At 45.1% G+C, this 1,153,433-nt stretch overlaps 1 protein-coding gene and 1 long non-coding RNA gene across 3 annotated transcripts; one reads left to right on the top strand and one right to left on the bottom strand.

The window, feature by feature from the left end:
- The first annotated feature begins 452,754 nt into the window (after positions 1–452,754).
- Positions 452,755–1,072,263, top strand: SLCO3A1 (solute carrier organic anion transporter family member 3A1). The gene is made up of 10 exons (XM_063925735.1): positions 452,755–453,249; positions 596,613–597,078; positions 895,980–896,078; positions 898,266–898,529; positions 977,873–978,037; positions 979,049–979,247; positions 995,185–995,323; positions 1,015,486–1,015,661; positions 1,054,623–1,054,687; positions 1,068,892–1,072,263. The coding sequence occupies exons 1-10, from the start codon at positions 453,079–453,081 to the stop codon at positions 1,069,269–1,069,271; spliced, it is 2,124 nt and encodes a 707-aa protein (XP_063781805.1). The 5' UTR covers positions 452,755–453,078; the 3' UTR covers positions 1,069,272–1,072,263.
- Positions 557,464–712,805, bottom strand: LOC134931894 (uncharacterized). Of its 2 annotated transcripts, none has more exons than XR_010179196.1 (6): positions 712,669–712,805; positions 708,622–708,835; positions 638,930–639,068; positions 562,919–563,081; positions 560,488–560,698; positions 557,464–557,921 (listed from the first exon to the last, which is right to left on the bottom strand). It is a non-coding gene; the product is annotated as an uncharacterized LOC134931894 (long non-coding RNA). The 2 variants fall into 2 exon arrangements; XR_010179195.1 differs by having other exon boundaries at positions 560,498–560,698.
- Positions 1,072,264–1,153,433: the final 81,170 nt, after the last annotated feature.

The following is a 1,153,433-nucleotide window of genomic DNA, read 5'->3' as shown; positions in this document are numbered from 1 at the left end:
AATTTTTATTCAAGGCACCCCTAGCCCCAGAGTTTCTTATTGAGAATTTTTTAAAGAAATATTAAATTAAGTAAATTGTGTTTACATGTCATCCTTAAGTGTTTATATGTTATCCTTAGGTTAAATTGTGTGGTAAGGGACAGGATTTCCTTCTGTTTGTCCACATATTTCTGATTGGCAGCCACCAGCACTGGTTTTACCTATTACATTGACCATAAATAATTTGATTTAGTCCCAAGGCATCCCTGCAAGTGCGGCAGGCTCCCCAGGGTGCCACGGCACACAATTTGAGAACCACTGCCTTAAACATTTCCAACAACTTACCCTTCTAGATAAACTGTGCTTTAACTTGTTCATGCTTATTTGAATATAAAATGATGCAGTATTGCTGCAGGGTAATAGCAGTGCATGCATATTGCTAATGTCTACCTATTCTCTATCCAAAAAGATATATTCCATTTACTATGATAGTGGAGCTGGGATTACTGCAGTGAGAAACATAAAGGTATGGGCATTATGCCAGAACACATAGACCCATAATTAAAAGCATTACACTTGATCCTGGTTTATTCCAAGTAGTTGAGCTCAGAACTACTTGAAACCTCTTTGAAGATGAATTTTCTCAAACACGATACTGTTCATAGGACAGTGGAGCAGTTTGCTTTTCACAGCCAATAAATCAATGGAGCTAACGACAATAAAATAGCATGTTTTTCTTTTTGAACAAGATTTCTAGGGGTATATTTACTAAAGGTCAATTTGTATCAAAGCTAAATTGATGAAAATCAATCTAAATCGATGTAGTCTATCCAGGGCTAAAACACACATTTACTAACAGATGATTTTTTTTATATTCCTTTTTTAAATGTTAGTAAATGTGTGTTTTAGCCCTGGAAACACAACATCAATTTTCATTCAACTGCAATCGGAAACCCCCTATAGTAGGTATTGATATCACACCATTTATAAAGAGCCAAATAGGTCTGTATGTAAGTTATGTTTTTATAAATAATATAAAAAAATAAAATAAAAGCTTTGCAAAGATATGCAATCTGGAGATTTACTAAATGCAAATCCAACGGAAAATTGCAGTAAAAAAAACTGACGTTAAACATGAATAAATGGCAATAGACCATCTGCCCGAACATCGATTATTTAACATACTGTATACAACAATTGAAAGCCTGGATTACCTAACCATTTGGTTTCTAGAATTGACAGACCCCACATAAAATTTGGAGGAGAATAAAAAAAAAAATCTTACAATAGACTACCAATTGAGAGGTGAGCTTATACTGTATGTCAAAAGAGATCCTATTTGTCAGAGCTTCATCATGGTGCTTATAAAAGCTAATAAATGCATCTTGCATTCTAATGTTTAAATCATTCTGTTCAGAAACATACTGTTTGTATTTTATCCACACATGAATACAACCATTTCAGGTTCACATTAACATGGTTTCTACTACTCATTTACCTTTATATTTGGCCTAAATGCCATATTTGAGTACCCATCAGTTGGACTAGGATATGAAGAGAGAACAGGAGGAATGCAATGGTAGGGGCCCACTGAAGGGAGGCAGTGCAAAGCTGAAGAGGCATGGCCAGCCGATTAAAGAGATGTTTCAGCAAGTGTTGCAATGAGTACAATATTATACAGAGAGCATAGTAGTGACCGCCATGTAATGCAATGAGCATAGAAATGCCTGCCATACAGTATATTGCAGGGAGCATCGCAGTGACAGCCATAGAATGCAGGGAGCATTGAAGTGATTACTTTATAATATAGAAAACATACAGTGACCTCCATATAATACAGAGAGCAATGAAGTTACTGCCATATAATGCAGGGAGCATAGCAGTAACCACCACGTAATAACGTAATAGAGTGTTACAGTTGCCGTCATTTAATACAGAGACCATCAGTGGCCCAACATATAATACAGAAACATTACAGTGACCACCATTAAACACAGAGAGCATCACTGTGATCACCATATAATACAGAGATAATTACAGTGTATGCCACATAAAACAGAGTGTCACAGTGACCACCATATAACACAGAGAGCATTACAGTGCACGTCACATAATACATGGAGCATTACAGTGCCCACCATATAATACAGAGGACATTCCTGTGATTACTATATAATACAGGGAGCATCAGAGTGACTGCCATATAATACAGGGAGCATGACAAGAACCACCATATAACACAGAGCAGTGCAGTAACCACCATATAATACAAAGAGTGACCCCCATACAATGCAAAGTGTCACTGTGATATATAATGCAGAGACTCACATATAACACAGATATGAATTCACCCCACCGACACCTCTCCGATGTCATCATTCCCAGTAATGTCGGGATTCCGGCATCAGTATTTCGACTGCTGGGATCCCAACCATCAGGATCCTATAGACAGTGTACAGTATGTGTACCATACTCACAGAAATTGAGACTGTGCCATTCACATCTAGGTTTCTTTGGGATACATACCAGCATCCCTATGGGTGATCTAGTTGGGGGGAGTGATGCTTTGGCCACAGGGACCTATATAAAAGTGTTTCCCGGCTGCGGCCTCACCTCCCTAGCTAGTGGAGCCCAGTGCTGGTTTCAAAAATACGGGGGACCCCTACTTATTTTGAACCCTGTATTTTTGGAACCAGGACCGGTCCAAGAGTCCGGTGCTGGTTGTTTAAATACGGGTAAACCCCAATTTTTTTCCTGTATTTTTGCAACCAGGACCGGCTCAAAAAGCCCAAGGCTGGTAATGCATTTGGGGGTGACCTGCACGTCGTTTTATTTTTTTTTATATTTTTAACACTTTCTTTACTTTTACAGACAGGAGCATGCACAGATCTCACTGATCTGTGCATGCTTCTCCAAAAATCACCAGTCTAACTCTAAACCTGGTCTATTATTCTGGCGATTTTTGGTAAGGTTTTGTGTGCAAGTAAAAAAATCGTATCCTATTACATTTGCGATTTTCATTGTTTTCAATGGGAAAACATCTGGATGCGATTTTTCACTTGCGATTTTTGGTATATGTTCAAAACGTGCAATTTTTAACAATATCTCAAGCTATTACATTTGCAATTTTCGGAAAACGTGCAAATTTTCTGTAAAAATCACACACTTTCCGAAATTGCACCATATTACATTTAGCCTTAAGTGTTAATGCTGCCCCTGTATTAGGATCTCTCAGCTGTGCAACAAGGTGCAGTGAAGTTACATCACCAGTGTGACACAGGTAGCTAAAATGCAAGTAATAGATACTACCAAAACTATTAAAAATAGAACCATTAAAAAAAACTATTAAAAAAAAAACCCTTTCAGATCCTTAGTGGTAAAATTTCAATAGTTTTATGAAAGTTTTTTGTTATGTGTAGATAAGATGCATTTATTGGAAAAGATAAATCATATGTTATTATTTGTCTAGAGAAGTCATTTAAAAACGGGTGGTCTTCAGGTTGCTGAATGTCGGGATCCCGGCGCACAGTACACCAACGCCGGAATCCCGACACCTGGCATACCGACAGTTATTCTCCCTCGTGGGGCTCCATGACCCCCCTGGAGGGAGAATAAATAGCGTGGTGCGCGTAGCGTGGCGAGCGCAGCGAGCCCACAAGTTGCTCATTTGCGCTCGCCACGCTGTCGGTATACCGGCGGTCGGGCTCCCGGCGCCAGTATGATGGTCGCCGGGAGCCCGGCCGCCGGCATACCATACTACACCCTTTAAAAACATATGCCCCAACCAGCACCAGTTACCACAATTGCACAGCGTCAAAGAGCATTGAAGTCAGGTCAATCAAGTTGCTTCATTGATCTTGAGGACTCAGTAACCAAATAGCCAATCAGTCACTTCTACTTACCAGCTAATTTATGTTTTTATTCCGCAAGCAGAAAGTTATCTTCAGCATATCAGTCTGCCAACTTCCTCCAGAATGCCCACAACGAGTCACTAATGGCTCCTTCAGGCTAGCTAATATTAGCATGCGTGAGGCAATGGGGTTTAGTTCATTGACCAAGAAGGAGCATTGAAGACCTCATGAAGAGCATGGAGAGCAGAGAAGATGTCTATGATGCTGGATAAGTCAGTGCAAATGATGACAAAGACACCAGAAGCCTGGGGTAATAGCGGCCTATGTAAAAGAAATCTTAGGCAGACTACTGCTACCCAGGTTAAAAAAGAAGAGCCAATGCCAGATAAAAGAAAAGCAGGTGAAGACGCTAGAAGTCCTGGTGGAGCAGAGGCTTTTGTAAAAATCTTAAACAGTCCACTGCTCCCCAGGTAAAGACCAGCATTACAGACGTCAGAAGCCCTGAGGTTGTGGGAATTTGCCCGCCTCAACTGAATATTACTTGGAAGGTATTGCCAGGGAAGAGGCCCCAGGCTGTACCAAGACTATGGAACAAGTAGGCCCCCATGGAGCACTCTGTACTTGCACTTTTTTACATTAAAGTATTAAAGTAGTTTTCCTTTTTGGGCATTAGGCTCATGCGGCAAGTGAACACTAAGCCCAAATTTATTAACAACAATTTCACATAAAATTGTACATGTGGTTTTACAGTATCCATTTTTTACAAAAATTCCTCTCCCCACTTCTTGCTATGAAGATTGGGGATCACTATTACATGAATAATCCAATGCGTTTCATTTCTTGCTGAGACTTCATCAGGGGTATATCTACAAAAACAGAGTATGTAACTTGTACTGTTCATTAGTGTATTAATCCACAGTAACTAAAAATATTACATATACAGTACATCAAAGACAGATAAAAAGATTGGACTATGTATAGTGACTATATTAAAATATGTGAATTCTAGCCAGTATGATAAAGGTGTAACAAAAAGAGCAGAGCGGAAAATGTTTATGGGTGAAGATGGCCTCCATCACATTTATAGGGCACATACCTTCAGATGGATATTAATTTGAGCAACAATTGTAGATGTATATCAAGTGCAGATATGCACTAGTCGGTTAGAAAGTAAAAGCAAAAACGCAGCCGCACTTTCAAAAAATACTGCCACACTTGAAAAATACGAAATAGGCCCTAAAACACCCATGTTTGGGATGAAAGACAAATGCGTCCATAAAACACACACCACAAATACGAATGACATCTACATTGGAAAACTCAAATTTCACTAACACGGTAGCTTAGTAAATTACAGGTTTTTTTTTTAAAATAAGTTGCAGTCTTGCCCTTCCGATGTCAGTCCTATTCAGTCTTCACTGAAATTAGCAGAAAGACTAATATTAGTAAATTTACCCCAGTGTATCCTCTATTCGATATAGAATAATAGATCAAGTAAATGTTAGGGTGATAGATCAAAGCTGTTATTACAAAAGGAGTCCAAAAGGATTTTTCATTTGAACACATTGGGTCTGATTATGAGTTGGCCGCAGCCATGGCTGCACCTGGCTGCAGTGCACGTGAGCGACCTTACACATTGTGTACAGCGGCGGCCATTCTTGAGGCGGCGATGTGGTGTTAGGTGGCTCCAACGGGGGCGTGCCTTGACCATTTTCGGGTTGGCATGCAGCCACTTCGATTAAAAAAATGGCGGTCAACCGCCTGACAGCGCGCCAGGGGTCAACCTTAGTTTTGATGCATCCACAATCTGATTGCTGATGCGTCGGGAGGCGGCCCGTCTCCCATGCTGGATGGCCTTGCCCCGTGCTGGACAGCGATCTGCATCCGTCTCTGAATCAGCCCCTTTGTGTCCATTTGGTCTTAACGAGCAGTTGGGATTTCAATGCTTTCTGTAAAATTGGTTAAAACATAATGGATAAATGTTTCTGGTTTATATAACTACAGTATACTGTAATATAAAAAAGACTATGATGCAGGAAAACAATGAGTATTCTCCTACTAATATAACAATGCTGTTAGCAATCATTGTGGGTATTTATCTGAAGTATTCAGCTTAGTTCATTAGTTTTAGCTCATATATCTACAACATATATGTATCTTTTTATATTTAGATGCTTGTGCTTTCACATTTTTATGATGTCATCATATTTGTTATTTATTATGTGTTTTATATTGTAACATTCTCATGCATTTTATGCAATTGTTAAATATTATGTGTGAAATAGCCATGGTGATATTGGGTTAATTTTTACAATGTTAGCCTGGGTTACCATGTAGTTGCAGCAAGACCAGGGGAGTAATTCAGACCTAATCGCTAGCAGGCGATTTTTGCAACCCTGGGATCAGATAGTCGCCGCCTACAGGGGGAGGGTATTTTTGCTGTACAAGTGTGCGATCGCATGTGTAGCAGAGCTGTCCAAACTGATTTTGTGCAGTCTCACTCTCTGCGCAGCCCAGGACTTACTCAGCCACTGCAATCACATCAGCCTGGTCGGGACCGGATTTGACATCAGACACCCTCCCTTCAAACGCTTGGTCCCGCCTGCGTTTTTACAGACACTCCCTGAAAACGGTCAGTTGCCACCCACAAACGTCCTCTTCCTGTCAATCTCCATGAGAACGCCGGTGAGAATGGATCCTCCGCACACACCCATCGCTGACCGCTGATCCAATTTGCAGCCGTCCATCATGCCTGCGCATTGCGGTGCACATGCATGCGCAGTTCAGATCTGGTCGCCTGCTGTGCGAAAATGCTCAGCAGCAATCAGATCTGAGTTACCCCCTTAATTAGAGGCACTCTGGTGGGTGGATCACTCTGGAGAGCTAAAAATTTTGTATCTCACACTAGTTGTTTGTATCCTGATGAAAAAAATGCAGTAATGATTGAACACAGAACTCTCTTTCAAGATTATATATATTTATTTATTCATTTATTTTTTCTGAGTAGGTGGGCATTAGCCCTCCGGTACAAGAGGCCTCCAGGCTCTATGTCAGAAGTGGGGAAGCTTTTGTAGGTAGGCACTAGGCATGTACCGCAAATGAGCATTAGGCCCATTAAAGCAAGGAATATCCCATTGCATACAGTATATTGTAAAATAGTTGTGGTGTATAGGGTTGTTCAGCCCACATGTCTAATAGGAATTTCCTTTGGCGTGCAGGGGTTGTCTGGCGCCACCCTACCCTGTACTTTCCTGAAGACAGTAGGGAAACAGAAACCGAAAGCAGGTTGAGTGAAACTATTTGGAAAATGCAGGAATCGATTGTTTATTGTTGTAATACAACTTATCCTTATTATCATTATGATTGTGTCATTACAATTATGACATGACAAATTCTGCTCTAGATACTGTTGCTATGGCTAACGTTAGGTAATATAAGCCATCCAGTTCTGTTCTAGTGAGATGGCACTAGTAGTAAAATAAGAAGTGTATGGGAGGGGTATACAGTACTTTCAGGTGCAGCCAAGCGGAGTTCGTCCAGCAAGCTAACAGGTGGTATTAGGGTGAGCACACATCTGCGTTTTGTCCTGTCCATCCTTTGCCCTTTCCACTGGGCTTCCGCACTCTTTGCTGCACACCCATGCAGAATTCATCACCCCTTCGATGTATGAAATGGTGGGACTGGGTGCAAAGGCCCTAGGGCCGGTGATGGTCATTCACCCAAAGGGTGAAGCTCATTGTCACCCCTGATTGGGGTGTGTAGTTCCAGGAGTGGTAGTGGGTGCACTGGTAACCTGATCACCTTCTCTAGTAGTTTCCACGTGTGACATCGGAGCGAGAGATGTCAGTTTCCCACCACCACCGGTGAATGTTCCAGCTTGAAAGTTCCTGATGTTTTGTTGTCTTTGACTCTTGACATGTGTAGTAGCTTCAACTTTCCATAGTTTAAATTGTTCCCTATAGAAAATACAAACTAATTCCTATCACCCTAATGACTGTCATCCTCTCGTATATGCTACAAACATTAAGCGTAACCACATCTCCATTATCCAAATGTAACGTTTGTGGATAGTAAAAAGAGCCAGTATTAATATATGCACAATTATAAGACTTAATCATCATTGCACTACAAGAACATATCTCAATCCCCAAAAGACAGCACTAAAATAGCCTTAGAAATCCAAGTGTTTGTTTCCCTGCTTATGTATGCAAATAGCCATTTTCCACAGCTCTGTAACAAAGGTAAACAGACTTCCACTTCTGTGAAATATTCTCCCGCTTCACATCCACAGGCTGCAAGCATAAGATGCTGGTTTCTTAAATAAGTTTTCTCAGACACTGCATTTGAGCTTCTTCTCTACAAAGGCAAAGCTGCAGGCTGCATGGCAGAGATAAGGTTTTTAAAGTGCTTCTAGATGGCAGCAGTTGGAGAATATAATCACAAAATACTATTTGATTAAGTCTTCCATTTTGCTGTTGTTAAAATTCACAAGGAGCACCGCTCCAGGCCACCAAAGCTGTTTTATGCCAGATAATCAATGTATATGGCATGTTAAAATATATTAACTGAAGAAGTCATCAGCCCTATACAGTATTATTATTTACACCAGCCATTACTTTGAATGTGAAGGAATTACACACTTTCAAGGACAAGTGTCCTATAAATCTAAAAGGACTACACTGACCTCTTTGTAGTTGCATATTTGTCTAATCTTTTTATTTTCATTTAAATGCTTGAATTGCCTATTACAAAATACAAGTTGCAGATATAAGCAGACATACATTAGACAGCAGGAGGGATGAGAACAATACTTCCACACGGATGCATTTTTTTCATGCAAGAAGGGATGAAATTGGAGCAGGTCCGAACATACAAAATTAAAGTCACATTTTTACTCACATTCAATATAGCATAACCTTATTTTTGATTATTTATTTTTCATTTTCAATTTTTAGGGTATTTGCTCTTTATATTTTGCAATATACAGAAAGGCGATGGAGGAGACTCATTCAGCATGCCTTACATGAACACATCTACTTTTGCAGTTCATAGAAAACTGGTACATTTTAAGGACACAGTCTGGCTAGCTCTAGAATGACAAGGTTATTTTATAGGATTCTTTCCCAACCAATAGCTTTCTCCACCAGCAAAAGCATGTGTTTGTCACATAGAAACTTAAAATACAGGACTTTTAAACATGAGAAGTGATTACTGGTGCTTATGAATATATATATATATATATATATATATATAGATATAAAAGATCCCGGCACTCCTCTTGTAATCAATTTGTAGTGCTGCGGTGCCCTCCCAGAGGCAGAGTCCTCAATAAATACAATGGAGAATGAGGGCGGCACTCAAGCAGGCTGTTGCATGTGTAGAAAATCAGTTTTATAGATCTATTAAACTGATTTTCTACACATGCAACAGCCTGCTTGAGTGCCGCCCTCATTCTCCATTGTATATATATATATATATATATATATACATATTATTATTATTTTAAGTCATTTCTGTTATAGAAGCAGAGCCGGCCTTAGGCATAGGCAAACTAGGCAACTGCCTAGGGCATCTGCCAAGCCTAGGGGCACAAGCAGCTTCTGCTGATTAAAATGATATGCAGCATGCCTATATTCTGTGTGCAGCATTTCGTATGCAGATGCAGCCACAGTCGCACACAACATGTAGGCATGCTGCATATCATTTTAATCAGCAGAAGCTGCTTGTGCATCCTAGCCACATAGCAATGCAAATAAGATGCATTTTCATAAAAAATAGGCACCCGACGTTAGCAGAGCTGCCAGTTGACTCACGCCAGGAACTATATGTGTCATTATTAGTATAAGGGCATTAATAATGTGTAACATATGTGTATGGGGCACTATGTGTGTCATTATGCGTATAAGGACACTAATAATGTGCGGCATATGTGTAAGGGACATTATGTGTGTCATTATGTGTATAAGGGCATTAACAATGTGCGGCATATGTGTAAGGGAAATTATGTGTATAAGGGCATTAACAAGGGTTGGCATAATGTGTAAGGCACACTGTGTTTATAAGGACATTAATAATGTGTGTCATATGTGTAAGGGGCATTACTGTGTGATATTATGTGTATAAATACATTACCAATGTGTGGCATTATGTGTATAAGGTGCTCTACTGTGTGGCGTAACATATAGAAAGGGCACTACTGTGTGGTCTAATGTGAATAAAGAGCAATATGGTGTGGTGTAATGTGAATAAGGAGCAATATGGTGTGGTGTAATGAGAATAAAGAGCAATATGGTGTGGTGTAATGTGAATAAGGAGCAATTCAGTATGATGTTATGTGCATGAGGGGCACTACTGTGAGAAGTAATGTATATAAGGAAAATTGGTACTACTGTGTGATGTAATGTGAATAAGGGACACTATCGCATGATAAATTGTGAATAAAGTTGCACTACTGTGAGGCATAATTTGAATTGGGGGTACTATTGTGTGGCCATGCCCCTTGTCAACAAAACACATACCTTTTTGGGCTGTGCGCCGAATGTGCACACTGTTCTTATTTAAATTACAGGGGGTAGGAAAACAAAAAAAGGACTGCTATGGGTGGGGGGTGATGGTGCTGGGAAAGGGGTGCAGGGTCAGAGGCGGAACTAGCGGTGGTGCTAGGGGGCACCAGTCAAAATCTTGCCTAGGGCATCATATTGGTTAGGGACGGCTCTGTATAGAAGGATGTCTGTGTGTGAATAGATGTTGATAGGACAAATATGTAGGATCAGGGGTGAGGTCAGAACTTATTTGCCCCATAGAAACATTTTGCAGGGGCCCTTGCTTCTAGAGAGACACCTCGAGAGACACCTCTTTCAACAGTGGTTGGTTAATTTATGCCCCATACTGTGCCATATTTATAATGAGTGCAGTGCGTGCAGTGCATATGGGGTCCTGGGGTCCAGGAGGGCCCACACTGCACACCCTGCACCCATTTTTTCAATACTTACCCTCTGGAGTCCTGCGTCAGCAGCAGCAGCGCTGCGTAAAACACTGGTCACTGTGCCATTTTCCCAGAGATCTGTGTATGCGTACAAGACTCTGGGACATAGTGGTGCCCTAGTTCATTTTGTGCACCATAGTAGTGCACTAGTTCACAATATACCACACACTGCCCTAGTTCATATTATGCCACATTGTAGGTCACCTGCCTCACTCCACCGCACGTCACTGCATTGCAGTGCCCACAATGAACTAGTGGCTGATATAGATCCTTACCGCTGTGTTCCCCATACTGGGTCCTTCATGCCCCAGTCTACCACTGACTGCAATCAAGGAGAAGCCTAATCTACAACAGTCCCAGGCTCACTGGTTAGCTCACCTGTGTCTGAGGGTGAAATGGGAAGGCAGGAGATGGGTCACCTCAGTGTGGAGCTTCACTGAGAGGATCAGGGAGAGATCGTCACCTATATGAGTGCTGATAAGTTCCCTTTACAGGCTGTACAAGGAGCCAGACCCAATTGCTTAGCATCTAATACCAGGAACTTGGTAAACAATGACCTGGGTCTGGAGCCCCCTAAGCCTCTGGGCACCATAGCAACAGCACCCTCTGTACCTACCATAGCTATGCCCAATATGGGACATCTAACATATTTGTACTTTATATAAAAACATACAATAGTGTGAAAAATTGGCTGCTTTACATCATTTGTCAATTGAGTTTATTACCCTTCTAGTACGGGGCTTACATTACAGCCTTTTACATTTGCTTCTACACTCTGGACTAGTCTTAAGATGCTTCTTTTTTACATTTCTGAAACAATTTCCCTGATATCTTCCTGTTTCTGGAACTAGTTCTAAAAATGATGACAACAACAGAAAGGTGCTGGTCCTGGCTGCGTACTGCTCAGTGCCATCAGAAAGCGCTGTTCACGCTGTTTGTCATGGTACTGTGGTACTTCAAAGAAATGCAAAAGCTACAAAACAAATATAATATAAGGCACATTCACTTTCTGTCTGTTACGGCGATTATAGGATGGTCAGTAAAGACTAATGTAACATTGCATGTTTAATCTACACTACATTGAACATTTACAGTATGTTTCTGTTAGGCTGCTTCTTTAAAATGAATTGCTTACTCCCAGATGTAAGTGTGCTAATATATTAGATAAATAAATAATTATTAACAGTTAAGTTTAATACAGCAGCTACAGTGTCTGTATAAATACTGAAAACCGTTAACTTGCATTTCATCTCCCCTTTGAATACGCACCTTATTCTGTGATATAGCTAATCAGTAGAATGATGGAACAAATGTGCTGTGTAACATTCAGGTGTTTGTCCGTTTTCAAACTGCGCACAAATATGTGTACAAAGGCCTTTGCTTGCCACATAAGTCACAGTTATCTTCCATATGAATATCTTCATTTACAGTATTGTTTCCAACCTACTGTATTTGTTCAGTGGAAGATTGCCTGCTCTTTTATTTTGCTGATTCAAATAATTTTGTTTGGGTATGGCTCACAAGCCAGCCCTTATGTAGCTGTTACCGTCTGAATATGGGAGTTAGTCAGGGATGGACTGGCACACAGGGGTATAGGGAAAACCCCGCTGCCTGGGGCACCTCCTCCTCTTGGGATCAGGTTCCACATTGTGCACTTAAATTATACATTATACATATGTTACCTTATACTGCATTGGACTATGGTCTACTTTCTACAGTGAAATTAATCTAGTACATTGTCATGCATGCGCTAAGTGGTATTTACTGTATATATTTATCAAGGGCCCCAGCCCATGCAGTCTCTAATAGTTAGGTAAACCAATGTGGTGGCTGGCCACACCCCTAAACATGGGCCCCTACCACTGCATTCCCTCTCCGACACTGGTTATAGTAAGCACATTTTAGCCGCAATCTGTATGCAAAGCATATATGGAAGTGTAGGAACTTGTAGAAATGAGGAAGCCATGACCCTTTTGGTGCACCAGGTCCCATTTTATTCACTTGAATTGTGCATCTTATTCACAGAAAATAGTAACTGAAAATGGCAAAACTCTATGTGACAACTCGATGTAAACTTTCCAGTGATAACCTGAAGCTGACAGTGATTTCAGTATTTAGTCTTTTGGAACAGGTTTCAATCTATACATAGACTGAAGGTAGTGCAATGATACTCGTAGTATGTCACCACAACCCCCTACCCACCGCAGGAGATTTCGCTATGGCACTGGTCACACTACATGCGACGGCACTACATGCAATGGCATACAATAGGGCCTTCTTAAATTTCAGCTCCAGGGCTATGTGGACCTTAATCTGGCACTGACGTCATTATTCCGACTGCTGGGATCTGAACACCAGGATCCTGACTGGATGCCCCTTAAACACTTGTGAAGTTTTGTAGCTTTGCAGATTTTGCCTATTTCTACTGCTATCCTATCACACCACACTGTATCTGTAATGGGTGCAAGGTGTGCGGAGAACACGGGACCCTGGGTCCAGGGGGACCCACACACTGCACCCTGCACCTATTTAAATATACTTACCTGTCAGCCCAGCAATGGCTACAGAGCTTCTAAAATCACTGGCAAAATTACCACCACTGCATGCGCATGTCAAAGTCAGAAAAATATCACTATGCACACTGCCATATTTGCACCTCATACATGTCCGCGCTGCGCATGCGAGCGCTCTCCCGTGCGTGCGCATACCCGCTGTTACGTGCACCCGCAGGCGCACTGTATGCGCATTTACGGTAGAGTTTCTGTGTGCCCAGCGTGCGACTCAATCGTTACATAATTCAACCATATAATGTATTTTATAAGTTAATATCCCCCTGAGTCCAACAGGTATCAGTGGGTCTCAAATGGCTCTTTGACCTTAGAGATCCCCCAAACAATAGTTTGCATGTTGTGAGGGCTTCACATGGTGTTATGCATAGGTAAGCACAGGAATAGTAATTAAAGATTAATTGTATTCCAAATCAGTATCTTTCCCGCAGACGGAGTACAATAGCCTTTAATTACACTGAGCTTTGAGACTCAATGAGGAGGGCCAACACCTGTGTTTACCAATGGGTTAGGATTTGTCTCCAGAAGAATGATTGCTGAGATGTCATTGTCTCAACTGAGAGTAGACAGTGAGATAGTATTCGCCAAACAATAGCTTCCCACAAGACAGGAATGTGTTGGTCATCACCCATTGTTTTGCATAACCAAGGCCACTGATGCAGCTGGCTCACATGCTGTGAGGGACACACACACACATCTTGTTGTTGACACACCCCCAGAGCTGGAATGAGGGTATGATATACCCACTGGAGATCACAGGGCTCACTCACTCACTCACACAGCTACCTGGCACCCAGCAGCATGGAGGCTACATCCCCAGGACTGACCTACAAACTAAAGGCTAAGTATTGAATTCACATGGCTAGATAAGGAAATCTAGATAGATTGCTTTAAGGTCAATGGTGCTGGATTAAATAGGATATTGTAACTTGGTTGTGTGATTGTTGAGTGTTTGTGTTGACACTCTGTGAAGTCTGTGATGAATTGGAACAGTAGACAATCTGTAGCATAGTATTTGTGGTATTTGTTTGCCTATGGTGATTTAAAATAGATTGTGCTGGTTAGTTATAATATATCTTGTTAATCATAAATACCACCATGCAGTTACGTTTGAACATGTGCTGGTAGCAATGGCAGGCTGAGATGTGTGGTTACATTGTGATCTGGTCTTGTGATGAATATGCTCTGGTTATTGAGATACTGAAGTTGTTTGGAATGTGAAAGTGAATAAGATGGTTCTAGGAAGTTGGATTGAAATTGTGAAAGGTGATTTAGATGGTTTGGAATTGTAAAATCAGAACATATGCATTGTTCTGAGGCTTGGACATTTTGGAATAAAATGGAGTCTTTTGTCTTCTGCTATGTGATTGTGGTGTAGTAGAGAGTGCCATGTGTTTGGACCTGCAAATCTAAAATGGCTGCTGCCGGGTGTTTTCCCCTCCCCCTTTCAACCATGTGTTGCAGTCTTCATGGGAGTTTTCTCAAAATGGAGTCTAGCTTCTGTCCCATGCGGTATTGTAGGGTTGTGTATATAGGGACAGCCAGTATGGGTAAGGTCAAGTATTTTCTCCACAAAGATTCTCAGCATTGAATAACTGCGCAGCGATTGTTCCTCACATGTGTAAGCTTCTCTGCAATCATATTGATCTTCTTGTTATTGTGAGCCATTTCTCTCTCTCTCTCTCTCTTCCCCTCTTTCTCTCTTATTTTCCCTTAAATAGTATTGTATTGTATTGTATTTCCTGTGTAGTTATCTGGTTAGGTAGTCTATGTTATATTGTAGTGTATAATTGTATTGTATTATTCTTTTGCAAGCATACCATCCATAATATATATATAAGGCGTTAGACCCTAAGCCCAGGTATCTGTGTATTTCTTATAGTGTTAGGTACTCTCGGAGCGTCGGTGACGCTCAGACAGCTTTGAAGTTAATAAGGTTACACTGTGTTGCATTTACACTCTATCATTACACTAAGGTTTTACTGCATAATACACCGTTTATGGTTTAGATATAAAGGTTTAACATTGTGAGCGTCAACGCCGCTGGTGATCTCCTCGTGGTCCCGAGCGTCCGCTACGCTATAGCGAATCATTACGTTAGTCGGCAGCCAATAGCGTGCCTGCCTGTAATCTCTTGGCCGTGAGCGAACGTGACGCTTGAGCGTCTCGACTACGGCTAAGCGATTGTTACGCAAAGTGCGTACCCTTACGGTACTCCATACATAAATAGCGTACAGTGTTCTTAGACCTCATAAAGGGTTTTATATACGATAAATATTTAGTTTTATCAATTGGCGGCTCCTCCGGTCTTCACATATCTGCACTAGGTAACTTCAGCAGACATTATCGGTCAGCAAAGAGTGGAAGGTAGTATCCCTCGTTAAACCGTTTGGAGGTCGGGGATACTGCAGTGCTGACCAGATAAGCGCCTGCTTCACTTGGTAAGGAGTGCTGAGGGAATTCGGGAACAGGAAGGTAAGAACAGTACGTTATTGTCTTTGTAAATCTGGTTTTTATTTCTATTTGGTGCCAACTGCACACGCAGATTGGATGGTTTGTCTGTTTAAATAGGTTTAAAATTATTTTTAATCGCTCTGCATAGCGTGATAACTAAAAGGGGCTGGCATGATGATTTTTCTTTGTGACAAAAGGTCTGTCCCCCATTTTGTGTAAACCTCATGGATGGGGGAGGAGCAGCGGCCATTTTGGGAAGGTCAAAAAAAAAATATTTTTTTTGAACGGCTGATTTTCAGTTGACTCAGGAAATAATCAGCCATCCACTGTCAAAAAGAAATCATCATTTAATGAGTTTTTTTTTTATGCATTTGTTTAGTCCATATCATAGTCAATCATAAGTAGTTCAGATAGAGTTTAATAACAGTTAATAATTAAATATTTGATTTAAGAAATACACAAGTAGTTTTTTTTTTTGTAACTGTCTCTCTTCAAGAACCTGTTTTAACGCTGCTATTTGTAGGATGGCCATTGAAATGCAAATGACCTGTGGGACTGGTTTGTTGTTTTTTTTTTCTCTCTCCCAGCAGTGAAAGAAATTGCACATTCATATGCAAAGTAGAAGCACTAATAGGGTCTCATATATGTAATATCTATATGCGTGTGCTTACATCAATATATGTTATTAGATTAATTTAGAATTGCATGTTCATTTGTGTAAGTTTCACATCTCACCTTCCTGTTTGCCATTTGCATTGATAACGTGCTAAGAAAGATTTGTTGCTATTAGTAGTTAAAAAGATAAAAAGTAATATTTAAGGGTATAATTGTAAAAAGCCCACACGCAACTCTACCTAAGGTATAAGGAGAGATTGGTGTGGTGCGCGGTAGATGATCGAGGATCATCTACATTGATAAAAGTGTACATTGTGTTACGGTGGATATTTGCTTTGCGTGCACGTGTCTCTAACAAAGGGCTGAGACTCGCGTATGCAACTCAAAGGCCGACGCACGCAGCGTATATTACGCAACGGAGCGTCCGGGTACGCCCACGTAACTCAAATCACACGATAGTGTTATTGCAACAGGCGGAAAGGTGGCAACGTGGTAAGTAGCGCAAGTCTATTTTAGTGTCCGAAATTTAGATTAACAGATCCTTCTCCAAATTCACAACACATCTGGTCTAAAGAAAATTTCTGCGCAGAAATAGAAATAGAAACAAAAGTGTACATGTGGTGAGTGAGTGTGTTATATACAATTTTGAGGTTGAACCACAAGAAAAGTATCGAGTTCTCGTGAAGGTACATACATGTAAGTGACGTGCATGGTGGCTAGGGAGGCATCCCTGGTTAAACATAAAATTTGAGCATTAGAGTGTAGCAGACCAGGAGGTCATACTGTAACAGACCAGGAGGTCGCATAACAGACCAGGAGGTCCAGGTACAGCAGACAAGGAAGTCCGCTATAGAGACAAGTAGCACAACACCAAGAAGGGTTGGTGCGGAACCCATATAGGCCATTAAGCTCTGGCTGAAGGAATTCGCAGCCGAAATTTTCGATTCCACTGGTCGCTCCGCACATAAGATTAGTTGCTTATGTGCTGAACGATTGTACCGCACGTAATTGTGTGCATTAGTAAACCTGACCGGTACTATTTGTGTACGAAGGTCATAAACGCTATTTGTACATTTTAACGTGATTTGTGAAATTTTTTTATTTTAAGGGAAGTTCGCTGGTCACTCAGGAACTATCCAACAACCGATACTTGCTGGGGAATGCGCCCCAGTAAATAAAGGTTCACAGGGGCCCTAGGTTGGGTACAACAGCTCTGGATACAGTGATTGTGTTACTGGCCAACGTGGGCGAGAAGTGAGTGGAGTACTCGGTAAACTTCACCGCCAGCCTGCCCCGGACATCTTGGCTTTTGTAAGGGTTCGCTGAAGAAAAGCAACACCTGCAAGTTATGGGGGCCAGTTGTTCAGGTAGGGGGCGATCAACCTCGGTTCGGGTTGATTTAGTAAACCGACCAATCGGGTCGGCAAGGTATGTAATGTGTGAAAAATATGGTTCACACACAGAGGTTTTATGTGATGAATGGGAGAGAATGACGGTACATGACGGGGAGAAATTCCCAAGAGTAGGTAGCTTCAGCCCAGAAGTGTTGCAAAATTTAAGGAGGAGGATATGTCTCATCAAATCAGCAAAGAGACGGAGCAAACATTATGATTGTTTAAACCTGTGGCAACAGGAAAGTGAATTTCAAAGAGAGGTAACTGACATATCTGACTTTCATCTTGGGAGGAGAGACATGGCAATGGAGAGAATTGTGGTTGCGGAGAAAGGCACAAGGTTGTACGATAAAAACGCACTTAGTAACTGTCTTAAGAATGAAAGTGTAAAATGTAACAATGTTTATGAAAATGAAAGTGTAAAAAAATTACAAATGTTAACCTGTGCAAGTCGCACCCCATGTCAAACTTCCCTCAGGAATACGAACAAGAAAGTGAACCCAACACGATGTCGGCACCTCTTCCAGCAGCCATCACACAAGACATCCAGGTGGACGCGACCAAATCGGTAAAGGCAATAATCAAACCCCCTAACGGAGGGTCAGGTGAGGTCGTGTCCACAGGTACGTACAATGTTTTATATCACGCACAAACAAATGTACCCCATATTGTAAGACCAAAACAAGGTGATGTAATTGAGTTTAGTCCTGTCAGGGTGATCACAGTCCCCAATGGGAAGACTGACGATCAGGGAATCATTCCCGTCAAGGACAGTGCAATGCGCCATCCCTGGTCCCGGACAGAATTGAGATCAATCATGTCTGATTTCCCAGATCCTAGGAAAGATCTAAGTGTATGATCAAAGATTCACAGAAGGTATATCAACGCCCTAGACAACGACATAACCATGATATCCAAGGAAGCAGGGAAGCACAGGGAAAGCGGTTGATGGCGATGAGCATCCGAGCGTTTGAGGAGGCATCAAATCAACCAAAACCTCAGGTCATTGACACTTGGAGGAAACCCAGGGTTTGTTATCATTGTAGAAGAGAAGGGCATTATGCCAGTAACTGCAACAGCCCACATAAAGTCAGACCCCCTAGACATGAAAATGAGCAAAAGTTAGGACACACCAAGTTATAAACAGGGATCATATAGGAAGAATTTTGGGCCACACCCATAATATATAGTCAGGAAAGGTGATCATTAGGACTGATGGTAAGCCTGAGGTAACGGTTAATAAATTGGGAGGTCATTCCCTGAAGACACAGGAATGACCGGGTGAAACGTTGTAAATGTATCTGTGAAATGTTTTCTTTTTCTCTCTCCCCACCTCTGACGATTATTGGTAGGATTCAAACATTGCATATATACTTGGTCTTTGCAGAAGTCTACCAAACCCCAGCATGACCTATCCGCACCAATGTATTCTGGCCAGATACAGACAATGGAATATGGAAGTGCTGGGGGGAGGGACTGCGCAAGGAAACCATGGGACATGTAGATATGACAGCCTGATGATCTGACAATGTTTTAGAAAATGTTTATGTTTGAAAAATGTTTCTTTTTTTTTCTGTTGTTTATTGATGTGTTATGTTATATATGCATATAAATTGTTCTCTCTCTCTTTTGTTTTTTTTTTGTTTCCTCTCTCTTCTCACTCATGTTTTCATGTTTAAAAGATGGTATGTCACACATCAGTTAGACAAATGGTAATGCAAGATTTTTGCTCCTTACAGAGAGATCGCTGATTTGGAAGGAATATTGCATCATCGGAATGTTCGTTTGGAAGACTGAGAGACAGCACCTTTGAGATGACAGCAGAACAAGAAGAACAACAAGACTAGAGAACTTAATTATCGTGACAAGTTTCTCTCCCCCTCAAACTGTTTTCCTGTACCCCCATTACAAATTTCTTCTTTTCTCCTCCTGTAAGATGGACTTGCCCCAAGAGACTGTGACCCGGATTTTCCTGTTGACCATGATGTTAACCAGAACAGTCTGTTCCGGCGAGAGTACCAGTGAGGTCGAGAAAGGATCCAGAAAGGTTCCGATGACTGAGACGGAGGTGTAAATTTCCAATAGCAACACAACCACCAAGCAAAGGCGAGTACCGGAAACAATCTAGCAGCCATGTTATTTGTAAACATTGTGAAGGATTGTTAGTTGAAGAAAACTGTATCTGTAGGCTCTGTGACAACGTAGTGGAGGATGGGTGCATTAAGAAATGCCAATCCAGTTTTAATATCCATATGGACCGGCATCCATTGAGTGACTATCACTCCTTAGTGGGTAGTGTGTTAAATAAAACAGATTGTTGGGTATGCTCTCAAGTACCTCAAGGTCATAGCAAACCAGGGCTAGTACCATTTCCTTTAACGTTAGGGGAGGTACTTGAGTTAAGTGGTGGGAGACCGGTGGACAGGAGGTTTAATATCTCCAGCCCTCCTAGTTTGAAGCTTCACCAATACCATGTGGATAGGTCCCTATTATGTTTTAACATCTCCAATCCCCGAAAGCCGGGAAATTGGGAAGTGTCATGGAGTAACCAAACCATGACCTTTTCGCATAGAGCAGATAGAATGCCCACAGATACAGAGCTTATACGCCACATAGCCAGTAGAGGAAAATCTTTCCGATATAGGTATACCCTAGGAAATAGGATCACGAGAGTTGGAGAGGTATCACTAGGATACAGTGCACAGATCGTACAAACTGATAGGTGCACTAGACAGATGGGAGAATTAGGGTTAGGAGAGTTCACATGGAAAATGTGTAACATGGTAATGACATATTCAGTCCCATATGTTCTCCCCGATGATGCATATTTCACATGCGGGAGAAAGGCGTATGAGCGGCTTGCCCCAAACTCAGAAGGATTGTGTTATATTGGAAAAGTACTACCTGAGGTAATGAGTCTAAGGAGTGGGGAAATTGTAATTCCAATGGATTTGATTTATGACCCAACGGTAGAAACAATGATGTGATGAAAATGCGATTATACGGTCCGTTTCTTTCACCTGTTTTTCCGGTTTCTCCTAGGTAAAAAGACCCACTTTTGACGAGGAGTTTGATGATCCTGTATACAGACAACGGATGGATTAAAGAAGAAGTTTTGACAACCTTATACCCAGAGATTTGATGAACTTTGCCATAGATCCCCAGTTTCCCTAGAAATTTTAAAATTACGCTAGCCCAACATTTTTGTAAATCTATGGACATTGACAAAGCTTTTTGCTCGCACCTAATGGGCAAAAGCACAAAGAAGACTGCATTCAACAGACACCGAACAAGACCTCAATCGACGAATGTTCATTAACCTGACATAGAATACCACTGCATTTACCGTAATTATGTCTTATCTTCATCTCTACAACCCTCAGGTAATTATACACATAGTCGATAGGGAATACAGGCACAGATATCAGCAATCACATATTCCCCCATTCATGTATCATCAACTAAAATGTGCTCCCCCATTTTGTTACAACCACAGCCGAAAAGAACTCGGTAAAGTTTGACAGCCCATCCACAGACCCGTACCACGGGATAAGAAGGAATTCAAATGTATACTTCGCAATACCTCGAAGCTTGATTTAAAACACGTACGGCACGATGATACATGACCCCCCAAACATGGATTCATACACACATGCTTTTGCTATCTCACTAGGTCATACCCTTTTCACACCATCTCTTTCTCCTCCCCAACCCAACCATGGAAATGTATTTACACTTGACATATATTTTTCTCCTTTTGAAATGTTTTAGGAAGTGGCAGTTATTGTTGACTGCCAAAGAGTGGACTGTCAAAGTCAGAAAAATATCACTATGCACACTGCCATATTTGCACCTCATACATGTCCGCGCTGCGCATGCGAGCGCTCTCCCGTGCGTGCGCATACCCGCTGTTACGTGCACCCGCAGGCGCACTGTATGCGCATTTACGGTAGAGTTTCTGTGTGCCCAGCGTGCGACTCAATCGTTACATAATTCAACCATATAATGTATTTTATAAGTTAATATCCCCCTGAGTCCAACAGGTATCAGTGGGTCTCAAATGGCTCTTTGACCTTAGAGATCCCCCAAACAATAGTTTGCATGTTGTGAGGGCTTCACATGGTGTTATGCATAGGTAAGCACAGGAATAGTAATTGAAGATTAATTGTATTCCAAATCAGTATCTTTCCCGCAGACGGAGTACAATAGCCTTTAATTACACTGAGCTTTGAGACTCAATGAGGAGGGCCAACACCTGTGTTTACCAATGGGTTAGGATTTGTCTCCAGAAGAATGATTGCTGAGATGTCATTGTCTCAACTGAGAGTAGACAGTGAGATAGTATTCGCCAAACAATAGCTTCCCACAAGACAGGAATGTGTTGGTCATCACCCATTGTTTTGCATAACCAAGGCCACTGATGCAGCTGGCTCACATGCTGTGAGGGACACACACACACATCTTGTTGTTGACACACCCCCAGAGCTGGAATGAGGGTATGATATACCCACTGGAGATCACAGGGCTCACTCACTCACTCACACAGCTACCTGGCACCCAGCAGCATGGAGGCTACATCCCCAGGACTGACCTACAAACTAAAGGCTAAGTATTGAATTCACATGGCTAGATAAGGAAATCTAGATAGATTGCTTTAAGGTCAATGGTGCTGGATTAAATAGGATATTGTAACTTGGTTGTGTGATTGTTGGGTGTTTGTGTTGACACTCTGTGAAGTCTGTGATGAATTGGAACAGTAGACAATCTGTAGCATAGTATTTGTGATATTTGTTTGCCTATGGTGATTTAATTAGATTGTGCTGGTTAGTTATAATATATCTTGTTAATCATAAATACCACCATGCAGTTACGTTTGAACATGTGCTGGTAGCAATGGCAGGCTGAGATGTGTGGTTACATTGTGATCTGGTCTTGTGATGAATATGCTCTGGTTATTGAGATACTGAAGTTGTTTGGAATGTGAAAGTGAATAAGATGGTTCTAGGAAGTTGGATTGAAATTGTGAAAGGTGATTTAGATGGTTTGGAATTGTAAAATCAGAACATATGCATTGTTCTGAGGCTTGGACATTTTGGAATAAAATGGAGTCTTGTGTCTTCTGCTATGTGATTGTGGTGTAGTAGAGAGTGCCATGTGTTTGGACCTGCAAATCTAAAATGGCTGCTGCCGGGTGTTTTCCCCTCCCCCTTTCAACCATGTGTTGCAGTCTTCATGGGAGTTTTCTCAAAATGGAGTCTAGCTTCTGTCCCATGCGGTATTGTAGGGTTGTGTATATAGGGACAGCCAGTATGGGTAAGGTCAAGTATTTTCTCCACAAAGATTCTCAGCATTGAATAACTGCGCAGCGATTGTTCCTCACATGTGTAAGCTTCTCTGCAATCATATTGATCTTCTTGTTATTGTGAGCCATTTCTCTCTCTCTCTCTTCCCCTCTTTCTCTCTTATTTTCCCTTAAATAGTATTGTATTGTATTGTATTGTATTTCCTGTGTAGTTATCTGGTTAGGTAGTCTATGTTATATTGTAGTGTATAATTGTATTGTATTATTCTTTTGCAAGCATACCATCCATAATATATATATAAGGCGTTAGACCCTAAGCCCAGGTATCTGTGTATTTCTTATAGTGTTAGGTACTCTCGGAGCGTCGGTGACGCTCAGACAGCTTTGAAGTTAATAAGGTTACACTGTGTTGCATTTACACTCTATCATTACACTAAGGTTTTACTGCATAATACACCGTTTATGGTTTAGATATAAAGGTTTAACATTGTGAGCGTCAGCGCCGCTGGTGATCTCCTCGTGGTCCCGAGCGTCCGCTACGCTATAGCGAATCATTACGTTAGTCGGCAGCCAATAGCGTGCCTGCCTGTAATCTCTTGGCCGTGAGCGAACGTGACGCTTGAGCGTCTCGACTACGGCTAAGCGATTGTTACGCAAAGTGCGTACCCTTACGGTACTCCATACATAAATAGCGTACAGTGTTCTTAGACCTCATAAAGGGTTTTATATACGATAAATATTTAGTTTTATCACGCAATAGGGATGTCCCAGGGAACACTGCGTGGGCACCATATTGCCAGGGCCTGCACATGTGCAGTAGACTCTGGCACAATGTTAGAGTCTACTGCACCACCTTAGAGGAGGGGGCCCAATCGGAGCCAGCACACTGGCCCTTATGTCACACATAAACAAAGCTGTGATATTACCCCAACTGTATCCTACTGTATATACATCACAGTGAAAAAAAACATCTGTATGGAATCGCAGTCTACAATGCCTAATTTGAGTTCAAAGGAACAATATCATTTCACAGTATTGGTCAAATAAATCTATTTCAGGGTCAAATAAATCTTACCCACTCCAGTCATTATCATGTCAAACATAACATGAGTGAGTGAAGGGGTTAAGTTATTTAACCCATTGGGACAAACGCGCGCGTGTGTGTGTGTGTGTGTGTGTGTGTGTGTGGGGGGGGGGGGAGCAGCTCTAATTATGATTACAATAGCAACAGGTCGATTACTTGGGCTGCCACCACAAAATGCAGTTTAAGGGAAAGAGCAGAGCTGCTGCACATACCCAGTGGTAGCAGCTTTTACCAAGTTTGTTGTGTGTATTGATCTGAGCCTTCAATCTCCGCACTGGACCAGAGAGGAGCTGCCAGGAAGAAGCGACAGGAGTCTTACCATGAATTGGGAGAGTGTGCTTATAATGGGGGTAATTCTGAGTTGATCGCAGTAGCAAGTTTGTTAGCAATTGGGCAAAACCATGTGCACTGCAGGAGGGGCAGATATAACATGTGCAGAGAGAGTTAGATTTGGGTGGGGTGTATTAAACATGAAATCTAACTTGCAGTGTAAAAATAAAGCAGCCAGTATTTACCCTGCACAGAAACAAAATAACCCACCCAAATCTAACTCTCTCTGCACATGTTATATCTGCCCCCCCCCCCTGCAGTGCACATGGTTTTGCCCAATTGCTAACAAACTTGCTGCTGCGATCAACTCAGAATTACCCCCAATGTGCGGTTCTGTTTCTTACAGGTTCTATTATGTATGTGTATTTATATATTATGGAATGTTTAACCTTTTCTTGACCACTTATGTTATTTATATGAAATATGTTTGATACAGCCTATATTATAGACCATCTATATATTCAGTTTATAAAAAGACCAATGTGTACATATATGCCCAGGGTTGGTATAAGGTTCGTCAACCACTTCCCCAGACTCTTGCATAGGGCTGGACTGGCCCACAGGGGAAACCCCCAGTGTGCCACACTACCCGGGGGCCCCACCTCCTCCTCTAGCAAACAGGTTTACATATGTTACCTTATACTGCACAGGACTATAGTATATTCTCTGCAGTGCATTGTTGTAGTTAATCTCCTACATTATCATTTATGCACTAGCAGTACTTACAGTATGTATTTATAAAGACCATGCACTCAACAGCGAAAGCTTTGTGGTGACTGACCATACCCCAAAACATGGGCTTCTACCAATGCATTCTCCCGGTGGGCCCTTCATGTCCCAGTCCGGCACTGCTTTCGCACTTGCTCCAATGTTCTGCAGAGCGGTAGATTGTTGAATGCATTTGGAAACTCCCCCCTAGAAATCCTGCGTCTGTAACCTATTATAGGCAATGTTTTTATACTGTAGATACATACATGATTTGTGCTAAAGAATACTATGTCCCGGCTTAGAAGGACATATACAAATAATAATGAGTAGGTGAGGAAAAACACAGATCAGCAATTAATAGAGAAGTCTAAGACTAGTGGGCATATTCAATTAGAACAGGATTTACTAAATTGCAGCTAAAATCCTCGCAGCATGGGGAAAGGCTATTCAATCAACATGCCTTTTTCCTGTGCCAGAAATCAGTGATTACCATCATAGGCGGATCTAGGGGGGGCACGGGCCCGCATTTCTGACTTCTTTTTTGTTTCAAAAGGAGAACAGCAGCAGCACTACTGCTATTTCCGTCAGTCAGATTTGATAAAAGAGCTGGCAGGCACTAGGACCTGCCGCGGCTCTAACAGCAAGTCAGTGTGGTAACCAATGGGGAGGCCCCCTGCTGACACCGCAACCTACCTCCCCACTGCCAGCCGGCCAGAGTCCAGCCCAGGCGCGGGGTTCAAATGCCAGCATCGAGTAAGACTGTTACTTATGACGGCGCAGAAGGCTTCATTAGCCCACACTGCACCGCACAGTTTCCCAGCACTTCCTCCTCCACTTCCTTTACTACCATGCTAGGTGCAGTCAAACACTCTGTGTGATTGTGACAGGGCTGTCCTGCAGATGTCTTATGCTGCTTGTTGGAGATCCAGCTGGCTGCTTCTGCTAATTAAAGATGGGCAGTTCGTGTCCTGCAGTCTGAGTCTCACTGCAGTGCCCAAAACAAGGTATGCTGCACCTGCCACCACCAACTAAATACTATAATAATTATATTGTGCTGGGGTGCCTTCCAGGCTCCCATAACTAATGGAAACCGGTGACCAACATTTCAAGGCCCAATCAGCTTTTTCATCAGGGTGAAACATTGGCATTAAACCAGCAGGGATACGCTCCTACCGCCATTCGTTACCTGATGGTGTATTCTGTGAGGCCACACCCCCTGTGATACCACACCCCTTAACTGGGAGCATGCGTGCCTTAGGTGCATGTAAATATAACTATTACCATTCCCCTGTCATGGTGCCCCCCCTTTCATTTTCTTCTGGATCCGCCCCTGATTACCATATGGAAACTCACTGATTCCATATGGAATCAATGGGTTTTCCTCACGTGTAAACCCCCGCTTTTGCCATTGGGGATTCATACGTGGGGCTATCCCAGCTAATCGGCCTGGCCGCAGCCCATTTCTGTTTTATTAATAATTGGCATGTGTAGTTGACTTTTCTTACTTATAACTTTCTCAATATATAGCACAAAGATAAAAATGCAGTATGGAGGGAGAGACATTAGAGAGATAAAAATGAAGCTACAGGGTTTGCTAAGATAATAGTAGTAATAATGAATAGGCATGATCTGTGTGTTTGTTACGCTAATTATTTTGCTATTATATAACATCTTTTCTGACTAACGTACCCTTTGTACTTATTTGAAAAAAAAATACATTTAATTGACTCACTAGTAACAAACAAATGTACTATGTTTTGAAGCCAGATGAAATGGCTCAGTAAGCCTGCTGCAATGTTCCAAATACTGAACAGCACAGATGGTACTGAAGCTTGGCAGAAATTTGCTTTGTTGACCATTAAATTGTTGGATAGTGGTCCAAGGCTAAGATTGTTCCTCTATCTCTACAGCTCAGGAGCAGCTTAATGTATCATTTTCTCAAGTTGACAACATGAATAAGCATTTGTATTGTTTTACTTACAAAGAAGATAATTGTCTTTTATTTGAAAACCAGTATATAGAATAATGCACAGAAGTAGAAAAAAAAGCATATTGTGGCATGTTTTGAATTCTCTGTTTATCTGTAATTTAGGACATGGTATGTTAAGGGATTAATGTTAATGGATCAATCATTTAGATTTAATAAATAAATAAAAATGTTTAATAAAATAAATAAAAATATTTTGTAAACAGGATACAGCTACAGTATTCAATGAAAAAACAACCTTATTTAATGGAAATAGAATTTTTATATTTCACAAACATATGTGTTATACAATTTATAGTTTTTTTGTTTAATGTTTTTGATCTGACGCTGTAATTTGTTTTTAATGTGTAATAAGAATAGAGGTTCAAATGAATGTCCAATGCTTATTTGATCCACTGTATTAGTGAATGTAATGTGATTACATCACACAAAGTTCTTCACATCTTCTAAAACCTGGTACATACTATTGTCTGCATGTTGTATTTTTTATCTGGGAAATCTGATGGCCATCATCCAAAAGAACTGTTAGAGACCAAATTTGCATGACAGACATTCTCAATCATCACATAGTAGGACCTTATTTAGTAAGGATTGCAATTTCTGCTAAAAAAAGCAGTTGCTGCAATCAAATAGTTGCAGCCCAGAAATAGAAAAAATGGCCATTGCAGAAATTGCGAATGCATCGTAATATGCGGCTGATCACAAAACCATACGCAATTACCGATACATCTGTGCCAGGCAGGACATCCACAATTCTTGCGACACAAGAGGCTGGAAGTGGTCATCGCTAACTTCAGAGGCCCTCCTTAAAAACGCCTGGGCATGCCTGCATTTTTTCAGACACCCATGAAATGGCAGGTTTCTGCCCAGAAATGCTGGCTTCCTGTCAGTCATAAAATGGCTGCATTGAGAACACGATGTGTACGCAATTTCTGTTGCTATTTTTACTTGCGCGTGCAGAATGTGAACGCTGAGCATGCGCAGTCAATTGATAATCGGGCGGATTGCAATCCGCAAATTTTGCAATCCTCACTGCATGAGGCCCCTTATTGCATTATCAACTACCGGTGGATAATGCTGTGATATCATATGGTGCGATTGTTTGCATGTAGTTAAATGCTTAAATGCAACAAGCTGTCTTCTAACGGAGTGTTGTTGTGCATGACTCATTAGCCACAATAATATCACACGTCTGGGTCAACATACTTAATGGTGAGGCTGAAAAAGTGCAGGTGCTTGTTGTTTACTTGGCTGTATAAAAGAGTCTGCATACACCCAAGCCTGACACTATGTTTTTGGAACATTACAGTACTGCACAGCAGTACAGTTCATAGACCATGAGAGATTGATACTTTAACTGTTCTTTATCTTCTGTCACCTGTATCCTGTTATCTTCAATGTGTGGACTAACCTCCTTGCTCACATACTTGTAGGTATCTGCCAATAGTGATCACGTCTTCAACTGAGTGCAAATGATCACAGATATTACAGAAAGAAGAAAACTTTATAAACAGAATAACTTTAGGGGAGAATGTAATAGGATATGAGAATCAGAAAGTGGGAGATTTTGTGAGTTTTCCAGAATTTTTAAGTAACAGTCTTTTACATGGCAAACCTAGGTTGATTTTGCCATGTAAAGGATTGCCACTTTAAAAAAAATTAGGAAAAATCTTATAAAATCTCTCACTTTCTGATTCTAACACCCTATTACATTCCCCCTTGATATTAATTTGTGGTAAATTCACATAGATTTACCTAAAGAGGCAACAATTTCAAGCAGGGACACAAAACAGGTGTGAAACTGGAACTGCAGCCCAGGGTACAAGGCAGAAGAAAAAGGCACTGTTGCTTCCTTGGTTTCTCTTGTATTTGGTTTGCAAGGTACTTGAAACAGCACCCTGAGCTAGTAAGCCAGGGGTAGCCAACACTGGTCCTCGAGAGCTACCAACAGTTAAAGTTTTCCAGGTCTCCTCACAGAATCACAAGTTAAGTACTTAGATCCACCTGTGGATCTTTTTTTTATATATATTCTTTATTTTGGTTTTTCAAAAGAAGTAGAGATGTTACAAATAGTATGATATCATATAAACACATGGGTCAACAGACCAATATATCATAGAACATCAAAAACACAAAAAGAAAACAAAGAGAAAGAAGGAGAAAAAAATATATAATAGACATAATTGATCCAACAAGGAAATAATCAGTTTGACATCATACATCAGAGGATCAGCAATAACATACGCAATATGTGTAGAAAACAAAAAGGGAAAACAAAAATAAAGTACAACAAAGTACAGTGGAATCACAACTTATATTGATAAAAAGAAGACAAGACAAAAGGTAGAAGGGGGAAAAGGGGTAGAGTCAGGGAAGGGGAATGAGTGAGCTACTCGATCGTATCTAAGTACAAGTATGGTTTCCATTCAATTAAGTGGTCTACACAGGAAAGCATTATCATGGTGAGTCTAGTGGGATCTGGTCTTTGTAGGTGGAGGTAGATTTAAATTCCAGCCAAGAAGACCATGTAGCAACATAATCAGAATGTTTGTCTAGCACTGAATGAAAAATATCCTCCATTGTTCTATAAAATTCTATCCGCTGGAACCATTCCCAAATCCTGGGGGGGCTTGAGACTTCCAGTGGACCGGTACCACAGCTCTCGCTGTATTAAGATGCTTGAGAAGGGAATGTTTATATTTTGCTAGTGGTATTGCAATATGGGAGAGTAACCAGAAGTCAGGCTCAGTAGGAACTTGAAACCCCAGGATTTCGGAGGAAATTTTAATAACCGTGCCCCAAAAAGTAGCAATCAGAGGGCAGTTCCACCATATATGAATAAGGGTACCTCGTTCCTGTAGAAGTCGAAAAATATTGCAGTACACACGTCACGTACAAACTACACACAGATGGCCTCCGTGCGCGTACTTGTTCTGCCGTGCATGCGCTTATTCGCAATTTGCGTATGGTCGCTCCCGCGGTCCTGCGTATTAGCGTGTGGTATGAGTAATTACAGTAGTGTTTGTAATCGCATGGAAAAGCCATCAAAACATATTACACATTTAATCCAAATAGTGCACAATGTACACATAGTCTCCCTGCACCACACCAGCGAGTTACACTTGTTTAAATGGTATAAGAACAAAGGGATGCACCTTTACAGGATAGGAGGGGACAGAACTAGGTTATAAGGTGGTGTTTGGTATCCAGCTGTAGGGTATTTTAAGAGCAATGTTCCGGTGTTAGTTTGCAGAAGATTGCACGCTCCTGAGAATAGTTATGCACAGGAACAGAATATAAATATTAACTGTATTTACTGTACACTTGATATGCGGCATGTACCCAGAGGAGAACATCTGCAACTGCACCTGGAACAGACATTGCCCACCTATTCAAACTGACTTATGACCTCTCCTGTACTGTAAATGACCATTCCTGTGTCCAATGGACAAAGAGATTATAGTTTCCATTGTGTTAGGTTTTGGACAAATGTATAAATAGCCAGCTGCAGGCCAGGTCACTCTCACAGACTCTGAAGGTCATCTACCTTGATGACTGAGGACCGGACCGGGAAGCACAGGCGAAACCAAACATATGTACCATTGACTGTAGCCTTTCTCTCTAATTGTATTGCAATATTGTTGTAATCCCCTGCTAGTAAAGATAACCATTGTGGGTTGGACCTCAACATAGTTTTTGAATTACAATTGGTGTCGTGTCCCATTTCCTTGCTAAGGTTTAAAGTGTATTTACAGCCACTCGGGCTGCTGCATTGTGCTAACAGTGTGTAGGCCTGTGTACGCAAACAGTGTAGTCACTACGCCCTTTCGGCGTACATACGCAGAGTGCGTACACGGTACGAATATGTGTACGTAAGGTGTGTGACCAATATAAGGGTTAAAGGTTAAATACAGCGGCAGCAGCGGCTCGATTTTAATGTGTATTAAGTGTGTTTAAAGTATTGCTTTTAGTCCTGTAAGTAAATCAACATTTACAATTGGGGGCTCAATCTGGTTTTCACATGCTCACAGGCTAGCAGGTCATAGCAGACTTTCATCTATCAGCAAAGGGTGGAAAGATATCTACGTTAAACCTTTTCCTGGTTGGTGGATGTTCTAAAAATCCTATTTGTGTGCTGTTAGATTGCGTCTGCTCTGTCTGGTCTGCAGAGGTGCTGATAGAACAGGAAAAAAGCTATTTTAAAAAATCTGTGTAATTTTTCTTGGCGAAAAAAAAACGTACACAGGGGGTACCTATACTTTGCATACCCTCTCACATATTGTTGCAAAACAAAGTTCAAATAAGTCATATTGTGTTTGATTCAGATTGGATTGTTTATCTGTTAAGTAGATTTAAAAGTACATTTAAAAGTTGCTGCATATCCATGATATGGCTGTGTTAGCATGCTGAGAAATTTTGTATACTTTTTTAAACTCAGGCCTAAAGTAACTTTAGTGCCAGTGTGGAGTGTGATTTCTTTGTGACAAGGAAGCCACATGGTCTGTCCTTCATTTTGGACTAACCACATGGCCTGTACACCATCTTGTGTAAACCTCATGGATGTGGAAGGGGGAGGAGCAGTGGCCATTTTAGGAAGGTCACTTTCTAAATAGCTGATTTTCAGTGTGCTCAGAACAATCAGTTTCCTTTGTCACATCCAGCACCATTTATGAGTTACCAATGAATTTATTTAACCCATGCCATAGTCAATTACAAATAGTTTCAATTGGGCCTAGTGAGAGTAAATGGTGAGATAAGTGATTTTTTTTTTCTTCTTGTCTGTGGGGAAAAAAAAAGAGTTTGGTTTTTTTTTTCTTTTCTTCCAAGACTTGTAGAGTCTGCTTACTAGGGAGTACAGCCATTGAAATGCAAATTAACCTGTGTAACTACTTTTTTATAGTAGTGAAAAGCAAATATCTTTGATATGCAAATTAGAGGTAAGGTGTCTCATAGGAGGCCAGTGAATGGTACATATATATAATATTATTATAATTATGTGTATATTTATATCAGTGTATGTTCTGCAAGATAGCTATCCAATCTGAATCATAGCATTTAAATGATAGGTTATTAGTCATTATAGATCTGTGTGAAATCGGATACATTTGTTTGCTATATAGATAAATTTGAAGTAAATGTATTTAAGGGAGTAATTATAAAAACACAAAACGCAGTTCTGGCCCAGTCGTAAAGGGTTATACAGAACAAGTGTGGGTTGTGTTAAGTGAGCAATTATAGTTAGTATTGCTCACATTTATAGAGACTGTGTGATTTGTTTTATTGCGGATGCATGTTTTGTACACGTGGCCCGGACAAAGTACAGGGTCGCGCATGCAGCGTAAAAGGCACGCACGGTCGCGTGTTTATGCAAAGCGGACGCTAAGTACAAATTACATGATAGTTTGTTCAATTAAAAGGTGGGGTAGTATACTTTAAATACAATAGCACATAACTATCTGGTTTCAAACGCAGATTAGTATAAGACTTTTGTTTAAACTGTACTGCCTCTGGGGTAAAAGCTGTCAAAAAGAAAGAGTGGAAATTTTCTGTACAGAAAAACGCTGTGTATTTGTGTGAGTTGAAAGTGGAGTGAGAGGATTTGAACCCGGGAATTCGGGATCCCGTCGTTGGTACACCAAGTGAGTGTAGGCTTGGCGGCGTGAGGCGGCTGACTCACATTAGTATAGACAGTAAAGTACACAAGTTGTGAGGAGACTTGCACAGGAGCGTGGTAGGGAATTGTGACCCATATAGTTTTTTTCATACGCTCCGGCTGAGGTTTCGCAGCTTGTGATTCGATTCCAGTGGTCGTAGAGCAGATAAGTAACAAGTACTTATACGCTGTGCGATTGGACTGCATGTTTGTGGGTGCGATACATAGCGCAACTTGATACCCCTTTACGAGCTTTTAAGTAAAATCGTGGTATCATCAGCATTGTGTAGAGCATACGCAAGCGTGATTTGTGTACAAGTGCATAGGGAGTTTTCGCTGGTCTCTCTCAGGAAAATCTCCAATTGTATATATTTACTGGAAAAGGTAAGTCACTCCTAAAAACTTCCAGTAAATAGAAGCCAGCTAGGGGCCCTAGGTTGGGTACATCGCAATCCACTATCGACTGTGTATCGTGGTACTGGCCAACGTGGGCGAGAGCGGGTGAAGAGCGCTCGGAGAACTTTCACCGTCTGCTTGCATTGAGTATTTTGCTGTTTGTGGGAAAAGGCCCACAATTATGGGAGCCAGTTACTCAAGTGAGAGACGTATGGTAGCTATGGATCAGGCTGAAGGATTGCGGCCGAGAGGGTCAGCAATGTTTTGTTATGTGTGAAAAATATGGTTCACACATGGAGACTTTTTCAATTAGTGGGTACGTATGACTGACAAAGATAGGGTATCATTCCCTAGGATGGCCAGCTTTGAACCAGAGGTACTGCAGAATGTAGGTAGTAAAATATGTCTGATTAAATCCAGAAAACAAAGGATCAGACATAACGATTGTTTAAACCTGTGGCAACAAGAGGGGGAGGTGCAAAGGGAACAAACTCGCAAAGCAAGTTCCAAACCTAGCAGGAATGAGGGCAAGAACACACCGTTACCAACACAGGTTGAAGGGGAAAAGATGGCTACAGTCAATGGTATATCTGTAAATGATAGAAAAATGCAGAATCAATGTGTTAACCTTAACCCGTGCAAGTTGTATTCTGTTTTGAACTCTCTCCAAGGTCATAGGTCAGAGGAAAATGATGCATCCATCCCACTCTCAGCTCTCATCCAGGAAATTGCCTCACAGGAAATGCAGGTGGGCCCTGTCCAACCGGTAAGAGCAGTAACAGTATCCCCCATTGAAAGGACTGGTGAGATCACAGACATCGGTAAGTGTGAGACTGTTCATTACACAGAGACATTAACACCTCACAGTGAGCAGATTAGGAATGGAATGGTAGGATTACATCCTGTCTTGGAAATCGTAACTCCCAATAGGAGGACCGATAGTCAGGGAGTAATCCTCACCAGGAATAATGCAATGTATTGCCCGTGGTCCAGATCAGAACTTCGGTCAATCATTTCAGAATTCCCCGATCCATAGAAGCATTTAGCCAGATGTCAGAAGTATGTAAAGGATTTGTGTAATGCATATGAACCGGCAAACAAAGATTGGCGGATACTTTTGAAAGCGTGCCTACCCCCTAATATTAACACCCAAAAATGTATTACTGATTGTAAATTAGAGTCGTATGGTCCTATGACCGACGAACACAATCAGGAGAACGTGGAACGAATTAACATGCAACTAGAGTTGTATTTCCCCACTACTGTTAAGTGGAGAAGAATTTTCTCCATAAAACAGAGAGAAAATGAAATGGCATCTGAATATTTCCACTGGGCTCTGCAAATAATGGATAGATACATTGGGGTATCGGATATAGGGAACGATGCGAAATACAGGGAGGTGGCTGTATCTGTGCTAATGGACGGGCTCAATAAAACATTAAGGGACAGGGTGCAAACGTCTTTGCCTAATTGGAGAGGGGTCACAGTAGCTAGTCTTAGAGAGTGCGCTATTGGACATCACAAGAATATTGCTAGGCACAGAGAACAACAGGAGGAGAAGCTGATAACAGTAAGTATACAGGGTCTGACAGGAAAGTCTCATCAGCCCAAACCCCAGACCCCTGCTGTTTGGAAAAGACCGAGAATATATTACATTTGTAAAAAGGAAGGGCATTTCGCCAGAGATTGTAGGAGTAGTAGGACACATAGTTAATATAGACCCCCTAGACAGAAAACACAAGCCACGTCATTAAACACATAGACGGGACCAAGGGACATATAGTAAGCAATCACGAGCCATATAGAAAACACAGATTTGGTTAATGGGAAGAACGGAATAAATGCAACTTTACCCTTTGACAAAACTTGCTGGGGTTAAGATGAGGCCTCTAAACTTCTGCTTCATTCTCAAGCAGAAATGGCCCCTGATTAACTTAACAGGAGCTTTGTTAGATATGAAATACATATAATGTGCTCCCGATCAGGAAGTGCAAAGTATGTTAGTCACCCACAAAGACTAATGTTGCATTTCACTGTTCTAGATTCATGCCCATCACAGGTAGAGGAAATTATCTCACAGATACCGGGTTCCCTATGAACTTAGGATGGACAGGACACTGGATTGATGGCTGGGATAGTCCCAGTAGAGATACGACACATAGAATTTTTTTTAGGGGTATAGACATAGTAGAAAAGTCATTCCCCATAGTGCCGAATCCAGTTGTCAAATTTTATAAAATCCTCTTTGCCTCTACATACTTATCTGTTACTAACCTCTATGTGATTTTTCTTCAAAGTTTCCTCCTCATCTCTTACGTTCACCGACAGAAGGGTACAATACATGGACCCGATTACAGTTCAAACGCCATATGCCTACTCGGTACATCAGAGTTCTGCCCAAATCCAGTTTATCTCACCAGCACGATGACCCCAGTATTACTGCAATGTGCCTGGTCATGCACAAAGGGTGGATAATGAGAATACTGGTGAAGGGAGACTGTGTACAGACACCGATATGCATGATGGTGTGACAGCCTGTTGGTGAATGCCAAACCTGACGTTTTCTTTTTTTTTTACTATTATTCCCCTCTCTTCTCTCATCCAGAGACGGTTTACTTCACACAACTGATAACACACGATAGTAAATTGAAATGCAAAATTTGTGTTCCCTACAGGAAAAGGCAGTCTGGAAGTCGAAGGGGCATGGTCAGGAGTCCTCAGGACTTTGGACAGGTGGACACGGTAAGCCAGTGGCCCCCAGGAGATATCTCCCAAGCCTAGCTGAGACGGCACACGGTCTGACTCATCTAGGTAAAGAAGGTATGTGCAAGCTGGTAAGAGCCTACTGGTGTGCGCCAGGATTCTCTTCTCATGCAGGTAAGAGAGCAATGACATGTTTTACTTGCTTGAGGAAGATTATTGCTAAGACAATACCAACAGAGCCATCCCATATCCCTCCTACAGACGGACGTTTTCAGGTAATACAAATCGACTTCATGCAGTTACCACCCTGTAGGAATTTGAAATATGTGTTAGTATGTATCGATGTGTTTTCCAACTGGGTAGAAGCATTCCCTGCTGCCACAAATACTGCTACGTTCACTGCAAAGAAAATTGTGCAGGAATTTGTGTGTAGATATGGTATCCCTAGAGCAGAGGTTCTCAAACTTGGTCCTCGTGGGCCCACACAGTGCATGTTTTGCAGGTCTCCTCACAGAATCGCAAGTGAAATAATTAGCTCCACCTGTGGACCTTTTAAAATGTGTCAGTGAGTAATTAATACAACTGTGCACCTGCTGGGTTACCTTCAAAACATGCACTGTGTGGGCCCACGAGGACCGAGTCTGAGAACCTCTGCCCTAGAGTGATTGAAAGTGATAGGGGTACCCATTTTACAGGTGAAGTCTTTCAGGTCATGTGCAAACTGATGGAAATTAATAGCAAGCTGCATACTCCGTACCGACCACAGGCGAGTGCGAAGGTAGAGAGAGTGAACAGCACTATTAAGAACAAGCTGAGCAAAGTGATGGCTGAAACTGGATTGCTGTGGCCAGAAGCTTTGCCACTAGGGTTGTACAGCATCAGAACCACTCCCAGGTCTCCGCTTAACTTATCACCCTTTGAAATTCTTTTTGGTCGACAACCTCATGTAATGATAGACCCCCAGGATGATTTGAAATGCAATAATGAAATAAATGAAATATTTGGTTAGGATGAGCCGGCAGCTGAGAAATCAACAAAGAAATCTAAAACTGGTGATTCCTGACCTACCGAACAGTAATTGTCATGACACGGAGCCTGGGGATTATGTGATGATTAGAAATTTCTTACGTTCAGGTTGCCTCATAGACAGGTGGGAAGGACCGTACCAAGTCTTGTTAACCAGCACTACAGCATTAAAGGTCGCCGAAAGAGAGACTTGGGTCCACTCGTCCCACTGCAAGAAGGTCGCTGACCCAGAGAAAACTCTTGACAAAGAGCAAGGTGAAGAGAACCTCGTATCACTAGAGTGTTTGTTTTGGGAAAGTTGAGAGGCAGGACTGTTGAACGGCACCTGAGCGCGGAGAGCAACAAGATCAAGGACGGTTGTCGCACCACTTTCTTTTTTCACCCCCCCTACATTTTCCTTTCTTTTCTCCTTATTTTTCCTTCTTTCCCCTAACGAAATGGATCTATCACAAGAGACTGCGTTTCAGGTTCTGCTAGTAATTCTGTTTTTAATCAGGACAATTTGTTTTGGCGAGGGTCCCAGAGAGGTCGAGCAAGGATCTGGAATGGATTCCGATGGCGAGTACGAAATTGTAGGATCTCAGGAGCAGCACATCACTCGAGTAAAGGCTGGTATCAGTAAGCGCTCTGGTAGTCATGGAGCTCGGAGGCAATGTAAAGGGTTATTGTCTGATGAATATTGTACTTGTAGGAATTGTGAGAACATAGTCGAAGATGGGTGCATCCAGAGATGTCAGTCCAACATTAATATCGACATGGACCGCCATCCGTTGAGTGATTACCACTCACTAGTGGGTAAGGTCTTAAACCAGACAGAATGCTGGGTGTGCTCACAGGTACCTCAAGGTCAGAGTAAGTCAGGATTAGTACCATACCCTTTAGCAATAGATGAGGTACTCGAATTACGGGGTGGGAGACCGGTGGACAAGAAATTCAATATCTCTAGGCCCCCTAGCTTGACGCTCCACCAGTACAACGTAGATAGGTCCCTGTTGTGTTTTAATATTTCCAATTCCCGAAAACCAGGAAATTGGGAAGTGACTTGGAATAACCAGACAATGACCTTTTCACACAGAGCTGATACGATTCCTATCGACTCTGAACTTGTACGCAAGATAGCCAACAGTGGAAAGTGTTTTTGGTACCGGTATACATGTGGAAGCACGACCATGTGGGTTGGAAAAGTATCGTCAGGGTATTGTGCCCATATCATCCAGCCTGATACTTGTACTGAGCAAATGAGAGAACTAGGGATTGGTTTCTTTACATGGAAAGTTTGCAATATGGTGATGTTACATTTTGTCCCCTATGTTCTCCCAGACGATGCCTATTTCATATGTGGGAGGAAAGCATACAAGTGACTTACTCCGAGCTCTGAGGGATTGTGTTATATTGGCAGAGTACTACCAGAGGTCATGACCATAACCCACGACAAAATGAAAGACGTTCACCGCAGTGCTCAGACTCCTTATACTCATACCCACTATGAACATATCATCAAGAGACACCTCATAGATAGGGCAGAGCACGCAGCCTCTGATTTGATCCATGAATCCACCGGGATTCAGTTCCTTCTCGCATTAGATATCACCCGTACTGCCAGAGGAACTATAAATTATAGGTACATCCATGCGCTAGCGAACTTGATAGACAATATCACCGAGATGTATGATGACACCTTCAGGTATACAGGAAGGGAGTTACAAGCCTACAAGAAGGAACTGATCCAGCACAGGATGGTCCTTAATTACATCACAGCCGTGACAGGTGGGTACTGTGTTACCCTTGGAACTCAATATGGTGTGAAGTGCTGTACGTATATTACGAACAGCACTGACGACCCCACGGAGATCATCGATCAGAAGATGGACGAGATCTTACAGTTGAAGTGGGAGTTCAGGAGGAAGCACTACCTTACCTTAGCGACTGTAGGTAATGAACTGACCGGCTGGGTCTCATGGTTGAACCCACGCAAACAGTTCTCAGGGTTAGGAGAGTGGGCTCAAAATGTCATTATGAGTTTGGGGAAGTTTCTCCTTTGTATCCTGGAAGTCATCATAATTATTGGTCTGATATTTAGGTGTGTTTGAATTCTAACGCGGCGCAAGCATAGCACAAATTTGGTGAGTCTAAGGAGCAAGGGCGCTGTTACAGCAGCAGATTTAATATATGACCCCTCAATAGAAACTGTGATATGATAAGGATTGTAAAAATGAATTTCATGGCCTGTTTCTTTCACCCGTTTTTCTCTGTTTCTCCCTCTGCCCAGATATATCCAACCGGAAAAGACGTCAACCCTACCCAAAATGTTTATGTGAATTTATTTTTATATATGTGTCTTCTATTCATCTCTGCAACCTCCAGTTAATGGCACACATAGTCGACAGGTGTTATACACATATAGTAGCATTCACATATGTTCCCCCTCCATGTATCATCAACTAAATGTGCTCCCCATTTGTTGGAATAAGAAGCCGAAAAGAGCTCGGTAGTGTTTGTTTGCCCATTTACAGACCCTTAATACGGGATGAGAAGGATTTAATGTATACTTCGCAATACCTCAAAGCTTATTTAGAACATATACGGCACGATGATACATGCCCCTCAGACATGAATTCATACATACATGCTTTTTACTATCTCACTAGGTTATACTTTTCTCACCTACAACTCTCCCCCAATCATCCAAGCTTTTGTATATATTGTAAAGGTAATATTTTTCTGTTTATTGATTAGTTAGTGGCAGTTATTGGTGACTGCCAAAGGGTGGACTGTCGAAGTCGAAAAATATTGCAGTACACACGTCACGTACAAACTACACACAGATGGCCTCCGTGCGCGTACTTGTTCTGCCGTGCATGCGCATATTCGCAATTTGCGTATGGTCGCTCCCGCGGTCCTGCGTATTAGCGCGTGGTATGAGTAATTACAGTAGTGTTTGTAATCGCATGGAAAAGCCATTAAAACATATTACACATTTAATCCAAATAGTGCACAATGTACACATAGTCTCCCTGCACCACACCAGCGAGTTACACTTGTTTAAATGGTATAAGAACAATGGGATTCACCTTTATAGGATAGGAGGGGACAGAACTAGGTTATAAAGTGGTGTTTGGTATCCCGCTGTAGGGTATTTTAAGAGCAATATTCCGGTGTTACTTTGCAGAAGATCGCACGCTCCTGAGAATAGTTATGCACAGGAACAGAATATAAATATTAACTGTATTTACTGTACACTTGATATGCGGCAGGAACCCAGAGGAGAACATCTGCAACTGCACCTGGAACAGACATCGCCCACCTATTCAAACTGACCTATGACCTCTCTTGTACTGTAAATGACCATCCCTGTGTCCAATGGACAAAGAGATTACAGTTTCCATTGTGTTAGGTTTTGGACAAATGTATAAATAGCCAGCTGCAGGCCAGGTCACTCTCACAGACTCTGAAGGTCATCTACCTTGATGACTGTGGACGGGACCGGGAAGCGCAGGCGAAACCAAACGTATGTACCATTGACTGTAGCCTTTTTCTCTAATTGTATTGTAATATTGTTGTAACCCCCTGCTAGTAAAGATAACCGTTGTGGGTTGGACCTCAACATAGTTTTTGAATTACAATTGGTGTCGTGTCCCATTTCCTTGCTAAGGTTTAAAGTGTATTTACAGCCACTCGGGCTGCTGCATTGTGCTAACAGCGTGTAGGCCTGTGTACGCAAACTGTGTACGCAAACGGTGTAGTCACTACGCCCTTTTGGCGTACGTATGCAGAGTGCGTACACGGTACGAATATGTGTACGTAAGGTGTGTAACCAATATAAGGGTAAAAGTTTAAATACAGCGGCCGCAGCGGCTCGATTTTAAAGTGTATTAAGTGTGTTTAAAGTATTGCTTTTAGTCCTGTAAGTAAATCAACATTTACATTCCCTTCCACACCTCCAACATAGGGGGGATACTGAAGGAAAGAACTTATGCAGAAGGGAGGGACATCGATACCACCTAGTAAGCAATTTATACTGTGTTTCTATAACCTCCAAACTTGTAGAGCAACGGGACATAACTTAACAGTGTTTTTTCCAATTAATATGTATCCCTCGAGGTACAATATCAGCATCCCATTTCGCACAGAAAGCAGGGTCTCCTGTGAAAAGACCATGTAGTAATTTCTTATATATACCTGATATAACATGGGTGGGTTCAGGGGGTTGGGAACACATTGCTTCAAAAGGTGTGATGCCTCCTGTTAATGCAGCAGCTGTCCTGTGCGACAAAGTAAAGTGACCAGAAGTCAGTCGCAGGGATATCAGTGCCCCCACTGAGGTCATCTAAAGATTTAACCTTTCCCCCAGAGAGCAAATGTGATATCCTAGTCAAGCCTGCCCGTTTCCATCTGGCGGCCGCACCTCCTCCAAGACCCGGCTTAAACAATGGGTTGTCAAGTAGCGGGAGAAGCAGGGAATTTGACGTAGAAAGACCCAATTTACAACATAGTGCTCTCCAGAGAGCCAAAGTGGGTCCAACCGTCAAATGTGAGGAGCGGCCAATGGTCCTAAGCCAGGGTACTGCCTGTAATTGTAGACCCGAGGAACGTCTCTCCAAATCAACCCACTGTTTAGAGCTGGTACCAGGTCGTGACCAATCTAGGATCCTATTCAAAATCGTGGCCTGATATGTCGTAATCATGGGCAACTGTTGGCCTCCCTGGGCCTTCCTCTAAAATAAGTAGCAATGTTTAAACCTGGGTTTCCTGCCACCCCAAACAAATCGGCTAATTGCCTTGTGTGTGTCTACCAAAAACTGATGGGGTAGCTTCAATGGGATAGTCTGGAAAAGAGACAGCAACCTTGGTAGGATATTCATTTTCACAATGCTCATACGGCCTAACCAGGAAAATTTCTGCTGGAGCCACTGCGTCATTTCCTTCCGCAGCTTCCGCAACAAATGGAGATGATTTAAAGTTACTGTAGTAGAAAGGGAGGAGGGGATCAGAATGCCTAAATATTTAATGTGTGTGGGGTGCCAGGTGAAGGGAAACACAGTCCTCAGGGACAAGACTAATTCAGTAGCGAGGGAGACATTAGGAGCCGTCGATTTAGTATAATTAATCTTAAAATTAGATAACGCCCCAAAACGTAAAAATTCTTTCATAAGATTAGGTAATGACACAGCAAGATTTGTAACGACCGCCAGGAGGTCATCTGCAAACAATGCAAGTCTATGTTCATTTTCACCGACTTTCAATCCAGTGATATCAGGGTTCTGCCGGATGGCCCTAGTCAGAGCCTCCATGCAGACAACAAATATCAATGGTGACAACTGGCATCCCTGTCTAGTCCCATTAGAGATGGTTATTGGGTCGGAAAGTATTTTTTGCAAGAACACCTCTCCCAGGCCCAGTCATCACAGTGTCGTTTCCATGAAGACCCAGTCTATACGGTTGAAGGATTTCTCAGCGTCTATGGAGAGAAGCAGCATAGGAGTCTTAGCTGACCTTACATGGGTTATCAGGTCAATGACCCTTATGGTGTTGTCCCTTGCTTCCCTACCTCGAACAAAGCCAACCTGGTCCGAGTGTATCACTGCCGGCAGTAACAGACACAGGCGGTTCGCTATGAGTTTGGCATACAATTTAACATCTACGTTAAGAAGGGAGATTGGCCTGTAACTGGACGGCAATGATGGGTCCTTACCATCTTTAGGAATGACCGTGATGTGTGCTCCCAAGGACTTATTCGAAAAGGGGGCCTGTGGAGAGACCGAGTTGCAAGCACGTAGCAATAGAGGGAGAAGTTTATCTTGAAACATTTTGTAATAAGATATGGGGAAGCCATCGGGGCCCAGAATTTTACCAGATGGGGAGGACCTTAGGGCGGACATGAGTTCATCGTTTATAAAAGGGTCTTCAAGGGCTGAAATTATAGCTGGGGAGAGTGACGGGAATCTCTTCTAGGAAGTCCTCTACTGCCTTCTCATGCATTGACTGTTCACACTGGGAGCGCAGTGATGTCAAATTATTGAGATCAGAATAGTAAGCATGAAAGATCTCAGCCATCTTACCATCAGAAGCATGAGGCACACCAGAGGAATCCTTAATCTCCTTAAGATAAGTTAGGGATCTTTGGGCACGAAGAGCACGAGCAAGAAGCTTCCCAGGTTTGTTACCCCACCTATGGAATTTATGTCGGCAGCAGCGAAACGCCCTGCGGGTGCCTTCATTCAGTAAACTATTTAGGGATGACCGGGCCTCTTGCAGCTCTGCTAAAACATCGGAAGTTAGTGTAGCTTTATGTGTGAGTTCCAGTCTTTTAATTTTAGCAAGTAGAGCTTCCCGGCATTCATTTTTTTGTTTCTTAAGGTGGGAGCCTAGTTGGATGCATTTACTTCTAATCACGCATTTATGGGCTTCCCACACCGTCACTGGGGAGACCTCGTCAGTCATATTAAGAGCAATGTAATCCTCAATAGCACTTTCTATTTGGGCCCGACAGTCTGGGTCTCTGAGAAATCGCTCATTAAAGCGTCATCGCTATTGGCGCGGGGGAGGATGGTGTAAAGATAGGATAAGAGTAATGGGGGCGTGGTCAGAGCCAACTATTTGTCCTATTGTGGTGTCTACAAGAGAATCAAGAGATTTGTGATCTACAAAGAGATAATCAATACGGGTATAACAATTGTGCGGGTAAGAGTAAAACGTGTAGTCTCTATCTTTAGGGTGGAGTAGGCGCCAGGTGTCTATTAGTTGGAAGTCATTTAAAATTGATTTAAAGCTTTTAATATAATTTAAAGAAGATCTGGGTGCGCCAGTTGAGGTATCTAGAAGAGGCTCCAATGCCCAGTTAAGGTCTCCTCCTACCACCAAGACCCCTTCCAAAGTTTGCTCTATCAGCTCTAAAGCTTCCCTCATAAAACGGATCTGACCTTGATTAGGGAGATAAAGGTTAACAAATGTAAACGTTTGGTCGGCAATAGTAGCTTTCACCAGCAGGCCCCTCCCATCTCCAATAGGAACCTCCGATACATCTTGCAATCTAACATGTTTGGCAAATAAAATTGCAACTTCCTTGGCCTTAGCTTCTGAGAAACATTATAATATCCCGGCGGGAAATGATGGGAGTGTAGCTTTGGAGAGGCACCTCTTTTAAAGTGTGTTTCCTGGAGGAACACCCCGTCCGCTTTATCGGTATGTAGGGAGTGCAAAAGCCAGGACCTCTTCTCGGGGATGTTAAGGTCTTTCACATTAAATGACACTAACTTCAACTTCGCCATATTGGCAAGTTACCAGGGAATCCCAACGCTGCCACTACACCGTGTCACCGATCTTACCCTGTTGAGAGAGTAACCGCCACTAATAACTCATCCAATTGGGGGAGGGGAGGAGGGAAATCACAAAAGGAAAGACAGGGGGAAGTAACGTAGACAACAAGAGACAAAAAAAACAGCTGTCAATCCAACAGCAATACTCTGCATCATTAGTCATGGGAAACCATAGGCGGCCCATGACCTACAAATGTATAGCAGAGCAAGGGGGGGTCAGAGGGGAACCAGGATAAATTGCCGTTAAATAGCATTGAAATGCAAACAAAATTATTCAGCAGATAGAGCAGTTCGAATAAAGAAGAAAACTGAATCAGAAGACTACGAGATCAAGCAATGTGCTGAGAGCCAAAGGCAAAATGGCATAACAAGTAACATTGATCTAGTACAAAAGTGACACAACCTAGAAACCAATAAGCAAAAACTAAAACATAAACAAAGTACATGACTTGGCAGGAAGTGGCAGTATTTAAGCAGCCATGAGAAGCAAACAATTACCTAAACAATCGCAGACAGCGAACTATTTAACTATCAGTGGAAGGACAGAGCAAAAAGATAAAACAACATATCAAAAACACATTAAGTATTTCAAATAGTCACGTGTCCATGGAGATTGTAACTTGAAGTCCAGCCCGCCGTTGTCATCCCGTGTTATCAGCGTTAACCGTGGCGCCATAACGGCTTCAGATTCCTCAAATGTGTCAGCTCGTCATCGCCTTCTAGAATTACGAACTTTCTGCCACCGTTCTGCATGAGGCGGAGGTGACAGTGACAGTTCAAACGGGTCCAGCCAATTAGGAAGACTCGGAGTAAGAATATCTAGGGCCGAGCAGAAGTCCTTAACACCTTCATATTCCTGTAGGACAAAAGGGGTTCCTTTTGTAGGTTGCTTGAATAGATAATGGGAATCCCCAGCGAAATTTGATGTTTCGGTTTTTGAGTTCATCTTTGAGGGGGCGGAGAATACGCCTCTGTTGTAGGGTAGACCACGAGAGGTCCGGAAAAATTTGTGTCCTATGACCATCAAAAGTAATGTCTGGCGCCCGTCTGGCTGCTTTAAGACTCTCCTCCTTCTCCTGAAAGTAGTGGAGTCTGCAGATAACGTCGCGTGGCCTTTCCGTTGGGGTCTCTCTAGGACGCAAGGCCCGATGTGCCCTTTCAAACACCATCTGGTACTCGGAGTCTGCCCCCAAAAGTTCATTGAATATTTTGGTCAGAGCAGGTTCAACGTTTTGGGGTGTGACGTCTTCAGACAGTCCCCGTATTCGCAGGTTGTTCCTGCGCCCCCTGTTATCAACATCATCGAGCCTGCGGCTTATGGCTATCAGAGAGAGTGATTGGCAAGTGATGAGATCATGGAGATCGAATATTTTAGAATCCGTCCTCTCAGAGCAATCTTCCAACGTTACTACTCTGTCTGCGACATGGGTGACATCAGACTGAATGGAAGAAATACGGGCCTGAATGGAATCCTGTATACGTTGTTCCATGGACTGGAGGTCCTGCTGCAGGTCCTGGCGGGTGGGAAGGGACCGCAATTTGGAGAGAATGGCAGATAAGTCTGAGGATTCCACTATAGGAGTAGATGGTTGAAGGAGAGCAGGGGGTCCCGCAGCCGCGTTGTCTTCCATGGCTCTAGAGATGGAGGGGGTAATTCTGAGTTGATCGCAGCAGCAAGTTTGTTAGCAATTGGGCAAAACCATGTGCACTGCAGGGGGGGCAGATATAACATTTGCAGAGAGAGTTAGATTTGGGTGGGTTATTTTGTTTCTGTGCAGGGTAAATACTGGCTGATTAATTTTTACACTGCAATTTAGATTTCAGTTTGAATACACCCCACCCAAATCTAATCTCTCTGCACATGTTATATCTGCCCCTCCTGCACTGCACATGGTTTTGCCCAACTGCTAACAAAATTGCTGCTGCGATCAACTCAGAATTAGGCCCGGAGGGCGATGGAGGGGTGGACGAGGTAGGATCGGACACTGGTGGCCGAAATAGTGTATGAAAAGCCTTGGCTTGGGACGAGTTGGCTGGAGTATTTGACAATTTCTTGGAGGAACGTCTTTTCGGCATGAGGCACGGTGTTAAGCGTAGTCAAAAGGAATTATCATCGAACTGAGTATCAACATGCAGGCGACAAATCACGTGTACCCCTCAGCATGGCTCAGTCAGGTCATCGTAATTTAAAGTTCAGTCACCATGTTGTGAAGAGTAGAGTGTCATTGTTGCAGAGAACCGGATCCGTCTATCCGGGGTAAGGAGCAAGGAACAATTTCGGCATGGGAGGGCAGCCGCCACCGTGTCATAATGCTGAGTGATCCCCCTCTTCAGAAGAACAGAGTAAGCAGTGGGGGAGGGCTCCGCAAGCTCCCCGTTATACTATAAGAAAGTCTGAAGGAAGGGTGTAATTCAGGGAGTCACCACAGGAGGGAGCTCCAGGTCCTTCAATTAAAGGTATGTGTAAGTGATGCTTGTTGTGTCTCCCACAGTAAAAGGGAATGCGGAGCAATGGTACTTTATAGAGATGTGGAGGCCAAAACACTGACCAGCAAGGAAGAGCCCGGACATTCACATGCACACCAGTCCAGTGCGACTCGGAAACTCACACTCAGATAGGCAGAGGTCCCAGCCTCCCAGATTCACCTCCACTGTGCAGGCTCCAGGAAGTGATAGGCAGCAGTAAATAGAGGGAGGAGGAGAGGGGGGGACAGCTGGGACACCACGCACAGCTAATCCCCAGCCTCTCAATCTCTTCAATAGCTCAGCGCCAGTTCCCCCGTGCAGTGGGCATGATCCCCCAGGCTCACCTTCACAGCAGGGGATGCACACACCGCAGGTCCGTATTCCAAGATGGCCGCCGCCCACGGATCCAGCTCCGGCCAGCAGCATCTTGTGGGCCGCAGCACAGGGAGGGACAGTCACTTCAGGGGGCGGCTCACGGTGGGCAAGTGCTGCGGGTGTGTAGGAAGCCTCACAGTATACAGGTGAGCGGGGTGTGGAAATTGAGTCCCCGGCTTCAGGGTGGCAGGAAGGCCCCAACCCGAGAACACAGAGTCTCTAGCTCCACAGCACACCACCACCTCACTGGGCAGGGAACACAGGCAGGGGGACCCCAGGTGGTGAAAAGGGGTCAGGTAAATGGGGCAAATTGCAACTATATAAAGTGTCCTCCAGGAGCTCAGAGTAACTGCTGCCTGTTAGTTAGCTGGCCAAGCCATGCCCCCCCCCCCCCCCCACCTGTGGATCTTTTGAAATGTGTTAGTGAGTAATGAGTACACCTGTGCACCTGCCAGGTGAGCTCGAAAATGTGAACTGTTGGTAGCTCTCGAGGACCAGGGTTGGCTACCACTGTAGAAAGCCATCTGATGCATCCATAGGATCTGCAGGTGCTTAGCAAGCTGATCTTCTTTGATGTCATGATGCTGCATGTGCTGGAGGCGTGACAGGGCACTGGATTCAAGTCATCTAGAAAGACTTAAAAGGATGAGAAAGTAAAATAATTTCACCTACAAGATCCTTTTATTTCTGGCTTCACCTTCAGTTCGTGTTCCTGCACCACTGTTTTGGAGCAAGCCACCAAATGCCATATCCCGAGTTACCCCAATTCTTTTGAGAATGATTATGACTAACCAATAGAACTAATATACTTCAGTTGCAGCATGGAATGTCTTAGTACGTTCTAACCGAGTGATTCATTCTGAAGTTGTGGTAGCAAGTTTTTCTAGCACAACTCTGGTGTTTGTATACATAAAATAGCCCATTCATGACTTAATGAAAGATAGTTAGAAGTTCAAAGGTAACAAAAAATGTAACCTGCACTCTCAACCATTTTATCAGTGGGCAGTCATATAGACAATGATAATAAACGGAAAGGTTAGCGCATTTAGGGCAATTTTCAATTTTAGCAATACCAACATTTGTAAATAAAAGAAACTGCCAGCAAACCTTTTGTGGTCTTCAATAATGTTTTTAAAAAAGTCTCAAGAGAAAGATGCTGAAATTGCTACTGCCAAATTGTAAGTACCAACTGAAATACATATAAAGGGCTAATTCAGGTTGGATCGCAAATTGCGATCAGGCACCGGAATCCTGTGTATGCGCCCACACTTTCTGGCTGCAGAAAATGTGATTGCCTCTGCCTGTCAATGAGGCAGAGGCAGTTGCGGGGCGGGGGCGACAACGCTCCATTTCCAGGGCGGAGACGAAGCGGTGCGGGACGGTGTGGCATGAACGGGGGTGGAGGCGGCCAAACGAGGGTATGTTGCACGCAGCCGCTGTGATCAAGAACATCCTCAGTTTCTGCTAACAAGCAGAAATTGCGATGCGTTCGCAATTTCTGCTTGTTAAACGGGGGGAGGCACCGGTCAGCATGCTGGGTGGCCTTACCCAGTGATGGGCGGCACCCAGCATGCGATCCAAAGGATTTCAAACTTTGCTAATTAACAGAATTTGCAATCCTTGGTGAATTAGGTCCATTATTTGCTAAAAAGGAAAATATGGCCCCATAGGAAGAAGCTTTATTTAAGAGTTCCCAATCTACTTGATTAGACCAGTGGTTCCAAACTCTGTCCTCAGGATCCCAAACATTTTTAAAGATACAGTATACAGGTGGCGCTAATTATTTTACTTGTGATTCTGTGAGGAGACCTGGAAAACATGAACTGTTTGGGGTTCTGAGGATCGAATTTGAGATTAGACCAGTCAAGAGGGGGGGGGGGGGGGGGGGGGGAAGGTGATTGTAATAATAATAATGTTGAGCTTGAAACTAAGCGAATGTACAGTATGTAAAGATATCACCTGGAAAGATGAGCATGTCTGATCATATGAAAAGTGGGAAAGGAAATTAGTGTCAATAAATTAGCTATTTGAAGTTACAGATGTGTGCACATACATCTAGCCTCAATACGACATGCAGCATGAGATGTCTGGCGTGAGTGAGCCACCAGGTCCCGTCCAGCTCTGCTAGCGTTGGGCATCTTTTTTTGCTGAAAATGCTATAGGAAGTCCACCATATATGGAGAGAGGAAGCTCAGCTGATGGGGAGGAAGAACATGAGGCATCAATGTTTGTGATCTGTTGGTATAAGATCTTTGTCAACCATTAAAAATATTTGTTCAAAAGGATAATAAGTCTGTCTGAACTGAGAATTTTCTTGTTTTTATTAGAAATGAGGATCATTAAGCCTTTTTTAAAGGTTGGATATTGGTAAAAATATTATAAAATAAATTATGTAAAGTTAAATATTTTCAGCATTTTAGAATAATTAGCATTAAGAACATTTGGACCTAATGACTGATGAAGGTATAAAGTTTTAACCACAGCAGCAATCTCCAGTTCCAAAATGTAGCTATAAGAAGGTCACTATATGAGGAGATAAGCCATAGCAAAGCAGCCTCAGATAACACAGAGTGGGCAACATAGATTTGATCCAACGGGGCTGAATAAAGAATACCAAAAAAACTTTCAAAGTAATTCACTTTATCTTTTTGAGTTATGAAGGAATATTCTTAAGTTTTTTAACATACTGTAGTTCTTACTCCTCTTCTTCCTAACCATGTAAGCTTCTATATTACCTGACTGGCCACCCCACAAATGATATTTATTACGTTCAAGATAAAACTGACAAAGAGTATTTTGTAACAAGAATGTCTCAGCAAATACTTATATTTTAAATACACCGTTCTGTTGATGTTCTTAGATAATTTATACATTCAGTATTCCTTCCTAAGCTCAGTATTTAAAGATAGAAATTTCATCCTATAATCCAGTGTTTCCCAACCACGGTCCTCAAGGCACACTAACAGTCCTGGTTTTAAGGATAACCATACCTGATCACAGGTTATTTAATTAGTACCTCAGTTATTTTGATTGAACCATTTGTGCTCAAACATGGTTATTACTAAAACCTGCACTGTTGGTGTGCCTTGAGGACCGTGGTTGGGAAACACTGCTATAATCCTTTGCCAAGTAAGAAATTCTGTGATTTTTTAATGACTGCCTTTGATGTCTCCCAAAACAAGACTTGTCAATCCCAGCGTTCAAGATAATTTATTTGGAGAGTTTCAAAATCAGCTACATATTTCAGCCATCGATGTTGAAAATATGTTGTGAAATTTTCAGTTTTAGAAAGGTGGGCAGGAAAGTGCTAAAGGCAGTGCCGAGTATGGGTGGAGCATGGACCCAAGGACAACATCCATAGTAATAGCTTCATGGTCAAAAGTAATAACATTGACCATCTGAGGGTGCAACAATTGGGTACACAGGGTGGCAGTGGCCAGAAGGTAATGTTCTCCTGTGAGAGACATAATGTACATGAGAATAAAATGTGTACTCTCTGCTCGATAAATCTCCATGGGTCTATCAAATCATGATGAGACATCAAAGCATGCAAACCATTGTGTTCATTTGTCCAATGATGAATCATACAGCAAGCTAAATGTATCAATCTGCTTCTGTATTTGTAAAATTAGAATTTATAACTACAGATTATGCAACATGCAAATCTCAGCAGAGCAGGGAGCTTGGGTACGCATGCTCTTGTTGCAATTCACTCTCCACTACAGCCTGTGGCTACGCAGCATGCAAATCTCAGCAGAGCAGGGAGCTTGGGTACGCATGCTCCCGCTGCAATTCCCTCTCCACTACAGCCTGTGGCTACGCAGCATGCAAATCTCAGCAGAGCAGGGAGCTTGGGTACGCATGCTCCCGCTGCAATTCACTCTCCACTACAGCCTGTGGCTACGCAGCATGCAAATCTCAGCAGAGCAGGGCGCTTGGGTACGCATGCTCCCGCTGCCATTCACTCTACACTACTACTGAGCGGTCACAGTGTAGCTTCTCATGGTGGGAGCATACAGAAGAGGACAGTAATGCGATCCTGTCACTGGCTATATGCTGGTCACCTACCTAGTAACTGGCCGACTTACCTAGCAATGGTCGCCCTGACCCCAACACCAGACAATCCGTTTAAAACCTCCTCCCCAAGCACTACTCATTAATTAGTCACACCTCTGTAAAGCACCTGTGTGTGCTGTGTGTGTAGTCCTGGTGGAGATTTAACCCTGTCTCTGCCATAAGACTGCAATCTCCCAGAGAATAAAAAAACTTTTGGCCCAGGGGTGTCGTGAAGAAAACTCTAATACTCTAGGGTGCCATGATTCAAAAAAGTTTGGGAACCACTGTGTTATACTAAAAGACGCTCTCTGGTTGGTGTGAAAAAATCGGACACTTCCTTTTCTAAAAATCCTGCGAGAATTCAGATCCCATTTGTATTGGCATAAAGGAGGCACTCCATCGCTCCATGAAAAAGTTGCACGTTATAGGTCCAGATGCATCGTCCCTTGGAAAATGATAAAATGGACAATGGAAAAGTACCAGCTCCTAACTTCCATGTCACAGGCTGTGTTTGAAAAATGGCAGTTAGGAGCTGATTGGCTGGTACTTTTACACTCTCCATTTCTCTTACGTCCTAGAGGATGCTGGGGTTCATATTAGTACCATAGGTTACAGACGGGTCCACTAGGAGCCATTGGCACTTTAAGAGTTTAACAGTGTGGGCTGGCTCCTCCCTCTATGCCCCTCCTACAGTACCACAGCTAGGGGAGCTCTACAGAGCTTCTTTAGAAAAGTTTATTTTAGAGTTTTCTATTTTACAGGGAGGCTGCTGGCAACAGCCTCCCTGCATCGAGGGACTGAGGGGGGGAGCAGTGTCTCCGCCCTGCGGGGTCTGAGCCACTGTCTCCGCTGACTGGACACTGAGCTCCAGAGGGGATAGATTACTCCCCGCCGCAGGGGAACACTCACTCCAGCAGCATGCCGCCACCCCCTTACAGAGCTGAAGTGTGGCGAGTGAGTCATCGGCTCCCTAACAAGCAGGGAGCCGATGTGAAGATGGCGGCTACAGGGTAGGAGCGCAGTACTAACTGCGCACCGGGGAGCTCAGTGGTGGGGGGCGATCTGAGCCGGCGCCTTAACCCTACACTGACCAAAGAGCCTGTCGGGGTCTGCGGATCTCAGCCAGCACAAAATCCTCAGGCCAGTATAATCTAGGAAGAGCAGGAAGACGGCGCCATTAAGGGGGCGGAGCTTCTCCTCAGAGCGGACCCAGCAGCATTCAGCGCCATTTTCCCTCCAGAGCACCCTCCAGCTCCAGTCCCTCCAGAGCACCTCCAGCTATCTGTATGGTACCAGGGGGTTGTAGAAGGGAGGGGAGGCTGTGTATAGACTGTGTCACATATTAAGGGACACAGTCAGCGCTGGTTAAGGGTCTCCCTATACATATATAGCACTGTGTGTGGGTTGGCTCCAATCTCTGTGTCTCTCTGCCATTCTTGGGGGGGAAACTCTGTCTGCCCTGTACCCTGTGTGTATGTGGGGTGTGTGGAGTGTACAAGCAAACATGTCTAGAGACTCTGTCTCACATGCTGCAGTGGATTTATCTTCTCAGGAAGATCCCATCTCATGTAATCAGGATTGCACTGTTGTAGCGCAGATCCCAGCTAGAGAACCGGAGTGGTTAACCTCTCTTAGGGGGGCTATTTCTCAGATTTCTGAAAGGGTTGCAAGGACTGAGCATGCTACTCAGGTATTGCAGTCCTCTATGGCAGTATGGTCCGAAACTGCTCCCTCGGGGCCCCCTGCGGTACATTCTCACAAATGTGCTCTCGCCCAGATTATGCAGGATGACACGGATACCGATTCTGACACAACAGACGGTGATGGGGATGTGTCAAGGGGGTCGGCATCACTTGCTAAGGGGGTGCAGTTGATGATTGAGGCCATGCGGGATGTGTTACATATTTCTGACACACCTCCTGAACAGGTTGAGGAGGCCTTTTTTACAGATAGTAAGAAAGCCCCTCTCACCTTCCCGGCATCTAAGGAATTAAATGCTATATTTGAAAAAGCCTTGGAAAACCCGGAGAAAAAATTCCAGATCCCTAAAAGGGTTGTGGTTAGAGATGAGCGCCTGAAATTTTTCGGGTTTTGTGTTTTGGTTTTGGGTTCGGTTCCGCGGCCGTGTTTTGGGTTCGAACGCGTTTTGGCAAAACCTCACCGAATTTTTTTTGTCGGATTCGGGTGTGTTTTGGATTCGGGTGTTTTTTTCAAAAAACACTAAAAAACAGCTGAAATCATAGAATTTGGGGGTCATTTTGATCCCAAAGTATTATTAACCTCAAAAACCATAATTTACACTCATTTTCAGTCTATTCTGAATACCTCACACCTCACAATATTATTTTTAGTCCTAAAATTTGCACCGAGGTCGCTGTGTGAGTAAGATAAGCGACCCTAGTGGCCGACACAAACACCGGGCCCATCTAGGAGTGGCACTGCAGTGTCACGCAGGATGTCCCTTCCAAAAAACCCTCCCCAAACAGCACATGACGCAAAGAAAAAAAGAGGCGCAATGAGGTAGCTGTGTGAGTAAGATTAGCGACCCTAGTGGCCGACACAAACACCGGGCCCATCTAGGAGTGGCACTGCAGTGTCACGCAGGATGGCCCTTCCAAAAAACCCTCCCCAAACAGCACATGACGCAAAGAAAAAAAGAGGCGCAATGAGGTAGCTGTGTGAGTAAGATTAGCGACCCTAGTGGCCGACACAAACACCGGGCCCATCTAGGAGTGGCACTGCAGTGTCACGCAGGATGTCCCTTCCAAAAAACCCTCCCCAAACAGCACATGACGCAAAGAAAAAAAGAGGCGCAATGAGGTAGCTGTGTGAGTAAGATTAGCGACCCTAGTGGCCGACACAAACACCGGGCCCATCTAGGAGTGGCACTGCAGTGTCACGCAGGATGTCCCTTCCAAAAAACCCTCCCCAAACAGCACATGACGCAAAGAAAAAAAGAGGCGCAATGAGGTAGCTGACTGTGTGAGTAAGATTAGCGACCCTAGTGGCCGACACAAACACCGGGCCCATTTAGGAGTGGCACTGCAGTGTCACGCAGGATGTCCCTTCCAAAAAACCCTCCCCAATCAGCACATGATGCAAAGAAAAAGAAAAGAAAAAAGAGGTGCAAGATGGAATTGTCCTTGGGCCCTCCCACCCACCCTTATGTTGTATAAACAAAACAGGACATGCACACTTTAACCAACCCATCATTTCAGTGACAGGGTCTGCCACACGACTGTGACTGATATGACGGGTTGGTTTGTACCCCCCCCCCAAAAAAGAAGCAATTAATCTCTCCTTGCACAAACTGGCTCTACAGAGGCAAGATGTCCACCTCATCATCACCCTCCGATATATCACCGTGTACATCCCCCTCCTCACAGATTATCAATTCGTCCCCACTGGAATCCACCATCTCAGCTCCCTGTGTACTTTGTGGAGGCAATTGCTGCTGGTCAATGTCTCCGCGGAGGAATTGATTATAATTCATTTTAATGAACATCATCTTCTCCACATTTTCTGGATGTAACCTCGTACGCCGATTGCTGACAAGGTGAGCGGCGGCACTAAACACTCTTTCGGAGTACACACTTGTGGGAGGGCAACTTAGGTAGAATAAAGCCAGTTTGTGCAAGGGCCTCCAAATTGCCTCTTTTTCCTGCCAGTATAAGTACGGACTGTGTGACGTGCCTACTTGGATGCGGTCACTCATATAATCCTCCACCATTCTATCAATGTTGAGAGAATCATATGCAGTGACAGTAGACGACATGTCCGTAATCGTTGTCAGGTCCTTCAGTCCGGACCAGATGTCAGCATCAGCAGTCGCTCCAGACTGCCCTGCATCACCGCCAGCGGGTGGGCTCGGAATTCTGAGCCTTTTCCTCGCACCCCCAGTTGCGGGAGAATGTGAAGGAGGAGATGTTGACAGGTCGCGTTCCGCTTGACTTGACAATTTTGTCACCAGCAGGTCTTTCAACCCCAGCAGACTTGTGTCTGCCGGAAAGAGAGATCCAAGGTAGGCTTTAAATCTAGGATCGAGCACGGTGGCCAAAATGTAGTGCTCTGATTTCAACAGATTGACCACCCGTGAATCCTTGTTAAGCGAATTAAGGGCTCCATCCACAAGTCCCACATGCCTAGCGGAATCGCTCCGTGTTAGCTCCTCCTTCAATGTCTCCAGCTTCTTCTGCAAAAGCCTGATGAGGGGAATGACCTGACTCAGGCTGGCAGTGTCTGAACTGACTTCACGTGTGGCAAGTTCAAAGGGCATCAGAACCTTGCACAACGTTGAAATCATTCTCCACTGCGCTTGAGACAGGTGCATTTCACCTACTATATCGTGCTCAATTGTATAGGCTTGAATGGCCTTTTGCTGCTCCTCCAACCTCTGAAGCATATAGAGGGTTGAATTCCACCTCGTTACCACTTCTTGCTTCAGATGATGGCAGGGCAGGTTTAGTAGTTTTTGGTGGTGCTCCAGTCTTCTGTACGTGGTGCCTGTACGCCGAAAGTGTCCCGCAATTCTTCTGGCCACCGACAGCATCTCTTGCACGCCCCTGTCGTTTTTTAAAAAATTCTGCACCACCAAATTCAAGGTATGTGCAAAACATGGGACGTGCTGGAATTTGCCCATATTTAATGCACACACAATATTGCTGGCGTTGTCCGATGCCACAAATCCACAGGAGAGTCCAATTGGGGTAAGCCATTCCGCGATGATCTTCCTCAGTTGCCGTAAGAGGTTTTCAGCTGTGTGCGTATTCTGGAAAGCGGTGATACAAAGCGTAGCCTGCCTAGGAAAGAGTTGGCGTTTGCGAGATGCTGCTACTGGTGCCGCCGCTGCTGTTCTTGCGGCGGGAGTCCATACATCTACCCAGTGGGCTGTCACAGTCATATAGTCCTGACCCTGCCCTGCTCCACTTGTCCACATGTCCGTGGTTAAGTGGACATTGGGTACAACTGCATTTTTTAGGACACTGGTGAGTCTTTTTCTGAGGTCTGCGTACATTTTCGGTATCGCCTGCCTAGAGAAATGGAACCTAGATGGTATTTGGTACCGGGGACACAGTACCTCCAACAAGTCTCTAGTTGGCTCTGCAGTAATGATGGATACCGGAACCACGTTTCTCACCACCCAGGATGCCAAGGCCTCAGTTATCCGCTTTGCTGTAGGATGACTGCTGTGATATTTCATCTTCCTCGCAAAGGACTGTTGGACAGTCAATTGCTTGGTGGAAGTAGTAAAAGTGGTCTTACGACTTCCCCTCTGGGATGACCATCGACTCCCAGCAGCAACAACAGCAGCGCCAGCAGCAGTAGGCGTTACACGCAAGGATGCATCGGAGGAATCCCAGGCAGGAGAGGAATCGTCAGAATTGCCAGTGACATGGCCTGCAGGACTATTGGCATTCCTGGGGAAGGAGGAAATTGACACTGAGGGAGTTGGTGGGGTGGTTTGCGTGAGCTTGGTTACAAGAGGAAGGGATTTACTGGTCAGTGGACTGCTTCCGCTGTCACCCAAAGTTTTTGAACTTGTCACTGACTTATTATGAATGCGCTGCAGGTGACGTATAAGGGAGGATGTTCCGAGGTGGTTAACGTCCTTACCCCTACTTATTACAGCTTGACAAAGGGAACACACGGCTTGACACCTGTTGTCCGCATTTCTGGTGAAATACCTCCACACCGAAGAGCTGATTTTTTTGGTATTTTCACCTGGCATGTCAACGGCCATATTCCTCCCACGGACAACAGGTGTCTCCCCGGGTGCCTGACTTAAACAAACCACCTCACCATCAGAATCCTCCTGGTCAATTTCCTCCCCAGCGCCAGCAACACCCATATCCTCCTCATCCTGGTGTACTTCAACACTGACATCTTCAATCTGACTATCAGGAACTGGACTGCGGGTGCTCCTTCCAGCACTTGCAGGGGGCGTGCAAATGGTGGAAGGCGCATGCTCTTCACGTCCAGTGTTGGGAAGGTCAGGCATCGCAACCGACACAATTGGACTCTCCTTGTGGATTTGGGATTTCGAAGAATGCACAGTTCTTTGCTGTGCTGCTTTTGCCAGCTTGAGTCTTTTCATTTTTCTAGCGAGAGGCTGAGTGCTTCCATCCTCATGTGAAGCTGAACCACTAGCCATGAACATAGGCCAGGGCCTCAGCCGTTCCTTGCCACTCCGTGTCGTAAATGGCATATTGGCAAGTTTACGCTTCTCCTCCGACAATTTTATTTTAGGTTTTGGAGTCCTTTTTTTTCTGATATTTGGTGTTTTGGATTTGACATGCTCTGTACTATGACATTGGGCATCGGCCTTGGCAGACGACGTTGCTGGCATTTCATCGTCTCGGCCATGACTAGTGGCAGCAGCTTCAGCACGAGGTGGAAGTGGATCTTGATCTTTCCCTAATTTTGGAACCTCAACATTTTTGTTCTCCATATTTTAATAGGCACAACTAAAAGGCACCTCAGGTAAACAATGGAGATGGATACTAGTATACAATTATGGACTGCCTGCCGAGTGCAGACACAGAGGTAGCCACAGCCGTGAACTACCGTACTGTACTGTGTCTGCTGCTAATATAGACTGGTTGATAAAGAGATGTCTATGTAACTATGTATGTATAAAGAAGAAAGAAAAAAAAACCACGGTTAGGTGGTATACAATTATGGACGGACTGCCTGCCGAGTGCAGACACAGAGGTAGCCACAGCCGTGAACTACCGTACTGTACTGTGTCTGCTGCTAATATAGACTGGTTGATAAAGAGATGTCTATGTAACTATGTATGTATAAAGAAGAAAGAAAAAAAAACCACGGTTAGGTGGTATACAATTATGGACGGACTGCCTGCCGAGTGCAGACACAGAGGTAGCCACAGCCGTGAACTACCGTACTGTACTGTGTCTGCTGCTAATATAGACTGGTTGATAAAGAGATGTCTATGTAACTATGTATGTATAAAGAAGAAAGAAAAAAAAACCACGGTTAGGTGGTATACAATTATGGACGGACTGCCTGCCGAGTGCAGACACAGAGGTAGCCACAGCCGTGAACTACCGTACTGTACTGTGTCTGCTGCTAATATAGACTGGTTGATAAAGAGATGTCTATGTAACTATGTATGTATAAAGAAGAAAGAAAAAAAAACCACGGTTAGGTGGTATACAATTATGGACGGACTGCCTGCCGAGTGCAGACACAGAGGTAGCCACAGCCGTGAACTACCGTACTGTACTGTGTCTGCTGCTAATATAGACTGGTTGATAAAGAGATGTCTATGTAACTATGTATGTATAAAGAAGAAAGAAAAAAAAACCACGGTTAGGTGGTATACAATTATGGACGGACTGCCTGCCGAGTGCAGACACAGAGGTAGCCACAGCCGTGAACTACCGTACTGTACTGTGTCTGCTGCTAATATAGACTGGTTGATAAAGAGATGTCTATGTAACTATGTATGTATAAAGAAGAAAGAAAAAAAAACCACGGTTAGGTGGTATACAATTATGGACGGACTGCCTGCCGAGTGCAGACACAGAGGTAGCCACAGCCGTGAACTACCGTACTGTACTGTGTCTGCTGCTAATATAGACTGGTTGATAAAGAGATGTCGTAGTAGTATGTATGTATAAAGAAGAAGAAAAAACCACGGTTAGGTGGTATACAATTATGGACGGACTGCCTGCCGAGTGCAGACACAGAGGTAGCCACAGCCGTGAACTACCGTACTGTGTCTGCTGCGACTGGGTGATAAATGATATAAAAAATATATATATATCACTACTGCAGCCGGACAGGTATATATTATATATTATATAATGACGGACCTGCTGGACACTGTCTGTCAGCAGAATGAGTTTTATTTTTATAGAATAAAAAAAACAACAACACACAAGTGAAGTCACACGACGAGTGTTTAACTTTTTCAGGCAATCACAATATAAGTATACTACTAACTATACTGGTGGTCAGTGTGGTCAGGTCACTGGTCAGTCACACTGGCAGTGGCACTCCTGCAGCAAAAGTGTGCACTGTTTAATTTTAATATAATATTATGTACTCCTGGCTCCTGCTATAACCTATAACTGGCACTGCAGTGCTCCCCAGTCTCCCCCACAATTATAAGCTGTGTGAGCTGAGCAGTCAGACAGATATATAATATATATAGATGATGCAGCACACTGGGCTGAGCCTGAGCAGTGCACACAGATATGGTATGTGACTGAGTCACTGTGTGTATCGCTTTTTTCAGGCAGAGAACGGATATATTAAATAAACTGCACTGTCTGGTGGTCACTCACTATATAATATTATGTACTCCTGGCTCCTGCTATAACCTATAACTGGCACTGCAGTGCTCCCCAGTCTCCCCCACAATTATAAGCTGTGTGAGCTGAGCAGTCAGACAGATATATAATATATATAGATGATGCAGCACACTGGGCTGAGCCTGAGCAGTGCACACAGATATGGTATGTGACTGAGTCACTGTGTGTATCGCTTTTTTCAGGCAGAGAACGGATATATTAAATAAACTGCACTGTCTGGTGGTCACTCACTAGTAAACTCTCTGCACTCTCTACACTTCTACAGTACTCCTCCTAGTCCTAAGCTCCAGTAAATCTCTCTCTCTTATAATCTAAATGGAGAGGACGCCAGCCACGTCCTCTCCCTATCAATCTCAATGCACGTGTGAAAATGGCCGCGACGCGCGGCTCCTTATATAGAATCCGAGTCTCGCGATAGAATCCGAGCCTCGCGAGAATCCGACAGCGTGATGATGACGTTCGGGCGCGCTCGGGTTAACCGAGCAAGGCGGGAAGATCCGAGTCGCTCGGACCCGTGTAAAAAAACATGAAGTTCGGGCGGGTTCGGATTCAGAGAAACCGAACCCGCTCATCTCTAGTTGTGGTTGCTTTTCCCTTCCCGGAAGATGATAGAAAAAATGGGAGTCTCCGCCTATAGTTGACGCCTCTGTCTAGGCTGTCAAAACAGCTGGTCTTACCAGTTCCGGGATCTACAGCGTTGAAAGACACGGTAGATTGCAAAGTGGATGCTAATGCTATGCTCAAATCCATATACACGGCTTCAGGGGCTATACTGCGGCCTACTATTGCCTGTGCATGGATTTCCAAAGCTATAGCAAAGTGGTCAATCACTCTGCAGGAGGATAAAGGTGATGTTGATTTATTTTTACGTAACATACAGGATTCTACAGGGTTCTGGTAGAATCCATGAAGGATCTGGGTTCCATGGCTGCGGGGATTTCTTCCATGTCCGTCTCGGCTCGCAGGGGTCTCTGGCTGCGCCAATGGTCTGCGGTCGTGGAATCCAGGAAAAGTGTGGAGAGCCTACCCTATACAGGTCAGGCTCTGTGTGGGGAGGCGCTGGATGCGTGGATTGCCATGACTACAGCGGGTAAGTCTCCTTTTCTCCCCTCAGCTGCACCGGCTACAAAGAAGCCTTTTACTCCCAACACGTCACAGTCCTATCGGCCCACTAGGCCTTGAAAGAACAAATCCTCTCACACCTTCTTTAGAGGTGGTCATGCCAAATCCAAAAAGCCTGCTCCCGCAGGTTCCCAGGACCAGAAGTCTACTTCTGGTACCTCAAATTCCTCAGCATGACGGTGGACCGCAAAGCCTGGAGGAAGGTCAGGTGGGAGCAAGACTCCGGCATTTCAGCCACCTCTGGGTGTCGTCTGGCCTGGACTCCTGGATACAGGATATTGTGTCCCTGGTACAGGCTGGAGTTTCAAACTCTCCCACCTCATAGATTCTTCAAATCAGGCTTGTCGGCTTTGCCGGCAGACAGAGCTATTCTACTGGATGCTATCCGAAATTGATAGTGTCCGAGGTCATTGTTCCAGTTCCACCTCATCAGTTGACCAAAGGTTACTATTCGAACCTTTTTGTGGATCCGAAGCCGGATAGTTCAGTAAGGCCAATTCTGAACTTGAAATCTTTGAACCCTTATCTCAGGGACTTCAAATTCAAGATGGAGTCTCTGAGGGCAGTTATCTCAGGACTGACGGATGGGGAGTTCCTGCTGGCCCTGGACATCAAGGATGCATACCTCCACATTCCCATTTGGTCGCTGCATCAGGCTTATCTCAGGTTTGCACTGTTAGACGATCACTAATTTTCAGGCACTGCCGTTCGGTCTCTCCACAGCACCTAGGGTCTTCACCAAGGTGATGGCAGAGATGATGGTTCTCCTCCGCAAGCAGGGGGTGAACATTATTCCGTATCTGGACGATCTTCTGATCAAGGCATCGTCCAAGGAGAAGTTGTTAAGATCCATTGCTCTCACGACGCATCTGCTCAAGGAGCACGGTTGGATTCTGAACCTTCCAAAGTCTCATCTGGAGCCAACAAAGAGACTGTCTTTCCTGGGGATGATCCTCGACACGGAGGTGCAGAGGGTGTTTCTACCAGTGGAGAAAGCGTTGGTGATTCAAAGGCTCTGCAGTATGGAAGGTTTCATGCTCGCTCCTTTCAACTGGATCTCTTGGGCCAGTGGTCGGGATCTCACCTACACATGCACCAGAGGATATGTCTGTCTCCGAAAGCCAGGATTTCACTTCTCCGGAGGCTACAACTACCACACCTTCTGGAGGGCCAAAGGTTCGGAGTTCAGGACTGGATCCTTCAAACCACGGATACAAGTCTAAGAGGTTGGGGAGCAGTCGCTCAAGGGGTAAACGTTCCAAGGAAGGTGGTCGAGTCAGGAGTCCCTTCTTCCGATAAACATCCTGGAGCTAGGAGCCGTATACAACAGCCTTCTTCAAGCAGTACACCTTCTACAGGATTGGGCTGGTCAGGTGCAATTGGACAACGTGACCACAGTGGCCTACATAAACCGACAAGGCAGAACGAAGAGCAGGGCTGCAATGTCAGAGGTGACAAAGATCCTCCTCTGGGCAGAAAGGCACGCTGTAGCGATGTCAGCAATCTTCATTCTGGGAGTAGACAACTGGGAAGCGGACTTACTCAGCAGACACGATCTCCATCCAGGAGAGTGGGGCCTCCACCCGGAGGTGTTCGAGGAGGTAACCGGTTGGTGGGGGTTCCTCACAAAGACATTATGGCTTCCTGCCTCAACAAGAAGCTGTAGAGGTACTGTTCCAGGTCGAGGGACCCACTGGCAGTGGCGGTGGACGCACTAGTAATGCCGTGGGTGTTCACGTCAGTGTATGTATTCCCTCCACTTCCTCTAATTCCAAGAGTTCTACAACTTGTAAAGGGAAGAAAAGTTCTGGCAATCCTCATTGCTCCAGACTGGCCATGGAGGGCTTGGATGCGGATCTGCTGGTTCTCATGCTGGAAGATCCAAGGCCCCTACCTCTTTAGGAGGATCTTCTACTGCAGGGGCCATTCGCTTATCAAGACTTACCACGGCTACGTTTGACGGCATGGTGGTTGAGCGCCAGATCTTAGCTCGGAAGGGTATTCCGAGCGAGGTTATTCCTACCCTGATACAGGCTAGGAAGGGGGTAACGTCTAAACATTACTATCGAATTTTGAAAAAATATGTGTCTTGGTGTGAATCCAAGAAATTTCCTGCGGTGGAGTTTCAACTTGGACGTTTTGTCCTTTTCCTGCAAACAGGTGTGGATATGGGCCTGAGATTGGGCTCCATCAAGGTCCAGATCTCAGCTTTGTCCATTTTCTTCCAGAAACAATTGGCTGTCCTCCCTGAGATTCAGACCTTTTTGAAAGGGGTTCTGCACATCCAGCCTCCCTTTGTGGTGCCAACAGCACCCTGGGATCTTGATGTGGTGTTGCAGTTCCTGCAATCTGATTGGTTTGAGCCTCCACAGGAGGCTGAAATCAAGTTTCTCACGTGGAAGGCGGTAACTTTGTTGGCCTTGGCTTCGGCTCGACGTGTGTCGGGATTGGGGGCTTTGTCCTGTAAAAGTCCCTATCTGGTCTTCCATGAAGATAGGGCGGAATTCAGGACTCGTCAACAGTTCCTTCCTAAAGTTGTGTTGGCTTTTCATATCAACCAACCTATTGTGGTGCCAGTGGCTACTGACTCCTCAATTACTTCAAAGGCTTTGGATGTTGTGAGGGCTTTGAAGATTTATGTGAAGAGGACGGCACGTCACAGAAAATCTGACTCTCTGTTTGTCTTCTATGATCCCAAGAAAATTGGGTGTCCTGCTTCTAAGCAGTGGATTTCCCGCTGGATCAGGTTCACCATCCAGCATGCATATTCTACGGCAGGATTGCTGTGTCCAAAATCTGTTAAGGCCCACTCTACTCGTAAGGTGGGTTCTTTCTGGGCGGCTGCCCGGGGTGTCTCGGCTGTACAGCTTTGCCGAGCAGCTACTTGGTCTGGGTCGAACACGTTTGCTAAGTTTTACAGGTTCGATACTTTAGCCTCTGATGACCTCAAGTTTGGTCAAGCAGTTCTGCAGGAGCCTGCACGCTCACCCTCCCATTCTGGGATCTTTGGTACATCCCCATGGTACTAATATGGACCCTCTAGGACGTAAGAGAAAATAGGATTTTAATTACCTAACGGTAAATCCTTGTTTCGTAGTCCGTAGAGGATGCTGGGCGCCCACCCAGCGCTTCTTTATCCTGCAGTGGTTGTTTGGTTCAGTACTGCCTGGTTCCTAGGTAAGTTCTGCGTTCTTTACTGTTTTCAGTACTGTTTCATCTGTTGCTGAGTTTTCCGGCATGTTGGCCGGATTTGCTTTGTTGTGTGAGCTGGTATGAATCTCGTCACTATCTGTGTATTTCCGTCGCTCTAAGTATGTCGTCTCCTCGGGCACAGTTTCTAGACTGAGTCTGGTAGGGGGGGCATAGAGGGAGGAGCCAGTCCACACTGTTAAACTCTTAAAGTGCCAATGGCTCCTGGTGGACCTGTCTATACCCCATGGTACTAATATGGAGCCAAGCATCCTCTATGGACTACGAGAAAAGGATTTACTGGTAGGTAATTAAAATCCTATTTTTATCACTTTCCAAGCAATGATGCATCTAATGTCTGAGTTTGTGCAACTTTTTCCTGGACACAAAACTTGGCGCCTATTACATCTCGGTCATTGGGTTGCTCAGTGTCCAGAGACGTCAGCAGGGGGGGGGCTGTCATCAAAAACTGGTAGATAGTACTCTGTGCTTTATTTACCTAAAAGTGACAAGCATCTTCACATACAAGGAATTCACATTAGTGTTCGATTAGTAACTATTCAAGGAGCAGGATGGGGTTCATACTAGTTGTTAATGAAAATTATTTGTTGTAGGAATAACCCAGCTTTCTAATTGCAGTTTGGTCCATTTCCTCCTTGTGGTGCTCAGCCATCCATCTCCCTGATACAGTTACTGAAGCAGCTTATTTGCCAGTTTACACTACAAGTTTTCTGGTTTTCAAAGTGAAACTTTTCACCTGAAGAAAATGTGACATTTCCATTGTACATTGCAGGAAAGACAGCTTATTTCATGCCTCAACAGAGTGAAGAAGCACATAGATTTTTCTATTAAATTCTTAAGATCGCAGAACAGCTGATTAGTTTTACCTGTAATCCCCTTGGACATAAAGAGTGTGTCTTCTTTAAAGCAGTATTGAGCCAATATAAAGCGATACTTAGTGACATACTGTAATTAGAAAACCAAGTTTATGTTTTCAAATTCTTTGTTAAATTTATTTTTATTCATCATCACATGGATTGAAAAGCAGTCAATAATGGGTAGTAGAATTGTAAAAATACTATTTTCACCTTTTCATATTTAATTACTTATAAAAATAGAAAAAGACTGCCAACTCTGCTTGCTAATCTAGTATACAGCACAGTAGATATGCAGTGCCTATTGCAGTGTGCAGTGCCTATAATCCTTACCTTTTGTCAAATTACACCCTGGAAAATAAAATAAAGGAAATTGACATTTTTCCAGCTTTATTTACACCTCATAACTCTCTACATGAAAGTTGAGCTTACTAAATCTAGTGGTTTGGATAAGTGATTATACCTTCAGAGTAACCATTATAAACTTGGTCAGGTACAAGCAATGACTGGCCATCACCTGGCATCACTTATAGGGGGTCATTCCGAGTTGATCGCTAGATAAAAATGTTTGCTGCACAGCGATTAAGGTAAAAAGAAGCACTTCTGCGCATGCGTATGCGGTGCAGTGCGCACGCGCGACGTACTTTCACAACGGGCTAAGTAATTTTACACAAGGTCTAAAGCTTTTCAGTCGCAATGGCAGCCGCAGAATGATTGACAGGAAAGGGGCATTTCTGGGTGTCAACTGACCGTTTTCAGGGAGTGTTCGAAAAAACGCAGGCATGCCTGGAAAAATGCAGGCGTGTCTGGGAGAATGCAGGCATGGCTGGCTGAACGCAGGGCATGCTTGTGACATCAAATCCGGGACTGAAGAGTCTGAAGTGATCGCAAGCTAGGAGTAGGTCTGGAGCTACTCTGAAACTGCACAATTTTTTTTTTGTAGTCGCTCTGCGATCCTTTTGGTCGCACTACTGCTAAGCTAAGATACACTCCCAGAGGGCGGCGGCTTAGCATTTGCACGGCTGCTAAAAACAACTAGCGAGCGCTCAACTCAGAATGACCCCCATAGTCTTGTTCCTTGAGGATTCCATTACTAGTAGAGCATGGCAATGCAAATATTTCGCTATGGTTGAACAGTTGCTTTCAAATGGGCTCCAGCATAAAGTTACGGAAAGGCAGAAATTAAAAGTATACAAAAAATTTTTTAAGGCTTCTACTGTACCTCTGAGTACCTTTCAACACAATGACAAGTGGAAAGCGTATGGCACCACAAAAACCTTGCCTAAATTGGGCTGTTGAACAGGGAAGCAACCAAGAGATCAATGGCAGCTTTGAAGGACCTAAAAGTCTTTATGGGTGTGATTTGTCTGTCTGTAAAATCTCACAAGCTAAAGATAAAACTGGCTATATGACCGGCGGGTGGCAAGAAAGAAGCCTCTTCTGAGAAAGTGCCATATTTAATCTAATCTGCGCTTATCAAAAAACATTTTGAAGATTCTGATGCAATATGTCAATATGTTATATGGTAACATGAGACCAAGGTTTAACTTTTTGAAATGAACTCCAAGCGCTATGTATGATGAAAACCAAACATAGCAAAAGGAAAGAGTACTGCAATGTGAGTATTGAAATCCATGAATGTGGATAACATATTATGTAGACGCACATATGGAGACTCATCAGTTGATACAGCTGGGATTCATTAATGAGAAATTGTAGGTTTAAAAGAGTGAAGGACCAAGGACTCTGTAGTCTTGAGAAAGTCCCAGTGCATTGTGGGCCGGAACGCATTGACGCTACCACTATCTGTCTACCGCACTGCACCACCAACATTGGTAGACATGCTGCTGCAAGTGACTGTTATTACCCTGGGATTGTGGTCTGCATTGGCAGTGACGAACATCCGGCTGCTAACAAAATGGAATTAAACGCACAACTGGGCCGTTACCTGCCCAGGGCAGTGATAGCCTCACCACCGGGAGAAGTGGAACGGACGTCCAATCGCAGCGGAAGGAACGCTTCATCTATAATAGGGGTAACTATTACAGTGGTTATGCTATAGCAACCAGTACATTGTGTCTAAATTTTACCGGGACGCCGGCTGTCAATATTGACTTTAAATGGAACATTGTAATTAATATCAGTCTTGTGGATGCAGTGAGGTAACTCATTTATTTGGAACTCTCAGTGCAACAGAAGTGCTACTTAAGGTCACAAAAGTAACAACTTTACAGCACACTGCTACCTTGTAACAATAACATCAGGGAGCGTTAAAGAACACTGACGAACTGCTTATGTCCCGAAGAATACTAGGGACACACAATGAATAAGTCTCATAGAATCCACTATTATCATAATTTTAATGTGGTATATATTTTCTGGTATTTTTTGCTTTTCTGTGTATTTTACTATATATGTCTAAAATAAATGTACATTTCATGAAGTAGAAGTCTCCCAATTTTCACTGTTGAGCACGCAGCCACTTTAATACATGATTTTGAAGTTTATAAGAAGTGCAGTGCTTTACCATAAATTGAAAACCAAACATAGTAAACCACCTTAAACAGCGGGTACTGGGCAATTGGTCAGTATTGAAGGAAAAATGGATTTTGCATGTACATGCCAATACTTGGAGGAAAACCTATGGCCTTCTGCTAGACAGGTGAAGTTGAGTAGGTGGTTCACCTTCCAGCATGACATTGACCCTAAACATACTGCATAACAATACAATGCAGTGGCTTAAGGACAGGAAAGGGAATCTCCTTGAGTGACCAAGTCAGAGTACTGGAGAGACTACAATAATATAAGGGAAAAAAGACAAAAAACTCTTTTTGGGAGCACTCTTCATAATAAATTACAAAGAATTGGATCAAAAATAAATGTTGCTGGTATATCACTTAAAACAACATTTATTCTGTTTTTATATTTAAAATGATAACATAGTTAATTAAAATTCTTGATACACCCGGTAATTAATAAGGGTCAAGATAATGCATGGTGAAAATATATTTCAGGATGCTTTCTCCAAGGTGAGCTCTAAGTTATAAAGAATAAAGTATTCATCCTATTATGCACGGCCGCCCACAGTACCCAATGTTCCTGGGTGGATTCCCAACCAAGTACTGACCAGGCCTATCCTGCTTAGCTTCCGAAGATGAATCAGATCGGGTGTTTTAAGGATAGTATGACCGTGGGCAGCCACACTAGGATGATAGTAGAAAGAAGAGAACCCACTTCTGCTGTCTGTCTTGAGCCTGGGTACAAAGCATATATATGCGAGTCCCAGGACTGTTCCAGATGAGAGAGTGTTGGAAATATGAGGACAACCTCCAGTGTTCAAGACAGTAGTTAGGGCTCTGGTTTTTTAATCATATCCCCAGGCCTGAAGGAAGAGAGACAGAGGCTTTAGAGACATAAGGGTGCTAGCTGAGATATGAGGTTGGCTGGAGAGATGGAAGATGCAAGCTGGGGAGATGGGCTGGCTGGAGAGACAGCGGTTTTCTAGCTGGAGAGACAGAAAGGCGCTGGCTGGGGATTCAGTGGTTTGCTGGATAAACAGAAGGGTGTTGGCTGGAGATACAGTGGCCGTCTGGAGAGACAAAAGATGCTGGTTTGTGGAGATAGGCTGGCCGGAGAGACAGAAGGGGAGACAGAGGCTTGCTGGAAACACAGGGAGGTGCTGGATGAGGGGACAGTAACTATCTGAAGACACAGAAGGGTTCTGGCTGGGCATACAAAAAGGGGGCTGGCTGGAGACACAGAACGGTGCAAGCTGGGGAGATGGCTGACTGGAGAGACAGAAGTGTGCTTGTTGGGGATACAGGGGTTGGGTGGAGAGATAGAAGGGTGCTGGCTGAGGAAAAAGAGACAAAAGGGTGCTAGCTCCAGATACAGAGGCTGGCTAGAAAGAAAGAAGACGCAGGATGGGGGGACGATTTGGCTGGAGAGACAGAGGCTGGCTGGAGAGACAGAAGAGGGCTGGCTGAGGAGACTGACTGGCTGGAGAGACAGAAGGGTGCTGGCTGGGGCGACAAGAGCTTCCTGGAGAGACAGAAGGGTGAGGGTTGTGACGGGCTATCCGGAGAGACAGAAGATGCTGAGTGGGAAGATGGATGACTGGAGAGGAAGGGGCTAACTGAGAGACAGAAGGGTGCTGGCTGGAGAGACAGAAGGGAGCAGGCTGGGAGATGGACTGGCTGCAGAGACATAAGGAGGCTGGCTGCAGAGACAGAAGATACTGGTTGTGGAGGTGGGCTGGCTGGAGAGAGAGAGGCTGGTTGGAGAGTCAGAAGGGTGCTAGCTTGGAAGACTGGGTGGCTGGAGAGACAAAAGGATGTTGGCTTAGGAGACAGGGGCGGGCCGGAGAGACATAAGAAAAGGGCTATCTCGAAAGACAGAAGGGTTCTGGCTGAAGAGAAAAAAAAGGGGGCTGGCTGGGGATACAGGAGAAAGTGCTGGCTAGGGAAACAGAAGGGGCTGTCTGGGCAGGTAGGAGGGTATAGGCCTGCAGGGGGAACTTCCATCGATTTTGCCTCCAGACACTTAGTATGAACTTATACCCCTTCATGCGCAAATGTAATCAAAATATGATGTTAGCTAATGTGTGGCAAGCTCACAAACCTATGGGGATTGCTTTTGTGAATAAATCAGGGAGATAATTAATGTTAAAATCCTATGAAAACTGCAATTTTAGGATTTACCATAAAAAAAGTTTAATAACTAAGCCTCTAAGCAACATAGATCAAAGCATTTCTCTACCTCACTGTAAAACAAGTCATCTTGATGAACTCATACTTGCAAAGTTGAAATAAAAGGGAATATATTTATTACAAGCACATTTTAGTTGGATCTGTTCTGGATATAAGGATTTGCTAGGTATTGGGAAACCATTTTAAAGTTAATATATTTTGACACTAGATAGAACTAAAGTCAGCAGTATTTTGAAACTGTTTCAATGTTTTATGAAAGGATTAGTGTAGGATAGTTGTTTGTAGAACACTAAACAATTTAGCCATTATGATAGAGAGAATAGTTAAAAAGAATACTTAAATTGAGTGAGTGAATAAATATATATCATCAATAGAACTAGGCATCATAAAACCCTTTTATTATTTGTGATTAATAGTTATTTTATTTATGAGCTACCACAAGAGTTCTGCAGTGCTGAACAAAGGGTCTATAACTGACAGTATGTTACATGAATACAGACAGCGTCAGACTGACTCACTAGGGATCTGCTTCTGGTCCATTTATGCCAGGACAATGTGTAGATGCGCCCGGCACCTTACACCCCCTACCTGCATCGCTGTCATCACACAAGGTAATTGCAGGTGCAAGTGCAGAGAACTGAGTGCCTCTAAACACTGTTCCGTTATAATTGAACAAGGAGCGGATCCCCAGTGAGTCAGTCTGACGCAGAATACAAACTAGTACAAACAAGTTAACAGGTTTGCATAGATACATAATTACAATGTGTGTATTTATCATAATAATGTGGGGAAGACAAAAGGGAGAGGGCCCTGCTCACATGAGTTTACAATCTAAAGAGGATACAGGTGGAGACAATGGGGAGAAAAGAAGTACAATAGAAGAGGATGATGACTGAGGGACGGTTTAAAGGAGGGGGGCACATCAAGGTGTGCACAAGGATGATGACTGAGGGATGGTTTAAAGGAGGGGGGCACATCAAGCTCAGGTTCCGTGCAGACCCCACCTCTCTAGTGGTGCAGATGCAAAAATCACCAGGAAAATGGCTGCTGTGCCATTTTCCCGGTGATTTCTGCATCTCTGCAGCCAGCGCCAGGCCATCGGAGTGGTCAGTGTAATTATGTAGGTGCAAGGTGTGCAGTGTGGCACCGCGGAGCTTGCACCCATTATAGATATACTCCAATGCCGCAATTGTAGACTTAGGTGGAAGGGTGGTAAGCTGCAATGACAAAATACGTTTAAATAGCACTTTTGCAGCTAGGAGGTGGGTATTCCAGCGTATGGGAGCAGCATGGGAAAATCATTAATGCAAGAGTAGGAAGTGATAAGCAGGAGGAGATGAGGCGACAGTCATTAGAAGAGCAAAGAGTCAGTGATAGGGAGGAAAACCTTGCAATGATATCAAATACTTAAGTAAATTTAAAAGTTTGTAAATATAACTTTCTAGACATAATAGCTTGACCAATCATATAATGCGACAATTATCAGAGAATTTCCAGTATAATAATTAATAGAATGTACAAAAATGGTTTAAAGGCCATCCTTTATGCGCTTATAGTCAGCCAATGGAACAAAAACCCTATATAGGAGTTCCCTCCAGTCCTCAAATACAGACAATGATAACAAAAGACAAGGGCAATGATAACCACAGGCGCCACAATGAATAAAAATGACAAGATGTATACGTCCCTTTAAAAGGAACATGAGCCAGTATGGGGCATATCCTCAGGCAGACGGTCAGAAATTCATAGTATCCTCCTTTCTGCAATCCTCTCGTTCAATCCTTTCCAAACGGTATCCTTTTTCGTGTTTACCTCAAACAAAGCATAAAGGTGCATACACAGTGTAATTCTTTTTTAATAAAGCAAATGCAATGTACAGATGATAAAAACACGAGTAAAACACAGATAAAATACAAAGACACAAAGTGCACATGTGGAGAAACTTCAGGGAGGAGAGTAAAAAGCAATAACCAGAATTACTTTTAGAATGGTTAGACACCAAGTCCGACAAGCATGTTTTTTTGATGTCCTATGGACTGTCTGGCACACCGGGTTCTGCAGCACCATTTCCAAGGTCCAAAGGATCTCTCCACCCCTTTAATCAATCCACCAGAAGCAATCCAACGCGTTTCTACCCAATTCCTGGGTCTTTCTCAAGGCCTTGAAAAAGACCCCATAATTGGGTCTTGAAAAAGACCCAGTAATTGGGTAGAAACGCGCCGGCTTGCTTCAGGAGGATACTATGAATTTCTGACTGTCTGTCTGAGGATATACTCATATTCCTTTTAAAGGGACGTATACATCTTGTCATTTTTATTCATTGCGGCACCTGTGGTTATCATTACCCTATTCTTTTGTTACAATTAATAGAATGTGTTCGCTATTCATTCAGGCATTGTAACTTGGAAGCCATGCTATAACATCTAACAAAATTTGTAAAATTTTTATACCACTTGACTGCTTATGTTCTCAGTTGTGCTTGCATTTCTGTATTTGTATATTGATTGCAACTAAAATATGTTTTATTGAACGATACTTGAAGTATCTTGTTTTATTTTAGGTAACCCTGAAACTTACAGGATTTCAGAACTGAACAGAGTAAATACAGTAATAGTCCAAAGATATTATAACAACAGATGAAGTGTATTTGATCCAAAACAATAACAATTAAAAAACATCAGAGTTGTTGGTGTTGTAGTTTCATACATTATAGAACTGTATCATAAGAACTGCTGCAGAGCCAGGTTGGTTGGTACTCTACAGTAGAAATGATCTGAGATGTAGTGGATACATACATTCCTATCAAAACATGTGTTCATAATCTTGACAACCAGCTGCCTGAAGAGGTGGGTAGATGTGGAGAGGATTATGGGTTAGGGATGGGCCCAATTATATCCTCAGCACTGGCCAGCTCCATTACTTCTTTACTACATTACTTTGTTACTTCTTCAGAAATCATGAGGAGCAATCACAGCACAGAGGAAGAGGTCCACAGGGGTAGGAGGACCCCCATTAATAAAGTACTGTGTAAATCCTTTTCATAAAGAATTTTTTAAAAGACCGGAACAGCCTTATAAATGTCACCAACTTGAATGATTAGTTTATACATTTATCTTTCACTGCAGGATCTATATACATGTCTGCAGGTTTAATTACTGAAGAGCTATTAAATCAGGACATTGGGCATAGAAGCGCAGTTTCTCTGATGCTATGCAATGCATCAATTTCAGCTGTGCCTTTGTCACAAGCAGGAATGTGTCTGCCTTTGTTTTATTGTGTCTGCAAATGAACAATTTCAGCATTTCTGCTCAGCTATTCCCTAGAGACATCAAAATACAAAGAAAACAAAATGCTTACTCCTTGCCAGAATGGCATTGTATGCCAGGCAGCCAGGAAGATATGATACACAAAAATCTCTCTGAAGAATAACAGTAAACATCTTGACCTGCATTGTTAATGAACTTCAATGGGACCTGAGCGATAAATCAATTATGAACCATAAACACAATTACACAGGGTGATTGTGATGAAGCAGAGTCAATGAATCATGAATGGGTTTAACAAATGGTAAGCAGCAATTTATATTGACATGAGAGGACAAAATGATGCTGCCTTTAATAGTGATGAGTGGTTGAGGTTAATCTGATACATGCAAGTTCTGTATATTAGAGATGAGCCATGGATTGATATGGGATTGCCTGAGCTCGACACACATAGAAGATAGTCAAAATTTAATTTTTTTATGTGATGTGGAATATTGATGTGGAATTCATGTGATGTGGTAGCTCAAATTATAGTGTAAGGATGCAGATTAATCAACATACACTTTAAGACGCATATTAGATTCTCCATCATCATCAATGTGGGGTCATGGGAATTGCAATTCCAATAGCCCAAGAGAATACTGGAGCTGGGGTTATTAAGGCATTTCCCCCATTACAGTAACAAACTCCCCCAATAAAGTAATGTCACCCTAATTTTTGACATTACCTGTTTAGTAAAAGGAATCCAGCTTTAAATAATGTACTTAATTGACCCGGGAGGGTTCAATAGCTGGTCATCAAGTTCACAAGTGGGTTGGTGTAGTTACATAATCTTTGACACAGCAGGGATGCCTTCTAAAGTAGAATTTCATGTTCCTGGACTCTTGAGCAGGTCGGACTGAAAACACCTTTCTTGGCTGCTGCACCTCTGACCCACACTGGTGCTCACAGCAATTGAGATGATTCTTCTCTATACTTCACTAGGTTTGGAGCTTTCCTCTTAGAACTCAGTTTCTGTTTCTTAAATACATAGCTTATTAAAGTCCTTGGGATACCCACTTGGTACATGCACCTGCCAATAACCTGTGTCTTTGCTATAATGGAAATGTACTGTGCCTCTAGCCCTGCAGCAGCAGTTTGTATTTATATATTTACTAGCACTGGATATGACAAGAGTTGGTTATAACTATACATGCCACAGCATTCAGGGGCATCATACATGCACATACAGTATATTTAATGTAAACTTTACACAACAAAGTGCCCACCTAGCACATTAAGTACATATCCCCAATCTAGTGTTTGGACCTAGCCTGCATAGTTTGGTATATTTGTGGCTTCCATTTGATGCTATCTGATCCTGGACTGATGCTCCTGTACTCCACTTCAGACACTAGCTGTAGTAAAACTGGTATACCTCCCCTCCATGCCTCTAAATGTTTTATCCCCAGACATACTGTAAGAAGACCACTGAGTCACTGAAATAGAGTTTTAGTAGCATTTAGGAAATGTGGATAATGGAAAATATTACTCATTAATAGGCCTTTGTTTGGTACAGTTTTATATGGCTTTTACACACATTGAGGATTTTCTATGTGTACACATGCAAAGAATATTTACCTGCCAAAATGTTTATAGATACAAATCCTCCTATGGAATTCCTTTGCATGTGCGTACCTATAATGGGTGCAGGGTACACACAGGCCCCTTTTTCCAGAGGGTCCTAAACTGCACACCCTGCACCCATTCAAAATACTCGCCTCTCTATCCACGCTGCAAGTGCCATGTTCCTGGAGGTCTGTGCTGCAGACACTGTATAACAGAAATATGACGCAAGGGCCATGTTTCATAAGATCTGCACATGTGTACTATAGAAATCACTGGAGATCAGTGCTTTACCAGGAGTCTACTGTGGGAAAAATTAGTGTAGTTGTGACGGGGTGGGGGGTGGATGATCTTTAAATTGATAGACAGGTTGACAGCTGTCACCACACATTGTGCCCAGGTTCTATTCCCACTCGGTTGGGGGGGACCCACAAACCGAATGGGAATATAGAGCATTGGTCGGGATTCCACGCGTCTGTATTTCACCAGCTATCAAGATTCTGACGTCGGTCTCCTGAATGCCGGGATCCCGTCAGCCGGTATATTGACTGCATCCCATGTAACTAGCCATCTATTAACATGAATTAAAGTAGTAAAGATCATGTCTTGCTTTAGACACCTGCCCCTCCTCCCACTCCCAAATGGTCTCCAACAAATAGCGCAGTGTCTATAGTAAGTTGGTGCTATATTTGTGGGACAGTGAAACATTAGTTTTTAAATTGCAGCACAATGCTAGTAAAATGAGACAGTGTTTACCCGGAGTACATTTTTGTAGGAGTTCCTTGTTTTTCAAAGGTGCGTGGTAGTTTTTACTTAATAAAAGGGCTTGATTTTGTTACCAGATCTGAAGTGGAGGAGTCGGAGGACATTGGGGCAGATGTATTAACCTGGAGAAGGCATAAGGAAGTGATAAACCAGTGATAAATGCAAGGTGATACACGCACCATCCAATCAGCTCCAATATGTAAATTAACAGTAAGGATCTGATTGGCTGGTGCGTGTATTACCTTGCATTTATCACTGGTTTATCACTTCCTTATCTCATCTCCAGGTTAATACATCTGCCCCATAATGAGGAGTGTCACATTTTGGAAGGAGAATTCTCTGCACGGTTTCTCCTCTGTTACATTCTGGGCACTGTCTTTCTTCTGTTACATTCTGTTACATGTTGTCACTTCCACAACCTCCAAACTGGATCACAAGTGATCTACTGCACGTGTGCCGTGTCAGTGCATCTTCTCTGTCTTTTCTCCATAGAAAGAGGATGTGCCCCAGAGCATCTTGCTACACCGGAGACTATGCTATACACAGGAAACTGTGTTGCATAGCGGAGATACAACAAACACCACTGTGTCACCACCGATTACTGGGGCAGATGTATTAACCTGGAGAAGGCATAAGGAAGTGATAAACCAGTGATATGTGCAAGGTGATACACGCACTATCCAATCAGCTCCAATATGTAAATTAACAGTAAGGATCTGATTGGCTGGTGCGTGTATCACCTTGCATTTATCACTGGTTTATCACTTCCTTATCTCATCTCCAGGTTAATACATCTGCCCCATAATGAGGAGTGTCACATTTTGGAAGGAGAATTCTCTGCACTGTTCCTCCTCTGTTACATTCTGGGCACTGTCTTTCTTCTGTTACATTCTGTTACATGTTGTCACTTCCACAACCTCCAAACTGGATCACAAGTGATCTACTGCACGTGTGCCGTGACAGTGCCTTGAGTCCTGTTGGAGAAAGAGCGCTATATAAATAAAATTATTATTATTATTATTATTTCTCTGTCTTTTCTCCATAGAAAGAGGATGTGCCCCAGAGCATCTTGCTACACCGGAGACTATGCTATACACAGGAAACTGTGTTGCATAGCGGAGATACAACAAACACCACTGTGTCACCACCGATTACTGTTAGAGGGTCACTGCCACCACTGCATTTTATAAACAGGTGTGTTCTGTTTCATCTATGCATACCACCTGCATTAACCCTGTAGGCTTCTTGCTGGATCGGCTTCTGACTATTGTTAGTGCATGCCTGGAGTAACCCTGTGTTAACCTGCACCCTATTATATTTCAGTTAATAAACCAAAAAGCCTGGATAAATGATTTGCAGTGAGGCTTTACCGCCTTAGGACACAACTGACACCTTTCCACACCATAGGTTCTGTCAATACCATGAAGGACATAGGGCTGATAGAGGCTGGGGGGCTGGGGCATGGTCACCCACTTTATGGCACTTTTCTTTTCAGCTTGTGCCATAAAGAGCCACCAGTCGTCCTCATCCAGGTGCTTGTTTTGTGACAACCCATCAGGATAAGGGATGACAACCCAGGGAGCACAGAACTCCTTTGGACCTCTTCAGATTTTCTAACGTATTGAAACCTTAGGTACTCTTCCAGACTGTATATGTGCTTCCTGTGAGAAGTGAGTAGATGTTCAGTATTGAAGTCTGCTTGTTGCAGCAGTGTAAGACCATAGTGAATTTGGGTTGGCACCCAGTGTACTGCCTTTGGCATTGAAAAAAGTTAAATGACTGTGGCTCCTATGGATTGAGCAAAGTACACATCATGTGATTGTTGTCAATTCCCAGAACAAAGAAAAAAAAAGCTGAACTATTTCTGAAATAACAATTTTGCTTGCAGCTCACATTTATATTTGTAAGTGCTGCTTCTTGTGATTCCAGTGTTTCTTTCTTTTGTATCATTTTAAAGCTTAAAGGCTATGACTAATTAGCTATGTAATCTGCAGATATTGTTTTACTCATTTATTCCGAGACTTACAACCCTGTTGTTACTTCATAATATACAGTAATGTTACATGCTTGCACTGCTAGTCTTTTTTGCTGTCTAATAAGTTAATACCACACTAATTGGTGTTTCTACTGACAGATACTTAAACAACCCAGTTACTCATCACATTGATGACAATGTATTATGCACAGTCACCAGTAAACAGAACAATCATAATCGTGAGCAAAGCAGAGTATTTGACATCACAAGCTTTTTATAACTAGTGCTGGTCAAAGGGGACAATTAATTAAACAATACATGGAGGCATGGGAGGACTGGGATGGAAAACCAGTTCGGGAAATTTATGAAAGCAGCCCTAATTGGGGCAGGGTCTGTTGTGGGGGTGGAGTCTGTTGAGGGGGCGGGATTTTTCCTTATAGGGTCTGATTCTGAGTTGTGCGCAGTTGCGGCCTTCCTTGCATCTTTTGCTGCAGTTGCATCTATGACTTTATTCTAATGACACTACAATGCCCTTCCCTGGTTGTACATCCATGCATCCAAATATGCAAGGATAGAGATGCCCACTTTCAGAGTCTACAGACTTTGTGCGTCTTTAGATCCCACCATTGTAACTTTCGCCAGCCCTATGTGCAGATCATCTGTCTGAGTATGGCCTTCAATGTGAACAATTCAATGTCTCTGTGCATAACCACTTTCAGCAACACACCTATACTATGTTATAGCTGCATTTGATTAGCTAACCCCTGTAACCACACAGGAATGCCCAACACATTTGTAATACACTTCTTGGTGTGTTTGTGTCTGACTCTGTACTGCACCTCTGTACTAACACTATCGCGGTGCATGCCTGGAAAGTATTCACAGTCCTTCACTTTTTTCACATTTTGTTATGTTATAGCCTTATTCCAAAACAGAATAAATTAATTTTTCCCTCCAAATTCTACACAGATTTTCGCAAATTTATTAAAAGTAAATAACTAAGAGATCACATGTACATACGTATTCACAGCCTTTGCCTTGTAGCTCAAAATTGAGCTCAGGTACATCCTGTTTCCACTGATCATCCTTGTGGGTATTATATATATATATATATATATGTTTGTTTGTTTACATTTATGTAGCACTAGCATATTCCATTGCACTTTTTTTCAAAGACAGACAGAGGCGGATTGGGAACTGAAAGTGGCCCTGGAGAAATTTGTACATGTGGCCTCACACGGGCAGCACCAGAGGTAAACCTTGTAACCATGGCTGCAGCACCACCCCTCACGTCTCAACAAAATAGGCCACACATTCCAATCTTCCCAAAGGGTCCAATGGCTAATCCGCACCTGTATGGAGGCATAAGCCAGTGGCGTAACTACTGCCCCCGCAGTCCTCGCGGTGGCTTGGGGGCGAGGGGCTGCGGGGGCGCCACTGACTTTGCACAGATTGACATGCGGACGAGCGTCTGCATGTCAATCTGCGGTCTCCTTCCCTCCGCTGCTGTAAGGAGGGACATGGAGCGCACATCGCGCGCCTCTCCTGTGTCCCTCCCTGGCTCTCCCCCGGCCTGTCTAATAAAGGAAGTGCCGTTCGTGAGCTCTGATTGGCTCACGAACCGGCACTTCCTTTATTAGACCGGCAGGAGAGCCAGGAGGGACACAGGAGAGGCGCGCTATGCGCTCCGTGTCCCTCCAACACAAAGTAGCGGGGGGTGGGGGGTGGGTTGGGGGGAGAGCAGGCACTGTAGGGGAAGATCTGGCACTGGGGGCATATACCTGGCACGGTGGGGGAAGATCTGGCACTGGGGGCACATACCTGGCACTGTGGGATAAGATCACGCACTGGGGGCATATACCTGGCACGGTGGGGGAAGATCTGGCACTGGGGGCACATACCTGGCACTGTGGGGGAAGATCTGGCACTGGGGGCATATACCTGGCACTGTGGGGGAAGATCTGGCACTGGGGGCATATACCTGGCACTGTGGGGGAAGATCTGGCACTGGGGGCATATACCTGGCACTGTGGGGGAAGATCTGGCACTGGGGGCATATACCTGGCACTGGGAGCATATACCTGGCACTGGGGGCATATACCTGGCACTGTGGGGGAATATTTGGCACTGGGGGGAGCAGGCACTTAGGGGGCATAAGTGGCACTGTGGGGGAAGATCTGGCACTGGGGGCATATACCTGGCACTGTGGGGGAAGATCTGGCACTGGGGGCATATACCTGGCACTGTGGGGGAAGATCTGGAACTGGGGGCATATACCTGGCACTGTGGGGGAAGATCTGGCACTGGGGGCATATACCTGGCACTGTGGGGGAATATTTGGCACTGGGGGGAGCAGGCACTGAGGGGGCATATGTGGCACTGTGGGGGAATATCTGGCACTGGGGGCATATACCTGGCACTGTGGGGGAATATCTGGCACTGGGGGGAGCAGGCACTGAGGGGGCATATGTGGCACTGTGGGGGAATATTTGGCACTGGGGGGAGCAAGCACTGAGGGGCATATGTGGCACTGGGGGGGGGGTATATGTGGCACTGGGGGCATGTACCTGGCACTGTGGGGGAATATCTGGCACTGGGGGCATATACCTGGCACTGTGGGGGAATATCTGGCACTGGGGGCATATGTGGCACTGGGAGCATGGCCCTAGCAACAAGCACTACCCCCTAGCAACGAGCATGACACCCAGTGCATGAAACCCCTGGCAACAAGCATGACACCCAGTGCATGAAACCCCTAGCAACGAGCATGACACCCAGTGCATGAAACCCCTGGCAACGAGCATGACACCCTGAGCATGAAAACCCCTGGCACCGTGCATGGAACCAAGAGCATGAAACCCCTGGCAACGAGCAGGTAATTTAAAAGCAATTAGAAGCCTTACTGTAGAACTTAATGTGTAATGGGCATTACGGTGTGTGGCATAATGTATCACGGACATTGCGGTGTGTGTCATAATGTGTCAGGCATTACGGTGTGTTGTATACTATATCACGGGCATTGTGGTATGTGGTATAATGTCTCAGGATCGTTGTGGTGTGTGTCATACTGTGTCACAGACATTGTATGTGCTATAATGTATCAGGGGCATTGCAGTGTGAAGCATAATGTATAACGGGCATTGCGATTCCTGTCATAATGTGTCACAGGCATTACGGTGTGTGGCATAATGTGTCGGGGGCAATACAGTGTGTGCATATTGTGTCATGTGCATTATTGTGTGTGGCATAATGGCTAAGGCCATTGCAGTATGTGGCATAATGTATACTGGGCATTACTATAAGGAGGAAAAATGACAAATAATGTAAGGGGCATGAATCAGGATTATTTTTCTTTCCTGTGGTGGCTAACATCTGGGCGTGCAGGTTGCAAAACTGGGGTATAAGGTAGTCTTTTCCTGCAATGCCACGCCCCTTTACGCGAAGCCACGCCCATTTCAACGAAGCCACACACCCTTTTGGCGCCGCGCGCCTCAGGCGCGCGCATATTTGTCCCTTTACTAGTGCCAATTATGGGGGATATGGGGGGGGGGGGGGGGCGCCGAAGGATTTTTTGGCTTGGGGGAGAAAAATTTCTAGTTACGCCACTGGCATAAGCCATAGTATTATTGCAGGCAGGAAAGTTGTTGCTCTGCTTCTGCTGTACACAAATCATGCGCAATGCATAATATGGGGTTACTTTTTTTGATAATTGTTTATGTCAAACTTAAGCATGTGATATCACATTTTCAAAGTAATATTTCATATACCCATTTACTTGTCTCGGGTAAATTATGTCTAGAATTAGGTACTGGCAGAGAACAATTTATATGACCTTGGAAAATATAGAGTGCCGTTTATACAACAAAATTATCTTTTATTTTAGATTATCACAGCAAAACTGGCAGAAGCTTTGACGATACAATCTTTGAGGCCTGCTGGTGATTTACCAACCCACAGAATGCCATTCAGCATTTATAAATTCATATGTAGGAGAATTTATAGTCTATCAGTAGAGCTAGGATGGCGATTGTTAATTCATTCAGCTGTTGTGGGTTTGTGGTAAGAGGACAAATACCACCAGTGAAAAATGGAAACGTTTGCAGCCAAATGTGGAGTGAGGTGAATATTTTTTTGGAACAGATCTGAAAATGTCACTTTTCTCTGTTTTCTTAAGCTATTTGTGTTAGTATGAATGAAATCTGTACTTTGTAGTTTACCCATTCTCAATTAAAATCCTTTGAAGTTAGGGTTAGGCTGCATTTTCACAACATTACAAATTAAATAACTTGCACAATACAACAGTTTGCCCTTACCAATAAATGAATCTTATACTGCAGTATAAGGAACCTTAGTCTAATTTAAATGTCTTTAAGTTCGACCTAGATAATGAGCTCAGTGGTGCACAGTGTTGCTTCTCTTCTGCCTGTAGTAATTATGCAGCAATGTCCGGTTGACAACGGAATTAATGGCTGATATAAGCTTCAGTTGAGGAGTCACTTATTGGCCCTCATTCCGAGTTGTTCGCTCGCAAGCTGCTTTTAGCAGCAGTGCACACGCTAAGCCGCCGCCTACTGGGAGTGAATCTTAGCTTAGCAAAATTGCGAACGAAAGATTCTCAAAATTGCGAATAGAAATTTCTAAGCAGTTTCTGAGTAGCTCGACACTTACTCTGCCACTGCGATCAGTTCAGTCAGTTTCGTTCCTGGTTTGATGTCACAAACACAACCAGCGTTCGCCCAGACACTCCCCCGTTTCTCCAGCCACTCCCCCGTTTTTCCCAGAAACGGCAGCGTTTTTTCACACATTCCCAGAAAACGGCCAGTTTCCGCCCAGAAACACCCACTTCCTGTCAATCACACAACGATCACAAGAACGAAGAAAAAACCTTGTAATGCCGTGAGTAAAATACCAAACTTCTTAGCAAATTTACTTGGCGCAGCCGCAGTGCGAACATTGCGCATGCGCAGTTTGCGGAAAATCGCTGCGATGCAATGAAAAAGGATGAGCAAACAACTCGGAATAAGGGCCATTGAGTACCACAGTAATGCTGCTTTCACATCGCAAAACCTGCTTTTGAAACTGTATTTTAAACGGTACTTAAAACGGGTCTGAGCAGTTAAACCCCTTTCACATTGCATGTTGTAACCAGTATATTACCATTTCATTACCGTTTTGGTACCTTTCACACTGAACCCGTTTCACCCATAGAAAACAGTGGTTGTCATTATAAATGGACTTTTCTGGCCCACACATATGACGTTTTTACACAATAAAGGAGGGGGAGGTGTTGGGGAGTGCTTTGATCAGTACAGCAATCATGGCAGACAGAGCACATGTCTCCAGCATGTCATTGTTTCTGCTGTACTACTTCTGGATTCTGCTTATGAGAGTATATTTGCTATTCTCACATTATGTAGCTTGGTTATCGAGTGTTTTAGGAGGAGTAGTAGAAGACTGCAGTGTTTGTCTGAGTATGGGAGGAGTATGCGCAATGTCGTGCGAGAGAGAGCCCTTTTAAGGCGACAATACCTGCGCAGGAGGAGGTCTTTCATATCTGCTTCCATGAACACCATTCTAGCCTTAAATCTGTCGACACAGCGAAGATTGTGGGCTAGAGATCGTCCGAGTGGTGATGTATTCATGCAGAGTGTCCTTAACTTTCAGGACGTGCAGTGGAAGGCTCACTTTAGAATGTCACGTGAGACATCCCACTACCTTTTAGATCTATTAACCCCAGCACTCAGTAGAGAAGTTACAAACTTCCGTCGACCATTAGAGCCAAGCAGGAGGCTTGCCATTGCTTTGTGGTGGTACGCCACTCCTGGCGAATATCGCACAATTGCTTGTCTATTTGGAGTTGGAATTTCTACTGTCTGCAACACTGTTCATGAAGTCACCCGTGCTTTGGTGGACAATCTATACCATAGATTTATTTGTCTGCCGCAAGGCCCACATTTAGACGAGACCATTCAGGGGTTTGCTTCCAAAGGATATCCGCAGTGCGCTGGCGCAATAGATGGAACACACATCCCTATAATTGCTCCTGAGGACAATCCAGCGGATTACCATAACCGAAAAGGATGGCATTCAATTGTTTTGCAAGCTGTGGTCGATCATAAGTATTGGTAAGAATTTTCTGTCCATTCTGTTTTTTTTAATGAAGTGTATTTTTGTAACCTACTAGAACAAGTAAATATTTATATATATATATATATATATATATATATATTTAGCTTCACAGATGTTTTTATTGGATGGCCGGGTCGTTCACAGGATGCACGTGTGCTTGCTAATTCCGATCTCTACCGTGTAGCAGAGAACAATGAAGGTGGACGGCTTTTTCCAAGAGAGGTATGTCAAAATATATAATCATTACAATTTGGGATTGCAGGGCTTGGTGTACATGTACTTTATTATAAATTGCCATACTGTCAATATTACATACCAACATAAACTGCTGTGGACTTTCCCCCTGTATGACCGCCATCAGCAGTGTTGAAGTAATAATGATGTTTATACACAGGTGACGGCAATCATACATTGAGGAAAGTCCAGTAGCCGAGCATTTGGACCCAAATGGGTTGGGTCATTTGGAGTGGTATATACGAATGAGTAATGCTTACATTATGCCTGTAGAATGTTGCCTTTCCAGCTAGTTTGGTAATACATTTGTCAGTATGCTGTGGCCCAGATATAGCATTGTCTAATAGCAGAAATGTAGTAGGGCATGGTGGGATGTGTAGTTCCTAGTCAGTTGGTCAGCAGAGGATGCAGTCCCATGAGATATGTCATTCAACGACCATTGACCAGGATGCAGGAATGTAATGTTGTGTGGTATGGTATGCCGGTGGCTGGGCTCCTGGCGACCAGCATACCGGCGCCGGAAGCCCACCCTCCGGAATACCGACAGCGTGGCAAGAGCAAATGAGCCCCTTGCGGGCACAGTGGCGCGCTACAGGCGACACACTTTTTATTCTCCCTCCAGGGGGGTCGTGGACCACCACGAGGGAGAAAAACTGTTGGTATGCCGGCTGTTGGGCTTCCGATGCCGGTATACTGTGTGCGGGATCCCGACAGTCGCCAACCGTAAAACCACCCATGTGATGATGTGCATATACCAATTGATCTTTGCTAATTTGAATCTTTTTCTATTTTTAAACTAGAAATCTAAATTTGTGGATGGAGTTGAAATTCAAGTCCACATAATTGGTGATGCAGCCCACCCCTTACAAAGATGGCTGATGAAGGGGTTCACCCAACATGTTACGCTGACATCTAATCAAGTTGCCTTCACGCACACCCTAAGCTCTGCAAGAATGGTTGTGGAAGATGCATTTGGACGCTTAAAAGGACGTTGGCGCTGCCTTATGAAGCGCAATGATGTGGACCTTACAAACATGCCGCACATTGTTGCGGCTTGCTGTATTCTTCACAACCTTTGTGAATTTCAGAGGGAGGAATTTCTGCCAGAGTGGGCCGTTAAGGACTCAGCTGAGCATCCTGCACCAGAATCAACTACATATATGGGTGATCATTCTGGAAGTGCAGACCAGATGAGGGCTGCTCTAATGGGCAACCTTTCCTCATTATTGTCTTAAATTTTTCCCCTTTGTTGTTTATTCATGGCATTTGTGTGTTGAGTTCAAATAAAAATGGTTAATGTTTGTGTGTTGTCCCAATTTGAAATTATACACATGGACACAGGCTTAAGAACCGGTCATAGACCTTATACATTTTTATAATATAAAACCTTGGTTTCAAAAACGTTTGCATCAACATTGTTTGCAATACACTTGCGTTATCAAATATTAAATGAAATAAACAATATAAACAATAACATCTCAAGGTAACATCCTGTAAACAGGAGAGTCAGGAGTTGTCTCCATATCAGGAGGTTGTGTATGTGGGGGATGGTCAAATTCAGGTGGGGTGTGTTGAGGGTGGGTTTGTGGAGGCTGGGTATATTGAGGGTGGGTTTGTGGAGGCTGGGTATATTGAGGGTGGGTTTGTGGAGGCTGGGTATATTGAGGGTGGGTTTGTGGAGGCTGGGTATATTGAGGATGGGTTTGTGGAGGCTGAATATATTGAGGGTAGGTTTGTGGAGGATGGGTAAATTGAGGGTGGGTGTGTTGATGTTGGGTTTGGTCATAGTAGGATGAAGGGCCATAGTGTGGATAGTGTTGAGGGATGTTTGTATGTGGTTGCTGAGGTGCCATTGTGTGTGGACGTTCCCTCATGGCAAATTTTTTTTCAAATAATGACGTTTGAAATGACTGCATTTCCCTCATGCATTCCCTTGTATCCATAGTAATGTGGGCCATCAGGGAATTATTCATGTCCTGCTGAGCCTGCAGGAAGCGCTCAAGGCGGGCATCCTCTCGAGCTGCCATGGCTGCGTCCATCTGCTCAAGTTTCTCTGCTAAGACAGTCGTCATTATTCAAGATGCTTGTTCCATTTTGTTGGGACGGCGTCTCCTTGCGGGCACATTATATACTGTGGAAAAAAATAGAAACAAAAAATAACCTTATTGTTCAAGAGTACATTACAAAAGCAGCAGAGTTTGAAAACGTGTTTGTGCCCTCCTCCCACCTACACACTGCGTACAGTCTGCCAGATTTTTAATTTAATGGGGTATATTCAAAAACTGTCGGAAGCTGCCGTCTTGTCGGAAAGATGACAGCTTCCGACAGTTTTAGGTTGGAAGGGGTTCCGACCTATTCATTACGGCCCTATTTTTTCAGACAAGTCGGGAAACCCAACTTGTCGGAATGCACGCTGACCAGCCGCCGATCAGCGTGCATTGACGCAAACTGGGCCAAACCCGACAGGTTATTACCCCGTTTCCAACAATCTCAATCCGACTTTAAAAAAAATCGGATTCAGATATGTGATATGAGAGAAGGAGACAGGGGAGCAGCGGGGAGAGCAGGGACCCAGCGGCAGCGTCCACCCGGCTCCAGCACTGGAGACGTCCCGCTTGCTGGAGCCGGGTTTATGCTGCCGTGAGCCTCTACTGCTGCAGCCGCTGCTCCCCCGTCTCACACTCCGTCTCCTCCACTCCCCCCCCCCCTCCCGGTGCCGCAGATATCACCTCACCTCTGGCGGCGCATCACGCTTCCCCCTCAGCTCCCGCACTGGAGCCCGCTCCCCCCTCACCCTTAGCGCCACTCAACACTTTCATCTGCCCCCGGCGCCGCTGACAGCTCCCTCTGCCGCTGCTGTCAGCGCACCCGCAGCGCTGACAGCAGCAGCAGGACATGGGAGCCGCCAGATATGACAGTGGGATTTGGACGCTCTTTTGAAGAGGGGTTGTCGGGTCCATTCCGACAACTGCATGTCGGAATGGAGCCGACTTTTATTGAATATACATTAGTAGTTGTTTTTCGTTAGTAGGTTATGTTAATTATTTATGTATTTTGGAGTGTTGTACTTACTGTTTCCACGTAAGGGCGTCATTCCTGGAATCCGGCGCTGACTGGGCCCAGCCTGCGTTTCTTCCACAGCCACATTGGGTGTTGTTGTGATGCCTTCAGTTCTTGTATCAGGCACAATGTTTGCCTCAGTGACAACGGCTTCCGTCTGTTGTGTGTCCTCATCCTCATCAAGTAACAGCAAGGACGATGGTAGGGACTGAGATAGTGGCACAGGATCTGGAATGGATTCCGCAGCACAGGACTGGCTTGTTTCCGCCACTGGTACCTGCCTTGTTTCAGCAGCTGCGATGCTTGATGACAAGCTCACCGGAGTGGCAAGTGCTGTGTGGCCAAATATACTGCAACACTGCTCGTAGTACTGCCACTCAATGCGGCCAGCTCCACTCCTGTTCCTGTTATGATCATGTATTTTATGAAAGTTACGCTTAAGGGCCTTCAACTTATTAATCATTTGCCCTGTTGTACGCTGGAACCCAGCAGCTTGAAGCATTTTAACTATGTTTTTATATATGAGTGCATCCTTAACTGTCCCAGTAATTTGTCTGCAGATTTCCTCATCCCCTCTGATCCTTAGCAGCTCCCTTACCTCTTCATCACTCCAAGTTGCCATTGTATCATGTATTTGTACTGAAAACGCTTCTAAAGCCACTCTCATGTGTCTCCTGTGTTTAACAACCAGTTTCCTGGTTCTGCCTGGTGACATCACACATGGAGACAGCCTATCACCTTCTGGGGCTTGCAAATACCGTTTCAGACCCTTTCACACTGCACAATGAAACGGGTCTGAAACGGGTAGGACCCTGCTTTTTTACTGTTTCAAAATACCGGTATTTTGAAAACGGTAAATTCAAGGTGACCCTTTCACATCGCAGCTCGAACCGTTTAGGAAGCCTGAAAAATCAGCAATTTACCGGGTTCAAGCTGCGGTGTGAAAGGGGTATAACATTATACAGTTCCAAGGAAGTTTCTGGGTTAAACTGCTGCAACTGCTGCTAATTATTCATTGTTAAAGAAAAGTTCCAATGTAGCTTCTAGCTACTGAGTCTGAGCCCTGGGCCAATGTACAGCAGTGCTCTTTGCTAAATATCTTAACAACGACTTGACTTTGCTACTGAATAAATCTCCTTCTGCAGAGCTGTTTACTATTAACTGTGGTTCCTTTCTAGTGAATTTCTGCAAGGCAAACAGTTTGCCTCTATCACTTATTTACAACAAATGTCCAGGACTGAAATGTCGATTGAGGGGAAAACATTAGAGATGAGCGCCGGAAATTTTTCGGGTTTTGTGTTTTGGTTTTGTGTTCGGTTCCGCGGCCGTGTTTTGGGTTCGACCGCGTTTTGGCAAAACCTCACCGAATTTTTTTTGTCGGATTCGGGTGTGTTTTGGATTCGGGTGTTTTTTTCAAAAAACCCTAAAAAACAGCTTAAATCATAGAATTTAGGGGTAATTTTGATCCCAAAGTATTATTAACCTCAAAAAACATAATTTACACTCATTTTCAGCCTATTCTGAACACATCACACCTCACAATATTATTTTTAGTCCTAAAATTTGCACCGAGGTCGCTGTGTGAGTAAGATAAGCGACCCTAGTGGCCGACACAAACACCGGGCCCATCTAGGAGTGGCACTGCAGTGTCACGCAGGATGGCCCTTCCAAAAAACCCTCCCCAAACAGCACATGACGCAAAGAAAAAAAGAGGCGCAATGAGGTAGCTGTGTGAGTAAGATTAGCGACCCTAGTGGCCGACACAAACACCGGGCACATCTAGGAGTGGCACTGCAGTGTCACGCAGGATGTCCCTTCCAAAAAACCCTCCCCAAACAGCACATGACGCAAAGAAAAAAAGAGGCGCAATGAGGTAGCTGACTGTGTGAGTAAGATTAGCGACCCTAGTGGCCGACACAAACACCGGGCCCATCTAGGAGTGGCACTGCAGTGTCACGCAGGATGTCCCTTCCAAAAAACCCTCCCCAAACAGCACATGACGCAAAGAAAAAAAGAGGCGCAATGAGGTAGCTGACTGTGTGAGTAAGATTAGCGACCCTAGTGGCCGACACAAACACCGGGCCCATCTAGGAGTGGCACTGCAGTGTCACGCAGGATGTCCCTTCCAAAAAACCCTCCCCAATCAGCACATGATGCAAAGAAAAAGAAAAGAAAAAAGAGGTGCAAGATGGAATTATCCTTGGGCCCTCCCACCCACCCTTATGTTGTATAAACAAAACAGGACATGCACACTTTAACCAACCCATCATTTCAGTGACAGGGTCTGCCACACGACTGTGACTGATATGACGGGTTGGTTTGGACCCCCCCCAAAAAAGAAGCAATTAATCTCTCCTTGCACAAACTGGCTCTACAGAGGCAAGATGTCCACCTCATCTTCACCCTCCGATATATCACCGTGTACATCCCCCTCCTCACAGATTATCAATTCGTCCCCACTGGAATCCACCATCTCAGCTCCCTGTGTACTTTGTGGAGGCAATTGCTGCTGGTCAATGTCTCCGCGGAGGAATTGATTATAATTCATTTTAATGAACATCATCTTCTCCACATTTTCTGGATGTAACCTCGTACGCCGATTGCTGACAAGGTGAGCGGCGGCACTAAACACTCTTTCGGAGTACACACTTGTGGGAGGGCAACTTAGGTAGAATAAAGCCAGTTTGTGCAAGGGCCTCCAAATTGCCTCTTTTTCCTGCCAGTATAAGTACGGACTGTGTGACGTGCCTACTTGGATGCGGTCACTCATATAATCCTCCACCATTCTATCAATGTTGAGAGAATCATATGCAGTGACAGTAGACGACATGTCCGTAATCGTTGTCAGGTCCTTCAGTCCGGACCAGATGTCAGCATCAGCAGTCGCTCCAGACTGCCCTGCATCACCGCCAGCGGGTGGGCTCGGAATTCTGAGCCTTTTCCTCGCACCCCCAGTTGCGGGAGAATGTGAAGGAGGAGATGTTGACAGGTCGCGTTCCGCTTGACTTGACAATTTTGTCACCAGCAGGTCTTTCAACCCCAGCAGACCTGTGTCTGCCGGAAAGAGAGATCCAAGGTAGGCTTTAAATCTAGGATCGAGCACGGTGGCCAAAATGTAGTGCTCTGATTTCAACAGATTGACCACCCGTGAATCCTTGTTAAGCGAATTAAGGGCTGCATCCACAAGTCCCACATGCCTAGCGGAATCGCTCCGTGTTAGCTCCTTCTTCAATGCCTCCAGCTTCTTCTGCAAAAGCCTGATGAGGGGAATGACCTGACTCAGGCTGGCAGTGTCTGAACTGACTTCACGTGTGGCAAGTTCAAAGGGCATCAGAACCTTGCACAACGTTGAAATCATTCTCCACTGCACTTGAGACAGGTGCATTCCATCTCCTATATCGTGCTCAATTGTATAGGCTTGAATGGCCTTTTGCTGCTCCTCCAACCTCTGAAGCATATAGAGGGTTGAATTCCACCTCGTTACCACTTCTTGCTTCAGATGATGGCAGGGCAGGTTCAGTAGTTTTTGGTGGTGCTCCAGTCTTCTGTACGTGGTGCCTGTACGCCGAAAGTGTCCCGCAATTTTTCTGGCCACCGACAGCATCTCTTGCACGCCCCTGTCGTTTTTTAAAAAATTCTGCACCACCAAATTCAAGGTATGTGCAAAACATGGGACGTGCTGGAATTTGCCCATATTTAATGCACACACAATATTGCTGGCGTTGTCCGATGCCACAAATCCACAGGAGAGTCCAATTGGGGTAAGCCATTCCGCGATGATCTTCCTCAGTTGCCGTAAGAGGTTTTCAGCTGTGTGCGTATTCTGGAAAGCGGTGATACAAAGCGTAGCCTGCCTAGGAAAGAGTTGGCGTTTGCGAGATGCTGCTACTGGTGCCGCCGCTGCTGTTCTTGCGGCGGGAGTCCATACATCTACCCAGTGGGCTGTCACAGTCATATAGTCCTGACCCTGCCCTGCTCCACTTGTCCACATGTCCGTGGTTAAGTGGACATTGGGTACAACTGCATTTTTTAGGACACTGGTGAGTCTTTTTCTGACGTCCGTGTACATTCTCGGTATCGCCTGCCTAGAGAAGTGGAACCTAGATGGTATTTGGTAACGGGGGCACACTGCCTCAATAAATTGTCTAGTTCCCTGTGAACTAACGGCGGATACCGGACGCACGTCTAACACCAACATAGTTGTCAAGGACTCAGTTATCCGCTTTGCAGTAGGATGACTGCTGTGATATTTCATCTTCCTCGCAAAGGACTGTTGAACAGTCAATTGCTTACTGGAAGTAGTACAAGTGGGCTTACGACTTCCCCTCTGGGATGACCATCGACTCCCAGCGGCAACAACAGCAGCGCCAGCAGCAGTAGGCGTTACACGCAAGGATGCATCGGAGGAATCCCAGGCAGGAAAGGACTCGTCAGACTTGCCAGTGACATGGCCTGCAGGACTATTGGCATTCCTGGGGAAGGAGGAAATTGACACTGAGGGAGTTGGTGGGGTGGTTTGCGTGAGCTTGGTTACAAGAGGAAGGGATTTACTGGTCAGTGGACTGCTTCCGCTGTCACCCAAAGTTTTTGAACTTGTCACTGACTTATTATGAATGCGCTGCAGGTGACGTATAAGGGAGGATGTTCCGAGGTGGTTAACGTCCTTACCCCTACTTATTACAGCTTGACAAAGGGAACACACGGCTTGACACCTGTTGTCCGCATTTCTGGTGAAATACCTCCACACCGAAGAGCTGATTTTTTTGGTATTTTCACCTGGCATGTCAACGGCCATATTCCTCCCACGGACAACAGGTGTCTCCCCGGGTGCCTGACTTAAACAAACCACCTCACCATCAGAATCCTCCTGGTCAATTTCCACCCCAGCGCCAGCAACACCCATATCCTCCTCATCCTGGTGTACTTCAACACTGACATCTTCAATCTGACTATCAGGAACTGGACTGCGGGTGCTCCTTCCAGCACTTGCAGGGGGCATGCAAATAGTGGAAGGCGCATGCTCTTCACGTCCAGTGTTGGGAAGGTCAGGCATCGCAAACGACACAATTGGACTCTCCTTGTGGATTTGGGATTTCAAAGAACGCACAGTTCTTTGCGGTGCTTTTGCCAGCTTGAGTCTTTTCAGTTTTCTAGCGAGAGGCTGAGTGCTTCCATCCTCATGTGAAGCTGAACCACTAGCCATGAACATAGGCCAGGGCCTCAGCCGTTCCTTGCCACTCCGTGTGGTAAATGGCATATTGGCAAGTTTACGCTTCTCCTCCGACAATTTTATTTTAGGTTTTGGAGTCCTTTTTTTTCTGATATTTGGTGTTTTGGATTTGACATGCTCTGTACTATGACATTGGGCATCGGCCTTGGCAGACGACGTTGCTGGCATTTCATCGTCTCGGCCATGACTAGTGGCAGCAGCTTCAGCACGAGGTGGAAGTGGATCTTGATCTTTCCCTAATTTTGGAACCTCAACTTTTTTGTTCTCCATATTTTATAGGCAGAACTAAAAGGCACCTCAGGTAAACAATGGAGATGGATGGATTGGATACTAGTATACAATTATGGACGGACTGCCACGGTTAGGTGGTATAAAAAAAACACGGTTAGGTGGTATATATTATAATAATAATACAATTATGGATGGACGGACTGCCTGCCGACTGCCGACACAGAGGTAGCCACAGCCGTGAACTACCGCACTGTACACTGGTTGATAAAGAGATAGTAGTATACTCGTAACAACTAGTATGACACTATGACGACGGTATAAAGAATGGAAAAAAAACCACGGTTAGGTGGTATATATTATAATAATAATACAATTATGGATGGACGGACTGCCTGCCGACTGCCGACACAGAGGTAGCCACAGCCGTGAACTACCGCACTGTACACTGGTTGATAAAGAGATAGTAGTATACTCGTAACAACTAGTATGACACTATGACGACGGTATAAAGAATGAAAAAAAAACCACGGTTAGGTGGTATATATTATAATAATAATACAATTATGGATGGACGGACTGCCTGCCGACTGCCGACACAGAGGTAGCCACAGCCGTGAACTACCGCACTGTACACTGGTTGATAAAGAGATAGTAGTATACTCGTAACAACTAGTATGACACTATGACGACGGTATAAAGAATGAAAAAAAAACCACGGTTAGGTGGTATATATTATAATAATAATACAATTATGGATGGACGGACTGCCTGCCGACTGCCGACACAGAGGTAGCCACAGCCGTGAACTACCGCACTGTACACTGGTTGATAAAGAGATAGTAGTATACTCGTAACAATTAGGATGACACTATGACGGTATAAAGAATGAAAAAAAAAACCACGGTTAGGTGGTAGGTATATAATAATAAATAATACAATTCTGGTCGGACGGACTGCCTGCCGTGTGCCGACACAGAGGTAGCCACAGCCGTGAACTACCGCACTGTACACTGGTTGATAAAGAGATAGTAGTATACTCGTAACAATTAGGATGACACTATGACGGTATAAAGAATGAAAAAAAAAACCACGGTTAGGTGGTAGGTATATAATAATAAATAATACAATTCTGGTCGGACGGACTGCCTGCCGTGTGCCGACACAGAGGTAGCCACAGCCGTGAACTACCGCACTGTACACTGGTTGATAAAGAGATAGTAGTATACTCGTAACAATTAGGATGACACTATGACGGTATAAAGAATGAAAAAAAAAACCACGGTTAGGTGGTAGGTATATAATAATAAATAATACAATTCTGGTCGGACGGACTGCCTGCCGTGTGCCGACACAGAGGTAGCCACAGCCGTGAACTACCGCACTGTACACTGGTTGATAAAGAGATAGTAGTATACTCGTAACAATTAGGATGACACTATGACGGTATAAAGAATGAAAAAAAAAACCACGGTTAGGTGGTAGGTATATAATAATAAATAATACAATTCTGGTCGGACGGACTGCCTGCCGTGTGCCGACACAGAGGTAGCCACAGCCGTGAACTACCGCACTGTACACTGGTTGATAAAGAGATAGTAGTATACTCGTAACAATTAGGATGACACTATGACGGTATAAAGAATGAAAAAAAAACCACGGTTAGGTGGTAGGTATATAATAATAAATAATACAATTCTGGTCGGACGGACTGCCTGCCGTGTGCCGACACAGAGGTAGCCACAGCCGTGAACTACCGCACTGTACACTGGTTGATAAAGAGATAGTAGTATACTCGTAACAATTAGGATGACACTATGACGGTATAAAGAATGAAAAAAAAACCACGGTTAGGTGGTAGGTATATAATAATAAATAATACAATTCTGGTCGGACGGACTGCCTGCCGTGTGCCGACACAGAGGTAGCCACAGCCGTGAACTACCGCACTGTACACTGGTTGATAAAGAGATAGTAGTATACTCGTAACAATTAGGATGACACTATGACGGTATAAAGAATGAAAAAAAAAACCACGGTTAGGTGGTAGGTATATAATAATAAATAATACAATTCTGGTCGGACGGACTGCCTGCCGTGTGCCGACACAGAGGTAGCCACAGCCGTGAACTACCGCACTGTACACTGGTTGATAAAGAGATAGTAGTATACTCGTAACAATTAGGATGACACTATGACGGTATAAAGAATGAAAAAAAAAACCACGGTTAGGTGGTAGGTATATAATAATAAATAATACAATTCTGGTCGGACGGACTGCCTGCCGTGTGCCGACACAGAGGTAGCCACAGCCGTGAACTACCGCACTGTACACTGGTTGATAAAGAGATAGTAGTATACTCGTAACAATTAGGATGACACTATGACGGTATAAAGAATGAAAAAAAAACCACGGTTAGGTGGTAGGTATATAATAATAAATAATACAATTCTGGTCGGACGGACTGCCTGCCGTGTGCCGACACAGAGGTAGCCACAGCCGTGAACTACCGCACTGTACTGTGTCTGCTGCTAATATAGACTGGTTGATATTTAAAGAGATATTAGTAGTATACAACAATACTATACTGGTGGTCAGGCACTGGTCACCACTCCTGCAGCAAAAGTGTGCACTGTTAATTAATATAATTGTACTCCTGGCTCCTGCTAACAACCTGCAGTGCTCCCCAGTCTCCCCCACAATTAATTATAAGCTTTTAATTTATACATTGATGACTGTGCAGCACACTGGGCTGAGCTGAGTGCACACAGACTGAGTCACACTGTGTGACTGACTGTGCTGTGTATCGGTTTTTTTTTCAGGCAGAGAACGGATATAGCAGAGAGAAGTGAACGGATATATTATATTAAATAAAAGTTAACTAGCAACTGCACTGGTCACTGACTGTGGTAAACTAACTCTGTCTGCGACTCTGCACAATCTCTCTCTCTCTATCTAATCTATCTCTATTCTAATGGAGAGGACGCCAGACACGTCCTCTCCCTATCAATCTCAATGCACGAGTGAAAATGGCGGCGACGCGCGGCTCCTTATATAGAATCCGAGTCTCGCGATAGAATCCGAGCCTCGCGAGAATCCGACAGCGTCATGATGACGTTCGGGCGCGCTCGGGTTAACCGAGCAAGGCGGGAAGATCCGAGTCGCTCGGACCCGTGAAAAAAAACATGAAGTTCGGGCGGGTTCGGATTCCGAGGAACCGAACCCGCTCATCTCTAGAAAACATATAGGTCCATTTTGATTTTATAGCTTATCTACAGATGTGGCCGTGCTAATCTTACCCACGAATGAGTCCCGCCAGCAGCTGCATCGTGATTGCAACTAGACACAGCATACTGCAGCCCCTTTGCAGGACCATACGCACCATCTGATCCTATGCATCTCAGCTGCGTGCACTTCCACGGACATGATAGTCAAAACAAATATGTTTGCCGCAATTAGCTTGTAGGATGAGCTGGGACAAATCTGTACCTATATATGGGCAGGATTCACACTAAGGTAACTTTTCTTCTTTGAGCTTAGGATGAAGGGGGTAATTCCAAGTTGATCGCAGCAGGATTTTTTTTAGCAGTTGGGCAAAACCATGTGCACTGCAGGGGAGGCAGATTTAACACGTGCAGAGAGAGTTAGATTTGGGTGTGGTGTGTTCAATCTGCATTCTAATTTGCAGTGTAAAAATAAAGCAGCCAGTATTTACCCTGCACAGAAACAAAATAACCCACCCAAATCTAACTCTCTCTGCACAGGTTATATCTGCCTCCCCTGCAGTGCACATGGTTTTGCCCAACTGCTAAAAAAAATCCTGCTGCGATCAACTTGGAATTACCCCCGAAGTCCTGCAAATACAGTGATGCTGGACAATAGTCTCATTCCCTCATCAACATTAAACTAGTAGCTTTCCCTGTCACCTCCTGAACTGTCCTGATGTATCTGAGTACATGTTAAAGTTGAATGTGTATAGCTAGTGACAGGTTTTAGGTTTTGCTGAGGAAGAAATCTGTAACTTAAGTGTAATTGCTGCACTATCTCCTCTTGTAGCTGTTTACAGGGGGTCATTCCGAGTTGATTGCACGCTAGCTATTTTTTGCAGCGCTGCGATCAGGTCAAAACTCGGCAAAACTGCGCATGCATATGCACCGCAATGCGAAGGCACATCGTACGGGTACAAAGCGGATTGTTGCTGGGCGATGGATTTAATGAAGAATCCATTCGCACAGCTGATCGCAAGAAGATTGACAGGAAGAAGGCGTTTATGGGTGTCAACTGACCATTTTAAAGCAGTGGTTGCAAAAACGCAGGCGTGTCCAAGGGTTTACAGGGCGGGTGTCTGACGTCAATTCCAGGACCAGACAGGCTGAAGTGATCGCAGCGACTGAGTAAGTTCAGACCTACTCAGAAACTGCACAAACTGTTTTTGTACCACTCGGCTGCCCAAGCGTTCACACACTTGCAAAGCGAAAATACACTCCCCCATAGGCGGCAACTATCTGATTGCAGCGCTGCAAAAAATAGCTAGTGAGCAATCAACTCGGAATGACCCCCACAGTGCTGAAATACCTGTCTATTGTAATTGATGAGGATCCCTCACTGACAAATTCCCCAAACTCTCCCTCCTTGGATTACAGGCACCTTAACATTGCCTATCTGATGCAGGCTGTGTAACTAAAAGACCGCCTTTTCACTGTAATCTGACATTGAAAGATCTGTGCACAACACCCAGCTCTCACTCTTCCCCGCTCCTGACGTTAGCCATCTGTGTTTCACCACTGGATGCCTTCCTATCTCCACTGCTAGAACAGAGGCACACCCCACTATGTCTCACTGTGGCAGCGCCCACTTCTGCGGGTAATTTCTTCACTAGATGCTACTCTGAAGCTCACAGTACAGACCCGCTATAGCCAGTACACAACAATCTCTCTCCCCATGGCCCGTAAAAAAGGCATACACACTTGGAAGGAAATTTACTAAAGGTCAACTTTGGTTGATTTGCTGTTTTTTGTTGTTGTTTTTTATGCAAAAAAGATGCGATTTTGCTAACTGCAAATTTTGTAATGATTCATTCGTATGGAAGTCACATATAAAATGCAACTTCAGACTCCAAATCATGACAAATCACCATCAGTACATATATCTTCAAAATAACATTGGTGCAAGTGTTATCTTTATAAGTGTAATGGGGAGAAATAAAAGCTCCTCCCTAAGTTCCTGGATGCCAAAACACTGTGCTTATCATCTCTGTACAGTATTTTCTATTTGAGTACTAAGTAGCACGAACAGCTTGTAACGTACTCTGCTCTAAAGGCTACAGCAGCAAGTGTTATCTTTATAAGTGTAATGGGGAGAGATAAAAGCTCCTCCCTAAATTCCTGGATGCCAAAGCACCATGCTTAGCGTATCTGTACAGTATTTTCTATCTAGCGAGAAACACCACACCCTGTGCAGGCTGGGCGGACAATTGGAGGGGTCCCGACACACGGTTGCTTTCCATTTCCCTTTGCAGTGTCATATAAACTAGTGGTAAGTATACCACGAAAGCCAAGAGTCTCCTCTTTTGTATGGTATCAGTCTCGAATCTCTGGGACGTGAGCACAAAGTGGACCCATTTTCCCATAGACTATAATGGGCCTGTTAATTCAGACCCACCATGGGTTCCGATGCTTGCCATTAGTCTTGTGGGGGTCACATAAACTTGGGGTAGCTAAATGTCTCCACTTCCATACGATTTCCATACCCAGTTCTTAGCCAATTGGACCCCAGAACTGGAGATATTAAGCTTTAAGCCCATTTTAATTTAATTTAATAAACCTAATGTCAATGAACCATTGCTTTAATGCATTCATTTGGTCTGTATACACTATTTTTATTTATTGATTTATTTTCTTTGGTTCCCGACAGAGAATGAGTATTTTCAACAGTGTCTCTGAACACCGCTGGTTAACCTTCACTTCCCCCTCCCCGTTCCTACTCCCCTTAGAGACTGATCTTTTCAAAGAGGCCAGCTTACAGTCAATAAATTGCCAACACAGTATGTAAATGAAGGGCTGATACTACAGCACTTTGGTTGGGGGAAAGGACTAGAGAGCCAAAGACCAGAGTGAATGTACATTAAACAGTACAGTACTGTGCTACCGATTTTCATGTCAGGGCCCTGACAGTTAGTTATGGAAACAGGTCTTTTCCTGTGTGCATAATTTTATTGAATGTAAGGTTCTTAAATATATGAATGTTATAAAAATAATAATAATAAAGTGTCAAGGAGAAAAACAAAACAAAGGCATTCACACTTTGGGAATTTAACCCGGGACTCTGAGCATGGGGCACGGGACACTTCACCGCTTGGCCATAACGCCTAGTAATAGAGACACAAGCTCATGTGTAAATAAGCAGTGATCCCTTCCCATGGGTTTTGCTGTATTGGCTATGAGACTTGGACACTCACATACAGTACTGTATGCCTAACGCCAATAGACCATTGCTTTAACACATTAGTTTTCGTCTGTATACACTATTTTTATTTATTGTTTAGTCTATGGGACTTGGATGCTCACATAACCCTAACGTCAATGTACCATTGCTTTAACATGTTTGCTATCATCTGTATACACTAATTTTATTGATTTCTTTTTTTTAAATTGACTCTCTCTGTCTGGCCATTGGTCTGTGTGTACAGTATACAGTAACATTACAGTCATCACTGACCATTTTCCAGAGTTTGTAGATCAATCTGCTGCTATTCGCTCTGGATTAGTGGAGCATTAGCCACCCAATGGTGAAGATGTGTATTGAATGCTGCGTATGTAGTCATGCCTCAACACGCCTGTCCATGCAACAACTGAACAAGCTATTACTTAGGCGTGACTAATCCTTAATTTAGGCAAAGAAACAGCAACGATGAGGGAGGCTCCATCTGTATCATTGGACACTTGTGCAGCCCTATGGAGGTGCAGAATGTCTATTGGAACATAGCTGTGCGACTACAGTATGTCTTTGGATGCAGTTGCTGGCCGGAACATGCCTGCATCTGACTAGTCACCTGCCTGGTACCTACCAGGAACGTCCCCAAAATTGCCTCTTTCTGTGTCCAAATTTGTTCCGCGCCCGCCGGTGGTAACAATTAGGATGCATGCACAGTGCGACTCAGACTATTTGATTATTCCAATTAGCTACAATGAACTCACAAGCATGAGTCATTGCAGCAGCAATTTACAGCATCTCGAATTCACACAAAAGTGCTCGCTACCCAATAGGACTCCAAGCAGTTTTGTGCCAATTCGGGCTGATTTCATCCCATGAAGGGTGTGAGGTCGGATACCATTGCCGGCATTGAAACGTTGTGCCAATGGCACATATCACCCTTCGAGTGGGGCAGTACGGATGGTGTAATCGTTAGCATAACTGCCTCACAGCACTGAGGTCATAGGTTCGATTACCACCATGGCTCTACCTGTGCGGAGTTTGTACATTCTCCCTGTACTTGCGTGGGTTTCTCCGGGTACTCCGGTTTTCTCCCACAATCCAAAAATATACTGGTAGGTCAACTGGATCCCAACACAAATTAACCCTAGTATGTGGTAGGGAATATAGATTGTAAGCTCCACTGGGGCAGAGACCAATGTGAATGGGTAAAATAGTCTCTGTAAAGCGCTGCGGAATATGTGTGCGCTACATAAATAACTGGTAATAATAATAAGTATAAGTGGATTGACCCCTATGATTCATAGGTGGACAAAAAAATCAATATCCGCTGCGCCTTTTTTACATAGTGCTACAGCGGCTTTATGCTTTGGTCGATGAGGGCCCCAAATTGGTGACTTGCTTAAGGCCCCATGAGGTCTAAATCCGCCTCTGCTCCTTACTGTCATTTTATAGGCTGTATTTGTAACATTACAGGAGCTGATTGGCTAGTACTTTATATCTGTCCACTTTATCTCTCTGCATGGTTTGCTACAGTATATCTCCCCGTAGAATGCAAGAGCACTTATGCTACCTACGACTTGCATGTAATTCTGCATCAGTCCCCTTGTATTGTATAACTACAGTTATCTGCTGTTTTAAATATCAAAATCTAATGTAATGTTTTAAAACTTCTGATGTGTCACATGAAATATCTGCAGCCACAGATTAGGCATTGCATCTCCAGCCTGAAACATGCATGTAAAATGAACCATTCAAGCATAATTAGATATGTCAGCCAGATCAAAATGATGTACAGTACTAGCTGCACATCAGCCTACTGAGATAAATGCTACATTGTCTAACGTTTTGCTTCCTTCAATCCAAAAGGAGATTTAACTGCTCTAACACTGTGTTTATTGTCTAAGTGGCTTTGTAAATAGTTCCAGATATAATACACTGACTTTCCTTATCACTTTCTGCTTTGAATTACCAGTGTGAACTATCTACGCACATCTGCATGTTAGATATTATGACTGTCCCTAAGTTGTAAATACAGTATCTTTATACCCTATAAAACATACTAGATAGATAATAGTAAGGGGTGCGCTCAATTTGCCGGCTGACAGGATCCCTATGGTCAGGATGCCAACACCGGAATCCCACCAGCGGAAAGCTGCCAGCCGGAATACTGGCAAAACAGGACTATTCCCAAGCCCGCTTGGGGACTCTTTGCACTAGCCCTGCTGCCAGCATTCAGGCGGGTGGAATGCCGCCTGCCGGTACATCATACTGAATCCAATAGTAAACATGGTAGACAATTAACTTTTAGCACATGCATAAAGTACAATTACTGTATATTACATGTCACCAGTTACCTGAGATACAGGGGCTGATTCAGAGGTGGAAGCTATAGCAGCAGCGACTGCATCTTTGAATGAATTGCAACTGCAAATTTCTGCTAATGCCGCAGCCAATGGAGTTTGTACAGAGATGCTCACTGACCGAGTCTGTAATCCTCCGATTGCATACAAAGAAGCACATCGGTTGCACCATCGAACATCTGAGAAACCCTGTGGTTGCTCAGAATGCCCTGATCGCACCTTGCAACAACTCTGAAAAAACTGGAAAGGAGTTTGCACTTCTCTTCTGAAAGCTTCTGTCAGGTTGCTGATAAGAAGCGTCAATCAATTCCCAATCTCAAGAGGCGTGATCAAGTATGGCTATCTTACCAGAATTTAAAGTTGAAAATACCATCCATGAATTTTGCACCCCCTATATTGGGCCATTCCCCACTGAGCGTGTTATCAACCTAGTCAAGTACAAGCTTAAATTGCCTCCATTCCTGAGGATCCCCAACTCCTTCTACATCTAATTATTGAAGCCACAATCATTTTCATTTAGATTTGTGAAGGGCACCTAATGTCCAGACCCATCATGGAATTGAGTATGAGGTAGCAAAGATTCTGTACTCTCAAATTCGTTATAGGCATCTCCAATATTTAATTGATTTAAAGGGTTACGGCCCAGAAGAATGCTCTTGGACAAATGCTATTGATGTCCATGCTCCGAGGTTGATTCATACTTTACATGCCAAATTTCCACATAAGCACTAGAGGTGTCCTGGTGCCACCCATGAAAGGGTGGTGGTGGTGGGGAGGGGTGGGGGGTACTGTAATGCTCTGGAGTTTTAAATCAAGTTTCTTACCTCTGCTGTTTCTATTCCAGCTGGTGCTGAGGTCCGCTTACACTACATCTGCACATCGCTCCCGGCTGACGCTGAGTTCCACTAACACTGTTTCTGCGCATCACTCTGCTCTCTCTGAACTCCCTCAGCAAGCTGGCACTCTGGCTCAATGCCAGAGTTCTCTCCATAACCAGAGTATGAGCGTAGCCATGTTGGATTCCGTCACCTGATCATTTCCAGCCACTCTGACCACTAGTCAGCTTACTGCAGAATCCCAATGAGGGAACACTGGCACTTCTAAAGGGAGCTTCCTGGACATTCTCAAGCTGCCAGCACAATGTCGCTTCTCTTGAAGTAACAGCTTTGTGCTGAGCTCCCTGATACTCTGTGTCAGTAAATTTCCAGTCCATCCAAATACAGTACTAGTCTGGTTACTACCAGTCTCTGCTCTACCACAGTTCTCCAGTTCCAGTCTGGTTCTACAGAGACTGTGCTCTATTAACACCTGCCTGGATCCAGTACAGTTACCAATCCAGTTCCAGCCCGGCTACTCCTCCTATTCCATTCCAGTCACATATCCGGTCCCAGCCTGGTAACACCTCCTGTTCCATGCCAGTCACCTATATGGTTCCAGTTTGATCATCTATCTGATTCCAGTCCACCCATCTTTATGGTTCCAGTCTGGCCACTAATCCAGTTCTAGCACTGTTCACTTCCAGTTCCAGCCTGATTATCTATCCAGTCTTTGCTGTCTCCAACACTACTCAGATGGTCAAGCCAGAGTCAATTCCAGCTAAAATTATCTATCTTTATACTCCATTTCCACCTTTGGGCCAGCCACTCCTAGAATACCCACGATTCTCCTCAAATCCACTAGCCAGCAGTTCTTACAGCCTCTACTAGCTCCCTAGCTCCATGAGTAGGAACTGGATCAAGCCTTCCACTTCCTCCATGCTCCATCAGTATCAGCTCCACCCAAACATGCCTACCCAAGCCACACTCAACCCTCAGGCATGACAGTTTGCATATACTGATGACAGATGTTCTAATTAGAGTAAGTAAACACTTGCGATCAGTGGAGCATCCAGTTTAATTGCTTGTGAGCCTGTTGCTGATATCTTCAGATTCATGTGTTCAGTGTGGAGTTTGTTTAAGATATTGAATGACTCTACAGTGTTCTATTCCCACTGGTGAGGCATATTGGCACATCTTGCAAAGAATTCCTATTGAAACATTTATTCATTTTATAAAATTGATTTAAGTAGAGTAGCATGTTGCATAATTCTGTACATCTTGAAACAAACAGTAATACAATGAGACTGAGCATTAACAGGGGAACACAGAGGTATGGACATGCTGTACAAACAAAAATGCCCCCAATCTTTGCACCACTTTTTGCTAGGTAGACAATCTTCTCCTTCCAACTTCACATAGACTAAAAGTGCATACACACGGTGAGATCCTTGCTATGCCCGATTTTGACTATGTCATTTCCCTTGAATTCCCTTGAATTCCCCTAGGGCCCATATAGTACAGATTTTGACTATCTGTACTTTCGATTTTTTTCTATGTACGATTTTGACCAAGTGCCAATTTTGACTATACTTTGTAATAGACTGTACACTAGATAGTCAAGATTGACTTGCCTGCACGGTCTATCTAGCCTTGCGGTACCGACCCCTTGGGACCACGTATTAAGATCGAATCGGGATCGCAAGCTGCCAAACAACCTTGAGATGTGCACTAACTTTCCTTTAGATTTTGACTATATAATCTTACAGATTTATCTCACCGTGTAAGGGCCTAATTCAACAGCAGTTGCAAATGTGTTAAGGCATGCAATGAGAGCTTATCAGCACACTGGGCACGCACACCAAATGGGGAAAGAGTCAATGCGCATGCTCGAACTGCTGTTAGCATTTGAGAACACAGCAAAATGCGATAGCTAAGTGATCACAATGTCATTACTACAGAACAATGAATATGTGGAGTGTCCTGGGCTGGCATATGCAACTTCTGCGTTTGAGGGCGTAAAAGGGGCGTGTAGTGGGTGTTGCATTCTAAAAATACAAAAAGGTCATGTAGATCATATTATTAATGACGCATGCAGGACCAGAAGGACCGATTCTCCCACTACTACTAGGTTAAATACATGCAGGTGCATTGAATTCCGGAAATGATCACTGCAATGAACATGCTTTCTGCAAAAAGCATTTGTATGCATGTGAATGTTTTTGTCTCCAGAAAACAGTATGTTCATTACACATTGTGTATGTTTTTGACACAACAATGTTTTTTTAATATAATATAGACATGTATTAGCACATTTCACTTACAGTGCTTCAATCCATATGTTAAAATATTTTTTTTATCTAGTGTGTGTTATGTATGATCAGTAGTGATGTGCACCGGACATTTTTCGGGTTTTGTGTTTTGGTTTTGGATTCGGTTCAGCGGCCGTGTTTTGGATTCGGACGCGTTTTGGCAAAACCTCACCGAAATTTTTTTGTCGGATTCGGGTGTGTTTTGGATTCGGGTGTTTTTTTCAAAAAACCCTAAAAAACAGCTTAAATCATAGAATTTGGGGGTCATTTTGATCCCATAGTATTATTAACCTCAATTACCATAATTTCCACTCATTTCCAGTCTATTCTGAACACCTCACACCTCACAATATTATTTTTAGTCCTACAATTTGCACCGAGGTCGCTGGATGGCTAAGCTAAGCGACACAAGTGGCCGACACAAACACCTGGCCCATCTAGGAGTGGCACTGCAGTGTCAATCAAGACAGGATGGCACTTCCAAAAAATTGTCCCCAAACAGCACATGATGCAAAGAAAAAAAGAGGCGCACCAAGGTGGCTGTTTGACTAAGCTAAGCGACACAAGTGGCCGACACAAACACCTGGCCCATCTAGGAGAGGCACTACAGTGTCAATCAAGACAGGATGGAACTTCAAAAAAATAGTCCCCAAACAGCACATGATGCAAAGAAAAAAAGAGGCGCACCAAGGTGGCTGTGTGACTAAGCTAAGCGACACAAGTGGCCGACACAAACACCTGGCCCATCTAGGAGTGGCATTGCAGTGTCAGACAGGATGGCACTTCAAAAAAATAGTCCCCAAACAGCACATGATGCAAAGAAAAAAAGAGGCGCACCAAGGTTGCTGTGTGACTAAGCTAAGCGACACAAGTGGCCGACACAAACACCTGGCCCATCTAGGAGTGGCACTGCAGTGTCAATCAAGACAGGATGGCACTTCCAAAAAATTGTCCCCAAACAGCACATGATGCAAAGAAAAAAAGAGGCGCACCAAGGTCGCTGTGTGACTAAGCTAAGCGACACAAGTGGCCGACACAAACACCTGGCCCATCTAGGAGTGGTACTGCAGTATCAATCAAGACAGGATGGCACTTCCAAAAAATTGTCCCCAAACAGCACATGATGCAAAGAAAAAAAGAGGCGCACCAAGGTGGCTGTTTGACTAAGCTAAGCGACACAAGAGGCCGACACAAACACCTGGCCCATCTAGGAGTGGCACTACAGTGTCAATCAAGACAGGATGGCACTTCCAAAAAATTGTCCTCAAACAGCACATGATGCAAAGAAAAAAAGAGGCGCACCAAGGTCGCTGTGTGACTAAGCTAAGCGACACAAATGGCCGACACAAACACCTGGCCCATCTAGGAGTGGCACTGCAGTGTCAATCAAGACAGGATGGCACTTCAAAAAAATTGTCCCCAAACAGCACATGATGCAAAGAAAAAAAGAGGCGCACCAAGGTGGCTGTTTGACTAAGCTAAGCGACACAAGTGGCCGACACAAACACCTGGCCCATCTAGGAGTGGCACTGCAGTGTTAATCAAGACAGGATGGCACTTAAAAAAAATTGTCACCAAACAGCACATGATGCATAGAAAAAAAGAGGCGCACCAAGGTGGCTGTGTGACTAAGCTAAGCGACACAAGTGGCTGACACAAACACCTGGCCCATCTAGGAGTGGCATTGCAGTGTCAGACAGGATGGCACTTCAAAAAAATAGTCCCCAAACAGCACATGATGCAAAGAAAAAAAGAGGCGCACCAAGGTCGCTGTGTGACTAAGCTAAGCGACACAAGTGGCCGACACAAACACCTGGCCCATCTAGGAGTGGCACTGCAGTGTCAATCAAGACAGGATGGCACTTCCAAAAAATTGTCCCCAAACAGCACATGATGCAAAGAAAAAAAGGGGTGCACCAAGGTGGCTGTTTGACTAAGCTAAGCGACACAAGTGGCCGACACAAACACCTGGCCCATCTAGGAGTGGCACTGCAGTGTCAATCAAGACAGGATGGCACTTCCAAAAAATTGTCCCCAACCAGCACATGATGCAAAGAAAAATGAAAGAAAAAAGAGGTGCAAGATGGAATTGTCCTTGGGCCCTCCCACCCACCCTTATGTTTTATAAACAGGACATGCACACTTTAACGAACCCATCATTTCAGCGACAGGGTCTGCCACACGACTGTGACTGAAATGACTGGTTGGTTTGTGCCCCCACCAAAAAAGAAGCAATCAATCTCTCCTTGCACAAACTGGCTCTATGGCAAGATGTCCACCTCATCATCATCCTCCGTTTCCTCACCCCTTTCACTGTGTACATCCCCCTCCTCACAGATTATTAATTCGTCCCCACTGGAATCCACCATCTCAGGTCCCCGTGTACTTTCTGGAGGCAATTGCTGCTGGTGAATGTCTCCACGGAGGAATTGATTATAATTCATTTTGATGAACATCATCTTCTCCACATTTTCTGGAAGTAACCTCGTACGCCGATTGCTGACAAGGTGAGCGGCTGCACTAAACACTCTTTCGGAGTACACACTGGAGGGAGGGCAACTTAGGTAGAATAAAGCCAGTTTGTGCAAGGGCCTCCAAATTGCCTCTTTTTCCTGCCAGTATACGTACGGACTGTCTGACGTGCCTACTTGGATGCGGTCACTCATATAATCCTCCACCATTCTTTCCATGGTGAGAGAATCATATGCAGTGACAGTAGACGACATGTCAGTAATCATTGGCAGGTCCTTCAGTCCGGACCAGATGTCAGCACTCGCTCCAGACTGCCCTGCATCACCGCCAGCGGGTCGGCTAGGAATTCTGAGCCTTTTCCTCGCACCCCCAGTTGCGGGAGAATGTGAAGGAGGAGATGTTGACGGGTCACGTTCCGCTTTACTTGACAATTTTCTCACCAGCAGGTCTTTGAACCTCTGCAGACTTGTGTCTGCCGGAAAGAGAGATACAACGTAGGTTTTAAATCTAGGATCGAGCACGGTGGCCAAAATGTAGTGCTCTAATTTCAACAGATTGACCACCCGTGAATCCTGGTTAAGCGAATTAAGGGCTCCATCCACAAGTCCCACATGCCTAGCGGAATCGCTCTGTTTTAGCTCCTCCTTCAATGTCTCCAGCTTCTTCTGCAAAAGCCTGATGAGGGGAATGACCTGACTCAGGCTGGCAGTGTCTGAACTGACTTCACGTGTGGCAAGTTCAAAGGGTTGCAGAACCTTGCACAACGTTAAAATCATTCTCCACTGCGCTTGAGTATTCCCCCTCCTTTGCCTATATCGTGGGCAGATGTATAGGCTTGAATGGCGTTTTGCTGCTCCTCCATCCTCTGAAGCATATAGAGGGTTGAATTCCACCTCGTTACCACCTCTTGCTTCAGATGATGGCAGGGCAGGTTCAGGAATATTTGGTGGTGCTCCACTCTTCTGTACGCGTTGCCTGAATGCCGAAAGTGGCCCGCAATTCTTCGGGCCACCGACAGCATCTCTTGCACGCCCCTGTCATTTTTAAATAATTCTGCACCACCAAATTCAATGTATGTGCAAAACATGGGACGTGCTGGAATTTGCCCAGATGTAATGCACGCACAATATTGCTGGCGTTGTCCGATGTCACAAATCCCCAGGAGAGTCCAATTGGGGTAAGCCATTCTGCGATGATCTTCCTCAGTTCCCGTAAGAGGTTGTCAGCTGTGTGCCTCTTATGGAAAGCGGTGATACAAAGCGTAGCCTGCCTAGGACTTGGCGTTTGCGAGATGCTGCTACTGGTGCCGCCGCTGCTGTTCTTGCTGCGGGAGGCAATACATCTACCCAGTGGGCTGTCACAGTCATATAGTCCTGAGTCTGCCCTGCTCCACTTGTCCACATGTCCGTGGTTAAGTGGACATTGGGTACAACTGCATTTTTTAGGACACTGGTGAGTCTTTTTCTGAGGTCTGTGTACATTTTCGGTATCGCCTGCCTAGAGAAATGGAACCTAGATGGTATTTGGTACCGGGGACACAGTACCTCAATCAAGTCTATAGTTGCCTCTGAATTAACGATGGATACCGGAACCACGTTTCTCACTGCCCAGGCTGCCAAGGCCTGAGTTATCTGCTTTGCAGCAGGATGACTGCTGTGATATTTCATCTTCCTCGCAAAGGACTGTTGGACAGTCAATTGCTTACTGGAAGTAGTACAAGTGGTCTTCCGACTTCCCCTCTTGGATGACGATCAACTCCCAGCAGCAACAACAGCAGCGCCAGCAGCAGTAGGCGTTTCACTCAAGGATGCATCGGAGGAATCCCAGGCAGGAGAGGACTCGTCAGACTTGACAGTGACATGGCCTCCAGGACTATTGGCTTTCCTGGGTAAGGAGGAAATTGACACTGAGGGAGTTGGTGGTGTGGTTTGCAGGAGCTTGGTTACAAGAGGAAGGGATTTAGTGGTCAGTGGACTGCTTCCGCTGTCACCCAAAGTTTTTGAACTTGTCACTGACTTATGATGAATGCGCTGCAGGTGACGTATAAGGGAGGATGTTCCGAGGTGGTTAACGTCCTTACCCCTACTTATTACAGCTTGACAAAGGCAACACATGGCTTGACACCTGTTGTCCGCATTTGTGTTGAAATAATTCCACACCAAAGAGGTGATTTATTTTGTATTTTGACCAGGCATGTCAATGGCCATATTCCTCCCACGGACAACAGGTGTCTCCCCGGGTGCCTGACTTAAACAAACCACCTCACCATCAGAATCCTCCTTGTCAATTTCCTCCCCAGCGCCAGCAACACCCATATCCTCATCCTGGTGTACTTCAACAGTGACATCTTCAATTTGACTATCAGGAACTGGACTGCGGGTGCTCCTTCTAGCACTTGCAGGGGGCGTGCAAATGGTGGAAGGCACAAGCTCTTCCCGTCCAGTGTTGGGAAGGTCAGGCATCGCAACCCAGTGGCGCACCCAGGGGGGGTTTCCGAGTTTTTTTTTTTTTTAGCTGCATGAGTATTATTAATGACTGTCTAGCGTCCTCTGCAGCCTGCTGTCTTCCTGGTGGCACTTGCAAGTGCAATAAAAGTTTACTTTATTTTAATTATAGTACATATATATCCATGTGCCTACATATATACACATGTATATATATACATACATACATATAAACACACACACACACATATGATATATATATATATATACATGTGTATATATATGTGTACTGTATGTGTGTGTATATATATATATGTATGCATGTTTAATATGCTATGTATATGTGTATATGGGTTCACTACGATCTCCCGGCGACCAGCATACTGGCGCCAGGAGGCCGGCCGCCGGCTTACCAACAGTGTGGCGAGCGCAAATGAGCCCCTTGCGGGCTCGCCACGCTACGCGCGCCACACTATTCTGTTCTCCCTCCAGGGGGGTCGTGGACCCCCACGAGGGAGAATAAGTGTCGGTATGCCGGCGGTCAGGCTCCCGGCGCCGGTATGCTGGTCGCCGTGAGCCCGACCGCTGGCATACTGAAGACCACCCGTGTATATGTATGTGTGTGTGTGTATGTATATATATATATATATATATATAATGTGTGTGTAGATATATATATATATATATATATGTGTAGATATATATATATATATATATATACACACACACACACACACACACAGACACACTAGTTTTACGGACCCAGCATATACTGGGTCACCTCAGTCCCCACCCCCGTGATTGGCTCCGCCCAGTTGCAAATCCTGCGTTTGCCACTGCAACCGACACAATTGGACTCTCCTTGGGGATTTGTGATTTAGAAGAACGCACAGTTCTTTGCTGTGCTTTTGCCAGCTTAAGTCTTTTCTTTTTTCTAGCGAGAGGATGAGTGCTTCCATCCTCATGTGAAGCTGAACCACTAGCCATGAACATAGGCCAGGGCCTCAGCCGTTCCTTGCCACTCCGTGTCGTAAATGGCATATTGGCAAGTTTACGCTTCTCCTCAGACGCTTTTAATTTAGATTTTTGGGTCATTTTACTGAACTTTTGTGTTTTGGATTTTACATGCTCTCTACTATGACATTGGGCATCGGCCTTGGCAGACGACGTTGATGGCATTTCATCGTCTCGGCCATGACTAGTGGCAGCAGCTTCAGCGCGAGGTGGAAGTGGATCTTGATCTTTCCCTATTTTACCCTCCACATTTTTGTTCTCCATTTTTTAATGTGTGGAATTATATGCCAGTATCAATAGCAATGGCCTACTACTATATTTACTGCGCACAACTGAAATGCACCACAGGTATGGATGGATAGTATACTTGACGACACAGAGGTAGGTACAGCAGTGGCCTACCGTACTGCTATATATAGTATACTGGTGGACACTGTCAGCAAACTGCAAAACTAAAATGCACCACAGGTATAGAATGTAGATGGATAATATACTTAATGGACGACGACACAGAGGTAGGTACAGCAGTGGCCTACCGTACTGCTATATATAGTATACTGGTGGACACTGTCAGCAAACTGCAAAACTAAAATGCACCACAGGTATAGAATGTAGATGGATAGTATACTAAATGGATGACGACACAGAGGTAGGTACAGCAGTGGCCTACCGTACTGCTATATATAGTATACTGGTGGACACTGTGTCAGCAAACTGCAAAACTAAATGCACCACAGGTATAGAATGTAGATGGATAGTATACTTAATGGATGACGACACAGAGGTAGGTACAGCAGTGGCCTACCGTACTGCTATATATAGTATACTGGTGGACACTGTGTCAGCAAACTGCAAAACTAAAATGCACCACAGGTATAGAATGTAGATGGATAGTATACTTAATGGATGATGACACAGAGGTAGGTACAGCAGTGGCCTACAGTACTGCTATATATAGTATACTGGTGGACACTGTGTCAGCAAACTGCAAAACTAAAATGCACCACAGGTATAGAATGTAGATGGATAGTATACTTAATGGATGACGACACAGAGGTAGGTACAGCAGTGGCCTACTGTACTGCTATATATAGTATACTGGTGGACACTGTCAGCAAACTGCAAAACTAAAATGCACCACAGGTATAGAATGTAGATGGATAGTATACTTAATGGATGACGACACAGAGGTAGGTACAGAAGTGCACTCTGCACTGTACTCCTCCTATATAATATTAATTATACTGGTGGTCCCCAGTCCTCACAATAAAGCAGCACACTGAGCACAGATATGGAGTGTTTTTCAGGCAGACAACGTATACTGGTGGTCACTGTCAGCAAAACTCTGCACTGTACTCCTGCTATAGCTGCTCCCCAGTCCCCACAATTAAGCAGTGTGAGCACTCAGCACAGATATATTATGCAGCACACTGAGCACAGATATGGTAGGTATGGAGCGTTTTTTTCAGGCAGAGAACGGATAAAAACTGGTGGTCACTTATCAGCAAAACTCTGCACTGTACTCCTCCTAACAGCTGCTCCCCAGTCCTCCCCACAATTAAGCAATAAACCAATCAACTTCAACAATAAACGGAGAGGACGCCAGCCACGTCCTCTCCCTATCATCTCCAATGCACGAGTGAAAATGGCGGCGACGCGCGGCTGCTTATATAGAATCCGAATCTCGCGAGAATCCGACAGCGGGATGATGACGTTCGGGCGCGCTCGGGTTAGCCGAGCAAGGCGGGACGGTTCGAACCTGCCTCGGACCCGTGTAAAAAGGGTGAAGTTCGGGGGGGTTCGGTTCCGAGAAACCGAACCTGCTCATCTCTAATGATCAGTGATACAAAGTTACATTCCTTGGAATCACATTTTAGCGAAATGACCTAAAATATCACGTATGCACACTACAGTATATATATGTTCCCACTAGCAGTCAAAGGCATTCATATTGTTTTATGAAAGTTTAAAATTATTTTAATCACCATCCATGCTTTCAAAGTTGATTTGATTGATAATTGCATTATTTCACAGCAATATCTGTAACTGTGCATTTGGCTTGCAAAAGCATTGAATCGCTAGTACTGCATGAATGCATGTTTATGGCTGTGCGAAGGCTAGGTAAGTTCTATGGTGTGCATTCACATAGTGTCATCGTCAGATGCAATAGGGGGTTTGGCTTCTTGAGTGCAGATTTTAGTGTTTGTGACAGAAAACCGGTTGCGTGCGATTAGCAAGGGCCCTAATTCCTTTTATTTCTGTCATCCCAAACTCATTTAAAATTGCAGTGACTGTAGCAAAGTGGTAGAAAATGCCCATCTTTATATCTCTGAATCTGGATTCATATATATCTTTTTGTGACTCATTTTGATTTTAATCTAGGAACTGTGCATTTTCCATCACACTTATGGACCCATTTACTAATTAATGGGTTTTTGACCAGATAATTATAATTTCTTATAACAGCTATTTGTGGCAATAGGAAATTATCTAACACTGGCATGTATTAAAAAACACATGAAGGGACTATGGGCTAGATGCATCATCGCTTGGAAAGTGATAAAATGGAGAGTGAAAAAGTACCAGCCAATCAGGTCCTCACTACCATGTCACAGGCTGTATTTGAAAAATGGCAGTTAGGAGCTGATTGGCTGGTACTTTTTCACTCTCCATTTTATCACGTTCCAAGCGATGATGCATCTGGCCCATGGACTCCAATTGGAACCTGTTCCTGTGATGTGTAAAAGTAAAGCCATTACATAAACCAGGGACCATCACACTACCTGTACTTTGCATGTGAGGTCTTCTAAATGCTGACTGCCAGGGAGGGATGCTATGGATCCTTCTCCCAGTAATTGTTGTAATCTGTAGCCTATCGGCTACAATGGCATTAGTTACCAAGACCAAGTGCATTCCGGAGCTTAGTAATTTCATAAAGAAAGTAGACCCCATAGGTTTCTATGGGGGATAATTTTGCATACAAAAATAGGGAACTGCAGCAGATATCTGAATTCTGCTCTAGTCCCATGTCGATACATAAAGGGGATACTTAGTATTTGCAGATCCCCCTCCCCCCTGCCCCACCCCCACCAAAAAAATTGGTATTTTCAAGTGATATCCCACAAATATTTATTGATGAATAGGCATTTGAGTATTGTCGGAAATTACGTGCGTACTGGTGTTGTTATAGGTACACACCAGCAGATAACTCAAACTATGAACAGCCAGTCGTTTTGGTTTATTGGTACAGTCATACTTACTATTACTTACTGGACACTGGTGGAGTGGAGTTTCAGCAGTGTGGGGTTTCATACAGCTCACCAGTACTGTATATTACAAATGGGTAGCAGTGAAAGATGCTGGAAAAACGTTATATGTAGATATTATTCAGGTCGCTCATAGGTGCTAAGCAGGAAACTTCTGCCACCCACCATGTACACAGTCACACACAGTCAAGACAAGATAGCAACCGCACATCCCCAATAGAGATCTTGGTGGCCATTATGGGTTAGGGCATGAAGCCTCCCTGGAGAATAGGAAGACTATTCTGTGTAGTAGCACACTCCTCTTTCAACAAGTGTTACAAACCCATTTACAACTAGTTGCCTATTTGCCTTTTAGTGCGTTCAGTGGATCTAGTTGAGAGATTTCATTACATCTTTATGATTAGCCTTAATTTATTTCTGTTTATTATGGATATACAGTTTTGCATCTCCATTTCACAGCTCCAGTTTGGGTTTTGATGTAGTTCCATGTTTGAAGGGGGGTATTTAGCTGCTATTCTGGTTCTTGCAACTTAAGGTGCAACTAGTACTATAGATAGAGATATGTAGATTTTATGGGACTTGGATTAAGGGAAATAATCATTCAAATTATTTTTCCTATGCAAAAGATGCTTGTTGTGTAGGCTTACTATATATGTAGTACATAATGGGTTAAGAGGAACTCATTAGCGTGCATATTTTTAGTTTGCTGAGAGTCAAGGCCCATTCTAAAGGGAGCTCAGTACATTCCATGGCAGCCTCTGTCTAGTCTAGCAGCAAGTTCTTATCACAGATTTTGCTGAGAACAGGCCCCATGTGTACCTAGCCAAAGATTAGATCTCAGACTGCCTGAGATGGGAGGGAGGAGAGAGTGCTTAAGTTTGGGATAAGAAAGAGGAGGCATGATGCTGACAGGGCCAGTGGCAGAGGGGTCAATTAGTTTGGTCTCTATGCATGCCTACAGATTTTACCTTTTACATCTATTCCTTCGGAGCACCAATATATTACACAACTGAATTATAACATCACTTTGCTTGTTTTTCAGAATTTTTGATTTTGCCTGTTGCTTAAGTTTACCTTCTTGTGAAATGTTGTGAAACTTGAGTGACGTAAAATCTTCATCTATATTCATGCAATAAAGGTCACTGATGTCCAATGTGGCACTTGATCTTGTGACCTGTTGCATTATAAAGCTGTGTTTTGCCATTTGAGTCAAACTGTCTTCTAGATTTGAGCTTGACTTGCTTAGTCTATAATTCCAGCATTGATACCCCTGGCTGTGTTCTCAGCTTTGCCTCTGCTTAACCCTTTCGCTACTTATTTGAACACTGTTTGATCACCTGTGTACTAAAGCCTTGGCTTTGGACTTACAGTTTCTCTCCCATTTCTGTCTAGAACACAGAAGGCAGCATATTATCATCACCTTTAAGTCCATGCCTGTGAATATATCTGAATACTGGGTGCCTGTGGTAGGATCAGAATAGTAGCCTATGCGCAGACTCAAACAAGAAGAAGTCCTTTGTTTTTAGGGGCTACTCCCAACCATTTTATGCAGCAATGAGCAGTTCAGAAGTCTCCCTATCTATCCATGGATCAGGTCCTCTTCGGTCCATAAACAACCAACGGACTGGCTGCTTGTACAGCCACAGCGAAAAACCAGATCACTTGCGGACACTGCCGTAGAAATGAATGGGAAGTACTGATTAGCTGAAAGGGTGTGAGCATGACTCGTGGGTGCAATGGATGTCATTGCTATGGGGCCCAGAGGCTTAGGTGGGACTGGACCCAGGGGCAGAACTCCCATAGGCAACGGAGATGCCTGCCTCCAGTCTCCAAGCCCTGAAAGGCACCTGCAAAGGCACCTGCATGTACAGCAGCACCTGTGTGTGGTTCACAGCAGGATCCTAGTATTCTCTTCTAATGGAGCTCTGCGGCACACAAGCTGCTGCTGCTGCTGCAAAGTTACTGTATTCAGCTTTGTCTCAGGAGCCTTGCTAACACCTGCAATAGGGGACAGGATGGTTCCCACCTCAGCCTGACCTACTGGTCGTTGTCACACAGCGTAGGTGGAGCCTTAGCAATTCACTGCTGGTCCAGTCCCTGTAGACCAGCTGAGAGTGATATCTATATAATTCTGTAAGTCATGTGTGAAATTACTGGGGGCCAGCCTCCTCTGTGTGCAGCGCAGTACAGCAGCAGCTATGGACCTGTGGATCATTGCACTTATAAGTTATAGCCATATTTGAGCTACAGTAGCATTCCTAGCCTCTATATTATGTTGTGGAGGAAGGGCTATAAAGGGTGCTGCCAAAGTATGGTCAAACAGAAAAAAGCCAAAATCTCACCTCTTACTGCAACCAGGTAACATCAGGCTTGCAGTAACCATCTATAATAACCATCAGCAATTTTATTCAGGGTACCAAACTAAGGATTCTCAGATGACTCTCCAATCTGCAGGCTGCTGTTTCAGGTACCTTGCAATCCAAATAAAGGTGCCACCAGGGCAGTAAAGGGCCCTACACACTGGCCGACATGACTGCACGATATGAACGATCTCGTTCATATCGTGCAGTGTGGAGGCTCCAGCGATGAACGATGCGCGGCCCCGCGCTCGTTCATCGCTGGTCCCCCGTCGGCTGTACATGCAGGCCAATATGGACGATCTCGTCCATATTTGCCTGCAGTTCTATGGAGCCGTGTGACGGGGGGAGTGAAGAAACTTCACTCCCCCCGTCACTGCCCCCCTGCCGCTGGGTCGCCCGTCGGCCATATCCGCCGTCGGGCAGCTCGGCGGCGGATCGGCCAGTGTGTAGGGCATCTAACAGTGCTGGCCCCTTGGCCTTGCTCAGCTTGTACACCCCTAGTTACAGCCCTGTATTTGTTGAGGTTCAGCTAAAAAAAAATGTGTCACTGGAAATGGACTTAAAGCGTGTATGTTTCAACTCAATAAATTACTGTAGTTAAAAAAAGTCAATAAAAAAAAAACAGATTTCAATTTGCAAAGCAGTAAATATTACTAATGACCCAAGCAGCATCTCTTCTAGTCTCCAGTCAGTGATTCCTCACAAAAATACTACTGATGGTTAGAACAACTAAAATAATAATGGAATTGTAATTAAAGTCTCTCACTGATGCTCCTGATCATATTTATCAGAAATGTGATTATGGCATAAAGAAACAGATAAATTGCCTGTTTATTCCAAATGGGTTTTTTTTTTAACACATATCAACAAGGTTACATTTTGTGCATGGGAAAGCTTTTAGCATTACCATAATATTTTCAGCTTCTGAACAAATTCTCATTATTATGCTTATTATCTGTACTTTAAATTCCATTTTTACTACCAAAATGTTACAGTAAACTGATTTACAAAGAGATGTAACACAGGCACTTTGTAAGTTAACTTATGCATTGCTAACTGTTTCACTGCAAGAATTTACACCGCTGAAGAACCTCTACGCTGCAATTTTTCTCTGATACATTCTCTGTAGGCATTGTGATAATAGATTAAAATCATATAAAAACGAGTTTTATGGTAAGAACTTACCTTTGTTAAAACTCTTTCTGCGAGGTACACTGGGCTCCACAAGTCTGGACAATGGGGTGTAGAGTAGGAATTTGATCCGAGACACCAACAGACTCAAAGCTTTGACTGTTCCCAGAATGCACAGCGCCGCCTCCTATATCACCCCGCCTCCCAGCACAGGAACTCAGTTTGTCAGTTGGTGCTGCAGTAAGCATGCATAAGCCGTTTCTCTTGGGGGACCCACGGTAGTTATACCACTGGCAGTGTAACCCTGATTTAGGGTTTAAACAACACTTATACTGAGGTAGTTATAATATGGTGACTAAAATGGAGTATAAGCATATATATTTCTCTGACGTCCTAGTGGATGCTGGGAACTCCGTAAGGACCATGGGGAATAGCGGCTCCGCAGGAGACTGGGCACAAAAGTAAAGCTTTAGGACTACCTGGTGTGCACTGGCTCCTCCCCCTATGACCCTCCTCCAAGCCTCAGTTATTTTTTTGTGCCCGGCCGAGAAGGGTGCATTCTAGGAGGCTCTCCTGAGTTTCTTAGTAAAAGTTTAGTTTTAGGTTTTTTATTTTCAGTGAGACCTGCTGGCAACAGGCTCACTGCATCGAGGGACTAAGGGGAGAAGAAGCGAACCTGCCTGCTTGCAGCCAGCTTGGGCTTCTTGGCTACTGGACACCATTAGCTCCAGAGGGACCGAACACAGGCCCAGCCTCGGAGTCCGGTCCCAGAGCCGCGCCGCCGGCCCCCTTACAGAGCCAGAAGCAAGAAGAGGTCCGGAAAATCGGCGGCAGAAGACATCAGTCTTCACCAAGGTAGCGCACAGCACTGCAGCTGTGCGCCATTGCTCCTCATACACACTTCACACTCCGGTCACTGAGGGTGCAGGGCGCTGGGGGGGGGCGCCCTGAGAAGCAATAAAAACACCTTGGCTGGCTAAAATTACATCACATATAGCTCCAGGGCTATATGGATGTATATTAACCCCTGCCAGATTACAGATAAAAGCGGGAGAAAAGTCCGCCGAGAAGGGGGCGGAGCCTATCTCCTCAGCACACTGGCGCCATTTTCCCTCACAGCCCCGCTGGAAGGACGTCTCCCTGACTCTCCCCTGCAGTCCTGCACTACAGAAAAGGGTTAAAAAGAGAGGGGGGCACTAATTAGGCGCAGTATAAATAAAACAGCAGCTATAAGGGGAAAAACACTTCTATAAGGTTATCCCTATATATATATATAGCGCTCTGGTGTGTGCTGGCATACTCTCCCTCTTTCTCCCCAAAGGGCTAGTGGGGTCCTGTCCTCTATCAGAGCATTCCCTGTGTGTGTGCTGTGTGTCGGTACGATTGTGTCGACATGTATGAGGAGGAAAATGGTGTGGAGGCGGAGCAATTGCCTGTAATGGAGATGTCACCCCCTAGGGAGTCGACACCTGAGTGGCTGAGCTTATGGAAGGAATTACGTGACAGTGTCAGCTCTTTACAAAAGACAGTAGATGACATGAGACAGCCGGCTACTCAGCTCGTGCCTGTCCAGGCGTCTCAAAAGCCATCAGGGGCTCTAAAACGCCCGTTACCTCAGATGGCAGATACAGACGCCGACACGGATACTGACTCCAGTGTCGACGATGAAGAGACGAATGTGACTTCCAGTAGGGCCACACGTTACAGGATTGATGCTATGAAAAATGTTTTACATATTTCTGATAATACAAGTACCACTAAAAAGAGTATTATGTTGGTGAGAAAAAACTGCCTGTAGTTTTTCCTGCATCTGAGGAATTAAATGAAGTGTGTGATGAAGCGTGGGTTTCCCCCGATAAAAAAAACTGATAATTCCTAAAAGGTTATTAGCATCATACCCCTTCCCGCCAGAGGATAGGGCACGTTGGGAAACACCCCATAAGGTGGATAAAGCGCTCACACGTTTGTCTAAACAGGTGGCACTACCGTCTCCTGATACGGCTGCCCTTAAGGAACCTGCTGACAGAAAGCAGGAGAATATCCTAAAATGTATATACACTCACACGGGTGTTATACTGCGACCAACAATCGCCTCAGCCTGGATGTGCAGTGCTAGGGTGGCTTGGTCGGTTTCCCTGACTGACAATATTGATACCCTAGATAGGGACAGTATATTACTGACTATAGAGCATTTGAAAGATGCATTTCTATATATGCGTGATGCACAAAGGGATATTTGCCGACTGGCATCAAGAGTAAGTGCGCTGTCCATTTCTGCCAGAAGAGGGTTATGGACAAGGCAGTGGTCAGGTGATGCTGAGTCCAAAAGGCATATGGAAGTATTGCCTTATAAAGGGGAGGAGTTATTTGGAGTAGGTCTATCAGACCTGGTGGCCACGGCAACTGCTGGGAAATCCACATTTTTACCCCAGGTAGCCTCTCAACATAAGAAGACGCCGTATTATCAGGCGCAGTCCTTTCGGAACCATAAGGGCAAGCGGGCAAAAGGCTCCTCATTTCTGCCCCGTGGCAGAGGGAGAGGAAAAAGGCTGCAGCAAATCAGCCAGTTCCCAGGAACAGAAGCCCTCTCCCGTTTCTGCCAAGTCCTCAGCATGACGCTGGGGCTTTACAAGCGGACTCAGGCACTCCCCCTCGCCGTTTCCTAAAGTCTGCTTTACTGACGTCTCCCTCCGACAGGGAGGCGGTATTGGAAGCCATTCACAAGCTGTATTCCCAGCAGGTGATAATCAAGGTACCCCTCCTGCAACAGGGAAAGGGGTATTATTCCACGCTGTTTGTGGTACCGAAGCCGGACGGCTCGGTGAGACCTATTTTAAATCTGAAATCCTTGAACACTTACATACACAGGTTCAAATTCAAGATGGAGTCACTCAGAGCGGTGATTGCGAACTTGGAAGAAGGGGATTATATGGTGTCTTTGGACATCAAGGATGCTTACCTCCATGTCCCAATTTACCCTTCTCACCAAGGGTACCTCAGGTTTTTGGTACAGAACTGTCACTATCAGTTTCAGATGCTGCCGTTTGGTTTGTCCACGGCACCCCGGGTCCTTACCAAGGTAATGGCCGAAATGATGATACTCCTTCGAAGGAAGGGAGTTTTAGTTATCCCGTACTTGGACGATCTCCTGATAAGGGCAAGATCCAGGGAACAATTGGTAGTCGGGGTAGCACTATCTCAAGTAGTGTTGCGGCAGCACGGTTGGATTCTCAATATTCCAAAATCGCAGCTGATCCCGACGACACGTCTTCTATTCCTAGGGATGATCCTGGACACAGTCCAGAAAAAGGTGTTTCTCCCGGAGGAGAAAGCCAGGGAGTTATCCGAACTAGTCAGAAACCTCCTAAAACCAGGCCAAGTGTCAGTGCATCAATGCACAAGGGTCCTGGGAAAAATGGTGGCTTCCTACGAAGCAATCCCATTCGGCAGATTCCACGCAAGAACTTTCCAGTGGGACCTGCTGGACAAATGGTCCGGATCGCATCTTCAGATGCATCAGCGGATAACCCTGTCACCAAAGACAAGGGTGTCTCTCCTGTGGTGGTTGCAGAATGCTCATCTTCTAGAGGGCCACAGATTCGGCATTCAGGACTGGGTCCTGGTGACCACGGATGCCAGCCTGCGAGGCTGGGGAGCAGTCACACAGAGAAGAAATTTCCAGGGCTTGTGGTCAAGCCTGGAGACATCACTTCACATAAATATCCTGGAACTGACGGCCATTTACAATGCCCTAAGCCAAGCAAGACCTCTGCTTCAAGGTCAGCCGGTGCTGATCCAGTCGGACAACATCACGACAGTCGCCCACGTGAACAGACAGGGCGGCACAAGAAGCAGGAGGGAAATGGCAGAAGCTGCAAGGATTCTTCGCTGGGCGGAAAATCATGTGATAGCACTGTCAACAGTGTTCATTCCGGGAGTGGACAACTGGGAAGCAGACTTCCTCAGCAGGCACGACCTCCACCCGGGAGAGTGGGGACTTCACCCAGAAGTCTTCCACATGATTGTAAACCGTTGGAAAGAACCAAAGGTGGACATGATGGCGTCCCGCCTCAACAAAAAATTGGACAGGTATTGCGCCAGGTCAAGGGACCCTCAGGCAATAGCTGTGGACGCTCTGGTAACACCATGGGTGTACCAGTCAGTGTATGTGTTCCCTCCTCTGCCTCTCATACCCAAGGTACTGAGAATTATAAGACGGAGAGGAGTAAGAACTATACTCGTGGCTCCGGTTTGGCCAAGAAGGACTTGGTACCCGGAACTTCAAGAGATGCTCACAGAGGACCCGTGGCCTCTACCTCTAAGAAGGGACCTGCTCCAGCAAGGACCCTGTCTGTTCCAAGACTTACCGCGCCTGCGTTTGACGGCATGGCGGTTGAACGCCGGATCCTGAAGGAAAAAGGCATTCCGGAAGAAGTCATTCCTACCCTGATCAAAGCCAGGAAGGATGTGACCGCAAAGCATTATCACCGCATTTGGCGGAAATATGTTGCGTGGTGCGAGGCCAGGAAGGCCCCAACGGAGGAATTTCAACTGGGTCGATTCCTGCATTTCCTGAAAACAGGAGTGTCTATGGGCCTAAAATTAGGATCCATTAAGGTTCAGATTTCGGCCCTGTCGATTTTCTTCCAGAAAGAACTGGCTTCAGTTCCTGAAGTTCAGACGTTTGTCAAGGGGGTGCTGCATATACAGCCTCCTTTTGTGCCTCCAGTGGCACTTTGGGATCTCAATGTAGAGTTGGGGTTCCTAAAATCACATTGGTTTGAACCACTTAAATCTGTGGATTTGAAATATCACACGTGGAAAGTGGTCATGTGTTGGCCCTGGCTTCGGCCAGGCGCGTGTCAGAATTGGCGGCTTTATCCTGTAAAAGCCCTTATCTGATTTTCCATTCGGACAGGGCGGAATTGAGGACTCATCCTCAGTTTCTCCCTAAGGTGGTGTCAGCGTTTCACCTGAACCAGCCTATTGTGGTGCCTGCGGCTACTAGGGACTTGGAGGACTCCAAGTTGCTGGACGTAGTCAAGGCCCTGAAAATATATGTTTCCAGGACGGCTGGAGTCAGAAAATCTGACTCGCTGTTTATCCTGTATGCACCCAACAAGCTGGGTGCTCCTGCTTCTAAGCAGACTATTGCTCGTTGGATTTGTAGTACAATTCAGCTTGCACATTCTGTGGCAGGCCTGCCACAGCCAAAATCTGTAAAAGCCCATTCCACAAGGAAGGTGGGCTCATCTTGGGCGGCTGCCCGAGGGGTCTCGGCTTTACAACTTTGCCGAGCAGCTACTTGGTCAGGGGCAAACACGTTTGCTAAATTCTACAAATTTGATACCCTGGCTGAGGAGGACCTGGAGTTCTCTCATTCGGTGCTGCAGAGTCATCCGCACTCTCCCGCCCGTTTGGGAGCTTTGGTATAATCCCCATGGCCCTTACGGAGTTCCCAGCATCCACTAGGACGTCAGAGAAAATAAGAATTTACTTACCGATAATTCTATTTCTCGTAGTCCGTAGTGGATGCTGGGCGCCCATCCCAAGTGCGGATTGTCTGCAATACTTGTACATAGTTATTGTTAACTAAATCGGGTTATTGTTGTTGTGAGCCATCTTTCCAGAGGCTCCTCTGTTATCATGCTGTTAACTGGGTTCAGATCACAGGTTGTACGGTGTGATTGGTGTGGCTGGTATGAGTCTTACCCGGGATTCAAAATCCTTCCTTATTGTGTACGCTCGTCCGGGCACAGTATCCTAACTGAGGCTTGGAGGAGGGTCATAGGGGGAGGAGTCAGTGCACACCAGGTAGTCCTAAAGCTTTACTTTTGTGCCCAGTCTCCTGCGGAGCCGCTATTCCCCATGGTCCTGACGGAGTTCCCAGCATCCACTACGGACTACGAGAAATAGAATTATCGGTAAGTAAATTCTTATTTATTCATATAAAAGTTAATGGATGTTGTAATACTGTATGCATGTTTTGAGGTAAATAATACAGTTCACATATATGTAATTGTATGTACATTGATGTAAATGTAGTGGTGAATACAATTAAGGCTTATTTTATGGTTTCACAGTGTATCTAAAGGATTAATGTCCTTGTGCTCCTAAATGTCAATCACCTAGTGGGGTGATTGCCAGTGGGTGGGGCATCACCTCAGAGTGCGTCATATGACTACTAGAGAGGGGTGGGGAGGTGCTGTGAGTGTAGCTGGGGGAGAGACAGCATATCCCTTGGTGAGAGGACATAGTTTTTTGCTGCTCCGGCCGTCGCCCGCATTAGAGCTGAGCGGTATACATTGCGGCGGCCGGAGGGGGCTTAGTGTGTGTAGCCAGAACAGGGCTTCCTTACTGTAAAGGTGGTGACAGCAGCATTGAGACTCAGCACTGTTCATAGAACCCGGCATCAGCGCTAGTCAACTCACCCAGCAGTATTGGAAAGGCGCATCTATGACAGGGAGACAGAGAGGGTTCCTTCCTACCTATTACCGGCACAGACTCTGACAGCCACAACAAAGAAGCCAGGACCAGCAGCAGATGCTCCATTCTGTGTGGCTGTAAGTGTAAGGGAGGAGTCGGGGGAGCATCCTGCAGCAGCATCACCAGATCGTAGAAGTGTGAGTGTATAATCCAGCCATTTATATTACCCCTACACTAAGCACAGCAAGCTATAGGTGACTATGGTACATAGTCAATTTCATATTGGGACTAAGGACTCCAGGGCTAGGCCGCAATAATGGCTATTAAGCAGGAGGATAGTAATGGGTCACAGTAGTCAGAGTGACCTATAATTACAGTTCCATGTATGGCTTAATCATAGTGCGAAGGAGAAGGTAGAAAGCACTGGATATATATATATATGTAACAGGAGGAGTGGAGTGAAACTTGAACTGTTTAACGTTAGAAAAAGTCTTGGTAATTTATACAGCGCAGTGTCCTGAATGATTTTAAACATGTGCAGTTCTTCCCTTTTGGAAAAATATCTGTCCAAGAATATACAGCAAGTCCATCCAAATGTAAAAACCAGAAAAAGATTTATTATTTAAAATGTCACTAAAAATAAAAATAAAAATGTATATCTTTGGCTCAAAACATCACAATTCATCCAATGATTTCTACAGACCAGCGTTAGTCACCAGACAGAGAAGACAAAAAAGGGGTTTATCTCACCAGACCTCCCGGACGTTTCCACGGATTGCTCAGGCTTTTCCTCTGCTACCGGCTGTATAGCTTATACCGGAGCTATGCGTCTGAGGGTTTCGCCACCGCTGAACGGCCCCTGGTCTTACTGTGTGTGAGATGCCTGTGTAATCCCCCTCTCACCGCTGCTGTGCGGCTAATCTGTGCTGGGACGTCCCGCTCTCCTCTCCGGTGCGTCTGTGTTAAATCACACGTCCTGCTCTTTCTTTGCAATTGTCGTGACCAGATCCACCTACTGCAGATTAGTCTGGTGAGATAAACCCCTTTTTTGTCTTCTCTGTCTGGTGACTAACGCTGGTCTGTAGAAATCATTGGATGAATTGTGATGTTTTGAGCCAAAGATATACATTTTTATTTTTATTTTTAGTGACATTTTAAATAATAAATCTTTTTCTGGTTTTTACATTTGGATGGACTTGCTGTATATTCTTGGACAGATATTTTTCCAAAAGGGAAGAACTGCACATGTTTAAAATCATTCAGGACACTGCGCTGTATAAATTACCAAGACTTTTTCTAACTTTCACATGTGATATGCTGATTAGCCGATCAGTATTTATTTGGTGACGCAGCTGCGGTGGATTCTATAGCGCTTTTGAAGGATTCCATTTCTCTTTTTTTCCATTTGAACTGTTTAACGCTTCATAAATAGTTTTAAAGCTCCCCCATATATCAGCATCACATCAGTCAAAGGAGAGCCAGAGAGATTGTTCCGCAGCGCTAAATAGAAAGTAACACCCTAAAGCTGCCACCTAATGTGTGTATTTATTAGAGATGAGCGCCTGAAATTTTTCGGGTTTTGTGTTTTGGTTTTGGGTTCGGTTCCGCGGCCGTGTTTTGGGTTCGAACGCGTTTTGGCAAAACCTCACCGAATTTTTTTTGTCGGATTCGGGTGTGTTTTGGATTCGGGTGTTTTTTTCCCAAAACACTAAAAAACAGCTTAAATCATAGAATTTGGGGGTCATTTTGATCCCAAAGTATTATTAACCTCAAAAACCATAATTTACACTCATTTTCAGTCTATTCTGAATACCTCACACCTCACAATATTATTTTTAGTCCTAAAATTTGCACCGAGGTCGCTGTGTGAGTAAGATAAGCGACCCTAGTGGCCGACACAAACACCGGGCCCATCTAGGAGTGGCACTGCAGTGTCACGCAGGATGTCCCTTCCAAAAAACCCTCCCCAAACAGCACATGACGCAAAGAAAAAAAGAGGCGCAATGAGGTAGCTGTGTGAGTAAGATTAGCGACCCTAGTGGCCGACACAAACACCGGGCCCATCTAGGAGTGGCACTGCAGTGTCACGCAGGATGGCCCTTCCAAAAAACCCTCCCCAAACAGCACATGACGCAAAGAAAAAAAGAGGCGCAATGAGGTAGCTGTGTGAGTAAGATTAGCGACCCTAGTGGCCGACACAAACACCGGGCCCATCTAGGAGTGGCACTGCAGTGTCACGCAGGATGTCCCTTCCAAAAAACCCTCCCCAAACAGCACATGACGCAAAGAAAAAAAGAGGCGCAATGAGGTAGCTGACTGTGTGAGTAAGATTAGCGACCCTAGTGGCCGACACAAACACCGGGCCCATCTAGGAGTGGCACTGCAGTGTCACGCAGGATGTCCCTTCCAAAAAACCCTCCCCAATCAGCACATGATGCAAAGAAAAAGAAAAGAAAAAAGAGGTGCAAGATGGAATTGTCCTTGGGCCCTCCCACCCACCCTTATGTTGTATAAACAAAACAGGACATGCACACTTTAACCAACCCATCATTTCAGTGACAGGGTCTGCCACACGACTGTGACTGATATGACGGGTTGGTTTGGACCCCCCCCAAAAAAGAAGCAATTAATCTCTCCTTGCACAAACTGGCTCTACAGAGGCAAGATGTCCACCTCATCTTCACCCTCCGATATATCACCGTGTACATCCCCCTCCTCACAGATTATCAATTCGTCCCCACTGGAATCCACCATCTCAGCTCCCTGTGTACTTTGTGGAGGCAATTGCTGCTGGTCAATGTCTCCGCGGAGGAATTGATTATAATTCATTTTAATGAACATCATCTTCTCCACATTTTCTGGATGTAACCTCGTACGCCGATTGCTGACAAGGTGAGCGGCGGCACTAAACACTCTTTCGGAGTACACACTTGTGGGGAGGGCAACTTAGGTAGAATAAAGCCAGTTTGTGCAAGGGCCTCCAAATTGCCTCTTTTTCCTGCCAGTATAAGTACGGACTGTGTGACGTGCCTACTTGGATGCGGTCACTCATATAATCCTCCACCATTCTATCAATGTTGAGAGAATCATATGCAGTGACAGTAGACGACATGTCCGTAATCGTTGTCAGGTCCTTCAGTCCGGACCAGATGTCAGCATCAGCAGTCGCTCCAGACTGCCCTGCATCACCGCCAGCGGGTGGGCTCGGAATTCTGAGCCTTTTCCTCGCACCCCCAGTTGCGGGAGAATGTGAAGGAGGAGATGTTGACAGGTCGCGTTCCGCTTGACTTGACAATTTTGTCACCAGCAGGTCTTTCAACCCCAGCAGACCTGTGTCTGCCGAAAGAGAGATCCAAGGTAGGCTTTAAATCTAGGATCGAGCACGGTGGCCAAAATGTAGTGCTCTGATTTCAACAGATTGACCACCCGTGAATCCTTGTTAAGCGAATTAAGGGCTGCATCCACAAGTCCCACATGCCTAGCGGAATCGCTCCGTGTTAACTCCTCCTTCAATGCCTCCAGCTTCTTCTGCAAAAGCCTGATGAGGGGAATGACCTGACTCAGGCTGGCAGTGTCTGAACTGACTTCACGTGTGGCAAGTTCAAAGGGCATCAGAACCTTGCACAACGTTGAAATCATTCTCCACTGCACTTGAGACAGGTGCATTCCACCTACTATATCGTGCTCAATTGTATAGGCTTGAATGGCCTTTTGCTGCTCCTCCAACCTCTGAAGCATATAGAGGGTTGAATTCCACCTCGTTACCACTTCTTGCTTCAGATGATGGCAGGGCAGGTTCAGTAGTTTTTGGTGGTGCTCCAGTTTTCTGTACGTGGTGCCTGTACGCCGAAAGTGTCCCGCAATTCTTCTGGCCACCGACAGCATCTCTTGCACGCCCCTGTCGTTTTTTAAAAAATTCTGCACCACCAAATTCAAGGTATGTGCAAAACATGGGACGTGCTGGAATTGGCCCAGATTTAATGCACACACAATATTGCTGGCGTTGTCCGATGCCACAAATCCACAGGAGAGTCCAATTGGGGTAAGCCATTCCGCGATGATCTTCCTCAGTTGCCGTAAGAGGTTTTCAGCTGTGTGCGTATTCTGGAAAGCGGTGATACAAAGCGTAGCCTGCCTAGGAAAGAGTTGGCGTTTGCGAGATGCTGCTACTGGTGCCGCCGCTGCTGTTCTTGCGGCGGGAGTCCATACATCTACCCAGTGGGCTGTCACAGTCATATAGTCCTGACCCTGCCCTGCTCCACTTGTCCACATGTCCGTGGTTAAGTGGACATTGGGTACAGCTGCATTTTTTAGGACACTGGTGACTCTTTTTCTGAGGTCTGTGTACATTTTCGGTATCGCCTGCCTAGAGAAATGGAACCTAGATGGTATTTGGTACCGGGGACACAGTACCTCCAACAAGTCTCTAGTTGGCTCTGCAGTAATGATGGATACCGGAACCACGTTTCTCACCACCCAGGATGCCAAGGCCTCAGTTATCCGCTTTGCAGTAGGATGACTGCTGTGATATTTCATCTTCCTCGCAAAGGACTGTTGAACAGTCAATTGCTTACTGGAAGTAGTACAAGTGGGCTTACGACTTCCCCTCTGGGATGACCATCGACTCCCAGCGGCAACAACAGCAGCGCCAGCAGCAGTAGGCGTTACACGCAAGGATGCATCGGAGGAATCCCAGGCAGGAGAGGACTCGTCAGAATTGCCAGTGACATGGCCTGCAGGACTATTGGCATTCCTGGGGAAGGAGGAAATTGACACTGAGGGAGTTGGTGGGGTGGTTTGCGTGAGCTTGGTTACAAGAGGAAGGGATTTACTGGTCAGTGGACTGCTTCCGCTGTCACCCAAAGTTTTTGAACTTGTCACTGACTTATTATGAATGCGCTGCAGGTGACGCAGGTGGTTAACGTCCTTACCCCTACTTATTACAGCTTGACAAAGGAGAACACACGGCTTGACACCTGTTTGTCCGCATTTCTGGTGAAATACCTCCACACCGAAGAGCTGATTTTTTTGGTATTTTCACCTGCATGTCAACGGCCATATTCCTCCCACGGACAACAGGTGTCTCCCCGGGTGCCTGACTTAAACAAACCACCTCACCATCAGAATCCTCCTGGTCAATTTCCTCCCCAGCGCCAGCAACACCCATATCCTCCTCATCCTGGTGTACTTCAACACTGACATCTTCAATCTGACTATCAGGAACTGGACTGCGGGTGCTCCTTCCAGCACTTGCAGGGTGCGTGCAAATGGTGGAAGGCGGCATGCTCTTCACGTCCAGTGTTGGGAAGGTCAGGCATCGCAACCGACACAATTGGACTCTCCTTGTGGATTTGGGATTTCAAAGAACGCACAGTTCTTTGCTGGTGCTTTTGCCAGCTTGAGTCTTTTCAGTTTTCTAGCGAGAGGCTGAGTGCTTCCATCCTCATGTGAAGCTGAACCACTAGCCATGAACATTAGGCCAGAGGCCTCAGCCGTTCCTTGCCACTCCGTGTGGTAAATGGCATATTGGCAAGTTTACGCTTCTCCTCCGACAATTTTATTTTAGGTTTTGGAGTCCTTTTTTTTACTGATATTTGGTGTTTTGGTTTTGACATGCTCTGTACTATTGCCATTGGGCATCGGCCTTGGCAGACGACGTTGCTGGCATTTCATCGTCTCGGCCATGACTAGTGGCAGCAGGCTTCAGCACGAGGTGGAATGTGGATCTTGATCTTTCCCTAATTTTGGAACCTCAACATTTTTGTTCTCCATATTTTAATAGGCACAACTAAAAGGCACCTCAGGTAAACAATGGAGATGGATGGATTGGATACTAGTATACAATTATGGATGGGCTGCCGAGTGCCGACACAGAGGTAGCCACAGCCGTGAACTACCGCACTGTACTGTGTCTGCTGCTAATATATAGACTGGTTGATAAAGAGATAGTATACTCGTAACTAGTATGTATGTATAAAGAAAGAAAAAAAACCACGGTTAGGTGGTATATACAATTATGGACGGGCTGCCGAGTGCCGACACAGAGGTAGCCACAGCCGTGAACTACCGCACTGTACTGTGTCTGCTGCTAATATATAGACTGGTTGATAAAGAGATAGTATACTCGTAACTAGTATGTATGTATAAAGAAAGAAAAAAAAACCACGGTTAGGTGGTATATACAATTATGGACGGGCTGCCGAGTGCCGACACAGAGGTAGCCACAGCCGTGAACTACTGTACTGTGTCTGCTGCTAATATATAGACTGGTTGATAAAGAGATAGTATACTCGTAACTAGTATGTATGTATAAAGAAAGAAAAAAAAACCACGGTTAGGTGGTATATACAATTATGGACGGGCTGCCGAGTGCCGACACAGAGGTAGCCACAGCCGTGAACTACCGCACTGTACTGTGTCTGCTGCTAATATAAAGACTGGTTGATAAAGAGATAGTATACTCGTAACTAGTATGTATGTATAAAGAAAGAAAAAAAACTACGGTTAGGTGGTATATACAATTATGGACGGGCTGCCGAGTGCCGACACAGAGGTAGCCACAGCCGTGAACTACCGCACTGTACTGTGTCTGCTGCTAATATATAGACTGGTTGATAAAGAGATAGTATACCTCGTAACTAGTATGTATAGTATAAAGAAAAGAAAAAAAAAACCACGGTTACGGTGGTATATACAATTATGGACGGGCTTGCCCGAGTGCCGACACAGAGGTAAGCCACAGCCCGTGAACTACTGTACTGTGTCTGCTGCTAATATATAGACTGGTTGATAAAGAGATAGTATACTCGTAACTAGTATGTATGTATAAAGAAAGAAAAAAAAACCACGGTTAGGTGGTATATACAATTATGGACGGGCTGCCGAGTGCCGACACAGAGGTAGCCACAGCCGTGAACTACTGTACTGTGTCTGCTGCTAATATATAGACTGGTTGATAAAGAGATAGTATACTCGTAACTAGTATGTATGTATAAAGAAAGAAAAAAAAACCACGGTTAGGTGGTATATACAATTATGGACGGGCTGCCGAGTGCCGACACAGAGGTAGCCACAGCCGTGAACTACCGCACTGTACTGTGTCTGCTGCTAATATATAGACTGGTTGATAAAGAGATAGTATACTCGTAACTAGTATGTATGTATAAAGAAAGAAAAAAAAACCACGGTTAGGTGGTATATACAATTATGGACGGGCTGCCGAGTGCCGACACAGAGGTAGCCACAGCCGTGAACTACCGCACTGTACTGTGTCTGCTGCTAATATATAGACTGGTTGATAAAGAGATAGTATACTCGTAACTAGTATGTATGTATAAAGAAAGAAAAAAAAACCACGGTTAGGTGGTATATACAATTATGGACGGGCTGCCGAGTGCCGACACAGAGGTAGCCACAGCCGTGAACTACCGCACTGTACTGTGTCTGCTGCTAATATATAGACTGGTTGATAAAGAGATAGTATACTCGTAACTAGTATGTATGTATAAAGAAAGAAAAAAAAAACCACGGTTAGGTGGTATATACAATTATGGACGGGCTGCCGAGTGCCGACACAGAGGTAGCCACAGCCGTGAACTACCGCACTGTACTGTGTCTGCTGCTAATATATAGACTGGTTGATAAAGAGATAGTATACTCGTAACTAGTATGTATGTATAAAGAAAGAAAAAAAAACCACGGTTAGGTCACTGGTATATACAATTATGGACGGGCTGCCGAGTGCCGACACAGAGGTAGCCACAGCCGTGAACTACCGCACTGTACTGTGTCTGCTGCTAATATAGACTGGTTGATAAAGAGATAGTATACTACTAATATTATATACTGGTGGTCAGGTCACTGGTCACTAGTCACACTGGCAGTGGCACTCCTGCAGCAAAAGTGTGCACTGTTTAATTTTAATATAATATTATGTACTCCTGGCTCCTGCTATAACCTATAACTGGCACTGCAGTAGTGCTCCCCAGTCTCCCCCACAATTATAAGCTGTGTGAGCTGAGCAGTCAGACAGATATATAATATATATAGATGATGCAGCACACTGGCCTGAGCCTGAGCAGTGCACACAGATATGGTATGTGACTGACTGAGTCACTGTGTGTATCGCTTTTTTCAGGCAGAGAACGGATATATTAAATAAACTGCACTGTGTGTCTGGTGGTCACTCACTATATAATATATTATGTACTCCTGGCTCCTGCTATAACCTATAACTGGCACTGCAGTAGTGCTCCCCAGTCTCCCCCACAATTATAAGCTGTGTGAGCTGAGCAGTCAGACAGATATATATATAATATTATATATAGATAATAGATGATGCAGCACACTGGCCTGAGCCTGAGCAGTGCACACAGATATGGTATGTGACTGAGTCACTGTGTGCTGTGTATCGCTTTTTTCAGGCAGAGAACGGATTATATTATGTACTCCTGGCTCCTGCTATAACCTATAACTGGCACTGCAGTAGTGCTCCCCAGTCTCCCCCACAATTATAAGCTGTGTGAGCTGAGCAGTCAGACAGATATATATAATATTATATATAGATAATAGATGATGCAGCACACTGGCCTGAGCCTGAGCAGTGCACACAGATATGGTATGTGACTGAGTCACTGTGTGCTGTGTATCGCTTTTTTCAGGCAGAGAACGGATTATAAATAAAAGTGGTGGTCACTGGTCACTATCAGCAAAACTCTGCACTGTACACTACTGAGTACTCCTAATGCTCCCCAAAATTAGTAAATCAAGTGTCTCTCTAATCTATTCTAATTCTAAACGGAGAGGACGCCAGCCACGTCCTCTCCCTATCAATCTCAATGCACGTGTGAAAATGGCGGCGACGCGCGGCTCCTTATATAGAATCCGAGTCTCGCGATAGAATCCGAGCCTCGCGAGAATCCGACAGCGTCATGATGACGTTCGGGCGCGCTCGGGTTAACCGAGCAAGGCGGGAAGATCCGAGTCGCTCGGACCCGTGAAAAAAAACATGAAGTTCTGGCGGGTTCGGATTCAGAGAAACCGAACCCGCTCATCTCTAGTATTTATGCCCCTGAATTAGCAGAATTAGAGTCAAGGACATTAAATGTAGCCATACTACAGTGACATTGGATGAATGTTAAAGCCTCTTAGCCACAAAGGATTAGAATATCATCCCGATTCAAGGACTAGCTTGTGGCACTTTAATACAACTGTGTTATATGTATATTCGTGAACCCATAAGAAGGACTGACACGTAAGAGACTATTAGTTTTAAAGTTAATGGATTTGAACTCACTGTGACTATAAGAGAAACCATCTCTTGCAGATATATTTAATACGGACTCATCCTAAGAGACAACAATAATTTGAGGCATACAGGAATCGAAAAGCTATATATGCTCTGAAATATAGAAAGCATCAGCTACTTCAAATGGACACAAGGACGCAGCATAACAAAGGTTTATCATACCAGCTTCTTAGGAGTTTAGTTTAATACTGGACAACTACGGTAACATTTTTACTGAGGAAAGGATACAGATTCCTTGGTAATCAACTGTTGATGTTACTATCTATGAGCTAAATAGATACTTTCTGTTATCTGCCAAGGAGGAACTATAAGTAACCTTATAGGAGAAAGTAATCGCTACCATAAGTAGACTGAGCCAAACATCTTTCTCTTTAACTGAAGGGAGAACTAATAGTTGATACTAAAACATAGTGTCAGATATTCTGTATTAACTGCTGTTATTTTTAGGAAGTTTATGGGCCCTTATAGTGCACTATCATATTAAGAGTACCCGGGTCACTCTAACACCTAAGGGTGTCTTGAAAAGAAAAAGGATTTGTTGTATTGCATGCAGGTACTGTGTATAGGCCTAATTGACAGGGGGTTAGCATGGATTAATGACTTAAAGGAGAATGTGTAATTGATGAAATGTTAATGTATACTTAATCCATTTGGTACTGGTCATTAAAGTGTTACACTTGCCATGTGTGTCTGGTCCGTCTGGAAGTTGATCTGAAGATCCTGGAAGAAAGAGACAGGTATATTAGATAATATATCTATGATATAAGGGAATCATCCCCTAAAGATAGAGATCAGGCTTACTCAAGCAAGCCTTAACGGTAGTTAAATACTACACATAGCTTGAGTGGAGGCACAACTATTAGGTAACCATCCCTTAATAGAATACATAGACAGCTCTCGTTCAAGGTATTGAGGGTAGGGTTACAGCAGTGTCCTCTTCAGTCTGGCGCTCTATGCAGCCGCGTACCCAACGTACGCGTCGGGCCGGCACTGATCACATTTCAAATTAATCAGCTCAGTCTCCTCATGCATTCTAGTTGCATCACATTGCAACTAATACACATTTTCTGGCAAAAAGACAGCCAGAGTTGCACAGGACTTGGAGCGCCAAGAGGGGCTGTTTTGCGCGACTACAGCAATAATGTAGGAGGACATATCTGTACTGTAAATATTTAGTGCATTATTTAGTAAGAGAAAGTAAAGCTTTTCTGCAACATTCCAGCTGGAGAAAGAATTTTAAAAAATCACATCAGAAGAATTAATAAAAAAGAAAAGAGCAGATAAATTGCAGATTTCTTTAGCCTTTTCTCGTCCCTGTGTCGATAAGCAGCAATGGGGATTTTGCAATAACGCTATTTCTATAAAGTAGAGGAACAAGTTTTTAGTTCAAAACACAATGCCATTTCTGGAGGGATGCGGTCAGGATATCAAAATACCGGCACCGGAATCCCGACACATGGCCAAAATCCCAGCATGGAGACTCCGTCAACACTTAGAATACAGATGCCAGAATCCTGACAGTTGTCATCCTGAACAAATTCTAGCCACAGGGAGGGGGAGGTTAGGTTTAGGATGCAAGGGGAGGGTGTGTTTAGGCTGCGGGGAGGGGGGTTAGGTTTAAGCACCACCGGGAGAGTTGGAGTTAGGCGGCAGAGCAGGGGAAAGTTAGGGTTAGGATGCAGGAAAGGAGTGTTGGGGGGTAATAAGGGGGGGGTGGGTAAACATACTTACCCGACCCCTATCAGGATTCTGTGTAACGGGATATCGGTGTCGGACATATGACCGCCAAAAAAAGCCTACATTCTTCTCACTGGAACAGCACTTTTTTCACATAAACTCTCCCTCTAAGTAATTTTTATTTAAATACAGAGGTATTTTAATTGTGAGAACCCACACATCAATTTTACTTTTACTAAATAGACCCCTTAATCTGATATCTGAATTTAATGATGCCACATTAAAAAGATCTCTTATAGACTAAGCACATACATATTTCACCAGAGGGCACACACTATTGGTGTCAATTTAAAAATACATTATCATTTAAAATATGCTAACTTATTGTTCATTCTGGCTGTGATATCCGGGAGGCATTTGATATGCCGCCTGTCAGGATCCCAGCGCTCACCATACCAACGCCGGAATCCCGACAGTTTGCATACCAATAACTATTCTCCCTCTTGGGGTGGCCACAACACCCCTGGAGGGAGAATAAATAACCAACGTGCCCGCAGCATGGCGAGCCCACAAGGGGTTCTTTTGCGCCCACCCCGCTGCATGTATGCCGGCGGTCGGGATCCCGGTGCCGGGATGCTGGGCGCCGGGGTCCCAGGCCCGGCATAACATACTACATCCGTGATATCCTTGTACAGGTACCTGGTGCCCCACTCTCACCTTTTCCTGGCAGTTTTGCCTGGAACTAACAGACTGGTCCACAGCCGCAAAGCCTGGTTTTGCCTGGTCTTAGCCGCAAAGCCCATACCTCTTTGCTGGACTCCCTGGTGAACACATGCACCATGTTGTTGAATACCTGGTAACATTCACTGTGTTACCATCCAGTACTGCTGTGTTGTAGTGTATCTTGATGATATTGTAATATGTATTTAGACTGCATGTTACCATGCTCACTTTGCAGAAGAACAAAAGTTGGAGAATGTAAGAAAAAATATACTTAATCTATGCTTATCAAGAGAGATGGTCAGATGTCCATCCATGGTATCTGTGTGCCACTGCACTGCATGTACTTTGCTATACATGTACTTTGCTTGCACGTGCAGAGACTCTTCATCCACAGGAGCCTAAGTTGACAGAGACTAATCTAGACCCAGGTGACTTGTACAAGCTTGTTATATAGGTATATAAAGTAAAAGACCACAACCACCCACCAGGCAGAATGTGGGGTTACACTTATATAATCTCATTTAGGGTGGGATGCATGATCGCATTTTTAATACGATGCATCCTGCCACTCATCGCAAGCATGATGGCATTTATTAATGCTGTATGCTTGAAGGAAATTGCAAAGGACAGCTCTCCCGGTAAGAGCTGTTCTTTGCAATAGAAGGACTTCTGGGTTTAGGACCGGGGAGTTCTTCTGTGCATGCTCAGAGTACCGCAGGGAGTTCTGGCAGGGATCTGATTGGATACCTCTCAGGGGCAATTGTGAATAGAAGCCCAAAGACTTCTATAGGGTAACGCTATACAAAGATAGCGCTGCCCACTGCATCCAAACTCCGGAATATATAACATTCCAGAGTTTGGTGCATATGTGGTAAGCCGTCAAACCTCCGAAAACTGCATTTTTGGAGGTTTGACCGCATAATAGGCTTTGCTGCATCCCGCCCTTAGAGCTGAACTCACGGGCATGAAATACATTGTGCAACAATATAAACAATATAAACAATATAAACATGTACAAATGTCCACCTGAAGACACATTTAAAGTGCATCAAGATTGATTTTAAGTGCATCATGATGCAGGGGCCATATGTAAGCTGCACCAACATGATAGTGATGGGGGTGTAGAATGGCATTTTTGTAAAGTAAAACAAGCTTTGAATACCACTAGGGGAGATCATTTCTACAGTATGACCATCAGTGACAGACTGGCCCACAGTTTTTGCACTGCTGTTATTAATCTGGCACATTATCATGTATGCACTATCAGTATTTACTATATAAATATATCAAGGGGCCCAGACCATGCACTCTCTAATGATTAGCCAAACCTCTATAACAGCTGCTGCCCCCCCCCCCCCCCCCCATGGAGAGTGGTCACACCCCTAAGCATGGGCCCCTACCACTGCATTGCCCTGGTGTGCCCTTCATACCCCAGTCCGACACTGATGACCATAACAACCTAATATTAGTGGAAGCTTTTGCAGATTGACCCATGGCATTTTTGTAGCTGTACGCTGTAGCCGTGCTAAGTAGATTTCACTTACATGAACACACCTTTAGTCTACATGGCCTAGATATATGTGCACGTCCTGTCTCATGTTTCTGATCTATAAATGTAAGAAGTAGCAACTTGGGCATACACAAAAAAATTATTATTATACATTTTATGCATGCAAGTGCAGTATAAAACGTGTATTTTTTCTGCTGCAGTGTGAAAACCTATTTATACAATTTTATTTTTTTAATAATTCTCTGTGAAGATTTTAACAATGTCTTCTCATCCAAGAGTGACAAACTACAGTAATTACAATGCCATTATTATTAATTCAGTGTGACCTAATAATGTCACAGTCTCAGCGTGCCACATTAATAATTGCGGGGTTACAAGGGGGCACACTAAGAAGTGGTAAGATTTCCACTTGTGAGCAAAAACAAACCAAGCTGATACTATATGTGCCAGAATTCCTTGCACAGTCAAAGCCAATACTATACACCTTATATGTGTGGATAAAGCTACAGCGTTTTCAGCTCTGTAAAATCATCAATTAATTAAAATAACAGTTTAGCAAAGATAATAATAAATAATAATAATAATAATAATAATAATATATTTATGTGCTATGGTAAGTGGTTATATAAATGACAGTAAAACTACAATAAAGGCTGGAAATGTGTTGCTGGAAACTGCTGACGCAGTATATGTAATATTGTGGAGTGACATTTTTGCAGTCCTTTATTTTTACGTATATATGCATCTTAGGAAATTGGAGCATTGAAAAAATAATGATATTGTAAAAGCAAAATGAAATAAATAAGTGCTGCTTGCCTGAATATTTCACAGGTTTGCATGTAAATTAGAGCATATTCTATTGCTTATATTCTCTGCATGAGAAAGCTGCAGTAACTGCTGGTGTGTACAGTATAAGGAGTAAAGAAATTTGGTATTTTACAGGGAGGAATAAATAGCCATACCAAGACATGGAGAAACCTAGGCATCTCATGGATAAAATGTGTCAATATTAAAATTGCATTTTATTTTATCTTGCTTATTTACAAAAAAAAACAGTTTTTTAATTTATATTTTTATTGAATTTGGAACTGGAAACCGGTGTCAGTTTTCCAGTTCCCGTGTCATGTGAGTGCAGAAGATGGCAATACATACAGTATGTATACAGTATGATAGACTATTTACTGGCCTGCCTAGACCACATATTATTACCGCTTCTAGCCCATGTCGTTGTTACTTTTATTTAGTACCAGCTGCAAAAAAGATTTTTATCACTGCAAAAAAAAAAAACTTTATTTCATTGAGATATCAATAAATAGTCCTTTAAGAGTTTCCTTCCTGAGAGGTGGGGGTCTACAGAACAAATGTGTTGGTTGAGCTTTGGCAGCGGTAAGTGACAGTGGTAAGTGATTGTGCATTATGACTGATTTAGAGAACATTAATATGTTAATCAGAAACAAATACTTAATACTTATACTAATTGTCTATGATATATATGTAACCCCTCCCAACTTAGTGGCACTAATGGTAATGGGGTTGTACTATACTGTAGACTATGTGTGCCTCCACCCAAGTGTTATGGATATTATAGGCTTGCTTGGGAAAGCCAAGAAAGGGTATATATCAATACACTTTACTCAGTAATAACTTATTACCTACATTTACCACCGCTTGTTTTTTTCTTTTCTTCCAGATCCCTTAATGGCGTGTTCGTTCGGAGTTCGGTAGTCCTGGTAAGTATTTATTGTTCAGCAATACAGTGCATTTTCACAACAGCAGAATTTACATTTTATTTAAATGTTATACCGTTACCAACACTAACACTCTATAAATATTAGTATGTTAATGTATACTAATTCCTATACACTTCCTCCTGCATGCATTACAAAAAAAATCCACATAACTGGTTAGGTAGAAAAATTGATAAGGTAATTAGTCTTAAGACTTATTGTATTACCTAGTGTAATACTATCGCTAATCAATTACTCCAGTCTCTGTGTCTCTCTGGGTGGAGTAATTGAGGTAACACGTTAGTGCACAGTTGGGGCCCAGTGTACAGTGATGATAGTTGGGCCACGCTTGGCCAATGATGGGATCCTGTGGATAATACCAGTCTAGAATTATATATATATATGTATATATATTCTCCTCCTAGGTGTGTCACTCAATTCCACGGCAAGGGGTTTGATCACTTACTACGGTTGCTTCCCCAGAGTTCCACTCTACCTTCCCTATTTTCCTGACAGAGATGAGTTCAATAGGTAGAGGGGAGGTGAAAGGTGCAGTGACTCCCTCTACTGTCACTGAGTGGATATTTATCTCGGTAATTTCTCTGTCACTGGAGTGGATATTTATCCTGGTAGAGGGGTATAGTTGTGGTCTATCGGCAGTTGTGTAAAAGCGATACCCCGTACCTGCTATGCAACATCTCCAGGTTCACCTGGCTGGGCAGTGCTGCGCCTCCCTATAGCCTCTCATCCATACGCACTTACAGCCCGTTATCAAAGTTCCTCCTCAGTTCCCATCACTGTGTAGGGGGTATTATTTAGTGAAAACCATGTAAATCACATAAAGCTCTTGAATTTACCTTCCTGGTCCTTGCTGTTCTGGCTGTATTATGGACCTACGTGCGGCTGTTAGTAGGCAGGCTTACTGGTCCCCAAAAGGGTAGTCCCTTTCCTCTTGCTCCTCTGACTGTGCTGCACTATGTATTTGAAGGCTGTAATTATATATAGGATTACTGACCCCCCCTCAAGAGGGTAGTCCCTTTGTCTTGCTCCTATTGCTGTGCTGCTCTTTATGTCCCTTATTGGGCAAGTATCAGATAGGGGCGTTTCACAATATAGGCAGCGCTATAACAGCAGTGGGCATCGCTCCCCCCGTACCTGCAGCATCATTAGCAGCTCTGGTTACAGCTGGGGTTATTTCCGTCACAACAGCTCATCTCCCGCCTGCCTCCGATCATCAGTCTCCGGGAGATGGATCAGGTTAGCGGTATCCGTGGCTCCCCTAGCTCAACTCTCTGGCCTCCTCCTCCGCCAGTCACTCAGCTCCCTTCAGCTGGCCGCATATAGCCTTTCACCCCGTCTCTCTCCGTCTGCATCACCGCTCCGGCTCTCCTCTTCCCGGGGGTAACGGTCTCTAACTGACATTATCCTTGTGCGCTGCTTGAAGTCCTCCCCCGCATGTGATCACACTTTTTACAGCACGAGGGGATTCTGGACTAGTCTCTCTATCCCCGCTCGTGCCAATTTACTCATATAATCCCTTAGTTCAATACCCATAGGGATATTTTGTCCTCCAGCATCCCCCATGTATATTATATACTTAAAATAGTTACACTTTTATTACGATATGCATATTATAAACAATTCATATATTTACACCTAGCATACCAGGTATATCTATTCATAGGGTCCTTGCCTATTTGGAAATATCTTCTCTTCACCCCAGTGAGCATAGATAATAGGGTGTTACATATATATATATATATATATATATATATATAAACAAATATAAAACCACAGCACTCGCCACCCCAGAAGCGGGGTGCAGTGTCTGCAGTCACCACTCATAGGGTGGGGTGCATGTAGCCCATGGCCACCTACTTAAATATATACAAACAGAAAATTCAGCACTCACCATAGCAAGCTCACTTATCCTCGCAACATCAATAAATAAATGTTAGTGAATTAGCCAATGCACGGAAGCCTGCAGACCGATCACCAAGGTACCCCATCTTCATGCAGGTCCTACACGATCACAGAGCCTTAAAACTTAAAACCTGACAATTGTATCACACATAATATAACTGCAAATATATCCACTAGGTTTAATGTGCACCGGCCACATACCTTATGGCTTTTAAAGTTACACTAGTCACCTGACACTGGCTGATAAATTACTAAGGAACAGCTGACACAGGTTTAGGACAATTGAGTTTACATAGGGGTGTATGAAAAAGCTTGCGGCCACAGTTAATAAGAGTTAACCAAAGATTAACCCTGCAATATACAAACAAATATAAAACCACAGCACTCGCCATCCCAGAAGCGGGGTGCAGTGTCTGCACTCACCACTCAAAGGATGGGGTGCATGCAGCCCATGGCCCCCTACTTAAATATATACAAACAGAACACTCAGCACTCACCATAGCAAACTCACTTATCCTAGAAACATCAATAAATAAATGATGGGGGTTTAGTTAGTGAATTGGCCAATGCACGGAAGCCTGCAGACTTCCAAGCATTGGCCAATTCACTAACTAAACCCCCCTCATATTGTTAGATTCCAGGTAGACACATTTGAGTCATTGGGGGAGATTCAAATGTTTGAAAAGTTGGTTGGGTGTCTTTTTTTTCCTGTCTATTAGATAGGAAAAAACAGACACCCAACTGACTTTTCAAACATTTGAATCTCCCCCATTGTATGATAAAAAATAATAGATAAATTCTGAATGTTTATTTTCCTAAAAATACAAAAGTTCAATGACAATACAAAGATCTGCCTGACAAGCTATTCATACCCAGTACAGGATATCCTCGGAGACATCTTCATTATCCTAAGCAGGAGTTTTTCTCTGTAATTCTACAAGCAGTTATCCATATGGCACACCAACGACCTGGAACATAGTTGTACCAGCAATGAACACTATGTAGTACAGATATTGTCACATGAGTCATTATCAAATCAACTAACAAGATTGAAACAGCTAATTTAGCCCTTTATAGAGCATATGTATGAAACACAAAACACAATTGCAGTACTAAAATAAATGCACATAAACATCTTTGAGAACGCAGGAATGTGTAAGGTCTTACCAGTCATAACCTTGTAATATTAGGTGTGTAAGTTTGCCTTTTTCAGCATGACAGGTGTATAATGAAAAAACAAAATGAATTTAACTGAAACAAAATCTGAATTTGGAGGACACCTTTGATCTGTTGCTGCAAGCCTGCAAAATCTAGTAATGGTGATTTAAATCCTCCATAATTTGCAAACATTACATTTCCTAAGTAACACTGTTGTTTAATAATCCTCAATTCGGCTACCATGCAATTCAAGCAACCATTCCTAAACCTTTATTCATTTTTAATCCCGCAGCTGTTGCCATGGAAATGATCTGATAAGATATAGCCCTTTAGGCAGATGGGCCTATGGAGGATCTTGGCCTATATAAATCAGTGAATATTTTTAGTATTTTCTGAATTGATAGAAATATCTTTCAACTAATGAATAAACTTAACTGAACTCTATAATTATATAAAGTTTTATTTAGATACAATAATTTGTAATATCCGCTCTTAAGTATAAAAACCCTAGAAATTATCAAAATACAGAAATGTACAGTAAGAGTAAAAGTTGATATTAAATTTGTCAGCACCAACCAGACAAAATTATTTTAACTTATTACAATGGCAATGTAATAGTTATACATTGAAGTAAAAATGTAATAAAATACATATGGGCAGCATGGTTGGCATAGTAGTGAGCACTGCTGCCTTACAGAATTAGGCCAATTCCTAACCATGACACTAGCTATGTGGATGTGATAGGGATATTCCCAGATTTATCAAGCCTTGGAGAGTGATAAATAGTACAGTGATAAAGTACCAGCCAATCAGCTCCTGTCATTTTTCAAACACAGCCTGTAACATGGCAGTTAGGAGCTGATTGGCTGGTACTTTATCACCATGCTATTTATCCCTCTACAAGGCTTGATAAATCTGGGCCATAAAATGTAAGTGCCACTAGGGCAGGGACTAAAGAATGACTGAAATATTCTATATAAAGCACTACATAATATTTTTTCACTATAGATAATGTATCTCATATGTATATCTATATGTATGTATATACACTATATAATATATTTTTATATATATACTGTGTGTCCTGAAGACGGGGGCTTGCACCCCGAAACGTTGATAAAGTCTCACTTGACAGATTTCATCGGTTTACCACAGTCTCCAGAGTGCCGCCTCTTCCTTTTGCTGCAATATATATACATATATATATATATATATATATATATATAATATATATTTATATATTACACACACCCTATGGTTGAAGTGAAAACGATCAAATAGCAATAGCTAAGTGACTAGCCATGTGCTACCTAAGCAAGCACATGTCAATTAAAATATTGATATCATCGGTGTAATTAATGTTCGTGGTTAGTTATCTTTGCAAGTTTAGATTCACAAATGAGTAAGATGAATGATATTCCTATGGTAATAAATATGTGCACATACAGATGTAGCCACTCTCATTCAGCCCGCGGCATAGCCTGCGCCTTAGTACACTGAGTTGCGTATTACTACGTTGCCCATGTATTCCTATGGGCACGCGAACTTAGACACACGCGCACGTCCTAGTAGAAGGTATACTTGGCGCGCCTGGCTTGCCACGAATACTGCAAGCTGCAGGCTAGATGAGCGTGGTTACCTCTGTATATCATGTACTAGTTACTAGCCCATCAAAACAACAGAACAACATACAATAACATTAATGTCAGCCCAGGCGGCTTTGTGTGCACGAACGGATCAACACTTGAATTGCTCCATCGTGTGCCTTCTAGTGACCACCAGCGTGCAAAACACTTAAATTCCTACCATGGAGATGAGGAACAGCATTAGTCTTTTATTATATATGATAATAACACATAAAAGCAATCTTTTGGGTTGTTAACTAATAACTTTCAGTGTCCGACAAAAACTGCCCCTGTAATACCAACAACAAGATTCAAAGGGCGGTATCCAATTAGCCAAAGTAAATTACTGCAGCCAACTGTCTCGCCGGGGGCTATCCAATTAGCCCCGATAACCTGGTGTGAGACAAGGCTTATCAGGGATTTTGTTTCACAGCCTAGCAGTATGTTTCTACAGAGCTCCAGTGGTTCTTCCATTTAGGCGTATCCAGTGCTTTATTCCAGCCTCAGCACTCACTCACTCCATCAGTTCCAGACAATATCTCAGCTCCATCAGTTCCATAAAATATCACATCACCATCAGTTCCAGCCGATATCCAATCACCATCGGTTCCAGCTGATATCCTGCAACATTAGCGGCGTAACTAGAAATTTTTCTCCCCCCAAGCCAAAACATTCTCTTGCGCCCCCTCCACCCATAATTGCCCCTAGAAAAGTGATGAATCTGTGTGCTGCAAAAAGGGGGCGTCGCCTTGCGGAATGGGTATGGCTTTGCTTAAAGGGGCATGGCATTGCAGGAAACGACTACCTTATACTCCAGTTTTGCAACCTGCACGCCCAGATGTTGGCCACCACAGGAAAAAAAATAATCCTGATTAATGCCCCTTACATTATTTATCATTTTTCCTCATATGGCTAGTTTCCTCATTTGTCATTATAGTAATGCACAGTATACATTATGCCACATACTGCAATGGCCCTTAGACATTATGCCACACACAATAATGCCCATTACACAATATGCCACACACCGTAATGCCCCTGACACATTATGCTACACACCTTAATACCTGTGACACATTATGCCACGCATTGCAATGCCCGTTATACATTATACTACACACTGCAATACCCCTGAGACATTACAGAACATACAATGCCTGTGATACAGTACACCACACACCGTCATGCCTGTGACACATTATGACACACACCGCAATGCCCGTTATACATTATGCCACACACTGCAATGACCCTGAGACATTATACCACATACCACAATGCCCGTGATATAGTATACCACACACCGTAATGCCTGTGACACATACTGCAATGCCCATTATAGCCTATGCCACACACCGCAATGCCCGTTATACATTATGCCACATACTGAAATGCCCCTGAGACATTATACCACATACCACAATGCCCATGATATAGTATACCACACACCGTAATGCCTGTGACACATTATGACTCACACCGCAATGTCCAGGACACATTATGCCCCACACTGCAATGCCCCTGAGACATTATACCACATACCACAATGCCCGTGATATAGTATACCACACACAGTAATGCCTGTGACACATTATGACACACACTGCAATGTCTGTGACACATTATGACACATGCCACAATGTCTGTGATACATTATGCCACACACCACAATGTCCGTGATACATTATGCCACACACCACAATGCCCATTACACATTAAGCCCTAGAGTAAAACTTCTAATTACTTTTAAATTACTTTCTTGTTGCCAGGGGTTTCATGCTCTTGGTTCCATGCATGGTGCCAGGGGTTTTCATGCTCAAGGTGTTATGCTCATTGCCAGGGGATTCATGCACTAGGTGTTATGCTTGTTGCCAGGGGTATCATGTGCTGGGTGTCAAGCTCATTGCCAGGGAATAATATTCGTTGCCAGGGGTTTCATGCACTGGATGTCATGCTTGGTGCTAGGGTGTAATGCTTGTTGCCAGGGATTTCATGAGCTGGGTTTCATGCCTGTTACCAGGGGGTAATGCTTGTTGCTAGGGATGTGCCCCCAGTGCCACATATGCCCTCAGTGCCAGTTATTCCTCCACAGTGCCAGATAAAAATATGCCCCTACAGTGCCAGAAACACGTATTCCCCCAGTGCCAAATATGCCCCCTAGGGCCAGCTACTCATACTCCCCCAGTGCCCCATATGCCCCCCCCCCCCCAGTGCCAGCTACACATATGCCCCCAGTGCCAAATATGCCCCACACCAGTGCCAGGTAAACACCCTCACCCCACTGCTGTGCTGTCCGGGAAGGAGGGTACAGTCCAGGAAGGAGCCAGAGGTCACAGCGCATGCCTCTCCTGTGTCCGTCCTGTGTCTCCTGCGGCGTGTCTGTCAAATGAAGCGCCGGTTCATGAGCCAATCAGAGCTCGCGGTCTGGCAGCTGCGGCTCCTGATTGGCTGCCGGTCTGTGAGCTCTAATTTACTCATGAACACTTCATTTGACAGACACGCCACAGCCGCAGACCCAGGAGAGACACAGGAGAGGTGGGCGCTGCGCCCTCTGGCTCCTTCCCGGACTCACAGTCTCACACACAGCAGCAATCATTGGCGGCGCCTCCGCAGCCCTGCACCTCCAAGCCTCCACAGTGGCTGCGGGGGTGGTAGTTATGCCACTGTAGCAACATCAGTTCCAGCTGATATCCTAGTTACATCAGTTCCTGCCGTTACTCCTGCACTGTTGGTACCAGACAATATTCTAGCATCACCAGCTCCTTCAGTCATCCTCCAGTCATTCAAGTATCTGGTTCACAGTCTGTACATTGCATTTGTCAGCCAAGTTACCACAGATTCTACCTAGTGCAAATACTGAGTGACCAAGACAGGGGACCCTGCAACCTGCACGTCAGGCGCAGTGAAGTCCACACCTTTGTGTTAGATCTGAGTATCTGGGATCTCACTCAGTATTGGATTTAGTATCCGCAGTCTATGAGCAAGACCTACACCAGCTACCTTCACATTGCATATTCCGGAATCTGCACCAGTCAAAATCCCAACCTCGGATTCACAAAAGCCCACATTTCTGACATAATCATGAAAGCATATATCAGTGTTGTGAATGACCAGTAAGGGCCTCATTTAGAGTCAGACATACAGTTAATGCAAGTTGCACAGATTTTGGCCACAGCCAGGGCTGGCTTTTCCAATAGGCACTTTAGGCAGCTGTTATCTGAGGGTCGCCACTGAAGCTGCCTATCAAAATTGTGCTAAATGCAGGCTGTATCAGTTCAGGAAATAATGTAGATGCTGTAGTGTTTATGATGGGTTGTAGTGAGCATCCCAAAGGACGGGATCTCGACAGCCAGAATCCAGAACATAAGAATGCTGGTAGAGTTAGAGTAAAGCTGCAGAGGGAGGGTTAAGGTTAAGCTGCAGTGGAAGGGTTATGGTTAGGTTCAAGCTGTGTGGAGGAGGGTTAGGGTTAGTTTAGCTGAGCACACATGTTGGGATGCCAGTGTCTGTAGTCTGACCGCTGGCATCCTGACTGCCAGTATCCCGTACCCAACCCTTTATGACATAATGTGTATCCCATTTAGACCAACATTGCAGGAATTTTCCTGGTGTATGAATAACAGAAATATGTGCATGATGCATCGCCACAAAAAGGATAAATTAATTCAGAAAGCTAACGACGAGTGTTTAAATCATTTATATCATGCTGAATATCCATTCTGATCAAGAGGTTTGAAAGGTTTTAATTGAGATTGCTGTCAGTAGCTTAGCTGTAATAAAATTATTTATTACCTGTTGCGTCAATGGTCTTGTGTTTGAGTATGTATCCCATTAGGTAGTTATGTAAATCCTCACTAGGTGGTTCAGTGCTGTTAGTAATGATATCTCCATAAGTTAAGGACTCATAGTAGTAAACAAATTAAATCTATTGAAGGTCTGTTGTAGTGACACCAGCCATGATCAAAGTTTTGCAATACTGAAGTTTGAGAAGTTCTTTTGGTTCTCAGCTAGCATTCTAAAAAGCTAGAAAGCTTATTTACTTGTTTACAAAAACATTGCAGATACAACCATGAGTCTTTTTTACCTCATGAATTTGCCTATATTTTACAGGAGTTTGCCTTCTGTCACAGTTTTGTGCACAAGGTTACCTGGGTCAGGTAATGACCAACATCTGGGGTCTGAGGCTTGGGCTGGAGTCGAGAAGGATGAATATATCTCTTTCACATAGGACTTGGGTAGCTGTGAGAACTGCCTTTGATATAAGATCACGGTTATGAACCATGCAGTGGTAATGTACTGGATTGGTTACCAGCTGAAGAAAGCTGGACCGGACTGGCTACCGGTTGGGGAATACAGTTGGACCAGACTAACTACCAGCTAAAGAGATGCTGCTGGACCAGACTGGCTACTGGCTGAGGTATACAGCTGTACCAGAATGGCTACCGGCTGAAGAGATGCTGCTGAACCGGACTGGCTACCGGCTGAGAAATACAGCTAGACCGGACTGGCTACTGGCTGAAGAGATGCTGCTGGACCAGACTGGTTACCAGCTGAGGATATGCAGGACCGGATTGGTTACTGTCTGAGAATATGCAGGACTGGACTGGTTACTGGCTGAGGATATGCAGGATTGGACTGGTTACCGGCTGAGGATATGCTGGACTGGACTGCTTACTTGCTGAGAATATGCTGGACTGGACTATTTACCAGCTGAGGATATGCTCGGCCTGATGTGCCACACAGAAGAAGCAAAATAGGTTCACTTGTCACACTAACTATTTGACTGATTGCACAGGCCCAAATAACTGCAGCTGGACTTCCTTTAAACCCCCATCCAGACTGTGATTGGCTGCAGGGTAACTGGCTGGACTGAGACTTAGGTTGGTGAAGTGGAGATCAGATGCAAATCATGGAATTCAGCAATGTCAGGGAATTTCACAGACTGCACACAGGAGCTTGAATACACCTTAGGCACCCAAATAGTTAACAAATGGTCTGAGAACACTGTTGCAATCTGGAATCTGTGCACCTGTGCAATCAGCCTGGGAAGGTGCTGCAGTTTGGAAACTAGTATGCTCAGCGCATGAAACAAGGAATTCAGGAGCAAGGCTGAGTGAACTCTAGGATACTGCAGGAAATCCTGGCCCACAAGACAGAAGACTGAGGTAGTACACAGTGCTGGTTACTAGAACATATGAGAATGTCAAGTTCATGAGTGTACCCCCCCCCCCTCCTCCTCAGGGGTGGACTCCGGACAGCCATTTTGAATCTTAGGGGAACTTGAAAAATGTCATACTAAAAAACTGGAGAAGAACTTAAGACCTTCATCAATGCCTCTTCTTATGAGAACATCCAGACTTGAACAGAGAGGGTGAAATTCCTTGTAATGAAAAAACTTTATCAGGAGCATTGTAAACAGGATCAAACTCAGAGTCTGAGTCCAAGTCTAATGGAAGGTATGAATCTCCTTTCTTGAGGGCATGATTAGCTGAAGAATCCTGGAGGAAATATGAAGCGGAAGATCCAACACATATTACAAGATCTGAAGAACCGGAGGTTTGAGAAACATCAGAAGACTTCATATTCTGAATGATTGATGAAGCCAGAGAATTGGAATACTTAGGAGATACACAGTTTGTAAATGACAGTGAAGTGCATTGAAGTTTTAAGTTCTTTGGCGGGGAACTTAGTATCAGCCTGGGAGTGCCTTCTTGATGACCAGCTTTAATGATCTGGTTCTTATGGGAGGAGATACTTGACTTAACTTTTGAAGGAAAGCATGAACTTCCTTTTGAAGAAACTGTTGTAGTTTGGAGGAAAAGGAACTTGAATTCTTTTTGGTGCATAAGTTCTTAGTAAAGTCAGATTTCAAAGGTTTTGGACTGAATTCATTAATCACAGCACTACTGAAAGTCCGCAAATCCTGGAGCACAGGATCATTACTCTTGTTAAGTGGATTAGCTCACTCTAAGGCTTTTCCTTTGAATGACAAAAACAAATAGTGGGTAATATTTTATTATTATTTATTACCAGTTATTTATATAGCGCACACACATATTCCGCAGCGCTTTACAGAGAATATTTGCCCATTCACATCAGTCCCTGCCCCAGTGGAGCTTACAGTCTATATTCCCTACCACATGTACACACAGACACATTCATGATAGGGTTAATTTTGTTGGGAGCCAATTAACCTGCCAGTATATTTTTGGGGTTGTGGGAGGAAACCAGAGTGCCCGGAGGAAACCCACGCAAGTACGGGGAGAATATACAAATGACGCACAGTTAGGGCCATGCTGGGAATCGAACCCATGACCTCAGTGCTGTGAGGCAGTAATGCTAACCATTACACCATCCATACTGCCCAATATTAGAAGGAGTAATTCCAGATGAAGGGTGTGACTCTGAGACACACTATATTTCTATATTATGGTAGGGAATGAGCAATATTAAAACTTATGTTTATAATGGATTTGACAAGTTGTTGTTTTTTTTATAAAAAACAGAATTAGAAGGGGAGTGAAAGATGAATCATTTAAAACTTGCTAATAAATGTAACAAAAAAAATGTACTGATGATGTCATCATAACAAATGAAGGCAGTCTTTCCAATCAATGAATCAGCTATATTTTACCATTTTTAAAAGAAGAATCTTAAAGTGTTAGGCCAATAAGTATTAGTCAAAGTGCAGAATTTATGCGACTTGTGCTGTTTCCTGATGGTTTATTAAATATCACCTCTTCTTAGTTCAGTCATTCTCCAGTGTAGAATTCTTGGTGATCTGGATGGTGAAGCTGACATTTTGGATACAGGCAGCTGAGATGAATAAAGTGCATCCCTTACCTTCAGTATATCAGTTACCTGCTTCAGGTAGAGTCTCTTCTAGAGGGTCACTGGAGACTGGTATCCTCTATCATCATGAAATAATAAAAGCAGGCAATGATAACCTGCAGTATCTCACCTAAGCCTGTTCATGTTCAAAATGCATGATGCACTCAATCCATACAAATACTGTAGCAGTGATCTGTGATGATGTGGAGCCTGGTGTGCAAATACGTGGTGCACAAATTCTGGGATTCCCCAATAGTTTTATGGTGTCCTTCAATACTTTTGAAGCATTGAAAATCTTCATTGGGATCTGTGTCTAATCCGCAGCATTTTGGAAACCTACTGTATAATAAGCTTGGTCAAAAAAAAAGTTGCCTCTTTGGGCCAATAAAATTTATAGAAAATTTCAGCTTGATCAGTTAATATCTTATTTCGGAAGCAAAGGCCTGAATTTTGGAAAAGTGTTGATGTTTCTGAAACTAAGAAACTTCCTAAAAGATCAATCTTGCTCCAAATCTTTATCAATGGACTTGACAGGAAAAGAACATTTGGAAAGTGAATCGTCCGATAGTGACCAATCATACTCACCATCATTAAGTCTTAAGGGAAAGTCTTCCATGACTCAACTGCAAGTTAAGTTGAAGGAGATGGCAGTTACCTGCCAAAGACTTGGTGTGAGTGACAGAGCGAACTTGACAAGAACTATTTCTGTGCTTAAAGATATGTAATATCCACAAACTCTCCAAACTTCATAACAGATACAAATAAAATTAGACATGAGAAACAAAAAGTACGAGAAGAGTTAAAACTGCATTCACAACAAAATACTGTTCCACTCAAAGCCTTATACTTTGACGGTCGAAAGAATGACACCCTTGCTCAAGTGAAACAAAGAGTGAAATTCTACAGACCCTCTATCAAAGAGGAGCATATTTCCATTTTATCTGAGCCTGAATCCAAATATGTAAGTCATGTAGTTCCTAAATCAGGGAACGCATGTGACATTTGCATCAGCATCCATGAAGGAGGTATAGAGGAGCTTTTAGTTTGTGACAGCAAAGTTGTCAATACTGGAAGGGAAAGGGGGGTGTCATTCGATGTCTGGAAAACAAGCTTAGTCAACTACTCCAGTAAGTAATATGTCTCCCCATTACAACATACTTCTGTTTCAAGTCTATTTGAAGTCATGTATGGGGTCACATCTGGGCCAAAGTCATTCACTGAACCTGTTGGTTCAAAACTGAAGGGTTGTGAATCTCTCCCAGTAGTCCATTACAAATCAATCGATTGTAGCTTGCCTGATATTTTATTTGCAGATCTGAGCAAGGATCAGAAATGCTTGATAGAAATCTCTAGGGCGATTCAGTATGGCACTTGTCCACCTGATCTGAGCTGTTGTGATCCTGGCAGTCTTAATCATGCTTGCTGGCTGTCCTGTGCAAACCAATTATTATGTTTGAATATAGCTACTGAAAAGCCGTCAGCCAAATTGAAAGATATCATAAAGAACTTACTTTACATTTATGTTCCAATGTGGTTCAAAATAAGGCATAACAGCTCAATTAAGGATAGCCCAAGGCTCTTCTTTGAGTTTATCCAGCAGACTCTGTACCTTATGTACATGTTTTTGACGCTTCAATTGCCCAAAATGCTTTCTTTGCTCTCCAGGAAAAAAATAGCTTTTAGCCATGATGACAGATAAGAGGCTCGAAGTTTGTTTAGAAGCATTAGGTAAAATTTTGGAAGCCCAAGTGATGGCTGCTGAGATTGATGGACTCTGAAATTTACCAAGCTGTGTCCTGCAGAAAATCAATTTCTGCGCTGATGAATACCACAGATTGATCAATTGGTCCTCTGTTCAAATTTTGACTCCACCAGTTCTCAAGAACTTACTAAACCAGTAGCTGAAAGAACAGCTTTCGGGTAACCATGAGTACAGAAACTGGGAATTCTCCTTCTATCCCTGTCATACTGTTGCAGTGGAACATTTAGACAATCTCACTACAGAAGCATCCGCTCAAGCCTGCGACAGTGATGCAAGGGATGGCTTCATCCATTGCTCATTGTTATCCCAACAAACAGTTCCAGAGTTCGACATCAAGAGCCAGTATCCTCTGTAAGAGTGACTGTTAGAGCTAGATGGTATGGCGATAAGTAGAGCTATAGTTAATTTTTTTTTTTTTACATAAAATGTGTACAAATAAATATAATAAAAATGATATATATAAAAAAGAAACAAATAGAACTAAACATGCAGCCACCTCCACGTGCTGGATTCTGGGCCACTTTGTTACATCAAAAAGTTGGCGAAGAGCAACACACATGGCAATCTTATCTTGTAAATCAAACTGATCTAGCACCAGAAAATCAGCTAAGAGTGGTTTTGCCTCTCATTTAGAGCACAAATAACCCTACTGAAAAAAACAAGTACCACGGGAAACGTTGACATTTTGGTGTTTTTTTAAAGGAAATTTCTAAAATTCAGGCCTTTGCTTCCGACAGATCAAGCTGATTTTTTTAATATGTTTTATTGGCTAAAAGATCCTTGAAAAAAGTTTTTTTAAACCCACCCTACTGTATAAGTAACCCACTATCACCACGTGGGTTGACTGTAAGGAGGGGACATGTGGAGTAACCAAAGATGGCAAAGGCCCAGTGCTACTCTGCATGGGTCCAAATGCTGTGATTAAAAGAGGAAAGAAAACAAATGTAACAATTAATTCCCTTGTGGGGTGTCTGTGTCCACCCAAAGTATCCTACCATACCCGCCTGGGATAGGAGAGAGAGAGAGAGTGGGTAATCTCCAGACCTGTGTAGTCTCTAGGAGAAGTTTTACAAGTGAGTTCCTCACGCGAGAAGGAATCTCTGGCTATAATGGGAAAAAGGACATCCAGCTAAATTAGAAAAGGTCTGGTTAGGTCCTAGCAGTGATTCTGAAGTTCATTCTTCAAAAGTCAGATAAGTTACAGTGTCTTTGGATGTTAATGAGAGTCACTGGGAGAGCTAATTTATATCAGGCATCTTAACCTTATAATAAGTGTGTCAGGGTGGCTTCTGCAGAAAATTCATAGGGCCTAATTCTGAGCTGAACGCTGCAGCATCCCTGTGTGTATATTTTGCCAGTAATGCTTCTGTGACTTATTCAAATACCACAAGTCCTCCCCTGGTGTACAACCGTGTGCCCGTATGTGCAAGGAGTGAGATGCCCACTTTGACTGTCTTCAGATGCTTAAAAACTGCTTGGGGTGTCTTTAGATGCACCATTGGTCACACCATCAAAGCTTGCATATGACCTATGCCAGGTGCAGATTTTCCCTCTGAATATTGCCTCCTTTGTGAACAATTGTGCTTTTCTGTATACAACTGTGAAAAATTACTGGTGGTTTGGTACACTTACTTGGGGCACCCGAATGTAGTGTGTTTCACACCTTGGTAGTGGCAGTTCTCTGCTAGTGCTTTGGTGTGGGTATGGCATCCATGACCAGCAGGGCCAGAACACATGGGTGCTTAGCACAAAGTACCTGATGGAGGGGACACGTGGACAACAGGTGCAGTGCAAGAAACAATGCTGGGTGGCAGACCATCTCGTGATTCAAGAAAAAGAAAAAAATATTTTTATTTATACTCCTCCATATCCTCCAGCACAGTAAGCATAATGGTTGCAAGCTCTAATTCACCAATTTCTTCCAGCACTATACTTGCAGCAGATAGTAAATGCTGCATACTTTAAGCTTAATGGATGTATAAGATTAGTTATACTTTCCACCCCAAAACAACACCTCCAGCACAGTCTTACACATATGACACAGAGGTCAAATGGGAACACATACCTGGAACCTGGATTTGCTGGGCACATTTATTCTTCAACATTTCAGTCCATCAAATACAGCATACAGGGGACTCCAGATCTGAAGTTCATTGTGCTTTGTCTCACTCCTCATTGGAGACTCCTAACATGCAGCACAGCCCATTACACAGGGACCCTCTCTTCTTCCGTCACCCCATATACCTTTTTTATGCATCCTAAAGTTCTATATATATACAGGACTCTACAAGAGGACTCCCCTCTAGCCACGCAACCATCTTGCAGTGACCGCTCTCTCACTATGGGGTACTTCTCAGGGGGCTATTGAACAGGGATCCAACATTACAACTCACATAGAGACACTCACCCTCTCACACAGATGTTTCTTCACAGGAGATGAAACACTGGTATGCTGCAGGGGTCACACTGTACAGGTGATCTCTTCATTGCACACTCCCTCCTCACTTACTGCAGAGACCCACTTCGCTGATGCACTTGGTAGTATTTACCCTACCCCTATACTCTTGTGGGACTTCACTGGAGGCCTTTTAACATACAAGGCTCCCTTCTTTTATATGAGGGGGTGACTGCAAGGGGCTTCTTGCGTAGTGCGGCTGCCACCCTCTCCTCTTTATAACATGGTGGTGCTCTCAGAAGATGGCAAACAGGAGTTCATAACTACATCTGTAGCACAAAGATTCCCATCTGGAAACTTGACTCTGGATACTTCCCTTGGGGCTGAAACTGTGGTGACCCCTCCTGGGGTTAACGAATCAGACACCTCTCTCAGGGTTGCTATCTCCAGCACCCCTCCTGGGGTTGACAGATCAGACACTCCTTCCTGAGTAGAAGACTCATATGCCCCTACTAGAGCATGAACACTGGATATCCCTCCTTGGGCTGCACACTCGGAACCCCCTCCTGGGGCTGCACGCTCTGAACCCCCTCCTGGGGCTGCATGCTCTGAACCCCCTCCTGCGGCTGCACGCTCTGAACCCCCTCCTGCGGCTGCACGCTCTGAACCCCCTCCTGGGGCTGCTCGCTCTGAACCCCCTACTGGGGCTGCTCGCTCTGAACCCCCCCTTGGGCTGCACGCTCTGAACCCCCTCCTTGGGCTGAAGACACGGACGCCCCTCCTTGGGCTGAAGACACGGACGCCCCTCCTTGGGCTGAAGACACGGACGCCCCTCCTTGGGCTGTAGACACGGACGCCCCTCCTTGGGCTGCAGAAATGGATGCCCCTCCTTGGGCTGTAGACACGAATGCCCCTCCTTGGGCTGTAGACACGAACGCCCCTCCTTGGGCTGTAGACACGAACGCCCCTCCTTGGGCTGTAGACACGGACTCCTCTGTGACTCTAAATGGCTTGAACATTCTTCTCTGGACACCCAACTTGGGATAAGGTCTTTTAATCACCGGACCCCAGTCATAAATTTGAGTCTCTTTCAGAGTAGCCTTCTTGATATCCCTGTCAGCAGTAGCAGGATCGGCTACTGTGGATGACTTGTAGACATGAGCACTATGATACTGAGATTTGTCATGATTCCCTGGCTTGCGAAGAATGCAGTCTTTAACAAACTGACCGGAATTTCCACAGTAAAGACAGAGGTGTAGCTCCCTACGCCGCTGACGTTCAGCTTCAGAGAGCTTGGGCCGTGGATAGCTCTGATGAAAAACTTTTCCTTGCACAGAGGAAGAGACTCTATTAACTGGATGGGACAAAACAGGATCAACAACGTTGGTAGTATTCCTGAAGAGATCAGGCATCACAGAAAGAATACTAGACAAAAGTTCTTGTAACTGTAATAACATCTGGTAGAAAATCTGCAGTTGCTCAGGAGTCTTAGTGTAGAAGGTCAGAGAATCTCTGGAGAACGAATTCCGCTGCAGACGCTGTGCCAATTGATGCCGAGTCGACTCCAAACCCTCCAAGCGTCCTGCAATATTGCTTAGGAAGTCCTGCGTCAGACAAACACTTTCGGCCGGGTCCATGTGGCCAGTTCCTACTGTCATGACTGTGGTTTTGTGAACCCAGTGTTAGTGAAGTCTGTGCGGGCAACTGGAGGACTATGTGAATATTAGGCTGGTCTGTAGGAATCAGTGAGAAGGAGCAATCCCTGACCGGGGATCGAACCCGGGCCTCAGAGGAGGAAGCCGTATCCTGACCACTGGATCACCTGGGACTTTGATAGCAGGATGATGAATGTATAGGTGAGACTGTACTGGATATAGTGTCACAGGAGTAGGTGCTTATGTACTCAAGGTTACTGGCAAGTTAGTAAGACGGACTGGTTATTGGTGAGACTGGGATGCAACTGTAATGCGGGCTGGTACCGGATATAACTGGAAACGCAACTGAAAGTAGAACGATGACTGTGGCTATAACTCTAGTACGAGGCTGAAGAACCCTGCGGCTGTGACGGTAGCATACTGCAGCTGTGGTTTTCAGTTGAGACTGGAATACTGCGACTGTACCTTTAAGATGAAACACTGCAACTATGCCTTTAAGTCGAGACTGTGGAATACCGTACTGTGCCTTTAAGATGAAACACTGCAGCTGTATCTTTAAGTCGAGACTGTGGAATACTGTACTGTGCCTTTAAGATGAAACACTGAAACTGCGCCTTTAAGTTGAGACTGTGGAATACCATACTGTGCCTTTAAGATGAAACACTGCAGCTGTATCTTTAAGTTGAGACTGTGGAATACTGTACTGTGCCTTTAAGATGAAACACTGCAACTGCGCCTTTAAGTTGAGACTGTGGAATACCGTACTGTGCCTTTAAGATGAAACTCGTGGAAATACTGGATATCAATGGCAAACAAACGCAATCCAAACTGGGTAACAAAGGAACAGAGTTTTTACAGGAACTGAAGTACAAGGGTTACCTTTAGGGAGCTCAGCTTCAAAACTCACACAGAGCTGTGTGTGACACGAGGAACTGGCAGCATTTCCAACTCCAGCCTTCAGACTTATACTTCCTGGTCCTTGGTGATTGGTGAGCAGTGTCAGGTGATTCAGAGAATCTCAGGCTGGCACAGAATTGGACAGCTCTGGGTCAGGTGAACAGTCACTGTCATGTGAGTACTCTAGACTAGGCTGTGAAGTGGAGCGAGGCCTAGCAGGCCGAGAGAACACTGAAGCCTGAACTTCTGCAAACAAAACAGAGGATGCTGGCTTTTAGGCCTAAACTTCAGATTGCTGAATTCAGACTCACAGGAAAGATTAATCACAGGTAGAGCTCGTTAACTATTACCTTCCAGGCAGAGAACTCAGGAAACTCATGGTGCTGACAAGCTGTTTATCTCAGTGAGCAAAATGGCACAGGATCCAGGACAGATGGCAGGGTAAGTCACCAAATACGAGAACTACAGTCAGGATCGTGACACCTGCCCTGCCAGTGACTGATGGCTGATGTCACTGTGAAGCAATGCTTAATTCTGAAAGTGAAACTTAAGTCTGGCGCCGTCAGATACTACACAGTCACCGTCAGTGATATACCCATGACACTCCCATAACATGCCCATAATATGGACCATTGTGCATTTGCCAAGCCATCTCCCTATCACCTCCCAGGAATGCCCAATATTTTTGTGTGCCCCAATCGTAACGCTGACTATGGGCCTGATTCATGTTTGTAAGTAAAGCAAAAGAGCAAGCAACTGGGCAAAACCATGTTGCAAATGCAGGTGGGGAGGTTGTAACATGTGCAGATAGATTTAGATTTGAGTGGGATGTGTTCAAACTGAAATCTAAATTGCAGTGTAAACATGAAGCTGTCTTACATTTGTGGGCTATATGCAAAAGCAGCCAGTATTTACTCTGCATAGAAAAAATCTAAATGTATTTGCTCCACTTACATGGCAACATGGTTTGTTCCAGACACAAAACTACTTGTTTTTGTTTTTTTGCTTTACTTACAAACATGAACCTGGCCCTATGTGCATACAGAAACTGGATGCATGTGTAGCGTATCTAAGACACAAACGCAGAAGAAAATAGCACGCCAATGCGTCCACCATCGTCATTGCATGCAGTCCATACTGTGACATCACTTATTGGGGTTGGTGTGGGGATTCACCTTGTGGAAAAAACTCTTGTCCGTTCACACCCACATCAGAGATTGAAGGGAGAAGGTGTTCTGCCATCATGAGGAAGAGATTAGTAAAACATAAAGAAAGTTCGGTTGGCATCCCACCTTTGTAAATCCTGTTCCAAATGAGTTGATAAGTATGATTACCTTGTGTATTCCAGATTATATATATTTTTTTTTGCTACACCTACAGTGGTGCAAGTATGCAGGTACACTCAGGTACAGAGTATTCTTAAGAATTTGGCAGCAGTTACCCAGTACCACCCACTGTACACTTTGAACCTGTGACTGCCATTACCACAATTATAATGCGCTGCCGAGCAATAAGACCATGGTGTTTGGCAGCATGGCAGCACCTCCCATTTTGTCAGGTCTACAGGGAGCGTGACAGTGACATCATAGGAGCACATCACGCTTCCTCTCCTTGGCGGCCGTGAGTCACAAAGAGAGGAGTCTGGGGACTGTGCTGGATGTCTTTTCCCGCAGTGTCCAGCTGTTTCCCTTAACTCGGCTGGAATGACGCATCAACACTGAGCGGCTTTTGTTCTTCACAGGCTGAGCTGCTGGGCATGTCTCCGGCTTCACTGTGTGGGGTAATTAATTATTTTATATTTTGTGGACACTAATATATATTTATTATTATTGGGGCATTACTATGTATTTCTTTTGTAATGTGGTACACTACTATATATGTCTATTATTATGGGGCATTATTGTATATTTATATTGTAATGTGGGACACTACTATATATTTCTATTATACCGGGGGAACACTACTACAGTATATATTCCTGTTGTAATGGGGTATTACTATGTATTTTTTTTTAAATTGGGGGCATTACAATATATTTCTATTATAATGGGGGTCTTACAATATATTTCTATTATACTAGGGTTATAACTATATATTTCTATTATACTGGAAGCAGTACTATATATTTCTAGCCTTGCCTCCAGAGTGCAAAGAAAAGGGACTATGCTGTGTGACCACAACCCTAGCGTAATGTAGCCACTCCCTCTAGTGTCATGTGGTCATGCCCCCTCATGACACGTGAGCAAGCCCATTTTTCAAGCACATTCAGTACCACTAAGAAAATATTTCTACTTGCACCACTGTCCGGTCCTGTATCCTGTGTAGGAAGGTTGATGTATCTTGCAAAGTGTGTGTCATCTATATAGTTGTATTTCTAAGGCAAGAGCACAGGGACTGCACATCTATTCCAGGAGGGCTGTGTCTTTTTATTGCTTTCCACAAATTAGGGCTTCAACAGGAATTGAATTTACAAATTAGCAGCAGCCCATGAGCTAGTAATGCCTCAGCCATTGTTGTTTTGTGTGATATAGCTACAGTACACTCAGAAACAAATTGGCGCTTTAACCTCTTTTGTTCCAGAGTGACATATAAAAGCAATGAGCCCATCTCATTAAACTGAACATAATATATCATTTCTGAAGACAATAAGTAGTTTTGTCTCTACAATAATGGTGCTGTCATCTTTGAAACAGGTTAAAGCAATTGAGCAAAACACATTACTTTAGGATTATAGTTAAATTATTTTCATTTGCATCTACAGTATATAAGTTAAAGTCATGCATTGCTTAGCGTTAGATCGAGATTCTGGTTGTTAATAGTAATGATTATTTTCTTTTAAAGGCATAGAAAACATAAGGAAGAATTAATTAATGAATTAATTAATTAGGTAATCTGAAAGCATGGACTATTGTATTAAGGAGTGAAAACAGCGTCAAAGAATATTTTATTTTTCATTATCTTTTTATTCATTGACAATAATATTAATTTGGAACATTATTAGATTGTGTTTGAACGTGTTTTTACATTATATTTAAACCATGCGAAGTGCATTTATGAAAAATGAAATAGTACTACCCGATATCCAGCTAGACTTTTGCATTCATTTTCTAAATGGACCAAGAAAATGACAGAGTCTGATTTGTTGTACAGTGTGTTACAGTGTCCGCATTGGAACATTATCAAATGGCATAATCATACATCACATTATTTTAAGATGAATGATGGTTTAAATTGACATTTGATTTTCATAAATCATTATTGCTGCTTGTCAATGTAAATTCAACTTATAATGTAAAATGAGACTTGGTGTTGACGCTTGACTTTGTTAATCATCATTGTCACAATCAGACCATTTATTTTTATTTATTTTTTACTATTGGCTCAGGCGGCATGTTTTTATTTTTTTTGCTGTCAATTAGATATATGTAGAACCAGCAGTAATTCACAGTTGGGAATAAAGTATTATCAGTAACAGCAAAGAAAAGACTTGGTACTATTAACAAACAAAGAGGGTGGATGTTGGAAATCTTACAATTTATGGTATAGAAAATACTAATTTGAAATATTAGGTTTAGTACTGCAAATTGAATATTTAGCCAATAAAATTGCATTACAAAATAAAGAAATCCAGTAACACAGCAAAGTGGTCTAGAACTGCATCCGGTCTTTACCTGCAGGCTGCAGCGTCCCAAAATTCCCACAAAGCACTATGGGGTCTAAGTACTAAGCCTTGGAGAGAGATAAAGTGGACGTAGATAAAGTACCAGCCAACCATCTCCTGTCATTTTTTAAACACAGCCTGTAACATGGCAATTAGGAGCTGATTGGCTGGTACTTTATCTCCATCCACTTTATCTCTTTCCAAGGCTTAGTACGTAGACCCCCTATGTATTCACCAGTAATCTGTTATGATGAGGTCTGGTATGGGTTTATATAAAGACTGGTGCTTACAAACATACTGTATATTAGAGAAAAGAAGCCTAAACAAGCCGTACACTTGCCCATTTTTCCTACTTACAACTAGAGATGTGCGGCGGGCACTTTTCGTGTTTTGGTTTTGGTTCTAATTCCATTTTCGTGTTTTGGTTTTGGCTTGGTTTTGCCAAAACCACCTTTTCATGTTTTGGTTTTGGTTTTGGATCTGGACGATTTTTTTTTGGGGGGGGAAACCCCATAAAAACAGCTAAAATCATAGAATTTGGGGATAATTTTGATCCTATAGTATTATTAAGATGAATAACCATACTTTCCACTCATTTCCAGTCTATTCTGAACACCTCACACCTCACAATATTGTTTTTAGGCCTAAAAGTTGCACCGAGGTGGCTGTATGACTAAGCTAAGCGACACAACTGTGTGGCACAAACACCTGGCCCATCTAGGAGTGGCACTGCAGTGGCAGACAGGATGGCAGATTTAAAAAATAGGCCCCAAACAGCACATCATGCAAAGAAGAAAAAGAGGTTCAATGAGGTAGTTGTATGACTAAGATGAGGTAGTTGTATGACTAAGCCAAGCGACACAAACAATTAGGCCCATCTAGGCGTGTCACTGCAGTGGCAGACAGGAGGGCAGATATAAAAAAAGGCCCCTAACAGCACATGATGCAAAGAAGAAAAAAAGGTGCACCGAGGTTGCTTTATGACTAACCTAAGCGACACAACCACCTTGCCCATCTAGTAGTGTCACGCAGTGGCTGAATGTCGAGAGTGAGCCGCAATTGTTCGGTCCACTGACAGCATCTCCAGCATGCTCCAGTCACTTTTAAAATAATTCTGCACTTGGTGGACTTATACAGCAGTACCCCAAGACTAATACAGCAGTACCCCTGGACTCATACGGCAATGTCACACAGAATGGCACTTTTCAAAAACTAGGCACCAAACAGCACCTCATGCAAAGATGTTGAAGAGGTGCAATGAGGTAGCTGTATGACTAAGCCAAGCGACATAAACAATTCCCACTGGAATTATACGTCCAAATCACTGGAATTAATTGGCAAGATCACTGTAATTAATAATTATAAATCACTGAAATTAATTGGCAAAATCACTGTAATTATACGTCCAAATAACTGGAATTAACTGGCAAGATCACTGTAATTAATAGTTATAAATCACTGGAATTGGCAAAATCCCTGTAATTATACGTCCAAATAACTGGAATTAAATGGCAAAATCTCGGTATCGCCTGCCTAGTGAAGTGGAATCTAGATGGGATTTGGTACCGGGGACACAATACCTCCATCAATTGTCTAAATCCCACTACACTAATGGTGGATACCGGACGTCTAACACCAACATAAGTGTCAAGGCCTCAGTTATGAGGGCTTCCATCGTCATGTGAAGCTGAACCACTGATCGTGAACATAGGGCAGGACCTCAGCCGTTCCTTGCCACTCCGTGTCGTAAATGGCATATTGGCAAGTTTACGTTTCTCCTCAGACCATTTACATTTCTTTTTTGGGTCTTTTTACTGAACTTTGGCTTTTTGGATTTTACATGCCCTCTACTATTACATTGGGCATCGGCCTTGGCAGACGACATTGATGGCATTTCATCGTCTATGTCATGGATAGTGGCAGCAGCTTCAGCACTAGGAGGAAGTGGTTCTTGATCTTTCCCTATTTTATCCTCCAAATTTTTATTTTCCATTTTTTTTTGGAGTTATATAACACAATATGCGGCACAGGAATGAAAGATGGCTGATGGCAAGGACTCTACCACTGGTCTGATGCAGCACAACACAACAATACTGTAAGGTACTTGTGGTTGTTGTTATTATTATTATACGGCAGCAGTGGACATATAGCAGTAGTGTATATCGTCACTGGAATTACTGATGACACAGGACACTACCACTGGTCTGATGCAGCACAACAGGTTGTTATAATTGTTATACTGCAGCAGTGGACATATAGCAGCAGCGTATATCGTCACTGGAATTACAGATGACACAGGACACTACCACTGGTCTGATGCAGCCCAACAGGTTGTTATAATCGTTATACTGCAGCAGTGGCTATATAGCAGCAGCGTATATCGTCACTGGAATTACTGATGACACAGGACACTACCACTGGTCTGCACAACACAGCACCACTTTATACAGCTACACTTGATATATGGCAGCAGAGAACACCAACACTGTGACTGGCTGGACTGATGCAGCACAATACACTGACTACACTGGACTGGTCTGCACAACACAGAACCACTTTACAGCTACACTGGATATATCTGCCTGGACTGATGCAGCACAATACACTGACTACACTGGACTGGACAGCACAACACAGCACCACTTTACAGCTACACTGGATATATGGCAGCAGAGAACACCAACACTGTGACTACACTGGATATATAGCAGCAGAGAACACCAACACTGTGACTGCCTGGACTGATACAGCACAATACACTGAGTGACTACACTGGACTGGACTGAGCAGCACAACATTTGCCAAACCACTTTCCCGCCCCAACACACAGACACTGAACACTGAGGACATGTCCGCTCTATACACTCTCCGAGACTGGAGTAAAAATGGCGGGGATGCGCGGCTCCTTATATGGAATCCAAATCCCACGAGAATCCGACAGCGGGATGATGACGTTTTGCATCGTTCGGGTTTCTGGGTCAAGAGGGAAAATCCGAGTCAGGCTCGGATCCAGACTCGGAAGGCAAAGTTCGGTAGGGTTCAGTTCTCTGAGAACCGAACTCGCTCGCCTCTACTTACAACTAGTGATGAGCACCGGAAATTTTTCGGGTTTTGTGTTTTGGTTTTGGGTTCGGTTCCGCGGCCGTGTTTTGGGTTCGAACGCGTTTTGGCAAAACCTCACCGAATTTTTTTTGTCGGATTCGGGTGTGTTTTGGATTCGGGTGTTTTTTTCAAAAAACACTAAAAAACAGCTTAAATCATAGAATTTGGGGGTCATTTTGATCCCAAAGTATTATTAACCTCAATAACCATAATTTCCACTCATTTTCAGTCTATTCTGAACACCTCACACCTCACAATATTATTTTTAGTCCTAAAATTTGCACCGAGGTCGCTGGATGACTAAGCTCAGCGACCCAAGTGGCCGACACAAACACCTGGCCCATCTAGGAGTGGCACTGCAGTGTCACGCAGGATGGCCCTTCCAAAAAACACCCCCCAAACAGCACATGACGCAAAGAAGAAAAAAAAGAGGCGCAATGAGGTAGCTGTGTGAGTAAGCTAAGCGACCCTAGTGGCCGACACAAACACCTGGCCCATCTAGGAGTGGCACTGCAGTGTCACGCAGGATGGCCCTTCCAAAAAACACCCCCCAAACAGCACATGATGCAAAGAAAAAAAGAGGCGCAATGAGGTAGCTGTGTGACTAAGATAAGCGACCCAAGTGGCCGACACAAACACCTGGCCCATCTAGGAGTGGCACTGCAGTGTCACGCAGGATGGCCCTTCCAAAAACTACTCCCCAAACAGCACATGACGCAAAGAAAAATGAAAAGAAAAAAGAGGTGCAAGATGGAATTGTCCTTGGGCCCTCCCACCCACCCTTATGTTGTATAAACAGGACATGCACACTTTAACCAACCCATCATTTCAGTGACAGGGTCTGCCACACGACTGTGACTGAAATGACGGGTTGGTTTGGACCCCCACCAAAAAAGAAGCAATTAATCTCTCCTTGCACAAACTGGCTCTACAGAGGTAAGATGTCCACCTCATCATCATCCTCCGATATATCACCGTGTACATCCCCCTCCTCACAGATTATCAATTCGTCCCCACTGGAATCCACCATCTCAGCTCCCTGTGTACTTTGTGGAGGCAATTGCTGCTGGTGAATGTCTCCACGCAGGAATTGATTATAATTCATTTTAATGAACATCATCTTCTCCACATTTTCTGGATGTAACCTCGTACGCCGATTGCTGACAAGGTGAGCGGCGGCACTAAACACTCTTTCGGAGTACACACTTGTGGGAGGGCAACTTAGGTAGAATAAAGCCAGTTTGTGCAAGGGCTTCTAAATTGCCTCTTTTTCCTGCCAGTATAAGTACGGACTGTCTGACGTGCCTACTTGGATGCGGTCACTCATATAATCCTCCACCATTCTTTCAATGGGGAGAGAATCATATGCAGTGACAGTAGACGACATGTCCGTAATCGTTGTCAGGTCCTTCAGTCCGGACCAGATGTCAGCATCAGCAGTCACTCCAGACTGCCCTGCATCACCGCCAGCGGGTGGGCTCGGAATTCTGAGCCTTTTCCTCGCACCCCCAGTTGCGGGAGAATGTGAAGGAGGAGATGTTGACAGGTCGCGTTCCGCTTGACTTGACAATTTTCTCACCAGCAGTTCTTTGAACCCCTGCAGACTTGTGTCTGCCGGAAAGAGAGATCCAAGGTAGGTTTTAAATCTAGGATCGAGCACGGTGGCCAAAATGTAGTGCTCTGATTTCAACAGATTGACCACCCGTGAATCCTTGTTAAGCGAATTAAGGGCTCCATCCACAAGTCCCACATGCCTAGTGTAATCGCTCTGTGTTAGCTCCTCCTTCAATGTCTCCAGCTTCTTCTGCAAAAGCCTGATGAGGGGAATGACCTGACTCAGGCTGGCAGTGTCTGAACTGACTTCACGTGTGGCAAGTTCAAAAGGTTGCAGAACCTTGCACAACGTTGAAATCATTCTCCACTGCGCTTGAGACAGGTGCATTCCACCTCCTATATTGTGCTCAGTTGTATAGGCTTGAATGGCCTTTTGCTGCTCCTCCAACCTCTGAAGCATATAGAGGGTTGAATTCCACCTCGTTACCACTTCTTGCTTCAGATGATGGCAGGGCAGGTTCAGGCGTTTTTGGTGGTGCCCCAGTCTTCTGTACGTGGTGCCTGTACGCCGAAAGTGTGCCGCAATTCTTCTGGCCACCGACAGCATCTCTTGCACGCCCCTCTCGTTTTTTAAATAATTCTGCACCACCAAATTCAAGGTATGTGCAAAACATGGGACGTGCTGGAATTTGCCCAGATTTAATGCACACACAATATTGCTGGCGTTGTCCGATGCCACAAATCCACAGGAGAGTCCAATTGGGGTAAGCCATTCTGCGATGATCTTCCTCAGTTGCCGTAAGAGGTTTTCAGCTGTGTGCGTATTCTGGAAAGCGGTGATACAAAGCGTAGCCTGCCTAGGAAAGAGTTGGCGTTTGCGAGATGCTGCTACTGGTGCCGCCGCTGCTGTTCTTGCGGCGGGAGTCAATACATCTACCCAGTGGGCTGTCACAGTCATATAGTCCTGAGTCTGCCCTGCTCCACTTGTCCACATGTCCGTGGTTAAGTGGACATTGGGTACAACTGCATTTTTTAGGACACTGGTGAGTCTTTTTCTGAGGTCTGTGTACATTTTCGGTATCGCCTGCCTAGAGAAATGGAACCTAGATGGTATTTGGTACCGGGGACACAGTACCTCAAACAAGTCTATAGTTGGCTCTGCAGTAATGATGGATACCGGAACCACGGTTCTCACCGCCCAGGATGCCAAGGCCTCAGTTATCCGCTTTGCAGCAGGAGGAATCCCAGGCAGGAGAGGACTTGTCAGAATTGCCAGTGACATGGCCTGCAGGACTATTGGCATTCCTGGGGAAGGAGGAAATTGACACCGAGGGAGTTGGTGGGGTGGTTTGCGTGAGCTTGGTTACAAGAGGAAGGGATTTACTGGTCAGTGGACTGCTTCCGCTGTCGCCCAAAGTTTTTGAACTTGTCACTGACTTATTATGAATGCGCTGCAGGTGACGTATAAGGGAGGATGTTCCGAGGTGGTTAACGTCCTTACCCCTACTTATTACTGCTTGACAATGGCAACACACAGCTTGACAAATGTTGTCCGCATTTCTGTTGAAATACTTCCACACCGAAGAGCTGATTTTTTTGGTATTTTCACCAGGCATGTCAATGGCCATATTCCTCCCACGGACAACAGGTGTCTCCCCGGGTGCCTGACTTAAACAAACCACCTCACCATCAGAATCCTCCTGGTCAATTTCCTCCCCAGCGCCAGCAACACCCATATCCTCCTCATCCTGGTGTACTTCAACACTGACATCTTCAATCTGACTATCAGGAACTGGACTGCGGGTGCTCCTTCCAGCACTTGCAGGGGGCGTGCAAATGGTGGAAGGCACGTGCTCTTCACGTCCAGTGTTGGGAAGGTCAGGCATCGCAACCGACACAATTGGACTCTCCTTGTGGATTTGGGATTTCGAAGAACGCACAGTTCTTTGCTGTGCGTTTGCCAGCTTAAGTCTTTTCATTTTTCTAGCGAGAGGCTGAGTGATTCCATCCTCATGTACTATGACATTGGGCATCGGCCTTGGCAGACGACGTTGCTGGCATTTCATCGTCTCGGCCATGACTAGTGGCAGCAGCTTCAGCACGAGGTGGAAGTGGATCTTGATCTTTCCCTATTTTTGGAACCTCAACATTTTTGTTCTCCATATTTTAATAGGCACAACTAAAAGGCACCTCAGGTAAACAATGGAGATGGATGGATACTAGTATACTTATGGATGACGAGCGACTGCCGACACAGAGGTAGCTACAGCCGTGGACTACCGTACTGCGTCTGCTAGTATAGACTGGATGATAATGATATAAAAAATATATATATATCACTACTGCAGGACAGGTATATATTGTATAATGACGGACCTGCTGGACACTGTCAGCACTGCAGACTCCTAAACTACTAGTATGAAGAAGATAGAAAAAAAAAAAACACCACAGGTAGGTATACAATTATGGACGAGCGACTGCCGACACAGAGGTAGCTACAGCCGTGGACTACCGTACTGCGTCTGCTAGTATAGACTGGATGATAATGATATAAAAAATATATATATATCACTACTGCAGGACAGGTATATATTGTATAATGACGGACCTGCTGGACACTGTCAGCACTGCAGACTCCTAAACTACTAGTATGAAGAAGATAGAAAAAAAAAAAAACACCACAGGTAGGTATACAATTATGGACGAGCGACTGCCAACACAGAGGTAGCTACAGCCGTGGACTACCGTACTGCGTCTGCTAGTATAGACTGGATGATAATGATATAAAAAATATATATATATCACTACTGCAGGACAGGTATATATTGTATAATGACGGACCTTCTGGACACTGTCAGCACTGCAGACTCCTAAACTACTAGTATGAAGAAGATAGAAAAAAAAAAACCCACCACAGGTAGGTATACAATTATGGACGAGCGACTGCCAGTGCCGACACAGAGGTAGCTACAGCCGTGGACTACCGTACTGCGTCTGCTAGTATAGACTGGATGATAATGATATAAAAAATATATATATATCACTACTGCAGGACAGGTATATATTATATAATGACGGACCTGCTGGACACTGTCAGCACTGCAGACTCCTAAACTACTAGTATGAAGAAGATAGAAAAAAAAAACCACCACAGGTAGGTATACAATTATGGACGAGCGACTGCCAGTGCCGACACAGAGGTAGCTACAGCCGTGGACTACCGTACTGCGTCTGCTAGTATAGACTGGATGATAATGATATAAAAAATATATATATATCACTACTGCAGGACAGGTATATATTATATAATGACGGACCTGCTGGACACTGTCAGCACTGCAGACTCCTAAACTACTAGTATGAAGAAGATAGAAAAAAAAAACCACCACAGGTAGGTATACAATTATGGACGAGCGACTACCGACACAGAGGTAGCTACAGCCGTGGACTACCGTACTGCGTCTGTTAGTATAGACTGGATGATAATGATATAAAAAATATATATATATCACTACTGCAGGACAGGTATATATTATATAATGACGGACCTGCTGGACACTGTCAGCACTGCAGACTCCTAAACTACTAGTATGAAGAAGATAGAAATATAATGAATGACGGACCTGCTGGACACTGTCAGCAGAATGCGTTTATAGAATAAAAAAAAAAACACCACACGAGTGTTTAACTTTTTCAGGCAGACAATATACTGGTGGTCACTGCTGGTCAGTCACACTGGCACTCTGGCAGCAAAAGTGTGCACTGTTAAATATGTACTCCTGCTATAACTGCTCCCCAGTCTCCCCCACAATTAAGCTGTGTGAGCAGTGAGCACTCAGCACAGTCAGATATACATAGATAATATTATCATGCAGCACACTGAGGCTGAGCACAGATATGGTATGTGACTGTGTATCGTTTTTTTTTCAGGCAGAGAACGGATTATATTAAATAATAAATAAAACTGGTGGTCACTAGTATAACTATCAGCAAAACTCTGCACTCTCTGAGTACTCCTAATGCTCCAGTAAATCAAGTGTCTCACTCTCTATCTAAACGGAGAGGACGCCAGCCACGTCCTCTCCCTATCAATCTCAATGCACGTGTGAAAATGGCGGCGACGCGCGGCTCCTTATATAGAATCCGAGTCTCGCGATAGAATACGAGCCTCGCGAGAATCCGACAGCGGGATGATGACGTTCGGGCGCGCTCGGGTTAGCTGAGCAAGGCGGGAAGATCCGAGTCTGCCTCGGACCCGTGTAAAAAGGCTGAAGTTCGGGGGGGTTCGGTTTCCGAGATACCGAACCCGCTCATCACTACTTACAACACACTAACTTCAAGAACTGAGTGTTCACTTGCTGCCTTTTACTGTATATCTCACTAGCATACCTCCCAAATCAGTCTTGCTTATCCCGCTATCCTACTCACGGCCGCAAGAATCCAGCAGTGGTGGAAGGGCGTTGAATGGAACACACGCATTTCCTCTTCTGCATAGTAGAACAATGGGTGAATAGATGCTGTGCGCATACATCTACATAGTACAAGGAGAGTTACGTGGGCAGCCAAGCATCTCTAGGAAAGCTGGGTACACCACCAGAGTAATGAAAAAAGGAATGTGCCACAAGGCCACTCCCTCTTCCCTGCAAGATCACACCCCCTTTTCTTGTTGGCTTCAGGCTACAAGGGTTCAGATCAGAGGCATTTCAAAAGGGGTATGGGCTGCACCCGAGTGTCACCCTTCCAAGGAATGACACGAAATGCCGACTCCTCCGCAGTGACAGGAGCTGGGTGCTGCAGTGTAACATTATCCTGTAGCACTCAGCTCCTGTAACTGAAAAGGGGCAGGCAGTGCTGGAAGAGTCTCTGCGGGCACCCTGTATGCTTCCTCTGCAAGGGTATCAGGGGGCTCCCATGATGCCATCAGTGGTGTAACTACTACCCCTGCAGCCACTGCGATGGCTTGGAGGCGCAGGGCTGCTGGGGCACCGCCGCCGCCACTGATTGCTGCTGTTTTGGGAAGGATCTGGAGGGCACAGGTCAGTGTGTCCTCCTGGGTCTCCGGCGACAGCGCGTGTCTGCTAAATGAAGTGCCCGTTCGTGAGCTCTGATTGGTTCATGAACCGGCACTTAATTTGACAAACACGCCGCTGGAGACACAGGAGGGATACACAGGAGAGGCGCGCGCTGTGCCCTCCCGCTCCTTCCCAAAACAGCAGCAAGGGAGCACGTGGAGGGTGTGTACCTAGAACTGGGGGGCATATTTGGCACTGGGGGTATATGTGTGCCTGGCACTGGGGGGGGGGCATATTTGGCACTGGGAGTATATGTGTACCTGGCACTGCGGGGGGGCATATTTGGCACTGGGGGTATATGTGTACCTGGCACTGGGGAGGCATATTTGGCACTGGGGGATATGTGTACCTGGCACTGGGGGGGGCATATTTGGCACTGGGGGTATATGTGAACCTGGCACTGGGGGGCATATTTTGCACTGGAGGTATATGTGTACCTGACACTGGGGGGCATATTTGGCACTTGAGGTATATGTGTACCTGACACTGGGGGGGCATATATGTCACTAGGGGTATATGCGTACCTAGCACCGGGGGGGCATATTTGGCACTGGGGGTATATGTGTAGCTGGCACTGGGGTGTCATATTTGGCACTGGGGGTATATGTGAACCTGGCACTGGGGGGCATATTTGGCACTGGAGGTATATGTGTACCTGACACTGGGGGGGCATATATGTCACTAGGGGTATATGCGTACCTAGCACTGGGGGGGCATATTTGGCACTGGGGGTATGTGTGTAGCTGGCACTGGAGGGGTATATGGGGCGCTGGGAGCACAGCCCTAGCAATGTGTATCTGCCGCTGTGGGGGAATATCTGGCACTGAGGGCATATGTGGCGCTGGGAGCACAGCCCTAGCAACAAGCATTACCCCTTGTTACAAGCACAACACCCAGCTCATGAAATCCCTGGCAGCAAGCATTACCCCCTAGCAATGAGCATGACACCCAGTGCATGAAACCCCTGGCAACAAATATTACCCCTTGGCAACAAGCTTGAAACCCAGCACATGATACCCCTGGCAACAAGCATAAAACCTAGCACATGAAACCACTGATACCCTGAGCATGATACCCTGAGCATGAAAACCCATGGCACCATGCATGGAACCAAGAGCATGAAACCCCTGGCAACGAGCAGGTAATTTAAAAATAATTAGAAGCCTTACTCTTGGGCTTTATGAGTAATGGGCATTACAGTGTGTGGCATAATGTATCACAGACATTGCGGTGTGTGTCATAATGTGTCACAGGCATTACGGTGTGTGGCATACTATATCACGGGCATTGTGGTATGTGGTATAATGTCTCAGGGGCATTGCAGTGTGTGGCATAATGTATAACGGGCATTGCGGTGTGTGGCATAGGGTATAACGGGTATTGCAGTATGTGTCACAGGCATTACGGTGTGTGGTATACTATATCATGGGCATTGTGGTATATAGGGGGTGATTCCGAGTTGTTCGCTCGCTAGCTGCTTTTAGCAGCATTGCACACGCTAAGCCGCCGCCCTCTGGGAGTGTAGCTTAGCTTAGCAGAATTGCGAACGAAAGATTCGCAGAATAGCGAAAATAAATTTCTTAGCAGTCTCTGAGTAGCTCCAGACCTACTCATAAATAGCGATCAGCTCAGGTCGTTTCGCTCCTGGTTTGATGTCACACACACGCCCAGCGTCCAGCCAGCCACTCCCCCATTTCTCCAGACACTCCCGCATTTTTCCCTGGCACGCCTGTGTTTTTCCGCACACTCCCAGAAAACGGACGGTTTCCGCCCAGAAACACCCACTTTCTGTCAATCACACTATGATCACTTCAACAATTAAAAATCTTCATTCGGGCGTGAGTAAATCTACTAAGTTTTGTGGTAAAATAATAACCGCATGCGCACTGCGAACCATGCGCATGCGCATTTTTGCCTTAATCGCTCCGTTGCGAAAATCGGCAACGAGCTAACAACTCGGAATGACCCCCATGGTACAATGTCTCAGGGTCATTGCAGTGTGTGACATAATGTATCACGGACATTGCAGTGTGTGGCATAATATATCACAGACATTGCGGTGTGTGTCATAATGTGTCACAGGCATTGTATGTGCTATAATGTATTAGGGGCATTGCAGTGTGTAGCATAATGTATAACGAGCATTGCGATGCGTGGCATAATGTGTCACAGGCATTACGGCGGGTGGCATACTGTGTCGGGGGCATTATGGTGTGTGGCATATTGTGTCATGGGCATTATTGTGTGTCGCATAATGTCTAAGGGCCATTGCAGTATGTGGCATAATGTATACTGGGCATTACTATAAGGAGGAAAAATGACAAATAATGTAAGGGGTATGAATCAGGATTATTATTTTTCCTGAAGTGGCCAACGTCTGGGCGTGCAGGTTGCAAAACTGGGGTATAAGGTAGTCTTTTCCTGCAATACCACGCCCCTTTATGCAAAGCCGTGCCCATTTCAGTAAGGTTGCACCCCTTTTTGCGGCACACGCAGATTCATCACTTTACGAGTGCCAATTATGGGGGGGGGGCAGAGAATGTTTTGGCTTGGGGGAGAAAATTTTCTAGTTACGCCACTTTATGCCGTTCCCCCTTTTTGAGCACAGGGGATCTCTTGGCCGCACCGGCTGTCACCGACCCCAGTGCCACCGCTTTTTCATGTGTTTGGTGGTATGCACCAGCTGACAGGCGCCATTGTAAGAAGATATTTACTTCACCTTTCAGTGGTTTGAATGTTATGGCTGATCGGTTTATATATTCCATTAATGCCAATTACAATCTTGCTGGCATCAGTCATGTGGCAGTTTCCTTTCCTTATAGAACCATCATAGATTCTATAGCTGTTAATAAATTACTATTTTAAATGTCTATAATTACCTTATTTGCAATTAATTTTGTGCAAATGCCTGCTTTAATACAACACAGAGGGGGGAAAACAAAACGCCCTACCTCACAGCTGTCCTGGTGGCACCTCGATGCAGCTGTTTTTCTTTTGCTCTGATGTTCCTCCCAGTTTTGGCTATCAAATGGGATTTCTTGATGCTCAAGAGATACCATGACCATATGAAGTGCACCAAATCTGCAGTGATGAAAACTATGGCTTCTGTGCAGTGATGAAAACTATGGCTTCTGTGCAGTGATGAAAACTATGGCTTCTGTTTGGTCCTTCTGCTCAAGCATACTTCCCAGGGCGTGCAACCAGTTCTGCTATCTAAGACATAATGCCAAGGTGGCACCTGAGCCCATCTCAAAAGATACTTTAAGATGCATCTGGCACTTTATGGACCAAATTGTGTTCTGAAGAAATTCACGGTTGGACTCTAATCAGGTTGCTAGAAGACAGAGAGAAAAAATAGACTTAAAGGAAAGAAAAAAAGATGAGATATTGAGTTACCAGGGGTATGAGCAGGGGGTAGATAACGTGCTGGAGAGGGAGTAGAGAACTAGGAGGAGGGGCTTCCCTTTCCTATAGGCTCCAGCACTAAGCCAGTATGGCATAAATCCAGCAGCAGCCGTTTTAAAGTAATGAGCAGGAATAACTGTAACAACTGTCTAGGAGTGCAGCAATAATTGTCTGCTACCCTGGGTTGTACAATAAGACCTGGAGGAAAGAATAAAACAAATAATAATTTTTTTCAGTTTTTTGGATCTTACTTTTTGATGAAGCAATTGGTTGTCACTGATCTCTAACTAAACCTTTTATCTGTGACATTGTGTGCAATATTTTCTTTCTCACATTTAGAATGTAATTATTCATCTAGCCCTACTGCACTGTCAATGTTAAATGCCTGTAATTGTCTTCCTATCTGCATTGCCTCAGCTAGAAAGTCTTTGAACAGTTCACTGCGTGCACAGTATATTTGAGTTCCCAGTACATGGCTGCTGATTTTTAATTTGAGATGATCTCTGGCAATACCACATTCTATTATTTTCTTTTAAATTCCACTTTTGGAAAAGTATTATTAACCCTTTATCGGTCACCCCCACAGCATTGCATGTTTTGTAAGCGTAGCCATTTGGTAACAATTTCGGTAAAGGGTTATAATAATATGTGTAGCATAAATTAAATGGGAGAACTTAGTAGTTGGTATGATACAGTATAAGACACAGGTAAGGTTAGAAATATCCAAAGTGATAAAGCAAACACATCACTTCTAAATCCACTTTGTGTCCAGGCCAGATCTTTGATGAACTCAGTACCAGCATGCTTCCTGATAATATGTTGCCACTGTTTTGGGGTGTTCTACTGTTGCTTGATGAACCCCAGTTGTTGGAAGCCACATAGGCACTGTATCAGCAGTCGTGATCAGTTATATGTATTCTGTATTCCAGATAGCTCTTCGTGAGGTATTATGAAGTTACCTGGACACATGAAAGCCACAGAGTTAATCACAAATACAATCAGAGTTAATGGCAGAGGTTCAGTACATTTGGAAGCCTGGAAATAATCAGAGAACAAGGTTAGTGTAGGAGACAAAGGTTCAATACTCTTGGAGTCAGTCTGAAGTGTAACAAGAAATGCTAGACAATGGTTCATGGGAACAATAATCTGGCAATGCTAAATCTGTTTTGCAATACACAAAGGTACCACCATCTGGCTGCATGAACCTGTGATAGTCAATGTCATGGCTCTCACTGGATATCCCTGTCAGCCTCCACCAGAATCTGAGACCCATGTAAACCATTTCTCCGGTTCCAGGAACTATGCATGCAGCCAAGATGTTTAACTTCAGTAGCTCCATTGGCATATGCAATCTAAGTTCCTGCTGTTTGGGACATTACCATGTATCTTCTTCCTATCTCATATCTTGTCATCAGTGCAATAAACTTATAGCAGGAATTGGCCCACTGTGAAATACAGTATTTATAGCCACTAAATATAAAGTTAGTTTACGGAACATTGTGACAGTGAGGAGTATAAGGGTCCGAGGAGAGTTATAAATAAGAAGGTGGGCATACCAAATTTTCATGTTAGTATGGCCTGGTATACAGGGGCGTAACTAGCACTTTGTCAGCCCCATAAAATTCTTGAAAGGCACCCCCACTGCCTTTACCCCCCAGTCACTCTAATGTATCCTAGGGGCAGGAGATAGAGGGGAGTGAGAGAGAAAGGTGCAAATTAGAGAGGGAAAGAGAGAGACGGTTTTCATGGAAAAAGAGGGAATGAGGGAAAGAGAAAGACATTGTCAGGGAGAGTGAGAAACAGAAGAGTAAGAGAAAGATAGTGTGTTAGGGAGAGAGAGGGAGAAGGAGCAATCAGGTGAGACACTACAACACAGGATGGGTGTGGAGGCATAGACAGACAGGGGGGATGGACGGACGGTGACATGGGTGGACCGACGGACAGATCGCCATATGGGGGTATAGCTGGACTAGCGGGAGGTGGCATAGATGGACAGACAGATGGATAGAGCACCATATGGGAGTGTAGACTGACGGACGGACAGGGGCATGGTCTGACAGATGGGCAGACAGAACACAATATGGGTGGCATAGATGGATATTATTATTATTATTATTATTATTATTATTACATTTTATTTATAGGTGGCCAGAAGTGTTTCGCAGTGCCGTACATACAACAAATATTAGAACAATACAGAGTACACAGAACTTAACATTACAGTAACAGAAAAACTAAAACAGAGCACAGGTAACAATTAGCAACACAATTCTTAGTACACACTACAGCCGAGATGAAAGAAAGCAAAGGAATAGTTGTCATACTACTGGGGACTGGCAGCCACTGCAGACAGGAAGGGGCATAGATGGACGGATGGGAGGGGGTATAGACAGTCAGACATGAGGGGCCATGGACAGATGCACTGGAGGGAGTATAGACGGACAGACATGGCCAGTCCCTCTAACTGTACAGGGTGCTGGGGATGCACCTGTTATAGGGCTGGGTGGCTTGTGGTGCCCTGAAGGCAATCCCACTGCACCTAGAGATGAGCGCCTGAAATTTTTCGGGTTTTGTGTTTTGGTTTTGGGTTCGGTTCCGCGGCCGTGTTTTGGGTTCGAGCGCGTTTTGGCAAAACCTCACCGAATTATTTTTGTCGGATTCGGGTGTGTTTTGGATTCGGGTGTTTTTTTCCAAAAACACTAAAAAACAGCTTAAATCATAGAATTTGGGGGTCATTTTGATCCCAAAGTATTATTAACCTCAAAAACCATAATTTACACTCATTTTCAGTCTATTCTGAATACCTCACACCTCACAATATTATTTTTAGTCCTAAAATTTGCACCGAGGTCGCTGTGTGAGTAAGATAAGCGACCCTAGTGGCCGACACAAACACCGGGCCCATCTAGGAGTGGCACTGCAGTGTCACGCAGGATGTCCCTTCCAAAAAACCCTCCCCAAACAGCACATGACGCAAAGAAAAAAAGAGGCGCAATGAGGTAGCTGTGTGAGTAAGATTAGCGACCCTAGTGGCCGACACAAACACCGGGCCCATCTAGGAGTGGCACTGCAGTGTCACGCAGGATGGCCCTTCCAAAAAACCCTCCCCAAACAGCACATGACGCAAAGAAAAAAAGAGGCGCAATGAGGTAGCTGTGTGAGTAAGATTAGCGACCCTAGTGGCCGACACAAACACCGGGCCCATCTAGGAGTGGCACTGCAGTGTCACGCAGGATGGCCCTTCCAAAAAACCCTCCCCAAACAGCACATGACGCAAAGAAAAAAAGAGGCGCAATGAGGTAGCTGACTGTGTGAGTAAGATTAGCGACCCTAGTGGCCGACACAAACACCGGGCCCATCTAGGAGTGGCACTGCAGTGTCACGCAGGATGTCCCTTCCAAAAAACCCTCCCCAAACAGCACATGACGCAAAGAAAAAAAGAGGCGCAATGAGGTAGCTGTGTGAGTAAGATTAGCGACCCTAGTGGCCGACACAAACACCGGGCCCATCTAGGAGTGGCACTGCAGTGTCACGCAGGATGTCCCTTCCAAAAAACCCTCCCCAATCAGCACATGATGCAAAGAAAAAGAAAAGAAAAAAGAGGTGCAAGATGGAATTATCCTTGGGCCCTCCCACCCACCCTTATGTTGTATAAACAAAACAGGACATGCACACTTTAACCAACCCATCATTTCAGTGACAGGGTCTGCCACACGACTGTGACTGATATGACGGGTTGGTTTGGACCCCCCCCAAAAAAGAAGCAATTAATCTCTCCTTGCACAAACTGGCTCTACAGAGGCAAGATGTCCACCTCATCTTCACCCTCCGATATATCACCGTGTACATCCCCCTCCTCACAGATTATCAATTCGTCCCCACTGGAATCCACCATCTCAGCTCCCTGTGTACTTTGTGGAGGCAATTGCTGCTGGTCAATGTCTCCGCGGAGGAATTGATTATAATTCATTTTAATGAACATCATCTTCTCCACATTTTCTGGATGTAACCTCGTACGCCGATTGCTGACAAGGTGAGCGGCGGCACTAAACACTCTTTCGGAGTACACACTTGTGGGAGGGCAACTTAGGTAGAATAAAGCCAGTTTGTGCAAGGGCCTCCAAATTGCCTCTTTTTCCTGCCAGTATAAGTACGGACTGTGTGACGTGCCTACTTGGATGCGGTCACTCATATAATCCTCCACCATTCTATCAATGTTGAGAGAATCATATGCAGTGACAGTAGACGACATGTCCGTAATCGTTGGCAGGTCCTTCAGTCCGGACCAGATGTCAGCATCAGCAGTCGCTCCAGACTGCCCTGCATCACCGCCAGCGGGTGGGCTCGGAATTCTGAGCCTTTTCCTCGCACCCCCAGTTGCGGGAGAATGTGAAGGAGGAGATGTTGACAGGTCGCGTTCCGCTTGACTTGACAATTTTGTCACCAGCAGGTCTTTCAACCCCAGCAGACCTGTGTCTGCCGGAAAGAGAGATCCAAGGTAGGCTTTAAATCTAGGATCGAGCACGGTGGCCAAAATGTAGTGCTCTGATTTCAACAGATTGACCACCCGTGAATCCTTGTTAAGCGAATTAAGGGCTGCATCCACAAGTCCCACATGCCTAGCGGAATCGCTCCGTGTTAGCTCCTTCTTCAATGCCTCCAGCTTCTTCTGCAAAAGCCTGATGAGGGGAATGACCTGACTCAGGCTGGCAGTGTCTGAACTGACTTCACGTGTGGCAAGTTCAAAGGGCATCAGAACCTTGCACAACGTTGAAATCATTCTCCACTGCACTTGAGACAGGTGCATTCCATCTCCTATATCGTGCTCAATTGTATAGGCTTGAATGGCCTTTTGCTGCTCCTCCAACCTCTGAAGCATATAGAGGGTTGAATTCCACCTCGTTACCACTTCTTGCTTCAGATGATGGCAGGGCAGGTTCAGTAGTTTTTGGTGGTGCTCCAGTCTTCTGTACGTGGTGCCTGTACGCCGAAAGTGTCCCGCAATTTTTCTGGCCACCGACAGCATCTCTTGCACGCCCCTGTCGTTTTTTAAAAAATTCTGCACCACCAAATTCAAGGTATGTGCAAAACATGGGACGTGCTGGAATTTGCCCATATTTAATGCACACACAATATTGCTGGCGTTGTCCGATGCCACAAATCCACAGGAGAGTCCAATTGGGGTAAGCCATTCCGCGATGATCTTCCTCAGTTGCCGTAAGAGGTTTTCAGCTGTGTGCGTATTCTGGAAAGCGGTGATACAAAGCGTAGCCTGCCTAGGAAAGAGTTGGCGTTTGTGAGATGCTGCTACTGGTGCCGCCGCTGCTGTTCTTGCGGCGGGAGTCCATACATCTACCCAGTGGGCTGTCACAGTCATATAGTCCTGACCCTGCCCTGCTCCACTTGTCCACATGTCCGTGGTTAAGTGGACATTGGGTACAACTGCATTTTTTAGGACACTGGTGAGTCTTTTTCTGACGTCCGTGTACATTCTCGGTATCGCCTGCCTAGAGAAGTGGAACCTAGATGGTATTTGGTAACGGGGGCACACTGCCTCAATAAATTGTCTAGTTCCCTGTGAACTAACGGCGGATACCGGACGCACGTCTAACACCAACATAGTTGTCAAGGACTCAGTTATCCGCTTTGCAGTAGGATGACTGCTGTGATATTTCATCTTCCTCGCAAAGGACTGTTGAACAGTCAATTGCTTACTGGAAGTAGTACAAGTGGGCTTACGACTTCCCCTCTGGGATGACCATCGACTCCCAGCGGCAACAACAGCAGCGCCAGCAGCAGTAGGCGTTACACGCAAGGATGCATCGGAGGAATCCCAGGCAGGAGAGGACTCGTCAGACTTGCCAGTGACATGGCCTGCAGGACTATTGGCATTCCTGGGGAAGGAGGAAATTGACACTGAGGGAGTTGGTGGGGTGGTTTGCGTGAGCTTGGTTACAAGAGGAAGGGATTTACTGGTCAGTGGACTGCTTCCGCTGTCACCCAAAGTTTTTGAACTTGTCACTGACTTATTATGAATGCGCTGCAGGTGACGTATAAGGGAGGATGTTCCGAGGTGGTTAACGTCCTTACCCCTACTTATTACAGCTTGACAAAGGGAACACACGGCTTGACACCTGTTGTCCGCATTTCTGGTGAAATACCTCCACACCGAAGAGCTGATTTTTTTGGTATTTTCACCTGGCATGTCAACGGCCATATTCCTCCCACGGACAACAGGTGTCTCCCCGGGTGCCTGACTTAAACAAACCACCTCACCATCAGAATCCTTCTGGTCAATTTCCTCCCCAGCGCCAGCAACACCCATATCCTCCTCATCCTGGTGTACTTCAACACTGACATCTTCAATCTGACTATCAGGAACTGGACTGCGGGTGCTCCTTCCAGCACTTGCAGGGGGCATGCAAATAGTGGAAGGCGCATGCTCTTCACGTCCAGTGTTGGGAAGGTCAGGCATCGCAACCGACACAATTGGACTCTCCTTGTGGATTTGGGATTTCAAAGAACGCACAGTTCTTTGCGGTGCTTTTGCCAGCTTGAGTCTTTTCAGTTTTCTAGCGAGAGGCTGAGTGCTTCCATCCTCATGTGAAGCTGAACCACTAGCCATGAACATAGGCCAGGGCCTCAGCCGTTCCTTGCCACTCCGTGTGGTAAATGGCATATTGGCAAGTTTACGCTTCTCCTCCGACAATTTTATTTTAGGTTTTGGAGTCCTTTTTTTTCTGATATTTGGTGTTTTGGATTTGACATGCTCTGTACTATGACATTGGGCATCGGCCTTGGCAGACGACGTTGCTGGCATTTCATCGTCTCGGCCATGACTAGTGGCAGCAGCTTCAGCACGAGGTGGAAGTGGATCTTGATCTTTCCCTAATTTTGGAACCTCAACTTTTTTGTTCTCCATATTTTATAGGCAGAACTAAAAGGCACCTCAGGTAAACAATGGAGATGGATGGATTGGATACTAGTATACAATTATGGACGGACTGCCACGGTTAGGTGGTATAAAAAAACCACGGTTAGGTGGTATATATTGTAATACAATTATGGATGGACGGACTGCCTGCCGAGTGCCGACACAGAGGTAGCCACAGCCGTGAACTACCGCACTGTACACTGGTTGATAAAGAGATAGTAGTATACTCGTAACAACTAGTATGACTGACTATGACGGTATAAAGAATGAAAAAAAAACCACGGTTAGGTGGTATATATTGTAATACAATTATGGATGGACGGACTGCCTGCCGAGTTCCGACACAGAGGTAGCCACAGCCGTGAACTACCGCACTGTACACTGGTTGATAAAGAGATAGTAGTATACTCGTAACAACTAGTATGACTGACTATGACGGTATAAAGAATGAAAAAAAAACCACGGTTAGGTGGTATATATTATAATACAATTATGGATGGACGGACTGCCTGCCGACTGCCGACACAGAGGTAGCCACAGCCGTGAACTACCGCACTGTACACTGGTTGATAAAGAGATAGTAGTATACTCGTAACAACTAGTATGACACTATGACGGTATAAAGAATGAAAAAAAAACCACGGTTAGGTGGTATATATTATAATAATACAATTATGGATGGACGGACTGCCTGCCGAGTTCCGACACAGAGGTAGCCACAGCCGTGAACTACCGCACTGTACACTGGTTGATAAAGAGATAGTAGTATACTCGTAACAACTAGTATGACTGACTATGACGGTATAAAGAATGAAAAAAAAACCACGGTTAGGTGGTATATATTGTAATACAATTATGGATGGACGGACTGCCTGCCGAGTTCCGACACAGAGGTAGCCACAGCCGTGAACTACCGCACTGTACACTGGTTGATAAAGAGATAGTAGTATACTCGTAACAACTAGTATGACTGACTATGACGGTATAAAGAATGAAAAAAAAACCACGGTTAGGTGGTATATATTGTAATACAATTATGGATGGACGGACTGCCTGCCGAGTTCCGACACAGAGGTAGCCACAGCCGTGAACTACCGCACTGTACACTGGTTGATAAAGAGATAGTAGTATACTCGTAACAACTAGTATGACTGACTATGACGGTATAAAGAATGAAAAAAAAACCACGGTTAGGTGGTATATATTATAATACAATTATGGATGGACGGACTGCCTGCCGACTGCCGACACAGAGGTAGCCACAGCCGTGAACTACCGCACTGTACACTGGTTGATAAAGAGATAGTAGTATACTCGTAACAACTAGTATGACACTATGACGGTATAAAGAATGAAAAAAAAACCACGGTTAGGTGGTATATATTATAATACAATTATGGATGGACGGACTGCCTGCCGACTGCCGACACAGAGGTAGCCACAGCCGTGAACTACCGCACTGTACACTGGTTGATAAAGAGATAGTAGTATACTCGTAACAACTAGTATGACACTATGACGGTATAAAGAATGAAAAAAAAACCACGGTTAGGTGGTATATATTATAATACAATTATGGATGGACGGACTGCCTGCCGAGTGCCGACACAGAGGTAGCCACAGCCGTGAACTACCGCACTGTACACTGGTTGATAAAGAGATAGTAGTATACTCGTAACAACTAGTATGACTGACTATGACGGTATAAAGAATGAAAAAAAAACCACGGTTAGGTGGTATATATTATAATACAATTATGGATGGACGGACTGCCTGCCGACTGCCGACACAGAGGTAGCCACAGCCGTGAACTACCGCACTGTACACTGGTTGATAAAGAGATAGTAGTATACTCGTAACAACTAGTATGACACTATGACGGTATAAAGAATGAAAAAAAAACCACGGTTAGGTGGTATATATTATAATACAATTATGGATGGACGGACTGCCTGCCGACTGCCGACACAGAGGTAGCCACAGCCGTGAACTACCGCACTGTACACTGGTTGATAAAGAGATAGTAGTATACTCGTAACAACTAGTATGACACTATGACGGTATAAAGAATGAAAAAAAAACCACGGTTAGGTGGTATATATTATAATAATACAATTATGGATGGACGGACTGCCTGCCGACTGCCGACACAGAGGTAGCCACAGCCGTGAACTACCGCACTGTACACTGGTTGATAAAGAGATAGTAGTATACTCGTAACAACTAGTATGACTATGACGACGGTATAAAGAAAGAAAAAAAAATACCACGGTTAGGTGGTATATAATTATACAATTATGGATGGACGGACTGCCTGCCGAGTGCCGACTGCCGACACAGAGGTAGCCACAGCCGTGAACTACCGCACTGTACTGTGTCTGCTGCTAATATAGACTGGTTGATAAAGAGATAGTATACAACAATATACTACTATACTGGTGGTCAGGCACTGGTCACCACTAGTCACACTGGCAGTGGCACTCCTGCAGCAAAAGTGTGCACTGTTTAATTTTAAATTAATATAATATTATGTACTCCTGGCTCCTGCTATAACAACCTGCAGTGCTCCCCAGTCTCCCCCACAATTATTATAAGCTTTTATACATTGATGTGCAGCACACTGGGCTGAGCTGAGTGCACACAGACTGAGTCACACTGTGTGACTGCTGTGTATCGTTTTTTTCAGGCAGAGAACGGATATATTAGAGAACGGATATATTAAATAAAAGTTAACTTAACAACAACTGCACTGGTCACTGTGGTAAACTCTGTCTGCACAATCTCTCTCTCTCTCTCTCTCTCTCTTCTAATCTATTCTAATGGAGAGGACGCCAGCCACGTCCTCTCCCTATCAATCTCAATGCACGTGTGAAAATGGCGGCGACGCGCGGCTCCTTATATAGAATCCGAGTCTCGCGAGAATCCGACAGCGTCATGATGACGTTCGGGCGCGCTCGGGTTAACCGAGCAAGGCGGGAAGATCCGAGTCGCTCGGACCCGTGAAAAAAAAAGTGAAGTTCGTGCGGGTTCGGATTCAAAGAAACCGAACCCGCTCATCTCTAACTGCACCCTCGATAATTGATTATTATTATTATTATTATTATTATTATTAGTAGTAGTAGTAGTAGTAGTAGTAGTAGTAGTAGTACTACTACTAATAATAATAATATTAATAATAATTATTATAATAAATACTACTACTACTACTACTACTACTACTACTACTACTGTAGTAGTAGTATTAGTATTTATTATTATTATTATTATTATTATTATTATTATTATTATTATATTTTTATTTTATTTTTTTATTTTTTTAAATTTGTAACCACTGTGGGTTGGGAGCCCGGCAGTGTACTTACAGAGAGTTAGGAGGGAATCAGGAGGCAAAGCCGCTTGTTGTACAGTAACCTGCAGCGTGGCTGCACCTGCAGAATGGGACAGATGCGCACTTATTGTGCACTGCCGGCGCTGCTTCTGCAAGCAAAGCCACGCTTCTAGATTCTGCAGAACAAGCGGTTCCACCTAACTCCCTGTAAGTGCACAGCTGGGCCCCGAACCCGACATGGCAGCAGTGATTACAAATACAAAAATGTAATAATTTTTTTTTTAGAGGGTGCAGTGGGATTGCCTTTCCCCTACCAACCCCCCCAAGCCGCCAGGCCCCATAGCAGCTGCATTCCTGCACCACTGTTGGTATGTGCTTACCAAGAAGTCATTGTCAAAACTTAGTAATTAGGATTTGGTAATTAATTTTAAGCTCTGCATAAAGGTAACATGTCATTGGCTTCATTTTTTTCTACGCTTACGGAAAGACAACAATTTGTACTTTATTTAAAAAAATGGATTAGTCACCAGGACTCATTTGTTGTTTATTTATACTTTAATAAAGAGTATTACATGCAAAGAAAAAAAAATATCAACCCACCACATACAATACAAAACAACAAATAATGGAGCATTAAAAGAAGGAAACATTCATACTACAAGCTGTTAATTCCTATAATAACTTATTGTGATTCTACTATATTTGGTCACTTGTGTCACTTTGTGATTGCCAAAATAGGCAACATTCAGCAGTTCTCCCATCTCCTTTTCCATAAACTGAAAGTGACAAAACTTAATTTAAATAAAAATAAGTCGTTTTTTTTGTTGAATCTAAGAAAATTATAACGAAGTTAATTAGCAACAAAGTTTGCAAATATGAAATACTTCAATCATGCCTTGAGCTCAGAACGTTTCCCAATGGCATCGTAATTGCTAAAAAATTCATTACTAGGTTTGTGTTGCTCATAAAATATCTGACTTTTCTTCCTTTTTTGTTGAACGCTACAGTATTCATGAATCTGATAGATCTGACATGCAGTATCAGGCACGACTAGCACACTTGACCAAAGTTAAAGAAAAAAAAGTAATAGAAATGGTTGCAAGCCACAGAGCAGGCCATATTTTTGCAGGCCAAAATTAAGCGTAAATTTAAGGTTGTAACATTTCAACCTTACTTATGCATTTCTGGTAGCAAATATCTTGGAATAAGTGCAACTGAAAATTTACTATAAATATGTGGCAAAATGAATATATTATCTACAGTATGTGCATATTGATGTAGCTGGAATAAAGATACAACTTGATGATGATGAGGAGGATGATGATGATAGTTGCAATATTAAAAAAGATACATATAACTTAATAAAAAAATGTGTAAAATAAGTGACCAACACAAATGCTACAGCCTGGTCTAGTTACTGCTAAAAATGAACTTGGAATCCCCTGCAAAAGCAGCTGCCAGCACAATCCTAGAAGAACCACCACAGTGAGTTCTGGACATGGGCCCTCATTCCGAGTTGTTCGTTCGCTGCTAATTTTAGCAGATTTGCTAATAGGCTAAAATCCGGCAGTTCTGCGCATGCGTATGCACAGCAGGGCGCACGCGCTAAGCAACTTTACACAAAACTATGCTATTTTACTCACAGGCGAACAAAGCTTTTCAATCGCTCTGCTGATCGTAGTGTGATTGACAGGTAGTGGGTGTTTCTGGGCGGAAACTGGCCGTTTTCAGGGAGTGTGCTAAAAAACGCAAGCATGCCAGCTAAAAATGCAGGAGTGGCTGGAGAAACAGAGGAGTGGCTGACCGGATGCTGGGTGTGTTTGTGACGTCAAACCAGGAACTAAACAGACTGAGGTGATCGCAATCTAGGAGTAGGTCTGGAGCTACTCAGAAACTGCAAGAAAATATTTAGTAGCAGTTCTGCTAATATTAGCAGAATTGCTAATCTTTCGTTAGCAATTGCTAATATTTCGTTAGCAATTCTGCTATGCTAAGATACACTCCCAGAGGGCAGCGGCTTTGTTTGCATTTCTGCTAAAAGTAGCTAGCGAGCGAACAACTCGGAATGAGGGCCATTGAGGAGTAACAGTACATTACTAGTCAGTCAAAGCTGTTTTCAACCATTCCAGAAAATTACAGAGGAAAATCTACTTTCAGGGAGTGAATACATGATCAGCCAATCAAAACTGATTGCAGGGAAATTATATGTTGCCTCAGTTTCAGATCTGTAATTGGGAAGACAGGATTTGAATTTCTAGTAACTTTCTGTCAAAAGAGACCATGTGCAGCACATGGGTTCTTACACAACACCTCGCCGCCTAACTCTGTCTCCTTCGGCCGATTCCCACTCTCATTCCCATGCCAGATATTAGACAATCCTGCCCTCAGCTCCCTATATGGATGGGTGCACCGCAATTGTGATGAGTTGTACCAGCAGTTGGGTGTCTGCTGATGTCACAGGGGCAGAGTTTAAAGTTTCTTCCTGTATTTATTATTTAAACTCTTCTCTAGCAGCCATAAATTACCAAAGTATTAGGCTGCACATATCTTACTCCAGCATTCCTGATCTGAGGAACACTAAATCCTATTGAAGAGAAGCACTATATAAATGTTATGATTCATTTATTAGGTAACGCTGCCCTGCTACTGTGGAATGTGGAATCTGATCTTCATTACTGTATATTTACTATATCATATATTGATATTGGGGCCGATTCAGAGATGGATGCAGCCGCGATTCTGGATGCAGCGGTCGTGTCCAACTGGTCTGCGCACGTTCACCGGCCGCAGTGCGCATGCGGAACCCTTCTCCTTGCAGTCACATCCTGGAAGCATGCAGCCGCAAGGTGATTGACAGTAGTGGGCGTTCGGGGGGTCGGCGTTTTTGGCATTGCAGGGGTGTGGCGGCCAAAACGGGGGCATGTCGCAAGCGTTTTGGGCAGCTGCATGACATCATGCAGCCAATCTGATAAAAAAAAATTGAGGTGCATATGCACAAAGTCATTCGATAATCGCCCGCTGTGCGATTTCGAACAACAGTGATCAGGTCTTAATCGGGCTCTTTGGAGGTCATTCCGAGTTGTTCGCTCGCAAGGCGATTTTAGCAGAGTTGCTCACGCTAAGCCGCCGCCTACTGGGAGTGAATCTTAGCATCTTAAAATTGCGAACGACGTATTCGCAATATTGCGATTACACACCTCGTAGCAGTTTCTGAGTAGCTTCAGACTTACTCGGCATCTGCGATCAGTTCAGTGCTTGTCGTTCCTGGTTTGACGTCACAAACACACCCAGCGTTCGCCCAGACACTCCTCCGTTTCTCCGGCCACTCCTGCGTTTTTTCCGGAAACGGTAGCGTTTTTTCCCACACGCCCATAAAACGGCCTGTTTCCGCCCAGTAACACCCATTTCCTGTCAATCACACTACGATCGCCTGAGCGAAGAAAAAGCCGTGAGTAAAAATCCAAACTTCATAGCAAATTTACTTGGCGCAGTCGCAGTGCGGACATTGCGCATGCGCACTAAGCGGAAAAACGCTGCGATGCGAAGAAATTTTCCGAGCGAACGACTCGGAATGACCTCCTTTGTCTGTTATTACTGCAGGTCCTGCTAGTTCCAAGCTTACTCCCAGGAACTCTGGTACTTCATCTGTGTCTGGATTCTCCAGGTTTAACGTTTATTTGCACTGCATTGCATATTGGAACTCTGACTCTGGATGCTTTACTGCTCTAAGATCAGGGGGAAATGTAATAGGGTGTGAGAATCAGAAAGTGAGAAATTTTTCTAAAATTCTCCTGTTATTTATAAAGTGGCAATCATTTACATGGGAAAACCAGGCTGATTTTGCCATGTAAATTATTGCCACTTTAAAAAAAATAGGAGAATTTGACCAAATCTCTCACTTTCTGATTCTCACACCCTATTACATTTCCCCCATGTTCTTTATTTAGGTAACTTATAGTTCCAGGCTGTTCTGAATATTTCCTCAACCCCTGTATTTGTATATTTGACTTTTGCACTATAATTCCAAGGTGCAGGCAGTTTACTGCGATTACTCAAGGTATCTCAATTGCAAAAAATATGCTAATTTAAACATACCTCTTGTTCAGTTCCGTGCAATGGACTGATCAAGCCCTATGACGCCCATTTATCTTATCTGAGCATTGGTCAACTGGGCTGGTGGATCCTCCGATCCCTCCATCACAACACATTCTCCCTTCTTAAGATAAGACCATTATGGCTGCGGTATTGCATGCGAGATTGCAGCCACATACTGATTCATGTCCATGACACTCCCATAACACGTCCATGATGCCTCCTCTTTTTGCATACCCAAGATACCTCTTAGTCTCCACCTTGAACCGCCCATTGGTTGCAGAAATTATCTTAACTAATATTAATGTCGCACATAAATTCTTATGCCATCACACTCTGTTTTTCATGCATGTGAAGTATGGATTTCTTCTGGGCAGAGAATGCACAGAGAATTTACCTATCATTGCTCCTAACATGTGTTCTTACAACTGAGCCCACCTCTGAATATGGCCCATTATCCGTATCTATGAACTACCAGTGTCCTTAAAAACAGGATTTTATATACCTACCGGTAAATACTTTTCTCGTAGTCCGTAGAGAATGCTGGGGTTCCATTTAGTACCATGGGGTATAGATGGGTCCACTAGGAGCCACTGGCACTTTAAGAGTTTAATAGTGTGGGCTGGCCCCTCCCTCTATGCCCCTCCTACCAGACTCAGTCTAGAAACTGTGCCCGAGGAGACGACACACTTCGAAAGAAGGAAATACACAGACAGTGGTGAGATTCACACCAGCTCACACATAATAAAAGGAAAGCCAAGCTAACCAACTTGAAACAATTCAGCAACGACTGAACCAATAATACTTAACCAAGTAACAAGCAGGAATACGAAGCACTGGGTGAGCGCCCAGCATCCTCTATGGACTACGAGAAAAGGATTTAGCGGTAGGTATATAATATCCTGTTTTCTCTAACATCCTAGAGGATGCTAGGGTTCCATTTAGTACCATGGGGATGTACCAAAGCTCCCAGTACGGGAGGGAGAGTGCTGAGGGTCCTACAGAACTAATAGACCAAACTGTAGGTCCTCAGAGGCCAAAGTATCGAACTTGTAGAACTTAGCAAACGTGTTCGACCCTGACCAAGTAGCTGCTCGGCAAAGCTGAAGGGCCGAGACACCCCGGGCAGCCACCCAGGAAAAACTCACTTTACGAGTAGAGTGAGCCTGTACAGAACTTGGAACCAGCAATCCTGCCATACAATAAGCATGCTGGATAGTGAACCTGATTCAGCAAGTAATCATCTGCTTAGAAGCAGGACACCCAATTTTGTTGGGATCATAAAGGACAAATAGTGCATCCGACTTTCTGTGACGAGCAGTTCTCTTCACATAAATTTTTAAAGCCCTCACAACATCCAAGGATTTTGAAGTAGTTGAGGTGTCAGTAGCCACTGGCACCACAATAGGTTGGTTGATATGAAAAGCCGACATAACCTTTGGAAGAAATTGCTGACGCGTTCTGAGCTCAGCTCTATCCTCATGGAAAATCAAGTAGGGGCTCTTGTGCGACAATGCCCCAATTCTGACACACGTCTTGCAGAAGCCATTACCAACAGTGTGCCCGCCTTCCAAGTAAGAAACTTTACATCCACCTCTTGTAAAGGTTCGAACCAATCCGATTGCAGGAACTGCAGCACCACATTAAGATCCCAAGGTGCCGTAGGAGACACAAAGGGTGGTTGGATGTGCAGAACCCCTTTCATGAATGTCTGAACATCAGGGAGAGCAGCCAATTGTTTCAGGAAGAAAATGGACAAGGCCGAAATCTGGATGAGATCTTTATGGAGCCCAAGCGTAGGCCCACATCCATAGCTGCTTGCAAAAGAGGAGAAAATGTCCTAGTTAAAAACTCAATCGCAGGAAACTTCTTGGATTCACACTAAGACACATACTTTTTCCAAATGCGATGGTAATGTTTAGACGTTACTCCCTTCCTAGCTTGCATCAGAGTAGGAATAACTTTGTTCGGAATGCCCTTCCGAGCTAAGATCTTGCGTTCAACCTCCATGCCGTCAAACGTAGCCGTGGTAAGTCTTGATAGGCGAACGGCCCCTGTTGTAGAAGGTCCTTGTGAAGAGGAAGAGGCCTCGGATCCTCCAGCAGTAATTCGAGAAGATCAGCATACCAAGCCCTTCTTGGCCAGTCCGGAGCAATGAGGATCGCCTGAACTCTTGTTCTTTTTATTAGTTTGAGAATCCTTGGGATGAGTGGAAGTGGAGGGAACACATACACTGACTGGAACACCCACGGAGTTACCAGGATGTCCACTACCACTGCTTGTGGGTCTCTTGACCTGGAACAGTATCTCTGAAGCTCCTTGTTGAGGCAAGAGGCCATCATGTCTATCTGAGGTACACCCCATCAGCTTGTCACCTCTGCAAATTCCTCCGGGTGGAGGCCCCATTCTCCTGGATGGAGATTGTGTCTGCTGAGGAAGTCCACTTCCCAGTTGTCCACTCCCGGAATGAAGATCGCCGACAGCGCCACCACGTGCCTTTCTGCCCAGTGGAGTATTCTTGTTACCTCTGACATGGCAGCTCTGCTCTTCGTTCCGCCCTGTCGGTTTACAGATGGGTCCGCCATTATCTTGGCTAGCTGAGGCGTTAGTCGTGATCGGGCATACGCAACGTGCTGGGGCGCAGGGAGGCGCAACTAGTCATAGAGAGGCACGACTAGTCGCAGGGAGGCGCACAGAGCATTTGTCGTTACCTTTAAGTGTAATACCTGTGATCATCCACCAGATGTCATTTTTTACAATCACCACTGCGCATGCGTGTGGTCTCCTGTAAAATACAATACTGAAATACATAGTAAGAACTACTTTACTAGTGCGTCTCATTACGCTACATTATTTCATACAGTATATACTGTCTCTGTAAAGCGCTGCGGAATATGTGTGCGCTATATAAATAACTAGTAATAATAAATAAATATATACAGTACAGACGCAAATAGTACAGCATATACAGATACAAACAAATGTGATAAAGCCACAGTATGGTCCATTTACAGTACTTTAGGAATATGTGAGCGTCCAAGTCCAGCAGACAAATCAACATAAACCAGTAGTGTACACAGACGCAAATGGATGTGTTACAAGTACATTTTTGCCTATTGATGTTAGGGATATTGTATGTTAGCAGCCTAATCCCGTAACCATTACTGCATAATCAAAACCAATGGATTTATTCATCTGTCGGCGGCGAAGTGACCGAGTGGTGAAGTGTTCTGCTTCTCATGCTTAGAGTCCCGGGTTCGATTCCTAAAGTACGATGTATGTTAGTTTCTTCCAGACACTTTATTTTTTTATTTTTATATCTATCGTACTGCAGTATTCTTTCACATTCAATACAAGTGTGCACATAAGTTTTACATAAAGCAGGGCAAAGCTGCAGGAGCGTTTCTACTGTTTAGGTTCTATGCACCGTACAGTACACATACAATTCTGTAGCAGGGCAGACTCAATTGAAATGGCTACTGCCTGTGACTCCTTGCATCATGGAGGCACTCGGCAATGGAGCAAGTAACAGCAAAGGTTTTCAGGCTATGGGCCTATGCTGAAGAAGCGTCACAATCCCCTAGCTAAAATACACAGGGGTGATAGGGATAAGCGAGCTGTGTGCACATAACGATACACCGGACTCGATTGCATAGCAAGTTGACAAAATGGTTGCTGCCCAATTCCCCCCACCTTGTGGCAGCACTCAGCTATGAAGCAAGCAACGGCATAGGTTTTGCAGGCTATGGGCCAATGCTGAAGGAGCGTCACAATCCCCTAGCTAAAATACACAGGGGCGATAGGGATAAGTGAGCTCTATGCACATAGCGATACACCGGACTCGATCACATAGCAAACTGATAAAATGGCCACCACCCATGAACCCCCACCTCGTGGCAGCACTTGGCTAGGGAGCGAGCAACGGCATAAATTTTGTAGGCAACAGGGCAATGCTGAAGGAACGTCACAATCCCCTAGCTAAAATACACAGAGGCGATAGGGATAAGCGAGCTCTATGCACATTACGGTACACTGGACTCGTTCGCATAGCAAACTGACAAAATGGCCACCGCCCGTGAACCACCACCTCGTGGCAGCGCTCAGCTATGGAGTGAGCGACGGCATAGGATTTGCAGGCTACTGGGCAATGCTAAAGGACCGTCACAATACGCTAGCTAAAATACACACATACAGTTTGAAGATTTAGATATATAAATGAAAACAGTAAATGAAAGAACAGTTAATAACTGCAATGAGCGTCTCTGACGTCATGCGTCTCAGAAGTCGTACGCGTGCGTCTCAGATGTAGTGCATTCCAGGCATCCCAGGTTGTTACGTCAGTTCCCCTTGGTTTTGATTATGCCTTTTCTTTGAACACAGTATTTTCCACTGCCTCGCCCTACTCCCATCCCACTTTCTCCTTCCCCCTGGGAGCCTGCACAGTTCATGCAGTGGACAAGGAGGGAGTTCAGATCAGGTTACAAGACATGTGCAACAGTATACTGTGTAGGAAAATCACAGAGAACTGCAGTCGCGTTGATACTGTGTAGATGTGTAAATGGTAGTGTAGCAGTGATCCCTTCTCATTAAGTACAACTCAGTTTCTCACAACACAGATTCTCTAACGCCGACGATCTACAGTACTGTGTTGCTCGAACAGTTGCATCAGAATATACTAATTTATATTTACTGGTACTGTACGTCTACGGGTGCTCATTACAGCTGTGTATTGTATATAGCGGAATGAGTCACTCCTGCAGATTTACTCTGATTTATGTGAAACCTGTGTGCACCCTTCCATTGAATGTATTACAAAGAAAAAAATAATAATAAAGTGAATGTCACGGGAACACAAATAAAAAAAAGTTGGCACTTTGGAAATCGTACCCGGGACTCTCAGCGTGAGAGGCGGGAGCCTTCATCGCTAGCCCACGATGCTTCATGGAAGATTCACAAGTTCATGTGTAAAAGTACTGCAAAGAGCAATTCCTTCCCATTGGTGTTGGTTTATGCCTTAGGGGACTCGGACGCTCATACTGTATTTCAAAAGCACAGTATTTGGTGCACTGTACATACTTTAAAGTCAATGAGCTACATTATTCCTTTCACACATCAGTTGCGTCTGCATACACAATCTTTAGTTGCGTCTGCATACACAAGTATTTTAACATGTTCGTTTGCGTCTGTATAAACTTTTTTTTATTTTTAACTCTCTCCATCTGACCATTGGTCATCATCTATTAACATTACAATCATCACTGACCATTTGCCAGAGCTTGTAGATCAATCCGCCGCTATTCGATCTAAAGTACTGGATTAGTGGAGCATTAGCCACCCAGTGGTGGAGATGTGTATTGCATTCTGAGTATCTAGTCACGCCTCAATGCGCCTGTCCGTGATTAAACTCAGCAACCTAAGCTATCGCCTAGGCATGATTAAACCTCCGTCTAAGCACAGAAAGAGCCAAGATAATGGAGGACCCATCTGTATGTAGGACACTGCCGTTACATTGTCCAACTGAACCTGAATGGCCCGATCATGCAGAAGATGTGCCGCTTGTAGAAGACCGTTGTATATGGCCATTAGTTCCAGAATGTTTATTGGAAGGATGATTTCCAGACTTAACCACTTTCCTTGGAAGTTTACCCCCTGGGTGACTGCTCCCCAACCTCTGAGACTTGCATCCGTGTTTAGAAGGATCCAATTCTGAATCCCAAACCTGCATCCCACGAGTAGGTGAGAAGATTGCAGCCACCGGAGGAGTGAAACTCTGGCTTTCAACGACAGGCGTATCTGCTGGTGCATGTGAAGATGTGATCCTGACCACTTGTCCAGGAGATCCAGCTGGAAGAACCTTGCATGGAATCTTCTGTACTGCAGAGCCTCATAAGAGGCTACCATCTTTCCCAGAAGGTGAATGCACTGATGAACCGACACCCGGGCTGGCTTCAGGACATCCCGGACCATTGATTGGATCACCAATGCTTTCTCCACTGGTAGAAACACCCTCTGTACTTCTGTGTCGAGTATCATCCCCAGGAAGGGCAGTCTCCTTGTCGACTCCAAATGTGACTTTGGAAGGTTCAGGAACCACCCATGATCCCGGAGTATTTGAGTTGAGAGAGCAATACTCAGCAACAGCCTCTCCCTGGAAGATGCCTTTATCAGGAGATCATCCAGATATGGAATAATGTTCACTCTCTGCTTGTGGAGGAGGAGCATCATCTCTGCCATGACCTTGGTGAACACCCTTGGTGCTGTGGAGAGGCCAAATGGCAAGGTCTGGAACTGATAGTGACAGTCCTGTAGTGCAAACCTTAGATAGGCCTGGTGAGGAGGTCAGATCGGAATGTGAAGGTACGCATCCTTGATTTCCAGGGATACTAGAAATTCCCCCTCCTCCAGCCCTGAGATCACCGCTCTCAGAGAATCCAGCTTGAATTTGTATACCTTCAATAACTTCAGGTTCAATATTGGTCTTACTGAACCGTGCGGTTTCGTTACCACAAACAGGTTTGCTTAGTAACCCTTGCTTTTTTGGAGAGGTGGAACTGGAACAATGACATTTGTTTGTACCAATTTTTGAATGGCTTCCTGCAAGATTGTACTTTCTGTCAGCGAAGCTGGTAAGCCTGATTTGAAGAATCTGTGAGGTGGGAGTTCCTGAAACTCCAGTCTGTACCCCTGGGCAACAATATCTTTTACCCAGTGGTCTAGGCATGATGACGCCCAGATGTGACAGAAATTTTTTTTTAGTCTCGCTCCCACTTGCCCGATCTCCAGGCTGGGAGGTCCACCGTCATGCTGAAGATTTTGAGGAAACAGAGCCTGGTTTCTGTTCCTGGGAACCTGTTGGTGCAGGTTTTTGGATTTTCCCCGACCTCCCCTAAAGAAGGTGGGGGCACCCTTGGATTTTTAAAATTTTGCAGTCTGAAAGAACTGCAGTGTAGGTGTAGGATATGATTTCCTAGCCGGTGCAGCTGTGGAAGGAAGAAAGGTCGACTTTCCACCAGTTGCCTTGGATATCCACGTATCCAGTGCATTCCCAAACAGAGCCTCACCTGTGAAGGGTAGGTTCTCCACACTTTTCTTGGATTCTGTGTCCGCAGTCCATTGGCGCAGCCACAATCGTCTGTGTGCCGAGACTGCCATGGTTGTGGCCCTTGCGTTAAGCAAGCCCAGGTCCTTCATTTCTTCTACCATTAAGCCTGCGCAATCCTGTATGTGACGTAAAAACAAGTCAATGTCACTCCTATCCATAGAATCTAATTCATCAAGTAAGGTGCCTGACCACTTTACTATGGCCCTAGAAATCCACGCACAAGCAATAGTGGGTCTCAGAGTCACTCCCGTAGCAGTGTATAGCGATTTGAGTTTACTCTCAATCTTGCGGTCAGCCGGATCCTTAAGGGAGGCTGAGCCAGGGACAGGTAAGACAACCTTTTTTGACAATCTAGATACAGAAGCGTCCACTATAGGTAGGCTTTACCACTTCTTCCTATCCTCTTCAGGGAAAGGGAAATAAATGAGTATTCTTTAAGGGATATGGAATTTTTTCTCTGGGTTCTCCCAGGTTTTTTCAAATAGGAACTTCAACTCCTTAAAAGCAGGGAAGGTAAGCGAGGATTTCTTATTTAAATTAAAATAATTCTCCTATTCCTGAACAGGTAACTTCTCAGTAATATGCAAAACATCCCTAACGGCCCACCCTAATCTATAACCCCCTGGTTTTGCAGAGGTACTGGAGTTATGTGGAGGGACAACACTTCCCTGTCAGCGTTTTGTGTGGAGATCTGCAGGGAGAAAATGGTGCTGGTGAGCTGCTGGTCTGCTCTGAGAGGAAGCACCACTATACTGTAATGGCGCGCGGCTTCCCGCACTTTGGGGGTCATTCCGAGTTGTTCGCTCGCTAGCTGCTTTTAGCAGCATTGCACACGCTAGGCTGCCACCCTCTGGGAGTGTATCTTAGCTTAGCAGAATAGCGAACGAAAGATTAGCAGAACTGCTACTAAATAATTCCTTGAAGTTTCTGAGTAGCTACAGACCTACTCCTAGACTGCGATCACCTCAGTCCGTTTAGTTCCTGGTTTGACGTCACAAACACGCCCTGCGTTCGGCCAGCCACTCCCCCGTTTCTACAGCCACTCCTGCGTTTTTACCTGGCACGCCTGCGTTTTTTTAGCACACTCCCTGAAAACAGTTAGTTTCCGCCCAGAAACACCCACTTCCTGTCAATCACACTACGATCACTCGAGCGTTGAAAAAACGTTGCTCGAGCTTGGGTAAATCTCCAAAGTTTTGTGTTAAATTACTTAGCGCATGCGCGCTGCGTACCATGCGCATGCGCATTTTCCACCTAATTGCTGCATTGCGAAAAACGCCAACGAGCGAAACAACTCGGAATGACCACCTTTGTTATTTTTACTGCCTGAGGTATTATTGTTAACAGTGGGATATGCCCTTGTTAGCTTTTGACCAGTGTAGGGTTTATCGCGCTGACTCAGGACGCCCCTCAATAGCGCCTACATACCATGCATGTTGCTAAGCCTTCCTGGAGCACAGCCTTCAGAGCAGCGCTCCCACCCTTGTGCTGCCTTGCATACCCGCCGGCGACCCGCTAACCGGGACGCCGGCGCTGTACTCACCACTCTTCTATCTTCTGGCTCTGTTAGGGGTGGCGGCATGCTGCGGGAGTGTGCAGTCACCTCATGGGCTTGCGGACATTTCCCTCAGGAGCTCAGTGTCCTGTCAGCGGAATAATGTACCATTAACTCTTTATTAAGTTGGTTCATTACTCCCCCCTAAGTCCCACGAAGCAGGCAGACTGTTGCAAAACAGCCTCCTGTAAACTAACAAACTCTAGAAAACAATAAAACTAAGAAAACTCCTAGGAGCTCCCCTAGCTGTGACCGGCTCCTCTCGGCACATTTTCTAAACTGAGTCTGGTAGGAAGGGTATAGAGAGAGGGGCCAGCCCACACTATTAAAATCTTAAAGTGCCAGTGGCTCCTAGTGGACCCGTCTATACCCCATGGTACTAAATGGAACCCCAGCATCCTCTAGGACGTAAGAGAAAAGGTGTTCTCAGTGTTTCTCCAAACATCTTTTATTCAAATTGCAAGTACTGCAAGTATTGTTCCCAGCTACATCAGTCACTCCTTCTCCTCCTACTCCTCCTCCTCCCCTCCCTTTCCTCCTCCTCCTCCTCACAGCAAACAGCCACTCACAGTTCTCTAGAGACGTTAGGCTGTGACAATGGAATACATACATATTCCCGGCGGACAGAATGCCGACTGTCAATATTCCAACAGCGGCATCCCACCCGCCAGTATGCCGGCAGCGGGGTGAGCTCAAAAAGTCCCCTTGCGGGCTCGGTGGCTCACTGCTCTCACCACAGGTTTTTTTGCCACTCTATGGGTGTCATGGTCACGCACGAGTGGGTGACGACAGAAAATCATGGTACTCTTTCTTGTACACTATAGAAAATTACACTTTATATCAAAGTAAAACACTGACACTTGACACATTTGCGAGTTACTGTATCTATAGTCATTGGCAGTGATACTGAATTCTGGGTGCAAAAGTATGGAAAGAAGAAGAAGAAAGAAGAAGAAGAAAGAAGAAGAAGGAAGAAGAAAGAAAAAAGAAGAAAGAAAAAAGAAGGAAGAAAAAAGAAGGAAGAAGGAAGAAAGAAGAAAGAAGAAGGAAGAAGGAAGAAAGAAAGAAAGAAAGAAGGAAGAAGAAAGAAGAAGATTTATATAGCGTTCTTTCTCCAATAGAACTGAAGGCGCTTAACAGATACATAGCATAATATAGTACAGAAACAACGAAGTACAAAAAAGCTTTTCATAAAATACATAAGCATGTTGATACTAATAAAGGAACATTATGGAAATGCTTGAGTAAACAGGAAAGTCTTGAGTCTATTTTTGAAGGATTCTATAGTTGGGGCCTCTTGCACTGTGGGTTAGGGTGGTGAAGCCTGAGAGTGCAGCTAAAGTAAAGGGAGGCACAGCCACTGCCGTGCCCTCAGTCTTGCCAAGCAGAACCACTGATCGTAAAGCCCACTGAAACTGCTAGACAGCATAAGACTCTGTTTAAGAGTGAGTACTGTGCAAGGCAGGTGAAAATTAAAGAGGGCAAGGCCTTCATAATGAGAGATTTAAGGTGATGAGGAGGACTGTAAACCAGCCATATAGAGAACTCTACCACTCTTCTCAAAACAGTCGTCAATCTTATGGGGAGAGCTTCCAGGTCACATGAAAGGGCTGCAGGGATCGCAGAGGCAAGCTAGCCATTGCCAGTGAGTAAGCTGACAGAAATGGAGTGCAGGCCCAGTTGGGATGTCTTGGTGGAATTCTGAACCAGTCCACAGGGAGTCCAGGCCCAACCTAGATATCCAGAATCATTCCACTTGTTTGTAGATTGATCGGATCTACTCCAGGTACCTACTTTTAGTACAAATAGTATATTAATACTAGAGATGTGCAGGTTTGAATTTACTCAGTTCTTAAAGCCAAATTAGTGCAAGTTTGCATTTATCTGGATTTTTCTTATTGGCTATCCAAAATACATGACAGCTGGATAGCCAATAAGATTCCGTTTTGAGATCAGAGTAAATCCGGGTAAATCTGAACCCGCATGTCTCTAGTTAATAATACCTGTATAAGAGAGCTGCTTTTAATTAATCCAGGTCTCAATTCCAAATGTAAAGAGCCTCCAGGATTGGCAATACGACCATCAAGTGTGAGTTACCTAATACATAATTCACCGTGCCATGCATGTCAGTACTACAGCCCACTTACCTGCCTAACACTAACAGAACTACTCCTAACTCATCTTCCGCAGAAATGTATATTTATGCTTGCTGCAGGGGTAACTACCCACATCATTGTCTTTGTTATACTAACAATAAATATTATTTTGACCACAGCCCTGATTATTATTTTCTGAAAGACACATCAGTGTTCTTTTTTTATTTTTAGAGTATGTCATTCTTTATTATTGGCTTCATATAATCAATGTTGTAGTAACCTTCAACGCTATAGGCTAATTAACCTAAAGAATGGTTTCATACTCAGACTAATGCCTTCAGGATCAAAGTTTTCCATTTCATCTCTTCGGGGTGTATGCTTCTAGGTCTAACTGTAAATACTGGCCACATTAAACTTGCATTGTAACTGCTGATTCATCCATTATCACAACGCTGTTGTTGGTTCTCTACTGAAATGTATTATCCAATGTCATTATTGAAAGCAATTAGTGAATGCTGTATAATTCTGTTATTCATCAGCTAATTGTTTACGCTAAAATTGTACTATTGTCTTATCACATTGTTTAGACATGATGCAGATTAGTTACAGTTATTAGTGATGTGCACCTGAAATTTTTCGGGTTTTGTGTTTTGGTTTTGGGTTCGGTTCCGTGGCCGTGTTTTGGGTTCGAACTTCGAACGCGTTTTGGCAAAACCTCACCAAATTTTTTTTCTCGGATTCGGGTGTGTTTTGGATTCGGGTGTTTTTTTCAAAAAACCCTAAAAAACAGCTTAAATCATAGAATTTGGGGGTCATTTTGATCCCATAGTATTATTAACCTCAATAACCATAATTTCCACTCATTTTCAGTCTATACTGAACACCTCACACCTCACAATATTATTTTTAGTCCTAAAATTTGCACCGAGGTCGCTGGATGGCTAAGCTAAGCGACACAAGTGGCCGACACATACACCTGGCCCATCTAGGAGTAACACTGCAGTGTCACGCAGGATGGCACTTCCAAAAAATACTCCCCAAACAGCACATGACGCAAAGAAAAAAAGAGGCGCAATGAGGTAGCTGTGTGACGACTAAGCTAAGCGACACTAGTGGCCGACACAAACACTTGGCCCATCTAGGAGTGGCACTGCAGTGTCACGCAGGATGGCCCTTCCAAAAAATACTCCCCAAACAGCACATGACGCAAAGAAAAAAAAGAGGCGCAATGAGGTAGCTGTCTGACGACTAAGCTAAGCGACCCTAGTGGCTGACACAAACACCTGGCCCATCTAGGAGTGGCACTGCAGTGTCACGCAGGATGGCCCTTCCAAAAAATACTCCACAAACAGCACATGACGCAAAGAAAAAAGAAAGAAAAAAGAGGTGCAAGATGGAATTGTCCTTGGGACCTCCCACCCACCCTTATGTTGTAAAAACAGGACATGCACACTTTAACGAACCCATCATTTCAGCGACAGGGTCTGCCACACGACTGTGACTGAAATGACTGGTTGGTTTGGGCCCCCACCAAAAAAGAAGCAATCAATCTCTCCTTGCACAAACTGGCTCTACAGAGGCAAGATGTCCACCTCATCATCATCGTTCGATTCATCACCCCTTTCACTGTGTACATCCCCCTCCTCACAGATTATTAATTCGTCCCCACTGGAATCCACCATCTCAGGTCCCCGTGTACTTTCTGGAGGCAATTGCTGCTGGTGAATGTCTCCAAGGAGGAATTGATTATAATTCATTTTAATGAACATCATCTTCTCCACATTTTCTGGAAGTAACCTCGTACGCCGATTGCTGACAAGGTGAGCGGCGGCACTGAACACTCTTTCGGAGTACACACTGGAGGGAGGGCAACTTAGGTAGAATAAAGCCAGTTTGTGCAAGGGCCTCCAAATTGCCTCTTTTTCCTGCCAGTATACGTACGGACTGTCTGACGTGCCTACTTGGATGCGGTCACTCATGTAATCCTCCACCATTCTTTCAATGGTGACAGAATCATATGCAGTGACAGTAGACGACATGTCAGTAATCGTTGGCAGGTCCTTCAGTCCGGACCAGATGTCAGCATCAGCAGTCGCTCCAGACTGCCCTGCATCACCGCCAGTAGGAGGGCTCGGAATTCGTAGCCTTTTCCTCGCACCCCCAGTTGCGGGAGAATGTGAAGGTGGAGATGTTGACGGGTCGCGTTCCGCTTGACTTGACAATTTTCTCACCAGCAGTTCTTTGAACCTCTGCAGACTTGTGTCTGCCGGAAAGAGAGATCCAACGTAGGTTTTAAATCTAGGATCGAGCACGGTGGCCAAAATGTAGTGCTCTGATTTCAACAGATTGACCACCCGTGAATCCTGGTTAAGCGAATGAAGGGCTCCATCCACAAGTCCCACATGCCTAGCGGAATCGCTCTGTTTTAGCTCCTCCTTCAATGCCTCCAGCTTCTTCTGCAATAGCCTGATGAGGGGAATGACCTGACTCAGGCTGGCAGTGTCTGAACTGACTTCACGTGTGGCAAGTTCAAAAGGTTGCAGAACCTTGCACAACGTTGAAATCATTCTCCACTGCGCTTGAGACAGGTGCATTCCACCTCCTTTGCCTATATCGTGGCCAGATGTATAGGCTTGAATGGCCTTTTGCTGCTCTTCCATCCTCTGAAGCATATAGAGGGTTGAATTCCACCTCGTTAACACCTCTTGCTTCAGATGATGGCAGGGCAGGTTCAGGTGTTTTTGGTGGTGCTCCAGTCTTCTGTACGCGGTGCCTGTACGCCGAAAGTGGCCCGCAATTCTTCTGGCCACCGACAGCATCTCTTGCACGCCCCTGTCGTTTTTTAAATAATTCTGCACCACCAAATTCAAGGTATGTGCAAAACATGGGACGTGCTGGAATTTGCCCAGATGTAATGCACGCACAATATTGCTGGCGTTGTCCGATGCCACAAATCCTCAGGAGAATCCAATTGGGGTAAGCCATTCTGCGATGATCTTCCTCAGTTGACGTAAGAGGTTTTCAGCTGTGTGCGTATTCTGGAAAGCTGTGATAAAAAGCGTAGCCTGCCTAGGAACGAGTTGGCGTTTGCGAGATGCTGCTACTGGTGCCGCCGCTGCTGTTCTTGCAGCGGGAGGCAATACATCTACCCAGTGGGCTGTCACAGTCATGTAGTCCTGAGTCTGCCCTGCTCCACTTGTCCACATGTCCGTGGTTAAGTGGACATTGGGTACAACTGCATTTTTTAGGACACTGGTGACTCTTTTTCTGACGTCCGTGTACATTCTCGGTATCGCCTGCCTAGAGAAGTGGAACCTAGATGGTATTTGGTAACGGGGGCACACTACCTCAAGCAATTGTCTAGTTCCCCGTGAACTAACGGCGGATACTGGACGCATGTCTAACACCAACAAAGTTGTCAAGGCCTCAGTTATCCGCTTTGCAACAGGATGACTGCTGTGATATTTCATCTTCCTCGCAAAGGACTGTTGGACAGTCAATTGCTTACTGGAAGTAGTACAAGTGGTCTTCCGACTTCCCCTCTGGGATGACCATCGACTCCCAGCAGCAACAACAGCAGCGCCAGCAGCAGTAGGCGTTACACGCAAGGATGCATCGGAGGAATCCCAGGCAGGAGAGGACTTGTCAGAATTGCCAGTGACATGGCCTGCAGGACTATTGGCTTTCCTGTGTAAGGAGGAAATTGACACTGAGGGAGTTGGTGGTGTGACTTATTATGAATGCGCTGCAGGTGACGTATAAGGGAGGATGTTCCGAGGTGGTTAACGTCCTTACCCCTACTTATTACAGCTTGACAAAGGCAACACACGGCTTGACACCTGTTGTCCGCATTTCTGTTGAAATACTTCCACACTGAAGAGCTGATTTTTTTGGTATTTTCACCAGGCATGTCAATGGCCATATTCCTCCCACGGACAACAGGTGTCTCCCCGGGAGCCTGACTTAAACAAACCACCTCACCATCAGAATCCTCCTTGTTAATTTCCTCCCCAGCGCCAGCAACACCCATATCCTCATCCTGGTGTACTTCAACACTGACATCTTCAATTTCACTATCAGGAACTGGACTGCGGGTGCTCCTTTCAACACTTGCAGGGGGCGTGCAAATGGTGGAAGGCGCAAGCTCTTCCCGTCCAGTGTTGGGAAGGTCAGGCATCGCAACCGACACAATTGGACTCTCCTTTGGGATTTGGGATTTCGAAGAACGCACAGTTCTTTGCTGTGCTTTTGCCGCAAGTCTTTTCTTTTTTCTAGCGAGAGGATGAGTGCTTCCATCCTCATGTAAAGCTGAACCACTAGCCATGAACATAGGCCAGGGCCTCAGCCGTTCCTTGCCACTCCGTGTCGTAAATGGCATATTGGCAAGTTTACGCTTCTCCTCAGACGCTTTTAATTTTGATTTTTGGGTCATTTTTTTACTGATCTTTTGTGTTTTGGATTTTACATGCTCTGTACTATGACATTGGGCATCGGCCTTGGTAGACGATGTTGATGGCATTTCATCGTCTCGGACATGACTAGTGGCAGCAGCTTCAGCACGAGGTGGAAGTGGATCTTGATCTTTCCCTATTTTTTTAACCTCCACATTTTTGTTCTCCATATTTTGCGCACAACTAAAAGCCACCACAGGTATACAATGTAGATGGGTGGATAGTATAATATTATTACTAATACTTATGGACGACGAGTGACGACACAGAGGTAGGTACAGCCGTGGCCTACCGTACTGCTATATATATAATATATACAGAATAATAATAACGGACCTGGTGGACACTGTCAGCAGACTGCTAAACTAGTATGAAGAAGAAAAAAACACCACAGGTATACAATGTAGATGGATGGATAGTATAGTATTATATTACTTATGGACGACGAGTGCACTGACGACACAGAGGTAGGTACAGCCGTGGCCTACCGTACTGCTGCTTATATATATAATATACTGTATAACGGACCTGGTGGACACTGTCAGCAGACTGCTAAACTAGTATGAAGAAAAAAAAACCAACACAGGTATACAATGTAGATGGATGGATAGTATAGTATTATATTACTTATGGACAACGAGTGCACTGACGACACAGAGGTAGGTACAGCCGTGGCCTACCGTACTGCTGCTTATATATATAATATACTGTATAACGGACCTGGTGGACACTGTCAGCAGACTGCTAAACTAGTATGAAGAAAAAAACAACAACACAGGTATACAATGCAGATGGATGGATAGTATAGTATTATATTACTTATGGACGACGAGTGCACTGACGACACAGAGGTAGGTACAGCCGTGGCCTACCGTACTGCTGCTTATATATATAATATACTGTATAACGACCTGGTGGACACTGTCAGCAGACTGCTAAACTAGTATGAAGAAAAAAAAAACACCACAGGTATACAATGTAGATGGATGGATAGTATAGTATTATATTACTTATGGACGACGAGTGCACTGACAACACAGAGGTAGGTACAGCCGTGGCCTACCGTACTGCTGCTTATATATATATAATATACTGTATAACGGACCTGGTGGACACTGTCAGCAGACTGCTAAACTAGTATGAAGAAAAAAACAACAACACAGGTATACAATGTAGATGGATGGATAGTATAGTATTATATTACTTATGGACGACGAGTGCACTGACGACACAGAGGTAGGTACAGCCGTGGCCTACCGTACTGCTGCTTATATATATAATATACTGTATAACGGACCTGGTGGATACTGTCAGCAGACTGCTAAACTAGTATGAAGAGAAAAAAAAACACCACAGGTATACAATGTAGATGGATGGATAGTATAGTTATATTACTTATGGACGACGAGTGCACTGACGACACAGAGGTAGGTACAGCCGTGGCCTACCGTACTGCTGCTTATATATATAATATACTGTATAACGGACCTGGTGGACACTGTCAGCAGACTGCTAAACTAGTATGAAGAAAAAAAAGCCACCACAGGTATACAATGTAGATGGATGGATAGTATAGTATTATATTACCTATGGACGACGAGTGCACTGATGACACAGAGGTAGGTACAGCCGTGGCCTACCGTACTGCTGCTTATATATATAATATACTGTATAACGGACCTGGTGGACACTGTCAGCAGACTGCTAAACTAGTATGAAGAAAAAAAAACGCCACAGGTATACAATGTAGATGGATGGATAGTATAGTATTATATTACTTATGGACGACGAGTGCACTGACGACACAGAGGTAGGTACAGCCGTGGCCTACAGTACTGCTGCTTATATATATATAATATACTGTATAACGGACATGGTGGACACTGTCAGCAGACTGCTAAACTAGTATGAAGAAAAAAAAAACACCACAGGTATACAATGTAGATGGATGGATAGTATAGTATTATATTACTTATGGACGACGAGTGCACTGACGACACAGAGGTAGGTACAGCCGTGACCTACCGTACTGCTGCTTATATATATATATATATATATATATAATATACTGTATAACGGACCTGGTGGACACTGTCAGCAGACTGCTAAACTAGTATGAAGAAAAAAAAACACCACAGGTATACAATGAAGATGGATGGATAGTATAGTATTATATTACTTATGGACGACGAGTGCACTGACGACACAGAGGTAGGTACAGCCGTGGCCTACCGTACTGCTGCTTATATATATAATATACTGTATAACGGACCTGGTGGACACTGTCAGCAGACTGCTAAACTAGTATGAAGAAAAAAACAACAACACAGGTATACAATGTAGATGGATGGATAGTATAGTATTATATTACTTATGGACGACGAGTGCACTGACGACACAGAGGTAGGTACAGCCGTGGCCTACCGTACTGCTGCTTATATATATAATATACTGTATAACGGACCTGGTGGACACTGTCAGCAGACTGCTAAACTAGTATGAAGAAAGAAAAAAAAACACAGGAGTGTTTTTCAGGCAGACAAACGTATACTGGACTGGTGGTCACTGTCAGCAAAACTGTGCACTGTACTCCTGCTATAACTGCTCCCCAGTTCCCACAATTAGGCAGTGTGAGCAGAGCAGTGCACTCAGCACAGATATATCATGCAGCAGTGCAGCACACTGAGTGAGCACAGATATGGTGGTCGGAGCGTTTTTTTTCAGGCAGAGAAACAAAGGATTAAACTCACTGGTGGTATAATCAAAACCCTGCACTGTACTCCCTAACAGCTGCTCCCCGTCCCCAATCCTCCCCACAATTATAACTAACTAAGTCACTCTGTGTTCTACTATAACGGAGAGGACGCCAGCCACGTCCTCTCCCTATCAATCTCAATGCACGTGTGAAAATGGCGGTGACGCGCGGCTCCTTATATAGAATCCGAGTCTCGCGAGAATCCGACAGCGGGATGAAGACGTTCGGGCGCGCTCGGGTTAACCGAGCAAGGCGGGAGGATCCGAGTCTCTCGGACCCGTGTAAAAAAAAGGTGAAGTTCGGGCGGGTCGGATTCCGAGGATCCGAACCCGCTCATCACTAACAGTTATATCAGTTACTTACAGTTCTTTTCATTCTTTTCATTCACCACCTCCCCCCATGACCCTATTTTCTATACTGCTTCCACGCGCTGGGTACGCTGAACCGGTGCTGGGGATCCTGGCAGGATGCAGGGGTCGGTAATGTGACCGGCGACCACCACCCCCTGTCAGTGTGTGTGACCCCCTTTCAATGTGTCTGACCCCCTGTCAGTGTGTGTGACTCCATGTCTGTGTGTGTGACCCCCCTTCATGGGAGTGAAGCAGCCAGTCTGGAGTGTGGAACAAGCAGCAGCCAGGTACAGCGGAGACAGGAGCGTACAGATCAGGTGAGTTTTTTCTCCTCCTGCAAGTTTTTGCCTCAGAAAACAAACAAAAAAACTGGGACCATTTTTTTAAATTGGATACTGCATGTATTGGGAGTGCGCATACCAGCAGTAATCCAAACTTGGTTGCGAGGTCCGTGTATTTTTGTATGACAAAACACCACAAAGTTACTGTGCCAGAGCCTTCTGTGCATGTGCAGTAATCCGCCATTATCTTATTTCAGGTGATTACTTCTGGAACGGTGGGTAGGATGACAGTAACTGAGATGGATGCGGGGTATGTAGTATGGGCCACTGTGTAAAGTGCAAAAGCAGCTCTTGCAAACAATTTCTATTCTACTTAGATTTGTGGAGGACAGTGTCATTAGCATTCCTTGTTACTTTCAACTGTGTTCCAGTTCCATTTTTAGAAACATATTGCCAAGCTGTTGTTTTTGGGAAATGTGACATAAGTGTCTGGGCACGCAGGCCTCTGAAATTCCACATACACAACAATGCAGAAGCCAAAACAAAAAGCAGCTGAACTGTTTCACACATTCTGTTTATTAAAATGATGCAATAAAAGTGTTTATGTTAATCAGTTGTTAGTAAAATAGATCAAATGAAACTGTTTCTATTTGTCCTTTATATGGTCCGTGAATGGCTCCTTTTTGTTTCTGTTGTTGAGTATCTTTTCCAGAGATCTGTTTGTGGGTGTGCAAAATACATACATGCTGTGCACCTCTAGGTTTGTGCTCCTTTCTTTCTCCCCTTGCTAATTTCACTGTTGCTATCTGCTCCCTCCCTTCATGTATGTCTCTATCCCCTATTACCTCTTGTTGGCTCTTTCTTTGTGTTTGCCTCATACGTGTGCAGATTCCCTCCCCCTCTCCTAGAAGCTGCACACAACCCACTGACTATATAATTGATAATAAAATGCTATCGTTTATTGGCAATGGTAAGTAACAATGAAAAATATTGGAAATTAATGAGGTCCCTGGAGCACTCTTGCTCATTTGATGGTGATATACTGTAGTTAGAGAGAAAGCATAGCATGGACTGGTTGCATTAAGCATCATATTTGTACATACTTGCCTACCCTCCCGGAAGCTGCGAGAGAGGTATGTGCCTCTCCCACATCCTCCCTGCCTCCCTCAGCGGGGGGGATGAAGATAAAAGCATGGAAAACGCAGCAATGCTGGAAAGGTGGCGGTGCTAAATATACGAATTGTATCATTTGGCCCCCCTCTACTTGCAGTCCTGCAAATCGTGGGCATTTCTCCATCTTGGGGACGAGGCCTAACAACATGACAGCCAGACCCCCCCCCCCCCACACCCAAAGTGACCTGCTGTGTCTCCTCTATGGGTTTCAGAGAGGAGGAAAATAAGTAAAGTAGGCAAATATGGATCTGTATGCAATGCATCCTGCCACTCGCTGCAAGCATAAAAGCGTTTAGTAACACCGTATGCTTGAATAAAAACACAAAGGACAGCTCTCCTGATAAGGGCTATCCTTTGCGATGATAGGACTTCCTGATTGGATCCCCCTCAGTGAACTTTGTGATAAGAAGCCCATAGGCCTAATGTGTCTAAGCTTGGTGCATATGAGAAATGGCATTTTTAGAGGTTTGACCGCATTTTTAGCTTTGATGTATCTTGGCCCATGTGTTGCCAGCTTTGTGGCTGCCCCCTCAGGGCTGGAGCAGCTGGGTCAGCAATGCGGGGGACATGGTGCGGCCAAATGGGCAGTGCGGGGGGCCTGGTGCCACACTTGCCTCATTGTGACCCTGACCTACTTATCACTGCCATTATTACCAGCGGGAATTACGTTATAACTTGGGAAGTGAGCTTTTAACATCTGCACTTGTCGGCGGCATGGTAAGTCTACTATTGTAGCTAGTAGCTACCAGATCATTTTTTTATTATAAATTGCAGCTATAGAAGATTGTACGATCACTGCAAGTGATAAACAGGCCAATAGCCTAATAGCTGAATCAGATTGTTATTTTTGTATAGATATCATTTGTTAGACAGGGTTGCTGCCCACAGAGAGAGCTTTACTTTGTTGTTTCATGCATATTCTCATGGAATGCTTCTCAAATCATCACACAAGTTTTTTCTAACAACAATTGGTTAATAAAAACTAACATAACAAATCATTGGTTCTGTTAAGGAGTTTTGAATAATTTGAACTGTGTATTTTAGTTTTATGCAGTGTGTGCATTTGCTGGTGAGGTAATTGTATTAGCAAAGCCAGGAATTAAACACTTTACTTATAACTGTATGGATGCTTCTCCCTTTCTGCAGACTCATGTTGGCAATCTATAGTGCTTTCATAAATCTCTTTCACAACACACCAGTTGCTTCCTTATCTCTGCAATGCTTTATTTAAAGACGGCTATCACGGGTTTCCAAAATAAAATTGATTACATCTAAAAAAAAAAAAAATCTAAGGCCACAGGCAGTAGATCACATAGTATATATAGTCTAATTATATAAATACAGCTCATAGCATTATATAGTAATGGAAACATCAATGCTATAGCTCTGTAATGATATTCAAGGTGAATGAGTGTAAAGGCAAAATCTATCATTGGATATGACTTTTTATTGTTTGTCAGAGACAACCAAGATAGTACAGTAATCACCATTTTTTCCATCTGAATTTCACGCAGGGTGAGTGGTTGAGTCTTACCTTTTTGGTGCCACCAAATAAGAGCATGTTCCTAAATATTTAATAAACTGGGCTATGACCTGTGGCCATGCTGCACGGGAGTTGTGTTACTGAGGGCAGTGGCGGAACTAGCGAGCGGTGGGCCCAGGTGCGACAAAATGCTTTGCCCCCCCCCCCACATCCCCCCCCACACACATCCCATCCAAGTCCACCCCCTCACCCCTGGAGAGGATCTGGTGAGGGGGACCTGCTCAGGGCCAGAGAAATGGATACCTAGCAACAGTCCCGTAACTAGACATTTTAGCACTGTGTGCAAGAAACGGCATCGGAGCCCCACCCCTGCATGCAAAACAGGGGCAGTGCGCGCCGTAGGCGTGCGCAAAAATACATAGTGGCATGGCTTCGTGGGGAAGGGGTGTGGCCACAAAATAATACCAATTCATAAAACGGTACACAGTAGTCTCCATTATTCAAATTATGCCGCACAGTAGCACCACTACACCAGGTAGAGACCCTTTTACACCTTACAGCGGACAGATTCCTCTTTTTACACATTACAGCAGACAGCGTGCCCTTTTTACACATAACGGCAGACAGCGTGCACTTTTTACACATAACGGCAGACAGCGTGCCCTTTTTACACATAACGGCAGACCGCGTGCCCTTGTTACACATAACGGCAGACCGCGTGCCCTTGTTACACATAGCGGCAGACAGAGTACACTTTTTACACTTAACGGCAGACAGCGTGCCCTTGTTACACATTACGGCAGACAGCATCCCCTTTTTACACATTACGGCAGACAGCGTCCCCTTTTTACACATTACGGCAGACAGCGTCCCCTTTTTACACATTACGGCAGACAGCGTGCCCTTGTTACACATTACGGCAGACAGCGTCCCCATTTTTACACATTACGGCAGGCAGATTCCCCATTTTTACACATTGCGGCAGGCAGATTACCCCTTTTTACACATAGCGGCAGGCAGATTACCCCTTTTTACACATAGCGGCAGGCAGTCCCCCATTTTTACACATTGCGGCAGGCTGATTCCCCCTTTTTGCACATTACGTCAGGCAGTCCCCCCTTTTTACACATTGCGGCAGGCTGATTCCCCCTTTTTACACATTACGTCAGGCAGTCCCCCATTTTTACACATTGCGGCAGGCTGATTCCCCCTTTTTACACATTACGTCAGGCAGTCCCCCATTTTTACACATTGCGGCAGGCTGATTCCCCTTTTTACACATAGCGGCAGGCAGTCCCCCATTTTTACACATAGCGGCAGGCAGGCCCAAGAAAGAAAGAAAGAGAAAGAAAGAAAGAAAAAGAAAGAAAGAAGAATTATACTTACCCTCTCAGGCTCCTCGGTACAGCCGCGTCAGACGATTCCCGGGCAGTAGAGGAGGTGAAGGACGGAGGTGAAGAAGTGAGCCGCAGCAGCGCTTTGTTATTGGGGGAGGCGCTGCTGCTGCTGCCCCTCTGCTTCCCTATAGGCTGTTCTCGGAAGACAGCCTATAGTGAAGCAGAGGGGCAGCAGCAGCAGCGCCTCCACCAGTAACAAAGCGCTGCTGCGGCTCCCTCCTTCACCTCCCTCCTCCTCCTTCCTCCGTCAGTGCCGCTGCTCCTCTCCTCTACGGGCGGCTGTGCGCTGCGGGCAGCGGTTGCCTGCAGCGCACAGCGGCATGTAATGAGTCAGTTTGACTCATTACATGCTTGGGCCCCTGGACAGAGGCGGGCCCCAGTGCAACGCACTGCTTGCACTGCCGGTAGTTCCGCCTCTGACTGAGGGGCAGATGTATTAACCTGGAGAAGGAATAAGGAAGTGATAAACCAGTGATATGTGCAAGGTGATAAAGGCAGCAGCCAATCAGCTCCAATATGTAAATTAACAGTTATGATCTGATTGGCTGGTGCCTTTATCACCTTGCACATATCACTTGTTTATCACTTCCTTATGCCTTCTCCAGGTTAATACATCTGCCCATGAGTCAGAGATGGATGAAAATCTGATTTTTCACAGTTGAACAATTATTGGCTGACTGTAGATGCATCAGAGCTTCACTGTGCATGTGTCGCTATGGTCTTTCGATGGAGGTCGCAGAGCAGGGTCATTCACAAAGTGTATTAACAGTAGTGATGAGCGGGTTCGGATCCTCGGGATCCAAACTCCCCCGAACTTCACCCATTTTACATGGGTCCGAGGCAGACTCGGATCCTCCCGCCTTGCTCAGTTAACCCGAGCGTGCCCGAATGTCACCATCCCGCGGTCGGATTCTCGCGAGATTCGTATTCTATATAAGGAGCCGTGCGTCGCCGCCATTTTTCACTCGTGCATTGGAGATGATCTTGAGAGGACGTGGCTGGCGTCCTCTCAGTTTCTATGTTCAGTGGGCTGCAAATTGTGCTGCAAAATTATATCTGTGGTCAGTGTGCTGCAAATATCTGTGCTCAGTGTGCTGCAAGTGCAAATATCTACGTTCTCTAGATAGAAACAATAAAAATATATATTTTGTGTGCTCACAGGTACCAGGGGAAACACCAGAATTTTTCTGATGTTCCCGCGTGTACCAGTGAGTGAACAAAAATCCAGGCACAACAGTTAGTGGTTAGATCACCAATTCATCAATAAATGGCTAAGAATTATACTAATCACCAGGCAATTATACAAGCTGCTCCCACTTAATAGCCTAGGGTTAAACTATAGTCAATATACAAACATAAGGTACTTAATAGAGAGCGCTTAAATTCCAATCACATTTATTAGATATATTAAAAAGTAAATATAGATAAAAATAATCACATTTATATACATAAATTATGCATGTATGGCACTTAAAAAAGCTGAAAGACACCTCAATTGATACTGATAAACTGTATGGCTCCAAAGTATTCTTAAAGTTCATAAATGTATAGGCAGTACATAGCCATATATTATGTATCTTAGTAGGCTAGTTTGGCCAGAATTAATTGATATCCAGTTATTTATATATCCTAGGAATTCTTTGTGTATAAGGATATATACACTGACTATAGCAAATTTGCTGTTATTGAGAGTCCAGATATTTAAATGGATACAAAAGCTGCAGTCATTAGATCCAAAATATCCTGATGTGTGCACTCACCAGGACCCGGTATTAACCATTTGCCGCTCTACTTCACTTTTATACTGCTGGCATAGTATGGGGTTTATACAAATTACAGTGACCGGTAAGGTCAGTGCAATGTTTTCACCTCACCTCGCCGCAGGCTGGAACATGATGCTTCTTATTGAATGGAGCGGCCGACGACTGTGGCTATACACCGCAAGCTGTATCTTTAGCCGGAAAAAAGCTGGATATGTGGTCTCAGTCTGCTCGAGCCAGAACAAACCAAATGTGGTAGGACAGCCCCCGGCTGAGATCACCTGTCATACGGCTGTGATGCGCCCGTGTGTGTAGCCGGATATCTGGAACAGGTGGAAGCCAACAGTCCAAAACAATCAGTTTACTCTCAGCACCAGTGCCAGTTTCCTTAACATGTTTCTCCGTTATAGCATTAGAACGGTTTCATCAGAAGGTTCTGGATATCAAGTAATTCTGGCCAAACTAGCCTACTAAGATACATAATATATGGCTATGGACTGCCTATACATTTATGAACTTTAAGAATACTTTGGAGCCATACAGTTTATCAGTATCAATTGAGGTGTCTTTCAGCTTTTTTAAGTGCCATACATGCATAATTTATGTATATAAATGTGATTATTTTTATCTATATTTACTTTTTAATATATCTAATAAATGTGATTGGAATTTAAGCGCTCTCTATTAAGTACCTTATCTACGTTCTCTGCCTGAAAAACGCTCCATATCTGACTGTGCTCAGTGTGCTGCAAATATCTGTGCTCAGTGTGCTAATTGCTTTTTTGTGGGGACTGGGGACCAGCAGTATTATATAGTAGGAGGACAGTGCAGAGTTTTGCTGACCAGTGACCAGTGACCACCAGTATTATACGTTCTCTGCCTGAAAAACGCTCCATATCTGTGCTGCATTGTAGTATATAGTAGGAGGACAGTGCAGAATTTTGCTAACCACCAGTATAACTATATATATATAGCAGTACGCTACAGTAGTCCACTGCTCTACCTACCTCTGTGTCGTCAAGTATATTATCCATCCATACCTGTGGTGCATTTCAGTTTTGCATAGTTTGCTGACCACCAGTAAATACTATATAGCAGTACGGTACAGAAGGCCACTGCTCTACCTACCTCTGTGTCGTCAAGTATACTATCCATCCATACCTGTGGTGCATTTCAGTTTTGCACAGTTTTCTGACCACCAGTATAACTATATATATAGCAGTACGGTATAGTAGTCCACTGCTCTACCTACCTCTGTGTCGTCAAGTATACTATCCATCCATACCTGTGGTGCATTTCAGTTTTGCACAGTTTGCTGACCACCAGTATATACTATATAGCAGTACGGTACAGTAGTCCACTGCTCTACCTACCTCTGTGTCGTCAAGTATACTATCCATCCATACCTGTGGTGCATTTCAGTTTTGCACAGTTTGCTGACCACCAGTATATACTATATAGCAGTACGGTACAGTAGGCCACTGCTCTACCTACCTCTGTGTCATCAAGTATACTATCCATCCATACCTGTGGTGCATTTCAGTTTTGCACAGTTTGCTGACCACCAGTATATAATATATAGCAGTACGGTAAAGTAGGCCACTGCTCTACCTACCTCTGTGTCGTCAAGTATACTATCCATCCATACCTGTGGTGCATTTCAGTTTTGCACAGTTTGCTGACCACCAGTATATACTATATAGCAGTACGGTACAGTAGGCCACTGCTCTACCTACCTCTGTGTCGTCAAGTATACTATCCATCCATACCTGTGGTGCATTTCAGTTTTGCACAGTTTGCTGACCACCAGTATATACTATATAGCAGTACGGTACAGTAGGCCACTGATCTACCTACCTCTGTGTCGTCAAGTATACTATCCATCCATACCTGTGGTGCATTTCAGTTTTGCACAGTTTGCTGACCACCAGTATATAATATATAGCAGTACGTTACAGTAGGCCACTGCTCTACCTACCTCTGTGTCGTCAAGTATAATATCCATCCATACCTGTGGTGCATTTCAGTTTTGCACAGTTTGCTGACCACCAGTATATACTATATAGCAGTATGGTACAGTAGGCCACTTCTCTACCTACCTCTGTGTCGTCAAGTATACTATCCATCCATACCTGTGGTGCATTTCAGTTTTGCACAGTTTGCTGACCACCAGTATATAATATCTAGCAGTACGGTACAGTAGGCCACTGCTCTACCTACCTCTGTGTCGTCAAGTATACTATCCATCCATACCTGTGGTGCATTTCAGTTTTGCGCAGTTTGCTGACCACCAGTGTATACTATATAGCAGTACGGTACAGTAGGCCACTGCTCTACCTACCTCTGTGTCGTCAAGTATACTATCCATCCATACCTGTGGTGCATTTCAGTTTTGCACAGTTTGCTGATCACCAGTATATACTATATAGCAGTACGGTACAGTAGGCCACTGCTCTACCTACCTCTGTGTCGTCAAGTATACTATCCATCCATACCTGTGGTGCATTTCAGTTTTGCACAGTTTGCTGATCACCAGTATATACTATATAGCAGTACGGTACAGTAGGCCACTGCTCTGCCTACCTCTGTGTCATCAAGTATACTATCCATCCATACTTGTGGTGCATTTCAGTTTTGCACAGTTTGCTGACCACCAGTATATACTATATAGCAGTACGGTACAGTAGTCCACTGCTCTACCTACCTCTGTGTCGTCAAGTATACTATCCATCCATATCTGTGCTGCATTTCAGTTTTGCACAGTTTGCTGACCACCAGTATATACTATATAGCAGTACGGTACAGTAGGCCACTGCTCTACCTACCTCTGTGTCATCAAGTATACTATCCATCCATACCTGTGGTGCATTTCAGTTTTGCACAGTTTGCTGACCACCAGTATATAATATATAGCAGTACGGTAAAGTAGGCCACTGCTCTACCTACCTCTGTGTCGTCAAGTATACTATCCATCCATACCTGTGGTGCATTTCAGTTTTGCACAGTTTGCTGACCACCAGTATATACTATATAGCAGTACGGTACAGTAGGCCACTGCTCTACCTACCTCTGTGTCGTCAAGTATACTATCCATCCATACCTGTGGTGCATTTCAGTTTTGCACAGTTTGCTGACCACCAGTATATACTATATAGCAGTACGGTACAGTAGGCCACTGATCTACCTACCTCTGTGTCGTCAAGTATACTATCCATCCATACCTGTGGTGCATTTCAGTTTTGCATAGTTTGCTGACCACCAGTATATAATATATAGCAGTACGTTACAGTAGGCCACTGCTCTACCTACCTCTGTGTCGTCAAGTATAAAATCCATCCATACCTGTGGTGCATTTCAGTTTTGCACAGTTTGCTGACCACCAGTATATACTATATAGCAGTACGGTACAGTAGGCCACTGCTCTACCTACCTCTGTGTCGTCAAGTATACTATCCATCCATACCTGTGGTGCATTTCAGTTTTGCACAGTTTGCTGACCACCAGTATATAATATCTAGCAGTACGGTAAAGTAGGCCACTGCTCTACCTACCTCTGTGTCGTCAAGTATACTATCCATCCATACCTGTGGTGCATTTCAGTTTTGCACAGTTTGCTGACCACCAGTGTATACTATATAGCAGTACGGTACAGTAGGCCACTGCTCTACCTACCTCTGTGTCGTCAAGTATACTATCCATCCATACCTGTGGTGCATTTCAGTTTTGCACAGTTTGCTGATCACCAGTATATAATATATAGCAGTACGGTACAGTAGGCCACTGCTCTGCCTACCTCTGTGTCATCAAGTATACTATCCATCCATACCTGTGGTGCATTTCAGTTTTGCACAGTTTGCTGACCAACAGTATATACTATATAGCAGTATGGTGCAGAAGGCCACTGCACTACCTACCTCTGTGTCGTCAAGTATACTATCCATCCATACCTGTGGTGCATTTCAGTTGTGCACAGTATATATAGTAGTTGGCCATTGCTATTGATATTTTACTGGCATGTAATTCCACACATTAAAAAATGGAGAACAAAAATGTGGAGGGTAAAATAGGAAAAGATCAAGATCCACTTCCACCTCGTGCTGAAGCTGCTGCCACTAGTCATGGCCGAGACGATGAAATGCCATCAACGTCGTCTGCCAAGTCCGATGCCCAATGTCATAGTAGAGAGCATGTAAAATAAAAAAAAATAAAGCTCAGTAAAATTACCCAAAAATCTAAATCAAAATCGTCTGTGGAGAAGCGTAAACTTGCCAATGTGCCATTTACGACACGGAGTGGCAAGGAACGGCTGAGGGCCTGGCCTATGTTCAAGGCTAGTGGTTCAGCTTCACATGAGGATGGAAGCACTCGTCCTCCTGCTAGAAAACTTAAAAGAGTTAAGCTGGCAAAAGCACAGCAAAGAACTGTGCGTTCTTCTAAATCACAAATCCCCAAGGAGAGTCCAATTGTGTCGGTTGCGATGCCTGCACCTCTTTTTACTTTCATTTTTCTTTGCATCATGTGCTGTTTGGGGACTATTTTTGGAAGTGCCATCCTGTCTGACACTGCAGTGCCACTCCTAGATGGGCCAGGTGTTTGTGTCGGCCACTTGTGTCACTTAGCTTAGTCACACAGCTACCTCATTGCGCCTCTTTTTTTCTTTGCATCATGTGCTGTTTGGGGACTATTTTTTTTAAGTGCCATCCTGTCTGACACTGCAGTGCCACTCCTAGATGGGCCAGGTGTTTGTGTCGGCCACTTGTGTCGCTTAGCTTAGTCACACAGCTACCTCATTGCGCCTCTTTTTTTCTTTGCATCATGTGATGTTTGGGGACTATTTTTTTAATCTGCCATCCTGTCTGACACTGCAGTGCCACTCCTAGATGGGCCAGGTGTTTGTGTCGGCCACTTGGGTCGCTTAGCTTAGCCATCCAGCGACCTTGGTGCACCTCTTTTTTCTTTGCATCATGTGCTGTTTGGGGACTATTTTTTAAATCTGCCATCCTGTCTGACACTGCAGTGCCACTCCTAGATGGGCCAGGTGTTTGTGTCGGCCACTTGGGTCGCTTAGCTTAGCCATCCAGCGACCTTGGTACACCTCTTTTTTTCTTTGCCTCATGTGCTGTTTGGGGACTATTTTTTAAATCTGCCATCCTGTCTGACACTGCAGTGCCACTCCTAGATGGGCCAGGTGTTTGTGTCGGCCACTTGGGTCGCTTAGCTTAGTCACACAGCTACCTCATTGCGCTGCTTTTTTTCTTTGCATCATGTGCTGTTTGGGGACTATTTTTTTGAAGTGCCATCCTGTATGACACTGCAGTGCCACTCCTAGATGGGCCAGGTGTTTGTGTCGGCCACTTGGGTCGCTTAGCTTAGTCATCCAGCGACCTCGGTGCAAATTTTAGGACTAAAAATAATATTGTGAGGTGTGAGGTGTTCAGAATAGACTGAAAATGAGTGGAAATTATGGTTATTGAGGTTAATAATACTATGGAATCAAAATGACCCCCAAATTCTATGATTTAAGCTGTTTTTGAGGGTTTTTTGTAAAAAAAACACCCGAATCCAAAACACACCCGAATCCGACAAACAATTTTCAGGGAGGTTTTGCCAAAACGCGTCCGAATCCAAAACACGGCCGCGGAACCGTATCCAAAACCAAAACACAAAACCCGAAAAATTTCCGGTGCACATCACTAATTAACAGTAAAAACAGTGGCAGTGTGCGGGGTGCTCCCAGGTGTCACCCTTCCAGGGATGAAACTAGGGGCGTAGCCAGAACTTTGTGGGCCCCATAGCAGCATTTTAAAGGGGCCCCTATCCCAATGCTTCTAGTGAGACACCTTTTCACAGCAGTTGTTAATTTTATGCCCCATAAAAGTAACCTAGTGCATTTTCTGAACCAAAGTAGTGTTATGCATCATAATAGTGCCCTAGTACCCCCAATTTACATTATGACATACAGTTCATATTATGCCACATTACAGTGCCCCAGTTCATATTATGCCCCACGGTAATGCCTCCACTTCATAATGTGCCACATTATAGTGCCCCAGTGCATATTATGCCCCACTATAGTGCCTCTACTACACATTCTGCCACATTACAGTGCCCCAGTTCAAATTATGCCCCACTGTAGTTCCTCTACTACATATTCTGCCACATTACAGTGTCCCAGTTCATATTATGCCCCACTGTAGTGCCTCTACTACATATTCTGCCACATTACAGTGCCCCAGTTCATATTATGCCCCACTGTAGTGCCTCTACTACATATTCTGCCACATTACAGTGCCCCAATTCATATTATGCCCCACTGTAGTGCCTCTACTATGTATTCTGCCACATTACAGTGCCCCAGTTCATATTATGCCCCACTGTAGTGCCTCTACTATATATTCTGCCACATTACAGTGCCCCAGTTCATATTATGCCCCACTGTAGTGCCTCTACTATATATTCTGCCACATTACAGTGCCCCAGTTCATATTATGCCCCACTGTAGTGCCTCTACTATATATTCTGCCACATTACAGTGCCCTAGTTCATATTATGTAAAATTATGACCTCCAGTTCATTTTTTACCAAATTACAATGAGCAAGTCCAGGGACATAACTAAATACATTGAGGGCCCCAAAGTAAAGTTTGAAAGGGGCCCCTATGTACCAGTCAATGGTGAAAATGTATATAATTCACAAAACTATGACAGGGCAGGAGGGCCCCTCTAAGCTCTGGGTCCCATATCAGCTGCACTCCCTGTACATATGGTAGCTACGCCCTTGAGTGAAATTGTAACACCCTAAAATGCAAATATGTACAGTTATATATATATTTTTTTATGGTGATAAAATTGTAGCTGGCTGAATGGAAAACAACGGTTGTGGGATACCTCACAGAGGGAAAGCAACAGTGAACTCCGTACAGAAGTAATTTTAATTAATAAAGCATTCCCCTCATGGAGGGGGGTTGGAGCTTGACATCCAACAGATTGAGGACACTGAATTCCCCAGTGCCACAAGCAGCGGCACGAGCAGGGACAAGGAGAAAAAATGGACCACTCGCGGCCGGGCGGTTACAACGGGTGGTATTCATGTGACCGCCGGTCAGCTGACCGACAGTCACATGACCTCCTCCACGAGCCCGACGGCTCACTTTCCCGATGGTCGGCATGCCGACCAACAGGGACTATTTCCACTCGTGGGTGTCCACGACACCCATAGAGTGGGAATAGAACCCGTGGCGACCGCAGGTCACCACCGAGCCCGCAGCATGGCAAACGCAGCGAGCACGCAAGGGGCTTGCTGCACTCACCCCTCCCCGCCGGGATCCCGGCGTCGGTAAGCTGACCGGCGGTCAGGAGACCGCCGGTCAGCCATACTACACCCGTTACAACGGTCCGGGAAGAGCTGCGTAGGGAGCGGGTGACGGTGAAGGAGAGAGGCGGCGGCTGTGAGTTCACGGATCCGGTAACGGACATACAAAGACGCACCTGTGATCTCCCAGCTCCGGTGGACGGCACACACAGGAGAAACAGGAGGTTTGCAGAGACACCGGCGACAGCAGCAGGAGGCGGATCGGCCCTTCTGGTAGGCAGAGAAGGGTGGCGCTTCCCTGCACAGAGAGAGACATAAGCGAAGGCGCGGCCTCCAGGAGTGTCAATAGGAGGCAGACCTGACCAGAGCTTATAGCAACAGGTGGGCGGAATACACTGCATAAAGTCGGCCCCAGGGGAGGTGTTATCAGCCGGAGTGACAGGAAGAGGCGCAGCTAGAGCAGCTCCAGGATAAGGTACAGTCTATTGAATTATAGCAGCTGTAGTCAGGAGGACAGTAGTCGAACAGCCATCCACCTTATAGAATTTACCCCAGCCACAGAATCGTATGTGCTTCTGTTATGTCAGAGACTGCAGTATTATTCTAATAGATCTGCCTGAGTATTAAAGAGCACTACAATACCCCTTGTTTTCATACCATCCTATATCTGTATCTCACTGAACTGACTTTGACTCTGGGCTGTGTATGGAGGAAAAATACATCCCTCCAATTAATGGTATAGGAGAATAGCTGCAGAATGATATCCTCTCATCCATCGTTTTCACGTATACCGGAGAGTAATTAGTCCTCATTCGCCTCCACCATAGGAAATATTGTTGTTTGGCTGAGAGCCAGTAGGAGCCGCCAATCAGCCAAATACCATCACCCCACAACTGAAGGACAATATTTAGCGCAGAGTATTGGAGTTATAGTATAGACACCATCAGCTGTCAGAGAGTGGAGGAACTTGCTACATGCCCCTGTATTAAGGCACAAAGAGACTGCACCAAGTTCAGAATGATACACATTTTATAAAAACTGTAATTTTTCAACTCTGAGGGTGCTAAGTTAAAATAGCACATAGCTACACTAGTTTGGTCTGTGAAGATCAGAGGACGAGAAAGCCAGGCAACCAGAGCTGCACTAACAAACCCGGGTTTGCACCATTCAAGAGCTCAATAGTGCACCAGCCACTTCCTAGGAATAGGATACAGTGTTCATTAGGAGACAACACTTCTAAGTCACAGCTTCACTAGACAATAGTGAGAATTAAAAGCTAGTCTGACTTCCAGATGCACCATCTTAGTTGAACTGAGTTACGGTACTTATCAGTTACATGGTATATCCTGTGAAAGCCGATGCTTCCTATGTGTTTTTCTTATATAAGGGATACGGTATTATCTTCTATTAAGTTGTAGGATAGGTGTTAGTATTTACATGATTGATAATCTGGAAACAGAATGTATATTAGTAAAGGTTGTATCTAGGATGTTTACGTTTTCTTCCTCTAGAAATATAGGTACCTGCTTCTGAAGTGAAGTGACGACCCAATCCGGAGCAGTATAATAAACTCATAAACCTGTTTCTCGATTTCGGGTTGAAATAGTCATAACCATATTGTACTGTGACTGTCTCTAGAGTTTACCGCCGTATAGGCCGGTATCGCATTTTATCCTAATAAATTGGTTACTTAGTCTACCGCAAGTTAAAGTGACGATTCTTTGTGCCAATCACCCGTTTCTCCCGGTTGAAAGAATTCGAAAGCCATACACCTTGGATACGGAGTGAAAGTTATCTAGTCCATATTTACATACGTACCCGATACCATCGTCCAAGCACATAACTTCAGGTAGTACAAAACCAAAATGCCAACTCCTCTGCAGTGACAGTAGCTGGGTGTGGCAGAGTGTCATTATCCTGCAGCACTCGACTCCTATCACTAACAAGGAGCTGGCAGTGCTAGAAGAGTCTCCAGGGGCAGCCTGTATGCCCCTGGAGTGAGATAATCATGCCCCTTTTAGTGATGTGAGCGGGGCTCCTGTGAGGCCATGCCCTGTTTATGTAAAGCCACACGCCCTTTTCAGAAGCAGGGGGTTTCTTGGCCGCACTTGGTGTCACCAACACTTGGGGGAAGTAACAGGGGGTGGCAGCAAAAACGCAGGCATGTTGCGACCGTTTTAGGGACGGGTTTTAGGCTATGACTGCGATCCCATATTTACCTGCAATGTCACCGGTGTCTTACTTCCTGTAGCCTTTCTGCACAACCACAGGACTACTCAAAGCTTTAATAATCAACTTATCTGCAATGGATGCTGCGACTTTGCGATTTGCAATGCCACCAGTGGGCGTCTCCAGGGCTGGTGCAAGCAGTGGCGAATTTAAGGGTCAGGCCACCCCTAGGCTGTGAGCAATGCCGCTGGCGCGGGCGGGCGCTTGTGGCTTGCCGAGTTCGCTCCTCCACTCCACACTGACACAGCACTCTGTTGTTCATTAATGTCCCCCTGACCTGAAGCTGTGAGCGGCGCCGCCGGCGCAGGCGCTCGCTGCTCTCTCCTCCTCTGCAGGCTCTGCTGTTAATGTCCCCCTTGAGGCTGAGGATGTGTACACAGCCCTGACCATCACCATAGTTATCCTAATACACAGCCCTATCCATCACCCTAATTAACCTAATACACAGCCCTCACCGTCACTTTTATTATCCTAATACTCAGCCCTGACCATCACCCTAATTATCCTAATACACAACCCTCACCATCACCCTAATTATTCTAATACTCTGCACTTCACATCATCCAATTATTCTTATACACAGGCTGTGTATAAGAATAATTAGGATGACGTGAAGTGCAGTGCCGTGCGAATGCCCACGCCGGGCGCTCGCTGCTCTCTCCACCTCTGCTGTCAATTCGCCCCTGACACTGCGGCGATTCAAATTTACAATGACAGCAGAGGAGGAGAGAGCAGCGAGTGTCCGCCCCACGCTGGCGGCGCCATTCTCAGCCTCAGGGGGGACATTAACAGTAGCAGAGCCTGCAGAAGAGAGAACAGCAAGTGCGCGCGCTTGCAGCGCCTCTCACAGGCGGACATTATCAGGTAACAACGGCTTCCAGGAGTAGCCAGCAGCCCCCAGTGGGACATTAGTTAGACTAATGAGGGGGAGGGGGAATTAGTGCTGCCCCCAGCAGGTACCGCCCCTAGGCACGTGCCTAGTGGGAAATATGTCTCTGGGTGACAGGTCTCTCTGCACCCTAGGCAAAGATTCAACCTGGTGCCCCCTAATCTGCAGCCCCTCTGCAGGAGGTGAATCAGGGCTATGAAAAGCATCCGTGAAAGCGCCCCTCGGGAGCCATAGTTACATCCGCCTCCTATGTGCCTTCACATAACTTGATGTTACATGTGTTGGCACAGAGGAAGCACTGAGGCACCATGTGGTACAGTCTGATAGTGGTAGCTGCACCTGATTAGACCCACAGCAGCCACCAGCGCAGTGTAAAAGGAGGAGGCCGCATACAGAGACATCCTTCAGTTTTTTGCTAGATTAATTCAGTGGCGCCCTCTAGGGGTTGGTGCCCCTAGGCAGCTGCATAAAGCGCCTAATGGTAGAGCCGTCCATGGGCGTCTCACTACAGATCCAGGCAGTAGATGCATATTTTGACACAAGTGCTGCGCTCACATTCACATACCACCCAATTGTCCCGATTTTAGTGGGACAGTCCCATTTTTTGGGGACTGTGCCGCTGTCCCACCCTTGGGCAGCAGTGTCCCGCGGTGTTGGGGGGAAGTTTGGAGGCTCCTGTCACTCTGCTCTGCCTAGCAGAGCAGTGGTGAATAGACGCTGTGCGCATGCGCACAGCATCTATTCATGGGCGTCAGAGATACTGGGGGCATGCCAGCAGATTTGCGAGAGTGCCGCTATCGTGATCCACGGCCCATTTTCATAGGCCATGCCACTTTTTTACAGTCCCTCCTCCTCATCTGCAAATGTTGGGAGATATGCATTCACAGCCGCAAATACATCTGTGTACATATCTGCATCAGGGCCTGAGTCACTGGAACTGTGCATAGAGGCGCCTGTTTCAAACTCTATTTCAGTGAATTTTCCCTGTGCTTTTATTCACCTCCAGTTCCTCATGATTGCTAGGCAGCACTGAGGTTATATTTTCAATGGTAGCCCTACCGATAACCCTAGTGCTAACCCTATTCCCACTGGTAACCCTACCACTAACCCTATTCCCACTGGTAACCCTACCGCTAACCCTATTCCCAGTGGTAACCCTACCGCTAACCCTATTCCCACTGGTAACCCTACCGCTAACCCTATTCCCACTGGTAACCCTACCGCTAACCCTATTGCCAGTGGTAACCCTACCGCTAACCCTATTCCCAGTGGTAACCCTACCGCTAATACTATTCCCACTGGTAACCCTACCGCTAACCCTATTCCCAGTGGTAAACCTACCGCTAATCCTATTCCCACTGGAATCCCTACCGCTAACCCTATTCCCAGTGATAACCCTACCGCTAACCCTATTCCCACTGGTAACACTACCACTTACCAAAGCCTAATGGAAATGTTGACATTATGATAATGTCAACATTTCTGATGTCGACATTCTGTCAATGAAGACATTTTGTGGGTATCTACATTAAGGATTTTAACCATGTGAACATCCTCAATGTCAACCTTCAGCTGATGACATTGTGAATGTCAATATATATATGTGGCACCCCACCTTGAGTACCATCAGTTTGTGTGTATTTATGTAAAGCAATAGTGTACAATGTGTCCTGTACTGCATGCTTAATTTGTATTGGTGACAGAGGGTAGTATCAGCATCACATGGTCCCTAGCAACAGTGGAGGCTCATGGGACAGAAGGAGATAAAAGAGGCTGCACTGACAGTTAGTGGCAGTTGGTCCTCAGTGCAGGGGAGCAGAGCTGCGCTGCAAGGTTTCCCCAGTGACCTGCGGTGCTGGACCTGTGGTTGTTTGTGCTGAAACTGGCAGTGGGGTTTCCGGTAATACCCCTGGTGTCTATCGTGTCCTAGCAGGTGTAGTCATGCCAGGAAGTGGACCAGGAGGCAGCAGCAGCAGGCCAGCAAGAGAGCTGGATGGTGATACATATACCTGCTAAGAGTAGAGGCAGTACAGAGGCGGGCCTGCCCCGGAGATGGAGACTTAATTAATGGCGCTCTGAGGATAAGACCCTTCTCCTCAGCAAATCAGTGGTTAAATCAGCAGCCATTCGGAGGCAGCCAGAGAGACTGGCCATTGTGACTGGTACCAGAGAAAAGGTCTGTGATAAAACACCTTGCACCTCCCTGTATTATCACTTACACTGCAACTGTAGCACTGATAAAGTCCCAGTTTACAGGATTTTTACGCTGTACAGCCACTACATCTTGACAGCATAGTTGGAGCAGTTACAGGCAAGGAGCTACAAAGTATCAAATGTAAAGACTGTGTAAGTGAGACTACAGATTAGAGATGCAAGGTGTTTTATCACAGACCTTTTCTGTTAGAAAAGCTAACCCGTTTGCAGGAACGCAACGCAAACTGAGAGACAACAGCTATCATCCTGTTCGTGACGCCAAATGTGACACCCGGAAGTAGTATGGGTGCAGGATGGTTGTGGTTCTGCTCAGATGATAGGGATGAGTAAATGAAGTCAACTTCAGAGTAATAATACTAAAGTTTCAAATGAGGTTTCGATTTATTATGTGTGACAATGGAGTTAATTCGATAGATACTCTCAATGAGTACAATATGGGTACATAAAATCAGTATAAAAGCTTACAAAATGAATTCAAATGAAAACACACAATTAGCGCAGGAACTGGATGATAGCTGTTGTCTCTCAGTCTGCGTCGCGTTCCTGCAAACGGGTTGGCTTTTCTACACACTTCCCTAAACTATGCTAACTCTTCCATACTAAAGTAAATACTGGCTGCTAGGGTTATGAGCCACGGCTGTGGCTCATTCCTGTTTTGCATGTCAGTTAGGTATTTTATGTTATTCTTCTGTTCATGTTCCCCGTGGGTGTCATGGGGTGCTCGGAGCTCACCCTTAAGGAGGGGATACTGTTATGAACCACAGGTAGTGGTTCATTCCTATTTTATGTTTATTAGTAGTCTTGCAGGCCAGGATTCCCCGTTGCTCTGTTTAAGAATACTCTTGGTTGCTGCCGCTGGTTAGTCTGTGTAATTGCAGCTTGTTCCCATGTGTTCAGCCTCACCTGGCTGCTAATTGCATCTTGTCAGTTTGGAGTCATGCAACAGGGCAGCTGCATGATATTATTTATTAGGCCTCTCTGTTATATGCTGGCTCAGTGCAATTCACAGACGCTGGTGATATTTCTTGGTTTCCAGTCTGCTTGAGTTCTGAGCTTGTTCCTGCCAATTCCTGAGCTCCTGTGTAGCAGTGTCTGTCGAATTGCTTCCTGTGTCGATTCCTGTGTCAGTCCCTGTGTCGATTCCTGTGTCTGATCCCGTGTCCTGCCGTGAAGTGTTCCTGTACAGAAGTCCAGTGGCTTTGCCTATGCCTGGTCGAGTTTCTGGCTTCTTGGTGTCCACCGGTCTGTCGTTTGGGATTCTGCCTGTCCTCCAGTTCTGAGAGTCTGTGTCGGCAGCATTGGGGGTTCCTGTCCGTTTGCCAGTATTCGTACCAGTTCCGTGAGTAGCGGCTATGCCGCGTCCGTCGGCCTAGGCCGCTGTATTCTGTTATTATTTCTGTCACTGGTGTTTTGCAGAGGGTTCTGCTTATGCTGTCACCGCCGGAACACAAGAGTATTGTGTCGGCGTGTGGTCAGCATTTCCTTTGTTGTTCTTTTCCTTTGGCGGCAAGCCGCATATACATTTAGTTTTAGGCTAGTTAGTAGCCCCTGGCTTTGGTTGTTTCAGGTAGAGGGCCCCTTGTTATCACCCTGACTCGGTACACTCTTTGTCTCTCTCATTAAGACCTGAGGGGGCATCGAAGTTGGGCAGACGTAATCCGCCCTTCAAACGTGGCTGCCATGGGCTCAAGCAACCATAGTCTCGCAAGAGTGTACTGACAGCACGGGCGAGACAACGAAGATAGGGCGCATGGGGCTATTCCCTTTCCATTCCCCCTTTCCCAGCATTACGTCCTGGTGCTCTGGACTCACTTCATAACATCTCCCTTGTTCTGAGCACCAGGAACCTAACATTATCACCAGCCATACCACAAAAAAGAAATAAAGCTTTTTTTCTTTTTTGGCCCAGTCCAGTGTCTAGTCTAGAATCCAGTCCTGTCTAGAATTCAGTGTGCAGAATCCAGTCCGGTGTTTAGAATCCAGTCCGGTGTTTAGAATCCAGTCCGGTGTTTAGAATTCAGTCCGGTGTTTAAAAAAAAAAAAAAACAGTCTTGCTTTGTTTAGCTTAAAAGTCTAGTCTTGCCTTGTCTAGTCTTGCCTTGCCTTGTCTTGCCTTGTCTTGTCTTGTCTAGTTTTAAATCCTCCTATGTCTACTATGCAAGCCCTGCAGGCATCTCTCTCAGCCCTGAACTCTGCTTTCAGTGCTTTGAGACCAGAGCGACTAGAAGTTTTGCAGCAATCCCTAAAGCAACTGCAAAACCTTCTGAATAAAATCTTGCTCATCTTGCCAGAAGTCGTTGAGAGTACATCTATCTCTAAAGAGACTCTTGTTCACAGTATGGTGACAAGAGAGCCCTCTGGTTTAATTGAAGAGAAAAGGTTTAAAAGTTTTCTGCGGCCCAGGCTCTCAGAAGAGGAGCGTCTGCGTCGCAGAAACTTAAACTTGTGCCTATATTGTGGGGGTTTAGGCCACTATCTGCAGACCTGTGAGTTGCGCAAGCCAAAGTGTGGTGACGAGTCTTGCCCTCTCGCCAAGTTGAGTCAGGATACAAGACCTACTCCTGTCTCTACTGTGGCAGAGGTACTTGTCACACAACCCACACTAAAAAGCTCTCTGTCCTATAATTGGGGTCCTTGGGCAAGGGAGCCCCATTATAGATTCAGGAATCAAAAGAGAATGTTTCTCTCCTCTCTTGAGGTTCCAGTTGAAGCAGAGTTGCAAGCCCCTGGAGTGGTGCCCATTGCCCAGGTTCCTGGAGTGGTGCCCGTTGCCCATGTTCCTGGAGTGGTGCCCATTGCCCAGGGTCCTGGAGTGGTGCCCGTTGCCCAGGGTCCTGGAGTGGTGCCCGTTGCCCAGGGTCCTGGAGTGGTGCCCGTTGCCCAGGGTCCTGGAGTGGTGCCCATTGCCCAGGGTCCTGGAGAGGTGCCCGATGCTCAGGATCTTGGTGCGGTACCCGATGCCCAGAGTGCTGGAGCGGTACCCGATGCCCAGAGTGCTGGAGCGGTACCTGATGCCCAGAGTGCTGGAGCGGTACCTGATGCCCAGAGTGCTGGAGCGGTACCTGATGCCCAGAGTGCTGGTGCGGTACCCGATGCTCTAGCTTATAGAGGGACATCAAATATTTTAGCTCAGGTTTCCATACCAGAAAGGGTCTCAGAAGCTGTTACCCCAGGTAGGGACTTGAAGAGCGCAACCCCAGAAAGGGTATCTGAAACCATAGTTCTAGAAGGGAACTCAAGAAGCAAAACCCCAGAAGGGATCTTTGAAGTAATATCCCCAAGTGGGGTCTCGAGAGACGCAGCCTCTAAGAAGGGTCTAGAGGTCGTTTCCCCAGGAAAGAACTTAAGAGGTGTAGCATTAGTGGAGGTGCTGAAGGTTATAGCTTCAGCAAAAGTCCCGGAAGTCATAGTCCCGGGAGAAGTTTCGATAATTATCGACTCAGAGAGGGAGGCCAATGGCTCGGTCCCAGTGAGGGAGGCCGATGGCTCGGCCCCAGTGGGGGAGGCCGACGGCTCGGTCCCAGTAAAAGAATCCGAGGTGCTGACCCCAGCGGGGTTCCCGGAGGCCACTGCCCGAGCGGGGTTCCCGGAGGCCACTGCCCCAGCGGGGTTCCCGAAAGTCACTGCCCCGGGTGGGGTTCCAGAAAGTCACTGCCCCGGGTGGGGTTCAGAAAGTCACTGCCCGGGTGGGGTTCAGAAAGTCACTGCCCCGTGTGGGGTTCAGAAAGTCACTGCTCCGGGTGGGGTTCAGAAAGTCACTGCCCCGTGTGGGATTCAGAAAGTCACTGCCCCGTGTGGGGTTCAGAAAGTCACTGCCCCCGGTGGGGTTCAGAGAGTCTCAGCCTCGAGTAAGGTCAATAGTGACCAGGTCCTAGCAAAACACTCCAGTCAGTCAGATGGGAAGGAAACATATCCTGACTCTGATATCTCAACATCCATAATCTTTGATGGGGACTTAGCCCAATTTCTGGTGCTTTACAAACACTATTACATTATTATGTTGTCTAGACCATTTCTGGGCATCACTTCAGAGAACCTTGTGCTTTATCTGATTTATTCTTTTAGAGGAGAGCCTTTTGAGTGGGCGACCAGCCTAATGAAAGCTGAAGATCCCATTCTTCAGGATCTCCCAGCATTCAGTGATGCAATTATTAAAAGATATGGTTCCAAAGAAATTGGTTCAGGTTCCTCTAAGTCACCCGTCTTGTCTGCTGAGAGTCCACCAAATACTGTAAACTCGGCACAAAAGTCCCAGCCCGTTGTTTTGACTGCAGGATGTGCTTTTCTGACTTCTTCTTCTAATAATAGTACTTTGCCAGAAAGTTCAGCTCCCAAGGGTAAGAAACCTGTCTCTGATTTGAACGCAGCCTTGCTGGGTGGTACCATCAGTTCAGACAATGTTTGGGGAATTACCTTGGTCAGACCTAAAGAGCTTTGTACAAAGAAGAAGAAGAAAAAGAAATAATTTTTGACTCTTGCCATGATATTAAAAAAAAAAGTTTTTTTTTCCTTATCTTGTGTCCAGTGGCCACCGTCAGGGGGAGGGCACTGTTACAAGCTGTGGTTGCAGCTTGTTTCTGTTTTCGTGTCTGTTAGACCAGTGTGTTAGGTTTTTTTTTGTATCCCTTGTTTTGGATAGTCTGTATTTTGGGGTCCTTTGACCCCTCCTCAAGGGGGGGTACTGTTATGAGCCATGGCTGTGGCTCATTCCTGTTTTGCATGTCAGTTAGGTATTTTATGTTATTCTTCTGTTCATGTTCCCCGTGGGTGTCATGGGGTGCTCGGAGCTCACCCTTAAGGAGGGGATACTGTTATGAACCACAGGTAGTGGTTCATTCCTATTTTATGTTTATTAGTAGTCTTGCAGGCCAGGATTTCCCGTTGCTCTGTTTAAGAATACTCTTGGTTGCTGCCGCTGGTTAGTCTGTGTAATTGCAGCTTGTTCCCATGTGTTCAGCCTCACCTGGCTGCTAATTGCATCTTGTCAGTTTGGAGTCATGCAACAGGGCAGCTGCATGATATTATTAATTAGGCCTCTCTGTTATATGCTGGCTCAGTGCAATTCACAGACGCTGGTGATATTTCTTGGTTTCCAGTCTGCTTGAGTTCTGAGCTTGTTCCTGCCAATTCCTGAGCTCCTGTGTAGCAGTGTCTGTCGAATTGCTTCCTGTGTCGATTCCTGTGTCAGTCCCTGTGTCGATTCCTGTGTCTGATCCTGTGTCCTGCCGTGAAGTGTTCCTGTACAGCAGTCCAGTGGCTTTGCCTATGCCTGGTCGAGTTTCTGTCTTCTTGGTGTCCACCGGTCTGTCGTTTGAGATTCTGCCTGTCCTCCAGTTCTGAGAGTCTGTGTCGGCAGCATTGGGGGTTCCTGTCCGTTTGCCAGTATTCGTACCGGTTCCGTGAGTAGCGGCTCTGCCGCGTCCGTCGGCCTAGGCCGCTGTATTCTGTTATTATTTCTGTCACTGGTGTTTTGCAGAGGGTTCTGCTTATGCTGTCACCACCGGAACACAAGAGTATTGTGTCAGCGTGTGGTCAGCATTTCCTTTGTTGTTCTTTTCCTTTGGCGGCAAGCCGCACATACATTTAGTTTTAGGCTAGTTAGTAGCCCCTGGCTTTGGTTGTTTCAGGTAGAGGGCCCCTTGTTATCACCCTGTCTCGGTACACTCTTTGTCTCTCATTAAGACCTGAGGGGGCATCGAAGTTGGGCAGACGTAATCCGCCCTTCAAACGCGGCTGCCATGGGCTCAAGCAACCATAGTCTCGCAAGAGTGTACTGACAGCACGGGCGAGACAACGGAGATAGGGCGCCAGGGGCTATTCCCTTTCCATTCCCCTTTCCCAGCATTACGTCCTGGTGCTCTGGACTCACTTCATAACATCTCCCTTGTTCTGAGCACCAGGAACCTAACAGCTAGGTATAGTGAACCACTAGTTAATCTTGTAATTCAAGCTTTAGACTAATATAAACACAACATTCAATATATAATGAACCATAAAATATACAGGTTGCAATGACATCAGGTCATACAATAAATTCCCTTTCTACCTGTACCAGGGTATGCATGCAAATCGCTTTAAGTCGGTTAGGTAAGGAGTCCCCTAGAGCACGTGCACGGCTGAATGAGTATTGAGAGCTCTCTTATTGTTTTTCACCCGGGTTAAGTAGCAAACAAAGGTTAACTGTTCCTGAATGGTATACCATGGTGATGCAACCTATCATATGAATTAGCGCTGCTCCTGGTAAAACTAACTTGCTGCAAGTCAAACAGCTCTTCCTGGCTGACTAATTACAGGGTTTATAGTCAATAAAAGCTCCAGATTCTCATTGACTGTCTCTAATCTGTAGTCTCACTTACACAGTCTTTACATTTGATACTTTGTAGCTCCTTGCCTGTAACTGCTCCAACTATGCTGTCAAGATGTAGTGGCTGTACAGCGTAAAAATCCTGTAAACTGGGACTTTATCAGTGCTACAGTTGCAGTGTAAGTGATAATACAGGGAGGTGCAAGGTGTTTTATCAAAGACCTTTTCTCTGGTACCAGTCACAATGGCCAGTCTCTCTGGCTGCCTCCGAATGGCTGCTGATTTAACCACTGATTTGCTGAGGAGAAGGGTCTTATCCTCAGAGCGCCATTAATTAAGTGTCCATCTCCGGGGCAGGCCCGCCTCTGTACTGCCTCTACTCTTAGCAGGTATATGTATCACCATCCAGCTCTCTTGCTGGCCTGCTGCTGCTGCCTCCTGGTCCACTTCCTGGCATGACTACACCTGCTAGGACACGATAGACACCAGGGGTATCACCGGAAACCCCACTGCCAGTTTCAGCACAAACAACCACAGGTCCAGCACCGCAGGTCACTGGGGAAACCTTGCAGCGCAGCTCTGCTCCCCTGCACTGAGGACCAACTGCCACTAACTGTCAGTGCAGCCTCTTTTATCTCCTTCTGTCCCATGAGCCTCCACTGCTGCTAGGGACCATGTGATGCTGATACTACCCACTGTCACCAATACAAATTAAGCATGCAGTACAGGATACATTGTACACTATTGCTTTACATAAATACACACAAACTGATGGTACTCAAGGTGGGGTGCCACATATGCATACTGACTTTCTAGCTATATTACCATGCACAACTAGGTAGAAATGCCCATGTGCCAGTCCTAAAGGAGGCTCATTTATTTCTTATTCAGAATCATGTTTTATTACTTCCATTCCTGACATACGCATGCAGTAAGAAAATGTGTATCTGATGCAATATAAGCATATGATGAATAACTGTAAGTGAGACTCTATCCAAGAGTGCAGGGATTGCAGTTGCTATGGAGCCCAGAGCTTAGAGAGGCCCATCTCCCTGGTCACAGTTACATGTGTTATGTGCAGTACATATTTCTCCATTGGATGATACATAGGGGCAGGGCCAGACTGCCCATCTGGCACTTCTGGCAAATGCCAGAATGGAAGCACTTTGTAGTACCATTAGCATAAAGACACAGGATCGACTGCAGAAAAATATGCAGCCACGGTTGCTTTCAATGCAGAACCAGCCTCTATGCAGTGGCGCCGAGAGGGGTGGGGGAAACGGGTAAAAAGTACCCAGGCCCGGGCTGCTGGAGGAGCGTGGTGCTACCCCCCCCCCCAGTATACCTATGCTGTGGCCCATGGTGGTAGCACCATCTTCCCGGTGATCTCTTCAGAAAGATGGCACCACACATGGAAAGCAAGGACTCTGGTCTTTGATCTCTAGTGGCCAGCGACATCTTCCCAAATATTACTGGGAATAAGGCGCTGGCTGGCAGGGTTGTTTCTAGCCAATTTGGCTCCCAGTGAGTGATTTTAAAATGCACCCCCCCACCCCCCAGTATATAAAAATAAAAAATGTATGCAAGCGCTCCTGGCAAGAGAGCGTAGCCTCGTGAAAATGAGCATGGCCTTGCTACAGTGGGCGAGGCCTCGTCTGAAAAGACTACCTTACACCCCAGTTTTTGACCCTGCACCAACAGATCATGGCCACCACAGGAAAAAAAAAATCCACCATATTAAGCCCCACACAGTAATGCCCCCTGCACCATATTATGCCACACACCGCAATGCCCTTGGTACATTATGCCCTAGCACAATGGTGGCAAACCAGTTAGAGGCAAAGAGCCGAAAAATATCTGTAGTTAAGCCAAAGAGCCGGTATCATGCGCGCGCCCAAAAATGGGGTGTGGCCTAACTGGCACAAGGTCATGCCCCATTTTTGTGCGCCTACCTTCAGTATGATGTTCGTAGGAGCATTACCATATGTCACACCCCCATTTTTAGTTACACTGGGAGCGAGAAACACTGAAACATTTTACACATTGCGGCAGACAGAGTCCCCATTTTACACATTACGGCAGGCAAGAGTCCCCATTTTACACAATACAGCAGGAAAGAGTCACCATTTTACACATTACAGCAGGCAAGAGTCCCCATTTTACACATTATAGCAGGCAGAGTCCCCTTCTACAAAGAGAGAGAGAGAGAGAGAAAGAAAAAAAGAAAGAGTGTGTTATACTTACGTTTACAGTGGCATCCACTGGACAACTGTCCTCTTCCATCCCACATCCCGCTTCCTGTTCTTCGGCCCGCACCAGCCAGTCCGCTCCAGCCATCAGCTCCATCCTCCATGTCCTGGCTCCCCTTCATTAGTATTCCACTCGGGGGCGGAGTTTCATGTAAAGACGCGTTTGCGTTGTGACATCACGATGCAAATGCGTCATTACACGAAACACCACTCCCCGAGCAGAGTAGGGAGGAGGGAGAGCACCAAGAGAGCCACCAAGAGCAGTGGCAGGTGCTCCGTGCAAATGCATGCCTCGCCTGCCACAAGAAACGGCTCTGCCGGCTGGGGAGGAGGCTTCTGTTCAAGTAAGGTCTCCCACCCCATGCTGCCTTCCCCCTGTGTTAAAATTGTGCCCCCCCCCCCCCCCCCCCGTGGAGCAAACAGGGCCACAAGCCACACACCCTTTACTGGGGCCCGACATGGCTCTCTACGCCCCTGCCCCTATGTTTCTAACCATCGATTTGAATATCAGTGTGTGTAACATTATTGCTGTAGTAAATCTAGGTTTCAGATGCTAATGTCAGGAGTAAAAGAAAGCCTTATTAAAAAATAAGTAGTGTGCTGTAAGCTGTAATCAGTGGAGATATGTTAATTACATTACTTAAGACTTGTGTATCTGGAGCTGACAGTAAGAATTATTGTAGTGTTTAAGCATATAATAAGAAGCAATCTCAGCCTTTACTTTCACACTGCAGGAACTATTTACAAAATGGGAACCTGACAAAAGACAAAGTACTTTGAAATACTGTGCCGCATCAGCAGTTTCCAGGCAGATTTTACTGCCTCATTATTCTCCTCTCACAGTGTTTTATACCTGGACATATATACTGTATACTATGTCCTCAGATTTTTCCTATTTTTTTTTTTATATCATCTTTTGACTATCAGGCCAAAATTGATGTTCTTCGAGATGTGCCTTTCAAACAATACGATCTGCTTTGCTTCTTTACTTTTATGTTTAAATGCCCATGTACTTGTAATGCACGACCAGTTCTGCTCCACTTCATAGGCAAACAGGGTGGGGGGTTTCCAGTTGCCTGGATACTCCTCTCCCCACAGCGGCTACTAAATGCAGTATAAAGGGTGGGATGGAACTGCTGCAAATACCCAGTGACAGTATACATTCCTACCAAGTCTGGTGTGTGTGTGTGTGTGTGTGTGTGTGTGTGTGTGTGTGTGTGTGTGTGTGTGTGTGTGTGTGTGTGTGTGTGTGTGTGTGTGTGTGTGTGTGTGTGTGTCAGTGGATCTGAGTGCTCAATCATCGCATCAGAGAAAGAATCTGATAGGTGGCATACCATGATAATTGGGACTGCGTATGTCTGAAGTACTGCATTGCATAAACTGCACTTTGTTTGTGGCAGACTATAGCTTGTTACATACTACTTAGGGCTGGCTACACTCGCTCTAAAATCAAAAATTTGGAAACCCCTCTCCAAAAATGCTGAAGCTTACTCGGCCGTTGGATCCAACGATGCAGACCCTGGACCCATCAAACCCTCAAAATGGGGGTGTTGCCCCCGTTTTGAAGAATGGTGCCGAAAGCTGCCCCCAAACTCCGCCTCATGTCAATGCTGTAGCTGCCAGAGGTCTGGGAGCAATATTGCAAGACCCGGTCTTCACATACACAGGCAGAGGGTTGGTGATGTTGGTTGCAGTCCAGGGATCCTACATGAATGATTGGTGCAGAGAGCCCTAATGGGATCAGACGTGGCTCAATTTTTGAATTTCAAAATGACTGCAGCAAGCCAATCCCAGCTCACTGCATCATCATTCAGGGGGACTACAAGTGTCAGTGGGCCCTTAAAGTCCAAGCACACTGGCACTTGTGGTTCTCCAACTGTAATTGACAAAATGATCTTTGTCAACTATCAACCTCGCTCACCACTGCCCAGGGTTGTGGGGGATAGACGCAAGGTTTAGCACAGGCCTGGGGTTCACTCAAGAAGGGGGACCCCTTTATTGGGGTGTCATAACTGCCCGAGGAATTCCTGGCCTGGACTAACTAGTTGGGGGGGTGGGGATAATGCTTTTGCTGGGGTGACCCGTTAAGTGTTTCCCATGGCTGTGACATACCGCCCTTCTTACCCTCACTAATGGAGCCTGGTGCTGGCCCTAAAAATAAGGGGCACCCCTGCCCATTTTTCATCCCATATTTTTAGAACCAGAATCGTCTCCAAGAGCCCAGAGCTGGTTATGCTTTGGGAGGGAGGCACATTTTTTTTTCTAATTTTTTAACTTTATTAATAGAAGGGTTCATTGTGGTGGTAAAGTAATGGTTTTGAGTGCAAGAGTTGAAGGAGGGCAGGGGAAAGTAGTAGTAGTACCGTACGTTATTAAAATTTTCTACATGTGAGTAGTAAAATGACAATTGATTGAGGTGATGTATAGGCACTTTCATGATGTGCAGATCAAATCTTTGAAAATAAACTTTCTGCAGATCACTGAAACAAATCTGTAATGTATGGGCAAAGTAAGATGGATTGGGAAAGCAATAACACAGGGGCGGAAAACACAAAACCTGTGAAACAATAAATTGTCATTGCTGATGTATGGGGGGCCTTTACGTTGCTGTTTGTTGGCTCAATGCCTGAACTCAATAACGTTGTAGCCATTTTGTAACTATCTCTCAATAGTATTAGCAACAGTTACAGATATTCAACAATCTATTATTTCCCATTTTTCTGGAGAAGCATCAGCAGTACAATGATGGGTGATAGTAACTCCATTAGCACAGTAAAAGCTTATACTAGCTAACATTACAGGCTAATATTACACAATACAGAATCTAAAAAGGAAAACCCTATTGCACCAAAAAACTCATAAACCTAGGTTTTTACCAGGGGCGGATTAGGATGCAAAACCAACTAGGAAAATTTATGAAAGCAGCACTAAACGGGGTGAGGTCTGTTGAGGGGGCGGGATTCCTTCTCATGGGGTCTGGTTCTGAGTTGGACACAGTTGCAGTATTCTTGCATATTTTGCTGTTGTTGCATCTGTGACTTTATGCTAATGACACTACAATGCAGTTTCCCAGTGTATATCTGTGCATCCAAATATGCCCACTGTCATTGTCTGCAGTCACTGTGATCATGTTTTGTACCTCTTTAGATGCCACAATTGGTCGCACCATTGAAACTTTCACCAGCCCTATGCTGGGCACAGATCATATGTCTGAGTATGGCCTCCAATGTGAGCAATGCAGCTTCTTTATATGCAACTACTTATGCAACCTTTATGTAACCTCAGTAACATGCCCATACTACTTTACATGTGTGTCTGATAAGACAAACCCCTGTAACCTCACAGGAATTTTCAACACGTATCTGACTCTGCAACTGCAGAATACTGTATTGCAATTCTGTATCAACAACATTGTGGTGCAACTTAGATGAAAGCGCAGATGAAAAACATTGCACATTGCACATTGGACCCCAAAGGAAAAAACATACACATTGGCTCCCACAGGAAGCAATAAAAGAAATTGGCCCCAAAGGAGGGAAAAAAATATTAAATTTATATCACGTTTTGTATTACAATTTGTTCACATTTCCATTGCTGTCTGAAAGGAACAGTGACACCAAGGGGTTTTATAATTCTTGGCTGTAACATCTATATATATATATTCATTTATTTATAAACATTTATGCAGTGCTAGCATATTCCATTGCACTTTCTTTCAAAGTCACGTACAGGTGGATTGGGAACTAAAATTAGCCCTGGACAAATTTGTAGAAGTGTCCTCACATGGGCAGCACCAGAGGTATAACGTGTAACTATGGGGGAAGCCCCACCCCTCACATATCAAAAAACAAAACAGGCCCCACATGCCCATTGGCCTACCAGGAATCTTCCCTGTGAAACCTATGGCTAATCTGCTCCTGGTTTATATCCATTAGAATGCTTAATTTGTGTAAAGTCTTAACCAAAGGAAACATCTTCTAATCTGTTCCTGCAAAAGGAAGTTAAAACTGTTTGCATCAATTTCATTTATTATTATTATTATTATTATTATTATTATTATTACCCTTGGAAGTGTTCCACTAAGAATTTAAGATATGGCCTGCAGGGTTGTATGTGTTTCTAGGGAGTCCAGGTATTTGGGACAGGGGTTCCATTGTCATATCTAACCAGCAAGGATCCTTCAGGTACATAAGGTGGGTGATGGGGAAGGAGGCTCACGGAAACCCTTCAATTTCCACCTTGACTAAATGTAACGAACTTGTAAAGTCATTAGTGGTACAGTATACAGTAGGGATCTTTGCTGTCATGGCACCGTTACAGCAACATCTCTGGATAGTGGTAACAGGTGACAATAATTTAAAAAAAAAAAATGGTGATAATGCATTTTTTTTATCATTTTTTAATGTTTTTTTTAGATTTTATCTTCTTCAATTTTTGTACTTTTTTTTTAACAAATCAAAATGCCCAAACCTGATCTTTCAAATATGCTACACATGTACCAAATGGTTCATGTATGTGTATGTTTGCAGGGATTTGCCAGGTGGATCCAGGTTGGTACCACACAGTGGTAGTGATGTTTTATTGATAAATTATTGTGCCAATAAAAAGTTGTGAAAAGAAAAGATTGTAAAAAAGGAAGCCTACCTTGTAAAGATTGGCCATGGCTTATGGGCAAGTGCTGTGTTTTTGTCCCCCAGGCTAAAATTTGACAGACAGCTCCTGCCTTTGGTGATACTACACTGAAGGCTTGATGCTTTAAGTAAAGGATAACAAATATCTAGGAGGAAACCAATTGGCCTGAAAAGCAGGGTTAGTCTCTGCAATAGAACACCTCTAATTTATTTGCACTGTTCCAAAAATTCCCCTCTGCCATGTTTTGTATACAACATGTCTGCTTTAAACAGAAATGTGCAGGAGTTTGTAAGTGCATGCTTTGTGGTTAGTATAATATACTGTACATTGTGTATTTATATGGTGTATGACTAAGGTGATTGCTGTGGGGATTAAAATATCTGTATCAGCTGAATTCTAATTAAGAAGGACTTACAATGGGGCTGCTCAAACTGCAAAGTTCTGCTCTTGTACTCAGAGTACTACATTTATTTATTTATTAACAGTTTCTTTTATAGCGCAGTAAATTCCGTTGCACTTTACAACTGGACACAATGATAAGACAAAACCGGGTAATAACAAACAGTCATAGAGGTAGGAAGGCCCTGCTTGCAAGCTTACAATCTATGGGGAAATAGGCATTGATATACAAGGATAGTGCACCTATCAGTTCCATAGTTGTCCACCAGATTGCAAAGGTTCTTGGTGGGCTGCATGATATCACATCACAGCAATGATGAACCATGGTCAGTAGAGAGAGAAAGTTAAGAAATAGAAAATATGTATGTGTGGACTGTACATTGGGGATATAATTGGGTAGGAAGCATATGAAGGTGATGTGAGCGATTCTGGAATTTGATAAGCTTGTGTGAAGACGTGAGTTTTCAGGGAACGCTTGAAGGTTTGGAGACTAGAAGAGAGTCTTATGGTATGTGGTAGGGTATTCCACAAAGTGGGTGCAGCCCAAAGAAAGTCCTGTAATCGTGCAAGGGAGCAACTAATGAGTGTGGATGAGAGATGTAGATCTTGTAAAGAGCGAATGGGGCAGTTTGGGAGATATTCTGAGATAAGCGAAGAGATGTATGTTGGTGTAGTATGGTTAATAGCCTTGTGTGTAAGTAAAAGTATTTTATATTGATTACTGTAGAATACAGGTAACCAATTAAGAGACTGACATAGTGGGTCTGCAGACGATGCTGCTGCATTCAGAATGGATTTTAGTGGTGAGAGTCTCTTCTTGGTAAGACCAGTAAGCAAACTATTGCAATAATCAATGCGGGAGATAATGAGAGCATGGATTAGACTTTTTTTTACTGTCTTGTATAAGGTATGATCTATTTTGGATATGTTTCTTAGATGCATGTAACATGATTTTAAGACAGATTGAATGTGGGGAACAAAAGACAGTTCAGAGTCAAGGATGACACCTACAGTAGGCAGCGGGCTTGTGGTATAGGGTGAATTGCCGAGTTCTCAACAGTGATACAAATATCAGGTTGGTAACTGCTATTGGCTGGTGGAAATATAATTAACTCTGTTTTGGAAATATTAGGATTGAGGTGGCGAGATGACATCTAAGATGAAACAGCAGAGAGGCATTCAGTGACACAGCCCAATACAGATAAGGGGGGTACACACTAAAGAGATGTGAGATGAGTGATCTATCACAGACCACTCAGCACACATCTCTCCCCCTGCTCAGCACTCAGTGCGATGTGTGCTGAGCGAGGGGGGCGCTCACTTCACAGAGCACTGAAGTAAGCGACCTGTTAGATTGAGCCTGCATGCAGGCTCAGTCTAGCACCAGCGATAGCGATGTGGCGCATACACACAAGAGATCCGTGCTTAAGTTCTAAGCAATCTAGTAAGATTGCTTAGATTTTAAGCACAGATCTCTTCGTGTGTACCCCCCTATAGAGACAAATCAGGGGAGGATAGGTAGATTTGAGTATCAGCTGCATACAGATGATACTGATATCCAAAAGAGCTGATTAGTTTACCAAGAGATGAGGAATAGATTGAGAAAAGCAGAGGACCTAAGACTCAGCCTTGCGGTACGCCAGCTGAAAGAGGTAGCAAAGAGGAGGTGAATTCAGAGAAGCGGACACTGAAGGAGTGATTAGATAGGTTGGGCTGTGTCCTGAAGACCTAGGGATTACAGCATTTGTATGAGAAGACAGTGGTCAACATTGTCAAAAGCAGCAGAGAGATCTAGAAGAATGAGAAGTAAATAATGGCCTGTGCAGTGACCAGATCAGCCACTTCATTAGTCAGTGCTGTCTCTGTGTAGTGTTGGAAATGTAAGCCTGATTGATGTGGGTCCAGTAAGTTATGAGTAAAGAAACTGTGTGAGGTGAATGTAGGCAAGTTTCTCAAGAAGCTTGGAGAGTCAAGGGAGCTGAGAGATGGGGCAACCCATCCCCTTCACAATACACAATGTGAGGGCATAGGATCAAGAGGAGAGATAGAGTAGCAGGATTAGAAGAGTGATGATACTTCATCTTCATTTGTGGGATCCAATGAAGAGAAAGTGCCAGAGGGTTCAGGTAGGGAATTGAGTAGGCCACTGGTTGAGGAAGAGCATACCATTTCATTTTGGATCTAATCAGTCTTGTCCTTGAAGTAGGAAGCAAGAACTTGTGCCTTGATAGTGGCTGGTGGGTTGGGTTAAGGAGGGTTGAGAAGTGATTTGAAGGTATTAAAAAGTCATTTGGGGTTAGAAGCTTAAGCAAAGATGATAGTTTGGAAATTTGTTCGTTTGGCAGTGTCCAGAGCAAGTGTAGGCAGTTTGACATCACTGCCATCAGTCTACCAATGCTAAAAGTTTGCAGAGAAAAGTTAAGCATAACAAATTGTGCATAGCTCACCTATAACAGACTATTAGTTTTAATAATTATATTACTGCTTTCTTCCCCTTGCAGGAACAGTCTCTGGGGCTTATGTAGATAGTTGCTCACCTTTATTTTGATGTTGCACACATTTGTTTTAATAACTGTCAAAGCTGGATTTTGTGCAGCAGAAGTAATTTCATTAATTACAATAAAATTAATTTGTAACAGTTTTAGTTATAAATAACCATTTGCAATGACACAAAAAATAACAGATGGCATGGGTCATATCAGAAAATATGTGGTCTGTTTAGTTTAGTGGTCTTTTAAGTGTCTTCTTTGATAAAACTAATTGGTACCCTGACACAGGCTTAAATACTAAAACTGAATGGTAATTGTAGCAACATTGTTGAAATAGAGTTTTATTACACTTCTACAAGACAGTGAGCATGGAACAGAGGGTTAGGATGAGAGACAGGTGGATTTGATGAAGAAGTGGGTCTTGAGCCCATTTGAAGGTTTGTAGAGAGGTGGAGAGTCTGGTGGGGGAGGTAAAGCATTCCAGAGACAGAGAGGAGCATGTGCAAAATCTTGGAGGCAGGAAAGGGACAAAGTAATCAGCTGGCAGGAGAGGAGGCGTGCATTTGTGGATCAAAGAGAGTGAGAAGCTTGAGTTGTATTCTGAAGGGGATGGGTCGCCGGTGTAAGGCTTGTAAGAGAGGGGAGGTGGATGTAGTACGTTTGGACAGGAAGATGAGACATGCAGCAGTATTGTGGATAGATTGCAGTTAATAGAGGCGTTTGTCAGGGAGACCATCAAGGAGATTACAGTAGTCTAATCTGGAGAGGACCAGTGAGTGGAGGAGGGTCTTAGTTGCATCCAAGGAGAGAAAGGGTCTGATCCTGGAAATATTTTTGAGATGGAAACAGCAGGACTGCAAGAGGGAGGAGTCAAGGATAACTCCAAGACAGTGAACTTGGGGGCTAGAGGAGATGGTCGTGCTATCAATAAATAATTAAATTGTGGGAGATGAGGTTGTACAGGAGAGTGGGAATATGATCTAAGGAGAGGTAGCAGAGAGACAGTTGGAGATACAAGTGAGGAGAGATGGAGAGGGGAGCGACAGGTAGTTTAAAGGGCCATATTCACGGCCCGATTTGGGGAGAGATGTGTGCTGATTGAACCGCTCAGCACACATCTCTCTCCCCGCTCAGCACAGCGCGATGGGTGCTGAGCGTGCGGGGGAAGATGGGGGGACTGCTCATTTCACCCAGCGGGCTGCGCATCGCTATCGCTGTGGGGGGTACACACGGACAGATCATGCTTAAATTCTAAGCAATCTAGTCAGATTGCTTAGATTTTAAGCAGTGATCCCTTACGTGAGTACCCCCCCTTTAAATGTCATCACCATAGAGATGATAATTGAAGTCAAGAGAGCTAATGAGCTTGCCTAAGGAGGACGTACAGAGAGAGAACATCAGTCGGTATTGCTACAGATGACTGACTATTACACGTACAGTATCTCTTTTGGGTGGGGGGACTCTTTTGACATGGTTGCAGCTGATCAGGGTCACCTGATCACTGGGTCAAAACTTTCCTTTCATGTGCGAACTACATCATGTGACTGCAATAGCCATAATTGCTATCTGATACTTACCAAATTGTGATAATAATTAATAGCAGTGTGAAAAAAATAATATACACCGTTAAAATAACCATAAATAATTCATGTGTTACTTCATTAATGACTGTAACCATACCTGTATGGTTCACTGTTCTCTTAATTTACTCTACAATTCTTTTCGCTCTCTACTCTTCTATAAATTAAAAAATCCTCCTTCATATAAACTTCTTACTGTATACAGTATGTCAAGATCGGCTACAGTCTAAAAGAGAAATTAAACTAACTAAGCTCAAAAAGATCAGTTTTGACACTGATGAGAATATCTTGTTAGGTTACAAATACTCCAATTTCTGGAGAGGAAATTTATAGAAGAACGCCTTTGATCTACAGGCGAAAGGTAAACACATTCTGAAGTTATAGTCCTTCCAGGTGAACATATTTTCTAAGCCAGCTGAATTTTCATTCCACCTGAAATAAAAGAGACACAAGATTTATAGCAGCGTTTAAGATAATGCTGTGCATTTCATATTAAACACTTATTCATTGACTTGGCTGCAAGCTTTCCTGCTTCCAAACCTATTGAATAAGATTGTTGAAGTACTTTTTGATTCAGGACCTGTAACTAATTTATTTCACAATACTCTGGCATTTCAGCTATAACTTTGCAGTTAGAGTGTACCTCAAATAGATTTTATGAATTCTCTCATGACATGTAAGAATCATTGGTTTGATGTGTAAAGGAAATCTGTAACAGCCCATCTGCAATGACATGAGACAGATTTATTTCACTTCCTGAGATTTATACCTTTATTTCTTATACCTAGTCACTCTTAAATGGTCAATAACCCCTTCTCAGGGCTACCACTTAATTCTATTGATGTGACTTTTTAATTATATGAAATGAGTTATGTGGCTGCCTGCTACATTAAGTAAACAATTAAATAACTGCGTACATTTATTAGCAATGAATTTTGATCTATTGGATTGGCCAGGTAAGGTTTCAGACTTGACCATAATTGAATATTTGGAATGTAATTTTTTTTATTTATTTTTAAATGTAAATGATCGTGTGATCATTCAGTCTTTGGGGCCTATTACTAAACAGTTCTACCAGTAATATATGCAGAAATTACTGTGCCCTAAAAAGTACCAATTTATAAAGCAGGAGGTATCATCAGAGATATCTCCTACTTCCCGGCCGCCAGAGTCAGCTCTCCTGTGGGCTGCAGGTGATCCTGTTGCCCATTACATCTTTGTGATATGGGGTAATAAGTTTTCTTGATTTGTGTGGGCTAGACAGAAATTATAATAAATATGCCACTACATCTCTTGCAAAGCACAATACCTTCTGCGTTATCAAGGGCCATAAAGAGCTGGGCTGGGCCCGGGTACCTTTGGAGGGTGTGACTTAACAGCAGATGGCGAGGTCATGCCCCCTTAGAGAGAAAAAAGTATTTTCTGCCCATTGAATAGGGGGGCCCCAGCCAAGGGCAGATCTAAGGGGGGATCTGCCCCCAGGCTCGGTTGCAGCAATCTCCCTAGCCCCTCTGCAGCGAGCACACAGCAGTTTATTAGACTGGGGAGACACAGGATGCTGCTACTGACAGGTAAGAGGTGAAAAGGCGGCGGCAGACCCGGGCTCCTGCCAGACCCCTTCAGCAAACCTGAGCCCCCACCTCCATTTTCTAAATAGGGGTAGTAAGTGCATGCTGAAGGGGCACGCGAAAAAAGGAGTGGGGTCTCGTGAGTAAGGGTGTGGCATTACTGTAAGCTCTGAAGTTTTCTTATTCTTGAAATTAAAATCTAATTTCTCATTCTGAGGAATAAGGGGAGACGGCTATTAGAGAGAGAAGGAATAGGGGGAGATGGGAGAGAGAAAGGAGGAATAGGGAGAAATGGGAGAGAGAGGAGAAATAGAAGAAATGGAAGAGAGAAGTGGAATAGGGAGAAATGGGAGAGAGAGGTGAGGAATAGGGGCAGATGGGATAGAGAGAGGAGGAATAGAGAGAGAGGAGGGATAGGGGGAAATGGCAGAGAGAGGAGGAATAGGGGGAGATGAGAGGGAGAGATAGAGAGGAATAGGGGCGGTGTTGGACTGGGAAATGAAGGGCCCACCGGGGGAATGCAGTGGTAGGGGCCCACATCTAGAGGTGTGACCAGTCCCCATAAAGGCTTGGCTACCCATTAGATAGTGCATGGTCTGGACCCCTTGATAAATACATGTAGTAAATACTGCTAGTGCATGCACGATAATATCCCATATTAATAACAGCAATGCACTATAGTCCTGTGCAGTATAATGTAGCATATGTATAATGTATAACTTAATTGCACAGTCTGGAACCTGATCCATAGAGGAGGGGGTGGGCTCTGTGGTGGTGGTGGTGGTGGTGGTGGTGGTGGTGGTGGTGGTGGTGGTGCCCACTAGGGGTTTTCCCTGTACTCCTGTGGGCCTGTCCAACCCTGAATAGGGGGAGACAGGAGAGAGAGAGAGCAGACATAGATGGGATAGAGAGATGAGGAATAGAGAGAGGAGAAATAGGGGGAAATGGGAAAGAGAGAGGAGAAATAAGGGGAAACCGGAGGGAGAAAGAAAGGAGGAATGGGGGTAATGGGAGAGAGAGAGAGAGAGAGAAAGAGAGAGAGAAGGAATAGGGGGAAATTTGAGAGAAAGAGGAGGAATAGAGGCTATCCAACAGAGTCATTTCTTGCAGTGGGCGAGATATGCATTCGCACGGGGCACCCGCCACGGCTTTTGGTGGCTCTCGGTGCTCCCCCTCCTCCTCATCATTACTACTCTGCTCGGGGGGCGGAGTTTCATGTAATGACGTGTTTGCATCGTGACATCACGTCGCAAATGCGTCATTACACAAAACTCCGCCCCTGAACAGAGTACTAATGACTGGGGTGGAGGGGGATCTAGGACACAGGTGGACGAACGGGCAGTCAAGCCAGGAGGAGGGAGATGATGGCTAGTGAGGGTAGGCTGGCACAGGCAGGCTGGCGCAGGCCAAAGAGCCCGCAGCATAGGGCGGGAAGCAGGATGGATGAGGACAGCTGGCCGGTGGATGCTGCTGCTGTGAGGAGTCCTCACTAAGGCTACATCTTTCCAGCTCACACACCACACTTCTCTCCTAGCAAACACACGTGCTTCTGCTAACACTCCAGGCTTCTGGGCTGCAAAGACCCCAGGCTGCAAAGAGCATGCTGCTGCTGCATGACAGCCTTTTGTAACCTTTTATTCCCAGGGAGACATTCCATCTGGGATTTCCCGCCCTGAGCTCATCTGGGATTTCCCGTCTTGAGCTGCAACTTGGTTAGTCCTGCATTTGCTTTTTGCAGGCTGATCTGTTGTGCTGGGAGCTGGGCTGTTAACCCCTTCTGTGCTGCAAGCTGTAGGCTGCTGGCTCAGTTCTATACAGCTCCAATAACCCTTATACTTTTATTACAGTCATGCTGGCACCTGTAGTGCCACAGTTGATTTGTGCTTGCAGGCCCTTGCAGTTCCAGGGTATTACACTGCAAATGTATGTATAAGACACTCTATCTTTCTCTCACTCGGCCTGCCATAATGTGTAAAATGGTGACTCTGCCTGCTATAATGTGTAAAATGGGGACTCTTGCCTGCTGTAATGTCTAAAATGGGGACTCTGAGTGCTATAATGTGTAAAATGGGGACTCTGCCTGCTATAATGTGTAAAATGGGGACTCTTCCTGCCATAATGTGTAAAATGGGGACTCTGCCTGCCGTAATGTGTAAAATGGGGACTCTTGACTGTCGTAATGTGTAAAATGGGCACTCTGCCTGTCATAATGTGTAAAACGGGGACTCTGCCTGCCGTAATGTGTAAAATGGGGACTCTGCCTGCCGTAATGTGTAAAATGTTTCAGTGTTTCTTACCCCCATTGTAACTTAAAATGGTGGTGTGACACATGGTCATGCTCCTATGAACGTCATACTGGAGGCAGGTGTACAAAAATGGGGCATGGCCTTGTGCCAATTAGGCCATTCCCCATTTCTGGGCGTGCATATGATACCGGCTCTTTGGCTTGACTACAGATATTTTTCAGGCATTTTGCCTCTGACTGGTTGGCCACCCCTGCTGTAGGGCATAATGTATCAAGGGCATTGCTGTGTGTGGCATAATATGGTGCAGGGGGCATTACTGTGTGGGGCTTTATATGGTGGAATTTTTTTTGTCCTGTGGTGGCTGAGATCTGTTGGTGCAGGGTCAAAAACAAGGGTGTAAGGTAGTCTTTTCAAGCGAGGCCTCGCCCATTATAGTGAGGCCATGCCCATTGTAATGAGGCCATGCCCCCTTTCCGGGAGCGTGAGTGCAAATTTGTTGTTTTTATATCTATTGGGGGTGCTTTATTTTATGTCAATGGGGGGCGCATTTTTAAATCTCACACTGGGAGCCAAATTGGCTAGAAACAGCCCTACTATCCAATTATAGCCTGTTTTTTTTTTTGTGGAAAAAATTACCCATTATCTCCCAAGAAAACACATAAGATCCACGAAAAGCCACGGATCTATGTGTTTCTATATCCGCGGTTAAAAATGGTACTTATCGCAGATTTGGTTTTGCCTGGCTGAGGCGGACTAAACAAAATCCCTGATAAGCACTGGCATCTGGGCTAATTGGATAGGGTCAATGCGATAATTAGCCACAGTACAGATGTGTCCCTCTACAGCATTGCTGCAATGTGTACACATGGGCACACACATCATGGCAGTACTATGACCCAGAGCCGTAACTATGGGAGGCAATGGAGTCGGCTGCCACCGGGCTTCTGCTCTAATGTGTAAAATGGGGACTCTTGCCTGCTCTAATGTGTAAAATGGGGACTCTTGCCTGCCATAATGTGTAAAATGGGACTCTGCCTGCCGTAATGTGTAAAATAGGGACTCTTCCATGTTCAGCGACACCATTCAATCAATTGACCTATTACACTGGAAAGCAGACACCTTACTGATGGAGCTATTTGCCTCTCTATAGGAAGCATGAGAATATAAACTATATGAAGTTACTTCTCTAACAACTACAAGTAACTTCATATAGTTAGAATTCTCATGCTTCCTATATAGGAGCAAATAGCTACAGTACATCACATCAGTAAGGTGCTTGCTTCTAGTGTAATAGAAATAATTGTCAGATAAATAATCAGCATTGTGAGTGACTGAGCAGATCTGTGTAGTGTATGGCTGCATACTATACAGATCTGCCTAGCTACAATGATTTTGAATTGACTATTCTAAGTAGCTTCATATAATTAGAATCTGCAGACTTGTTATGCAGGAGCAAATAGCTTGATCAGGAAGGTTTCTGCATTCTGTAGGTCATAGGTTCTAATTGTGTATATGACTGTTAAGAAATATGTGGTTTAAAATAAGTGGCAGTGAAATGTAAATACAGTATATATAATTTTTTTCTCAGAATACTCTCTCTCTCTCTCTCTCTCTCTCTCTCTCTCTTTATATATATACTGTATATATATATATATATATATATATATACAGTCACTGTGGTTCCTAGGGGGGATATAGCACACTCCCAAATGCTGAAAGAACCAGGCGGCACTCTGGGGACTGATGCAACAAATAGTGAAAATTTTAGTGAAAAATCACATGAATAAATGGCATAGCATTGCCGACGTTTCAGCGCCGCGCAGAGTGCTTTTTTCAAGGCTGTATGCTGTGAAAAGAACAAAGTCACACAGTGTTAGCAATCTTACCTTTATGTGTCCCAACACCAATATGGCGGTAGCACCGTGCAGCGGGAGCTGGCGTGGGGCCGGGCTTCCGGTGAGTTCCTGCTTGTGGTTTCCAGGAAGTGACGTCGTCCGGTAACCACGGCAACCTCGGGCGTCCCGGCCTCCGCTGGTAACCCACTGGCGCTGACGGACTGAAGTGAAAACAGTTATAAAACATGAATACCGGTGTTACTGGCTAGAACAATCGTGCATACTAACGCATGGGGCTGATAACTGCTAGTTAGTGATTGAAGTGCGTGAGAAAGAACAGCCCTGGTGAAAAAGTGATATAGCCAGAGAACAAGTGCAATCATAATAAAAAATTAAAAAGGTTAAAACGTGAATGCAACATTCACAATCAAAAAGACATGTCCACTGCATTAGGTCTTGAAAAAAATGCTACCAATAAAGCAATACAAAAAGGGGAATAGTGACCTTGCTAGAAGAGACATTAAGTAGGGAAAATTACAGAACCTGATCCCGCATGTCAGAGGTTACAGATAAGGAAAGAAGGAAGAACCCATAGTGGGCTAGTAATGATCCAATGTGCCCAACAGCAAGTTATAACTAAAGAAAGGAACATATTAATATTGTTATTATAAGAACACACTCCAGGCTATGTGTTCATTAAGTCCATCAGGTGCTAATGCTGATAGGCGATATATCCATTCGATCTCCCTTTGTGCTAGTAGTCTGGACCGATCACCTCCTCGTGTATGTGGGGGAATTTGGTCGACAATCATGTAGCGCAGCTGTTGTAGTCTGTGTGGTGCGTTTTTAAAGTGCCGGGCAACCGGCTGATCATTCGGTTTGCCCTCCAAAGCTGCCTTTATGGCTGATCGATGAAGGGCCATCCTTTCCCGAAAAGTTCGTATAGTTTGTCCCACATAAACCAGTCCGGATGGGCACGTGATGACATAAATTATACACTGGGATGTGCATGTAACATGGTGTTTGATCTTGAAAATTTGCTGGGTTTTGGGATGCTTGAAGACTGAGCCCATGTCCATGAATTTGCAAGTTGTGCAAGAAAGGTACTGCTGGCATCCTGGTTTTTGCAGCTGTTTTTTTGTCTGTGTAATGTCAGTTTTAACTAAGATGTCCCGTAAGCTGCGTCCCCTCTTGTAGCAGGGCATAATTGACGTCTGTTTAAAACAAGGTAAAGATGGATCAGTACTGACAATGGGCCACAATGCCCGTGTGGCTCTGGTTATCACAGAACTAGCTGTTGTATACTCAGTGATTGTTATGCACACCAGTGCCAGCAGGAATGTACTGGTGTCTGAACGGTGACGGATGCAAAACAAATGAACTCACAGACAGACTGGGGAATATGACATTACATATACAGATGGTGATAGGGTAACAAAATAAACACAAAGTGAACAGAGAAGCTCAAAGGCTAAGAAACTGGGTGTCTCCCTAGTATTAGGAATGCTCAGATGGAAAGAAGCAAGATGTAGTGATTTAATACGTAGAGAACCCGAAATGCTGTTGCTAAGGGCAACAGCAAAACCCTAAAGGGTTACCAACGGGTGTGGCAGTAAACTCCTTGGTCAGAGATGGAATAATAGACACAAGCAGAGTCTCCACAATCCTAGTCCTCACTTGCAGTGCACTGGTTCAGTTTACTGCCACTAAACTGACACCTGAACACCTTGCACAGTGAGAAAGGATTTTGGCAGGCAAGTCTGAGAATACAGCCGCAAACTTGCTAGGTTCACAGAGTAGCAAAAGAACCCCAGCAGGTTAAACGACTGACTCCAGTCTTACTGCTAGGTCTGGATTGGCAGAGTGTAATCCCAAATCCCAAGGCCTATTTGCAGTAAGCAACAAACAAATACAAAGTTACACAGTACTAGCTAGCTTTCAGGAACTGACTAAACAACAAAGATTCAGCAGCATCTGCCTAACCTGAGAAGAGGGTTTATATAGCAGGTGCTGTCCACGCCCCACTCAGACCTCACAGACTGTGAGCACAAAAACCAGCACCGGATCCCCTGCCGTGCACAGAGCCTGTAACCACTGCACAGCAAAAGACCCGAACCGGAGTATCAGCTACGCTCAGGTTACTCAGCTAGCACTTGTCTTCCGGTTGCCATGACGACGTGGCAGCACAGAGCAGGAGACCCTAACAGTACCCCCCCTCTGACGAGGGGTCAAAGAACCCCTACCACCGGGTTTATCGGGGAACTGCGAGAAGAAAGAGCGTAACAGTCTGGGGGCATGAAGATCACAACTGCGCACCCATGACTGCTCCTCCGGGCCATACCCCTTCCAGTGCACCAAAAATGACAGCCGACCCCGAACCATCTTGGAGTCAAGAATCCTTTCAACAACAAACTCCCTCTGGCCACGTATCAGAAGAGGGGAAGGTCTTCCACTGGAAGAAGGATTACTAATCGCCCGTTTTAAAAGGGAACAATGAAATGTTTTATTGATACCCAAAGAACGGGGCAGATCTAACTGAAATGCCACCGGATTGATAACCCTAGTGATCTTATAAGGACCGATGAACCGGGGGCCTAACTTATGAGATGGCTGTCTCAACTTCAAATTCTTGGTAGACAACCAGACGAAGTCTCCTAATTTGAAGCTGCAGGGTCTTTTCCACTTATCAAAAACCCTTTTGGTCACTAATGACACAGACACAAGGGCTTTCTTCACTTTCCTCCAAATACCTCTAAGGACCGAAACCACAGAGGAACCACCAGGCATGGAGTCCAGGGGGTCAAAAGAATTGGCCTTAGGATGATGCCCATACACACAAAGGAAGGGAGAGATCCCTGTAGCAGAGTGAGCCGCGTTGTTATAGGCAAACTCCGCCATGGACAGATGAGCAACCCAGTCAGTCTGACACTTGGAGACATAACACCTGAGGAACTGCTCCAAGGACTGGTTCACCCTTTCAGTCTGCCCATTAGACTGCGGATGGTAGCCTGACGACAAGCTGACAGAAATCTGGAGATCGGAACAAAATGCCCACCAGAATTTGGCCACAAACTGGGATCCGCGGTCAGAGACCACATCAAGTGGCAACCCATGGAGGCGCACAACATGCAGCATAAATAATTCAGACAGGCATCTGGACGATGGCAGCCCAACCAATGGAACGAAGTGCGCCATCTTCGAAAACCTGTCAACGACAACCCAGATGGCTGTCATCCCCGAGGATTTGGGCAAGTCCACCACAAAATCCATTGAAATGTGGGTCCATGGCTTAGATGGAATAGAGAGTGGATGTAATGGGCCAACAGGAACCCCTCTAGGAGTCTTATTTCGGGCACAGATGTCACATGCCCGAACCCACTGATCCAGATCCCTAGCCACCGAGGGCCACCACACCGCCCTAGATAGCAACTCCCGAGTTCTGGCAATACCCGGGTGACCTGCCGACTTCTTGGCATGGAATTCCAGAAACACTCGCTGTCTTAACCTAGGAGGCACAAACAAAAGACCTACCGGAAGTACTGGAGGAGCCTGCTCCTGTGCTCTAAGGACTAATGACAAGAGGTCCTGGGTAATGCCCACTTTAATACATGATGGGGACACAATGGGCAATGGCTCCTCGGTGGTCTCCTGGATTGGAGCAAAACTCTGCGAGAGCGCATCAGCCTTGATGTTTTTTGACCCAGGGCGATATGTTATCAAAAAATTAAAGCGAGCAAAAAACAAAGCCCATCGTGCCTGCCTGGCATTGAGGCGCTTCGCTGACTCTAAATATGCCAAATTCTTATGGTCGGTGAGAATTGAGACCACAAACTTAGCCCCCTCAAGCCAGTGTCTCCACTCCTCGAGTGCATCCTTAATAGCCAACAATTCCCGGTTACCCACGTCATAATTCATCTCGGCAGGCGAAAATTTACGGGAAAAGTCAGCACAGGGATGAAGGCGATTATCAGACACCCCCATCTGAGAGAGCACTGCCCCAATACCCATCTCAGAGGCATCCACCTCCACCACAAAAGGACGCTCTGAATCTGGGTGTCGCAGCACCTTGGCCGAGACAAATGCCCTTTTGAGACGGGCAAAAGCCGCTTTGGCTTCACAAGACCAGTGAGCAACATCCACCCCTTTCTTAGTGAGTGCCACCAAGGGCGCCACTATAGACGAAAATCCAGCGATAAATCGTCTATAAAAATTCGCAAAGCCCAGAAAACGCTGAAGCGCCTTCAAACTAGTGGGCTGCACCCAATCCAGGACTGCCTGTACCTTAGAACCCTCCATTTGGAAACCTTCTGGGGAGATAATATATCCTAGAAATGCGATTTGCTGAACTTCAAATTCGCACTTCTCCAGCTTCGCCCCAAGCCGATGGTCTCTGAGTTTCTGGAGGACTAAGCGTACATGCTTCCGATGTTCCTCCAGGGAATGGGAGAAGATTAGGATGTCATCTAAGTATACAACTAAGAATCTATCCAAATATTCCCTGAGCACATCGTTCATGAAGTCCTGGAAGATTGCCGGGGCATTAGAGAGCCCAAAAGGCATCACCAAATATTCATAATGCCCTGAGTGGGTATTAAAGGCAGTCTTCCATTCATCCCCCTCTCTTATTCGGATTAGATTGTACGCACCGCGTAGGTCAATCTTAGAAAAAATGGTGGCAGTACGAAGCTGGTCAAACAAGACCGAAATGAGAGGCAGTGGGTATGAGTTTTTAATCGTGATACGGTTCAATTCCCTGAAGTCGATGCAGGGTCGCAACGAACTGTCCTTTTTACCCACGAAGAAGAACCCCGACCCAACTGGAGACTGTGAAGGTCTGATAAATCCCTTAGCCAAGTTCTCCTGAATGTACTCTGCCATAGCCTGAGTCTCAGGACGTGACAGGGAGTACAACCTGCTCTTGGGAAGCTTAGCATTCGGCAACAAATCAATGGCACAGTCATAGGGGCAATGGGGAGGTAGTACCTCTGCAACTCTTTTGGAGAACACGTCCGCAAAATCTGCATAACATCCTGGCAATCCTGGCAAACTTAGCTGCGAAAGCCTGACTGGAAGGCTCAAGCAACTCCTAAAACAATCAGTACCCCAACTAAGAATCTCCCCAGAGACCCAGTCAAACTGAGGATTGTGGGCCCTTAACCAGGGTAACCCCAACACCAATGGGGCAAAAGTACAGACAGTCACATAAAAGGACAATTTTTCAGAGTGTGTGGCTCCAATAAACAAAGAAATCTGGCTAGTGCAAGAGGTAATTTTACCCTGGGATAATGGTTCCCCGTTTAACCCACAAATCTCAATTTCCGATGCCAAGGGTACTAAGGGAACAGAGTGTTTCAGGGCGAATTGGCGGTCCATAAAAACCCCGTCGGCCCCACTGTCCACAAAGGCCTCAGTCTTGACAGTTTGACCGAGGATCTTCAAGGTCACCGGAATGATAAAAGTCTTCTTGGGAAATTCTGACTTCTGGCCTGACAGGATATTTCCCATCACCCTCAGGCCCTGAAGTTTTCCGGCTTTTCTGGGCATGATACTACCACATGACCTTTATTCCCACAGTACAAACATAACCCCTGCTGTCTCCTCCGCGTCTTCTCACGCGAGGAGAGGCGGGTAGTCCCAATCTGCATAGGCTCCTCGGAAAATTCCTCAGAGTCTGAGGTTCCCTTGGGAAAGAAGGAAACCTTGGTCTCCCTTTCAAGCCTGCGCTCTCTCAGCCGTCTATCCACCCGAATGGATAACTGCATGAGCTGATCCAAGCTATCAGGCAAGGGATATTGTACCAGTTGGTCTTTTAACTGGTTAGAAAGACCTCTTCGGTACTGGTGTCTCAGGGCTGGGTCATTCCACTGGGTATCATGGGCCAACCTCCGAAACTCCGTACAATAAACCTCAACTGGCCTTCGCCCTTGCTTAAGGATCGAAATCTGAGCCTCGGCTGAGGCCGTCTTGTCAGGGTCATCATACAACATGCCCAGTGCCGTAAAAAAAGCATCAACACTTTTAAGCGACGGACAGTCAGGCTGCAACCCATATGCCCAGACCTGTGGGTCTCCTTGTAGCAAGGAAATCACTATGCCCACCCGCTGAATCTCCGACCCAGAAGACTGAGGCCTAAGCTGGAAATATAGCTTGCAGCTCTCCTTGAAACAAAAGAACTGCGAGCGATCTCCAGAAAAACGATCCGGGAGATTTACTTTCGGCTCCTTAACCCCTGAAGGTACTGCTGCTGCGGGAGCTCCGCCAGCGGCCTGCGAGGTGTGCATTTTAATGGACAAATCATTAAATTGTCGAGTCAGGACCTGCACCTGATCGACCACCTGTTGCAAAGTATTTTGAGGGGTATGCTCCATATTCCCACAAAATTTCAACAGGAGTATTAGGTTGCTGAATATGTTATGCACACCAGTGCCAGCAGGAATGTACTGGTGTCTGAACGGTGAGGGATGCAAAACAAATGAACTCACAGACAGACTGGGGAATATGACATTACATATACAGAAGGTGATAGGGTAACAAAATAAACACAAAGTGAACAGAGAAGCTCAAAGGCTAAGAAACTGGGTGTCTCCCTAGTTTTAGGAATGCTCAGATGGAAAGAAGCAAGATGTAGTGATTTAATACGTAGAGAACCCGAAATGCTGTTGCTAAGGGCAACAGCAAAACCCTAAAGGGTTACCAACGGGTGTGGCAGTAAACTCCTTGGTCAGAGATGGAATAATAGACACAAGGAGAGTCTCCACAATCCTAGTCCTCACTTGCAGTGCACTGGTTCAGCTTACTGCCACTAAACTGACACCTGAACACCTTGCACTGTGAGAAAGGATTTTGGCAGGCAAGTCTGAGAATACAGCCGCAAACTTGCTAGGTTCACAGAGTAGCAAAAGAACCCCAGCAGGTTAAACGACTGACTCCAGTCTTACTGCTAGGTCTGGATTGGCAGAGTGTAATCCCAAATCCCAAGGCCTATTTGCAGTAAGCAACAAACAAATACAAAGTTACACAGTACTAGCTAGCTTTCAGGAACTGACTAACCAACAAAGATTCAGCAGCATCTGCCTAACCTGAGAAGAGGGTTTATATAGCAGGTGCTGTCCACGCCCCACTCAGACCTCACAGACTGTGAGCACAAAAACCAGCACCGGATCCCCTGCCGTGCACAGAGCCTGTAACCACTGCACAGCAAAAGACCCGAACCGGAGTATCAGCTACGCTCAGGTTACTCCGCTAGCACTTGTCTTCCGGTTGCCATGACGACGTGGCAGCACAGAGCAGGAGACCCTAACAGTGATCAAAGGAACATTTTTCTTGTTGCTTTTTATCGAGTGCTCAAAGAGTGTTTCCCGCGGGATATGCATGATTTCCTGTTTTGTGGATTCTAATTTTCATTTATCATATCCCCTTTGTGTGAATTGTGCCACCACATGATTCAATGCTGGTTCCAGTTGTGCCTGGTCACTTGTAATTCTGGCAATCCTAAGCATCTGGGATCGGGGGAGGCCCTTCTTTAATGCAGGATGGTGGAAATTGTTGTGCATCAATAAGGTATTGCGATCCGTTGGCTTGTAATATACAGACGTGTGTATGTTGTTATTGACAATATTAATTTGTACATCCAAGAAATGTATAGACGTCTGGCTGGATTCAAAGTTGAGTTTGATTGGGGAATCCCTGTTGTTAATGTTGGCACACATAATAGCCAATGCAAAGGCACCCCTGGTCCAGAAGAGTAGGAGGTCGTCGATGTAGCGTTTATACAATAGAGTGTCGGCTCGTATTGTATCTGTGCCGAAGAAGGAACGTTCTTGGGCGAACATGTACACATTAGCGTAACTCGGCGCCACATTCGATCCCATGGCGCAACCTGTAAGCTGAACATAGAAGTCGCCATTGTGTAAGAAATAGTTATGTGTGAGTGTGTACTCCAACAGTTGTAAAAATAGTAGAATGTGAAGCCCCTGAAAGTTTTCAGACTTTAGAAATTCTTGCATAGCCATTAGGCCCTCCGCGTGGGGGATGACGGTGTACAGACTATGCACATCCATAGTGCACATGATAGTATTCTGGGGGACAGCTGCCATATCATGTAGCAAACACAGTAAATGTGACGTGTCCTTTAAATAAGTATTTTGTCTAGTGATTAATGGTTGAATGAGAAGGTCAAGAAATTGAGAAATTGGCTGTGTAAGGGAACCTCTGGCTGCGGTGATCAGACGGCCTGGTGGATTCGCACTGTCCTTGTGTACCTTAGATACTGTATATAAAACAGGGGTAATCGGGTGCGCTTGCATAAGTGAGTTAGCTTACTTAGAACTGATGTGTCCATCATGTACTGCATTTTTAAGAATGGCATCTATTTCTGTCTTATATGCTGCAGTGGGATTATAACGTAATTTCTTATAAGTGGTGGTGTCCGCTAGTTGACGATCAATTTCCTGAATGTAAGAGCTCTTATCTTGAATGACAATTGCACCCCCTTTGTCCACCGGTCGGTTCGTGATGTAGGAGGCTAAATCTTTAATTGCTAGATGTTCCTGTCTGGACAAATTCCGGTACATGTGTGGCTGTGCACTATCATACTTACAGATAGATTTATCCAAAAGTCTGGTGAAGGACTTAATGGCTGCATTGTTGGATTGTGGATCAAACGTTGACCTGGTGGGAAGTGTGCTACGCTGTTCCTGCTCCATAGATGTAGGGTGATGCTGAAAAAATTCTTTGAGCCGCAAATTTCTAGAAAAACGGTATTGTTCAACTGTCCATTTAAACTCGTTGTGAGGGTTTGTAGGAACAAAGGATAGACCTTTACTGAGAACTCACTGTTCAGAGTCAGTGAGTACCCTAGAAGATAAATTGAAAATTAATTATTTTTCTTGTCCTTGGGATTGGTTGGAGGTTTTCTGGATCCTTTGGGTTTGTCCACCTCTCCTTGTGGGCCAGGGCCTGTTGGTTCTAATCGTGCCCTGGTGTTTACCCCTAAAGGGACGTTCCTTGGTGATTTACTTCCTTCAGAGTCGTTACATATGAAATCGCTGTCTGAATTAGATGAGAATGTTCGTCTCTTAGAGCGTGCCCGTCTGTCCCTCCAAGATTGTCGCTGTCTAGAACCATGGGGATTCACATTGTCTGATACCCCGTGGAGCCAGCTATATACTCGATTTTCGTCGTAATCGGCATAAACCGTTTGTAATTTTGATTTTTTTTTAAAGGCAATAAGATCACGTTTGTAATTGCTGAGTTGGATATTCAATTTCTCCCAAGAGCTGGCGTGTTGTGCGTCGTCGAGGAACGTTTGATGGTTAGCTGTATACTGTGCAATATTCGTTCTGTATTTTTTCAATTCCTTGCCTGCCTCCTCGATCACGAGGAGCATGAGGTCCATGCTGCATTTGTTCAGGACCGAGATCCAACGATGACAGAAGTCAGGATTATTTCTCCCGATGGTTGGGATGTTCCGTACCCTAAATCCTCATGGAATACGTTTTGCACGAAAATAATCAGAAAGAGAGGTACCGTGCAATAAGAAGTCGACTTCTTTTCTCTTTAAACGTAATAAAGTGTGATAGATCTCGTCAACAGTCGTGTTATCCTGATTAGTTAGTAAATCTTCAGTAAATAGAATTGCTGCAGCGTCGGACTCATTAAAGGCCAAGGTGTTGTCGATTACCATGGACTTGTTGTGTGAGGCCATGGTCTGTTTAGATGTCCCTGCTGCGTTCATGTCAAGATGAGAGAGGAGTGTCACAAACACTGTGATATATGTCCTTTATGTACAAAATAATGATACTATTGCGTAATCGCAAAAGAGAACAGTCCAAAAGTTTGAAAAAAATCATCCAACAATAATTGTTGAAGGTGGTTGCCTTACCGCTTGCGACTGTGTGCACAGTCAATTGAATAAAGACCAACGATGATCATCACTCCAACATACAAGTGTCAACTGCCCCGATGCCCTCCAAGGGTATTTATACAGTCACTGTGGTTCCTAGGGAGGATATAGCACGCTCCCAAATGCTGAAAGAACCAGGCGGCACTCTGGGGACTGATGCAACGAATAGTGAAAATTTTAGTGAAAAATCACATGAAAAAATGGCATAGCATTGCCGACGTTTCAGCGCCGCGCAGGGCGCTTTTTTCAAGATTGTATGCTGTGAAAAGAACAAAGTCACACAGTGTTACCAATCTTACCTTTATGTGTCCCAACACCAATGTGGCCGTAGCACCGTGCAGCGGGAGCTGGCGTGGGGCCGGGCTTCCGGTGAGTTCCTGCTTGCGGTTTCCAGGAAGTGACGTCGTCCGGTAACCACGGCAACCTCGGGCGTCCCGGCCTCCGCTGGTAACCCGCTGGCGCTGACGGACTGAAGTGAAAACAGTTATAAAACATGAATACCGGTGTTACTTACTAGAACAATCGTGCATACTAACGCATGGGGCTGATAACTGCTAGTTAGTGATTGAAGTGCATGAGAAAAAACAGCAATCATAATAAAAAATTAAAAAGGTTAAAACGTGAATGCAACATTCACAATCAAATAGACATGTCCACTGCATTAGGTCTTGAAAAAAATGCTACCAATAAAGCAATACAAAAAGGGGAATAGTGACCTTGCTAGAAGAGACATTAAGTAGGGAAAATGACAGAACCTGATCCCGCATGTCAGAGGTTACAGATAAGGAAAGAAGGAAGAACCCATAGTGGGCTAGTAATGACCCAATGTGCCCAACAGCAAGTTATAACTAAAGAAAGGAACATATTAATATTGTTATTATAAGAACACACTACAGGCTATGTGTTCATTAAGTCCATCAGGTGCTAATGCTGATAGGCGATATATCCATTCGATCTCCCTTTGTGCTAGTAGTCTGGACCGATCACCTCCTCGTGTATGTGGGGGAATATGGTCGACAATCATGTAGCGCAGCTGTTGTAGTCTGTGAGGTGCGTTTTTAAAGTGCCGGGCAACCGGCTGATCATTCGGTTTGCCCTCCAAAGCTGCCTGTATGGCTGATCGATGAAGGGCCATCCTTTCCCGAAAGTTCGTATAGTTTGTCCCACATAAACCAGTCCGCATGGGCACGTGATGACATAAATTATATACTTGGATGTGCATGTAACATGAATGGATATATCGCCTATCAGCATTAGCACCTGATGGACTTAATGAACACATAGCCTGTAGTGTGTTCTTATAATAACAATATTAATATGTTCCTTTCTTTAGTTATAACTTGCTGTTGGGCAATACTATGCCATTTATTCATGTGATTTTTCACTAAAATTTTCACTATTTGTTGCATCAGTCCCCAGAGTGCCGCCTGGTTCTTTCAGCATTTGGGAGCGTGCTATATCCTCCCTAGGAACCACAGTGACTGTATAAATTCCCTTGGACGAGATCGTCCATATTGGCCTGCATGCACAGCCGACGGGGGACCAGCGATGAACGAGCGCGGGGCCGCGCATCGTTCATCGCTGGAGCCTCCACACTGAAAGATATGAACGAGTTCTCGTTCATTTATGAACGAGATCGTTCATATCTTTCAAAAAATCGGCATGTGTGTAGGGCCTATAAGATAAATTCCTGAAGCGATACAATTTTAATAAGCATGCAATAGTAATGATACATTTCTTAAACAGTGTTACAAATCTATATCTGCACTGATTTAATACTCCATACATTGATATAACCATCTCAATTTGTGGACACTGTTTATCAAATATATTTACGTTTTTTTCAGAGTATATACAAATTTTAGGGTGGTCTTCTGTATGCCGGCGGTCGGGCTCCCGGCGCTCAGTATACCGGCACCGGGAGCCTGACAGCCGGCATACCAACACTTATTTTCCCTCGTGGGGGTCCACGACCCCCATAGAGGGAGAATAAAATAGTGTGCCACCGTGCCCGTAGCGTGGCGAGCGCAGCGAGCCCGCAAGGGGCTCATTTGCGCTCGCCACGCTGTCGGTAAGCCGGCGGTCGGGCTCACGGCGCCGGGATACTGGTCGCCGGGAGCCCGACCGCCGGCCAGCCGTAGTGAACCCCAAATGTTATAATTCTTCCATATATTGTGTACCAGTTTTAATTAGTGTGTTATTATTCTAATAAATATATTTTATATATTTCGGTTGTCAGCTCTCCACAATTATGGTATACTAACAACACTGTAAGCGCAGCCAATCTTTTTTCTTTTTCTAAAGGCCAGCATTTGCAGGATTATATAAAATATGCTTTAGAGATCAGAGCATTTGTGCAGCATAGGAGAAGAAAAAAACACTTTCAAATTACATCACTCAGTGGTTTCCCAGACAGCTATCAGACACTTGTAACAGCATTTCATGCCAGACCAGATGATGAACTGACATTAAAGTATATGAAAGGAAAATTTGTAGACGAATTCAGTTACAAGACAGGAAGTGCAAATAATCATGATACGGCATTTAGAGGTCAGGAATGTATTATTAAACTGTAGTCAAAACCAGAAACATGTGACTGTTTTGTACATATGTCAGAAACCTGGTCTCTTTAAGGCAGAATGTAGAGTTTGGAAAGCCAGAATTAATAAACTAAAGAAACAAGATGCAAAGCAGAGTGTTATAAAATAGATGGAAAATACTTCTAATACTCTATGTGCTTTCACTTTGCTTTCAGTGCAAACACAGGCAGATTTATAAATGCTTGGTGCGTTGGTATATTGATTTAGGAGCTAAGAGTCATATGGCAAATGGCAATTTCTTTCTTCAGTAATACCAAAGTAATGCTAAAGGAATAGCCACAGCTAATGGTCTGAGAAGACAGGGAGCAGCTATGATGGGGAGGGAGGGCAGGCAGGGCATTTGCTGTGGGTGACAGAGGAAGAGGGCACCAGCAGCGGATCTGGACTTGCAGCTGCCTCACTTGAGATGCCAAAAAGCTTAGAGCTCAGGGAGAGGGAGGGGTCAGTACACAGCTATTCACTCCCATGTGTTGTGCTCTACAGCAATAAGCTGCACAGCACCTGTTTCCCCTGCATGTATGTGCATGATCCTGTCTTAGAAGCAACTGCTTCCTGGGCTAATGCTGTGTGGCTGCAACAGGAGAGGGATTCAGCAATAGAGAACTCCTATAGGTAAATTAGGGTATGAACGGAAGTGGATTTGTGTAGGTAAAACTAAGGATAAGGGGGAGCAAGGGGTTAATGATTTAATGGGGTCTATAGGATTACGTTTTTTTATGAGTCTGAGGAGATAAATAGAAGTTTAATGCCGTGCATAGTATATGGTGGTCACTAATGCTGTCTGCAGTATATGTAGAAAACTAATACTGTCTGTAGTATACAACATTAATGCTGTATGTAGTATGGTGATCACTAATGAAGTGTGTCTTATATGATGGTCAACAGGGCCAGACTGGCCATCTGGCACTTCTGGAACATGCCAGAAGGGCCGATGGTCTGGTGGGCCGATCCGGTCCACAGAGAGTCGGGAAGGCTGCGATCAGCGCAGCTCCCTGGTTTATCCCCAGCTGCCGTCGCCACTGCAAGGCGTGCCCCGTTGCTAAACAATATGGAGGCATGCCACAAGTCCACGCCCCCATTTGCAGTCTCCATTCATGAATGCAAGGGTCGGATGGAGTCCCCAGTCCATCCCTGGTGGTCAGTTATGCTGTCTGTAGTACATGTCGGTCACTAATGCTGTCTGTAATATATGACAGTCATTAATGATGTCTATAGTATATGGTAGTCATTAATGCTGTCTGTATTATATGCAGGTAACTAATGCTGTCTGTAGTATATGGCGGCCAGTTATGCTGTCTGTAATATATATGGCGGTTACTAATGCTGTGTGTAGTATATGGCAGGCATTGATGCTGTCTGTATGATATGGTGGTCATATAAGTATAGGATGGCTACTATATACTAAGGGTGTTGTGATGACAGAAAGGCTAGCTTCACCCCTATCAAAAGGGATAGGAGAAGGTTATATTTACTGTCCATTCTCTCAAACATCTACCAGAGAGATACATATAAAGAATGTATTTATGTGCCTAATCCTGACACCAATCTGTTGTCTGAGATTAAGCTTACCAAACAAGGATATGTTGTGATATTTAAAAGTGATAAATGCATTATTGCAACCAGTTGACACACACTTTCAGAAGGAGAAATCACAAATCAACGGTGCAGTTAAACTGTAATGAAGCGGTTAATACTGCTAAGTAGGAGTATATTAACTTCATTCATGTATGACACTCTAGGTAACAGAAATTCAGAAGCCATAAGAACACCAGCCCAAGAATAGAATGCAAATGATATAAAGATTAATCCGTGCATCCAACTAATGAAATGAGCAGTTTAAAAGGGAAAATTACAAGAGCAAGTTTTTCAAAAACCAGTAACAGCAGAGCAAAGAAGAGTCTAGACTCTAGACCTAACTCAGACAGATGTATGTGGATCAATAAAAAATGAGAAATATAAAGAAATATTTTGTTACATTGATAACTATTAAAGTTCACATTACCTGCTGCACAGTAAGGATAACATCTCAGGAAAACTTGATGAATGTCTTACTCCATTAAAGAACAAATGTGTCCTTTTCCAAAAACACTACGTGCGGATAATGAGACAGAATATACAAGTTGCAAGGTGAAATTCAATCTGAAAAATAAGGAATTATGGGCCTAATTGAGACCTGATCGTAGCCGTGCAAAAGTTTGCACGGCTACGATCAGTTACTCAGAAATGCGGGGGGACGCCCAGCACAGGGCTAGTCCGCCCTGCATGTCTGGCCCTACTCCCCCGAACAAGTACAAAGCATCACACGGTGGCGATGCTTTTGTACTTGACGAGTAGCTCCCTACCTGCGCAGCTCCTGCGCACTGGCAGGGAGCTACTCCAGGTCACAGCGGCTGCATGTGACATCACGCGGCTGCTGCGGCCCGCTGCCCGCCCGGTCCGGACATGCCTGCGTTGTCCAGAAGGTGCCCCCGAAATGGCAGCCAAACGCCGCCCGGCCGCCCCCTCCTGTCCAGCGACCGCCTCTACCTTTCAATCAGGTAGAGGCAATCACTGGGCTGAGATGGCCATCGGTTGTCTGGCATGTGCCGGCGCACTGCGGCACTGGCGCATGCGCAGTTCAGACCTGTTCGGCTGCTGTGAGAAAACGCACAGCAGAGATCAGGTCTGAATTAGGCCCTATGTTCTAGACAGCAGTACCATACAATCCAGATGAAAATGGTGTCGGTGAGAGGATGACTTAGACACCTCTCAAAAGTAAAAGGAGCATGGTCTTTGATGCAATTTACTGAGGAGAAGCAATTATGACAGCCTACTATCTTCAAAATTGGTTATTTGAAAATGTTAATGGAAAAACTCTATATGAACTGTGGAATGGAAAGAAACCTGACCTGCAACATTTAAAAATATTTCGAAGCTCAACATTTGCATACTGTATGTTCTGATGAAAAAATGCTCATAGTGGATGATTATGCAAATGAAAGAGTGCTTGTAGACAGTGCCATAACTAGACAATTTAACGCTGTGTGCAAGTAACAGCATTGGCACCCCCCCCATATTTAAAATAGGGCTAGTGCGCGCCATAGTTGCGCAACAAAAATATAGGGGCATGGCTTCATGGGGAAGGGTCATGGTCACAAATAATACCAATTCATATTACGCTGTACAGTAGTCTCCATTATTCAAATTACGACGCACAGTAGCGCCACTTACCCACATTACGCCAGGTAGAGCTCCTGTCACACATTATTCCAGGTAGAGCCCAATTTTACACATTACAGCAGGTAGAGCTCCACGTTTACATATTACGGCAGGTAAAGTCCCCGTTTACACATTACGCCAAGTAGAGCTCCCTTTTACACATTACACCAGGTAGAGCCCCCTTTTACACACTGCGCCAGGTAGAGTCCCATTTTACACACTGCGTCAGGTAAAGTCCCCTTTCACACACTACACCAGATAGAGTCCCCTTTTACACATTGCACCAGGTAGAGTCCCAAAGCTGTAACAGGACACATCTGTACACACACTAGTGCACTCTAGTGCGCACACACATACACACACACACACACACACACACACACACACACACACAGTTACACTGCAATGGTCCAGCACACACACACAGAGTTACACTGCACTGCTCCAGCACACACAAAAACAGGGTTACACTGCACTGCTTCAACACACACACAGGGTTACACTGTAATGTTCCAGCACACACACACACACACACACACACACACACATACACAGTTACACTGCAATGCTACAGCACATAGACACAAAACACAGTGTTACTCTGCACTGCTTCAGTGCACACACACACAGTTTTACACTGCTCCAGCACACACACACATACACACTCAGGGTTACACTGCACTGCTCCAGCACACACACACAGGGTTGCACTGCACTGCATAGGGTTACACACTACACAAGCAGAGGAACGGACAATTAGATCTCCTATAACACTTCAACTCACCTGTTGCTGGCATATCATGCAGGGAGCAGCAACCCTTCTCAACGGCAGCAGCCTCCCCTCTCAGTCCGCAGCATCTTGTGTTGTGCTGCCTATGCTGGATTCGGCTCACCGCAGGCGCAGCACATCCCCGTGCCCAGCCGGAGCTATGCTGTAAAAACTGTCAACAGCACTGAGGAGTGGGGACGGTGCCTCTCCTCACTGGACATGATGACCACAGTCTGAGTCGCCATGCTGGTGGGATGCCGCTGGCTGCCAGATCACTGGCCAGCAGTGATCGGGACATGCAGGGGGAGGAGCCACGGTGGGATGGGGAGCCAGGGAGGCACACAACCTGCAGCGCTGTACAAGTAGCCATCAGTGCTGCAGACCTGCAGGTGTTGCCAGCGGTCTTGCGCCAACAGTGCACATGCGCTGTGTGCCAGGCACCTCTGGCACACATCTAGCTACGGCCCTGCTTATAGAGTATAGCGAATTGCAAAAGGGTTACAGAATTCTGCATAAAGAAACCAAGTCAGTAAGTTGTTAAGGAGCATGTAGCCACACCTGGTGGGCATGTGGGGATATTGAAAGGTCATATAAGAGGTACAAGGAAAATTTAATAGACATGTGAGGAGCATGAGGGAAGAACTGATGAGCACATAAGGGGCATTGAGAGATATATGATGGCATGTGATGGTGTGTAATGGGCATGTGGGGAGGTCTGATGACATATAAGGTTCATGCGACCATGTCTGATGGTATGTAAGCTTCATGTGGCCATATCTGGTGGCATGTAAGGTTCATGTGGGCATGTCTGGTGGCATGTAAGGGGCTAGTGAGCTGGTTTGATGGGCATGCGGGGGTGGGGGTGATAATGTGTGGAATGTCTTCTTGTGTTTTTTTTCCCCAATTCAGTATTCTCCTTAAATAGAATATGGATGTGGTAGCAGCATGAGTAAACATGAAGAGTCAGATGATTTAGACATTTAATTATCTTTGTGAACGGGTGGTCTTCAGGTTGCCGACTGTCGGGATCCCAGCGCACAGTATACCGGCGCCGGAATCCTGACAGCCTGCATACTGACAGATTTTCTCCCTCGTGGGGGTCCACGACCCCCCTCCCGGAGGGAGACTAAATAGTGTGGCGCGCGTAGCGCACCACCGTGCCCGCAGCGTGGCGAGCGCAGCGAGCCCGCAAGGGGCTCATTTGCGCTCGCCACGCTGTCGGTATGCCAGCGGTCGGACTCCCTGCGCCGGTATGCTGGGCGCCAGGAGCCCGGTTGCTGGCATACCATACTACACCCTTAGGAACATTTTCATGTAAGTGGGGAAATTTTATGACATGTGTAAATGTGTAGAGAAGACCATAGGCCATGAAAGGACATTTCTGATGGCAACATGTAATGTGTTGGGAGGTCTGTGGGGCATGTAAAGGGCATGTGAGGAGGTCAATTGGCATGCAGGTGTCACAAACCGGGGTCATAGCCTGTCTTTTCCTGTCTGGCACTGCCTTATACAGATGGTCTGCACTATTACTGGCCTGTTACATTGTTCCTGGCCATTGCTCCATGGTGGCAAGGGCAAAGTCATGTTGTTTCCAAGTCAGGTGAATACATTTTCCACCAGATTCTGTTACTGCGCTCACATGATTCCTGCTTCCAACTTCAGCCTAGAGCATGTTATTTAAACCTGAACCTGTGGTTCAGTCACTACCTGGGCCAGTACTCCTGTTGTCATCTTGAAGCCAGTATTCAGTGGTCCTGTTGTTGCCAGTATTCAGTGGTCCTGTTATCAGGGCCGGCAACTAAAATTTTGGGGCCCAGTACACTGATATATCTGTTATTTCTAGTATTCAGTGCTCCTGTCACCAGCCTGTATACTCAACTATCAAGTTATTTGCTAGTGCTCAGATACTTCCGTGTGTTTAACAGCATTTCTAGTTATGTCATCTCAACTGCTCATTGCATGTTCCCACAAGTTGCCTTACTATCTGCTCTATCAGTCCTCAGCTTCTGCCTGTTCTCTGAACAAGTATATATACTGGAATCATTTCCAACTTCAGATACAGACTGTAAACTATGGCGTGGGTCCTGGGTTGTGTCCATATAATACGGAACATATCTCAGCAGCCCAGCCTGGGTTCCTGGGAAGTCAACAATTTTCTGGATTCCAGTCTGGTTACAGTTTGCTGAGTTCTCATTAGTTTATTTTCCTGAGTTCTTCTCTGAGGGTTCCAGCTTCACAGTCTGGGGTTCAGGTCTGAAGCTGAGTTCCTCTCTCACTGGTTCCAGGGACTGGCTAGCGGGTTCCAGTTACCTGGTCCAGAGTCATTCCCACTTGTTGACCACGTTGACTTTTCCTATCAAGCCCTTCAAGGTTCACTTCTGCCCAGCAGTCAAGCCTAAGGGTACTGCATCGGATCAGAAACCCCAGACTGTGACAGCAGGGAGGTGTATGGAGGTCTTTTGGACATGAAATTGGCATATGGGAAGGTCTGATGATATGTAGGAATGTGCTAGAAGGCCTCTTAGTTATGTAAGCGGCATGTAAAGATGTCTGATGGCATGTGGGACATTTGATAGGTTTATAGATTTGTAGGTGTTTTTACTTTCTGACTGGTTAGCCATCCCTGTTCTATATGATACACCTAAAATATTATTTTGCATTAGTTGACATTTACAGCTTGATTATTAGAATTCTATACTGTTCATGAAACAGTGCCACTTCTAGCTCAACTTTCCAGGAGGCGAATACAATAGTATCTATGTCTCTTGAAAACAATGACCCAACTTTGTAATACCTAGTTAAGCCATAACTGACCTTAAGGGTGTGTACACACGGTGAGATTTTTTCTTAAGATTTTGACTATATAGTCAAAATCGTAAGAAAAGTTAGTGCAGATCGCAAGGTGAAAGTCACCTTGCGATCCCGATGCGCGGTCCCGCCAGGTCGGCATCGCAAGAAAAGATAGACTGTGCAGGCAAGTCAATCCTTGCTAGATCGGTGTACTATCTAGTTCTTCTCACATGTCAATGACATCTCATATAAGCCAAAATCTCACATAAGCCAAAATCGTAAGCACACATAGTCCATATCTCAAGAAAAGTTAGTCAAAATCTGTCCTATCTGGCCTCCGCGGAGTTCAAGGGAAATCGCAAGTAAAAATAGGACATAGCAAGGATCTCACCGTGTGTACACACCCTAAGACATGAGCAGCAGCACCAAGAAGTCAAACCTGGAAGAATAGAAAGCAGAAAGCAGCATTTCTGGGCACAATCCTTATTCTGGATGTACAGTTCTGGTTACAACTCACCAGAGCATCACAGGTTGGTATCTTACAGGGTTCAGGAAGGTCTGCTATGGTGGTCCATGGGGTGGTATTGTTTTGGTGGTTGAGATCTACTTGGTATAGGTATCTGGCCCATTTATGTGGATCACAGTAGTTTTCTGCTATACAACCTGGTACTCTCTGGGAAGCTGCCGGCATGTTGGTCCTTTAGCACGTAATCTGTCAGTGTTACACCAGCCTCCTGTTTCTTCTGTCAATGACATCTTCTGCCTACTCCCTATTTAGGGCAGTTAGCCTAAATTCTCAGTGCTTGGTTATTTCCTCAAGCTCCTGGTGTTCCAGTGCATTGGTGTTTCCATGTCTTGCCTTCTGCATATAGGGTCCTAATTATCATTAAATGTTTGTGGGATATTCCCTCCAAAAATAGATTTTTTTTGGCAGGTACCCTAAAATATTATGTACCCCCTAGATGTATTATGAAGTGATAGCAGCAGATTTAATTAAAAAATGCAGACCCCATATGTTTCTTGGTATCAATGGGGGCTGCATTGCTGCCAGGTTGATCAAATTCCAGAATGCAAAGTATACAGTGCTTGTCACAGATAAAATAACACCTTCTTAATGTGGCATTACCCTATAGGAGCCTATAGGCTACCAAATTACACATTTTTCCAAAGAGGGGAGCTGGAGCCATCGGACCCCACTGACACATGTGCATTGGCTGCCAGGGACCTGAAGCAATACAAATCCCAATTTGATGTTGGCTACCGCAGTGCACAGCCTATATCTCTGGTGGGTACCAAAATGCATCTCCATTGTGCTCCTGTCACCTATTAGCATAAACTTGTTAGGACAGGTATAATACTTTGCTATGTTATAAACCGCCTGATATTAGTGCAACAGAGAAAGCGCAACTCTTGATGCAAATCGAGAAAGCTACAGGGCTAATTATTGGGGACTTTAATTATCCGGACATAATTTGGGCCAGCGAATCATGTAATGCAGCTAGGGGTAAAAGGTTCTTAAATATGCTAAAGGATAACTACTTGTCACAATTAGTCGAGGAACCCACCAGACTAGGGACTATACTGGACATGATACTAACTAACAACGTGGAGATAATAGCGAATACCGCAGTAAGCGAGACCTTGTGTAACAGTGATCATAAAATTATCACATTTGACATTAGCATTCAAAAGCAGCACTCTAAGGGTATAACTAAGACTCAACTTTAAAAAAAGCTAATTTTAACATGCTGAAAATGCACTAAAGGACATAGATTGGGGAACTTTGTTTCAGAGAAAAAACATGTCTCAAATGTGGTATGTTTTTAAAACAATGCTTGACAAATATATCCATAAGTGCATCCCCTTGGCCAGTAAAAATAAGAATATTAAATTAAAATCAATGTGGTTAAACAAAAAACTTAAAGAAGATGGATAAAAAGAGGCAAGCATTCAAATCTTTCAAATCAGCTTTCAAATCAGACGGGAAGGAGGAGTCATTCCAGTACTACAAGGAATGTAACAAAAATTGCAAAAAGAAAATCAGTGCAGCAAAATTATAAAAAGCAAATTGCTAGGGAGAGTAAAAGTAACCCTAAAAAATTATTTAAGTACATAAATGGTAAAAGGCTAAAAAAAAGAGAATATAGGACCATTAAAAAGCACGCTGGGATTCCTGATAAATGACGACAATGAAAAAACTGAAATAGGGAACACATTTTTCTCATCAGTGTTTACTAGAGAGGACCAGATTAGTTAGTTAGTAACAATAGTATTGATAAAGGCCCATTGCTTAATACATATCTGTCTGAGGAAGTAGTCTGTGAACGATTTAAAAAAAAGACTTATAAATCTCCTGGTACAGATGGCCTACATCCTAGGGTTCTGATGGAGCTAAGGTGGTCATTCCGAGTTGTTCGCTCGCTAGCTGCTTTTAGCAGCATTGCAAACGCTAGGCCACCACCCTCTGGGAGTGTATCTTAGCTTAGCAGAATTGCGAACGAAAGATAGCAGAATTGCTACTAAATAATTCCTTGCAGTTTCTGAGTAGCTCCAGACCTACTCCTAGATTGTGATCACCTCAGTCCGTTTAGTTCCTGGTTTGACGTCACAAACATGCCCTGCTTTCGGCCAGCCACTCCCCCGTTTCTCCAGCCACTCCTGCGTTTTTTCCTGGCATGCCTGCGTTTTTTAGCACACTCCCTGAAAATGGGCAGTTTCCACGCAGAAACACCCACTTCCTGTCAATCACACTACGATCACTTGAGCGATGAAAAAACGTCACTCGAGCTTGTGTAAAACTACCAAGTTTTGTGTTAAATTACTAAGCGCATGCGCATTTTCCAACTAATCACTGCGTTGCGATAAACGGCAACAAGCGAACAACTCGGAATGACCACCTAAGTGCTGATATAGCAAGGCAGCTGTATCTAATTTTCACTGAGAGGGTCATTCTGACCTGATCGTAGCTGTGCTAAATTTAGCACAGCTACGATCACTTACACTGACATGTGGGGGGACGCCCAGCACAGGGTTAGTCCGCCCCGCATGTCAGGCTGCCCCCTCCCCGCACAAGTACAAAAGCATCGCACAGTGGCGATGCTCTTGTACTTGAAGAGTAACTCGCAGCCAGCGCATCTCCTGCGGCTGTACGGGAGTTACTAGTCGCTGCCTGGGTCGTAGCAGCTGCATGTGACGTCATGCAGCCGCTGTGGCCTGCCCCCCACATGGTCTGGCCATGCCTGCGTTGGCCGGACCACACCCACAAAACAGCTGCCAAATGCCACCTTGCCGCCCCCTCCTGCCCAGCGCATGCGCAGTTCTGACCTGATCGCTGCGCTGCGATGAACTGCAGTGAGCGATCAGGTCAGAATAACCCCCTGAGTCACTTAGATCAGGACTGGTCCATAGCGGATGTAGTCCCAATACTTAAAAAGGGTATTAAACATCATCCTGGTAACTATAGACCTGTTAGCCTGACATCAATAGTGGGAAAACTATTGAAAAGTATACTAAGGGACAGCATACAGGACTACTTGGAGAACTCCCATGCTATTAATAAGAACCAGCATGATTTTGTGAGAAATAGGTCATGCCAAACTAATTTGATTAGCTTCTATGAGACAGTAAGCGACAATCTCGACCAGAGTAATGCAATAGATGCGGTTTATCTGGATTTTGCAAAAGCTTTCGACACAGTACCTCACAGGAGGCTGATTTTCAAATTAAGAGAGCTCGATATAGCAGACACTATTTGTACATGGGTGAGCAATAGGCTTGAAAACAGTGAACAGCGAGTGGTGATTAATGGGATGTTTTAAACCTGGGCTACAATAATTAGTGGAATACCGCAGGGTTCTGTGCTGGGGCCACTATTATTTAATATATTTATTAATGATTTAGGAGGACTAGAAAGCACAGTGTCACTTTTTGCAGACGATACTAAAATATGTAGTGTAATAAAGTCAGATATGGATGTGGAGTCTCTTCAGAGCGATTTATCTAAACTGGAAGTTTGGGCAATGAAATGGTGTATGAGGTTTAATGTGGAAAAATGTAAAGTAATGCACTTTGGGACTAAGAATAAACATGAAATCTACCAATTAAATGGGGAAATAACAGAGGAAACTGTATTAGAAAAGGATTTTGGGGTGTTCATTGATAGTAGATTTAGTGGCAACACACAATGTCACAAAGGCAAATAAGGTGTTAGCCTGCATTAAAAGGGGAATTGAGACAAGGGATGAGAGCGTAATCCTGCCACTGTACAAATCATTGGTACGGCCGCATTTGGGGGGTAATTCCAAGTTGATCGCAGCAGGAATTTTTTTAGCAGTTGGGCAAAACCATGTGCACTGCAGGGGGGGCAGATATAACATTTGAAGAGAGAGTTAGATTTGGATGGGTTATTTTGTTTCTGTGCAGGGTAAATAATGGCTGCTTTATTTGTACACTGCAATTTAGTTTGCAGATTGAACTCACCACACCCAAATCTATCTCTCTCTGCACATGTTATATTTGCCCCCCTGCAGTGCACATGGTTTTGCCCAACTGCTAAAAAATGTCCTGCTGCGATCAACTTGGAATTACCCCCTTGGAGTATTCTGTACAATTCTGGGCACCACACTATAAAAGAGACATATTATAACTTGAAAAGGTTCAGTGGCGAGCTACCAAATTGATTAAGGGGTTGGAGACACTGGACTATGAGGAGAGGCTTTCTAGATTAGATGTTTACACTAGAAATGAGACGACTAAGAGGAGATACGATTAATATTTACAAATATATAAGGGGCAATATGCGGAGCTATCATGTGAGATGTTTACTAAGAGACCTCTACACAAAACGCGCAGACACCTGCTAAGGCTTGATGTGAGGAAATTTTGTACTCAGCGCAGGAAGGGATTCTTTACTGTAAGGGCAATAAGAATATGAAATACACTGCCATAGAAGGTTGTAATGGCGGACTCAGTAAATGCGTTTAAAAATGGGTTAGACACATTTCTAACGGAAAAAGATATATGAGGATAATATAGCCTTTAACCTAAATAGAATAGGGAATGCAATTTAATTCAGGTTGAACTCGATGGACTACTAATCTTTTTTCAACCTCACTGACTATGGGGTCATTTCGACCTGTTCGCACTCTGCTGTTTTTCGCAGTGCAGCGATCAGGTCCCTACTGCGCATGCATATGCACTGCAATGCACATTTGCATCATATGGGTACAAAGCGGATCGTTGCTGCGTGATTGATTTAACGAAGACTCCATTCGCATAGCCGATCACAAGGAGATTGACAGGAAGAAGGCGTTTGTGGGTGTCAACTGACCATTTTCTGGGAGTGTTTGGGAAAACACAGGCGTGTCCAAGCATTTGCAGGGCGGGTGTCTGACGTCAATTCCGGGACCAGACAGGCTGAAGTGATCACAGCGGCTGAGTAAGTTCAGAGCTACTCAGAAGTGACACAAAATGTTTTTGCAGAGCTTGGCTGCACAGGCGTTCGCACACTTGTAAAGCGAAAATACACTCCCCTATAGGCGGCGACTATCTGATTGCAGAAAAATAGCTAGTGAGTGGTCAACTCAGAATGACCCCCTATGTTACTATGTATGTTACTATGATGCATGTAGAAAAAATATTTAAAAAATCCTCACACACAGTGTGATACTAATGCCCCAATACTCCCATCTGCTCCCATTTGGAGGTGTAAAGATTTACACCAATAGGGCTTACTTAGAGTAAAGGTACATACACCCTGGGCGTTTTTGCCCAGCGTGTATGCACAGCGATGATCGTGAACATCGCTGCAGGAAAATAGTTCAGTGCATACACCCTGAGCTATTTTCCCTGTGCCCAGCGATGTTCACGGAGGGGTGAAGCACTTTCTACAGTAGGAGACTGTGGACAGTGCTTCACTCGACTGTACAAACAGCCCTACAGACAGTAGCGGCTAGCGATGATGCAGGGGCACGGGAGCGTGCATGAGCCCACACCGCTCATCGCCTGACCATACACACTGCCTGAGTTTGAGCTCAAGGAAGATTAAAAACCAAAAGTGAGCTACGTTGAGCTTAAAATCGACTAGTGTGTATTAGAGATGAGCGCATCTCTAGTGTGTATGGGCCTTTAGGTGTAAGAGCAAAAAAAAAAAAAAAAACATGTTGCACTGGAACAAACCATTTGTAATGTAAAGTGTGCAAATGTATTTATTTATTTGCATGCAGAGAAATACTGCATGTAGCCATTATGTTCAGCCTTATTTTTACACTGAAATACCTCTCAGCCTGGGCTGATATGCGAAAAGAGGGGGGAAAGATGTTGTGGGGTTCCCACCCCCCTTTTTTTTATAACCAACACCAGGCTGAACCAGTTGGGGACTGATGCTATGGCTGTTGACACAAAGTGTGGGGTCCCCCTGCCTGGAACAGCACCCTGCAGCCAGTAGAGCTTCTGCGCAGCCGCCTGGAGTTCCTAAGGATGCTCTTCTTCCTGTGTCACTGCCCCATCAGCATGGCATCATAACATCACATGTTTGGGACAAAGCAGGGCAGAAAATTGCCCTTCTCTGTTGCTTTTCCCTACTGTACTCACACACTCACAGACATGCATTTTTATCAGAATCCAATGAACATACCAGTATGTTTTTGGACTTTGTGGGAGGAACCCAGAGTACCTGGATTAAACACAACCATAAGGAGAGAATACAGATGCCAAACGGATAAGGCCTTGGAAGTAGTAAAAAACAAGACCTACCATAGCATACTTATCTACTTTATGGCTGCTCTCTCCGGGAGAGAGCAGCCGGGTCGGCTCAGCAGGGAGTGAGGCAGGGTAGTGATGAGCAGGGGAAGGGGGCAGAGGCGGGGTGGAGGTGGGCGAGGCCAATGGATCACGTCATGTAAGCCACGCCCCCACCGTGTAATGCCTCTGTTACCGGCATTATACTGCAGGGGGCATGGCTATGATGACGCAATTCAACAAGAATCAAGTCATAGACTGCCCAGACCATCCACTTTACTCAATAAGTGGGCAGCCGGGCAGGGAGGAAGACAGAAATCGGGAGACTTGCCTGCTCTTCCGGAGGGCCGGGAGGGTCACCTGATTTTCAGGAGCCTCCCGGCCATTCCTGGAGAGTAGGCTAGTATGTACCATAGTGATGCAACAATGCTAATCACTGCAGCATTCTAATGATTCTGATTGGTTTCTTTATGATACACTTTAGCTACAGACTACAGCACATCATCACATGTTGCTTGAAGTCCCAGAGCAAGTAATAGAGCAAATTTGAGGGGTTAATGCATTAAATAAACTGAATGGCTTATTATATAAATAACATGTAGTATCTATAGTATGCAACACCATTACTGACATTTTTACAGTAAGTTAAAAATGTATATTTCAGTAGTAAACGTGAACACCCACCCAACTTATCCTTTTTGTCCCTCATTGTAATAATGATTTTTATGTTTCTACTTTTGTGCTACATCCTACATGCATTGAATAGTAATTTGTATTTCATTTTCAGTAGAAACTTTTCTTTAACAGCATTAACCTGACTAACCTAGTTACTCTGCATTCTGCTGAGTCAGCTGCATTACAGGCACTTATCTCTGTCACAGCTAAAGCTTCTGTACAGTATTGAACCATGGTTAAATAAAGAGAAGGAATAGAATAAAAGACCATACAATGTTTCTTACAGATACGCAGTGACTGACATATATTTTATAACAGGTATTGTACCTGACAGCCTGCTGGCTTTTACTCCACAAATATAACCACACAGATTTCTTTGGCACATGCTATTTTTGGCCAAAATGGGTTGGCCTGTATCACTGTAAATTGAGAATTGCCATTAGTCATGGTATCTGTAAATATTTGTAGGAATGATACTGCAGATTACATATCTAAATAACACTAGTCTGGGACTCCTCTTAAAGGTCAGGAACACTCTTTAAAAGAATGAGAGAAATGCGGAGTACATTAATAATAATAATAATAATAATAATAATAATAATAATAAAACAATCCTGAGAATCAAGTGAACCTGGCTCAAATTACAAATTAGAGTATTTTACCATTCACACAACAAATAGCTTGAGTATTATATATTTTGTCGTCATTCATCATTTCGACACTGACGAAAATGTCCCTGGTAATCTAGCAGTATCTAGTGGTATCTAAAATGGTACAGCGTGTGCGGCAGCTCCACTAGTGTCCTCCTGGTCTGGCGGTGATGTTAGGATGACTTACAGCAGATTCTGCATTGCTTCCAGCTATTAAAATGACTGTCCCTGACCCTAGTACCTACACGTATCCTCCTCTCCCATAGCCTAACTCTCCCCTCTTGTTGCCTAACCCTAAAGGGGGTAGACACGGAGTGAAGTTCAGCTAATTTCTAAGCAATGCGCGGTCCCGCGTGTCGCTATCGTCGGTGCTAGATTGGCCTGCATGCAGGCACAATCTAGCAGGTCACTCATTTCACCGCTGGGTGAAATGAGCAGCCCCCCGCATCCGCCCCCCCCTCGCTCAGCACATCACACTGTGCTGAGCGGGGGGAGAGATGTGTGCTGAGCGGTCTGTGCTAGATCGCTCAGCACACATCTCTGGGGAAATCTCCCCGTCAGTACTGGCCTTAACTCTCCACTGCAAATCTGTGCAGAATGTCAACATTTTTAACATGCAGACATTGTGAACATGTCAACATTCTGCATGTGCAATGTTGACATTTCAACATTATCGACATAACTGTCAACACTGTGATGTCAGCATTGTAAATGTTAAATCTATATCTACATCCCAAAACCTGTTAGCAGGAGCATTGTGCCATGAAGGGTACAGAGTCATTTACGTGTCTAGGTAACTAATACCCCTTACAGACCGCATGAGCATGTCACATCTGGTACTTGTACACGGCTCCTTCTCAGGTGAAACCCGCTTGAGACCCCATTCGGCCCTACCTGGCATATTGCCGAGTTGGTGACGTCAGCTGTGACGCATCCCGGAGATGATGTTTGGGGATCAGATGATCTCCAAGCGCCGTCTGGTAACTGGTACTGTGTCATATCGACCCAGCTTACATGTGTTCAACCCTGGTCACTACCAGGTCTGAAATACTGGCTTTTAGGAAATATAATAATGGTTTTTAGGAACAATAAGCAGACACAAAATAATGAAGACAAAGAGATATAGCTTGTTAGACAGAAGGAACTAAGGGGGATATTCAATTAGCCCCCGAAGAGACATCGGGAGTAAAAACTCCCGATGTTTCTTCGGGTTTTGCGGTTGGCCTATTCAATTTGACCGGCCGTTAAAAAGTGAATTTTCACTCGAAAATACACAGGTTCAGTGAAACCTGTGTGTTTTTTTGGGTGAAATAGCCCCATTTTCGGATGAAAACGGGTCTGTTATCGCAGATTTTGGTTCGCCTGCCGGCGACAAAATCTCAGATTAGCTGCGGCACGCGCCGTCTTATCGGGGCTAATTAGATAGCCCCCTGGTGATACTTTTACACGTGCCGTCGTGTGGGTAATTGAATATCCCCCTAAGAAGGTAATCAGATGTGCAAAGGCACAAGCTGAGGAGAATATGGCCCAGTCAGTGGGTAAAGGAGAAAAACAAAAGGCGGAGTTATAAAACTAAAGGCAGAGACTGGGTGTATTGTTGAGGGAGACAGTGTAATAGCAGATCATCTTAACAATTATTTTTGCCAGTATTCAGTTCTGAAAGAGAGGGGAAGGGGCCACAGTTAAGTTGCAGGGATAGTCAGGAAAATTAAACAAGTGCATTTACAGAGGAGAAGGCTCTAACAGAACTCTCAAAGCTAAAAGTGGGAAAATCTATGAGGCCAGGTGGGATACATCCAAGCAGAGGTGGATTTAGACCTCATGGGGCTCTAAGCAAGACACAGATTTTGGGGCCCCCTTCCTAAAACAATCCTCAGTGTGCCCCCACCCAGGGTCAGACTGGCCCACAGGGAACAGGGGAAACCACCGGTGGGCCCTACTGCCTGTAAGTTCTCCTCTGCTCTAGGGATCAAGTTCCAGACTGTCCTAGTGCACTGGATTTATGCATTAAACATATGTTACATTATACTTCACAATAATTTGGTTTATTATATATTTACCAAGGGGCATAGCACATGTAATGGTTAGCCAAACCTCTGTGGTGGCTGGCCACGCCCCCACTGGAACCTGACTACACCTTTAAGCATGGGCCACTACAGCAGCATTCCCCCGGTGGGCCCTTCATGCCCCAGTCTGACACTGCCCCAACCAATTGCAGCAGACAGGTCCCCACTCATTATACCGCCACCCATTCAGTGTATGCTCCCCAATCTGCCCCCAGCTGATTATAGCAGGCGGATGGTAGTTATACTAGTGTATTGATTATTATTTATTACCAGATATTTATATAGTGCACCCATATTCTGCAGCGCTTTACAGAGAGTATTTGGCCATTCACATCAGTCCCTTCCTCAGAAGATCTTACAATCTATACTCCCTACCACATGTACCCGTACACACATTTACGCTAGGGTTAATTTTGTTGGGAGCCAATTAACCTATCAGTATATTTTTGGATTGTGGGAGGAAACCAGAGCACTTTGAGAAAATCCATGCAAGTATGGGGAGAATATACAAATTTCACACAGGGCCATGTTGGGAATTGAACCCATGACCCGGGTGCTGTGAGGTAGTAATGCCAATCATTGCTGCCCTTAAAATCACACTTGGCCTATCTAGTCACTGGCAGGCTGCCGAGATATTCAGACAGCCCAGCGCTCAGACATTTTTGGCAGAAATCGGAAATGCCCTCCCGATTCCATGATCTGTTGGTGAGCCCCATGGGACCGGTCGGGCTCTTGCGGCTGCTTTAGTCGTAAATCTACTACTGCACGGTGGAGAGTTCGATAACTTAATTGCCAGACCTTGTATAATGGAGTCACACTAAAGGCACTGATATATAGTCAATACAGTCACTGACTGAGGGGTGCAATAATAGATATTATAAGGGATGGGGGACCTGCTAATGGGGGAATGGGCGACGTGCTACAATCAGTGTGTTTGTGTGTGTGTGTGTGTGTGTGTGTGTGTGTGTGTGTAGGGGCACTGATATATAATGCAATACTGATTGTAGCAGCCTAGTAGGTCCCCCGTCCTTTATAATATCCACTATTACACCCCTAAGTGTGACTGTCTTGATTATATATCAGTGCCCCACTGAGTGTAGCAAGTATCTCCCATACACAGTAGTACTTAAAATAGAGTATTATAGCATACTGATATATCACCAGCCAGTATGTGCCTCCTCCCCAGCCATGATTGTAGTAGGCAGATGTTAGACACTGTACTTAAAATAACAGTCTACCCCCCCCCCCCCCCATTACCCCCCATCATCCCTCACTCCTGTCTGATTGGAATTTGAAGTAGGTGGAAGTTATATAAAATTTAAAAAATACTGTAATAAAGTACACTGGAAGACCTCATGTTTTTTTTTCTGTGCACATGCCGGCTCCTCTCTCTAAACATCTGAAGTCATACATACGTGTGTCACGACTGGTCACGCTCACAGTACTGCAGGACTGGAGACACAGGCATGCGCTGGAGCCGGCACCCAACAGCTAATCACTGACAGCCTATTGGGAGTAATCAGCAAGGCCAGCTCTCTGACAATTTCGGGTGAGGCTCATGGTCCATCAGAAATGCCCTTTATACATCCTTATCGGCGGGCCCCCTGGGACCAACAGGGTCCTAAGCAGTCACTTTGGTTGCCTTGTGGTAAATCCTCCTCTGCATCCAAGGATACTAAAAAAACTTAAAGAGGTGCTGGTAGCACCATTAACAGAATTATTCAACCAGTCATTAGCTACAGGAGTAATTACAGAGGACTGTAAAAGAGTGAACGTAGTCCCATTGCACAAAAGTGGAAGCAAGGAAGAGGCAAACAACTACAGACCAGTGAGTCTTACATCAGTAGTAGGGAAATTGATGGAAACACTCTTAAAAGAAAGAGTTGTAGATTATCTCAAATCCAGCAATTTACAGGATCCCAAACAGCATGGATTCACTGCGGGGAGATCATGTCAAACAAACCTTATCGACTTTTTTGACTGTGTCACTAAAGTGATGGATAAAGGTGGAGCCGTGCATATAGCTTATCTAGACTTTAGTAAGGCTTATGACACTATTCCACATTGCAGATTGCTAAATAAGCTCGAAAGTTTGGGATTGGATACTAAGATTGTTCAATGGATAAGATCTTGGTTGCAGGATAGAAAACAGAGAGTTGTAGTAAATGGAGTGCATTCACAGGAGGGAAATGTTACCAGTGGAGTATCCCAGGGATCATGGTGCACGTTCACTTTACTTTCAATGTGCGGCAGTGACGTGCGGTAGGGTGAGAGAGGTGAGGTAGAGCCTTTCCTGTCATACTAATGTTTGTACCAGAGTTTTGACTACATAAAGTATATGAAAAATGCAAAGAATATGTTGAAAATATCTTCTTTATATTATTCTAATCATTTTTATAGCCAAAACTCTGGAGTAAAAAGTCTATGGCCTATTTGTTCTGCACATCTCTGATCACATCTCACCAAATTTCCACAGGTTTATACCTCTAAACTTTTGCATAATGCCCACATGAACCCTTTGACTCATATATTGTGTGGAAATCTGGCCCTGGTACTAGACAGTGCCTCCTGAGCCTTTTACATCACCGCACATCCCTGATGTGCAGGCACCATCTTCCTGAAGATATCACTGGGAAGATGGCAACGACCTTAAGTATAGGTATACTCAGGGGGAGGGGAGGGTATAGCAGACCCAAGCCCCCACCATCACCCTTCCAGGCCACTCCAGTATACCAGGCCCAGGTAATTAGTAACTGCTCTACCACTCTCGCTACAACTGAAATGCCACCAACGGTGATTTGTGGAGCAGACCCAGTGTGCTTTGTACATAAGTTCCAGTATAGACAACATATTGTTGTCTGAAACAACTACTGACAGAAAAACACATTTATTCTTTTATGGGTATTTTTTACTAGATGAACCTCTGTGCTCTCCAACAATCTGTTCCAACTAACTGCTGTCCTTTCTGAGATTGCTATTGAGCTCTTTCTCTATTTTCAAAGACAAATCGCACACTGTCAGATTCCATTCTCACATTCTCTTTCTCTTTTATTTCCTCCTGTCTAATGACTCTTTCAAAACCCAAGTTTCTCTCCGATGGATTTCTGTAAACCCTATTAAAAGCTAATGTAGCAGACCAAATTCTCATTTTATTTACAGTATTTAAAGGAAATAAGGTAAAGCTCCACTTTAGATGCATTAAATAGTAACTCCGATGCCAGAAATTAATGAGCCTCTGTTTGTGTATTACGTAGATAATTCTTTGTGTCTTCTCAAAAAATGGTGTCAATAATATTCACAGGCAACATGGGCAACTGAACTCCCTCCTTCCCCTTTGGTTTTGGCCCTTATTATGGGAAATGTCCTGTACTCCAGTGACCAGAATTACTTTTCACATTGTACACTGTGTTAGATTTAGCCGGGAATGCGTTTTGATTTCCTTAATCTTCATAAACAAATTATATTTTTATTTTAGAAAATCTAAGGTTCTCTGTAGTATATTAGAATATATTTCTTCTAATTTGACTGCAAAAAATGGGTATGAAAAATATAAATTATTTATTTTATATACTTGAAAGCCTTATTTTTTTAAATTCTATTTGTGATGTAGAAATGTAATGCCTATGTTAAATAAAGCTTTTACATTAAGACTTTGGGGTGTATTCAGTTAGTGTCGGATCCTCTCCGACGGAGAGGATCTGACACTTCAGTATTCAATTTGCGGGCATTTCCGACAGGTTTAGCTCGTTTACGACAATGCCGATCTGACGGATCGGCATTGTTGAAAACGGGCCACAAACCTGTTGGAAATGCCCGCAAATCCAACAGAATACGTGGATCTGTGGCTAATTTACCAATCCACGTGTATTCCAACAAGTCGGAATTTCCAACAAGTCGGGAAAGCGACAATTGACTTGAATAGGTCAAATCCAGATTCAACCTAAAAAAGTCGGAAAAAGATGTTTTTCCGACTTGTTGGATCAATTGAATAGACCCCTTTATTGTACTAAAGAAATGTTTAACTCCTAAAACAGTTTATTGAATTTCTTCAAAAGAAAACATAATTTTAAAGGAACATGCCTCATGGGGTGGAGACATACATGTAACAAGTAAAACAAGAATCAGTAATGCCACCTTTTTGTAAGTATAACACTTTTATATACTTTCTATACATTTGAACAGAGGAGGGGGCCTGTATGCTAGACTCCGGGTGGGCCCTCTCCTCTCCATGGTGCAGTAGGCTACTGCACATGCGCAGGTCTCCAGAAACATGGTGCCTGCCATGTTCCGAAGACTGATTTCATTACTGAGCCTGCACTGTGGCCATGTTACAAATAGGTTGGTTTTCTTTGACTTAATGTATTGTTAGAACTAGAGGTGGGTGGTTCAGTTTTCCTGAAATATGAACACACCCTAACTTATGGGTTCTGAGTCGAATACAGTAGAGTCCCAGTTTGGAATTACTTTGGGGTTCCGAGTGGAACCGAGTTTTGGTTCGGGTCTGTTGTCAGTTAGGAACTTGGATTTATAAAACAAACTTGGGTTTTAGATTGCATGTAAACAGGTCCAAATTACATTATTTTAGCTGGTTAATCTTAACAATTAATGTTTATTGATTTTTATTGATTTTAAATTTATCCAAAACCGCACCAAAAACTGAATCTGAACCAAAACACTTTAGGGTGGTTTTGCCTAAACCAAAGAAAAAACACAGTAATGAGTTATAACCAAAAGCAAAACAATGGGGTCTGCGCACATTTCTAGTATGAACTTATCCTGTTGCCTTTTTGAAGGTTAAAGTAATGTCCAATGCAGCACCTAAAGTGTATCAGATTGCCTATCACTGTTTGGTTGACTGTTAGTCATAGAGAGCCTTTGGGTAAAGTCGGTGATGGGAGGAGACTCCCAAACCACAGGGGGTCCATCATTTGGTCTACTAACTTGTGGTATTGGAATTCAATCAGAAAGTTCTAATTGAATGCACATCCCTCAAATCAGAGCAAATTGCCTGTAATGTTGTTGGTGCCAACTTTGGACCTGATTCAGTAAGGATTGCAAATTCTGCTAAGTAGCAGAATTTGCAGTCCTTGTCATCGCACATCATGCTAACCGCCTCAGTTTCAGTGTGCTCACTAAAAATAGGGTAGCCTCCTGCTGGCTATTTGTGATTCAACCTGAATTAGCCCCACCTTGTCTCTATCAAATTAAATGGTTAATGAAGACCCAACAGGAGGCGAGAGACAGACTGTAATTCCACAGCTCAGCGTGTTTCATCTGTGGCTGCTTCTGCAGACTTTTTCAAGGAACAATGCTGTCACTGAAATAATTCTACAACTAAAGAAACTCTAGTCACTTGCTAAATGTAGACCTGCTTCTTCAAAGCAGATGTCTGACCTGTGCATTCAGCAGTTTAGATTTTAGACCAAAGCTAACAGAGACAGTAAGTGTAAGTGAGTAGCGAGATCAGGTCAATCTCCAGGAATTATCCTGGAGTTGTACAGGATTTACAGTATGTTCTATTTAAATAAATTACTTTGAATTCTTCATTACCAAGGCATGGACAAATGTACTGTAGGATTTGTTGCTGGGGGTCTTCTACACACACTGGTAAAATAAAGCACTAGTAAAGTGATAAACGGGAGATATGTTTGTCCAAGGTTTTTACCTATTTGATTTAAACCCCCAGGAAAATGTCTGTTTCTGCAAAACAGACTTGATTAGAATTTGGGCTTTTAGTAAAAGCTTGTTAAGGGGCCCTGGAGGTATAGATGGAGAGAGGGAGGACTTTATCCATGAGACCCATTTTGTGTTATTTAGGCCTTCAGCCTTAGAGCAGGCTAATTAGTATCTGCACCAGTAAGAGGCTGATATAAACGGTGTCAGGGCTTTGCTCATGGTCTCACTACCTAGGGAAACAGGCAGCAGGCCTGTTATGAGACACTGTGATTTGCTGACTGTAAGTAATGTGCATTTGCCTATGTTTGTGGTAGTGGAATTAGGTCCTCACACCCAAAGAGGGAATTTATTTTGTTTAGTTAGTGCCCAGATGGGCTCTGATTTATTATGTTAAGTGTTTTTGTACTGCACAATAAAACTACCCACAGCTAGATTGCACGAAAACCCTAGAATGGTGTGCTGTTTTCCTGGCTGCTGTGTGTGTGGAGGTGCCCATCTACCCCAGAAGAGGTCATCTCCTCACTCTATATGTACAAATGGCATGCCATCATGGAGACAGAGTATGTTATGACAATTCGAAGTAGTTTTCATGGACGATTATTGATAACAGTCATTTAGAAGGTAATAATTTCTTAATGATTTTCTGAATTCATTAAAAAAATTATTAAATAAGATGCTCTGTGGCTGATGCTGAATTGGGCGTATGGCTGTTTGGTATTAAAAAAAGACAGAAGTCTGATAAGCATGAGATCACTCACCCTGAGGTTGAGATGAGCAGGCACCTTTAATTTTTAGTTGGCTGCTCCTATAAATGTTTATTATTTCTTTGTTTGGGATTCTTTGTTAGCCTATGGCTCTTGGGGGTCGGGTTTCAGTGTCATATTTAAGTCTTATTTGATTATTCAACTTTCTTTTACAACTCTCACTGGGATGGCATGAATGCTGACTGCACTATTAGGATGGATGTAGACCCAGAACAGAGGCAAGGAGTTTACCATATCAGCGGTCTTCACCAGGGTCCCCAACAAGGCCCAAAAAGCAGGTCCTGGCCCTCTGACTGGGTTCCTACATATGGGTTGGTGAGTACAAAGGAAGGCAATAAGACTGGTAACCATGAGATGTACTAGTACATAGTAAACAGAAACTGGTCAGAACCAGGTGGATAATGCGGTACCAGGACATGGGCAGAATCAGGTCAGAGGAGTAGCCAAAGTGAAAACCAGAAAGTCATTAGGAGCAGTACTAAAGGAGCAGACAAGGAGACTCATCAGATGGACCAGATCAGAACACAGGTGATTACATTGGGTGCTATAACAGAACTGCCACTTGACAGTGAACAGAGACCTCCATTTATAGGGAGGAGGTTTGAATTGAGTGCCTAATGTGATGGCCCCTTTATGTTTTAAACAAAGCAGCACATGCATCCCTGTGAGAGCTACATATGCAATTGAAGTAGATTTTGTCCAGGCAGGGTGAAGCTGTCACTTGCAGTTCCCAATAGAAGTGCAGATGGGATACCACAGAGTTAACACAATCAAGCAAGCTGTTCTCTGCATTGTTAGATGTTCACAGGGCAGAATGCACCATGGCACCAAAAGACTGGTGCAGGGACACTTTTGGCCAGTACAGCAGAGATGCAGCTGGTCCCATCAGGATCCCCATAAGGCCATCCTCCATCTTATGCAGTCTCCTGGTGAGTCATCAGAAAATGGTAGGGAGGAGCTTCAAATAAAAAAGGGAGGAAAGTTAAATTTGCCTCTGCATGTATTGCAGATATATGCCCCTGAAATTATAATTATTAATGTTTATTTATTTAGTCTATCATCTTATGTGGAGCTTTACAGAGAGCATACTGTATTTTAATAATTCTTATTAGTCCCAACCCCAGTGGCATGCACTCGCAATGTCAGCACTTAATTAAATTGCCATTATGGGCCAAATGTAATAGAACACGATATGATGGGAGATGGCACAATTCTGTCGAGTTATTCATTAGATTCAAAGCAGTAATCAGGTTGGTTTTGCCTTTAAACTAATTGCCGCTTTAAATTTAATGACTATCTCAGTGGAATTGCACCACTTCCTGCAGGCTACCATGTGCTATTACATTTGGCCTATATTTTTAGACTGTTGTAGAGAATTGGTGCACTCAATGGAAACCCATGCATTCATGGGCAGAACATAGAGTACATATAGTGCCCTGGTTGGAATCAAACCCATAGCACCAGCATTGTGAGGTTGCAATACTTATTACTGTCTGACCGCGCCGTTAGCTATATACTGCACAGAATTTAAGACCCCCTTTCATTGTCTGCCATGTACTGCACATAGATCACCCCATTCAAGTCATATAAAGCATGGTCTTCCCCCCTCATCCCCTCATTACCAACCATGTACATTATTATACATTATACAAAAGAACCATGGCAGTTGGCAGAAATGTATATATATATATATATATATAGGTGTGGATCGATGGGTTGGCAGTAACTAAGTCGACAACTATTGGTCGACAGTGACTAAGTCGACATGGTCATTAGGTTGACATGGAAAAAGGTCGACATGAGTGTTTTCTTTAAAAAAATGGTGTTGTTGTCTCCGTAAAGTGACCAGAACCCCAATTAGTGCACCGTGCCCCCTCGCATCGCCATGCTTCGGGCAAGGTGCCTAGCTCCACTGCCGTTGCCCTCGGCACAGGTTACTATTCCCAATTGTGGTCCATGTGGATCATAAAGAATGAAAAAGTTAAAAAAATAAAAAAATGACATAAAAAACCTAGCGACTATGTCGACCTAATGACCATGTTGACCTAATGCATGTCGACCAATAGTGGTCGACCTAAGTGGTGTCAGCCTAAAGACCGGATACCATATATATTTTAGATCTTTGCAATAAATAGTTGGCATTAGGATTTATCTGATTATACTGTGTATATATATATATATATATATATATATATATATATACAGTATAATCATATAAAACCCATTGGCAACTATTTATTGCAAGGATATAATTCCATACTGCCAGGTATATGCTGCATAGTCTATGGAGGCTTGTAACAGCTTTACTGCTAGCTATATACTGCATAGTCTGTGAAGTCTGGTAACCCTCTGGCTGCCAGCTATATACTGCATCAAGATCAGACACTCACTGCCAGCCTTATATTACAATTGCTGCCCAGATTCTGCACAAAATTACCTTTGTGTGTATTTTTGTTTCATATCTGTTTACATTATTGCATTGTTCCATAAATAAACTAATTCTTTAGTTACTGGAATTGAAGGTACAAATTGCCAAAAATCAATAAAATGGTCTGAAATATAATATCATGGAATAAATATATAGTTTTAATAATCCATCCCCTTTAAGAGTAACTTTAAACTGTTCAATGAATTCAGCATTTCATTAATCTCTTGGTAAACCTTTCAGAGATAATCAATGTAGTAATATCTGAAGTTGGAGTGTAGACTGCTATAAGCCCATTGTATAGTGTGTGAGGTTATATTTATCAGTTGTCTCTTGCAGGTCCTAGCCTGCTTCTTCCAATTGATTTTTCATCTGCTGCAATCTAGTTTGAACTTGATGCTTGGCCTAAAGGTAACAAGCGTTTATAATCATAGATGACATGACGGAAATGAATGTGCTAACATATGCCTGTTTCCAGGCCTTTTTATAAAACAAACTGTAGAGCACAGCAGGGCTGAAACTAGCACAAAATAACTAATATAGAGAGAAAGTTCCAGATTTTAGATATATATAAAGAGAGAGAGGGAGAGAGAGAGAGAGAGAGAGAGAGAGAGAGGGGGGGGGAGGCAGAGAGAGAGAGAGAGAGGGGAGAGAGGGAGAGCGAGGGGGGGCAGAGAGAGAGAGAGAGAGAGAGAGAGAGATTGAGTGCCATTCAAGACAGTGGGATGTTATCTAGGATAATTGTGTTTTAGAGGGTGGTTTTCTGTACATAGTAAATATAAATACATATTTCAGCTACTGCATTGTCTTCCATAATTAAAGAAATAATATCACAAATGATGTGGTTTACCTTATTTGTGACCACGTAGCATATACTGACTCACTCATGATGCCTGAGCTGCTGATTAGAGACAGCACAAAAAGTTCTCCAAGCACTGGATCTATGCTATGAGTGACAGCATAGATCCTGTGATATGTGCAGGAACCATTTCTATTCCAATATGAGAAAGAGCATATGCAGTAGAACTGAATAGCAACAAAAAGAGAACATACTGTATGACAAATTAGAAAGATTGGGGAATTGCTGAATGTAAGAGTGGAAACCCAAGTGAACTAAAGAGAAGCAAAACAGGAAGGAAAATAATTGCTGCTGTAGTGAAGGTGTATATTGTGACTGGATAAATGGCACCATTGCGAATAACCAATGTTTAAATTGCGGAGCACCGTGTGCCAGGTGAATGTCGGCTACGAAGGTGCATTATTATCATGTGACACCTGCCTCATACAAACACCCCACCGCTAGTGGCCAGGAATATTGCCACGGGTCAGACCATGTCAGGCACAGATATAGCACTGGAGTCCACAGGAGTTACTGCATCACAAGACCAGGTATCGTATGATAACAACAGAAGTGTGTCTGGGGGAGTCTTTAATAGAATCATTCGGGCAGCACAGACAGTGTAATGGTTAGCATTACTGCCTCACAGCACTGAGGTCATGGGTTTGATTCCCACCATGGCCCTAACTGTGTAGAGTTTGTATATTCTCCCTGTGCTTGCGTAGGTTTCCCCCGGGTACTCCGGTTTCCTTCCACAATCCAAAAATATACTTGTAGGTTAATTGGCTCCATACAAATTAACCTTAGCGTGTATGTGTTGTAGGGAATATAGAGTGTAAGCTCCACTGGGACAGGGACTGATGTGAATGGCCAAATACTCTCTGTAAAGCGCTGCGGAATATGTGTGTGCTATATAAATAACTGGTAATAAATAATAAATAAATAATGTGGTAACCAGTCCACACAGATGTTGATTACTTTGACTACTTTTGACAACTTTGAAGAAACTGCATGCTGGCCTCTCTCCAATTCAAACACCTCCTTTTTCCATGGCCTGGACACTACTTGCTGGGCACCCTGCTTGAACACTTTCTTGATATACCTCTGATTGTTTTAAGTCATTCCCCTATGGCTTCTGCTCTTCACACTGGACACTCTCCAGCTGGACCCCAGTGATCTGACCGTGAGTATTTGTCCACATATACCGTCCAACTGTCCTGAATACAGCGGGACAATCCCGCTAATTGGATATTGTCCCGCTGTCCCACCCTCGGGCCGCAGTGTCCCATGGGTGGGTGGGGGGGGGGGGACAGTTGGGAGAGCCAGTGATCATCACTGCTCTGCTCTGCAAAGCAGACGGTGATCACTTAATAGGTGCCATCATCTGTCAATGCAGGGAGTGGAGCCGGGGCTGCCCAGCCACTCAGGAAGCGCTGGGCATGCCCCCAAAATGACAAAAACGGGGGTCGTGTTGCAAGGCTCTGCACCTCCTTTCTGTACACCGGCGTGGCCTGTCCCGACCCCCAACAATCAAAAGTTGGGAGGTATGACGTATCATAACCCTCCGTATCATTACCCTCACCCTAATGCCCTGTCCCTTAATCCTAACCCCAAACACTAATATTTTAACACGAATACCCTAACCCTCACCTTTAATCCTAACACTAATACCCTAACACTAATATCCTCAGCCTTAATCCTAACCCCTAACACTAACACCTTTATCCTAACACATAAACATTAACACTAATACTGGAGCCCAACCCTGAATCCTAACCCTGACCGTAATACATAGTGAGGTTGAAAAGAGGCAAAATGCCCATCGGGTTCAACCTGTATCCATGTTAAGCAGTGCATTTTATAATGCACCAGCCAAAATAATGGTTTCGCACCTATTGACAACTATATTTTGTATCACTCCCATATACAGAATGTCAATATATTAAATGCTATAGCCTTGGATACCTTTTTCAGCTAGAAAACTGTCCAATCCATTTTTAAATGCATTTAAAGAGTCTGCCATTATTATCTTCTCTGGCAGGGAGTTCCAAATCCTTATTGCCCTTACGGTGAGGAACCCTTTCCTAACACTAATACCACTAACCCTCACCCTTAATCCTAACAATAATACTGACCCTAATACCCCAACCAAACCCATAACCCTAATCCAACTCTAACCCCTAGCTCTAATAACCAAACCCTAAAAGGTCAGACTAGTGCCATTTGGTTCTTAACTGCTGTCAAATTCTATGTTTCTATGTAACCCTAATCTGGCTGCCTCCAGTGAGAGTAAACAACACGCACACTAACATACATTTACCTCTCTGCTGATTTATTTCAGTGCTGGACAGTCAGCTACCTTTTGGGGAGGCAGCAAACTGGAAGGAAATTAGTACAGAGAGAATACAAAACCATTCAAATGCCTACATTATCAGCATTTACTATTGTAAGAGAATAATGCTAAAATCTCACAGTACTTTGTTTTGTTTTTTTGTTTTCTAAAGTAAATTTAGCTCCTATACAAATATTGAATAAGGGATGACCAGGGCAGCTGATATGTCGTGCGGGCACCAATACATGAAGTGGGGAGTGGCCAAATGGGGGAGTGGCTATGGACTGTTAACTCTGTAAGTAAGGTATGTTCCTGCTGTGAAGAGGGCATGGTAGTGGTACTTTGGGATGTCTGGTAACACCTCCCTTGTACATCCCCGCCTCCCCTATCAAGGCCACTGGGTATGAGTAAGGCTCCAATTCAGTTACCTTTGAAATGCCAATGACACCTGTTAGAGCTGTTAAGGTTTGTAATCCATCAACAACCAGACAGCTAAGGTTGTATAAATGTATACTTGAAAATGAATCATCTTTATTATGGTAAAGTATTTTTATTTTATTTTTTAAAACATTTTATTCCATTTTCAAATATCACAAAACAAAATACACAAGAATCAGGAGATGGTGTATATAGAGAACACACCGTGCATGAAAGTACAAAAAAAGGAAATAGAACAATACATGCATATGACCGGTGAAAACAATGACCATGACAAGAGGCATCCAGCCTCCAGAACATGACCTAACAAGGTCAATATAGGATATATATGGCAGGTCAGTGGGAGTGACCAACATCTGATTCAAGCGATAATCAAAAAGAAATTGCATGAACAATGAATAAACAAAAAACAACAATATGACGAAGGCAGAGACAAACAGGGGGGACAAGGAGAAATGAGGGCAAATAGGACCTGCGGCTGTCTGTAAACATAGACATGACATAGCATAACCTAACGGCATCAGTATTATAAGACATAGGAAGGCATCACACATATATGGTATCCAGCAGTATAATAGAATTCCCACTCCAAGATTCCATGAGGGCTGTGCAATATCTAACTCCAACCTACGATACAGAGCCCACTTTGTCGATTCAAAAAGCCTAAATACATGATTTCATTGAGATGGTTACAGGGAGTCAATAAATGGGTTCCATTTTTTATGAAATTTGATGACACCCTGTTCAATATCCGGGAGTGTGGATCGTCTATCAAAGTACAATAATTGGAACAAAGACTGTTTTACTGCGGATAGGAATGGAGAGGTTTTAATAGTCCAATTGCGCATAAATGACCTTTTTTGCCACAGTAATAATTGTGGCTAATAACGGAATTATAGCATGTTTTTCCGTGCCCAAGTCCCAATTATCAAAATTACCACACAATAAAGCTAATGGCTCAGGTTGAAGCCGTAAGGAAAAAACGGTATTAATAAAGGATAAAACCTTGTACCAGAATTTGCAAATTTTCCCACATTCCCATATATTATGGAACAAAGTACCTGAAACAAACCCACATTTAAGACATCTCCCTGTTTCGTCAGCAATCATATTTACGTTGGGCTTGGGATATATAGATTCTGTATGTAATTTTTATATGAGTTTCCTGTAGGGAGGCTGATGACAAGTATCTCAGGGTATTATCGTAGTATTTAAACAGTGGAGAATGGTCCTGAAGGGATGGAATCACAGATGTCCATGCTCTCCAAATCGGGTTCCACAATGATGTCTTAACATTATCAGTAAGTAAGGCAGTTAGATCTTTTGTTCTATATGACAAAGTGGCATGCCTAGATATTAAATTGACTAAGTCATCAGGGAGCCCAAGTGGAATCATAGAAGGTGGGAGGTGAGCAATGAAATGCCTGATCTGTAGAAACATATGGAAGGTGTAATTAGAGATGTTGTACTTTTGCTGCAAGTTATGAAAGGAAGGCAAAGGTTGTGAACCCCCTGGATCAAATACATCTCGTATAGCAGCTATTCCGGCTTGACGCCAGTAGTGACATGACGTTCTCCAGACCTGGGGTGAATAGGGGATTTCCCCAAAAAGTAATACATTTAGAGTGGCGCGGGTGCAGATTGAAATGTTTATTGACCATCCACCACACACAATATGTATCAGAAAAAAGAATATTTTGTAATATCGTTGGTGGTATAGAAGTTTTGGGCATATGTAGAAGTGTACCTGGTGAGAAAGGAGCAAACATGTTCAATTCCAATTGCAAATTTGTATAAATGGCTTGGTAGTGCAGCCAGTCCAAGACATAGTGAAACAAAACCGCTTTAGTAAAATGGCTAACATTAGGTACCCAAGCCCACCTTTTAAACTGGTCAAGGCCGCACGTGTTTTTTTACCTCGCCAGAGGAACATGGAAAATAGGGAGTGACAGTAATTTTGATCTTTGGTAGTAAGGCTAAGGGGTAGCATTTGAATAAAATATGAAAGTTTGGGGAAGATTATACTTTTTAATACCGCTACCCTACCCAACAAAGAAAGTGGTAAATTCTGCCACTTCACCAAAAGAAGTTTGATTTTGGATAAAACGAAAGTAAAATTGGCAGCATACAATTGGGAAAGAAGGGGAGTGATATTAATACCTAAGTATTTCAAAGAGGACGAAGCTTTAGGTTAAGTTTGCAGTGGCAAAGGGTGAGGCATCAAAAGGACCAAGAGAAAATAACAGGAGAAATTCAGTTTTATGGAAGTTAAGTCTATACCCAGCAAATGACCCAAACCGAGATATTGTTCCAATTACCGCCGGGACTGAGCGAGAGGGGTCCCCAGAAACAGTAGCATATCATCGGCAAAAAAGTTCTAATTTAACCTCTTGAGATCCTACATAAATCCCCCTAAAAGAGGTATCTTGCCGAAGTGCTACTGCTAAGGGTTCCAGAGCCAATGCAAACAAGACGGGGGTAATGGGCAACCCTGTCTAGTACCGCACTTAATCTGGATGGGGGGAGGTAAATATCCATTACATGCTACTTGAGTTTGGGGTTTGTAATAAAAAGCTTGCAGGGTGTGTATAAAATCGTCCGGGAAACCGAACCGGCCCAGCACCTTAAATAAATGATTCCAAGTGACCATGTCGAATGCTTTTTCAGCATCTAAAGACAGCAGCGCTGAGCCAGCCAGTTCACCAGACAACTCCAACCACTGTTGAATCGTAAGGACTTTCCTCAAATTCACTACTGAGTGTCGTCCCAAGACGAACCCCGTCGGTTCCTCATGAATCACTGTTGGGAGAATCAGTTTAAGCCTTTCAGACATTATTTTAGTAAGTATTTTGTAATCGAGGTTCAGAAGGGAGATAGGTCTTTAAGAACCTGGTTGCTCCAAATCTCTACCAGGTTTGGGTAACACTTTAAGCGTTGCTGAATTAAAATTTAGAGGTATTGCCATCCTTTCAAGAATGTCATTGTACAATAATACAAGTGAATCCCCAATACGCGGTACAAGTATACTATAATATTCCCCTGAAAGCCCACCAGGACCTGGAGCCTTCAAAGGTTTCAGTGCCTTAATAACCGTGGAAATCTCTATAAGAGTAATAGGGGCAGTCAACATATGGGCCTGCTCTGCAGTAATTTGCGGAAGATCAACCGCATCCCAAGAAGCAGACTTCTGAGATTCATCTACCCTGTCAGTAGCATATAAATGAAAATAAAAGTCAGAAAACACTTAAGAGATTTGTTTTCCAGAAGTCACCCGAGTACCGGCTTGTGTAACCAGGGAGGGGACCAAAGTAGTCGGTTGCGACTCTTTGACAAGGTTAGTGAGTAAGCGACCCACCTTATTCTCCAGGCGGTGAAATTTATAAGATCTTTGGGAAGCAAAGCCATCACCAATTTGAGACAGTACAGCATCAAAATCAGTCCTGGCCTGGGAGTATGCCAATTTCGTAGTCTGGGAAGGAGACTTCTTATAATTCTCATAAGAATCACAAAGTGATCTCTGTTTCAGTAAATAATTGTCAGAGGTATCTTTGTGGAATTGTGTTACAAAAGAAATAATAACGCCTCGGAGTACAGGCTTCGATGCTTGCCAAAACAACTGGGGGTTCTGCTGCGCATATTCCCGATTATCCATACAATAAGACTCCCAAGTGGCCTCCATAGATGCACAAAATTTTAAAGAGGACACCAGGTGAGTGGAGAACCTCCATTGGCAATAAGGTCCCCAGTCTACTGTCGGGTTCAGAGTGACCCATATCACAGCATGGTCGGAGATGCAAATCGGTTCAATACCAGAGGAGGCAATTCTGGGTAGTAGGTGTGAGAAACCAATAGGTAATCAATACGGGACAAAGAACCATGCGCAGCAGAGAGACAAGTAAAGTCCCTATCAGTAGGATGTTGTACACGCCAGCTATCTGTAAGATCCAATTGTTGTGACAAGCATGGGATACCAAATTTGGGGAGGGGAGAGCTTTTCTTACTTGAATGCTGTCTATCTAATACAAGTGAAGCAACAATATTAAAATCTCCCCCCACAATAATGTTGTTAGAATGGAAACCAGAAATTTTATCCACCAAACCTGTAAAAAAGGAACGGGAGTAAACATTAGTTGCATATAAATTACATATAGTATATCTGGTCGAGGAGATGGTAATGTCTCCAATAACATAACGGCCATCAGGGTCCGCTAGTACTGAATGTCCAACATGTGGTATTGTTTTACGTAATAAAATGAGTATGCCACGGGATTTGGAATTATATGGGGCTGAGGCCAGAACCGTTTTCCCACACATACTAAGTTTAACAACCTCAGAAGCAACTAAATGTGTTTCCTGCAATAAAATAAGATCAGCACGTAGTTTCGCAAGGTATGTAAAACTACGTTTTCTTTTTACCAGTGAATGGATCCCTCCAATATTCCAAGAGACAATATTCAATGAAGCCATTCAATTTCAAAATAAGTGTAGAGCGCAACAGTGAGACACAGTATGTCGTATCTTATACCTGACAGATAAAAACCCAGTCTGCAGATCCAGAAAGAGAAGGAGAGGGGTGTGAAAGGCAGAGGGAAGGAGGGACATCAGGGTCGGACTGGCCCACAGGGGAACAGGGGAAACCACCGGTGGGCCCCACTGCCTGTGGGCTTACCTCCTCCTCTAGAGATTAGGTTCCAAACTGTATCCTAGTGCACTTTAATTATACATTATACATATGTTACCGTATACTGCACAGAACTATCAGCCTTGGTGTTAAAAGTCCCAGCCCGGTACTTAATAACAAACGAAAACCGGGTAAAGAAGAGCGCCCATCTCGCTTGACGGGGATTCAAGCACTGGGCCGTCTTGAGGTACAGCAAATTCTTATGATCAGTGAAAATTGTAATTAGGTGTTTAGCACCTTCCAAAAGATATCTCCATTCCTCCAAGGCAGATTTTATTGCCAAAAGCTCTTTGTCTCCAATGGTGTAATTCTGGCCCTCATTCCGAGTTGATCGGTCGCAAGGCGAATTTAGCAGAGTTACACACGCTAAGCCGCCGCCTACTGGGAGTGAATCTTAGCTTCTTAAAATTGCGACCGATGTATGCGCAATATTGCGATTACTAACTACTTAGCAGTTTCAGAGTAGCTTCAGACTTACTCTGCCTGTGCGATCAGTTCAGTGCTTGTCGTTCCTGTTTGACGTCACAAACACACCCAGCGTTCGCCCAGGCACTCCCACCGTTTCTCCGGCCACTCCTGCGTTTTTTCCGGAAACGGTAGCGTTTTCAGCCACACGCCCCTGAAACGCCGTGTTTCCGCCCAGTAACACCCATTTCCTGTCAATCACATTACGATCGCCGGAGCGAAGAAAAAGCCGTGAGTAAAAATACTTTCTTCATAGTAAAGTTACTTGGCGCAGTCGCAGTGCGAACTTTGCGCATGCGTACTAAGCGGATTTTCACTGCGATGCGATGAAAAATACCGAGCGAACAACTCGGAATGAGGGCCTCTGTTCCGCAGAAGAGAATTTGCGAGAATGGAAACCACATGGATGTAACTTCCCATCTGGAGCGTACTGCGAAAGCACGGCACCTATGCCTACCGAGGAAGCATCAACCTCCAAGAAGAATGGTTTTGAAAAATTTGGTTGTTGAAGGACTGGAGCGGACATAAAGGCTGCCTTTTTCTGAGTGAACGCTGCTACAGCTTCGGAGGACCAATGACTTGGGTCAGAACCGTTCTTGGTTAGGGCAGTAATGGGTGCCACGATGGTAGAGAATCCCTTTATAAATTTCCGGTAGTAATTTGCAAAGCCCAAAAATCGTTGTACCGCTTTCAAGGAGAGAGGCTGAGTCCAGTCCCGGATGGCAGTGAGTTTCTCTGGATCCATACGAAGCTCCGTGCCCAAAATGATGTAACCAAGAAATGAAATAGAAGGAACCTCAAAAGTACATTTGGAAATCTTGCCATAAAGATGATTGTCTCGCAAATGAAGAAGTACCTCTTTGACCTGTATTCTGTGCTCTGTGAGATTTTTAGAAAATATCAGAATGTCATCCAAATATACCACTACACTTAGGTATAGCATATCCCGAAAGACTTCATTAATGAATCCCTGGAAGACAGCAGGGGCGTTGCTGAGGCCAAACGGCATTACCAGGTACTTGTAATGCCCGTCCCTGGTATTGAAGGCCGTCTTCCATTCGTCCGCCTGTCGGATACGTATCAAAAAATAAGCTCCCCTTAAATCAAGCTTGGTGAAAACCCGGGCTCCGCGAACTCTATCAAAAAGCTCCGTAATGAGCGGCAAAGGATACTTATTCTTAATGGTGACATCATTGAGACCACGATAGTCAATACATGGTCTCAGCCCTCCGTCCTTCTTCTTCACAAAAAAGAAACCCGCCCCCGCCGGAGAAGTAGAGGGGTGGATGAATCCTTTCTGTAGATTAGACTTAATATAGTCTGACATAGCTTGGGTCTCGGGCAATGATAAGGGATAAGTGCGACCCCGAGGTGGCATTTTCCCCGGAATGAGCTCAATGGGGCAGTCCCAGGGTCTATGCGGTGGTAGCTGATAGGCCGCTTGCTCCGAGAACACGTCAGAAAACTCCCGATAGACGTCCGAATGAGCCCTTCATCTGACTTGGAAGATACACGGAGCGGATAGACTGGGGTGAGACAATTTGAATGACAAAAAGAACTCCAAGATGTTATTTGTGTCGAACTCCAGTCGACGTGAGGGTTGTGAAGTTTAAGCCAAGGAAGGCCAAGAACCAGATCGTGGGGCATCTCCCGAATCACTAGGAACTCTAGGTGTTCTTGATGCAGAGCTCCCACTTGCAGTTTGATTGGTACTGTACAACTTGAAATCAGACCATTAGAAATTTGGGTACCATTGATAGCAGTCAAGGTAATAGGTCGTTCGACCGACCGTAGCTGACAACCCAGATCCTGGGCACAGGAAAGGGAAATAAAATTCCCTGCAGCCCCTGAGTCCAGCAGAGCCTTAACGGGTTTGGCTTTTGACTTGGAGAACAGAGGCACGGAGAGTAAACAGTCCACTGGCGGAGAAGGTTTAGAAGAAACTCCTAGCTCGACTCCTCCGGAACAAGCTAGGACTGCCCGTTTCCCAGGTGAGACTTGCAAAACTTGAGAAAGTGATCCGCGGCTCCACAGCAGAGGCAGAGTCTACCCTCACGACGACGCTGACGTTCTTCTGGGGACAGCCAGGATCGATTAATCTGCATGGGTTCATCTGGACTTGGAATAATCGTTTGCTTAGACGGAAGAGATCAGGCCCTTGATCGATCTGACCGACTACGTTCGCCACCTCGTTCCTGCATGCGAAGATCCACCTTTACACAGAGCGAGATCAACTGTTCTAAAGAATCCGGCAAATCTCTAGTGACCAACTCGTCCTTTAGACGATCGGAGAGCCCGTTCCAAAAGGCAGCCCAAAGGGCAACATTATTCCAACGCAGTTCTGAGGCTATGGTCTGAAAATTAATCACATACTGTCCCACTGAACGAGAGCCTTGTCGGACACGAAGCAAGTCTGCAGAGGTAGCGGTCGTCCTGCCAGGCTCATCAAAGATCCTCCGGAATGACGTAATGAAATTGGTATAACTAGTAACCAATGGATCAGATCGCTCCCATAACGGAGACACCCAATCCAACGCTGAACCCTCGAGCAAAGAAATAATGTATGCCACCTTGGACCGATCAGTAGGGAAGTTATGTGAAAGCAGTTCAAAATGTACCTCGCACTGATTGAGAAAACCACGGCAATTCTTTGGATTCCCATTATAGTGAGAAGGAGTAGAAAGCTGAAGGCGTGACCTGGTTCCAGAGGAGGATGGAATATTACTAGAGACAACCACTGGAGTGGGTACTGGAGCTGGGGCTGGTACTACTGAAGCCAGAGAAGTCTGAATTTGATACAGTCGGCCAGATAATTCCTGGAGATAATGCATCACCTGGCCCTGTGCTGCTTCCTGACTTTGTACTCGAGAAATCAAGTCCTGGATGGTACTTTCCTCTGGGCTCCGATCCCCCGGGTCCATGTGGCCTGAGTATACTGTCACTGACCTAGGTTGGGGGTGTTGTGAACTCGGGGGTTCTCCCGATGGTAGGGGAGAGGAACCACAGTTGGGTCAGAACAGGGATGGCTTGATATAGGTCTTCCTCATACAGGACACTGACAGAAAAGCTTGGTGAAAATATTAAAGGACTTTATTGCAGGAAGTGAGCAACACAATGTCACATCACAGAGAAGGAGCATATGGAGAAATGTCCAAGAGGTACTTGTGAGTGATGGTAAAAGATACTGGTGACTGAAGAACTTGAGAGTGGTGGTTAAAAGACACTGATGATTTGAAGAACTTGAGAGCGGTGGTTAAAGACACTGATGATTTGAAGAACTTGAGAGCGGTGGTTAAAGACACTGATGATTTGAAGAACTTGAGAGCGGTGGTTAAAGACACTGATGATTTGAAGAACTTAAGAGCGGTGGTTAAAGACACTGATGATTTGAAGAACTTGAGAGTGGTGGTTAAAGACACTGATGATTTGAAGAACTTGAGAGCGGTGGTCAGAAACACTGAGGACTTGTATAACTTGAGAGCGAGGATTAAAGACACTGAGGACTTGTATAACTTGAGAGCGAGGGTTAAAGACACTGAGGACTTGTATAACTTGAGAGCGAGGGTTAAAGGCACATAGGACTACTTGTATAACTTGAGAGCGAGGGTTAAAGATACTGAGGACTTGTATAACTTGAGAGCGAGGGTTAAAGGCACTGAGGACTTGTATAACTTGAGAGCGAGGGTTAAAGACACTGAAGACTTGTATAACTTGAGAGCGAGGGTTAAACTGCAGCCCACGCTGACTCAAAGAAGCACTGGTGACTGGAGCACAGTGGAACCCAGCAGCGGCTCGGAACGCTGGAAACTGTACAACAACTGACACCTGGAAATGCCGGAGACACTGGGGTATGCTGCAGAGAGATCCGCCGAGGACAGAAGCACTGGCATCCACTTCAGGGGAAAAGACGATACTCAGGCGCCGAGGCGCTGCCCGGCGTCTGCCTTTGAATCTCCCGCCTCCGCTGCATTGGCGGAACAGTCTGATGACGTCACCTGCTCCCCGCCCATGTGATGCCGGGTGTCATGGCGGCGCCCCTGCCCCGGGGAACCGCCGGGAGCCGCGCCAGCCAGGCACCGGAGCCCGTGGACCACCGAAGGCCGCAACACAGACCAGCAGGCACGCAGGGGTAAGTGCGGTGAACAATGGCATGTGACAAGGACATGTAGGAAAATCAACCTGGTTGATCCATAGTAGGTAGCTCAGATTCATCAGTGGAAAAGTGGGGAGAGCGGGAAGCGTCCCATAGATAAGCAGCCGCGTCATCAGCTGATGTAAAGTCAATTGGGGAGTCCCCTTCAAATATGCGGAGCTTAGCTGGAAGCAGAAGTGAGAATTTCTTGCCATGTGTATTAAGCTGTGAGCAGATAGGGGAGAATTCCCTGCAAGCCTTCTGCACTTCAGCAGGGTAATCCTGAAATATTAACAGTTTAGCATCTTCCCAGGTCAAATCACGTTTTCTGCGTGACGTCATCCATATAGCCTCCTTATGCACATAATTTAGGTAACGGAATATATCCACTCTCGCTCTGGTATTGTTACGGTCTCGTGTCGGTCCCAGTCTATGGGCCCTTTCAACAACCAAGTCAGAGCAAACATCTTTAATCCCCAACATAGCCGGCAATGAATGGTTAAAAAAATTATACAGTGTGGGACCTTTCACTGACTCCGGGAGCCCCACTATGCGGAGATTATTACGTTGCGAGCAATTTTCCAAATCTTGCATCTTATTCCATATCTGATATGAATCTTTCTGTAATCGGCTAGTGATTGACTTGGTAGCTTGTATATCATGAAAATTAACACCCACTTTATTTTCAAGTGTATCAACATCAGTACGGAGCTGTGTAGCCTGTGCAGAAACTTTCTGTATAGCCTGTGAGAGCTGAGTCACTTGCTCCTGTAGGAGAGGTTTCATAGTATCTGTTATAGCCTGCGCCAGCACAGAATAAGTAATAGGAGGCTCCACAGTTTTAGAGGGAGATGCTAAATCCAGAGCAGAAGACAGGACAGTGCTAGAAGGAGTACCTGAAGGGAGAAGTCCACACTCCCCACTGGCGGCCGCCATATTGGAATCCTTGGTCTTGCCCTTAGTGTTTTTATTTGCTTTAGGAGGCATTGGGGAGGAGAGATAACGCTCCATATAGGTGCCCACCACTCTCCCACACACTCAGGGAGGCTTGCAGCAGCAGATGGACGCCGTAAAAACGGCGATGGCAGAGGATTGCCTGAGGCGGCATCGGAGCTCCGGGACCTCGCGGCCAGCTACATGAAACCCAGAACCGGAAGTCATATATGGTCATGACCTTAAATAATCAGTGTTTGATGTGGTATCCATATGCATTTTATTAATGGTTGAAATTGCCTGCCATAAATTCAAAGCAAAATTATAATTTCTCTTCTGCACCGGTAAATCTTTAATACCTTGTGATCACTGAACGCGTTTGAAAAAATAGAAAATTAGGTGAGCTGGAAGATATTATTGAAAGTACTATTCTAATTTTGTGCATGTTTATTTTTAGACCATGTGAAGTCATCCATCTTTATGGCTGAGGGTGCACGGAACATGAAATCATTATGTCTGAAAGTAATGGTTCCATTATGAGCAATTTTCTTGGACAACACGAAATTCACCAGGTATAGTGCAGTGGTTCTGGATTTTAAAGCAATGCAAATAACCATTTCATTACTGTTCTGCTTTATATACTGTAACACTCAGGAACCCATTTATAAAACCTCCAAAAATGAGGATAAAGTAACAATTCCATTCATCATGTTTTACCCACTGATTACCAGTTATTTATATAGCGCACACACATATTCCGCAGCACTTTACAGAGAATATTTGGCCATTCACATCAGTCCTCGCTGTAGTGGAGCTTACAATCTATATTCCCTACCACATGTACACACTTTCACACTAGAGTTTATTTTTTGTTGAGAGCCAATTAATCTACCAGTATATTTTGGGGGATTGTGGGAGGAAACCCATGCAAACACAGGGAGAATATACAAACTCCACACAGAGCCATGGTGGGGCTCAAACCCATGACCTCCGTGCTGTGTGGCAGTAATGCTAACCACTACACTGTCCGTGCTGCTCTGATTACTTCACTTTCCCTATTTGTACTGCCATATTAGCATGACTGTGGTGATATTGGCACCAGAGATTGTTATCCACATAGCATAATGATTGTTAGACCGCATTAATATTCATAATCCTTCACACAGATCCACAAAACCATTTATTTATTTATTTATGAATTCTGATAATATTTACTGAAGAATATAAACAACAATGTAGGTATAATTTGTATTTTATGAATAATTTACCTATTTATTTTTGTATTATTAATTGGATTAAATCCCTATGATATACCATTACCATACCGTCAGCCCTCATACTGTAATTGCTTTTCCTTAACCTTGCTAATAAAAACATTCAATTTAAAATATGTTATCGTTGAGTCCTATTCAGGTTTGGGCTGTCTCTCCTTTCTCTTGACCAAGGCAGCTGTGGAGTTAAGAAAACAGACATAGAGCACAGGAGCATTTTGGGATATGAGAGGGCATATATTCGGATCTCCAGGAAAATATGACATGTGAAGAAATGATTTGGCACAGGCACAAAAGATGATAAAGGCTACATTCTATGCATGCATCATGTTTCCGGTGAGAGCCAGGCAAGGCAGGTGGTGTCGGATGCCACCTTACTCAAGTAGACCGCATGCCCGTGATGTGCACCGGAAATTTTTCGGGTTTTGTGTTTTGGTTTTGGGTTCGGTTCCGCGGCCGTGTTTTGGGTTCGAACGCGTTTTGGCAAAACCTCACCGAATTTTTTTGTCGGATTCGGTTGTGTTTTGGATTCGGGTGTTTTTTTCAAAAAACCCTAAAAAACAGCTTAAATCATAGAATATGGGGGTCATTTTGATCCCATAGTATTATTAACCTCAATAACCATAATTTACACTCATTTCCAGTCTATTCTGAACCCCTCACACCTCACAATATTATTTTTAGTCCTAAAATTTGCACCGAGGTCGCTGGATGGCTAAGCTAAGCGACACAAGTGGCCGACACAAACACCTGGCCCATCTAGGAGTAGCACTGCAGTGTCAGGCAGGATGGCCCTTCCAAAAAATATTACCCAAACAGCACATGACGCAAAGAAAAAAAGAGGCGCAATGAGGTAGCTGTGTGACGACTAAGCTAAGCGACCCTAGTGGCCGACACAAACACCTGGCCCATCTAGGAGTGGCACTGCAGTGTCACGCAGGATGGCCCTTCAAAAAAATAGTCCCCAAACAGCACATGACGCAAAGAAAAATGAAAGAAAAAAGAGGTGCAAGATGGAATTGTCCTTGGGCCCTCCCACCCACCCTTATGTTGTAAAAACAGGACATGCACAGTTTAACGAACCCATCATTTCAGCGACAGGGTCTGCCACACGACTGTGACTGAAATGACTGGTTGGTTTGGGCCCCCACCAAAAAAGAAGCAATCAATCTATCCTTGCACAAACTGGCTTTGCAGAGGCAAGATGTCCACCTCATCATCATCGTCCGATTCATCACCCCTTTCACTGTGTACACCCCTTTCACTGTGTACATCCCCCTCCTCACAGATTATTAATTCGTCCCCACTGGAATCCACCATCTCAGGTCCTCGTGTACTTTCTGGAGGCAATTGCTGCTGGTCAATGTCTCCGCGGAGGAATTGATTATAATTCATTTTAATGAACATCATCTTCTCCACATTTTCTGGAAGTAACCTCGTACGCCGATTGCTGACAAGGTGAGCGGCGGCACTAAACACTCTTTCAGAGTACACACTGGAGGGAGGGCAACTTAGGTAGAATAAAGCAAGTTTGTGCAAGGGCCTCCAAATTGCCTCTTTTTCCTGCCAGTATACGTACGGACTGTCTGACGTGCCTACTTGGATGCGGTCACTCATAATCCTCCACCATTCTTTCAATGGTGAGAGAATCATATGCAGTGACAGTAGACGACATGTCAGTAATCGTTGGCAGGTCCTTCAGTCCGGACCAGATGTCAGCATCAGCAGTCGCTCCAGACTGCCCTGCATCACCGCCAGCGGGTGGGCTCGGAATTCGTAGCCTTTTCCTCGCACCCCCAGTTGCGGGAGAATGTGAAGGAGGAGATGTTGACGGGTCGCGTTCCGCTTGACTTGACAATTTTCTCACCAGCAGTTCTTTGAACCTCTGCATACTTGTGTCTGCCGGAAAGAGAGATCCAACGTAGGTTTTAAATCTAGGATCGAGCACGGTGGCCAAAATGTAGTGCTCTGATTTCAACAGATTGACCACACGTGAATCCTGGTTAAGCGAATGAAGGGCTCCATCCACAAGTCCCACATGCCTAGCGGAATCGCTCTGTTTTAGCTCCTCCTTCAATGCCTCCAGCTTCTTCTGCAAAAGCCTGATGAGGGGAATGACCTGACTCAGGCTGGCAGTGTCTGAACTGACTTCACGTGTGGCAAGTTCAAAAGGTTGCAGAACCTTGCACAACGTTGAAATCATTCTCCACTGCGCTTGAGACAGGTGCATTCCACCTCCTTTGCCTATATCGTGGCCAGATGTATAGGCTTGAATGGCCTTTTGCTGCTCCTCCATCCTCTGAAGCATATAGAGGGTTGAATTCCACCTCGTTACCACCTCTTGCTTCAGATGATGGCAGGGCAGGTTCAGGTGTTTTTGGTGGTGCTCCTGTCTTCTGTACGCCGAAAGTGGCCCGCAATTCTTCTGGCCACCGACAGCATCTCTTGCACGCCCCTGTCGTTTTTAAATAATTCTGCACCACCAAGTTCAATGTATGTGCAAAACATGGGACGTGCTGGAATTTGCCCAGATGTAATGCACGCACAATATTGCTGGCGTTGTCCGATGCCACAAATCCCCAGGAGAGTCCAATTGGGGTAAGCCATTCTGCGATGATCTTCCTCAGTTGCCGTAAGAGGTTTTCAGCTGTGTGCGTATTCTGGAAAGCGGTGATACAAAGCGTAGCCTGCCTAGGAACGAGTTGGCGTTTGCGAGATGCTGCTACTGGTGCCGCCGCTGCTGTTCTTGCAGCGGGAGGCAATACATCTACCCAGTGGGCTGTCACAGTCATGTAGTCCTGAGTCTGCCCTGCTCCACTTGTCCACATGTCCGTGGTTAAGTGGACATTGGGTACAACTGCATTTTTTAGGACACTGGTGAGTCTTTTTCTGACGTCCGTGTACATTCTCGGTATCGCCTGCCTAGAGAAGTGGAACCTAGATGGTATTTGGTAACGGGGGCACACTACCTCAAGCAATTGTCTAGTTCCCTGTGAACTAACGGCGGATACTGGACGCACGTCTAATACCAACATAGTTGTCAAGGCCTCAGTTATCCGCTTTGCAACAGGATGACTGCTGTGATATTTCATCTTCCTCGCAAAGGACTGTTGGACAGTCAATTGCTTACTGGAAGTAGTACAAGTGGTCTTCCGACTTCCCCTCTGGGATGACGATCGACTCCCAGCAGCAACAACAGCAGCGCCAGCAGCAGTAGGCATTACACTCAAGGATGCATCGGAGGAATCCCAGTCAGGAGAGGACTCGTCAGACTTGCCAGTGACATGGCCTGCAGGACTATTGGCTTTCCTGGGTAAGGAGGAAATTGACACTGAGGGAGTTGGTGGTGTGGTTTGCGCGAGCTTGGTTACAAGAGGAAGGGATTTACTGGTCAGTGGACTGCTTCCGCTGTCACCCAAAGTTTTTGAACTTGTCACTGACTTATTATGAATGCGCTGCAGGTGACGTATAAGGGAGGATGTTCCGAGGTGGTTAACGTCCTTACCCCTACTTATTACAGCTTGACAAAGGCAACACACGGCTTGACACTAGTGATGAGCGGGTTCGGTTTCTCGGAAACCGAACCCCCCCGAACTTCACGCTTTTTACACGGGTCCGAGGCAGACTCGGATCTTCCCGCCTTGCTCGGCTTACCCGAGCGCCCGAACGTCATCATCCCGCTGTCGGATTCTCGCGAGGCTCGTATTCTATCGCGAGACTCGGATTCTATATAAGGAGCCGCGCGTCGCCGCCATTTTCACACGTGCATTGAGATTGATAGGGAGAGGACGTGGCTGGCGTCCTCTCCGTTTAGAGTAGACTAGAGAGTAGTAGAGAGTAGAGACACTTGATTTACTAATTTTGGGGAGCATATTAGGACGGAGTACTACTTGCTGATAGTGTGACCAGTGACCACCAGTTTAATTAATCCGTTCTCTGCCTGAAAAAAAACGATACACAGTGTGACACAGTCACATACCATATCTGTGCTCAGCCTCAGTGTGCCCTCAGTGTGCTGCATCATCTATGTAATACTGTATATCTGACTGTGCTGAGTGCTCACTGCTCACACAGCTTAATTGTGGGGGAGACTGGGGAGCAGTTATAGCAGGAGTACATATTTTAACAGTGCACACTTTTGCTGCCAGAGTGCCACTGCCAGTGCCAGTGTGACTGACCAGTGACCACTGACCACCAGTATATTGTGATTGTCTGCCTGAAAAAGTTAAACACTCGTCGTGTGGTGTTTTTATTCTATAAACGCATTCTGCTGACAGTGTCCAGCAGGTCCGTCATTATATAATATATACCTGTCCGGCTGCAGTAGTGATATATATATATATTTTATATCTCATTATCATCCAGTCTATATTAGCAGCAGACGTAGTACGGTAGTCCACGGCTGTAGCTACCTCTGTGTCGGCAGTCGCTAGTCCATCCATAATTGTATACCACCTACCTGTGGTGTTTTTTTTTTTTTCTATCTTCTTGATACTACTAGTAGCTTACTTTAGGAGTCTGCAGTGCTGAGCTGACAGTGTCCAGCAGGTCCGTCATTATATAATATATACCTGTCCGGCTGCAGTAGTGATATATATATATTTTATATCTCATTATCATCCAGTCTATATTAGCAGCAGACGCAGTACGGTAGTCCACGGCTGTAGCTACCTCTGTGTCGGCAGTCGCTCGTCCATCCATAATTGTATACCACCTACCCGTGGTGTTTTGTTTTTTTTCTATCTTCTTGATACTAGTAGCTTACTTTAGGAGTCTGCACTGCAGTGCTGAGCTGACAGTGTCCAGCAGGTCCGTCATTATATAATATATACCTGTCCGGCTGCAGTAGTGATATATATATATTTTATATCTCATTATCATCCAGTCTATATTAGCAGCAGACACAGTACGGTAGTCCACGGCTGTAGCTACCTCTGTGTCGGCAGCAGTCGCTAGTCCATCCATAATTGTATACCACCTACCTGTGGTGTGTTTTTTTTTTTTCTATCTTCTTGATACTACTAGTAGCTTACTTTAGGAGTCTACAGTGCTGAGCTGACAGTGTCCAGCAGGTCCGTCATTATATAATATATACCTGTCCGGCTGCAGTAGTGATATATATATATTTTATATCTCATTATCATCCAGTCTATATTAGCAGCAGACGCAGTACGGTACTCCACGGCTGTAGCTACCTCTGTGTCGGAAGTCGCTAGTCCATCCATAATTGTATACCACCTACCTGTGGTGTTTTTTTTTTTTCTATCTTCTTGATACTACTAGTAGCTTACTTTAGGAGTCTGCAGTGCTGAGCTGACAGTGTCCAGCAGGTCCGTCATTATATAATATATACCTGTCCGGCTGCAGTAGTGATATATATATATTTTATATCTCATTATCATCCAGTCTATATTAGCAGCAGACGCAGTACGGTAGTCCACGGCTGTAGCTACCTCTGTGTCGGCAGTCGCTAGTCCATCCATAATTGTATACCACCTACCTGTGGTGTTTTTTTTTTTTTCTATCTTCTTGATACTACTAGTAGCTTACTTTAGGAGTCTGCAGTGCTGAGCTGACAGTGTCCAGCAGGTCCGTCATTATATAATATATACCTGTCCGGCTGCAGTAGTGATATATATATATTTTATATCTCATTATCATCCAGTCTATATTAGCAGCAGACGCAGTACGGTAGTCCACGGCTGTAGCTACCTCTGTGTCGGCAGTCGCTCGTCCATCCATAATTGTATACCACCTACCCGTGGTGTTTTTTTTTTCTTCTATCTTCTTGATACTAGTAGCTTACTTTAGGAGTCTGCAGTGCTGAGCTGACAGTGTCCAGCAGGTCCGTCATTATATAATATATACCTGTCCGGCTGCAGTAGTGATATATATATATATTTTTTATATCATTATCATCCAGTCTATATTAGCAGCAGACGCAGTACGGTAGTCCACGGCTGTAGCTACCTCTGTGTCGGCAGTCGCTAGTCCATCAATAATTGTATACCACCTACCTGTGGTGTTTTTTTTTTTTTTTCTATCTTCTTGATACTACTAGTAGCTTACTTTAGGAGTCTGCAGTGCTGAGCTGACAGTGTCCAGCAGGTCCGTCATTATATAATATATACCTGTCCGGCTGCAGTAGTGATATATATATTTCTCTATCGTCCTAGTGGATGCTGGGGTTCCTGAAAGGACCATGGGGAATAGCGGCTCCGCAGGAGACAGGGCACAAAAAGTAAAGCTTTACGATCAGGTGGTGTGTACTGGCTCCTCCCCCTATGACCCTCCTCCAAGCCTCAGTTAGATTTTTGTGCCCGGCCGAGAAGGGTGCAATCTAGGTGGCTCTCCTAAAGAGCTGCTTAGAAAAGTTTAGCTTAGGTTTTTTATTTTACAGTGAGTCCTGCTGGCAACAGGATCACTGCAACGAGGGACTTAGGGGAGAAGAAGTGAACTCACCTGCGTGCAGGATGGATTGGCTTCTTGGCTACTGGACATCAGCTCCAGAGGGACGATCACAGGTACAGCCTGGATGGTCACCGGAGCCTTGCCGCCGGCCCCCTTGCAGATGCTGAAGTAAGAAGAGGTCCAGAATCGGCGGCAGAAGACTCCTCAGTCTTCTAAAGGTAGCGCACAGCACTGCAGCTGTGCGCCATTTTCCTCTCAGCACACTTCACACGGCAGTCACTGAGGGTGCAGGGCGCTGGGAGGGGGGCGCCCTGGGAGGCAAATGAAAACCTATTTTGGCTAAAAATACCTCACATATAGCCTCCGGAGGCTATATGGAGATATTTAACCCCTGCCAGAATCCGTTAAGAGCGGGAGACGAGGCCGCCGAAAAAGGGGCGGGGCCTATCTCCTCAGCACACAGCGCCATTTTCCCTCACAGAAAGGCTGGAGGGAAGGCTCCCAGGCTCTCCCCTGCACTGCACTACAGAAACAGGGTTAAAACAGAGAGGGGGGGCACTAATTTGGCGTTAGAAATATATAAAAAAGATGCTATAAGGGAAAACACTTATATAAGGTTGTCCCTATATAATTATAGCGTTTTTGGTGTGTGCTGGCAAACTCTCCCTCTGTCTCTCCAAAGGGCTAGTGGGTCCTGTCCTCTATCAGAGCATTCCCTGTGTGTGTGCTGTGTGTCGGTACGTGTGTGTCGACATGTATGAGGACGATGTTGGTGAGGAGGCGGAGCAATTGCCTGTAATGGTGATGTCACTCTCTAGGGAGTCGACACCGGAATGGATGGCTTATTTAGGGAATTACGTGATAATGTCAACACGCTGCAAGGTCGGTTGACGACATGAGACGGCCGACAAACAATTAGTACCGGTCCAGACGTCTCAAAAACACCGTCAGGGGTTTTAAAACGCCCGTTTACTTTAGTCGGTCGACACAGACACAGACAGGGACACTGAATCCAGTGTCGACGGTGAATAAACAAACGTATTCCTTATTAGGGCCACACGTTAAAGGCAATGAAGGAGGTGTTACATATTTCTGATACTACAAGTACCACAAAAGAGGGTATTATGTGGGATGTGAAAAAACTACCGTAGTTTTTCCTGAATCAGATAAATTAAATAAAGTGTGTGATGATGCGTGGGTTCCCCCCGATAGAAAATTATGGGCGGTATACCCTTTCCCGCCAGAAGTTAGGGCGCGTTGGGAAACACCCCTTAGGGTGGATAAGGCGCTCACATGCTTATCAAAACAAGTGGCGGTACCGTCTATAGATAGGGCCGTCCTCAAGGACCAGCTGACAGGAGGCTGGAAAATATCATAAAAAGTATATACACACATACTGGTGTTATACTGCGACCAGCGATCGCCTCAGCCTGGATGTGCAGAGCTGGGGTGGCTTGGTCGGATTCCCTGACTAAAAATATTGATACCCTTGACAGGGACAGTATTTTATTGACTATAGAGCATTTAAAGGATGCATTTCTATATATGCGAGATGCACAGAGGGATATTTGCACTCTGGCATCAAGAGTAAATGCGATGTCCATATCTGCCAGAAGATGTTATGGACACGACAGTGGTCAGGTGATGCAGATTCCAAACGGCACAAAGGTGTATTGCCGTATAAAGGAAGAGGAGTTATTTGGGGTCGGTCCATCGGACCTGGTGGCCACGGCAACTGCTGGAAAATCCACCGTTTTTACCCTAAGTCACATCTCTGCAGAAAAAGACACCGTCTTTTCAGCCTCAGTCCTTTCGTCCCTATAAGATCATATCTGCCCAGGGATAGAGGAAAGGGAAGAAGACTGCAGCAGGCAGCCCATTCCCAGGAACAGAAGCGTTCCACCGCTTCTGACAAGTTCTCAGCATGGCGCTGAGACTGTACAGGACCCCTGGATCCTACAAGTAGTATCCCAGGGGTACAGATTGGAATGTCGAGACGTTTCCCCTTCGCAGGCTCCTGAAGTCTGCTTTACCAAGGTCTCCCTCCGACAAGGAGGCAGTATGGGAAAAAATTCACAAGCTGTATTCCCAGCAGGTGATAATTAAATTACCCCTCCTACTACAAGAAAAGGGGTATTATTCCACACTATATTGTGGTACTGAAGCCAGAAAGCTAGGTGAGACTTATTCTAAAAAAAAAAAAAAAAAATTTTTGAACACTTACAAAGGTTCAAATCAAGATGGAGTCACTCAGAGCAGTGATAACGAACCAGGAAGAAGGGGACTATATAGTGTCCCGGGACATCAGGGATGCTTACCTCTATGTCCCAAATTTGCCCTTCTCACTAAGGGTACCTCAGGTTCGTGGTGCAGAACTGTCACTATCAGTTTCAGACGCTGCCGTTTGGATTGTCCACGGCACCCCGGGTCTTTACCAAGGTAATGGCCGAAATGATGATTCTTCTTCGAAGAAAAGGCGTCTTAATTATCCCTTACTTGGACGATCTCCTGATAAGGGCATAGTCCAGGGAACAGTTGGAGGTCGGAGTAGCACTATCTCGGATACTGCTACAACAGCACGGGTGGATTCTAAATATTCCAAAATCGCAGCTGATCCCGACGACACGTCTGCTGTGCCTAGGGATGATTCTGGACACAGTCCAGAAAAAGGTGTTTCTCCCGGAAGAGAAAGCCAGGGAGTTATCCGAGCTAGTCAGGAACCTCCTAAAAACAGTGCATCATTGCACAAGGGTCCTGGTAAAAATGGTGGCTTCCTACGAAGCAATTCCATTCGGCAGATTTCACGCAAGAACTTTTCAGTGGGATCTGTTGGACAAATGGTCCGGATCGCATCTTCAGATGCATCAGCGGATAACCCTATATCCAAGGACAAGGGTGTCTCTCCTGTGGTGGTTATAGAGTGCTCATCTTCTAGAGGGCCGCAGATTCGGCATTCAGGATTGGATGCTGGTGACCACGGAGCCCAGCCCGAGAGGCTGGGGAGCAGTCACACAAGGAAAAAATTTCCAGGGAGTGTGATCAAGTCTGGAGACTTTTCTCCACATAAATATACTGGAGCTAAGGGTAAATTTATAATGCTCTAAGCTTAGCAAGACCTCTGCTTCAAGGTCAGCCGGTATTGATCCAGTGGGAAAAACATCACGGCAGTCGCCCACGTAAACAGACAGGGCGACACAAGAAGCAGGAGGGCAATGGCAAAAACTGCAAGGACTTTTCGCTGGGCGGAAAATCATGTGATAGCACTGTCAGCAGTGTTTCATCCCGGGAATGGAAACTGGGAAGCAGACTTCCTCAGCAGGCACGACCTCCACCTGGGAGAGTGGAAACTTCATCGGGAAGTTTTTTCCACATGATTGTAAACCGTTGGGAAATACCAAAGGTGGACATGATGGCGTCCCGTCTGAACAAAAAACGGGACAGGTATTGCGCCAGGTCAAGAGACCCTCAGGCAATAGCTGTGGACGTTCTGGTAACACCGTGGGTGTACCAGTCGGTGTATGTGTTCCCTCCTCTGCTTCTCATACCTAAGGTGCTGAGAATTATAAGACGTAGAGGAGTAAGAACTATACTCATGGCTCCGGATTGGCCAAGAAGGACTTGGTACCCGGAACTTCAAGAGATGCTTACAGAGGTCTTATGGCCTCTGCCGCTAAGAAGGGACTTGCTTCAGCAAGTACCATGTCTGTTCCAAGACTTACCGCAGCTGCGTTTGTCGGCATGGCGGTGGAACGCCGGATCCTAAGGGAAAAAGGCATTCCGGAAGAGGTCATTCCTACCCTGGTCAAAGCCAGAAAGGAGGTGACCGCACAACATTATCACCACATGTGGCGAAAATATGTTGCGTGGTGTGAGGCCAGGAAGGCCCCACAAAGAAATTTCAACTCGGTCGTTTCCTGCATTTCCTGCAAACAGGAGTGTCTATGGGCCTCAAATTGGGGTCCATTAAGGTTCAAATTTCGGCCCTGTCGATTTTCTTCCAGAAAGAATTGGCTTCAGTTCCTGAAGTCCAGAAGTTTGTCAAGGGAGTATTGCATATACAACCCCCTTTTGTGCCTCCAGTGGCACTGTGGGATCTCAACGTAGTTCTGGGATTCCTCAAATCACATTGGTTTAAAACCAGTTAAATCTGTGGATTTGAAGCATCTCACATGAAAAGTGACCATGCTCTTGGCCCTGGCCTGGACCAGGCGAGTGTCAAATTGGTGGTTTTTTCTCAAAAAAGCCCATATCTGTTTGTCCATTCGGACAGGGCAGAGCTGCGGACTCGTCCCCAGTTCTCTCCCTAAGGTGGTGTCAGTGTTTCACCTGAACCAGCTTATTGTGGTGCCTTGCACCTACTAGGGACTTGGAGGACTCCAAGTTGCTAGATGTTGTCAGGGCCCTGAAAATATGTTCCAGGACGGCTGGAGTCAGGAAAACTGACTTGCTGTTATCCTGTATGCACCCAACAAACTGGGTGCTCTTGCTTCTAAGCAGACTATTGCTAGTTGGATGTGTAATACAATTCAGCTTGCACATTCTGTGGCAGGCCTGCCACAGCCAAAATATGTAAATGCCCATTCCACAAGGAAGGTGGGCTCATCTTGGGCGGCTGCCCGAGGGGTCTCGGCTTTACAACTTTGCCGAGCGGTTATTTAGTCAGGGGCAAACACGTTTGTAAAATCCTACAAATTTGATACCCTGGCTAAGGAGGACCTGGAGTTCTCTCATTCGGTGCTGCAGAGTCATCCGCACTCTCCCGCCCGTTTGGGAGCTTTGGTATTATCCCCATGGTCCTTTCAGGAACCCCAGCATCCACTAGGACGATAGAGAAAATAAGAATTTACTTACCGATAATTCTATTTCTCGGAGTCCGTAGTGGATGCTGGGCGCCCATCCCAAGTGCGGATTGTCTGCAATACTTGTACATAGTTACAAAAATCGGGTTATTATTGTTGTGAGCCATCTTTTCAGAGGCTCCGCTGTTATCATACTGTTAACTGGGTTCAGATCACAGGTTGTACAGTGTGATTGGTGTGGCTGGTATGAGTCTTACCCGGGATTCAAAATCCTTCCTTATTGTGTACGCTCGTCCGGGCACAGTACCTAACTGAGGCTTGGAGGAGGGTCATAGGGGGAGGAGCCAGTACACACCACCTGATCGTAAAGCTTTACTTTTTGTGCCCTGTCTCCTGCGGAGCCGCTATTCCCCATGGTCCTTTCAGGAACCCCAGCATCCACTACGGACTCCGAGAAATAGAATTATCGGTAAGTAAATTCTTATTATTTTATATCTCATTATCATACAGTCTATATTAGCAGCAGACGCAGTACGGTAGTCCGCGGCTGTAGCTACCTCTGTGTCGGCAGTCGCTCGTCAATCCATAAGTATACTAGTATCCATCCATCTCCATTGTTTACCTGAGGTGCCTTTTAGTTGTGCCTATTAAAATATGGAGAACAAAAATGTTGAGGTTCCAAAAATAGGGAAAGATCAAGATCGACTTCCACCTCGTGCTGAAGCTGCTGCCACTAGTCATGGCCGAGACGATGAAATGCCAGCAACGTCGTCTGCCAAGGCCGATGCCCAATGTCATAGTACAGAGCATGTAAAATCCAAAACACCAAATATCAGTAAAAAAAGGACTCAAAAATCTAAAATAAAATTGTCGGAGGAGAAGCGTAAACTTGCCAATATGCCATTTACCACACGGAGTGGCAAGGAACGGCTGAGGCCCTGGCCTATGTTCATGGCTAGTGGTTCAGCTTCACATGAGGATGGAAGCACTCAGCCTCTCGCTAGAAAAATGAAAAGACTCAAGCTGGCAAAAGCACAGCAAAGAACTGTGCGTTCTTCGAAATCACAAATCCACAAGGAGAGTCCAATTGTGTCGTTTGCGATGCCTGACCTTCCCAACACTGGACGTGAAGAGCATGCGCCTTCCACCATTTGCACGCCCCCTGCAAGTGCTGGAAGGAGCACCCGCAGTCCAGTTCCTGATAGTCAGATTGAAGATGTCAGTGTTGAAGTACACCAGGATGAGGAGGATATGGGTGTTGCTGGCGCTGGGGAGGAAATTGACCAGGAGGATTCTGATGGTGAGGTGGTTTGTTTAAGTCAGGCACCCGGGGAGACACTTGTTGTCCGTGGGAGGAATAGGGCCATTGACATGCCTGGTGAAAATACCAAAAAAATCAGCTCTTCGGTGTGGAAGTATTTCAACAGAAATGCGGACAACATTTGTCAAGCCGTGTGTTGCCTTTGTCAAGCTGTAATAAGTAGGGGTAAGGACGTTAACCACCTCGGAACATCCTCCCTTATACGTCACCTGCAGCGCATTCATCATAAGTCAGTGACAAGTTCAAAAACTTTGGGCGACAGCGGAAGCAGTCCACTGACCAGTAAATCCCTTCCTCTTGTAACCAAGCTCGCGCAAACCACACCACCAACTCCCTCAGTGTCAATTTCCTCCTTCCCCAGGAATGCCAATAGTCCTGCAGGCCATGTCACTGGCAATTATGACGAGTCCTCTCCTGCCTGGGATTCCTCCGATGCATCCTTGCGTGTAACGCCTACTGCTGCTGGCGCTGCTGTTGTTGCTGCTGGGAGTCGATGGTCATCCAAGAGGGGAAGTCGTACTCGTAAGACCACTTTTACTACTTCCACCAAGCAATTGACTGTCCAACAGTCCTTTGCGAGGAAGATGAAATATCACAGCAGTCATCCTGCTGCAAAGCGGATAACTGAGGCCTTGGCATCCTGGGCGGTGAGAAACGTGGTTCCGGTATCCATCATTACTGCAGAGGCAACTAGAGACTTGTTGGAGGTACTGTGTCCCCGGTACCAAATACCATCTAGGTTCCATTTCTCTAGGCAGGCGATACCGAAAATGTACACAGACCTCAGAAAAAGACTCACCAGTGTCCTAAAAAATGCAGTTGTACCCAATGTCCACTTAACCACGGACATGTGGACAAGTGGAGCAGGGCAGACTCAGGACTATATGACTGTGACAGCCCACTGGGTAGATGTATGGACTCCCGCCGCAAGAACAGCAGCGGCGGCACCAGTAGCAGCATCTCGCAAACGCCAACTCTTTCCTAGGCAGGCTACGCTTTGTATCACCGCTTTCCAGAATACGCACACAGCTAAAAACCTCTTACGGCAACTGAGGAAGATCATCGCAGAATGGCTTACCCCAATTGGACTCTCCTGTGGATTTGTGGCATCGGACAACGCCAGCAATATTGTGTGTGCATTAAATATGGGCAAATTCCAGCACGTCCCATGTTTTGCACATACCTTGAATTTGGTGGTGCAGAATTATTTAAAAAATGAGAGGGGCGTGCAAGAGATGCTGTCGGTGGCCAGAAGAATTGCGGGACACTTTCGGCGTACAGGCACCACGTACAGAAGACTGGAGCACCACCAAAAACGCCTGAACCTGCCCTGCCATCATCTGAAGCAAGAAGTGGTAACGAGGTGGAATTCAACCCTCTATATGCTTCAGAGGTTGGAGGAGCAGCAAAAGGCCATTCAAGCCTATACAACTGAGCACGATATAGGAGGTGGAATGCACCTGTCTCAAGCGCAGTGGAGAATGATTTCAACGTTGTGCAAGGTTCTGCAACCTTTTGAACTTGCCACACGTGAAGTCAGTTCAGACACTGCCAGCCTGAGTCAGGTCATTCCCCTCATCAGGCTTTTGCAGAAGAAGCTGGAGGCATTGAAGGAGGAGCTAACACAAAGCGATTCCGCTAGGCATGTGGGACTTGTGGATGGAGCCCTTAATTCGCTTCACGGGTGGTCAATCTGTTGAAATCAGAGCACTACATTTTGGCCACCGTGCTCGATCCTAGATTTAAAACCTACCTTGGATCTCTCTTTCCGGCAGACACAAGTCTGCTGGGGTTCAAAGAACTGCTGGTGACAAAATTGTCAAGTCAAGCGGAACGCGACCTGTCAACATCTCCTCCTTCACATTCTCCCGCAACTGTGGGTGCGAGGAAAAGGCTCAGAATTCCGAGCCCACCCGCTGGCGGTGATGCAGGGCAGTCTGGAGCGACTGCTGATGCTGACATCTGGTCCGGACTGAAGGACCTGACAACGATTACGGACATGTCGTCTACTGTCACTGCATATGATTCTCTCCCCATTGAAAGAATGGTGGAGGATTATATGAGTGACCGCATCCAAGTAGGCACGTCAGACAGTCCGTACTTATACTGGCAGGAAAAAGAGGCAATTTGGAGGCCCTTGCACTAACTGGCTTTATTCTACCTAAGTTGCCCTCCCACAAGTGTGTACTCCGAAAGAGTGTTTAGTGCCGCTGCTCACCTTGTCAGCAATCGGCGTACGAGGTTACATCCAGAAAATGTGGAGAAGATGATGTTCATTAAAATGAATTATAATCAATTCCTCCGTGGAGACATTGGCCAGCAGCAATTGCCTCCACAAAGTACACAGGGAGCTGAGATGGTGGATTCCAGTGGGGACGAATTGATAATCTGTGAGGAGGGGGATGTACACGGTGATATATCGGAGGATGATGATGAGGTGGACATCTTGCCTCTGTAGAGCCAGTTTGTGCAAGGAGAGATTAATTGCTTCTTTTTTGGTGGGGGTCCAAACCAACCAGTCATTTCAGTCACAGTCGTGTGGCAGACCCTGTCGCTGAAATGATGGGTTGGTTAAAGTGTGCATGTCCTGTTTATACAACATAAGGGTGGGTGGGAGGGCCCAAGGACAATTCCATCTTGCACCTCTTTTTTCTTTCATTTTTCTTTGCGTCATGTGCTGTTTGGGGGGTGTTTATTGGAAGGGCCATCCTGCGTGACACTGCAGTGCCACTCCTAGATGGGCCAGGTGTTTGTGTCGGCCACTAGGGTCGCTTAGCTTACTCACACAGCTACCTCATTGCGCCTCTTTTTTTCTTTGCGTCATGTGCTGTTTGTGGAGTGTTTTTTGGAAGGGCCATCCTGCGTGACACTGCAGTGCCACTCCTAGATGGGCCAGGTGTTTGTGTCGGCCACTAGGGTCGCTTAGCTTACTCACACAGCTACCTCATTGCGCCTCTTTTTTTCTTTGCGTCATGTGCTGTTTGGGGAGTGTTTTTAGGAAGGGCCATCCTGCGTGACACTGCAGTGCCACTCCTAGATGGGCCAGGTGTTTGTGTCGGCCACTAGGATCGATTAGCTTAGTCGTCACACAGCTACCTCATTGCGCCTCTTTTTTTCTTTGCGTCATGTGCTGTTTGGGGAGTGTTTTTTGGAAGGGCCATCCTGCGTGACACTGCAGTGCCACTCCTAGATGGGCCAGGTGTTTGTGTCGGCCACTAGGGTCGCTTATCTTACTCACACAGCGACCTCGGTGCAAATTTTAGGACTAAAAATAATATTGTGAGGTGTGAGGTGTTCAGAATAGACTGAAAATGAGTGGAAATTATGGTTATTGAGGTTAATAATACTTTGGGATCAAAATGACCCCCAAATTCTATGATTTAAGCTGTTTTTTAGGGTTTTTTGAAAAAAACACCCGAATCCAAAACACACCCGAATCCAACAAAAAAAATTCGGTGAGGTTTTTGCCAAAACGCGTTCGAACCCAAAACACGGCCGCGGAACCGAACCCAAAACCAAAACACAAAACCCGAAAAATTTCCGGTGCTCATCTCTACTTGACACCAAGAAATAATTCCACACTGAAGAGCTGATTTTTTTTGTATTTTGACCAGGCATGTCAATGGCCATATTCGTCCCACGGACAACAGGTGTCTCCCCGGGTGCCTGACTTAAACAAACCACCTCACCATCAGAATCCTCCTTGTCAATTTCCTCCCCAGCGCCAGCAACACCCATATCCTCATCCTGGTGTACTTCAACAGTGACATCTTCAATTTGACTATCAGGAACTGGACTGCGGGTGCTCCTTCCAGCACGTGCAGGGGGCATGCAAATGGTGGAAGGCGCAAGCTCTTCCCGTCCAGTGTTGGGAAGGTCAGGCATCGCAACCGACACAATTGGACTCTCCTTTGGGATTTGGGATTTCGAAGAACGCACAGTTCTTTGCTGTGCTTTTGCCGCAAGTCTTTTCTTTTTTCTAGCGAGAGGATGAGTGCTTCAATCCTCATGTGAAGCTGAACCACTAGCCATGAACATAGGCCAGGGCCTCAGCCGTTCCTTGCCACTCCGTGTCGTAAATGGCATATTGGCAAGTTTACGCTTCTCCTCAGACGCTTTTAATTTTGATTTTTGGGTCATTTTTTTACTGATCTTTTGTGTTTTGGATTTTACATGCTCTGTACTATGACATTGGGCATCGGCCTTGGCAGACGATGTTGATGGCATTTCATCGTCTCGGCCATGACTAGTGGCAGCAGCTTCAGCACGAGGTGGAAGTGGATCTTGATCTTTCCCTATTTTTTTAACCTCCACATTTTTGTTCTCCATATTTTAATGCGCACAACTAAAAGCCACCACAGGTATACAATGTAGATGGATGGATAGTATAGTATTATATTACTTATGGACGACGAGTGCACTGACGACACAGAGGTAGGTACAGCCGTGGCCTACCGTACTGCTTATATATATATATATATATAATATATACTGTATATAACGGACCTGGTGGACACTGTCAGCAGACTGCTAAATTAGTATGAAGGAAAAAAAAACCACCACAGGTATACAATGTAGATGGATGGATAGTATAGTATTATATTACTTATGGACGACGAGTGCACTGACGACACAGAGGTAGGTACAGCCGTGGCCTTCCGTACTGCTTATATATATAATATACTGTATAACGGACCTGGTGGACACTGTCAGCAGACTGCTAAACTAGTATGAAGAAAAAAAAAACACCACAGGTATACAATGTAGATGGATGGATAGTATAGTATTATATATTACTTATGGACGACGAGTGCACTGACGACACAGAGGTAGGTACAACCGTGGCCTACCGTACTGCTTATATATATATATATATATATAATATATAGTGTATATAACGGACCTGGTGGACACTGTCAGCAGACTGCTAAACTAGTATTAAGAAAAAAAAAACACCACAGGTAGGTATACAATGTAGATGGATGGATAGTATAGTATTATATTACTTATGGACGACGAGTGCACTGACGACAGAGGTAGGTACAGCCGTGGCCTACCGTACTGCTTATATATATAATATACTGTATAACGGACCTGGTGGACACTGTCAGCAGACTGCTAAACTAGTATGAAGAAAAAAAAAACACTACAGGTATACAATGTAGATGGATGGATAGTATAGTATAATGGGGCAGATGTATTAACCTGGAGAAGGCATAAGAAAGTGATAAACCAGTGATATGTGCAAGGTGATAAAGGCACCAGCCAATCATTTCTAATATGTAAATTAACAGTTCAGATCTGATTGGCTGGTGCCTTTATCACCTTGCACATATCACTGGTTTATCACTTCCTTATGCCTTCTCCAAGTTAATACATCTGCCCCTATATTACTTATGGACGACGAGTGCACTGACGACACAGAGGTAGGTACAGCCGTGGCCTACCGTACTGCTTATATATATAATATACTGTATATAACGGACCTGGTGGACACTGTCAGCAGACTGCTAAACTATTATGAAGGGGGGAAAAAACACCACAGGTAGGTATACAATGTAGATGGATGGATAGTATAGTATTATATTACTTATGGACGACGAGTGCACTGACGACACAGAGGTAGGTACAGCCGTGGCCTACCATACTGCTTATATATATAATATACTGTATAACGGACCTGGTGGACACTGTCAGCAGACTGCTAAACTAGTATGAAGAAAAAAAAAACCACCACAGGTATACAATGTAGATGGATGGATAGTATAGTATTATATTACTTATGGACGACGAGTGCACTGACGACACAGAGGTAGGTACAGCCGTGGCCTACCGTACTGCTTTTATATATATATATATATATATAATATATACTGTATATAACGGACCAGGTGGACACTGTCAGCAGACTAAATAAATATATATGACAACTGCGCTGTATGTGAAAAAAAAGCTGCTCAGTTTAAAATTGATACGATTAGAAGCATGTAACGAGCGCTACTGTTTATAAAAATATATATAAAATGTATATTTGTCATAGAAAATATATATATATATAAATTATATGTAAAAAGGTATGTAAAAAAGAATAGTGGCACCTGTAAAGAAAGAATTTTCTGTTAATTTAGCGATATGTTTACAACTCCTTTTGGAGTAAGTGGTTTGAGCTCAGTCCGTTCCGGTTCACAGTTTGAATTGTGAAAAAACTAACTGTCCCTACCTCCTAGTCAGTCCCGTGCACAAGTAGATGTTGTGGTCCTTCAACCTCAGCCCGCTGCGTCCAGCGGTAGAGGATCACGGCTTGTGGTCGGGTCGCAGCTCGATGACGTCACGCTGCGGCTAGGCGTCGGGAAGTTCGGGCCCGAACTTCCCGACGCCTAGCCGCAGCGTGACGTCATCGAGCCGCGACCCGACCACAAGCCGTGATCCTCTACCGCTGGACGCAGCGGGCTGAGGTTGAAGGACCACAACATCTACTTGTGCACGGGACTGACTAGGAGGTAGGGACAGTTAGTTTTTTCACAATTCAAACTGTGAACCGGAACGGACTGAGCTCAAACCACTTACTCCAAAAGGAGTTGTAAACATATCGCTAAATTAACAGAAAATTCTTTCTTTACAGGTGCCACTATTCTTTTTTACATACCTTTTTACATATAATTTATATATATATATATTTTCTATGACAAATATACATTTTATATATATTTTTATAAACAGTAGCGCTCGTTACATGCTTCTAACTGTCAGCAGACTGCTAAACTAGTATGAAGAAAAAAAAAACCACCACAGGTATACAATGTAGATGGATGGATAGTATAGTATTATATTACTTATGGACGACGAGTGCACTGACGACACAGAGGTAGGTACAGCCGTGGCCTACCGTACTGCTTATATATATAATATATTGTATAACGGACCTGGTGGACACTGTCAGCAGACTGCTAAACTAGTATGAAGAAAAAAAAAATACCACAGGTATACAATGTAGATGGATGGATAGTATAGTATTATATATTACTTATGGACGACGAGTGCACTGACGACACAGAGGTAGGTACAGCCGTGGCCTACCGTACTGCTTATATATATAATATACTGTATATAACGGACCTGGTGGACACTGTCAGCAGACTGCTAAACTAGTATGAAGAAAAAAAAAACACCACAGGTAGGTATACAATGTAGATGGATGGATAGTATAGTATTATATTACTTATGGACGACGAGTGCACTGACGACACAGAGGTAGGTGCAGCCGTGGCCTACCGTACTGCTTATATATATAATATACTGTATAACGGACCTGGTGGACACTGTCAGCAGACTGCTAAACTAGTATGAAGAAAAAAAAAACACCACAGGTATACAATGTAGATGGATGGATAGTATAGTATTATATTACTTATGGACGACGAGTGCACTGATGACACAGAGGTAGGTACAGCCGTGGCCTACCGTACTGCTGCTTATATATATAATATACTGTATAACGGACCTGGTAGACACTGTCAGCAGACTGCTAAACTAGTATGGAAAAAAAAAAAAACACAGTAGTGTTTTTCAGGCAGACAAACGTATACTGGACTGGTGGTCACTGTCAGCAAAACTGTGCACTGTACTCCTGCTATAACTGCTCCCCAGTCCCCACAATTAGGCAGTGTGAGCAGAGCAGTGCACTCAGCACAGATATATCATGCAGCAGTGCAGCACACTGAGTGAGCACAGATATGGTGGAGCGTTTTTTTCAGGCAGAGAAACAAAGGATTAAACTCACTGGTGGTATAATCAAAACCCTGCACTGTACTCCCTAACAGCTGCTCCCCGTCCCCAATCCTCCCCACAATTATAACTAAGTAAGTCACTCTGTGTTCTACTATAACGGAGAGGACGCCAGCCACGTCCTCTCCCTATCAATCTCAATGCACGTGTGAAAATGGCGGCGACGCGCGGCTCCTTATATAGAATCCGAGTCTCGCGAGAATCCGACAGCGGGATGATGACGTTCGGGCGCGCTCCGGTTAACCGAGCAAGGCGGGAGGATCCGAGTCGCTCGGACCCGTGTAAAAAAATGTGAAGTTCGGGCGGGTTCGGATCCCGAGGATCCGAACTCGCTCATCACTATTACAGATAAACCACTAGTAGAGAAGTTATCACTGAATAATCCTCCGATGAGAGAACTCACATGTTTATAAATTTATGCTTGCCACATGCAAGCTGATGCTGCTTCTCACACCTAGATGTGGGAGGCTAAATTGAACTCCTGAATATATGAACTGGATCACTGGATTCTATAGATTCATGTTTGTTTGGCTAGTGGTCTGATAGTGGTCATTTTCCAAGTACACTTAGCTTATGTCAGGCATTCCCAACCACGGTCCTCAAGGCACACTAATAGGCCCTACACACTGGCCGACATCACTCATAGATATGAACGATCTCGTTCATTAATGAACGAGATACCGTTCATATCTTTGAGTGTGGAGGCACCAGCGATGAATGATGCTCGGCCCCGCGCTCGTTCATTGCTGGTGACCCGTCGGCTGCGCATGCAGGCCAATATGGACGATCTCGTCCATATTTGCCTGCACTGCTACGGAGCCGGGTGACAGGGGGAGTGAAGAAACTTCACTCCCCCGTCACTGTTCCCCCGCCGCTGGGTCGGCCGTATCCGCCGTCGGGCAGCTCGGCGGCGGATTGGCCAATGTGTAGGGCCCTTAACAGTGCAGGTTTTAGTGATATCCAGGCTGCAGCACAGATGGTTAAATCAAAATAACTGAGCTACTAATTAAGTCACCTGTGCTGAAGCTTGGATATCACAAAAACCTGCACTGTTAGTGTGCCTTGAGGACCGTGGTTGGGAATGCCTGGCTTATGCCCTATGATGATCAAATCAGTTTTCATTCATATTATAAATGGACATTGGCCCCTTTTCAGGCTACCCAAGCCGTGTTATTAGGCCACCTGCCTTGCACTGTAGTGTATGGAAACTTTCGGAGAATTAAATCATTTTAAGGGCCTTTTTCAGAAGATTTACAGATTAAGGCCCCCATTTATCAGCTCCTAACTGCGATGTTACCGGCTGTGTTTGAAAAATGACAGTTATGAGCTGATTGGTTGGTACTTTATCACCATGCAATTTATCACTCTCCAAGGCTTGATAAATCTGGGCCTTAAATCTGATTAATACATTCATGGAACAGTGGTCAAAGTGGGCCAGTATTGGACAAATGTGTCATACCAGCACTTTCTAGACTGCTCTTGTAACTCACCACTTGGTAATCAGTTGGCACAAACAAATATTACTCTATTGCAGAAGCCAGAGTGAGTGAGCTACAGTATTTACATAGTCCTAAGAGCTTTTTGATCTCCAGAAAAATGGCTGTGGTTTTTTGTACAGTATGACTGGTAATAAGGATGGACATTGGAAGCTGATGATTGGCAACCATCTAAACTACCTATGTTACTGATCTGATAGAAGTACTGATTTCATTGAGTAGTGGATTTTCGATGGTGGCCAGCCATCGGATGCTGCTTTCCGATGTCCACATGATGGCTGGCTGTTGTTTTCAGTTGCAGACACCAGGAAGTGGAGTCTGCAGCTCAGTAGATGTGCACATACACAGAGCTCCAAATACTTCTGTACATGCACACATTGTAACCATCAATGGTTATAACATTGATTGGTTTTGTTGTAGGATGCGCGGCAACCATTCAATACTGAACTTCCAATGTCCATCCCTACTCAGTAATAGATACACACTGCAATGGTTACTGTCATTTGCCTGAAACATGTTCTGGAAAACATTATTTATGAATTTTCCCTCATCATGAACATCTACTGTTTATTTCTTCATTATTCAACACCAATTTCATCATCTAACTCAGTTCATAGGTGGGTACTTTACTGATACAGTCTGATTTCTGCATACTGGATGTGGGTGCAGCATGGCAGCACGGTGGTTAGAATTGCTGCCTGACAGCAGTGGGATTTTGGGTTTGATTCAAAGGGTCTACTACATTATGCCAACGCTCGGGATCCCAGCACCCAGCATACCACCAGCGGGGTGAGCGCAAAAGAGCCCCATGTGGGCTTGCTGTGCTCGCCACGCTGTGCCTGCCATGCTGCGGGCACGGTGGTGCGCTACGCACGCCACGCTATTTATTCTCCCTCCAGGGGTGTCGTGGACCCCCCAAGAGGGAGAATAGTTGTCGGCATACCAGCTGCCGGGATCCCGGCGCCAGTATGCTCTATAGAGTGTGTATGTTCTCCCCATGTTTACAATGGTTTCCACTGGAAACTCTATTTTACTCCCTCTTTACAGAACCATACTATTTAAACATGATAGGTTGTGACTGAAATATCAATCAAAGAAAGTACCATAAATAGTCTATAACATGCACATAAATAAAGAAAGGGATATTTCAGATAATGGGGGTAATTCAGATCTAATCGCTGCTGAGTATTTTTGCACAGCGGGTGATCAGATACTAACTGCGCATGCGTATGCACCGCAATGCGCACGCGCGTATGACAACAACAAAGGGCATCGCTGGTCAGTGACATGATGGTGCAAAAAATCCTATTGCATGGGCGTTCACAAGGTGATTGATAGGAGAAGGCCATTTGTGGGTGGTAACTGACCGTTTACTGGGAGTGTCCGGAAAAACACAGTCGTTACCAAGCGTTTTCAAGGAGAGTGTCTGACGTCAGCTCCGGCCCCGATCAGCCTGATGTGATCGCACTGTAGCAGCAAGTCCTGGGCTGCGCAGAGACTGCACAAAGTGGATTTTAGCAGCTCGGCGTACACATAGGATCGCACACTTGCACGGCAAATATACACTCCCCCTGGAGGCGGCGACTATCTGAACGCAGGACAGCAAAATTAACAGCCCAGCGATCAGATCTGAATCATCCCCAATATCCAGTAATAAAGATGAATTTTGCCAGTTTGTTGTGAAGATACAGTATAGGGGCAGATTTAACAACGAGTGATATTCTTGGTATCACTCATTATGAATGATAAATGGTGCTCCAGCCAATGAGCTCCTATCTGTCACGTATCTGAAGAATGACAGTTAGGAACTGATTGGCTGGAGCACCATTTAACATTAGGAATGAGTGAAAATAAGAATATCACTTGTTTTTAAATCTGCCCCTTAGTCTGTACAGTCGGTGAATTAGCAATACTTCTCACAAGATGGAAGAAGTGGCAGATGGTAAACTCCAAGCTGAAAACAAGGTCCACAAATAAGGCTGGTCAAGATCAAAGATGCATAAAATCTCAAGGTGTCCAGTGGTAGAGCTTCTGCTTAACGTGTTTCATTGTGAAAACAGCCCACAACTACAATGGTGCTTGAAAGTTGGTGAACCCTTCAGAATTTTCGATATTTCTGCTGAAACTTGTCATAAAACTACTTCAGAGTAGATAAAGAGAACCAAATCAAACAAATGAGGCAAACAAATTCTAATTTTTTTATTGAGGAAAATAATCTAATATCCCACATCTGTGAGTGGCAAAAGTATGTGAGCCTTTAGGCTTAGCAGATATTTTGCAGGCAAAATTAGAGCCAGGCATTTTCAATCTATGGGATGACAATCAAGTGTGAGTGGACAACCTGTCTTTCTAAAAGAACAGGGATCTATCAAAGTCTGATGTTCACAAGACATATTTGTGGAACTGTATCATGCCACGAATAAAATAAATTTCTGAGCACTTCAGAAGAAGAGTTGTTGATACTCATCAGGCTCGGAAAGGTTACAAAGACATTTCTAAAGACTTTGGACTCCACCAATCAACAGTCAGACTGGTTGTGTACAAATGGAAGAAACTCCAGACTATTATTACCCTCCCCAGGAGTGGTCGACCAACAAAGATCACACCAAGAGCAAGACGTCTAGTAGTTCACAAGTGTACCAAGGTAACCTCTAAGCAACTGAAGACCTTTCTAACATTAGCTGTTAATGTTCATCAGTCCAACATCAGGTGGACCCTGAACAACATTGGTGTGCATGGCAGGATTGCAAGGAGAAAGACACTGCTCTCCAAAAAGAACACTGCAACCCATCTAAAGATCACCTGGACAATCCAGAAGCCTATTGGAACAATGTTTTGTGGACAGATGAGTTCAAAAGAGAACTTTTTGGTTCAAATGAGAAGCATTATGGTTGGAGAAAGGAGAATACTGCATTCCAGCATAAAAACATGGAGGTGGTGGTAACATAGTTTGGGCATGTTTTGCTGCATCTGGCCTAGGATTACTTGCCATCATTGATGGGAGAGTGAATTCTGAATTATACCAGAATATGCTAAAGAAAAATGTCAGGACATCTGTCCATCTGTCCATGAGCTGCATCTCAATTTGGGTCATGCAGCAAGACAACGACCCAAAGCACACAAGTAATTCAACCTGAGAATGGTTAACGCATAATAAATTTAAAGTTTTGGAATGGTCAATTCAAAGTCCTGACCTTAATCCAATTGAAATGTTGTGGAAGGACCTGAAGCGACCAGTTCATGGGAAGAAACCCACCAACAGAGTTGAAGCTGTTTGGTATAGAGGAATGGGATAAAATTCTGTCAAGACGATATTCAGAACAAATAAAGAAATTACTGGAAACATTTGTATGCAGTTATTGCTGTACAAGGGGGTTTTACTAGATACTGAAAGCAAAGGTTCACATACTTTTGCCACTCACAGATATGTGATATTAAATCTTTTTCTTCAATCATTTTTTTTTGTCTCATTTGTTTGATTTGGTTCTCTTTATCTACATTTAGGACTTACGTAAAAATCTGAGGTAGTTTTAGGCCAAATTTCAGCAGAAATATAGAAAATTCTGAAGGGTTCACAAACTTTCAAGCACCACTGTACTTCAGTGCTATATCTAGGCCTCCACAAACCAATAGTCTCCATGTTTTCAGGTCCTTTGCATCATGATCTGTTCAAAAGTGAAAACAAGGCTTTGGCCTAGCTTAGTCTGGTACCCTACCAGCTTGCAACAAGCACTTTGTGTGGCTGATTCAGAGGTGAAATATAAAGCTACTGCCTCTGCGTCATTGTAAACAGCAGTTGTGCTAAATTATGTAAAAACTGCAGGAGGCAACTGTAGTAGAAAAATGCCAACTGCAGGCTTTTATGATCCGCTGTTACATCTGAATACGCAGCATCATAGTGTCTGCATGACCATCAATCATCTGAGTAACCTCCAGGTTAGACTAATTACAAGAACACTTTATTTATATAAAATGCTTAGGTACAGAAATGATATTAAAATAATGGTTACAAATTTAATAGACAAACGTATTGCATTTTCAAAACAAAATCGAAACACTTACACATAATTACACCTGGCTTATTCTGGCTGGGGAAACAACATTAAAATAGGTACATGCTTCAACATAGAATTGATTCCAAAGTCTGATATGGATCAAAAGGATCCCATACCTTTTATAAGATTTTCTCCTAACCGAAATACAAATAACTGTACATAATTTCCCATGTGCAATAGCTACATTTAATATTGTGGGGTATATTTACTAAAGTGTGGATTTTATAGAAGTGGAGAAGTTGCCCATAGCTACTAATCAAATTATAGCTATTATTTTCTAAAATGTCCTAGATAAAGGATAAGTAGAATCTGATTGGTTGCTATGGACATCTCAGCCTTTAGTAAATATACCCTGGTATGTTCACATTAATCTCTATTATGTAAGCTATACAATGGATGTTATCACAACTTTCCTGGGACCTGTGATTGGTTAGATAAATCATTTCTACCAAACCATAGATCCTACTGTAGGTACTGTACTCTCAAATCACACCAGTCCAGTGCATATACTTCAGGTATATTCCTATGATTTTGGGAACTCCTTGCTATTATAGAAATATACATTTTACATAAAAAATAGATAAAATATTTTGAGGTGTTGGATTCTTGTTTAGATCAAGTCACAGCTTGTGATTAGGCAGCCATTATCTATATGCAGGCATTGTGGAAAGGGCTTTAACTACCCATCCTGTCCAAGTAATTTCATTTTCCTGCTGACCATGTACAATGATTGAATATACATGTTAACTTATTAAAACCCATAATATGAAAATTTATATTTTCAAAATATTTATTGCTAAACTTACTCGGACAAATAATCTAAACATGAATATGCCAATATTTTTACAAATCAGCCCACAAAATTATTAAAACATTGGGACTATACAAACATGTATGAATAGTATTTTGTTGTGCGCAAATGTATGTCATGTTGTATGTCATATTCCCTATCTAATTACATCCTCTCTGTACAGTACACATAACATCACATATTTTGTCTATTTACTCTCACATTCTCCTGACCCTTGGCCAACATTGCGGGGTGATCATATCATACAACCCATTAAGAACCTTTGCAATCTGGTGGACCATTATGCAATAGGTAGCATCTATCCTTGTGTATCTATGCCTATTTCCCTATAGATTGTAAGCTTGCGAGCAGGGCCTTCCTACCTCTATGTCTGTCTGTTTTTACCCAGTTTTGTTCTATTACTATTGTTCTAATTGTAAAGCGCAACGAAATATGCTGCGCTATATAAGAAACGGTTAATAAATAAATAATGGATATTAATAGGACAATGGGTCTAACAGGTTAATGAAACTATACCAGGTTCCTCTGTGTGATATACATGCTAATGAAAAATCTTCCATCTGCTGTATATTCAATACATTTTGTTATTCCTAGATCCCCCTTATGTGGGTTCTAAATACTAGTGGTTGACAACTTAACAAAAGGCATTCAGATTACTTGTCCTTAATGACCTTACATCTACAAAATAAAAGCTCAAATATACAGTTAGTATTTGGGCAATAGAATAATTATTATTAGTGAAAGATATTGTGATCTCTACAATGCCCTTACATGCCTATACTCTCCACAGTAGGTGATAGTAACAGCAAGGTGATAAGGGGTTACTCTTTTAATGTGGTTAATTAAGATAAATGTTTTTTTATTATGGGACTGAGGGAGGTATTTAGTGGGTTAATGTACATAAATGTCATTATTTGATGATGTTTGGGCTAATTAATAATGGGGATTATGTACTGTAGGTAATTATTGATAAGGAGTTAATTATGAAATTCATTTGAATGGGCTGGATACGAGGCTGCTGATGTAGTTTATACTTTTTGAGGAAGAGTAAATTATTGATGAAAAAATTATGCTGTAAGGCAAAAATACTGTCTGTGTGGTATGGCGGTCAAATTCGTCTGTATTGTATGTAATCACTGATGCTTTCTTTATTATATGGTGGTCTCTGATGCCTTATGCACTGTATGGCAGCCACTTATGCCTACAGTATTTTATGGTGCCCATTTATGCTGTCTGTATTATATGGCAGTCAATTATGCTTTATATAGTGTATGGCTCTTACTGATGCTCTCTGTATTATATGGTGGTCACTGATATGTACTTTGTTTTATATGACAGTCGCTGTGATGTACTCTGCAATGCCCACTGCAATGTTCTGTGTATTATACAGCAGTGTAGCTAGGGGAGAGGCATGTAGCCTTATAGACTATGAACAGGTATATTCAGAAAAATACACAATCTAATTTAGTAACCAACCAATACAAGACAGTGCCAATTATATAAATATAGACCAATTAATTAATTTGGCTGGAGGTGCACCCTAAAGCAAATATTACAATATTGTGGTTAGGGGGTTCAGTAAGACCTTTTAGTGAGTCTAAACCAAAGCGGTCACTGATGCTTTATATATTATAAGAGGTCACAAATGCTTCCTGTATTGCATGGTGGTCACTGATGCTCTTTCTATTTCATGATAGTCACTGTGATGTTTTCTGTATTAAATGGAGGTCACTGTCATGTTCTCCACATTATATTGTGGGCATATAGGTAGAGGATGACTAATGTTTACTGTAGGGGGACGACGATGACAAGCTGAGTCTTTGCCATGGGTGACAGAAAGCCTGTATTAATAAATATGAAGCTTAATATGTATATAGGCAGAATGGGCTCAGATGGCTGCTGCGCACTGAGAGAAAATAATTAAACCTTCTTCTTGGGGCACAAAACAAGTGAAGCCTACTGTAATGGTTAGACAGAGTATTGAGCTGCAAGAAATGGATGGATCTGTGAAACTGGGAGACCAGTACATGCTCTCTTTAAATATACAGCTCTTCTTCAATAATCTTAATTTAGATCACTAATACTAAATAGAAATGCTAGAATTACATGAATCCTAGGAAACTAGATGTTTCTGAGCATTTGTGTATTCATACAGCAAAAGGAACAGTATTAAACATTTTGAAGACTAGTTGTCATAACACTAGGCCATTTGGAAGTTAGTGACAATTGACACAAAAATGTAATACAATTAATTTTATATGGACATTTCTGAATTTAGGTATCTAAAGTGTCACAATTAAATTTGAATCCTGTAAATTATTACAATTAAAATTAAACACTTAAGTCATATTAATATTACTGTTCTGTACCACAGCCTGGTCAGTTTATTTCATCTGGGAGGTATTTATCTATCCTTGAACTTAGCACTGAGATCCTGACTGGGCTCAGTTAATTTATTTATATAAAAGGCTTGTTTAATTGAATCTAATTAATTTAGTCCCGGTTAATTCAGAGCAGGAGTCAATGCGAAGAGGAACAACATGCTCATTGTGTAAGAAAAGCTTCCTTCAATTTGAGACACAGTAAGAGTACTTGTGGTTGTGCTATGATATGTCACTAGTCAAAATGTCGACATTCATCATGTCAAAATGAGAATGTCCTCATGGTCACATTGTGATGGAATGTCGACATATCATCCCTGGTGACTCAACAATGATTTACCTGCTTCTTACTTGCATCGCAGCTTCCAGTACCTGGTGGTCAAGTGACTGTCACTTCCATGCCACTTTCACAAAATGAAACATTTTCTCGTTCATTTTCTTCATATCAATCCCTAGTACTAAACTAACACAGTTCAGCTGACTTTTTCATTGGCCAGCTGGTCCAGCATCCAACAACATTTGATAGGCTAAGCTTCCACCCCAGTCCTATCCTAATTGTCTTGTTTTAAAGCAATGTTTTGTCTTTGCCTGAGTCAAACAGTTCCCTGCTTCTCTATATAAAGCTGATTGATGCATACTGTAGCTTTTCCTGATTTTTGTGTCTTATTTACATCATAACCACATACAAAGTCACTTACAGTGTACCATGCAACTAGATTAGTACTTTTGTAGCAAAGGAACTGGTATAAAGTCACAGATGAAACATAAAGAAAAATGGTGTGAAGCATGGGTCATGTCATACGTACTGGAATTCTGTGGATAATTCAGACTGGATCGCTGCAGTGGCAGGGATTGCAGTCCTGAAGTTTTTTTGTGGAGTGTGCACGCGCACCCTGGGAGTCCAGTGGGATGCTAAAAGCATCTCTGAAAGCATCACTGGGCTGCTGTCAATCAGGCAGAGGCGGGAGGGGGCGTGCCAAAGGTGGTAGAACGCCATAGGCGGGGTGCAGTCCGGACAACGCAGGCATGTCCGGACCATTGGAGGGGAAAGAGGACGGGCCACAGCAGCTGCGTGACGTCACATGCAGTCACTGCGACCCGGGATACAGCAGGTAGGGAGCTACTCGCCAGGTGCAAAAGCATCATCGACGTGCAATGCTTTTGCACCTCTGCAAGGGGGGGTAGGGCCTGGCATGCGGGGCGGACTAGCCCTGTGCTGGGCGTCCCCCCGAATGTCAGAGTAGATGATCGTAGATGTGCTGAATTTAGCACATCTGCAATCAGATCTGAATGGCCCCCTCTGTCTTTTGACTTTATTATAAAAATAATTGCAGAAATGATCCTTATAATGCGTAGTAAACATAAAATCTACAGCTAATCCTCACAGCAAACAAGTGAAACACCAAATACAATACTTGTAACAAACAGTAAAATAAACAAATAAGTGGGTGTCTATTAGCATTCTTTTCTGAAACATAAGACTCCCAATTCAATAGAGATATGTCAAATAATACCCTCTAGTCTATAGTTACCCAAAATAATGGGACTGAATACTTAGATTTGCAAAGAAAGGGTAGAACACATTTATTATACATACATAAAAATAGCATAAGATGGTACCAATATCAGCAAAATACAAAATGCATATATAACAATACAGGCATTATATGGCTACCCCATGGCTCACACCATATAAGGCTGGTGGTGTGTGCAAACGATGTCGGTAAGCCAAAGTCTGATACATAGGCAGGTTTAGCATCAAGTCACACAGCTTTGCCTGGTTTGGAGAGTCCAATGGTAGGGTGTCCAATGAGCTTGGCATGGTGTCTCTATGATGCATTTCAGATTCCTGTGGCCACTGCAAATCTTTCTTTCCAAGGGTATAAGGTGCCATAGATGCCAGAATTCTCTCTTCAGGAATAATAGTTAATGTTTCCTGAATTAGTCCTGGCAATTTCTCAAACTGGCGGAACAAAGCATCAGCCTTTGCATTTTTAAAACCGGGCTAATAAGTGACTAATAAATTGAAATGTCACAAACAAGGACCAGAATCAGCAAGCCTCTCTAGGTTTGAGGGGTTGGTGGATGTATCAAGCAGTAAACGAGAAGTGGGTCAATGGGCAAATTACCCATAGAAACCAATCAGTTTTTGCCTATCATTTTATAGAATGTATTTTTTTATAAATGCTAACTCAAAGCCAATTGGTTGCTGTGGGTGACTTCTCCATTTATCTCTTTCTCTACTGTTTTCACTGCTTGATACATCAACAACTGAATCTCTTAGCAAGTCTTAAATAATCCAAATTTCAGTAATCTGTATAACTAGTTATTGGGTTCTGTGAGGCTTCAAGCAAATGCTTCAATTCATTTAGCATTTAAATGATGGCAATGAATGCATGTAACATTTGTTTGATGTCTTTGTATTGGAAGACGGCACCCACAGCTATGTCTGAGGCATCCATTTCTAAAATAAAAGGATCTTGCGGAAAACTTAGCACTGGTCCGGTTTGGAACACCTCCTTTAGTTGATGAAATGTGTTTGGCCATCATAGACAAAAGGTACAATCTTCTTGTTAAGATTTGTTAGTGGTTGTACAATTTTGGAAACATTTCTAAGAAGATCCTATAAGCAAGGAATATTTTACCAAGTATTTGGTAAAAATACAGGCGCTGTAATTGAGCTGGTTCTCTAAAGCGCTGTTGGATATGGTGATAGTCAGTCACCTCAAAGCATAAACATATATAAACACACAAACAAATGGAAACCAACTGCGCTAATGCAAATAATCACAATGATATATTGACTGAAAAATTAATATCTGAATGTTTAATAAAATTCTTCTAAACACAGTAATAGTCATACGAGTGCACACATACACTTGAAATCACAGCTGTATAGGCCAATTCCTGACCAATAATAGTAAACACAGGGCCAGATGCATCATCGCTTGGAAAGTGAAAAAGTACCAGCCAATCAGATCCTAACTGTCATTTTTCAAACACAGCCTGTGACATGGCAGTTTCGACCTGATTGGCTGGCACTTTTTAATTCTCCATTTTATCACTTTCCAAGCAATGATGCATCTAGCCCATATACTTAAAATCAAGTCATATAAGCCAATCTCTGACTGTAGTAAATTTCTCTTAGGGCAGTCTCTGTACAAAAGCCACTGGTATACAACCACTGCCGGTTGTGATGAAATTAAGTCCTGCAGGACAACCACAATGTGGATTTTTGTGACATCCAATTCGAAGATCAATAATTACCAAGTCCCTTGTGGTCTTTATGCCGGGTATTCCACCTAGCGGGTATCCAGAGTGTCCTCCTTGCTCCAACGCAATAATACGGTGGTTCTCCCTTTATTAATATCCACAAAAGAGGAAAGGGACTGGAATCTCCCAGGATGTGTAGTAAGCAGAGTCCTGTAGAATTCTCAGCAGTGCCCTAGTCAGAGATAAGGCTCCCTCCCTATAAGCAAACCCTGTAAAACATATTGCGTTAACATCAGGTGGTATAGGCCACTCTTGAAATGCCTCTATCTTACTTGTATCAATATCCAACCCTGTAGGTGATACTACATGACCCACAGGAAATCGATTTTATTCACTTCGAATACACACTACTCCATTTTTGCATACAATCCATGTGCACATAGGCATGCATATTCCCTCTTGACATGTATTCTAAGTAGAGATGTGCGGCGGACACTTTTCGGGTTTTGTGTTTTGGTTTTGGATCTGGAGCTCCACTCGTGTTTTGGATCTGGATTGGTTTTGCCAAAATTGCCACAGAGTGATTGACAGGAAGTGGGTGTTTCTGGGAGGAAACTGACCGCTTTCGGGGAGTGTGTGTAAAAACGCAGGCATGTCAGATAAAAACACAGGAGTGGCTGGGGAAACGTAGGCGTGGCTGGCCGAACACAGGGTGTGTTCGTGACGTCAAAACAGGAACTAAATAGTCTGCAGTGATCGCAAGCTAGGAGTAGGTCTCAAGCTGCTCTGAAACTGCACAATCTTTTTTTGTAGCAGCGCTGCGATCCTTTCGTTCGCACTTCTGCTAAGCTAAGATACACTGCCAGAGGGCGACAGCTTAGTGTTTGCACGGCTGCTAAAATCAGCTAGTGAGCGAACAACTCGGAATGAGGGCCAATATTGGTGGCATTGTCTGATATCACAAATCCCCAGGAGAGTCTAATTGGGGTAAGCCATTGTACAATAATGTCCCTCAGTTTCCATAAGAGGTTGTCAGCGGTGTGCCTTTTACAGAAACCGGTGATACACAGCATAGCCTGCCTAGGAACGAATTGGCATTTTTGGGATGCTGCTACTGTTGCGGCTGCTGTTGTTGCTGCTAGAGGCAATACATCTACCCAGTGGGCTGTCACAGTCATGTAGTCCTTAGTTTGCCCTGCTCCACTTGTCCACATGTCCATGGTTAAGTGCACAGTGGGTACAACCGTATTTTTCAGAACACTGAGGACACTTTTCTTAATGTCCCTATACAGTCTGGGAATCGCTTTCCTAGTGAAGTGGAATCTAGATGGGATTTGGTACTGGGGACAAAGTACGTCCATCAACTGTCTAAATCCCACTGCACTAATGGCGGATACCGGACGCACGTCTAACACCAGCATAGGTGACTGTTATTTCTTCTTCCTCGCAAAGTACTGTTGTACAGTCAATTGCTTAGTTGAAGTAGTACTAGTGGTCTTCCGACTTCCCATCTGGGATGACGATCGACTCCCAGCAGCAACAACAGCAGCGCCAGCAGCAGTAGGCATACCACTCAAGGATCCTCTGGAGGAATCCCGGTAAGGAGAGGACTCGTCAGTCATGCCAGTGACATGGCCTGCAGTACTACTTATGTTCCTCACTGAGGAGGAAATTGACGTTGAGGGAGATGGTGGTTTGGCTTGCAGGAGCTTGGGTTCAACAGGAAGAATGGCTTTAGGTGTCAATGGACTGCTTATACTCTTACCCAAAGTTTCTGAACTTGACAATGACTTCTGATGAATGCGCTGCAGGTGACATATAAGGGAGAATGTTCCTAGGTGGTTAACATCCTTACCTCTACTTATTACAGATTGACAAAGGCAACACATGGCTTGACAGTTGTTGCCCGGATTTGTGGAGAAATAATTCCACACCAAAGAGGTGGATTTTTTTGGTATTTTGCCCAGGCATAAAAATGGGCTTTCTCATCCCACAGACAACAACTGTCTCCACTGGTGCCATATTCAAACAAATCACATCACCATCAGAATCCTCATCGTCAACTTCCTCCTCAACACCAGCTACACCCATATCCTCCTCATCCTGGTGTATGTCTACAGTGACATCCTCAATCTCAATATCAGCAACTGGACTGGTGGTGCTATTCCCAGCACTTGCAGGGGGGCGTGCAAATGGTGGTAGGAGCCTCCTCTTTCCATACAATTTTGGAAACGTCAGGCCTAGACATCGCAACCACGGGCACAATTGGACTCTCCTTGGGGATTTGTGATATCTCTGAACACACAGTTGTTTTTTCCTTGCTTTAACAAGCTTAATTTTTTAAAATTTTTCGATAGGGAGGAAGGCTTCCATCCTCATGAGAAGCTGAGCCACCAGTCATGAGCATAGGCCAAGGCCTTAGTCTTTCCTTGCCACTTTGAGTCGTGAACAGCATATTGCCAATTTTATGTTTCTTGTCAGATAATTTCTAGAGATGAGCGGATTCGGTTCGTCGAGATCCGAACCTCCCCGAACTTCACCTATTTTACACGGTTCTGAGGCAGCCTTGGATCTTCCCGTCTTGCTCGGTTAACCAGAACGTGCCCGAACGTCATCATCCCGCTGTTGGATTCTCGCGAGATTCGTATTCTATATAAAGAGCCACGCGTCGCCGCCATTTTCCACTCGTGCATTGGAGATTGAACGGAGAGGACGTGGCAGTGTTCTCTCCCTGAAAAGCTCCGTAATCTGTTTTCAGTGTGCTACAAATATCTGTGCTCAGTGTGCTGAAAATATCTGTGCTCAGTGTGCTGAAAATATTTACGTTCTCTGCCTGAAAACGCTCCATATCTGTGCTCAGTGTGCTGCAAATATCTGTGCTCAGTGTGCTGCATTGTGGGGACTGGGGACCACCAGTATTATAGTAGTACAGTACAGTAGGCCATTGCTGTGTATCTTGCAGCTCTGTGTAAAGTATATTATCTCTGTGCTGCATTATTGTGAGCAGTATATAGTAGGACAGTGCAGCATTTTGGTGACCAGCAGTATACATATATAGTACAGTACAGTAGGCCATTGCTGTGTTTTTTGCAGCTCTGTGTCAAGTATACTATCTCTGTGCTGCATTATTGTGAGCAGTATATAGTAGGACAGTGCAGCATTTTGGTGACCAGCAGTATACATATATAGTACAGTACAGTAGGCCATTGCTGTGTATCTTGCAGCTCTGTGTCAAGTATACTATGTCTGTGCTGCATTATTGTGAGCAGTATATAGTAGGACAGTGCAGCATTTTGGTGACCAGCAGTATACATATATAGTACAGTACAGTACGCCATTGCTATTGATATATTACTAGCATATAATTCCACACATTAAAAAATGGAGAACAAAAATGTGGAGAGTAAAATAAGGAAAGATGAAGATCCACTTGCGCCTCGTGCTGAAGCTACTGCCACAAGTCATGGCCGAGACGATGAAATGCCATATACGTCGTCTGCCAAGGCCGATGCCCAGTGTCATAGTAGAGAGCATGTAAAATCCAAAAAACTAAAGTGCAGTAAAATTACCCAAAAATCTAAATTAAAATCGTCTGAGGAGAAGAGTAAAATTGCCAATGTGCCATTTAAGACACGGAGTGGCAAGGAACGGCTGAGGGCCTGGCCTATGTTCATGGCTCGTGGTTCAGCTTCACATGAGGATGGAAGCACTCATCCTCCCGCTAGAAAACTGAAAAGAGTTAAGATGGCAAAAGTACAGCAAAGAACTGTGCATTCTTCTAAATCACAAATCCCCAAGGAGAGTCCAATTGTGTCGGTTGCGATGCCTGACCTTCCCAACACTGAACGGGAAGAGGTGGCACCTTCCACCATTTGCACGCCCCCTGCAAGTGTTGGAAGGAGCACCCACAGGCAGTTCCTGATAGTCAAATTGAAGATGTCACTGTTGAAGTACACCAGGATGAGGATATGGGTGTTGCTGGCGCTGAGGAGGAAATTGACAAGGAGGATTCTGATGGTGAGGTGGTTTGTTTAAGTCAGGCACCCGGGGAGACACCTGTTGTCCATGGGATGAATATGGCCATTGACATGCTGGTCAAATTACAATTAAAATCACCTCTTCGGTGTGGAATTATTTCAACACAAATGCAGATAACAGGTGTCAAACCGTGTGTAGCCTTTGTCAAGCTGTAATAAGTAGGGGTAAGGACGTTAACCACCTAGGAACATCCTCCCTTATATGTCACCTGGAGCGCATTCATCAGAAGTCATTGACATGTTCAAAAACTTTGGGTGGCAGCGGAAGCAGTCCACCGACAACTAAATCCCTTCCCAGTGCAAACCACACCACCAACTCCCTCAGTGTCAATTTCTTCCTTAGACAGGAACACCAATAGTCCTGCAGGCCATGTCACTGGCAAGTCTGACGAGTCCTCTCCTAACTGGGATTTCTCCGATGGATCCTTGAGTGTAACGCCTACTGCTGCTGGCGCTGCTGTTGTTGCTGCTGGGAGTCGATTATCATCCCAGAGGGGAAGTCGGAAGAACACTTGTACTACTTCCAGTAAGCAATTGACTGTCCAACAGTCCTTTGCGAGGAAGATGAAATATCACAGCAGTCATCCTGCTGCAAAGCGGATAACTCAGGCCTTAGCAGCTGTGTTGGTGTTAAACGTGTGTCCGGTATCCATCGTTAATTCCCAGGGAATTAGACAATTTATTGAGTTAGTGTGTACCCGGTACCAAATACCATCTAGGTTCCACTTCTCTAGGCAGGCGATACCAAGAATGTACACAGATGTCAGAAAAAGAGTCACCAGTGTCCTAAAAAATGCAGTTGTATCCAATGTCCACTTAACCACGGACATGTGGAGCAGGGCAGACTCAGGACTATATGACTGTGACAGCCCACTGGGTAAATGTATTGCCTCCCGCAGCAAGAACAGCAGCGGCGGCACCAGTAGCAGCATCTTGCAAACGCCAATTCATTCCTAGGCAGGCTACGCTTTGTATCACTGCTTTCCATAAGAGGCACACAGCTGACAACCTCTTATGGAAATTGAGGAACATCATCGCAGAATGACTTACCCCAATTGGACTCTCCTGGGGATTTGTGACATCGAACAACGCCACCAATATTGCGCGTGCATTACATGTGGGCAAATTCCAGCACGTCCCATGTTTTTCACATACATTGAATTTGGTGGTGCAGAATTTTTTAAAAAACGACAGGGGCGTGCAAAAGATGCTGTCGGTGGCCCGAAGAATTGTGGGCCACCTTCGGCATTCAGCCACCGCATGCCGAAGACTGGAGCACCAGAAAACACTCCTGAACCTGCCCCGCCATCATCTGAAGCAAGAGGTGGTAACGAGGTGGAATTCAACCCTCTATATCCTTCAGAGGATGGAGGTGTAGCAAAAGGCCATTCAAGCCTATACATCTGCCTACGATAGAGGCAAAGGAGGGGGAATGCACCTGACTCAAGCGCAGTGGAGAATGATTTCAACGTTGTGCAAGGTTCTGCAACCCTTTGAACTTGCCACACGTGAAGTCAATTCAGACACTTCCAGCCTGAGTTAGATCATTCCCCTCATCAGGCTTTTGCAGAAGCAGCTGGAGAGATTGAAGGAGGAGCTAAAATGGAGCGATTCCGCTAGGCATGTGGGACTTGTGTATGGAGCCCTTAATTCGCTTAACCAGGATTCAAGGGTGGTCAATCTGTTGAAATCAGAGCACTACATTTTGGCCCCCGTGCTCGATCCTAGGTTTAAAGCCTACGTTGTATCTCTCTTTCCGGCAGACACAAGTGTGCAGAGGTTCAAAGACCTGCTGGTGAGACACTTGTAAAGTCAAGCAGAACGTGACCTGTCAACAGCTCATCCTTTACATTCTCCCGCAACTGGGGCTGCGAGGAAAAGGCTAAGAATTCTGAGCCCACCCACTGGCGGTGATGCAGGGCTGTCTAGAGCGAGTGCTGACATCTGGTCCGGACTGAAGGACCTGCCAACGATTACTGACATGTCGTCTACTGTCACTGCATATGATTCTGTCACCATTGAAAGAATGGTGGAGAATTATATGAGTGACCGCATCGAAGTAGGCACGTCAGACAGTCCGTACGTATACTGGCAGGAAAAAGAGGCAATTTGGAGGTCCTTGCACAATCTTGCTTTATTTTACCTAAGTTGCCCCCCCCCCCTCCAGTGTGTACTCCGAAAGAGTGTTTAGTGCAGCCGGTCACCTTGTCAGCAATCGGCGTATGAGGTTACTTCCACAAAATGTGGAGAAGATGATGTTCATCAAAATTAATTATAATCAATTCCTCTGTGGAGACATTCACCAGCAATTGCCTCCAGAAAGTACACAGGGACCTGTGATGGTGGATTCCAGTGGGGACGAATTAATACTCTGTGAGGAGGGGGATGTACACAATGAAAGGGGTGAGGAATCGGAGGATGATGATGAGGTGGACATCTTGCCTCTGTAGAGCCAGTTTGTGCAAGGAGAGATTGATTGCTTCTTTTTTGGTGGGGGCCCAAACCAACCAGTCATTTCAGCCACAGTCGTGTGGCAGACACTGTGGCTGAAATGATGGGTTCGTTAAAGTGTGCATGTCCTGTTTATACAACATAAGGGTGGGTGGGAGGGCCCAAGGACAATTCCATCTTGCACCTCTTTTTTTTATTTATCTCTGCATCATGTGATGTTTGGGGCTAATTTTTTTGAAGTGCCATCCTATCTGACACTGCAGTGCCACTCCTAGATGGGCCAGGTGTTTGTGCCGCCCACTTGGGTCGCTTAGCTTAGTCATCCAGCGACCTTGGTGCAAATTTTAGGACTAAAAATAATATTGTGAGGTGTTCAGAATAGACTGGAAATGAGTGGAAATTATGGTTATTGAGGTTAATAATACTATGGGATCAAAATTACCCCCAAATTCTATGATTTAAGCTGTTTTTGAGGGGGTTTGAAAAAAAAAACACCCGAATCCAAAACACACCCGAATCCGACAAAAAAATTTCAGGGAGGTTTTGCCAAAATGCGTCCGAATCCAAAACACGGCCGCGGAACCGAATCCAAAACCAAAACACAAAACCCGAAAAATTTCCGATGCACATCACTAGTAACCAAATTCCATCCTTTAAGGCTAATACCAGGGGCAATATTTACTAATATTCGTGTTTGAGTCGGTTTGTGTAGTGTTTAAACTCATTTTGTATCGGGTGCATTTTCATGCAACTTTTTGAATCCATATACGCAAAGTTACGAAGCAGTCGACTTTATGGTTGTCGTGTTTTCCGATGTCGATGCCAGTCGGGTTTTTTTGGCACATTTATGGCCGGTGCACATCTCTAATAATTTCGTTTTTTTTCTGATTATTAATTTTTGCTTCTTGGATTTTACATGCCCTCTATGACATTGGGCATTGGCCTTAGCATACAACGTTGATGAAATTGCATCGTCACTGTCATGACTGGTGGCAGCTTCAGCTTCAGCACTAGTACTAGGAACTGGAAATGGTTCCTGATCTTCCACAATTTTTTTCTCCAAATTGTTGTTCTCCATTTCACAGGACAGCACCCCTTTATTATTACAGCACACAGAACAGTGTCCCTTTATTTTCACAGCACCCCTCTATTCTTACAGCATATGGGACCAGTGTGCTTTTAATGTTTAACAACTGCACCCCTGAATTACAGGGCCAGTGTTATGTTATTTTAACAGCAGCACCCCAATATTTTTACAGAATACAGGACCAGTGTGCTTTTAATTTTTAATAACTGCACCCCTGAATTTTTACAGCATACTGGGCCAGTGTAATGTTATTTTAACTGCAGCACCCCTATATTTTCCAGCATACAGGAGCAGTGTGCTTTTAATTTTTAACAACTGCACCCTGGACTTTTAACAGCATACAGGGCCAGTGTAATGTTATTTTAACAGCAGCACCCCTATATTTTACAGCATACAGGAGGACAGCTACACCCATGTACAGCTGCAGCACCCATAGCAGCACATGAAACAGAAACACTAGTGACAGCCAGGACTGCAGCAGCACCCATACAGAGCACACACTAACCCCACCCGACACCACCACCCACAGAGAGACAGAGGTCTGTCTCCCTCACTCTCCAAGTCCGGAGTGAAAATAGTGGCTTCGCACGGCTGTTTATATGGAATCCAAAACCGGCGAGAATCAGACAGCGGGATGATGACGTTTTGCCTCGTTCTGGTTTCTGAGTCTGACGGGAAGTCCTGAGCCGGACTTGGATCCGGGCTCAGAATGGGATGTTCGGGGGGGTTCGGTTCTCTGTGAACCAAACCCGCTCCTCTCTAAGTCTAAGTTCTCCATATACAGAACACACTTAAATTGGATTAGAACTCAGGGTGGCTACTGAGACTTATTTAATATGACAATTTAACTTTAAATTGTTCTTTCTCAACCAAAGCATATCTAGGACAATAGGAAATCTTGGTATGGACACATTCTCAAATTAAATTTTTCCTGTGTATACCTGGTTAAACTTTTTCAACAAGGGTACTGTTTTTTCTTTTACAGGTCCAAATTTGATCGGGGACCAGTAGTCTCCAGAGGTACACTGACTCTCTTGTCATCTTGTAAACTATGTATATCATGAATCATTAAAAAAGATTTTGAGCAATGAAATACCCATAGAACCAGAGTAAATCAAAGCTTCAGTGCAAAAATAAGATTTTTTGCAAGAGATTGTAAGCGATAGAGTGACATAACATGACTTCTGTTGCTTCACTTGTGTCCAAATTAAGTAGGATATGTTGCATACTCTTTGCGGAGTTGGGACCTGACATTTCCCAACAGTTTTTCCCCTCTCTTCCTTAGAGGGTAATTTAAGAGAAAATGTCCTGAAACCAGCGGAGTATTATTATTATTATTATTATTACCTTTTATTTATAAGGCGCCACATGTGTTTCGCAGCGCCGTACAAAGGACAGTACAGGGAGACAAACATAGCATTACAGTAAATAAATAACAGAAATAGAGTACAGGTAAAATAGAGCACCACACGTTCTCAAGACATAATACAGCTAAGATGTAAGTATTGATGGAGTGCTCATCGTACTACTAGAGGCTGTAGTACACACATTCAGTTTTCTCTCTACAGTGTTATCTGTCTTGAGACGATATTGGTCCTTGTAAAACAACTAATTGCATGGTTCTAAGAGTTTGAAGTCTCTGGTTTACCAAATGGTGGAGTTGTTGTGCACAAAATTGCCAAGGAATGTTTTTCCTGTGAAAATCTTTTCTTTTCACTCCTTCACTCATTTAAATGAGAGTCTATAGTAATACAGCTATCTATAAATTCCTGTAATCTGATAGGAGGATCTATGTGAGCAAGTTCATCTTTGATATCATTAAGACCCCTTTAAAACTGATGCTACTTAGCTGCTTTGTTCCAATCTGTGTCACACATCCACTGACGGAACGTGACAACGTACTGGTGGGCGGAGCGGTACCGTTGCCATGAATTCAATTTTGACTCAAAGTCAAGATCACAATGGGTGTTACCAAAGGATTTTTAAAAAGCATGTAGAAGTATTGGATGGGAATTTAGCATAGTTTTTTTCCAAAATTGTACTGTATCGCCCAAACTAATGCTGGCCATTGAAACAGAGTGAGACTAAATCCCACCTTTAAAGCATCAATATGATAAGTCATTGAGCACATTTGCAGGGCCATATTAGCAATGGGGTGGATGGAGTTATAGTTCCAGGCCAACACATAAATTTAAAATAGGCATGCATGATGATAACCACCCACCAGCTGGCCCCACGGTCGGCCATAAATCATAAGTATTAAAATTGTATTTATAGTTTGCAAAAATTATGCGATTTTTATACTTTTACATATGTAGGGAGACATTGGAACTGATAGTGTAAAGTAGTTCATGGCACTGCCACAGCCACACAGCACTGGTCACACCCCCTCTGCTTCTCATAATAGGCCCTTAACCATTTTCAGCCTCAGACCCATGTAACCCTTAATCTGACTGTTGTGCAGGGACAGGGACATTTTGCAACTCCTCCAATCAGGTTTGAACCACAGTTCATTGGATTTGTGAAGCTTCAAGTGCAGCTTGGACTTAGGCAAACTGTGCATACTGAATGGAGGGGGTGGTGGGGGTAGATATGGCGATGTATGAGATCTGGAGCAAGCCCAAGGGAGGGTATGGGGGTCCCCTAATTAACTCCCTCAAGAATAAAGAGTAAGAAATGTGAACTCTCCCCTTTGGGCGCTGGATCCTGTAACTACCTATTACTAGGTGTTAGATGTCAGTGATGCATATGAAAGTATAATAAAATGCAATTTAATATAAGAACATGTGATATATAACATAAATATATAAATAAGAACATGAAGTAAAATCACATGGATGGCAGGAAGGTAATCATACCAATGAGGTTGCTGGGAGCCGCAGGTGTTGGATCAAGCAGAGTACCCCATTGACCGTCTACATGACCCTCAGCATTGAAAGGTGTCCATCCAATGGTAAAAAGGCACAGCAGGCAAACCAACGCGTTTCGGGACTATTCTGTCCCTTTTTCAAGGCTGATTCAGTTCAGGAATTCAATCACAGGAGCCATAAGCAGACTGCAGAATCCATTTTATTGGTTGGGTGATTCTGTCACATGGATACTAGAAATTATACTTTTTACAGGCAGAGGATTCCTTAATGAAGTTAAGGTTAGAAACACAAGTAATCAAGTCTCTCACCTGTGCATGTAGTTTTCCAAGATGAACTGATCCTCAGAAGCAGGTAGAGAGACTCAGGGCCTGGTTCAGATTTGTAAGCAAACCCACTTGTTTATGTACAGTTCTGATGGTGCCTGATCTGCCCACACGCAGGCCCCTTTCTGTGCATGTGCAGAACGAGTCCTGTAATATGCTCGCAGTGTCCCACAGCCTGTCAATCACTTGGGGGAGGGGAGGGGGTGGTGCCTGCTGGCATTCATAAAAATATGGGCATGTAGCCTGCACTTCTATCTTTGAATAAATAGATTTGACATAAATCCCTATAGATTGTAAGCGTGCAAGCAGGGCCTTCTTACCTCTATTTCTGTCTGTTATTACCAAAGTTTTTGTTCTATTACTGTTGATTTAATTGTAAAGCGTAACAAAATATGCTTCACTATATAAGAAAATGTAGAAAGAAAATTAATAAGATAAGTGCTCGGTGCTGGTGAACTTTTCTTCACCATTTTATTTTGACCTTATTGTGTTTGTAGTAATTAATAACTGCCACTAGGTGGCACACCTAATTTGGGTAGAGGTCATAAGAAAAGAACACAACAATGCACTAGTGATGTCAGAAGATAATTTCTATAAGAGATAATGACTTAGAAACGGTATCCGGACTCCAGGTCGACAACAAAAAGGTTGACACACCTTAGGTCGACGCCAATTGGTCGACACACCTTAGGTCGACATGGACAAAAGGTCGACAGGAAAAAGGTCGACATGGAAAAAGGTCGACATGAGTTTTTCACAATTTTTTTCTTTTTTGGAACTTTTTCATACTTAACGATCCATGTGGACTGCGATTGGAACGGTAATCTGTGCCGAGCGAAGCGGAGCAAAGGCACCATGCCCGAAGCATGGCGAGCGAAGCGAGCCATGCGAGGGGACGTGGTGCACTAATTGGGGTTCCCGGTCACTCTACGAGGAAAATGGCACCAAAAAAACATAAAAAACTCATGTCGACCTTTTTCCATGTTGACCTTGTTCCTGTCGACCTTTTGTCCATGTCGACCTTTTGTCCATGTTGACCTAAGGTGTGTAGACCAATTGGCATCGACCTAAGGTGTGTCGACCTTTTTGTTGTCGACCTGGAGTCCCAGACCCCTTAGAAACAGCTGTCCACTGCAGTGACCTCTATATATGAAAGGGTTTAAGTTTCTGGCTCAAATAGGATGCCCAAATATATTACAAATATCCAATACAGCAGTAATTTCCTGGTTTCCTTGAAAAACAATGTATGTTGTTCACATTATGCTATGATATATTGGGGTGCTTCACAGTTTTTTATATTTCTTACACGTCTGTAGCATGGAAGTATCTAAATCTTACCTAGTGCAGGCAATTCTAGATCAGTCTTATCTGTGTGTCGGTTGCAACCAGATTTACTGCATGAATAAAGCTAATCTGGAGTGAAACCATGGTGTATACATGCTGGCATTTAAATATACACAATCAGAACAAAATATGCCCCGCTCTTAACTCTCCCAAGCCCCTTGCCAGATCCTCCTGAAAATGTTTTTATTTTTTCCCTATGGTTGAGGCATTGTAGCTGGAGTTGTGGAGTCGAAATGTGGTAAAAATGAGGAGTCAGATCTGGTTTGATGTACTAACTCCACAATCCTGATTGTCCTCTAAGCCATCCTTTGGAGATCCATGACTGTTGAAATTAGGCAATTGGGAGGTATAGTGATGTATAGAGGCAGGGGTGTTTTATCAGAGGTGGAGGCCTGTTTGCAATTTCTATGGACATCCCTTGAAGAAATGATGCATGGACATGTGCATTAGCCTTTCTGTTTGTTGTAAGTGAAATCAGATGATGCTACAATTGTCTAGTAATTGTTAATTGATTACAAATCCTATTGACATGAATTAAAAAGTCAATATTTTATATAACCTTTCTTTAAACAACCCACATATATAAATTCCATAGAGATATTCAAACACATTGCAGTCAAAGCTTATTACAGCAATCACTTCTTTATAATCGACATCATAGAGAACAATGAGGCAAAAGATAGACATATACCATTGCATATTGAAAATATCATTCATTTTATTCAATGTAATAATTTGACTTAGACTGAAATAACATATTTGCTTAAGTCAATTCTTCAAACTCACATTATCACTGCAAGAGTAACGTGTGTCTATGTTTCCTAAACGTGACAAAAGCTGATTAGCTCTCAACAGATGTCCAAATACAATTCTGACTTAAATTGCATACATTAAAACATAATCACAACTCTCTAATCATTAAACCATTTATACAAATCCCACCACTAATAGCGTGTATTGAATGTTCACTGTAAAAGTGCTTAGCATTTATGATCGTTGAAATATTAATCCCAGAAATTAATACAATTTTAGTGACCTGTCTGAACATGTCAAATTATTCTTAGGGCCCCATGTACATTAAATTGGAATCTATCTTCTTCATTTCCCCAGGACCCATAGCCCACAGGAGCGATGAATCCCTGGTGCTTTCAGTACATCACCGGTAGTCCCTGTGGAGGCTGGAACATGTTGATTTTGTGTCTACCCATAGATGCACAAGCACTGCACTGACCAGCTTGTTGTTAGTTTTCACCAGGATAAGGGAATCCCAATCTTATAGTCTCCTATTTATAGTAAAAGCCTAGATCTGATTATATTAGAGGACCCAACATGTGTTCTTCATTTTAGTACCACTGTGGCTGATGAGCTGCGGCTACATTTTCTGACACATTGTATTATTATTATTATTATTATTATTATTTTCTCTATCGTCCTAAGTGGATGCTGGGGTTCCTGAAAAGACCATGGGGAATAGCGGCTCCGCAGGAGACAGGGCACAAAAAAGTAAAGCTTTACTAGGTCAGGTGGTGTGCACTGGCTCCTCCCCCTATGACCCTCCTCCAGACTCCAGTTAGATTTTGTGCCCGAACGAGAAGGGTGCAATCTAGGTGGCTCTCCTAAAGAGCTGCTTAGAGAAAGTTTAGTTTAGGTTTTTTTCTTTACAGTGAGTCCTGCTGGCAACAGGATCACTGCAACGTGGGACTTAGGGGGAAAGTAGTAAACTCACCTGCATGCAGAGTGGATTTGCTGCTTGGCTACTGGACACCATTAGCTCCAGAGGGATCGAACACAGGCCCAGCCGTGGAGTCCGGTCCCGGAGCCGCGCCGCCGACCCCCTTGCAGATGCTGAAGCGTGAAGAGGTCCGGAAACCGGCGGCTGAAGACTCCTCAGTCTTCATAAGGTAGCGCACAGCACTGCAGCTGTGCGCCATTTTCCTCTCAGCACACTTCACTGGGCAGTCACTGAGGGTGCAGAGCGCTGGGGGGGGGCGCTCTGAGAGGCAAATATAAACCTTATACAAGGCTAAAAATACCTCACATATAGCCCATAGGGGCTATATGGAGATATTTAACCCCTGCCTGACTGGAAAAATAGCGGGAGAAGAACCCGCCGAAAAAGGGGCGGGGCCTATCTCCTCAGCACACGGCGCCATTTTCTGTCACAGCTCCGCTGGTCAGAACGGCTCCCAGGTCTCTCCCCTGCACTGCACTACAGAAACAGGGTAAAACAGAGAGGGGGGGCACATTAATGGCTATATATATATATATTAAAGCAGCTATAAGGGAGCACTTAATATAAGGATATCCCTTGTATATATAGCGCTTTGTGGTGTGTGCTGGCAGACTCTCCCTCTGTCTCCCCAAAAGGGCTAGTGGGTCCTGTCTTCATTAGAGCATTCCCTGTGAGTTTGCGGTGTGTGTCGGTACGTGGTGTCGACATGTATGAGGACGATATTGGTGTGGAGGCGGAGCAATTGCCAAATATGCAGATGTCACCCCCCAGGGGGTCGACACCAGAATGGATGCCTTTATTTGTGGAATTACGTGATGGTTTATCTTCCCTTAAACAGTCAGTTGAGGACATGAGGCGGCCGGACAATCAATTAATGCCTGTCCAGGCGCCTCAAACACCGTCAGGGGCTGTAAAACGCCCTTTGCCTCAGTCGGTCGACACAGACCCAGACACGGGCACTGATTCCAGTGACGACGGTAGAAATTCAAACGTATTTTCCAGTAGGGCCACACGTTATATGATTTTGGCAATGAAGGAGACGTTACATTTAGCTGATACTACAGATACCGTAAAACAGGGTATTATGTATGGTGTGAAAAAACTACAAACAGTTTTTCCTGAATCAGAAGAATTAAATGACGTGTGTGATGAAGCGTGGGTTGCTCCTGATAAAAAGTTGATAATTTCAAAAAAGTTATTGGCATTATACCCTTTCCCGCCAGAGGTTAGGGCGCGCTGGGAAACACCCCCTAAGGTGGACAAGGCGCTCACACGCTTATCCAAACAAGTGGCGTTACCCTCTCCTGAGACGGCCGCACTTAAGGATCCATCAGATAGAAAGATGGAAGTTATTCAAAAGAATATATACACACATGCAGGTGTTATACTACGACCAGCTATAGCAACTGCCTGGATGTGCAGTGCTGGAGTAGTTTGGTCAGAATCCCTGATTGAAAATATTGATACCCTAGATAGGGACAATGTTTTACTGTCGTTAGAACAAATAAAGGATGCATTTATCTATATGCGTGATGCACAGAGGGATATTTGCACACTGGCATCTCGGGTGAGTGCTATGTCCATTTCAGCCAGAAGAGCCTTATGGACACGACAGTGGACAGGCGATGCGGATTCAAAACGTCACATGGAGGTTTTGCCGTATAAAGGGGAGGAGTTATTTGGAGTTGGTCTATCAGACTTGGTGGCCACGGCTACTGCCGGGAAATCCACTTTTTTACCTCAAGTCACTCCCCAACAGAGAAAGGCACCGACCTTTCAACCGCAGCCTTTTCGCTCCTACAAAAATAAGAGAGCAAAGGGCTTGTCGTACCTGCCACGAGGCAGAGGAAGAGGGAAGAGACACCAACAGGCAGCTCCTTCCCAGGAACAGAAGCCCTCCCCGGCTCCTGCAAAAACCTCAGCATGACGCTGGGGCCTCTCAAGCGGACTCGGGGACAGTGGGGGGCCGTCTCAAAAATTACAGCGCGCAGTGGGCTCACTCGCAGGTAGACCCCTGGATCCTGCAGATAATATCTCAGGGGTACAGGTTGGAATTAGAGACGGATCCTCCTCATCGTTTCCTGAAGTCTGCCTTACCAACCGTCTCTTCCGAAAGGGAGAGGGTGTTGGAAGCCATTCACAAGCTGTACGCTCAGCAGGTGATAGTCAAAGTACCCCTATTACAACAAGGAAAGGGGTATTATTCCACTCTATTTGTGGTACCGAAGCCGGATGGCTCGGTAAGGCCTATTCTAAATCTGAAGTCCTTGAACCTCTACATAAAAAAGTTCAAGTTCAAGATGGAGTCACTCAGAGCAGTGATAGCGAACCTGGAAGAAGGGGACTTTATGGTATCCTTGGACATCAAGGATGCGTATCTACACGTTCCGATTTACCCCGCACACCAGGGGTACCTCAGGTTCATTGTTCAAAACTGTCACTATCAGTTTCAGACGCTGCCGTTCGGATTGTCCACGGCGCCTCGGGTCTTTACCAAGGTAATGGCCGAGATGATGATTCTTCTTCGAAGAAAAGGCGTATTAGTTATCCCATACTTGGACGATCTCCTAATAAGGGCAAGGTCCAGAGAACAGCTGGAGACAGCTTTAGCACTATCTCAAGAGGTGCTAAGACAACACGGGTGGATTCTGAATATTCCAAAATCCCATTTAATCCCGACAACTCGTCTGCTGTTCCTAGGAATGATTCTGGACACGGTTCAGAAAAAGGTTTTCCTTCCAGAGGAAAAAGCCAAGGAGTTATCCGATCTGGTCAGGAACCTCCTAAAACCAGGAAAAGTGTCAGTACATCAATGCACAAGAGTCCTGGGAAAAATGGTGGCTTCTTACGAAGCAATTCCATTCGGCAGATTCCATGCAAGAATATTCCAAAGGGATCTGTTGGACAAATGGTCAGGGTCGCATCTGCAGATGCACCTGCGAATAACCCTGTCACCAAAGACAAGGGTGTCACTTCTGTGGTGGTTGCAGAAGGCTCACCTATTAGAAGGCCGCAGATTCGGCATTCAGGATTGGATCCTGGTGACCACGGACGCCAGCCTGAGAGGCTGGGGAGCAGTCACACAAGGAAGAAACTTCCAGGGAGTATGGACGAGTCTGGAAAAGTCTCTTCACATAAACATTCTGGAACTAAGAGCAATCTACAATGCTCTAAGCCAGGCGGAACTTCTCCTGCAAGGAAAGCCGGTGTTGATTCAGTCGGACAACATCACGGCGGTCGCCCATGTAAACAGGCAGGGCGGCACAAGAAGCAGGAGTGCAATGGCAGAAGCTGCCAAGATTCTTCGCTGGGCGGAGAATCACGTGATAGCACTGTCAGCAGTGTTCATCCCGGGCGTGGACAACTGGGAAGCAGACTTCCTCAGCAGACACGATCTTCATCCGGGAGAGTGGGGTCTACATCCAGAAGTCTTCAACATGTTAATAGACCGTTGGGAAAGACCAATTGTAGACATGATGGCGTCTCGCCTCAACAAGAAACTGGACAAATATTGCGCCAGGTCAAGAGATCCACAGGCAATAGCTGTGGACGCACTGGTAACTCCTTGGGTGTACCAGTCAGTGTATGTGTTTCCTCCTCTGCCGCTCATACCAAAGGTATTGAAGATCATACGGCAAAGAAGAGTAAGAACAATACTAGTGGTTCCGGATTGGCCGAGAAGGACTTGGTATCCGGAACTTCAAGAGATGCTCACGGACGAACCGTGGCCTCTACCTCTGAGAAGGGACCTGCTACAGCAGGGTCCCTGTCTTTTTCAAGACTTACCGCGGCTGCGTTTGACGGCATGGCGGTTGAACGCCAGATCCTAAAAGGGAAAGGCATTCCAGAAGAAGTCATTCCTACCTTGATTAAGGCACGGAAGGAAGTCACCGTGAAACATTATCACCGCATTTGGCGAAAATATGTAGCGTGGTGCGAGGATCGGAGGGTTCCGACGGAGGAATTCCAACTGGGTCGTTTCCTACATTTCCTGCAATCAGGATTATCTATGGGTCTCAAATTGGGATCCATTAAGGTTCAAATTTCGGCCCTGTCAATATTCTTCCAAAAAGAATTGGCCTCTGTCCCTGAGGTCCAGACTTTTGTCAAGGGAGTACTGCATATACAGCCTCCTGTGGTGCCTCCGGTGGCACCGTGGGATCTAAATGTAGTTTTAGATTTCCTCAAATCCCATTGGTTTGAACCATTGAAAAAGGTGGATTTGAAATATCTCACATTGAAAGTGACTATGTTACTAGCCCTGGCCTCTGCCAGGAGAGTATCTGAATTGGCGGCTTTATCTTATAAAAGTCCTTATCTAATCTTCCATTCGGATAGGGCAGAACTGCGGACTCGTCCGCATTTTCTCCCTAAAGTGGTATCAGCATTTCATCTGAACCAACCTATTGTGGTGCCTGCGGCCACTAGCGACTTGGAGGACTCCAAGTTGTTGGACGTTGTCAGAGCCTTAAAAATATACATTGCAAGGACGGCTGGAGTCAGAAAATCTGACTCGCTGTTTATATTGTATGCACCCAACAAGTTGGGCGCACCTGCTTCTAAGCAGTCGATTGCTCGTTGGATTTGTAACACAATTCAACTTGCACATTCTGTGGCAGGCCTGCCACAGCCTAAAACTGTAAAAGCCCACTCCACAAGGAAGGTGGGCTCATCTTGGGCGGCTGCCCGAGGGGTCTCGGCATTACAACTCTGCCGAGCAGCTACGTGGTCGGGGGAGAACACGTTTGTAAAATTTTACAAATTTGATACCCTGGCAAAGGAGGACCTGGAGTTCTCTCATTCGGTGCTGCAGAGTCATCCGCACTCTCCCGCCCGTTTGGGAGCTTTGGTATAATCCCCATGGTCTTTTCAGGAACCCCAGCATCCACTTAGGACGATAGAGAAAATAAGAATTTACTTACCGATAATTCTATTTCTCGGAGTCCGTAGTGGATGCTGGGCGCCCATCCCAAGTGCGGATTATCTGCAATACTTGTACATAGTTATTGTTAACTAATTCGGGTTATTGTTAAGGAGCCATCTTTAAGAGGCCCTTTCTGTTGTCATACTGTTAACTGGGTTTAGATCACAAGTTGTACGGTGTGATTGGTGTGGCTGGTATGAGTCTTACCCGGGATTCAAAATGCCTCCCTTATTGTGTATGCTCGTCCGGGCACAGTACCTAACTGGAGTCTGGAGGAGGGTCATAGGGGGAGGAGCCAGTGCACACCACCTGACCTAGTAAAGCTTTACTTTTTTGTGCCCTGTCTCCTGCGGAGCCGCTATTCCCCATGGTCTTTTCAGGAACCCCAGCATCCACTACGGACTCCGAGAAATAGAATTATCGGTAAGTAAATTCTTATTATTTGTTTGTTTGTTTATTTATTTATTTATTCATTGATGTATTTGTGGGATTCAGTCACCTTAGTACTGCAGGAAACAGATGGGAGAGCAAATGAGCTGGTGCTCAGAGTTGCATGTGAACTTTCAGTTCCAGCCTTCCAACACCCATCACTTTTCACTTGAGTCCTGATACTGTAAGTCAGCAGTTTGTTAGAATGTGGAGATACTTGGGGTATATAAATGGAATTTTTTTATGTAAAAATGGAGCCATATTTTCTCACACCCAGAAAAAAAATGTTCAAATCGTTAACTTTCTAAGTTAGCTTAATTAGAGGATAAGTTGAAATATTCCTTTTCAAAGTCTAAAAGTTCTTTCTGTTGATGTTGTAATCTCAGCATTTTTGTCTGCTTTGTGTTGGCGGCATCATTATTAATAGCAGATGTGCAACTTTACTCTTACTGACTGATCATATTTGCTGGGTATGATTTTTACTGTGTAAAAGCTCTGTTATTTTAACTCCTTTCTTTCCTATAGACAGTACTCTTCCCCAGCACCTGTATAACTGAATCAACAAACTTTGGTTCTGATTCTTTGATTTTCACAAAGCATGAGTGCAATGTCCTGTTCAACAGACAATTACAGTGGCTATAAAAAGTATTTACCCCCTGTCAGTATTAACATTTTATTTCTTACATTCTAAAATTAAAATGAATTTATCTTGAATTCCAGAACCAGCCCAACACAAAATAAAATGTAATGTCATATAAAAAAATAAATAAAATAAAGCGTTTACTTAAATACAAACAGACAGTCAATAATGGATTACATAAGTATTTCATAATCTGTTTTATTACTTGCTAATTACTGTACATACTTAACTGCAATTAGCACTTGGGCAGGAGCGGATTTAGGCATGAGGGCGCCCCTAGGCACAACAGTAACGACCTCCCCCTGCCTGCCTAATTTTATTATTTTTATAGATTTTTAAGCCCTTATTTGATGATAGCCAATTTAATAGAATACTTAAAAAAGTTACTATGACATTTTCATTATGTATAGATATTTACTATGTAGGACAGCTTACAGGGGCAGTATGTGCATGAGAGAGAAACATTTGTGATGATCCGCAACAAGATACCCCCTTGTTCGTAAATGAATAACAAAATTTCCAACAATATAAGCATACAAGGGGTAATTCTACAGTGAAAACCAAATGCCTATAATTCCTGAGGTAGATTCACCATAATACAGGGTTGGCGTTGCTCCCCAGAGTCAGAAAAACAAGTAATCTAGAGGGAGAAAAGAAGACTCTATTTTGGGGCACTCTTCAAAATACTGACAGGGCCAAATGTACCCTCAAGTATCGTTAAAATATAACTTTTAATTGTTCCTTAAAATAGGGAAAAAGAGAAGAAAAAAACATACATATTTGAATACACCTAGGGATCAAATATTAATCACAAGGTGTTCAGAGAACACTGATTGCTCACTAAAGAGCTTGTTTTTATTTATTAATTTTCTAATTTTTTAAAAACCAAATATGGTGCCTCACTGTTGGAACAACCATACCATAAATAGGTAATGAATTTACCAAACATCTGCTACTGTATTTCAAAACACTTGTATTATTATATAGGTTCAACAATTGCCCAAAATGGTAAATAAACAGTGTTGAAAAAAATGCAGAATGCCCATCACAGTTACATGGTATCTCTTGTTTATCAATAAATTGTGTTTGATTTTTTATCATCAATTCTCTCTATTTATTAAATTATGGTAAAGGCAATCATATTGTTTTGTTAGAAACACAGGCTAGAGAGATTGCCTACATCACCTTTGCAATATACTCGTGGGTGAATTGATAACAGATTTATACCACGGTATAATTAAATATTGCTGCTCAATAATAGCCCAACATAAACATTTTGGTAATATAAGGAGAAAGGAGAGAGTGAAAAAAGTGGATCAGTATGCCATAGTACAATGCTTATGCTGTCTCACCGTCATGAGCTCAAACAAAGTTGTTGACACAGCGGCCGGCAGATGAGAGGGCAGCGACCTGGAAAATTCTGACCAGAAGGAAGATAGATGGCCGTACTGCTTTCCCTGTTAGAGCGGATGGAATGTCCTGATATCTTAGGACATTGCAGGACACTGCACCGCAATCCCGGGATGAGTGTTAACTGAAATATAAATGACGGCAGAGAGGTGACAGAGGGAGATTCAACATTAAACTAGTGCCATGCACATTCTCACATTAGATATAATTTTCACCACAACATCGTTCTCCACATAAACACTTGGCAGTGTACTTTCCCTTTAATGATTATTTTCCAGGTATTAGATTATCGGCATGCTGGTAATAATTAAGCTCACCCTTACACAATCAATTGCTTTTTCTAAAATTGACCAAAGTATATATTCAAAGGTCACTGAGCAGCAGTGGTGCAAGTAGAAAAAAGTCTTACGGGCACTGTGTGTGCGCGCCGAAGGCGCACGAGCAAAAAATGGGTGTGGCCAAATGCTACATGGGGCGTGACCAATGAAAATGGGGGCGTGGTACACATATGGGGGGAGGGGCAGATACACGTATGACCCCAATAGTGCCAGATACACATTGCCCCACAGTGCCAGATACACATTGCCTCACTGTGCCAGATACACAAATGCCCCCAGAGTGCCAGATATACATTGCCCCACAGTGCCATATACACATTGCCTCACAGTGCCAGATACACATTGCCCCACAGTGCCAGATACACATTGCCCCACAGTGCCAGATACACATTGCCCCACAGTGCCAGATACACACATGCCCCACAGTGCCAGATACACATTGCCCCACAGTGCCAGATACACATTGCCCCACAGTGCCAGATACACACATGCCCCACAGTGCCAGATACACATTGCCCCACAGTGCCAGATACACACATGCCCCACAGTGCCAGATACACATTGCCCCACAGTGTCAGATACACATTGCCCCACAGTGCCAGATACACAAATGCCCCCACTGTGTCAAATATACATTGGCCCCCAGTGTCAGATACAGAAATGCCCCCACAGTGCCAGATATCCCCCAGTGCCAGATATAAATGCCCCCCCCCAGTGCCAGATATCTCCCAGTGCCAGATATCCCCCAGTGCCAGATATAAATGCCCCCCCAGTGCCAGATATCCCCCAGTGCCATATAGAAATGCCCCCCAGTGCCAGATATCCCCCAGTGCCAGATATCTCCCAGTGCCAGATATAAATGCCCCCCCAGTGCCAGATATCCCCCAGTGCCAGATATAAATGCCCCCCCCCCCAGTGCCAGATATCCCCCAGTGCCAGATATCTCCCAGTGCCAGATATCCCCCAGTGCCAGATAGAAATGCCCCCCAGTGCCAGATATCCCCCAGTGCCAGATATCCCCCAGTGCCAGGTATAACATGCCCCCCTCCCCTCCCCTGCTCACCGCTGCCGCTGCCGTCCTGTCTGTGTGAGGGAAGGAGAGCGCAGCCTGCGCCTCTCCTTCCCCTCAGTCTCCGGCGGGTGTCTCAGTTTAATTCAGCGCCGATCCGTGAGCCAATCAGAGCTTGCACCCGCGAGCTCTGATTGGCTCACGGATCGGCGCTGAAATAAACTGAGACACCCGCCGGAGACTGAGGGGAAGGAGAGGCGCAGGCTGTGCTCTCCTTCCCTCACATCAGCGGCGGTGCGGCGGGGACGGCGGGGAGCAGCAGAGGGAGGGAGGGAAGAGGAGCGGCGGCCCGTCGGTGTGGGTACAGCGTACCCACGGCTAAATTCTTACGGGTACGCCGTACCCACCTGTACCCACACACTTGCACCACTGCTGAGCAGTAAGCATTGGGCTAAATGGGAGAATTTAACAGCAAACCCGGCTAGAATAGAGAGAATTGGTGACAGCAAACCCAGTCCTGCCGCTGAGATCACTTTTCCGTCATGTACTCTGGTCACTAGGACTGGTGCAGCGGACGGTAAATAGGAAAACAGCAGCGCTTCGGGTGTTACTGGCAGGAAGAAAGATAAGTAGCTGTACTGCTATCCATGTTAGAGTGGTTGCGGCGCCTTGATATCACAGGACATAGCAAGGACGCTGCACCGCAATCCGTGGATGAGAGCTAGCCGAGAACAGAAAGATTACCGTACTGATAACAGAGGTGATTCTGGGCAGAGCAGTGTATGTTGGTTGTAGAACCAGTGATTCCATGCTGATTCCAGCCGTGCCAAAACGCGTTTCACCCGTAGGCTTACTCACTTCACTGCACTCTCTGGCAGTATGTGCATGTCCTACCTGATTACACGCCAGTAAAGGTGGCATATGGTGCAGTACAATGGATATATTTTCAGTTACTGGTACTTTTTGGGCTGCCAGTACCAACACAAGCATGTAAGTGCTGCACCCAAACAAGTGCTGCCCCTAGGCACTAGCCCCACGTGCCTAATGGGAAATTTGCCACTGCATTTGGGAACTGATATCGAATGCAGTACACTGTCCATTCTTCATGTCTTTGAGCAGTGGCAGGATTTCTAGAGCAGAGCCCCAAATTTTCAATTTCGGAACAAAACAAAAATAAGCTATTTGTAATAAGTCATCAGTAATCACATTTATAATTGTGATTATTTCTTTAGGCTTGTTTATTTGTGGTGTCTGTTAGTTGGTCATCACGGATGTATTTCATATTGACACATCCTTACTGTACTCTAGCTGCATTTATACATATGCCACATTACTCTCCCATCATGGCCCCATGGGCAGGGAGGCTTAGTGCAAAATGCAGCTGAGTTGCCAGAGCACAAGCCATGCACTGCAATAAAAAAAAGAGAAAATTGTTAGGAAAAAAATCGTCAACTTGTGCTTATGTCTAATGTTGACTGAGATACTATATGCTTGTAATGAAATATAAGGAGAGTTCGGGTTCAGCTGGACATTGACAAGAACAGACAACAGTAGGAAGCAGGGGCATAGTCAGAACTTTGTGGGCCCCATAGCAATATTTTGAAGGGGCCCCCGTCCCAATGCTTCTAGAGAGACACTTCTCTGCAGCAGTTAATTTTATGCCCTACAATAGTGCCCTAGTTCATTTACTGAACCATAGTAGAGCCTTATTTAATGTTATGCCCCATAGTAGTGCCCTAGTTTCTTTTATGAATCGCAGTAGTGCTTAAGTTTACCCTACGTCACATTTCAGAGCTGCCAGTACACATTATGCCGCACAGTACCCCCAATTCACATTATGATATATAGTGCTCCCTTTTCATATTGTGCCTCATTACAGTGCCCCGGTTCATATTATATAACATTAAAATGCCCTCCAGTTCATTTTATACTACACTACAAAGAGCAGGTCCAGTGGCATACCTAGATATATTGCAGGCCCCAAAGAAAAAGTTTGAAATGACCCCTACGTACCACACAATGGTGAAAAATGTATATAACACATGTAACTGTGACAGGGAAGGTGGGCCCCTCTCAGCTCTGGGCCCCATAGCAGCTGCACTGCCTGCACCTGTGGTAGCTACGCCCTTGGTAGGAAGTAGGGGTTGTAGAAGCCAAGGTGTCATTTCAAGTAGTAGCACAGTTGGGAACAGTGGGCAGGAAGGCACAAGGATCAACATTTCTGTCTATTCAGGAATTACTGTAGGGGGGTTATTGAATATTTGAAAGGACTGATCTCAGCTCATTCATGATCAGCCTGTGCACTTGTTTTTTTATTTTTTTATTTAATAATAATATTTAATAATAAAATGTGAAGGTTACGTTAAAAGAATAGTGACAGATACCGAGGGCTGTTATGTATAATGCTATTGTAGTTTTCTGGAGTAGATTTGTAAGTATTTCCTGCTTAGCCAACTATTTCAGATTGCTGTCACTTGAGGGAATTAACGTCATAGTCAAATCTCATAAGTGTTAATAGACCCGGAAACTAAACGGATTATTGAATTTATCAGCCCCAGGACTCACTGCTTCAATAATGTAAATTAATGTTTAGTGTTTATTTAACATGTTTTTAATATGCATGCTTATAGATTACAGATGCTTGATTTAGAGCAATGCAATTTGTTTTCTGTATTTCATTCCTAATATCTGAACCATTAAGACAGCACGTGAAAATGCACTTCACGCGTTTGTCATGATAACCACTTATATATTACAAAAGTGACGCAATATTCAACAGTATTTATTACACTATGAGGATGTGATATTGGATCACCATCATGGTTTGTGATGGTTACAGGCACTGGCCAACCTGCGTTAGCTGAATACTACAGGGAGGATCTAGCAAGTGGTAGTTGTACTGGAGCTAGCATTGGCTGTGACATGTGTCTGGTGTCACCTGAATGTGAGCTGATGGATGGCTGCTTTTGTTGCCACCCTTTTCCCTTTTAACACCACTCCTATTATTTGTTTTTCAATTAATTTATCAAAATACCTTGTGGCAATGAATTTTACCAAACACAACTGTTAGGCTGGGGCCACACGTAGTGACTAAGCAGGTCCGCTGAATGGGACCCGCTTGACCGGGAGGGGGGTTTTGTGTGCACACGGATCCTGTTCTGCGGTTGGATGTTCTGCATGCTGCGGTTGGATCCGGTGGCGGCGTGACTGCCGCACATGTGTGGGGGCCTGCATAGGCGCCCATGTGCAGTCTCCTTCTGGCCAAGCGGGTCCCACTGAACGGCACCCGCTTAGCTGCTATGTGTGGCTCTACCCTTATAGTGATTATTTAAGGGGTTATTTATGTTGAGATTTTACTTTGTGGCAGCCTTATTTGGCTTAAAAAAATACTGTAGAAGAAACATGTATACTGTAAAAAATAAATAAAAATAAAAGCATTGAGGACTAAAACATTTTTACATTTTTTCATCTGCTGCAGTGTCAGTCTGTAGTGTAGTGAGTGTTCTCAAGGTCAGTCTGTAGTGTAGTGAGTGTGCTCAAGGTCAGTCTATGGTGTAGTGAGTATGCTTAAGGTCAGTTTGTGGTGTAGTGAGAGTGCTCAAGGTCTGGGGTGTAATGTGCACATTGTCAGTCTGTTTTGTAATATAATGTGCACATCGTCAGTCTGTAGAGTGGTGTGCACAAGGTTATGTGGTGTAGTGCAGTATGTTCAGGGTCAGTCTGTAATGTACAGTGCTGTACTTTACTACTAAATGATATTATTTTTTGCATATGCCACGAACGTATTGCAGTATCATACCTCCCAACATCTCTGCTTTTGAAATCAGGACACCACATGTGTGCCGAAGTGGGTGTGACCTCGTGGAGAGGGGTGTGTCTCCATTTCATCACTCTGGGGGCGTGTCCAGCACTCCCAGAGATGCAGACCCTAGAGAGCCATCCAGCACTGTGTAGATGTCATGCGCATGCACACGGCATCTATTGACCCGCTGCACACACTGCAGGACTCTGTGGTGAGACTATACCGCCTAAATTGGGACTTTGGTTGGGAGTAATGCAGCATTCAGTGGCTCTATATGAAGGCCAAGGCTTGGCAAGTGGCATTTGGGCAGGGCTTCCATATTGACCTGCATTATATGTTTATCTTTTAATAGGATGTTTGGCACATAAATTACATTGTTGTATCATTTGTGTACTCTGTAATGGTTGTGCCCGCTGGTACCTGTAGTTCCACAACAAAAGAAATACCCAAATAAAAACACAACACACACACCGTGAAAGTACAAGTTTATTTAAACATACATGCACACTTACATACTCAACATACCCAGTGAAGATCGGTCCTCTTCAGTCCAAATAGACATCCACTGGGTTAAAGAAATAACAAACCGAAACACCCGGTCCACGCCACTAAAGGGGATCCATGTTTACACATGGATCCCTTTTCCCCGAATGCCAGGACCCCGTAACTCCTGTCACTAGAGGACCCGGCAGCCAATCAGGGAGCGCCTTGTCATAGCGCTCTCCTGATTGGCTGTGCGCTCCTGGCCTGTCAATCAGGCAGAGCGCACCAGCTATAATGGAGGATCACGGTCCTCCATTATAGTCAATGGTGGGAAAATTGCAGTCTGCGGCTAACCGTGAGGTTAATTGAGGTCACCCGCAAAAGTGACCTCAATTAACCTTGCGGCTAGCTGCAGACTGCAATTTTCCCACCATTGCGTCTGGTGGTGATGTAAAAACTCGCAGGCATTTAATTTTATCTTTGTTTGCACGGTAGAAGGAAGAAGCATACTTAATGGTTGGGCATTCTTTGCCCAGAGATAGATGATCACAGATGCCTCATTTTGGTGTCCATGTTGATTAGTTTAATGTTCATCACTAGGGGGTTCTGAGGGATTTTGTCCTGTGTTCCCTGAAACAAAATGGCACTGTGGGCTTGTGTACTCCGTGCAGGTTTTCAGGTTTTTACCCCGGGCAAAGTTACCCCCCCTTTTTTTACCCCTCCCCCTTGGTCACTAATTAGGATTACTTACAGTATAATCATGTACTGTAGTTCTAATCAATTTTTTATTTGTTTGTTGCAGGAGGCCTCCTTGACCCATGTCCCATCTGGATTGTAGGTGGCTCTTTATTGGGCTTCTAGGTCTTACAGTGGCCCATGACTCCAGTCTTTTTGCAGCATTTTACTTGTTTTGGTGGTTAGGGCATAGGGATATGAGATGGGAATCGTTGCCAGCCTTAGAAGTTGCAGCCAGGTCTTTTGGCCTTCCGGCTGTTTTGGTGGTACATTTGGGGTTAACGATCTGGGGTCCAGTTCATCACTGGATCTCCATTACAGTATGTTATGGGATCTTGAGTTGACGTTGGGCTGGTGGCCATGGTGTTCATTGGTGTAGTCAGCAATTATTCCCAAAAGGGTAATGGCAGAGTGTGTTAACCCATGTGGTGATTGATAAAGCTAGGAGGAAAGTCAATGCTCTGGTCTGTAAGAGGATACGGGAGCTTGGTGGCTTAAAGGTTCTTGGGGGAGGGGGGGTTTGTATACAAAGACGTTGAACCTAGGCAGGCTTGTCTTCATGATTGGCCATTTACATTGTTATTACTGTACAAGGCGATTAAGATCATTTTCATTATCTAGGTATTCTACTACATTGTGGCCACATATGGTTCCACTGCTACAATACACATTAGTGTTACCATTATGTTTATTCTTGCTGACAGAGCAGTGATACGTATGTGGTTGCTGTAGGTTTTCATCTATTATGCTATTGTTCCTCTTTAATTATTATTTATTTTTTTGTACTCAAGGCACCTACCATTATTAGCATTGTTTTTATTGCTGCATTAATAAATATATATGTGCTAAATCTGTCACCGCTCCCAGTCCTCATTTTCTGCTATTGGCATCAGAGTTGGAGCCTCTTAATTGTTGTTGGAGATGGGCAATTGGCCCAGAGAGTTAGTGTCATGTACATTTGATAGTGTAAGTCATAATGTCACTGAGCAGCTGGCTGTTCTTTCTGCCATTATACATCTTTACTGATGTTTCTGAAATAAAAGTTGACCAATTTTAATGGCATTCACAATGTACACTAGGTTTTATTATTTTAGAAATGTTTGGAATCACATTTGCTAAGAACTGTTTTAATGTGTATAGGACTTAGGGGCAGATGTATTAAACCTGGAGAAGTGAAAAAGTGGAAAGTGATAACGCACCAGTCAATCAGCTCCTAACTGTCATTTTCAAACCCAGCCTGTAACTTGACGTTTAGGAGCTGATTGGCTGGTACGTTATCACCTTCCACTTTATCACTTTTCCAGGTTTAGTACATCTGCCCCTAAGTCGTACATCTGCCGATAGGGAGTTATGAATAATAAATAGTTCCCTTAGTCTAAATGTCTTTGATATTGTGTATGCAGCATTATTAGTTATTAGTATCACAGTATACATATGTGCTACTCTGATATCATGTATTCATTATGTAGTATAGTTCTAGCATTTGCTACTACCAATGTGCAGCCATACCCCATGGCGTAAATCATATGCAGATTCTACACATAACTAGCTGGACTGAACTGGACGCAGCTTGTGTATATGGCAAGCTAAGAAAATTGTGCCTCCTTGTGGGGAACAGTGCATTGCTTGCAGTCTACAGTAGATGCAAGTTTAATTTAACTCAGCAAGAGCCCAAGTTTATGTAATATTCCTTATGATTGCTTTTATGGAATAATCTGTTCACAAAAGCTAAAAACAATAAATTATGATTAACGCTGGGCAGTACAACATGCAATCACTTTCACTCAATATTACCTTTTTTTTTCAAATCAAAACTCAGTAAATATATTGGTTAGATAGTACAAGACGTATATGTCTAAAGGTGTGTACACATGGTGAGATTTCTCCTTGCGATATTGACTATCTAGTCAAAATCGCAAGGAAAGTTAGTGCAAATCGCATGGTGTTAGACACCTTGTAATCCCAATTCGATCCCAATACGCACTCCTGCTGGGTCGGTATCACAAGGCTAGATAGATTGTGCAGGCAAGTCAATTTTGACAAAATTTACATTTAGTCAAAATCGCACATAGCCAATATCACAAGCACACAGTCAATATCGCATAGTCAAAATCGAAGATAGCCAAAATCTCCCCGTGTGTATGCACCTTAAGTCTTTCTGCTGATTAAAGAGCTGTATATCTCAAATACATTCTTTAGCACATATTACAATCAATGCGGATAATGGAGTGATATCCATTATCCAAGAAGAGTTAAATAAACCTGGACAATTAAAAATATTAGCTTAAAATCCCTATGCTAATGGTTTTCTCTACCACATACAATATATGTATTTTTTGTTCCCAGAGGAGACATATATAGTCCAAGAAGGTCATTCAAGAGTACTTTAAGCTATCCTGTTTCTTGAGTATAATAAATTGAACATGTCTAGTGTCAAGCATGTGGAGCAAACATGACCTCACATGCATATAATTCTTCTGAGACATGAAAAACTACTTGTACTGGCACATAAGAAAACCATTGAGGGGTGTTTACAGATCTTGAGATGAGTGCAACTCAATAAAGTGTGTTCGCATGCTGCTGCATGAAAATAAAGTTAAAGTGCATCAAGATGCACATTAAGCATACATAGAATTATGGTGCAGATGTATAATATATGGATTCTATTCATTTTACTTTATAGCCATTGGACACCTTTAAATCCCCAGGATACAGGACAGGCAAGCAGCTGGATAGTCAGTCTATAGGCATCCCCTTTTTGTATATGCCCCAAGTAATGTAATTACTGCGACATGTAAGTGTTGTGGCTACTTATATACTTTATTTGTAACATGTGAACCTGATCTACAGTGTGTAGGTACTAGCGCTGGGTTATCAAGAGAGCTATAGGTATAGCCACCATGTGAAAGTCCAATACCCCACTAGACAGAGGATGTCCCCTGCCAGCGCAGCCTACACCAGTGAAGTGTGAGTCACACTGATGCTATCGAAAGAAAGCTTCCAGAAGCTTGGCTGAGGCTTGATGAAAATGCCAATCCAGAAAATGATACTCTGAAACTCCACTGTGCCTTAGGTTAACTCAGAGGACAGTGACTGGCAGTCCTTAATCCTCGATGGTTATAGTCCTTTCAGAAAGGGCTATTTCTTGAAATAGTGTAGCCATGACTGACAGTAGGTCTTGAAGAAGAAAGGGTAGTGCCTGAGGGATTATCCAGCCCCTGAAGACAAGAGGGACCAATGAAATATGCTGGGATAGATCTGGAGCTGGATGTAATGACTTCTGAGTTCGGCAGCCCTGCGGGATGCCGACTGAACTTTGACTTATTTTTTAAAAGGAGCAATCATTTACAAGCCATGGTTTTGCCTTGTAAGTGATTGCCCCTTTAAAAAATGTCTGAGTTTGGCCAGCATCCCGCACAGCCGCCGATCTCGAGAACCATTCCATTCGGCCCATGGACTAAGCCCAGCATACTGTAGCAGCTCACCATGTTCCAGTTGGGAAAGCCAGGAAGGGTAAGCCCTTCTAAGAAGCTTAAAGTGCGGCAGTGTGGTAGAAGAGTCTGAGTGTGGGAGACACTGAGATTGGAGGCTAGATGGCTGGCCACTGTGAGCTGACTCCACACCCAGTGGTGGAGGATTAAAGTCTTCAGAAGTATACATAGAGCAACTTCATCCCCAGTAGTTTAATTCATTTTTGTAGAATAACTGTCTTTTAATGGTGGTATTCCATATAACATTTACTGCATGTAGTGCGAAACTGATTGCCTACAGGCTACTATTTATTTCTCTGACGTCCTAGTGGATGCTGGGAACTCCGTAAGGACCATGGGGAATAGACGGCTCCGCAGGAGACTGGGCACATCTAAAGAAAGATTTAGGACTATCTGGTGTGCACTGGCTCCTACCCCTATGACCCTACTCCAAGCCTCAGTTAGATTTCTGTGCCCGGCTGAGCTGGATGCACACTAGGGGCTCTCCTGAGCTCCTAGGGAGAAAGTATATGTTAGGTTTTTTATTTTCAGTGAGACCTGCTGGCAACAGGCTCACTGCACCGAGGGACTAAGGGGAGAAGAAGCGAACCTACCTAAGTGGTGGTAGCTTGGGCTTCTTAGGCTACTGGACACCACTAGCTCCAGAGGGATCGAACACAGGACCCGACCTCGTCGTCCGTTCCCGGAGCCGCGCCACCGTCCCCCTTACAGAGCCAGAAGCAAGAAGGTGGTCAGGAAAATCGGCGGCTGAAGACTTCTGTCTTCTCCAAGGTAGCGCACAGCACTGCAGCTGTGCGCCATTGCTCCTCAGGCACACCACACACTGCGGTCACTGATGGGTGCAGGGCGCTGGGGGGGGGCGCCCTGAGCAGCAATATTAACACCTTGGCTGGCGAACTGACACCATATATAGCCCCAGGGGCTATATAGGTGTTTATTAACCCCTGCCAGAACTTTTACAATAGCGGGAGAAAGCCCGCCGAAAAAGGGGCGGAGCCATCTCCCTCAGCACACTGGCGCCATTTTCCCGCACAGCCCCGCTGGAGGGATCGCTCCCTGGCTCTCCCCTGCAGTCCTGCACTACAGAAAAGGGTTAAAAAGAGAGGAAGGGCACAAATTAGGCGCAGTATAAATATATTATGCAGCTATAAGGGAAAAACACTCTGTATAGTGATATCCCTGTGATATATAGCGCTCTGGTGTGTGCTGGCATACTCTCCCTCTGTCTCCCCAAAGGGCTTTGTGGGGTCCTGTCCTCTGTCAGAGCATTCCCTGTGTGTGTGCTGTGTGTCGGTACTGCTGTGTCGACATGTATGATGAGGATAATGATGTGGAGGCGGAGCAAATGCCTGTAAATGGGATGTCACCCCCTTGCGGGGTCGACACCGGTGTGGATGGACTTATGGAAGGAATTACGTGACAGTGTCAACTCCTTACATAAAAGGTTTGACGACATAGGACAGCCGGCTGCTCAGCTTGTGCCTGTCCAAGCGTCTCAAATGTCATCAGGGGCTCTAAAACGCCCGCTACCTCAGATGGCAGACACAGATGTTGACACGGATACCGACTCCAGTGTCGACGACGATGAGACTAGTGTACCTTCCAATAGGGCCACCCGTTACATGATTGAGGCAATGAAAAATGTATTACACATTTCTGATAATACCCCAGGTACCACAAAAAAGGGTATTATGTTTGGTGACAGAAAACTACCAGTAGTTTTCCTGCATCTGAGAAATTGATATGAGGTGTGTGAGGAAGCGTGGACTTCCCCCGAGAAGAAATTGATAATTTCTAAGCAGCGTACCCTTTTCCGCCAGAGGATAGGTCACGTTGGGAAATACCCCCTAGGGTAGAAAAAGCGGTTACACGCTTATTAAAAAAGGTGGCACTACCGTCTCCGGATACGGCCGCCCTGAAGTACCTGCTGATAGAAAGCAGAAAACTACCCTTAAAGCTATATACACACACACGGGCATTATATTGCGACCTGCTATTGCCTCGGCATGGATGTGCAGTGCGGCAGCTGCGTGGTCAGATTCCCTGTCGGATAATATTGAAACCATGGATAGGGACAATATTTTGCTGAAAATAGAGCATATAAAAGACGCTGTCTTATACATGCGTGATGCACAGAGGGATATTTGCCGACTGGCATCACTAATAAGCGATATGTAAAACCATTGCCGCCAGACGGGGGTTATGGACTCTGCAATGGTCGGGCGATGCCGATTCAAAACGGCACATGGCAGTTTGCCCTATAAGGTGGTGGAACTGTTTGGGGATGGTCTTTCAGACCTCGTTTCCACAGCTACGGCTGGGAAATCAAAACTTTTGCCACAAGCTACCCCACAGCAAAAGTAAGCACTGTATTATCAGGTACAGTCCCTTCGGCCCCAGAAAATTAGAGGACTAGAGGCTCATCTTTTCTGCCAAGAGGAAAAGGTAGAGGGAAAAAGCTGCAGCACACAGCTAGTTCCCAAGAGCAGAAGTCCTCCCCTGCGTCCGGTAAGTCCACAGCATGACGCTGGGGCTGCTCAGGCGGACCCGGGTACGGTGGGGGCCCCTCTCAGAAATTCAGCGCACAGTGGGCTCTCTCACAGGTGGATCCCTGGGTTCTTCAAACAGTGTCTCAGGGGTACAGGCTGAAATTCGAGATGTCTCCCCCCCGCCGTTTCCTAAAATCTGCCTTACCGGCAACTCCCTCTGCCAGGGAGGCAGTGTTGGTGGCTATCCAAAAAACTGTATTTACAGCAAGTGATTATCAAGGTACCCCTCCTTCAACAGGAAAAGGGTTACTTTTCCACAATGTTTGTGGTACCGAAACCGGACGGTTCGGTGAGACCCATCTTAAATTTAAAATCCTTGAACACATATAACAAAAGATTCAAGTTCAAGATGGAATCGCTCAGGGCGATTATTGCGAACCTGGACGAGGGGGATTACAGGGTCTCTCTGGACATCAAGGATACTTACCTGCATGTCCCCATTTGCCCTCCTCACCAGGAGTACCTCAAGTTTGTAGTACAGGACTGTCACTATCAGTTCCAGACGCTGCCGTTTGGATTATCCACGGCACCGAGGGTCTTTACCAGGGTAATGACCGAAATGATGATACTCCTTCGCAAGAAGGGAGTTTAATTATCCCGTACTTGGACGATCTCCTCATAAAGGCGAGCTCCAAGGAACAGTTGGTAAGGGGGTAGCACTTTCTCGGGAAGTGCTGCAACAGCAGGGCTGCATTCTCAATTCCAAAGTCACAGCTGGTCCCGACGACACGTCTTCTGTTCCTGGGAATGATTCTGGAAACAGACCAGAAAAAAGTGTTTCTTCCAATGGAAAAAGCCGAGGAGTTGTCATCTCTAGTCAGAAACCTCCTAAGACCGGGACAGGTGTCGGTACATCAATGCACACGAGTCCTGGGAAAAATGGTAGCTTCGTACGAAGCAATTCCATTAGGAAAGTTCCACGCAAGGAATTTCCAGTGGGACCTGTTGGACAAATGGTCCGGGTCCCATCTCCAGATACAGCAGCGGATAACCCGGTCGGCAAGAACCAGGGTGTCGCTGCGGTGGTGGCTGCAGAGGGCTCATCTACAAGAGAGCCGCAGATTCGGAATACAGGACTGGGTCCTGGTGACCACGGATGCCAGCCTTCGGGGCTGGGGTGCAGTCACACAGGGAGTGAAATTCCAAGGACTGTGGTCCAAACAGGAGATTTCACTTCACATAAATTTTCTGGAGCTAAGAGCCATTTACAAGGCCCTAACCCAAACAAGGCCCCTGCTTCAAAACCAACCGTACTGATCAAATCAGACAACATCACGGTGCTCGCCCATGTAAACAGGCAGGGCGACACAAGAAGCAGGAGGGCAATGGCAGAAGCCACAAGGATTCCCCGTTGGGCGGAAAATCATGTGGTAGCATTGGCAGCAGTGTTCATTCCGGGAGTGGACAACTGGGAAGCAGCCTTCCGCAGCAGACTCCACCCGGGAGAATAGGGACTTCATCCAGAAGTCTTCCAAATGCTGGTAAACCGTTGGAAAAGACCACAGGTGGACATGATGGCGTCCCGCCTCAATAAAAAGATATTGCGCCAGGTCAAGAGAACCTCAGGCGATCGCTGTGGACGCTCTAGTGACACCACGGGTGTACCAGTCGGTTTATGTGTTCCCTCCTCTCCCTCTCATACCCAAGGTTCTGAGGATAATAAGAAAAAGAGGAGTAAGAACTATACTCATTGTTCCGGATTGGCCAGGAAGGGCTTGGTACCAGGAACTTCAAGAGATGATCTCAGAGGACCCATGGCCTCTGCCACTCAGACAGGATCTGCTGCAGCAGGGGCCCTGTCTGTTAAAAGACTTACCGCGGCTGCGTTGACGGCATGGCGGTTGAACGCCGGATCCTGAGTGAAAAAGGCATTCCGGAGGAAGTCATTCTTATCCTGATCAAAGCCAGGAAGGATGTCAGCCTGAAGTTCAGACGTTGTAAGGGAGTGCTGCATATTCAGCCCCTTTTTGTGCCCCAGTGGCACCTTGGGATCCCAATGTGGTTTCGGAGTTCCTGGAATCACATTGTTTTGAGCCACTTAAAACCGTGGATTTGAAATATTTCACATGAAAAGTGGTCATGTGTTGGCTCTGGCTTCGGCCAGGCATGTGTCAGAATTGGCGGCTTTGTCATGAAAAAGCCCTTACCTGATTTTCCATATGGATAGGGCAGAGTTGAGGACTCGTCCTCACTTTCTCCCGAAGGTGGTATCAGTCTTTCACTTGAGCCAAGCTATTGTGGTGCCTGCGGCTACTAGGGACTTGGAGGATTCCAAGTTACTGGACGTAGTAGGGGCCCTAAAAATTTATATTTCCAGGACGGCTGGAGTCAGGAAAACTGACTCGCTGTTTATCCTGGATGCACCGAACAAGCTGGGTGCTCCTGCTTCTAAGCAGACTAAACGCGCTGGATTTGTAGCACTATTCAGCCTGCGCATTCTGCGTTGGACTACCGCAGCCTAAATCTGTAAAAGCCCATTCCACAAGGAAGGTGAGCTCATCTTGGGTGGCTGCCCAAGGGGTCTCGGCTTTACAACTTGGCCGAGCTGCTACTTGGTCAGGGGCAAACACGTTTGCAAAATTCTAAAAAAATTGATACCCTGGCTGTGGAGGACCTTGAGTTCTCTCATTCGGTGCTGCAGAGTCATCCGCACTCTCCCGCCCGTTTGGGAGCTTTGGTATAATCCCCATGGTCCTTACGGAGTTCCCAGCATCCACTAGGACGTCAGAGAAAATAAGATTTTACTCACCGGTAAATCTATTTCTCGTAGTCCGTAGTGGATGCTGGGCGCCCATCCCAAGTGCGGATTGTCTGCAATACTTGTACAAAGTTATTGTTACAAATATCGGGTTGTTATGGCAAGCCATCTGTTCAGAGGCTCCATTTGTTATCATACTGTTAACCGGGGTTCCTATCACGAGTTATATGGTGTGATTGGTGTGGCTGGTATGAGTCTTACCTGGGATTCAAAATCCTTTCCTTATTGTGTCAGCTCTTCCGGGCACAGTGTCCTAACTGAGGCTTGGAGGAGGGTCATAGGGGGAGGAGCCAGTGCACACCAGATAGTCCTAAATCTTTCTTTAGATGTGCCCAGTCTCCTGCGGAGCCGTCTATTCCCCATGGTCCTTACGGAGTTCCCAGCATCCACTACGGACTATGAGAAATAGATTTACCGGTGAGTAAAATCTTATTTTTATAACAATCAGGATATGAAAGGGTCTCTTTCTCTAACATGAGGTGCGTTAATTGATATGACCTTTGAAATACCATTGGAGTATGGCATTAACATACTATGGTTACTCCCTCCTCATTAAATGGTCATCTCTGATTGGATATCTGAACGCTTATAGTGTGTGAGCCTGTGATGCCTCACAGAAGCTGGCAGCACTAGAGATGTGAACAGGCCTATGGGTGAAAAGCATAATCTGACCGCTGACCATTGAAATATCGCCGCTGATATAAACATAGAAACCCGACCAGCATGTCTGATTGAATAATACACTCCGCCAATCATTACACCCTGACTGAAGTAGCATCCTTTTCCTTTCAGCCTTCACTCATTTTCGACTTGCGGCTTGACACCCTGCAATGTCCGTTGATATCAGGGTGTCAGCAATGTTTTAACACAAACAGCAGTAAGGCTACTTAACTTTCTTTTCACACCATCAGACGTCCAGCGGTACTCTCATCCACCCTCCGCTGATCCATCCCGATTCATCAGGTGGTCAAGAGGGTGAGAAAGCAGATGTCAGCCAGGACAGGATCTGCTGGACTATTTCTATCTCTTTTGGAGACTGTTTAAGATGCTACACGTAATTGTTTATTATTATTATTATTATTATTATTATTGCTATCAATGAGTTGTGCTGGAACTGCTCTGTCATTCCATATGAAATGAAGGATTTTTTTGTGACAACATACAGTATTAGTGATTGCTACACAGTTGCAGGGTTCATAAAGGGTATTGTGTTTTGTGACGTTTATATTCCCTCAATAGCGAGGATTGCACCTGATAAATCAATTAGGTAGAGTGCCAGATTGAGATTATACATTTACACTGTTCTGTTGATTCATATGAACTGAGGGCATATACGATGTGCTGTTGATATGTGGGCAGTACGTTGTTACAATCAAGGGGGCAGATGTATTAACCTGGAGAAGGCATAAGGAAGTGATATGTGCAAGGTGATAAATGAACTAACCAATCAGCTCCAATATGTAAATTAACAGTTAGGAGCTGATTGGCTGGTGCCTTTATCACCTTGCACATATCACTGGTTTATCACTTCCTTATGCCTTCTCCAGGTTAATACATCTGCCCCAAGGTTAGTTATTGGAAATCACTTTCTGGCATTTACATTATGTAACATTGTGTATCTGAGCTATTCACACTGAGGGGCAGATGTATTAACCTGGAGAAGGCATAAGAAAGTGATAAACCAGTGATAGGTGCAAGGTGATAAAGGAACCAGCCAATCAGATCCTAACTGTTAATTTACATATTGGAGCTGATTGGCTGGTGCCTTTATCACCTTGTACAGATCACTGGTTTATCACTTCCTTATGCCTTCTCCAGGTTAATACATCTGCCCATGAATTCGGTATATTGCCAAGTTGAATCTCTTTTTGTGATAGGCATAACATACATGGGAGTGAATTGTTACTAGTATGGAACACACTCTGGCAAGAAATGAATGAGACACTTTGTATCTGTGTTACATTGAAACTGTTGTACTTTTTTACTTTTTTACTGTTGTACATTACAGAATCTGGTTGATGGATAGAAGGTACATGGGAGGTAATTCAGAATTGATCGCAGCAGCAAATTTGTTAGCAGTTGGGCAAAACCATGGCCCTCATTCCGAGTTGTTCGCTCATTGCCGAGTTTTGCTATATTGCGATTAGTCGCTTACTGCGCATGCGCAAGGTTCACAGAGCGCATGCGGTTAGTTATTTTACTCAAAAGTTAGGTATTTTACTCACGGCATAACGAGGATTTCTCTAACGTCCTAGTGGATGCTGGGGACTCCGTCAGGACCATGGGGATTAGCGGCTCCGCAGGAGACAGGGCACAAAAATAAAGCTTTAGGATCAGGTGGTGTGCACTGGCTCCTAAACCCCTATGACCCTCCTCCAAGCCTCAGTTAGGTTTTTGTGCCCGTCCGAGCAGGGTGCAATCTAGGTGGCTCTCCTAAAGAGCTGCTTAGAAAAAGTTTTTAGGTTTTTTATTTTCAGTGAGTCCTGCTGGCAACAGGCTCACTGCATCGAGGGACTTAGGGGAGAGAAGTGAACTCACCTGCGTGCAGGATGGATTGGCTTCTTAGGCTACTGGACACCATTAGCTCCAGAGGGAGTCGGAACACAGGTCTCACCCTGGGGTTCGTCCCGGAGCCGCACCGCCGACCCCCCTTGCAGATGCCGAAGAAGGAAGAGGTCCAGAAGCAGGCGGCAGAAGACTTTTCAGTCTTCCTGAGGTAGCGCACAGCACTGCAGCTGTGCGCCATTGTTGTCAGCACACTTCACACAGCGGTCACGGAGGGTGCAGGGCGCTGGGGGAGCGCCCTGGGCAGCAATGTATAATACCTTTTTTATGGCTAAATATACATCACATATAGCCCCTGGGGGCTATATGGATGTATTTAACCCCTGCCAGGTCTCAGAAAAACGGGAGAAGAAGCCCGCCGAAAAGGGGGCGGGGCCTATTCTCCTCAGCACACAGCGCCATTTTCCCTCACAGAAATGCTGGTGGGAAGGCTCCCAGGCTCTCCCCTGCACTGCACTACAGAAACAGGGTTAAAACAGAGAGGGGGGGGCACTGATTTGGCGATATGACTACATATATTAAAATGCTATAAGGGAAAAGCACTTATATAAAGGTTGTCCCTGTATAATTATAGCGTTTTTGGTGTGTGCTGGCAAACTCTCCCTGTGTCTCCCCAAAGGGCTAGTGGGTCCTGTCCTCTATCAGAGCATTCCCTGTGTGTGTGCTGTGTGTCGGTACGTGTGTGTCGACATGTATGAGGACGATGTTGGGAGGCGGAGCAAATTGCCTGTAATGGTGATGTCACTCTCTAGGAAGTCGACACCGGAATAGATGGCTTATTTAAGGAATTACGTGATAATGTCAACACGCTGCAAGTCGATTGACGACATGAGACGGCCGGCAAACATATTAGTATCTGTCCAGGCGTCTAAAACACCGTCAGGGACGTTATAATGCCCATTTTACCTCAGTCGGTCGACACAGACACAGACACGGACACTGACTCCAGTGTCGACGGTGAAGAAACAAACGTATTTTCCTTTAGGGCCACACGTTACTTGTTAAGGGTAATGAAGGAGGTGTTACATATTTCTGATACTACAAGTACCACAAAAAAGGGTATTATGTGGGGTGTGGAAAAACTACCTATAGTTTTTCCTGAATCAGATAAATTAAATGAAGTGTGTGATGAGGCGCGGGGTTCCCCCGATAGAAAATTATTGGCGGTATACCCTTTCCCGCCAGAAGTTAGGGCGCGTTGGGAAACACCCTTTAGGGTGGATAAGGCGCTCACACGCTTATCAAAACAAGTGGCGGTACCGTCTCCAGATACGGCCGCCCTCAAGGAGCCAGCTGATAGGAGGCTGGAAAATATCCTAAAAAGTATATACACACATACTGGTGTTATACTGCGACCAGCGATCGCCTCAGCCTGGATGTGCAGCGCGGGGGTGGCTTGGTCGGATTCCCTGACTGAAAATATTGATACCCTTGACAGGGACAGTATTTTATTTACTATAGAGCATTTAAAAAATGAATTTCTATATATGCGAGATGCACAGAGGGATATTTGCACTCTGGCATCAAGAGTAAGTGCGATGTCCATATCTGCCAATAAGATGTTTATGGACACGACAGTGGTCAGGTGATGCAGATTCCAAACGGCACAAAGATGTATTGCCGTATAAAGGGGAGGAGTTATTTGGGGTCGGTCCATCGGACCTGGTGGCCACGGCAACTGCTGGGAAATCCACCGTTTTTACCCTAAGTCACATCTATGCAGAAAAAGACACCGTCTTTTCAGCCTCAGTCCTTTCGTCCCCATAAGCATATCTGCCCAGGGATAGAGGAAAGGGAAGAAGACTGCAGCAGGCAGCCCATTCCCAGGAACAGAAGCCTTCCACCGCTTCTGCCAAGTTCTCAGCATGACGCTGGAGCCGTACAGGACCCCTGGATCCTACAAGTAGTGTCCCAGGGGTACAGATTGGAAAGTTGAGACGTTTCCCCTCGCAGGTTCCTGAAGTCTGCTTTACCAACGTCTCCCTCCGACAGGGAGCCAGTATTGGAAACAATTCACAAGCTGTATTCCCAGCAGGTGATAATCAAAGTACCCCTCCTACAACAAGGAAAGGGGTATTATTCCACACTATATTGTGGTACTGAAACCAGAAGGCTCGGTGAGACCTATTCTAAATCTGAAATATTTGAACACTTACAAAGGTTCAAATCAAGATGGAGTCACTCAGAGCAGTGATAGCGAACCAGGAAGAAGGGGACTATATGGTGTCCCGGGACATCAGGGATGCTTACCTCCATGTCCCAATTTGCCCTTCTCACCAAGGGTATCTCAGGTTCGTGGTACAGAACTGTCACTATCAGTTTCAGACGCTGCCGTTTGGATTGTCCACGGCACTCCGGGTCTTTACCAAGGTAATGCCCGAAATGAAGATTCTTCTTCGAAGAAAATGGACGACCTCCTGATAAGAGCAAGGTCCAGAGAACAGTTGGAGGTCGGAGTAGCACTATCTCAAGTAGTTCTACGACAGCACGGGTGGATTCTAAATATTCCAAAACCGCAGTTGTTTCCGACGACACGTCTTCTGTTCCTAGGGATGATTCTGGACACAGTCCAGAAAAAGGTGTTTCTCCCGGAGGAGAAAGCCAGGGAGTTATCCGAGCTAGTCAGGAACCTCCTAAAACCAGGAAAAGTGTCAGTGCATCATTGCACAAGAGTCCTGGGAAAAATGGTGGCTTATTACGAAGCGATTCCATTCGGCAGATTCCACGCAAGAACTTTTCAGTGGTATCTGCTGGACAAATGGTCCGGATCGCATCTTCAGATGCATCGGCGGATAACCATATCTCCAAGGACAAGGGTGTCTCTCCTGTGGTGGTTACAGAGTGCTCATCTTCTAGAGGGCCGCAGATTCGGCATTCAGGATTGGATGCTGGTGACCACGGAGGCCAGCCTGAGAGGCTGGGGAGCAGTCACACAGGGAAAAAATTTCCAGGGAGTGTGATCAAGTCTGGAGACTTTTCTCCACATAAATATACTGGAGCTAAGGGCAATTTATGATGCTCTAAGCTTAGCAAGACCTCTGCTTCAAGGTCAGCCGGTATTGATCCAGTGGGACAACATCACGGCTGTCGCCCACGTAAACAGACAGGGCGGCACAAGAAGCAGGAGGGCAATGGCAAAAACTGCAAGGATTTTTCGCTGGGCGGAAAATCATGTGATAGCACTGTCAGCAGTGTTCATTCCGGGAGTGGACAACTGGGAAGCAGACTTCCTCAGCAGGCACGACCTCCACCCGGGAGAGTGGGGACTTCATCGGGAAGTTTTCCACATGATTGTGAACCGTTGGGAAAGACCAAAGGTGTACATGATGGCGTCCAGCCTGAACAAAAAACTGGACAGGTATTGCGCCAGGTCAAGAGACTTTCAGGCAATAGCTGTGGACGTTCTGGTAACACCGTGGGCGTACCAGTCGGTATATGTGTTTCCTCCTCTGCTTCTCATACCCAAGGTATTGAGAATTATAAGACGTAGAGGAGTAAGAACTGTACTCGTGGCTCCGGATTGGCCAAGAAGGACTTGGTACCCGGAACTTCAAGAGATACTCACAGAGGACTCATGACCTCTGCCGCTAAGAAGGGACTTGCTTCAGCACGTACCATGTCTGTTCCAAGACTTACCGCGGCTGCGTTTGACGGCATGGCGGTTGAACGCCGGATCCTAAGGGAAAAAGGCAGTCCGGAAGAGGTCTTTCCTACCATAGTCAAAGCCAGGAAGGACGTGACCACACAACATTATCACCACATGTGGCGAAAATATGTTGCGTGGTGTGAGGCCAGGAAGGCTCCACGAAGAAATTTCAACTCGGTCGATTCCTGCATTTCCTGAAAACAGGAGTGTCTATGGGCCTCAGATTGGGGTCCATTAAGGTTCAAATTTCGGCCCTGTCGATTTTCTTCCAGAAAGAATTGGCTTCAGTTCCTGAAGTCCAGAAGTTTGTCAAGGGAGTACTGCATATACAACCCCCTTTTGTGCCTCCAGTGGCACTGTGGGATCTCAACGTAGTGCTGGGATTCCTCAAATCACATTGGTTTATACCGCTCAAATCTGTGGATTTGAAATATCTCACATGGAAAGTGACCATGATGTTGGCCCTGGCCTCGGCCAGGCGAGTGTCAGAATTGGCGGCTTTGTCTCACAAAAGCCCATATCTGATTGTCCATTCGGACAGGGCAGAGCTGCGGACTCGTCCCCAGTTTCTCCCTAAGGTGGTGTCAGCGTTTCACCTGAACCAGCTTATTGTGGTACCTGCGGCAACTAGGGACTTGGAGGACTCCAAGTTGCTAGATGTTGTCAGGGCCCTGAAAATATCGGTTTCCAGGACGGCTGGAGTCAGGAAAACTGACTTGCTGTTATCCTGTATGCACCCAAAAAACTGGGTGCTCTTGCTTCTAAGCAGACGATTGCTAGTTGGATGTGTAGTACAATTCAGCTTGCACATTATGTGGCAGGCCTGCCACAGCCAAAATATGTAAATGCCCATTCCACAAGGAAGGTGGGCTCATCCTGGGCGGCTGCCCGAGGGGTCTCGGCATTACAACTCTGCCGAGCAACTACGTGGTCGGGGGGAGAACACGTTTGTAAAATTCTACAAATTTGATACCCTGGCTAAAGAGGACCTGGAGTTCTCTCATTCGGTGCTGCAGAGTCATCCGCACTCTCCCGCCCGTTTGGGAGCTTTGGTATAATCCCCATGGTCCTGACGGAGTCCCCAGCATCCACTAGGACGTTAGAGAAAATAAGATTTTACTTACCGATAAATCTATTTCTCGTAGTCCGTAGTGGATGCTGGGCGCCCATCCCAAGTGCGGATTGTCTGCAATACTTGTACATAGTTATTGTTACAAAAAAATCGGGTTGTTATTGTTGTGAGCCGTCTGTTCAGAGGCTCCTACGTTGTCATACTGTTAACTGGGTTCAGATCACAAGTTGTACGGTGTGATTGGTGTGGCTGGTATGAGTCTTACCCGGGATTCAAAATCCTTCCTTATTGTGTACGCTCGTCCGGGCACAGTATCCTAACTGAGGCTTGGAGGAGGGTCATAGGGGGAGGAGCCAGTGCACACCACCTGATCCTAAAGCTTTATTTTTGTGCCCTGTCTCCTGCGGAGCCGCTAATCCCCATGGTCCTGACGGAGTCCCCAGCATCCACTACGGACTACGAGAAATAGATTTATCGGTAAGTAAAATCTTATTTTTTCATCGTTCTGGTGATCGGAGTGTGATTGACAGGAAGTGGGTGTTTCTGGACGGAAACTGGCCGTTTTATGGGTGTGTGTGAAAAAACGCTGCCGTTTCTGGGAAAAACGCGGGAGTGGCTGGAGAAACGGGGGAGTGTCTGGGCGAACGCTGGGTGTGTTTGTGACGTCAAAGCAGGAACGAAACTGACTGAACTGATCGCAGTGGCAGAGTAAGTCCCGAGCTACTCAGAAACTGCTAAGAAATTTCTATTCGCAATTATGCAAATCTTTCGTTCGCAATTCTGCAAAGCTAAGATTCACTCCCAGTAGGCAGCGGCTTAGCGTGTGAGCGAACAACTCGGAATGAGGGCCCATGTGCACTGCAGGGGGGGGGGGGGGGGGGGGGCAGATATAACATGTGTAGAGAGGGTTAAATTTGGGTGGGGTGTGTTCAAACTGAAAAATCTAATTTGCAGTGTAAAAATAGAGCAGCCAGTGTTTACCCTGCACAGAAACAAAATAACCCACCCAAATCTAACTCTCTCTGCACATGTTATATCTGCCCATCTGCAGTGCACATGGGGGGTCATTCCGAGTTGATTGCACGTAACAACTTTTGCTGCTCGTGTTATCAACTAGACACCGCCTATGGGGGAGTGTATTATAGCATAGCAGGGCTGCGAACGCTTGTGTAGCCCTACTATGCTAAAAAAGTTTCCTGCAAAACAAGACAAGGGTGAGACTTACTTACCCTGTGCGATGGATCCAGCGACAAAGGTGCCGGAATTTACATCAGACATCCGCCCTCCAAATGCCTGGACACACCTGCGTTCGCCTCACCACGCGTGGAAAACGGTCAGTTGATGCCCTGGAACGCCTCCCGCCTGTCAGTCTTCTTGCGATAGCCGCTGCAATCACTTTTTCCGCTGGGCAATGACACGTATGAACAATGCGTCCGCGCGCATGCGCAGTTCCGACCCGTTCGCACCGCTGCGACAAACTACAGCGTGTGAACGGGTCGGAATGACCCCCATGGTTTTGCCCAACTGCTAACAAATTTGCTGCTGTGATCAACTCTGAATTACCCCCATGATAGGGATTTGTTACAAAAGTCTATCATTCTTATATATTTTTTTTTCTTACCTAAGCAACAATTAAATTACCAAGGATAATAAGTTCAATGGTGTATATTGAACAATCCGACAGACGTTCCAGCAATTACTACATATATGAGTGTCATTTTCTAGCACATGCACTTATTAGGACCTATTGAAGTCCAATTATAAATTTGGTCCATGGAATCTCTGTAATACCTAACATCTATTAGGTCTTAATTGGAACATAATTTGTTGATACATAGCAATTAATCGCTGTCCAGTAACTTCTAATTTAATTTTATGTATGTCTGTGTTTTGTCCTATGTGACTATTAGTTATTTTAAGGTATACTTAATAAAAGTTAGATTTTAGATTTATTAACATTGACACGGCTAGAGTCTTCTTTCTTCTCCAGACAAAAATTAATGTTTTCTGACTCTGGGGAGCACCACAAATCCCCGACTCTATTTTGCTGACCTGGTATCAGCCTTAAAGGATGGAATTTGGTTACTTATCTTTAGTGATGTGCACCGGAAATTTTTCGGGTTTTGTGTTTTGGTTTTGGATTCAGTTCCGCGGCCGTGTTTTGGATTCGGAAGCGTTTTGGCAAAACCTCCCTGAAAATTTTTGGTCGGATTCGGGTGTGTTTTGGATCCGGGTGTTTTTTTACAAAAAAACCCTCAAAAACAGCTTAAATCATAGAATTTGGGGGTCATTTTGATCCCATAGTATTATTAACCTCAATAACCATAATTTACACTCATTTCCAGTCTATTCTGAACACCTCACAATATTATTTTTAGTCCTAAAATTTGCACCGAGGTCGCTGGATGACTAAGCTAAGCGACCCAAGTGGCCGACACAAACACCTGGCCCATCTAGGAGTGGCACTGCAGTGTCAGACAGGATGGCACTTCAAAAAAATAGTCCCCAAACAGCACATGATGCAAAGAAAAAAAGAGGCGCAATGAGGTAGCTGTGTGACTAAGCTAAGCGACCCAAGTGGCCGACACAAACACCTGGCCCATCTAGGAGTGGCACTGCAGTGTCAGACAGGATGGCACTTCAAAAAAATAGTCCCCAAACAGCACATGATGCAAAGAAAAAAAGAGGTGCAATGAGGTAGCTGTGTGACTAAGCTAAGCGACCCAAGTGGCCGACACAAACACCTGGCCCATCTAGGAGTGGCACTGCAGTGTCAGACAGGATGGCACTTCAAAAAAATAGTCCCCAAACAGCACATGATGGAAAGAAAAAAAGAGGCGCAATGAGGTAGCTGTGTGACTAAGCTAAGCGACCCAAGTGGCCGACACAAACACCTGGCCCATCTAGGAGTGGCACTGCAGTGTCAGACAGGATGGCACTTAAAAAAAATAGTCCCCAAACAGCACATGATGCAAAGAAAAAAAGAGGCGCAATGAGGTAGCTGTGTGACTAAGCTAAGCGACCCAAGTGGCCGACACAAACACCTGGCCCATCTAGGAGTGGCACTGCAGTGTCAGACAGGATGGCACTTCAAAAAAATAGTCCCCAAACAGCACATGATGCAAAGAAAAAAAGAGGCGCAATGAGGTAGCTGTGTGACTAAGCTAAGCGACCCAAGTGGCCGACACAAACACCTGGCCCATCTAGGAGTGGCACTGCAGTGTCAGACAGGATGGCACTTCAAAAAAATAGTCCCCAAACAGCACATGATGCAAAGAAAAAAAGAGGTGCAATGAGGTAGCTGTGTGACTAAGCTAAGCGACCCAAGTGGCCGACACAAACACCTGGCCCATCTAGGAGTGGCACTGCAGTGTCAGACAGGATGGCACTTCAAAAAAATAGTCCCCAAACAGCACATGATGGAAAGAAAAAAAGAGGCGCAATGAGGTAGCTGTGTGACTAAGCTAAGCGACCCAAGTGGCCGACACAAACACCTGGCCCATCTAGGAGTGGCACTGCAGTGTCAGACAGGATGGCACTTAAAAAAAATAGTCCCCAAACAGCACATGATGCAAAGAAAAAAAGAGGCGCAATGAGGTAGCTGTGTGACTAAGCTAAGCGACCCAAGTGGCCGACACAAACACCTGGCCCATCTAGGAGTGGCACTGCAGTTTTCTAGCGAGAGGATAGTGCTTCCATCCTCATGTGAATCTGAACCACTAGCCATGAACATAGGCCAGGGCCTCCGCCGTTCCTTGCCACTCCGTGTCGTAAATGGCATATTGGCAAGTTTACGCTTCTCATCAGACGCTTTTAATTTTGATTTTTGGGTCATTTTACTGAACTTTTGTAGTATACTTGACGACAGAGAGGTAGGTAGAGCAGTGGACTACTGTACTGTACTGCTATATATTATATACTGGTGATCAGCAAAATTATGCACTGTCCTCCTACTATATATATACTGTGCAAAACTTAAATGCACCACAGGTATGGATGGATAGTATACTTGACGACACAGAGGTAGGTAGAGCAGTGGACTACTGTACCGTACTGCTATATATTATATACTGGTGGTCAGCAAAATTATGCAATGTCCTCCTACTATATATATACTGTGCAAAACTTAAATGCACCACAGGTATGGATGGATAGTATACTTGACGACACAGAGGTAGGTAGAGCAGTGGCCTACTGTACCGTACTGCTATATATTATATACTGGTGGTCAGCAAAATTATGCACTGTCCTCCTACTATATATATATACTGTGCAAAACTTAAATGCACCACAGGTATGGATGGATAGTATACTTGACGACACAGAGGTAGGTAGAGCAGTGGCCTACTGTACCGTACTGCTATATATTATATACTGGTGGTCAGCAAAATTATGCACTGTCCTCCTACTATATATATACTGTGCAAAACTTAAATGCACCACAGGTATGGATGGATAGTATACTTGACGACACAGAGGTTGGTAGAGCAGTGGACTACTGTACCGTACTGCTATATATTATATACTGGTGGTCAGCAAAATTATGCACTGTCCTCCTACTATATATATATACTGTGCAAAACTTAAATGCACCACAGGTTTGGATGGGATAGTATACTTGATGACACAGAGGTAGAGCAGTGGACTACTGTACTGTACTGCTATATATATACTGGTGGTCAGCAAAATTCTGCACTGTCCTACTATATACTACAATGCAGCATAGATATGGAGCGTTTTTCAGGCAGAGAACGTATAATACTGGTGGTCACTGGTCAGCAAAACTCTGCACTGTCCTCCTACTATATAATACTGCTGGTCCCCAGTCCCCACAATAAAGCCATTAGCACACTGAGCACAGATATTTGCAGCACACTGAGCACAGATATGGAGCGTTTTTCAGGCAGAGAACGTAGATATTTGCAGCACACTGAGCACAGATATTTGCAGCACACTGAGCACAGATATTTGCAGCACAATGAACATAGAAACTGAGAGGACGCCAGCCACGTCCTCTCACGATCATCTCCAATGCACGAGTGAAAAATGGCGGCGACGCGCGGCTCCTTATATAGAATACGAATCTCGCGAGAATCCGACCACGGGATGATGACGTTCAGGTGCGCTCGGGTTAACCGAGCAAGGCGGGAGGATCCGAGTCTGCTCGGACCCGTGCAAAAAAGGGTGAAGTTCGGGGGGTTCGGATCCCGAGGAACCGAACCCGCTCATCACTACTTATCTTTATCTATATCACCTAATACATTTTAAAGAATCTCCACTCAACTTTGAGGGTTATTAGGGCAAGGAGAGATCCTGTGCGGAGGAACCCACCCCGTTTTTTTTTACATGCAACTTCATCCCCACCAAGCACATTATTGCAACTCCAAAGGGTACATATGCCAATTTATATGTCTTTTAATTGATCTTACTATCTTTTTGCCCTATGCTTTGGGCTTGTGTGATTTACGGCACAGTTTGTATAGTGCGGCCTTACACTGGGTGCATTTATTGGAGCGCCATATATTTTGAGAGCTAACACTTTCTGCATAGTTCTTTTTATGTGAGCACACGTCACTTTTATTTATTGCAAGAAACAACTTTTATTCCTTTTCTCCATACCCATGATCCAAATACATTGAGTATAGGCAGGGCCGGCCCTAACCAATATGATGCCCTAGGCAAGATTTTGGCTTGTGCCCCCTAGCACCACCACTGGTTGCACCTCTTTCCCAGCACCATCACCCCTCACCCATAGCAGTCCTTATTTTGGTGTTTGTACCCCCTATATTTTAAATAGGAACAGTTCGCACATTTGGCGCACAGCCCAAAAAGGGTGTGTTTTTGCTGGCAAGGGGCATGACCACACATTAGTAACCCCAATTCCAATTACGCCACACAGTACTGCAACTTTATTCACATTTGATAATGCGATAGTGTCTATAATTCATATTGCATCACACAGTAGTATCACTTTACCTTATAAACGTTACTCCTCACAGTAGAGCCCCTTATTCACATCACATCACACTGAATTGCTCCTTATTCACATTACACCACACCCTATTGCTCTTTATTCATATTAGATGACACAGTAGTGCCCTTTCTATACGTAACGCCACGTAGTAGAGCACCCTATACACATAATGCCACACATTAGTAATGCATTTATACACATAATTCCACACAGTAATGCCCCTTACACATTATTAATGTCCTTATAAACATAATGTGCCTTACACATTATGACAACCTTTATTAATGCCCTTTTACACATAATGTCCCTTACATATATGCCGCACATTATTAATGCCCTTATACAGATAATGACACATAGTGCCCCTATACATTTGCTGCACATTATTAGTGCCCCTATACACATAATGACACACATACAGTAGTACCCTGTTACACATATGCCACACATTATTAATGCCCTTATACACATAATGACACACATAGTGCCCCTTACACATATGTTGCACATTATTAATGCATTTTTACATGACACACATAATGCTCCTTACACATATTCCGAACACTACTGCACAACCAACCCACTCACATGCACACAGCACTCACACTTCCACTAACACTGTGACCTCTGCCTCTGCTTGGATACAGATGTGTCCTCATAAATCTTGCCTCAATGCTAACGTCGGGCACCTTTTTTTATGAAAATGCATCTTATTTGCATTGCTATGTGGCTAGGATGCACAAGCAGATTCTGCTGATTAAAATGATATGCAGCATGCCTATATACTGTGTGAGACTGTGGCTGTATCTGCATATGAAATGCTATACAGAATATAGGCATGCCGCATATCATTTTAATCAGCAGAAGCTGCAGATGCCCCTAGGCATATCAAATGCCCTAGGCAATTGCCTAGTTTGCCTATAGCTATGGCCGGCTCTGAGTATAGGGATCCTAAGAGGGACAAGTGGAGAAGAGGCATTAAAGACAATGCTATGAGCTGGAATTACTCTTACTGTTGGTACGCATGCAGGCCCGGCGCTACCCGCTCAGCAAAGGGATGCAAAGCAGGTAGGCGCCAGGGTTGGAGAGGCACCTACCTGCTTTGCATCCCCGCTGCTGCGCCTGGGCCCCTACTGCTGCTGCCGGCTGCTGTGCCCCCCCCCCCCCCCCCTGACAGTAGGTGTGTGTCGCAAACCTTGTCAGCCCTCTCGCTACAAGTCCGGAGAGGCCGGGGGGCGGGGCCTTCACGGGAGACTTCAAGGCAGCCTGTGTGCACACTGAGCCGTCTGAAGCAGGGCTTTGCTTCCCTGTGGCTGGCCCCTCCCACCACACTCAGCAGTGTGTAACTATCATCAGCCCAGCAGCAGCAGCTCCTCGGCTCTCACTGGGTGTTCCCTCCCACACTGTCCTCAGGTCAGCTCTATGTACTGTGGCACTGGGTGTAATATGGAAGGGGGGGGGGGCTGTGTATAATAATATGTAAGCTGGTACAGAGTGTAATATAGGGGAGGGGGGTATGTGTGCTGTGTATAGTGTCATGTGTAGGGTGTAATATGGGGGGGGGGGCTGTGTCTAATGCCATGTGCTGGGTGTAATATGGGGGGAGCTGTGTATAATGTCATGTGCTGGGTGCAATATGGGGGGGCTGTGTATAATGTCATGTGCTGGGTGTAATGTCATGTGCTGGGTGTAATGTGGGGGGCACTGTGTATATGTGTGTAAGCGTCACTGGTACAGGGGGCGTTGCATCTTCTATAAGCGTTACTGCTACAGGGGGCGTTACATGTGCAAGCGTCACTGGTACAAGGGGCGTTGCGTGTGTAAGCGTCACTGCTACAGGGTGCGTTACGTGTGTAAGCGTCACTGGTACAGGGGGCATTACGTGTGTAAGCGACACTGGTACAGGGAGCGTTACATGTGTAAGCGTCACTGGTACAGGGGGCGTTACGTGTGTAAGCGTCACTGGTACAGGGGGCGTTACGTGTGTAAGCGGCACTGGTACAGGGAGCGTTACGTGTTTAAGCGACACTGGTACAGGGAGCGTTACGTGTTTAAGCGACACTGGTACAGGGAGCGTTACGTGTGTAAGCGGCACTGGTACAGGGGGCGTTACGTCTGTAAGCGACACTGGTACACGGGGCGTTACATGTGTAAGCGGCACTGGTACAGGGGGCATTACGTGTATAAGCGTCACTGGTACAGGGGGCATTACGTGTGTAAGCGACACTGGTACAGGGAGCGTTACGTGTGTAAGCGTCACTGGTACAGGGAGCATTACGTGTGTAAGCGACACTGGTACAGGGAGCGTTACGTGTGTAAGCGTCACTGGTACAGGGGGCGTTACGTGTGTAAGCGTCACTGGTACAGGGGGCATTACGTGTGTAAGCGTCACTGGTACAGGGGGCATTACGTGTGTAAGCGACACTGGTACAGGGAGCGTTACGTGTGTAAGCGTCACTGGTACAGGGGGCGTTACGTGTGTAAGCGTCACTGGTACAGGGGGCGTTACGTGTGTAAGCGTCACTGGTACAGGGGGCATTACGTGTGTAAGCGACACTGGTACAGGGAGCGTTACGTGTGTAAGCGTCACTGGTACAGGGGGCGTTACGTGTGTAAGCGGCACTGGTACAGGGAGCGTTACGTGTTTAAGCGACACTGGTACAGGGAGCGTTACGTGTGTAAGCGGCACTGGTACAGGGGGCGTTACGTGTGTAAGCGACACTGGTACACGGGGCGTTACATGTGGAAGCGGCACTGGTACAGGGGGCGTTACGCGTGTAAGCGGCACTGGTACACGGGGCGTTGCATGTGTGTCACTGGTACAGTAGGCGTTACGTATGTAAGCGTCACTGTTGCAGGGGGTGTTACGTGTGTAAGCGTCACTGCTGTAGGGGGAGTTACGTGTGTAAGTGCCACTACTACAGTGGACGTTGTGTATAAGTGCTACTACGACGGGGCGTTATGTGTGTAAGCGTCACTACTACAGGGAGAATTATGTGTAAAGCATTGTGTGCCCTGTCCCTTTGTAAAGTATGGGAGGGCGCAAATTTATAGTTTGCAGTGGGGCGCCGGACACCCTAGAACCGGCCCTGTACGCATGTACAGTATTTAGAGTTTATAAAGATTGAATAAACACCAAAGGCACAGAGTCCTACTATTTCTGGACATTTGATGTTTTCCTTATTAAATATGAGCTAATCTGAGGCAGCCACCTTCATGGGAGTGTTTTTTGAATTGCTTGTACACATCACTGTTGTTTAAATATATTTTTTATTTATTATAATTAAGGTAGCAGTGCTTTCTGCAGCACTGTTTATATAAATACATTTCTCTTATTAACCATTCATAAACATTATTACTGCTAGTGAAAGCATGGAAATGAGTATGGGAATGAAACCCATTAGTTCCAATGACTCCTTACTCTCTATTACAGTCAGGAGCATTTGTGGCATATTCTGGACTCTGCTGCTCTATTTACATGCTTCACAGCAACCAAAGCATTGGGGTCAATGACGTGTCCTCCACAGACCCCAGCCTCCCTCTACTCCTCCTGAAAGTGCAAGGGTTGGGTTCTACGCGGTGTCACTAGAGTTTTCCTAATGCCAGTTGGTAACCAGCGTATGCATATTTTGGCATATTTCAATTTGTATTCAGTAAAATGATTTCTACTTGACCTTCTTCTTAACTATAAAAGTAAAATACAACTGTGACATTTTTAATAAATCAAGCATTAAATTAAGAGTGACAATAGGATAATGATAATTCAGAAAGAGATACATATATTTAAGTATTTTATTTAAACAAAACATTTTTACAGCATGCCCTTATTCCCTTATATAATTAGGAGCCATGGATGAGGAAACAGAGCAAATAATGGTAATTAATCAATTTACAGTTGGGTAAACAGAGATTATTGGAGGCAAACTAGCTAATTGCTCACCTTCCAGCTGAATGAACATAAAGGACTGGCTGCACAGTACTCTCCTAAGGTCAAAGATGCCAAAGGGAGCTCTAAGGTTTGAGCCTGAAGGATTTTCTTTTACACTTACACTGTCATCTGCCAACCATACTATATTTAATAAGTCATAAGAGTGGGCCTGATGACACGGGGGTAAGTGTGGGGGCTGCAGGGATACTGTAGGGGCTGGGGGACACTGCAGGGGCTGGAGAAACATTGTGGAGGCTGGATGGACACTGTGGGGGCTGTAGGGACAAAAGGGTACTGAGGATGGAGATACAGAAGGGGCTACAATTGGAGAGAAAGAAGGGGTCTGGAGAAACACAGGGGTATGAAGCTGAAGAGACACGTGGGGTGGAGCAGTGGTGTAACTAGAAATTTTTCTCCCCCAAGCCAAAAAATCCTTCGGCGCCCCCCCCCCCCCATACACCCCGTAATTGGCACTAGCAAAGGTAGAAAAATGCGCGCGCCGCAGGCGCACGCTGGCAAAAAGGGGTGTGGCTTTGTCGGAATGGGCGTGGCTTTGTGTGGAGGGCGTGGCATTGCAGGAAAAGACTACCTTATACCCCAGTTTTGCAACCTGCACGCCCAGACGTTGGCCACCAAAGGAAAGAAAAATAATCCTGATTCATGCCCCTTACATTATTTGTCATTTTTCCTCCTTATAGTAATGCCCAGTATACATTATTCCACATACTGCAATGGCCCTTAGACATTATTCCAAACACAATCAGTGATCGCGCTGAGCCAAAAAAAAAGTGGGTCCCAGGGACCCTTCACTTTTAAAAATTGGGGTCCTACTGGTCTTTTTCTGGGTCCCATCGGAATGAAGGTTCTTATTAATTTTAATCTTGTTTGGACACTACAAAAGTGTTGCAAGATGGGGGGGATGGGGTGACAATGCTGCTGGGCTGTGTAGCATGCAGGACACCCTGCACCAGAGCTGTAACTAGACATTTTGGTGCCCTTAGGCAGAAAGTGAATTGGTGTTAGACCACTTAGACCATAAAGAACAGGTAGTGCGCGCCGCAGGCGCGTTGCAAAATTTTAGGGGCGTGGCTTCATAGGGAAGGGGCGTGACCACATAATAGTGTCAATTCACATTACACCACACAGTAGTGGCGCTTATACACATTGCACCAGGTAGAACCTCCTATGCACACTGATCCAGGTAGATCACGTCATACACTTTGCTCCAGGTACAGCATGTCATACACTTTGCACCAGGTACAGCACGTCATACACTTTGCACCAGGTAGAGCACGTTATCATACACATTGCATCAGGTAGAGCATGTTATCATACACATTGCCGCTAGGTAGAGCAAGTTATCATACACATTGCCGCTAGGTAGAGCAAGTTATCATACACATTGCCGCTAGGTAGAGCAAGTTATCATACACATTGCGTCAGGTAGAACACGTTATTATACACAATGCGCCTGGTAGAGCACGTTATTATACACATTGCACTAGGTAGAGCACGTTATCATACACATTGCCGCTAGGTAGAGCAAGTTATCATACACATTGCCGCTAGGTAGAGCAAGTTATCATACACATTGCCGCTAGGTAGAGCAAGTTATCATACACATTGCCGCTAGGTAGAGCAAGTTATCATACACATTGCGTCAGGTAGAACACGTTATTATACACAATGCGCCTGGTAGAGCACGTTATTATACACAATGCGCCTGGTAGAACACGTTATTATACACAATGCGCCTGGTAGAACACGTTATTATACACAATGCGCCTGGCAGAGCACGTTATAATACACATTGCACTAGGTAGAACACGTTATTATACACAATGCGCCTGGTAGAGCACGTTATTATACACATTGCACTAGGTAGAGCACGTTATCATACACATTGCGCCTGGTAGAGCACGTTATTATACACATTGCACCAGGTAGAGCACGTTATCATACACATTGCGCCAGGTAGAGCACGTTATTATACACAATGCGCCTGGTAGAGCACGTTATCATACACATTGCGCCAGGTAGAACACGTTATCATACACATTGCGCCAGGTAGAACACGTTATCATACACATTGCGCCTGGTAGAGCACGTTATTATACACATTGCACCAGGTAGAGCACGTTATCATACACATTGCGCCAGGTAGAACACGTTATCATACACATTGCGCCAGGTAGAGCACGTTATCATACACATTGCGCCAGGTAGAGCACGTTATCATACACATTGCGCCAGGTAGAACACGTTATTATACACATTGCGCCAGGTAGAACACGTTATTATACACAATGCGCCTGGTAGAGCACGTTATTATACACAATGCGCCTGGTAGAGCACTGAGGCACATTGCAGTAACCACTCACTTATCACCTCCAGTTGCACGAAGGGGCCGTTTGACACAAGTGGCTCCGCCCCCAGCAGCAACTCACTGACACTCACCATTTTTTCTGACAGCACAGTGCAGTGAGTGCACTGGCACAAGTAGCCAGCCTGCGCCTGTAGTAGCCGCAGCCTGGAGGAGCTCTATGTGAAATCGCAAGCAGAGGCTGTTCTCTGGCAAGAAGGAGCTCGTCCAATCGCTTCCCCTGATGGGCTGGCCACTGCTAAATATACCGATTATCAGTTCCAACTGTGTCAAAGTAGTGGAGCCCCAGGTGCAATGGGAAAGTCAGTGTCACTGCACAGTTGTACTGATTACTGGTATATTTAGCAGTGGCCAGCCCGTCAGGGGAAGCGATCGGAGGAGCTCCTTCTTGCCAGCCTCTGCTTGCGATTTCACAGATAGCTCCTTCATGCTGCGGCGCCGGCTGGCTACTTGTGCCAGTGCACTCACTGCACTGTGCTGTCAGAAAAATGGTGTCAGTGAGGCCCTGACACTCTGAGCGGCCTCACATTGCACACACGGAGCTTGCAGCCCCCGGACATCCCGCATCTGCACCAGCTACTCCAGGTGAAGCGGGGCGATGCAGCACTGTCTACTGCTTACCTACAGCGGGAGCTGTGCAGCCCGGCCGGCTCCTGCTGGAAGGTAGTTGTCGGGTCTCGGTGGGGCGTTGAGCGGGTCCCGGGTAGGGGGGTGGCGGCGGGCAGATCCGGAGCTGTACTCCCAGTCGCAGAGGAGGGTGCTGGCGGCAGAGCGGCAGTGGAGCCGGATGAGCGGGGCCAGTCTGTCAGCCCTGCAGCACAGATTCATGTGCTGGCGGGGAGCAGGATTCAAAGCGGAAGATGCTGCAGGCTGTGATTGGATGGAGACTACAGGAGGAAACAGCCAGTCACCTCCTGCATTCCGCTGACAGGCTTAACACATGCAAACACATATTCAGATGAGCGCGTCCTGTGGGACCCGCTCATCTTCTAAATGTGAGTCCCGGGCGGCTGTTTCTGGGTAAAATTCGCGCCATAGCGCGTTTTTGCGATCACTGACAATAATGCACATGACACAATATGCACACACCGTAATGCCCCCGACACATTATGCCACACACCGTAATGCCCCCGACACATTATGCCACACACCGTAATGCCTGTGACACATTATGACAGGAATCGCAATGCCCGTTATACATTATGCTACACACTGCAATGCCCCTGATACATTATAGCACATACAATGTCTGTGACACAGTATGACACACACCACAATGATCCTGAGACATTATACCACATACCACAATGCCCGTGACATAGTATACAACACACCGTAATGCCAGATACATTATGACACACACTGCAATGTCCGTGATACATTATGCCACACACCGTAATGCCCATTACACATTAAGTTCTACAGTAAGGCTTCCAATTACTTTTAAATTACCTGCTCGTTGCCAGGGGTTTCATGCTCTTGGTTCCATGCACGGTGCCAGGATGTCATGCTCGTTGCAAGGGGTTTCATGCACTGGGTGTCATGCTCGTTGCTAGGGGGTAGTGCTTGTTGCTAGGGCCGTGCTCCCAGTGCCACATATGCTCCCAGTGCCAGATATTCCCCCACAGTGCCAGGTATATGCACCCAGTGCCAGATATTCCCCCACAGTGCCAGGTATATGCACCCAGTGCCAGATATTCCCCCACAGTGCCTGCTTCCCCCCCCAGTGCCAGGTATATGCCCCCCCAGTCCCGGGTATATGCCCCCAGTGCCGGGTATATGCCCCCCCAGTGCCAGGTATATTCCCCCAGTGCCAGGTATATGCCCCCCCAGTGCCAGGTATATGCCCCCAGTGCCAGGTATATGCCCCCCCAGTGCCAGATATTCTCCCACAGTGCCAGATATTCCCCCCCAGTGCCAGGTATATGCCCCCAGTGCCAGGTATATGCCCCCAGTGCCATGTATATGCCCCCAGTGCCAGGTACATGCCCCCCAGTGCCAGTTATATGCCCCCAGTGCCAGGTATATGCCCCCAGTGCCAGATATCCCCCCCCCAGTGCCAGGTATATGCCCCCAGTGCCGGGTATATGCCCCCCCAGTGCCAGGTATATACCCCCAGTGCCAGGTATATGCCCCCCTAGTGCCGGGTATATGCCCCCAGTGCCAGGTACATGCCCCCAGTGCCAGATATTCCCCCCCAGTGCCTGCTTCCCCCCCAGTGCCAGGTATATGCCTCCAGTGCCGGGTATATGCCCCCCCAGTGCCAGGTATATGCCCCCCCAGTGCCGGGTATATGCCCCAAGTGCCAGGTACATGCCCCCAGTGCCAGGTATATGCCCCCCCAGTGTCAGCTGTATGTCCCCAGTGCCAGGTACATGCCCTCAGTGCCGGGTATATGCCCCCCCAGTGCCAGGTATATGTCCCCAGTGCCAGATCTGCCCCCCCAGTGCCAGGTATATGTCCCCAGTGCCGGGTATATGCCCCAGTGCCTGCTCCCCCGCCCCCCCCTATGTGTTGGAGAGACACGAGCGCATTGTGCGTCTCTCCTGTGTCCCTCCTGGCTCTCCCCCGGCTGGTCTAATAAAGGAAGTGCCGTTCGTGAGCCAATCAGAGCTCACGAACGGCACTTGCTTCCTTAGACCGGCCGGGGGAGAGCCAGGAGGGACACAGGAGAGACGCGCGATGCGCTCGTGTCCCTCCAACACATAGGGGGGGGGGCGGGGGAGCAGGCACCGCAGGGAGGGAGAGGAGATCGCAGATTGACATGCGGACGCTCGTCCGCATGTCAATCTGTTCTAAATCAGTGGCGCCCCCGCAGCCCCTCGCCCCCAAGCCACCGCGAGGACTGCGGGGGCAGTAGTTACGCCACTGGGGTGGAGAGACACAAGGGTGGGTGATGATGATGAAGAGAACTAGAGAAATAAAAGGCTCCGGGACAGTAATCTTCATTCTATAATCTTCATTGTATCTTACTGATACAAATGGTACCAAACCAACAAATACAATTTCATAATTTTAAATGGTTTGATTAAGAAGTTGCCATTTTGCACTGCACCATAATTTTTGTTACTAAGGGGAAGCTGTATCAAACATTGGAGAGAGATAATAGGGTAAGATGCACTAAGCCTTTGAGATTGATAATGTACCAGACAATGAGCTAAATTGCATTCTGTGTCGGAAAAATTACATTTATGAGCTAATTGGTTGGTTGTTTATCTCTCCGAGGCTTAGTACATCTGACCATAAAGTGAAGAGACATAAAATACCAACCAATCAGTTTCTAACTATCATTTTTTGCAAACACAGAGCGGGATGTATTAACCTCTCCCGCAGCGTTAGCTGGCTTTCTCCGCGGCCACCTGTCTCTTGTGACGGTGCTGCTATTTTCTTCTCCCCCTCACCGCCACAGCCACCTGTCTCCTCCCCATCCCGGCGTGCTATTCGGTTCTCCCCCTCACCGCCGCGGTCACTCATGGCTCAGCATTGTGGATGCCGCGCTGAGCCTTGGTATTCACCGGCGCATGCACGCATTCCCCAGCATCCTGAGTGAGGGGGAGAAGCAAATAGCAGCGCTGGGATGGGGAGAAGACAGGTGGCCGCGGGGTTGAGGGGGAGAAGAAAATAGAATGGCCGGGACAGCCAGTTAACGCTGCGGGAGAGGTTAGTACATCCCGCCCACAGTCTGTAAATTGACAGAAGCTGATTGGTACTTTATTTCTCTCTCCACTTTTTCTCTCTCCAATACTTGATACATATCCTCCTATGTACAGTATTATCTCGGTGAACCTCTGCTATATGACAATGACATTGGTTATAAACAGGCGTCTTACGAACCATGTGACCTCCTATTCGAATAGGTAATACCACCTTAAGTCATCTTGCATGGGAGGAACAATTTTTTCAGAGGTTTTCCATTAACCAGAAACCACATATATGTAATGCAGACTCTCTAACCACTGGCCTGTATCTGGCAGGGACCCAGGTATTAGGCCCCATGATTTCTGTTACATTCCTGCATAACAGCAGGGCTGGAGTAAACCTTTAGGGGTGCTCGGGGCATCTAAGACTGGGGGGGGAGGGGGGCCTCTCCCTCATGTCAGCACCAGACCCCTGGCTGTGCCTGCTATATCTCCTTCCCCTGTGCAGGTCCTAAATATATATATCTATTGATATAAAAGGCAAATACCACAGACTCATCACAAAATCTCCAGAACTTGAAATTTGGAAAGTAGCTTGCTTTTGTGACATAGGCACTCACTAAGGGATTTTTCAAAATTCCACGCACAAAGGGGTTACAAGGGATGAGATGATTGTTGGGAATTCCCCCCTCACAGAGGAGAGTTAAGACAGCCCACCCAGCCTGAGATATAAAGAATGCATGGTACCGGCGATACCAAGTCGCGGAGGGTGGAGTACACAATGCTTTGTTTCTGTACTTCCTTGCCAGTGGCAGTTGCAGAGCAGTCCATTAATCAAATAGGGGCGCCACATCAACTGCCACCCCTACACACTGTCAAACATCGCTGGGTGTGGCTGCCCTATTTGAATAATGGACTGCTCTGCAACTGCCACTGTCAAGGCAGTCCAGCCTTATGGTTCAGGTGATTTTGTGATGACTTAGTGGTATTTGCCTTTTATATATATAGATTTCAGATATAAGTACTTAACCAACCTATTTCTAGTAAGGAGAGGATAGTGTCTCAATAATCAGAGGTTAACCTGTCACTTGAACTAAACATTGCCAAACCTCTCAGAGAGCAATAGAAGGAAAGGAGAGATATTGTGACTCTGCATTAAAGGAAAGCTTGATAGTCAGCAACTGTTTATCTGCTGTGTAAAGGGTACCGACAGCTCTCCCAGTGACCTTAAGTGTTGTGCAAAAATATTTACCTTTTTAGCTCAGAGGAGGAGCCCTAAGGAGAGCGAGAAGCTAAGCAAGGAGACCTGATCATAGCAGCAAATTTGTTAGCAGATGGGCAAAACCATGTGCACTGCAGGGGGGCAGATATAACATGTGCAGAGAGAGTTCGATTAGGGTGGGGTGTGTTCAAACTGAAAACTAAATTGCAGTGTAACAATAAAGCAGACAGTATTTACCCTGCACAGAAACAATATAACCCGCCCAATTCTAAGTCTCTCTGCACGTTATATCTGCCCCCCCCCCCCCCCCACCGCAGTGCACATGGTTTTGCCCATTAGCTAACAAATTTGCTGCTACAGTATGATCAGGCCTGAATTAGGCCCAGAGTCAGCCTATCCCTGCAAACCTTACATATTTAACATACAGCGGGCAGAGCTTGGACTGTCGTCCCAGCATTTACAGCACTGAGCAGGGCAGCATCAGTGGTGGGATGGGGCAAAGAAGGAGGCAGATTATTTTCCCCAGCACTAGCTATTTGACAGCACCAATAAGGGGAAGGCCCGCCCAAAGGTGCGGTCTGGAAAGAATAGCTGCGGTGCGCGGATCTTTGAACTATAATTGTCAGGTCTCAGGTTTTGTCTGTCCCCGGAGGGGGCACTAGTGGGTCAGTGTTGGTGCAATGTACAAAGCGTGGAGGCAATATGAAAGTCCTGCACATATGCGCTGATGTTTATTAGCACAGAGGTAACAAAGCAGATGGTATAATAATGAATAATAACTGAAGAGCGGCAATGTAGCAAACAATGATAGATAACTGAAACCAAAAGTAACTGAAAGTCTCTTGCAACAAAATATGAAATAACTTAATTGGCTGAATGCAGATGAATAAACAAAACTCCAGTAATACTTGAAAGCACAGTCTCTATAATATGAAATGAACGGATAACTGAATGCAGATGGATTGAAAAGCAGAACTCCGGTATTATTTAGAAACACACAGTCTCTATATAGCATAAGTCCTTATGGCCTCACTAGGCCCAAGCAGGAGACAGTCCAATGCAATTAGTTGGTATTACTGCTGAGATGCACAGGCTGATATACTGATAACGAAGTGCACAGGTAAGGAAATGGAATGAACACCTGAGGAGAGTCTCTTACTGCTGATGAGCTTGAAGCTGTGGTTTGAAGTCCAGAGTAAACAGGAGAATTGCAGAGTGATGAATGATGAGAGTAACCACGGTGAATAACTGGAGACAGGAACACGGGAACAACAACGGAGGAATCATTGGAGACAGGAACACGGGAACAACAACGGAGGAATCACTGGAGACAGGAACACGGGAACCAGGAGAACTAGACACACCATATGTGACTCGTCTGAGGCCATGTGAGTGACCCCCCGGACAGGAACTTATACCCCTTGCTCTGCAGTGATTGGTCACAGGGCCCTGGCTGGAAACACAGCGCTGGATTGGATGCCGGGATCAGCTGAGTGTTAACTGGAGCTGGTGATTAACCGGGAGAATAATTCTATAGACAGTTAATGCAATGCACTGCTGGTTTCTGGCTGGGATCAGTAGTGCACCGGGAGTTAATGCTGTTTAGCTAGAAGCACTGTGTACTCCAGGCTGCTGGCTGAAACCAGTGGTTACCAAAAGATAGAACTGGTTAGGTGGAGCACAGTGAGCTGTGGGCTGCAGGAGACTGAAGACTGGAACTGCTGGGACCTGTAGTTCCACAGGTCCAATTCACAGGGAATACTCTGAAAACAGAGGACTGAAGCCAGGAGAGGCCTGTTCACTGGAAGTGATGCAATGGAAAATGCGGATTCCTGACAGTACCCCCCCTTTTATGGGTGGGCACTGAACACCCACGCTGGAACTTGGAGGATCCTTGAAAATCAGAGGTCCTCAAAAGTCTTCCCAACTTTCATCTTCAGAAGACAGATTTTCCTCGTCAGAACAAGTAGACCATTCATGGTCATTTGAGACAGAATTTACTTCCTGGGAAAAGGCATAGCTAGGAAGGATAGAACCTCCCATAATGTAACTTGAGTCTTCATCAACAAACTCACTTTCAGAGTCAAAGTCCAGGTCTAGTGTGGTCATGGGAGCCTTTTGTTTAGGAACAACATTATCTGAGACAACCTGTGGACCATTGAATTTGAAGCTATACGAAACACCAGGACTAGGGTTAATGGCAGCATAGCCAACACTTACGTCAACAGATGGTAGACTTTGAACTGGTTTTGAAGCTCTCCAATTCTTGTAATTCTTGAAATCTCGGATGCGTTGATTCAACAATACCTGATTATGCTTGGAAAGAGTTGAGTCAAGAAACTGAGAACTGGAAGACTGATCAGAAGACTGAGCAGATGTTGAATCCGGGGAGTCAATACTTTCAGAAGTGTTGCTGTAGGATGGAGACACTGAAGTATATGCAACTTTCAAATCTAAAGTCTGAGAACCTTGTCTTGACTTTGCAGCTTGAAAATCTTTAATAGCTTGGTCTAATGTATCCTGATTTTGCACAGACAGAGATGTTGGAGAGGATTTAGCAGTAGACAAACTGTTGACAAATTGGCCAGAATGCCCAGATGACTTTGAATGCACTAAATTTGGAGCAAACTCCTGTTTTACTGCTTCGAGGAAAGCGGGAAGATCATTCAGTAGCAGATCTGTAGACTCAATGAGAGGATTCACCCAATCCAGTGCTTTACCTTTGAAGAACAGGAGGAAATATCTGATTGCATTGACTGGAGTAATACTCACTGAAGATCCTGAGTTAGTAAAAGCGAGATATTGGCTCGCTAATGCACGGAACGGAGCATAGTCACCATCAAAGTAGACTGGCGCTTGTGTATCAAGTGGACACTTGGAAGGCTGAATGTCAATTGAAGTCTCAGAAGACAATGTAGGACACTTGAGAGTAGAGGACTGGAATAAGCTTTCAGAAGCAGGAGTAGAATCAACTTGAAATGCTCTAGAGTGGAGAGAGGACGTCATCTCCAGAATTGACTGACGGGAGTTCCCAGCTGAGGTTGACTGAACACTAGAAGCTTTATCTTGGGGTGAGATGCTTAGAGCCTCCATCTGGATTGAGGCAACTGCAATATCTGCAAGAACTGTGGACTCTGGAAATATTGACAGGAGTTGCTTACTTGAAACACTGGAGAGAACCACACCAGGTTCGGAGGAACTGGAATCGGTAGAAACCGATGACAACTTTGGACAAACGGATGGAACAGGGATATGTCCAGGACTACTTGAATTGACTTGAACTGAAGGAGGCTGATCTGGACAGACGGATGGGACCGGATTGGGTCCAGAAAAGCTTGAACCGGCTGGAACCGGAGTTGTCTTCGGACTGACGGACAGGACCGGATTTGATCCGAAGAGGCTGGAATCGGCTGAAACCGAAGGAGGCTGATCCGGACAGACGGATGGGACCGGATTGGGTCCGGAAGAGCTTGAACCGGCTGGAACCGGAGGAGTCTTCTGACTGACGGATAGGACCGGATTTGATCCGAAGAGGCTGGAATCGGCTGGAACCGAAGGAGGTAGCTCAGCATTGGAAACAGAGCTACTCGGGCTGGCTGGAACCAGAGGAGGCTGATCTGGACAGACGGATGGGACCGGATTGGGTCCAGAAAAGCTTGAACCGGCTGGAACCGGAGGAGTCTTCGGACTGACGGATAGGACCGGATTTGATCCGAAGATGCAGGAATCGGCTGGAACCGAAGGAGGTAGCTCATTGTTGGAAACGAAGCTACTCAGGCTGGCTGGAACCAGTGGAGTCTTTGGACCGACGGCTGGAACTGGGCTAGGTCCATTGACACGTGACTCTGTATAGACAAAATCTGGATGTTCTGATGATCCCTTTAGGAGTGGTACTGAGCTGGTAGCACTCTCTGAAGTTGGCAAACAAAACTTCATGTCTGTATCTGTGGCTTTAAGAATTCCTCCTGGGATCTTGGCCCTGGATTCCTCTCTTGAGGCTGAAACTCCAAAGACCCCTCCTGGGGTTAATAGATCAGACACACTTCTTTGAGTTGCATGCCCGGATGCCACTTCTGGAACCTGAACATCAGATACCCTTCTGGGGTCACAACATCAGATGCCCCACCTGGGGCTGTAGACACAGACGCCCCTTCTCGGGCTGTAGACACAGACGCCTCTTCTCGGGCCGTAGACACAGATTCCCCTTCTCGGGCCGTAGACACAGATGTCCCTTTTTGGGCCATATACACAGATGTCCCTTCTCGGGCCATATACACAGATGTCCCTTCTCGGGCCATAGACACAGATGTCTCTTCTCGGGCCGTAGACACAGATGTCTCTTCTCGGGCCGTAGACACAGATGTCTCTTCTCGGGCCGTAGACACAGATGTCCCTTCTCGGGCCGTAGACACAGATGTCCCTTCTCGGGCTGTAGACACAGATGTCCCTTCTCGAACTGTAGACACAGATGTCCCTTCTCGGGCTGTAGACACAGAAACTACTTTAGTTATGGGTAACATAGATAGTCTCTTTTGATTTCCGTACTTGGGATTGGGTCTATTTGTCACAGGACCCCAATCGTAGACTTTTTGGACACTCCTGTCCGAGGTAAAGGAACTTGAAACTGTAGAGGATACGCTGGAAGGTTTGCAGGTGGAAACTCTGTGATGTTGGGACCTGTCACCAACTTTTGAGTTGCGGAAGGAACAGTTCTTAATAAGATGACTAGAACTCCCACAGTAAAAGCAGAGGTGAAGCTGCTTGCGATGCCGGCGTTCAGCTTCCGTGAGTTTGGAGCGTGGGTAGCTTTGGAATCTGCCCTCTCTCTGCATAGGAGAAGAGACTTTAGTTTGAAGGAAGCTTGACACGGAGGTCGCACTAGTCTCAATACTTTGAGCAGGACTCTTCACTGCATTTAAAGCACAACCCAGGATTTCTGGCATTATTGGAATGATTTTTGTTAGGAGACTTTGAAGTTGTTCCAATAGATGATAAAGAGTGCTTATTGGTTCATAATTCACATCAGACAACAAAGGAGTCTTGAAGCTTTCAAAGGAGGAAGTCGCACTCTCAGGAGAATTAGCTGTGAAGGGACTGCCATAGGACTGACTTGAGCAAGATCCATCCACAGGAACGGATTGTGCAGGGAAAGTTGAAATGACTGGAGCAGGAGTGACTTGAACAGGAACTGGAGAAACAACAGTACTTGGAAGGGATTGCTGCAAGGTATCCAAACGGATAGACATTCCCTGTAGAAACAGGATCACTTGTTGTTGTGCAGCCTCATAATCATTGAGTCGTGACACCAAACTCTGGAGTGACCCTGACCCCACGCTCTGACCACCGTCCGGGTCCATGGGCCTCGGACAAACTGTCAGGTCTCAGGTTTTGTCTGTCCCCGGAGGGGGCACTAGTGGGTCAGTGTTGGTGCAATGTACAAAGCGTGGAGGTAATATGAAAGTCCTGCGCATATGCGCTGATGTTTATTAGCACAGAGGTAACAAAGCAGATGGTATAATAATGAATAATAACTGAAGAGCGGCAATGTAGCAAACAATGATAGATAACTGAAACCAAAAGTAACTGAAAGTCTCTTGCAACAAAATATGAAATAACTTAATTGGCTGAATGCAGATGAATAAACAAAACTCCAGTAATACTTGAAAGCACAGTCTCTGTATAATATGAAATGAACGGATAACTGAATGCAGATGGATTGAAAAGCAGAACTCCGGTATTATTTAGAAACACACAGTCTCTATATAGCATAAGTCCTTATGGCCTCACTAGGCCCAAGCAGGAGACAGTCTCAATGCAATTAGTTGGTATTACTGCTGAGATGCACAGGTTGATATACTGATAACGAAGTGCACAGGTAAGGAAATGGAATGAACACCTGAGGAGAGTCTCTTACTGCTGATGAGCTTGAAGCTGTGGTTTGAAGTCCAGAGTAAACAGGAGAATTGCAGAGTGATGAATGATGAGAGTAACCACGGTGAATAACTGGAGACAGGAACACGGGAACAACAACGGAGGAATCACTGGAGACAGGAACATGGGACCCAGGAGAACTAGACACACCATATGTGACTCGTTGTCCGAGGCCATGTGAGTGAGCCCGGACAGGAACTTATACCCCTTGCTCTGCAGTGATTGGTCACAGGGCCCTGGCTGGAAACACAGCGCTGGATTAAATGCCGGGATCAGCTGAGTGTTAACTGGAGCTGGTGATTAACCGGGAGAATAATTCTATAGACAGTTAATGCAATGCACTGATTTCTGGCTGGGATCAGTAGTGCACCGGGAGTTAATGCTGTTTAGCTAGAAGCACTGTGTACTCCAGGCTGCTGGCTGAAACCAGTGGTTACCAAAAGATAGAACTGGTTAGGTGGAGCACAGTGAGCTGTGGGCTGCAGGAGACTGAAGACTGGAACTGCTGGGACCTGTAGTTCCACAGGTCCAATTCACAGGGAATACTCTGAAAACAGAGGACTGAAGCCAGGAGACGCCTGTTCACTGGAAGTGATGCAATGGAAAATGCGGATTCCTGACATATAATTACTGATCTTCTGTTATAAACTAACCAGTAAACTTCAGGTCTATCTCATTGTCCAGAAAATAAGACACAGAGAGGCAGATGTATTAACCTGGATAAGGCATAAGGAAGTGATAAACCAGTGATATGTGTGAGGTGATAAACGAACCAGTCAATCAGCTCCAATATGTAAATTAACAGTTAGTGCATTTATCACCTTGCACATATCACTGGTTTATCACTTCCTTATGCCTTCTCCAGGTTAATACATCTGCCCCAGAGACTATAGATTCCCGTACAATAAAAACTGTTTACTGTTTTGGTGTGCTCTCTGGTGGTTTCATGGAGGGGCACTTTGATGCTACTAGTTTTCAACAATATCCTAAGACAGCTGAGCCTATTTGAAAAGTATATATATATATATATATATATATATATATATAAAACAATGAAAGAAACGGGCTACACTCCACAGATTACAGAAGAAGGAAACAGCTACAGCAGCTTTAAAATTTCAGCATTTCAGGTGTCTTTATTTAGCACCTTTCATCAGGATAAAATTGTATCCATTTCTTTCATTGTTATCATGGTTCCACTGTTTCGAGGGAGGGCACCAAGGTAATATACCTCATAAGTGGAGTGCCGGTCAAATTGGAGACGATAGATAGATAGATAGATAGATAGATAGATAGATAGATAGATAGATAGATAGATAGATAGATAGAAATATCTATCTATCTATCTATCTATCTATCTACAGGGCCCTACTCACTGGCCGACCCGCCGCCGAGCTGCCCGACGGCGGATACGGCCGACGAGGGACCCGGCTGCGGGGGGGGCAATGACGGGGGGAGTGAAGTTTCTTCACTCCCCCCGTCACGCGGCTGCATTGAAGTGCAGGCAAATATGGACGAGATCGTCCATATTGGCCTGCATGCACAGCCGACGGGAGACCAGCGATGAACGAGCGCGGGGACGCGCATCGTTCATCGCTGGAGTCTCCACACTGAAAGATATGAACGAGTTCTCGTTCATTTATGAACGAGATCGTTCATATCTTTCAAAAAATCGTCCAGTGTGTAGGGCCTATATCTGTGAGAGGAGATTGAGCCAGCCACAGAGCTGTTTCTGGGTCCATCTGATATGGGCTTTCCCCTGTGACGGAACCTGATCCTTAGGGCTGCCCACTGAACCACCCTCTTGACAGAGATGAAGGGCAAGCACTTCGAGATGAGGAGACGCTGTTGCACACACAATGGAGGGGGGGGGGTCTGAGTACCCAGAAACGCCACTTATCAATTCTGGCCGGCAGATTGGCAGATACTCCATCTTAAGTTCTGCAGAGAGGAAGGACTGGATGATGCACAACATATCTTGGGTGGGCCGTATTGCAGGTTTGAAAATGATCCTTCTCGCCAAATTAATGTACCTGTTCAGGACTATCCCTATTTTGTTACCCAACACCCTACTTGCCAAATTTCAAGCAACATTTCTGAAATATGTCAGAAAGGTAAAAAGCCTAGACTAGCTCGAAGAACGATGTCCTTTACAAAGTCAAAAGGAGGTCTAGCTTTCCCTGATTTGCAACTCTATGAAGTGGCTTGTCTCTTATCCCCATTAGGTGCCTGGTATATGACTGAAAACCCTAAGCTGTGGGTATTACTGGAACGGGGCCTGCTCTCCCTTTTTCCCATTTCTGACGTTTTATGGCTCCCCAAAACGGAGGGATCACACATAGTCACACGCTCAATCATGGAACATTCTAAAAGCTTAGCTGGTTTTAATATCTAGGATTTCAGAGATATCCCTACCTTCTCTAGAACGCTCCTTACCAGGCTTAGCGAGCTTAATATCAGATCTTTCTCTTGCTTCCTGGACTTCCTAGGGAATCATTAACTTAACGGAAGCAGGCATCCTGATGTCATTCACTCAAATTCACGCTACATTCTCTCTTCCCAATAAAGATTTTTATAAATATCTTCAGTTGAGGCACTGGCTATACAGCATAACCAGTGGCGGAACTACCACCAGTGCAAGCGGTGCCTTGCACTGGGGCCCGCCACTGTCAAGGGGTCCAAAGCCAGTGCGGCATGTAATGAGTCAAACTGACTCATTACATGCCGCCTGGCTGCCGCTGTGTGCTGCGGGTCACCGCCGCCCGCTGAGAAGAGCACAGGGACGCAGCGGCCACGGGGGGGGGGAAGGAGGAGGGAGGTGGACTAGGGAGCAGCAGCAGCGCAATGTAATTGGTGGAGGCGCTGCTGCAGCTGTCCCTCTCCTTCAACATAGGCTGGCCACCGCCGTGAATGCTGGGATGCGCTTCCCTCATCACAGCGGCGGAGGACAGCTTATGTGGAAGGAGAGGGACAGCTGCAGCAGCACCTCCACCAATTACATTGCGCTGCTGCGGCTCCCGAGTCCCCCTCCCTCCTTCTCCTCCCAGGATCATCATCTGCTAGAAGCTGCACCGAAGAGCCTGACTGCCAGCGGAGACAGTAAGTATAATCTATTCTATGTATGTATGTATATATGTATGTATGTATGTATGTATGTATCTATCTATCTATCTATCTATCTATCTATCTATCTATCTACATATCTATTCTGTCTGTCTACCTTAATGTGTAAAAAGGGCGACGCTGTCTGCTGTAATGTGTATAAAAGGGGACGCTGCCTGCCGTAATGTGTAAAAAAAGGGGACTCTGCCGTAATGTGTAAAAAGGGGATGCTGTCTGCTGTAATGTGTAAAAAAGGGGACGCTGTCTGCTGTAATGTGTAAAAAGGGGACGCTGTCTGCCATTATGTGTAAAAAGGGCACGCTGTCTGCCTTAATGTGTAAAAAAGGGGACGCTGTCTGCCTTAATGTGTAAAAAGGGGACGCTGTCTGCCTTAATGTGTAAAAAAGGGGACTCTGTCTGCCGAAATGTGTAAAAAGGGACGCTGTCTGCCTTAATGTGTAAAAATGGGGACTCTGTCTGTCAAAATGTGTAAAAAGGGGACGCTGTCTGCTATAATGTGTAAAAAGTTGAATCTGTCCGCTGTAATGTGTAAAAAGGGCTCTACCTGGTGTAGTAGTGCTACTGTGCGGCGTAATTTGAATAATGGAGACTACTGTGCACCGTTATATGAATTGGTATTATTTTGTCGCCACACCCCTTTCCCATGAAGCCACTCCCCTATATTTTTTGTGCGCTCTGTAGGCGCGCACTGCCCCTGTTTTACATAGACGGGGGGGCTCCGATGCCATTTCTTGCACACAGCGCTAAAATGTCTAATTATGGCACTGTTGCTAGGTATCCATTTCCCTGCCCCTGAGCAGGTCCCCCTCACCAGATCCTCTCCAGGGGTGAGGGGATGGACTTGGATGGGGGGGGCAAAGCATTTTGTTGCACCTGGGCCCACCGCTCGCTAATTCCGCCACTGAGCGTAACCCAACCTTCCTATAAAGTGATATTGGTTGCCCAGTTCATCTGCAACTTGATAACCAGAATGGATAATAGAGGCAATATCTCCTGTTGGTATTCATTCCTAATTTGCCCCCAAAAACCCACAAAACTCACATATCAAATTAAATGGGAATTCGGCCTGGCATGCACATTGTCGGAGGATGAATGGCATGTTATCTTTCAGACTTGCTTTCACGTGTCCAAATTCTGGTCCCACATTGAGCAGTTCTATAAGCTTCTCCATCGACAATATCTGACCCCTGCTCTATTACATACTATGTGGCCTACTACATCTAATAAGTGCTTGTGGAATTGTGGTCATGTGGGAACGCTAATGCATATTTTTTGGTCCTGCCCAGCCATTATTAACTTCTGGACTCTGGTATTTTCTATCATTTCTAAAACTGTGGAATATCTGATTACTCTGCAACCAAAACTGGTGATATTTCATTAGTTTCCATGCAACATCCCCCCTGAAGTTCGCTATTATTATTATTATTATTATCCTTTATTTATATGGCGCCACAAGGGTTCCGCAGCGCCCAATTACAGAGTACAAATGCACATAAAAAATAGGAAAACAGTGACTTACAGTTGAATACAATATAGGACAAGTACAGGGCAGCTAAGCATAACTACACCAGTAAACATAGAGATAAGTTCCAGGTGGTCAAAAAACTGTGGGATCTGGGCGGTTGAGGATTATTAAAGTAAGAAAAGTATAAGCACATGAGGGAAGAGGGCCCTACTCGTGAGAGCTTACATTCTAAGGGGAGGGGTAGACAGACAGGGATGACACAGATGGGGTACATAGAGAGCGTGGAACAGAGGGTTATGTTGAGATTTGGCTACGTTTGGTAAAGAAATGGGTCTTAAGAGCCCGTTTGAAGTTTTGTAGAGAGGTGGAGAGTCTGAGGGGGAGAGGTAAAGAATTCCAGAGCTATGTCCTGGGTCATATTCTTGTATCCACAAAAACTCTCCTAGCACAAAATTGTCGATCCCCCATAATTCCTACTGTCACCGACGTTGAAAACGCAGTTCAGTCCCACTTTGAATTTAAAACTGCAGGCTCTCCTTTTATCTGACAACTAGCTTTAGGGCCAAATGGTCATCTTGGAGTGCTTATAGGGAGGCTGAGCTCCCATAACTGTGTAATTTCTTAGACTACAGTTGATTCATTTGTATACTCTCACTGTTATACTTCGGCTCTGATTGTTATTAATGCATCGCCACATTGACGACTTATGTTTCTCTTCTCAACAGCCAGGTCTCGATTCAATTCTCTGTTACAGCAACTATGGACTGGGTTCTGTTTCATAAAACCTTGTATGTGATGATTTCACTTCTTGTGATCTTATTTTCGCTACGGACTATATAATTGCTACTATTATTGTTGTGTTACTGTGTTCATTACTTACTTTTAAAATATGTGTACTTATTCCCCCTTAACCCCCCTTTTTCTCTTATCTTCTGTACCCCCCTCTGTACCCCCCTCCCCTCCCTCCTATTTTTGAAACCTTAATAAAAATGTAATCGAGGGGGGGGGAATTCTGCAAAGAGGATGAGCCGGCCGGGTGCAGAGAGCTGCTGTAACTGCAGAGTGCAGCACTACCAGGTGCCACTACATGCCCCCATCTCCATTTCTGCTGTCCCAGGGTGATTGCCAGATGTCGGCCCCGCTGACCACTAACTGACAGCTGTGGAGTGCAGCTTACTTAGAGGCAGGAGCATGCAGCGTGGGGAAGTCCTGACTGAGGGGTATTCCGGAGATCCCACTATGGAGCTCTGTGAGTCTCAGAAGGAGCAATATCTGGAGAGATCCTGGGATCCATTCCTACAGAGGAAATGAGTGAATTTTGCTTTTTGTGTGTTATCTGCAGATAGTCTCTCTTTCCCTCTCTGTCTTTCTCTCTAGCTCATCGTTCTACATCTATCTACAGTCAGTCTCTCTCTCTCTCTCTCTCTCTCTCTCTCTTCATAGGTGTTTTCTACATGTATATCTATCTATCCATTTCTCTAGGGAATGGTTGTTATATATATACTGTATATACAGACTCCTCCCCCTTCCCTTTATAAATCCCACATTTGCACCTGAGGCAGTCCCCGGCACTGAAACCCATCCAGCAGGTCTCACTGCAGAGGTCAGATGTTCCGTTGCCTATAGAATGGGACATTTTGGAGGTAGCCAGAGGACCTAATCTTCACTGATAGTATATATAGTGGAACATGTCATGGAGTCTGGAGGATAGCTCTCATTAGCATGTGTATACTGTAAGCGAATCTACTTACAGGGAGATGTACTAAGCAGTAATAAAAGTGGAGAAGTGAGCCAGTAGAGAAGTTGGCCATGGCAACCAATCAGCAATTTGTTTGCAAACTATAAAAGTATACAGAGCAGCCGATTGGTTGTCATGGGCAACTTCTCCACTGGCTCACTTCTCGACTTTTATCACTGCTTAGTACATGTCCCCCTTAGTGGCGTAATGTGTATAAGGGGCTCCAGGGGCGGATCCAGAAAAAAATTACAGGGGGGGCACCATAAGGGGCGTGGCTTCATTGGAATGGGCGTGGCTTCGTTTGAATGGGCGTTGTATTGCAGGAAAAGACTACCTTATACCCCAGTTTTGCAACCTGCACGCCCAGACGTTGGCCACCACAGGAAAGAAAAATAATCCTGATTCATGCCCCTTACATTATTTGTCATTTTTCCTCCTTATAGTAATGCCCAGTATACATTATGCCACATACTGCAATGGCCCTTAGACATTATGCCACACACAATAATGCACATGACACAGTATGCACACACCGTAATGCCCCCGACACATTATGCCACACACCGTAATGCCCCCGACACATTATGCCACACACTATAATGCCTGTGACACATTATGACAGGAATTGCAATGCCCGTTATACATTATGCTACACACTGCACTGCCCCTGATACATTATAGCACATACAATGTCTGTGACACATTATGCCACACACTGCAATGACCTTGAGACATTATACCACAATGCCCGTGATATAGTATACCATACACCGTAATGCCTGTGACACATACCGCAATGCCCGTTATACCCTATGCCACACACCGCAATGCCCGTTATATATTATGCCACACTGCAATGACCCTGAGACATTATACCACATACCACAATGCCCGTGATATAGTATACCACACACCGTAATGCCTGACACATTATGACACACACCGCAATGTCCGTGATACATTATGCCACACACTGCAATGACCCTGAGACATTATACCACATATCACAATGCCAGCGATATAGTATACCATACACCGTAATGCCTGTGACACATTATGACACACACCGCAATGTCCGTGATACATTATGCCACACACCGTAATGCCCATTACACATTAAGTCCTACAGTAAGGCTTCTAATTACTTTTCAAATACCTGCTCGTTGTCAGGGGTTTCATGCACTGGGTGTCATGCTCGTTGCCAGGGGTTTCATGCTCTTGGTTCCATGCACGGTGCCAGGGGTTTTCATGCTCAGGGTGTCATGCTCGTTGCCAGGGGTTTCATGCACTGGGTGTCATGCTCGTTGCCAGGGGTTTCATGCACTGGGTGTCATTGCTCGTTGCCAGAGGTTTCATGCACTGGGTGTCATGCTCGTTGCTAGGAGGTAGTCCTTGTTGCTAGGGCTGTGCTCCCAGTGCCACATATGTCCCCAGTGCCAGATATTCCCCCACGGTGCCAGGTACTCACATGCCCCCAGTGCCAAATATAGCCCCCCCCCCATGTGCCAGGTACACATATACCCCCCCAGTGCCACATATGCCCCCAGTGCCAGATATTCCCCGACAGTGCCACATATGCCCCCAGTGCCAGATATCCCCCCCCAGTGCTATATATGCCCCCAGTGCCACATATGCCCCAGTGCCAGATATTCCCCCCCAGTGCCACATATGCCCCCAGTGCCAGATATTCCCCCCCCCAGTGCCACATACGCCCCAGTGCCAGATATCCCCCCCCAGTGCCACATATGCCCCCAGTGCCAGATATACCCCCCCCAGTGCCACATATGCCCCCAGTGCCAGATATCCCCCCCCCCAGTGCCATATATGCCCCCAGTGACAGATATTCCCCCCAGTGCCATATATGTCCCCAGTGCCAGATATTCTCCCCCCCCTCCCTGCCAAATATGCCCCCAGTGCCAGATATTCCCCCCCAGTGCCAGATATGCCCCCTCAGTGCGTCCCCCCCCGCTTCCTCCGCCGCCGCCGCCGCCGCTGCTCCCCCCGCTCCCCTGCTGTTAGGAGGGACACGGAGGGCACAGTGCACGCCTCCCTGTGTCCCTCCTGTGTCTCCGGCGGGTCACTCTAATAAAGGAAGTGCTCACGAACGGCACTTCCTTTATGAGACCCGCGGCCGCCGGAGACCCAGGAGGGACACAGGGAGGCGTGCACTGTGTTCTCCGTGTCCCTCCTAACAGCAGGGGAGGAAACGAGACTGCAGACTGACATGCGGACGCTCGTCCGCATGTCAGTCTGTCTGACTGCACTAAATCAGTGGCGCCCCCGCAGCCCCTCGCCCCCAAGCCACCGCGAGGGCTGCGGGCTGCGGCGTGCGCATAAAATAAAAATACACAAATCAACTAAAAATGACAGGAGGGGCACGTGCCTTGGTGCCCCCCCCCTAAATCCGCCACTGAGGGGCTCTACTGTGTAGTGTACATGTATAAGGGTCTCTACTGTGTGGTGTAACGTGTATAAGGGGCTGTACTGTGTGGTGTAAAGTGTATAAGGGTCCTCTGCTGTGTGGTGTAATGTGTATAAAGGGCTCTACTATATGGTGTAATGTGTATAAGGGTTACTACTGGGCAGTCTAATGTGACTAACTGACACTACTGTGTGGTGTAATGGTAATAGGGGGTACTACTGTGTGGAGTAACGGTAATAGGGGGTACTACTGTGTGGAGTAATGTAACTAACATACACAACTGTGCAGTGTAATTTGTATAACGAGTACTAATGTGAGTTGTAATGTGACTAATGGACACTATTGTGCAGTGTAATGTGACTAATGGACACTACTGTGCCAAGTAATGTGACTAATAGACACTACTTTGCAGTGTAATGTGACTAACGGACACTACTGTGCAGTGAAATGTGACTAACGGGCACTACTGTGCGGTGTAATGTGAACTGATACTATTCTGTGGCCGCCCCCCCTTCCCCATGAAACCACTCCCTTATATATTCCACTAAGGGACACCAAAATAAGTATTTCCTTACCAAAACAATTTGACTCGGGCCGGCCCTGTCTCCAAGTCAGTATTGCAGAAGCCTATCACCTCCTGCTCTTTTATTGTAGATACCCCACAGCAGTTCTTCACATAGGATGTATTGGAAAGATTGATGGGTTGGTCCTCCAACTGATACTGTCTGACCTTCATCTTTTCTTTCAACCTGCACTTGAAGAACACCCAACTGTAATTTTAAAAATAGGGAAATTGTTAGCAAAAGGCTCAATGTTATAAAAATAAATGCTATTTATTGCATATTATTTACATATATTGTCACAATAGTTATCCTTACTTAGACAAAAATATAATGGGTTCTTTATGGTGAAATCTATTTACTTTATACATTATATAACTTTTTAGATTTATATACATATTTAACTCTTGCCTCAAACAAAAAAATATAACACCGGAGTGACATTAATCAGAATCAGAATCATCTTTATTTGCCAGGTATACTTGCGTATACTAGGAATTTGATTTCGGTTTACAGTGCAGCAGCCAGGGAGGAACATGTAGACAAGAGGGGGGGATGGGGAGGGGGAATATATGCAGTATACAACTTAAGTAAAAGAAAACAGTGTTTGTTACAATCAGAAGATCGGAGTAGAGCGACTGGGCAGTCAACCCGGCGGTTTGTTAGGAGTTCAGCAAGTGGACTGCTTGAGGAAAGAAGCTTTTGAGGCTTCTATTGGTTCTGGTGGGAATGGCCCTGCATATTTTTCCTGATAGCAGCAGGTTGAGCTCGCCATAGCCCGGGTGAGGCGGATCATTGACTATACTGGTCGCCCTTTTTTGGGTTCTGGACCGGTACAGGTCGTGGACAGGTGGGAGGTCAACTCTGATGATCTTCTCAGCAGACCTTACCATTCTTTGGAGCCTGCGTTTGTCTCTCTAACTGGCGGAGCTATACCAGACGATAATCGAGGAGCGCAGAACAGATTCTACAATTGCGGAGTAGAAGAGGAGCAGGAGATTCTGTGGGATGTTAAACTTCTTATGTTGCCTTAGGAAGAACAGCCTCTGCTGCACATTTCCAATGGTGGCATTTGCATTTGGTCCCCACTTGAGGTCTCTAGAGATCGTGGACCCCAGGAACTTGAAGGAGTTCACTAGCGACACCACACTATCGGCTATGATTAGTGGGGGTGCTTCTGCTGGGTTCTTTCTAAAGTCTACTACCATCTCGACAGTTTTAAGTGGGTTGAGCCCTAGGTTGTTACAGCTACACCACCGGGCCAACCGATCCACTTCCCGTCTATAGTCCGATTCGTCCCCTTCTCTTATGAGGCCGATGACGGTGGTGTCTTCGGCGAATTTAATGATTTAACCAACTGGGACTCAGAGGAACCGTCAATAGTGTATAGAGAGAAGAACAGGGGTGAGAGGACACAGCCTTGGGGTGTCCCGGTACTGATGGACCAAGCTTGGGAGGTGATTCCCCCCACTTTGACCACCTGTATTCTGTCCACGATCCAGGAACAGGTTGCTTCCGGGACCCCTTGGCGGAGTAGTTTGTGGTAGAGAGTGTTGGGGGAGATTGTATTGAAGGCCGAGCTGAAGTCTACAAACAGGATCCTCGCGTAGGTTCCGGGCGTGTCCAGGTGCTGCAGGATGTGGTGCATGCCCAGATTGACAGCATCCTCAACGCACCGATCGCTCGGTAGGCAAACTGAACGGGGTCTAGATGAGGGCTGGTCACAGCTTTAAGGTGGTTCAGAACCAGGCGCTCGAACACTTTCATGACCACAGACATTAGTGCAATCGGTCTGTAGTCGTTCAGACTTGTGATAGTAGGTTTCTTGGGGATCGGAACGATTGTGGAGATTTTTGAAGCAGGAGGGAACTTTGCGTATTTCTAGAGATTTATTAAATATTTTGGAGAATATGGGGGCTAGCTGACCGGCGCATGCCCTCAGGGTAGATGGGGATACTCCATCAGGACCGGGTGTTTTCCTTGGATTGATCATCTTGAACATCTCCTCCACCTCGTCATGGGCAATCTGCAGTGCTTGAGGTTGGCAATCAGAGGTGAGGGCAGTGGGGAGGATTTGGTGTGGTTCACAGGGAGCTTCTTTGTCGAACCTGCAGTAGAAGAGGTTCAGCTCGTTTGTTAGCCTCTGGTTCATGGCGGAGTGCTTTGGGGATGTCTTGTAGTTGGTGATGGCCTGCATACCTTTCCATACGGATACATGGTCCTTGGTTGAGAGATCTTTTGCCACCTTGTCCGAGAACTGCTTTTTCGCCTGCCTGATTCCTTTTGTTAGGGAGTTCCTAGCGCAGTTATTTAGCACTCTGTCTTCACAGCTGTAGGCCTTCTCTTTGGCCCAGCAAAGTTTCCTCAGCTGGGCATTGAACCATGGCTTGTTGTTATTGTAGATGCGGTAAATCTTGGTAGGTACACACATGTCCTCGCATAATCTGATGTAGGATGTTGTGGTGTCAGTCAGGTCATTCAGGCCGGATGCCATGGCTGCGAAGACCTCCCAGTCCGTGCAGTCGAAGCAGGCCTGTACATTCATCACCTAAAACATGTAGCTGTAAATAGTTGTTGAAGTGTCAACATATTTGTTTTTTATTTATGATCATTTTACGTAAAAGTTGATGAATACCTTGCTTAAAACAAGTTGATGGATAATGCTTATTCAAGCATCATGCATATGTCTGTAGTACAAGGGGTGGTCAATAAGCAGCCCTCCAGCTCCTATAGAACTACATAATTCAGCGTGCCCAGACAGTTTTTGTACATCCTAATAAACTGTATTAGGGCATCCTGGGATGTGTAGTCCCACAGCAGTTGGAGGGAAATTTATTGGCCACCCCAGCTGTAGTATAGATTTTTGAAATGAGCAAATGCAAGGAAATTGTTTTTATTTATTCGTAATTATTTTCTGAAAATCCTACATGCAAATTACATGTCCCTCTCTCTCTCTCTCTCTCTCTCTCTTTCTCCCTCTCTCCCTCCTTTTTCGACATACGTTTGTTTCAATTGTCGCCTCACTAATTTTTTTTTTTTCCTTCCTATTCTTTTCATATTAGAAATACACAACTGAAATGTGTAAATGCACTTACGTTAACAACATAATTTTAGATTAATTGATACTGTCATACTGAAACTGGTATTGTTATATGTTTCATAAGGTATGTGACACATACATTCATCCTTGTAGAAATAATAAAGGCTAGATGTTGCGCTGTTATTTTGTCAACTAAGCATATGATGGTGTTTGCATACATCCATTAAATTGTTTTGCAAAAGGCACAACCCGGCTGCTACATCTAATATACACTGCTCAAAAAAATAAAGGGAACACTAAAATAACACATCCTAGATCTGAATTAATGAAATATTCTTATTAAATACTTTGTTCTTTACATAGTTGAATGTGCTGACAACAAAATCACACAAAAATTATCAATGGAAATCAAATTTATTAACCCATGGAGGTCTGGATTTGGAGTCACCCTCAAAATTAAAGTGGAAAAACACACTACAGGCTGATCCAACTTTGATGTAATGTCCTTAAAACAAGTCAAAATGAGGCTCAGTAGTGTGTGTGGCCTTCACGTGCTTGTATGACCTCCCTACAACCCACACAAGTGGCTCAAGTAGTGCAGCTCATCCAGGATGGCACATCAATGCGAGCTGTGGCAAGAAAGTTTGCTGTGTCTGTCAACGTAGTGTCCAGAACATGGAGGCGCTACCAGGAGACAGGCCAGTACATCAGGAGACGTGGAGGAGGCCGTAGGAGGGCAACAACCCAGCATCAGGACCGCTACCTCCGCCTTTGTGCAAGGAGGAACAGGAGGAGCACTGCCAGAGCCCTGCAAAATGACCTCCAGCAAGCCACAAATGTGCATGTGTCTACTCAAACGATCAGAAACAGACTCCATGAGGGTGGTATGAGGGCCCGACGTCCACAGGTGGGGGTTGTGCTTACAGCCCAACACCGTGTAGGACGTTTGGCATTTGCCAGAGAACACCAAGATTGGCAAATTCGCCACTGGCGCCCTGTGCTCTTCACAGATGAAAGCAGGTTCTCACTGACCACATGTGACAGACATGACAGAGTCTGGAGACGCCAAGGAGAACGTTCTGCTACCTGCAACATCCTCCAGCATGACCGGTTTGGCAGTGGGTCAGTAATGGTGTGGGGTGGCATTTCTTTGGGGGGCCGCACAGCCCTCCATGTGCTCACCAGAGGTAGCCTGACTGCCATTAGGTACCGAGATTTGATCCTCAGACCCCTTGTGAGACCATATGCTGGTGCGGCTGGCCCTGGGTTCCTCCTAATGCAAGACAATGCTAGACCTCATGTGGCTGGAGTGTGTCAGCAGTTCCTGCAAGACGAAGGCATTGATGCTATGGACTGGCCCGCCCGTTCCCCAGACCTGAATCCAATTGAGCACATCTGGGACATCATGTCTCGCTCCAACCACCAACGCTACGTTGCACCACAGACTGTCCAGGAGTTGGCGGATGCTTTAGTCCAGGTCTGGGAGGAGATCCCTCAGGAGACCATCTGCCACCTCATCAGGAGCATGCCCAGGCGTTGTAGGGAGGTCATACAGGCACGTGGAGGCCACACACACTACTGAGCCTCATTTTGACTTGTTTTAAGGACATTACATCAAAGTTGGATCAGCCTGTAGTGTGTTTTTCCACTTTAATTTTGAGGTTGACTCCAAATCCATACCTCCATGGGTTAATAAATTTGATTTCCATTGATAATTTTTGTGTGATTTTTTTTGTCAGCACATTCAACTATGTAAAGAACAAAGTATTTAATAAGAATATTTCATTCATTCAGATCTAGGAGGATGTGTTATTTTAGTGTTCCCTTTATTTTTTTTGAGCAGTGTATATTGCTTGTATATTGATTTTGTTTCTCTCAAACATGTTCAGGGGAAGTAATCAGACCTGGCCTGTAAGAAAGATTGGAAATCTCAAAGCTTTCATTTGTATTTTTTTTTAAATTTACCTAAAATGTGTAATTAAACAATATTTGTCTTTATTCTTTATTATTTTGTTTGGCTTGGTTGTATGTATATCCATACATTAATGTTAACAAATATAAGTATGAAGCAATTTAAAGTAATAATGTATATATATTTCTATATTAATCTGTATATATAAATGTCATCAATACTATTTGTTTTATTTATATATTTGTTTAAATCATTTGTTTATATATTTACAGATTTAATGATTGTTTTTCTTGTTTAAACATGTCACCCAAGGTATGTCCAGGGTACGTCTATGAGAGCAGCTAGCTCCCATACGTCCACTAAATTATTAAGTGACCTTTGGAATGGTACAGAATGTAGTGTAGTGTGTACACATGATAAAATATTGACTTGATAACACAATAACAGAATTTACTTCAAATTCATATTGACTTGATAACACAATAACACAATAACAGAATTTACTTCAAATTCATTTCAAACTTTATCTTAGAAAATATCATTAAAAAACCAAGAATAATAATTCAACATATCTTTTTAACAATGTTGAAATATTTGCAATGCCCTGGTGAGTGGTGGCCAGGGTTTGGGCCACCGCATCAAGGGGGTGATTCAGAGTTGATCGTAGCTGTGCAAAATTTACCGTGCCACTCCCTCCCACCCAGCAAACGGCGCAGAGGCAATCGCAGGGCTACGACAGCCGTCAGCTGTCTGGCATGCACTGGCGCACTGCGGCACCGTCGCATGCCCACTTCTGACCTGATTGCTGCGATGAACGGTAGCATGCGATCAGGTCAGAATGACCCCCCAAGTTCCCTGGCTAGTTGGTTTATGTCAGTAGCAGATGTTGTTGCTGTAAATTAATCTTAAAAGAACCTTAGCAACACATTTACATATCTGCTGAAGGGCCAATTTTTCCCTTAAAGGAAAAGTCTTTTGGTCTGAGGGAGGCTTCTTAGGACAAGTGGTCCAGGAGTGGAGTAATGGTTGGAAGGGGGATGGTAGCAGGGAACAGGGGAATTGGGTGGGGGAGGAAAATCATCAGATGTGGGTGGGCTGGAGAGTGTGAAAATGCTGGACTGGATGCTTGGGCTAGTGCGGCTAGAGGGACTGAATAAGGAAGGTGAAGGATTTTGGAAAGAGATTTAGAAAGGGATTCCAAATGGGACAAGTGATTGGATGGTATAGGAGATGGATGAAGGGAAGGGGTCTTTCCCAATTTATCAGCTGCTGAGGCATCTTCTCCCTCTGAAGCTTGGGGCTTCCCTGTCTCACCTACCTCCTCAGCCTACTCCTCGTGATTGCTTCCTCTGCTGGTTCTTGGCCCTCCTCTACCTACTGGCCAGGAACCTGACTCTTGTCAATACAACAACATAAAAATATATTATAAATAAATTACAACATATGTACTTTATATAAGTAAACAAGTTCAGAACACTATTTATTGCCAGTTGCTTAAAGTATATTAATATCCATTGTAGAAACATTGGTGAGCCAGAAAAAAAAATAGAGTAAAGAAAAAATAAACTAAAATAAACATTTGACGTGAACAATTATTTAATGCATACTTTTTTACAAGAACAAAAAAAGCATAATTCTTCCACGGCAGCAGGTAGTAACCATTTGCAGTTTCGCAAGAAGGTCAGAACACTCCAACAATGCTATAACTGCACTAAAGTTTTTCTGGTGCCAGCCATCTACCGCATCCTTCTCTTCGCCGATGTGCAGGCAGCCACCTTCACCCAGTTGGTGTTAATGGTACTGCATGACCCAGATGATCATCCATTGTCTGGGTCAGGATGAGGAGCTCTGTCTGGGTGAAGCTAGCTGCTCTCATAGACGTACCCTGGACATACCTTGGGTGACATGGCTACTGTGCAGCAGATCACATAGCAGGCTCCCACAAGATGGCTAACACACAATTAATTCTAATGTCACCTCTTGGGAGTAAAGCACTGTAAAAGGGTCATTTTATAATAGGTGTGTTACTGACTGAAATAATATGGGGTTTATTGCACCAATCACATTTGAAAAAATAAAACATGTACAAACATGACCTACTGTTCCGTGATGTATAATCATATCATACATGCATACTAACCTTTGTTGGTGTAATATATGATCCTTGTATTTTTAATGTTTAAAAATATGCATACAGTAGCTTTTATAATGTGATCACTAACTTGTTATTACTGCTTCAGCATAAGAAGTGTTACACATATTACACAAATCATTTTATTTTATGTTATAAAGATATGTGAATGTTTAAATCTTTTCCTTATTAATTCACTTAGTATTGCTATATGAGGTTTTTTTATTATGACAAGTATAAATGTTTTTTCAAAAACTGGTCCCCATGATAGAATTATGCTAATTGCTGCCTGTGTTTGAAAGGACAAGCACCTTCACACGTCATTAAGTGTTTTGATTGGCTGCTAATTAAGTCATTTTCATTTTTAATTGATGGGTAGTTTATGTTTTTGTGCTAGCATTACCAGCATCACATGTGTGCAAATCAGAAACAGGCCTTCAGCCTCTTCTAATAGATTGACTCTTTTACTCAGTGGTGGCCTTTGCCTTGATCTTACAATCCCTAGACTACTGGTGGTCATTCCGAGTTGTTCGCTCGCTAGCTGCTTTTAGCAGCATTGCAAACGCTAGGCCGCCGCCCTCTGGGAGTGTATCTTAGCTTAGCAGAATAGCAAACGAAAGATTAGCAGAACTGCTACAAAATAATTCCTTGCAGTTTCTGAGTAGCTCCAGACCTAGATTGCGATCACCTCGGTCCGTTTAGTTCCTGGTTTGATGTCACAAACACGCTCTGCGTTCGGCAGCCACTCCCCCGTTTCCCCAACCACTCCTGCGTTTTTACCTGGCATGCCTGCGTTTTTTAGCACACTCCTGGAAACGGCCAGTTTCCGCCCAGAAACACCCACTTCCTGTCAATCACACTACGATCAGTCGAGCGATGAGAAAACGTCGCTCGAGCTTGTGTAAATCTCCAAAGTTTTGTGTTAAATTACTGAACGAGCAAAAAACTCGGAATGACCACCACAGTGTGCTCAGGTTCTAGCCTTTTTACACTTGTTTCCCCCTCTCGGACTATAACATGATCACCTGCAAGCACTCCTTCATTACTTCCGCCTCTCTACAACTTCTCTCCCCAAGTTCTACACTCTCCTCTCCTTATATGGAATGTGACACCCTAATTAAATCTTACAACAGCCCTTGATCAAGTGACTCCAGCTTCTCTTCACACTCCGCCTCGATGTCATCCATGACACACTAAAGCAATACAATATCTACAGAGAGCAAAATGAAAAGATCAACCAACAACATTGGATGCCAGTATTTTATTGAATATAACATACAAGAACATCAAAACTGTACCAGAATACATTCCTTCACTTACTGTATCTCCAAATATCTCCCAGCTTGACTCCTTCGCTCTGGGTCACTCATCCATACTCACTGCCACACTCATTCTTGAATACAGGACTCTAATTCGTCAGAATCTGCTCTGTGCAATACTCTCCCTCACGCAACAATTTTCTTCTAATGTAGTTTCGATTTCCTAAAAATGAATCTCTTCAGGCACAATCATCAAATTCCTGAACCACCCTTTTAACCTCCTTGGGCTGTACTACTTACTTCTTGCCTACACAGCTCACACAAAATGTACATGTGTTTACTTTCTTTAAAACAAGCTGCTCGGGGCAGTTCTACAGGCTGCAGTGTGCTTGTTCCAGGCACCCAGCAAACAAAGTTTAGGTGTCATGAGGGAGCAATGGTGCTGCTACCAGGGCTCTGTGTCCTAGCCAGTGGCAGCACTTGCACACACCTCGCTACATTTATAGTAATAGTCATTTTATTTATATAGTGCTCTTTCTCCAATAAGACTCAAGGCAGCGGCATAAGTAATATTGTGAGAATGTGGGTATACTTGATAATGGGAGATTAGGGGAGATAATGTGACTCAAGACCAGGAGTCAAGTGCAGGCGGCATGTCACATGAGTCTTGACTACATGTAAAAGTACCATATGGGGTGAGTACTCATCTGTTTGGTGTGCTGCGTGATGTATGTTTCACATGTAGTCAAACTCATATAGTTTAAAAAGTAATGACAGGGCCGGTTCTAGGCCCTGTGGCTTCCAGGGTGAAAGTTTCTTATGGTGCCCCGGCACCCCCCACCCCCGACAGGCAAAACAGGGTTAGTGCGCGCCGTAGGTGCGAGGTAAAAAATAGGGGTGTGGCTTCATGGGGAAGGGGCATGGTCAGTTATGCCCCCAGTACTGTGCCCTCAGTAGTTGTGCCCTCAGTAGTTGAGCCCCCAGTACTGTGCCCCTGTAGCTGTGCCGCTTACAAAAATAAATTAATAAATAAATAATCACCATCCCCGCCCTGTGTCCTGACTGCTGCTGCCCTCTGTCTCTGGCGCCGGCGCCACTCCTCGGATCTTTAGGAGAGATGTCATGGCATCTCTCCCATAGCACCTCTTAGACACTAGAGGTCAATTATGACCTCTAGTGTCTATGGCCGCTCGCACAATGCCGAGCGGTGTGCAATGACATCATTGCGCACCACACGGCATCGGCTCCAGTAGCGGATCTTGCCACGGCGGCAGCGCCCTCGGGACGGCGGTGACGCCCTAGGGGGAACGGCGCGCCGGGCAAAAGTCCTGTTTGCCGTGGCAAGATCTGCTACTGAGTAATGAAAATCCTGTGCCTTACCTTTATTTATCTGGTAATTAATGTGGTTGCCTACAAATAGGCGCAAACCTGTGTCCTTATGAAGATTTGGTGCTGCACCTCCTTATGCATGGAAACAGAAAAGTTAAGGGGCATGTAAACGCAGACCAAATAAGGTAAGGACATGTTTGCATGGGTGGTCTTCAGTATACCGAATGTCGGGATCCCGGTGCACAGTATACCGGCGCCGGAATCCCGACACCCGGCATACCGACAGCTATTCTCTCTCGTGGGGGTCCATGACCCCCCTGGAGGGAGAATAAAATAGTGTGGCACGCATAGCACGCCACCGTGCCCGCAAGGGGCTCCTTTGTGCTCGCCACGCTGTCGGTATGCCGGCGGTCGGGCTCCCGGCGCCGGTATGCTGGTCGCCGGGAGCCTGAGCGCCGGCATACCATACTACACCCATTTGCATAATAGCGAACTGATGCAGTCCCACATGCATATACCCCTGAGCAGCTGTATCCTAGGCAATTAAGAGCGAGCTAACGGTCACCCAAGTAAAAGTCACTAATGAACTATTGAATTTACCTTTATGTGACTGTTCTTGGATTTAATTAAAATGTAGCCCAACTGCAGGTAATACATAGGACTTTTGCAAAAGATTACAACTTTATTTTGCAGGATTAGCAGCTGTTACATTCACTTATGCTCTCTGTAAAAAGGATAAAAGGTAAATTCATACAATGGGCCTAATTCAGTAAGGATAGCAAATTCTGCTAATTAGCAGAATTTGCTATCCTTTTCCTAGCATGCTGAGGGCCGCCCATCACTGGGAAAGGCCCCCCAGCATGCTGACCACTGCCTCCTATCGCAATTTCAGCTTGTTAGCAGAAATAGAGGACGGCTCCTGCAGGCGCAGCTTAGCTGCCCCCGTAGGAGTCCCGCTGCCACTTTCTTGATTGCGGGGACTGCGTGTGATGTCACGCAACTGCCATGATCACGCGCCCAACAACCCCCCGTTCAGCTGCCTCCGCCCCCTATTCACGCCACACCTCCCCGCAATGCTCCAGCTCCTCCCTGGAAATGGAGCATTGCAATTACAATTTATCTTTAAACTATTGAGTTTGGGTAATGGTAGCGTCTAGTTTCCCTTCGTGGAGAGGACCTTTCCCATAAGCCCATGGGTCCATGTCACAAACTATTTGGAATAGTAACCTGTGGCGAGCGGAGCGGAGCGAGACACTGAGCTCGAAGCAAGCCTGCGAGGGTCCAATGGTGCATAGTAAAAAAAAATTAACCACAAACAACGGAGAACGGAGAAAACATTTAGGTGCTGTGAGGACTGAAGTTCTCTCCTGCCCTCTCGTTATGTCACTTCCAGATCCTGATCACGAAGGGAACATAGACACAACCCTGCTGGTTAGGGCACCCCAGTGCTATACTGTGGCACCCAGGGGTTAAATTGGTGGGGAAAAAGGTGGAACTGAGTTTCACCACCTGTAATGGTAGGGGAACTAGTACCACCACCTCCATTTCCCTGTACAGTAATTCCAACAGAAAAACTTACCCCATCCCCTACTGTACATCCATAGATGATGCAGGCAGCACTAGTGTTACTGATGAGCTGCAGCCACCTCCTCCTTTATCAGGTCCTGATGATTCCATGGTCCTCCTCCATTTACAGCCCACCTCTCCTGGTACGCACACACACTGTGTCTGTTGGAAAGCATTCATCCCCCTCCTCAGGTCCCAGTGGCTTCCTTTTCCGGCACGGTGTATGTGATGTCATGCTGTCACTACTGCTGAAGTGAAGAGGAGCCATAAAGAAGAGCAGGCTCTGTGCATCTTGAAGACAAGATTAGAGAGGGCTGGTGAGACAAGAGAGGTGGGGAAGCTGCTGGAGGGATACAGGGCATGGATCTGCTGAAGGATCACAGGCAATGAGCTGCTGGAGTGACAGAGGCAGAGATATGTATAAGGGGCACACTAGGCATTATGTATTTAAGCGACAGTACTGTGGTCTTTATGTATAAGGGGCACTAATATTGTGGGCATTGTGTGTAAGGGGCACTACTGTGGGCATTGTGTATATAGGCAGCACTAATACTGTGGGCATTTTCTGTATAAGTGGCACTTCTATGGGCATTATGTGCATAAGTGGCACTACTTTGGTCATTATGTGTAAGAGGCACTATAACTGTGGACATTGTGTATATGGGGCACTACTGTGGGCATTGTATATAAGGGGCACTACTGTGTGGCATAACATTTATAGAGAGTACCATTGTGTAATGTAATGCAATGTGAATAAAGGACACTACTGAGTGATGTGACCTGAATAAGGGGCATTACTGTAGTGTAATATGAACCAGGGGCACTACATGCTGTGTAATGTGAATAAGATTGTGCTACTGTGTTGTGTCATTTGAATTGGGGGTACTAATATGTGACCATGCTGCTTCTTTGTGAGATCAATGTACCTTTATAAAGTATGAGAAGTAGGGCACTAATTTATAGTTTGCAGGAGGCCACCCTGGCTCCGCTTAATGTGAGGAAGGGAGGGCGGTGGGTGGCGGGGTGAATGAGTTCCACCACCTCTCCAGGACCAGTTTAAGCCTTGGTAGCACCTCTTTTATATCTGGGCTGCAGAGTCTCCTATCCAAAGTAATTACCGCCACTGGGCTACCACGCTGGTCCTCTACTGTGACCGCACTCCTGCTCCACCAAGCTGCTGCACAGGAAAAACATTCCTCCCTCTCCTTTTATAACTGCCAGCACACAGCAGCTCCCCAGTACAGTTTAGTGCAGTCCAGACTGGCAAACACCCCTTCTTCAGCAACATTAATGTAACAACAGATCAAAAAACATTAAATTACAGTAAACATTTTATGTGAAAAATACCATTTAATTTTTACAATAACATTCACATAGTATATTTCTGTACTGTGTCCCTTTTACAGTGAAACCTTGTGCTGTCAGAGTATCACACAGGTACATCCCTTAATGATGCATATCGCTGTGATGAAATGCCTCATTGGGGGCAATGTATAAATTCTCAGATGCTCAGTACAGAGTCTGTTTCTGCAAAATCTAAAAAGTCAAGTCATCACGCAATCACCTTACATCTGCATTTAAACTTGATAGGGCTAATGCTGCTTAATGGGAATTCAACAGATCCTTTACTGATCATTTTTGTGGTCTATAGATAAAGCTGTATGCTATAGGCTACAATGGCTATCTAAAGGCCGTGGTGTTTAGCGGGGCAAGCTCCTAAATGGTAATGAGGCTTATCTGCAGTCCCCATAGAAAATCAGGTGGACGGATTTTGTGATCATTAACGGTATCCAGATGCTAGCTCGACCACACTTTGATCGACAGTCATAAGGTCGACCACTATTAGTCAACATACATTAGGTCGACATGGTTCAAATGTCAACATTGACAATAGGTCGACATGGCAAATGTCAACACAGGTAAAGGTCGACATTATTTTTTTTTTTTTAAATCTTTAATGGAACTTTACGATCCATGTGGACTATGATTGGGAATAGAAACCTGTACTGAGTAAGGCACCTTGCCTGAAGTGTAGCAAGCCATGCAAGGGGATGTGATGCACTAATTTGGGTTCCCACTAATTTTATGGAGTAAATGACACCAAAAAAAGTACAATAACTCAATATTTATCATTTATAGAATTAACTTTTTAAATATTATTTCAGTACTGATTGGTTGCCATTGCAACTTCTCCACTGGCTCACTTCTCCACTTTTATCACTGAATAGTACATCTCCCCCTTAGTCCCCTCTGCTCTGTCCTGATTCAGGCCATGGACCTGACCTAATGATCCTAACTCTGGTCCTCCTTTCTCCTGGAATGACTGGACTCTGATGCCTTTATTAACCCTCCAATGCTGTTAATTCTTGCCCTAGCACTATTCAGGACACAGCATGGCCCAGGCATCTCCACCATCTAGACCTCACCTCACCACCAGAGGCATCACTGGGACAGATAACACCCGATGCGTAATATAGAGACCATCACAACCCAAAGGCCTTCAAGGCATCACCTGTTCCCATACCTATTGTCTCTTATTAACCCTGACCTTTAAAATGTGATCTCTAACAGGTAGTGCCATTTCATTGCATCTCATGTCTGTGAACTCTCCATATTCCTCACATGTCACTGTCATGACTTATGCTTAATTGGTTCTGTATATATTTTGCTCCTGCTGTATCATTAATCTTATTCTGCATAAATGTTATATTTTTTGTCTTCCATACATATCTTTCATGTCTTAAGAGGGAATTCAATATCTGCAGGTGAGATGGGAGGTAGCCTTGGGATTTAACACACAGGGCTATTCAATTGGACTCCTGAATTCCCCAGAAAGTCTTGTTAACGCCCATGACAGTACAGAATTAACGGGCGGTAACATGGCTTAACGGGTGTTAATGCACAGAATCCATGAAAATGTCACGTATTTGTGTGTTAACATTGTCGCTGTGCCCATTAACCTGCAACTGCTGAGGCAGGAGAAAAAAAAAATCCCCAATGACTGCTGGCTTCGGAGCTAGTTGGGTAGCCTTGGGAGATCAATTAGGCCGCAGTAATCTACCATGGCTAACTGAATTCTAGTGACGGGCAGTCAGGGGAGGAAGGGGAGGCAGAGCCTCTCCTGTCATACTCCAGAATGCCCAAGAGTTCTGACTATAACATTTATTACAATAATACAAAGAAGATAGGTGGTCATTCCGAGTTGTTCGCTCGGTATTTTTCTTCGCATCGCAGCGATTTTCCGCTAACTGCGCATGCGCAATGTTCGCACTGCGACTGCACCAAGTAAATTTGCTATGCAGTTAGGTTTTTTACTCACGGCATTACGAGGTTTTTTCTTCGTTCTGGTGATCGTAGTGTGATTGACAGGAAGTGGGTGTTTCTGGGCGGAAACTGGCCGTTTTATGGGTGTGTGCGAAAAAACGCTACCGTTTCTGGGAAAAACGCGGGAGTGTCTGAAGAAACGGGGGAGTGTCTGGGCGAACGCTGGGTGTGTTTGTGACGTCAAACCAGGAACGACATGCACTGAACTGATCGCAGATGCCGAGTAAGTGTGGAGCTACTCAGAAACTGCTAAGAAGTGTCTATTCGCAATTTTGCTAATCTTTCGTTCGTAATTTTGATATGCTAAGATTCACTCCCAGTAGGCGGCGGCTTAGCGTGTGCAAAGCTGCTAAAAGCAGCTTGCGAGCGAACAACTCGGAATAACCCCCATAGTTATAACTTATAAAGGGATACGGTCATTAGGTCGACACAACTTAGGTTGACAGTCATTAGGTCGACCACTGAAGGTCGACATGCATTAGGTCGACATGGTCAATAGGATGGCATGGTTATTAGGCCGACATGTACTAAGTTGACAGGTCAAAAGGTCGACATGAGTTTTTCACAGGACTTTTTCATACTTTACGATCCACATGGACTACAATTGGGAACGGTAACCTGTGCAGAGCTCAGCAGTAGCGGAGCGAGGCACCTTGCCCGAAGCATGGCGTGTAAAGTGAGCCATGTGAGGGGACACAGTGCACTAATTGGGGTTCCCCGTCACTTTACGAAGAAAATGACACCAAAAAAAGTCTGAAAACCCATGTCGACCTTTTGACCTGTCGACCTAGTACATGTCGACCTATTGCCCCTGTCGACCTAATGCATGTCGACCTTCAGTGGTTGACCTAATGACTGTCAACCTAAGTTGGGTCAACCCAATGACCCATGCCCCTTATAATTACTAAGCCTTGGATGGAGATAAAGTTGCTGGAGATAAAGTACCAGCCAATTGGCTCCTAACTGTCATTTTTCAAACACAGCCTGTGACATAGCAGTTAGGAGCTGATTGGCAGGTCATTTATCTCCAGCGACTTTATCTCCGTCCAAGGCTTAGTAAATAGACCCCTAAATCCAGATCTGATACTAGCCAGTGCCTCCCCAGCCACTGACCACACAGCACATCACTTTTGTCTGCCATGTGATCTGGTAGAAATTGCATCATTAATTTTTGTTCTGACTACTTGTAATTGTCATTATGCCATCTCCGCAGAGCCGGCCATAGGCAAACTAGGCAATTGCTTAGGGCATTTGATATGGCTAGGGGCATCAGCAGCTTCTGCTGATTAAAATGATATGCGGCATGCCTATATACTGTGTGTAGCATTTCTTATGCAGATACAGCCACAGTCTCACACAGTATATAGGCATGCTCAGTGCCAGATTAAGGTCCACATAGGCCTGGAGCTGAAATTTATAAAGGGCCTATTGTGTGCCGCCACCGGGCGTGTGATCGCCGCACAGAAGTTCTCCCTATGTGTCCAGGGTGGTGTGGTGGCATACTACATCACTGCACTACAGTACCTCCCCACATTACATATCTTCACTATACTACATCTCTGCACTATATCACTCCTACATCTCTGCACAACATGCCTGCATTATATCACTTCGCTACCCCCCCACCCTACATCCCAGCACTATACATACCCAAACTACCTCCCAACACTACACCCCTATACTATATCCCTGAACCACCTTCCTATACTACATCTCATCACTATACCACTACGCTACCTCCCCACACTACATCTCTGCACCATATCACTGCAATACCACCCCACACTACATCACTCTGCTACATCCTCACATTACATCTCTGCACCATATCACTGCACTACCAACCCACACTACATCACTACGCTACCTCCTCACACTACATCTCCGCACTACAGTATATCACTGCACTACTTACCCATACTACACCTCCGCACTATATCACTGCACTTACTACCCCACACTACACCTCAACACTATACTACACTACCTCCCCGCACTACATCACTATGCTACCTTCCCACACTACATCTCAGCACTATGGGGTCTATTTACTAAGCCTGGGATGGAGATAAAGTCGACGGAGATAACGTCTCAGCTAATCGGCTCCTAACTGTCATTTCACAGGCTGGGTTTGAAAAATGACAGTTAGTAGCTGATTGGCTGGTACTTTATCTCCATCCAAGGCTTAGTAAATAGACCCCTATATCTCAGCACTAACTCTCCACACTACATCACTACACTCTCTCCCTCACACTGCATAATTGCACTACTTCACCACAATACATCACTATACACAACACTCCACTGCCTCCCCACAAAAAATTTTTTTTAATCTTTGCTCTGGTCTTTGCGTGCAGAGCAGCTCTGGAGGAGAAATTTACAGTGACGCAGTCCAGGTAGCATAAGGGGTAAGAAGGGGTGGGCCCCTGAGGATGGGAGGGACTACTTTGGGTGTCTGCTTACTCACTACAGTGCATCAGCCCATGGGTGGCTGACTTTTAAGCCCCATACACACTAAACAATATGACCAATGAACGATATTGGTGAATGATTTCCCTTCAGCTTCCAAACATACTTGATAAAAGACATTATGCATACACACTGAATGATTTTTCAAACGATATGAACGATGAACGATATTGCTAGCATCGTCTGGGACACTAATGGTGGCTAATTTAAATAATGGGCTGGCATTACAGAGTGGCTATTATGATGAATATCGTTCATATTGTCCATCGCTCATCGTTCACCGCGTACACACTGAACGATATACACTTTTACGTGCAAGATATAGGCAAAATTGAGCTGCAAGTTCAGAAGACTGAAACCCTAGCTGATGAAGGGCGGGGGCGCGCATCGTTCATTGGATACACACTGGACTACATTGTGAACGATATCGCTCATAAAGCTCACAAGGACTGATATAGTTCACAATATCTTCTAGTGTGTATGGGCCTTTAGGCATGTGCACATGCCTATTCTCAATTCCCAATCTATACCAGCCTCCTCGGGGCCCCGGGCCACTGATGACTGTCACTCTGTGCCCATGTAAAGTGACTGATCAATCAGCCTTTTTGTTGAGCAGCTCCCAAAATTTACACAACAATAAAAACAGTGCTCTGTACCTGCTGGATACTGTGTTGGGTACAGTGCGGAATATATTGGGACACACAGTTAAATATTGAGTCAGTTAGTGTGGGTCACACAGTGTGAGTCAGGTACAGTGCAGGACGGATACAGTGCAGGTTAAAGAGCGGGTCGGATACATTGCAGTAAGCAGAGCCGGCGCTTCCATTAGGCAGCTGCCTATTGGCGTCAGCACATGAAGGACGGCTCTGCGTGCACCAAAATAAAAAAAAAGTAGTGAGGCACCCGCTCTCTAGTCACTTGCAGGAGCTGTTCCCTTCTCCCCCTTCTGCGTCACTCGCCCCCCTTCCCCATGAACAGGGGTGGCACCTTCACTCAGGGCAGAAGTGGCTTCCCCCAACACTGGCGACCCATCCCCAGCACATCCTGACTGGCGGCGGTGATGTGGGCTGATTATCCTGTGGATCTGCACGCTGCTGTCTCCCTGCACGGTGCTTGTAGCAGAGGCACTGCGGACATGTTGCCCGAACAAGAGCACCTCTACCTGCTCTACCAAGCCCTGACGCCGGCACCAGGAAACAGACCAAGGTGAGTGAGCGGGAGACGGGAGAGCAGAGAGCAGAAGGGGAGAGAGGAGGAGGCAGGCTGTTCCACTAGGAGGCTTCCCCTGTGTCCGGCTCCTACCTCTCTCTGTCCTGACAGAGGCCCACGTTTTAGAGATCCCCAGTTTGCTATCACCGCTGATACGCCTGACACTGGCTCCTAACCCTGTGCGTTAAAACTGTGGAGTGCGGATTGCACCCAGTGACTTTGTGCTGCCCTGTGCAAGGTGTCCATCGACGTCCCAAGTCACTGTGTGTCCCATAATTATAGGTACCGCCAGCCTAACCCTCTCCTCCACTTCTACAGCCTTTCTCCAACCTCCCCCCATTGCCTACCCTAACCTCCCCTCCCGCAGCCTAACCCTAACCCTTCCCTCCCCGCAGCCTAACCCTAACCTCCCCTCCCTGCAGAAGGGTTGTGTGAGGAACTGCGCCACTCCTAGATGCGGCTGTAGGGTCTGGGTAGCAGCTATAGAACAGATGGAGAGTGTACTATACACACCCCCTAGAGGTATATAGGTGCAGAGAAAAAAGTGTTCAGCGCTCTCCCTTTCCCCTTCCTGAGATATTATATATACAATGTATTAAATAATTTTCACAATCGAGAATGGTGTATAAAAAATATATATTTTTATTTAAAGTATATGTAAAAACAATGAATATAGATTCCTCTCAAATAATTGATCAATTAATTAATTAAGATGTAGTTAAAATAGATGAAGAGGACTTTTATGGTAAAAATATATATAAACCTATACTAATATCCAGTTGATGTCAGATATAACTAAAAATTGAACCAATTAAAATAATGACTTTGTTAAAGTGACCTGAATAAATATATTACACATCTAATACCGGTATACAAAAACAGAAACAGACATGCAACACAAATGTGGACACAAGTGGATGCTGCAGTACTTTCACCTGTGGGTACACTAATTAGCGTTTTACCCCATTCGGTGCAGGTAAAGTCTCTATAAGGTGCAGTAACCTATGGGCAGTCTGTAGTAATAACGTTGATGGAAATCACTTAGATCTTTAAAAGTGGAGATGTTCCAGGAACAAGGTACTAAATTCCTTGCTTGGAATTAGTCTTTGTTGGTACCTTAATCCGTTGGTGGAGTGGTGAGGTTCTCGTGGTCTGCCGGCAGACACCCGCTGCTCCGTGTCCCTCAAATTCCGGACTCCGTGCAGGGATCGATTGTTCCGCAATCGACGCGTTTCGCCTTGGTACAGGCTTCGTCAGGATGGCTGGATAATCGATTTCACGGATCCCCTCCGTCTTTATAGCCGCTGCTGTGCTCCGTTCTCTTCCGCCCTTACTTAAGATGGCCACACTGTATTCTTGCCTTGGTTAGAGTGTGTATTTTGCCCATACATTAGAAATAGCCATATATACTGTTTCTTTGGCTTAAAATGCTCATAATCTATGGCAGTTCAGTAAAGCAGAGTAAATCCAAGATGATTTTTAATACTTTTTTGTACTTTTTTGTAGTCTCCACATTGGTTGCTATTGGTTACAGCCGTTTGAATTATATTACATAAATGTGAAAATCCCTTATAGAGACATTGATGGACATAGGGAGGGAAAACAACATGCAACAAACACAGAACACAAAAAATTCTTTAGAGGTTTATATTAGGAGATTTAAAAGTCTGTTGAAGAGTATTTTATATTATTGAAGGGATTTTTACAAATTTATATACATTATATTATTATTTATTTTTATGTTTAGGATATAAAAATATAAAAATATAAAAATATATATATATAAAGATATGGGAATGATGTTCTATCCTCTATTTTTCCTTATATTAAGTGAGTGAAGAAGTACTAGTATAATGCTTACATATAAAGAGGTACATTTTATTTCAAAAATGATGCTAATTCTATATCTATATTGAGGCCCCTTGGAACCAGGGTGCCTAGTTCATAGATCATTTTTGTTTCTTCTCTGGACAGGAGGTCTTCAGTATTTCCTCCTCTCCATGGTTTTATGATTTGCTTCAATCCAACGAATTGTAGAAGACTTGGGTTTGAATTATGTTTTTCTTTAAAATGCACGGGTACGCTATGGTTATCTTTTCCATTCTTTATATTGCATAGATGTTCCTGTACCCGTACATGGAGTTTTCTTTTTGTTCTACCTACATACTGCAGGCCACACGGGCACCACAGCATGTAGATTACTCCTGTAGTGTGACAGCTTATTCTCCCTTTTATTGTGATCGTTTTTTTATTTGTGAAGGACTCTACCTCTTTGATTATTTTTGTAGAGTTGCATCTTGTCTTTCTGCAGGCTGTACAGACTCCGCATCGTGAAAAGCCATTCATATTCTTTTTCTGTCCACCTACGATCAAGCTCTGATGACTTCTGACCAAGGCTGTCTTGATGGTGGGGGCCCTTCTGTAAATTATCCGTGGGTATTTTGGCAGTATTTCCTTAAGGTCTTCATCTGTTTTAAGTACGTGCCAATGCTGTTTTATACTTTTTTCGAGTAATTTACTCTGGGCGGAATAGTCTGATATGAAAAGAATTTCTTTCTGATCTTCTGTTTTCTTACTCTTATATTTCAGCAGATCTTTCCTGTCTACTTCTCCGATTCTTTTTCTTTCATCCTTCAAATACTCTGGATTATATTTCTTCTCTATAAAATTGTCCATCATATTATTTGCTTGTAGTTCAAAATCTGATTTTCTGGAACAGTTTCTTCTAATTCTCCTGAATTGTCCTCCGGGAATGTTCCTAATCCATTTTTGATGATGGTTGCTGGTTGCATTGAGATAACTATTACAGTCTGTTGGTTTGACAAATGTCCTTGTTTCCAATCTGTTATTATTTTTGAAGATGGTTAGATCAAGGAAATTGATGGATTCCTCACTGATGGTAAAAGTGAATTCTAAGTTTTCTGTATTATTATTCAGTTGTTTAAGGAACATCTCTAGGTCTTCTCTCTTACCTTTCCATATAATAATGATGTCGTCTATAAATCTTGCCCAAAGTTTCAAATTGTGCAGCTGGGGTTGGTTATTCCATATTTTCTTATTTTCCCATTCTGCCAGGAAGAGATTAGCGTAAGCTGGCGCAAATTTACTGCCCATGGCGGTCCCTTTCGTCTGGACAAAAAACTCTTCTTTGAATTGAAAATAATTATGTTGTAGAATGAACATCATGGATTCCACTAGGAACTGTATTTGTTCTTTCTTGAGGCTTGCATCTTCAGATAGTCTTTTCTCCACATATTCACATCCTATCTCGTGGTGTATGCAGGTGTACAGTGATTTAATATCACAGGTTGCTAATAAGAGGGCCTCCTCGTATTCTATGTTGTTGATCAGGTTTATCACATGTGTGGTATCTTTGATGTAACTCCGTTGCTTTACCACTACCGGTTGGAGGAATTTATCCACATATCCTGATAAATTGGCAGTCAGGGATCCAATGCCTGCAATTATAGGTCTTCCTGGTGGTTTCTTCTGATCCTTATGGATCTTTGGCAGGTGGTAAAAATTTGGGGTAATTGGATTTTTTTGATTGAGATATTCAAATTCTTTTTTATTTAAAATTCCTTGGTCCATCCCTTTTTTCATAAGTATCGTCAGTTTCTCCATATATCTTGTAGCAGGATTTGTTTTCAGTTTCTGGTAAGTGGTGCTGTCTTCTAATTGTGATAGCGCTTCTGCTTCATATGCTGATCTGTTCATGATCACAACTCCTCCTCCTTTATCAGCTGGTTTGATCGTTATGGTGTTATTTTTACTTAATGTCACCAGTGCTTTTCTTTCCTCCTTGGACATATTCCATTTTCTCTTGGGGATGTCCTCTGTCATATTCTCTATATCTCCTTCTATTAATTTCTGAAAAGTTTTTATAGATGGTCCTTTCAGGTAATGTGGATAGAATGTAGATGGTTCTTTTAGACCTGAGTGTATGAATTCTTCCTCGTTTTCATCCTGTTCACCTGCATTTGGCTGTTTTTTCTTATGGAATTTCTTGAGTGTTAATTTCCTGATAAATTTATGTAAGTCTATGAAAGTTGTGAATTTATTCAATTTATTAGTTGGTGCAAACTTGAGTCCTTTCTGTAGTACTTTTATTTCCGTAGGGTTCAGATTGTAGTCACTCAGGTTGAAGATGCCTTCTGTAGACGTTTCTTCGCGTTCTTTTTTGTTTTGTTGCTGTTTCGTTTTCCGCTTGGTTTTAGTACCTCCCCGTTTTCCTCGCTTGTGCTTGAACTTAATGTTCTCCGTTTTCTCTTCCCCTTCTCTTGCTGGGATTGTGTTGTTTTTGGTATTGCTCCTTGGTTCATCAAGACTTGATCTTTGTAGACCATGCCTAAAAAAGTGTCCATGTATTGGTCCGCATCTTCTTCCTCTCCATATTCCTCATCTTCTACCACATGTATTTTCCTATCCTTAATATAATCTATTCTATTTGCAAGTCTATGTATGAGGGTGTTGGCTGATAGGTTCATTTCCTCCTCTTGATCCCGTCGTCCTTGGTTGAAGCTTGATCTTATGGTTTGCTCATTCGGATACCGTGTGTCGGGTTTCTTCTTTTCATGTCCCTGTTCCCTTTCTCTCCAAGGTCTGGTCTGTGTGTGGTCCTTGGGATGGTCTTCATCTCTATATCTCCTCTGTCGTTCTCCTCTACGGGTTTCATTATCTCTATAGGACTTGTACCTGCTGGTATCTGTCTGATATCTGTTTTCTCGTATGTCCTGTCTGTTTGTTCCTTGATCCCTCTGGTGGGGTATTCTTCTTCCTGCATCATAGGTTCCATTGTACTGAGGGTATTGGGATTGTACCCCTTTCCTCATGCCATAATACCTGTCTTCTTGGCGGGAATCCTTCTTCCAGTTCCTATAGTCATTCTCGTAGTCCTCTAGGTCTCTATTGAATTTTCGTTTTTTCTGTTCTATCACTTCTTCCTCTACTCTTCTAATCTTATTCCGGGTTAAGTTGTCAAGTTTCTTAAAGTCTTCTAGATCTCTTAGGGGTTCAATCTTCTTCCTAATTTTTCCTATGTCCTCTTCAATCCTCCTGATGGAAAGTTCCCTGTCCTCTATAATTAATTCCATCAATTTATTGGAGCATTTATCCAATGTAGTGTTCCATTTTTCCAAAAACCTAACGTCATTTGAAAGAAACGTTGGTTTTTTCAAAATTCGAAGACCTCTGGGTATCATTTTCTGGTTCAAATATTTACTAAGTGTAGTACTCTCCCACCATTGTTTCACTTCCATTATCTCTAGTTTTTCTAAGGTGAGATATAATGTACAAAAAATTTTCTTCTGAGACTGATGTATTTTTAATATTGTCACTCCTCCTTTTTATCCCTGGTGCAGTAAAGTCTTCCAGGTGTTTAATTCTTTCTGCCTTATTAAATGCCATTATCTTTGTATATAATTTTATATATTTCTATATTATAACTTTTTAACACTTGTAGTTGTTCAAAATAAATCAACCAAAAAAATGGTAACCAAAAAAAAAAAAAAAATGGTAACCAAAAAAAAAAAAAATATATATATATATATATATATATATATAGGAAGGCTGCTGTTCCTCCAATAGTAGAAAAGTTTATAAAGAAGGGTTGTGTGAGGAACTGCGCCACTCCTAGATGCGGCTGTAGGGTCTGGGTAGCAGCTATAGAACAGATGGAGAGTGTACTATACACACCCCCTAGAGGTATATAGGTGCAGAGAAAAAAGTGTTCAGCGCTCTCCCTTTCCCCTTCCTGAGATATTATATATACAATGTATTAAATAATTTTCACAATCGAGAATGGTGTATAAAAAATATATATTTTTATTTAAAGTATATGTAAAAACAATGAATATAGATTCCTCTCAAATAATTGATCAATTAATTAATTAAGATGTAGTTAAAATAGATGAAGAGGACTTTTATGGTAAAAATATATATAAACCTATACTAATATCCAGTTGATGTCAGATATAACTAAAAATTGAACCAATTAAAATAATGACTTTGTTAAAGTGACCTGAATAAATATATTACACATCTAATACCGGTATACAAAAACAGAAACAGACATGCAACACAAATGTGGACACAAGTGGATGCTGCAGTACTTTCACCTGTGGGTACACTAATTAGCGTTTTACCCCATTCGGTGCAGGTAAAGTCTCTATAAGGTGCAGTAACCTATGGGCAGTCTGTAGTAATAACGTTGATGGAAATCACTTAGATCTTTAAAAGTGGAGATGTTCCAGGAACAAGGTACTAAATTCCTTGCTTGGAATTAGTCTTTGTTGGTACCTTAATCCGTTGGTGGAGTGGTGAGGTTCTCGTGGTCTGCCGGCAGACACCCGCTGCTCCGTGTCCCTCAAATTCCGGACTCCGTGCAGGGATCGATTGTTCCGCAATCGACGCGTTTCGCCTTGGTACAGGCTTCGTCAGGATGGCTGGATAATCGATTTCACGGATCCCCTCCGTCTTTATAGCCGCTGCTGTGCTCCGTTCTCTTCCGCCCTTACTTAAGATGGCCACACTGTATTCTTGCCTTGGTTAGAGTGTGTATTTTGCCCATACATTAGAAATAGCCATATATACTGTTTCTTTGGCTTAAAATGCTCATAATCTATGGCAGTTCAGTAAAGCAGAGTAAATCCAAGATGATTTTTAATACTTTTTTGTACTTTTTTGTAGTCTCCACATTGGTTGCTATTGGTTACAGCCGTTTGAATTATATTACATAAATGTGAAAATCCCTTATAGAGACATTGATGGACATAGGGAGGGAAAACAACATGCAACAAACACAGAACACAAAAAATTCTTTAGAGGTTTATATTAGGAGATTTAAAAGTCTGTTGAAGAGTATTTTATATTATTGAAGGGATTTTTACAAATTTATATACATTATATTATTATTTATTTTTATGTTTAGGATATAAAAATATAAAAATATAAAAATATAAAAATATATATAAAGATATGGGAATGATGTTCTATCCTCTATTTTTCCTTATATTAAGTGAGTGAAGAAGTACTAGTATAATGCTTACATATAAAGAGGTACATTTTATTTCAAAAATGATGCTAATTCTATATCTATATTGAGGCCCCTTGGAACCAGGGTGCCTAGTTCATAGATCATTTTTGTTTCTTCTCTGGACAGGAGGTCTTCAGTATTTCCTCCTCTCCATGGTTTTATGATTTGCTTCAATCCAACGAATTGTAGAAGACTTGGGTTTGAATTATGTTTTTCTTTAAAATGCACGGGTACGCTATGGTTATCTTTTCCATTCTTTATATTGCATAGATGTTCCTGTACCCGTACATGGAGTTTTCTTTTTGTTCTACCTACATACTGCAGGCCACACGGGCACCACAGCATGTAGATTACTCCTGTAGTGTGACAGCTTATTCTCCCTTTTATTGTGATCGTTTTTTTATTTGTGAAGGACTCTACCTCTTTGATTATTTTTGTAGAGTTGCATCTTGTCTTTCTGCAGGCTGTACAGACTCCGCATCGTGAAAAGCCATTCATATTCTTTTTCTGTCCACCTACGATCAAGCTCTGATGACTTCTGACCAAGGCTGTCTTGATGGTGGGGGCCCTTCTGTAAATTATCCGTGGGTATTTTGGCAGTATTTCCTTAAGGTCTTCATCTGTTTTAAGTACGTGCCAATGCTGTTTTATACTTTTTTCGAGTAATTTACTCTGGGCGGAATAGTCTGATATGAAAAGAATTTCTTTCTGATCTTCTGTTTTCTTACTCTTATATTTCAGCAGATCTTTCCTGTCTACTTCTCCGATTCTTTTTCTTTCATCCTTCAAATACTCTGGATTATATTTCTTCTCTATAAAATTGTCCATCATATTATTTGCTTGTAGTTCAAAATCTGATTTTCTGGAACAGTTTCTTCTAATTCTCCTGAATTGTCCTCCGGGAATGTTCCTAATCCATTTTTGATGATGGTTGCTGGTTGCATTGAGATAACTATTACAGTCTGTTGGTTTGACAAATGTCCTTGTTTCCAATCTGTTATTATTTTTGAAGATGGTTAGATCAAGGAAATTGATGGATTCCTCACTGATGGTGATAAAGACGGAGGGGATCCGTGAAATCGATTATCCAGCCATCCTGACGAAGCCTGTACCAAGGCGAAACGCGTCGATTGCGGAACAATCGATCCCTGCACGGAGTCCGGAATTTGAGGGACACGGAGCAGCGGGTGTCTGCCGGCAGACCACGAGAACCTCACCACTCCACCAACGGATTAAGGTACCAACAAAGACTAATTCCAAGCAAGGAATTTAGTACCTTGTTCCTGGAACATCTCCACTTTTAAAGATCTAAGTGATTTCCATCAACGTTATTACTACAGACTGCCCATAGGTTACTGCACCTTATAGAGACTTTACCTGCACCGAATGGGGTAAAACGCTAATTAGTGTACCCACAGGTGAAAGTACTGCAGCATCCACTTGTGTCCACATTTGTGTTGCATGTCTGTTTCTGTTTTTGTATACTGGTATTAGATGTGTAATATATTTATTCAGGTCACTTTAACAAAGTCATTATTTTAATTGGTTCAATTTTTAGTTATATCTGACATCAACTGGATATTAGTATAGGTTTATATATATTTTTACCATAAAAGTCCTCTTCATCTATTTTAACTACATCTTAATTAATTAATTGATCAATTATTTGAGAGGAATCTATATTCATTGTTTTTACATATACTTTAAATAAAAATATATATTTTTTATACACCATTCTCGATTGTGAAAATTATTTAATACATTGTATATATAATATCTCAGGAAGGGGAAAGGGAGAGCGCTGAACACTTTTTTCTCTCCCCTCCCTGCAGCCTAACCCTAACCCTTCCCTCCCCGCAGCCTAACCCTAACCTCCCCTCCCTGCAGCCTAACCCTAACCTCCCCTCCCGCAGCCTATCCCTAACCCTTCCCTCCCCGCAGCCTAAACCTAACCTCCCCTCCCCGCAGCCAAACCCTAACCTCCCCTCCCCGCAGCCTAACCCTAACCTCCCCTCCGTGCAGCCTAACCTCCCCTCCCCGCAGCCTAACCCTAACCTCCCCTCCCTGCAGCCTAACCCTTATCTCCCCTCCCATAGCCTAACCCTAATCTCCCCTCCCTGCAGCCTAACCTCTCATCCCATAGCCTAACCCTAACCTCCCCTCCCTGCAGCCTAACCTCCCCTCCCCGCAGCCTAACCCTAATCTCCCCTCCCTGCAGCCTAACCATAACCTCCCCTTCCTGCAGCCTAACCCTAACCTCACCGCAGCCTAACCCTAACCTCCCCCCCCGCATTCTAACCCTAACCACCCCTCACCGCAGCCTAACCCTAACCTCCCCTCCCCTCCCCGCAACCTAACCCTAACGTCCCCTCCCTGCAGCCTAACCCTAACCTCCCCAAGTGCTTGTCCCTAACCTCTTTCCCTGCAGCCTAACCTCCCCTCCCATAGCCTAAATGGCCTAGTCCAGCATTAGGTAGAGGAAGAAGATCGCCACGCAGAAAGCACTGCCGAGCACCGTGATCTGCCGGCTCAGCTTCACGAACCTTGTCAGCACCAGCACAGCTCTGCTGACACCGCAGCCCGGGTCACATTGACAAGCTCTCCCCGAACGTGCACATAGTAACACCTGATATAAATTGTAAAGCGGCGCAGTGTGCGATGGTGAGCAGAGAAGGGAGGCCGTAGGTCTCAGGTGGCGATTGGATGAGATCTCTGCTAGCAGTGACAGACACCGAGAAATGTTACTGGCTGCACAGCATATCCTGCAGCACCTGCACATTTTTAAAAACAGGGTCACAAAATGACTGTAGTGCATGTTTTGTGATTACTGAATCTCTCACATCACATGCTTGCCTTCCTTTCTAATCTCTTACATAGAGTATTTATCTTTATTTACTTACTTCTTTTCTAACAAACCTTAATCACTTACTTTACTGTCTGTCTGTCTGTCTGTCTGTACATTACTCTTCTTTACCTGTACTCATGTCTTACCTACATTCCTTTATTCTCCCTCCCTTGCTACTTCTCTCTCATTACCTTTTCCTGCCTCAGTATTGCATGTGACAAGACTGCAGCAGTGCTGGCCCCACCCCTTTCACGATGTCATGAAGTGGGCGGGACTTGCAGTACGAGGAGGAAGTGCTGCGTGCATAGCCCTAAGCCCAGCCACTGGGAGAACGGAGAACCAGCACGGGCTGCAGCATCAGTGGTACAGGCTGTGCTGGGTGCTGTTACCAAACGCTGCCTGATCGGAGCTAAGCTACGATCGCGGCAGCAATCCAGTGAAGAGGTGAGTGCAGGCCACTGTGGGGACAAAGCAATGCAGACAGTGTTTCTTTCCTGTAAACACTGGCTGCTTTGCAGGGAAGCCTGTGGGCCTATTTCCAATGGGGGGCCTGGAGCTGCAGCTCCATCCGCCCCATTGTTAATCCGGCCCAGGGCATGCTGCATATCATTTAAATCAGCAGAAGCTGCTTGTGGATCCTAGCCACATAGCGATGCAAATAAGATGCATTTTCATATAAAAAAGGTGCCAGACGTTAGCATTGAGGCAAGATTTATAAAGGACACATCTGTATCCAAGCAGAGGCAGAGGTCACAGTGTTAGTGGCAGTGTGAGTGCTGTGTGCATGTGAGTGGGTTGGTTGTGCAGTAGTGTTCAGAATATGTGTAAGGGGCATTACTGTGTGGAATTATGTGTATAAATACATTACTAATGTGTGGCATTATGTGTATAAGGTGCTCTACTATGTGGCGTTGCGTATAGAAAGGGCACTACTGTGTCGTCTAATGTGAATAAATAGCAATAGGGTGTGGTGTAATGTGAATAAGGAGCAATTCAGTGTCATGTAATGTGAATAAGGGGCTCTACTGTGAGTAGTAACGTTTATAAGGTAAAGTGATACTACTGTGGGATGTAAAATGATTTATGGACACTATTGCATGATCAAATGTGAATAAAGTTGCAGTACTGTGTGGCGTAATTGGAATTGGGGTTACTATTGTGTGGCCATGCCCCTTGCCACCAAAAACACACTCCTTTTTGGGCTGTGCGCCAAATGTGCAAACAGTTCCTATTTAAAATATAGGGGGTACAAACCCAAAATAAGGACTGCTATGAGTGAGGGGTGATGAAGCTGGGAAAGAGGTGCGAGGTCAGAGGCGGAACCACCGGTGGTGCTAAGGGGCACCAGCCAAAATTTTGCCTAGGGCATCATATTGGTTAGGGCCGGCTCTGCATCTCCGACGCCCCTGTCATCATCAGTGTGATGTTCCTGGAATGCTTTAGTTTTTGCTCTGTACTTATGCCATGTACAGTACTTCCTGCATGCTACAGTATGTACAGTACTCATGTTCTGTACTGTAGTTCTGATATATTTTCTATTTCACCTTGAATGTTAATACAGTTTGTGGTAGCTTATAAATAAAAGATATTCAATATGGTGAATGCCATTTTTGCAATTAAAACAAATGTGCTAATGGCCTGGCTGGGTGTATATGGACAGGGCAGTCGAGAGCCGGGATGTGCCCAGATACTTTTCAAGGGGTGTGGCCTAATCACAGGAGGTACGGTCATGTACCCTTAGAAAAAAATACTGAAAAAAATTAGTATTTTAAGCACCTCCATAGCCACACTGCAGGCCAGTACACAGCAGTGTGTGCTGGGCTGAGGAAAAGAGCTGCAGCTGCTGCTGCTGCTAGGTAAGAGGGAGGGGGCCTGGGCCCCTACTGGACCCTCACTGGGCCCCTCCATCAGACCTGGGCCCGGTAATTTGTACCCTCTCCCCCCCTCTCTCGGCACCACTGTATATGGGTATACCTACCCTAAGGGGTATAATTAATAAGGTGCAGGTTTTTATAAGTGGAGATGTTGCCCATAGCAAACAATTAGAGTCTAGTTATTATCTTCTAGAAGGTACTAAATAAATAAGTAGAATCTGATTGGTTGCTATAGCCAACATTTCCACTTCTAAAAATCCACACCTTATATACCCCCTAGTGTAAACTGTCCTCATTATATTTAACAGTAGTCCTCCTAATAACAGATTTGAAGCGGGAATATTTAATTCCAGGTGATGACTGTTAGGTGCTGAGTTTCCAGCTGTTTTGCCAGCACCATGCCAGCACCAGCATCACAGAGTTTTCCTTACATCCCATGCAGCAGCAAAGTTGGGCTTTCATAATTATTGGTGATGTGTGTAGCTGGACATCACCATTCATTGAATACCCCCCATAAAATCTACACAAGTTTAATACCAGATCTGACCAAGTATATTAAACTTAGGGCCTGATTCACAGATGGCGCCATAGTACAGCAATTGCGTCTTTGAATGCAGCGGCTGTGCTAAATATTCTAATCCCATAGGAGGCATTTTGGGTAATCAGACGCCTCCTGACGTCTTCTGTGAACTGCTGCTACATCTGAGGGTGCAGCGTGGGATCACTCTCTTTGAACATTGGTTATTTGAGTAACCCTACGGTTACTCAGTGTGGGCAGTGTTTTCATGCAGCCGGGGCCAGTGAAGCCACAGATGCAGCCACTGGGCTCAGCACACCCAGAAAATGGGGAAGACATGCCCCCATTTTCTGGAATGCGTGCCATCGCCGCCCCTTCCCCGCCCCCAAACAGCTGCAGCATGTCAATTATGCTGCAGCTTAGGGGGCACTGCGACCGTCATTGCAGACAGAAATCTACACTTGTGATACTGTGCACGCACTGATCTGAAAACATTGGGGATGTGTGCAAACCATTGCTAAATCTGGCCCTTTGAGTCTGATTCAGTGATGTATGGAAATACATTCGTAGCTGCAAATTTGTATGCAGCGAAAATATATGCAAATGTCGCAGCTGCTGGGAGATGTATAGAGGCACCTATAATCTGCTTCTCTGACCCAGAGCTGGTCCTAACCAATATGATGTCCTAGGCAAGATTTTGGTTGGTGTCCCCAAGCACCGCCGCTAGTTCCGACACTGACCCTGCACCGCTTTCCCAGCACCATCAACCCTCACCCATAGCTGTCCTCATCCACTATATGTTAAATAGGAACAGTGCACACATTCAGCGCACAGCCCAAAAAGGGGCGTGTTCTTGCTGGGAAGGGGCATGGCCACGCAATAGTACCCCCAATTCAAATTAAGCCACACATTATTAATGCTTCACATAATGTGCCTTACACATATGCCGCACATTATTAACGCATTTATACACATGACACACATAATACCCCTTACACATATGCCGGACACTATTGCACAAACAACCCACCGGCACACAGCACTCACACGGCCGCTAACACTATGGGCCTAATTTGCAGCAGCAAATTTGTTCTCTAATGGGCAAAACCATGTGCAGTGCAGGGGGGCAGATATAACATATGCAGAGAGTTAGATGTGGGTGGGTTATATTGTTTCTGTGCAGGGTAAATACAGGCTACTTTATTTTTACACTGCAATTTAGATTTCAGTTTGAACACACCCCACCCAAATCTATCTCTCTCTGCACATTTTATATCTGCCCCCCCCCCGCAGTGCACATGGTTTTGCCCATTACAGAACAAATTTGCTTCTGCGATCAGGTCTGAATTAGGCCCTGTGACCTCTGACTGAGGAGTCAGGTGGTAGCTCTAGGCCAGCACTGCTAATATTGGGTACATTTTTTTGCCAAAAAAGCATCTTATTTGTATTGCTATGTGACTAGGATGCACAAGCAGCTTTGCTGATTAAAATTATATGCGGCAGGCCTATATTTTGTGTGCAACTGTGGCCAGAGGCGAATTGGGAACTAAAAGTGGCCCTGGAAAAATTTCTTGAAGTGGCCTCATGTGGGCGGCACCAAATCAATGGTAGGCGGAACCAACACCAAAGTAGGCAGGATTAGTACACGGGGCCATAACTAGAGGGGTGTGAGGTGTCACGAAGGTTCCTGAGTTTTCGTGAGATCAGATGTCACACATATCCTAGACGAAAACACATAGTCTACCAGCAGGTCATGGGGACCAGAATCCAGGGAACATGAATTATACAATGAGCACATAACATGCTAATCATGTAAATATATGCAGAAATAATAAGGAAGCATTGGCATGATTCACATTTGTATGCTAATGCATTCGGAGCTGCAATCCCGAACGCAGCAGATATGCAGAAACATGCTAATCTGCAGCCGCCTTGAAACGGACTGAGATGCCCACCACTGACTTCGCAGATCCAAGCAACTTCACAGCGGTGGCCACAAATCTTTCGATAATTGATCACTATGTTTGGGCGGAATGGCTGCGGGAACTGAGACTTTGAGGCCACGTTTCGAGCATACCATATCACAGTTGCATGCCCGAAAATGCCCCAAAAATGGTCTCAACACGACTGCGTTTTTGCAGCCACTACCAGTAACAGCCCCCAAATGGTCTCTGGCTGTCGATCATTTTGACAAGAAATCCTCGCTGCAAGCGGCATTGGGGGTAATTCAGATGTGATCGGTAGGGTGCGTTTTTTGCATCCCTGCGATCAGGTAGTCACAGCCTACAGGGGGAGGGTATTGTGTGTGTGCAGGTGTGCGATCACTTGTGCTGGAGAGGCAGTCTCTGCACAGCCTAGGACTTACTTACCCACTGCGATGATCGGGGCCAGAGATTACATCAGAAATTCTCCCTTCAAACGCCTGGTCCCTCCTGTGTTTTTCCGGACACTCCCTAGAAACGGTCAGTTGCCACCCACAAATGCCCTCTTCCTGTCAATTTCCTTGTGATCGCCGATGCGTTTGGAATCTTTGCTCCATCCCGTCGCTGACCGGTGCTCCCCGTTGTTGCGGAACATACGCATGCGCAGTTCAGACCTGATCGCAGCCTGTGAGAAAATGCACAGCAGCGATCAGATCTGAATCGGCCCCATTGTCAGGATACCTTGGCGCGTACACAGTGCAACTGTGCTGATAATCGCTTATTGGAAATATCAGCCTTGCGTATATCTCTGAATTAGGTCCTATATATGAAATGCATGAAAATGAATAAAAATGAAAACTAAATAAGATACAATAAAAACCTAAACGTAACATCACCCAAATTACATATATTTAAAAAAATGACATACAGAATGAGTGACATGTATCATCATCAAAATGAACCATATATAAAAAAATTAACAATTTAGCATAAAAATTATGAATGTATAAAAATAATCACGCAAACACTTACTGCATAAACCTCATAAAGGGGGTTATTCAGGTTTGTTAGCAAACCAAAAAAGCAAGCAACTGGACAAATCCATGTGGGGCAGATGTAACATGTGCAGAGAGAGTTAGATTTGGGTGTGTTATATTGTTTCTGTGCAGGGTAAATACTGGCTGCTTTATTTTCACTGCAGTTTAGATTTCAGTTTGAACACACCCCACCCAAATCTAACTCTCTCTGTACATGTTATATCTGCCCCACCTGCAGTGCACATAGGCCCTCATTCCGAGTTGTTCGGTGGCTAGCTGCTTTTAGCAGCATTGCACACGCTAAGCCGCCGCCCTCTGGGAGTGTCTTAGCTTAGCAGAATTGCGAACGAAAGATTAGCAGAATTGCGAATAGAAATTTCTTAGCAGTTTCTGAGTAGCTCCAGACTTACTCCTACACTGCGATCAGCTCAGCCCGTTTCGTTCCTGGTTTGACGTCACAAACACACCCAGCGTTCGCCCAGACACTCCCCTGTTTCTTCAGACACTCCTGCGTTTTTCCCAGAAACGCCAGCGTTTCTTCGCACATACCCATAAAACGGCCAGTTCCCGCCCAGAAACACCCACTTCCTATCAATCACACTCCAATCACCAGAACGATGAAAAATCTTTGTTACGCCGTGAGTAAAATACCTAACTTTTGTGCAAATTTACTTGGCGCAGGCGCACTGCAAACTTTGTGCATGCGCAGTTTGCGACTTATCGCTCTGTTGCGAAAAAATCTAACGAGCGAACAACTCGGAATGACCCCCATGGTTTTGCCCAGTTGTTTACTTTTTTGGTTTGCTAACGAGGCCCAAAGTGGAATGGGGATGATATACTGACTGATGGCTGTCAGTATACCAATAGCAGTATCCCGTCTGCCGTTATACCGGCAGTGAGGCAGCAAGTCCCTTCGTGGGCTCGCTGTGCTTGCCATGCTTCAGGCCCGGTTCTGTTCCCATTCAGTTGGTGGCGTGGACCCACCAACCAAGTGGGAATTAAAGGGGGGGAGGGAGGGTGTTGGCATTGTGACCGCCAGCAATATGTTGGCTGTCGGAATTCTAGCGTCAGGCTTCTGAACGCCGGGAACCCGACAGCCAGCATAACTACATCCCCCAAAGTTACCAGATACATATAGAAGAACTAAGCAAATAATGCTGACACTACCATAACCAATACATTGATACGCAGATAAAACATGCATGGGGCAGATGTATTAAGCTGGAGAAGGGATAAAGAGGTGATAATGCACCAGCCAATCATTACAGATTTGAAAAATGACAGTTAGGAGGTGATTGGCTGGTGTGTTATTGTTATCACCTTGCACTTATCACTGCTTCATCAATTTTCCAGGCTTAATACATCTGCCCTATTGTGACGTAGCAACCACCACAATGTCTGTGAAGTATGTCACAGTGAGCGCCCAGTGACTTACTGCTTCTGTCTATGGGAGAGGTCCCCAGTACTTGGCCTGGTCGCTGTTGGCCCCGACACTGAGTGCTTGGGCAGCTGTGCAGGGTACAGACTCTCGGTGGCATTGTTTTAGTGGGACAGGCAGCCATGGAGCAGGAGACAGGCAAGACAGAGAAGGCAGTGTTGGAAGCTAGGGATGAGCATGGCGCAGGCTGTAATTACTGGGAACTCTCTACCGAGTCCTTATATATATATATATATATATATAGAGAGAGAGAGAGAGAGAGAGAGAGAGAGAGAGAGAGAGAGAGGATACAAAGGCTGCGGCACTCGGGGTCTTAAATTCAAAAAGCTTGTATTGATGCTCAGTTACATAGCGCACCCGCGCCCCACCTATATATATATATATATATATATATATATATATATATATATATACACTGAAGGGTGGGAAGAGGTTTCCTCAGATGTCAACGACTGCAGGGAGGGGGAGGCGGCAGTTCCTCCCGGAGACAGGGCAGCATGGGACACACACAGTAGAGGGCAGTTACCACGAGCAGGGGGGACAGTTACAGGTGAGTGCAGTTACAATGCAGGGGGGCAGATATAGGGTGCAGGAATGTAGTTGAAGGGGGGTGCAGTGGTATCACTTGCATTAGAGAGGCAGTTACAGTGTACAGGGGTGCATGCTACAGGGAGCAGGGGGGTAGATGCAATGGGGGGCAATTACAAAGTGCATGGGTGGAAGTTACAGGGTGAAGGAGTGGCAGTTTGTAGGGGGTGCAATTGCAATGTATACTGGTGGCAGTTACAGGGAGCAGTTGCAGGCATTGCAATTAGAGGGTCCAGGGGTGGTAGTTACAGAGTCCACAGGTGGTAGTCACAGGGTCAGGGGGAGGTACAAGGTGCAGGGGTGTCAGTTGTAGGGAGGTCAGTTAGAAGATGCACAGGTGGCAATTACATAAATCTCATCACCATTCCGTCTCCCTCTACCTGTTTTCTTCGCATCGGTGCGATAAGTCGCAAACTGCGCATGCACAATGTTCGCAGTGCGCCTACACCAAGTAAATTTGCACAAAAGTTTGGTATTTTACTCACGGCTTAACGAAGATTTTTCATCGTTCTGGTGATCAGAGTGTGATTGACAGGAAGTGGGTGTTTCTGGGCGGAAATAAGAAATAAGAAATTTCTATTCGCTATTCTATTCGCAATTCTGCTAATCTTTCGTTCGCAATTCTGCAAAGCTAATATTCACTCCCAGTAGACGGCGGCTTAGCGTGTGCAATGCTGCTAAAAGCAGCTAGCGAGCGAACAACTCGGAATGAGGGCCATAGCCTTCACACAGATATCACATAAACCAGCATGTACTAAATGCATTCCCTCTAGGAATAAGGAATGGCATTTTCAATATTTTTGTGTTTTTAATTAACACTGTGATTTTTAAGTGTACCAGGCTGTTGATTAAATCCAAATTCGATTCAAGACGAATACAGCAGTAGAAGGGAACCTGTGGGTGGGTAGAGAGAGGTTGGGGTGCCATGGATATGAGGGGGGAGTAGGACAGCAACCTGTATGTGTGTGTGTGGGGGGGAGGGTTAGGGAGTGCTGTGGATTGGGGGTGGGGTGGGGTGAAGCTGTGAGAGAAACGCATCTCACTGGCTGCACATGTGCAGTGTGCCTTCTGCGCGTGCGCACTGTGTAAAGGGCTTCAGAGTGCTACAACAGCGATCATCTCTGAATTAGGCCCTCTATCTGTGATAAAGAAAGGAATGGACATTAGGTATAATTAATTGGACTCTACAGTGCACTATTAACGTTGGTCAAATAAATGACATCTTAATTTTATTTTGCACTCTGATTGTATATTGGGGGAAGCATTTTTTAAAATGAATGGTCTTACTAATTGATTTATAATCTTTTACTAATTTCTTTTGCGCCGATGTCCTAATTTAATTAATTTATCTTGATAGGGTAACCTTGGGGGGAGGAGGGGTCGTGGGTGCCGCGAATGGGGGGAGTGTGGAGCTGTGATGGGAAAGATGATAGGTGAGGATAGCCTGTGGGGGCAGAGGGGTCGCAGGTGCCACAAATGGGGGTAGGGGGGGTAGTGAGTGCTGCAAATGGGGGTTGGAACTGTGATGGGAGTGAGGACAGGTGAGGGTGCCCTGTGGGGTGTGGGTGGGGGGAGGCGGGTGCCGCAAATGGGGGGGTTGGAGCTGTGATGGGAGAGAGGATAGTTGATGGTAGCCTGGGCAGGGGGGGTCGTGGGTGCCACAAATGGGGTGGGGTTGGGTCACAGGTGCTGTAAATGGGGGGGTTGGAGCTGTTATGGGAGAGGACAGGTGAGGGTAGCCTGTGGGGGGGGGGGGGGAAGGAATCGTGCGGGGGTGGTCGCAGGTGCCGCGAATGGGTGGGGGGATCACAGGTGTCGCAAATGGGGGGATTGGAGCTGTGATGGGAGAGAGGACAGGTTAGAGTAGCCTGTGGGGTGGGGGGGTAGCCGGTGGGGGGGTTCGTGGGTGCCGCAAATGGGGGGCTTTGGGCTGTGACAGGAGAGAGAGGGCAGATGAGGGTAGCCTGTGGGGGGGAGGGGGTTGTGCGCTACAAATGGGGAGGAGGTGGAACTGTGACAGGAGAGAGAGGACAGGTTAGGGTAGCCTGGGGGGGGAGGGGCCGGGGGGTGGTTACGAGTGCCGCGAATGGGGTGGGGGGGGGTCGCAGATGCTGCATTTAGGGGGGTTGGAGCTGTGACAGGAGAGAGAGGACAGGTTAGAGTAGCCTATGGGAGGGAGGGGGGTGGGCGCTGCAAATAGGGTGGTTGGAGCTGTGACGGGAGAGAGAAGACAGGAGAGGGTAGCCTGTGGGGGGAGGGGTCAGGGGGTGGTCGCAGGTGCTGCAAATGGTGGGGTTGGAGCTGTGATAGGAGAGAGAGAGGACAGGTGAGGGTAGTGGGGGGGGGGGTTGAATGTGCCGCGATTGAGGTGGCGGGGGGAGCTGTGATGGGAGAGTGGACAGGTGTGAGAGAGGAGGGGGAATTCGTGGGTGCCGTGGATGAGGAGGAAGTTTGGAGCTGCGGGGGGAACTGGAGGGAGGGACTGTTGCAGAGCGTTTGGTGCTGTGAAAACTGGAGTGAAGAGAACAAGAGAGGAGACCCACGGTGGAGAGGGGAGAGCCAGGATCGGAGTTACAAGAAGAAGAGAAAGAGAGAGAGGCCACTCACTGCATGGCCATGTGTCACTGCGCTCTTCTGTCGGGGCGGCTACTAGCGGGGACTGGAGGAGCTCTGTCTCGAGTCGCAAGAGAACAGCCTATGCTTGTGGCTGCAGAAGCGCAGAGCTCTTCACAGCTGTGCCCTGTGACAGGCCCCGACGGGCTGTCTATGCCTGTCACATGCTCCTGGGGGCGTGGCCACATGCTGCATTCGGGAACGTCCCGGTAACTTCAATGGCCAATCCGGCCCTGACTGTGGCTGTATCTGCATACAAAATGCTATGTGATTTCCAGGAATACAGTGCATTTCATATGCAGATACAGCCGCAGTCACACACAGAATATAGGCATGCCGCATATAATTTTAATCAGCAGCAGATGATTGTAATGCCCTAGGCATTTGCCTAGTTTCCTATGCCTAGGGGTGGCTCTGCACTGACCTGCCGCTTGCATACAAAGACGTAACAATCGGACGCACAGCAGGGGAACATCAACTATCTGATTTGCCCTATGTGTGCACAGCCAAAAACCAATATGTCTCTTGGCACTTAATCAAATCAAAGATAACTACCAGAAATAAATTAAACTACAATTATAGATCAGCTGCAGGGTATCAGTTTATGCCTGTGTGAGCATAAATAATAGTAGCATTCACCTGTTGCTACAGGAAATGACACTTAAATAAAAATGTAATTACTCTGCGCTTATTTCAATAAGGTCCATAGGATAATTGAAAACACATGCAATGCTATTGATAGTTTATTTAGTATAATATAATTTAAACCAAAGAATATCAACCATAATAAAAGGTATAAAAAATATATATGCATAAATAACATATTATAATAAATTACATAGCAGAAATGACTTCCCACTAGATATTAACCATTAAAAAATTTGTGCATAATATTCAATAATAGTTACCAGTTTATCTAGTTCCTAATAAGAGGTGGATCAACCTGGAATAAATCAGTGCACTGATGTAAAAAATTCAATACGAGATCTCAGTTAGTAGAAGTCCCGCAAACAGTATGGGTTAATGTCCCAGGAGGTGCTAGTCCCGAGCACTGAGAGTAACGCTTTATAAGCTTGAAGATGAATAAGTAATGCAGTAAACCGGTATAAATGCTCAAATACGTGAATAGATCACACCAAGCTCACCACCAGGACGCACTTGCACAATGTTCAGAAGAGGGGTCAGCAATAGTTGATTTGGAAGGAGTCGACTGGGAGGCACCGGACGTCTCCGTTCTCCCCAATTCTTGTGCCGCTACCACTTCCAATAGCCGCCCGATGTTGTCCTGCCGTGCGGGTGGATTGATGTCCGTATAGCAAGCTGTCCCCGGATTAAGACAAGCGGTCACCAATGGCTCTGACGCGTTTCGCTCTTACCAGAGCTTTATCGAAGAGTGTTGATGTGTGCACAGCATGCATGAGAAAGTCACGGGTCACGTGACGAAACGCGTCAGGACTCCTCCCCCACGTCTTTTCCACTGAACACCTATCCAGGTACCTTTGGCACGCAGATCCCCCTGCCTGTATTCTATCAGCGGCAGTAAGAGGTGACTACTCTTTTTGAAGATAATCCAACTGTGGGATCTGCACGGCGGCTAAAATTGGCCTCACCATCTTTCTACACTGCTGACTGTCGGCGGACGGTGCACGTCCAGGCAGTCCGAAAGAAATATCACAGTGCTGCTTGATCTTTGTGGACGGCTTACACCAGATTGGCTTTCCGTTTGCCGTATGCTCCTGCCTGCACGGCTTACATTGGAACATTAGGTAATTGAGCCAAATTCTGCAGCAAGTGGAGACGTTTATTCATCTCACGCACCCTCCAGCTGTATTATCTACAGGGCAAAATTTGGACTCACCCGGGGACGCTCGGGTTCACCAGCCCCTCTGGAGAGGTAATACCTTAAATTCCACACCGTCATTTATACAATAATTCTGATTGAAGTGCACACCCAAAACGTGCAGTCACTGGGACATTACCTGGAACTTTAATTCATTTTAATTTATTTTAGTTCAGTGGAAATTTGAATGTTATACATATAATTGATTAAAGCATAGATAACCTATGCAATTTTATATCTATAAACATATGAATGTGGTAATTACGATAGCTACTATTAATAATTATCTACACTAGAAGGTTTTTTATCAATTATTGTGAAAAATAAAAACTGTATACCCTCTTTTTATATTTAATTGATTCTTTGGTTGTTCTTTGAATCTGTGAATACATGGAGTGTGGAATTTATGAGCGCCTCTATTAATTCTTTTTATTGGGCTAAATTCGATAGGAGTTCCGCATATCTCCTTATAGCGGCGAACGTATATTCACACTATCAGTTCCAGGTTCATCTCATTTGAGATTGATTAGTTTATAGTTCAACACAGGCGCAGCAAAAGAGGTTCTCTCTCACTTGTTTTGTACAGCATGCAAGATGCCTGAGACATGTGTATGGGAACACAGTCTCAGGCGGAAACACACACCAGAATCGTTGCAACATGATAAATGACTGTCAATCACTTTGCATATAAATCCTATCAGTCGCAAGACCATGGTGGCACGTGCGCAGTGTAACATATATGCATGCATAATGGCCGAAAAAATCACCCGACTGTGTACAACATCAACATTGAGTCCAATTCAGAATCAGGCTCTTAGCATTGCATTGGCTAGTTGTCAACTTCTAAGAAGAATTGGATGTCTCTTGCTGAATGGTAAAAGCTGAGACTATGTCTTAAATTCAGATTCAGTTAATGGTGCATAAAAATTGCAAAAACAGTGCTCTTACTTGATGTCTATTTTAGACTGCGAACTCTTTTCCCTGAAGCCCTTTTTCATCCCTCACTTACAGAGGCGTAACTAGGGTTTTCGGAGCCCAGGGCAAGATGAAGAGTAGCACCCCCCCCTCCCCCCAAAAAAAAACAAAACAAAAAAACACCAAAAGAAGTATGTGCGTGAAAAAATGGGCGTGACCACACACCAGAAGGGGTGTAGCCATGCACCAGAAGGGGTGTGGCCACTGAAAATTCCCCACAGTGCCAGTTACATGCCCCACAGTGCCAGTAACATTGCCCCACAGTGCCAGATACATGACCCACAGTGCCAGTTACAATGCCCCACAGTGCCAGAAACATGCCCCACAGTGCCAGATACATGCCTCACAGTGCCAGATACATGCCTCACAGTGCCAGTTACATTGCCCCTCAGTGCCAGTTACATTGCCCCACTGTGCCAGATACATGCCCCACAGTGCCAGATACATGCCCCACAGTGCCAGTTACATTGCCCCACAGTGCCAGTTACATGCCCCACAGTGCCAGATACATGCCCCACTGTGCCAGTTACATTGCCCCACTGTGCCAGTTACATTGCCCCACTGTGCCAGTTACAAGCCCCACAGTGCCAGATACATGCCCAACAGTGCCAGTTACATTGCCCCACTGTGCCAGTTACATTGCCCCACTGTGCCAGTTACATGCCCCACAGTGCCAGATACATGCCCCAAAGTGCCAGTTACATTGCCCCACTGTGCCAGTTACATGCCCCACAGTGCCAGATACATGCCCCACAGTGCCAGTTACATTGCCCCACTGTGCCAGTTACATTGCCCCACTGTGCCAGTTACATGCCCAACAGTGCCAGATACATGCCCCACAATGCCCCGCCCCACTCACCGCTTCTTCCCGTTCCCGTGGCTGTGCTATGTGAGGGGAGGAGAGCACAGCGCAGCGCCTCTCCTGCCCCTCACCGCTCCAGGTCTCCGGCGGCGGCTATGTGGCGCCGGTTCGCTAGCCAATCAGAGCTTGCGGACCGGCAGCCAATCAGGAGCCGGTCCGCAAGCTCTGATTGGCTAGCGCCGCCGGAGACCGGACACACGCAGCGCTGCTGGTGCTGGCAGCGGCGGTGAGGGGAGGGAGAGACGCGGCGCTCTCCTTCCCTCACATTGCGGCGTGACGGGGGCGAGTGGGGCATGATGCCCTGGCCGCCGGCGGAGCCCCCCTCTGCTAGGCCTGCCAAGGCGTCTCGCCCTACCCTAGTTAAGCCTCTGCTCACTTAAACCATCATCTCTCCCCGATTGCCAGTCACGGCACCATACCTTTGTTTAGCCGGAGCTGCTTCTGTGGGTATTGTGACTGCATGTGCAGCAATGATTATTGTATCCCCTGTTATGCTATGTTTTGTACTGTAGTGAAAACGTAGATGCCGTTTTTGAGGCGTGTATCTGCTGATGGCTGCGACCTGGTACATGCAAAAACATGGTGTCTGAGTCACTACTGCTGTCTGCATAGGCATAGACAACCATTAGCCCCAATGCGCCTCCATTTTGCATATACAGATGTAGCCATGCCCATCTTTGCTGCGATGCTACTTATCGGGTACATACCGGTGTTAATAATGCTGGTATGTACCTAGAAAATCAGAAAGGACCACTCTCCCGATAAGAACTGTCCTTTGCGATACCATGACTTGCGGTTTATGACCCAGGAGTCCTTCTGCACATACGTCAGATGTCGTGCACTCGCAGGGGACACTGGGAGGGATCCGACTGTATCCTTCTCAGTGCACAGTGAGAAGAGAAGCCCATAGGCTACAGAGTCCAAGCTCCGGAATGTATCGCAATCCGGAGCTTGGTACATATGGAAATGTGGCTAAAATTCAGAAAATGACAGTTTTTGTCGTTTTGGCAGTATTTCCACATTTTGTACATCCCATGCAAAGCATTAAGTAATTACTGTCAAATTCTGCAATATAATCATTTATAGGAAAAAGAAAAAGTACTTTTATACTAAAAGTTAATGATGATAATAATAATAATAATGATATCAATATGACAATGTCAACGTGGTGATAATGTCGACATCATGTCGATATGTTCATCATGTTGATAGTTACCATGTTAACATTCAGCAAGTCGACAAAGATGGGGTGGGATGTAAGAAAGTTTGAAAAAAAGGTAATATTGGGGCGGATGTAATGACGTCCGGATGCTAATGTCGACATTTTCACTGTGTAGACATGTCATGTCAACATTTTGTCCATGCTAACATTATCCAGGTGTTAACATTCTGGGGTGGACATTATGAATGTGACTTGTGACTGTGTGTACCATCAGAGGCGGCTACAGTATATCAGCTCAGGGTAAAGGTGGTTGCTTCAGAATGTCATTTCTAACATTTCAACCCATCACATCCACTAGAGGTCAGCTGTGAGTGCAATCAGTTAATAATAGGAGCAAGCAAGTGTGGCCTGCAGCCATTTGCCTGGGAATAGTGTGTATATGTTATCTGGAAGCTGAAAGATAGCTCTCCCCCTATCCGAGCCAGCTGCCGGCCCCTTCACTGGCTTTTTTGCTTGTAAGGAAGAGAAAGCTGCGGAAGAAGCAGGCACTGGGGTTGGCTCTTTCTAAGCTCTTGTGATTGCAAAGAGGGAGGAGGATCATCAGCAGCAGCAGCAACAGCAGCTCTAGACCATTTAAACCAAGGAGACACCAAAGGGTTGTGCCAGGCTGAGTGTTGCTTATTCTAAGACATTCTGACACAAGCAAATAAAAATAATAAAGAAGAAGAGGTCACCCCTGCAGGAAATGCAGGGCAAAAAAAACAGGAGCTCTGGAGGAAGGAGTGGGGATGTTCAAGGGGATGAGGCACAGAGGAAAAAGAAGAAAAAGAAGACATCCTGCTTTTTAAACATCAAGATCTTCCTGGTGTCTGAGTGTGCCCTGATGCTGGCACAAGGCACTGTAGGAGCTTACCTGGTGAGTCCTATCTAAGTAGTGCAGGACCGCTGGTGCATTCAGAGAACCTGATGCATACAAGCGAGGTCAGGTCAGTGCATTGTGTGAGCATGGCTACAAGACACTATGTATACTTAATACTCCGTCTTCAGGTTTCCAAGTGCTGCATAGAGAGAGGGTGACTTTCCTCTGTAGGCGGGCAAGGGGCAAGCAGCTTCTTAACTATTACTCTGTGTTAAACGGAGACGCATAATGTTGGGTTGGCTGCCAGCATCCACTGCAATAGGCAAGGGGAGTTCCATTCAGTTTATAGAGAAGTACCTGCAGATGGCTATGCAGCGAATAAAACCTTGGAACACATTCCTGTTTCCTTATTGTCATTATCTGCTTGTCAAGCCTCGTATGGTCTATGATTAGCATTTACATACATAGCGGCCGCATATTCCATTGTGCTTTACATTTGGGCAGGATTGTAATATTATAGTCATTACACAATGCACAGTGTGATACAGATCCGTTTTCTTTCTGCTGTAGTGCTTAGGTTTATTGCTTTTTGCTGCTACAGTATATCATGAATTTGCATGCTATTTGTAGTTAAAGATGGTCAATGCAGTGTATTACATGTGTGTTTCTTCCAGATATTTGCAAACCTTTTATTTAGCTTTGCTTATGGTGTGTGTGGTCTAGCACAGCATAGGACGTGGTGCAGTGGACGAGAGCTGTCACTCAGCGGTCCACATAAAGTTGCCTGGTGCACACAAGTGCTCTAGTCTAAGTTACTGCACACTTCTACAGAGCAGATGATGCTGCATTGGCAGCTGCTGCTGTAACTGAGGTGCAAAGGTTCTCTGTCTTCCAGAGCTGATGCCTTTAATGTACAGACATACAGTACTGTAACGAAATGTGTTTAGAGTAGACATTAGGGGGGAATTCAAATGTTTGAAAAGTCGGTTGGGTGTCTGTTTTTTTATTTTTTTCCCTGTCTATTAGATAGGAAAAAACAGACGCCCAACGAACTTAAACAATTGAATACCCCCCTAGGTGTTCACTACTGTAGATTAACCACCAAAGTGCTCTAATGGACCACTTTGTGGTTACCAGTTTCCTCTCTCTCTCTCTCTAGCCATCCATCCATGTTTGTGTGTCTGTTTATCTCTCCATTTCCATGATTTTACCTGACTTCCCCCACACTGTGTATGACCTTACTCTCATCACCTTGTTCACCTGTGCTCCTTAGGAGGAGAAAGAGGGAGCTCTTGGTCATAGCAATAATTAACTTTTTCCCCTTCTCATGCTTTTTGGGGGTGTGGTTCATCAAATCGACAGTATCTAGGTCGACAATGTTTAGGTCGACCACTATAGGTCGACAGTCACTAGGTCGACATGGATGGAAGGTCGACGGGGTTTCTAGGTCGACATGTGCTAGGTCGACAGGTCTAAAGGTCGACATGAGGATTTTTTTTATTTTTGTTGTCGTTTTCTTTGTAGAGTGACCGGGATCCCAAATTAGTGCACCGCGTCCCCTCGCATGGCTCGCTTCGCTCGCCATGCTTCGGGCATGGTGCCTTCGCTCCGCTACCGCTTCGCTCGGCACAGATTACCGTTCCAATCGTAGTCCACGTGGATCGTTAAGTATGAAAAAATTCAAAAAAAGAAAAAAAATGTGAAAAACTCATGTCGACCTTTAGACCTGTCGACCTAGCACATGTCGACCTAGAAACCTTGTCGACCTTCCATCCATGTCGACCTAGTGACTGTCGACCTATAGTGGTCGACCTAAACATTGTCGACCTAGATACTGTCGATCTTCAGACCGGATCCCCTTTTTGGTACAATGTCTGACTTATTATATAACTCCCAGTCATACTTTGTTATCCAGTATAGAAATAACCGCACCTGAAAATAACAATTGAACCTTTATGTATGTAAGCTGCTTTACCACTGGGCTAAGAATGACTGTGTCACAATGGTAATATTAAGAGCCCTCAATGACTATTCATATTAATTTATTTACATACTGACAAAGCCTTTGTCACTGTCAGATAATGCTTGGTGCATGGTACACAGATAAAAGCTGCTTCTTTTTCATAAGGTTCTGGTTTTCATGTAGATTAACCCTTGTGGGGACCACTACAGCCCCCCCCCCTCCCTCCCCCAACCACACACACACACACACACACACACACACACACACACACACACACACACACACACACACACACACTCTCAGTCACCCTCATTTTATTAATCTTTCTGTGTGGAAAAGCACACTTTCCTGTAAGGGAAATGTATTTCCCCCTTTATAATGCAAGTCTTCTTCTAATTCCATGTGTACCAATCACTCTTTATGAGGCACTTTTTAAAACCACTTAACTGGCGATTTTTCCCTTCAAATGCGTTAACAACATTGTTTTTCAAAATGTATTTTATTTAATAAAGTTGAAAATGTATTTTTAAAAATATTTAAACATTATATTATGCACATCTGCAGAACGGATATCCTCGTCAAAAACGGGGGGACAGGGTGGGACGGCGCAGTTGCATGAAATCTGACCATGCCATTTAAGTGGTTTTAAAGGTAGTTTAGATATATCCAAATATATGTATGCAATATATATAGACAAAAGCAAGGTTTAGTTTTCTTAAAATGGTTGCAAAACATTTTCTGTTGGGTGAGTATTTCATCTTTGTAGTTTTGATTTGACGCAATGTCTATGAAAACTGCATGATTTAGAACAGATCTACTTGTAAGAGTCATGCATTGAATATTATCCAGGAATGGCAATGGAGTTTTTCCCAAAGAAGTTACTGTGGATTTTACAGGAGAGCTGTCTAATAAGTCATAAAGTGTGTACGCACAGTGAGATTTATCCTACAGTATATAGACAAAATCGCAAGGAAAGTTAGTGCAAATCGCACTGTTAGGCAGCTTGAGATACTGATTTGATCCCGATGCGCACTCCCGCGGGGTTGGTATCGCAAGGCTAGATACTGTAGACTGTGCAGGCAAGTCAATCTACTATGTACTGTCTAGTACAAAGTATAGTCAAAATTGTCACTTAGTCAAAATCGCATAGTCAAAATCGAAGGTACAGATAGTCATAATCGGTGCATCTGGGGGAGTTCAAGGGAAATTGCATAGTCAAAATCGGGCATAGCAAAGATCTCACCGTGTGTATGCACCTTAAGACCACATACAGTATATGTAACAAGCACTGTGGATCTGCACTATGGTCAGAGTAAATGGGCAAAGTATTGTGCACAGTCAAGTTTGCAGGACTTTCATCTGAGCCATGATTGCTGCAGGCACTCTGATAGTTATTGCGGTGGTTGTACAGGATTGTAGGATATTCAGGATGCAGAGTCCATTTTTCTTTCTGTCCTGTTTTCTCATCTGAAAGAACCCTTAAGGGGGGTACACACGGAGAGATCCGTACTTAAAATCTAAGCAATCTTGCTAGATTGCTTAGATTTTAAGCACGGATCTGCCGTGTGTATGCCCTCCAGCGATAGCGATGCGCGGCCCCGCGCATCGCTATCGCCGATGCTAGATTGAGCTGCATGCAGGCTCAATCTAGCGGGTCGCTCACTTCACCGTTGTGTGAAGTGAGCGGCCCCCCGTCGGCTTTCCCCCTCGCTCAGCACATCGCGCTGTGCTGAGCGGGGTGAGAGATGTGTGCTGAGCGGTCTGTGTTAAGATCGCTCAGCACACATCTCTCCCGTGAGTACCCCCCTTTACAGCTACAGATTGTTGCCAGTTTTGCATAAACATTTGTAACAATCTTTTTATGGTATTATAGGCACGTCTAAGAAGTGCATAAGACTGAGAAGTGCAATGGAGTATTAACTCTGTGTATATAATCCAAAACTAATCAATTGTCCTAAACATCAGTATCTGTGAAAATCCGTGACTTGGTCATGTAAACTGCATAAGAATAAATTATGTTGTAAAAAAACAGTCGTTACTGTTACACCTGTAAATGTATAAATAATTAATGAAAACTTGTAAATATTTAATGTACAAGCTCTTGTATTTATATATCTATCTATGCATATATAATGTATATATTGACTATCAAATGTCAGCAAGCCTGACATACCGTCTGATACTCTACATGTACATCCTGCCATGAGGCAATGTTTGAGAGCAGTGGGTAGTTCTTCATTATTGTGGTGAGGACTCATGGCTGTGTAAAGGGCCACTAACCACAAAGCAGCCAGTGCAGAGGAATTGCGTCCATTTGCTTATATACAGAGTTGCGCTCATGTCTGCGTCTGGCTGCCCTTATTTGTATGCTTCCTTTCATAGCCATCATCATCATCAGTATTCATGATATTCGTAGATATGCCCTCACTTAGTTATGTCTACTTGCTCACATCCCATTATCACTGGTGTATTTATAATGGGTGCAGTGTGTGCGGCACACACAGGCCCCCTGGGGCCCAGGAGGGCCCACACCGGACACCCAGCATCCATTATTTGTAATACCCTCCATAGTCCCGCAGCGCAGCAAAAATCACTGGGAAAATGTTGCGGCTCCATTTTCCTGGTGTTTTGCGCATGCACAGTAGGACAATCACTGGAAAAATTGTCCGCTGCGCCATTTTACCGAAGATATTGCGCATGCGCTCTAGACAGCGCTAAGGACCCTAGTGCCCAGAGATACAGTTCTGCAAGCTAGAGAGGAGGAGACCCGTTTGCAGGCTCCCTCCCTCTAGAGGGAGCCTGCAAACGGGTCTCCTCCTCTCTAGAAACGCCCCTGCCCATTATTATGCCCTGTCAGCTGGAGGTGGATGTGCCACTGAGTTACTCTGCATCGCATATAGTTGTGTGCGCATGGTTACAGAGCTTGGGGTTGATTCAGGTGCCGTTGGAAAGAGCATCACAGCTGCTTCCTTGAAAAGGAAACTCACAAGATACGCTCTGCAAATCTGACTTACATTCAACTCTCCATCATCCCCAAAATACGGGATCCGGTCTGAAGATCGACAGTGTCTAGGTCGACAATGTTTAGGTCGACCACTATAGGTCGACAGTCACTAGGTCGACATGGATGGAAGGTCGACAGGGTTTCTAGGTCGACATGTGCTAGGTCGACAGGTCTAAAGGTCGACATGAGTTTTTCAAATTTTTTCTTTTTTTGAATTTTTTCATACTTAACGATCCACGTGGACTACGATTGGAACGGTAAAGTGTGCCGAGCGAAGCGGTAGCGGAGCGAAGGCACCATGCCCGAAGCATGGCGAGCGAAGCGAGCCATGCGAGGGGACGCGGTGCACTAATTTGGGATCCCGGTCACTCTACGAAGAAAACGACACAAAAAAAAAATACTCATGTCGACCTTTAGACCTGTCGACCTAGCACATGTCGACCTAGAAACCCTGTCGATCTTCCATCCATGTCGACCTAGTGACTGTCGACCTATAGTGGTCGACCTAAACATTGTCGACCTAGACACTGTCGATTTGATGAACCACACCCCCAAAATACATATTTACAGTATGTGATACGTGATAGATAAGGTGTTTAGCGCATCCCTAGCTTGAGAAAGTAAATAAATATTAGGCTTTATAAAAAATGTCCACAATGAGACAGAAATAGTGAATAAAATTAACAATTTATTTGCATGAAATTTTTTTTTTTCAAATATTGTATCAATTGAATGAAATCTGTGCAGCGGTGGGTATATACTTTTACTATGTTTCCTCCCTAGTACCGGTACACAGAACAAACATGTAACACATGTTGAATAACCTAATTTCTCAATAGTCTTAGATCAAAGACTATTGAGAAATTAGGTTATTCAAAATAGCCAACACCAGTGGGGTAAAACGCCTTTGCAGTGTGCCCACAGTGATTATATATGTTTGTCTATGTGTTACATGTTTGTTCTGTGTACCGGTACTAGGGAGGAAACATAGTAAAAGTATATACCCACCGCTGCACAGATTTCATTCAATTGATACAATATTAAAAAAAAAAAAAATTCATGCAAATAAATTGTTAATTTTATTCACTATTTCGGTCTCATTGTGGACATTTTTTATAGAGCCTAATATTTATTTACTTGCTCAAGCTAGGGATGCACTAAACACCTTATCTATCACGTATCACATACCTAGTGGGATTCTGTAGTGTACCCACACGGTGTTGTATAGCAGCAACCAGCTAAAGGGAGTTGTGTGCAGAAATAGCGCAGTTCCTCACCCCCTTTCCTTTTAAACCATATTTACAGTATGGTTCTTTCTTTTTCTTTTTTTTTACAGAACTTATAATGTCCCCACATAATCACATCATTACGTAAGGTGTCTCCAGTGGAAATCTTTTAAATACAGTAGTGCTCATAAGTTTACATACCCTAGCAGAATTTGTGATTTTCTGGCCATTTGTCAGAGAATATGAATGATAACTCACAAACTTTTCTTTCACTCATGGTTAGTGGTTGGGTGAAGCCATTTATTGTCAAACAACTGTGTTTACTATTTTTAAATCATAATGATAACAGAAACTACCCAAATGACCCTGATCAAAAGTTTACATACCCTGGAGATTTTGGCCTGATAACATGCACACAAGTTGACACAAACGGGTTTGAATGGCTACTAAAGGTAACCATCCTCATCTGTGATCTGTTTGCTTGTAATCAGTGTGTGTGTATAAAAGGTCAGTGAGTTTCTGGACTCCTGAAAGACCCTTGCATCTTTCATCCAGTGCTGCACTGACATGTCTGGATTCTGAGTCATGGCGAAAGCAAAAGAATTGTCAAAGGATCTGCGGGAAAAGGTAATTGAACTGTATAAAACAGGAAAGAGATATAAAAAGATATCCAAGCAATTGAGAATGCCAATCAGCAGTGTTCAAACTCTAATTAAGAAGTGGAAAATTAGGGATTATGTGGAAACCAAATCACGGTCAGGTAGACCAACAAAAATTTCAGCCACAACTGCCAGGAAAATTGTTCAGGATGCAAAGAAAAATCCACAAATAACTTCAGTTGAAATACAGGACTCTCTGAAAAAAAGTGGTGTGGTTGTTTCAAGATGCACAATAAGGAGGCATTTGAAGAAAAATGAGCTGCATGGTCGAGTCGCCAGAAGAAAGCCATTACTACGCAAATGCCACAAAGCATCCCGCTTACAATACTCCAAACAGCACAGAGACAAGCCTCAACTTCTGGAACAAAGTCATTTGGAGTGATGAGACCAAAATTTAACTTTTTGGCCACAACCATAAATGTTACATTTGGAGAGGAGTCAACAAGGCCTATGATGAAAGGTACACCATTCCTACTGTGAAACACGGAGGTGGATCTCTGATGTTTTGGGGATGTGTGAGCTACATAGGCACTGGAAACTTGGTCAAAATTGATGGCAAGATGAATGCAGCATGTTATCAGAAAATACTGGAGGAAAATTTGCACTCATCAGCCAGGAAGCTGCGCATGGGACGTACTTGGACATTTGATCAGGGTCATTTGGGTAGTTTCTGTTGTCATTATGATTTAAAAAGAGTAAACACAGTTGTTTGACAATAAATGCCTTCACCCAACCACTAACCATGAGTGAAAGAAAAGTTTGTGAGGTATCATTCATATTCTCTGACAAATGGCCAGAAAATCACAAATTCTGCTAGGGTATGTAAACTTATGCGCACAACTGTAAATATATTTTAGGTTAGAGAGACAAAGTGGTCTAAAGAGAAAGATATACGTAACTAAATGTGTTTTATGTGGAACTAAGGGACTGAACCAGAGTTGTACGGGATATGGTCATTAAGTCGATAAGACTTAGGTCGACAGTCATTAGGTCGACCACTATTGGTCGACATGCATTAGGTCAACATGGTCACTAGGTCGACATGGAAAAAGGTCAACATGAGGTTTTTTTGAAAAAAAATAAAATTTTTAGCTGAGCGATTATTGGCCAAATGCTCATGTGCCACAGTTACACTGCACATGCACCATTGTTCCAAGGTACTGATGCCGCTTGCAGTGAGGATTTATTTGCTAAGTGATTGACAGTTAGGAACAGTTTGAGGGAAGTAACATGGTGCCAGCGCCTGAATTCCCATGGCCATTCTGCGTGACCATAGGATTAATTAAGGGGCTAATTAGCAAAGGATCTGCGACTGCTGCTGCGTATTTGTACACAGTTGCTTCTATCTGCAATGCCGCCAATGGGCATTTCATTAGAAATCAAGGTGTCTGTTGCATACTTCAACATATCCGCTGCATATGGGTTCTCAGCTGCGAATGCATTAGCGTACAGTTCTGCATCAGGCCCCATGTATGATAAATCTGTGGTTTACTTTATTTGAATATATCCATGAAGTACTAAAAAATAAAAATGTTTCCTATGTGAAAACTGTAGTTTGACCCTGTCAGTGACCTCTATAATTTGTTATTATATTAAATTGTTACTAAATTATGGGTGTAGAGCAGGGTTTTTCAACTGCTGTGCCGCGGCACACTAGTGTGCCGCAGGCAGTCCTCAGGTGTGCCGCCGCTACCCGCCCGCCAGAGATGCCTGCCACACCACTAATACCTGCAGCAGTAACTGATATCAGGCTTGGGCAGCGCAGAGAACCTCCGTGGGCCGGCCGTGACCTATTGCAGTGATGCACCGCCGCATGACTCATAGGTCACCCGTTCCACGTGGTATCGCCGTCCCCCGCCGGTCCAGCGCTTCTCCATGGTGTGCTCTGCTCCGACGCGATGCAGGGAGGGAACGCTCTGTGCTGCTTCTCACTGCCCCAATGCTAAGGACTGAGCTGTATACTGAGGTTGGAGCCAGTGGGTTTTTTTTTACCTGGGGGGGGTGGAATTACCATGTGGGGACAGTGTGCGGAATTACTATGTGGGGACAGTGTGAGAAATTACTATGTGGGGACAGTGTGCGGAATTACTGTGTGGGGACAGTGTGTGGAATTACTATGTGGGGACAGTGTGCGGAATTACTATGTGGGGACAGTGTGTGGAATTACTATGTGGGGACAGTGTGTGCCATTAATATGTGGGGACAGTGTGTGCCATTAATATGTGGGGACAGTGTGTGCCATTACTATGTGGGGACAGTGTGTGCCATTAATATGTGGGGACAGTGTGTGCCATTACTATGTGGGGACAGTGTGTGCCATTAATATGTGGGGACAGTGTGTGCCATTAATATGTGGGGACAGTGTGTGCCATTAATATGTGGGGACAGTGTGTGCCATTAATATGTGGGGACAGTGTGTGCCATTAATATGTGGGGACAGTGTGTGGAATTATTATCTATGTGGGGACAGTGTGTAGAATTACTGTGTGGGGACAGTGTGTGCTTTTTATATGTGGGGACAGTGTGTGCCATTAATATGTGGGGACAGTGTGTGGAATTACTATGTTTTATTTCTACGGGAGCCAATGTATTTTTTTTTATAGTGGGGGTGAAGCTATTTATTTTATTTCTGCGGGGTCCAACTGTTTTATTACTGTTTATATTTGTTATATATTTATATTATATTGATTAAGAAAACTGATGGTGTGCCTTGGCAATTTTCAAATGTTGTTTAGTGTGCCACAAGTTTACAAAGGTTGAAAATCACTGGTGTAGAGCATGCAGAACTTGGCAACTGGTGGATGTTCCACGTTCAGAAGGAAGCAGCCAGGTCAGCACTCTGGGGGGAGTTGTGCAGTAGAAGTAGGTGGTACAGGGAATGTGGTGAAACAATTGCGTCATGTCCCTCACTAGGCAATGACATGATTACCGCCACTGGGAAGCGGGGCCACAATGACGCAATTCAATGCAAATCTCATCACTGGTCGCCTCCACTTCACTTGGGAAATGGGTGGCAGCATCTCTTCTGATTTTCTTCCACTTTTCAGGAGAGGAGAGTAGGCAAGTATGTAACAGAGACACCAAATGAGCGTAGTAAATAATAAATGTCAAGCAGCAAAAATATAATCAATTTACAAATATGAAATAAAAAAAACAGGCAGTAAAACATACAAAATGATAAATGCAAATGCAATGAAAACATAAATATCAACTGAATGGACTCTAGAACGTCTGATTACTGAAGTTAAGCTTCTCTCACCACTGCAGTTTGTGAAGATAGTGAGACCTAAGGGCTATATTCAGTTTCAGTTGTAAAATCGCCAAATTGTCCGGACCACGCCCCCCCCGAACAGCGCATCAACGCCCCATTTCCGGCTCCCCCCCCCCCCCCGGGGCTTAGACTGTGATCGCAGTTTAAGTCCTCGAACATGCACACAGCAGCGCGCGCAGAAGTGCTAAAATCGTCAAATAGCAATTTTAGCACTACTGCGATCCATGATGAAATAGGCCCAAATGTATTAACAAGAGATAAAGTGGAGATGGATAAAGAGTGATAAATGACCAGCCAATCAGCTTCCTAACTGCCATGTCACATGCTGTGTTTGATAGGGATACGGTCATTAGGTCGACCACACTTAGGTTGACAGCCATTAGGTTGACCACTATTGGTCGACATGCATTAGGTCGACATGGTCACTAGGTCGACATGGTCATTAGGTCGACATGAACAAGGTTAACATAGAAAAAGCTCAACATGAGTTTTTTTTTTTTAAATCCTAATTTTTTGAACTTTTTCATACTTTACAATCCACGTGGACTACGATTGGGAATAGTAACCTGTGCCGAGCGCAGCGGCAGTGGAGCGAGGCTCCTTGCCTGAAGCACTGCGAGCGAAGTGAGCCACGCAAGGGGACACGGTGCACTAATTGGAGTTCCCCGTCACTTTACGAAGAAAACAACACCCAAAAGTAAAAAAACTCATGTTGACCTTTTCCCATGTCGACCTTGTTCAAGTCGACCCAGTGACCATGTCGACCTAATGCATGTCGACCAATAGTGGTCGACCTACTGACTGTCGACCTCAGTGTGGTCGACCTAATGACCCATACCCGTTTGAAAAATGATAGGAGCTGGTTGGATGATCATTTATAACTCTTGATCTGTCTCCACTTTATCTCCTGGTGAGGCTTAATACATTTGGGCTATAGAGAGATATTCACTGTTGATCTCTGAACATTAAAATTGTACTTGTGTTGTCATGCCTTACACTGAATTGTCAATCAGTAACACACCTAGGGCCTAATTCAGAGATTTTGCATCTGCTCTTGCGTCTGTTGGAGTAGCGGTAATATGCAATTACTAGTCTCAGCCTTGTGTAGTAGCCTGCTTCTGTATGTGCAAGCAGTAGTACACCCAGTTTCTGCACATCTGCATGCTATAACACTGCCGGTGATTCTGGACATGCCCTTCGGGGGTACACTCATGGTAACACATGCACCGGTGGGTAGTCTGAATTTTTGTGCACATGCACAGTAGCAAGTAATTCAGTGATTTTCAACCTTTGTAAACTTGTGGCACACTAAACAACATTTGAAAATTGCCAAGGCACACCATCAGTTTTCTTAATCAATATAATATAAATATATAACAAATATAAACAGTAATAAAACAGTTGGACCCCGCAGAAATAAAATAAATAGCTTCACCCCCACTATAAAAAAAAATACATTGGCTCCCGTAGAAATAAAACATAGTAATTCCACACACTGTCCCCACATATTAATGGCACACACTGTCCCCACATATAAAAAGCACACACTGTCCCCACACAGTAATTCTACACACTGTCCCCACATAGATAATAATTCCACACACTGTCCCCACATATTAATGGCACACACTGTCCCCACATATTAATGGCACACACTGTCCCCACATATTAATGGCACACACTGTCCCCACATATTAATGGCACACACTGTCCCCACATATTAATGGCACACACTGTCCCCACATAGTAATGGCACACACTGTCCCCACATAGTAATGGCACACACTGTCCCCACATAGTAATGGCACACACTGTCCCCACATATTAATGGCACACACTGTCCCCACATATTAATGGCACACACTGTCCCCACATAGTAATTCCACACACTGTCCCCACATAGTAATTCCGCACACTGTCCCCACATAGTAATTCCACACACTGTCCCCACACAGTAATTCCGCACACTGTCCCCACATAGTAATTCCTCACACTGTCCCCACATAGTAATTCCGCACACTGTCCCCACATGGTAATTCCACCCCCCCCAGGTAAAAAAAAACCCACTGGCTCCAACCTCAGTATACAGCTCAGTCCTTAGCATTGGGGCAGTGAGAAGCAGCACAGAGCGTTCCCTCCCTGCATCGCGTCGGAGCAGAGCACACCATGGAGAAGCGCTGGACCGGCGGGGGACGGCGATACCACGTGGAACGGGTGACCTATGAGTCATGCGGCGGTGCATCACTGCAATAGGTCACGGCCGGCCCACGGAGGTTCTCTGCGCTGCCCAAGCCTGATATCAGTTACTGCTGCAGGTATTAGTGGTGTGGCAGGCATCTCTGGCGGGCGGGTAGCGGCGGCACACCTGAGGACTGCCTGCGGCACACTAGTGTGCCGCGGCACAGCAGTTGAAAAACCCTGAAGTAATTGCTTAGCTACGTGAACATTGCATTGTGGGTGGTTTGCGTGCAATACTAAATCAGGGCCATAGCCTTTTGCTTTTGTTATTGCGCAGATACTCTTCCCACAATAAAAATCTTAATTCGATTTATACAGACATATAGATTATGGGCCTAATTCAGAGTTGATCGCAGCAGCAAATTTGTTAGCAGTTGGGCAAAACCATGTGCACTGCAGGTGTGGAAGATATAACATTTGTAGAGAGAGTTAGATTTGGGTGTGGTGTGTTCAAACTGAAATGTAAATTGCAGTGTAAATATAAAGCAACCAGTATTTACTAGTGATGAGCGGGTTCGGTTCCTCGGAATCCGAACCCCCCCGAACTTCACCCTTTTTACACGGGTCCGAGGCAGACTCGGATCCTCCCGCCTTGCTCGGTTAACCCGAGCGCGCCCGAACGTCATCATCCCGCTGTCGGATTCTCGCGAGATTCGGATTCTATATAAGGAGCCGCGCGTCGCCGCCATTTTTCACTCGTGCATTGGAAATGATAGTAAGAGGACGTGGCTGGCGTCCTCTCACTTTGTTTCAGGGGGCTGCAGTGCAAATATCTTTATTCTAGGGACCAGCAGTATTATAGGAGGAGTACAGTGCAGAGTTTTGCTGACCAGTGACCACCAGTATTATATGTTGTCTGCCTGAAAAACGCTCCATATCTGTGCTCAGTGTGCTGCATATATCTGTGCTCACACTGCTTTATTGTGGGGACTGGGGACCAGCAGTATTATATAGGAGGAGTACAGTGCAGAGTTTTGCTGACCAGTGACCACCAGTATACGTTGTCTGCCTGAAAAACGCTCCATATCTGTGCTCAGTGTGCTGCATATATCTGTGCTCACACTGCTTTATTGTGGGGACAGGGGACCAGCAGTATTATATAGGAGGAGTACAGTGCAGAGTTTTGCTGACCAGTGACCACCAGTATTATACGTTCTCTGCCTGAAAAATGCTCCATATCTGTGCTGCATTGTAGTATATAGTAGGAGTACAGTGCATAATTTTGCTGACCACCAGTATATAATATATAGGAGTACGGTACAGAAGGCCACTGCTCTATCTACCTCTGTGTCGTCAAGTATACTATCCATCCATACCTGTGGTGCATTTCAGTTTAGCACAGTTTGCTGACCACCAGTATATAATATATAGCAGTACGGTACAGTAGGCCACTGCTCTACCTACCTCTGTGTCGTCAAGTATACTATCCATCCATACCTGTGGTGCATTTCAGTTTTGCACAGTTTGCTGACAACCAGTATATAATATATAGCAGTATGGTACAGTAGGCCACTGCTCTACCTACCTCTGTGTCGTCAAGTATACTATCCATCCATACCTGTGGTGCATTTCAGTTTTGCGCAGTTTGCTGACCACCAGTATATAATATATAGCAGTACGGTACAGTAGGCCACTGCTCTATCTACCTCTGTGTCGTCAAGTATACTATCCATCCATACCTGTGGTGCATTTCAGTTGTGTGCAGTATATATAGTAGTAGGCCATTGCTATTGATACTGGCATATAATTCCACACATTAAAATATGGAGAACAAAAATGTGGAAGGTAAAATAGGGAAAGATCAAGATCCACTTCCACCTCGTGCTGAAGCTGCTGCCACTAGTCATGGCCGAGACGATGAAATGCCATCAACGTCGTCTGCCAAGGCCGATGCCCAATGTCATAGTAGAGAGCATGTAAAATCCAAAACATAAAAGTTCAGTAAAATGACCCAAAAATCAAAATTAAAAGCGTCTGAGAAGCGTAAACTTGCCAATATGCCATATACGACACAGAGTGGCAAGGAACGGCTGAGGCCTTGGCCTATGTTCATGGCTCATGGTTCAGCTTCACATGAGGATGGAAGCACTCATCCTCTCGCTAGAAAAATGAAAAGACTTAAGCTGGGAAAAGCACAGCAAAGAACTGTGCGTTCTTCTAAATCACAGATCCCCAAGGAGAGTCCAATTGTGTCGGGTGCGATGCCTGACCTTCCCAACACTGGACGGGAAGAGGTGGCGCCTTCCACCATTTGCACGCCCCCTGCAAGTGCTGGAAGGAGCACCCGCAGTCCAGTTCCTGATAGTCAAATTGAAGATGTCACTGTTGAAGTACATCAGGATGAGGATATGGGTGTTGCTGGCGCTATGGAGAAAATTGACAAGGAGGATTCTGATGGTGAGGTGGTTTGTTTAAGTCAGGCACCCGGGGAGACACCTGTTGTCCGTGGGACGAATATGGCCATTGACATGCCTGGTCAAATTACAAAAAAAATCACCTCTTCGGTGTGGAATTATTTTAACAGAAATGCGGACAACAGGTGTCAAGCCGTGTGTTGCCTTTGTCAAGCTGTAATAAGTAGGGGTAAGGACGTTAACCACCTCGGAACATCCTCCCTAATACGTCACCTGCAGCGCATTCATCATAAGTCAGTGACAAGTTCAAAAACTTTGGATGACAGCGGAAGCAGTCCACTGACCACTAAATCCCTTCCTCTTGTAACCAAGCTCCTGCAAACCACACCACCAACTCCCTCAGTGTCAATTTCCTCCTTACACAGGAAAGCCAATAGTCCTGCAGGCCATGTCACTGTCAAGTCTGACGAGTCCACTCCTGCCTGGGATTCCTCCGAAGCATCCTTGAGTGTAACGCCTCCTGCTGCTGGCGCTGCTGCTGTTGCTGCTGGGAGTCGATCGTCATCCCAGAGGGGAAGTCGGAAGACCACTTGTACTACTTCCAGTAAGCAATTGACTGTCCAACAGTCCTTTGCGAGGAAGATGAAATATCACAGCAGTCATCCTGCTGCAAAGCGGATAACTCAGGCCTTGGCAGCCTGGGCGGTGAGAAACGTGTTTCCGTTATCCACCGTTAATTCACAGGCAACTACAGACTTGATTGCGGTACTGTGTCCCCGGTACCAAATACCATCTAGGTTCCATTTCTCTAGGCAGGCGATACCGAAAATGTACACAGACGTCAGAAAAAGAGTCACCAGTGTCCTAAAAAATGCAGTTGTACCCAATGTCCACTTAACCACGGACATGTGGAGCAGGGCAGACTCAGGACTATATGACTGTGACAGCCCACTGGGTAGATGTATTGCCTCCCGCAGCAAGAACAGCAGCGGCGGCACCAGTAGCAGCATCTCGCAAACGCCAACTCGTTCCTAGGCAGGCTACGCTTTGTATCACCGCTTTCCAGAAGAGGCACACAGCTGACAACCTCTTACGGAAACTGAGGAACATCATCGCATAATGGCTTACCCCAAATGGACTCTCCTGGGGATTTGTGACATCGGACAACGCCAGCAATATTGTGCATGCATTACATCTGGGCAAATTCCAGCACGTCCCATGTTTTGCACATACATTGAATTTGGTCGTGCAGAATTATTTAAAAAACGACAGGGGCGTGCAAGAGATACTGTCGGTGGCCCGAAGAATTGCGGGCCACTTTCGGCATTCAGCCACTGCATGCCGAAGACTGGAGCACCAGCAAACAGTCCTGAACCTGCCCTGCCATCATCTGAAGCAAGAGGTGGTAACGAGGTGGAATTCAACCCTCTATATGCTTCAGAGGATGGAGGAGCAGCAAAAGGCCATTCAAGCCTATACATCTGCCTACGATATAGGCAAAGGAGGGGGAATGCACCTGACTCAAGCGCAGTGGAGAATGATTTCAACGTTGTGCAAGGTTCTGCAACCCTTTGAACTTGCCACACGTGAAGTCAGTTCAGACACTGCCAGCCTGAGTCAGGTCATTCCCCTCATCAGGCTTTTGCAGAAGAAGCTGGAGACATTGAAGGAGGAGCTAAAACAGAGCGATTCCGCTAGGCATGTGGGACTTGTGGATGGAGCCCTTAATTCGCTTAACCAGGATTCACGAGTGGTCAATCTGTTGAAATCAGAGCACTACATTTTGGCCACCGTGCTCGATCCTAGATTTAAAACCTACGTTGGATCTCTCTTTCCGGCAGACACAAGTCTGCAGAGGTTCAAAGACCTGCTGGTGAGAAAATTGTCAAGTCAAGCGGAACGTGACCCGTCAACAGCTCCTCCTTCACATTCTCCCGCAACTGGGGGAGCGAGGAAAAGGCTAAGAATTCCGAGCCCACCCGCTGGCGGTGATGCAGGGCAGTCTGGAGCGAGTGCTGACATCTGGTCCGGACTGAAGGACCTGCCAACGATTACTGACATGTCGTCTACTGTCACTGCATATGATTCTCTCACCATTGAAAGAATGGTGGAGGATTATATGAGTGACCGCATCCAAGTAGGCACGTCAGGTACGTATACTGGCAGGAAAAAGAGGCAATTTGGAGGCCTTTGCAGAAACTGGCTTTATTTTACCTAAGTTGCCCACCCTCCAGTGTGTACTCCGAAAGAGTGTTTAGTGCAGCCGCTCACCTTGTCAGCAATCGGCGTACGAGGTTACTTCCAGAAAATGTGGAGAAGATGATGTTTATCAAAATGAATTATAATCAATTCCTCCGTGGAGACATTCACCAGCAATTGCCTCCAGAAAGTACACAGGGACCTGAGATGGTGGATTCCAGTGGGGACGAATTAATAATCTGTGAGGAGGGGGATGTACACAGTGAAAGGGGTGAGGAATCGGACGATGAGGAGGAGGTGGACATCTTGCCTCTGTAGAGCCAGTTTGTGCAAGGAGAGATTGATTGCTTCTTTTTTGGTGGGGGCCCAAACCAACCAGTCATTTCAGTCACAGTTGTGTGACAGACCCTGTCGCTGAAATGATGGGTTTGTTAAAGTGTGCATGTCCTGTTTATACAACATAAGGGTGGGTGGGAGGGCCCAAGGACAATTCCATCTTGCACCTCTTTTTTTCTTTCATTTTTCTTTGCATCATGTGCTGTTTGGGGACTATTTTTTTGAAGTGCCATCCTGCCTGACACTGCAGTGCCACTCCTAGATGGGCCAGGTGTTTGTGTTGGCCACTTGTGTCGCTTAGCTTAGCCATCCAGCGACCTTGGTGCACCTCTTTTTTTTCTTTGCATCATGTGCTGTTTGGGGACTATTTTTTTGAAGTGCCATCCTGCCTGACACTGCAGTGCCACTCCTAGATGGGCCAGGTGTTTGTGTCGGCCATTTGGATCGCTTAGCTTAGTCATCCAGCGACCTCGGTGCAAATTTTAGGACTAAAAATAATATTGTGAGGTGTGAGGTGAAAATGAGTGGAAATTATGGTTATTGAGGTTAATAATACTATGGGATCAAAATGACCCCCAAATTCTATGATTTAAGCTGTTTTTGAGGGGTTTTTGTAAAAAAAACACCCGAATCCAAAACACACCCGAATCCGACAAAAAAACTTCAGGGAGGTTTTGCCAAAACGTCCGAATCCAAAACACGGCCGCAGAACCGAATCCAAAACCAAAACACAAAACCCGAAAAATTTCCGGTGCACATCACTAGTATTTACCCTGCACAGAAACAAAATAACCCACTCAAATATAATGCTTTCTGCAAATGTTATATCTGCCCCACCTGCAGTGCACATGGTTTTGCCCAACTGCTAACAAATTTGCTGTGCGATCAACTCTGAGTTGCCCCCTATATTATTGTATTAAATGTATCAAAGAATAAAATAATGTTCAGCATCAAATAGTCACATCACCTAGCATATCCTGACTAAGTACAATGACAATCAATATATACTTCAGCTCATGTGTCTGTGCTTTGATAATCAACTCGCTTGTGTAACAGTGTAGATAAAGAAAAAGTAGACACTTATGGGACTTAGCTTAATTTCTCATTATGAATAGAAGAGACGTTACATCCAACTACGCAACGTTACTGCTAAGCCCTCTACTATTAAGGAGAACTTAAGCTATGAGTGCCTACTTTTCCTGTTTATGTGCATCATTATTAAATACAGTCATTCTGGTGTTGTTGTACACCTGTGTAGTACTCTTATTTGGAGTGCTGTCTTTTTTTGTATTTTTATACTATACAGTATATAAATCTATATATACAGTTTTTGGTGTGAAACAAGATGTAGTTTTAAGACCACTGATGAAATCCACATAGGCATGGTACTTGTGCCTTAGATGAAACGTGATGAGTTGGCATAAGGTCTCTGTAGGTCTAGTAAGCTGAACTTGTCTCTTCAGTTTTTTTAGATAAACTTTTGATGGGTTTTTTTTTACATTGTGTATGCAAAGATTATTGGACTTCTAAGTGTATTTTTATGTACATGGGGCCTGATTCATAGTTATACGCTAATGCATTCACTGTTCCGATCCCGTACACAGATACTGTAGAAAAATCTGCAAATATCTCAGGCAACAGGGTTGTATTAAGATCTCGGCAACTGTGTACACAGCGTGATTGCTGATCCCTTAATAATCGGCCTTCTGAGAGTAACCCTATTATCACACAGAATGGTTGCATGTACTTAGACAACGGAGCTATCTTTAATGCATACGGTATCGCAGATGTAGGCAACAGCAGACCCCGAAAATTGTCATGAAACTCCTGGGTTTTGCCACCACTCCCTGTTACCTCCCTTCCAATAAATCACTATGCAAATGAATCCTCACTGCGAACAACTACAGTAATAGACTTTGGCGCGTGTGCTTAGTGCATCTAGTGACAGCCGTGAAGTACTTCACTAGGAGGCGAATTTTCATTTTATGTTTTATTTTAGATGTTGCAACCACAGTTTTTTTCCAATACAAGTTCTTTTCTGCTCCGTACAGTCAATATACAAGTGTCATATTTCAAATTAATCAGCACAGTCTCCTTGTGCCTCCTAGTGGCATTGTGTTAAGGACAAGATACATTTCGGCAAAAAAAGACAGCCAACGTTAGCAGAGTTGCACAGGACCTGTCGGCTCACTCACACCTTCACTCACGCCTTCCATCCCGCACTGCATGGCGTATTGATGCTCGATGTATGAGGACACGTCTGTATATACACTGATGGAATACCGGGTTATTACTTTGTTGGGCCACACTTGTGATAATACAGGAAGCATTCATGCTTCTGTGCTGTTGTCTCCATATCCTCATACTTCCATCTGCACGGTGTAACTGAAAACGTAATCGGTCAGAGCACATGACCGGTTTCCAATCATTTACTGTCCAATTCCTGCGTTCCTTAGCAAACTGGAGGCATTTCACCCCATTTGGAATTGGTCGGTGATTCCAATTATCTGTAATTTGATGCACTGTTGTCCAGTAGCCATTTATGACTTCTGGCCTTATGCTCAGACACAGGTTTTTGTCGGCTGGTTCACTCTGTGGTCTCCTTAACGACTGCTGCCCTCCAACAATTCCCCAGTGCAGCAGTTTTGCTGGTGACTGCACCGCTTCTGCGAGTGCAAACAATCATTCCATATGCAAAGAACGTCATCAGATGGAGTTGTTTACCCATTATTTCATGAGTTATACAGTCCATTAGCCTCGGCATAGCTTCCCCTGGAATACATATGAAATCCCGGCAGACAGGATGCTGGCTGTCATTCTCAACTCACTCCTCTGCCCGCCTCTACCTCGTCTCCCTTCCTCACTCTCTGCTCTTGACTTTGCCACTTACTTCACATCCAAAATTGACTCCATACATCAGGACATCACATCACACCAGACCATCAGTAACCAGCTTTCTCCCATCCCTTACCAACCCTCCTCATCCCTCGCACCTACTCTGACATCTTTCTCCCATGCATCTGGAGAGTAAGTCATGGCCCTCATTCATTCCTGTCCCCTCACCACCTCCCCACTTGACCCTATCCCCTCCCGCCTCCTCCGCTACCTCTCTCCTTCTGCTTGTTCCCATCTTTCCCACCTTCTCAATCTATCCCTCTCATCAGGCACTGTCCCCTCTGCCTTCAAGCATGCACTCATCTCTCCTATTCTTAAAAAACCTACCCTTGATCCAAACACTCTCTCCAACCACCGACCCATCTCTCTCCTCCCTTTTGCCTCCAAACTCCTTGAGCGTATTGTCTACAACCGCCTTACTTCCTTTCTTTGCTGACACTCACTGCTTGACCCATTCCAGTCTGGCTTCCGTCCTCTCCACTCCACTGAAACTGCCCTTACAAAAGTATGCAATGACCTCCATGCTGCTAAATCTATGGGACACTACTCAATACTTATTCTACTTGATCTCTCTGCTGCTTTTGACACTGTGGACCATCCTCTCCTACTGCAAATTCTTCACTCCATTGGTCTGCGTGACACTGCCCTCTCTTGGCTGTCCTCCTACCTTTCTGACCGTTCTTTCTCTGTCTCCTCTCATGACTCCACCTCCCCCTCACTTCCACTAACTGTAGGGGTACCCCAAGGTTCTGTCCTTGGTCCTCTTCTCTTCTCTCTCTATACGTCCTCACTAGGTAAGCTCATTAGTTCTTTTGGTTTCCAATATCATCTCTATGCTGATGACACCCAAATCTATCTTTCCTCTCCAGACCTCTCCCCTGCTCTCCTCACTCGTATCTCCAACTGTCTCTCTGCTACCTCTTCCTGGATGTCCCAGCGCTTTCTTAAACTTAACATGTCTAAGACCGAGCTGATCATCTTCCCTCCCTCCCGCATAACCTCACCTTTACAATCTCATTATCTATTGATGGCACTACTATCTCCTATAGCCCCCAAGTGCGCTGTCTTGGAGTAATCCTTGACTCCTCCCTCTCCTTCAAACCACACATTCAGCACCTCTCACAAACCTGCCATTTTCATCTAAAAAATATTTCCAGGATCAGACCTTTTCTGACCCAGGATGCTACTAAGACTCTTATCCACTCACTGGTCATCTCCAGACTGGACTACTGTAATCTGCTCCTGATTGGCATTCCTGACAGATACCTCTCTCCACTCCAATCTATCCTCAATGCTGCTGCCCGGCTCATCTTCCTCACCAAACGCACTACGTCCACCTTTTCTCTCTTACTAGACCTTCACTGGCTCCCCTTCCCTTTCAGAATCCATTTCAAGCTTCTCACACTCACTTACAAAGCCATCACCCACTCCTCTCCCATCTACATCTCTGACCTTATCTCCCTTTACACTCCCACCCGTCCTCTTCGCTCTGCTAATGCACGCCGACTCTCCTGCCTACGGATTACTTCCTCCCACTCCTACCTCCAAGATTTTTCACGTGCTGCACCACTTCTCTGGAATTCCCTACCTCTCCCCCTCAGACTCTCCACCTCTCTACAAAACTTCAAACGGGCTCTCAAGACCCACTTCTTCACCAAACCCAGCCAAATCTCATCCTAACCCTCTGTTCTATGCTCTCTATGTACCCCATCTATGTCACCCCTGTCTGTCTACCCCTCCCCTTTATAATGTAAGCTCTCACGAGCAGGGCCCTCTTCCCTCATGTGCTTATCCTTTCTTACTTTAATAATCTTCAACTGCACCACATCCAGCAGTCTTCTGCCACCTGATACTTATTCCAGTGTCATCTGCTGATGTAACTATGTTTATTTACCCTGTACTTGTCCTATATTGTCATCAACTGTAAGTTGCTGTTTTCCTGTTTGATTATTTGTTTATGTACTCTGTAATTGGGTGCTGCGGAACCCTTGTGGCGCCATATAAATATAGGATAATAATAATACCATCAGCGGCATCCCATCTGCGGGAATCCTGGCAGCGGGGAAGCAAGTCCCCTCATGGGCCCGGTGGCTTTCTTCACTCACCACAGGTACTATTACCACTCGATTGTTAGCGTGGACCCACCAACCGAGTGGGAATACAGAGCGTTAGCCAGGATTCCGGACGGCGGCATAGCACCGGCTGTCGGGATTCTGGTGTCCGTCTACAGAATGCCAGGATCCTGACAGCTGGTATATTGACTGCATCCCCTTCACCTCTATGTTCTTACACAGGTTCAATCATCCTAGGTAAGCATTATGGGTCTAATTCAGATGCGGTCACAAGCAGCTATTGTATGCATACCGGTTGATGTTTTCTTACTGCGCATGCATATGAGCCGCAGTACGCATGCGCAGCGAGTGAATTGCTGTAGCAGTGAAAATGAGGCATTAGTCACAGAGTGAGTGACAGAAGGACAACGTTTGGAGGAGGTAATGGGGAGTGATCGGTAAAATGCAGGCATGTCATGGACATTCAGACGGCGTTTTCTAGGCATGCATAAATTAGCAGGTGTGATCTTATTTGCTACTGGAGAGCCCTCTGTATTCCAACAGAGCAGCAGGGACATGTTCCGATTTGCGGCGATGGTACCAATGTATCGGCAATTATACACTGTTGGATGGAAATGATGCGACAGCAGTGTGCGTCCCTATGCTCAGGTTAGCTTCTGCCCATAGCATATAATCACCATTGCATACGGCAAAAGATAGCAGCAGCAAGAATAACTACATCTGAATCAGGCCCTATCTGCGGAATAGCTACTTTGCATAAAATCACCTGGTGGTCATAATAATTTGTCCACTCAGTGTGTTTTCATATCTAGTTTATATGTGCACTGTCTTCGTATTTAGTTTATATGTGCACTGTCTTCGTATTTAGTTTATATGTGCACTGTCTTCGTATTTAGTTTATGAGATAACGGAAGAGGGAAGCGCTGCCATTATCACTGTTAAAGAAATTATTTTGCTGTTGAGACCTGGCAAATATTTTTGTTGAAGGTGACCTTTTGATAGATCTGGCTTTTCTTAAGATGATAAATAGAGTCCTGTGTGCCATTTTTGCACACAGGAGTCATGACGTCTCTCCCATCGTTCCGAGGAGCGGGCGCCAGATGGAGGGCAGCGGTCTGTAAGCAGGAGCGGGGCTTGGTAAGTATTGTGTTTTTTTGTGTGTGTGTGTGTGTGTGTAAGCAGCTTCTACAGGGGGCATTACCAGAGGGGGGTGACTATTGGGGGCATAACTACAGTAGCTAAACAACAGGGGGCTAAAGTACTTGGGGCATTACCACTGGGGGCTAAACTACAGGGGGCATAACTACAGGGGGTTAAACTACTGGGGACATTACCACTGGGGTCTAAACTACTGGGGGCATAACTATGGAGGCATTACCACTGGGTGCTAAATTACAGGGGGCTTAACTACTGGGGCATTACCAATGGGGGCTAAACTACTGGGGGCATTACCACTGAGATTTGCAGTACAGGACGGTCATTACCAATTTCAGACATTGCCGTTTGGGCTTTCCACAGCCCCGAGAATTTTCACCAAGGTAATGGCGGAAATGATGGTGCTCCTGCGCAAGCAGGGGGTCACAATTATCCCATACTTTGACGATCTCCTCATAAAGGCGAGATCTCGGGAGAAGTTGCTGGACAGCGTGTCGCTGTTGGTGAGGATGTTGCAGGGGCACGGCTGGATTCTCAATTTACCGAAGTTCCAGCTAGTCCCTACAACGCGCCTGACCTTTCTGGGTCTGATTCTAGACACAGACCAGAAAAAGGTTTTTCTTCCGATGGAAAAGGCTCAGGAGCTCATGGCCCTGGTCAGGAACCTATTAAAGCTAAAAACGGTTTCAGTGCATCATTGCACATGTGTCCTGGGGAAGATGGTGGCATCGTACGAGGCCATCCCCTTCGGCAGGTTCCATGTGAGGACCTTTCAATGGGATCTACTGGACAAATGGTCCGGGTCCCATTTACAAATGCATCAAAGGATCACCCTGTCTCCCAGAGCCAGGGTATCTCTGCTGTGGTGGCTGCACAGTGCTCACCTCCTAGAAGGCCGCAGGTTCGGAATTCAGGACTGGATCCTGGTGACCACAGACGCAAGCCTCCGAGGTTGGGGAGCGGTCACACTGGGAAGAAATTTCCAAGGTCTCTGGTCAAATCTGGAGACTGGTCTCCACATCAACGTCCTGGAGTTGAGGGCCATATACAACGCCCTACGCCAAGCGGAGGCATTGCTTCGGGACAAACCGGTTCTGATTCAGTCAGACAATGCCATGGCAGTGGCTCATGTAAACCGCCAAGGCGGCACAAGGAGCAGAGTGGCCATGGCAGAAGCGACCAGTATTCATCCCAGGGGTGGACAACTGGGAAGCGGACTTCCTCAGCAGACACGACCTGCATCCGGGAGAGTGGGGACTTCATCCAGAAGTCTTCGCACAGATCGTGGTTCAGTGGGGACTGCCTCAGATAGACATGATGGCGTCCCGTCTCAACAAAAAGCTAAAGCGGTATTGCGCCAGGTCCAGGGACCCTCAGGCGGTAGCGGTAGACGCTCTAGTGACACCTTGGGTGTTCAGATCGGTCTATGTGTTCCCTCCTCTACCTCTCATACCCAAGGTGTTGAGAATAATAAGGCTAAGAGGAGTCAGAACGATCCTCATTGTTCCGGATTGGCCACGAAGGACTTGGTATCCGGATCTGCAAGAGTTGCTCACAGAAGATCCGTGGCCTCTTCCCCTAAGACAGGATCTGCTGCAGCAGGGGCCCTGTCTGTTCCAAGACTTACCGCGGCTGCGTTTGACGGCATGGCGGTTGAACGCCGGATCCTAGCGGAAAAAGGTATTCCGGAGGAGGTCATTCCTACCCTGATCAAGGCTAGGAAGGATGTGACATTGAAACATTATCACCGTATATGGGGAAAATATGTGTCTTGGTGTGAGGCCAGAACTGCTCCTACGGAGGAGTTCCATTTGGGACGTCTGCTTCACTTCCTGCAAACGGAGGTAAATTGGGGCCTAAAATTAGGGTCCATAAAGGTCCAAATTTCGGCCTTATCCATTTTCTTCCAAAAAGAATTGGCTTCTCTTCCTGAAGTACAGACATTTGTGAAGGGGGTACTGCATATTCAGCCTCCCTTTGTACCTCCGGTGGCACCTTGGGATCTTAACGTGGTATTAAGTTTCCTCAGGTCACCTTGGTTTGAACCACTCAAGACGGTGGAATTGAAATATCTCACTTGGAAAGTGGTTATGTTATTGGCCTTGGCTTCTGCAAGGCGTGTTACGGAATTGGCTGCTTTGTCGTATAAAAGCCCCTACCTGGTTTTTCATGTGGATAGGGCAGAATTGAGGACTCGTCCTCAATTTTTGCCAAAGGTGGTCTCATCTTTTCATATGAACCAACCTATTGTCGTGTCTGTGGCTACGCGGGACTTGGGGGATTCCGAGTCTCTGGATGTGGTCAGGGCTTTGAAGATTTATGTGTCCAGAACAGCTAGGATCAGGAAGACTGAAGCTCTGTTTGTTCTGTATGCGGCCAACAAGGTTGGCGCTCCTGCTTCAAAGCAGACTATTGCTCGCTGGATCTGTAACACGATTCAGCAGGCGCATTCTACAGCAGGATTACCATTCCCTAAATCGGTTAAGGCCCAGTCCACTAGGAAGGTGGGCTCTTCTTGGGCGGCTGCCCGAGGGGTCTCGGCATTACAGTTGTGCCGAGCAGCTACTTGGTCGGGGTCAAACACCTTTGCAAAGTTCTATAAGTTTGATACCCTGGCTGAGGAGGACCTCCTGTTTGCTCAATCGGTGCTGCAGAGTCATCCGCACTCTCCCGGCCATTTGGGAGCTTTGGTATAATCCCCATGGTCCTTACGGAGTCCCCAGCATCCTCTAGGACGTTAGAGAAAATAAGATTTTACTTACCGGTAAATCTATTTCTCGTAGTCCGTAGAGGATGCTGGGCGCCCGTCCCAAGTGCGGACTACTTCTGCAATACTTGTATATAGTCATTGCTTCAATAAGGGTTATGTTATGGTTGCATCGGTCATGTACTGATGCTATGTTGTTTTTTCATACTGTTAACTGGGTAGTTTATCACAAGTTATACGGTGTGATTGATGTGGCTGGTATGAATCTTGCCCTTGGATTAACAAAAATCATTTCCTCGTACTGTCCGTCTCCTCTGGGCACAGTTTCCCTAACTGAGGTCTCGAGGAGGGGCATAGAGGGAGGAGCCAGTGCACACCCAGAATCCTAAAGTCTTTCTTAAAGTGCCCTATCTCCTGCGGAGCCCGTCTATTCCCCATGGTCCTTACGGAGTCCCCAGCATCCTCTACGGACTACGAGAAATAGATTTACCGGTAAGTAAAATCTTATTTTTCAAAGTGGCATTAGTTTTCAGTGCCCATGTATACAAAGCTTACAACAAAAGGAACACTATTGTCAAGCGTCACTTGCGAGAGTGCCCATTGCTGGGAAGGGATCACAGATTGACCTCAATTGACCTTGTGGCTTACCGGAGACCACCGGTTTCCACCATAGACTTCAGTGGGGATTTTTTCCCCATTGAAGTGTATGGGCTCCGCTTCAGTGATAGCTCGGAAGCGCTTAGCCAATAAGGAGAGTGCTACTACGTGGCGCTCTATGATTGGATGGCAGGTCCCCAAGTTCTGCAGTGTCTGGCAGCAAACCTGGCGAATGCATACACCATTGGAGAACACGAATCCAGCATATATGGGTGGTTAGTAAATTACCAGGATTTTTTTTTTTTCTTTTAATACATCTGAGTATGTTCGTAACCAGCAGGGTTTAATCTCGGACAAAACACAACTGATAATAAATTTACCCCTTAGTGCAGCAACCAGTGACTGATCATGCTGATTCCTTCTGCAGTCAGAGAAGAAATATTGCCTTTTTTGTGCTGGTGCTGTAATGATGACTGATTTGAACACACGACACATCTCGCATTTTCTAACACATTTGCTTTAAAAGCAATATCCAGTAAGGCGACATGCAGAACAAATCCTTGCTATTAGCCTGCTGTGCAACAGCGGATCACGTGCTCTTTTTTGCTGAGTATAAGCCTTATGGGGGTTTGATTATGTAAGATGCAGAAGCTCTCTCATTTTTGTAATATAAGAACCACAAGCACCCAATAAATTGCTGCCTAAATTACCTTTGGCCAGTCCTTACCTGCAGCAGGAACTGATTGTAGTCAACCTGCCATATTCAGAACACTAAAACTTGTCTATGGGAGGATAGCTGGTAAAGGGTTACTCTTACCTTGTGTGAAAGACTCCACCGGCCTTACTAGCAAAGAGAGGAGGGAGTAGTCTGCGAATGAGGTAGTGCGAGGTGACACACTCCCAGTACACCACTGACACAGAGGAACAGCAGAGTATGGCAGTAATGGTAGAGATGTTTTCTTCTTGCCCTGTTGTTTATATGTGGTCTCAAGCCCTTGTATTGGTCACAGGCTCTTGTGTCATAAGATATGTATAACATACAGTATCTCAAAGTATTGTCTCTAAATTTGTCCCAGAGTTAGCTGGGACAAATTTAGCTAGTAAGAGGGGTGTGGTAATGCCACATTGAGGAGTCATTATAATGCTTTTGATGCCCTATGTTGCCTCCAGATTGCCTCTCCCCCACACCACAAAAATATCTTTGAAATGCCACTTGTACCAGTATAATTACCTCCCAGCTTTCCATGAGTTAGGACAAACTTGCTAATCGGCAGAACACCAATCCCTTCCATTCAAGATTGTCTCACCAAACCCCCAAATCATGAGGTTTGAGAGATGTGGTGTAATATGGAGAACTGAGCTGGGAATTGTGTGTATAGAGTAAAGAGTAACCAAAGGCCAAAACCCAGGGGTGGGCTGGCCAGGGGGAGAAACATCCCCCAAACCAGGATTTTCTGATCACTGAACAAGTCACTATTGTTTTTTTATTGTGGAGCTGAACTGCCCTGTAGATAAGCAGTAGAAGATGAAAATGAACAGGACGGTGAAGCTAAATTAGACTGTACAGCCTTTCAGACACCTTGTTAGATTGGAGGTGTGGAGCTGCTGCAGTCCCTGGAGCAGTGTTTCCCAACCTCGGCCCTTAAGGCTTACTAACAGTTCTGGTTTTAGTGATATCCATGCTTGAGCACAGATGGTTAAATTAAAATAACTGAGGTACTAATTAAGTCACCTGTGCTCAAGTATGGCTATCCTTAAAACTTGAAGTGTTAGTGAGCCTTGAGGACCATGGTTGGGAATCCCTGCCCTAGAGTGACAACTGCTCATTCTGTAAGACGAAGGTGATGGAGGACTGCAAGGAGAATCTACGTGTCTGTGGGTGACACTATATGGGTGACCCATGTGTGTGTGAGACCCTGGACCTGATTTTCAATGGTTGCAAATACACGTATTGTTATGCATGAGGGGTAAATACCGTCTGCTTTTGCATGCAGCACAGAAATATTGGACTTTTTTTTTTTTGCAATTTAGATTTGGGTTTGGACACCCCAATCTCAAATCGAAATCTCTCGGCACATTTTACATCTGCCCTACCTGCAGGGAAGCATGGTTTTGCCAATGTGCACAGTTACTAGCTCTTTTTTGGATTACTGTCACCTAAGAATAAGGTCTCCAGTGTGTTTCTGTGTGCCAGTCTTTGTGTGAGACTCTATGAGTCACCCTGTGTCTGTTTCACAGTTATCCCATCTAACCCTATGCTCAGACGGAAACAATTCTATGAGCAGCAAACTTGCCTTGTTCCAGGGAGCAGGTTTGCCGCCTAACGGCAGCTACTGTCTAGTGAGCAAGCCTCCCAATTACTGCTGGATAAAGGTAAAGTGAAAAGATGCCACTTAGCTTGATCCTACAGCAGAGGGCCAGACGAGCTGACCACTTGAGCCTGTCCCTCAGGCAGAAATTTTGAAAGCCTGCTGATGGCAACTTCAAGCTTCTACTTGAATACTGAAGTAACACACTTTATTTGATATATGAGGAAAGGAAGATAATTATATGATTCTTTCCAAGTTCAACTGTTTACTTGCTGTATAACAATAACAGAGTTTGGAGAAATGCAATTAAATAATGCAAAAAAAAACCCAAACCAAAGTCATATAAAACTATTGGTCTATGTGGTATAAAAGTGAAAAAAACAGATGTTTACTTGACCACTGTTTGGGCAACCAGATGGTAAGAGAGAACTATTAGCTGTCTTTAGATGTCAATGTCTTTGGCTTTTCTGCTGTATTTACAAACTTAGGAGATAACATTAAAGGCGTTAACTATCTGAAGCGGCTCTGGACAGAGAAATTAACTGACCTAGCAAGGAGTAGTGTAAGTAGGGTTGGTGCTGTTGCTTGGGTGCAATCACATTCTCTAGAACAAAGAAAGATTGCAAATCACTGTCTGCTGCAAACTAGAGTTTGTTCATTAAAGAGCTTGTGGGCAAACTACCACATATATGGTGGTTGGTATGGGGACCTAGATCTATTGAAGAGAGGTTAGTCCCCTATAATTCTTGCAAGTGTACCCTCAGAAACACAAAGATTATGGATTTTAGGGACATACATTTTCCTAAAACAATAGTGTGTTTTAACTTGGGAAGTGTCTATACCAGCACCCTTGATAATTGCAACTATCCACCATCTAAAAATAAAGCATCTGGTTGACCAAAGGGTTTTCTGCAAGTGATATAAAAGTGTGAGGAATCATCTCTGCGTAAACAGTATTTGATAAGGAAGGTTACCAGGTACAAATTAGTATCTGTCTAATCTTTAGCTATACTGAACTGTACCAGAATATTATCAAACATTGAAGTTTTGCTATGATGATGTAACAACCCACGGGGATCTCAGTCAGCTATGGATCAGTAATATCAGTAATGTGAATTAGGGTTAGGTCTGCACCTGTAGCCACAAGAGCTAAGGCAATTAAAGATGTGAATTTCCTTATTAAAAGTACAATATCTGAATTTGAGGGGTATTCAATTGGACGCAAGGTTTAGCGAGGTAAAAAACCTTGCACGCTCCATATACCCGCAGCATCCAATTGAATGGTTGTGAGGTTTCTCAGCTACTCAACCGTCCGGTAGTCTCCGAGGCTTCTATTGGTTTTCTCGCAATCATTACACTGGGGAGGGGGTTGCTGGGAGGTGATGTAATTCTCTCAGCTGCTGCCTCCGTAGGGGAATCCACTCATGCACATTCACAGATGCTTGCACACACACACTTTACACACACTGCTGCGCAGGAGTCCAGATTCCAACACTGGAGGAGAATACTTAGCTTCGGAGGTTGAGTAATTACAGACTAAGGGGTCTATTTACTAAGTGTTGAATGGAGATAAAGTGGACGGAGATAAAGTACCAGCCAGTCAGCTCCACGGGGTTTGAAAAATGACAGGAGCTGGTTGGCTGGTACTTTATCTCCATGCACTTTATCTCCATCTAAGGTTTAATAAACAGACCCCTAATTAAGCTAATTGGAAACTTACAATTGCTTAAGTAATCCTCAGGAGGTTCCCAGACCAAGTCCCACTGATTTTTCTTAAAAAATAAAGATTTTAGGTAAAATAAGACATGCTCTGGAGTAGAGATGAGCGGGTCCGGATCTCCGAATATTAAGACCCGGCTCGGGACTTCCCATCTTACTCGGATCCCAAAGTGATGCCGAACGTCATCTTCCTGATGTTGGATTCTCGTGGGTTTTGTATTCTATATCATTCCCTGTGCATCAGCGGTATCTTCACTCCGGCTGTGGAGAGTGTACTGGATGAACGTGTTCGTCTTAGTACTGTGTTGTCTGGCTTGGGGCAGGTGCCCTCTCTCCATCTGTTGTATATGAAAGGGGTACTCTGTCTGCTGTATCTGTAAAAGGGGTGCTCTCTCTGGGTGGAATGTATTAACATACATCTCCGCCCCTTGCCGCCCACCTTAGCAATGTTAATCACATATGTACTAACATAGGCGATTAACATTGCAATGCGGTGACAGAGACCCCCCCGTGATATCATCCCGCTGTCGGATTCTCACGGGGTTTGAATGCCATATAAGGAGCCGCACGTCCCCGCCATTTTCACTCCGGCATTGGAGAGTATAGAGAGAGGACGTGTCTCCGTTCTCTCAGTGTCCGTGTCTTGTGCTGAATCTGTCCAATCACAGTGCTTGTGTCCTCTGCTGTCATATGTCCAGTGGTGCTGTGTTGTGCTGCATCATTTCAGTGGTGATGTGTTGTGCTGCATCAGTCACAGTGGTGGTGTCCTCTGCTGCCATATGTCCAGTGCTGTCCAGTCGTGCTGTGTTGTGCTGCATCAGTTCACTGGTGGTGTGTTGTGCTGCATCAGTCACAGTGGTGGTGTCCTCTGCTGCCATATGTCCAGTGCTGCTGTATAATAAGTCCCTTACAGTGTTGCTGTGTTGTGCTGAATCAAACCAGTGGTAGTGTCCTGGCCATCAGTCATTCCAGTGACGAGGCAGTCACAGTGGTATATGCTGCTGCTATATGTCCACTGCTGCCATATTATAATAATAATAATAACAACAACAAGTCCCTTACAGTGTTGCTGTGTTGTGCAGCATCAGACCAGTGGTAGTGTTCTGGCCATCAGTCATTCCAGTGACCAGGCAGTCACAGTGGTATACGGTGCTGCTACATGTCCACTGCTGCTGTATTATAATAATAATAATACTACTAATAACAACAACAACAACAACAAGTCCCTTACAATGTTGCTGCGTTGTGCTGCATCAGACCAGTGGTAGTGTCCTGGCCATCAGTCATTCCAGTGACCAGGCAGTCACAGTGGTATACGCTGCTGCTATATGTCCACTGCTGCCGTATTATAATAATAATAATAATAATAATAACAACAAAAACAACAAGCCCCTTACAGTGTTGCTGTGTTGTACAGTGTGCAGGTGTATCTGGACAGACGGAATGAAGCTAAGAAAGTGATCAGACGTGCAAAGGCAGAAGCTGAGGAGAAAATGGCCCAGTCGGTAGATAAAGGGGGCAAAACTTTTTTTAAGTATATAAGTGAAAGGAGAAAATCAAATGGAGGAATAATAAGACTTAAGACAGAGAGTGAGCGTTTGGTGGAGGGAGACAAGGCAATAGCAGATCACCTAAATAATTATTTTTGCTCAGTATTTACTACAGAAGAAGGGATGGGGCCACAGTTAAGTTGCAAGGATATTCATAAAAATAAGGCAGATGAAAATACATTTACAGAGGAGAAGGTCCTAACAGAACTTTCACAACTAAAAGTTGATAAATCAATGGGACCAGATGGGATACACCCAAGGATACTCAAAGATCTAAAAGATGTGCTGGTTACACCTTTAACAGAATTATTTAACCAGTCACTAAATACAGGTGCTATTCCAGAGGACTGGAAAAGACCAAATGTAGTTCCACTGCACAAAAGTTGAAGCAAGGAAGAAGCAAGTAACTACAGACCAGTAAGCCTTACATCAGTAGTAGGGAAAGTAATGGAAAAACTATTAAAAGAAAGAGTAGTGGAATATCTTAAATCAAACAACTTACAGGATCCAAAACAGCATGGATTTACTGGTGGGAGATCATGCCAAACAAATCTTATTGACTTTTTTGACTCTGTGACGAAAATAATAGATCAAGGGCGAGCTGTAGATGTAGCATATCTAGACTTTAGTAAGGCATTTGACACTGTCCCACATTGCAGACTGTTAAATAAACTTGAAAGCCTGGGGGTGGATTATAAATCAGTTAAATGGATAAGAATCTGGTTGCAGGATAGGAAACAGACAGTCATAGTTAATGGAGTGCAATCTATGGAGGGAAATGTTACCAGTGGAGTACCCCAAGGATCTGTACTTGGTCCAGTTCTCTTTAATATCTTTGTTGGTGACATTGCAGATGGTATTGAAGGGAAGATATGCCTTTTTGCAGATGATACAAAGATATGCAACAGGGTAGACACACCGGGAGGGATAAAACAAATGATTAATGACCTAGGTAGGCTTGAGAAATGGTCAAGAACGTGGCAACTACAGTTTAATGCTAAAAAATGCAAAATCATGCACTTGGGTCTCAAAAACCCAAAGGCTAAATATAGTATCAAGGGTACTATAATGGAAACTACTGAGGAGGAAAGAGATTTAGGAGTCACTATTTCAAGTGACTTGAAGGCAGGAAAGCAATGCAACAAAGCAATGAGAAAGGCAAGTCAGATGCTTGGTTGCATAGGGAGAGGAATCAGTAGCAGGAAAAAAGAAGTGATAATGCCACTGTATAGGTCATTGGTACGGCCCCATCTGGAATACTGTGTCCAGTTCTGGAGACCCTATCTCCAGAAGGATATAAATAAATTAGTGAGTGTACAAAGAAGGGCAACTAAAATGGTGCATGGCCTACATCACAAAACTTTCCCGGAAAGGCTAAAAGATCTTAACATGTATAGTTTGGAGGAGAGAAGGGAAAGGGGGGACATGATAGAAACTTTCAAATATATCAAGGGTCTTAACAAAGTTCATGAGGGAAACATTCTTCAAAGGAAAAGAAGTATTAGAACTCGAGGGCATACATTGAGACTGGAGAGGGGAGGTTCAGGTGAAATTTAAGGAAAAATTACTTCACAGAAAGGGTAGTGGATAAGTGGAATAGCCTCCCATCAGAGGCGGTAGAGGCTAAGACTGTAGGGCAATTTAAACATGCTTGGGACAGGCATATGAATATCATTACAAAGAATTAAGGTTAAAAAAGGGTTGAGATTGCCTAAAGGATAAAATAAAAAAGGGGCAGACTAGATGGGCCAAGTGGTTCTTATCTGCCGTCAAATTCTATGTTTCTGTGTTTCTATGTTGTGCTGCATCAGACCAGTGGTAGTGTCCTGGCCATCAGTCATTCCAGTGACCATGCAGTCACAGTGGTATACGCTGCTGCTATATGTCCACCGCTGCCGTATTATAATAATACAGGTTGAGTATCCCTTATCCAAAATGCTTGGGACCAGAGGTATTTTGGATATGGGATTTTTCCGTATTTTGGAATAATTGCACACCATAATGAGATATCATGGTGATGGGACCTAAATCTAAGCACAGAATACATTTATGTTCCATATACACCTTATACACACAGCCTGAAGGTCATTTTAGCCAATATTTTTTATAACTTTGTGCATTAAACAAAGTGTGTCTACATTCACACAATTCATTTATGTTTCATATACACTTTATACACACAGCCTGAAGGTCATTTAATACAATATTTTAAATAACTTTGTGTATTAACAAAGTTTGTGTACATTGAGCCATCAGAAAACAAAGGTTTCTCTATCTCACTCTCACTCAAAAAAGTCTGTATTTCGGAATATTCCGTATTTCGGAATATTTGGATATGGGATACTCAACCTGTAATAACAACAACAAGTCCCTTACAGTGTTGCTGTGTTGTGCTGCATCAGACCAGTGGTAGTGTCCTTGCCATCAGCCATCAGTCATTCTTATGCCGCATATTGTGTTATATAACTCCAAAAAAATAATGGAGAACAAAAATTTGGAGGATAAAATAGGGAAAGATCAAGAACCACTTACTCCTAGTGCTGAAGCTGCTGCCACTAGCCATGACATAGACGATGAAATGCCATCAACGTCGTCTGCCAAGGCCGATGCCCAATTTGATAGTAGAGGGCATGTAAAATCCAAAAAGCCAAAGTTCAGTAAAAATACCCCAAAAAAGAAATTTAAATGGTCTGAGGAGTAACGTAAACTTGCCAATATGCCATTTACGACACGGAGTGGCAAGGAACGGCTGAGGCCCTGGCCTATGTTCATGAATAGTGGTTCAGCTTCACATGACGATGGAAGCCCTCATAACTGATGCCTTGACACTTATGTTGGTGTTAGACGTGCGTCCGGTATCCGCCATAAGTGCAGTGGGATTTAGACAATTGATGGAGGTATTGTGTCCTCGGGACCAAATCCCATCTAGATTCCACTTCACTAGGCAGGCGATACAGAGATTTTGCCATTTAATTCCAGTGATTTGGAAGTATAATTCCAGTAATTTTGCCATTTAATTCCAGTGATTTTGTCATTTAATTCCAGTGATTTTGCCATATAATTCCAGTGATTTAGACGTAGAATTCCAGTGATTTTGCCATTTAATTCCAGTGATTTGGACGTATAATTCTAGTGATTTTGCCATTTAATTCCAGTGATTTTGCCATTTAATTCCAGTGATTTGGATGTATAATTCCAGTGATTTTGCAGTATAATTCCAGTGATTTTGCCATTTAATTCCAGTGATTTGGACATATAATTCCAGTGGTAATTGTTTGTGTCGCTTGTCTTAGTCATACAGCTACCTCATCGACATCTTTGCATGAGGTGCTGTTTGGGGCCTAATTTTTTAAAAGTGTCATCCTGTCTGACACTGCCGTATGAGTCCAGGGGTACTGCTGTATTAGTTCTGGGGTACTGCCGTATAAATCCACCAATTGCAGATTTTAAAAAAAATGACAGCGGCGTGCTGGAGATGCTGTCAGTGTACCGAACAATTGCGGCCCACTCTCGACATTCAGCCACTGCGTGACACCACTAGTTGGGCCAGGTGGTTGTGTCGCTTAGCTTAGTCATACAGCAACCTCGGTGCATCATGTGCTGTTTGGGGACTATTTTTTAAAAGTGCCATCCTGTCTGACACTTCCGTATATGTCCAGTGGTACTGCCATTTAATTCCAGTGATTTGGACGTATAATTCCAGTGATTTTGCAGTATTATTACAGTGATTTTGCAGTATAATTCCAGTGATTTTGCCATTTAATTCCAGTGATTTGGCCATATAATTCCAGTGATTTTGACGTATAATTCCAGTGATTTTGCCATTTAATTCCAGTGATTTGGACGTATAATTCCAGTGATTTTGCCATTTAATTTTAGTGATCCTGCCATATAATTCCAGTAATCCTGCCATATAATTACAGTGGTACTGGCGTATAATTACAGTGATCCTGTTGTATAACTCCAGTGATCCTGCCATATAATTACAGTGGTACTGGCGTATAAGTCCAGTCCAGTGATACTGCTGTATGTATATACCCTGTTGCAAAGCCGATTACTGAGGCCATAACAACTATGCTGGTGTTAGACGTGCGTCCGGTATCCACCATTAGTGCAGTGGGACTGCAGTGCCAACCCTAGATGGGCCAGGTGTTTGTGCCGCACACTTGTGTTGCTTAACTTAGTCATACAGCAACCTCATTGCCCTCTTTTACTTCTTGGCATGATGTGCTGTTTGGGGACTATTTTTTTAAAGTGCCATCCTGTCTGACACTTCCGTATATGTCCAGTGGTACTGCCTTTTAATTCCAGTGATTTGGACATATAATTACAGTGATTTTGCAGTATAATTCCAGTGATTTTGCAGTATAATTCCAGTGATTTTGCCATTTAATTCCAGTGATTTTGCCATTTAATTCCAGTGATTTGGACGTATAATTCCAGTGATTTGGATGTATAATTCCAGTGATATGGACGTATAGTTACAGTGCTTTGGACGTATAATTACAGTGATTTTGCCATATAATTCTAGTGATTTGGACGTATAATTCCAGTGATTTGGAAGTATAATTACAGTGATTTTGCGATTTAATTACAGTGATTTGGGCGTAAAATTCCAGTGATTTGGACGTATAATTCCAGTGGGAATTGTTTGTGTCGCTTGGCTTAGTCATACAGCTACCTCATTGCACCTCTTCTACATCTTTGCATGAGGTGCTGTTTGGGGCCTAGTTTTTGAAAAGTGCCATCCTGTCTGACACTGCAGTGCCACTCCTAGATGGGCCAGGTGTTTGTGCAGCACACTTGTGTCGCTTGGCTTAGTCATACAGCAGCCTCTGTGCACCTCTTTTTCTTCTTTGCATCATGTGCTGTTTGGGGACTAGTTTTTGAATAGTGCCATCTTGTCTGCAACTGCAGTGCCACTCCTAGATGGGCCAGGTGTTTGTGCCGCACACTTGTGTCGCTTAGCTTGGTCATACAGCCACCTCGGTGCAACTTTTAGGCCTAAAAACAATATTGTGAGGTGTGAGGTGTTTCGAATAGACTGGAAATGAGTGGAAATGAATGTTATTGAGGTTAATAATACCGTAGGAGCAAAATAACCCACAAATTCTGTGATTTTAGCTGTTTTTATGTTTTTTTCAAAAATCATCCAGATCCAAAACCAAAACACGAAAGGGTGGTTTTGCCAAAACCAAACCAAAACACAAAAGTGGAATTAGATCCAAAACCAAAACACAAAACCCGAAAAATGGCCCGGCACTCACCCCTACTCTGGAGGTGCATGAAAAAAGATGCAGTGATTTCTATCGAAATCAATGCTTCTAATTTTCTGTTCTGCAACTGAATAGCATATCGTCCCTGCTGCAGAATAAATCCAGGGCCTCTGGGTTTTCTGAATCTCCCATCCTCAAATATATTCCCCCCTTTGTGTCTAATGAAGCTAAGAAGGATAGAGATATTCTATATCCTATTTGTTTGAATAGGGTGGTTGAATAGGGGTGTGGTTCGTTTTATCGACAGTATCTAGGTCGACAATGTTTAGGTCGACCACTATAGGTCGACAGTCACTAGGTCGACATGGATAGAAGGTCGACAGGGTTTCTAGGTCGACATGTGCTAGGTCGACAGGTCTAAAGGTCGACATGAGGAATTTTTTTTTTTGTGTGTCATTTTCTTCGTAGAGTGACCGGGATCCCAAATTAGTGCACCGCGTCCCCTCACATGGCTCGCTTCGCTCGCCATGCTTCGGGCATGGTGCCTTCGCTCCGCTACCGCTTCGCTCGGCACACTTTACCGTTCCAATCGTAGTCCACGTGGATCGTTAAGTATGAAAAAATCAACAACAAAAAAATTTGAAAAACTCATGTCGACCTTTAGACCTGTCGACCTAGCACACGTCGACCTAGAAACCCTGTCGACCTTCCATCCATGTCGACCTAGTGACTGTCGACCTATAGTGGTCGACCTAAACATTGTCGACCTAGACACTGTCGTTCTTCAGACCGGATCCCGTTGAATAGGTCTAGAAAGAAAATGCATTAGTAAAGCATGTCTTTGGTTAGCCTTGGTACTAACAAGGCAAGCGCTGAACCATATGACCAAATAGTGACTGATGCTAAGTCAGCTTCATATTTGACAGCAAGAAATTCCTCCAACACCAGATGAAGGAGTGAAGTTGATTTAGACGTATGAGCTGTAGTCATTCATTAATTTAATTGATCATGGCCAAGTTTCTGATTCTTGTTCGTGGTCTTAGGGAATTAGAAGGAAATGCTGGCACTTGGTATCCCGACGGTCAGGTGACCAACGGCGGGATACCAAAGTTTGGAAATCCAAAAGGGGTGAGTTGGGGCTGTTTTCCCTACCCCCTAACCCTCAGTTGCCGCAGCCTAACTCTAACCTCCCCTCGGTTGTGCCTAAACCTACTCCCCACCCCTCCCCGCAGCCTAATCCTAACCCTCTGAGAGTCACCTGGGAGTCTTGTGGCGAGCTTTGACCTCAGCTATGAAATCTGGGCCAATTATATCTGCATATACTAGACTAGGCCTGTTAAGTGTCATAAATGCTGAACCCATTAGTCTGTTTCTAGCTAGTGGCCTTGAGTACAGCGTGATTGGAGGGTACTAGAGACTCTAATGAGCATACTGAATCACCTTCTTTTTTGCTGTATTCAGAGCAAAGTGTAAAGGATACGCATCATAAGATATTTTACACTGCATTTCCTTAACATTGGTTTGTGAGGTCATTCTGAGTTTTATCCATCTCAAGTAAACATAAAGAAGGGTCATCTTCAAGGGCAAATAGTTCAGAAACATCTGTGACCTCTGTATGATTCCTTATAATGTATTCACCCTCTATGACTAGGATTGCTCTAAATGTCAGGAGGCAGGGCCAACGCTACTATTAGGCAGCATTCAAACTAGTCCGTCAAACTAAAAGATGAAGGCTGTCAACCTTTAAACTGTGCTGGTGGCTGCAGGTCTAATCAGACCACTCACTGCACTGGTCACTGCTCTGCCACTCCTGCAGGTTTACAAGTGTGGACACCTGCCCCTGGTAAGCTCTCTCCTATTATATCCTCTTCTAACTACAGTATGGAGAAGATGAGGAGCAGGCTGACGACTTATAAGCTAAAAAACTAATTGGATGGTGGTGGCCACTGGTGCTACTAGGGAGTTTGTTCATATTGGGAGGTCTGAGATGTACAGATGTGTCCTCATACATCTAGCCTCAATACACCATGCAGCGCGAGATACCTGGCATGAGTGACCCGGCAGGACTTGTGCATCTCTGCTAACATTGGGGACTTTTTTTTTTGCCAAAAATGCCTCTTATTCGCAATGTGATGTGGCTAAGACGCACGAGGAGACAGAAGCTGATTGGTTGGTATGGGCAGCTTCTCCATCTTATCTCCTTCGGAGGTTTGATACTGTACATCCCCTCTTAGGTCTGCTACTTATGTTGCCAGCCTTTGTCCCTGACAAGAATGTGGTACCCATCCTATCAGATTGTCTACAGTTTGTAACTGCAGACAGGTATTTATATGAAAATGTTTGATAAAAGACTATTGGAGCTCCCACTGCAGACACTGCTGCTGTTAATATAGGGGAACCATGAATTAGCTTTGGATTTTTTTAATAGTCTAATTAAACGGCCGATATATCGCTGGTCCGTCGGCCAGTTTATAAGAGTGATAGGCCTGTGAACTCCGTCGTTCATGGACCTATCGCATCGGCCCTACAGCACAGCCGATGGCCAATATATCTACCAATATATTGGCGTGTGTGTACAGCGATCAGACGGCCGCTCACACACATGTTGCGGCAGCCGGCGGTGATTGACAGCTGAACTGGGTGGTCGTGTCTACACGCCCGCCCAGTTCATGACGTCAGTTCCCTGACGGATCGGGCAGTGTGTATGCACAGCACACTGCCCGATCCGTCCATAGATATATCTGCAGATCCATTGTTCTACAGATATATCTATCAGTTTGTACCCACCTTAAGTGTAAATACATATTTTTATATTTTTTATTATTGTTTTAAAAATGACTGTATACATACAACATTTGGAGAATGTGTGCAGCTGACTCAAAAGGCAGGATGTCTTACTACAGCCGGTATTTTTTACCCAACCCCAGCAGACTGCACATATAGGGATTCATGGAGGAAACGGCTTATACCCTGAGGATTTAAGGGGTCTATTCATAAAGCAGTGAAAACAGTGGAGAAACAGACCAGTGGAGAAGTTGCCCAAGCCAACCAATCAGCATCTCTCTTACATTTTATAGATGGTACTTCCTTCAAAGCTGATTGGTTGCCATGTGCAACTTTTCCGCTGGTCTTTTTCTCCACTCTTTTCACTGCTTCATGAATAGACCCCCATATACAGTATGGTGCTTGTATCATGTTTGTGTTTATTGTGTATTTGTCTATATGATGCAGAGGCATATTAATGCTCAGGAGGATGGGCCCTTGTGGAGCACCTCCCCCTACCTTCTGCATGCATCCTTCCAGTGATATTTTCAGGAAGACTGCCCACGTGTTGAAAATTAAAGGGTCTCTTTCACAGAAGATATCACCTGAAAGATGGTTCTGGCTGCAGATCACAGAGGGTAACATGATTCACGGCACCAATGAATTCTGTTCTGAGTACAGGTGCCCGTGTGCCTCCCCCAATTATAGATACACCAGTGGTATGATTCTTTCCTAATATATATGCATGCCTACCTCACAACTGTCACAAATGTGGCAGGATTGTATGGCTTTTCGTACAGCCAGGTCAGTGTCCAATGTGCAGCAGGGATATTTAGTAGATGCATCATAATTCACTCTATTTTATATTTTCCAAAAACTGGACCTATGCATTTCCAGAGAGAATAGAAAAGAAAAGGTAGAGTATGGTCTAGCACTAGACACGCCCCCCCCCCCTTAACATGTTCCTTTCTGACGGCACACATTTGGCCACTTGGATGGACTCTCCAACCTGGACTAAAAATTGCCAGCCAACTAATGTCCCCCTTTGCAGCTCATGATGCCCTCTTTTGCAGTGCATAGTTGCAAATCATTGGTGCTGCGCATAGTATTTGTGCCATAACTAGCGTTTGCCAGAACAACGGTGACAGCCCTGCTTACAGGGAGATGTGCTGTGATGACAGGAATAGTTTTACCCTGCTCTCTTGATGATGGAAATTTCATTAATCAGCAATGTGCAGGGGAATGGCTGTGCACACCGATCAGCCCCATAATTGGACATTGTGTATCCAGCTTAACTCTTATTTGATGTGTCGTAATTCTGACTGTTGACATTCATAATATCGACATTTTGGGCAGAATTCAAATGTTTGTCCGCCGGAAGCCACTAGATGGCGCACAAATGGAGCTTTTCAATTGTAGCTCCGTTCATGCACGATGGCTGCCGGCGTCTGCATTTCAGCTTGCACCCCCTGGGGGTGTTGAGCTGAAATGCGTGAAAGTGTCCCATTTGGATGCCCAGCGCTTTGGTCGGGTTTAGCTGCTTTACCCAGCTAAACCCAACACTAATGGACGTGATCAGCACAATAAAAAGCCATCAATTGAATTGCACACCATGATCTCCTGTCGCTTAAGATGGTAGATTGCGCACAACAATTGAATTCTGCCCTTTGAAGACATCATTTTATCAGTGTGGACATTCTAATCATGTGTTTTCCCCAGAACCATTAGTTGGGTGCCCCTTTTGGCCACTGTACTGAGCTCTACAGGGTATGCTTATCCATTAGTATAGTTACCAATATTTCTCTTACGTCCTAGAGGATGCTGGGGACTCCGTAAGGACCATGGGGTATAGACGGGCTCCGCAGGAGACATGGGCACTCTAAAGAACTTTAGAATGGGTGTGCACTGGCTCCTCCCTCTATGCCCCTCCTCCAGACCTCAGTTAGATCCTGTGCCCAGAGGAGATAGGGTGCACTACAGGGGAGCTCTCCTGAGTTTCTCTGAAAAAGAATTTTGTTAGGTTTTTTATTTTCAGGGAGCACTGCTAGCAACAGGCTCCCTGCATCGTGGGACTGAGGAGAGAGACTCAGACCTACTTAAGTGATAGGCTCTGCTTCTTAGGCTACTGGACACCATTAGCTCCAGAGGGAGTCGGAACGCGGGTCTCCCCCCGCCGTTCGTCCCAGAGCCGCACAGCCGTCCTCCTCGCAGAGCCGGAAGATAGAAGCCGGGTGAATATAAGAAGTAAAGAAGACTTCAAGGCAGCAGAAGACTTCGGATCTTCACTGAGGTAAGCGCGCAGCGGTAACGCTGCGCGCCATTGCTCACACACACTACACACACTAGCGGGCACTGATGGGTGCAGGGCGCGGGGGGGGGGCACTCTGGGCAGCAATAAAACCTCTGTATCTGGTGGCATAGACACTGTGGAGGCAGTAATTCTTTATATCCCCCGCCAGTTTTAAATATTTTGAGCGGGACCGAAGCCCGCCGCCGGAGGGGGCGGAGCTTGGTCCCTCAGCACTAACCAGCGCCATTTTCTCCACAGAGATCTGCAGAGAAGCTGGCTCCCCGGTCTCTCCCCTGCTGAACACGGTGACAAGGGCTGAAGAGAGGAGGGGGAGGGGGGCACTTGTAAGGCGCAGTGAGTGTATTGCACAGTAATCTAATATAAAAGCGCTGTTATCTGGGACATTATTTTCCAGTGTCAGGTGGCGCTGGGTGTGTGCTGGCATACTCTCTCTCTGTCTATCCAAAGGGCATTATTGGGGAACTGTCTCCTTATAACTATATCCATGTGTGTGGGGGGGTGTCGGTACGAGTGTTTCGGCATGTCTGATGCGGAAGGCTCAGCTAAGGAGGAGGTGGAGCAGATGATTGTGGTGTCGCCATCGGCAACATAAGAGATTGAACAAAGCAGAGTCCAGGGAAAGAGCAGGGAGTCAATCCACGGCTTCAGCTGGGTCACCGGGCCCTTCTGGGTCTCAAAAACGTCCCCTATCCCAGATAGCAGACACTGATACCGACACGGACTCTGACTCCAGTGTCGACTACGATGAAGCGAGGTTGCACCCGAGGGTGGCAAAAAGTATTCATTATATGATTATTGCAATAAAAGAGGTTTTGCATATCACAGATGACCCCTCGGTCCCTGACACGAGGGTGCGCATGTATAAGGAAAAGAAACCTGATGTAACCTTTTCCCCATCCCATGAACTTAACGAGTTATTTGAAAAGGCTTGGGAAACTCCTGATAAAAACTGCAGATTCCCAAGAAGATTCTTATGGAATATCCTTTCCCTGCACGGGACAGGGTACGTTGGGAATCCTCACCCAGGGTGGACAAGGCTTTAACACGCCTGTCCAAGAAAGTGGCGCTACTGTCTCCGGACACGGCAGCCCTCAAAGATCCTGCTGATCGCAGGCAGGAAACTACTTTAAAGTCTATTTATGCACATACAGGTACTTTGCTCAGACCGACAATAGCATCGGCATGGGTGTGTAGTGCAGTTGCAGCTTCGACAGATACCTTGTCAGCTGACCTTGATACCGTAGATAGGGATACCATTTTATTAACCTTAGGCCACATTAAAGACGCAGTCTTATATATGAGGGATGCTCAAAGAGACGTTGGGCTGCTGGGGTCGAGAGCCAACGCCATGGCGGTTTCTGCTAGGCGCGCCCTGTGGACTCGCCAATAGACGGGTGATGCCGACTCAAAGAAACATATGGAGGTTTTGCCATACAAAGGTGAAGTTTTATTTGGGGAAGGTCTCGCGGACCTGGTTGCCACAGCTACCGCGGGTAAATCTACCTTTTTGCCTTTTGTTCCCCCACAGCAAAAGAAAACTCCACAGTATCAGATGCAGTCCTTTCGGTCGCGTAAGTCCAGAAGAGGTCGGGGCTCATCTTTCCTCACCAGAGGTAAGGGTAGAGGGAAAAGAATGCCTGCTACGGCTAGTTCCTGTTATGCACACCAGTGCCTGCAGGAAAGTACTGGTGTCAGAACTGTTATGCACTCCAGTGTCTGCAGGAATGTACTGGTGTTTGAACTGTTATGCAAAACAGATGGACTCACAGACAAACTGGGGGATATGACATAATGTACACAGAAGGTGATAGGGTAACAAAATACACACAAAGTGAACAGAGAAGCCCAGAGGCTAAGGAACTGGGTATCTCCCTTGTATTAGAACTGCTCAGATGGAAAAACAAGATGTTGTGTTTTAATACGTAGAGAACCCGAAATGCTGTTGCTAAGGGCAACAGCAAAACCCTAAAGGGTTACCAACGGGTGTGGCAGTAAACTCCTTGGTCAGAGATGGAATGATAGACACAAGGAGAATCTCCACAATCCTAATTCTCACTTGCAGTGCACAGGTTTTAGCTTACTGCCACTAAACTGACCCCTGACACCTAGCACAGTGAGACAGGATTAGACAGGCAAGTCTTAGAATACAGCCGCAAACTTGCTAAGTTCACAGAGTAGTAACAGAACCCCAGCAAGCTAAACGACTGACTCCAGTCTTACTGCTAGGTCTGGATTGGCAGAGTGTAATACCAAATCCCCAGGCCTATTTGCAGTAAGCAACAAACAAATACAAAGCTACACAGTACTGGCTAACTTTCATGAACTGACTAACCAACAAAGATTCAGCAGCATCTGCTTACCCTGAAAAGAGGCCTTATAAAGCAGGTGCTGTCCACGCCCCACTCAGACCTCACAGACTGTGAGCACAAAAACCAGCACCGGATCCCCTGCCGTGCACAGAGCCTATAACCACTGCACAGCAAAAGACCCGAACCGGAGTATCAGCTGCGCTCAGGTTACACCACTAGCACTTGTCTCCCGGTTGCCATGACGACGTGGCAGCACAGGGCAGGAGACCCTAACAGTACCCCCCCTCTGACGAGGGGTCAAAGAACCCCTACCACCGGGTTTATCGGGGAACTGCGAGAAGAAAGAGCGTATCAGTCTGGGGGCATGAAGATCACAACTGCGCACCCACGACCGCTCCTCCGGGCCATACCCCTTCCAGTGCACCAAAAATGACAGCCGACCCCGAACCACCTTGGAGTCAAGAATCCTTTCAACAACAAACTCCCTCTGGCCACGTATCAGAAGAGGGGAAGGTCTTCCACTGGAAGAAGGATTACTAATCGCCCGTTTTAAAAGGGAACAATGAAATGTTTTATTGATACCCAAAGAACGGGGCAGATCTAACTGAAATGCCACCGGATTGATAACCCTGGTGATCTTATAAGGGCCGATGAACCGGGGGCCTAACTTATGAGATGGCTGTCTCAACTTCAAATTCTTGGTTGACAACCAGACGAAGTCTCCTAATTTGAAGCTGCAGGGTCTTTTCCGCTTATCAAAAACCCTTTTGGTCACTAATGACACAGACACAAGGGCTTTCTTCACTTTCCGCCAAATACCTCTAAGGACCGAAACCACAGAGGAACCACCAGGCGTGGAGTCCAGGGGGTCAAAAGAATTGGCCTTAGGATGATGCCCATACACACAAAGGAAGGGAGAGATCCCTGTAGCAGAGTGAGCCGCGTTGTTATAGGCAAACTCCGCCATGGACAGATGAGCAACCCAGTCAGTCTGACACTTGGAGACATAACACCTGAGGAACTGCTCCAAGGACTGGTTCACCCTTTCAGTCTGCCCATTAGACTGCGGATGGTAGCCTGACGACAAGCTGACAGAAATCTGGAGATCGGAACAAAATGCCCTCCAGAATTTGGCCACAAACTGGGATCCGCGGTCAGAGACCACATCAAGTGGCAACCCATGGAGACGCACAACATGCAGCATAAATAATTCAGACAGGCGTCTGGCTGATGGCAGCCCAACCAGTGGAACGAAGTGCGCCATCTTCGAAAACCTGTCAACGACAACCCAGATGGCTGTCATCCCCGAGGATTTGGGCAAGTCCACCACAAAATCCATTGAAATGTGGGTCCATGGCTTAGATGGGATAGAGAGTGGATGTAATGGGCCAACAGGAACCCCTCTAGGAGTCTTATTTCGGGCACAGATGTCACATGCCCGAACCCACTGATCCACATCCTTAGCCACCGAGGGCCACCACACCGCCCTAGATAGCAACTCCCGAGTTCTGGCAATACCCGGGTGACCTGCCGACTTCTTGGCATGGAATTCCAGGAACACTCGCTGTCTTAACCTAGGAGGCACAAACAAAAGACCTACCGGAAGGTCTGGAGGAGCCTGCTCCTGTGCTCTAAGGACTAATGATAAGAGGTCCTGGGTAATGCCCACTTTAATACATGATGGGGAAACAATGGGCAACGGCTCCTCGGTGGTCTCCTGGATTGGAGCAAAACTCCGTGAGAGCGCATCAGCCTTGATGTTTTTTGACCCAGGGCGATATGTTATCAAAAAATTAAAGCGAGCAAAAAACAAAGCCCATCGTGCCTGCCTGGCATTGAGACGCTTCGCTGACTCTAAATATGCCAGATTCTTATGGTCAGTGAGAATTGAGACCACAAACTTAGCCCCCTCAAGCCAGTGTCTCCACTCCTCGAGTGCATCCTTAATAGCCAACAATTCCCGGTTACCCACGTCATAATTCATCTCGGCAGGCGAAAATTTACGGGAAAAGTAAGCACAGGGATGAAGGCGATTATCAGACACTCCCATCTGAGAAAGCACTGCCCCAATACCCATCTCAGAGGCATCCACCTCCACCACAAAAGGACGCTCTGGATCTGGGTGTCGCAGCACCTTGGCCGAAACAAATGCCCTTTTGAGACGGGCAAAAGCCGCTTTAGCCTCACAAGACCAGTGAGCAACATCCGCCCCTTTCTTAGTGAGTGCCACCAAGGGCGCCACTATAGACGAAAATCCAGCGATAAATCGTCTATAAAAATTCGCAAAGCCCAGGAAACGCTGAAGCGCCTTCAAACTAGTGGGCTGCACCCAATCCAGGACTGCCTGTACCTTGGAACCCTCCATTTGGAAACCTTCTGGGGAGATAATATATCCTAGAAATGCGATTTGCTGAACTTCAAATTCGCACTTCTCCAGCTTCGCCCCAAGCCGGTGGTCTCTGAGTTTCTGGAGGACTAAGCGTACATGCTTCCGATGTTCCTCCAGGGAATGGGAGAAGATTAGGATGTCATCTAAGTATACAACTAAGAATCTATCCAAATATTCCCTGAGCACATCATTCATGAAATCCTGGAAGACTGCCGGGGCATTACAGAGCCCAAAAGGCATCACCAAATATTCATAATGCCCTGAGTGGGTATTAAAGGCAGTCTTCCATTCATCCCCCTCTCTTATTCGGATTAGATTGTACGCACCGCGTAGGTCAATCTTAGAAAAAATGGTGGCAGTACGAAGCTGGTCAAACAAGACCGAAATGAGAGGCAGTGGGTATGAGTTTTTAATCGTGATACGGTTCAATTCCCTGAAGTCGATGCAGGGTCGCAACGAACCGTCCTTTTTACCCACGAAGAAGAACCCCGACCCAACTGGAGACTGTGAAGGTCTGATAAATCCCTTAGCCAAGTTCTCCTGAATGTACTCTGCCATAGCCTGAGTCTCAGGACGTGACAGGGAGTACAACCTGCTCTTGGGAAGCTTAGCATTTGGCAACAAATCAATGGCACAGTCATAGGGGCGATGGGGAGGTAGTACCTCTGCAACTTTTTTGGAGAACACGTCCGCAAAATCTACATAACACCCTGGCAATCCTGGCAAACTTAGCTGCGAGAGCCTGACTGGAAGGCTCAAGCAACTCCTGAAACAATCAGTACCCCAATTAAGAATCTCCCCAGAGACCCAGTCAAATTGAGGATTGTGGGCCCTTAACCAGGGTAACCCCAACACCAATGGGGCAAAAGTACAGACAGTCACATAAAAGGACAATTTTTCAGAGTGTGTGGCTCCAATAAACAAAGAAATCTGGCTAGTGCAAGAGGTAATTTTACCTTGGGATAATGGTTCCCCGTTTAACCCACAAATCTCAATTTCCGATGCCAAGGGTACTAAGGGAACAGAGTGTTTCAGGGCGAATTGGCGGTCCATAAAAACCCCGTCGGCCCCACTGTCCACAAAGGCCTCAGTCTTGACAGTTTGACCGAGGATCTTCAAGGTCACCGGAATGATAAAAGTCTTCTTGGGAAATTCTGACTTCTGGCCTGACAGGATATTTCCCATCACCCTCAGGCCCTGAAGTTTTCCGGCTTTTCTGGGCATGATACTACCACATGACCTTTATTCCCACAGTACAAACACAACCCCTGCTGTCTCCTCCGCGTCTTCTCACGCGAGGAGAGGCGGGTAGCCCCAATCTGCATAGGCTCCTCAGAAAATTCCTCAGAGTCTGAGGTTCCCTTGGGAAGGAAGGAAATCTCAGTCTCCCTTTCAAGCCTACGCTCTCTCAGCCGTCTATCCACCCGGATGGATAACTGCATGAGCTGATCCAAGCTATCAGGCAAGGGATATTGTACCAGTTGGTCCTTTATCTGGTTAGAAAGACCTCTTCGGTACTGGTGTCTCAGGGCTGGGTCATTCCACTGGGTATCATGGGCCAACCTCCGAAACTCCGTACAGTAAACCTCAACTGGCCTTCGCCCTTGCTTAAGGATCGAAATCTGAGCCTCGGCTGAGGCCGTCTTGTCAGGGTCATCATACAACATGCCCAGTGCCGTAAAAAAAGCATCAACACTTTTAAGCGACGGACAGTCAGGCTGCAACCCATATGCCCAGACCTGTGGGTCTCCTTGTAGCAAGGAAATCACTATGCCCACCCGCTGAATCTCCGACCCAGAAGACTGAGGCCTAAGCCGGAAGTATAGCTTGCAGCTCTCCTTGAAACAAAAGAACTGCGAGCGATCTCCAGAAAAACGATCCGGGAGATTTACTTTCGGCTCCTTAACCCCTGCAGGTGCTGCTGCTGCGGGAGCTCCGCCAGCAGCCTGGGAGGTGTGCATTTTAATGGACAAATCATTAAATTGTCGAGTCAGGACCTGCACCTGATCGACCACCTGTTGCAACGTATTTTGAGGGGTATGCTCCATATTCCCACAAAATTTCAACAGGAGTATTAGGCTGCTGAATATGTTATGCACACCAGTGCCTGCAGGAAAGTACTGGTGTCAGAACTGTTATGCACTCCAGTGTCTGCAGGAATGTACTGGTGTTTGAACTGTTATGCAAAACAGATGGACTCACAGACAAACTGGGGGATATGACATAATGTACACAGAAGGTGATAGGGTAACAAAATACACACAAAGTGAACAGAGAAGCCCAGAGGCTAAGGAACTGGGTATCTCCCTTGTATTAGAACTGCTCAGATGGAAAAGCAAGATGTTGTGTTTTAATACGTAGAGAACCCGAAATGCTGTTGCTAAGGGCAACAGCAAAACCCTAAAGGGTTACCAACGGGTGTGGCAGTAAACTCCTTGGTCAGAGATGGAATGATAGACACAAGGAGAATCTCCACAATCCTAATTCTCACTTGCAGTGCACAGGTTTTAGCTTACTGCCACTAAACTGACCCCTGACACCTAGCACAGTGAGACAGGATTAGACAGGCAAGTCTTAGAATACAGCCGCAAACTTGCTAAGTTCACAGAGTAGTAACAGAACCCCAGCAAGCTAAACGACTGACTCCAGTCTTACTGCTAGGTCTGGATTGGCAGAGTGTAATACCAAATCCCCAGGCCTATTTGCAGTAAGCAACAAACAAATACAAAGCTACACAGTACTGGCTAACTTTCATGAACTGACTAACCAACAAAGATTCAGCAGCATCTGCTTACCCTGAAAAGAGGCCTTATAAAGCAGGTGCTGTCCACGCCCCACTCAGACCTCACAGACTGTGAGCACAAAAACCAGCACCGGATCCCCTGCCGTGCACAGAGCCTATAACCACTGCACAGCAAAAGACCCGAACCGGAGTATCAGCTGCGCTCAGGTTACACCACTAGCACTTGTCTCCCGGTTGCCATGACGACGTGGCAGCACAGGGCAGGAGACCCTAACAGTTCCCAGGAGCAGAAGTCCTCCCCGGCTTCTACTAAATCCACCGCATGACGCTGGGGCTCCACCTGAGGGAGTCCGCACCGGTGGGGGCACGTCTTGACTCTTCAGCCAGGTCTGGGTTCTATCAGACGTGGATCCTTGGGCGATGGATATTGTATCCCAAGGCTACAAACTGGAATTCGAAGAGGTGCCCTCTCGCCGATTTTTCAAGTCGGCCTTGCCAGCTTCTCCCCCAGAGAGGGAAGTAGTGTTTGCTGCAATTCAAAAGCTGTATCAACAGCAAGTGATTGTCAAGGTTCCCCTAGTCCAACAGGGGAAAGGGTACTATTCAACCCTGTTCGTGGTCCCGAAGCCGGATGGTTCGGTCAGACCCATTTTAAATCTAAAATCCCTAAACCTGTACTTGAGAAAGTTCAGATTGAAGATGGAATCCCTCCGGGCTGTGATCTCCAGTCTGGAAGGGGGGATTTTATGGAGTCACTCGACATAAAGGATGCATACCTTCATGTCCCCATATATCCTCCTCATCAGGCGCCCCTCAGATTCGATGTACAGGACTGTCAATACCAGTTTCAGACGTGGCCATTTGGGCTTTCCACGGCCCCGAGGATTTTCACCAAGGTGATGGCGGAGATGATGGTGCTCCTGCGCAGGCAGGGAGTCAAAATTATCTCATACTTGGACGATCTCCTGATAAAAGCAAGATCGAGAGATCAATTGCAGAAGAGCGTGTCGCTCTCCCTGAGAGTGCTACAACAACACGGTTGGATTCTCAATCTGCCAAAGTCACAATTGATTCCAACGACTCGACTATCATTCCTAGGCATGATTCTGGACACGGAACAGAAGAGAGTTTTCTCCTGATGGAAAAAGCCCAGGACCTCCAAAACATGGTCAGAGACTTGCTAAAACTAAAAAGAGTGTCTGTTCATCAATGCACTCGAGTTCTGGGGAAAATGGTGGCAGCCTACGAGGCCATCCCCTTCGGCAGGTTTCATGCAAGGACGTTTCAGTGGGACCTCCTGGACAAGTGGTCTGGGTCCCATCTACTAATACATCAGAAGATAAGCCTGTCCCCCCGGGCCAGGGTGTCTATCCTGTGGTGGCTGCAAAGTGCTCACCTTCTAGAGGGTCGCAGGTTCGGCATTCTGGACTGGGTTCTGGTGACCACGGACGCGAGCCTCCGAGGATGGGGAGCAGTCACACAAGGAAGACATTTTCAGGGGCTATGGTCAAGCCAGGAGTCTACTCTACACATCATGGTACTGGAATTGAGGCCTACGAAAAGCGGAGGATCATCTTCGCGACCTACCGGTTCTGATTCAATCAGACAACGTCACAGCCGTGGCTCATGTAAACCGTCAAGGCGGGACAAGGAGCAGAGTGGCAATGGCGGAAGCCACCAGGATTCTTCGCTGGGCGGAAAATCACGTAAGTGCTCTGTCAGCGGTCTTCATTCCGGGAGTGGACAACGGGCGGAAAATCACGTAAGTGCTCTGTCAGCGGTCTTCATTCCGGGAGTGGACAACTGGGAAGCAGACTTCCTCAGCAGACACGATCTCCATCCAGGAGAGTGGGGACTTCATCAAGAAGTTTTTACAGAGATAACAAGTCTTTGGGGAATTCCTCACATAGACATGATGGCGTCACGCCTCAACAAGAGCTTCGGAGGTATTGTGCCAGGTCAAGGGACCCTCAGGCAGTAGCGGTGGACGCCTTGGTGACACCTTGGGTGTTTCAGTCGGTCTATGTGTTCCCCCCTCTTCCTCTCATCTCAAAAATATTGAGAATCATAAGACAAAAAAGGGTGAAAACAATACTCATTGTTCCAGATTGGCCTCGAAGGGCCTGGTATTCAGATCTTCAGGAGATGCTCACAGAAGATCCATGGCCTCTTCCTGTCAGGGAGGACCTGTTACAACAGGGGCCCTGCGTGTTCCAAGACTTTCCGCGGTTACGTTTGACGGCATGGCGGTTGAACGCCGAATCCTAGCTGGGAAAGGTATTCCGGAGGAAGTCATCCCTACTCTGATAAAGGCTAGGAAGGAGGTGACGGCAAAACATTATCACCGAATCTGGAGGAAGTATGGCCCTCATTACGAGTTGTTTGCTCGCAAGCTGCTTTTAGCAGCTTTGCACACGCTAAGCCGCCGCCTACTGGGAGTGAATCTTAGCTTATCAAAATTGCGAACGAAAGATGCGCAATATTGCGAAAAGACTTCTCTGTGCAGTTTCTGAGTAGCTCGAGACTTACTCTTCCAGTGCGATCAGTTCAGTGCTTGTCGTTCCTGGTTTGACGTCACAAACACACCCAGCATTCGCCCAGACACTCCTCCGTTTCTCCAGCCACTCCCGAGTTTTTCCCAGAAACGGTAGCGTTTTTTCAAACACTCCCATAAAACGGCCTGTTTCCGCCCAGAAACACCCACTTCCTGTCAATCACATTACGATCACCAGAACGAAGAAAAAACCTCGTAATGCCGTGAGTAAAATACCTAACTGCATAGCAAATTTACTTGGCGCAGTCGCAGTGCGAACATTGCGCATGCGCAGTTAGCGGAAAATCGCTGCGATGCGAAGAAAATTACCGAGCGAACAACTCGGAATGACCACCTATGTTTCTTGGTGTGAAGCCAAGAATGCTCCTACGGAAGATTTCCATCTGGGCCGTTTTCTCCACTTTCTACAGACAGGAGTGGATATGGGCCTAAAATTAGGCTCCATTAAGGTACAGATTTCGGCCCTATCTATTTTCTTTCAGAAGGAATTGGCTTCTCTCCCAGAAGTCCAGACTTTTGTAAAGGGGGTACTGCACATCCAGCCTCCTTTTGTGCCCCCAGTGGCACCTTGGGACCTTAACGTGGTGTTACGGTTCCTGAAGTCTCACTGGTTTGAACCTCTTCAAACGGTTGAATTGAAATTAATCACTTGGAAGGTGGTCATGTTGTTGACCTTGGCATCTGCAAGGCGGGTGTCCGAATTGGCGGCCTTGTCTCACAAGAGCCCCTATTTGACCTTCCATGTGGATAGAGCAGAATTGAGTACTCGTCCTCAATTTTTGCCTAAGGTGGTTTCTTCATTTCATATGAACCAACCTATTGTGGTGCCTGTGGCTACGAGTGACTTGGAGGATTCCAAGTCCCTGGATGTAGTCAGGGCCTTAAAAATCTATGTAGCCAGGACGGCTCGAGTTGAGAAAACAGAAGCACTGTTTGTCCTGTATGCAGCCAACAAAGTTGGCGCTCCTGTTTTGAAGCAGACTATTGCTCGCTGGATCTGTAACACGATTCAGCAGGCTCATTCTATGGCAGGATTGCCGTTAACAAATTTGGTAAAGGCCCATTCCACTAGGAAGGTGGACTCTTCTTGGGCGGCTGCCCGAGGCGTCTCGGCTTTACAGCTTTGCTGAGCAGCTACCTGGTCAGGTTCAAACACTTTTGCAAAGTTCTATAAGTTTGATACCCTGGCTGATGAGGACCTTGCGTTTGCTCATTCGGTGCTGCAGAGTCGTCCGCACTCTCCCGCCCGGTCTGGAGCTTTGGTATAAACCCCATGGTCCTTACGGAGTCCCCAGCATCCTCTAGGACGTAAGAGAAAATAAGATTTTAAACCTACCGGTAAATCTTTATCTCCTAGTCCGTAGAGGATGCTGGGCGCCCGTCCCAGTGCGGACAAAATCTGCAAGGCTTGTATATAGTTGTTGCTTACATAAGGGTTATGTTACAGTTGAGATCAGTCTTTAGCTGATACTGTTTTGTGTTCTTACTGTTAACTGGTTGCGTATATTCCAGTTTATACGGTGTGGATGGTGTGGGCTGGTGTGAATCTTGCCCTTAGATTAACAAAATGCTTTCCTCGTATTGTCCATCTCCTCTGGGCACAGTTTCTCTAATACCCCTTTCACACAGCCATAAATTTCCCGGGTTAAAACATATGAACGCGCATCAACCCTGGGACATTTCTTGGTGTGAAAGGGTACAGGGACAAAAACCCGTGATTTCTGTCCCTGCATTTCAACCCTGCAATCGACCAGGGTTGGTCCCAGGATTGTCCCTGGACCCTGGACAGTGTGAATGGTGCAGGGACATGTCCCGCCTTCCCGGGTTGCCTCTGCTGATGCTGATTGGCTATTCAGGGCACTTCCTGGTCTTGTGTTTTTTTCTGAGACGCCCATTTTCAGAAAATGCAGGGACATCCCGGGTTCAGTATGAAAGGTGCAGACCCGGGATGTCTCTGCAAAAAATGCTGGTGTGAATGGTGCCAACCCGGGAATGTCCCTGCATGAGCCCGTGGCAGAATTCCCTGCATTTCTGGTGTGAAAGGGGTATAACGGAGGTCTGGAGGAGGGGCATAGAGGGAGGAGCCAGTGCACACCCATTCTAAAGTTCTTTATAGTGCCCATGTCTCCTGCGGAGCCCGTCTATACCCCATGGTCCTTACGGAGTCCCCAGCATCCTCTACGGACTGGGAGAAAAATATTTACCGGTAGGTTTAAAATCTTATTTTTAAAATGCTGTCAAGGGAACTTACCTAAATTCTGAGCAAACAAGGACAATTTCAATAGACACATTTTTAAAGACTATGTGTAACAAATCTATACCATCTACTGCTCTCCTCAAACCTCTGCGGTACTGATAGAGTGTGTGCTTTGGTAGCTGAGTGAGTGCATGTATAGTAGAGATGAGCGCCTGAAATTTTTCGGGTTTTGTGTTTTGGTTTTGGGTTCGGTTCCGCGGCCGTGTTTTGGGTTCGAACGCGTTTTGGCAAAACCTCACCGAATTATTTTTGTCGGATTCGGGTGTGTTTTGGATTCGGGTGTTTTTTTCCAAAAACACTAAAAAACAGCTTAAATCATAGAATTTGGGGGTCATTTTGATCCCAAAGTATTATTAACCTCAAAAACCATAATTTACACTCATTTTCAGTCTATTCTGAATACCTCACACCTCACAATATTATTTTTAGTCCTAAAATTTGCACCGAGGTCGCTGTGTGAGTAAGATAAGCGACCCTAGTGGCCGACACAAACACCGGGCCCATCTAGGAGTGGCACTGCAGTGTCACGCAGGATGTCCCTTCCAAAAAACCCTCCCCAAACAGCACATGACGCAAAGAAAAAAAGAGGCGCAATGAGGTAGCTGTGTGAGTAAGATTAGCGACCCTAGTGGCCGACACAAACACCGGGCCCATCTAGGAGTGGCACTGCAGTGTCACGCAGGATGGCCCTTCCAAAAAACCCTCCCCAAACAGCACATGACGCAAAGAAAAAAAGAGGCGCAATGAGGTAGCTGACTGTGTGAGTAAGATTAGCGACCCTAGTGGCCGACACAAACACCGGGCCCATCTAGGAGTGGCACTGCAGTGTCACGCAGGATGGCCCTTCCAAAAAACCCTCCCCAAACAGCACATGACGCAAAGAAAAAAAGAGGCGCAATGAGGTAGCTGACTGTGTGAGTAAGATTAGCGACCCTAGTGGCCGACACAAACACCGGGCCCATCTAGGAGTGGCACTGCAGTGTCACGCAGGATGTCCCTTCCAAAAAACCCTCCCCAAACAGCACATGACGCAAAGAAAAAAAGAGGCGCAATGAGGTAGCTGTGTGAGTAAGATTAGCGACCCTAGTGGCCGACACAAACACCGGGTGTTACGATTCCTGTACTCCAGACTGGAGAAGATCTTATGGCAGAGATCTGAGTACAGGAATGAAATACAGGTTGTGGGAGCTGGAGAGCCTAGTAACCCCTGGCGCCCTAACTCCGTTGTCTCGCCCGTGTTATCAGAAATCCCCTGCGAGACTATGGTTGCTTGAGCCCATGGCAGCCGCGTTCGAAGGGCGGATTATGTCTGCCCAACCCCGATGCCCCCGCAGGTCTTAATGGGAGACAAGGGGAAGTCCGAGACAGGGAGATAACAAGGGGCCCTCTGACTAAGCAACCAAGCCAGGGGTTACAAGCTAACTTAACTAAATCAAAAGGTATGTGCGGACTAGCCGCCAGGGAAAAGGACAACCAAGGATCCACGGATCCGACACTCCTATCCGGCACCGCTGGACACCAGAGTGGATCTTGTGGAAGCGGAATCCTCCGCAAAGCACCAGAACTCAAAATAAACACAATAATAAATAGTAGCGGACAAGCCGCAACACACGGCTGCGCCGCGACTCACGAACACCACCAGATGTTAAAGGTGCTCGGTCAGACTCCAGGAACAGATGGTAACTTCCGAGTACTGGATCACTGAGAACAGGAACAAACGAACAGACCGGGACTGGGAACTCTCTCTGCAGCAGAATCAGGGCAAACAGGAAGCTATCACCGGCGTCTGTGAGGAGTCCTGGGAGTGCTTTTAACCGAGAGTCTTCCAATCAGCTGTTTGGAGGCTGATTGGATTAAATGCCATGCAGCTGACAAGCTGCATGGCCAGGGAAACAGATGAGTGATAATTACAACATGCCGTGCAGCTGCATGCTACACAGCCAGGAAACCAGTGATGATATAAACTTAGACCCAGCAACGGGGAACACGATCCGACAGTGGCGTCCCCGTTGCTAGGCGCCGGCCGCACTGACGAGCGGACCCTCGGCGCCTAACAGTACCCCCCCCTTGAGGAGGGGTCAAGGAACCCCTAAATCCGGGTTTCTGAGGAAATTCTTGAAAAAATGCCCTTTTGAGCCTTGGGGCATGAAGGTCCTCATCTAGGACCCACGACCTTTCCTCAGGACCATAACCTCTCCAATGCACCAAAAAATAAAGCCGACCCCGGGACAGCTTGGAATCGAGAACCTTCTCAACCACGAACTCCTGCTGACCCTGTACATTAACTGGTGATCTCCCCTGAGGTTTTTTACGAGGAAATCTGCTAGATGAAACATATGGTTTGAGCAAAGAGCAATGGAAGGTATTTCCGATTCGTAACGTTTTTGGTAGCTGTAACCGGAAAGCAACTGGATTGACTTTTTTGATAATGAGAAATGGTCCAATAAATCTAGGACCCAATCTGGCTGAGGTTTGTCGAAGTTTGATATTGCGAGTCGACAGCCACACCCTGTCTCCTACTCTAAAAATGCACGGCCGCCGGAACCTGTCCGAAAAATCTTTTTCCTTGAAAGCTGCTTTTCTGAGAGCTATGTGCACTTTTTTCCAAATAAGTTTAAGATGAGAGGTCAGGGCCAGAGAGGAGACAGAGGAATGTTGGAAAAATGAATTAGCTCTGGGGTGGAAACCAAAAACTGCAAAAAATGGAGACACATTGGTAGAGGAATGACAGGCATTATTATAAGCAAACTCTGCCAATGGAAGAAACTCAGACCAGTCATTTTGGAGTTTGGCCGAGTACAAACGCAAATATTGTTTTAAGGATTGGTTCACTCGCTCAGTCTGTCCATTTGATTGTGGATGATAACCGGAGGTTAATGATAATTTCATTTTTAACGAAGCACAAAAAGACTTCCAAAACTGTGCAATGAATTGTGGACCCCTGTCAGAAACAATATCAGTGGGTAACCCATGGAGTCTGAAAACATGACGGAGGAACAAGACTGCCAATCCCTGGGCAGATGGCAATCGGGGAAGACCAATAAAATGAGCCATCTTACTAAAACGGTCCACTACCACCCATATGACTGTGCATCCAGCTGACAGAGGGAGATCCACCACAAAATCCATGGAGATATGCGACCATGGTCTAAGAGGAACATTCAATGGCATAAGTTGACCAATAGGCAAAGAACGGGGAACTTTATGCTGTGCACAGACCTGACACGAAAAAACAAACTCTTTAATGTCTTTAGAAAGACCAGGCCACCACACTGCGCGGGATACCAATTCAAAAGTTTTAGCGACTCCCAGATGCCCTGCAACTTTGCTATCATGAAATTCCTCCAAAACAGTTGCTCTCAAAAACTCAGGAACAAAAAGACGACCAGCAGGAGTATTTCCTGGAGCTTGATGTTGAAGCAGCTTCAATTGAGAAAAAACATCCTGTGTGAGACCTGCCTGAATGACTGAAGGCGGAAGTATGAGAGTAACAGGACTGTTGTCTTGAGCGGGAAGAAAACTGCGTGAGAGGGCATCTGCCTTGGTATTCTTGGAACCAGGTCTGAAGGTGATAATGAATTTGAAACGAGTGAAAAATAAAGCCCAACGAGCCTGTCGGGCATTCAGTCGCTTAGCTGATTCAATGTATTGAAGATTTTTGTGATCTGTCAAAACAGAAATGGTATGGGTCGCTCCTTCAAGCCAATGTCTCCACTCCTCAAAAGCCCATTTAATAGCCAGCAACTCCCGATTACCAACATCGTAGTTGGATTCAGCAGATGAGAATTTCCTGGACATAAAGGCACAAGGATGTAACTCAAGGGAATCTGGATCCTTCTGAGAAAGGATAGCCCCTACACCAACCTCCGAGGCATCTACCTCAACGATGAAAGGCAATTCTGGGTTGGGATGTCTAAGGACAGGGGCTGAGACAAAGGCTTGTTTCAAGGCCTGAAAAGATACTTTAGCTTCACATGACCAATTGGTAGGATCTGCTCCCTTCTTAGTGAGTGCCACAATGGGAGCAACTATGTCAGAGAAAGAGTGAATAAACCTTCTGTAGTAGTTCGCAAACCCTAAAAAGCGCTGAATTGCTTTTAAGTTGGTGGGTTGCGCCCAACTCAGGATGGCTTGGAGCTTCTTAGGTTCCATTCGGAATCCCCGAGGGGAAATAATGTACCCTAAAAAGGATACCTCCGTGACGTGAAATTCACACTTCTCCGGTTTGGCATACAAGTGATTTTCACGTAATTTCTTAAGTACCTGACGCACCTGGGTAACATGTTGTTCTATAGAGTCAGAATAAATCAAAATGTCGTCTAAATAGACCAGAACGAATCTTCCCAGAAACTCACGGAGCACATCATTAATGAGATCCTGAAAGACTGCCGGAGCGTTAGATAGGCCGAAAGGCATGACCAGATACTCATAGTGACCTGATTGAGTACTGAATGCCGTTTTCCACTCATCCCCCGATCTGATTCTAATGAGATTATATGCTCCTCTCAGGTCAATCTTGGAAAAAATAACAGCCGAACGTAGCTGATCAAAGAGGACAGAGATCAGAGGCAGAGGGTAAGTATTCTTTACTGAGATTTTATTCAGGGCTCGATAGTCAATGCAGGGTCTGAGGGAACCATCCTTCTTCTCTACGAAGAAAAAACCTGCACTTAAAGGGGATTTAGATGGCCTGATAAACCCTTTCTCAAGACTTTCTTTCACATACTCATTCATGGCCACAGTTTCAGGACCAGACAATGCATATAACCTTCCTTTAGGCATTGTGGCACCAGGAATTAACTCAATGGTACAATCATAAGGCCTATGGGGAGGCAAAATATCCGCATTGCCCTTGGAAAACACATCCAAAAAATCTTGGTACTCTCCAGGAATATGTGCGGGCCTGGCAGCAGCTACTCGGATAGGAAGTGTAATACATTCTTTATCACAGATGGTACTCCATTGTAGAATCTCCCCAGACTGCCAATCTATGATGGGATTATGAAAGGCCAGCCAAGGGTGACCCAGAACCACAGGAACTGCTGGACAATGGGTAAGAAAAAACTCAATCTTTTCAGAATGTAGAGCTCCCACCGAGAGCAAAACAGGAGGTGTACATAGAGAAATAACCCCATTGGATAAGGGACTCCCATCTAAACCATGCATGGTGATACACCTACTTAAGGTTAACTGAGGAATACCTAAGGCCTTGGCCCATGTTAAGTCCATAAAGTTTCCTGCAGCTCCACTGTCCACAAAAGCAGAGACCGAGGAACAGAGGCTGTCATAAGAGACTTTAGCAGGAACCAATAGTGAATTATTTGAGGAGATGAGCTGTAGACCAAAGTGAACCCCCTCACTATTCACTTGGTCAGGAAGTTTCCCGACTTGTTTGGGCAACTACGGGCAAAATGTCCCTTACCTCCGCAGTACAAACACAGACCAGAATTTTGCCTCCTGGTTCTTTCTTCCGGAGACAATTTGGAGAGACCAATCTGCATAGGCTCCTCCATGTCTATCGGAACGGAAGAAACACAGGGAAAAGAAACTACAGATGCCCCTTTCTCAGTCCTCCGCTCTCTGAGCCGACGATCTATTTTAATAGAGAGCTCCATGAGTTTATCAAGGTTCTCAGGAGCGGGATACTGAAGGAGGCTGTCTTTTATAGATTCAGATAAGCCGAGGCGAAACTGACTGCGCAGGGCAGGATCATTCCAGCCACAGTCGTTCGACCAACGGCGAAACTCCGTACAATAATTCTCTGCAGGATTCCTACCCTGTCTTAGAGCACGCAACTGACTTTCTGCGGATGCCTCTCTATCAGGGTCGTCATACAATAGCCCTAAAGATTTCAAAAAAGCGTCTACAGACGATAAGGCCGGATCGTCTGTCTTTAAACCAAAAGCCCAGGTCTGAGGATCCCCCTGAAGCAGAGAAATTATAATTCCAACCCGCTGAGCCTCCGTACCTGAGGAAACTGGTCTTAAACGAAAATACAGTTTACAAGACTCTTTAAAATTAAAAAACTGTTTTCTATCCCCAGAAAAACGGTCAGGCAGATGCATTTTTGGTTCAGGGATGACCCTCGGGGAAGTCCGTAACAGATCTTCCTGTGAGCTCACCCGGAGGGACAGATCCTGAACCATCTGGGTAAGTTCCTGAATCTGACTAACCAAAAACTGGCCAGGATTTGGCCCAACACCGGTGGGATTCATGAGGCCGACAAAATTCTCCCTACTGGATAAGTGAAAAAATTAACTCCTGTTGAAATTTTTTCTTTTGTCTGGCCGGTGATAATGTTACGATTCCTGTACTCCAGACTGGAGAAGATCTTATGGCAGAGATCTGAGTACAGGAATGAAATACAGGTTGTGGGAGCTGGAGAGCCTAGTAACCCCTGGCGCCCTAACTCCGTTGTCTCGCCCGTGTTATCAGAAATCCCCTGCGAGACTATGGTTGCTTGAGCCCATGGCAGCCGCGTTCGAAGGGCGGATTATGTCTGCCCAACCCCGATGCCCCCGCAGGTCTTAATGGGAGACAAGGGGAAGTCCGAGACAGGGAGATAACAAGGGGCCCTCTGACTAAGCAACCAAGCCAGGGGTTACAAGCTAACTTAACTAAATCAAAAGGTATGTGCGGACTAGCCGCCAGGGAAAAGGACAACCAAGGATCCACGGATCCGACACTCCTATCCGGCACCGCTGGACACCAGAGTGGATCTTGTGGAAGCGGAATCCTCCGCAAAGCACCAGAACTCAAAATAAACACAATAATAAATAGTAGCGGACAAGCCGCAACACACGGCTGCGCCGCGACTCACGAACACCACCAGATGTTAAAGGTGCTCGGTCAGACTCCAGGAACAGATGGTAACTTCCGAGTACTGGATCACTGAGAACAGGAACAAACGAACAGACCGGGACTGGGAACTCTCTCTGCAGCAGAATCAGGGCAAACAGGAAGCTATCACCGGCGTCTGTGAGGAGTCCTGGGAGTGCTTTTAACCGAGAGTCTTCCAATCAGCTGTTTGGAGGCTGATTGGATTAAATGCCATGCAGCTGACAAGCTGCATGGCCAGGGAAACAGATGAGTGATAATTACAACATGCCGTGCAGCTGCATGCTACACAGCCAGGAAACCAGTGATGATATAAACTTAGACCCAGCAACGGGGAACACGATCCGACAGTGGCGTCCCCGTTGCTAGGCGCCGGCCGCACTGACGAGCGGACCCTCGGCGCCTAACACCGGGCCCATCTAGGAGTGGCACTGCAGTGTCACGCAGGATGTCCCTTCCAAAAAACCCTCCCCAAACAGCACATGACGCAAAGAAAAAAAGAGGCGCAATGAGGTAGCTGACTGTGTGAGTAAGATTAGCGACCCTAGTGGCCGACACAAACACCGGGCCCATTTAGGAGTGGCACTGCAGTGTCACGCAGGATGTCCCTTCCAAAAAACCCTCCCCAATCAGCACATGATGCAAAGAAAAAGAAAAGAAAAAAGAGGTGCAAGATGGAATTATCCTTGGGCCCTCCCACCCACCCTTATGTTGTATAAACAAAACAGGACATGCACACTTTAACCAACCCATCATTTCAGTGACAGGGTCTGCCACACGACTGTGACTGATATGACGGGTTGGTTTGGACCCCCCCCAAAAAAGAAGCAATTAATCTCTCCTTGCACAAACTGGCTCTACAGAGGCAAGATGTCCACCTCATCTTCACCCTCCGATATATCACCGTGTACATCCCCCTCCTCACAGATTATCAATTCGTCCCCACTGGAATCCACCATCTCAGCTCCCTGTGTACTTTGTGGAGGCAATTGCTGCTGGTCAATGTCTCCGCGGAGGAATTGATTATAATTCATTTTAATGAACATCATCTTCTCCACATTTTCTGGATGTAACCTCGTACGCCGATTGCTGACAAGGTGAGCGGCGGCACTAAACACTCTTTCGGAGTACACACTTGTGGGAGGGCAACTTAGGTAGAATAAAGCCAGTTTGTGCAAGGGCCTCCAAATTGCCTCTTTTTCCTGCCAGTATAAGTACGGACTGTGTGACGTGCCTACTTGGATGCGGTCACTCATATAATCCTCCACCATTCTATCAATGTTGAGAGAATCATATGCAGTGACAGTAGACGACATGTCCGTAATCGTTGTCAGGTCCTTCAGTCCGGACCAGATGTCAGCATCAGCAGTCGCTCCAGACTGCCCTGCATCACCGCCAGCGGGTGGGCTCGGAATTCTGAGCCTTTTCCTCGCACCCCCAGTTGCGGGAGAATGTGAAGGAGGAGATGTTGACAGGTCGCGTTCCGCTTGACTTGACAATTTTGTCACCAGCAGGTCTTTCAACCCCAGCAGACCTGTGTCTGCCGGAAAGAGAGATCCAAGGTAGGCTTTAAATCTAGGATCGAGCACGGTGGCCAAAATGTAGTGCTCTGATTTCAACAGATTGACCACCCGTGAATCCTTGTTAAGCGAATTAAGGGCTGCATCCACAAGTCCCACATGCCTAGCGGAATCGCTCCCTTTAGCTCCTTCTTCAATGCCTCCAGCTTCTTCTGCAAAAGCCTGATGAGGGGAATGACCTGACTCAGGCTGGCAGTGTCTGAACTGACTTCACGTGTGGCAAGTTCAAAGGGCATCAGAACCTTGCACAACGTTGAAATCATTCTCCACTGCACTTGAGACAGGTGCATTCCATCTCCTATATCGTGCTCAATTGTATAGGCTTGAATGGCCTTTTGCTGCTCCTCCAACCTCTGAAGCATATAGAGGGTTGAATTCCACCTCGTTACCACTTCTTGCTTCAGATGATGGCAGGGCAGGTTCAGTAGTTTTTGGTGGTGCTCCAGTCTTCTGTACGTGGTGCCTGTACGCCGAAAGTGTCCCGCAATTTTTCTGGCCACCGACAGCATCTCTTGCACGCCCCTGTCGTTTTTTAAAAAATTCTGCACCACCAAATTCAAGGTATGTGCAAAACATGGGACGTGCTGGAATTTGCCCATATTTAATGCACACACAATATTGCTGGCGTTGTCCGATGCCACAAATCCACAGGAGAGTCCAATTGGGGTAAGCCATTCCGCGATGATCTTCCTCAGTTGCCGTAAGAGGTTTTCAGCTGTGTGCGTATTCTGGAAAGCGGTGATACAAAGCGTAGCCTGCCTAGGAAAGAGTTGGCGTTTGCGAGATGCTGCTACTGGTGCCGCCGCTGCTGTTCTTGCGGCGGGAGTCCATACATCTACCCAGTGGGCTGTCACAGTCATATAGTCCTGACCCTGCCCTGCTCCACTTGTCCACATGTCCGTGGTTAAGTGGACATTGGGTACAACTGCATTTTTTAGGGGACTGGTGAGTCTTTTTCTGACGTCCGTGTACATTCTCGGTATCGCCTGCCTAGAGAAGTGGAACCTAGATGGTATTTGGTAACGGGGGCACACTGCCTCAATAAATTGTCTAGTTCCCTGTGAACTAACGGCGGATACCGGACGCACGTCTAACACCAACATAGTTGTCAAGGACTCAGTTATCCGCTTTGCAGTAGGATGACTGCTGTGATATTTCATCTTCCTCGCAAAGGACTGTTGAACAGTCAATTGCTTACTGGAAGTAGTACAAGTGGGCTTACGACTTCCCCTCTGGGATGACCATCGACTCCCAGCGGCAACAACAGCAGCGCCAGCAGCAGTAGGCGTTACACGCAAGGATGCATCGGAGGAATCCCAGGCAGGAGAGGACTCGTCAGACTTGCCAGTGACATGGCCTGCAGGACTATTGGCATTCCTGGGGAAGGAGGAAATTGACACTGAGGGAGTTGGTGGGGTGGTTTGCGTGAGCTTGGTTACAAGAGGAAGGGATTTACTGGTCAGTGGACTGCTTCCGCTGTCACCCAAAGTTTTTGAACTTGTCACTGACTTATTATGAATGCGCTGCAGGTGACGTATAAGGGAGGATGTTCCGAGGTGGTTAACGTCCTTACCCCTACTTATTACAGCTTGACAAAGGGAACACACGGCTTGACACCTGTTGTCCGCATTTCTGGTGAAATACCTCCACACCGAAGAGCTGATTTTTTTGGTATTTTCACCTGGCATGTCAACGGCCATATTCCTCCCACGGACAACAGGTGTCTCCCCGGGTGCCTGACTTAAACAAACCACCTCACCATCAGAATCCTCCTGGTCAATTTCCTCCCCAGCGCCAGCAACACCCATATCCTCCTCATCCTGGTGTACTTCAACACTGACATCTTCAATCTGACTATCAGGAACTGGACTGCGGGTGCTCCTTCCAGCACTTGCAGGGGGCGTGCAAATGGTGGAAGGCGCATGCTCTTCACGTCCAGTGTTGGGAAGGTCAGGCATCGCAACCGACACAATTGGACTCTCCTTGTGGATTTGGGATTTCAAAGAACGCACAGTTCTTTGCGGTGCTTTTGCCAGCTTGAGTCTTTTCAGTTTTCTAGCGAGAGGCTGAGTGCTTCCATCCTCATGTGAAGCTGAACCACTAGCCATGAACATAGGCCAGGGCCTCAGCCGTTCCTTGCCACTCCGTGTGGTAAATGGCATATTGGCAAGTTTACGCTTCTCCTCCGACAATTTTATTTTAGGTTTTGGAGTCCTTTTTTTACTGATATTTGGTGTTTTGGTTTTGACATGCTCTGTACTATGCCATTGGGCATCGGCCTTGGCAGACGACGTTGCTGGCATTTCATCGTCTCGGCCATGACTAGTGGCAGCAGCTTCAGCACGAGGTGGAAGTGGATCTTGATCTTTCCCTAATTTTGGAACCTCAACATTTTTGTTCTCCATATTTTAATAGGCACAACTAAAAGGCACCTCAGGTAAACAATGCAGATGGATGGATTGGATACTAGTATACAATTATGGACGGGCTGCCGAGTGCCGACACAGAGGTAGCCACAGCCGTGAACTACCGCACTGTACTGTGTCTGCTGCTAATATATAGACTGGTTGATAAAGAGATAGTATACTCGTAACTAGTATGTATGTATAAAGAAAGAAAAAAAAACCACGGTTAGGTCACTGGTATATACAATTATGGACGGGCTGCCGAGTGCCGACACAGAGGTAGCCACAGCCGTGAACTACCGCACTGTACTGTGTCTGCTGCTAATATATAGACTGGTTGATAAAGAGATAGTATACTCGTAACTAGTATGTATGTATAAAGAAAGAAAAAAAAACCACGGTTAGGTCACTGGTATATACAATTATGGACGGGCTGCGGAGTGCCGACACAGAGGTAGCCACAGCCGTGAACTACCGCACTGTACTGTGTCTGCTGCTAATATATAGACTGGTTGATAAAGAGATAGTATACTCGTAACTAGTATGTATGTATAAAGAAAGAAAAAAAAACCACGGTTAGGTGGTATATACAATTATGGACGGGCTGCCGAGTGCCGACACAGAGGTAGCCACAGCCGTGAAATACCGCACTGTACTGTGTCTGCTGCTAATATATAGACTGGTTGATAAAGAGATAGTATACTCGTAACTAGTATGTATGTATAAAGAAAGAAAAAAAAACCACGGTTAGGTCACTGGTATATACAATTATGGACGGGCTGCCGAGTGCCGACACAGAGGTAGCCACAGCCGTGAACTACCGCACTGTACTGTGTCTGCTGCTAATATATAGACTGGTTGATAAAGAGATAGTATACTCGTAACTAGTATGTATGTATAAAGAAAGAAAAAAAAACCACGGTTAGGTCACTGGTATATACAATTATGGACGGGCTGCCGAGTGCCGACACAGAGGTAGCCACAGCCGTGAACTACCGCACTGTACTGTGTCTGCTGCTAATATATAGACTGGTTGATAAAGAGATAGTATACTCGTAACTAGTATGTATGTATAAAGAAAGAAAAAAAAACCACGGTTAGGTCACTGGTATATACAATTATGGACGGGCTGCGGAGTGCCGACACAGAGGTAGCCACAGCCGTGAACTACCGCACTGTACTGTGTCTGCTGCTAATATATAGACTGGTTGATAAAGAGATAGTATACTCGTAACTAGTATGTATGTATAAAGAAAGAAAAAAAAACCACGGTTAGGTGGTATATACAATTATGGACGGGCTGCCGAGTGCCGACACAGAGGTAGCCACAGCCGTGAACTACCGCACTGTACTGTGTCTGCTGCTAATATATAGACTGGTTGATAAAGAGATAGTATACTCGTAACTAGTATGTATGTATAAAGAAAGAAAAAAAAACCACGGTTAGGTCACTGGTATATACAATTATGGACGGGCTGCCGAGTGCCGACACAGAGGTAGCCACAGCCGTGAACTACCGCACTGTACACTGGTTGATAAAGAGATAGTAGTATACTCGTAACAACTAGTATGACGACGGTATAAAGAATGAAAAAAAAACCACGGTTAGGTGGTATATAATACAATTATGGTTGGACGGACTGCCTGCCGAGTGCCGACACAGAGGTAGCCACAGCCGTGAACTACCGCACTGTACACTGGTTGATAAAGAGATAGTAGTATACTCGTAACAACTAGTATGACGACGGTATAAAGAATGAAAAAAAAACCACGGTTAGGTGGTATATAATACAATTATGGTTGGACGGACTGCCTGCCGAGTGCCGACACAGAGGTAGCCACAGCCGTGAACTACCGCACTGTACACTGGTTGATAAAGAGATAGTAGTATACTCGTAACAACTAGTATGACGACGGTATAAAGAACGAAAAAAAAACCACGGTTAGGTGGTATATATTATAATACAATTATGGATGGACGGACTGCCTGCCGAGTTCCGACACAGAGGTAGCCACAGCCGTGAACTACCGCACTGTACACTGGTTGATAAAGAGATAGTAGTATACTCGTAACAACTAGTATGACGACGGTATAAAGAACGAAAAAAAAACCACGGTTAGGTGGTATATATTATAATACAATTATGGATGGACGGACTGCCTGCCGAGTTCCGACACAGAGGTAGCCACAGCCGTGAACTACCGCACTGTACACTGGTTGATAAAGAGATAGTAGTATACTCGTAACAACTAGTATGACTATGACGACGGTATAAAGAAAGAAAAAAAAAACCACGGTTAGGTGGTATATAATACAATTATGGATGGACGGACTGCCTGCCGAGTGCCGACACAGAGGTAGCCACAGCCGTGAACTACCGCACTGTACTGTGTCTGCTGCTAATATAGACTGGTTGATAAAGAGATAGTATACAATACTACTAATATACTGGTGGTCAGGCACTGGTCACCACTAGTCACACTGGCAGTGGCACTCCTGCAGCAAAAGTGTGCACTGTTTAATTTTAATATAATATTATTTATCATGTACTCCTGGCTCCTGCTATAACAACCTGCAGTGCTCCCCAGTCTCCCCCACAATTATAAGCTTTATATACAATACATTGATGTGCAGCACACTGGGCTGAGCAGTGCACACAGACTGAGTCACTGTGTGACTGTGTATCGTTTTTTTCAGGCAGAGAACGGATATATTAAATAAAACAAACAACTGCACTGTCTCTGGTGGTCACTGGTCACTGTGGTCGTCAGTCACTAAACTCTGTCTGCACTCTGCACTCTCTTCTAATCTACAGTATCACAGCAATCTCTCTCTCTCTCTCTCTTCTAAATCTAATCTAAATGGAGAGGACGCCAGCCACGTCCTCTCCCTATCAATCTCAATGCACGTGTGAAAATGGCGGCGACGCGCGGCTCCTTATATAGAATCCGAGTCTCGCGAGAATCCGACAGCGTCATGATGACGTTCGGGCGCGCTCGGGTTAACCGAGCAAGGCGGGAAGATCCGAGTCGCTCGGACCCGTGAAAAAAAAAGTGAAGTTCGTGCGGGTTCGGATTCAAAGAAACCGAACCCGCTCATCTCTAATGTATAGTATAAAGCATGTGTGTGAATATATGCAATAAGTGCATCTTTTACGAACTATGGGAGGTGAGGGACTCTGTTTAGCAAAATGACCAGATTCCACAGAATGCGATGCAGTCAATAGGATGAGGAGCTTACTGTGTCTCCTTATCCAATCACTGTCAGCAGAACATAAGGCTCATCAGAGAGCTACCTTTCTCCTCCTGTGTTCAGAGTTGGGTCCAGTATTACTGTCAACAGTGTTCGTGATGCATGGACACATCCGGCCATTCAGATGGAATATTCGGTGTTCATGTATTAAGTCCTCTCCTTGTACTACATGTTTTGACTGATAAATAAAAGAAAGCCAATCATGCCACTGTTGTGCTGGGTGTGGGAGTGGGGGGGACGACCTGCATTCAGCTAATGTGTTGAAATATGTTTGTACTGTTGGCAATGGTAATAGCAGAGTAAGAGTATACACCAGTGGATCCAGTGTCACCAAACAGCATAGTACTTAACCGGGGGTGTGGCTTTATTGAGCAATAGGATGTTTGCACAGCCGTACTCACAGTTACATACACTCAGGATCAAAATGAAGCGGAAAGAACATACATAGCGTCAGCCGGTGATGTATGAGTGCAGCGGTTCATATACACGCAGTAGCAGTGTGCTTGGAAGCAGCAGGACTCTGTATATCTCAGGGTCTCAAGAAGTAAAGCGGAACACATCTGTGTTCCACTAGTGCGCTTTAACACAGTGACAAGATGGCGCCGCTCATACGCAGAGGACCAAATGGCGGCCATCTTGTTAAAGGACTGATGACTCACCAACGGACTATTATTGAGACTGTGCAGCAGCGCTCTCCATATATCAACAGTGTGACCTCCTCTTATGCTCAACTTGGGGAGGTTATAGTCGGTGAGCTAAACACTGATCTTGGCAATGGTATATTTAACTCTGCCTTGGAGTATGGTTTACAGCCTACTGTAAGGAACACAAAGCTGAAAATATTAATTTCTCCAATATGAACAACATATTGTACCAAATATAAGTTTTAGTATGACAACAACTTTTTAAATATCAGGCAATGCAATTATATGCTGGATATGTAGCGCTAGGTGTTAATGTAGCAACATTAATTTTAATGTCCAATTCTGTATATATAATATTCTTAGTTTATTATCATCACAAAAATATATTAATTAAAAGACACAGCACTGGGAGAAGAAAGTCACATCAATTACTAATACAAATATAATTGCCAAGCCAAAGCATTATTACATAATATAGTGGGATAAATAGTTTAGAATGCTGTATGTGGGATAAAAAGGCAACCATATGTTGTATTGTATTCCCCAACACATTAGATCTGGGCCAGTGAAAACAAATGTTCAGTATAATAAAGAACCCAGGTATCCCTCTGAACAAAGCAAAGCAGGAGCAGTCTAGTAGCATAATGAAATTGCAGCGTGCAAAGGTGTAATAGTGTTCTGCCAAATGTAGTGTGCTAGGAAAGGAGTTCTTGTCGCTCTTTGTAGGTATAGTCTGTGGGCTTTACTCCAGTGTTGGGGTAGATAATGTTCAATAACAGGCTCAAGGAGTCATCCAGTTCCGTAATGTAAGTCAGCCAATGTCCTGCCCCAAATCCGTGGTGATACGGTAGCAGTCACACAGTACAACAGCAAATAGTGGTAACCTGAGGCTCCGGACCAGGTACAGCTACTGTAGTGGTTGCAACTGTAGCAATGGGAAAAATAATTTGACTGGTATTGTCCCTTAACGTACAGTATTTACCAGCTACTTTCAACAGCTCCTTCAGAAGGTAAATGTACTGTATAAGGATCCAGAAACGGGGAGTGGTGCTTTATATGCAAGCAGGTTGATTGATGTCGCAGAACATAATTCATGATCTCAAACACTTGTTAATTAGGAGCTACTCTGCTGCTTTGTCTCTAATATTGAATACTATATATATATATATATATATATATATATCTTCAATAAAATTATAATAATAAGACCATAATCAACATTTATATTCTTGTTATGCAATAAGCAAATACGTTTTAACTAAACATAAGTTATAAATTAAAGCAGGATTAATGTTTTCCATATAGATATACTTCTGTATATATAAGCTCTTTTAATGTCAGTCTTGTAGTTGCATACTAGAGTTGTGGGGAGGCATTGCCCCCATCAAAGCTCCGCTATTAGGGACAGAAGGAGGGCAAAGGAGGAGTCCAAAGAGAGAGAGAGAGGAGGCAGGAAGAGATGCTGGAGTAAAAGGGAGGGGCCCCAGTAGAGAGGGAGGACAAGGTTCCAGGATAGAGAGGAGGGGTCGAAAGATAGAGGAGATAGGGCAAGGTGAATGAGCAGAGAGGAGGGGTCACAATAGAGAGAGAAGAGGGTACAATGTGGCAGGACAGGGAGGAGGGCTTCTTTTGCTATGGAGCCCATACAGTATGTCTGGCTGGAACCCTGTTTCCAGTTTTAGATTTGCACAAGAAGAAAATAGTTACACAGATGTGTCCTAATACATTGTTGCTGCAGTCGTGGCAAACAGCCCTCTTAGCGTACAAAGTCCCATGAGACTCTCTTAGCGTTGATTGTCTTTTTCATCCAAAAATGTATTTTAGTAGCAATGTGATGTGAATGGGACACACCAAGAGACTGTGGGGTATATGCAATTCCGGCACTTTTTCGCCCGTTTTTAAATTCGACACAATTCGACCGTCGAATTCCGGCCGGCGGGTGCCGGATTTCGATATATTCAATAAAAAACAGATTCGACAGTCCCGCTGTCGAAAAACGGACCAATTGACGGATTAGTGCGTCCTGGATTCGACTTTTCAGGCGGTACAAAAAACGGTAAAAACCCCCCCAAAAAATTGCGTGAGGTCCCCCCTCCTAAGCATAACCAGCCTCGGGCTCTTTGAGCCGGTCCTGGTTGTAAAAATACGGGGGGGGGGGGGGAATGACAGGGGATCCCCCGTATTTTTAGAACCAGCACCGGGCTCTGCGTCCGGTCCTGGTGCAAAAAATACGGGGGACAAAAAGTGTAGGGGTCCCCCGTATTTTAACACCAGCACCGGGCTCCACTAGCTGGGGAGATAATGCCACAGCCGGGGGACACTTTTATATCGATCCCTGCGGCCGTGGCATTAAAACCCCGACTAGTCACCCCTGGCCGGGGTACCCTGGAGGAGTGGGGACCCCTTCAATCAAGGGGTCCCCCCCTCCAGCCACCCAAGGGCCAGGGGTGAAGCCCGAGGCTGTCCCCCCATCCATGGGCTGCGGATGGGGGGCTGATAGCCATGTGTAAAAATCAAAGAATATTGTTTTTTGCAGCAGAACTACAAGTCCCAGCAAGCCTCCCCCGCAAGCTGGTACTTGGAGAACCACCCCGGCCAGGGGTGACTAGTTGGGGTTTTAATGCCACGGCCGCAGGGACCAATATAAAAGTGTCCCCCGGCTGTGGCATTATCTCCCCAGCTAGTGGAGCCCAGTGCTGGTGTTAAAAATACTGGGGACCCCTACGCTTTTTGTCCCCCGTATTTTTTGCACCAGGACCGGACGCAGAGCCCGGTGCTGGTTCTAAAAATACGGGGGATCCCCTGTCATTTCCCCCCCCCGTATTTTTACAACCAGGACCGGCTCAAAGAGCCCGAGGCTGGTTATGCTTAGGAGGGAGGGGACCCTACGCATTTTTTTTTCTTCTGGTTTTTAACCCATTCCATTAAAAAAAAATATATATATATTTTTTAAAATATATAAATAATACTTGTGCCTCCTAAATAGACAAACCAAGTACCTAATCCCTTCTAATATAAATAGATATGCTATTAGCAATAAAAAAAAAACACCAAAAAAAACATGTTTTTAAAAAATGTTATTACATTCCGCCAGCAAAGTGAGGCGGATTGAAAATGACGAATTTACTGTCGAAAAGCACTGTTGTCGAATTGACATTCTTCAATTGAATATACTTTTGTCGAAAAGCTGCATTTGTACCTTTGCAGAAATGTCGAATTTGTCAAATGTCGAATTTGAAAAAGTCGAATTTGAAAAGTCAGTTTTTTTGTCGAAAAGTACTGTATTGCATTGTCGTTTTTTTTTTTTTTTGGGGGGGGGGGCGAAAATGTCCCGTTTTTCGACATTTTCGGAAATTCGACCGCAATTGCATATACCCCTGTGCTGATTAATTTGATATACGGCATTGTATATCTATGTACAACTGAGTCTCTCAATCTGTATACAAAGTACCACAATTCAGCGGCCTTGGCTTTTTCCCCATAATAAGTTATGTTACCTTCGTATACAGACTCAGTCGCTCACATTTATACAAACGTCGCCTATCATAATAGTCAGCATAGTGTCCTGGTGCATCCTTGTCGCATCGCAGTGCGACAAAGATGAATTATCAAGCGAAAAAGACACTCCTCGCAAGCCGGCTAGTATTAGACATCGGCTCACTCCTACCAGGCATCTCGCTGCTTGTGGCATATTGAGGCTAGATGCATACCCTCCAACATGACCCGCCCCACTAGGCACAAAATGCTCTGTTTCTGGACTTTCCTCTTAATTTATTATTGCCATCACCTGTGAAGAAACAGCTTTCTTATCATTTAACTAGTTCAACACAGGTGATGGAAATCATAAATTAAGAGGGAAGTCCAGGAACAGAGCATTTTGTACCTAGTGGGGCGGGTCACGTTGGAGGGTCTGCTAGATGTACAGTATGAGGATGCATCTGTACATCTGTGATGGACATTGATCTGATTGCAGCGGCAAATGTGTTCTCTAAGGATCAAAACCATGGGGGTAATTCCAAGTTGATCGCAGCAGGAAATTTTTTAGCAGTTGGGCAAAACCATGTGCAGTGCAGGGGGGGCAGATATAACATTTGCAGAGAGAGTTAGATTTGGGTGGGTTATTTTTTTTATGTGCAGGGTAAATACTGGCTGCTTTATTTTTACACTGCAATTTAGATTGCAGATTGAACTCACCACACCCAAATCTATCTCTCTCTGCACATGTTATCTCTGCCTCCCCTGCAGTGCACATGGTTTTGCCCAACTGCTAACAAAGTTCCTGCTGCGATCAACTCAGAATTACCCCCCATGTGCACTGCAGGTGGGGCAGATATAACGTGCAGAGAAAGTTAGATTTGGGTGGGTTATTTTGTTTCTGTGCAGGGTAAATACTGGCTGCTTTATTTTTAAAAATAAAGCAGCCAGTATTTACCCTGCACAGAAACAAAATAACCCACCCAATTTAAATTTCAGTTTGAACACACCACACCCAAATCTAACTCTCCCTGCACATATTATATCTGACCCCCCTGCAGTGCACATGGGGCCTAATTCAGACCTGATTGCTGCAGCGATCGTAGCCTGATGCTCTTTGGTGAGTGGGTCCGCGCAGTGGTAGCACTGCGCATGCGCACCCAGTGAGACCCGTTGAGATGCAAAAGTATCTCACTGGTGGAAACGCCTCTGACTGATTGACAAGCAGAGGCGGTTGCAGAATGGGAGGGGGTGTGCCAATGGAATTAGAACGGTGTTGGTGGGGTGCGATCCGGACAACGCAGGCGTTTAATGCTTTCGTACCTGTGCGGAGGGGGCAGGGCCTGACATGCAGGGTGGACATCTACGATCAGCTCTTAATTATTATTTATTTATTTATTTATTATTTATTTATTAACAGTTTCTTATATAGCGCAGCATATTCCGTTGCGCTTTCACCTCCTTGGTTTTGCCCATTAGAGAACAAATTAGCTGCTGCGATCAGGTCTGAATTAGGCCCATTCTTTGAAAGACTTTGTTTTAGCAGATGTCTTAAATATGAAATTATCATTTCTGAGAGGTTAGGTATGGCCAGTGGTGCAAGTAGAAATATTTTCTTAGTGGTACTGAGTGCAGAAAAATGGGCATGGTCATGTGTTGCGAGGGGGCGTGGTCACATGCTGCTAGTGGGAGTGGCTACATGACACTAGCGGCGTGGCCACACGACAGCCCCTTTTTTCTTTGGAATCTGGAGGCAAGGCTAAAAATATATAGTGATACCTCCAGTATAATAGAAATATATAGTAATGCCCCCAATTTAATAACAATATATAGTAATGCCTCCATTATAACAGGAAAATACAGCCACTGTCGCACTCCCAGTAACTAGAGATGAGCGCCTGAAATTTTTCGGGTTTTGTGTTTTGGTTTTGGGTTCGGTTCCGCGGCCGTGTTTTGGGTTCGAACGCGTTTTGGCAAAACCTCACCGAATTATTTTTGTCGGATTCGGGTGTGTTTTGGATTCGGGTGTTTTTTTCCAAAAACACTAAAAAACAGCTTAAATCATAGAATTTGGGGGTCATTTTGATCCCAAAGTATTATTAACCTCAAAAACCATAATTTACACTCATTTTCAGTCTATTCTGAATACCTCACACCTCACAATATTATTTTTAGTCCTAAAATTTGCACCGAGGTCGCTGTGTGAGTAAGATAAGCGACCCTAGTGGCCGACACAAACACCGGGCCCATCTAGGAGTGGCACTGCAGTGTCACGCAGGATGTCCCTTCCAAAAAACCCTCCCCAAACAGCACATGACGCAAAGAAAAAAAGAGGCGCAATGAGGTAGCTGTGTGAGTAAGATTAGCGACCCTAGTGGCCGACACAAACACCGGGCCCATCTAGGAGTGGCACTGCAGTGTCACGCAGGATGGCCCTTCCAAAAAACCCTCCCCAAACAGCACATGACGCAAAGAAAAAAAGAGGCGCAATGAGGTAGCTGACTGTGTGAGTAAGATTAGCGACCCTAGTGGCCGACACAAACACCGGGCACATCTAGGAGTGGCACTGCAGTGTCACGCAGGATGTCCCTTCCAAAAAACCCTCCCCAAACAGCACATGACGCAAAGAAAAAAAGAGGCGCAATGAGGTAGCTGTGTGAGTAAGATTAGCGACCCTAGTGGCCGACACAAACACCGGGCACATCTAGGAGTGGCACTGCAGTGTCACGCAGGATGTCCCTTCCAAAAAAACCTCCCCAAACAGCACATGACGCAAAGAAAAAAAGAGGCGCAATGAGGTAGCTGTGTGAGTAAGATTAGCGACCCTAGTGGCCGACACAAACACCGGGCCCATCTAGGAGTGGCACTGCAGTGTCACGCAGGATGTCCCTTCCAAAAAACCCTCCCCAATCAGCACATGATGCAAAGAAAAAGAAAAGAAAAAAGAGGTGCAAGATGGAATTATCCTTGGGCCCTCCCACCCACCCTTATGTTGTATAAACAAAACAGGACATGCACACTTTAACCAACCCATCATTTCAGTAACAGGGTCTGCCACACGACTGTGACTGATATGACGGGTTGGTTTGGACCCCCCCCAAAAAAGAAGCAATTAATCTCTCCTTGCACAAACTGGCTCTACAGAGGCAAGATGTCCACCTCATCTTCACCCTCCGATATATCACCGTGTACATCCCCCTCCTCACAGATTATCAATTCGTCCCCACTGGAATCCACCATCTCAGCTCCCTGTGTACTTTGTGGAGGCAATTGCTGCTGGTCAATGTCTCCGCGGAGGAATTGATTATAATTCATTTTAATGAACATCATCTTCTCCACATTTTCTGGATGTAACCTCGTACGCCGATTGCTGACAAGGTGAGCGGCGGCACTAAACACTCTTTCGGAGTACACACTTGTGGGAGGGCAACTTAGGTAGAATAAAGCCAGTTTGTGCAAGGGCCTCCAAATTGCCTCTTTTTCCTGCCAGTATAAGTACGGACTGTGTGACGTGCCTACTTGGATGCGGTCACTCATATAATCCTCCACCATTCTATCAATGTTGAGAGAATCATATGCAGTGACAGTAGACGACATGTCCGTAATCGTTGTCAGGTCCTTCAGTCCGGACCAGATGTCAGCATCAGCAGTCGCTCCAGACTGCCCTGCATCACCGCCAGCGGGTGGGCTCGGAATTCTGAGCCTTTTCCTCGCACCCCCAGTTGCGGGAGAATGTGAAGGAGGAGATGTTGACAGGTCGCGTTCCGCTTGACTTGACAATTTTGTCACCAGCAGGTCTTTCAACCCCAGCAGACCTGTGTCTGCCGGAAAGAGAGATCCAAGGTAGGCTTTAAATCTAGGATCGAGCACGGTGGCCAAAATGTAGTGCTCTGATTTCAACAGATTGACCACCCGTGAATCCTTGTTAAGCGAATTAAGGGCTGCATCCACAAGTCCCACATGCCTAGCGGAATCGCTCCGTGTTAGCTCCTTCTTCAATGCCTCCAGCTTCTTCTGCAAAAGCCTGATGAGGGGAATGACCTGACTCAGGCTGGCAGTGTCTGAACTGACTTCACGTGTGGCAAGTTCAAAGGGCATCAGAACCTTGCACAACGTTGAAATCATTCTCCACTGCACTTGAGACAGGTGCATTCCATCTCCTATATCGTGCTCAATTGTATAGGCTTGAATGGCCTTTTGCTGCTCCTCCAACCTCTGAAGCATATAGAGGGTTGAATTCCACCTCGTTACCACTTCTTGCTTCAGATGATGGCAGGGCAGGTTCAGTAGTTTTTGGTGGTGCTCCAGTCTTCTGTACGTGGTGCCTGTACGCCGAAAGTGTCCCGCAATTTTTCTGGCCACCGACAGCATCTCTTGCACGCCCCTGTCGTTTTTTAAAAAATTCTGCACCACCAAATTCAAGGTATGTGCAAAACATGGGACGTGCTGGAATTTGCCCATATTTAATGCACACACAATATTGCTGGCGTTGTCCGATGCCACAAATCCACAGGAGAGTCCAATTGGGGTAAGCCATTCCGCGATGATCTTCCTCAGTTGCCGTAAGAGGTTTTCAGCTGTGTGCGTATTCTGGAAAGCGGTGATACAAAGCGTAGCCTGCCTAGGAAAGAGTTGGCGTTTGCGAGATGCTGCTACTGGTGCCGCCGCTGCTGTTCTTGCGGCGGGAGTCCATACATCTACCCAGTGGGCTGTCACAGTCATATAGTCCTGACCCTGCCCTGCTCCACTTGTCCACATGTCCGTGGTTAAGTGGACATTGGGTACAACTGCATTTTTTAGGACACTGGTGAGTCTTTTTCTGACGTCCGTGTACATTCTCGGTATCGCCTGCCTAGAGAAGTGGAACCTAGATGGTATTTGGTAACGGGGGCACACTGCCTCAATAAATTGTCTAGTTCCCTGTGAACTAACGGCGGATACCGGACGCACGTCTAACACCAACATAGTTGTCAAGGACTCAGTTATCCGCTTTGCAGTAGGATGACTGCTGTGATATTTCATCTTCCTCGCAAAGGACTGTTGAACAGTCAATTGCTTACTGGAAGTAGTACAAGTGGGCTTACGACTTCCCCTCTGGGATGACCATCGACTCCCAGCGGCAACAACAGCAGCGCCAGCAGCAGTAGGCGTTACACGCAAGGATGCATCGGAGGAATCCCAGGCAGGAGAGGACTCGTCAGACTTGCCAGTGACATGGCCTGCAGGACTATTGGCATTCCTGGGGAAGGAGGAAATTGACACTGAGGGAGTTGGTGGGGTGGTTTGCGTGAGCTTGGTTACAAGAGGAAGGGATTTACTGGTCAGTGGACTGCTTCCGCTGTCACCCAAAGTTTTTGAACTTGTCACTGACTTATTATGAATGCGCTGCAGGTGACGTATAAGGGAGGATGTTCCGAGGTGGTTAACGTCCTTACCCCTACTTGTTACAGCTTGACAAAGGGAACACACGGCTTGACACCTGTTGTCCGCATTTCTGGTGAAATACCTCCACACCGAAGAGCTGATTTTTTTGGTATTTTCACCTGGCATGTCAACGGCCATATTCCTCCCACGGACAACAGGTGTCTCCCCGGGTGCCTGACTTAAACAAACCACCTCACCATCAGAATCCTCCTGGTCAATTTCCTCCCCAGCGCCAGCAACACCCATATCCTCCTCATCCTGGTGTACTTCAACACTGACATCTTCAATCTGACTATCAGGAACTGGACTGCGGGTGCTCCTTCCAGCACTTGCAGGGGGCATGCAAATAGTGGAAGGCGCATGCTCTTCACGTCCAGTGTTGGGAAGGTCAGGCATCGCAAACGACACAATTGGACTCTCCTTGTGGATTTGGGATTTCAAAGAACGCACAGTTCTTTGCGGTGCTTTTGCCAGCTTGAGTCTTTTCAGTTTTCTAGCGAGAGGCTGAGTGCTTCCATCCTCATGTGAAGCTGAACCACTAGCCATGAACATAGGCCAGGGCCTCAGCCGTTCCTTGCCACTCCGTGTGGTAAATGGCATATTGGCAAGTTTACGCTTCTCCTCCGACAATTTTATTTTAGGTTTTGGAGTCCTTTTTTTTTCTGATATTTGGTGTTTTGGATTTGACATGCTCTGTACTATGACATTGGGCATCGGCCTTGGCAGACGACGTTGCTGGCATTTCATCGTCTCGGCCATGACTAGTGGCAGCAGCTTCAGCACGAGGTGGAAGTGGATCTTGATCTTTCCCTAATTTTGGAACCTCAACTTTTTTGTTCTCCATATTTTATAGGCAGAACTAAAAGGCACCTCAGGTAAACAATGGAGATGGATGGATTGGATACTAGTATACAATTATGGACGGACTGCCACGGTTAGGTGGTATAAAAAAACCACGGTTAGGTGGTATATAATACAATTATGGATGGACGGACTGCCTGCCGAGTGCCGACACAGAGGTAGCCACAGCCGTGAACTACCGCACTGTACACTGGTTGATAAAGAGATAGTAGTATACTCGTAACAACTAGTATGACGACGGTATAAAGAATGAAAAAAAAACCACGGTTAGGTGGTATATATTATAATACAATTATGGTTGGACGGACTGCCTGCCGAGTGCCGACACAGAGGTAGCCACAGCCGTGAACTACCGCACTGTACACTGGTTGATAAAGAGATAGTAGTATACTCGTAACAACTAGTATGACGACGGTATAAAGAATGAAAAAAAAACCACGGTTAGGTGGTATATATTATAATACAATTATGGTTGGACGGACTGCCTGCCGAGTGCCGACACAGAGGTAGCCACAGCCGTGAACTACCGCACTGTACACTGGTTGATAAAGAGATAGTAGTATACTCGTAACAACTAGTATGACGACGGTATAAAGAATGAAAAAAAAACCACGGTTAGGTGGTATATATTATAATACAATTATGGATGGACGGACTGCCTGCCGAGTGCCGACACAGAGGTAGCCACAGCCGTGAACTACCGCACTGTACACTGGTTGATAAAGAGATAGTAGTATACTCGTAACAACTAGTATGACGACGGTATAAAGAATGAAAAAAAAACCACGGTTAGGTGGTATATATTATAATACAATTATGGTTGGACGGACTGCCTGCCGAGTGCCGACACAGAGGTAGCCACAGCCGTGAACTACCGCACTGTACACTGGTTGATAAAGAGATAGTAGTATACTCGTAACAACTAGTATGACGACGGTATAAAGAATGAAAAAAAAACCACGGTTAGGTGGTATATAATACAATTATGGTTGGACGGACTGCCTGCCGAGTGCCGACACAGAGGTAGCCACAGCCGTGAACTACCGCACTGTACACTGGTTGATAAAGAGATAGTAGTATACTCGTAACAACTAGTATGACGACGGTATAAAGAATGAAAAAAAAACCACGGTTAGGTGGTATATATTATAATACAATTATGGTTGGACGGACTGCCTGCCGAGTGCCGACACAGAGGTAGCCACAGCCGTGAACTACCGCACTGTACACTGGTTGATAAAGAGATAGTAGTATACTCGTAACAACTAGTATGACGACGGTATAAAGAATGAAAAAAAAACCACGGTTAGGTGGTATATATTATAATACAATTATGGTTGGACGGACTGCCTGCCGAGTGCCGACACAGAGGTAGCCACAGCCGTGAACTACCGCACTGTACACTGGTTGATAAAGAGATAGTAGTATACTCGTAACAACTAGTATGACGACGGTATAAAGAATGAAAAAAAAACCACGGTTAGGTGGTATATATTATAATACAATTATGGTTGGACGGACTGCCTGCCGAGTGCCGACACAGAGGTAGCCACAGCCGTGAACTACCGCACTGTACACTGGTTGATAAAGAGATAGTAGTATACTCGTAACAACTAGTATGACGACGGTATAAAGAATGAAAAAAAAACCACGGTTAGGTGGTATATAATACAATTATGGTTGGACGGACTGCCTGCCGAGTGCCGACACAGAGGTAGCCACAGCCGTGAACTACCGCACTGTACACTGGTTGATAAAGAGATAGTAGTATACTCGTAACAACTAGTATGACGACGGTATAAAGAATGAAAAAAAAAACCACGGTTAGGTGGTATATATTATAATACAATTATGGTTGGACGGACTGCCTGCCGAGTGCCGACACAGAGGTAGCCACAGCCGTGAACTACCGCACTGTACACTGGTTGATAAAGAGATAGTAGTATACTCGTAACAACTAGTATGACGACGGTATAAAGAATGAAAAAAAAACCACGGTTAGGTGGTATATATTATAATACAATTATGGATGGACGGACTGCCTGCCGAGTGCCGACACAGAGGTAGCCACAGCCGTGAACTACCGCACTGTACACTGGTTGATAAAGAGATAGTAGTATACTCGTAACAACTAGTATGACGACGGTATAAAGAATGAAAAAAAAACCACGGTTAGGTGGTATATAATACAATTATGGTTGGACGGACTGCCTGCCGAGTGCCGACACAGAGGTAGCCACAGCCGTGAACTACCGCACTGTACACTGGTTGATAAAGAGATAGTAGTATACTCGTAACAACTAGTATGACGACGGTATAAAGAATGAAAAAAAAACCACGGTTAGGTGGTATATATTATAATACAATTATGGATGGACGGACTGCCTGCCGAGTGCCGACACAGAGGTAGCAACAGCCGTGAACTACCGCACTGTACTGTGTCTGCTGCTAATATAGACTGGTTGATAAAGAGATAGTATACAATACTACTAATATACTGGTGGTCAGGCACTGGTCACCACTAGTCACACTGGCAGTGGCACTCCTGCAGCAAAAGTGTGCACTGTTTAATTTTAATATAATATTATTTATCATGTACTCCTGGCTCCTGCTATAACAACCTGCAGTGCTCCCCAGTCTCCCCCACAATTATAAGCTTTATATACAATACATTGATGTGCAGCACACTGGGCTGAGCAGTGCACACAGACTGAGTCACTGTGTGACTGTGTATCGTTTTTTTCAGGCAGAGAACGGATATATTAAATAAAACAAACAACTGCACTGTCTCTGGTGGTCACTGGTCACTGTGGTCGTCAGTCACTAAACTCTGTCTGCACTCTCTTCTAATCTACAGTATCACAGCAATCTCTCTCTCTCTCTCTCTTCTAAATCTAATCTAAATGGAGAGGACGCCAGCCACGTCCTCTCCCTATCAATCTCAATGCACGTGTGAAAATGGCGGCGACGCGCGGCTCCTTATATAGAATCCGAGTCTCGCGAGAATCCGACAGCATCATGATGACGTTCGGGCGCGCTCGGGTTAACCGAGCAAGGCGGGAAGATCCGAGTCGCTCGGACCCGTGAAAAAAAAAGTGAAGTTCGTGCGGGTTCGGATTCAAAGAAACCGAACCCGCTCATCTCTACCAGTAACCCTGACAAAGTGGGAGGAACCGTCATGCTGCCAAGCACAATGGTCTTGTTGCTTTGTGGCACATTATAATTGTGGTAATTGCAAAGTGTGTGGCAGGTGGTACAGCGTGCCCGCTGCCAAATACTTAAGGGTGCTCCGTACCCGCATACTTGCACCGTTGGGTTTGCCTTCTTGACATTCAGAATGCCAACAAGCAGAAGGAGGACAGTGGTATGTCAACATGACATGCTAGTACAATAATGTGAAGCATCATGTCCGTCTCAACTTTATAACTTTAAACGTGATGGTATAGTATAGTATCCTGTTTCATTTGTAAAGCCGAGATGGTAACAATGGTTTACATCGCAGTACTAGCATGCTGAGTTTGACATACCGCTTCCCCTTCTGCTTGTCAACATTGTAAATGCCTAGAAGATACGGTAGCTGCATCCCTATCTGAGACCTAAAGATTGCTGTGCTACTGTAGTAGGCAGAAGATGGGTTGGGTATGAAATTTCAAGTTATAATGTCAGTATTTATCATGTCACATGGTCATAATGTCAAAGTTGGCCAAGTCGACATTTGTCATGTAGACAGTGACAGTTCATCCTAGTAGCCCGGAGGGGAGATAGAGCCTGCACACCCCCATGGTAGTCAGGTAGATGTGCCATATGGTGGGCGGCACTGGTTCCGTTTTTATAGCCCCAAGTGGGGGTAACATTGTGTAGACTGTATAGAGCCAGATAAAGACCCCACAGGACCCAAAGAAATATACCACCTCGGGGCCCCATGTTTAAGTATATATAAATACATACAGCTCTCCCCCATCACCATATTAAAGCTCTCTCCTCCTCACACAGACTATCCCTTCACTCAGCTCCCCCTCTCACTCCCCTCCCGTCCCCTCTTCTCATACACTAATCCCCCCATCGCACAGATTCTTACACGTGCAGCACACACAGAAACAGATTTCACTAATCAGTTCTCCCCCTCTCACACAGCTGTCCTCCCCCAAACAGATACACAGCACTGCTCCCTAAAAAGACACCACCCCCCTCCAGCCATGACACCGGAGACACACATCGCTTCTTGGCCTTTTGGCTAAGATCAAGTGTCGTACTTGCTTGAGGGAAACACTTGGTGTAGTACCTGTTCTTAAACTGGGGGTGAGACTGTTCTTACACTGGGGGGGTGAGAGTTTTCTTGTGTGGAATGGAGAACCACCTTGTGGAGTACCGTGCTGTGGAGGGACTGGCCCTGGTTGAGAGTGGAGAAAAACTGGGCTTAGTGTCCGTCATCCCAAGAGGGGGTTGAAATAGGACCCCTGTGGTTGAGCAGAGAACGGCCTGGTTTAGTATCTACTCTCGTGCTATGGGTTGGTCCTGACCCTGGCATTGAGCAGGGATGAAGCTTGGTCTGGCTGGAGGTCGGGATCAGCCTAAAGCCCAAAGTGTTATGTGCCCCTGGTGTTAGCAGAGCCAGGGGTGCCTAAAAATGCACTGGTGATGCACCCCACCATGCACTAGTATGGCACTTTTGCATGTACACTTCACCACTTTCGTCTGCACCCACTTTCCTTTTCCCCGGCCTACTGGCTAGGACAAGGATAATTTTTACTTTTACCCAGGGCTTCTGGCAGTGGCTTATTTATGTGTGTTTGCACTTTTTTTGCACTTCACCACACCTTTTTATATTTTTCGTGTGTGTGTTCACGTCTTTGCAGGGTTTAGGTGAGACCCTTATGGGCCACCCTCTCCCATTGTAGCCGAGGCCCTCTCCTTCTGGGGAGGGCTGAAGGGTTTTTTTATTCCCCAGGGGGAAACTTCAGCCAACCCTGGGGATAAAGGGACGACCCCAAGCTGTGAGGTGGAGGGAAGTACAAAGACTCTTGCCTCCCAAGGGGCCTTTTGGCTCCAGGGGTCAGGGATTCTAGGCGTCCTCTGCGCTTCGGCAAGGGGGTCCTGAAGACACTTTTTACCTCAGTAGGCCTTTTGGCTCTGAGGGTTTATGGAGTAATGGGGCCATTCTCCTTTTGGTGAGGGTCCAAGGTCCTATGCTCCCAGCATGATTTTTGCACTTTCCACTGGGTGATGAAGCCATGCACCTCGGGCTTCAGGTAAAAAAAATTTTTTTTAAAAATGAAGCAAAGGAGGAGGTGTCCCCTCAGCCCTGCAGAAACAGACTCCATATCTCCAGTACTTATGCCACTGAACAATGATGAAATGTCAACATGTTAGAATTTCAACATTTTGTCCTGGCTGCCCGGCAGCTGCAGCAGCATTTTCCGGGTCCCGGCAGTCATTTGACCATCACTTCTATGTCACACCTCCGATTCTCCAGTGGTATGGTAAGTAATTCTCTGCTTCCCCAAACCCCTACCCCTCCCTCTAGCTATTAACCCTAACCCTAACATCCCCCTACAGAATAACCATAACCCGCCCACCTGCAGCCTAACCCTAATGTCAACATTCTGACAAGGTCGACATTTCACCTGTTGACATTCTGAGAATGTTAACATGTTGCTTGACAACATTTTAACAATGTGGAATAGACATCATCATTTGAGGAAAAGGTAAAGTCCTGGCGTCTGTTCTAAATTTGCTACATATATCTAATTCAGGTTACATTTTGTCTTCTATAACAGTGGTTCTCAAACTGTGGGTTGTTACCCCACAGTGGGTCGCAACCATATCAGCATGGGGTCACGACTCTATGGTGATTGTCAGGCTGATGATGACTCTTCTGATCTTTCAGCCAGTGATTCAAGGAGTCTGATGTAAGTTGCACTGTCTTCCCCATCCCCACACCAGTGCACAGCCTCTCCAGTCCCACTCAATGCTGCAGCCAGCAGCAGCTGTAGAAGCTACTGACAGACAAAAAAGGCAGCCAGTACCTGCAATGGACCATGGTCAGACTCAAAGGAGCCAGCTCTCAGTGAGCAGGACTCCATTTGAGTCTGGGAAGAATCTGTTGTAAGTAAGTGCAGCCTGGGGATGGGGTGGGTGGTAGGATGAGGGGAGCACTGAGCACAGACTGTATGGGATGTGTTAAACACCCATTGTCTCTCCTCTTGTCACCTACTGCCTCCACCTGTCACCAAATGCCTCCGCCTGTCAGCCGCTGCCTCTCCCTGTCACCCTCTGCCTCCCTGTCATCCTCTTCCTTGACATGTCATCTTCTGCCTTGCCCTGTCACCCTCTGCCTCCCTGTCATCCTCTACGTTGCCCTGTCAATCTCTGCCTCCCCTATCACCCACTGCCTCCCCAGACTCCCCATGTAACCCTCTACCTTTCACTGCTTTCCCGTCACTCTGTCTTCCCCTGTCACCCTCTGCCTCCTCACCACTGACTACTTCCCCTTGTCTCTCTGCCTCTCCCTGTAACCCTGTCACCCACTGCCTCTCCCTGCCACCCACTGCCTCTCCCTGTCATTCACTGTCTTCCCCCAGCCACCCTATTCCTTCTACCTGTCACCCACTGTCCCCTTGTCACCCTCTATCTCTACCTGCCACCTCCATAGCCTTAACAGGGGGTATAATCTTAATATCCACATGAATGTATTAAAACACACATGCACGTCATTGGCTCCAAAGGGAGCTCGTCCCTGGTATGTGTAAGAAATGAAGAAATCGCTTTAACAGTCATTTCACTTTTGTTTTGTGTCCCCACAGTCCTACTATGCATGCAATGTCTACTGACTATGCATGCGTGGCTGCCATTCTGTGGTAACTTGCTGGGGTACCATAATAGTTTTAATTGTCAAACGGGGTGCCAGAGCAAAATAGCTTGAGAACCCCTGTCCTAGAATAAGAATTTTGTCATAATTTCATAACATAGATGGCATCATTGTTGCTTGCAACCTTAAATAATATTATTTAAAATGATCCAACAAATAGACTAGACTAGAAGTTATAAATGATTCAACGTGCCTGACATTATTGTACACTTAGCAATGATTTCTCTTCAACTATTTACAATAAATTAAATATAATCCTTTGAAATTGAAAGTTATCAGAAGCTCTTGAAAGAGAATGCACATGTACATTACCGATCAAAATTTTTACAACTCTCCTTTTTTTTTCTATTTGCTTTAATTGAAACTTAAGCAATTTAAGGTATGATCTAAACAGCTTGAGGTTAAAAAAAAAGGTTTAGGTTTGCAAAAGCTGAACAAAATGTGAATATCACTTATACACTGTCGAGTAAGTAAAAATATGGTTCCTCAGCATGTGGGGTTTATTTACTAAGCAGCAGGCACCAATTCCTGGCGTGTTTAGTACCCAATTTAAAAGAGCAATGCTTATAACAGCAAAACACCCCATCTTTTGCTGTTAAATTAAATGCCCTTTAAAATTCCAGGCTTAAACATACAGTACAAAGACGCTGCGGATTTTATAAGCCATCACTTAGTAAAAAAAAATACCTGTGACACCAAGTGTCAAACATGGAGTAGGAAGCATGATGGCCTGAGGCTCTTTTGCTGAATTCCAGCTTCACAGAATGATTGGCACCTTGAACTATAATCATTTTTACAGCATTTATATTACCACAGCATTTTACAACACCATGCAGTACCTGCTTGTCTTCACCTAGTTGGTGAAGGATCATCCTACAGCAAGATAATAACCCAGAACATACCTCCAGACTCTGCCATAAACTGCTTCAAGGAAAAGGACAAGACGGTAGGCTTTAAATCATTGAATGGCTAGCAAAGTCTCCACACTTAAATCTCATTGAGTTGGTTTGAGATGAACTGAACCGAAGAGTGATAGCAAAGCAACCTACTGCACAAGTCATTTGTGGGAACTTCTGCAACTGTGTTGGAAAGAACTTGTAATTTATTTCCACCGTAGAAAGAAAGGCACTAGTGTGTTCAGAAATTATATTTGCAGAAGGTGGCTACTTTGAGGAGTCAAAAATTTTGGTAAAATTGTATTAACCCTTTTGCTGCAATGTGGAGTGGGACACATAATGTTCAGCAAAGTGCATCAAGCAAAATTACCTTGTCCACACCAGCACTATTGCACATGCATCATTTTAAAGTTAATGAAAAAAAGGATTGCCAAAGAAGGGGCGAGGGATTTTAAGTACCTCTATCTCAAGCCCCGTAACAGGGCGCCAAGGGGCACCAATGGATTGTGGGTCCATTGCATTGGCTCAATATCTACTGCTCAGAGCATCTTACAGACACTCCAAGCAGCAGAACAGCTCCCACAGCACTAAAGGCAGAAGACATAGTATCTCTTCCCACACGGCGTAATTCAGACCTGATCGCTCGCTAGCATTTTTTGCAGCGCTGCGATCAGGTCAGAACTGCACATGCATATGCACCGCAATGCGCAGGCGCGTCACACAGGTACAAAGCGGATCGCCGCTCAGCGATGGGTTTGTGCGAAGAATCCATTTGCACGGCCGATCACAGGAAGAAGCCATTTGTGGGTGTCAACTGACCATTTTCTGGGAGTGTTTGGGAAAACGCAGGCGTGTCCAAGCGTTTGCAGGGAGGGTTCCTGACATAAATTCCGGTCCCGGACAGGCTGAAGTGATCGCAGTGGCTGAGTAAGCTCTGGGCTACTCAGAGATTGCACAAGATCTATTCGTACAGCTCTGCTACACATGCGTTCGCACACTTGCAAAGCGAAAATAGGGCGGCAACTATCTGTTCGCAGCAGTGCAGAAAACCCCTAGCGAGCGATCAGGTCTGAATTACCCCCACAGTGCGGGAGCTGTGAGTCGGAGGAGGTGGCGGGCTGTACATGAGGGCAGGTATGGCTGATTACCAGGCAAAGCCTAATGCACTACAGAAAAATCATGGAGATCAGGGATTGTTGAGGTATCCATACTATCAAGGGCATTTATTTTAGAAGGTACCCTCTTTGAAATGATGGGTTCCCTAAGTACTCATTGTCTGGTGATCACCTATAAACATAATTGCACCTGTAAATTTGGGGTCACAAACATATTATACTAGACACAGTATTAAGTTTCTTACTGATTTTGCCCCATTGCGTATATTCCCTGAGTTCTCTGATCTTTGTGACAGATACAGTTTGCCTTCCAAATGCTTTAACAGTATCTCCAACTCCACCACCTTTATATTTCTAGCTTTGGCTCTTGGCTCTCTAGAAACCTTTTGCCTACTATGGTCTGACTCCAAAAGCCTCATCTTATCAAACCTTTATGGTCTATTGATCATGATCTGTCCATGCAAAACACTAATCGCATATTTTAGTACATATGCGATTAGTGTCGGTGCTATGTGGGGCGAGATGTACCGCAACAAGTTGGTACATCCCAGCCCTAGTACCTACATGCCTTTGAGACATATTGTGTTACAGGTTTCCAGTCGATGTTGGAGGGCATGTGGGGCAGAAGGCACTTTCGCTCATATATGGTGGCATTACCCAAAGATCAAATGATTTTGGGATATGGCTCTGATGCCCTGAGGGCATTTTGTTTGTCTCTCATTTCTCTGACGTCCTAGTGGATGCTGGGTACTCCGTAAGGACCATGGGGAATAGACGGGCTCCGCAGGAGACTGGGCACTCTAAAAGAAAGATTAGGTACTATCTGGTGTGCACTGGCTCCTCCCTCTATGCCCCTCCTCCAGACCTCAGTTAGAATCTGTGCCAGGCCCGAGCTGGTTGCACACTAGGGGCTCTCCTGAGCTTCTAGTAAAGAAAGTATTTGTTATGTATTTTATTTTCAGTGAGATCTGCTGGCAACAGACTCACTGCTACGAGGGACTGAGTAGCTTGGGCTTCTAAGGCTACTGGACACCATTAGCTCCAGAGGGATCGAACACTGGGCCCGTCCACGATCGTCCGGTCCCGGAGCCGCGCTGCCGTCCCCCTTGCAGAGCCAGAAGCAAGAAGAACATCCTGAAAATCGGCGGCTGAAGACTTCGGTCTTCATTAAGGTAGCGCACAGCACTGCAGCTGTGCGCCATTGCTCCCTATGCACACCACACACTCCGGTCACTGATGGGTGCAGGGCGCTGGGGGGGGGGGGGGGGCGCCCTGGGCTGCAATTAGAGTACCTTCTATGGCAAAAAGCACATAATATAGTCCAATAAACTATATATGTGCAAAATCCCCCGCCATAATATAAATATAAGAACGGGAGAAGTCCACCGAGAAGGGGGCGGGGCTAACTACCTCAGCACACTGGCGCCATTTCCTCTTCACAGCTCCGCTGGAAGACAGCTCCCCAGGCTCTCCCCTGCAGTTTCCAGGCTCAAAGGGTAAAAAAGAGAGGGGGGGCACTAAATTTAGGCGCAAATTGTATATGTAAAGCAGCTATAGGGAAAAATCACTTTGTGTTAGTGTACATCCCTGATTATATAGCGCTGTGGTGTGTGCTGGCATACTCTCTCTCTGTCTCCCCAAAGGACTTTGTGGGGTCCTGTCCTCAGTCAGAGCATTCCCTGTGTGTGTGCGGTGTGTCGGTACGGCTGTGTCGACATGTTTGATGAGGAGGGTTACGTGGAGGCGGAGCAGGAGCCGATAAGTGTGATGTCACCCCCTGCGGGCCGACACCGGAGTGGATGGATATGTGGAAGGTTTTAACCGACAGTGTCAACTCCTTACATAAAAGGTTTGACGACGTGACAGCCATGGGATAGTCGGCATCTCAGCCCGCACCTGCCCAGGCGTCTCAGAGGCCATCAGGGGCTCAAAAACGCCCGCTGACTCAGATGGCAGACACAGATGTCGACACGGAGTCTGACTCCAGTGTCGACGAGAATGAGATAAATGTACAGTCCACAAGGGCCATCCGATGTATGATTACGGCTATGAAAAATGTTTTACACATTGCTGACATAAACCCGGTTACCACAAAAAAGGGTATTATGTTTGGGGAGAAAAAGCAGCCAGTGACTTTTCCCCCATCTGATGAGTTGAATGAACTGTGTGCAGAAGCGTGGTGTTCCCCTGATGAGAAACTAGTAATTTCTAAGAGGTTACTGACGGCGTACCCTTTCCCGCCAACGGATAGGTTACGTTGGGAAACATCCCCTAGGGTGGACAAGGCGCTCACACGTTTATCTAAAAAGGTGGCACTGCCGTCTCAGGATACGGCCGCCTTAAAGGAGCCTGCAGATAGAAAGCAGGAGGCTATCCTGAAGTCTGTATATACACACTCAGGTACTATCTGAGACCTGCAATTGCTTCGGCATGGATGTGTAGTGCTGCAGCAGCATGGTCTGATACCCTGTCAGACAACATTGATACCCTCGACAGGGATACTATTTTGCTATCTATAGAGCATATTAAAGACGTAGTCTTATATATGAGAGATGCACAGAGGGACATTTGCCGGCTGGCATCTAGAATTAATGCAATGTCCATTTCTGCCAGGAGAGTATTATGGACTCGGCAGTGGACAGGTGATGCTGATTCTAAAAGGCACATGGAAGTTTTGCCTTATAAGGGTGAGGAATTGTTTGGGGACGGTCTCTCAGACCTCGTGTCCACAGCAACAGCTGGGAAGTCGACTTTTTTACCTCAGGTCCCCTCACAGCCTAAGAAAGCACCGTATTATCAAGTACAGTCCTTTCGGCCTTAGAAAGGCAAGCGGGTCAGAGGAGCGTCCTTTCTGCCCAGAGGCAGGGGTAGAGGGAAAAAGCTGCACCAGACAGCCAGTTCCCAGGAACAAATATCCTCCCCTGCTTCCACTAAGTCCACATGACGCTGGGGCTCCACAGGTGGAGCCAGGTGCGGTGGGGGGCCGTCTCCGGAACTTCAGCGACCAGTGGGTTCGCTCACAGGTGGATCTCTGGGCTCTACAGGTATCTCAGGGATACAAGCTGGAGTTCGAGACGTCTCCCCCTCGCCGTTACCTCAAATCAGCCTTGCCTGCTACTCCCAAGGAAAGGGAGGTAGTACTGGCGGCAATTCACAAGCTGTACCTCCAGCAGGTGATAATCAAAGTTCCTCTCCTTCAACAGGGACGAGGTTACTATTCCACAATGTTTGTGATACCGAAACCAGACGGTTCAGTGAGACCCATTCTAAATTTGAAACCCTTGAACACTTATATAAGGAGGTTCAAGTTCAAAATGGAATCGCTCAGGGCGGTTATTGCAAGCCTGGAAGAGGGGGATTTTATGGTATCACTGGACATCAAGGATGCTTACCTACATGTCCCCATTTACCCACCTCACCAGGAGTACCTCAAGGTTGTGGTACAGATCTACCATTACCAATTCCAGACGTTGCCGTTTGGTCTGTCCACGGCACCGAGGGTGTGTTACATAGTAACATAGTAACATAGTATCTGAGGTTGAAAAAAGACAATTGTCCATCGAGTTCAACCTATTTGTGGTGTCCTATGCATGATGATTTGACTAAAATTTCTGACTTATGCTGCTGTCAGCCATTGCATTTTATCCCTATTTATAGTAACTATAATGCATGACTATGCACCATACCCCTGGATATCCTTATCCAATAGGAATTTATCTAACCCATTCTTAAAGGTGTTGACAGATTCCGCCATTACAACTCCCTCGGGCAGGGAATTCCAAACACGTATTGTCCTTACCACGAAAAAGCCTTTACGCCGTATTGTGCGGAATCTCCTCTCCTCTAACCTGAGCGAGTGTCCACGAGTCCTCTGTGTTGATCTAACCAAAAACAGGTCCCGCACAAGCTCTGTGTATTGTCCCCTTATATATTTGTAGATGTTGATCATATCCCCTCTTAGTCTCCGCTTTTCCAATGTAAACATGCCTAGTCTTTCAAGCCTTTCCTTGTATTCCATCGTCTCAATGCCCTTAATTAGTTTGGTCGCCCTCCTCTGTACCTTTTCAAGCTCCAGGATATCCTTTTTGTAGTACGGTGCCCAGAACTGTACACAGTATTCAAGGTGTGGCCTCACTAGTGATTTATATAACGGGAGTATAATACTCTCGTCCCTAGCATCAATACCCTGTTTTATGCATGCTAATATCTTATTAGCCTTCTTTGCTGCAGTCCTACTTTGGGTACTACTGCTTAGCTTGCTATCTATGAGGACACCTAAGTCCTTTTCCAGTACAGAATCCCCTAATTTTACCCCATTTAGTAGGTAGGTGTAATTTTTGTTCTTGTTACCACAGTGCATTACCTTACACTTGTCTGTGTTGAAGCGCATTCTCCATTTGGCTGCCCATGCTTCTAATTTAACTAAGTCGTTCTGAAGAGACTCGGCATCCTCCTCTGTATTTATAACCTTACACAATTTGGTATCATCTGCAAAAATTTACACCATGCTCTCTAGACCTTCTGTTAGGTCGTTAATGAAAATATTGAACAATAGCGGTCCTAATACTGAGCCTTGCGGCACACCACTTAGCACTTCAGTCCAAGTTGAAAAAGATCCATTAACCACAACGCGCTGCTTCCTATTATCTAACCAGTTTTTGACCCAAGTGCATATTGTGCTTCCTAGCCCTAATTCTTGTAGCTTGTATATAAGTCTCATGTGTGGTACAGTATCGAACGCTTTGGCAAAGTCTAAAAAGATTACATCCACGTCTTTTCCCTGATCTAGGTTTGCGCTTACTGTTTCATAAAAGCCAAGTAAGTTGGTTTGACAGGATCTGTCCTTCATAAACCCATGTTGATTCCTTTTAATGACCTTATTGGTTTCAAGGAACTTCTGAATACTATCTCTTAGAATACCTTCCAATACTTTCCCCACTATAGATGTAAGACTAACTGGTCTATAATTACCTGGTTCAGCTTTACTTCCCTTTTTGAATATAGGCACTACTTCCGCTATACGCCAGTCTTTGGGAACCATACCTGATATAACTGAATCCTCAAAGATCAAAGATAGCGGTTTTGCCAGTTCAGAGTGAAGCTCCATTAGAACCCTTGGATGAATACCATCGGGCCCTGGTGATTTATTAATCTTTAAATGTTTTAATCAGTCACAGACTACTTCCTCGCTTAAATAAGTACCTATCAGTGTGATATTGTCATTATTGAGATTGTGTGTCAGTCCCTGAATTGGGTCCTCTCTAGTGAATACTGTTGAAAAAAACTCATTTAGTGTGTCCGCTATGTCATTATCATTTTTACTTAAGACTCCCAACTTGTCTTTCAAAGGGCCTATACTCTCCTTTTTTAATCTCTTGCTATTAATGTATTTAAAGAATTTTTTGGGATTCGCTTTGCTTTCCTTTGCTACTAGTTTTTCAGTTTCTACTTTAGCCGCTCTTATTTCCTTTTTGCAATTTTTGTTACATTCCTTATAGTGCTGAAATGACTCTGCTTCCCCGTCAGATTTGTATTTTTTAAATGCTCGCCTTTTCTTGCCCATAAGTTCCTTAATCTTTTTGTTAAGCCCCATCGGTTTATGATTTTTATTCCCTTTTTTGCTACTCATAGGAATATATTTGAGTGTATTTTTAGCTAGCAGGAATTTTAGTACCTCCCATTTCTCCGTAGTATTTTTTCCAAAAAACAAACCTTCCCATTCAATATCCCTGAAAAATACCCTCATCTTTTCAAAATTTGCTTTGCTAAAGTTTAAAGTCCTAGTTGAGCCAGTATAGGGCTGTTTGTAGAAACTGATATTGAATGTGACCATATTGTGGTCGCTGTTTCCTATGGGTTCCCCTACTATAATACCCGATACCAAATCCTGATTGTTTGTTAATACCAGGTCTAAGATTGCATTGTACCTAGTTGGTTCCTCAATTAGTTGGACTAGGTAGTTATCATTTAGTGTGTTTAAAAACATACTGCCCCTAGCAGTATCACATGAATCGTTTTTCCAGTTTATCTCTGGATAGTTAAAATCTCCCATCACTACTATGTCTCCTACTCCTGCTGCTTTTTCAATTTGCTTTAGTAACAATTCATCATCAGATGCCTTGATACCAGGCGGCCTATAGCATACACCCAATACTAACTTTTTTGTTCCTTTTTCCCTGCATGCAATTTCTACCCATAATGTCTCAACAGTGTCTACAGTCCCCTCCTGAATATCTTCCCATATATTAGGTTTTAAAAACGGCTTTACGTACAGACACACCCCTCCACCCTTTTTATTTAGTCTGTCTCTCCTAAACAGTGTATAGCCCTCTAGATTGACTGTCCAATCATGAGATTCATCCCACCAAGTTTCAGTAATGCCTATAATATCATACTGTTTGCTTGCTGCAAGTGTTTCTAGTTCACCCTTTTTACCAGTAATGCTTCTGGCGTTTACATACATACAACTAAGATAAGTATTTTCCCTTGCGTTAGGGACATCTTTCACCTTATGTGGCAAGGATGACCTGTAATCGTCATTGGTTAGTGCTTTGGTAAAATCCCTTTTAGTACCCATGTTAGTAACCTTACTGCCTGCTCTTACCCTTCCCACAACTTCTCCCCCATTTCGTTTACTACCGCCATCCCCCCTATTCTCACTGCATGACCCGTAGTTTCTAGCTAAACCCTCCCCCCAGGCTCCTATTTTAAAATCTCCTCCAACCTTCTAACCATCCTTCCCCCCAGCACCGCTGCCCCCTCCTCAGTCAGGTGCAATCCGTCACGACAAAAGAGATGGCGCCTGACTGAGAAGTCCGCCCAGTGTTCCAGGAACACATACCCCTCTTTCCTGCACCAATCCCTAAGCCACACATTTACCTCCCTAATCTCCCTCTGCCTCCCTGGACTAGCGCGTGGCACGGGTAATAATTCCGAGAATATTACCTTAGATGTCCTTGCCTTCAGTTTCTTTCCTAAGTCCCTATAGTCTTTCTTAAGGACATCCCACCTTCCGCTAACTTTGTCATTGGTGCCAACGTGCACCAAGACCGCCGGGTCTTTGCCAGCCCCTCCCAACAATCTATCTACCCGGTCCGCGATGTGCCGTACCCGAGCACCCGGGAGACAACAGACTGTACGGCGATCACGGTCCCGGTAGCAGATTGCCCTATCTGCCTTCCTGATGATAGAATCCCCTACCACCACCATTTGACTAGGTACCTCTCTATCTTTTATCCCAACCGCGCCAGAGGGACCGCACCTCTGGATGCTAGAGGGAGCAGTCTCCTCCGGCACCGTCATTTCTTCACTATCATCCTCCGATTCCTCGTCCAATCGGGCAAATTTGTTCGGGTTTGATAGTTCGGAGATGTCGTGCCTCCCCCTCTTTTTCTTCCTTCTAACTGTGACCCAACTGGCTACCTGATCATCCTCTTCTACCAGTAACCCCTCCCGCAACTCCTCCACCGTTCTGTCTAAACTACGCTCGAGATTGTGAATCTCCCTCAGTCGCGTAACGGTTTGCTCTAGATCAGTTACCTGGGCTTCCAGGGCAACCGTTCGCACACACCTCGTGCAGATGTATTCACACTGGGCCGGTAGCTCCAGGTGTGCATACATCTTGCACGACATGCACTGAGTGAGGTCCTCAATCACAGCCCCTCCCATATTGTTTGCAAGGTCTAACTCCCTGTTACACTCAAAGAAAAAGCTGCAAAAATAAAAAATAGAAGACAAGCAATATCACTTATACAATAATTAAGCTGGCTTATACTTATCTATCTTTGTGCGGTTCTTGGTCCTTCACTTTTATGCAGCCGTAGTACTCTCTCCTGCGGCACCTATACTCCACTTAGCAGTTGCAGTTGTTCCAGCTCACTGCTCCTCCTTTTCACTCGGCTTCCAGCTCCTGCTAAGAAAAAAAAAATGCCCCTCACTCCCGCACAATCACAGCCCCTCTGCTACTCCAAGTAAGAGACCCTCTCACTCACTCACAAGGTCAGCCCCTTGCAGCCTCACCAGAAGTTTAATGGTACTGTAAATGTGTGTTCCTGATTGTGTATTATAAAACGCACCTTTTTCTGTATTCTAACTCACCTTTTTACTGTTTACAACTCACACTTAGAAATCCCAGCAGCACTTGGAAGAGACCAGCCCCACAGAGCAGGCTCCAAGAGTCTAGTCACTGCTTATATAGGCTCACCCAGCTGCTTCAATCAGCCCCTCCCCCTCCTGATTACTCCTGATTACTCACACCTGAGTTAACCCCTCAGGCTATCACCTCACACTTTATTTTTATTTTTTTTCCCTCCAAAAAAAAAAACCCAGTACAGATATATTAAAACAAAAAGAAACAGTATAGATACAAACAATCAGAATCAGAGTACTTTCTCTCACAAAATTACTATCCCTATATGGATAGACAGAGATTAATCAGAGTTCACCTTTTTACTGTTTACAACTCACACTTAGAAATCCCAGCAGCACTTGGAAGAGACCAGCCCCACAGAGCAGGCTCCAAGAGTCTAGTCACTGCTTATATAGGCTCACCCAGCTGCTTCCATCAGCCCCTCCCCCTCCTGATTACTCACACCTGAGTTAACCCCTCAGGCTATCAACTCACACTTTATTTGTTTTTTTTTTATTTTATTTTCCCTCCAAAAGAAAAAAACAACAACAACACAGTACAGATATATTAAAACAAAAAGAAACAGTATAGATACAAACAATCAGAATCAGATTACTTTCTCTCACAAAATTACTATCCCTATATGGATAGACAGAGATTAATCAGAGTTCACCTTTTTACTGTTTACAACTCACACTTAGAAATCCCAGCAGCACTTGGAAGAGACCAGCCCCACAGAGTAGGCTCCAAGAGTCTAGTCACTGCTTATATAGGCTCACCCAGCTGCTTCAATCAGCCCCTCCCCCTCCTGATTACTCCTGATTACTCACACCTGAGTTAACCCCTCAGGCTATCACCTCACACTTTATTTGTTTTTGTTTGTTTTTTCCTCCAAAAAAACGAAAAAAAAAACCCAGTACAGATATATTAAAACAAAAAGAAACAGTATAGATACAAACAATCAGAATCAGATTACTTTCTCTCACCAAATTACTATCCCTATATGGATAGACAGAGATTAATCAGAGTTCACCTTTTTACTGTTTACAACTCACACTTAGAAATCCCAGCAGCACTTGGAAGAGACCAGCCCCACAGAGCAGGCTCCAAGAGTCTAGTCACTGCTTATATAGGCTCACCCAGCTGCTTCAATCAGCCCCTCCCCCTCCTGATTACTCACACCTGAGTTAACCCCTCAGGCTATCACCTCACACTTTATTTGTTTTTTGTTTTTTTTCCCTCCAAAAGAAAAAAAACAACAACAAAAAACCCAGTACAGATATATTAAAACAAAAAGAAACAGTATAGATACAAACAATCAGAATCAGATTACTTTCTCTCACAAAATTACTATCCCTATATGGATAGACAGAGATTAATCAGAGTTCACCTTTTTACTGTTTACAACTCACACTTAGAAATCCCAGCAGCACTTGGAAGAGACCAGCCCCACAGAGTAGGCTCCAAGAGTCTAGTCACTGCTTATATAGGCTCACCCAGCTGCTTCAATCAGCCCCTCCCCCTCCTGATTACTCCTGATTACTCACACCTGAGTTAACCCCTCAGGCTATCACCTCACACTTTATTTGTTTTTGTTTTGTTTTTCCTCCAAAAAAAACAAAAAAAAAAACCCAGTACAGATATATTAAAACAAAAAGAAACAGTATAGATACAAACAATCAGAATCAGATTACTTTCTCTCACCAAATTACTATCCCTATATGGATAGACAGAGATTAATCAGAGTTCACCTTTTTACTGTTTACAACTCACACTTAGAAATCCCAGCAGCACTTGGAAGAGACCAGCCCCACAGAGCAGGCTCCAAGAGTCTAGTCACTGCTTATATAGGCTCACCCAGCTGCTTCAATCAGCCCCTCCCCCTCCTGATTACTCACACCTGAGTTAACCCCTCAGGCTATCACCTCACACTTTATTTGTTTTTTTTTCCCTCCAAAAGAAAAAAAACAACAACAAAAAAACCCAGTACAGATATATTAAAACAAAAAGAAACAGTATAGATACAAACAATCAGAATCAGATTACTTTCTCTCACAAAATTACTATCCCTATATGGATAGACAGAGATTAATCAGAGTTCACCTTTTTACTGTTTACAACTCACACTTAGAAATCCCAGCAGCACTTGGAAGAGACCAGCCCCACAGAGAAGGTAATGGCCAAAATGATGATACTCCTTCGAAAGAAGGGAGTTATAACTATCCCGTACTTGGACGATCTCCTTATAAAGGCGAGGTCCAAGGAGCAGTCGTTGATCGGAGTAGCACTATCTCAGGAAGTGCTACAACAGCACGGCTGGATTCTGAATATACCAAAGTCGCAGCGGGTTCCTACGACGCGTCTGCTGATACTGGGCATGTTTCTGGACACAGAACAGAAGAAGGTGTTTCTCCCGGAGGAGAAGGCCAAGGAGTTGTCATCTCTGGTCAGAGACATCCTAAAACCAAAACAGGTGTCGGTGCATCATTGCACGCGAGTCCAGGAAAAGATGGTAGCTGCTTACGAAGAAATTCCCTTCGGCAGGGTCCATGCAAGGAACTTTCAGTGGGACCTGTTAGACAAGTGAGGATCGCATCTTCAGATGCATCGGCTGATCACCCTGTCCCCGAGGGCCAGGGTGTCTCTGCTGTGGTGGCTGCAGAGTGCTCATCTTCTCGAGGGCCGCAGATTCGGCATTCAGGACTGGGTCCTGGTGACCACGGATGCAAGCCTCCGAGGTTGGGGAGCAGTCACTCAGGGAAGAAACTTCCAAGGACAATGGTCGAGTCAGGAGACTTCCCTACACATAAATATTCTGGACCTAAGGGCCATTTACAATGCCCTAAGTCAAGCAGAACCCCTGCTTCAAAACCAGCCGGTGCTGATTCAGTCAGACAACATCACGGCTGTCGCCCATGTAAACCGACAAGGCGGCACAAGAAGCAGGATGGCATTGGCAGTAGCCACAAGGATTCTCCGATGGGCGGAGTATCACGTGCTAACACTGTCAGCAGTGTTCATTCCGGGTGTGGAAAACTAGGAAGCAGACTTCCTCAGCAGGCACGACCTCCACCCAGGAGAGTGTGGTCTTCATTCAGAAGTCTTCACGCAGATTGTGAACCGTGGGGAACGGCCACAGGTGGACATGATGGCGTCCCGCCTCAACAAAAAGCTAAAAAAGTATTGCGCTAGGTCAAGAGACCCTCAGGCGATAGCTGTGGACGCACTAGTGACACCATGGGTGTACCAGTCGGTTTATGTGTTCCCTCCTCTTCCTCTCATACCCAAGGTACTGAGGATAGTAAGTAAGAGAGGAGTAAGAACTATACTCGTAGTTCCGGATTGGCCAAGAAGAACTTGGTACCCAGAACTACAAGAAATAATCTCGGAGGACCCATGGCCTCTGTCTCTCAGACAGGACCTGTTACTGCAGGGGCCCTGTCTGTTCCAGGACTTACCACGGCTGCGTTTGAAGGCTTGGCGGTTGAACGCCGGATCCTAACGGAAAAGGGCGTTCCAGATGAAGTGATTCCTACGCTGTTAAAGGCTAGGAAAGACGCTGCCTGAAGTTCAGACGTTGTTAAGGGAGTGCTGTATATTCAGCCCCCTTTTGTGCCTCCAGTGGCACCTTGGGATCTCAACGTAGTGTTGGATTTCCTAAAATCACATTGTTTTTAACCACTTCAGACCGTGGAGTTGAAGTATCTCACGTGGAAAGTGGTCATGTTTTTGGCCTTAGCTTCGGCTAGGCGTATGTCAGAATTGGCGGCTTTGTCATGGAAAAGCCCTTATCTGATCTTCCATATGGACAGGGCAGAATTGAGGATTCGTCCCCAATTTCTCCCTAAGGTGGTGTCAGCGTTTCATTTGAACCAACCTATGGTGGTGCCTGCGGCTGCTCGGGACTTGGAGGATTCCAAGTTGCTGGACGTAGTCGGGGCCCTGAAAATCTATGTTTCCAGGACGGCTAGAGTCAGAAAAACTGACTCGCTGTTTATCCTGCATGCACCCAACAAGCTGGGTGCTCCTGCTTCTAAGCAGACTATTGCTCGCTGGATCTGTAGCACGATTCAACTTGCACATTCTGCGGCTGAACTGCCGCATCCTAAATCAGTAAAAGCCCATTCCACGAGGAAGGGGGCTCTTCTTGGGCGGCTGCCCGAGGGGTCTCGGCTTTACAACTTTGCCGAGCTGCTACCTGGTCGGGGTCAAACAAGTTTGATACCCTGGCTGAAGAGGACCTTGAGTTGCTCATTCGGTGCTGCAGAGTCATCCGCACTCTCCCGCCCGTTTGGGAGCTTTGGTATAATCCCCATGGTCCTTACGGAGTACCCAGCATCCACTAGGACGTCAGAGAAAATAAGAATTTACTCACCGGTAATTCTATTTCTCGTAGTCCGTAGTGGATGCTGGGAGCCCGTCCCAAGTGCGGGTTTTCTGCAATACTTGTATATAGTTATTGCTTAACTAAATGGTTATTGTTATGAGCCATCTGTTCAGTGAGGCTCAGTTGTTATTCATACTGTTAACTGGGTTTAGTTATCACGAGTTGTACGGTGTGATTGGTGTGGCTGGTATGAGTCTTACCCTGGATTCCAAATCCTTTCCTTGTAGTGTCAGCTCTTCCGGGCACAGTTTCCCTAACTGAGGTCTGGAGGAGGGGCATAGAGGGAGGAGCCAGTGCACACCAGATAGTACCTAATCTTTCTTTTAGAGTGCCCAGTCTCCTGCGGAGCCCGTCTATTCCCCATGGTCCTTGCGGAGTACCCAGCATCCACTACGGACTACGAGAAATAGAATTACCGGTGAGTAAATTCTTATTTTTTACCAAGGCCTCACTGAAGCACTAATTAGGAACATTTTTAATGCAGCCAACTCTATCATTGCAGCTAACTGGAAGACAACACTATGGGGGTCATTCCGAGTTGTTCGCTCGCAAGCGGATTTTAGCAGATTTGCTCATGCTAAGCTGCCGCCTACTGGGAGTGAATCTTAGCATCTTAAAATTGCGAACGATGTATTCGCAATATTGCGATTACACACCTCGTAGCAGTTTCTGAGTAGCTCCAGACTTACTCGGCATCTGCGATCATTTCACTGCTTGTCGTTCCTGGTTTGACGTCACAAACACACCCAGCGTTCGCCCAGACACTCCTCCGTTTCTCCGGCCACTCCTGCGTTTTTTCCGGAAACGGTAGCGTTTTTCCCCACACGCCCATAAAACGGCCTGTTTCCGCCCAGTAACACCCATTTCCTGTCAATCACATTACGATCGCCAGAACGATGAAAAAGCCGTGAGTAAAAATCCTAACTGCATAGCAAATTTACTTGGCGCAGTCGCAGTGCGGACATTGCGCATGCGCATTACGCGGAAAATCGCTGCGATGCGAAGATTTTTACCGAGCGAACAACTCGGAATGACCCCCTATGTAACTCCATTTGGCATACTTATCATCTGGAGTATATCACCAGTTGACTACATGAAGGTCCCCACAAGTTCTCTGCAATATTTTCTCCTTGGGTCTCTTACTATGTGGCCCACACTTGACACTACATACACATCCCCTAAGTGTACTTCCTGCTAGCAGCCCTTCCCTTACTTTATTAACACTATCCAACACCTTATTTGGCTTAATTTTATATTATTTTTTATTTCTCTACAATTGTAAATTTTCTTCTGTTGTATGATTGAATTTCAGAGTGTCGGAGCGATGGGAGAAGGGGGGGGGGGGGGGGGTTTGCAGGTGACAGGACGGAACGATAAGACAGAGGTGGTATGGAGCCACAGGGGTGAGGATGTTGGTTGGGATGGAGCGGTGGGGGTCAGAACAGCAGAGAGGATGGGGCAGTACCCGATAGAGTGGAAGATGGGACAGCTGAGTAAGGTGTGGGGGGGGGAGGGTGTGTGTGATTGAAGTGAAGCGGGTCCAATAAACTAATAATGTTAAATTCCGAAATGCCTATGATGATAGGGCCTACATAAAAAATAACTAGTTTCTTCCTCATGGCAAAACCGTATACATTGCAGTTGGGGCTGATTTAAAATGTGCAGAGATGTAGATTTTAGAGCGGCGTGTCCAAACTCAAATTTACATTGCAGTGTAAAAATAAAGCTACCCAGCATTTGTTAGCGACATGCACAAGCATTCAGCGTTTATCCTGCATACAAAAAAATAAAATAAAATGTCTTTGCGCCCCTTGCATTGCAAGATGGTTTGTCCTGGTCCATAGTTATTTGCTCTTTACTGTTGCTTTTCTTCCTCCTGAGTATCAGGCCCATAATCTATCTTGTAAATGTTAATAAATAATTATAATCAAAATAGTAATACTGATTTCAGACATTATGTGCAAATTACCGTTCTTTATGTAAAAGTTCAAATTATGATGATTACAGGATTTTCAAAGCCTACAGATCCACCCACACCCACATAGTTTGGGAAAGTTATAGGAAGTGCACTTAGGGCGGGATATACTAAAGATGCGGACTATGGGGGTCATTCAGATCTGTTCGCTGTTGTGCATTTTCGCACAGCGGGCTATCAGTTACTAACTGCGCATGCAGATGCACAGCAATGCGCACGCACGTCGGACAACAACAACGGGCATTGGCGGTCAGCAATGGGATGGTGCGAAAATTCCATTTGCACAGGCGTTCGCAAGGTGATTGACAGGAAGAGTCCATTTGTTTGCTGGTAACTGACCGTTTGTTGGGAGTGTTCTGAAAAACACAGGCGTGCCCAAGCGTTATCAGGGAGGGCGTCTGACGTCAGCTCTGGCCCCGATCAGCCTGATGTGATCACACTGTAAAAGTAAGTCCTGGGCTGCACAGAGACTGCACAAAGTGGATTTTAGCAGCTTGGTGTATACATAGCATTGCACACTTGCACAGCGAATTTACACTCCCCCTGGAGGCGGCAACTATCTGAACGCAGGACAGCAAAATTAGCAGCCCAGCGATCAGATCTGAATGACCCCCAATATTCCAGCACAATTCACAATGATACTAATAGCATATTTACTAACATATGTGATTAGTATTGCAAAGGACAGGTCTTCCAAAAAGATAGGCCCCGGGACGCATGGTGGCTGCAGTGGATACTGGCAGGGATCAAATATGATATTTAAGGGTCTACGCAGGCGCAAGACCCTTTATGTGATTGTACAGAACTGGTCTTGATATGTCACTCACAGCCCCAGCATGATTGACATGCTGTTGTGTTTGGAGGCGCACGGGCGCACCCGGCACCATTCTTCAAAATGGGGGGCGTGTCACCCTTATTCTGAAGGTGTGACAGGTCCAGGGTCTGCGTCGTCTGATGCAGACTTCCTGGACCCTTGGTGTTGTGAACCATGACCAATGGTCGCTATGGTGATCCAAGGCTGCATCCTCAGGTGCAGCACTAAGATCCTCACAAATGGATGCAGGAAGCATCAATCTCCTACAGATGAATCTCCTACAGATGCCTCCTGCTGCCTTTGCATTTTAATTAGACGGAATTGCACAGCCGCTTCCTTGCGGCTGGGCAATTTCTTACAGATATGAATCAGGCCCCTAGTCCTAAATGAGGAATGAGAAACTATAGATAGCTGAGTGGTTACTGATCTTCAGATCAGCTGAGTGCTCCACATATTCTCTATCTAGGGCACCCAGAGACAGATTATTATTGTGTAATATTTTGGATTCTAGAATAGTAAATTTAGTAGATGGATAATTTAAATCTCCTCTGGGACTACAATGTTTGATAGTAAGGTTTTCCCATGGCATGTATTAGAAAGAACCTTTTCAGTGTATTGCAGACAGAACTAGAATTGTGAGAAGGAATTACAGTACTGTATGCTAAAATCACTTTAACTGCAGCTGCCGGAAGCAGTACAACATATAGCATCAGGACACACATTCACAGATTTTTTAAAATGTAAATAGGTTTAAAGGAAATTAATAACTAAAATTTATAAATGCATTGTATACAATTAAAAAAATTCAGACGACTTTGACAAATATATATTTTTTTATTTGTTATGGTCATCTAGCCTACAGTATATTTACTTTACATTGTAGAAATTAATGACACATGCCTCACGTCGGTAGATCTCACCCAGTAGAACCCCTTTTTGCAGGGTTTGGTGTCTACATCTCAAGGACTCTCAGTAACAGAGTTTTTCATGATTTCAGATGACTGTTATTAAAGGACAAGACAGCAGGAGTAACTAATGGAAAACAGAGTGCTCTTGTGAGGGTACAATTGTCATTATTGGTACAGAGCAACATAAGCATATGTTACAAAGTGTCATATAAAAATCATTACATTTCTTCTTAAGGTCAACTTTATTTAGGAGTTGTGATATAGAACAGATGTTTCATTCCACTTTGCTGTATGGTCTCATTACCGAAAGCTTCATCTATTTGCAATGGCATTGCCAGTAAGATCCCTTGAGGTCTGTACAATCCTATGATATTAAATCCAATTTCATTGTTAGCTTAATAAAGAACAAACAAACAAACAAACAGAAAACCACAGTGTGGCAGAGACGGTCATGTAGTAAGTTATTTTCTTTTCTATAACTTCATTTAAAATGTTTCCAGTTGGCGCTTATATACTATACAGGTGGAGTATCCCTTATCTAAAATTCAAAAACACACATTTTGGTTCCTCTACTGAGATAATGACACATATACATATATATATTATGTTCTATATCTATATAATATGTCTGTAGTGATAATGATAGATAATATATGCTGCTGGTGCTAATTTGGAGACCTCTTTATTCTATGTTGAGGCTAAGGGGGACATAAACTAAGCAGTGATAAGAGCGGAGAAGTGAGCCAGTGGAGAAGTTGCCACATCAACCAATCAGCAGCTCTCTGTATAATTTTATAGTATGAAAATTATAGATGTTACTTCAGTGCTGATTGGTTGCCGTGTGCACTTCTCCACTGGCTCACTTCTCCACTCTAATCACTGCTTACTAAATGTCCCCCTTAGAATCATGCAGTTAGAAAGAGGAGAAGGCATCACAAGGCCCCTGTAGTAGAATATGGCTTTAGGCCCCCAGTGCTGGGAGCACAGCAAACAGCATCTGGTCATTGAACCCAAATGGGATTCAGTTGGGTTCTGTTCTGCTACCAATGTGAAAATGCCCAAATCAGTGGTTAATATAAGAAACCTGGACTGTGTAATAGTTTCCAGCTCTAGCCAGCACAGCCATGAGGGGGGAGATTTCTGGGACTATTTGTCCTGGGCCCGAACAAAGAGCGAGTCATCTTCAACAGCTGCAGACAAGGGTATAAATGTATCAAAATGTCCTCAACAAAATGGCCACCACCATGGAGGAGACAAATCAACCAACAGTATGGACTAACAAATACATAGCAACACAAGGAAGCATCACGTTTTACAGACGTCAAAGAGAAGGCAGCATTATGTCTGCAGAATTGTGGCAGACCAACTAGCGTCTGACACAGGGACGGACTGGGGGCCGAAATCGTCTCTCTGTGTGACAGGACTGGCCCACCAGCCAATCTGCCCTTCTGACATCTGCCAGAAGTGCCAGATGGGCAGTCCAGCCCTGGTCTGACAGCTGTGAGACAGGAGCATATATATCTTTGAGAGGGAAGTGGCCAAGGTAGATATGTGTGATAGGGAGGTGGATAGGGCTGCGGCATGTGTGTGAGAGGGAGGTGGCTGAGACAGGGCTAGGTATATGTGTGAGAGGTAGGTGGTTGGGGTATGTATGTGTGTGTATGTATGAGGTGGAGCTGCCATGAGGGTATTTATATATCACACTGAGGTGGCTGAGGCAGGCTTAGGGTATCATATAATTTATATGATAGATTCATATGTTATAATAACACCCACCCTAAAACTATTACTTTTTTTTAAACTGGTTTACGCACAAATTGAAGCCCCACGCCTCCTGTAGTTCCACCCACATTATCCACAGCTCCAACCTCCTTGTTTATTTTGGCAATCCCGGGCACCACAATTTCTGATGGCAGCCCTGGTTGTAGCTATCCAATAAGGTGCTAACTTCTCTTAGATCCCAGCCTATGTCATTTACTCCCCACTGGCCTATTTCAAATACTTCTTGAATCTGATGACAATAGAATCAGCTAATGAAGTATGGAACCATATAAGTATAAATTACTGTGTACAGTATTTATTCTCCGGGGACCCTATTTTTCTCCTTTTCAGATCTCTTTTACCCCAATTTTGGGTGTTTCTTCAGGGTGGAGGACAAGAGTACGACCTGATCCTGGCTAATATTTATAATGCATCAGGACTTATTTGCCAGGATATAAGGCAGAAAAGACCATGCCACTCTTGGGTCTACCAACCTGACCTGAGCACAACCCACAAGTATTATAAAAGGAAGGGAGGCACTACTCAAAAATTCAACAAGTCTTTTGTATACATTTAAAGAACAATTATATTAAAAAGTAGAGATATAAATATTTGTCTTATTGTAAATGTAGAAGTGCAGCGATAGCAGCAGTTACTAGGTATATGTATATATAAATATATACTGTATGTATATATATATATATATATATATATATATATATATACATACGATGGGTGGAAGGCGGCACTCAAACAGACTGGTGAACAGGAATGAAGATTTTATTCAGCCTATACAGCCTATGGCTGTATAGGCTGAATAAATTCTTTTTTTTTGTTTGAATAATGGTTTTTAACTGAATAAATTCTTCATTCCTGTTCACCAGTCTGTTTGAATGCCGCCTTTTACCCATCTTGCATATTGAGGAATAGCAAGTTTCTCCAGGAAGGCACCGCCACATTACTGTTATGAAGAGGGGAGTGCCGGGTCGTTTGTGTGTGTATATATATATATATATATATATATATATATATATATCTTTCCAAAAATCACCGCACTGGAGACAAATGCAATGAAAACACCAAACTTGTATTGCAGGTAGACGCACGTTTCAGAGCTACAGCTCCGTCCTCAGTACCATACAAGAAATGAATGACATAGACAGACATACATTTAAATACCTGTACAGGTCCCGCCAAACTCCGCCGCCATCCCCCTGGCTTCCGTTCACGGCCGCCGCATCCACTTCTGTTTCCGCTCCCGATATCATGTTGCCAAGGCAACGCACAGCTTGCGCGTCACCAGCCCCACTGTCTGTAGAGTAGGAAATACCCGGTGTTGCAGCTCCAGAAACCGGTTCCCCCGGGGCTTGCAGCTATAGCCTGGCAGGGACCAAAGACAAAAACAAAACATAACTAACATCTTAAAACATGACACACAAAAATATATATACATTAAACAGACCCAAACCAACAGTTACAATAGGATATAACATCCTACCACTACTCAGATGTGGGTCATTACAAAACTATACCAAAAGTCTATAGAAACGAATTATTGAATGCAGTTCCCAAATACAAGGAACAGCACCATCATCACCAAGGAAGCCACCCCAACCAATTCATGGAGATACACCCCCAAAATTACCATAAAGATAAAGTACTCACAACCTACAAACAAAACCCGCACCTGCTTGTAACATAATTATACAGCATTCCAATTGATCTTGTCATTCAGACCAAACGGAGCAAACGTATTCAGCCTCATAATCCATCTTGATTCCTTCTCGAGCAAGTATCTAGCCCTATCACCTCCCCACAAAGTAAGTGGTACGTGATCTATACCAAAATATCTGAGATCACACAATTTATGGCCAGCTGATTTGAAATGATGTGCCACCGGTTGGTCAACCGTCTTTCCCTCAAGTGTCAGTTTGATGGCCGAACGATGCGCCGCCATCCTTTCACTTAGCTTATGCGTAGTCTGGCCTATGTAATAAAGACCACAAGGACAGACGATAGCGTATACTACAAATGAAGTATTACACGAGATCACATGTCTAATGGTGTACTTTTTTTCTCTATTATGTGGATGTTTAAAATCCTTGCACACCACCATATATCGACACGTGGCACATTTAGGGCATCTGTAACAACCCAGGGCTTAAAAACATTAGACCAATAGCTGCGTTCAGGAGGGGTCAGAATTTAAGGGATCGATTGGTACGTACAGATATCACTGGGATGGGGATGGCTGATGAACCAAATGTTCAACATAAAGCCCCGGGTTGTTACAGATGCCCTAAATGTGCCACGTGTCGATTAATGAGGCCACGCCCATTTTAGCACGGCCACACACCCTTTCTAGGAGCGCGCGCGCAAATTCTTTATTTTTTATATTTATGGGGGACGGGAGGGCGCATTTTTTTATGGCAATGGGGAAGGAGGGGGGCGCATAATTAAATCTTGCACTGGGAGCCAAATAGCCTAGAAACAGCCCTGCCTGTGTTGTATTGTACACCTTTTACATGTGTTACAAGTACACCAATTACACATGTGGTATCATACAAGTACATCTGTTACATTTGTTGTATCATACAAGTACACCTGTTACATGTGTGGTATTGCACAAGTACACCTGTTACATGTGTAGTATCATGCAAGTGCACCTGTTACATGTGTGGTATCGTACAAGTACACCTATTAAAAATGCTTGTATCGTACAAGTACACCTGTTACATGTGTTGTACCATACAAGTATACCTGTTACATTTGTTGTATCATACAAGTACACCTGTTACATGTGTGGTATCATACAAGTGCACCTGTTACATGTGTTGTACCATACAAGTATACCTGTTACATTTGTTGTATCATACAAGTACACCTGTTACATGTGTGGTATCATACAAGTACACCTATTACAAATGCAGTATCGTACAAGTACACCTGTTACATTTGTTGTATCATACAAGTACACCTGTTACATGTGTTGTATCATACAAGTGCACCTGTTACATGTGTGGTATCGTACAAGTACACCTATTACAAATGCTTGTATTGTACAAGTACACCTGTTACATGTGTTGTATCATACAAGTACACCTATTGCATTTGTTGTATCATACAAGAACACCTGTTACATGTGTTGTATCATACAAGTACACCTGTTACATGTGTTGTATCATACAAGTACACCTGTTACATGTGTTGTATCATACAAGTGCACCTGTTACATGTGTGGTATCATACAAGTATACCTGTTACATGTGTTGTATCATACAAGTACACCTGTTACATGTGTTGTATCATACAAGTACACCTGTTGCATGTGTTGTATCATACAAGTACACCTGTTACATATGTTGTATCATACAAGTACACCTGTTACATATGTTGTATCATACAAGTATACCTATTACATTTGTTGTATCATACAAGAACACCTGTTACACACGTGGTATCATATAAGTGCACCTGTTATATGTGTTGTATCATAAGGCAACACAGTGAACTGAATTGTAACCCACTCAATCAGTTTGTTGAAGGACAATTAACACAGTCCAATCTCCAAAGGAAAGCCTATAATTAGCAGAATCTCACCAGTATTGTTCATGAATGTGATGTGTCCTCCAGATGATAGAACGGAACACAAGCGATTAGAGAGTCCACTTATGGTGCTCCGGATCAGGGAGGAAATGGCTTACTCCTGCTGGTGTGTGGTAGCACAGGGCTCCAAGTTGTCCCTCCTTTGTGGATCTGTTACCTGCAGGGGCAACCAATGGATGTATTGAGATGTTGTCGGCATGCTGGCATCCGTGATATCTGGCTGCTGCCAATAGGTTAGAAATGCAGGGATCAGGGGAACAACCAGGACCGGGGGTTGGGTATGATACGTCAACAGTCATAATGTAGGAATTCATCATGCAGATATACGAGAAGGTCAACATGGTCATTGTATTGATGTTGATCATCATCATGTAGGCAGTTATGAAATATCAGCATGTTAGAATTTTGACATATCGCTCTTGGTGGCCCAGCGATGACTTACCTGCTCCTGGTGCAGCGGCGTCTTCTGGGTTCCAGCAGTCATGTGACAGTCACTTCCGGGTCAGATCTATGAACCCTCGGCATTCTCGTATTATTCCCCTAACCCTAATCCCTAGATCTATCCCTTCCTCTAGTACCTAACCCCTTATGTGCAGCCTAACCCTAGCCGCCTCCTGCTGCCTGCCTGCCTACCCCTAATGTCGATATTCTGACAGAGTCGACACCTTGCCTGTTAACATTGTAACAATGTTGAGATCATAACTGTCAACACTGTGGTGTAGACATTAAGAGGTCATTGTCGACCTTTTCACTACATCCCAAACCAGGGATCAGATCTCTGTAAATTAAACAAAATTGGGCAGCACTACGTTAAAGAGGACATATCCAAATGTGGAAGTATTATTTAAACATAAAATGCAGACATTTTATGACATTGATATATGTATGTGTATACTGTATGTGTATTATTGGATTTAGGGATGGTGCCTCTGATGTCACAGCAGCTCAGATGATTACATTCTTAAGAACAACTGCAATGGAAAGTCAGGTTAACACTGAACAATTGTATTGTTGGGGTTTAGTTAATCTTTAAATAATAGTTTATCTAGGTACAGTATGTGCTATTGGCATGAAGCACATCTACTCCCATATTCCTGCATGAAACATGCAGAGCAACTGTCATAGCAAAATATACGTACAAGATTAAATGTAAGATGAGCTAGGCAAATATATATACACAATACCATTGGATGAGATTGCTTAGATATTACATTGATCTTTAAAAGTGCAACAATTAAGCATAATACTATCAATGATAAGTGGGTCATGTTGTGAATCAAGGGGTGCATGTGCATTTTCTTTTCACAGCTAGCATCCAAATAGTGAGCAACCTTATTTATGCATTGCAACTTGTCCCCTCTCAACTCTACATTTGTTGCACATAGTAAATCCCCACCAGCACCACCACCAGCACGTGGATGTGGTATCTTGTGTCAACATGAGCATGTTGACATGGCTGTAATGTCGACAAAACACTCCTGGTGGTCCAGTGATGACTTATCTGGCACAGTGGGTCCAGCGACTCCAGCAGCTCATCTTGCGGTGCTTCTGGCTGGAAGAATTCCTCACCCTATCTCCTAACTATAACCCTCCCTAGTGCCTAACCCTAACCTCCCTTCCCATAGCCTAGCCCTACTCCTAGCGCCTAACACTCCACTCCAGTAGCCTTACTCTAACCTCTTCTCCCATTGCCTAACCCTTTCCCTAGTGCCTAACCCTAACACTCCCCTCCAGTAGCCTAACCCCCCTCCCATAGCCTAACCCTAACACTACCCTCCAGTATCCAAAACCCAAACCTCTCCTCCCATAGCCTAACCCTTCCCCTAGTGCCTAACCCTAACACTCCCCTCCAGTAGCCTAACCCCCCCATAGCCTAACCCTAACACCCCCTCCAGTAGCCTAACCCTAACCTCTCATCTCATAGCCTAACCCTTCCCCTAGTGCCTAACCCTAACACTCCCCTCCAGTAATAATAATAATAATAATAATAATAATTTTATTTATATAGCGCTCTTTCTCCAACAGGACTCAAGGCGCTTTACAGATATCAAAAACAATGCTCATGATACAGAGGATTTGAGTAATACAACAATAGATAAGCCACACAGACATAAAAGAAAACCTTAAGCACACAGAAAGCATAATGCAGGCTTGGTGTAGGCATTTTGGGTAATAGCTTCCAAGGGTTGTGTATTCCACCCTCACAAGGTACCAGGTGCAGCAGCCATTTTGGGCGCTCAGCGTAGGATTACCCAGGATGGAATAGAAGAGATGACACAAAATGGGGGTGATTTCAGAGTCCTACAGTTCAGAGTAGGGTTCCATCAAAACCATCAGGCCTATCTATTTTTCATCCCATCCACAAGTGTACCATATGGGGCAGCCATGTTGGGCGCACTTTGAAGGTTACACTGTGGGAGGTGAGCCATACAAGGGCCAAGTTCATATATGGGAAAAACTGATGCTTATGTAGTAGTATGATGTACCCTGAATGTAGGGCACAATGGAAAGGCGTGCAATCAGTGGAGGTAAACATTACAGGAAAAACACATGGTGGGGTGGAAGCGAGCAATGAAAAAAAAAAACACAATAGCAGGCAACTAGTGGCAGAAGTACTGTAGGATCGGGATAAAATTTTGATCAGATCTTAGTACGGGTGGGTAGGAGAATGTGGGGGGCATACTCAATACTCAGAAGCAATGGGGATGTCCCTGCTGAGCATGGTCATGGTGCTGTGCCCCCACAGTTCCCTGTTCATCTTGATGGTTAGACCCAGGGGCAGACTTGATGTTCTCAGCCAGAGAGGTGGTAAGCCTGGTCTTGGTGTTCTCATGTTAGAGGCGAGGAGAGGCCACATAAAGTTCCAGAGTTTTGAGGTTGTAATGCAGTCCTTCTGTTAACTTGTGAGTTTGTTTGCCTTCTGTTTTCCTTCGGTTTAACACAGGTATAACACTGCTGTTGTTTTTATCTACCACTTGATAGCTAGCCACTTCATAAACTAGCCACTGCAGCGTCTTAATAGGCCTGGCGTCCTATGCTATACTGAATAAATAACTCTACAAACACATGTCCTTTCTGATTACAACCACCTCCCCCACACCTCCCCCACAGTAGCCTAACCCCCCCCCCCATAGCCTAACCCTAACACCCCCTCCAGTAGCCTAACCCTAACCACTCATCTCATAGCCTAACCCTTCCCCTAGTGCCTAACCCTAAAACTTCCCTTCCAGTAGCCTAAACCTAGCTCTGTACTGCTGCAGCCTAACCCTAACCCTCTGGTCCCTGATGACAACAATGTCGACATTATGTCTGCATCCCCAGCACGAAAGCGCTACTGTATATGTTTTTTTTACATATTTGCATTCCCGGCTTAATTTCCTTTTAATAAAGTCTTAATGAGGCTCATTGTTGGTAGCGTTGTCTGATCAGGCAGATGCGATCATGCTTGATAACAGACAGATGCCCATTTTGTCCTGCACTTTCCATTACTCATAACCCGTAAGAGTTCTATTTACCATTGTAAAGGATTAGCTTCTTAATACAGTAGTTCTCACATAATTCAATATTTCAACAAATATATTCTGTTGTCTGTTTCCTGTGGAGAACATTGAATTGATATGAATTATGCGGACTTTGAACTTGAGTCATTGAGAACACAATGCTCCCATGCAAATAATAGCAGCAAAGTGTTTTCTGCACTTCCCTAAAGAGAAAGCACTCGCCCCTGTACATCTTTTGTTCACTGTTCATAATATTTAGACTGTAATTCCCTAAGCTGATGCAGTCATTTCACATATTTCCTGAGTCCATTGTGGTTCACCATGGAATAGTATATGTAGGAGGAAAAATGTACAGTGCATCCAGAAAGTATTCACAGCGCTTCACTTTTTCCACATATTGTTATGTTACAGCCTTATTCCAAAATGGAATAAATTATTTTTTTCCATCAAAACCTCAAAATTCTACACACAATACCCCATTTTTTTTTAGATTTTAGATTTTTGCACATTTATTCAAAATAAAAAAACTAAGAAATTACATGTACATAAGTATTCACAGCCTTTGCTCAGTACTTTGTTGATGCACCTTTGGCAGCAATTACAGCCTTAAATCTTTTTGAATATGATGCCTCAAGCTTGGCACACCTATCTTTGTGCAGTTTCGCCCATTCATCTTTGGAGCCCCTCTCAAGCTCCATCAGGTTGGATTGGAAGCGTACAGAAGAAGGGATGGGGCCACAGTTAAGTTGCAAGGACATTCATAAAAATAAGGCAGATGAAAGACATTTACAGAGGAGAAGGTCCTAACAGAACTTTCAAAACTAAAAGTGGATAAATCAATGGGACCAGATGGGACACACCCAAGGACACTCGAAGAGCTAAAAGATGTGCTGGTTACACCTTTAACAGAATTATTTAACTAGTCACTAAATACATGTGCTATTCCAGAGGACTGGAAAAGAGCAAATGTAGTTCCACTGCACAAAAGTGTAAGCAAGGAAGAAGCAAGTAACTACAGACCAGTAAGCCTTACATCAGTAGTAGGGAAAGTAATGGAAAAACTATTAAAAGAAAGAGTTGTGGAATATCTTAAATCAAACAACTTACAGGATCCAAAACAGCATGGATTTACTGGTGGGAGATCATGCCAAACAAATCTTATTGACTTTTTAGACTCTGTGATGAAAATAATAGATCAAGGGGAGCTGTAGATGTAGCATATCAGGAGGCGGTGAAGATCCCGCCGGACGTAATCCCAGCGGTCGAAATACCGACGCCGGAATCCCAACCGGCACAATCTCGACATATTCTCCCTCCGTGGGTGTCCACGACACCCATAGAGGGAGAATATTATAGTGTGCCGAGCGTAGCGAGGCACCATGCCCGCAGCGTGGTGAGCGAAGCGAGCCCACAAGGGGCTGCGTTCCGCTCGCCACCCTTGTCGGGATTGTGTGGTTGGGATTCCGGCGTCGGTATTTCGACCACCGGGATCCCGTCCAGCGGGATTTAGTACTGATCCCAGCATATCTAGACTTTAGCAAGGCATTTGACACTGTCCCACATCGCATACTGCTAAATAAACTTGAAAGCGTGGGGGTGGATTATAAAACGGTTAAATGGATAAGAACCTGGTTGCAGGATAGGAAACAGACAGTTGTAGTTAATGGAGTGCAATCTATGGAGGGAAATGTTACCAGTGGAGTACCCCAGGGATCTGTACTTGGTCCAGTTCTCTTTAATATCTTTGTTGGTGACATTGCAAATGGTATTGAAGGAAAGGTATGCCTTTTTGCAGATGATACAAAGATATGCAACAGGGTAGACACACCGGGAGGGGTAAAACAAATGATTGATGACCTAGGTAGGCTTGAGAAATGGTCAAGAACGTGGCAACTACAGTTTAATGCTAACAAAATGCAAAATCATGCACTTGGGTCTCAAAAACCCAAAGGCTAAATATAGTATCAAGTATAATGGAAACTACTGAGGAGGAAAGGGATTTAGGAGTCACTATTTCAAGTGACTTGAAGGCAGGAAAGCAATGCAACAAAGCAATGAGAAAGGCAAGTCAGATGCTTGGTTGCATAGGGAGAGGAATCAGTAGCAGGAAAAAAGAAGTGATAATGCCACTGTATAGGTCATTGGTTCGGCCCCATCTGGAATACTGTGTCCAGTTCTGGAGACCCTATCTCCAGAAGGATATAAATACATTAGAGAGTGTACAAAGAATGGCAACTAAAATGGTGCATGGCCTACATCACAAAACTTAGCCGGAAAGGCTAAAAGATCTTAACATGTATAGTTTGGAGGAGAGAAGGGAAAGGGGGGACATGATAGAAACTTTCAAATATATCAAGGGTCTTAACAAAGTTCAGGAGGAAAACATTCCTCAAAGGAAGAGAAGTATTAGAACTTGTGGACATACACTGAGACTGGAGGGGGGGAGGTTCAGGGGAAATGTAAGGAAAAAAATACTTCACAGAAAGGGTAGTGGATAAGTGGAATAGCCTCCCATCAGAGGTGGTAGAGGCTAAGACTGTAGAGCAATTTAAACATGCTTGGGATAGGCATATGAATAGCCTTACAAAGAATTAAGGTTAAAAAAAGATTGAGATTGCCTAAAGGATAAAAAAAAGGGGGCAGACTAGATGGGCCAAGTGGTTCTTATTTGCCGTCAAATTCTATGTTTCTATGTATATGTGTATATGTACTGTATATATATATATATATATATATATATATATATATATATATAAACTTGGAAAGAATGGTGGCACTCAGAGATGGCGTGACTAGAAAATCATGTATTAAATACTCATAGATGCCGACGTTTCGGGCCAATCCTGCTCCTTTGTCAAAGTGAGGTGCACCTGTACCTCACCTTGACAAAGGGGCAGGATTGGCCCCGAAACATCGTCATCTATGAGCATTTAATACATGATTTTCTAGTCACGCCGTCTCTGAGTGCCGCCTTTCTTTCCAAGTTTATGCATCCATGTTTTTTGGAGGGCACCAGAGCACCATTTACCTTTGAGTGGAGTGCCGGTCTACCTACCTGTATGTATGTATGTATGTATATACTGTATATATACATACACACACATTTTATATACACATAAATACATATACAGTATATGTGTGTGTATATATATATATATATATATATATATATATACTGTGTGTGTATGTATATATATATATATATATATATATATATATACACGGTATATATATATATATATATATTTATATAGAAAATTTGTGAATTTGTCATTCATAAGACACTGGCATCCGGACAATTAGAATGCCGGCAGGGCCCCCTCTCTTAAGTACCCCGGCCCCCCCAAAGCCTTAATCCAGCTCTGGCTTCATGGTAAAGGCTGTGAATACTTATGCACCTGTGATTTCTTAGTTTTTTATTTGTAACAAACTTGCAAAAATGACAAGAAAACTTTCTTCACGTTGTCATTATGGGGTATTGTGTGTAGAATTTTGAGGAAAAAAAAAATTTTTTATTCCATTTTGGAATAAGGCTGTAACATACCAAAATGTGGAAAAAGTGAAGTGCTGTGAATACTTTCCGGATGCACTGTGTTAGTGTAGGCCACTGTATACCTATTATAATGAACTATATAACTTGGCTATAATAAGGTAAACAAAAGAAGTTGACCATCCTTCCCTATTTTATAACCTTAATTATTTACATTGAAAACCGTACTCTGTATTGTCACTATTGTCATTACCAGTGGCCATCTTCCGTGTGATATTTTCAGAAAGAGCGCTCATGCGCAGAAGATCACAATAGCACTGGCAAAGTGGCAGAGTGTTTGCGATCACCTGTGCCATATTTCCAAATACAGCATATCACCTTTAAGAATGGCCCCCAGCAGTATCACGGTTTCAAGATAAATTATCGCATTTGTGATAATACGGTATCCAATTAGCGACAAAAGTTAGCGGCAATAAATCTCCATAGGGTTTATCGCAAATTTCTCTTCACCATCTCTGTGCTGGGGATAAGAAGTGCAAAATCTCTGTTTTAAGGTACAAATGTTGGGATTTGGACTTAAGACACCCCCATGAATTACTAATTTGGAACTTAGATGTTTTTAATTATTTTTAATTGGCCAATAATAATGTAATCTTTGGGATCAAAAAATACAGAGTGATGGAAATTGTGGTACAAGATATGGCGCAGGTATATTGGGGTGCTTTATGAGTGGAACATGTGTTTTTAGACTTGCAGATGGGAGTAATCGATGCCGTAAAATGACCCAAATATATACTCGTCCCCCAAATTTAATAAGAGTACTTATTTTGCTGGAACAAAAAAATGCTTTCTATCATTTAAAAAAAAAATGCATATAACAGCCATTGTACCTGATTTAATGACACCAAATAGTTTTATTATGGCCACTAATAGACTTTTATAATGTTAGTTTGGCTTTTTGGGGGGTACACGCAGATTTCCCCGTTTTCTTCTATACTTACAGAATCTCTGCTTTTGTGGCTAGAATTATTGCGCAAATCCTGTTTTCATCATTTTGGATATAGGATTGGCGTTATCGCGGCTAACTGTATTTAAAAATAAAATACAATGGAAATATTGTGGCGCTGCAGAACCTTTGTGGCACCATATAAATAAATTATGATAATAATAATAATAATAATAATAATAAATATCAAAAAGGTTCCTAAAAGAATCTGGGTATCAGCCAGCCCCAGGTCTGTAGAATTATTTATGCCATGTAGTAGTTCCACAGTGTTATGTTGTCACAATAAATTAACCTTCAGTTAAAATCTGTTAATTTGTGACATACTGATGAATCAGCAAAGTGAGGTAGAGAAACCAGTGAGAAGTGTCAATCAATAGATACTTAACTGGTCATTCTCATCCACAATAATGACACTGTATCTGCCAATGCAGTTATTGCTTCTGGGTTACTCAATTTCATCAAATCATGCGAGACATCCTACTTAGTAAAGGGGGGGATCAGGCCTCCCTAAGCTATAAACGCCCATCCCCTCTTCCACTGCTACTACAGCATATTGCTCCTTCATTTTGGAGACATTGGGCCTAATTCATGTTTGTACGCAAATGCAATTGTGATTTTCTAGGCTACGGAACTGCTAATATTAGCAAGTGAAGCTGCCACCCTGAAATGAAAAGAGAAGCCCTCCAGAGACATCGCAAACTCATTTGTAATACAACCCCTACCCCACAAGCTCGCTGCCTAGGTGTCATCCTTGACTCTGAACTGTCGTTTGTTCCACACATTCAATCTGTCTCTAAATCATGTTACATGCACCTTAAAAACATATCCAAAATACGCCCTTATCTTACACAAGACACTGCAAAAACTCTGATCCATGCACTCATCATCTCCCGCATTGATTATTATAATAGTCTCCTTACTGGTCTTCCCAAACATAGGCTCTCACCACTTCAATCCATTTTAAATGCAGCTGCGAGGCTAATCTTCCTCGCCAGACGTTCTTCGTCTGCTGATCCGCTCTGTCAGTCCCTCCATTGGTTACCGGTATTCTACCGTGTCAAATATAAAATACTTTTACTTACATACAAGGCTATTACCCAAACTGCACCATCATACATCTCCTCACTCATCTCAAAATATCTCCCTACCAGACCCCTCCGCTCTGCACAAGATCTGCGTCTCTCATCCAGATGTATTACCTGTTCCCACTCAAAATTACAGGACTTAACCCGGGCTTCACCCACTCTGTGGAATGCCCTCCCACGCACAATAAGACTCTCCACTAGTCTCCAAACCTTTAAACGTTCCCTGAAAACTCACCTCTTCAGACAAGCATACCAAATTCCTGACCCACACACATAACCTTCAATGCTTCCCTATCCAGTTACATTCCCTCTGCACAGTCCCCATAACCTCACATTTTGTCTTCCAACATTGCTGGGTGATCATATCATACAACCCACTAAGAAGCTAGCAATCTGGGGAAACATTATGTAACAGGTTGCATCTATCCTTGTGTATCAATGCCTATTTCCCTATAGATTGTAAGCTTGCGAGAAGGGCCTTCCTACCGCTATGTCTGTCTTTGCCCTGTTTTGTTCTACAACTGTTGTTCTAATTGTAAAGCGCAATGGAATATGCTGCGCTATATAATAAACTGCTAATAAATAAATAATTGTAATTGTGTACACATTTGTAGCCTATGTGCAAAAACATGGAACATCCGAGCTAAGGGTTGGTCTATGGCTATGCAGACTGAACACAGAAGTAATGGCGCAGGCAGGTCTGGCGCTACCCGCTGAGCAAAGGGATGCAGAGCAGGTAGGCGCCAGGCTGGAGAGCCGATCTCCGTGCTCTGCATCCCTGTGCTGCACCGCCCTGTCTACCCTGCTGCTGCCGGCTGCTGTGCCTGTCACACTGACAGGCAGCAGCGCCAGCAGCATGAAGAAGCCTCCTCCTTCCCCTGGTGACAGCGTCATTGTTGGGGATTGAAAAGTGTGCGGAGCTACACGGGCTGAGGTGGCGGGGCTACACTGACTAAGGGGGCGGAGCTATATGGACCAGCAGACTGCTACGGAGGAGGACATGCTGCTCCAGTTCCAGCCTTCCAGACTATAATAAGTAAGTGGTGGTTGAGAGAGTGATAAAGTGTGTATGTGTGTGTGTATGTATGTATGTGAGTGGGTGTCAGAGTATGAATGTGAATAAGCTGTACTTCTGTGGGCGTTATGTGTAAGCTGCGCGACTACTGGGTGTGTTATGTGTAAGCTGTGCTACTACTGGGGGCATTATGTATAAGCTGCACTACTACCGGGGGCGTTATGTGTAAGCTACAGTACTAAGGGGGGCGTTATGTGTAAGCTGCGCTACTACCGGGGGCGTTATGTGTAGGCTGCGCTACTACCGGGGTTGTTATGTGTAAACTGCGCTACTACCGGGGAGTTCATGTATGTGTAAGCTGCACGACTACTGGGAGCGTTATGTGTAAGCTGCGCTACTACCGGGGCGTTATGTGTAAGCTGGGCAACTACCGGAAGCGTTATGTATAAGTGGCACTACTACTGGGGCATTATGTGTAACCTGCGCTACTACCAGGGGCGTTATGTGTAAGCTGCATTACTACCGGGGGCGTTATGTGTAAGCTGCGCTACTACTGGGGCGTTATGTGTAAGCTGCGCTACTACTGGAGGCGTTATGTATAAGTGATTCTACAACTGGGGGTGTTATATGTAAGCTGCGCTACTATTGGGGGCGTTATGTATAAGCTGTGCTACTACCGGGGGCGTTATTTGTAAGCTATAGTACTACCGGGGTTGTTATGTGTAAGCTGCACTACTACCGGGGGTGTTATGTGTAAACTGCGCTACTACTGGGGAGTTACTGTATGTGTAGGCTGCGCTACTACTGGGACGTTATGTGCAAGCTGCGCTACTACCGGGGTGTTATGTGTAAGCTGCGCTACTACCGGGGCATTATGTGTAAGCTGCGCAACTACCGGAAGCATTATGTATAAGTGGTGCTACTACTGGGGCGTTATGTGTAAGCTGCACTACTACCGGGGGCGTTATGTGTAAGCTGCGTTACTACTGGGGGCGTTATGTGTAAGCAGTGCTACTACTGGGGGCATTATGTATAAGCTGCACTACTACCGGGTGCGTTATTTGTAAGCTACAGTACTACCGGGGGCGTTATGTGTAATCTGCACTACTACCAGGGGCGTTATGTGTAAGCTGCGCTACTACCGGGGTCGTTATGTGTAAACTGCGCTACTACCGGGGAGTTCATGTATGTGTAAGCTGCACGACTACTGGGAGCGTTATGTGTAAGCTGCGCTACTACCGGGGCGTTATGTGTAAGCTGGGCAACTACCGGAAGCGTTATGTATAAGTGGCACTACTACTCGGGCGTTATGTGTAACCTGCGCTACTACCAGGGGCGTTATGTGTAAGCTGCATTACTACCGGGGGCGTTATGTGTAAGCTGCGCTACTACTGGGGCGTTATGTGTAAGCTGCGCTACTACTGGAGGCGTTATGTATAAGTGATTCTACAACTGGGGGTGTTATATGTAAGCTGCGCTACTATTGGGGGCGTTATGTATAAGCTGTGCTACTACCGGGGGCGTTATTTGTAAGCTATAGTACTACCGGGGTTGTTATGTGTAAGCTGCACTACTACCGGGGGTGTTATGTGTAAACTGCGCTACTACTGGGGAGTTACTGTATGTGTAGGCTGCGCTACTACTGGGACGTTATGTGCAAGCTGCGCTACTACCGGGGTGTTATGTGTAAGCTGCGCTACTACCGGGGCATTATGTGTAAGCTGCGCAACTACCGGAAGCATTATGTATAAGTGGTGCTACTACTGGGGCGTTATGTGTAAGCTGCACTACTACCGGGGGGCGTTATGTGTAAGCTGCGTTACTACTGGGGGCGTTATGTGTAAGCAGTGCTACTACTGGGGGCATTATGTATAAGCTGCACTACTACCTGGTGCGTTATTTGTAAGCTACAGTACTACCGGGGGCGTTATGTGTAATCTGCACTACTACCAGGGGCGTTATGTGTAAGCTGCGCTACTACCGGGGTCGTTATGTGTAAACTGCGCTACTACTGGGGAGTTACTGTAAGTGTAAGCTGCACTACTACTGGGAGCGTTATGTGTAAGCTGCGCTACTACCGGGGCGTTATGTGTAAGCTGGGCAACTACCGGAAGCGTTATGTATAAGTGGCACTACTACTGGGGCGTTATGTGTAAGCTGCGTTACTACCGGGGGCGTTATGTGTAAGCTGTGCTACTACTGGGGTGTTATGTGTAAGCTGCGCTACTACTGGAGGCGTTATGTATAAGTGATTCTACAACTGGGGGTGTTATATGTAAGCTGTGCTACTATTGGGGGCGTAATGTGTAAGCTGCGCTACCACTTGGGGCATTATGAATAAGTGGCACTACTACTTTCGGTGTAATGTGAATAAGATTGTGCTACTGTGTGGCGTCATTTTAAATGGGGGTACTATTGTGTGGCCACATATCTTCCTTGTGAGACCACATAACTTTTTTTGATGCGCACTGTCCCTTTGTAATGTATGGGAGGGTGCAAATATATAATTTGCAGGGGGGCGCTGAACACTCTAGCACCGGCCCTGGGCGCAGGCACCATGCTTTAGCTGACGGAAGATACAGTACACATCTCGAAAGTGGCCATGACTCATCTACATTTTTCCAACCACTCCCTGTAAACTCCCTGTTAACACCTCCAAACGGTCACTTCCTGACAATTATATTTCCATGAAATCCTCACTGTGAATTGGATCGCAGCTGTATCTTGGTGCATGCTCATTGTGAGCACAGCACTTGCACAGTCTACCGATTATCATTCCGTTACGTGATAATTGGCCACTGTGTACAAACTTAAATTAGGCCCATAGTGAATCGTGTACAGTGGACACACGTCCAATATGGAAGCGGCAAATGTACATTTACACTGCGCATGCACTGCACAAAGGAGAGCTGTAATCAGAGAACAGTGTGCTATGCTACTCAGGGGGTGTTCAGAGGTGGACGCTACAGATAGTGTAATGGTTAGCATTACTGCCTCTCAGCTCTGAAGTCATGGGTAAGTTTCCCACCATGGCCCTAACGGTGTGGTCAGAGCCGGCCCTAACTATTTTGATGCCCTATATTCTGGCTGGTGCTCCCCCTTGTGGAGATAGTGGATGACTGGGAGAGGGTGACAGGGAGATAGTGGGTGATAGGGGAGGCAGGAGTGACGGTGAGATAGTGGGTGACATGGTGAAAGGATGACAGAGAGATAGTGGATGACTGAGATAGTGAGTGACAGGGAGTTAGTGGGTTACTGGGGAGGCAGGGCAGACAGGGAGACAGTGAGTGACTGGGAAAGGGTGACAGGGAACCACCCTGCCAGCACCAGCGACAACCATGAATCCCCACCACACACACATAACCTGTCAGCCCGGGATAACAGCAATGGAGGCAAAGCTGGTGGAGGATAAGGAGGACCGGTGCTGCATCAGCCATGCTGCTAATACCAGTAATAAAGTCTTTCTCCCCAGCCTAACAGTCCTGCTTTATTACATTAGATGTCCCCCCTCCCACGCAATCACATATAAAGGACCCCTGTGTAGTATCAGTGTGTGTACGGACCCCCTGCATACTGTCATTGGACCCCTATATAGTGTCAGTGTGTAAATGCAACCATGCATAGTGTCAGTGTGTATATAATGGGCCCCTGTATAGTGTCAGTATGTAGCACTACCTCACTGACAGCGGCACATTCCCGACTCACTGACAGCGGCACATCCCCGCCTCAATGACAGCGGCACATCCCCGCCTCACTGACAGCGGCACATCTCGCCTCACTGACAGCGGCACATCTCCGCCTCACAGACAGCGGCACATCTCGCCTCACTGACAGCAGCACATCCCCGCCTCACTGACAGCAGCACATCCCCGCCTCACTGACAGCGGCACATCTCGCCTCACTGACAGCGGCACACATCCCCGCCTCACTGACAGCGGCACATCCCCGCCTCACTGACAGCGGCACATCTTGCCTCACTGACAGCGGCACATCTCCGCCTCACAGACAGTGGCACATCCCTGACTCACTGACAGCAGCACATCCCCGCCTCACTGACAGCGGCACATCCCTGCCTCACTGACAGCAGCACATCCCTGCCTCACTGACAGCAGCACATCCCTGCCTCACTGACAGCAGCACAGCAGTGGGCGGGATGTACTAAGCGGAAAATGCGGTAAACCCCCTGTTTACCGCATTTTCCTGATGTACTAACCCCCGTCCGGCAGGTCAGCGCCGCGGCGGGGTTCGCCAGCTTTAGCTGGCGAAAGTCCATAGAAGCCTATGGGCTTCTCTCCGCGGCGCTGTGTGAGGGATCCGATCGGATCCCTCCCAGCATGCCCTTGCGGCCGCCCCCGTCGCCCCGCGCATGCACAGACTGACTCCTGGGGCCGAATCCCGGAAGTCAGGCTGCCGCTGCGCATCGCGGAGGACAGCTCTTATCGGAAGAGCTGTCCTCCGCAATGCTGATCGCATATGTTAGTACATATGCGATCAGCATCGTGGCGCAGTGCGGCGATGGGCGGCGATGTACATTAGTACATACCGCCCAGTGACTGCTGACTGGCTGAGCGCCGGGATATGGTACCCAACCCCTTTTTATGGTTGTCCTTTTAATTAAAAGTATCATACAGTAGTCTATGGAGAGTTATAAATTACAGGCCAGATAAATACCGAACAGGGACACTGTTGTGAGGCTTAGAACTAGCTGTATGACTCAGATGCTGAGGCTGTACAGAATGTGATATATTATACAGTAGTGCAGCAATGAAGTACACAAATATGAATTGCTCAGTAAACTGATTTTGCAGGGCTACCTACGATCATGTCCATAGACATGCGGGAGGACGCCCAGCACAGGGCTATCCCGCCCCGCATGTCAGTGCCGGCCCCCCCACAGAAGTGCAAAAGCATCGCACAGCGGTGATGCTTTTGCTCTTTAGGAGTAGCTCCCGGCCAGCGCAGTTTTAGTGTGCGACGTCACGCAGCCGCTGCGGCCCGCCCCCCCCCCCCGCACGGTCCGGCCACGCCTGTGTTGGCCGGACTGCGCCCATGAAACGGCTGCCAAACGCCGCCGTTTCATCCCCCCCGCCCAGCGACCGCCTCTGCCTGTCAATCAGGCAGAGGCGATCGTACCGCAGCGTCGGCCTTCGGCCGTCTGCCATGCGCCGGCGCTCTGCGGCGCTGGCGCATGCGCAGTTCTGACCCGATCGCACCGCTGCGATAAACTGCAGCATGCAATCAGGTCAGAATGACCCCCATTGTCTGTAGACTCGGGTTGGTGACTTTTCGGGGAAAGAAATAAAAAACAATGAAGTGAATTCATCATTAGAAATGACGGACAAAGGTTTATATAGCAAGTAGCATGTCATATTACTGATTATCAGTGTGGACCTGAGAGGGTGTTCAGACTTCAGTGACTGATCTGATGTTGTCTGGTGGATGTTTTGCTACATCTGTATCTTGTTTATTTCTGTAAATTGTGCTGCTTTTCCACTTGCTGCCCTGCCAGCATCACTGCCTTCTCTGCAGCGTGAAGACTTCTGTGCCCTTCATGCTGTTGTGCCGGTGAAGTGCCCACAACTCAGCACATCCCATGCAGCTGTCCCTATGTGAGCATTTGTGAAAAACCTTTCCCCCCCCCCCCCCCCCCCCTGTACAGTGTGCTGTGTGCAGTCCTCCCCAGTGTAACGTAACAATGAATAATGTGAACAGCGGGAGCATGCAATCATTTTCAGTGTAATGCCAGCAAATAAACAAGTGTGGCAGGAGATTTATGCTGAGGTTTCAACGCCCTACTGAATTCACATATCCCCTTTTTATCTGCTGTAATGACTAGATTTCCGACCTATCATCGTTTACATCCTCTTGATATTTTATAAGCTGCACATTCTGGTATTGCACAAGCAACTGTTGTTGGTCCTGAAGCTGTGTCTAGAAATACAAGGGATTTTTTTTTTGTCAGGCATAATTTCAGTTCATAGAAATTGCATCCTGTTCTACAGTTGTATAGTAAGACGGGTGGTATTCATGTGACCGCCGGTCAGCTGACCGACAGTCACATGACCTCCTCCACCAGCCCGACGGGTCACTATCCCGATGGTCGGCATGCCGACCAACAGGGACTATTTCCACTCGTGGGTGTCCACGACACCCATAGAGTGGGAATAGAACCCGTGGCGACTGCAGCGTGGCGAGCGTAGCGAGCCCGCAAGGGGCTTGCTGCACTCGCCCCTTCTCGCAGGGATCCCGGCGTCGGTATGCTGCCGGGATACCGACGTCGGTAAGCTGACCGGCGGTCTCCTGACCGCTGGTCAGCAGTACTACACCCTAGTAAGACTACAGCAGAGCAGATTAGGGATAGATTAATCTTATACAAAAAGGCTAATAATATATTTGAAAATAAAATAAAACTTTGTGTGGAAAACAAACAATTTAGACTTTTTTTACTATCTCAATTATGGTGGTCAATCCCAGGATTCCGGGATCCCAGCCTAAAATTGAAGCTTCCAATCTCAGGGATTTTGGTATTGGCCACCAACTTACTTTTTAGTATGCTGGGCAGCGTAGAGCATCCTCAGGAGGCTCAGAAGCCGCCAGGATCCCCCTGCCCCTGGCTGTGCGCACTGTGCAGCGTAACGTGAAGTCAGAGGTCACGCTGTGCAGCCAGCCGCCCCTTGCTCGTCAGCTGGACCTCACCGCCACTCTGCACTGCCCTGAATCTCACCTCCTCTCCTTGCAGCAAGTGACCCACCATTCCTCCCGTCCAGACTGGGGTGAGTTATCTGTGCTGGGCAGGGCAGGGGGGGGCAGCACTTTGAAAAGAAAACAATCCCGGGAATCTAGTTATTGATCAATTTTCAATCCCCATTCCCAGGATTGAAAAAATGGTGATTGGCCTCCCTAGTCTCAATACAGTACATCAATGGGTTCAGTATGCAGTATCGACATTGCAATTGAAAACATTTTAACAGTGTCTGCTTCACAACTTTAAACATGAAGGTGAAGCACCATGATTACAGTTGTGAAGCCGACACTGCTAAAATTGCTTTCAATTTAATTGTTAGCATGTGGGGATGCTGGGTTAGACCTACCAGTGTCCCTGCATGCCAGGTTTGACCCAACAATGTCCCCGTTCTCAATGTCAGCATCTTGAATGTTGAAATTGGAAATAAGATGTACCAAGCCCCGAAGAGAGATAAAGTGGAGATAGATAAAGAACCAGCCAATCAGCTCCTAACTGCCATGTTACAGGCTGTGTTTGAAAAACGACTGTTAGGAGCTGATTTACTGGTACTTTATCTCTCTCTACTTTATCACTCTCCGAGGCTTAGAATATATCTGCTGTGTGTATCACTATATAAATTTGGAGATTTTTTTCTATTATACCAAAAATAAAAAGTGTTGATGGCTCATTTGTTTCAACATTTCTAACATGTTCTAATCTTGGCAGTAAGGATGGTGTCAGTGCTTAAAGTGGTCCTAGAGAGGTGGTGGAACTCACCCCCCTCCCCACGGCGCCCAAGTAATAAAGGTATTGCGCGCGCCGTAGGCAAAAATGGGTGTGGTCTCAAAAAGAAAGGGGCGTGGTCACACAATAGTAATAATGCCCACAGTAGTAGCACCCAAGTGTAAATTTTGAAGTGGGGGTATGGAAAAGTGAAGGTTGTAATTATGTGCGCGCCGATGGCGTGCGCGTTCCTGAAAAGGGGGCATGGCCACGCAAAAGGGGGTGTGCCCTTTAGTGTAGTTTACCACACCATATACCCCTTATACACCACAATAACAGGACCCCTTTCACATTATAGCACACAGTATGAGCCGAGATTCACATTACACCACACAGTATGAGCCAAATTCACATTACACCACACAGTATAAGCCGAAATACACATTATAGCACACGGTATGAGCCGAAATTCACATTACAGCACACAGTATGAGCCAAATTCACATTACACCACACAGTATAAGCCGAAATACACATTATAGCACACGGTATGAGCCGAAATTCACATTACAGCACACAGTATGAGCCAAATTCACATTACACCACACAGTATAAGCCGAAATTCACATTATAGCATACGGTATGAGCCGAAATTCACATTACAGCACACGGTATGAGCCGAAATTCACATTATAGCACACAGTATGAGCCGAAATTCACATTATAGCACACAGTATGAGCCGAAATTCACATTATAGCACACGGTATGCGCCAAAATTCACATTATAGCACACGGTGTGAGCCGCCATTCACATTATAGAATACAGAATGAGCCGAAATTCACATTATAGAGTGACAGAGTGACAGGGAGAGTGACAGCAGGGACATGGAAAATGACAGCAGGGACATGGAGAGTGACAGCAGGGGCATACAGTAGGCACTAGAGAGAGAGACAGGCAGCAGGGTAAGATTACCTGTTTAGCAGCGGCGGTGGTCTGCGGTGCTGTGGATGAGTAGGCTGTGGTAGGCGTGGAGTGGAGAAGGCTGTGGGCCTCGGAGATAGTGCGGAGGAGGAGGCTGTGGGCATGCAGAGGTCCGAGGGCGGGGTGGCAGAGGAGGCTGAGGGCAGCTGCAGTGGATCAGGAACCAGGCTGGCTTTATTATCCCTGCCGCCGCATCGAGCTCCTGTGACCACGGTGCTAATAAAACTGCTGCAGACCGGCAGCCAATCAGCGACAGATTTGAACTAGTAGCGCCACAGTCACAGGAGCTTGATGCAGCGGCAGGGATTATAAAGCCAGCTTGGTCCCAGATCCGCTGCAGCTGGGAGTCTGGAACCAGGGCTCCCAGTGCGGCGGCGATGGTAGGGGCGGAGCGACGGAGGGTGTACCAGGAGCTCAGCTTCTTTGTCAGCCCATACAGTAATGCCCACAGCAGTAGCACCCCATATACTATGCCCACAGTAGTAGTGCCCCTTATGCAATACCCGCAATAGTAGTGCCTCTTATGCAATACCCGCAATAGTAGTGCCCCTTATGTCCCCAAGAGTGGTGCCCCTTATGAAGTGTCCCCTTTACAATGCCCTCATTAGCAGTGCATCCCATCAGTAATGCCCTTAATGGTAATGCCCCTGTGTAGTATTGCCCCCAGTAGTAATGTTGCCTGTAGTAATGCCCCCAGTCGTTTAGCCCCCTGTAGTTTAGCCCCAGTAGTCATGCCCCCACTGGTAATGCCCCTGCAGTTATGACCCCAGTAATTTACTCACCCCCCCCTTTAGTTTAGCCTCCCAGTGGTAATGGCCCCAGTAGTTTTGCCCCATGTAGTTTAGCCCCGTTAGTAATGCCCCCAGTAGTTTGCCCCAGCCCCCCTGTAGTTTGCCCCCTTGTACTAATGCCCCCAGTAGTAAAGCCCCCCAGTAGTTTGCCCCTTTGTAGTTTGTCCCCAGTATTAAAGCCCCCCAGTAGTTTGCCCCTCTGTAGTTTGCCCCAGTAGTAAAGCCCCCAGTAGTTTGCCTCTGTAGTATAGCCCCCCAGTCGTTTGCCCCTCTGTAGTATAGCCCCCCAGTAGTTTTCCCCTCTGTAGTATAGCCCCCCAGTAGTTTACCCCTCTGTAGTATAGCCCCCCAGTAGTTTGCCCCTCTGTAGTATAGCCCCCAGTAGTTTGCCCCTCTGTAGTATAGCCCCCCAGTAGTTTGCCCCAGTAGTAAAGCCCCCAGTAGTTTGCCTCTGTAGTATAGCCCCCCAGTCGTTTGCCCCTCTGTAGTATAGCCCCCCAGTAGTTTGCCCCTCTGTAGTATAGCCCCCAGTAGTTTCCCCCTCTGTAGTATAGCCCCCCAGTAGTTTTCCCCTCTGTAGTATAGCCCCCCCAGTAGTTTGCCCCTCTGTAGCATAGCCCCCCAGTAGTTTGGCCCCTCTGTAGTATAGCCCCCCAGTAGTTTGCCCCTCTGTAGTATAGCCCCCCAGTAGTTTGGCCCCTCTGTAGTATAGCCCCCCAGTAGTTTGCCCCCAGTAGTAAAGACCCCCCAATAACAGCGCCGCTATTAGTGCACATATGGGAGGGGGGGTGGGAGAGAGGCACCATACTTACCAAGCCCCGCTCCCGCCGCAGTCCTCTCTTGGCGCCCGCTCCTCGGCACTATGGGAGAGGCGTCATGACGTCTCTCCCATAGCGCGTACTGACAGAGCCGGAGGCAGGAGCTCAGTACTGAGCTCCTGCCTCCGGCTGCCTCTGTGCGGGAAGAGCCGGGCGCCGCTGATAACAGCGGCCGCCCGGCATCTCCCTGCAGCGCCGGGACATCGGGTTAGGTGAGCCGGGGGAGGCGAAACTGCGTTCCGTCTCCAAGTGGAACTGACGGAACGCAGTTCCGCACCGTTCCGGCTCACTTTAACCCCTGGATGGTGTAATGGTTAGCATTACTACCTCACAGCACTCAGGTCATGGGTTCAATTCCTACCACAGCTCTAACTTTGTGGAGTTTGTATATTCTCCCTGTACTTGCGTAAGTTTCCTCCAGGTACTCTGGTTTCCTCCATCATTTCACAAATATACTGGAATAGTAGGCTAAGTGGTTCCCAACAAAAATAACCCCTACTGTGTGTGTGTGTGTATATGTGCAGAGGGTGTGGCATTGAAGGTCGACAGTAACTAGGTCAAAAGGTTAACATGAGCTTTTTCATCTTTTTTAGTGTCGCTTTCGCCGTACAGTGACCGGCATCCCGAATTAAGGCACCGCGTCCCCTCGCATGGCTCGCTTCACTCGCCATGCTTCGGGCAAAGTTATCGTTCCCAATCGTAAAGTATGAAAAAAGTTTAAAAAAAACACCTCATGTCGACCTTTTGATCTGTCGACCTAGAACATGTCAACCTAGAGACCATGTCGACCTAGTTACTGTCGACCAAAAGTTGTCGAACTAAGTTTTGTCGACTTAGACACCGGACACCATTGGCAGACTGGATGGGCCAAGTGGTTCTTACGTTTCTACATAAATTGACTGTAGCTTATTAATTCATAGGAAACAGTAATACCACTGAGAGGATATAATAGTTCAGCCCTCTCAATGCATGTTACCACTGTGTGCATTTAATGACTGCCATTTAAAGAGAATTACTGTGTTGTAAGGAAACAGCAATAACAAATTACGCCTATGATTATATTAGTGTTTTGTTTTGATGTTCCACCTTTTTATTTTAATTTATGGAGAGCTTTTAATTAAAGTAATAATCTGCAGTTTGTAGGGAAAAAAAAAGCAGACTAATAAAAATATTAAACAATAAGAATATCATAAGAAGCGAAAAAGGGAAAAGTAAATACAGGTTGAGTATCCCTTATCCAAAATGCTTGGGACCAGAGGTATTTTGGATATTGGATTTTTCCGTATTTTGGAATAATTACATACCATAATGAGATACCATGGTGATGGGACCCAAGTCTAAGCACACAATTCATTTATGTTTCATATACACCTTATACACACAGCCTGAAGGTCATTTAATACAATATATTTAATAACTTTGTATTAGACAAAGTTTGTGTACATTGAGCCATCAGAAAACAAAGGTTTCACTATTTTACTCTCACTCAAAAAAATCCATATTTCGGAATATTCCGTATTTCGGAATATTTGGATATGGGATACTCAACCTGTATTATACAAATTAAGAATTTTCGCTATCAAATTATATAAGTTCTATATTTATTTTTATTTTATAGTGCATGTTTTTGGTTTTTTTTGTACTGTTAAGGATTTTTTATAAAATTGCTAATAATGTTTTATCTTTGGTCCATGTTCTATTGCTGTCTACAGATGGCCCCCATGTAAGACTGTGATGTATCCAACATGGCAGCTAGGTTCAGTATATTAATAATGAAAGTGTAGAGGGAATGTATGTTCTCTGCTTATAGGATTGTAACCTGTCCTATTTATGCCCAGTCAGGCTTTGTGATGTCTTATCAGGTTACCTTCATTTTGTTACAATTTCAGTTATCTACAAAACCAAAGGATTCAGTTGTAAATATAAGTGAAATAATTGTCTATACAGTATGTTCGGAAATCAAAGTCAGGCAAAGGATTAACAAGAAAATGGGTACATCGAGCATATTTACAAATTTAGGAAGTTGCCAACTGGCTCTAGTCTGGCATCTGTATCTCACATTACAGTGACAATACTAGCAATTACAGATATAAAAAATTCTGCCTGTTTTTTACATATAACACACAAATACTGGACACTTTATTTTTATCATGTGACTTAAAGTTGACATATAGTAAGTTGAGATGAGCTGTCCTTGGAATCCAGCTCATTCTGAACATCGGGAATCTGAGTACATGTTCCCGCCAGACTTGAATCCCACATCGAGTCCGAACGTCATCCTTCCGGCGTTGGATTCTCGCAGGACTTGTATTCTATATAAGGCACCACGGCCAGGACTCAGTACCATTTCATATTAAGGCACACTGCCGTTTGCTGCACTATACTCTGCTGTATTAGCTGTGCTGTGTCTACAAGTGGCTGTGCCTGTGCTCTATAGTGGCTGTGTATAGGGGGCACACTGCATGCTGCTTTATGCTGCGCTATACTCTGCTGTAGTGGCTGTGCTCTATAGTGACTGTATATAGGGGCACTCTGCTGTATCCTCTGCTGTATTCTGCTGTAAAATGTACTGTTTGATGCGCTTTACCCTAGAGCGCTTTGTTCAAGTGCATCTATAAGACCTCTGATTCACACAGTTTGAACCAAGCTGCAAGTTAAAAAAGAGAAAAATAGCAAAATATATATTTTTTTTGTACAGTTTGGTACGATTTACTCTGGTGTGCTTTGTTGACATGCATCTGTAAGCCCTGTGATCGACACAGTTTGAACCCAACTTCAAGTTAAAAAAAAAGAAAACCAAAATATACATATAGATCTATTGTTTGTACTGTGCGCTTTACCCTAGTGCCTTTTTTTCAAAGCCCTGTCATTCCACGCAGTTTGAACCGAGCTATGCAGAGCTGTTGTTTGCACTGTTCTGTGTTTGTGCTGTTGCTCTGTCACTTTTTCAACTTGGACTGAAGTGCTAAGTGGTGTGCCGCAAGGCTCAGTATTAGGACCGCTATTGTTCAATATTTTCATTAATGACCTAACAGAAGGTCTAGAGAGCATGGTGTCTATTTTTGCAGATGATACCAAATTGTGTAAGGCTATAAATACAGAGGAGAATGCCGAGTCTGTTCAGAACGACTTAGTTAAATTAGGAGCATGGGCAGCCAAATGGAGAATGCGCTTCAACACAGACAAGTGTAAGGTAATGCACTGTGGTAACAAGAACAAAAATTACACCTACTTACTAAATGGGGTATAATTAGGTGATTCTTTACTGGAAAAGGACTTAGGTGTCCTCATAGATAGCAAACTAAGCAGTAGTACCCAAAGTAGGACTGCAGCAAAGAAGGCTAATAAGATATTAGCATGCATAAAACGGGGTATTGATGCTAGGGACGAGAGTATTATACTCCCGTTATATAAATCACTAGTGAGGCCACACCTTGAATACTGTGTACAATTCTGGGCACCGTACTACAAAAAGGATCCTGGAGCTAGAAAAGGTTCAGAGGAGGGTGACCAAACTAATTAAGGGCATGAAGACGATGGAATACAAGGAAAGGCTTGAAAGACTAGGCATGTTTACATTGGAAAAGCGGAGACTAAGAGGGGATATGATCAACATCTACAAATATATAAGGGGACAATACACAGAGCTTGCGCGGGACCTGTTTTTGGTTAGATCAACACAGAGGACTCGTGGACACTCGCTCAGGTTAGAGGAGAGGAGATTCCGCACAATACGGCGTAAAGGCTTTTTCACGGTAAGGACAATACGTGTTTGGAATTCCCTGCCTGAGGGAGTTGTAATGGCGGAATCTGTCAACACCTTTAAGAATGGGTTAGATAAATTCCTAATGGATAAGGATATCCAGGGGTATGGTGCATAGTCATGCATTATAGTTACTATAAATAGGGATAAAATGCAATGGCTGACAGCAGCATCAGTCAGAAATTTTAGTCAAATCATCATGCATAGGAGACCACAAATAGGTTGAACTCGATGGACAATTGTCTTTTCTCTAACGTCCTAGTGGATGCTGGGGACTCCGTAAGGACCATGGGGAATAGACGGGCTCCGCAGGAGACTGGGCACTCTAAGAAAGAATTAGTACTACTGGTGTGCACTGGCTCCTCCCTCTATGCCCCTCCTCCAGACCTCAGTTAGAATCTGTGCCCGGAAGGAGCTGGGTGCATTTTAGTGAGCTCTCCTGAGCTTGCTAATAAGAAAGTATTTTAGTTAGGTTTTTTATTTTCAGAGAGCTTCTGCTGGCAACAGACTCTCTGCTACGTGGGACTGAGGGGAGAGAAGCAAACCTACTAACTGCGGCTAGGTTGCGCTTCTTAGGCTACTGGACACCATTAGCTCCAGAAGGATCGAACACAGGAACTTAACCTTGGTCGTCCGTTCCCGGAGCCGCACCGCCGTCCCCCTCGCAGAGCCAGAAGACAGAAGCCGGCGGGTGGAAGCAAGAAGACGTCAAAATCGGCGGCAGAAGACTCCTGTCTTCATATGAGGTAGCGCACAGCACTGCAGCTGTGCGACATTGCTCCCACACTAACCCACACACTCCGGTCACTGTAGAGTGCAGGGCGCAGGGGGGGGCGCCCTGGGCAGCAATTGAGTACCTCCTGGCAAAAAAGCAGCATATATACAGCTGGGTACTGTAATATGCATGAGCCCCCGCCATTATTTTTACACAAAATCGCGGGACAGAAGCCAGCCGCTGAGGGGGCTGGGCCTTCTTCCTCAGCACTCACCAGCGCCATTTTCTCTCCACAGCTCCGCTGAGAGGAAGCTCCCCAGGCTCTCCCCTGCAGACTCACGGTAGAAAGAGGGTAAAAAGAGAGGGGGGGCACATAAATTTAGCGCATTAATCATATATACAGCAGCTACTGGGTAAACACTAAGTTACTGTGTGATTCCTGGGTCATATAGCGCTGGGGTGTGTGCTGGCATACTCTCTCTCTGTCTCTCCAAAAGGCCTTGTTGGGGTCCTGTCTTCATATAGAGCATCCCCTGTGTGTGTGGTGTGTCGGTACGCTTGTGAGCAGGTGCAGATGAATGACGTGTCTCCGCCGACGGCGCCGACACCTGATTGGATGGATATGTGGAAGGTGTTGAATGATAATGTAAACTCCTTGCATAAAAGGTTGGATAAAGCTGAAACCTTGGGACAGTCGGGGTCTCAGCCCATGCCTGATCCTACAGCACAGAGGCCGTCAGGGTCTCAGAAGCGCCCACTATCCCAAACTGTTGACACAGATATCGACACGAATTCTGACTCCAGTGTCGATGACGATGATGCAAAATTGCAGCCTAAAATGGCTAAAGCCATCCGCTATATGATTATAGCAATGAAGGATGTATTGCACATATCAGAGGTAAACCCTGTCCCTGACAAGAGGGTTTATATGTATGGGGAGAAAAAGCAAGAGGTGACTTTTCCCCCTTCACATGAGTTAAATGAGTTATGTGAAAAAGCGTGGGATTCCCCCGATAGGAAAGTGCTGATTTCCAAAAGGTTACTTATGGCGTACCCTTTCCCGCCAACGGACAGGATGCGCTGGGAATCCTCCCCTAGGGTAGACAAAGCTCTGACACGCTTATCTAAGAAGGTGGCCCTGCCGTCACAGGATACGGCCTCCCTAAAGGATCCTGTGGATAGGAAGCAGGAAAGTATCCTGAAGTCTGTTTATACACATTCAGGTACTCTACTGAGGCCGGCAATTGCGTCGGCCTGGATGTGTAGTGCTGTAGCAGCATGGACAGATAATCTGTCTGAGGAAATGGATACTTTGGACAAGGATACTATTTTACTGACCCTGGGGCATATAAAAGACGCTGTCCTATATATGAGGGATGCCCAGAGGGACATTTGCCTACTGGGCTCTAGAATAAATGCAATGTCAATTTCTGCCAGAAGGGTCCTGTGGACTCGGCAATGGACAGGTGATGCCGACTGCAAAAAGCACATGGAGGTTTTACCTTACAAGTGAGGAATTGTTTGAGGACGGTCTCTCGGACCTAGTTTCCACAGCTACGGCTGGGAAGTCAAATTTTTTGCCATATATTCCCTCACAGCCTAAGAAAGCACCGTATTACCAAATGCAGTCCTTTCGATCACAAAGAAGCAAGAAAGTCAGAGGTGCATCCTTTCTTGCCAGAGGCAGGGGTAGAGGAAAGAAGCTGCACCATGCAGCTAGTTCCCAGGAACAGAAGTCCTCCCCGGCTTCCACTAAATCCACCGCATGACGCTGGGGCTCCACAGGTGGAGCCAGGAGCGGTGGGGGCGCGTCTCCGAAATTTCAGCCACCAGTGGGTTCGCTCACAGGTGGATCCCTGGGCTATACAGATTGTGTCTCAGGGATACAAGCTGGAATTCGAAGTGATGCCCCCTCACCGTTACCTCAAATCGGCCCTGCCAGCTTCCCCCATGGAAAGGGAGGTAGTGTTAGCGGCAATTCACAAGTTATATCTCCAGCAGGTGGTGGTAAAGGTTCCCCTCCTTCAACAGGGAAGGGGATACTATTCCACAATGTTTGTGGTACTGAAACCGGACGGTTCGGTCAGACCCATATTGAATTTAAAGTCCCTGAACATTTATCTGAAAAGATTCAAGTTCAAAATGGAATCGCTCAGAGCGGTCATTGCAAGCCTGGAAGAGGGGGATTTTATGGTGTCTCTGGACATCAAGGATGCTTACTTGCATGTCCCCATTTATCCACCTCATCAGGAGTACCTCAGATTTGTGGTACAGGACTGTCATTACCAATTCCAGACGTTGCCGTTTGGGCTCTCCGTGGCACCGAGAATATTTACCAAGGTAATGGCGGAAATAATGGTGCTCCTGAGAAAGCAAGGAGTCACAATTATCCCGTACTTGGACGATCTCCTCATAAAGGCGAGGTCCAGAGAGCAGTTGCTGATCAGCGTAGCACACTCTCAGGAAGTGTTGCAACAGCACGGCTGGATTCTGAATATCCCAAAGTCGCAGCTGATTCCTTTCTGGGAATGATTCTGGACACAGACCAGAAGAAGGTGTTTCTCCCGGCGGAGAAGGCTCAGGAGCTCGTGACTCTAGTCAGAGACCTCTTAAAACCGAAACAGGTGTCGGTACATCACTGCACGCGAGTCCTGGGAAAGATGGTGGCATCATACGAAGCCATTCCCTTCGGCAGGTTCCATGCGAGGATCTTTCAGTGGGATCTGTTGGACAAGTGGTCCGGATCGCATCTTCAGATGCATCGGCTGATCACTCTGTCCCCCAGGGCCAGGGTGTATCTTCTGTGGTGGCTGCAGAGTGCTCACCTTCTCGAAGGCCGCAGGTTCGGCATACAGGACTGGGTCCTGGTGACCACGGATGCGATCCTCCGAGGATGGGGGGCAGTCACTCAGGGAAGAAACTTCCAAGGGTTGTGGTCAAGTCAGGAGGCTTGTCTGCACATAAATATCCTGGAACTAAGGGCCATATACAACGCCCTGAAAACCCTAAAAAGGTATTGCGCCAGGTCAAGGGACACTCAGGCGATAGCTGTGGACGCACTAGTGACACCGTGGGTGTTCCAGTCGGTCTATGTATTTCCTCCTCTTCCTCTCATACCCAAGGTGCTGAGAATCGTAAGAAAAAGAGGAGTGAGAACAATACTCATTGTTCCGGATTGGCCAAGAAGGACTTGGTACCCGTAACTGCAAGAAATGCTCACAGACGACCCATGGCCTCTGCCTCTCAGACAAGACCTATTGCAACAGGGGCCCTGTCTGTTCTAAGACTTACCGCGGCTGCGTTTGACGGCATGGCGGTTGAACGCCGGATCCTAGCGGAGAAAGGCATTCCGGATGAAGTTATTCCTACGCTGATAAAGGCTAGGAAGGACGCGACAGCAAAACATTATCACCGTATATGGCGAAAATATGTTGCTTGGTGTGAGGCCAGGAAGGCCCCTACAGAGGAATTCCAGCTGGGCCGGTGCCTGCACTTCCTACAGTCCGGAGTGACTATGGGCTTAAAATTAGGGTCCATAAAGGTCCAGATTTCGGCCCTATCCATTTTCTTTCAAAAGGAACTGGCTTCGCTTCCTGAAGTTCAGACGTTTGTAAAGGGAGTGCTGCATATTCAGCCCCCTTTTGTGCCACCAGTGGCACCTTGGGATCTTAACGTGGTGTTGGGTTTCCTGAAATCTCACTGGTTTGAGCCACTTAAGACCGTGGAGCTAAAGTATCTCACGTGGAAAGTGGTCATGCTATTGGCCTTAGCTTCGGCTAGGCGTGTGTCAGAATTGGCGGCTTTGTCATGTAAAAGCCCCTATCTGGTTTTCTATATGGACAGGGCAGAATTACGGACTCGTCCGCAATTTCTGCCGAAGGTGGTGTCATCTTTTCATTTGAACCAACCTATTGTGGTGCCTGCGGCTAGTCGTGACTTGGAGGACTCCAAGTTGCTTGATGTAGTCAGGGCTTTGAAGATTTATGTAGCCAGGACGGCTGGAGTCAGGAAAACTGACTCGCTGTTTATCCTGTATGCATCCAACAAGCTGGGTACTCCTGCTTCAAAGCAGACTATTGCTCGCTGGATCTGTAACACGGTTCAGCAGGCTCATTCTGCGGCTGGTTTGCCGCATCCAAAATCAGTGAAAGCCCATTCCACAAGGAAAGTGGGCTCTTCTTGGGCGGCTGCCCGAGGGGTCTCGGCATTACAACTTTGCCGAGCAGCTACTTGATCGGGTTCAAACACCTTTGCAAAGTTCTATAAGTTTGATACCCTGGCTGAGGAGGACCTTGTGTTTACCCATTCGGTGCTGCAGAGTCATCCGCACTCTCCCGCCCGTTTGGGAGCTTTGGTATAATCCCCATGGTCCTTACGGAGTCCCCAGCATCCACTAGGACGTTAGAGAAAATAAGATTTTACTCACCGGTAAATCTATTTCTCGTAGTCCGTAGTGGATGCTGGGCGCCCGTCCCAAGTGCGGACTTCTTCTGCAATACTTGTATATAGTTATTGCTTAACTAAGGGTTATGTTATGTTTGCATCAGGTTGTCTGATGCTCTGTTATTGTTCATACTGTTAACTGGGTAAGTTATCACGAGTTATACGGTGTGATTGGTGTGGCTGGTATGAGTCTTACCCTGGATTCCAAAATCCTTTCCTTGTAATGTCAGCTCTTCCGGGCACAGTTTCCTTAACTGAGGTCTGGAGGAGGGGCATAGAGGGAGGAGCCAGTGCACACCAGTAGTACTAATTCTTTCTTAGAGTGCCCAGTCTCCTGCGGAGCCCGTCTATTCCCCATGGTCCTTACGGAGTCCCCAGCATCCACTACGGACTACGAGAAATAGATTTACCGGTGAGTAAAATCTTATTTTTTCAACCTCAGATACTATGTTACTATGTTACTTACTAACCAGCCAGCTTACTGCATCCTTTGGCCATTATTGGTGAAAAGAATATTGGCCCTCATTCCGAGTTGTTCGCTCGCTAGCCGCTTTTCGCAGCAGTGCACACACTAAGCCGCCGCCCTCTGGGAGTGAATCTTAGCTTAGCTGAATTGCGAACGAAGTATTCGCAATATTGCGAAAAGATTTTACTTTGCAGTTTCTGAGTAGCTCGAGACTTACTCTTCCAGTGCGATCAGTTCAGTGCTTGTCGTTCCTGGTTTGACGTCATAAACACACCCAGCGTTCGCCCAGACACTCCGCCGTTTCTCCAGCCACTCCCGCATTTTTCCCAGAAACGGCAGCGTTTTTTCACACACTCCCATAAAACGGCCAGTTTCCGCCCAGAAACACCCACTTCCTGTCAATCACACAACGATCAGCAGAACGAAGAAAAAACGTTGTAAAGCCGTGAGTAAAATACCAAACTTCTTAGCAAATTTACTTGGCGCAGCCGCAGTGCGAACATTGCGCATGCGCAGTTAGCGGAAAATCGCACCGATTCGAAGAAAAATAACGAGCGAACAACTCGGAATGAGGGCCATTGTGAGCTGTGAGGTGGTCAAAATTTAATGGAAATGATTGGAAATTAAAGTTATTTAGGTTAATAATACTCTAGGAACAAAAAAGGCCTACATTATGTGATTTTAGCTTTTTTGTAAATGTATGAAAAAAGTCAAAATCCAAAACCAGTCACTGGGATTTGGCAAATTCAAAAAACAAAACCGGACAACAAATCAGAGCCAAATCCATATCCAGCAAAAATGGTCCAGTGCAAATCTCTAACAGTAAGATGCTTTGGCTTCTCAGCTCTAAGGGGCCAATTCATCATCAAGGCATTGAGGGGGAGATGTATGAATCAGTGAAAAGAGTGGACAAATGAGCAAGTGGAGAAGTTGCTCATAGCAAACAATCAGCTTTGAGGTAACAGTTATGAATGCATTCTATAAAATTATAGGTAGCAGCTGATTGGTTGCCATGGACAACTTCTCCACTTGCCTACTTCTCAACTCTTTTCACTGCTTCATACATCGGCTCCAACTCGCAGTGAGTTGTCACGGTGAATACTTATTTACCAAAGCAATGCTGGAGTAGCTGCTCCAAAAAGCGACTGTGCCCGCTATCCCTATCACTGCTTCTGAAATAGCAGTGTTACCGGGATGCATTTGGCATCCTGTCGGTCGGGTTGCCAGCGGTCATGTGAATGATTCTGGAATCCCGACACCCCTCAGGAGACCGGCGCCGGAACAACGACAGCCGTCATCCCGAAGGCGGCAACAATGGCTCTAAGATCAAGCATTTGGAAATCCCCTCTCCATGAATCCTGTATTTGTCTCTGCCTGCAGCACAACATGGTTTTGCCAAGGTGCAAAATTGCACCCTGTAGCTGGATTCACAACTGCAGTAAGTCTGAAATAGACCCATTATGTGGATTTATATGCTGCGCTTTGTTTAAGTACTGTAACTGCAGAAAAATACGCATGGTATAAAAAATGGGTGGTCTTCAGTATGCCGACTGTCGGGATCCCGGCGCACAGTATACCGGTGCCGGAATCCCGACAGCCGGCATACCGACACTTTTTCTCCCTCGTGGGGGTCCACGACCCCCCTGGAGGAAGAATAAAATAGCGGGCGCGCGTAGCGAGCCCGCAAGGGGCTCATTTGCGCTCGCCACGCTGTTGATATGCCGGCGGTCGGGCTCCTGACGCCGGTATGCTGGTCTCCGGGAGCCTGGCCGCCGGCATACCATACTACACCCTAAAAAACACATTGCATGGAACACTAGATGATGTACTTATTAGAGACCGTAAAATACAAGGTTCAAAAGATGCATACACTACAGACAGGCTGCTAAGTGATCCACAGGCTATGGACATTTTCAGAGCTCCAGCAAAAAACAGTACTGCACAGACAATGCAACTGCACACTCCACTGCAAACACGCTGTCTAGGAAAGTAAAGGACAAGAAAACATGCTGAGCACAGGTCATAAAAGGTTAATTGATAGAGTAGTACAGTAAGTTGCTGCTGTGGATCCAAAGGCACTGTCAGTCATTGGTCACTGTGACTAAGAGCGGGAATTCAGTTGTTTTATCGTGGCCACAGCTCCCATGTAAAGCAACCAGGATCTATTCAATTGGTTTTGGGCACCCATCACTATTGCGGTTCTTGCACCCACAATGCAGGGGATTTGCAGCTTCTCCCGTGACATCTAAAGTTACGGTGAATGCACTCAAAAGCCAGGCACGATGCGCAAAAGGCAGAGTTTGTTCGGTTTTCTGCTTACACCTCAGGAGGCTGCAGATACTGTAAGTAATGGGCGGCAGCTGAAATTAACAATTGAATTCCCCTCAGAGATGCAGTCTTGGGTCCCAGTGGTTCAAGGATAGTATCTGAATGGCTCACACCATCATGAAAATGTATTGATTATGCATCAAATCAATTCTATATGAGAATACTGTGTACTGTAATTGCATCTCAGCTTCTTTAAGGATTTTAGGAAACGTTCAACTGATGACAATTAATTGCAGATTGTTGCAACTCGTTACTGCATTTTGCACCATATTTGTCATATGCAATACTGTACAATATGTTACATAATGGAGGCCTTTTATCTTTTAGAGCTAGTAAATAGCCTAGAATCAGTTGAGGTTCGGAATCTGATGTGCATTAGTGAAAAAAACCCACTGGTATTTATGCCAGGGATCTTGTTAGTAATTTTTTTAATTAGGCATGTAAAGCACCTGTATATCATTGTATCTAGATGACACCTCCACTGTTATATCTTTGTTATTAAGAGCAATGTTGATTTAACCCTTTGTAGTCTTTCTATATGCTCCTGCTTTTTTTTTCTCCAGTTTTTTATTTCAAAGGTTATGCATTTATATAATCTCTCACCTGTCAATACATTACCTCCCACTATATCCATTTTACCACTGTGCCACCACCCTATTGCCAAATGCAGTATACTGCGCGTCACTAGGAGGCTTCATGTTACCAATGGTCTGCCTGTTTGGTAACCTGAGATAGGGCATAACCTTTAGGTACAGCATTTTGGATTTTAAAGGTCTCTGAGAAGTACATTTGTGCAAATAGATTTGGCACTGGTTTGCATTTTTTAAGTTTTTAATCAGTTCAGAGTTTCCAAACCAGTATGTGGGTATTCATCTTGGAGAATTCAAACTGAATTCAAAGAAAATGTCAAGGGACATATGAATCAGCATTTGTGGCTAAATTTAATAGCCTGTGAGCTGCCGAAGGTGCGGGATTTTGTGCGAGTGTGCCCATATTTTTAAAGCGGCAATTATTTACAAGGCAAAACCAACCTGGTTTTGCCTTCTAAATGATTGCTGCTTTAAAAATATGGGCACACTCGCACAAAGTCCCGCACCTTCGGCAGCTCACAGGCCATTACATTTAGACCTTGGAGAGAGATAAAGCGAAGAGAGATTAAGTACCAGCCAATCAGCTCCTACCTGTCATGTTACAGTGTGTTTGAAAAATGACAGATATGAGCTGATTGGTTGGTAGTTTATCTTTCTGCACTTTATCACTCTCCTTGCGTTGATGCATATTCCCCTATGTCTGTAACATCTCAGCAACGTTACATTTTGTCCACCATCATTTGTCACTTTAGTGTATTGTGGTGCTACATTTTAGACAGTGTGATTGTACTTATTACTACAATCTTCAAGGTATTGGGAAATAACTCTTAAAAAAAATTGGGTCAAATATTATAAAGAACTAAGGTTTATTTATCATTACTGTGAAATTTTGAGTCAGTCTGAATGTAAAGTGGGAATAGTTTTGAGGTGAGTTCATAAACCCTTATGATCTACAAGGAAGAATATTATACTGTATATTATTTATTAGAGTTCATGAGTTGAGAATCATTACAGTGACCTCAATAAAAGTTGAAAAAAATATTGTTGTAATTGAAAGCATAACTGTTTTGTCAAATTACCTGATGCTTTGTATTTCTAGCACAGAAGTGAAAGTTGTCTTTTTTTTCTGTGTTGTAGACATCTGCAAATGACAGCTAAAGCTTGTCACATTATTACCTAGACAGATGGGTTAGGTCATGTGTCTGTGTAGCAACAAGCATACATACTAACACATTGCTGTCTTTGTAGGTCAGTGTGCTGACAACCTTGGAACGAAGGTTTAACCTGCAGAGTGCTGATGTAGGAGTGATCGCCAGTAGCTTTGAGATCGGGAACTTGGCTCTTATTCTGTTTGTGAGTTACTTTGGAGCCCGTGGACACAGGCCTCGCTTAATTGGATGTGGAGGCATAGTAATGGCCTTGGGGGCCTTTCTTTCAGCCCTGCCTGAATTTCTGACACACCAATATGAATATGAATCTGGTGAGATTCGATGGGGAGCAGAAGGAAGAGACTTTTGCGTAGTTAACAATACCTCCAATGAAGACATTCCTGATCCAGATATTATATGCAGGAATACTGCTACTACCAACATGATGTACCTGCTTCTTATTGGAGCACAGGTTCTACTGGGAATTGGTGCTACTCCTGTGCAACCACTCGGAGTATCGTACATAGATGACCATGTGCGACGGAAAGATTCCTCTCTTTACATAGGTACAGTAACATCCTATCATGCAAATAATCTAAAAATGTGAACGTTTCATACAACTTCATGGTTTCATTTGTAAAATATCTCAATTTGTTTCCAAAAAAAATTGTTTTGCAAAGGCTTATGGAGAGTTTACATGTTGGGTTTTACATCTAGTTGTGTAACAGCAGATTCCAAGCTACAATTTGTGTAGGCTAAACCCTACTAATGGCTTAGGTTAAAATATATCAAACCTTCGAGAGATATCATTTATTTTATTCAGTCTATAAAATGACAGATAGAAGCTAATTGATGTCTATAAGCAACATCTCCACTTTTTCTTTCTCAAGGTTTGATAAATATCCCCCTTAGTGAGCACCTGTTGCCTACACTTAGAGGAGCCATTTTGTGGGCTAATCTACATTCATAAGAGTGCAGCCAATCTATTCTCTACAGGTGCATACACACTGCCTGTTTTTTGCCCAGCGTGTATGCACAGTGATGATCGTGAACATCGCTGGCAGGAAAATAGCTCAGTACATACACACTGAGTTATTTTCCCTGTGCCAGCGATGTTCATGGGGAGGGTGAAGCTCAAAACACCAAAGGTGAGCTACTTTGAGCTCAAAATCGGCTTGTGTATATGGGCCTTTAGAATCAGTGTCTTTTGAATATTGGTTACGACTCAGAGGTGTATCTACAATTTGAGGAGGGAGTGCACACGGGCCAGGGAGGCCCACATCGAACATGCTGCACTCAGTACTTCCCTCTCCGACAGTGGCAGTGCTAAAAAATCACGACTGCCATTTTCCCAGTGTTTTACACATGCACAATTGGGAGATCACTAGAAAAATGGTTGTCGTAGAGTCTACTAGCGCTCACCGCTCATACACCCTACGCTGCCGGCTGGAAGGGAAGGGGGTCAGATGGAAACTACACACAGGCCCCCAACTCTCTTGAAATGCCCGTCATGACTAGTCCCAGTGACGTCATTGGTGCTCATTGATACAGTAGGCTATGTTAATATAAATTTAGTTCACCCCACAAAGTAACTGGCGCTATTACTGTGTAGGCGGCTCTTTAAAGCAGAAGTGGTTAAACAATACTTGGTTCCTTCTACATTGCACAACCTAGGTGACTGCCTTCAGGGCTAGATACCAGTGAGGTGTTCCCCACACCTCCAAATCGATACAACAATAAACAATATCAGATCTTTATGGCGCCCCCTTATCTTTAACATTCAATAGCAAATGTATACGATAAAAACATATAAAAAATATATAAATATATATATACATCCCTGGAATTAATATGTCACAGGTCTGTCAGTCCCATCCTTATAGGGTTTATTGCTAGGCATAAAAGCACTGTTCTCCTCTTTAGTATATCAGGCTCATGCACCATTCAACATCAATGATATTAGGAGAAGGACAGAAAGGCATATATTGTAATACAATTTAATAACAAGCCAAAGGACAAAAAAAAATACAAAAACAATAAAAACGGAGCTCAAAGGGCCTGCTATGGCTAAAAAAAGGAACAGTTACCAGCTAATCTAAGAACAGGCAATAAACGTTTGTTGTTATAGTTACCAAGTAGCCTTCCGGGCAAGGGTTCTGGATCCTTCAATGGAACATAGTCCCAACTGTCCTTGCAGGCATCAGGTGGTCATTTTTAATGCCAACGAGTTTCATCTCCTTTCTGGGAACTTTTTCAAGGCAATGAAGACTCTTTAAAGCAGCCTCGTGAGGATTCATTGAGTCCATATGATACAAAGCAATGGAAATTGATAACAAATATTTCAGTATACACATTGTTAGGCATTAATGATATATTAGCTGGCTATTCCAAAAACGTTCTTCAGCCAATGTCTGTTTTCTACTTTTTAATAAAAAGAAAAAGTAAATGTTGTGTGCTTATCGCCAAAAGTACTGCATGCTTATTGCCAACAATGACTAGTTATTTTATTGCATTTTGATTTAAGGAGCTCTTTTACACAAGGAATGTTTCAAAAAAACCTCTGCAGCTGGTCCACTGGTATTGATGCGTTGTGTTGTGATCACATGTGCTGATCAATACTATCACGTTTATTGCTATCTATTGCAAAACCTATGCTTTGATAGATCCAAGAGAGTGGACTTACATAGCAAAAGGTCACTTTTCCCACGAGATAGACCCAGGCAATGTGTAGGCTTGATAATAAGGAGATTTCAAGGCTGCTTCAGCTTGTTCAGGATCCAAATGATTTCAGCGTTGATTGAGAAATCCTCTGTAGGCCTGAGGATCACCGACATTAGAAGGTAGAGGAATACTTAGGTTATGAATGGGATGTGCATGCATAATGAGCAAAGAAACAGAAGAAGGACTTTACATCTGCACTATTCCTTCAATAATTCATGTATTACTTCCAAGGATTTAGAGAGGGTTTGTGAGATATGTGTTATTGGAGTTGTAGTATGCCGTGGAATGTCAGGGGGAAGTTGGTAGCACAATTTATCAGGCATGTACCACTAGTGATTGGTGCTGGCTAACCCAGGGTATGAAGTCCAGTGGAAATCCCAATCTTCATCTGAGGGCAGAGCGATTGTATTTGCTGTAGTGAACCTAGAATGTTGCACTCCCTACAGTAGGTTAGTCTGGGAAGAGGTTTGTTGCTAGAAGAAACTGAAGGGTGGATAAAGACTGAAGTGGGGGTAGGCAGCTTGGGTTGCAAGCTTAATTTAAAACACATGTCTTACAGTTTTAGTGGATATATTTGCTTGCAGGTACCTTCTCCAAGTACATCTCTACATCTGCTTTTAGATGGTCTACTCTGACATCCCTTCAGCTGAGGAGGATGCCTGCTAATAGTGCGGTTATAATTTGTTGAATGAAGGGAGTTGTTAAATGCATGCAGCTCATCAGTGGCTAGCTGGAGGTATGCTGACTGTATTCAGTTGATAAAAATCGTTATTACAATTGATTCATGCTGCTTTCCTTTATACTAAGTGAAAATGAGAACAATTTAGATTCATTTGGAATTATTAATAACAATTGCTCCCTATAGAATGAAACAATTAATATAACTGGGAAGCTTTTTGTAATTTAGCAGATGTCGGATCACAAAATAATGTCCAATTGGAAGATATGTTCTATTGCTGCTGTTATTTGTTAAATGTGAAAAGCAGAACATTGTGTTTAATCTTAATCATTTTCAAGATTGTTCAGATTATTCCATCAAGTGTGAGATTTAGGGTTTTTCTATGTGTAGATATTTATGTTTCCTCTGAAAAAGAACTTTCTCTGGAAATATATTAGCTGATGTTGGAATTGAACAAGCAAAAAACGGGTTTTGCAGTGTTAGGTAATTTTCCTCCAATGAATCAGCTTGCAAAATGACAAGGAGCTTGTGAAAGTAATATCATTATGATGTTATATCTGAATATTTACTTTGCAAATAGCTGTTGTGCGTCACTGCCTGTAGTCACAGTTTATTAGCAGTCATCATGACAGTTCTTCTGTTATTTGGATGTAAAAAGATAAAAATAAAGTAACATGGGGAAGTACAGTAGAATGTATTGGGATGGGCAAAGGTTATGACATACTGTATGTTATCACAGGGGTAGTGGGAGCCATGGTCATAACTAGGGTGGTGTGACAAGTGCACTGGCAGAGAATGCATATGCCCTGTGGGCAGAATCAGTCACATCCACCCAGGATTGCCTTGGCCACGCCAGCTGCTGTATACTGCCCGTTACAATGTATAATAGTAGCGATGCACCCGACTCCTGCTCTGCCAGGCGCACCGCTACCATTACACATTGCAGAGGGCAGTGCTGCAGCCAGTGTCGGACTGGGGCATAAAGGGCCCACCGGGGAAATGCAGTGGTAGGGGCCCATGCTTAAGGGTGTGGCCAGGCAACAGTAGAGGTGTGGCCAACCAGCACAGAGCCTTTATGACAATGTACCAGATTAATAACAGCAATGCACTGTAGAAAATACACCATAGAACTGTGTAGTATAATGTAACATATGTATAATGTATAATTAAAGTACACTAGGATTGAGTTTGGAACCTAATCCTAAGAGGAGGTGGGCCCACAGGCAGAGGAGGTGGGCCCACAGGCAATGGGGCCTACCGGTGGTTTCCCCTGTGGGCCAGTCCGAGCCTGGCTGCAGCTGTTTCCCCCTTCTAGTCTCTGCCCTCCACAATAAAGCAACACAACATACAACTAAAGTGCAAGACTTTGTAGGCAAAAGGAGAAACTCAGTTGGAGGAGCTTTGTCAATCTGGGTTCTACAATTATCCAGCGATGAACCGAAGGTTGTCCCAGACAGTGTGATTCTGGGAGTGAGACTCATGACCAAATACATTCTTGTTATTGTTTAATGTACGATTTATATAATGTTAATTCAATTGTTTTTGTCTTGTCTTGGAAGAGAAGAGTGTGGTGTTTTGTTGTAATATATTGCTGTTCCCAGAGGATGTAATCACCAGGAGCACTGTTCTATTTATAGGAACATTGTTGTAGTTTCATATATGCAGTTGACCCTTGAAAGTAAACAGTTGTTCAGCGGCTGTTATCCAATGTCAGAAGTCTCCAGGGTGATTTATTTGCTGTTCAAATACTATACTGGTTATTTGTAGAGATTTGCCAAGACCCCCTTGTTTTTGTTTTGGGTGTAATTTATCATTATGTTTTTAATAGGATTAGTTTTTTGTTCAGCTAAAAAAACAACAATAGTTATTGGAAAAAAATCATGATAAAAATCGATAAAACCAGCTAAAATCATGTAATTTGTGCAATCCAGAACCCGAAATTCGGATTTAAAATCCGAATTCCGAACCGTGGGAAGACTCAAACCAAGACTCGGTTCGGATTGAACCACCTTGGGAGATCCAGACCGGTTTTTGGTTCATATCCACAAAATTCGGGTGGATTTAGATTTCTGGAGAACTGAACCACACGTCTCTACGTATTGTATTTGTAGGTAAGTTTACAAACATCCTGGCCACAGATATGTGCATCACGCTGATTACCATGGCAGGGCAGGATGGTAGGTGCCATTACACCTTTCATGGAGGAAGCTCAGGAGAATGAGGGATTGGTGATTGTACAGTTTCACCTCTACTCATCCATGTGCAGTGAGAGCAGGACCTTAAAACAAGGGGCACTGGGGAACATACTGTACCACCTGCCCTGATGAGTAAATTGCCATTCATACACAAAGGGACAACTCTTTGTGATTGCAGCATATGCTTAACTCCAATTTGGAGATGCTAAATCTGGTTGGCTGATACTTCAATATGGGAGCCTCTGTGCTGTTTAGTTATATGTATTTAACCTGCTTATGGTGTTTGGAATTTTTGTCTAAAAGTCTAGCCTCATGCAAGAAAGTACTGTAGTTCTGTCAACACAAGTCTGACAGTTGAGCATTTTATTTTTTCCAAAGTTACAAGGTATTTGTCCACCTTATATGATGGCAGAGGCGTCGGAATGGGGGGAGGGGGCAAGGAGGCAGCATGCCCACCCAAACATGTCAGAGGCGCTGGGGAGGGGGAGCGCTTACTCCCAGATCACCGCGGAGACTCTGACTTCAAATCTCCGGCGCCGCAGCGTGCAGCCCCGTGTCCTGTCCAGCCGGCTCTTCACAGACACAGAGGCATTACTGGGAAGAGGCAGTGGTGTGTCAGCAGGCTCAGCACGGCCACGCCTCCTACCAGTAACGCATCTGTGAGAGCCGGCTATGACAGGACACGAGGCAGCATGCTGCGGCATCAGAGTTTTGATGTCAGAGTCTCCGCGGTGATCAGGTGGGGGTGGGGGGTGTTTAATCGTGGGGGAGCGTAAAAATGTATTTTTATCTACGCCCCCACCCCCAACCACAACACATTCTGGCACCCCTGTATGATGGCACCAGCACAGTGGCACACTCAGTAGAGGGCTCTAGGTTGTTTTGTATTAAAGCGGTGGAGCATACTCCTGCAATTGCAGGTTTGAACATACAACCTATAATATAAGTACAAGCCTCAATACATGGCAAATCAATCTCAGCTGCACATTGTAAACGTATTGATAATATAGGAAGGTCAATGTTGATTTTCAGGGCACTGCGCTGTTAGGCAGGTGATTACAGTACAGGTTGAGTATCCCATATCCAAATATTCCGAAATACGGACTTTTTGCGTGAGAGTGAGATAGTGAAACCTTTGTTTTCTGATGGCTCAATGTACACAAACTTTGTTTAATACACACAGTTATTAAAAATATTTGTATTAAATGACCTTCAGGCTGTGTGTATAAGGTGTATATGAAACATAAATGAATTGTGCAAATGTACACACACTTTGTTCAATGCCAAACTTACAAAAAATATTGTATTAAATGACCTTCAGGCTGTGTGTATAAGGTGTATATGAAACATAAATGAATTGTGTGAATGTAGACACACTTTGTTTAATGCACAAAGTTACAAAAAATATTGGCTAAAATGACCTTCAGGCTGTGTGTATAAGGTGTATATGAAACATAGATGCATTCTGTGCTTAGATTTAGGTCCCATCACCATGATATCTCATTATGGTATGCAATTATTCCAAAATACGGAAAAATCCCATATCCAAAATACCTCTGGTCCCAAGCATTTTGGATAAGGGATACGCAACCTGTATATCCACATCACATGCTGTATTGTACAAGTGGACTTTGATGCACCGTTATAACACGTCTAGTGGATATGTTTTAATACTCTTCCTATGTATGTGCTGTTTGATAAAATTGAAATAACAGAAAATAAGCATTACACTTAATATATAGAATTATTTCTAATAGGGTCATTTCCTAGGAAAATCTTTAAATCATGCATTTCTCCTTGGTAAATAAAAGACAGAAGACAATTATGTACTGTATATTCAGCTATACATAGCTTTTGGTGCAGTACTGTACTGGGAGTGAAATGTCTTTAAAACCTTTGCTGAGAAAATAAATTGCATTTACTATGAAGCCTCCAAGGGGTTACATTATAATCCAATGATATTCAGTATCCCTTAGTCCTTCCTTGTTATGTCGCTATTCCTGGTGTTATATAGAAATAAATTAATCTGTTTTAAACATTAAAATGTCTTATTCAGTGTTAAACTGTAGCAAATTGATTAAAAATAAATAATTTGTAAAGTAACAACTTTTATTTCTCTGGGGAAAATCTCCTCGTCTACTAACATGTATAATATTAATAGCTATTGAAAAAACCCCCACAAGTGTGTCGGTTCTCCGGAGGTCTTACTTACACATTTTGCTGGGTAAGGAAATATTTACACTATAGCACACACTTGTTCCATGTGCTCACCCCCCTCCCTAAATCTTTATTGCTGTATAAGAATAAACAGTTTGTACTGGGAAGGAAGAACTGTCCTACTATATGCTGTGATTGAGCATGTTTTTACTTACTTTATTATTATATTGCTGTATATTTTGTTCACAATAGTTGTGTTTTTCACACTTTATACTATACAGTATTCGTGGTGGAATTGGCAGTTTTACAGTAGGTGCAAATTCAGAGTTATGCACATTGGTTTGCAGAGAATAATGGGTCCTACACATACTGCGATGTGCAGCCTAGGTGCCTGACAGCCGATACAGCCGATGGGCGACCCGGCGGCAGGTGGTGTTGGCGGGACAGTGACGGAGGGAGTGAAGTTTCTTCACTCCCCCCATCACCCGGCTCCATAACAGTGCATGTTAATATGGACGAGATTGTCCATATTGGCCTGCATGCACAAGCGACCCGGCACCAACAATGAATGAACGTGGGGCTGCGCATCGTTCATCGTCAGTGCCTACACACTGAACGAGTTCTCATTCATTATTTAACGAGAACGTTCATATCGTTTAGTGGTATTGGCAAGTGTGTAGGGCCTTTAAGAGTTGCGCTCATTCCAGTCATATCTATTCAGCCACAGAGGCGTAACGGGCTAGGCGTGTATGAAATTGGATTTGCCATTTTGGAAGTGTTTCTTTTCCACCTAGTATAGGGTGCAATACTGCACTGATGACAACTTGTAGTCATTTGCGATTCCTCCCAACCATCCTGAGTTCAGCAGGACAGTCCAGCATTTCAGGCAAAGTCAGCTGCATTGTCCCGCAGATGGGGCTGACTCTGTCACAGCTGCTCTGCATCACTTGCATGTGTCGTCCACACTGTGGCGGGAAAGGCTGGGGCTGCCGGAGTGGTGCACAAGCCCCTAGCATAATGAGAAATGGGGGCATAACATGCAGTAATGTCCCCAAAATGTCATGCGCCAGAGGTTGGGGCCTGACAGGCACAAAACCATGTCCCCATTCGGGAGGTATGAACTACGGTTTCAGCTCTTTTTATTTCTTTACTCGTCAATGATATGACTCGCTATATATAAATGAACTGTCATTGCAGAAAATGCAGAGTGCGTGGCTGTTTTTATACCACTAGAATTTCAGCTATATCTTAGTAGAATTTGTTCCTTAGGTACAGAAATATCAGCTATTGATGAACTCATGTTGTAGTAGCTTCATATTGTTTAGTCTACTTCTGTTGATTCTTCAGAAACAGGTCACCTGTTACATATATAGCGCTAGGTCTAAGAAAATACAGAGGAGACAGTCAACTTTCCTGCAATGGGATACTTGGAGATGGTTTGATATTATACAATATAAATAGGAGCCACACAATAGCCACAATACACTCATGTAACTGTCCAGGGGCGCAGCCAGAACTTTGAGGGCCCCATAGCAACATATTGAAGGGGCCCTATCCCAGTGCTTCTAGAGAGACACCCCTCCACAGGTTACTGTATATTCAAGCCAATAAATAACAATCGTCAGAAGAAAACCTCTTTCATTTTGTTGACGGGGCTTAGTTTGCCTTTTTTTTCCCATGGGTGCTTGTGACTCAACTAGTTTCATCGCTGATCAACAATTGCACCATTTATGTGAATGTTAAATAACATATAGGGCTTATCATTTTAGCCACATCTCAAAGATTTGTGATAAATATATTCTCATAAGCTAAGGACGCTGATGTAAGGGGGAATTTTATCTTTCCAAGAGCACACAGATAATCACGCTCTCTAGAAAGTAATTAAAAATAAAGTGGCTAATTAAAGCATGTTGCAGAGGTACCTCAATCTTCGTACATTATAGAGATAAATAATGTTTACTCTTGGTCCACTGTAATTGTGCATAGCAGAGAGGTTAATTATTTCCCCTTTCATCACAAAGATTGCGCACATTAGGCGCATGGGAACGACACGTGTGTATTAGCACTAACATGGCCATAAGGGACCCAGTCTTAATATTCTTGTCTGCAGATGGGCTTTCATAAGATTAAATTGCACATAGCTCTGCGAGGATCTTCTGCTATAAACCATCTTTGTTATGGTCTGATGCATTGATGATAACACTCTCTGCAACTTAGAAGGTAGAAATGGCTGGAAACTATAATGATATCATGATACATTCTGTAGCAAAAAAAAGTCCAAATCTGGATGTTACTGTATTATTTGTTGACCTTCATTACGAATATATTATGGGGGGGAGGGGGTTCTGTTTAGCCTGCGGGGACTTACTTGCAAAGCAATAGTACAATAATAACTATTACAGATGGGATGTAATAGCATCCGAGTTTGTTGAATGGTCGACCGAGCACGGACGTTTTTTTTAAAGCGGCAGTCATTTACAAGGCATGGTTTTGCCTTGTAAATGACTGGCGCTTTAAAAAAAATGTCCAAGTTCGGCCGGCAAACCGCACCTCTGGCAAACTCGGATGCTATTAAATTCCGCCAATTATCTTTAATTTGTATAATGCTGATGACCTCTCTGAGTTCCTTGCTATGAATTGAAATAATAATAATAGTGATGATCTCGATGATGAAAATAATGATGATGATGATGATAATATACACAACTCAGCACTGCCTAGTACTTTGCTCTTCTCCCTGGCATATTCGAAAGTATTTAAAATAAATAGTTTCCACTGACATGTTGCGGTAGAGTAGGAACAGACTCAGATGTGTTATCGTACACCTAGAGGGTCATTCAGACCCGATCACTCGCTGCCTTTTTTGCAGCCGTGCGATCGGGTCTGAACAGCGTATGTGTATGAACCGCAATGCGCAGGCGCGTCGGCCGCCGGCGACAGGGATCGCCGGGCAGCGACAGAACTAACGAAGAAAGCGATCGCACCGGCGATCGCAAGAAGATTGACAGGCAGAAGGCGTTTGTGGGCGGCAACTCACCGTTTCCAGGGAGTATCCGGAAAAACGCAGGCGTGCCCAGCCATTTGGGAGCAGGGTTCCTGACATCAGCATTGGCTCGGATCGTTGCAGCGGCTGAGTAAGTCCTGGGCTGTGCAGATACAGCACAAACTTTTTTTTGTGCAGCTAATTCCACAGCCGATCGCACCCCTGCACAGCGATTACCCCCTCCCCTGTAGGCAGCGATTACCTGGTCGCAGCAGTGCAAAAAATGCCTGCCTGCGACCAGGTCTGAATTAGGCCCATGGTGTCTAGAGGGCTGAAGATGCCCGGTGTGACTCTCTGAGAGGTGCACAGGGCTGGACACACCCTACTGGCGTATGTCAGCCTTCGTTTCTACACCAGGTGAACAGAAGAAAAAACATCTACAATAAAGACATATTAATGGAGAAAAGAGTCTGCTTTATATAATTACTTACTGAAAGGAGGGAAAAGGTATGGTGGCAAAAAAAATGTCACTACACACAGGGTGCGCTAAATCTGTGAATGTCAGTTGCACGTTTAAGCCCTTTAACGTGAAGAAGAAATTTAAAACAATACTTCCCTTAATACTTCATATATGCATCCACTCTTAATTAAGTTCCATATGCAAGGAAACAGAAAAATAGCATATAGTGTAGTATATTTGTATAGGGAAAATTGAATACAGAAATTAAATACAGATAAAACAAATTTCACACATTTAAAACACGTCTTTGTCTCAAAGTTCCAAATGGAGGATAATAGGGTGGAGGATTACCAGAAACAAAGTGTTAGTGGGCGTTTAAGATGTAACCTTAGGGCAACTGGCTCCGGAACCTGGTTCCCTCGTCCACGACACAGTCGTCTGGTCAGCCTTTCCCCTGGGTCAAGTCCGGTAGGTGCTCCACTCTCCTGCTGCTACGCGTTTCGGGAATGTCCCTTCATCAGGCAGTGAGGGTGGAGTGTACAGAGCTTCCTATTTATACCTTTCATGTTGATCACTTCCGGTTCAGAGGTCGAGAACCGGAGGTTAGGATTATTACTTAATATTCATAATTTCTCTGACGTCCTAGTGGATGCTGGGTACTCCGTAAGGACAATGGGGAATAGACGGGCTCCGCAGGAGACTGGGCACTCTTTAAAGAAAGATTAGGTACTACATCTGGTGTGCACTGGCTCCTCCCTCTATGCCCCTCCTCCAGACCTCAGTTAGAATCTGTGCCCGGCCAGAGGTGGATGCACTTAGTGGGCTCTCCTGAGTTCACTAAAAAAGAAAGTATTTGTTAGGTTTTTTATTTTCAGTGAGATCTGCTGGCAACAGACTCACTGCTACGTGGGACTTAGGGGAGAGAAGCAAACCTACCTGCTTGCAGCTAGCTTGTGCTTCTAAGGCTACTGGACACCATTAGCTCCAGAGGGATCGAACACAGGGCCCGACCTCGATCGTCCGTTCCCGGAGCCGCGCCGCCGTCCCCCTTGTAGAGCCAGAAGACGGAAGATTCCGGAGAAAATCGGCGGCTGAAGACTCCGGTCTTCAATAAGGTAGCGCACAGCACTGCAGCTGTGCGCCATTGCTCCCACAGCACACCACACGCTCCGGTCACTGGTGGGTGCAGGGCGCTGCGGGGGGGGCGCCCTGGGCTGCAATTAGTATACCTTACTTGGCAAAATGCACATAATACAGTTCTAAACTGTATATGTGCCTAATCCCCCGCCATAAATATTATTAAAAAAGCAGGAGATGCCCGCCGCTGAAGGGGCGGGGCTATCTTCCTCAGCACAGCCAGCGCCATTTTCTCTTCACAGCTCCGCTGGAAGGTCGCTCCCCAGGCTCTCCCCTACAGTATACACTACGGAAATGGTAAAAAAGAGAGGGGGGTACACATAAATTTAGGCGCAAAATTGTGATAATAAGCAGCTATTGGGGGAAAATTCACTGTGTATTAGTGTAAATCCCTCAGTTATATAGCGCTCTGGTGTGTGCTGGCATACTCTCTCTCTGTCTCCCCAAAGGACTTTGTGGGGTCCTGTCCTCAGTCAGAGCATTCCCTGTGTGTGTGTGTGTGTGCGGTGTGTCGGTACGGCTGTGTCGACATGTTTGATGAGGACGCTTACGTGGAGGCGGAGCAGGAGCCGATAAGTGTGATGTCGCCCCCTGCGGGGCCGACACCAGAGTGGATGGATATGTGGAAGGTATTAACCGACAGTGTCAACTCCTTGCATAAAAGGTTCGATGACGTAACAGCTTTGGGACAGCCGGCATCTCAGCCCGTGCCTGCCCAAGCGTCTCAGAGGCCATCAGGGGCTCAAAAACGCCCGCCACCTCAGATGGCAGACACAGATGTCGACACGGAGTCTGACTCCAGTGTCGATGAGGATGAGACAAATGTACAATCCACAAGGGCCATCCGATGCATGATTACGGCAATGAAAAATGTGTTGCACATTTCTGACATTAACCCGGTTACCACAAAAAAGGGTATTATGTTTGGGGAGAAAAAGCAGCCAGTGACTTTTCCCCCATCTGATGAGTTAAATGAATTGTGTGAAGAAGCGTGGTGTTCCCCAGATAAGAAATTAGTGATTTCTAAGCGGTTACTAATGGCGTACCCTTTCCCGCCAACGGATAGGTTACGCTGGGAGACATCCCCATAGAGTGGACAAGGCGCTCACACGCTTATCAAAAAAGGTGGCACTGCCGTCTCAGGATACGGCCGCCTTAAAGGAGCCTGCAGATAGAAAGCAGGAGGCTATCCTGAAGTCTGTGTATACACACTCAGGTACTATACTGCGACCTGCTATTGCTTCAGCATGGATGTGTAGTGCGGCAGCAGCATGGTCTGATTCCCTGTCAGATAACATTGATTCCCTTGACAGGGATACTATTTTGCTAACCATAGAGCATATTAAAGACGTAGTCTTATATATGAGGGATGCACAGAGGGACATTTGCCGGCTGACATCTAGAATTAATGCAATGTCCATTTCTGCCAGGAGAGTATTATGGACTCGGCAGTGGACAGGTGATGCTGATTCTAAAAGGCACATGGAAGTTTTGCCTTATAAGGGTGAGGAATTATTTGGGGACGGTCTCTCGGACCTCGTGTCCACAGCAACAGCTGGGAAGTCGACTTTTTTACCCCAGGTTCCCTCACAGCCTAAGAAACCGTATTATCAAGTACAGTCCTTTCGGCCCCAGAAAGGCAAGCGGGTCAGAGGCGCGTCCTTTCTGCCCAGAGGCAGGGGTAGAGGAAAAAAGCTGCACCAGACAGCCAGTTCCCAGGAACAAAAATCCTCCCCTGCTTCCACTAAGTCCACCGCATGACGCTGGGGCTCCACAGGTGGAGCCAGGTGCGGTGGAGGCCCGTCTCCGGAAATTCAGCGACCAGTGGGTTCGCTCACAGGTGGATCTCTGGGTTCTAAAAGTGGTATCTCAGGGATACAAGCTGGAGTTCGAGACGTCTCCCCCTCGCCGTTACCTCAAATCAGCCTTGCCAAGTACTCCCAAGGAAAGGGAGGTAGTACTGGCGGCAATTCACAAGCTGTACCTCCAGCAGGTGATAATCAAAGTTCCCCTCCTTCAACAGGGACGGGGTTACTATTCCACAATGTTTGTGGTACCGAAACCAGACGGTTCAGTGAGACCCATTCTAAATTTGAAATCCTTGAACACTTATATAAGGAAGTTCAAGTTCAATATGGAATCGCTAAGGGCGGTTATTGCAAGCCCGGAAGAGGGGGATTTTATGGTATCAGTGGACATCAAGGATGCTTACCTACATGTCCCCATTTACCCACCTCACCAGGAGTACCTCCGATTTGTGGTACAGGACTGCCATTACCAATTCCAGACGTTGCCGTTTGGTCTGTCCACGGCACCGAGGGTATTTACCAATGTAATGGCCGAAATGATGATACTCCTTCGTAAGAAGGGAGTTATAATTATCCCGTACTTGGACGATCTCCTTATAAAGGCGAGGTCCATGGAGCAGTTGTTGGTCGGAGTAGCACTATCTTAGGAAGTGCTACAACAGCACGGCTGGATTCTGAATATCCCAAAGTCGCAGCTGGTTCCTTAGACGCGTCTGCTGTTCTTGGGTATGATTCTGGACACAGAACAGAAGAAGGTGTTTCTCCCGGAGGAGAAGGCCAAGGAGTTGTCATCTCTGGTCAGAGACCTCCTGAAACCAAAACAGGTGTCGGTGCATCACTGCACGCGAGTCCTGGGAAAGATGGTAGCTTCTTACGAACCAATTCCCTTCGGCAGGTTCCATGCAAGGATCTTTCAGTGGGATCTGTTAGACAAGTGGTCCGGATCGCATCTTCAGATGCATCGGTTGATCACCCTGTCCCCGAGGGCCAGAGTGTCTCTGCTGTGGTGGCTGCAGACTGCTCATCTTCTCGAGGGCCGCAGATTCGGCATTCAGGACTGGGTCCTGGTGACCACGGATGCAAGCCTCCGAGGTTGGGGGGCAGTCACTCAGGGAAGAAACTTCCAAGGACAATGGTCGAGTCAGGAGACTTCCCTACACATAAATATTCTGGAACTAAGGGCCATTTACAATGCCCTAAGTCAAGCAAAACCCCTGCTTCAAAACCAGCCGGTGCTGATTCAGTCAGACAACATCACGGCAGTCGCCCATGTAAACCGACAGGGCGGCACAAGAAGCAGGATGGCAATGGCAGAAGCCACAAGGATTCTCCGATGGGCGGAGAATCACATGATAGCACTGTCAGCAGTGTTCATTCCGGGAGTGGACAACTGGGAAGCAGACTTCCTCAGCAGGCACGACCTCCACCCGGGAGAGTGGGGACTTCATCCAGAAGTCTTCCAGATGATTGCAAATCGTTGGGAAAGGCCACAGGTGGACAAGATGGCGTCCCGCCTCAACAAAAAGCTAAAAAGATATTGCGCCAGGTCAAGGGACCCTCAGGCGATAGCTGTGGATTCTCTAGTGACACCGTGGGTGTACCAGTCGGTTTATGTGTTCCTTCCTCTTCCTCTCATACCAAAGGTACTGAGGATAATAAGAAAGAGAGGAGTAAGAACTATACTCATCGTTCCGGATTGGCCAAGAAGAACTTGGTACCCGGAACTACAAGAAATGATCTCAGAGGACCCTTGGCCTCTGCCGCTCCGACAGGACCTGCTACAGCAGGGGCCCTGTCTGTTCCAAGACTTACCGCGGCTGCGTTTGACGGCATGGCGGTTGAACGCCGGATCCTGATGGAAAAGGGCATTCCGGTTGAAGTCATTCCTACGCTGATAAAAGCTAGGAAGGATGTGACAGCAAAACATTATCACCGCATATGGCGAAAATATGTTGCTTGGTGTGAGGCTATGAAGGCCCCAACAGAGGAATTTCAGCTGGGTCGATTTCTGCACTTCCTACAGTCAGGAGTGACTATGGGCCTAAAATTGGGATCCATAAAAGTCCAGATTTCGACCCTGTCTATTTTCTTTCAAAAAGAACTGGCTTCACTGCCTGAAGTTCAGACGTTTGTTAAGGGAGTGCTGCATATTCAGCCCCCTTTTGTGCCTTCAGTGGCACCTTGGGATCTCAACGTAGTGTTGGATTTCCTAAAATCACATTGGTTTGAGCCACTTCAGACTGTGGAGTTGAAGTATCTTACGTGGAAAGTGGTCATGCTTTTGGCCTTGGCTTCGGCTAGGCGTGTGTCAGAATTGGCGGCTTTGTCATGTAAAAGCCCTTATCTGATTTTCCATATGGACAGGGCAGAATTGAGGACTCGTCCCCAATTTCTCCCTAAGGTGGTATCAGCGTTTCATTTGAACCAACCTATTGTGGTGCCTGCGGCTACTCGGGACTTGGAGGATTCCAAGTTGCTGGACGTAGTCCGGGCCCTGAAAATGTATGTTTCCAGGATGGCTAGAGTCAGAAAAACTGACTCGCTGTTTATCCTGCATGCACCCAACAAGCTGGGTGCTCCTGCTTCTAAGCAGACTATTGCTCGCTGGATCTGTAGCACGATTCAACTTGCACATTCTGCGGCTGGACTGCCGCATCCTAAATCAGTAAAAGCCCATTCCACGAGGAAGGTGGGCTCTTCTTGGGCGGCTGCCCGAGGGGTCTCGGCTTTACAACTTTGCCGAGCTGCTACCTGGTCGGGATCAAACACGTTTGCAAAATTCTACAAGTTTGATACCCTGGCTGAGGAGGACCTTGAGTTTGCTCATTCGGTGCTGCAGAATCATCCGCACTCTCCCGCCCGTTTGTGAGCTTTGGTATAATCCCCATGGTCCTTACGGAGTACCCAGCATCCACAAGGACGTCAGAGAAAATAAGAATTTACTCACCGGTAATTCTATTTCTCATAGTCCGTAGTGGATGCTGGGAGCCCGTCCCAAGTGCGGACTTCTGCAATGCTTGTATATAGTTATTGCTTAACTATAGGGTTATTGTTCTGAGCCATCTGTTGAATGAGGCTCAGCTATTGTTCATACTCTTAACTGGGTATAGTTATCACAAGTTGTACGGTGTGATTGGTGTGGCTGGTATGAGTCTTACCCTGGATTCCAAATCCTTTCCTAGAAATGTCAGCTCTTCCGGGCACAGTTTCCCTAACTGAGGTCTGGAGGAGGGGCATAGAGGGAGGAGCCAGTGCACACCAGATGTAGTACCTAATCTTTCTTTAAAGAGTGCCCAGTCTCCTGCGGAGCCCGTCTATTCCCCATGGTCCTTACGGAGTACCCAGCATCCACTACGGACTATGAGAAATAGAATTACCGGTGAGTAAATTCTTATTATAATCTATTATACATATTTTAGACAAGCATATCTGTTAACTGTGCTGTATACAACATAAATTCTATAAAAAATGCAACAGAAATGACCTGTAAGTCCGTGTCCCGTTGACCGGAAGTGACGCTCCCGTCACTTCCGGTTGCGGCCGTAATAGTCCACTAGACGCTGGCCTCCTGTATAATAAACAAGTCACTAAAGTCACTGTGCCAAACCAACCGGGGTTCTCCCTGGTGGATAGTCCACATCATAGTCTTAAAAAACCCACATATAAGGGGCGTGGCCTGGAGGCTGACTGGGTAGGAGGCAATCTCAGAGTGCTCCTGAGATCAGGCTTCTAAATCCCCCCTTTTTTGCCATATAATACCCCTACTTTGTGGCCCCCACAACTGGGATTGTGAGCGCGGGCCTCCCTGGTGTTGGTGGACTCAGGCTGCGGAATCGGGGAGCCGGTTTCCTGGCTCCTGCGGGTTGCGGACTGTTCACCGGCACCGGGCCGGGACCTTAATTACCTGTTCCCGGAAGTCCTGCTGCCGCTGATGCCGCCAACGAGGTCCTCCGTCCCACTTGGAAGCCGTGGACCCTGCTGCTAAGACTGCGCCCGACGGTGGAGAGGCGCTGCTGATCGGAGCGGACCGAGGCCCTGTGATTCCTGCTCTGGAGCCCCGGGTGTCCGTGAGTGCGGCGGCCATCTTTGTGCGCGAGGACGGAGCTGCGGGGTCCCGCTGCGTCACGTAGGAGAACGCAGCCGGTCGGAGTCCGCAGGTCAGTTGGAGGGATAGGATCACTGCTGGTGCCGGGGTCATCTCAGAGCCGCACGCTAGATACTGGAGCAGTGTCCTCTCCAGCGCTGCCTGGTCCCTGCTTTCCTCGGCGGGCGGGGAGATGAGTGCCGGAGCCGCATAGTTGCCGCCGGCTCCTGGTTCTTTATACTGCCTGACGGCCGTTCTGGGGGGTGACAGCCTCCAGGGTCTCATTACAGCTGCCTGCTTCTAGCTTAACCCACTGATTGCCAGCCACCCTGAGAGGAGCCCAGCTCTGGAATCACACTGCAGCTGCTGGCTCCCTGTGCAAATTACTGACAGCCAGCTGCACCGCGGATACAGTAGTGGTGCTCTTGTTTCTCCCCCTTCCCCCGGGCACCACAAGATCCTTGCTACCCTTAACCTACGAGGAGATGAACCCCAGAGCCACTCTGCAGCTGTCTAACCTCGGTGCTGCTCTCTAATTGTCGACTGCCCTGAAGAGATAACAGTGGGGTCATAGAATATGTTTTTCCCTCTACTGCTGCCTGACTTTTGCTCTTCTTAGGAAGTAGTGTGACAGACTCAGGGGCAACACTACAGCCGCCCGCACTGTGCTTACTACGGACGTGGAGGCTACTGCAGGGGAAGCTCTTGGCTCCTATCTGGTGGGCACAGTACATCCTGCCCCCCTGTCTGCCTGCGCCTCCATATTACACCCGCGCCCGGGCCCCTGGGTTGCTGAACCCCTTGCCGCACCCCTCTGGCGCCCACAGTCTAGCCTCTCTAGGGGCCTGGGCTCTCTCTTTGATTGGGCGCAGCCCCACGAGCCCTTATGCCCTCCTGCTTCTCCCGCTTCCTGTGCGGCCTCCATTATAGCCGAGCCCAGACACCCCCTCCCCCTGCAGTCTGGTCCTGGTGCGACCTCGGCCACTGGCTGGTCCGTGTCCGGGTCCCATCTCCATCAGTGAGCTTTGTCCCATACTGCTCCTGACTGCCTGGCTTCTCCCCGGGACCGTGGGGACCCTCGCCTCTGCCGGAGGCCCCTGGCCCTGAGCCACCTGCCTTGCTCGGCAAGCCACGGCATGATGTCTCCCTAGAGCTCCTGCCTCACCCCCCCTGGTCCTGAGCTCTGCTGCCGGAGCGCCTTCTCTACTTCACACCCTGCCTATCACCCTCTTTCTTATATATTCACGATGCCCAGGGGCAGTAAAAAGTCACAGGGCTCCAACCTCACACCATTTCTCACTAAAAAGAGCACCCCGGCCGTGAACAGGTCTGATGCTCCTGACCCTCCCCAGGGCTCCTCGGACTCTGAGGCCGAAGATGATGACCTCACACCCCTTACCAGAAGAGACTTCCTCTCCCTCCTCAAGGAGGTGCGGGATGTTAAAACCTCCGTCCAGGCTCTCCACTCCCTTAAATCCGACATTGCCGACATCGGCTCCAGAATGGACCAACTTTAACGGCGAGTGGAGGAGGTGGTGACGTTCCAGCAAGCGGTCGAGACCGATTTCCACCAACTCCGCCAAGATGTCGCTAAACTGAGGTAGGAGCATGAGGATCAAGACAATAGGGCGCGGAGAAACAACCTGAGGATCCAGGGCATTCCTGAAGAAGTCGAGCCGGCCCACCTTGACCTCTACCTTAAGCGCCTTTTTGCCCTTCTGTCACCTGACACCCCTGAAGAACACCTTCTCCTGGACCGAACCCTCCGTCCTCGCTCCCAGGACTCCTCCCAACCCAGAGACGTCATCCTCCGACTACATTACTTTACTGCAATGGAGGCTATTATGAGGGAGGCCCGACTAATGGGATCCGTGACTTTCCAGGTATGTCCCTTTGCAGATCTTCCAGGATCTATCCCCGCTCACCTTGGCCAAACGTAGAGACTTTAAACCCATCACTTCCCTGCTTTCCCGTCATAACGTTTAATACCGATGGGGCTTCCCTTTCCGTATCCTGGTTTGGCATCAGGGGAAGCTGCTTACAGCCAGGAATCTCCCCGAGGCTCAAACACTGCTATCCAAGCTGGGTATTCACAACACTGAACAGGATGTTTCTACTCAGCGCCCTCCACCGCGGTCACAGCTAATTTCGCCTCAGCCTTCTCGATCTGAGTGGTTCACGATTCCAGCATCAGAGACCTCGGTGGTTCCACCTCCTGTTCCCTGATGGACTTCCAGCTCTCTGATTTATTGCCTCTTTGTAACTGTCTCGACCTTTCCTGGTCGACCTCCCCCATCTGGGGAGTTGTTTCACTTTAGTACTCACGCATCCTGTTCACCCGATCCCTTAATTGGTTCTTGACTGTTTGATTGTTACCTCTTGCTAAATTGTTGATATGTTCATATGCCTTTATGTTGAGTAACGTTAATCTGTTTCTTTTCCTTCTTTTTTATCTTGTTTTCTTCTCGACCCCTTGCTCCTCTCTTCTTTTCTTCTTGGAGTTGGCTCTCCGTCTGTCCCTCTTTCACGCTATCTCTCTCCAGTCTTCTCCCTCAGGCTCCCCCAGGGGAGGTTAGCCTCCTAGCTGTGGCTATGTGGTTTGTGATCCACCCTCCGGACCCCATCCCACGCCCCCTTAGGGCTCTGAGCCCTCTTGCTGACCTAGGTGCCCTCCAGACACCTAGTACCCCTCCCCCTGTCAGCACTACTGGTCCTGGCCTCCACTGCCGGACGACCACCTACCTTCCTACCCCTCCCGGTCTCTTTCCCCTTCTCCCCCCTCTCACATCACAGTGTCTCTTGCTTTTTCTCTCTCTTTTCCTTCTCTCTTCCTCCTTCCTCTACTCTCGGTGCTTTACGCTTCTTCTCTTCTGCCTACCTCTTTGTGGCTTGCCCATGGGTCTCTGGGTACTCTCCTTTAATGTGAAGGGCTTGAACAGCCCCCAAAAGAGAGGTAAGCTCTTTGATTCCCTCAAACTTCACAAAGGCGATCTGGTCTCTCTTCAGGAGACTCTCTTCCTCCACGGCTCCCACCCCGCTCTGCGATGCAAACCATATCCTGACTCCTTCCATGCCTGTGACCACTCTGCCAAAAAACATGGCGTCGCGATTTTGCTCGCCCGCCACCTCACATTTGAGCTTCTGGACTCCCATGCCGATAAAGAGGGTCGGTTTCTTATCTTAGTGGGGAAACTTAATAACAAACTATGCACCCTCGCCAACATTTATGCCCCTAACCAACAACAGGACCCATTCTTTGCAAAACTGGACACCCTCCTTACCCAAGTCCGGCAAGGCGACCTCATTCTTGCTGGGGACTTTAACTCTGTTCTGAACCCGAAGATAGACCGTTCTCCCTCCCTCCCTACTACCTCCCCGTCAGACTCTCGTCACTCTCGATCCCTCCTCCGCCTCATGCGATCCCAGCTTCTCTACGACTCCTGGAGGATAAAAGACCCCTCTGCTCGGGATTATACCTTTTATTCTGCCCCTCATAATTCGTATTCCCGCATTGATATAATCCTGCTCAGCCACGATCTTGACTTGAACCTCCACGCTGCCCACATACAACCCCTGATCTGGTCTGACCACACCCCTATCTCTTGCGATCTCTCGGGACTGCTCGAACGCCCTCGCACTATGACTTGGCACCTTAATGACTCCCTCCTCCATAGCCCGGAGATAAATTCCCATCTTCGGGATATGATTTCCGACTATTTTGCCTTAAACGACTCCCCTGACATTTCTAGGCCCACTCTCTGGCTGGCACACAAGGCAGTTCTTCGAGGAAACATCATCAGTTTGGCCTCCAAAACCAAAAAGCAATCCCTCACTCAGTTAACAGACTCTCCATTAAACTCCACACACTCGAGACCCAACATAAGGCGTCCTCCGATCGGGCAGTCTTGTCTGAACTCCGTACAGTTAAGGCGGAACTTGATCTCCTTCTCTCCAGAAGGGTGGCCAAACGTCTTAAATGGCTTCGCCAGTCTTTCTACGAGAAGGGTAACAAGGCAGACAAGATATTGGTGGCACGACTCCGTTCCACGAGAGCCAAAACCAATATTATCTCCATCCGAAACTCTCTTAATCAGCTTGTTCACGACCCCAACGCTGTTAGGGCTGCCTTTCAATCTTACTACGCTGACCTCTATAACCTCCCACCCCCCTCGCCCGGCTCTCCCTCCCCACCTCACCCTGATCTGGTCTCTCACTTTCTCTCAGCGGCCAACCTGCCTCAACTCCCCCAGGACGCCATGGACCATCTTAACAGTGAGATCTCGGTGGAGGAAATTGCACAGACTATACTCATGCAAAAAATTGGTAAATCTCCAGGCCCGGATGGGTTCACGGCTCTCTACTACAAAAAAATTTCCGATCTTCTCTCCCCCCACCTCCAGTCCCTGTTTAATAGGATTGTCCATGGCGACCCCTTCCCACCTGAGATGCTGGAGGCGAGAATAGTGGTGATCCCCAAGGAAGGCAAGGACCCCCTCTACTGTGCCAGCTACCGACCAATATCCCTCCTGAACCTGGACTTGAAAATTTTTGCCAAAATACTAGCCAATCGCCTTAACCCGTATCTTCCTGCCCTTATCCATTATGATCAGGTGGGGTTCATTCCGGGCTGCCAGGCGAGAGATAACACCAGACGTGCTATTGACCTTATACATATCTCGAACTCCAGGGGTTCCCCCGCTATCATGCTCTCCTTAGATGCCGATAAGGCATTTGATCGGATCTCCTGGAGTTTTCTGAGAGCTGCCTTGGAGGCCTACGGCTTGTCTGGTGGCTTTCTCACCGGTATCCTGGCGCTATACTCCGCTCCCTCCACCATGGTTTTAATCAATGGAATCCCGTCCGCTCCTGTCCGCATTTCAAATGGTACACGTCAGGGTTGCCCTCTCTCACCGCTAATTTTTGCCCTTATTCTCGAGCCCCTTGCTTCTCAAATCAGAGCCCACCCAAATATACATGGTGTACGGGTAGGCCGTACTGACCCCAAAATCTCTCTCTTCGCTGATGACGTCCTACTTTCGCTGACCCAACCCCTCATTTCACTCCCAAATCTCTCTTCAGTCCTGCATTCTTACAGCCTCATATCTGGCTACAAGATTAATTACTCTAAGTCTGAGGCTATGCTTCTTCATGTCCCCCACCGAGAAGCTGAATCCCTTCGTGCCAATTTCAATTTTAAATGGCAGTCCACCAAGATTAAATACCTAGGGATTTACTTGACCCCCCATTACGACTCCCTCTTCCGGGAAAACTTTCCACCCCTTCTCACCAAAACACTCGCTGATTTGTCTGCTGGGAACAGTCTGTTCATCTCGTGGCTGGGCAGGATCATAGCGGTTAAAATGTCCATTGTCCCTAAATGGCTTTATCTTTTCCAGACCCTCCCTGTGGCAGTTCCGGCTTCCTTTCTCCGGACTATCCAACGAGCCCTCGTGCGCTTCATTTGGAATCATAGACCCCCCCGCATCGCCGTTAATACCCTGAAACAACCAACCTCCGCTGGAGGTAGAGGACTCCCTGATATTAAACTTTACTACCTGGCTTCCCACCTGTCCCATATTGTCACTTCTTATGCCCCTCCGGGGTTTACAGCCTGGCTCGATATTGAGGCAGCCCTCGTTGGTCTCTCCGACATGACCCCTTTATGGGGTCTCCCTCCTACCTCCCGACCCCCAACCTCCTCCCCACTGTCACATTTAACCTTAAAATTTGGGATTCCCTCTTTCTGAAGATGGGCCTCTCCACTACCCCCTCGCCCTTGACCCCTATCTGGCAGAACCCGATGTTCCCCCCTGGACTCTCGACTACAGATTCCGTCTATGGGTGACGTTGGGCTTTAAATTCCCGACTAACTTTGCCGATCGGGGCCAATGGCTGTCCCTACCTGTCCTTCAACAGAAGACCCCTTCACACTCGCTTAACCCATTCCAATTTTTACAAATCCGCCATTTCCTAGGTTCCCTGCCTTCCCCCTCCCTGCTCCGGGCCCTCACCCCTTTTGAAAGCCTATGCATTAATTCCCACCTCTCCAAAGGCCTAATCTCCCAACTTTACTCCCTCTTACTAGACTCCTCTCTTTCTTCCTCCTGACCCCATGAACTTGCTTGGGAACGTGACCTTGGGCCCCCCCCAGAGAGCGGAGATTGGGAGGACATGAGACTCGGGATAGCTAAATCCTCTATTGCTACTGCTTTTAAGGAGACGGCCTACAAAATCTACTATCGCTGGTACTACACCCCTGACAGGCTCAACAAACTCTTTCCGTCTTCCTCCCCTAACTGCTGGAGGAACTGCGGAGATAAAGGTACGATGCTACACATATGGTGGACTTGTCCGTCCATCACCCCCTTCTGGAACCTAGTCCACTCCCTCCTTAACTCGCTCCTGGATTCCCCCGTGCAGAAGGATCCATGGTTCTTTTTACTGTGCTACCCTCCCCCGACGCTTACCAGATTCTCCAAAAAACTGGTTGCGCACTTTCTAGCGCCCTGCAAAATCGTTGATAGCCCTTAATTGGAAGAACCCCTCTGTGCCTTCCCTCCTGTCTCTCAAAACCAAAATATGGCATATGGCGTCCATGGAAAAGATTACATACCACCTCCATGATCGGGGCCATATCTTTGAGCAGGTTTGGGCCCCCTGGCTCACCGCTGAACGCAGAACCCCACCCCCCTCCTCTCCCTCCTAGACCCTACCGCAGTCCCATGGGCACCGCCTGTCGCTCTGACTTTATTGTCTTCCTTCTCGTCTTCTCTTCTCTCTCTTCCCTGTCTCTTCTCCTTTTCCTCCCTGTCACCTTTTCCTGTCTTTCCCGGACCTGTCTTTCCCTCTCTCTTTTGCTTATATCAACCCCAGGACAGACACTTGGGAGTAGGATACAATGTGGTTTCCTTCCCTATGTCCCTCCTCTCTCCCCTTTCCCCTCCCCCCTAACCTCATAATTATTTGCCATCGTTAATTTTCCCTGTTTGTTCTACTTGTTTATTTTAAAACTGTGGATCCTGGTGGACACTAGGTCTTACGACCACTTGTCCTACATGCTTCTGTAATGCCTGTCTACCCTGTATACCCACACACAAATAAAGAATAAAAAAAAAAAACCCCACATACACAGAGCGCCGATTCCTGCTCCGCCGTGGAACGCACATTGGAACGCACCGGGACTTCCGGTGACACACTTCCGGTGACGTCCATCGTCCACTCCATATTGTGATGCAGTCCAGCGCCCCTACTGTCCAAATGGAGTAGGAGGATAAATGCACCTCTGGATATCCAGTAGCTTGTTCACATGGAATAGACATAGTGTACATATAAACTTAAATAATGAAAAAAAGGCCATAGTGAATATTCAGTATGTTATGGAATAGCGAACATTATAGATGTGAGTGACTCATGCAAATACAATAATACCATGTGAGATAGTAGCTGAATAGATGGGGGGGTGGAAATTGATAATTTTAGAGAAACCATTTCAGTTCGAAATCTGCGTTAAGTCCATGAGGAATAAGGCTTTTTACCTTATGGATCCATTTCATCTCGCTTTTGGCTAGGCGAGTGGCTTCATCTCTATACCTCCAATTGTTTTTAACGTTTTCAATTGCTAAAAACCGAATACAGGTTGAGTCTCCCTTATCCAAAATGCTTGGGACCAGAGGTATTTTGGATATGGGATTTTTCCGTATTTCGGAATAATTGCATACCATAATGAGATATCATGGTGATGGGACCTAAATCTAAGCACAGAATGCATTTATGTTACATATACACCTTATACACACAGCCTGAAGGTCATTTTAGCCAATATTTTTTATAACTTTGTGCATTAAACAAAGTGTGTCTACATTCACACAATTCATTTATGTTTCATATACACCTTATACACACAGCCTGAAGGTCATTTAATACAATAGTTTTAATAACTTTGTGTATTAAGCAAAGTTTGTGTACATTGAGCCATCAAAAAACAAAGGTTTCACTATCTCACTCTCACTCAAAAACCTCTGTATTTCGGAATATTCCGTATTTCGGAATATTTGGATATGGGATACTCAACCTGTAATATTTTTAGTTGAGCAGTTATGTTTTTCTTTAAAATGGTTTGATAGTGAATGAGTAGTCAGCCCTTTCTTTATATTGCGGAGATGTTCGCTCAGTCTGGTCTTTAAGGCTCTGCTGGTACGGCCTATATAAACAAGATCGCAGCTGCATTCAATCAAATACACTACATTGGAAGTATGGCATGTCATGAATTGTTGAAGTTTGTATTTATTATTTTAACTGTGAATTCTTCATATTTTGACCCTTCTGATTTGATTTCCCGACATGCTTGACATGTCCCGCATCTGAAAAAAACCTTATTTCTTATGGGATGGAAATCTTGATGTGGCAAAGCACTCCTGGTCAATTTAGTTTTCAGATTTGGTGCCTTTCTGTAGATGAATTTGGGAACCTGAGGTAGAGCTTCTTTCAAGACAGGATCTCTTAGTAACAGGTGCCAGTGTTTTCGCACAATGGACTCCATCTTTTTATGTTGGTGGTTATATTGGGTTATGAAGGCAAATTGCGTCTTTCCATCATCCTCTTTCTTCCTCTTTGTTCCTTCCAGAAGTGCCATCCGATCTTGTTGTAGGGCTTCGTTTTTGAACTTCTCCAACTTACTCCTGTCATAGCCCTTCTCAATAAAGCCCATTTTTATAGTGTCGATTTGTTCTTCACATATTTTTTTGTTACTGCAATTTCGTCTTAGTCTTAAGAACTGACTCTTTGGAACACTAGTGAGCCAGTTGGTATGATGCTCTCTTGTTACTGAGATATAATTGTTGGTATCCGTTGGTTTTTTTAAACATTTTGTTTCTAGTTTCCCATCTTCGACATATAGTGTTAGATCCAAAAAGTTTAGTTCTTTCTGGTTTGTTGTGACACTTAATTTGATGTTCATGTAATTTAGATTCAGTTGTTCAGAGAAGCTGTCCAGATCTGCCTTGCCGCCTTTCCAAAAGAAAATGATATCGTCGATGTAACGATTCCAAAAGACGAGATCCTTTCCGTATTCCTGGCTTGATTTAATGTTCTTCTCCTCCCAGAATGACATAAATAGATTCGCAAAGCTCGGTGCGAATTTAGTCCCCATTGCGGTCCCAATCAGTTGGTTGTAATATATTCCGTCAAAATAGAAATAATTATTCTTCAGTTTAAACTTGATACCTTCCAACAGAAATTCTTTCTTATTTTCTGGATAATCTGTTTTCTCCAGGTAATATTTGACTGCTTCTATTCCCTTCTCATGTGGTATATTTGTGTACAATGCTTCCACATCAGCTGTTGCCATCCATGTGTCACGGGACCATTCAAGAGTATTGATTTTCTGTAATATGTCGGTGGTATCTTTGAGATGGAATTCGGTTTTGGTGACTAATGGTTGCAGGTGAGCATCTATAAATTCGGAAAGGTTTGCCGTTAAACTCCCTACCCCAGCCACGATTGGTCTCCCTGGGGGTTTTGATGGATTCTTGTGCACTTTAGGTAACACGTATATGGTTGGTACTACTGGATCCATGATGTTCAGATAATCATATTCTTTCTCGTGATAGTACCATTCTCCAGATTTGCCTTTAATAACTGATTCAAGCTGTTTTTCATTCTATTGGTGGGATCACTTCTTAACTTAGCGTATGTTGCCCCATCATCTAATTGGCGGTGGATCTCTTTCACATAGTATTCCTTGTTTAGTATCACCACTCCGACCCCTTTGTCGCAGGGTTTAATTACAATACTCTCGTCTTTCTGTAAAGCCTTTAATGCAATTTGTTCCTTTTTCGACAGGTTCCATTTCTTTGTTTTTTCTTTTTCTAATTTCTCCATATCTTCCAGCACTGATTTGTGGAAACTGTCAACTAGGCTACCCTTCAAATTTTTGGGGTAAAATGTCGACTTCTTCTTAAATGTTTCTCTTGTATTTATTTCTGTTTGTTCCACTGAATTTTTAGTTAGAAAGAATTTTTTGACTGAGTTTTCTGATGAATTTCTCTACATCTATGTTTACATCGAAGGGAGATGCTTTATTGGTCGGTGCATATTTAAGACCATTTAACAGTAGTTTTTCCTCTATTTTGGTTAGATTTCTGTTACTTAAATTAATTTTTTTTCCTTGTGTAGATCCATTTGTGGTACACTCATTCGTTATTGTAGTTGGTTTCTTCTTCCTTTTCGTTCTTCTCTTTTTTGCTCCCCCTCTCTTGCCCCCTTTTCTTCCAGTTAATACTTCTGATGCTGTCGTCTTCCTAAAAAATGGGCATGATCTTCTTGTCTCTGATAATTGGTTCTTATGTTTCCCATCTTCCTGTTCTCTGGCCTGGTCCTGGTATCTCTATACCATTCGTCTCCATAATGACCATTTTTCCTGTTCCAATCATCATTCTGAGGCGGACTTCTATACCTCCAATACTGATAATTCCTATTTAAATATGGTCTCCCTCTTCTTCTGTCATTCTTTACCGGGGATAGGTGATTCCTTCTTGTATTTCCCCTTGGGCTTCCATGCTCAAAGTCCGTATCTCTTTCTGGTGAGATATCTTCTAGATTGGCTAATATTCTCGAATTGTCATCCTCTGAATGATGTTTATTGAGGAGGGATTTCTTCTGAGCTATATAGGGACATTTCAATCCTCGTTTTGAACTGGATTGTCTTCTCCCTCTCCTGCAGCGGGGGCAGTCTTCTCTGTGGGCGATGTTCAATTCTCTCTCGGATTTGGGCGTGGTGACTTCTAGGTCTTCTATAATGGAACATACCGACACTGTGGAATTATCTTCTTTCATATGTAGGAAGGGGTCTTTACCTTCCTTTTTGTAATAATCATGATCTCGTTTCAATTTCTTTTGTTTCTTTAAGGTAATTTCTTTTGTATTGATCAGAATTTTCTGCTGGATGTCTTTCTTTTTTCTTGTAATCAAGCTGTTCCTGAAAAGGTTCGATGTGGGTTTGAATAGCCGTGATCTGTTCTTTAATGATTTTCAATTTATCCCTGCGTTCTTTCATGATGAGTTCTATCAAGGTGTAAGAGCAGATTAATAATGTGCGCATCCACTCATCTTTGAATTTATCGCTGCTGTCATCAAATGTAGGTAATTTTTGAATTCTTAATCCTTTTGGGATAATTTGATTGGCTACATACTTTTCCAAAGTCGCGCATTCCCACCAAATGCGATTCTCTTTAAGCAGTAATTTTTCTAGGCGGTCCATCATGGTTATTAAGTCCTCATCATTAATTACGCTTGGGCTGGTCAGAAATATCTCCTTGCATTTTTCCTCTCTACTTTTCAGATGAGAAAACATGCTGTCGCCTATAGGTTCTTTAATTTAGGGAATAGGAATATAGTGATAATAAGAAGATTTAAAGAACTTATGTGGCGCCAATTCAGATTGAGAGCAGCAAGCCCCGTTTGCACCAATGGTATTCCCCTATACCAGAGTAAAAATGTGGATGTGTATGGAATAGGTACAACAGGGTGCGCTAAATCTGTGAATGTCAGTTGCACGTTTAAACCCTTTAACGTGAAGAAGAAATTTAAAACAATACTTCCCTTAATACTTCATATATGCATACACTCTTAATTAAGTTCCATATGCAAGGAAACAGAAAAATAGCATATAGTGTAGTATATTTGTATAGGGAAAATTGAATACAGAAATTAAATACAGATAAAACAAATTTCACACATTTAAAACACGTCTTTGTCTCAAAGTTCCAAATGGAGGATAATAGGGTGGAGGATAACCAGAAACAAAGTGTTAGTGGGCGTTTAAGATGTAACCTTAGGGCAACTGGCTCCGGAACCTGGTTCCCTCGTCCACGTCACAGTCGTCTGGTCAGCCTATATTTGTCTTGCCCAAATACTATATAATAAAAGCCAACTTTGCTCCTCTCCTCTGTTAGCTGACACAGCTCAAACTGAAAGTGAAACTGCTTTGAGATGCTACAGCCTGCTAACCTGCTGCTGGTAATATTAATAGTGATCTGACTGTTTCACACTTGCTGCATACGGAGAGAGGGGGCTGAGGAGAGAGAGTGGGGGTAGGGGCATATAGTGACTGGGGGAGAAAGATAGATGGCAGGAGGCATGGGGCACATAGGGACTAGGAAGAGAGGGGGGTAGAGGCAGATAGGACATGGGTGGAGAGATAGGGGGGTGGTTGGGTTAGATAGGGACTGTGGAGAGAGTGGATGTGACAAGGACACACACACACTCCCTATTTACACTGCACCCCCCATCATATACTGCCCCTAGATACACTGCACCCCTATCCTCTTCCATATTCTGCACCCCCCACAATATAGTGCCCCTATATACACACTACACCCCCATACCCCTCCCTATAGTCCATACCCCTCCCTATAGTGCCCCCTATATACATGGCACCCCCTCCTCCATATGCTGCTCCCACCATATACCGCATACTCTGCACCCCCTCCTCCATATACTAAGCTGCAACCCCAGGTTACATGCCATCCCAGGACTCAGGCACAAGTAGCAGCAGTAACCAAGAAATGGATACAGGAACCACCAGACGCTCCTGCAGTGCTCAGAATGGAGGCATCGGGGACACGTGTGGCCACTTACTGGCGGGTGAAGAAGGTGAATCAGTCTGGCAGGAATAGGTGAGACCCTGTGTCAGGTGAGCAGTGCAGTGTTTGGGAGGAAGAGGGGTCGGTGCTGGGGCTTCAGATGATGCGGGTGAGGAGGAGACAGATAATCGGCTCATCTGCTTTATATATACTGCGTGTCAACGTCGGGGCAGGTTTTTGTGCTCGCCCCTCCTACATCCCGGACAGGCCATGCCCAGACCCCTCCGGCCAGCTGATGGTGGCTACGGGTGTTCTCTACCCCCCAGACCAGCCGTGGGGACTGGGGAGCTTACACTTGCCAATACTGGTGTATATAGTGCAGCATCATTATAGCCTGCCCATTACAGATATACAGCATCTATATTTATAAAAGGCTAACGCTACTCACACACTCAGCATGACAGAACACTGGCTCCCAGCAGCAGGTCTTCCTTAAAACCTGCAGCTCCTGTGTGATTAGCGCCCGCCCTAATAATATAATCTGGTCCCGGTGTCCGTCATTTTGACAGGCTTTTAACTAGTCATTGAATAAAAGGTGTCAATGGGAGCCAACTGCCAGCTCAACACCAACAACTCAGATGTATTAAGCCTTGGATAGTGATGTAGCGGAGAGAGAGAGAAGCTACCAATCAAACTGCTTCTAACTGTCAGTTTTCAAACACAGCCTATAACATGGTAGTTGATTGGCTGGTACTTTCTCTCTCTTTATTTTATCACTCTCCAATGCTTAGAACATTTCCCCCAGTTTTATGTGACGGTATGCCCAGCATCAGATGGGAGCCAGCTGCCAGACCATTGGCAACAACGCAAGGCCTACTTAGAAACTGACAATTAACAACATCTCTAGGTATCCCATGATATTGACACACAAAAGGACACACTGGCACCAGTGGTATTGTGACAACAGTAGGTTACATTCACCCTAAACCAGTGTATTGGCATGGAGAGCACATCAAGACCAAAAGCAAAACAGACACTGTTACCTTACCATTCTTTCCTGTGTAAAATAATAAAGTCAGCAATCATAATAATCGGGTGATGGAGGAGGAACTTCCAAAGAGACAAGAGACCTCCCAGCCTGGAAATCACTATTACAAATTAACAACTCTGCTCCAGAAATCCAGCTCTTAGCTTTTATAGGACTACACAAGTCTAACCATAAAAAATAGGGAACCCCTTACATATTTAACCCTTGCTCCTAAATATATTCTGACACAGCCTAATAGCTTAAAAACCACTAGGCATATAACAGGCCTTCTGTCTTCCTTCTTGGCGGCACTTTGAGACATCCACTACTAATGCTGAGAATATGTCATGGAAATGTAAGGTATCTTGTTTCAATTACAGTACATATACAGTATTAGTGTCAGAAAATCTATAAAATAAATATTAAAATAAAATATTCAGAAGTATATTTATGTTAGAAAACAGGAACGTGTTTTAGTATAGACTGGAGAAAGCAATTTCCATGGGCATTGCTCATTTCGTGAACATTTACCAATGGAGACGGCAATTTCACTTTGCACCGCTTATTTATTTGGCAGTTTACATCTAAATTTAGTAAATAGTTTAGGTGTGCACTTTTCTTTTCACAATCATTCAGTAGAATGAATTAATTTCATACATACATTTTTGCCTTGTTCTCTTAAACACTGTCTATTCCATTAAATAACTGTAGCTGATCTTTTGCCCTTATTCTTCTTAAGGCCCATGCACACTAGACAAGAAAGTAAAAGATATCACTCAGAAGGGCCAATCTGAGCGAGATCTTTTACAATCTCGTCTAGTGTGCTCCTACGCATCGTTAACGACACCCTCCCTCATCTAAAAATGTGCAGACGAGGGAGATCCTCGTTAACGACAGCCATGCGTTCCCCTCGCCGCCCCCCCCCCCCCCTTCCCCCACCGTTGGGCCCTACCCCGCTGGCATCGGCAAGTGTGTATGCACTTGCTGATGCCGGCACCCCGCCAGGTCCCCGTCACCGCCAATATCGGCATCTGCTGGGACTCCTTTAGTGTGTATAGGACTTTAAATAAAATAATAATAATAATATATATTATTATTATTATTATTATTATTATTATTATTATCATCATCATTATTATTCAATCAGGAATCATGGATGAAATTCATATTTTATTTCTAACTTCCAAATGTATTACATGCTGAACTGTCCATGTGTTTACTATATAGTGTATGTCTGAATACTGTAGTGAGCATACAGAACTGGCTGTAGGAATCATTGATCCCTGTGGCGGTCATGGGTAAAAATACATTTTTCTTATTCTCTATCTGGAAAGTGTTACTGTATTTATTGCAGTATAATGAACAATCTTCCTACCAGTCAAATGCTATCCTTAGAAATTAATTGAAGTCTTCAAGCTTAAGGCAACACTACATTAAGTACAACACTGCATTAAGTATTATACAGAAGCAAAAAAAAAAAAAAAAATGAAAGAATTGCATTATTTTAATACATAATACAATGCAAAGTTAATTATTTTTACAATCATAATATATATATTAAAAAATATATATATTCTGTATATACCATCCCTTCAAAAATATATACATTTTTTTTTAAGATATGGGAATATTTCTGATTTGGGTTTGTAACATAAAATTTTATTCTACACATTATTATCTTTAATTTGACTTTTAAGCTTCATTGATTCAGAAATTGAAAGTTCAACTTGACATTCATGTTTTTTTTCTTGCGTCTCTTTGACTTACTGTAGGCAATAGAGTAGCTGCTGTAAGTGACATTTAAACATCACAGGAATGCTATAATGAGGATAGTAATCTTCAATAAAAAGGTTTTTCTTTTCTAAAAGCCACAGTAGGATTTTGAAAGATTTATTTAATAGTTATTTATATACCAAAAACATAGTTCACAGTGCTATACAGATAATATTTAGACATTTACTAATCTAAGGCTAGGGCCACACATAGCGGCCAAGCGGGTCCCGCTAAACGGGACCCACTTGGCTGGGAGGGGGTTTCCGTGTTCACACGGATCCTGTTCTGCAGGATGCCGCAGAACAGAATCCGGCCAGTGACACATGGGATTTCATAGAACACAATGCGGCACAGCCGCTCTGAAATCCCGTTGTCCTGCCATCTGGCCCAAGCGCAGAATGGTGCGGTTGGATCAGGCGGCGGAAGGACTGCCGCACATTTGTGGGCACCTGCATAGGCGCCCATGTGCAGTCTCCTAGCCAAGCTGGTCCCGTTCTTGGCCGCTATGTGTGGCCCTACCCTAAGGCATCTGTTTACTAAGACTTGGAGAGAGACTCAGGGGGACATTTACTAAGCAGTGATAAATGCAGCGAAGTGAGCCAGTGGAGAAGTTGCCCATGGCAACCAATCAGCATTGAAATAACATCTATAATTTGCATACTATAAACTGATACAGAGCTGCAGATTGGTTGATGGGGCCACTTCTCCACAGGCTCACTTCTCCACTCTTATCACTGCTTAGTAAATGTCCCCCAAAGTGGAGAGAGATAAAGTACCCGCCAATCAGCTCCTAACTGTCATTTTTCAAACAGCCTATAACATGACAATTAGAATTTAATTGGCATGTACGTTATCTCTCTTCACTTCATCTCCCTCCAAGGCTAAGTAAATAACCCGTACATTCCCTACCTCATGGAAACACAGACAGACTTAGGTTGAATTTCTTTATCAGAAGACAATTAATCTACCAGTATGTTTTTGGATTATGGGAGGAAGATGGAGCTCCCGAAGGAAACCCACACAAGTACATGGAGAACATACAAGCTCCACACAGATGGGAATTGATTCCAAGTCATTAGTGGTGTGAGACAGCAAACTAACCATCACTAATCAAATGACAGGGACTTCACAAAGAATATTTTACAAATCAAACCAGGGTCCTGCTCCAATTTATTAATGCCTAGTTACCAGCCCGTTAAATGATGGAACAACATAACAGTAATATCTGTGCGTGTCCAAATGGAGCAACACTTGAATTGCTCCGTCAGGCGCCAGCCATCTAGTAGCCGCTGGTGAGAAACACACTTGAATTCCCCCCATAGAGGTAAGGAGCAACATTAGCCTTTTATTATATAGGATGACAGTTAAAAAAAATAATAATCTCTGCTTAGAGTTTAACTTGTATTTGTTGTGTGTATTACAAACTGGAAAGCTGTTTGATAAAATAATTGGCTGGACTCCAATATAGAGAGAAACTAAAATCAAATCAAGGTCTTTATTTTACTGTATATAAGTTGTCTATTATCCTGAAATGAAATGTGAGTCCTCTTTATCGATAAAGGAACAGAACCATCATTAAATATAGTTATTTTTTTATTAACAAGCACCAGTTTGCCAGCCTTCCATGGGTTCTATCTGAGCATAGAATAGTCAGTCATTTGATAGATGAGCATGAAAGGCTATGCCAAAAATGATCTAATCAACTTATGTCTGTGCTAATTACTCACATCTGCAGACTTGCTGAGAGCTCACAGAAATCTGTATCTGTGGCAGTGAAGGGTTTTGTACAAATGATCTTCATTCTATGCATGAGCCTTTCTCCTCTCACATATGTTTGTCTAGTAAATTGAAGTGTTCTGACCAGTAAATAGTCAACATGCTTCACTGTGTATGCAAGTTGTGACTTGTTTTTCTTTGCCACTCTTCTCTATATCCTTACAGCAGCAAAGCATACCTCCCAACATGACCCTCTCCAGGAGGTACACAATGCTCTGCTCCTGGACTTCCCTCTTAATTTATGAAAAGCCCAACCTTACATGGGTATAACGGAAATAAATGTAAGAAATATATTGTATCTATCTACCAGTATTTGAGATAAAAACAGTCAGGTATATGTTTGCTGGCTGGTGTACATAAGAAAACATTTGTGATAAATCATGCCTCACAACTTTGGGGGTAATTCAGAGCTGATCACTAGGGTGTGTTTTTTGCATCCCTGTGATCAGGTAGTGGCCGCCTACAGGGGGAGGGGGAATTAGCTGTGCCAGTGTGCGAACGCATGTGCAGGAGAGCTGCAGAAACAGCAGTTTGTGCAATCTCTGCACTACCCAGGACTTACTCAGCCGCTGCGATGATCGGGGCCGGAGCTGACGTCACGAATACTCCCACAAAATGGCGAGTCCCTCCTGAGTTTTTCCGGGCACTCCCTGAAAATGCTCAGTTACCACCCACAAAGCCCTCTTCCTGTCAATCTTCTTGTGATCGCTGGTGCGATCGGATTTTTTGCACCATCCCGTCGCTGCATTCCCCGCTGCTGCGCCACATCACGCCTGCGCATTGTGGTGCATATGCATGCGTAGTTCAGACCTGATCGCCCGCTGTGCGAAAGCACAGCAGCGATCAGGTCTGAATTAGTCCCTTTGTCTCTGAGGTAATCGGGACAAATTTAGCACTCAATAGCCATTATGGGCAAGAGCTGTCTGGTGTGATTTGTAATGGGTGTACTACGTTATACCGATGCTCGGGATCCCAGCGCCCAGCATATCGGCACTGGGATCCCGACTGCCGGAATGCTGGCAGCCAGGGCCGTTTCTAGCCAATTTGGCTCCCAGTGCGAGATTTAAAAATGCGCCCCCCCCCCCCCTCCATTCACATAAGAAAAAATGTGCCCCCCCCATAGATATAAAGAGGAAAAGTATGCGCGCGCGCCCCCGGCAAGGTGGCGTGACCTCGTTAAAATGGGCGTGGCTTTGTTAAGATGGGTGTGGCCTCATCTGATCTCATCATCACGCCCACCTCACGATGAAAAAAAAAAGTCCTCATTTTACACATTACAGCAGGCACGCGACCCCATTTTACACAGCACGGCAGGCAAGTGTCCCCATTTTACACAGCACGGCAGGCAAGTGTCCCCATTTTACACAGCACGGTAGGCAAGTGTCCCCATTTTACACAGCACGGTAGGCAAGTGTCCCCATTTTACACATTGCGGCAGGCACGTGCCCCCATTTTACACATTGCGGCAGGAAAGTGTCCCCATTTTACACATTGCGGCAGGCACGTGCCTCCATTTTACACAGTACGGCAGGCAAGTGTTCACATTTTACACATTGCGGCAGGAAAGTGTCCCCATTTTACACATTGCGGCAGGAAAGTGTCCCCATTCTACACATTGCGGCAGGAAAGTGTCCCCATTTTACACATTGCGGCAGGCACGTGCCCCCATTTTACACAGTACGGCAGGCAAGTGTTCACATTTTACACATTGCGGCTGGAAAGTGTCCCCATTTTACACATTACGGCAGGCATGTGCCCCCATTTTACACAGCATGGCAGGCAAGTGTCCCCATTTTACACATTGCGGCAGGCACGTGCCGCCATTTTACACATTCCAGCAGGCAAGTGTCCCCATTTTACACATTACGGCAGGAAAGTGTCCCCATTTTACACATTCCGGCAGACAGGTGTCCCCATTTTACACATTCCGGCAGACAAGTGTCCCTATTTTACACAGTACGGCAGGTGGTGGTGGGGGGGAGGGAGTGAGAGAGAGGGAGAGGGGCTGACTTACATTTGAAGCGGTTCTTCCCGCTCTTCAGCCGCCTCTCCCTCGTCTGCGCAGCGCTGGCCGTCTTGGCTCCCCCTTCTCCCTCCTCCCTAGTGCCCAGCTCGGGGGGCGGGGTTTCGCAGAATGACGCGATTGCGTCGTGATGTCACGACGCAAACGCTTCATTCCGCGAAATCCCGCCCCCCGAGCTGGGCACTCGGGAGGAGAGGGGAGGGGGGTTTGAAAGTTCTCATGAAGTGCTGCTGCGGCGGGCGCCCCGTGCGGTTGCACGGCTCGCCCGCCGCAAGAAACGGCACTGCCGGCAGCGGGGCGAGTGCAAAAGAGCCTCTTGTAGGCACGCTGCGCTCGCCATGCTGCGGGCACGGTGGGAGGGAGAATAGTTGTTGGTATTCCATTGGTCGGGATCCCGGTGCCGGTATGCAGAGTGGCGGGATCCCGACAGCCGGGATATCGAGTTCCTCCCTTTGTATTCATGGCGTTATTAAGTTATATCACCTTTTTTTTTTTCTATACCTTCCCCTGCATCTCCCAAATGGCAGATACAGGGCGGTATTCAATTACCCATAATCATTGATTGCGGGTAATTGCATCACTGGGGGCTATTCAATTAGTCCTTAAGCCCAGGGCGTACCGCAGCTTATTTGGAATTTGTGTCACCTACATCAGGCAGGCGAAGCAAAATTCCCCGAAAACAGAAAACAGGGCTGTTTTTACTGAAAACACACAGATTTCACTGAACCTGTGTGTTTGCAGGAGAAAATTTACTTTTTTGGGGTGACCTAATTGGATAGCCTGAAAAAAAAAAATCAAAGAAACATCTGAGTTTTTATGCTCTTGATGTTTGTTCACAGGTAATTGAATACCGACCACAGTATGAAAAGTAGACCATCAAAAGTTATGCTTGGTTGTGTTTTATAGTTTATTTTGACAATATTGTACAATCACTTAATATAAAACTATACTTAGAAACCATCTATTCCTACATTGGAAAGTTATACATTTGTACGGGTTGAGTTTCCTTAAAATTCAGAAATCTGAAATGATCCAACATCTGACTCTTTACAAAAGGGGGAGTCGGGTGTCACCCCAGTTTTGTAGGAGTGCTGAGGCCAGACGCATATCTCCCGGCAATGGTAAAACACCAGCAATGCAGCAGCAGATCGCAGACACCAACAGGAGGCGTCTATTCGCACAAGACACCTCCTGTGATAGTAACATACAATTGCTGTAGCGGCTGCGACATCCGCTGCTGCTTCTGCAGTGCATACAAATTAGAATCCGGCCTTATGTATATAAGGTATATATAAAACATGTTTAGACTTGGATCTCATTATGTATATATTCCAAAATCCTGGTCCCCAACGTTTTGAATAAGGGATACTCAACCTGTGTTTATTAATTTTATGTCTTAAGCTTGGTACACACTAGACCAACTGATCTAAACAAATAAACATTGATCCAATTAACTATTTGCACATAAAAACTGGAGTTGGTCAAATTTATTTTGACATATGATTTGAATTATTTATTTAAAGATGTTAGTATAATGGCGGACAAAAGAATGATAAACGTATGGAACAACAACATGCATTCAATAACACAGTGTTCAACCCTTTCCCAATACAAGTTAGCACGCCTGCACAGGTGGAGTCAATTTCCCAGAATAATTTGTGAGAAGAGCGCATCCAACTAATATAATGATGCAAAGCCACAACATTTCCAAAAGACATGAGAAAGTATTGCAACAAATAAAACCGAAAAACCTCACCCCTCACGCACTATAAGCCCCCTCATATCTAAACTAGGGAATGAACAACCCTAAAAGTGCCAATCATAACTTTCTTACAGAGGCCACTCTCAACTGAACCTCAGGGTTTAAACTTGTCTCCGCCTAACAATTTTGTCACACATGCCTGTCAGCGTCAATAACACACTATGGGCCCAGCGGTGTAAATTCATCCCAGATGCCCAGAGGCAAGATAAATATTGTTGACCCTCACCCCTACCCCTATATATAGATAAATATATGTATGTATATGGAGTGTTCTGAATAAATATATATATATATATATATATATATATATATGTGTGTAAAAATAAAATTGTCATTTATTTTAGATTCTAACTATGAGAATTATTTTGCAAGTGTCATACGCAGGATTAGAAACCACAACCTATTACACTGAAGGCAAGCACCTTACTGATAGAGCTATTTGCTCCTGCATAGTAAGCATATATAGTTACAGTTCTCATGCTTCCTGTACAGGAGCAAATAGCTCCATTAGTAAGGTGTTTTTGCTTCCAGTGTAATAGGTCGTGGGTACTAATCCTGGGTATGACACTTACAAAATATATGTCTATAATGAAGAGGGAGTAACTTCTAAGGTGCTGGGGCTAGTGGGGGAGTCGGCCACAGAAGAGATAGCGGTGGCCATCAATTAAATGATTAAAACAGTTAAATGGTGTCGCTGCTATAGCAGGAATTACCTTAAAAGAGGTCAGCACACACGGAACAGGAGAAAATGAAGAAGTGCGACCTTCAGAGCAGAAGCCCGGCGGCAGCTGACTCCGTTGCCTCCCACAATTACAGTATGCCTCTGTATGGGTCCCATTTGACAACGAGACATAACCCCTTAAGCACTTTTAGCATTTGTTAAAGAGGTTATGTTCGCCTTTTAGTGTTTAACAAACAGCGGTTATTCTTAGCTTACCGCTGCTTGTCACTGTTCCGCTTAAGCTATATATAGATGGAGATTGCAAAGACTTCCAGGCACTTCCGAGGTGAAAGTGGAATGCGCATGACTCAGCAGTCCACCGAGCCGTGATCAGGCCAAGAATGGGGATGTCGCTGAACCTCGCCATATAAGTGAATAATGTTAATACCAACAGGATATTCAATAGTATCACTGCGATACCGAACAAAATATGCCACTGGTAATAAGTATTGTTGTTAAATGGGGGCCTATGCTACTAAAAAAAAAGGCTTAATCTAAATATTATATTTCTTTTGCACAGAGGATGAGGAGACACTTTTTGAAGTAGGTTAGAAAAAAAAATCTCTCCATCAGAAAATTGGGTTTCACTAAAAGTCGCCCTATTTTAACACGGTGGCTTTGGTATCGGCGTTCCTTGTATAGTACTGCAGTTTCATTTTCCTTTGTAGTATCAAATGTAGAGAAGAGGAGAACTGAGCAGATTGTCACTTAGGGAAGTTGATGCCATTTCTTGCAAGATCCTGTCAATCCTGTCCTTGAAGTAGTAAATCAGCTCTTGGGCAATAATGATGAGCAGAGGACTTTTTGTAAATGAGCTGAGAAGAGAATAAAATATAGAACAGTGGCATTTGCAGCTTAGAAGCCAGAGCATTGTGAGATTGGAGGTATACTATTTGTTTGGCAGTATCCCGAGGATTTCGTTATCAACATACAGTAGCTTAACTGAATGCTTGCCCACTGCTTATTCAGTACACCGCGTGTTCCACAAAAGTCATGTTGGACTGGACTGTTTGCAGCAGTTGCGAAGCACTCTTGTTAACGTGATATACAGAGTTAATCACATTTCCATTAGAACATGTTTATTTTAATACATATTTAATTAAGTAAACTAAAGTTTGTTTCTGTAGGAAGTCTTTATCTGCGGCATCCATTCCCCAGTAGAGTAATGTTGCCAAGTAGCATGAAATAAAGTGCTTTGGTTTTCTCTATTAGTGAATTACAGCTTTCCTATTAATCGTGTGGGTGGAGGACTCTCTTGCCTGTCAATAAATGGGATTTGCCTTCTCTCTTTAGCTCTGCTACAAATCATTACAGATGCAGCAGACAGATCACTGAAACACACACATTATCACTATGATTACTTCTGAGCTTTATAGAATACTACACAGCACAATGACACGTGACCACTAGTTAAGCAGATGAAATGATGGCTGGCCAGAGTTACAATGGGAATGACTCTGCCGCGTACTTTTGGGGCCTGATTCTGAGTCGCACGCAATGCTGAAGTTCTCAGAGATGATTGATTTGTTCCATCAGTGATCTAGAACCATCAGACTGAACCATTAGATGATGCCATCAATAGCAAAACTATATAATTTTGTTGTTTATCCATCAATGCTTTATAACCGTCAATGGCCAACCCTAATCTTAGCTGAAATGCCACCAAGGTACTTGTGTGACAAAAGGGTTAACAAAAACATTGAGCAGGTGCAAACTATTTGCAGCTACATTGCTATGGTGTAAAGTCACCTTGGATCTCAACAGTGATCATCCATTGAAATTAATCAACATCATACTATACAGTAATTCAGCTCTACAGTGTATGGGTAATCTTGCTTTGTGTCTTAAATCACAGGAACCGATGTAGACATCTTATGAAAACCCTGCATTTAGCCTACAGGGTCCAGAAGATCTTTAATACGCTGTATTTTATTAAGTATTTCAGCTTAACTGACTCTGACAAAGTCTTACGGAGAGCAGTATATGTTGTTCCCACCTGGTAAAATAAGTTCTAAAGGTTTAGACTGTAAGTAGCGTCTGGCGGCAAAACCTCTGACCTGTTGGACATGTGCCTTCCATTTGACCCTATAAAGTGTTTCTGTTCTCATTTTACAAATGATAGAATGTGTGATCTCGCTTGTGATATCCTCCTCGCCATGGAAAGTCTGTGTGACCGATCCCCACAGAAGGCGTATTGCGTCTCCGCAACAAACCTTGTTGTCACCTGTGTAATGTGATAATGCTATCATGGGACATATTTGTTTATTTTATGTGTGAGCAGTGTATGTGCCATAAATCACACCTGACATCTGCTGGTTTTACCTCCAGAGATTTCACTTTTTTCATGATACCAAAGTCTCTGTTTGCCAGTGGCCTTCTTCTTTCCAAGCTAGTTTTCATCAAGAAACCCACTGCACCCGACACAGCAATAGAATCTTCTTCTCCTGCTGCCTACTACGCCAGCCGTTTGTTCAGAGGCAGATGAGTGAAGTAAGAGGATTAAGATCAGTTTAATGTGATAAGAAAATACCTGTACTTGTTAAACCTTCCTAGAAGATGTCTCTGCATAACAGCACATCACTTGTCATTTAATTATATAACTGTTGATAAGACTGGTTGGCTCTGAACATCTTGTTGTCCACAATAAAGAGTTTCCAGAAAAGTCGGATCTAAAATAGCAAATAGGCAGAAAATTGACACATCAATCTTGTCGAGATATTTAATTTTTTCACCAAGTGTTATTTTTTATCTTTGTACATGCAAAAGTTATACTTTTTGTATTTACTATACACATTTTGATATATACACTATGGGGGTCATTCCGAGTTGTTCGCTCGTTATTTTTTTCTTGCAACGGAGCGATTAGTCGCTAATGCGCATGCGCAATGTCCGCAGTGCGACTGCACCAAGTAAATTTGCTATGCAGTTAGGTATTTTACTCACGGCATTACAAGGTTTTTTCTTCGTTCTGGTGATCGTAATGTGATTGCCAGGAAGTGGGTGTTTCTGGGCGGAAACTGGCCATTTTATGGGTGTGTGCGAAAAAACGCTACCGTTTCTGGGAAAAACGCGGGAGTGGCTGGAGAAACGGAGGAGTGTCTGGGCGAACACTGGGTGTGTTTGTGACGTCAAACCAGGAACGACAAGCACTGAACTGATCGCACTGGAAGAGTAAGTCTCGAGCTACTCAGAGACTGCACAGAGAAGTATTTTCGCAATATTGCGAATCTTTCGTTCGCAATTTTGATAAGCTAAGATTCACTCCCAGTAGGCGGCGGCTTAGCGTGTGCAAAGCTGCTAAAAGCAGCTTGTGAGCGAACAACTCGGAATGACCCCCTATGTAGACAAAAGGGATTGCATGCGTGCAAGCAAAATAGTGTGCTCCTGCAGCAGAAATGAGTTCCGGATGGTATGAAATGGGTAGAGGGGCACTGATTACATAATTTGCTAACGGAAAGGCTTGCCGGAAGGAGATAACTGAGTTTGAAAAGAGGATCATTGCAGGCTGTGTGATGTCATGTTTCCAGGCCGACGCTAGACTGGTATACAGAAGATTCAGTATCCCGGATAGACTGGCCAGATCTTAACCCCACTGAGAAACTCTAGGACAAATTGGAGCGACAGGTGCATCCTAGACCTACTCGATCTTCTTCAGTGACGCAGTTGGTCATTGTACTTAAGGCGGAATGCCAGAACATACCGCCTGCTGTTGTCCAGAAACATGTGGACAGTTTGCCAAGAAGGGTGTCAGCAGTAATCATTGCATGTGGTGGACCTACAAAGTGCTCATGTCAATAAAATCTCATTGATCTATTTGATATCATTGACCAATCACTTTTGTCTACATTGTGTAATTTTCAATTGCGTTCATAGCACCTAATTCAGAGATGTATGTAAACCCGATGGTTTACGTACTGCACATCTCCAAGGATGTGTGATCAGTGCATGTACAGATGCTACACTGCACATGTCTAGATCTCATCTGTGAGATCACTTCACCGCTGACTGATTGACAGACAGTGACCATTTGGGGGAGGAGCGGGGGTGGCAACAGCCAACTTTACAGAAAACAGTTCATGCAGATGATCCGATGATCCAAACTAGATTGGCCGCTGGTAAAGCATACCCAACCCAACTAGATGACCTTCTATGTGAGCGATTAATCATCTGTGTATGTAGACACTTCAGTGACATGCCTGCAACACTCCAATAACATGCTCATCTCCATGCGTCTTACACCCAGGAGTGCCCAATACATTTTCAATGTACTTCCCTTTGTGCGACTGCACAAACAGTGAGACTTAGACACAAATGCAGTAAAAGAAAAATAATCTCAACTCCGTGAACCAAGGCATTGGGTAAGCCTGTTACTGCTTGATCATGACATTATACATTCGTTTAAAAGCAGTGTAATGTCATTGTCTGATATTTTGTGATCATTAGGGAGTCATAGTTATTTATTTATTTATTTCTTCTCTTTGGTGAACACTCCTGAGATGGCCTTAGATCGTGAGATGGCTTTAGGCTGGCCATACACTGCGTGATAATGGTCTAAACCACATGACCAACCGCAACTTTGAATAATTATCGTTCAGTGTATGGATGTGAATGACAGTCGTGCACAGCCTGAGAATGGTTGAAAAGTGGTTTGGATCGTTTGGTTTACTTATCAGACCGGAATGCGGTTAAGTTACCGGCAGTCGGGATCCCAACGATGGAACCCTGACACCAGTCACAATCCCGGCGACGGAATTCCGAAATGGTCAGGAGACCGACTTTGGAATTCCAACTGTCGGAATCTTGACCATACTATGTATAAAGTTGTATAAAGCCATAGTTAGGTTTAGGGCCTGGGGGAGGGGGGGGGGGGTTAGTTTAGGAAACCCCCAGGGAGGTTAGGGTAGGTACTATAGGAGGAGGTTAGGGTTAGGATGCGGCAAGTGAGGGTTAGAGGTAGGGGATAGGGGAAAACAGCCACAACTCACCCGTATCGGTATTCCAAACTTAGGTATCCCAGCGCCGGTCTCCTGACTGCCGGGATACCAGGCGTCAGCATTTCCTACTGATTTCATCAAACCTGTCCAAGCCATCTGACCGTCGTTCAGCCAACTTCATGTGTTGCATGAAAATCGTCTCCATACATGTGCAGTGTATGAAGATGTTCCGATTATGGGGCAGGTGCTCCTCCACGCGTCGGTATGCTACGTCATCTGCACTGATTGTGCAGTGTATGACCAGATTTAGGCTCTAAATTCAATTGAATGCCTCTTGTCCCTACCAAGGACATTTCTGCCTGTTTTTTTTTTTTTTTAACCAATATAATTTGAAAAGTTGAAATTAATAAACACAGTCCCCCTATATGAAGTGGCTGGTTGGACTTTCTAGTGAACCTTCCAACATTTGTATTTAATTTCAGAGCTACAAGATTAGATTATTCCAAATGAAATGTGCCAGTATGTGTTGTGGTGCATAAATGATATTTAGAACCTTTGCTGGTTTGTGTGTTAGAGCTATATATATAAAAAAATAACTCTTGCGGCCATACAGCTACAGCATAAAGAAATGTGTTGTAGTGGGAGACAGGAAATGAAAGTTGTACTTCTATTCTGTCAGGGGGCTGTTATATTTACTGCAATTCCCAGGTTTTATTACTGCGGTGTTACCTATACTCCTATCACATTCTACAATACATAGCCACATAGACCATGACTGAGCTGGTGTACCCACTGATAATCCCTGTATTTTCAGCACTATCTCCTTCTGTTTTTAAAAATCAGTGTAATCAATCATTCTGCAAATCAATGTAATTGCCTCTAATTTCCTTGGTGCACTACTGTGACCATTTCTATTATAGAGATCTCTTATGGTTTTGCTTTTCATATCCTGTTATAATTTTATTTTCCCCCCAAAATATACAGTACATGGACACAAAACAGATACATGCTTAATGTCCCAGTGACGCATAGTAACTCATATTGACGGCTGGTTGGAGATCAAGCTTAGCCCAGTTAACCACTGGCATTGCATCAAAAAAGTTAGCCCCCCTTACCTTACCTCCGTGTACTTTGTTGGGGTGGTCTTCAGTATGCCGGCGGTCGGGCTCCCGGCGACCAGCATACCGGCGCCGGGAGCCCGACAGCCGGCATACCGACACTTATTCTCCCTCGTGGGGGTCCACGACCCCCCTGGAGGGAGAATAAAATAGTGTGCCACTGTGCCCGTAGCGTGGCGAGCGCAGCGAGCCCGCAAGGGGCACATTTGCGCTCGCCACACTGTCGGTAAGCCGGCGGTCGGGCTCCCGGCGCCGGTATGCTGGTCGCCGGGAGCCCGACCGCCGGCATATCGTAGTGAACCCCTTTGTTGTTGTATAGTGTTGCAGTTTTGTGTGTGTGTGTGTGTACTGTAGATTATGCCTTTTTATCCCCATTCCTCCCTTCTATATCTCAATGATTTTTAAATAGGTATAAAAATGAAAATAAAAATGCAAAAATGAGCACAAATAACACAATAACCAGACACACATACTGCAAGCTGGGTTACACACAGGTTTGCTGTGTGCTAATACTGTAGTTACTAAGATCTATTTTTGAAAACCACGGCAACAGACAACATTGAACGTCACAGCTCACACAATTCTTTTGCCATATGTACTATTCCAAAACAAGATTTAGCAGTGCCAGGATTAATACCTTTTTTTTTCTATAGAAGCCAGATAGAAGCTGTATTATTGATCCATTTGTTTTATTTACCAGTGTACACTCGTGTAATCTGTCTGCTGTGCAAAAAGCCAGGTCAAGGATAATAATCCTCACCTAATCCACTGTCTAATTTCAGTTTAACTCCCGTTGCTTTTCTATCCCTTTCCCTAACCTTGGCAGAGTCATTTATCTGTGCTGATCAGGCTTTGTCATTTAAAAGCAGGAGATGTCACAATACCAAGCAATTCCTGGAAAGATGTGTTCTCGGCTACTTTGTATCTCTGAATACTCGGTTGTATAAATGCCCTACCAATCTGGACTGCATTCAGTTCCCATTCATTGTAACATTCAGAAGTGTAATAGAATCTTTAGGCTGGATGTTTCATCTAGTGAATGCTTTATATCCTCTTATTGAGAATTCTATAAATATCTGTGGAATGTTATTACAAGTGATAATAAGTTTTCTGCTGTCTCTTTATATGTATGTACAGCATACTTGCCTACTTTTGAAAAAGCGTTTCAGGGAGATTGTGAAAGTAACACCTACAGTATAAGCTCGGACGTGTACTGCTACATCTGAGAGGCGTGTCATAAAAATGACTTCCATCCAAATGTAAATGAGCCCCAAACTTAGTAAGAGCTACTTGTTGAAGACAAGACACTGATATTTTTCAGGATTTGTTCCTGTATTGTGTTTTACAAGAGGTTCCATATACTGGAAGTGGCCATGTAGCCATGGGGATCATTGTGCCTTATAACCAATGCAGGGAAATGGCACTGATGATCTCATTTGAATGTATGTATCTCTGGGGTATCTATGGGATATATATGGGGATAAGGTGCAATCGGGGAGATTGCTGGTCTATTCAGGGAGTCAGGGAGATTGCTGCTATTTCTGGGAGTCTCCTGCAGAATGAGGGAGGGTAGGCAACTATGATCTACAGTTATTCATGTTCTTCCTCGGACTAAAAACTTAATTTTCCTTGAGACTTTACACAAGTCACAACATTCACAATGATTATTCAAACCTTTGATCATCATTCATTCATTCATTCATTCACTATATCATAAATTAATAAAATAGAGAAGTGCAATGCATAGGTTAAATCTTGTGAAGATAGACTCCCAGCAATAATCCTTTTTAAAAATCATTGCTGAGAAGTCTTGGGTCTATTCCCATTAGAAATAACCCTATGTATTGTGCATCTGTCTGCTACTGTTACCTTTAGTTTGCCTTACATATCCCATTATATGCATCCTTCATGTTTTTGTATTAGGTGCATAGTGGGAACAAGCGTTAGCAACAATAAAGTATCTGCTTCTTTGTTGTAAATAATTTTAAACAGTCTATACTAGAATTAAAAAAGATGGCTATTATGTGCCATTTAACTAGGCCAAAAAAAGATTTATCCCTGAGGGCATTGTTTTAGATTTATCCTGAGGGGTCTGTCATGTTTGTCTGTACCTTTTGGTCAGGGATTCAGGGATTGCAATCCATAAAACCCTCGGAACAAAATTTGTGACGCCTGTATAATCTAGGAGACTGAGAATTGTGTAATACTAGCCAAAAAAAGTGCAGATTCATTGGGCTGGGGACAGTTTTAAGAATATAGGGCCTAATTCAAGGTTGATTGCAAAACAACATTTTCCTCTAAAACCATGTGCACTGCAGGTGGGGCAGATATTACATGTGCAAAGAGAGTTAGATTTGGGTGGGATGTGTTCAAACTGAAATTTAAATTGCAGTGTAAAAATAAAGCAGCCAGTATTTACGCTGCACAGAAACAATATAACCCACCCAAATCTAACTCTCTATGCACAGGTTATATCTGCCCCACCTGCAGTGCACATGGTTTTGCCCGTTAGAGGAAAATGCCCCCACAGTCCCAGATACACATATGCCCCCTCAGTGCCAGATATGCACCTACAGTGTTAGATATGCCCTCACAGTGCCAGACACACATATGCCCCCACGGTGCTAGATATGCCCCCACGGTGCCAGATACACATATGTCCCCACATTGCCAGATAAGCCCTCGCAGTCATATAGTCATGTCCCCATCCCCCTCCCAGCACATAGCCATAGTCCCCTCCCAGTAGATATTCATAGCCCCCACCTCCCCAAGCAATAGCCATAGTCCCCACAGCACATATCTGTAGTTTCCACCTCTCCCAGCACAGTCATACAGTAGTCCCCAACCCCCTCCCATCACATAACAATAGTTCCTTGTCAGCATAGATAGCCATAGTCCCTCTCCCTGCACATAGCCCCTCACCTCCCCAAGCACATAGCCATAGTCCCCATCCCCTTCCCAGCTCAAAGCTGTAGTCTGCTCTTAGCACATAATAGTAGTAGTCTCCCCCATTCCCAGCACATACATAGCCTCACCACACAGCACATACCCCTAGTCCCCACCCCACAACATCCCAGCAGATAGCCGTAGTGTCTGGCAATACCTGCTGTGCCAAGCTGCCTGGGATGGAGGGTGGAGGATCACTCAGCAGGCAGGAGCTGGTGCCGGTGTACGGCACTGCACCAAACTACGTGAAGAAACTGAAAACAAACTACAGCTCACAGCAGCCCTTGCCGCCGGGAGCTCCCGACAGCAAGGGTTGCTGGGAGTTGTAGTTTACTTTCAGACTCTTCCCCGAAGTGCATTGCGGCTTCGGCCTGCTGAGCGATCCTCCATCCCAGGCAATGCACAGGTAGCTCGGCACAGCAGGTATTGCCAGACACTACGGCTTAAGGGATTCCACCCATTGGCCAAGGGTGGCACCGTCTTGTAGCGCCCCCTGCTCGGCTGGCGCACCTGGCGAGTGCCATCCTGGCCAATGGGTAGATATGCCCCTGGTAGGAGTCCCAGCAATAGCTTATCTGCTGTTTTTTTTTTTTTATGAAGCTCAGAAAACGGTGATTTCTTCTGTCCTATGCTAAGGAGATGAGATTTTTGCAGATAGAGCCAGGATTTGAATGATTGATGTTTCCAGATTTCAACAGATGAATGCCAAATTGGAAGAGGAGCATGAGTGAGTACAGACAGACCTGTCTATCAGGAGTTAACTTGGACTCCACAATGGTATGGGTTGTGTGATTTTTGTCTGAATTTATATCACCTGTTGTAAATCCCAGTGTCTAGTGATTGTACATCTGAGTGGGCTCTTACCAGAAGTTCTTAAATATTTGCTCTTTAACAATAGTTTGAAGTAGGTCAGTTACACTAGTCAACAATTTAAAACTTTTTTTTTAACAACGTGAACAAATGGTGATTTTGACTAAATCCTACATGCCGAAGACAAATTTGTGAGCAAAAGATTTTCAACATGTCACGTTTTTATGTTATAGTCTTGTGATTTACAAAATGTAATTATTTTAACAATGTACATTAACTGAAAGGCTTAAAGCAGATATAATACTGGAAAAACTGTCACATTTGATAACAAAATCATGTTTAAGACGGAAGCTGTTACATTGCCGGCAGTCGGGATCCCGACTGTAAACTTACTGACACCGCAACCCCGACCACTGACAATGCTGACCAACAGGGGCTATTCCCAGTCGTGGGTGTCTATATACCCATAGGGGTATATTCAATTGGTGTCGAATCCCGCAGTGGATTCGACAGTTTTCCGATTTGACAGCATTCGACTGTCGAAAACCCTCCTTCCCGGGCACTGAATTCGACATATTCAATTTAAAATGGATTCGACACGCCTCCAGTCGGAAAGGGACCAATGGTCGGATTGTGGGCTCCATTATTATAGTAAGTGTAAAAAAATATGATATATATGTTAAAACGCAGCTTGCCCTAAAAAAACGATTCCACAAGACAGCTGACTGTGTAATGGCTGCTCTTCTACCTGAAGTCTCAAACATAGGAGTGGCTTTGGTGAAGTGTAACCTGGGTAAAAATGTTAAATCCAGGGTACATTCCTTCCCTCAGCTCAGTAAAGAAAAAAATATTCAGGAAAAAATCAAAGTATAATAATGTGACTCATAAATACAAAAAACAATTATATAATTACTTAAAATATAAATAGATATGCTAGTAGAAATCAAAAAACTTCAAAAAAATTAAAATATTTCAAATTTCTTGTCAGCTCACGACAGAAAAATTGTCGCAATGAAATTGTCGAAAGTCACGTCAAAAACCACTGACACCAATTCGACAATCTTCAATTGAATATACTTTTGTCAAAAAGCCGGGTTTTTAACATTACAGACACTCGACTGTCGAAAAGTCAAAAGTCAAAACGAATCCAACAGGTTTTTTGTCGAAAAGTGGCTTATTGAATTGTCGAATGGAATTCGACAGTTTTTTTTTTCGAAACCCCCCCCGTTTTCCGACAAAATGCGGGATTCGACACCAAGTGAATATACCCCATAGAGTGGGGTAAAACCTGTAGCGAGCCCGCAGTGTGGCGAGCGCAGCAAACCTGCAAGGGGCTTACTTGTGCTCGCCCCCTGGCCGGCATACTGACGGCCGGCATCCCAGCGTTGATATGCTGACCTGACCGACGGGATCCCGGCCGCCGGAAAGACCTAACGCGTTTAAGACACAGATATATAAATACAAATGTAAAAAATCCAATAAAGGTTGGTGCATAAATTTGGAATGTATACTTGTTGCTGGAAGCCCAGCACACAGAATAAAGTTAAGGGGCATTTGCCTTTTTTTTTAAATAAATGTACAAATCAGCGCTAGGCACCATGTACTGTAAATGACTAAATGTATGTTTAAAAAATGTTTAACATGATATATTCAGTGCACTGTGCGCAGTTGGAGAACTATGGAAATGCATAAAAGATGCTCTTTAAGGAATGTTACAAAGTTATTTTGGTTTTAAAATGCTTTCACATTTATAAGCAAATTGCCCTTGAGACATTCCTACATAGGAATTGGTATGTTACTGACCATCAGTGGCGCACGCAGGGGGGGTTTCCAAGTACCTGGAAACCCCCCTGAGCCGAACATTTAATTTTAGAGACGGAGACAGCTGTGTCTCCGTCTCAATAAAAGCCGCGATCGCGGAGCTGCAGTATCAGAGAGCTCCGTAGCTCTCTGCACAGAGAAAGTCTGGAGGGAGCTGCTGGCTGCGCATGCTCGACCACAGCAGCTCCCTCCATCCTCGTAGTGCCGCCACCTGCTCTTTAAGCCCCAGCCCGGTATGTATAAAATGTAAGGTTGAAGTTTGTGTGTGCATGTTTATGTATGTATGTTTGTGTGCGTGCTTGTGTATGTGTTTGCTTGTGAGTGTGTGTGTGTGTATGTATGTATGTATGTATGAAGGTGTGTGTGCTGTGTGAAAATAAAATAAAAATGAATATGTGTTATACATACATGCATATGTCCTGCAGACCCTTAACAGTCACATAAATAAGTAAAATGCTGGGTGCCCTCAACGTTTCAATGCCGATTATTAGAGTGGCATTGATGAAATTGCCACTTTAATAAACAGCATTGAAACGTTGATTATATAGCTGGAGCCGCAGTGAGAATTTTTTCTTTGGAGTGACGCACCATTAGTGCATATATATATATATATATATATATATATTTTCCTTTTCTTTTTGTCTTTCTTTTATAATACATACTGTATATATTATACATGCACACCCAGACGGAAACTAGAGATGAGCGCCGGAAATTTTTCGGGTTTTGTGTTTTGGTTTTGGGTTCGGTTCCGCGGCCGTGTTTTGGGTTCGACCGCGTTTTGGCAAAACCTCACCGAATTTTTTTTGTCGGATTCGGGTGTGTTTTGGATTCGGGTGTTTTTTTCAAAAAACCCTAAAAAACAGCTTAAATCATAGAATTTGGGGGTCATTTTGATCCCAAAGTATTATTAACCTCAAAAACCATAATTTCCACTTATTTTCAGTCTATTCTGAATACCTCACACCTCACAATATTATTTTTAGTCCTAAAATTTGCACCAAGGTCGCTGTGCGAGTAAGATAAGCGACCCTAGTGGCCGACACAAACACCGGACCCATCTAGGAGTGGCACTGCAGTGTCACGCAGGATGTCCCTTCCAAAAAACCCTCCCCAAACAGCACGACGCAAAGAAAAAAAGAGGCGCAATGAGGTAGCTGACTGTGTGAGTAAGATAAGCGACCCTAGTGGCCGACACAAACACCGGGCCCATCTAGGAGTGGCACTGCAGTGTCACGCAGGATGTCCCTTCCAAAAAACCCTCCCCAAACAGCACATGACGCAAAGAAAAAAAGAGGCGCAATGAGGTAGCTGACTGTGTGAGTAAGATAAGCGACCCTAGTGGCCGACACAAACACCGGGCCCATCTAGGAGTGGCACTGCAGTGTCACGCAGGATGTCCCTTCCAAAAAACCCTCCCCAAACAGCACATGACGCAAAGAAAAAAAGAGGCGCAATGAGGTAGCTGACTGTGTGAGTAAGATAAGCGACCCTAGTGGCCGACACAAACACCGGGCCCATCTAGGAGTGGCACTGCAGTGTCACGCAGGATGTCCCTTCCAAAAAACCCTCCCCAAACAGCACATGACGCAAAGAAAAAAAGAGGCGCAATGAGGTAGCTGACTGTGTGAGTAAGATTAGCGACCCTAGTGGCCGACACAAACACCGGGCCCATCTAGGAGTGGCACTGCAGTGTCACGCAGGATGTCCCTTCCAAAAAACCCTCCCCAAACAGCACATGACGCAAAGAAAAAAAGAGGCGCAATGAGGTAGCTGACTGTGTGAGTAAGATAAGCGACCCTAGTGGCCGACACAAACACCGGGCCCATCTAGGAGTGGCACTGCAGTGTCACGCAGGATGTCCCTTCCAAAAAACCCTCCCCAAACAGCACATGACGCAAAGAAAAAAAGAGGCGCAATGAGGTAGCTGACTGTGTGAGTAAGATAAGCGACCCTAGTGGCCGACACAAACACCGGGCCCATCTAGGAGTGGCACTGCAGTGTCACGCAGGATGTCCCTTCCAAAAAACCCTCCCCAAACAGCACATGACGCAAAGAAAAATAAAAGAAAAAAGAGGTGCAAGATTGAATTGTCCTTGGGCCCTCCCACCCACCCTTATGTTGTATAAACAAAACAGGACATGCACACTTTAACCAACCCATCATTTCAGTGACAGGGTCTGCCACACGACTGTGACTGATATGACGGGTTGGTTTGGACCCCCCCCAAAAAAGAAGCAATTAATCTCTCCTTGCACAAACTGGCTCTACAGAGGCAAGATGTCCACCTCATCATCATCCTCTGATATATCACCGTGTACATCCCCCTCCTCACAGATTATCAATTCGTCCCCACTGGAATCCACCATCTCAGCTCCCTGTGTACTTTGTGGAGGCAATTGCTGCTGGTCAATGTCTCCGCGGAGGAATTGATTATAATTCATTTTAATGAACATCATCTTCTCCACATTTTCTGGATGTAACCTCGTACGCCGATTGCTGACAAGGTGAGCGGTGGCACTAAACACTCTTTCGGAGTACACACTTGTGGGAGGGCAACTTAGGTAGAATAAAGCCAGTTTGTGCAAGGGCCTCCAAATTGCCTCTTTTTCCTGCCAGTATAAGTACGGACTGTGTGACGTGCCTACTTGGATGCGGTCACTCATATAATCCTCCACCATTCTTTCAATGTTGAGAGAATCATATGCAGTGACAGTAGACGACATGTCCGTAATCGTTGTCAGGTCCTTCAGTCCGGACCAGATGTCAGCATCAGCAGTCGCTCCAGACTGCCCTGCATCACCGCCAGCGGGTGGGCTCGGAATTCTGAGCCTTTTCCTCGCACCCCCAGTTACGGGAGAATGTGAAGGAGGAGATGTTGACAGGTCGCGTTCCGCTTGACTTGACAATTTTCTCACCAGCAGGTCTTTCAACCCCAGCAGACTTGTGTCTGCCGGAAAGAGAGATCCAAGGTAGGTTTTAAATCTAGGATCGAGCACGGTGGCCAAAATGTAGTGCTCTGATTTCAACAGATTGACCACCCGTGAATCCTTGTTAAGCGAATTAAGGGCTCCATCCACAAGTCCCACATGCCTAGCGGAATCGCTCCGTGTTAGCTCCTCCTTCAATGTCTCCAGCTTCTTCTGCAAAAGCCTGATGAGGGGAATGACCTGACTCAGGCTGGCAGTGTCTGAACTGACTTCACGTGTGGCAAGTTCAAAGGGCATCAGAACCTTGCACAACGTTGAAATCATTCTCCACTGCACTTGAGACAGGTGCATTCCACCTCCTATATCGTGCTCAATTGTATAGGCTTGAATGGCCTTTTGCTGCTCCTCCAACCTCTGAAGCATATAGAGGGTTGAATTCCACCTCGTTACCACTTCTTGCTTCAGATGATGGCAGGGCAGGTTCAGTAGTTTTTGGTGGTGCTCCAGTCTTCTGTACGTGGTGCCTGTACGCCGAAAGTGTCCCGCAATTCTTCTGGCCACCGACAGCATCTCTTGCACGCCCCTGTCGTTTTTAAAAAAATTCTGCACCACCAAATTCAAGGTATGTGCAAAACATGGGACGTGCTGGAATTTGCCCATATTTAATGCACACACAATATTGCTGGCGTTGTCCGATGCCACAAATCCACAGGAGAGTCCAATTGGGGTAAGCCATTCCGCGATGATCTTCCTCAGTTGCCGTAAGAGGTTTTCAGCTGTGTGTGTATTCTGGAAAGCGGTGATACAAAGCGTAGCCTGCCTAGGAAAGAGTTGGCGTTTGCGAGATGCTGCTACTGGTGCCGCCGCTGCTGTTCTTGCGGCGGGAGTCCATACATCTACCCAGTGGGCTGTCACAGTCATATAGTCCTGACCCTGCCCTGCTCCACTTGTCCACATGTCCGTGGTTAAGTGGACATTGGGTACAACTGCATTTTTTAGGACACTGGTGAGTCTTTTTCTGACGTCCGTGTACATTCTCGGTATCGCCTGCCTAGAGAAGTGGAACCTAGATGGTATTTGGTAACGGGGGCACACTGCCTCAATAAATTGTCTAGTTCCCTGTGAACTAACGGCGGATACCGGACGCACGTCTAACACCAACATAGTTGTCAAGGCCTCAGTTATCCGCTTTGCAGCAGGATGACTGCTGTGATATTTCATCTTCCTCGCAAAGGACTGTTGGACAGTCAATTGCTTATTGGAAGTAGTACAAGTGGGCTTACGACTTCCCCTCTGGGATGACCATCGACTCCCAGCAGCAACAACAGCAGCGCCAGCAGCAGTAGGCGTTACACGCAAGGATGCATCGGAGGAATCCCAGGCAGGAGAGGACTCGTCAGAATTGCCAGTGACATGGCCTGCAGGACTATTGGCATTCCTGGGGAAGGAGGAAATTGACACTGAGGGAGTTGGTGGGGTGGTTTGCGTGAGCTTGGTTACAAGAGGAAGGGATTTACTGGTCAGTGGACTGCTTCCGCTGTCGGCCAAAGTTTTTGAACTTGTCACTGACTTATTATGAATGCGCTGCAGGTGACGTATAAGGGAGGATGTTCCGAGGTGGTTAACGTTCTTACCCCTACTTATTACAGCTTGACAAAGGGAACACACGGCTTGACAAATGTTGTCCGCATTTCTGGTGAAATACTTCCACACCGAAGAGCTGATTTTTTTGGTATTTTCACCAGGCATGTCAACGGCCATATTCCTCCCACGGACAACAGGTGTCTCCCCGGGTGCCTGACTTAAACAAACCACCTCACCATCAGAATCCTCCTTGTCAATTTCCTCCCCAGCGCCAGCAACACCCATATCCTCCTCATCCTGGTGTACTTCAACACTGACATCTTCAATCTGACTATCAGGAACTGGACTGCGGGTGCTCCTTCCAGCACTTGCAGGGGGCGTGCAAATGGTGGAAGGCGCATACTCTTCACGTCCAGTGTTGGGAAGGTCAGGCATCGCAACCGACACAATTGGACTCTCCTTGTGGATTTGGGATTTCGAAGAACGCACAGTTCTTTGCGGTGCTTTTGCCAGCTTGAGTCTTTTCAGTTTTCTAGCGAGAGGCTGAGTGCTTCCATCCTCATGTGAAGCTGAACCACTAGCCATGAACATAGGCCAGGGCCTCAGCCGTTCCTTGCCACTCCGTGTGGTAAATGGCATATTGGCAAGTTTACGCTTCTCCTCCGACAATTTTATTTTAGGTTTTGGAGTCCTTTTTTTACTGATATTTGGTGTTTTGGATTTGACATGCTCTGTACTATGACATTGGGCATCGGCCTTGGCAGACGACGTTGCTGGCATTTCATCGTCTCGGCCATGACTAGTGGCAGCAGCTTCAGCACGAGGTGGAAGTGGATCTTGATCTTTCCCTAATTTTGGAACCTCAACATTTTTGTTCTCCATATTTTAATAGGCACAACTAAAAGGCACCTCAGGTAAACAATGGAGATGGATGGATACTAGTATACAATTATGGATGGACTGCCGAGTGCCGACACAGAGGTAGCTACAGCCGTGGACTACCGTACTGTACTGTGTCTGCTGCTAATATAAACTGGTTGATAATGAGATGTAGTATGTATAAAGAAGAAAGAAAAAAAAAACCACGGGTAGGTGGTATACAATTATGGATGGACTGCCGAGTGCCGACACAGAGGTAGCTACAGCCGTGGACTACCGTACTGTACTGTGTCTGCTGCTAATATAGACTGGTTGATAATGAGATGTAGTATGTATAAAGAAGAAAGAAAAAAAAACCACGGGTAGGTGGTATACAATTATGGATGGACTGCCGAGTGCCGACACAGAGGTAGCTACAGCCGTGGACTACCGTACTGTACTGTGTCTGCTGCTAATATAGACTGGATGATAATGAGATGTAGTATGTATAAAGAAGAAAAAAAAAAACACGGGTAGGTGGTATACAATTATGGATGGACTGCCGAGTGCCGACACAGAGGTAGCTACAGCCGTGGACTACCGTACTGTACTGTGTCTGCTGCTAATATAGACTGGATGATAATGAGATGTAGTATGTATAAAGAAGAAAGAAAAAAAAACCACGGGTAGGTGGTATACAATTATGGACGGACTGCCGAGTGCCGACACAGAGGTAGCTACAGCCGTGGACTACCGTACTGTACTGTGTCTGCTGCTAATATAGACTGGTTGATAATGAGATGTAGTATGTATAAAGAAGAAAGAAAAAAAAACCACGGGTAGGTGGTATACAATTATGGATGGACTGCCGAGTGCCGACACAGAGGTAGCTACAGCCGTGGACTACCGTACTGTACTGTGTCTGCTGCTAATATAGACTGGATGATAATGAGATGTAGTATGTATAAAGAAGAAAGAAAAAAAAACCACGGGTAGGTGGTATACAATTATGGACGGACTGCCGAGTGCCGACACAGAGGTAGCTACAGCCGTGGACTACCGTACTGTACTGTGTCTGCTGCTAATATAGACTGGTTGATAATGAGATGTAGTATGTATAAAGAAGAAAGAAAAAAAAACCACGGGTAGGTGGTATACAATTATGGATGGACTGCCGAGTGCCGACACAGAGGTAGCTACAGCCGTGGACTACCGTACTGTACTGTGTCTGCTGCTAATATAGACTGGATGATAATGAGATGTAGTATGTATAAAGAAGAAAGAAAAAAAAACCACGGGTAGTATACAATTATGGATGGACTGCCGAGTGCCGACACAGAGGTAGCTACAGCCGTGGACTACCGTACTGTACTGTGTCTGCTGCTAATATAGACTGGATGATAATGAGATGTAGTATGTATAAAGAAGAAAGGAAAAAAAACCCACGGGTAGGTGGTATACAATTATGGACGGACTGCCGAGTGCTGACACAGAGGTAGCTACAGCCGTGGACTACCGTACTGTACTGTGTCTGCTGCTAATATAGACTGGTTGATAATGAGATGTAGTATGTATAAAGAAGAAAGAAAAAAAAACCACGGGTAGGTGGTATACAATTATGGATGGACTGCCGAGTGCCGACACAGAGGTAGCTACAGCCGTGGACTACCGTACTGTACTGTGTCTGCTGCTAATATAGACTGGATGATAATGAGATGTAGTATGTATAAAGAAGAAAAAAAAAACCACGGGTAGGTGGTATACAATTATGGATGGACTGCCGAGTGCCGACACAGAGGTAGCTACAGCCGTGGACTACCGTACTGTACTGTGTCTGCTGCTAATATAGACTGGATGATAATGAGATGTAGTATGTATAAAGAAGAAAGAAAAAAAAAACCACGGGTAGGTGGTATACAATTATGGATGGACTGCCGAGTGCCGACACAGAGGTAGCTACAGCCGTGAACTACCGTACTGTGTCTGCTGCGACTGGATGATAAATAATGATATAAAAAATATATATATATCACTACTGCAGCCGGACAGGTATATATTATATAATGACGGACCTGCTGGACACTGTCTGTCAGCAGAATGAGTTTTTTATAGAATAAAAAAACACCACACAAGTCACACGACGAGTGTTTAACTTTTTCAGGCAATCACAATATAGTATACTATACTGGTGGTCAGTGTGGTCAGGTCACTGGTCAGTCACACTGGCAGTGGCACTCCTGCCTGCAGCAAAAGTGTGCACTGTTTAATTTTAATAATATGTATGTACTCCTGGCTCCTGCTATAACCTATAACTGCTCCCCAGTCTCCCCCACAATTAAGCTGTGTGAGCACAGTCAGATATTATACATAGATGATGCAGCACACTGGGCTGAGCACAGATATGGTATGTGACTGAGTCACTGTGTATCGTTTTTTTCAGGCAGAGAACGGATTATATTAAATAAAACTGCACTGGTGGTCACTGGTCAGTGGTCAGTCACTAGTAAACTCTGCACTCTCTAGTACTCCTAAGCTCCAGTAAATCAAGTGTCTCTGTCTCAATCTCACTCTCTCTCTTCTAATCTAAATGGAGAGGACGCCAGCCACGTCCTCTCCCTATCAATCTCAATGCACGTGTGAAAATGGCGGCGACGCGCGGCTCCTTATATAGAATCCGAGTCTCGCGATAGAATCCGAGCCTCGCGAGAATCCGACAGCGTCATGATGACGTTCGGGCGCGCTCGGGTTAACCGAGCAAGGCGGGAAGATCCGAGTCGCTCGGATCCGTGTAAAAAAAGCTGAAGTTCGGGCGGGTTCGGATTCCGAGGAACCGAACCCGCTCATCTCTAACGGAAACCCCCCTGAGTAAATCCTGCGTTTGCCCCTGACCATGGCAACAGTAAAGGGGTCTCTGGACAAGCAGAGATACAGTTCAAGGGAGTATTCTTGTGTCTCTATGTAACATTTATAGGCCCTACACACTTGAAGATATAACTGAGCGATATGAACGAGTTCGTCCATATTGGCCTGCATGCACAAGCGACAGGGCCGCGCATTGTTCATTGCTGGTGCCTCCACACTGAAAGATATGTACGGTATCTTGTTCATTAATGAACGAGATCGTTCATATCTTTCAGTATTATCGCCCAGTGTGTAGGGCCCATAAGATGCATTTTGGCAAAAAAAAAAAAAGCAAAAAAACATGCCTAATGCTAGCAGAGCACATATGTAGGATGCAGTGTCTATGTCTACCTCTCAGTAAATGTCTCTCGTGCTGATCAGTGAGTCTGACGCTGTTGTTTTGTAGGTGTCTCCTTGATTACAGCCTGATGAAGTGAGCTATGGGATGGAGATTGAGCTCCAAGATTAGGACTGTCCCAGAAAGGGAAAGTGTGCTGAAATTACGACGATCTCTGCTGAAAGTGGAATATCCCTCATTAGGAAATATCCCCCTGGGAAAGGAGCTGTCTGTCCTCCCTTGTTTTTACACTCCATGGAAACTGCAATCTTCTCAGAGTGGGGTTGCCATGTAAAATTTAAAAGCTGCCAATAGGGATGTAGATTTGGAAGCATGACTATCAGCAAATAAGGTGAGATAAGATAAGAATTAAACAGCATATAATCTCTTATCAGACTATTATGGGTCATAAAATGAACAACCACGGTAGAGAGAGTTGTCTCTGTAGAAGCATTGCGGTAAAAGTGTTGCTATGGGGCCCACAAACTTCTATCTATGCCTTATCTGTGTCAGTGGTCCATAGTAAGAGGATGGGCGCTGAATGTTGGGGTCAAGTGAGTGGGACCACATCATAGTGGGTGTAGCACAGTGGCAGATCCAGAGTAAAAGGTTTTAGCCCATTTGACTCCTATTATTGCAGATATCATTGTCATTTGAGCAAACACTCAATCTAGATTCTGATTCTGAAACAGTCCCAAGATAATATAGCCGTCCTGGTGGTAAGGGATCTGTTTAGCTTTATGTGCCAAGGACACAGCTATTACTCTGTCTTGTAAAACTTTTAAGCTAATTCTTTACTCTTCTTGGCACCAGAGAAAATGCTGTCTGTTTAAAGGTACTATATTCCTAACGTGTACTGTATATGCCCTTGGATACACTTCAGCATTTAATACAGGCTGTAGATCTATTACTTTTATGACAGTACTAAAATGAGTTGATATACTGTATTGTTCAATATTCCAATATTTGAATGTTCCAATCCACACACGTGATTAGCTTTGGCCATGACACTAGAAATGATTGGACTTGGACTATCCTGCTGAGGTGTTTCATTCAGAGTGCTAGATGTACAGAGAACCAGTTCTACTTTCACATTCGTATTTTGTTGTCATGAGAAGAAATGATAAAGTAGGTGAGGGTAGTGGGTTATTGTTGGGTCAGCAATAAAGAGATGGGGAACTTCCAGGCAAATTATTTTTTATTGTCAGAATTGCAGTTAACAAGGAGACTGTAATTATTACATTATTTGTGTGTTCCAATGTGTTTACTACTTTGTATTAAAGGGTGCTTTTCCAATACAGTGTATTTGCAGGGTGCAGAATGTTCCGCAGTGAAAGTACAGTGTGAGGAGGCAATGCCCCCTCCTAAATGCACATTCTCTGCCCACTTGTCTAATTTAAATAATCTTGCAGGAGCACAAAGCTACATTGTCTCATTTTTGTTTTGAGTACAAAACTCTGTACTCATATGCGTAATCTGCACTTTTCCAGCAGACAGCGCAACTTTTTTACTCCAACATGCGCCACCATTTTTGGGATAAATTCAGATTTGCATGCAAGTAGGCAGCAGATGATGATCTCTGCATGCATTCAGAGTTGCACGGATCAGAGTCGTTAGAACGCTTCTATACTTGTGACAGTAGCTGTCGTCTCTATTAGCACACATTTACACCAGCCCTATACTTGATAGAAATAAGTCTGAAGTCAGATGGATCTCTACATATGCACCACTCTTACTAGCCAGCAATTCTGTCTACATGTCCATGACATGCTCTCAGAACACTTAGCCTACATACAAAAAAACGCCCACTTGCCTCCTAGCTACACACACTCAGCCACAAATGGAGTTACGACTTTGATACTTACAAGCATAGATGCTCAAGGTATTCTTAGCTGCGGAGTATGCAGAGTGCAGCTCGGACCAGCCCTTTTGTATGCAAAACTGTTGAATTTGCACAAAATAGGCATGCAATGTAGCAAAATACTGCACTCTACTGCATGTATGTGAATAAGCCATATGCATACCTCCCAACTTTAAAACTTTGTGAGTCGGGACCTGGTCTCTGGTGAAGGGGCGGAGACTCGAGTAAAGGAGCAGAGTCTCACTTCCCAACCCCTGTTATCTTTGGGGGCGTGCCCAGTGCTCCCTGATCAGTTACTGCTTTGCAGAACAGCGGTGATCACAGGCTTTCCAAACATCCCCTCCCCCTTCCCCGCCCGTGGGACACTGCAGCCCATGGGCAGGAGTATTAGGGATGTGCGGTGAGCTAAATGGCTCAGGAGGCACTGTCTAGCACCTGAGCCAAATTTGCACATGCAATATATGATCCAAACGGTACATGTGGGCATTATACACAGGTGCAGCAGTATAAACTCCTGGAAATTTGGTGAGTTTTGATCAGATACTAGCGGAAAAGTTAGGCAGGTGCATAGACTTTTTGCTCCAGAGTTTTGGCTATAAAAATTATTAGAATAATACAAAGAAGATATTTCAAACATATTCTTTGCATTTTTCATATACTTTATACAGTCAAACCTCTGGCACAAACGTTAGTATGACAGGAGAGTCTGCCTCACCTGCCTCACCCCACTGCACGTCACTGGGCGGGACAGTGGGGGTCATTCCGACCCATTCGCACGCAGCGGTTTACCACTGCAGTGCGAACGGGTGCGGAATGCGCGTGCGCGACATTGCCCGGTGACAGGGGTCGCCGGGTTACGTCGCGTCTTGAGAAGAAAGCGGTCGCTGAGCTAACCGCAAAGAAGATGGACAGGAAGAAGGCGGACCTGGGCGTCTCCACAGCGTTTGCAGACGTTTTTGGGGAGTGGATTGGAAAAGCAGGCGTGTCCACAACAACGGAGGGCAGATGTCACAGTCTGACATCAGAGGCGGCTTCAGCATCGCAGGGATCATCGCACAGGGTAAGTAGGTATAGGGCTAGTCAAGTTCTTCGTGAAATTTTTTTAGCTTAGCAGGGCTGCACAAGCGATCGCAGCCCTGCTAAGCTAAAATACACTCCCCCATAGGCGTGTACTAGTTGATCGCAGCAGCAGCAGCAAAAAGTTGCTGGCTGCGATCAACTCGGAATGACCACCAGTGTCCGAATAGACAGTGGGGTAAACTTACTAAGATGGGAATTCTATTCAAGATGGGATGTTGCCCTTAGCAACCAATCAGATTCTACTTCTCATTTATCTAGCACCTGGAATCTGGTGGCTATGGGCAACATCCCATGTTAAATAGAACTCCCATCTTAGTAAATTTACCCCAGTGTCGGGACAGCTGGGTGGTATGCTTATTGTGTGTTGGTCTTCTCATGCTTGTCCAGCACTGACAACCTAAACTATTGCTTTCCCATTCTCCTCTGTCACTTTATACCTCACTCTGACATTTACATATTGTTTATTGTTTTGGGCATAGACATTGACTAGAAAGGCAGCAACTGTTTTTATTTGTAGAAACAAACATTCACTAAGTACAGTTTTATTCTAATGTGCTGTAGCTTTTATGTGTAATTGTATTTATTCTGTCTTTTGAATATTGTCCTGACTCCAACACGACATATGATTCTAGTACCCTGCTCAGGCTGCCAAAAAGGATAATAACATATTTTACACCCAGCAGGTGAGTAAGCTCAGCAGCACTGGAAAGACAGGACCAATTAAGGTTAAAAGCCATCAGTGCAACCAGGCAAGGGAGCACATTACAGCAAAGAGCTTTTTTCCAAAACATGAGCTGAAACTCAAGATGCCAGCTAATAACAGTTTAGGAATGGGCTTAAAAAATTCTAAATTTCTTTCCTTTATACAGTATGTTTTATTTTTATTTTAGTTCATCTTTTTTCCATGTTGTGTGTTATTTTTGTATATTATGAAATATTTAAATGTATTTAAGTAGGAATTTTGATTGCTAAAACACACATGTCATTGTATCTCTACATGAGGAGAGCATCAGTTGGTGGTTTTAACTAGAGATGAGTGGGTTCGGTTCGTTGAGATACGAACCCCCCAGAACTTCACCTATTTTACACGGTTCCGAGGCAGCCTCGGATCTTCCCACCTTGCTCGGTTAACCCGAACGCGCCCGAACGTCATCATCCCGCTGTCGGATTCTCGCGAGATTCATATTCTAAATAAGGAGCCGCGCGTCGTCTCCATTTTCACTCGTGCATTGGAGATTGAATGGAGAGGACGTGGCAGCGTTCTCTCCCCTGAAAAGCTCCGTAATCTGTGCTCAGTGTGCTGCAAATATCTGTGCTCAGTGTGCTGCAAATAATCTGTGCTCAGTGTGCTGAAAATATCTACGTTCTCTGCCTGAAAAAGCTCCATATCTGTGCTCAGTGTGCTGCAAATCTCTGTGCTCAGTGTGCTGCATTGTGAGGACTGGGGACCACCAGTATAATAATATATACTATTCTATAGCTTCTATACTGCTTGTCAGGACACGTGTCACAGTTACACCGCTCTGTACTGATATATATATATATATACAGTAAATGTAATATATATACTATTCTATAGCTTCTATACTGCTTGTCAGGACACATGTGTCACAGTTACACCGTTCTGTACTGATAGATATATATACAGTAATATATATACTATTCTATAGCTTCTATACTGCTTGTCAGGACACATGTTTCACAGTTACACCGCTCTGTACTGATATATATATATACAGTAATAATATATATACTATTCTATAGCTTCTATACTGCTTGTCAGGACACATACTTCACAGTTACACCACTCTGTACTGATATATATATATATACAGTAATATATATACTATTCTAGTGTTCACTCTAGGAATTTTTTAGGGCAGGGTGCTGATCACGGGAGGGCACATTTTTCATTCGGGAGGGCACATTTTTCATTCGGGGGGGCACATTTTTCAGTTAGAAGGCAAAATTAGGTACATACTATAATGCTTGGCCCTCCCATCCCCAAATGTTAAAGAGTGGACAGTGCGCGCCGAAGGCGCGCAGCAAAAATTTAGGGGCGTTGTTTTTCACACAGTAGTGCAGCTAATACACACTGCACCAGGTAGAACCTCCTATACACATTGCACCAGGTAGAGAGCACTGAGACACACTGCACCAGGTAGAGAGCACTGAGACACACTGCACCAGGGAGAGAGCACTGAGACACATTGCACCAGGGAGAGAGCACTGAGACACATTGCACCAGGGAGAGAGCACTGAGACACATTGCACCAGGGAGAGAGTACTGAGACACACTGCACAAGGTAGAGAGCACTGAGACACATTGCACCAGGTAGAGAGCACTGAGAAACATTGCATCAGGTAGAGAGCACCGAGAAACATTGCACCAGGTAGAGAGCACTGAGGCACACTGCACCAGGTAGAGAGCACTGAGACACATTGCACCAGGTAGAGAGCACTGAGACACACTGCACCAGGTAGAGAGCACTGAGACACATTGCACCAGGTAGAGAGCACTGAGATTGAAGTTTATCGCTGCAGTACTTACAAGGTAAATTTAGCCCCCCTTACACTGATATACACACAGCACTGTATCACTGAGACCCCCATACACTGATTATATACACAGCACTGTATCACTGAGACCCCCATACACTGATTATATACACAGCACTGTATCACTGAGCCCCCATATACTGATTATATACACAGCACTGTATCACTGAGACCCCCATACACTGATTATATACACAGCACTGTATCACTGAGCCCCCATATACTGATTATATACACAGCACTGTATCACTGAGACCCCCATACACTGATTATATACACAGCACTGTATCACTGAGACCCCCATACACTGATTATATACACAGCACTGTATCACTGAGACCCCATACACTGATTATATACACAGCACTGTATCACTGAGACCCCCATACACTGATTATATACACAGCACTGTATTACTGAGACCCCCATACACTGATTATACACACACATAGGACATAGATATAGGTGACGGCCTCTGGCAGGCGGCTCTCACCTCTCTTCCCGGAGACTCCTAGACCGTGCGCGGAATACCAGTTGTCGGGGACATCAGCGCGGCCGTTTGCTCCGGTGGTGTCGGGATCTTTCTGGGAGTCCGGGCGGTGTAGGGATCTCTGAGGCTGGGTCCGGCGGCGTACGGCTGGGTCCGGCGGCGCGGTCCGGCGGCGTACGGCTGGGTCCGGCGGCGCACGGCTGGGTCCAGCGGGGCGGCAGGGCGCGCAAAAACGGGCAGGGTGGGATTTAGCAGTCTAAAAAAGGGGCAGGGCGCAGCGCCCTGTGAAAGAAACCTAGAGTGAACACTACTATTCTATAGCTTCTATACTGCTTGTCAGGACACGTGTCACAGTTACACCGATCTGTACTTATATATATATATATATATATATATATATATATACAGTAATAATATATATACTATTCTATTCTATAGCTTCTATTCTGCTTGTCAGGACACGTGTCACAGTTACACTGCTCTGTACTGATATATACATATACAGTAATATATATACTATTCTATAGCTTCTGTACTGCTTGTCAGGACACGTGTCACAGTTACACCGCTCTTATATACTATTCTATAGCTTCTATACTGCTTGTCAGGACACGTGTCACAGTTACACCGCTCTGTACTGATATATACAATAATATATATACTTTTCTATAGCTTCTAGTATTACAGTGCAGCATTTTGGTGACCAACAGTATACATATATAGTACAGTACAGTAGGCCATTGCTATTGATATATTACTGGCATATAATTCCACACATTAAAAAATGGAGAACACAAATGTGGAGGGTAAAATAGGGAAAGATCAAGATCCACTTCCACCTCGTGCTGAAGCTGCTGCCACTAGTCATGGCCGAGACGATGAAATGCCATCAACGTCGTCTGCCAAGGCCGATGCCCAATGTCATAGTAGAGAGCATGTAAAATCCAAAAAACAAAAGTTCAGTAAAATGACCCAAAAATCAAAATTAAAAGCGTCTGATGACAAGCGTAAACTTGCCAATATGCCATTTTTATTGACACGGAGTGGCAAGAAACGGCTAAGGCCCTGTCCTATGTTCATGGCTAGTGGTTCAGCTTCACATGAGGATGGAAGCACTCATCCTCCCGCTAGAAAAATGAAAAGACTTAAGCTGGCAAAAGCACAGCAAAGAACTGTACGTTCTTCTAAATCACAAATCCCCAAGGAGAGTCCAATTGTGTCGGTTGCGATGCCTGACCTTCCCAACACTGGACGGGAAGAGGTGGCGCCTTCCACCATTTGCACGCCCCCTGCAAGTGCTGGAAGGAGCACCCACAGTCCAGTTCCTGATAGTCAAATTGAAGATGTCACTGTTGAAGTACACCAGGATAAGGAAATGGGTGTTGCTGGCGCTGAGGAGGAAATTGACAAGGAGGATTCTGATGGTGAGGTGGTTTGTTTAAGTCAGGCACCCGGGGAGACACCTGTTGTCCGTGGGACGAATATGGCCATTGACATGCCTGGTCAAATTACAAAAAAATCACCTCTTCGGTGTGGAATTATTTTAACAGAAATGCGGACAACAGGTGTCAAGCCGTGTGTTGCCTTTGTCAAGCTGTAATAAGTAGGGGTAAGGACGTTAACCACCTAGGAACATCCTCCCTTATACGTCACCTGGAGCGCATTCATCAGAAGTCATTGTCAAGTTCAAAAACTTTGGATGACAGCGGAACCAGTCCAATGACAACTAAATCCCTTCCTCTTGTAACCAAGCTCCTGCAAACCACACCACCAACTCCCTCGGTGTCAATTTCCTCATTAGACATGAAAAACAATAGTCCTGCAGGCCATGTCACTGGCAAGTCTGACGAGTCCTCTCCTGACTGGGATTCCTCCGATGCATCCTTGAGTGTAACGCCTACTGCTGCTGGCGCTGCTGTTGTTGCTGCTGGGAGTCGATCGTCATCCCAGAGGGGAAGTCGGAAGACCACTTGTACTACTTCCAGTAAGCAATTGACTGTCCAACAGTCCTTTGCGAGGAAGATGAAATATCACAGCAGTCATCCTGCTGCAAAGCGGATAACTCGGGTCTTGGCAGCTGCGGTGGTGTTAAACGTGTGTCCGGTATCCACCGTTAATTCACAGGTAATTAGAGAATTGTTTGAGGTACTGTGTCCCCGGTACCAAATACCATCTAGGTTCCATTTCTCTAGGCAGGCGATACCGAGAATGTACACAGACGTCAGAAAAAGAGTCACCAGTGTCCTAAAAAATGCAGTTGTACCCAATGTCCACTTAACCACGGACATGTGGACAAGTGGAGCAGGGCAGACTCAAGACTATATGACTGTGACAGCCCACTGGGTAGATGTATTGCCTCCCGCAGCAAGAACAGCAGCGGCGGCACCAGTAGCAGCATCTCGCAAACGCCAACTCGTTCCTAGGCAGGCTACGCTTTGTATCACCACTTTTCATAAGAGGCACACAGCTGACAACCTCTTACGGAAACTGAAGAACATCATCGCTGAATGGCTTACCCCAATTGGACTCTCCTGGGGATTTGTGACATCGGACAACGCCACCAATATTGTGCGTGCATTACATGTGGGCAAATTCCAGCACGTCCCATGTTTTGCACATACATTGAATTTGGTGGTGCAGAATTTTTTTTAAAACGACAAGTGCGTGCAAGAGATGCTGTCGGTGGCCCGAAGAATTGCGGGCCACTTTCGGCATTCAGCCACCGTATGCCGAAGACTGGAGCACCAGCAAACAGTCCTGAACCTGCCCCTCCATCATCTGAAGCAAGAGGTGGTAACGAGGTGGAATTCAACCCTCTATATGCTTCAGAGGATGGAGGAGCAGCAAAAGGCCATTCAAGCCTATACAGCTACCTACAATATAGGCAAAGGAGGGGGAAAGCACCTGACTCAAGCGCAGTGGAGAATGATTTCAACGTTGTGCAAGGTTCTGCAACCCTTTGAACTTGCCACATGTGAAGTCAGTTCAGACATTGCCAGCCTGAGTCAGGTCATTCCCCTCATCAGGCTTTTGCAGAAGAAGCTGGAGAGATTGAAGGAGGAGCTAAAATGGAACGATTCTGATAGGCATGTGGGACTTGTGGATGGAGCCCTTAATTCGCTTAACCAGGATTCACGGGTGGTCAATCTGTTGACATCAGAGCACTACATTTTGGCCACCGTGCTCGATCCTAGATTTAAAACCTACGTTGTATCTCTCTTTCCGGCAGACACAAATCTGCAGAGGTTCAAAGACCTGCTGGTGAGAAAATTGTCAAGTCAAGCGGAACGTGACCCGTCAACAGCTCCTCCTTCACATTCTCCCGCAACTGGGGGAGCGAGGAAAAGGCTAAGAATTCCGAGCCCACCCGCTGGCGGTGATGCAGGGCAGTCTGGAGCGAGTGCTGACATCTGGTCCGGACTGAAGGACCTGCCAACGATTACTGACATGTTGTCTACTGTCACTGCATATGATTCTCTCACCATTGAAAGAATGGTGGAGGATTATATGAGTGACCACATCCAAGTAGGCACGTCAGACAGTCTGTACGTATACTGGCAGGAAAAAGAGGCAATTTGGAGGCCCTTGCAGAAACTGGCTTTATTTTACCTAAATTGCCCACCCTCCAGTGTGTACTCTGAAAGAGTGTTTAGTGCAGCCGCTCACCTTGTCAGCAATCGGCGTACAAGGTTACTTCCAGAAAATGTGGAGAAGATGATGTTCATCAAAATGAATTATAATCAATTCCTCCGTGGAGACATTCACCAGCAATTGCCTCCAGAAAGTACACAGGGACCTGAGATGGTGGATTTCAGTGGGGACGAAATAATAATCTGTGAGGAGGGGGGTGTACACAGTGAAAGGGGTGAGGAATCGGACGATGAGGAGGAGGTGGACATCTTGCCTCTGTAGAGCCAGTTTGTGCAAGGAGAGATTGATTGCTTCTTTTTTGGTGGGGGCCCAAACCAACCAGTCATTTCAGTCACAGTCGTGTGGCAGACCCTGTCGCTGAAATGATGGGTTTGTTAAAGTGTGCATGTCCTGTTTATACAACATAAGGGTGGGTGGAAGGGCCCAAGGACAATTCCATCCTGCACCTCTTTTTTCTTTCATTTTTCTTTGCATCATGTGCTGTTTGGGGACTATTTTTTTGAAGTGCCATCCTGCCTGACACTGCAGTGCCACTCCTAGATGGGCCAGGTGTTTGTGTCGGCCACTTGTGTCGCTTAGCTTAGCCATTCAGCGACCTTGGTGCACCTCTTTTTTTCTTTGCATCATGTGCTGTTTGGGGACTATTTTTTTGAAGTGCCATCCTGTCTGACACTGCAGTGCCACTCCTAGATGGGCCAGGTGTTTGTGTCGGCCACTTGGGTCGCTTAGCTTAGTCATCCAGCGACCTCGGTGCAAATTTTAGGACTAAAAATAATATTGTGAGGTGTTCAGAATAGACTGAAAATGAGTGGAAATTATGGTTATTGAGGTTAATAATACTATGGGATCAAAATGACCCCCAAATTCTATGATTTAAGCTGTTTTTGAGGGGTTTTTGTAAAAAAAACACCCGAATTCAAAACACACCCGAATCCGACAAAAAATTTTCAGGGAGGTTTTGCCAAAATGCGTCCGAATCCAAAACACGGCCGCAGAACCGAATCCAAAACCAAAACACAAAACCCGAAAAATGTCTGATGCACATCACTAGTTTAGAGTTGCATTACTCTAGACTAGAGACACAGGTGGTCATTCCGACCCGTTCACATGCAGCGGTTTGTCGCTGCGGTGCGAACGGGTCCAGAATGCGCATGCGCGGCGGCTGCACTGCGCATGCGTGTCATTGCCCGGCGACAGGGGTCACCGGGTTAAGTCACGGACAACGAAGAAAGCGGTTGCAGAGACGACCGCAAGAAGATTGACAGAAAGAATGCGTTCCTGGGCGTCACCGGACCGTTGCCTGCCGTTTTCGGGGAGTGGTGAAGAAAACGCAGGCTTGTCCAGGATAACGGAGGGCGGATGTCTGACGTCAAAGCTGGCCCCAGCATCGCTGAGATCGTCGCACAGGGTAAGTATGTCCAGGGCTAGTCTTGTTCTGCTTGAATTTTTTTTAAGCTTAACAGGCCTGCACAAGCAATCGCAGCCCTGCTAAGCTAAAATACACTCCCCCATAGGCAGGGCTGGCCAGCACGTTACGCGGGGCACGCGGCTGTGTAAGGCGCCACAGTGAGGAGGGCGCTGGCAGCCTGCAGTGGATGGACGCCCCCAGCCTACCCGAGAACCCATGCTGCAAACCGCCAGCTCCGGCAGTGCCTGCAGCCACAAGCAGATGGATGTTGCTATGGTGACTGGAGATGCGGTCTAGTTACGCGGGCCGGAACCTGCGCCTGCTGCCAGTGGCGGATTCAGGTGGGGGTGGGTGGGCACCAAGGTGCTGCACATTACATCAGCCTGTCAGTTCACCCCTAGGCGTAGCTGAGTGATCAGGCCAGCTCCGTCCTCCAGGTTCTGATTCGCGATTGCTGCACTAGTCTCCGCCTCTTGGAACTCTCTTTTCATGCTGGAATGCACTGCTCTGTACCGCACCAAGAAAAAGTTCCCCAGTACAGGAATCTGGAGTCGCCCGTCCCCGTTTCCTGCTGCAGCCGCATGATGACAGGCAGAGCAGCAGTACAAAGGACCCTCTCTGCCTCCACCCTCGCTGCAGCTCTAGGGCCAGTTCTGCAGGATATACCACAATTCTACCACTTAACAGAGTGCGGACCCTCGTCTCTGGGTACAATCAGCAGCACACAGGCATTACACGCGAGGTCAGTGAAATGCTGTATGTGCTAGCTAATATACTATAAGGACTTGTGCGTGTGTCCTGCAAAGCAGACACATCCCCAACACTCATGTCCTCAAACAGAACCCCCCACACCCCCCTTAACCCACCCTCTTCCATACACTACCCCACCAACCTACTTTTCCCCTGCTTCCACATACCCTGCCTCCAGGCACTAGCCATCCCTCCACTACCTGGCTACAGACTAGAGATGAGCGGGTTCGGTTTCTTTGAATCCGAACCCGCACGAACTTCACTTTTTTTTTCACGGGTCCGAGCGACTCGGATCTTCCCGCCTTGCTCGGTTAACCCGAGCGCGCCCGAACGTCATCATGACGCTGTCGGATTCTCGCGAGACTCGGATTCTATATAAGGAGCCGCGCGTCGCCGCCATTTTCACACGTGCATTGAGATTGATAGGGAGAGGACGTGGCTGGCGTCCTCTCCATTTAGATTAGATTTAGAAGAGAGAGAGAGAGAGATTGCTGTGATACTGTAGATTAGAAGAGAGTGCAGACAGAGTTTAGTGACTGACGACCACAGTGACCAGTGACCACCAGAGACAGTGCAGTTGTTTGTTTTATTTAATATATCCGTTCTCTGCCTGAAAAAAACGATACACAGTCACACAGTGACTCAGTCTGTGTGCACTGCTCAGCCCAGTGTGCTGCACATCAATGTATTGTATATAAAGCTTATAATTGTGGGGGAGACTGGGGAGCACTGCAGGTTGTTATAGCAGGAGCCAGGAGTACATGATAAATAATATTATATTAAAATTAAACAGTGCACACTTTTGCTGCAGGAGTGCCACTGCCAGTGTGACTAGTGGTGACCAGTGCCTGACCACCAGTATATTAGTAGTATTGTATACTATCTCTTTATCAACCAGTCTATATTAGCAGCAGACACAGTACAGTGCGGTAGTTCACGGCTGTGGCTACCTCTGTGTCGGCACTCGGCAGGCAGTCCGTCCATCCATAATTGTATTATAATATATACCACCTAACCGTGGTTTTTTTTTCATTCTTTATACCGTCGTCATACTAGTTGTTGTTACGAGTATACTACTATCTCTTTATCAACCAGTGTACAGTGCGGTAGTTCACGGCTGTGGCTACCTCTGTGTCGGCACTCGGCAGGCAGTCCGTCCAACCATAATTGTATTATATACCACCTAACCGTGGTTTTTTTTTCATTCTTTATACCGTCGTCATACTAGTTGTTACGAGTATACTACTATCTCTTTATCAACCAGTGTACAGTGCGGTAGTTCACGGCTGTGGCTACCTCTGTGTCGGCACTCGGCAGGCAGTCCGTCCAACCATAATTGTATTATAATATATACCACCTAACCGTGGTTTTTTTTTCATTCTTTATACCGTCGTCATACTAGTTGTTACGAGTATACTACTATCTCTTTATCAACCAGTGTACAGTGCGGTAGTTCACGGCTGTGGCTACCTCTGTGTCGGCACTCGGCAGGCAGTCCGTCCAACCATAATTGTATTATAATATATACCACCTAACCGTGGTTTTTTTTTCATTCTTTATACCGTCGTCATACTAGTTGTTACGAGTATACTACTATCTCTTTATCAACCAGTGTACAGTGCGGTAGTTCACGGCTGTGGCTACCTCTGTGTCGGCACTCGGCAGGCAGTCCGTCCATCCATAATTGTATTATATACCACCTAACCGTGGTTTTTTTATACCACCTAACCGTGGCAGTCCGTCCATAATTGTATACTAGTATCCAATCCATCCATCTCCATTGTTTACCTGAGGTGCCTTTTAGTTCTGCCTATAAAATATGGAGAACAAAAAAGTTGAGGTTCCAAAATTAGGGAAAGATCAAGATCCACTTCCACCTCGTGCTGAAGCTGCTGCCACTAGTCATGGCCGAGACGATGAAATGCCAGCAACGTCGTCTGCCAAGGCCGATGCCCAATGTCATAGTACAGAGCATGTCAAATCCAAAACACCAAATATCAGAAAAAAAAGGACTCCAAAACCTAAAATAAAATTGTCGGAGGAGAAGCGTAAACTTGCCAATATGCCATTTACCACACGGAGTGGCAAGGAACGGCTGAGGCCCTGGCCTATGTTCATGGCTAGTGGTTCAGCTTCACATGAGGATGGAAGCACTCAGCCTCTCGCTAGAAAACTGAAAAGACTCAAGCTGGCAAAAGCACCGCAAAGAACTGTGCGTTCTTTGAAATCCCAAATCCACAAGGAGAGTCCAATTGTGTCGTTTGCGATGCCTGACCTTCCCAACACTGGACGTGAAGAGCATGCGCCTTCCACTATTTGCATGCCCCCTGCAAGTGCTGGAAGGAGCACCCGCAGTCCAGTTCCTGATAGTCAGATTGAAGATGTCAGTGTTGAAGTACACCAGGATGAGGAGGATATGGGTGTTGCTGGCGCTGGGGAGGAAATTGACCAGGAGGATTCTGATGGTGAGGTGGTTTGTTTAAGTCAGGCACCCGGGGAGACACCTGTTGTCCGTGGGAGGAATATGGCCGTTGACATGCCAGGTGAAAATACCAAAAAAAATCAGCTCTTCGGTGTGGAGGTATTTCACCAGAAATGCGGACAACAGGTGTCAAGCCGTGTGTTCCCTTTGTCAAGCTGTAATAAGTAGGGGTAAGGACGTTAACCACCTCGGAACATCCTCCCTTATACGTCACCTGCAGCGCATTCATAATAAGTCAGTGACAAGTTCAAAAACTTTGGGTGACAGCGGAAGCAGTCCACTGACCAGTAAATCCCTTCCTCTTGTAACCAAGCTCACGCAAACCACCCCACCAACTCCCTCAGTGTCAATTTCCTCCTTCCCCAGGAATGCCAATAGTCCTGCAGGCCATGTCACTGGCAAGTCTGACGAGTCCTCTCCTGCCTGGGATTCCTCCGATGCATCCTTGCGTGTAACGCCTACTGCTGCTGGCGCTGCTGTTGTTGCCGCTGGGAGTCGATGGTCATCCCAGAGGGGAAGTCGTAAGCCCACTTGTACTACTTCCAGTAAGCAATTGACTGTTCAACAGTCCTTTGCGAGGAAGATGAAATATCACAGCAGTCATCCTACTGCAAAGCGGATAACTGAGTCCTTGACAACTATGTTGGTGTTAGACGTGCGTCCGGTATCCGCCGTTAGTTCACAGGGAACTAGACAATTTATTGAGGCAGTGTGCCCCCGTTACCAAATACCATCTAGGTTCCACTTCTCTAGGCAGGCGATACCGAGAATGTACACGGACGTCAGAAAAAGACTCACCAGTGTCCTAAAAAATGCAGTTGTACCCAATGTCCACTTAACCACGGACATGTGGACAAGTGGAGCAGGGCAGGGTCAGGACTATATGACTGTGACAGCCCACTGGGTAGATGTATGGACTCCCGCCGCAAGAACAGCAGCGGCGGCACCAGTAGCAGCATCTCGCAAACGCCAACTCTTTCCTAGGCAGGCTACGCTTTGTATCACCGCTTTCCAGAATACGCACACAGCTGAAAACCTCTTACGGCAACTGAGGAAGATCATCGCGGAATGGCTTACCCCAATTGGACTCTCCTGTGGATTTGTGGCATCGGACAACGCCAGCAATATTGTGTGTGCATTAAATATGGGCAAATTCCAGCACGTCCCATGTTTTGCACATACCTTGAATTTGGTGGTGCAGAATTTTTTAAAAAACGACAGGGGCGTGCAAGAGATGTTGTCGGTGGCCAGAAAAATTGCGGGACACTTTCGGCGTACAGGCACCACGTACAGAAGACTGGAGCACCACCAAAAACTACTGAACCTGCCCTGCCATCATCTGAAGCAAGAAGTGGTAACGAGGTGGAATTCAACCCTCTATATGCTTCAGAGGTTGGAGGAGCAGCAAAAGGCCATTCAAGCCTATACAATTGAGCACGATATAGGAGATGGAATGCACCTGTCTCAAGTGCAGTGGAGAATGATTTCAACGTTGTGCAAGGTTCTGATGCCCTTTGAACTTGCCACACGTGAAGTCAGTTCAGACACTGCCAGCCTGAGTCAGGTCATTCCCCTCATCAGGCTTTTGCAGAAGAAGCTGGAGGCATTGAAGAAGGAGCTAACACGGAGCGATTCCGCTAGGCATGTGGGACTTGTGGATGCAGCCCTTAATTCGCTTAACAAGGATTCACGGGTGGTCAATCTGTTGAAATCAGAGCACTACATTTTGGCCACCGTGCTCGATCCTAGATTTAAAGCCTACCTTGGATCTCTCTTTCCGGCAGACACAGGTCTGCTGGGGTTGAAAGACCTGCTGGTGACAAAATTGTCAAGTCAAGCGGAACGCGACCTGTCAACATCTCCTCCTTCACATTCTCCCGCAACTGGGGGTGCGAGGAAAAGGCTCAGAATTCCGAGCCCACCCGCTGGCGGTGATGCAGGGCAGTCTGGAGCGACTGCTGATGCTGACATCTGGTCCGGACTGAAGGACCTGACAACGATTACGGACATGTCGTCTACTGTCACTGCATATGATTCTCTCAACATTGATAGAATGGTGGAGGATTATATGAGTGACCGCATCCAAGTAGGCACGTCACACAGTCCGTACTTATACTGGCAGGAAAAAGAGGCAATTTGGAGGCCCTTGCACAAACTGGCTTTATTCTACCTAAGTTGCCCTCCCACAAGTGTGTACTCCGAAAGAGTGTTTAGTGCCGCCGCTCACCTTGTCAGCAATCGGCGTACGAGGTTACATCCAGAAAATGTGGAGAAGATGATGTTCATTGAAATGAATTATAATCAATTCCTCCGCGGAGACATTGACCAGCAGCAATTGCCTCCACAAAGTACACAGGGAGCTGAGATGGTGGATTCCAGTGGGGACGAATTGATAATCTGTGAGGAGGGGGATGTACACGGTGATATATCGGAGGGTGAAGATGAGGTGGACATCTTGCCTCTGTAGAGCCAGTTTGTGCAAGGAGAGATTAATTGCTTCTTTTTTTGGGGGGGTCCAAACCAACCCGTCATATCAGTCACAGTCGTGTGGCAGACCCTGTCACTGAAATGATGGGTTGGTTAAAGTGTGCATGTCCTGTTTTGTTTATACAACATAAGGGTGGGTGGGAGGGCCCAAGGATAATTCCATCTTGCACCTCTTTTTTCTTTTCTTTTTCTTTGCATCATGTGCTGATTGGGGAGGGTTTTTTGGAAGGGACATCCTGCGTGACACTGCAGTGCCACTCCTAGATGGGCCCGGTGTTTGTGTCGGCCACTAGGGTCGCTAATCTTACTCACACAGCTACCTCATTGCGCCTCTTTTTTTCTTTGCGTCATGTGCTGTTTGGGGAGGGTTTTTTGGAAGGGACATCCTGCGTGACACTGCAGTGCCACTCCTAGATGTGCCCGGTGTTTGTGTCGGCCACTAGGGTCGCTAATCTTACTCACACAGCTACCTCATTGCGCCTCTTTTTTTCTTTGCGTCATGTGCTGTTTGGGGAGGGTTTTTTGGAAGGGACATCCTGCGTGACACTGCAGTGCCACTCCTAGATGTGCCCGGTGTTTGTGTCGGCCACTAGGGTCGCTAATCTTACTCACACAGTCAGCTACCTCATTGCGCCTCTTTTTTTCTTTGCGTCATGTGCTGTTTGGGGAGGGTTTTTTGGAAGGGCCATCCTGCGTGACACTGCAGTGCCACTCCTAGATGGGCCCGGTGTTTGTGTCGGCCACTAGGGTCGCTAATCTTACTCACACAGCTACCTCATTGCGCCTCTTTTTTTCTTTGCGTCATGTGCTGTTTGGGGAGGGTTTTTTGGAAGGGACATCCTGCGTGACACTGCAGTGCCACTCCTAGATGGGCCCGGTGTTTGTGTCGGCCACTAGGGTCGCTTATCTTACTCACACAGCGACCTCGGTGCAAATTTTAGGACTAAAAATAATATTGTGAGGTGTGAGGTATTCAGAATAGACTGAAAATGAGTGTAAATTATGGTTTTTGAGGTTAATAATACTTTGGGATCAAAATGACCCCCAAATTCTATGATTTAAGCTGTTTTTTAGTGTTTTTGGAAAAAAACACCCGAATCCAAAACACACCCGAATCCGACAAAAATAATTCGGTGAGGTTTTGCCAAAACGCGTTCGAACCCAAAACACGGCCGCGGAACCGAACCCAAAACCAAAACACAAAACCCGAAAAATTTCAGGCGCTCATCTCTACTACAGACACCCCCTTCCCTCCCTCCCTGCCTCTAGAACAACCAGCCTCACCCTCTTGTCGCCAGTACCACTGACAGTACCCCTCCCTGTTTCCAAACACACGTTTCCCTGCTGCCAGTCAGCTCCCATCTTGCTGCTAACCAAACTACTGCCATGCCACACTTCTCTCCCTTACTGACATACACCCTCCCCTTACTGCCATACTTCTCTCCCTTACTGACATACACCCTCCCCTTACTGCCATACTTCTCTCCCTTACTGACATACACCCTCCCCTTACTGCCATACTTCTATCCCTTACTGACATACACCCTCCCCATACTGCCATGCTTCTGTCCCTTACTGACATACACCCTCCCCTTACTGCCATACTTCTCTCCCTTACTGATATACACCCTCCCCTTACTGACATACTCTCCTCCCCTCCATTGTGCCATACCTCGTACTACCAGTCCCCACTATGCTGCCATGCTGCTCTCCCTTTCTGTCATACTCTCCTGCATGGTGCCCTACTCTCCCCCCCCACACACACACACTTATAATGTAAGAGCTAATTTGTAAAGCAGTGATTTTTGTATGACATTACCTGTGTGATTTAGCTGTCTATGAGTTGGTTATCTGGATGTTATTAAACCTGTGTTGCATAAAAAAATATTTAGTGGAGTGTACATGAGAAAATTGCATTGCCTAATCTGCATTTTCTTATATGAAGATCCCTATTTGTTTTTTCTAAGGAAATGCTTCTTTCCAGACCAGTGCCTCCCTATAAATCACTGCCTCTCCCTGTCACCACTGCCTTTCACTCTCTACCTGGTGTCACCCACTGCCTCTCCTTGTCACTCTTTCCGTCGCCCGGTGTCACCCACTGCCTCTCCCTCGCATTATCCACTGCCTCTCCCTGTAACCCTCTCCTGTCACCCCCTGCCTCTCCCTTTCACCCACTGCCTCTGTCTTCCACTATCTCTCCCTTTCACCCACTGACTCACCATCTACTTCTCCCTTGCATCACTATCTCCCCATCATCCTCTTTTCCCTGTCATCCTCTGCCTCTCTAAAGCATCACCCTCTTTCTGTCACTTACTACCTCTCCCATCACCACTTGCCTGTCACCCTCTCCCTGGTATCTTCCACTGCCTCTCCCTGACATACTCTTCCCATTGAGGCTACTCCCTTTGTTACGAGGCCTCACCCACTTTGTGTGGAGCGCGTGCCAAGGGCACAGAAGATCCCTCTTCCCTTGTCATGGTGCCCGCCCTGTCATTTTGTTCTGGATCCGCCCCTGCCTGCTACCAATAACATTTCGGAATCAGAGAACATGAGCCCAGAAAGGCTGCTCCAGTCCGGGCGGGAGTATCTGGGTGAGGGCGGGGCTACTGCATGGGAACCCTCTGTGTGGGTGTGCTGAGGCATGGCGATGGTCATTGTGCCTGGTGTTACTGTGCAGTGTGCAGCTGTCAACCGGTGCAGCACGTATGCTGCTCTGTACCTGCTGGATCATTATTATCCAGTTTAGCATTACATTACCAGTGTTATGCAGGCTGTCAGCGGTGGATTGGGACGCCGGGACGCCGGACCAGATTCCGTTTGGCTGGCCCCGACGTCCCTCAGTGGGCCCCCCCCATGCTGGCCGGCTACCGCGAGCAATGTGCTTTACCCATTGCAATGTGTATAATGTGCTTTACCTGGTGCAATGTGTATAATGTGCTTTACCTGGTGCAATATGTATAATGTGCTCTGCCTGGCGCAAAGTGTATAATGTGCTCTACCTGGTGCAATGTGTATAATGTGCTTTACCTTGTGCAATGTGTATAATGTGCTCTGCCTGGCGCAAAGTGTATAATGTGCTCTACCTGGTGCAATGTGTATAATGTGCTTTACCTGGTGCAATGTGTATAATGTGCTTTACCTAGTGCAATGTGTATAATGTGCTCTGCCTGGCGCAAAGTGTATACCGTGCTCTACCTGGTGCAAAGTGTAGAATGTGCTCTATCTGGCAGAATATGTATAACGTGCTCAAACTGGCACAGTGTGTTTAGGAGGTTCTACCTGGTGCACAGTGTATAAGTGGCAATACTGTGTGGTGTAATGTTGGCACTATTATGTGGCCAAAAAAAATAATTTTGTGCCGTGCCTTCGGTGCGCATTTTACATGCATTCATGTGTGTTGGCCTTCTGAGCGGTAATCCCTCCCACTTGACAGACTCCACCCCCTCAACAGTACGCCACCCCTATTAGGGCTGCTTCAATAAATTTCCCGGGCTGGTTTTTGATCCCAATCCGCCCCTGCAGGCTGTTGTTATCCTCTGTTCTCCATCTGTAATGCCTACAGTATATGTAGTGTGTATAGTAATATTCCTGCAATCAGTGATGTCATTACACATGACGTATCAGTGATGTCATTACACATGACGTATCAGCAATGTAGAGTAGCTATTACAGCTGTACAACAGAGGATAGCAACACAGCCTGTTAAACACTGGTAATGTGATTCTAAACTGGAAAATAAATAAAATATTATAATACAGGTGAACTTCAGAGCTTACTGTATATTTTGTAATTAATAGTGTGTACACCACTGTGCTGTCTAATGTGACTAGCGCATACCACTCTGAGATGTAATGTGAATTGGTGCTATTATGTGGCCACGCCCATTCCCCATGAAGCCACACCCCTATACATTCCACTAAGGGGCACCAAAATATATATTCGCATGCCAAAAAAATTAGCCTGGGGCCGGCCCTGCCCATAGGCGTGGACTAGTTGATCGCAGTAGCAGCAAAAAGTTGCTGGCTGCGATCAACTCTGAATGACCACCACAATTTGGTACTTGCATGGACTGTGTAGAACTTGTGCCTACTTTGTGTAGGTACAAAAAATTATGTCTACAAAACACACATTTCAGATATCACTCTAACCCCAATTAATGTGCCTCATTCATAGTGAGACATACTGTAAATGTGATTTGTTTTTATTTTCCATGATATACGTATTTTGTCATGTGTATTCATCTGTCTAGGTTTCAGGGGTTACAGCTGAAATGGACATGCAAACGTGTCTGAAAGTTCAGTAAGGGCATGCAGACATGCAGCTAAATAGGTGGTGAGAAGTCATGAACATACTGTAGATATCTGGAAGTGCCTGAGTTGCAGCTGCTATAACTCTGGTGGTATGGCCCCCATACACCTGCCTGCCGTTTCCCTAATGCGACCAGGACCGCAGTTCAGCGGCCATTGGTGATCCGTTGGAGAATTGGGGAAATTATTCATGTTAAAAATCCCTGATTTGCTGATGCTGACCATTTTTGGGAATTAAAGATTTTTAAACTTTTTGAATATTCTTGATTCCCCGAACCATGTGTTGGGGGATCGGAAATTACAACAATGCATTACAGATGTATGGGGGTCTTTAGTTCCACAATGATGATGATGGAGCTGATTGGTTACAAATGTTAAAAACACACCCATTTATGCAAATGCTTTAAAATTGCTGCAACTGTATTAACTTAAACACGTGTTTTACACAAATGAATGTTGGGGAAGGTGTGATTAAGAAAAAAAAAATAATAATAATAATTTTATAGAGAGAGAGAGAGAGAGAGAGAAGGGTATATTCGGCACTCCACCACAGGTAAAGAAAACAGCTCGCTCCGGTGCCCTGCTTGCAGATAACATGTAACAAACGAAAAAGAGCCGGCACTCTCAGAGACTTTAGTAAAGAACTTGACACAGCACAGCAGCTAGAGTCGACGTTTCAGGACAGACTCCTTTTATCAAGACCAACTGCAAAGTGAAATAACATTTATATACCTTACCAGTCACCTCGTGTGAACACCGTCCTCCGCTCTCTGGGACTCTCAGTAACGTCATGGGCGCGCGCCAGCGACCCTGCATCCATATGGGGCAGAGCCAATGCAAAGTGGTACCCATCACCATGGAAACCCAGCTGCACATAACAAGCAGTGAGGATGAGTTAGATATATAAAACACACACGGGTAACTTGGAGAACCAGCCGAGCACAAGTGCAGAGAATAAAACGGTCTAGATACACTACTAAATTAATAAACAATTGGAACATGTTGCTAAAGAGATTACATAGAACATATTAACCAACGCTGGTATAGTCAAAACTGTAGATTAGAGACCTAAATCAGTCCCGACCACTACTGCTATAGCTAAGTAAATGGATAAATAGATAAATGTTCTTATATAGAGCACCTTGCAGAAAGATCACCTTATATAGAGCACCTTATAGCGGAATATAACCTTTAAACGCCCTAAATAAGCCTACAAAGAAAATGTAAAATAGTAACAACTGCAAAATTATAGAAACCATGTATAGGATAGAATCTCATTCAAACCCAGTGGTTTAACTGTTTGTAGGGTGTAAATCCAGTGTGCTTCTTTCTGTAAAAGGATTTTGCCACGATCTCCACCTCTTTTGGATTCTGGTACTCCATCTATAATTTTGTAGCGAATTAACGCTAAGTTGTGATGGCAATCTTTAAAGTGGCGAGCCACTGGTTGATCGGAGCCTTTCCCCTCCAATGCAGCTCTTATACTTGATAGGTGGAGGGTTATCCTCTCTTTAAATTGACGGATGGTTTTCCCAATGTACAGAAGTCCACATGGGCATTTGTGTACAGTTGGGCATATAACTGCAATACCAACACTGGTAAGAAACCGAAATACAGACGTCACAGAAAATTCAACGCAGATACTTGAAAATTCCAGCGCCATTAACTCCAGTGAGCCGGAATGTGTAGACGACCAGCAGTCAAAAAACTTCTCAAGACAACCGGCAGGGGTGACAACAAGGGGTCAGAGAAACCCCAGAAAAGGAGGTACACCCGGCGCGGCGGACAGTGGGCGTGCAAAATCCAACTGACTCTAGAGACCGAATAGTGTGGCCACAGGATTTCTCCACTTATAGTGTCCACACGGTCAGTTCAACTAAGCGGATTTGGCCCATCATATCAAGTGATAAATCACTACCTACATTCAAAGAATCTTCAATTCTCCCAGCATTTCATAGGTGCAGAAATATTAAGGACATTATTGTACATAATGATATCTCCAACTTCAACAAAATGACTTCTACACACTTTCTCACACGTAAACCTGGCAACTACAAATGTTTGGGTTGCACCACATGTAGTTGTCTAGAAACTGGACAATTCTTCTATCACCTGAGATCGGGGAAAAAATTCAGTATTAAAGTATTAAAATATACTTGCTCTAGTCGTTTTGTCATCTATTACATCAAATGCCCATGTGGACTTCTGTACATTGGGAAAACCATCCGCCAATTTAAAGAGAGGATAGCCCTCCACCGATCAAGTATAAGAGCTGCATTGGAGGGGAAAGGCTCCAGTGGCTCGCCACTTTAAAGATTGCCATCACAACTTAGCGTCAATTCGCTACAAAATTATAGATGGAGTACCAGAATCCAAAAGAGGTGGAGATCGTGGCAAAATCCTTTTACAGAAAGAAGCACGTTGGATTTACATCCTACAAACAGTTAAACCACTGGGTTTGAATGAGATTCTATCCTATACATGTTTTCTATAATTTTGCAGTTGTTACTATTTTACATTTTCTTTGTAGGCTTATTTAGGGCGTTTAAAGGTTACATTCCGCTATAAGGTGCTCTATATAAGGTGATCTTTCTGCAAGGTACTCTATATAAGAACATTTATCTATTTATCCATTTACTTAGCTATAGCAGTAGTGGTCGGGACTGATTTAGGTCTCTAATCTACAGTTTTGACTATACCAGCGGTGGTTAATATGTTCTATGTAATCTCTTTAGCAACATGTTCCAATTGTTTATTAATTTAGTAGTGTATCTAGACCGTTTTATTCTCTGCACTTGTGCTCGGTTGGTTCTCCAAGTTACCCGTGTGTGTTTTATATATCTAACTCATCCTCATTGCTTGTTATGTGCAACCGGGTTTCCATGGTGATGGGTTCCACTTTGCATTGGCTCCGCCCCCGTGGATGCAGGGTCGCTGGCGCGCGCCCATGGCGTCACTGAGAGTCCCGGAGAGCGGAGGACAGTGTTCACACGAGGTGACTGGTAATGTATATAAATGTTTGTATTTCACTTTGCAGTTGGTCTTGATAAAAGGAGTCTGTCCTGAAACGTTGACTCTAGCTCCTGTGCTGTGTCAAGTTCTTTACTAAAGTCTCTGAGAGTGCCGGCTCTTTTTCGTTTATTTTACTACAAATATAGGATACCTATGGAAATAATTTTATGACAAAAAATGTGTTATTTTAATAAGAAATTGTTGTATTAAAGTATTGAACATAGGTAGTTTGGATTAGATGATCATCCTACTTTGTATTTGCTTTTAAGAGATATGCAACCTTCATATGTCTTTCATTTGACTTGTATTTTCTTTTCTTTAATGTCTACTTCAGTATGTACTTTGCGTTATCTCTTTGGCTTTCTTCTAATTTTTCTCATACGTATGTATATTATCAGTGGAATTGTTTGTTTTCATTAACCTGGAATATGATGACTTTGCTATGTTTTCTGTATTTTTCCAGTGTGTATACAGAGAGCCGTTTTGGTTCACAGCCATGGACATCAATGCCAGGTGTTATATAGGGGCAGATGGACTTGGAGAGTGATAAAGTGGAGAGAGATAAAGTACTGTACCAGCCAATCATCTTTTAACTGTCATTTTTTTAACCCAGCATATAACATGGCAGTTAGGAGATGATTGGCTGGTACTTTATCTCTCCCAATTTTATCAATCTCTAAGGCTTAGTACATCTCCCTAGTAGAGTCAGCAGAAAAGCAAAGAAAAAAGCTATTGATAAAATAAACATGTTCATCAAATATTACAGAAGGAATGGGTGGGCCAGATGGCAAGTTGGTATAAACCTCCAAGACCACTACTGTAACAAATAGCCTGTGCCGCTGTGCAGGCCTTAGTAGAGCAGTACCCAGACAGGGACGCTCCAAGCTACCGCTCATGGGGGGTCATTCCGAGTTGTTCGCTCGCTAGCAGATTTTTGCAGCATTGCACACGCTAGGCCGCCGCCCTCTGGGAGTGTATCTTAGCTTAGCAGAATTGCGAACGAAGGATTAGCAGAATTGCGAATAGAAATTTCTTAGCAGTTTCTGAGTAGCTCCAGACCTACTCACAGATTGCGATTAGCTCAGGCCATTTCGTTCCTGGTTTGACGTCACAAACACGCCCTGCGTTCGGCCAGCCACTCCCCGTTTCTCCAGACACTCCCGCGTTTTTCCCTGTCACACCTGCGTTTTTCCGCACACTCCCAGAAAACGGCCAGTTTCCGCCCAGAAACACCCACTTCCTGTAAATCACACTCTGATCACTTCAACGATGAAAAATCTTCGTTCGGACGTGAGTAAATCTACTAAGTTTTGAGCTAAAATACTAACCGCATGCGCACTGCGTACCATGCACATGCGCATTTTTGCCTTAATCGCTCCGTTGCGAAAATCGGCAACGAGCGAACAACTCGGAATGACCCCCATGGCCCTGCCAGGGAAGGTGCTTTGAAAGAAAGAGGAGCTTACTTCCTATATTTTATTTTGTAATATAGGAGGGGGTTGGATAGCAGATACATTACTGAACTTTCTTCTCCTCTGTTACTTCCACCTTAAGTGCAAGTTCTAGACCGCACGTCAGCCCCCTGATCCATTCCTCCCTTTCACCTGGCTCCTTTCTCTCTGCACCCCTTCCCTACTTACTTCCCTTGGAGACTTCCTAACTTAAGCATCTTATGTTTGCCGTCGTTCATCAACTATAAATGGCCGTTATGTCGACATTCTTGGCATACCGACATTGACCACATTGACATTTATTCTGTCGACATGTACTTACTCCATTCTGCTGTCCACGCCACTGTAGATGGGTACTAGCATTGATTCATTATTATTAGGTAAGGACTGGTGAGGAGAGAACATTTAATGTGGAGTTTGGTTAAGATTATGTGGAATAAATGTAATCTAGAGGTTATTCGGGACTATTAATGCAATGTGGCAGCTTTGCAATAAATGTGTGTGTTCTAACTAACTAACTAACTAACTAACTAACTAACTAAATAAATAAATAAGCAAACCGGCACCTTGGCAAAATCATGTTGCACTGCGGAGGGGTTTGCCTTTAAAAATGTTGCTGATTTAAACCTGTGTCGGAATTATAATAAAATTGGCACCTACTACTTTTACCCAAGGTTTGATCTAGTAACTACTGCTCTTTTAAATATAAGGAAAATTTGCAAGATGCTGTACAGTAACTCACTGAACAGATAAAACTAGAGGCAAGAGCACACGGGGAATTATAAGGGGAACAAAATGGGGAAAAAAAATCAGTATAAAATCATTTCACTATGCAGCAACAATAGGTCTCAAAGTCAGCTTCACGGTATGACACTTTTGTCAGATTATGGATTGGAGATTGCTCAGTTACAGTCTTTCAAGTGTAGTCTGATATGTGCACTACAAGACCTACACTGCAACCGCATCTTTCACATGATGAGTTCCTTATACGATATTTGATAAAACCCATCTTCCAATTTATGGTGAGCGCCGTTTAACTTTGTCTTTATGCTAATTCTCTAAAGAATACTTTTCTGGGGAAAAAGGAATTTAACTTTCTGTGTTGATAAAGTGATTTATTGCCAGATACCAGATATTATGCTCCACTAATTAAAAAACTAGATGGTTGGCATGCTGAATCAAAATGTAGACAGTCACCATTATTATCTGATATGCAAATGCAGAATTTTAAAGATTTTGTAGCATTAAATTAAAATAACTTTTCTACTGCAGTGTAGATAATACCTATTAAAGCACAAGAGCAAAGACGCACATGATAGTATACAGTATTACTATTTAAACAACAGTTCAAGATCTCTACCACCACTATAAAACTTAAAATGTGAATAATTCTATTGTTATTCTTGATCACTTTAAACAAGCTCTCTGGTGTTCAGTAACTAAACTGATACACAGTCAATTACCAGTGTATACCTCTCCTAGCGAGTAGTCTGCATTCTAACCCAAAACCAGTGATGTTTTGGCTACCAGGGAATAAAAAACAGTTGTGCATCTGTGGTACTGATGTCCAAATGCCTATATTACTGTACTTTGACATTTTTCTTTTTTTCTTTTGTGTGTATCTTATAGATTCACAATTTCTAAATGTTGACGTTAGATCTCAACAGATATCTTTAGGTTTTGGATTCTGAGTTCTAGGTCATAGGCAAATGCAGGGGGAGTTCCAGTTGCCTGGAAACATCCCTCCCCACAGCCTGTAGTTGCCACTACAAGCAGTATAAAGCAAAAAAGGGAGAGTAGGTGGGCGCTAGGAGATATGGCTATACGACACCTAAAATACTTTAACTGTTCACTGGCTGCAGTTTCCCAAGGTCGAGATGCTGATCCTCAACCCAAAAAATACACAGAACAATAAATACTCAGAGAAGCGCTACCATTGAACAGTATAATAAAATGTATTATTAAAAATAATTGACACAATCTCAATAAAATAAACCGCTTATCTTGGAATATTCAACATATAGTATGCACCAACCATTTAATAATTCCAAATAGTCACCCTTAAAAGGAACATAACCACTTAATTTCCAATAGATGCTGCAGCAATTATAATGTACTAGTACTCAAAGGGTTAAGCTCCATGCATGGGCTAATTGATTCACATGGGTTCCTCAGTGGCGTAACTAGAAATTTTTCTCCCCCAAGCCAAAAAATTCTTCGGCGCCCCCCCCCCCATAATTGGCACTAGGAAAGGGATAATCATGTGCGCGCCGAAGGCGCGCGGCGCCAAAAAGGGGCGTGGTTTTGTTTAAATGGGCGCGGCTTCGCATAAAGAGGCGTGGCATTGCAGGAATAGACTACCTTATACCCCAGTTTTGCAACCTGCACGCCCAGACGTTAGCCACCACAGGAAAGAAAAATAATCCTGATTCATGCCCCTTCCATTATTTGTCATTTTTCCTCCTTATAGTAATGCCCAGTATACATTATGCCACATACTGCAAAGGCCCTCAGACATTATGCCACACACAATAATGCACATGACACAATATGCACACACCGTAATGCCCCCGACACATTATGCCACACACCGCAATGTCTGTGACACATTATGACAGGAATCGCAATGCCCGTTATACATTATGCTACACACTGCAATGCCCCTGATACATTATAGCACATACCACAATGCCCATGATATAGTATACCACACAACGCAATGTCCGTGATACATTATGACACACACCGCAATGTCCGTGATACATTATGACACACACTGCAATGAACCTGAGACATTATACCACATACCACAATGCCCATGATATAGTATACCACACACCGCAATGTCCGTGATACATTATGACACACACCGCAATGCCCGTTATACATTATGCCACACTGCAATGACCCTAAGACATTATACCACATACCACAATGCCCGTGATATAGTATACAGACACCGTAATGCCTGACACATTATGCCACACACCGCAATGCCCATTATACATTATGCCACACACTGCAATGACCCTGAGACATTATACCACATACCACAATGCCCGTGATCTAGTATACCATACACCGTAATGCCTGTGACACATACCGCAATGCCCGTTATACCCTATGCCACACTGCAATGCCCCTGAGACATTATACCACAATGCCCGTGATATAGTTTGCCACACACCGTAATGCCTGTGACACATTCTGACACACACCGCAATGTCCGTGATACATTATGCCACACACCGTAATGCCCATTACACATTAAGTCCTACATTAAGGCTTCTAATTACTTTTAAATTACCTGCTCGTTGCCAGGGGTTTCATGCTCTTGGTTCCATGCACGGTGCCAGGGGTTTTCATGCTCAGGGTGTCATGCTCGTTGCCAGGTGTTTCATGCACTCGGTGTCATGCTCGTTGCCAGGGGTTTCATGCACTGGGTGTCATGCTCATTGCTAGGGGGTAGTGCTTGTTGCTAGGGCTGTGCTCCCAGTGCCACATATGTCCTCAGTGCCAGATATTCCCCCACGGTGCCAGGTACTCACATGCCCCCAGTGCCAAATATAGCCTCTCCCCCCAGTGCCACATATGCCCCCAGTGCCAGATATTCCCCCACAATGCCAGGTGCTCACGTGCCCCCAGTGCCAAATATAGCCCCCCATGTGCCAGGTACACATACAGTGCCATATATGCCCCCTCAGTGCCCCCCCAGTGCCATATATGCCCCCTCAGTGCCTCCCCAGTGCCATATATGCCCCCTCAGTGCCCCCCAGTGCCATATATGCCCCCTCAGTACCCCCCAGTGCCATATATGCCCCCTCAGTGCCCCCCCAGTGCCATATATGCCCCCTCAGTGCCCCACCAGTGCCATATATGCCCCCTCAGTGCCCCACCAGTGCCATATATGCCCCCTCAGTGCCTCCCCAGTGCCATATATGCCCCCTCAGTGCCCCCCAGTGCCATCTATGCCCCCTCAGTGCCCCCCAGTGCCATATATGCCCTCAGTGCCCCCCAGTGCCATATATGCCCCCTCAGTGCCATATATGCCCCCTCAGTGCCCCCCGCAGTGCCATATATGCCCCCTCAGTGCCATATATGACCCCTCTGTGCCCCCCAGTGCCATATATGCCCCCTCATTACCCCCCAGTGCCATATATGCCCCCTCAGTACCCCCCAGTGCCATATATGCCCCCTCAGTACCCCCCAGTGCCATATATGCCCCCTCAGTGCCCCCCAGTGCCATATATGCCCCCTCAGTGCCCCCCCAGTGCCATATATGCCCCCTCAGTGCCATCCCAGTGCCATATATACCCCCTCAGTGTCTCCCCAGTGCCATATATGCCCCCTCAGTGCCCCCCAGTGCCATCTATGCCCCCTCAGTGCCCCCCAGTGCCATATATGCCCTCAGTGCCCCTCAGTGCCATATATGCCCCCTCAGTGCCCCCCGCAGTGCCATATATGCCCCCTCAGTGCCATATATGACCCCTCTGTGCCCCCCCAGTGCCATATATGCCCCCTCAGTGCCCCCCAGTGCCATATATGCCCCCTCAGTGCCCCCCAGTGCCATATATGCCCCCTCAGTACCCCCCAGTGCCATATATGCCCCATCAGTGCCCCCCAGTGCCATATATGCCCCCTCAGTGCCCCACCAGTGCCATATATGCCCCCTCAGTGCCATATATGCCCCCTCAGTGCCTCCCCAGTGCCATATATGCCCCCTCAGTGCCATCTATGCCCCCTCAGTGCCCCCCAGTGCCATATATGCCCTCAGTGCCCCCCAGTGCCATATATGCCCCCTCAGTGCCATATATGCCCCCTCAGTGCCCCCCGCAGTGCCATATATGACCCCTCTGTGCCCTCCCAGTGCCATATATGCCCCCTCAGTGCCATATATGCCCCTCAGTGCCACCCCAGTGCCATATATGCCCCCTCAGGCCATATATGCCCCCTCAGTGCCCCCCCCCGTTCCATATATGCCCCCTCAGTGCCCCCCCAGTGCCATATATGCATACCTCCCGCAGTGTCCCGCGATGGGGGGGGCAGTTGGGAGGCTCCTACAGTCACTACTCTGCACAGCGTCTATTCAGCGCAGACAGTGGGAGAGAGGGCATGCCAGCAGCTCACAGAGCGCTGGGCATGCCCCCTCAGTGACGAAACGGGGGCGTGGCCCGCGATCGCGGGTCCTCCGCGAAGCCACGCCCCCTTTTCATAGGACACGCCCCCCGACACGCCGGAGACTCAGAGGGACACAGGAGAGGCGCACGCTGTGCCCTCCGTGTCCCTACTTCACAGCGGGGGGCTAGTGACAACAGATTGACAAGCGGACGTTCGTCCGCATGTCAATCTGCTCTAAATCAGTGGCGGCGCCCCCGCAGCCCCTCGCCCCCAAGCCACCGCGAGGGCTGCGGGGGCAGTAGTTACGCCACTGGGGTTCCTTAGATACTGTTTAGGAAGTCCATCCACAGTGAAGCGTTAAATAATAATAATCAGCTTGTATGTTACAGTCTTATCCAGATCACGGCAGACTTTCTGTGGGTAGCTTAATTGTGCAAATTTCCATAAGTGTGCAGTGATGATTTAGCTGAATCACTGATTGTGCAGTCTCATATAATGAAGCTTACCCGACTTGTAAATGAATGAAATTTCCCTTTGGTACCTTTCCTGTAGTGGGCGCCGGCTACCCACACCGCTGAACAGCGGCACAGCAAAAGGTGTCGGTAACACTGTTGAAGGCTGCGCTTCACGGGACCACTTCAGAGCGCGGCGAATCAAGACCAGAGAGTCGTCCGCGGCTGATCAAAGTCAGGAGCCGTTCGCTCGTGTTTCCATAGCAGGATGTGAATGTGCTGCGGGTGTATTGAATGTTGAACACCCAAGATACCGGACAAGACGTCGGGCGGGATGCTTGACGCGTTTCTCAGCCTCTAACACCGGGGCTGTTTCATCAGCACACTCAGCGGTTCCTGCTATAGAACCTCTGTAGTTCTAATGTGATCTTATTTTAATAAATAGTGTTTTGTTTAAATTAACTGTACACAATTTAGAAAATGATTCTTGCTGTATTAAATTAAGCATACTCCCATGTCTTAGTTCAACAGTTTATAAAAAGTAAAGCTATACAGTTATTTTACAATTTTTGGATATTGAGGCCACCCATGGTTCTGTGCCATTTAGTAGTTTATTTTATTTTATATCAACCAATAAAGTAACAAGGTGTCTGCTACTGGTAAACAAATGAAATATGCATAAGTCTCTTCACTGGCTCAAGATAATCATGTGACTTCACAATCCTGATGAAAGGAGATGCAGAAAGCTGCAGGTGAAAACCGTCCTTTGTTCCTAGGCCTGGCTGTGTCATACCATAAATAAAGGATTGTACCTGGTATTTTTTATTCTTTTTCCATATAAAATCCTAGGCCATACATTTGCTTTTGTCAGTTTTTGAGAGCAAAAGCAAATGGGAAACATCTTGTCATACGGGACATAAATCAGCCAATAGTTTAGAATATCAAAACGTTGAATGTCATAACCATAAAATTCAGTGGAACATTTCCAGTGCTCGAGGGTCCAAAATGAGTCAGTTTAACTTCTGGAAATTACTGTGAATTGTTCAAATGGGACCCACAGTGTTGTTGGCAATGGAAAATACTCATCTCGTATACACATGCATGTTCATTCTGCTTTTTGTTCACTCGTTTGAATCTGTGTTATGCAGTAGTAAGCGCTTTATTTTCCGGCCGTATCTCATAACAGATAAATACATCTGGCACAGAAAGACACTGCAGTGCACACAGTGGTACACATATATGATTGCAGGAAGATTAAGTTTAATGGCATCGGAGTTTGCTTTAGAATGTATATATATATATATATGTATATATATATATATATATATATATGTGTGTGTGTGTATTTTTTTTTTTTTTTCTTCAAATGTTTTGGACATGCATAGGCATACAATTTGTATAGAAAACTATTTCGCCGGAAATCATATTATTATTTTTTTTAGTCATATAATTTTTATTGAAGGTACAAAGGTAAAGTACAAAGAATCATGCACATATTAGCTCAAAGACAGAATGGTGTACATTGGTCTACAATCATAACAATTGAGACAAATAAGAATGTGTCAATAGTTATCAAGTGTAAGACAAGTAAGTATAAAAGGGCTAAATTAGTGTAGGTCATTTGCACCCAAAGGAAGTGAACGATTACCCTCTTCTTTTTTTTATTTACGTTTTTTTTGTGGTGGTGGGGCAGAGGGGTGAAGTGAGGAATATAGGTGTGGAAATGGGATAGGAAAGTAAGGTGTCTTGTATAGGCAAGGCCTGAAGTAAAGAGAAGTAGGTGGGTACATGTAAACTTTCAAAATGGACACTCAGAACGGGTCTTAGGAAGTGTGAAGGGAGCAAGGGGTATGAGTAGGGAAACAAGTCTGGGGTGGGGGGGCAGGAAGGAAGAGCATCAGAAAATAAAGTAGATAGCCATCTTGGCTAAACAAGTCCAGGTAGGGTGGCATCATGTACTCTATACTAAGGTGCCCATACCACATTGAACTTGTCCGCTGCGTGGAGGATGGAATTATATTCCATTTTAGAGACAAACCTGATTTAATAGTTTTTGGTGGGATGGGGGAGGGTTGTTTTCAAACTCTAGCAATCTGGAGTTTGGCAGCACATGTAATGTGGAGATTGAGAGTGTGTTTAGCTGACAAACTGGAGCACAAAAGAGCAAAGAGGTTGGAGTTAGCGGGGAGCATGTTGAGACCACAGACATTAAGAGTGAATGTACCATGGTCCAGAATGGTGCAATATGTGGGCAAGTCTACCAAATGGAAAAAGATCCTACCTAGTTGCATTGCCACCAACACGATTCGAAGTACATCTTGTGCAGACAAGTTGGGACTAAGTACCACTGGGTGTAAACTTAGTAGGAGTTCTAAATGGAAAAAAAACAACAACTGATGGAGCATATAGAAATGTTTAGGCATATATGTTTAGGTGTCTTCACCTAGAGGTGCCCCAGGGTCGGTTTCCCAACCAATTTCATGATCTTCTAATGGAGGGCTATTTGGTAACGTGGTACAGTAGGGAAGGTGGTCTTGTATAAATGATCATAGGAATTGGCTAGATGGACACCAGGGTACTTTATACAGTCCTGCCACCATGTAAAGGTGAAGTTTAGTTTTTGAAGATCCCAAGTTTGATTTTGATATATGCAGGGGCAGAGCTTCTGATTTATTATAATTGAATTTATAGTCGACAGGTACCCGTATATAGAAAGTTCCCAGAAGAGGTTAGGGAGGAAAATTTTAGGGTTAGTAAGCGTAAGGAGAACATTGTCCGCGAAAAGGCAAAGTTTATATTGAGAGTCCCTAAGAGGGATGCCCAAAATGTCTGGGTTGGATTAAAACTGGCTAGCAAGTGGCTCTATAACCAAGGTAAAGATAAACGTACATAGTGGGTATTCCTGTCAGGTACCATTCGAGATGCTGAATCGATTTGAAATAATACCGCCAGCTAGGACAGAGGTAGAGAGGTTGTGATAAAGGGACTGAATTAACTGTAGGAATTTTCCTCAGAAGCCAACTCTGATTAGAGTATGAGTCAGAAAGGGCCAATCAAAGGACTTTAGCAAAAAGCTTAAGGTCCGTGTTTCAAAGCGAGATTGGTGGGTAGTTACAGACAAGTTGGGGATCTTTGCCAAGTTTCTGTATGACTGTTATTATAGCTCTGGTGGTGTTTGGGTGAAGGAATTCACCATCTAAAACACAGTTAAAAGCGGTTGTGAGATGGAGAATGAGAGTGTTTTAGAAAGCTTTATAATAAGAAAAGGGGAGTCCATCCGGACCTGTCGCTTTGAAGGGCCTCTAGAGCTTGGGGGCTTTAGTGATCTTTTCATCAAAAATGTGGAGACAGAGTGCAGTGGAGGCAGCTGGATCAATCTAGGGAGGGCACAAGAGGACAGGTAGTCAGAGACAGGTGGTTGGAGCAGGCGATAAAGTGGAAGAATCGGGAGAATTATAAAGATGATTATAATATTCTTTAAATATAGAATTAATGTCAGTAGGGTTATAATAGAGAGTGCAGGCAGGATTGCCGAGTGATGGTATAGCCAAGAAGCTATAAGTTAGCGAGTAAGGTATCAGCCTTTGTGATTTTTTCACAAAAAATGCTGATTCAACCGGTAGAGCGATTTTTCTTTTTTTCTGAGAGGATTGCGTTGAGGGCCGACTTTGCTGCCACCAACTGTTTGTAAATTGCCTCTGTTAAGAGAACATTTTGGGAGGGGGGGGGGGGGGGGGGCTCCAGGTTAGAAAGCTGCTCCATGAGAGATTGTAAGAGTCATTTCTCTAACGTCCTAGTGGATGCTGGGGACTCCGTCAGGACCATGGGGAATAGCGGGCTCCGCAGGAGACAGGGCACATCTAAAAAGCTTTTTAGGTCACATGGTGTGTACTGGCTCCTCCCCCTATGACCCTCCTCCAAGCCTCAGTTAGGTTTTTGTGCCCGTCCGAGAAGGGTGCAAACTGGATGGCTCTCTTAAGGAGCTGTTTAGTAAAGTTTTTTTTTAGGTTTCTAATCAGTGATTCCTGCTGGCGACAGGATCACTGCAACGAGGGACTTAGGGGAGAGACTTGCAACTCACCTGCGTGCAGGAGGATTGAAGTTTTAGGCTACTGGACACTGAGCTCCAGAGGGAGTCGGAACACAGGTCAGCCTGGGGTTCGTCCCGGAGCCGCGCCGCCGATCCCCCTTACAGACGCTGAAGAAAGACGGCGGAACGGAGGTCCGGAAACAGGCGGCAGAAGACTTCACAGTCTTCAGAGAGGTAGCGCACAGCACTGCAGCTGTGCGCCATTGTTGCTACACGGCTCACTGACACGGTCACGGAGGGTGCAGGGCGCTGCTGGGGGCGCCCTGGGCAGCAATATAAATACCTATTTGGCAAATAAATACATCACATATAGCCATTAAGGCTATATGTATGTATTTAACCCAGGCCAGTTTTCCTAATAACCGGGAGAAAAGCCCGCCGTGAAAGGGGCGGAGCTTATTCTCCTCAGCACTCAGCGCCATTTTCCTGACCAGCTCCGCTGGTGAGGAAGGCTCCCACTCTCCCCTGCACTACAGAAACAGGGTTAAAGAGAAGGGGGGCATAAATTGGCGATATAATTATATATTAAGAGCCCATATATAGAAACAACACCTTCTAGGGTTGTTATATACATTATGGCGCTTTTGGTGTGTGCTGGCAAACTCTCCCTCTGTCTCCCCAAAGGGTTAGTGGGTCCTGTCCTCTATCAGAGCATTCCCTGTATGTGTGTGCTGTAGGTCGGTACGTGTGTGTCGACATGTATGAGGAAAATGTTGGTGAGGAGACGGAGAAAATTGCCTGTAATGGTGATGTCACTCTCTAGGGAGTCGACACCAGAATGGATGGCTTACTTATGGAATTACGTGATAATGTCAACACGCTGCAAGCCGGTTGACGACATGAGACAGCCGGCGGACAAATTAGTATCGGTCCAGGCGTCTCAGACACCGTCAGGGGCTTGTAAAAACGCCCATTTACCTCAGTCGGTCGACAGACACTGACACGGACACTGACCCCAGTGTCGACGGTGAAGAAACAAACGTATTTTTCCTTTAGGGCCACAAGTTACATGTTAAGGGCAATGAAGGAGGTGTTACGTATTTCTGATACCACAAGTACCACAAATAAGGGTATTTTGTAGGGTGGGAAAAAACTACTTGTAGTTTTGCCTAAATCAGATAAATTAAATGAAGTGTGTGATGATACGTGGGGTTCCTCCGACAGAAAGTTATGGGCGGTATACCCTTTTTCCCGCCAGTAGTAAGGGCGAGTTGGAAAACACACCTTAGGGTGGACAAGGCGCTCACACGCTTATAAAAAACATGGCGTTACCGTTTCCAGATACGGCCGCCCTCAAGGAGCCAGCTGATAGGAAGCTGGAAAATATCATAACAGTATATACACACATACTGGTGTTATACTACGACCAGCAATCGCCTCAGCCTGGATGTGCAGCGCTGAGGGGGCTTGGTCGGATTTCCTGACTGAAAATTTTGATACCCTTGACAGGGACAGGATTTTATTGTCTATAGAGCATTTTAAGGATGCATTTCTATATATGTGTGATGCGCAGAGGCATATTTGCATTCTGGCATCAAGAGTAAATGTGATGTACATATCTGCCAGACGAAGACACGACAGTGGTCAGGTGAGGCAGATTCCAGACGGCATATGGAAGTATTGCCGTATAAAGGGGCGGTCCATTGGACCTGGTGGCCATGGCAACAGCTGAAAAATCCACCTTTTGTTACCCCGAGTCACATATTGGCAGAAAAGGACACAGTCTTTTCAGTCTCAGTCCTTTCGTCCCCATACGGGCAGGCGGGCGAAGGCCAGTCATATCTGCCCAGGGGGAGAGGAAAGGGAAGAAGACTGCAGCAAGCAGCTCATTCCCAGGAACAGAAGCTCCTCACGGCTTCTGCCAAGTCCGCAGCATAACGCTGGGGCCGTACAAGCGGACTCAGGTGCGGTAGGGGGTCATCTCAAGAGTTTCAGCAACACTCGCAAGGGAACTCCGGGATCCTACATGTAATATCCCAGGTGTACATTGGAAATTCGAGACGTCTCCCCCTCACACAATTCACAGGCTGTATTCCCAGCAGGTGATAAACAAAGTACCCTTCTTACAACAAGGAAGGGGGTAGTATTCCACACTATATTGTGGTACTGAAGCCAACCGGCTCGGTGAGATCTGAAATATTTGAACACTTACATACAAGCGTTCAAATCAAGATGGAGTCACTCGGAGCAGTGATAGCGAACCAGGAAGAAGGGGACGATATGATGTCACTGGATATCAGGGACGTTTACCTACAGGTCCAAATTTGCCCTTCTCACCAAGGGTACTTCAGGTTCCTGGTACAGAACTGTCACTATCAGTTCAGACGCTGCCGTTTGGATGGTCCACGGCGCCCCGGGTCTTTACCAAGGTAATGGCCGGAATGATGATTTTTCTTAAAAGAAACATGGACGCTTTCCTGATAAGGGCAAGGTCCAGAGAACAGTTGGAGGTCGGAGTAGCACTATCTTAAGTAGTTCTACGACAGCACGAGTGGATTCTAAATATTCCAAAATCGCTGCTTTTTCCGACGACACGTCTACTGTTCCTAGGGAAGATTCTGGACACAGTCCAGAAAAACGTGTTTCTCCCAGTGGAGAAAACCAGGGAGTTATCCGAGCTAATCGGGATCCTCCTAAAACCAGGAAAAGTGTCAGTGCATCATTGCACAAGAGTCCTGGTAAAAATGGTGGCTTATTACGAAGCAATTCCATTCGGCAGATTTCCCGCAAGAACTCTTCAGTGGGATCTGCTGGACAAATGGTCCGGATCGCATCCTCAGATGCATCAGCGGATAACCCTATATCCAAGGAAAAGGGTGTCTCTCCTGTGGTGATTACAGAGTGCTCATCTTCTAGAGGGCCGCAGATTCGGCATTCAGGATTGGATGCCGGTGACCACGGAGGCCAGCCTGAGAGGCTGGGGAACAGTCACACAGGGAAAAAATTTCCAGGGAAGTGTGATTAAGTCTGGAGAATTCTCTCCGCATAAATAAGCTTAGAGCAAATTTATAATGCTCTAAACTTAGCTAGACCTCTGCTTCAAGGTCAGCCGGTATTGATCCAGTGGGATAACATCACGGCAGTCGCCCACGTAAACAGAAGGGCGGCACAAGAAGCAGGAGGGCAGTGAAAACTGCAAGGATTTTTCGCTAGGCGGAAAATCATGTGATAGCACTGTCAGCAGTGTTCTTTCCGGGAGTGGACGACTGGGAAGCAGACTTCCTCAGCAGGCATGACCTCCACCCGGGAGAGTGGAAACTTCATAGGGAAGTTTTTCAACATGATTGTGGACCGTTGGCAAAGACCAAAGGTGGACATGATGGCGTCCCGCCCGAACAAAAACGGGACAGGTATTCCGCCAGGTCATGAGACCTTCAGGCGATAGCTGTGGATGTTCTGGTAACACCGTGGGTGTACCAGTCTGTGTATGTGTTCCCTCCTCTGTTTCTCATAACCAGGGTATTGAGAATTATAAGACATAGAGGAGTATGAACTATACTAGTGGCTCCGGATTGGCCAAGAGGGACTTGGTACCCGGAACTTCAAGAAATGCTCACAGAGGACTAAGGGCCTGGGGAGCTAAGAAGGGACTTGATTCAGCAAGTACCATGTCTATTCCAAGACTTACCACGGCTGCGTTTGACGGCATGGTGGTTGAATGCCGGATCCTGAGGGGAAAAGGCATTCCATAAGAGGTCATACCTACCCTGGTCAAAGCCAGGAAGGAGGTGACCGCACAACGTCATCACCACATGTGGTGAAAATATGTTGCGTGGGTGAGGCCAGGAAGGCTCCACGACGGAAATTCAACTAGGTCGATTTCTACACTTCCTGAAAACAGGAGTGTTTTGGACCTCAAATTGGGGTTCATTAACATTTAAATTTCGGCCCTGTAGATTTTCTTCCAGAAAGAATTGACTTCTGTTCCTGAAGTCCAGATTGTAAAGGATGTATTGCATATACAGCTTTTTTGTGCCCCTAGGGGCACCGTGAGATCTCAACATTGTGTTGGGATTTCTTGAAATCATATTGGTTTGAACCGCTCAAATCTGTGGATTTGAAATATCTCACATGGAAAGTGACCATGCTGTTGACAAATATCTCACATGGGAAGTGACCATGTTGTTAGCCCGGGCCTCGGCCAGGCGATTGTCAGAATGGGCGGCTTTGTCTTACAAAAGCCCATATTAAAATTTTCCATTTGAACAGGACAGAACTGGGACTCGTCTCCAGTTTCTTCATGAAGGGGTGTCAGCGTTTTCACCTGAAACAACCTCTTGTGGTGCCTGCGGCTACTAGGGACTTGGAGGACTCCAAGTTACTAGACGTGGTCAGGGCCCTAAAAAAAAATATATATATATATATAGTTAGGACGGCTGGAGTCAGAAAGTCTGACTTGCTGTTTATACTGTATACACCCAACAAGCTGGGTGCTCATGCTTCTAAGCAGTCTATTGCACGCTGGATTTGTAGTACAATTCAGCTTGCACATTCTGTGGCAGGCCTGCCACAGACGAAATATGTAGATGCCCATTCCACAAGGAAGGTGGGCTCATCCTGGGCGGCTGCCCGAGGAGTCTCGGCATTACAACTTTGCCGAGCAGCTACGTGGTCAGGGGAGAACACGTTTGTAAAATTTTACAAATTTTGATACTCTGGCTAAGGAGGACCTGGAGTTCTCTCATTCGGTGCTGCAGAGTCATCCGCACTCTCCCGCCCGTTTGGGAGCTTTGGTATAATCCCCATGGTCCTGACGGAGTCCCCAGCATCCACTAGGACGTTAGAGAAAATAAGAATTTACTTACCGATAATTCTATTTCTCGTAGTCCGTAGTGGATGCTGGGCGCCCATCCCAAGTGCGGATTGTCTGCAATGCTTGTACATAGTTATTGTTACAAAAATCGGGTTATTACTATTGTTGTGAGCCATCTTTTCGGAGGCTACTTCGTTTTGTTATCATACTGTTAACTGGGTTCAGATCACAAGTTGTACGGTGTGATTGGTGTGGCTGGTATGAGTCTTACCCGGGATTCAAGATCCTTCCTTATTGTGTACGCTCGTCCGGGCACAGTACCTAACTGAGGCTTGGAGGAGGGTCATAGGGGGAGGAGCCAGTACACACCATGTGACCTAAAAAGCTTTTTAGATGTGCCCTGTCTCCTGCGGAGCCCGCTATTCCCCATGGTCCTGACGGAGTCCCCAGCATCCACTACGGACTACGAGAAATAGAATTATCGGTAAGTAAATTCTTATTTTTTGTTCCCTGTTTCTATGTGAGGCGTAGGTCATAATGTGGCTGTGAAGAACAAATGTACGTGCCAGAGGCGTTTCAACAGAGGAGGGGGCTCGTGTGCACTTCCGGGTGGGCCCCCTCCTCTGTACGGTGCTGTAGACTCCAGCATTGTTTTGGAGTATACTGCACATGTGCAGGTCTCCGGAAACATGGTACCCGGCATTATCCGGAGACCAATTTGGCTACTGCGTATGCGCGGCGGCCATTTTGGCTGCAATTTTTGCCGTGACCGCAGCGTCTGGCGCTGGACTACGGAAAGGTGCATTTTAAAATGTGTGCAGTGTGTGCGGTGTGGGCCCCCCTGGACCCAGGAGCCCGTGTGCACTGCACACATTGCATCCATTATAGAAACTCCAATGGTATGCATGCATTTCCCAGGAGAGGGCTGCATCCGGGTACAGGAACATTAAGTGAAAAGTATTCTTTCAGGATCTTGATAATCTTTGACTGGAGTTGAGTAATGTTCAAGGGCATTTTGTTAAGACTTTAGGGCAGTCGAGAGGCTGACATATCTAAAAGGTGAAAAGTGGAGGTGAAGAAGGAATGATCGGACCAGGGGTTAGAAGTAATGGCAGAATCAAGCAGGTGCTTTAAAGCTAAAGGGCCACAAAGGAGTAAGTTAATCTTGGAGTTAGAAGCGGGCAGGATAAAAATGATAGAAGAGGTATTGAGGGTGCACCAGGTATCAAAGAGAGTGGCCTCTTTGACAAGCTCTAGTAAGGGGGTCCACACAGGGACATGCAGGGCCGGCCCAAGCTTTTTTTTTTAGTAAGCAAAAATCTATTTTGGCGCCCCTTGATGGGATAAAAAGGGTGTGGTCTTACAAGAAAGGGGTGTGGCTACACAATTGTACTCCACGTGGTACAGGGTGATAGTGGGTGACAGGGAGATAATAGGTTACTGGTGAGGCAGGGGTGACAGGGAGATAGTGGGTGACTGATGTCTCAGTGCCTGATACACATGTCCCCACAGTGCCAGATACACATGTCCCCACAGTGCCAGATATGCCCCCAGTGCAGATACACATTTCCCCACAGTGCCAGATATGCCCCCAGTGCAGATACACATTTCCCCACAGTGCCAGATATGCCCCCAGTACAGATACACATTTCCCCACAGTGCCAGATATGCCCCCAGTGCAGATACACATGTCCCCACGGTGCCAGATATGCCCCCAGTGCAGATACACATTTCCCCACGGTGCCAGATATGCCCACAGTGCAGATACACATTTTCCCACAGTGCCAGATATGCCCCCAGTGCAGATACACATTTCCCCACAGTGCCAGATATGCCCCCAGTGCAGATACACATTTCCCCACAGTGCCAGATATGCCCCCAGTACAGATACACATTTCCCCACAGTGCCAGATATGCCACCAGTGCAGATACACATGTCCCCACAGTGCCAGATATGCCCCCAGTGCACATACACATTTCCCCACGGTGCCAGATATGCCCCCAGTGCAGATACATATTTCCCCACAGTGCCAGATATGCCCCCAGTGCAGATACACATTTCCCCACAGTGCCAGATATGCCCCCAGTACAGATACACATTTCCCCACAGTGCCAGATATGCCCCCAGTGCAGATACACATGTCCCCACAGTGCCAGATATGCCCCCAGTGCAGATACACATTTCCCCACAGTGACAGATATGCCCTCAGTGCAGATACACATTTCCCCACAGTGCCAGATATGCCCCCAGTACAGATACACATTTACCCACAGTGCCAGATATGCCCCCAGTACAGATACACATTTACCCACAGTGCCAGATATGCCCCCACTGCAGATACACATTTCCCCACAGTGCCAGATATGCCCCCAGTGCAGATACACATTTCCCCACAGTGCCAGATATGCCCTCAGTGCAGATACACATTTCCCCACAGTGCCAGATATGCCCCCAGTACAGATACACATTTACCCACAGTGCCAGATATGCCCCCACTGCAGATACACATTTCCCCACAGTGCCAGATATGCCCCCAGTGCAGATACACATGCCTCCACAGTGCCAGATATGCCCCCAGTGCAGATACATTTCCCCACAGTGCCAGATATGCCCCCAGTGCAGATACACATTTCCCCACAGTGCCAGATATGCCCCCAGTGCAGATACACATTTCCCCACAGTGCCAGATATGCCCCCAGTGCAGATACACATTTCCCCACAGTGCCAGATATGCCCCCAGTGCAGATACACATTTCCCCACAGTGACAGATATGCCCCCAGTACAGATACACATTTCCCCACAGTGCCAGATATGCCCTCAGTGCAGATACACATTTCCCCACAGTGCCAGATATGCCCCCAGTACAGATACACATTTACCCACAGTGCCAGATATGCCCCCACTGCAGATACACATTTCCCCACAGTGCCAGATATGCCCCCAGTGCAGATACACATGCCTCCACAGTGCCAGATATGCCCCCAGTGCAGATACACATGCCTCCACAGTGTCAGATATGCCCCCAGTGCAGATACACATGCCCCCACAGTGCTTCCCACAAAGCCAAATATGCCCCCAGTGCAGATACACATTTCCCCACAGTGCCAGATATGCCCCCAGTGCAGATACACATGCCTCCACAGTGCCAGATATGCCCCCAGTGCAGATACACATGCCCCCACAGTGGCAGATATGCTCCCAGTGCAGATACACATGCCCCCACAGTGCCTCCCACAGTGCCAGATATACCCCCAGTGCAGATACACATTTCCCCACAGTGACAGATATGCCCCCAGTGCAGATACACATGCCTCCACAGTGTCAGATATGCCCCCAGTGCAGACACACATGCCCCCACAGTGCCAGATATGCTCCCAGTGTAGATACACATGCCCCCACAGTGCCAGATATGCCCCCAGTGCAGATACACATGCCCCCACAGTGCCTCCCACAGCGCCAGATATGCCCCCAGTGCAGATACACATGCCCCCACAGTGCCTCCCACAGCGCCAGATATACCCCCAGTGCACATACACATGCCCCCAAAGCGCCAGATATACCCCCAGTGCTAATACACATACCCCCACAGTGCCTCCCACAGCACAAGTTATGCCCCCAGTGCTGATACACATGTCCCCACAGTGCCTCCCACAGCACCAGATATGCCTCCATAGCAGATACACATTTCCCCACAGTGCCAGATATGCCCCCAGTGCAGATACACATGCCTCCACAGTGTCAGATATGCCCCCAGTGCAGATACACATGCCCCCACAGTGCCAGATATGCCCCCAGTGCAGATACACATGCCCCCACAGTGCCAGATATACCCCCAGTGCTGATACACATGCCCTCACAGTGCCTCCCACAGCGCCAGCTATACCCCCAGTGCTGATACACATGCCCCCACAGTGCCTCCCACAGCGCCAGATATGCCCCGAGTGCTGATACACATGTCCCCACAGTGCCTCTCCCTCCCCCCCAAAAAAAGTGCTGCTCACCTGCTGCTGTGAGGGGAGGAGAGCACAGTGTGCGCCTCTCCTACCCCTCAGTCTCCAGCGGCGGTGTCTATCTTCAATTCGCCGCTGGCCCGTGAGACAATCAGAGCTCGCGGTCTGGCAGGAGCCTCAGCTGTCAGTCCGTGAGCTCTGATTGGCTCACGGGTCAGCGCCGAATTTAAGATAGTCACTGCCGCCGGAGACGTCTGTGCGCGCCAGGCAGCAGTGGCCGGGAGCGGATCTTGCCGCTTGCTGGCCACCGCTGCTGTAGTGCGCCCTCTACTGCATGGCGCTCAACACCGCTGCGAGCCCGCGTATGCGTCGGGCCGGCCCTGTTGACATTAATGAGAGGTAGACTTGTCCAAATCAGGGTTAAGAACACAGTTAAAGTCCCCTCTGAAAATAGGTTCGAAACATAATTTGAGAGAAATGTCTGTTCTGTTTTATTGCCTCAAAAATATTGGAATTTGTGTCTAGAGTCTTGCTATCCAGAAGGTGAATCAGAAAGAATATTTAAAGCTGTTTTTTATTACAATAAATTTTTGTAGTCATTTTTCCAGGATGTCAATGGTCCCTCGTGCAAAAGCACTCTGTGGTGGTTTATTTATATGACTGCTACTGCAACATAATGTATTAGTGGGGTGTAGTATGAATTGACGGTGCTTGGGATCCCAGCTCCCAGCATACCGGCGTCGGGATCCCGACCGCCAGAATTCCGGCAGCTGTGCGAGCGCAAAAGAACCCCTTGCGGGCACGGTGGCACGCTACGCTCACCATGCTTTTTATTTTCCCTCTAGGGGTGTCGTGGAACAGCCGGTATATCAAGTACCACCCGTATTAGTGTATTTGCCTTCCTTCTCTCAAGATGGTTCTTAGAGAATGTGTAACTTAATCTCTAAATTAGAGCCAGTAAGAATGCTCCTCAGTGGTCATGTGATGGCAGAAGTAGGGGACAGGGGGTCGTCTCTTCACAAACTCAGTTTGTTTGCAGATGATGTTGATGTACTCTTGTTTATTACAATCCCTGACACTACACTGCCTGCCCTACATGAGATTATTAAGCACTACAGTGCAGCATCTTTTTAGAAACTCAACACGTCAAAGACGGAAGCTCTGCCACTGAACCTGGAAATGGATAGGTTGTCTGTATTTAAAGTGGATGCGGTCAATTTACCTACAGTCAAAATCCCGAAGGTCAAAATACCGTCAGCCAGTGACCGACGGTCAAAATCCCGACAAGGTCAAAATCCGGACATGGTCAAAATACCGACAAGCTTATAATACCGGCATTTAAAATGTCGACAGGTCAAAAAGTCGACGTGTTTTTCATGATTTTTTTTATTGAAACCGACTTCTTCATACTTGACCATCACAGTGGATCTGGATGTGGAATATATACAAATATAATTGGAAGAAAGACTATATCTTGTACCTCGGTATTAACATCCCAAACTCTTTGTAAAAAATAACAGATATCAATTACAACCTGCTTCTATCTCAGATAGAAGCGTTATTAAAAAGGTGGTTAGGTTTGGAGGTGTTGTGGCTGGATAGACTGGCAGCATTCAAAATGTCAATTTTGCCTAAACTGATGTAGCTCTTCCGCTTGATCCCTTATCTAGTCCCCCAGAGGGTCATTAGTCAAGTACATTCTGTGTTACTTAGATATATTTGGAAGAAGAAACCTCCCAAATAGAGTTTAGCTGATTAACTAGAGCACGGAGATTTGGAGGTCTTGAGATCCCCGATTAAAGAAATACCAACTTGCTTGCCTTGTAGCACAAATAAGTGATTGCTCTTTACCTGCGGGTAGGAAACAGCAGGTGGACCTAGAGAAACAGCTCTGTGCTCATGTTCCGTTGATAGACTTATTGTGGATTCCGATCCAACAGAGGCCGCTCTCACACACTACTCCCCGTGCTATCTTGGATTCCTATAAACCGTGGGATACTGTACCTTAGCGGTACCCTCTAAAACTGTCTCTCTACCTTCCTGTAAACTATCTCTGCTATCTTGGGCCCAATCCCGGACTTAAATCTCTCTAAATGGATGTCCTGTGGTATTGATACCATTTCTGAGTTTGCAGATGGTACAACAATTACTTTGTTTAGTACTTTACAAAGTCACTATAACCTCCCCTCTAGAGAACTATTTCCTTACACTCGTATTGTTCATTGGATAACTAGTTCATTACAGTCTTCAGGTTCAATACTCTTGACACCCCCCAACATATTAGAGAAGATCGCATCTAATAACGCCAAAGGTTCTTTTAGACTTTGGTATGCTATGGTGTACAGCTCTGGGATGGAAACAAAATCACCCACACAACTGAAATGTGAAGCAGATCTCAATTGCTCATTTGCCCAGCAACAATGGGAGTTGATTTACCTCTCGTCACATACTATGTCCAAATGTACCAATCATGTAGAAATGCACTTTAAACTATTACACGGCCTTTACTTTACTCCAGCCAAGTTACATAAGATTTGGCCTGCAGTATCCAAACTATGCTGGAGGAACTGTGCGGAGATAGGAGATATCTCCCATATTTTTTGTCCATGTCCTATAATCCGCCAGCTCTGCATTGGAAGAGCCCCTCTCCTCCAACGCTTCTAAAAATTGTCCGGAAGATCCACCACACCTTTCAAATGGAGGTCTCCGGTATACCCTACTCATTTAAGGCTAATTCCCCACTAGTTAAATGGTTCAGGTGGCATGAGTATTCGACATCACAAGACGGGGCTAATTTAATTCTGGAACCAGATTAACTGTATGACCTGGAATTGTAGAGTTCCTAACAGTATTACTGTTTGTGTTGACACTCTATATTGTTCCTGTTTTCTATGTGTGATGCATTGTATATATTTCATGTATATGTAACCAATATGGAAGTTGGGCTTTGCCCCCCCCCCCTCCTTCCTTTTTTTGTTTTTCTTCCTTTTTTATTTTTCTCCTAATTCTCCCCATTCTTCCTTCTGTATCCCTCCCCTTATTTCCGTGATTTACGGAACTAATTTCTCAATAAAACACTATTGGTGCAAAAAAAAGAAGAACTAGGGGCCAGGGTACTGTTCTATGAAAGCGCATGCTGAGAAGATATCCATTCCAAAGCCTATTGTTTTGGGAGCCTGGGTAATTTCCTAGAGTTAAATTAACAAAACAGGTATTGCGGCTGTACAAGGACTGCACAAGTAAATATGTTTAATGCAAGTTTGGTGGTAATCCCTTTCATATGCACAGTAGTATGAATGAAAAAACAAGCCCAATCTCTGGTGCAAAATTCCATTTTCAGCAACAGTAGGGCTTTTACACTAAAATAGGATGCTAAACGGTACATTATATTCAATTAGCAGCGATGGCTGTGAGGTGCCGGAGTTTCAAATGTTTAACCTGCATCTCACAACCACCAACATTTTTTCTCCAACCCCATAGATATGTGCAGGGAAATCTGCTATGTTGTTGTACTGTAATCATAATGATGATGTACAGATGATAAACAATTATTGCCAATAATTAACAAAAAACAAAAGACTGCATATTTCATATGGAGGCACATGTAATAAAGCAATATTTGCTTCTCTATCCTGCTGTTTACTTCAGAAATATATTCCACAGCAAAAACTATGCAGAGACTTTCAGACATTCCAAATCCCATATGGATGCCGAAATATTGTGTTAGTCCTGGGAATATCTGGATTTTTGGTGATAGGAGCAATTTATGAGGGGGGGGGGGAAGGGGGGCGGGCATGTGCAGTCTCCGTGTCAGTCACCCCCCTCTTTGCTGGCACAGTTGCAGATTAGACTATGGCACTGTGCCAGAGACCACTGCATATGGTCATGTCTCCGGAAAAATGGTGGCTGCACCATTTTCCTGGTAAATTCTGCAACAGCGGTGCTGATTCAGGAGAGGTATGCTGCGCAGTGTGGGTCCTGTACCCAGAGGATAGCAGCACATATCCACATCCACCGTGATCACTGTACCAATGATCGAATGTATTTCACCCCTCCTGGGGCTTCATCACAGATCTCTCTCTGATAAAGCTCCAGGAGGGGGGAAATGCATTAGATTATTGGTACAAGCTAACTGCCCACTTCGTAGCCTGCTGCACTGGGAAAAATAACCCACACCCAACGCACCCACACTACATGCTAAACCCTCTGCACAAGCTGGACCACACCCCTCTTAGTGAACTATATCGGAAGGGCAAACAGAGGAGAATGAAATCAGGGAGCAAGGGAAGCTTCTCCTGGAGCAACAGGAATTTACCCTTCCTATTCACATGCCGCCGGACCCCAAGCCAATAGACCAGACCAGGGACTTTCTGGGTATTATTTCTGGAGGGGATCCAGCGCTTATAAGGAAGAAGGACACTCTGAACCACAGCATTTGCCACAAGGTTCTGAACAACTTGTGGGAATATCACATTTAACCCCTTACCAGTAAGACACCTGAGTGGGACGACACTTTATTAATTTTTTCATTATTTAATTTTTTTCTATTACCATATCTGCTGAGTGGAGTATTGCTCAACCCCTGCCTAAGGTGGAGGCGATATTTAATAAGAGGAGTGTAGCTAAGGCTAATAAGATAATTAGGGATTGCAGTCACCGTTGTTGTTGAAATTTTTTCCCTCTTGCCCTCTGGGAAGCATTATAGGTGTCTTGGTTGCCATACTAGTAGGATGAGGAACAGTTTTTTCCCTTCTATAATTGTTGGTTTGAATCTAATTTATCAATTGAAGCATAAGTGTTCTGTATTGCAATTTCACTTCATTTTTTTAAAATGTTTTTAGTGACAATAAATTATTATTATTATTATTATTATTATTATTATTATAATAACATTTTCTACTATCTCATTAAGTACAATTTGCATGGTTTAAGGGACATTTATAATAAGAACAGAAACATTTGTGCATGCTCTCCTCCGCTATATACTGTATGTGTATTTTAATTATAAATAATTTCATATTGTATATGTATTTATGCACTATGGGGTCATTCCGAGTTGTTCGCTCGTTGTCGATTTTCGCAACGGAGTGATTAAGGCAAAAATGCGCATGCACATGGTACGCAGTGCGCATGCGCTAAGTATTTTAGCACAAAACTTAGTAGATTTTCTCACGTCCGAACGAAGAATTTTCATCGTTGAAGTGATCGGAGTGTGATTGACAGGAAGTGGGTGTTTCTGGGCGGAAACTAACAGTTTTCTGGGAGTGTGCGGAAAAACGCAGGCGTGCCAGGATAAAACGCAGGAGTGTCTGGAGAAACGGGGGAGTGGCTGGCCGAAAGCAGGGCGTGTTTGTGACGTCACACCAGGAACGAAACGGGCCGAGCTGAACGCAGTGCAGGAGTAAGTCTCGAGCTACTCAGAAACTGCTAAGAATTTTCTATTCGCAATTCTGCTAATCTTTCATTCACAATTCTGCTAAGCTAAGATACACTCCCAGAGGGCGGCGACCTGGCGTGTGCAATGCTGCTAAAATCTGCTAGCGAGCGAACAACTCGGAATGACCCCCTATGTCTCAAAATCAAGAACTGAGTGAATAATCGAGGTAAAAGGTGAAATTTAGGAATTCCACCAACCATACTGGTGGAAAAGAATATATTTATACTTTATTTTTAAACACAATTTGAGGTCTATTCTATTCTCACAGTAGGATCTTCACCTGTTACATTGTATAAAAATTACTTTGACAAGCTGAAATAAGAGAACAGTAACAGAAAACTGCTATTATTTATCAAACAAGAAAGCAATCACAGGAAAACTCCTTATATATTCAGTTTTATTTATTCTATTTTTATATTTATTTTATTTCATTTTAGTATATGACTTTCACAATAAAAGCCATACATTTTATGAAAATTTAGTAAATCTTTTTAAAGATAAGAGTATGTAATTGTCATAATAATTCCTATACAAAAAGTGCTCTCTGCATCTTTACACACACACACACACACACACACACACACACACACACACACACACACACACACACACACACACACACACGGGGGGGGGGACCCCTTTAGACAGATTGAAACATCTTATTTATATATAAAATTCATCCAAGGTATTAGTGCAGTCGGACCGTCGTTTCTGCCAGGTTGGTGGGATGCTCTCATTTAACACAGTCTATGGCCTATATATATATATATATATATATATATATATAGATATAGATAGATAGATATAGATAGATAGATATAGATAGATATATTTTCAAAAAAATCAATTGCAGGGTGGTGCATGTGTCCTAGAGAGCAAAGTCTCTTTGATTTCAATGTGCAGCACCATCTTCCTGAAGATGTCACTGGGAAGATGGCGCCAGCCATGGAGGAGGGACCCACTTCTCATGTGAGTACATAAGTTAATTGGTTATTGATGCCCCAAAGATCAGCTCATTCATGTACTCTCTATGCATTGAGTATTCTAGGAATTAGGTTGTCTATCACCACCCAATTCAAAACTGGTATTAAAAAATAGAAATAAAATTAAATTAAAAAATAAATTAAAGAACCAGGAAATGAACATTTCTAATAAAGGTGCACCATAAAACAGGCCTGTGCCCCCTGACATTTTATCACTCACAACTGTGCTCATATGACAAGAAGAAGGGGTTTTCTGACTAGTCTTGTACTGATGATACACAATGAAATGTTTTTTTTTTTTTTTTTAAAGAACTGAATGGGCATTATTTTCCTTATCAGATTACTTTGTGATGCCACTGAAGTGGGCTATTATGTCGTAATATATAGTACAGGTTGAGTATCCCATATCCAAATATTCCGAAATACGGAATATTCCGAAATACGGACTTTTTTGAGTGAGACTGAGATAGTGAAACCTTTGTTTTTTGATGGCTCAATGTACACAAACTTTGTTTAATACACAAAGTTATTAATAATATTGTATTAAATGACCTTAAAGCTGTGTATATAAGGTGTATATGAAACATAAATGAATTGTGTGAATGTAGATACACTTTGTTTAATGTACAAAGTTATAAAAAATATTGGCTAAAATTACTTTCAGGCTATGTGTACAAGGTGTATATGTAACATAAATACATTCTGTGCTTAGATTTAGCTCCCATCACCATGATATCTCATTATGGTATCTAATTATTCCAAAATACGGAAAAATCCGATATCCAAAATACCTCTGGTCCCAAGCATTTTGGATAAGGGATACTCAACCTGTATCGGAATAATGTGCTAGCAATCAAAGCTGGAGGCTGGATATGACACACACACAAAAAAAATCTAGGGAAGTCTTTGAACTAGAGATTTTTTGAATGGGTGAAATTAGCCTTGTATAATTCAGTGGTCATAACTTTTATTTAGCGGATAAAGAGAATTTTATGTAGTCACATTGCTTATTGTATGGGTCACTGCACCGTCTTCTACCATAAAAGCCAGTAACACCTGCGGCTCTTTATACTATTCTGCAATATTCTAACCCTTCCTATGCCACACAACCTGTTAAAATACAATCCTTATACAGGTTGAGTATCCCTTATCCAAAATGCTTGGGACCAGAGGTATTTTGGATATGGGATTTTTCCGTATTTTGGAATAATTGCATACCATAATGAGATATCATGGTGATGGGACCTAAGTCTAAGCACAGAATGCATTTATGTTACATATACACCTTATACACACAGCCTGAATGTCATTTTAGCCAATATTTTTTATAACTTTGTGCATTAAACAAAGTGTGTGTACATTCACACAATTCATTTGTTTCTTATACACCTTATACACACAGCCTGAAGGTCATTTAATACAATATTTTTAATAACTTTGTGTATTAAACAAGGTTTGTGTACATTGAGCCATCAAAAAACAAAAGTTTCACTATCGCACTCTCACTCAAAAAAGTCTGTATTTCGGAATATTCCGTATTACGGATATGGGATACTCAACCTGTATTTATTTTGAAAGTAACAACATAAGATGAACTTGTAGAACAAGTATTTCATACCCCAGTTTTGCCTGATAAGCTATACGTTGTTCTATTACTTACTTCTTCACTGTGATTGGTTAGGTTTCCTGCAACAGTAAATTGCAGGTTGCACTTGGGGAAGGGGGGGGAGTGCAATGTGATCCTGATGGCACTAGTTTTCAGAGATGGTTTTTGTAACCGCAATATTGTGGTAGCTGCAGTCATGTTCTGCTCTCCATCACGGCTCAGCGCAATAATAAAATGCACAAAGTATTGCCTTCTTGCATCTCCAAATCTAAAATAAAAATAACAGCAGGGTCCTTTTTTAATTTTTTATTCATGCTCTGGTAATTAGTAGCATTAATTTTCCCTTTTAATGGACATTCGGGCACATGGGTGTATTTTAATTTATACAGATAACAGTTATTGACTAACTATAATTGATGTATACAATTATTAGTGGAGATTATATAGTGCTAGCAATATTTGAAAATACTAAACAAGAAATACATAGACAGTGATTGTCAGTCAGACTCTTCTCACTCTCTCATCTATTCAGTATTTCGTAGATTTGTTTTATCGTCATTGTTATTGAGAGGAGAGGAATCAGGTGAGATTAGATGCTGATAATAGTATTGAGATTTTATTGGAACGGACTCAGAGAATTGACAGACTGAAATACTGTGTAGGTTAATTAAAGCATTTTCTTCCAGCGTTGTCCTGTCTATATTAGCCATAACTTTGGACTCTAATAAAAAGAGTAATCAAAGGATGCCGGAATTTATGGGTTGTAATGCATTAAGCAATGCCATTCATCATTTTTCCCTTGTGTCTGCAGATTGAGTGGTATTAATCTTTATTTAAAAATCTATTCCATGTGTGAAATAAACTTCTCAGCTGTGACACTTTTACAGTACGAGGAATTCAGAGTTTCTTTTTTCCTAAAGCGATATTATTTCAAGAAATGTCAATAAATATGGTTCAGTGCTAGAGCAGTGTTTATCAAGTTTATAAAGATGAAGTCTTTATGGAACTACGGTACTTCCTAATTATGATCTTAATGTAATCCAACTGTGATATTGGAGGATAAATAGGAGGAAGTTTGCCCCAGACATACCTAAGGTAGGAAATCATTATGTACCAGAGTCAAATTAAAGAGTTCTTCTTAAAAACGTCTATCAGGGTCCTTTTATTTTTATGGAAATGGCTTCCTCCACCGAAATTGTAGCACTATGTGGCTACATCACTTGCCAGAAGCTCATACTATAGCCCTACAGCTGCGCCGTCAATGTGAATGACAATGTTTCTCTATTAATCATAAATTCAACAACTGTGATAGGATATAGCAGTGTTCGGGATGGATCCCGATGGAGACAACCCTGATTGGGGCTAGGTAAGCATACTTAACCTCTCCCAATACCCTCTAACCCTAACCCTCCCTTCCCGTAGCCTAGCCCTATCTCCCCCCCCCCCCCCCCCGCAGCCTAACCTTAACCCTCCCCAGTGGTGCCTACACCTAACCCCACCCCCACCCACAGGCTAAAGGGGGTACTCACAGAGTGATATTCTAAGCAATCTGACTAGATTGCTTAGAATGTCAGCATGATCGCTCCGTGTGTAGCCCCCTCAGCGATAGCGATGCGCGGCCCCGCACATCGCTGTCGCTGCTGCTAGATTGGCCTGCATGCAGGCCAATCTAGCAGGTCACTCACTTCACCCGCTGGGTGAAGTGAGCGGCCCTCCCGTCTCCCCCCGCACGCTCAGCACAGATCGCGCTGTGCTGAGCGGCGGGAGAGATGTGTGCTGAGCGGTTCACTCAGCACACATCTCTCCCAAATCGGCCTGTCTATATGGGCCTTAACACTGACAGTCCCTGTATTCTTAAGATCAGGATGCTGCCGGTCAGGATTCTGGTGGCGTCATTTAATCTGGTGTCGGAGGTCTAGCATCGGCATTATGGCCACGTGTCGGGATTCCAATTGCCGGCATCCTAACCGCATCCCAACTCGACAGCATGCTGAGGAGCAGTAGTGTAGGGGGTGGTGTATAAAGAATGGTCCTTTAGGCAGCGGCAACAAGAAGGGACACATACTTTTATCATTAGGCCCCCAACAGGGTGTAACCACTGCCAACAGTAGTACATTAATTGTTACACTTCTCTCAGCTTTCCTAGAACCCCAGCTAATGTGGATAGCTTGTGTAGCTGAATGGGGAAGTGTGTATGGGCCTGTGTTGTAACGTCATGGGCATCAGACTCTACCTGCTGGCGAAAGTAGGGCGCTATGACTGAATGCTTTCACTTCTCGGAATAGTACTCTAATAAAGTAATGACCAGTGATACAACTAGAAACAGAACAAGCCTTCTTAATGTGTTGCTAATTAGTATTTAAAACATCAATAATGGAAAAATACCTATAGAAAAATTGTGATGTGAACCATGTTGCACAAAACATCTCACTCTGAAACTGTAAGTCATTAAAGCTCTACAGGAGGGTGCAAGCTCTCGAGAGGTTATTCTTATAGCTGCAGTTACCGTGTAAACAATCCCTGTTGTTTGTGTCACTGTTCTGTTTGTGTTAGTGATCAAGATGTGTTTTATTTGTAACATTAACCGTCCCTTATGGTATGGAATAAAAATTAGAACAAGCAGAGAACATTGCTTTCATGTACTATTTATATAGTAAAGGGAAGAAATATATACTTAATAAAAAAAAACAAAGGTCTCCCAATAAATAACACCGATTTGCAGACATTTTATACTTTTTTTCTGCTGCCTTTTATCTGAAAAACATTAAACTTTATACACCTCTTTCTAGCACAGTGGTTCCCAAACTTTTTTGAATCACGGCGCCATACAATATCAGAATTCTTTCATCACACATTTAGGCCCTAAGTTTCTTATTTATAAATTCAGAAAATAATATTATATTAAGTAAATATATTTATATGTAAGTATATTTATACTGAATATACAGTACTTATGTCTTTATATGGTGAGGGGAAAGATTCTCTCCTGTATGTCCACATATTTTATGATTGGCAGCCTCCAGCACTGGTTTTGCTTATTACATTGACTATAAATAATATGAATCGGTCCTGGACCACCAAACCAAGGCTCCCCTGCAAGTGCCCCAAGGCTCCCCAGGGTGCCACGGCATACAGTTTGAGAACCATTGCTATAGCTTTAAGTTTTCTGCATAGCTTCAACATTGCTGCACAAACTTTATGAGTAAATAAACAACCTTCATTGTTCCTCCCATTGTTAGGTATTGGCTTTTTGTTTTGTTTGTGTGGAATTCTCTTATTTGTACATAATTTTCTCATAGATACAGGTGTACTCTGAAAACACCTCTTCATGCCAACCTATCAAGTTCGCAAATAACCTTCTCAACCACCCTAGGCACTGCTACTTGATTATCACCAACGTATACAGCTCACGGTTCACCCAAATGTACATTCATTGGCGGTAATTCAGACTGCATTGCTGCAGTGGCAGCGATCGCAGTCTGAATGACTTTGTGGAGTGCGCACGCGCAGCTGCCGCACTGCACGTGCGCACCTTGGAAGCCCAGTGAGATGCTATCAGCATCTCAGGGCTGCGATCGCCTCTGCCTGATTGACAGGCAGAGGCGGTGAGGGGGCGTTCCCCACACGCACCCCTCTTGTTACGCCCCTGGTTTTCCATATTGTAATGCGCTACATGTTATTCTGGTGCAGTGTGAATAAAATTACTAAATAAATATATTTCAGTGAGTGTACAGAAAGTGAGGCAGAGAGGTCACAGTGTAATGTAAAAAATACAGTGGGACTTTAAATATAAGTCCTCATAATAATGAGCATGAATCAGGATAATTAGAATCACTGTTAATCAGCTGCTGTAGCATGTTAATTGTAGGGATTATTAAAGACTTTTTCATTAGCCAAAATTAACCAGAGGGCCTTGCAGTCCAATAATGTGATGACTCTTCTATATATCATACATTTTTTTACATGTGTCCTCAAACATCTATGTATTAGCCGCAGTGTAACTGGCATATTGCGGCATTTGAGAGGCGGCAGTCGGCACCATTCATTATAAATGGGGCATGTTACATCCGTTTTGTAGGCGTGCCAGGCCCAGGTTCTTACCGAATCTTTTTCTGTTTTCATTCAATCTAACCATTAAAGTGCACCCAAGACCACTGTAAATAAAATGACAGAGTGAAGCCGTGCTGGGCAAGTGGCAGCTTTGGGAGTGTTGGGGGAGATGAGCGAGCGTCGGTGCCTCTCCACCAACTGTCAGTAAAGAGGAACCGAGTGACAGTTGGTGGGGGGGGGAGACAGATGGCAGCAGAGAGGACACTGTGGTGCCCTGCAGAGTCCGTGGGGTCGGTTGCATCACAGTGCTGACTGGAGTAAATTTACATTACATGTCAGATAGGATATGTATTGGAGACCTCCAATCGGCACTGCTTGTTGGATGGTGTCATACAGAGGGTTAAATTAGGAGACTCAGGTAAATGTAAGACCAGGTATTATGGGGGAGAAGCAGTAACAGTGATACAGTACCTCTCCTCCCCCATGTATGAGGGAGGAGAAGTGTGCTGAATAACAGGGGCAATATAAAAGATAGCACGCCGATATCCAGGGCAGTGTTAGAATGGTCAGTTGCACTGACCGTTCCGACACCTGCAACTATACAATCCTGCCAGGGCTGTATACAGTCCCTGGCTGTGGCAGCTGCCGGCCCCGGAATGAATGTGAGATCTCACGAGAGTAGCAAGATCTCACACATTGGGGGTCATTCCGAGTTGATAGCTCGCTAGCAGTTTTTAGCAGCCGTGCAAACGCTATGCCGCCCCCCACTGGGAGTGTATTTTAGCTTAGCAGAAGTGCGAACAGTTGTATCGCAGAGCGGCTGCAAAAAATTTTTGTGTAGTTTCAGAGTAGCTCAAAAGCTACTCAGCGCTTCGATCACTTCAGACTATTCAGTTCCGGATTTGACGTCACACACCCGCCCAGCGTTCGCCCAGCCACGGCTGCGTTTTCCTTGGCACGCCTGCGTTTTTCCGAACACTCCCTGAAAACGGTCAGTTGTCACCCAGAAACGACCACTTCATGTCAATCACTCTGCGGCAACCAGTACGACTGAAATGCATCGCTAGACCCTGTGCAAAACTGCATCATTCGTTGTGCCCGTACGTCACGCGTGCGCATTGCGCCGCATACGCATGCGCAGAAATGTCGTTTTTTAGCCTGATCGCTGCACTGCGAACAAATGCAGCTAGTGATCAACTCGGAATGACCACCATGAGCTGATGCGCTGTGTGCTCTAGTAGCGATCGCCAGAAGGAGGAGTTTTCACTACTGCTTCCTGCTTCGCCTCGCTAAAGAGGCAAAGCAGAAAATGTTAATACATTTACCCCACAGTACTGAAGTCAGAGAGTCAGACATAGGTCTGTAACTTCTATTGCAACACAGCACATAGAATTATTAGGGCTCCTTATTAGTGGCTGATTCAATTAGTTGGATGCCTCATTTCTTCAGTTTATAGCAACTGGCTATATATACTGTACTATGGGGGTCATTCCGAGTTGTTCGCTCGTTGCCGATTTTCGCAACGGAGCGATTAAGGCAAAAATGCGCATGGTACGCAGTGCGCATGCGCTAAGTATTTTAGCACAAAACTTAGTAGATTTACTCACGTTCGAACGAAGAATTTTCATCGTTGAAGTGATCGGAGTGTGATTGACAAGAAGTGGGTGTTTCTGGGCGGAAACTGGCCGTTTTCTGGGAGTGTGCGGAAAAACGCAGGCGTGCCAGGATAAAACCCGGGAATGTCTGGAGAAACGGGGGCTTGGCTGGCCGAACGCAGGGTGTGTTTGTGACGTCAAACCAGGAACGAAACGGGCTGAGCTGATTGCAGTGTACGAGTAAGTCTCGAGCTACTCAGAAACTGCTACGAATTATTTATTCGCAATTCTGCTAATCTTTCATTCGCTATTCTGCTATGCTAAAATAGACTCCCAGAGAGCGGCGGCCTAGCGTGTGCAATGCTGCTAAAAGCAGCTAGCGAGCGAACAACTCGGAATGACCCCCTATACCAGGATAGTTTTTTTACAGTCTTATTTGTCAGACTCATTTAGGCAGATTTAATTAGACAGGAGGTGCTCTGCACATATAAGCGCAGTTTCAGTATGTTGATTCCTGCTAGGCTAGCACCTCCATAGCAGAAATCAGCAGTGACACATCCTGCGAAGCTGCTAGAAGCCTCTCCGGTGGCAGCTAGTGGGTAATTGACTCATCCCCATTGTATTGTATGATATGTGAGCACAATAAGAGTGACCAAATAATGCATGATGCAAAATGCTTTACAGATAGACCCATACCAAACTATAGACACGTTTGTAAAATTAAATCAATTAAAAAAATATGTTTGAATGAAAGCAAGGTCTGTAAGCATGGATAATATTAGCAAAGTTATTTAATCCTGAGGAGTTTCTGCCAGGGAGCTTAATTTGTACTATCAATATGAATGAGTCATGTCTGCCAAAGTAAAGAGTCTGTGCTGCAAAAACTGTAGTAAGCAGATACATACAGTGTACTTGTTAATATGCACAAAAAGAAAATATACAAATTTTCAGGTTTTAGATCCGAAAATTAGATTTTCTTGTTATCGCTATTTGCGGCAGTAAGAGATTCTGTGCTGCCTCGGTGTATGCAAAATCACATCCAGGGACAAGGGCTCTGTACTAGAATACCATTCCTGTGATGTGTAAAATAAAGTTATTGCTGATTACATCACTTTACTTAACGCTATAGAATCCCGGGCGGTCTACTGCACATGCCTGATAATTAGACCACACATGTAGTGATGGCACAGAGGCTTTTGGATTCCCAGTGCTACTAATACCCTTTGGTGTGTGCACCTAAATGGGGCTATGGCTTCAGGGGAAGCCCCCATTTACATAGCTGCATTCCTAGAGATCCTGGGCTACTCCCAGGGACTGCCTGCACTTTTGGCTCCTCCTGAGTGATAGGACCCAGGCGATATACGGTAATGTAACAGTGAAACACCCTGCTCCCAGTCACTGAGATGGAGATGTAATTTTGGTGCACCCCCTGGAAAGGTGAGACCCAGGTGCAGTCTGCACCCCCTAGTGACGCCTCTGCCCCTATGTGCAAATAGGGGAGCCACACCAACTGCCAGTGAGTCCCGAACAGTAATGTTTGGCAGTGTTTGGGGTGGCAGTTGGTGTGGCTCCCCTATTTGAATTTTGGGCCATGCAGCCCCACCCCTGGAGCCACCACTGCATGTAGATGTAAGTTGTATGGCCCAAATAAGCTGGCCCTTTATATGTTTCAATTAACATTTAGGGCCCAATGTAATAGAGTGAGAGTTTCAGAAAGTGAGAGATTTGGTAAGCTTTTCCAGTTTTTTTTAAAAGTGGCAATCATTTACACTGCAAAACCAAGTTGATCTTGCTGTGTAAATGATTGCCACTTTATAAAAAACTGCAAAACCTTACCAAATCTCTCACTTTTTGAAACTCTCACTCTATTACATTTGGCCCCAAGTGTTGGGTATAAAAATGTGTCTGCACACATGCGCCGCCGCCTACACCTATACCTACGTTTTGAGTTGCACACATCTTCAGAAAATGCTTGAGACGAATATCGTACTGTATATTTGATTATATTTTGAATTTGCGAATCCCAGAATCTGCGAAAAGCCGCACACTGTATGCTAGAGATACAGGGCTCTGGCTTTTCCCACACACTAATTGGTTTTACACATGTACAAAGAAGGTTATTCATGCTAATTGATGCGACCGCAATAACCCCGCACCTGGCGGCGGTGTGCATGCACAGGTCCCGTCCTGCATGTGCGCTAGCGGCCAATGCGATCTGATCGACAGGCAAAGACGTTTGCAGGGTGGATGGGGGGCAGCGATATAGGGATTACATATTCTGCTAAAAAGCAGAATCTGCAATCCTTACTGAATAACCCCCAAAGTCACATATTAAGAACAAGAGAAATTGGCATTTGAAAATCTGCTGCCATTCTTATTGAAAAAATGTGTAAACAGACTGGGACCGTGGTCACTGGCTATTTACTACCTGGCGCTTTACCTGAATGTAGTAATAAATACAGTACTTCTCTAGCTGCAACATGAACACAGTTTGCTAAGCTGTATAGGAACGGGATACGGTCGTTAGGTCGACAGTCATTAGGTCGACCACTGAAGGTCAACATGAATTACAGTAGGTCGACATGTGCTAGGTTGACAGGTCAAAAAGTCGATATGAGTTTTTCAATTTTTTTTTTCATTTTTTGGATTTTTCCATACTTGACGATCCACATGAACTATGATTGGAATGGTCGCTCGCCATGCAAGGGGTCACGGTGCACTAATTGGGGTTCCCCGTCACTTTATGAAGAAAACAACACCAAAAACAGTCCAAAAACTCATGTCGACATTTTCACCTGTCGACCTAGTACATGTCGACCTAATTCCCATGTCGACCTAATGCCCATGTCGACCTAATGCCCATGTCGACCTTCAGTAGTCAACTTAATAATTGTCGACCTGAGTTGAGTCGACCCAACGACCCATACTCATAGGAACAATAGATATACTGTATAGAAAAAAAATCACTGCGCTCAGAGAAGGGCAATTAAAAAATTATATAAATATCATATTGTGTTGTCTCCTATGAATGATATAGACTCGGTGAAGCTCAATAATATAAAAATGAGTTTATATATGAATATATAATTTCACAAAGAACAATATCACACACAAAATAGTAAACAAGCTTTAAGTTTGCAAACTTTAAATAAATTAGTATCTCATATAGGCAACTGCTTCTGGGTATAGTGCTGCAGCACATGTGTTATCCAGTGCTTATTAGCATAAATTGATAGACATTAAAATAACAGAAGGAGTAAACATCAACCGGTTGCTGGGAGACGAAACCGGTTGACGCTTACTCCTTCTGTCCGCTTCTCCCACTGTGGCATTCGCCGCTCTCTGCTCTCCAGCTTTATCAATGCTGCATACACGTGAACTTCCCCTGACGGATCTTCTGCCTCTCAGTGTGTGGCAGCGTCCACTGGCTATACGGCGGTGGACGGCGTTACCCGTTATATCCAGCTCTGCACTCTACCCGGATAAATCACGGAAAGTGAAAACACACAGAGAGTGCAGCCAACATTCAGCTACTGAGAACGGCACAGCATACCTCTTTCCAATAGGATATCACCACAAGTGCATTTTGCAAGGGACCCTGGATTGCTACAACACAGGAACCAGCACAGTGGTAAATATCTATGCATTTCTATGACTGCATGCCGCTTTTAACCCACTAACCACCAAATGCATGTACTTTTGAGAGCTTAACAAGTAGCAGAGTTCATTGTACTAACCTCACTGGGACGCCAGTGAGAGAGTAATCAATTGTCTTGGGAGAGACTGTTATTTTAATGTCTATCAATTTATACTAATAAGCACTGGATAATACATGTGCTGCAGCACTATACCCAGAAGCAGTTGCCTATATGAGATACTAATGTATTTAAAGTTTGCAAACTTAAAAATTGTTTACTATTTTATATGTGTGACATTGTTGTTTGTGAATCTATCTATTCATATATAAACTCATTTTTATATTATTGAGCTTCACCGAGTCTATATCATTCATGGGAGACAACACAATTTGATATTTATAATTTTTTTAATTGCCCTTCTCTGAGCGCAGTGATTATTTCTATATAGCTACTCTTATCGAAACCTTATTTACACGCATTCAGACTCCTCTGCGAAGTTGAGTCGCCCCTAAACCTGGCATGCCAAGGGGACTATTTGGTGGGACTTGAGCAATAGTGTATGAACACTTCTGGATGGCAGTCATCATCATATTGCTGATTGTTGTATCTTTACAGTGGGCCTAATTCAGAAAACACACATCTAATGCGAGAAAACGCAAATCTATGATCAATTTCTTTGACATGCAGGGGGACGCCCAGCACAGGGCAAGTACACCCCGCAAGCCCTATGTAGCTCACCCCTTGCAGACATGTGAGAGCATCCCAACTGCTTTCGCATGATTCGAGTAGCCCACTGCGAAGGCAGATGGCTACCCGGCATGTTAAGGGTCGCATCGGCTGAGTGTGACGTCTTGCAGCCCCGGCGGCCTGCCCGCAAACAGTCCGGACATGCCTGCATTGTCTGGACCACACCCTCCCCAACGCTGCCGCAACGCCCCCTTCCCTCTCCACGACCACCTCTACCCGTCAATCAGGCAGCGGCGATCACACAAGTGAGATGCCAACACACATCGCACACTTCACTGGGCTTCAGCCTGCGATCGCTGACGTAGCAGCGTCCAGGTCTGAATCTGCCCCTTTGTTCGAAAATAGAAAATAAAAAAAGTATTTAGAATAATGTTGCCGCCCCAATTGGTGATGTCATTCTATCCTCTCTAATTAGAATTACATCTGCTTTCCATTTCTGCCCTTTTATTTTGGCACATAACTTTTTGTTTCCCTATTTATTTAATCACACTGTGAAAATTAAAATCAGTAATGGTAAAAGTCTGTTTTCTGCTGTGAATCTTTCTCAGTTATTCAAAGCCAAATTTGAAATCAGTAAAAAATCCACCTCAAAATTCAAAAGCTTGGCCCTTATAGTAAGTAAGAAGAGAACAGCTGCCACCGCTCTATTTGAAGGGTTTCATGGTCTTGTGGTGTGTAAAATTATTTTAGCAGATCATAGACTGAGTCATCTACAAAAGCATTTAAAAGAGTATAGCTCCTGATGCTGTGACAGTTATGTGGCCAAAGTCAGCTTTCTGCTCAGCGACCCTCAAATGTCAGAACTGAGCAGATTAAAGAAGCCAGTCTTCATATTTCACGCTCTGGTGAGCCATCGGTTTACTGGATTATTTACTGTATCTATGGTACTGTAAGTATCAGCAGTCATGAACATCACTAGAATTCTAATAGAGGGGAGCACAGGCTGGTTTTGTTCTGTGCTGTAAGTGCAGTGTGATATACCCTATGCTCTCGGCTTGAAGGCATGAAGAGGCATGGTAACAGGATTTACCCCCGCTGTTCAGTTTATATTAAACAGCGCTGACATAAACAAATCCTATGTCAAGCAAAGGGTCTGGTCCCTTCCGCAAAAGCATTTTTTTACCTAACCATATCTGGTAGTTTATGCCACTATGTTTTAGCAAAGCCATTAGTTACAAGCCATGTTGACATTAGCAATATGTATTAACAATTATAAATCTCATGTGATTTGAATCTCTGTTTCACAAAATGACTTTCAGTTGCGCATCTTCCTATGGCCCTTGCAGAACTAGAGCAATTTAGTGAGAAATTACTTTTGCTCGATCAATAAAGATGATAAACATTTATTTAATAGTTCTGCTGAATATTTGCTACAGTATATTCTGCATTTGGCCATGATTAAAAAATGTGTCAATTAACTGTCCACCTGTCCATACCACCTTAAGGTGAGTACACACGGTGAGATTTATCCTTTCGATTTTGACTATATAGTCAAAATCACAAGGAAAGTTAGTGCAAATCGCACTGTGTATAGCCAGCTGTGATACCGATGCGCTGTGCCGCGGGGTCGGTATCGCAAGGAAATATAGACTGTGCAAGCAGGTCAAACTTGACTATGTAGTGTTAGTACATAGGGGGTCATTCCGACCCGATCGCTTGCTGCAGTTTCTCGCAGCACAGCGATTGGGTCAGAACTGCGCATGCCATCCGTCGTTGCCTAGTGATCGCTGCTGAGGCAAAGGCGGTCACTGGGCGGGAGGGGGCTGGACGGCGGCGTAAGGCCGCCATTTAGGGGGCGCAGTCCGGCCAACGCAGGCGTCGCGTGACGTCACATGCAGCCGCTGCGGGCCAGGGAGCGACGAGTAGCTCCCGGCCAGCAAGCTAAAGCTGCGCTGGTCAGGAGCTACTCTTGAAATGCAAAGGCATCGCCGCTGTGCGATGCCTTTGCACTTCTGCGGGGGGGGGGGGGGGCAGCATTGACATGCTGGTCGTCCCCCCGCATGTCAGTGCGAATGATTGTAGCTGTGCTAAATTTAGCACAGCTATGATCAACTCAGAATGACCCCCTTAGTATACTCAAAATTGGCATTTAGTCAAAATCTCACATAGTCAAAATCTCAAGTAAAGATAGTCAGTATCGGTGGTTCAGGGCTCCGGGGCGTTCAGGGGAAATCAAAGTCAAAATCGAAGATAGTCAAAATCGAAGACCGTGTGTACACACCTTTAAAATGATCTGTTAAATGTTTGACAGGTGATCAAGTCACGTTGGTGAAACGATCGTTCTGTCCACTCCCGGGGGCTCTCCTTACTGAGGTGGCACTGCCCACTGGCAACAGTTACCTCGCTTATCCACAATAGGTATAATTTCCTCTCCTTTCAGATGGTAGCATTTCCCGTGGCACATTGTCTCCCTTGCACTGCACACCTTCTTTGCAAGTGTCTGCATCAAGGGGAACCGAACGCCTGGCACGGGATCTAACTACCACTTTAAACTTTTTTTCTACAAACACTGCCACTGTGCCTGCCTCTCATCTGCTGTTCTCTCCATGCATAACAGCAGACAGTAGAAGGGACCAGTGCTTGCAGTGTTGCACTTTCTTTACCTTATTTGTTTTGAAAACTATATGGTTATGACAATTCAGCTGATGTGATATGAACTGCCCCTCTATATTGATATATTGTGCAATATAAAAGCGGGTACACACTAGCTGATGCAGGAATGCCGGTGATGAACGACTATATCGTTGAATGATATAGCGTTCAACAGTATAGTGCATACACACTGAGTGTTATAGTTCAACGATAATGATCAGTGACGTCACCGCTGGCATTCCCAGACATGCAGCTCAGCCCATCATTGGGGGTCATTCTGACCTGATCGCACGCTGCTGTTCATCGCAGCGCAGCAATCAGGTCAGAAGTGTGCATGCGCCGGCGCCGCAGTGTGCCGGCACATGTCAGACAACTGTCATAGCCCAGCGATCACCTCTGCCTGATTGACAGGCAGAGGAGTTCGCTGGGCGGGAAGGGACGGCACGGCGGTGTTTGGCTGCCGTTTTTGGGTGTGGTCCGTACCGTGCGGGGGCATGCCACAGTGGCTGCGTGACGTCACATGCAACCATCACAACGACGCTAACTCCCTGCCAGCACGCAGGAGCTGCGCTGGCTGGGAGTTACTCTTCAAGTACAAAAGCATCGCCGCTGTGTGATGCTTTTGTACTTGTGCGGTGGGGCCGGGCCTGATACATGGGACAGTCTAGCTCTGTGCTGGGCGTCCCCCCGCATGTCAGTGTGGATGATCGTAGCTCTGCTAACTTTAGCACAGCTACGATCAGGTCTGAATCACCCCCTCTGACGGGTTGAGCTACATGACAGCTCAATATTGGTGATCGCTGAACGACGTGCGGTAGCGCGCATCATTCATCTTTCACCAATATTGCACCCATACACACTAGACGATATAACATTTATGTCATTTTCATTTATTTTTTAGGTTGAAATTGCCTACTGTGTGTCCCCCTTAAGAATGGAGCACTGACATCTCAATTTCAGTACTAAAATCTACAGGTTTGGTTCAATAAACAACTTTGTTCTCTCTAAAGAGACACAATTACTGCTATTTTCTCTGACGTCCTAAGTGGATGCTGGGGACTCCGTCAGGACCATGGGAAATAGCGGCTCCGCAGGAGACAGGGCACAAAAGTAAAAGCTTTAGGATCAGGTGGTGTGCACTGGCTCCTCCCCCTATGACCCTCCTCCAAGCCTCAGTTAGGTTTTTGTGCCCGGCCGAGAAGGGTGCAATCTAGGTGGCTCTCCTAAAGAGCTGCTTAGAGTAAAAGTTTTATTAGGTTTTTTATTTTCAGTGAGTCCTGCTGGCAACAGGCTCACTGCAACGAGGGACTTAGGGGAGAAGAAGTGAACTCACCTGCGTGCAGGATGGATTGGCTTCTTAGGCTACTGGACACTAGCTCCAGAGGGACGATCACAGGTACAGCCTGGATGGGTCACCAGAGCCGCGCCGCCGACCCCCTTGCAGATGCTGAAGAGGTCCAGAAATCGGCGGCTGAAGACTTCTCAGTCTTCATGAGGTAGCGCACAGCACTGCAGCTGTGCACCATTGCTCTCAGCACACTTCACACCAACGGTCACTGAGGGTGCAGGGCGCTGGGGGGGGCGCCCTGGGCAGCAATGAAAGTACCTATATTGGCTAAAAATACATCACATATAGCCTCTGGGGCTATATGGATGTATTTAACCCCTGCCAGGTTGTCAGAAAAACGGGAGAAGAAGCCCGCCGAAAAGGGGGCGGGGCCTATTCTCCTCAGCACACAGCGCCATTTTCCCTCACAGAACTGCTGGTGGGAAGGCTCCCAGGCTCTCCCCTGCACTGCACTACAGAAACAGGGTTAAAACAGAGAGGGGGGGGCACTTATTTGGCGATATGATTATATATTAAGATGCTATAAGGGAAAACACTTATATAAAGGTTGTCCCTGTATAATTATAGCGTTTTGGTGTGTGCTGGCAAACTCTCCCTCTGTCTCCCCAAAGGGCTAGTGGGGTCCTGTCCTCTATCAGAGCATTCCCTGTGTGTGTGCTGTGTGTCGGTACGTGTGTGTCGACATGTATGAGGACGATGTTGGTGAGGAGGCGGAGCAATTGCCTGTAATGGTGATGTCACTCTCTAGGGAGTTGACACCGGAATGGATGGCTTATTTAGGGAATTACGTGATAATGTCAACACGCTGCAAGGTCGGTTGACGACATGAGACGGCCGGCAAACAAATTAGTACCTGTCCAGGCGTCTCAAACACCGTCAGGGGCTTTAAAACGCCCATTTACCTCAGTCGGTCGACACAGACACAGACACGGACACTGACTCCAGTGTCGACGGTGAAGAAACAAACGTATTTTCCTTTAGGGCCACACGTTACATGTTAAGGGCAATGAAGGAGGTGTTACATATTTCTGATACTACAAGTACCACAAAAAAGGGTATTATGTGGGGTGTGAAAAAACTACCTGTAGTTTTTCCTGAATCAGATAAATTAAATGAAGTGTGTGATGATGCGTGGGTTTCCCCCGATAGAAAATTATTGGCGGTATACCTTTTCCCGCCAGAAGTTAGGGCGCGTTGGGAAACACCCCTTAGGGTGGATAAGGCGCTCACACGCTTATCACAAGTGGCGTTACCGTCTCCAGATACGGCCGCCCTCAAGGAGCCAGCTGATAGGAGGCTGGAAAATATCCTAAAAAGTATATACACACATACTGGTGTTATACTGCGACCAGCGATCGCCTCAGCCTGGATGTGCAGCGCTGGGGTGGCTTGGTCGGATTCCCTGACTGAAAATATTGATACCCTTGACAGGGACAGTATTTTATTGACTATAGAGCATTTAACTCTGGCATCAAGAGTAAGTGCGATGTCCATATCTGCCTGAAGATGTTTATGGACACGACAGTGGTCAGGTGATGCAGATTCCAAACGGCACATGGAAGTATTGTCGTATAAAGGGGAGGAGTTATTTGGGGTCGGTCCATCGGACCTGGTGGCCACGGCAACAGCTGGAAAATCCACCTTTTTTACCCCAAGTCACATCTCAGCAGAAAAAGACACCGTCTTTTCAGCCTCAGTCCTTTCGTCCCCATAAGGGCAAGCGGGCAAAAGGCCAGTCATATCTGCCCAGGGATAGAGGAAAGGGAAGAAGACTGCAGCAGGCAGCCCATTCCCAGGAACAGAAGCCCTCCACCGCTTCTACCAAGTCCTCAGCATGACGCTGGGGCCGTACAAGCGGACTCAGGTGCGGTGGGGGGTCGTCTCAAGAGTTTCAGCACGCTGTGGGCTCACTCGCAAGTGGACCCCTGGAGCCTACAAGTAGTATCCCAGGGGTACAGATTGGAAATTCGAGACGTCTCCCCCTCGCAGGTTCCTGAAGTCTGCTTTACCAACGTCTCCCTCCGACAGGGAGGCAGTATTGGAAACAATTCACAAGCTGTATTCCCAGCAGGTGATAATCAAAGTACCCCTCCTACAACAAGGAAAGGGGTATTATTCCACATTATATTGTGGTACTGAAGCCAGACGGCTCGGTGAGACCTATTCTAAATCTGAAATATTTGAACACTTACATACAAAGGTTCAAATCAAGATGGAGTCACTCAGAGCAGTGATAGCGAACCAGGAAGAAGGGGACTATATGGTGTCCCTGGACATCAGGGATGCTTACCTCCATGTCCCATTTTGCCCTTCTCACCAAGGGTACCTCAGGTTCGTGGTACAAAACTGTCACTATCAGTTTCAGACGCTGCCGTTTGGATTGTCCACGGCACCCCGGGTCTTTACCAAGGTAATGGCCGAAATGATGATTCTTCTTCAAAGAAAATGGACGATCTCCTGATAAGGGCAAGGTCCAGAGAACAGTTGGAGGTCGGAGTAGCACTATCTCAAGTAGTTCTACGACAGCACGGGTGGATTCTAAATATTCTAAAATCGCAGCTGTTTCCGACGACACGTCTGCTGTTCCTAGGGATGATTCTGGACACAGTCCAGAAAAGGGTGTTTCTCCCGGAGAAGAAAGCCAGGGAGTTATCTGAGCTAGTCAGGAACCTCCTAAAACCAGGAAAAGTGTCAGTGCATCATTGCACAAGGGTCCTGGGAAAAATGGGGGCTTCTTACGAAGCGATTCCATTCGGCAGATTTCACGCAAGAACTTTTCAGTGGGATCTGCTGGAAAAATGGTCCGGATCGCATCTTCAGATGCATCAGCGGATAACCCTGTCTCCAAGGACAAGGGTGTTTCTTCTGCGGTGGCTGCAGAGTGCTCATCTATTAAAGGGCCGCAGATTCGGCATTCAGGACTGGGTCCTGGTGACCACGGATGCCAGCCTGAGAGGCTGGGGAGCAGTCACACAGGGAAAAAATTTCCAGGGAGTGTGATATAGTCTGGAGACTTCTCTCCACATAAATATACTGGAGCTAAGGGCAATTTACAATGCTCTAAGCTTAGCAAGACCTCTGCTTCAAGGTCAGCCGGTATTGATCCAGTGGGACAACATCACGGCAGTCGCCCACGTAAACAGACAGGGCGGCACAAGAAGCAGGAGGGCAATGGCAGAAACTGCAAGGATTCTTCGCTGGGCGGAAAATCATGTGATAACACTGTCAGCAGTGTTCATTCCGGGAGTGGACAACTGAGAAGCAGACTTCCTCAGCAGGCACGACCTCCACCCGGGAGAGTGGGGACTTCATCGGGAAGTCTTCCACATGATTGTGAACCGTTGGGAAAGACCAAAGGTGGACATGATGGCGTCCCGCCTGAACAAAAAACTGGACAGGTATTGCGCCAGGTCAAGAGACCCTCAGGCAATAGCTGTGGACGTTCTGGTAACACCGTGGGTGTACCAGTCGGTGTATGTGTTCCCTCCTCTGCTTCTCATACCCAAGGTACTGAGAATTATAAGACGTAGAGGAGTAAGAACTATACTCGTGGCTCCGGATTGGCCAAGAAGGACTTGGTACCCGGAACTTCAAGAAATGCTCAAAGAGGACTCATGGCCTCTGCCGCTAAGAAGGGACTTGCTTCAGCAAGTACCATGTCTGTTCCAAGACTTACCGCGGCTGCGTTTGACGGCATGGCGGTGGAACGCCGGATCCTAAGGGAAAAAGGCATTCCGGAAGAGGTCATTCCTACCCTGGTCAAAGCCAGGAAGGAGGTGACCGCACAACATTATCACCACATGTGGCGAAAATATGTTGCGTGGTGTGAGGCCAGGAAGGCCCCACGAAGAAATTTCAACTCGGTCGATTCCTGCATTTCCTGCAAACAGGAGTGTCTATGGGCCTCAAATTGGGGTCCATTAAGGTTCAAATTTCGGCCCTGTCAATTTTCTTCCAGAAAAAATTGGCTTCAGTTCCTGAAGTCCAGAAGTTTGTCAAGGGAGTACTGCATATACAACCCCCTTTTGTGCCTCCAGTGGCACTGTGGGATCTCAACGTAGTTCTGGGATTCCTCAAATCACATTGGTTTAAACCGCTCAAATCTGTGGATTTGAAATATCTCACATGGAAAGTGACCATGCTGTTGGCCCTGGCCTCGGCCAGGTGAGTGTCAGAATTGGCGGCTTTGTCTCACAAAGCCCATATCTGATTGTCCATTCGGACAGGGCAGAGCTGTGGACTCGTCCCCAGTTTCTCCCTAAGGTGGTGTCAGCGTTTCACCTGCACCAGCTTATTGTGGTACCTGCGGCTACTAGGGACTTGGAGGACTCCAAGTTGCTAGATGTTGTCAGGGCCCTGAAAATATAGGTTTCCAGGACGGCTGGAGTCAGGAAAACTGACTTGCTGTTATCCTGTAGGCACCCAAAAAACTGGGTGCTCTTGCTTCTAAGCAGACGATTGCTAGTTGGATGTGTAGTACAATTCAGCTTGCACATTCTGTGGCAGGCCTGCCACAGCCAAAATATGTAAATGCCCATTCCACAAGGAAGGTGGGCTCATCTTGGGCGGCTGCCCGAGGGGTCTCGGCTTTACAACTTTGCCGAGCTGCTACTTGGTCAGGGGCACACCCTGGCTGAGGAGGACCTGGAGTTCTCTCATTCGGTGCTGCAGAGTCATCCGCACTCTCCCGCCCGTTTGGGAGCTTTGGTATAATCCCCATGGTCCTGACGGAGTCCCCAGCATCCACTTAGGACGTCAGAGAAAATAAGAATTTACTTACCGATAATTCTATTTCTCGTAGTCCATAGTGGATGCTGGGCGCCCATCCCAAGTGCGGATTGTCTGCAATACTTGTACATAGTTATTGTTACAAAAATCGGGTTATTATTGTTGTGAGCCATCTTTTCAGAGGCTCCGCTGTTATCATGCTGTTAACTGGGTTCAGATCACAGGTTGTACAGTGTGATTGGTGTGGCTGGTATGAGTCTTACCCGGGATTCAAAATCCTTCCTTATTGTGTACGCTCGTCCGGGCACAGTATCCTAACTGAGGCTTGGAGGAGGGTCATAGGGGGAGGAGCCAGTGCACACCACCTGATCCTAAAGCTTTTACTTTTGTGCCCTGTCTCCTGCGGAGCCGCTATTCCCCATGGTCCTGACGGAGTCCCCAGCATCCACTACGGACTACGAGAAATAGAATTATCGGTAAGTAAATTCTTATTATTTGTTATAAACAGTGATCAGTCATAATAGTGGCGGTTATTTAGGTGTGATTAGAGGTGCTATCACTTCTTTGGAAGCAGCAGTGATAGTGCTGTATGGTGATGCAGCAGGAGGCGTCTATTACATGCAGATGCCTCCTGCTGCAATAGTGATCCGAGCTCTGCCCTAGAATGCAACATCGGATCAAAGCACCCATCATCGGGTGGCTTGTGGCACCCATGGTGCCCTGCAAGCCGCCCAATGTTGAGGCCAGAAAATCTCTGTTTTATGACGGAGATCCATGGCCTCTTTCCACCCCCTAAATGGCAGCGACATGCCTCCGTTTTTCCAAATGTAGCCTGTTGCCGGCCCCTCACCACCCCAAAACAGCATCAAACTGTCAATCAGTTACTTCCTATGCGCAAATGACCAAAACTCTGTACTTTGCAACAATAGCCACAGTTACAACTGTACCTGAATGATGCCCAGTATGTTTAATTTAGTGAGGTATGAAATTACAATGTCCTGAGCTAGTCATGCCCCCACATCAGCATAAATGTGGGTGTGGCCCACGATCGCAGAACTTCCCACAAGGCCACACACCCCCAATTACCATTATATAAGTGTCAGAATACAGAATACTAGGACTTTAATATTTTCACCAACAGACTTACTCTGTCTCCTATTTTTTGACCAGGACAAATTCTGTCTCGTATGGGTTTTTTTTTTAGTTTTAGAGGTTATGACAACTGATGACTAACTGTCAGCGTCCGGAGTCTTACCGGTAAGCTGGGGCCGCGGGGCTGGCTTCTCAGGTGGCGTTCGGGCAGCGGCGGAGGTGAGCTGCTGCGCCGAGTCCGAGGGCAGCAGTAGCGGCGGTCCGCTCGTGGCGGCGGGACGCCGCTGCAGCGGGACGCTCTTGCTGAGCTGTTGCTAGGAGACCAGGGGCAGTGAGCTGTGTGGCTTTGCAGAAAGGTCTGCATTACTGGGCGCCGCCATGTTGGAGACCAAGTTTGAGGCATAGTTCTTGTTTCCTGTTTCTTCCAGCCAATCCAGGGGAAGTTCTCCCTATAAAAGCGGGCTGGTTTAGGACAGGGACACCAGTGCTTCAAGTTACAACCCTGTTGTAGGTGCTTTAGCCTGTGCTCCCAGGATTCTTGCCGTATTCTGGTTACTCCTGACCCTGCTTGGCCGGTTTTCTGTTGCTGCTGCAGCCCTGTCGTTCCTAGCTTGCTGCTGCCTATGGAAGCACTCCTGGAAAACCCGGTCCAGTAAGACTCTTTGGACACGGTCGGTCCCGGGTCTTCTGCCTCGTCTTTCAAGCCACACTCCACAGATCTTCATCTCCAGACACGTCTTTAACCACCATCCACAGTTCTGCAGTTCATAATTTACAGCCTCGTCTTTCAAGCCACAGTCCACAGTCCTTTGTCTCCAGCCACGTCTTTAACCACCATCCACAGTACCGCAGTTCATAATCAACAGTCTCATCTTTCAAATCACAGTCCACAGTTCTTTGCCTCCAGCCACGTCAATAACCACTATTCACAGTTCTGCAGTTCATTATTCTTAACCTCGTCTTTCAAGCCACAACCCGCAGTTCATTATTCACAACCTCGTCTTTCAAGCCACAACCCGCAGTTCTTTGTCTACAACTACGTCTTTAAGTCATCGTTCACCAGCCACAGTTCTCTACCTCAGCCCTGTCCATAAGAACTACAATCCACTGACTCTTAGCTCTGTCTACGTTCTTCATTGCCCCGTGTCCCATGAGAAGGAACTATATCCAACCCCCTCGTCTCGTTTATCCACAGCCAACTACCTCCTTGGACAAGTCTCAGCTGCCGGATCCTCAGACCTCGCTAGACGTGACAGTAAGCACTGGCCCAATGGATTCGTCGGGGGATCAGGCCTCAGGAGGTGATTCAACTGCAGATAACTGGTCTCGCTTAAGTAAGCAGGAGGCCACACAATCCCAAATTGTGCAGTTCATGCAGAATATGTCCGAACGTCTCGATTCTCTCTATGTTGCCATGACGACCCCTCAAGTATCTACAGCTGCTCCCACATTAGCACCTCCGGTCCCGCTTCCTCCTGTTCCAGTACCACTTCCACGGTTGCATCTGCCATCTCCCAGTAAGTTCGATGGGAATTCAAAACAATGCCGCGGGTTTCTTAACCAGTGCGAAATCCAGTTCGAACTACAGTCAGCCAATTTCCCATCAGCACGAACCAAAGTAGCCTATTTAATTTCTTTACTTACTGTGCAAGCGTTGGAATGGGCTTCACCTTTATGGGGGAATTCGTGGCCACTTTTCAAAGAATCTTCGACGTACCGGGCAGGACTTCTGCCGCCTCATTGGAGATCCTGCACCTGCGTCAGGGCATGCGTACGGTCAGTCAGTACGTGATCCAGTTTCGTACTCTCTCCTCAGAACTGAACTGGAACTAGGAGGCTCTCATTGCAGCTTTCTGGAGCGGTCTCTCCGAAAAGATCAAAGATGACCTCGCAACTCAGGACTTACCTGATAAGTTGGATAAATTAATTTCCTTATGCAATAAATTAGACCTGAGGTACAGAAAACGCTGTGTGGAGAGATTGCGGTCAGATTGTCCTAAGCCTAGAGTTGTTCTTCCACCAACACCATCTTCACCAACTATTGAAGAACCCATGCAGATCAACCGTTCCCGCCTCTCCAACGAAGAACGTCAGAGACGGCGACAAGGGAACCTCTGCTTGTATTGTGGTGCATTTGATCACTTTGTTAAATCTTGCAATCTACGTCCAGGAAATGCCCACTCCTAGCTTGTGCTGGAGAGGTCAAGCTAGGAGAATTCTCAGAATTACATACCAAGAAAGAGTCTGTTTTGTTAACCCACCTGGAGCTCCCTTCTTCCACTCTTCTCATCCCTGCACTACTTGATTCCGGAGCCGCCGAAAGCTTCATTACATCAGCTCTGGTCAAACGATCTGAAATACAAACGGTCCGTTTGGATCGTACCATTTCTATTACTGCAGTGAATGGAAGTCATATTCCTGAGGGTATTATATCCTTTCGTACTATTCCTCTCAAGATGAAGGTCGGAGTTCTTCATTCAGAAAAAATCTCTTTCCTTGTAATTCCTAAAGCCTCTCATGAACTGATCCTAGGATTTCCATGGTTATTAAGACACAATCCCCACATAGACTGGCAAACTATGGATGGTCTCTCTTGGGGACGAGTCTGCTTCCAGAACTGTTTGCCTTCAGTAAGACCTCTCTGTTCTTCCAGCCCTTCCTGTGGAATACCAGGCCTTTCAAGATGTTTTCAGTAAACATGGGGCGGACACCTTGCCTCCGCATCGCACTTGGAATTGCCCCATTGATCTGGTGCCAGGCAAGACTCCTCCCCAAGGTCGAATCTATCCTCTCTCACTCCCTGAGTCACAGGCCATGTCGGAGTATATCCGGGAGAACTTGGATAAGGGGTTCATCAGGTCTTCCACCTCTCCGGCCGGGGCGGGGTTTTTCTTCATCAAAAAGAAGGATGGGGGTCTGCGGCCCTGTATTGACTATAGTGGTCTCAACGACATAAAAATTAAGAACAGATATCCGTTACCTCTAATTCCAGAACTGTTTGACAATGTTAAAGGAGCTACTGTATTCACTAAGCTGGACTTACAGGGGGCCTACAATCTTATACGTATTCGTCAAGGTGACTAATGGAAGACGACATTTAATACCCGCGACGGCCATTATGAATACCTGGTAATGCCGTTTGGCCTATGTAACGCCCCAGCCGTCTTTCTAGAATTCGTTAATGAAATCTTCAGAGACCTCCTCTATGACTGCTTGGTGGTGTATTTGGATGACATCCTTATCTTTTCCAGGGATCTGAAGACCCATCGAGAACAAGTCAAAGAAGTTCTAACTCGTTTACGGAGGAATCAATTATTCTGTAAGTTAGAGAAGTGCACCTTCGAAGTACCCACGATTCCATTCCTTGGTTACATCCTCTCAGGGCAGAAGTTACAGATGGACCCGCTAAAGTCCAGGCGATTAGGATTGGTCGCTTCCAGCTACCCTCACGAGAGTTCAACGTTTCCTGGGTTTCACCTACTTCTACCGAAGATTTATTCAGAACTATTCTTCTGTCATAGCTCCCATAACCGCATTAACTAGGAAAAGAGCCGATCCTGCCAAGTGGTCTCCGGAGGCTTTGGAAGCCTTTTCATCTATAAAGGAGGCCTTCATGACCGCCCCGGTTCTTCGTAAACCAGATCTCAGCCGTCCATTCCTGGTGGAGGTTGACTCCTCTACTGTAGGAGTAGGAGCAATATTATCTTAGCTCTTCAAGGACAAGAAAGTCCATCCTTGTGCGTTCTTCTCGCGAAGATTCTCCCCCACTGAACAAATTTACGCTATTGGGGAACAAGAATTACTGGCAATTAAGTTAGCCTTTGAGGAGTGGAGGTATTTGTTGGAGGGAGCTCAGCATCCAATCTCGGTAACCACGGATCACAAGAACCTCCTGTATCTACAGTCAGCTCGATGTCTGAACCCACGCCAAGAAAGATGGGCACTCTTCTTTACCCGTTTCAACTTTAAACTTAGTTACCGACCAGGTTTCCTTAATATCCTGTTCCCTAAGTTCTGAAGAACCCTCTGACCGTTCAAAGGAACAATTCATCTTGGAATCCACCTCTTTTTCAGCAATTAATTCCTCTCCACTTCCTCCTCCGGGAAAAATCTTCGTTGCACCAAATCTTCGCAAGAAACTGCTTACATGGGCTCACTCCTCCTCCTTCATGGGCCATGAGGGTGGTTATAAAACGCTCAAATTCATTCAGCGCTCCTATTGGTGGCCCCATTTCAGGTCTGACGTTCAGGAATTCGTGGCTGCCTGTCCAAAGTGTGCCCAGCATAAAAGTCCCAAAGGTCCTCCAGCCGGGTTACTCCATCCATTACTCGTGCCGCAAAGACCATGGACGCATTTCTATGGACTTTATTACTGATTTGCCTGCGTCTGGCGGACGGAATACTGTATGGGTCATAGTTAACCGGTTCTCTAAAATGGCACACTTCGTTCCCCTGGCTGGTCTTCCATCAGCATCCCAGTTAGCAAAATTATTCATAGCAGAGATCTTTCGACTCCATGGTCTACCGCAAGAAATCATGTCGGATAGAGGTCCTCAGTTTGTGGCCAAGTTTTGGAGATCCCTATGTTCTGCTCTCGGTGTGAAATTGAATTTCTCCTTAGGATATCATCCCCAGACGGATGGTCAAACAGAGAGAGTGAACCAGGACCTGGAGACATTTCAGGACAACTAGTTGGACTTCCTCCCATTCGCAGAATTTGCCCATAACAATCTCTATCACTCTGCCACCAAATCTTCTCCATTTTTCATTAATTATGGTTATCATCCGAAAGTTCCTGACTTCCAACTTCTGCCTGCGCTCGAGGTCCCTGCCGCAGAATCAACACTCCGACAATTTACTAAAACCTGGAGACAAATTCACAAGGTCTTGCTCAAGACATCCAAGAAGTATAAGTACTTAATCGATTCAGAGCTGCTCTGCCTAAATCACCCAAGATCCAATCAGCACAAGGAGAAGAATTTGAGATTCACAAGATTCTTGACTTCCGCAGACGATATGGTCGCCTCCAGTACCTTGTTGATTGGAAGGGATATGGACCAGAGGAAAGGTCTTGGGTGGAGGCAGCAGATGTCCATGCTCCAAGACTTCTTCGGACATTTCATGCTAAGTTTCCAAGTAAACCATATAGGTGTCCAGAGTCCACCCGCAAAGGGGGGGGGGGTATTGTCAGCGTCCGGAGTCTTACCAGTACGCTGGGGCCGCAGGGCTGGCTTCTCAGGCGGCATTCGGGCAGCGGCGGAGGTGGGCTGATGCGTCGGGTCCGAGGGCAGCAGTAGCGGCGGTGAGGGCGTCCGCTCGTGGTGGTGGGATGCTGCTGCAGCGGGTCGCTCTTGCTGAGCCGTTGCTAGGAGACCAGGGGCAGTGAGCTGTGTGGCTTTGCAGAAAGGTCTGCATTACTGGGCGCCGCCATGTTGGAGACCAAGTTTTAGGCATAGTTCTTGTTTCCTGTTTCTTCCAGCCAATCCAGGGGAAGTTCTCCCTATAAAAGGGGTCTGGTTTAGGACAGGGACGCCAGTGCTTCAAGTTACAACCCTGTTGTAGGTGCTTTAGCCTGTGCTCCCAGGATTCTTGCCGTATTCTGGTTACTCCTGACCCTGCTTGGCCGGTTCGCTGTTGCTGCTGCAGCCCTGTCGTTCCTAGCTTGCTGCTGCCTATGGAAGCACTCCTGGAAGACCCGGTCCAGTAAGACTCTTTGGACACGGTCGGTCCAGGGTCTTCTGCCTCGTCTATCAAGCCACACTCCACAGATCTTCATCTCCAGCCACGTCTTTAACCACCATCCACAGTACCGCAGTTCATAATCTACAGTCTCGTCTTTCAAATCACAGTCCACAGTTCTTTGCCTCCAGCCACGTCAATAACCACTATTCACAGTTCCGCAGTTCAATATTCACAACCTCGTCTTTCAAGCCACAACCCGCAGTTCATTATTCACAACCTCGTCTTTCAAGCCACAACCCGCAGTTCTTTGTCTACAACTACGTCTTTAAGTCATCGTTCTCCAGCCACAGTTCTCTACCTCAGCCCTGTCCATAAGAACTACAATCCACTGACTCTTACCTCCGTCTACGTTCTTCATTGCCCCGTGTCCCATGAGAAGGAACTATATCCAACCCCCTCGTCTCGTTTATCCACAGCCAACTACCTCCTTGGGCAAGTCTCAGCTGCCGGATCCTCAAACCTCGCTAGACGTGACACTAAGGGCCTAATTAAGACCTGATCGCGGCAGCAAATTTGATAGCAAATGGGCAAAACCATGAGGGTAATTCAGATCTGATCGCTGGGCTGCGTGTTTTGATGTCCTGCGATCAGATAGTCGCCGCCTACAGGGCGAGTGTATTTTCGCTGTGCAAGTGGCGTTCCTATGTGTTAGCAGAGCTGCTGAAAATCAGTTTGTGCAGTCTCTGAGCAGCCCAGGACTTCCAGTGCGATTGAATCCTGCTGATTGGGGCCGGAGCTGATGTCAGACACACTCCCTGAAAAAGCTTGGACATGCCTGCGTTTTTCCAGACACTCCCTGTAAACGGTCAGTTGCCACCCACAAATGGCCTCTTCCTGTCAATCACCTTGCGAACGCCTGTGCGAGTGGATCCTTTCACCATCCTATCGCTGACCGGTGATGCCCGGTGTAGCTGTCTGATGTACTTGCGCATTGCGGTGCATACGTATGCGCACTTTGGACCTGATCTTCCGCTGTGCGAAAATGCGCAGTAGCAATCAGATCTGAATGACCCCCTATGTACACTGCAGGAAAGGGTGGTGGTGGTGGTGGTGGGGAGCAGATATAACATGTGCAGAGAGAGTTAGATTTGGGTGGGGTGTGTTCAAACTGAAATCTAAATTGCAGTGTAAAAATAAAGCAGCCAGTATTTACCCTGAACAGAAACAAAATAATCCACCCAAATCTAACTCTCTCTGCACATGTTATATCTGCCCTACCTGCAGTGCACGTGGGGGGTCATTCCGAGTTGTTAGCTCGTTATTTTTTTCTTGCAACAGAGCGATTAGTCGCTAATGCGCATGCGCAATGTCCGCAGTGCGACTGCGCCAAGAAAATTTGCTATGCAGTTAGGTATTTTACTCACGGCATTACGAGGTTTTTTTCTTCGTTCTGGTGATCGTAATGTGATTGACAGGAAGTGGGTGTTTCTGAACGGAAACTGGCCGTTTTATGGGTGTGTGCGAAAAAACGCTACCATTTCTGGGAAAAACGCGGGAGTGGCTGGAGAAACGAAGGAGTGTCTGGGCGAATGCTGGGTGTGTTTGTGACGTCAAACCAGGAACGAAACTGACTGAACTGATCGCAGATGCCGAGTAAGTCTGGAGCTACTCAGAAACTGCTAAGAAGTGTCTATTCGCAATTCTGCTAATCTTTCGTTCGCAATTTTGATAAGCTAAGATTCACTCCCAGTAGGCGGCGGCTTAGCGTGTGCAAAGCTGCTAAAAGCAGCTTGCGAGCGAACAACTCGGAATGACCCCCATGGTTTTGCCCATTTACTAACAAATTTGCTGCTGCGATCAGATCTGAATTAGGCCCTAAGTCTGATGACACCCTGTATCCTATATATTAATAGCAGAAGGACAACTTTTGTTGCTTCATTTTGGAGTTACATTATGTGGCAAAACATCCGCCTGCTGTTTACAATGCATCACCATTGTGCTCTGGAAAATGTGACAGTTGGCAAACTCTCCCTGTGCACCTACTGGGTTACCTGGAACATGTGACCTGCTGGGTGGTCTGGAAATTGTTACAATTATTTGCAGCCACCCACTAAGCAGGGATTTTTCTAAATTTGACTCCTAAGGTGGTGAATAGGGCTAAAATGTTCTAACATTGTGGGCTACATGCAAAGGCAGACAGTATTTACACTAGAGATGAGCGCCTGAAATTTTTCGGGTTTTGTGTTTTGGTTTTGGGTTCGGTTCCGCGGCCGTGTTTTGGGTTCGAACGCGTTTTGGCAAAACCTCACCGAATTTTTTTTGTCGGATTCGGGTGTGTTTTGGATTCGGGTGTTTTTTTCAAAAAACACTAAAAAACAGCTTAAATCATAGAATTTGGGGGTCATTTTGATCCCAAAGTATTATTAACCTCAAAAACCATAATTTACACTCATTTTCAGTCTATTCTGAATACCTCACACCTCACAATATTATTTTTAGTCCTAAAATTTGCACCGAGGTCGCTGTGTGAGTAAGATAAGCGACCCTAGTGGCCGACACAAACACCGGGCCCATCTAGGAGTGGCACTGCAGTGTCACGCAGGATGTCCCTTCCAAAAAACCCTCCCCAAACAGCACATGATGCAAAGAAAAAAAGAGGCGCAATGAGGTAGCTGTGTGAGTAAGATTAGCGACCCTAGTGGCCGACACAAACACCGGGCCCATCTAGGAGTGGCACTGCAGTGTCACGCAGGATGGCCCTTCCAAAAAACCCTCCCCAAACAGCACATGACGCAAAGAAAAAAAGAGGCGCAATGAGGTAGCTGTGTGAGTAAGATTAGCGACCCTAGTGGCCGACACAAACACCGGGCCCATCTAGGAGTGGCACTGCAGTGTCACGCAGGATGTCCCTTCCAAAAAACCCTCCCCAAACAGCACATGACGCAAAGAAAAAAAGAGGCGCAATGAGGTAGCTGTGTGAGTAAGATTAGCGACCCTAGTGGCCGACACAAACACCGGGCCCATCTAGGAGTGGCACTGCAGTGTCACGCAGGATGGCCCTTCCAAAAAACCCTCCCCAAACAGCACATGACGCAAAGAAAAAAAGAGGCGCAATGAGGTAGCTGACTGTGTGAGTAAGATTAGCGACCCTAGTGGCCGACACAAACACCGGGCCCATTTAGGAGTGGCACTGCAGTGTCACGCAGGATGTCCTTTCCAAAAAACCCTCCCCAATCAGCACATGATGCAAAGAAAAAGAAAAGAAAAAAGAGGTGCAAGATGGAATTGTCCTTGGGCCCTCCCACCCACCCTTATGTTGTATAAACAAAACAGGACATGCACACTTTAACCAACCCATCATTTCAGTGACAGGGTCTGCCACACGACTGTGACTGATATGACGGGTTGGTTTGGACCCCCCCCAAAAAAGAAGCAATTAATCTCTCCTTGCACAAACTGGCTCTACAGAGGCAAGATGTCCACCTCATCATCACCCTCCGATATATCACCGTGTACATCCCCCTCCTCACAGATTATCAATTCGTCCCCACTGGAATCCACCATCTCAGCTCCCTGTGTACTTTGTGGAGGCAATTGCTGCTGGTCAATGTCTCCGCGGAGGAATTGATTATAATTCATTTTAATGAACATCATCTTCTCCACATTTTCTGGATGTAACCTCGTACGCCGATTGCTGACAAGGTGAGCGGCGGCACTAAACACTCTTTCGGAGTACACACTTGTGGGAGGGCAACTTAGGTAGATTAAAGCCAGTTTGTGCAAGGGCCTCCAAATTGCCTCTTTTTCCTGCCAGTATAAGTACGGACTGTGTGACGTGCCTACTTGGATGCGGTCACTCATATAATCCTCCACCATTCTATCAATGTTGAGAGAATCATATGCAGTGACAGTAGACGACATGTCCGTAATCGTTGTCAGGTCCTTCAGTCCGGACCAGATGTCAGCATCAGCAGTCGCTCCAGACTGCCCTGCATCACCGCCAGCGGGTGGGCTCGGAATTCTGAGCCTTTTCCTCGCACCCCCAGTTGCGGGAGAATGTGAAGGAGGAGATGTTGACAGGTCGCGTTCCGCTTGACTTGACAATTTTGTCACCAGCAGGTCTTTCAACCCCAGCAGACTTGTGTCTGCCGGAAAGAGAGATCCAAGGTAGGCTTTAAATCTAGGATCGAGCACGGTGGCCAAAATGTAGTGCTCTGATTTCAACAGATTGACCACCCGTGAATCCTTGTTTGCGAATTAAGGGCTCCATCCACAAGTCCCACATGCCTAGCGGAATCGCTCCGTGTTAGCTCCTCCTTCAATGTCTCCAGCTTCTTCTGCAAAAGCCTGATGAGGGGAATGACCTGACTCAGGCTGGCAGTGTCTGAACTGACTTCACGTGTGGCAAGTTCAAAGGGCATCAGAACCTTGCACAACGTTGAAATCATTCTCCACTGCGCTTGAGACAGGTGCATTCCACCTACTATATCGTGCTCAATTGTATAGGCTTGAATGGCCTTTTGCTGCTCCTCCAACCTCTGAAGCATATAGAGGGTTGAATTCCACCTCGTTACCACTTCTTGCTTCAGATGATGGCAGGGCAGGTTCAGTAGTTTTTGGTGGTGCTCCAGTCTTCTGTACGTGGTGCCTGTACGCCGAAAGTGTCCCGCAATTCTTCTGGCCACCGACAGCATCTCTTGCACGCCCCTGTCGTTTTTTAAAAAATTCTGCACCACCAAATTCAAGGTATGTGCAAAACATGGGACGTGCTGGAATTTGCCCATATTTAATGCACACACAATATTGCTGGCGTTGTCCGATGCCACAAATCCACAGGAGAGTCCAATTGGGGTAAGCCATTCCGCGATGATCTTCCTCAGTTGCCGTAAGAGGTTTTCAGCTGTGTGCGTATTCTGGAAAGCGGTGATACAAAGCGTAGCCTGCCTAGGAAAGAGTTGGCGTTTGAGAGATGCTGCTACTGGTGCCGCCGCTGCTGTTCTTGCGGCGGGAGTCCATACATCTACCCAGTGGGCTGTCACAGTCATATAGTCCTGACCCTGCCCTGCTCCACTTGTCCACATGTCCGTGGTTAAGTGGACATTGGGTACAACTGCATTTTTTAGGACACTGGTGAGTCTTTTTCTGACGTCCGTGTACATTCTCGGTATCGCCTGCCTAGAGAAGTGGAACCTAGATGGTATTTGGTAACGGGGGCACACTGCCTCAATAAATTGTCTAGTTCCCTGTGAACTAACGGCGGATACCGGACGCACGTCTAACACCAACATAGTTGTCAAGGCCTCAGTTATCCGCTTTGCAGCAGGATGACTGCTGTGATATTTCATCTTCCTCGCAAAGGACTGTTGAACAGTCAATTGCTTACTGGAAGTAGTACAAGTGGGCTTACGACTTCCCCTCTGGGATGACCATCGACTCCCAGCAGCAACAACAGCAGCGCCAGCAGCAGTAGGCGTTACACGCAAGGATGCATCGGAGGAATCCCAGGCAGGAGAGGAATCGTCAGAATTGCCAGTGACATGGCCTGCAGGACTATTGGCATTCCTGGGGAAGGAGGAAATTGACACTGAGGGAGTTGGTGGGGTGGTTTGCGTGAGCTTGGTTACAAGAGGAAGGGATTTACTGGTCAGTGGACTGCTTCCGCTGTCACCCAAAGTTTTTGAACTTGTCACTGACTTATTATGAATGCGCTGCAGGTGACGTATAAGGGAGGATGTTCCGAGGTGGTTAACGTCCTTACCCCTATTTATTACAGCTTGACAAAGGGAACACACGGCTTGACACCTGTTGTCCGCATTTCTGTTGAAATACCTCCACACCGAAGAGCTGATTTTTTTGGTATTTTCACCTGGCATGTCAACGGCCATATTCCTCCCACGGACAACAGGTGTCTCCCCGGGTGCCTGACTTAAACAAACCACCTCACCATCAGAATCCTCCTGGTCAATTTCCTCCCCAGCGCCAGCAACACCCATATCCTCCTCATCCTGGTGTACTTCAACACTGACATCTTCAATCTGACTATCAGGAACTGGACTGCGGGTGCTCCTTCCAGCACTTGCAGGGGGCGTGCAAATGGTGGAAGGCGCATGCTCTTCACGTCCAGTGTTGGGAAGGTCAGGCATCGCAACCGACACAATTGGACTCTCCTTGTGGATTTGGGATTTCGAAGAATGCACAGTTCTTTGCTGTGCTGCTTTTGCCAGCTTGAGTCTTTTCATTTTTCTAGCGAGAGGCTGAGTGCTTCCATCCTCATGTGAAGCTGAACCACTAGCCATGAACATAGGCCAGGGCCTCAGCCGTTCCTTGCCACTCCGTGTCGTAAATGGCATATTGGCAAGTTTACGCTTCTCCTCCGACAATTTTATTTTAGGTTTTGGAGTCCTTTTTTTTCTGATATTTGGTGTTTTGGATTTGACATGCTCTGTACTATGACATTGGGCATCGGCCTTGGCAGACGACGTTGCTGGCATTTCATCGTCTCGGCCATGACTAGTGGCAGCAGCTTCAGCACGAGGTGGAAGTGGATCTTGATCTTTCCCTAATTTTGGAACCTCAACATTTTTGTTCTCCATATTTTAATAGGCACAACTAAAAGGCACCTCAGGTAAACAATGGAGATGGATACTAGTATACAATTATGGACTGCCTGCCGAGTGCAGACACAGAGGTAGCCACAGCCGTGAACTACCGTACTGTACTGTGTCTGCTGCTAATATAGACTGGTTGATAAAGAGATGTCTATGTAACTATGTATGTATAAAGAAGAAAGAAAAAAAAACCACGGTTAGGTGGTATACAATTATGGACGGACTGCCTGCCGAGTGCAGACACAGAGGTAGCCACAGCCGTGAACTACCGTACTGTACTGTGTCTGCTGCTAATAATATAGACTGGTTGATAAAGAGATGTCGTAGTAGTATGTATGTATAAAGAAGAAAGAAAAAAAAACCACGGTTAGGTGGTATACAATTATGGACGGACTGCCTGCCGAGTGCAGACACAGAGGTAGCCACAGCCGTGAACTACCGTACTGTACTGTGTCTGCTGCTAATATAGACTGGTTGATAAAGAGATGTCTATGTAACTATGTATGTATAAAGAAGAAAGAAAAAAAAACCACGGTTAGGTGGTATACAATTATGGACGGACTGCCTGCCGAGTGCAGACACAGAGGTAGCCACAGCCGTGAACTACCGTACTGTACTGTGTCTGCTGCTAATATAGACTGGTTGATAAAGAGATGTCGTAGTAGTATGTATGTATAAAGAAGAAAAAAAAACCACGGTTAGGTGGTATACAATTATGGACGGACTGCCTGCCGAGTGCAGACACAGAGGTAGCCACAGCCGTGAACTACCGTACTGTGTCTGCTGCGACTGGATGATAAATGATATAAAATATATATATATATCACTACTGCAGCCGGACAGGTATATATTATATATTATATAATGACGGACCTGCTGGACACTGTCTGTCAGCAGAATGAGTTTTATTTTTATAGAATAAAAAAAACAACAACACACAAGTGAAGTCACACGACGAGTGTTTAACTTTTTCAGGCAATCACAATATAAGTATACTACTAACTATACTGGTGGTCAGTGTGGTCAGGTCACTGGTCAGTCACACTGGCAGTGGCACTCCTGCAGCAAAAGTGTGCACTGTTTAATTTTAATATAATATTATGTACTCCTGGCTCCTGCTATAACCTATAACTGGCACTGCAGTGCTCCCCAGTCTCCCCCACAATTATAAGCTGTGTGAGCTGAGCAGTCAGACAGATATATAATATATATAGATGATGCAGCACACTGGGCTGAGCCTGAGCAGTGCACACAGATATGGTATGTGACTGAGTCACTGTGTGTATCGCTTTTTTCAGGCAGAGAACGGATATATTAAATAAACTGCACTGTCTGGTGGTCACTCACTATATAATATTATGTACTCCTGGCTCCTGCTATAACCTATAACTGGCACTGCAGTGCTCCCCAGTCTCCCCCACAATTATAAGCTGTGTGAGCTGAGCAGTCAGACAGATATATAATATATATAGATGATGCAGCACACTGGGCTGAGCCTGAGCAGTGCACACAGATATGGTATGTGACTGAGTCACTGTGTGTATCGCTTTTTTCAGGCAGAGAACGGATATATTAAATAAACTGCACTGTCTGGTGGTCACTCACTAGTAAACTCTCTGCACTCTCGACACTTCTACAGTACTCCTCCTAGTCCTAAGCTCCAGTAAATCTCTCTCTCTTATAATCTAAATGGAGAGGACGCCAGCCACGTCCTCTCCCTATCAATCTCAATGCACGTGTGAAAATGGCGGCGACGCGTGGCTCCTTATATAGAATCCGAGTCTCGCGAGAATCCGACAGCGTCATGATGACGTTCGGGCGCGCTCGGGTTAACCGAGCAAGGCGGGAGGATCCGAGTCTGCTCGGACCCGTGAAAAAAACCATGAAGTTCGGGCGGGTTCGGATTCAGAGAAACCGAACCCGCTCATCTCTAATTTACACTGCACAAAAAAATAGAAATATATGTCCTCCCTTTGCATTGCAAAATGGTTTGTTACAGATATAAAACTTGCATGCTTTTTCTGCCTTTCTTCCACATCCAAATCAGGCCCAATATCACAAAATTTAAATAATGGTCTATTGCATTCCATTTGCATTATAGACTTTAATATTTAAATCCACACCGTATACCCTGCACCAATTCTTTTCAATACTAATCCTCCGGAGACCCGCATTGGCACAGCAGCACTGCAGAAATCACCAGGAAAATGTCTGGCTAGCCATTTTCCTGGCATTTTGCTTATGCGCAGTAAGGAAATCACTGGCAACATGTCTGTCACACCATTTTCCCAGAGACCTGTGCAGGTGCACTAGACTCTGGGATAGTGCTAGGGTCCTCCTAGTGATGAGCAATGTCGGCAATGGAGAAGGGGGCCCGGATGGAGTCTGGACATGGGCCTCCTCCTATCTTGATGGGATGTAGTTATGTGACCGGCAGTCAGGAGACCGCTGGTCACAACACCTCCCCCTACATTCCGCTCCCTGAGGGACTGGGACTATTCCCACTCGTGGGTGTCCATAGAGTGGGAATAGAACCCGTGGCGAGCGAATCAAGCCTGCAAGGGGCTTGTTGCGCTTGCTCCCTCCGGAATTCCACTGCCAGGATACCGGGATTATTACATAGTTCTAAGGTTGCTTCCTTACAAAGCAAAGAGTACTATTATTTACACTATATTTTGTAGGGAAACAATGCTTTCAAGTATTGTTTGGCCAGCGTCGTGAAGACAGATAATTGTGCACTTTGAAACCTCCAGAGGAGCTGTGTGCAGTGTAAATTAATGAAAGGTATTGACTAACATTTTGTAAATGCAGGAGGAGCAGTTGAGAGTCGTCAATAAGTTCTACATACTGTAACCCAATGAAATTATTTTTTTATGTCAGCCATGAATTGTTCTTTCTGTCTGTTTAGGAAAATCGTAGCATTCCTCTGGCTCTTGTGTTTATAATGAAAACAAACGTGTACTGTAGCTGCAGATGTGTAGGGTTCATACTTATAGTGCTCTGCTTATAGTGCTAGGTGACTTCAACAGAACTAACCTGAGCAAGGAGCTACCTAAGTACAAACAACAAGTCACGTGTCCCACTAGGGAAGGGCGCACCCTTGATCACTGCTACACTACCCTCAAGTCTGTCTTCCGGTCTGTCCTGCATGCTGCACTCGGCTTATCTGACCACTGCCTCATCCACCTACTCCCTACCTAGACACAGAAGCTGAGAGCAGTTAAGCCTGTCATCAAGACTATTAAGAAATGGACCAACAAGGCTAAGATGAAGCTCCAGGCCTGCTTTGACTACACGGAATGGGGGGTCTTCAAAGCCTCGGCAACCGACCTGAACGACCTGACAGATACAGTCACATCCTACATCAGCTTCTGTGAGGACATGTGTGTATCTACCAAGACTTACCGCATTTACAACAACAACAAGCCCTGGTTCAACGCCCAGCTCAGGCAACTTTGTCGGGCCAAAAAGGAGGCCTATAGCAGCGGTGACAGAGCACTATACAACCGAGCTAGGAACTCTCTGGCTAAAGGAATCAGGCTAGCAAAAAAGCGGTTCTCGGAAAAGCAGACAAACGATCTCCACCAATGACCCCGTATCTGTATGGAAAGGAATGCAATCCATAACCAACTACAAGAAAACATCAAAGTCCACCACAATGCACCAAGACCTAGCAGACGAACTGAACCACTTTTATTGCAGGTTCGCAAAAGAAGTCCCCTGCAACCCAATCAATCACCTCTACGATGCCCCGAACACTGACGGCCAACTCCAGGCACTGCAAGTCGCCCAAGAAGAGGTGGAGGCATTGTTCAAAAGGCCAAACCAAGGAAAGCTCCAGATCCTGATGAAGTGTCACCATCTGCCCTAAGAGCATGTGCGGGTCAGCTCGCCCCCATATTCACCAAGATCTTCAACAAATCGTTGGAGCTACAGAAAGTCCCTTCCTGCCTCAAAAGGTCTACTATCGTCCCGGTCCCCAAGAAACCCTCTATCACGAACCTGAACGACTACAGGCCAATAGGACTGATGTCTGTGGTCATGAAAACGTTTGAGCGTCTGATTTTAATTCACCTGCAAACTGTGACTGGCCCCCAACTGGACCCCCTACAGTTCGATCGATCAAATCGGTGTGTCGAGGATGCAGTCAACCTGGGCCTGCACTACATTCTACAGTACCTAGACATTCCCGGTACCTACGCGAGGGTCCTGTTTGTCAATTTCAGCTCGGCCTTCAATACGATCGTCCCCAGCATCCTCCACGCCAAATTACTTCGCCTAGGGGTCCCAGAAGCTACCTGTTCCTGGATAGTAGACTTCCTGACAGACAGAACACAGGTTGTGAAAGCGGGGGAATTCACCTCTCAAGTGCGGTCCATTAGTACAGGGGCCCCTCAGGGCTGTGTCCTCTCACCCCTGCTCTTCTCCCTGTACACAAATGACTGCACCTCGAACACGCAATCAGTAAAGATCATCAAATTCGCCGACAACACCACTGTCATCTGCCTCATCAAGGACAGGGACGAATCGGCCTATAGACGGGAAGTAGACCAGTTGGCCCAGTGGTGCATCCACAACAACCTTGCCCTCAACCTGTTCAAAACTGTCGAGATGATAGTGGACTTCAGGAAAAAGTCAGCTAGATCACCTCCACTAACTTTTGCAGACAGTGTGGTATCGCTAGTGGACTCCTTCTAGTTTCTAGGCACCACTATCTCCCGGGACCTTAAATGAGGATCCAACGCTGACGCCACTGCCGGAAAAGTGTAGCAGATGTTGTACTTCCTCAGACAACTAAGGAAGTTCAACATCCCACAGAAGCTTCTGCTCCTCTTCTACTCCACGATTGATACTGGTATGGTACAGCTCCGCCAGCGCGAGGGACAGATGCAGGCTCCAAAAGGTGGTCAGAACCGCAGAGAAGATCATCGGGGCCGCCCGGATCTGTACCTGTCTAGAGCTAAAAAGCGGGCAATGAAGATAGTAAAAGACTATCTACACCCCGGCCACAGCATGTTTAACTTGCTTCCTTCAGGCAGGCGTTACAGGGCCGTCCCCGCCAGGTCCACCAGAAGCCTCAAAAGTTTCTTTCCCCAAGCGGTCCGTCTGCTGAACTCCTGAACATTGACTGACTAGATGTACATGTAACTAACTTGTGTCCCTAAGGTATGCCTATCTGTGTGACCTTACTTGCACCCCCACCCCCACCTGCTTATCTGTTACCTACTTGGCTGTTGCATAGCAAACTGAAGACAAATTCCTAGTATTCGCAAGTATACCTGGCCAATAAAGCTGATTCTGATTCTGATACAGGGTTTATATTATGCGTTCAGTGCATGTTCTTAAAGCCTGGTAATGACACTGTTTAATAGCTTTAACACTAATTAAGTAATATTAGGGATTGGGCTCGTACCCACCCCATACTTGCTTACTCACCTGGATCGGCTGGGAGGCTCCCGAAAATCGGGTGGTGCTCCTGGCCCCCGAAAGGTAAGAATCTGGATGCAGCCCTCCTGCTTGTGAAAGTGAGCGGTCTAGGGAGGCCAATGATGTGATTCACAGTGAATCGTGTCATCGTGCCCCACCCCCTGCTTGCAATGCCAGTAATGTGGACTTTGCATAGAGGGACGTGTGGCCGCGAAGATGCGATCCCGTTTCCACTGCCCCAGGCCGCCCCTTTATAGAGCCCCACCCCCTGCTCCCATAGTCCCGCCCCCTATTCTTCCAACCTGGCTGTTCCCTCCCAGAGGGAGCAGCCAGAAAGTCGGCAAGCCTGACCCGCACTTTCTGACAAGATTTCACTTTGTGTTAATTTCAACCTTGCCTGTAGCATCAGTGTTAACTCTTTATAAAAATACAGTGGAGGTGCAATACCCTACAGCTAAAATGCAAATGCACCATGAGGCATCTGTAGTAGATTGATGCATCCTGCCAGTATCTGCGATCTGAGGTCTACATCTGAAGTGCTGCAGCCCTCGTTCAGTCTGCGTAAGCCAAAGCTTACTCAGACTTGCTGACGAAACTGGACAGCCGGGTCCAGGAAGTCTGCACCCGCCGACACAGAGCATGGGCTCGACACGACTACAAAATGGGACAACCCCCCCCCCCATTTTGTGGAAGAGTCTCTGGCACCACCCCAGCTCCATCCTCCAAATGCTCAATGGCTAAAGGGGATTGCAAGTGATCACGCAGGACCAGTTCTGCACATGTGGAGGACCCATTCTGCACAAACACCAGATTTGTTTATCATTGGCCATCTTAGTAACATACTAACATAGTAACATACTGTAGTTGATGACGTTGAAAAAAGACAAAATGTCCAGCGTGTTCAACCTGTAATGTAATCCTTACACGATTCTGAATGTAACTATAGTTTACTATAATGACCTGGATGAAGTTACGTTTATTAGTCTAATATCAACTATAATTCATGCTTGTTATAATATAAAATATCTTAAATGCTGTACCCTTGGATATTGCTTCCAGTTAGGAATTTATCGAATCCATTTTTAAACTTATCGACTGAGTCCACCATTACTACCATCTCTGGCAGAAAAGGTGGGCTTGCCGGCTACACTATACAGAGCAGATGTCCGTGCTGTAGATTTCTAGCATGTGCAAAAGGGTAATCTCCCAGCACAAATGTACTTTTGTGACATCATGTGCTTACTTCTGCCCAATTTACATAAATTTGTGTTTCAAGATGGAATCTGCTATGGTGCATACTGTACGTGTAATCCAGCTAAAGGGTGTGGTTGGACAGATTGGGGGTAATCCCTAGTATGTATTAGGCGCATGACCAGGGCCATCTTAACAATACTGTAGACCCTGTGCAAAGTAATGTATTGGGGGCCCCTATCCACCCATTCACAGTAATAAATTAAAAATAAATAACCCCTCCTGCGGTCCTATGCTGTCCCTTCACATGCTTCCATGTAGTGAATGGCTGTCAGAACTTTGATTGATGGATATCTCTAGCCATCCACCAATTGGCATGCTGACAGCCATTCACTGTCTTACTGCAGACTGAGAGGCAGGTAGAGAATGGTGCATTGTGTGTAATTCACAGTCAGATTGGGTAGCAAGCATTCCAGGAAGCTCCCACTTCTGTTCTAGGCTCTTAGAATTGTGGGGCCCCGGGCAGCTGTCTAGTGTGCCTATACGTTAAGATGGCCCTGGGCATGAGTGCATCTACTTCTGCACCGACAAGCAAAACAAGATTTTGGGCTAGATTTATCAAAGCCTGGAGAATGATAAAGTGGAGAAAGATAAAATACCAATCAATCAGCATCTGACATTTTACAGTCTGTGTTTAAAAACTTACAGGAGCTTACAGGAGCTGGTACGGTATATCTCTCTAAGCTTTGATGCATCCAGACTTTATAATTCAGATTATTTAGATGAGATAAAGAGATGGATAATCCCTATTTTACAGGGTATTCCCTATGTTATACTGTGTATTACTGAGCGCAATAATATAGATGTATTGTTTAAACTTAACGAAATACTGTAACAATTCACAAATGCTATATTTAGCTCTACTAGGTATGACTTTACATGATCCCAAATAGATATGATCTTACAAATATGGGTGGTCATTCCGAGTTGATCGCTCGCTAGCAGTTTTTAGCAGCCGCGCAAACACTATGCCGCCGCCCACTGGGAGTGTATTTTAGCTTAGCAGAAGTGCGAACGGTTGTATCGCAGAGTGGCTACAAAGTTTTATTGTGCAGTTTCAGAATAGCTCAAAACCTACTCAGCGCTTGCGATTCAGACTGTTCAGTTCCTGTTTTAACGTCACAAACCCGTCCAGCGTTCGCCCAGCCATGCCTGCGTTTTTCTGAACACTCCCTGAAAATAGTCAGTTGACACCCAGAAACGCCCACTTCATGTCAATCACTCTGCGGCCAGCAGTGCGACTGAAATGCTTTGCTAGACCCTGTGCAAAACTACATCGTTCGTTGTGCCCGTACGAGGCGCGCACGCATTGCGCCGCATACGCATGCACAGAACTGCCGTTTTTCAGCCTGATCGCTGCGCTGCGAACAAATGCAGCTAGCGATCAACTCGGAATGACCCCCTATGGACTGTTAGGGCACATTTACTAGCATTGCATTTGGTGCAATTACTTTAGCTAATTGGTTACTATGGTTTAATTTAATTTGTCCACCTTCTCACATCACACATTTGTAGCAGCCTTTATGGAAACATCTCGATCACCAGTTAGCATCAATGACACAGATCGTTATCACACGTTTGTATTAAAACGAATGGCTGACATTACAGTATGTGTCATCTGCAACATGGTGCATTGCGGAATGTAAATTAAAATCTACTCCATCTGCACACTGTCCATGGAGCGCTTGATAACACAATCGCTCTTGTGTGACAGGTGGAACACTGAATAAGCAATTCCTTGCATAAGAATGCTGTATCTTGGTAGCGAATTGTTGCTTTCTAAAATATCTCTGTGACATTGCCTTAGGAATAAAAAGACTTATCAGCTTTAATCAACCATTAGTCGTTACATTCATTTCTATCCCCTGCAGGCAGTAAATGAAGCAGAACAAACCTGGGCCCTCATTCCGAGTTGATCGCTCGGTAATTTTCTTCGCATCGCAGTGAAATTCCGCTTAGTACGCATGCGCAATATTCGCACTGCGACTGCGCCAAGTAATTTTACAATGAAGATAGTATTTTTACTCACGGCTTTTTCTTCGCTCTGGCGAACGTAGTGTGATTGACAGGAAATGGGTGTTACTGGGCGGAAACACAGCGTTTTCGGGGCGTGTGGATAAAAACGCTACCGTTTCCGGAAAAAACGCAGGAGTGGCCGGAGAAACGGGGGAGTGTCTGGGCGAACACTGGGTGTGTTTATGACGTCAAACCAGGAACGACAAGCACTGAACTGAACGCAGATGCCGAGTAAGTCTGAAGCTACTCTGAAACTGCTAAGTAGTTTGTAATCGCAATATTGCGAATACATCGGTCGCAATTTTAAGAAGCTAAGATACACTCCCAGTAGGCGTAGGCTTAGCGTGAGCAACTCTGCTAAATTCGCCTTGCGAGCGATCAACTCGGAATGAGGGCCCTTATACATTATATCTTTACCAGCTGATTTAGTCCCGATAAATGGAACTTATACCTTATGTGAAAATGACCCTGGAACTGGAAGAGTGCAGGGAGACGTAAAAATCGTAAGAGGTATACAAAAGTGTACTCGTATGGCTTAATATGTGTCTTAATGCAATTACAACTATGAGTGTCTATAGTTTTGGTTGGAGCACTCCTAAAAATGCGCTTTTCGCAGTACAACATAATGCTATCTAGTATGGGTCTCATTGTAGGACTAGACTTTTTGTAGAGTGAAAATAGCTGTGTTCTCTGACATCAGTTAGGAACCACCCTAAAAATACTGCCTCTGCACCCCTTTATCTTGTTTCAGTACTAAATGAAATCCCAATTATGCACTATACGTATGTTATTCATTAATAGACAACTACTTATATAGTGCCGGCATATTCCACTGCACTATATAGTGGGGAATTCAATTGTTCACAATCCGCTTTCATGCTGTAAATATGGGACTTTAATGGTTTTGTTTTTTTTTGGGGGGGGGGGGGGTAACTGAATTACCGCCTATTTTTACCGTGCAAAAACGTACCTGTTTTTCACGTGAAAAAACATAGGATCTGGGATAAGTTCCTGGATCAACGTGTTTTTGCAATTGCAGCCTCGAAAATAGGTCCATTATCGTGGATTTTTTTCTCATTTCTCCAGGCAGGTGACCCCCCGATACTGCCGGCTATGGGGCTATTTGAATAAGCTCCCTAGTTAGTCACTGTATTTTACTACACCACCGTGCACAGAGCCTACTGCATTATGGGCGACATTTTCTAAATGGCTGGTTTGATGTGGCTTAGAACCCCTGGAACCCACAGCAGAGTGATGGTAGTTTTCGTATCTAAGTGATACCATTTAGGGCATTTGTCATGTCTAAATATTATGCACTGTTAATCCACATTTGATTAGAAAATGACAAACTGCAGTGACGTGTTCTTAATAGAAGTGGTTTCTATCAAAACCACTGAGTATTAGAAGCTATTCTAATCATACATAGTGCTTTTCTATTTGTTATTGAAAGTAGTATAGTATCATGCTAGCAGTTTTAAAAATCACATCTTGATAAATCAGGGGTTTCTATTCTATTCTTTGCTTGGCTTAAAACATTCAGATCTATATTATATTATATTCTAAAGTGTGGTTTCTCTGTTGTTTTTGTGGCGGTTTTGGTCTTAGTAAATTGGCTGTTTGCAAAACTGGACGTGCTGCTTAGTAACTTTAGCCTCATAACTTCAGCACTTTGTAAATGACCTCCTGTACTGTTAATTTTATTACTGGGTCTTTCTATAAATGTGGCTCTAATGTGTGAAAATTAGTAGTGAGATCTCAGAATTTTCACACTGTCACCGTAATACTAACTAGGTGTGACTCATCCTGTGTATATTGAACTCTGCCTCATTAATTCATGGTCCACTAATGAACCTTGAGAAAGGGAACTTGGCAGGGTCATCCATGAACGAGAGCAGGTAATTTACTGTGTTGACGATCAAAAGATTATTAACACCATGGAAAGTATTCAGTAAAAAAGTTGCTAAGAAAAAAAATCTATAAAGGATTTTAGCTGTCATGCTTGATCTTTAATATATTTTGTTCTGCGTCATTAAGGTTAGAATTATAGCCTTCTGTATATATCAAAATTTAGCACAGGCAATAGATATGTACAGCGGTGGCTCCTACTTACATTTAGTAGAGGGGCTGCCACTACCCCCATGACTGGTGAGGAGACCGCCAGCCCTGGGTCCCAACACCTGCCCAATGGATTCGGCAGGTGCCAGGAACGGAGCATGCACATGCCAGGAATGGTGCATGCGCAGACGATGCCGTGCAAATGTGTATTCGCAAACCCCCGGCTTCTATGGACTGCACCGACTGATGTCCATAGAAGCCGGATTAGGCTATGCCAAAGGCAGAGAGTGGCTTCCTATTCGGTCGCTACAAGGTTCTATTCCCCCTTGGCTGGTAGCGTGGACCACCACCCTAGTGGGGTTTCTGGCCGGCAGTCGGGATTTTGACCGTCGGATTTTGACCCCCGGGATCCAAAGAGTCGGGAATATAACTGCTAACCGTTAAAATCACTTCTTGAATGCATGTGATGGTATTTCAACAATAACAGTTGTTACACAACACATTCACATCACGAGGGTGTGAGATCTGAGTGAAGGTTTAATTTGTTTTCTCAGTCCAGCAGCAAGCACCACCAATGCGTTTCATAGTAATCATGACCTCTTCAGGGGTGTGGCTTTGTAATAAAGAAAAAATCTACCAAGTCTATCATTTTATTGTTGAATGTTATTTCTAGATATGTCACTATACACTGTATTGTACTTATATGTGTGTCAAGTTACACTGTTGCTATATATATATTGCTTATTGCAGACATTTTTTGGCACCTTAAATGTAGAAATAATAATTATAAATACAGAAAGCTGGTTTTCATAACTGAAGAGGTTTTATAGATGGAGTAGTGTTGACTGCCATATACTGTATACTGTAGATCAGTCGTGGCCAACCTGTGGCTCTTGAGCCGCACGTGGCTCTTTCTTTATTCAAATGTGGCTCCCGACACTCAAAGTCACCTGACCACAACAGATCCTGGAAACCGGTGCACTCCAACCAGACACATAGCAGCAATACGGCGACTGAAAACTGAGGAAGCCAGATACTGGGCTGTAGTGACATATGAGGGTGGGCTGGAGTGACACAAGGGGGAGCTGGCTGGAGTGATACAGAAGGATCCTGGTAGGAGAGACATAATGGGGGAGATGACTGGAGTGACACAGGAGGGTGCTGGCAGGAGTGACACATGGATCAGCTGAAGTGTATTATGTGAATATGGCTTTTTCAATATATTTTATGTGGATCTGGATTTTTAAATTATTTTATGTGGAAGTGTCTTTTTCAGTGTATGTTATGTTGATTCTGGCTTTAAAATGTATTTTATGTGGATCTGGCATTTTCATTGTATTTTATACCAGGGGTGTGGCCTAGCAGGCACAAGGTCACACCCCATTTTTGCACTTGCTCCTTCGGCTTGATGTCGGCTCTTTGACATACCTAACAAGATTTTTTGGCTCTTTGTCTCTGACTGGTTGGCCACCCCTGCTGTAGATGGTCATCTGATCTATTGTCAGCCACCTGAGTTTACTGTGTACAAACCATCCAAGCTACTCATACATAAAATTAAAGGACAGGACAGACAATTTGGACTTTTTGGTGTATAAGCTCAAACTGGACCAGAATATTGAAATAGAAAAGACCTTTTGTAATTGTGAATATTTTCCTAAAGCAAGGGTAATCTTTCTATTTAAATGACTAGGATGCTCATTGACCCCTGTCCTATTCTCCTTCGCATACTATGACACATCCTGGAAGAGCTGTCAATATAGTAATAGCTTTAGCGGAAAAAAAAATAATAGTTTTTAGAACAAAATGACATTTTATCCTGGACACTGAGATGCACTATTGCCTTAGAAATTTTTAATTTCATGGACGCAATTTCCACTTTCACCCTATGCAAATAGCACCTGATTTTGTAAGAATAGGACTTCTGTACACTGTCATGTAACTTACTAAATATAAATTTATCTCCAGTGCATCTATAATTAGCATTGTCAATTATTCCGCCATGCACTGCCAAGATCTGAAATATTTGCAACCCCAGATTATCACTTTAGTAAAAGAAAAGATAAAACACATAGTGATGACTTGGCATCAGTGCACAAATAACACTTCACTTAATCCAGCAATAAATTCAACCCCACTTTAATGCAAGAATGCCAGCCTCTAGCAATGTCACTGATTTACAGCACTATTGAAGGATTGGAATGGAATTATTCGGAGAACATATTTTTATAACTTTCTTATGACAGCACAAGTTTTAATCTCAATGCGCTTTGCATGTAATTCTGAGTTTTATATGGTTTGCGTAGTGTACAGGCAGTCAAGTTGAAAACATACGCTCATCCATCTTTCCATGATGAGGCTTAGTCCATGAAAAGGTCCCGAGTGACAGATGTGTTTCATCATTCTGTCTTGATGGTTTCTCAACTGGCATGTGATCATAAAGTTCATTTTTAGCAATGTACGCTTACAGCCGTCCCAGCTGTTCCATGTCATGGACAAGGGCTGAAATGAGCCCTGTCATATTTTTGATTATCAGAGTACAGGTGTCTCGAGCACATAAAGCCTCATTGGTAAGGGTTTCCTACAGATGGAGCCTCACTCATCTAGCCTTCTCTGCTGCGCCTAGCTGCACCAAGGTTTATTAGCATAAGCCTTTCATCTTTTGTTCTCAGCTGCAGTACAATACAGAGAGAACAATACAGCAGGGGATTAAATTGGTCATCCCAGATTGATCGCAGCAACTTTTTGCTGCTGCTGCAATCAACTAGTACACGCCTATGGGGGAGTGTATTTTAGCTTAGCAGGGCTGCGATCGCTTGTGCAGCCCTGCTAAACGAAAAAATTTTCAAGCAGAAGTAGACCAGCCCTATACCTACTTACCCTGTACGACGATCTCTGCGATGCTGGAGCCGGCTTTGTCGTTATACATCCGCCCTCCGTTCTGCTGGACACGCCTACGTTTTCCTTACCACTCCCCGAAAACGGTCTCCAACGGTCCGGATCCGCCCAGGTACGTCTTCTTCTTGTCAATCTTCTTTGCGGTCAGCTCTGCGACCGCTTCCTTCGTTAGACGAGACGTAACCCGGTGACCCCAGTCACCGGGCAACGCCGCACACGCGCATTGCGGCCGCCACGCATGCGCATTCTGGACCCGTTCGCACTGCAGCGAGCAGGGGATTAAGTACGACATCTCAATTAATCCTATTAAAGGGATAGATGAGTAGGGCTCCATCTCTATGTTCTTCTTTTTATGCATTCATTTCAGTTACTACAGGTGTCATCAGGGGCGTCCGAATGTTTTAAGGTTGGGGGGGGCAAGATATAATCTAATTTTGGCACCCCTAAATTGCTGAATCGCTAAAGTCCAGATCCACCTGAAATACATTGAGAAGGCCAGATCCACACTAAGGGGATCATTCAGATCTGATCGCTGCTGTATGTTTTCGCACAGCGGGCAATCAGGTATTAACTGCGCACGCTCATTGGACAGCAACAAAGGGCATCTCTGGTCAGCGAGGGGATGATGCGAAAAATCCGTTGGCACGGGTGTTTGCAAGGTGATTGACAGGAAGAGGCCGTTTGTGGGTGGTAACTGACCATTTACTAGGAGTGTCCGGAAAATCGCAGGTGTCCCCAAGCATTTTTAGGGAGGGTGTCTGACGTCGGCTCCGGCCCCGATCAGCCTGATGTGATCGAACTGTAGGAGTAAGTCCTGAGCTGCGCAGAGACTGCACAAAGTTGATTTTAGCAGCTCGGCGTACACATGCAATCACACACTTGCATGGCGAATATACAGTCCCCCTGGAGGTGGCGACTATTTGAACACAACAGCAAAATTAGCAGCTCAGCTCTCCCATGCCACTCTAGTTTCCCACCACGTGCCCCATGTAGCAGGGAGAGTAGGTCAAGCACTAGCAGTGACCAGTGCAGTGCTGGCGTCGAGGTGACTTTTAGTAGTGGCTGTGGGAGTTACAGGGAGGGTGAGGGCAGGGGTGCTGAGGAGGGAGTTAGAGGGAAAGTGAGTGCACACTGAGGGGGGAGCTACATGAAGGGTGAGGGCAGGGATGCTGACGGGGAGTTTCATGGCGGGTGAGGGCAGAGACACTGAAGGGGAGTTACATGGAGGGTGAGGGCATGGGCACTGACAGGGAGTTACAAGGAGTGTGAGGAGCAATGAGGGGGGAGTTACAGGGAGGGTGATGGCTGGGAAGCTGAGGGGGGAGTTACAGGGAGGGTGAGGGCTGGGGCGCTGAGGGGGGAGTTACAGGGAGGGTGAGGGCTGGGACGCTGAGGGGAGACTTACAGGGAGGATGAGAGTAGGTATGCTGAGGGGGGAGTTAGAAGGAGGGTGAGTGCACACTGAGGGAGGAGCTACATGGAGGGTGAGGGCAGGGACTCTGACGGGATGTTACGTGGCGGGTGACTGAAGGGACACTGACGGGGAGTTACATGGCGGGTGAGGGCATGGGCGCTGTCATGGAGTTAGAAGGAGTGTGAGGAGCACTGAGGGGGGAGTTACAGGGAGGGTGAGGGCTGGAACGCTGAGGGGAAAGTTACAGGGAGGGTGAGGGCAGGGATGCTGATGGGGAGTTACAGGGCGGGTGAGGGCAGGGACACTGACGGGGAGTTACAGGGAGGGTGAGGGCATGGGCACTGATGGGGTGTTAAAGGGAGGGTGAAGGCAGGGGCACTGAGGGTGGACTTACAAGGAAAGTGAGGGAAGGGGCCTATAAAAATAGCTTTATTAAAATAAATAAAATACTCTAAATCAAAGTGTGGATTAAACATTCATATACAGATTATAACATACACCCCCCCCCCCCGACTGTCGATTACCATATATTTGGAGTGTAAGTAATGCCTCCTCTCTTCTTTAGGAAAAGGCAGCAGCCCGTCAGACGTGGGATTCTGTGTGTGTGCTGCGGCAATCCCTTTGATTTAGAGCAGCCCACTGGGGAGGCGGAGCTCGGGACTCGGAGAGTACTCAGAGCTGCCTGAGATAGTGTGGTCTTCCTGGGCGGGTAGGCGACACATCTCTTTATGCCGCCGACGCCACTGTTGCGCTGCCTGTGGTAAGTGAGGCAGGCTCTGGCAGCAACAGGCAGGACAGTGCAGCTCCCTTAGTAAGGAGGCAGAGAGGGGGGAGCTGCTTTTCATACTGCCGGAGCAGCTGCTGCCTGTAGTGGGTGACATGGTGAGGGTGACAGGGGGGATAGCGGGTGACATGGTGAGGGTGACAGAGGGGATAGCAGGTGACATGGTGAGGGTGACGGGGATAGTGGGTGACATGGTGAGGGTGACGGGGGGATAGCGGGTGACATGGTAAGGGTGACAGGTGGATAGTGGCTGACATGGTGAGGGTGATGGGTGGATAGTGGGTGACATGGTGAGGGTGACGGGTGGATAGTGTATGACACGGTGAGGGTGACGGGGGGATAGCGGGCGACATGGTGAGGGTGACAGGTGGATAGTGGATGATAGGGCATAGCCATTCTCCTATCCCCCCCCCCCCCCCGCATGATGGCAGGGGATTCCTCCCTGCAGCATAGACAGCCTCCTCTCCCCTTTATCCCCCCCCCCCATCACAGGGGGTGTCCCAGCAGCACAGACAGCCTCCTCCCCCCCCCCTTCACAAAGCAAAAGGGGATGCTTCCAGCGTCACATGCAGCTTCCTCCCCCTCCCCCGCTGTCATGATGCCTCCAGCCGCCTCTTCCCTCTCTCCTCCATGCTGTCCCCGGAAATGCCTCCAGCCGCACAGTGCACAGCCAGCCTCCTCACCCTCTCCGTTCCCGCTCATCTGTCCGCCTCCAGGCTCAGTAGGTACGCCGTCTGCATCCATAGCGCGTGGAGAGATCCTCCTCCCTCATGCTGACGGCCGGGAACCTCGCAGAGCAGAGCTCAAGGAGGAGGAGCTCCTCAGACTGCAGGCATGCTGCTGCTGCTAAAAAGAGTTTCAAGGAGAAATCTTAGTGCGCATATACTGAGCTGCTGGACACACCCCCTTCAATGAAGGTTCCCACTCCCTTCACCCAAAGGTGCAAGCAAAACAAATATTAAAGAAGGGGACTTATCCTGCGCTCCACAATAGGTCTCATTCCAAAAGGCTCCTGGAGTTAATTCCAAACTCCCATGAATGCCAACATCACAGCACTGAGGTCATGGGTTTGATTCCCACCATGGCCCTAACTGTGCGGAGTTTGTATATTCTCCCCGTACTTGCGTGGGTTTCCTCCGGGTTCTCCGGTTTCCTCCCACAATCCCAAAAAATATACTGGCAGGTTAATTGGCTCCCATCAAAATTAACCCTAGATTGAATGTATCATGTGATAGGGAATATAGATTGTAAATTCCACTGGGGCAGGGACTGATGTGAATGGGCAGATATTCTCTGTAAAGCGCTGCGGAATATGTGTGCGCTATATAAATAACTGGTAATAAATAAATAAATAATAAATAAAATAAAAGAAGAAATATGTATATAGTGACGTACAGTTTTAATCAGACATTAAACATATCACAAGGTATTAACAATACATTAAAAATTCCATTAAATTGAATAGCAGCATAAATATTAGCAGCATATATTTGTACAGCACAAATGCATAGACTGCAAAATGAGGAGCAATGGGGAATTACCAGATGTTTAGAACTGTAAAAACAGTTCAAAGTCAGCTCACGGGTTTTTATTGACACAGGGAAACCCGGGAAATCCCTGTACCTCGCTGTGCTGGAATGGTTAATCCACCGGTACTCCTCCGCTCACAGTCCTGCGTCCACCAACACGTTTCAACCTCTCACAGAGGTCTTTATCAAGGTGCAGATTGAATGAATGTGCTGTTGGAGAGAATCTATTTAAATAACTCACAGCCAATCGTTTTGCAGTGATCACAGCTGGACCCTATACATTTGATCACCTAACCAAGTCCCATGGTCCTCTGCTGATCACTGCTTACTTCCTGATGCTCTGTGTTGCCATAGCAACGGCCGCGGACTTCCGGTTACAGGAAGGTCCAATATTGTGAATTAGTGAGCCCTTAATCTGCTCCACTTCACTTTATGGGGCATGGATGTACATCCTCCTACTATGTTAAATCCCACTGAGTCCACATAATAAGTCTCTGGCCGCCGGACGGCGTCACGTCCCTTCCGATTACAGACACAGTCCTTTCCCTTCTCCAAATTGCGTAACGTCACTTCCGGTGACGAATAAAGATGCTGAATGCGTATTCCCCTTGTTATTGGATGTAAACAGGGGTTGGACAGAGAAAAAAAAAAGAAGTATACATCATGTCAATCATTTCCAGCTATTCATCATAGATTTCCACCTATATAGCGGCCATACCTAAAATAAACTGTGCAAAATGTAAAAGCCAGTGCTGATTATAAAGATCCAATATATATGGATCGTTCTAAAAGACAAAGAGATTTTTTTAAAAACCAAAGATTACCTAAAATTAGTGAATTCAAGGAAGTCCCTAAACTCTAAAATATATTATGTAAAATAATTATAAGAGCACACATATAAAAACTATAAATGTGTCTATCAAGCAATGGGTAGAAAGTGATATTGAATTTTTATAAAAACCACTTGATTTCAAAATCACTGTTCAAACCATCTGGTTTCAGCGTCCCTAACTCGTATATCGCTCTCATCTCTGCTTTCGCCAACTGGGTCGCTAGATCTTTGCGCCTCCAGTCCCCTTTGATGTATCTTAAACCACAGAACTGCTTAATTCCGCTACATTTACTTTGGTGGGACACTCGGAAATGCTCTGATAAAGCGTGGGTAGTTAGGGATTTTTTAATGTTTCTGAGGTGTTCTCCTAACCTTATTTTGAGCGGTCGGGAAGTTCTTCCTATGTACCACAGGCCGCAATCACACTCGATTGCGTACACAACATTGCTGGTGTTACACGTAATAAAGTCTACTATTTTGAATTTTGTTTCATTAATGGTCACCTCTGTGACCTTCCTACCCGACCCTTATATACCCCTACACCCCAGACAACTGCCGCATCTAAAAAAGCCTTTAGATTTGATGGTGTTCATCCTTTTTGCTTCTGGTTGTGCACTTTTGACCAGACTTGTCTTAATATTTGGTGCTCTTTTATAAATGCATTTAGGCCTAGCTGGTAAAAGGCCACCTATTACTGGATCTTTTCTTAGGATTTTCCAGTGCCTGTTGAGGGAACCCTCCAAGACCTTGTACTGACTACTAAACAAGGTTACAAATGACCAGTCGTAATTTTTGATATCGGTGTTCTTCTTCTTACTCATGAATAGATCCTTTCTGTCCATATCGGATACCTTTATCAATGAACTGGTGACTTTATCCGAATCGTATCCTGACGCCTCAAATTTATTTCATAACCCCCGTGCCTGTTCTTCAAATACTTCCTGCCTGTTGCAATTTCGCCTCATGCGTCTGAATTGGCCTCCTGGGATCGAATCCAGCCAATTGGGGTGGTGGCAACTCATCACGTTTATGAACATTCCCGAGTCTGCTGCTGCTGCTGCTGCTGTATGACTAGCAGCGCAGCGGCAGAAATAACAATTAAAAAAAGCCTGAAAATAACGGGGCAGGGGCCGCACCGGGCCTGGGATGTTCACTGCACGGAGCGGAGGATGTAATGTACGGTCTTTCACCTGACCGCACATCGCTCCTCCGCTCCTCCTGCACCTTGATCGGCGCCTCTCTATGTTTGGGGGGGGGGGGGCGAGCTGCCCCCTTGCCCCCCCAGTTCCGACGCCTCTGGGTGTCATATACTATTTACATTACTAATGTTGGGCATTCTCTATACAGTTAACCGGCAGATAATCTGCCAGATCTGGCTGGTTGGAATGAAAATCTGGTAATGGATGACGGCAAATGACAATTGACCATTTGCTCCCAAACACTGGAAAATGGAAAAAAAACTGTTGTTCATACATATTGGTTAAATCCGTGGGGAAGACTATAGTGAGCAGACTCTGTGGGGAAGACTATAGTGAGCAGACTCCTTTCCTACTTCAAAGAACATTTTTGCTAATCCTCTCCACTGGGCTCTTTACCTGCATGGTAAATTCATTATTCTCCCCAACCTCTGTGAGCGGCGTGCAGTCCACTGAATTAGACTATTCTCTTATGTTTCACCACAAGGTTTTATCTACTGTCACTGATGCTGTGTAGAACATTCCACATACTGAAAGGTTGTGTTTGTGGCAATGAATTCTGTTAAGATTCCATGCAGGTGGCCTTTTGATCAAATGTACATGTGGACTAGAAGCCCGCACCCCAGTACCACTTTTGATTAAAAAATAACAAAATAAGTTATAAAAAATACTATGTAATGAATGTAAGAATTTTTTTAAATTTAAGTAAAACATATTTTTTGTTTCCAGACCCTACTACCACCACAATGCTATTTAAATAGGCTTGATAGCTATCTCTAGCCCCATGGGTGGGCCATGTTATATATGGAGAAGGGAATACATCCATTTTATGACATCGGAATCCCGGCCACCAGTATGCCGGCAGCGGGGCGAGTGCTAGAAAGCCCTTGTGGATGCACTGTGCTCGCCACACTGAGGGCACAGTGGCTCTCTGCGCTCGCCACAGGTTAAATTCTCCCTCTGTGAGTGTCGTGGACACCCATAGAGGGAGAAAAGCCTGTGGCGCCGGTATTCCAGAGGCGAAATTTCACCACCTGACTGGATTCCAGCATCGTGACCGCCAGGATCCCGACATGCTGTCTTGTGATTGCCTCCCTGGAGAAGTCCTTTTTACCTATTTTTAATGTACTGTATGTTCTATCTAATGACATGTGTTATCCTGGGGGCAAGTTTCTGTCTGTTAGAGAGGCCGGGCCCGGGACTACTGTGCCCACAGCCCCCCCTGATGGCGGGCCTGGGTCTATAGCATGACATGATTCCTATGTAATCCCAGAGAGGATGCTCTTGCTACACTCATCGGTCTAGTCTGACCTTGACAAGACCTTGAAAATTATGTTTTCTGTAGTACAGTATGTACAGGTAATGTCAGATAATGGGCCTAATTCTGAGTTGATCGCAGCAGCAAATTTGTTAGCAGTTGGGCAAAACCATGTGCACTGCAGGGGGGACAGATATAACATGTGCAGAGAGAGTTAGATTTGGGTGGAAAGTATTCAAACTGAAATCTAAATTGCAGTGTAAAAATAAAGCAGCCAGTATTTACCCTGCACAGAAACAATATAACCCACCCAAATCTAACTCTCTCTGCAAATGTTATATCTGCCCCCCCTGCTGTGCACATGGTTTTGCCCAATTGCTAACAAACGTGCTGCTGCGATCAACTCAGAATTACCCCCTATGTATTATAATGTATGTGGACAATGGGGGTCATTCCGAGTTGTTCGCTCGTTGACGATTTTCGCAACGGAGCGATTAAGGCAAAAATGCGCATGCGCATGGTATGCTGTGCGCATGCGCTAAGTATTTTAGCACAAAACTTAGTAGATTTACTCACGTCCGAACTAAGAATTTTAATTGTTGAAGTGATTGACAGGAAGTGGGTGTTTCTGGGCGGAAACTGACCGTTTTCTGGAAGTGTGCGAAAAAACGCAGGTGTGCCAGGATAAAACGCGGGAATGTCTGGAGAAATGGGGGAGTGGCTGGCCGAACGCAGGGCGTGTTTGTGACGTCAAACCAGGAACGAAACGGCCTGAGCTGATCGCAGTGTAGGAGTAAGTCTCGAGCTACTCAGAAACTGCTAAGAATTTTCTATTCGCAATTCTGCTAATCTTTCATTCACAATTCTGCTAAGCTAAGATACACTCCCAGAGGGCGGCGGCCTAGCATGTGCAATGCTGCTAAAATCTGCCAGCGAGCGAACAACTCGGAATGAGGGCCAATATGAAAAAGCAAGTGTCCTGTTTGGAAACATTGAGCCTAATTCAAGGTTGATTGCAAAACAACATTTTCCTCTAATAGGCACTGCAGATGGGATATGCAGAGAGAGTTAGATTTGGTTGGGTTATTTTGTTTCTGTGCAGGGTAAATACAGGCTGCTTTATTTTTACACTGCAATTTAGATTTAAGTTTGAACACACCCCACCCAAATCTAACTCTCTGCACATGTTACATCTGCCCAACCTGCAGTGCGCATGGTTTTGCTCATTAGAGGAAAATGTTGTTGTGCAACCAACCTTGAATTAGGCCCTTTGTAAATGACCATTTTTATAGTAATAAAAAAAAATACAGCCTGTTGCAAAAATCATACATGTCCCCCTTTTGGACCTCTGGTTGGGTGGTAATGACAATGCAATTTCCGTAACCGCTGTGCTACCGTGCAATGATGTCTTTCGGAGTGCAGCATTGTGTATCACTTACCAGTTTAGACAGACTGAGAATCCATGATGACACAATTCCCAGCAAATGACATAATCAATGCCTTGTCCTCTTCCCAATGAAGAAAAGGGGATCCAGGAAGGTGGTCTGCTGTCCTGGGAATCTGAAAGCATACTTCCAACCGTCCTAATTTTGGCAAATGTACCTTTTTGGGAGCACTAAGCTGCAGTTCCACCAGAGGAAAGTTTGGACAGGCCCTCTCTCAGTGCTACCCTGGGGGGTTCAGTATGCATTACCTGCAGGCGTGATGCTGGCCGTCAGTATACTGACAGCGCCATCCCGGCCACCAGTATGCCGGCAGCGGGGCAAATGCTAGGAAGCCCTGTGCGGGCTTGTTGTGCTCGCCGCGCTGCTACGGTTATATTTTCCCTCTATGAGTGTCGTGGACATGGACAGAGGGGAGAATAGCCCGTGCTGCTGGTATTCCTGCGGTGGCATTTCACCGCTAGTTGGTATTCCGGCGTCGGCATTGTGACCACCAGGATCCCAACTAGCGGTATTTTAACCGCTTGCCCTCTGGGGCAGCCCAGCATCTTGCAAAACTTTAGTCACGCCCACAGAATATTGAAAAACAGGGTCATGATGCAAACAAAGTCCAGATATTGGGAGGTACTGCATGCAAAAGGAATCCCCAAAATTTGGGAATTTCCTGAACATTCCATGAAAAGTTCCTAAAAAGTCATTGCTCCACTGCAGCAGTGTGATCACAGAAGAATGCCAATAACATGTTATTTTTCTTTACATTATTTCTTTACTCCTCTAGGACTAGTGAGATAGAGTCACAATTTAGCTTTGAATTAATTTGTATGACTTAAAATAAACATAAAATTCTCACTAAATGGTTTTAGTAGATTTGCCATTTTCATTAGTCTCTTAATGACTGTAGCAGTATCTTCTGATCTAAGGAGACCTGTTTAGGTTGTCAAAGCATCTTCTCTGTTAATGTGTGATCTAAATGAATGTTAATTTGAGGGAGAGGAGTTTCGTCCAGCACAAAGGGCCAATTTCAGCAGGAAAGTACTGTATTGCTGGCAGCGTTAGACACCAGGGGGTTTATTTACTAATATTCGTGTTTTTGCAGTTTTGAAGGGTGTTTGATCTCGAATGGTATCGGGTGCATTTTACTGTAACTTTTTGAATCCTGATACGGTCATTCACTAAGCTGCCGAGTTTTGCACATTTGTTTTTTCCGATGTCGATGTGATTCGTAATATCAGGCAGTGTTTTACGGGAGTGATGAGTAAAACACTGCCTGACAAAACACAAGGAATCCCGGCCGGATCTGTGAGATCCGTGCAGGGCTTCATTGTGTACCTTAAAAAATTCATTAAAGTCTTAAAAAAGTTAAAAAAAATTGAGTGGGGTCCCCCCTCCTAAGCATAACCAGTCTCGGGCTCTTTGAGCCAGTCCTGGTTGACAAAACATGGGGAAAAAAATTACAGGGGTCCCCCATATTTCATCAACCAGCATCAGGCTCTGGTCCTGGTTCCAAAAATACGGGGGACAAAAAGCGTAGGGGTCCCCCGTATTTTTGAAACCAGCACCAGGCTCCACTAGCCAGGTACATAATGCCACAGCCGGGGGACACTTTTATACTGGTCCCTGCGGCCCTGGCATTACATACCCAACTAGTCACCCCTGGCCGGGGTACCCTGGAGGAGTGGGAACCCCTTAAATCAAGGGGTCCCCCCCTCCAGCCACCCAAGGGCCAGGGGTGAAGCCCGAGGTTGTCCCCCCCATCCAAGGGTGGCGGATGGGGGGCTGATAGCCTTGTTTACAAAATGTGAATATTGTTTTTAGTAGCAGTACTACTAGTCCCAGCAAGCCTCCCCCGCAAGCTGGTACTTGGAAAACCACAAGTACCAGCATGCGGTGGAAAACCGGGCCCGCTGGTACCTGTAGTACTACTACTAAAAAAATACCCCCAAAAAAAACAGGACACACACACCGTGAAAGTATAATTTTATTACATACATGCACACCTCCAAACATACATACTTACCTATGTTCACACGAGGCTCTGTCCTCTTGTCCCTGTAGAATCCTTGGGGTACCTGTGAAAAATTATACTCACAGAATCCAGTGTAGAATGAGACCTTTGTATAATCCACGTACTTGGCAAAATAATAAAACGGAAACCCGACCACGCACTGAAAGGGGTCCCATGTTTACACATGGGACCCCTTTCCCCGACTGCCAGGACCCCCCCTGACTCGTGTCAAAGAGGGTCCCTTCAGCCAATCGGGGAGCGCCACGTCGTGGCACTCTCCTGATTGGCTGTGTGCTCCTGTAGTGTTTGTCAGGCAGCACACGGCACAGATACAATGTAGCGCCTATGCGCTCCACTGTAGCCAGTGGTGGGAACTATGCGGTCAGCGGTTGACCGAAAGTAACCTCACCGCTGACCGCAAAGTTCCCACCATTGTCCGCCGTATTTTTGGAACCAGGACCTGGCGCAGAGCCCGGTGCTGGTTGATGAAATATGGGGGAACCCTTGTCATTTTCCCCCCCATATTTTGTCAACCAGAACCTGCTCAAAGAGCCCGAGGCTGTTTGTGCTTAGGAGGGGGTACCCCACGCAATTTTTTTTTCTGTTTTTACACTAAACACACCCTTTCCCATAGATAACCATGCACAGATCTCACTGATCCGTGCATGGTTATCCAAACTCGACTGGAAAAAGCAGGTCTATTTTTTTGCTGCTTTTTTTAACGATTCGGTAAAAAAAAAAATAGACCCGCACTTGAGCCCTCAGAGACTAACACCCAAATACGAATGAATAGTGAATTCCCGTATTCTGTGAAATAACAGCCGCGTTTGACCGATGGTCTATTCATTCGTATTTCTGAACGTTGTCATTCAAACCATTACGAATAGTCCAAACACTGCCGAGATTTGTGCTTAGTGAATTCCCGGATTGGGACTTAGAAAAAAAAACACAAATCAGACAAACTCGAATTTTTAGTAAATACTGGCCCATGTCTATGGAGTTAGTGCACAGAAGTGACTCAAAACTTTACAGATTACTCTCAAGTAATCCCACCCCACTTGAGATCTATTGCTATATGCAGTGGCGTAACTACCGAGGGTGCAGGGGGTGCAGCTGTTATGGGTCCTGAGCTGCTTCCAGAGCCCGCTGCTCCCCCTGCACCCACTCACCGGCTGCCCCCAAGGCCAGTAGCTTCCCTTCACCCCCACTAAGAATGCTGCTGATATCATTAACCCCTGTTCCCCTGAGGCTGCAGCCACACAGAGCCTGAGTGTGCAGCAAGGCGGGGGAGGGTACCTGACCGTCTCTGAGTGCCACGATTCGCAGGTATTTAGGGGGCAGGGCCCAATGCCGGGAAGTGTCAGCCCCCATCAGAGACCTCTGCTGGACTGGAATCAGGTAGTACTTCCCCCCCCTTCCCCTCTCTCTCTCTCCCTGACACTGTTTCCATACCCTCCAACTGTACCGTTTTAGCTGGAACAGTACCGTTTCTTTTTAAGGTCTGTACCAGCTTAAACGGGGTGTACCAATTGTACTGGTTTTTGGAGTTTCCAGGTACTGTATGTATTGCAGCACTGCGGGAACACGGTCACAGACTCCTGCAGCACTGCTCAGTGTCAGGCAGCTCCTTCCACCCTTCCCTGGCAGCACCAGCAGCCCCCAGGAATAGCCGCCAGTCCCATAGATGAGTCACTGCTGACACATCTCACACCTCCTGTAACCGTGGACATGCCCCTTTACCCGCCCACTTCAGCCATGGCCCCACCCCCTATACCAATTTTTACCATCTAAATGTTGGAAGGTATGTGTTTCTCTCCCTGTCATTGTCTCTCTTTCTCTTTCTCTCCGTCTCTCTCCCTGACAATGTCTGTCCCTCTCTCTATTCCTGAAACTCTCTCGCTCCGACACTCTCTATCTCTGACACTCTGTCTTTCTCCCTGACACCCTCTCTCTCATTCTTTCTCCCTCTCTGTCTCTCCCTAGCACTCTATATCTCTATAACTCCCTCTCGCTCTCCTCCCTTTCTTGCTCCTCCCCCTTCCCTCTCTCTCTGACACCATCTCTCTCTCCAACACCATCTTACTCTCTCTCTTGCTCCCCTCTCCATCTTTCTCCCTCCCTGACACACTCTATCTCTCTCTCACTCACTCTCGTTCCCCTCCCTCTCTTGCTCCTCCACCCTCTCCCTCACTTATGTCCTCTCACTCTCTCCCTTCTCATCTCTTTCTCTCTTTTCCTTGACATCCTCTCTCTCGCTCCACCTTTCTCACTTTCTCTCATTCCCTCTTTTTCCATGAAACCTTCTCTTTCTCCCTGACCCCCCTTCTTGCTTCTCTCTCTCCCCTTACACCCTTTTTGTCTTTCACTTTCTCTCTACTGCTCCCCTAAAGGGTATTGTAGTGACAATGACAAGGTGGGGGGGGACTTTAAAGATTTTGCTATGGGGCCCACAAACTTCTAGTTATGTTCCTGGCTGTATGTTTATAAATCGGTCCTTTAAACATTTGTCCACCTAATTTGAGTGTGCTTAAATATTGCTATCAGAGGGTTGCACAGTGGATAGCATTGCTGTCTCACTGGGTCACGAGTTCAGTTCTGATCTGTTACTCATTGTGACTTGGAAACATGGCTTGACTGGCTAAAGTGCTTGCTCTTAATTTTCAATTCTTGACTTGTCTGGTTCTTGTCCCAGAACTGTGGAACACTGCCTACATTTGCAGCTAAGGAACAATTGTAGATAGGTAGGGTGTGTCATCTGCTAGAAAAATAAATAGCATATGGTCTTTTTACATTTAACAAAGGCTTGTCGCCTATTTGCTGTAGGCTGTGTTGCTATAATAACAAAACAAGCAAAAAAAAAAAATGGAATTGCATGAAATTGGTGAAATGATCCTTTAGGAAATTCAGTTATTAAGCTGTACATATTCTACAATCCTGACATTCTGTGAATGATAATAAACTGTAAATGTAATATTAATAGAATTTAATGAACGTGTTTCATGTACTGTTTAAATTCTCTGGGAAACTCTGAGCATTCACCGATAATGAACATACTATAAACACTACTGTCTTATTCTCAATATTATATGTATTTGCTTTATATAAACCAATGTTAAAAAAGAGACAGAATATGAAGGTTTTCATCTCTCACAGCGAAGAGACCAGTGAAATCGCAGCCAGAAACATTTGACAGAGATAAGTAGCTACTTTAATTCACAGTCACGGGGTTGTGAGAAATGAGTGCGGAGTTGCGGACTGAGCCGAAAATATTATTACTATAGCAATGTACAGTGAAGTTCTCTCCCCGCTAACCAATTTACGCATTTAATGAACCTCTTTGCACTTTGAACTTATTCTACTCCTTAATTCCTGCGTGAGTTCCAATCACAAATGATTCCTTGTGGAACTTTATATATCTGAGTTGTCAGCACTATATACTAAAGAAATGAAGGGCACAGATGTGTAGGTGTTATTCCCCCCGATACAGAAGACCTATTTAATAATAAATTGTAATATTCTGAATGAAAGTAAAAAGCAACTGATTTATTGTATGTATCAGCTGAAAGTGGACTTGTGCTACTGTCCAACACTTAGGTCCTCCCAGATCATAAACCAAAAACAACATGATAGAGTGAATCACTGAGTTCTCTACACTAACAAAACATAAAACACAACAGTAATGCAACATGATTTGGGCACTGGACATGATCATAATCCAGTTCTATACCATTATATATGAAGACATTGAACACTACACTTATCAATCAAACTAGACTTGAGAACTAGACATGATCAATATTCAAATCTACCGCCCAATATGTAGGTATATAATACTACACTGAACCACTATGACCTGTGCACTGAACATGGGCATAATGCAATCCCATTATGTTATATACAAACTAGAGATGTGTGGTTCGGTTCTCCAGATATCCAAATCCACCCTAATTTTATGATATCCTAACCGAGTCAAAACCAGGTCCGGATCTCCAGAGGAGACCCAATATGAACCGAGTCCCGGTTCGGATCTTCCAGCGATTTGGATTTTAAATCCGGGTTTTGGATTGCAAAAATTATTTATAAACGATTATTGTTTTCTTATCGATTTTTTTTTCTAACCACTTGCCTGGCATGGTCGCATCAGATGCGACCATGCCTGCAAGTGTCTTATCTGACCTGGTCACACAGGATGCGACCAGTCAGATAAACTGTGTTAGCAGCGACAGTGAAACTTCCCTCCACTGCTGCTGTCAGAAGGACCCAGAGGTCCCTCTGCCTTCCAGCCCCCAGTGTTGTCGTACTGCTGATCATTGCTGATTGGCCAGCACGGCAGGATCCCCACCACGAGCGGCTGCAGACAGTAGCAGTCGCTGGTAAGTGTAAATCAACGCCTCCAAGCCTCCCTGTGTGCCTGACAGCTGTCCGGGCTCTAAAAACTAAAGTTGAGATAGTCGCAATGTTACTGATGGTTGCGATGTTCCCGATCGATGTTCCGATGTTTGAAACAAATTATTTAACAACAAAAAAATCTTATATTTTTTTAACTAAGATCATTTTGGAAAGGGGTAAATTCACCTAATTCACTTATAAAGAAACCCGACAATTTCTGAGCGGTGGAAAAAATTGTCAGTTAAGTGGTTAAACCAAACCAGAAACTGAATCAAAACATGGGAGTCTGCGCACATCTTTACTACAAACGTAATACACTACCCCTGTCAACATGGCCTTAACATTGAACATTATCATTGTAAAGTCTCTTACACTGTGTCACATAGGAGGAGAATAAATTGGCTTCAAAGTTATCTGGAAAGGATATCTCGCTCTCACTCCAGTGATGTCCAAGCAAGGTTTTCCATCTCTCCCTCACAGAATATGACACCTTTTCATTGAATGTTGATGTGGTCAATGTTCACGTGCCAAGCATGTTGTCACCCTGCATGTTGACATTACGACCATGCCAAAATTCTCATGACGACATTATGAATGTTGGCAAAATATACTACACCCAATTTAAAGTAGGGGAGCAGGGTTAGCATTATTCCATCTCCAGCTTATTGCAGTCATGCAGGATGTCACTGGGCAGTTGTTACGGTCAGGGCTGCTGTCAGAAATGATGGGGCCCGGGACTGACAAAATAGACAGGGCCCCTCTCTCCCAAATAAAGGATTCTGCCTCACTGCTTCAACGCTATGTGATGTCATACATTGTGATGTTACATGTAGGTGGAGTGTTGCCGAACTACAGGAATGGTTCACAGAGAGCTGATACGCAGATAAGGATTGTTTTAAGAAGTCAGACTGGTGCAGCTCTACAGTCATTGACCGTAGGAGCCAGGGGTGGGTCTCCCTCTTTGTAAGGGCCCTGGACACTAGTCCCCACAGTCCCCCCCTGATGGCTGCCCTGGTTACGGTAACTCACCTCTTTGGCGCTCTCTCTCCTGCCTGTATGGCATTAGCTTAGTGATTCACTATGGAATTTCTCCTGTACAGTCGAATTGCGCACATGTGAGATCTTATTGTGAGCGGACAGTGTATGTGTGTGGGCATCTGGCGGAGGCGCCATTAATGTTGAGTAGGTGCCCATCACAGCTGTGGTGGCGGTGTTGTTAATAGAAGCTGCTGCTGGAGAAATCTCTGATTTCTGGACAATCTGCCTTTTTAGTTAATTTTTTAGAGAAAACTCAGACAAAATGGTTTCTTACTGCTTCATACATTTGCCCTATATTTACTGGCAATCCCACATGTTAATTACAGAACAATAAACTGCTATGTAATGACTGATTTCCTATTATCTCCTTGTAACATAATGTAATATGCACAGCTTCCAAACTGCAACATTTGCTATTATCTACAGCTTCCATAGTTTAATATCCACTGCTTCTAAGTGCAACATTCTAGTCAATCAACTTGTTCTCATGAAAGCATTTATTGTTCCTTTGCAGACTAATGACACTAGAGGGGAAAGTTTTTTTGTGGACAGCACCTTAGTAGCAATTGAATCTCCCCGGTACTGCTCTGGCTGGCTGCCCGTTGTATTGTGCCTAAGCTCAGAGGTGGCACGTGTCAGGGAAGCTCTGTATGGCCACTATTTCATGTGTGTGCAATTTAAGTACAGAGTCTGTGGACATATGGGTTAATTAACATTTTGGGAACATTGACAGATCATAATAGAACACAGTTTACTACCATACCATTACATTTCTTTCTTTCCGTTGACAATAATAAACAGGCTGCACACTATAATTTTCTAGCGCATTGTATTCCCAGTTCACAAATTGCTTGACATTTACAGTACACTATTGTGTAGCAACTTATAAAGTCTTTTTTATACATCTTTTTGCTGTAGTTCAGTCAATCTCCCTTTTAGGTATCAAAATAAATAAAAAAGAAAAGCAGAAAAGTTCTGGAGTTGTGTTGATTCGAAGATGTCATAGAGGCACTACCTAGTTGCCGATTGCAATGAGCCCTTGAGCTCTTCTTTCAGCACACTATAGCTAGTTACAGTAGTGAATTAAAAATCAGGACATGTGACACTCTGACAATAAGCCTAGTTATGGCCCAAGGTTTCCTGTACCTTATAGGCATCTCTTTATCCTTGTGTTCTTGGATAAAGTGGAGTATGGGTACAACTTAACTGACGGTATTTCTCACCAAAAACTGGTCAGAAATGTTAGTGTTTTTTTATTATTTAATAAAGCTTAAAATATATTTAGAAAAATATATTTAAATATTTTATTTAAAAAATACATACCTAGGGGGTGTTTTGCACCCCACTTCCGACCTTCATGTCCATTGGCCCCCATTGTAAAATACTTCCATTTACCAAGTAGAAATAGCCCCCCCAGTGGCAAAATAACTCCCAGCATTATTACCCCCACCCACTACTAAAAGTAGATCACTGGGGTGCAGCCCCCACCCTTTCCTCCAATGTCATGGGCACGCACTATTTAGTGAACCCTCCTCCCCATGTGTCACTATATAGTTAATGTGAATAAGGTAAAGTTAGACCAGATGTTGTGCGCTAATAAGATAATAAATGAAAAGGTACTTCCCTCACAATTCTTCTGTAATACACTTCATACAAATGGAATCCATATGTAGGGAGAAACAAAATTTCAAATATAGTGTAGTATATTTGAAAAATGCAACAAATTGTAATCGAATAGAGAATTGATCATATATTTGTTGCACGAATAGTGCAGATAATAGATGGAGAATTACCAGAACTGGGTGCAATACAAGCCTCGATAAATGCCTTCCAATGTGTCTCACAGGTATGCTTATGTACAATAAGCATGATTAGCGCACGACATCTGGTCTAACTTCACCTTATTCACATTTGTCTTTGGTATTGGGGATACCTTTCTGACCAGCTTGTTTGCAGCCGATCTGTTGTGGCGCCGAGGCACTTTTCTGTATCCATTAGCACTATATAGTTAATTATATATACACTGCTCAAAAAAATAAAGGGAACACTAAAGTAGCACATCCTAGATCTGAATGAATGAAATATTATTCTTAAATACTTTGTTCTTTACATAGTTGAATGTGCTGACACCAGAATCACACAAAAATTATCAATGGAAATCAAATTTATTAACCCATGGAGGTCTGGATTTGGAGTCACACTCAAAATTAAAGTGGAAAAACACACTACAGGCTGATCCAACTTTGATGTAATGTCCTTAAAACAAGTCAAAATGAGGCTCAGTAGTGTGTGTGGCCTCCACGTGCCTGTATGACCTCCCTACAATTCCTGGGCATGCTCCTGATGAGGTGGCGGATGGTCTCCTGAGGGATCTCCTCCCAGACCCGGACTAAAGCATCCGCCAACTCCTGGACAGTCTGTGGTGCAACGTGGCGTTGGTGGATGGAGCGAGACATGATGTCCCAGATGTGCTCAATTGGATTCAGGTCTGGGGAATGGGCGGGCCAGTCCATAGCATCAATGCCTTCGTCTTGCAGGAACTGCTGACACACACCAGCCACATGAGGTCTAGCATTGTCTTGCATTAGGAGGAACCCAGGGCCAACCGCACCAGCATATGGTCTCACAAGGGGTCTGAGGATCTCATCTCGGTACCTAATGGCAGTCAGGCTGCCTCTGGTGAGCACATGGAGGGCTGTGCGGCCCCCCAAAGAAATGCCATCCCACACCATTACTGACCCACTGCCAAACCGGTCATGCTGGAGGATGTTGCAGGCAGCAGAACATTCTCCTTGGCGTCTCCAGACTCTGTCACGTCTGTCACATGTGCTCAGTGAGAACCTGCTTTCATCTGTGAAGAGCACAGGGCGCCAGTGGCAAATTTGCCAATCTTGGTGTTCTCTGGCAAATGCCAAACGTCCTGCACGGTGTTGGGCTGTAAGCACAACCCCCACCTGTGGACGTCGGTCCCTCATACCACCCTCATGGAGTCTGTTTCTGATTGTTTGAGTAGACACATGCACATTTGTGGCTTGCTGGAGGTTATTTTGCAGGGCTCTGGCAATGCTTCTCCTGTTCCTCCTTGCACAAAGGCGGAGGTAGCGGTCCTGCTGCTGGGTTGTTGCCCTCCTACGGCCTCTAAACCTTCTTGCCACAGCTCGCATTGATGTGCCATCCTGGATGAGCTGCACTACCTGAGCCACTTGTGTGGGTTGTAGGGAGGTCATACAGGCACGTGGAGGCCACACACACTACTGAGCCTCATTTTGACTTGTTTTAAGGACATTACATCAAAGTTGGATCAGCTTGTAGTGTGTTTTTCCACTTTAATTTTGAGTGTGACTCCAAATCCAGACCTCCATGGGTCAATAAATTTGATTTCCATTAATAATTTTTGTGTGATTTTGTTGTCAGCACATTCAACTATGTAAAGAACAAAGCATTTAATAAGAATATTTCATTCATTCAGATCTAGGATGTGTTATTTTAGTGTTCCCTTTATTTCTCTAACGTCCTAGTGGATGCTGGGAACTCCGAAAGGACCATGGGGAATAGCGGGCTCCGAAGGAGGCTGGGCACTCTAGAAAGATTTATGACTACCTGGTGTGCACTGGCTCCTCCCACTATGACCCTCCTCCAAGTCTCAGTTAGATTTCGTGCCCGGCCGAGGTTGGATGCACACTAGGGGCTCTCCTGAGCCCTTAGAAAGAAAGTATAGATTTAGGTTTTTTATTTTCAGTGAGACCTGCTGGCAACAGGCTCACTGCAGCGAGGGACTAAGGGGAGAAGAAGCGAACTCGCCTGCTTGCAGCCGGATTGGGCTTCTTAGGCTACTGGACACCATTAGCTCCAGAGGGATCGACCGCAGGCCCAGTCCTTGGTGTTCGGTCCCGGAGCCGCGCCGCCGTCCCCCTTACAGAGCCAGAAGCAAGAAGAGGTCCGGAAAAACGGCGGCAGAAGACATCAGTCTTCACCAAGGTAGCGCACAGCACTGCAGCTGTGCGCCATTGCTCCTCATACACACTTCATACTCCGGTCACTGAGGGTGCAGGGCGCTGGGGGGGGGGCGCCCTGAGAAGCAATAAAAACACCTTGGCTGGCAAAAACTCCACAATATATAGTCCCAGAGGCTATATATGTGGAAAATACCCCTGCCAGAATATGGAAAAAAGCGGGAGAATAGGCCGCGGAAAAGGGGCGGAGCTATCTCCTGCAGCACACTGGCGCCATTTCTCCTTCACAGATCCGCTGGAAGGAAGCTCCCTGGCTCTCCCCTGCAGTCTACACTACAGAACAGGGTAAAAACAGAGAGGGGGGGCACTAAATTTAGGCGCAATATATATATTATATAAACAGCAGCTATAGGGGACATAACTCAGTTAGTCCCTGCATTATATAGCGCTCTGGTGTGTGCTGGCATACTCTCACTCTGTCCCCCCAAAGGGCTTTTGTGGGTCCTGTCCTCATTCGGAGCATTCCTTGTGTGTGTGCGGTGTGTCGGTACGGCTGTGTCGACATGTTTGATGAGGATAATGATGTGGAGGCGGAGCAGATGCCTTTAGAAGGGATGTCACCCCCTGCGGGGCAGACACCTGAGTGGATGGGCTTATGGAAAGTAATGAGTGCACGTATAGACTCCCTATATAAAAAAATCGACGACATGCCAAATGTGGGACAGCCGACTTCTCAGCTCGTGCCTGCCCAGGCGTCGCATGGGTCATCAGGGGCTCTAAAACGCCCGCTAACTCAAGCAGACCCAGATGTCGACACTGATACTGACACCAGTGTCGACGACGATGAGTCTAACCTGATGCCCACTAAGGCCATTCACTGCATGATTGAGGCAATGAAAGAGGTGTTACACATTTCTGATATAACTACAGGTACCACTAAAAAGGGTATTATGTTTGGAGAGAAAAAACTACCCGTAGTTTTTCCCCCATCAGATGAATTAAATGAAGTGTGTGAAGAAGCGTGGGCTTTCCCTGATAAAAAATTGGTAATTCCTAAGAAGGTACTAATGGCGTTCCCTTTCCCGCCAGAGGATAGGTCACGTTGGGAAACACCCCCTAGAGTGGATAAAGCGCTCACACATTTGTCTAAAAAGGTGGCACTACCGTCTCCGGATACGGCCGCCCTCAAGGAACCTGCTGATAGAAAGCAGGAGGCGATCCTGAAGTCTGTATATACACACACAGGCATTATACTTAGGCCAGCTATTGCGTCAGCTTGGATGTGCAGTGCTGCCGCTGCGTGGTCAGAAAAACTGTCAGAAAATATTGACACATTAGACAGAGACACGATCCTGTTAACCATAGACCATATAAAAGACTCAGTCTTATATATGAGAGATGCACAGAGGGAAATCTGCCGACTGGCATCTAAAGTAAGTGCATTGTCCATTTCTGCTAGGAGAGGCTTATGGACTCGCCAGTGGACAGGAGATGCGGATTCAAAAAAGCACATGGAAGTGTTACCATATAAGGGTGAGGAATTATTTGGGGATGGTCTCTCGGACCTAGTTTCCACAGCAACGTCTGGGAAGTCAGCATTTTTACCCCATGTCCCCTCACAGCCTAAGAAGGCGCCGTTTTATCAGGTTCAGTCCTTTCGGACCCAGAAAAACAGGCGTGGAAAAGGCGGGTCTTTTCTGTCCAGAGGTAGAGGTAGGGGAAAAAAGGCTGCAACAAACAGCAGGTTCCCAGGAGCAAAAGTCCTCCCCCGCTTCTTCTTCCAAGTCCGCCGCATGACGGTGGGGCTCCACAGGCGGAGCCTGGTACGGTGGGGGGTCGCCTCAAAAATTTCAGCGATCAGTGGGTTCGCTCACAGGTGGATCCCTGGATCCTGCAAATAGTATCTCAGGGATACAAGCTGGAATTCGAGGCGTCCCCACCCCACCGGTTCCTAAAATCTGCCTTGCCGATTGCTCCCTCAGACAGGGAGGCGGTGCTAGCGGCAATTCACAAGCTGTATTCCCAGCAGGTGATAATCAAGGTACCCCTACTTCTACAAGGCCGGGGTTATTATTCCACACTATTTGTGGTACCGAAACCGGACGGTTCGGTGAGACCCATTCTAAATCTGAAATCCTTGAACACGTACATAAAGAAATTCAAGTTCAAGATGGAATCGCTCAGGGCGGTTATTGCAAGCCTGGACGAGGGGGATTACATGGTATCCCTGGACATCAAGGATGCTTACCTACATGTCCCCATTTACCATTCTCACCAGGAGTACCTCAGATTTGTGGTACAGGATTGCCATTACCAATTCCAGACGCTGCCGTTTGGACTGTCCACGGCACCGAGGGTATTTACCAAGGTTATGGCGGAAATGATGATACTCCTTCGAAGAAAGGGAGTTTTAATTATCCCATACTTGGACGATCTCCTAATAAAAGCGAGGTCCAAGGAACAGTTGTTGGTGGGAGTAGCACTATCTCAGGAGGTGCTGCACCAGCACGGCTGGATTCTGAATATCCCAAAGTCACAGCTGGTTTCCGACGACACGGCTACTGTTCCTGGGTATGATTCTGGATACAGTCCAGAAGAAAGTGTTTCTCCCGGAGGAGAAAGCCAGGGAGTTGTCATCTCTAGTCAGAGACCTCCTGAAACCAAAACAGGTATCAGTGCATCGCTGCACACGGGTCCTGGGGAAGATGGTGGCTTCTTACGAAGCAATTCCCTTCGGCAGGTTCCATGCCAGAATCTTTCAGTGGGACCTGTTGGACCAGTGGTCCGGATCGCATCTTCAGATGCATCGCTTAATAACCCTGTCTCCAAGAACCAGGGTGTCTCTACTGTGGTGGCTGCAGAGTGCCCATCTTCTAGAGGGCCGCAGGTTCGGAATACAGGACTGGGTCCTGGTGACCACGGATGCCAGCCTTCGAGGCTGGGGGGCAGTCATACAGGGAAGAAACTTCCAAGGACTATGGTCGAGTCAGGAGACTTCCCTTCACATAAATATTCTGGAACTAAGGGCCATCTACAATGCCCTAAGTCGAGCAAAAGCCCTGCTCCTACACCAGCCGGTGCTGATCCAGTCAGACAACATCACGGCAGTCGCCCATGTAAATCGACAGGGCGGCACAAGAAGCAGGATGGCGATGGCAGAAGCCACAATAATTATCCGATGGGCGGAGAATCATGTACTAGCACTGTCAGCAGTGTTCATTCCGGGAGTGGACAACTGGGAAGCAGACTTCCTCAGCAGACACGACCTCCACCCGGGAGAGTGGGGACTTCACCCAGAAGTCTTCCAGATGCTGGTAAACCGTTGGGAAAAACCACAGGTGGACATGATGGCGTCCGGTCTCAACAAAAAGTTAAAAAGATATTGCGCCAGGTCAAGGGACCCTCAGGCGATAGCTGTGGACGCTCTAGTGACACCGTGGGTGTACCAGTCGGTTTATGTGTTCCCTCCTCTGCCTCTCATTCCAAAGGTATTGAGAATAATAAGAAAGCGAGGAGTAAACACAATTCTCGTGGTTCCGGATTGGCCAAGACGGGCGTGGTACCCGGAACTTCAAGAGATGCTCTCAGAGGACCCATGGCCTCTACCGCTCAGACAGGACCTGATACAGCAGGGGCCCTGTCTGTTCCAAGACTTACCGCGGCTGCGTTTGACGGCATGGCAGTTGAACACCGGATCCTAAAGGAAAAGGGTATTCCGGAAGAAGTCATTCCTACGCTTATTAAGGCAAGGAAAGATGTTACGGCAACGCATTATCACCGCATATGGCGAAAATATGTTGCATGGTGCGAGGCCAATAAGGCCCCAACAGAGGAATTTCAACTAGGTCGATTTCTGCATTTCCTGCAAGCAGGAGTGGATATGGGCCTAAAACTAGGCTCCATTAAAGTACAGATCTCGGCTCTGTCGATTTTCTTTCAAAAAGAACTAGCTTCAGTCCCTGAAGTTCAGACTTTTGTAAAAGGAGTGCTGCATATTCAGCCCCCGTTTGTGCCTCCTGTGGCACCTTGGGATCTCAACGTGATGTTGAGTTTCTTAAAATCACATTGGTTTGAGCCACTAAAAACCGTGGATCTGAAATATCTCACGTGGAAAGTGGTCATGTTGTTAGCCTTGGCTTCGGCCAGGCGAGTGTCAGAATTAGCGGCTTTATCATGTAAAAGCCCTTATCTGATTTTCCATATGGATAGGGCAGAGTTGAGGACTCGTCCCCAATTTCTCCCTAAGGTGGTGTCAGCGTTTCACCTGAACCAGCCTATTGTGGTGCCGGCGGCTACTAGTGAATTGGAGGACTCCAAGTTGCTAGACGTTGTCAGGGCCCTGAAAATATATGTTTCCAGGACGGCTGGAGTCAGGAAAACTGACTCGTTGTTTATCCTGTATGCACCCAACAAGCTGGGTGCTCCTGCTTCTAAGCAGTCTATTGCTCGCTGGATTTGTAGTACAATTCAGCTTGCACATTCTGAGGCAGGCATACCACAGCCAAAATCTGTAAATGCCCATTCCACAAGGAAGGTGGGCTCATCTTGGGCGGCTGCCCGAGGGGTCTCGGCTTTACAACTTTGCCGAGCAGCTACTTGGTCAGGGGCAAACACGTTTGCAAAATTCTACAAATTTGATACCCTGGCTGAGGAGGACCTGGAGTTCTCTCATTCGGTGCTACAGAGTTATCCGCACTCTCCCGCCCGTTTGGGAGCTTTGGTATAATCCCCATGGTCCTTTCGGAGTTTCCAGCATCCACTAGGACGTTAGAGAAAATAAGAATTTACTCACCGGTAATTCTATTTCTCGTAGTCCGTAGTGGATGCTGGGCGCCCATCCCAAGTGCGGATTGTCTGCAATACTTGTACATAGTTACTGTTAACTAAAGGGTTATTGTTGAGCCATCTGTTGAGAGGCTCAGTTGTTTTCATACTGTCAAACTGGATATAGTATCACGAGTGTGATTGGTGTGGCTGGTAAGAGTCTTACCCGGGATTCTAAATCCTTCCTTATTATGTATGCTCGTCCGGGCACGGTGTCCTAACTGAGGCTTGGAGGAGGGTCATAGTGGGAGGAGCCAGTGCACACCAGGTAGTCATAAATCTTTCTAGAGTGCCCAGCCTCCTTCGGAGCCCGCTATTCCCCATGGTCCTTTCGGAGTTCCCAGCATCCACTACGGACTACGAGAAATAGAATTACCGGTGAGTAAATTCTTATTTTTTTTGAGCAGTGTATATATATATATATATATATATATATATATATTTTTTTTTTTTTTGTATCCCCCCCCAGCCAAACAAACTGTGGGGCATGGTAAACCCTCCCCCCACACCCCCAGCGCCAAAAGATGCCCGCCAATACCCCCCCGTGGTAGCCCATCACGTCTTTACAGAGCGTAGCGAATCATGGGTGACAGGAGGACTGATCATACTTGTGCTGGGAGGGGAATGATATTCCCCTCCTTGCACGCTTAGTTCCGGCACATGCGCCTCGGTATGCCGCTCGCAAGGCATTCTGGGGCGCAATTTCAGGAGTGATGTTGGTGGTCAGAGACTGCTGTGTCACTCCCAGGGGGCTGCTGTTGCAGGAGGAGTTCCTCCTTACAGAGGGGTACTCAGCAGGACAGCCCCATCGTATGTGATATGACCAGGCTAGGTAATGCACTCCTGGCTGCGATCGTATCACATACGATTATGCCAGTTAAGTGGTTAAGGACACCTCTAAATACAACCTTTTGAATTCATTAAAATAGACATGGAGTATAATATCAGCAGACAGTAAAGAAGATAACAATATGAAGTTTTGTAGTTAGCGAAAATACTGTATATTAATGTACCTCACACATTGTCTCCCACATAACATAACTATACCTTCCACAACAGCCCTTACTGGACATTATTACTTCAAACTCCCCCAAAATACAACATAACCCCCCATAACATTAATGTACCTCCCAACATATAATTATCTAGACTTCATCCATTGGTATGCAGAAGAGGATAAAACAGGGGTCAATATCGGAGAGGTGAAGGAATATGCTACCTGGTACTTGTGGCAAGGGTAATGAAAAAATTCATAGCACCTGTGGTTAGTGAATAATGGACTGAGGTCCCGAAGTCTCCTAATAAAACATTAGTCAAACACTCTTTCTCCACTTTACTCTGGTCAAAGTTTTACAAAAATTTTTTTTAGTTTGACTGCTTGTCAAATCCTACACATTTCTCATGAGTAAAAGGCATGCTATTATTATTACAACAGCAAAAGCTCCACTTATTTCGCTTGACTGAATCAGATAGCTGGCTGAAATAGATAGCAGGATACAAGGAACCAACTGTAATCACTGACTGCAGTTACTAGTTGAAATGACTGCAGACTGCAGGAACTAAAGCACAAGAAATACAGGCGTTACTGGAGCAGACTGGAAACTAGTTCTCCAGTGCAATAAGACAGCTTCTGGCAAACAGGATCTGAACACAAGAGTCTGGAGCCTAGGGCATACTTGCCTACCTGACCCTCTCCATGAGGGAGACAATGCTCTGTTCCTGGACTTTCCTGGTAATGTATGATTGCCATTACCTGTGGTGAGCTAGTTAATTGATAAGAAAGGTGTTTCACCACACGTGATGGCAATCATACATTACCAGGAAAGTCCAGGAACAGAGCATTTTCTCCCTCATGGAGAGGGTCAGGTAGGCAAGTATGGCCTAGGGACACAACTGAAGTAACAATATTGGTCTGGCAATTTGATGGAGAACTGGCAAGTCATTTTATCCCCCCTGCTGCTCTTTGACTGGTGGAGAGAATCAGCTGACCAATATAGGACTTGTCATTGGAGAAGCAGAGGTCACCTGACCTCTGGCAACATGGCAGCACCCAGCAGCCAGAGGTGGTGGGAAAGGCTGCGGGGTGCACGCCAGAGGAAATGGGGTACACTGATGGATCACCCACAGGACATCTGGAGAAAGCTGACTAGTGTGCTGTTTCTGTAAGTGCTGGAGTGCAGGACTCAGGGACCTGACAGTAACATTGCAAATGGTATTGAAGGGAAAGTATGCCTTTTTGCAGATGACTCAAAGATATACAACAGAGTGTATAAACCAGGAGGGGTAAAACAAATGATTGATGATCTATAGTAGATAAAACTTGGCAACTACTGTTTAATGCCAAAAATGCAAAATCATGCACTTGTTTCTCAAAAATTCCAAGGCTATGGACCTAATTCTGTAAGGAATGCAAATTCTGCTTTTATTTGCAATCCTTTGACTCACATGCTGGGGGCTGCCCATCGCAGGGCAAGACCGCCCAGCATGTTATCCGCCACCGCCCATCTGCGACCATGCACTAATTGCGATAGCGCCGCAGTTAGTGTACAGTCACAGAAATTATGGAAGCCTCCTACCGGCGCAGCCTGGCTGGCTGCGACGACTGGAGGCCCACCGCCATCTGTTTGATCGGAGCGGCTGTGTGTGACATCACGCAGTTACCCTGATATTGCCACACCACGCACCACCACACCTCCATTTCCCCATCACAGCCTCACAAAGCTCCATCTCTGCCTTGGAAAAGGAGCGTTGCCGCCCCGCGAACGCCTCTGCCTGTCTGTCAGGCAGAGGCGTTCACAAATACTACAGGTCACCTGCATTAAATGCGGGTGCATGCGCAGGATGGGACCTGTGCATGCGCCCATGGGGCGTACGCCAAAATTACGGTTGGATTGCGATTTGCAGTCCAACCTGAATTAGCCCCTGAATACAGTATTACTGGCAATATAATGAAAACTACTAAGGAGGAAAGGGATTTAGCATACCTCTCAATTTTTATTATTTAAGATTTGGGACTCTTCTGTGCGGCAAATAAAAAGGGAATGTGGCTTCACAGGAATTCCGCGACCGCCTGCCACGCCTCCCGTTTTCGTCACTAATGGGGCATGCCCAGGTCTCTGTGAGCTGCTGGCATGCCCCCAGTCCCTCTGTCTCCTGTGAAAAGATGCTGTGCATCTACAGCAGAGCGGTGAGTGACAAAAGCCTCCCAACTGCCCCACCACCAGTGCGGAACACTACGGCCTGCACGTGGGACTTCAGGCAGTCCGGGGGAAAAACGGTACTGTCCTGCGAAAATCGGGACAGTTGGGAGATATGGATTTAAGAGTATTTCAGGTGACTTTAAGGTAGGTAAGCAACGTGACAAAGCAATGAGGAAGGCAAGTCAAATGCTTGGTTGCATAGGGAGAGAAGAAAGAGAGAAGTAATAATGCCACTGTATAGGTCACGGTACAGCCTCATCTAGAATACTGTATGTAGTTCTGGAAGCCATATCTCCAGAAGGATATTAATACATTAGAGAGCGTACAAAGAAGGGCAACTAAAATGGTGCATGGCCTACATCACAAAACTTACCCTGAAGACTAAAAGATCTTAATATGTATAATTTGGAGCAGAGAAAGGAATGGGGGAACATGATAAATATATCAAGGGTTTTAATAAAGTACATGAGGGAAACATTCTTCAAAGGAAGAGACGTATTAGAACTCGAGGACATGCACTGAAACTGAAATTTAAGGAAAAATGACTTCACAGAAAGAGTACTGGACAAGTGGAATAGACTCCCTTCAGAGGTGGTAGAGGCTTTTACAGTAGAGCAATTTAAACATGCTTGGGATAGACATAAGGATATCCTTACAAAGAAATAAGGATCAAATAGGCTTAACATACCTCCCAACTGTACCACATTCAGTGCTGGGCAAGCCTCCACAGCGATGACAATGGCTGTGCCATGAAGCCCCATCCCCATTCCCTGAGGCTCTACCTGCTTCGCAGGTGTGCAGGGTCCTGCTCCCTGAATCACCAATGTTGGGAGGTATGGTATAAGGTTAAATAAAGGGCAGACTAGAATGGCCAACTGGTTCTTATTTGTGGTCATATTCTATGTTTCTACGTAGCCTGGGGAATTATTTATTTGTTTCACTTTTTACTTCCGTAGGTATAGTTGATTGTATGAAGTTAAAACTGTGGCGGGTACATTCTAGACGATTTAGAAACAATAAAGATAAAGTTTTCCAATGAGTTTTCCTTAGCTGCAGAATGAAAGATGAAGTGCATACACACCGAACGATATAGTGAACAATATAGTTTATTGATGTCACCCCCTCCCATCCCTGAACATGCAGTCATGAAAGATACAGTATAGCCTTAATTGGTTTGCATGTTCAGTTGATAAAGATAAACGATTACGACCCGCAGGAGCGCGCATCGTTATCGTGCATACACACTTGACAATATGGACGATAATATCTTTATCTTTATTGTGCATATCGTCCACTTATATCATCTAGTGTGTATGCCTCTTTACAGTGAGATAAGTTCTTTTGTCAGTAGGTTACCTTCTAAAAAGTTTTTACTAATGGATAGGCAACATTTTTATATAGGTGCTATATAGAGCCCTCCTAATCATTTTGATGGAAATAACTTCAGGGATGCAACATGCAATCACCAGTTCCCACAGTAAAACATTGCTCTGGAACAGAAATTTGACCACCAGCGGTGCCACCCACGGCCGGTAGGTAGCATCTGAATCCGTACCTCCTCCCCTTTCCTCCGCGCCGGGTAGTTCCTCAGCTGCTGTAAGGGCCAGCAATGAACACAGCATGCAGCAGCGGGCGCCGGAGTCTACACACTACAAACAAGAAACTCTACATAAACTACACTTCCCAGCAGCCCTTACAACCAGGAGCTCCCGGCAGCAAGGGCTGCTGGGAGGTGTAGTTTGTGTACAGTTTCTTGTTAGCAGAGTGGTGTAGTGCCGGACGCCGGCGACAATTACAGCGGCTGCTGCTTGCTGTGTCCATTGCTGGCTGTCACAGCAGGTGAGGAACTACCTGGGGGAGTGGGTGGAGGAGTTCAGCTGCTGCCTCTAAAAGTGCAAGAATTATATATAATAGGAAAGTAAAGGACAAACGCCTGATGGTGCAGTAATTTCAACCTTAGTTCTGTATCACGACAACACTCATATAGGTATTATGCGTACCAGATGAGGGTTTTTCTATCAAGCACATCAGATACTGCTAGTTTAGATCTTCCATCTGTTGCTCACAGCATAGGGGGTCTACAAGTAAACATAAAGAACACCTCTAATGGTGCAGTATTGTTTGTTTCAAAATGAAACCGTTGGTCACCTCTACGGGTGATATGCGTACCGGAAGGCTGAAGTATAACAGCAAATCACAGGGGGTCTTTGTCTTCCAATGTTCAAGGATACAATGGGATCTAGAGTCAGCAAACACAAAATACACTCCTCATGGTGCAGTACAGACTAATAAACCTATGGTTTGGTTTCTATATATAAACCACTTGGTAATGTCCGTACCATAAAACAACAATATTCAGGCGTATCAAGAAAGCTCTTTCCTGGTGAGATACTATACTTCACCACTAGTCACCACTCCCATTTTGTAGACCAGTAGTACTGACTTGATGAAAAAAGTGTTTTCATTTTTACATAAGACAAAAAGGATAATAGTGAAAGATAAAAATGATAAAACAATCAAAAGCTTATCTGAACAAAAATAGGCAGCGTTTGGAGGCAGTCCAGGAGTTTGTCCACAGTGAATGCCTTGATCAGGAGGTAAACAGGAAAGTCCTCAATGCGTTTCACCTTACAAAGCTTCCTCAGGAGTGTCTGACTATTTTTGTTCAGATAAGCTTTTAATTGTTTTATTATTTTTATCTTTCACTATTATCCTTTTTGTCTTATGTAAAAATTAAAACACTTTTTTCATTAAGTCAGTACTACTGGTCTACAAAATGGGAGTAGGGGACTAGTGGTGAAGTATAGTATCTCACCTGGAAAGAGCTTTCTTGATATGCCTGAATATTGTTGTTTTATGGTACGGGCATTACCAACTGGTTTATATATAGAAACCAAACCATAGGTTTATTAGTCTGTACTGCACCAAGAGGAGTGTATTTTGTGTTTGCTGACTCTAGATCCCATTGTATCCTTGAACATTGGAAGACAAAGACCCCCTGTGATTTGCTGTTATACTTCAGCCTTCCAGTACACATATTACCCGTAGAGGTGACCAACGGTCTCATTTTGAAACAAACAATACTGCACCATGAGAGGTGTTCTTTATGTTTACTTGTAGACCCCCTATGCTGTGAGCAACAGATGGAAGATCTAAACTAGCAGTATCTGATGTGCTTGATAAAAAAACCCTCATCTGGTACGCATAATACCTATATGAGTGTTGTTGTGATACAAAACTAAGGTTGAAATTACTGCACCATCAGGCGCTTGTCCTTTACTTTCCTATTCTACATTCCATTCCACTAAAACCTAGTGGCCCTCCGAAGGACTGAGCTGCCATCCATAGGTTTACCTGTGGATTCCGGGTGCCGAAACCGACAGACCACAAGAAAGACTTTTTGTTATACGTCTGACTGTAGATAGAGGGGAAGTAGCGCATTGACCACTTTTCGATTTCCATATATATATACATATATATATTATATATATAATATATATGTGTGTGTGTGTGTGTGTGTGTGTGTGTGTGTGTGTGTGTATATATATATATATATATATATACAGTGGTGGAAGTGGGGCGGTATACCGCCACTTCTTCCACTCTCCCGGAACTTTGTCTTTTTATTTTATTAAATGAAAAAGTGCAGCAGGAGACGAGGGAAGTGGCCATCCTGCTGCACATGGTGCTCCCGTCCCTGCTCGGCAGCTGTGTAGAGTGCTGGACTAACTCACAGCCGCTCACCGCCGCCAGCCGCTCACCCGCTTACTGCCGCCAGCCGCTCACCGCTGCCAGCCGCCCACCGCTCATAGCCGCCAGCCGCTCACCCGCAACAAATGGCGGTCAGAGGGACCTCAACGCACCAAAGTCCTCCTTATCACCGCCGCTGCCCATGGGTGCCTCCGCCGACCACAGTCAGGTAATGTTCCCCTGCTGTCACCCTCTCTCCCTGTCGTTACTGTCCCTACTGTCACTCTCTCTCTCCCTGCTGTCACTCTCTCTCCCTGCTGTCACTGTCGTCTCTCTCTCCCTGCTGTCACTCTCTCTCTCCCTGCTGTCACTCTCTCCCCCTACTGTCACTGTCGTCACTCTCTCTCTCCCTGCTGTCACTGTCGTCACTCTCTCTGTCCCTGCTGTCACTCTCTCTCTCCCTGCTGTCACTGTCGTCACTCTCTCTTACCCTGTCATTACTCTCTCTTCCTGTCGTTACTCTCTTTCCCTGCTGTCACTCCCTCTCCCTGTCGTTACTCTCTCTCCCTGTCCCTACTCTCCCTGTCCCTGCTGTCACTGTCTCTCTCCCTGTCCTTGCTGTCACTTTGGCTGTCCCTGCTGTCACTCTGGCTGTCCCTGTCCCTGAATTATGGATCATACCATGTGCTATAATGTGAATTTTAGCTCATTCAGTGTGCTATAATGTGAATTTTCGGCTCATTCAGTGTGCTATAATGTGAATTTCGGCTCATTCAGTGTGCTATAATGTGAATTTCAGCTTATTCAGTGTGCTATAATGTGAATTTCGGCTCATTCAGTGTGCTATAATGTGAATTTCGGCTTATTCAGTGTGTTATAATGTGAATTTTGGCTCATTCAGTGAGCTATTATGTGAATTTTGGCTCATTCAGTGTGCTATAATGTGAATTTCGGCTCATTCCGTGTGCTATAATGTGAATTTTGGCTTATTCATTGTGCTATAATGTGAATTTTGGTTTGTACCGTGTGCTATAATGTGAATTTTGGTTTGTACCGTGTGCTATAAGGTGAAAGGGGCACCAGTACTAGATAGTTTAAAGGGTTCTACTACACTGGACACGCCCTCTTTTGGTGACCACTCCCCCTTTTTATACCCCCACTTCAAAATTTCCACTTCGTCCACTGTGTATATACATATATATATATATATATATATATATATATATATGTATATGTGTGTATATATATATATATATATATATATATATATACATACTGCTCAAAAAAATAAAGGGAACACTAAAATAACATCCTAGATCTGAATGAATGAAATATTATTATTAAATACTTTGTTCTTTACATAGTTGAATGTGCTGACAACAAAATCACACAAAAATTATCAATGGAAATCAAATTTATTGACCCATGGAGGTCTGGATTTGGAGTCACACTCAAAATTAAAGTGGAAAAACACACTACAAGCTGATCCAACTTTGATGTAATGTCCTTAAAACAAGTCAAAATGAGGCTCAGTAGTGTGTGTGGCCTCCACGTGCCTGTATGACCTCCCTACAACGCCTGGGCATGCTCCTGATGAGGTGGCAGATGGTCTCCTGAGGGATCTCCTCCCAGACCTGGACTAAAGCATCCGCCAACTCCTGGACAGTCTGTTGTGTGTGTTGGTGGATGGAGCGAGACATGATGTCCCAGATGTGCTCAATTGGATACAGGTCTGGGGAACGTGCGCGCCAGTCTATAGCATCAATGCCTTCATACTGCAGGAACTGCTGACACACTCCAGCCACATAAGGTCTAGCATTGTCTTGTATTAGGAGGAACCCAGGGCCAACCGCACCAGCATATGGTCTCACAAGGGGTCTGAGGATCTCATTTCGGTACCTAATGGCAGTCAGGCTACCTCTGGCGAGCACATGGAGGGCTGTGCGGCCCCCCAAAGAAATGCCACCCCACACCATTACTGACCCACTGCCAAACCAGTCATGCTGGAGGATGTTGCAGGCAGCAGAACGTTCTCCTTGGCATCTCCAGACTCTGTCACGTCTGTCACATGTGCTCAGTGAGAACCTGCTTTCATCTGTGAAGAGCACAGGGCGGCCAGTGGCGAATCTGCCAATCTTGGTGTTCTCTGGCAAATGCCAAACATCCTGCATGGAGTTGGGCTGTAAGCACAACCCCCACCTATGGACGTCGGGCCCTCATACCACCCTCATGGAGTCTGTTTCTGATCGTTTGAGTAGACACATGCACATTTGTGGCTTGCTGGAGGTCATTTTGCAGGGCTCTGGCAGTGCTCCTCCTGTTCCTCCTTGCACAAAGGCGGAGGTAGCGGTCCTGCTGTTGGGTTGTTGCCCTCCTACGGCCTCCTCCACGTCTCCTGATGTACTGGCCTGTCTCCTGGTAGCGCCTCCATGATCTGGACACTATGCTGACAGACACAGCAAACCTTCTTGCCACAGCTCGCATTGATGTGCCATCCTGGATGAGCTGCACTACCTGAGCCACTTGTGTGGGTTGTAGACTCCGTCTCATGCTACCACTAGAGTGAAAGCACCGCCAGCTTTCAAAAGTGACCAAAACATCAGCCAGAAAGCATAGGTGCTGAGAAGTGGTCTGTGGTCACCACCTGCAGAACAACTCCTTTATTGGGGTTGTCTTGCTAATTGCCTATAATTTCCACCTGTTGTCTATTCAATTTGCACAACAGCATGTGCAATTGATTGTCAATCAGTGTTGCTTCCTAAGTGGACAGTTTGATTTCACAGAAGTGTGATGTCACGATCCGGGTATCTGGACGCCATTTCTTACCCATCAGATGCCTCCTAAGGCTGGCTCAGCGCTCCAGGACCGGATCCCATCTGTTATCCTGATGTTTACATTCCTGTATCCTCTCCTGTCACTCTGAGACGCTGTCACAGTAAACGCCATATTACACCCGGCATGGCGTCTCCCGCGGCCTCCGCCGCCGTCCCTGAGCTTCTGCATGCAGAGTGTCTGAGTGGCGATTACGTCAGCCGCGGCCTCCGCTGTGTCCGCGTGGTTGGATGTGCACCTGTCAGCTTGGCGCCTCCTGTCTCCGGTGGCCGGCGCCGCCATTACTGTTTTCATTACCACATGGATTACAAACCAAACTTCCCTCCAAGTGTCTGCATGGGCGCAGCCATCTTGGATTCTGTCAGCTGATCATTTCCACCAATCTGTTCTCAGTATTGATAATCTGCATAATTGCCTAGCCAATCCCTTCCTTACTGCAGGTATAAATACACTGTGCCTGAGCAAGGAAGGTGTCAGTGCTTTGGTTGTCAAACCTAGTTGCTGTTTGTCTCTCTCCTGTGATTGTCTTCCAGGTTCCAGCTCCTGTCTCAAGACTTCCACCATAGAGACCCGCACCAGCATTCCACCTGCGGTGTAGCCTGACTCTCCGATCCATTTTGGATTCATCTGTTTCCAGCTACAACATTACCTGCTTCCAGCCCAGCTTCCAGCAGAGTACAGCTTCTCTTAAAGGGCCGGTGTCCTTTCTACAGTTTACCACTCTCCACCGGTATTATAATTTCACCGCTCTCAAACTCCTAACTTCAGCTCATATTTCATCGCTCCCAAGTTCATTTATTATTTAACTGGTTCCAGCCAGTATCCACTCCGTGCCAACAACAGTCTGGTTCCAGCCAGTATCCACAGCAGCCGTTTTATCTACAGCAGCCCAGCTTTTCCTGGAACACCAGCTGGTACAATCCTGGGTTATCTCCATTGCTACAGTCGGGCCTGGTAAGGACTTTCCATCTAGAAGATTATAAGAACTATCTCACACTACCAGTGCCCTGTGGCTCCTGCCACCCTGTAGTTCCCAGGAACTGTATTTATTCTTTGCTGACTTTTATGTTTCTTTTACTGCTACTGTGATGCATGGAGTTTGTCATAAATAAACATCATTGACTTTTATTCAAGTTGTCGTGGTCACGCCTTCGGGTGGTTCTTCTTCATGTTACTTACATGTCCAGGGGTCTGATACAACCTCCCAGGTTCCGGTACATCTCAGCCCCTACAACTGAGGCTGCCTCCCGTCAGCTCAGGCCCTCAGTTGTGACAGTAAGCACTGACCAAATGAATCCAGCCGGAGACCAGGATCAAGCGGCCAGGCCGATGCAAGAACTGGCAGCCCGACTAGAACATCAGGAGGCTGCACAGGGCCACATCATCCGCTGTCTCCAGGATCTCTACTCGGCTGGATGGGATTCAGACAACTCTCCGTGGATCAGGCGCTTCTGGTGCGTCAACCACAGTGACTCCAGCTGTAACCCCACCCACCTTACCCATTTCTGTTCCACGTCTTCATCTTCCAACGCCAGCAAAATTTGACGGATCTCCAAGATTCTGCAGGGGATTTCTCAACCAGTGTGAGATTCAGTTTGAGCTACAACCTGGCAATTTTCCCAGTGACCGTACAAAAATTGCCTACATTATTTCTCTTCTCAGTGGCTCAGCCCTTGATTGGGCATCACCGTTATGGGAGAGGTCCGACACCCTGCTATCTTCTTACACTGCATTCGTCTCAACATTCAGGCGCATCTTCGACGAGCCAGGCCGGGTAACCTCAGCTTCATCCGAGATTCTCCGTTTACGCCAGGGGTCATGTACTGTAGGACAATATCTGATACAGTTCCAGATCCTGGCATCCGAACTGGCATGGAACGACGAGGCCCTGTATGCTGCATTCTGGCATGGCTTATCTGAGCGTATTAAAGATGAGTTAGCTACCAGAGACTTACCCTCTAAGTTAGATGAGCTAATCTCACTCTGCACGAAAGTTGATTTACGTTTCAGAGAGAGAGCAACTGAGCGTGGAAGATCATCTGCTCCAAAATCTTCTGCTCCTCCTCCTCGCCAACTGTCACCAACTAAAGATGAGCCCATGCAAATTGGCCGTTCCCGTTTAACTCCTGCTGAGCGCCGAAGACGTCTCTCCGAGTCTCTCTGTCTTTATTGTGCAGCTCCGTCTCACACCATTAATGCCTGTCCCAAACGTCCGGGAAACTCCATATCCTAGCTCGCCAAGGAGAGGGCCGGCTAGGAGTAATGATTTCCTCTCCATCTCCTCAAGATTGTAATCTCCCAGTCTCGCTTCAAGTTGCTCAACGTTATCGGAATGTCATTGCCCTCCTTGATTCCGGAGCAGCTGGGAACTTTATTACCGAAGCCTATGTTAAACGGTGGTCCCTACCCACCGAGAGACTTCCTTCGTCCATTTCTTTAACTGCCGTGGATGGCAGCAAAATTTTTGATGCAGTTATTTCTTTAAGGACTCTACCAGTTCGTCTGAGAGTGGGAGTTCTTCATTCCGAACTTATTTCTTTTTTAGTGATTCCAAGAGCCACACATCCTGTGGTCCTGGGCCTTCCATGGCTCCGTCTTCACAATCCTACAATTGATTGGACGACTACGCAAATCCTGGCATGGGGTTCCTCCTGTGCTGAGACATGTTTGTTTAAAGTATTGCCTGTCTGTTCTTCCTCCCCCAGGTCGTCTGATGTTCCACCTCCTCCATATCAAGATTTCACGGATGTGTTCAGTAAAGCTTCTGCTGATATCCTTCCTCCTCATAGAGAATGGGACTGCCCGATTGATCTCGTTCCAGGGAAGGTTCCACCTCGAGGCCGAACTTATCCGTTGTCTCTGCCTGAGACGCATTCTATGGAGGAATACATTAAAGAGAACCTAGCAAAGGGGTTCATTCGACCTTCTTCTTCTCCAGCCGGCGCAGGCTTCTTTTTTGTAAAAAAGAAAGATGGTGGTCTGCGGCCGTGCATCGACTACAGAGGTTTGAACGACATTACCATCAAGAGCCGTTATCCTTTACCCCTGATTACTGAGCTCTTTGACAGAGTTAGCGGAGCTACCATCTTTACAAAGCTGGACTTGAGAGGTGCATACAATCTCATCCGGATCCGTGAGGGTGACGAGTGGAAGACCGCCTTTAACACCCGTGACGGACATTATGAGTACCTCGTCATGCCCTTCGGATTGAGCAATGCTCCAGCTGTCTTCCAGCATTTTGTTAATGAGATCTTCAGAGACATTCTATACCGTCATGTCGTGGTCTATCTAGACGATATCCTCATTTTTGCCAACGATTTAGAGGAACATCGTTTTTGGGTTAAAGAGGTTCTGTCCCGTCTCCGTGTCAATCATCTCTATTGCAAATTAGAGAAATGCGTCTTTGAAGTCAAGTCCATTCCGTTTCTAGGGTACATTGTGTCCGGTTCCGGACTAGAGATGGATCCTGAGAAACTACAAGCAATCCAAAATTGGCCGGTACCCTTAACCCTCAAAGGGGTCCAGAGGTTCTTAGGGTTCGCCAACTATTACCGAAAGTTTATACGAGACTTTTCCACCATTGTGGCGCCTATTACTGCTTTCACTAAGAAGGGTGCTAACCTGTCCAAGTGGTCTGAAGAAGCCATGCAAGCATTTCATCTTTTAAAACAAAGGTTCATCTCTGCGCCCGTTCTGAAACAGCCTGACATCGACTCTCCTTTCATCTTAGAGGTGGATGCCTCCTCCGTTGGAGTAGGAGCGGTGTTATCTCAGAGGGCTAAAGATGGCCATTTACACCCTTGCAGTTTCTTCTCCCGGAAGTTCTCCCCAGCTGAGCGCAACTATGCCATTGGCGACCAGGAGTTGCTAGCCATCAAGCTCGCTCTAGAAGAGTGGAGGTATCTGTTGGAGGGAGCTTCTCATTCAATCACCATACTTACAGACCACAAGAACCTTTTATATCTGAAAGGCGCACAATGTCTCAACCCTCGTCAGGCCAGATGGGCACTTTTCTTTTCCAGGTTCGACTTTAAACTCCAGTTCTGTCCAGGCTCTCAGAATCGCAAGGCCGATGCCCTTTCCCGCTCATGGGAGCAAGAAAATGAGTCAGAGTCTTCAGACAAGCATCCTATTATAAATCCGTTGGCATTCTCCACGGTAGGGATGGACTCTACGCCCCCATCAGGGAAAAGTTTTGTGAAACCGATGCTAAGGAAGAAGCTCATGCATTGGGCCCATGCTTCCCGTTTTGCCGGGACATACAGGTATCCAAAAAACCCTGGACTTTATCTCTAGGTCCTACTGGTGGCCAACTCTGAAAAAGGACGTCTTGGAGTTTATTGCATCTTGCCCAAAGTGTGCTCAACATAAGGTATCCCGCCAGTCGCCTGCGGGGCAACTGGTTCCACTATCTGTTCCCCGTCGACCTTGGACCCATTTGTCGATGGATTTTATTACAGATTTACCCATGTGCAACAAGTTCAATACCATCTGGGTGGTAGTTGACCGGTTCACCAAGAAGGCACACTTCATTCCTCTCACCGGTCTTCCGTCAGCTTCCAAGTTGGCTCAAGTATTCATACAAGAGATCTTCCGACTCCACGGTCTTCCTGAAGAAATTATCTCAGATCGAGGAGTTCAATTCACAGCCAAATTCTGGCGAAGTTTATGTCAAGTCCTCCAAGTCAAGCTAAAGTTTTCCACGGCTTACCATCCTCAGACCAATGGTCAAACCGAGAGGGTGAATCAGGACTTGGAGGCCTTCCTCCGCATCTATGTGTCCTCCTCTCAAGATGACTGGGTTCAATTACTTCCCTGGGCCGAGTTCTGTCATAACAACCAGTATCATTCTTCATCTGCTTCAACACCATTCTTCACTAACTTTGGATTCCACCCTAAAGTCCCTGAGTTCCAACCACTTCCAGCAACTTCTGTTCCCGCAGTGGATATCACCTTGCATCAGTTTGCCAATATCTGGAAGAGCGTACGATCAGCTCTGCTCAAGGCATCGTTCAGGTACAAGAAGTTTGCGGATAAGAAGCGTCGAGCAGTTCCTGCTCTCAAGGTGGGTGATCGGGTATGGTTATCCACGAAGAATTTGAGGTTAAGAGTTCCCAGTATGAAGTTTGCACCTCGCTATATCGGTCCTTTCAAGATTGAACAAGTCATCAATCCTGTTGCTTACAGACTCCAGTTGCCTCCCTTCTTAAAAATACCCAGGACATTCCATGTTTCCCTGTTGAAACCGCTGATCTTGAATCGGTTTCATTCCTCACTTCCTCCAACTCCGAAAGTCCAAACTCAACGAGGCGTTGAGTATGAAGTAGCCAAGATCCTGGACTCACGTCACCGTTACGGTCAACTACAATATCTTATTGACTGGAAGGGTTATGGCCCTGAGGAACGTTCATGGACCAATGCTTCTGATGTCCATGCTCCTGCCTTGGTCCGGAGATTCCATTCCAAGTTTCCTCAAAAGCCAAAGAAGTGTCCTGGGGCCACTCCTAAAGGGGGAGGTGCTGTCACGATCCGGGTATCTGGACGCCATTTCTTACCCATCAGATGCCTCCTAAGGCTGGCTCAGCGCTCCAGGACCGGATCCCATCTGTTATCCTGATGTTTACATTCCTGTATCCTCTCCTGTCACTCTGAGACGCTGTCACAGTAAACGCCATATTACACCTGGCATGGCGTCTCCCGCGGCCTCCGCCGCCGTCCCTGAGCTTCTGCATGCAGAGTGTCTGAGTGGCGATTACGTCAGCCGCGGCCTCCGCTGTGTCCGCGTGGTTGGATGTGCACCTGTCAGCTTGGCGCCTCCTGTCTCCGGTGGCCGTCGCCGCCATTACTGTTTTCATTACCACATGGATTACAAACCAAACTTCCCTCCAAGTGTCTGCATGGGCGCAGCCATCTTGGATTCTGTCAGCTGATCATTTCCACCAATCTGTTCTCAGTATTGATAATCTGCATAATTGCCTAGCCAATCCCTTCCTTGCTGCAGGTATAAATACACTGTGCCTGAGCAAGGAAGGCGTCAGTGCTTTGGTTGTCAAACCTAGTTGCTGTTTGTCTCTCTCCTGTGATTGTCTTCCAGGTTCCAGCTGCTGTCTCAAGACTTCCACCATAGAGACCCGCACCAGCATTCCACCTGCGGTGTAGCCTGACTCTCCGATCCATTTTGGATTCATCTGTTTCCAGCTACAACATTACCTGCTTCCAGCCCAGCTTCCAGCAGAGTACAGCTTCTCTTAAAGGGCCGGTGTCCTTTCTACAGTTTACCACTCTCCACTGGTATTATAATTTCACCGCTCTCAAACTCCTAACTTCAGCTCATATTTCATCGCTCCCAAGTTCATTTATTATTTAACTGGTTCCAGCCAGTATCCACTCCGTGCCAACAACAGTCTGGTTCCAGCCAGTATCCACAGCAGCCGTTTTATCTACAGCAGCCCAGCTTTTCCTGGAACACCAGCTGGTACAATCCTGTGTTATCTCCATTGCTACAGTCGGGCCTGGTAAGGACTTTCCATCTAGAAGATTATAAGAACTATCTCACACTACCAGTGCCCTGTGGCTCCTGCCACCCTGTAGTTCCCAGGAACTGTATTTATTCTTTGCTGACTTTTATGTTTCTTTTACTGCTACTGTGATGCATGGAGTTTGTCATAAATAAACATCATTGACTTTTATTCAAGTTGTCGTGGTCACGCCTTCGGGCGGTTCTTCTTCATGTTACTTACATGTCCAGGGGTCTGATACAACCTCCCAGGTTCCGGTACATCTCAGCCCCTACAACTGAGGCTGCCTCCCGTCAGCTCAGGCCCTCAGTTGTGACATGTGATTGACTTGGAGTTACTTTGGGGGTCATTTCGAGTTGTTCGCTCGTTGCCGATTTTCGCAAAGGAGCGATTAATGCGAAAATGCGCATGCGCATGGTATGCAGTGCGCATGCGCTAAGTATTTTAGCTCAAAACTTAGTAGATTTACTCACGTCCGAACTAAGAATTTCCATCGTTGAAGTGATCGGAGTGTGATTGACAGGAAGTGGGTGTTTCTGGGCTGAAATTGGACGTTTTCTGGGAGTGTGCAGAAAAACGCAGGCGTGTCAGGGAAAAACGCGGGAGTGTCTGGAGAAACGGGGGAGTGGCTGACCGAACGCAGGGCGTGTTTGTGACGTCAAACCAGGAACGAAACGGGCTGAGCTGATCGCAGTGTAGGAGTAAGTCTCGAGCTACTCAGAAACTGCTAAGAATTTTCTATTCGCAATTCTGCTAATCTTTCGTTCGCAATTCTGCTAAGCTAAGATACACTCCCAGAGGGCAGCGGCCTAGCGTGTGCAATGCTGCTAAAATCTGCTAGCGAGCGAACAACTCGGAATGACCCCCACTGTGTTGTTTAAGTGTTCCCTTTATTTTTTTGAGCAGTGTATGTATGTATATATATATATATATATATATATTTCGTGGATTCTCCCCTTCCTTCACTATTTTGGAGTTTTCGAGTGCCGCCTTTTCTTCCCTGCCTGCATATTTGGGGTCACATACCCTGTAGGAGAGCACTTGAGCATGTTACCCTGAGGGGATCCTGGTGTGCTGGGGAATAGTGTGGATATAGATTTTATAAATAAATATATATATATATATATATATAGCCTTCCAAAAGAGAGACTGGTACTCAGGAGACTTTTGAGAATGTTAAAGGTATTGCCCCTGTATCAACATTTCGGGGGTTTAAGCTTCGTCGTCAGGACCATATAGCAAAATAGATATATGGTCCTGACGACGGGGCTTATACCCCCGAAACGTTTATATTGGGGCAATACATTTAACATTCTCAACAGTCTCCTGAGTGCCAGTCTCTTTTTTGGAAGGATATGTATCACTGGTCGGGGCACCAGAGCAGATGAAAAAAGCATAGGGGTGCCAGCAGTCATTTGATTTGTATATATAATATATATATGCACTACTGTGTGGCATAATGTGTATAAGGGGCACGACTGTGTAGCATAACCTGAATAACGGAAATTACTGTGCTGTGTAATGTGAGTATGCGACACTACTGTGTGGTGTAATTTGAATTGGGGTACTATTGAGTGGCCACAGCCCTTTTTTGACACACGCGCCTTCCCTATTTCAATTATGGGGGGGGGCGCCAGTCCTTTACTTTCCCAGGAGCGCTCGGAGCCCTAGATACCCCTGCTCACAGAAACAGAATATTGTCCTCCTGCAATAATCTGTATTGCCTACCTCCTCACTGCTTGGCCACAGAGCAGAGTAATATACTGTATACATAGAATAAAAAAACATACTAAAAATGTGCTTCGATAATTTATTTTGCTGTCACCAAAAAAGTGAGTGGCTGATAATGCAACACCATATTCCTATATTTGTCCCATACTTTCCTACCGTAATCGCGGCCCTGGCCTGTGATACTCTATGGCTTATTGGCAGCATTGAGCAGATGGGCGGGGACGCATTTCACGGAGCCCCCACCTCCATACGCCTTCAATATCCTTCATCTAACCCCAGAATGTCGACAACCATGTAACCTGTCAGCGGTTATCCACTTGCTCTTCTGTGGCATGATGAATATGCCTCAGTTGTAGACCTTTCTGGCCTTTCCATTAGTTTAGCCCTGGCTGCCATGGTTCATTTATATAGAACAACAAGTAACATATAGAGAGGCTGGAAAGAGAATGGGCTTTACTTGGGGTGAAGGGCAGGAGCAGACTCCCCCTCCCCCTTTCCCCTCCCCAAAAAAAAGAAAATGCAGAAAGTGAGGGGCAGATTTATTAAGCTTGTGAAGTGATACATTGGAAGGTGATAAAGGACCAGCCAATCATATCCTAACTGTCATTTTTCAAACCCACCCTGTGACATGGTAGTTAGGATCTGATTGGCTGGTCCTTTATCACCTTCCACTTTATCACTTCACTGAGCTTAATAAATTTGCCCCTGAGTACCTTAATTTGCAATAAATTTGTGTAAGATTAGACAGGAGGAGATTAATATTTTACACAATATTCATTTTAAAGTGAATCCTTTTTTAAGATAATCTGTAATTCTGCCATTGGAGACATATGATGGTCTTGACTCAATATTTTTTTCTCTTGTAAATGAGGTGACTAAACACATTGTGTCCTGCCAACATATTTTACATCTTTGTATGAAATGTACCATCATTTGTAACAGGTTGCGTTTATTGTAATACTTTGGTTTTCAAGCCAAACACATTGTTATGACATCCAATTGCAATTGTTTAGTCAAAATGTCACTTAGATTTCATATCCTGTAACATGACAAAACAGGCTTTCTATGGGAGTATGGCATGTATTTTTGTTATAGTTGGTTGTCAAAAGTTGTATTTCATGCAGTGTCTGTTAGAGATGTGCGATTCGGTTCTGTAGAAATCCGAACCCACCCAAATTTGAAACTCCAGGAGTCCTGGTTCGGCTCTTACTGCAGTTCGGAATTCAAATTGCAAAAATTACCTGTTTTTACCCGTTTTTAAGAAAGCCATAACCCAAGATTTGGATTTTAAAACTGAATTCTGAACCTAAACAATTGAAGGTGGTTTTGCAACATCAAAACATGATTATAAAATTAGAACTGTAACCAAAACATGAGAATCCGTGTACATCTCTAGTGTTTTTTAAGGTACAGGCGTATATTCAATTGAATTCGAAAGCTGGCGCTTGCTGGAGCCGGGTGGACGCTACCATGAGCGTAGGCTGTGATGCGGGGACTTCAGAGGACTTCAGAGAGGAGGGACAGGGAGAGGCAGAGAGACTGGGGGGGAGGGGGGTGGGGGAGAGCCGCGGGCAGACGGGGCAGAGCAGCGCTACAGCAGCGGCTATATAAAAGTCGAATTGAGATGTCAATGAATAGCCCAGGTCGGATCCATTCCGACAAATGAATGTTGGAATGGATCCGACTTCAATTGAATATACCCCTTAGTGTTTGATCTATTTTTAAATGTGGAATCAAGGTTCATTTGGGGGTATTTTGGAATGGATCCGACTTCAATTGAATATACCCCTTAGTGTTTGATCTATTTTTAAATGTGGAATCTAGGTTCATTTGGGGGTATTTTTATAACTCTTAGTGGATTACATGTATATGGGAGAAAGATGAGTTTGGGCGCTTACCACCTCTAGCTTTGCTGTATTCAGTGTAAGGGACATGGAAAGTATTTATACTATTATGCTCCATTAATAGAGAGCAGATGAATCCCTATAACTGGGGGTATTTTTTAGTATCGAGACCTGGCAATTTGCAGCAGTTTTTCTATGTGCTGATTAAGCAGATATGTTTATCATGTGGCAGGATATCTACAGTAGGTCAATTTCTTCATTTGTATCTTCCTTGGCCAATAAATAAACATTGGAGAAACATGTAAAAAATGTTTTTTTTTTAAACAATTAATTTTAATTAGTGCATCTGTAGAAATGCAAACTAAAATGTTACATGTTTATATACCAGGCATATCTCTGTAGTTTGGTGTTTCATAGGGTCCGTTATAATTCAATCATATTTTTACAGTTACAGTAGTTAATAATTATTTAATAAGTGTGTAATCAAACAAGTAATATTTATATATTATTTTTGTTTTTTTATTTATAGTTTAAAAAAGAGAAAAACAACACATTGTAAGGGACAGGGCATTTAAAAAAAGGAGGGGGCCCGTGTGCAGACTCTGGTGGGCCTATTTCTCTCTGTGGTGCAGTAGACCATACTTGCCTACTCTCCCGGAAAGGCTGGGAGGCACCAGAAAATCGGGTGGCACTCCCGGGGCCCAGGGGAAGTGAACAAGTCTCCCACATCCCGCTGCACACCCGCCACAACCATACGCACTCAGGAACACGCTCCATGCGGCATCCCGTCACAGAGGAGAAGCGGGCAGGGCGATGAAGCGATTTGCGCTAAATCGCGCCTTCGTAGCCCCGTCCCCAACTTCACACTGCCGGTAATGGGGCGTTGAAAAGTGGTGGGCGGAGCTACGATGACACAATCAAGTCACCAAGCCCCCATACCACCTCCTCCACGCCCCCTCCTATGTGACTAGGCTGCTCCCTCCCGGAGGGAGCAGTAGACAAGTATGCAGTAGACTCCGGAAACATGGCACCCACAAGTGTGGGCCCACTTCTCTCTGTTGTACAGTAGACTCCGGATTAAACATCAGTGCAGTGTGTGTGCTGTGGGCCTCTCTGGATCCAGGTTGGGCCTCTCTGGATCTATGGATGTCATGGACACCCACGAGTGGGAATAATCCCTGTTAGTTGGCATGTTGACTGTCGTGAGTGGAGGGGTCGGGATGTTGCCGTCAGTATTGTGACTGGCAGTCTGCCGGTCACATAACTCCATCCCGCTCTGCACATATAGTTTAGCTTCTATTGCAACTGCTGATTTGTGACGTCCATTTTGAAATGGAGCAATGCCTCTTCATGAGTGATTTTTTTTTTTTTACCCTGATCTCACAAATTGAATAGCTCTCACTCCCTAACGTACTGTAAAAACAGTAGATAAGAATAGATATAATACAGCTTTGACAGGGCAGTTTCACTAGAGCAGCTAAAGTTTAATTTAGGGTGATCTGCAAAATTATTATTTTTAAATTGCGATGATTAGAAAATCTTTATCTCAGTAAAGGTGCTAATCATAAATAGGTCCCTAAAGATGTTTATGTCTTGTAGGAAGCTAGAGGTAATACAGGTTGAGTATCCCTTATCCAAAATGCTTGAGACCAGAAGTATTTTGGATATCGGATTTTTCCGTATTTTGGAATAATTGCATACCATAATGATATATGATGGCAATGGGACCCAAGTCTAAGCACATAATGCATTTATGTTTCATATACACCTTATACACAGAGCCTGAAGGTCATTTTAGCCAATATTTTTAATAACTTTGTGCATTAAATAAAGTGTGTGTACATTCACACAATTCATTTATGTTTCATATACACCTTATACACACAGCCTGAAGGTCATTTAATACAATATTTTTAATAAATTTGTGTTCTAAACAAAGTTTGCGTACAATGTGCCATCAGAAAACAAAGATTTCACTACAGTATCTCAGTCTTACTCCAAAAATTCTGTATTTCGGAATATTTGGATATGGGATACTCAACCTGTATAATGCAGAACGTACAGAGTGGGGCAGGGAAACTGGCATTTTTAAAAACTCAGTAATTAAATAATACATTTTTATTTGCCAAATTACAAATATGCCATCTCAGAGTACATAGCATGCTGTATATTTGTTGAAGATCACATCCTCAAGGTAACCTCTGTCTCTGTACAGGCATTCCTCTAATCTCTGTATGAGAGCGGTCCTGACAGCTGCGATATTTTCTGATGTACTTGCGCTTCTTGAGAGTAGAACCAGTTTCTTTAAAATTACACACCCATGCTTTAATGGCATGAGCAGACGGTACAGGATCAAGACACTGAAGATGAAGTGAACGTGAAATGAACGTCAAGTAGCCTTGAGACAACCGTAGTTTTTGTAAAATGCCTTGTTGGTGAAAGCACGTTGTGCCCCACTCCACTGGGGGGTGGGGGGACAGCCCCGGGGAAGGGGGGGGGGGGGCGAACACCCCAATTATACAGTATACATATATTACCTTACACTGCACAGGACTATGGTGTATTTTCTGCAGTGCATTGCTGTTACGTATCTGGTGCGTTATTAGGCATGCACTGGCAGTGTTTACTATATATATCAAGGGGCCTAACCGATGCACTCTTTAAAGGGTAGGTAAACCAATGTGGTATCTGGCCACCCCCCCTCTGGAGACTGGTGGCCACACCCCTACCACAGCATTTTCCCGGTGGGCCCTTCATGCCCCAGTCCGACACTGGATGTCATTATGATTAATGGCAAAAAGGGGGCATGGCCTTGTGGGAAGTGGGCATGACCTCACGGCCCGACCACCATTTTCATCAATTCGGTGGTCCCGGGGATGCTGGGCTGCCCCAGAGACTGTCTGTCTGCAGTACTGGCTCCTACACTGTAACAGGAGCTGAGTGCTGCACACAATGTTACAGTGCAGTAGCTGGGTCCTTCACTGACATATGGGTGTGGCCTGTACCTCCGTAGTGACGCCGCTGCTAAATAACATGAAGTGGGGATGTCTGATAATGCAATCCCTCCACCATACACCTACCCAGAAAAAAAAACACATTTTTTTTAATTGCCCTGTTCCACCCTGTATTAGTTCTAAGGGTATACCTTAATGAGTTTAAAGGAAAATTGTCAGTACCACGATTTTAGCAGGATAACCCTTGTTTGTGCAATTGACAGTGCTGGGTCTTAAAGGAATTAAATAGGGCTTCATTATAAAATCATTGGTAAGCGGTCATAATTGTGCAGATGGGGCAAGGTTTATGTGGAATGAGTGTGGGGTTTGTATGAATTGTGTGGGAGGGGGGCTCTTAATATTCATCACTATAGCACTCCCTCTCTAGCATCAGCACTGGAATCTTTACCACCTTCGTAATCCTGACTAGTATTTATCTAGGTGTAGAATCGTATATTGTGCTCACCTATTGTCATGTGCAGCATCAGCAAATCTGTCAGTTCAGCTTTCAGCATTGATCAAGCACCTGGATGCAGCTGCTGCTCTCTCTTCTTTGTATTTCAGGTTGTTCCTGGTAATTAGGATACTAGCTGCACAGCTTATGTGGAGTAACTTGTTAACTAATATATTACTCATGTTTTGCTGGTTATTCTTATGACTTACCTCTGCTTCAGTTTGTGGAAATACAGGTCACAGCTAGGTCCTGCATAGTTCTCTCCCATTGCCTTAGTTCCTGCATTCAGCAACTGATTCCACAGGTGTCTGCATTCTGTAATTACAGCTGGTTACCTGAATCCTACTATTCAATCTGCTCAGTGTGCACTGCAGCTGCATGATATATCAATTACTGGGGGGCCTGTCTGGTGCTCTCAGCTAATTGGTCCAGCTTGTTCTTTTAAGCCTCTCAATCCCAAGATGCCTTGCCAGTTATAGCTCATGCTTCCTGTGTTCAGCTCCATGGTTCATATCTCTGGCTCCAGCTATCTGTTCAATGGGTTTTGCCTTGTTCCTGCATTGAATTCCAGCTTCACCATCTTGCTGACGAACTTAGTCTGCCGAATACCGTTACCCCGTCTCCAAGTGCCTGCACCCCAGTCCGTCCGTGTACCGCTACCTACCTCCTGTGTCTCTCCTAGAGTTCCTGCTGTTGTCCATTTCCACTGCCCCAGTACACAATCTGGCTGTGTGCACCCTGCCACCTTCTCCAGTTCCTGTTTCTTCCTGCGTACCCCTGCGGTTTGTCACATACATCTGGACTATCATACAACACCTCTGACATAATTCTAGTCCAGTTCAGGTATCAAGTGACCCAGAAAGGGGCCACGAGCTGAACGTCGGGAGCCGCGAAGCCTATATCCCCTTGCGGGGTTCCCTGGTGAAAACCTCCTGGTGTGTTAGACTCCACGCCTCTGTTCTGGGTAACGTCAACTACTTGATACCTGACCCCACGTTCCAGATTCTGCACCAAGTCTCTGACACTCACCCAGTATCTGACACCTATCTGTGTTGAACATGCTGAAACTCGATGCTCACCTTTGTGGCATTAATCAGCTTGAAAGCATATACCACGAGACATACTTGTTTGACAGTCCGTTAGAGTGGGCTCTGACACTCACCCAGTCTCTGACATTATAACTGGCCAATTACTGAATAGCAAGAGGGATCCAGCCAAATCCAACCATGTCGAATCCAGTCCAGTTTTCCACTTCAAGTCAGAATCCAGAAATTGAATCCGGTCAGATTCTGCACAGCAAAGTGAAAGTCTGTGAAGACATGCTTAATCTTTTGTCACAAGCCTTTCTAGGGCTCTCAATTCGTGTAGATGCTCTACAGCAACAGATTCCTGCAAGCAAAAAAATTTCTTTCAACTCCAATCTTTGTCAGTCATGTGGACAAGGAGTAAAGGGCACCTCTCAAGATGACTGTTCATTGTCTCCTCAGTTTGCCAGCAGTGGGAGTCCTGAACAACTGAGGATGTTGCAGTCTCTTTTACAGCAGTTGTTTAAACCATGTTCTGAAATTAACGGTTTACTTTCAGAAATGATTGGAAGTTCTTTGGATGACGTGAGAGTCGCTTCCGTTCTTAAAGAAGCAGAGGAGGCTGCCGACTCTGGTTCCCCTAGTTGCGGGGTGACTCCTCTAGAGGTGATGGAAAGGAGATTCCAGAGTTTTCGGCGCCCAAAACTTTCAGAGGCTGAGCGCCAGCGATGAAAGGAGCTCCTGCTTTGCTTATATTGCGGGAACGCAAGTCACTTCATAAAGGACTGCTCCCTCCGCAGGTCAGGGAAAAGTACAACTCTCAATTATTTAAGGTCCAGGCTGATAAGTCATCTCAAACAGTCAACTCAGACTCCCCAACTTCCAATAAAGGTGCCAAAGGTTCCCTAAAAGAGAGTCCAACCTACAACTGGGGTCCTTTGACCCAAAGCCCCAAGTTAAGACTTGGGAACCAATTGAAGGTTTGTGAATCCTTCTATTCCAGGGTAAACCCTGGTTCTTCAGTTCTAGGGAGTACATCGAACACTCCAGCCCCAGGAGGGGGCTCCGAGTGTCCAGCCCCAGGAGGGGGCTCCGAGTGTCCAGCCCCAGGAGGGGGCTCCGAGTGTCCAGCCCTAGAGGAAGTATCTGATGTCCCATCTGATGTTCAGACCCCAGATGGGGAGAGCTATGTTCCTGCCTCAGAAGATGAACCCCTTTCATTATCCTCAAGTGAGGCATCCAACTTCATGATCAATGATTTGATCCCTGGAGGGGAAGTCGATATCCAGGCCTTAGGAGAAGTGCTCAATGTTTCTGCTTATGGCTTGACCCGAGGAGGGGTAGCCGATATTTTGACTCCAGAAGGGAAGTCCAATGTTAGGACTCCAGAGGGGATATGTGATGTCCAGACTCCAGAAAAGTTGTGCCAGTTGCCGACCCCGGGAGAGGAATCTCATGTATGGACCCCAAGAAAAGAGTCAACTCTACCTACCTCAGGCATGGGGTATGATGTTAGGACTCCAGAAGGATCATCCAAGCCTGGAGCCCCTGAGGGGGCATATGATTGCATAGTCCTAGAAGGAGCATTGGATTCATCAGTTCCTGAGAGTGCATCAGATCTACCTGAAACCCATGAAAGGAAGGTTCTTCTGAAGGAGGGCGTTCCAACCAAGATCCCTGAAAGGGTGACTCCAGTTGAGGCCTCTGAAAAGAGGATTCTAGTTATGACTCTTGAAGAAGTAGCTCCTGTCATAACCTCAGCAGGGGAAATTTCATCAGAGACCTCAAAAGTGGTAATTCCAGCGGAGACATTTGAAGGGGAATTATCTATCCAGAACTCTGAAAAGAGGATTCAAGTAGTAACCCTTAAAAAGGTAATTCCTGTCATGATCCCTGCAGGGGAGATTCAAGTTGATTCTTCTGAAGGAATAATTTCAGCCAAGATCTCTGAAGAGAGAATTCCAGTTGAGAGCCTTGAAGAGGAAAGTCCTATTGAGATTTCAGGAGAGGAAATTCCTGTTGTGACTCCAGAGGGAGGCATTTCAGTAAGGACCCTGGGAGGAGTTAATGTTGTCGAGTCCCTTGAAGGGAGAATTCCAACCGTGACCCCAGGAGGGGTGGTTCCTGCTTTGTCCTTAGAGAGGACTTCTGAAAAAAATTCTGATCTTGATTTCAACCCTGTAAAATCTGTGAAGAAACCCCAACTACAAAGTTCAGACTCCTCCTAAAGACCAAGATCCAGATCCAGCTCTCTTCTATGGAAAACTGGAACAGTATCACAAATTAATGCTACAGATTATGGAGACAGCTCCACTCTGTACCTACCTGGCAGAGATTGTGTTACTAATTCTTATGTCTATCAGAGGGAAGGCAAGAAAATGGGCTAACCAGTTAATAGAGTCCAGTGATCCTGTTCTGCAGAACGTGGATACCTTCAGCCGGGCAGTGATCAGGAAGTTTGGTGGTCCTGAGTTAGTACCTTCTGAATCCCCTGAGAGTTCTAGGTCTTTGAGCAAGGATTCAGGTTCTAACAAGAAAAATCAAGTTTCTAAGAATCAAGTGTCTAAGGATTGTCGGTCTCAGGTTGTTCACAGCTCAGTGCCATCTTCACCTAAACCACAAGTCCGGATATTAACTGCTGGCTATGCCTCCCTGTCTCCGTCCTGTGAAGTTATGAATAAGCATGACCCACAATATCCAGTGTCCATCCAGTCAGTCATGAGTCCTGTATATGTTAAATCTTGCCATGCTACTTCTTCCGTACCATCTATTCCAAAGGAGAAAACCATAATCCTTCCATTAGATGCGGACTCTAACTCAGATTATGATTCGGAAACAGATGAAATCCCTTTGGTTGAAGGTACCTTAAGTTCGGATAACATATTTGGAATTACTGTATTCAGACCTAACCAACCTGGGAAAAAGAAGAAGAAATCTCGTCGGAGACATTAGGTTGTCTTGCTATCCATGTTCTTGTAGTTTTCAGTTACCCTTGGCCGAGGTAGGGTGTCCGGAGTACACTCTTGAAGGGGGGGGGGGGGTACTGTCATGTCCAGCATCAGCAAATCTGTCAGTTCAGCTTTCAGCATTGATCAAGCACCTGGATGCAGCTGCTGCTCTCTCTTCTTTGTATTTCATGTTGTTTCTGGTAATTAGGATACTAGCTGCACAGCTTATGCGGAGTAACTTGTTAACTAATATATTACTCATGTTTTGCTGGTTATTCTTATGACTTACCTCTGCTTCAGTTTGTGGAACTACAGGTCACAGCTAGGTCCTGCATAGTTCTCTCCCATTGCCTTAGTTCCTGCATTCAGCAACTGACTCCACAGGTGTCTGCATTCTGTAATTACAGCTGGTTACCTGAATCCTACTATTCAGTCTGCTCAGTGTGCACTGCAGCTGCATGATATATCAATTACTGGGGGGCCTGTCTGGTGCTCTCAGCTAAATGGTCCAGCTTGTTCTTTTAAGCCTCTCAATCCCAAGATGCCTTGCCAGTTATAGCTCATGCTTCCTGTGTTCAGCTCCATGGTTCATGTCTCTGGCTCCAGCTATCTGTTCAATGGGTTTTGCCTTGTTCCTGCATTGAATTCCAGCTTCGCCATCTTGCTGACGAACTTAGTCTGCCGACTACCGTTACCCCGTCTCCAAGTGCCTGCACCCCAGTCCGTCCGTGTACCGCTACCTACCTCCTGTGTCTCTCCTAGAGTTCCTGCTGTTGTCCATTTCCACGGCCCCAGTACACAGTTTGGCTGTGTGCACCCTGCCACCTTCTCCAATTCCTGTTTGTTCCTGCGTACCCCTGCGGTTTGTCACATACATCTGGACTATCATACAACACCTCTGACATAATTCTAATCCAGTTCAGGTATCAAGTGACCCAGACAGGGGGCCGCGACCTGCACGTCGGGAGCCGCGAAGCCCATATCCCCTTGCGGGGTTCCCTGGTAAAAACCTCCCGGTGTGTTAGACTCCGCACCTCTGTTCTGGGTAACGTCAACTACTTGATACCTGACCCCACGTTCCAGATTCTGCACCAAGTCTCTGACATTCAACCGGTCCCTGACATTGATCCCAAATTCCAGATTCTGCACCAAGTCTCTGACACTCACCCAGTCTCTGACACCTATCTGTGTTGAACATGCTGAAACTCGATGCTCACCTTTGTGGCATTAATCAGCTTGAAAACATATACCACGAGACATACTTGTTTGACAGTCCGTTAGAGTGGGCTAGAATACATTGACCTCACTATCAGCGCTGTCCCCTCCAGTTCAGTCCCCAGGACAGTAGAGCTAAGTAAAGACTGCATCTGATTGTTTTGCCGTTGGGGAAGCCCACCTTGCCTCCACACAGTGGTAGGAGAAGCCAGCAAGTGGACATCTGCTTTAAGTCACGATGACATTGACATGTATAAAATTGCTTGTATGTCTCGTTAAATTCCTAGCTGCATCTCATTTCACCTTCTAGCACTTTTCCCTGTTTATTTATATTCATTTTATTGTGTGTAACAAACAGAAAATAATGCAGAGTGATGACTCTGGTTACACAGATATCTCTTTTCATGTTCACCATTGGGGGGTTCACTTCAGTGAGGGAGAATGGACGGCATTGTGTACCAGTTCTATCCAAACACTTGCTCTGTCTCAAGCATTGTTCTGACAGTAAACAATGGGTTGCAGGAAAAACATATGGCTCATTATGCCATGGTAAACATTCTCATTCAAACTGACATTCAAGAGCTTTTAATAGAAACACCACAGTTAGTTTTTTTTTTTTTTTTTTAAATCCGTCTTACCTTATTTCTTACAGATCACTTGTAATGATTCTTTTCCTCTTCAGCATATGTAGTCATGTCTTACTGTTAAACTTGTGGTATAATTAGGGTAAATGTGTGTGTTTTTAATTATATAGACTATGCAGTTAATGACTGCATGTCTGGCTATATGTGTAAATCTGCCATATATACTGTAGGTCCATATATTATATCCTTGCAATATATTGCGATAGTCTCAGTGTTGGTGTCTGTGCAATTATATAGCTGATACAGGTTGAGTATCCCTTATCCAAAATTCAAAATCCCAAATTTGTGGGTCGCCTACTGAGATAATGACAAAAATATTATATATGTTATATATATATATTATTTATAAATATATTTATTTAAAGATAATATATGTAATACATATATCATTATCTCACTAGGGGGTCTAAAAATGTGGGATTTTGAATTTTGGATAAGGGATACTCAACCTGTAATAAATGGTACTGTAGCTCTTAGCAATGTGTGGCTGGCAGATGTGGGGGATCTTTGTCCAATATGGTGCTTGCTATGGGGCTACTGCATTATATAACACACAGTGGGTTAAATTTACTAAGGTGGGAGTTTTTTTAATTAGAACTGGTGATGTTGCTCATAGAATCTGATTGGTTGCTATTTTCTACTAGCTAGATAAATGTTAAGTAGAATCTGATTGGTTGCTATAAGTAACATCACCAGTTCTAAAAAAAACTCTCACCTTAGTAAATTTCCCCCTGTGTGAGTGAATTTTTTGGGCAATGCATGACTGGCAATTAAGACTGCTTATATACATATTAATTAGTCTGAATTCTCATATTCGCATCCTAGGAATGTACAGATGTGTGCTCATACACCTAGCTTCAATACGTTATGCGGCATGAAATGTCTGGCACGAGTGAGCTGCTTCGAATGGGGCAGAGTAGCAACTTTTCCTTTTAATTTGCAAACTCAGCGGAACACCACTCAATTTGTATCCGAGACACTGGGCTGCGACTTTAACCGCACAGGAATTTGTTTTAAATGTAAACAGAGTTGCCGTTGAAGCACAATGGAGCTTGGCATGAAAAAAAGGTGTGGCCATTGGGATGCAGTTAAATTGCCGGCAGTCAAGATCCCGGCAGTCAGGATACCGAAGCTGGAATCCCGACTGCTGACAATGCCTCCAGCTGGAATCCCGCCTCACAGGGGCTATTCCCACTCGTGGGTGTCCACGGCACTCATAGGGGGAGATTCAAATGTTTGAAAAGTCAGTTGGGAATCTGTTTTTTCCTGTCTATTAGGTAGGAAAAAACAGATTCCACCCAACCGACTTTTCATACATTTGAATCTCCCCCATAGAGTGGGAATAGAAACTGTGGCGAGGTCAGTGAGCCACTAAGCCCGCAAGGGGCTTTCTAGTGCTCACCCCGCTGCCGGCATACTGATGGCCCGGGATGCCGTTGTCTGTATACTGATGGCCGGCATCCCGACCGTCGGTAATTCATACTGATGCCTCGGCCATTGCATAGTAGCACATTTTGTACAGATTCAGACTCAGTCGCTCACAGATGTGCAAGTGTCACATATCAAATGGGTGTGATGATACTGGTCATTTCCTGGGTATGATGACACTGGTCATTTCTTGGGCATGATGATGCTGTCATTTCCTGTGTATGATGATACTGTCATTTCCTGGGTTTGATGATACTGGTCATTTCCTGGGCATGATGATGCTGGTCATTTCTCTTATGTCCTAGAGCAGGGGTGGCCAAACAGTCCATGACGATCGTCTGGTCGATCGCGGACATGCGACCAGTCGATCGCGATCCGCCGCCCATCCACCCGAGGCGAGGAGAGCGCAGCACGCGCTTCTCCTGCCTGCCGCCTTGCCCCTCAGTATGGTCTCCGGCAGTGACGGCGGAATGTATAGCTCAAATCAGGCGTCGGTTTGTTAGCCAATGAGAGCTCGCGGACCGGCGCCTGATTTGAGATATACACGCTGCCGTCACCGCCGGAGACCAGACTGAGAGGCAGGGCGGCAGGCAGGAGAGGCGCGCGCTGTGCTCTTCACACACAGCGGTGAGCAGCACTGTCGGGGCATATGTGGCACTGTGGGGGCATATCTGTATCTGGCACTGTGGGGGCATATGTGGCACTGTGGGGTCATATGTGGCACTGTGGGGGTATGGCACTGTTGTGGCATATCTGGCACTGTGGGGGCAAATCTAGCACTGTGGGCACATGGCACTGTGGGGGCATATCTGTATCTGGACTGTGGGGGCATATGTGGCACTGTGGGGTCATATGTGGCACTGTGGGGGCATATCTGTATTTGGCACTGTGGGGTCATCTGTATCTGGCACTGTGGGGTCATATCTGGACCTGTGGGGGCATATCTGTATCTGGCACTGTGGGGTCATCTGTATCTGGCACTGTGGGGTCATATCTGGCACTGTGGGCACATGGCACTGTGGGGGCATATGTGTATCTGGCACTGTGGGGGCATATGTGTTTGAGGTTTTTACCTGTGGAGGCCAATGTGTTATTTCGTGCGAGACAGTCATTACACTCTGTGCAGCAAGGCTACGTCCCTATTTTTGTTATACCACGCCCGATTTTGGTTATGTCATGCCCCTTTTTGGGTGCGCGCCTGTGGCGCGCGCTATTTTCCCACCTAGGTAGATCACAAAAGCTTTTCAGCTTTCAAAGTAGATCGCCGACTCCAAAAGTCTGGCCACCCCTGTCCTAGAGGATACTGGGGATCCATTTAGTACCATGGGTATAGACAGGTTCACTAGGAGCCGTGGGCACTTTAAGAATTTGATAGTGTGGGCTGGCTCCTCCCTCTATGACCCCCTACCAGACTCAGTTTAGAAAATGTGCCCGGAGGAGCCGGTCATGCTTATGGAAAGTCCTGAAAAGTTTTCTGCATTTTTTTTCTGTTTGTTATTTTCAGGCAGGACAGGATGGCACCAGCCTGCCTGCTTCGTGGGACTTAGGGGGGGGGGGGGGAATGGCCCAACCTCTTGAAGGGTTAATGGTCCCGTTCCCCGCTGACAGGGCACTAGCTCCTGAGGGAACTATTCGCAAAGCCCCACCACGGCGAGTACATTCCCGCAGCACGCCGCCACCCCTAACAGAGCCAGAAGAAAGAAGAGTGGGGAATACTAAGCCGGCGTTAGTAGGTCGCCGGCCATTATGGCAGCATGAGGGTACGGAGACGCACGGCATCAAACCGGGGCGATTTGCGCCTCCAGACTCTGTACACAACTGCGCCTCAGTACACTGTACACAGTACCCAGACTGACAATCAAAACCTTAAAACGGATCTGTCTCCGTTTTAAGCACAAAATTACCTCAGCTAGTATAATAAAAAGCGGGAAGACCGTGTGCCATTTAAGGGGCGGGGCTTCACTGAGTGGATCCAGCAGCTCACCAGCGCCATTTTCCCTCTGCAGTGGACACAGACGCTGACTGACAGGGATGCGCAGCTCCTCCGGTGTGACTCCAGATTACCTCAGCGGTACTAAGGGGTCATAGCAGGGGGGGGAGTGATTATTAGTGTACTAAGTCCCCAATCTGTGTACTTAGTCTGCGACCTGGCTAAGCTTGGCATTAGCAATAAGGGTGCTGTGTGCTGGCTCCAATATCTCTATGTCTCCCTGGAAGGGCTCTTTGTGGGTTAATTGTGTTTTTAACCTTTTCCTGTGTGTGTGCTGTCACATTTACAACATGTCAGGCAAAGAGTGTGTTTTATGTACGGTAGAGTGTCCCTCTTCCCCAGGGAGCTCACTACTATGTACTCAGTGTAGTGCACCTTCTCAGGCTAGCAGGGCTGAACCAGTGTGGCTGGATTCCATTAAAGGAATGATTTCCAATATCTCTAATAAATTGTCCCGCCATGAGAAAGAGACGCAATACTTAAGACAGTCTGTGGATGAGATTATGAATAGAGACTCAGTCCCCAAACAAGCGTCTCAGTCCCCTGCCATTTGTCTGCAAAAACGATCTCTGGCACATATACTGCAGTCTGATTCTGACACTGAGGGGTTGGACATGGAGGAGGGGGAGGTGGACTCAGAGAGTGGCATGTTGTTCTGTCACAGGGAATACAGGCTCTTATAGAAGCTAACAGAGATGTTCTGCAAATTCCTGATAAGGTGGCAGAGGAGTGTGAGGAATCTTATTTTAATGTAAAAAGAAGTCCTCAGTCACTTTTCCTGTGTCAAAGGAATTGAATATCCTGTTTGAAGAAACGTGGGTTAATCTTGATAAGAAATTTCAAATCCCTAAGAGGTTACTCTCATCCTTTCCTTTTCCTCCTGAGGATAGAAAAAAAAATGAGAAAGTCCACCGATAGTGGATGCATCAGTGTCTAGGTTGTCACGAAAAATTGTATTACCTGTCTCTGGTGCAGCCTCCCTGAAAGGCACGGCTGATCGTAAAATTGAGACTACACTCAAATCCTTGTACACAGCTGCTGGGGTGGCCCAGAGACCCACTATAGCATGTGCGTGGATTACTAAAGCCATTGCTAAATGGTCGAGTAACCTCATTGAAGGGTTGGATTCCTTATCTAGTGGGGAGATTGTGTTACTCCTGCAACATATACAGGACTCTGTGAACTTTATGGTGGAAGCCATAAAAGAAGTAGGTTTGCTTAATGCACGCACCACTGCTATGGCAGTGTCAGCACACAGGGGCTTATGGTTACGCCAGTGGACTGCGGACGTGGACTCCAGGAAAGGTGTGGATGGCCTACCCTTCACAGGAGAGGCCTTATTTGGTGATGAACTAGACAAATGGATGTCCAAAGCTACTGTGGGTAAGTCCACATATCTTCCTTCTGCAGGTCTCCCAACCAGGAAGACCTACTCAGGACCTACTCTACAGTCCTTTCGGACTGCCAAGTTTCAGGGCAAAGCCAGAGGATCTTCTACAGCCAACAGAGGTGCTAGAGGTAAACCATGCAAACTAGCAACTGCAGGTTCTCAGGAACAGAGCTCCAGCTCTGCTTCCTCAAAGCCTTCTGCATGACGGTGGGACGCGATGCCTGGTAGACTGGCAGGGGGGAGCCCGACTAAAAAATTTCAGTCACATCTGGACAACATCATGCCAGGATCCCTGGGTCATAGATCTTATTTCCCAGGGCTACCGACTGGAGTTTCAGGAGCTCCCACTTCACAGAGTCTTCAAATCAGGCTTACCAGTTTCACAAGAGGCAAGAATAACCTTACAGGATGCCATTCAAAAACTGATACAGACTCAGGTCATTGTTCCAGTTCCGCCTCATCTCCAAAACAAGGGATATTATTCCAACTTTTTTGTGGTACCGAAACCGGACGGTTCGGTAAGGCCGATTTTGAATCTAAAATCGTTGAACCCGTACTTACAAGTGCTCAAATTCAAGATAGAGTCTCTGAGAGTGGGGATCTCAGGTCTGGAGGAGGGGGAATTCCTAGTGTCTAGTGTCTAGTATCAAGTAGTATCTAGTATCAAGGATGCATACCTTCACATTCCAATCTGTCCACCTCACCAGGCTTATCTACGATTTGCACTGTAGGACTGTCACTACCAGTTCCAGGCCCTGCCTTTTGGTCTCTCCACAGCACCGAGGGTGTTCACCAAGGTGATGGAAGAGATGATGATTCTCTTCGCAAGCAGGGAGTGAACAAAATTCTGTACCTGGATGATCTTCTGATAAAGGCACCATCCAGGGAGAGGTTGTTTAACAGCATTAGCCACACAACCGAACCACTCCTGGTTCACGGGTGGATTCTAAATCTTCCGAAATCTCACTTAGAACAAACTCGGAAGCTCCCATTTCTGGGAATGATACTGGACACACAGTCGCAGAAAGTTTTTCTTCCATTGGAAAAGGCATTGGTAATCCAGTCGATAGTTCGGGATGTCCTGAAACCAACCCGGATATCGGTGCATCTATACATTCACCTTCTGGGGAAAATGGTGGCCTCTTTCGAGGCTCTTCAGTACGGAAGGTTTCATGCAAGACCCTTCCAGTTCGACCTGTTGGACAAATGGTCTGGATCACATCTTCACATGCACCAGAGGATCCGTCTGTCGCCAAAGGCCAGGATCTCCCTTCTGTGGTGGCTACAGACTTCTCACCTAATCGAGGGCCGACGGTTGTGATTCAGAATTGGATTCTGCTAACCATGGACGCAAGCCTCAGAGGTTGTGGAGCAGTCACCCAGGGGGTGCGGTTTTAAGGAAGATGGTCAAGTCAGGAAGTTGTCCTTCCAATCAACATTCTGGAACTCAGGGCTGTATACAACGCCCTTTTGCAGGCCTCATATCTTCTTCAAGATCAGGCCATTCAGGTCCAGTTGGACAATGTGATGGCAGTGACTTACATAAACCAACAGGGCAGAATGAAAAGCAGAGCAGCAATGTCAGAGGTGTCAAGAATTCTCCTCTGGGCAGAAAAACACGCTGCAGCATTGTCAGCGGTCTTCATTTTCGGGAGTAGACAACTGGAAGCAGACTTCCTCAGCAGACATGACCTACACCCGGGGGAGTGGCGCCTTCACCCGGAGGTGTTCAGGTGCTAGACATGTCAATGGGGATGTCCACAAATCGACATGATGGCCTCTCGTCTCAGCAAGAAGCTCAAGCGGTATTGTTCCAGGTCGAGAGACCCACAGGCAGTGGCAGTAGATGCGCTGACGACTCCATGGGTCTATCAGATGGTGTACATGTTTCCTCCACTTCCTCTGGTCCCAAGAATTCTGAAAAGAATAAGAAGGGAAAAGGTTCAAGCAATTCTCATTGCTCCGGACTCCTCGAAGATCCGTGGCCTCTACCTCTTTGCAAGGATCTTCTGCAACAGGGCCTATTCGTCTATCAAGACTTGCCATGGCTACGTTTGACGGCATGGAAGTTGAACATCTGATTCTAGCAAGGAGAGGCATCCCTGATTAGGTCATCTTGACTATGATCCTAGCCAGGAAGGGGGTAATGTCAAAACATTACCACCGTATTTGGAAGAAATGCGTCTCTTGGTGTGAGAGCAGAAAATATTCTGCGGTGGAATCTCATCTGGGACGTTTCCTGCTTTTACTGCAGTCGGGTGTAGATGTGGGCCTACGTCTGGGCTCCATAAAAGTCCAGATTTCGGCCTTGTCTGTTTTCTTTTAGAAAACAATTGGCTTCTCTTCCTGAGGTCCAGACGTTCTTGAAAGGTGTTCTGCACATCCAACTTTCCTTTGTGCCTCCGACAGCACTTTGTGATCTCAATTTGATACTGCAGTACCTCCTATCGGACTGGTTTGAACCGTTACAGGAGGTGGACGTAAAATATCTTACGTGGAAGATCGTCACACTGTTGGCCTTGGCTTCAGCAAGACGTGTGTCGGAGCTGGGGGCGTTGTCTCATAAGAGCACCTATTTAATTCTTCATGAGGATAGAGCTGAACTCAGGACTCGCCAGCAATTTCTTCCTAAGGTGGTGTCTGCGTTTCACATCAACCAACCTATTGTGGTTCCAGTTGTTACCGACACCTCTGTTACTTCAAAGTCTTGGGATGTTGTGAGGGCTTTGAAGGTGTATGTGAAGAGAACGGCTGGTCACAGGAAGTCAGATTCACTGTTTTGTTCTTTACGATCCCAATAAGATTGGGTGTCCTGCTTCAAAGCAGTCAATTGCGCGCTGGATCAGGCTCACTATCTAGCATGCTTATTCCATGGCAGGATTGCCAGTTCCTAAATCTGTACAGGCCCATTCGACTAGGTCGGCGGGTTCTTCTTGGGTGGCTGCCTGCGGTGTCTTGGCCTTACAGCTCTGCTGAGCAGATACTTGGTCAGGTTCGAACACGTTTGCAAAGTACTACAAGTTCGATACTTTGGCCTCTGAGTACCTTCGGTTTGGGCTATCCGTTCTGCAGGAACCTCAGAATTCTCCCACTCGGTTTGGGAGCTTTGGCACTTCCCCATGGTACTAAATGGATCCTCAGTATCCTCTAGGACGTAAGAGGTAATAGGATTTGAATTACCTACCGGTAAATCCTTTTCTCGTAGTCCGTAGAGGATACTGGGCGCCCGCCCGGTGCTATGTTCTTCCTGCACTGTTACTTGGTTAAGTATTGTTGTTTGGTTCAGCTGTTGCTGTTCCTGTTCCAAGTTTGGTTAGCATGGCTTTCATCTCTTGTTTGTGTGAGCTGGTTCGGAATCTCACCACTTTCCTTATCTATCCTTCTCTCAAAGTATATCCGTCTCCTCGGACACAGTTTCCTAGACTGAGTCTGGTAGGAGGGGCATAGAGGGAGGAGCCAGCCCACACTATCAAATTCTTAAAATGCCCATGGCTCCTAGTGGACCCATCTATACCTATGGTACTAAATGGATCTCCAGTATCCTCTATGGACTACGAGAAAAGGATTTACCGGTAGGTAATTAAAATCCTATTTTCTTGGGTATGATGATACTGGTTATTTCCTGGGTGTGATGATACTGGTCATGGCCTGGGCATGATTATACTGGTCATTTCCCGGGCATGATGATACCGGTCATTTCCTGGGCATGATGATACTGGTATAATTAAACTCATGATGATGGTGATAGGTTTATGGATATATAGTGTACATGTATTTACTGTACTAGCCATGCAATTTAGGGCCTGGGGTTAGAAGTAAATTCTTCCCCAATCACTCAATTGTAAACACATTAACTTAAATATGAATTCCCTGTGCGCCACTTCAGATTTGTGCCCTGGAAAACTGTCCCTTTCTGTCAGCCCTAGTTATGACCTTGGCACTAACCCTAGCAAGTGTTGGAAGCATCATAAATGCCTCCCTTATGAAGGGTTGGGACAGGGCCGGTGCAAGGCTTCTCAACATCCTAGGCAAAATTTCAGCCTGCTGCCCCCTTCCCCCCACCACCACCACCACACACCGAGTCTTAATATATACAGGAAATGCGGTAAAACCCAGAAAACAGGTTTTATCGCATTGTACTGTTAGTACATCCCGTCCAGCTGACTCTTAGTGGGAACTTCAGGACAGATTACTGCTGTAATGCTGTAGGCGTTCTACCCAGGGTGTGCAAGAAGTGCTAGACCAGGGCTGGATTAAGCCTTCAGGGGGCTTATATATATATATATATATATATATATATATATATATATATATATATATATATATATATATATCTATACAGTGGTCGAAGTGGAAATTTTGAAGTGGGTGTATGGAAAAGTAAAGGTTGCAATTATGCGCGCCTATGGCGCGCGTGCTCTGGAAAAGGGGGAGTGGCCACTCAAAAGGGGGCATGCCCTTCAGTGTAGTACCCATTATACTATCTACTACTGGTGCCACTTTCACATTATACCACACAGTATGAGCCGAAATTCACATTATAGCACACGGCATGAGCCAAAATTCACATTATACCACACAGTATGAGCCGAAATTCACATTATAGCACACGGTATGAGCAGAAATTCACATTATAGCACATGGTATGAGCCGAAATTCACATTATAGCACACGGTATGAGCCGAAATTCACATTATACAACACAGTATGAGCCGAAATTCACATTATAGCACACGGAATGAGCCAAAATTCACATTACAGCACACGGTATGAGCCGAAACATGGGGGACAGGGTGTCACACATGCAGAGGGTGTACAGAGGAAGGAGCAGGAGGGTCATCACACACGGCAACAGGGGTAGGGGAGCACTTGGTGACACACACAAAGGCAGTGGGAGGGGACAGGGGGGCACAAGGTGTCACACACACAAAGGGAGGGTCCACACACATGGGGAATGGGGGGGGGGCAGGAGAGCACAGGGCTCTCCAGCAGTCACTCACCGCCACTATATCCAGTCAACCTTAGCTTGAGCTGCAGGGTGTCACTGTCAACAAGGGAGTTCCACGGCGCGGACCCAGGCACAGTCCGAAGAGGAGGCCGGCAGCAGGAGGATTTGAGTGCCAGCGTCTATGCAGCCCCTTGGTAACGTGGCCATCCAGTTCAGTAATGGAGGAATCGAGGCACTGTGCATGGGGTGCTGCTGGAGGAGGGAGGGGGAGTATGTGTCTGCCGTAACTACTGGGGAGTAGTGTAGATCAGAGCTCCGGCACCGACCGCCGTGACTAGGAGCAGCGGTGGGGGGAACATGAGCATGCTCGGCCATTAAAAAAACTTCCGGGTCTGTGGAGAAGTGCCGATATGCCATACCGCCGCATACCGGCCCACTTCAACCACTATATGTCACACACCCACTATGTAATTAAAAACTAATGCTGCTCCTCACCTGTATGGGGGGAATTCAAGTGTTTTGCATGCTGGCGGTGACTATATGGTGCCAGATCGAGTAGTTCAAGTGTTGCTCCGTTCGGGCTTACACAGTCACCGGTACTGACATTACTGTTACGATGATCCGCCGGTAACTAGTGTATTATATATATATATATATATATATATATATACAAACAAATAGAAAATCACAGCACTCGCCACCCTCTGTTTCTATATATATATATATATATATATATAATGTCATTCCTTTTCCCCTTCCAGCAACTCATCACCTCTATCTTTTATATATTTAAATATACACCCTCACCCCCGCCCTTTATTGTATAGATTTAAAGATCCCATACCCCCTAAGTATTTCCCCCCTCCCACCCTGACCCTTTATATATTAAATGGAGCTCTTACAATCGCACGGGGCAGGGTGTAATATGTGGGGTGAGTTCGTGGCAGTGTCTTCTTGTGGTGCGGGGCGGGAGTGTGACGGCCGTTACCGCGGCGAGGAGCGGAAGACGGTTGCTATAGCACTGTAACAATATCCGGCAGCACGCTGCTTACTCTATGTGCATAGAGTATTAGAGCCGCAGCCGATGGATTACACTGACACTGTCCGTGCTGCCGGCTGATAACATTTGGGCGGCCGCGGCATCCCTTTAGCATGGACACTGTCAGTGTAACCCATCGGCAGCGGCTCTAATACTCTATGCACATAGAGTAAGCAGCGTGCTGCCGGATATTGTTACAGTTGCTATAGCAACTGTCTTCCGCTCCTCGCTGCAGTAATGCCTGTAATAGTCCTCTTAAGGAAGAGGAGAAGCATTCATCGGCAGCGTGAGCTGCCGCCCTCAAGTGGCCGGCGCCCATAGGCGGCTGCCTAAACCTGCCTAGTGGTGGCGCCGGCCCTGGGTTGGGAGCATTAGGTAAGTCCTGGATTCAGGGGCGTTTCACTGCCCTGCTTACCAGAACTTTGTCCTGACTTGAGTACAGTTGGATGGTATGTTCCACTATTCCATGCTGTTGAATGTGGCGTTTTGCAGGAAAGAAGGGGTGCTGTGGCATGGACACCGCCCTCTTTCAAATGTGCAGTAGCTGTGACTGTATTGAGTATGCGCAAAACCCCAGTTTCTATGGCCTGCATAGGTTGCAGTCCATAGAAGCTGACTAGGGCTGACGAAGCAGGCAGTGGCTTCCTACAGGAAGCCAGCTCTCGCTAATCACAGCCTGGTCTGGCAGTTTCGGAGGGAGGAACACCTCCCTATGGGAATGCCTATAGTGTCTGTGACTGGCAGGTAGGACTTCCAATAGGAAGTCACTGCCAGTCACAGTGAAGCCAGTGTAGTCACGGACTGCATCTGGCTCACTGACACTGAGCTGGGTGGCAAATTTTACCTGGGGGGGGCAGCAGTCCTGCAGCCCATATGTAAAAACCGCCACTGATGGTAACTCCGATCCAATGATGGCACACTGTTACACTTTGCAGGGTCGCTACTGTACCTAGGTCTGCAAGTTCACACTCCTCACATGAAGCTGTATATATTTTTAAATGTGTTAAAGTGCTGCAAATATATGGAAATGGTACAAAAAACATTATCTGACATAACAAATAAGTGCAGTCACAGTCATATGGTCATGCATGTTTTCCCCTTTCTGTTTTTGTTGTTTTCATTCGGATATGTTCCTTAGCTGAAAGAAAAGCCATAAAAATATTAGAGATGAGCGCCGGAAATTTTTCGGGTTTTGTGTTTTGGTTTTGGGTTCGGTTCCGCGGCCGTGTTTTGGGTTCGACCGCGTTTTGGCAAAACCTCACCGAATTTTTTTTGTCGGATTCGGGTGTGTTTTGGATTCGGGTGTTTTTTTCAAAAAACCCTAAAAAACAGCTTAAATCATAGAATTTGGGGGTCATTTTGATCCCAAAGTATTATTAACCTCAAAAACCATAATTTACACTCATTTTCAGTCTATTCTGAATACCTCACACCTCACAATATTATTTTTAGTCCTAAAATTTGCACCGAGGTCGCTGTGTGAGTAAGATAAGCGACCCTAGTGGCCGACACAAACACCGGGCCCATCTAGGAGTGGCACTGCAGTGTCACGCAGGATGGCCCTTCCAAAAAACCCTCCCCAAACAGCACATGACGCAAAGAAAAAAAGAGGCGCAATGAGGTAGCTGACTGTGTGAGTAAGATAAGCGACCCTAGTGGCCGACACAAACACCGGGCCCATCTAGGAGTGGCACTGCAGTGTCACGCAGGATGGCCCTTCCAAAAAACCCTACCCAAAAAGCACATGACGCAAAGAAAAAAAGAGGCGCAATGAGGTAGCTGACTGTGTGAGTAAGATAAGCGACCCTAGTGGCCGACACAAACACCGGGCCCATCTAGGAGTGGCACTGCAGTGTCACGCAGGATGGCCCTTCCAAAAAACCCTCCCCAAACAGCACATGACGCAAAGAAAAAAAGAGGCGCAATGAGGTAGCTGACTGTGTGAGTAAGATAAGCGACCCTAGTGGCCAACACAAACACCGGGCCCATCTAGGAGTGGCACTGCAGTGTCACGCAGGATGGCCCTTCCAAAAAACCCTCCCCAAACAGCACATGACGCAAAGAAAAAAAGAGGCGCAATGAGGTAGCTGACTGTGTGAGTAAGATAAGCGACCCTAGTGGCCGACACAAACACCGGGCCCATCTAGGAGTGGCACTGCAGTGTCACGCAGGATGGCCCTTCCAAAAAACCCTCCCCAAACAGCACATGACGCAAAGAAAAATAAAAGAAAAAAGAGGTGCAAGATGGAATTGTCCTTGGGCCCTCCCACCCACCCGTATGTTGTATAAACAGGACATGCACACTTTAACCAACCCATCATTTCAGTGACAGGGTCTGCCACACGACTGTGACTGATATGACGGGTTGGTTTGGACCCCCCCCAAAAAAGAAGCAATTAATCTCTCCTTGCACAAACTGGCTCTACAGAGGCAAGATGTCCACCTCATCATCATCCTCCGATATATCACCGTGTACATCCCCCTCCTCACAGATTATCAATTCGTCCCCACTGGAATCCACCATCTCAGCTCCCTGTGTACTTTGTGGAGGCAATTGCTGCTGGTCAATGTCTCCGCGGAGGAATTGATTATAATTCATTTTAATGAACATCATCTTCTCCACATTTTCTGGATGTAACCTCGTACGCCGATTGCTGACAAGGTGAGCGGCGGCACTAAACACTCTTTCGGAGTACACACTTGTGGGAGGGCAACTTAGGTAGAATAAAGCCAGTTTGTGCAAGGGCCTCCAAATTGCCTCTTTTTCCTGCCAGTATAAGTACGGACTGTGTGATGTGCCTACTTGGATGCGGTCACTCATATAATCCTCCACCATTCTTTCAATGTTGAGAGAATCATATGCAGTGACAGTAGACGACATGTCCGTAATCGTTGTCAGGTCCTTCAGTCCGGACCAGATGTCAGCATCAGCAGTCGCTCCAGACTGCCCTGCATCACCGCCAGCGGGTGGGCTCGGAATTCTGAGCCTTTTCCTCGCACCCCCAGTTGCGGGAGAATGTGAAGGAGGAGATGTTGACAGGTCGCGTTCCGCTTGACTTGACAATTTTCTCACCAGCAGGTCTTTCAACCCCAGCAGACTTGTGTCTGCCGGAAAGAGAGATCCAAGGTAGGCTTTAAATCTAGGATCGAGCACGGTGGCCAAAATGTAGTGCTCTGATTTCAACAGATTGACCACCCGTGAATCCTTGTTAAGCGAATTAAGGGCTCCATCCACAAGTCCCACATGCCTAGCGGAATCGCTCCGTGTTAGCTCCTCCTTCAATGTCTCCAGCTTCTTCTGCAAAAGCCTGATGAGGGGAATGACCTGACTCAGGCTGGCAGTGTCTGAACTGACTTCACGTGTGGCAAGTTCAAAGGGCATCAGAACCTTGCACAATGTTGAAATCATTCTCCACTGCGCTTGAGACAGGTGCATTCCACCTCCTATATCGTGCTCAATTGTATAGGCTTGAATGGCCTTTTGCTGCTCCTCCAACCTCTGAAGCATATAGAGGGTTGAATTCCACCTCGTTACCACTTCTTGCTTCAGATGATGGCAGGGCAGGTTCAGTAGTTTTTGGTGGTGCTCCAGTCTTCTGTACGTGGTGCCTGTACGCCGAAAGTGTCCCGCAATTCTTCTGGCCACCGACAGCATCTCTTGCACGCCCCTGTCGTTTTTTAAAAAATTCTGCACCACCAAATTCAAGGTATGTGCAAAACATGGGACGTGCTGGAATTTGCCCATATTTAATGCACACACAATATTGCTGGCGTTGTCCGATGCCACAAATCCACAGGAGAGTCCAATTGGGGTAAGCCATTCCGCGATGATCTTCCTCAGTTGCCGTAAGAGGTTTTCAGCTGTGTGCGTATTCTGGAAAGCGGTGATACAAAGCGTAGCCTGCCTAGGAAAGAGTTGGCGTTTGCGAGATGCTGCTACTGGTGCCGCCGCTGCTGTTCTTGCGGCGGGAGTCCATACATCTACCCAGTGGGCTGTCACAGTCATATAGTCCTGACCCTGCCCTGCTCCACTTGTCCACATGTCCGTGGTTAAGTGGACATTGGGTACAACTGCATTTTTTAGGACACTGGTGAATCTTTTTCTGACGTCCGTGTACATTCTCGGTATCGCCTGCCTAGAGAAGTGGAACCTAGATGGTATTTGGTAACGGGGGCACACTGCCTCAATAAATTGTCTAGTTCCCTGTGAACTAACGGCGGATACCGGACGCACGTCTAACACCAACATAGTTGTCAAGGCCTCAGTTATCCACTTTGCAGCAGGATGCATGCTGTGATATTTCATCTTCCTCGCAAAGGACTGTTGAACAGTCAATTGCTTACTGGAAGTAGTACAAGTGGTCTTCCGACTTCCCCTCTGGGATGACCATCGACTCCCAGCAGCAACAACAGCAGCGCCAGCAGCAGTAGGCGTTACACGCAAGGATGCATCGGAGGAATCCCAGGCAGGAGAGGACTCGTCAGAATTGCCAGTGACATGGCCTGCAGGACTATTGGCATTCCTGGGGAAGGAGGAAATTGACACTGAGGGAGTTGGTGGGGTGGTTTGCGTGAGCTTGGTTACAAGAGGAAGGGATTTACTGGTCAGTGGACTGCTTCCGCTGTCGCCCAAAGTTTTTGAACTTGTCACTGACTTATTATGAATGCGCTGCAGGTGACGTATAAGGGAGGATGTTCCGAGGTGGTTAACGTCCTTACCCCTACTTATTACAGCTTGACAAAGGCAACACATGGCTTGACACCTGTTGTCCGCATTTCTGTTGAAATACTTCCACACCGAAGAGCTGATTTTTTTGGTATTTTCACCAGGCATGTCAGTGGCCATATTCCTCCCACGGACAACAGGTGTCTCCCCGGGTGCCTGACTTAAACAAACCACCTCACCATCAGAATCCTCCTGGTCAATTTTCTCCCCAGCGCCAGCAACACCCATATCCTCCTCATCCTGGTGTACTTCAACACTGACATCTTCAATCTGACTATCAGGAACTGGACTGTGGGTGCTCCTTCCAGCACTTGCAGGGGGCGTGCAAATGGTGGAAGGCGCATGCTCTTCACGTCCAGTGTTGGGAAGGTCAGGCATCGCAACCGACACAATTGGACTCTCCTTGTGGATTTGGGATTTCGAAGAACGCACAGTTCTTTGCGGTGCTTTTGCCAGCTTGAGTCTTTTCAGTTTTCTAGCGAGAGGCTGAGTGCTTCCATCCTCATGTGAAGCTGAACCACTAGCCATGAACATAGGCCAGGGCCTCAGCCGTTCCTTGCCACTCCGTGTGGTAAATGGCATATTGGCAAGTTTACGCTTCTCCTCCGACAATTTTATTTTAGGTTTTGGAGTCCTTTTTTTACTGATATTTGGTGTTTTGGATTTGACATGCTCTGTACTATGACATTGGGCATCGGCCTTGGCAGACGACGTTGCTGGCATTTCATCGTCTCGGCCATGACTAGTGGCAGCAGCTTCAGCACGAGGTGGAAGTGGATCTTGATCGTTCCCTAATTTTGGAACCTCAACATTTTTGTTCTCCATATTTTAATAGGCACAACTAAAAGGCACCTCAGGTAAACAATGGAGATGGATGAATACTAGTATACAATTATGGATGGACTGCCGAGTGCCGACACAGAGGTAGCTACAGCCGTGGACTATTGTACTGTACTGTGTCTGCTGCTAATATAGACTGGATGATAATGAGATGTAGTATGTATGTATAAAGAAGAAAGAAAAAAAAACCACGGGTAGGTGGTATACAATTATGGATGGACTGCCGAGTGCCGACACAGAGGTAGCTACAGCCGTGGACTACCGTACTGTGTCTGCTGCTAATATAGACTGGTTGATAATGAGATGTAGTATGTATAAAGAAGAAAGAAAAAAAAAACCACGGGTAGGTGGTATACAATTATGGACGGACTGCCGAGTGCCGACACAGAGGTAGCTACAGCCGTGGACTACCGTACTGTACTGTGTCTGCTGCTAATATAGACTGGATGATAATGAGATGTAGTATGTATAAAGAAGAAAGAAAAAAAAACCACGGGTAGGTGGTATACAATTATGGACGGACTGCCGAGTGCCGACACAGAGGTAGCTACAGCCGTGGACTATTGTACTGTACTGTGTCTGCTGCTAATATAGACTGGATGATAATGAGATGTAGTATGTATAAAGAAGAAAGAAAAAAAAAACCACGGGTAGGTGGTATACAATTATGGATGGACTGCCGAGTGCCGACACAGAGGTAGCTACAGCCGTGGACTACCGTACTGTGTCTGCTGCTAATATAGACTGGTTGATAATGAGATGTAGTATGTATAAAGAAGAAAGAAAAAAAAAACCACGGGTAGGTGGTATACAATTATGGACGGACTGCTGAGTGCCGACACAGAGGTAGCTACAGCCGTGGACTACCGTACTGTATCTGCTGCTAATATAGACTGGATGATAATGAGATGTAGTATGTATAAAGAAGAAAGAAAAAAAAACCACGGGTAGGTGGTATACAATTATGGACGGACTGCCGAGTGCCGACACAGAGGTAGCTACAGCCGTGGACTGCCGTACTGTGTCTGCTGCTAATATAGACTGGTTGATAATGAGATGTAGTATGTATAAAGAAGAAAGAAAAAAAAAACCACGGGTAGGTGGTATACAATTATGGACGGACTGCCGAGTGCCGACACAGAGGTAGCTACAGCCGTGAACTACCGTACTGTGTCTGCTGCGACTGGATGATAAATAATGATATAAAAAATATATATATATCACTACTGCAGCCGGACAGGTATATATTATATAATGACGGACCTGCTGGACACTGTCTGTCAGCAGAATGAGTTTGTCAGAGACGGTTTTGTTTGTGTCCCCGGAGGGGGCGCTAGTGGGTCAGTGGAGGTAGGTGGAATGAAGTGAGGAGGCTGTACTGGGTTTCTGCGCATGTGCACAATGTAGATTTATTAATAACAGAAAAGTCCAGATAATAATGCAGCAGAAAGTAAACAAACGAATGCAATGGAAATGACAATGGTAACGGCAATGGTAATGGCAATGGAATAGTATGGTTTGAAACTGAAAGTCTATGGCAGAGTTTGTAGCATGGAAATGAAACCGGAATGGTTAAAACGTGGAGCCAGCAGAGATAGGAATAGTAGTAGCAAACCTGGTAGCAATGCAGGAGACGTGGTGTTAATGTCCACTGTGCTGGTGGAAAGCACAATCAGCTTGCAGGCTGAATCACAGGTGAGTTGTTAGAATGCACCTGGATAGGGAGTCTCTACTGCTGATGGCTGGAGCACACTGCAGGTGTGGAAGGTGTGAAGCCAGAAAGGTATTGCTGTGGTGCTGGTGCTTGTAGTTCCACGGAGTAGCAGATACAGGAGAATATCCAGGAACACGGAGACACAGGGGAGTATCCAGGAACACGGAGGATCAGGTGAATATCCAGGAACACGGAGGAACAGGATAACAGGTCCAAACACACGAGTCGCAGGAGTGACACAAAGTTCAGGACAACCTCTGACTCACCCAGCAGCTCCTGATATACCCCCTGACCGGCAGGCATTGGCTGGAGTGAGACAAGGGGGTGCGGCCAAGCTCCGGATTGGCCGCCGCACTTACACTGGGGAATATTGTCATGGCGGCGCCCATGCCGCGGCCCGGCAGGGACGCGGCGCACTCACACGCCCGTTGACTCCAGAGGCGCCTCCAGGCCCGCGGCGACATCCATGAGCAGGGCGACAGGTGACAGCAACATGCAGTGACCCCAGACGGAGTCCGCTCCGGCGGACCGACATAACAGTGGTGAGTCGATTCCTGACAGTACCCCCTCCTTTATGGGTGGGCACCGAACACCCACGTGGCTTGGAAGGATGAGACCTGTGGAAAACACGGACCAACCTGGGAGCGTGGACATCAGCAGAGTTCACCCAACTCCTCTCCTCAGGACCATAACCGGCCCAGTCGATGAGATATTGCAGACGACCATACCGGTGACGGGAGTCCAGGATCTTCTCTATCTCGAACTCTATGCCCCGCTGAGTTGGAATGCTGGGGCCAACTGGAAGAGCTCTTTGGAAGCGATTCAGGACTAATGGTCTGAGGAGAGAGACATGGAAAGCATTAGGAATACGCAAAGAAGAGGGTAACTTGAGCTTGTAAGCCACAGGATTTAGAACTCTTTCGATGGAGAAAGGACCGATGAAGCGTGGTGCAAACTTCATCGAAGGCACTTTAAGACGAAGATTCCGGGTTGACAGCCAGACTTTATCCCCAGGTTTCAAGCTGGGAACTGCACGTCTCTTGCGGTCGGCAAAGAATTTGTACCGAGCAGAAGCCTTTTTGAGTGAAGTATGAATCTTCCTCCAGATGGTTGAGAACTGACTGAGGACAGTAGTGGCAGCAGGAACATCAATGCTAGGAAGGTCTTGAAAATCAGGAACTCGTGGATGTTGCCCATAAACAGCGAAGAACGGAGTGGTTTCAGTAGCTGTGTGGTAGCGGAAATTGTGAGCGAATTCGGCCCACGGGAGCAAATCCACCCAGTCATCTTGGGAAGATGATACGTACAGTCTCAGGAAAGTTTCCAACTCCTGGTTTACCCTCTCTGTCTGCCCATTCGTCTGAGGATGATATGCTGACGAGAACTTGAGATGGACCTGCATGGCAGAACAGAGAGCTCTCCAAAACCTTGCCACAAACTGGACTCCACGGTCAGATATTATTTCAGTGGGTAGTCCATGTAAACGGAAAATCTCCCACAGGAAGATTTGAGCCAGTTTTGGAGCTGAAGGAAGTCCTTGGAGTGGAACAAAATGAGCCATTTTGGTGAATCTGTCGACCACTACCCAGATGGTGTTGTATCCTTGGGAGGAGGGAAGGTCAGAGACGAAATCCATCGACAGATGTGACCAAGGACGGCTGGGGATGGATAATGGCTGTAGTTGACCTGCTGGAGACTGACGAGGAGTCTTGTGCTGCACACATTTAGGACAAGACGCTACAAAGTCCTTGATGTCAACTTTCATTTTTGGCCACCAATATGTCCCGGAGAGAAATTTAAAAGTCTTTAGGACACCAGGATGCCCAGTAAACTTAGACTGATGGGCCCAAGACAGCAACTTAGAACGGAGTTCAGGAGCAACAAAAATCTTACCAGGGGGCGGAGCTGGAGAAACTTGTGATGAGGCAAATGCCACAGGATCCAGGATGGAGCGTGGTGCTGAATCGGACATCTCGTCCTCGGATTCCATGGATCGAGACAGGGCATCTGCTTTGGTATTCTGAGAACCTGGGCGGAAATGGAGCTTAAAATTAAAACGGGAGAAGAACATAGCCCATCGGGACTGGCGAGGATTAAGGCACTGAGCTGCCTTCAGATAGAGCAGGTTTTTATGATCCGTATAGATGTTAAATGGAAACTTCGCCCCTTCCAGGAGATACCTCCATTCCTCAAGGGCCAGTTTAATCGCCAGAAGCTCTTGATCTCCGATGGAATAATTAACTTCAGCAGGAAGAAATTTGCGGGAAAAGAATCCACAGGGATGGATCTTCCCGTCAGCTCCTATCTGAGAGAGAACAGCTCCCACTCCTACTGTGGAGGCATCCACCTCCAACTCGAATGGCTTATTAACATCAGGTTGTAGCAAGACTGGTGCGGTCATAAAAGCCATCTTGATTTTCTGAAACGCAGCCAGGGCATCTTCTGACCAGTTGGAATGATCTGCCCCTTTTCGAGTTAAGCTGGTAATAGGAGCAATGAGAGTTGAAAAGCCTCGGATGAATTTCCTATAATAATTGGCGAAGCCCAGGAATCGTTGAATTGACTTGAGAGTATTCGGAATGGACCAATTGGCAATGGCTTCCAATTTTGCCGGGTCCATCTGAAGATCCGATCCAGAAATTATATACCCCAGGAAGGGTACGGAGGCAACTTCGAAGGTGCACTTGGACAACTTGCCGTAGAGACGATTCTCACGAAGACGTCGGAGAACTTCACGGACTTGGAGACGATGAGAGGAGAGGTCTTGAGAGAAGATGAGGATATCGTCCAGGTAAACTACGAGATATTTGTACAGAACATCACGGAAGATTTCATTAACAAAGTGCTGGAACACTGCTGGGGCATTGCTCAACCCGAATGGCATTACCAGGTACTCGTAATGGCCATCCCGAGTATTGAAAGCCGTCTTCCATTCATCACCGCTGCGGATTCTGATGAGATTATAGGCACCGCGGAGATCTAACTTGGTGAAGATGCGGGCTCCTTTGACCCTATCAAATAACTCGGTAATAAGAGGTAACGGGTAGCTGTTCTTAATGGTAATGTCATTAAGTCCCCGGTAGTCAATACATGGACGTAGTCCTCCATCTTTCTTTTTAACAAAAAAGAAACCTGCCCCAGCAGGTGATGATGAGGGACGGATGAATCCTTTCTGTAGATTTTCTTGGATGTATTTACTCATCGCTTCGGTTTCAGGAACAGATAACGGGTAGGTGCGCCCCCTAGGTGGTTTTTTGCCAGGAACAAGGTCGATGGGGCAATCCCACTCTCTATGGGGCGGTCGAACATCAGCGGCCTTTTCGCTGAAGACGTCAGCGAAGTCTTGGTAGGCCGTAGGAAGAGTAGGCGGGGTCTTGATTTCAGAAGTCTTGACAGGAACAACTTGGGCTAAACAAGACTGACGGCAATGTGACCCCCAAGCAGTTAGTTGTAATGTAGACCAGTCAATCTGTGGGTTATGTAGCTGGAGCCAGGGCATACCTAACACAATCTCCTGAGTTGCCTGTGGAATAACTAAAAACTTAATTAACTCAGAATGTAGGAACCCAACCCCCAGTATCACTGGCCTGGTTTGTTGAGTGATATACCCCTTAGAGATACGGCTACCATCTACTGCCGTAATGTAGACGGGACATGAAAGTTCACAGACCGGCAGATGAAACTTGTCTACCGCAGCTTGAGTGATGAAATTCCCCGCTGCACCACAGTCTACCAACGCAGTTGCAGATTGGAGTCCAGCCGCCGTCTCTAAGGTCACAGGAAGAATGAGATCTTGGGTTGAAGGAGCTTGCTTGAAAGATCCCAACTTGACTCCTCCCTTACAAGTCAGGATCTGGCGTTTCCCGAACGCACTGGACAAGAACTTATTTGGTGGCCTACTGCCGCACAGTAAAGACACAGTCTCTCACGGAGTCTCCTTGACCGCTCCTCAGCAGTTAAGCGGGACCTATTAATTTGCATAGGCTCATCAGAAGGTGGAGGCTGCAACTGTACAGGAGGTACCATTCTTGGTTTGCGACACTCAGCATGAGCACGCTCATTGTTGCGTTCGCGGATGCGAGAGTCCAACTTGATACATAGGGAGATTAGCTCGGGTAATTGCTCAGGAATATCACGAGTTGCCAGTTCATCTTTTATCCTCTCTGAGAGTCCATGCCAGAAGGCTGCTACTAAGGCTTGGTTATTCCACTGGATCTCTGCGGCTAGCGTCTGGAACTGGATGACGTATTGACCCATACTGCGAGTCCCTTGACGGAGCTGGAGAAGATCTGCGGAGGCTGAAGTTGCACGACCCGGTTCATCGAAGATGCGTCTGAAGATGGAAACAAACTCGGCATAGTTGTTCATCAACGGGTCGGCACGTTCCCACAGAGGAGACACCCAGCTCAGGGCTGATCCAGAGAGCAGTGAGATGATATAAGCAACCTTGGATCTTGGCGTGGGAAAATTATGAGGTAAAAGTTCAAACTGGACTTCACACTGGTTGAGGAACCCACGGCATAACTTCGGACTGCCATCATACCTGCTAGGCACAGGCAAGTGCAAACGAGATACAGGAGCAGATGCAGCCGGAGAAGAAGAAGAACCCCCAACACTGGCATGTGCAGGGGTAACAGGAACTGGAGGTGCAGGCGCACTTAGCAGAGATTGTTGTAACGTATCAATCCGGGAAGACATCCCTTGCAGAAACTGGAATATCTGCTGCTGCACAACCTCTTGTCCATCCAAACGGGAGACCAGATTTTTTAAGGCCCCTGACCCCACACTCTGACCACCGTCCGAGTCCATCGGTCCTGAACTTACTGTCAGAGACGGTTTTGTTTGTGTCCCCGGAGGGGGCGCTAGTGGGTCAGTGGAGGTAGGTGGAATGAAGTGAGGAGGCTGTACTGGGTTTCTGCGCATGTGCACAATGTAGATTTATTAATAACAGAAAAGTCCAGATAATAATGCAGCAGAAAGTAAACAAACGAATGCAATGGAAATGACAATGGTAACGGCAATGGTAATGGCAATGGAATAGTATGGTTTGAAACTGAAAGTCTATGGCAGAGTTTGTAGCATGGAAATGAAACCGGAATGGTTAAAACGTGGAGCCAGCAGAGATAGGAATAGTAGTAGCAAACCTGGTAGCAATGCAGGAGACGTGGTGTTAATGTCCACTGTGCTGGTGGAAAGCACAATCAGCTTGCAGGCTGAATCACAGGTGAGTTGTTAGAATGCACCTGGATAGGGAGTCTCTACTGCTGATGGCTGGAGCACACTGCAGGTGTGGAAGGTGTGAAGCCAGAAAGGTATTGCTGTGGTGCTGGTGCTTGTAGTTCCACGGAGTAGCAGATACAGGAGAATATCCAGGAACACGGAGACACAGGGGAGTATCCAGGAACACGGAGGATCAGGTGAATATCCAGGAACACGGAGGAACAGGATAACAGGTCCAAACACACGAGTCGCAGGAGTGACACAAAGTTCAGGACAACCTCTGACTCACCCAGCAGCTCCTGATATACCCCCTGACCGGCAGGCATTGGCTGGAGTGAGACAAGGGGGTGCGGCCAAGCTCCGGATTGGCCGCCGCACTTACACTGGGGAATACTGTCATGGCGGCGCCCATGCCGGGCCGCGGCGCACTCACACGTCCGTTGACTCCAGAGGCGCCTCCAGGCCCGCGGCGACATCCATGAGCAGGGCGACAGGTGACAGCAACATGCAGTGACCCCAGACGGAGTCCGCTCCGGCGGACCGACATAACAGTGGTGAGTCGATTCCTGACAGAGTTTTTTATTTTATAGAATAAAAAAACACCACACAAGTCACACGACGTGTGTTTAACTTTTACAGGCAGACATTCACAATACAATATAGTATACTATATACTGGTGGTCAGGTCACTGGTCAGTCACACTGGCAGTGGCACTCCTGCAGAAAAAAAGTGTGCACTGTTTAATTTTTTAATATGTACTCCTGGCTCCTGCTATAACCTAACTGCTCCCCAGTCTCCCCCACAATTAAGCTGTGTGAGCACAGTCAGATATTATACATAGATGATGCAGCAGCACACTGGGCTGAGCACAGATATGGTATGTGACTGAGTCACTGTGTATCGTTTTTTCAGGCAGAGAACGGATTATATTAAATAATATAAAACTGCACTGGTGGTCACTGGTCAGTCACTAGTATAACTAACTAATACTATCAGCAAAATTCTGCACTCTCTGTCTGAGTACTCCTCCTAAGCTCCAGTAAATGAAGTGTCACTGTCTCACTCTGTCACTAGTATAACTAACTAATACTATCAGCAAAATTCTGCACTCTCTGTCTGAGTACTCCTCCTAAGCTCCAGTAAATGAAGTGTCACTGTCTCACTCTCACTCTCCTATCTATTTCTTCTCTAAACGGAGAGGACGCCAGCCACGTCCTCTCACTATCAATCTCAATGCACGTGTAAAATGGCGGCGACGCGCGGCTCCTTATATAGAATCCGAGTCTCGCGATAGAATCCGAGCCTCGCGAGAATCCGACAGCGTCATGATGACGTTCGGGCGCGCTCGGGTTAACCGAGCAAGGCGGGAAGATCCGAGTCGCTCGGATCCGTGTAAAAAAAGCTGAAGTTCGGGCGGGTTCGGATTCCGAGGAACCGAACCCGCTCATCTCTAAAAAATATGCCAAGATTCATTGTCTGCTGAATAACTTCCTATTACTTTTAATTCCATACACATTCTCTGGCCTCTCTGCTCTCTGCAACATCAATTTGAAAACAGATTTTAATTTATTTTTTTCTGTTGTTATTAAAACACCCAGGGAGTAGATTTACTAAAGCTACTAAAAATGAGTGGTGGCATTACCCATAGCAACCAGTCAAATGTTGTCTTTCATTTTCTAGGATGTAATAGAGAAATGATAACTAGAATCTGATTGGTTGCCATAGGGAACATCACCACTTTTCATTTTTAGAAGCTTAATGAAATCTTCCCCGCAGTTTGAGCTGTTGCTCTAACTGGCCAGATATAGGTTTAAATATAAAGGCCATGCTGCAATGACTACCCAAAGCATACTACACAGCAAAGGAAGAACATCACAGCGGGTGTGGCCATGACATGGTTCATTATGGAAGTGGGCAGGATGTGCAAGGCTTGTCTACTGTTCCCATATTCGGGAGTTCCAGGAGAGAAAGTACATAGGGGCAGATGTATTAAGCTTAGTGAAGTGATAAAGCAGTGATAAAGAAGTTATAAGTGGAAGGTGATAAAGCATCAGCAAATCATTACGGATTTGAAAGATGACAGGGGCACTCTATCCTCCGACATAGGTTGTTATTTTTGAAGTGAATCATCCAGCCTGTACCTATCACCCCACCCTTCATCATCTCCCAGAATACGCCTTCAATCTAGTCTTTGATAACAGAGTGGGTGCCTCAGGTAGATGCTGGCCCATCCCATCATTGGTTGGCCCCCTCACCTCTGGGTACTGTCATCTGCATATGAGAAGGGTTACTGCTTCTTGCAAGTTAATTTGTGCTATAGATGTATTAAAAATGTCCTATGTACATATATATTATATACACAGACATACACCATTTACATATGCTGCAGCTACGCTGCTCCGCAAGCAGAGCGCCATCACACCCGTCGCCTCTATACCTTAACAGAGTCCACCGGATCCCTGCCATGGCTCCAGCTGCCATGTGCGTCAGCGGGGACACCCTGTCTGACAGACTCTCATAGTTGTCCCCATCACTGGACAGTGAAGGCCCCCCTCTCCAGCCTCCATTGGGATACTGGAACTACATAGCTCCATGGGGCTGCCGAGAACAGGAGCTCCGAGCAGCGCACAGCCCTCCTCCTGGTGCAGCTCTGCCCAAGCAGCCAGGACGCAGCACACTGATGAACGTGAATCACTACAGCGCAGCACAGGAAGGGGGGACACTGGAACTGGATCACCAAGATTTCTGAGGGTCCGGGGTCCCTTAGAATCTTGGGGCCCATCACGTGTCCCCTTTTTCCCCACCTGTCACCAGTGATAATGTCGATATTATCTTAAACCATAAAGCTATACCTTTCAACACACTTTTACCATGGAGCCGCTACGGCCGCTAGACTTAATACACACGCTACGTACTTTGTACGCTATTTGCGTACAGAGTCCCGTACCTTGTACGGACTTAGCGTACAAACGCCGCGCTGAGGGTACAAAGTACACACAGCGCGCACACACTCTTGATATACTTTAAACCTTGTTAATATTGCAATGCAATGACATTATTACACTCTAAACCTTATGCAGCAAAGCACTGCAATGATGTTACACCTTAAACCTTATGCAGCGCTGACGGTACAAAGTACCCGCAGCGCGTACATAACTTATCAATACACTCTTAAACCTTATACAGTTTGGTAATGTAATATGCTTTAAACCCTAGCATGGAAAAAAGGACACAACACCGATGTGTAGTTAAACACTGGGCTCCGATACCTCAGCATATATATCTGGAAGGGGATAACAATACAATTTATACACTACAATATACAACAGAGTAAATGGCTACAGTCAATGTACATACGTGAGAATATTCGCTTGCGCAACCTGGTCCAGTCCTCCGCTAATCAGGTAGATAGCGTTCAGAGTCTTCTGACCGGCCAGGCAGCAACAGGCTTTTTATACACTACTTCCAAAAGCAATACAATGGATACTGTAATCTCTTTGTCCATTGGACACAGAGATGCATCTTTACATTACAGGAGAGGTCATAGGTTGATTTGAAAAGGTGGGCGATGTCTTTCTCAACTGCTCTTGTGGGTGGTCTCCTCTGGATTCCCGCCGCATACATAATATACAGTAAATACAGTTTATATCTATATTCTACTTCTGCACATAACTATACACAGGAATATGCAATCTTCCTCTAACCAACACCGGAATGTTACCCTTAAAATACCCTACAGCTGGATACTAGACATCACCTTATAACCTTAGTCTCCCTTCCTATCATGCAAAGGTGAATCCCTTAGTCCTGGAATCATTTAAACTGTTGAAATTTGCTGATGTGGTGCAGGGGGGCTATGTGTACAATGTGCACTATTTGGATTAAATATGTAATGTTTTGATAACCCTCTATGCGCTCACAAACTCCACCGTAAATACCCATACCACGCGCAGGACCGCGGGAGCGATTATACGCAAATTGCGGATATGTGCACGCACAAAGGAACAAGTGCACGCGCAGCGGGCATGTGTGTGTTGTTAGTACGTGGTGTGTGTACTGGAATATTTTTCGACTTTGACACCAGGCCCGCCCCTAAGCCAAAAGTTTTTTATTGAGAAATTTAGAAAGAAACATTAAATTAAGTAATTTGTGTTTATATGTCATCCTTAGGTTCAATTGTGTGGTGAGGGACAGGGTTTGCTTCTGTTTGTCCACATATTTCATGATTGCACAGTCACCAGCACTGGTTTTGCCTATTACATTGACCATAAATAATTTGAATTGTTCGTGGACCACCAATCCAATGCTCCCCTGCAAGTGTCCTGAGGCACCCCAGGGTGCTACGGCACACAGTTTGAGAATTACTGGTATAGCCCCTTATGAGCATTGATTAGAATGCCATGATGAAATTTGGCACTGGAGCAAGATTTGATTGGGGAAAAGACTTGTGTCCAAATATCAAATTTATATGAAGTGATTCACTGATCTTCAATCAGTACATGATGGGAAGATTAATTTGCTAAATATTGTTAGTCTATTTAAATTGTAGTGGTGATTTAAAAGTGCAGTATGAGTAGCAATAGAGCCTGTCATTCATAACCCAGAGACCATTATCTATTATTTTATATCATTATTCAAGTTCCCTGGCAGCTATCTAATGCATTTTCTAGCTGCAAGTTTATTTAATAGATCAGTAATAATAAAAAGAGGAATAATGTAATATCTAAACAATCAATTAAATGACTAACCTGATAAATTCCCACTGTAGTTCAATGATCTATTTTCAAATTGCTCAACACAGCAGATAACAGTGTGATTGTTATTTACTCATTAATACAAGCGTGCTCTTAGATAGCAAAGATTAATCTCCATCTTTGCATTAAAAACGTTAAGATAAGCAGTGGATGAATTACTGCTGATTGTGATGCACTGCCAGCTGTCACATATGGTGCCTGTGGATGGAGGCAGCGTGCTGTATGGTGCCCAAGGTGTGTTACTTGGTGGGAAAAGATGTTCTGTGGCTAAAACATAGAAGAATTTAAAAAAAAATGAGGAATACATAATGCTATATTTACATAATGCTATATTTACATCACACCTTAAAATGTGCATGACAGAGCCAGTTGTGTGTTTATTCAAATGCTTCATAGCTTTCATTAGACCATGGGGGTCATTCCGAGTTGATCGCTTGCTGGCTAGTTTTAGCAGCCGTGCAAACACTATGCCGCCGCCCACTGGGGAGTGTATTTTAGCTTAGCAGAAGTGAGAACGCTTGTGCAGCCGAGCGCTGCAAAAACAGTTTGTGCAGTTTCTGAGAAGCTCTGAACCTACTCAGCGCTTGCGATCACTTCAGCCTATTCGTGTCCGGATTTGACGTCATACACCCGCCCAGCGAACGCCCAGCCACGCCTACATTTTTCCCGACACGCCTGCGTTTTTCTAAGCACTCCCTGAAAATGGTCAGTTGACACCCAGAAACGCCCCCTTCCTGTCAATCTTCTTGCGGCCGTCAGTGCGACTGAAAACTTTGCTAGAACCTGTGCACAACCACAATGGGCTTTGTACCCGTACGTCGTGCGTGCGCATTGTGGGGCATACGCATGCGCAGAAATGCAATTTTTTAGCCTGATCGCTGCGCTGCGAACAACGGCAGCTAGCGATCAACTCGGAATGACCCACATTTTTCTTTACTAATATCTTCTTTTAGAATGATTTGCCTGATTTGGCTCAGGAAATAGGGATTCCAATGTAAGATACAGTCTGCTTAGTTCCTACCTTTCCCAGTTGTCGCATTTAGGTGGGTCAGTCCTTACTGTAATGGAGTGACACACTTTCTCACCAATCAGGACTTGTGTTCCGGCTGTGTAATCTGTGTAATGTACTGTAATGTGAAGGCAAAAGGCAATGCGTGATTGCATACTGGCATATTGTTCCGGAACATACGGTAGACTCTCATATTTTTGGGGAGACACCCAGAGGGAGCAATGATTACAGTACGGCAGTGGGGGAGGTACAGCGCCCCCCCTTCCCCCCTCCCCTCTATAATCTGTCACTGTCCTGGGCCTCCTCCTACAGGCGGCTCCTTGCCACTGACTGCCGATAATCATGATTTATTTTTTTAAACCATAAACCTTTAATTAATTTGCAGCCTTGCTGAATCTCCTAACAATTGAAGAGAGAGGGGCTGTACCTTCAGTGTCGCTGTGGCTTACTCGGCAGGCCTGTCTTCTGAGACTCTGAACACTGCAAGCGAGACATATCTGCCTGTGACTACGGTATATAGTTTATATTAGTTTAATATTAAAATACCTACTGTATTTATAGCATCTTATGATAAGGTATTAATGGTATATTTGTAGATTAGTACATTTATGTTTCAAATGTACCACAGAGTTGGTGAAACATAAACATATTATTATTAGGCAATATATTTTAGTTATTCAGGTATACTTCCCAACTGCCCCTATTGTCACTGTTCCACCCGTGGGCCACAGCGTCCTGTGGTGGTGGGGAGTTAGGAGGCCACCTGCTACTTGCTGCGGAGAGATAGTGAATAGCTGCTGTGCGCAAGCGCCCAGTATCTATTTGCCGGGAGTGAGGACTGGGCATGGCCAGCAGCTCAGAGAGCGCTGGGCATGCCCCCACAGTGATGGCAATGGGAGGTGTGGCTCACTATTGCGACATTCCCACAAAGCCATGCCCTTTTGATGACTCTCGTTTCAGGAGCAAGCGCAATCAGCGCGCACAACAGTACCTTCTTGCCAGGACACAATGTTGGGAGGTATGCATTAAGCCCATACTTGCCTACTGTCCCAGAAATTGTGGGAGACTCCCAATTTTTTGTTAGTTCCCTGCAGCACCCAGAAGAGTGGCCAGAACTCTTGCATCCCGTACCCACTTCCGAGTGAAGTGGGCAGAATGGGGAGACAACACCTGGACCCACGAATTGGGGCATTTTGATGGAATGGGGCTTAATGATGTGACAGCCTTGCCCCTCCCCCCGAAGTGGCCTGCAGTGTCTCCTCTCTGGGCTTCTCCCGTAGAGGAGAAATAGAAAAATAGGTAAGTATGATTCAGGAATGATCTGTGTACAAGGTATAAGGGAAAGTATATGAGATCAGTGGGGCAGATGTATTAAGCCTGGAGAAGGGATGAAGAAGTGATGATAAGTGGAAGGTGATAACGCACGAGCCAGTCAGCTCCTAACCGTAATGATTGGCTGGTGCGTTATCACCTTGCACTTATCTCTGCTCTATCACTTCTTTATCCCTTCTCCAGGTTAATACATTTATTTATTTATTTATTACCAGTTACTTATATAGCGCACACATATTCCGCAGCGCTCTACAGAGAATATGTGCCCATTCACATCAGTCCCTGCCCCAGTGGAGCTTACAACCTATATTCCCTACCACATGTACATGCAGTCACATTCACACTAGGGTTAATTTTGTTGGGAGCCAAGTAACCTACCAGTATATTTTTGGATTGTGGGAGGAAACCGGAGAACCCGGAAGAAACCCACGCAAGTACGGGGAGAATATACAAACTCCACACAGTTAGGGCCATGCTGGGAATCGAACCCATGACCTTAGTGCTGTGAGGCAGTAATGCTAACTATTACACCATCCGTACTGTCCATTACATTTGCCCCAGTGTGTCCTGTGTATATTGACCAGTGCACTGTATATAAGGTGTGTGATATCAGTGTGGCCTGTGTATAGTAATCAGTATATGGGCAGGATGTACTAAAGCTGAAAATGCAGACAATTCTCAGAAAATCCCGTCTTTTGAGTTTTGTCCGCATTTCTATATGTCCCCAGCTCTGGAATAAGATATATTCTGGTGCTTGGACCTGGTGTGTAATGCCATCTTTATGGGATTTATTTTGCAGTCTGTCCTGAGAGGGATCCAATTGGATCCCTCCCAGCATCCCCGGCAACAGCTGCGCCACACTGTGCATACATTGAAGGACTCCGGGCCTTAAAACCCAGAAGTCTTTCTATCACAAAGAATAGCTCATATCAGGAGAGCTGTACTTTGTGATTTTAATTCAAGTACATTATTAACGCTGCTATGTACCCAATAACTGGCGGGATACACTGTATAGCACAGGTGTGTGACATAAGTGTGACCTGTGCTCAGTGATCACTGTATAATATATCAGCTGTGTGATAACAATATGACTTGAGTATTCCTATGGGTATACTGTGGATACATGTTAAATAAATATTCCCTTTGTGATAGAATTGGTCTGGCTGCTCTTTAGTACTTACCACCTTCTGATAGCTCTCTCTCCATTGAATGATGTCACTTTCATCTTACTTTTAGTCTATAGAGGCCATCAGACCTAGATGCGTGAGGTCCCATAATGACTTAAACCAGTTCTGTCTGCATCGATTATATATTTAGAACTATTTCTGGCACTACTATTCTAACTCTAATAAACCCGTTTAGTAAATGTAATTAAAAGAAAAAAAAACTTTTAGTCTACTCTACAACATATGAGAGCTGAAATGTAAAATATTGCTGAAAGACTACAGTGGAGCAACACCTCCTAGTGGCCAGGCTATCGAGTAAGATGCTAGAATTCATTCTTTACTTTATAAAATAATCACTTTTTATTATACCATCTTACATATATGGGAGGATCATTGTTTTATTCTGTACTGGTGTTTGAGATCATTCCAAAAACTCTTTGTTACAGACTACTTACCTGGCAGATGCCGCTGGCACCTTCCAACAGGAATGACAGACCTGTCCACTCTCCTGTAATTTTAAGGAGCCTCCTTCTCCTATATCTTGGCTCATTTCTACAGCACATTTCTGACCACACATTCTCCTGTAGAGTTGGATGCATTTTGTGCTATAAAACACAGGTGTAAAATGTGCCTGAATGAAAGAAAAGCACTTTACACAGCTTGCAGAGCGTTAAGTATCTCAATATGAGTTCAACTCTGCAAGAGTAGCATGTTGTTTTAGGCCAGGGGTGGAAAGTGGTGAAAACAGTAGAATATGTACTGTACCTTGTTTACACCAGTACATAATATACTGTAATACCATACCTCCCAACTTTCGGTCCCATGGATTTGGGACCCTGGTTGGACGCCTGGAAAATGGGCGTGGTCTTGTGTGTAAATGCCATGCACATGTGTACGGCATCTATTCAGTGATCACCCTCTGCTTTGCATAGCAGTGGTGATCAAAGTCTCCCTCAACTTTCCTTCCACCCATGGGACACTGCAGCCCGCTGTTGGGAAAGTGGTAATATCCCACTGGAATCGGGACAATTGGGATTTATGTACAGTAGTACTTTAATTAAGTATTCCATAAACATAAGACACTGTGAAAATGCTTATGTGATGTAGACTGATTGCAAGTATCAGCAACAGTTGCCTTTTGTCATCCGCGTGTACTTTACACCAGCAGTCAAGCACCTGCAATGGGTGCAGTGTGAACTTTACTGGTGGGAAGCAAGGAGAAGCCCAGTAAGTTTAAAGCACTGGACATACCACTGGGAGACATGCCATACCTCTGCCATGCATGACCGCATCACTTTTTGAGAGAGCACTGCAAAACAGCTAAGCTAAACTTTGAGGCATATTGGAAAAAATACTGAAATGTTTAAATACATAAAGGCGTTGGCTCTAATGTAGTGTAAGTTGGATTTGACGTAAGGTTATGCTCATGTAGCCATGCACATTTTCTCCTGCAATGCTAGGTGCAATTGAATTTTGCAGGATCAGTTCCAATGACTATGAAGTTAGCACATGACCTTGAAATGTGTAAGGTGGAAATCACACTAGCATTGTGGGCAAACAGGAACACATAGCGACTAGGGTGGTCATTCCGAGTTGATCGCACATAGCAACTTTTTGCTGCTCGTGCGATTAACTTGACGCCGCCTGTGGGGGAGTGTATTTTAGCATAGCAGGGCTGCGATCGCTTGTGCAGCCCTGCTATGCTAAAGAAGTTTTGTGCAGAACAAGACCAGCCCTGCACCTACTTACCCAGTGCGACGGATCCAGCGATGAAGGTCCCGGCTGTGACGTCAGACATCCGCCCTCCAAACACCTGGACACGCCTGCGTTCGCCTTACCACACCCGGAAAACGGTGAGTAGACGCCCCGATCCTCCTTCCTGCTGTCAATCTTCTTGCGATCGGGCCTGCGATCGCTTTCTTTGGTCCTGGCACCGTTGCCCGGCGACTGCCGGCTGGGCAACGATGTGCATGTGCAATGCGGGCACCGTTCCGACCCGTTGACACCGCAGTGAAGAACCGCTGCGTGCCAACGAGTCGGAATGACCCCCTATTTGTCTCCATCCAATGTAACTCAGCTAAACAGAGCACTGAACCCAGCCAATGCTTACCTGTAATTTGTGCCATGTACTACCTACCTATCGGGGCCAAGTTTAGGAATGCTTCGCGAAGCGGCAAGGAGGCTGCATTTGTGGACAAAAATGGATGGACCGCCGCAGATATAGGAGAGATCTGCTCTAAGCCCTCCAATGTGCATCTCGGGGTTTCTTAATATTTGCAGGTACCCCCTGAAAACGGCTGTATGAAGGGAATTTCCTGCAAATATTTTGTGATAACTGGGTCCTCAATGGGTGTATTTAATAAAGCATATAAGTGGAGGTTTTGCCATTAGCAACTAATCACATTCTAAATATTTTCTAGAATGCAATAGATCTGATTTGTTGCTATCGGCAACAGCTCTACTTCATTTTAGAAACTTTAGTAAATCAACCCCTAACTATTGTAGCTTTTATTAATGACTACATCATACAGTGCTGCTATCAGTTTGAGAAACAATATAGCAATGTAATTTTAACATTGGACTCTGTGTACAGTACAAACACATTAAACGTACCCGCAGATAACTACACAAAGATTGTTTAGATTAATCTCTGCAAAGTCCTCACCCCATCCTCTCCTATTTAAGGGGGTCATTCCGAGTTGATCGCACGTAGCAAGTTTTTGCTGCCCGTGCGATCAACTAGTCGCCACCTATGGGGGAGTGTATTTTTGCATAGCAGGGCTGCGAACGCTTGTGCAGCCCTGCTATGCAAAAAAGTTTCCTGTAAAAGAAGACCAGGGTTAGAGTTACTTACCCTGTGCAATCGATCCAGCGATGCAGGTCCCGGAATTGACGTCAGACATCCGCCCTCCAAATGCCTGGACACGCCTACGTTGGACTCAGCACTCCCCGAAAACAGTTCTGCCTTCCTCCTGTCGACCACTTTCTTCGCTAGCGACATCGCTTCCTGGCGACGGACGTCACCGGGCATCGACGTGCCTGTGCAATGCGGCCGCCACGCATGCGCAGTTCCGACCTGATCGCGCGGCTGCGAGGAAGCGCAGCATGTGATTGGGTCGGAATGACCCCCTATATCTCTGACTTCATCTCCCTTCACACTCTTGCCATTTCTCTTTGCTCCACTAATGAATGCTGTCTCTCCTTCCAAATGATTACTTCCTCCAACATTTTAACTGTGCTGCCCCCTACCTCTGGAATTCTCTCCCTCTATCAGTCTTTCCTCTCTACAAAACTTCAAATGGGTTCTCAAGACCCACTTCATCAAAGACATCCACCTCTCATCTTAACCCACTGCCCTGTGCTTAATGTCTACCTCATCTGTGTCACTCCTGTTGGGCTGCCCCCCTTCCCCCCACAAGCAGGGCTCTCTCCACTCATGTTCTTTTCCTTCCCTTACTTAGGCTTCCCTTACCTAGGCTGGATACTCATCAGATAAAGATGTCGTTAGTCGTGCCAACAGAGCGGGTGATTCAGGTAGGTAAACACACTTACTCGATGTGTCGGTCAGGGCACGCAGCTGGGCAGGCATTTGAATTTGTCCGCCTAGCTGTGATGTTAGCCTCTGCTGCAAGCGTACCGGAGGTCAGTGGAGCGCATGTACACACAGCCAGATGCGTCTGTGCTCCACAGCTGAAGTGATATGTCTGTGAATGCCAACGGGATTGTTATATATCGACCTTTCATGTGAACGCCCAATATATCACCTAGTGTGTACCCAGCTTTATGTTATCATCTTTGGTCGCTGATGCAGCAATATTTATAAACCAAGTCCTGCATTGTCTTGTACTGTAAGTCACAGTTTTCTTGTTTTGCTTGTTTGTTTTTATACCTTTTTAGCTGCTGCAGAACCCTTGTGGCGCCATATAAATAAAGTATAATAATAATTGCAAACTACAGTGCCCTATTCTTTGAAAAAAAAGGAAACATAGTTTGGTATCGCTGTTTACTGTAGCCGTGGTTGCTCATCGTGCTGCACGGACCGCGAGCGCTTATCATTTAGGTTACATTTCTAATTCATTTTGGAAGTGCTGTTTGTGAATTATATGCCACAAAAAAACCTTTAGTACACGCTCCAAGCATCTGCATGTCTAGCTAAGTGTCATAAAAGGCATTGAACATTAAAGTGAATCATTTCAGCATTGCCCCTCATTAATTAACAGCTGCGGGCTCTTTGAAACATCTGCCAGGATTGCTTTAACTTTCTTTTTTGCTCCAGTGACTTCAGTAAGGAAGCGTAAAAAATCAATACGAGCCAGTGCTCCTGCTACACCTGAGTCAGTGTACAGTATGTCAGCGTATGTTCTGTATCAAAGCGGAGATCTGTCATCTCTGATACATGACAGTCAGGCATCTAGTATGAACAGGCAGGGCATGATAAAGGCAGCTCTGGAAATTGCTAGTGCAGTACCTGTTATCCGCTACCGTATTTGCTGATGTGTCGCACAGTGACCAATAGCTGGAGCATGATAAACAAACTTATTTTGCTCTTAGATTTATTTGCACAAAATAATCTTTATGTGCAAATTATAAAATATAGACATTTTCACTGGTAAATGCTAGTAAGCGATAAAACGTACTTCTACAGTAGCATTTTAAAATAACTTTTTTTATTGCAAGACCCTGACAATTTTACTGACATAATTGCTCATGCTTGGACAAAGTATTTTTCTAATAATTTCCTGCGAATGTTAAAATTGAGTTCACTTTTAAATCTCTTAGACGTTCACAGATACAGACAAAGTAGCAAATGTGGGGGAGCAGGACACTGGGAGTGGATGCAGCTTAAAAACAAAAACCCTCCAGATACTCTGTAGTTTTTGGGTCGTTGCAAATATGGGATGCAGTTAGCATCCGGGCAGTCGGGATGCCGGCAGTCATGTGTCCGGCCCCAGAATCTCGACACCACTCGAAATCCCCGGAGCAGAAACACCGAAAAGTCGAAGGTAAATATTGGGGCCCCTGTTGGGGTTAGGACAAGGGGGAAATTAGGGTTAGGCACTAGAGGGGGGCTTAGTCGTAGCCGCCACCCCAGTGGCGCACCCAGGGGGGGTTTCCGAGCACCCAGAAATCCCCCTCCACTAAAATTTTTTTTTTTTTTTTTAGCTGCACGAGTATTATTAATGGCTGTGTAGCGTTCTCTGCAGCCTGCTGTCTTCCTGGTGGCACTTGTAAGTGCAATAAAAGTTCACTTTATTTTAATTATAGTACATATATATCCATGTGCATACATATATACATACATATAAACACACACACACACACACACACACACACACACACACACACACACACACACACGATATATATATATATATATATACATGTGTATATATATATATGTGTACTGTATGTGTGTGTACATATATACATATATATATATATATGTATGCATGTTTAATATGCTATGTATATGTGTATATGTATGTGTGTATATATATATATATATATGTGTGTGTAGATATATGTATATATATACACACACACACACACACACACACACAGACAAACTAGTTTTACGGAACCAGCACATACTGGGTCACCTCAGTCCCCACCCCCGTGATTGGCTCCGCCCAGTACTGGAACCCCCCCCCATGCAAATCCTGCGTTTGCTGCTGCACCCCCCCCCCCCCATTCCTATTTCTAGCCGCCACCCATGATGTCTTAGCCCTAGCTGTCACCCCAGGCGGGTTAGGGGAGGGGACAGGGGAGGGGTAAAATAATTACCCCAATCCCCTGTGGGCATTCTAATTGTCAGGATTCTGGTGACGGTCATGTGACTGCTGGGATCTCAACCGCCGAGATCCTCTATCAAACCCACAAATATAGACATTCAGGTCGATAGATAGATAACAGCTAGACAGATTTACAGATCTAGATACATAGATTTGTATATACCAAAAAAAATTGTGATGGCTAAACAAATAGTTCAGAGCATCTCTAAATTGGCAGGTCTTGTGGAGTGTTCCCGGCATATAGTGGTTAGTACAGAGTTCAATGTGTTGACTTTTACCTCCAAATTACACAGATTTCAATCTGATTGAGCATCTGTGGGATGTGCTGGAAAAACAAGTCCGAACCATGGAGGCCCCACCGAGTAACTTACAGTAGTACCTAAAGGATCAGCTGCTAGTGTCTTGGCACTAGACATCACAGGACACCTTCAGAGTCTTGTGGAGTCCATACCTTAAAGCAGGGGTGGGGAACCTTTTTTCTACCGAGGGCCATTTGGATATTTATAAAATCCTTCGGGGGCCATTCAGAAATTCTCAACTTAAAAAATTACCCTGCCCCCCAGTAGGTCTGCCCCTTAGAGGCACTGTGTGTGCGCGCCGGAGGCACGCGCACCAAAATAATGGGTGTGGCCAATTAAAATGGGACGTGATACACATATGCCCCCAATAGTGCAGTGCCAGATCCACAATTGCCCCCACAGTGCCAGGTATACAAATGCCCCCACAGTGCCAGGTATACAAATGCCCCTCACAGTGCCAGGTATACAGATGCCCCCACAGTGCCAGGTATACAAATGCCCCCCACAGTGCCAGGTATACAAATGCCCCTCACAGTGCCAGGTATACAGATGCCCCGCACAGTGCCAGGTATACAGATGCCCCCCACAGTGCCAGGTATACAAATGCCCCTCACAGTGCCAGGTATACAGATGCCCCCACAGTGCCAGGTATACAGATGCCTCCCACAGTGCCAGGTATACAGATGCCCCCACAGTGCCAGGTATACAAATGCCCCTCACAGTGCCAGGTATACAGATGCCCCCACAGTGCCAGGTATACAATTGCCCCTCACAGTGCCAGGTATACAATTGCCCCCCACAGTGCCAGGTATACAATTGCCCCTCACAGTGCCAGGTATACAGATTCCCCCCCCCCCCCCCCCGTGCTGCTTACCGCTGCCTCTTTCGGCGGGACACGGAGGAGAGCGCGGCTATGTTGGGCGGCGGCGTGTAGGACTTGAAACCAGCCGCCGGTTCGAGAGCCAATCAGAGCTCGCGGACCGGCAGCCGCGGCTCCTGATTGGCTGCCGATCCGCGAGCTCTGATTGGTTCACGAACCGGCGGCTGGTTTCTAGTCCTACACGCCGTCGCCATCCGCCGTGCTCTCCTCCTGAGTCCCTGTCCTGACAGCTGAGACATGCTGCCGCCGGACTGAGCGGCGGCGTGTCTCACAGAGAAGCGGGTGGGCCGGAGCAAATGGCTTTGCTGGCCTTATACGGCCCGCGGGCCGGAGGTTCCCCACCCCTTCCTTAAAGGGTCAAAGCTGTTTTGACAACACAATATTATTTATGCATTCCCGGCACTCATGTACTTATTATCCACAGCACCCCGGGTGCCCTCCACAGCAATTAATGCAATATAAAGCAGAACCTTGGCGGTACTCACAGACTCATTGAAAATAATTGGGTATACACCCGTAATATAATGTGTCAAATGCTTACGTGCTCATATATTTACACTGTGCAGTGTCATAACAGTGGGTGTAGCATATGTATTAGTGTATACAGACAGACTGGGTGAACATCATAGGTGGATCATTTCAAAATGTTCCTATTCATGTAAATTCTAATGCAGTGTTTTGATTATTCAGAATGTCAAAGTTATTGAATTAGTCTGGTAGTGCCCCTCATGGCTGATGTGCTGGCATAACAGATGGTCGTCATAACACTGAGCAAAACATGACAAGCTCCACTACGTGTTAAATATATCTCTGTAATCCCTCCACAGACACACACAGACATGTAAAACCCTTCAGCCACTACACTAGCTAGAAATGTGGGACAAGCAAGGCTTTAAGATTATCCACACTGGCACTGCGAGTTTCCTATGGACCTTTACTTACTCCTTTCCTGGGGTTATTCAGTATTAACAAACTTCTTATGCAGCATCTAATGCACTGTCCTGTATTCACACACTTTCAATTCCTAATTTCCTATTGTTTAATATGTTGTTATTCTGAGACAGCACATGCTTGCCCATCTTTTAGGCAGCCCTGCAGGTCCTCTAAAATCACAGGTGCAAAACACATCCAAAACGGAGTACTGGGAGTAGAGCATTTTGTTGTTGGTGGAAGGGGTCATGATGAATGGTCTTGTGCTATCATATGCACCATTTGCTGTGCTTGGTTTCTTAGTAATTTATCATTTAATGCGGACTGCTATTATATCTAATAGGTGATCTTATAAAAAAAAATATATATAGGTGTCCATCTGTGAAATACAGTAATTGGTTTTTATTATTGATTTCAGAAGTTTAAAAGCAATTTGGTGAAATATTTTAAAAATGTTTAAAATGTAATGTTAGAGTGCCCTCTAGTGAAAAATCCCAGTATAGCAGTTTCCAAAATATAAAGAATTAGCTTTACTAAATAAAAAAAAATCTTGACTCTTGTTAAAGATTAGTGAAACTTTCAAATCTTTTCCATGAAATAATCACACAATTTGGCAGTTTCCCCCTTCCCATTTTGACATAAGAGTTATCTATCTTACTCCAAGCACACCAATATATCAGAATGATTTGTCCATAATTTAAGCTCTATTTATACAATATACTGTATATTCTGCACAATGGGGGTAATTCAGAGTTGATCGCTGCAGCAAGTTTGTTAGCAGTTGGGCAAAACCATGTGCACTGCAGGGGGGGCAGATATAACATTTGCAGAGAGAGTTAGATTTGGGTGGGTTATTTCATTTCTGTGCAGGGTAAATACTGGCTGCTTTATTTTTACACTGCAATTTAGATTTCAGTTTGAATACACCCCATCCAAATCTATTTCTCTCTGCACATGTTATATCTGTCCCCCGTGCAGTGCACATGGTTTTGCCGAACTGCTAACAAATTTGCTGCTGCAATCAACTCTGAATTAGGCCCAATGTGAATTACAAAATACTGTGCAGATTGACATTCTGATAAAGGGTTAAGCAAAAGTGAAACTTACAAATGATGGCCCCCATTTATCAAGCCTTGGAGATTGATAAATTGCACAGTGATAAAGTACCAGCCAATCAGCTCCTAACTGACATGTCACTGGCTGTGTTTGAAAAATGACAGTTAGGAGCTGATTGGCTGGTACTTTATCACCATGCTTTTTATCACTCTCCAAGGCTTGATAAATGGGGACCTATATAACTTATCTCTAATACAGGATAGTACAAATAAGAAGCATATGAGTTGTATAGGTTAATAAATGGAAAAACATTTCAAAGCTGTAAAAATTAAAGTGGGTTTTCCAATTATACACGTCGAGTCACATTATTATGACCACCAGCTAATAGCCAGAGTAACGGCAACCTGCAGCATGGACAGCAGTTAGACAAATTGAACAGTCATTTTAGACATGTCTGGCAGCCCCCAGGTTCATTTTGATGGTGAGCTGCTCCACTGTAGCGTGTCGGTCAGCCCTCATGCATCTTCATAGCAGACGTTCCCCTCTCACATCAACTGAATGTGGTGCTTTGCAGTTTCCATGTGAGTTATTCGTGAGGTGCTTTTTGTCTAATCACGATACACCTTCACCACAGCAGCACGCGAACAGTTCACAAACTGCGCTGTTTCAGAAATACTACCACCCACGGCCCAAAAGCCAATAATCATCCCTTTTGGCAACTCTGATAAATTGTCCCTTTTACCCATGACAGCAACATATTATCTGTGTTCAGGCGGCCTATCGCACACCTTATATACCCACCAAGCCAGCGTACGACACGTAACATATTTCATGGAGTATGCTCTGTCGACGTCAGATGTAGGAGGTGGTCACATATCTTCCAACAGGACAGTCCTGTCTTTTTGGGACAGTCCCGCTGTCCCACCCGCGGAGGCGGCATGCCAGCAGTTCACAGAGCGCTGGGCATGCCCCCTCAGTGATGAAAACAGGGGCATGTCTCACGATCGCTGCACTCCCACAAAGCCACACCCACTTTCGCGTAGGCCACGTCCCTTTTTGGGTGCAGATGTCCCGCTGAACGATTTAGAAATGTTGGGAGGTATGTAGTCATAATGTGACTCAACCATGTAAATAATAAACGGCTAAATAAACCTAAACATTTTGCTAGTAGGCTTGAATTTAGACAGACAATATATTAGGTTATGCTAGGGTTTAACTATAGATAGGGTAGTCCATGCAACCGCTATGGGACTCAAAAGCACACAGGTTTCTTGTTCTAGAGGAAACAAAATGTGTCTTAAAGTACAAACTTAATATGGTTTCATAACAAATTTATCCAGACAGTTATGTGATTGAGATAATGAGAATGTGATTGACAATATCTAATGCAGACTAATGTGCCAAACTAGTGATACACAGAATGGTAGTAGCTCCAATCAATGTATCGATCCATCCCAGATGCATGTAAGGGAAGGGTTAATCTATACTAGAAAAAAACAGACATACAGTACAACTAAATTCCCCCAGCACACTGCAAACAGGGGAACAAAAGACACATACATCCTACATGATATTAGTAATGGTGAGATCTCAGTTATATACATTTGTAAACAAATGATAAACCACCAGCCACTGCAAGGTGTCTCTGCTCTGGTGGTCCTTTGCTACATGATAAACCTACTTTGTGTCATACATTTTTGAATTTCTAAATTAAGAGTCAACTAACTTGGAGGCACCTCAAGATCCTCCAATATGGCACTACAAGGATCAGCATACTCTCCAACTCCTGATCCTATCCATGCTTCTCAGAACAAGTGATACTGTACACAGAATGATAGTTGCTCAATTCCAGGGCTGGCTCGAGGCATGTTCGACCTGATCAGCCGAACTGGGTGCCACTCTTAGTGGGCACGCCGATTTTACGCCACCCCATCCCCTCCTCCAGGGTCTTATATCCCTTAAGCTTGCTGCCACATGGACTCTCTGTGGAAGCCGCTGCATCTGCAGTGCTGCAGCATGGCTGTGCACGTCTTGTTCCCGGTTCCTGTATTCTCTTGTCAGCGGCTCTGCTCCAGTGCCTTGTCTATGTCTCCCATCCTGGTCACGGTGGAAGAGCAGAACTCCAGCTGCTGCTACTGCTGGCAGTAACACCGGCCACCAACGAAGTAGAGGAGGCCGAGTTCTGGCAGGAGATCTAGCATGTGAGTAATTTCCTTGATGGGGTGTAAGTTAGGAGAGTCCGCATGTCTGGCTGCACTGTTACCACCCCTCTTCGGCCTGTCACCTTTATCCTGTCTGCTGCAGTCTGGTTCACTCCTTGGCTCTCAGGGATGACTTTGTGTGATGTTTCCCCGGGGATAGGGGGGACTTTACTGCCCCCTGTGCCCCCTGTACCCTCCCATTACTGTCCTGCTGTAGCAGCAGCTCCTATACCTGTGCTGCCCCCTATACCCCCTGTACCCTCCCATTACTGCCCTGTTCTGACAGCAGCGTAATGTATAAAGGGTACTACAACCGTGTTGTAAGGGGCACTACTACTGTGTGGGTGTAATGTGTAAGAGGTAACTCAGTGCCTCACCCTCTGCCTTTCCCCTGTGTCACTATTTCACCATCACCCTCTTTCCTGTCACCATCTGCCTCTCTAAGACATCACCCTCTCCCTGTCATAAGGATACAGCATTCTCTTTAAAGCCATGCTCCTTTTTGTGAGACCACCCCCTTGTTGTCAAACCCACTTTTTCAGGTTTAAACAACACCCCACCACAGACACATATTTGGGGGCGCGCTCCAAAAATTATAGCACAGGGTGCTAGTAGGCATGGAGCAAGCCCTGCTCAAATCAATGTATTGGTCCATCACAGGTGCATGTAGGGGTGCAGTTAATCTAGACTAGAAAAAACCCCAGCACACCATAATGGACCAGCAAAAGAGACATACGTACATTCTACATGGTAATAGTAATGCCATGACAAAGTGGCTCTGCTCTAGTGGTCCCAGGCCCGGCGGAAGCCAAGGAATGCAGAGCAGATAGGCGTCGGGCTGAAGAGGCGCTGTCCCTGCTCTGCAACCCTCTGCTGTCAGTGTCTATTAGTGTATTTGTTAAAAAGTGGCGTCTTCTCCGGAGTGGGCCAGGCAGCAGCTTCAGCAAACTCCCCCGCCTCCCAGCGTGATTACACAGTAAGTACAGCCCCGACATGTTCCACAGCAGGCAGCGCCTCATAGTGCTGTGCTGCGTCCAGCCACGTCGTTCCCTTCTCCTGCCGCAATGAAGAACCCGGAGTCCTCACAGCTACGTTCGACGGCACACAAGGGGAAACACGCTCACCTGGACCTCAGTAAGCAGACCAGCATCGTTGTGGGCACTGAGCCACAAATCCAGCAACCTGAGTGGGAGCCTCTGAGCGCTGCACAGCAGTTAAGGTCACTGGGCAGGAGGAGGGCACGCCACGAGGCTGCAAGTGCCTGGGATAGCATAGTAGCATGCCCACTGAGGATGTCATGATATTGCAGACACCCAGAAGTCTCACTGTACCACTCCCCAACACGTGTTCTGACAGTGTGTCACTCCCCCATGTTCTGTCACTACATCACCCCCCATGTTCTGTCACTGCATCCCCCCCATGTTTTGTCACTGTGTTACCCCCCCATGTTCTGTCGCTGTGTCACCCCCTCCCATGTTCTGTCACTGTGTCACCCACTCCCGTGTTCTGTCACTGTGTCACTCCCTCCCATGTTCTGTCGCTGTGTCACCCCTTCCCGTGTTCTGTCGCTGTGTCACCCCCTCCCGTTTTCTGACGCTGTGTCACCCCCTCCCGTTTTCTGACGCTATGTCACCCCCTCCCGTGTTCTGTCACTGTCACCTTCCCCGTGTTCTGTCACTGTCACCTTCCCCGTGTTCTGTCACTGTCCCCCTCTGTTCTGTCACTATGTCATCCCCCATCTTCTGTTACTGTGTCACACCCCCCTCTGTGTTCTGTCCCAGTCGCTGTGTCCCCCCCCCCCTCTGTGTTCTGTTTCAGTGCGTCAAACACTCCCTCTGTGTTCTGTCCCAGTCACTGTGTCACCCAGTTACTGTGTCAACCCCACCCCCTGCGTTCTCTCTCCCAGACACTGTTGCCCCTCCCATGGATACCCTGGACAGGGTTATAACTAGCGCCGTGCCAGTGGTTCCTGGCACACAGCACAAATGCACTGTGGGAGCAGACCTGCTGGCAACAGCCTCACAGCCCATGTCCGTCTGTCCGCCGCATGGTACTGTAGCTGCAGCACCCAGCTACTTGTAACATAGGTAGTCAGGCAGTGCTGCAGATTCCCGTCCTTCATTACGGTCTACCCCTCCCGGTCACAATGTATAAAAGGGGTCTCTACCTAGCGTAATGAGTAAAAGGAGTCTCTACCTGGCGTAATCAGTAAAAGGGGTCTCTAACTGAAGTATGAGTAAAAGGCGTCTACCTGGTGTAATGTGTAATGAGTAAAAGGGGTCTCTACCTGGTGTAATGTGTAAAAGGTGTCTCTACCTGGCATAATGTGTAATGACTAAAAGGGGTCTCTACCTGAAGTAATGAGTAAATGGGGTCTCTACCTGGTGTAATGTGTAAAAGGCGTCTACCTTGTGTAATATATAAAAGGCGACTGTACCTGGCGTAATGTGTAAAAGGCGTCTCTACCTGGTGCAATGTGTAAAAGGGGTCTCTATCTGGCGTAATGTGTGATGTGTAAAAGGTGACTACCAGGCGTAATGTGTAAAAGGGGACTACCTGGTGTAATGTGTAAAAGGGGACTCTACCTGGAGTAAAGTATATAAGTGGTACTACAGTGTGGCGTAATTTGAATAATGGAGACTACTGTGCGGAGTAATAAGAATTGGTATTATTTTGTGACCATGGCCCTTCCCCATGAAGCCATGTCCCTATATTTTTGCCACGCACTTTCAGTACACACTGTCCCTGTTTTAAATATGGGGGGAAGGTGGGCACCAATTCTCTTTCTGGCACAGGGCACCAAAATGTCTAGCTCTGACACTGCAGCCTGTTGAATGCAACTTCTCCAGAAATCTGCTCTGTTAACCAGATCCTGTAGACCATCAGCAGCTGCAGACCCTTCTGTTTCTATGGTGTGTTAAGGTCTCCTACTGCCAGTCTGCTCCTGGTCACTGATGATCAGTGCAGGTACAGGTGCCTCACCCTTCCCCCTCCGCGCCGCTTGGGTCAACCTGCCTGTCAGACACTGGCACTGTGCGGAAGCGATGCCTGGCACAAGCTGCCCCTTTGTGAAATATACAGTAGAAGAGAGGGCGCAAATTTATAGTTTGCAGGGGGGGGCCGAATACCCTAGCACTGGCCCTGAGTGGTCCTATGCTAAATGATAATGTGCCAGGCTGATACTAATGTACCTAGTAATCTACCTTATTACATATTCGTCTACTCTCCTTAAATGTTCAGGAGACCTTTTGGATTCCACCCACCTTTGTATTGGGGCGAGGGATGCGATTCACTATGAGTTTTGTCATAAAATTCTCTCATAGGCTTCCATTTGGCTGCTATTTTTATACTAGCGATCTATTGGGCTGAGTTAGCAAAAAGTGAAAAGCCCAATATAGCCAGCAATAGGGATTTTTTTTGCTTTACCCTCTACAGCAAAGGGTAAGATTTCCTTTCGCCAGCGACAGCGCCTCCATGCAGTTAAAATTGTACATGTATTTTGACTGCATTTATAACAGCACAAACTCAGGATAGAGATAAAATTAACTCCTTGAATAATATATATATATATATATATATATATATATATACAGTAGAGATGAGCCGGTTAACCCGAGCGCGCCCGAACGTCATCATAACGCTGTCGGATTCTCGCGAGGCTCGGATTCTATCGCGAGACTCGGATTCTATATAAGGAGCCGCGCGTCGCCGCCATTTTCACACGTGCATTGAGATTGATAGGGAGAGGACGTGGCTGGCGTCCTCTCCATTTAGATTAGAAGAGAGAGAGTGAGATTGAGACAGAGACACTTGATTTACTGGAGCTTAGGAGTACTAGAGAGTGCAGAGTTTACTAGTGACTGACCACTGACCAGTGACCACCAGTGCAGTTTTATTTAATATAATCCGTTCTCTGCCTGAAAAAAACGATACACAGTGACTCAGTCACATACCATATCTGTGCTCAGCCCAGTGTGCTGCATCATCTATGTATAATATCTGACTGTGCTCACACAGCTTAATTGTGGGGGAGACTGGGGAGCAGTTATAGGTTATAGCAGGAGCCAGGAGTACATATTATTAAAATTAAACAGTGCACACTTTTGCTGCAGGAGTGCCACTGCCAGTGTGACTGACCAGTGACCTGACCACACTGACCACCAGTATAGTATACTATATTGTGATTGACTGAAAAAGTTAAACACTCGTCGTGTGACTTGTGTGGTGTTTTTTTATTCTATAAAAAACTCATTCTGCTGACAGACAGTGTCCAGCAGGTCCGTCATTATATAATATATACCTGTCCGGCTGCAGTAGTGATATATATATATATATTTTTTATATCATTATTTATCATCCAGTCGCAGCAGACACAGTACGGTAGTTCACGGCTGTAGCTACCTCTGTGTCGGCACTCGGCAGTCCATCCATAATTGTATACCACCTACCCGTGGTTTTTTTTTCTTTCTTCTTTATACATACTACATCTCATTATCATCCAGTCTATATTAGCAGCAGACACAGTACAGTACGGTAGTCCACGGCTGTAGCTACCTCTGTGTCGGCACTCGGCAGTCCATCCATAATTGTATACCACCTACCCGTGGTTTTTTTTTCTTTCTTCTTTATACATACTACATCTCATTATCAACCAGTCTATATTAGCAGCAGACACAGTACAGTACGGTAGTCCACGGCTGTAGCTACCTCTGTGTCGGCACTCGGCAGTCCGTCCATAATTGTATACCACCTACCCGTGGTTTTTTTTCCTTTCTTCTTTATACATACTACATCTCATTATCATCCAGTCTATATTAGCAGCAGACACAGTACAGTACGGTAGTCCACGGCTGTAGCTACCTCTGTGTCGGCACTCGGCAGTCCATCCATAATTGTATACCACCTACCCGTGTTTTTTTTTTCTTCTTTATACATACTACATCTCATTATCATCCAGTCTATATTAGCAGCAGACACAGTACAGTACGGTAGTCCACGGCTGTAGCTACCTCTGTGTCGGCACTCGGCAGTCCATCCATAATTGTATACCACCTACCCGTGGTTTTTTTTTCTTTCTTCTTTATACATACTACATCTCATTATCATCCAGTCTATATTAGCAGCAGACACAGTACAGTACGGTAGTCCACGGCTGTAGCTACCTCTGTGTCGGCACTCGGCAGTCCGTCCATAATTGTATACCACCTACCCGTGTTTTTTTTTCTTTCTTCTTTATACATACTACATCTCATTATCATCCAGTCTATATTAGCAGCAGACACAGTACAGTACGGTAGTCCACGGCTGTAGCTACCTCTGTGTCGGCACTCGGCAGTCCGTCCATAATTGTATACCACCTACCCGTGGTTTTTTTTTCTTTCTTCTTTATACATACATACTACATCTCATTATCAACCAGTCTATATTAGCAGCAGACACAGTACAGTACGGTAGTCCACGGCTGTAGCTACCTCTGTGTCGGCACTCGGCAGTCCATCCATAATTGTATACCACCTACCCGTGGTTTTTTTTTTCTTCTTTATACATACTACATCTCATTATCATCCAGTCTATATTAGCAGCAGACACAGTACAGTACGGTAGTCCACGGCTGTAGCTACCTCTGTGTCGGCACTCGGCAGTCCGTCCATAATTGTATACCACCTACCCGTGGTTTTTTTTTCTTTCTTCTTTATACATACATACTACATCTCATTATCATCCAGTCTATATTAGCAGCAGACACAGTACAGTACGGTAGTCCACGGCTGTAGCTACCTCTGTGTCGGCACTCGGCAGTCCATTCATAATTGTATACCACCTACCCGTGGTTTTTTTTTCTTCTTTATACATACTACATCTCATTATCAACCAGTCTATATTAGCAGCAGACACAGTACAGTACGGTAGTCCACGGCTGTAGCTACCTCTGTGTCGGCACTCGGCAGTCCATCCATAATTGTATACCACCTACCCGTGTTTTTTTTTTCTTCTTTATACATACTACATCTCATTATCATCCAGTCTATATTAGCAGCAGACACAGTACAGTACGGTAGTCCACGGCTGTAGCTACCTCTGTGTCGGCACTCGGCAGTCCGTCCATAATTGTATACCACCTACCCGTGGTTTTTTTTCTTTCTTCTTTATACATACTACATCTCATTATCATCCAGTCTATATTAGCAGCAGACACAGTACAGTACGGTAGTTCACGGCTGTAGCTACCTCTGTGTCGGCACTCGGCAGTCCGTCCATAATTGTATACCACCTACCCGTGGTTTTTTTTTCTTTCTTCTTTATACATACATACTACATCTCATTATCAACCAGTCTATATTAGCAGCAGACACAGTACAGTACGGTAGTCCACGGCTGTAGCTACCTCTGTGTCGGCACTCGGCAGTCCATCCATAATTGTATACTAGTATCCATCCATCTCCATTGTTTACCTGAGGTGCCTTTTAGTTGTGCCTATTAAAATATGGAGAACAAAAATGTTGAGGTTCCAAAATTAGGGAAAGATCAAGATCCACTTCCACCTCGTGCTGAAGCTGCTGCCACTAGTCATGGCCGAGACGATGAAATGCCAGCAACGTCGTCTGCCAAGGCCGATGCCCAATGTCATAGTACAGAGCATGTCAAATCCAAAACACCAAATATCAGTAAAAAAAGGACTCCAAAACCTAAAATAAAATTGTCGGAGGAGAAGCGTAAACTTGCCAATATGCCATTTACCACACGGAGTGGCAAGGAACGGCTGAGGCCCTGGCCTATGTTCATGGCTAGTGGTTCAGCTTCACATGAGGATGGAAGCACTCAGCCTCTCGCTAGAAAAATGAAAAGACTCAAGCTGGAAAAAGCACAGCAAAGAACTGTGCGTTCTTCGAAATCCCAAATCCACAAGGAGAGTCCAATTGTGTCGGTTGCGATGCCTGACCTTCCCAACACTGGACGTGAAGAGCATGCGCCTTCCACCATTTGCACGCCCCCTGCAAGTGCTGGAAGGAGCACCCGCAGTCCAGTTCCTGATAGTCAGATTGAAGATGTCAGTGTTGAAGTACACCAGGATGAGGAGGATATGGGTGTTGCTGGCGCTGGGGAGGAAATTGACCAGGAGGATTCTGATGGTGAGGTGGTTTGTTTAAGTCAGGCACCCGGGGAGACACCTGTTGTCCGTGGGAGGAATATGGCCGTTGACATGCCTGGTGAAAATACCAAAAAAAATCAGCTCTTCGGTGTGGAAGTATTTCACCAGAAATGCGGACAACATTTGTCAAGCCGTGTGTTCCCTTTGTCAAGCTGTAATAAGTAGGGGTAAGGACGTTAACCACCTCGGAACATCCTCCCTTATACGTCACCTGCAGCGCATTCATAATAAGTCAGTGACAAGTTCAAAAACTTTGGCCGACAGCGGAAGCAGTCCACTGACCAGTAAATCCCTTCCTCTTGTAACCAAGCTCACGCAAACCACCCCACCAACTCCCTCAGTGTCAATTTCCTCCTTCCCCAGGAATGCCAATAGTCCTGCAGGCCATGTCACTGGCAATTCTGATGATTCCTCTCCTGCCTGGGATTCCTCCGATGCATCCTTGCGTGTAACGCCTACTACTGCTGGCGCTGCTGTTGTTGCTGCTGGGAGTCGATGGTCATCCCAGAGGGGAAGTCGTAAGCCCACTTGTACTACTTCCAGTAAGCAATTGACTGTTCAACAGTCCTTTGCGAGGAAGATGAAATATCACAGCAGTCATCCTGCTGCAAAGCGGATAACTGAGGCCTTGACAACTATGTTGGTGTTAGACGTGCGTCCGGTATCCGCCGTTAGTTCACAGGGAACTAGACAATTTATTGAGGCAGTGTGCCCCCGTTACCAAATACCATCTAGGTTCCACTTCTCTAGGCAGGCGATACCGAGAATGTACACGGACGTCAGAAAAAGACTCACCAGTGTCCTAAAAAATGCAGTTGTACCCAATGTCCACTTAACCACGGACATGTGGACAAGTGGAGCAGGGCAGGGTCAGGACTATATGACTGTGACAGCCCACTGGGTAGATGTATGGACTCCCGCCGCAAGAACAGCAGCGGCGGCACCAGTAGCAGCATCTCGCAAACGCCAACTCTTTCCTAGGCAGGCTACGCTTTGTATCACCGGTTTCCAGAATACGCACACAGCTGAAAACCTCTTACGGCAACTGAGGAAGATCATCGCGGAATGGCTTACCCCAATTGGACTCCTGTGGATTTGTGGCATCGGACAACGCCAGCAATATTGTGTGTGCATTAAATATGGGCAAATTCCAGCACGTCCCATGTTTTGCACATACCCTGCCATCATCTGAAGCAAGAAGTGGTAACGAGGTGGAATTCAACCCTCTATATGCTTCAGAGGTTGGAGGAGCAGCAAAAGGCCATTCAAGCCTATACAATTGAGCACGATATAGGAGGTGGAATGCACCTGTCTCAAGCGCAGTGGAGAATGATTTCAACGTTGTGCAAGGTTCTGATGCCCTTTGAACTTGCCACACGTGAAGTCAGTTCAGACACTGCCAGCCTGAGTCAGGTCATTCCCCTTATCAGGCTTTTGCAGAAGAAGCTGGAGACATTGAAGGAGGAGCTAACACGGAGCGATTCCGCTAGGCATGTGGGACTTGTGGATGGAGCCCTTAATTCGCTTAACAAGGATTCACGGGTGGTCAATCTGTTGAAATCAGAGCACTACATTTTGGCCACCATGCTCGATCCTAGATTTAAAGCCTACCTTGGATCTCTCTTTCCGGCAGACACAAGTCTGCTGGGGTTGAAAGACCTGCTGGTGAGAAAATTGTCAAGTCAAGCGGAACGCGACCTGTCAACATCTCCTCCTTCACATTCTCCCGCAACTGGGGGTGCGAGGAAAAGGCTCAGAATTCCGAGCCCACCCGCTGGCGGTGATGCAGGGCAGTCTGGAGCGACTGCTGATGCTGACATCTGGTCCGGATTGAAGGACCTGACAACGATTACGGACATGTCGTCTACTGTCACTGCATATGATTCTCTCAACATTGAAAGAATGGTGGAGGATTATATGAGTGACCGCATCCAAGTAGGCACGTCACACAGTCCGTACTTATACTGGCAGGAAAAAGAGGCAATTTGGAGGCCCTTGCACAAACTGGCTTTATTCTACCTAAGTTGCCCTCCCACAAGTGTGTACTCCGAAAGAGTGTTTAGTGCCGCCGCTCACCTTGTCAGCAATCGGCGTACGAGGTTACATCCAGAAAATGTGGAGAAGATGATGTTCATTAAAATGAATTATAATCAATTCCTCCGCGGAGACATTGACCAGCAGCAATTGCCTCCACAAAGTACACAGGGAGCTGAGATGGTGGATTCCAGTGGGGACGAATTGATAATCTGTGAGGAGGGGGATGTACACGGTGATATATCGGAGGATGATGATGAGGTGGACATCTTGCCTCTGTAGAGCCAGTTTGTGCAAGGAGAGATTAATTGCTTCTTTTTTGGGGGGGGTCCAAACCAACCCGTCATATCAGTCACAGTCGTGTGGCAGACCCTGTCACTGAAATGATGGGTTGGTTAAAGTGTGCATGTCCTGTTTTGTTTATGCAACATAAGGGTGGGTGGGAGGGCCCAAGGACAATTCCATCTTGCACCTCTTTTTTCTTTTATTTTTCTTTGCGTCATGTGCTGTTTGGGGAGGGTTTTTTGGAAGGGCCATCCTGCGTGACACTGCAGTGCCACTCCTAGATGGGCCCGGTGTTTGTGTCGGCCACTAGGGTCGCTTATCTTACTCACAGAGTCAGCTACCTCATTGCGCCTCTTTTTTTCTTTGCGTCATGTGCTGTTTGGGGAGGGTTTTTTGGAAGGGACATCCTGCGTGACACTGCAGTGCCACTCCTAGATGGGCCCGGTGTTTGTGTCGGCCACTAGGGTCGCTTATCTTACTCACACAGTCAGCTACCTCATTGCGCCTCTTTTTTTCTTTGCGTCATGTGCTGTTTGGGGAGGGTTTTTTGGAAGGGACATCCTGCGTGACACTGCAGTGCCACTCCTAGATGGGCCCGGTGTTTGTGTCGGCCACTAGGGTCGCTTATCTTACTCACACAGTCAGCTACCTCATTGCGCCTCTTTTTTTCTTTGCGTCATGTGCTGTTTGGGGAGGGTTTTTTGGAAGGGACATCCTGCGTGACACTGCAGTGCCACTCCTAGATGGGCCCGGTGTTTGTGTCGGCCACTAGGGTCGCTTATCTTACTCACACAGTCAGCTACCTCATTGCGCCTCTTTTTTTCTTTGCGTCATGTGCTGTTTGGGGAGGGTTTTTTGGAAGGGACATCCTGCGTGACACTGCAGTGCCACTCCTAGATGGGCCCGGTGTTTGTGTCGGCCACTAGGGTCGCTTATCTTACTCACACAGCGACCTCGGTGCAAATTTTAGGACTAAAAATAATATTGTGAGGTGTGAGGTATTCAGAATAGACTGAAAATGAGTGGAAATTATGGTTTTTGAGGTTAATAATACTTTGGGATCAAAATGACCCCCAAATTCTATGATTTAAGCTGTTTTTTTAGGGTTTTTTGAAAAAAACACCCGAATCCAAAACACACCCGAATCCGACAAAAAAAATTCGGTGAGGTTTTGCCAAAACGCGGTCGAACCCAAAACACGGCCGCGGAACCGAACCCAAAACCAAAACACAAAACCCGAAAAATTTCCGGCGCTCATCTCTAATATACAGTATATCTTATGTTTGAAGGTTTTAAAATATTTTTTTAATATATTAGTAGTGGCTCTGAAAGCTAAAATATGAGCTTTGACTTCACTGTGCATGCACGAGCCAACTGACTCATGAGAATAGCTACAGAGATTGACCAAGGTAATGGTGCCCATACATACATACACGGGGCATCTTACCGGCAGTTCAGATGCGATGAAATCGCACCTAAACTGCCAAAGTGATTACCATGCGATCATGCGATAGATCGCATGGTAATCACGTGATGGGCACATCACCGCCGAGTGGGAGCGGCCTCCATCCGCTCTCGGCGGGTGTCCATCGCACATCGTAGTGCGATATATAGCATGTGTTTTTAAAAACACATGCGATCGCACTGCGATTCGATAAATATTAAGTGCAGCACATACTATCCTGAGACGTGAGATTCGACCGGCGTGCCCGCGCATCGCGTCGAAAGGTACCTAAAATGTGCATACAATCCTTCGATTTCTCTCACAGATGCAGTTGAAATCGAAGGTTAGCACCGATTATGTCAAAAGTGTATGGGCACCATTAGTTAACTAATACTGTTCCAGGCCAATTTTAAACAAATGGGAACTATCGCCAGCCGTCATAATGGGAACTATCACAAGACTGATCAGCACTGGGCTGTAGCCTATGTGGGTACTGGATCCATGGGTAAGGGAACACATTGCCTCATTATCCTCTTCTTCTCTGTGCCAATCAGTTTGTTCTATGGAAAAACTTTGCTCTGGATTGGTCTTGATAATGATGGCTGAAATTCCTTTGGGATTGCCCAATCACTGTGTAAAATATTTAGCTTTCATAACAGGTGTTCTGTTTTTTTGTTTTTTGTATATTTTAATTCAATACAATATTCTGTATAGCCCGCAAATAATTCAGAAGAATCTATTCAACATTATAAAAGTTCATTTTTAACGACCATCTAGAATTTAATTGGCATGTTAAAATAGGTTATGGGAATTTTATGAGCAAATAAAAAATACCACATGCTGTGGAGAGTATATTAAAGTGAAAACAAAAGGCATTCGCTGCCATTTAATACATTTAACTGCCTATTAGCTGCATTGTAAATTGAGGTTTAATATCACTTAAACATTGCATAGTATATAAAAGGAAGCAAGGTTACGACACTATGCATATTTATTGAATATCCATGTATGGCTTTGCAGAGGGCCTCCAATCCCCAGCAGGGTTTGTATAACTGTAATATATCATGAGATGCAGTTCAGTTTATATCAGTGAAGTATTCACTATTATTCAGAATGAGCTCAGTCTGACATACTGTATGTAAAAATGTAAGAAATGCTACAACATCCAGGGTGGGATGTACTAAAGGGAAAATGTGGTAAAAACCATGTTTTCAGGGTTTTAACTGCTTTTCCATATGTACTAAGCCCTGGACACCGGGGCATTGGCGCAGAGGGTAGGGCCAGCTTTTACTAGCATTACCCTGTAGAAGCCTATGGGCTTCTTTCCACATCCTTCCTGAAATGGATCCAATTGGATCCCTCCCAGAAGCCCCTGCGGCAGCCCACCTCACTCTGCGCATGATCAGCGCTGCTCACAGAGGACAGCTCTTATCGGGATAGCTGTCCTTTGTGGTACGAATCGCATATGTACTAACAGTAACATGTAGGAACAGTGCGATGTGTGTGGGAATGTACCGCGGATACTTAGTAAATCCCGCCGCCAGAAATAGTAGTCAGACAGCTGTATACATGAGTCAGAAGAGTGGGTGAGGGGTCACGGAAGGAGAGGTAGATCTGAGTATCATCAGTATAGTGATTATATTGGAGACCATGAGCTCGCCAAAAGAGGAAGAAAATAACAGTAAAATGTGTTTTTAAGCTGCTGCACTTCTGATTCCAGCAAGCCCTGGCATGCCAAACTCTACAAGGGCCATCATAGCCATGCTTGCTAGAGTTATTTTACTGCTCATCCACATCTGGAGGGTTAGTTCCTCTTATGCTTTGCAGTCCATTGGTTAAAAGTAAAAAAAAAACTTTCTGGAACGATGAAGACTTATATTTGGCTTTTTTAAGCCTATTAATTGGATCTTCTCTTTAGTGAGGTTCAAAGGGCAAGTGCAGGGGTTGGTGTGGTGATGCATTTGAGAGAAGGCTTTAGCAAATGTGATGCCCTAGGCAAGATTTTTGTTGGTGTCCCGTAGCAGATAATCCCATCACCAAGTTTACTGCTATTATACTTCTGCCGGCTGCAGGACCCCTCATTGTGGCAGGCGCTGGTGCAATGCACCAGCAGCACCACCATTAGTTCCGCCTCTGATCCAGCACTCCTCTCCAATAACAGGACCCATCACAGCAGCAGCCAGCAACACCCATCACCCCTCACCCACATCAATCCTCATACAGCACCCCTCACCCAGCACAGCACACCTCATACACAGTGGTGCAAGTAGAAAAAATGTCTTACAGGTACTGTGTGCCAAAAAATGGGTGTGACCAAATGCCATATGGGGTGTGGCCAATGAAAATGTGGGCGTGATACACATATGGGGGAGGGGCAGATACACATATGACCCCCACAGTGCCAGATACACGTTGCCCCACAGTGCCAGATACACGTTGCCCCACAGTGCCAGATACACATTGCCCCACAGTGCCAGATACACGTTGCCCCACAGTGCCAGATACACGTTGCCCCACAGTGCCAGATACACGTTGCCCCACAGTGCCAGATACACAAATGCCCCACAGTGCCAGATACACAAATGCCCCACAGTGCCAGATACACGTTGCCCCACAGTGCCAGATACACGTTGCCCCACAGTGCCAGATACACGAATGCCCCACAGTGCCAGATACACGAATGCCCCACAGTGCCAGATATACATTGCCCCCACAGTGCCAGATATACATTGCCCACAACAGTGCCAGATATACATTGCCCCCCACAATGCCAGATATACATTGCCCCCGCTGTGTCAGATATACATTGTTCACAACAGTGCCAGATATACATTGCCCCCCACAGTGCCAGATATACATTGCCCACAACAGTGCCAGATATACATTGCCCCCCACAGTGCCATATATACATTGCCCACAACTGTGCCAGATATACATTGCCCACAACAGTGCCAGACATACATTGCCCACAACAGTGCCAGATATACATTGCCCACAACAGTGCCAGATATACATTGCCCACAACAGTGCCAGATATACATTGCCCCCCACAGTGCCAGATATACATTGCCCCCACAGTGCTAGATATACAATGCCCCCACAGTGCTAGATATACATTGCCCCCCACAGTGCTAGATATAACATTGCCCACAACAGTGCCAGATATACATTGCCCACAACAGTGCCAGATATACATTGCCCCCCACAGTGCCAGATATACATTGCCCCCACAGTGCTAGATATACAATGCCCCCAGAGTGCTAGATATACATTGCCCCCACAGTGCTAGTTATACATTGCCCACAACAGTGCCAGATATACATTGCCCCCACAGTGCTAGATATACATTGCCCACAACAGTGCCAGATATACATTGCCCCCACAGTGCTAGATATACAATGCCCCCACAGTGCTAGATATACATTGCCCCCACAGTGCTAGATATACATTGCCCACAACAGTGCCAGATATACATTGCCCCCACAGTGCTAGATATACATTGCCCACAACAGTGCCAGATATACATTGCCCGCCACAGTGCCAGATATACATTGCCCACAACAGTGCCAGATATACATTGCCCACAACAGTGCCAGATATACATTGCCCCCACAGTGCCAGATATACATTGCCCACAACAGTGCCAGATATACATTGCCCCCCACAGTGCCAGGTATACATTGCCCCCTACAGTGCCAGATATACATTGCCCCCCACAGTGCCAGGTATGCATTGCCCCCCACAGTGCCAGATATACATTGCCCCCCACAGTGCCAGGTATGCATTGCCCCCCACAGTGCCAGATATACATTGCCCCGCACAGTGCCAGGTATTCGTGAACCAGCAGAATCCCCCCCCCCCCTCCCTCCCCTTCCCCTGCTCACCGCTACTGCTGACTTGTGTGAGGGGAGGAGAGAGCAGCCTGCGCCTCTCCTTCCCCTCAGTCTCCGGCGGGTGAGTTCAATATTCAGCGCCGATCCGTGAGCCAATCAAAGCTCCGCGAGCTCTGATTGGCTCACGGGCGGCGCTGATTTGAAAGAAGACATTGAGGGGCAGGAGAGGCGCAGGCTGCGCTCTCCTCCCCTCACATCAGCGGTAGCAAGCGGCGGCCCGTCGGTGTGGGTACGGCGTACCCACGGCGAAATTCTTAAGGGTACGCCGTACCCACCCGTACCCGCATACTTGCACCGCTGCTCATACAGAAACCCCACCCCCTGCACAGCCCCCCTTCCTAGCAGCACAGATCACAGTAGACGCAGCAGCCAGAAACACCCAATACTTATCATCTCCTCACACGGCCAGTGCACAGCACCAGTCCAATACCCCTCTCAGCAGTCAGATCGGCACTCCTCACTCATACATGCTAAGCTGACTTTAATCAAAACATTACTATTTAAAGCTGGCTGCACATAAAGCTGAGCTGCTGTGTGTATGCCCCTGCAGTAGTAGAACTACATACCCACTTCTTCACCAAACCCAGACAACTCTCCTGTCTATGCTCACTGTCTACCCCTTCTGCGTTACCCCGGTCTGTTAGCACCTCACCTTTTAGATTGTAAACTCGCAAGAGCAGGGACTTCTTCCCTCATGTGTATGTCCTTTTCTTACTTACACAATCTTATACACCTTACTGCCTTTGATGACACCTAACCCTGGTTTTCTATACCTGTCCTATATTGTCTTGTACTGTAAGTGCTGTTTTATTGTTTGCTCATTTGATTATGTGCTGTGTAATGGGCGCTGCGGATCCCTTGTGGCGCCATATAAATAAAGGATAATAATAATAATAATAATAATAATAATAATAATATGCCCTAGGTTTACACATTATCAGCACCCACTTAACCTCTGCCACATTTCTGTAGAATAACTGCACAAGTCTGACCAGCAGCTTCCAGCATAGGGTAATAATGGGCATCACACAGCCATTACCAACCACATGCACTGACAGCTACTTATGAGCACAGCGCTGGCAGAAGCCCCTATATAAGCACTCTAACAGATCCCTACTAAACAGTTACAGAAATACCCCATTACTGTAGCATGGCACATTGATCATAGGTCACCACTACCCTTACCCACCCACCCCTACCCCAATGACACCCAGCCAGCTTGCAGTCCCCTCATACAATGACACCCAGCCAGCTTGCAGTCCCCTCATACAATGACACCCAGCCAGCTTGCAGACCCCTCATACAATGACACCCAGCCAGCTTGCAGTCTCCTCATACAATGACACCCAGCCAGCTTGCAGTCCCCTCATACAATGACACCCAGCCAGCTTGCAGTCCCCTCATACAATGACACCCAGCCAGCTTGCAGTCCCCCTCCCCCATACAGTGACACCCTCCCAGGGCTGTCTTCACAGCATTATAGGCCCTGGGCAAAGCAATGCACTGGGGACCCTACACACCCATTAATGGAAGCTCATTAAAATAAATCACAACATGCCCTCCTGCTGTCCCGTGCTATCTCTCCATATGCTTCCATACAGTGAGTGATTGTCAGCACTCTAAGTTATGGATCCAACAATCAGCATGCTGACAGCCACTCACTGGGGTCAATCCAATTAGCTGCAAAGGGTGCGACGTGCCATTGCCTTGGCATTTAAATGCCAGCATTGGCACTTGATCTCGCACCCTTCACAGCCTGGATTTTGCCTGAATTTGCACAAAATTGCTTTCTACCCTATGGGGCAGCGAGCACTTTGAGCATGTTTGGGGCGCTGTAAAGTGCGGCCACTGCCACAATGATTCACTCCTGTGATGATTCGCTCATGTGATATTATTGTAGTTAATTGCACTGACCCTGCTGTCTGGTTGCATGCTTGGAGGCAAGTAGACAATTCTGCTGCTATGTGTCAGCACTACGCTAGTGTGAGCGTCAGTCAGTCTTCTCTGTCAGTCAGCACTATGCCTGTGTGTGTGTGTCAGTCAGCACTATGCCTGTGTGTGTCAGTCGGCACTACGCCAGTGTCAGTCAGTCTTCTCTGTTTGTCAGTCTACACTACACCTGTGTGTGTGTGTCAGTCAGTCACTAATGCCAATCTACTGTGACAGTCAGAACACACTGGCATAATGTTGACTGAGACACACAGAGAAAACTGACCAAAGTCCTGCAGAAGTCCAAGTGGCCCAGTCGACCTGTGATTTTAATAGCAGTGTCACATTCACAGCTGCTGCATAGTATTTTACCCCTCTACATCGTCCCACACTGCACTCAGCATAACACAACTACACAGCACTGCTAGCAGGTTCCAGCTAAAGCGCAACATGGCAGGGTCCATTAAGCCCATACATAGAGACAGCTCTTCACCCACCCAGCTTGCAGTCCCCCCCATACAATGACACCCAACCAGCCTGCATTCCTCCCCATACAATGACACCCAACTAGCTTGAAATGCAATGCCACCATACAATGACACCCACCCTACTACAGCTCACCCAAACACCAACGCCTATTATCCCACAAACACATAAACCAACCTTTGTAGCAGCCCTCAAAACACAGATACCCACCCTGACATGTCACTAGTGTACCACAAACCCCTGGCAGCATGATACTGATCACAGCCTACTGCAGCCCACTCACCCAGGCAGCCCCCAAACTTACAGGTCCCAGTGACAGAAGACACTGAGCACAGTCCACCACACCAATCCCACTAGTGACTCAAATGGCTGAGGGCGGAGTTTAGTGTGACCAGGGATGGAGCTTCAGGTGGCCAAGGGAGGAGGGCTCCTCCATTAAAGAAAACTTCAGGTGGGCGGGGCTTAGTGCGACCAGTGGCGGAGTTTCATGTGACTGGGGACTGCTGGTTGCACGACTTTGGGTGGCGGAGCTTAGCGTGAACTAAGTGGAGCTTTGTGTGACCTGGGGGCTCCTCTGCTAGTGACACAGCTTCCGTTGGTGGTGGAGATGGAAGCAGGGGGGTGGAGCTTAGATCAGATTGCCACCATCAAATTGCCCCAAACCTCTGGCGACCCTAGGCTTGGAATGCGCCATAGGCATTTGTTTAGGTTGCCTATGACTAGGACCAGCTCTAATGCAATCCACAACATTGTGGCCCCACGCCCTGCTGTCGAAGCCTACAATTCATTTTGTATTGGGGAAGGCTGAATCATGATCTGGGAGGGGTATCTACTCTCCCAAGAGTCTGGGAGAACTTTTACAAATCAGGAATTTCAAGACATTCTGGAAGAGTATGCAAGAATTCAGTAAGCTGATTTCTTATTGTTTGCTATGGATTACATCACTGTTATTGACACCATGTTATTAACCATTAAGGCTAGGTACAATATTCTGTTCAGGAAACTAATTTTATGTTGGAGGTCACCTTAACATGTAGGCACACCTCCAACTTTTTAGTTTGAGCTAATGGGGACAAAGATTTGCAGTAGTGCAGGGGGTGAAGCCATGTACTTCTCACACCCTGGAAGATATACAACCCAACAACTGGCAAAATCGGGCCAAAATAAGATTTAGCTTTACTCCATATTAGACAGACCTCAATGCACACAAAGCATCAAACCACACCCACTTTCCAGTAATACCCCCCTCTTTCTTGGCCTGTGAGTTGCATTAAACTAAATTTTCAAAACAGTTAATCTCATTCAGAATTGGATGCACAGTATATGTACGGGCTATGCAGAGCCATACATGTTACAGTTGCATCTACACTTACAATACAGAGACAAAACCGACATGTTCCGGCATAGATGCATTACTTTTCAGCAATATATACCGTATGCTAGATGTACCTGAATCCCTGTATCAGGAGCTTAATGCATACAATCCAACATATGCTACCGACTAATCAGGAAAGCAGCGCACTTCGTGGAGGTTTGCAAACAAACCGCATGGCATGGCCTCACTGCTTCGCAAGTGGCATTGAGTGCTGGGCCACTCCTCCTCCTCTTTCCCTGAGAACACACTTCAATTACAGCAGTTAGGAAGTGTGCTTTATGTAAAAGAAAAAAGAAAGAAAAAAAACTCACTGCCAGTGATGTAAGTATTGCTGTTCTTAGTATTTCCTGGGATTTGACAAGGTTCCAAACATGAAACATCCACAGAGTCATCACTTTAAAGACTGTCATCTTTAAAGTGCTTATATATTTCATTTACACAGATATACAGTATGCTGCAATATATTTATCTGGGGCCCTTGCTCTGTCAAATATATCTTAATACACTGTGCTAGCGCTGCTACTATTAATTGCCAAGTGTGTGATAATCTAAGTAATATTGTGTCATATGTCTTATCCCTGTGGCTCTGAGACAAATTTGCTGCCATTACTGTCCTCTCCGGATGGAGGCGGCTCCAGGCGAATGCACTGTTGACACAGCCTTTTCCAGTTATGAATATGGATGAACTGAAATCAAAAGAGCTTAGTTTTATGATATTCTAATGATGCTGAAGAAATGTGATTCACAAAGAGGCTTGCATTTTAAACAGGATATTTGATGATTTTACTAATGAACATTGCACTCTTATTGTATGTGGGGCACTTGGATTTAATTCAGGGTCCAAATTTAATTTCCTGACTGCTTTTAATTAACTGTATTTTGCTTCCTGGCATTGTAGACGATACTGCCTCCACAAGATTAATGTGACTTGACTATATCTGACCTATTCCAAGAACTGAAGATTCAGCTATAATGAAAAAAAGAGATATATCTAATATTTATAAATACTGTCCTATGTGTCTGTAAGTACAGTATGTCTGTGTGTTGCTATAATACAGATGACAGCATTTAATAGTTTATAATGTTAGAAACTTTTATACTGCAATCAGTGTTGTCTGGGCCCCCCACTTGCTAAGCAATATTTGTGCAGATATAAAAAAAAAAAGTGGGGCCTGACCAGCGGTAAAGGGGACATACTAGCGCAGAACATTTTCTATCTGTAATATAAATATAATGTATTATAGCTACACAGTTAAAAGAAAAGTTAATACATTTTAACAAAAGATGAAATCCCACACACATTATTTTTATAAGTTTATCATTTTAGCTATTACGCGGCACAGGAAGTGGTCACATGACAAGGAACAAGCCATGTCCCCATAGGGTTGTGTTTAACATTTACAGAGTTCTTGGCTGTCTGTAGCTTAGTAACCCCCCACCCCCACCCCCCTCCTAAAACCAGTCCTTCAGGGGTGCGCTCTCTGAGACTGTCATCTCCCAACTGTCTTGGAAATGGGACAAAAGCCCTGCTCCCGGAACTTGGGCATTCATTTATTTCACCATCTTATTATTGTATTCTTATGTTCTGTATTTTTTTAAATCTCTTGAATTATTCCTTGTTAATGTTTATTATTTTTTGGTGTACATTTTTAAATCAAGGAAATGTTAAACCATGTGACTGTACACTGACTCCACCCAGAGCTTCTTACCAGAGCTTTTCTGCTATTTCATGTAGTTGGAGGATAATACATGTTCTAGTGCATACAATACGTCTACTTTAACAATCTCACATTATTGTTGAACCAGTTAGCATTGTCATATTGAGTCTGTGGATCATATTTGGCTTTTCAGCTGGATATGTGATACCAATAGGCTCCATTTTAAATTGTACCTGTTGCCTACACCGAGATTAGGCAGTCATGTGAATTAAAAGGCAGAGTTACATCATCCAACAAAAGAATGTAGGTTTGGTCATCTCATCCATAACGCTTTGGGTTCCACTAATAATGGTTGTTGAATGTCATGAAGAACTCTCAGAGACTACAGAACACTGTATTGATATGATCACTTGATTCAGAAAGGAGATGTCTTTAGAAATCTCCCCACACTGAGCCTAATGGGTAGAGCATTGACAGGACAGTGAACAATGGCCCTCATTCCGAGTTGTTCGCTCGCTAGCAGATTTTAGCAGCATTGCACACGCTAAGCCGCCGCCCTCTGGGAGTGTATCTTAGCTCAGCAGAATTGCGAACGAAAGATTAGCAGAATTGCGAATAGAAATTTCTTAGCAGTTTCTGAGTAGCTCGAGACTTACTCCTACACTGCGATCAGCTCAGCCGTTTCGTTCCTGGTTTGACATCACAAACACGCCCTGCATTCGGCCAGCCACTCCCCCTTTTCTCCAGCCACTCCTGCGTTTTATCCTGGCACGCCTGCGTTTTTCCGCACACTCCCAGAAAACGGTCAGTTTCCACCCAGAAACACCCACTTCCTGTCAATCACTTCAACGATGAAAATTCTTCGTTCGGACGTGAGTAAATCTACTAAGTTTTGTGCTAAAATACTTAGCGCATGCGCACTTTTGCCTTAATCGCTCCGTTGCGAAAATCTGCAACGAGCAAACAACTCGGAATGACCCCCAATGGTCCTAATTCAGACATGATCGCAGCAGCAAAATTGTTCTCTATTGGGCAACACCATGTGCACTGCAGAGGGGGGGGCATATATAACATGTGCAGAGAGAGTTAGATTTGGGTGGGTTATATTGTTTCTGTGCAGGGTAAATACTGCCTGCTTTATGTTTACACTGCAATTTATATATCAGTTTAAATACACCCCACCCAAATCTAACTCTCTCTGCACATGTTATATTTGCCCCACCTGCAGTGCACATGTTTTTGCTCATTAGAGAACAATTTTGCTGCTGCGATCAGGTCTTAATTAGGCCATGTATGTCTAGGTGAATGGTGGATACCATTCTAGCCTCCTGGAACCCCACTCCAATATTCTCTCTCTCACCTGAGGCCCCAGTTATGTTTTCAGAAGAAAACATGATTTTCTTATGAGTGTGCTCTGTATGTCGAACTCAGAACAAGCCTCCCTTCTGCTCTTTGTAGATGTCCTACATGCCCTAACATAGGGCTTAGGTCCTAATTCAGAGTTGATCGCAGCAGCAAATTTGTTAGCAGTTGGGCAGAACCATGTTTACTGCAGGGGGAGCAAATATAATATGTGCAGAAAGAGTTAAGCCCAGTACTCACGGGCCGATCAAGGAGAGATGCGTGCTGAGCGAACCGCTCAGCACACATCTCTCCTGCCGCTCAGCACAGCGCGATCTGTGCTGAGCGTGCGGGGGGAGACGGGGGGGCCGCTCACTTCACCCAGCGGGTGAAGTGAGCGACCCGCTAGATTGGCCTGCATGCAGGCCAATCTAGCAGCGGCGATAGCGATGTGCGGGGCCGCGCATCGCTATCGCCGAGGGGGCTACACACGGAGCGATCCTGCCGATATTCTAAGCAATCTAGTCAGATTGCTTAGAATATCGCTCCGTGAGTACCCCCCTTTAGATTTGGGTGGGGTGTGTTCAAACTGAAATCTAAATTGCAGTGTAAAAATAAAGCAGCCAGTATTTACCCTGCACAGAAACAATATAACCCACCCAAATCTAACTCTCACTGCACATGTTATATCTGCCCCCCCTGCGGTGCACATGGGGGGGTCATTCCGAGTTGTTAGCTCGCTGCCGTTTTTAGCAGAATTGCGATCAGGCTAAAAAACGGCAATTCTGCGCATGCGTATGGGCCGCAGGGCGCACGCGCTAAGTACTTTCACACAAAACTATGCAATTTTACACAGGGCTGTGCAACGCTTTTCAGTCGCTCTGCTGATTTCCGGGAGTGTGCTAAAAAACGAAGGCGTGCCAGACGAAAACGCAGGAGTGGCTGGGGAAACGGGGGAGTGGCTGGCCGAACGCAGGGCGTGTTTGTGACGTCAAACCAGGAACCAAACAGTCTGCAGTAATCACAATCTAGGAGTAGGTCTGGAACTACTCAGTAACTGCAGGGAAATATTTAATAGCAGAACTGCTAACCTTTCGTTAGCAATTCTGCTAAGCTAAGATACACTCCCAGAGGGCGGCGGCCTAGCGTTTGCAATGCTGCTAAAAGCAGCAATCGAGCGATCAACTCAGAATGAGGGCCAACGTTTTGCCAATCTGCTATCAAATTTGCTGCTGCGATCAACTCTGAATTACCCCATTAATTCAGACCTGATCGCTAGGCAGCTAAAATTGTTGTCCTTCGATCAGATAATCGCCTCCCAAGGGAACTGTATATTCGCCGTGCAAATGTGCGATCGCATGTGTACACCGAGCAGCTAAAAATCCCTCAGTTAGCGGACAGCTGGAAAGCAGTTTGCACCTCACTTACCAGTGAATGATTTTTACCAGTGTGAGCAGTCTGTGCGCAGCCCAGGACTTACTCCTACAGTGCGATCAGAACTGGGCTCATCGGGGTCGCAGCTGACGTCACACACCTACCATGAAGATGCTTGGGAACGCCTGCGTTTTCCTTGACACTCCAAGAAAACGGTCAGTTACTACCCACAAACATCCTCCTCCTGTCATCAGCATACCAATGGCTGTGCAATTAGAATTTTCGCACAAGCCCGTCGCTGACCGGCGATGCCTGTTGCTGTTTGCCGACGCAAGTGCGCATTGCGGTGCATTCACATACGCAGTTAATCGCCCGCTGTGTGAAAATGCAGTGATCAGTTCTGAATCACCCCCATAGTTTATCATTGATATATGATTTTATCAAACAAAGTTAAAAAAGTAATATATACAATTTGTGTAAAAAAAGATAAAAAGTAGCCAATTTGCGTCATGGAATACACATAGCAACTTTCGTATGAATACAATGCCTTACATGTCCCGATCACGGAGATCATTCCGAGTTGATCGCTAGCTGAAAATGTTTGCAGCGCTGCGATTAAGTGAAAAAGCGGCAGTTCTGCACATGCGTATGCGGCACAGTGTGCACGCGCGATGTACTTTCACAACGGCAGATGTATTTTTACACAAGGTCTAGCAAAGCTTTTCAGTCGCAATGGCAGCCGCAGAGTGATTGACATAAAGGGGGCGTTTCTGGGTGTCAACTGACCGTTTTCAGGGAGTGGTGGAAAAAACGCAGGCGTGCCAGGAAAAACGCAGGCGTGGCTGGGTGAACGCAGGGCGTGTTTGTGACGTCAAATCCGGAACAACTGAATGGTCTGAACTGATCGCAAAAGCGATTAAGTCTGGAGCTACTCCAAAACTACACAATTTGTTTTTTGTAGCCGCTCTGCGATCCTTTCGTTCACACTTCTGCTAAGCTAAAGTACACTCCCAGTGGGCGGCGGCTTAGCGTTTCCACGACTGCTAAAAACTGCTAGCAAGCGATCAACTCGGAATGACCCCCCACATACTGTATGTGCTTTGATTGGATAGAGTAGAATAATAAAAAGGTTTTTCACAATAAAACTGACACAAAAATACAAGAGGTGCAAATTCTAAGGGGTTCATTTACAAAAGGTTGATTTTTATCGAACGAAAAATCAGTGTAATCGATGGTGTACTTCTGGGTCTAAAAAACACATGTACTAACATTTAAAAATTAATAAAACAAATCATGTTAGTACATGTTTATTATAGTCCCTGAATTGAAACTCAGTATGGATTTAAATCGATTCCCATCAGTTAAAAATCAACGAAAATCAAACTTTTATAGATATACCCCATGATCTTTGGCACAGAAAATGTTAAATAATTTTTGGTGCCTATTCATTCTCTACTGCTAAAAGCCTTTTTTTAAAAAAAAAAAATATTGTGGACTTTGATTATTTTGCGGATTGCATGCAGCTTTCAGTTAACAAAAAGTCCAAATGTGAAGCTGCACAAACACCATTTGGCAACACTCCACTTGCAGCTATCCCAGTTTCAAATAGTTAATTAATCATATAAGCTGGCCTGAACGGAATAGACCGCATATAGAACAGAAGATAAATAGGTTTGACTGCTTGATCCTGTAATTTTCTCCTGCAGACTGATTTTCAAGGTGGTTTGTCCTTTCCAGCTGTTACTTCAAATATAAAAGCACAGCTAGAGTACTTTGTGGGTGTGAGCCTTATCAGACGCTCAGTATTATAAGCATGTAGTTTATTTGTTCCCATGTACTGTATATTTCTGTGCTGAAAATAAACTCTGCTAATGTTCTGTATAAAGACTAGAGTGGATGTGCTGTGTGGAGGTACTGCATACAGTATCTCTTGGTTTCCTATTAGTGTGTCTAGCTGGTCCATCCAGTACATATTAAGCAGAGACATGCAGGCAGGGGAGGCAGTGCCTCCCCTGTCATAATGATTAAAATAATAAAAAGAAGATATTTATAATAGAGATGAGCGGGTTCGGTTTCTCTGAATCCGAACCCGCCCGAACTTCATGTTTTTTTACACGGGTCCGAGCGACTCGGATCTTCCCGCCTTGCTCGGTTAACCCGAGCGCGCCCGAACGTCATCATCACGCTGTCGGATTCTCGCGAGGCTCGGATTCTATCGCGAGACTCGGATTCTATATAAGGAGCCGCGCGTCGCGGCCATTTTCACACGTGCATTGAGATTGATAGGGAGAGGACATGGCTGGCGTCCTCTCCGTTTAGAAATTAAAATAGATAGGAGAGTGAGAGTGAGACACTTCATTTACTTACTGGAGCTTAGGAGGAGTTATACTAGTGACTGATGACCAGTGACCTGACCACCAGTGCAGTTTTATAATTTATTATTATTTAATAATCCGTTCTGTTCTTGTTCTCTGCCTGAAAAAAACGATACACAGTGACTCAGTCACACTCACATACCATATCTGTGCTCAGCCCAGTGTGCTGCATCATCTATGTATAATATCTGACTGTGCTCACACAGCTTAATTGTGGGGGAGACTGGGGAGCAGTTATAGGTTATAGCAGGAGCCAGGAGTACATATTAAACAGTGCACACTTTTGCTGCCAGAGTGCCACTGCCAGTGTGACTGACCACTGACCACTGTGACCAGTGACCTGACCACACTGACCACCAGTATAGTATATTGTGATTGAATGTCTGCCTGAAAAAGTACACTCGTCGTGTGACTTGTGTGGTGTTTTTTTATTCTATAAAAATTAAAAAACTCATTCTGCTGACAGACAGTGTCCACTCCAGCAGGTCCGTCATTATATAATATATACCTGTCCGGCTGCAGTAGTGATATATATATATTTTTTATATCATTATTTATCATCCAGTCTACTAGCAGCAGACACAGTACGGTAGTTCACGGCTGTAGCTACCTCTGTGTCGGCACTCGGCAGTCCATCCATAATTGTATACCACCTACCCGTGGTTTTTTTTTTCTTTCTTCTTTATACATACTACATCTCATTATCATCCAGTCTATATTAGCAGCAGACACAGTACAGTACGGTAGTCCACGGCTGTAGCTACCTCTGTGTCGGCACTCGGCAGTCCATCCATAATTGTATACCACCTACCCGTGGTTTTTTTTTCTTTCTTCTTTATACATACTACATCTCATTATCAACCAGTCTATATTAGCAGCAGACACAGTACGGTAGTTCACGGCTGTAGCTACCTCTGTGTCGGCACTCGGCAGTCCATCCATAATTGTATACCACCTACCCGTGGTTTTTTTTTTCTTTCTTCTTTATACATACATACTACATCTCATTATCATCCAGTCTATATTAGCAGCAGACACAGTACAGTACGGTAGTCCACGGCTGTAGCTACCTCTGTGTCGGCACTCGGCAGTCCATCCATAATTGTATACCACCTACCCGTGGTTTTTTTTTTCTTTCTTCTTTATACATACTACATCTCATTATCATCCAGTCTATATTAGCAGCAGACACAGTACAGTACGGTAGTCCACGGCTGTAGCTACCTCTGTGTCGGCACTCGGCAGTCCATCCATAATTGTATACCACCTTCCCGTGGTTTTTTTTTCTTTCTTCTTTATACATACTACATCTCATTATCAACCAGTCTATATTAGCAGCAGACACAGTACAGTACGGTAGTCCACGGCTGTAGCTACCTCTGTGTCGGCACTCGGCAGTCCATCCATAATTGTATACCACCTACCCGTGGTTTTTTTTTTCTTTCTTCTTTATACATACTACATCTCATTATCATCCAGTCTGTATTAGCAGCAGACACAGTACAGTACGGTAGTCCACGGCTGTAGCTACCTCTGTGTCGGCACTCGGCAGTCCATCCATAATTGTATACCACCTACACGTGGTTTTTTTTTTCTTTCTTCTTTATACATACTACATCTCATTATCAACCAGTCTATATTAGCAGCAGACACAGTACAGTACGGTAGTCCACGGCTGTAGCTACCTCTGTGTCGGCACTCGGCAGTCCATCCATAATTGTATACCACCTACCCGTGGTTTTTTTTCTTTCTTCTTTATACATACTACATCTCATTATCATCCAGTCTATATTAGCAGCAGACACAGTACAGTACGGTAGTCCATGGCTGTAGCTACCTCTGTGTCGGCACTCGGCAGTCCATCCATAATTGTATACCACCTACCCGTGGTTTTTTTTTTCTTTCTTCTTTATACATACTACATCTCATTATCATCCAGTCTATATTAGCAGCAGACACAGTACAGTACGGTAGTCCACGGCTGTAGCTACCTCTGTGTCGGCACTCGGCAGTCCATCCATAATTGTATACCACCTACCCGTGGTTTTTTTTTCTTTCTTCTTTATACATACTACATCTCATTATCAACCAGTCTATATTAGCAGCAGACACAGTACAGTACGGTAGTCCACGGCTGTAGCTACCTCTGTGTCGGCACTCGGCAGTCCATCCATAAGTATACTAGTATCCATCCATCTCCATTGTTTACCTGAGGTGCCTTTTAGTTGTGCCTATTAAAATATGGAGAACAAAAATGTTGAGGTTCCAAAATTAGGGAAAGATCAAGATCCACTTCCACCTCGTGCTGAAGCTGCTGCCACTAGTCATGGCCGAGACGATGAAATGCCAGCAACGTCGTCTGCCAAGGCCGATGCCCAATGTCATAGTACAGAGCATGTCAAATCCAAAACACCAAATATCAGTAAAAAAAGGACTCCAAAACCTAAAATAAAATTGTCGGAGGAGAAGCGTAAACTTGCCAATATGCCATTTACCACACGGAGTGGCAAGGAACGGCTGAGGCCCTGGCCTATGTTCATGGCTAGTGGTTCAGCTTCACATGAGGATGGAAGCACTCAGCCTCTCGCTAGAAAACTGAAAAGACTCAAGCTGGCAAAAGCACCGCAAAGAACTGTGCGTTCTTCGAAATCCCAAATCCACAAGGAGAGTCCAATTGTGTCGGTTGCGATGCCTGACCTTCCCAACACTGGACGTGAAGAGCATGCGCCTTCCACCATTTGCACGCCCCCTGCAAGTGCTGGAAGGAGCACCCGCAGTCCAGTTCCTGATAGTCAGATTGAAGATGTCAGTGTTGAAGTACACCAGGATGAGGAGGATATGGGTGTTGCTGGCGCTGGGGAGGAAATTGACCAGGAGGATTCTGATGGTGAGGTGGTTTGTTTAAGTCAGGCACCCGGGGAGACACCTGTTGTCCGTGGGAGGAATATGGCCATTGACATGCCTGGTGAAAATACCAAAAAAATCAGCTCTTCAGTGTGGAGGTATTTCAACAGAAAAGCGGACAACAGGTGTCAAGCCGTGTGTTGCCTTTGTCAAGCTGTAATAAGTAGGGGTAAGGACGTTAACCACCTCGGAACATCCTCCCTTATACGTCACCTGCAGCGCATTCATAATAAGTCAGTGACAAGTTCAAAAACTTTGGGCGACAGCGGAAGCAGTCCACTGACCAGTAAATCCCTTCCTCTTGTAACCAAGCTCACGCAAACCACCCCACCAACTCCCTCAGTGTCAATTTCCTCCTTCCCCAGGAATGCCAATAGTCCTGCAGGCCATGTCACTGGCAATTCTGACGAGTCCTCTCCTGCCTGGGATTCCTCCGATGCATCCTTGCGTGTAACGCCTACTGCTGCTGGCGCTGCTGTTGTTGCTGCTGGGAGTCGATGGTCATCCCAGAGGGGAAGTCGTAAGCCCACTTGTACTACTTCCAGTAAGCAATTGACTGTCCAACAGTCCTTTGCGAGGAAGATGAAATATCACAGCAGTCATCCTGCTGCAAAGCGGATAACTGAGGCCTTGACAACTATGTTGGTGTTAGACGTGCGTCCGGTATCCGCCGTTAGTTCACAGGGAACTAGACAATTTATTGAGGCAGTGTGCCCCCGTTACCAAATACCATCTAGGTTCCACTTCTCTAGGCAGGCGATACCGAGAATGTACACGGACGTCAGAAAAAGACTCACCAGTGTCCTAAAAAATGCAGTTGTACCCAATGTCCACTTAACCACGGACATGTGGACAAGTGGAGCAGGGCAGGGTCAGGACTATATGACTGTGACAGCCCACTGGGTAGATGTATGGACTCCCACCGCAAGAACAGCAGCGGCGGCACCAGTAGCAGCATCTCGCAAACGCCAACTCTTTCCTAGGCAGGCTACGCTTTGTATCACCGCTTTCCAGAATACGCACACAGCTGAAAACCTCTTACGGCAACTGAGGAAGATCATCGCGGAATGGCTTACCCCAATTGGACTCTCCTGTGGATTTGTGGCATCGGACAACGCCAGCAATATTGTGTGTGCATTAAATATGGGCAAATTCCAGCACGTCCCATGTTTTGCACATACCTTGAATTTGGTGGTGCAGAATTTTTTAAAAAACGACAGGGGCGTGCAAGAGATGCTGTCGGTGGCCAGAAGAATTGCGGGACACTTTCGGCGTACAGGCACCACGTACAGAAGACTGGAGCACCACCAAAAACTACTGAGCCTGCCCTGCCATCATCTGAAGCAAGAAGTGGTAACGAGGTGGAATTCAACCCTCTATATGCTTCAGAGGTTGGAGGAGCAGCAAAAGGCCATTCAAGCCTATACAATTGAGCACGATATAGGAGGTGGAATGCACCTGTCTCAAGCGCAGTGGAGAATGATTTCAACGTTGTGCAAGGTTCTGATGCCCTTTGAACTTGCCACACGTGAAGTCAGTTCAGACACTGCCAGCCTGAGTCAGGTCATTCCCCTCATCAGGCTTTTGCAGAAGAAGCTGGAGACATTGAAGGAGGAGCTAACACGGAGCGATTCCGCTAGGCATGTGGGACTTGTGGATGGAGCCCTTAATTCGCTTAACAAGGATTCACGGGTGGTCAATCTGTTGAAATCAGAGCACTACATTTTGGCCACCGTGCTCGATCCTAGATTTAAAGCCTACCTTGGATCTCTCTTTCCGGCAGACACAAGTCTGCTGGGGTTGAAAGACCTGCTGGTGAGAAAATTGTCAAGTCAAGCGGAACGCGACCTGTCAACATCTCCTCCTTCACATTCTCCCGCAACTGGGGGTGCGAGGAAAAGGCTCAGAATTCCGAGACCACCCGCTGGCGGTGATGCAGGGCAGTCTGGAGCGACTGCTGATGCTGACATCTGGTCCGGACTGAAGGACCTGACAACGATTACGGACATGTCGTCTACTGTCACTGCATATGATTCTCTCACCATTGAAAGAATGGTGGAGGATTATATGAGTGACCGCATCCAAGTAGGCACGTCACACAGTCCGTACTTATACTGGCAGGAAAAAGAGTCAATTTGGAGGCCCTTGCACAAACTGGCTTTATTCTACCTAAGTTGCCCTCCCACAAGTGTGTACTCCGAAAGAGTGTTTAGTGCCGCCGCTCACCTTGTCAGCAATCGGCGTACGAGGTTACATCCAGAAAATGTGGAGAAGATGATGTTCATTAAAATGAATTATAATCAATTCCTCCGTGGAGACATTGACCAGCAGCAATTGCCTCCACAAAGTACACAGGGAGCTGAGATGGTGGATTCCAGTGGGGACGAATTGATAATCTGTGAGGAGGGGGATGTACACGGTGATATATCGGAGGATGATGATGAGGTGGACATCTTGCCTCTGTAGAGCCAGTTTGTGCAAGGAGAGATTAATTGCTTCTTTTTTGGTGGGGGTCCAAACCAACCCGTCATTTCAGTCACAGTCGTGTGGCAGACCCTGTCACTGAAATGATGGGTTGGTTAAAGTGTGCATGTCCTGTTTATACAACATAAGGGTGGGTGGGAGGGCCCAAGGACAATTCCATCTTGCACCTCTTTTTTCTTTAATTTTTCTTTGCGTCATGTGCTGTTTGGGGAGGGTTTTTTGGAAGGGACATCCTGCGTGACACTGCAGTGCCACTCCTAGATGGGCCCGGTGTTTGTGTCGGCCACTAGGGTCGCTTATCTTACTCACACAGCTACCTCATTGCGCCTCTTTTTTTCTTTGCGTCATGTGCTGTTTGGGGAGGGTTTTTTGGAAGGGACATCCTGCGTGACACTGCAGTGACACTCCTAGATGGGCCCGGTGTTTGTGTCGGCCACTAGGGTCGCTTATCTTACTCACACAGCTACCTCATTGCGCCTCTTTTTTTCTTTGCGTCATGTGCTGTTTGGGGAGGGTTTTTTGGAAGGGACATCCTGCGTGACACTGCAGTGACACTCCTAGATGGGCCCGGTGTTTGTGTCGGCCACTAGGGTCGCTTAGCTTAGTCATCCAGCGACCTAGGTGCAAATTTTAGGACTAAAAATAATATTGTGAGGTGTGAGGTATTCAGAATAGACTGAAAATGAGTGTAAATTATGGTTTTTGAGGTTAATAATACTTTGGGATCAAAATGACCCCCAAATTCTATGATTTAAGCTGTTTTTTAGTGTTTTTTGAAAAAAACACCCGAATCCAAAACACACCCGAATCCGACAAAAAAAATTCGGTGAGGTTTTGCCAAAACGCGGTCGAACCCAAAACACGGCCGCGGAACCGAACCCAAAACCAAAACACAAAACCCGAAAAATTTCCGGCGCTCATCTCTAATTTATAACACAGTTGTGTCTGTGATAAATATCTTCTTTTATTATTTTAACCATTTCCCCCCAAGAAAATCCCTGCATTTTAGGGTGGGAGGCAGCGGGGGAGGTGCCTCCCGCTGCTAACATTAAAGTTCGGGCAGCGGGAGCCCATTGAAAATGTATGGTGAAGTGGCACCTATACTGGTACCTCAATGACAGGGACGTGCATTCATACCACATGAATGCACGCCCCTGTCAGTCCCCCAGATATGATTGGGCCAGCGGATCCACTGGATCCGCTGGCCGGCGGGCCGTGCGGCGGCGGGCATCGTGGCAGCGGGACCCGGTGGAGAAAGCGTGGCTGGCAGCAGACTTGGATCCGAGAGGATCCAGCCCCTGCCAGCCACTCTGCAGAATTTGGCAGCGGAGAGCGGCTTCTAATTTCAAAAATGGCGCCTCAGCGTCATTTTTGAAATTCAAGATGGCTGCCGCAAGCCAATCACGGCTCGTCCCGTCATTGCCCCGCCCCCTCAACTGGTTTATATAAGCCAGCGGTGAGGTAGCTGTGGTCAGTCCGGCGGCGGGGAGGGGGCAGGCAAGAGCTCCCGAAGACCGAAGACGCCGGAAGCCTTGGGGAGGCGGCGGCCATGCAAAAGAGCTTAAAGGCCAACGTCCCCCATGTGAAGACGCCGGAAGTCCTGGAGTGGGGGCGGATATGCAAAAGAGCTTAAAGGCCGCCTCCCCCAGGTGAAGGTCCAGCACAATAAAATACTAAAACATCAGGTGGTGTTGTTTTTATTTTAATATTTTCTTTACAGGCGGACTACGGGTGCCGGTGGGCCCTTAATGTCCGGGCATGCTGGCACTTGGGGTTCTCCAAGTGCCGGCATGCTTGGTCAGGCTTGCTGAGACCTGTAGGCCGACTGTAAAGAACAATATTAGTATGCCATAAACCCCGCCACCACCGCCACCAGGGGTGCGGAGCGTAGCACTGGGCTTTTGTTGTTGCTCAGGAGAAGGGACCCCATTTAAATTTTTGGGGTCCCCACTTCCTGAGTAATTCCATCCCTGGTCTGACTGGTTTGGGGGGTGCTTAATGCTATGGCAGGGGGAGCCCATACTGAGTGTCTCCCCTGCTATGTCATTACTCCCCCTGGCTGGTTCAGCCTAGTGCTTGTCTTTGTCAAAAAAGGGGAAGCCCATGATTTTTTTGGGGGGAGGTCTTGTATGGGGGGGAGGGGGAGGTGGCGCCAGTGCCTCACCAGTCACTGCCCGCACCGCATGTCACTGATTTTAAGGTATAACACTTACAGTAATTATTTACATTTTAAAAGCAATACTAAAGGGTATATTCAGTTAGTGCAGAATTTTCCGACAGTCGGAAAATCAGCACTAATTTGACCTCAGTATATACAATAGCAGGTGTTTTCACTCCCGTTTTTAATCCATTTTTGCCCATGCCTCTTTTTTTTTTTTTGAATCGGCATGGGCGAAAATGGACCCAAAAACTGTAGAAAACACCCTCAAATTCGTCAAACCACATGGATAGGCGGTGAATTCGCCGATCCACGTGGTTTTTGGATGCGCAGGTTTTTGGACCAGTCAAAAAAACAGCAAGTGCAATGAACAGGTCATATGTAAATTCGACTTCAAAACTGTCGAAAAGTGCGAAAACTGCACTAATTGAATACCCCCCATAATATATTTGAAAAAAATAATTTCTTTAAATTCCATAGTAAAATCGACTTTGTAAAAGTGCCATTTAGTAAATAATCCCCTAATTGTCTAATCAAAGTTCAATCTCCCACCACTTCCGTACTAACGTATTAATTAGATAAAAGTTTTGGTGTTTCACCTAAAATGCTGATTGGTTCAGTCTAGTGACATGCAGTAATGGGAGGCAGGGCCTCATCTGTCATACTACAGTTATGACCAGGGCTTAAAGTGGTCCTGGATAGGTGGTGGAACTCATTTACCCCCCCCCCCCCCCTCCCCCTCCTCACATAAAGCAGAGCCAGTGCCAGTGCTAGTGTTTTCGGCACCCCCTGCAAACTATAAATTAGTGCCATACTTCCCATACTTTACAAAAGGACATTGGTCTCACAAAGAAGCAGCGTGGTCACATAATAGTACACCCAATTCAAATTACACCACACAGCAGCACAATCTTATTCACATTACACCGCATGTAGTGCCCCTTATTCATATTACACCACATAGTACTGCCCCTTATTCAGGTTATGTCAATAGTACCCTTTATTCACGTTGTGCTCCACAATGGTACTCTTTATACACGTTATGCCACACAGTAGTGTCCCTTATATACAATACCCACAGTAGTGCCTCTTATACACAATTTCAACAATAAATGCCCTTTACACATAATGCCCACAAAAGTGCAGCTTATACACAAAATGCCCACAATAGTAGTGCTGCTTACAAATAATGCCCACAATAGTGATGCCTCTTACACGTAATGACCACAGTAGTGTTCCTTATACACATCTCTGCCTCTGTCACTCCATCAGCTCACCGCCTGTGTCCCTCCAGCAGCTCCATGCCCTGTATCCCTCCAGCAGCTTCCCCACCTCTCTTGTCCCTCAAGCCCCCTCTCATCTTGTCTTCAAGATGCGCAGAGCCTGATCCTCTCCATGGCTCTTCTTCACTTTAGCAGTGGTGACAGCATGACATCACATACGCCGTGCCGGAAAGTAAAGCCACACTGGGACCTGAGGAGGGACACTAGCACTGCCTGCATCATCTATTGATATAGGTGCTGTGGCAGGCTTTACTGTGCAGGGCAATGAAGGAGGTGGAACTAGTTCCCCCTACCATTACAGGTGGTGGAACTCAGTTCCACCTTGTTCTCCCCCACTTTAACCCCTGGTTATGACTATAAAAGTTATCAGGATAATACACAGAAGATATTTATAACCTATGAATATCAATTTGGTATTATTCTAATAATTATTATTGTCAAAAGTCAGCAAATTTGCAGTGCTCAGCTGGAAAAGCAGGGACTATCAGGGAGAAACCAGAGGTGAGGCTGCTACGAGCTCAGCCTCCTCTCTGTCATAATCAGAACTGCCGGGAGATGTACTGTATGTGTGTGGAAATTTGTCTCTGATACTAGTCAATGCCCCCCATTGACCTCACCGCATGCATGAGAGAGAGGGGACATAAGGACTAGCTGCATTATATGTGTTTGTGTAAAGCTTTGTATTACATTGCTCACTGTGCCTGGTAATGCTCTTCTCCACAAAGGTGGAGGCACATAGTAGGTCTCGTTACAGCAGATCTCCAGCTCTCAGCATAATTCAAGTGTTTTTGTGGAATGGATATGGCTTATGGGTGTGGTTCATTAGGTCGACATGAGTTAGGTCGACATACATTGGGTCGACGTGCATTAGGTCGACATGATCACTAGGTCGACATGGTCATTAGTTCGACATGTGCTAGGTCGACATGGAAAAAGGTCGACATGAGTTTTTTTTAAAACTTTTTTTTGGTGTAGTTTTCTTCGTAAAGTGACTGGGAACCCCAATAAGTGCACCGTGTCCGCTCGCTGTGCTTCGGGCAAGGTGCCTCGCTCCGCTACTGCGGCACTCGGCACATGTTACCGTTCTCAATTGTAGTCCACGTGGATCGTTAAGTATGAAAAAGGCCAAAAAAATGAAAAAAAAATTGTGAAAAACTCACGTCGACCTTTTTCCACGTCGACCTAGTACATGTCGACCTAATGACCATGTCAGCCTTGCTCCTGCACATGGCAAAGAACATCCCTGTGAACATGCTTTCTCCACCACCATAAGCTCCTTACAAGCTTTGCTCTGCCAAAGAAAACTCTTCTCCGAAAACCCGTGTATGTTGGCACTTGTATAAATCTCTCATCCAAAGCCACTGTTGGACTGCACAGAGGGTGATTTATGCTTCATAATGGCCCAGACTGTGTCCAGAGAGGATGTATTCTGGATTATAAGAGTGGATGTTTTTTGTGTATACAGAGCATACTCTGCTGGATGTCCATGAAACACCCATATTAGAAGAACAATGGAAATAGACTATTTTCTAGCAATCCTGGACCCTCCCACCTGGACCGCCCTTACCCCCAACACCCCAAATCTTTTAAAAGCACAGAAAGAAAAGTATATACAGTAAGTATGGTCCAGAGCAAAGGTGAATATACTCTGCAGTGTTCAGTGTGATTATTTTTTGTGCGTTCAGAGTGGACATTGGGGGTCATTCTGACCTGATTGCTCGCTGCAGTTCAGAACTGTGCATGCGCTGGCGCATGGCTGTCAGCCAACAACTGTCGTTGCCTAGTGATCGCCTCTGCCTGATTGACAGGCAGAGGCGGTCGCTGTGCGTGAAGGGGCGGCACGGCGGTGTTTGGCCGCCGTTTTGTGGGCGCGGTCCGGCCACGACTGCGTGGGGTGGGCCACAGCGGCTGCATGACGTCACATGCAGCCGCTGCGACGAGTAGCTCCCGGCCAGCATGCAAAAGATGCGCTAGCCGGGAGCTACTCCTGAAGTGCAAAAGCATTGCCGCTGTGCAATGCTTTTGCACTTCTGCGACGGGGCAGGGACTGACATGCGGGGCGGGCTAGTCCTGTGCTGAGCGTCCCCCCGCATGTCTGTGTTCCTGATCGTAGCTGTGCTGAATTTAGCATAACTACGATCAAGTCGGAATCACCCCAATGATTTGTTCTGTGTCACCATAGTGCATGTGCACTCAGGGCCTAATTCTGAGTTGATCACTGCATCAAATTTGTTAGCAGTTGGGCAAAACCATGTGCACTGCAGGAGGGGACAGATATAACATGTGCAGAGAGAGTTAGATTTGGGTGGGGTGTATTCAAACTGAAATCTAAATTGCAGTGTAAAAATAAAGCAGCCAGTATTTACCCTGCACAGAAACGAAAATAACCCACCCAAATGTAACTCTCTCTGCACATGTTACATCTGCCCCTTCCTGCAGTGCACATGGGCCCTCATTCCGAGTCGTTCGCTCGGTATTTTTCATCGCATCGCAGTGAAATTCCGCTTAGTACGCATGCGCAATATTCGCACTGCGACTGCGCCAAGTAATTTTACAATGGAGATAGTATTTTTACTCACTGCTTTTTCATCGCTCCAGCGATCGTAATGTGATTGACAGGAAATGGGTGTTACTGGGCGGAAACAGGCCGTTTTATGGGCGTGTGGGGAAAAACGCTACCGTTTCCGGAAAAAACGCAGGAGTGGCCGGGGAAACGGGGGAGTGTCTGGGCGAACGCTGGGTGTATTTGTGACGTTAAACCAGGAACGACAAGCACTGAACTGAACGCAGATGCCGAGTAAGTCTGAAGCTACTCTGAAACTGCTAAGTAGTTTGTAATCGCAATATTGCGAATACATTGGTCGCAATTTTAAGAAGCTAAGATACACTCCCAGTAGGCGTAGGCTTAGCGTGAGCAACTCTGCTAAATTCGCCTTGCGAGCGATCAACTCGGAATGAGGGCCATGGTTTTGCCCAATTGCTAACAAACTTGCTGCTGTAATCAACTCAGAATTACCCTCTCAGTGTCTAGAATGGTAGTGTTTGAATGTATTGAAACTCTGTTGGATGGCTCTTAGAACCTGGTGCACATTAATTACTCACCCAGTTAGAGTATTATGTCTTGTGAGAAGTTGCATGCCCAGAAAAATGCAGATTTGCGTGATTCTGCCATGAAGGGGGACAGAAGTGGTGTTCTGATATTGTTAAATATAATAAGCGTGATATTGTTAAATATAATAAGGGCGTGCACATGAAAATACAGATACAACATATATACAACTGAGAAAGCTGCACTATTAGTGGGTGCTCAAGGGTAGGTGCGAATGATGATAATGGTTAACAGGATTGACAGAATGCCTGTGATTGGCTGTTTACAATTGCATCGCTGATGTTTGGTGCTATCTGTATTGCTGGGGCTTGTATTATAGATTATGTTCTTGATATTTTTCTCATATGCTAGACGTGGAGTTGTTTCTGATGTATGTAAGAATTATTTGCAATAATGGCTTCAAATGTATTTGTACAGTGCATGTGACATATACTTGGCATAACCAATGGCATATGCTATTGGTGTCAACCGGCACGTACTGTATCACAGGATAGTTGCAGCTTTACATACTGTATATACCCACAATTATGTCTCTTTTTAGTGAACAGAAATAGTACTTACAATATGTGGCACGGTTGCTTCCACCTGTGCTTTACTATTAGCCCCAAGCGTTATAATATTCTATCTGGCCCTCCATCTCTGGGAACAATACAATTTACATTATACTGTACTTTAAAAAAAAAACTCAATGCAGTTTTCCATGTAGCAACCTGTAAAATACTGTAGCTGCCTCTTCTGCCCTTGCATGTCCTGCCCTTGTCTTACATCTGTACAGTACTTATTAAACACGCCATGTGACTGATGCTGAAAGTGTTCCGAGAAGAAACGTCACTCTTTAATATTAAATCTACATATTTTGATCACTTTATAATAACAACAGTTGGCACCTGGGCTAAAGCGGAAGAGATTGGCTTTCCAAATGTCACTGAATGCACCATTGTATAATGTTTGCCAAATAAGCAGCCTGTGTTGTAATAGGACAGAGAATTAGCTGCTTGCTTCAGTCAGTAGAGCACTTGCAGTTATTTTTCTCCCTTTATTATGTTGATGACAATATTATCTTATCCTGAGCTTGTGTCTGAGCATTTCAGAACTGCAACGAGTATTCTTGTGCCTGATTATCTCAGTGCTTCATGCTCATTCAAATCAATTTATTACAAATCAATCAATTAATCAATATATTCTGTTTGTTAAAATGGCTTTTTTTGTGACTGTAAGTAAGATCTTAATGACCAGAAAAAAGGGACATTAGTAGAGCAAGTCCTGCCAACAATGGCCCTCATTCCGAGTTGATCGCTCGCTGCCTTTTTTCGCAGCGCAGCGATCAAGTGAAAAAACTGCAATTGTGTGCATGCGTATGGTACACAGCGCGCATGCGCTAAGTACTTTCACACAAAACTTTGCAGTTTTACCCAAGCTCGAGCGACGTATTTCAGTCGCTCGAGTGACTGTAGTATGATTGACAGGAAGTGGGTGTTTCTGGGCGGCAACTCTGCGTTTTCAGGGAGTGTGCTAAAAAACGCAGGCGTGCCAGGCAAAAACGCAGGAGTGGCTGGAGAAACGGGGGAGTGGCTGGCTGAACGCAGGGCGTGTTTGTGACGTCAAACCAGGAACTAAACTGACTGAAGTGATCGCAAGGTAGGAGTAGGTCTGGAGCTACTCAGAAATGGCATGACATTTTTCACGCGCAGTTCTGCTAACCTTTCGTTCGCACTTCTGCTAAGCTAAGATACACTCCCAGAGGGCGGCGGCTTAGCGTGTGCACTGCTACTAAAAGCGGCTAGCGAGCGAACAACTTGGAATGAGGGCCATAGAGCAGGAAAATGCAGCAAGATCTCAGGTGCCTCTTCACCTGTGCATGATGTACTGTATGTCATTTCTAAATCTGGCAGCAGATTCTAAGCGCTACAGTAAGTATGTTGTAGGGATATCATACAGTTTGTGTGACCATAATAGAGAGGGCCTTAGCTGGTTATATAAAAATAGATGTTCATAAAATAATAACCAGTGGAAGCGGTAGAGGGGAGTGTGGAGCACCACAGACTGTACAAATAAAGCGTGCCAAGCGTTGCGCCGCACAGTGTTGTACTGAATACGCTTCTTATTCACATCCCTAATGTGATAAAAGAAAAATGTAAATCAGGGATTTTTTTTAAACAATGTATAATTGTACATTTATATTATTTTATACGCTTATTACACACCAATGTATCTATACATTTCTATGCAAAGTTACTTTATAGTTGTTGAGTAAAAATACATGAATATAAATGATTTACCCAGTCACTACACAATTGCTAAAACAGTGCTTATGAAGTGCAGCAGTGGCATACTACTGTAACAGTGTGTCCAGCGTGTGCAGTACAGATGGGCCCTAAATCTCAGGAAGGGCCCAGTGTGGCCATCCTGCACTCCCCATTTTCCACTGCTGCCGAGAGTAAAAAAACTACTAGTACAGTACACAATGACATTCGTATTACTTTTGGCTCCAAAAACCATGCTGCAGCTCTGCTCCTCGTAGATGGTCCACTTCAGCGCTGTAACAGGGGTTTACTGTGACCTTTGTGCCGGTCGTGTCCACTGAGTACATGATGTCATGCGGAGGTGGTGGGTCCACCAGCGCTGGGAATTACAGCACTGCCCAGAGCATCCTCAGAGCACTGCACTGCCCAGAGCATCCTCAGAGCTGTATGCACTTCTGGAGCATCGGAAAGGACGCTTCAGCCTGCATTGCATTACTGACTCTAGCTATAGGGGCCGCCCGTTGGTGCCTCCCACAGGACTCCGCTCTCTGTTCGGCGGCACCAAAACGTCCCTGGTGGTCTGGTAGTAGCTTACCTCGACTGGCAGAGTCCAGCTGCTTCAGTGATGTCTACTGGGTCCAGCTGTCAGCTAATGAGAACATCTGCTGGATCCAGCTTTTCTTTTTGCAGTGAGTATCACTAATTCTAATGGGATGTAGTTATGTCACAATACCTCCCCCTACATCCCGCCCCCTCACAATCCCGATGGTTGGCATGCAGACCAACAGGGACTATACCCAATCGTGTGTGTCCACGACACCCATAGAGTGTGAATAGAACCTGCGGTCGCCGATGGGCCCACAGCGTTGCAAGTGCAGCGAGCCCCCAAGTGACCTGTTGCGCTCCCCCCTCCCTCCCGCCGGCATTCCGCTGCCGGGATACTGGCGTCTGTATGCTGAGACCGTCAGTCACGCATACCACACTCTAATTCTAACCCCCCCTCTTTCTACATGACAGATTGCCTACATCATACAGGAAGATATTGACCCAGTCAGTGTCGGACTGGGAAAACACACGGGCAATGACTGCCCCGTTACATCGGCGCTAATTAATTAATTAAAGAGAACACCTGATATATAATGGTTAATATAATAGCAGCTCCTACAGGGCAACTGGATGCCAAAGACAAAAATGTATACTTAATGTTCTATAAAAAACATTTAAGGAGCGCTAATATCCAATAAAAACTTTTTATTATTAGAGATAGTGGAAAACCACTTATGATGATTAGTTTATAAGTTAAAAACATAAGCAGTGCAAGTGCATATACATGTATAAGAAATCACATTCACAGTAAAAATAGCTTTAAATTCACTGCAGTTGGCCTTTGTGCCAATTATTAGATATTTCAGTCCACAGTCATAGATAAGGCTGGTGGCATCCGTACTGATACAGGGGTAAGTAAATTGACTCCACAAGATAATTAGGATTTACTAGTGGATTTATGCAAAGGGGTTGTTATATTTGTAGTATGCTGTTGCTCACCCCTGGCATTAGGATCCGGTTTCTCACTTGTAATTGTAGACGCTGATTCCCGTCAATAGCAAGCAGCGGAGGTGGTTCTCGGCAGCTGACAGCGTCTGTAATGGGTTACCCGGCAAGGGAATACCCGAGATGAGGCGGCACCTCAGCAGAACAGGGCTTTTCCAAGCACAGCAACAAGAGTTGAGCAGGAATGGATCCAATAAACGTGATGGAAAGAGACCGTACTAATCCCTTAGTAACAGTAACGGATGATCCGTGGAAGTCTCCAGCAGTGGACAAGCAGTTAGAATGACCCTCTACGCGTTTCTCCGCCCACGATATCGGCGGTTTCCTCAGGAAGTGTGTACACACGTTTATTGGATCCATTCCTGCTCAGTACGGATGCCACCAGCCTTATCTATGACTGTGGACTGAAATATCTAATAATTGGCACAAAGGCCAACTGCAGTGAATTTAAAGCTATTTTTACTGTGAATGTGATTTCTTATACATGTATATGCACTTGCACTGCTTATGTTTTTAACTTATAAACTAATCATCATAAGTGGTTTTCCACTATCTCTAATAATAAAAAGTTTTTGTTGGATATTAGCGCTCCTTAAATGTTTTTTATAGAACATTAAGTATAATTAGTGTCGGACTGGGGCATGAAGGGCCCACCGGCGAAATGCTGTAGTAGGGTCCCATTCTTAGAGGCTTGGCAAACCATTAGTGCATGGTCTGGGCCCCTTGATAAATATATACAGTAAATACCGCTAGTACATACATGATAATGTACCAGATTAATAACAGCAATGCACTGTGGAGAATACACCATAGTCCTGTGCAGTATAAGGTAACTTATGTATAATGCACTGTAGAGAATACACCAAAGTCCTGTGCAGTATCATGTAACATATTCATAATGTATAATTGAGAGGGTGGGGCCCCAGGTAGTGGGGCCCACCGGTGGTTTCTCCTGTGCCCCTAGGGGCCAGTCCGAGACTGGACCCAGTCCATATTAGTGAAATACGGAACAGTGATCATTCTGTCTTCATTAAATGTTCCTGGTTTGTACGATCAATCGGGCATGGTCCAGACTGCAAGGAATTTGGGCCAACCATCCGTCTCATTGCCCGTCATCCTGGTGTGTACCCACCCTTACTTTCCCACTCCGGTCCGTGCAGAATGTCAGCGTTTCACATTTCAACATTGTGAACATGATGATTTTGTGAGCATGCTGACACTCTGCATACTGTATGATGACATGTTCAATATCTACATTTAACAATGTCGATATTGTGATGTTGACATAAATATCGACATTTTGACTACATCCCATCTAAACTTCAGTGTAGATGAGCCCAAATCTTACCCCAAACTAAGGTACAGATGTGTCCAGTTCCATGTTACTGATTTTCGCTTGCTGTGTGCATACACCTCGCGGCAGCGCTCCCCCACTCCCGGCCGTGACCAGTAGCAGTGTGCATATACACCATTCATTCTTATGAAAGTGGGGGCATACGCTGCAAACGAGTCGTGTTTCCCGCGAATAGACCTTAAGATGGAACTGGACACATCTGTAGATAGCGTGATCGTTAGTAATGTAAATAATGCAAGATAAGAGTTTAGTGTTTTTCTGCTATTTAATGAAAATTGAGTATTAATGTTTGGAAACAACAGCTACTGGTTGCTAATTGTGTATAACCGAGAGGTGGGGGTCTTACAGGGGAGGGTAATTGTTTCAACTAAGGGGGCATTCATTAAGCTTTAGTAAAGGTCAGACACAAAGGACCTTATTCATAGATGAACGCAGATTGCTGCCTACGCAGCCACATCTGCGTCCGTCTCCTCACATACTGGAGGCCGCCCAACATCTCTAGCGCAGCCTTACGATGCATCCGCAATTAAATTGGAGGCACTGAACGCATTGAATTAAACTTAACTACTGGCGCGCCACCACTTATTAAATCGGAGCATCTGCATGTGACATCACACAGCCACCCCAAAAACGCTCCTAGAACGCCCCTTTTCAGCCCACCACACCCCCCTCCCAAAACCCCCGCGAACGCCCACCGTTTTCATTCACACTATGGTCACACCCTTCCAGGATGCGCCCGCAGTGTGTAAGGTTGCGCAGGCACGATGCAGCTGTCATCAGCTGATATGATCAACTCTGAATAAGGTCCAAAATATTTAGAATTTACAATACATCATGAAATTCTAACAGTATTTTTTGTAAGAATCATTCGTGTATTTTCCAAATAAATCTACAATGTTGCTCTAAAACAAATTAAATAAAAAACTGTAGGAGTAATATTGAAACGTAGATAAAACAAAAAATCATTGAACTTTTTTGTTTTGAAATGTATTTGTTTATCAAGCACAAACTTTACCCACCTCTATGGTGACCGGTGAATCAGGAGAGGCTTCCCAAAATCCGCTATGGGAAAAAGTCACCAGGTGCTCACACAGACGAGCCTCACATGACTGTAACACTTCCTGCCTTCACCTTTATGTAAGGAGTCATAGGATGACATATAAGCATAACTTATTTAATATTGTTTTCAGGACTTCTCTATAACAAACGTTTGGCCTAGTGGTGCCATGATTCAAAAAAAAGCGTGAGAATCACTAATCTACAGTATGGCTGACATATTGCAAAGCATTTCACAGAATGAATTGTTATACAGTAAGTACAGTATATACTGTAACTTATTTTCTCCTACTAGCAATTTCTATTGAGAACAGTAGGTGGCAGCATAGATCTCATAAAATTAAATTCAACCGCCGTTAGAATGTAATTGTCATGCTGTAAGACTTACCTTGCAATCTTTCTGTATAATGTGTGTAGTAGATGTGTATTTATTTTACATCACAGCCTAATTTACAGAGACAGTCTCGTTTTAAAGAGATACACACTTTTCTTCCGGTAAATGCCTTATTTTATACTATTAACCAACTAAATGAGATGCTTCTATTTCTGGATGTTAGATGCATTTTTTTTTTATATATTTCTTCTTGTTCTCTGAGCATCATGAATTAATATTTAATAAGGGGAGTATTTACCAAAAATAAGTAAAAATCAAGGGGCCAATTCATTAGCACGCATGCTGGGGGCCGCCCAGCGCTGGACAAGGCTGACCAGCTTACTGACCGGCGCCTCCCCCCCTGCTTCAAGCAGAAATTGTGAACAGCACGCAATTTCTGCTTGTTAGCAGAAATTAAGGATGACTCCTGCCGGAACAGCTTAGCTGTGGCCGCCCGCAGGCGTCCTGGCGCCATTTTTGTTGTCGCAGTGGCTGCGTGTGACGTCACGCAGCCGCTGTGGCCGCACCCCCGACACGCCCCCGTTCACGCGTACCAGCCCACCGTTTGGGCTGGCACGCCCCGCAACACTCCGTTTCCACCCAGAAAATGGAGCGTTGCTGCCCCCCTCCCGTCCCGCGACCGCCTCTGCCTGATTGACAGGCAGAGGTGATCGTAATTTCTGCGGCCCCTGCAGAAATTGCAGGCGCATATGCGCAGTAGGACCTGCTGTGCATGCGCCCACGGCCCCTCAGCAAAAATTCCATACGAATCACTACTTTCGATTCATACTGAATTTGCCCCCAAATGTAGTAAATATGATATGATGCCGTTGTATTTCCTTGTGATCTGCCAAGACCGCCTTGTACATACAGTATTTACCAACAGAGCAACCCTGGAACCTGTTTTACAATGTTGGTATCTTTTGTTTTGTATTATGTCTTATGTGTGTATTATTTTATGATATCAGATGTGTGTAAGGTGAGCTAATTCTGTGTAATGATCGTAAAACACTGGCTCCTTACGCAGCGGCAGGATCAATGGAGCGCATGACAAAAGCTCATTTCCCGGAATCGCTGCATATAGATATTCTAATTTTTTCTCCTCTATTTTACTCATATGTATTTTGGTTTCTTTTATATAGGAATAGCAAATTAGCATTTTCGCTAGAGGATGTCTGCTAATCACTTGTATTTTCCTAATTTGAAACACCTCAGTAGTTTTCCTACACTCAGAAGTACCGTAGATTGGCGAGAACTATCACAGTATGTGCTCACAGCAGTTTTGTTCTTTGTGAAACAATTATTCTTACAATTTGTTTTAATTACTGAAACAACCATTTTGTGTTTGTTTTGCAGGTATCTTGTTTACCATGCTGGTATTTGGACCAGCCTGTGGGTTTATCTTGGGGTCTTTCTGTACCAAGATTTACGTTGATGCTTTACTTGCCGACACAAGTAAGTGTTTCTTTGTAATCTAGCTACTGATAATTATTAACAACATGTGTAGCAGAAGATACAAGGGCAGAAAATACATGCATCTTGCCTTATCTGTATATATATGCCAGTGGCATGTGGGAGCACAGTAGTAAGAACTTTGGAGGTCATTCCGAGTCGTTCGCTCGGAAAATTTCTTCGCATTGCAGCGTTTTTCCGCTTAGTTCGCATGCGCAATGTCCGCACTGCGACTGCGCCAAGTAAATTTGCTATGAAGTTTGGATTTTTACTCACGGCTTTTTCTTCGCTCAGGCGATCGTAATGTGATTGACAGGAAATGGGTGTTACTGGGCGGAAACAGGCCGTTTTATGGGCGTGTGGGAAAAAACGCTACCGTTTCCGGAAAAAACGCAGGAGTGGCCGGAGAAACGGAGGAGTGTCTGGGCGAACGCTGGGTGTGTTTGTGACGTCAAACCAGGAACGACAAGCACTGAACTGATCGCAGATGCCGAGTAAGTCTGGAGCTACTCAGAAACTGCTACGAGGTGTGTAATCGCAATATTGCGAATACATCGTTCGCAATTTTAAGATGCTAAGATTCACTCCCAGTAGGCGGCGGCTTAGCGTGTGCAATACTGCTAAAATCGCCTTGCGAGCGAACAACTCGGAATGAGGGCCTTTGTTTCAAGTTAACCAAGGTGGCAGCACAAAAATTAGAAAAAAAGAAACGTGGATGAATGAGATCCAGTCAGGAATCCTGATGGTCGGGATCCGGGCAGTCCAAATACTGACGCCGGAATCCCGACACAGCTCAGAATGCCGACGCCAGCATCCCAACTGGGATCACAATCCCGGTGCTAACAGCCTGACACCTGGGATACTGAACAAGCCACTGCAAGGCCTCCGGAGAGGTATGCCGTGGGAAGGGGGGATAGGTTTAGGCACTACTGGGGAGGGTTAAGTTTAGGCTGCAGGGGGGGGAGTAAGGTTAGGTTTAGGCTTCAGGAAGAGAGGGTTAAGGGGCCATTGGGGGAAAGTAAGAATATTTGCCTTCCCCCTGTCGGGATTCTTAGTGGTGGGATGCTGCGGTAAGTATTCTGACTGCTGACATCCCAACAGCCGGCATTTCAAACCCAACCTCATGTGGTGTGAGGCAAAGTCAGATCTCTGTTACAGGGTGTTTTTATAGTACATCAAGGATCTCTGCTTCTCTGCTTATTAACCATAGGTTAAATCATGTGGTGAGTTTAGATAAAGGCTTTGGGTTAGTGTTAGGTCTGTCTAAAAAATATAAAATGTTAGCATTTGTCCTGGTAGACTTTAAGATTACAGTGGTGAAGCACATCAATAGAAAGCCAACAATACTGTCTTTAAAACAATCTTCCATTTGTCTTCATAAAAATAGTAGAGTCTGTACTATCTAGGATGTGTAGCAGTGGTACTCCTTTCTTGGGGGGTCCATGGTAGTTAATATGGTAGTTAATGGTAGTACCCTTTATTGATATGAATCAGAAACATATCCTGTCCCACAGAAGCTTTACTGCTCAGAATACATTGCATTAGGGTTGATGTTTTTTCCCATGCAGGTTGCAAATGGTGTCCTGGCAATGGTGGAAACCACTGAACATCAATTGTGACAACCTTATACTGTATGCAGCTTCTTCAGAGCTTAATCGCATTCATGTCGCAGGGGTAGGCACAGGACCACCTAAAGCATGGGCAGGCCCCTGTATGGAGGTGTGTGGCCAACTGGGGGCCTGGCAATGCTCCATTGGGTTCACTATGAAGAAGTTATGTGCAGGTCTGAATTAGCGGCACGTGCTGAGCATGGTGTAGCTGCGCCCTCTTGGGGGGCATGCTTAAGACGACTTTGTACTTTACTTTGTAACCCCTTCCCTCTTTTGGCAAATCTGGTTTAGCATTTTCCTTTCACCAGTATGTCAACACAGAATGGCTTCAATGCTATAAACGCACCACTCCAGCTGGTAAAGCACTAGTATTCAATGCGCCCATCTAGCACCACCCATAGAGCTAAGCAATGCTTCTGCCATTTGCCCCATTAAGCACAAAGATTTTGTGAATTGCAAATAGCAACTACTTGTCCTGCATTTATGTTTATGGAAAATCAAAGTACAAATGGACAAAATGTAATTTTAAAATTAGAAAATGCATATAAAGTATATATGCTCCATTTATTTTGTGTGCTAGGTAAACTGGAAATCACTCCAGAAGACCCACGATGGATTGGAGCGTGGTGGGCGGGGTTCCTGCTTTGTGGTGCCTTACTCTTCTTCTCGTCCCTCCTGATGTTTGGATTCCCACAGTCTCTCTCTACTCACATGGATCACTCTGAGGAGAGTGAGCAGACCATGCTACCTGACCGAGAGTATGAGCCACCAAAACCAAGCAATGGTGTGCTGAGGCATTCCTCAGAGTCGGGGGATGGAATGTCCTGCTTTCAACAGCTCAGAGGTAACGTAATTTATTCTACAGTAAGTGCATCCTATCTAATACAACTCAGAGGCAATGCATATAACCTAGAGTAAACATACATCCCATCGAATACAGCCCAGAGGTGACTGCATATAATACAGCTCAGAGATACTGCATATAATCTACAGTAGACATACATCCATTCGAATACAGCTCAGAGGTAACCACATATAGGGACACATACTGGCCAAAAGGACTAAAAGGCAAATTCTGAGGCACTCATCACTTTCGTGGATCTGACAATCCATTTAGCGTTTATTGGCACATTGTGGCTATTTAGTAAGAATAACTTAATTTGCTATTAAGTAACATTTTAGAGTGATTCTTGTATTAGCCTTCTTATGAAGTTACTTGTTGCAACTTAACTCTTTTAATTATATATCTTTTATTTCTGGTACCATCCATTTCTGTGTGGGTATTCATTTTACATATATATGTATTTTATTTTATTTGATCGAATCGTATTGATATACTTCCATTTGCGCTCCCTTTTTGATCTCTTAAAGGGATCAGGGACCCTTTTATTGGGCAGCAGCATCTGGTTGTTGGCTATATGATTTGAAGCACCTGTCATAATGTATTTTGCACATATAGGGCTGACTGTGCATGCTTCATAGGTGCACTGTGCACTTGTCAAAGTCCATTACCATGGCCGTTCACAGTGAGGATTCACTCGCAAAGTGATTGACAGGAAGGGACCATTTAGGGGAGGTAACGGGGAGTGGTGGCAGAAATGCAGGCAAGTTGTGACTGCTTTCATGGCGTGGCACTGCCTGTGTATGTGATCCCATATGCATTAAAGATGGCTCCGGCGTCTCATTTCATGCGGCCATTCTGCATGAGCATAAGTTTGCTTGGCCGACTATAAAAGGATCGTCTTTGTATGCAGTTGCTGAGATTAGCAAACCCCAGTGGGCATCTCAATACAAATCCTGCCGGCTGATACATTTGCATAGTTTTGCACAATGGGCCGGATGTAATGCAGTGCAAGATGGCCGGAGCGCTGGGATTCCGGCTGAACATGTAAGCGGCAATAATTTACAAGGTAAAACTAACCTGGTTTGCCTTGTAAATGTTTGCTGCTTTAAAAAAACGTACGAGTTCAGCCGGAATCTCGGACCTCCGGCCATCTCTCACTGCATTAAATCCGTCCCAGTACCTGCATATGGGGTTGCAGCTTCGAATCCCAATAGGGTACAACTATGAATCAGGCCCATAATCTACAGTAAATTTAGGTGGCATCTCCAGACATGCCTCTAACTTCAGGGGCCTGATGTAAACATACATTACTGTGATACTGACCATAAATAAAATACAATTATGTAAGGGGACAAGATCATGAGGTTCCTCTCCAAACGCAGTACTCACCCCCTGGCTATGTCGAGATCTCTGTGTGAGGAAGCCTACAGTACTGACAATTGCATACAAAGCTCTTACAAAGATCTACAAGCAATTTCATAGCTTTAGGTTGGTTGTTCATAGTTTTCATCACTTAACCACTTAACTGACAAATTTTTCCCAAAAAAACACTCAGAAATTGTCAGTTTTTCATGAGTGAATTAGGTGCAGAAAATGAATCCAAGATGATTTTAGTTGAAAAAAAGAAAAAAGAAATATTAAAAGTAGAGATGTGCACCGGAAATTTTTCGGGTTTTGTGCTTTGATTTTGGATTCTGTTCCGCGGCCATGTTTTGGATTCGGACGCATATTGGCAAAACCTCCCTGAAATTTTTTTGTCGGATTCAGGTGTGTTGTAGATTTGGGTGTTTTTTTTTCAAAAACCCCTCAAAAATAGCTTAAATCATATAAATTGGGGGTAATTTTGATCCTATAGTATTATTAACCTCAATAACCACAATTTCCACTCATTTCCAGTCTATTCTGAACACCTCACACCTCACAATACTATTTTAGTCCTAAAATTTGCACCGAGGTCGCTGGATGACTAAGCAAAGCGACGCAAGAGGGCGGCACAAACACCTGCCCCATCTAGGAGTGGCATTGCAGTGTCAGACAGGATGGCACTTAAAAAAATTGGCCCCAAACAGCACATGATGCAAAGAAAAGAGAAAAAGAGGTGCACTGTGGTCGCTGGACGGCTAAGCTAAGCGACACAAACACCTCAATATCACAGGAATTATTCATTCTAATCAATGGTATTATTGGTCCAAATCACTGGAAGAAAATGACAAAATCACTGGAATTATTCGTTCTACTCAATGGTATTATTGGTCCAAATCACTGGAAGAAAATGACAAAATCACTGGAATTATTCGTTCTAATCAATGGTATTATTAGTCCAAATCACTGGAAGAAAATGACAAAATCACTGGAATTATTTGTTCTAATCAATGGTATTATTGGTTCAAATCACTGGAAGAAAATGACAAAATCACTGGAATTATTCGTTCTAATCAATGGTATTATTGGTCCAAATCACTGGAAGAAAATGACAAAATCACTGGAATTATTCGTTCTAATCAATGGTATTATTAGTCCAAATCACTGGAAGAAAATAATAAAATCACTGGAATTATTTGTTCTAATCAATGGTATTATTGGTCCAAATCACTGGAAGAAAATGACAAAATCACAGGAATTATTCGTTCTAATCAATGGTATTATTGGTCCAAATCACTGGAAGAAAATGACAAAATCACTGGAATTATTTGTTCTAATCAATGGTATTATTGGTCCAAATCACTGGAAGAAAATGACAAAATCATGGGAATTATTCGTTCTAATCAATGGTATTATTAGTCCAAATCACTGGAAGAAAATGGAATGGATGGATACTTGCAGTGACACAGAGCTGCAAGATACAACAATGGCCTACTGTACACATCTATATACTGTTGGGTCAACAAAATGCTGCACTGTAATACTATATATACTGCTCACAAAAATGCTGCACAGATATGGAATGGATACTTGCAGTGACACAGAGCTGCAAGATACAGCAATGAATTTAGCAAAAAAGGATACGGGGAATGACTACCCCGTTAGGTCGGGCGCTGATAAATTAATTTATAAAAAACACCTGATATAAATTATGTAGTATGATAGCAGCTCCTAAAGGGCAACTGGATGCCTTAAACAGAAATATCTGGTTTTAATGTTCTATAGAAAACATTAAAGGAGCGCTAGTATCAGATAAAAAATTAGTTTAATAATAAATAAGGTGGAAAAAAACACCTAAAGATAATTGGTTAGAAATATATAAGAACATATGCAGTGCAAATACATATATATATAAAAAAAATCATCACATTCACAATGAAGACAGATTAACTATAATCGGCTTCTGTGCAAATTGTGATTAATATTGCAGTCCACGATGATAAATTAGGCTGGTGGCATCCGACCTGATGAAAAATTTAAACAAGCATCTCAACAGAATACTTGAAAAGTTTGCTGATAGGATTCAAACAGAGGGGTTTTTTTGTTGCTCACCCCTAACATTAGGATCCGTTCTCACCCGTATTTGTAAGCGCTGGTTCCCATCAATGGCAATTAGCGGAGGTAGCTCTCAGCAGCCGACAACACCTGTGTCAGGATTTACTGTAGGGAGAGTCACAGTTGCAACGTTACACCTCGGCAAGCGGGGCTTTTCAAGCACAGCAGGGAGAGTTTAACAGGAATGCATCCAGTTAAAAGGAGTTGGAGGGGAGCATCCTAATCCCTCAATATCAGTAGCGGATGGTCCGTGAGAGTCTACAGCAGTGGACAAGCAAAGTTAATGACCCTCTACGCGTTTCTCCGCCCACAGAACCGGCGGTTTCCTCAGGAAGTGTGAAGTATTCTGTTGAGATGCTTGTTTACATTTTTCATCAGGTCGGATGCCACCAGCCTAATTTATCATCGTGGACTGCAATATTAATCACAATTGGCACAGAAGCCGATTATAGTTAATCTGTCTTCATTGTGAATGTGATGATTTTTTTATATATATATATGTATTTGCACTGCATATGTTCTTATATATTTCTAACCAATTGTCTTTAGGTGGTTTTTTCCACCTTATTTATTATTAAACTAATTTTTTATCTGATACTAGCGCTCCTAAGATACAGCAATGGCCTACTGTACACAACTATATACTGTTGGGTCACCAAAATGCTGCACTGTAATACTATATATACTGCTCACAAAAATGCTGCACAGATATGGAATGGATACTTGCAGTGACACAGAGCTGCAAGATACAGCAATGGCCTACTGTACACAACTATATACTGTTGGGTCACCAAAATGCTGCACTGTAATACTATATATACTGCTCACAAAAATGCTGCACAGATATGGAATGGATACTTGCAGTGACAGAGAGCTGCAAGATACAGCAATGGCCTACTGTACACAACTATATACTGTTGGGTCACCAAAATGCTGCACTATAATACTATATATACTGCTCACAAAAATGCTGCACAGATATGGAATGGATACTTGCAGTGACACAGAGCTGCAAGATACAGCAATGGCCTACTGTACACAACTATATACTGTTGGGTCACCAAAATGCTGCACTGTAATACTATATATACTGCTCACAAAAATGCTGCACAGATATGGAATGGATACTTGCAGTGACACAGAGCTGCAAGATACAGCAATGGCCTACTGTACACAACTATATACTGTTGGGTCACCAAAATGCTGCACTGTAATACTATATATACTGCTCACAAAAAGGCTGCACAGATATGGAATGGATACTTGCAGTGACACAGAGCTGCAAGATACAGCAATGGCCTACTGTACACAACTATATACTGTTGGGTCACCAAAATGCTGCACTGTAATACTATATATGCTGCTCACAAAAATGCTGCACAGATATGGAATGGATACTTGTAGTGACACAGAGCTGCAAGATACAGCAATGGCCTACTGTACACAACTATATACTGTTGGGTCACCAAAATGCTGCACTGTAATACTATATTTCTCTTACGTCCTAGAGGATGCTGGGGACTCCGTAAGGACCATGGGGTATAGACTGGCTCCGCAGGAGACATGGACACTCTAAGACCTTTTAATGGGCGTGAGCTGGCTCCTCCCTCTATGCCCCTCCTCCAGACCTCAGTTAGATTCTGTGCCCAGAGGAGACTGGTCACAAACTAGGGGAGCTCTACTGAGTTTCTCTAGAAAAGACTTTTGTTAGGTTTTTTATTTTCAGGGAGCACTGCTGGCAACAGGCTTCGTGGGACTGAGGGGAGAGAAGCAGACCTACTTTACTGATAGGCTCTGCTTCTTAGGCTACTGGACACCATTAGCTCCAGAGGGTTGGAACACAGGTGTCGTCCTCGCTGTTCGTCCCAGAGCCGCACCGCCGTCCTCCTCGCAGAGCCGGAAGATAGAAGCCGGGTGAGTATAGGAAGCAAGAAGACTTCAAAGGCGCCAGAAGACTTCAGATCCAGCCGCTGTGACCTGGGACATAGCCAGTAGCTCCCTGCCAGCGTGCAGGATCTGCGCTGGCAGGGAGCTACTCGTCAGGTACAAAAGCATCACCGCCGTGCGATGCTTTTGCACCTGTGCGTGGTGGTGTAGGGCCTGACATGTGGGGCGGACTAGCCCTGTGCTGGACGTCCCCCCGCATGTCAGAGTAACTGATCGTAGATGTGCTACATTTCGCACATCTGCGATTAACTCTGAATGACCCCCACAGCTTTAACATAAATAGCAGTCAGTTCTGTCATTTGTTTACTTCACTGGATATGATGCTATCTTGTCAATGCAGGAAACTATACAGGGAGGGACCTTAGGAGTCTAGAGGCCAGAATGCGAGCCACAGCTCTCTCATTATACAGCTTTGAGTTGTGTGCTCCACAATGAGTTCCATAGGTAGAACACATACATCAGTGCTACAAAATTGTGAACCTTTAGAATTTTTTGAATTTTGTATACATAGGATTCTAAGGGCCTGATTCTGCTTGCATGCGGCTGCATCTATTTTCGCATCTATGACGTTGGGTCTGACTCATTTTTGTAAGTAAGGCAAAATGACTAGAGTGTGGACTGTCAAGCATTGGGATGACAGTCAGGTGTGGATATGGATGGCCCTGCAATTTAAAAAATATAAACCGGGATGCCTTGATCAAAGGAAATGTTGGTTTAATCAATCCACATATAAGGCATCCACATGTCAGGATCCACATTTCATGGATACAAATGTCAGGATCCACATGTCAGGCAGATAATGTACAAATGAGGAAAACCCAGCACTATTATAATACTTCTCAGGAAACACTGACCAACAAATAATGTATCACTCCAACAACAATAAATGTAATATTCCGGGAATAACATCAAAGGAACTACAGGTCTTTCTTGCATTGGATAATGTCAATGTTCATGAATCCATCATCAGGAAAACACTGTGAAGGAATAATGTACATAACCCCTGTTGCTGTGCAGTCTGGAAGGGCCCAGTTGGAATAATCTGGATTGAGCGACCTAGTATTCCAACTCGGGAAGCAAATAGGGTTGAACACGTGTTCAACCCGGCTCGCTGTGCTGTGTGAATGGGTAGCCGGGTCAAAACGACCTATTTCCTGTTCACTCTGTATGGATGGGCAGGCAGCGCTTGGAGATTATGTGAGCTCTAAGCACCGCCCCCGCTGCGTCACTGGTGACATCACCAACCCGGTAATATGATGGGTTGAGGGACAGTGGTGGCAAAGGTTCTGAGGCTAGCCGCACGTGGGATGCACCTGTGTCATTCTCCCGGAAGGTGATAACGCACCAGCCAATCATGTTTGAAAAATGACAGGAGCTGATTGGCTGGTGCGTTATCACCTGCCACTTATAACTGCTTTATCACTTCTCCAGGCTTAATACATCTGCTCCATTATGAGAAAACCTAACACTACATTCCATAAGAACCTCATCGATACCATCCCTACTTGGAATACAGTGGTGGACAGCTTACAGTTCAGTACCTTCTTTAATGGAATGACAAGTACTGGATAGTAACAGCAAATTCTACAGGAGACTCTCAAAGAATCTGTCCATGAACTGACACTCAACAGAATTTTGGTCTTGCAGCCAAACAACAACCCAAACAAAGTCTACAAAAGAAAGTGGTTGAGATTTGTGTTTTGGAATCGTCAAGTCAGAGGCAGACCGTAATATGATAGTAATGTTGTGGCATGGCCTGAAATGGGATGTTCATGCAAGAGATCCCAACAACATCAAGTTTTGCAGTTTTGTAAGGAGCAACTTTATGGGCTAAAATCCCTCCAAGCTTATATACAGGACAGAATAAAAATTACTGTAAACATTTGTCAGAAGTAGTGATGAGCGGGTTCGGTTCGTCGGAATCCGAACCCCCCGAACTTCACCCATTTTACACGGTTCCGAGGCAGATTCGAATCTTCCCGCCTTGCTCGGTTAACCCGAGCGCGCCCGAACGTCATCATCCCGCTGTCGGATTCTGACGAGATTCGGATTCTATATAAGGAGCCGCGCGTCGCCGCCATTTTTCACTCGTGCATTGGAAATGATAGTGAGAGGACGTGGCTGGCGTCCTCTCAGTTTTATTCAGGTGGCTGCAAATATCTGTGCTCACTGCTTTATTGTGGGGACTGGGGACCAGCAGTATTATATAGGATGAGTACAGTGCAGAGTTTTGTTGACCAGTGACCACCAGTATTATACGTTCTCTGCCTGAAAAACGCTCCATATCTGTGCTCAGTGTGCTGCATATATCTGTGCTCACACTGCTTTATTGTGGGGACTGGGGACCAGCAGTATTATATAGGAGGAGTACAGTGCAGAGTTTTGCTGACCAGTGACCACCAGTATTATACGTTCTCTGCCTTAAAAACGCTCCATATCTGTGCTCAGTGTGCTGCATATATATGTGCTCACACTGCTTTATTGTGGGGACTGGGGACCACCAGTATTATATAGGAGGAGTACAGTGCAGAGTTTTGCTGACCAGTGACCACCAGTATTATACGTTCTCTGCCTGAAAAACGCTCCATATCTGTGCTCAGTGTGCTGCATATATCTGTGCTCACACTGCTTTATTGTGGGGACTGGGGACCACCAGTATTATATAGGAGTAGTACAGTCAGAGGCGTCACTAGGGTTGGTGTCACCCGGTGTGGTAACTCATGGTGTCATGGTGTCACCCCCCCCCCCCCCCATGGACCTCCTCCCGTATCACACCACATGGAATCCTTATTAATGTCATAATTCGGGAGGCAGTCAATTGACAGTCGGACTGGATCCCGGCGGTCAGTATACCGTTTCCGCAAGGGGACACGCTGTGTTCGCCGCTGGGATCCCGTCTGTTTAACTCCCAATGTCAGCCTCCTGACCGCCGTGGAACGTATAATCAGTGCTAATGCCTTTATATGCTCTCTGTGTATTTTTCGTTGCAAAAATTATTTCCCACCACATAACTGCCAGGTTGCTTTAGTTATGGTTTAACTGGGTACATTTCTGTAGATAAGTATACCAGTGCGTATGGAACTCAGGGAATTCCAATGTAATATAGAACAGAAAAAACTAAATATAAAATATGCGGTATGCGTGTGTGTGTGTGGGCCCAAGGAAAGTGCCAACATTCACCTATCTATCTATCTATCTATCTATCTATCTATCTATCTATCTATCTATCTATCTATCTATCGTCACCACTCTTACGCTACATGCTGTGTGTGGGTAACTGTATTTCAAAAAGGTTTGGAACCACTGCTGGACTGTTAATGTTAACTACCTTCTATTGCTTTAGCCTTATACTGTATTTTAGCTACTTTAATATGCATTAAATATGATGTCACATTTTTTCTTCTATTTCCAGTGCTTTTCCCTTATTTTTACTCCCATACCCTACTTGTCTCTCTCTCTCTCTTTTTTTTTTTTTTTTAATACAACATACAGATATAGAAGGGGGAAAAAATTCAATGAACAATAAAGAATATGTTGGCAACTGGATGATAGTGTTGCTAAATTTCACAGGCAGCAGCAGGAAGCCTATACACTGAAATAAAGTCAGCCCGGGAACTCATAGCAGAACATTACATAATACTACTGATTCTGCAGAGCATCACCTTCCACTCTGAGTGTGAGCAAACAGCGCAGTAATCTGCAGAGTGAGGCAGTAACGTAATCTCTATCCTATACAGAGACTCACCATGCACACCATCCCAGGAAGCAGCATGGGCCCTGCACGCTGAACCAGGCTCCCAATGATTGCAGATGCCATCAATCTGCCGGCATTCAGGAGGCACAGGGGAGGAGCCGGGGCTTGATAACAAGGGAGGTCCCTATTCCCTCTCCTCCTGACCTCCGTGACTCCGTCCTCCTGACCCTGGGTCCTCTCCTCTCACGGGTGGCTGACAGAGCGGTGTATCAGCGTAATGAGTCTGATTACACCAGCGCAAGTTCCGCCATTGGGGGTGCTGGAGTGCGGCTCATTTTGGTGTCACCCCATTGAAGGGTGACACCCGGGTGCGGGCCGCACCCCCCGCACCCACCTCTTGACGCCACTGAGTACAGTGCAGAGTTTTGCTGACCAGTGACCACCAGTATTATACGTTCTCTGCCTGAAAAACGCTCCATATCTGTGCTCAGTGTGCTGCATATATCTGTGCTCACACTGCTTTATTGTGGGGACTGGGGACCACCAGTATTATATAGGAGGAGTACAGTGCAGAGTTTTGCTGACCAGTGACCACCAGTATTATACGTTCTCTGCCTGAAAAATGCTCCATATCTGTGCTGCATTGTAGTATATAGTAGGAGTACAGTGCATAATTTTGCTGACCACCAGTATATAATATATAGCAGTACGGTACAGTAGGCCACTGATCTACCTACCTCTGTGTCGTCAAGTATACTATCCATCCATACCTGTGGTGCATTTCAGTTTTGCACAGTTTGCTGACCACCAGTATATAATATATAGCAGTACGGTACAGTAGGCCACTGCTCTACCTACCTCTGTGTCGTCAAGTATACTATCCATCCATACCTGTGGTGCATTTCAGTTTTGCACAGTTTGCTGACCACCAGTATATAATATATAGCAGTACGGTACAGAAGGCCACTGCTCTACCTACTTCTATGTCGTTAAGTATACTGTCCATCCATACCTGTGGTGCATTTCAGTTTTGCACAGTTTGCTGACCACCAGTATATAATATATAGCAGTACGGTACAGTAGGCCACTGCTCTACCTACCTCTGTGTCGTCAAGTATACTATCCATCCATACCTGTGGTGCATTTCAGTTGTGAGCAGTATATATAGTAGTAGGCCATTGCTATTGAAACTGGCATATAATTCCACACATTAAAAAATGGAGAACAAAAATGTGGAGGGTAAAATAGGGAAAGATCAAGATCCACTTCCACCTCGTGCTGAAGCTGCTGCCACTAGTCATGGCCGAGACGATGAAATGCCATCAACGTCGTCTGTCAAGGCCGATGCCCAATGTCATAGTAGAGAGCATGTAAAATCCAAAAAACAAAAGTTCAGTAAAATGATCCAAAAATCAAAATTAAAAGCGTCTGAGGAGAAGCGTAAACTTGCCAATATGCCATTTACGACACGGAGTGGCAAGGAACGGCTGAGGCCCTGGCCTATGTTCATGGCTAGTGGTTCAGCTTCACATGAGGACGGAAGCACTCATCCTCTCGCTAGAAAACTGCAGTGCCACTCCTAGATGGGCCAGGTGTTTGTGTCGGTCGCTTAGCTTAGTCACACAGCTACCTCATTGCGCCTCTTTTCTCTAACGTCCTAGTGGATGCTGGGGACTCCGTAAGGACCATGGGGAATAGACGGGCTCCGCAGGAGACTGGGCACTCTAAGAAAGATTTAGTACTACTGGTGTGCACTGGCTCCTCCCTCTATGCCCCTCCTCCAGACCTCAGTTAGAATCTGTGCCCGGAAGGAGCTGGGTGCATTTTAGTGAGCTCTCCTGAGCTTGCTAATAAGAAAGTATTTTAGTTAGGTTTTTTATTTTCAGAGAGCTTCTGCTGGCAACAGACTCTCTGCTACGTGGGACTGAGGGGAGAGAAGCAAACCTACTAACTGCGGCTAGGGTGCGCTTCTTAGGCTACTGGACACCATTAGCTCCAGAGGGATCGAACACAGGAACCTAACCTTGGTCGTCCGTTCCCGGAGCCGCGCCGCCGTCCCCCTCGCAGAGCCAGAAGACAGAAGCCGGCGGGTTGAAGCAAGAAGACGTCAAAATCGGCGGCAGAAGACTCCTGTCTTCATATGAAGTAGCGCACAGCACTGCAGCTGTGCGCCTTTGCGCCCACACTAACCCACACACTCCGGTCATTGTAGGGTGCAGGGCGCAAGGGGGGGGGGGGGGGGCGCCCCTGGGCAGCAATTGATTACCTCCTGGCAAAAAAGCAGCATATGTACAGCTGGGCACTGTAATATGCATGAGCCCCCGCCATTACTTTTACACAAAATCGCGGGACAGAAGCCCGCCGCTGAGGGGGCGGGGCCTTCTTCCTCAGCACTCACCAGCGCCATTTTCTCTCCACAGCTCCGCTGAGAGGAAGCTCCCCAGGCTCTCCCCTGCAGACTCACGGTAGAAAGAGGGTAAAAAGAGAGGGGGGGCACATAAATTTAGCGCATTAATCATATATACAGCAGCTACTGGGTAAACACTAAGTTACTGTGTGATTCCTGGGTCATATAGCGCTGGGGTGTGTGCTGGCATACTCTCTCTCTGTCTCTCCAAAAGGCCTTGTGGGGGTCCTGTCCTCATATAGAGCATCCCTTGTGTGTGTGGTGTGTCGGTACGCGCGTGTCGACATGTTTGACGAGGGCTATGTGGAGGCAGAGCAAGTGCAGATGAATGACGTGTCTCCGCCGACGGCGCCGACACCTGATTGGATGGATATGTGGAAGGTGTTAAATGATAATGTAAACTCCTTGCATAAAAGGTTGGATAAAGCTGATGCATTGGGACAGTCGGGGTCTCCGCCCATGCCTGATCCTACAGCGCAGAGGCCGTCAGGGTCTCAGAAACGCCCACTATCCAAAATTGTTGACACAGATATCGACACGGATTCTGACTCCAGTGTCGATGACAATGATGCAAAATTGCAGCCTAAAATGGCTAAAGCCATCCGCTACATGATTATAGCAATGAAGGATGTATTGCACATATCAGAGGTAAACCCTGTCCCTGACAAGAGGGTTTATATGTATGGGGAGAAAAAGCAAGAGGTGACTTTCCCCCCTTCACATGAGTTAAATGAGTTATGTGAAAAAGCGTGGGATTCCCCCGATAGGAAAGTGCTGATTTCCAAAAGGTAACTTATGGCGTACCCTTTCCCGCCAACGGACAGGATGCGCTGGGAATCCTCCCCTAGGGTAGACAAAGCTCTGACGCGCTTATCTAAGAGGGTGGCCCTGCCGTCACAGGATACGGCCTCCCTAAAGGATCCTGCCGATAGGAAGCAGGAAAGTATCCTGAAGTCTGTTTATACACATTCAGGTACTCTACTGAGGCTGGCAATTACGTCGGCCTGGATGTGTAGTGCTGTAGCAGCATGGACAGATAATCTGTCTGAGGAACTGGATACCTTGGACAAGGATACTATTTTACTGACCCTGGGGCATATAAAAGACGCTGTCCTATATATGAGGGATGCCCAGAGGGACATTTGCCTACTGGGCTCTAGAATAAATGCAATGTCAATTTCTGCCAGAAGGGTCCTGTGGACTCGGCAATGGACAGGTGATGCCGACTCCAAAAAACACATGGAGGTTTTACCTTACAAGGGTGAGGAATTGTTTGGGGACGGTCTCTCGGACCTAGTTTCCACAGCTACGGCTGGGAAGTCAAATTTTTTGCCATATATTCCCTGACAGCCTAAGAAAGCACCGTATTATCAAATGCAGTCCTTTCGTTCACAAAGAAGCAAGAAAGTCAGAGGTGCATCCTTTCTTGCCAGAGGCAGGGGTAGAGGAAAAAAGCTGCACCAAACAGCTAGTTCCCAGGAACAGAAGTCCTCTCCGGCTTCCGCTAAATCCACCGCATGACGCTGGGGCTTCACAGGTGGAGCCAGGAGCGGTGGGGGCGCGTCTCCGAAATTTCAGCCACCAGTGGGTTCGCTCACAGGTGGAGCCCTGGGCTATACAGATCGTGTCTCAGGGATACAAGCTGGAATTCGAAGTGATGCCCCCTCACCGTTACCTCAAATCGGCCCTGCCAGCTTCCCCCATGGAAAGGGAAGTAGTATTAGCGGAGTGTTGCAGCAGCACGGCTGGATTCTGAATATCCCAAAGTCGCAGCTGATTCCTACGACGCGTCTGCCCTTTCTGGGCATGATTCTGGACACAGACCAGAAGAAGGTGTTTCTCCCGGCGGAGAAGGCTCAGGAGCTCGTGACTCTAGTCAGCGACCTCTTAAAACCAAAACAGGTGTCGGTGCATCACTGCACGCGAGTCCTGGGAAAGATGGTGGCATCATACAAAGCCATCCCCTTTGGCAGGTTCCATGCGAGGATCTTTCAGTGGGATCTGTTGGACAATTGGTCCGGATCGCATCTTCAGATGCATCGGCTGATCACCCTGTCCCCGAGGGCCAGGGTGTCTCTTCTGTGGTGGCTGCAGAGTGCTCACCTTCTCGAGGGCCGCAGGTTCGGCATACAGGACTGGGTCCTGGTGACCACGGATGCGAGCCTCCGAGGATGGGGGGCACTCAGGGAAGAAACTTCCAAGGGTTGTGGTCAAATCAGGAGGCTTGTCTGCACATAAATATCCTGGAACTAAGGGCCATATACAACGCCCTGAGTCAAGCGAAGCCTCTGCTTCGAAACCAACCGGTGCTGATTCAGTCAGACAACATCACCGCAGGGGCTCATGTAAACCACCAGGGCGGCACAAGAAGCAGAGTGGCGATGGCGGAAGCCACCAGGATTCTTCGTTGGGCGGAGAATCACGTGCAAGCACTGTCAGCAGTGTTCATTCCAGGAGTGGACAACTGGGAGGCAGACTTCCTCAGCAGGCACGACCTCCACCCGGGAGAGTGGGGACTTCATCACGAAGTCTTCACTCAGATTACAAATCGATGGGAACTGCCACAGGTGGACATGAGCTACAAAGGTATTGCGCCAGGTCAAGAGACCCTCAGGCGATAGCTGTGGACGCACTAGTAACACCGTGGGTGTTCCAGTCGGTCTATGTGTTTCCTCCTCTTCCTCTCATACCCAAGGTGCTGAGAATCGTAAGAAAAAGAGGAGTGAGAACAATTCTCATTGTTCCGGATTGGCTAAGAAGGACTTGGTACCCGGAACTGCAAGAAATGCTCAAAGAGGACCCTTGGCCTCTGCCTCTCAGACAGGACCTGTTGCAACAGGGGCCCTGTCTGTTCCAAGACTTACCGCGGCTGCGTTTGACAGCATGGCGGTTGAACGCAGGATCCTAGCGGAAAAAGGCATTCCGGATGAAGTTATACCTACGCTGATAAAGGCTAGGAAGGACGTGACAGCAAAACACTATCACCGTATATGGCGAAAATATGTTGCCTGGTGTGAGGCCAGGAAGGCCCCTACAGAGGAATTCCAGCTGGGCCGGTTCCTGCACTTCCTACAGTCTGGAGTGACTATGGGCTTGAAGTTGGGGTCCATAAAGGTCCAGATTTCAGCCCTATCCATTTTCTTTCAAAAAGAACTGGCTTCTCTTCCTGAGGTTCAGACGTTTGTTAAGGGAGTGCTGCATATTCAGCCCTCTTTTGTGCCACCAGTGGCACCTTGGGATCTCAACGTGGTGTTGGGTTTCCTGAAATCCCACTGGTTTGAGCCACTTAACACCGTGGAGCTAAAGTATCTCACGTGGAAGGTGGTCATGTTATTGGCCTTAGCTTCGGCTAGGCGTGTGTCAGAATTGGCGGCTTTGTCATGTAAAAGCCCCTATCTGGTTTTCCATATGGACAGGGCAGAATTACGGACTCGTCCGCAATTTCTGCCGAAGGTGGTGTCATGTTTTCATTTGAACCAACCTATTGTGGTGCCTGCGGCTACTCGTGACTTGGAGGATTCCAAGTTGCTGGATGTAGTCAGCGCTTTGAAAATCTATGTAGCCAGGACGGCTGGAGTCAGGAAAACTGACTCGCTGTTTATCCTATATGCTTCCAACAAGCTGGGTGCTCCTGCTTCAAAGCAAACCATTGCTCGCTGGATCTGTAACACGATTCAGCAGGCTCATTCTGCGGCTGATTGCCGCATCCAAAATCAGTGAAAGCCCATTCCACAAGGAAAGTGGGCTCTTCTTGGGCGGCTGCCCGAGGGGTCTCGGCATTACAGCTTTGCCGAGCAGCTACTTGGTCGGGTTCAAACACATTTGCTAAGTTCTACAAGTTTGATACCCTGGCTGAGGAGGACCTGGTGTTTGCCCATTCGGTGCTGCAGAGTCATCCGCACTCTCCCGCCCGTTTGGGAGCTTTGGTATAATCCCCATGGTCCTTACGGAGTCCCCAGCATCCACTAGGACGTTAGCGAAAGTAAGATTTTACTCACCGGTAAATCTATTTCTCGTAGTCCGTAGTGGATGCTGGGCGCCCGTCCCAAGTGCGGACTTTCTGCAATACGTGTATATAGTTATTGCTTAATAAAGGGTTATGTTATGTTGGCATCCATTGTTGATGCTCTGTTGTTGTTCATACTGTTGACTGGGTAAGTTATCACAAGTTATACGGTGTGATTGGTGTGGCTGGTATGAGTCTTACCCTGGATTCCAAAATCCTTTCCTTGTAATGTCAGCTCTTCCGGGCACAGTTTCCTTAACCGAGGTCTGGAGGAGGGGCATAGAGGGAGGAGCCAGTGCACACCAGTAGTACTAAATCTTTCTTAGCGTGCCCAGTCTCCTGCGGAGCCCGTCTATTCCCCATGGTCCTTACGGAGTCCCCAGCATCCACTACGGACTACGAGAAATAGATTTACCGGTGAGTAAAATCTTATTTTTTTCTTTGCATCATGTACTGTTTGTGTTTGGGGACTATTTTTTTAAGTGCCATCCTGCCTGACACTGCAGTGCCACTCCTAGATGGGCCAGGTGTTTGTGTCGGCCACTTGGGTCGCTTAGCTTAGTCATCCAGCGACCTCGGCGCAAATTTTAGGACTAAAAATAATATAGGCCCTCATTCCGAGTTGTTCGCTCGCAAGGCGATTATAGCAGAGTTACACACGCTAAGCCGCCGCCTACTGGGAGTGAATCTAAACATCTTAAATGTGCGACCGATGTATTCGCAATATTGCGATCAAAACCGAGTTAGCAGTTTCTGAGTAACTCCAGACTTACTCTGCCTGTGCGATCAATTCAGTGCTTTTCGGTCCCGGCTGACGTCATAAACACACCCAGCGTTCGCCCAAGCACTCCCACCGTTTCTCCAGACACGCCTGCGTTTTTTCCGGAAACGGTAGCGTTTCCTGCCACACGCCCCTAAAACGCCGTACATCCGCCCAGTAACACCCATTTCCTGTCAATCACAATGCGTTCTCCGGAGCGACGAAAAAGCCGTGAGTAAAATTACTTTCTTCTTAGTAAAGTTACTTGACGCATGCGCAGTGCGAACATTACGCATGCGCACTAAGAGAATTCTCACTGCGATGCGATGAAAAATACCGAGCGAACAACTCGGAATGAGGGCCATAGTGAGGTGTGAGGTGTTCAGAATAGACTGGAAATGAGTGGAAATTATGGCTATTGAGGTTAATAATACTATGGGATCAAAATGATCCCTAAATTCTATGATTTAAGCTGTTTTTGAGGGTTTTTTTTGTAAAAAAACACCCGAATCCAAAACACACCCGAATCCGACAAAAAATTTTCAGGGAGGTTTTGCCAAAACGCATCCGAATCCAAAACACGACCGCGGAACCGAATCCAAAACCAAAACACAAAACCCGAAAAATGTCCGGTGCACATCACTAAGAAGTCATCGCTACTCCCGGAGGAGCTGGGGGCACAGCTGTCCCGGGCTCGGCCTCTCTGCTAGAGAGGGGAGGACCTGGGATGCTCATGCAGTCGCCTGCCTCTCTGCACATGTTATATGTGCCTCCCTGCAGTGCACATGGTTTTGCCCATTAGAGGAAGATTTTGCTTTTGCAATCAACCTTGAATTAGGCCCTAAGTGAATTAAAACTTGTATCCTTTCATGTGTTATTTACGTTACTGGGTTCTCATTATCTATTTTATGACTTAAATGAAGATGACGGATTTTGGGTCTAATTCAGACTTGATCGCAGCAGCAAATTTGTTAGCAAATAGGCAAAACCATGTGCACTGCAGGGGGGCAGATATAACATGTGCAGAGAGCGTTAGATTTGGGTGGGTTATTTTGTTTCTGTGCAGGGTAAATACTGGCTGCTTTATTTTTACACTGCAATTTAGATTTCAGTTTGAATGCACCCCACCCAAATCTAACTCTCTCTGCACATGTTATACCCCCCCCCCCCCTCCTGCAGTTCACATGGTTTTGCCCATTGCTAACAAATTTGCTGCTGCAATCAGGTCTGAATTAGGCCCTATGTCTACCTGCCTGGTACGGTTGCTATACGAAGCCTTATCAATTTCTGTATGCATGAAAAATCCCTTTGTACTTTTATGGTCAGTATTTAATAGTACATTGGGATGGACTCACACATTTATATTTGCAGGCTGTGGGCACATTGTTTTACAGAAGGTACACACAATGGGGGTCATTCCAAGTTGATTGCACGTAGTAACTTTTTGCTGCCCGTGCAATTAAATAGACGCCGCCTATGGGGGAGTGTATTTCTGCATAGCAGGGCTGCAAACGCTTGTGCAGCCATGCTAAGCAAAAAAAGTTTCCTGTAAAAGAAGACCAGGGTAAGAGTTACTTACCCTGTGCGATCGATCCAGCGATGCAGGTCCCGGAATTGACGTCAGACATCCGCCCTCCAAACGCCTGGACACGCCTGTGTTGGACTCGCCACTCCCCGAAAACGGTGAGTTGCCGCCCGGATCCACCCTCCTCCTGTCAATCTTCTTGCAGTCGCCGCTGCGACCGCTTTCTTCGCTCGCAGCATCGTTGCCTGGCATGCGCAGTTCGGACCCGATCGCACGGCTGCGAAGAAGTGCAGTGTGTGATCGGGTCGGAATGACCCCCTTAAAACCATTGCAGGAAATTGCATTAACAAAGCCTCCTTGCTAGATAACTATGGCATTTAAGGGACATTGGGGGTAATTCAGAGTTGATCGCAGCAGCAAATTTGTTAGCTAATGGGCACAACCATGTGCACTGCAGGTGGGGGAGATATAACATTTGCAGAGACAGTTAGATTTGGGTGGGTTATTGTTTCTGTGCAGGGTAAATACTGGCTGCTTTATTTTTACACTACAATTTAGATTTCAGTGTGAACACACCCCACCCAAATCTAACTCTCTCTGCACATGTTATATCTGTCCCCCCTGCCGTGCACATGGTTTTGCCCATTAGCTAACAAATTTGCTGCTGCGCTCAAATCTGAATTAGGCCCATTATCAGCCTGTAAATCTGAATGGAAAATCATTAAATTGGAGACACAGCTGGACACCGTGATCCTTCTGCATAAAACATGAATAGGATGGGTGGTTATGAAAACTTCCACCCAAAATAAATGTCTGTTCCTTTATAGCGAGTACTGCAGCACTCCATGTTACGTGGTTTTGAAAGTAGCGGTTACTCTTAGATAAATTTCTGTTCTGAAAGTATTTTCACAGAAAATGATTGTGGTTGGGATAATAGTTCTCCCTTTATATTCCTAAACTTGAGTCTTCAAAATATTGATAGAGAGCTGTAAAAGAATCAGCGCTACTGTTTTCACCATTAGTAAAAATTGTGCCTTAGATAAGTCTTGCAGAAAACAAGAGACAATTATTTTTCCATTCAATTACTGTACTAGCCTTCGCACACAGCCATCGAAATGCTATTTTGAATTTGACAGCAGCATTCACAATCTCCTGCTTGAAGACAAACATTTTGCCTGAAGATTCCGGCATCCTTGATGTTTTATTTATATTCTCATTTCTTATTGTGTTGAAGGCGGCTACACTGCGAGAATGAGGGATTATTGTCTGTGTAGTCCACTTCTCATTGTGCCTCAGTGCTCTTTATGTGCAGCAAGAAGTGTATGTTTATCTCCCGCTGGGGTTTAAACTTTGCAGCGTGAATGCACAATGGACTCTGCTACAGTACAGTCCCCAGAGAATAATAATAATACAGAGCAATAACACATAGAAAAACAGATATTTGAAGCAAAAGTGCTTGCACTTAATGCTTAAGTATAAAATAACTTGTAATTCAAAAGTCAGATTGTCTTTCTAAAAAGAAAAATACACTCCATGTTGTATATACATTACGTGGCTGATATAGAGATAGCTGCATAAGCACTTTTTTTGTTGTTGTTGAACAGTTGCACAAGTTGTACCTTTTGGTACGTGTAAGTGCACAAGGAATGACTGATCATCTTTGTCTACATTATATAGATTTGGACAGATTTTGCACTTACACCCCCATATGCTTATAGAGACAGAATGCAGGACGGAGCATTGGACAGGTGAAGTGCCATGTACACCACAAGAGAGATGCATATGTGCCTGTCAGGAGTCATATTGCTTGTGGCTGCAAGATATATTGTACTGATGATATCCAGCCACTTCTGATTGGCTGTATCTTGATCCCTTGCATGGTGTCTGCTGCGATCTGTTATTTACCTAACGTTTACAATCGTGGGGCGTGGCCTAGCTAACTAGCTGAACTGAGGCAGAGCCCTGGCATCTACCTGAAATAACCAGCTCCCCAGACGCTGCAAGGGGTTGGAACAGGTTCCCCACATACAGCCACTGCTGCCTAGCCTCTCCCTGCATCAGAGAGTGCTGCTCGCAGGGGCCGGAGGATGCGGTATTTAGACCCCAGAGGTCACGTCCTAGTCCCCAGCTAGAAGCGCGGAAGCCCGTAGCCCGGATCCTCTCCTTCCCACAGTGCGGGGACGCACTGTGCACCCTGCCTGGCTGGAGATCCCGCTCCGCTCTCTCCCACGCTGTGCTGCTGGCCAGGAGTTACAGAGGTCTGGGGCAGTGGTCTACTACGCATGCCCAGTAATCAGGATCCCAGCATACCGGCGCCGGGATCCTGACCGCCAGAATGCCAGCAGCGGGGCAAGCGCAAAAGAGCCCCTTGCGAGCTCACTGCGCTCGCCACGCTGTCGGCATGGTGGCGCTCTATGCTATTTATTCTTCCTCCAGGGGTGTCGTGGACACCCCAAGAGGCAAAATAGTTGTTGGTATCCCGGCGGTCGGCATCACAACAGCCGGGATATCGTGTGCCACCCCTAGGGCAGAGCTTGCCTGAGGCCATTGCTCGAGAGTTGCCACTACACTTGCCACTCTCTCTGCCCTGGTGATTACAGTGCAAGCACCTCTCCAGTGGTCCCTTCTGCTGTTGTTTCCTGGTTTATCAGAGGATCCCTACAAGCCTTTCTCCACTGCCTTCTGGTTAATTGACTGGGGGAGGCAAGCCTGCATGGCAGAAGGGCACCCCCTGCTATCCTGGCAGTCTGCAGCCTCTGTCTATCTATCAGTGCAACTAATGATTTTCTTTTGATTCTTGACCCGGTTTGATGTGCAGTTAATGTGAGACACCCCCACACCTTGTGAACATGAAGCGATTCAGCCACTCCATCAGAGGATACAGGGATTTGTCTGGCTCCCCAGCAGATGCTGGACACTGCTGGTGAGGGTCATGAGCAGGTCCCTCAACTCCTCCCTTATGTGCTGAGCTGCTACCTCCTTCATCCATGTACCCCGCTGATTCTTACTTACTATGGGGGTGATGCCGACTTGATCGTAGCTGTGCTAAATTTAGCACAGCTACGATCATGAACACAGACATGCGGGGGAACACCCAGCACAGGGCTAGCCCGCCCGGCATGTCAGTCCCTACCCCGTCGCAGAAGTGCAAAAGCATCGCACAGCGGTGATGCTTTCGCACTTCAGGAGTAGCTCCCAGCCATCGCAGCTTTTGTGTGCTGGACGGGAGCTACTCGTCACTGCCCGGGTCGCAGCGGCTCCGTGTTATGTCACACAGCCGCTGCGACCCGCCTCCCGCACGGTCCGGCCACGCCTGCATTGGCCGGACTGTGCCCACAAAATGGTGCCCCCCAGGGACCACCTCTGCCTGTCAGTCAGGCAGAGGCGATCACTAGGCAACGACAGTTCTGAACTGATCGCTGCATTGCGAAGAACTGCAGCGAGTGATCAGGTCAGAATGACCCCCTATATGTACTCCTTCTGCCTTGCTATGTGATGTCCACTCCTTGACTCATGAGTTGACCTGAGTCCGTTTAAGGGCCCGAACGCACATCTATATCGCTGATGTCTTTATCTCTCACCGCGGCTGTTTACATGTGATCGTAACTACCTTGCTTTATTATTGATGGAAGCATCACACTATTTGATTTGCTCTGCTACTTTCGAAATTGTGAACTCTAGTGCATGGTCCCATTACACGGTATGCCACAAAAGCGCCAAAAGGCCCCTGCCCCATTCAACCCCAGTATCCTCAGAGCATTGGGAAAAGCTGGTTCTCTTCTGAAACATCTACCTGCAGAAGCAAATACCTCAACTATGGCTGACATGTCCCCCCGCTGATGCCCCTTTGTCGGCTAACAATGTGATTTCTATAGTCACCAAAATGATGCAATCAGAGATGAGGTCTGCCCTATCAGATTTGAAGTCCGAACTCGCTGATATTGGCTCCAGGATGGACACTCTTGAGCAAAAAGTGGATGAAATCTGCCAATACCTGAGCATCATGGACCAGGAATTCACAGACCTCAGGACTGATCTGGAGTCTTATAAGGACCACCTCGAGGACATTGAAAACAGGAATCGGCCAAACAATATCTGCATCAGCAACATTCCGGAAACGTAGACTGATGATTCTTTACCTACTTACAGATGTAGCCACCTTTATCTTGATTGATTCTCCGCCTAGACGGACGTTTAGTCACGCTAAGGCGATAGCTTAGCTTGCTGAGTTTAATCACAGGCAGGTGCGTTGAGGCGATTCTAGATACTCAGCATGCATTACACATCTCCACCACTGGGTGGCTAATGCTCCACTAATCCAGTACTTTCGATCATATAGCGGCGGATTGATCTCAGCTCTGGCAAATGGTCAGTGACGACTGTAATATTTATAGATGGTGACCAATGGTCAGACGGTTAGAGTTCTCAATATAAATAAATAGTTTATACAGACACAAACGAACATGTTAAAACACTTGTGTATGCAGACGCAAGATTGTGTATGGAGACGCAAGTAATTGTGTAAAAGGAAGTATGTACAATGCATAAACACTGTGCTTTTGAAATACATGTACAGTATGAGCGTCCGAGTTCCTGTGACATTCACTTTATTATTTTTTTTTTCTTTGTTATACATTCAATGGAAGGGTGCACACAGGTTTCACATAAATCTTGTCTTGTAACCTGATCGAAACTCCCTACCTGTCTACTGCACGAACTGTGCAGGCTCCCAGGGGGGAAGGGGAAAGTGGGATGTGGGTAGGGTGAGGAAGTGGAAAATACTGTGTTTAAAGAACGGGCCATTGCTGAAGGAGCGTCAGAATCCTCTAGGTAAAATACACAGGGTCGATAGGGATAAGCGCATGCACATAACAATACACCAGACCCCATCACATCACAAAGTGACATAATGTCCAAGGCACATGAACCCCCGTTTTGTAGAATTATGTGCATAGACCTCGCTTAACCCTATTGCCCCTGTGTATTTTAGCTAGGGGATTCCGACGCTCCTTCAGCTTTGCCCCGTGACCTACAAAATCTGTGCTGTTACTTGCTCCATAGCCGAGGGCCTCCATGGGGCAAGGAGTCACAGGCGGTAGCCATTTCAATTGAGTCTGCCCTGCTACAGAATTGTATGTGTACCGTATGGGGCATAGAACCTTAACAGTACAAAGGCATCTGCAGCTCTGCCCTGGTTTATGTGAATAACTCCCTCCCTGTCTACTGCATGACCTGTGCAGGCTCCCAGGGGGGAAGGTCGATGGGCTAGTGGCAGGCGGTGGAAAATACCGTGCTTTTGAAATGCAAGTACTGTATGAGTCTGAGTCCCCAGTATGTTCTGCTAGTGTACTAATTAGCACGAACAGCTTGTAATGTACAGTGGCAAGTTTAATCTTTCTATGTATAATGGAGAGATAAAAGCTCCTCCCTAAGTTCCTAGATGCCAAATCACCGTCCTTAGTATCTCTGTACAGTATTTTCTACTAGAGTACTAATTAGCACGAACAGCTTTTAACTGGATGCCAAATCACCGTCCTTAGTATCTCTGTACAGTATGTTCTATTAGGGTACTAATTAGCACGAACAGCTTGTAACATACAGCGGCAAGTTTAATCTTTCTATGTATAATGGAGAGAGATAAAAGCTCCTCAGTAAGTTCCTGGATACCAAATCACCGTCCTTAGTATCTCTGTACAGTATGTTCTATTAGGGTACTAATTAGCTGTTTTTGCTAATTAGTACCCTAATAGAAAATACTATACAGAGATACTAAGGACGGTGATTTGGCAACCAGGAACTTACTGAGGAGCTTTTATCTCTCTATATTATACATAGAAAGATTAAACTTGCCGCTGTACGTTACAAGCTGTTCGTGCTAATTAGTACACTAGTAGAACATAGTGTACAGAGATACTAAGGACGGCAATTTGGCACCCAGAAATTTAGGGAGGAGCTTCTATCTCTCTCCATTAAACATAGAAAGATTACAATGGAGAGAGATTAAAGCTCCTCCCTAAGTTTGTGGATGCCAAATCACTGTACTTAGTATCTCTGTACAGTATGTTCTACTAGTGTACTAATTAGCACGAACAGCTTGTAACGTACAGTGGCAGGTTTGATCTTTCTATGTATAATGTAGAGAGATAAAAGCTCCTCCCTAAGCTCCTGGTTGCCAAATCACCATCCTTAGTTTCTCTGTATAGTATTTTCTATAAGGGTACTAAGTAGCACGAACAGCTAATTAGTACCCTAATAGAACATACTCTACAGAGATACTAAGTACGGTGATTTGGCATCCAGGAACTTACTGAGGAGCATTTATATCTCTCCATTACATATAGAAAGATTAAATTTGCCGCTGTTTGTTACAAGCTGTCCGTGCTAATTAGTACCCTAATAGAACATACTGTACAGAGATACTAAGTACAGTGATTTGACATCCAGTTAAAAGCTGTTCGTGCTTATTAGTACACTAGTAGAACATACTGTACAGAGATACTAAGGATGGTGATTTGGCATCTAGGAACTTAGTGAGGAGCTTTTATCTCTCCATTATACATAGAAAGATTAATCTTGACACTGTACGTTACAAGCTGTTCGTGCTAATTAGTACACTAGTAGAACATAGAGTACAGCGATACTCTGGTTGGCAATTTGGCATCCAGGAATTTAGGGAGGAGCTTTTATCTCTCTCCATTATGCTTAGAAAGATTACAATGGAGAGAGATTAAAGCTCCTCCCTAAGTTCGTGGATGCCAAATCACTGTACTTAGTGTCTCTGTACAGTATGTTCTACTAGTGTACTAATTAGCACGAACAGCTTGTAACGTACAGTGGCAAGTGTAATTTTTCTAAGTATAATGGAGAGAGATAAACTCCTCCCTATGTTCCTGGATGTCAAATTACCATGCTTAGAATTTCTGTACAGTATTTCCTATCTAGCCAGAAACCCTGCATCCTGTGCAAGCTAGGCGGACAACTGGAGGGGATCCGATACACGGTTGCTTACTGCTTCCCTTTCCAGTGTCACATAAACTAGTGGTTTGTCTTCCCTGAAAGCCAAGAGTCTCCTCTTTTAAATGGTACCAGTCCCGAGTATCTGGGACACCCAGAACCAGAGATATCAGTACGCAAATTGGACCCATTTTCCCATAGACTATAATGGGCCCGTTAATTCAGACCCACCATGGGTTCCGACGCTTGCCATGAGCCTTGTGGGGGTCACAGAAACTTGGGGTTGGTACCCTCCGGTAGCTAATTGTCTCCTCTTCCATACCAACCTAGCGATGAAGGCTCCCACCTCCCACACTGAGAGTCCCAGCTTTGAGTCCCAAAGTGCCAACCTTTTTTTTTTTATATGTTCCCGTGACATTCACTTTATTATATTTTTTCTTTGTTATACATTCAATGAAAGGGTGCACACAGGTTTCACATAAATCAAAGTAAATCTGCAGCAGCGATTCATTCCGCTATATATACAAATGCACAGCGGTAATGAGTATAAAGTAGTGTATTCCAACGCAACTAACTGAGCAACACAGTACTGTAGATTGTCGGCATTTGTGTATTGTACCTGACCTGAATTCCCTCCCTGTCCACTGCATGACCTGTGCAGGCTCCCAGGGGGGAAGGGCGATGGGGGTAGGGAGAGGCGGTGGAAAATACGTGCTTTTCAAATACAAGTATTTGCATCCGAGACCCCTAAGGCATAAACCAACACCAATGTGAAGGAAGTGCCAACCTTTTTTTAATGTGTTCCTGTAACATTCACTTTATTATTATTTTTTTTCTTTGTTATACATTCAATGGAAGGGTGCACACAGGTTTCACATAAATCAGAGTGGGCGGGGGATTTTCCTACATACAGTAGTATACCATTGCACATGTCTTGTAACCTGATCGGAACTCCCTCCCTGTCTACTGCATGTACTTTGCAGGCTCCCACGGGGGAAGGGGAAAGTGGGATGGGGGTAGGGCGAGACAGTGGAAAATACCGTGTTCAAAGAAAAGGCATAATCAAAACCATGGGGAACTTTGCAGTGTATCATTAAGTGCATAGACCTCGCTTATCCCTATCGACCCTGTGTATTTTAGCTAGGGGATTCTGATGCTCCTTCAGCATTGCCCCGTGACCTACAAAATCTGTACTGTTACTTGCTCCATAGCCGAGGGCCTCCATGGGGCAAGGAGTCACAGGCGGTAGCCATTTCAACTGAGTCTGCCCTGCTACAGAATTGTATGCGTACCGTATGGTGCATAGAACCTTAACAGTACAACCGCTACTGCAGCTTTGCCCTGGTTTATGTGAATAACTCCCTCCCTGTCTACTGCATGACCTGTGCAGGCTCCCAGGGGGGAAGGTCGATGGGCTAGTGGCAGGCGGTGGAAAATACCGTGCTTTTGAAATGCAAGTACTGTATGAGTCCGAGTCCCCAGTATGTTCTGCTAGTGTACTAATTAGCACGAACAGCTTGTAATGTACAGTGGCAAGTTTAATCTTTCTATGTATAATGGAGAGATAAAAGCTCCTCCCTAAGTTCCTAGATGCCAAATCACCGTCCTTAGTATCTCTGTACAGTATTTTCTACTAGAGTACTAATTAGCACGAACAGCTTTTAACTGGATGCCAAATCACCGTCCTTAGTATTTCTGTACTGTATGTTCTATTAAGGTACTAATTAGCACGAACAGCTTGTAACATACAGCGGCAAGTTTAATCTTTCTATGTATAATGGAGAGAGATAAAAGCTCCTCAGTAAGTTCCTGGATACCAAATCACCGTCCTTAGTATCTCTGTACAGTATGTTCTATTAGGGTACTAATTAGCTGTTTTTGCTAATTAGTACCCTAATAGAAAATACTATACAGAGATACTAAGGACGGTGATTTGGCAACCAGGAACTTACTGAGGAGCTTTTATCTCTCTATATTATACATAGAAAGATTAAACTTGCCGCTGTACGTTACAAGCTGTTCGTGCTAATTAGTACACTAGTAGAACATAGTGTACAGAGATACTAAGGACGGCAATTTGGCACCCAGAAATTTAGGGAGGAGCTTCTATCTCTCTCCATTAAACATAGAAAGATTACAATGGAGAGAGATTAAAGCTCCTCCCTAAGTTTGTGGATGCCAAATCACTGTACTTAGTATCTCTGTACAGTATGTTCTACTAGTGTACTAATTAGCACGAACAGCTTGTAACGTACAGTGGCAGGTTTGATCTTTCTATGTATAATGTAGAGAGATAAAAGCTCCTCCCTAAGCTCCTGGTTGCCAAATCACCATCCTTAGTTTCTCTGTATAGTATTTTCTATAAGGGTACTAAGTAGCACGAACAGCTAATTAGTACCCTAATAGAACATACTCTACAGAGATACTAAGTACGGTGATTTGGCATCCAGGAACTTACTGAGGAGCATTTATATCTCTCCATTACATATAGAAAGATTAAATTTGCCGCTGTTTGTTACAAGCTGTCCGTGCTAATTAGTACCCTAATAGAACATACTGTACAGAGATACTAAGTACAGTGATTTGACATCCAGTTAAAAGCTGTTCGTACTTATTAGTACACTAGTAGAACATACTGTACAGAGATACTAAGGATGGTGATTTGGCATCTAGGAATTTAGTGAGGAGCTTTTATCTCTCCATTATACATAGAAAGATTAATCTTGACACTGTACGTTACAAGCTGTTCGTGCTAATTAGTACACTAGTAGAACATAGAGTACAGCGATACTCTGGACGGCAATTTGGCATCCAGGAATTTAGGGAGGAGCTTTTATCTCTCTCCATTATGCTTAGAAAGATTACAATGGAGAGAGATTAAAGCTCCTCCCTAAGTTCGTGGATGCCAAATCACTGTACTTAGTGTCTCTGTACAGTATGTTCTACTAGTGTACTAATTAGCACGAACAGCTTGTAACGTACAGTGGCAAGTGTAATTTTTCTAAGTATAATGGAGAGAGATAAACTCCTCCCTATGTTCCTGGATGTCAAATTACCATGCTTAGAATTTCTGTACAGTATTTCCTATCTAGCCAGAAACCCTGCATCCTGTGCAAGCTAGGCGGACAACTGGAGGGGATCCGATACACGGTTGCTTACTGCTTCCCTTTCCAGTGTCACATAAACTAGTGGTTTGTCTGCCCTGAAAGCCAAGAGTCTCCTCTTTTAAATGGTACCAGTCCCGAGTATCTGGGACACCCAGAACCAGAGATATCAGTACGCAAATTGGACCCATTTTCCCATAGACTATAATGGGCCCGTTAATTCAGACCCACCATGGGTTCCGACGATTGCCATGAGCCTTGTGGGGGTCACAGAAACTTGGGGTTGGTACCCTCCGGTAGCTAATTGTCTCCTCTTCCATACCAACCTAGCGATGAAGGCTCCCACCTCCCACACTGAGAGTGCCAGCTTTGAGTCCCAAAGTGCCAACCTTTTTTTTTTATATGTTCCCGTGACATTCACTTTATTATTTTTTTTCTTTGTTATACATTCAATGAAAGGGTGCACACAGGTTTCACATAAATCAAAGTAAATCTGCAGCAGCGATTCATTCCGCTATATATACAAATACACAGCGGTAATGAGTATAAACTAGTGTATTCCAACGCAACTAACTGAGCAACACAGTACTGTAGATTGTCGGCATTTGTGTATTGTACCTGACCTGAACTCCCTCCCTGTCCACTGCATGACCTGTGCAGGCTCCCAGGGGGGAAGGGCGATGGGGGAAGGGAGAGGCGGTGGAAAATACGTGCTTTTCAAATACAAGTATTTGCATCCGAGACCCCTAAGGCATAAACCAACACCAATGTGAAGGAAGTGCCAACCTTTTTTTAATGTGTTCCTGTAACATTCACTTTATTATTATTTTTTTTCTTTGTTATACATTCAATGGAAGGGTGCACACAGGTTTCACATAAATCAGAGTGGGCGGGGGATTTTCCTACATACAGTAGTATACCGTTGCACATGTCTTATAACCTGATCGGAACTCCCTCCCTGTCTACTGCATGTACTTTGCAGGCTCCCAGGGGGGAAGGGGAAAGTGGGATGGGGGTAGGGCGAGACAGTGGAAAATACCGTGTTCAAAGAAAAGGCATAATCAAAACCATGGGGAACTTTGCAGTGTATCATTAAGTGCATAGACCTCGCTTATCCCTATCGACCCTGTGTATTTTAGCTAGGGGATTCTGACGCTCCTTCAGCATTGCCCCGTGACCTACAAAATCTGTGCTGTTACTTGCTCCATAGCCGAGGGCCTCCATGGGGCAAGGAGTCACAGGCGGTAGCCATTTCAACTGAGTCTGCCCTGCTACAGAATTGTATGCGTACCGTATGGTGCATAGAACCTTAACAGTACAACCGCTACTGCAGCTTTGCCCTGGTTTATGTGAATAACTCCCTCCCTGTCTACTACATGACCTGTGCAGGCTCCCAGGGAGGAAGGGCGATGGGCTAGCGGCAGGTGGTGGAAAATACAGTGCTTTTGAAAAGCAAGTACTGTATGAGTCCGAGTCCCCAGTATGTTCTTCTAGTGTACTAATTAGCACGAACATCTTGTAACGTACAGTGGCAAGTTTAATCTTTCTATGTATAATGGAGAGATAAAAGCTCCTCCCTAAGTTCCTAGATGCCAAATCACTGTCCATAGTATCTCTATACAGTATGTTCTATTAGGGTACTAATTAGCACGAACAGCTTGTAACGTACAGTGGCAAGTTTAATCTTTCTATGTATAATGAAGAGAAATAAAAGCTCCTCAGTAAGTTCCCGGATGTCAAATCACCGTACTTAGTGTCTATGTACAGTATGTTCTATTATGGTACTAAATAGCGGTTCGTGCTAATTAGTACCCTAATAAAAAATACTATACAGAGATACTAAGGATGGTGATTTGGCAACCAGGAACTTAGGGAGAAGCTTTTATCTCTCTATATTATACATAGAAAGATTAAACTTGCCACTGTACATTACAAGCTGTTCGTGCTAATTAGTACACTAGTAGAAAATACTGTACAGAGATACTAAGTACAGTGATTTACAAGCTGTGATTGTAACGTACAGTGGCAAGTGTAATTTTTCTAAGTATAATGGAGAGAGATAAACTCCTCCCTATGTTCCTGGATGTCAAATTACCATGCTTAGCATTTCTGTACAGTACTTCCTATCTAGCCAGATACCCTGCATCCTGTGCAAGCTAGGCGGACAACTGGAGGGGACCCGATACATGGTTGCTTACTGTTTCCCTTTCCAGTGTCACATAAACTAGTCGTTGGTCTGCCCTGAAAGCCAAGAGTCTCCTCTTTTAAATGGTACCAGTCTCGAGTCTCTGGGACACCCAGAACCAGAGATATCAGTACGCAAAGTGGACTCATTTTCCCATAGACTATAATGGGCCCGTTAATTCAGACCCACCATGGGTTCCGACGCTTGCCATGAGCCTTGTGGGGGTCACAGAAACTTGGGGTTGGTACCCTCCGGTAGCTAATTGTCTCCTCTTCCATACCAACCTAGCGATGAAGGCTCTTACCTCCCACACTGAGAGTCCCAGCTTTGAGTCCCAAAGTGCCAACCTTTTTTTTTTATATGTTCCCGTGACATTCACTTTATTATTGTTTTTCTTTGTTATACATTCAATGAAAGGGTGCACACAGGTTTCACATAAATCAAAGTAAATCTGCAGCAGCGATTCATTCCGCTATATACAAATACACAGCGGTAATGAGTATAAACTAGTGTATTCCGACGCAACTAACTGAGCAACACAGTACTGTAGATTGTCGGCATTTGTGTATTGTACCTGACCTGAACTCCCTACCTGTCCACTGCATGACCTGTGCAGGCTCCCAGGGGGGAAGGGTAATGGGGGTAGGAGAGGCAGTGGAAAATACGTGCTTTTCAAATACAAGTATTTGCGTCTGAGTCTCCTAAGGCATAAACCAACACCAATGGGAAGGAAGTGCCAACCTTTTTTTAATGTGTTTCTGTAACATTCACTTTATTATTATTTTTTTTCTTTGTTATACATTCAATGGAAGGGTGCACACAGGTTTCACATAAATCAGAGTGGGCGGGGGATTTTCCTACATACAGTAGTATACTGTTGCACGTCTTGTAACCTGATCGGAACTCCCTCCCTGTCTACTGCATGTACATTGCAGGCTCCCAGGGGGGAAGGGGAAAGTGGGATGGGTGTAGGGCGAGGCAGTCGAAAATACTGTGTTCAAAGAAAAGGCATAATTAAAACCATGGGTAACTTTGCAGTGTATCGTTATGTGCATATACCTCGCTTAGTCCTATCGCCCCTGTGTATTTTAGCTAGGGGATTGTGATGCTCCTTCAGCATTGCCCCACAGCCTGCAAAATCTGGACTGTTACTTGCTCCGTAGCCTAGGGCCTCCGTGGAGCAAGGAGTCATAGGTGGTAGCCATTTCAATTGAGTCTGCCCTGCTACAGAATTGTATGTGTACTGTACGGTGCATAGAACCTTAACAGAACCGCTCCTGCAGCTTTGCCCTGGTTTATGTGAATAAAAAAATAATAAAGTGTCTGGAAAAAACTAACATGCATTCGTACTTTAGAAATCGAACTCGGGACTCTGAGTATAGGAAGCGGAACACTTCATCACTTCGCCGCAGACAGACATTGGTTTTGATTATGCTGTAATGGCTATGGGATTAGGATGCTAACATACTGTACAAAATTCCTAATCTCAAGAGGCAATAGTGAACTTCTAACACGTCCATTTGCGACAGTGTACTCTGCTGGTTTTATGTTGTTTTGTCTGCGGGACTTGGACGCTCACATATTCATAAAGTACTGTAGATGGATCATATACTGTATGCTGTACTATTTGTGTCTGTACCGTATATACTGTATTAAATAATGCAGCCTAATGAGTATTTACTGTATTAAATAATGCAGCGTAATGAGTATTTACTGTATGCAGCGTAATGAGACGCTTAGTAAAGTAGTCCTTATTATATATTTCAGTATTGTATTTTACGGGAGACCACACGCATGCGCAGTGGTGATTGTAAAAGGCGACATCTGGTGGATGATCGCAGGTATTACATGTAAAGGTAACGCCAAACGCTCTGTCTGCCTCCGTGCGATTAGGTACGCCTCTCTGTGACTAGGCGCGCCTCCCTACGCCCTGGTACGCTGGATATGCTCGATCGGGACAAACGCCTCAGCCAGTCAAGATAAAGGTGGCTACATCTGTACCTAGTGGGTCTATTTCTCCATCTAGTTCCTGACATTTCTGTAGATCTCCTGCATCTGGACTGAGCTTACAGGGCCCTCCATCCCAAACCACCTTCTACCCAACCTCCGAGAGATGTTATTCTCCGCTTTCATTACTTTAAAGCGAAAGAGCAGATCATGACTGGTGTTAGGGGACTCTCCACTGTCACCTACTCAGGGTCTCAACTTCAACTGTTTCAAGACCTAGCCCCATCCACACTTAAAAACAAGCTTCTCCTCCATGCACACCTGTAGCCAAGGGCTTAGCTACCATAGGTGCAGGCAGTGCAGCTGCTCTGGGGCTCAGAGGTGAGAGGGACCAACCTTCCCTGTCACAGTTACATGTGTTATATATATTTTTCGCCATTGGGTGGTACATAGTGGTCCTTTCAAACTTTTTCCTTGGGGCCTGCAATATATCTAGGTATGCCCCTGGACCTGCTCATTGTAGTGTGGTATAAAATGTACTGGAGGGCATTTTAATGTTTTATAATATGAACCAGGGCACTGTAATGAGGCACACTATTAATGGGGAGGACTATGTATCATAATGTGAATTGGGGCTACTGTGCGGCATAATGTGTACTGGCAGCTCTGAAATGTGACATACTGTAGGGTGAACTTAAGCTTTACTGTGATTCATAAAAGAAACTAGGGCATTACTATGGGGCATAACATTAAATAAGGCTTTACTATGGGTCAGAAAATGAACTAGGGCACTACTATGGGGCATAACGTTAAGTAAGGCTTTACTATGGTTCAGAAAATGAACTAAGGACTATTATGGGGCATAAAATGAACAGCTGCTACAGAGAGGTGTCTCTCTAGAAGCAATGGGACGGGGGCCCCTTCAAAATGTTGCTATGGGGCCCACAAAGTTCTGGCTACTCCCCTGCCTGTAGCTCCATCCCGTGACTGGACCACGGCCTAACTGTTTTGCTCGTCTCATCTATTGTCGCTGTGAAAGTTACAAACTTGATCTTTACTCAGTATCCTGTTTGACGTTCTAAGATTTTATGCTACGATTCTGAAAGTTATAACTTGATCTTTACTTACTGTTTTATTTGTGCAGTTTCGACGTTCCATACTTTATAGTTGGCTCTGTAGCTGGAGCACTACTGATATTATAGCGTATACTCCCTGTAGATTTTGCCTTCAATTTCTCACTTCTATGTTTGCTACTTGAGTGTTACTTTTTCTTTTACTGTTAGGTCTCGCCTGGCTGATTCCCTTTTTTTTCTCTCTTTCTTTTTTATAGTTGTCTCATTATGGGATACATTTAACTTTGTTTCTTCCACACCTGCAGTCGTTTATATCTGTCCCTAACTCTGTTCTATTTTTTCTAGCTTCTAGTATATACTGCAACTATGATTTACATCTGATATTGCCTATTCATTGTCCACACATGTATATATGCTTCCTCTCTTTTCCTCAGGTCATCTCATGTCCACACCTACCTAGTAAGTTTTTCATACTCCATAGCTTGTGTATTTTATTGTTCTTTCTCACGCATGCTTCCAGAAGATGGACATGTCTTAGCGACACTTCCTCTTTTCACCCCAGACCTATCCCCGCTGTAGGAGTAGGTCACCTTCCTTCTTTCCCTGCTCTTCCTTCCTCTCTCCATTTCTTTGGCCCCTTTAGTGGCCTTCTCTTTTGCCTTTCTAGTTAGTCGAGGTGTTACTCTCTTTTACCGCTTTACCCATTGCATTTTGATCCCCCATGAAGCTGTCAGTTTTGACTCTTAATGTAAACGGCCTCAACTCTTCCACTAAAAGAGCCATGGCTATTCAATATTTCCACCGCCGTCAATCTCATATAATCATGCTACAAGAGACCCACCTCAAAGCTCCTCATCTCTCTCTCTCATTCAAACAATATCCAACTGTATTCTACTCCTCTATGAATGCAAAAGGCACTGCGATTATGATCCACCAAAACTCACCTATCACTATGCACGATACTATCACAGATCCGCAGGGCCATTTTATTATTTTCACAGGGACGTATAACCATGCCCCAATCAATTTAGTTTCAGTGTATGCCCCCTATGGACAACAGGGCTCCCTTTATGCCACCTTTTTCAACCGCCTTGCCAGCTACCCCGTGGACTCATTATTATAGGAGGAGATTTTAATACTATCTTAGATTCCAAACTTGATAGGTCTCACTCCCCACAGACTCCCCCTAAATATGCTAAAACTTCTAAGCTGCTTCTCTCACAACTTGCCCTTAATGATCTTTACGATGCATGGAAAATTCAATACCCCACTGCTAGGGGATATATTGACTATTCCCAACCTCATGATCTACATACTCGGATAGATTACGTTTTTATTGATCGTGCCACTACCCAGACTCTTTATTGGTGCTCATACCCTCCCTATACCCTGGTCCAATCATGTAGCCATTGAATTAGACATTTCTGCCCAACTCGGTCCCCGACCTACCTGCCAATGGCAGCTCAACGAATCACTCCTTTTAAAGGAGTCCAATGTTGTGGATCTCACTGCGGCTCTCACAGATTTCTTTAGCACCAACGCCATCCCTGATATTACCCTCCTATAAGGCTACCCTTCAAGGTACCCTTATCATCTTGGCAGCCTCACACAAAAAAGTGGAATGGGCTCGCATATTGGAACTCCAAACGTCTTAAGCCTCCCTGACTGATCTCCATCACAGATATCCCAAACACTGCACTTATTTGAAGATCTTAGCCATCAAAGGCCAGTTATCGCAAATTCTCTCGAAAAAATCAGCTAAGACGCTATTTTGGGTTCGTCAAACTTTTTACGAAAAGTCTGATAAAGCTGACACCCTACTAACTTGCAAACTCCACGCCAAACACACCCATAATCGTATTCACACACTAAAATGCCTCAACGGCAATACCACTCATGACTCCCAGGTAATGACACGACAATTCTGGCAGTTTTATGAATCACTTTATATCTTCTACCATAACCCCGCTACCGTGACTCCGGATCTGGCCTCTATCACCCATTACTTAGACTCCTGCTCTTTACTTAAACTATCTGCGATTCATCTTCAGACTCTTAACTCAGTGATTACTGATGAGGAAATTAGAGTAGCTATTAAATGACTACGCCAATCTGCGGCACGAAGCTTGATTGCTTCACTGCTCTTTACTACAAAAAATTGACTGAACATCTACTTCCCATGCTTCGCCCCCTTTTTTATCTCGCTGTTAGAAGGCGGTTCGCTTGATGACACCACCACCACGGACAACATAGTAGTCATCCCAAAACCCCAGAGAGACCCCACAGAGCTTGAAAACTATAGGCCAATCTCTCTTCTGAATGTTGATCTAAAACTTTTTGCTAAAATTCTTGCCACGCGACTCGCCCCTATACTGCCATCCTTAGTCCAACCAGATCAAGTGGGCTTCATTCCCAGTAGACAAGCTTCCGTCAATACAAGACGGTTAATAAACCTCATCCACATAGCAGCGAGCCGCTCTGTGTTTGCCTTGGTGGTTGAGCTCAACGCTGAAAAAGCCTTTAACAGAGTAGCTTGGCCTTTTTTGCAACAGACTCTCTCTACTATGGGATTTGAGGGCGAATTTCTCCAAGGAGTTAATTCTCTTTATCATAACCCTACATCATCGGTTTTGGTAAATGGCCTTTCATCCAAACCCTTTCGAATCAAAAATGACACCTGTCAAGACTGACCCCTTTCTCCCCTATTGTTTGCCTTGTCATGGAACCATTAGCCGTGAAGATCAGACTAAATAAAAATATCATGGGTATAGTGGTGAGACGCTCAGATCATAAGATTGCTTTATATGCGGACGACGTGATCTTGACACTGACTAATCCTACTATTTCCCTTCCGACTCTGTTTGATGACGCTCGCACCTATGGCCAATACACAAACTGTAACATCAATACAGATAAAATGGAATTTATAGATATAAATGTACCACATTTAGGTCCCCTATTGTTACATGCTGAATATCCATTTCAATGGCAACCCAACAAACTTAAATACTTGGGTATCTATCTCACAAAATCGTATATAGCCAGTTTTATGCTGCTAATTTCCCGAGATTGCTGGCTTCCATCAAATCGGAACTCTCAGCTTGGGATAAGCAGTTCATCACGTGGTTCGGCCGCACTGCGGCGGTCAAAATTAGCATTATTCCCCACTTATTGTATCTCTGGCAAACACTCCCTATTCACATCCCCACACCAACCGCCAAACATTTACAGCATGAGATTTCAAATTTTATATGTGCGGGTAAGAAACCGATGGTTAAAATGCGCATATTACAGAAACACCAAAACTCTGGGGGTGTGGGCATTCCTGACCTCCTTAAATACTTTTGAGCTGTCCATTTATCCTCTGGTGTACATTGGCATGCCCCACTGAATCAGAAAGTGTGGACATATATTGAAGCTCACACACTCTCTGTTTATTCTCCTTCTACCCTCTTATGGTGCCCCCCCCTCTCACCGACCGACCTCTGCCTCCCTCCTCCCTACAATAAGGTTCTCATTATCCATCTGGGATTTTTGCACACGTTTCTACAAGCTTCGTTCATTTCATCCACTTTTGGTCCCCCTCTGGAACAATCCTGCCTACGCCCCAAGCATGGATCACCGTCAGTTCCAGCTATGGACTAACCATGACCTCTTATTTCCTTTGGATATTGCCCCTCTACGCACCTTTCCAGATTTTGCTAGTTTACAATCCCGTTTTAAACTTCCCCATAAGATTTTTCATCAATTTCTACAAATTCCACATTTTTATCACTTGCTCGAGTGCTCTACCTTGACTACGTCTACTTAAGCCATTGAATCTCTTTGTCGTCACCATCAGTCTTCTAAGGGACTCATATCATCTCTGTATAAACTACTACTTTCTCACAACCAACCCACAAAGAAGCCCATGAATTGGCCTGGGAAAAAGATGTAGGCGAGGAGCTCACTCCTGCAGAATGGTCTCAAATTAAGCAGGCAATATCGCATGCTCGATCTCTGTACATATAAAAGAGAATGCATATAAACTCTATTCTCGCTGGTATCTTGTTCCTACTCGCCACCATACTATCAATCCCACCATGTCGGATCTTTGCTGGCGTCAATGTGGCCAGAGGGACTTTATTACACATATGGTAGACATGCACATGTATAAGCCACTATTGGAAGGAAATACATAAGTTAATTAAAAATATTACTGATTTTGATATGCCTCCTTCACCTTTATATTCACTTTTAGCTAGACCTATCGGCCACCTCCCACGTCCAACACATAAATTGATCACCCATATACTCAATACAGCTAAGTGCCAAATTGCAGCAAACTGGAAGTCAATCACTCCTTCACCCCTACCTGCCACTAATAACGCTATCTGGTTGACCTACAGACTGGAACTAATCTTTTCAGTTATTTGTGATACTCCTATTCAATTTGTCTGTGTTTGGTCACCTTGGACCACTTACTATGAGGCCGAACCCCCTCTGGCAACCATTTAATTTCACCTCACGTTACTGATGCGCAGACACCTCAACTGGCTACTTCTCTCTTTCCTCTAGTCCTCTACCCCTCTCTTCCTTTCTTCCTATATTCCTTTAATCCTCTATTTCGCTTTCCCCGTCCCTCTCTCCCTTTTCCTCCCTTTTTTCCTTCTTCTTCCCTTGTTCTATCTTTTCTTCTATTCCCTTTATTGTACTTTGTAATAGTTTTATCTACAATTTCCCTTTCTTTATTATGCGCCTCTTTGATTATCAGTCTGATTGTTCTTGCCATTAAAGAAAATTTTTTTTATAATCTGTTTCAATATTTTGGTATTTTACACCACTCCTGATTTCCATTATTGTCTTTAAGGCCTTAACTCCGATCTCTTGTTGTTTACATTATCATATATGATATTCTGTTTATAGAGATATTGAGTGTGATTGGTGTAACTTTTTTCTATTTTGCTTAATAAAATTTCTTTAAAAAAAACAAAAACATTTACAATCGTCAGCAGAAATACATATTCCCATTTAAAGGAGAAGACAAAAGATGAGTGTATTTAATGGAATTTAAATACAGATGTATATTCGTTAGTACTAATTAAATCTATTTCTCTTACGTCCTAGAGGATGCTGGGGACTCCGTAAGGACCATGGGGAATAGACGGGCTCCAAGGAGACATGGGCACTAAAAAGAACTTTAGATATCGGTGTGCACTGGCTCCTCCCTCTATGCCCCTCCTCCAGACCTCAGTTTAATACTGTGCCCAGAGGAGACTGGGTGCACTACAGGGAGCTCTCCTGAGCTTCCTGAAAGAAAATATTTTGTTAGGTTTTTTATTTTCAGGGAGACCTGCTGGCAACAGGCTCCCTGCACCGTGGGACTGAGGAGAGAGAAGCAGACCTACTTAAGTGATAGGCTCTGCTTCTTAGGCTACTGGACACCATTAGCTCCAGAGGGAGTCAGAACGCAGGTCTCCCCTAGCGGTTCGTCCCAGAGCCGCGCCGCCGTCCTCCTCGCAGAGCCGGAAGATAGAAGCCAGGTGAGTATAGGAAGACAGAAGACTTCAAAGGCGGCAGAAGACTACAGAGCTTCACTGAGGTAAGTCATTGCTCCCTCACAGAACACACACAGCGCAGACTGTTGGGTGCAGGGCGCGGGGGGGGGGGGGGGCGCCCTGGGCAGCAATGTATACCTCTAAGACTGGCTATACATATATGTACACTCTTTTGTGGTATTTACAGTGAATCCCCGCCAGTTGTTTTAAAAGAGCGGGACCGAAGCCCGCCACTGAAGGGGGGGGCTTCTCCCTCAGCACTCACCAGCACCATTTTCTCCAAAGCACACGCTGAGAAGCTGGCTCCCCGGACTCTCCCCTGCTGATCACCGGTGACAGAGGGTTTTAAAGAAGGGGGGGGGCACATAATTTGGCGCAGTACATATATAAAGAAGCGCTGTCTCTGGGTAATTTTTTCCAGGGTTATTGGCGCTCGGTGTGTGCTGGCATACTCTCTCTCTGTCTCTCCAAAGGGCCTTGCGGGGGAAAGGTCTCCATATTAGAGCTTTCCCTGAGTGTGTGGTGTGTCGGCACGTGCATGTCGGCATGTCTGAAGCGGAAGGCTCTCCTAGGGATGAGGTGGAGCGCATGAGTGTGGTGTCTCCGTCGGCAACGCCGACACATGACTGGATGGATATGTGGAATATTTTAAATGCAAATGTGAATTTATTACACAAACGTTTGGACAAAGCAGAGTCCAGGGACGGTACAGAGGGTCATACCCTGCCTTACCCTATGTCACAGGGGCCTTCTGGGTCTCAAAAACGCCCACTGTCTCCGGTAGTGGACACAGATACCGACACGGATTCTGAATCCAGTGTCGATTATGATGATGCGGGGTTGCAGACAAAGTTGGCAAAGAGTATTCATTATATGATTATTGCTATAAAGGATGTGCTGCATATTATAGATGACCCCGCTGTACCTAATCCAAAGATCCACATGTTTAAAGAAAAGAAGCCTGAGGTTACTTTTCCACCTTCTTTTGAATTAAATGAGTTATTTAAAAGTGCTTGGGAAACTCCAGACAAGAAACTGCAGATTCCCAAAAGGATTCTTATGGCGTATCCTTTCCCGATCAAGGACAGGATACGGTGGGAATCCTCCCCAAGGGTGGACAAAGCGTTGACGCGCCTTTCCAAAAAGGTGGCGCTACCGTCTCAGGATACCGCTGCCCTCAGGGTTCCTGCTGATCGCAAGCAGGAAACTACCTTGAAGTCAATTTACACACATACCGGTACATTACTCAGGCTGGCAATAGCGTCGGCTTGGGTTTGTAGCGCTGTAATAGCGTGGACCGATACCTTATCTGCTGATATGGATACGATGGATAAGGAAACTATTTTATTGACCCTGGGCCATATTAAGGATGCGGTCCTTTATATGACAGAGGCTCAGAGGGATGTGGGCATACTGGGGTCCAGAGCGAACGCTATGGCGATTTCTGCCAGGCGAGCACTGTGGACCCGACAGTGGACAGGTGATGCCGACTCGAAACGGCATATGGAGGTTTTGCCTTACAAGGGTGAGGAATTGTTTGGGGAAGGTCTCGCGGACCTAGTTTCCAGGGCTACTGCAGGTAAATCAACCTTTTTACTATATGTTTCCTCACAGCCTAAGAAAGCGCCACATTATCAGATGCAGTCCTTTCGGTCACATAAACCCAAAAGTGCGGGGATCGTCCTTTCTTGCCAGAGGTAAGGGCAAGGGGAAAAAGCTGCCAACCACAGCTAGTTCCCAGGAGCAGAAGTCCTCCCCGGCCTCTGCAAAATTCACTGCATGACGCTGGGGCTCCGCTGAGGGAGTCCGCCCCAGTGGGGGCACGTCTTCAACTTTTCAGCCACGTCTGGGTTCACTCACAGGTGGATCCCTGGGCAATAGAAGTTGTTTCCCAGGGTTACAAGCTGGAATTCGAAGAGGTGCTCCTCGCCGGTTTTTCAAATCGGCCCTACTGGCTTCTCCCCCAGAGAGGGAGATAGTGTTAAATGCAATTCAAAAATTGTGTCTTCAACAAGTGGTGGTCAAAGTCCCCCTGCGGCAGCAGGGGATGGGGTATTAATCAACCCTGTTTGTAGTCCTGAAACCGGACGGTTCGGTCAGGCCCATTTTGAATTTAAAATCTTTAAACCTATACTTAAAAAGGTTCAAGTTCAAGATGGAGTCGCTCAGAGCGGTCATCGCCAGCCTGGAAGGGGGGGATTATATGGTGTCCCTGGACATAAAGGATGCATACCTTCATGTCCCCACATATCCGCCTCATCAGGCATTCCTGAGGTTTGCTGTACAGGATTGTCATTACCAATTTCAGACGTTGCCGTTTGGGCTTTCCACGGCCCCGAGGATTTTCACCAAGGTAATGGTGGAAATTATGGTGCTCCTGCGCAAGCAGGGTGTCATAATTATCCCGTACTTGGACGATCTCCTAATAAAAGCGAGATCGAGAGAACAGTTGCTGAACAGCGTATCACTCCCCCTGAGGGTGTTGCAACAGCACGGCTGGATTCTCAATATCCCGAAGTCACAGTTGGTTCCTACGAGAACTTTTCAATGGGACCTTCTGGACCAGTGGTCCGGGTCACATCTACAGATTCATCAGATGATCACCCTGTCCCCCAGGGCCAGGGTATCTCTCTTGTGGTGGCTGCAGAGTGCTCACCTTCTGGAGGGTCGCAGGTTCGGCATTCAGGACTGGGTTCTGGTAACCACGGACGCGAGCCTCCGAGGTTGGGGTGCAGTCACACAGGGAAGAAACTTCCAGGGTCTCTGGTCAAGCCAGGAGGCTTGTCTTCACATCAACGTACTGGAGTTGAAAGCCATATACAACGCCCTTCGGCAAGCGGAAAATTTGCTTCGCGACCTACCGGTTCTGATCCAGTCAGACAACATCACCGCAGTGGTGCATGTAAACCGCCAAGGCGGAACAAGGAGCAGAGTGGCAATGGCAGAAGCCACCAGGATTCTTCGCTGGGCAGAAAATCATGTAAGCGCCCTGACAGCAGTCTTCATTCCGGAAGTGGACAACTGGGAAGCAGACTTCCTCAGCAGACACGATCTACATCCAGGAGAGTGGGGACTTCATCAGGAAGTCTTCGCAGAGATTGCAAGTCGGTGGGGACTGCCTCAGATAGACATGATGGTGTCACGCCTCAACAAGAAACTACCTAAGTATTGCGCCAGGTCGAGGGACCCTCAGGCAGTGGCGGTGGACGCCCTGATGACACCGTGGGTGTTTCAGCCGGTCTATGTGTTCCCTCCACTTCCTCTCATCTCAAAGATATTGAGAATCGTAAGACAAACAAGAGTGCAGACGATACTCATTGTTCCAGATTGGCCTCGAAGGGCCTGGTTAGCAGATCTTCAGGGACTGCTCTCAGAAGATCCGTGGCCCCTTCCTCTCAGGGAGGACCTGCTACTACAGGGGCCGTGCATGTTCCAAGACTTACCGCGGTTACGTTTGATGGCATGGCGGTTGAACACCAAATCCTAGCTAAAAAGGGTATTCCAGAGGAGGTCATTCCTACTCTTATTAAAGCTAGAAAAGATGTTACGGCGAAACACTATCACCGTATCTGGAGAAAATGTGTCTTGGTGTGAAGCCAAGGATGCTCCTACTGAGGATTTCCAACTAGGACGGTTTCTCCATTTTCTACAGTCAGGTGTGGATATGGGCCTGAAGTTAGGCTCCATTAAGGTGCAGATTTCTGCCTTATCCATATTCTTTCAGAAGGAATTGGCTTCTCTTACAGAAGTCCTGACTTTTGTGAAGGGAGTGCTGCATATCCAGCCTCCTATTGCGCCTCCAGTGGCACCCTGGGACCTTAACGTGGTGTTGCGGTTCCTTAAGTCTCACTGGTTTGAACCACTTAAAACGGTGGAATTAAAATATCTCACTTGGGAAGTGGTCATGTTGTTGGCCTTGGCATCGGCAAGGTGAGTGTCGGAGTTGGTGGCTTTATCTCACAAAAGCCCCTATCTGATTTTCAATGTGGATAGAGCAGAGTTGCGGACTCGTCCTCAATTTGTGCCCAAGGTGGTTTCTTCTTTTCATATGAACCAACCTATTGTGGTGCCTGTGGCTACACGGGACTTGGAGGAATCCGAGTCGCTTGATGTGGTCAGGGCATTGAAAATTTATGTGGACAGAACGACTCGGGTTAGGAAAACAGAGGCACTGTTTGTCCTGTATGCAGCCGACAAGGTTGGCGCTCCTGCTTCGAAGCAGACTATTGCTCACTGGATCTGTAACACGATTCAGAAGGCTCATTCTACGGCTGGATTGCCGTTACCAAATTCTGTAAAGGCCCATTCCACTAGGAAGGTGGGCTCTTCTTGGGCGGTTGCCCGAGGCGTCTCGGCATTACAGCTGTGCCGAGCTGCTACTTGGTCGGGTTCAAACACCTTTACGAAGTTCTACAAGTTTGATACCCTGGCTGATGAGGACCTCATGTTTGCTCAATCGGTGCTGCAGAGTCATTCGCACTTTCCCGCCCGTTTTGGAGCTTTGGTATAATCCCCATGGTCCTTACGGAGTCCCCAGCATCCTCTAGGACGTAAGAGAAAATAAGATTTTAAACCTACCGGTAAATCTTTTCCTCCTAGTCCGTAGAGGATGCTGGGCGCCCGTCTAGGGCCGGCCCAAGCTTATTTTTTTTAGTAAGCAAAAATCTATTTTGACGCCCCTTCGTGGGATAAAAGGGGTGTGGTCTTACAAGAAAGGGGTGTGGCTACACAATTGTACTTCCCGTGGTACAGGGTGATAGTGGGTGACAGGGAGATAATAGATTACTGGTGAGGCAGGGGTGACAGGGAGATAATGGGTGACTGATGCAGGGTGACATTGAGATAGTGGATGACTGATGTCCCGGTACCAGATACACATGTCCCCACAGCGCCAGATATACCCCCAGTGCAGATACACATATCCCCACAGTGCCAGCTATGCCCCAGTGCAGATACACATATCCCCACAGTGCCAGATATGCCCCCAGTGCAGATACACATATCCCCACAGTGCCAGCTATGCCCCCAGTGCAGATACACATATCCCCACAGTGCCAGCTATGCCCCCAGTGCAGATACACATATCCCCACAGTGCCAGATATGCCCCCAGTGCAGATACACATATCCCCACAGTGCCAGCTATGCCCCCAGTGCAGATACACATATCCCCACAGTGCCAGCTATGCCCCCAGTGCAGATACACATATCCCCACAGTGCTAGCTATGCCCCCAGTGCAGATACACATATCCCCACAGTGCCAGCTATGCCCCCAGTGCAGATACACATATCCCCACAGTGCCAGCTATGCCCCTAGTGCAGATACACATATCCCAACAGTCCCAGCTATGCCCCCAGTGCAGATACATATATCCCCACAGTGCCAGATATGCCTCCAGTGCAGATACACATGCCCCCACTGTGCCAGATATGCCCCCCAGTGCAGTGCAGATACACATGCCCCCACAGTGCCAGATATACCACCACAGTGCCTCCCACAGTGCCAGATATGCCCCCAGTGCAGATACATATGCCCCCACAGTGCCAGATATGCCCCCGGTGCTGCTACACATGCGCCCACAGTGCCAGATATGCCCCCAGTGCTGCTACACATGCCCCCACAGTGCCAGATATGCCCACAGTGCTGATACACGTCCCCACAGTGCCTCCCACAGCGCCAGATATGCCCCCAGTGCTGATACATGTCCCCACAGTGCCTCCCACAGCGCCAGATATGCCCCCAGTGCTGCTACACATGCCCCCACAGTGCCAGATATGCCCCCAGTGCAGATACACATGCCCCCACAGTGCCAGATATGCCCCCACAGTGCCAGATATGCCCCCAGTGCTGCTACACATGCCCCCACAATGCCAGGTATGCCCACAGTGCTGATACACGTCCCCACAGTGCCTCCCACAGCGCCAGATATGCCCCCAGTGCTGATACATGTCCCAACAGTGCCTCCCACAGCGCCAGATATCCCCCCAGTGTTGATACATGTCCACACAGCGCCAGATATGCCCCCAGTGTTGCTACACATGCCCCCACAGTGCCTCCTACAGTGCCAGATATGCCCCCACAGTGCCAGATATGCCCACACTGCTGCTACACATGCCCCCACAGTGCCAGATATGCCCACAGTGCTGATACACATCCCCACAGTGCCTCCCACAGCGCCAGATATGCCCCCAGTGCAGATACACATGCCCCCACAGTGCCTCCCACAGTGCCAGATATGCCCCCACAGCGCCAGATATGCCCCCAGTGCTGATACATGCCCCCACATTGCCAGATATGCCCCCACAGCGCCAGATATGCACCAGTGCTGATACATGCCCCCACAGTGCCTCGCACAGCGCCAGATATGCCCCCACAGCGCCAGATATGCCCCCAGTGCTGATACATGCCCCCACATTGCCAGATATGCCCCCACAGCGCCAGATATGCACCAGTGCTGATACATGCCCCCACAGTGCCTCGCACAGCGCCAGATATGCCCCCACAGCGCCAGATATGCCCCCAGTGCTGATACATGCCCCCACATTGCCAGATATGCCCCCACAGCGCCAGATATGCCCCCAGTGCTGATACATGCCCCCACATTGCCAGATATGCCCCCACAGCGCCAGATATGCACCAGTGCTGATACATGCCCCCACAGTGCCTCCCACAGCGCCAGATATGCCCCCAGTGTTGATACACATGCCCCCACCGTGCCTCCCACAGTGCCAGATATACCCCCACAGCGCCAAATATGCCCCCAGTGTTGATACATGCCCCCACATTGCCAGATATGCCCCCAGTGTTGATACATGTCCCCACAGTGCCTCCTCCCTTGAAAAAAAAAAAGTGCTGCTCACCTGCTACTGCTACTGCTGCTGCTGCTGTGAGGGGAGGACAGGGCAGCGCGTGCCTCTCCTACCCCTCCGTCTCCAGCGGCAGTATGTATCTGAAACTCGGCGCCGACCCGTGAGCTAATCAGAGCTCGCGGTCCGGTAGCCAATCAGGAGCCTCAGCTGCCGGTCCGCGAGCTCTGATTGGCTCACGGCCCGGCGCCGAATTTCAGATACACACCGCCACTGGAGACGTCAGTGCGTGCCGGGAAGTGGTGGCCGGGAGCGGGTCAAGCCGCTTGCTAGCCACTGCTGCTGTAGAGAGTGAGTCACTCTCTGCAGCAGCGCCCTCTTCGACTCGGCGCTCAACACGGCTGCGTAGCCTGCGTATGCGTCGGGCTGGCCCTGCGCCCGTCCCAGTGCGGACTACATCTGCAAGACTTGTATATAGTTTTTGCTTACTTAATTAAGGGTTATGTTACAGTTTTGATCAGTCTTGGCCTGTTTCATGCTGTTAACTGGTTCGTATATTCCAGGTTATACGGTGTGGATGGTGTGGGCTGGTATGAATCTTGCCTTTAGATTAACAAAAATCCTTTCCTCGTACTGTCCGTCTCCTCTGGGCACAGTTTCTCTAACTGAGGTCTGGAGGAGGGGCATAGAGGGAGAAGCCAGTGCACACCGATATCTAAAGTTCTGCGGAGCCCGTCTATTCCCCATGGTCCTTACGGAGTCCCCAGCATCCTCTATGGACTAGGAGAAAAAGATTTACCGGTAGGTTTAAAATCTTATTTTTACATGGTACAGATGTAGCCATGCTCATCTTGCTGCGATGAAGCATGCTGCAACACTGCTGCATGGCATGCTGGGCTGTGACTATTGGCAGCCTGCGATTGCTCCATTAGTTCCTAATGTAATTAATGAAGCGATCGTCAGCTGTGAATAGTCAGAGCCCCGCACTAGATCCAGCATGCCACATTGCAGCAAGATGAGCATGGCATCTGTAAATGTGACTTTATATAATAATAATACTTTATTGTCATTAACAAGACAAGACAACAATGAAATGTCAATGACATTTTCCAATAAACATCCTGCACAATACAACAAACAATAAAACAAGTCTTATAAATTATCTCATTTCAACCGTTTAGTGCACGTATAGCTGTTGGAAAAAAAAACTATTAAACATACGTTTTGTATGCGTACGTACGCTTCTAAAACGTTTTTGTGATGGTAATCTCTCAAAAACTGAGTAATTTGGATGACTGGAATCTGCCAATATATTTCTAGCTCTTTTTAACACTCTCTTTTCATAAAGATCATGTACACATGGTAGGAACACACCAATGACCCTGCCTGCAGTTCTGACCACATGTTCCAGGGAAACCCTCTCAGCCACAGTACAGTTCCCATACCATACTGTTACCCCGTAAGTCAGAACACTCTCTACTATACTGCGATAAAACTTAATCAGCATATCTGTACATAAACAAGCAGCTTTAAGTCGTCTTAAGAAAAAAAGGCGCTGCAGCGCCTTCTTAACTAAGAAGGTACAGTTTAAAGACCAAGTTAGGTCTCTAGAAATATAGATGCCCAAAAACTTAAAAGAATCTACCTCCTCAATTTGCATACCGTCTAAAAAAACAGGAAGTAGTGGTCTCCGACTACCTCGCCTAAAATCAGCTACCGACTCCTTCATTTTAGAAGTATTTAAAAGAAACAATTTTCCTTACTCCATTTTAACAATCTAAAGACCTCCTGCCGATAAGCATCCTCATCATTTTCGCTGATCAGACCGACTACCGCTGTATCATCGGCAAATCTCACTACCTTAACAGATTCGACAGCTGAAAAACAATCATATGTAAATATAGAATATAATAATGGTCTCAAGATGCACCCCTGAGGCGCACCAGTTTTTAACTGCACCTCACTAGAAACAAAACTACCTAACTTAACTACTTGGGGGCGATCAGTCAGAAAATTTAAAATCCAATTGCACGTAAACCCATTTAAGCCTAAAGAAAAAAGCTTAGAGACCAAAGATACTGGTATTATGGTATTAAAAGCAGAACTAAAATCCACAAATAAAATTCTTACATATGTTCCCTTCTTCTCTAAGTGGTTCTGCACCTGGTGTAATACAGTCAAAACTGCATCATCAATAGAGCGATTCTCTCTATACGCAAATTGAAAAGGATCAAAATTTGCTGTAAAGTGAGATTTAATATGTCTTAATATCAGGCGTTCAAATCACTTCATAACCAATGAGGTCAATGCGATAATCGTCTAAACCTTTGGACACACTCTTTTTTGCCACAAGAATAATAGTCATTGCTCTGAAACATTTGGGAACTATACATTGATGTACAAACACATTAAAAAGCAACATAAGGATACCCACTAACTGATCACTACAGTCCCTAAGGATTTTACCCTGAATCATATCAGGACCAGCAGCTTTACCTATAGTGACACCACGCAAACATCTCTGGAGAAATCAATTTTAGCCTTTCTGATTCCTTTCCACAAATCAGCCCTAGCTGCTGCATACATCACTCTATCCTTCGTTTTAAAAGCCTTATCTCTAGCCCTGACTAAAGAGCGTACCTAAGCATTCACCCAGGGTTTCTCGTTTGCATAGACCTTAAAACTCCATTTCATGATTACACTCTCAACGCAACAGCTTATATAGCCTAGTACCATAGTTTCTAGGAGATAACATCAATATCCCCTTCTATCCTAGACTCCTCAATTAACAATTCCCAATCTGTAAATGCTAAGGTGTCCAGTAATCGCACCACCGCATCCTGGGGCCTTGTTACGACAGACTTTCGGGGGGGCCTAATACGCCTAACCAATGGTTTGTACCTAGGAATCAGAAATAATGAGATATGATCTGATTTCCCAATATGTGGAGAGGCATCAGTCTCATAAGCAAAGTCCATGTTTGTATAAACTTGATCCAGAATGTTTACACCTTGTGTTGGAATATGGACATATAAAACTTCGGAAAGACTAGTTGTAAATCAGCCTGGTTAAAATCCCCTGCTATAATAAAAGCACCATCCACATATTTGGATTCAGGGCCGTTTCTTGGGGCAGGCGAGCAGTGCAACCGCACTGGTCGCCCGCCGCGGCACTAACTGTGGCTCCCTGCTTCCCCCTCCTATTTCTCCCCGAATAACCCGCTCGGGGGCGGAGTTTCACGGAATGACGCAGTTGCGTCGTTACGTCACGACGCAACCCCGTCACTCCGCGAAACTCCCCTCTCCCGAGCGGAATACAGAGGGGGATCCAAGTTAGGAAGAGGGAAAGGCCGGCGCGAGGAGCGACTGGTGAGGCAGGCCGAAGAGCGGTAATCGCCTCTGTAAGTATTCTCTCTCTCTCTCTCAATGTGTAAAATGGGGACACCTGCCGTAATGTGTGAAATGGGGACTCTTGCCTGCCGTAGTGTGGGGTTTTAATGTATCAAGGGCATTGCGGTGTGTGGCATATTATGGTGCAGGGGGCATTACTGTGTGGGGCTTAATATGGTAGAATTTTTTTTTCCTGTGGTGGTCGTGATCTGTTGGAGCAGGATCAAAAACTGGATTGTGAGGTAGTCTTTTCAGACGAGGCCATGCCCATTTAAATGAGGCCACACCCATTTAGATGAGGCCACGCCCCATTGCCGGGTGCACGCGCAAGTTTTCTTTTTTTTCATCTAGGTGTGTGTCATGGGGGGGGGGCGCATTTTTAAATCTCGCACTGGGAGCCAAATTGGCTAGAAACAGCCCAGTTTGGATTGTAACCCTGCTAGAAAATCATACAAGGTGTTTAACGCACAATCCGTATTTGCCTGAGGACAAATATAAACAGCCGTCACTATGACAATAGAATATTCCCATGGCAAATAATAGGGCCTACATTTAATCGTTAAATATTCTAAATCCTCTGAACAGTAAGATTTAATCAAAATAGCATCTGAGCACCACTTATTATTCGCGTAAATGCAGACTCCTCCATCTCTAACTTTACCCCAGGCTCTAGTTCTGTCTGCTCTAAATAAAGTCCTGTCCACGAGAGTCAGTGCTACATCAGGCACAGAACTATTTAGCCACGTTTCAGTAAAAATCATAAGTGAACGGTTCCGCAAATGACGCTTATTGGCTATTTCCATTTGAATGTGATCCAATTTACTAGGCATGGACTGGAGATTTGCCAGGAATAAACTAGGCAAAGGAGGCTTTAGGGGGCAGAGCTGTAGCCTGGTTTTAACCCCAGACCTCTTTCCTCGCTTCAGCCGCCTCTCTCTTCGCGGGAACCGTTTCCAGCCTCCAGAAAAGTCGGGCTCCCAGCGAACCCCCCAGTATCTTGATCCTTGGCCAGCTCTCCTGTGATGTTGGTAATGGTAGTGACTGCGACTACCTCCGCCTCCCCGGGCCGGTATCTACGTCCAGATGCTGCAGCTCTCGCCATGCCCTCCATCCAGAAAGTGTAACCGGCGTTCTGGATGCACCCCCCGCCGGGATCTCACCGCTAGCCACTGCTGCGTCTCCTGCATTCACGCCAGCGGCCCAGGCACTTCGACTGCCAGTCCCAGCTCCGGTGCCAAAGGTCACTTCCACCCTGGCATACAGGATCCCCGGCTCCATGCAGCACTGCCGCAGCTTCAGCAGAACCTCCCGGGGGTAAGCAATCCCCACTGTACCGGAGTAAATGAAATTAATTAACACCAAAACTTGAATCCAGCTTGCTTTCTTGTGTGTACCATTGCAAATAGCATAGGTACAGGTGTTTAAAGCCGCTGCGACCAAGCGCGCCGCCATTCCGTCCTCCGGATCTTTAGTTGTCAGACAGCAATATTTATTAATAACAGTGTCCAGACAGATGTGGATGTTGCCGTTTGCAATTGCGGCCATATGCTGATATGGGCAGAAGCTATCCTGAGCATGGGGACGCCCAATGCTGTCGCATCTTTTTCCTCTGACGGTGTATAATTGCTTAGAAATCGGTATCATAGTCGCAACTCTGGTCATGTCGCAGAGTCTGAGTGCCCATGTAGACGCTCAGGCTGAGCTGCTCTCCCGGGATGCAGAGGCATCTCCAGTAGAAAGTAAGATTGCAACTGCTCATTTATGCATGCCCGGAAAATGCCATCTGAATGACTATGACACACCTGCGTTTGGCTAACCACTCCCCCGTTACCACCTCCAAATGCTGTCTTCCTGTCACTCACTCTGTGACTAATTCCTCTGTGGACAATTGTGCAGTAAGAAAACATTGACCAATTTGCGAACAATATCCGATATGTGACCGCATCTAAATTAGGCCCGAATAGTGTACTAGAACTGTAACAATTACCATAGGTGTCCTCATCCACCTAGCGTGTTTGCACCATAAGAAGCGAGATGCTTGGCGTGACTTAGTTTCTCTTCCATGGACAGTGATTAGCATATTTTAATATTTTAAAAATGTTGTGTCTTATTTGCATTGTAACTTTGGAATACAGTGTAACCAGTACACTAGGGTAGTACTTTTGTTGCAATGGAATTGGTATAAAGTCTCAGATTAAGCCTAAGAATACATGGTGTTAGACATGGTGCAGTCGCTTTTATCGGAATGCTTACTTTTGCTATTCTTACCCAGATTAGTAACTTAATCGCACACAGAAGTACACAAAGTGCCAGTGCCAGTAGTGATGGTACCTATGCCTCATCACGTTAATGACGTGACTACAGAGCCTGCCCTAACCAATATGATGCCCTAGGCAAGATTTTGGCTGGTGCCCCCTAGCACCGCCGCTAGTTCTGCAGGACATGCCTGGCATGAGTCAGCTGGCAGCTCTGCTAATGTTGGGGTGCCTTTTGTTTATGAAAATGCGTCTTATTTGCATTACTATGTGGCTAGGATGCACAAGCAGCTTTTGCTGATTAAAATGATATGCGGCGTGCCTATATTCTGCGTGCGACTGCGGCTGTATCTGCATACAAAATGCTACATTACAGTGATTTCTAGGAATACACTGCAACGTAGCATTTTGTATGCAGATACAGCCTCATTTACACACAGAATAGAGGCATGCCGCATATCATTTTAATCAGCAGAAGCTGCTGATGCCCCTAAGCATACCAAATGCCCTAGGCATTTGCCTAGTTTGCCTATGCCTAGGGCCGGCTCTGCGTGACTATAAAGTATATTTTGCGGAAAAGTCTCTGGCAGGATGCTTGACGCAGTTACATCGCAAAGTCTGTGGCACGCCAAATAGCCCCACAGTCCTGCCAAAGACTTTGAGCAAAGGTGTATGTGGGCACATCTGTATAGACACTGTTAAGCTCATTTTAGTAAGTATATACAGAAACTGTGGCAACTGCAGTGGTGCCAAAGCTGCATGTGCCTACAGTTGTGAGAGGATCGGGACTTGCTTTGCTAAGTATGTATTAGTTTTGCAGTGAATTGCGGGAAAATGTAAAACAGATTTCATTTTTCAGGAAAAGAGTATGTACTGTAAATGATGTGGTGGTGAAGGTGAGGGCACAGTTGGTGGGCGCTCTCAGATTTATGGACAGGTGCACAGCATTCTTCTTGCTGCACTAGCAGCAGGTTTCTGCCCACCCCGCCTATGAACACCATGCTTCTCTTGTAGCACACTGTCTAACTTCCAGTTGCACTATGGCGGGATAGCACATTTACAGTATGTGCACTTAGACCAATTTAATAAATACGTTTAAACACAGAAGTAACACTTCATGAGTCTCCTCAATCACATTTATTATTTTACTACATTTGAGAAATACCTCAGAATGCCAAATCATTTACAAAATTAGCTTTCCTGGCGGAAAAGGTAGAGAAAGCCAAGGGGTTCATGCATATTGGGAACTGGGGGATATTACACAAGGGAAATTTGCACTAACAGTGGCACTGTAACTGAGTTCACATACCATGCTCCATATTTTGCTAGTGAATCGACGCCTACAAGTCACGGGCTATTACATTTACCTCGGGTTTCTTCCAGACCAAGTTGCTGTAAATAGTTTAACAGAGCTTTTAAGCAGTATGGCTTGGGATAGATACAAGTGGTTGGGAAAAATGTTTACTTTCATTGTTGTCGCATGTCCTACCCAGTATACAGTATATAGAATGTTTATATCAATTGAAACAGTTCATTACAGTTTCATTTACTGCCTTGTAAATGGGGAATTGCAACTGGTGACACATTTGTTGCATATATCTTGTAAAAGAGATACCTAAATACATATGTTTAAAAGGTTGCCATGTTTTTTTTCTGAGAGCTGGCTGAGTAGTGAGATTAGGAGATTCTATTACCTTCAACAATACATCATCCTTATTTTTTTCCATTTTATTGTTCCTACTCTGAGCTACAATAATGTTGATATTTGAATTGGATTTGAATTCTAGATTTTGTGTGGAGTCTGAATGTTGTCATCCCCTCGCCATGTTTAGGTGGCTTTATTTTAGGTACTCTGGTTTCCTCCCATGGGATGTCACCGGTCATTATACCGACACTGGGATCCCGTCAGATTCAGAGCCTAACAGTCGGCATGCCGACTAACAAGGACTATTCCCACTCATGCTGCTCACCACAGAGCCAACAAGGGGCTTTGTTACCCCCCCTCCCCCCGGCAATCTAAGGAATAATTTTGGTAAATCTATAGAGATGTAAATTTGAGACGTCTTAATGTAAGTAATTATTAATCCATGGTCTTTGGTGTTACCCAAAGAGCTGCTGTCGCAGATACAGTAAAAAGTGACAGGACCATTTTTGTGGTTTATTAAATTCTACACTCTGGAGGTGTAATCCAAATTTTGATCCGATTGTCCATTTGGGCGTTATCTTTCATGCAACGCAAGCCATGCATCGGTAATTACATCATTATGTCAACCCCCCTTCTCATCCCCTTAAGGGAGGTTTATTCAAATTCTAATTATGTAGTATTCCTATTTCCCACCTGAAGAATACCTATGTTAAATTTCTGCTTCCTTATATAACGAGAAGTAAGAGAATTAGTGATGAATGAGTGAGTGAGTAAGTTATTAACTTCCTCCGTTCAGGCCACCTCCTCTTTGCCGGTTGCGCCCTAGGGTCTGAGCTCTAGATGGCTCAGACTCTACTGCACATGTGCAGATCTCCGGGAAAATGGTGCGACGGCTATTTTCCCATTCATTTCTCTACTTCAATATAACAACTAAAATTGATGTTACTATTGAAGCAAAATCAATACAGGTGCTATAATGATTTAGAAACAATAAATGTGTTCACACTAATAAAATAGTACGTAAACTGCAGCTCCCATATAAGGTGTCTGCAACACCTAAAAACACCGTATATTTTATAATATAATTATAATTATAACTATATAAGAGAGCGCAAGGTGCTGAATGGATAAATACAATTTATTAAAATTTATTAAAATGTTTAAAAATAGTACAATCAATAAACAAGAAATTAGCTAATTATGGAGCATAAGATCAGCTGACCATCCCTAGTGATTAATATGACTGTCACATCTTTTGTGAAGCATGGAGTATCCAATTGATATTAGTGGAAATAATAAAGAGTATTAATGAAGAGACGTCTCCCTTCAAACTCTGTTTAGAGAACAAAGTCCACCGTGGATTAGAATACCTCCGTATAAATTGTACTGGAAAAGGTAGGTTTTAAAATGGAAATTGGACGCCACCATTAATGAGATTGATATTGATATCTCCAAGCCAACGTACTGCTTCACTTTTCAACCCCCACATATACAACTAGAAGCTCACCGCAGATGTTGATGAACAGAAGCCTTGTCCTGTAGCACTCAGGAGGCCAGGCAGTGCGGAAGCAGCGGTGTGGAGATGATGGCAGGTCTCAGATGTCTGCAGCACCGCAGGTGTGGAGACGATGGCAGGTCTCAAATATCTGCAGCACCGCGAGTGTGATGATGGAAAAAAGCCGTATCCTGTAGCACTCAGGAGGCCAGGCGGTGCGGGAGTAACAGTGTGGAGACGATGGCAGGTCTCAGGTTTGGTAGTGAACGGACGTTGGCAGGTCCCGGGGGGGGAAGCAGACGCGGCTGTAGGTGGCGGAGATGGTTGGCAGTCAGCCCAGTAACAATAGTGGAGATGGTCAGGACCATAAGGTAGTAGCTCCAGCCCTAATTAATGCGTTTCTCCGACTTAAGGGCAGTCGGTTTCATCAGAATAAGTTCCTGTGCTTTGGAAATAGCTGATATTTAAAGGGATCACCATCCAATGAAAACGCCTCCTAAACACTTACTTTAAACACTTACTTTATATTAAAAGCACCTGAATCAATTAATACCAGTGTGAACCTAGTGAACCTAAATACATATAATCCAATATAAGACCATAACAATTGTACTTTCAAATATATGACAAAACCATTAACAATTATTAGATAATATCTTATAATTACTAACTAAACAAATATAGCTGTCTAGTAATTAATAATTGATTAATTAATTAAATCTAGCAGGCAGCACGGAGAGATAAATAGCATACATAATTATTTCTTATATATTCGTGAAATATACCTATTGGAAGCACTGGTAATTACTAGACAGCTATATTTGTTTAGTTAGTAATTATAAGATATTATCTAATAATTGTTAATGGTTTTGTCATATATTTGAAAGTACAATTGTTATGGTCCTATATTGGATTATATGTATTTAGGTTCCTGGGGAAACTGCACATGCACATGACCCGTTCTGCACATGTGCCTGATTGACAGGCAGAGGCGTTCGCGGGAAGGGAAGAGGGTGACCCGTGTTCGGGAAAATGGGGACATGTCGCCCCCGTTTTCCGAAAGTGGCAAGGCCAAGGACTACGTCGCAAGACGCAATTTCCTTGGCCCCACAATCCGCACTGCAACGGCAAGGCTGAGTAAGCTGAAGCTAACTCAGCCTGCTGTCCAGATGAACATCATGACCGATGGTCGCGATGTTCATCTAATATACGATCACATCGCAAATGCAGGCAGGAGCTGGTATGCACCTCCTCCTGCATTTGCATTGCTAAGGATTGCAAATGCGAGTTTTGCATTTGCAATCTTTAATGAATCAGGTCCTAAGATCACTTGTAAGTGTTTGTAGTCAGCAGTGTCAGAAAAATGTCAGGGAATTATTGTCTTTTTTAATTTATTAGGTGGTTTATATTATTCGGTTCATCATGCTCGAAAATATAAAATGTTAGCCGAATATCTAGTTCCCAAATTTGTGACATTTTCAATAATAAAGGCGTTAATAAATAAGGTTCATCTGACTACCTGCCTCCTTTTGCGAAATAACAAGCATGAACATCCCTCCTGTGGTCCTCTAAAATGTCTTTCCTTGTCCTCCAGCTAATTTCTTGTTTAATATTCACAGGAACTTGCACATCATACAATAAAGCTGGTTCATTTTGAAGGGCAGTCAGCAGGGGATCACCTAATGACACCGGGTGCCAGCAGGTTATCACTGGGACTAATGAGGGTCTAGCCATGTTTTGAATGTGTTTTTTTTTCCTTATGTCCGTATGACCAGAGTATAAAGATGTTTGTGTCCTCATTATAATAACCCCTGAAGGATCACATAAGGAATATTATTCAATAAAGATGCACTCGTGGCTTGCACTGGTCACACCACAGTCCTGAAGCACTCATAGGAGAAGCTGAATAAAGAGTCATTAGAATTGTATATTTCTGGAAGTTGCTCATTCATTCTCAGCATGAAGCCCACCACTGCAATTAAACTACTTCATACTCGTAACCCATATTAATGAAGAAATACTTCTGTCACACAAAGGCACTCTTCTTGTAAGATTAAAATGAAATTTTAGCGCAATGTACTGTATATGTAATGTAAATATAGTTTACTACACTAATGAAGTACTTATTGTCTCCTCTTGGATATTTAAGTATTTGTGATGAATGATTTCTGCAGTGCAGAATTGTGTATAATTGTTAATCAAGTCTTGAGATACATTTCTTGCCAACCAGGGGCGCAGAGTAGTGGGGCTGCAGGTAGTATTTTTCCCCAGCCTGTGCGAGGGGCCTTGTAGAGGCCAGGCAAGCTTTTGAGAAGGACAATGGGCCCTCTGCCTAGCATGTGCCATCATTTTGCGATGGAATGCATAGTGTTTTTCAATGCTTTTTTCAGAGGGGTAGTGGCCAAATCCAGGAGGTGTGACAGGGCCCCCCTCTATCTCCCAGGCCCTCCCTATGTCTCTGCAGCCCTTTTACTAACACATGTTGGTGATAACCATTACTGTAAGTAAGTGACTTACACTTTATGATATTCCTAAATGAAACATTGAGATCAAACTGTCCATACCCTTAGACCACGACATAACTAAATCATCCTGCCAAACCATCATTACTTAGGAGTCCAAAAATGTACAGGTATGGCACCTTTAAAATGACTCAGGCCATAAAATCCACCCCCATCCTTCCTTTTATTTCTTAAAAGAATTTAAATATTTGTAGGTACAGGTTCCAAATGAAAATGTTACTTTGAGTGCTTCAGGAATATTATTTATATGAAAATATACTGTACATATTAAGTAAATGATTTTTACTGCTGAAAATATGAAATGTCCTGGAAAAATTCAGACACTTGTGGGCCCTAATTATGGCGGTAATTCTAATCATTCATCACATGTACTTGCACACATACTGTAGGTGCTTGGAGGAGCTAAGGGCAGGATGTAATGAAGTCCGAGCTGGAAACCGGACGAACTCAGGCGTTTTTTTTAAAGAGGCAATCATTTACAAGCTAAACATACCTTGTAAATGATTGCCCTTTTAAAAAAACATCCGAGTTTGGCGGGCATCCTGCACGGCCGCTGAACTCGGACTTCAGTACATCCCGACCTACATAACAAATGACAAACTGGACTGTGTATGTCAAGTGCTGGTGCAGGACAACTTTACACCCTTGAACACATGACATCATGATATCATGTTGAGTGGGTGGAGCTGGAAGTACTGGGCGAAGTGTTCTCATGACATTTTGGTCAACTGTACAGGCTGTAGGGTTCTGGGATGCTCTGTAGCAGAGCATCCCAGGCACCTCACAAGCCAGCCCAGACGCCTTGTAAGCCAAATTCAGGCACCGTGCCCAGTGGCGTAGAGACACGTCGGGCCCTGGTAAAGTAAGGCGTGGGGGGGGGGCAACCTAAAAGGGTTACTTGCACACACCCCTTAAAAATAATAGAATGCAAAAAAAATAAAAATTGCGGGCCCTCTACATTCCATTGTAATGCAGAAGGGGCATGGGAGTGGGCACTAGTGATGAGCACCGGAAATTTTTCGGGTTTTGTGTTTTGGTTTTGGGTTCGGTTCCGCGGCCGTGTTTTGGGTTCGAACGCGTTTTGGCAAAACCTCACCGAATTTTTTTTGTCGGATTCGGGTGTGTTTTGGATTCGGTTTTTTTTTTCAAACAACCCTAAAAAACAGCTTAAATCATAGAATTTGGGGGTCATTTTGATCCCAAAGTATTATTAACCTCAATAACCATTATTTCCACTCATTTTCAGTCTATTCTGAACACCTCACACCTCACAATATTATTTTTAGTCCTAAAATTTGCACCGAGGTCGCTGGATGACTAAGCTCAGCGACCCAAGTGGCCGACACAAACACCTGGCCCATCTAGGAGTGGCACTGCAGTGTCACGCAGGATGGCCCTTCCAAAAAACACTCCCCAAACAGCACATGACGCAAAGAAAAAAAGAGGCGCAATGAGGTAGCTGTGTGAGTAAGATAAGCGACCCAAGTGGCCGACACAAACACCTGGCCCATCTAGGAGTGGCACTGCAGTGTCACGCAGGATGGCCCTTCCAAAAAACACTCCCCAAACAGCACATGACGCAAAGAAAAAAAGAGGCGCAATTAGGTAGCTGTGTGAGTAAGATAAGCGACCCAAGTGGCCGACACAAACACCTGGCCCATCTAGGAGTGGCACGGCAGTGTCACGCAGGATGGCCCTTCCAAAAAACACTCCCCAAACAGCACATGACGCAAAGAAAAAAAGAGGCGCAATGAGGTAGCTGTGTGAGTAAGATAAGCGACCCAAGTGGCCGACACAAACACCTGGCCCATCTAGGAGTGGCACTGCAGTGTCACGCAGGATGGCCCTTCCAAAAAACACTCCCCAAACAGCACATGACGCAAAGAAAAAAATAGGCGCAATTAGGTAGCTGTGTGAGTAAGATAAGCGACCCAAGTGGCCGACACAAACACCTGGCCCATCTAGGAGTGGCACTGCAGTGTCACGCAGGATGGCCCTTCCAAAAAACACTCCCCAAACAGCACATGACGCAAAGAAAAAAAGAGGCGCAATTAGGTAGCTGTGTGAGTAAGATAAGCGACCCAAGTGGCCGACACAAACACCTGGCCCATCTAGGAGTGGCACTGCAGTGTCACGCAGGATGGCCCTTCCAAAAAACACTCCCCAAACAGCACATGACGCAAAGAAGAAAAAAAAGAGGCGCAATGAGGTAGCTGTGTGACTAAGATAAGCGACCCAAGTGGCCGACACAAACACCTGGCCCATCTAGGAGTGGCACTGCAGTGTCACGCAGGATGGCCCTTCAAAAAACTAGTCCCCAAACAGCACATGACGCAAAGAAGAAAAAAAAGAGGCGCAATGAGGTAGCTCTGTGAGTAAGATAAGCGACCCAAGTGGCCGACACAAACACCTGGCCCATCTAGGAGTGGCACTGCAGTGTCACGCAGGATGGCCCTTCCAAAAAACACTCCCCAAACAGCACATGACGCAAAGAAGAAAAAAAAGAGGCGCAATGAGGTAGCTGTGTGACTAAGATAAGCGACCCAAGTGGCCGACACAAACACCTGGCCCATCTAGGAGTGGCACTGCAGTGTCACGCAGGATGGCCCTTCAAAAAACTAGTCCCCAAACAGCACATGACGCAAAGAAGAAAAAAAAGAGGCGCAATGAGGTAGCTGTGTGACTAAGCTAAGCGACCCTAGTGGCCGACACAAACACCTGGCCCATCTAGGAGTGGCACTGCAGTGTCACGGAGGATGGCCCTTCCAAAAAACACCCCCCAAACAGCACATGACGCAAAGAAAAATGAAAGAAAAAAGAGGTGCAAGATGGAATTGTCCTTGGGCCCTCCCACCCACCCTTATGTTGTATAAACAGGACATGCACACTTTAACCAACCCATCATTTCAGTGACAGGGTCTGCCACACGACTGTGACTGAAATGACGGGTTGGTTTGGACCCCCACCAAAAAAGAAGCAATTAATCTCTCCTTGCACAAACTGGCTCTACAGAGGCAAGATGTCCACCTCATCATCATCCTCCGATATATCACCGTGTACATCCCCCTCCTCACAGATTATCAATTCGTCCCCACTGGAATCCACCATCTCAGCTCCCTGTGTACTTTGTGGAGGCAATTGCTGCTGGTGAATGTCTCCACGGAGGAATTGATTATAATTAATTTTAATGAACATCATCTTCTCCACATTTTCTGGATGTAACCTCGTACGCCGATTGCTGACAAGGTGAGCGGCGGCACTAAACACTCTTTTGGAGTACACACTTGTGGGAGGGCAACTTAGGTAGAATAAAGCCAGTTTGTGCAAGGGCCTCCAAATTGCCTCTTTTTCCTGCCAGTATAAGTACGGACTGTCTGACGTGCCTACTTGGATGCGGTCACTCATATAATCCTCCACCATTCTTTCAATGGGGAGAGAATCATATGCAGTGACAGTAGACGACATGTCCGTAATCGTTGTCAGGTCCTTCAGTCCGGACCAGATCTCAGTATCAGCAGTCGCTCCAGACTGCCCTGCATCACCGCCAGCGGGTGGGCTCGGAATTCTGAGCCTTTTCCTCGCACCCCCAGTTGCGGGAGAATGTGAAGGAGGAGATGTTGACAGGTCGCGTTCCGCTTGACTTGACAATTTTGTCACCAGCAGTTCTTTGAACCCCAGCAGACTTGTGTCTGCCAAAAAGAGAGATCCAAGGTAGGTTTTAAATCTAGGATCGAGCACGGTGGCCAAAATGTAGTGCTCTGATTTCAACAGATTGACCACCCGTGAATCCTTGTTAAGCGAATTAAGGGCTCCATCCACAAGTCCCACATGCCTAGCGGAATCGCTCTGTGTTAGCTCCTCCTTCAATGTCTCCAGCTTCTTCTGCAAAAGCCTGATGAGGGGAATAACCTGACTCAGGCTGGCAGTGTCTGAACTGACTTCACGTGTGGCAAGTTCAAAAGGTTGCAGAACCTTGCACAACGTTGAAATCATTCTCCACTGCGCTTGAGACAGGTGCATTCCACCTCCTATATCGTGCTCAGTTGTATAGGCTTGAATGGCCTTTTGCTGCTCCTCCAACCTCTGAAGCATATAGAGGGTTGAATTCCACCTCGTTACCACTTCTTGCTTCAGATGATGGCAGGGCAGGTTCAGGCGTTTTTGGTGGTGCTCCAGTCTTCTGTACGTGGTGCCTGTACGCTGAAAGTGTCCCGCAATTCTTCTGGCCACCGACAGCATCTCTTACACGCCCCTCTCGTTTTTTAAATAATTCTGCACCACCAAATTCAAGGTATATGCAAAACATGGGACGTGCTGGAATTTGCCCAGATTTAATGCGCACACAATATTGCTGGCGTTGTCCGATGCCACAAATCCACAGGAGAGTCCAATTGGGGTAAGCCATTCTGCGATGATCTTCCTCAGTTGCCGTAAGAGGTTTTTAGCTGTGTGCGTATTCTGGAAAGCGGTGATGCAAAGCGTAGCCTGCCTAGGAAAGAGTTGGCATTTGCGAGATGCTGCTACTGGTGCCGCCGCTGCTGTTCTTGCGGCGGGAGTCCATACATCTACCCAGTGGGCTGTCACAGTCATATAGTCCTGAGCCTGCCCTGCTCCACTTGTCCACATGTCCGTGGTTAAGTGGACATTGGGTACAACTGCATTTTTTAGGACACTGGTGAGTCTTTTTCTGAGGTCTGTGTACATTTTCGGTATCGCCTGCCTAGAGAAATGGAACCTAGATGGTATTTGGTACCGGGGACACAGTACCTCCAACAAGTCTCTAGTTGGCTCTGCAGTAATGATGGATACCGGAACCACGTTTCTCACCGCCCAGGATGCCAAGGCCTCAGTTATCAGCTTTGCAGCAGGATGACTGCTGTGATATTTCATCTTCCTCGCAAAGGACTGTTGGACACTCAATTGCTTGGTGGAAGTAGTAAAAGTGGTCTTACGAGTACGACTTCCCCTCTGGGATGACCATCGACTCCCAGCAGCAACAACAGCAGCGCCAGCAGCAGTAGGCGTTACACGCAAGGATGCATCAGAGGAATCCCAGGCAGGAGAGGACTCGTCAGAATTGCCAGTGACATGGCCTGCAGGACTATTGGCATTCCTGGGGAAGGAGGAAATTGACACTGAGGGAGTTGGTGGGGTGGTTTGCGTGAGCTTGGTTACAAGAGGAAGGGATTTACTGGTCAGTGGACTGCTTCCGCTGTCGCCCAAAGTTTTTGAACTTGTCACTGACTTATGATGAATGCGCTGCAGGTGACGTATAAGGGAGGATGTTCCGAGGTGGTTAACGTCCTTACCCCTACTTATTACAGCTTGACAAAGGCAACACACGGCTTGACAAATGTTGTCCGCATTTCTGTTGAAATACTTCCACACCAAAGAGCTGATTTTTTTGGTATTTTCACCAGGCATGTCAATGGCCCTATTCCTCCCACGGACAACAGGTGTCTCCCCGGGTGCCTGACTTAAACAAACCACCTCACCATCAGAATCCTCCTGGTCAATTTCCTCCCCAGCGCCAGCAACACCCATATCCTCCTCATCCTGGTGTACTTCAACACTGACATCTTCAATCTGACTATCAGGAACTGGACTGCGGGTGCTCCTTCCAGCACTTGCAGGGGGCGTGCAAATGGTGGAAGGCGCATGCTCTTCACGTCCAGTGTTGGGAAGGTCAGGCATCGCAAACGACACAATTGGACTCTCCTTGTGGATTTGTGATTTCGAAGAACGCACAGTTCTTTGCTGTGCTTTTGCCAGCTTGAGTCTTTTCATTTTTCTAGCGAGAGGCTGAGTGCTTCCATCCTCATGTGAAGCTAAACCTCTAGCCATGAACATAGGCCAGGGCCTCAGCCGTTCCTTGCCACTCCGTGTGGTAAATGGCATATTGGCAAGTTTACGCTTCTCCTCTGACAATTTTATTTTAGATTTTTGAGTCCTTTTTTTACTGATATTTGGTGTTTTGGATTTTACATGCTCTGTACTATGACATTGGGCATCGGCCTTGGCAGATGACGTTGCTGGCATTTCATCGTCTCGGCCATGACTAGTGGCAGCAGCTTCAGCACGAGGTGGAAGTCGATCTTGATCTTTCCCTATTTTTGGAACCTCAACATTTTTGTTCTCCATATTTTAATAGGCACAACTAAAAGGCACCTCAGGTAAACAATGGAGATGGATGGATACTAGTATACTTATGGATGGACGAGCGACTGCCGACACAGAGGTAGCTACAGCCGTGGACTACCGTACTGCGTCTGCTGCTAATATAGACTGGATGATAATGATATAAAAATATATATATATATCACTACTGCAGCCGGACAGGTATATATTATATAATGACGGACCTGCTGGACACTGTCAGCACTGCAGACTCCTAAAGTAAGCTACTAGTATCAAGAAGATAGAAAAAAAAAAACACAACAGGTAGGTGGTATACAATTATGGATGGACGAGCGACTGCCGACACAGAGGTAGCTACAGCCGCGGACTACCGTACTGCGTCTGCTGCTAATATAGACTGGATGATAATGATATAAAAAATATATATATATCACTACTGCAGCCGGACAGGTATATATTATATAATGACGGACCTGCTGGACACTGTCAGCAGCACTGCAGACTCCTAAAGTAAGCTACTAGTAGTATCAAGAAGATAGAAAAAAAACAAAACACCACAGGTAGGTGGTATACAATTATGGATGGACGAGCGACTGCCGACACAGAGGTAGCTACAGCCGTGGACTACCGTACTGCGTCTGCTGCTAATATAGACTGGATGATAATGATATAAAAAATATATATATATCACTACTGCAGCCGGACAGGTATATATTATATAATGATGGACCTGCTGGACACTGTCAGCAGAATGCGTTTATAGAATAAAAACACCACACGACGAGTGTTTAACTTTTTCAGGCAGACAATCACAATATACTGGTGGTCAGACAGTGGTCACTGGTCAGTCACACTGGCAGTGGCACTCTGGCAGCAAAAGTGTGCACTGTTAAATAATATGTACTCCTGCTACTGCTCCCCAGTCTCCCCCACAATTAAGCTGTGTGAGCACTGAGCACTCAGCACAGTCAGATATACATAGATGATGCAGCACACTGAGGCTGAGCACAGATATGGTATACTGTTACTGTGTCACTGTGTATCGTTTTTTTTCAGGCAGAGAACGGATTATATTAAATAATAATATAATAAAACTGCACTGGTGGTCACTGGTCAGTCACTAGTAAACTCTGCACTCTCTGAGTACTCCTAAGCTCCAGTAAATCAAGTGTCTCACTCTCACTCTCTCTCTTCTAATCTAAATGGAGAGGACGCCAGCCACGTCCTCTCCCTATGAATCTCAATGCACGTGTGAAAATGGCGGCGACGCGCGGCTCCTTATATAGAATCCGAGTCTCGCGATAGAATCCGAGCCTCGCGAGAATCCGACAGCGGGATGATGACGTTCGGGCGCGCTCGGGTTAGCCGAGCAAGGCGGGAAGATCCGAGTCTGCCTCGGTTCGTGTAAAAAGGCTGAAGTTCGGGGGGGTTCGGATTCCGAGGAACCGAACCCGCTCATCACTAGGGGGCACCCGATGGGCACCATCTTCCCAAAGATAACACTGGGAAGATGGTGCTTGCCTTAAGTATAGGTATACTCGAGAGAGGGGGGCAGCAGACCTGGGCCCCTCTCGGTCCCCTCCAGCAATCCAGGCACCTGGTGATTACAACCCACTCCCTCTTGGCACCATGGCCTGTGTCCTGGGCAACTGCATCACTCCCACAATACTAGTTATGGCCTGATTGACAGGCAGAAGGGATCGCTCGGTGGGAGGGGGCGGCACGGGCAACACAGTGTCATGCCTGTGTTGGCCGGACCGTGCGGGAGGCGGGCCGCAGAGGCTGTGTGACGTCATACACAGCCGCTGCGAGCCGGGCAGCAACGAGTAGCTCCAGGCCAGCGTGCAAAAGCTGTGCTGGCCGGGAGCTACTCCTGAAGTAAAAAAGCATTACCGCTGTGCGATGCTTTTGTAATTCAGCGGCGGGGCAGGGACTGATATACGGGGCGGGCTAGCCATGTGCTGGGCGTCCCCCCACATGTCTGTGTTCCTGACCGTAGCTATGCTAAATTTAGCACAGCTACGATCAACTCGGAATGACCCTCTTGGTCCTCAGGACCCAAAACAGTTTACGTTTTACATGTCACTGTGTATCATCAACTGTCACATTTAAAAAATCCACATGTTACCAGGAAAACATGAACTGTGTGGTTGCACAGAGTTCGAGAACCTGTGGTCTGGAGAATGTTTGAAAGTGCAACAGTCAAAGGGAACTACTGTATTTTACTGCACTCCAGGAAGAGCCAACTAAATTGCAATATAAAATGACATATACAGTATATCTTTTTGCCAAATTATAAGTGTAGTATAATAAACTAAATCATGATCTATTATATAATAAAATACAGGGACTGTCTACCACAGATGCAGTAAGAGCAGAAGTGAGGCCCTGACTCTCCACCACCACTCACAGCTCTCACTGGCTGTCCGATGCACAGACACACAGGGCCGGATGTAATGGCTTCTGAGACGGCCAGAGCTACGAGACTCCAGACGAACTCGTATGTTTGTTAAAGCAGAAAACGTTTACAGGGCACAACCTGGTTGGTTTTGCCTTGTAAATGTTTGCTGCTTTAAAAAACGTACGAGTTCTGCCAGAGTTTTGGAGCTCCAGCCGTCTCGCAAGCCATCACATCCGGCCCACAGTCACACTTATCCTACCAGTGAGCACAAAACAAATGTAGGTAGGACTGTTCATCCAGAGGCATCCAGAGCCAACCCATGCTGCATACCAAACTGAATTTCTCGGACTATTTATAGTACAGTTTTTATTGGGGAATAATTTAATTGGAAAATAGATTGAAGTGGACTGGAAACATTTAAAGTTTTGTAAAAGCTTTTGAGCTGGAAATGTTTTCCATAACTGTAGATAAAGCAGGTAGTAAAGAGATATGTATACATACTGAGATCACACTTTGTTACCACATCTTATTTATAGAAAGGACTTCTATGTTGTCCAAAGCCACATGAAGTGCCTGTGGTAAGGTGGTAATAAACTTAGCAATGACAAAGGCACTGGTATCTGGATGATAGATCAATAATGTGCTGAACGACAGTATATGTGGTTGACACATATAGTTGACATGCATTAAATCAACAGGTACTGTGACAAGAACACTGGGATAGTGTTTGAGGGCAGGTATGTTTGTCCCAGGTTCTTGTCTTACATGTTTTAGAAAATGAAAACTTCTAGGAAAATGCTTTTGTTTTGTTAGAACCTTTTCAGTTTGCTGGAAAAGCTGGATAAGGGCCCTGAGAGAGAGAGAGGGCGAGTTCCAGACATTGGGCCCAGTTCAGATCTTTGGCCTCACAGAGGGCTAATCAGGGCTTTCAGCTGTGCAAGAGTCTTATAGGGCTTCTAGCCTGATTAATGTGTGCAGACTGCCTGGGAAGACTGCAGGATCTCTGTGAGAGAAATACGCTTCCTGATACAAGTGAGCTATACAGTGTTTACTGGAGAACTCTGGTGGTCATTCCGAGTTGTTCGCTCGGTAATTTTCTTCGCATCGCAGCGATTTTTCGCTAACTGCGCATGCGCAATGTTCGCACTGCGACTGCGCCAAGTAAATTTGCTATGCAGTTAGGTATTTTACTCACGGCATTACGAGGTTTTTTCTTCGTTCTGGTGATCGTAATGTGATTGACAGGAAGTGGGTGTTTCTGGGCGGAAACTGGCCGTTTTATGGGAGTGTTTGAAAAAACCCTACCGTTTCTGGGAAAAACGCGGGAGTGGCTGGAGAAACGGAGGAGTGTCTGGGCGAACGCTGGGTGTGTTTGTGACGTCAAACCAGGAACGACAAGCACTGAACTGATCGCACTGGAAGAGTAAGTCTCGAGCTACTCAGAAACTGCACAGACAAGTCTTTTCGCAATATTGCGAATCTTTCGTTCGCAATTTTGATAAGCTAAGATTCACTCCCAGTAGGCGGCGGCTTGGCGTGTGCAAAGCTGCTAAAAGCAGCTTGCGAGCGAACAACTCGGAATGAGGGCCTCTGTGTTTTTGTTTAGTGATAGTTAGGAACATCTTGTGTTTAGTTAGTGCCGGACAGGCAAGGTATTATCTTTTGGTGTTTGTTTTATTTTCTGTATAATAAAACTGGCTGGGGCCAGTTGTACCAGAAACTGGACTTGTGTGGTTCCTCAGCTGCGAGCTGCCATTTACCCCAGGAAACGGCACTTTGTACCCTTACAGTGTTACAACTTGATGGAGAATGCGAGCAAGCCGTTCTGCGCATAAGTGAAAGCAGCAGCTTTGTGAGGCCTGCAGAAAACGGTGGTTTATGCAGATACAGCCCAGTGTGAAGTTACTGAGACTCGCCCTGAGGATTTGATATATGTCCTGAGTGAAAGCAGCTACAAAGCCGCCTAAAAAGTCTGTCGACATGGAGGAACTGCTCAAAGCCTTGCTGCAAGCTACAGCGGTTTAGCAGGAGGCCAACAGACAGCAGCAGGTGGCAATGGAGGAAAATTGGAGACTACAGCAGGAGGCCAACAGACAACAGTGTCAGGATAGAGAGGCCTTAACAGAAGTGGTGCAGAGCCTTGCAGCCCGGATTGGAGATATGGCCGTCAGTGCTCCGACCAGCTCTAGTTCTATACGGGCCAGTCACTTCCTGCAGAAAATGACAGAGGCTGATGATGTGGAGGCCTACCTGACCACGTTTGAAAGGACTGCCGAGCGTGAGAACTGTCCGAAAGCACAGTGGGCCAGTCTGCTGGCACCTTTTCTGTCAGGTGAGCCCCAAAAAGCATACTTTGATTTAAGCCCTGCTGAGGCTCGGGACTATGAGAAACTAAAGACTGAGATCCTGACCCGCCTGGGAGTCACGCTGTCAGTACGAGCACAACGGGTGCACCGTTGGGTGTACACCATGGAGAAGCCTCCTCGCTCCCAGATGCACGACCACAAAAATGGTTACAGCCAGAGACATTAACTGGTCCCCAGATGGTTGAAAGAGTCGTCATGGACCGCTACTTAAGATCTTTACCCATGTTCCTGCGCAAGTGAGTGAGCCATGGAAACCCGGGTACTGCTGACCAATTAGTGGACATGGTAGAGAGGTATTTGGCAGCAGAGGAACTACTGATGACCACCCGGCAGCCCATAGATCCTCGACAGCGCCCTTCAGTAAAGACTGGTAAGACTGTTCCGTGGGAAAACGTTGCTGGGCGGTTAAGAGAACGCAAGGCTGGAGAGACTGTAAACACTGGCCCTGGAGACAGGCCAATGGGGCTAGAATGGTCTATGCTGCCCAAACGGGTTGATAATCGTGTGGTTAAATGTTTTAGGTGTGGTATGCCAGGTCATGTTATTGCCAATTGCCCAGTCACGCAAGAACCCATGCAATGTGATGCTGCCTTTGAATGTCGCAGAATGTCTTTCTTTGCTAGGTTAGCCTGTACTGTGGTACCTTCACCTGAGCTGGAAAAACAAATGTGTGATGTGTTCTTAGAGGGTAACCAGGTAGAGGCCTTGCTAGATTCAGGAAGTTTAGTTACCCTCGTGAAAGCTGGGTTAGTGAACCCCTTAAAGGTCCAGCAAATACCTATTGGGGTAACTTGCATACATGGGGATACCCAACATTATGTCACTGCTGAAGTGAATATAGAAACTTGTTGTGGGTCAGCAATTGTTAAATTAGGACTGGTCCCCACCTTGGTGCATGATGCCATAACAGGGAGGGATTTTCCTCATTTTTGGAAACTGTGGGAATCACGGTTATCAACAGATGTGAGAATTAAAGAGCCAGTTGATAATACCGGTGATTTTATGGATGTACGTGTGTCTTCGGAACTTTCTGACCCTTTGCCTTTTGCTAGTTTGGCTGGGGAAGTGACAGATGGGGAGTCCAGTGAGGACCCTCTTGCTGGGAACAGAGACATAGTAGTCAGAACTGAAAGCGTGCCTGACCTGGAGGTAAAGAAGGATCTGTTTGCGTCTGAACAGTTAAAGGATCCTACCTTAATTAAGGCTAGAGAGAATGTTAAGGTTGTTAATGGGGAACCTGTGGTACCAGGTGACAGGGTTACGTATCCCCACATGGCCATCTGTAATGAGCTCTTGTAGCACATTGTCAAAAGGGGTGAGGATGTGGTGGAACAGCTGGTAGTTCCCCAGCCTTATCGGAGAACGGTACTAGATTTAGCTCATAGTCACGTTACCGCAGGACATTTAGGGGCAGAAAAACCCACTGAAAGAGTTTTACAAAGGTTCTTTTGGCCAGGGGTTTATAAAGAAGTGTCTGAATATTGTTCTTCCTGTCCTGAATGCCAATATCATTCCCCTAGACCCCATTTCAGGAGCCCACTAGTTCCCATGCCTATTATAGAGGTCCCGTTTGACAGAATAGCCATGGATCTCGTGGGGCCCTTGTTAAAGTCTGCTCGGGGCCATCAGTATATCCTGGTAATTTTGGACTATGCCACTCAATATCCTGAGGCTGTCCCTTTACGCACTATCACAACCAAGGCGATAGCCAGGGAGCTGGTGCAGGTTTTTAGTAGAGTGGGAATACCAAAAGAAATTTTGACTGACCTAGGTACTCTATTTATGTCAAGGATCATGAAAGAATTGTGCAAATTATTTAAGGTCACTCACCTCAGGACGTCCATCTACCATCCCTAAACTGACGGGTTGGTGGAAAGGTTAATTAAAACATTAAAAAGTATGTTAAAAAAGGTTGTTTAGAGAGATGGGAAAAACTGGGATTGTTTGTTGCCCTACCTGTTAATGGCCATCAGAGAAGTTCCCCAGTCCTCTACGGGGTTTTCTCCATTTGATTTGTTGTATGGTAGTTGTTGGACATTGCCAAAGAGACGTGGGAAGGACAGCCCACTCCTTATAGAAGCATTATTGAACATGTAACACAAATGCAGGATAGAATTGCGGCCGTGGTACCTATTGTCAGAGAGCACATGGAACAGGCCCAAAGTGCTCAACAGTGGGTCTATAACTGGAGTGCCAAGATACGGGAATTTGCTCCGGGAGATAGAGTTCTTGTTTTGGTACCCTCTGTGGAAAGCAAATTCCTAGCTAAATGGCAGGGTCCATTTGAAATTAGGGAAAAAGTGAATGAGGTTAATTACAAAGTATACCAGCCGGGAAAGAGAAAACCCGAACAAATCTACCATGTTAACTTAATCAAACCCTGGAAAGATAGGTTGTCTCTGTCAGCGGAGCCTTGCCCTTCGGTGTCTTCACCTCGGTTGCTTCCCGCAGTAAAGGTGTCAGAGACATTATCAGCTGATCAGAACAATCAGGTTAAAGAATTTCTCATCCAAAATAGGGAGATATTTTCAGAGCTGCCTGGCCGAACGACCATAATAAAACATGACATTGTCACAGAACCAGGGGTCAGGGTTCATTTAAAGCCATATAGGATTCCTGAAGCTCAGCGAGAAGCTGTTTCTAAAGAAGTTAAAACCATGTTAGAACTTGGAGTCATAGAGGAATCTAAAGTGGACTGGTAGAGAATTGGGTGAAAAGACTGGAGGTGGAACAAAGATGCAGTCCCACATGGGTTATTACCACAATAAGCCGCTGGAGGTGTAGTCCCTTGAGAGTGTCTCTTTTCTGAACTCAAACCCAAGCAAGGTTTTGTAGGGGTCCTCACTGCAATGCGGTATCCTCCTGTTATGGAGAAGATTGATGGTGTTCCAGATGATTTTATTCACCTCAATTTTTCTGCAAGGTTTGGAATCCAGTCCTGGTCCGGACACACAAAGGCAGCAGTAGTACCAAGAGATAGTGGCCAGGCAAGCCTCCTGATGCATTTTGCTGCAGGCACTGCAGCTTTTTCAAAGGTGGTTTGGGCAAGTGAACTATCTGGGTATTTATACCCTTAGTAATTGGTATCAAGTCGTCAGCTGTTCACTCAATCCTTCTAATCAATTCAAATAATACATAAAACACTTATCCTAACTAATTAGCAGATTAATATGAATTCCTAAGACAGACTCAGTTATTAAAATATCCTTTTATATTGAATAATAGCTTAAAAAACCATTTCTCTTCGTTTACAATATTTGAAAACTTGAACTACTTCCGGGTTAAGGGGGACATGTGACTATATTGAGATGTCTACAATTATGGTAAGTAATTCGAAAAATAAGGAAGTGCTATAGTACAATATTACCATTATGCTATCTGCATTTAACACTAAAGTTGGTGTATCGCCAAGGCATACATGGTGTATGGACTGCGGAGCCATGAGTATTATGGCTAATGATAAAAGCCTCTTCTCTCACTTTGGCCCTCATTCCGAGTTGTTCGCTCGCTATTTTTTTTCGCTACGGAGCGATTAGTCGCAAATTGCGCATGCGCAATGTTCGCAGTGCGCCTGCTCCAAGTAAATTAGCACAAAAGTTTGGTATTTTACTCATGGCCTAACGAGGATTTTTCATCGTTCTGGTGATCGTAGTGTGATTGACAAGAAGTGGGTGTTTCTGGGCGGAAACTGCCCGTTTTCTGGGAGTGTGCGAAAAAACGCTGGCGTTTCTGCGAAAAACGCGGGAGTGTCTGAAGAAACGGGGGAGTGTCTGGGCGAACGCTGGGTGTGTTTGTGACGTCAAACCAGGAACGAAACTGACTGAACTATAACAATAAAAAATTGAATCAGAAACCCAAGGCGCAAACACACTTGTGCAGCCACTTGAGGAAAAAAGGGCCACCTCACCCTTAAATACAAATGGAACAAAATACAAATACTCAAATGAGGCGCTCAGTGTTGTTTCATAACAAATGAAATAAACAAAATTATATACTCATAGTCCATAAATGAGATAAGGGAAAACAAAGTCCAACTCCGCTGCAAACTTCATGTATCTGTGTCTTCTAATCCACAAATGTCTCACGATGATATGAAATTGAAAAGGAACAAAATATCATGGTATAGTACGTCCAATCAGATGAAATGATGCAGACAGTAACTTTTGCCAATGTAACAAGAGGGTAGCGTACCCCACTCACACAAATATGAGCTAGTATCCATACATCAAGGTATCTTTATATGTTGAACTGTAGATGAATATTATGACATCAAATGCGTACCATTACTCACTCAGAATGACGTATGCATCCTCCCATAGCGGTTTCTTTAATCTCCTGCTCCAAAAAACGGACGAGGGGGTGGTAATGTAAAATCTAATTTATTAAAACTTGAAAGTGAACACATATGACTCAGGGGTAGTAAAATGCCAGTATATAGCCGCCGGCCGAAAACGGCAAAAACCGGCCAGATGTAAACACAATTACAACCCCAAGAGATACAAGTGTGTCACTACCTATGAAGGCACCTAGGATAGGTGCCTTCATAGGTAGTGACACACTTGTATCTCTTGGGGTTGTAATTGTGTTTACATCTGGCCGGTTTTTGCCGTTTTCGGCCGACGGCTATATACTGGCATTTTACTACCCCTGAGTCATATGTGTTCACTTTCAAGTTTTAATAAATTAGATTTTACATTACCACCCCCTCGTCCGTTTTTTGGAGCAGGAGATTAAAGAAACCGCTATGGGAGGATGCATACGTCATTCTGAGTGAGTAATGGTACGCATTTGATGTCATAATATTCATCTACAGTTCAACATATAAAGATACCTTGATGTATGGATACTAGCTCATATTTGTGTGAGTGGGGTACGCTACCCTCTTGTTACATTGGCAAAAGTTACTGTCTGCATCATTTCATCTGATTGGACGTACTATACCATGATATTTTGTTCCTTTTCAATTTCATATCATCGTGAGACATTTGTGGATTAGAAGACACAGATACATGAAGTTTGCAGCGGAGTTGGACTTTGTTTTCCCTTATCTCATTTATGGACTATGAGTATATAATTTTGTTTATTTCATTTGTTATGAAACAACACTGAGCGCCTCATTTGAGAAACTGACTGAACTGATCGCAGTGTAGGAGTAAGTCTCGAGCTACTCAGAAACTGCTAAGAATTTTCTATTCCCAATTCTGCTAATCTTTCGTTCGCAATTCTGCTATGCTAAGATACACTCCCAGTAAGCGGCGGCTTAGCTTGTGCAATGCTGCTAAAAGCAGCTAGCGAGCGAACAACTCGGTATGAGGGCCTTTGATGTTACAATAGCCAAAGGTCAGTATACAACATGGGAATAGTGAAGGTCACATTCTCTGCCCAGTCTCCACCACATTCACATGAAAAATCCCAGTAAATAATGTAAGATACTGTTGCCAGGAATAAAACTCACAATCTCTGCAGTATTATGACATTCATGGATGACTGCTTTACTGTATCATCATAAAAGCCATATTCTTACAGAAGCAATATCCCTGATGAATTTAAAGTACAAAGAAGTTGGTCAATACCTTGAATGAAGACCAACAAGCCAACTGCTTTCATATGACACCATTGCCTAAGATATAGAAAGCCGTAATCAAGGAAGCCGGCTAAAGAGAAGCTTGCTAAAGGGTATTAGGATTGATTAGTCCAGGGACATGATGAAATGCATTAGCTGCTTAATATGAATCGTCTCTACAATAATGCTGAAATATTCCGTTCCTTGCTTTGCTGTGGAATCTTTTCTTGGCTCTATTGCCAAAGAATAAAAATAAGCATTCAGGATCTGGCAAACCTATGCTGTAAGACTGCACTGGCACTGCAGCAAAATTATTAGGCTGGTTAGCAGCTGTCATCAGGAAAACGCTGACACACTGCAAACATGATACTCCATAAAGCCTCTTGTATTCATTTGATGTGCACTGTATGCAAGGAAATTGGACATGCAGCAAGTAAAAGATGATCACTCTTTTCTCTGCAGGTGCCAGTGGCTATGGAGGTCATTAGGTCATAGGTTTCATCCCTACACTTAGTTGCATACTTTACTAGAATAAAGGAAAAACACTTGAAAAGGCATTTTTTTTAAAAGTGGGTAAGGGAAGTGGGTAAGCTTCAGATTGCTGAACGTTCAAAAACATCCACTGTAATAAAAATATCATACACTGTGATAAATCACTATAATGAACTCGAGAAGCACTTTATTCAGTCACATATCTTGAGCACAGTTGCTTTCTCTTCTGATCTCGAGCTTGTTTGACATTGCAAGTAATAGACCTTTCCTTAATATCAATTTTAAATGCAGCGACTGTATTGAGAAAATCTATTACATTCAACTTTTTAACATGCGGCATGAATGCTATGAAGGCCTTACCGTCACTTCACTGAAATAAATGTTAAAGAGATTATCACATTTAATTCTGTGCGAAATTAGTCACTACTTATTAAGACAAAGGAGTGCTGGCATACATTAAGATGACTTTCAGATCAAGCTGTGTTATCATTAAAATAATTAAGATGTTTACTGATGTAGAAAATGTTATATTGGATCCATTAGCCAAATTTCCCATTTCAAAGTAATCGTTTAGAAATGTATGTGCTTAAATAGACTCTACTGTTTAAAAAGGGGTTAATATACACAGTGGAAACCAATAATTGCTCCTTAGAATAACACCAACTCTGTGCAGTAGAATGGGCTGTACAAAGTCAGAAAGAGGTTAAAGAATCATTTAACGTATAATGCATGTAACTGTATAGGAGACCACCGGTCACAACACCTCCCCCTACATCCCACCCCCTGAGAATCCCAACAGTTGGCTTGCCGACTAGCAGGGACTATTCCCTCTCGCCGGTGTCCACGACACTCATAGAGTGGGAATAGAACCTGTGGTGACCGCAGTAAGGGGCTTGTTGCGCTCCCCCCCTACCGGAATTCTCCTGACCGGCGGTCACGCATACCCAACCCTTCACAAGTGTGTTTTTGCATTGTACTATACTTAACATAGCACCGTCAGTTGCACAAGATTTGCACAAATATTTGTGTTAAAGCAGCATAATATTAGCAACAAAGTAGCATCATATTAGTGAAAAAGTTGCAAAGAGTGTGAAAACTTAGCACATTGCTGTGTATACAGTAGACTGACAATGCAGCTAAAAGTAGAAAATCATGCAGTCATACATGTACTGTACGGTATGTCATTGATCACTATTGTAATTATGATACATGATTTTTCCACGTTTAGCCACATTTTTAGTCTTATGGATAGACTGCAATATTGATTAGTCTGAACACTGCTACTTTTTCATGAATGTTACTTTTTTGCTAATGTTGGGAGTCATACAGATGTCGTTGGGGTTGCTATCACTGATGCTTCCTTGGATACCGACAGTGGCATCCCACCGGCCAGAATGCCAGCAGCGGGGTTGGATCACTGTGCTTGCCACTCTGGGGGCTTGGTGGCTCGCTGCGCTCTCCACAGGTTCTATTCTCAATGTATGGGTGTCGGGGACACCCACGAGTGGGAATAGCCCCTGTTTGCTGGGATTCTGGCTGTCGGCCTTGTTGGCTGTCAGGATTCTGGCGTCGGTATCCTGACCACCGGGATCCCAACAGCTGGCAAATTGATTGCATCCCTAGTCTACCACTGCTATGCAGATGATACACAATTGTACCTGTCATTTGCTCCAGGTACTAAAAGCCCAATAACAACCCTAAACGGCTGTCTAGCTGATCTCCAGGAGTGGATGAGTGCCAGTTGGCTGTGACTGAATCCTGATTTAAATAGAGGCCCTTATGATAGGACCTCAACATCAGAGGACAAGACAACAGCATTGTTAACCAACTGGACTTACACTTGGGGGTTCAGAATTACAAAACACTGAACATGAATGGAATCTTGGCATTGTCTTGTACGGTGGCTGGACACTTACACATCAAATATCAGCCACAATCAAGTCCTCATTATTTCATCTGAGGAACATAGCCATAATCAAGCATTTCATATCCTCTAAGATCTGCCAAAAGTCATACATGCATTTGTAGCCTCTCGATTATACTATTGCAATGCCCTCTACCTTGGTCTCACAGCAAAAGAATTGCATCGCTTACAGCTGGTACAAAATGCAGCTGCCGGGCTGTTAACCAACCAGCTCCATTCCAGCCACATAGCACCCATTCTCTACTCCCTCCTCTGGCTGCCTGTTTGAATGGCGAACCATTTTGAAGATTGACTTACTGACTTTCAAAGCCCTACATGACCAGGGCCCAAGGTACCTGAAGCAGCTTCTGATTTCTTGCTACCTCACTCGATTACTATGATCTTTAGATGAAGGCTGTTTAGCAGTGCCTAGAACCTCCCGTATTTCTTCTGGGGGTTGAGCTTTAAGACATGTGGCTCTGAGTCTTTGGAACTCACTTCGCACTCACAGTTCGAGTGGCCCCCACTCTAGAATCCTTCAAAAACAGACTCAAGACTTTCCTGTTTACTCAAGCACACAATTAATATCCCTTAGTGTCTCCATGCTCTCTGTATTTTATGAAAGGCTTTTGCGCACTTCATTGTTTCTGTACTGTATTATGTTCATTCTGTCTGTTAAGCGCCTTAAGTCCTATTGGAGAAAGAGCGCTATATAAATAAAATTATTAGTATTATTATTATTATTAATCTAAGCACTGCATTTGTACATTTATGTGTACATATAACCTCATGTTCTTGTCTATACTATTTCGCACTTATGCACTTTGTTGTACCATATGTGTTCTCCTGTGTACGGCGCTGCAGAGCCTTTGTGGCGTGATATAAATAAAATATAGCAGTAACCTGGAGCTGGAAGTTACTGTGAGTGTGGGCTTGCTGCTTTTGTGCCCCCTACTTACTTCCCCAGGAAGGCACCAGCCCTGAATCGATCCACTTGGGGCAGGTTTTCACTATGGGATTTCTCTTTCCGGGTCTTATTTTGTGGCAGGTTTAGGATTTAAAATAAAAATAATTTGTAGGGTGGTATTGCAGGAACACTAGCCATGTGAATTATTACATGGGATGAATATGCCGGCAATGTACTTCTCAGCCAAATGTTTCCATTGAAAGTAAAAGTCTTCGGCAGAGAAATGGGATTCTAGCAGCACTCTGAGCGTTGTATAGTAGTAACAAAGTACCACCTGGCTGTAAAAGAGGTAGTACCAATGTCCATTAAATGGATAGTGATGGTACTATAAGTATTAAGAGGTTGGTCCTTGAACTATCATTCTTTGTATAGTGCAGTTCCTAAAAACTTTGCACCAGGTGGCGTAATAACTCGCCAGCTTCCATTCTCAGAATTTGGCAGGTAAGTTTCCGCTTACCATGGTTAGCAAGTGCCTCACGTATGGGAGGCATAGGTGTCTCTGGTGTGTGTGGCATTTCAATGGTGTTTTATTGTAACGGAAGATAAGAGATTACCCTTCTGGTTTTAATAGGAAACTCTGATTTTACTGAAGTTAGATCTAAACAAATTGTTTTCAGATAATTGAGATCAATGATGTCTTCTCAGTTAAAATAAAAATAATTGTCAAGTCATTAATGGCATAATTACACCTCATTATCACCAAGGATATTTAAGGAGACATTGAGGAGACTTTCTTGCATCAGATTAGCTATTCTTTGTGAGTATAAGTTTTGTCTTTCGAGATTTAAAATATAGGGATCTGTGAAGCAGCTGCCAAACTTATTTTAAGAGGAATCTATTTCCACAATTGAAAGTGATAACTTGGTAATATGTACTGACATCTGTTCTACTGTACAATCTCGGGCTTAGCTGTCTAGGAGGGCCTGTCATGGCACTGTTCCTGAGAATAGGCTATACCGTCTTGTGTATGCCAAGAGTCAAATCCTCTTTCTTTACTAATGTGATACAGAATGTAAGTGATGAAAGTAGGTGTAGTGTTCACTTTTGCTAACAGGGTACTTTATTTATTATTATCCTGACTTAGTGTTTCAAAAATATTGCTGTGGGCATTACTTAGATGTGGTTTCTAAGTAAACTGAGTAACAGGAGAAAAATAAATTTGTGCTTTTTTATTTGAAATGAAACGTACAGTATTATGGCTATAGGTGTAATTTTATTATCCACACCTATCTTAGTAATAAATCACTTTTAATTTCTATTATCGACATTTTGACCATGTTGACATTTCATGTCAACATTTTAACTGTGTTAACATTTTCAGCATGATGGTGCCGACATTATGTTTGTTGACAACATAACTACATCCACGCCCTACTGGGCATATTCTGTCTGTTGAATTGGAAGTCTGGTTTGAAGATCTGGTCCCACTGCTATTACAGAAATAAGTTTGGGGTAGCCTTTGCCAGCAAATTAAAAAGTGTTATTTAATTGTACTCATATACAAATCCTTTTTCGCTGTGCTTTAATATTCTATAAGCAAAAATCTTTACAGGGGGATAACTGTTGCTTATTGCTCTGTAGGCCCCTGTACAGCTCTATGGATTCGTTATATTCTGTCGACAGTCACAATGTCAACAGCCATTACACAGACATCATTATATTGACTTGTACATGTTGACGTATTCAGAATGCCAACAACACAATGTCATTTTGGAAAATGACAACACTGATAAAATGTTAACATGCTCAAAATGGTAATAATCAAAATGTCATCTGGTATATAATGTCAACACCCATATGTTTATTTTTAAACAAATGTTTTATTTATTGAAACATGGCAAATTCAGGAAGAGAACATACAATAAAATCTCAACATTTGACATGAAAAACAAATCTGTGGTATACACGAGTCGAGTGACATTGAGTCACATTATTCTGATCACCAGCTAATAGCCAGAGTATCCGCCGTGTGCAGCACGGACAGCAGCTAGACAGGCTGAACTGTCATTTTACACACACGTCTGGTAGCCCCCAGGTTCATATTGATGGTGAGCTGCTCCACTGAAGCGTGTCGGTCGGCCCTTACGCACCTTCATAACCGACGTTCACCTCCCACATCAATGGCACGTGGTGCTCAGCAGTTTCCACGTCAGTTATTCGCAATGTGACGATTTGTCCAATCCCCGTAACCACAGCAGCATGCGACCAGTTTGCAAACTGCGCTGTTTCAGAAAAACTGCCACCCTTGGCCCGAAAGCCGACAATCATCCCTTTGTACAACTCGGATAAATTTCCCTTTTTACCCATGACAGCAACAAGTGATATGTGTGCAGACGGCCTATCTCACACCTTATATACCCACCAAGCCAGTGGACAACACGTGACGTACTTCATGGGCTACGCACTGCCGGCGTCAAATGTAGGAGGTGGTCATAATAATGTGACTGTAAGTGATCACCCATATAAAAAATTTCGTCCTATCTGTTGAATTGGAAGCCTGGTTTGAAGATCTGGTCCCACTGCTATTCCAAAAAAAAAGTTTTGGGGAAGCCTTTGCCAGCAAAAAAAGATGTGTTACTTACAGCGAAGCAAGCACAAGCTCTTTTTGTTGACAGAAACATCCATTTTTAACAAGAATAGTACCATCACCCTTTGATATGTCAGCTTCATTTTTTTCTTTCTACAATATATTAAAATATATGTGTAAACCTAAAAAAAATTGACAGCCTTGAAAAGTGAAAGTAGCTGCTTTGTATGTGACCTAAATATTTATTTTCCCTTTCAGTCATTCCGAAAGTCACAAAGCACCTGCTATCCAACCCTGTATTCACCTGCATCGTCCTTGCAGCCTGCATGGAGATTGCCGTGGTCGCTGGCTTTGCAGCATTCCTGGGAAAATACCTAGAGCAACAATTTAACTTGACAACTTCATCTGCCAATCAGCTGCTAGGTGAGAGGAATAACACCTGAAACAGAAGTGTCTCTTCTTTGCACTGTACAGCCAGCCTTACGCCTTCAGTTTCCTGAAGGACAATTTGTCATTGTTCCATAATTGTAAAACATTATATTTAATGACCCAGCGACTTAACATAATGTTGTTGAAGTTTATGGCTTTGCTAGAACAAAAGTGTATTAGCTGGGTCATGCAGTAATTCAGGTGATTGACCCTTTATCTTGAAACTGTTACATATTTTAAGACTGTGATATAAAGCGTATCTCAGGAACCTGAAGGCTACTTGACCTTACCTTTGTTAGCCACGTACTGCGTAATCTAGCAAGAACATTTGTGAAATATTTGCCTAGGTGTTAATTTGATATGTTCCAGTGATACAGAATTTTCATTATAATGTTCATCTATTGAGTTACCTTTACATAAACACATATAGGAGTGTATATATTAAATGCAACCCATGTGCTTTACAAAATTCCCCTGACCTGCTGAGCACACTTCAAGTAGATGCCAAAGTAGTCTGGAAATTTGCCCAGTTGAATGGAGAAATGAGAAATGATGAATGGCGGCACGGCACGAAATGTTACATTTTGTATAAGATTTCAACCTCCTGCCAATTTAGTACCACCCATCTCAATAAAATAAACTTTTCTACTGTATTTTATGTCCTAAATAACTCGTGATGGGAGGGAAAATGAAGACATCTTTTAATGAACATGTAATATCACAAAACATCAGAAAGCTACAACTGGACTGCAGGGTTACAGTTTTGCTCCTTTGTAAAGCACCCTTTCATGAAAATAACTAAAATACTTTTTTACTCAGTCAGGGAGCTCTGTCAGACGCATTTATTCAGAATGATATATGGGTGGATACAAGGTAACCATTTAACCCATAAACCATCTGTATCATAATAGGTATTTGGCAACCTCCAGACTCATAGATACTTTATTACACAATATGATGCATGATTCCGCTGTCCCACGATAACTGTGCCGTGTCTTCTCCTAGGAATGACAGCAATACCGTGTGCGTGCCTGGGCATTTTCTTGGGCGGACTTCTTGTGAAGAAACTAAGCTTGTCTGCTCTGGGTGCAATCAGAATGGCCATGTTGGTAAACCTGGTGTCCACGGCTTGTTATGTGTCCTTCCTCTTCCTCGGCTGTGATACAGGTCCTGTAGCTGGGGTGACTGTTCCCTATGGAAACATGTAAGTACCATTAATATTGTCAAAAAGCATGTTTAGTACAATAAATAAATTGGCTGCTCAGTGATGCGGTTCTGTAGAGCTGCGTCTGTTATACATAAGACATATATAGTGGTAGATGCTCAATTAGCTTAGTGATGTCATTCAGGTGCTTGAAAGGGAGGGGTTTTTCTAGGCAAGAAAAAATTGTGCAAATATATGTAACCAAGATCTCTGAATTCTAATATTGTGTGGGATTTAAATCTGGTTACTGTTATCATTCAGGGTGCTAGGGGAAACAAAATGCCTTTTTTGTTTCTGTTATAAATAAGGTCAGGTTTACCTACCGTACAGTAATTCTGAAGATAAAACAGATGTCATTAAACAATGTTATAGTGATTGTGCCATGTATCAGTAGGAGCAGAACAAACCGTGAAACAAACAAAGGACTTCCGCATTTATCCTCTTTATTTTCCATTTTATTAGATGTCAAAATGATGTTTATGATAAATAAAAAAAGTTCTGGTTCCGTGTTTAATCACAGAAACATTGAAAGTTGACAGCCGATAATGATCAACTTGATCATATAGTCTGCAGACTTTATATACAATTTTTTTTTCCTCAGTTTATGGTGTCATTCTTCATTGTTGTTGAAAGTTATTAGTGGATCATTTATGGAGTGCAGTGTTTTCTCACGGCCTGCAGAGGGCAGTCTAAAATCCATCCTAGACAACAAGAGTGTTAATCGAAATCAGCATCTGCAAAAAACATTAGAACTCATTTACTGTACGTCCATGTGATTTTACACCAGTGAAAACCGTATGATAAATTTAACTAAATATAATTTCATGCATTTGTTAGTATTTAGTATATTACTTAACCAGCAGAAGTTATTTTATATATTGATGTTAATAAAATGACAAGATTTAGGGGCCTATTTATTAACATTATTTTTACTAAAATAATGTTAAAAAGTGTGTTTTCACATAATTTTAGTACCACCTGAATGTATTAAAGGGCATTTGGAGCAGTTTTCATGAAAAAACTGCTCCAAACCCTTTAATTGTCATTTTTTTAGTAAGCCACATCGCATTCCCCAAACTTATAATGGGAAATGTGATGTGGTCAAATTTAAAAATAAATAAATTCTGTAGTGTTTCTCTGTGATAATTTCGCCAGCTAAGGCTGGTGAGATCTCGCCCAGCTTTCTCTGCCCCTGAGAAAGCTGAGCGGGGACCCGGCAGTGTGATCAGCTATGTGTGTCCGATGGAAGCTGATCACTTGTAAAAAAAAGAAAAAAAAAAGTAAAAAAACCCCCCCCAAAACATACGCACCTGTCCAGGGAACCGGTGTCCGCTGCTCTGGTGAGCGCTGTCGGGCGCTGGGTCCCCTATATGCTGCGCTGTGACCCCGGTGCAGTAAAGTGAAAGTGACTCTGAAAAACGGCAGCTCACTTTACAACACCGCGGGTCACAGCACAGAAGAAAGACCCAGCAGTGCTCACGGGAGCAGCGGACACCGGCTCCTGTACTGGTGAGTATAAATCCAGGGGGGGGGGGGTGCTTTATCCGGCGTGGAAGTAGTCGCTACAGGGGGAGACCCGGTGGCGGTGGTAGCAATGGGTGGCGGTGCATGCGCAGCAGGCCATCGGGGTATTTTTTCTGAAAAATGTCCCAATGATGCTGCAAAGAGGCATCGCAGGGACAGAGCTTGACCTCAACCTCTGTCCCTGCATGTGATAATTGATACATCCATGCGATGTACTCAGTTATCGCAGTGCGAGTTTGGTCGAGTTTATCACCTGTCATCCGCATCATTAGATGCGGATGGTGATAAATAGACCTCTTAGCCTGTTACTAAAACATTTCCACAAAAACAGAATACTAAAGAGAATCATCAAAATAAAATGATACATATATCAAAGGATTCTCTGATTAAATATTTTGAAATACTCAGATCTAGTTAAAGAATAACCTCACCCAGCTTTAAGGGGATGAAAACTTTCTGCCAAATTGCTAAATAGGTAATATTTATATATAGACCGGAAGACTCAGGCCCCCTATTATGCCAGGTATGCAGTGCTTCCGGCAATCCTTCTGGTGGATTGCAGTAGATATTGTCACTGTAACTGGAGGTGTCAGTTTGTACAGTAGCATCTATCCCTCTAGCTGGCATAAATGTCAGTGTTTCATGTTCAGGATCCCTGCATTGCAGGACATACTCAGAGCCTCAGGGCTATTGATTCTACTGTAGGGCGTCAGGATGACCTAGTACAAATGTTCAAACTGGTGACAGCACTGTATATAAATGCAATGAATTTGCTCAGGGTTGTGGAGGGTGTCTTTTTGTTTAATAACCTGCAGAGGTTTTGCTGGGACTTTGTCTAGTTTCACTACATCTCCCAGCATGCTCCTTTCTGATTTCCTGTTTCTTTAGAAGTTACTACCGAGTAAAACTACATCTCCCATCAAGCTTATCTGGGATTTCCTGTTTTGCTGGCCCATATGAAACGAACATGAGTCATGTTTCAATGTGGTTTTTAAGGGAACAGGTGCTGGGAGAGGGTGTGTCAGGATCTGGAAAACTGTGGCTGTAAGCTGACAGAAACTGTGTTTGGTTAGCAGCTTCTTAGAAGTGAGAGGCAGCAGGTATTCTGAAGGGGTGTGGTATGCAAGGTCGACCACATTTAGGTCGACAGTGTCTAGGTCAACCACTATTGGTTGACAGTAAGTAGGTTGAAATGGTTTCTAGGTCGAAAAGGACTCTAGGTCAACATGTACTAGATCGACATGACAGAAAGTCGACATGAGGGTTTTTCCCCCCACTTTTTTGGGGGTAATTTTCTCCGTACAGTTACCGGGAACCCCAATTAGTGCACTGTGTCCCCTCGCATGCAAGGTGCCTCGCTCTGCTACCGCTGTGCTTGGTACAGGTTACTGTTCCCAATTGTAGTCCATGTGGATTGTAAAGTATGAAAAAGTAAAATAAAAATAAAAAAAGTGAAAAACTCATGTCGACCTTTTGTCATGTCCACCTAGAACATGTCGACCTAGAGTCCATGTCGACCTAGAAACCATATCGACCTACTTACTGTCGACTTGTAGTGATCGACCTAGACATTGTCGACCCAAGTGTGGTCGACCTAGAGAACGGATACCATTCTGAAGATACTGGTAGGTCCACTGACATATCCTTGTAAGCTGCAGATGACAGGGTATAATTGCTGGGACCGCACCATGTTGGTGAAGCGCAATGGCCGAGCAGCCATGACCCTGAAGAGTCTGCTGAAGTTGTTTACCTGAGATCCTGCTAGGAACTTTATTAAACTAGGGTAACGGCCCCTGATGAGTTTTGGGGACTCTGCTGGGATTTTTGGGGAGACTGGTTGGTACTGTAATTATATGTTGTTAAAAGCCCTTTGGTGGTTGTGTGATGCTACCTAGGAGGCTGGTGTTGTTTTTTTACATTACCTTTCAATAAATGTGTGATTATAAGGCACAATCTCCATATCTGTGTGAGTGCTGTATTTAAAGGTGTCCAAAAATAAAGATTGGCGTTACGTTCTAAATCCAGTACCTTCACAAATACAGCTTTACGTGCACGTGTACAGAAAAAATGTGCATATTAGCCCACATACAGTGTTCTATGCATCTTTGCATGCAGACTACCACCCCACACCTACCCCCCCCCCCCCCCCCCCCCCTCCTCCCCACCTGTCTGAACTGGTTAAAAGTATAATGGTGAGGAATGGAAGTACAATGCCGTACAGTTCTTTGATGGAGTCCTGACCAGGTACTGCATATTGACAGCCTGTCTATAAGAGTAGGCAGGACAAGTTGGGACTAGGGAATGTGGGAAAACAAAGATATCCCTGTTCGGGTTGTTCTCTTTTAAATGTAAAAAAGGAAAAGCCTTGTAGCATATACAGTACAGTGGCTTGCAAAAGTATTCAACCCTGTAATAAGTCAGCAGATTTGTCTGTATTACAAGTGACACTTACACAGATTGTTTCAGATAGTATTTTTATTGCAAAACAGTAGGCTCTTTAAAAAAAGAAAATCTGCAGACAAATCATGAATTATGAGTTTGACAATGTACTTTAAGAGCCTACTGGTTTGCAATAAAAATCCTGTCTGTAACAATCTGTGTAAGTGTCATTTGTAAAATACACAAATCTGGGGACTTTGTATTTAGTGGGTTAAATCATTTTGCAAGCCACTGTACGTATATTTCCAAACTACAGCATACTACCCCTTTAGGTTTAGCATTATCTATACAAATTCATTATTGGTTAATTCAACATCTCTTTATGTTTTATTTATATCTTCCCTTACTGCGTAAAGATAGATAAAACTAGGACCTTTATGGATGCACTCTCAGTGTCCAACATTGGACTTTAAAAATATGATGTTACCAGGGGGACTGCAACTGGTACAGTACATAAATATCTGAAATGCTCACTGACGTAGAATACCCTGCAACATATTTCATGCAGCCCCGGCATTTATTGTTCTTTAAACCAGGCACTGGTGTTTACAGAGCACTTTTACCTTCTTTAAGCAGCAATAAATGTCTTACCTGCCATTTTACAATATTTTACAGTACAGTAACTTGCTTTTGCTACAATGATTGTTATAATGGAACTCGGTAAAGTGACAGACCATATGTAATGAACTCCTGGCCTCATAGATTACAGCTGACACATGAAAAATGATCCTTCAGGTTAAAAAACAAATGTCAATATTTGAGCTCTTATTTAAACTCACCATTAGAACAAAGAGCTTAATAGTGAAAAATATCCAGTTGGTTCTACCAAGCTTCCCCAAAAATAGAACAAGGTTGTTCATAGTGTGATGTTCTGGGACCCCCAACTGTCTATGTGCTGCTGTTTGGGGAAATCAGATGTCAGTTTACCATTGTTTTCTGATCCCAGTTGTCAGTGTACCATTATAATGGGGCCCCAATGTCAGTGTGCTGTTACTCTGGGACCACCAGTGCAGGGGATGACTGGTACATTTTAGCCTTGGGGGCAGTGGCCCATGAGTAGAGGTCCATCCTTAAGCAGTGGTTTTAGGTATGGACTACTGTATCTCATCATAGGCTGTCTTATCAAATAGCCTTTTGCTGGAGATGATGGGTGTTATCCAGTGGCGGATTTTACCTATGGGCTGCAGACTCTCTAGGCAAACTCCGACACCCAGCTCAGTGTCAGTGAAGCCAGATGCAGTCCATGACTTCACTGGCTTCACTGTGCCAGTCAGTGACTTTGTATTGGAAGTCCTACCTGCCAATGACAGACACACAAGGCAGTCTCATTGTGAGGTGTTTCCTCCCTCTGGGACTGCCAGACAGGGCTGTGATAAGCAAGAACTTGATAATAGCGGTTTAAGTATAAAAAAAAAAAGAAGCAACTGTGAGTTTGTGGCTGTGTGATGAGCTTACAGTGGCATCCATGTAATTAACAGTTGGCAAAAACAACCATAGACTTTACTTATTTATTAATTGGTTTCATTTAAATAAACAAACATTTTTTGATATCATCTAAATTGTGTTATATACACTGCTGTTGCCTCTGGGGCACCAGCTAGGGAAGGGAAGGGGTGGTAGCGCAGCTTTCAGTCTAATTAATCAACACCTCACCCGGACTGGCTGGGCTTAGGCTGTTTTCCTCAAGCTTTACTTGTGTTCTCAAGAAACTCACTCAGTCTGAGGCTGTGGTGGGGCAGAGCTTTTGAAGCTAAGACGAGCCATCCAGACTGGTGCATTGACCCTACAATTTATAACATAACCCCTCCTCATTTATCTTAATTTTTCCTCCTCTACCCCTCCTTATTCTCCTTCTACTGTTCCTTTCCCATTTTCCAATCTCTCTCTTTCTCATTCTCCATAGTACTCAACCACCCCCCATTTTTCAAAGTTACCTGTTCTTCATCAGGCATTCTTCCACTCTTCCTTGTTCCCTTTATATTTATCATGAGTTACCCCCAACATAAAAATAATAATTTAACCTCTCATCCTCAATCATTCATTAAATCATCATCATAATAATCATCCTCATCATCAGTATCATCATCATCATCATCAATATCATCATCATCATCAGTATCATCATCATCATCATCATCATCTGTATCATCATTATGACTTTTTCATCAACATCAACCTCCCTATCATCAATCTGTGACCAACATCATAATCACCTTATAATCATTAACTCCCTCATAACCCCCTATAATTAACTCCTCTTCATCATTAACCTCTTCAGCCTCATTATATCAATACCTTTAACATCCATAACTCCCTCATCCCCATTATCAATTAACCCCCACATCATTAATTCCATTTATATTCATTAACACCCCCACAATCATTGCCTGTCTTAGTGTTAATAAAAGAACCCCTGTATACATTAATTAACTTTAGTAGGGCCATTAAGAACCTCATCATCTTAAACAATCCCTTATTATCATAACTTACCCAACTCAATGTGTTCTAGTTAGGAGATGACTGAGTACTGTATATAAGGTCTTCTCCACAAAAACTCCCACATAGGCTAGTCAGCAATATACACAATTATGCACAACTCTCTCTCCCTCTGTACTCCTCATCATGTCACTTTTTTACAAAAACATATTGCTCCTCCAGCAACAAGCATTCAATCAATTATTTTGTGCAGTCTGTAGAGGAAAGGGGGCAGTATCCCCAAGCAGAGGAAAGGGGAAGTAATCCCTTTCCAAGATTAGGCAGGGTCCTTGCTGTTTGGAGAAAGGTGTGGGGCCATGTATTATAGGCATCACGGCCTACAGTAAAAAACATAATCAATCTCCTCAATTTGATTTCTCTGGCTGGCCAGTTCAAGGATTCGGTTTAAAGCAATTAAAACAGGACCAGCCCAGAGGGCATATACACCACGCTGTTGGTCCAGCTGCAATTGCCCCAGTATCAGTGTAACATTGTTCTGGAACTACAAGTATGCCTTACCCCAAAATAGTAAATACATTATAATATGATGAATCTCAATGGATTGTATGTTCCTTCAAACCAGGCTGTTCTCCAAAGAATGTAGTACCGGTCTATCATTCAGCGGACCACAGGTTGTGCATCTCTGTCTATGGATATGTTTTTCTGGACATCAACAGAAAAGGGCGGCATTGAGAGGAACCGCAGTACTTATGAAAGTCATAAAGCGCACCATAATTACTTCATTGCCTACGCAGTGATGGAACTAGCCAGTGGTGGGCCCAGGTGCAACAATATATTATAGCAGCCAAGAAACTGTCTTCTGTTAGTGCTGCAGTCACAGTTCTCCATTCCAGTCCACTTCTTAAGTGTCAGTGTCTTGTTGGGGAGGTTACTCTGCGTGAGATTTGGGAATGATGAGACAGACACAATTTGTTCCCATCACAGGAGGAGGGTCAGGTAGGCACCACCCACATCATCTATTAGGTGGGATATTGAGGGCACTCTGACTCCTCCAACAGGAGGAGACAATTAATTGGAAACCAGCAAGGACTGCGCATGGCCACGGCAGAGGAAGAGCTGGAGGGTAGGGGATGGTAGTCAGGAGGAGAGATTGAAGATGAGAGGATGGGACTTGGTAGACAAGGCGGGTACTTCATTATGTCATGCAGACGTGGCTTACTATAATGAGTCAGTCTGACTCATTATAGTACATCTCTAATAATGCAGCTAGCCGCTGGTCCCTGTATTGCAATGGGCCCCTGATCGATAATTCCACCACTGTGCCTACATAGAATGGAGGCAGATATTTACCATTAATTTACTTGGAATCACTGAGGCATGCCACTGGTTCCTCATGATTATTTATTTAGTCCACAAAGTAACTGCATAACCTTTCTGAAGGTGGAAAGTATCCTATAAAGAATAAGTACATGAAAGTCTGCCTATTGCTGAGATGGGGTTCAGTATATTATGTCAACAGTCACCATGTGATCATTCATAGGGTACGATTCAACTAGCTGCGAGTAAGTAGGCTATATGCAGCACTTACAATAGGTCCGAACTTGTGATTTTCTGTGCTAAGCTATAGGGCTGCGTACAAAAAACTGCAAGTCCAGGGTGGGATTGGGCCATGGGGAGGGGGATGAGTTCAGCTTCCGTTGCCGGCGTTTTCACATCGTTCCAGCTTAATCTGCCCCCACTAGCATCTCCTTGAATTGACCCCATAATGTTTATAGCATAATCTCGACATGGACGACAGATAACATGTTGACATGTTCAGCATGTCAACACTCTACAGGTCGATATGCACAAAGTTAACATGATGACAATGTCGACAAGTAATCTTTATGTTACAGTAACAGTGACAACCTTTTCATTATGTACAAGGTGTCATACTGTATGTTAAAATTTTCTCCATGTTGACATTTTGAAAATGTCCATGAAACGTACATTGACTTTTGCAGATGTTGACATGTTAGATGTTGGCATTTTAACCACAACACCATAACATTCCACATTCTGGTTTCGACATTATGAATGCCGACATAGTGAATGTTAACATGGTGACTACATACTTGTGAGCTAAATATAAACATGGAATACTAGAAATGGAGTGACTGTACCTAATTTAATAATTAGTCTATCAGTCTACCATGCTTGCTTCCACTTCTCTGCAGTAGGTTGCCATGTTGGGAGAAAGGTAGTCCTCTAACAGAGCAGACAGAGTGGCTGGCTAGCTAGCTACAGTAGGCTGCCTTGCTATGCAGAAATGCTGTGTGTATTGTTACATTTATACACAGGCTCAATATTGCTGTTGTCACAGTAGCTAAGAAGACTGCATGTTCATCTTATTGCCATGTATGAGATCCTGTTATGACACTGTAAAAGTATAGTAGGAGCTCCAGCTGTCTGTAATAGAGTGGGGAAGTAAGGGGTCTATTTACTACTATAAGTCTTGGATGGAGATGAAGTTCCAGCCAATCAGCTCGTAACTGCCATTTTACAAGCTGTGTTTAAAAAATAACAGTTGCTGGTGACTGGAGCTGGTTGGCTGGGACATCTCCGTCCACTTTATCTCCGCCCAAGGCTTAGTAAATAGACCCCTATACTTTTTAACAGCTGCAATGGAGTGTCAAGTTAATAATAATAATAATAATAATAATTTTATTTATATAGCGCTCTTTCTGCAGCGGGGAACACTGGTATTCCATAGGGAATAACATCGGGATGTAGATTTGGATCTTGATCCGAGGCACCAACAGGGTAAAGCTTTGACTGTTCCCAGGATGCATTGCACCGCCTCCTCTATAACCCCGCCTCCAGGCACTGGAGCTCAGTTTGTAAGTTGGCGCCTGCAGTGCAGGTCACTAACAGGTGGGGCTGCACTAGGCAGCCCTGAAAAGAGCTTTTTTAGAAGACTTCAAGGGCCGCAGCACTATTTATGTTAGTCTGACATTCTGTGCTGTGGCACCATCACCTCCCCCAGCAGTGCTGCATACTCCCGCGGCCTGGTTCCCGGGTACTTGCAGCCGAGGTGCACCTGACTTCAGGCACACACTGCTGACGCTCTCCTTGATCGTGTGGCTGCATGACAGGGAGGAAGTAAGAGGTTCCCCCAGGTGGGACCCGCCAGTAAATCGCGGTCCCAGGAGATGGACCACGCCGCTGGCGTGGACACTGTACTGCACAGGCCCCCACTATTTATACCAGGGCAGGGAGCACAGGTCGGATGTACCAGCATAGGGGATAAGGCGCTGACCTGTAGCCCCTCCCCCAGCTTCGGCCACCATCTACTGCTGGTGTTCCCGCCCTGGAGCTGCATCTCTCTCTACCTCACTCCCTGACAGAGATTTTGGCGCCATCTTCACTACTAGCTGGGCTGATCTCCGGGACTGCAGGGCTCTGTCTCCTCTGTAAAGCCGCCTGTCTCATCAACGCTGTGCATTTACAGGCACTTAAGTACAGGTATTCTACATGTCATTCTAGACAGTGTTAGTTAAGAACAAGTGTACTGCTATCTGAATATTTAGTACAAGTATTCTGTGATATACATCCAGTATCTACTGTGCCTTGTTATATTTATACTCATACATATTTATATGTAAATTTACTAGTCCAGTGCAGTTTTATTGTTTATATGTAATATCTTCGGCATTGTACATGTGACTGAGTGTGCCTGTAGCTGTTGTGTGGGATTCCATTCTCCTGTATCACATATTGCTATCACTATATTCTGTACCCTGAGGGGCTAGGTGCGTCAGGGTCCCATACATATATATATATATATATATATATATATATATAGTTACGGATCAGAGCGGCACTCGTAGGACTTCAATCAAATGATCAGGACATCACCCCGTCTTTAGCTAAAGACGGGGTGATGTCCTGATCATTTGATTGAAGTCCTACGAGTGCCGCTCTGATCCGTAACTATACATGCAATTGCTTTTGCTGGAGAGGGCACCAGGCGTTTTGAATTTTTGTACACTAATGAGTGCCGGGTCTGGAACTGATTATATATATATATATATATATATATATATATAGTGTTACACAGAATATACAATTTTTGGTATTTTTACTGTGTGTTTCAGTCACCTCATACCGCTTAAATCCTCTGTTTTGTGTCCTGTGTTTACTGTCACATAGCATAGGGTTTTATTTGCAGGTGTTGTATTTGTCTGGCTATATTGTACTGTTACGCCCTAAGACTACATTCCTTATAATGTCTGCCACACAGGGCAGGAAATACGCGGACGCTTCTGCATCCTGCAGTACTGGCATCACGGATTTACCTGAGGGGGAAGTTTTAGCTGCTGGCTCAGGAGCTGAGTGCCATACACCCAGTCAAACTGCAGCACCTGTGGCCAAACAGTACCCACCTTGGGCAGCATTCTCAAGTATGCTAAGTACACTTGTGACACATCTAACGCCCCATGTGGGGCCTCCAGTGCCATTGCAGCCACATATTGTCCCTGTAGTTAATCCGCCCTGGGTGGATACTCTGTCTACCCAATTACAACAATTAAATCAATCCCTGGTTAGACAAAAATCTACCCCACGCCCCTCTGAGGCCAAGGGGTCATCTAAACGGGCCATTTCTTCCTCACAATCCACTAATGTTTCTGATAATTCTTCCGATGAGGATGGGCAATATACTGATCCGTCAGCCACTGATACAGTTGCTTCTAATGAGGAATCTACAACCCAGGTTGATGTTCCTGACCTTGTCGAGGCTATTAAGCTGATTCTTCAAATAGATGATGACATTGAGCCTACTACTGCTTCTAAGAAACCTAATAAGTTTAAACGTCAGAAGGTTGCTAAAGTAGTCTTACCACATTCTAACCATTTCATTGACATTCATCACGAATCCCTGTCTAAAAAGATGCTAGCTCATTATCCTGTCCCTGCGGAGTTGAGTAACAAGTGGGAAACTCCACTGCCGGTGGACTCTCATTTCGCCCATCTTGTGTCATCTACTCTGCCTGTCACCACTGTCACCTCACTGAAGGAACCGACGGATAAGCATGTGGAGGGATGCCTGTAGTCTATTTACTCCCTTACTGGTGTAGTACATAGACCCACTGTAGCCTCCTGGGCTGCGAAAGGAATTGAAGCATGGGTTCAGGCAAATGAGGATGAGCTGCCTCAGGATTTTTCTGACACTGCCAGACAATATCTATCGTATATTACCACAGCCTCCCATTATATTCTGGAGGCGGCCTCTGATGCAGGTGTAATGGCGACCAAGGCATCTACTACGTATATCCTGGCTCGTCGAATTTTGTGGTTAAAGTCTTGAAAGGTGGACCTGGACTCCAAAAAGACCTTGGAGGTGCTTTAATATAAGGGAAACATCCTATCTGGGGAGGATCTGAACAAGATTGTAACTGACTTGGATAATGCCAAGACTGCGTGTCTCTCAAATACTAATCCTTCTGCTCTGAAGACTAAGAGTACCGCCTTTCGTTCCTTTCGACCTCCAGGGAAAGCAAAGGGTCAGGTGTATCCGGGACAGGCTCGTGCTTCCAAAACCACTAAGCCTAAATCCAAACAATCCAGGCCCGCCCGTCAGCCTGCTTCCAAACAAGACAAGCCTGCTGCATGACGGGGCGGGCCTCCCCCTGGGGGACCCCAGGGTGGGAGGCCAGCTTCTGCAGTTCGCCCAGGCCTGGTTAAAGACCACTTTGGACGCCTGGATGCAGGATGTGGTCTCTCATCGGTACGCAATCTCTTTCAAGAGACGTTCCCCTTGCCAATTTTGCACAACTGTTATCCCTGTGGATCAGTTAAAAGTGCTAGTTCTACACTTGGTTGTACAATCCCTCCTGGATACAGGAGTGGTACTGCCGGTACCTCTGTCTCAGAGAGGCAGGGGATACTATTTGACCCTCTTTCTAGTTCCGAAGCCAAATGTCTAGTCTCAAATTTCTAGTTCCGATGTCCGTCCAGCCTATACGCAACCTCAAATCATTGAACAAGTTTGTGAGAATATCCAAATTCCATATGGAAACTCTGCGCTCTATAGTGCTGGCCATGGAACCCAAAGACTATATGGTATCCCTGGACATACAGGATGCTTACCTACACATACCTATTGCCATGTCGCATTAGCAATATCTGTAGTTTGCTATTGGCAACCTACATTATCAATTCCGGGCACTGCCTTTTGGGTTGACCATGGCCCCTCGGATCTTCACCAAGTCATGGCCGTGATGACGGCTCTTCTCCTCTGTCAGGAAATCAGGATCCTGCCCTATCTGGACGACTTGCTGATCCTGGTGAACTCCCAAGGGGTTCTCCTCAGTCATCTGGAACTGACGGTCCAATTCCTACAAGCCCACGGGTGGCTCATCAACTGGAAAAAGTCCTTGCTGGTCCCTGCTCGGAGCATTGTGCACCTGGGGGCACTACTGGACAGACACAGCCAACGATTGTTTTTTTTCTCCAGAGAAAGTCCTGAAACTTCAGGACAGGATCAGATATTTCCTCTCTCGCCCAACAGTGTTGATACACACGGCGACATGGTAGAGTTTGCTCAATTTCATTCCCGCCCTCTGCAGAGGTTAATCCTTCCCAAGTGGGACGGCCTGCCTCATCGGATCAGGTCTCACATGATCTGCTTGACTCCGGAGGTTCATCTGTCACTGACCTGGTGGCTACAGGACCAACAGTTGAGCAGGGGCCGTCACTTCTGGACCTCCAACTGGGTCTTCATGACAATGAATGCCAGTCTGCAGGGTTGGGGCGCGGTGCTGGAGCAACACTCTCTCCAGGGTTGGTGGACCAGGGAGGAGTCTCTCCTCCCGATAAACATTCTGGCCAGTGTTCAATGCGTTGACACTGGCCCTGCCTCTAGTTCAGAACAGGCCTGTTCAAGTACAATCAGACAATGCCACCACGGTGGCATACTTTAATCAACAAGGCGGCACTCGAAGCCGCATGGCAATGCTGGAAGTATCAGAAATCCTGCGTTGGGCAGAACGCCATCTGCCAGCAATATCAGCAGTGTTCATCCCCGGAGTCCTCCACTGGGAAGCGGATATCCTCAGTCGTCAGGACGTTCACGCCAGAGAGTGGAGTCTTCATCCGGAAGTCTTTCAACTCCTGGTGGACAAGTGGGGCCTACCAGGTGTAGACCTGATGGCATCTCGACACAATCACAATGTTCTGGTCTCCGCATCAAGGACAAGTGATCCTCAAGCAGCGTTCGTGGATGCACTGGCAATTCCATTGAACTTTCGGCTGGCAATTCCATTGAACTTTCGGCTGCCATACGTGTTCCCTCCAGTGTCACTCCTGCCCAGGGTACTTCGAAAGAGGAATACTACTTTTAGTCGCTCCAGCGTGGCCCAGACGGCATTGGTTCTCAGGCCTGCACGGTCTATCGATAGAGCGTCCTCTTCTACTTCTTCAACGCCCAGACCTCCTCGTTCAGGGCCCTTGTGTCTATCTGGACCTGGCCAGACTGGCTTTGACAGCATGGCTCTTGAAGCTTCACTCCTGAGGGCCAAGGGATTCTCTGAAGCAGTTATTCAAACTATGTTGAAGGCACGCAAACCGGTTTCTGCATGGATTTATTACAGGGTCTGGAATATGTATGGTGTGCTGCTAAGAATTATGATGACTATTCGTTCAGAACTTCTAGGCTTTTGGCCTTTCCTCAACAAGGCCTAGATTTAGGCCTTTGTCTGGCCTCCCTCAAGGTTCATATATCTGCCTTGTCGGTATGGTTTTAGAGGAAAATGATGTCTATTCCTGACGTTCATACTTTCACTCAGGGTGTTTTAAGTATTCAGCCTCCCTATGTTCCTCCTGTGGCTCCATGAGATCTGTCGGTTGTCTTAAATGGCCTGCAAGAGTCTCCATTTGAACCTCTTGAGTCTGTGGATCTTAAATGTCTTACACTTAACATTGTGTTTTTATTGGCTATTGCCTCTGCTAGGAGGGTGTCGGACTTAAGCGCTTTGTCCTGTCGTCCACCCTTTCTGATTTTTTACAGTGACCGTGCAGTACTTTGAACTCGCCCTGGTTATCTACCTAAGGTGGCATCATCTTTTCATCTTAACCAAGAGATCATGGTTCAGGCCTTTATCTCTTCTGGTTTGTCCTCCAAAGAGCGGTCTTTGGATGTGGTACGGGTTCTCCGTATTTACGTAGAGAGGACTGCTCCCCTCAGGAGGTCAGATACCCTTTTTGTACTTTTTGGTTTTCAAAAACGTGGCTGGCCAGCGAATAAGCAGACCTTAGCCAGATAGATTAGAATGGTGATTGCACAAGCCTATGTGCAGGCTGGTCTCCCATCTCCTGCTGCTATCAAAGCCCATTCTACTCCGTCTGTTGTACCTTCTTGGGCGGCCCGCCAAGGTGCGTCCACTGAACAATTGTTCAAGGCGGCTATGTGGTCCTCTGTGAACACGTTCATTAGGTTCTATGCCTTTGATACTTCCGCCTCCCAGGATGCTTCCTTCGGACGCCGGGTTCTTATACCCGCTACAGTGCATCCCTTCCCATGAGGAACTGCTTTAGGACATCCCCGATGTTATTCCCTGTTGAATACCAGTGTACTCCGCTGCAGAAAAGGAGATTTATGGTAGACTTACTATGGTTAAATCTCTTTCTGCGGGGTACACTGGATTCCAGAGGGCGTCCACCCTGACGCACTTAGCTTCTTTGGGTTTGTATGGCATTAGCCGCTGGTCCCTTCTCCTGTCGTGAGAATGTGGTTCTATGTGACAAACATCTACCATCTCTTTTAGCTGCTACTGCATTGGACTGGTTAACGAAACTGAGCTCCAGTGCCTGGAGGCGGGATTATAGAGTAGGCAGTGCAATGTATCCTGGGAACAGTCAAAGCTTTAGCCTGTTGGTGCCTCGGATCAAGATTCAACTCTACACCCCGATGTTATTCCCTGTGGAATCCAGTGTATCTCGCAGAAAGAGATTTAACCATGGTAAGTCTACCATAAATCTCCTTTTGATTGAACAATACATTTTACATTCATAGATCATATGTAAAAATTAAATGTTGGTCTTTTTTGTAGTGTAGAACAGTGACCTCCATTCTGTTACTTGCTTCATAATATGACACTGGGAATCTGTTCCAAACATTTGTTATCCTGTTCTATTCAGTAATCAGATCAGTAAATGTGTTACTACAAGCGATAAATAGTTCAATGTTGTCCCAGCACTATGGATGATTGAAGGCAGCAAGTGGGTCAGTTGAAACCTATATACTTTCATGTGATGCATCCTCCCCATAACAAAGAAGTGGTTTACAGAAAGATGGTTACTATGGGCAACATGACAGTTTTCTTGTGCACTAGTTTAATAAGTGTCCCCAATTAAAGTCTATATTTAATTGGCGTCTAGAGACCTGCTTTGTAGTCTCAAATTAATATCAGCATTGGCATCTCCCAAAGGTGTCCCCATTGCAGCTATCACTGTCTGCACTGTGCATTGTGACATTTATGATATTGTTCTTTTCACTCAGGTCTTCTTCAGGGTCCTCACTGAATCGCTCCCCTCCCTGCAATAATGGCTGTGAGTGTCATAATGATTCGTTCAGCCCTGTTTGTGGAGCTGATGGAATCACTTACATGTCTGCCTGCTATGCTGGCTGCACAAAGACGGTAAGTTCATAAGCATTTGTTATATATCATAAATTGTACATATGGATACATTGTGTTCTGTATCTTCATACAGTTCACACACTGCAGCTTTAATCTCCATACTTCAAATTGTGTTTGTTCTAATAATGTTTGATAAGTGCCACAGAACAGATATCTCATTTTAAACACAGCATTAACCCCAGGAAGCAATTTCCTGCTACCCAGGTCTTCATCTTATTGAGACAATTACAGACTAGGAATACAATGTGTGCTGATTCATTGATAATTTTCTCATCTTCTATTCATTACCAAGAGACTATTTGCCTTCCACGGTGCACACACATTCCTCTCTGCACTAATGCAGTTACACTGTACTGTCTGCTCATTACCTCTATAACAAAATCATTGCAAGGTGAGACGAATACTATGGTAAATTGACCCAGGTATAAATTAGCAATTTTCATAGCCAGAAGTATAATATTGGACGTTTTTGTCTCCATTGTAGAGAAGCTGATGTACAGATTGTAATACTGTCAAAGATGGATGCCGGGCCTGCTGGCTAACAGATCAGAGGGTTTTCCCTTTCATAATGGAGTGGGCGGCTGCTTTAAAGGCTGGGTTCCAGCAGAATATTCCACATTTACATAAATAAATGATTGGACTAATGCACCTAAATTAATTGCATAGAAATATATATTTTTTAAATGCAGCCAATAAAGTGTCATGTTCATTTTAAATTGTATTTATCACAATAAATATCTTAATAATACTGTAAAAACACACATATTCACATAAAAACAAAAGGAAATATCCTAATAATATGAGACAATGTACTTCTCTTGCAATATTATAAACAATTACCAACCAAGTAGCAAATTATTTCAATCGCATAACAATAACAACATAAAGGTGTTTCAATCTAACAGTATTAAACTGGTTATTAGATAGCTTCAACAGCCTCAAAATTATTTGACCAGAAAAAAAGCAGTAGTATCCTGTGGCAGTTTTATAGAATCCCTTGTTTCTTTACACATGTCACCAGGAATACCAAAGTAGATTCAGTTTGTTAGGAGAATCGCACAAATAAAAAGTTTAGTCAATTGAATAATGATACCCTGGTAATACCCTCAGGGTTTCTTATAATCAGATTTTTGATCGCTGTTTCAGGGGCTATTAAATAAGCCTATATTTATACGGTATCTCATTTTAACAACCTCTTTGCTGTTTTAGGCACTCATTAGACACGTGCTGCAGCTTCACAAATTTATACATATATAAAAAGTGATATTCTGGAAATAGCATGAATGCCCATTGAAAACCTTTAAATTGACAATGTTTAGATCTTAATTCAGTAATCTAAATCTCCTAGTTTATCAAAACTTGTAGATTTCCCAAATACTTATACATACAGGGACAGTTGCAGAGTGGAACGCAAGTCAGTGTTGCGCATGGATCTTGCATGTTTTCGCACTGCGCCTTAGCCGAGAGTACACATCTGCATTATGAGCAGTTATAGTCACATCTCCACTTGTGGCTAAAGGGGCATAACTTAGTGATAATGGAGCATTTGCACATGGGCAAGGGTGTGTCAGTGGAATTGCAGTCTATGCAGAGTTGTACGTACTGGAGATGCACCTGATTTTAGGCAGAGATCGATAACCAAGGATAGGGCTGGTGCAGTTATGCACAGATAATGATGACTACTACAAAACCATTGTTATAGATAGGGGTGGCATGGTCGCATAGATGTGTACAAAGTAGCATATGAGCCAATATCTGTATTTTTTTTGTCTTCTGTGCATGCAATGTGAGTGAATTTCTGTTTGACTTATGTTCAAAATATGGTGTAATGTATGGTATCTGATGTTTTAACTAGGAATAATAATATGGGTTCAAATATAGAGGTCTAGGCTTCTGGCGCATGCGCTTTTTCATTAGTACTGTTCCTCACTATATTTTGATTCTGCTGCTACTGTATGTTGCACCATGTAAGTAGCCAAGTTACTCTAGTTCCTACCTGACTGAGGTCTCCTTCCCTAAAACAAACAACAGCTTGGCGCTAATTGCTATATAGATCGTGTGTGCATGAAATTAGTATAAAAGAACACTCTTGTTTAGATAGCAGCTGTTAAAAAGAGGGAGAGTACTCTACCCTCTTAGCTGAAACAAACAAACAAACAAAAATAACAGCGCTGATCTAAAAAATATGTGTACTTTTTATTAAATACAGTTTAAAAACAATTTATACATATAGATACCAAATTCCTAAGTACCGATTAATCCTGCAAGCATGACATAATAGACATAATTAATACAGTGCGGTCTAGAAAAAGCCTTGATAGTAATTTTAACTGTGAAATAATTGATTACATCACATGAGTGTAATCACTCTAGCCTGACAGTCTCTTCCAGCAGTGATAAAATGATTTAGTAGAAGCCAGTCAATTAGTAGCAGCAATTAGTAGTATTAACAGTTTCCACTGAGACAGGTTTATCAGTGGATTTTGCAGTTCAAAGCAAGTAATGATGAATTAGTGCGTATTTTAAATTGAACTGTCAGAGATCAATGAAAATGTCCGTGTAGCTAGTACATACGACCTGCCTTATGGGTTAAGATTTAACCTTTGTGGTCCGATGTTTGGTATCTCCCGACTCCTGGTGCATTAAATGGCCGTTTTCATGGGTCTTATCCGGAGTGTCCAAAACAAGGGTCCAATTCGGAGCAGGTTGAGAAGGCTTAAGCAGGCTTGAGCAACCGGTACCGGGTAGGGTGAATAGCTCTTACGCGTTTCTCCGCCTGTCACTTATTCAGCGGCTTCCTCAGAGAAGTACTTCTCTGAGGAAGCCGCTGAATAAGTGACAGGCGGAGAAACGCGTAAGAGCTATTCACCCTACCCGGTACCGGTTGCTCAAGCCTGCTTAAGCCTTCTCAACCTGCTCCGAATTGGACCCTTGTTTTGGACACTCCGGATAAGACCCATGAAAACGGCCATTTAATGCACCAGGAGTCGGGAGATACCAAACATCGGCCCACAAAGGTTAAATCTTAACCCATAAGGCAGGTCGTATGTACTAGCTACACGGACATTTTCATTGATCTCTGACAGTTCAATTTAAAATACGCACTAATTCATCATTACTTGCTTTGAACTGCAAAATCCACTGATAAACCTGTCTCAGTGGAAACTGTTAATACTACTAATTGCTGCTACTAATTGACTGGCTTCTACTAAATCATTTTATCACTGCTGGAAGAGACTGTCAGGCTAGAGTGATTACACTCATGTGATGTAATCAATTATTTCACAGTTAAAATTACTATCAAGGCTTTTTCTAGACCGCACTGTATTAATTATGTCTATTATGTCATGCTTGCAGGATTAATCGGTACTTAGGAATTTGGTATCTATATGTATAAATTGTTTTTAAACTGTATTTAATAAAAAGTACACATATTTTTTAGATCAGCGCTGTTATTTTTGTTTGTTTGGTTCCTTCCCTAAAATATTTGAGGAGACAGCTCTACTTTCTCTCTACAGTATCTCTTCATATGCTTTTTACAGCCTTAGAACCCGACGACACAATTAAATCCTCTCCTTCAGGAGCAGTCCTGTTCCTGATGAGTTTAGCAAGTTGTTCTTGTAATGTTTTTGAGACAAGTTGACTCCCATGCTGCTACAAGCTTTTAATTACATTTTAGGCTGTAAACTTTTTCCTCCCCAGGCCTTGGAGATCATATTAGCAGCTTACTGAAAGATGGGGCACAGTTCCAACTTACTGGGTCTGGCGGAGCTGGTCTCCTGAGGCCGTAGCAGTCCCATTGCGGGCAGGTGCTGGCCAGCACTAACCACAGGAAAGTCCTCATTACTGCAGATGATCCCTCTCCTGGCATCTCCTTTCTCTCGGCTGCTGTTCTGCTCCCATAGGTGCGCATGCACCATTCTGCTTGAAATCTAAAGAGAAAGATGCACCAAACTTGATGCCCCATCCCTATAAAAGGGAGTCTCTAGGCACTGTCCAAGTGCCAGAGCATTAGGTTCTATACATTTACTCCAGGGTCTGTTCTCCGTTAACTCCCAGTGTGTTATCTGAATCTGATCTGGTCTGTCTATCCCTGGTATAGCTCCTAGTGATTTCCTGGTTCTTACTTCAACTATTCCTCTGACCTGATTCTGCTTGTCATCTGGTACTGCATTGCCCCCTTGGCTCTGACCTTTTCCTATCGATAAACTCCAGTTCACTTCAAGGCAACCAGTCTTGCTGCCATCTATCAGTTTCTTCATACTGTACCTACCTGCACATACAGTGCATCCAGAAAGTATTCACAGTGCTTCACTTTTTCCACATTTTGTTATGTTACCACCTTATTCCAAAATGGAATTTTTTTTTAGATTTTTGCAGATTTATTAAAAATAAAAAACTAAGAAAATCACATGTACATAAGTATTCACAGCCTTTGCCACGAAGCTCAAAATTGAACTCAGGTGCATCCTGTTTCTACTGATCATCCTTGAGATGTTCCTATAGTTTAATTACAGTCCACCTGTGGTAAATTCAGTTGATTGGACATGATTTGGAAAGGCACACACCTGTCTATATAAGGTCCCAAACTTGACAGTGCATGTCTGAGCACAAACCATGCATTAAGTCAAAGGAATTGTCTGTAGACCTCTGAGACAGGATTGTCTTGAGGCACAAATCTGGGGTCTGGGGAAGGGTACAGAAAAATATCTGCTGCTTTGAAGGTCCTAATGAGCACAGTGGCCTCCATCATCCGTAAATGGAAGAAGTTCGGAAACCACCAGGACTCTTCCTAGAGCTGGCCAGCTGTCTAAACTGAGTGATCGGGGGAGAAGGGCCCTAGTCAGGCAGGTGACCAAGAACTGGATGGTCACCCTGTCAGAGCTACAGCATTCCTTTATGGAGAGAGGAGAACCTTCCAGAAGGACAACCATCTCAGTAGCAATCCACCAATCAGGCCTGTACGGTAGAGTGGCCAGACGGAAGCCACTCCTTAGTAAAAAGCACATGGCAGCCCGCCTGGCGTATGCCAAAATGCACCTGAAGGACTCTCAGACCATGAGAAACACAATTCTCTGGTCTGATGAGAGAAAGATTGAACTCTTTGGCGTGAATGCCAGGCGTCATGTTTGGAGGAAACCATTCACCGCTCATCACCAGGCCAATACCATCCCTACAGTGAAGCATGGTGGTGGCAGCATCATGCTGTGGGGATGTTTTTCAGTGGCATGAGCTGGGAGACTAGTCAGGATAGAGGGAAAGATGAATGCAGCAATGTACAGAGACATCCTGGTTGAAAACCTGCTCAAGAGCGCTCTTGACCTCAGACTGGGGAGACAGTTCATCTTTCAGCAGGACAACAACCCTAAGCACACAGCCAAGATATCAAAGGAGTGGCTTCAAGACAACACTGTGAATGTCCTTGAGTGGCCCAGACAGAGGCCAGAGTTGAATCCGATTGAACATCGCTGGAGAGATCTGAAAATGGCTGTGCACCGACACTTCCCATCCAACCCTGATGGAGCTTGAGAGGGGCTGCAAAGAGGAATGGGCAAAACTGCCCAAAGATAGGTGTGCCAAGCTTCAAAAAGACTTGAGGCTGTAATTGCTACCAAAGGTGTATCAACAATGTATTGCACAAAGGCTGTGAATACTTCTGTACATGTGATTTCTTAGTTTTTCATTTGTAATAAATTTGCAAATATCTAAAAAAAAAACTTTTTTCACATTGTCATTATGGGGTATTGTGTGTAGAATTTTGAGGGAAAATGAATTTATTCCATTTTGGAATAAGACTGTAACATAACAAAATGTGGAAAAAGTGAAGTGCTGTGAATACTTTCCAGATGCACTGTACATTGAAACTCAGTCAGAGGGCTGTGACCTGCATATCAACCGCAGTCCTTGCAGAAGTCCCTGGTGAAAGCAGCAATATGTTAGATGATCCACATCTGTTCTAGGTCTAAGGCAACTCAGAGTTTACAGTCAACATCCACACCATGTTGTGACATAAGGTTATTGATTTAGCAAATCTCTCAAGAGCTTGAAAAACCTTTGGGTGTCATAGCTTGGCATGGTCAACATTGTTAAAATGAGCACCCTCCCAGAATGTCATTATTTACTCCAAACCTTTCGCATTCATATACGCAAAGCTTCTTTAAGGAGCTTAAAAGGATTATTGGAGATTTTTTGTAGGTAGCGGCACAGACCAAGATGGGTATGGATATTCTTTGTAAAGTCAGTGCACAATGTAGTCTTCAATTGCCTGATTTTTTTTGCAATATTACTATGCAACACATTTATATATGGTGGTGACATGGTCTTGTGTAGCTGCTGGGAAACAATGGGTTCAGATTAAGGGTGCCTCACATTACCTATCAATCAAGGCTTTCCTGTGAACTACAATTCTTCAACATGTATTTCATTGACATTAAGAAACAGCTGGAACTTTTGATAGGGAGTTCTGCACTTTATTGACCGATTTGTTACTACTTACATACAAGCAGAAGATAAGGACACTGCTTTGAGAAATTAACTAACTTTATAAAGTGATGTGCCGCCTAAGTACCTTTCCAACCAGGGGCATTTTAACAGAGGAGGGGGCCCATGTGCAGACTCCGGGTGGGCCCCCTCCTGTCCACGGTGCGGTAGGCTCCGGCATTGTTCCTGAGTCTACAGAGCAAGTGCAGGTCTCTGGAGATATGGGGCACGTTATGTTCCAGAGACTAATTACTACTGCGCATGCATGATGTCCAGTTTGGCGGTGATTTTTGCCACGGCTGAAGACGCAGAAGTATTAAAACATGGGTGCAGAGTATGCGGTGTGGGTTCCTGTGGACTCAGGGCCTATGTACACTGAACACATTGCATCCATTATAGAAATGCCAATGTTTCTGACACTGTCTCCCTGATATACAAACTATTAGGTGAATGGCAGCACTCCAGTCTTTCTAACTTTACACAGGCATGAAACCATGATTGCATTTTTGTACTGAATGAGTCCCAATGGGAAAAGCTTTTTTTCTTTACACACTGTTTGTAATTGAGACCCATTATAAAGTTATGACGAGGTGGTATCACAGTCCCAATGTTTTACATAAAATGTTCTCCAGTTTCCCAAATTCTTGTTGTCGCTGTTGTTTATCTACATGTACCCCCTATCAAACTTTATAGATGTGTCTCTTACATGCTGTGCTGGTAAACCCTGTTACAGTACCCAGCGCTGTCACTTCATGGCAGTGTATCACTCTCCTAGGTAATCAGGACATGTTCCAAGTAATAATAATCAACATTTTTGTTTTCTTCATGTGGAGCCAGCGCTGCCGGGATATGGTAGCTGCCATCTTGCCTGAGATCAGCTGACTACTGCTCTTCCAATCTCAGACCTGAATTTTTGACACATGAATCCTGTGACCTATCAGCAACCAGGGCATCCTGTAGAAGTCTTTTTCTGGTCACTACTCATTGCTAGAACAACTTCTGCCTGCTAAGTTCCATAGTTCAATATGTAGATTCCAGAATTTGGATCCACAGTTCAGTGTGCTCCATTGGCTGCTGTGATTCTCTAAATGCTACTCAGTGCTGCTGTGCACAGTCCCCTGTGTGTTCCAGAGTTCCTCCAAGGGCTAGCCTTTACTTCTGAGCTCTGTCTACTATCCCCTGTGTGTTCTTGAAATACATCAAGGTCTAGTCAACATTATTGAGCACATCTGACATACTCCAGTGCGTTCCTGCTTGTGCTGTAAGTATCAGCCATTGCGCACCAGTGATACTCCAAGTACCAGTAGTAATATCGGTTGCTTCCTACAGTTTCTGCATGTTCTACTATATACCCAACAACAGTAATCATTAGTGAGCACTCCTCACAGCTTTCATTATACTCTGGGACACTTTCAGTATTGCTCCACTTTGCAGGCTCTATGCTAGTTCCTATATACCAGGCATTCCCAAACACGGTCCTCAAGGCACACCAACAGTGCAGGTTTTAGTGATATCCAGGCTGCAGCACAGATGGTTGAATCAAAATAACTGAGCTACTAATTAAGTCACCTGTGCTGAAGCCTGGATATCACTAAAACCTGCACTGTTAGTGTGCCTTGAGGACCGTGGTTGGGAATGCCTGCTATATACTATCTGCTGTTGTGCAACTACCATACAGTCATCTAAATACCCATTGGCTCCTGTGCTAGAATTGACTGTTACTAGCCACAGAGACTCTCTATGCTCAGTCTTTACTGGGCACTCTCCACAGTTCCCTTTGAAGATCATATTCGCCAGCCCTTGCTGGTAACCAGTGACTGTGCATTGTGTCCTATTAGATATCTGTCTGCTCTACCAGTTTAATAAACAAGTTTCATTTTTATCTATGAGTAGAAACCTTATTAAATCTCCTAGTTTTCATCACATGGCCTCCAGCCATATGCACACCTCGGGTCCTACTCCGAGTCAAGACAATTCACAAACACTGACAGTATCCTGGGATAGCCACCTTTTGGCAGCAGGTGTTGGATACAGTATCTCTCTTTTTTTTCCGTGGTGGTATATCTACCTTGCTTTTTGTTTAGGTTTTTCTTTCTATTGTGTGTAAATGAAAATTGTACCCTCATCACTGTTCTTTGGATTTGTGTTTTATTTTCATTGTACCTTTTTTCTTTTGTATGCTGGTACTTAGTAAACAAAGATTCCATACAAAAACCATGGAAGCCTAGGAATCTTTTTAGCAATAATGATTAATAAACATATCTTAATAGAATCCAGCTACTTTTAATTTCTATGTTTACAAATAAAAAAATATTATTAATCTCAAATTTTTATTTAAGCCATCTGGGAAAAGAGATTTCAAATAGTGGATCCAGTATGCTTGCCTTTTGCACAGTTACTGCAATTTATCACCTACCCTGTGTGTAGATTGAATAAATGAATCCCCAGTAACATGTTTATCAGAGAAGTCTCCAATATAAAATATGGTAAAGTGGCATATAATACTGTGTGCTGCTGATTTTTCTAATTACACTTCTCCTATGTTCTAAAAAGCTTAAACAGATTATGTGATATATATTCTACATTGTACCAGTAATAATGAACCACAGTGGGTAGGTGGTTCGTTATTACTGTTACACAGGGCCGGTGCAAGGTTTCTCGGCACCCTAGGCAAAAGTTCTACCTACTGCCCCTTCCCCCTAACCGGCCTTCAGGTGAAAAGCATACTGCTGCTCTCCCCCAACCACAGTCTGTTGCATGGCTGCTCTCTTCTACCCATCTCCATAGTCTGTGTGGATTCCTGCTGCTGTCACCCCCCTACTCTTTTAAATGTCTTCTGTTCTATCCCCTCTACCATCTGTGTGTATGCTGCTGCTCATCCACCCCAGATAGTGTGCATGCCTGCTGCTCAGCTCAGCTCCCGCCCCCCAAGACTGCTGCTCTCCCCCTCTTTCCTTATCAAATGCGGACAGTGAACTGTGTAGCCACCTCACCTGCAGGCTGCGATGCAGAGTTGGCACTCAGTAGTCTGTGAAAGAGCCTGGAATGAAGAGCAGCACCGCATGTCACCCTGCAATACAGGAGCTTGGCAGTCGTGGCTATTGTGGATACGAGTGCTGGGGGGAATGCGGCAGTTGTGAGAGGTAGGACCACGCTACCTTTTTCATGTAGCTGTAGCAGGCCGCCCCCTCAGGACCCGGCGCCCCTAGGCAGCTGCCTAAAGCTGCCTAGTGGACGCTCCGGCCCTGCTGTTACAATGTAGAATATATATCACATAATCTGATTAGCAGTTTGTTAAAACTTTAATTTCATGACCAGATTGAGGATTTTTCCTTAAATGCCTATGTCTAAGCAGAAAATGTAGGCTGTCGAGTTGAAAATACAGTTTCGATGATTTGTGAAGAGAATATTCCACTTTTACTGTGTCTATAAATGCCTGAGTTCTAACTTGACATCCTACTGTACACTTTAAGCAAAAATAAGCATTTAAGGTAAAATCCTAAATCTGCTTGTAAGTGACGACTTTAACATAGGTGAAGAATTTAGTACATTTGTGGTAAACGAAGTTGTGCAAATGTTCCTGCTACTTTTCTAACAACCTGTAATGGCAGAACTCAGACAACGTAAAGCACTTTGAAATGGATCACTGGAAAATAGTAACTGAGATTGGTCTTTATTTTTGTTATGAATCATTTCCAAGTTTCTCCCTTGATTTAAAACCACTAAAGACTTTTTAGAGATGAACAGTTTTAAACATTTATAATGTCTTAATATTGCAGATATTTTACAACTATACTTTTTATTTTATTATATTTAGTACAAAAATCACAGATATATGTCCTTACTAAGACTCTGTTATCTAGCAGTCATTAAAAGAGGACTCCTATTAATGCAACTAACTAATAATGCTGAATCTAGAACTATTTTTCTGTCTTTCTGCTTCTCTTAAGAAAGCTTCATTTGTTTTGCAATTTCTACGAATACCTAAACACTGTTCTTTAATGATATTGGTTTTCCAAAGCAATGACAGTGCTGTTAATTTAGGATATTATAAGTTTCAAACTGTTTGTGGTAGCTTTCAGTGTAAATGCAATTTTTTCTGACAAGAGACATATAAGGAAGTTAATGTGAGAGTGATAACAGTAGGAATTAAATATTATATGAGAAGTGGGGCATATACAAATTGGCAATACCGGGAGCAAATCTGATACTCATTGCAGTACCTAGAATCTGGCAGTAAACAGTGTAGTCCAAAGTGATGCTGGTAAACTTAATATAATTTTTGTCACATCAAGAATAACACTTAACATTTAACATTCACTTTAAAAGGTCATCACTCTCTCACTGTATATTACTCTCTTGTTGTGAGAAACAATTTTATTTACCCTGAAATCTAAAAAACACAGGTTGATGTTAATAAAATAGTAAATTATTTCAGCTGTCTTATCCAACCTTGAAAAAACAACATCCTTGTAGGGCAATTTTTATGTATTCAGAAAGATTGTACTACTTAACAACGTTTTCTTAGCGCAAGCCGAGACTCTGTTGACCTCATTCAGGGGGAGATGTACCAAGCCTTCAAGAGTTATAAAATGGAGAGAGATAAAGTACCAGCCATTCAGCTTCTAACTGCCATGTTACAGGCTGTGTTTGAAAAATGGCAGGAGCTGGTTGGTTGGTTGGTTGGTTGGACGTTTATCTCTCTCCACTTTATCACTCTCCAATGCTTAGTACATCTGCCCCTCAGAGAGAGAGGCTACTTAGAAAAAGTTATAGAATGAGCACTATTAGCATTTGACAAAAGTTCTCTTTTACATCCAAATGTATTGTAGATTTTAAAGTCTTACAAATATAATGTACAGTATATATTATAAGAATTTCAATCATTTAGCTTTAACAAACTATACAATCCTAACATGTCATGACATTTTAAAACCATTTATCTCTGAAAAGTCTTTAGTCCAGTTGTTCTCAAACTTGGTGCATGGCACCCTTGGGGGGGCCTTGCGGAACCTACGAGGATGCCCTGGATTGGTGGTCCAGGACCCAATTACAATTATTTATGGTCAATGTAATGGGCAAAAACAGTGCTTGTGGCTGCCAATCATAAAATATGTGGACAAACAGAAGCAAATCCTGTCCCTGACCATATAACTGAACCTAAGGATGACATATAAACAGAGTTTACTTTTGGCTTAAGGGTGTCATAAAAAAAATTCTGATACACTAGACTGGTGATTCATAAAAGTTTGGGAACCATTGATTTAGTTAGTAAAAAAAAAATCAGAAACAAAAACTAGCTCAGATTTTTTTTCCATAACAAAAATAAAGGCAAACATCAGTTTTACTATTTTCAGGTGAGCCATTTCAGCCTGGATCATGTTGGCTGAGTGCTACAATTACAGTCGTTACAAATGTAGCAGGAACAGAATCATCACCTCTACTGTAACTACATTTCCTATAAATGTGCTAAATTCATCTTCACCGCTAGTAATGTCCCCTTAGGATTTCCTATTTTACTGATGTGATTTAAATAGGATTTTGGTACCTACCGGTAAATCCTTTTCTCTTAGTCCGTAGAAGATGCTGGGGACTCCAAAAGGACCATGGGGTATAGACGGATCCGCAGGAGCTTGGGCACACTATAAAGACTTAAACCGGGTGTGAACTGGCTCCTCCCTCTATGCCCCTCCTCCAGACCTCAGTTAGAAAACTGTGCCCAGGAGAGATGGACATTTCGAGGAAAGAATTTATTGTTATAAACACGGTGAGTGTCATACCAGCCCACACCACGAACATACCGCAGAACGTGGCATTCAATAGAAAGCCAGCCAACGGCATGAACAATACACAGCCACATGCTGAGAGAATATGTAACACAACGCGTGTGCCAACACAACCAATTAATAAGACATTGCATGCCAGGGCATGAACAACGGCAGCAAGAGCCTGACAGAGAAGAAACACCACCAGAGTGTAACCAAAAGCCATAACTGCAGACACAGTACGCACTGGGACGGGCGCCCAGCATCCTCTACGGACTAAGAGAAAAGGATTTACCGGTAGGTACCAAAATCCTATTTTCTCATACGTCCTAGAGGATGCTGGGGACTCCAAAAGGACCATGGGGTTTATACCAAAGCTCCAGAACGGGCGGGAGAGTGTGGACGACTTTGCAGCACCGATTGAGCAAACAAAAGGTCCCCATCAGCCTCGGGTATCAAAGTTGCAGAGCATAGGAAAAGCGTTTGAACCCGATCAAGTATCCTCTCGGCAAAGTTGAACCGCCGAGACTCCTCGCGCATCCGCCCAAGAAGAGCCCCTCTTCCCAGTAGAGTGGGCCTCCACTGAATTCGGTGACGGCAATCCAGCCGTAGAACTAACATGCCAAATCGCATCACTTCCAGCGTGTAACAGACTGCATAACGCAGTCACCCAAATCATGCTGGGAACATACCGGACAAACAGAGCCTCTGATTCTCCAAACTGCGCCAAATTGGCGACCTAAATATTCAACTCCCTGGCGACATCGAGAGAATTTGAATCAGTTAACGCCTAAGTAATCCCCGGCATCAAAACGGGCCGATTTCTGCGGAACCCAGAAACCACTCTTGGCAGAACTACTAATCGAGTTCTCCAGTCCTCTCTATCCACATAAAAGATCAAACACGGCTCTTGTGAGACAGAACCACCTCTTCCGACACCTGCCTTGCAGACATCAAAGCCAAGAGCATGACCACTTTCCAAGAGAGAACATTTTTCTTTTAAAGAAAGTTATAAGTCCATAATGCACAGAAATGGAGTCTAACTGTAGGCTTGCATCCACACCGGCTTGAAAAGTATGGATAAGAACGACCTAGCTGAAAGTCTTCCGTAGGAGCCTTCCTGGATACCCACCAAGACACATAGTTACGCCAACTACAGTGGTAAGGCCTCGCTGTTAATTCTTTCCCAGCCTGAAGAATTGAGGAAATGACTTCACTGGGAACACCCTTTCGGCTTAGGATATGGCATTCAACCGCCACGCCGTCAGACGCAGCCGCGGTAAGTCTTGCTATATGCCCTTATCTAGTTGTAACAGTTCCTCACGTAGAGGAAGAGGGCAGGAATCTTCTATGAGTAAATCATGAAAAACTGGCTAGCAAACCCTCCTTGGCTAGACCGGATACAAGAGGAGCGCCCGAACCTTTTGTTCATCTTACGTTTATCACCATCAGAAAAATGAAAGCAGAGAGGCCACATAGACCGACTAAAAACACCCACGGTGTCACGAGGGTGTCCACTGCTATAGCTTGAGTGTCCCTTGACCTGGAAAAATATCCCTGAGGCCTCTCTTTGAGGTGAGACGCCAACATGTCCAATTGCGACACTCCTCAAAGACTTGTCACGTCTGTGAAACTTCTCGATGATGACTGAATTTCTCCCAGATGGAGATCGCGTCAGCAGAGGAAATCTACTTCTCCGTCGTTTACCTCCAGAACGAAGATTGCTAATAGAGCGTTTACCAGATTTTCCACCCAACAGCAAAACTTTGCATCTTCTGCCAATGCCGCTTTGCTCCTTGTTCCGCCATAGCGGCTTACTTACGCCACTGCTGACTAGTCGTCTGGCAGAACTAACACGGGCAGAACACGAAGCACACGTTCGTTGAAAATAGCTCTTAATTCAAGAAAGCTTATTGCAGACAAGCTTTCCAACTTGACCTTATCCCCTGGGAATACATCCCTTGCAAGGACTGCTCCCCAGCCTCGGAGATCTGTATGCACGGACACCAGGATCTAAACCTGGACCCCGAACCTTCATCCCTCTAGAAGGAGAGAACTGAGCAGACACCCCATGAGCGATGTCCTGACCGTTAGGATTATATCCTGGTGCATGTGCAGGTGAGACCCGGACCACATTCCCAACTGGTCCCTTGAAAGCCACTCTGGCATTAGACCTGCTCACCAAAAAAGGCCTCTTAGGCCGCACCCAACTGTTTTAGTAACTGAACATCTTGCTGAATTGTCACAGCAAACTGATCCAACTCTGGATCCTCAGACCTCTTTCCACAGGAAAACTACCGAACCTTAACCGGTCAGTATCTACTCTGAAACCCACCTCCGACATCTGTGTCGTTGGGAACAACAGCCAATCCCTGTGTCGAAGAACAGTCAGAGAGAAACAACCATTTGCACCTTTATACAGGGACAACCGGACAATGTCCTGAACCTGACGCACCTCTGTATGGCATTGCGTACTACCTCCCCTTCCAGAGTGGAACGGCAAGATCTATTAGAAAAAACAGTAAGGGGAAACAACCGTAACTCAGAATGTTCCCCTTTGGATTCTATAAATAACTCACAGGTCCTAGTCTATTCCTGGACCAACCGAAAATTAGTAGACGAGTGCTCACCGGAGTGGGGACCAGCCCGATAGACTCAGCGACAAGTGGTGGATGTGGTGCAGAAAACGACATCCACTTCTGCGAACCTAACAAGGCTGCAGAACTCTTACCTTTTCACCTTCCACTGTCTGCACAGAAAAGAAAAAAGGAACAGTAACAAACTGGTTAAAACGACCGCATCCCACAAAAGAATGCGTCACCAACCGTTGTGGAGGCTAACCCACAAAGTTAGACTTACCAGTGGTATCCGCCGATATTGACTGAACAGAGGCCTCTCCAAACAGCTGAATACCTCCCTCCAGTATCTCACGGAGACATCCTCAGCATTTTCCCGGCCACACCTCCTGGTGTCACGCGGCAGCCTGCTGCCCTGTTATAAAGTAGAATCATCCTAAGCAAGCTTACCCACTCTGGGTAGGATAATACTATCGGATGCCTACCCGAATATAACACTCCCTCATGTGCATGCAATGCAAATAAGGTCAAAGTATAGAAATAAAATATCACTTAGCTCCCTGTGTATGATCCTTTGCGACCGGGTTCTGCGTCGACCAGGAGTTGACTGCCAGAATGTTCTCTCCGCAACGAGAAGAGAATAATATTCGGACTCCTTGAGAGGATCGAACACCAACTCGTCACGGCCAATCTAGAGCTTAATCAACAGAGCGACCAGCACATGATAAGAATATAATTATTTCAGCATACATGGATATACATAATGTAATACACAATAAAACACACATGTCCTAACCATGCATATATAAACATATATCTACATATATATACACATATAGATATAACCTATACAAAAGTGGATTGTCCAGACCTGTCAGGTCCCTAGTGACAGTAATGTGTTGTGAATGTATATGACCATGTACTGACGTGCCCCAGATGTGGATCTACCAGGAACGATATGGTCGACAGAAACTTAGTAAATGTCGACAGTAAGGAATAGTAAGCGGGCAAAAAATAATAATAATCCTTGAACCCCGAGGGGTCTGAGGGAAGCATACATATACAATTTCAATACCACTCCCCCCACATATACCTATAAATATATATACAGGTACCAGGCAATAACAGCCTGTTAATTTTTTTACCCAGGAAATAAGTTGATGCCGACCAGGCATCCACAAACCACTGTGCCTCCCCTAGCATGTTTACTTTGTTAAGCACACAAACACCCATCTGCTAATACTTAATTTTCCGAATCAAGTACCGCCATGCGCCGGTGAAGCCGACCGTTATCCCCACAGCAGCTTGTGACAAAGTCCTCATACCTGTCGACTAACCGATAGTGGGTAAACAAACAGGGAAACAGTGAATGTGGTTACACAACAAGGATTATGCACCCATTATCAAACATAATGCTATATAACCCATATAGCATTAAAATCACTGTGCCCCCCCCCCCCCCCCCTCCTTCTTACTATACAGCAAAACTTGGCGGGGACCTGAGGAAAATGGAGCTGACTCCCCTGTGAAGGCTAAGCTCCGCCGCTTCCCGGCACTTTTAAGCCCGCTCAACCAATATATATAGAAATACCTAAATTGAGCTGGGGGGACCTATATATAGTGGGTAACCCCCTGTATATACCCCTACATATAAAACGCTGCCCAGGGCACCCCCCCTGCGCCCTGTACCCTCGGAAGCCGTTGGTGTGTGGAGGAATGGAGCGCAGCGCGTACGCTGCAGTACACTGGCGGGGTGAAACTACCCGGTGTCTGGGTAACTAAATATGTTCCCCCGCCAGCGATCTCTCAGAATATGCCGCCCAGGGCGCTCCCCCCCAGCGCCCTGCCCCCTGCAAGCCGATGGAGTGCGGGAGGAGGAAGCGCAGCGTTACCGCTGCTGCTCCCTCATCTTCGCGGCACACTGGCGGGGTGAACATACCCGGTGCTCGGGCACCTAAATATGTCCCCCTGCCAGAGATCTACACTGTATATGCCGCCCAGGGCGCTCCCCCCCAGCGCCCTGCACCCTGCAAGAAGCGATGGTGAGCGGGAGCAGGGAGCGCAGCGTTACCGCTGCTGCTCCCTCCCGTTCGCGGTACACTGGCTGGGCGGGCACCTAAATATGTCCCCCCGCCAGTGATCTACACTGTATATGCCACCCAGGGCGCTCCCCCCCAGCACCCTGCACCCTGCAAGAGGCGATGGTGAGTGGGAGCAGGGAGCGCAGCGCTACCGCTGCTGCTCCCTCCGTTTCGCGGCACACTGGCAGGGTGACCATACCCGATGCCCGGGCACCTAAATATGTTCCCCCGCCTGTACTATAAACCTCAGCAACATGCCCCCAGGGCGCTCCCCCCCAGCGCCCTGCACCCTGCCAGAGACGTTGGTGTGTGGGAGCATGGAGCGCAGTGCTACCGCTGCTGTTACCTCTGTTACTGAAGTCTTCTGCCGTCACTGAAGTCTTCTTTTCTTCCAATACTCACCCGGCTTCTTTCTTCTGGCTTCTGTGAGGGGGGTGACGGCGTGGCTCCGGGAACAAGCAGCTAGGCGCACCAAGTGATCGAACCCTCTGGAGCTAATGGTGTCCAGTAGCCGAGAAGCAGAGCCCTTAAACTAAGAAGAAGTGGGTCCTGCTTCTCTCCCCTCACTCCCACGCTGCAGGGAGCCTGTAGCCAGCAGGTCTCCCTGAAAATAAAAAACCTAACATAAAGTATTTTAGAGAAACTCAGGAGAGCTCCCCTAGTGTGTGATCCATCACTCCTGGGCACAAAGTCTAACTGAGGTCTGGAGGAGGGGCATAGAGGGAGGAGCCAGTTCACACCCAGTTTAAGTCTTTATAGTGTGCCCAAGCTCCTGCGGATCCGTCTATACCCCATGGTCCTTTTGGAGTCCCCAGCATCCTCTAGGACGTATGAGAAATAATGTTATAGGTCTATACTAGGGGAAAAAATTCCAGGTGTTTACTGGGTTTAGGAATGACAATATTATTGGTGGCCCTGTTATAGAATTTGTATCTCCGGAGTAAAGGTGCTGCTTCTGTTGTTAGTAGTGTGCTGATCCCTGATTGCAAGAATGTTTTTTTCTTTTGTGTCTGTTATAATCACTAATAGCCAAACTGTCTTATAAAAGCAATTCCCAATGACTTATTGACCAATAGGAAATCATTAAGCAGTTGTTGTTCCATTTTTGTACATTTCAAGATGACTATCCAAGAAATTAGACTCCTAAATAGTCTACTCTTGGCCTGACATGTGATAATGTGACCCTGGCGCAGTGCTCTAGACATTTCCCAAAAGGGACAGGTTGTCCCAGTCCTCATTATTTATTAGCACCCATTTTGTATTAAAATATTGATGAAAATCTTGAGAATGACCAAGAGAAGAGGCGAATCAGCAGAATAAAAAAAGTAAAATAAAAAAAACAGACAGTGACTGAGGGGTATATTTACTAAAGTGTGGGTTTTTAGAAGAGGAGGTGTTGCCCATAGCAACCAATCAGAGTCTAAGGGGTATATTCAATTAGGGTCGGATCCATTCCGACATGCATTTGTCGGAATGGATCCGACAACCCCTATTCAATCTCATCTCAATTCAACTTTAAAAAAGTCGAATTGAGATGAGGGACCAGAGAGGGAGGAGAGGGGGGACAGCCGCGGGTAGACGGAGGAGAGCAGCGCTACAGTAGCGCTGCAGGAGGATGTCTCACAGCCGCCAGACCTCATGGCAGTGTCCACCCGGCTACAGCAAGCGTGACCTCACTTGCTGGAGCCGGGTGGACGCTGCCGTGAGCGGCGCGGCTGTGAGACATCCTGCTGCGGCGCTGTGCTGTAGCGCTGCTCTCCCCTGTCTCCCTGCGGCTGTCCCCCGTCTCCTTCACTGGGTCCCACATCTCAGTCCGACATTTTTTTATGTCGGAATGAGATGGTCGGAAAGGGCCAAATCCTGTCGAAGTACGTGAATCGGCAACTATACCGCCGATTCACGTACTATTCGACAAGTCGAATTCCACGACTTGTCGAATAAAAACTGCAGGGATTGAATAGGTTGAATCACGATTCGACCTTAAAAAGTTGAAAACTGCCGTCTTTTCGACAGACGGCAGTTTTCGACCCTAATTGAATATACCCCTAACTCTTATCTTCTAGAAGGTGCTAGACAAATGATAAGTACTATAGAATGTGATTGGTTGCTATGGGCAACATCTCCATATCTAAACCCCACATTTTAGTAAATATACACTTGAGTCTCAGGGGGCTAATTATAAAAGTATTGAGAGAGATCAAATGCAAAGAAAGCATTAACTAATTAATCAGCTCCTAACTGTCACTTGCCAAATACAGCCTGGAAAATAAGAGCTAGAAGCCGATTGGTTAGTGCTTTATATTTCTCCATTTGATCTTATGCCACGCTTGATAAATACCCCCCACAGTCTTAACCATTTGCCTGGTGTGGTCGCATTAGATGAGACCACATCAGGCTGGGCTTTCTATGACATAGACGCATATGTTGCGACCAGTCAGAAAGCTCATTTCCAACATCTGCTGCTCACAGAGTGACCTCCCAGACCCTATGCTTCTTGTTTCTCTCCCCCAATGCCTTTTGGCAGCACAAACACCTCCCTCTTCCTCCTGGAATATCAGTGTCTTAAAGTGTGCTTGGTTTGTTATGTGTACATACTGCAGTTAATGTTTATAGCTGCTCAATAAAGCTTGCTGCTTTTGTTGAAGGGTTTAAGAAAAATAGGCAGAGGATTAAAAACCTTACCTTAATTAAAATCAAAGCAGCGAAGCACTCTACATGGTAATCCCTCGTACATAATTAGTCCATGAGCAAGGTGACTGAGTGAGTGCCTTGTGTAGGGAATATACATAGTGACTCCTCTTCAGCCTACACTGATAGTCGTGAGCCAAAATTATGTCTTTGGCTTTTAATAATAATAATCAAGATATTAAGGAGTTCCCTTTTTGACATATGTTATTCACTGTGAGATGTACTGTAGAACAGGATTTTGTAACTGCACCGTCTGTCATCTTTGGCCAGATAATGGCCATATTTTTCTTATCTCAGCACCGATCCCCTGTTTATACTGTATAGTACAAGTATTTTTCACTGTTTAGCAATGAATCCTGCAAAAGGATGCATGTTCCAAAGTACTCCATAAAATATATTGTCAACAAGAGTTTAAAGTGGAACCTGTTTATAAATAATGCTTGGACTAATTGGAAAATTACTGTACACTGCTTAATTACTTGCTGGCCGCTCTTCTTGATCGAATGCCCATAAATGCCACACAGGAAAAAAAACACCTCTTGCTTTACCTCTGTACTGTGTTTTTCATCTAGAATCTGACTGGCTGCTCGTGTATCACATCTGTCCCAGTGGAGAATGCCACCGTAGTTCCTGGAAAATGTCCCAGCCCTGGATGTCAGGAGGCTTTTCTCACATTCCTGTGTGTGATGTGTGTTTGCAGCATGATTGGAGCAATGGCCCAGACTCCGTCTGTTATCATCCTTATCAGGTGAGATGTGAAATATACGGAAGGGTCCACTATGCTCCTGACCTAAGAGATAAAACCATCACAAACCAAGGGTACAACAAGGAGTCCTGGGATAAATATTCTTCTATTGTAGTCTTCCCAAACTAAGTTTAAATGTAGCCCCATGTGACTGACTCAGCCATTTGAACCTGAGTTGAGCAGCAACGTCATTGGCGAATTTGGAAGAATCAGCTAAACTCTGGATCACTTCCAGCCCCAATGTAGCCTCTTAGGGGGTGATGTATCAAGCAGTGAAGAGCCGAAAAATGGACCAGGGCAGAAGTTGCCCATAGCTACTAATCAGCATCTATATATAATTTTATAGGGTGTACTTGATAAATGCTACCTCAAAGCTTATTGGCTGTTATTGGCTGCTTCTCTCCAGTCCACTATTCTACTTTTTTCACTGCTTGATACATCCACCTCATAGTGCAGTCGGAAGATGATGTCTCTAGATATCTCATACATTTTTCACCCTCCTCCATTACGATACTGCCAACTTTGGTAAGATGGTTTGTATTACGGTTGTTTCAGGACATCTGCAGTGTTAATTGGCCAGTACTGAATGGCATATTGCCTCATTTATCCAACCTAGTGTTGCCCATACAACTTGCAGGTTTCACGGTCATGCAGGCTATTGTAGCTGTAATTGGCCTCAAATTCCTACATGTGTAGGTGCAGAAAGACTTTTTCCATCTCAAATGAGCATCTTATTGGGACTTATATATTGTGACTGCTTTCGCACAATGGGCCTGAGTTGCACACTGCTGCGACTACTCAAGCGTCATTTGCCGCCTGCAACTATAAGCTAATGCTAGTATCATCCCTTTTCCTGATGTATAAGTGTGTGTCTGAATGATCAAGGACTGAGACGCCCACATTGGGCATCTTCAGACACTGTAATGCCATGTGATGCGTCCTTAGACGCCATCATCAATTGCACAATTGCAACCTTCACCAGCCTTATGATAGGTGTAGATTTTCCATCTGAGTATGGCCTCCAGTGTGAATGATCAGCACCTGTCATAGAGTTGGTGCAATGTTCGTTGGTGAGATCGATGGTTGCGTATAAGAACGCACCAATCGGTATTACAGCATGCAGTGTCGGACTGGGTCATGTCGGGCCCACCGGGGGAATGCAGTGGTAGGGGCCTATGTTAGGGGTGTGGCCAGTCTGCAGAGTGGGTGTGGCCTGCCACCTCATTGGTTTGACTAACCATTAGAGAGTGCAACGTCTGGGCCCCTTCATAAATATATACAGTAAATTCAGCTGCATGCATGATAATGTACCAGATGAATAACAGCAATGCATTGTAAAAAATAAAATACACCATAGTCCAGTATAAGGTAACATATGTATAATGTATAATTCAAATGCACAGCCTGGAACCTGATTCTTAGAGCAGGAGGTAGGCCCCCAGGCAGTAGGGCCCACTGGTGGTTTCCCCTGTACCCCTGTGGGCCTGTCCAAGCCTGAAAGCATGTACAGGTGCTAAAAGTGGGAGTCTCAGTCCTTGCACGTGGCTGAATGGATGTTCACAAGGGAACGAGTTTGTAGGCCATTTGCATAAACTCTCAGTTTGGCATTGGCATATCTGTAATGGGTGCAGACCCATTATCATCTGTGCAGAACGTGCACCCACAGATGATACTTACATCTCTACCGCCTCCAGAGTCCCGAATCGGCGGTCATTGCAGAGTAGCAGAAATCATCAGCAAAATGACATGGCGGCCATTTCCCCTTTGATTTGCGGAAGCATAGTAGAGAAATCCCCCAGGGACCTGCGTATGTGCATGAGACTCTGGCAAAAGCCAGAATCTGCTTTACTCAGCATGCTGCCAGAGAGGAGGGGGCCTGCCTTCTCCCGTCTTAACCCACCATGCAGAATGGCAACTGCCATAGACGGTGCGGCGGTCATTTTTGCATGCCACACAGATTCAGACTCATAGGGGGAATTCAGTTGCTGGCGAGTATCTCGCTAAGCTGAATTTGCACAAGAGCTGCTGCACTTTATGGCATCATGATCTCCCTCAAAAGTGTGCCATCCTGAGATGGCGTCAGCTAATGGTGAAAAGCGCAGCTTGTTAAATTGACACAGACCATTAGATAGAGAGGTACTGCAAGAGAAATAGCAGTGTCTCTGCGGTTTACCTTAGTAAATTGTGAGAGCATGATGTGAGCCCTTAATTCAGCCCTTTATATCTCAACTTCATAAATACCCATAACACATTTAAGTATATTTGCACTCAGATATGTTTAGAGGAAGTTGTTAGCATGATGTACAAATCAATCTGACGGCATAAACATCGGGATGTGCTTCATGGAGAATAAAACTGGTCATTATTTGGGCAGTATTTTAAAGAATCAGAACATTTTGGGGAAATTATTAATTTGTATTAGTATGATTATTATTACTCTTTTAATTGTTGTTCAATAAAAAAGAAAGGATGATACATTTGAGTTAACTGTTTTAATGACCAATAGTAAATCAAGCACTGATAGTTTTACAATAGCTCCACAGATGTACAGTATTATAGTCTTTTTGCAAAAAAAAGTGATATTGAGACAACCAGCAGGGTAATACTGTATGTCCATTGGGGAAGAATATATTTTATTTATATATATATATATATATATATATATATATATATACAAAAGGTCCTGCACTCGCATCAAAGGATTCCAGCGTGGGTGCTATCCCAACAGAACAGTGTCCGCTCAATATACAGGTTTTCCACAGGGTGGCGGGCGCACTCTCACATAGTACACAGATTCTTCAGGATAAATTCAAAGGCGTTTATTGTAGCCTCAAATTAATTTTTCGACGTTTCGATCCTACTAGGGGATCTTTCTCAAGAAAGGCCATACAATGATATTATATTCCAATGATTACAATCATAGTTAAGTGCCTAAATACAAAATGAGAAAAGACTCAGCCTCCCAGGCCCAATAACGATGGCAATATAAACAAGAAGCACAATAATGCAATACTGAAAGTTAAAAATACAGGTTTATATATATTTTTTACAGCACACCATAGATTGTGTGACACATACCACCATAGCTCAAGCTTATAGAAATGACTATACCAGACACCAACTTACTAGATGTGACCATAGCGAAGGTTTAGTGCTGTGGTTCAACCAATTCACCCAACCATGCAAAGGAAAAAAACAGGGAAACATATATATATATATATATATATATATATATATATTTCACTTACAAATCAGCTTACATGTTCACAACATCATGGTCTAAGATGATAAAGTCCATATCAGGAGTACCCTATTGGGACTAAATGTGAAAGACACTACCTTTAATAAACAATAAACATTAAAGGACCCCAAGTGGACCATAGAACCAGTGTACACAGGCAAATAAATACAGGTTGAGTATCCCTTATCCAAAATGCTTGGGACCAGAAGTATTTTGGATATCGGATTTTTACGTATTTCGGAATAACTGCATACAATAATGAAATATTGTGGGGATGGGACCTAAGTCTAAGCACAGAATGCATTTACTGTATGTTTCATATACACCTTATACACACAGCCTGAAGGTAATTTCTCTAATGTCCTTGAGGATGCTGGGACTCCGTAAGGACCATGGGGAATAGACGGGCTCCGCAGCAGATAGGTCACTTTAAGAAAGCTTTGGACTCTGGGTGTGCACTGGCTCCTCCCTCTATGCCCCTCCTCCAGACCTCAGTTTTACACTGTGCCCAGAGCAGGATGGGTGCACTGCAGAGAGCTCTCCTGAGTTCTCTGCCTAAAAGCATTTTTGTTTGGATTTTTTTCTCTACTTTTTCTACTTTTTCACAGGGAGCACTGCTGGCAACAGGCTCCCTGCATCGAGGGACTGAGGAGAGAGGAGCAGACCTTCTTGTCTAAGATAGGCTCTGCTTCCTCGGTTACTGGACACCATTAGCTCCAGAGGGGGTGAACGCAGGTTCTTACTGGGCGTCCACCCCCAGAGCCGCGCTGCCATTCTCCTCACAGAGCTAGAAGAACAGAAGACAGAAGTCGTCAGGCGGCAGAAGCCTTCAGCTTCACGGAGGTAACGCACAGCACTGCAGCTGTGCGTCATTGCTCCCATACACCTCACACACTCCGGTCACTGTAAGGGTGCAGGGTGCAGGGGGGGGGCGCCCTGGGCAGCAATATAAACACCTCTTATGGCAAAAGACAATATACATGTACAGGTGGGCACTGTACATGTATATAAAAGAGCCCCCGCCATATCTTTGTAAGTTAGAGCGGGACAGAAGCCCGCCGCCGAAGGGGCGGGGCTTCTCCCTCAGCACTCACCAGCGCCATTTTCTCTCCACAGCACCGCTGAGAGGAAGCTCCCCGGACTCTCCCCTGCTTACACACGGTGAAGGGGTGTTTAAAAGAGAGAGTGGGGGGGCCACATAATTGGCGGATAACATATTATACAGCACTGCTGGGGAAAAACATTGTGTGTTGGTCTCCAGTATCATTGCGCTGGTGTGTGTGCTGGCATACTCTCTCTCTGTCTCTCCAAAGGGCCTTGACAGGGATACTGTCTTCAGAAAGGGGTTCCCTGTGTGTGAAGTGTGTCGGTACGCGTGTGTCGACATGTTTGACGAGGAAGGCTCGCTTAATGTGGAGGAGGAGTGCTTGAATGTCATGTCGCCGTTGGCAACGCCGACACCGGAATGGGTGGATATGCTGAATGTCTTGAATGCAAATGTTAATCTATTGCATTTAAAGTTAGACAAGGCAGAAGCTAGGGATCAGTCAGGTAGCCAGTCCATGCCTGTCCCTGTGGCGCCAGGCCCTTCGGGGTCTCAGAAGCGCACCATATCCCAGATCGATGACACAGATACCGACACAGATACTGACTCTAGTGTCGACTATGAAGATGCAAAATTACAGCCGAAGGTGACAAAAGGTATTCGGTACATGATTATTGCCATTAAAGAGGTTTTGCATATTACTGAAGAACCCCCGGTCCCTGACACGAGGGTACACATGTATAAAGGGAAAAAGCCTAAAGTCACCTTTCCATCCTCATTTGAACTAAGTGAATTGTGCGAAAAGGCTTGGGAATCTCCGGATAGGAGACCACAAGTTCCCAAAAGGATTCTTATGGTGTATCCTTTTCCACAAACTGATAGGATACGCTGGGAATCTTCGCCTAAAGTAGACAAGGCGCTGACATGCTTGTCCAAAAAGGTGGCACTGCCTTCTCAGGATACGGCTTCCCTCAAGGAACCTGCTGACCGCAGGCAGGAAATTACCTTTAAGCACATTTACACTCATTCAGGTACTATTGCTAGACCGGCTATGGCGTCGGCCTGGGTTTGTAGTGCGGTTGTGGCATGGGCAGATTCCTTATCTACGGAGATTGACACCTTAGATAGGGATGCCATTCAAATGACCATAGAGCATATCAGAGCTGCTGCCTTGTATATGAGAGATGCTCAGAGAGACATTTGTTTATTAAGCTCCAGAATAAATGCTATGTCTATTTCTGCTAGGCGGCTCTTGTGGACCCGACAGTGGACGGGAGATGCCGATTCAAAGCGGCATATGGAGTCCTTGCCTTACAAAGGGGAGGAGGAGTTTGGAAACGGCCTCTCGGACCTTGTCTCTACGGCTACGGCTGGTAAGTCGAATTTCTTACCTTATGTCCCCCCGCAGCTTACAAAAAAGTCACGTCATTATCAAATGCAGTCCTTTCGTTCCAATAAAAACAAAAAGGTACGGGGATCGTCCTTTGTTGCCAGAGGGAAAGGTAGGGGAAAGAAGCTGCACACAGCTAGTTCCCAAGAGCAAAAGTCCTCCCCTGCCTCTTCAAAGTCCACCGCATGACGCTGGGGCTTCCCGGCGGGAGGCAGATCTAGTGGGGGCTCGTCTTCGGTTTTTCAGCCACGTCTGGGTTCACTCGCAGGTGGATCCCTGGGCATTAGAGATTGTTTCTCAGGGATACAGGCTGGAATTCGAAGACTTGCCTCCTCGACGGTTTTTCAAATCGGCTCTGCCGGCTTCCCCGTCAGAGAGGGAGCTAGTGTTGGCGGCAATCCAAAAATTGTATATTCAACAGGTGATTGTCACAGTTCCTTATCTCCAGCAAGTAGAGGGATCTTACTCGACACTGTTTGTGGTTCCGAAACCAGACGGTTCGGTCAGACCCATTTTAAACCTAAAATCTCTGAACCTGTACTTGAAGAGGTTCAAGTTCAAGATGGAATCACTCAGGGCGGTCATCGCCAGCCTGGAGGGGGGGGATTGGATGGTGTCCCTGGACATAAAGGATGCATACCTTCATGTTCCGATATTCCCCCCTCATCAGGCGTTCCTGAGATTTGCAGTGCAGGACTGTCACTACCAATTTCAGACGTTGCCGTTTGGGCTTTCCACTGCCCCGAGGATTTTCACCAAGGTAATGGCGGAAATGATGGTTCTCCTGCGCAGGCAGGGGGTCACAATTATCCCATACTTGGACGATCTCCTCATAAAGGCGAGATCTCGGGAGAAGTTGCTGGACAGCGTGTCTCTGTCCATGAAGACGTTGCACATACACGGCTGGATTCTCAATATACCGAAGTCCCAGCTAGTCCCTACAACGCGTCTGACCTTTTTGGGCCTGATTCTAGACACAGACCAGGAAAAGGTTTTTCTTCCGATCGAAAAGGTTCAGGAGCTCATAGCCATGGTCAGGAACCTATTAAAACCAAAAAAGGTTTCAGTGCATCATTGCACGCGGGTCCTGGGGAAGATGGTGGCTTCATACGAGGCCATCCCTTTCGGCAGGTTCCATACGAGGACCTTTCAATGGGACCTCTTGGACAAGTGGTCCGGGTCCCATTTACGAATGCATCAAAGGATCACCCTGTCTCCCAGGACCAGGGTATCTCTCCTGTGGTGGCTGAACAGTGCTCACCTGCTAGAGGGTCGCAGGTTCGGCATTCAGGACTGGGTCCTGGTGACCACGGACGCAAGCCTCCGAGGCTGGGGAGCAGTAACACTGAGAAGAAATTTCCAAGGTCTCTGGTCAAACCTAGAGACTTGTCTCCACATCAACGTCCTGGAGTTGAGGGCCATATACAACGCCCTGTGTCAAGCGGAGGAATTGCTTCAGAGAAAACCGGTTCTGATTCAGTCGGACAACTTCACGGCAGTGGCTCATATAAACCGGTAAGGCGGAACAAGGAGCAGAGTGGCCATGGCAGAAGCGACCAGGATTCTACGCTGGGCGGAAGGCCATGTTAGCGCACTATCAGCAGTGTTCATCCCGGGGGTGGACAACTGGGAAGCGGACTTCCTCAGCAGGCACGACCTGCCACGGGAGAGTGGGGACTTCATCAAGAAGTCTTTGCACAGATCACAGATCGATGGGGACTGCCTCAAATCGACATGATGGCATCCCGTCTCAACAAAAAGCTAAAGCGGTATTGCGCCAGGTCAAGGGACCCTCAGGCGGTAGCGGTAGACGCTCTGGTGACACCTTGGGTGTTCAGATCGGTCTATGTGTTTCCTCCTCTTCCTCTCATACCCAAAGTGTTGAGAATAATAAGAATGAGCAGGGTCAGAACAATCCTCATTGTTCCAGATTGGCCACGGAGGACTTGGTATCCGGAGCTGCCAGAGTTGCTCACAGAAGATCCGTGGCCTCTTTCTCTAAGGCAGGACCTGCTGCGGCAGGGGCCCTGTCTGTTCCAAGACTAACCGCGGCTGCGTTTGACGGCATGGCGGTTGAACACCGGATCCTAGCGGAAAAAGGAATTCCGGAGGAAGTCATTCCTACCCTGATCAAGGCTAGGAAAGACGTGACATTAACATTATCACCGTATATGGCGGAAATATGTTTCTTGGTGTGAGGCCAGAGCTGCTCCTACGGAGGAGTTCCATTTGGGCCGTCTGCTTCACTTCCTTCAAACAGGAGTGACTTTGGGCCTAAAATTAGGGTCCATAAAGGTCCAAGTTTCGGCCTTATCCATTTTCTTTCAAAGAGAATTGGCCTCTCTTCCTGAAGTACAAACTTTTGTGAAGGGGGTGCTGCATATTCAGCCTCCCTTTGTGCCTCCGGTGGCGCCTTGGGATCTTAACGTGGTGTTACGTTTCCTCAAGTCACCTTGGTTTGAACCACTCAAAACTGTGGAGTTGAAATACCTCACGTGGAAAGTGGTCATGTTGTTGGCATTAGCTTCGGCTAGACGTGTTTCAGAATTGGCGGCTTTATCACATAAAAGCCCATACTTGGTTTTTCACGTGGATAGGGCAGAGTTGAGGACTCGTCCTCAATTTCTGCCAAAGGTGGTCTCATCTTTTCATATGAACCAACCTATTGTCGTGCCTGTGGCTACACGGGACTTGGAGGATTCCGATTCCCTGGATGTGGTCAGGGCTTTGAAGATTTATGTGACCAGAACGGCTAGAATCAGGAAGACTGAAGCTCTGTTTGTTCTGTATGCGGCCAACAAGGTTGGCGCTCCTGCTTCAAAGCAGACTATTGCTCGCTGGATCTGTAACACGATTTAGCAGGCGCATTCAACGGCAGGATTGCCGTTACCGAAATCGGTTAAGGCCCATTCCACTAGGAAAGTGGGCTCTTCTTGGGCGGCTGCCCGAGGGGTCTCGGCATTACAGTTGTGCCGAGCAGCTACTTGGTCGGGGTCTAACACCTTTGCAAAGTTCTATAAGTTTGATACCCTGGCTGAGGAGGACCTCCTGTTTGCTCAATCGGTGCTGCAGAGTCATCCGCACTCTCCCGCCCGTTTGGGAGCTTTGGTATAATCCCCATGGTCCTTACGGAGTCCCAGCATCCTCAAGGACGTTAGAGAAAATAAGATTTTACTTACCGGTAAATCTATTTTTCGTAGTCCGTAGAGGATGCTGGGCGCCCGTCCCAAGTGCGGACTTCTTCTGCAAGACTTGTATATAGTTATTGCTTACATAAGGGTTATGTTATAGTTTATCGGTTGAACCGTGGCTATGTTGTTGTTCATACTGTTAACTGGGTAGTTTATCACAAGTTATACGGTGTGATTGGTGTGGCTGGTATGGATCTCGCCCTTAGATTTACAAAAATCCTTCCTCGTACTGTCCATCTCCTCTGCGCTCAGTTTCCCTAACTGAGGTCTGGAGGAGGGGCATAGAGGGTGGAGCCAGTGCACACCCAGAGTCCAAAGCTTTCTTAAAGTGCCCTATCTCCTGCGGAGCCCGTCTATTCCCCATGGTCCTTACGGAGTCCCAGCATCCTCTACGGACTACGAGAAATAGATTTACCGGTAAGTAAAATCTTATTTTTAGCCAATATTTTTTATAACTTTGTGTATTAAGCAAAGTGTGTGTACATTCACACAATGCATTTACGTTTCATATACACCTTATACACACAGCTTGAAGGTCATTTAATACAATATTTTTAATACCTTTGTGTAGTAAACAAAGTTTGTGTACATTGAGCCACCAGAAAACAAAGGTTTCACTATCTCACTCTCACTCAAAAAATTCCGTATTTCGGAATATTTGGATATGGGATACTCAACCTGTACCTAAATCAGCAAAATTCCTAAGGCGACAATTCCTGGGCTGGCCAGCTCTCCGTGGCTAAAGGTCAAATATTCTGTAAGAAGAGTATCCCCAATCAAATAGTCTATATCTAATAGCCAAAAACAGTAAAAGAACTTACCAGCTACTGCGGAGGACCATGTGTACCCAGGCTGCACACTAATCACAGCCAACCCCCGGAAGTATATATACTCCCCCTAACCAGGAAATGGGCTCGTATCAATCAAATCGATGCTTGCTTTATACACCATATATACAAGGTTATATCACTCGATTGCTCTCAATTAAACCCATTTGGGTAAGACAGTGTATTAAAACACTTGACTTGACTTGACCTTTAGCCACTGACAGCTGGCCAGCCCAGGAATTGTCGCCTTAGGAATTTTGCTGATTTAGGTATTTATTTGCCTGTGTACACTGGTTCTATGGTCCACTTGGGGTCCTTTAATGTTTATTAATGTTTATTAAAGGTAGTGTCTTTCACATTTAGTCCCAATAGGGTACTCCTGATATGGACTTTATCATCCTAGACCATGATGTTGTGAACATGTAAGCTGATTTGTAAGTGAAATATATATATATATATATATATATATATATATATGGAAAAGGCAGATAAGATCGAAGCGACCACCGGTGGTAAAAACTATATAAGACTAGAAATATAAATTTAAAAGCAGAAGCGGGGTTTATTTATAACGAACGTAATTTGTTAAAAAGTACTTTTAGACATAAAAGGCAACATATATGAAATGCTTATTTTTTTAAAAATTTTAAATTAAAAAATCGTGTAAAAGCATTCAGAAAAAAGCATTCAAAAAAGGCATAGAGATAATAAATATGAAAGAGATGAGAATACGTGCTAAAAAAAGGTCCTCATACTCATAAAATAAGTACCATGGGAGATATTTATGTATCTAAAATTAGCTAAAAAAGAGAACTGATGAATAGAAAAAACAGCTTAACTTGAGGATTTTCAGTAGTAGCAGGAATCACCCAACGCGTTTCGTCTGGTCTGACTTCATCAAGGGGTAATGAGCACAGTGGGACATATCATCTATTTATACCCCTATGGGTCAGGAAGTGATTAGTGACATCACTTCCTGTGACAGATTGGTGTTAGTGTGAACAGGATACAAAAAATACTAATACGTTTAAAAAATACATAATAAAAGAGATCTGCAGTGAGGGAGGCTATATATAAGATGAAGCGCTTAACTTGCTCTCAGAAATTGTGTACGGAGTCTCTGTAAATAGTAAAAGACTTCAGAACTCGTTTAAGTCCGGTGTATGACGCTAAACGCGTCATTTCCGCCCCACTTCCGGTGTCCGTAGTTTCTCTTTAAATCTCTCTGTGTAGACTGACAGTTGGGCATCACGATCATCCGTCTTCTTGCAGTTTCGTGCAATCCTGGTGAACTGGGAGAGGGGAATATTATTTTTCCATCGTTTAAGGTGGTTGCTCCGATAGTGGACATAGCTGTTTGTGTCCACCTTCTTAATGAAGTTCTTCGTAATGACTTCATTTCCTTGGTGAGTCAGTATCAGGTCTAGAAACTCTATTTGTTCCGTGTTGTTGTTGGAGGTGAACTTCAAGTTCATAGTATTGTCAGATATATAGATGAGGAAGTCTTTGAAAGAGGTTTCATCGCCGTCCCATATAATTAAAATGTCATCTATATACCTTTTAAAAAAAATGATATTCATCTGCTTCCAGCATGAACTGCTGTCATATCCCACGGACTCTGAGAAAATGGCTGCCGCACTTCCCTTCAAAGTGACCGGCGCATGCGCGGAAGGAAACTACGGACACCGGAAGTGGGGCGGAAATGACGCGTTTAGCGTCATACACCGGACTTAAACGAGTTCTGAAGTCTTTTACTATTTACAGAGACTCCGTACACAATTTCTGAGCGCAAGTCAAGCGCTTCATCTTATATATAGCCTCCCTCACTGCAGATCTCATTTATTATGTGTTTTTTAAACGTATTAGTATTTTTTGTATCCTGTTCACACTAACACCAATCTGTCACAGGAAGTGATGTCACTAATCACTTCCTGACCCATAGGGGTATAAATAGATGATATGTACCACTGTGCTCATTACCCCTTGATGAAGTCAGACCAGACGAAACGCGTTGGTGATTCCTGCTACTACTGAAAATCCTCAAGTTAAGCTGTTTTTTCTATTCATCAGTTCTCTTTTTTAGCTAATTTTAGATACATAAATATCTCCCATGGTACTTATTTTATGAGTATGAGGACCTTTTTTTAGCATGTATTCTCATCTCTTTCATATTTATTATCTCTATGCCTTTTTTGAATGCTTTTTTCTGAATGCTTTTACACGATTTTTTAATTTAAATTTTTTTAAAAAATAAGCATTTCATATATGTTGCCTTTTATGTCTAAAAGTACTTTTTAACAAATTACGTTCGTTATAAATAAACCCCGCTTCTGCTTTTAAATTTATATTTCTAGTCTTATATAGTTTTTACCACCGGTGGTCGCTTCGATCTTATCTGCCTTTTCCATATATATATATTTAAGATCTAGCAGACGCCCCATAAAGAAAGGGGAGTGGTATCTTAGAGATCAGACATTTTACAGGGGAATTTAATAGACATACTGTGAAAAAATTGTTTTCTACTATTTTTTGGCGCTGTTAGCTCACCCTATATACATATATATATATAATGTTTCCCTGTTTTTTTCCTTTGCATGGTTGGGTGAATTGGTTGAACCACAGCACTAAACCTTCGTTATGGTCACATCTAGTAAGTTGGTGTCTGGTATAGTCATTTCTATAAGCTTGAGATCTGGTGGTATGTGTCACACAATCTATGGTGTGCTGTAAAAAAATATATATAAACCTGTATTTTTAACTTTCAGTATTGCATTATTGTGCTTCTTGTTTATATTGCCATCGTTAAGGGGCCTGGGAGGCTGAGTCTTTTCTCATTTTGTATTTGTTCTAGGCACTTTACTATGATTGTAATCATTGGAATATAATATCATTGTATGGCCTTTCTTGAGAAAGATCCCCTAGTAGGATCGAAACGTCGAAATTTAATTTGAGGCTACAATAAACGCCTTTGAATTTATCCAGAAGAATCTGTGTACTATGTGAGAGTGCGCCCGCCACCCTGTGGAAAACCGATATATATATATATATATATATATATATATACATATATATATATACATACATATATATATATATATATATATATATACACATATATAAATATATATATATATATATTCAGTTTTAGGAAACGCAACAATAGTTGGGTGAGAACAGTTACAATAAATCCTGTTTGGCCTACTGTGGGCAGTAAATCTCATATTAGTATTTATAACTCAATATGGGAGATATACAGTACTGTACTAAGTCTTGGAGAGTGATAAATGTAGAGAGATAAACTACCAGCCAATCAGCTCCTAATTATCATTTTTCAAACACAGCGTGTAGCATGGAAGTTAGGAGATGATTGGCTGATACATTATCTCTCTCCAAGGCTTATTACATTTCCCCCTATAAGTTATAACCACACATGCTAGATGGATCCTCACAAGGGTAGGTGGCTGACTAACATACAATGGGGAAGATGTATCAAAGCTCAGAGAGAAACAAAGTGGAGAGAGATAAAATACCAACCATTCAGCTCCTGACAGTTTTCAAACACAGGGGGAGATGTATTATAGTGTGCCGCCATAGCACGTGCCTTATTGCTGAGCAAAGCAGGAAGCTACATTGACAAGATATGTATTACCATCTTGTCTGCCTTAGCGGTGGAGTGAAAACTCCCCCCCCTCCAGCGATCCCCGCCAGAGCACACAGCGCATCAGCTTAGTGCTGATGTGCTGTGTCTCTCCTCTGGCCGACCTTTCTGGGAATGCGCGAGTTCTCATAACGTGCGCTGATACCTCTTCCCCCATATCGATTTTTAATACATTTACCCTACAGCCTGTAAAATGACAGTTAGGAGCTCATTGGTTGGTACATTATCTCTCTCTCCACTTTATCTCTTTCCAAGGTTTGATAAATCTCCCCCTATTTTTCTTGCACTAAGACTGGAGGTAAGCCTTAAATTATAACCCCTTTTCCACCTACGAGCACGGGTCGCAGCTGGGAGCCTGACACGGGAGCTGCCCGGCTGCGACCCTTGCTCAGCCCCTTTCCCATCAGCAGTCACCAACCCGGCATATTGCCGGGTTGGTGACGCTGCTAGTGACGTGGCAGCGCCACCCTTCCATACAGTGTAAACGGGAGCCGTGTCGCAGGTAGATACCCGGGTAGGATTCACGGGTCACTTGATCTGGGTTTTTGCGGGGGGACCCTTTTCCACTTGCAAAAAACACGGGTAAATGCGCGCCCCCGTGCATTTACTTGTGTTTTTTGAGCTAGTGGAAAAGGGGTATAACTGTACATCCAGTGGCATTCTTTGGTTCTGTATGTTTTTCAACTCTTGAACTAATTATAATGAACTGGAGAGAGGAGAAAAATGAACGCTGACCGGCAGAGTGCCAGGCAGCTGTGCATGCTGCTGTAAAAAGCTTAGAAAGAATTACTTGCCCGGTGGGAAACAGTGGAAAATAAACTGTGCAGTTCCTACACCTCTACACCACGGTGACAGTAACAGAAATGGGAATCCTAGGTATGTGGACTGCAACAATTTATAAAAGTAATCAATTGTAGGATTCTGTAAAAGGTTAGAGTTCCACTGGGGAATTTGTCACTCTGGTTTGAAGCCTTTATTCCAAGAGTAGCTTTGATTTTATTGTTCCTTAGATGAAGCAGTTGTCAAATCATAACAACAAACAAGAATAGAGTAGAATGAAGCAGACGGAGACAGATGTCACAAAATTGAAGGATAGACTTTAAAAGCGTATTGCTTTTAGCTGTCATTAAGGAGCATTATGAACTGCAAAATATGAGGTAATACAGTACATATAATTTTGCTCAAATGTGCTTAAAAGCTTAGCAAGTAGCACAGACCCCACATTCAGATTTGTGTAACTTCTCCTATAAAAATTATTTATACTGTATAGCTACAGATCTCAATAGCAAAAACATAATACTGTGGGATGCTCTCGGGATCCTGGCGCTTCGAATGCAGGCAGTCAGAGTACCGACAGTGGCATCCTGATGCTCAGGATCCTGACACCTACTAGGTAAGGATGGTACCCCTAATCTCTAACCTCCCATCCCTAACCCTCCTTACCCGCAGCCTGACCCTGACCTCCCCTCCGGTGGTGCCTAACCCTCCCTCCCTGCACCCTAAACCTAACCCTCCCACGCAGCCTTACCCTAACCCTTCCAGTAGTGCCTAACCCTAACCACTCCTTTCTGCAGCCTAACCCTCTACCCCCGCAACTTAACCCTAACCTTCCCCCCGCAGTCTGTACCTAACATGTGTGTCATTGTCAACCGCCCTTCCCCAGGGCTTACCTGGCAGCAGTCATGGAATACGTACATTTGGAATCTCAGCGTTCATGATGACGGTGCCGGCATTGCTATCCGTGTCGGTATTCTGAGCAGTGTCGGTATTCCGGCGTTGGTATTCTGACTGCTGGGATTTTCATTGCTGGGATCCTGACCAGATCCCAATAATGCTCCCAAACTAATTAACACAACACCCAACAATGATGAGTACTGTATATGACCACATATTTCTATTTATTATCACCATAACCTTAAGAGGGGTATAACTACTTACCCAAATGCCATGTTTACGTTACCTTTTATTTTTTGGCAATAATTGAAAACGTAATATCTTTGGTGGCACTTGAGTAAATAGTTAAAGAGAGTACAGTTTAAACCATTGCCAGCTAATTAAAGGTCACATAAACATGTATCCACCCCAAATGGCGACTTAACCATACATGTGCATGGCAAACAATTTAGGAATGCCACCAATCAGTTACCAGAGTCCACCCCTAAAATAATCATACAGTTCTGCTTTTTACAGGTACAACCAAGAGTGCCCCCCCCTCTCCCCACCTAAAAGACCATTTGGCCTCTGTCCCCCAGTCCTACATACACCTTCCTGTATCACCTGGAATGCTCTGTCCCCTTTTTTTTTAACTACTCTTAAAGAGAATTAGAATTTTCTCTTTTATCCTCTAAATTTAAATTTTAGAATTTTCACTTTTAACCTCTGTTTTCATAAACTTTCAAAAGTTCCTACCAATATTCTTCTTCTTCTTCTTCTTCTTCTTCTTCTTCTTCTTCTTCTACTTCTTCCTCTTCTTCTTCTTCTTCTTTAATTTATTTAAATGGTGGCTTTCAAAATACCTAACTTGTCCTACATTGTCTTGTACTTTAAAGGGGGCATTCAGACAGGTTCCCGCAGAGGGGTGGGTAAGGGTTAGGCACTTACAAGGGGAGGTTAGGGTTAGTCACCAAGCGGGGAGGGTTAATCCATCATCTCTCATAATCCTGAACCTCCCTTGATTACTCGTAACGTGCAGTAGATGTTGTTCTTCTAAGGAGCAAAAACAGCCGACACACACCACACACACACACACACACACACCACAAATATGTACACACACAAACACACATACAATTTCAAACTGGATGAAAAATACCTTTTTTTTATTTTTTATCATGGCACTTAAAATAATTCAGAAGTGCTCAGGACAAACGTATGGCTGTTAGTAAGACCTATGTCAGGTTGGTATCAGGTGACAGGCGGTTGGGAGGTCCCAGGTCACCATACCGACACTTGGATCCCGTTTGTCAGATGGCCGGGGGTGGGGGGGGGGCAAGCGCAACGAAGCCCCTTGCATGCTCTCTGCTCTCACCACGCAGTGGGCTCGGTAGATCGCTGCGCCCGCCGCAGGTTCTGTTGCCACTGTATGGGTGTCGTTGACACCCACGAGTGGGAAAAGTACCTGTTGGTCGTCATGCAATCTGTGTCTCATCTATAGAATTACTAAAATCATTTTAGCTTGCTCTCTCTATATTAATTTCAACCCAGCCTAATATTGTTAACGTGTTGTTGATATTGCAGCACCTTTGGTGTCATAATTCAGGATACCCCATCCACAAATCCCTTCCTCTGACTTGAGTGTTGCAGCATTACCCTTACCATTATTTGGGTATATATCGTTTATAAGGTCTGTGTCTGTCAGTGACAGTGATTTAGCTACAGTGCCTATGAGCTGGGCACATAATGATGTTTAATTGGAAAATGTTCCATACTGTAGCACCAGCAATGTATCCTTTGGTTTCTAAGGTAGCACAGGACTATGTATCTTCTTTTGTAGTTCAGTGTAATGTAATGTAATACAGGTCTGCTACATCGCTATCATTAACTAAGGTCTAGACTGATTTGCTTCCAAGTCTCAAGGGATGAAGGATGATTACATGGGCGTTGAGATATGACACACTCCCCCGTTCAGAATGAAAGGCTCTGTAAATCTCCTCTTATGAAGAATAGTGTATGCCTGCCCACACCATATTTCAAACCACATTAACTGTGCTGATTTAAAAGAGATTTCCAATGACAAATCCGTGTCAGGGCTACAAAGCTCTCCCATGCTGACATTTATCTTGGTATTTCAATGGATTGCATTGGACTCACGGCTAGCCATTGTTGTTATTATTATGGCACTTATCAACTTAACAACACTGCAAAGTTTTAAGAGACACAGAGGTGAGAGATCATGCATTAGAGCTCTTAGTAAATGCTTGGAGCATTACTGTTTTACTGACAGGGGATGGAATGACATAAAAATATTCATACGTTATTTGATATAAGTATAAAAATACTGTCCCTTCTGCTGGGCTTCCAGTATAATATGCTATTGGTACTCATTTGTTACCGCAGCACACTTGTTTTATATAGTATGACAAATAAACATCAAACCGTTGTTCGTCCACAATAGGCCAATTTAGTGCCCAGGTCTCTCGCCAGAGAGGTAGTACCATAGTAAATACATGTGCAGAATACAGGCAGCACTCAAGGGACTCTTGAGCGGGCAGCTTCTCTCTGCACTCTAATTGTCTTTTGTACAGTATTTAGGTAGGTGATGTTTGCTTTATATTTTGCTCTTGCTGACAGTTAATTAAACAGAAATGTTGGACACAACACTGTTGTGACAGTGGCCCTCATTCCGAGTTGTTCGCTCGCAAGCGGATTTTAGCAGATTTGCTCATGCTAAGCCGCCGCCTACTGGGAGTGAATCTTAGCATCTTAAAATTGCGAACGATGTATTCGCAATATTGCGATTACACACCTCGTAGCAGTTTCTGAGTAGCTTCAGACTTACTCGGCATCTGCGATCAGTTCAGTGCTTGTCGTTCCTGGTTTGACGTCACAAACACACCCAGCGTTCGCCCAGACACTCCTCCGTTTCTCCGGCCACTCCTGCGTTTTTTCCGGAAACGGTAGCGTTTTTTCCCACACGCCCATAAAACGGCCTGTTTCCGCCCAGTAACACCCATTTCCTGTCAATCACATTACGATCTCCAGAACGATGAAAAAGCCGTGAGTAAAAATCCTAACTGCATAGCAAATTTACTTGGCGCAGTCGCAGTGCGAACATTGCGCATGCGCATTAAGCGGAAAATCGCTGCGATGCGAAGATTTTTACCGAGCGAACAACTCGGAATGAGGGCCAGTGTTTGTTATATTTTGTACCAGGCATGTTTCATCACTGTAGGACTTTGTCACCCACTGCCAAAGTCCTACAGAGATGAAACGCATCTGAGCAAAGTCTAAAGGTGCATACACATGATGCAATGTGTGCTTACAATTTTGACCATATAGTCAAAATCGTAAGAAAAGTTAGCACATATCGCACCGTGTGTATACAGCTTGCGATACCGATGCGCGTTCCCGCGGGGTGAATATCGTAAGAAAAAATAGACTGTGCAGGCAAGGCAATTTTGACTATATTGTGTACAATCTAGTTTCTAGTATAGTCAAAATTGTATATAGTCAAAATTGTACATAGCCAAAATTGCACCGTGTGTATGGTCAATATCGGTGGTTCTGGGCTCTGGGGAGTTCACGGAAAATCGCAGTCATAATTATTTATTATTTATTTATTAACAGTTTCTTATATAGTGCAGCAAATTCCGTTGCACTTTACAATTGGAAATAACAATGATATAACAAACTGGGTGATAACAAACAGTCATAGAGGTAGGAAGGCCCTGCTCGCAAGCTCACAATCTATAGGGAAATAGGCATGTATACACAAGGAAAGGTGCTATCTATTGCATAGTTGTCCGCCAGATTGCAAAGGTTCTTGGTGGGCAAGTGGATGCAATTTGATAGGAGGGTTTAAGAAAGTTATGTGGGTGGCTCTGGTATTTGATATGCTTGCCTAAAGAGGTGAGTTTTCAGGGAATGCTTGAAGGTTTGGAGACTAGAGAAGAGTCTTATTGTGTGTGGTAGGGCATTCCACAGAGTGGGTGCAGCCCGATGAAAGTCCTGCAATCGTGAGTGGGAGTGAGTAATGAGTGTGGATGAGAGACGCAGATCTTGTAAAGAGCGAAGAGGTCGGGTTGGGAGATATTATGAGATGAGTGAAGAGATGTATGTTGGCGCAGTTTGGCTAATAGCTTTGTATGTAAGTAAAAGTATTTTATATTGAATGCGGTAGAATACAGGTAACCAATGGAGGGACTGACAGAGCGGATCTGCAGACGATGAACGTCTAGCGAGGAAGATTAGCCTCGCCGCTGCATTCAGAATGGATTGTAGTTGGGAAAGTCTCGTTTTGGGAAGACCAGTTAGGAGACTATTGCAATAATCAATACGGGAGATGATGAGAGCATGGATTAGAGTTGTTGCAGTGTCTTGTGTAAGGTATGGTCGTATTTTGGATATATTTTTTAGATGCATGTAACATGATCTTGAGATTGAATGTGGGGAACAAAGGATTGGCATTTAGCCAGAACTGCACCGGATTTATGCACCATAAGACGAGAGTGGTCCTGCCGGAGAGCGGTAGCATACAGGATTTTCCATGAGAAATGACTATACTAGACTTGCTTAATGTTGTTCTATTTTTACTTCAGTGTACATGTTTTCCTAGAATTAATATGTATCCCAGCAGTCTGGCACTCCTTTTAAATATATTGCTTAGCTGGGTGCCCGCATACAAATCTTCTCATTTTCTTCCATGGTAGTGGCACTCCAAGCAGATGACCACAATCGCATGCCAGCTAACTATGGGGGTCATTCCGAGTTGATCGCAATAGTAACTTTTTGCTGCCCGTGCGATCAACTAGACGCCACCTATGGGAGAGTGTATTTCTGCATAGCAGGGCTGCGAATGCTTGTGCAGCCCTGCTATGCATTTCCTGTAAAAGAAGACCAGGGTAAGTGTTACTTACCCTGTGTGATCGATCCAGCAATGCAGGTCCCGGAATTGATGTCAGACTTCCGCCCTCCAAACACCTGGACACGCCTGCGTTGGACTCACCACTTCCTGAAAACGGTGAGTTGCCGCCCGGTTCTGCCTTCCTCCTGTCGACCACTTTCCTCGCTAGCAGCGTCGCTGCCTGGCGACGGGCATCACCGGTCAACAACAAGCCTGCGCAATGCGGCCGCTGTGCATGCGCAGTTCCAACCCGATCGCTCGGCTGCGTGGAAGCGCAGCGTACAATCGGGTCGGAATGACCCCCTATATCTCTGACCTCATCTCCCTTCACACTCTCCGCAATCTTCTTGCGGTCGCCGCTGCGACCGCTTTCTTCTCTAGTGGCGTCGCTACCTGGTGACGACCGTCACCAGGTAACGACGTACATGCGCAGTTCCGACCCGATCACACGGCTGCAAAGAAGCGCAGCGTGCAATTGAGTCGGAATGACCCCCTTTGTCTGAATAGCAAGTAAATTAAATTTATATTAGATCTCTATTGCTGCAATACGTGGTTATTTTAAGAAAACTTCTTTTAGCGGCATAGCACATAGGCCCACGTATCTCTAACCTTCCATATGTGTACAGTAGACTGTTATTTATGGTGGTAGTAACTTATGTCCCGCTTTATCTTCATCATAGCTATTATATATTGTTATATCTTATTATGAAAGTTTAAGAAGATTATTTGCTTGGTTCCACCCTCTTTCTGTGCTTATTTGTAGCTCGATATTTTGTACACCACTTTCAGGGGCATATCAGGGCCGGTTCTGCGGCTTTGCGCGCCCCGGGCGGCAATGGGGTGCGTGGCTTCGTGCAGGGGGCGCGGTCATTTACGCCCCCTGTACAGACTGAAATGTGCCCTGCCGCTGGCCGCTGTGAAGCCCTTCGTGGAGCGGTCCTTTAATGGCGGTGCGCGATGACGTCATCCCGCACCGCACAGTAAAGGACCTCTCCACGAAGGGAAACTCTAGTTTCCCTTCACAGCGGCCAGCGGGCAGCGGGGGGCACAGCAGCAGCGGATCTTGCCCTGATGCGGCGCTCTCCGGAAGGCGGCGCCCCGGGCAAATGTCCTGCTTGCCCGTGGCAAGATCCGCTACTGGGGCAAATGAAAAGTGTATTGTATGTAATACTTTTGACTTACACAGGACCAGCTGCCTGAGCAGCAGGGCCAGCCGCACGAGCTAAATGTTTCTCTTTCCCAGATGTGGGCACCATTCCACAAAGTCCCCCGATCTATGTTTCAAGGGAGTTCAGGAGTCTGGGGAGCAGCAGAAGAACCTAGCACAGTCCCTGGACATATGTACACAGCGGGGGTCATTCCGAGTTGATCGCTGGCTAGCAACTTTTTGCAGCACTGCAATCAGATAGTCGCCGCCTATGGGGGAGTCTGTTTTCGCTTTGCAAGTGTGCGAACGCCTTTGCAACCCAGCAGTACAAAAACAGTTTGTGCAGTTTCTGAGTAGCTCTGGACTTACTCAGCCGCTGCGATCACTTCAGTCTTTTTGGTCCCGGAATTGACGTCAGACACCCGCCCTGCAAACGCTTGGACACGCCTGCGTTTTCCCAAACACTCCCAGTTGACACCCATAAACGCCCTCTTTCTGTCAATCGCCTTTTTAAATCCATCGCCCAGCACCGATCCTCTTTGTACCCATATGACGCGCCTGCGCATTGCGGTACATACTCATGCGCAGTTTTGCCAAGTTGTAACCTGATTACCCACCCTGCAAACGCATGTCCATGCGTTTGCAGGGTGGGTGTCTGACGTCAATTCCGGGCCCAGACAGGCTGAAGTGATCACAGCAGCTGAGTAAGTTCTGGGCAACTCAGAAAAGTTTTTTTGTACTGCTCGGCTGCACAGGCGATCACACACTTGCACAACTAAAATACACTCCCCTGTAAGCGGCAACTAACTGATCGCAGGACTGCAAAAAACTGCTAGCGAGCGATCAGGTCTGAATTACCCCCTTCATCACTACACTACATGCCCCTATACTCTGCACTACATACCCTATATGCTACACTACATCACTACACTACATCCCCTTATATGCTACACCACATCAGTGCATTACATGCCCCTATATACTGCAATACATTACTACACTACATACCCTATATGGTACACTACATCACTACACTACATCCCCCTATAAGCTACACCAAATGCTCCCATCTGGGAGGCAAAGCGGAGGATGATACTGCTAACTGGAAGCACAGTGCCGATAATAAAGTCTGTTTTTAAACTCACCACAAAGCTGATGTAGTGATACTCGGTGACAATTGGAGGTTGTCCATGCTCTTAGTTTCCACTGTCAAGTGGATAGCTAGCAAAAGTGAGCCTTTGATTTCTGTAACATCGGTGTTGGCACCTGTTAACAAGCAAATGCCTGGGGCAGCGTGTCCTCTCAATGGTGTGTAGCCGGCAGCTTGTTATCGGTTGGTGCTGGGCAGGCAGCCAAGACCATAGCCTGCTGAAAAACACAACACTAACAGCTCGCTTCTATGGCTTGCACGGTGCAGAGCACACTAGTCACAGCACTACATGGCAAAGAAGAGAGTTTAAGACAGTAGCTGGAGTAGGAGAGATCCCAGGTAATGGAGCTCACCCGCAGAGCGTCGAAGCCAGCTGCGGGAAGACATGTGGGTCAGAGACACTGCCCCCGGAGCTATCTGCTGCCTCACTGGAGCAGCACAGCACTGCCAGTAAAAAAACAGCAATTAAAAAAAAACAACCCTGCTCCTCTGTAACTCCTCAGTGCCCAATCAAATTCTGCATCCGGGACGCATGCCTCCTTATCCCCCCCTAGTTGCGGCCCTGATGTAATACGTACAGTATTAATAATCAATCAGCCCCCCAAGTAAAATCCACCACTGCAGTGAACCAGTTGCAGTCCGTGACTGCACTGGCTACACTGTGACTGGCAGAGACTTCCTATTGGAAGTCCTACTTGCCAGTCACCAACAAGATAAGTAGTCCCATTGAGAGGTGTTTCCTCGCCAGACTGGACTGCGATTAGAGAAGAGCTGGCTTCCTGTGGTAAGTCACTTCTTGCCTGATTGTCATTCCTAGCCAGATTCTATGTGCTGCAGCTGATGTAGTCCATATAAGCCAGACCCGTTCTGTGCATGTGCAGAACAGGTCTTGCATCGTCACATGCAGTGCCCCCTAAGCTGCAGCTTGACACTGTTTGGAGGCGGGGAATCCAAAGACACAGCAGCAATGTGCACTCAGTCCATCTCTGAATGAGGCCCACAATTTCTACAGCCACAGTGAACCACATGTTTGGATTTCTTTTAATTAGAGATGTGCGCAGATCCTCAAGTGTTTCTTGATTTTTTTGAAAAATTTATAAAAACAGCAAAAAACATGTAATTTGTACCTGTCACATAGAGCATTTACAGTATTATTAACATCTGGCCTGATTTATTTATGGACGCTGTGGTGATTGCAGCTGTGATTGTACACATAGTGAAAACTACAGAGACATCCACCGAAGCTATTGCAAATGCACAGACACTGCGTACACATTCCAAGTGTACACGCAAATCCATCGATAATCATCAGCTTCAGTAAATCAACAGCCACACAGCATAGCAGTCTGAACAGAGATGCCAGAGGCACGTAGCATGAGTACTGTTTTTGCAGGTGCAAACACGGCCGCGACATGCCTGCATTTTTCCCACCACTACCCTTTCAAAACCCACAAACGGCACCTGACTGTCAATCACTTTGTGCAAAGTTAAGCTCCGCGAGTGCATCGCTATTAGACTTTGGCCCATGCGCAGTGCACAGCAAATGCTTGGGCAATTTACCGATAATCACTCAATTGCAAAAACATCGGCATAGTGTCCATCATCTCTACTTTTATAGGCATTATAATGAAGGTTTGGCCAAATGAATGTGTTTTAGAGAAACAATGTTTTTCCGATGATTCGTTTTGACTGCAAGTTGATTTTTTTTGGCTGATTTTTTCCTTTAGTGAATTTGCAAAATTGGTGGAAATATACAAAATTAGTCAAATTCGACCTTTAGTAAATAAGCCCCTTTGTGTATGTTTACAGATCTTAACAATATTTATGAAATACAAACAAAAAGAAAATTCCAATATATATTATGGTAATGGAATACGGTCTGGATCCCGGCTGTCAAAAGACCAATGCCGGAATCCCGACAGTGATCACAATGCCAGCGCTGACATCTAAAATAGGATCACAATTATTATTATTACCAGTTATTTATATAGCGCTCACATATTCCTCAGCGCTTTACAGAGAATATTTGGCCATTCACATCAGTCCCTGCCCCAGTGGAGCTTACAATCTATATTCCCTACCACATGTACACACACATTCACGCTAGGGTTAATTTGTTGGAAGTCAATTAACCTACCAGTATATTTTTGGAATGTGGGAGGAAACCGGAGTACCCTGAGGAAAGCCACGCAAGTACGGGGAGAATATACAAACTCCACACAGTTAGGACCATGGTGGGAATCGAACCCATGACCTCATTGCTGTGAGGCAGTAATGCTAACCATTACACCATCCGTACTGCCCATAATGCCGATGCCAGCATCCCGACAGCTGGGATCCTGATCGGCTGACTGCCAGGATGTCAGAGAGGTGTGGGTGGGGAGGGGGGAGGTTAGGTTTAGGCTGCAGGGACATGGTTAGGGTTAGGCTGCGGGAAGGGGTTAGGTTTAAGCTGTGGGAAAGGGTGGTTAGGGTTAGGCTGCGGGAAGGGGGTTAGGTTTAAGCTGTGGGAAGGGGTGGTTAGGGTTAGGCTGCGGGAAGGGGGTTAGGTTTAAGCTGTGGGAAGGGGTGGTTATGGTTAGGCTGCGGGAAGGGGGTTAGGTTTAAGCTGTGGTAAAGGGGTGGTTAGGGTTAGGCTGCAGGAAGGGGGTTAGGTTTAAGCTGTGGGAAGGGGAGCTTAGGGTTAGGCTGCGGGAAGGGGGTTAGGTTTAAGCTGTGGGAAGGGGTGGTTAGGGTTAGGCTGCGGGAAGGGGGTTAGGTTTAAGCTGTGGGAAGGGGTGGTTAGGGTTAGGCTGCGGGAAGGGGGTTAGGTTTAAGCTGTGGGAAGGGGTGGTTAGGGTTAGGCTGCGGGAAGGGGGTTAGGTTTAAGCTGTGGGAAGGGGTGGTTAGGGTTAGGCTGCGGGAAGGGGTGGTTAGGGTTAGACTGCGGGAAGGGGGTTAGGTTTAAGCTTTGCGGAGGGGTGCTTAGGGTAAGGCACCCCTAGGGAGGGTGCCTAACTGCGGCTCATGGTTGGAACGGTGGGACAATGCCCGAAATGCGGGACAGGTTGGAGGTCTGCAGGTCTCTAAATGAACTAACATTGAACTTACCTTCATTATAGAACACAAACCTTCTGTCTCTTCTTCAGTACAGTGCAGGGTTCTGCACTTTTACAGTTTATATTCCAGTTAATTTAATTCTCTTTGTGTTCAGTAATTACCATTATCAGTGGGGAAACACAGCACAAGGACTGACTCTGCACAGATTCACAGATTCACTACTAATAATCATAAATATATACAGTTTATATTGTACATGTAGTTTTATTACACTATAAATGGTGTCCATATCCTAAAACAATGTTTCCCATGTCAAAATACATTTTTATTGGTCCTACTAACAATCATTAAACGATGGAAACATAATATACAGTAATTATTAAATACTTTTGGTGGATGTTTAACCCTAGGGTTAGGGTCAGGCTGCAGTAGGGGTGGTTGCGGTTAGTCAACACCGGGGAGGGTTAGGGTCAGGCTGGGGGGGGGGGGGGGGGGGGGGGGTTAGGGTTAGGCTGCAGAAAGAGTGGTTTAAGGGGTAAGAAGGAGAGGGGTACCTTGCTTCCCGTCCCCTGTCGGACATCTAAGCAGCGGGATGCCGCCGTCAGTATTCAAATCGCTGGCATTTCAGCCCCAACCTCCTGTAACATTACATAGTTACATAGTTAGTGAGGTTGAAGAAAGGCAAAATGCCCATCGAGTTCAACCTGTATACGTATTAAGGAGTGCACATTATAAGGCACCAACCAAAATAATGGTTTCGTACCTATTGACAATAATATATTTCGTATCACTCCCTTATACATAATGGGGGTCATTCCGAGTTGTTCGCTCGGTAAAAATCTTCGCATCGCAGCGATTTTCCGCTTAATGCGCATGCGCAATGTCCGCACTGCGACTGCGCCAAGTAAATTTGCTATGCAGTTAGGAATTTTACTCACGGCTTTTTCATCGTTCTGGCGATCGTAATGTGATTGACAGGAAATGGGTGTTACTGGGCAGAAACAGGCCGTTTTATGGGCGTGTGGGGAAAAAACGCTACCGTTTCCGGAAAAAACGCAGGAGTGGCTGGAGAAACGGGGGAGTGTCTGGGCGAACGCTGGGTGTGTTTGTGACGTCAAACCAGGAACGACAAGCACTGAAATGATCGCAGATGCCGAGTAAGTCTGAAGCTACTCAGAAACTGCTACGAGGTGTGTAATCGCAATATTGCGAATACATCGTTCGCAATTTTAAGATGCTAAGATTCACTCCCAGTAGGCGGCGGCTTAGCATGAGCAAATCTGCTAAAATCCGCTTGCGAGCGAACAACTCGGAATGAGGGCCAATGTTTGTCAATGTATTAAATGCTACAGCCTTGGGTGCCTTTTTCAGCTAGAAAACTGTCCAATCCGTTTTTTAAATGCATTTACAGAGTCTGCCATTATTACCTTCTCTGGCAGGGAGTTCCAAATCCTTATTGCCCTTTTGGTGATAACCCTTTCCTACGTTGTGTACGGAATTTTCTCTCCTCTAGCCTCAGTGAGTGCCCACGTGTCCTATACAGAGTTTTATTAATAAACAAATCCCCTGCTAACTCTTTGTATTGACCCTTTACATATTTGAAGATAATAATAATGTCTCCTCTTAGTCTCCTCTTTTCAAGGGATTACAAATTTAACCCAGTAAGCCTTTCCTCATACTCCAGTGTCTCTAACTCTTTAATCAGTTTGGTAGCTCGCCTTTGAACTCTATCGAGCTCCCCAATATCTTTTTTATAATATGGTGTCCAAAATTGAACACAGTAATCCAAATGTGGTCGTACCAATGATTTATACAGAGGCAGGATTAGATCCGCGTCCCTTGACTCAATACCCCGTTTTATGCACGCAAGGACTTTACTTGCCTTCTTTGCTGCATTTTGACATTGTGTACTGTTATTAAGCCTATTATCTATGAGCACCCCCAAATCTTTTTCCACCACAGTTACCCAGTTACCCCTTTCTTTTCACCATTTAGAGTGTAGTATGCAAGTTTGTTTTTAATCCCAAAGTGCATAACTTTGCATTTATCAATATTGAATCTCATTCCCCATTTAGACTCCCAAGTTTGAAGTTTAAATAAGTCATTTTGTAATGACTCCACATCGATTTCTGAATGAATTACCTTACACAGTTTAGTATCATCTGCAAAGATTGACACTGTGCTTTCCAGGCCTATTCCTAGATCATTAATAAATATATTAAACAGGAGCTGGCCAATTACGGACCCTTGTGGTATTCCACCTACTACTGATGTCCAGCTGGAGAACATCCAATTAACCACTACTACTCATTGTACCCTGTTATCCAGCCAATTTCCTATCCATGTACAAATAGTATTTCCTAGTCCAAGTTCCCTTAATTTGATGATCAGTCTCCTGTGAGCCACTGTATCGAAGGCTTTTGCAAAATCTAAAAAGATCACATCCACTGCTTTACCCTGGTCGAGATTATCGCTCATTTCCTCATAGAAGCTAATTAAGTTAGTTTGGCATGATCTGTCCCTCATAAACCCATGCTGACTATTGCTAATACACTTAGAATTCCGTAGATAATCCTCTATGCTATCCCTCAAAATTCCTTCCAATATTTTACCTACTATGGAGGTTATACTAACTGGTCGATAGTTCCCAGGATGATTTTTAGATCCCTTTTTAAATAATGGCACTACGCCAATCCCTCGGTACCATACCTGATGTAATTGAACTATAGAAAATCAAGTATAAGGGTTTTGCCAGCTGAGCCCTAAGCTCCTTAATAACCCTCGGGTGAAAGCCATCTGGGCCTGGTGATTTATTAATCTTTATGTTGCTTTGTCTCCCCAGGACTAATTCCTCACTTAAACAAGTATCTAGCCACGAATCAGTATCGTCGTTATGCACTACTGTCACCGTCTGATCCTCCCTGGTGAATACTGATGACAAAAAATTGTTCAGTATATCCGCTTTTATTTTGTCACCATTTATCAAGGCTCCCAGTTTATCTTTTAATGGACCTACATTCTCCTTTTTTTAACCTTTTACTATTTATGTATTTATAAAACTTTTTAGGATTGGCTTTACTCTCTGTAGCTATTTGCTATTCATTCACAATTTTAGCTGCTCTAATTACCTTTTTGCATCTTTTATTGCATTCCTTGTAATACTGGAATACCTCCTCCCCTCCAATTGATTTAAATGCTTTGAAAGCACGCCTCTTAATAGCCATTTCTTTTTTGACATCCTCATTAAGCCACATTGGTCTGTGTTTAGTACTCCTGCGTTTATTGCCCATGGGAATGAATTTGTGAATATTGCTATCAAGCAACCTTTTTAAAGCATCCCACATTTCCGAAGTATCCTTACCCTGAAACAAAACTTCCCAGTCAATGTTGCTTAGTGCCTGCCTCAGCCTATTGAAGTTAAATTTTAATGTTTTGGTTGATCCCGTATAGCTTTGTTTTTTTTAAACTAATGTCGAATGAGATCATATAGTGGTCACTGTTTCCCAAGGTCTCCCTAACTGTAATGTTTGATATAATGTAGACATTATTGGTAATAACTAGGTCCGGAATATTTTTACCTCTGGTTGGGTCCTCAACTAATTGAGACAAGTACTGATCCTTTAATGTGTTTAGAAACCTGCTGCTCCTAGCTTTTACACACGAATCGTTTCTCCAATTTATATTAGGATAGTTGAAATCCCCAATCACTAGGATGTCCCCCATTCCTGCAGCTTTTTCAATTTGCTGCCAGAGTTGTTCTGCGTCCTATATGCTAATATCCGATTGTTTGTAGCATGTGCCAATGACTAGTTGTTTTTTTTTGCTTCAATGCCCCCGCTTGCGATTACAACCCATAGTGATTCCCAGTGCCGTAACTAGACATTTTAGCGCTGTATACAAAATGGCCCAGTGCCAAAAATATAGGGGTGTGGCTTCACAGGGAAGGTGTTTGGCCACATAACAATACCAATTCATTATACGCTGTACAGAAGTCTCCATTATTCAAATTACGCCACACAGTAGCGTCACACACATTACACCAGGTACTTTTACACATTACGCCAGGTAGAGCCCCTGTCACACATTACGCCAAATAGAGTCCTCTTTTACACAGTACAGCACGTAGATTCCCCTTTTACACAGTACGTCAGGCAGAGCTCCCTTTTACACATTACAGCAGAGTCCCCCTTTTTTACATATTAGGCAGGCAGAGTCCCACTTTTTTACACATTAAGCAGGCAGAGTCACCCTTTATTACACATTAGACATGCAGAGTCCCCCTTTTTACACATTACAGCAGCCAGAGTCCAGCTTTTTACACATTACAGCAGGCAGAGTCACCCTTTTTACACATTACAACAGCAGAGTCCTCCTTTTTACACATTAGGCAGCAGAGCCCCCATTTTACACATTAGGCAGCAGAGCCCCCTTTTTACCCATTACGGCAGGCAGAGTCCCCCTTTTTTACACATTAGGAAGCAGAGTCCCCCTTTTTACACATTACAGCTGCAGAGTCCCCCTTTTTACATATTAGGCAGGCAGAGTCTCCCTTTTTTAAAGCAGAGTGTGGATTTTAAAAATGTATGTGTATATAAACACACTCACACACACACATATACAAACATAATATGTAAATATATATACTCGTAATAGGAAAAGGTAATTTGGGGATGGGAGGTTTCCGGGGTAATATCACAGCTAGAAAAAAATATTTATTAGGAACAGGGGGTCTTCCGGTTACCATTACCCCCATCACCGTGTGTCACAGGCCAAGAGCACCACAAGGGACAATCCTGTGTGATGGGGAAGGGGTAATGAGTATTTTACTGCAGGTACCACAGAAGAACGCAGGATATACCAGTCAAACACCGGAGGGAAGTTGCTACGCACTGAGGCTCCTCTCTGGATGTGTTCCAGCCGCTGCCCGCTGTATGGGGAGGCTGACGGAGTCACCGTGTGCTCTCGCATATTCCTCTGCTGCCCTGTCCCTCCCTAATAAAATCCTCATTACCCCTCTCCCCATCACACAGGATTGCCCCTTGTGGTGATCTTGGCCTGTGACACGGTGGTGGGGGTGATAAATATTTTTTTCTAGCTGTGATATTACCCTGGACACCTCCCATCCCCAAATTACCTTTTCCTATTACGAGTATATATATTTACATATTATGTGTTTGTATATGTGTGTTTTATATACACATACATTTTTTTAAAACAAGACACAACACAAGGCAGGGTGATGTCATCCATGTCTTGTGCAGTGACCAAAAGGACCGGACAAAGTGGCCCGTACAGGGGGGTAGGAGGGGTGTTGCAGGGGCAGTTGGTGCGCTCACTTAACTCACCAGTCTTCGGAGCTGTCCTGCTGCCTCTTCCTTGTTTCCTGTCTCTCGGTTCTCTCTGCAGTGCAGCGCGGGCTTCTCCATCATCAGCACTGCCTGCTGTCCTCTCAACTGCAGACAGCGCTGTCCTGTATCTGCTGCCTCTCCCTCCGCCACCAGTGTCCTGGCGAACCCCGAAGCGCTGCAGGGGATGCTCCATCGCTAGCTCTGCTTGCAAGTAGTCACACAACCAGGACAGCAAAACCGGGACTCGGCGCAAGATGCACTCCCTCCGTAAGTGCGCTCTGTGCAAGGCACACTGCACACACCTAGTTACGGCCCTGGTGATTCCACGTTAACTCCAGTCCCCTCGTAAAAAACATCTATTATGCTTGGCTTTAGAGATGGTTTTACATAGAGACATACCGCTCCTCCCCTATTGGCAGCTCTATCTCTCCTGAAAAGTGTATACCCTTCCAAATTTGCAACCCAGTCGTGGGAGTCCTTGTTTCCGTAATTCCTATAATATCATATTGATTTTTTGATACAAGCCATTCCAATTCCCCCATTTTACCTGATAAGTTTCTTGCATTTGCAATCATACATTTTAGCTTAATATTTCCCTTGCCAGTTTGATTTAATGGTATGTTATCCTTATTTACAACTGCCTTTCTAAAATTACTCTTACCGACTGTTATTCTCCTCCCTCCCTTAGCACCCCCATCATACTTAATACAGCCTTCTTTACTACTACTATAAGACCTATTAGGTCTTTCTAAACCCCCCCCCCCACGATTAAGGTATTTTCCCTTATGCTATGAACATCATAATCTATATACCGTACTGTAGGACTATAATCGTCATAAGATAACAATGTAGGAATACCATGGGCAATACCTTTGTCGTTAATTTCTGTGTCAATGCCCCCGCAATTACCCTTGCCAGCTGATCTTTCCCTCCCCCCTTCGCTACCCCCATCCTTACTGTTCTTATTTTTTGACCCGTAACTTCTAGCTAAGCCCTCCCCCCAGGCTCCTAGTTTAAAAGCTCCTCCAACCTTCTAGCCACCCTGCCCCCCAGCACCGCAGCCCCCTCCTCATTCTGGTGCAATCTATCACAACAAAAAATATGGCACCTGACTGAGAAGTCTGCCCAGTGTTCCAAGAACACAAACGCCTCTTTCCTACACCAGTCCCTAAGCCACACATTTACCTCCCTGATCTCCCTCTGAATCCCTGGACAACAATCTGTCTCCCCGGTCCGTGATGTGCCGTACCCGAACACCCGGGAGACAACAGACCATACGGCGATCACGGTCCCAGTAGCAGATTTCCCTGTCTGTCTTCCTGATAATAGAATCCCCTACCACCACAACCTGAGTAGGTACTTCACTATCTTTTTTCCCTTCTGTACCGGAGGGACCGCTCTCCTCCGGCTCTGTCATTTCCTCACTGTCATCCCCAGATTCGTCGGAAAAATTTATTGGGGTTTGGCAGACCGGAGATGTCCTGTATCCCCCTCTCCCTCTTCTTCTTTCTCCTAACCGTGACCCAGCTGCCTACCTGGTCATCCTCGTCTACCAGTGTTCCCCCCTGCAGCTTCTCCACCGTTCTATCTAAACTTTGCTCGAGATTGTGAATACTCCTCAGTCGCGTAACGGTCTGCTCTAGATAAGTCACCTGGGCTTCCAGGGCAGCCGTTCGCTCACAACTCGCATAGATGTACCCGCACTCGGACTGTTGTTCCAGGTGCGCCTACATCATGCACAATACACACTGAGAGAGATCCTCAATCACGGCCACCCCCATTTTTGCTAAGTGCTACTCCCTGTTACCTTTTGAATGAAAATCGAGAAGAGGGGGAAAAAAAAAGACAATATATATGTATATAATATATATGTATATAAAGGGAACAATACAATATAGTCACCTAAACAGTAATATAGTTAAGCTTATACTTATCTTCCCTTGAGCGCTCGCTGAACGTATGCAGCAGTAGTCCCAGACCCCGTACAGCAGGCTCCTCTAGCAGCCTCAATGTCTGCAGTCGGGCAGTGGCGGCAGCAGCTCTCGGCCCGGTCGCAGCAGCTTTACCTGGCAGCACTTGTCGGGGGGGGTGTCAGGTCCTCCTGCAGTTAGGTGTTGATTGGCTGGTATGTTATCACTCTCCACTTTATAACTTTTTAAGGCTTAGTACATCTGGCCCAAAAGGTCTGTACACACAGGAGCGATATCGTCTAGTGTTTCTTCTCCCGGCCTGAGCCGCTGATAGTGTGCATACACACTGTGCGATATCGCACAGTGACATCTTGCCGCGGTTGGGCTGTACATGCAGCTTTTAGATGATAGTTCAAATTGAGCTGCACGCACTGATGAGGCAGGGAGACGATAATGATGCGCGGGACCCCACATCATTTATCATCCGCAGCATACACACTGGGCTCAAGAGGGTAAGAATGAGCAATATTTTTGACAACATCGTCTAGTGTGTATGCACCTTTAGACTGCTAGGGAAATCTGGCCATTTGGACGATGATGAGGCACAATAGATTTATTATGTGGCCAATCATTATGCTTTGAATAAGATGGGGAAAAAAAACACTTTTTAATAATCTTATGGGAGCAACATTATATAATGAATACTGTATATTATGGGACCAAATTAATATCAAATTACATTAATATAGCAAAACTATTAATTATATTACATTTCCATCGCTTAATGATTGTGAGTAGGGCCAATAAAAATTTATTTTTGACATGGGAAACAATATTTTATGATATGGATATGGACACCATTTGTAGTGTAGTAAAACTACATATACAATATAAACTGTATATTTATGATTAGTAGTGAGTCTGTGCAGAGTCAGTCCTTGCGCAGTGTTTTCCCCGCTGTTAATGGTAACTAATTAACAGAGAGAGAATTAAATTAATTGGAATATAAACTGTAAATGCAGAACTCTGCTCTGTACTGAAGAAGAGACAGAAGTTTTGTGTTCTATAATGAATGAAAGTTCAATGCTAGTTAATTTAGAGACCTGCAGACCTCCAAAAAGTCCTGCATTTTGGGCATTGTCCCACCGTCCCAACCATGAGCTGCAGTGTCAAACTTAGGAAGTCTTCCTCTCACCGGCTGCATCGCATAGCAGAGCAGAAATGAATGGATGGCAGTGGCACATTAAGGAGAGGGACTGGGGGCAGCCCTGGGCATGTCCTCAACATAACAAAGACACACCAGCATGTCCCCACACAGTCAGGCCATGCCACGTACCTCCAGGCCACACTTCTTTTATGTGCTTGTACCAGATATCCCGCTGGGAAGCCAGAGGAGGAAACCCAGGTAGGAGGTGCGATTTACGTCATTGCTCAGTGGGAGGTAGGGCCACAATAATGTGTTTCACCGCAATTCATGTCATCAAGGATCACCCACTTCTTCTCTGGGTACGTTTGTGTATCCAAGAGGCTAGGCTATTGTCTCTGGAGTCTGGAAGAGCTCCCCAAAATGAAGGGATAATCTGGGAGAGCATTCATGCATGCTTTGTAGTATGACTATTTCAGATTGTGTACTGGATGTCTGAGAAACCCAAAGCAGTCTCAGATGCTTGTAATATAAATCTATTCAGTTATCCAATAAAGGATATCACTAGATTTTCATTTTTAACTGCCTTTATCAATTGCTGACTGATACAATCCCTCATTGTTGAGTAACACAAAGCATCTACAGTTCCCAAACACAATGACTCATTTTTTTTTCCCAGTAACACCATTAGCTGGCATTGACAGTGCTGCTAAATTCCAGAACTTATAATGCAGCCCCAGATGTAATTATGTCTGAGATGTGGAGCAGCCACTGCAAAAATCCTAGTAATGATTTGTGAAAAGATGACAGCACCTCCTGATTGGCAGAAAAGTGTTACTGAAGGGTCCATAAGTTAAAGTACTGTGATAGTAATCAATGTTCCTACTGTATGCTGTTTTGTATTGTTTGTCTGCTCTCTGCTCAACTATTCTCTATACTCTAGATAGACACATAGATATGATGATAAATAGGGAAGGCATGGACAGTGTCGTTCAGAAGGGATGAACTACAGTAATGTCTCTCATTATATGGAACAACACAGAATCAATGTTTAAGTTTGAGGAGCAAGATTATTTTAATGTTATAAACAATCCCCCCCCCTTTTGTTACTGTGTTTATAAATTGTATTTTCTGTAATTTTTCTCACTATTATTGTCTACAATAGTGAAATTGATTTTTCATTTTGAAATCTTAGTTTATACATGATATTAGTGAATTGTGTAAAGATGCCATTAATCTAATACAATAAAAATATAGAAAATAATGTAATTATTAATTATCAATTTCTGTTGGGTCATCCTTACTTGCTAATTGCAGGCCAGCTTTCATGTTTAGGTAAAAGGTTGTTTGACCACTTATACTATAAATACTGACACTACTGTACCTTAGGTGGAGAGAAGGTTTGGTTTGGGAACCACATAAGACAGGGAAGAGGTAGAAAAGGTGTTGTTAGTCTGAGACAACTGACGGTAAAGACAAGAGTCTTGATTTATCACTGTATACCTATTGCATCATGCTAGTAGGGTAACATTTATGCGATTGTCAGTGGTGCTCTCTTGGATTATTAATATAATCAAATATGCAACCAGAGAGAAAAAAAGAAGTAACCTTTGTTTGGGAGCACTCAGTTCACAGAGACAAAATTAATAGTGATTATTTCGTTGAAACATAACTTTTATTAATTATACGCTAGAGTATAAAGACACAGAGACAGCCCATTACATTTAATATGATTTAGCTAGGTTTGTGAACACCAGAGTTCTTGGTGTGAAAATACTGTATTAAAGAAATAGTGATATCCTAATCACATAAATGCAAAAATGATGTGCCAGAGACTGTGCAGAGTGGTCCTTTGTGTTGCATTGATATAGTCATTAGCCTACAGCACCTGATATTCCCTGGTGGTCGCCCAATCAATTACTTGCCAGGCCCAACACCGTATTGCTTCCAAGATCAGATGAGATGGGGCACATGCAGTGTAGTGTGGTTTTAGGTTCATCAAGACCATCAAAAGCAGAGTGCCACTGTTGCAGGGAAAATTTCTTCAAAATAGACCTTTATTATATTTTTCCAATCCAATTTTTTAACATGAAACTCATAATACAAAATATTGTGACCGTCATTTTGCCTATGAGTAACCCAAATGTCAGGGTATGCAGAGGGTTTAAATCATCTGATCACTTTTTAATTGGACAGATATCTTGTTGTTAGCGTAAAAGTTGAACCTCTATTTCAAAACGGAGGCACAAGGCATCGGTGTCTCAATATATTAGGTAACCAGTTTGAATAGTGGCATTGATTCTAGTAGAGGCTGTGATTGGGGTGGTCCTAGCCTTCTGCTGTTCTCCCGTTATTATTGGTTTTGGGTGGGGAATAAGGGAGGGTGGCACCGTCCTTCCGTTGGATAGAAGGAAGCAGAGATATCAAGCATTAAGGCAGTGTCAAAAGTTTCGTTGATGCAAAAGGCTTGCAGCACAAGGAATTGCTCGCAACACTAGTCCAGTGTGTGATATCCTCATAAAAGATGACAGGGAACCAAAGTGAACACACACACAGGCATAATAGAATATAATAGTTTGATTTTCCATAATTATCCTATCCTATCCTTACAAATGAAGAATCAGCTGTATCTATAAAGCAAGTAAATAGTAGCCAAAATTACAAATGAGTTCCTCCAAAATTACAGTGTCACATTTATATATTGTTTAACACTGTTTCCTACAGAATTCTTGTGCAGGAAAGCCTGGTAACCTTTAGTTACTTGCAACAATGTGTCACGTTTGTATGAATGATGTTTGTAACAGATGTAGCCGCTTACTGTAACAAGTGGCTGAAATCATTCAGGTAAGGCAGTCGGCACTGGTTCCATTCTGACCAATTAAGTGCCTCCTTTTAACAGTCGTTTTTTTTTTTAGCACAAAATAATCTGCTTACTAGCGCCCCATGACAGCTGTTTACGCAGTGATCAAAATTACAAATGTCTCCGACTTTGACATAAGTATTGTTTGTTACCGTACAGATGAGGCACAGTATGGACACGGCAGTCGTCCTCGTCCCACTCCTAATTGTTACCGTGTAAATGAGACACGGTGTGGACCATACCCTCCAACATTTTACACAGAAAAATAGGTACAAATTAGGAAAGGGGGCGTGGCCACGGGTACGCCCCTTTTCCTATACTTTCAACTGAAGTTTGAGGAGACAAAAATCGGTACAGACCATAAAAAAAGGTACTGTACCTGCCAAAAAGGTACAGTAGGAGGGTATGTGTGGACTAGAGGATCACCCTTGTCTGCCTCCTGCCAGTCATGTGTGTGCACCACATGGGAACGCGGTAACATGAGGTGCACACACGTGACCATCAGAGTCAGCAAGAGACGGACAAGGGTGATCCAGGAGTGTAAGGGGCTGCTTTTACATAGTGGAAGTGTCACAACAAAGTCTGCTTCTCAGCGTCAGAGATAAGCTCTTATTTCTAATTCTGATTTGAACCATTTTCCATAGGTTGCATCACTCCTTTATTCATTGCCACACATGGGCTCTGCCCCAAAAACTCCATTCCGTGGGGCATATTTATTATTTACTCTGCTGTATTTATAAATTAATCAGAATATAACCAACTTCCTCACAAAATCAACTAAAGTGTTTCTGTTCCAAATACTGTAGCTAATTTACTAAAATTTGATTTTGAGTTCCATGTTAAAATCACTGGGTGATGTGAATTCTATTTGAAGTTCTAATTGACCCAAATTGACCCCAAATTATACAAAAGCATTCCTATTGGCCACATGCACGGTATTACCCACAAACACCTTCATCCCTGTGCTAATTTGCATATCCACATTTTTTTTACATCATTGCTGTGCCTTTAAATGCCATGATTTATACAGCCAGAGGGCCAGTGCAATTTACGTGTTCCAGGGCCCCCTGACTGCAGATTCCCTGTGAAAAGCTGGGCCGCTTGCTTGAGTTTGTTCTCCAGGCTGAAAGTTGCCAGCCAGCCCCTGCTTCTCCCACATGTTTTTTTCCAACATATTGACGTTTCAGACAATTCCACATGACATAAAATCAAATAGAACCGTTTCTGACGGTTCTATTAAAAATTGTAATTTCTGGTCGATTTTCAAATCGACTATTAGTAAATCTGGTTTAGGAATTGAACTCTGTGTTAAAGTATTGAGTGTTCTAATATAGTTCTGTTTAAGTGCAAAGTTTTATTTCAGTCGATTTTGACTTTAGTAAATACCTGTCACACAAAATTGACTGAAAATCGACTGAAAACCACAATCGACTTTTCATAAATATACCCCTACATGTCACCTGCAGGTGCTCTGGTTTACTCCCATAGTTTAAAAACATACTAGTAGGTTAACGGAATACATATGTTTTACCGGCAGATGGGATGCCGGCTGTCAGTATACAGACAGCGTCATCCCATCTGACGGAATCCGGAAGCGAGGCATCAAGGCCCCTCGCAGGCTCTCTGTGCTTGTCACGCTTCAGGCCCGGTGGCTGATTGTGCTCACCACAGGTTATATTTCCACTTGGTTGGTGGTGTGGGCCCACCAACTGAGTGGGAATTCCAAGAGGTGGTTAGGATTCTGGGCGTCGATATTTCACTGGCTGTCGGGATTCCGGCATCGGTCTCTTGGGGTGTGGATCATTAGATCAACAGTGTCTAGGTCGATAATGTTTAGGTCAACCACTAAAGGTCGACAGTCACTAGATCTACAGGGTTGGAAGGTCGACATGTGCTAGGTCGACAGGTCAAAAGGTCGACATGAGGTTTTTTGTTTTTTTGGTGTTGTTTTCTTCGTAGAGTGACCGGGAACCCCAATTAGTGCACCGTGTCCCCTCGCATGGCTCACTTTGCTCGACATGCTTCGGGCAAGGTTCGGGCAGATAACCGTTCCAATTGTAGTCCACGTGGATCGTTAAGTATGAAAAAGTTCAAAAAAAGAAAAAATTTGAAAAACTCATGTCGACCTTTTGACCTGTCAACTTAGCACATGTCGTCCTAGAAACCCTGTCGACCTTCCAACCCTGTTGACCTAGTGACTGTCGACCTATAGTAGTCGACCTAGACAGTGTCGATCTTCAGACCAGATCCCGTCTCTTGAATGCCGGGATCCCGACAGACGGAATTTTAACTGCATCGCAGGTTAACGTTAATGTGTTTTTATTTGGCAGAGCATTTAGTCAGCAAGCTCGACTGGAGCAATATTATTTGTAAATCACTGCATAATAAGTTGGCACCATATAATGATTACTGATAATAATAATTCACCCTCGCTTTTCTTTCCTCTGTGCAGGGCAGTAAGTCCGGAACTCAAGTCATATGCGCTGGGAGTTCTGTTTCTTCTGCTGCGTTTGATTGGTAAGTCTCAGAAAGGAATATAGTTTATATACAGTATAGCACAGATTGGAAGCTTATGTCATTTTGAAACAAATCACTCTTTTCCGCTCTCTCTCTCCCTTTCTGTTAGCATAGGCAATTTTTACTGTAAAAAGCAGACTAAAAATAACATTCAGACCTATTAAATATAAGCATGCTTTTCTCTCCAAGAAATATGTTTTTCTGCACCTCAAAAAATGGTAACCCTCTCAGACAAGGCCTGTGGCTCTCTAGATGTTGGAACTTACAAGTTCCAACTGTTTGCTATCTGACAGAGCATGCTGTAGTTCCACAACACCTAGAGAGATACAGGTTTTCCAGGCATTTTCACAAAATGTCAATTGAATTTTTGAGAAAATCACAGTTTTCTGTACTTCTACATTGTACATCATGTACCCATAATTCTAAGATTTCTCCTGTAGGCAAGTTACTGTTACTTTAATTTATTAACATTTACATAGTTCTCAACTATTATACAGCATTTTCAGAGAATATTCAGTCATTCATATCAGTTCCAGTGAATCCATATTGCCTACCACATGGGCACACCTATACACTAGGGCTACTCTTTCACAAATAAACCTACCAGTATATTTTTGGATTGTGATTGGAAACTGGAGCACCTGGAGAAATCCACCGCAAACAGAGAGAACATACAAATCCACACAGATAGGGCCCTGGTTGTCATTAAACCTATAACCCAAGTGATGTGCAGCAACAGAGCTAACCATTGTGCCACCATGTTGCACATGACTCGGAAAGTAAAGAACAGTAAGCATTTAATGCTTTGAATGTTACATTATTTTTGTCACATTTCATGGCCAGCATTTAGACGTGTAATCTACACAAAATAAGATCTGCCCAATCAGCCCATATAGGGGGTAATTCAGACTTGATCGCTGCTGTGAGTTTTTGCACAACCGGTGATCAGGTCCAAACTGCGCATGCATATGCCCAGCAATGCGCAGGCGCGTCACACTGGTACAAAGCGGATCACTGCTCAGCAATGGGTTTGTTCGACAGATCTGTTCGCAAGGGCGATCGCAAGGAGATTGACAGGAAGAGGGCATTTGTGGGTGTCAACTGACCATTTTCAGGGAGTGTCTGGAAAAACGCAGGCGTGTCCATGCGTTTACAGGGAGGGTTCCTGACGTGAGTTCAGGTCCCGGACAGGCTGATGTGATCGCAGCGGCTGAGTAAGTCCTGGGCTGCGCAGAGACTGCACAAAATCTGTTTGTACAGCTCTGCTACACATGCGTTCGCACACTTGCACAGCTAAAATACACTCCCCCTGTAGGCGGCGACTATCTGATTGTAGCAGTGCAAAAATCGCTTGCTAGCGATCAGGTCTGAATTAGGCCCATAGGGGGACATTTACTAAGGAGTGATAAGAGTGGAGAAGTGATAAGAGTGGAGAAGTTGCCCAAGGCAACCAATCGGCACTGTAGTAACATCTATAATTTGCATACTATAAAATGATACAGAGCTGCTGATTGGTTGATGGGGCAACTTCTCCACTGGCTTACTTCTCTGCTCTTATCACTGCTTAGTAAATGTCCCCCATAGTCCCAGATACTTCAACCACTGAGTGAATCTCTGATCTCATTCAAGATTCACAAATTGGAACTGTCCCAACATAAATGGAAGTTGGGAGGTGTGTTGAAGACCATTGAACCACTCAGAGCCTTCAACTTTCTGCATTGAGGTATATATCTATCTGTATCTTCTGATTCACCAACATTCAATGATAATATAAATAAGACAAACCAATGATTGTACCAGCTTCCTCTCTTGCGATGTTGCTGCAGGGCAGGCAGAATAATTTACTTTAGTCCAGTGGCTCCTAAACTTTTGTGATTCACGGAGCCCTAGCGTATCAGATTTTTTTTCACGGCACCGATAGGCCAAACGTTTTTAATTGTGAAATTAAGAAAGAAACATTAAATTAAAGTACAACGTATGTTGTGTTTATACAGTATGCCATCCTTAGACCCAATTCTGTGGTGAGGGACAAGATTTGCTTCTGTTTGTCTACATATTTTATGATTGGCAGCCACCAGCAATGGTTTTGGCGATTACATTGACCATAAATAATTTGAATGGTCCTAGACCACCAAATCACTGCACCCATGCAAGTTTCATGAGGCATCCCAGGATGTCTAGGTCATTGGTTCTCAAACTGTGTGCCGTGGCACCCTGGGGTTCCTTGGGACATTTGCATGGGTTCCTTGGATTTGTGTTTCAAGTTATTACAAATTATTTATTGTCAATGTAATAGGCAAAACTAGTGCTGGTGGCTGCCAATCATACAATATGTGGACAAATAGAAGCGAATCCTGTCCCTCCCCACATAACTGAACCTAAGGATGACATATAAACACAATTAAATTAATATAAAAAAAGTTTTCTAAATTTCTCAAGAAGAAATGTTTGGCCTAGGGGTGCCGTGAAAAAAATTCTGATACTCTAGGGCGCCGTGATTCAAAAAAGTTTGAGAACCACTGGTCTAGGCACACAGTTTGAGAACCACTGCTTTAGTCATTATTAGAGACATACTTTTAACAATGTGTTTAGTAGTACAGTATAGACAAGTTTTACTGTTAATTATAGAATTCAGATGTTTCAGATACAGGAGGTTATTCAGAGATGGACGTAGATCTTGCTTCCCGCAGCAAGATCTGCATCCATCTACTCACAAGCTGGGGGCCGCCAGGCACAGGTCAAGGCTGCCCAGCATATGTGTGGCGCCGCACACCGATGCATTTGCAATTTAATTGCGAACACATTGACTAGAGATTGACCTCTGACTACGCAGCCTGTCTGGCACCATTTTTCCTGGAGCGGCTGCATGTGACATCATGCAGCTGCCCTGAAAAAGGTCCAGATATTCCTTCATTGTCCAGACCATGCCCACTAAACGCTGAATCGATGCCCCCCAACAGCCACCACTGTCAATCACCTTTTGGCTGCATCCTTCCGGGATGTGGCCGCATGATGAAGGGTCACGCACACGCACTTTAGATGCTGCGCGTGCGCAGACCCCGTGGATGCAGTTGCTGCGTAAAAATGCGTGGCTGTGCCAGGTCTGAATAGACCCCACAATACGTTTGCTTTACCCAATGAGACAATGTTTATGTACTTTAAACAGAACCGGCACTTTAAGTACTGTGCTGAATTTATGGAGTGGTGTTTTTCTCATGCATCCCAAAGCAGATTAGGTTTAGCTAACAAATGAAAAACAAAGCACAAAATAACATTGAGGTTGTTAAGAGATCACAAGGTTTAATTTACGATTTAGAAGTCAACTATGCTACACTGTAGGTGATGTTTGCAATTATAATAATTGAGCAATAATTTTACATGTGTTACCAAGAGCAAATAGGAAAACATAATGATAAACAGTTATACAATAGTTGTACAAGCTTCAAATCCGTTATTATTACTTTTCAACAGCAGGACTGAAAGTAAATTATTGTTCAGTCCGTTATTACCCATTACGATTAAACTAATGACTCCTTGCGATGTAAATATACAATTACATGTGAACTGCTGGGCAATAATTATATTTGAAGGTTTAATGGAACCTAAGCTGTCAGCAACAGTGACCATTAGAAACTTACAATTGGGTAAGCACAGAGCTCCCAGCATTCTTCAAATCTGGCTCTGTTTGGTCTGTGTTCTGAGATTCTGTGCACATAAATCATATCCCTCAACTGTCCTTAATGTGATGGGAGAGTCCCAACTTGCAGACAAGGGACAGGATTTACACGACAGAGGGAGGTTTGACATCACTAACTTTCTTATACAAATCCCATATTAATATTTATTTTCCATATTTCCGTAAGATGCATCAAATATGATCTTTGGGATCAACACATTGTAGAACTCTTCTCACAACCCTCTTAAAAAACCCCGCCAAAAAAAACATTACCTTAAGAGTGATCTGGAAGTCTCTTTATTATAGGGAAAAATCCCTAAATTCGTCGTTCACTGATGTTTTCACCCGAGATATGTATATTCCCTGGTTAAGAAGCTCCACGTCTTAACCAGCTGCCTCTGGTGATAGCTTCCACATGAAAAGCATGTGGTGGCCTATTCAAGAAGCATTGGGGCAGTACATGCACCACTGCAATCCTAAAATCGCTATTCTCATCCTTGCACGGGTGATAACATTGCTCAGAAGGGGGCAAAATGCTTTATTTAATTAAATAGCATATTTTCTTAACCTAAATATAGAATCATTCATCAAATATGCAATGATAAATAGGCCCCAAAGTGAGTTGAGCCTTATAAACTGCCAACTAGCATTGCCTATCTATCTATCTATCTATCTATCTATCTATCTATCTATCTATCTGTCTGTCTGTCTGTCTGTCTGTCTGTCTGTCTGTCTGTCTGTCTGTCTGTCTGTCTATGTAATATATCTATCTATTTAGTTATCTATCTATCTATCTATCTATCTATCTATCTATCTATCTATCTATCTATCTATCTATCTATCTATCTATTAAATATTACTTACAGTAAGTCATAGAATAATGAGAGAGAATTTCACAGACTGTTGCATGTATCCAAAAATCCAGTTGTGCCAGATTTATAGGGTTTGTGCTTCATAGTAAAAGAGTGTAGCATTAATATGTTATCTTAACTAGCATTGCCTATCTATCTATCTATCTATCTATCTATCTATCTATCTATCTGTCTGTCTGTCTGTCTGTCTGTCTGTCTGTCTGTCTGTCTGTCTGTCTGTCTATGTAATATATCTATCTATTTAGTTATCTATCTATCTATTAAATATTACTTACAGTAAGTCATAGAATAATGAGAGAGAATTTCACAGACTGTTGCATGTATCCAAAAATCCAGTTGTGCCAGATTTTTAGGGTTTGTGCTTCATAGTAAAAGAGTGTAGCATTAATATGTTATCTCGCTATGAATGTTGAAGGTAGAAATTAGTGAGACTGAAGCTAAATCACAAAGACTTGCTGAATAATAATGAGACTTGGCAGGCAGGACACCATGGCTAGCTACCGTATCTGGCAGTTATGACAACTAGGTCACCTACTTCCAGCTTTGCAAATGTACTCTGGGGATGCTCCGATGTTTAGCAGATTATGAACTGAATTTAGTTTCTTCATGACCAAAGGAATTCAATCATTTTTCTTACCCTCAAATAGCTGTCTTATGAAAGGTCCGGTGGTTATTGGTGTTATATGCTGAATTGCTGGCAAAGTAATATATATATTTATATACTTTCAAAGCTAAAGGCAAAATTTGTTCTGTTAACAAATACATGGAAACAACATATAGCAGAGCATATACAGTAGTTATGAGTAGAGATGAGCGGATTCGGTTTTACTCGGTTTTACTCGGTTCTCAAAACCGAATCTTATTGGCTCACGGATGTCACGTGTTTTGGATAGCCAATAAGATTCGGTTTTGAGAACCGAGTAAAACCGAGTAAAACCGAATCCGCTCATCTCTAGTTATGAGAACAGTTCCCTTTAGTTAAAAGTGTGATCTTTATATATAATGATTCTACAGATAATACAGTACATTGGATTCAAGTACACATAGGGCCTTATTCATCTTCATTTGCAAAATCGCAAACGCCCGATTATTGGACAACTGTGCTGCGAATGCATTGTGAGTGCATGACCCGCGTTTGCAATTCATATGCGACTGTATCTTGCTGGTATGCAATCGCAGGCTGATTGAAAGGTGGCGGATGTTCGTGGGAGTACACATGGCGTTTCCGGGTGGTGGTTGGGGAAACACAGGCATGTCATGGCCATTTTCTGGGCTTGCATCTGATTGCAATTCCTGCAATTTAAAAAATGGCACCTGGTGTGGCTGTATGCTCATTAACCTGGTCACAAAGACGGGATAAGTCTAGTTAGTTAAGTCTTGATTAATGTTGTTATTATTATTGGTAGTTTACTGTTAGTATGCAGGATCATATTTAAACAAATGGACTTCCAATAGAAAATAAGGATGAGGCCCAAAACTTTTTACTTCATTGTAAAGTAAACTTCAATGTGAATGAAATTATGAAACCACAAAAAGTAAGGCAGTATCATGGAATGAAACAGTTTAATGTGTAACAATATAGAAATTGTTTTGGATCCAAAATAAATCTTGGTCCAAGGGCCACTTGTATGCTGGACAATTATCCTCTGATCTTTTCAAACACAGGCCCTGCTTCTTATACTGTACACAGGGTACTGTGCATAACGGGTTGGGTATGGGTGACCAGCGGTTGGGATGCCGCTGGTCACCATGCCGATGCCGGGATCCCGGAGTTTAGGTTGCTGGTGGGAAGGGGGGGGGGGGTGAGCACTACGAAGCCCCTTGCGCTAGCCACAGGTTCTACTCCCACTCTATGGGTGTCGTGGACACCCATAAGTGAGAATAGTCCCTGTCAGTCAGCATGACGACTGTTCACCCAGGTGGGATTTCGGTGTCGGTATAGTGACCGGCGGTCTCCCGACCACACGTCACATAACTGCTTCCCTGTTTGATATAGGAACACGCTAAGACGTTATGGGCCTCATTTAACTATGAGGCATAACCCCTTTAGCACTCGTTTCCTCCTTTCAGTATTTATGCCTAGCTTACCGCTATTTGTTATGGTACCACTTTCACCATCTATAGATGGTGATTGCGATACAATCCAGACTTTCCAGCTTGAGGAAAGCCTTCCAGGCATTGCCGAGTGCCTGCCAGGTACAAGTGTAGCACTGATAGGCAGTGATAAGCTTCAGCTTATCACTGCCTATCAGAGTAGTGGGACATTGCTGGAACTCACTGGATGGGTAAATAATGTTAAATACCAAAGGCATATTCATAAGTACCACTGCTTTACTAAATAAAATATGGTGCTGGTAATAAGGTTCAACAACAAATGTAGGATATTAGTACTGAAAAGTGGAAACTTTTAACATTTTTATTTAACTTATTTTTGGCCCACTCTAAATTTTGTATTTCCTGAATATGCAAAACAGCTGTTATGAGCTGTATAAGCTAAGGCAGAACGGATCGATCCGTTCCTCCTCCTTTACAACTATCTATGAAGGGCCTAATTCAGCATGAGTTGTAGTTGTGCGAACATTCGAACAACCACAACCCATTCCACTAACATGCCGTGTCCACTCCCTCCCCTGTTGAAATGCTAGCTCTTCGCTGACCAGTGAAGTGCTCACATTTTAAGGGTAGCCCTCTGTCTGTGTAGCCTAGCTGCAAAGGGCAGGCAGTGGACTGCCATGTTTTGGTCAAAATGGCTGCGTGTGATGTCTTGCAGCCGCCACGGCCCACCCCACAAAAATGGTCCGGACATGCCTCCGTTGTCGGTACTGTGTCCCCCCCAGCACCACGTCGATGCCTATTAAATGCCGCTTGACACCCCCACCCACCCCGCGAATGCCTCTGCCTGTCAATCAAGCAGAGGCGTTTGCATAAGTGAGATGCCGTTGCATCTCACTGTGTGCACACGTGCAGTACGGCGCCTGCGCATACTGCACACTGCACAAAGGATTCAGTATGCAAACACATCGCTGATGCATTCCATACTGAATTAAGCCCTAAGCTCAAACTGGAAGGCACAGCAGGTGTCCTTGATGCGATTATATGGGACCTGCTACTTTGAATGAATCCTCATCTTCAAATGGTATATTTCTGCAGCAGTATAGCAAACCTCTTACATAGACTTTGCGTTTAAAATGATGTAGGATGGAGAAGCACCTCCGTTAGCATGGTAATCTACAGAACATGGACAGATTTCGTATGGATATCACACAATGAATATTGGTGCCATATGTGGGATCATAGATTGCATGAGATAATAACTAAAGCACACATTTGAAAGGCTGCACTAGCTGCAATTAATAACTATCAAGTATTTTATATTTTCTCTAACGTCCTAGTGGATGCTGGGAACTCCGTAAGGACCATGGGAATAGCGGGCTCCGAAGGAGGCTGGGCACTCTAGAAAGATCTTAGACTACCTGGTGTGCACTGGCTCCTCCCACTATGACCCTCCTCCAAGCCTCAGTTAGATTTCGTGCCCGGCCGAGGTTGGATGCACACTAGGGGCTCTCCTGAGCTCTTAGAAAGTTATAGTCTTAGACTTTGTTATTTTCAGTGAGACCTGCTGGCAACAGGCTCACTGCAGCGAGGGACTAAGGGGAGAAGAAGCGAACTCGCCTGCTTGCAGCCGGATTGGGCTTCTTAGGCTACTGGACACCATTAGCTCCAGAGGGATCGACCGCAGGCCCAGCCTTGATGTTCGGTCCCGGAGCCGCGCCGCCGTCCCCCTTACAGAGCCAGAAGCAAGAAGATGGTCCGGAAAATCGGCGGCATGAAGACTCTGTCTTCACCAAGGTAGCGCACAGCACTGCAGCTGTGCGCCATTGCTCCTCTCACACACTTCACACTCCGGTCACTGAGGGTGCAGGGCGCTGGGGGGGGGGGCGCCCTGAGGCAGCAATAAAAACACCATGGCTGGCTAAAATACCTCAATATATGGCCCCAGGGGCTATATATGAGGTAAACACCCCTGCCAGAATTCCATAAAAAACGGGAGAATAGGCCGCGAAAAAGGGGCGGAGCCTATCTCCTCAGCACACTGGCGCCATTTTTCCCTCACAGCTCGGCTGGAGGGAAGCTCCCTGGCTCTTCCCTGCACAGTAAGAGGGAAAAGAGAGGGGGGGCATTAAAATTGGCACTGTATACAGTATATTATATAAAAGCTATTAGGGACATAACTCAGTTAGTCCCTGTATATATATAGCGCTCTGGTGTGTGCTGGCATACTCTTACTCTGTCCCCCCAAAGGGCTTTTGTGGGTCCTGTCCTCGTTTAGAGCATTCCCTGTGTGTCTGCGGTGTGTCGGTACGGCTGTGTCGACATGTTGAATGAGGAGGCTTATATGGTGACAGAACAGAGGCCGATATATGTGATGTCGCCCCCTGTGGGGCCGACACCAGAGTGGATGGATAGGTGAAAGGTATTAACCGACAGTGTCAACTCCTTACATAAAAGGGTGGATGACGTAACAGCTGTGGGACAGCCGGCTTCGCAGCCCGCGCCTGCCCAGGCGTCTCAAAGGCCATCAGGGGCTCAAAAACGCCCGCTCTCTCAGATGGCAGACACAGATGTCGACACGGAGTCTGACTCCAGTGTCGACAAGGTGGAGACATATACACAATCCACTAGGAACATCCGTGACGTGATCCCGGCAATAAAAAATGTGTTATACATTTCTGACTTTAACCCAAGCACCTCTAAAAATGGGTTTTAGGTTTGGGGAGAAAAAACAGGCAGTGTTTTGTTCCCCCATCAGATGAATAAATGAAGTGTGTGAAAGCGTGGGTTCCCCCGTTAAGAAACTGTTAATTTATAAAAAGTTACTGATGGCGTACCCTTTCCCGCCAGGTGGATAAGTTACGCTGGGAGATATCCCCTAGGGTGGATAAGGCGCTCACACGTTTGTCAAAAAAGGTTGCACTGCCGTCTTAGGATACGGCCACTTTAATAGGTACCTGTTGATAAAAAACAGGAGGCTATCCTGAAGTCTGTATTTACACACTCAGGTACTAGACTGAGACCTGCAGATAGTGCTGCTGCAGCGTGGTCGGTGACCCTGTCAAACAGGGATACTAGTTGGCAAACATAAAAACATATTAAAGACGTCGTCTTATATATGGGGGATGCACAGAGGGATATTTTGCCGGCTGGCATCCAAAATAAATGTAATGTCCATTCTGTCAGGAGGGTATTAGAGACCTGTCACTGGACAGGTGATGCTGACTTAAAAAGCGCATAGAGAGCCTTATAAGAGTGAGGAATTATTTGGGGATGGTCTCTGGGACCTCGTATCCACAGCAACTGCTGGGAAGAAATAATTTTACCTCAGGTTTCCTCACAGACAAAGGTACAGTCCTTTCGGCTTCAGAAAAGCAAGCGGGTCAAATGGCGCTTCCTTTCTGTACAGAGACAAGGGTAGAGGGAAAAAAGCTGCACCAGTCAGCCTGTTCCCAGAATCAAGATTCTTCCCCCGCCTCCTGTGAGGCCACACCATGACGCGGGTGCTCCACAGGTGTAGCCAGGTACGGTGGGGGGCCGTCTCAAAAATTTCAGCAATTAGTGGGCTCGCTCACAGGTGGATCCCTGTTTCTTTCAAGTAGTATTTCAGGGGTACAAGCTGGAATTCGAGATGTCTCCCCCCAGCCGTTTCCTAAAATATGCCTTGCTGACAACTCCCTCAGGCAGGGAGGCTGTGCTAGAGGCAATTAATAAGCGGTATTCCCAGCAGGTAATACTCAAGGTGCCCCTACTTCAACAAGGACGGGGTTACTATTCCACACGGGTTGGGGTACCGAAACCGCATGGTTCGGTGTGACCCATTTTATATTTAAAATCCTTGAACACAAAAATTCAAGTTCAAGATGGAATCGCTCAGGGCGGTTATTCCAAGCCTGGACGAGGGGGATTACATGGTATCCTGGGACATCAAGGATGCTTACCTGCATGTCCCCATTTACCATCCTCGCCAGGAGTACCTCAGATTTGTGGTACAGGATTACCATTACCAAGTCCAGACACTGCCGTTGGACTGTACATGGCACCGAGGGTGTTTTATCAAGGTAATGGCTGAAATGTTGATACTCCTTCAAAAAAAGGGAGTTGTAATTATCCCGTACTTGGACAATCTCGTTATAAGGGCGAAGTCCAAGGAGCAGTTGGTAGTCGGGGTAGCACTATTTTGGAAAGTGCTACAACAGCATGGTTGGATTCTAAACAGTCCAAAGTCACAGCTGGTTCCTATGACACGTCTACTGTTCCTGGGGATGGTTCTGGACATAAACCAGAAATAGTGTTTCTCCCGGAGGAGAAAGCCAAGGAGTTGTCATCTCTAGTCAGAGACCTCCTGAAGCCAAAATAGGTAGCGGTGCATCATTGCACGCGAGTCCTGGGAAAAATGGTAGCTTCCTACGAAGCAATCCCATTAGGCAGGTTCCATACAAGAACTTTTCAGAGGGACCTGTTGGACAAGTGGTCCGGATCGCATCTTCCGATGCATAGGCTGATAACCCTGTCTCCAAGGACCAGGGTATCTCTACTGTGGTGGCTGCAGAGTGCCCATCTTCAAGAGGGCCGCAGGTTCGGCATACAGGACTAGGTCCTAGTGACCATGGATTCCAGCCTTTGAGGCTGGGAGGCAGTCACACAGGGAAGAAATTTCCAGGGACTTTGGTCAAGTCAGGTTATTTCCCTACACATAAATATTCAGGACCTGAGGGCCATTTACAAGGCCCTGAGGCCGGCAAGGCCTCTGCTTCAAAACCAGCCGGTACTGATCCAATCAGACAACATCACGGCAGTTGCCCATGTAAACCAACAGGGCGGCACAAGAAGCAGGATGGCGATGGCAGAAGCCACAAGGATTCTCCGATAGGCGGAAAATCATGTGTTAGCACTGTCAGCAGTGTTCATTCCCGGAGTGGACAACTGGGAAGCAGATCTTCTCAACAGACACGACCTCCACCCGGGAGAATGGGGACTTCCTCCAGAAGTCTTCCAATAGGATTGTACACCATTGGGAAAGGCCACAGGTGGACATGATGGCGTCCCGCCTCAACAAAAAGCTATAAAAGATATTGCACCGGGTCAAGGGACCCTCAGGCGATAGCTATGGACGCTCTGGTAACACCGTGGGTGTACTAGTCGGTTTATGTGTTCTCCCCTCTGCCTCTCATACCAAAGGTACTGAGAATAATAAGAAGGCGAGGAGTAAGAACGATACTCGTGGATGGCCAAGAAGAGCTTGGTACCCAGAACTTCAAGAATTTATATCAGAGGACCCATGGCCTCTGCCACTCAGACAGGACCTGCGGCAGCAGGGGCCCTGTCTGTTCCAAGACTTACCGCAGCTGCGTTTGTCGGCATGGCGGTTGAACGCCGGATCCTGAAGGAAAAGGGCATTCCGGAGGAAATCATTCCTACGCTTACTAAAGCCAGGAAAGAGGTTACAGCAACTCATTATCACCGCATATGGCGAAAATATGTTGCATGGTGTGAGGCCGAAAGGGCCCCAACAGAGGAATTTCAACTAGGTCGATTTCTGCATTTCCTGCAAGCAGGAGTGACTATGGGCCTTAAATTGGGTTCCATTAAGGTACAGATCTCGGCTCTGTCGATTTTCTTTCAAAAAGAACTAGCTTCAGTACCTGAAGTTCAGACATTTATAAAAGGAGTGTACATATGGTTTGTGTAATCCCGCACCAGTTTTTTAATTATAATTTTATTATATGATTTGAATGTATTGTGATACCTTCTGCGTTGCTTAAATTATTTTGTGTTATCTCAACCTCATGTAGCCTTATACGCAGGTGCTCTCCAAATGCTTTAGAGTCATAGACTCATGTAACACTAATGAAGAAAAAAGAAAAAAGAAGCATTTTTCTGGACGCACTATACCACTAATGATTTACTTAAAATGTCTATACTTTATTAGATATGCATTAAAATATAAGGAATTGGTGAAATATTAAAATATAGTGTGAAATAGAAAAACAGATTGTGAATAAAAACTACCATTCGGAAACGAGTAGTTTTTATTCACAATCTGTTTTTCTATTTCACACTATATTTTAATATTTCACCAATTCCTTATATTTTAATGCATATCTAATAAAGTATAGACATTTTAAGTAAATCATTAGTGGTATAGTGCGTCCAGAAAAATGCTTCTTTTTTCTTTTTTCTTAATTATTTATAAAAGGAGTGCTGCAGAGTCAGCCCCCGTTTGTGCCTCCTGTGGCACCTTGGGATCTCAACGTGGTGTTGAGTTTCTTAAAATCACATTGGTTTGAACCACTAAAAACCGTGGATCTGAAATATCTCACGTGGAAGGTGGTTATGTTATTGGCCTTGGCTTCTGCCAGGCGAGTATCAAAGTTGGCGGCTTTGTCTTGTAAAAGCCCTTATTTGATTTTCCATATGGATAGGGCAGAATTGAGGACTCGTCCCCAGTTTCTCCCAAAGGTGGTGTCAGCGTTTCACCTGAACCAGCCTATTGTGGTGCCTAGGCTACTAGGGACTTGGAGGACTCCAAGTTGCTAGACGTTGTCAGGGCACTGAAAATATATGTTTCCAGAACGGCTAGAGTCAGAAAATCTGACTCGCTGTTTATCCTATATGCACCTAACAAGCTGGGTGCTCCTGCTTCTAAGCAGACTATTGCTCGTTGGATTTGTAGTACAATTCAGCTTGCACATACTGTGGCAGGCCTGCCACAGCCAAAATCTGTCAATGCCCATTCCACAAGGAAGGTGGGCTCATCTTGGGCGGCTGCCCGAGAGGTCTCGGCTTTACAACTTTGCCGAGCAGCTACTTGGTCAGGGGCAAACACGTTTGCAAAAATTCTACAAATTTGATACCCTGGCTGAGGAGGACCTGGAGTTCTCTCATTCAGTGCTGCAGAGTCATCCGCACTCTCCCGCCCGTTTGGGAGCTTTGGTATAATCCCCATGGTCCTTACGGAGTTCCCAGCATCCACTAGGACGTTAGAGAAAATAAGAATTTACTCACCGGTAATTCTATTTCTCGTAGTCCGTAGTGGATGCTGGGCGCCCATCCCAAGTGCGGTTTATCTGCAATACTTGTACATAGTTATGGTTAACTAAATCGGGTTATTGTTGAGCCATCTGTTGAGAGGCTCTATTGTTTCATACTGTTAACTGTGTTTCATATCACGAGTTGTACGGTGTGATTGGTGTGGCTGGTATGAGTCTTACCCGGGATTCAAAATCCTTCCTTATTGTGTACGCTCGTCCGGGCACAGTACCTAACTGAGGCTTGGAGGAGGGTCATAGTGGGAGGAGCCAGTGCACACCAGGTAGTCTAAGATCTTTCTAGAGTGCCCAGCCTCCTTCGGAGCCCGCTATTCCCATGGTCCTTACGGAGTTCCCAGCATCCACTACGGACTACGAGAAATAGAATTACCGGTGAGTAAATTCTTATTTTAATAATTTTGCCTTTTTTTTCCTTTAAAGAAAATGTGTAAAATATAAAGATATTTGGTCCTGTATGCTACCAAAAGAAAGCCTCATCTGGCTATATCGGGTACAAGTTATCCTACAATAGAAACTAGAAATTGATGCATTAACTTTTTCCTTGTCTTCCAGGCTTCATCCCTCCACCTTTGATATTTGGAGCTGGGATCGATTCCACCTGTCTCTACTGGAGCACATTCTGCGGGGAGCAGGGAGCCTGTGCATTGTATGATAATGTTGCCTACAGATACCTTTATGTCAGCATTGCTATAACTTTGAAGTCATTAGCGTTTATCCTTTATACCACAACATGGCAATGCCTGAGGAAAAACTATAAGAGATACATAAAAAACCATGAGGGAGGGCTCAGTACAAGTGAATATTTTGCCTCAACGTTGACCTTAGATAACCTTGGCCGAGACTCTATTTCTCAAAATAAACCTAAAAGGACAAAATTCATCTATAACCTTGAAGACCATGAATGGTGTGAAAATATGGAATCCGTTTTATAGTAAAAGATGGATGGCCTGACTCTATCCATTGTCCACAAGAGATATTATTTATTTTTTAAAGGGAAAAAAATATATAATTTTATTTCTTTCGATCGGACCTTGGACAGTACTTGGTTTACTGAACTACGGGATGATCTTTGGAAGGAATGAAAGAGATGCAGCTGTTCATTCTCAGGCATGATCTGATCTTCCGGCAGGATGGATACTGCAGCAAGCTGCACGGCTTGTTTTTAATGTAAAGCACTACAGACTCACAACAGTGGTTGAGAAACTAAAGCGAGCTGGCAAGGTACCAGCATAGAATTTAGTGACACCACACAATGCTATATTTTGATTGATACAAACGCAAACCCATTTGCTGGGTAATGGCTGACAGCACACTATGAATGCACTTCAAAATCAGCCCTATCGCTGTGAATGGCAGAAAGATCTAGGCTTTAATAAATCCTAATCAACATAATGGCTTTCAAGACATGAACAGATCAAGTTTGTTCATTCTTTAATTTTTTTTTTTTTTTTGCCAGACCATTGATTGAAATGTAACCCTGCATTGTCATTAAGGCTTGTATCCCATTAATAATCCCGGTAACGGTTCATGGCACTCTTTTCAGTAGAGTGTGATACTGACCTCCCTTTGTCCTGGAAGATTTCAGACTTTCTAAAGTATAATTAATAGGGAGGAAACCTTCCCAACAAAGGAGACAGCTTCAAGCCTTACTAAGGAGATACCTTTAATATTCTGTATGAATGTACAGGTTTTGAGCTGATGCTCTCGCAATGTACACACAACCATTTGATGTATTGTACATCAAAGCACCTTTTCCTATTACGTAACTTACGGTTATACGTCATATGTATGTATTTCCAGGTTCAATGGCATTTGACTGACAACTGATCCTCTAATGATGAAGATGTGGGACATTGATAAAACTAATCAGATTCTAAACATCTTTTTTCTAGTGCAGTTTAGAATATGACAGCAAGCATCCCATTGGTTGCTGTGGGTTGTAGCCACTTCCTTGCACACTACTTGTGCACCGGTTTTCCTAATCTATTCACATGAATGGGACTGGGAAACTGCATGTACAGTATAGAAATATTTATTTTCTCCATCCACCATTTGCAATCTCTAGTGTATACCAGTCCAAACATTGTTGTGGTATAAATCGGGTCTCTGCGCACCTCGCAGGAAGAAGGCGTGGCATCATGGCACCCCCATTTCAATCACTGTAGGTGTGTGCCCAACACTCTTCAATATATTGGCTGCCCCCATGCTCTCCCTGCACCGTGAAAAGATGTTGTGTGCATTGCACAGTATCTATTTACCTGCTGCTCTGTGGTCACAGCGCTCCACCCCAACTCCCCCACTGCGGACCACAGGTGGAACAGCGAGACAGTCCCCAAAAAACTGGACTGTCCCACTGAAAGCGGGAGAGTTGGGAGGCATGTTAAAGTGTATTTGCCTACTCTCTCAGAATTTCCGTGAGACGTCTGAATTTTCAGAGGACTCTGAAGAGAGTAGACTAGTCTCCCAGATCCACCTACTTCCACAGAGAAGGGGGCATGTGGGGGTTTAATAATGTACTGAATTGCATTGTTGTGGCATCACACCTCCATGCATAGACACTGCTGCGAACCACATCATTGTACAGCAGGTGACTAGGGCCATAATCCTGTGATTCATGGCAACACATCCTGTACCTCCCATGTAGGATCCCTCTCCAGGCATTGTAAACAGTATACCTCAATAGGAAAAGCAGCAAAATAGAGCAAAGAATTGCAGCCATCTTACTTAACTGTATAACTAGGTCAAGATAATATGATGTAAACAGATATATATATATATATATATATATATATCTTGTTATTTGCTGGAAGACTTTTGAATTGGTAGCTATAACTGGGGTTTGTCCAATCAGCAGCATTGAACATTGGTGATCATTCAATATAGCCTATATTCTAATTTAACCAGCCTTTGGTTATTAGAAGAAAACAGTACTGACCATGTTTGAGGTAAGTAGCTACCAAAGCACAGATATTCCATGCACCAAACTTCTACATCATGCATTGTTTTGCACCTACGGTTTTTTTCCATTTACTGTGGGGCATATGTACTAAGCCTTGGAGACTGTTAAAGTAGAGATAGATAAACTACTAACCGATCAGCTCCTGTCATTTTTCAAACACAACCTGTAACGTGGCAGTTAGGTGCTGATTGGCTGGTACTTTAGCTCTTTTTACTTTATCACTCTTTAAGGCTTAGTACTGTAGCCCCATAGTACATTTCTATGTGGTTGTATATAACAACATGACGGTTGCGGGGACTGCAAAATGACAGATCGAAGCGAGTTACAAAACCGCTGTATAGTCAAGTGAATACAGCCACAATGATCCCTTACCCTCCTGTCATTAGAGATTAATGAGGCTACATATAAACAAAGCACTGCTCCACAAGTAATAGTAGGAAGGAATTAAAACTGAGCATTTCGATCACATAATTATAATGCAAAGCATTTCCAACGAGGCACTACCCAAACATACAGTGGGCTCCTTGGTATGAAAGGATAACATTCATCAAACTACTGTAACTTTATTTCTATCTGCATTTAAGTGAAATGGCTGTTCTGGTAGGCTTTGCTTCTACAATGGACAATAATTATAAATGGAGAAAGAACGGCATTGGTGGTATGAGAAATGAAATCTCTAATTGCAATAGTTTATTTTCCTGGGCGCTCCCCACAGTAACTAGGATTGACGCTGCACCAACTAGTAGATAATTATAATCATATGTTTTTGTTCTCTGATCTTCAAGCAAATGGTTATCCATTTTTGTGTTAAATCTATAGCGCCAATTAAGTTAGAGAATTTGCCCACTTTCTGCTGCCTTGTGAAGCATGAAGTGTTGATTGTTTAACCAATGTATCAGTCACTGGCAGGCCTTGCCAACCTGTGGCTCTCCAGCTGTTGTGAAACGACACATCCCAGCATGCCTTGCCACAGTTTTGCTATTATGGAATGCTAAAACTGTGGCAGTGCATGCTGGGATGTATAGTTTCACAGCAGCTGGAGAGCCACAGGTTGGTCAGGCCTGTATCAGTGGTTTGTGGATTCTGGAATTGGAACTAACCAGTCCACTGTCTTTGCAGTAGATGTGTAAAAACAACTTTGCAGTGCCCTTTATTTTTACCATAAGGCAGCAGACTATATAATACAGAACAATGAGTGAGAAAAAGCATATAAGAGGGTGTTATGTTCCCTTTTCATTTATCCCTATGGTACCTCCACTCATTATGTAGTCAAACAGAATTTGGTTGGTTAGCCATGCACAGAATTATTTTAGCATAATATTGAAATTAGCTAATATTATGTATGGTGCGTTCAAAAAGTCCTTTTGTTGTGAATGTGACAGCACACTCCGGCCACTTCCACTGGCTGCTGGTTATGCAGTGGCCGCTAGCAGTTTGGACAGGGCTCCACACCTCCGCAGGCACTCCGTGAACACACCATCGGTGGTCGTGCTGTGCAGTCCACGGCCTGTGGGGTCCCGCTCATGCTGCAGGATCTGTGGCAGCTCTGAGATTCCCCACTAGCTTTGTCCCTCTCTGGCCTCTCCCAGCTGCAGAGGAGATCTGCAGCCAGAGACGGTGCTTACTGCGGACGGACTCTTTGGATGCACTGTCTTTTTCAAGTTATTGTAAATGTATGAATGGACTCAGAAAGAGATTCTTCTGTGAAACCAGCAATAAGTCATATATATTTTTCATTCTCAGTTGGTAAAGTTTGTTGATTGTGTGCTTGTTAGTTGTCTCCTTATTATAAGGAAGCAATGCAGAGATGACTGATGAGATTTTATTTTTTTTGTCTTTTGTTTTTGCAAATTGACTGATTCAAATCAAAATTATTATAATCTATTTATATACAGGAAAACCATAATGTGATTGTAGCTGTTTTATGATGTACAGTGATTGCTTGGCACATTTCTGTGTGAGCAGAAAGTTCCTCTAAACTCAGGTTTTTAGTCTCCTGTATCCTGAGAACCTAGAATTTTCAGGAGACTGTAGACAGCTCCCCAACGATAGGGATCTGATCTGGCTCACTGGTGTCACAAGTTATGTTTTGTAAGTTTCACACCTCCCCCCCATCCCCCCACAACAAACAAAAAAGACTGCTTATGTTTATTTATTGTTTGACTTGACACTTTTCTTTGCAAAATGTTTTATATATTTTAAAATTACATATTTATTTTGTATTAATAATTTCACAAGGCTTCATCCAAAAGAGCAAATATTTTCTTGCAGATTCCTACATAAGAAATGTAAAGATGACGAAAGCAATACAATGTCATTATGTTTAAATTGTTTACTTTGCATTATTTTATAATACAGTTGAAAAACAAAAGCATAGCTTCTACAGAGTGATTCTCATATCTAGGTGTGTTTTGCCCTTACTGACTGTTAGACATTCCATTGTTGAAGCATTGGCATCTTTTATCCCTTGAGTGGGCATTGTTTGCTTGAGGATGTACATCCAGTCAGATGGATCGAAGAAAAGCACACTGGGTGATTCTTGTTTTCTCAAAACATGCTGGAAAAAGGAAAAGGTAGCACATTATTCTAGTATAGTGTAGTTTGAAGTTGGGTTTAAAATATGTAGGCCAAATTATTAAGCTAGGTACACACTATAAGATTTGCCAAATGATGGTAACGAGAAGACCCATTTTGATGGACCGAAATGATCCCGAAAGTGGCCGATATACAGTGTACACACTATCATTTACCTTTTGATTCCAAAACATTTTGCCGATCGGTGTCTCCATGTACTGTAGGTATCAGCCGAAATCGGGCCGTGTCTGTACACACTGCATTTTCTGAACAATTCTAAAGTGACGTCACTACATAGCGTGTGCAGCACACGCTATATTGGGAGATGATTCTATACGTTTTGGAATGACTGTCGGACCCTGGTGCAGCACACACACACTAAACAATTATTGGGCCAATGATATCTGCCAGGTTGGCCTGAAAATTGTACAGCGTATACCTAGCTTTAGAACCATATCTAGGGACTAGATTCTATTATATGTGTTACATTTATCACTGTCTCAGATTAGTACATGTACAACTTTCAGTAGCCATAACCAACATGGGCTTGCTGGGACTTGTAGTGCAATAAAAATAGGAAAGCCACCTTGTAGTGCTCCAATGTTTTTCATTTTAGGGCCTGTCCACATATATGTTGGTTAGACACAATATATATATATATTTTTAAATACATTGTGTCATAGTTCTGTGGCATTACTACACAAGCTGTGATCAATTTGGCCTTTGAATATAATAACATTTTAGGGTACTGAAACATTAGCTAAATAGATGTCATGAACCAGGATATATACTTACATTTACGACATTCAGTGAAGACACAGTTGCAGCTTAAATTAAATAAAAGGCTTCAAATGAACTCATTAACTCATAAAAATCTGAGACAAAGGCTCATATGAGTTTATTGCTTTGGAGATCTCTGCCCTACACTTTCTGTGCTGGCACCAATGTCTGCATCGCCCATTCCAAGACAGACACTTAAAATTAATTCAGTATAAATATATAAAATAAATCTTCTGTCATGTCTAAATTTCTCTAACATCTTAAGGGATACTGGGATGTTATCAGTACCAGATTTAGAGGCAGGGCCAGGGGTGCCCCAAATGCTGCCAAAGGAAATAGAGGAAAATCTCGCAGACCAGCGGCTGCTGGACCACTGGACCAGGCTTCAGGATATTCATCCACAAAGCCCTCCGCTTAACGGTTGGCCCCAGCTGCAGGGGGCCTTTCAGGTGGGTGCTCGACTGCAATATTTTGCCCATGTGTGGGCAGAGTCCTGCCGGGACCCTTGGGTGAGGGATCTCATATCCCAAGGGTACCGGTTGGAATTTCAAGCACTCCCTCCTCACAGATTCTTCAGTCAGGCTTGCCAGGTTCACCAGTAGCAAAAGTTACCTTGCAGGACGTAATTCAAAAACTTCTCCTGGTCCAGTGATACAACAGCCGCTGGTCTGCGAGATTTACTGTACCTCTATTTCCTCTGGCAGCATTTGAGGCTCCCCTGGCCCTGCCTCTAAATCTGGTACTAATACTGTCCTAGTATCCCCTACGGACTACAATAAAAATAATTACCGGTATGTATCAAATTCCTGTTTTTCATGGCAAAATAAACGGGAATAATCTCCAATGGAAAAGAAATGAGAAATGCGACATTATATGGTAGCATTGCAAAATCTGGAAAACATTTCCTATTTAGTGACGGACTTTGCAGAATTACTGTAAGTGGTAAAACATACGCTCCAGAGACTTAAAAAAAAACATTTCCATTCCTGCTTGTTTATTAGATGAGGAGGCTCCAAAGAGGTCAGTATACTTAATCTGGTATATAAAGGCATTATGATAGCATAAAAAAACTGTAATTATGTTTTTTTTTTGGAAAGCAATATTATGGACACTTTAAAAGCAGTGATAGGCAACGTGTATTTCCCTTGCTGCTGCTGACCTTCTGCCAGCAACTTCTGCCACCAACCTGTTGCTTGGAGATGAGGTTCAGCTGGTGAGCCACGGACTATCTATGAATGCACAAAGCATCTAACTCAGGGTTAATGGCTTTGTCCCTGTGTATCCTACCTACTACCTGCTTAGAAGTGCACTTTATTCACAACATGTACAAATATTGTGTACTGTAAATCCCTCCCCACTCATGTATCTTTCATGTAGAAAACTATTTTGTCCTAGCTCAAAGTGCAATGTAAAAGGGTCTGGATCTGCCTTGATTTGGGAAGGGCAGTGTGTGTGTGAGTGTGCACTTCTTTAAAAGTGTCTCTCTCTTTCTCTTTCTCTCTTTCCATGTTGGGAACTTCGGAAGTAGGTAGAGAAATGTAAAGCCATCCCCCCTTGTGCAGGATATCATGGCTTTGTCTTTTGAAGTTCTGCAGTAAACATCTGCTCTTTTACTGTTGGCATGTTCAACTGCATTAGATGTGATTGCCACACAGTCAGTAGGAGCTCTATGCATTGTCTATGCACTGCATAGTAGGCCATTTACAGCACCGCACGTCAGGGACTCAACTAGGAGTGTGCAAGCAGTTCTGTCTCCCAGGTTGTAGGGCCCTGGAGGTGGCCCTTATGCTGTCCTATGGCTCCTGCATTTGGATGGCTAGCAGAAATGGCATCCTTCAGTCAGTTTTGTTGTTGTAGATCTGTCTGGGGCATCCTCAGCCATCCTGAACCTAATGGCCCCACCCTGTTGCATGATGTGACAGGGGTGGGGCCGGTACAGGGAACTACGCTATCCTGCTCCAGAACTGCCACACATTTCTCAGTGCCACATCTCATCTGTAAATACAAGAATGGCCATCAAAGCAACGTCCTTCCCGTCTCCCAATGCCAGTCCTCACTTGTAGGACTACCCTATAAAATATACAGACAAAGTAAATACTACAGTAGGTATTTCCTGGAGGGGTGAAGGCATAGAGTAACCAAAGTATCTGATTATAGGTACATAATTGTTGAAATGTTTCTTGACAACCTCTTGAATTATAATATATATATTTTTTTAATTAATAGGGTTATATTTAACTTAAGTTAGGCTTCCATTATACCCTAATGGGTACAAGCATTCAAGAGAGTTATCTATGGAAAGTGTTGCAGGTAACTGTATGGAGTACATGGGGTTGCTCTCTGCAAAGAATAAAATATTTGCTTACATTTGCTTAACTGTTTCTGCAACATGACAGCGTCTGACTGATTGCTATGGATAGCACATTCTCATCACACTCTCATGAAATCACTTTCTGTCTCTGGTTAAGGTTACATACCACAAAACAGCAAGTCTTATACAGTATGATCCAATATATGTTACTGTAACTATCTTACCTTGAATTATTTTGTTGTACCTGTATAAGTGGGAGGAGCCTCTAAAGGTGCCCATACACTAGATGATATAATGAGTGATTTGGCCATTTATGACTGATTGCAACTACAAATCGTTGACAATAGTGCAGATCGTTCAGTGTCTATGAATGATAACGATCACAATGCGCAGTCCCGCTGGTCGTTGGTCAGAGCTTCTGATCTTTCCTGCTGCAGGGAAGATCTGAAGTTATTGTCAATGACAGCATGCTCCTGGATGTAGCCACTCCCAGATCTTAAGATATATCTTTAAGATATAGCACATGTATTGTACTATGGCCCTCATTCCGAGTTGATCGCTCGCTAGCTAATTTTAGCAGCCGTGCAAACGCATAGTCGCCGCCCACGGGGGAGTGTATTTTTGCTTTGCAAGTGTGCGATCGCATGTGCAGCCGAGTGGTACGAAAACTTTTTTTGCAGTTTCTGAGCAGGTCTGAACTTATTCAGCCCTGAATTGACGTCAGACACCCGCCCTGCAAACGCCTGGACATGCCTGCATTTTCCCTAACACTCCCAGAAAACGGTCATTTGACACCCATAAATGCCCTCTTCCTGTCAATCTCCTTGCGATTGGTTGTGCGAATGGATTCATCGCTAGAAGCATTGCCCAGCAACTATGCTGTTTGTACCCGTACGACGCGCATGTGCATTGCGGTGCATGCGCAATAGTAACCTGATCGCTGCACTGTGAAAAACGCCAGTGAGCGATCAACTCGGAATGACCCCCTATATCATTTGCCCAGATCTGTCGGGGGAGTTCAAGGGAAATCGTTAACGAGAAATCATCATTTACAGGTCATCTAGTGTATGGGCACCTTAAGGGACATATCCAATTAGCTTGTCAGACTTGGTTTTGTCTGTGTCCCCGGAGGGGGCGCTAGTGGGTCAGTGGAGGTGGATGGGAGAAAACGAGGAGGCTGGATTATGTTTCTGCGCATGAGCGCAATGATATTTATTATACAGATGATTCACAAACGGCAGCAGAAAATAACAGTAGAAATGCAAATGTCAATTGTACAGCGTAATAGCTGAGAGTCTATGGTAACAGAATGAATGGTGACTGATGAAATGATAACCGGTAGTGATGATAACAGATGAGTGATAACTTGGCAGAGAATATTCTGGTATGGGAACCAGAGCAGATTAAAACATGGAACCAGCAGAGATGGTGTTGTATGGCAAACCTGGTAGCAGAGGCAGGAGTCTGACTATGTCCACAGTGCAGGTGATGAGGCACTGGCAGCATGCAAGCTGCATCACAGGTGGAGAGATGGAACACACCTGGAGTCAGTCTCTACTGCTAGGCTGAAGCACACAGAGATGGTGGTGAGTGTGAAGCCTGTAGATGGAAGCAGGTATTGCTGGGGCTTGTAGTTCCACGGAGCTGTGAGAAGTAACCAGGAGTACAGAGTCTCAGGTAGATAGCCAGGAACACGGAACAGCAGGTAGGTATCCAGGTACACGGAGGAAACAGGAACCAGATCCTTACACATGAGTCGCAGGAGTGACACAAAGTTCAGGATGCCTGCAGACTGATCCTGCAGCTTCATATATACCCCTTGTTAAACAGTCATTGGTGGAGTGAGGAAAAGTGGGTGCGGCCAAGCACCGGATTGGCCGCCGTATGCTGACTGCTGGAGGCTGTCATGGCGGCGCCCATGCCGCGGCCTAGCGGGAACGCGGCGTGCTACACGCCCGCTATCACAGGAGCGCTCCCAGGCCCAGGATGGCGTCTGATGGCAGAGACGCGGATGACAGATGAACGCAGGGACCCAGGACGGAGTCCGCAGCGGCGGACAGATGTCAGCTTGGTGAGTCGATTCCTGACAGTACCCCCCCTTTAAGGGTGGGCACCGAACACCCACGTGGCTTGGAAGGATGAGTGTTATGGAAGACACGGACCAACCTTGGAGCATGGACATCCAACGAATTTACCCAACTTCTCTCCTCTGGGCCATAACCGGACCAATCGACAAGGTATTGAAGACGTCCATACCGGCAACGGGAATCCAGAATCTTGCCAATCTCGAACTCCACGCCCCGCTGAGTTCGAACTTTGGGGCCAACTGGAAGAGCTCTTCGGAAATGATTCAGGACTAAAGGTCTGAGGAGAGAAACATGAAAAGCATTAGGTATTCGCAGAGAAGGTGGTAACTTCAGCTTGTAGGCCACAGGGTTGATGACTCTTTCGACAGGGAAGGGGCCAATGAAACGTGGTGCAAATTTCATAGACGGGACCCTAAGACGGAGGTTCCGGGTAGACAGCCAAACCTTGTCCCCAGGTTTCAGGCTAGGAACTGCGCGTCTTTTGCGATCAGCAAAGTATTTATACCGGCTGGAGGCCTTTTTGAGAGAAATGTGAATCTTCCTCCAGATTGAAGAAAACTGACTCAGGGCAGTAGTGGCAGCAGGAACATCCATGTGAGGGAGTTCTTGGAAGTCTGGAACACGAGGATGTTGCCCATATACTGCAAAGAATGGAGTTGTCTCAGTAGCAGTGTGGTAGCGGAAGTTGTGGGCAAACTCGGCCCATGGGAGCAGATCAAACCAGTCATCCTGAGAAGATGAAACATACAATCTTAAAAATGTCTCTAGTTCTTGATTTACCCTCTCTGTCTGCCCATTCGTCTGAGGGTGGTAAGATGACGAGAACTTCAGTTTAACCTGCATGGCAGAACAGAGAGCCCTCCAAAACCTCGCTACAAACTGTACACCTCGGTCGGATATTATTTCTGAGGGTAGACCATGTAAGCGAAAAATCTCCCGTAGGAAGATTTGGGCGAGTTTTGGGGCAGAAGGGAGACCCTGGAGAGGAACAAAATGGGCCATCTTGGTAAATCTGTCCACTACAACCCAGATGGTATTGTATCCTTGAGAAGGAGGAAGGTCGGAGATAAAGTCCATGGACAGGTGTGACCAAGGGCGACTAGGAATAGACAATGGTTGTAACTGACCTGCTGGAGACTGACGAGGAGTCTTGTGCTGCACACACTTAGGACAGGATGCTACGAAATCCTTGATGTCAGCTTTCATCTTTGGCCACCAGTATGTCTCAGAGAGGAACTTGAAGGTTTTCAGGACACCGGGATGACCAGTGAACTTGGATTGATGGGCCCAAGACAGCAACTTGGGACGGAGTTCTGGGGAAACAAAAGTCTTACCAGGAGGAGGAGCTGGGGAGACTTGAGATGCAGCAAATACCACTGGACTCAGGATGGAATGTGGAACTGAGTCAGGTGTTTCCTCTTCGGATTCCATAGATCGGGATAAGGCGTCAGCTTTAACATTCTGCGAACCTGGGCGGAAATGAAGCTTAAAGTTAAAACGTGAGAAAAACATAGCCCACCTGGACTGGCGAGGATTAAGGCACTGGGCTGCCTTTAAATATAGCAGATTTTTATGATCCGTGTAGATGTTGAACGGATGTTTGGCCCCTTCCAGGAGATACCTCCATTCCTCGAGGGCCAGCTTAATCGCCAGTAGTTCTTGATCTCCAACGGAGTAGTTAGCTTCTGCAGGGAGGAATTTACGAGAATAAAATCCACAGGGGTGGATTTTCCCATCGGTTCCCTTCTGGGAGAGAACAGCTCCAACTCCAACTGTAGAGGCATCCACCTCCAACTCGAACGGTCTGTTTACATCTGGCTGGGACAGAACTGGAGCAGACATAAAGGCCAGCTTGATCTTCTGGAAGGCCGCTAAAGCCTCTTCTGACCAGTTGGAATGGTCTGCCCCTTTCCGAGTTAAGTTGGTAATAGGAGCGATGAGAGTGGAGAATCCCCGAATAAATTTCCTATAGTAGTTGGCAAATCCCAGGAACCGCTGAATAGACTTGAGAGAATTTGGAATGGACCAATTGGCAATGGCTTCCAACTTTGTCGGGTCCATCTGGAGATCCGATCCGGAAATTATATAACCCAGGAAGGGTATAGAGGAAACTTCAAAGGTACATTTGGATAGTTTACCGTAGAGCCGGTTCTCACGAAGACGTCGGAGGACTTCACGGACTTGTAGACGATGAGAGGGAAGATCTTGGGAGAAGATGAGGATATCATCCAGATAAACAACGAGGTATTTATACAGAACGTCACGGAAGATTTCGTTCACAAAGTGTTGGAACACTGCTGGGGCATTACTCAACCCGAATGGCATTACCAGGTACTCGTAATGACCATCTCGAGTGTTAAAAGCTGTCTTCCATTCGTCACCACTCCGGATTCTGATGAGGTTGTAGGCACCGCGGAGATCTAGCTTGGTGAAGATGCGGGCTCCTTTAACTCTGTCAAATAATTCGGTAATGAGTGGTAATGGATAACTATTTTTAATGGTAATGTCATTGAGACCCCGGTAGTCAATGCATGGACGCAGTCCTCCATCCTTCTTTTTAACAAAGAAGAAGCCTGCACCAGCGGGTGATGATGAAGGACGGATGAATCCCTTCTGTAAATTCTCCCGGATGTAGTCGCTCATCGCTTCAGTTTCGGGAACAGATAACGGGTAGGTACGCCCCCTAGGTGGCTTCTTGCCAGGAAGGAGATCGATGGGACAATCCCATTCTCTATGGGGCGGCAGGACGTCCGCGGCCTTTTCACTGAAGACATCAGAGAAATCTTGATAAGCCGCAGGAAGACTTGACTGGGTTTTTACCTCAGTAGACTTGATTGGACAAACTTGGGCTAAACAGGACTGATGGCAATGTGAACCCCATGAAGTAAGTTGTAACGTTGACCAGTCAAACTGTGGATTGTGTAGCTGGAGCCAGGGCATGCCCAAAACGATCTCCTGGGTGGCTTGAGGAATGACTAAGAACTTTATTAATTCTGAGTGTAGGAACCCAACTCCCAAAACAACTGGTGCAGTTTGGTGAGAAATATTCCCCTTGGAGATTCGGCTACCATCCACGGCGGTAATGTAGACTGGGTAAGAAAGTTCACATACAGGCAAGCAAAATTTATTTACCGCAGCTTGGGTGATGAAATTTCCTGCGGCTCCACAGTCCACTAATGCTGATGCAGACTGAAGCCCAACTGAAGTCTCTAAAGTCACAGGAAGGATAAGGTCTTGATTAGAAGGAGCTTGTCTAGAAGATCCCAACTTGACTCCTCCTTTACAAGTCAGGATCTGGCGTTTCCCGAACGCACTGTGCAGGAATTAATCTGGTGACCTGCAGCCGCACAATAAAGACAAAGTCTCTCACGAAGTCTTCTTGACCGCTCCTCAGGAGTTAGGCGGGACCTATTTATTTGCATAGGCTCATCAGAAGGTGGAGACTGGAACTGTACGGAAGGTATCATCCTTGATCTGCGTGGCTCACTCCGAGCACGTTCATTGTTGCGTTCGCGGATGCGAGAGTCCAACTTGATGCACAGGGAAATTAAATCAGACAATTGTACAGGAAGATCGCGGGTTGCCAGTTCGTCCTTGATCCGATCAGAGAGTCCATGCCAGAAAGCTGCTACCAGGGCTTGATTGTTCCACTGAATCTCTGCGGCCAACGTCTGGAACTGGATGACATATTGTCCCATACTACGGGTACCTTGACGAAGTTGGATTAGGTCTGCAGAAGCTGATGTTGCACGACCAGGCTCGTCAAAGATCCGTCTGAAGGTTGACACGAATTCTGTATAGTTGTTAATCAGAGGGTCGGCACGTTCCCACAGAGGAGACACCCAACTCAAAGCAGATCCAGAAAGTAGAGAGATGATGTAGGCAACCTTGGATCTTGACGTGGGGAAATTATGTGACAACAATTCAAACTGGATTTCACATTGGTTGAGAAACCCGCGACATAACTTTGGGCTGCCATCATACTTGCTTGGCACGGGCAGGTGCAGACGTGACACTGGAGCTGATGCAGCCGGCATAGAGGAACTCACAGTACTGGCAGGTGCTGGAGTAACAGGAACTGTAGAAGTGTGTACACTAGGCAGGGATTGCTGTAGTGTATCTATCCGGGAGGACATCCCTTGCAGGAACTGGAACATCTGCTGCTGCGCAGCCTCTTGACCATCCAGACGGGAGACCAGATTTTGCAAGGCCTCTGACCCCACACTCCGTCCACCATCCGAGTCCATCGATCCTGAACTTACTGTCAGACTTGGTTTTGTCTGTGTCCCCGGAGGGGGCGCTAGTGGGTCAGTGGAGGTGGATGGGAGAAAACGAGGAGGCTGGATTATGTTTCTGCGCATGAGCGCAATGATATTTATTATACAGATGATTCACAAACGGCAGCAGAAAATAACAGTAGAAATGCAAATGTCAATTGTACAGCGTAATAGCTGAGAGTCTATGGTAACAGAATGAATGGTGACTGATGAAATGATAACCGGTAGTGATGATAACAGATGAGTGATAACTTGGCAGAGAATATTCTGGTATGGGAACCAGAGCAGATTAAAACATGGAACCAGCAGAGATGGTGTTGTATGGCAAACCTGGTAGCAGAGGCAGGAGTCTGACTATGTCCACAGTGCAGGTGATGAGGCACTGGCAGCATGCAAGCTGCATCACAGGTGGAGAGATGGAACACACCTGGAGTCAGTCTCTACTGCTAGGCTGAAGCACACAGAGATGGTGGTGAGTGTGAAGCCTGTAGATGGAAGCAGGTATTGCTGGGGCTTGTAGTTCCACGGAGCTGTGAAAAGTAACCAGGAGTACAGAGTCTCAGGTAGATAGCCAGGAACACGGAACAGCAGGTAGGTATCCAGGTACACGGAGGAAACAGGAACCAGATCCTTACACATGAGTCGCAGGAGTGACACAAAGTTCAGGATGCCTGCAGACTGATCCTGCAGCTTCATATATACCCCTTGTTAAACAGTCATTGGTGGAGTGAGGAAAAGTGGGTGCGGCCAAGCACCGGATTGGCCGCCGTATGCTGACTGCTGGAGGCTGTCATGGCGGCGCCCATGCCGCGGCCTAGCGGGAACGCGGCGTGCTACACGCCCGCTATCACAGGAGCGCTCCCAGGCCCAGGATGGCGTCTGATGGCAGAGACGCGGATGACAGATGAACGCAGGGACCCAGGACGGAGTCCGCAGCGGCGGACAGATGTCAGCTTGGTGAGTCGATTCCTGACATAGCTGTGGGATTTTTGCTTCTAAAATGAACGCATGCATATTGCCAAATTTCCACTATACAGCTATGTGTGTGCCCGAATTCTGCCGCATTTAATTGGAAAAAATGGGTGCAATCATTTTTTTCTGCTAACACCTGCGTAAAAAGGTTAAAAAAGGGAAAATCAGCCTGTACCCTAAAAAATGGCAAATTAATATTGGTTAACATTGGAGGTCTTAATAGCTTTTATATAGTCGATTTTTGATGGCTGTTATAACAACAGTTAAAAATGATAGAAGTAATGGTTGAAGCAAATAAATTGCTGTAGTCATTTTTAGAGGTGCAGAAATATATATGTAATATGATTTTTTTTTAGCATTTTAAGAAACTTTAAATATAAATATATATATGTGGAAGGGGGGAATAGGGGTACCAGCGACTTACAATGTCTAATTAGAATTAACTATGAAGAATATAGCTGGATACGGTTTTCAAAAAAAGTGGTAACAAATTTATTTATACAAAGTATGGTAATGGGATAAAAAAGTAGATAAAAGGCTGGATAATAAGAGCAATAAAAAATGATAGAAATACAGAGATAAAATACTGCAGTTTAAGCTAGAACCCTAAATCACATAAAATCAGTAAAAACAAATTTCTACTGATAAAAAATGCTTAAGGTTAAAAGAGTGATGCTTATCTTTGAAAATGGAGGGTCAATGGAGGTGTACACCTCCATTGACCCTCCATTTTCAAAGATAAGCATCACTCTTTTAACCTTAAGCATTTTTTATCAGTAGAAATTTGTTTTTACTTATTTTATGTGATTTAGGGTTCTAGCTTAAACTGCAGTATTTTATCTCTGTATTTCTATCATTTTTTATTGCTCTTATTATCCAGCCTTTTATCTACTTTTTTATCCCATTACCATACTTTGTATAAATAAATTTGTTACCACTTTTTTTGAAAACCGTATCCAGCTATATTCTTCATAGTTAATTCTAATTAGACATTGTAAGTCGCTGGTACCCCTATTCCCCCCTTCCACATCTTAATCTCAAAGGCAGCTTATCACTGCCGAATATTTAGGGGTTAGCTGACACCTTACATTTTTAAAGGAGTGTCTTTAATCACTGTATTATCTTTTTATAAATATCTGTTCACACACACCTGTGGCGCCATACCCCCACTACCCAAATAAATATATATATATATATATATATATATATATATATTACTAAATTTAAACCCCAAGTAGCGCTATACCCCAAGCTGCACCTCTAAGAAATACCTTCTGTCAGAAGAGGTATTAAATTAAAATACAAAGGTGTAGGGGATTCTCATGGGAGCTAATTTGCCTTAGAATTCACAATACCGTGTTTAAAAAAGATATTTATTTACATAAAAGCAATTAATAACATTGTCACAATGTCATAGACTCAAATATATAACCCTTTTTTTGGGAATTATATAGCAATCATATAGACATATAAAACTTTCATATTAGTCTGAGGAATTACAATCTGGTGATTCTCTGTTTAAGATTAGAATGGACGAATCTCCAACCAGATGATGTATGTTCTAATAATCGAAGAAACCCAACGCGTTTCGTCCATTAGGACTTCATCAGGGGTTAAAAATGAAATTCTTTAAAACAGAAAGGATTACCAATAGTTGTAATTCTCAGTATATCACATCCTCACTGTATTACATCCAAAGTATATATTCGGTATTCAACATATATGATATCAAAATGGCTTCACCACAATAATCTCATCAACATAAAGATTTGGAATTAGAAGCTGTGATCCTGTGAGAGTGACACTGATCTATTGGAGAAAGGATTACTACACCTTCTAATTCCAAATCTTTATGTTGATGAGATAATTGTGGTGAAGCCATTTTGATATCATATATGTTGAATACCGAATATATACTTTGGATGTAATACAGTGAGGATGTGATATACTGAGATATCCCCTGTGGGGGACAGCGGAGTGCCGGGCTACCTGCATGGACTATATATATATATATATATATATATATATATTATAAAGCATCTCTAACTCCCACCTGCAATTTTAGAAAACTGCCCCTTCCATACAGCACCCCTTATACCTGTCCCACATTTCTAAACCATTATTCTGCAGAATTTCACCCCACTAGTGACTTGTAATTGTTACCCAAATTAAGCTAATTGAAAACTTCTGATTGCCTAATTAATCATTAGGCGAGGTGGGTAGCCCAGGGCTTCTGATCCAAGTCCCGACTTTTTGTACCTTCAAGTAGGGATTTTCCTAGACTTTACACTTGTTCTGAACCTGCAAGAAAAAACTGCAGAAAATCCCATTGAAATTACCGCAGCTAAAATTCTTACAGCTAATTGAATAGGAAAAGCCTGTCACAATTTCATGTGTGTCACAAAAAATAAATAAAAAAATAATAATAATTAAACAGCCAATTCGGTATGTCCCTAAATGTTTTACACTGTGTTATTCCAATTTCTCAAGTTTAAATCAAATGCACTAGCTCAAATAAGCATACTGTATAACAATTGAATTGATTGTGGTGTATAGTCTTCAACTTAGAGAAAGTGTCACTTTGATTAATTAGATAAATGGAAACTATACATATAAGAGCACCACTGTATCTAGTGAGATAAAGGGCACTTAAACCGTACAGTACACATCATATTATTCAACACCTTTTTCAACACAGCCACCTATAAATCAATTTTGATGAGCAGCCTCCAAACACTTTGTGGACTATTTTTCCAGTTACATTTATAATTGAACAAACAGCAGTTCAAATCCCTCAAGTTCATTAAGAATCACAAAAAAATAACCCCATACATACACAAGTTATTTTACAATAAAGAGACAAAAAAATGAATTCTCTAAAATACTGTACATAGCAAAACATTAAACAAAGCTCTATTTTCTGCCAGCCAAGGCTGTACTTGCACAATCAGGTTTGGATGGAAACTTCTAGCCAATGTACCCCAGATTTTTTGCTATGGTTGTAGAATGGAGTTTAACATTTTTACCAGTTTTAGTAAATATCTTCATTCTGTATACTTTTAACAGACATTACACCTCCAAAAAAATAAAATAAACAGAAATTCAAATGACAATTCCATAATATTTTAGTATCTAATATTAAAGATAGAAGTTACAAAACAAATTGTACCCATTTTTGAGAACTGTAGTATATTTGATATTTGATACGGTGTATTTAGTCATCCTCAGACTGTACTAAAGATCTTTGCTTGTAGCTTCTAAGAAAAGTCAGAAGATTCAGTATTGCGCATTGCATATTCATATATTAAGCAAATGTTTGCTCTTTGTGTACCAAATGAAAATCGTTTTTATTGAAATACTTGAATAATTAGAGTATCATTTAATGGGTTAGAAAGATTATATTACATACATTAGCTGCGCTTAGCACATGTGTATTCATGTAATATGCATTGTTTCCCTTCTCTATAACTCCACCCTCTCCCAAATTTTGGGTCCAACACCCTTGCAGCCTGGCCCCTTATTTATTGAGTTATTTATATAGCGCACACTTATTACACAGAGCTTTACAGCAAATATTTGGCCTTTCACATCAGTCTCTGCCCAATGGTGCTTAAAATCTATGTTTCCTACCTCATGTACAGACATATCCACTTTTGTTAGACTCTAATTAGCCTACCAATACGTTTTTGGAGTTTGGGAAGAAAACTGAGTAGCCAACGGAAACCCACGCAAATATGTGTAGGGCATATAAATTCCACACCGTTAGAGATCAAACCCAAGACTTCAGTGAGGCAGTAATACTAACCACTACACTAACCATGTTACGCTTAAATTCAAACTTAGCACTTTTTAGTGAAGTTTACTTTTCCTTTTGGTGAAACATCTTAAATAAGATTCAGTAAATGTAAAAAAAATACTATAAAGAAATCTAAATTAAGATGCACACTGATTATACTAGTTCAGAGCATTTCAAGAAAATGAACATTAATTTAAGCCTATTTTCTCAATTTTCCTGGCTACATATTTAAATTTGGTGTTTCAGCCTAATAAACAATTCCCATATCTGTGAGCAGTATAGCCAGACTCATGGAGGTGACACAAAAAATATTAATTCCAATGCATCTCCAAGCTACCATGTTGCAATTTAAAGATGTTGCTTACCCATTCCATCTCAGTTCATAATATCCTGCGCTGATGGGATTATCTTATTTTCTACGGTGCCACCTTCCATCTGGTCAAATATTAACCATTTGGGAACATTTGGTTTCTCCCTGCAGCCACTTTCTGTGGGTCCTTCAGATGTGGTTGGAGTTGCAATTGCTGCTGCGTATTTGGAAGCAACAGCAATAGCACTAATATGGTAATGCAGAAGGTGGTGTCACACCTCCTGATGCATTACTGACCCGAACTGCATCCATAGACACAGTATGAGGTCACCCTTATACCATTGGCCGGCTGTGTGATCCATGAGGTTGCGCAAGCTGGCCACTGGAGCTGCTACCTAGAGGCCAGGAAATCTCCATCCTCCGATGGAGAACCTGACCTCTTCCCTCCCCTGCGGTCACTGTCCCCTCCCGCGAAAGGTGTCAGACTGTCAATTACTGAAAGTCTGATGCAGTTCTGCATCCATTGTCGCAGGACTCATTGGCACTTGCACGGAACGGGTCCTGCACATGCGCAAAGTACCAATTATCGGTACTTTGCTATGGACGCAGTAACTCCAACCACATCTGAATGACCCCCACTGTACGTAAAATGGATATTATCATAGCTTTTATGCATTGGTTTTGTTGACATGGTAAGGCTCAGAGTTATTAGAATTTCATTTACAGTAGTTAGTCATATTTATTAATGGTAATTAATCCTGTTTGCCATTTAAAGGTGCAATGCCGTATAGATTTTTTATTTAAAGCCAGTTTTCTGCATCACAGAAATTCTGTTGTAACTTATTGTTATCTTTGGAATATCACTCTTTAGGAAAGTTTCATACTATATGGCTGCTGCCAGTACACAAAAGCATCAAAAGCCAATCAGGAAGCTTCTTAGTGGTCATGTGATGGTAGAGAAAGCCTATCACCTCATTACATCATAGGACTGTGTTTTCCATAGTAATCGCATGACAAAAAAAAACTTAGGTGGAGATTAGTAGACAAGTGGTAAAGTTGCCCATTGTCACCAATCAGCTTCAAGGAAGCATTTATCAAGTATATTGTTTAAAACGACATGTAGAAGGGGATTGGTTACTCAGGCCATCTTTTCCACTTGTCCCTTAAGAATAAATGAACAACTCCATGTGTCTTCATACAGTTATCATTAAGAAAAAACTAAAAGCACATCTTGTTTTAAGAGTTTAGATTCTTTGGGTGGAATTCAAATGTCTGTTTTTTCCGGTATTTTAAATAGGAAAAAACAGACTCCCAACTGACTTTTCAAACATTTGAATCTCCCCCCTTTGAGTGGATTGGATCTTTAAATCATTAGCGTTACCTACTTTGACCCCCTCTTTTAGTAGAAAATCATTAACCCAATACATGAAAAGTGCAGGTGATTAACAGATGAACCATCCCTCGGTTCATCTGCCTTGTGCCAAATTTTAATAAGTTAGATCTTTATCTTATTTGTACCCAGGACGCGGCTATTAGTAATTTTAACTCAGAAGAAGAAGGAAGGTACAAACAGCCTTGTTATTTTCTGATAAGTAATGATTTGCAAGACATAACACTTGAATATTCCATTAGCTGAGCTCTGGAAAATAGCATCCACAAACTAATGCATTTTAATTAAAAACAGAGCAGTTAAACATAAGAGTACGGAATAATTGTGCAATTCTCAATTACGGAAAATTGAAAGCTTGCTCTATTCATTTGTTTTCTGCTCATGTCTTTGAAAATATTCTGTATCTCTTGACTGACAAACGGTATATACCATCATATTGTGTTGGGAACTTGGAAAGGCTAGATTCCTGTTCACCTTCTGCTACTGATCTGCAAGATTATTTTTATGAGATTTTTCTTAGTAGAAATGAAAAGATAAGATGCAACTGGAAAGTCAGTAAGTCTGTGTCTAAAATTATTATTATGGGTAAAATGTCTATGTCAGAAATGTAACAGCTTTCAACATGTACCTATGTAGTTGTGTCATTTTGTTACAAGAGGAGCCAAAAATCCCACTTTGTGCCATCAAGCTTTTAAGGAATTATGGTGTCAAATTGTTACCCCTCTGTACAAAGCTAAGTGAATGAAACACAACAGAAAAGCTTAACATGCTTTGTTATAAAGCAATAAATAAGAAATTCAATTTGACCGATTTGTGTTGTTTTTATAACTGCAGATGTGAATTGTGTCAGTGTTGTGTGAAATCTTGTTTAAGTATGGCTGAATTTTCTACACGTAGCAGATAGGCAAAATAGGAAGTCATATATCCAGGTATCTGAAATGCTTGGGACAACAAGTATTTTGGATTTTTCTGTATTTTTAAATATGTGCATACCATAATAAGATATCTTGGGGAGGAGACCCAAGTTTAAACACAAAGGCCCTCATTCCGAGTTGATCGCTCGCAAGGCGATTTTAGCAGAGTTACACACGCTAAGCCGCCGCCTACTGGGAGTGAATCTTAGCTTCTTAAAATTGCGACCGATGTATTCGCAATATTGCGATTACTAACTACTTAGCAGTTTCAGAGTAGCTTCAGACTTACTCTGCCTGTGCGATCAGTTCAGTGCTTGTCGTTCCTGTTTTGACGTCACAAACACACCCAGCGTTCGCCCAGACACTCCCCCGTTTCCCCGGCCACTCCTGCGTTTTTTCCGGAAACTGTAGCGTTTTTTCCCGCACGCCCATAAAACGGCCTGTTTCCGCCCAGTAACACCCATTTCCTGTCAATCACATTACGATAGCCGGAGCGATGAAAAAGCCGTGAGTAAAAATACTATCTCCATTGTAAAATTACTTGGCGCAGTCGCAGTGCGAATATTGCGCATGCGTACTAAGCGGAATTTCACTGCGATGCGATGAAAAATACCGAGCGATCAACTCGGAATGAGGGCCAAAATGCATTTGTGTTTCATATACTGCACATTTTATACACATGATGGTAACTTTGGGCCTAATTCAGAGTTGCTTGCAGCAGCAAATTTGGTAGCAATTGGGCAAAACCATGTGCACTGCAGGGGGGGCAGATATAACGGGTGGTCTTCAGTTGGCCGGCTGTCAGGATCCCGGCACACAGTATACCGGCGCCAGAATCCCGACACCCGGCATACTGACATCTTTTCTCCCTCTTGGGGGTCCACGACACCCCCTGGAGGGAGAATAAATAGCATGGCGCGCATAGCACGCCACTGCGCCCGCAGCATGGTGAGCACAGCGAGCCCGCAAGGAGCTCATTTGCGCTTGACCAGCTTTCGGTATGCTGGCAGTCGGGATTCTGGCACCAGTATGCTGGCTGCCGGGAGCGCGGCCACCAGCATACCATACTACACCCGATATAACATGTGCAGAGAGAGTTAGATTTGGGTGGGGTGTGTTCAAACTGAAATCTAAATTGCAGTGTAAAAATAAAGCAGCCAGTATTTACCCTGCACAGAAACAATATAACCCACCCAAATCTAACTCTCTCTGTACATGTTACATGTGCCACACCTGCAGTGCACATGGTTTTGCCCAACTGCTAAAAAAAATTTCTGCTGCGATCAACTCTGAATTACCCCCTTAATACAATATGTGCCACAACATGAACTATATAAGACATTACTATGGTTATGGGTCAATAGGTCAACAGTAAAAAGGTCAACAGTGTCTAGGTCGATCACAAAAGGTCAAAATGAACAAGGTCGACATGTGAAAAAGGTTTACACGGAAATGGATTGACACATGAAAAGGTTGACATGAGTTTCTGATGTTTTTTTGGTGTCAAATATTTCTTTCCAGACATGAAACCTTAGTCAGTGTACTGCATCCCCTTGAATGACTCACTTCGCTCGTCATGCTTTGGGCAAGGTGCCTTGCTACACTACCGCTGCGCTCTGAACAGGTTGCTGTTCCCTATGGTAGTCCACATGTATGGTAAAAAAAAAAAATATGAAAAACAAAAACATAAAACACCTTATGTCGACAATTGACACTTCGACCATTTGAGCCTTTCCACCTTTTGACCATGTCAACCATATGCATATTGACCATTTGGTGTCAACCTACTGACTGTCGACCTTTTCACTGTCGAACTATCATGCGGATATCCATTACTATGCTTCATAATATAAACTATGGCAGTACTATGGGGCTAACATTAAATAGGGCAATACTATGGTTCAGAAAATGAACTAGGGCACTATTATGGCTCATAAAAATCAACAACTTTGGAGAGGTGTCTCTCTAGAAGCAATGAAACAGGGCAGGGACGTGCAGTGAGGTAAATGGCTAAGGAGGCACTAGCCAGATTTACACACAGTATATGAGCCCAAGGATCATGTGGGCATTATATAAAGGTGCAGCAGTATATACAGTAGTGCTGGAATTTTGGTGTATTTTTTTGATCAGAGATGTGCAGAAAAGGTAGGCAGGAGAGGCACTGCCTCAGCTGCCATAGACTTTTTACTCCAGAGTTTTGACTATAAAAATTATTAGAATAATACAAAGAAGATATTTTCAATAGATTAATTGTATTTTTCATATACTTTATGTAGTCAAAACTGTGGCGTATACATTAGTATGACAGGAAAGGCTCTGCCTCACCTCACCGCACATCACTGGAACAGGGGCCCCTTGAAAATGTTGCTATGCTGCCCACAAAGTTCTGGCTATGCCCCCTGAACGCTAGCCTAGTGGTGAGATATGTGGGCAGAGTGGGTAGGGTACTAATGGTGTAATGTGGGTTGGTATTGGTGTAATGTGGCGGGAGACTCTGGGTATGGTAGTGGAGCAATGTGTGAGGAGAGAGTTGTGATGGTAGTGTATCAGTGTGAGGGGAAAGATGCATGGTGATAGTGGTGCGATGAGAACAGAGAGGTTGGATGGCAGTGGTGCAGTGTGGGGGAGAATGTTGGGCTAATAGTGATGCATTTTCTAGAGAGAGGAGAGGGTTTGGTAATGGTACAATGTTTGATGAGAAGAGTGGCAGAGATAATAATATATTCTGTGGGGGTAGAGGTTTGGTACGGTAGACCTATATTGTATGGAGACAGGGGTGGAGGTGATAGTAGTGTAATGTGTCAATGTATAGGGGTTGTGCAATGTAAAGGATAAGGTTGTGGGTGGTAATACTGTAATGTAGAGGGGTGAACTTATAGTAGTATAAAGTATAGTATAGTATAAAGTATAGAGGCATTACTCATTGCTGTAGTTTGTGTATGGGAATTATATACTGTATTGATGTATTGGGGGGTGCTAATAATGTGATTTCAGAGGTCTTCAGGGAACATTCTGTAGATTTATTTGTTAGATGTAAATGTTATTGATTTAATGTTGCAGCTGGTTGGGGGCCTAGAGTGTTATTCTTTTAGTTTTTTAGATTTCCAGGACTTGAATAGTTCCAATACCTTTTCCAATCAGGGCCCAACATTCCAGGATCTGGCCAACCAGGAACTGAAAGGAATGCTTTCTGTCAAAAATTGGGGTAAAAAATGTTTAAAAAAACAAAACACCCCCAACTTTTGACACTATCGAACTTTTGACTATCAACTTTTTGACCTTGTGACCTTAGCGTAATACCAATATGCTAATGGTCAAGGGAACCAATAAGCATGAGAGGTGAATTTATTTAAAAGACGAACTTACAGTTAGAGATGAGCGCCTGAAATTTTTCGGGTTTTGTGTTTTGGTTTTGGGTTCGGTTCCGCGGCCGTGTTTTGGGTTCGAACGCGTTTTGGCAAAACCTCACCGAATTTTTTTTGTCGGATTCGGGTGTGTTTTGGATTCGGATGTTTTTTCAAAAAACACTAAAAAACAGCTTAAATCATAGAATTTGGGGGTCATTTTGATCCCAAAGTATTATTAACCTCAAAAACCATAATTTACACTCATTTTCAGTCTATTCTGAATACCTCACACCTCACAATATTATTTTTAGTCCTAAAATTTGCACCGAGGTCGCTGTGTGAGTAAGATAAGCGACCCTAGTGGCCGACACAAACACCGGGCCCATCTAGGAGTGGCACTGCAGTGTCACGCAGGATGTCCCTTCCAAAAAACCCTCCCCAAACAGCACATGACGCAAAGAAAAAAAGAGGCGCAATGAGGTAGCTGTGTGAGTAAGATTAGCGACCCTAGTGGCCGACACAAACACCGGGCCCATCTAGGAGTGGCACTGCAGTGTCACGCAGGATGGCCCTTCCAAAAAACCCTCCCCAAACAGCACATGACGCAAAGAAAAAAAGAGGCGCAATGAGGTAGCTGTGTGAGTAAGATTAGCGACCCTAGTGGCCGACACAAACACCGGGCCCATCTAGGAGTGGCACTGCAGTGTCACGCAGGATGTCCCTTCCAAAAAACCCTCCCCAAACAGCACATGACGCAAAGAAAAAAAGAGGCGCAATGAGGTAGCTGTGTGAGTAAGATTAGCGACCCTAGTGGCCGACACAAACACCGGGCCCATCTAGGAGTGGCACTGCAGTGTCACGCAGGATGTCCCTTCCAAAAAACCCTCCCCAAACAGCACATGACGCAAAGAAAAAAAGAGGCGCAATGAGGTAGCTGACTGTGTGAGTAAGATTAGCGACCCTAGTGGCCGACACAAACACCGGGCCCATCTAGGAGTGGCACTGCAGTGTCACGCAGGATGTCCCTTCCAAAAAACCCTCCCCAATCAGCACATGATGCAAAGAAAAAGAAAAGAAAAAAGAGGTGCAAGATGGAATTGTCCTTGGGCCCTCCCACCCACCCTTATGTTGTATAAACAAAACAGGACATGCACACTTTAACCAACCCATCATTTCAGTGACAGGGTCTGCCACACGACTGTGACTGATATGACGGGTTGGTTTGGACCCCCCCCCAAAAAAGAAGCAATTAATCTCTCCTTGCACAAACTGGCTCTACAGAGGCAAGATGTCCACCTCATCTTCACCCTCCGATATATCACCGTGTACATCCCCCTCCTCACAGATTATCAATTCGTCCCCACTGGAATCCACCATCTCAGCTCCCTGTGTACTTTGTGGAGGCAATTGCTGCTGGTCAATGTCTCCGCGGAGGAATTGATTATAATTCATTTTAATGAACATCATCTTCTCCACATTTTCTGGATGTAACCTCGTACGCCGATTGCTGACAAGGTGAGCGGCGGCACTAAACACTCTTTCGGAGTACACACTTGTGGGAGGGCAACTTAGGTAGAATAAAGCCAGTTTGTGCAAGGGCCTCCAAATTGCCTCTTTTTCCTGCCAGTATAAGTACGGACTGTGTGACGTGCCTACTTGGATGCGGTCACTCATATAATCCTCCACCATTCTATCAATGTTGAGAGAATCATATGCAGTGACAGTAGACGACATGTCCGTAATCGTTGTCAGGTCCTTCAGTCCGGACCAGATGTCAGCATCAGCAGTCGCTCCAGACTGCCCTGCATCACCGCCAGCGGGTGGGCTCGGAATTCTGAGCCTTTTCCTCGCACCCCCAGTTGCGGGAGAATGTGAAGGAGGAGATGTTGACAGGTCGCGTTCCGCTTGACTTGACAATTTTGTCACCAGCAGGTCTTTCAACCCCAGCAGACCTGTGTCTGCCGGAAAGAGAGATCCAAGGTAGGCTTTAAATCTAGGATCGAGCACGGTGGCCAAAATGTAGTGCTCTGATTTCAACAGATTGACCACCCGTGAATCCTTGTTAAGCGAATTAAGGGCTGCATCCACAAGTCCCACATGCCTAGCGGAATCGCTCCCTTTTAGCTCCTTCTTCAATGCCTCCAGCTTCTTCTGCAAAAGCCTGATGAGGGGAATGACCTGACTCAGGCTGGCAGTGTCTGAACTGACTTCACGTGTGGCAAGTTCAAAGGGCATCAGAACCTTGCACAACGTTGAAATCATTCTCCACTGCACTTGAGACAGGTGCATTCCACCTACTATATCGTGCTCAATTGTATAGGCTTGAATGGCCTTTTGCTGCTCCTCCAACCTCTGAAGCATATAGAGGGTTGAATTCCACCTCGTTACCACTTCTTGCTTCAGATGATGGCAGGGCAGGTTCAGTAGTTTTTGGTGGTGCTCCAGTCTTCTGTACGTGGTGCCTGTACGCCGAAAGTGTCCCGCAATTTTTCTGGCCACCGACAGCATCTCTTGCACGCCCCTGTCGTTTTTAAAAAAATTCTGCACCACCAAATTCAAGGTATGTGCAAAACATGGGACGTGCTGGAATTTGCCCATAATTAATGCACACACAATATTGCTGGCGTTGTCCGATGCCACAAATCCACAGGAGAGTCCAATTGGGGTAAGCCATTCCGCGATGATCTTCCTCAGTTGCCGTAAGAGGTTTTCAGCTGTGTGAGTATTCTGGAAAGCGGTGATACAAAGCGTAGCCTGCCTAGGAAAGAGTTGGCGTTTGCGAGATGCTGCTACTGGTGCCGCCGCTGCTGTTCTTGCGGCGGGAGTCCATACATCTACCCAGTGGGCTGTCACAGTCATATAGTCCTGACCCTGCCCTGCTCCACTTGTCCACATGTCCGTGGTTAAGTGGACATTGGGTACAACTGCATTTTTTAGGACACTGGTGAGTCTTTTTCTGACGTCCGTGTACATTCTCGGTATCGCCTGCCTAGAGAAGTGGAACCTAGATGGTATTTGGTAACGGGGGCACACTGCCTCAATAAATTGTCTAGTTCCCTGTGAACTAACGGCGGATACCGGACGCACGTCTAACACCAACATAGTTGTCAAGGACTCAGTTATCCGCTTTGCAGTAGGATGACTGCTGTGATATTTCATCTTCCTCGCAAAGGACTGTTGAACAGTCAATTGCTTACTGGAAGTAGTACAAGTGGGCTTACGACTTCCCCTCTGGGATGACCATCGACTCCCAGCGGCAACAACAGCAGCGCCAGCAGCAGTAGGCGTTACACGCAAGGATGCATCGGAGGAATCCCAGGAAGGAGAGGACTCGTCAGAATTGCCAGTGACATGGCCTGCAGGACTATTGGCATTCCTGGGGAAGGAGGAAATTGACACTGAGGGAGTTGGTGGGGTGGTTTGCGTGAGCTTGGTTACAAGAGGAAGGGATTTACTGGTCAGTGGACTGCTTCCGCTGTCACCCAAAGTTTTTGAACTTGTCACTGACTTATTATGAATGCGCTGCAGGTGACGTATAAGGGAGGATGTTCCGAGGTGGTTAACGTCCTTACCCCTACTTATTACAGCTTGACAAAGGGAACACACGGCTTGACACCTGTTGTCCGCATTTCTGGTGAAATACCTCCACACCGAAGAGCTGATTTTTTTGGTATTTTCACCTGGCATGTCAACGGCCATATTCCTCCCACGGACAACAGGTGTCTCCCCGGGTGCCTGACTTAAACAAACCACCTCACCATCAGAATCCTCCTGGTCAATTTCCTCCCCAGCGCCAGCAACACCCATATCCTCCTCATCCTGGTGTACTTCAACACTGACATCTTCAATCTGACTATCAGGAACTGGACTGCGGGTGCTCCTTCCAGCACTTGCAGGGGGCGTGCAAATGGAGGAAGGCGCATGCTCTTCACGTCCAGTGTTGGGAAGGTCAGGCATCGCAACCGACACAATTGGACTCTCCTTGTGGATTTGGGATTTCGAAGAATGCACAGTTCTTTGCTGTGCTGCTTTTGCCAGCTTGAGTCTTTTCATTTTTCTAGTGAGAGGCTGAGTGCTTCCATCCTCATGTGAAGCTGAACCACTAGCCATGAACATAGGCCAGGGCCTCAGCCGTTCCTTGCCACTCCGTGTGGTAAATGGCATATTGGCAAGTTTACGCTTCTCCTCCGACAATTTTATTTTAGGTTTTGGAGTCCTTTTTTTACTGATATTTGGTGTTTTGGATTTGACATGCTCTGTACTATGACATTGGGCATCGGCCTTGGCAGACGACGTTGCTGGCATTTCATCGTCTCGGCCATGACTAGTGGCAGCAGCTTCAGCACGAGGTGGAAGTGGATCTTGATCTTTCCCTAATTTTGGAACCTCAACATTTTTGTTCTCCATATTTTAATAGGCACAACTAAAAGGCACCTCAGGTAAACAATGGAGATGGATGGATTGGATACTAGTATACAATTATGGACGGGCTGCCGAGTGCCGACACAGAGGTAGCCACAGCCGTGAACTACCGCACTGTACTGTGTCTGCTGCTGATATATAGACTGGTTGATAAAGAGATAGTATACTCGTAACTAGTATGTATGTATAAAGAAAGAAAAAAAAACCACGGTTAGGTGGTATATACAATTATGGACGGGCTGCCGAGTGCCGACACAGAGGTAGCCACAGCCGTGAACTACCGCACTGTACTGTGTCTGCTGCTAATATAGACTGGTTGATAAAGAGATAGTATACTCGTAACTAGTATGTATGTATAAAGAAAGAAAAAAAAACCACGGTTAGGTGGTATATACAATTATGGACGGGCTGCCGAGTGCCGACACAGAGGTAGCCACAGCCGTGAACTACCGCACTGTACTGTGTCTGCTGCTAATATATAGACTGGTTGATAAAGAGATAGTATACTCGTAACTAGTATGTATGTATAAAGAAAGAAAAAAAAAACCACGGTTAGGTGGTATATACAATTATGGACGGGCTGCCGAGTGCCGACACAGAGGTAGCCACAGCCGTGAACTACCGCACTGTACTGTGTCTGCTGCTAATATATAGACTGGTTGATAAAGAGATAGTATACTCGTAACTAGTATGTATGTATAAAGAAAGAAAAAAAAACCACGGTTAGGTGGTATATACAATTATGGACGGGCTGCCGAGTGCCGACACAGAGGTAGCCACAGCCGTGAACTACCGCACTGTACTGTGTCTGCTGCTAATATATAGACTGGTTGATAAAGAGATAGTATACTCGTAACTAGTATGTATGTATAAAGAAAGAAAAAAAAAACCACGGTTAGGTGGTATATACAATTATGGACGGGCTGCCGAGTGCCGACACAGAGGTAGCCACAGCCGTGAACTACCGCACTGTACTGTGTCTGCTGCTAATATATAGACTGGTTGATAAAGAGATAGTATACTCGTAACTAGTATGTATGTATAAAGAAAGAAAAAAAAACCACGGTTAGGTGGTATATACAATTATGGACGGGCTGCCGAGTGCCGACACAGAGGTAGCCACAGCCGTGAACTACCGCACTGTACTGTGTCTGCTGCTAATATATAGACTGGTTGATAAAGAGATAGTATACTCGTAACTAGTATGTATGTATAAAGAAAGAAAAAAAAACCACGGTTAGGTGGTATATACAATTATGGACGGGCTGCCGAGTGCCGACACAGAGGTAGCCACAGCCGTGAACTACCGCACTGTACTGTGTCTGCTGCTAATATAGACTGGTTGATAAAGAGATAGTATACTACTAATATTATATATACTGGTGGTCAGGTCACTGGTCACTAGTCACACTGGCAGTGGCACTCCTGCAGCAAAAGTGTGCACTGTTTAATTTTAATATAATATTATGTACTCCTGGCTCCTGCTATAACCTATAACTGGCACTGCAGTAGTGCTCCCCAGTCTCCCCCACAATTATAAGCTGTGTGAGCTGAGCAGTCAGACAGATATATAATATATATAGATGATGCAGCACACTGGCCTGAGCCTGAGCAGTGCACACAGATATGGTATGTGACTGACTGAGTCACTGTGTGTATCGCTTTTTTCAGGCAGAGAACGGATATATTAAATAAACTGCACTGTGTGTCTGGTGGTCACTCACTATATAATATATTATGTACTCCTGGCTCCTGCTATAACCTATAACTGGCACTGCAGTAGTGCTCCCCAGTCTCCCCCACAATTATAAGCTGTGTGAGCTGAGCAGTCAGACAGATATATATAATATTATATATAGATAATAGATGATGCAGCACACTGGCCTGAGCCTGAGCAGTGCACACAGATATGGTATGTGACTGAGTCACTGTGTGCTGTGTATCGCTTTTTTCAGGCAGAGAACGGATTATAAATAAAACTGGTGGTCACTGGTCACTATCAGCAAAACTCTGCACTGTACTGAGTACTCCTAATGCTCCCCAAAATTAGTAAATCAAGTGTCTCTCTAATCTATTCTAAACGGAGAGGACGCCAGCCACGTCCTCTCCCTATCAATCTCAATGCACGTGTGAAAAATGGCGGCGACGCGCGGCTCCTTATATAGAATCCGAGTCTCGCGATAGAATCCGAGCCTCGCGAGAATCCGACAGCGTCATGATGACGTTCGGGCGCGCTCGGGTTAACCGAGCAAGGCGGGAAGATCCGAGTCGCTCGGACCCGTGAAAAAAAACATGAAGTTCTGGCGGGTTCGGATTCAGAGAAACCGAACCCGCTCATCTCTACTTACAGTACATAACGACACAACACTAATAAAAATAATATAAAGGGCCTGATGTACTAAGCCTTGAAAAGTGATAAAGTGGAGAGTGATACACTTCAGGCCAATCGGCTCCTACATTTTTCAAACCCAGCCTGTGACATGGCAGATAGTAGCTGATTGGCTGGTACTTTTTCAGTCTCTACTTTATCACTTTTCAAGGCTTAGTACATCTCCCCCAAAAGTACATATGCACATATACATTGAGTGGGACATACTGTAACTCAAGATGTGTCAAATAAAAAATACTACAATTTTCACCAGGCATTCGTCAGATGCATAATGCTGGGCATAGATCATACATTTATCTGGGCTATCTGCCTATGTTTGTGACTGATACTTCAGACATTTCAAATCGTCCTGCTTGTCCATCCGATGCAATATTTTTAAAGTTGCAAGTCAGCCCCATCATGCAGTATATGTGCTGCTGCAGATGACCAACCAACATTTCCCCTGTCCCTTTACAGAAGAATAGTCATTACATTTGATGGATGTTAGCGTGCCACATAAATGTTGGTCTGACTGGCATTTTATCTGACTGTGTATGCCCAACAAACAGGGCTGGACTGGCCCACAGGGGTACAGTGGAAACCCCCCGGTGGGCCATGCTGCCTGCCCCTCCTCCTCACGGGATCTGGTCCTAGACTGTGCAATTATACATATGTTAACTTATACTGCACAGGACTATGGTGGTGTATTTTCTACAGTGCATTGCTGTTATTAATCTGGTACATTATCCTGCATGCACTAGCAGTAGTTACTATATACAGTATACTATATTTATCAAGGGGCCCAGCCCATGCATGCTCTAATGGTTAGGCAAACCAATGAGGTGGCTGGTCACACCCCCTCTAGAGACTGGCCACACCCCTAAACAAGGGCTACTACCACTGCATATCCCTGATGGGCCCTTCATGTCCCAATCTGACACTGCCAGCAATAGTGTTGTATAGATAGCGTAAGGCACAGTAAATGCTAAAGTCACATTACCCTATTTGTACACAATGGCCCTCATTCCGAGTTGTTCGCTCGGTAATTTTCTTCGCATTGCAGCGATTTTCCGCTAATTGCGCATGCGCAATGTTCGCACTGCGACTGCGCCAAGTAAATTTGCTAAGAAGTTAGGTATTTTACTCACGGCATTACGAGGTTTTTTCTTCGTTCTGGGGATCGTACTGTGATTGACAGGAAGTGGGTGTTTCTGGGCGGAAACTGGCCGTTTTATGGGTGTGTGTGAAAAAACGCTACTGTTTCTGGGAAAAACGCGAGAGTGGCTGGAGAAACGGGGGAGTGTCTGGGCGAACGCTGGGTGTGTTTGTGACGTCAAACCAGGAACAACAAGCACTGAACTGATCGCAGTGGAAGAGTAAGTCTCGAGCTACTCAGAAACTGCACAGAGAAATATTTTCGCAATATTGCGAATCTTTCGTTTGCAATTTTGCTAAGCTAAGATTCACTCCCAGTAGGCGGCGGCTTAGCTTGTGCAATGCTGCTAAAAGCAGCTTGCAAGCGAACAACTCGGAATGAGGGCCAATATTATATTGTGCAAAGAAATATCATATACACCATAGACAGTATTGTATTGGTACAGTACAGTAGCTATAAATACATGCCAAAGTTTTGTTCAAAAATAAATTAAATCTAAACATTTCCATTTGATTTTCTTCTTTGAAAATGTAAATTTTATTTCCTACAATAATCCAAATGGAACTGTGCATTACGTAATATGAGTTGGTGACTACAGCTTGATATTTGATATAGCCGCAATGCTAATCAGCTGGACAGCTCTATACATAATCCGCAATTTAGAAGCTGCTAAATAAGCGCTGCTGGAAGTCATCATCAGCATTGCAAATCATTTCACCAGCATTCTGGAATGTACAGTAGATACACCCCTAAAATATGGGTTGGGGCCACGTTACCAGCGGCCAGGATCCCGGCGGTGAGCCTCCCGATGCTAGGATCCCGGCCGCAGAATGCTGCCAGCAGGGGCAAGCGGAACGAAGCCCCTTGTGGGCTCGCTGTGTTCACCACGCTGAGTGTTTGGTGGTGAGCTACACTCGCCACAGCTTCTTTTCCCACTCTATGTGTGCCGTGGATGTAGTCCCTTCTAGTTGGCAAACTTGGCATGCCGACTGTCGGTATTTTCATTGTTCTGTATGCAGGGGGAGGTTATATGACCGTCAGTCTCCTGACCACCGGTCACATGACTTACATCCCCTAATATATATTAAGGATTTGTCTATGTCACTAATAAATCAACTCATCCTTATTTTACTCAGCCTAATCATGTCCTCCCCTAATCATGTCCAGATGTAGAGATGTCATTCAATACTCCTAAAGCAGTATATAAGGACACGGAAATATATTTGGTGTGTTTGTGCAGTAAGAACTTATGAAGAGTTGCCACACATCCAATTCTAAATGAGCAATAAAATATTTAGGGGTAGATGTATCAAGCCTTGGAGAGAGAAAAAGTACCAACCAATCAGTGTCTGTTATTTTATGGGCTGTGTTTAAAAAAATTAGAGCAAGTATCTGATGGTTGTTGGTACTTTTGCCCTCATTCAATATCAGTTACTGCACTGCAAATGCAAATGATTGCACAATGGCCCTCATTCCGAGTTGTTCGCTCGGTAAATTTCATTGCATCGCAGCGATTTTCCGCTTACTGCGCATGCGCAATGTCCGCACTGCGACTGCGCCAAGTAATTCTGCTATGAAGATAGGATTTTTACTCACGGCTTTTTCTTCGCTCCGGCGATCGTAGTGTGATTGACAGGAAATGGGTGTTACTGGGCGGAAACACGGCGTTTTATGGGCGTGTGGCTAAAAACGCTACCGTTTCCGGAAAAAACGCGGCAGTGGCTGGAGAAACGGAGGAGTGTCTGGCCGAACGCTGGGTGTGTTTGTGACGTCAAACCAGGAACGACAAGCACTGAACTGATCGCAGATGCCGAGTAAGTCTGAAGCTACTCTGAAACTGCTACGAGGTGTGTAATCGCAATATTGCGAATACATCGTTCGCAATTTTAAGAAGCTAAGATTCACTCCCAGTAGGCGGCGGCTTAGCGTGAGCAACTCTGCTAAAATCGCCTTGCGAGCGATCAACTCGGAATGAGGGCCAATGAGTGATTATCGGCACACTGTGCATGCATACACAGCTAAACTAAGTCAGTGCACTCGTCCCAAGTCTGGTTTCCATGTGTGTACCTACAGTAGGTATCTGCAAACACAGTATCGATCGCATTTAGCATTGATGTAAAGGATTGGTGGATGCCTTTCAGTAGGATGGGTATGCAATTTCTGCTATGCGGGGCAAGTAGTGGGTGTGTTGTGGGCATAGCAATCGCAATATGGGGGGTATTCAGCATCAGACAGAATTGAGATGTGATCGCATCTCCCCATCTGCCCCTGCAGTGCGCACACAAAGGACCTGCAGTACGCATGCACAGTACCCGCTTTGTGCGTGCATGGGTGGGGAAATGCGATTGCATCTCAGTTATGTGAAAGTCTTTGATTAACATCCACGGGGCAGTGACACTGCATTGCGGGGTGGTGATGCGTCATTGGATGGGCGTGGTGACAAAAACCGAGCAGATTCAGAGGCCACTTGAGACACATGACCGCTGCGACCCAGAAAATGGCGTTGTTGCGTCTGTCTGCGCATGCCTGGCTGCGGAGACAGGGGGCCTCCACTAATCAGTGATCGTATCACTGCCAGGTATTTGTATGCTGGGCGACCTTGCCCTGTGCTGGGTGGCACCCAGCATGCGATTGCAGCCAGTTGCAGTTTTTCTAAAATAGCAAAACTGCAAGTGAAGCTGGATGAGGTCCTATGGGGCTGATTTAGACCTGATCGGTGCTGTGAATTTTCGCACAGCAGCGATCAGGTCTGAACTGCGCATGTGCCGGCACATGCCAGACAGCCGACGGCTGTCGTAGCCCTGCAATCGTCTCTGCATGATTGACAGGCAGAGGCTGTCGCTGGGTGGAAGGGGGAGGACTTGCGGCATTTGGCTGCCATTTAGGGGGGCACGGTCTGGGCAGCGTAGGCATACCCGGACCTTTGGGGGGGGGGGCGCGGTGGCTGCATAACACCACACGCAGCCGCTGCAACCCGGGCTGCGACGAGTAGCTCCCCGTCAGCGCGCAGGAGCTGAACTGGCTGGGAGCTACTCCTGAAGTACTTGTGCATCGGGGCAGGGACTGACATGCGGGGTGGACTAGCCCTGTGCTGGGCATGGCCGGATTAACAATGGGGCTGATGGAACTGCACCTCCAGGCCCACCATCAAAATAGGCCCACAGCATCACCTGCAGACAGGGGAAAAAAATTCCTGCTACAGCAGCCAATAACCAACCAAGGTCCCATTCCCCCAGCCAAGACACGCAGTCATTGGTAGTTGATGCCGGCTTCGCTGGCATAGTGTACTGTAAACCAGGGAGCTGGAGAGAGGACACCGGCCGCACGCCGGGGAGCCAGAGAGGGTACATCCCAGCAGCAGCATCCTGTACTGCCTGAGTGAGTCCCTCACTTTCCCTCATGCTGTGCCCTCCTGTGGATTTCTGGACACTTGACTGAACCCCCGGAGGTCACTGAATAGTGCTGTGCTCTCCCTGGGGAAGAGTCAGTGCAGGGACAATCCCAACCACCCACCTTGCTGCCCGCTGCTCGCCGCCATTTAGAAATGCGAATCGGAGATAGGATCGTTGCAGCAGCATGAGCCCAGCCATTCTACTCCAGAGGCAGCGCTGGGCTGGCGCTAGAGGAGCTGTGAGCGACGCCGGGAGGTGTGACGGCAGTGAGGGCGGGATGTACTAAAGGGAAAATGCGGTACAACCCTGTTTTATCGCATTTTCGTATGTACTAATCCCCATCCGCCGCGTTTTCGCCCCATAGTGTATCTCCATCTTTTTATGAAGATTATATTATATTATAAAAGACTATTGGATTCTTACCGCCGCATCCCGCCGCTCCCCCCCGCGCCGCTCATGACGACCCTCCTCCCCCCAGCATACCTGTGTGTCACTGAGCTGCTGCGGCCCCCCTCCTCCTTTTCCCCCGCAGCACAGCCTTATCTCTTTCGGGCTACAGGGGGGAGGAGGAGGAGCCCGGGGACTCCCTGAATATGTCACCTCCCGGGTCTGGGAGGTGACGGAGACCCGTGCTGACCCCCGCCGACCCCTGCACACATCATCGCAGGGGCCTCCTATACCGCCTTGCGATACTAATCGCATATGTTAGTACATATGCGATTAGTATCACTGCGGTAGGCGGCTAGGGGCGGCGATGACATATAGTACATCCCGCCCTGACTGAGGAGGAAGATAGCTGCCAAACATTACCGCTGACCGCACTGTCTGGCTCCCGCCCCCCGCACCACGCAATCTGGCTGCTGGCCCCCACATCACGGTGTCTGGCTCCCGCCCCACGCACAACACCATCTGGCTCCCGGTCTCTGCACAGCATCATCTGGCTCCCGGCCCCTGCACCGCATTGCCTGACTGTCAGCTCCTGCACCATGCTGCCTGACTGTTGGCCCCCGCACCACGGTGTCTGGCTCCCAGCCCTTGCACAGCCCCATCTCGCTCCCGGTCCCCGCACAGCACCGTCTGGCTGTCGGCCCCTGCATCGCGCTGCCTGGCTGTCGGCCCTCGCACCGTGCTGTCTGGGTCCTGGTCCCCGCACCGCACTGTCTGGGTCAGGGCCCCCGCACTGCGCTGTTAGGGTCATGGCTCCCGCACTCCGCGTTGTCTGGGTCATGGCCCTCGCATCACACTTTGTGGGTCATGGCCCCCACAACACGCTGTCTGGCTGTTGGCTCCCGGGCCCTGTAGCATGCTGTGGAGAGGATGCGGCTGCGGGACTTCGGGGACAGAGCAAAGAAGAGGAGGCGGATTGCTTTGTCTGGTGCAAGGGGATCTGTTGTGTCTGGAGAGCTGGTGAGTAACACATACACACCACACACACTCTCTCTCACTTACACTCTTTCCTAAGAGGCTATACCTGGCACAATGTGTATAAGGGGCTCTACCTGGTGCATTTTGTATAAGGGGCTCTACCTGGCGCAATGTGTATATGCAGCTCTACCTGGCGCATTGTGTTTAAGGGGCTCTACCTGGTGCAATGTGTATATGGGACCCTACCTGCTGCAATGTGTATAAAGGGCTCTACCTTGTGCAATGTGTATATGCGGCTCTACCTGGCACAATGTGTAAAATGGGTTCTACCTGGTGCAATGCGTATAAGGGGCTCTACCTGGTGCAATGTGTATATGGAACTCTACCTGCACAATGTGTATATGGGGCTCTACCTGGTGCAATGTGTATAAGGGACTCTACCTGGCACAATGTGTATATGCAGCTCTACCTGGCGCAATGTGTAAAAGGGGCTTTGCCTGGTGCAATGTGTATATGGGGCTCTACCTGGCGCAATGTGTATAAGGGGCTCTACTTGTTGCAATGTGTATAAGGGGCTCAATCTGGCGCACTGTGTATATGGGGTTCTACCTGGTGCAGTGTGTATAAGAGGATCTACCTTGTACAATGTGTGTAAGGGGCTCTACCTAGCATAACATGTGTAAGGGGCTCTGCCTGGCCCAATGTGTGTAAGGGGCTCTACCTGGCATAACATGTATAAAAGGGGCTCTGCCTGGCATTACGTGCATAAAAGGGGCTCTACCTGGTGTGTATAAAGGGTACTACTGTGTGGCGTAATGTGACTGACGGATACTACTGTGCAGTGTAATGTGAATTGATATTATTCTGTGGCCACACCCTTTCCCCGTGAAGCTATAACCCTATATTTTTGACACGCGCCTTCGCACTATTACTGGTTTAGAAGGGGAATGGGCGGCAAAGGAAATGTTCATCCTGGGTGCCACAAGGTCTAGAACCAGCCCTGCCTCAATATTAAGGGGGATCACCTCCAATACATTTCTTAAGTCTGTTAGCTGTATAATTCATAGGCTGATGGTATCAAGGTAAGAATTGTAGCTTTCAGCCGGCTGCTTAGAGTTAACCTCCAGAGCAGACAGAGGTTTCAGCTCTCACTGGCAATCACAGTATATGTCCTGCTTCCTGGCGATCCTGCTCCCATAAACGGTGAGAAACCCCAATATTAGGAACTCCCTACTTGAAATCAGATGGGGCGCAGCACATTCTAAAATGATGCACAGAGACTTGAAGCCTTATTGGACGTGATCAACATAGCACCACATGTCGCCACATGTCACCCTACAGCCAGTATACCCCAGATAGCGCCACATGTCTCCCTACAGCCAGCATACCCCACAAGTCACTATACAGACAGCATACCCCACATGTCGCCACACAGACAGCATACCCCACATGTCGCCACACAGACAGCATACCCCACATATCGCCATGCAGCCAGCATACCCCACATAGTGCTATACAGCCAGCATACCCCACATGTCGCCATACAGCCAACATACCCCACACGTCGCCATACAGCCAGCATACCCACATGTCACCATACAGCCAGCATACCCCACATGTTGCCATACAGCCAGTATACCCCACATAGTGCCATACAGCCAGCATACCCCACATGTCGTCATACAGCCAGCATAACCCACATGTCGCCATATAGCCAGCATACCCCACATGTTGCCATACAGCCAGCATACCCCACATAGTGCCATACAGCCAGCATACCCCACATTTTGCCATACAGCAAGCATACCCCACATTTTGCCATACAGCCAGCATACCCCACATAGTGCCATACAGCCAGCATACCCCACATAGTGCCATACAGCCAACGTATCCCATACAGCGCCATACAACCAGCATACCCCACATACATTTCTGGCTCTCCAGGCCCCACAGTGTCTCCCCAGCCAGCCCCCTTGTCTGTTCAGCCACCCAGTGCCTTCCCAGCCAACCCCTTTCTGTCTTTACAGCCAACCATTGTCTCCCCATTCATCCCCTTTCTGTCTCTATAGCCACCCATTGTCTCCCCAGCCAGCTCCCTTCTGTCTCTACAGGCCACACCATGCCTCCCCAGCCAGCCCCCTTTTGTCTCTACAGGCCACACAGTGGGCCTAATACAGATCTAGTCGCTGGGCTGCGTTTTTTGCTGTCCTGCAATCAGATAGTCGCCACATACAGGGGGATTGTATTTTCGCCTTGCATGTGTGCGATCTCATGTGTAGCTGAGCTGCAAAAATCCACTTTGCATAGTCTGTAGCAGCCTGGGACTTACTCTTCTAGTGTGATTGAATCCTGTTGATCGGGGCCGGAGCTGAAGTCAGACACCCTCCCTGAAAATGCTTGAGCCCGCCTGCGTTTTTCCAGACACTCCCTGAAAACTGTCAGTTGCCACCCACAAACGGCCTCTTCCTGTTAATCACCTTGTGAACACCCGTGCAAATGGATCATTCGCACCATCCCGTCGCTGACCGCCGATGCCCATTGAAGTCATCTGACGCGCGCGCATTGCAACTCACACGCATGCGCAGTTCGGATCTGATTGCCCGCTGTGCGAAAATGCACAGCAGCGATCAGATCTGGATGTCCTCCAGTGCCCTCCCCAGCCAGCCCCCTTCTGTCTCTACAGGCCACCCAGTGCCTCCCCAGCCAGCCCCCTTCTGTCTCTACAAGCCACCCAGTGCTTCCCCCGACAGCCCCCTTCTGTCTCTACAGGCCACCCAGTGCCTCCCCAGCCAGCCCCCTTCTGTCTCTACAGGCCACCCAGTGCTTCCCCCGACAGCCCCCTTCTGTCTCTACAAGCCACCCAGTGTTTCCCCCGACAGCCCCCTTCTGTCTCTACAAGCCACCCAGTGCTTCCCCCGACAGCCCCCTTCTGTCTCTATAGGTCACACAGTGCCTCCCCAGACAGCCACTTTCTGTCTCTACAGGCCACACAGTGCCTCCCCAGCCAGCCCCCTTCTGTCTCTAGAGGACACACAGTGCCTCCCCAGCCAGCCCCCTTATGTCTCTAGAGGCCACAGAGTGCCTCCCCAGCCAGCCCCCTTCTGTCTCTAGAGGACACACAGTGCCTCCCCAGCCAGCCCCCCTTGTCAGCTTTCACGGTATATCTTTGTTTCAATAATTGGCTTGCTGGAGATATAATTTGGCATTTAAATCGCACACACACACATTTTATATATATATATATATATATATATATATATATTATATATATATACATACATACATACATACACACACGCACATTTATATAGAGCACTGGTCACACCCCCCGTATCAGTAGCCACACGCCTGCCATACTGGTCACACCCCACGTGGAGGCACAAAATAGGCCCTTCATAAATTTCAGATCCAGGCCCATGAGGACCTTAATCTGGCACTGGTGCTGGGTGTCCCCCCGCTTGTCAGTGTGACTGATCGTAGATGTGCTAAATTTAGCCCCTATATGCAAATCAGATTGCAAAAATCGCAAACGCTTCCCTCACACAGGCTGAGTAGATAGTCCTACGTAGACTATACAAGTGCTGATGGCCAGTGGCGCACGCAGGGGGGGTTTCCGAGCTCCCAGAAACCCCCCTAACTTAAAAAAAAAAAAAAATTTTTTTTTTTTAGGTTTTTTTTTAGTTTTTTGTCCTGCATGACTATTATTATGCCTGCTGTCTTCCTGGTGGTACTTATAAGTACTTACAAAAAGTTTACTTTACTTTAATTATAGTACATATATATCCATGTGCATACATATATACACATGTATATACATACATATAAACACACACACATATGATATATATACATGTGTGTGTATATATATGTATATGTGTACTGTATATATATGCATGTTTAATATGCTATGTATATGTGTATATATATATATATAGAGAGAGAGAGAGAGAGAGAGAGAGAGAGAGAGAGAGAGAGAGAGAGGTGTATATACGGTATATATATGTGTGTAGATATATATATATATATATATGTATACATACATACACACACACAGACACACTAGTTTTACGGACCCATCATATACTGGGTCACCTCAGTCCCCACCCCCGTGCTTGGCTCCTCCCTGTTCTGGAAACCCCCCCCCATGCAAATCCTGCGTTTGCCACTGATGGCTGCAGCAAAGGTTAAGATGATCAAGCTAATAATTATAAAATCACAGGCAGCTGATGGTGTTCACAGTGATGCAGGCAATGCTGCTTAGTGTGCTGCATGCCTAATTAAATAAATTTGGTTTTTAAATCTACAAAATAACACTTTTCTTTAGGTATGTACTGTATGTTGTCATGCGTATGCTCATTTTTGCACAGTGTTGAGCATAACTTATTACTATTATAAGCAACACGTTACTTCAACATTTTACATGTATGTACTGTTTACTAGAGATGAGCGCCTGAAATTTTTCGGGTTTTGTGTTTTGGTTTTGGGTTCGGTTCCGCGGCCGTGTTTTGGGTTCGAACGCGTTTTGGCAAAAACTCACCGAATTATTTTTGTCGGATTCGGGTGTGTTTTGGATTCGGGTGTTTTTTTCCAAAAACACTAAAAAACAGCTTAAATCATAGAATTTGGGGGTCATTTTGATCCCAAAGTATTATTAACCTCAAAAACCATAATTTACACTCATTTTCAGTCTATTCTGAATACCTCACACCTCACAATATTATTTTTAGTCCTAAAATTTGCACCGAGGTCGCTGTGTGAGTAAGATAAGCGACCCTAGTGGCCGACACAAACACCGGGCCCATCTAGGAGTGGCACTGCAGTGTCACGCAGGATGTCCCTTCCAAAAAACCCTCCCCAAACAGCACATGACGCAAAGAAAAAAAGAGGCGCAATGAGGTAGCTGTGTGAGTAAGATTAGCGACCCTAGTGGCCGACACAAACACCGGGCCCATCTAGGAGTGGCACTGCAGTGTCATGCAGGATGGCCCTTCCAAAAAACCCTCCCCAAACAGCACATGACGCAAAGAAAAAAAGAGGCGCAATGAGGTAGCTGACTGTGTGAGTAAGATTAGCGACCCTAGTGGCCGACACAAACACCGGGCCCATCTAGGAGTGGCACTGCAGTGTCACGCAGGATGGCCCTTCCAAAAAACCCTCCCCAAACAGCACATGACGCAAAGAAAAAAAGAGGCGCAATGAGGTAGCTGTGTGAGTAAGATTAGCGACCCTAGTGGCCGACACAAACACCGGGCCCATCTAGGAGTGGCACTGCAGTGTCACGCAGGATGTCCCTTCCAAAAAACCCTCCCCAAACAGCACATGACGCAAAGAAAAAAAGAGGCGCAATGAGGTAGCTGTGTGAGTAAGATTAGCGACCCTAGTGGCCGACACAAACACCGGGCACATCTAGGAGTGGCACTGCAGTGTCACGCAGGATGTCCCTTCCAAAAAACCCTCCCCAAACAGCACATGACGCAAAGAAAAAAAGAGGCGCAATGAGGTAGCTGACTGTGTGAGTAAGATTAGCGACCCTAGTGGCCGACACAAACACCGGGCCCATTTAGGAGTGGCACTGCAGTGTCACGCAGGATGTCCCTTCCAAAAAACCCTCCCCAATCAGCACATGATGCAAAGAAAAAGAAAAGAAAAAAGAGGTGCAAGATGGAATTATCCTTGGGCCCTCCCACCCACCCTTATGTTGTATAAACAAAACAGGACATGCACACTTTAACCAACCCATCATTTCAGTGACAGGGTCTGCCACACGACTGTGACTGATATGACGGGTTGGTTTGGACCCCCCCCCAAAAAGAAGCAATTAATCTCTCCTTGCACAAACTGGCTCTACAGAGGCAAGATGTCCACCTCATCTTCACCCTCCGATATATCACCGTGTACATCCCCCTCCTCACAGATTATCAATTCGTCCCCACTGGAATCCACCATCTCAGCTCCCTGTGTACTTTGTGGAGGCAATTGCTGCTGGTCAATGTCTCCGCGGAGGAATTGATTATAATTCATTTTAATGAACATCATCTTCTCCACATTTTCTGGATGTAACCTCGTACGCCGATTGCTGACAAGGTGAGCGGCGGCACTAAACACTCTTTCGGAGTACACACTTGTGGGAGGGCAACTTAGGTAGAATAAAGCCAGTTTGTGCAAGGGCCTCCAAATTGCCTCTTTTTCCTGCCAGTATAAGTACGGACTGTGTGACGTGCCTACTTGGATGCGGTCACTCATATAATCCTCCACCATTCTATCAATGTTGAGAGAATCATATGCAGTGACAGTAGACGACATGTCCGTAATCGTTGTCAGGTCCTTCAGTCCGGACCAGATGTCAGCATCAGCAGTCGCTCCAGACTGCCCTGCATCACCGCCAGCGGGTGGGCTCGGAATTCTGAGCCTTTTCCTCGCACCCCCAGTTGCGGGAGAATGTGAAGGAGGAGATGTTGACAGGTCGCGTTCCGCTTGACTTGACAATTTTGTCACCAGCAGGTCTTTCAACCCCAGCAGACCTGTGTCTGCCGGAAAGAGAGATCCAAGGTAGGCTTTAAATCTAGGATCGAGCACGGTGGCCAAAATGTAGTGCTCTGATTTCAACAGATTGACCACCCGTGAATCCTTGTTAAGCGAATTAAGGGCTGCATCCACAAGTCCCACATGCCTAGCGGAATCGCTCCCTTTTAGCTCCTTCTTCAATGCCTCCAGCTTCTTCTGCAAAAGCCTGATGAGGGGAATGACCTGACTCAGGCTGGCAGTGTCTGAACTGACTTCACGTGTGGCAAGTTCAAAGGGCATCAGAACCTTGCACAACGTTGAAATCATTCTCCACTGCACTTGAGACAGGTGCATTCCATCTCCTATATCGTGCTCAATTGTATAGGCTTGAATGGCCTTTTGCTGCTCCTCCAACCTCTGAAGCATATAGAGGGTTGAATTCCACCTCGTTACCACTTCTTGCTTCAGATGATGGCAGGGCAGGTTCAGTAGTTTTTGGTGGTGCTCCAGTCTTCTGTACGTGGTGCCTGTACGCCGAAAGTGTCCCGCAATTTTTCTGGCCACCGACTGCATCTCTTGCACGCCCCTGTCGTTTTTTTAAAAATTCTGCACCACCAAATTCAAGGTATGTGCAAAACATGGGACGTGCTGGAATTTGCCCATATTTAATGCACACACAATATTGCTGGCGTTGTCCGATGCCACAAATCCACAGGAGAGTCCAATTGGGGTAAGCCATTCCGCGATGATCTTCCTCAGTTGCCGTAAGAGGTTTTCAGCTGTGTGCGTATTCTGGAAAGCGGTGATACAAAGCGTAGCCTGCCTAGGAAAGAGTTGGCGTTTGCGAGATGCTGCTACTGGTGCCGCCGCTGCTGTTCTTGCGGCGGGAGTCCATACATCTACCCAGTGGGCTGTCACAGTCATATAGTCCTGACCCTGCCCTGCTCCACTTGTCCACATGTCCGTGGTTAAGTGGACATTGGGTACAACTGCATTTTTTAGGAGACTGGTGAGTCTTTTTCTGACGTCCGTGTACATTCTCGGTATCGCCTGCCTAGAGAAGTGGAACCTAGATGGTATTTGGTAACGGGGGCACACTGCCTCAATAAATTGTCTAGTTCCCTGTGAACTAACGGCGGATACCGGACGCACGTCTAACACCAACATAGTTGTCAAGGACTCAGTTATCCGCTTTGCAGTAGGATGACTGCTGTGATATTTCATCTTCCTCGCAAAGGACTGTTGAACAGTCAATTGCTTACTGGAAGTAGTACAAGTGGGCTTACGACTTCCCCTCTGGGATGACCATCGACTCCCAGCGGCAACAACAGCAGCGCCAGCAGCAGTAGGCGTTACACGCAAGGATGCATCGGAGGAATCCCAGGCAGGAGAGGACTCGTCAGACTTGCCAGTGACATGGCCTGCAGGACTATTGGCATTCCTGGGGAAGGAGGAAATTGACACTGAGGGAGTTGGTGGGGTGGTTTGCGTGAGCTTGGTTACAAGAGGAAGGGATTTACTGGTCAGTGGACTGCTTCCGCTGTCACCCAAAGTTTTTGAACTTGTCACTGACTTATTATGAATGCGCTGCAGGTGACGTATAAGGGAGGATGTTCCGAGGTGGTTAACGTCCTTACCCCTACTTATTACAGCTTGACAAAGGGAACACACGGCTTGACACCTGTTGTCCGCATTTCTGGTGAAATACCTCCACACCGAAGAGCTGATTTTTTTGGTATTTTCACCTGGCATGTCAACGGCCATATTCCTCCCACGGACAACAGGTGTCTCCCCGGGTGCCTGACTTAAACAAACCACCTCACCATCAGAATCCTCCTGGTCAATTTCCTCCCCAGCGCCAGCAACACCCATATCCTCCTCATCCTGGTGTACTTCAACACTGACATCTTCAATCTGACTATCAGGAACTGGACTGCGGGTGCTCCTTCCAGCACTTGCAGGGGGCGTGCAAATGGTGGAAGGCGCATGCTCTTCACGTCCAGTGTTGGGAAGGTCAGGCATCGCAACCGACACAATTGGACTCTCCTTGTGGATTTGGGATTTCAAAGAACGCACAGTTCTTTGCGGTGCTTTTGCCAGCTTGAGTCTTTTCAGTTTTCTAGCGAGAGGCTGAGTGCTTCCATCCTCATGTGAAGCTGAACCACTAGCCATGAACATAGGCCAGGGCCTCAGCCGTTCCTTGCCACTCCGTGTGGTAAATGGCATATTGGCAAGTTTACGCTTCTCCTCCGACAATTTTATTTTAGGTTTTGGAGTCCTTTTTTTACTGATATTTGGTGTTTTGGTTTTGACATGCTCTGTACTATGCCATTGGGCATCGGCCTTGGCAGACGACGTTGCTGGCATTTCATCGTCTCGGCCATGACTAGTGGCAGCAGCTTCAGCACGAGGTGGAAGTGGATCTTGATCTTTCCCTAATTTTGGAACCTCAACATTTTTGTTCTCCATATTTTAATAGGCACAACTAAAAGGCACCTCAGGTAAACAATGCAGATGGATGGATTGGATACTAGTATACAATTATGGACGGGCTGCCGAGTGCCGACACAGAGGTAGCCACAGCCGTGAACTACCGCACTGTACTGTGTCTGCTGCTAATATATAGACTGGTTGATAAAGAGATAGTATACTCGTAACTAGTATGTATGTATAAAGAAAGAAAAAAAAACCACGGTTAGGTCACTGGTATATGCAATTATGGACGGGCTGCCGAGTGCCGACACAGAGGTAGCCACAGCCGTGAACTACCGCACTGTACTGTGTCTGCTGCTAATATATAGACTGGTTGATAAAGAGATAGTATACTCGTAACTAGTATGTATGTATAAAGAAAGAAAAAAAAACCACGGTTAGGTGGTATATACAATTATGGACGGGCTGCCGAGTGCCGACACAGAGGTAGCCACAGCCGTGAACTACCGCACTGTACTGTGTCTGCTGCTAATATATAGACTGGTTGATAAAGAGATAGTATACTCGTAACTAGTATGTATGTATAAAGAAAGAAAAAAAAACCACGGTTAGGTCACTGGTATATACAATTATGGACGGGCTGCCGAGTGCCGACACAGAGGTAGCCACAGCCGTGAACTACCGCACTGTACTGTGTCTGCTGCTAATATATAGACTGGTTGATAAAGAGATAGTATACTCGTAACTAGTATGTATGTATAAAGAAAGAAAAAAAAACCACGGTTAGGTCACTGGTATATACAATTATGGACGGGCTGCCGAGTGCCGACACAGAGGTAGCCACAGCCGTGAACTACCGCACTGTACTGTGTCTGCTGCTAATATATAGACTGGTTGATAAAGAGATAGTATACTCGTAACTAGTATGTATGTATAAAGAAAGAAAAAAAAACCACGGTTAGGTCACTGGTATATACAATTATGGACGGGCTGCGGAGTGCCGACACAGAGGTAGCCACAGCCGTGAACTACCGCACTGTACTGTGTCTGCTGCTAATATATAGACTGGTTGATAAAGAGATAGTATACTCGTAACTAGTATGTATGTATAAAGAAAGAAAAAAAAACCACGGTTAGGTGGTATATACAATTATGGACGGGCTGCCGAGTGCCGACACAGAGGTAGCCACAGCCGTGAACTACCGCACTGTACTGTGTCTGCTGCTAATATATAGACTGGTTGATAAAGAGATAGTATACTCGTAACTAGTATGTATGTATAAAGAAAGAAAAAAAAACCACGGTTAGGTCACTGGTATATACAATTATGGACGGGCTGCCGAGTGCCGACACAGAGGTAGCCACAGCCGTGAACTACCGCACTGTACACTGGTTGATAAAGAGATAGTAGTATACTCGTAACAACTAGTATGACGACGGTATAAAGAATGAAAAAAAAACCACGGTTAGGTGGTATATAATACAATTATGGTTGGATGGACTGCCTGCCGAGTGCCGACACAGAGGTAGCCACAGCCGTGAACTACCGCACTGTACACTGGTTGATAAAGAGATAGTAGTATACTCGTAACAACTAGTATGACGACGGTATAAAGAATGAAAAAAAAACCACGGTTAGGTGGTATATAATACAATTATGGTTGGACGGACTGCCTGCCGAGTGCCGACACAGAGGTAGCCACAGCCGTGAACTACCGCACTGTACACTGGTTGATAAAGAGATAGTAGTATACTCGTAACAACTAGTATGACGACGGTATAAAGAACGAAAAAAAAACCACGGTTAGGTGGTGTATATTATAATACAATTATGGATGGACGGACTGCCTGCCGAGTTCCGACACAGAGGTAGCCACAGCCGTGAACTACCGCACTGTACACTGGTTGATAAAGAGATAGTAGTATACTCGTAACAACTAGTATGACGACGGTATAAAGAACGGAAAAAAAACCACGGTTAGGTGGTATATATTATAATACAATTATGGATGGACGGACTGCCTGCCGAGTGCCGACACAGAGGTAGCCACAGCCGTGAACTACCGCACTGTACTGTGTCTGCTGCTAATATAGACTGGTTGATAAAGAGATAGTATACAATACTACTAATTTACTGGTGGTCAGGCACTGGTCACCACTAGTCACACTGGCAGTGGCACTCCTGCAGCAAAAGTGTGCACTGTTTAATTTTAATATAATATTATTTATCATGTACTCCTGGCTCCTGCTATAACAACCTGCAGTGCTCCCCAGTCTCCCCCACAATTATAAGCTTTATATACAATACATTGATGTGCAGCACACTGGGCTGAGCAGTGCACACAGACTGAGTCACTATGTGACTGTGTATCGTTTTTTTCAGGCAGAGAACGGATATATTAAATAAAACAAACAACTGCACTGTCTCTGGTGGTCACTGGTCACTGTGGTCGTCAGTCACTAAACTCTGTCTGCACTCTGCACTCTCTTCTAATCTACAGTATCACAGCAATCTCTCTCTCTCTCTCTCTTCTAAATCTAATCTAAATGGAGAGGACGCCAGCCACGTCCTCTCCCTATCAATCTCAATGCACGTGTGAAAATGGCGGCGACGCGCGGCTCCTTATATAGAATCCGAGTCTCGCGATAGAATCCGAGCCTCGCGAGAATCCGACAGCGTCATGATGACGTTCGGGCGCGCTCGGGTTAACCGAGCAAGGCGGGAAGATCCGAGTCGCTCGGACCCGTGAAAAAAAAAGTGAAGTTCGTGCGGGTTCGGATTCAAAGAAACCGAACCCGCTCATCTCTACTGTTTACACCATGACCCTTAACGCCTGCATAACATTATTCTGGCAAAACAGAACAAGAAACAAACCATCCCATATATAAGAGCTGCTGTACACAATTTTGCATTTGTAGCTATGCATGCAATGGGAGTGGGCTAGATTTGCGATGAGGTTGTATAATCACAAGTGAGTCTGTGGGTTTGGCTACAGGTCTTCGCAGATTTGTGATTGTGATCAGTGTGCATTCAGTTGCGATTGCAATCCGTGCTGAATGAAGCCGTTTATCTCTCTCCACTTTATCTCTCTCTCCCCATTTATATGCTATATTACAGAAACAACTCCTAGTCAACAGCAGAAGGTAAAGTCACAAAGCAGTATGGTATATCAGCTACTGCTGCCATGAGATACAGATGGAGCTGCACTCATCTAGTGTGGCTCCATCGCAAACGTGCACTCCCGGCGGGACTAGGTGATCCGGCGCCTAGCACTGCTACGGGAGTGCACAGAGACGCTCTCAATGTAGTGTATGGGGCGCGTCATGGTGCAGTGGGCGCACCCAGGCACAGACGGAGCAACGATTAGCGTGGCTCCATCTGTATGCCATAAATACACAGATTTGAATGGTGTTCCGACACTGAAAAATATAAATACAATATATCCACCACACTCGTGAATGTAAAAAAATGATTGCAAAGCAGTATAGTACACCATGAAAATCTGCTAAGAAACAGGCAGACTATTGCCCTGACACGTTTCATGCCAATAGCGTTTAGAACTGTTCCCATAACAGCAACTGCTGGCAGTCCAAATAATAAATCCCCCTAGTATGGGCCTACTCAGTGCACACTGCATTTAGCACATTAGCCTGCTCTCATCATCCATGGTTCAGCTTTTAAAACAAATGCACCAATTAAAAAGCAGGAATTACCTTAATTGTAGTAAGTTGTGGCTTATATTATTGCACAAGAGAACATTTTTAATAGAAAATAATTTCTTCATAATATAGCAATGCATTGTTGGAATGGAATGGCCCCACTGTGCAGCCTTTATGTGTACGTTTAATATTAAAACTAATAAGGCTGGAGAGGCTGTTAGATGAGGTTATCATAATAGTGTTCCATTAATGTAGTAGCATTAGCAGCAATATGTACATGAGCGGCATAACTTATCTGGAAGGAGATAGCGGTATATGGTTTTACAGTGTTTGTCATGTAAACAGCCAAGTGTCCAATTATTCATATGACCTAGTCACCTAATAATGTAACAAAAACTTACCGCCATTGATGCTAAACCTACTTAGGGGGTCATTCCGACCCAATCGCACGCTGCACTTCGTCACAGCCGTGCGATTGGGTTGGAACTGCGGATGTGCTTGGCCCGCATTGCACAGGCGCGTCATTGCCCAGCGACAGGCGTCACCAGGCAGAGACGCCACTAGCGAAGAAATCGGTCGCAGCGGTGATCGCAAGAAGATTGACAGGAGGAAAGCGTTCCGGGGCGTCAACCACCGTTTTCTGGGCGTGAAGATTCGAACGCAGGCATGTCAAGGCGTTTGGAGGACGAATGTCTGACGTGAATTCAGGGACCTGCAACGCTGGATTCATCGCACAGGGTAAGTAAGTCTTACCCTGGTCTTGTTTTGCACAAAACTTTTTTTGCATAGCAGGGCTGCACAAGCGATCGCAGCCTTGCTATGTTAAAAAAAAAACCTTCCCCATAGGCGGCGTCTAGTTGACTGTATGGGCAGCAAAAGTTGCTACGTGCGATCAACTCGAAATGACACCCTTAATACAGTCATATTGTTTCATTTGAAGTAACATTCAATATCGTGAATAAAATAAATAGAAAAATGTGCCCTACAAACACACAGGTATCTTTGTCATCAAATCAGGAATGCATCTTTCCTCTCCAGCAGGGAATAAAGTGCTTAATATATTAAACATAGTATAATCCGTCCCTTTCCTGCTAATACACCTACTCCAGAAGAAGATAGAAAAGCAACATTGTTGCAACTTCTCATCCTTTCTCCTTCCTGTTACGAAATCTCCTGTAAATACACAAGAAGATACAAAAACACAATTTGTTGCAGCTTCCAACCCTTTCAGTCTTTAAGATTACAGCTACAATAATAAGAATGATCTACATACCCACCAATTCAAGAAAGCACAACTGTGACGAAAAAAGACCTATTTGATGTGTATGTACTCCAATGGATATGAAAGCATTAGGTAAGTTTACAGTAACATTATACATGGGAAAAAATATTATATATAAAGCAAAAAGGAGAACTGTAGTAGTAAGAGTTACCAAATGACTTACCTGTCACCTGCCATATCCAGTAAGGAATTATAGATCTCCCTGTTGCCAGTAATAGTAAATTCTAACTGACTACAGCTGCAAAATATATTCAAGGCAAACTGCAGCCATTGTGTAGCTGTCTGTGGTGCTGACTGCCCAACTACAGTACAACGTACTGTACTCTGAAATCAAACAGCGTATATCTTGTAGGGAAAGCAGCGTAATCTTCAGATGTTCTAATAAGACAAGGAAAGTATCACAATGCCATTTGTCACCGCAGAACTAGTAGAAATAAAAAAAAGTAAAATTAGTATGTCATTGCTTGTAGATCCAATAAATCATAATGTATTTATAGGGGGTTATTAGTTCTACTGTAGTTAAAAAAAATCCACCAGGATTATGCTTGCTCTTCAAGATGGCATGCTGGATCGAGACTGCAATATCAGCATAGTGTGAATTAGCATTGATTTCCAAAGTCTTGTTTGTTGTACTGATTTAGAGATGGCCTCACACAATTTGTAATGCATAGTTTATAAAAAGGCTTGACATACCTATACAAAGTAAATAAAATATTTTTGCTAGCAAAGCAGAAAAATGTATGAAATATTAAAAGGCTTGCTGTACTATTATGTGATTTTTTTCCCTCTGATTTCTCTGTATGTACAAATTAATGCTAGCTCAAGAATTGTGCAATTTTGTTATATACAGTAAAAGTACATATGCTGGAGTACTGTCAGTGTTAATCATGTATTCTAATGGTTTAACTTGCAGAAAGAGCTGCTAAAAATATAAAGTACCTTACTTGAATAATTTAAAAGCAGTAAACTGAAACACAAATCAAAAGTTAATCAAGAGTTAATGACACCCTGTACATCATTATATGTAATTAACATCTACCGTATGAGAAATATTTATATACATTCCATGTGAGTTAATGCTAATTTAATTTATGTACTAAGCAAGTCTAATTAAAGTTACATATTGTATACTGAGAGCACAATCTAGAAAGAAGTAATAATTAAAAATAAGATGCAGTATTGATTTAGAGAGATAATTAGCACAGACTGATTTAATGAATGTGTGTATCAGTGAAGAATGATAAAACCTACTACAAGCAGTAGGAAGGGTTTAACTAGAACTATCATAGTGATAACAGTATACAGTATGTGCAAAGTGTGCAAGTACGGGTACATCAGGGACAGTGTAAATCTTGCTGCTCAGCCAAGGCCACCAGCTGCTGTAATTATGGAATGGTAATGGGTTAGGTTACGTGTGCCACCTCCCTAGTGGTACACTAAATGTCATATTGTATGTAGCAGTTAAAATGGAGACAAGTACATACAACAGTCACTTCTCACATGGACAATATTTACACCTTTAATTAGAGGAAATTTGCCTGTTTAATTTGCCATAGTATATCTTTAGATGCAGCCAGGAACAGCTGCACTGTCAGCTGTGCATTCAAGTACTCAAAGCATTCATATATCTAAGCATTTTGAAAATGAACAGTTTTTAACAAACAGTTCAACAAACATTGAACAACAAGAATAAGGCATTTGAAACTTTTACAACTTTAACTTTATTTGCACAAACATAAAATAACTTTGGACTAATTCAAACACACCATGTACCACAAATTACTTTTCCTCATATCACTGCATGGTATTTTCTCCAAGATTATTTCATCAATTCCCTCCTCTTTGCATATTGCTACCTCAATTATACACTCCCCTCTTATCAACACTACATAGTAACATAGTATCTAAGGTTGAAAAAAGACGATTTGTCCATTATGTTCAACCTGTTTGTGGTCTCCTATGCAGTTTATTTAGTCTGTCTCTTCTGAACAGCGTATAACCCTCTAGATTGACTGTCCAATTGTGAGATTCGTCCCACCTAGTTTCAGTAATGCCTATAATATCATATTGCTTGCTTGCTGCAAGGATTTCTAGTTCCCCCTTTTTGCCTGTAAGGCTTCTAGCATTTACATACATACAATTGAGATAAGTATTTCCCCTTGTGGAAGGGACATCACTCTCTTTATGCAGCAATGATGACCCATAATCATCATTAGTTAGTGTTATGCTAAAACCCTTATTAATACCCAGGTTAATATCCTTACCATCTGCTCTTTCCCTCCCCCCTACTCCTCCCCCGTTACGTTCACTAACGCCATCCCTGCTATTCTAACTGAATGACCCGTAATTTCTTGCTAAACTCTCCCCCCAGGCAACTAGTTTAAAATCTACTCCAACCTTCTAACCATCCTTCCCCCTAGCACCACTGCCCCCTCCTCATTCAGGTGCAATCCATCACAACAAAAAAGATGGCACCTGACTGAGAAGTCCACTCAGTGTTCTAGGAACACAAACCCTTCTTTTCTGCACCAATCCACACATTTACCTTCCTAATCTACTTCTGTCTCCCTGGGCTAGCGCGTGGCATGGGTAATTCAGAGAATATTACCTTAGATGTCCTTGCCTTATGTTTCTTGCCTAAGTCCCTAAAGTCTTTCTTAAGGACATCCCACCTTCGACTAACTTTGTTGGTGGTGCCGACGTGCACCAAGACCACCGGTCCATTCCCGGCCCCTCCCAATAATCTATCTACCCAGTCCACGATGTGCTGCACCCGAGCGCCCCGGGAGACAACAGACTGTATGGCGATCATGGTCCCGGTAGCAGATTGCCCTATCTGTCTTACTAATGATGGAATCCCCTACCACCATGATCTGACTAGGTATCTCACTATCTTTTATCCCAACTGCGCCAGAGGGACCACTCATCTGGTTGCTAGAGGGAACAGTCTCCTCTGGCAACGTCATTTCCTCACTATCATCCTCCGAATCCTCGTTCAGTAGTGCAAAGTTATTCGGGTTTGATAGTTCAGAGATGTCGAGCTTCCCCCTCTTTTTCTTCCTTCTAACTGTGACCCAGCTGGCTACCTTATTATCCTCATCTAATGGTGACCCCTCCCGCAGCTTCTCCAGCATTCTATCTAAGCCTTGCTCGAGATTGTGAATCTCACTTAGTCACGTAACGGTTTGCCCTAGATCAGTTACCTGGGCTTCCAGGGCAACCGTTCGCACACACCTCTTGCAGATGTAATCACACTGTGGCGGTTGCTCCAGGTGTGCGTACATCTTGCATGACATGCACTAGTGAGGTCTATCCTTGTGCGGCCCCTGATCCTTTGCTTTTATGCAGCCGTAATCCCCGGTTCCTCCAGTGGCAGCAGCTGCAACGGCAGCAGTCTCTGTTCCCTTTCGTCCTCTCCTCTAATGTCTGCAGCAGCAGTCTTCCTCGTCCCCTTGTGCAGCTCAGTAGTAGGTTCTGACCCCACAGTCTGGTTGTGGTGGAAACAATTTGCAGCAGCGTCCCTGGTGGTACCTAGTACACACACAAAAACAAAAAAACAGACACCCCACACACCTAATTTCTCTGCCCCTCACACACACTCAAAACTCTGCCCCTCACTCACACTAATCTCAGCCCATCACTCACACACTAATCTCAGCCCCTCACTCACACACTAATCTCAGCCCCTTACTGACACACTAATCTCTGCCCCTCACTCACACACTAATCTTAGCCCCTCAGTCTCACACTCAGTCACACACTAATCTCACTCACTCAAATTATAGCCCCTCAATTTACACTCTTACATTGAGAGTGGCAGCGGCAGCTGTTACACTTGTTGCGCTCCACTCTGTGCCCCCTCACTGGTGCTTGCTGCTCTCTGCTCTCCCCTCTCAGGCACCGCTCTGACCCCTCCCTCACCCACGCTCTCTACCCCTCACTCCGGTACCCACTACCTTCTAGCCCGATCTGGCCCCCCCCTCTCCAGCAGCTCCTCACACTTCCTCTCACACGCTTGCACCCACTGCTCCGCTCACACGCGCACGCGTTCACTTCCGGTTCCGGTTCAAAGCCTCCAGTCACTTCCACAGCATGGACTCCTCCTCGCCACCTATGGTACGGTGACCATTAGCCACTCATGAGCTTTTTACTTGTATACTTTGACTATAACACCCAAAACCTGTCACCATAAAAAAAAACCTCACAACCACCTTTATCTATGTTTATATCTCTCTCCTGCTTTTATTAGCTGGTGACGACATAACTAAATCCAGGCCATAACATTTGTGCAATTCACATTGACCTGAGTTGCAGCAATATAGAAATCCACCTAGCCTCAAAAACCTCAAAAGTCTCTCATAACACTCCAAATCACTAAGATGTGCTTTATGGAATGCACGCTCTGTTTGTAACAAATTACCATCCATCCATGACCTCTTCATCCCTAACAGCCTCAATCTGCTGTTTATAACAGAAATGTGTCTCACACAATCAGACATTGCCTCCCCTGCAATACTGTCACACGGTGGCCTCCACTTTACACACACCTCCAGGCCTGGCAACAGTAAAGGAGGTAGGGTTGGAATATTACTATACCAATCTTTCACATACTGTACACTGTTCTACTACAAGTTCCATCACTCTCATTTACATCATTTGAAGCACATTCAATCAGAATTTGCACTGCTTTCTCTCTGCATGTTGCTGCTATCGCCCACCTGGGCAACCCAAACAATTTATGGATGTTTTTTTCTGCCTGGCTCCCTCACTTCTTATCCTCTGACATCCCCACTATCACCATGACTGACTTCAATATCTGTATTTACAGTTCACAATCTTTTCATGCCTCCAAACTACTCACGTTAACCTCCTGTCTCTGCCTCTCCCAATGGTCTGACTCCTGTACTCATCAGGAGGGCTACTGCCTTGATATTGTATTCATAAGACTATGCTTAGTTTCTAAATTCACTAAAATGCTTTTACCTCTCTCAGATCACAACCATATCACTTGCAAGCTATTCTCCTTACAAACTCATTGACACTGAAGTCAACCAAGCCTCCTCAAACCCATAGAATTATGAATGATATTCATTTTTAACAGCTTCCACCCAGGGCTGGTGCAAGGCACCCTAGGCAAAGCTTCAGCCTAGCACCTCCTAACCTGCAATCCCCACCACCACCTCTCGGAGGGGAAATGCGGGTAGCCACTATGTGGGCTGGGGTGAATTGCCTCATTATACATATACACTCAAGGACACTTAAAGTGAAAAAGTATATTGTAAACAAAGGGGTCTATTTACTAAGCCTTGGATGGAGATAAAGTCAACAGAGATAAAGTACCAACCAACCAGCTCCTAACTGCCATGTTACAGGCTATGTTTGAAAAATGGTAGGAGCTGGTTGGCAGGTACTTTATCTCCATGCACTTTATCTCCATCCAAGGCTTTGTAAATAGACCCCAAAGTCACAAAATTACCCAGTGACACTGCTGGGTGCAGCCATGTAGTCAGGTGCTGCTTGCTGCTGGAGAGCCAGGATCCAGGGGCCTGGAGGAGGTGCATCAGGGCTATATGGTGCAGCCATGGGGGTGCCCCTCGGGAGCCATACTTACATTCGACTCCTATGTGACTTCACATGATTTGATGTTACACATGTCGGTACAGAGGAAGCGCTGAGACACTAAGGGGTAAATTTACTAAGATGGGAGTTCTATTTAAGATGGGATGTTGCCCATAGCAACCAATCAGATTCTATTTCTCATTTATCTAGCACCTTCTAGAAGATAATACCTGGAATCTGATTGGTTGCTATGGGTAACATCCCATCTTAACTAAAACTCCCATCTTAGTAAATTTACCCCTATGTTGGAACAGCCTGATAGCAGCGACTGCCCCTGATTAGACTTGCAGCAGCAGCCAGCACAGTGTAAAAGGAGGAGGCCACATACAGAGATATCCTTCAGTTTTTGTTAGATTAATTCAGTGGCATCCTCCTGGAGCCTGCACCCCTAGGCAGCCACCTAAAGCTGTCTAATGGTAGAGCCGGCCCTGCTTCCTCCTCTCTGTAACAGCTGCTCTCACTGATTTTTCATTTACCTAACCTGAGACTACTGTATCACAACTGAACCAAACTCTAGTAACAGCCCTTGATGAAGTGGCTCCTGCTACCCATCACACTCCATATACACTTAGATAGTTAACCGTGGCAGTTTGCATTAACAAAACATCTACAAAATCTCTCATATAAAGTATGGCATAAGTGGCATAAATCTCACAGTCCCATCAACTTCCTTACATAGAAGACCAGCTGCCACTCTGTCACCTTTATCGCAATGCCCTGGACTCTGCCGAACAAACATATTTCAAATCTCTCATCTCTGCTCAGGATCCGAAATGAAATGGTATGCTCTTCCTCAGCCATTGACCAGCTCAATTCCATACTAGAATTCTCTGGCACCTTCTCTTCACTTGATCCCACAAATGAAAATGAAGTATCAACACCATTCTCATCCTCCTATTTAACTATCTCTCCTCTTGATCATATACCATCACAATCAGTAAAGCTCTGTCTCCTGTTCTCAACCCAACCTTAACTAAAATCTGTAATATCTCTCTCTCTACTGGTAATTGGGGGTACTGTGTTGTATAATGTGTGCTTGCAGCACTGCAATGTGACAACATGTGAACTAAAGCACTATTATGGTTCATAAAATGAACATGGGCACTATTATGTTGCATTAAATTAAAATATAAGGAATTGGGACAGGGGCCCATTCAAAATGTTGCGATGGGGCCCTCAAAGTTCTACCTATGCCCCTGCATACAGCCAACCAAGAAACTCTGCAGTCTGAAGGGACCATTATTCAATAGATAGCACCTATCCTTGTGTATCAATGTCCATTTCCCTATTGATAGTAAGCTTGCAAGCAAGGCCTTCCTACCTCTATGTATGTTTGTTATTATCCAGTTTTTTTATTATCCAATTAATGTTGTTCTAGTTGTGGAATATGCTGCACTATATATGAAACTGTTAATTAATAAATACATAAATAAATAAATAAATAAATACAATTATTAAAATAATTTAACAGGTAATCCCCCAAAACAGCGGTTTTCAATGGCTACTAGAAATATTAAGTATCCCCAGAATGTTTGTAGGTGGTACTACATCAGATATCAGTACGTTACTACAGCAACACTGCCTGGACCAAGATCTCCCATAAAGCTGCTTGAATTTTAAGCCAAGTTATGTTAAATGAGTTACAAAAGTCAATGGCTGCAATAGAAGATTTGTTAACAAACTCCAAAACAGTTCATGAAAAAAACCAATCCTTTATGGAAAGGTTACTAAGAAAAAAACAAGGTTGATAAAATGAAACTTATCCTGCAGAGAGTTGTAAAAATGCCAGCAAGAAGATACTGAAGAGATGTGGGAGAAAGTCTTCATACTATGGATTCATTGACAAGGTATTATTACTACAAGTATTACATATATATTAATAGCAGAATAAAAACTTTTTTATGAGTTACATATTTCTATTATGCCGTTGTCTGGGCAGGGCACGTCATATATAATATCCAAGTCTTTGTCCATAGATTTGCAGAAAAATATTGGTGTTAAATTTGGTTGCTTCGTTTTGGAGTTATGTTGCAAAATGTGCACCAGCCATTTGCAATGTATCTCCATTGTGCTCTGGAAAATGTGACAGTTGGTGAACTCTCCCTTTGCACCTGCGGGGTGACCTGGAACATTTCACCTTCTGGTTGGTCTGGAAACTGTGACAGCTATTGTGACAGTTATAAGCAAGAAGTTTTTGAAATTCAGCTGCCAAGAGGGTGAAAAGGTTTAAAATGTATTTATAAGGTGCCAAAGGTGTCCAATTTTGTTTTCATTGCAAAAAGTTTTCAATGAAACAAAATCAATTATAAAATGTAAAAAAAAATGCAAAAATACAAAGAATAACCAAAATACAAATACACAAACAATGGTTGGGGTACAGGGGATGGCAGATAGCCTCACTAAGGCTTGTAGCAAGCAGCAATGGGTCACAAAGTGGAGTAGAATGCAAGCAGTAATCAATGACCCTGTACCCACAAATGGTTAGACAGACAGCATCAGGTCACTGGAGGAGGAATGAAGACGAGGAAACAGCTGGGCACTGGTGACAGGAGACAACAAGGGAAAACGGCCTTCTTGTGAGAGCTTACAGTATCAGATGTAGGGGAGAAACCAGAATGGTAAATGGAAGAGTGGGTAGGTGGATGAACTAATTTAAAAGTGTGGACTGAATGAGGGGTCTGACTGAAGTGTGGACTGAATGAGGGGTCTGACTGAATGAGGGAGTGTGTTCCAGACCAATGGGGAAGCACCGTAGATATCTTGGATGAAGAAGTGAGAGGAGGTGATAAGAATGGAGGTAAGGAGGCATTCAATGGAGGAGCTCTGATGGCAGGAGGGGTGCTGGACAGAAAAGAGCTCAGAAATGTTGGATGGCGTGGAGCAATTGATATAAGTGAGAATGAGGTGTTTATAATGAATTCTGTGCTGGATGGGGAGCCAGAGAAAAGGAGAGAGAGGTGGCTGTATTCATGATCCAGTAGATTGAAGTGTAACAAGCTTTTGTTAAAAGTAAAGTCAATGATTTTACTGATGTCTCACAGCAGGTGGAAATTGCATAAACATATACAGTCTCTGAATAATCTTTAGACAATATAGGTATTGTATACAACAAGCAAATACGACCAGTGGCAGTAAAAGGTAGTCTGTGCACATATGTGGCTGATCAGATATTGTAACATTCACTACACAACCTTGACAATGCAATAGTGGGTACTGCAGGGTACACTTGAGTCAATGCAATAATAGACCAGAATACTTAAAGTGATGCAGAAATAATAGAGAACATGATGTAGGTACAAGGATACTGGATTCTGAGTGAGTGTGATGAACATACAATGCTGATTCTCAGGGTATACACTAATGTATGAACAGTTCCAAGAGATAAAATAATGATCTGGACTGGCACTGCTGAGGAAACTGGGAGCCCCCCAGTATATCATACAGGAACCACCAATTGATACTTCAGATGTTTGGTACCTGTATTATGATTATGTTTTTGCAAAGTGTCACTGACTTCACAGCCCGGAATACAAGATGTGGCATGAGCAATAGCAGAGCCATGGGACAGGTAACAGGAACTGTTGTCCTACAGTGACCAGGTATCAGTAGCAAGAGAGTAGCCAAATACAAAGACAAGGGTCAGGAGCCAGAAAGTTATCAAATACAAAGCCAGGTGGTCTGGAACCAGGAATCATAATGCAGACAGGAGAACTCTGGAGAACACAACCAAGAGACTAGCAGTAAACATTAATACTGACAAAGGCTTGCAGTCAGGAGGAGTGTGAAATAGTGCAGTTTAGCAATCTGCTACTCTGAGGGAAACACAACTGCATAGAAACTCAGATCTAATTGACAACAGTGAAGCAGAGAGCAGTTCTTCAGATGGAGACAAGACTCACCTATATTGCAGATCAGAATTAATTAAAAGTACACTATCAGTGGGGGGCATGGCCTAGCAGGCAAACAGGGCTCTGAGAGGGGCTCTGGGCCACTGTTTCATTTAAAGCCCTCGTTTGATATTATTGAACCCACACTCTGGTCCCTCCACACCCTGTCTAATGTACGCATCCTCCCTGGAACCAGTGCGCACGGTCTCAGAGCCGGGGGGGGGGGGGGGGGGGCCTCCAGCTTCCTTGCGGGTTGAGGCCTGGGTCAGCCACACTCTACAGAAGACAGAAGCTAAATTTCTGCAGGAGCCTGGACTTCACTACCTCTCCTCCTGTGATTTCCTATGGGTTACCCTGCACCTACAGTGCCATGCTAAAGTATTCACCCCCCTTTGCAGTTTTCATGTTTTGTTGCCTCACAACCTGGAATTAAAATGGATTGTTTGAAGGTTTGCATCATTTCATTCACAGAACATACCTACAACTTTGAAGATTTTTTTTTTATTGTGAAGCAAACAACAAATAGGACAAAATAACAGAAAACTTCAGCGTGCATAACTATTCACCTCCCTAAAGTCAGCACTTTGTAGAGCCACCTTTTGCGGCAATTACAGCTGCAATTTGCTTTGGATAAGTCTCTATGAGCTTGCCAGATCTTGCCACTGGGATTTTTGCCCATTCCTCAAGACAAAACTGCTCCAGCTCCTTCATGTTGGATGGTTTCCGCTTGCGAACAGCAATCTTCAAGTCTGACCACAGATTCTCAATTGGATTGAGATCTGGGCTTTGACTAGGCCATTCCAACACATTTAAATGTTTCCCCTTAAACCATTCGAATGTTGCTTTAGCAGTATACTTCGGGTCATTGTCCTGCTGGAAGGTGAACCTCCGTCCCAGTCTCAAATCACAGGCAGACTGAAACAGGTTTTGCTCAAGAATATCCCTGTATTTAGCACCATCCATCTTTCCCCCGACTCGAAACTGTTTATTAGTCCCTGCTGCTGAAAAACATCCCCACAGCATGATGCTGCCACCACCATGTTTCACTGTGGGGATGGTGTTCTTGGGGTGATGGGATGTGTTGGGTTTGCGCCAGACACAAGGCCCTTTAAAAGACAAGTTGGGAGTCTTAAGCAAAAATGATAATGACATAGCGGACACACTAAATGAGTTTTTTTTCAACAGTATTTACTAGAGACGATCCAATTCAGGGACTAACACATAATCTCAATAATGAGAATATCCCACTGATAGGTACTTATTTAAGCGAGGAAGTAGTCTGTGACCGGTTAAAACATTTAAAGATTAATAAGTCACCAGGTCCCAATGGTATTCACCCAAGGGTTCTAATGGAGCTTCACTCTGAACTTGCAAAACCGCTATTTTTGATCTTTAAGGATTCAGTAATATCAGGTATGGTTCCCAAAGACTGGCGTATAGCGGAAGTAGTGCCTATATTCAAAAAGGGAAGTAAAGCTGAACCATGTAATTATAGACCAGTTAGTCTTACATCTATAGTGGGGAAAGTATTGGAAGGTATTCTAAGAGATAGTATTCAGAGGTTCCTTGAAGTCAATAAGGTAATTAAAAGGAATCAACATGGGTTTATGAAGGACAGATCCTGTCAAACCAACTTACTTGGCTTTTATGAAACAGTAAGCGCAAACCTAGATCAGGGTAAAGAGGTGGATGTAATCTTTTTAGATTTTGAAAAAGCATTTGACGCTGTACCACACATGAGACTTATCTACAAGCTACAAGAATCAGGGCTAGGAAGCACAATATGCACTTGGGTCAAAAACTGGTTAAATAATAGGGCGCAGCGCGTTGTGGTTAATAGATCTTTTTCAACTTGGACTGAAGTGCTAAGTGGTGTGCCGCAAGGCTCAGTATTAGGACCGCTATTGTTCAATATTTTCATTAATGACCTAACAGAAGGTCAAGAGAGCATGGTGTCAATTTTTGGAGATGATACCAAATTGTGTAAAGTTATAAATGCGGAGGGGGATGCTGAGTCGCTTCAGAACAACTTAGTTAAACTAGAAGCTTAGGCAGCAAAATGGAGAATGCACTTCAATACAGACAAGTGTAAGGTAATGCACTGTGGTAACAAGAACAAAAATAACACCTACCTACTAAATGGGGTAAAATTAGGGGATTCTGTACTGGAAAAGGACTTAGGTGTCCTCATAGATAGCAAACTAAGCAGTAGTACACAAAGTAGGACTGCAGCAAAGAAGGCTAAGAAGATATTAGCATGCATAAAACGGGGAATTGATGCTAGGGACGAGAGTATTATACTCCCATTATATAAATCACTTGTGAGGCCACACCTTGAATACTGTGTACAATTCTGGGCACCTTACTACAAAAAGGATATCCTGGAGCTAGAAAAGGTTCAAAGGCGGGCGACCAAACTAATTAAGGGTATGGAGACGCTGGAATACGAGGAAAGGCTTGCAAGACTAGGCATGTTTACACTGGAAAAGAGGAGTTTAAAAGGGGACATGATCAACATTTACAAATATATAAGGGGACAATATACAGATCTTGCGCAGGACCTGTTTTTGGTTAGATCAACACAGAACTCGTGGACACTCACTCAGGTTAGAGGAGAGGAGATTCCGCACAATACGGCGTAAAGGCTTTTTTACAGTAAGGACGATACATGTTTGGAATTCCCTGCCTGAGGGAGTTGTAATGGCCGACTCAGTCAACACCTTTAAGAATGGGTTAGATAAATTCCTAATGGATAAGGATATCCAGGGTTATCGGGCATAGTCACGCACTATGGTTATTATAAAAAAGAGGGGTCAAACGTAACGACAGTCATCAACTTCAGTCAAAATTTTATACAAAATAATCGTGCATAGGAGACCACAAATAGGTTGAACTCGATGGACAATTGTCTTTTTTCAACCCTAGATACTATGTTACTATGTTACATAGTGTTTTCCTTGGTGGCTGAAAAGCTAAATTTTAGTCTGATCCGACCAGAGCACCTGCCATCATACATGTGGGGAGTCGCCCACATGCCTTTTGGCAAACTCAAAATGTGCCTTCTTATTTTTAACACTAAGCAATGGATTTTTTCTGGCCACTCTTCCATAAAGCCCAGCTCTATGGAGTGTATGGCTTATTGTGGTCACATGTGCAGATATATCAGTCTCTGCTGTGGAATTCTGCAGCTCCTTCAGGGTTACCTTTGGTCTCTGTGCTGCCTCTCTGATTAATATCCTCCTTGCCTGGTCTGTGAGTTTTGGTAGCTGGCCCACTCTTGGCAGGTTTGTTGTGGTACCATGTTCTTTGCATTTGAAGATGATGGATTTCTTGGTGCTCCAGGGGATCATCAAAGATTTGGATATATTTTTATAACCCAACCCTGACTTGTACTTCTCAACAACTTTGTCCGTGACTTGTTTGGAGAGCTCCTTGGTCTTCATGGTGTGGTGCCTCTGGGGCCTTTCAGAAAAAGTGTGTTTATACTGACAGATCATGTGACACTTAGGTTGCACACAGGTGGCCTTCATTTCACTAATTATGTGACTTCTGAAGGTAACTGGTTGCACTAGAGCTTTTGAGAGGCTTCATAGCAAAGGGGGTGAATACATATGCACATGCCATTTCTTTTTTTTATATACATTTTTCTCATTTCACTTTACCAACTCAGACTATTTTGTGCAGAACCATCACATCAAATTCAGATAAAAATGTTTTTAAATTACAGGGTGTAATGTAAAAAAATAGGTAAAAAGCCAAGGGGGGGGGGGCGGAGAATACTGTAGCAAGGCACTGTATCTGTCTCCTGGGACCCACAACCTCGCTGTACCTGCAGACCTGACCACGGAGCCGGGAAAGGTTTGCTGACACACTACAGTCCGGGACCTTGTATCTGCAGTGCTTCCCAGAAGTGGTTCCTGCCCGCCCCGGACCTCGCTTACCGCAACACCTGTCCTCCTTTTACTGTGTCTCCCACCCTTCTCTCATCGCTTCCCTGGCCGTTGGCTCTACGGGACTGCTACAGCTTCTGCCCGGTGGTGAGTCATCTGTGGCAGCAGCGGCTCCCTCCCATGGCTGAGCAGCGTGAGCGCTTGTGCCGCGGCTGGGATCCGGGTACCACTGGCGACTTCTGGGAGTGACTGCGCTCCCTGCTGCTGCTTCTGGAGCTTCTATGCCGGCTCACTTGGGTGTCCTATGTGTGTGTGGGGGGGGGGGGGGGGGGGGTGGAAATACATGGAGCTCTATGGGTTGCTGTCTGCTGCAGCACATAGTGGACTGGCCAAGTACCATTGTACCTTCCCTGGGTGTGTCAACCATAAAGCTCTAAATCAGCTCCCCTCACTGCTGCAGCCAGTCTCAGTGAGGCTGCTGTTTGGTGGGCCTGTGTGTTAGTGCTATCCACCTGCTATCATAAAGTGGGGAACAGAGACTGTTTATGTACTTGTCACAGGACTGCCTCTTGTTAGAAAGACCTTTACAAGGAGTGCAGCAGCTGGTCCCTGCTATTTCATGTGGTCTCTATGTGTGCTGGAATCTATTCCCTGTGAGTAGCTCCGGCCTCCATTGGAAGATTTGTTCTGGACCAGCGTCATCCAGAGATCTAAGGAATGTCCATACTACCTTCCTCACTTGGATCACCACTGCCCCCTGCGGGTAGCCACACACCGTCAGCTCTCTATACATCCTGGCTTGGACAGTTTGTGGAACAAAGTGACTGGATCTCTGCCTTAACTATGGGCTAATTCCAACTCCATAAGCTCTGGGTGTATCCTGCTTACAAGAAGTTACCTTCACCCCCCCTATTTTATTTTTATTTTATTCCTCCCCACACACTGGGTCTCATTTCTAGTATACACAATCATCATTGTTTTGGTCTCCGTTGACTCCTCTTCTACTTTAAAACTAACCTGGTTCCCACCTTATATGGTCTACCTTCTACAGCTGTCTTCATTCCCCTCCACCACTCTCTGTCATCCTTGGTTCCAATTTCACCATGCCTAAAAATAAGAAGTCTGGCCCTCAAGACCTTGTCTCCAACTTTAAAGAAAACCAGGCCTCGGACCCGCAAAGGCCACCTTATATGCCTTCTTTAGGTGGTACTTCTGAGGTGGACTCTGATATGGAAGACTCAACAGCTCCCTCTACCAAGGATGACATTGCTGCTATTCTTGCGGAGATGAAGGGTTTCCGCCAGGCAATTCATGACGAGGTGCACAAAGCTATCTCTGGTTTGCAATCAGAGTTGACGCCCTTGAGAGGAAACAGGAGGAACTTATCAGCTTCCAACAGATGTCCGAACAAGATCATTTTAACTTAATCGTGACTTTGTGTTGCTCGCTGACAAACAAGAAGATCTCGATAATAGAGGGCGCTGGAACAATCTTAGGATCTGTAACATCACAGAATCAGTAGAATGCGCCCATCTTGAGGATTACTTGTTACGCCTCTTCCGCACTCTCGCCCCCTCTGCACCTGACAATATGCTTCTCTTGGATAGAGCAAACCGGGCCCTCAAGCCTTGCCCTCAGGCTCCCGCCATTCCGAGGGATGTGATTCTTTGCTTCCACTATTTTAAGGCGAAAGACCAAGTTTACTGCCAAGCCCGATGTTTCCCCGATATTGCCTTTGAGGGGGTGAAACTGCTCATATTCCAAGATTTCCCTCTTCCCTCATGTGCTTATCCTTTCTTACTTTAATAATCTTTAACTGCATCAACTCCAGCAGTCTTCTGCCACCTGATACTTATTCCAGTGTCATCTGCTGATGTAACTATGTTTATTTACCCTGTACTTGTCCTATACTGTCATCAACTGTAAGTTGCTGTTTTCCTGTTTGATTATTCATGTACTCTGTAATTGGGCGCTGCGGAACCCTTGTGGCGCCATATAAATAAAGGATAATAATAATAATTTATCTCCTCTTACCTTGGCTAAAAGATGGGAGCTAAGGGATATTACTAAAACACTACGAGACCATAATATTCTGTACCGCTGGGGCTTCCCTTTCAGTCTGCAAGTGAGCTCAGATGGCAAAACCCTCTCAGTGTGCTCTCTTGACGAAGCCCTTCATTTGCTCACCCAGTTACAACTGCCGACTCCCCATTCTACTACAACCAGTATGCCCAGGGATGCCAGTTCTAAACCCCTGCCTCAAAGGGCTCTGAGAAAAGAATGGCACACAGTAAGCCCATGCTCAACTCCTACTGCGGTGACCTGATTATCCTGTTGTCTTTTTGTACTCCACCTTACCTCCCAGTTTGGGACTCTGGTCCTTATCCTGGACTCCTCTCAATATGATGAGTTTCCACGGGACTAAGACCCTTACCATCACATTATACTGTGTCCAGTAGCGGATCTTGCCACGGGCAAGAAGGACTTTTGCCCGGGGCGCCGCCTTCCGGAGGGCGCCGGCGCCATCCAGAGGGCGCCGCACCATGGCAAGATCTACTACTCTGTGCCCCCCGCTGGCCGCTGTGTCCCCCGCTGGTCCCGCTGTCCCCCGCTGTGAAGGGAAACTAGACGCTACGCGTCTAGTTTCCCTTCGTGTAGAGGATTTTTGCTGTGCGGTGCGCGATGACGTCATCACGCACCGCACAGCATTGTGGGACTGACAGACGCTAGGGGTCATAATTGACCTCTAGTGTCTGTCATCCGAGGAAAGGAGCGGCGCCGGCGGAGATCTGCAGCGGTCGGGAGTGAGGATAGTAAGTATTTTTTTTTCTTTCAGCGGCGCTACTCCACTGTACAGGGGGCGTAACTGACCACGTCCCCTGTATGAAGCCACGCCCACCATTTTCCGCCCGGGGCGCCAAAGGGTCTAGAACCGGCCCTGACTGTGTCCTAGTGCATCTAGTTTACTCCATATTTAATCTGTTATTTCCTATGTTTATCTATGTGTCTCGGTTCTAGGCACTGCCAGTTACCAATTACAAACTTTATTTTGTTTGACTTGTATTGGTACGGGACATACTGTACCTGACCAAATATATCCATATTATGCCCTCTGTTTCCATTGTCTCCCTCTGTTACACTAACTACTGTATATCCCCACCCCCCTCCCCATAGCATGAAGCAAATTTACATGTGTTGTTGGAAGTCCTCTCATTTGGATTGTTATGTCTCACTTCCATTATTAATATTGGCTGAATAATCATACCACATGTTATTTTTGTAATATACTCTTTTGCTCCGTAACCATTTCTCAGATTTTTCCTACTCCCTTCAATCTCCCCTCCCCCACTCCTTCGTACCCTCCTCACCCCTTACTACCTCCTGGTAACTTCTTTGCATTATGCTGTTTCTATTTTGAATTGCTTTACTTCGAAGCCCCTAATATACCCGGAGCTTCATCTACATTTTGTACTCTTCACTGGTTTAGTTCTCCCTCTCCTGGCTTTGTGACCACACACCTCACACGGTCATCATGATCGGCTTCAGACACCCTGTACTACCAAGCCGATTCTTTCCATGGGTCCGACAACGTGGGTGTTTTTTTTTTACCAGGCCACACCTTTTCCTGCCCTCTATTCCCTTCTCTTCTCTCTACTTCCTCTTTTCTTTTCTTTGTCTTTCTTCCTTCAGCTCTCTCTCCTCTTCTTTTTCTCTTTTCATGCGACAGGCATCCAGGTCGTCTCACATTTTCTGTACTTGCTTGCTACACTACTTAACATATCATGGCTATTAAAATACTGACATTCAATGTTAGAGGTCTGAACTCACCCCAAAGACAATCTACTCTCTATCGCACCCTTCATCGCCTTCAAGGTGATAATGTATTCCTCTAGGAAGCCCATTTTACTGGTTTCCGTCATCCAGAACTCAAATCTAAACACTTTCCCCACACATAGCATGTGCGTGACCCATCTAGGGGTTGCTATTATATTTTCCAAACACCTCACTTTTGCTCCCTCCACTATCATACAGGATCCAGAGGGGTGCTACCTCAGTCTTGTGGGTGAGTTAAATGGTACCTTATTCACATTTCTTAATGTCTTTGCCCCTAACACAGCACAACCTAGCTTTTTCCAGGACTTGAGTTCTTTTCTATCCCAGCATAGAAGAGAGAGGGTCATCGTAGCTGGGGATTTTAACACCACCTTAGACTCCCACTTAGATAGGTCTAAACCTGCCCCACGCTTGTCATCTAGCTTAATACATAATAACTCGCCTTACAATAATCTCTCTCTCAACATCTTCTCTTCGATGCCTGGTGGGTTAAGGAACCATCCACCAGAGACTACACCTTCTACTCCCTGGTTCATGATGTTTACATGAGATTGGACATGGTTTTCCTAAGTGCGGACCCTGCACAATTAATCTTAGATGTTACTATCCACCTTAGTATATGGTCCAATCACTGCCCAGTTACAGTAGACATTAAATCTCCTTACCCCTTCAATCGCTCCTATACCTGGCATTTAGATGAGAAACTACTCCTAAACCCTTCCCTACATACTCAAATTGACTCTGATCTTACAAATTATTTTGCTCTTAATGTCAATCCAAGTATTTCGCCCCAAACGCTGTGGGATGCCCATAAGGCAGTGATTCGTGGATCTCTGATAAAATCTGCAGCATTCGCTAGGATAGCCAGGTCCAGACGACTCTGTGAGCTCATGGACACAGTGGCCCAACTAGAAATGCTCCATAAAACATCGGGCTCAGATGAAGATTATCGCTGGCTTTCGGTGGCTTAGGGGGAATTTAACCTTTTACTTACAGCTAAAGCGCAAACCTTAAATGGCTCAACCAAACTTTTTACGAAAAAAGCGATAAAGCTGATAGGCTCTCAGCATCCAGACTACGTGCTAAACTATCACAGAACAATGTTTTGATGATCAAATCACAATCGGGAATGCCTGTTCATGATCCCGCCTGTATTGCAGAGGAATTGAGACAGTTCTACGCACAACTATACAACCTCTCATCTTCTAGAGATTCTCCTTCTCCTGCTGCTACCTCTATACTGACTTTCCTATCTCGTTGTGACCTCCCCAAACTATCATCCTCCAACTTTGACTCTCTTTGTTCTAAAGTCCTGGTCCAAGAGATCTCAACTGTGATTAAGAATTTTAAGTCCAATAAAGCCCCCGGCCCGGACAGCTTTGCTGACAGTTAATACAAAACTTTTAATTCTATTATCTCCCCTTATCTGATGGGGGTGTTCAACGATGTGATGTCAGGTGTTCCTTCTCCAAAGAAGCCTTAGAGGCCAGGATTATTGTTTTTCCGAAAGAAGGTAAAGACCCTTCCAATTGTGCTCACTACAGATCTATTTCACTCTTGAACACCGACATTAAGATATACGCGAAGATTCTTGCTAACTGTTTGAACCGTGTTCTACCTGGGCTGATCCACAATGTTCAGGTGGGCTTCATACCTGGACGCCAAGCCAGGGACAACACTAGATGAGTAATCAGCCTTATCCATTCTCTCAACAGTTCTCATACTCCTGCTACAGTGTTGTCCCTGGACGCAGAGAAGGCCTTCGACCGGATTAGCTGGCCCTTTATTAATCATACCTTGCAGGCCTTCGGTCTTGAGGGTAGCTTCCTCTGTGGCGTCAAAGCCCTGTATTCCTCCCCCTCAGCTAGGGTATCTGTGAATGGGATTCTCTCCTCTCCACTCTCTATAACCAATGGCACAAGACAGGGTTGTCCTTTGTCACCCCTGATCTTTGCCTTGGTTATCGAACCTCTAGCTGCTCACATTCACCTTGACACTGATGTTAGCGGAGTGCTCCTTGGCAAGGATGAATATAAAATATCTCTATTCGCGGATGACGTACTCCTCACTTTAACATCCCCCCACATTTCCATCCCTAAACTCTTTGGGTTCCTGGAGGCCTATGGCACTTTATCTGGCTATAAGATAAATTTCTTTAAAACGGAGGCGCTTGCTTTCAATCTATCCCCACTAACTCTTAAACTATTACGCCACAAGTATAACCTTGCATGGCGTGCTTCCAAAATCAAACACGTGGGAGTCTATATTACGAATAACTACAATACCTTGTTTGCTGCTAACTTTATATCTTTGTAAAGACTATCAAACTAGATCTCTTTCGATGGAGAGGCCTAATTATTTTATGGTTAGGCAGAATCATAACAATTAAAATGAACATTCTACCAAGACTACTCTATCTCTTTCAGACTCCTGTTCAGGTGCCTAGAGCTTCCCTAATACAACTGCAAAAGTGGTTTGTTCAATTTGTGTGGAAACACAAACCTCCTCGTATTAGCTTCTTATCCCTTCGGTGTCCTACTTCCAATGATGGAACTGGGTTCCCTGATATTAATCTATACTATTATGCACCTCGCCTCAGCCAAGCACTGGCTTGGTTCACTTTTTCTCAAGACAATTCGTGGGTAACATTAGAGGCTAACTCTTGCAAAGTTTTCTCAATGTCCTCGGTTATTGGGTTGGCTCCCTCAGACAGACCCACTCAAGCTCGTATACATCCCGTCATCGCCTTCACTTGCTCAACCTGGGAGTACTGCTAAACTCATTTTGCAACTACTTCCTACCCCTCCCCATCACTACCCTCTGGCACAACCCAGCATTTCCTCCCGGTTTCAACCATAGACATTTCTATCCATGGTACGAAGGGGGCATTAGGGTCATACACATCTATTAGACTCAAACGGTTGCGCCTCTCTGGATCTCTTACAAAACAAACATACTCTACCCGCCATCAATTGCTTCACATACATCCAAATTTGTCACTTCTTTAATTCACTCCCTATTGCCTCGATAACCAGACCCCTGACTGATATTGAGTCTATTAGCTTAGACCACCCCTTCGCAAGGGTGTCATATCGACACTCTACAACCTCTTGCTTCAGGTTAAATCCCCTACTACCCTGACTCATGAGTTCCAGTGGGAAAAAGATCTGGGACCACCACCAGATGTGGAAACATGGACTACAGTCCGTGAAAGAGTCTCTAAAGCATCTATCTCCTCTCTAATTAACTGAAAATGCCTATAAGGTTTATTACAGATGGTACCTGGTTCCCAATCGGCTACGTAAGATGTATAGCTCTGCTTTAGACTGATGTTGGAGAGATTGCGGAGGGGAGGGAACCTTTTTGCACATCTGGTGGTCTTGCCCCAAAATTGCTAAATTTTGGGATGAGGTGCATGTTTTGCAGGTCTCCTCACAGAATCACAAGTGAAATAATTAGCTCCACCTGTGGTCCTTTTAAAATGTGTCAGTGAGTAATTAATACACCTGTGCACCTGCTGGGTTACCTGCAAAACATGCACTGTGTGGGGTCCTGAGGACCGAGTTTGAGAACCTATGCTCTATACCTACATGTGCACAAAAAAAGCCGGCTATTAGAAATAGGAGTGAATAAGATACTATAGTCTGTGTATGGATATGGTTGTTTTAATTGATTTTTTATGTGGTGAATATATTTATATTAATTGGAGATCCATGTGATCAATTTATTATTAAATAAAATGTTTGTTTTTTTATATACATGTGAATTCACTTCATTTAGAGTCTGGAAAGATTTTGAATAGCACAGAGTGTTCTTCCTGTATTGTTTAATTGTCAGTTTCTCCCATACTTACAATATTTAATTTCAGCCAATCAATGTGTTGGCTGGTTGGAATGTTAATCTTTACTTAAATTTTACATCTTTAAGTTTCAGCCACAATCAGCTTTAGGATTATGATGTGTGAAATTCCATTATTTTAAATAAACATTTACATACCAGTGATATTATATACTGCAGATACAAGTTGCGTCTTATTACTATATATGATAATAGTGTGCTAAATGTTGCAGCACTATGTCCCTTAAGAGAAAGCAAGTAGTCGCACACATGGTATACTGAGGTCCAATGCTCAGAGATACATATATGTATTTGATATTAAAAGGTATGCTTACAAAATAACATATGTACAGTATATCATTCAGTATAACACATATAAGCTTAAGTAAGTGGTACAGAGTTGCAGTTACATAAGAAACAGTTACAGCCAGTATACATCACCCTTATCCCATAGGGCAGTCCTCGCTAGATAGACTCAGTATGTCTTCCTCTCAACAACTACTGAATTCCTGGGTAAGGGAAAATACTTATATACTGTGTATTGGAAAAGGTACATGTCTGAGGCAGGGTCTTCTGCTATTGGTCCAGGGGTGGGACATATCCAGTACACTGGGGATCATTGCTTGGCTCAAACAGTGGGCGATGACTAAGTCTTGAGATGTGATTACCATTTACATCTGAGTTCCCACCCCAAGACCAGTCAAACACACCACATTGGGACAGGTCAGTGCTGTGTAAATCATAAAACCAGAATACATAATACCTATGACATATCACTCTTAATTCAAGTATCTATCTGGTCTGTATTTTACTGAATATAAATACACAGTATTCTGTAGTGCATGAAGATGTGTTAAGTACACAATCAAGAATCTGCATGTCCTTGCTATTGTATTGTATCTGGCTTCTTGTTTGTTCTGACCTCTTTTGTAACAATGACAGTCCAGGATCTATTGACTCAACACACAACTCTCAATTGTTCACGATTTACATTCCCAACAACGGAAAGCCTATGAGTATAAAACACTACATTGTATGTTCACAATGGCTGTTTAAGCAATCTGATATGATATTTATTAACAAATGCATCTTCTACCGTAATGCGCACAGTAACTTGCCGTTATGGTCATTCGTGCCCTACCGTATTGACGCATGCATCGTAGATGTATCCATTAATAAATGCCATAGCGTATTCTAAATATCGAAATATGCAATTTGACTTTGACAGATGGAAACGTAATAGTTAACTAACTTAGACTTAAGAAAATAGATGTCACTGAGTGTAGTGTTCATTTATAAAAACCATAATGGATATTTGTTGGTATGACTTTCATTTTCACTGTGATTTGTCTCCTATTAAATGATCTACTATTTAAGGCAATGTTTGCCAACTCTTGTCCTCAGGGAAACCTAGCAATGCATGTGTTCCATACTCTGTAATGGACCACAGGTGTAGTCATTTTTAAGTGACATATTTAAAAATATCCACAGGTAAAACTATTTATTTCATGTTATTTTGTGAGGAGACCTGGAAAACATGCACAGTTAGGGTTTCCTGGCAGCTGGAACTAGGAAACACCATACCTCCCAACATGACCCTCTCCAGGAGTGACAAAATGCTCTACTTCTGGACTTTTCTCTTAATTTATGATTGCCGGCACCTGTTTTGAATAGGTTAATGGATAAGAAAGGTGTTTCAGCACAGGTCATGACAATCATACATTAAGAGGGTAGTCCTGGAGCATAGTATTCTGTCCCTCCTGGAGAGGGTCATGTTGGAAGGAATGGAAACACTGATCTCATTTAGAGACACACCTGCACAATTTCCTTTTTATGAAGTTAGCACATTTTATATCACTACAGATACTGTAATGTAGAGGCATGCTGTAGGATAAGAGAGATGCTAGTGCTCACAGGCCCAAACCCATCTCCAGTTGTAGCCCCATTCAGTATAAACATACTAAATAGGAGGATTTACTGCCAGACCTGAAAGTTCACTTCCTCTCATTTTCAAGACTGAGAGGGAGATGTACTAAGCCTTATAGAGTGATAAAGTGGAGAGAGATACAAAATATCAGCCAACCAGCTGCTAACTGCCATGAACCAGGCTGTGTTTAAAAAATGATCTGATTGGTTGGTACTTTGTGTCTCAACTTTATCACTCTCTAAGGCTCAGAACACCTGCCCTATGAGCCTCACCAAAGAGGAGCATATGTTGTATTCCAAAATAGTAATAGGGTCCGTTCATTTTACAGAAATTCTATTCATGCACGTATTATAATTTGGATAAAGACCATGGCCCTCATTCAGAGGTTGATCGCTATTTGGAACACATGCCAGCAGCGTTCGCATGAGAGCGAACGCTTCGCAGGACTGCAAATCCACGCCCTATGCGCACGATTGCAAACGCATGTGTAGCAGTGCAAAAAAGAGGTGTACACCATTCTGCATCTCACGGTAGCGATGTGTGTGCAAGGTTACAAATCGCATCGCTACCAGTGCGTACTATTTACGTACTACATAGCTAATTTGTACTTTTGCGCTGCTTTCGCTATCGTGCAAAAATTCGCACATTGGGGTGTTTTTTTTCCCTTTTTCAAAGCAATCAAATGTGTCAGCAAATACGAGAAGAAATTTAATTGTGATTGTTCAATTAAGTCATCAAACACTGCAAAGGAAGTGTTTGACAACATAATTGGTCAATAACATACAGCAATTAAGCCCTCAAACATACTGAAATCAGAAAATATGTTTGTAGGCCTAGTTGCATCATACACTTAATACTATTTCTCTGACGTCCTAAGTGGATGCTGGGACTCCGTAAGGACCATGGGGATTAGCGGCTCCGCAGGAGACTGGGCACAACTAAAGAAAGCTTTAGGACTACCTGGTGTGCACTGGCTCCTCCCACTAAGACCCTCCTCCAGACCTCAGTTAGATTCTAGTGCCCGGCTGAGCTGGATGCACACTAGGGGCTCTCCTGAGCTCCTAGAAAGAAAGTATATTTAGGTTTTTTATTTTACAGTGAGATCTGCTGGCAACAGACTCACTGCAGCGAGGGACTAAGGGGAGAAGAAGCGAACCTACCTAACAGGTGGTAGTTTGGGCTTCTTAGGCTACTGGACACCATTAGCTCCAGAGGGATCGACCGCAGGACCCGACCTTGGTGTTCGTTCCCGGAGCCGCGCCGCCATCCCCCTTACAGAGCCAGAAGCATGAAGAGTCCGGAAAATCGGCGGCAGAAGACTTCGGTCTTCACCAAGGTAGCGCACAGCACTGCAGCTGTGCGCCATTGCTCCTCATGTACACCTCACACTCCGGTCACTGATGGGTGCAGGGCACTGGGGGGGCGCCCTGAGGGCAATATATGACACCTTGGCTGGCAAATCTACATCATATATAGTCCTAGAGGCTATATAGATGTAAAATTACCCCTGCCAGTATTCCAGAAAAAGCGGGAGAAAGTCAGTTGAAAAAGGGGCGGGGCTTCTCCCTCAGCACACTGGCGCCATTTTCTCTTCACAGTGCAGCTGGAAGACAGCTCCCCAGGCTCTCCCCTGTAGTTTTCAAGCTCAAAGGGTTAAAAAGAGAGGGGGGGGGGCACTAAATTTAGGCGCAATATATGTATACAAGCAGCTATTTGGGGAAAAATCACTCAGTTATAGTGTTAATCCCTGCATTATATAGCGCTCTGGTGTGTGCTGGCATACTCTCTCTCTGTCTCCCCAAAGGACTTTGTGGGGTCCTGTCCTCAGTCAGAGCATTCCCTGTGTGTGTGCGGTGTGTCGGTACGGCTGTGTCGACATGTTGGATGAGGAAGGTTACGTGGAGGCGGAGCAGAGGCCGATAAATGGGATGTCGCCCCCTGTGGGGCCGACACCAGAGTGGATGGATAGGAGAAAGGTATTAACCGACAGTGTCAACTCCTTACATAAAAGGCTGGATGACGTAACAGCTGTGGGACAGCCGGCTTCTCAGCCCGCGCCTGCCCAGGCGTCTCAAAGGCCATCAGGGGCTCAAAAAACGCCCGTTACCTCAGATGGCAGACACAGATGTCGACACGGAGTCTGACTCCAGTGGCGACGAGGTTGAGACATATACACAATCCACTAGGAACATCCGTTACATGATCTCGGCAATGAAAAATGTGTTACGCATTTTCTGACATGAACCCAAGTACCACATAAAAGGGGTTTTATATTTGGGGAGAAAAAGCAGCCAGTGTTTTGTTCCCCCATCAGAAGAATGAATGAAGTGTGTAAAGAAGCGTGGTTTCCCCCGATAAGAAACTGGTAATTTCTAAAAAATTACTGATGGCGTACCCTTTCCCGCCAGAGGATAGGTCACGTTGGGAGATATCCCTTAGGGTGGATAAGGCGCTCACACGTTTGTCAAAAGGTGGCACTGCCGTCTTAGGATACGGCCACCTTGAAGGAATCTGCTGATAAAAAGCAGGAGGCGATCCTGAAGTCTGTATTTACACACTCAGGTTATATACTGAGACCTGCAATTGCCTCAGCATAAATAGGGCTGCTGCAGCGTGGTCTGATACCCTGTCAGATAATATTAATACGCTAAGACAGGGATAATATTTTGCTAACATTGAGCATATTTAAGACGTTGTCTTATATATAAAGGATGCACAGAGCGATATTTGCCGGCTGGCATCCAGAATTAATGCAATGTCCATTCTGCCAGGAGGGTATTAGAGACCCGGCAGTGGACAGGTGATGCTGCCTGTAAAAGGCACATGGAGATTCTGCCTTATAAGGGTGAGGAATTGTTTGGGGATGGTCTCAGGGACCTCGTATCCACAGCAACAGCTGGGAAGAAATTTTTTTACCTCAGGTTTCCTCACAGCCTAAGAAAGCACCGTATTTTCAGGTACAGTCCTTTCGGCTTCAGAAAAGCAAGCGGGTCAAAGGCGCTTCCTTTCTGCACAGAGACAAGGGAAGAAGGAAAAAAGCTGCACCAGGAGCCAGTTCCCAGGATCAAAAATCTTCCCCCGCTTCCTCTGAGTCCACTGCATGACGCTGGGGCTCCACAGGTGGAGACAGGTGCGGTAGGGGCGCGTCTCGGGAACTTCAGGGACCAGTGGGCTTGCCCACAGGTGGATCTCTAGGTTCTGCAAATAGTATCACAGGGATACAGGCTGGAGTTCGAGGCGACTCCCCCTCGCCGTTACCTCACATCAGCCTTGCCGGCTGCCCTCGGAGAAAGGTAGTACTGGCGGCAATTCACAAGCTGTACTTCCAGCAGGTGAAAGCAAGGTACCCCTCCTTCAACAAGGCCGGGGTTACTATTCCAAAATGTTGTGGTACCGAAACCAGACGGTTCGGTGAGACCCATTCTAAAATTGAAAGCCTTGAACAGTTATATACGAAGGTTCAAGTTCAAAATGGAATCGCTCAGGGCGATTATTGCAAGCCTGGAGAATTTCATGGTATCACTGGACATCAAGGATGATTACCTTCATGTCCCTATTTACACTCTTCACCAGGAGTACCTCAATATTGTGGTACAGGATTGTCATTACCAATTCCAGACGTTGCCGTTGGTCTGTCCCCGGCACCGAGGTATTTACCAAGGTAATGGCCGAAATAATTATCCCGTACTTGGACGATCTCCTTATAAAGGCGAGGTCCAGGGAGCAGTTGTTCGTCGGAGTAGCACTATCTCGGGAAGTGCTACAACAGCACGGCTGGATTCTGAATATTCCAAAGTCGCAGCTGGTTCCTACGATGCGTCTACTGTTCCTGGGTATGGTTCTGGACACAGAACAGGATAAAAAGGGTTTCTCCCGGAGGAGAAGTCCAAGGAGTTGTTGTCTCTAGACAGAGACCTCCTAATACGTATACAGGTGTCGGTGCATCAATGCACGCGAGCCCTGGGAAAGATGGTAGCTTCTTACGAAGAAATTCCATTCGCCAGGTCCCATGCAAGGATTTTCCAGTGGGATCTTTTGGACAAGTGGTCCGGGTCGCATCTTCAGATGCATCGGCGGATAACCCTGTCTCCAAGGGTCAGGGTGTCGCTGTTGTGGTGGCTGCAGAGTGCTCATCTTCTAGGGGGCCGCAGATTCGGCATACAGGACTGGGTCCTGGTGACCACGGATGCCAGCCTTCGAGGCTGGGGGGCAGTCACACAGGGAAGGAACTTCCAAGGCTATGGAAAAGTCAGGAGACTTCCCTACACATAAATATTCTGGAACTGAGGGCCATTTACAATGCCCTAAGTCAGGCTAGACCCCTGCTTCAACACCGGCCGGTGCTGATCCAGTCAGACAACATCACGGCGGTCGCTCATGTAAACCGACAGGGCGGCACAAGAAGCAGGATGGCGATGGCAGAAGCCACAAGGATTCTCCGATGGGCGGAAAATCATGTGTTAGCACTGTCAGTAGTGTTCATTCCCGGAGTGGACAACTAAGAAACCTCCACCCGGGACAGTGGGGACTTTATCCAGAAGTCTTCCAAATGATTGTACACCGTTGGTAAAGGCCACAGGTGGACATGATGGCGTCCCGCCTCAACTAAAAGTTACAAAGATATTGCGCCAGGTCAAGGACCCTCAGGCGATAGCTGTGGATGCTCTGGTAACACCGTGGGTGTACCAGTCGGTGTATGTGTTCCCTTCTCTGCCTCTCTTACCCAGGGTAATGAGAATAATAAGAAGGAGAGGAGTAAGAACTATACTCATAGTTCCGGGTTGGCCAAGAAGAGCTTGGTAACCAGAACTCCAAGAAATGATCTCAGAGGACCCATGGCCTCTGCCGCTCAGACAGGACCTGCTGCAGCAGGGGGCCTGTCTGTTCCAAGACGTACCGCGGCTGCGTTGACGGCATGGCGGTTGAACGCCGGATCCTGAAGGAAAAGGGAATTCCGGAGGAAGTTATCCCTACGCTATTTGAAGCTAGGAAAGAAGTGAACGCAAACCATTATCACCGCATATGGCGGAAATATGTTGCGTACTGTGAGGCCAGGAAGGCCCCAAAGGAGAAATTTCAGCTAGGTCGATTTCTGCACTTCCTACAGTCAGAGGTGACTATGGGCCTAAAATTGGGTTCCATTAAGGTCCAGATTGCGGCTCTATCGATTTTCTTCCAAAATTGAACTGGCTTCACTGCCTGAAGTTCAGACTTTTGTTAAGGGAGTGCTGCATAGTCAGCCCCCGTTTGTGCCTCCAGGTGCACCGTGGGATCTCAACGTGATGTTGGATTTCCTGAAGTCGCATTGGGTTGAGCCACTTAAATCCGTGGAGCTATACCTCACGTGGAAAGTGGTCATTCTGTGGGCCTCGGCGTCGGCCAGTCGTGTATCAGAATTGGCGGCTTTGTCATACAAAAGCCCTTATCTGTATTTTATATGGATAAGGCGGAATTGAGGACTCGTTCCCAATTCCTTCCTAAGGTGGTATAATTTTTTAATGTGAACCAACCTATTGTGGTGCCTGCGGCTACTTGGGACTTGGAGGATTCCAAGTTACTGGATGTAGTCAGGGCCCTGAAAAGTATATGTTTCCAGGACAGCTGACTCGCTATTTCTCCTGTATGCACCCAACAAGCTGGGTGCTCCTGCTTCTAAGCAGACGATTGCTCGCTGGATCTGTAGCACGATTCAACTTGCACATTCTGCGGCTGGACTGCCGCACCCTAATTCTGTAAAAGCCCATTCCACAAGAAAAGTGGGCTCTTCTTGGGTGGCTGCCCGAGGGGTCTCGGCTTTACAACTTTGCCGAGCTGTTACTTGGTTGGGTTAAAACATTTTTGTAAGAGTCTACAAGTTTGATACCCTGGCTGAGGAGGACCTAGAGTTTGCTCATTCGGTGCTGCAGAGTCATCCGCACTCTCCCGCCCGTTTGGGAGCTTTGGTATAATCCCCATGGTCCTTACGGAGTCCCAGCATCCACTTAGGACGTCAGAGAAAATAAGATTTTACTCACCGGTAAATCTATTTCTCGTAGTCCGTAGTGGATGCTGGGCGCCCATCCCAAGTGCGGATTGTCTGCAATACTTGTTTATAGTTATTGCCTAACTAAAGGGTTATTGTTGAGCCATCTGTTGAGAGGCTCAGTTATATTTCATACTGTTAACTGGGTATAGTATCACGAGTTATACGGTGTGATTGGTGTGGCTGGTATGAGTCTTACCCGGGATTCAAAATCCTTCCTTATTGTGTCAGCTCTTCCGGGCACAGTATCCTAACTGAGGTCTGGAGGAGGGTCTTAGTGGGAGGAGCCAGTGCACACCAGGTAGTCCTAAAGCTTTCTTTAGTTGTGCCCAGTCTCCTGCGGAGCCGCTAATCCCCATGGTCCTTACGGAGTCCCAGCATCCACTACGGACTACGAGAAATAGATTTACCGGTGAGTAAAATCTTATTTTTTATAAGATACATGTTTTTTGTTTTTTTTCCAAAAATAGTGACCCACCAATAATGATAACAATAAAAAAGTATGAGGAATCTAAAATCGACATACAGTATATGGAATAATCTGAGGTTATATGAAACTGTGTAAATTACTTTTAAAATGTTTATTTTGCTTTAAAATAAAGACACAACACAATAGCTTATTTAATTTTTGTGTTTTATTTTTGTAAACAAATAATTTTTTTGTTTTTTTTTAAAACTTATTTGAATTTAAAAAAAAAAAATTTGGGGGGGAAAAAGAGCAAATTTTGAACATTTGTAAGAAGGGCCTGGATGTTGGCCTGCATGCCCAATAATTCTGCCCGTATGGTCAGATCTCGATCTCCAAGGTCAGGATCTGAAATAAGTGGAGATGAATGTGTACACTATTACATGAGCACACAATCCCATATTTTGTTAAGGAACATAAATACTGAACATTTTGAATTCCACTGAAAACATGATTATGAACTACACATATGCTACTTATTAATGTCATAAAATTGTTACCAAATTTTAGACTCAATTATTAGCCGAGATACTGTATTCCAAATGTAATTATATATCTCTGTCCTTACACTAAACACATAAAACATAGCTACACTGCATCTGTCATGTTTCCGTCTCACTTCTTTCCGAATTCAATTTATGGAGTGTTTAAGGCCACAACCCATCTTAGGTAATTGGGCCACACACATCTTAAGATGTTAGATTAAAATGAGTTTGTTAGCCTAGGCCTTTATTATTCCTTTTTAAACTAATTTGATGCTTTAGCAATGTGATTGGCTTACTATGATACTGTTTCAATTTTAAAGTAGTCTTGCTTTAAATTCCTAAATAATTTTCCGTTGATTATGAATAATCAGGGCCTTCCTACCTCTATGTCTGTGCAGTCCAACTTTGCAGACAATTTTACTTTTTTTTAACTTAAAATGACATCTGAAGCACTACCTGTGTGTTGGCCCTGTGTGTCTGTAGCTGCTGTGGCACTATGCATCCTAGCATGGCCTGCAACAGAGACAGCCTGCCTTAATAGTCTAACTGTGGCAGGGAATGGTTGGATGTGGTTGCACACAGCAGCTGCAGGGAAACAGGTTGAAGACGCATGTTGTTTTATATTTATAATCCTGAAATGTTTTGAAATCACAAATTAATCTTACTAGGCTCCATTTCCAGACCATCATCTTCTGGGGCCATAGTGGCCCACTCGCCCTCCTCCTCATTTTTGAATCCCAAAGAGGTGCTGGGAGGTTGGATGGGGGAAGGGGCTTGAAAGGGGGTGGGAGGTTGGATGGGGGAAGGGGCTTGAAAGGGGGTGGGAGGTTGGATGTAGGAAAGGGCATGAAAGGGAGTTGGAGGTTGGACGGGGAGGGTGGTTGAGAGGGGGGGTCAGATTGAGAGGGGGAGGGTGGTTGAGAGGGGGTCAGATTGAGTGAGGGAGGATGGTTGAGAGGGGGGTTAGATTGAGAGGGGGAGGGTGGTTGAGCAAGGGGGTTAGATTGGGAGGGGGAGGGTGGTTGAGAGGGGGAGGAGGAGGATTGATGGGAAGGGTTGTTGAGAGGGGAGGGTGGTTGAGAGAGGGATGAGGAGGAGGATTGATGGGAGGGTTGTTAAAGGGGGGAGGGTGGTTGAGAGGGGGAGGAGGAGGATTGATGGGGGAAGGGTTGTTGAGGGAGGGAGGATTGGTGCTCTTCCTCTTCGTCCTGCCTTTGTGCTGTGCCTAAAAAGATAGAAACACACAAATATGTCATTATGTTTTTAGTACAACATATTTTTTTTGTAAATGTTTGTGTCATATGGTACCATTGTGTTATTTGTTAGTTTACATTTATATTGTTGTTTTTTTATACATTTGTAATATTTTTGGTATTAAAATGTAAACTTTTTTTGTAACATTTATTTGCTATTCTAAATTCCACAGACATACAGGAATGTACTGTGCCATAGGAGTACATGGGAGTTATCCGGTGGACCACTGTGCCTTGGCCTACCACCTGCCCCTCTAGGGATCCTGCTCCTGTGCACTTTAATTATACATAACACATATGTTAACTTACACTACGCAGGCCTATGGGCATTTTAATGGAACGCATTGTTATTATCCTGATTGCTGTAATTACTGTATATATGTATGAAGGACCACACTCCATGCACTCTAAACTTGTATGTCAAATCAAAGTGGTGTCTGTCTACAACCTCTGTGGAGACTGGCCACACCCCTACACATGGGCCCCTACCACTGCATTCCCCAGTGTGTCCTGTAAAGCCTACCCCCACACAGTCTATATGCATACAGTATAGGTCTAAAAATACACACTTATGCAAACACAGGTGTTTGTGTTGTGTACTCACTTGCGCGTATTTGCTGGCACAGTTGCACCTGCAAGTCAGACTGACGGTGGCAGAGGTCAGACCACCGCCACTCCAGTTGGTCTATGGTATGCCTGCTGCGGACCCTCGCCTGCAGTACTCTGCGGACCTCTGCGTAGACCGCACACTTCCTCGAATTGGGAATGTAGGGCCCCGCACGGCCTATACGGCTGTCCATTATGGTGGTGAGGAACCACAGCTCCCTCATTGTAAAGGCGGCAGCTCGCATGGGGCCAATGGCATTTTTTCTACATGGGCTAATATTTATACTGTGTGCTAACTGATGATTGGACAAAATGTGATGGTGTCATCTCTATTAATAAACTTTATTAATATTACAGTATATTAACAATGGGGGTAATTCTGAGTTGATCGCAGCAGGAACTTTATTAGCAGTTGGGCAAAACCATGTGCACTGCAGGGGAGGCAGATATAACAATGTGCAGAGAGAGATAGATTTGGGTGTGGTGAGTTCAATCTGCAATCTAAATTGCAGTGTAAAAATAAAGCAGCCAGTATTTACCCTGCACAGCAACAAAATAACCCACCCAAATCTAACGCTCTCTGCAAATGTTATATCTTCCACACCTGCAGCGCACATGGTTTTGCCCAACTGCTAACAAATTTCCTGTTGCGATCAACTTGGAATTACCCCCAATGTGTTGTGTGCTCCTCTTGCGTATGCATATGGGACTATTAGCGCCTGTCACTGCTAAAAATCTCACTGTTATAAATATATATAAAACTCACCACATTTGGCAGCATCATTCAGGTAATCAGTCCAGGATTGTAGTATTAGTGTGGCCAGGTGTATATGTTGTTTGGAAATAAAAAAACAGACATTAAAGAGTAGGCTTGTATGTGAAATTACAAAAAACATAAACCTATGTTAGCATTTTTATGTTTACATGTAAAAAGTTGAATTTTACAAACTACATAAAAATAATGAAATA

Source organism: Pseudophryne corroboree, chromosome 6, assembly GCF_028390025.1.
Source record: "Pseudophryne corroboree isolate aPseCor3 chromosome 6, aPseCor3.hap2, whole genome shotgun sequence".
Lineage (NCBI taxonomy): Eukaryota > Metazoa > Chordata > Amphibia > Anura > Myobatrachidae > Pseudophryne > Pseudophryne corroboree.
Note: the sequence above shows the minus strand (reverse complement) of the source record. Positions and strands in the feature narration are given on the sequence as shown.

What these genes read in the sequence shown, in the direction of transcription:
- SLCO3A1 (XM_063925735.1), top strand. Translation starts at nt 453,079, where the DNA reads ATGCAGGGCAAAAAAAACAGGAGCTCTGGAGGAAGGAGTGGGGATGTT. An exon ending in TGCTTTACTTGCCGACACAA is followed by an intron (nt 896,079 to 898,265) that starts GTAAGTGTTTCT and finishes TTTGTGTGCTAG; the next exon opens with GTAAACTGGAAATCACTCCA. An exon ending in CTGCTTTCAACAGCTCAGAG is followed by an intron (nt 898,530 to 977,872) that starts GTAACGTAATTT and finishes TTTCCCTTTCAG; the next exon opens with TCATTCCGAAAGTCACAAAG.